This window comes from Lissotriton vulgaris, chromosome 5 (genome assembly GCF_964263255.1).
Source record: "Lissotriton vulgaris chromosome 5, aLisVul1.2, whole genome shotgun sequence".
Lineage (NCBI taxonomy): Eukaryota > Metazoa > Chordata > Amphibia > Caudata > Salamandridae > Lissotriton > Lissotriton vulgaris.
In genome coordinates, this window is record NC_141693.1 from 310,809,773 (window position 1) to 311,848,760 (window position 1,038,988).

A 1,038,988-nucleotide genomic window follows, 5' to 3' on the forward strand; every position below is an offset into this window, starting at 1 on the left:
GAGACCAGGCCTACCCACTGCAGGTTGGATACAGGGCCCGGTTTCTGGTTGGACTGGGCTTCCTATCCTCCACCAGCAGTCAACTGCTGTAGTGTATGGCTATCAGCGATTTGCAGCAGGGTTGGCTGCAGGGCCTAGCCTTCAGGCGATGCGCTCTTCCTTCCAGAGGCGACCAACTCCCACTGCACATGACCTTCAGGCTTCTACAGTGGAACTAAGTGCAGGGCTTGACCTCCCACCCTGCTTTACACCCAACCCTACGGACATGTGCACCCACCACTGTGCATGGCCTTTGGTCTCCAGCCAGGCCATGAGCCCTACCCTCCGCAGACTGATAACCCCTGCTGTGGATGGCCTTCAGCCATAAGTAGCAGGGTTGGCTACAAAGTCACGACTTCAAGACTGATGCCCTTCTCTTGATAGATAGCCAACCCTCACTTTGCATGGCCTTGACCAAGCCTTTTGCTGAACGCTGGGTTATATGCCTCAGAGGGTTGGTCACAGAACTTGCACTGTGGGCAGGCCATACTGCCAACACTGCACGTGCGGCCAAACCCAGTGCTTAATTTGTAAAAGTGTATCTATGCTCATATTTCTGCTCAAAACCCAGTGCAATTATGTATCAACACTCTGAATACCAAGGCTGTGTAGTACTAAATCCACCTTATGCCTCTTTAATCCACTACCAGACACTCCCTGTCCCTTTGTCTCACTCTTACATGATCCTGCTTTCTCCCTTTGTAATAGTTTTTCCATTTTTCTCTTTTTCCATCTTTCTGCAGGACAGGCCCTGAGGCCACTGTCACAGTTCGTACGACCAAAGATCCGGCAAGGGTTGGCTGGCTGTGGGAAAGCAGGTGCCAAGGATGGGCTCCAGGGCACCCACCCTTTAAGGGCTGGGCCCCAGAGGATGGGGTCCCCGGGCCAATATTAGCCCAGGAAGGGAGGGCTGCATGCTCATCTCCCACTTCATAATGTGGCCAGGCCCTGGGTCCAAAATTGGCCAGGGGAAAGGGGCCACGTGGACCCCTCCCCAAAAACAAATTGGTAAGGCCCCAGGGGGCGGGGTTCCCTGGGCTGAGAAGGGAGACGGTGTGCCACCCTCTGCCTTTCTAACATGGCCAGGCCCTGGGAGATGGTCTCACTGGGGTCAACATTGGCCCAGGGAGGGTGGCTGCATGCCTCCCTCCCCCACAATTTAAGCGATGGGCCCCTGGGGATGGTGTTCTAGACGCCAAAGAGGGCCCATTGAGGGGGTACATAGACCCCTCCCCATAAAAAATCACCAACGTGTGGAATTGGCTGCATGCGAGGGGAGGGGGGTAGGCTGCAAGGCCTGTCCACAGACCAGGCCCTGTACCCAACCCCCCGCTTCAGCCTTGCGCTGCATGGAGTTAGCTGAATGCATGTGGTTGGGTGTACGGCCTGGTCAGAGTCCAAACTCTAGAACCAACCACCCACGAAGCGGCAGTAGGATGAACGAATAGTACTTAAATATTACTTTAAAAAAAGATAGAAATTCACTGAAGAAAACAAAGGTTACATGGATGTTATAGTTAGGAAATAGCATGAATAAACTGTAGAAAATCACAGAAAAAAACAAGGGTTACAGGGACGTTCTAGTCAGGAAATAGATTTTTAAAAAAACCTTAGAAATGCACTCAAAAAGCAAAGGTTTCAGGGAAGGTATAGTTAGTTCGAGATTTTACACACACAAAACCATTGAAATTCTGCAGAATTTTCAAAAAGCATTATAATGGGGAACGTCGTTTACGACGCAACTTTTAGCACGCAGTGCTATTACAACACGGTTTTTAAATCACATTCCTTTACAACGCATGACTCGGGGGGTGCTCAAGGATAGGGAATATTTTTTATTTACTATCCAACACCTTCCCTAGTGTCAACGGGGACTGGTGTTAGAATAGTAAATTAAAATATTCACTATCCAACACCCCTTTGTATTATGCGTTGTAAAAGAATGCGTTATAAAAAACGCGTTGTTACAGCATGCGTGCTAAAAGCATACGTTGTAACAACGTACATCCCATTATAATTGAAGATTCCAGTTGGAATGTGGTATCATTGCAGTCCTGAGATCGCTTGAGATATTTAGTAATCAGGTGGTATTGTCAGTGATGTTCAGACCATCTGGATGCAATGATCTTATATAAAACATGTGGAAGTGTTCCCTGGAGTCAAGTAATTCTTCCTTTAAGACATGTTCTACGGGGAAAATCTTAAGATCTGAAAGCAAATGGTCAACAAGTTTAAAATGATTGACTGCAGGCTGGTCAAGTTTTTTATTAATTATCACTGGTTTGAGGCGCCTGAATCGTGTACGGAGGTCACGTAGCGTGGCTCACATGTATTCTCCTTTTGGATATAACTCTATAGGTTGACATCACTTTCTAGTGGTGCTCTTTGCCACACTTTCTGTGAACGCGTGAATGTGATGAATGTGCATTTCTGATAGGCACAGACTCCCTGTAGCCTCTACAGTTAGTTCCAGGTCCATACACCAAGAATACAATACATTTTTTTCCCTTCTTCCTGTGCTCATTAGGAGAAACTTTATTTTAGGTAGACAGAATCAAATGAGAGGCTCTGCATCTCTGCCACAGTTGAAAAGAACAGTACTTGTTATGAATACAGCTTCGCGCTAAAGCTCTTTGAGATGAGCATTTCCATGCAAAGATTATCACGGAACCTTTATGAGCTTTGACTGAGATGCAGCCCTGCTGACTCCCACTTCAATTATGCTATAGAAAATAACCTGTCCACTTGCGACCAGCTTCGTGACACTTGAGACCAAGTTATGGGGGGTAGGCTGTCTCAATTGATCTGGCAGAGGGTACTCCCGCTATGCTCTTTTTAGAATAGTATTAGCTACGGATAGGAGTGAGCAAACATTAGCGATAATTATCATGGTTAAATTGATCATATTGTTCACAAATCTAATAATGCTGATCACAGTCCTATGTCTCATTTTTCTAAGAATCGCAGCTCATGCTTTCTGTTCAAGATTACAAGATTGCAATTTCAATAAATGCCTGAAAATAGATTGTCGTATCTTTCTTGTGTTTACCTTGGCCGAAATTAAAACTCAACTGGTGAGACCATGTTCCTTTGAACCCTCTTCGAGAGCTGGGTGGTTTGATGCTGCTTGCTCAGGAGCCTTAAAAAGCATTACACAATGCAATGAGAGAGACTCCCAAAGATAAGAGTTTGGTTTGTAGCCTACGTGCGCAGTATAAGGAAGCACGGAGGTTGACTTTAAGAGACCTTAGAGAAAATACTTGGGAAAAATTGAGATCACCAGCACCAAGGAAAGAAAGTAAGGAATTTTGGAGTTTGATCAAAGCCCCTTTTTTGAAAGATGAAAATAATCTCTCAACAGATGTCCATGTTGAAGAAGAAACCTAGGTAGAATACTTTTCGAATATATTTGGGTTTGTAGGTGAGCACTAAGCCTCACCACCCATACAGAGGCCTACAGGACAGAGGGCCAGCCTGGTCTTTGATTTGGCCAAAGTTAGGTATGGATTCACCCAATGTAACAATGCTAAGTCTCCAGGACCAGACAGGGTCCCAATAGATTGCTTTTTGGAACTCCCAGACCTTTGGGCCCCATTAATATCTAATATCTTTAATGCTATTGATAAGTTGAGTCCACCAGAGTCATTGGCAAACACAATAATAATCCCTATTTATAAGAAGGGGGATAAGGCCTAATGAGTAATTATAGACCCATCTCCTTGATGGATAGTACAGATAAATTAATGGGCCAGTTTTTATTGAATAGGTTAGAGGATTGGGTAGAAAAAAAGTGATGCCCTTATTAAGACACATTAAAGTTTAAAAAAAGGGAAAGGAACAACCGACCAATGTCTTAATCTAAGCATGATAAATAGCTAAGTATATGGTAGCAAAAGAAGGCCAAATTTTTATGGCCTTTATGGACCTGTTGGCAGCCTTCGACTGTGTCTCCCATTCAATGTTATGGCAAAAAATGGATGATATGGGTATAGATACAGTTATTATTGATTTCATCTGACAGATCTACTATCAGGCCACAGCTTGTGTCTGATATGGGACATTAATCTGCGATCCAACCAAAGAGAGTTAACTGCCCCTCTGTCCAATCCTGATATTTGTGGGAAGCTTCCTTCTTTGGCAGGCAATCTACCTGAAAGTTCGACCTACAACATCAATTGCAATTGGCTAATTGCTGATGTTTGTTCAGTCGGATTTCTGTAAACTGACCATGGATCAGCACTGGAAGCTATGTCAGCTGATTGATCATCTGAAAGCTGTCAGTGCACAAGTCTTTCTTCAAGAACCAGCCAGACTTAAGATTACCAAGGATGGTTGTACACAGATATACTATACTGAGTCGGGTCATAGTTCGGATCTTTAGTCAATGACAGAGGTCGATTTCGTCTACTTGATTCAAATCTCTGAATGCTTACCTGTTTAACTCTGATTGATTATAGTCCTAATTAATATTTTGATTATGCTTTTCTACTTTTTTCGAGCTCGTATTCTTTAGTTTGGTTTGTGGGTGGAGAGTCTGGTGGTAGGGCACAAGGGTAGGGATCTTAAAGTGCTGTCCTTCCTGATGACAGCCTGACAGGTGGGATTTCTTTTCCATAGATACAGAGGGAGGGGTCCTACAAGGTGGAAATATGTCTTAAATGTTAATGCTTCTTCATGCACTTCATCTTGAGTGGGGTGTGTTTGGTTGTTGCATCAAGTGGGGAAAAAGTTGTCAGAATAATCTCAAATTTATATTTGAATGGTTATCTGTCACGCTACCTGGTAGTGTTTGAGACACAGGATAAGCACTATGCATATTAACACCATCGCTGCTAGGGAGATTTTCCTCATGTGCTGAGTCTACTTTTTTCCCATTGTTCATGACGAGCTCAGCTCGTCATAAGCACACGACCAGTGTACTGCATGACGAGCTGAGCTCGTCATGAGCTGGAAAGGGGTTAAAAGACTTTTACAATGTCTATGCTTAAGGTAATGTGTTGGAATATTGCCGCCTTAATCGCTCTCTTAAGCAACAACTAATGAGGGAGGAGATAGCATTAAATAAGCCACAGTTGCTGTGTTTAACTGAGACTCATTTGGCCTATAAGTGCCAATCACTGCTGAAGCATCTTGGTTATAATATCATCATAGGCATCTATCAGTATATATCCGTTCAGGGAGTTGCAATACTTTGCACTAGATGAACTGAGAATCTTTGATTGGCTGTGCTTAAAACTACTAAATTGGGTGCAGGGCTTAATAGTAATGGGAGATTTTAACTGTATAATGAATTACGGGCTAATTGATCTTCTCATCACAGTATGGATAAAACAAGGGCATCTAGTCTAGAAATTACCCGACTGCATTGCTTGACTGATGTATGGAGGACTCTCAATCCTCTTAGGCCAAGGTATACTTTATCTTTCTTCCCTTACAACCTCTTTGACAGGTCATGGGCTTCTGGATAATTCAGGGCCTGAAATGGAATGGTGTCCCAAGATCACATCAGATCAAAACCTGTTAATGCTTAAGTTACCATTAAATAGCAACGGTAGGGAGCAGCACCAGTTTACGTTTCCTCAGGATATCCTCCCCAGCCCTGCTTATCGAATTCATTTATCTGGGCTACTTAGGGAATTTTTAATTTTGAACTCTGGGACTGCTTCGCCACATGTTGAGTGGGATACCATGAAAGCATTTATACAGGGGGGCTACCCTACAGCTCATCTGTAATAATATCAAGTCAAAGAAGGAGGTTGTAACCAAGCTGCGCCAACAAACAAGGGAGTTATAGCACCGGCACACTCAAGCAGTCTTCGTTGAAAACCGGGGTGAGTCAGCTATCTACCTCCGGCTAGTAGCAAGCTGGTGTATATTAGACAGAGAATGTAGGGAGAGGGTCACTGCCAATTACCATAAAAATAAAATGCTCCAATGTGAATATGGGGAGAATGTTGGCTGAATGCTAGCCCATCAGATTTCAGAGAGAAAATCTAGGAACGTTACACACAGTATTAAAGACAATACTGGTATTCTTCACTCTAGTCCTCAAGCTATTGCTGAGCAGTTCCCTATTTTTTAAAAGTTTTTCTACATCCATTCTCAGCCAATTAGTCAATTGGGTCTCTCGCAATACTTTCTTGGGGGCTGTCTACTTCATCTGGCCGAATACTAGGCCTCTGCTCTGCAGGGAGATCTTTCGGTGTTAGAGATCCAGTCTGCTATCAGAGCCCTGCCTTTCGGGAAGGCAGATACTATCCTGCTTGAATTCTATAAAATATGTATCGAAATTCTTCTTATGGAATTTATGCATCTGGTGGACCATTTCGATAGAGGCATAGAGATTCCTGCTTCATGGGACATTACTAATAACATTGTCTCATGATTCAAGATGTCGCTATCATCCCTCTAGAAAGATTAGCTACCGGGGGACAGAGGCTCTTATCGGCCCATTTCCCTGATCAATTCTGATGCTAAGATCTTTGTGAAAGTATTAGCTTCCCTGTTGACCCCTTTCGTCTAATAACTGGGTCTACCACAACAGCACAGCTTAGTACCCGGTAGGGATACTACCAACCATATAAACACAGCAATTTCCGCATTTGACATTGTGGAATGATAAGGTGAAAGGGTCGGCATGATCCTGTTAGATTTGGAGAAGGACTTTGACCAAGTCACATAGGACTTTTCATACCTCTTCATCTCTCTCTCCCTGCTTTTCTCAGCTTTTCTGCCTTATACTGCCATTTTCGCCTTAATTTTGGCCCGTGTTTTCCTGCCCACCTTTTTCTCACCACCTGATCCACCCTCTCGATTCCCGCCTCCCAGCATCCCTCCCTCCTCCGGGAACCTACTTAATGGATGGCACTGCGCGGCCAACCAGTGGACACGCAAAGTCATCCTTGCCTGGCCCGCGCCCAGTGCCAGGAACCCTGGGTCCCCTGCCACCCGCAGTTGTAACGGCACTGAGAAACTGTCCCAGGACTACAGGCTCCACAGCCCAAACTGCTGCTTCACCTCACCCTGCTCTACAGCAGGTCCTTTGCCTGCCCCCATTACCACTTCTCCTGCAATGCCAGTACACCAACACACACCACACCATCGCCTCCACCACACCAGCTATGACAGCGCCTAAATAAGTCTGCTGCCTCCTGCTTAGCACCCAATCACTCTGAAAGCATGCCACCAAGATCTGGGACATCATCACCTCCCTCAACCCGCTGTCTTCTTCCTCACACAGACCTGGCTCAACTCCGCATCCACACCCAACATCGCTGCAGCCACACCCAATGGATACAAGATAGTTCACCAGGACCACATCAACAAAGTCAGAGATCGAATCGCCATTGTTCTCAAGGAATCCATCCACTGCACCACCAACATGGACAACATCACCCCATTCATGGAAAACCTTAACTTCCAACTCAACATAGATGGCAAAACCCCCTTCAGATGAAACCTCACCTACAGACCTCCAGGACCATGCCCTGGCTTCTGCAACGCCATTCCGGACTTCATCACCCCCAAGTCATCGACAATGAACATTACATCTTCCTTGGAGACCTCAATGTCCACCTCTGCAACCCCAACAATGCCAACACAGCCAACCTACTCAAAAGCATAAACAAAATTGCATAAACAAAATTGCCCTCACTCAGAGTGTAACCGACGAACCACACCACATGACACACGTTGGACCATATCTTCACCGCCAACAACAGTGTGAAATACAATTGTGCACTTCACCCTCACAGCAGCCCCCAGCACCGCTAACAGAATATCTAGCACCTCACACCACAACAGGAACAGAGTATCTGAACAGAGTATCCGAAAGTCAATAGACCGATAACCTCAACCCCGCATCCCGACACCTCCACCAACCTCAAACAGGTGGTCGAAACATCACCATCTGTATTGCTTGATAGCTCCGACAGAGTAGCCTCAACAAACCCATCAAGCCCGACAGATCCTACAAAAAAGCAAGCTGATACAGCCTGGATCTGAGAGTCACGAAACACAACTGCAAAAATCTGGAATGAGTATGGTGCACCACCAAGGAACCGCCCAACACAACCACATTCAAAACCTCACTCAACCAGTACCACTGACTCCTGAAAGAAGCGAGAAAGAACAACTTAGCCAGCCGCATCAAAGCCAAGTCCAACCACAGTAAAGAGCTGTTCATCATCGTCAAGGAATTTACCAATCCCTCAGCCACTGAAAACATCATCACCCCCTCCCAGGAACCCTGTGACACCCTGGCGGACTTCTTCCATGACAAGATCTATACCATCTACACTAACTCTGAACCCCAACCTGCATCCACTGACTCCTTTAGCCTCATCACCCGCAAAGGCACCACCATGACCACGGGATCACCGTTTGGAACCAGCTCTCCACAAAGAGCACCACTAACATCATACATTCCATTCACTCAGGAAGTCTTATGGACCTATGTTCACACCATATGTTCAACCTCTGCAACTACACCATCAGAGACAAGTTTGCAGCCATCTTCAAAACACCCATATAATCTACAACCTACCAAGATGAATGGATACACGCCAAAATCAAACCCTTCCTCAAGAAACTGTCCGCTGACCTCAACGAGCTATAAAACTACCAGCCCATTTCCCTGCTCCCCTATATAGCACAAATCCTTGAACAGGCCATCAACCACCAAATCATGGAATACCGCGAGAGTACCGATCTTATGACGTTTCTCAATCTGGTTTCCGCTCAAACCATGGCACCCAAACCGCCCTGACCGCTGCCACTGATAACATTAGGATCCTCCTAGACTGAGAAGAAGCGGCTGCCCTGATTGTCCTGGACCTCTTGGCAGCCTTAGACACTGTGCCCCACACACTGGATCAAGAGGCTCCATCAGATTGGAATCCAAAAGGACCCCCTCAAATGGATCACATCCATCCTTATGGGGAGAACACAGAGAATCTGCCTCCCTCCATTCAACTCAGAGCCCAAGCACATCATCTGCGATGTCCCTCAAGGTTCATTCTTCAGTCCCACTCTGTTCAATGCCTATACGACCCCCTGGCCAACATCATCAGGCACCATGGACTGAAAATCATCTCCTACACAAACGACACACAGCTCATCCTCTCACTATCCAAAAACCCCTTGACCATAAAGACTAGCTTGCACCTTGGCATGACCAGTATCGCCAGCTGGATGCAAGACAACTGCCTCAAACTGAATACAAACAAGACTGAGGTTCTGATCTTTCGGGAACACCACCTCACCGTGGAACGACTCCTGGTGGCCCGCCTAACTTGGACCCTGTCCAACCCCCATGGACCAAGCCCGGAACCTTTGCTTCATCTTGGACAGCAAATTCACTATGATGAGCCAGATAAATGCGGTCTCCTCTGCCTGTTTCCTCACCTGCTATGCTCTTCAAGATCTTCAAATGACTCCCAGTCTCCACCAGATGCACCAGCACTCATCCCCTCGTCACCAGCCAATTGGACCACTGCAACATACTCTACACAGGCATCACCTCTCACCTCCTATAGAGACTCCAGACCAGCCAGACTCATTCTTGACCTGCCCAGATGCACCCACATCACTCCTCACCTGAAGAAACTTCACTGGGTCCCAGTCCACAAGAGATGCCATTTCAAGATCCTGACCCATGCCTACAAAGCCCTGGATAACCAAGTACCAGTATACATCAACCACCACCTGAGCTTCCGCCAACCCTACAGACTGCTGCCCTTCGCCTCGCTTGCCCTTGCGTACATCCACAGTATCCGTTGTCGCCTTCTTCTACCTTGCCTAAAAACCTGGAACAGCTCCCCCTACACCTCCGGACCTCACCCTCTATCAGGAGTTCAAAAAGGGACTCAAGATCTGACTTTTTAGCTGAAGCTGCTCGAGCGGCGTGGAACTCAGTTCCTACATACTCTTGCTGGTAATTAGCACACTCTACAAATCGTAATTGACTGATTGATTAATATGGGTCTGTAAGAGGGTCAGGTGAGCTATTCGTTTTTCTAATCTACCTTACTACCGGGGGAGCGTTCAGCTGCCTGATCAGAGCTCTATTTTTGAGCTGACTTTTGGAGGCCGTATCAGGAAACTACTAATGGGTCAAGACCTGGACCTGTCTATATTGAGTTATCAACTAGCATTGGGGTCAGATGATAGGGTTTTTTTACTGACCCTACTACAAGCGGGTCAGGTTTAAAATTGCTAAAGACATCATCTTTATCTGGAAGGAAATCTGTTCCAACTACTCCATACCTACTTTGTACCATATACACCACTTTAGGGGAAACTAACATTTCCCTCTGACTTCCATGATACAGTAGGTAATGCCTGGGCAACTTTAGGAGCAAAGACTGCTAGGCAGCTGTTGACCGTGATTTTGTTTGTTCATTTTCTTCCCTTCAGTCCTCTTTGTACTCTGTTTTTAATGTGTTTTAATGTAATGGTTTTGAGTAACCAAACAATAAAAATTAATCAATCAATCAATTCAGTCCTCTTTTGAAATGGTAATTTCAAAAGATAACTATAAGTTATGAATTTGTTATGCTTGTGTAGTTTAAGATGTGTTTGGCAGAAATCAGATAGAAATAAGTATATAAGTGGTGCATAAAATTAAGAGATAATATAACTGTAGAATTTCTATGTTTGTGGAGCGTAATTTGAGCTGGCATACCAAACTTAAAGGTTTCCTAACTAGAACTGAATTTGTAACTTTAGCTTTTTTGTTGTAAATTTCAATTTTTTTACAATGTTAGTAACAATTTTGTAACATTCATCTGTTTTAGTTGAGTGGGGTGTTACTAAGTGAAGTGTGTTACAATATAGTGGTGGATAGTGTTGTAAAGTGTACTCTGAGACAGTACATTGTGGTATACTGCAGTGGAGTGGAGTGGAATGAGGTATAGTGGAGTAGTGTATAGGGGAATGCCAATGCCATACAGCGAAGTGGTGTAGAGTGGAGTCTCATAGAGTAGAGTGGCGAACAGTGAACTCGGATACCATAGACTTGCGTTTATTAGAGTGGCATAGAGTGTAGTTGTATGCAATGGGATAATATACAGTGGAGTGTGGTAAAGTGGATTTACGTCCTGTAAATATTGTGGAGTGTATCTGCGTACACTGTAGTGGAGTAGAGTGTAGTGCTATACACTGGAATGCTGCACAGTTTAGGACCTTATATTGGAATGCCATGTACTGAAATAGCGTACAGTGGAGTGGTATACAGTGGAGTATGTTTTTTTTTTACTTTGGAAAACGCATGGGCCCCTGAAAAAAGGATGTAACCCTAACCGGGATATCAACTATTTTGAAAAACTTTGGCACCGGGCTCATTACTAATTTACTCTAGGAAGGCATAAAAACTCTAGAAACACAAAAACATGATACACATTATAACAAATGACATAGAAAAATATGTTTTTTTTATTGATCTTCTTTTAGTTTTTTTTAAAGATAGAAAAAAATATATATATAAAGAGATTCAATTCATACATGATTGACTTCAATGCATAAATAGATATACATTCCAGAACATTTTGTACAGATTAGAACCACATATTGATGTAAATGTCAGTATAACCTGAGAGAAGTGTATATTCAATACAAATAAAATACACAAACGTATATGTAATAGATAATCAAACAGTGTATTGTTTTCATAATAATCTGTATTGTAGTTATACAAGTTAACATAAGATTAAGGCCGTATATGCAGGCACTGGTAATGATTGTAGAATACAGTGGAGTGTGGTACAGTGGAGTAGCGTAAAATGAAATAGTGTACAATGGAGTGAGGTATGCTGGAGTGCCATACAGTGGAGTGGGCTAAAGCTAAGTGATGTGCAGTGGGCTTACGTAAAGTGGAGTGTAGTACAATGTAGTGTTGTAAAGTTAAATTGCTTAAAATGGAGTTGTGTATATTGGAGGCCATACAGTGCTGTCATACAGAGCAGTATACTGTAGATTAGAGTAGGGGATATAGTGTAATACAGACAGTACAGTGCAATAGTGTGTAGTGGAGTAGCATAAACCATAGTGCGATAGACCGGAGTAGCGAAGAATTTAGTAGTGTTTACTTTAATAAAGTTGAGTGTAGACATAGAGTGGAGTGCTATATTGTGGAGCAGTATGCAGTACAGTGGCATCTAACTCAATCGGCTTAATTATAGAAGCGGAGTGCATAGACACACACAGCGAAGTATGGTTTACTGGAGTGCTGCAGATTATTCTCTTGTAAAGCGAAATAGCATACAGTTGATCATGGTACAGTGTAGTGGTGTAGAATATAGTAACGGAGACTGAAATAGCGTACAGTCCAGTAGTATACCATCAAGTGGGCCATAGTGGAATAGCATGTAGTGGAATAGGGTGAATTGGAGTAGGGTACAGTGGAATAACGTTGAGTTGCAAGCAGGATAGTTGGGGGCGTCCAGTGACATACACAAAAGTGTAATAGCATACAGTAGTGAACAGTATAATAGCGTATAGTGGTGTGTATTTCAACGGTGTACAGTCCAGTTGGGTCAAGTAGAGTGGATTGACTTTCAGTGAATTGGCGTAGAATGTAGTGGAGTGTACTGTAGTGTCGTAAAGTGGAGTAGCATACCTTAAATTCCGCACACTTGAGTGACATAAACTAAACAGACAGTTGAATATCATAAAGGGGAGTGTGTAAATGAAAAGAAATATAGCATGAATGTGTGACCAAAGACGGAAATTTGTTTTTGCCAAAATATGTACTACAATACGTAAATGTTGTGGCGGTCCCAAAAAGTGATTACATTCAATGCATGTTGCTTAATTTATTAATATGTGTATTGCAAAATCTGTCATTTGGATTTGGCAATAACTTGGCTGGATTAGATATTAATATGTGCAGATACTTATTTGGGGCAGTGCAGGTAAGTAGTGTAGCTGTTTTACAACGTTTAATTTATTTACAGTTTGTGAAATCAGTTTGTGTGGTAAATTTGCGAAATATGGTTGTACTTCGCTGTAATACCATGGTCATAGTGATACCACATCATTAGCTAATGGGCTGACAGCCTTTTTAAAAGTTCAAGGCAGACATGTTATTTTTAGGTACACTTTACCATGATATGCGATACGCCTTCTGATAAAGGTGAGTAATTGGGTTGGTATTTTTACTGTATCTATTAGAACTTTAGTAAATTTGTAATAGGGTTTCCAAATATTTATACGTTTCTTTATATTTTTTTGCATAAAGAAGGAGTTGTGCGGTATTACTCGGGAACCACAAAATTATTTTGTAATGTTCCCATTGTTATCTCTAAATTGCTCTATATTTTTGTAGCACTCTGTCGGCAACTACATTTTATTTTAAATAGGTAATTTTAGTCATTAAGGGCCCGATTCACAGAACTACCTTAAGACAAAATCCTAAACTTACTACCATTTAGTATTCACAGAAGGCACTTACTCATTTTGATATACACAGAAGGCACATACTCATTTCGGTATTCACAGAAGTTAGGAGTCCTAAATTTTGGACTCCTAAATGCCTTCTGTGAATACCGAAAGTCTTAAAGTTAGGATTTTTCTCAGTTTAGGAGTAGGAAAGTTAGGACTCCTAACTTTAGGAATTCTAAATGCCTTCTGTGAATACCGAAAGTCTTAAAGTTAGGATTTTTCTCAGTTTAGGAGTAGTAAAGTTAGGACTCCTAACTTTAGGACTCCTTTAGGCAGCGCAGCTAGAAGACTTGAAGCGCTGCTCTGTCCCAAAATATTTTAAATATGCCCCCCAGTGTCTTATAGTGTTTTTCTATATGTTTTTTTGGTACAGCGGTAGTACTGCGGTACTGCATCCTTTTTCTTGTAAATATATTATGCGCGCTGCATGGCATTTGGCGATGCAGCGCACGCAACAAAATTAATGTTATTAATTTATGTTTACTTACCTCTAATCTGCTGTAATCCATAGTTTACTACCCCCCACCCTGCCCCGCCCCACAACAGCGCCCGGCAAAACTTCCACAACGGACCGCTATTGCCTTCTTACCTGCAGTACCCCACAGAATCATCTGCACATCATAATATAAAATCTTTCTAAATGTTGTCAAAATCCGAGAGACGGCTTTCACGCTATGCAAAATACAGAAGTCTATGTAAAATCCATTGGATCTAACGCATGTTTTGGGACCCCCCCTTCTTTCCTTGCATCCCTTAACCTAACACCACAAAACTTTCAGAACTCCGAGAATACTACAGAAGCAGTAGGTCTGCAAAGTTACTTCATCAGATGCCTCCGTTGTTGCAGTCTCAAAGTTTTTTCTTTCTTTTATTGATTATGCCCCTCCTTCTAAAGTAGCGTGGGGCTCACCTGAACTACATCTCGTTAAGGAGCACTCGGCCAGTTCATGGTATGCGGACTGCAGATCCCATCAAGCAGTTGGTTCCCAATGTGGACGAATGCACCCACACAGCCGGATTTTTTCTTACTCACGGTGAGTGGCTGAGTTTGGAGAGTGGTAGGCTTGAGTTTGTAACACTGTGTTGGAAGATCGTAAATTCCTACCCCTGCACTCCTCTGTTGGTGAGGCTTGGAGACGCCGTTGAAGTAACTGTGTCTCTCTGTGCGTGTCACGGACTGGCAACTGACAGCAAGATCTCTAGCTCCATCGAGTGCGGGTGGTCTGGGTTAAAGCCACTGAACTCTAAACACTTCTGGAAGACACTGTATATATATATATATTTTTTTTTCGACAGGAGCGTTTATCATATGGTATTATAACACATACAATTAACATGCATATGTGAAATACTAATAATGCAGGACTTAACAAATACATTGCTACTAAAATGTTGTTTTGCCTTTTTTTGCTTTTTTGTTTTCCTTTGGGGATGTTAAACTATAAAACTATACAATTACAGAATTACACTTTGATTTGAAATGACAAAGGTTAAAAATGCACTTATAATTATCAACGACTTGTAAATAGAATGTCTGCATTGTGGTTTAACTGTCCTAAAAATATTTAGAACTACATGTCCCAGAATTCATGAGCATGTATAACAGGAAATGACATATAAAACAGTGGCTGAAAGTATTACCACTTACCGTGACCAAGGCCGCAAGGCTGAAACGCGTCGGTGTGCAGACTGGGCTCTGTCTGAATACATTTTGATAACAATATAAGTTCCTGAGTGCGGCATTTCCTTGATGAAAAATTGATGTTCCTGGCCCTTGGCTGAGCCGAACGTCCTGCACCCGCTATTGCGCTGCTCTGGTGAATGCAGCCAGGATGTATGACGGTACGACGCGTACCGTCACAACACGTGCTTTTACAACGCGTCCCTTACAACGCAAGTCGTTACCACGACTTGCGTTGGGGGCGCGGATTGAGAATAGCATAATTTACTATTCTAACACCAGTCCCCGTGGACACTAGGGAAGGTGTTAGAATAGTAAATCTACTATTCTTAATCCTCTAGCGCCCTCCAGCGCAAGCCGTGGTTACGACTTGCGTTGTAACGGACGCGCCGTAAAAGGACTGCAGAGTAAAATCCGCGTCGTAAAGGATGTTCCCCATGCAGCCACATTGTTGGAAAATCCATTTGAAACCAGAAGCACCCGAGGAGGAGAGACGCTGAAAATACACAAGTGCGTTTGCAGAGCAAGGAAGCACCGTTAAATCCCGCTGGGTCGAGCGCTGAAGGACGGGGTGGAGAATGCCCCATGGGTAAGTACTTACAAAATCTTGCAACTTATTTCATGTACACTAATTCCACCTCGAAGCGACTCGTTGAAGGGACCTCAAACAATAAAACATCGCATAGAACTTTTTAGGCAATCCCTTGTGTGGCGGTCTCCAGAGAGTGGGAACTTTCATTTTCGTTAGAGTACAAAATCGGCCCCTTGCTTCAACAAACAGTGCCAATCATTTACGTAACCAACACGGACCTTTGAAATACAAATCATTGTGTTTTTGCAAATACACCATCTTTTTATGATAAATCAACTTACAGCGTCTGTGAAGAAACACAAGAACTGTAGTAATGGAAGTACGTAGAAATAAACGTGCAGACAAAATCGCTGCAATTTTTTCGACCAAAAGCAGTGGAGAGTCATCTGGAAACACGGAACAAACGCAACAATGTAACCCTGACCCATCTCTAAAACAACTTTTCATTGCGATAGAGAAACAATATAAAAGAGAATTCAGCAAACGCTGGGAAGCGCTAACACTCCAAAAATACCTTGAAGTAGAACGAATACCTCGTGGCTTGAGGATTTTCACAATGCCAACACACCCTGACACCAAAACTGATATGCTAGAGGAATGGGGAGAAAATAATACAACATGCAGCCAAAACATGTTGCGCATACTCATTAAATATGCTGAGAATGATTTAGATGAAATATATTCCCTAATCAAGTATTTGGAAGATAAAATATCGCAAAAAGATACGGCAGAATCTGACAAATTACGCAAAGAGATGGATGACCGTTTAGAAAAATATGAGGATGACATCCAACAACGCAAACATCGTAAAGTTGCTAGAGACGAAGCAGATTATAAAAATGGACAAATTCTCACTTTTGCCAAGAGATTCCAAATATTAAAAACAAACTATGCCAAAAAGATGTCTAAACCCACGAGTGAACCAGGAAGTGAATCAGATATAACTAGTGGCAGTGAAAATGAATTAACAACAGGCAAAAATGCACCAATCACTACTCCCCGGTTGTCTTTTTTAGAAGAGATGCGTCTAGTAAATCTAGACCAGAACATGTCACACAATCAAGGACAACACAGGGGCAGAGGCAGAGGATTTGGCAGAAGCGATACAAAATCTTCAGAAGTAAAAGAAAAACCAGAAGATCAAGGGCCAAAAAGATTCTATCCCCTAAGGAATCGTACGAAGAGAACTTAGAAACGGAGAATCTAATTATCAACATGTCTGACCACTACCTAATGGAAACTGAGAAGAAAGCAATAAATAAAGGCCTTTCATTCTGCCCTCAACAATACTTCAATTACACAGATACAAAAATTGACCTCTACAAATATGTGAGGAAACTAAAACTTTCAAAAACTCATGTCAACAAGAAGAGTACTGACACTAATTCACCAGAAACAGATGAACCAAATGCCTTTCCAAATCAAGAATCCTTAACAATTGAGGAAATTCCACTCTTGAAGGATCTATATGACTTAAAACATGGAATAGAGGACAATGAGAGCACGTAATTAACCGTACTGCAACATTTTGATATCAAGACCACATCACACGAAGCAAGGGGGTTAAAAAATACATCTAAATACTGTCCGCAACTTTCACCTGGCAATAAAATAGACTCATTCTCAGAAGCAGTAATGTGTGACCTCGAGAAAATCGAAAAATTGAGGAATCAAAATAAGAGAGTAAACATTTCCAGCAATGAACGACTGGCTATACAATCATTAGCCAAAAATGAGGAAATTATAATCAAATTGTCATACAAATTACAAAGGATTACATTGCTGAAGCTCATCGTCCATTTTATGACAATACAAAATACAGATTACTCAAAACAAATCCAATACAGAAAATGGTTGATGAAACCAGAAAATACCTAGATGAATGGCATGAGAGTGGATTACTAAATAAGGATGAACGCACTTTTCTGTCCAAGGAGAAACCAACAATTCCCACAATCTATTTCCTGCCTAAAGTTCATAAAACCTTAATAAATCCTCCAGGCAGACCCATCGTTTCTGCATGTGACTCCACCTATGAGAATATTTCCTTTTACATTGACCACTACTTAGCACCGATGGTCAAAAATGTAACATCATATATACAAGACACGTCTGATTTCCTAAGGGTCCTCTCAAACATCAATTGGAATCCAACATATCTACTTGTTACCATTAACGTAGTTTCTCTCTACACATCCATTGAACACTCAGTAGGGCTGAATGCATGTGCATATTTCCTAAAACAAAGAAATATATGAGAAATACACTCTGCCATGCTTCTGACGATGATCGAAATGTGCCTCAAGAATAACATCTTTCTATTTAACCATAAACTATTCCATCAACTTTGCGGATGTGCCATGGGCATGTCCTTCTCCCCCAACTATGCGAATTTAACAATGGATTGGTGGGACAAGGAAATTGCATGGGCCTCAGAATACGATTGGGTGATGGATAAAATCGTCATTTGGACCAGGTATATTGACGACCTGTTTTTAATCTGGAATGGCAGCAAATTAGAGTTCAAAGAGTATTTTGATTCTCTTAACCAAAATAACATCGGGTTATCCTTCACGTACAACATGAATCGTAATCATGTGGATTTTCTTGACATCAATATATATATATATATATATATATATATATATAGATAGATATATAGAGATAGATAGATAGATAGATAGATAGATAGATAGATAGATAGATAGATAGATAGATAGATGTGTGTGTGAGTGTGTGTGTATATATGTAAAGTGTGACCAAGACACCGTTGAGTGTCGAAACGCTTAACGGTATGATAGATTAAACATGGTGATTGTAATTTCCCCTCCGAGTGCGCAGTCTCATTTTTCATAATTTTGAACATTTTGGACGGGCTTTGGTTTCTGCCGGAATTGCGCCTGACAAAGGGATTGATCGCTGAAGGAACTTCAATGTGCTTTGCATGCATATATATATATATATATATATTTTGCTGTAATCAAGAAAAATTCTTGCCGCAATTTAATGATGATGCTTTAATAAAATATAATAGGGGCTTGCAAAGTTCCCTATTTTAGCCTTCCATGCAATCAAAAAGTTTAACTGGTATATTGTGTTTTGCTGTGTAAAGTGTTTTTCTCCATAGTAATTTAGTCTCCACCATGTTGCAAGATTATTTTCAATCAAATAAATCCTGGCCAATCTGGAAAATGCTTGGCGAATTTTTCCGGAAAAATTTGACCAAATTCAAAATCATGTTGCACATTTGAAATAAGGATATCTGTAGCATAAGTTGTCAAAACAGACACTTTACATGTGATTGTGGGAAAGTAAAAAACTTTTCAAGCTTTCAATTTCTTTCTATTCATTCACCTTTGCAAAACTTGCACTAAAATGATCCCAAATAAATCTATCGTCCCCTGACCGACCTGCATGAAGTTTCAAATAAAGGTTATTTGCCGCGCTAAGCAACCTTCTGTCAAAACGTTGTGCTGATGTCGTAGACGGCAACAAAGTTATCAACTATTCCATAAAAGCAAAGAAAAAACCAACAGGTTTGGTCTTGATAAGATGGTGGGATAGTTCACTTATTTGTATTCCTTAAAGCAAGCATATGCCACAAAAATAAAGAGAAGGGGAAAAATGACAAAATGCTGCTCCCTAAACATGAAGGTGTCCTCGGTCAGATTGGTGCTCTGCGCTATTGCTGACTAGTCGCGCGCATTTAGAGCGCTTACCTGCAACTTTTTAAATCGCCTGTTTTGTATTTCATTTATTTTGTGTTTCATTTCCCCTGTTTTTAAAGCGCCACATCGGCCCCTCACTTGCACCATAATTCTTCCTAAAACCCACCGCAGCTTTGCGGGTCCGGTTCCGGGGAGGTGTGGGGGAGCGCCATCTTAGGATAGTTTATTGAAGCTATCTGCCGCCATCTTGGAGCGGTTCGGCGCTCGTGCATTCAGGCAGCGTCGGCCTACTTAAGGCGGAATTTTCTGCGAGGACAGCCTGGAGAAGGTGTCCTCGGTCAGAGTGGTGCTCTGCGCTATTGCTGACTAGTCGCGCGCATTTAGAGCGCTTACGTGCAACTTTTCAAATCGCCTGATTTGTATTTCATTTATTTTGTGTTTCATTTCCCCTGTTTTTAAAGCGCCGCATCGGCCCCTCACTTGCACCATAATTCTTCCTAAAACTCACCGCAGCTTTGCGGGTCCGGTTCCGGGGAGGTGTGGGGGAGCGCCATCTTAGGATAGTTTATTGAAGCTATCTGCCGCCATCTTGGAGCGGTCTGGCGCTCGTGCATTCAGGCAGCGTCGGCCTACTTAAAGCTCCACTTCCCTACGCGCAGCGGTGACGCGCAGTGAGTGCGCCTTCCCTGCGCCTGAGTCGTGCCAGAGTCCTGCCCGTCTGCGCTCGTCAGCGTCTCGGAGGCGGATGGGGCAGGACGGCTGGCTTACTTTCCTTTGGTTTCACGACTCTACCTGCTGCCCTAGTAGGTATGCTCTCCTATTCCTCGGCGTACCTCCTTTCTCTGCGTGGCTCACGCGGTACTTGTCATCATGTCTTTCCTGGGGGTCTGGCTCTCAGGAAGGGATGTTCTGAGTGTGGCTGGCGTCTCCCAGATTTGAAGGGATCCTCACCCGATATTCCATCTGTCCACTACCACTGTCATCTTCTCAACACTAGGTCATTGAGCTGTCACTCCCTTAACATTTGGAACCTGTTGCGGGAGTCTAACATATCTTGTTTCTTCCTCACCGAGACTTGGTTGGGGGAAGGCTCTGCCCCTGATTTGGCTAATGCCATTCCTCCTGATTATAATATCTGTGATGACTTGCCTTTCTAGATATTCTGGTTCCATGTTGGAACCTAGTGTTTAGAACCATATGTCACCAAGGTTCCCATGACTGGTAATTCCAGGATTGTCAGTTGTTAGCTGACTGTTGGCTGGGGCTGAATAAACTATACTTGCTTATCTAAACTACTTGGACTCTCTCAACTTTATTACACTGGCGACGTTTGAGGAAAGGCCTACGTGTGCAAGTCAGCCTCAACAACAGGTGTAAACTGAAAAGAAGAGGAAACACTCACTTGGCTGCTGTGTGGTAGAAGGAAAGCGGAGTGGCATCCTCAGAGGAAGATTACAGCAAAACGAAGATTGCGCTGTAAATGTGGAAGAGATAGACGAAAATGCGGCGAAAATCGGCAAAGGTAGACTCTTTTCTTTGATTTAATAAGGAAAAGGAGAAAAAACGGAGTCTGAGACTGATGTCGATTTTTGTGGGTAAATTCCCATAGAAAAAAGACTGTTTGTTGGAGGAAAGTGGCAGACATCTTTGAATGGGAGCGTTTTAATAAGAAGAAAAAAACAAGCCCGATCAGCCAAAGAAAGAAGTCTGATCGTTGTGTGGCGGCCATTTTGGGTTGGTTTAAAAAAAAAAAACAAGGCCAATCGTCTTATGAAAAAAGACCGAATGCAGATCTGGAGTTGGTGGTGGCCATTTTGAATTTTTTTTTTTTCGTATTTCGAATTTAAAAAGAAGAAGACAACGAGGAAGGCAGGAAATTCGGCGTTTTGACAGGAAAATCGGTATTTTGGGAGATAACATCATGGAAGTCTATATGTGAAAAACAGACCTGTTGATAAAAAGAGAAAAGTGGAAAGGAAGAAGGAGCGAAGTCAAAGGAGCTCTTTTGGACTGACTAAGGGGCATAAGCTGGAAAAGCGACTAGAGGTGTTGGTGAGACTAAGCAATTGCAACCGAGTGTGTGACTGGAAGCCTATCAACGGTGATACGCACACCATATCAGGGAAGGGTGGCGGTACTTTAATGGTGAATTATAAAAGTAGGAAAAGTCAAGGTATATTAAGGTTGCAGCAAGATGCAGAATGTAACTGCCCCTCCTTTCTTTCTGATGGAACCTGGGGAACCACTGATTAGGTGGAAAAAGTGGAAGAAGATATTTGAAAACTATGCGAGAGTGTGTGGTGCGAACTTGAGTGGCGAAAGGAAGCATGCATTATTAATGCATTGTTTGGGAGGAGAAGGTCAGGAGATTCTGGAGACACTTCCAGTTCTTTCACAGGCAGATCAAAGAGGATTGAATGAGTATGAGATATGTGCTAGGCAGTTAGACTTACACTATCTTCCCAAAGTGAGTACCATCATGGAGAGGTACTATTTCGGGTTACGTGAACAAGGCAAGGAAGAGAGTGTTGAGGACTACATTACTGCGCTAAGAAAGTTGGCATCAAGTTGCAAGTTTGGGGTTTTGGTAGAGGAACGAATTAGGGATCAGTTTGTCTTGAGGTGCGTGAGTGATAAAATAAGGGAAGAGTTGTGGTTAAAGGATGAACCTGCACTAGAGGAAGTGGTTGGTATTGCAAAAAGGGTTGAACACATGTTAAAATGTGTGGGTGAACTTAGCAAGAAGAAAAAGGATGAAAAGCCAGGTAGTTCTTCAACACAAGAAGTGGTGTGTCAAGCTGTAAAGAGAGTGGATGAGAAGAGAAAAAAAGAAGTGTGTGAAGAGGAAAAATTGAAAGGGGAGGTTGATGGTGGTATTTCTAAAACACAGACAAGTAAGAAATTCACAACTCCTTTTCAAGGAACTTGCTACAGATGTGGAAGGTATGGGCATATGGCAAATGCGAGAGAGTGTCCTGCCCTTAAATTCAATTGCAATGTGTGTGGAAGAAAGGGACACATTGGTAGAAATTGCAGAACAAGAGTAGGGAGAGAAACGAAGACCGAGACCAAGTTAGTTAGCTTTCAGATTAATGATGATGTGGTTGAACATCCTTCTGATTATGTGTTGATAGGAGAAGCACGTGTGTTGATGAAATTTGATTCTTGCTCACATGTCACCTTTATTTCAAACAAAGTGTTTGAGAATACGTTCGGAAAGAATAAGTCTTTGTGTAAACCGGATATAAGACCAACAGGTTATCAAGAACATCCCATAAAAATAATGGGTTACTTTTTTGACTGCATTGAATATAAGGGAAGGTATACAGAGGCAAAAGTGTATGTGGTAAACAGGGGAGACAACTTGTTGAGCTGGTCCCATCAAGCAAGGTTGGGCGTGAGTCTCAATCCAAATGCTCATCCAGTTATTCAAGTACAGGCTGTAGACAATGTCGAGAACAAGTTTATAAAGAATTTTAAAGAGTTGTTCAGTGAAAAACTAGGATGCATAAAGGGGTACAACCACAACATAAAGCTGAAGTTGGGTGCAGTACCTGTTGCTGCTAAAGTAAGGCGCATTCCAATTTGTGTAAAAGATGCTGTGGGTAAAGAGATTGAGAAGTTGTTGTCGACTGGGGTTATACAACCAGTGGAAGCAACTGAGTGGCTCGCACCAATTGTGGTCGCGAGGAAGCCCAATAATGAGATTCGGCTGTGTGTTGATCTTCGGGCCTTAAATAAAGAGGTAATAATTGACAAGTACCCTTTACCAAACATAGAGGAGTTGGTTTCTACATTAGATGGGGCATGCTATTTTACCACCTTAGATATGGGTTCAGCCTATCACCAAGTTCCGCTGAAAGAAGAGTGTCAAGAGCTTACTAGTTTCATTACACCAATGGGTGCATTCAAGTTCTTAAGAATGCCTTTTGGGCTGGTTTCAGCAGCCTCGGTATTCCAGAGAATTATGGAAGTTCTGTTCAAAGGAATACCGGGGGTAAGATGTTATCAGGATGATGTTCTCATTTCTGGTAAGAACGAGCAGGAACATGATGAGAGGGTTTGCCTTGTGTTGAAGAAAATGTTGGAAGTTGGTTTAACTCTGCGTCAAAGCAAGTGCAAGTTTGGTGTCAATGAGCTAGATTATTTGGGCCACCACATCTCAAGGAAGGGCATTTCTCCTAAAAAGGATCTTGTAGAAACTATTGAGAAGTTGAAGGAACCGTGCTCAAAAGAAGAAGTTTCATCGTTTTTGGGCATGGCGGAATTTTACAATAAGTTTGTCAGAAATTTTGCAGATAAGACTGTTAATCTGAGGAAAATCATGTGCAAGAATGCTGTGTTTAATTGGACTGAAGAGTGTAGCAGGGAGTTTGATCAGGTGAAGATGGATCTGAGGAATGCACCAAATTTGCAGGCGTTTGTTCCTGGGGATCCGACGTTTATTGTAACGGATGCTAGCAGCAAGGGTCTGGGTGCTTTGTTGTTACAGGTGAGGAAGGACAAGGAGGTCCTGATAGCTTGTGCTTCGAGGTGTTTGAAGGGGGCGGAGTTGAATTACTCTGTCATAGAGAAAGAGGCACTAGGTATATATTGGGCTGTGAATAAATTCAGGAAGTTTGTGTGGGGTTCCTCCTTCACCGTCAGGTCTGATCACAAACCACTAAAGGAGGTCTTCGAAAAAAAGGGGCTAGACTCCATCTCGGCAAGAATTAGGCGATGGGTAATTTCGTTGCAGGAGTTTGTGTTCAAGTTTGAGTACATACCAGGTAAAACTAATGTCTCGGCAGATTGTCTGTCAAGGTTGGTGGGTGTGGTAGGGAATGGTGAGGAAGCCTTGGCTGACGATTTTGAGGGTGATTTAAAGGTGTGTGATGTTACCTTGGGGGCGGTTAAAGAAGATGATTGGAGAGAAGAGCTGGGCAAGGATGAGGAGTTGAAGGAGGTCATTAAATTGCTGGAAGGTGGTAGGTCTCGTTCTTTAAAGAAACCTTGGTCTTTGATTGCCGATGAGTTGGCAGTGGTGGATGGCTTACTCATGAGAGGGACTAGGTTAGTTCCACCAGTTAATCTCAGAAGTATTCTGGTTGACATGTCTCATGAGGGACACTTGGGTATCTCAAAGACGAAAGAACGCATTAGAATGGACTTCTGGTGGCCTGGTATCGATTTGTTGGTGGAGCGCACTGTAAGAGATTGCTCTTATTGTCAGGCAAGTGATAAAGTCTTGAGGACCAGGTCTTCTCCTATGGTTTGCAGAAGGTTGCCTAGGTCCCCTTGGGATGAAATTGCTGAGGATATTGTGGGGCCTTTACATGGTGAGCACCAAACTCCATTTATGTTGGTTCTATTGGATTTGTATTCTAGATGGGTTGAGGTTAGTTTGGTAAGGGAGATTACAAGCGAGTCTGTTATTTTTTTTTTGGAGTCTGTCTTTAAACGTGAGAGTTTTCCCAACTCCATTCTTTCTGACAATGGACCACAATTTTGTTCAGGGAAAGTTGAGGAGTACCTCAGTAAGTGTGGCATTGTTCACAAGAGAATTTCTTTGTATCACCCTGAGGCAAATGGTGCTTTGGTGAGACTCAACAAAACTTTGAAGGAAAGCATTCAATTGGCAAGGGTCAACAATTTGGACTGGAGAAAGGAGTTACAGAATAGAATTTCAGCATATCGATTCGCTCCTCACTCAACTACAGGAAAAACTCCGTTTGAACTTTTCAAGGGTAGAGCACCTAACACTTGCTTATGTCCTGCCTGGATGATTGCAGACAAAGGTATAACAAATAATGAGGTGGGGGCATGGAGAGAAAGGGAATTGGAACTACAGAGGAAAAGGAAAATATATGTGGATAGAAGAAATTCAGCTAAGGATTCAAAGTTTGTGGTGGGGGAGATAGTGAAGATCAGGGCTCCTGTTGGCTGTCAAAACTGGTCGAAGTTTTCTGTTCCTAGAACCATTGTGAACATTTTTAAAAATGCTGTAAAGACGGAGGATGGTCGTATCTGGAACAATAGTCGTGTTTCTCATTTTGGGGGTAAAGGGAAATATGATGATGTTGTTGCTGTTCCTGATCTGCACGCTAATTATCCTCGCAAGAGTGTGAGAGTATGCAGGCCTCCTGTTCACTTGCGAGATTATGTCTAGGTAGTTTCTTCTTTTATTTCTTTATCCTTCTGTTGCCTTCTTCATTGCTGGATGTGTAAACCTGTTTAATGTTTAAGAGGGAGAAGTGTGATGACTTGCCTTTCTAGATATTCTGGTTCCATGTTGGAACCTAGTGTTTAGAACCATATGTCACCAAGGTTCCCATGACTGGTAATTCCAGGATTGTCAGTTGTTAGCTGACTGTTGGCTGGGGCTGAATAAACTATACTTGCTTATCTAAACTACTTGGACTCTCTCAACTTTATTACAATATCTTTAGGAGGGATAGAGTGACTGGTAGAGGTGGAGGAGTGGCGCTGATCGTGGACAAACACATTTCCTGTACGACCTTTGCTGTAGATAACATTCAGGGTTGCGAGGCCCTAGGTTTTACTCTTCACCTTTCTCCCTCACAAGCTTGTACTGGGATTCTTCTCTACAGAGCGCCGGGACCTCTTGGGTCTTTCTTCGACGAACTTCAAGTGGAACTCTCAGTGCCGTGCCTTAGGTCAGAACATTGTATCTTACTAGGTGATCTTAATTTGCATATGGACAACAATTTGGACCCAGATGCTATAAAACTTGTCAATGTTACAGCTCCGTTACGGCTGTTCCCTTTCATCAAGGGGCCGACTCATAACAAAGGTCATACCCTGGACCAGGTCTTCTCTACGAGACCGCTTAGTGTGTCTCCACAGCAGCCTGTCCTGTGGTCCGACCATTTTTTTATTAATTTTGCGCTGCTTTCCACTGCTACGACACGGATGAGGCCTCTAAGAGACACCACGAGGGCCTCTCTGCCTTTTCACTTGATCTCTGCTGATATGTTGTCCGATGCCCTCCATACTTTCCCCTGTCAAATTTCTGGTAATCTAAAGGAGAATCTTATTCTCTTCCAGAAATGGCTTACGGCCAGACTGGAGGTGTTAGTTCCTGAGAGGAAGACTAAATCCACTGAGAGGCGTATATCCGCCCCATGGTTTACTCCTCATCTGAGGGCCTTATGTCAGGATTGCAAGAAGGCTGAAAGGGCCTGGCGGCGTGTCTATGATCCAGCTGAGAGATTGAAATATAGAGTGGCGACTAGATCTTACCACAGGCAGATCTGGGATGGAAAAAAAGCTTATCTGGAGCGCAGAATAGATGAGGCCGAAAACGCCAGTAAAGAGATTTTTAGAATTGTAAAGGATTTTATCTCTCCCTCCCTAAACACTCCTTCTTACATGCACTCAGAGCTCTGGATTAATCAATTAGCTGAGTTTTTTGTTAATAAAATCAAGTCCATTCAGGACTCCTTTCTTCCTACCTGCCCCTTGCCGGATGTTAGTTGTCTGTCCTCCCTGCTTCCTTTGGATGCGAATGGTCCCTTTCTTTGTGAATTTCCCCCTATGTCCCCTACCATCTCTCTGGACCTTTTGTCACGGTTGAAGTCTGGCTCGCCGCTGGATCTGGGGAGAGTGGCGCCAGTTCTTAACACCTTACTGAATCCACTCCTTAATTCGTCTTTGTCCACCGGTGTGGTCCCTCAGGCCTGGAAATGTGCCTTGATCTTACCGCTGAATAAAAAGCCTAACCTAGATCCCCTTATTCATGCGAACTACAGGCCGATCTCTCTCCTCCCTGCTTTGGCGAAAGTGACCAAGAAGCATGTGCATCGGTCGATCTCCAATTTCATCGAGGAGAACGACCTCTTACACATGTCTCAATCTGGCTTCCGTGCTAATTTTAGCACGGAGACTGCCCTTCTCGAGGTCACCGACGCCATCAGGGAGGTTTTAGATTCAGGTGGTAAGGCCATGTTGGTTATGCTTGACTTGTCGGCGGCGTTCAACACCGTTCCCCACGAAGGCCTCCTTTTAAGACTCTGGGAAATTGGCTTACGTGGGACGGTGTTGAACTGGTTAAAATCCTTTTTTACCGGCCGCCGGCAAATGATCTGGGCGCCTCCTTATTCCGCCGATATGTCGCCGCTAGAGGTGGGGGTTCCTCAGGGTTCCATTCTTAGCCCCATGCTTTTTAACATCTTTATGGCCCCTCTGGCGGTGGTGGCGGAATCCTTTGGCGCCCAGATCATATCCTATGCTGACAACACCCAGCTTCTGTTCACGTGTGACAGAGGCGGGGCTTTCGACGGCACACGGATTAGGGACTGTCTGGGTGCTGTCTTCGAGTGGTTCCGGCGGCATGGCCTAAAATGCAACTCCGACAAATCGGAGCTGCTTTTTTTTGGATGTACTACTGATCCCAGCTGGAAGGCCTGGTGGCCACAGGATATGTTCCCCCCGGACAATGTCTCCCTCAAGGCGAAAAACCTTGGAATTTTGATTGATTGTGACCTATCTTTCAGACCCCATATCATTGGGCTTTCAGGGAAATGCTTTGGCATTCTGAGGATGCTTAGGAAGTTTCTTCCTTTGTTATCACTCCACCACAAAAAAAACATTGTACAGGCCTTGATAGGGTCGCGTTTGGATTATGCGAATGCCCTCTACTTGGGTCTACCTAAATATCTTTTGACCCGCCTGCAAGTGGTGCAGAATTCGGCGGCTCAAGCCATCTTTGGGCTCCCGAGACGGGCCAGCGCCACTGAGTTGCTCAAAGCATTGCATTGGCTGCTTATCCCCAAGAGAATCTTATTTAAAAGTCTGACCTTGGCCTTTAAAGCCCTTCACTGTGTAGGCCCCAAGTACATTGGGAAACGCCTATCTTTCTACCTGCCTAGCAGGGCTTTGCGGTCAGCTTCTTTGGCCAAAGCGGCTGTGCCTGCCATCAAGCATTCCAGAATAGGAGGCCGGTCATTCCGTTATCTGGCTCCGCGGGGCTGGAACGAGCTACCTCTGTCTCTAAGAAAGGCTAACAGCCTTCTCGCTTTCAGGAAAGAACTGAAAACTTGGCTCTTTGCTCAATAGTAGCTTTAGGTTCCCCTCAGTTTTTAGTTGTTGTGTTGTCACTCTGCACTTAGTTCTCTTTGCCAAAGCGCCGGGATGCTCTTGGGAGTAGCTGTGCGCTATAGATGAAAATAAATAACATAACATAACATGGTGGTCAGAGGCTTAGTATATATATATATATATATATATATATATATATATATATATATATATATATATATATATATATATATATACTACTAATATAAAGAGAGAACTGTGTCCTTTGAGCCAGGTAAACTCGAAAAGTACACCACCAATCCAAACACCCAAGACATCTTTGAAAACCTCAGGACAAGCAGAAGGACTTAGGCTATATAAATGTAAAAAATAAACGTTATTTACAAAATGTATATTAAAAAAAAAGTAGTTCCTCCAAAGTAGAGCCGGCCGCGACGTGCGTGCTCACGTCAGGAGCACTGGGAGGTGCGGCGTACGAGGAGCGGCGGACATGGCACGGGGGAGGAGCGGTGACCTAAGGAGCAGCGAATAGGCCAGCGGCGGTGCGAGCAGCGGGGAGGCGGACATGGCGCGGGGGAGGAGCGGCGGCGGACAGGCGGTGAGGAGCAGAGCGGCGAGGAGCGGTGAAATGAGGAGCAGCGGCTGAGGTAAGGCTCCGAGGACAATGGCGGGGCAGGCGGGTGTCGGGTGTCGGGCCAGGCGGGGGACGGGGAGTTACAACAACACAGGCGGTGAGGAGCAGAGCGGCAAGGAGTGGTGAACTAAGGAGCGGCGGCTGAGGTAGGGCTCGGGGGACAATGTCGGGGCAGGCGGGTGTCGGGCCAGGCGGGGGACGGGGAGTTACAACAACACACATCGGCTGAGGAAAGGCAATGTTGGGGCGGGGGGGTCGGGGCAGGCGGGGGACAGGGACTAACAAGGTGGCGGGTGGAACGTTTTGAAGGTAGTACTGTCCGACCTCCATTGACTCAGGCTAGGCGGGGTCGGGCCAGGCGGGAAAACAGATCGGCTGAGGAAAGGCAATGTCGGGGCAGGCGGGGGTGGGGGGGAGCGGGCACGGGCTGCTTGCCAATGTCGGGGCAGGCGGGGGTAGGGGAAGCCAGAATGCTCCCGGACAAGGTCGGAACGGGCTGCTAGTATATATATATATATATATATATATATATATATATATATATATATATATATAGTTTTGAGGCCCTTCACAGGAAAAAATTATTCTGTTTGTTGCCATTTGTTATCATTGAGATTGGGTGTGTGATTATAATCATTACGATTTTAATATCGATGTACATTTTTGCCATTGCTAATACCGTATTTCACATTATCTTGCTTATATAATGTTACTATGCCTGTCTGTATTATCTTAAAGAAAATTATATCTTCAACCGTTTATTGGGTAAACTGGTTTGCGGTCCTCGTGCTCGACATTTGAATATTAATGAGCTTTACAATCGTTAACTTTACAATCGGAGCGAGTCGTGCGCACAATAGCTCTATTTTTTAAATTCTATTACAAAACGGATTTTGTGATTGTTTTTTATTTGGATTGTGTATTTGGTATTATTGTTGATTTAAGAATAATGTATAGTACACTTTTCTTAAGAATATTGTTGTATTTTTATACGGAGAAAGTCTAATAATATTGTTATTATTATAATTATATCACTTTACAGGAACACATAATTCAAATGTTAAAAAGGACTAAAAACTATTTTTAAAAACAGGGAAGAGATTAAGAATGGAAAGGAAAAGGCATTATCGATTATACCTCCAACGGGTCACTTTGGTACACTCATTTTTAGTCAGATATGAACACTTGTGATGGGGCAAATTGCTTCCACTCACAGTGCAAGATAGGAAATAAATGATCGAAGTGGTTGACAAACTGCCCTATGCTGTGGTGGGAAGAAGCAAAATGTGAATGACAGTTTAACAGACCAATGGATGAAGACGTTTGACCCAAAGCATCTCTACACCTATATGTATTGTTGTATTTATGACTTTTTTTTAATATGACATGAGGCTGGAGAGACACCTAAACCTGTGTCTAGGCCAGGCCTAAATATCAATTCTCTGTGCACTTCTCAACTTAAACTTCGAAGACTCTGCAGTATACATTCACGTTAAACTAATGGACTGAACTGTTGTAAACTCTGTTTGCATGCTCTTGCAAATTGCATATCAGTGTGTGAATAAAAGAGAAATATATTTAGTTGAAGAGAAAAGTGTATTTGATGAAGCAAATCCCTTGGGGAGTGAAATCTATTCCTATAGATTTCAGAAGTGGATTAAACCTTTGATCTGTATACAAGAGCGAGTGTGCCCACCCCCAACGTTTTGTCTAGATACACATTCCCTCAGCAGACTGCCTGAAGATAACAACCTGGGTAGGGAAAAAGCACACAGCAGATTGGGTGCTCTCCAGGGGAAACTGCTGCTGGATGCATCTGGATGCGAATAATGTAGTGGTGGGGGTAGGAGGCGGGTAAAAACAACAGTCATCTGCTGGATTGCCTGTGAACTGTGTTGCATGGTTCAGTGAAGACACCATGTTTATGCCGGTCAATATTTCTGACATCAATAGTCTGGTGCACAATTGGTCAAAAAAGCTGCCACTGTAGATTAAGTCTGGTGCCCATCAGATATTACCACTTTCTAAGAAGGCCCAGGTCATGCATCATCTCATTTCTCGCAAGGAGCGTGCAGGTCTCCCTCTGATAATTGGAAGCTTCAGTGACAGCATCAGTTGGCAGATGCCTCTGTGCACATGAGCAGTGAGGCTCAATGCATAAACAGTGTGATGTATGGATTGACCAGGATTGTATTCTACCATCAGCTCCACTTAGGTACCCAGCACTCGCATTCCACTCTCTCCTCCCCCATACACTAGAGCAGACCTTCAATGACCCACACTGATGACGTGCACCTGATCTGACTATTTGCCACCTTCTTTAATCTGTGGGTCTCTTAACCATGGCATTTGGATCACCATCCTCCCCTCCCCAGGCTCAAACTGAGTGTATCTGAGCGCTGTTGGCTCTCATAGAAACCATTGGTTCTACCAGAAGATAAGCCTATATCACCCCAGCCACGCCACCAAATTAGACCCTCTAATTGGCAGGATGACCAGCTAAAAATGACAATGTTGTCCACTTCCTTGAGCTGGCAGTTCAAACCTTATCATTTCCCCTGAAGTCCTAAATCTCCCACGCGCTAGCATGACCTTTCTAACTATGAGCTACCATCCCGGGGAGCTATTAAGAGCCATTGTGAAAAATAAACATCCTTCAGTGATAACATTAGCGTGCCTCTAATCTGATTTCTAAAACCTTTGCCTCTTTGCCTCTTTGTCAGGCCTCAGCATTCTATGCCGGACCCTCAGTCTGGTTCTCTCACATGGAGTGGTACGGGATGGGATAGGTTCAACCATTTAAGAGATTTTAGGACTGGAGATATGTGCTCATTTCGTTTGGTACCAGATACCAATCTAGCCGCAGCGTTCAGTGATGCCCTTTAGTGGAGCCATAGTGTATTTGAGAAGGCCACAGAGAGAAGCGCTGCCGTAGTCAAGCCTCTGCAAGACACGCACTTGGACCACCTGCTTGAAGTCGTATTGTGGGAGGATGTTTCCAAGTGTCCTCATCAAGTGATTAGTGGTCGAGGCGGCCGTGCAATGTACCGCCCTTGTGTACCCCTTTCCCCCGAGTTACTTTGTACTCATCCTGTCTTATCTGCCTTGTAACCTTGTAATTATGTGATTATTTCTTGTTTTTTAAAAAATTTTCTTCTTACTCGATGTCGTCATTGCTCTTATGTCCTTCCTTCCATCATTTTTGTAAAGCGCTCTGATATCCTTCGGGATCTTGTTCGCGCTATATAAAACTTTATAAATAAAAATAAATAAATAAATAAATTTACAGCGGTGTCTGGCACGGGTAAGTGCTGTGGGGGGGCTGTGGGGAGGGGCCGGGAAGGTGGAAGTCGACAGAAGAGGTATAATTAAAAAAAAATAACACCTATTCCATCGTCTGTTTCCCCCGCCCCTTGCCGGGCCCTGCCCCGCCCAAAAATGAATATTTTAGGATAATTTATTTTTTAGGTCATTTTTCGATTCTCATGACCTAGGCAGAAATTGATTTGTGGTGCTAGGGGTAGGAAATTGCAATATGTGTGGATGAATGAGTAATGTAGTTGTTGAGTGCAGTGTGGATGTGGGGGTGTGGCTGTGAGGTAATTACTGACTGTGATGGTCGAAAAGAACTTCCATGTCTAGGTACAATTTGGGGCGGGCAGGGCATTTTGATGGGCTCAAATATTTTGAAATGTGTTCAACAACATGCTATCTTAGAGGCCTCCTCACCTAAACTGATTGACACATCAGTTCCAAATTCAAGGTCTGACTTTTGCTGGCTGCATGAAATGTAGTTACCTATTAAAGCACTTTATTACCTCCAGACTAATGTGTACTATAAAATTCCACAAATAAATACATTAAGGTTGAAGCAGCTATATATGAAAACTACTCTTTACATCAGTACTCCTCTTCATCCTCCAGCAGTTACCAAGCCCCTTTCCCTTCAGGCGTGATATCCTGCTTTGAATACAAAGAGGACAACTTGCATGGTGTGCATGTGACTCCTCCTTTGAACTGCGGTACTTCTTGATGAAGAATCCTTTGTGTAGAGGTTGTATCTAGAGCTAACATGTCAGAGTGAAAGTCACCACAAGTGGCTGTGAAAGGGGCTGAGGATAGTGTGCTTAATAGCACTAGGGCTCTTAGGACTAAAAATAGACGTCAATTCACTGAAATACCAGGAGTAGTGATGGGGACATCAAGCACCATTGGGAAACCTGTGACATCACATGGTTGACTCTAAGTTCCACACTTAGGGTCTGATTACGAGTTCCACTATGTTCCATTGGATATAATGGAACTCGTAATACGGCAGATTGGGTATCCATCAGGTTTGTGATGGAGTAAACCTGTCCGCCAAACTCGTAACCAGACCTTTAGCATCTTAAGAGTCTCCTATTTGCAGCTGAGGAGGAAGGCAAGAATCAGACTACAGAAACTAAGGTCTGCTCTAAGAGAGAAGTTTACTTTTTTTTTTCACTACGACTTACCAAAATGACTCTGAACATTGTTTTCACTGAATCACTCCATAGGTATGGTGAACACAGCAACTATCAAAGGGAATAACAAGAGGAAATGCAGTCCCAGAAGCGGATCTACAATGCACACAAGCTATGAAGTTGTGTTTCCGTGTCAACATAACAGCCCTTCATTGTCAATTGCTTCCACTTACATCTACAGAATAAATGCTACAGGAGATTTGTTAGAAATACCCAATATACCTGTACTGTAGATTATCTCCCTCCTCTTCCCCATTAAAGGGGCCTCAATATCCATTTTCAGAGAAAAAAGTGTAAAAGTCATTGAAGAGACATCTTTGAACGAGAGTGGAAATGAAGGTTTGAGGGCACAAGAAGGTACAGATGTAAACGGAAATGGAGGGTCGTTGGTGGTTACCAGTGATGTGATGTTCAAATCAGATGATGCTGACTATTGCAGCTTAAAGACCATAACTTCCAACAAGACCTTAGGGAGGCAACAAAGTCAGTGAAATCTTCTGTGCATCAGACATGGGTTGAGTCTGTCCCTTACCAGCTCATTTGTAGGCTCACCGTCACTTCGGGGCTCTATCAATTTTCCTACAGGTTAGTTGAGCTTTGATCATGGGAGAAGGTAGAAGAATTAGAGAAGAGAGTAAGAGGGGCAGAGAAGAGAAAAGTGCAGAAGCAGAGGACAAATTACACTCTTACTTCAATAAAATATTTCATTTAATCATATTGTATGATTGGTATGGCGCCACCACTGACAATCAGAGTGCTTCTATGCAGGTTTGTGAAGTGTTGGGTCTCGGTCCATATGAAGAACCACAAGCATAGGGGATACTCACAGTTCACAAGTACTTTTCCTAGCCAGAAAGCCTTCCATTTTGGTCTGATGATCTTGGTCCTATTCAGAAGAAATTGTCCTTTCCCAGTCAGAGGTGGCAAGTTTCAAATGTTTGAGGTAGGGATAGGTGGGGAGGCAGAGGAGGCTGTGGAGGCCAGTGGGCGCTAAGTCCTTAAGGTACAACCTTACAAGTCTGGTGTGGTGCAGTCTGCATTGTGCAAAGAATGAGGAGGGAGACCTTTGTCTGGGATGAGGCCCAGGTTGTTGCATGTCCAACAAGACAGCTGACAGTAGCCTGAATCCCAGAGTCTCGGGTTTTACCCTCTTCCACCCCATTAGCACAGCAGACAGGTTTTCCCAGAGCCAGGCTCATAAGGAGGTTACAATACCTACACACTGGCCTAGAAGGTAGCAGATTAAGGAAAGGTGAAGTGCAGGGGCATGAAAAGGAACAAGAGCAGCTGGAGCGGAGAACAACAACCTGGACCTGCTGCCGAGCTTTTTGTTTAAACAACTACGACTACATCCATGCACATTCTACCTTTCTATCTGCCTTTGTAAGGTATTCTTTCGTTACCAATACCTCATCACTTAAAGTTTTCACTGAAAAGAATTATAGATTTTTATTAAATATTTAAGCATGAACCTGGGTAACCTCAAACCTTTGACTCATAACTGCCACATCTTCCAAGGAGTTAACCTAATGTACACCACAGGGCCTCTCTTCCAACTCCCCGTAGGCAGCCAACCCTACTGTACACACCCTTTGGCCGTGTGCAGCGGGGGTTGGACATAGGGCTAGGACTGCCACCCAGCCAAATACCTTGCATTCGGCCGGCCCCTCACTGCCCACAGCATTTGGCGTGTACAGCCTTGGGTTTGCCTTTGGGCCCGGGTACTCCACCCCCTGGGGGCAAAACATATATATTACTGGAAGCAGACACGCAGCCCTCTCCCCGAACATTAATTGGCCACAGCAACCCTACCCCCTAGGGCCATTTCAATAAAAAAGGGAGGAAGGACTGCATGTGGCCTCCCTATCTAAGCCTTAAAAGGCCATGGGGACCAATACAATTAAACAAGGGAGGATGGGGTGCGACACCCTATCCTCAAGCCTTGAGAGACCCTAGGGAATCCACAGAGCCAAAGAAAGTGAAAATGGAAGGGGGCTGTGTGACTTCCCTCACCAAACCTTGTTAGGCCCCTGGGACCCTATCCCCTGCGATCAAACCAATAAAAAAAGGGCAGCGGGAGCATGTGGCCACCCGCTCCGAGCCTCCATAGGCCCCAGGGACACCAACCCCTTGGGCCATTTTTTGTTTAAAAAGGGCCATATCAAGACCCGGGAACACCATACCCAGAGTCAAAGGCAAATAAAAAGGGTAGGGGGCATGCAACATTACTCCTGAGCCTTTTTGGGCACTGGTGCCCCCATCCCCTAGGGCAAATTAAAAAAAAAGAGGAGGGGGTGTCTGACAGCCATCCCAGAGCCTTATTAGGCCCCAGGTTCCTCATGCCTTGGTGCAGTTCTTATTTAAAAGGGAAGGGGGCTGTGTGACCCCCCCACGCAAGCCTTAATAGGCCCCAGGAACCCTATTCCCTGGGGCCACGTGCTTTTTAAAAATAGGGAGGTGGGGCCATTTGGCCCCCTTCCCGAGCCTATTTTGTTCCCATGCACACCATCCCCCAGGGCCTCCATCCTAAATAGGTGAGTGTCCCAGTGACCACATAGGGCACCCACCAACCATACTTGGAAGCTTCAGGGGAACCCAAGTGCCCCCACAGTCTCATTCGCCCCCACATGGTGCAGGAGCAGACATTGCTCCCTACCCGAGGAAACAGCTCCTTATGCTGCTCACTCTGGGTGGGAGTAATCTGTGTTGTGTTTCACTGCCCGCATCAGTGCAGGCAGGGAAACCGATCACATTTCAGCAGACAAGAGCCTTTTTAAAGCTACCGCCCACTGGGAGCAGACTTTGGGGCCTATTACGATGTCGGTAGGAGTTTCCTCTGACCGACACCATGGTGGAAACGGGCAGTCCCAACTGCCTAATTATGATGCAACCTCACATGGTGCGGTTGCATTATCTCATTTCTCTATGGGAGCTTGTGTTAGGGCCATAAACTGGCTGTAACACAGACTCCCATAGAGAAATGGGAGACTGTGTTAATCCCTATTCCCTGTGGCAGGCACCCTGGAGTGCCTGCCACAAGGTGGAGAGATTAACAGGGGGCACCATAGGTGCCCCCTCGGCCCGCAATCATAGGTCGTAAGGGAAAGGGGCCTTACTAGGGGCCCCCAAACACGCTTTCCGACAGGGCTTCCATGTCGGAAAGTCCGTCATGGAACCACCTACTGTAATCCATGAAACATAATCCACACGGCGTAAACCACTGTTGGTATGGATTACTGGCCGGTTCAGACTGGCCAATTGGCTCCTGTATCGGAATCAGCCGGTCAGAAATGAAACTGATATTGCCGATCGTAAAGCCTCCGACTTAAGGTTGAAGGCTTTATGACCGACATTGTAATCGCCCCCTATATGTTTGCTTCAGTTTGGTGGGAGATGAAAATACTTCCACCAGACGGTAGCAAACACATGTTTCCCTGTCCGTGCTGTTTCAGGCAGGGAAACTACTGTGTCCCGAGTTTGGACTCCCCTTGACACAGCAAATGAGCCAGCCCCATGGGATGGGGTCCCTTGGGCTGTTAAAGGCTAAGGGAGGGTGCACCCCCACTTTTCTTTAAAATTACAGCCCTTGGGCATGGGCTCCCAAGCGCCACTTTGAGGGTCGGAAAAGGGGGCCCAGGAGAAAAGGGCTCTGGGATGGGGCCACCTGCCCCCATACCCATAAAAAATACTTTGGTCATGGGACTTGGGGGCAGGGTACCCCTATCTTGCAACCCTTACATCATTTTAGCTCTCCTGTGATGCTGCATCACTCTGCTTCCTCCCCATCTTTCTGAGTGCTCACTCCTGCTTTACCCCCATTTTTTACTGCTTTCTCATTCCTCTCCACTGTTTTGCTGAGTTCTTTCTCCTTCTTTTCCCTCATTTTTACTGCTTTCTCCTTCGCCTCCACCTTTACCTGAGTGCTTTCTTCTGCTTTTGTCTCACTTTTCAATACTTTCTCTTTCCTCTCCCCGTTTTTCTGAGTGCTTTTTCCTACTTTTGCCTCATTTTCATTGCTTTCTACTTTCTTTCTCCCTGTTTTTTTGTGAGTGCTTTCTCCTGCTTTTGCCTCGTTTTTAATGCTTTCTCCCTCCCACTTTTTTGAGTGCTTTTCTCCTGACTCATTTTTTACTGCTCTCTCCCCCCCCCCCATTTTTCTGAGTACTTTCTCCTGCTTTTGCCTCATTTTCACTGCTTCTCCTTCCCTCCCCCATTTTTCTGCGTGCTTTCTCCTGCTTTTGCCTCATTTTCCACTGCTTTCTCTACAAAGCAGCTAGCAACTCCAGCACCTTGAGACCCTCACAGGTTATTTGCTGTACTTTATAAATCCTGATTGGTTGACTTCAGGAAAGGGAACCTGGGCATAGATGCATCAAGGTAAAATCCGCTCGCAAAGGGGCAGATTCTCAGAATCTGCCCCTTTGCGACCGGTATTTTTGCATTAGGGATGCATCATCCCAAATGCAAAAATCGCAAATTAAGAAATCGCAAAATTGCGATTACTTGCATTTAAGGAATCTCAAGTTGAGATTCCTTAAATGCAATGCATTAAAGTTGAAAAAATAACAATTTTGCTAATAGGGCTCGCAAATTACCATGAAGTTGAACTTCATGGTAATTTTCCAAAACTTTGAAAAATGCACTAAAGTGCATTTTTCAAAGTTTCATGTTGCGCGCACACATGCCCTAAGAGCATGTGTGTGCGCAACATATGTGCACAGATCAATTTCAGGGGTGCAACAGGGTGTCCTTTGGACACCCCTGCACCCTTGAAATTGCCTTCTAAATTTGCGATTCGCTAAGCGCGTCGCAAATTGAGAATGCCTTCCCATTCATTCCTATGGGCCTCTAGGCCCATAGGAATGAATGGGGAGGTATTCCTTAATTGCGACTTGCAATTTGCGAGTCGCAATTAAGGAATTTTAAGAAATTGCTATTTTTTTGTGATTTCTTCATGCATTGCATTTTGCTATTCCTTAATAGCGAATCGTTATTTTTCGCTATTAAGGAATAGCAAAATGGGTTCTTGATGCATCTGGGGGTAAGCCCCTTAGCCCTGTAATGGCTTCCAGCATAATTTTTCTCATGTGGCTGGCAGCCGGTCAAAGCGCTCACTCCCACAGGAGTCAGACTCCCTGCAGCCAAATCCCTAGCAGGCAGCCAATCCCACACTGTGCTAAGGGTAGTGAGGATGTTTTTAGCGATCAGGGAAGGAGAGTGTATAAAATATTAGGTAGTGTTTAGGTTTTAGGGATGTGTAGTGTTTAGGGGTAAGGAGGAGTTTCTACGGCTAGGGGATGGGTAGTATTTGAGGATAGTAATGTGTTTTGGGGTACCGGGATGGGTAAAGTCATGAGCTAGTGTGTTACTATTAGGATTCAGAGATAGGTAGTATTTAGGGGTAGCGAGGGAATTTTAAGGAGCAGAGGTATGTAGTGTTTATGGATAGTAACAGGTTTTTAGGACTCAGAAATGGGTTGGATTCGTTTTCTAGGGGTTAGGGATGGATAATTTGTAAAGTTAGTAAGAGGTTTTTAGGGTTCAGGGGTGGTTAGAGAGTAGGTAAAATGGTAGCCTTTTTAGCTGGAGGGGACTTTGACTTCACTGGGATACCCTGTTGCTGGGGCAGCCTTGTGCGGTATAAGTTCCTCTAACATAACATAACATAACATAACATAACAAAAGATTCTGTCACACTATACACATGTAAATAACCACCATTACATTTTTCCTGCCCAACAAATCCTCTACACAAGTGAGTCGGCGTCAGTGTTTAGGGCCTGGATTGGTATCATCGCCCCATGAGTGCACGTTGCTGTCAGGCTGCATCTCAAGTCATACTGAATCCCACACAGATGGGTTATGGCATTAGAAAGACAGCACAGACTTGTCACACAAACCTTGGACCGTAACGCTGTCTACCAGCGGACATGTCTATGCACGGTGTTCCTTGTAAGACCCACAAGCAAATCTTGTTGAAAGCTATCACAGGCCTCCTGTGTGCTGAGTTACACACTTCCTCATCTTTTGTCTGGTGAGAGTTAATTGGTGTCAATACATATTGTCTCAAGAAATTAACCTTCTCAACCATGATAAGGCAAGGAGTAGGAGTGAAACTACTTATTTAAAACTTGACATTTACTCCTGTGTCATGATGAACGCTAGTACTGATGCTGGCATGAGACCACTGATGGCAGGGATGAAGGTGATAGGGTTCACAAGAGTTTGAGTGGCACAGTCATGTAGTGTTCTCCAGCACCAGTACCAGGCGGCACACATTAACACTGTGATGGGGTGTCAGCTCATGCATTGTGAACCATTGTTGTTCTTGGAGGGACCTTTTTCATGCATCTTGCTGCCAGGAGGACAGCCACCCACCTGTACTATCAGTGCGATTGATTTCGACTATCATCAAGCTACTAATTAATCTGACAGCTAAACCCCTTCCAAAATATATCCCCACAAGACACGCATAACCAACCCTTTGATTCATCAATCAATATGTGGCACAAAATGTGTCCATCATATGGAAAACCATTGATTTGAAACGCATAGGTGACACAGGGGTTGAGGCTGTACCATGCAGCACTGCATTTCAGACTATATAATGGGAATCATGAAAGGGGCATTTTATGTTACATCTAGTTTGACAGATTACTTATATTTAATTTTCATTCACATATGTTTGTCAGCATTTACTGCCTGTGAAATAAAGGAAAAATAAAATGATAATAATTTGAGGTTATGATCATTTTATTTTGTCCTGCTGCAGCAGCTCTGCAGGGCTGGGTGGGGCTCCTCTGACACAGGAGTAGAGGGAGTGGTGAGCACACTTTGCAAGTATGCATGAATGTTTGGCCGGCCGTTGGGGGCTGGCCAAACATTCATGTGCACTTAGCATGTTCTCCACCCAGGCTGCATTACAGCCTGGGTGGAGAACATGCCCAGTTTCCCATATTCCCTGGCTGAGCACCGAATCATGGCGCTCAGACCAAACACATGCAGCATTGTGATTGGCTTTGTGGGACCTGGGTGCTTATCACAACACTGCACTGCAGCATCGTGATTGACTTAGGGAGCCTGGGTGTTCTTCCTGTTCTGTTTCGGCGGTGCTGAGGGACAAGGAGGAGAAAACGAGGAGAGACGCGACTGTACGTTTTCTTTAAAATTGCAAATTATTTGAATTCTTCTTAATGCTCCCCAACACCCCCACCCGACAACCCCCAATCGGTGCCGGCCGCCACTAGTTATTCAATGTGCAATACACAACGATCATATCACAGAGAGTCTTGTGGTAGTATAGAAGTTCCCACCCTGATAGATCTAGAGAGCAAAATCTAGACACAAAGCAAAGTTTGATGATGCTATGTGTGTTCACTGCTATGGCAAAAAATGTGTCATCTCAAAACGCTGCTCTAGTCACCTGAGGAAGGAGAGGAAATATATGTCAAATTTACTGCTTTTCATAAGTCATCAACATTTCAATTTTAATTGAAGTTTTTCATACTTACCTACCATTAGGCCCTGTCTCTTCTTCAAGCTTGAGTAATGGTAGAGGGTCTGAATATGTGAACTGCCTGTGTAATTGTTTGCAGCATTGTTGAAGTATTATTTGGCAACACAGACTGAAACACAACAGTAAATATACATTTAGCGTGTGCATATGTTTTCAGTTTCTGTATATGTGGGGCATGTCAGGAGGCGGTACCAGTGTGACTTGCGTGCAGTCAATGGCACCCAACACATTTCAGAAGTTGCCGATTGCAGAAAAGCCTGTGTATATTTCTTCTTGACTGGTTTGTGGGTCTGGGACCCTGAGATGATACAATCTGACTGCTATGATTGCCTCCTTCAAACATCACAGGAATTGATACAATATTCTGGGACACTCCAGCCACTTCAGAACATGTGGTCAATTACAGGCTGATGCCAGTAGTGTTGTGTAGTTCCGATATACCCTATAAAGGATCTGTCCGTTTCGGATAACATTAACTGTGGGTTTGGTGGCAGACTGATTCTGTGCAACCCCACCGGGTACGTTAGCCTGTCTTGTATCACCTGGCTCACAGTGCCACTAGAATCTCCTCTTATCGGAGAGAGAATAGTTCATGGCACCTTCAGAACATGACAACCCTGATCCCCCAGGATCGTGGAAACATTATACTACTTTTTGCTCAGTCATTCGTCCTCACTTAGTTTGTCTCAGAGATACACAGAATAAACAGTCTGGGCATTTCAATAAGTATTTATGGAACAGTTGTTATTCTAGTGTAGAATATATGAGCTGAACAACCATTAGATAGTAGCAGAGATATATGATTAGAAGCCCTAAGAAAGTTAATGGATGGTATAGCAATACCATTTTGCAATAATCATGAATACATACAAGTATATAAAACACATGATAAAAAGTGCAACCTAAAAGTGGGTACTCCTACGATGTCTCCCTAACTTGTTGCACCTAGCATCTGTGTAGGTGTTATCCCAGGAATCCCTCCAGGATCTAGTCCACCCCATTACCTGAGAATGAGAGAATATGGGACCCCGTCCTGGTCTCAAGTTGGACAACCATCGAGGGATGTTAGACCACTGCTAGCTGGAGCGTCTGCATGCAGGAACCTCAGCGTCTCTGGTCAGTGTGTCAGCCGGGAAGTCATGGTCTCCTCTGTCTTTCTAAGCAAGATGTGATGTATTTATATCCATAGGTCTCCCCAGGGGTCCTACCTTGCTGTGTTACTGTGTCGGCCTAAATGATGACGTTGGGCCTGAACTTTATACATAGATATTACACAGGAGATGGTAATCCTGCTGTTAGTCCTGCTGTACTTCCAAGTAGCCTTATGCATAATGTATGAGAATCGAACTAGGGAAAACCCGCGATCTGAATGCAGTGTCATATCTGGGTAAAAGGTCAGTCCTCAAGAACCGTTATATATTTAATGTAGGGAAGGATATAGGTGAAAGGTTATAATGTTACCTGAGCCTATATAGGGTACCTATATGGAATATAACAGTAGATGCAGTACCACTAGTAATTTTACATGAGATGGTACTGCATGGGATCTATCAGTGGTAGGTCCAATTGAATGTTCAACTTGTTCAGTAAACGCCTAAACAGCCACTCACTAATGTGCTTGTTTATGAGAGGCTTTCACTATCGGTGCGTCACTTTCTCTGATGCTATGGTTGCGCAAGCCTCTCAATCATATCTATGAGGCCATTTTGCATGGCCTCATAGAATTGGAGCGAGGCAGAGCAGGGCAAGTTGCTGCATTGCCTTACTCTGCGCTAAGCAAGCGTTTCATGGGCATTGCAGTGGGTTTTCCCATGCAACACTCATGGACTTGACCCTGCCCCAGATTTACTTAATCATGTAAACCTGGGGCAGTGCCAAAACCTTATGCCTCCCCAGACCAGGCGTAACGAGGAAAAATATTTTTATTTCTCCTCGTTGTCTTCCTGCACAAAAACAATCCTGCCTGCAAAAGAGGCACCCTTGCACGCTAGGCAGTAAATTGTGCGCCAGCGCATGGGGAAAGGACGGGAATGCTCTGTTTTTCATAAAAACAGTGCATTCATGGCCTTTCACAGTGGCTTAGGGCGGCACAGTAAGAAGACTTGTGGAGCTATCCTATGCCAATTCCTTACAAATTAAGCCCTTAGTTTGCACACATCAAACATCTTTTGGCTTGCCCATTCCAAAGCAATTGTAGCACTGTGCGAAAAAGGGGGCGTATTTACAAGCCCCTATTGCTACTGGAACGTCACTTGTAACAAAGTTCCTGTGGTGGTAGGGGCTTCGCCTTATTTACAAGGCAGCATTGAGCCATTTAACGTTGCTTACTCCATCTTTGTATATAAGGCCCCCTTTTACGCTATACTTAGCGTGAAAGGGGTGGGCAATGGGTGTTCTGGTGGGCATTACGCAGCAACACCCATTGATTTTGACGCTGCCCATTTGTTGAGGTATGTCAAGTTTTCTGTGGTTGCCTTTTATGTTAGAAAAAACATTTTAGAGTGTTTTTAAACAGTTCTGTGATATAGTTTCAAAGCGACTAATTGATTTGCAATGCATTATTAATGTATTTTTAAGAAATTTAAAAATATTGACTACAAAAAGTGAATGATTTTTATTATGAAATCGAATAAAGTATTGAATTGAATTGAATTGACGCGGCCCCCTATGTACAAGGGGTGGTGTAAATAGGAGGCAGCACCAACATTAAAACCAGGGAAAACCTGGTCTTAACGTGGTGAAACGAGGAGAAATGTTTTATTTCTCCTCGTTTTTGCCATTTTGTATGCGTTTTGCAATGTGCAGCACAAAATGAACCAGCACATTGCCATGAATTACTGTTTAAATGCAAGAATGTGTCCCTTCCTGAACATAAACAATCATTAAAAAAAATGACGATTTGTAACTTCTATTTGTGCTGCATAACGCAAGAAGTAAGAAATCACCATTCTGGATTGTTATGTGCAGGAAGGGACACCTTCCAGACAGAAATTTGTCTTAGATTGTATCAAACTAAAATTTAGGCTAAGAATTAGTAAATTCTGGAACAGGTCTTCATAGCAGTTAGAAATGCAAAAAAGTGTGGAAGAGATACCAATATGAAAAAAGGAGATGGGCACGTAGACCCAAAAGGTCTCAAAACAAACAAAAAGAGTCTACCCTTATCTTTGTACAAAGTTACATTCCTATGGACCAATCATAGCCTTGCCTCAAAAACGTGGAGAGGGCCCACCTAAAGTTGCAGACGTAAAAATTATGAGAGCATTTCTGGAAATCTATAGACTGGTGGCTGTAGAACGTATAAGCTCTGTTACTATCTGTATCTGAATGTCACAACGTATTATTCAGTTTCTGCTGAAGAGAACAAAGCCATCTCAGATTGGAAATCAAATAGCTTACCGCCTGAAGCATGCAGTTCTTTTCTCCTGGGGGCATTTGATATTATTGCTACACGTGCAATATGCAATGCAAAAAAGAAACCTCAAAATTGGATGAGTCTAAGTATAGATTTAATGGTGCTCCCCCTGCACCTAGCACAGGGGTATTGAAACAATAACTTGTCTTATCATATGTGCCTCTTGTCGATAATGATATTTAACAGCATTTTAAAGCATTTCCCTACAAAAGATGCCTTTTGTAGGAGTAAATGGCTTTCCCCTCACCAGCCTTCTATTAAACTGCTTCGAGCCCCGGTTTATTGTATTGTATTGTATTGTAGCATACTTGTATAGCGCAACCTGTCACCACCAAGGGCATCCTGGCGCTTTTGACCCATAATCCAGCGAAAACAGTAGCTCAACCTATCCTGGGAAAAAGGTGAGTTTTCAAAGCCTTTCTAAAGGCTAAAAGATCTTCAAGGCTTCTCAAGGATAATGGCAGAGAGTTCCAGAGTTTGGCCGCAGCTACTCTGAATGAGCGTCCGCCCATCCTCACTCTCTGGAAGCGCGGAACTACCAGTAGCCTGGACGACGAAGAGCGTAAAGCTCGAGATGGACAATACCAGGCAAACATTCGCCGCAAAGGAATTGGGCCCAGGCCATGTATAGCCCTGAACACGATACACGCTGCTTTGTAGCGCACCCGCAGATGGACCGGCAGCCAATGAAGTTCTCGCAGTGCTGCCGTAGAAGAACTATGGTAGGGGCGAGAGAGGGCAAGTTTGGCAGCAATGTTCTGCACCCTTTGCAGTTTGCCCAGAAGTGTTACCGGGGCCTCCAGAAGCAGGTTTACTAGCTTGGTGTTGGATTCTGATCGCTTCGCACACAGGAGTTTGCACATGGCTTGAAGTTCCAAACTGTGCGCTGATTAGAGCACCATCACTGGTTTTCCCAACAGATTTCTGTAGGTCAAACCTTCAGCAATGTATCAAGGGAAAAGGCATGGAAAAAGGAGAAACATGTGACATTCAGGGGAATATTTACAAGGATTTAACTTAACGCAGGTGTAGTGTAATTTCTTTGACGCTATGCCAGCTTTTTTTATTGCCATATTTAGAAAGTGTTGCAAAGCCCCTTTAGCGACATTTTCACACCCTTTGCAACAATTTTTAACAAGGTCCATTCAGTTATTTCATGTTACCGAAAATTATATGCAAGGTAGGCGTTCCCACAGTAAAAACACCCATAAAACACACAAAACCATATGTACAAAGATTTCTTGTAAGTCGCTAAAAAAGAAAAACTGCTGATAAGTCCCTTTAGCAGCAGTTTTTTTAGCACTAGGAAGTACCTGGTCGAAAAGTGAGAATAACGCACTTGTATCAAAGTAGAACTCAAGTCATCCTTGGCAAGCTCAACTACTCCATGGATCTACTGCTATTGCAGCTAGGAGCACCAAGGAAACCACCACCAGCCCCACCACTGAGGCAACGCCGGGGAAGGGAGAAAATATACCATCAAAGGATCACTCTCATTGACCTCAGGAAAGCAGGCTGGCAAAGCATCACAGGATCCTTTTCCAGGTTCCTCCCCACTGTCCGGGATGCCATCATAAGCTTCACACCACAATACCTGCACTTCCCCAACACTGTGCAAGAACAACAGGACAACAAGCAAGGCTTCTACATCATTTCTGGATTAAACCATGTGTTGGGGCAATAGATTGCACCCATTTTCAACTTGTACCTCCTGCAGGAACTTCACACATATACCTCACCAGGAAGAACACCTATTCCATGAATGTGCAGCCAATTTCAGACCATCTGGGCTTATTTATCAATGTACTTGCAAAGTACCCTGGCAGTATGCACGACTCCAATCTGCCATCAACCAGCGTTTCCAGAATAGGACCTATGGGAATAGCCTGCTTGTTGGTAAGTACAACTCAAACATATGACAGACACAAGGCACTTAATCATGTTGGAAAACATTGTCATATTGGTCATGTACTAATGCCACGGTGCATACATTGTTTCTGTGGCACCATTTCTCTTCAAATATATAGGGTAAACATACAATATACAGTTAACAAGTCACACATGTCATCACTTACCAAGCCAGTGTGGTCCACATAAACCAGTCTAATGAAATGAGGGACTGTCATCTATCATGATGCCATGGTGGAGCACATGCCCATGTCATGTCTACCTGCTAATGTGAAAGATGTCTGCAGAACATTGCAAGGTCTAATAGGTATGAAGTAATGCAGGCTACTATAATAAACTGAATATGTAGGTGAGCAACCCAATATACCCTTGCGGGCTCGGGCAAGGTTGATTAAAAAGAGAATTGGCCAGCAAGGGGTTTTGTTGATTGTCTATTTTACAGCACCATTAGGACCTGTATTAAATCATCAGGGTACCTAAGTCTGAGATTGATCAGTGGCTGTCTTTGATTTATATATCTCTTGGAAAAAAAGTCCAGTGAAAATCAGAACAAACAGTGTTACCACACTAACACGCTATATACAATAAATGAAAAAATGAGAAAAAATTAGAGAAACCAGGATTTTGTGTTATCTGAAGGTTGTTATTCAAATCAAGTAGGGTACATACATGGATATTATTTAGATAATCAAGGTACTAGTTGTATCTTCCTTTGACATATCTAAACTTTAAATCCAGACTGCTCAAACATATAAACCAATGATTTCAACTCAATGATCAGAAGAAAATCAAAGTATGGCAAAAGCTCTCAAATGTTGACATTGCATACTGTGGACAATTTACTACCCCTTCTCAGTCATGAATAATGTATAAGCATGGGCGGATTTTGCAGATCCACGATCCGCGGATTTTGCGGATTTGCGGATCCGCGGATTTGGGGCGGGGCTTCCATGCGAGTGCACATGCCTCTTGTGTGTTTGAAAGGTCTGAGAAAGATCAGTTCAGCAGATGAAGAGAAAGAAGCCCCTGGTCACAAGAACAGCACGGGTATTGTGCTCGTGAAAGTCAAGGATGCAAAGGCCTCTATCCAGCATCACAGCTGATTTTCCACGGTAGAGTTGGGAAGAAGGCACACCTGTCCAGCCTCGACGACGCTCACGATTGTTTTTGGGCTAATGAATGAGTCACTGAATTTGAGCATCAACTAGTTCGAGCGACCATGTGTGTGTTACTATGCAATCACCCCGAAGGGCGCAGGGGTCCCTTGAGTGAGCTGTCCATCATAGTGGGTGAATGGCGGAAAGACGGTGCAAACCGCGAGTGTGTGGGTGGGGCCAAACGGGCAGGGCTTCCATGCGTGTTCACACATGCTTCTTGTGTCACGGGTATTGTGCTTGTGAAAGTCAAGGATGCAAAGGCCTCTATCCAGCATCACAGCTGATTTTCCACGGTAGAGTTGGGAAGAAGGCACACCTGTCCAGCCTCGACGACGCTCACGATTGTTTTTGGGCTAATGAATGAGTCACTGAATTTGAGCATCAACTAGTTCGAGCGACCATGTGTGTGTTACTATGCAATCGCCCCGAAGGGCGCAGGGGTCCCTTGAGTGAGCTGTCCATCATAGTGGGTGAATGGCGGGGAGACAGTGCAAACCGCGAGTGTGTGGGCGGGGCCAAACGGGCAGGGCTTCCATGCGAGTTCACACATGCTTCTTGTGTCACGGGTATTGTGCTCGTGAAAGTCAAGGATGCAAAGGCCTCTATCCAGCATCACAGCTGATTTTCCACGGTAGAGTTGGGAAGAAGGCACACCTGTCCAGCCTCGACGACGCTCACGATTGTTTTTGGGCTAATGAATGAGTCACTGAATTTGAGCATCAACTAGTTCGAGCGACCATGTGTGTGTTACTATGCAATCGCCCCGAAGGGCGCAGGGGTCCCTTGAGTGAGCTGTCCATCATAGTGGGTGAATGGCGGAAAGACGGTGCAAACCGCGAGTGTGTGGGCGGGGCCAAACGGGCAGGGCTTCCATGCGAGTTCACACATGCTTCTTGTGTGTATAAAAGGTCAGAGAAAGATCAGTTCAGCAGATGAAGAGAAAGAAGCTCCTGGTCACAGGAACAGCACGGGTATTGCGCTCGTGAAAGTCAAGGATGCAAAAGCCTCTATCCAGCATCACAGCTGATTTTCCACGGTAGATTTGGGAAGAAGGCACACCTGCCTCGACGACGCTCACGATTGTTTTTGGGCTCACAGGAAGGGCATGTTGTAAATATTTTACGATGGCGCCGGCAAGCTGCCAGCGCCATCCTAAAATACTTACTAAATTAGCTTCAACAGGAAGCTCTAATAGATAAAATAAAGCAGGTGCGAGCTTCCTGTTGAAGCTAACTTAGTAACTATTTTAGGATGGCGCTGGCAGCTTGCCGGCGCCATCGTAAAATACTTACAAGTTCACAGGCCAGCCAGGCTTCAACTTTTGCCCCCGGAATCCGCCGCTCGCGGATTTGCGAATTCGCGGTAAATTCGCGGGAGTTCGCGGATCGCAAATTTACCGAAAATTCGCTAAATCTGCGAGTGGAACGGATTTTGCGCTCACACTTAATAATGTAGACTACATGATTAAAACACCCAACGTACAGGGACCATGTGACAGTATCCAAGTAGTGTGCCACCCTAGGGCATCAGGAAAGAGGATACATAATCTTAGGGCTCATTCTCATTTACAATATGATTAGGACCAATAATCTGTAGCACACATTGTAAAAGGGAGAACCACAGATACCATGACAATGCTTCTGGAATCTGTATACGTAACCCTATGTAATGTCTAGCCCCAGGCGGGTAACTGCACTCCGCCAGCGGAGTTTGCATAGTTTTGCCTACTCCGCGTTCTGCTGCGAATGCAGAGTTCAGGCAAAACTATGACTTCATGACAGAGTTTAGTTAGCTGGCCCCTCCACCCTCCCAAAGTTATTCAAAATAATTTAAAAGGCACTTACATGCCGTTTCTGCTTCGGCCACCTCCTCCTCACAATGTCTACTCTCTTCTGCCTCCTCCTCGCACTGAAGAACTCCTACAATGTACGTCTTGTGAATGCGCATGCCAAGACGTACAACGTAGGGGTTATTATGTGCGAGGAGGAGGCAGGAGAGAGCAGCCATTGCGAGGAGGAGGCCGCTGAGGTAGACACGTCAGGTAAGTGCCTTTTTAATTATTTTTAATAACTTTGGGTGGGGGGAGGGCGCGGAGTGAGGCGAAGCATAGTTTTTTTAAGCTGGTTGGAACTACGCGGGGCACCACTCGACATACTCCGCCCAGGGTTAGTAATGTCTAGGAACAAGATGGCACATGTCCACAACAGTGCAAAGATCGCTGCTTGTTTAGCCAAAAACACCATATTGTAATGAATTGAACAGAGAACAACATGGATATTGTGTATGTCAAAGAAAAGCACATACCACCAATTTGCTTTGGATGCAGGTTAGCTTAGCCTTTTCCACACTCATAGATGTACAGTGGCAGAAAAACAACATGAGGATCCAAGTGCACATCCAAAACTATCCTAAGACACTCATGTAACAATACATCATAATGATTAGGTACAAATAGATATTGAGAAACAAGGCATTCCCTGTGTGAACTCTGTGTCCCACAATATTACTGTAATAGTTACTCTCACAAATCAAAGACACACATCACATCCAATGTGCGCAACATGTAAAGATTTACGGTGACTGAATCACCACAGCTCTCATCCAAGGTCCCAGACTGTGCAGCAAGGTGCCCCCTCATGCACCCACCACATCCCTTATGACAGTTAACAACAAAGTTTCCAAGGGCATATCGTGAGTGCCATAGAGGAAATCTGCACTGCTAGCGCAGACACACAATGAATGGATACCTTTGGCCTACACTGTCACCAAGGTGTCTTGCAGTGCAATGTGCGGAGTCTACTTGTTCAAAGGTTCTGTTCAACCTCACAGCACATCTACTAACTTCTGTATTTTGTCCCTACAATGGACACTGTGCACCACCATGGGTAGATAAATGTCTCACAGATTCGCATTCATCCACTTCCATGTCTATGCCTGAAGGAACACCTTCCAGCACAAAAATAATCTTGCAAGGGGAATCACCGTATCCATGTGTGCTGCGGAATGCAGCACATATGGAAAGATCAGAGATACAGGAGAATGTAATACAGAACACCTTTTTTTGCCTGTCTAACGCCACCTTTTCAAAGGTGTAAAATTTGGTACAGCCCCAGACGTGAAAATCTGGAGCAGCATCAAAAGCTGTGGATGTTGTAGTGGAACGTCCAACCCAACACCAATTGACCACTCCTTTGCTGTAGGAAACTCCTGTGGTAAGGGTAATATGAGCCACGTTAAGTGGCTTAGCACCACTTTGTAAATATGGGGATGGTCTAACACCCCCGGAGTATAAACAAAAGTGATGCTCAGGTGGCGTTTGTGTCTTGTATGCATGCCCCCTAATATTTGGCACATGTAATAAATGCTTGGTTGTCACATATGCGTGTGTCTCCACCCCATGACAGTGGTACACACCTTACTGGAATGGTGTAAGTACTTAGCACATATATAGGCACACAAACAACATATGGAATGTGGTATAACCTGTATAATTACATGCATTGCCAATCAAACATTGTGATGTGTGACACAGCATGAATCTGTGAAGGTTTTCATGTGGAGCGCCTGGCCATTTTTAAAACCAATGACATCTGACCAAGGTAAGCAAAATACATAACAGATGTCACCTCCTATAGCCATAGACTGTTGCCAAGCATGCAACAGCTACAAAAATTGTACAATTTAATTTCAAATACCATTTTGAGGAACATTATTGTACCGCATTACATGTTAGCGTGACATTTTTATAGCCAAAATTAAAGAAAATGCAAAGTACATGAGTTGTTAATAGAAATTGACCCTAGACCCTTAGCAGGAAATAAAATCATGCAAACTCCAAAAACGTGCTACTAATGTACAGGAAGTGATCTTAGCATGCATCCTGTACTCAGGAATTGTGCTGTGCACTTTCACTTTTTCTCACACAGTCACTGTACTTTGAGCATTGTGGTTGTGACTGGAGTTGACTGGTGCTTGTGTGTGGTTAAAGCGTAATTGTTGTGCATAGTCTGCTGTCCCTAATGTCCCTGCCAAGTCCTGTGTCGCATATTTGTCATTTATTTTGCGTTTGTACTCTTGTATTGGCGGGTGTCTGTCTACTGGGTGTATAGTTGTTCATTGGGAAGTTAGTATACATTTTGGGTGGCTTTTTATTACTTAGAGTGCAAAGGACTGTGGGAGCATATGTTTGGTGAAGGAAGGGAGGTGCGGATGTCAGAGGATGCATTTGGGGCATTCCCCTGGCTGGTCAACTTTTACCTCCACAGGATGGTGGAGAGTGGGGGACATATGTTGGGGAGTCCCCGGTCAAGGTACAGAATGTGCTGTAGGATTGTATCCGAAGCCACATCCAGTGCATCTTTGGATTGGAGAGGACGGCCCACCAACGTAATCATTGCTGGCAGGATTGTGTTGGGCAGGACGGTGATCTCCTGGACAACGTGGACCACATTGTTGGCAGACAAGTTGGTAAGTAAAAAAATATTGTGTCTGCCTTCACACTGTGTGTCCGATGTATACAACATATTAAAATGTTGATATGTCAGGTTGGAAACAACCAGAAGACTCCATGTCTACTACAGCTAATAGATATGTGCAACATGTTGTGGCATGTCATGCTGAACATAGGGGCATATGTACCCGAAATTCGCAGACTGTGAAGCCATGCCAAATTTGCCAGTGCTCAATGTGACATTTTTACAGCACAGGAATGCACCGTATGCATATGAGAGAAGATACACCCATGTACCTCCCATAGGACTTGTGTCAAGTTACCTGCCTAGCACCTGCACAGGCCCCCTTCTGCATTGTTTAAACGGTGCATGCTCTGCAGGGGTGATTGTTTTTGTGTATGAAGGGATACCTTCCGGCACCAAAACAATATCTCACTGTGATGTCACGCTTCTATGTGGGCTGCAGATTGAAGTACGCTTAGGTATAGCACAATACATGGTGAAATGTAAACATTACTCCTTGTATTGTCCCCCTAACGCCTCCTTGTTGGAGTTTTTACATTTGGGTTGCATCAGTCTTGCAAATCTGGGGCAGCATCACAAGCAATGGGTGTTGTGTTTAACCCCTTCGCTGCAGCGGCTATTCCACCGCAGCGATAAGGGGGTGGGGCGGCCGCGCGGCGGCTCCATACTAGTGACGGAACCGCTCCGTCACGGCTCGCGGGCGAGCTGTGCTTGTGACGGAACGGTTCCGTCACGAACCCTCCCGCCCATTAAAGCGCCAGTGCAGGCGCGAAATCAGCGCCGCGCAGGCGCGGCGAGCGGGCCGTGACGGAACCGTTGCGTCACAAGCACAGCTCACCCATGGCTTGTGACGGAGCAGTTCCGTCACAAGCATGGGAGGGGTTAAATACCCACCCCAACACACATTGCCCACCCCTTTGCTGTAGCAGACTGCAGGGGTAAGGCCATATTTACTAACCGAGGGTGAAGAACTCCGTTCCGCCCGCGGAGTGGGCAGAGTTTTGCCTACTCCACGTTCCGCAGAGAACGGAGAGCAGGCAAAACTCTGCACACTCTGCTGCAGAGTTGGCCCGCCGCCCACCTCCATTCTACTATTAAAAATGTATTAAAAGCACATTGAGGAATAAATAAAAAAGACTCACCTTCACTGCAGCGTCCTCCTCTTCCTTGCATCTCAGGGTGATCTGTGCATGCACGCGCACCGGCGTATGCGCATTCCTTGTGAGAAATGCACATGCGCAGAAGAGCGCGCATGCGCAGATCACCCTGAGATGCGAGAATGAGGAGGACGGCAGCCCAGGGACGCCGCAGTGAAGGTAAGTCTTTTTTATTTACTCCTCATTGTACTTACTAAAAAATGTGTTTTAACAATTCTTTTTATTGAACAGTTTCGACGTGATTCACATCAAACAGTTATGAACAAGCGACTGCTCAATTTTTTATTTCCAATCATTAACATCATAAAACAGATCACATTTACAGCATTAACTAGTTCAAGGGGTTTCAAGAGTTTTAGTATCGGTCTGGGGAGAAGGGGGAATGCAGATATCGCCTCTGTATTGATTCCGTGCCCCCACACCCTTCCCATGTACCAGGGCACCCTTTAGCCACGTAAACTGACTTCTCCCTAAACAGGCACCAGTCTAGGTCTTCTTCCCATTTTCTCAGTTGGGGCGGCTGGCTTACTCCCCACTGCTGTGCTATGTTCCTTTTCGCGATCATGTACGCTAGGGTTGCCCATTGTGTAGTGTACGTGTTGAAATCTGTAGGCTCCCAAACATTAAGGAGACATCTTTGAGCCTCGGGCTGTATGTCAATATTCAGGACTTCCCCCAGTGTGCAGTGTATGTCTTGCCAGTATGGTTGTGTGTGTAAGCAGTTCCACAAATTGTGGATGAATTTCCCTATTTCCCAACACCCTCTTCTGCACTTTCCACTTTCTGCTTTACCCATCCGTACCAAGCATGGCCCTGTAATGTAAATCCTATGCAATATTTTGAGCTGCACCAACCTCAGCATGGCCTGGATAGCAACCTCCCTCAGGAAAGGAACTGCCTTCTGCCAGTCCTCGTCATCGAGTTCTAATCCGTCACTGATCCATTTCTCCTTCAGGGCTTGTAGCGGATCTGCCATAGTATTAATCAACTTTCTATAAATAAGCGAAATGGTCTTCTTCAGGAGCTGTCCATCTAGCAATCTGTCCTCTAGGGGGGGAGGCTTCTGGGAGTGTGGTGTTAGTGGACACCTGGGTGAGCAACGCATACCGTACTTGAAATACAGATAATACTCTGTATCTGTCAAGCTGTATTGCTGTTTGAGAGAAGTGAAAGGGAGAACCGACCCTCACCCCAGACATCTTTAATCTGTGAAATTCTGATGAGGTCTCATTTGTCGAAGCCCTTGGATTTCCGAAGACTCCCCAGTCTCTCGGAGTTCCACAATGGAGTATACAGAGTGAGCCTGTTCTCCCATCGTAGGTGTTTGTTGGCCGCATGCCATACATGGATTTAATGTGCCGTAGGTCCAGTGAGAGGGAATCTATGTGGTTTGGCATATAATGCTCTGCTGTACTCTCCCCTTGGAGTAGCCATCTGTCCATGGCGTATCCTAAATCCAATGATTAATGGCCGCGAGGTTGGATGCCCAATCATATTTCTTAATATCGGGAAGAATAGTGCCGCCGTCATACAAATTGAGAGTTAATTTGAATAGCGCAATTCGGGGCCTGCCATCCCAAAGGAGTTCCCTTTGGAGGTTTTCTATTTCTTTAAAATAGGACGCTGGGACTGAGTCCATTGCGTTCTGGAGAGCATACAAAAACCGGGGCAGGGCCATCATTTTGAAAAGGACTGCTCTTCCTAACAAGGAGAGGGGAGGGATTTCCAGTGTTTGACATCGCTTTTAAGCCTCCGTATAGGCGGTTCTAAATTACGGGCAAATCGTAACTCCGGACTCAGCGTCACGTAGATGCCGAGATATCGGAAGCCGTCATTCACTATCTGAACCGGGTAGTTCTGCGGTAGGGTGGGTGGTTCTCCCTGAAGGACATAGACTACCGACTTTGACCAGTTTACGGTGAATCCGGAATACTTCCCGAATATTGCAAGAATATGGAGGAGACCAATCAGTGAGGCTCTTGGAGAGGTCATATAAAGAAGAATGTCATCCGCGTACAATGATATCTTATCTTCCCAATCTAGGGACCTCCTCATTCCACGAATTACTTGATCTTGCCGGATCCAGGTCACCAGGGGCTCCAGTGCCAGTGCAAAGAGAAGCAGAGACAGGTGGCAGTCCTGACGCGTGCCCTGATTCAGATGGAAATCTGGGGAACTTAATGTACTTTTAATTAATATTTTATATGTGGGGGTGGAGGTGGGTGGCGGAGTGGAGCAGAGCGGAGTGTATTTGGTCCCCAACTCTGTGGACCTCCGCGTAGTGCCGCTCCGCCAGTTCCGCCCAGCCTTAATATTTACATGGTGGCCCAAGGCACACTAAGTGGCACTGCACCACTTTGTAAATATTGACCATGACACTTCGCCACCCGACCATCCAAAATTGGTGCTCCATTTGCAATATGGGAATTGTTAATATGCATCAATGTATGAATACATGGTGTAATGTCTGTTTCTCTGTCATTAGCACCTAACACTGAAGTATGTAACTCAATCAACCTACACCCTGTCTAAGTTATGTACCAAATATGCTTGAGGGACTGACAAATTGGGAAAATGTCTTGGAACTGCCCATGTGACCACTGTGCAATTCACAGGCTTTTGTGACCACGCATCACTGATAGCAAACATAGTGAACTTCTCATCATATGTCTTGTCATTTACACATGTCAGTGTAAGCAGGGGCATGGTATGTCAGAGATGACAACACATGCCTGATACAAGTATTTCCTTGGGTGTGAGTGTCATCAATGGCCACAGTTTACCACACATCACACACTTTTCAATGTGAGTTTGAGCACATGCAAACTGAACACTTTGGTGACATGGCAGGAATCCACATACTACTGGGCAATGGTAGACTGATGTCCCAGAGTTTGAAGTGCTGGTCAGATGGAGAGCAGCAACAACTTGCAGTGGTTGAAATACAAGGGATGTAGGTTAGGTGTCTTCTGACACTCAGCTTTCAATAGGAGGTTCAGCGATTAATGATGTGACTACCTCTCTCAAATTGTAGCCCAAAAAAACATTCAGAGTTGTCCTCTTACATGGCCCCCTCTAGTCCTAGAAGTTCATTTGTCAATAATCTAGACTTCCTGATCGAACCCTATCTGAACGTAGGTCCACACATGAGGCAGGACACACACTGTGGTTCTGTGGTTCTGTGGTACTGAGGTTCCGTGATTCCGAACCTGTTCAATGAAGGTCGTCGGATATAGACGATTTTGGTATCAGCCGGCCGCAAATGACGAGTGCGGTGTGTACGAGTGTTTTCGTCATAACCGATCAATGAGAACACTACATATTCAGAGATTTCGTTTTGAACCCTTGGGTTCCATTTTGTGTGCGGCAGCCATTTTGTGTGGTTGCCCTCACATAAGCCGATGACTATGGGTGAACGAGTCTTTGGGACACATACACCTTAGCTGACTTCTGTGTGACCCGGCCGAACTGACTCCCTTGCCCGAGGCTGACCTCGTTGAGCCAGTTCCTTGTTAAGTAGCTGGTCAGATAGAGATCAAAGAGCAGGACATTGCTGAGTTTATGGTACATGCACACACCCTTCTATCTTGCTTCTCATCTGCTTCTGTTCCTTCCTTTATGGCTTAATTATTGATTTGGGTTGAGGTCTTTACGATGGGTTTGTCCGGCCCGTTCGAACAGGAATGTTGGATTTTGCTTGGTCATTTCTGGTGGGCTGGACAACGGAAAGTGGGATTGTCGTCATGCGATATGTTTGAAATGTCACCCTTCTATTGGTCAGTTTGTATGTAATTGATGCTAGCCAGGAATGTGATTTTTAGCATAAAAGACGATTCTCCGCTCCATGAATTTGTGCAGTCTCTAGCGAACCACCCGTGTTGTGCTTTTAGATCTCTGTTCCTGGTTGCAGCCAATAAAATTTGGTCTTTGACGTCATCAAGAGGTGTCCCGTGTCTCTGTTTGCCGAGGCAGGGGAATCCGAAGACATTGGGCGTTATCCCTGGCGCCGCTGGGTTCTAAAACCCGGTTCTTCAACACTGGATGGAATTTTTACATCAATAACAACCTGATAGTAAAAGACAACCAGCCGCATGCCTGGACATATTACTCCATCATCCTTTTTAATCATTCCTTCCCCATAGTGCCAATGGTGGCCGTGGACAAAGCCCATTCAAATTCTTATAAAGCCTGGAATAAGATGGGGGACCATGCTCCAAACCTCCTTGGACAAGTCTAGATCTATGCTTAGTACAAATGTAGACTGAGCAGCGAGCAAATATACGAACTGGCTCCATGAAGCCTTCAAAGCCATAATGCCTATTGGGAAAATGTCTGGGAATTGGCAATCCCCTTCTGTGCCCTGGTTTACAGAGTCACTGCGACAGGAAAAGCAAAATTGTGGTAGATTGGAAAGACGCTGGAGAGCACAATATGATACTCTATGGAAAAGTAAATTATAAGTCTGCACTGGCTAAATACAAGAGGATGTTGATTACAGAAAAAGGATTTTATTTTGCTGGACAAATCGAGAAGGCTAAGAATTCAACTAAAGGAATGTTTGGGATTGTAGAGAAGCTCAGCTCCTTTCCTAGTAAAAAGATCACAGAAAACAATCAAAGAGTCTGTCATAATTTAGCCAAAACGTTCAGGAATAAAGTTACTAACATTTATGAATCCTTTGAGGATTCGGTTACACAGAAGCTTACAGAGAACGACCTGATGCCTGGCCCTAGTAAAAATAAGTTTCACATCTTCTCACTGGTCACCAATGAGCAAGTGGAAACTCTTATCAAATAAATAAAATCAGGATCTGCTTTGGACCCTTGCCCCCCTACAGTATTAAGAGGTATAGCTAAGGAGTTTAGTCCTCTACTTTCAGGAACTTTTAACACCATGTTCAGCTCAGGAATTTTTACCGCTATATGGAAGGATGCACCGATCCCCCCATTGATAAAAAAAACAAGCCTGGATGCATCTGACCCTCGAAAGTATCGACCTATTGCTAGGCGGCCCTGCCCACTTAAGATAGTGGAGAAAATTATGAATAAACAACTAGCTCAGTTTGTTCAAGAAAATGACCGGCTTGATTCCTCGCAATTTGGTTTTCGTCCAGAACACAGTACAGAAATTGCCTTGATAAAAGCTACTGAATAAATCAGGACAATTAAGGACGGGGAGGTGCCACTGTTCTGATCCTTTTGGATCTCTTGGCAGCTTTTGACACCGTCAATCACCACCTGTTGCGATCCCGCCTTAGAAAGCTAGGGGTAAACAGTCTAGCTCTGTCCTTGTAAACATCTTTTCTGATCGAAAGAAAAAAAAAACAGTGACACTGGATGGCTTCAAATCAACACCTAATGTCCTGCCATGTGGGGTTCCACAGGGCTCATCGCTTAGTCCATCCCTTTTTAATATCTATGTGTCGGCGTTGGCTCCACTGATCCAGCATTTCGGTTTCAGCCTAACATCCTATGCCGATGACACACAGATTGTCATAGTGGCATGTAAAGAGCAGGCCTCTCCTGTACTGCATTTTAGAAACTGTGGGGCATATTATCAAGGGATTTATCTCCGCTTTTTTTGCTTTAAAAGTCAAGAAAGCAGAGATAAAATTATCTCCCTATCAGCAACAGGGTGCTAACACGCAAATTCGCATGTTAGCACCCTTTTTCTCTACGCTTCCCCTTGCATCACTAATGAGATGCAAAGTGGGCGTTCCAGAAAAAAATAAGAGGAGAAATGTTGTTAAGCGACATTTCTCCTATTATCAAGGATTTCGCTAACCCTGTTAGTGATAAAAAAAGCAGCGCTAACCGCGGTTAGCACTGCTTTTTTTACACCTGGTATTTTCCTGACTTAGCCATGATATCCTATGGAAGGTGGATATCATGGCTAAGTTTCTGAGCCTCTATCATCAAGCTAACACCAAACTTTGAGAGATTATCGTTGTTTTTTCAGCGATAATCTCTCAATTCGCAGTTAGCGTGAGAATTTTTATCACTTCTGAGATAAAGCTTGCTATTAGCAAGTTATCTCTGCGATAATTTCCAGCGATGCTTAGCGTTAAAAAATGTGTTGCTAAGCATCGTTAGCGATAAATATCGCTTAACGTTGGTAATATGCCCCTGTATGTGGGAAGTGAACAGTTAAATGGGCAAGGATTGCATTAAACTCAATTCGGGGAAAACAGAAATAGTGATTTTCGGCAACCTCCAACCAAGATGGGATTGGTGGCCCACAGAAATGGGAGAGTTGCCTAAACCAGTGGATAAATAAAAAAAATTGGGATTTTTATTGATAAGAAAGTAACATTCGCCCAGCAAACAAATGCAACGGTTTCCACCACATTTTACCTGCTCAACAAACTGAGGAAGGTTCTTTCTTATATCCCTATGAATTCTAGGAAGACAGTGGTAGCTGCATTAGTATTATCAAAATTAGAATATTGCAAAGGGTTGTACCTGAATATGCTAACACGCAAATTCGCATGTTAGCACCCTTTTTCTCTACGCTTCCCCTTGCATCTCTAATGAGATGCAAATTGGGCGTTCCAGAAACAAATAAGAGGAGAAATGTTGTTAAGCGACATTTCTCCTATTATCAAGGATTTCGCTAACCCTGTTAGTGATAAAAAAAAGCAGCGCTAACCGCGGTTAGCACTGCTTTTTTTACACCTGGTATTTTCCTGACTTAGCCATGATATCCTATGGAAGGTGGATATCATGGCTAAGTTTCCTAGCCTCTATCATCAAGCTAACACCAAACTTTGAGAGATTATCGTTGTTTTTTCAGCGATAATCTCTCAATTCGCAGTTAGCGTGAGGATTTTTATCACTTCTGAGATAAAGCTTGCTATTAGCAAGTTATCTCTGCGATAATTTCCAGCGATGCTTAGCGTTAAAAAATGTGTTGCTAAGCATCGTTAGCGATAAATATCGCTTAACGTTGGTAATATGCCCCTGTATGTGGGAAGCGGCAACCTCCAACCAAGATGGGATTGGTGGCCCACAGAAATGGGAGAGTTGCCTAAACCAGTGGATAAATAAAAAAAATTGGGATTTTTATTGATAAGAAAGTAACATTCGCCCAGCAAACAAATGCAACGGTTTCCACCACATTTTACCTGCTCAACAAACTGAGGAAGGTTCTTTCTTATATCCCTATGAATTCTAGGAAGACAGTGGTAGCTGCATTAGTATTATCAAAATTAGAATATTGCAAAGGGTTGTACCTGAATATGCAAAAAAAATCTAAAAACATTGCAAATGGTACAAAATGCAGCTGTGAGACTATTCCCAAATCTGCCCAAGTATGAATCAGTCTCGACCGAAATCCATAAACTCCACTGGCTTCCTGTAGCAAGTCGTGGGAAGTTTAAGATGCTATGCCTAACCTTTAAGGCCATGAATAATATAGGACCAATGTTCATAAACAATATTTTCTCCTGGTATTGCCCAGGTAGACAGCTTTGATCTACTATCATCAAACTTATAATGGGTCCCAAGTTTCACACCTCAAGCTGGGTGGAACGAAGCACTGGCTATGGCACGGCAAAGTTATAGAATACACTTCCTATGCATATGAGGTCTGGAAGCCCCTTAGCCTTATTTAGAAAGAGTCTGAAGACATGGCTTTTCTCAAATTAATACAAAAACTTCTAGGCCTTACTGTAGTTTCCATAGCGCAAATACACCTACGGGTATTCATGCTCTTAATAAGTTATATTAACATAACATAACATAGCAAGAGAAGCACATATTGTCCCTGGATTGCCATGTACAACACACCCTGCATTGATCATGTGTGTGAGTCTGTCATTTTTCACCCCTTTCTCTATGCAACATGAACCTACACATGGTTGAAATTACTAGATGTTGTATGTAGATTATACATGTGCTATGTGATGGCTCATCATTACTCCTATTTCTTGTTTTGTAGATGGGTGCCCATTGTTCACTAAAGGGGACATTGATGCTTTCAAGGACCCCCATGCCACTGGTGAGTGACTCAGTCCATTTTTGTTTGACCCCAAATGAGGGTTTGTGATGACTGGTCCTGTAGAGTGTTGATCCCACACTTTGTGTGTGTAAGATGGATTTTACCTCACACACAATGGGGCATATTCCTGAGAAGATGTTGAAGCGTGGAGCTGCAGCAATATTTGCAACGCTGCACTCCAACATTTTCCGAATGCAAAGATGTCCCACATGTACATTGTTATGGGGCACTCCTGCTTTTTCCAAAGCATCGGTGCCTTATGCAGCTGCCTATCTCCAATGCAGGCACCCTTTCATTCTGGGCAAAGGTACCTGCGTTGGCGCTAGTCAGCTACATATGGCACCGGTGCTTGTGAACATGCAGTGGGGGGCCGTATAAATGTAAATACCTTGCATCCATGCAATTTCTTGTTGTGGAAGCAAAGCATTCTCAATTTTGGCATGACACCGCTCTCCGCCATTCTGCTGAAAAGATGCCTCTGTATATGTTTGCACACAGATATTCAGTACTATGTCACCCATTGGGCCCATCCGTACATGACAAATGATGCTGTAACCTGATGGTGCAGCTACAGGTCTTGATTTTGTGTTCTCTTGTTGCACCATGTACCTACAATGGATGTAGTGTTGTGAAGTCAGCAGCACATCCATTGCTAATCCCTAGGCAAATATGCCTACTTGGTAGTGTAGCCTGTGTACATGGCAGCATTTGTACACAGTGTATGGCTAAACATTAATTACTGCACATGGTGTAGGCCAATGTGACTCAGGAAGTATGGTAACTTTGTGAAGTTCCTGTAGCACTATCACTTTATATATATGTGCCATAGGTCTATTGGACATATGCCTCTGCATCTGTGTTTCACAGTGTAGATACAGGCAACAAAATACAATAAGGGATGTTGGTATGACTGGACAGGGGTGCCATGTACACGCTGGCAGTATATGGGGATCACTGAGGATCAAAGAATTACAGAAACACTTGTCAGTGACAGCGATTGATACAATGAGCATGTCTTATTCACTTGTTGGGACCTGTCGTATATCTGATTAGATGACTGGTTCACCCCAGACCTACAACAGGCCGGAAGTGAGATTTGTCTTGTTTTACATTGCAATCTGTCCAACTACCATTTTCATCATTGCACCCTGAATTACTTCCATATTCACAGTTGTTTTAGTGATGTGGGATGCAAAGCTGCCTTGTGACATACAAGTACTCACCTGCTTCTAGTAGCTGAGTACAGGATGAATCTTGGATATGTAGCTGTGGAGACAATTCCAGCTATGTGGTATATTGTAGCTGGCAGATGAGTGACTTTTCTACAGTCGAAACACTTTGGCACTTAGCTGTATGCACCTAGAACATCCATTGCATCCTGTAAGTATGGGTAATTGATATGCCCCAGGGGCGCAAGGGGCCTGTGAATTGGTCCCCTAGACTCAGTCTAAGTATATGTTTAAGTTATTATTTCTCTTAGGAGACCCTACACTGATGGTGTAGAGCTCTGCCATTGCTATTTTCTAGTCCGGTTATTACCCTAAGATTCAGAATTTTATGTTGTGAGTTGACATAGACTAAACATGTGAGTGGTACCACCAAGCTTAAAGTTGAAAAAAACTAGTAACAGACTTTTGCCTTCCTGTTGGTGTAAACGTGTGATGTGGTGGGCTTGTTATCCATTGTTGTTTGTCCAGTCTCTTCCATCTTCTCATATGATTATATTTTTGCAGACAACCTGACACCTGATGAAGCCAACGCACTCAAGCTCAGAAAGGACAGGTATTGCCATGTCTGGAGGGTGGCCAATGGGTACCTGGCTATGCCGCAACTGTATGAGGAGGAAAAGGCAGCTGGCTGATGGCAAATATTCCCCAAGGTGCCCCAAGAACTGCCACAGCGACAAGAAGGGAGTCTTCCACTGCAGGGCAGAACACTTTTACAGACCCTGTGCCCAGCACCTTTGGTACCAAAAACCCTGCACCACCAGTCACACCTGCTGCACCTGCACCAGCTGCCACTCCTGCTACACCTGCCCCCTGCTGCACCTGTGCCACCTGCTGCACCTGCCCCACCAGCCACATCAGCACTGCCATCAGTTTTCAACAGAGAGGACAGGAGAGAACTCTCCAATTTGCATTTAAGAATAGCAACACTGGAACATAACAAACATTTACAATGCAATAGGTCTTCCAACTGCGAGTTTTAGAGCTATTGGTATTGTAAATGGCAATGCCTTTTGAATAATTAACAGGTATTGTAATTTATTAATAGCAATTTTCCACCAGTACCAAATCCACCACTATTATTATTACTAAAATCACAGAGTAGTAATAGTGATAATTGTAGTCGTGGTTATGGTACTTGTGGTGTTTGTAGCGGTGGTGGTAGTGGTGGTGGTATTGGTACTGGTGTGGTGGTACTGGTGCTGGTGGTGGTGGTACTAGTGGTGTTAGTGGTGGTGGCACGTGGATTTTATTTCATTACTTATGCTACTGCTGGAATATTTTTTAACAAAAACTAACAAACGTTATCATTTGCAACGCCAATAGCTCAAACATTTAGTAATGTCAGCCCTATTGCATACAAACGCTTGTTTTATGTTGCAGGCATGAGGTGCGTCATCTACTTCCCAAAATACAATCTTAGATTTATAGACACTCGTAACAGTCCTATGGTAGGAGGCAGTTGTTCAGCCAGTGTAAGGCTAATAGCTCACACAACTTTGCATTTTGATACCTGAGGTTTTAAATTACAGTAAATGTAGTAGACCTCAGGCAGGAGACTGGAGTTACCAGTAAATGTGGAGAGAGCAATAACTTTACAAACTGGTGCTTTATTTCACCTTTTCCGTGGTGTGAAGGTTACGTAACTGTTTTATTGTGCTCGAATGGGCACAATGGGGCTTATTTACAAGTACCTTGCACAGCCGGTGCTTCACTTTTTGTGTGGGAAAAAGTGACGCAGCGGCGGCGCAAGGGGCTTGTAAATAAGCCCCAATGTCCTGTTTCAATGGCTCTAAAGCCGCTTTGCTGACCTGGTTCTGTGGCTCTAAACCAGCTCTGCTGACCTGGTTCTTTGACTCAAGAGCAGCTCTGCTGGCCTGGTTGTCTGGCTCTAAAGCAACCCTGCTTACCTGGTTCTGTGGCTCTAAAGCAGCTTTGCTGTCCTGGTGCTCTCCCTCTAAAGTAGCTCTGATGACCTGGTTTCTCTGGCTCTACAGCAGCTCTTCTGACCTGGTTCTAAGGTGCTACAGCAGCTCTGTTGACCTGGTTTTATGGCTCTAAAGCAGCTCCACTGACCTGGTTCTATGGCTCTAAAGCAGCTCTGCTAACCTGGTTCTCTAGCTCTAAAGCAGCCCTGTTGACCTGGTTCTCTGGCTCTAAAGAAGAACTGCTGACCTGGTTCTCTCCCTCTAAAGCAGCTCTGCTGACCAGGTTCTCTGGCTCTAAAGCAGCTTTGCTTACCTGGTTCTCTCCCGCTAAAGCAGCTCTGCTGAACTGGTTCAATGGCTCTAGAGCAGCTTTGCTGATCTGGTTTTCTCCCTCTAAATCAGCTCTGCTGACCTGGTTCTCTGGCTCTAGAGCAGCTTTGCTGACCTGGTTCTCTCCCTCTAAAGCAGCTCTGTTGGCCTGGTTCTTTGGCTCTAGAGCTGCTTTGCTGACCTGGTTCTCTGGCTCTAAAGTAGCTTTGCTGACCTGGTACTCTGGCTCTAAAGCAGCTCTGCTGACCTGGTTCTCTGGCTCTAGAGCAGCGTTGCTGGCCTGGTTCTCTGGCTCTAAAGCAGCTCTTCTGACCTGGTTCTCTCCCTCTAAAGCAGCTCGACTGACCTGGTTCTCTGGCTCTAGAGCAGCTTCGCTAACCTGGATCTGTGGCTCTAAACAAGCTCTGCTGAACAGGTGCTCTCCATCTAAAGCAGCTCTGCTGACCTGGTTCTCTGGCTCTAGAGCAGCTCCTCTGACCTGGTTTCCCTGGCTCTACAGCAGCTCCGCTGACCTTGTTCTCTTGCTCTAAAGCAGCTCTTCTGAACTGGTTTCTCTGGCTCTACAGCAGCTCCGCTGACCTTGTTCTCTTGCTCTAAAGCAGCTCTGCTGACCTGGTTCTCTGGCTCTAAAGCAGCTCAGCTGACCTGGTTCTCTGGCTCTAGTGCAGCTCTGCCAACCTGGTTCTGTGGCTCTAAAGCAGCTCAGCTGACCTGGTTCTCTGGCTCTAGTGCAGCTCTGCCAACCTGGTTCTGTGGATCTAAAGCAGCTCTGCTGACCTGGTTTCTCTGGCTCTAGTGCAGCTTTGCCGACTTGGGTCTCTGGCTCTAAAGCAGCTCTGCTGACCTGGTTCTCTGGCTCGATCCAAAAGAATCATGGAGTCTAAAGCGCTGGAGCACACGCGAAAACCCCAGGCGTGCTTTGAACAAGCGACTTTGATTGGCTGCGGTACCCGGGTGGCTAAGATATCTCTAACTGCTTTTTCTCCGACCGGCCGACTGAAAGCCGTCAGCTTCCGCTTTCCGGCTCATTATCAGCATACATCAAGAGGCGCCATTATGAAGGGCGCACGTGGTCTGAATTTACTTCAACAGCCCAGGGTGAAAAGGGGCGGTGCTTAATGTTCAACCAGCATGGTGACACTTTGACCAGAGAGCCAGGGTTCAGAAACAAATAAACCGAGGGTTTGAAAGGAATACGAATAAAAACTGTGACAATAAAAATTAAACATCCGTATATCAGTTTTAACCCCTCCCAAGCTCATGACGAGCTCAGTTCATCATGAGCCAAGGTCGCTCTGTGCTCATGACCAGCTGAGCTCATCATGACCCGCCTGCCACTCACACGCGGGAATAATTCCCGTGCTGAGCGTTCTAAAGAAACGGGCGTGGTCATGACGAGCTCAGTTCATCATGAGCACAGTGCCACCGTGCTGCATTACAAGTCGAGCTCGTCCTGAGCACCAGGGAGCTGGGCGCCCCCCAGCACAGCGGGGGAATTACCCCCGCGGCCAAGGGGTTAAAACGTGTACCACCCGTACACAGAGGTCCAAGGCAGGAAGAAAACACAGATCAAATATTTGACATTGCTGGCCGGAATTCCTACCTTCCAATGTTCTCCATGGAGGATGTCTTGATAGTGTGTTACAAATTGCATTTCAAGCCTTCGTCTGAGCCGGGCACTCAACATTTTTTTTTAAAGCAGCAACGTGTTTTTGCATTGTGCTTTAAAGTGAAAGCGTGATGCAAAAATGACCACGCTGCTGCCCCGGCAGGAAAACACAGAGTTTGCCGGGATTCCCCTGTCCTCCCCATGACCCTGTGGGCCTCCTCGCTCCATGCCTGCTTCACAGCAGTGGTGAAGAATTTTTTTATCTGCTTGTTAAAGAAACAAGCAGATAAGAAAAGCCTTCACGGCATCCGCAAAGCAGGCTATCGTGTCCGGAGGAGCAGTCCAAAAAGCAGACAGGATGTCAACTAAAAACCCTCTTTTACAATGGGAAGCCAGCGTTTACCAAAAATGCTGACTCTACCCAATGGAAAAGAGGGGCGGGGCTTACAGTCCCCTTTACAATTTTTTTTTAACAATATATCTCGCAGAGGCGGAGCAGCTGCGCTGCGAAGCCCACGCGGGACCTAAAAAAAGGACCAGGACCTCTCACATTTGGAGGACATTAAGGAAGCACTGGGCCTCCAGATGAAATGGCTCATCTGAATGGAGGCCTTAACCCATCCCCCAAATCCTTTTTTTATAAAGTTATAGTTGTAGATTGTTTTTTTCATGTAGTAAGATGTTATAGTTACCGTAGGCTTAGATTAGTGTTAGGTGTAGATAGCGTTTTAATGTAGGCTAGATTTTTGATAGTTATGGGTTACATTTCCTTTTCATTTGGGGTTGTTGTTGTTTGAGTAGTTGTTATAGATAAAATATATTTATATATATTTAAAAAAAATATGCAAAAAATATATATATTTGTTTAGGATATATTTGTAGGTAGTATGTTTAGGCATAGTTGTCTTGTCCTGTCTTCATATGTGCCTTAAAGGGGGTGGGGGTTTGATGTTTAACATTTGTTGCTAGGTGTGTAGGCTACGATAAGGTTTGTTAGGACTAATTAGGATAAGGTACTTTAGTATAGGTTAGGACTTCAGCATAGGGTAGATAGGCTTAGATTTTGTTTGTTTTATATTAAAACTAGCAGCCCGTCCCGACGTTGTCCGGGTATGAATTGCTTCCGGCCAGTAGTATATTGTTTTGTAGGATTTCTTTTTAATAGCATTTCTTATCTTTGACAGGCCTGTGAAACGCACCGATTCACAGTGCACTGCTGATGCACTTAAGAGTACGTGTTCAGTAGTGTGTGAACTCGAGTTTCCCTACTTTATTTTTCCTTGCAATATTATATAGCGCAGACTCGACAACATGACATGAGCACAATTTACATTACAGAAGAACACATTCATATGTAGTAGGCACGGGGAGACAAAGCGATTTGCCTGGAATCACAGGATGTTGAGCTGATGCCGAGATTTAAACGTAACTTCCCAGCTCTAAAGTTCGCAATTTTAGAACTTGTGGCGGGAGGTGTGTCTAAAAGTGTATGTCGGTTCTGGCCATCAATGAGAGAGACCTGTGCATTTTTCAAATGGGTGGTGAAAAAATATGAGTATGATGCTGGAGGTGTGGGCCGCTGTGCCACCAATGTACTTACCGGGAGAGGGTAAACACCCATTATTCCGCAACTTTCTTTCCGCATACCATCACTCCGCATACTTTCATTACAAAAGTACCATGACTCCGCAATGCCATTATAATGCATGGCATTACATTTTATATGCTTTTACCACGCATACATTTACAACAAAATTAGTTGTAAATGCATGAATGGTAAAAGCATGTTTTTTTAATGTTTGGATAAGGTAAGTATGGGTATAGGGGTATATGTTTTGGGGTACTGAGGTATATGTTTTGGGGTGTTTGGGTATTTTAGGGTTCAGATATAGTTTTGGGTTATGGGGTACAGGGGTAGTTTTAGGTATGGGTTTTGGGGTACAGGGGTATTTTTAGGGTTCAGGACTAGGTTTGGGTTTGGGGGTATAGGGGTATTTTAAGGGTTCAGGGGTAGGGTTAGGTTTTGGGGTACAGGGGTATTTTAAGGGTTCAGGGTTAGGTTTGGGTTTTGGGGTACATGTGTATTTTTAGGGTTCAGGGCTAGGATTGGGTTTTGGGGTACAGGGGTATTTTAGGGTTCAGGGGTAGGTTTGGGTTTTTGGGTACAGGGTTATTTTTAGGGTTCAGGGCTAGGTTTGGGTTTTGGGGTACAAGGGTATTTTTAGGGTTCAGGGGTAGGTTTGGGTTTTGGGGTACAGGGGTATTTTAAGGGTTCAGGGCTAGGATTGGGTTTTGGGGTACAGGGGTTTTCTAGAGTTCAGGGGTAGGTTTGGGTTTTGGGGTACAGTGGCATTTTTAGGGTTCAGGGCTAGGTTTGGGTTTTGGGGTACAGGGGTATTTATAGGGTTCAGGGCTAGGTTTGGGTTTTGGGGTACAGGGGTATTTTTAGGGTTTAGGGATAGGTTTGGGTTTTGGGGTACAGGGTATATTAATAGGGTTAAGATGGGTTAGTGTTTAAGGGTGTTGGGGTATTTTAAGGAGTAAGGGTGGGATTTGCAGACGATATGAGACATGGCATGAAGGGCGGAACGTACCACACGCCCCCAGCGTTTGTCACGCCCCCAGCACACGCCCACAGCACAACGCAGACCCGCCCACAAGGGACTACTTTGCTGGCACGGTTCTTTTACCTTTTAAATGTATATGGTGGGCGTCTGCATAGCCTAAGTCCTTCTGCTGCAACTGCCCTTTCCAACGCTGTATTGGGTGTTGTGATTGGTGCTGTGGTTCCTGAGATTACCCACCTCAAAGGTTTGGGCTCTCTCTTTATTATATTAGTATAGATAAACGTATACCTTTTTCTACATTGTGGTGTCAGCAATGTTTAATGTGCATCAGAGATTTATTGAGAAAGGATGTATCTACTTTTAATCTGTTATCCCAGCTTGAATAGCTGCACAACATGTGGGAGTAGCTTCATTATTTAGGGACATGGTACCATTGTACAGTCTATTGATTGACATATTCAGACATGGATACAATGTAGAAATCAATTTTTGCCTTTCCTCATTGCATGGGGATAGGGTGCGAAATATTTTTTCCTATACAACATTATTGTGTGTTACAAAAGCATTAGGTCTTGGAGGAATGGTGTGCCATCTGACCTCTGTACGTAATGTTGTATTGTGTGGTTCTCTGTTTGCTACCTCATGACCTATGCGGTACAAAAGGGGGTGGTGATTTACAGAGCATCTGAACCAATCAAACACTCACACCCAGTCAACAGATCTAGGTTTAATCCATCACTGTTCTTTAGTCCACTCTGCCATCCCAGTTCAGACATGGCCATATGCAAATCAGTCTGACCCTGTGCCTCATGGGAACAGTCTAGCCCAAACTGCCAAGCCATGCCTTCCCTGAACCGGAAACAAGCTTCCCAGTACCGGTTTCTGGCATTACAGCTGTCTTCAGCCAGGCTTGCTTGAATCCAGTGGCAAAGTGAGCAAGGGACTCACGTCTGAGCATACCCTGCCAACTTATGGCGAACAAAGCGGTTCAAAAGGGGGTGGTGATGGACGGAGCATCTGAACCAATCAAACACTCACACCCAGTCAACAGATCTGGGTTTAATCGATCACCGTTCTTTAGCCCACTCTGCCACCCCAGTTCAGACATGGCCATATGCAAATCAGTCTGACCTTTTGCCTCAAGGGAACAGTCCAGTCCGAATTGCCAAGCCATGCCTTCCCTGGACCAGAAACAAGCTTCCTAGGACCCATTTCTGGCATTACAGCCGTCTTCAGCCAGGCTTGCTTGAATCCAGTGGCAAAGTGAGCAAGGGACTCACCTCTGAGCATACCCTGCCAACGTATGGCAAACAAAGCAGTACAAAAGAGGGTGGTGATGGACGGAGCATCTGAACCAATCAAACACTCACACCCAGTCAACAGATCTGGGTTTAATCCATCACCGTTCTTTAGCCCACTCTGCCACCCCAGTTCAGACATGGCCATATGGAAATCAGTCTGACCCTGTGCCTCATGGGAACAGTCTAGCCTGAACTGTCAAGCCATGCCTTCCCTGGACCGGAAACAAGGTTCCTAGGACCGGCTTATGGCATTACAGCCATCTTCAGCCAGGCTTGCTTGGATCAAGTGGCAAAGTGAGCAAGGGACTCACCTCTGAGCATACCCTGCCAAATTATGACGAACAACGCGGTACAAAAGGGGGTGGTGATGGACCGAGCATCTGAACCAATAGAACACTCACACCCAGTCAACAGATCTGGGTTTAATCCATCACCCTTCTTTAGCCCACTCTGCCACCCCAGTTCAGACATGGCCATATGCAAATCAGTCTGACCCTGTGCCTCATGGGAATAGTCCAGCCCGAACTGCCAAGCCATGCCTGCCCTGGACCAGAAACAAGCTGCCTAGGACCAGTTTCTGGCATTACAGCCGTCTTCAGCCAGGCTTGCTTAAATCCAGTGGCAAAGTCAGCAATCGACTCACGTCTGAGCATACCCTGCCAACTTATGGCCAACAAAGCGGTACAAAAGAGGGTGGTGATGGACGGAGCATCTGAACCAATCAAACACTCACACCTAGTCAACAGATCTGGGTTTAATCCATCACTGTTCTTTAGCCCACTCTGCCACCCCAGTTCAGACATGGCCATATGCAAATCAGTCTGACCCTGTGCTTCTTGGGAACAGTCCAGCCCAAAGTGCCAAGCCATGCCTTCCCTACCCCAGAAACAAGCTTCCTAGGACCCGTTTCTGGCATTACAGGCGTCTTCAGCCAGGCTTGCTTGAATCCAGTGGCAAAGTGAGCAAGGGAATCATGTCTGAGCATACCCTGCCAACTTATGGTGAACAAAGCAGTACAAAAGGGGGTGGTGATGGATGGAGCATCTGAACCAATCAAACATTCACACCCTGTCCACAGATCTGGGTATAATCCATCACCGTTTTTTAGCCCACTCTGCCACCCCAGTTCAGACATGACCATATGCAAATCAGTCTGACCCTGTGCCTCATGGCAACAGTCCAGCCCGAACTGCCAAGCCATGCCTTCCCTGGACCGGAAAAAAGCTTCCTAGGACCGGTTTCTGGCATTACAGCCGTCTTCAGCCAGGCTTACTTGAATCAAGTGGCAAAGTGAGCAAGGGACTCACCTCTGAGCATACCCTTCCAACTTATGGTGAACAAAGCGGTACAGAAGGGGGTGGTGATTGACGGAGCATCTGAACCAATCAAACACTCACACCCAGTCAACAGATCTGGGTTTAATCCATCACCGTTCTTTAGCCCACTCTGCCACCCCAGTTCAGACTTGGCCATATGCAAATCAGTCTGACCCTGTGCCTCATGGGAACAGTCCAGCCCGAACTGCCAAGCCATGCCTTCCCTGGACCGGAAACAAGCTTCCTAGGACCGGTTTCTGGGATTACAGCTGTCTTCAGCCAGGCTTGCTTGAATCCAGTGGCAAAGTGAGCAAGGGACTCACGTCTGAGCATACTCTGCCAACGTATGGCGAACAAAGCGGTACAAAAGGGGGTGGTGATGGACGGAGCATCTAATCCAATCAAACACTGACACCCAGTTAACAGATCTGGGTTTAATCCATCACTGTTCTTTAGCCCACTCTGCCACCCCAGTTCAGACATGGCCATATGCAAATCAGTCTGACCCTGTGCCTCATGGGAACAGTGCAGCCCGAACTGTCAAGCCATGCCTTCCCTGGACTGGAAACAAGCTTCCTAGGACCGGTTTCTGGCATTACAGCCGTCTTCAGCCAGGCTTGCTTGAATCCAATGGCAAAGTCAGCAATCAACTCACAACTGAGCATACCCTGCCAACTTATGGCGATCAAAGCGGTACAAAAGAGGGTGGTGATGGACGGAGCATCTGAACCAATCAAACACTCACACCCAGTCAACAGATCTGGGTTTAATCCATCACCGTTCTTTATCCCACTCTGCCACCCCAGTTCAGACATGGCCATATGCAAATCAGTCTGACCCTGTGCCTCATGGGAACAGTCCAGCCCGAACTGACAAGCCATGCCTTCCCTGGACCGGAAACAAGCTTCCTAGGACCAGTTTCTGGCATTACAGCCGTCTTCGGCCAGGCTTGCATGAATCCAGTGGCAAAGTGAGCAAGGGACTCATGTCTCAGCATACCCTGCCGAACTTGGCAGTTCGGGCTAGACTGTTCCTATGAGGCACAGGGTCAGACTGATATGCATATGGCCATGTCTGAACTGGGGTGGCAGAGTGGGCTAAAGAACGGTGATGGATTAAACCCAGATCTGTTGACTGGGTGTGAGTGTTTGATTGAATCAGATGCTCCGTCCATCACCACCCCCTTTTGTACCGCTTTGTTCGCCATAAGTTAGCAGGGTATGCTCAGACGTGAGTCCCTTGCTCACTTTGCCACTGGATTCAAGCAAGCCTTGCTGTGAAGATGGCTGTAATGCCCGAAACCAGCCCTAGGAAGCTTGTTTCTGGTCCAGGGAAGGCATGGCTTGGCAGTTCGGGCTGGACTGTTTACATGAGGCACAGGGTCAGCCTGATTTGCATATGGCCATGTCTGAACTGGGGTGGCAGAGTGGGCTAAAGAACGGTGATGGATTAAACCCAGATCTGTTGACTGGGTTTGAGTGTTTGATTGGTTCAGATGCTCCGTCCATCACCACCCCCTTTTGTTCGCTTTGTTCGCCATAAGTTGGCAGGGTATGCTCAGACGTGCGCCCCTTGCTCACTTTGCCACTGGATTCAAGCAAGCCTGGCTGAAGACGGCTGTAATGCCAGAAACCGGTCCTAGGAAGCTGTTTCCGGTCCAGGCAAGGCATGGCTTGGCAGTTCGGGCTGGACTGTTCCCATGAGGCACAGGGTCAGACTGATTTGCATATGGCCATGTCTGAACTGTGGTGGCAGAGTGGGCTAAAGAACGGTGATGGATTAAACCTAGATCTGTTGACTGGGTGTGTGTGTTTGATTGGTTCAGATGCTCCGTCCATCACCACCCCCTTTTGTACCGCTTTGTTCGCCATAAGTTGGCAGGGTATGCTCTGACGTGAGTCCCTTGCTCACGTTGCCACTGGATTCAAGCAAGCCTGGCTGAAGATGGCTGTAATGCCAGAAACGGGTCCTAGGAAGCTTGTTTCCATTCCAGGGAAGGCATGGCTTGGCAGTTCGGGCTGGACTGTTCCCATGAGGCACAGGGTCAGACTGATTTGCATATTGCCATGTCTGAACTGTGGTGGCAGAATGGGCTAAAGAACGGCGAAGGATTAAACCCAGATCTGTTGACTGGGTGTGAGTGTTTGATTGGTTCAGATGCTCCGTCCATCACCACACCCTTTTGCACCGCTTTGTTCGCCATAAGTTGGCAGGGTATGCTCAGACGTGAGTCCCTTGCTTACTTTGCCACTGGATTCAAGCAAGTCTGGCTGAAGATGGCTGTAATTCCAGAAACCGGTCCTAGGAAGCTTGTTTCTGGTCCAGGGAAGACATGGCTTGGCAGTTCGGGCTGGACTCTTCCCATGAGGCACAGGGTCAGACTGATTTGCATATGGCCATGTCTGAACTGGGGTGGCAGAGTGGGCTAAAGAACGGTGATGGATTAAACCCAAATCTGTTGACTGGGTGTGAGTGTTTGATTGGTTCAGATGCTCCGTCTATCACCACCCCCTTTTATACCGCTTTGTTCGCCATGAGTTGGCAGGGTATGCTCAGAGGTGAGTCCCTTGCTCACTTTGCCATTGGATTCAAGCAAGCCTGGCTGAAGACGGCTGTAATGCCAGAAACCAGTCCTTGGAAGCTTGTTTCCGGTCCAGGGAAGGCATGGCTTGGCAGTTCGGGCTGGACTGTTCCCATGAGGCACAGGGTCAGACTGATTTGCATATGGCCATGTCTGAACTGGGGTGGCAGAGTGGGCTAAAGAACGGGGATGGATTAAACCCAGATCTGTTGACTGAGTGTGAGTGTTTGATTGGTTCAGATGCTCCGTCCATCACCACCCCCTTTTGTACCGCCTCATGACCTATGGAAATCACTAAATTTGCTTGTCACCCCAATGAGGTGTTTTCACCCGTTACCATGCTTGGACATGACACTTGTAGATAGACTGTTTTTTCCATACACTTTGAGAGTACCTTACCAGTTAAACATTATTGTGGTCAACTTCATTTAGCACTCAATGTATATCTGGCATTATGATGTGAAGTCTCACTGCCTATCAAGGTCACAGAGTTTGCAGACACTAAAGTTTCAAATATACTCCGGATTTGATGTAGTGACTACACAGATTAGCCATTTTCGACACTTGTCATTTTTCATCGTGACATGCAACACACATCTGGCAATTAGAGGAGCATTTATTTACAGGTGCATCTCAAATTGAGTTACACAGGGAGATTTTACAGGATAACAACTCTAAAGAATGTTTCAAGCCAGTGGATGTTCCTTGTGAGGAACATATCACGGGATATGTTGAGGATTAGGAAATTATCAGTCAGGAGGATGATCACAGTGTCATTGGGGACGATGGGCCACATTGGTGGTCCACAATTGTCCAAGGTGAACATAGCAAAGTCAAGATGAGGACAGTGATAGATGATGTTTCGAAACATGTTTGGTGAGCACAATGGACATTTGACACAGATGAATGCGACTGCTGACTTTTCCTTTGGAAAGATGTACCATCCACATCTTTCTCCTCTGATGTGTGCGATGTCTTTCGTGAGGGTTGTGTTGTACATGCGGCAGGTGAGGGAGACACAGACACATCAGTGGTGGAAGATGTGGATGCCGTGGCTGCATCAGCATTCATCTGTGCCAACAAATGAGGCATAACTTCAGCAAGGAGGATCTGCTGCTTTTGCAACACAGCAGCAAAGTTGCGGTGGTAGGCAGCTATGGCAGCCATGTGGGAGTCCTCATATTTTGCTCTTTCTATGTGGGGGGCTTTCTGTTGCACGCATACAAACAGCAAAACACCTGTATGGATTGTCAACATTTTCCACTGCAGTACAGACACCCGATCAACATGGCACAAAGGTGGCTGCGCTGACACAAGTCAGTTTTGTAAGCAACAGCACTACGGTACAAGCAGGGGTGGTTCGCATTTTTGTGCATACAACGCATCCCATGATTTCTATACTGTTGGAGCACTGCGTTACCAATATTCGTGTAACACTGCATTCTGCTAGATTATGGATATATGCCCTGTAGTTAGTACAGGAAAGCGCCATATCTTCACTAGAATGCATATGGCTGTTATCACAATGTGTGCTAATATAGGCTGACTGTGAGACTTGCAACATTGCCTAATGCAACAATTTGTGCTAAAGACACATGACTGTTCACTTGTCATTGTTTCTATGCATGAAGGGCTTTTTTACAAGCTCCTTGTCCCGCTGGTATATCACTCTTAATAAGAGAAAAAGTGAGGTAGCGCAAAGGGCTTTTGTAGAAGTCCCAGAGTACCTGCGTGGCTGCCATTTGACCTGCACACAGTGTTGGAGAGCACTGAGGTTTAGATTCCTGGAATGTACAACATGAAACATTTTCCCTCTTGTCCGTTGTTTGCACTTACCCTGTTGTTGATGTAGTTGGTCATAGTCAGCATTGTCCTGTCCCTCTACTCCAATCACTGACACCTCACAGATGACTGCAGACACCTGCTCCTCCAAAGGATCGACTCCTCCTGGGGCCATGGACTCCCACCTCTAGTCTGCAATGCTGCTTGTCGATTGCTCGCCAGTTTCTGCTTGGTTTTTCACTTGGCATCCTGCCAGCTCTTCTTGCAATCACTAGCCTCTTGGCTTCTGCGATGGAGTTCACCTTGTTGACTATGGACTGCCATATAGCATGTTTGGTCCCCAAACACACCTTGGACCTGACAAAGAGCTGGTGTTGATGCTCTGTCACCTCTTCAATCAGGATCTCTTTCTCCTCCTGACTGAATCTGTATTTCCTCGTTCTCTTCCCTTTGGACTCTGGCTGGTCATCCTCGCTGTTGGTAGGGTTGGGCGGATTGTTGTCCTGCTGAGCTTGGTGCTGGCTGCTCCATTCAGGTTTTTTTCAAAGTTAGCAGCGTATTCGTAAGTGTTTTTCCCACTAGACGCTGAAATGTGACGTTAGGCTGATTAGCGTTATTTAATTGGCCAGTCAGCACTTTTTTCGCACTAACGTGTAGTTTCTTTATGTCTTGATGCCAGTGTTTGCGTAATTTGTTACTGCTGTTAGCTGGTCCTAACACTACGTAGGTAGTGCCGATTTGTAAAGACATCACAAACATGGCGTTAGGAATTGGCGAACTGCAGTGGTAAAAGAAATTACGCTAATCAGCGGTAAAAAGGTTTAGTGACAATCCTTGTAAATATGCCCCTCAATATTTTAAGTGTAACTGCAACAAATGATGAATGACTCAAACATTCTCCCCCTGGCAAGAGATCTGGGTTAAATCCATTGTTCTTTTGCCCACTACACCGCCCCAGTTTGGATGAAGCCATATGCAAATCATTGTGGACCCTGTGCCTCATGGGAACAGTCCAGACCGAACTGCCAAGCCAGGTCTGCCCTGGACTCGAAACAAGCATCCTGAGACCGGTTTCGGGGTATGTCACCATTCATCAGCCAGGCTAGCTTGATTCCAGTGGCACAACTAGCAAGTGACCCACGTCTGGGCATACCCATCCCACTTAGGGCGAAAAGTGTAACAGCAACAAATGATGGACGGAATCCTGAATGACTCAAACATTCTCCCTCAGTCAAGAGATCTGGGTTAAACCCATTGTTCTTTTGCCCACTATGCCACCCCATTTTGGACCCAGCCATATGCAAATCAGTCTGGACCCTGTGCCTCATGGGAACATTTCAGACCGAACTGCCAAGCCAGGTCCTCTCTGGACTGGACACAAGCATTCTGGGACCGGTTTTGTGGTATGTCACCCTTCATCAGCCAGACTAGCTTGATTCCAGTGGCAGAGTGAGCAAAGGACCCATGTCTGGGCATACCCATCCCACTTAGGGCAAAAAGTGTACCTGCTTCAAAAGATGGACGAATGCTGGATGACTCAAACATTCTCCCGCTGTCAAGAGACCTGGGTTGAATCCATCGTTCTTTTGCCCACTACGCCAACCCAGTTTGGACCCAGCCATATGCAAATCAGTCTTTACCCTGTGCCTCATGTGAACAGTCCAATCTGAACTGCCAAGCGAGGTCCTCCCTGGACCAGAAACAAGCAACCTGGGACTGGTTATGGGGTATGTCACCCTTCATCAGCCAGGCTAGCTTGATTCCAGTGGCACATCGAGCAAGGGACCCACGTTTGGGCATACCCATCCCACTTAGGGTGAAAAGTGTAACTGCAGCAAATGATGACGGAATGCTGAATGACTCAAACATTCTCCCCCAGCCAAGAGATCTGGGTTAAATCCATTGTTCTTTTGCCCACTACGCCACCCCAGTTTGGACCCAGCCATATGCAAATCAGTCTTAACCCTGTGCCTCATGGGAACCGTCCAGACCGAACTGCCAAGCCAGGTCCGCTCTGGACCGGAAACAAGCATCCTGGGACCGGTTACGTGGTATATGACCCTTCATCAGTCAGGCTAGCTTGATTCCAGTGGCACATCGAGCAAAGGACCCACGTTTGGGCATACCCATCCCACTTAGGGCGAAAAGTGTAACTGCAACAAATGATGGACGGAATCCTGAATGACCCAAACATTCTACCCCAGTCAAGAGATCTGGGTTAAATCCATTGTTATTTTGCCCACTACGCCACCCCAGTTTGTACCCAGCCATATGCAAAATCAGTCTTGACTCTGTGCCTCATGGGAGCAGTCCAGACTAAACTGCCAAGCCAGGTCCTCCCTGGACCGGAAAAAAGCATCCTGGAATGGGTTTCAGGGTATGCCACCCTTCATCAGCCAGGCTAGCTTGATTCCAGTGGCACAGCGAGCAAGGGACCCTTGTCTGGGCATACTCATTCCATTTAGGGCAAAAAGTGTAACTGCAACAAATGATGGACGGAATGGTGAATGACCCAAACATTCTGCCCCAGTCAAGAGACCTGGGTTAAATCCATTGTTATTTTGCCCACTACGCCACCCCAGTTTGTACCCAGCCATATGCAAATCAGTCTTGACTCTCTGCCTCATGGGAGCAGTCCATTCTCCCCCAGTCAAGAGAGTTGAAACCGGTCCTAGGATGCTTGTTTCTGGTCCAGAAAGGACCTGGCTCGGCAGTTCGGGCTGGACTGTTCCCATGAGGCACAGGGTCAAGACTGATATGCATAGGGTCAGGTCGAAACTGGGTAGGCATGGTGAGCAAAAGAATGATGGGGCTGTATTGCAGCCTGTATGGAGAACAGGGAAGTGTGCATGACCAAACAGTCATTGCACACTAAGGAGAGGGCAAACCTCTCCTCCCTGGCTCCCAGAGCAGCGCACAACCACCCACCCTCCTGCAACGCAGACAGACACGAACCATAAAATGATAATAACTAAGTTATTATCATTTTATGTTTCTAAAGCTGGCACTGCTGTGAAGCCGGGGGGCGTCACTCCTCCGTCATATCGGAGGAGCTGCCACTGCTTGATGGCCCTGGAGGGAATACGACGAAAGCCTCCACCTGACCATGTGGTGTACAGTGTTCTAACTGTAGATGGGACTACAATATTCCTGTGGATTCTAGCCACACTGGAGCAGGCTGCTTTCTTTGCACACAGGAAACAGAAGAACGATAACACTGGTACCTCCCGCCAAGAAAGACTTGCTTCCACTACCAGGTGGATCAGAGCAGTCTTGGTATTCTTTCAGACAGAATCCCATTACATCTCAAAAGTACAAAGAGTTTGTGCAGTAACTTCTTTTAAATTTCACGACCATCCTGAATGCAAGCCGTATTGAGTTGTTGAATTTCAAAGTGGAACTCAAGACTTAATAAACGCACTTTATATATGCACAGCAGTTTCATGTAATTGTTTATATCCCTTTTATACTCTAAATATAATATATCAAGAGTTGATGATTTGATTTAATTATTGCATTTTCCTGAGAATTCATTTGTATGTTGTATGTTTATAATTTTTTTCAAATCATTCTTGAAACTGTTATAAAATCCTTATTTGTGATATAAAAAAGTTTTTCCTTTTTTTGAATTGTTGATCTCAATTGAGGTCTAACTCAATCAAAAAATGTGTTTTTGTGTTTATTGAAGTGAAGCAACCACTGAGCTTGCACAATGTATGTGAATTCTCTAGTCCATGTCCCCTTGCCCTGTAAAGGGTAACTGGTTTCACACATAACGTTGGCTGTTGGAATGAATAAAGTTTATCACATGTGTGTCAGCGCTTATTAGACGGAATGCACCAAGCAAACCTGCAGCCTTGTATTCATGTTTACACTGCTAGGCCAGGAGGCATCACACCCATTACATGCCCTATAGCCTTATCTGCATATATACAATAATCTTTCTTAACCTAGAGTTTCATGGTCTCAAAATTAACTTCTTAAAGTATATTTACCGCCTTAACTGTGCAACTGCTGATCACTTTTATATTTATTGCACCTTAAAATGTATATCTTCTTCTTTAGCTTTTGCACTCATATTTAATTTTTAGGTATCGTCAGCAAAATCTCTTTTTTCAAATAAAAAAAAATCTTAAAAGAGCCCACCCATTATTTACCTCTGATTCCCATTTTTTGGCTCCCCCCCCATCTCTCTCATTTTGTTGCTTCCTATTGGTCAGCGCTCCTCATGGCCTCTGGCTTCCTACTCGTGGGCTTGGATTAAGCATGGGCGAATTTTGCGGATCTCGCGTTCGCGAATTTTGCGGATTTGCGGATTCGCAATCCGCAAAATCCGCGAATTCCCGCGAATTTGCGGATTTTTTTTTTTTTTTGTGTTCGCCCGTGTTTCTGCCAGTTCGCGAGGGTTTTTACAATTTCGCAATTTGCGAACTTACCTGTCGGGTCGCAAGTTTTGCGAACTTGTTGTTTCTACATGTCCAGCCTGTTTGGGACACTCTTCTTCATCACTGCCACTCTCTGTCACCACTGCCACTCTCTGACTACTCATGCCACCCTCTGGCCCACCCATGCCACCCTCTGTTTCATCACCACACCCTCTGGTTGTCCAGTGTACATTATTTTCGGCAAAGCAAAGCACACCTTCCCTGCCTCAAGTGACCTGAATTAATTTGGGGCTGATTAATGTGTCACAGAATATTTTTTTAGCTGGCACCTGCTTCCTTAGTGCGCCCTGATTAGTGATCTTTTGCACTTGCTAAGTGCTTTCATTGTTGCAAAATTAGTTACAACACCTGCCCTGCCCCAACTGACAATAATGAATTAGGGGCTAATTAATGTGTCACTGAAAGAATTTAAAGTTCCAGCCTGGCACCTGCTTGTCTGCTCCTTTAGCTGTAAATCAGGACCTTTGTGGCATACAGTTAAGGTCAGAGCAGGGTCACACAATAGTTGCAAGCAGGCAACCGAATTCTGGAGGGCCCCCTCAGGAAGCAATACAAAGAATCGTTACAAATCATGAGGTTGACCTTTTGCACCTGCTCATTGCTTTTGCTTTTGCTGAAATCGTTTTGCGGTTTTTTTCGCGCTATTCGCGGGGCGCGGCGTCGTGCGAAACCGACCGCGGAAGCCGCCAATTCGTGCGAATGAGCATTTTATTTTTTTGCGGCTTGTTGTTTCGCGAGTTTTTTTGCAGTATTCGCGAGCCGCTTGCAGCGCAACACGCGAATTTACCCCAAGGTCGAGTACGGGCGCGGCCATTTTGTTTGCGTGACGTATTTCCGTTTCCGCCCGCTATGTATAATCTCGCGCAGTAAGCGCATTGCGAGTAGAGGTTCGCACGAGATCGCGCGGGAAATCTAGAGGTTCGCACGAGATCGCGAGGAAAATCTCGCGCGAACTGACTTTCGCGCTCGGAAACGGGCGCCGGCCATCTTGTTTTTCATTCATTTCCTGTGTCTGGGCATGGTGTTTAATCCTCTTGATATCTTTCCCATCCTTTGCTTGTTTTCAGTTTTTTTTTTACGATTTTGCTTCTTATCTATCCCTCTCTTTTCCTAGCTGTATATTTTTGTCTTTTCTGCTATTTTTCTTTACTTTTAAACTACTTTTGTAAACTCTTTTCTTTTCTTCTTCCCTATCCTATTCTTTCTTAATTTTCTACTTCTTCCTACCTTACCTGCCCAGACCATGGTCAAGCCAGGCGCCGTGAAGCTGCCCAGGCACTTGAGGGCCGCAGCGGCGGCGGGGAGTAGTGCTGGACCCAGTGGCAGGACAGCAGGCGTGAGATCGAGGGGGGAGCAGGTGACGCGCCGGGAGATATTCAGCCCGGAGGAAGTGGGCGCGCTGGTCTACTTCGTCCAGCGCCGCCTGCCCAGGACCATCGCGGGAGGCGGCAGGATCGCGGCCGGCGGCTATAACATGCGGGAGCGCCGGAAGCGGTGGGAGAAGGTGTGCTGGGCCATATCCCACCTCTACGGGGTCCAGCGCACCTACAGCCAGGTCACCCATCGCTGGACGGACCTCCTGGACCGCGAGCGCGACCTGCTGGACCAGCTCGGCTTGGAGATCCCCGGGCTTGGTGAGTAGTAGTAGCCATTGGCATTTAATCACTCACTACTATGATGTTTTCTCCTGCTCTGTGTTGTTGTATTGCAAATATTTGTTTTTTACATGGAGCAAGCCAATAATGCCGCTGATGACGATTACATTGTAGTTAAATTATATTTCAAAATCTTCTGTGCATTTCAGGTGCACTGCTCTCCTTCTCAGTGGGGTTGCTACTATGCTTATTTGTTTTCTATTTCGTGGTCTCATTGGCCTGAGTAACTATTATGTATGAGTGTACTTAACAGAACTGCGTAATGCTAGACACTAGGGGGCAGATTACATTTACAAGCCCCTTGCGCCACGTTTACGTTGCCTTGCGTGACGCAACAGCGGCGTAAACGTGCCGCATCCCTGCAAGTCATTTACAGCATGACGCATCTAGGGAGATGCGTCACGTTATAAAGCCATGGGCCTGCACCACAATGGGTGCGTTCCTAGTACGCAGGGTGGGCGGTCCAGCGGCTGTGCGCCTCGCAAAATTGCCTGCGTGAAATCTACAAGATTTAACGCAGGCACTTCTGCGACGCTGCTACGTCAATTCAATTCCTTATGTCTGCTCGAAGCAGGCGAAAGGACTGACACAGCATGTAAAGTATTGGGTGGCCCTGAGCATTACTGGAGTTGCATTGCGTTGGCGACGTGACTCCAGCGATGCGCCGCTCTTACGTGACGAGATGCGTCACGCAAGTGCCTACCCTTGCGCCAGGGCGCGCCGCATTGTAAATGAGGCACATCTGCCGTGTCGCAAGGGTAGTTTTGCGTGACGCATTTGATCTGGCGCATCTCTGGAGATGCGCCAGAACGCGTAAGTAAGTATGCCCCTAAGGGGCAGAATTGCAATTACCGTCGCATCCCTGCAAAGTAGCAGGGATGCGCCATTAATTGTGCGGCCCGCTACCACCACCAAACATGGTGCGCCGTATTTGCAATGCGGCTCCCCATGGGCCCAAAACGTCACCGAAGCTTTACTGCTGGAGTTGCGTCGCAACGATGGCGCAGCTCCATCAATGCTCTGGGGTACCCTATCTCCCCAATGCTGGGTCAAGCCGTACGTCTGCTTCAAGCAGGTGCAGGGTTTGTGTGACGCATCATTGTCCTAAAGGTGACTGATTGATATTTTGTAGATTTCCCTCAGCCACTATTAGGATGTGTTCCAGCGCAGGAATGCCCTCCCTTGCGCCGGAACGCCCCCTGATGGCGCAGGGCTTTATAACGGGATGCATCTCCCAAATGCGTCACGTTGTTATAATATTATACGCCGCACCATGGCGCCCTTTTTTGTTTAGCTGCTGCGTCACAAAAGTCACGCAAGAACGGCGCAAAAGAGCCGCAAGGGCTTAAATCTGCCCCTTCCTTTGTAACCCTGACAATAAGAAAAATAGTGGCGGTGGATTGATAGTTTGACTATTTAAATGACTGGTAATGTAGCAGGCAACTGTTAGTGTTGTCACTGATCTGACTGAAATCACAATGGAGTTTGTCTGTCACTTTGCGTCTTGCCTGCGGACTGCTGCCTGCCAGTCCTAGGTGAACGTTTCAGTACTTTGTTTAGTGAGTTACGTGACTTTCGAAGTCACAGGTCCGCAAATAAATAAAAAGTAACCATAATCAATATAATTTCGCGGAAATATTTTGTTATTGTTCTTTTGAAATGTTTGATTTGGTTGACATTGACAAGCAACAATCATCCATGTTTTCTGTTCTTTCTTTCATGTTGTACGTCAGCTCCCCCCAGGGGCGAGAGGAGGACACAGGAGCAGCAGGCGGCGGATGCTGTTCATCAACAGGGCCAGGATCGGGCAGGCGAGGGCTCCTCTGCTGGCCCCAGTAAGTTTTCATTTTAGACTAGTACCTATTTTTCCTAGCGTTCCTCATTTGAATTTTTTCAAAATTGTCTTTGCTCTTCTTGTAGACTGTATCTAAATTCTTATCCTGCCTCTACTATGACTCCCTGTGGTATTACTAGATTATTCTTATTAGTCTGTCTGTGTAGCTAACTAAGATTGCACGGTTGGCGAAACTCCCATGATTCTAGTCAGCAATAGCTCTATCAACTTAGTGCAGTCCTCTGGGATTGTCCATAATGTCTTTTGAAGTGTTCTATCTGGACTCATGCTTGCAAAAATTGCAAAACCTTTCGTTCAGTCACTCTAGTCTGGAGGACCAAAAAACACAGATTGTATTTAAATTTAAAAGCTTTATTAAAAGTAAACACATTTATTAAAATGAAGTCATAATAAAACTAAACGTTTAACTGATAATGGAAAAGTGGTTAGTGCTGACGATTAATTGAAGACATTTCTTGTGGTCGAGCCGAGCTCTCACCTGGTTTCAACTTGATCTTGTTGTTAGAAGTCCATCTTCTGTCTGTGTGGAGAAAAATGGTGCGTGTTAAAAAATCAGCCTTCATCAGTTGTGCCAAAAAGTGCAGCAAGACAACCTTCCCTGGAAAAAGGGACATTTTTTTTAACTTTAACGTAGACAGTCACAAATTACATTGTTTTCACATGTCTTCATTCCTAGACCAAATACTAGTGACTAGTGAGTGCTTTATTCTAAGATTCTTAAATGTACTTTGTAGGTGGAACATCTGGTGGCGGGGCCAGTGTGGTGGTGGTGCTCGACACGGAGGCGGAGGGCAATTCATCATCAGGGGAGGAGGCGGCGGCGCCGGATGTGAGAGTTGAGACGGTGGTGGCGGCCAGAGGTAAGCTCTTATATATTCCTTACTTATTGAGATTGAAGACTAGCTGGGAAGGCAAGAATATGAGATGCATGGCTGGGTGAATGATGAAGCAATGATGGGTGGAAGGACAACAGCCTGGGTGGGTGACACAGAAACTGTATGTGTCCATATACCTGGATCATGCTACTATCTGACTCTTAGATAGCATATGTGTATCTAGAGCAGGGGTACTCCTAGTACGGCCCGCGGGCCGGTGGTGGCCCGGCAAGCCTTCGTTGGCGGTGCGCTGACCTTGCAGACAATCACTGCTCCCCCGGCCCCCACAGAGCAGAGGCTTTTTTGTATTTCACCTGTTAGCGCCCCTGCATCTCCACTCTGACAATCACTGCTCCCCCGGCCCCCACAGAGCAGAGTGGAGATGCAAGGCCACAAAGAGGTGAAATAGAACTAAGCCTCTGCTCTGTGGGGCCGGGCAAGCAGTGATTGTCAGGGTGGAGAAGCAGGGGCGCTAAAACAAACAAAGCCTCAATAATATGTTAATGGTCTTTTAAAGACCTGTTAAGTACTTTGGTGTTGTTGTCTGTGTGTGCGCGTTGAGGAAGCGGTCTCAACCCGGGCTGAAGGCTGACACAGATAGACACACACACAGTGAGATGACAGAGGGAGAGGGAGGGCAGGAGGGAGAGAGAGATGGAGGGAGGGCAGGAGGGACAGCAGGAGGGAGAGAGATGTATGTAAATGCTGGGTCTGGTGGCTCAGTGGATGAGGGCATCTGCTGCAGGGACCTGTGTGCAACCTCATGGTCACAAGTTATCGTTTTGCTTTAGCCCCGCCCCCTCTGACTCCGCCCCCACCAGTGCGGCCCTCGGCCCCAAACTACACTGTAAATGTAGCCCCTGAGAGAAAGTTTGTGAGTACCCATGATCTAGAGAGAGTAGACGGTCAGTGGATGAACTAAGTGTAACTTTGAAGAGCATGTAACACTAACACTGCACCCGCACGTCCGTTCCAGTGTAGGAAAGGCAAGGAAAAGAACTTTTAATTTTGTCCAAATACTACCATAAATAGTAGCAGTAGTTTGTATTGCAAGCACTGCATAGATCCGGTTATTATGGTGGCCACTCCCTACCTCTCTTAATAAGTTTAGTAGTACTCAGTCATTCATGTGTGGATGTATCACTGCCTGTCACTCAATAAAAAGCAAAGCACCTAAAGTCATCCCATATATAAGCAAAAACATCCCATGTGAAGTGATAGATAATCAGATTATTTATCTTCTTCAATTTTCCATTTCTAGTACTCATTTCCACTGTAGGGTGAAAGTTAAATTAATTAAGCAGTAGCCCTTGAGTTGTAACAGAGTATTCTCAGTGCCACCCGTAATAGAAAAGTAAGAGATTCACCACCTGCATGTACTGGACGGGTACAGTAACGCAACGGCAACGCAAGTCTAGGTCACTCCTCATGGCGTGCGTCTCTTTTTCTCGGGTGCAAGTTTACCGCGCTGGCATTATGCCGGCTTGCAGAAAATAACGTACCAATTTTCCAAAACAAGAGACAAGAAGAAGAATAAGACTGGTGTACTTTCATAGTCGACTCCAATGGAAGTCCACAGTGCTCATAGAATTTGTTCCTTAAACTCCCACTAATGTTAGAGCAAGGATGAAGAAGTGTGAGGTTAGATAGATACTGGCCTCAATAGTTATGTAATGCGCTTGCAAGTTGCTAGTTGTACTGCAGCACACATTTCTGCTGAATGATTGAGTTAATCTTAAAGAGCATTGGTTACAGACTATGTCTTTCTTTCTTCATATAGGTTCTCCTTCCAAACGAACAAGGAGGAAGGAGCTGGCTAGAGCGGCCCGGCAACGGAGAATCGAGGCCACTGTTGCGGAATATCGGCGGCTGGTGGCCCTGGAGGACGTGGAAAGTGTGCGGTCGACAACAACGACAACGTCGTCCTCCGTGGCCTCACCGGCTGCCACCGTGACCCAGCACAGTGGTCCACCGAGACTGAGCCGGGCTGCCAAAGGCAAACGCCACCGCCGAGCAGCAAGGCCAACAGCTGCTTCTCACAGGCCTTGCACCTGCAAGGCAGTGAAGGCACGCCTGCGCCGCACCACCCTGATGGTGTCCCGCCTTCAGCAGGAGCTCGCCTTGCTCCGCGAGGAGCATGATGCCCTGGCCCAAAAAGTGAACAGCATCCACCCATAGTGTCCCTTGCCCCTTTTTTAGAGACTTTTGGGGGGTGGGAATTGGGAGTTGGGTTTTTGGGGACTTTTGAAGGACAATCGTTGGGGTTAGGGAGGGTCTTGCGGGAGATTATTTTGTTAGGGATATAAATATACTTTTTCAAACTTTATCTGAGCATACCTGTTTTTTACTGCTTGCCTGGTGGGTGGGGGTTTAACGTTGACTGTTTTCCTGAAAGTTTAGTTCCATTTTCTTCCTTTAAGTGTAAATGCCCAAATGTTTTCAACACTAAGTGCCTCTCACAGACTAAGTGAAGTGAATCCAAGAGTCCTAGGACTTTAGTAGTACTACCTTCAGGCTCTCGTCTCTCGTACTAATACTCCATTATACCCCCAAACCACCAAACGCTTATCTTACCTGTAATTTGTGTTTGAAAGTAGGGCTAGGCCCAGGGCTGGCTCCACGGGAAACACCGAATAACGTTGGCAATCTTGGTCGGATAAAATTTCCTCATAGCGGTGGTAGTAGTGGTGTGACACAGTGGCAGTTGCATGCCTATGAAAAAAAAGAAAATGAAATCTGGTTTGTCCTCCTGAGCAATTCAACGGTACAACTGAGAATATAGCAGGTGACAGAAGTACAGTAGAGCAGTGCCACATTGTAGCCTAACAAATGGTAAAGTATAACTACTAATTCGGTTGAAGTTCTTTCACATTAGCAATGGTTCTTTGTCAAGCAGAGTAAGAATATATCATCGACAACTGTGGAAAGAAAGAATGCGACAGTACAGGGCCTGTGTGGAATTATTGATAACTATATTCAACATAAGGTCTCTGTAGCCAGATACCCGAGAGCCTTGCTGGTCACTATAAATCCATTCACAACAACACTCAATGGGGTTGGTCTGGAAGGTGTCACGTTTACTCCCCGTGATCCAGTCGATGCAAATATGGTTCCACCTCCAAATGTCACCAACACCCAGAAGTGTAAACACAGGGTGTTCGAGGCATTAGGCGAGGGAGAAAAATAACAAACTAAAATAAAAAATGTGGGATGGGTAAAGGTAGGGTCAGCAGGGAAAGGATACCTGTAAGAGAAGACAAGACAGGCATCAGTGAAGTGATGTCCTAACATACAAGGGTACTCTCATATAGTCTCACTAAATAGTCTGCAAGTCTCCCGCCTACTCATGGGAAATGTAGTTTCATAGTACGGTAGGCGCTTAGGGGCTGCGTAACCTGACAGAAGGTATAGTAGATAGAAAAGGAGAAATTGCTTTTTTTCTAGGTGTCCCCTCACTCACCAGGGTTGCCCCTTGGTGACATGCTTCATCATTGGGGCCATCCCAGTCCTCTACGGCCTGGGGCGTGCTGCGACTTGCGAATTACGTAGGAGCACTTACAAATGACTATGTGTGGTGCAGATAGTGGAGTGGACTAAGTGATGTGTTAAGGGATCAATGTAGAAGCCGAGAGAGAGCAAAGAAATGCAGTCACAGTCAGAGAAAAAGGCAAGGGATACTGTATCTATGTGGTTGTAGTGGTCCTGTTGGAAGTGGTAAGTAAGTTGCCCGCAGAAAAAAAATCCTCCTATTAGCGGCACTCCTCCATTGCAGCCGACGCTTCGTCCACCGATGTTGGTCACCAGAAGACACCCTGTCCACTGCCTGCCTGATGCTGAATTGTGGCTCGCTACTGTGAAGCCTGACTCCATCCTTTTTTCCCCATTGCAGAGACTGAAACCCGGCCTGTAATTATTCAACGAAAAACAGGAAGTGATATAATATTACAACACCACTGATAAATAAATATAAGGTATGTAGGCTGTGGAGTGCAAAAAGTCACAATTTGTTTTTCCTAGTAGACAGACAGTACAATGTTTTTGAAAGTGCGTACTCTGAGTCACCTTTTGAAGGATAAGTAAGTATGGGCAAATTAATGTAGCGGATCTTGCCCCTCAAGCTAGGTGTACTGTAAACTGTGTTTTAGAACAAAAATAGATCTTCCTAGCAGTGCTCCCACCCAAAAAACGAGGCCTAGCAGAAAACTGGAGACAAAACTTACTTTGAAAGTAAAAGTAGGCCGAAGTACCCTAATTACCCATTACCCCCCGTGGATTGTATTCAAACCACTTGCAAGCAACCAAGCAAAAGTAGCCATAGCCAGCATCGCTCCAAGACTCGAAATCCCCCCCACTCAAACACATGCAATAGAAATACTGCTAACCCTAACGAACCCTAAGTTAAGAATAGTGGCAAAGGCTTTCTTTAACTATGCCAAATCCCCCCTTTCCCACCATGGATTTTCTTCAAATGACTTGCAACCAAAATTACACATTCTCACGAGTGCTCTAAGACCCCAGAACTCAGTTTGAAAAATCTAGAACACCCCGATACACATGCAATCCTGCTGCTAGGGCTAACCCTAACGAACCCTAAGTTACAAAAAGTGCCAAAACTAAAGGCTTTTCCGCGCGGATTTTGTCCCAACCACTTCTACCCGGTATTAGACCTTCCCAGGAATGCCCCAAGACCCGGCAACCCACCCGCCAAGAAGCATAACACCCCCAAACAGGCCAAAAGCAAAATCTCATACTTGCAATATTTCTGGGCCTTCGGTCCAAACGCGCTGCGTAGCTAGGCCATAAGTCGGGGTTGGCACGACGGATTTCCTGAAAAGCAAATGCAATCAAGATTAGAGTGTCCCAGCAGTGCTCCCAGACCACGAAACTCACCCGCAAACAGACGGAACCCCCCCTAAGAGCACCTCAAAGGCAAGCAAGTCATCAAAAACACAAAAAAAATTCCGCCTGGGATTTGGTCCAAAACACTTTTATCCGGTATTAGAGCTTCCCAGCAATGGCCCCAGAGCCGTCAACCCAGGAGAAAACGAGTAGAAGACCCCCAAACAGCCAAAGAGCAAAAGTACAAAAATGGGGACTTAGTCACTTTTTCACAAATTTCCCAAATCACTCCGCGCGCGCTCTGCAGCTAGGCCCTAAGTCCCCTCAGCCACCATGGATTTGCTTCAAACCTCTTGCAAAGTAAAGTATATATAGCCAGCAGTGCTCCCACACCACGAAACTCACCCGCAAACACCAGGAAGCCCCCCAAACAGGCCCCCGAAAACGCTACATAGAGCAAAATGTCAGAAATAGCCCAAAAAAAAATCGGCCTGGATTTTGTCCCAACCACTTCTACCCGGTATTAGACCTTCCCAGGAATGCCCCAAGACCCGGCAACCCACCCGCCAAGAAGCATAACACCCCCAAACAGGCCAAAAGCAAAATCTCATACTTGCAATATTTCTGGGCCTTCGGTCCAAACGCGCTGCGTAGCTAGGCCATAAGTCGGGGTTGGCACGACGGATTTCCTGAAAAGCAAATGCAATCAAGATTAGAGTGTCCCAGCAGTGCTCCCAGACCACGAAACTCACCCGCAAACACCAGCAAGCCCCCCAAACAGGCCCCCGAAAACGCTACATAGAGCAAAATGTCTGAAATAGCCCAAAAAAAATCGGCCTGGATTTTGTCCCAACCACTTCTACCCGGTATTAGACCTTCCCAGGAATGCCCCAAGACCCGGCAACCCACCCGCCAAGAAGCATAACACCCCCAAACAGGCCAAAAGCAAAATCTCATACTTGCAATATTTCTGGGCCTTCGGTCCAAACGCGCTGCGTAGCTAGGCCATAAGTCGGGGTTGGCACGACGGATTTCCTGAAAAGCAAATGCAATCAAGATTAGAGTGTCCCAGCAGTGCTCCCAGACCACGAAACTCACCCGCAAACACCAGGAAGCCCCCCAAACAGGCCCCCGAAAACGCTACATAGAGCAAAATGTCTGAAATAGCCCAAAAAAAATCGGCCTGGATTTTGTCCCAACCACTTCTACCCGGTATTAGACCTTCCCAGGAATGCCCCAAGACCCGGCAACCCACCCGCCAAGAAGCATAACACCCCCAAACAGGCCAAAAGCAAAATCTCATACTTGCAATATTTCTGGGCCTTCGGTCCAAACGCGCTGCGTAGCTAGGCCATAAGTCGGGGTTGGCACGACGGATTTCCTGAAAAGCAAATGCAATCAAGATTAGAGTGTCCCAGCAGTGCTCCCAGACCACGAAACTCACCCGCAAACAGACGGAACCCCCCCTAAGAGCACCTCAAAGGCAAGCAAGTCATCAAAAACACAAAAAAAATTCCGCCTGGGATTTGGTCCAAAACACTTTTATCCGGTATTAGAGCTTCCCAGCAATGGCCCCAGAGCCGTCAACCCAGGAGAAAACGAGTAGAAGACCCCCAAACAGCCAAAGAGCAAAAGTACAAAAATGGGGACTTAGTCACTTTTTCACAAATTTCCCAAATCACTCCGCGCGCGCTCTGCAGCTAGGCCCTAAGTCCCCTCAGCCACCATGGATTTGCTTCAAACCTCTTGCAAAGTAAAGTATATATAGCCAGCAGTGCTCCCACACCACGAAACTCACCCGCAAACACCAGCAAGCCCCCCAAACAGGCCCCCGAAAACGCTACATAGAGCAAAATGTCTGAAATAGCCCAAAAAAAATCGGCCTGGATTTTGTCCCAACCACTTCTACCCGGTATTAGACCTTCCCAGGAATGCCCCAAGACCCGGCAACCCACCCGCCAAGAAGCATAACACCCCCAAACAGGCCAAAAGCAAAATCTCATACTTGCAATATTTCTGGGCCTTCGGTCCAAACGCGCTGCGTAGCTAGGCCATAAGTCGGGGTTGGCACGACGGATTTCCTGAAAAGCAAATGCAATCAAGATTAGAGTGTCCCAGCAGTGCTCCCAGACCACGAAACTCACCCGCAAACACCAGCAAGCCCCCCAAACAGGCCCCCGAAAACGCTACATAGAGCAAAATGTCTGAAATAGCCCAAAAAAAATCGGCCTGGATTTTGTCCCAACCACTTCTACCCGGTATTAGACCTTCCCAGGAATGCCCCAAGACCCGGCAACCCACCCGCCAAGAAGCATAACACCCCCAAACAGGCCAAAAGCAAAATCTCATACTTGCAATATTTCTGGGCCTTCGGTCCAAACGCGCTGCGTAGCTAGGCCATAAGTCGGGGTTGGCACGACGGATTTCCTGAAAAGCAAATGCAATCAAGATTAGAGTGTCCCAGCAATGCTCTCAGACCATGAAACTCACCCACAAACAGACGGAACCCCCCCTAAGAGCACCTCAAAGGCAAGCAAGTCATCAAAAACACAAAAAAATTTCCGCCTCGGATTTGGCACAAACCACTTTTAGTGCTTCCCAGCAATGGCCCCAGACCCGTCAACTCACCTGCAAAGAGGTAGAACAACACCCCCACAAGTGCTGAGTCTTTCTTCATTGGGCGTAAACCAGCCCTCTGCTTTGATGGAAATAGGAGTCTGGAGGAGGAGGATAGAGGAGCATGATCTTCTGAACTTGTGAACCTGAGGAATGCAGACTGCGGCACCTTCAAATAAATTAGCAAACAAGTGAAGACAGTTCTGCTGATGGGCTTGTCTTTGTGATAATCTGATTAAAGTTTGAATTATATTAACTGTGCACAACAAAGAAAGACAGACACACAGGAATAAAAGTGAATAAGGATGAAAAAGAAAGTTATTGATTCGTTGTCTCATTTTCAGGGCTCGAAGTCGGAATCACGGTCCAGGAATAAGAATAAGGCTTCGTCATCATACTCTGCGAATTCAGCCCGGGTGAGGTCAGTGCCACCTGACAGAGTAGAAATTCCCTCATCTATGGTGCTGGCCACCTCCTCTTCATCCGGCACGCTCTCTCGTACTCTTATATCTGGTGGTATGAGGTGCTGATTCATCTTGATCATTGTTAACCTCTCCACATTTTTGGGCGAGAGGCGGCTCCGTTTGGGAGTTACAATCCCACCAGCCGCACTGAAAACCCGTTCAGAAGACACACTTGCGAGTGGGCAAGACAAGTAGTTTAAAGCCAGGTTGGTGAGCTGTGGCCACAATTCTTTTTTCCCATGCCAATACGCCAATGGGTCAGAATTAACATAGACCTCTGTGGAGTCATTCAGATAGTCCTTCACCATCGACTCAAGGTCCTCCTCCAAGGTTCCTCCACTTTGCGTAGCTCTTGCTGTGCCTCTGGCCTTTTGAGAACCAAACCCACGCAGAGCTAGCCAATCCTCTTCAGCCTCCAATGTTTCTGCTGTCTTTCGTGCAGATGATGCGGTTGCCGGTGTCTTTAACGGCTGAGAGGTCACTTGTGCCACAGCCACAGGTGCAGAAGTGGATTGTTTTGACTGGGGATGGCCTGCTGATGTACTGCCATTTCCTTCAATTTCCAGCCGTTCTGTTTCAAACTTCTTGGCTGACAAGGCTAGCCAACGTTTGTACTTTGTAACATCTTCATCAGCAAAAGAAAAGAATGCTCTGCCTGCCAGCGCCTTTTTGTAGCGTGGATCCAGAATAGTAGCACAAATGTAATGCTGTTCTGAGTGGATCTTTTGAAGACGTTCATCACCTTGTAGGAGCTCTAATAATTGCTCAGCCAGAAGCAAAGAAGAGCCTTTCTTTTTGTCATCTTTTCGAAACACAGAACACACCTCCTTCAGTTGGTCCTCCAGCATGTACAACAATGGGATAGCTTTTCCCAAATTAGAGTCCTCCTTGCTGACTGCACGCGTGAAGACCTCAAAAGGACGAAGCATGCGTGTTAGGCTTTCAACTATGTTCCATTGCGGCCCACCCATCCTCAGCTCCTCTATACCCTCTTTCAAGAAATATTGATCGAGTTGCGTATACTGCTCATACAGACGCTCAAGCATGTAGAAGGTTGAGTTCCAACGTGTTACCACCTCCTGGATGAGTGCTTTCACTGGCATTTGACATTGATATAGCATGCTCCTCAGCTGCTTGCGGGCCTTAAAAGAATGCCTGAAATGCTTGCAAATTTTTCGGCAGTTCTCCAATACACTGGACGCTGCACTGAGTTTATTACCCAAGAATTTTTGGACAACCAGGTTTATACAGTGCGCCAAACACGGCACTCTGAAATAGTAACCGTCCCTCATGGCCTTAACTATATTGGAGCCATTGTCCGTGGAAACATAACCAACCTTGCGTTTTAGTGGGGACAGACAGTTAAGGACCTTTGTGTTAAAGACATCCAAAATGTTTTCTGCTGTGTGACGTTTCTCCAAACCAAACATGGCTAGTGTTGCATGTTTCCGAGCACCTTTAAAAACAATGTTAGTGTCAACACCTGAGTTTAGCTTTGCTTTAGCCCCTGAAAAAGAGACCCAGTGTGCAGTGATGCACATGTAATCAGCGCCTGCGCCACTGCTCCACATGTCTGTTGTCAGATGTATAGTGTGAACAGCACTCTTCTGCAAAGCTGCCCCAATCGCCTTCAGAACATCTTCATGTAGTGCTGGAACCGCAACTCGGGCAAAATAGAACCGGCTAGGAACCTTCCATTTAGGGCAGAGCGCTGCCACTAATTCTAGAAAACCAACCCCTTCGACAAAAGAAAAAGGGAGAAGGTCCAGAGCTAGCATTTTAGCCAGCTTAGTGTTATACAGACGGGTCATTGGGTGGTTGCGTTCATATTGCGCTTCTGTAAACAACATCTTTTTAATGTTGCCCTGGACCAATGATTTACGGGATGATGATCTCTTCGACCCAGTTACGCTCGCTGATGAACTTTTCCGCATTGATGTCTCACTCTCTCCCACACTCTTAGTGTGGCTCCCATGGGGTGTGCTGCTGACATGGGAACTGGGTGTAAGTGAAGTGTTTGGATCGTCTTCTTCTACCTCCTCATCATCAGCAGATGACAAATCAACGTTTTCATTACGTGCAATTCCGGCTTTCTTGACCGCCTCTAGGTGCGGAAACCATTCGACAGGGTGCCTTCTCTCAAGATGACCTCTCTGGCCTCCGGTACCATAGTTAGAACCAAGCTTACCACGACTATATCGAAGCTTACAAAGGCTACAAATGGCTACGTTTTCCTTTTTTGGGCAAACACTAAAGAAGTCCCAAACTGGAGACTTGAAATGTCTTCGGGGGCCGCCGCCGGAGGAGGCGTCGATACTGGTGGTGGTGGTCCTGCTGCTAATGACAGATGAAGTGGAGGATGTGGATTGCCGAACTTCAGTACGTTTTGCACTTTCACCACCACGAATTGAGGTCGAGGACGAGGTGGGTACCTTCTTGCGAGGAAGAAATATGGAAGCGGTAGGTTTTGGTGTACTACTTAACTCCAAATCTAATGATTCCATTTCCATTGCCTCCTCGCCGACATCATCATCACGCTCAGCAGCTTCTCGGGATAGGGTCAAAATGTCTCTTTGCTGCATGCCCGGTGGGGCTGCAGTGACCTTTGTGATGACTGCCTCGTCGTCATCGTGAGAGGCTTCATCACCAGCAGTATCTGTCACTTCTTGTTGAGCCTCATCACACTCCATAGGTTTGAGTTTTTGGACGACCTTCCTTTTACGCTTAGGTACCGGTGGCAGATCATGGTGTGCCTCTGCCTCACTGTCAGACCGCAGTTGTCGTGGTTCCCAAGACAGATCACTTGCACCAGAACGAGGTGGGCTTGAAGAAGATGTAGACACCCCCCTTGATCTTTTCCTTGCTAGGGATGTGGAAGACAATGAATGATCATCAGGAGGAGTGGCTTCCAATGATACCTCAGCTTCATTGTCGATTTCCAAATGTGCCCCTACTTCGGGAGGAACAACTATTGTGGGCACTTGTGAACGTCCATGCACCTTTGCTTGCGCATCTCCTTTTGCTGCCTCTCCTTCCACATGTACTTGGGCGTGTACTTGCACATGGTGTTGTTGTTGCGGCTGTGGTTGTTCAACACTTGTCAGATGAGTTACAACAACCTGTGTTGATTCAGGGACATTGCTGCTACTTTCTTGCGATGAGCCAACATCACTGGTCGATGGTGATTGGAGAAGTACACTGACTGCCTCTGAAGCACTCAAGGGCTTTGACTTAAGTTGGCGTGGTGGTGGAGGCACTGAACCCAATGGAGCAGGGGTGCTGCTCTCAGGTTGGTCCCCAGCAGATCCTGCTGCTGCAGGCGTACTTTTTCTTTTGCTCCCAAAAAAAGTGGCGGGTGACACACCAGCCTCCTTGGTAACTTGCTTCTTCTGCTCCTTACTAGCAACTTTCTTGCTAGAGGAGCTACGGAGAACTTTCTTTGGGGCCATCTTCTTCAGAGCAGGTCAGACAGCAGGCCGCAGTTGCACGAATTGTAGAGTTGTCTGAGGCCAGACGTGACGTCGCGTGACGTTATGCTGCACACACACACCGCTGCAGGACTTCTTCCTGGCACTGGTGGTTCTCTTGAGTCTTGTGCACCTAAAAAAAATGGAAGACAGAGGAACATCAGTTCAGTTATAGAGCACAAAAAAATCGAAAAACACTGCAAAATCAGCACAATCCCAATCCATCCATGCCCTCCATAATGTTTAAATTCAAGACAACCCACAGAAAGACTAGGCCCATGCAAGACTCACTACCCCTGGGCATAAATAAAGGTTGAAAAGTAGGCAAAATGGTTGGAGGCCTAACAACAAAGCCTGCATTCAAAATGGCCACTTGCCTGCCAAGCACATGGCCAGTGCCTGTAGCTGCACTCAAAATGGCCACCAGCCACATGGCATGTCCCTCCCCATGAACACCCCCAAAAATCGAAAAACACTGCAAAATCAGCACAATCCTATTCCATCCATGGCCTCCATGATGTTTAAATTCAAGACAGCCCACAGAAAGACTAGGCCCATGCTAGACTCAAATACCCCTGGTGAAAAGGCCCCAACAACAGGTCAAAAATCGAAAAACACAAAATTGTACAAAAAAAAAAAATCGAAAAACACAGAAAAATCAGCACAATCCCAATTCATCTATGGCCTCCATGATGTTTAAATTCAAGACAACCCACAGAAATACTAGGCCCATGCAAGACTCACTACCCCTGGCATAAATAAAGGTTGAAAAGTAGGCAAAATGGTTGGAGGCCTAACAACAAAGCCTGCATTCAAAATGGCCACTTGCCTGCCAGCACATGGCCAGTGCCTGTAGCTGCACTCAAAATGGCCACCAGCCACATGGCATGTCCCTCCCCATGAACACCCCCAAAAATCGAAAAACACTGCAAAATCAGCACAATCCCATTCCATCCATGATGTTTAAATTCAAGACAGCCCACAGAAAGACTAGGCCCCATGCACCACTCACTACCCCTGGTCAAGGCCCCAACAACAGGTCAAAAATCGAAAAACACAAAATTTTACACAAAAAAAAATCGAAAAACACAGAAAAATCAGCACAATCCCAATTCATCTATGGCCTCCATGATGTTTAAATTCAAGACAACCCACAGAAATACTAGGCCCATGCAAGACTCACTACCCCTGGCATAAATAAAGGTTGAAAAGTAGGCAAAATGGTTGGAGGCCTAACAACAAAGCCTGCATTCAAAATGGCCACTTGCCTGCCAGCACATGGCCAGTGCCTGTAGCTGCACTCAAAATGGCCACCAGCCACATGGCATGTCCCTCCCCATGAACACCCCCAAAAATCGAAAAACACTGCAAAATCAGCACAATCCCATTCCATCCATGATGTTTAAATTCAAGACAGCCCACAGAAAGACTAGGCCCCATGCACCACTCACTACCCCTGGTCAAGGCCCCAACAACAGGTCAAAAATCGAAAAACACAAAATTTTACAAAAAAAAAAAATCGAAAAACACAGAAAAATCAGCACAATCCCAATTCATCTATGGCCTCCATGATGTTTAAATTCAAGACAACCCACAGAAATACTAGGCCCATGCAAGACTCACTACCCCTGGCATAAATAAAGGTTGAAAAGTAGGCAAAATGGTTGGAGGCCTAACAACAAAGCCTGCATTCAAAATGGCCACTTGCCTGCCAGCACATGGCCAGTGCCTGTAGCTGCACTCAAAATGGCCACCAGCCACATGGCATGTCCCTCCCCATGAACACCCCCAAAAATCGAAAAACACTGCAAAATCAGCACAATCCCATTCCATCCATGATGTTTAAATTCAAGACAGCCCACAGAAAGACTAGGCCCCATGCACCACTCACTACCCCTGGTCAAGGCCCCAACAACAGGTCAAAAATCGAAAAACACAAAATTTTACAAAAAAAAAAAATCGAAAAACACAGAAAAATCAGCACAATCCCAATTCATCTATGGCCTCCATGATGTTTAAATTCAAGACAACCCACAGAAATACTAGGCCCATGCAAGACTCACTACCCCTGGCATAAATAAAGGTTGAAAAGTAGGCAAAATGGTTGGAGGCCTAACAACAAAGCCTGCATTCAAAATGGCCACTTGCCTGCCAGCACATGGCAAGTGCCTGTAGCTGCACTCAAAATGGCCACCAGCCACATGGCATGTCCCTCCCCATGAACACCCCCAAAAATCGAAAAACACTGCAAAATCAGCACAATCCCATTCCATCCATGATGTTTAAATTCAAGACAGCCCACAGAAAGACTAGGCCCCATGCACCACTCACTACCCCTGGTCAAGGCCCCAACAACAGGTCAAAAATCGAAAAACACAAAATTTTACAAAAAAAAAAAATCGAAAAACACAGAAAAATCAGCACAATCCCAATTCATCTATGGCCTCCATGATGTTTAAATTCAAGACAACCCACAGAAATACTAGGCCCATGCAAGACTCACTACCCCTGGCATAAATAAAGGTTGAAAAGTAGGCAAAATGGTTGGAGGCCTAACAACAAAGCCTGCATTCAAAATGGCCACTTGCCTGCCAGCACATGGCCAGTGCCTGTAGCTGCACTCAAAATGGCCACCAGCCACATGGCATGTCCCTCCCCATGAACACCCCCAAAAATCGAAAAACACTGCAAAATCTGCACAATCCCATTCCATCCATGATGTTTAAATTCAAGACAGCCCACAGAAAGACTAGGCCCCATGCACCACTCACTACCCCTGGTCAAGGCCCCAACAACAGGTCAAAAATCGAAAAACACAAAATTTTACAAAAAAAAAAAATCGAAAAACACAGAAAAATCAGCACAATCCCAATTCATCTATGGCCTCCATGATGTTTAAATTCAAGACAACCCACAGAAAGAATCAGTCCACCCACCACTGAGTACCCCTGGGAAAAGGCCCCAAAACAGCAAAAAAATCGAAAATCCCAAAATTTTAGTTGCAGCAACTGTAATGCCCCAAACAAACTTACTTGTAAAATTTCTAATCCAACAGTGATCCAAAGAAAGTCAAAAAGGCCTCAAATCCAAAGATCCAGCAGCATCCACAAAAGGTAATCCTTCCAGGTCCACATCCGAATGAAAAGTGACCAGGAGATGGACAAAGCACTGGGAGGAGCCTGCTGAACAGGAACAGGAAGTTGAAGACTATGGGGCACTTCCTTCCTCCCACCCCCCTGCCCCCCTCCCCAAAATGGACTCCTCGCTAAAAAAGTGCAGGCAAATGTCAAACTAAGGAGTTATTCACATAAAAATCATCATTTCTAGAAGGTTTATGCTGCTTGCTGGTGGATTTCTTGTGCAGAATTGCAAATTTATATTTTCGCGCGCCGCATCTCAAATCTCGCAATTTGCGAAGTACCGCGAGACGTGATCTCGCCGTACTCGCGTTGACAAACTCTCGCTGGCAAGCCGCGATGACGTAATCGCGCTCGCCAATTCCCGCGGGATCACACAGCAAGATCCAAAATGGCGCAGCACTCGCAAACTATCGAAAAAAACAACTCGGCAAACGATGATAAACGCCGCGCGCCGCAAAAATTGTATCACCAACGCCGCGCGCCGCCAAAAAAATCCGCTGCGTGCGAATTTGCGGATTTTGCGGGAAATCCGCAAATCTCGCGGATTGCGGATTTCCCGAAAATCCGCAAAATCCGCGAGCGGAACGGATTTTCCGCCCACGCTTAGCTTGGATTCTTCATCCATGCCGTGGAGCTTGGACCAAGTACTGCTTCCTGTGGTCAGTGTCCTTACACTGGTTAGCAGGTTCCTGTAGGTACTATTTTTTTATTTTATTCACCAGTCTGCATAGAGAGTGCATGCATTTGTAATCCCTTTCCTTCATCCTTGCCCTTTTCCCTCTCTCTGTGGAGTTGAGTGGCATTCAAATTGTGGCAAACAAAAAATGTACTAGATATTGCAGGCATTCTGACACCCCCTCCAAATGATTCCCTAAGGCAGCTACCTAGAATGACCATCATTAAGAGCTGTGTCATTAAACGAGAGAAAGACTTAACCCAATGAAAAGGGCAAAAAAAGCAGAAATTCCAAATTAAGGGCAATGAGAAGAATCAAAGCAAAAAAGAAAATTACATAAATCAGGTAAGAAAGGAATGAGTAGAAAAAAACAAGGTAAAAATAAATTAAAAGGGAACCAAAATGAAAAGGAAACAAAGAACAAGAAGCTTAAAAAGTGAAAGAAAATAAAAGAGAAAATAATTAAACATTTTTTAAAAGAACATTTTATTTACAACGAAGGAGAAGACATTCTTGATGTGCATGGACTATATTGTGAGACGATAAAGAGATCCATATATCTTTCTTTCTTGAAAGAAATTGGATTGGAGGCACTAGCAAATAAATTGTGGGATAATAGCCCAACAAACAGCAGCACATCCAGACAACCCCTGGCATTGCCCCTAAGTTCACAATCCCTTTCTCTTACACACTTTGAAAACCCAACCAAACTCTGTGGTTTTCTGTCATGCCTGACCTACATATTCCGCCAATTATTTATTTTAGTATATATGTCTCATGCTTTGAAACAGTGATAGTTTAATTCTCATTAATAAACATCAACAGACCCTGCATACCCTCTAACTAGTACACAGTTACTCAACTCTCGTTTGAATCCCCACAAAGTTAAATTTCTTTTCTTTACCCACCATTGTTACCATTAGCTCAATCCCTTCCAGCCATTCTTGCGTGCTCTCCACTCCACTGTGACACCCCTCATGCATGTAGCTGTCTTCATTACTTCAACTCACCACAACAATATCTCTTCTGCTCTCATACAGCTTGATCTGTCTTCAGCATTGTCAGCGCACCCACACTACTTTATGTTGCACCCTATGCAGCCTCAGCACTTCAGACTGTGCTCTCAACTGGTTTGCCCACTGCCTGTCTGTCTGGTCCTTCTCTATCTACTGTCACTCCAATAGACCACCTTCCACTCCATTACATGTTGGTGGCCAACAGGCTTTGTCCTGGATGTTCTACTCTCCTCGCTCTACACCCACTTTCCACGATGACATCATCTCGTCTTTTGGTCTATTTTACCACCTATATGCAGCAAACCAACGTATTTCCCTTTCCATACTTTCTCACCCTTTCTACAGTAACAAATAACTGACTTTTCTGCTACTTTTGACATTGGCCCCCCTTCTGAACTCATCTGTGGTGCTATACTTTCACTCCTTCTCTACGACAACCCCTACTCCACATTCTAGGAACAATCCAGCAAATGCTAAAATATGTCAAGCCCAAAATACATGCACAATCCGCCCTCATACACAATGCCCTGATTAACTCATTGCTTCTCAACAAACTGGACTACTACAAAGTAAGCCATCATTTGATGATTAAACACTAGACATACTGATTCATTACTTTAGAGGGTGTGCTTAAGGGAGAATCCAACCCGTGACTGGTATGTGGTTGGAGCCCCTTGGGCATTGCACTATAGCCCATATTATCAATTTGATGATGGTGCATTGCAAAGAAGGTATGGAGCTGGGTGAGGCAAGCAGAGCCGGTCAATCATGAGGGCATCTGACTGGCTCTGTAGCAGGAATTGTCCGACTGCACCCCAGGGTCTGCCTCCGGGTATACGTTGCGCTTAACAAGTTATCTCATTCATTCATTCATTCATTTATTCAGGGTCTCAGTGGAACTAGACGAGGACTGCGGGCTGAGCCATTAGGCCTAGAAGAGTAAATCAGGAGGGGTGAAGAAGGTTCGAGGGGCGTGCTTGTGCATGTCTCTGTGTGTATGATCACATGAATGTATGCAAGCGGCTTTATGTGCTGGTGTTTGTGGGAATAACCAAGTGGATCACGGATTTGGAAATGGTCAGCAGGTAGGGGCCCACCCTGACATAATGGTCAGGGTGGGCCCCACAAATCTTCCCACATCACTCCTGCACTCAAGTCCCTTCACTGGCTTCCTGTCCACTTTAGATCTTTCTTTAAATTGGCTTGTGTGGCCTTTCGCGCTCACACCCACTCCGCTCCCCTCTTTATCGGATCTCTCATTTCTCCTCACGTCCCTAGTCGCACTCTCCACTCCTCCTCTCTCTCCCTTCTCCATGTTCCCAGCTTTCGCAAATCCAGAACGGGAGGCACCCGATTCTCGGTTTTGGCCCCCCGGTTCTGGAACAGCCTTCCTTTGTCCATCCGTTCCATCCCTATTTACACCCACTTCCGCAAGGCCCTTAAAACTTTTCTGTTCTCCCAGGCCTTCCCCTGTTAGTTTTCCCGAGTCCCCTCTGTGAGTCTGGTCTAACCCTCGGCGCCAGGAAGTCGCTTGGCCGCAGTGCGCTTAATTAAGTCCATTTTTTCATTTCATTTCATTTCATTTCATTTCATGGTGGACTATTGCTCCTTACCTGGCCTATAGTCAATATTCTCAACAGCTTTTGGGCTATCCCTGGCATAAGGGTGGCCTATTAATGACATCTTGTGGACATTCTTGGCAACAAAGGGGCAAATCTACAAGAAACAAACTCAGAGCGTTGCCGCAAGTCATTTTGCTGCTCCGCCCTGCGTTAGTTTCGAAGCACAGGGATGCAACATATTTACAATAATATGTCACATTTCTGTGCTTCCCCCTGCGCTGGCGCACAAACTGCTGCCATGCGCCGGCGCAGGCACCTTTGCACCATGGTGCAAGGATGCCCTCGTCATGGGGAGATTGTTTTTGTGCAGGAAGGAAGAATTGAGGTGATATCCTCTTCCAATGTGTGCTGTAGAATACAGCACGCATTGAAAGAGTAAACAAATGAGGAGAAATTAAAACATTCCTCCTTGTTGCACCTCACTTGGCCATCCCTACGGTGGCGTAGCATTCTGACGCATCCAGATTTACAATTTCTCATAAATCTGGAACTGCATCAGTGGACATGGGTGTTGCATGGGAACACCCATAGCAACCCCCATGTCATGCCCCTAACACGCAAAGGGGCAGATTTACAAGCACCTTGCGCCGCCGGTGCATCACATTTTGAGACGCTCCGGTGGCACAGCCTGCTAAGTGATATTTACAAGCACAGGTAAAGTCTCCCTGCGTGACTTAACCTCTGATTGTAAATATCGCCCCCGTTCACGCAACACTTTGCATATTAGGGGCGTGACATGGGTCCCGCAACGTGATGCACCATGGCGCAAGGGACTTGTAAATCTGCCCCAAATTGTCCTTTGCTTCCATAACCGGGTCACTCTCTTGGCATATGGTGCGCGTTGTGTATGACAAGCTCTCTAACAGTGGCAGAATAGTGGCAGATTCTGCATTTGATTTATAATGAAACTTTTAAAATAAAAATGTTTTGACTGTATCTCACATAATCATAATGAAAATCCCTGCTATAAGATGGACATCCCTAGAACCTGATGATCATCTTAGGCAGGCGTGAAAGGCAGAATCTGTCCTTGTGTGAGAGTAGTATCTGTGGGCTCTTGTTGAAAATGAAAGGTTCATGTTGGGCACAAATCGGGTATTTACTAAACATGAAAATCTGGTACTGTTTATGTTCATGTAAATGTGGAGCTTCTGTTCGGGAGAATTGAACTTACGCTTCTGAAATGGAAATGTAGAATTTAATGTAGGGTATGAGAAACTTCTGAACTTTTTCTATAATCATTGAGAGTTTTTTGTAAAATTTGCAACTTCGCAATGTTCGAAATATTTTTGATTTTGGTACATAATAGTGAAAATCATGACTATTATGGCAATGTATGTGGCAAAACGTAAACTCGCAGAGAAACATTCTGCACACATTTGCCATTATCCATAGAAAATGTTTGCAAAAGGTAAACTCGCAGACTAATAGACTGCATATATTTCCCTCCCAGCAGCGTTCGATTACAGATAAAAATATTGTGCAATGCACAGTAAAATGTTATATGGACAAAATTTAGTAGGCAGCATTTGCAAACTTTACAAAGGGGAAAATTAAGAACTAGAAGTTGGTGGTAATTTGCGATTCCTAATGACATTTTGGAATGTTTTTTTCCTTGATACATTGCATTTAAGGAATCGCAAAATTTGCAATTCCTTAAATGCAATCGCAAAAAAAGGAATGGCAAATTTAGCGATTCCTTATTTTGAACCAAAAATGTTTCATACATACCATTTAGCGAAAATGGGTTCGCAAACGCTGGAATTCTGCGAATTTCGGCGTTTGCGAACCCATTTTGCCTTGATACATATGGCCCCTAGTACCCACTCCTAATTGGTTAGTGTTTTTTCAGGGACTGGTCAACTGATGTTTTCTGATGTTTCTGAAGTCATGCTGAACTTGAGGGGATTGCTAGTGATTTTTGTCCCTTGCTGATATCGGAGAATTACTGTTGAGGCAGGTGTTTGATGATTTGTGGAAATTCTTTCGATTACCCATATACCATCACTATTGTATCACTAATTCAGGCTAAGACCTGGGCATGGAGGACTGATGTAACATGTCTAATCCCATTGTTTCTAAGGCATTGAGCAGCTGCATCACTGTGTGACCCTGCATGATTTGTCTAGCTCTGTTTTCTATTGCTTCTGATTGAGAGATATGTGCACCTTTTGATGAGTCCACCTTGCTGCCTTCAAATACAATCTCAGTCATAATATAGGACTAGCAACATATTTGGAAGGAGATGGGCGGAAAACAAATTAAGAAATGTGTCATTCACATTATGAAAAAAAATACCCGGTCATGTGGCATTGCATAACCATATTTTATTACCTACCTGCAGTACACTAACATATATTCAGTACCGCGGCTCAGATTGTACATATATGCAGCTGCCATAAGATGCTGTCAGATACATATATGCACAAATGTATATTCGAACAGTTGGGTTCATAAGTCAGGTAATCAGGTAATTATGTGTTGCACTAAGAGTCTGGTGTTGGTATCTCTTCTAACAATCTCAACTGACACTCAGAGTTTACCATTACAGAATACACACATTTTGGAGAAATTAGCTGAGAAATGCACTAATTCACCACTATTATTTAGGTTGACTTGGTGAAGATTCCGAATCCATCTTCACGAGAAGGCTTGCATGGCACACACACAAACGCACTGAACTATTTAATTACTACCTTTTAAAAAGATCTAGGGGCCTTATTTATGAAGGCCTTGCGTCAGTTTTGCGCCGCCGGTTCGTCACTTTTTGTGACGCACCAGTGGTGTAAAAAATGCGCCTTGTTGCGCCACATTTAAAAAGTGACGCATCTAGGTAGATGCGTCATTTTTTAAACCCCTGCGCCACATTATACCTGCGTCAGGTATAATGTATGCAGAGGGGGCGTTCCCCCGCAAAAAGCCTCGTAATAGTGACGCAGTGAAATCTATGAGATTTCACTGCGTCACTTTTAGGACGCCGTTGCGTCAAAATCTTGCGCCTGCCTCACAGCAGGCGTAAGACTGACGCAAGCCCTTTCACATGGGGCTTTCCCTATGTGAAAGAACGCATTGCTGGAGTTGCGTCACTTTTGTGACACACTCCAGCAATGCGTCACTTTTGCGCTTACAGATACGTCAGAAATACTGATGTATCTGTAACTCCTTGCGACATGATGCATCATACATTAAATATGACGCATCAGGAATGTCGCAAGGAGTGCGCAGTGAAAAGTGACGCATCGCTGTTTTCACGCAGCGATGCGTCACTTTTCATAAATGAGGCCCTAGATTTTTAGCCAATTTCTGCCAAAATTAGGATATTGTGACATAAAATCAATCACTTGTTCCTGTTTTCTCTGAATGTTCTCAGGAGCAGATTCCACCAGCGTTCCTGAAAAGGAAGCTTCTTACTCTGTTCAAACAAGGCAACGTTGTACACCACACCACTATCAAAGTTCACCAGTCATCACTAAAAGATCATTTAATTGTCGAATTCTTTAGTTTGCCATTTTAACCAGGTATTACTTCTGAATTAGGAGAACCTCTGATTATGGTGAATGATACATCTGCAAATAAAGTAAACATTGAAATATTAGTATGGCATTGATAGTCTAACAGATAGAACCAAGAGATTCAAATTCCTTTGGCAAAAGAGGGTACTCCTCTTTAGAAATGATTAGTTTAAATCCACAGTTCTGCCCCATTTTCAAAAGATTTGTTGCCGAAGTGGCGCTTTTGAACCATGCTCGATCACTCAACGCAATAGAGGGAATTCTATTGCACCATTTCCCGACGGCTGTGGTTCCTAGCCTGACCCATGTTACAAACCTTCTGAGTGGGGTGGACAGTTTCCTGGGTGGTTGGTTCTTTAGAAGTTGAACTGCAGCAAGGTGGGGATCCATCTAGCCTGGCCGCAGCTTCCCCAGCTTCCAGGCACAAGTTGTGCTCCATTGAGATCGGGGCTTGAACTACACAGTCTGCAAGCTGTTGCCTCATTTATGCTGACAACAAAAAGTTGGTTATAAAAAATGAACACAATTTTTCATGTCAATTCGGCTGCATGAGAAACCCATGATAATTTGAGCATCCAGAGATACTAGCTTTTGGGCTCACTCTGGACAATCATCATTTGCACAAGGCTACTCCAGCTGCAAGAATGGGTTTCTAGTCAGCAGATGGTAATCATGGGGCAGATTTCCAACTTCTGGCGCATCTCTGCAAATCAGCAGGGATGCTCCAGAACAGATGCGTCACGCAATCTCCCCCTTGCGCCACCACGGATGCGTCACATTTACAATGCGGCGCACCATGTTGCAAGGAGGGGCAGATGCGTGACGCATCAAGTGGCGTATGGGCGGCGCTTTACAGACGCAACTCCTGCAATGAACAGGGGCCGCCCATACGCAACGTGGCGCGTTACTCCTTACACCTGCTTCAAGCAGGCGTAAGGGGTTGACGCAGCAGCATTGTAAAACTGATACCGTGAAATCTTGTAGGTTTCACTGCGTCAGTTCTATGGGGCTTTCCTGCAAGGGAACACCCACCCTGCGACAGAACGCCAACATGAAACCTGACGCAAGTTTCATGTGGCGCAGGGCTTTACAATGTGACGCATCTGCCTAGATGCGTCACATTGTAAATAAGTCGCAACGTGGCGCATGGATTACGCCGTCGCTGCGTCACAAAAGTGACGCAACAGTGGCGTTAGAGTGTCGCAAGGGGCTTGTAAATCTGCCCCCATGTCTCCTCCTTGAAATTCTGTATGCTTAGCAGCTGAATAAATGCTGGGAAATTGGTTGTTAATTAAAAACTTAAACAGGAAGGCGGCAAGGCCCCATCGAGCCTGGTACAGAAGTGCCGGAATCATTTAAAGCAAACTATGCTTACAACTTTTATGTTTCTCCACTGCCTTGAATGGGCTTTGTTAATAAAGCGCTTTAGAAATGCTACAATGCTTGTTTATTGGCCTACACTCCATCTCCATATCTCCTCCTTCCGCACGCACTAGTGTAGCAGTACTTTCGACCTGCCCTAGTGAAAAGAAAATCCCACTATGTTGCTTCCCCACCGATACTTATGCTTTCCAACCCCGCCCACTTTCCCTACTTCCGCCCTCGGTCTTGCCTACACGACGACCGTGACATGAGACCAGGCGGAACCGTTCCTAGAATCAATTTAAGTCGAGACAAGAGCGCAGCGCTCTCGTTTGTCTCGTGCGCTTCAAGGAGAGGCCTTTTAATGCGAGGAAAATGCCCAGAAATTGCATTTTTTATGAAAAGGGATACGAATGAATTTGCCAGGCAAACAATGTGTTTTTTAATGTATTGAAAATGCGAGACAAGCTGGCAGCCCATGAAGCGAGGCGAAAAACAAAAGCCCGCGAAGAATGAACGCATGCGTAATTGGCTTGTAATGAGGGAACCAGGTTAAAAGCATGCATGCTCTCGTAGGGCTTTGTGTCCTCAGGCTCCTAGAAGCTGCTATTCACAGGGAGCTGGAAGAAGAAGAAAACGTGCTGCCTGTGAATCCAGTCTCGTACATGACGCGCAGAGAGGTTGTTAACAGCAAGAGGTTTATGCGTAGGGCAGCGACTAAGTTAATTCGTGAACTCTGCAAACAGACCAAAGTACCTGATGGAGGCTGCGTGCAGGCCACAAGACCCTCCACCACTTCAGCTCCCACGTCATTAATGGCTTGTTGCAACAGCTTCATGGATTTATTTGATAAAAAGTTAGAGACATCCATAACTCTCTACCCACCAGTGGCAGCCCCATCGCTAAGGCGCCCAAGAGCAAGACTCCTGACCTCCTGGTCAGGGTACTGCTCTCCCCTCCATTCAGCGGCTCGCAATACTCGCGGATAGGGGAGTCCAGCGGGGTTACTGCGGGGGAGGGGAGGGTGTTAAAATTAAAATAAAAGAAGAAAACCTACCAGACCGGGCCCCACTGCCTCTGTTCCTGGGCCGGGTCCCGAGTTCAGCATTTTCCTGAAGTTCAGAAACAGGAACAGGCATGCCCCGTCTCCTCCTGTAAGCCAATCACATTGATGCAATGGCAGCGTTGTGATTGGTGAAGAGTAGCAGACAGCGCCCAGCCGGGCACCTGTAGGGAAGCCATCTACATAGAGAAAATGTGAAGAGTGCGCATGACTGCTTTAGTCAGCCCCAGGGCTGACCAAGCAGTCAGGGTACTCAGAGTGTTGCAAGCCACTCCTCCCGACCCGCCTACCTGCCCGCCCCCAACCAGGCATACCCTCCCGCCCGCTCCCAACTAGTCATACCCCTGTCTTCTGCTTTCTTGCAGCGAGAGAAGTAAAAAACAATAAAATGGTATTAACAATACCATTTTATGTTTCTGCTTCCCGCACTGCAAGAAACGAGTGGGACAGCGCTCTTCCTCCTAATGAAGGAGCCGCCCCTGCCCCCCTCGTGCATCTCCGGTATTGCGCTTCTGCCCCCTGCTCCTCTCTGGTTCTAGGTAGGTGTTCGAGGCCCTCCTCCACCAGCAGGCTCCTGCCTGCGCCTCATCCATGGTGGTCTAGCGGGAGAGCCTTGCTCTTCTGCCCGTCCGCTCACCCAGCCTTCTGTTTGTTTTTTCTCTGTTTTGTCTTTCTGTTTTGTGCCTTTTTGTTTTTGTACCTTTTGTCTGTCTGTACTGTTATTTTCTGTTGGTGCATTTACTGTTTACTTTTTGCTCCCTTTCATGCCGCTGCTGCCCCCGTGGCCCCTCCCCATCAGTGTTCCCGCTCCTGCCTCCCAGCTGCTCTCCCTCCCCGACCCCTACTTAATGGCGGTCGCTGCGCGTTAAGCCATAATTGCTACAGTTATGCGCCGTATTTTCAATGATACAGCGCACCCCTACGTTTTCCCCATAGTGCAAGGGTGCCTGCGTTGAGGCAATCATTGTCTATGTGCAGCAAGGTGTCCCTTCCTGCACATAAACAATCAGTAATGGTGATTGTAACTCCTATGTGTGCTGCATTATACAGCACACATAGAGGTTGCAAATAGTAATTTTTCCTGCACATAAAAAATAATTCATGGCAATTCGCTGTTTCTATGTGTGCTGCACTATGCACCTGAAGGATTACTTGTGTTTGCTACATGTCCCCAGTTTGTCTTTGTTCTCGATGTCATGTAGCCGGCAGGCGTTTTGTGTAGTCAGTGTCCATAGGCTTGCATGTGTTCTTCTTTGGTGTCCAAGTCTCCTTGCTTGTTGTTTTAATATGTGGCCGGAGGTTATTCTGTATAGCCAGCCAGCGTGCATGTGTTCTCTGTTGTCCATGCCTTCTTGCTTGTTGTTGTCTGAACATGTGACCGGTGGCCAGTTTACGTAGCCAGCCAGTGTGCTTTTGCCATAAGTCTGCATATGTTCTTTGTTGCCCATGCCTTGCATGTTGATGTTTTCACATATGGCCAGCAGCCATTTTGTGTAGCCAGCAAGTATGCTTATGCCATAGGCCTGCACATGTTTTTATTGCCCATGACTTCTTGTTTGTTGTTGTTTAAACATGGGACTGGCGGCCATTTTGTGTATCCAGCTAGTGGGTAAAATACTTTTTTCCCCGTTTTCAAAGCCATTTGTTAGGGACATGTTCTCAATTTTTTCTGCCCCTTCTTGCCTCCCAAATGATTTCTCATAGCCCCTAGTGAGACACCGGGAATTACTTTTTTTTATATTATTAAATTTTTCCCTGCCCCCTCCCTCGCCTGCCATAGTGTGGACATGGCTTACCTTGATGAACACTCATGTGGCAAATGGAGCAATTTGCAATGCTATCCTCCTGCTTGCTGATCATAAAGAAGAGCCAAACTGAGGGGAACACTTTTTTAGTGTGCCTCTGCCTGAAGAACTGGAAGTGGGTGTGTTGTATGCCTTATGCAGTCCATGCATTTATTCACATGTGAGGATATGAAGACAATGCCGCCTATCCCTATCCTACTTTTCTTTATTCCCTAGCTGGGATGCCAGTAAAAATCCTTCATTTACAAGACTGCCATTGTTTATTGCTTCCCTGGAAAAAGAGGAGATACAATAGACACATATGCACCACCATGCTTGTTGCAACAGGTAATGATGTATTGAGTGAGTGATGATGATTCATGTGGTGGCAATGAGTGTGTTGTTCAACTAATTTGCAGGCTTGCTTTGCAATGTTTGCAGTCTGATGGGTCATTCTGCCCACACGATTGCCCCTTTCACTCTTCACTAGAATTACTTACATTGTCCACTTCGTGATGTACTTCTTTTTTTTGGATTCTTCAAAAACCAGACCAGTCACTTTAGGTAACAAACTGCACAAAAATGCTCAAATTCTATATTTCGTTTGCTAATCTTCTTCATATACAGTACTACAGGTCTATCTCTCTTAACCCCTTAAGTGCTGCTGACGGCCAACGGTCGTCAGCAGCGCTACCTCCCCAGTGCTGCGCACGACCATTGGACGTCCATTCAGCACTGGTTCCAATGGACAGCGCAGCACTGGGGAGGGATGTTTACACGCAGATAAGGTGTTAATCTTATTTGGGACTCTGAGTCAGTCACTGGACTACCCCAACAGCCAGAAGAAGGAAGTTTTGAACGATGCCTATTCACTCAAAGGGAAATAAGTTATAAGAGGCATGCTTTGCCCTGTGGACTGGAGAGAGGTGTGTTGATTTGGGAAATGTCAAGTAGTGCGCTGGCTCAAATGTCAAACTCTTCTAATGAAGTGGTTGTGGTCTGGGTGATTTCAGACATGTCAAATGATGGACGCAGCTATTATGACAGTTAACAGTTGTGAGATTGATCAGCCAGGTACATGCAGCTACTTGTCTGGGATTGGTTGTGACATTGCTCTCACTTCTCAGTTAATCGCACATGACTGAACCAGCCTATGCTCTTGTTCTGCCCTCTTGGTCCTCATCCACCATGAAGCTTACCTTCTCCTTGGCTCTACAATATTGTCAACATTTAGTTTTTTGAAATCCACAGGCCTTCTCTTCTTCTGCAAGAAAGAACCATAACACTCCTGCTTAATTACCGGACTGGTTCAGTACTGCACCCAAGGCAGACATTCAGAGGAGCAGAATGCAGATGCCCTTTCCATTTTGGGATTTATTAACATATCATTTTTCATTTCTTAACAGTCACACTTTTAGGCACTCCCTAATTTGTATATTTCAAACCTAGATTACAGAATAATTAGATAACTTGTAAAACTGCGGCTGAAGGACTCTTAGGGATGCTTTTATTAACCAAGCTGGCATTCCTTCATTTCCTCACAAAACAGATTTGATGATGATGTGATCGACCTGATGAGTTTGTGTTTGTCTTTTTCACACCTTTCTCCAAATGACAGTTCTCGTCCATTCATCAATCCCTCTCTTACCCCAGACTGTGTGATATATTGAGGTGTGACTTTCGAAATTTCACCCTAAATTGACAACAAACTTGGTGGGGCAGATGTGGTAGAAAGCAACACCAACTCAATGTGGGATCCTCTTCCTGAACAGTAGCCCACACCATCCCCACTTCCCCAACCAGGCATATAAGGAATAACATCATCATAGCCCAGAGTCAGAACAATGTCTGTCCCATTATAGGTAGTACTAGGGTGCACTATCTGACCTGATTCACAAAGGTAAAGTTACACTTTTGGTATAAGTTCACTTTGCAGTTTAACTGAACTGTAAGAACTTTTTGAACATGAGTAGTAACCTTATGAGTAGTAACTGATGAGTAGTAGTAACTCCTTTTAAAGTTATAATGATTACTTACTACTTGCAAAGTTACTACTAGTAAAGCTACTGATGAAAAAGTTACTAGTAGTGAACTTACACTGCAAGAGCCAGTAAAATAACACCAAAAGTGTAACTTTACCTTTGTGAATCAGGCACTTCTTGTGCCGCTCACATAACCTATGCAACAAGGAGTAACCAAATCTTCTCCCCCTGTGTCCTGACTCAAGAACTTTGTAAGTTTAGTTGTAGTTTTTCTTAATCATTTAGATAGATGCTAGCTCCCCGGATTGCTTAGAAGTTACTACTGATAGTTTTTGGAATATGAGATTTTTTTTGTCATGGTGGTCTCAGTCCTTGATAATCATTAACTCTCTGTTTTCTTTCAGTCTAGTTATCTGTGATGGATAATCTTTCTGAATAATCCAACAGTTGGAGTTCACCTCATTTGGAATGGGTGACGTGGGACCTCACTTTGTAATTTCCTCTCTGTTAGCACAAGAACACAAATACCACCACCATTAAGAAGGCCTTTTGGAGAAACCCTGAAATATGGTTTGGGAAGATTGCAAGAGGTACCTACTATAACTTCATCTATTCCGGAAAGAACGTAGTACTAAAGTTGTCCTTAGGAAGGAGAGATAGTATGGCATTTTATTGTATGTTGTCGGTGACAGACCCCATTGGTGGTCAATAATAGTTACAGAGTGTAGGACAGGGGCAGTAACTACACTAACTGGTTTACTATACAGTAAACTTGACAGGTGGCTGGGTGCTGCAAAACCTCATCAAGCAATAAACTGAAACAGAACTAATTAACCAGTTTTATGTTCCCAGAAAGTGCCACTCTGGTGACAGGGTAACATTATAAACTGGACTGCAGGAAGAGGTAAGTAACCTTCTAATAAATACATCAATGGCAACGGATTTCAGGCGGGTAAAGTCTAGGGGAAAAAGTTGGTTTGTAATGTGTGACAATTTTAGGAGGCAGCTTCTCATTGCTCTCCTGTGTCAAAACCACAATCCAATAGTATGACAAATAGCAATGGAAAGACCGATAATGGCAAAGAAAAAAGGTAAAGCTCATAATTTGTTTTATATTTCAAAGACACCCTCTCCACCCACAACAGGCCCACATCCTTCACCCAGCAAAAAAGTGTCTTCGACCCTTTCCACGACTTCCCTCCCTTCCCACCAATTCCACCCACAGAATGCCCTCCCACCAAAACAAATGATCAATAAAGTTGGGATTTGGGGACAGTTCTGCGGAGATGTTGGCCATCTCCTGGGCAATGTTCTGCTGCCCATGCCGGAGAAGTGCTGTCTTGTGCCTCAGCTCAGCTCACCTGACTCTTGCCTGAGAAGCTCCAGCTGTCAAAGGGAATGGTGGAGGAGGTGGTAAGATGTTGATGATGAGGAGGGGAGGCTAGTGGTATAGTTGGTAGTGGACATGGCTGCAGGTGGTAGCGGTGTGGATGGGTTGGATGCTGGTCTGCTGGCCCTAGGAACTGGAAGCCTGTTCCTTTTCCTCCAAGGTCACCAGCCGGCAATATTCGGCAGCCATGGTTTCCAACCTTTGCTGCCGCAGCCAGGCAGCTATCTCCTGCTGTGATGGTGGTTGCTGCTTGCCTGCTCCATCAGCAGGAGTAACTATATCAAGAAATTAAGAAGAAAAAAAGCACAAATTGTGATGCTCGGTGCAAACACTTGTTTATACTGTCTATAGTGGGTGACACAGTAGCAGAACATTGCTGGGCCTCTAGAGCCATTGGAATTTATTTTAGATGTGATGATCGATGATTAGTCACACAGTATGGGCCAAGTTTTTCTACCCATGCATCGCATGATAGCACTGACTGTAAGGGATTAAATCAGAAAACCAACATAATCAAAACATTATTGTTGTTTAAAGTATTTTATAGTGAAACTGAAAAGACAAATTATGTGTGTTTATAAATGATTTACCCACCATTAAGGAGCAAGGTGCATATTTAATTAAATAAATGTATATGTGAGAGAGTGGTACAAATAAATGTATATGTGAGAGAGTGGTACAAAGACCTGAGAAGACATTGGACAGGATTTCCAGCACTCTCAAAACAACTTGTGGTTCTCTACTGAGGAGGGAATTAATCCAGAAACACATATCTAAAGGTACACAGCACAAGCTGCACCAACAGGGGTGAAACATTGAATACTACTACTGAAGTAACTGTATTCAGCATGATGCAGTGGGGCAAATTGTGAGCTGGAATGAGAGGCAGGGTGCTCCTACCCTCCTTCTATTAGATAAAGGCTCCCTTCAGCTACTGAGCTGATGAGTTTGTGTTGATGCACCTGAACCCAGTAAGTACTACAGAGACATGAGAAGGCTTTAAGCAGTATTTTCATCACCCTCAAAATGACTTGTGGCTCTCTACCGACGAAGAAATGAATCCAGAAACAACACAAGCTTTGCCATCAAGGTTGAGAAATTAAAGGCTACTAGTGAACTAAGTGCACCAAAAAAGGATTTGGAAAAAAACAGTCTTAGGAGTACATTTCTAAAATGAGAAAGATTAAAAACATCTGAACTATCAAAATGGTGGGGCGAGATGACATTGAAGAACTACATAGATTAGAAAAGAGTACCAAGGGGACTCAGAATTCACATTTTTCCAACTTTTGATGATCTTGACAAGGATCTTCTCAAGGAATGGGAAGAAAATCTTTATGCCTCGTCTTTCACTATGATGCATATCTTAATTAGGAATTCGGAGAGGAAAGTAGAACAATTGAAAAACCAAATAGCTGAACTAGAAAATAGATTCAGGACATGAATCTGAAAGAATTAACAAACCTGAACAATCTAGAAGGCTTGTTGACAAAAGACCTTTCAGTGAGAATTTTTGGATCATGATAGAAAGATATAGATACAGATTCTCAGTCGTGTTAAAAAAGAAAAACAGGGTTACTTTTGAAAAAAGATTAGGACTTTTCGAGCATTATTCTGGCCTGCTGATGTCCCGTGGGGGATGGAACGTGTGGGGTGTGCATAGTGCATTTTATGACTCATTTTATGATATGTCCATGTGAAGAAATATTCTGAATGAAAAGAAATATATTAATAATGGACTGAAATCAGTTATTGAAAAAAAGAAGCTGGTATTGGAACTGGATTATTCATGGACCTCAAAATTTGATTGCTAATACTTAGATTACATCAGTGCTCCTTCAATATGGTATTGTTTATATTGTTATTGGTTTAACAGTGTGCCACAGGAAGTTGAGCGCAGTATTCATATATTTAAAGAGCGACTGAAATTGTATAAAATTTCATGGTACAACCAGGTCTTTCCCTGATTGTGTGTGAAGTTTGGATTTATTATAAGGAGAGTGTAGCACGTGATCACTAGGGGACTCAGAATTCTAATTTTTCCAACTTTTGATGATCTTGGCTTAAATCTTCTCAAGGAATGGGAAGAAAATCTTTATGCCTCGTCTTTCACTATGATGCATATCTTAATTAAGAATTTGGAGAGGAAAGTAGAACAATTGAAAAACCAAATAGCTGAACTAGAAAAAGATTCAGGACATGAAACTGAAAGAATTAACAAACCTGAACAAACTAGAAGGCTTGATGATGAAAGACCTTTCAGTGAGAATTTTTGGGTCATAATAGAAAGATATAGATACACATACTCAGTTGTGTTAAAAAAGAAAAACAAGATTACTTTTGGAGAAAGATTAGGACTTTTCAAGCATCATTCGGGCCCTGATGATGTCCTGTGGGGGATGAAACGCGTAGGCTGTGGAGTGTGCATAGTGCATTTTATAACTCATTTTATGATATGTCCATGTGAAGAAATCTTCTGAATGAAAAGAAATATATTAATAAAGGACTGAACTCAGTTATTGAAAAAAAGAAGCTGCCATTGGAACTGGATTATTCATGGACCTTAATATTTGATTGCTACTACTTAGATTACATCAGAGCTCCTTCTATATGGTAAGTGTTATCATGCACTGCATTTACCATGATGCATTGTGGCAAATTGAGTGCCGATATGTGAGGAACTCTGCTCCCACCCTCCTTCTGTTTGAAAAGGCTCATTTGAGCTACTGAGCTAACGATATTGTGTTGATTCACTTACGCAAGTGAGTACTACATAGACCTGTGAAGACTTTGGGCACAATTTTCAGCACCCCCAAAATGACAAGTGGCTCTCAAATGATGAAGTAATGAATCCGGAGCACATGAATCCAGAGTTACACAGCACAAGCTGCAACAACAAGGGTGAATTATTATTGAATGCTACTGAAATAAATGTTATCATGCACTGCATTTACCATGATGCATTGGGGCAAATTGAGCGCTGGGGTGTAAGGCTGTGTGTTCCAAGCCTACTTCTGTTTGAAAAGGCTTCCTTGAGCTACTGAGCTGACAAGCTTGTGGTGATGCACCTGTGCTCAATGAGTGACACATAGACCTGAGAAGACTTTGAGCAGCATTTTTAACACCACCAAAATGATGTGTGCCTCTTTACTGATGAAGAAATAAATCCAGAAACATGTGTCTAGAGTTACATAGCACACGCTGAACCAACAAGGGTGAAATTAAATACTACTAGTTAAGTAACTGTTATCATGCACTGCACCTACCATGATGCATTGCGTCAAATTGAGTAATGGAATGTGAGTCAGTGTGCTCCCACCTTACTTCTGTTTAAAAAGGCTCCCTTGAGCTAGTGAACTGATGAGCTTGTTTTGATGCACCTTCGCTCAGTGAGGGACTGAGAAGACTTGAGCAGACTTTCCAGCACCCCAAAACCACTTGAAGCTCTCTAATGATGAAGGATGAATCAAAAACAAGTGCCTAGAGTTACACAGCATAATATGCATCAACAAGTGTGAAAAATGAAAGACTAATACTGAAGTAAGTGTTATCATGCACTGCATTTACCATGATGCACCGGGGCAAATTGCCTGGGTGGAGATCTCATAGCAGAGTTATGCGGAACTCCGCAAAGTTGTAAAAAAACCTCTGCGAGCTACGCTGAGTTCCGCAAGCTGAGTTGCTTTTTCCGCCCATTTGCAATGCGTTTTTGACGTTCATGAACACGTACTGCGTGTTAGGGAACGCGTATTGCGTGCTTGGGAGGAAATATCGTAGGAACTTCACCATGCGGTCGCTCATGGGCCCTGCCATCAATATCTTTTCAATCCTTTGTTTCTAAGACCATTATTCTGATCTTTTTTATTTATTATCTATCCCTCACTATTCTGAGGTGTATATTTTCAAATTTTTTCTACTTTTTGTGTAGTTTTCATTACGTTTCTGACTGTTTTCCATCACTTGCTTTTTTTATTTTACTTTCTACATTTTCTTTTCCACTCCTTCGGCTCCCCCAAGAACCATGGTGAAGACACTGAAGAAGAGTAGTAAGGGGAAGAGGAGGTGCGAGAGCCGTGACCGCCTTCCTTGCGGTAGGAAAAGGATCGTACGGAGGGCCTTGTTTTCCGAGGTGGAGGTGGCCGCACTGTTTTTTTCTGTCTAGCGCCACCTCCCCTTAACCCTGGCAGCAGGCGGCAGGCCTGGGTCCGGGTACGATTCAGAAAAGGGGGTGGTCCGGGTACGGGCTCTGGGAGCGTCAGCGGTGGTGGGCGAGGGTGCGCCGGGCAGTGTTTCGCAGCTCTGGGGTCCGGCGCAACCATAACCAACTGATGCACCGGTGGTCCGACATCCTGGATCAGGACTTGCTGAACCTGCTAAGTCTTGAGGTCCCCGGGCTTGGTGAGTAGCTAATTATTTTACTATTGTGTTCTTCTGTTCTGTGTTATTGCAATTCTTATTTTTTCCCCAAATAGTAAGAATGCTGCTGCTGCTTACATGCAGGTAACTTGCATTTAACAATCTTAAAATATGTGTTATTCTTCCAGACAGGTGCTCGGCACTACTAATCGTACTTGTTTGCAACTTTGCACTCGCTTAGGCTGTTTATATAAGTGAGGTTAAGAATTTAAGTCAGGTAATGCAGAGAGAAAAGATTCCAGTCCTTTACTTTGTCCTGTCTGGCTGTCCTGTCACTAAGATAGTGGTAGTAGTTAGTTAGTTAGTATTATTTGGTAATTTAGCCGCCTGCATGATGCATCCTCTCACATGACTTCAGTCATAGTAGAACCTTTTGTAGTTTGTATAGTGAGTGAATAGCAACCAACAAGTTGGTGTATGGAATATGCATGCGTCCATCTATGCATTTAAGAAGAATAAATGCAGACTAAGTGAATTGACCCGTCAAAGTGGGTTGGATTTGGGATTGAGAATTGATTGAGAATGAGATTGGAACTTAGAAGCAAATATATTTTTTTTGCAATTCATTCCAAAGTCTTTGGAATAGGCAGGCTAGGTAGGTTTAGCCCCATCGCTGCTGCCGACGTTCACCGGACGTCGCATGCACTACCTCGGTAGTGCTGCGCACGTCCGTTGAACATCGCGGCCCCGCCCGCGCAATAGAACGTTCCGCACTAGCGTGGAACGATCAGCGCAGGCAAGGGGTTAGGATTCAGGAATCGGAATGGAACTGCGTAATAATAAAGATACGATGGTCCGCAACTGCGATACTAGTCTACTACTAGTCGATCTGATTTAGGATAGATCAATATTATTGCAATTGCCGTTTTCTGTCTAAAAATCATTTTAGAACGTACAACCCGCCAAGTACGATCAGGACCGGGGAATGGGGACGCGATTCGTACGGATACGTCGGTTATGAGCAATTTGTAAGGAGATCTACACTATCGCATAAGCACCATACCCCTAAATTCAAGGGGAGTACGCAGGGGGTGTACGCACCAAACACATACGACCTTGGGGGTACGGACCATACCCCTACGCACCGTACACCTACATTTATGGGGGGTATGCACGGGGACATACACACCGTACCCCTGTAATCCAGGGGTGTATCCACTGTACCCTGATGCACCGTACCCCTGCAATGATGGGGTGTACGCACCGTACACCGGGGGGGTCCGTTCCAAACGCTTTTCGGGCCAAAATCTGGTTTTCGGGACAACTTAAACTCCGGTAGCAAAAGGGTCGTACGGAGTGCTGTCGACACAAATCGTACTCGGAAAAAGCTGCTTCGAAGCGTACGGACGTCACGTACTGCGTGTTCCGAATACTATTCGTACGGATCATTGAGTCGGGACTCGTAGGGTCTGTGTTACGAATCGTATGGAGAACTGCATTGGGTACACACCGTACTACATCATACGTACGGGTACGGTTCTCCATACTATTCGCACGGGAAAAAGGTTCCGTACAACGATTTGGACGGGAAATTACCGAATCTGACTTGGCCCCTTAATATTTATTTATTCAACACCAATAATTTTTTGTCTATTTAATTATGTTTTACATCATCAGCATCCAGGAGCAAGAAGAAGACTGGGTCTACTGAGACGGGTGTGGGAGCCGGAGGAGCCTACCAAGGGCAGGAAGTGGGCTGAGACTCAGATGACTCTGCTGGCCCCAGTAAGTCCTCCTGGTGTGATATTAATATATATTTCCTTAACGTTTACCGCTCTATTATTTTCATTTCCTAATTAAAAAAATTCCGAAATCCTCTCGATCTATCTGTTTCTAAATTCTTGTTTTTTCTCCGTTACCTGCTAACATTGTTTGTTTTGAGTGTGTTTTTTTATACATCAAATCAAACTGCCTCTGACTTTGTATTAGTCTGTCTGTATCTTGCTTTCATCTGGTTTTACACTCAGCTTTCCCTCTCCCCTTATATATATATATTGTGGATTGTGGTGGTACTGTAAGACTCAGAGTACCCATTGGTCATACTACTAGTACTAGTAGTAGTATGGACTCCTTACTACTACTAGTACTAGTAGAACTAATCTGCTGTGCAGATTGCATACCCAAGTATGGTATTCTACGCAGGTTTGTTGAGATGAGAAGGTTTTCTTTTACTGTCTCATGTTCAATCAGTAAATGGTGGTCACTCATGTTGGACACCTCAAACTGGTATATTTTATTTTTTCTAATCCAGGCCTAGTACTTTTTTTATTAGCAGCATTTGATGGTGAACACTGAACAACTGGTTACAGTGCACCATGGCTAGAAGGAAGTATGATGAGGATGACTAAGAGAGACCTCATGTCCGTCCAGCTGCCCATTCTTTCTTCTTTCCAAAAAATTAGATATACCAATAGCTCTTGCCACTGAGTCTAGTCCTTTGGGTTGTCGTCTTTTGAGAGGCTTTTCAAAAATAGCCACCAACAAAATGCCCAATGGATATTTTGTTATTTTTGATAGGTCATACTGTCTACTCTACTCCTAGTATCCGAAATGTAAAAAGTGATGTGTGTGGTGTATGTTATTATTATGTATTTTTAATCTTGCTAATAAAAAATAAATAAATAGGGGAGGGGTACATGGCATCTAAAAAATGTGAAATGGTTTTTCAAGGCATAACAACCATCAGTGGCGGGGCCAGCGGCAAGTCCCCCGTGCTGTGTGTCAGCCGGGCTGCTGCAGTGCAACTCGAGCTGCTGGGGGCTTGGCTGGGCAGTGTCTGGAGTCTTATCTCCTGCACACCTGAGCTTTTCACAGGTCTTTAAAGACCATTTGCATATTTACATGCCTTTGTAAACTGGTCACTGAGGCTTAGTTTTTTCCTGGTCCCAGTACCCCCTGGGTCCTCACTCTGCCTATTCCTTACATTTGTATTTTACATTTACTGCAGTAGTGTGAGAATGCATTTCATGAAAAGGAATAAAAAGTAGGGTTGCTGAAAGAAAATGCCTGCCATGTGTTGTTTAAAGAGCCTGCAAAGACCTCCTCTTGACACTAAATAGACTTATAAATTAAAAAGTATGTATTCATTCCATACATGACTTTTCTGTCTTTGTTTTCTTTAATTAGCAGTCGTGGATCATTGAGGCAGCCGTAGAACACAATTAAAAGTATGCACAGATGAGTGCTGAAATATACAGCTTTAAGTGACTGCTTATTTTTGTACCGACTGGGCCATAAAAATAATCTGTTGGAAGTTTGTTGCATGATCCGCACATTATTTATTTCCTCCACCCTCGTTCGATCCCCGATTAATGCCATAATAGCAATAGTTTAACTTAGGTCTTAAACCCTACGCCGCTGTCAATAACATGCTGAGTTACTTCAAGTGTCCTGGAATGCATCCTGCAATCAGACAACTCACTCCTCATTCTCGCCCTTCACTTTCACGCCCACCCTGCACTCACAACAATCACAATTAACTCACACTGATCACCATGCACTTACACCATTCACCTGCTCACCCTGCACTCAGTGATCACTCTGCACTCACAATGCACTTGCGCTGTTCACCCTATACCTCACCCTGCAGTCACATGAGCACCCTACTCATCCTGCACTCATGTGACACTTTATTCACCTGTCCCTCTCACTGCTCAATATAGAACTCACTCAGACAAGCCCATCAGTAATCATACATTAATTAGTCCCATTCTGAACTTGCATCCACACCCAAATTCATACGGACACCTCAATCACCCTGCAATCACTCCTCTTACCCTACTCTCACACTGTTGCATCGCTCACCATGCACTCACATGGGCACTCTTGTCACCCACACAGTGCAGAGGGTCAATGTGCCTGCTACAAAGAATATGTACCATGCAGATCACAGAAATGAGTGTGAGTAAACTATGAGTAGCGCTATAAAAAAATTAAATGTTTGTCAGAAAGGTGCCATAGAGAGATGAGGTGCATTGTGGTGAGTGGTTGTGAGGCAATTCATGAAGAAGGAGGAAACGGGGGTGGGTACCAACAAAGACTGTTGCACCGTGTGCGACCAGTGTAAGGGCCAGCCCTGGCTGGGAGTGTTCCCCTGCTTCTGCCTATAATTATTATTTACATTTGTAGTGTGCTACTGTTACCAAAAGATGTCCTGGGGCTAATAACCATCTGCTGCCTGAAGGCAAATAAGAAACACACAGATGGAGAAGGAGAACAAGCCAAATGGGGTAACCTACAGAGCATAGAGAAAGGTTTCTATATCTTCCTAAAGGAAAATAGATTCTTGGTGGAGTGAAGCAAAGGAGGGTGCAAGTTCTATAACTGCGCGGCCTGCATCAAAATAGCGAGACAGACAACTCATGTCTTCTTGAATTAGGGAACAATAAGCAGAGTCTGACCTGTATGCTTGGTGAGGAGAGGTGAGCGGATGAGAGAGGACAGCAAGAGAGTGAGAGAATTCTATTGATGCGGTCAGGGAGGAGAAATGTGAATTGCCCAAGAGAAGTGTGGACACGCAGGAAGTGAGTGTGAGCCAAAGGTGAGGGCTTCTGTTGGAACAAAGGAGAGATGTGAAATATGAATGGTGGGACTGAAGATGTGTACAATACAAATAGACAAACATTTGAATGGAGAGACAAGGTGAATGAGAAGTGCTGATGGGCACGGGAGGTGACGGGCCAGAGAGCCCATAAGATAAATGCGAGAGACTGTTAGAGATGATGGCAGTTAAAAGACAGAATGGCAATAGGTGATTAAAGGTGAAGTGAGAGGTTGAATGGGAACAGTTCAGCAATTGTAAAAACGGGTGAAAGAAAATGGTCTGCAAAGTGAGAGAGGGATCTGGGGTTGGGAGAGACAAGGAGAGAGGGATGGAAGGAAGGGGTGAGAGGAAAGCTGCATGGGCAAACTGCTTAACTCTGCACAAAACCGCCAGGTTTTTAAGGGACCCCTGCTTGTCCCGGCCAGGGCCAGGTGAGCTTCTACTGTGGCAACACGTATTCCTGCGGAGTGGAAGGCCCTTCACAAAGGTTGACTACAAATCTTTCTGATGTTAATTGCTGTATTCTGGTTATAAATGGGTACTGATGAGGTGAAATCTTTCCTCAGTGTTACTGTGTGTAAAAAATGTCAAAATAATGAAGCAATGCTATCCCAAAATACGTGGCATCACATAACATTATTTACATTTTCTTCCCACACAATTTAGTCAAGCCTGTTGCATAATTTGGTCCTCACCTGCCTCAAAATTCCAGTTGCCCTGCCTACAGGTTTAGACATTTTTGTCAGGAGCGGGTCCTTATGCCTCAAAATGTTGACATGGGGGTCTTGGCATCCAAAAGTTTGAAGACCTCTGCAGTAGGTGAAGAGTCAGACTGGATGAAGAGAATGTAAAAGAAAATTAAACCGTGCCAGAGTATCAAAGCCAAGGCTGAAGAATAAAATAATGCTAGAAGAGCAATGCAACGTTAAATAAAAAAACCCTGGGAAGAATAAGCAAGGACTGTTTTTCCAAGGTTTTGATTCAAAGGTTTGAAATTGTATTTCAGAATGGAATACTTCCTTGATCCACACTAGTTTGGAAGCACAACATTTATATTGTCCATGACTATGTATATGTACCATACCCACCCATCATCAGGTGCCTCCCTCTGACTCTGAGGCCCTCTTCCCCTCCCTACCCATATCATTTGAACCGTGCCAGCCATGGGTGGCCTATCGGCTGCATTGTTAACTTCTTACAATCAAATAATAGTAGCATCATTAGGTGAGTGATGTGACGTCGTGCTGTATATCATAATCATTCATATTAAGTATATATCATGTTCTTTGTTGTAGTAGTAAGGATGATAGTGAAATTGAGCATTTGCCATTGATTTAACAGAGTATGGCCGGAATGTAACTACTCCATAGTGCCTAATGCCTGAAAGTCTAATCATTGATCATCACATCCTAATCTTAGGGGCCGAGGAAGCCACACATGTTATGTACTGCTACTGCTACTACTACTGTGCTATTATAATTTTATGTGTATAATTTTGTGTTACTGTTTTGCTAAGAGTATTGGTTTTAATTGTCTTGTTTCTTTCTTCATGTAGATACTCCTTCCCAACCCAACAGGCAAGAGTTAGCAGCAAGGACACGACAACAGAAGCTGGAGGCCATCCCGGCCCAATATCTCCAGCTGGTTGTCCTGGTTGTGAGGAGGCGGCTTCCAATGCCCGGGCCCCAGCCAGGCCCCGTGTCTCCGGTGGTACAGTGCAGTGTTCTGGCAGCTGCCCACCGTAACTCATCATCAACCACTGCTGCACACCCCTGTTGCTCCAGCTGGAACGTTGGGAACCGCATGCTCCTCCGGATGGCGTGCCTAGAGGCCAGGCCGGTGGAGGTCCTCGAGGGCACTAGCCAGCATGCCCACCACTAGACCTCAGTCTTCTTGTCCCTTGCCCCTTTTTGAATCTTTTTTTTGGTGGGTGGGATGTTGGGGGTTGGGGAAACTTTAGGTGTTGCTCTTGGACATTTGGACTTCTTGGAGTGGCATTTTGGAGTGGACAATCATGGACATTTAATTTACTGGACATTAGTTGTGGTTAGGTAGAGGGGTTGGTCAGGTGTTGTGAGTTCCTTCTAGTTTATTTGTTAGGGTAATAAATCATTTATAGTTTTACAATACATATGATGTAAATCTTTTCTAGGGGTGGGTGTATCTTTTACATCGCCTTGTTTTCTCCTGTGCTGCGAATACTGAGCACGGATGGACAATCTAATGTATATGTTGCCAGTGTGGGATATTGGATATATATGTATGTGTATATATATATATATATATATATATATATATATATATATATATATATATATATATATATATATATATATATATATATACGTTTCGAGTAAAAGCCCTTCTTCATGGGCAGCATTTCAGCAAATGATGGCCAACAAAGGAACAACAGTTCATTCCCCCATTTTATTCAGCACAGGTGAGTAAGTGCATTGCATCATGGGACCAGTAGCACCAAATCGGATTTCTCAAGTGGGCCGTCAGTTGCATCATAATAAATGTAAAAAGGTCCAAGGAAACAGCAGTTCGTGACGTCACCTTTGCAAATTATTACAGCACCCGCCGCTCCGTACTCGCGGCTATATTAAACTGCAATGGATCTGCTACCAACTCGCGGCAGTGCTTGTCCGTGGCTGGGCAGGCCACTGTAACAGGAAATAAAAAGTTGCACCTCGATTGGACCAGCACACGCAAGCAGGTACACGCTGTTACTGGCAAAGGCAGTCTTCACAACCACCTCCTTGGTTCATCCACTATTGCTGACGCATTTCGAGTAAAAAACCCTTCTTCAGGGGCAGCATTTCAGCAAATGACTGCCAACAAAGGAACAACATTTTATTCCCCCATTTTATTCAGCCCAGGTGAGTAAGTGCATTGCATCATGGGACCAGTAGTTCCAAATCGTATTTGCCTACTGGATTATGTGCCGTCAATTGCATCATAATAAATTAAAAAAGTTCCAAGGAGACAGCAGTTCGTGAGGTCACCTTTGCAAATTATTACAGCACCCCCTGCTCCGTACTCGCAGCCATATTAAACTGCAATGGATCCGCTACCAACTCGGGGCAGTGCTTGTCCGTGGCCGGGCAGGCCACTGTAACAGAAAAGAAAGAGTTGCCCCTCGACTGGACCAGCACACGCAAGCAGGTACACGCTGTTACTGGCAAAGGCAGCCTTCACAACCACCTCCTTGGTTCATCCACCACTGCTGACGTGTTTCGAGTAAAAACCCTTCTTCATAGGCAGCATTTCAGCAAATGATGGCCAACAAAGGAACAACAGTTCATTCCCCCATTTTATTCAGCACAGGTGAGTAAGTGCATTGCATCGTGGGACCAGTGGTTCCAAATCGTATTTCCCAAGTGGGCTGTGTGCCGTCAGTTGCATCATAATACATTAAAAAAGTTCCAGGGAAACAGCAGTTTGTGACGTCACCTTCTCTTTTAATATTTTGCGGCGCGTCCAGTCGCGGAGCCGCACTGCTGTGAGGAGCGGTTCCAGGACAGCACAGCGTGTTGTCTGCATTGGGCAGTTAGACCGCTTTGTGAAGGGCAGAACACGGCAGCGTTCATGAGGAAGTAGTTTGTGAGGCATAACCCACTTGGGTGTAATTGTGTGGATCAACAGCGGAGCCCACTGGGGCGTTTGGCAGCACTGCAAGTACCATCATGCATTTCTCCCGGAAACCTGTGAAGGCGGACTTTTAAAAATATAAATTGTGTCATGTAACTGCCATAACAGCTGATGACTACGGAGGCCTGTGAGCAAGGGCGTAATGCCCGAAACGCGTAAGGCCACTAATGTTTCCTGGCCCCATCCCTGTAACGCTGCAACCTTCAATAAAGACATGGTAACCTACCTGATGTGCGGCTCCATTCGAGGGCAACCTTTTCTTTCAATATTTTGCGGCGCGTCCAGTCGCGGAGCCGCACTGCCGTGAGGAGCGGTTCCAGGACAGCACAGCGTGTTATCTGCACTGGACAGTTAGACCGCTTTGTGAAGCACAGTACACTGCAGCGTTCATGAGGAGGTGGTTTGTGAGGCATAACCCACTTGGGTGTAATTGTGTGGATCAACAGCGGAGCCCACTGTGCCGTTTGGCAGCACTGCAAGTACCATCATGCATTTCTCCCGGAAACTTGTGAAGGCGGACTTTTGAAAATATAAAATGTGTCATGTGACTGCCATAACAGCTGATGACTAAGGAGGCCTGTGAGCAAGGGCGTAATGCCCAAAACGCGTAAGGCCACTGATGTTTCCTGGCCTCTTCCCTGTAACGCTGCAACCTTCAATAAAGATGTGGTAACCTACCTGATGTGCGGCTCCATTCGAGGACAACCTTTTCTTTCAATATTTGCGGCGCATCCAGTCACGGAGCCGCACTGCCGTGAGGAGCGGTCCCAGGACAGCACATCGTGTTGTCTGCATTTGACAGTTAGACCGCTTTGTGAAGGACAGTACACGGCAGCGTTCATGAGGAGGTGATTTGTGAGGCATAACCCACTTGGGTGTAATCGTGTGGATCAACAGCGGAGCCCACTGAGGCGTTTGACAACACTGCAAGTACCATCATGCATTTCTCTGGAAACCTGTGAAGGCGGACTTTTGAAAATATAAAGTGTGTCATGTGACTGCCATAACAGCTGAAGACTACGGAGGCCTGTGAGCAAGGCGTAATGCCCGAAGCGCGTAAGGCCACTGATATTTCCTGGCCTCATCCCCGTAACGCTGCAACCTTCAATAAGGATGTGGTAACCTACCTGATATGCTGCTCCATTTGAGGGCAACCTTTTCTTTCAATATTTTGCAGCGCGTCCAGTCGGGGAGCCACACTGCCATGAGGAGCGGTTCCAGGACTCCAAAGCGTGTTGTCTGCATTGGACAGTTAGACCGCTTTGTGAAGGGCAGTACACAGCAGTGTTCATGAGGGGGTGGTTTGTGAGGCATAACCCACTTGGGTTTAATTGTGTAGATCAACAGCGGAGCCCACTGGGGCGTTTGGCAGCACTGCAAGTAACATCATGCATTTCTAGCGGAAACCTGTGAAGGCGGACTTTTGAAAATATAAATTGTGTCATGTGACTGCCATAACAGCTGATGACTACGGAGGCATGTGAGCAAGGGCGTAACACCCGAAACGCGTAAGGCCACTGATGTCTCCTGGCCTCATCCCTGTAACGCTGCAACCTTCAATAAAGATGTCTTAACCTACCTGATATGTGGCTCCATTCGATGGCAACCTCTTCTTTCAATATTTTGCGGCGCGTACAGTGGCGGAGCCGCACTGCCGTGAGGAGCGGTTCCAGGATAGCACAGCCTCTTATCCGCAACTGGACAGTTAGACCTCTTTGTGAAGGGCAGTACATGGCAGCGTTCATGAGGATGTGGTTTGTGAGGCATAACCCACTTGAGTGTAATTGTATGCATCAACAGCGGAGTCCACTGGGGCATTTGGCAGCACTGCAAGTACCATCATGCATTTCTCCCGGAAACCTGTGAAGGCGGACTTTTGAAAATATAAAATGCGTCATGTGACTGCCATAACAGCTGATGACTACGGAGGCCTGTGAGCAAGGGCGTAATGCCCGAAACGCGTAAGGCCACTGATATTTCCTGGCCTCATCCCCGTAACGCTGCAACCTTCAATAAAGATGTGGTAACCTACCTGATATGCAGCTTCATTTGAGGGCAACCTTTTCTTTCAATATTTTGCGGCGCGTCCAGTCGGGGAGCCAAACTGCCGTGAGGAGTAGTTCCAGGAGAGCACAGCGTGTTGTCTGCTTTGGAGAGTTAGACCGCTTTGTGAAGGACAGTACAAGGCAGCGTTCATGAGGAGGTGATTTGTGAGGCATAACCCACTTGGGTGTAATCATGTGGATCAACAGCGGAGCCCACTGAGGCGTTTGACAACACTGCAAGTACCATCATGCATTTCTCTGGAAACCTGTGAAGGCGGACTTTTGAAAATATAAAGTGTGTCATGTGACTGCCATAACAGCTGAAGACTACGGAGGCCTGTGAGCAAGGCGTAATGCCCGAAGCGCGTAAGGCCACTGATATTTCCTGGCCTCATCCCCGTAACGCTGCAACCTTCAATAAAGATGTGGTAACCTACCTGATATGCTGCTCCATTTGAGGGCAACCTTTTCTTTCAATATTTTGCAGCGCGTCCAGTCGGGGAGCCACACTGCCATGAGGAGCGGTTCCAGGACTCCAAAGCGTGTTGTCTGCATTGGACAGTTAGACCGCTTTGTGAAGGGCAGTACACAGCAGCGTTCATGAGGGGGTGGTTTGTGAGGCATAACCCACTTGGGTGTAATTGTGTGGATCAACAGCGTAGCCCACTGGGGCGTTTGGCAGCACTGCAAGTACCATCATGCATTTCTCCCAGAAACCTGTGAAGGCGGACTTTTGAAAATATAAAATGTGTCACATGACTGCCATAACAGCTGATGAATACGGAGGCCTGTGAGCAAGGGCGTAATGCCCGAAACGCGTAAGGCCACTGATGTTTCCTGGCCTCATCCCTGTAACGCTGCAACCTTCAATAAAGATCTCGTAACCTACCTGATATGCGGCTCCAATCGAGGGAAACCTTTTCTTTCAATATTTTGCAGCTCGTCCAGTCGTGGAGCTGCACTGCTGTGAGGAGCGGTTCCAGGACAGCACAGCGTGTTGTCTGCATTGGACAGTTAGACCGCTTTGTGAAGGGCAGTACACAACAGCGTTCATGAGGAGGTGGTTTGTGAGGCATAACCGACTTGGGTTTAATTGTGTGGATCAACAGCGGAGCCCACTGGGGCGTTTGGCAGCACTGCAAGTAACATCATGCATTTCTAGCAGAAACCTGTAAAGGCGGACTTTTGAAAATATAAATTGTGTCATGTGACTGCCATAACAGCTGATGACTACAGAGGCATGTGAGCAAGGGCGTAACACCCGAAACGCGTAAGGCCACTGATGTCTCCTGGCCTCATCCCTGTAACGCTGCAACCTTCAATAAAGATGTCTTAACCTACCTGATATGTGGCTCCATTCGATGGCAACCTCTTCTTTCAATATTTTGCGGCGCGTACAGTGGCGGAGCCGCACTGCCGTGAGGAGCGGTTCCAGGATAGCACAGCCTCTTATCCGCAACTGGACAGTTAGACCTCTTTGTGAAGGGCAGTACATGGCAGCGTTCATGAGGATGTGGTTTGTGAGGCATAACCCACTTGAGTGTAATTGTGTGGATCAACAGCGTAGCCCACTGGGGCGTTTGGCAGCACTGCAAGTACCATCATGCATTTCTCCCAGAAACCTGTGAAGGCGGACTTTTGAAAATATAAAATGTGTCACATGACTGCCATAACAGCTGATGAATACGGAGGCCTGTGAGCAAGGGCGTAATGCCCGAAACGCGTAAGGCCACTGATGTTTCCTGGCCTCATCCCTGTAACGCTGCAACCTTCAATAAAGATCTCGTAACCTACCTGATATGCGGCTCCAATCGAGGGAAACCTTTTCTTTCAATATTTTGCAGCTCGTCCAGTCGTGGAGCTGCACTGCTGTGAGGAGCGGTTCCAGGACAGCACAGCGTGTTGTCTGCATTGGACAGTTAGACCGCTTTGTGAAGGGCAGTACACAACAGCGTTCATGAGGAGGTGGTTTGTGAGGCATAACCGACTTGGGTTTAATTGTGTGGATCAACAGCGGAGCCCACTGGGGCGTTTGGCAGCACTGCAAGTAACATCATGCATTTCTAGCAGAAACCTGTAAAGGCGGACTTTTGAAAATATAAATTGTGTCATGTGACTGCCATAACAGCTGATGACTACAGAGGCATGTGAGCAAGGGCGTAACACCCGAAACGCGTAAGGCCACTGATGTCTCCTGGCCTCATCCCTGTAACGCTGCAACCTTCAATAAAGATGTCTTAACCTACCTGATATGTGGCTCCATTCGATGGCAACCTCTTCTTTCAATATTTTGCGGCGCGTACAGTGGCGGAGCCGCACTGCCGTGAGGAGCGGTTCCAGGATAGCACAGCCTCTTATCCGCAACTGGACAGTTAGACCTCTTTGTGAAGGGCAGTACATGGCAGCGTTCATGAGGATGTGGTTTGTGAGGCATAACCCACTTGAGTGTAATTGTATGCATCAACAGCGGAGTCCACTGGGGCGTTTGGCAGCACTGCAAGTACCATCATGCATTTCTCCCGGAAACCTGTGAAGGCGGACTTTTGAAAATATAAAATGCGTCATGTGACTGCCATAACAGCTGATGACTACGGCGGCCTGTGAGCAAGGGCGTAATGCCCAAAACGCGTAAGGCCACTGATATTTCCTGGCCTCATCCCCGTAACGCTGCAACCTTCAATAAAGATGTGGTAACCTACCTGATATGCAGCTCCATTTGAGGGCAACCTTTTCTTTCAATATTTTGCGGCGCGTCCAGTCGGGGAGCCATACTGCCGTGAGGAGTAGTTCCAGGAGAGCACAGCGTGTTTTCTGCTTTCACAGGTTTCCGGGATAAATGCATGATGGTACTTGCAGTGCTGCCAAACGCCCCAGTGGGCTCCGCTGTTGATCCACACAATTACACCAAAGTGGGTTATGCCTCACAAACCACCTCCTCATGAACGCTGCCGTGTACTGCCCTTCACAAAGCGGTCTAACTGTCCAATGCAGACAACACGCTGTGCTCTCCTGGAACCGCTCCTCAGGGCAGTGCAGCTCTGCGACTGGACGCCCCCCAAATATGACTACTTAGGCCTGTGAGCAAGGGCGTAATGCCCGAAACGCGTAAGGCCACTGATGTTTCCTGGCCTCATCCCTGTAACGCTGCAACCTTCAATTAAAATGTGGTAACCTACCTGATGTGTGGCTCCATTCGAGGGCAAACTTTTCTTTCAATATTTTGTGGCGCGTCCAGTCGAGGAGCCGCACTGCCGTGAGGAGCGGTTCCAGGAGAGCACAGCGTGTTGTCTGCTTTGGACAGTTAGACCGTTTTGTGAAGGGCAGTACACGGCAGCGTTCATGAGGAGGTGGTTTGTGACATAACGCACTTGGGTGTAATTGTGTGGATCAACAGCGGAGCCCAATGGGGCGTTTGGCAGCACTGCAAGTACCATCATGCATTTCTCCCGGAAACCTGTGAAGGCGGACTTTTGAAAATATAAATTGTGTCATGTGACTGCCATAACAGCTGATGACTACGGAGGCCTGTGAGCAAGGGTGTAATGCCCGAAAAGCGTAAGGCCAATGATGTTTCCTGGCCTCATCCCTGTAACGCTGCAACCTTCAATAAAGATGTGGTAACCTACCTGATGTGCGGCTCCATTCGAGGGCAACCTTTTCTTTCAATATTTGGGGGCGTCCAGTCGCAGAGCTGCACTGCCCTGAGGAGCGGTTCCAGGAGAGCACAGCGTGTCGTCTGCATTGGACAGTTAGACCGCTTTGTGAAGGGCAGTACACGGCAACGTTCATGAGGAGGTGGTTTGTGAGGCATAACCCACTTGGTTGTAATTGTGTGAATCAACAGCGGAGCTCACTGGGACATTTGCCAACACTGCAAGTACCATCATGCATTTCTCCCGGAAACCTGTGAAGGCGGACTTTTGAAAATATAAATTGTGTCATGTGACTGCCATAACAGCTGATGACTACGGAGGCCTGTGAGCAAGGGCGTAATGCCCGAAACGCGTAAGGCCACTGATGTTTCCTGACCTCATCCCTGTAACGCTGCAACCTTCAATAAAGATGTGGTAACTGAGAATATTAATTTTAGGCATTTGATTATTGAGTGAACTGCAGTTTGGCGGTATTAACCCAGTCACATGGGGGAAGGAATAGGCCATGTGCGTATTTCTCCTCCACATTGGACCCAGTGGCGAGAGCTTTGCCAAATTGCTTGCGCTCTTTAGCTGCTGCATCCACTGCAGTAAAGCAATCTGAAATGTATGTTTTGGGTCACAATTTGACAGTTATGGTACCACATACAGTAGACATGTTACTAAACAAAACTCAGACTCAGCACTTGACCAGTGCAAGATTAACTGGGTATGAGTTGACACTTTTTGCTCCGAACATCACTCTAAAATGCAGTAATGTTTTGAATGCAGCCACAGTACTACCCCTCCCCGAGTCCCAACAAGATCAGAAGCATGATTGCATATTATTTACTGAAGAGGAGATTAAGGGACGAGTAGATCTGACGGACACCCCTATATCTGACTCCCAAGGGTAACTGTTTGTGGATGGTTCATGCTTCAAACTACCTGATGGCACTAGTACAGCGGCCTATGCAGTTACTACCTTGAAAACTGTGGTTGAGTCATGTAAAATACAACAAATGTAAGCCCAAGCTGAAAAGCTGACGGCTTTCACTAGAGCCTGTGAATTAAATAAAGATTTGACTGTAAATATCTATACAGATAGCCAATATGCTTTCAGCGTCGCCCATTCATTTGGACGACTCTGGAAAGAGAGGGTTTTTTTAATTCACATGGTGGAAAAATACAGCATGGGGAACTAATAGTAGCATTATTAAATGTCTTAATTTTACCAAAAAGAGTTGCTATTGTTAAATGTAGTGCCCACAAGAAAATTGCAGATGAGATTGGACAGGGAAATGCTTTTGCAGATGAAACAGCTAAACAAACAGCCAAATCAGCGTATAGTCTAATGTATGTTGTAGAGATAGCTAGAGGGATATCAGAAGTGCCTATGTTTAACCAGACTCTGGATTGTGTTAGGGAAATACAGGAAGAAGTTACAAAAGAAGAAAAGGAACAGTGGAAGAAATATGGGCGTCAGGATGCAACAGGATGTTGGATAGATCTGTCAGAAAAGCAAAGATGGCTGCTTCCAAATTGTTATGTTAATGCTTTTGTTACCATGGCCCACAGTCCAGCTCATATCAGTGCTAAAGGAATAATGGCAACAATAGATCATGCATGGTTCAATGGTTTGATTCCCAGGGTGGCAGAGTCCCACGTCAAAAGATGCATGATATGCACTACTTATAACCCAGGAAAGGTACCCCTGTTCCAACAGGCCATTTTGCACCCCCAGAATTTGCCCTTTGAAGTCTTGCAAATGGATTTCATAGAGCTGGAATGAGTAGGCAAGCTCAAGTACGTTCTGGTAGTGGTTTGTGCTTTTAGTAGATGGGTGGAGGCTTACCCTCTACGGGATAACATAGCCCTAAGTGTAGTGTAGTTCCTAGTTTCCCACTAGGCCCTGCGCATTGGAATAACATAAACAGTAGTATCGACGTGGAACTGCAGATATTCCAGGCCTCCACTGACTATGCTAAACTTAATTGGGTTGTGTTACCAACTAGCTCAGAGGTCACTGGAAACTTTCTTCTCTGCATAGGAAGTGATCAGCTTCCTTGGCACAGACAAGAAGGGATTCAGCTTTCCAACAACCGTGCAACATGACAACTTTGCTCCTCAGATCAAGAGTCAATCTCTAGGGTCGTGTGAAACAATAGACATGTATTTCACTCAGTCAGTCTAGTGCAGTTTACTTTCACGAGATGTAGAGAATAGAGAGACGGGCGTTTGTCAATAAAGGGTTAACATTTATTGCACAGTCTTTCTTCTCGTACAAGAGAAATGTATTGCCACAATTGCAATAATTGTTATTATAAAAAGTACGTACAGTAAGATAAGTATTGCGAAATAGAACTGTAAAAGCATTGATATGGTTTCTTAGCCATACAATGGTTTGAAGTAATAAAACATATATACAGTCATATATACATTAGGCTAACATACTTTTTTTTTTTTTTTTTTTTTTTTAAAACCTTTATTTATAAAAAGCACAGTACACAGCGTCTGCCTACAACCCCTCAGGGCCGGCTGCTATGACATATAGGAGAAGGATATAATGAAACCAATAGGACAGAACGCCTTTAAAACAATCTCTGAGCACAGAATATCGTATGGAGCCTAGAACAATAGCATAAGGATAGAAAAAGGTTTAATTTTATGATTTTGTGGAGTATAATTTCTAAAACTACAAAGAGAGTAGAAGCTAATAACTGACCAGAATAGCTATCATCATTCAAGGAGCACCCGGAAGGAGGCTTAATAGAGGAAGGCATGTATCAGAAAGCAAGGTCACCGTCCTCAAAGAGCGAGGGCCAACCGCTATGTCACATAATGTTACGATGCAATAAACCCCTTGATAACACTGAACCCCAACCCCAAAGGAAGCAAAGAGGTATAGAAGAAAAAGAAACAGAAGAGAGAAGAAAAAGAAAGAGGGCCATAGAAACAAAGAGAAAACATACAACACATCCCATCCCCCCACCCTGCATACCAGCGGAAGGCCACGGCCCACCCCCCCCCAATAGGCATGCCTGTCGCCCCAAGAGAATCCCCAAGTGGGAAAGAGAATAAAGAGAGTGAGAAAAGACCATCCCACTCTCCAACTCTCAGAAGAGGTGGGAGGAGGCAAATTTAACATACTCCCGGTCCCCACCGGCCCCATAAGCAGCCCCAACCACAATTATCATCAGCACGACAGTGGTGGCAATCAGAACTGGAGGTGGGGAAAGACATTTCCAAACATGCGAATAAATCAAACAAAAAGCAGTCCCATCCTAGTCCCAGCCCGTCAACGCGTACATAACACTAAAGAAGTCACCTAGCCCTGGCCCGATCTTGGGGGACCCCGTGTATCCACCCCCCGTAAGAAGCCACAACCGTAGGAGAAGGGAGAAAGCAATAGAACAAAGAAACCGCCTAACCCTAGCCCGATCTCGGATATCCCTCGGGACACACCCCTCGCCGAGTGCCAACCCCCTCCACAACAAAGAGACCAGATGGGAGCAAAGAAGAAGGGGGAGACTCACGGTTACAAAATGGACGGCGCCAAATACCCATCAATGTATTGATCCCAAACAAAAGAGTCTCCAAGTTTCCCCTATAGCACAAATACAACAGGGGAAAAAGCGCAGTCTTTGACGAGAGAGTCTTCAAGGGAGCCAAAAATCGCTCAGCTAGCAATCCCATTGCCGATGACGGTGGTGGAAACAAAGAAACAGTCTCCGATTGTGCAAACAATGTATCACAGGCAAAGTCGGTAAGCCGTAGACCGCAGGCGCCAGTCCAGTCGTCCCAGGTCTCACCACCGCTAGAAACACTTGGTAACACTGTTGCAATCCCAGGCACCAACAGGGAAGTGTACAATTGTTGCTGGGAATAGTCTCTTCGAGTCCGCTCCGAGTCGAGGGCTATGCCATCGAGTTTCTCACACAGCCTGTGGGAGTCCTGAAACAGCACCGATCTTAATTCACTGAGGGCAGACAGGATATCAACATAGGACAGGGTAGGCTGCGGTCCCTCTGTGCCCGGGACACAAGTGGGTGTAGTCAAGGCAGTCCCCGGCCCAGCCATGGTGCCGCAGGCACGGAGCGAGGGTGGGCAATCTTCTTCACTCCGAGAGTCAGCGGGTACAGCCATATCGCCCACAAGCCGATATCGTAGACTTGGGGGGGTCAAACAGAGATCACCAGTAGCCTCGTCTCCCATTACAGCCAGCCATAGTCCCACGTCGCCAGCGAGGGGACCCCCCTGGCCAGAACAGGCAGGCAGGGCGGGCGGGCGAACCACAGAGTCCGGGCAAGTCCCGTGATGTAGTCTAAGCAGCCCTCACCCAGCTCGTAGCAGAGGAGCCGGCCATACAGTGCGGTACACTCACCGAGCGCGAGGTGGTCGCGGTACACAACACTCAACAGCAACCAGTGCGCAGCGGTCCGCGATCAGAAAAGGGGCAGCTCCTCACAGGCTGTGGGCATCCTGCGGGCAGGCCGATCGTCTTTGCTCCGTCGAGGTCCGGCATCCGGCGGCGATGTACGCAGGGGACAGGGCGTCGGGACGGGTACCAGGCTATCTCCGCCTTCCGGACGAGCTGAGACTCCGGAGGAACATGGGCGATGTCAGCGCGCCGTCTCCAGCCGAACAGGGGTTGAATTGAGCAGGATATCAAGCAGGATAGTACTGCGGGGCTAAAGGACCGGCGGAGCCGGGAGCTTACACGTCCGCTCCGGTCGCCATCTTGGCTCCTCCCCCCTGTAGGCTAACATACTCAACTGGTGCTTCTAACTAAGCCTACCCCAGTGTGCCTGACCTAAGCCTAACACGTGAAAAGGGGAGTAAGTAAGTAGCTTAAGTTAAGTTGGTTTTGCCAAGGTTTGTTTCAAGAATTCTCGTCTAAGGGTTTAGTCAACACCATACCTCTGAATAGAATGATGGAGGATTGGTATCTCCTTCAGGGGTCTCTCTCGATATCCCAGTCACCCGCGAGGGTAAACCGGAAGCGCCGGGACTGGATTTCTCTGCACGAGAAAGGCAGCGGCTTCTCTTCAGCGCGTCGAGGAAGGAGGGGGGACAGCGTCCGCGGGCAGCTGGAATCTGCTGGATGTCTTCGCAGAGGGACGGCTGTTCAGCTCCTTAAGCGTACTGCACCATAGTTCGCGCTGTAGCGGCGATAATGGTATCAGCAGCTTCACCACCACAGGATAGCAGGCTGCAGCGACAGAGTGCTAGATTTACTAACACGGGGTCTTGCAGGCAGCTGGCATCAGCAACAGTAGCTCTCCATTGCTTAAGGCAACGTTGGTAATATTTATACCTGACAGGTGCCGGGTTTGACGCAAGTTTGCTGGACATAAGACGTCAATTAAAGATGTCACTAGGAAGTGATAGTTATCAGTTGCTCATTAGAGTTCCATTACTAATCAAAACATAGCAAGCGGGGATTTCCAGGTTTGCGGAGTTTTTATCTTGTTGAAGAACTCGGAGTGTTATCTAGGAATATCAGATAGTGACTACTGCTCTGTCATTGCACTAATTGGTCGCAAAGGAAGTGGCAGAGAGAACTATGCTGGAATGTGGCTCTGTTCGTGTGAGGCCAGAGATGACTTTTCAGAAAATCGCACTTGAACGGTTATGCCAATATAGGGAATAAATGGATTTATAGCCGAATAGGGGCATAAGGTCACAGTATCGATCAGGAACCTAGATAAACACGCAACATAAGTACTGCAAAGATACTTCTGAAAGAGTACTTCCCAAGATTTGGTTTGCCACGAGTTCTCTGGAGCGACAATGGGCCACACTTTATTGCGAAAGTGATGGACCTGGTCTGCAGAGGCTTGCAGATAAACCAAAAGTTCCATGCTGCCCCCCATCCTCAGGCAGCAGGCCTCGTGGAGAAGTATAACGGAATACTGAAAGGGAAACTGAGAAAGTTATGTGCAGAGACAAAATTAAAATGGCCTGATGCTTTGCTCATAGCTTTGTTTTCAATGCGCAATACTGAACACTCGAAAATGGGTTTATCTCCCTTTCAGTTAATCATGGGGAGGCCTGCAAATGTGTGGGGTGTACCTACACATAGGAAGTTTTCAGAAATTGAATATGCTCTGCTTGTTGATTATTGTGACCAATTGACTAAAGAACTGCGTTTGATTCATTCACAGGTGAAGGCCAGTCTCCCTCCTCGTCTTGAAGATTCAGGCCATAATCTGAGGCCCTGAGACTGGGTCTTCACCCGGCATTTTCAGGGGAAAACCAGCCTTGAGCCACGCTGGAGGGGCCCTGTGCAGGTTCTCCTCGCCACTCAGACTTCTGTTAAGTGCAAAGGCAGCAAGCACTGGATCAACGCCAGTCATGTAAAGAAAGCGCCACTCCCTTTGCCATATGATCAGTGGGTGAGAAGAGGAGTATGCGAACAGATCTCTCAGCAACTGCTATTGGGGGATGGTGAGGTAGTGCCACTGGAACCAGAAGTTGCTGCCATAATACCCGACTCAGATGAACAGACTCTGTTTGAGTATCCTGAAGTTGTTCATCCCCGATACAGCTTGCGGCCAAGGGCCGAAAGGAACTATAGACTTTGATTGAAGAAACTGTCTCTGGAGAGGTAGCAACCCATGCCGGTGGTCAAGACCGCCAATGACCGGACCTGAACATAAAGCTTACCAGTGAAGCTTTTGAAGTAATGGACACTGGGGACTTAATGCTCTAGAATAGTGTAGAAGGGAATTTTGTTGGTATTTTGATATTGCTTAGTTTCTGGCTGATCGTTACGCTGTTCCTTGATTCATCTAAAACAGGTATTTATATATAGATTAGGTTGAAATGAGTAAAATTGTGGACCTGCCATTAAGGCCCTTTGGAAAGGTATCTTCTGACCAAATAGGAGAAACAGAAGTACTTACTCCTAATGCCCCTTCTCAAAGTCGGCAATTTTGGACCAAAAAGAGGAAAATAGTGGTGCTTGTTTGTTCTCTATTACTAGTATTGGCATTGCTGGGCCTATTTTGGTGGCTTGAAACATACCACCCTATTCATAGCCTAGTGCCTCCACCTCCCACCACATCTGAACATGAGCACTTCACCTTGGTCTCCTCTTTAAAATTTGCACCGCCAAACATATAAGCAGAATACATTTGTTCAAACGTTACAAAATACCCACAATGGTACCAATATCACTAATTGCTGGGTTTGTGGAATGGTACCATCCCTAACACTTTGGGAAATGCCACTTATTCCTTTTCCATTTTAATCTGGGGGGTCAGCCAAGGCATGGGCGGAAATATTATGGGAAAACGCATGGCGGTACTTGTATTATAGTGAAAAAGACAAATATGCACTTGCAGACCATATCTACCATACATTTGCATATAACACCTTTAATGCGTTTGATAGGAAGCTGAGGTTTAATGGTACTAAGATAGAAAATGAAGAATATGAAAGATTTAATACTACCAATTGGGTTTCAGTATTCCAGCAACGATAGGTGGAAAAGGATGAATTGCGCCCTATCCAAGTATATCAAATACCAGCACCATTCTGTGTAAGAGGGATAGGAACAATAGATTTGGGAAATAGCACCTGCAGTAAAACGGTTACTTTGAACATAACAACTTCATTTTATTTCTGTCCTTCTTTTTCCACCACTCCATCTCTGGTAACATCCAAAAATACTTATTTTGTGTGTGGAGAAAATGCATATGTATGGCTCCCTGTTGGATGGTCTGGAACATGTTATATTGCATTTCTCACACCCCCTACTTATATTGCTTCAGGGAATTACCATAAAACACATCATTTGACCAGAAGGCATGTAAAGGATACTGTAGATCAGACAGATACTTCAGCACAGCAGTTTGTGGATGCAATAAAAGGTCTGATCCCACTTTGGGGTCCGGTAATAAATAGTAGAGACACAAGACACCTTACCAGAATATTGTAAGCCACCATAAATACCACCCAAAGTGCCTTGGCCAATATTACTGTAGAGATGCAAGCTAACCGCCTGCAAAATCGTATTGTTTTGGACATATTACTGGCAGAGAAAGGGGGAGTATGCCATTTAATTGGCAGCTCTTGTTGTGTATTTATACCGGATAATGCTCCTAATGTTAATTTAGCCATACAAAAGCTTCATCGCTTAGCGGCTGAAATAAACCAAGACAATGGAGACTGGACCGGGTCAGGATGGGTTTGGGGTCTAGTAAACACTTGGGGCTGGAAACTCTTCACTTTAATGTTAATAGTGGGAGGAGCTATTGTGGGGTTGTTTTTATGTATAAATTGCCTAACAATGTGTTTTAGAACATGTCTATCATTTTGCAAACCCGCACCTGCATCTATTCGCAAGACAAATGCCATGTTCAGCCAACAAAAGGAAATATCTGACTTAATGAATATTCAAATTTAATGAATGAACTTATTAGTTCAAGGGCCGTTTGAGAATATTAATTTTAGGCATTTGATTATTGAGTGAACTAAAACTGCATTAATTTCATATTCATAGGCCTAGAAGTGTCGTTCAACTAAAAAAACTCCCCATTGCAAGAAAAAACTTGTTTTGCTCCAAAGTTTCTTTTAGTCAGCAGATAGACTTTGCTCACTTGTGCAACTCTCCTGACTTGCTGGAAGAAGTATGGTGTCCACTAATTTACTTATCTGTTTATGACATGTAGCTGATGGACCACAGAATTAGAAGGTCTTTCTACTGATACTCAATTCTAATCTGGTGTAATGCAAACTGACCTAGAGCTGATACGAGGAATATCCTCTGCTAACCAAATTCTGTATGATGTCAACGTAAGCACTGCCTTGAGTTTTGTATAAATATGACAGAGTGAATATTGAATGTTGTTCAGCCTACACATGCCAACTGAGAGCTGTGTACATTGCACCCACTTAAGTGTAATAAATGACTTAAGAACTAAGCTCGCCTCCGTCTCTCCACACTCCAATTGAAGATAAACAGAGTGGTGTTGACCAGGAACAGATCATTTTGCTTTTCACAGTAGCCTACCTGATGTGTGGCTCCATTCGAGGGCAACCTTTTCTTTCAATATTTTGCGGCGCGTCCAGCCGTGGAGCCGAACTGCCATGAGGAGCGGTTCCAGGACAGCACAGCGTGTCGTCTGCATTGGACAGTTAGACCGCTTTGTGAAGGGCAGTACACAGCAGCGTTCATGAGCAGGTGGTTTGTGAGGCATAACCCACTTGGGTGTAATTGTGTGGATCAACAGCGGAGCCCACTGGGGCGTTTGGCAGCACTGCAAGTACCATCATGCATTTCTCCCGGAAACCTGTGAAGGCCGACTTTTGAAAATATAAATTGTGTCATGTGACTGCCATAACAGCTGATGACTACGGAGGCCTGTGAGCAAGGGCGTAATGCCCGAAACGTGTAAGGCCACTGATGTTTCCTGGCCTCATCCCTGTAACACTGCAACCTTAAATAAAGATGTGGCAACCTACCTGATGTGCGGCTCAATTCGAGGGCAACCTTTTCTTTCAATATATATATATATATATATATATATATATATATCCCCATCGCAAAGTTACCTGAAATAGCAGAAGCCCACACAGGTAGGTATAGCCACTCGATATTTATTGAAAGCTGCAGCTGAACATGAACACAGTCCACAACCATTCCTCAAAGCTGACGCGTTTCGAGAACCTTCTTTTCTTCGCAGGCTTGATTAAAGGCAGCTTTGCTTGGCAATGATTGCACCTCAATTTCAACTCAGTACTTGCCCCAGTGGGCGTGGTCACTGCTATGGCTCCTGGTACTTGTGGTGCCATTCGTATTCCTCAGTGAGGTGCCATGCTAATTAGCCCCATAAAAGTATGATAAAACCACAGTGGTCGTGTCCCAAAGCCAAGCTGCTTTCTCGTAGCTTTCAACGCAGGCTCCTGTCCATCATTAGCATACGCCGGTTGTCGCAGCCACGGTCCGCATTGAACAGCGGGTACTTCTGCTTCAGCCAGGGTAGCCATTTAAATTCCATAGCAAAGTTACCTCAAATAGCAGAAGCCCACCACACAGGTAGGTATAGCCACTCGATATTTATTGAAAGCTGCAGCTGAACATGAACGCAGTCCACAACCATTCTTCACAGCCGACACATTTCGAGATCCTTCTCTTCTTCACAGGCTTGATTAAAGGCAGCTTAGCTTATCAATGATTGCACCTCAATTTAAACTCAGTACTCGAGTGGCTATACCTACCTGTGTGGGCTTCTGCTATTTGAGGTAACTTTGCTATGGAATGTATATTGTTTTTGTGCATTTAATGAACTTGAAACGCTGCCTCTCCGCCGTTTTTGACACCTGGTGACTCCATGTCGGGACTTCCTTGGCAGCCACTAAACGGCAGGGTGATGGATTTTGAGGCCGGCAGAGAGGTGTTTGCAGCAAAGGTGAGAGTGGCGTAGAGAGGAGAGCCCCACCCACATGGGGGATGTACTTACCTCGGACGCTCAAATCATCGCCATGTATACCCTTGTCTTTAGTCTATCATAGCGAGGCAGGCATCTTCTTAATTGGATTCCAGCAACACTGCTTGTTGGGAAAGGCATTTGAAAATTAAAGTAATCCGAAATGCATCATGCCATTTTTCCACTAAATCTGCTGATCATCACTTTCCTGTGTGTGTGCCGTGTGCCTGGTTCTTCGCATATATATATATATATATATATATATATATATATATATATATATATATATATATATATACATACTAGCAGCTCGTCCAGACGTTGTCCTGGGATGAATGAGTGTGTGATTTATGCGGGTAGTTTGAGGGCTTTGAGGCCCCGCCTGAGCCCCGGACTAAATTTCAATTGTGAAGTGGCTTTTATCGTGTGGTACGCTGCCTACCTTGAGTCTCCGCCGGATTTCTATGAAACTTGGCAAAATTGTAGAGACTGTTTGCCCGGTGTGCCTTTGCTAGGTCTCAAGATATGTGCTCTAGTGGATTTTGAGAAATTAACTTTCAAAAAAATATATATATCTGTGACAGCGTCCCGGTTAGCGCCCCGGTTCGCGTACCAGACGCGTAACGGAACTTCGCGAGGAGAAGCGGATTGGCTCTCCGGTGACTCTCAACATTCTAAACAGTCCGGAGCGGCCGCCATCTTGTCTCTCGGTAGGATCGAGAGACAAGAGGTGGAAATAAACGAAGGGGGAAATGAATGAAAGGGGCAAGGTAGACCCCTCCTGACCCCCTAGTATTGATGTGGGGGCTATTAAAGGGCCCCGCGGGGCAAAAAAAAAATACTTTTTTTCGATTTTTCGATTTTTTTGGATTGCTATTAAAAAACCATTGAAATTCACTGAAAAAACCATAGGTTATAGACCATATATAGTTAGGAATTAGCATTTACAAAACCTTATTTTACTCACACAAAACCATTGAAATTCGCATATATAGTTAGTTGCACTAACTATATATCGCGCACCCGCAATCATATAATAACAATAATGTCATCAGTGATGTTACTGACCATGTCATGAATGATGTAATATGTGACGTGATCAGCAGTGGATTGTGGGTGCACGATATATAGTTAGTGCAACTAACTATATATGCGAATTTCAATGGTTTTGTGTGAGTAAAATAAGGTTTTGTAAATGCTAATTCCTAACTATATATGGTCTATAACCTATGGTTTTTTCAGTGAGGGTCCTGCTTCGTTCATTTTTGGAGGAAGGATTTGTGTTGCATTCCATGTGCCTGCCAGTTGCACATTACAGCAACCCGCGCCTCGCTTTGGGTCTGGACTTTATTTGGCGCTGCTTCACGGCACTGTTCTTTTTCCAGTGATGGATTGTCTGGAACCCATCTCTGTGTCAGGGGGCCCTGAAGAGTAGAGGTATTCCACCTCTGTCTGGGCATTTTGCACATCGCATCTTAGCCCGAGCTCGAATGGACACGCTGATACGGGGGCTGAGGCGATACGAGGGGACTCGAGGGCAGACTTTTTGTTTGGGGGACTGCCATTGCATCATTGGGTCCTGCTAAAGTTGCTGTAGTGGAGATTCAACCCCACACCCTCCCCATTCCAACGGCCTGGGTCGCTCGTAACATGTGGCATCCTGGGAGTGGTAGTTCAGGATTGACCAACGAACTTCTACAGGTGTGCTGCATTGCTCGAGGGAGGGGCGGACCTACGCCAGCTACTTTCAGGCAGCAGGAAATCACCAAACAACAGGCCTGCATTGGGTTCTGGGCACTGAAGAAGGCTCTCCACGCCGAAATGCATTTGCCGCCACCCTAGCTGTTTTCTGAACAATAAAGGCTGTCTCACCTGTTCCCCTCTGGGTCCTGCTTCGTTCATTTTTGGAGGAAGGATTTGCATGATATATATATATATATATATATATATATATATATATATATATATATATATATATATATATATATATATATATATATATATATATATATATATATATATATATATATATATATATATATATATATATATATATTACCTACTGGCAGTTGCCAGTAGGTAGTTATAGTTAGGATCTACTTTCCATAGGAAATCGGCAACATTCTATTGGGAATCTCTTTGGCGCCGGTAGACGAATCTTCGCAAATTTCTCAAAGTAGATTGCCCGCTCCAGTCCGCTCCTTCCCTGAAAATGTGGGGGGGATTCGTCAAGCGGGGGCCGAGATAAAAGGGGGTCCCAAAACGTGTTTTCTCCATGTTAATTTCCATAGGGCGGTCGAATTCACTTTTAGCCCGAACGGCTGAATGTATTTTCACCAAACTTGGCAAAATTGTAGGGACTGGTAGCCCGATGTGCCTTTGCTATGTCTCAAGATATGTGCTCCAGTGGATTTTGAGTAATTTAGGTTAAAAAAAAATATATATCTATAAGCGCGCCCCGGTACGGGCACCGGGGAGCGCACCGGGCACGCTACGCGACGTGCGCACGGAAAGCTGATTGGCTCTCGGGTGTGTCTGTAAACATTCGAAACAGTCCGGGGAAATACCCAAAAGGGGGCATGGTAGACCCCCCCTGATCCCCTAGGTTTGATATGGGGGACATAAAAGGGCCCCGGCGCTGAAAACAAACAAAAAAAAAAGTTCGATTTTCGCAGGGGGAGCGACCAATACATGCCCCGGTACGCGTACCGGGGAGCGTACCGTGGAGAAAAAAGCATGACAGAGTTTCCCAAAAAAGTTGCTTTTTTATACATTAGAGGTAGTTCTAAAAAGAACTGTTGTTTTTATTCTTTTTGTTGTTTTATATTTTTTTTATTGTTTTTTTGAACATTTTTTACTTTTTTTTACTTTTCTGAACATTTTTTTTTTTTTAAGGGGAGAAACAAAAAACAGAGAATTCTAAAGGGCTCAACAGGAGCAAAAAAAAAGCGGAAAAAATGAATGTTTCCATGGGCACTTGTGGTTATCCCAAGCACGGTTAATAAGTGTGATGCATTTCTCTCCATAGCATATTGTTTGTCCACAAAAAATACAAACCATTTTAAAATTGGAAAACTTTGTCTGTATGGTGGAGCACATCTCCCTAACTTCCGGTCCCGATGGGGTGGAAACATTACTTTGGGAGGTACTGGCAGAAGATTGGACAGGGTTTCTGGCCAGTTCCCTGACCTCTGCCCTAGCATAGTTATTTGGATGCTTCCGTTGCATATGTCTGATCATGGTGTGGTTGCCAAAGGAGTATTTTTTGTTGGAATTCCCCCTGGACAGCTCCTGATGACATATTAAGCAGCTTGCCTTAGGCGTATTTACTTTTTTTTGTCGTTGGGGATTGAAAAAAACTGCCAGATGATGTGCTCTTTAGGTTTGTAGGTAATATTGTCTTCTCGGACGAATCTCCTCTCCTCCTCCTCCTCATCCTCCTCCCCTTCTTGATCTCCACCACTGTGAAGGTGTGGTGGTCCTTGTGGTGGTGGTGGTGGTGGTGGTAGTGGTGGTCCAGAAGATCCAGCAGCTGCAGCTAATGTAGCCATTTTCTACTGAAATAGCTGCAGGTCTACCTCTCTCAAAGCACAAAGGTAGAATGAGGAAAAGGGGAAGTCTTTCATCATTTGGAAAATAAAACTGTTCTGAACCAATGAAAAGTGTTATTTTTAGGTCACATGACCTGGCCTTACATCATTAGGAAACCAAAAGTGAAATGAACCAATAAAAAGTTTTATTTTCAGGTCACATGGCCCGACGCGCTTACGCTACGCGCCCCGGGCCGCGCCCCGAGGCGCCCCCTTAGTCGCGCCCCAGAGCTCGCCCGGGGCCACGTAGCGTAAGCGCATCAGGACGTTGCGCGATCGTATGCGCTCGCGTGCTCCCAGGTGCGCTTACACAGTGCGTCATATGATGCATCACGCGGTTACGCGAAACGTCACGATGTTGTTTTCGTACGCGAGAATAGCGCTAACGGGACGCTCACCGGTACGCGCCCCGGGGCGCGCCAAAGCACTGCGCTTACCCGTGCGTTCACCGGTACGCGCCCCGGGAGCGCTCCGGGGCAAAAAAAATTATATATATATATATATAACATAATTATACAATATAAAATTTGTTATACATTTTTTTCACTTTTTATACCTAGAGAGAAATGCTATTAAAAAACCATTGGAATTCACTGAAAAAACCATAGGTTTCACACCAGTTATAGTTAGCTGGAAATTTTACTGACATAAAACCATTGAAATTCCCACGTTATAGTTAGTTGGACTCACTATAACTTGCGCGTGTAATGCACTGCTGATGACATCACATATTACATCACCCATGACATGGTCAGTGACATCACTCATGACATCACTGATGACACCATCCAGTGAATGTGTCTTTCTGAAAAATAAATATGTTTTATATATGTATATGTAAAGGTCGATGGAAGAATAAATGTTTAAATAAGTGTCTTAATGGATGTTTTAAAAAAAAAAATTGGTTAGCTGGCTTATTAAGTGTATTTTAGTGAATACATATATTAGCAAGTATTGTTTAAATATTTAAATGTTTGCATCAGTGTTTCACTTTGTGTATAAGTGGCTGCATGGGTTGGTGAGTAGCTTCATGTGTGTGTATATGGGTTATCAGATGTTTTTTTTGTATCAGTATGAGTGTCTGTATGGTTTGGTGGGGGTATTACTTAGTACATAGATGCATCAATGACTGACTCACTGTTTATGTGTTTGGAAGACGGCATATGTGCAGGACTGTATGGATGGATGAGTGTGTATGTGTGTGTGTTAGTAAGTGAATGACTGTCTCACTAGTGTCTTTATCAGTAACTACATATGTTTTAATCTAGTATATGTGAGTATTGATGTATATAAGTGAGTATATGTGAGAGTGAGAGATTGAAAGAGTTCTTGTTTAAATAAGTATGTGTTTCTATAAGTGATTGTTTAAGAGAGTAAGTATGGGTAAGTTTCCTTAGAAGTAAGGTGGTAGTGTGTGTATAGCTGTATATGCAAATAAAAGAAAAAGGGAAGAGGTCCAGCGCTAACATTTTAGCCAGCTTTGCCTTGTACAAACGTGCCGTTGTGTGGTTGCATTCGTACTGCCCCTCCGACCTAAACATACTGAGAATGGTAGCCAGGATTTTTTCTTTTCTAGTGCTACTGACGTAGGTGACGTCTTGACGCCGGATGTTGCTAGGCTCAATGCACGTTATTAGTTGTGATTCTCTCTTGCCTGGGGCCCCTTGGTGTTTCTGCCTGACTCTTAGTCTTGTTCCTCTGCGATGTTGCTGATAAGGATGTGGGTGGTACCACTGCACTGCTGGGGACAGGGCTACTTTGTGTACCAGAGAAAATATCTCCCTCTTGTTCACCTTCCATCGGATCGAATCTTCTACTTCTTCATCCCCACCAACAACAATGGGGTGCAGTTTTTTGGCCGCTGAGGTGTGCCTCCTACTGGATCAAGTGGTGTTTTTTAAGATGGGTTGCATGGCCTCCGGTACTTTAGTTTGTACCAACCTTACCCTGACTAACACCTTGTCCACAAATGAAGCATATGTCAATGTTCACCTCCTTCCTGCTAACAGAAAAGAAGTCCCAAATTGGGGAGGTCAACTTTTTGGAGCTGCTTGTGCCACTTGCAATGCCCGATGAACTGGTAGGTGGGCGTGAAGTTTGACTCGCTGCAATACCTACTTCTACTGAGGTGGTTGTGGTGGATGTAGGTCGCTGCCGGCGAAACATAGAAGCTGGAGGTGGTGTTGGTGGTATCATATGTGTTGGTGGTATCCGTGCTACATCTCTCACAGCAATTTGGGATGGATAATGTCGGTCTCCACTTGGGCGGGACTAATGTCCATGTTGACTGGCTTGTCATCATCATCCTCCTCTTCTACATCTACCTCCATAACTCTAAGGCTTTCCGTAACCTTCCTTTTCCTTAGCCTTGTCTCATGGATGTGGCATGCCTCCAACTCAGATGGAGGCAAGATCCAGGTGGTGTCTAGATCATCAGAAAGGGGGCTTGGAGAAGAAGTTGATGGACTAACCCTCCTTTTCCTTGCTGGGGATCAGGAAGACAACGGATCTTCTGAAAGAGTGGCTTGTTCTTCTTCTTCCTCTGCAGGAAGCTTGAGCTCCTGAACTGCCCCTACTTCGGGAGGAACAACTACTTTTGGGGTGGTTACAGCTGTTGTTGCCCACTTATCTGAGTTTCCTGCATTGATTGGGTACTACTTTGCAATAGGTCAATTTTAACATCACTACTCGTCTGCATTGGACTCGTGATTAGATGGCTGCCTCTGCAACAGACATGGGCTTGGGCCCAGATTGGTGGGGTGAGTCCACTGCTCCTAGATGCCTCCCCGGACACCATCGCTGCAGGTGCAATTTTTGTTTTACCAAAAAGATCTTGGGCAACATACTGGTCTTAGAAAGTGGCAGAGCCTTCTTCTCACTGGCAACTTTCTTGGTACTGGACCTGGTACCTTTCTTTGGAGCCATCTTAAAGATGTCAGCAGCATGCAGTGGCACAAGTTGAAAGAAATATCTGTGGTCACACATCACGTGGTGTCATGCGCAGCAGGAGTTCTGTCTGGCAGTATAATGGGTGATGACGTCTCCTCCTCTTTTGTGCACCTAAAAGCAAACAAGCACCAAGAACATCAGTGAAATGTGGCATTCATTGTTGTGGTCCAATTACTACTAGTACAAACAAACAAATATAATATATAATGTAGTGTCTGGTCACACTTGTTAGTGTTATTAATATTATTACATTTATTAACTCAGTTATTAAAAAAACATAACAATACAGTGTAGAAATGTGTGAGACTTTGACAAAAACAAGGACTTTCATGGTTGGTGTACTAGTGTACAGTACACTGAGGAAGGGTAGGAAAGAAAAAGAACAACAATAAAAATACAAATGTAACGGACCTGGTTTGGCATTGCGCATCACGTGGGATTATGCATTCAGGGAGCTGCAGCTGACATTGGATAGAAGCAATAGGCCAAGAGGAACAAAGAAAAAACATGCCTAATGCAGAAGCACACTGGCTGCCTTCACAAGATGGCCAACAGCCACATAGCAAGGCCACAACAACAAGAAAGGGAAGACAGACAATACAGGCCTATGGCAAAAGCACACTGGATGCCTTCACAAAATGGCCACCAGCCACATGGTCAGTCACTCACATCACCAACAAGCAGGAGGCCTAGAAAACAATGAACTGAAGCAGGCCTATATGGAGACAGACTTTATAAAATGGCCCCTGGCCACACGGGGAGGAGCAGCCAAGGCAAATGCTGGCCCACTATTACAAACACACTCACACACTGGCCAGACAAAGGAGGAATGCTAAACAGCACAGCTTTAATACAACAATGCCAAAAACAAAAATTCACAGGGATAAAAAAGGTTTGCAAGTTACACAACAATCACACACATCCAACAAAGGCATTTAATTAAAACACATGAAAAAAGTGAAATACCCAAAATAAACACATTTTGCATTTCAATCCAATGCCATCCATGCCCTAAATGAAATTTAAATTCAATAGACACCACATAAACCGTTGTTTCATGCACCCATGAGTAGCTCTTGGCCTATTGATTAGAAAACCCATTGGTAGACTAGGCCACATAGTGAACAAATTCAAGTCAATAATATTGCAAACTTATTAGACAATGTAGTGAACAGTGCTACATTATTTGCTGGATAAAACATAAAAGAAGAAAAAATTGCATGCAAAACAACAACCAGCAAGAAGGCATGGCCACCACAATGAAGGCTTGTGGGTCTAATGCAGCAGTACACTCGCTGCCCCTTCACAAAATGACCACCAGCCACATGGCCAGGCCATAACAACAGGAAAGAGAAGACAGACAATGCAGGCCTATGGCAAAGCACACTGGTTGCCTTCACAAAATGGCAGCCAGCCACTAGGCCAGGCAGGCCACAACAACAAGAAATTAAAGACAGACAACGCAGGCATATGGCAAAAGCACACTGGCTGCCTTCACAAAATGGCCGCCAGCCACATGGCCAGGCAGGCCACCCATAAAGAAGCAAAAAGGCAAGAGGAACAAAGGAAAGAAGACATGCAGGTCTATGGAAAAAGCACTACCACCACCACAAAATGGCCACCACCCCCGTGGTCAGTCACTCACAACAACAGCAATCAGGAGGCTTGGAAAACAATGTACTGAAGCAGGCCTACATGAACACAGACTTTACAAAATGGCCCCTGGCCTCACGAGGAGTCTCAGCCAAGGCAAATGCTGGCCCACTATTATGTGACTATTAGTGCTCAGTGAGAGTTGTGACAGTGTAATATACAATATATACAATGCTAGCTTCTGGTGATACACAGGGGTCGGGGGGGAGACAACGTGACCAATGTTAAACATTCACTAAGAGTGTTCTGTATACCATAGTAGTCAGTTTAGAGTACAGATTCCTTAGAAAGATGGTTCACTAGTATGTTTTGTCGACGTTTCAACCCTATCCTAGCGCTCTTGTGGCGTCTGCGCGGGTCTTCATTAGGACAGTGGGATGGAGGTAGGGATGTGTGGCAGCCTTCAAGTAGACCCAGCCCGGTTTTCTATGGAGTAGTTAATTAAACAAGAAAGGACTTCTTTCAGTTTGATTCTCAATCTTTCATAGCATTTCTTGGAAATGGTTGTGATCTTCGCTGCGTGTGCACTGATCAAGTATCAAGGTGTTACTTCCAAATTCAGGTACGGTCTGGTCCCAAAGGGATCCGGGTAATTCTTCAAGTAGGCGGCGCAGTATTACAGCACGCAGCGTGTGCGCTGATACAGGTGTCACTTTCAAATTGTGTAAAATTGAGTCTAATGTGGTCCCGAAGGATCCTGGCGATTCAACGATCAGGCGGCGTGATTCGCTCTGTCCCGGGTCGGCTTCGCATTAATGCACTAATGCGAAGTGGTAAATAAGATGTATAAAGTGAAGAAATATATTTTACCCGAATGAACCAATTGTTTATGATTTCATTTACTACCCAGGTTCTTAGGGATACTGGGTTACCCCTAGATACTTACCTTGGCCCACTATTATGAACACAATCACAAATTGGCCAGACAAAGGAGGCATGCTAAACAACACAGCTTTAATACAACAATGCCAAAAACGAAAAACCACAGGGATAAAAAATGCTTGCAAGTTACACAACAACCACACACATCCAACAAAGGCATTTATTTAACACACATGAAAAAAGTGAAATTACCCCCAAAAATATGTTGCATTTCAATCCAATGTCATCCATGCCCTAAATGATGTTTAAACATTCAAAGACACCACAGGAAACAGATGTTTCATGCACCCATGAGTAGCTCTGGGCCTACTGGCAGAAAGGCCTATTGGCAGACTACTGGGCAAGTGAATTAAATAAATATTGCTAATTGATTTCAAAAGTTGGAGAAAATTTAGTGAACTGTGCAACATGTTTCCTTTATAAAAAAAAGGATAATTACTTACAAAGAAACAACTAGGCCCCTGCCGAAACTACAGGCCACCCACCAATACATTTTTTTAAAACGATGAAAAGTACAAAAATGTAGGTGCAAATGCCCCAATCAAACAGACGAGACCAATTTTCCAACTTACTTACTCGTGAAATCTCAAATTAAAAAGTCCTCAAATCCAATGATATATGATGCAGAAGACACAAAGAGGGAGCCTTCCAGCTCCAAATCCAAATTTAAAGTGAGCAGGAGATAGACAAAGCACTGGGAGGAGCCTGCTGGACAGGAACAGGAAGTTGGAGAGTCTGGGGTACTTCCTTCCTCTTCAAAAACAAGTCAAAAATGAAAAAGGACTTCTTGCGCAAAAAAGTACAGCCAAATGTCAATCTGAGGAGTTTTTTAAATCCAAAACATCATTTCGAGAATGTTTTGATGCTGCTCGAGAGAGATTCTACTCCAAATTGCAAAATGTGTGTGTTCGGGATCGCGATCTTCATAAAACTTCCACCGGAAGTCAGATGGTGCGTCTGAATAACGTGTTTGCGATCGTGGACCGTGGCGCTCGCGAATGGATGGGAAATCTCGTTGTTAATCCCAAGCACCTGGTAAGTAGTTCCTGCGCGTGCGAAAATGCATTTTGGGGGCACAAACACAAAAAACCTCCGCTACAGTGCGGACCGCAATTTTCGGTAAGTGCATTCTCTACGCGGATCGCGGAGTAGCCAAGAATCCACAAGTTTAACCCAGGGTTAGTGTGCTACGTCTGTTTGAAAATGCTCATTTGGGCTACTAAACTAACAAGCTTGTGTTGTTTCACTTGTGCCCAGTGAGTACTACAGAGACCTGAGAAGACTTTGGGCAGCATTTCCAGCTTCCACAAAATGACTTTAGCTCTCTACTGATGAAGTATTAAATCCAGAAACATGTGTCTAGAGTTACACAGCACAATCCGCACCAGCAAGTTTGAAAATGTAAACACTACTGGTGAAGTGTTATCATGTAATGCATTTAGCATGATGCACTGGGCTACATTGAGTGCTGGGATCCATGTTCCCCCATCCTGTTTCTGTTTGAAAAGACTCCTTTGAGCTACTGAGCTTTATTTTATTTTATTTTATTACTTTTATTTTATTTTGCCTTTTTTCTGCTCCATTCTGTCCTTTATTCTGGCTCTTTCCACTCATTTCAGACCTTAATTCTGCCTCTTACTACTGGTTTCAGACCTCCATTTTGCCTCTTTCTGTAGTTTCTCACCATTATTTTGCCTCTTTCTGCTTGTTTCTATTCTTTATTTTGGCCTTTTTCTGACATTCATTCAGCCTCTTTCTACTTGTTTCTGAACTTTATTCAACCTCCCTCTGCTTGTTTCGCACTTTTATTTTGCCTCTTCCTGCTAGTTGCTGAACTCTATTTGCCTCTTTCTGCTCATGCCTGATCTTCATTTCACCCCTTTCTGCTTGTTTCTGACCTCTATTATGTCAGTTTCTGACCTCTATTCTGCCTCTTGCTGCTCGTTTCGCACCCTTTTTTGGCCTCTCTCTGCTTGTTGCTGGAATTTATTCTGCCTCTTTATACTCGTTTCTCACTTTATCTTGCCTCTTTCTGGTCGTTGCTGACCTGTATTCTGCTTCTTTTGACAAACACAAGGTCCCCTAGGAGTACTATCTAAAGGGTCTCCCAGAGTACCACCCCCTGGGTCCCCCAGGGGTACCGACTAGAGGCTCCCCCAGGGGTACCATCTAAAGGGAGCCCCAGGGGTACCAACCCCTAGGGGTACCGAACCTTGGATCCCCCCAGGGGTACTATCTAAAAGGTACCCCAGGGGTACTGTCTAAAGGGTCCCCCAGGGTTACTACTCTAAAGGGTCCCCCAGGGGTACCAAACCCTAGGTCTGACAGGGGTACCGTCTAAAGGGTCCCCCAGGGGTACCATCTAAAGGGTCCCGAAGGGGTACTGTCTAAAGGATCCCCCAGGGTACCAAACCCTGAATCCCCCAGGGGTACTCTCTAAAGCAGTGTTTCCCAAACTGTGGTCCGCGGACCCCCAGGGGTCCGTGACACATTCCCAGGGGGTCCGCAGGCAACAGTTTTAAAAGCACAGAAACGTTTCTTGTATAATTAGCAGCTTTCCAGCAACAATAAAAGTGTCAAGATTATAAAGGAATAAATAAATGCCAGTGATTAATGTACCTGCTGGAGGTGAGGAGAGTTTTGTTCAGTGGCAGCTCTGACTAATGTAGCACAGAGGGTTAATGTGCCTACTGCAAAGAACGGGTAACATGCATTTTAAAAAGCAGTATTTTATGTGCATAGGTTCGTGGTTACTGCTTTTGTCACAGAGATTCTTTTGTTACTGTGCACTTCATAAGTGACAATCGTAATGTAGCAGAGGGACCTATAAACTGTCATCAAAGAGCTGCTTGAAAACTGCATGGTTAGTAACTTATGTTTTTTCCCAGTTAGTCATTATCCTGATGCTGCTAAAAAGATTTATTTGGGTAGAAATACATTTTTAATGTTAAAGTCAGCGCTAGCCACTGTGTTATGTTCTGAATCCTGAGTTTGTGCTTTTCCAGACCAAGCACTCTTTAAACATTTTATATACACACTGATTTACATGTATGATTCAATGTCTATATATGTGTGTGATGTAAAGTGCTCTGACATCCTACAATGGTATGAGAGGTGCTATAAAACAAATGAAATACATGTGACAGAGGGGCTATTTTTCAATATAAAATACTAAGGGCCAGATCCATTTTTAAATGCGCAAACGGGTTTGCGAATCCGTTTGCGCATGCTTGTACATTGCCTATTTCGCGAGTCGAAATTTTTTTGCGACTCGCTAAATAGGTTTTGCAACTTGCTATTTGGAAGGGGCATTCCCTTCCAAATAGCGAGTCTCAAAACCATGTACAAATGTTTTGTGGTCGCAAAACACTCGTAATTACCATCTACTTCAAGTAGATGGTAATGCATTCGCAAATGGGAAGGGGTCCCCAGGGGACCCCTTCCCCAGGGGACCCCTTCCCCTTTGCAAATGCATGCAAAATAGTGGTCCCAGGGACCTCTGCCTACCCTTAGAAAATGAAACAAACGTTTCATTTACTTTTTTTTTTTTAAATGCATGGTAAGCGGGCTGCATTTTTTTCCCCAAAATGCATTATTTAAAAGCAGTCACAGACACAGTGGCCAGCACAACCCAGCATGCCACCACACCTGTGAGGGCAGGCATTCCCAACGGGCTCGCAAATTGCGAGAGGCTCATTAATATTAAGGAACCTCGCAATTTGCGACCCCATTGGGAATCCCAAACAGTGTTAAACACACTGTTGTATATTTCATTTAGCAACTCGCAATTTGCCACTTGCAATGTGTTATCAATTGCAAGGCGCTAAATTAAATGGTCATACATCTGGCCCCAAAATCGTTAGTACCTTGAGTATTTGTTTTGTGTGCACACGTGTGTATTTTTTAAATTACTGTTTTAATATTTGAAATTTAACTCATACAAATTGCTTGGGGGTCCCCGGCTTCCAGTGGTGACTCAATGGGGGTCCTCAGGAGTCAAAAGTTTGGGAACCACTGCTCTAAAGGGTCCCCGAGGGGTACTGTCAAAAGGGTCTCCCAGGGGTACCGAACCTTAGGTCCCCCAGGGGTACCAAGCATTGGGTCCCCTAGGGGTACCGAGCCCTAGGTCCCCCAGGGGTAATATCTAAAGGGTCCCCCAGGGGTACCATCTAAAGGGTCCCCCAGGGGTACTAAACCCTAGGTCCCCAAGGGGTACTATCTAAAGGGTCCCCCAGGGGTACCATCTAAAGGGTCCCCCAGGGGTACCAAACCCTAGGTCCCCCAGGGGTACCGAACCTTGGGTCCCCCAGGGGTACCAAGCTCTAGGTCCCCCAGGGGTACTATTTAAAGGGTCCCCCAGGGGTACCATCTAAAGGGTCCCCAGGGGTACTAAACCCTAGGTCCCCCAGGGGTACTATCTAAAAGGTCCCCCAGGGGTACCATCTAAAGGGACCCCCAGGGGTACCAATCCCTAGGTCCCCCAGGGGTATACCGAACCTTGGGTCCCCCAGGGGTACTATCTAAAGCATACCCCAGGGGTACCGTCTCAAAGGTCCCCCAGGGGTACCATCTAAAGGGTCCCCTGTAGTGTAGTTCCTATTTTCCCTATAGGCTCTGTGCATTGGAATAACATAAACAGCAGTATAGACGTAGGACTGAGGTCTTCTAGGTCTCTACTGACTTGTTAGACTTAATTTAGGTTTGCGCCAGCTAGCTCAGAGGTTCACTGGAAACTTTCATTAATGAATAGGAAGAGATCAGCTTCCCTGGCTCAGACAAGAAGGGATTCAGCTTCCGACAACCGCATAAACATGACACCTTTGCTCCCTCAGAATAAGAGGAAATCTCTAGAGTCGTGAAAACAATAGACAGCTATTTCACTCAGTCAGATGTGCGTTCTTAGTTTCACCAGAGTGCAGAGAATAGAGAGACGGGTGTTTTCAATAAAATGTATTATTTATTGAGCAGTCTTCCTTCTCATGCAAGAGAAATGAATTGCCACAATTGCAATACTTAATATAAAGTAAAGTACGTACAGTAAAAGGAGTATTATAAAATAACACTGTAAAAGCATTGATATGGTTTCTTAGCCATGAGACACTTTAAAATGGATAAAATATATACATACATATATACATAGGCTAACGTCCTCAACTGGTGCTTCTAAACTACGCCTAACCCGGTGTACCTGACCTAAGCCTAATACGTGGGAAGGAGTAAGTAAGTAGCAGTTTAAGTTCAGTGGGTTTGTTGCCAAGGATCTGTTCAAGAATTCTCTCTAAGGGTTTAGTCAGCACTGTACCTTGAGATTAGAATGTAGGAGGTCTGTTATCTCTCTCTCAGGACTCGATATCCCAGTCACCCGCAAGGGTAGGCTGGAAACGCCGGAGCTGGATTTTCTCGGCAGGAGAAAAGGCAGCGTCTTCCTCAGCGCGTCTAAGAGGAGGGGCAGCGTCCGTGGGCTTCTCGCGTCTGCTGGGCTTTCGGAAAGTAGATTAGCTGCTCTGCTCCAAAACCACCACCGTGTGTTTGCTTAAGGCAACGTTGGTATATTTATACCTGAAAGGTGCCGAGTTTGACGTAAGGTTTGGACAAAAGACGTCAATAAAGATGTCACTAAGAACTGGCAGTTCTTACAGTGCTCGCAGGAGTTCTATCACAAATCAAAACAAAGCAAGTGGGGATTTCCCAGGTTGCTGGAGGTTTGGTGTGTCGAACGAACTCGGTGTGCTCTTTAGGAATCCAAGGAAGTAGCTTTTGCCGTGCCTTGGACTGCTAAGGCGATTTACTGAAATATGGATCTGATTCTTATGCCATTATAGGGATATTATTGATTATAGCCGTACACGGGCATAAAGTCACAATATTAAATCGGGTTCCTAGATAAAACACATCACCCCCAGGGGTACTATCTAAAGGTAACGCAGGGGTACTGTCTAAAGTGTTCCCCAGGGGTACCATCTATAAGTCCCCACATGGGTACTATCTAAAGGGTCCCCTAGGGGTGCAAACTAAAGGATACTATTTAAAGTGGCCCCCAGGGGTACTGAACCCTAGGTCCCCAGGAGTACAGACTAAAAGGTCCCCCAGGGGTACTATTAAAGGGTCCCCCAGGGGTACTGTCTAAGGGATCCCCAGGGGTACCATCTAAAGGGTCCCCCAGGGGTACTGTATAAAGGGTCCCCCTGGGTACTGTCTAAAGGGTCCCCCAGGGGTACTGAACCCTAGGTCCCCAGGGGTACCGAACCCTGTGTCCCCCAGGGGCCCTATCTAAAGGGTCCGCCAGGGGCACAATCTAAAGGGTCCCCCAGGGGCACCATCTAAAGTGTCCCCCAGGGGTACCAACTAAAGGGTCCCCCAGGGGTATTATCAAAAGAGTCCCCCAGGGGTTCTGAACCCTAGGGGCCCGATTCACAGAATGAACTTAAGACTAAATCCTAAACTTACTACTATTTGGTATTCACAGAATGCACTTACTACTTTCGGGATTCACAGAGTGAACTTACTACTTTCGGGATTCACAGAATGAATTTACTACTTTCGGTATTCACAGAATAGATTTAAGACTACTAACTTTACGTCCGCACTCGGGCTGAAAATTCCGACCCGGAGGCGGAGTTTCCGGCCCGGAGGCGGAGCTTCTGGCTTTGGGGCGGAACTTGCGGGGCAGAGGTGGAGCTTGTGGCTTGGAGGTGGAGCTTCCGGCTCAGAGGTGGGGAGTTAGCCATGACTGAAATCTCCACCCCTGGGCCAGAAGCTCCGCCTCCGGTGAATCCCGAAAGTAGTAAGTGCATTCTGTGAATACCAAATAGTAGTAAGTTTAGGATTTAGTCTTAAGTTCATTCTGTGAATCGGGCCCTAGGTCCTTAGGTACAACACCTCAAAGCCAGAGTTTATTGAATGCATCTTTAATCTACTTATACTTACTTCTTTTATTCATCTATATAAAAAATATTGTTTACTCACTGAGCCCCGTAATCTCGACACTCAGCAGGTCAAGCAGGTCCTGCTTCCTGTCCGGGATATCTGCCCAGCTGTACCCCGTTGCTGCTGGGTGCTCGCGATGAGAGTGCTTCGGTGCACACATTGCCACACTTGCTTCCAGAGCACCCGATGCACCCGCAGGGCATACCCTTTTCTGGGCCTTGGAGGAGGTGCCACTGCACCCTTAAAATGAGTGGGCCACCTCCGCCTTGCCCCTGTCCGCCTAGATCGCCGAGAGGGGGTGCTGGTGCCGCTGCCTGCTTCTGCTGCCATAATGGGGAAGGAGGATTTGAGTCGCGAGAGAGGAATCTGACTCAAATGGGATGGATAGGTCAGGAAAGTAAAAGTAAAAAACAAAATACAAATCGGTTTGCCGTCATGTGTTCTTATAAACCGAGCGGCCTAATGAGCACAAGCGAGAGTGGATCGCCGCCCGGTTTATTAGAACCCATGACGCCAAACCAATCAGTAATTAAATAACTCACTCACCGCGATGCTAATTGATTCATGATGAAAGATTAACAATAAATGAATTATTCATTCACCGCGTTACTTATATCAAACCTACAGTAACATTGAGTTTCTGTGAATACTGCGTGAAACCATAAAGTGGCTATTTCTCCACAAGGGAACTATAAACCTGAATACCACTGAGAAGTACCCTTACATTAGAAAGATTCCTCTACTTCGGGCACCTTACAGTGCTGCTAGTCCCCAGAATTCCCGTCCTGAATAGAGCCCGTATCACAAGAGGGTCGAAACGGCGTCGACAACTGAAAAGGGAGAGCCCCAGAGCACTCTATTTGTCTATGAAGGATTGATTGTGGTATATCTCCGAAAGCTCCCCTTTTAATTACCAATACCTCTCTCCTTTATTCCTTAATTAGCACTACATCACTTCAAAATTTTGGAAATGTATATAGTGTAAATGCACAATTAAAAATACGTTTGCGTCTCCTTATTACTTGAAATACTATCTATGCAAAACAAATTATACTTCAGCTGAAGTGGGTACAGTTAAAATAATTGTTCTGTAGGTTTCTACAAAAACTTTGTTACAAAATGATAGGCCTTATTGAATTATGGTTTTATTTTTTATTTTTTCTGTCCCTGTTTAAGTTATGCAAGATATATTACTCCTTGCAAGAAATGTTACTAATTGATTCAAATGAGTTCTTGTGAACATTGTTTCTGCTTGGAAAGTGAGACAGCTACAAGAACAAGTAAAGAAAACTTGGGATTGGGTTGTATACAGTGCAGCAGGCAGCCAGCAAGGAGAGAAAAACAGATGTTGACAAAACAAAATGGCCGCACCCTTGCATACCGCATAGTGCCTTTCACTCAAATCTTTCAGCATGGATCATGCTACTGAAGTGGAAAAAGCAGCCTGACCAGCTAGATTAGCATTTTCTGCCCATTGGACGAATTCCGCAGAATATCACAGAGTTTTTTTTGTAAATATGCGGAATGTCACGGAGTGAAACTCTGCGAGTTCCACCCAGGCTAAGTAAATATCTGTACAGGAGTGATAAAATGCTGTCCAAATGTCTTCCAGTAGTCGATTGCAGGAGGTCGGTGATTCTGTAAAGAGGGTGTATTCGGTAACAGTGTTCACATAATGGGAAGATGTGTTTTCAGTCAGTGTAAAAGTTGTTTGCTATATTTGCCATGTTTGATTATCTGGGCTTCTGAACATTAATTTATTATGCCATCAGCGGACACTGCATACATTATTGACCTTTTTGAACCTAATTTCAGCTCTTCAAGCAGGAAAATTGATGTAGGCCAGTCAGACCTATTTGTTTTGTACTCTATGTCTCCACATCCCAAATTCAAAAACTAATTGTAATCTTTAAGGGCCCGATGTAGGTGGCAAATACCGTCAGAAACGGCCGAATTCGGCCGTTTCCGACCGGTATTTGGCATTCCTGAGATGTAGGGGGCCAGATTTTACAGATTCTGTAAATTTACCAAATCGGTAAATTTACAAAATATGTAAAATACCGAATCGGTATTTTTACCGATTCGGTAATTCCCAGATGTAGGTGGGACTCTTCTGAGTCCCAAAGGCCCTACAAATTCGGTATTTTACCACCCAATCCAATTGGGTGTTAAAATACCGAATTCAGGTGTGCATGGACATGTGTGCATGTACACCTAGCCATTTGACAGACGGACATGTCTGTGTGCCACATGGCGCACATGCCTATTTTTGGGGTGCCAGAGGGTGTCAAAGTGACACCCCCTGCACCCTTGCAAAATTCGGTATTTACCGATTCTGTAATTACAGAATCGGTATTGCCCATTGATTCCTATGGGCTTTAAGGCCCATAGGAATCAATGGGCAATACCGATTCGGTATTTAAAGATTCGGTAAATACCGAATCTTAACGATTCGGTATTTACAGAATCTGTAATACCTACATCTCCCCCCTTCATATTTACCGACTCTTAAATACCGAATCGGTAAAATTCGATATTTAAGATTCTGTAAATATGAATTACCTACATCTGGCCCTAGGTTCTTTACCAGAGCTCATCAAACATCACATGTCCAACAACGCATGAAATCCGTGATTCGGTTTTAAAATTTCGTGAACTTTGGTTAAAAATCACTCTTCACTCTTCAATCTCCTCTCTTCTCTTTCTTCTTCTCTCTTTCCTTTCTTTCTCTTTTTTGTCCTTCCTTTCCTTTTCTTTCTTTTTATCAAGTGATGCACCTGACTTTTTAATATGGTTCCTCTATGATCTTGTTCCTGCAACATGCTATTTACATTGTTATGTAGGAGCTATATATGACAGTATTGACACTGAGTTTTGTATTGCTCTTTTGTCAGTGTATTGCTTTTTATTGTATTTAACTATTCAGATGTCCTTTCTAATTTAATAAAAATATTAGAAAAAAAAATCCTTCCACTATATAAATGCTGCAATGCAAATTGGAAGTTGTGAGCAAATGATAATTTACCAGTTTCTATTGAAAATACATACCCACCTTGGCCATACTAGTGCTATTGTGTCGTGTAATAAATCCATTCATATGTGATTTTTTATATGCAGATTTACAATCTTTTAGGCAAAGTTTGAAGTGTAAATTAAACTTTGCGCGGAGTGGAGGAGATGAAAAAATCTTACCACAAACTAAGAATGGGCTGAATGGACAAAGGGCTGGGTTATTAAAGTTAATTCCTCGCTCCTTTGTGAGCTTTGTCTCAGCTTTTGTAGACAAATAAAAAATATAATTAAAAAAATTATATTTGAACTGAGTCCCAGGCATGTGTGCACCGCCCCGCTCCCACGTTGTATCTGCAGGTATGTGACCAGGCTGTCTTTGACATTCATAGTTAACAGCAAAATATTTCCTTTTAAAAAAAGAGTGTACTGCCTTTGGCAGACAGTAATTGGATATATTTGGAAAATCAATAAACCCACAGGTATGTTTTTATAGACCACATACTTTTCCCATTGAAATTCAAGCTCCATGCCTTCAGAGTTCATGTGGAGTTTGTTGCTTCTGGCTTCTGAATTTGCAGTTTGAAATCTGGCACAGCCCCTTGACACACAATATGATATGGCAAAAATCATGACCTATTTTCTTGTGCCTCTGTCACTCAGTAGGGCATGAAGGTGAACGGGACAAGGGGACATGGGGATATATTTTCAAGGGATTTAACTCTGCTTTTTTGGCTTTAAAAGCCAAGAAAGCGGAGATAAAATTATCTCCCTATCAGCAACATGTTGCTAACATGCAAATTCGCATGTTAGCACCCTTTTTCTCTACGCTTCCCCTTGCATCTCTAATGAGATGCAAAAGGGGCGTTCCAGAGAAAAATAAAAGGAGAAATGTTGTTAAGCGACATTTCTCCTATTATCAAGGATATCGCTAACCCTTTTAGAGACTAAAAAAAGCAGCGCTAACCGCGGTTAGCGCTGCTTTTTTTACACCTGGTATTTTCCTGACTTAGCCAAGATATCCTATGGAAGGTGGATATCATGGCTCGAATTTATAATTCATGATAATATTAATTACAAGGGGTCAACATTTTTCTTAGGAGATCGCCACTAGCGTTGCAGAGTTTCAGTCTTGTCGGAACCAATGATGCTTAGACTTGATTCCACCTTATGTCTCTTTATTCCATCACCTAATCACACACCACCTTTATCTTACTCTTTCTGTTTCTTTTTAGCCCTTATTTATTTACTTTTTTTGTAACTCGACCGGAAGGAATCAGAGCGCTTTATATGAGCACCAGTTTTACAGATGGACACATTCATTTCTAGGCACGGGGAGATTAAGTGATTTCCCCAGAATCACATTATGTTGAATGTCCCTGCCGAGACTCGAATTGCTTGTGGAGAAGTGTGGCTCAGTGGTTAGATGTGGCAGACCCGGAAGCTGAGATCGGCCCGGGACCAGAGTTTAATTCCCAACGCGGCAGGGTCTTGGGTCAATGTCCACGGACTCGATAATTCTCGCCTCGTGCCTACTCTAACCTTGGGCTCCACTCTGTAACCCTGGGCAATAGCTTGCTTAATCTTCACAGCGGCCCCTTCAACGCTGGGGATGCCTGGTCTCACCTTGGGGGTGCCCAGGAGGGACCATCTCACAGGGAAAGCCAGGACGGGTTCCCCAGCGGTATACAGCGCCAGGACACTCTGAGATGGAGTAACAGTGTGCTTTACAAGTATACTTCATTCCCCAGCTTTTAAGTCGAGCTCTAGCCGTTAGGCCACCTAACCCCCTTCACCCTCTGTCATGGTTTTCCTTACTTCTTTTCATCCTTCTGTCTCCCTTTTCTTCTTTGCTCTGAGTCAGAGTCTGATGATGAAAAATAAGTCCTTTGCCTGTCACCACCACCTGCAACCACTGGCATAGATTAGGCACTGTGCACCAGTCAGTGGCAGGCAGGGTCATACTGGCTATTTATCTTATGGAACATTTTCCGGGGGGGCTTCAGCCACTGGAGTTAAGTTTTGAAGGCCTCTCACTCACAGGGGTTTATTGCAGTAGGCACAGCAGGGGCGTGACCAAAAGAGAGAGAGATAGAAGGAGAGAGACAGATGGAATGGATGGGAAGAGGGATGGAAGGAAAGGGCTGCTTTGAGCATTTTTTGACTGCTTTTGGTTCCCAATGTGGCCCTGGTTGTCGGTGTAGATACGAGATCCTCTTAGGGGAGATATTCAATGGGTTGTGATGACTCATATCCGGTCCACCAGCTTATGGTGGGCGGTGTTGAGATAGTCTGCTTTGTAATCGTGAGCGGAGGGAATTGGCAGCACGGCCCTCCCCAGCCTTCACTTTGCACGAGGCATGGCCCCTCCCCACACTCAACAATGCTAAATTGCATATTACTCTTTTCGCATCTGCATATATAATACAGGTGACAATAGTCCCCGCATAGTTATGATTATCCCATCAAAAAGCAGTTTATTGCTTTCTTAATAGCTCTGGTGCCCTTTGATGAATCTGCATGAAATTTCCGAAAAAGGTCATCCACGTTGGATTTAGCATGGAAAGTTTAATTCGGCTAAATAAAAAGGTAAGCAAATAAAAAGTGATCAAAAAAGTGGCATTTCCCGTTTTAACTCCCATCTGCTACAGACAAATCAGTTGTACAGAATTATACCAAACTTGGCATGACATTTAACCTTTCCTCAAAAGAGCGCAGTTTTGTGAGTTGGTGTGAATCCCACTAGAAGTTCCACTTTTGAGAAATTAGCATTAGAATAGTGTCTGTGGAGGACTAAAAATTATTGTGGCCTATGAATCAAGTTAGTGTTATGTTGATCATTTGTCAATGAATAGTCCATCATCCTGGATTTGTGGACCTAAATAAAAACCCAAATAAAAAAAATCTAATCTGATGGGACAAAGTACCTTTTTTCATCACCCATTTTAGGTTTACGGTTCCAAACCGGCACGAATTGAAGAAAAATATTGTGGTTGCCATTACAGGATCTTTGGACTCGCTCCCTAAGTGAGCAATAAGGGGTAAGTGGGGAGCGCCCCTGAAATCCTACCTCACACACTCTTCACCTGTGCCCAAATATAGATTACCTCCCCAGTTTTATCTGTGACCTTTGTTGGTCCCCCTAAAAAATATTTCAAAGATACCACTGTTGGTACATTGCATGGAGGAATCCTGATATAGCCAGTTTGTGGGGTTATTGAGAGGGGTAATAGACCCATGGCCATAGTTCGTTGTAGATATTCCTATGCAGAAAAAGATGAAAGCATGAGCTGTTCCTGTTCCCACTTGGTCTATGACCAGATATGGCTCATGATGACTTTGAGAGATGTCTAATGTGTTGATTGCAATTGTCTACCAGTTTTTACCCAATATTTGCAGTGATCAGCTGGTGCAAAAGGAAAATTTTGCAATGGTCAGCCAGTGCAAATTTTGGCCCAGATTTACTTACTTAGCGCAGTGGAGTGCTGCATGAAAAAGGGACGTAGTCAAGCCAGCGAAGTTTGGGCAAGGATTTGCACTCAAGGAACATGCTATGTGTAGATCACACACAGTAGTCAGACAGGTAAGATCTGTGCTTTCATGAAAAGCAGATATGTAGGTACATCAGGCAATATACCACCTGACCCCTTGCTTGAACTTGGTGTCAAAATTTAATACAAAGCCAAATCCCGCTGCTCTAGTAGATCTGGTTTTGCAGCAAAACCTCAGATTTGTGCTCCCATGTCCCAAACTTGAACCCTTTACATAAATTGAAGGAGTTTACAGCACTGCGATGTTAGCGCTGCATGAGGGTCAACTTTCAATACAGAAAAGTCTTCTGTATAAAAGTTGATTGTCATTGCTGTTTGCACGTCTACGTGCCACTTTGTGTTGTGTGTAGGCCAGGGTAAACCTTTAGTAGACCTGGGAATTTAATTTTGACCAGTGTATCAGTGCCCATGTGAATGCAGAATTTACAAGTATAGGTGCAAATGTTACCAGACTCCAGTCCAAAATCGCCACTAGCATTACCCTGATGTGATGTAGCCCTAGATGTTTTGTCACCCATTTTCAAATTTTTCAAAAAAAATTCTTTAATTTTACTAAAATGACATCCTGCTCCACAACGCATTCTATCTGTGTATGCATTAGATTTAATTTTGATGATAATTTTGATTTTGAAGTGGAGAAGTGTGGCTCAATGGTTAGAGCAGGCAGACCTCGATGCAGAGCTCTGGCCAGGAAACAGGGTTCGATTCCTGCCCCGGCGGGACTTGGGTTCGTAAATTCCCCTGACCGGATATTCTCGCCTCAGTGCCTATTCTGATCATGGGTCCCACGCTGCAACTCTGGGCAATAGCTTGCTTAGTCTCCACAACGGCCCCCACTACGCGAGGGATGCCTGGTCTGCACCATAGGGGTGCCCGGGAGTGGACACTTCACAGGGAAAGCCAGGAAGGGTTCCCTTGCGGCATTTGTACAAGCGCCGGGAAACCCACTGCGGGTAGCTGTGCGCTATACAAGTACAAAAACATTTACATGACCTTGCAGGGACAGTGGACCTCATTTAAATCTTGGCAAATGGCCCGACCGCAACAGTGCCACCACACAAATTTGGAAATGTCCCCTAGCCCAGACATTTCTAGCAAAAGGTGGGCGGGGACTCAGTCCTCCCCAGGAGGCATGAGTTTTGGGGGCCGTGACCTCTTACCTGCGGCTGTCGCTCAGCAGCGGGTGCAGGAATCGCCAGCACCCCCCGCCCTGCTCTTACATTCGCCCGCTGCGGGCAGCAAACGCAGGGGCCGTCACTGGTGGCATAAGGCCTAGCTACACCACTGATATCTAGCATTATCAGGAACTACTGTCAGTGCATTGTAAGTTTACCTTACAGCTCTGTCAACATGACAAAGCTGTATGGCAAACGTACACGTTGTATACTATTTAGAAGCTGAGCAGCACTTTCTTTACATTTTTTTTTAAAAACAATTTCCCTCTCGCCGTGGATGTTTTCTTTCATGGCGAGGAGGGCATTGAGCACTTTTCATTGTCTCTTACTAGGTTTTCCTGGCATTGACGGGCATTGGAAAAAGCTGTATGTCCACCCATGTAAATTAGGTAGATGGACTTATAGCCAAACCTCCAATGGGCGAGGGTTTAACCTATGGTGGAGACAGAGTAGTCTCTGCCGTTTTCAAGCTAGGTTCTGCACGAATCTAAAGTGGGTAGGCGGACCATAATGTAGGTGGGGAAGGAACTTGTTTGCCCTTGTAAAAGAGTTCCCCCTCCATCAAGATTTAAATGATTCCTAGTGTCCATTTTAATGCGGGTATATTTGTCTAATAGAAATAATCAATACACCTAAGCAACTTGAGACACTATGACTGACTATCAGTTCTAATCGCAAATGAACCTTATCCTGAATTTTAAAGATATTCTTGAATGCACTTTTTATATGTTTTATTGATCATTACTGTTTTTATATTGCATTTTATTCATGTTATCTTGCCGAAATAAAGATGCACTGACTATGACTATCAGTGTGTACCTAAATTGTGCAGTTACTGCATTGAAACATATTAACTAGTAAGGCATGGTGATACAGCTATGAAAAGCTTAATTAGCTAGAGCACTGCAAAGGAAACATGGCCATCTGGAAACCAGCCAATGTCCACAACTTCAAACAGACATACAGGCACCATCACCCCACTAGCACACATCATCAAACATGCACACTAAGAATCACACCATTACTGCAGCACACAACACTACAGTCTAGAAACGGGCTAACTCTGAGTATATAGGGGTAAATTTACAAGCCACTTGCGCTGCCAGTAAGTCACATTTTGTGACGCACTGGCAGCGCAACACAGAGCCCCATATTTACAAAGACAGTAAAAGCCATTCTGCGCAGTACTTTGCGTGAAAGGGGCATTCCATTGGTGTTGCTCTGGGTGTTCCCATGCAACATCAATGGAACGAGACACATTTCCAGATTTACCAAGAATCGTAAATCTGGAAATGCATGTGAATGCTACGCCTCACAAGGAGAAATGTATTCATTTCTTGTCGTTTTTAGGTCTTGCCTAGCGAACGCAGCGCATGCGCTGCTTCACCTTGGCGAACCTATTGTTGTCGGTTTGGTGTGCGAAGGGAGACATCCCATGTGCGCGCCCGGACAGGCCCTGGGCACGCGCATGGCGTCTCCTCTCTGCCTCACAAGGCAGACATGCGCTAAGGCAGACACACGCTTAGGCAGACACGCGCTTGTCCTTCTTTGCTGGGTGCAGGAATACAAAGTTAGAATCGTACGTGGTGTGCCTACTGACAACACAGTTTCCTCACTTCCTAGTGTGTTAAGCATGCCTACGGAGGGGACTGTGTGCACCTCTTCCCTTCATACTCACTCGATTTACGGCTTAACCACCTGAGCCTCGCTTCTTAGGGACCTGGAGTGACTCTACTTTTAAAACAAATGGCAGTGTCTTCCAGGAAACAGTCATAGTCCCTATTAACTCTTACTGCTGTGATGCACATTACGAGTCCTGCATTTCAGTGATGCTGTAATGGCAGAGTTTCTGATACTGAACGGTGTGTTAATTACAGGATGAGGTGTTTATTTTTGCCCTCAGTGAGGAGTAACTCTGGGGTTCGTTATTTCTGCTGATTCTTCCTCATTTTAGCCATTCTTCCCCATTTAATTTCCACTTGATGTTCATCAGGACCAATGATGGTAACCAGGAGGTCTACACATGCTCAGGTGTACACTACCCTTGGCTACTGTGAAACCACACCGAGTACTCACAGTGGTGGTGTGAGTTTCCCTTCCTGGATTCTAGAAAGGAAAAGTTTGTGGTGCTAAAATAGCGTGCCTCATGGGCCCCGGGGTCTGGAGGCTCGTTCCTTACACAATTGTGTCTGGAACCGGGAGCGGCTGTTCCGCCTAATCCATGACCCGCATCGGTGCCCCCAAGGGTACACCTTAGCGTGTGTACACCGCCCTGATTACCATCATTGGTCCTGATGAAAACCTGAGAGTCATTTATGAGGTTGAAACATGTAGACCATTTTCATTCTTCACTTCACGTTTGATACCTCAGGCCAACCTAACCTGGCATGGTATCCCACACATTTTTAATGTTGCCCAGTTACTCCAGAATAAAGAATCTTTAATAGAGGGTTTTAAACTGGTCAACTTTTAAACCACTGTTCTATTCACTTACACATAAAAAAAGAAAACAACCCGCTCCACTGTAGTCAGGTGTTGCAGCACATCCGGATGGCATTCAGCTATCTGGGTGGGACCCCAATGATGAAGCATGTCACCAACTAGGTTGGTGAGTGAGGGGTCTTCTAACAAAGGATGAATTTGCCCTTTTTGTGCACCTCTATCTCTTCTACAGAGGCATTAAGGGGCCTCCAGAGTGTACTCTTCCTATTAACTAATTTTAACGATTAGTCCAAACCCCCCAAAAAATATAATTGCCACTTTATGGAATGACTATAAGTAACAAGCATTCCTTGTTAAAATCACCTTTACGTAGTTACCACATAAATAACTGTACATTTTCTTCACTTTACTTCATTTAGGTGGAGTGGTTTAACTCTTCAAGTTGATGGCACTCTGTACTGTTTATAAGTCAAAATTCACTCACTTAAGTGTTGGTTTCTAGATTTATTTGGTCGAGTCTACCAAACAGCACAGTTGTCTGGTTGAGAAAGACATATTGTGAGCTTGCCAAGAAAAACAGGGGCTCGGCAACTGCCCATTGCTTACCATCAGTTGGCCTTCCTATCACTGTCATTTGCCTGAGGTTAAGTGCTTCACTAGAGTGCATTTGTTTTCCACATATCTCCCGCCTACACATCACTCACCCTGTCTCTGTGTTGCTCACTGTTGCCTATGTACTTCTGCCTGTGCCCTCCATGGTGCAGTTGTGTTCAGTTTCCACCCTTGCTTTTTCGCCCTCCCGCACCATGTTGCTCGCCCCTTTTAATTTTTCTCTCTAACACCACCCTCCATGATGCTTCCATCTTTCCTGCCTTTCATTTTGCTTGCCCCCATCTGGGCCCTCCTTCATTGTCCCCTGTTGCTTCTCCTCCCTGCCTATGCCCCCCGTTCTGCTTCAGTCTCCCCACCCTCTGTTGGTTCTCCTTCCAAACCCACTTGTTGCTTCCCCCCATCTGAGACCCTCATGTCACCTAACGACGCTTTAAGTGTTGGTCATTTCATGCGCTCTTCAAAGAAATATTTTCACAGAGATTTTCTTTTTATTCACTGATCCAGCTCGTATCAGCAAAAAAAGGGGGAGGGGAATTGGCAGTGTAGTGCACGTGCCCACAAAATGACCCAGCCGTCTGTGTCATATGCTCTTGTTTCTTGATCATGCTAGCCAGTATTGGGGATGCTGAACAGCACGGCAAAAAACATTGCTCATACATCTCAATGGCAAAACCTATTGGCTTTGCCAATGTTTGTTGTATATTTAGCAGCAGATAGTGGCAGGTGGAAACATAAACCAGCTAATGAGGATGAGAGTAAGTGCCTTTTGAGTATACATTGACCACAGTGAGTGTCTTGGTCCAAAGTCTTTAAAGCCAAGAGTAATGAGAGAGATGTGTGACCTCTCAGCCTATACAGAACAAGCATTAAAATGCAATAGATCTCACCTTTCATTAAGGTTAAGCCATTTGCTTTGCTATAAAATACCATTTGCAAAGCAAATGGCTTTAACTTAAAGGCGAGACCTATTGCATTTTCAATGCTTGTTGTTTCCTGTTTTTTATGCGTGCTGCTTTCTGCAGCATATATTGGAAGAGGAAATCACCTCTAATGATTGTTTTTGTTCAGGAAGGGTTCCCTTCCTGCACATAAACCATCATTGAAAGAATGCTGCTTTTCAACTTCTATGTGTGCTAATGCAGCACACATACAAGTTGGAAAACAGCATTGCAGATTGTTTTAGTGCAGGAAGGGAAACCTTCCTGAACAAAACCAATCTCCCCACGATGCACTCATCCTTGCACCATGGTGCAAGGGAGCCTGCGTCGGTGCATGGCAGCAGTTTGTGCGGCAGCGCAGGGGGAAGCACAGGGATGCAACATATTGTTGTAAATATGTCGCATCGCTGTGCTTTCCAAACTAACGCAGCACAGCGCAGCAAAATTACTTGCTGCATTAGTTTATTATAAATCTGCCCCTAAGTGTTGTGTAAAAAAAAAAGTGGAAAGTTGTATTTACTGCACGTCTTCGTTGGATGCACCAGAAACGAAGTCATTTCAGGTTTCTGACCCAGGCCTCCTAAGAGGCAAATCAAATACTTGAGGATCGATTTCTTCCCCTACGGGAACACTTCCCGGGCTTCCAGTTGGAGCGTGCATACACTAGAAGGCTTTCTGCTCGGAGCACGCGTGTTCCTTCCGGTCCAATAACCATCTCCTCTAAGGCCTACACGAAGGCTTGTCGCCAGCCCCTGTCCTTCCAGATCAGCATCGTGCACTGGAGTCACGCCCCGAGAGCCCATTCGGCCACCAGGGCAGGGGAATGTCCAAATGTCAAGGTCATCTCTTCTGGAATTTGCCTCCCCGTCGCCAAAATAATCAATTATAAATCAAAACTTTTCTTTTCACTCATAGTAACCTCTTGCGCCCATGTTTAACCTAAGTGATCTGTTGTTTCTATTTTATAATTGGATCATCGTTTTATAGCGTATTGCATTATGTTGCTTTGTTGTGTTTGTCGGGCGATTTCCGGCCCTGTTTCAGTGGACCCCTGAGGCCTCTGGGGTCTGATGTAACTGTGCCTGCTGCACCATTGATAACTACCTGCTAATACTCTCTGATCCAAGAGACCATCGTGTTGTCAGCTCTAGAGTGCCCTCCAGACAGTGGTGATACTGAAAAAAATGGGAGCCGTGCTCTAGAAGACATAATTTTGGTTGGAATATATTGGCCGTGGAAGTGATGTTTTGTCAGGGGGCGGGGTAAGAGGCGTGGCTATGAGAAGCATAATACTATTAGGAGAAACAAGGGAACCTACTCGGTAAGCAAGGACCAAGGGTATTAGTAATATCAATCAACAAAGGTCCTTGACAGAAAACAGCATGTACAGACTTAGAATAATTATAGGCCACAATCTGCACTATAAAAAGTAAGGTGTCCAGCCGGACCCTAAATTTAATCAATGGCAAGGATAGAAAACATTTCAAAACAACATGTATATCGTGGGACACAATCCTGTATCCACAACAAACAACAAGGCTAGACAAACAATTTACAAGGGTAGGAGGTTTAACAGGCAATTTTATAATTTGTGAGCAGCTAGTGCAAAAATAGAAAGAATCAATCTAGCTTTACTCATGTAGTATAAACACACTTATGTCACACAGTGGGGAACTAGTGTTTAAACTACATCAACTGTCAACGGCGTTTCGATCCTGTTAAAATGAAGGATCATCATCAGGACAACCAATGTATTGCCTAATATGCAAGCCTGTGAATAGATTGGGGAAACAAAAAGACACAAGGGACATCAGTTTAAAATCTTAATTCATCCTACAGAACATAGCATAAAGGAATTTCACGCCATGCCGAAAGGTGGAAAAACTGTCATACGTGCAGGTGAGTGCAATATCTGGTGACATTCATCCAGAAAAGTCATGCTTGTGATATGAAACCAGTGATTGGGGTACTGTGTTGGTCATAGGATCAGGAGGGCGAGGAGTGGAAGGCTAAGGATTTACCTATTTAGAGGAGGAGGTCCAAGGAAAGGTTTGGCGAACTCAAGGGTGGCTGAAGCTAGGAGATGTCTGTGTCGTGGTGCCAAGAGGCACCGGTGACTCGACGTGGCCCGACTGGGAAGAGAGGACAAGACCTCTGGTACCTGCGTGAGGGGTAACCTATTGTTCATGAGGGGTCTTAAGCCGGAAGACGCTATCAATGCTGGCAGAGTTGTAGGGAGCTTACCTAGGTGATAAGGCAAGCTAAGCATCCCATCCGATGGCGCCGCTGTAGTAATTCAGAAGAATTGGTCGGGGGTGGAGTTCCTAAGGAAAAGGCACCTAATTAGGACTGGACCTGAAGACAGGGTTGGCAATTTTGGAAGATAGGGGTAACAGCGCTTACCCACGTGTGATTGCAGTTCCAGAAGTCCGGACTGGGAGGGGGGCGGATGGGAACAAGAGTTGGTAAGCGCCCTAATTAAGGCGAACCTGTGGGGAAAAGATGGGGGTTTCAACCAAGAATCCGCAGGGCTTGCCAGTGATACTGACGTGTTGAGGCTAGCGGAATTATGGGGTGCTTACCTAGGTTATAAGACATGCAGTGCGTCCCGTCCGGTGGCGCCGCTGCGGTCAGAATGAAAGTGCTAGGAATATCTAGAGGGAAAAGGGACCTGATTAGGATTGGGCCTGAGGACAAGGTAGTGAATGCTGGGCGGATGAACGCGGTAGCGCTTACCAGCGTGTGAAATTTTCGAATCCAGATGAGTAGTTGATATAGGAACAAGTTGCGGTAACCGCCCAAAATCCAGGCAAGACCTGTGAAAATTGAAACATTTCAGCAAGGGTACGGAGAGCTTGCAATTGAAGCTCAGATGTACAGGGTGGTAAGGGGAGAGCTGGATCAGCGCTTACCTCAGTGTTCACAATGGAACAACAGTCAATGTCTGGAGGGCCGAATCGCACCGGTCAGACGCGGGGTTCCATGCGTGAATCATAGAAATAGAGTGTCGGCCATATTGGATGGGGCTAGTATCCAAGTGGTGGGCGACTGTGGCAGCCATTTTGGAATGGGAGGGAATTCTTGGAGAGGCGGCCATATTAGAGTGGGGTGAATTAGCGGCGCAGTGGAGGGAAGTGACTAAAATAATTCACAGATTAAAAACACGGTGCAGTGAGTGTGAGTGAATTGCATGCGTTGTGCAGACTCCTAAAGAGACTGTGTACAGCTCAGCCCTACATGTGACAAAAGGAGGACACACATCATTAAATCATGACAGCTTGGTAAAGTGGTTGAACAACGATTAGCCTGTTGTAACAGAAAGCTTCATGTTCAGAGAAGTGCGGTCCAATCCTCATTGCGATTCAGTCAATTCCTGATACTGTCCATGAGTAGGATCATTTTCAATTCCTCTCTATTCAGTAGGTGCACAATGTCTCCTCCACGGGGTGGCAATTTAACTGATTTGAGGACAGTCCATTTCAGATCATTGTCACTGTGTCCTTTTCCCGTGGAATGGTCCACCAGGGGAGCGTTGGGGGATTTGCAGAGGATTCTACTGCGGTGTTGGCCTATCCTGGTTTTTATCTTTTGTTTGGTTTGACCAACATATACAAGCTTGCATGGACACTGGATCCAATAAATCACATCACTGCTGTTGCAATTGGTGAAGGTTTTACAGTTGATGTTGACATTGTTAAAAATGAACGATTTACCTTCTATAGTAAAGTCACACACATTACATGATCCACATTTAGCATGCCCCACAAGCGGTGTTTGGTTCCAAAGAGAATTTATTGTGTCACGTGTTGGGGGACTAGGGAGTGTAGCCCTAACCAGATGGTCCTTTAAGTTAGAACTTTTCTTAAATGCAAACAAAGGTCGATCAATGTGCAGAGTACCAGCATTAAGTATGGGCCAGTGTTTGATTATACTTTTTTTCAAGGCATTGGAGACAGGTGACAATGTGGTCACGCAAGCTATTCTTTGATTGGATTCTTTTTCTTTATCTTTGGGGCAGAGGAGAACCTCCCTATGGCAGTACCAGGCACATTGTACTGCTCTCTTGACCAGTCTTCTGGGGCTTTCCTTAAGTAATCCTCAGATGCGAAGGAATTGTGAATAGGGTAGGGAGTCCCTAAGCGCTCTGGGGTGATTGCTATTATAGCTTAAAAGTGTGTTCCTTTCAGTGGGTTTGCGGTATAGTTTAGTGTGTAGTGAGCCTTCAGAGTGATAGATGGTGAGGTCTAGGAAGGGAATAGACTCTGCGTCAACTGTGCTGGTGAATGTAAGTCCGCAGCAATTGTTGTTGAGCCAATGGATAAACTGATTCAAGCTGTCATGGTCGGTATTCCAAATTAGGAAAATATCGGCGATGTTACCAAATGGAGATGGCAGAAGAGAATGGGTTAGAGGGAGTCAGTATGGTGTCGGTCTCAATTTTGTCCATAAAGAGTATGGCCAGATTGAGGGCAAGATGGAGGTGAGAAGTATAATAGCCAGACTTTAATAGAGGATGGTCTTTCAAACATTGAGATGTTATGTTATGTTATGAAGTTTTTTTAAGCGCTCGAATGCCCATGGGCGTCATGGCGCTAGCTGAAAGACCATATGAGGGATTCCCTCGAAAAGATTAGCAGGACCTGATGAGCCAAGTTTTTTGTGATTTTCTAAAAGCCAGAACATTTGGCATCGATTTGTTGTAGAGAGGAAGTTTATTCCAGGCTTTAGAAACACCAATGACAAAGCCTCTACCATCCCAGGAGGCACGCCTTTACCTGGGAATGGATAACAATGTGGCAGAAGCAGATCTTAAGGATCTAGAAGGGGAATACCAGCTAAAACTGTTCTTAAAGAATTCTGGACCTTGGTTATGCAAGGCCTTGTGAACAATGCAGAGAGCATTAAAAAGCACCCTCTGCCTCACAGGGAGCTTGTGTAGCTTTTTGACAGAGTCTACAACAGAGTGAGATCTCAGGATTTTCAAAAGGGTCCTTGCCGCCGCATTCTGTAATGTCTGAAATTTCTTTAAGACCTGCTGATGGGCATTTAGGTATAGGCCGTTTGTATAGTCAATTCTAGACATCACCAAGGAGGTGACTACTGTTTTCTGTACATGTTTGGGTATACACTGAAGAATCTTTTACATTTGTCTCAAGGTATAAAAAGCATGCCGATGTGACTGATTTGGCCTGATCTAAGAAAGAAACATTTACAATGACTGGCACATTTTTAGCTTTTCTTACCAGCAGAGAGAGAGAGGACACAGCCCTATTAGCCACCATTCTGTGGACAAGAAGGAAGGTGATGAATTGAAGGTAAGGACCTCCGTCTTACCTGAATTTAACTTCAGGAAAGTTCCTGGCCATCAAGAGCTAACAGCTAACATGCATTCTCTGAATCTTGTGCCGTCATTTGCTGCTTCACTATCCAATGAGACAACTATCTGTGTGTCGCTGTGCAGACAGAACATCGAGTTGGAAACGTCGACCTACTAAAATATCGAGTCCTAAATATCGTGACATAAATATCGACAGCAAGAATATCGTGGTCAAGAATATCGATTTTAAGGTAAGAAATATAATTGTTAAAAATATAGAAGTCATTATTATCGATCGTAAAAATCTAGTTTAAATATCGATTTTTTAATTAGTGTTATGTAATTTAGTATATATTTTAAATGTAAGTGATGTATTTGTTTTGTAGAAGAATTGATTATGTTTTTTTAATATATGTGTTACATTTTTAGCAGTTATCAATTTTATTTTAATACAATCTTGCGAATTTTTGTTCCACAGTGGGTTGTGGGTTTACAGAGGAATAGTGTGGGAAGTAATTTAATTATAATAAATTAATAATTATTTTTATTTTATTAACATTTATTTCATTGAGATTTTAGATAGTGTTAATTGTGGGAAGTAATTTATTATTAATTAATTATTCATCTGTTGTTAATCAATATTAAATAATTATTTGCTAATTAATTAATTATGGTGTGTATTTTTTATAGGTGCGGGTTGTGTGGTTGATAGGGGTAAATGGTGGGAAGTAATTTATTTTTAATTGATTAATAATAAGATGTTAATTAGTATTAATGAATTTAAAATTAAATATGGAAATTGTGTAAATAATTTTAGGTGTGGGTTGTGGGGTTTATAGGAGTAATTTGTGGGAAGTAATTTATATTTGATTTATTAATAATTAGTTGTTTATTGATAATTTATTGTAAATGAATTATGGAAATTGTGTAATTAATTTTAGGTGCTGGTTATGGGATTTATAGGGGTAAAGGGTGAAAAGTACTTTATGTTTAATTAATTATTAATTGGTTGTTCATAAATATTAATTGATTAACTGTAAATTAATTATGGAAATTGTGTAATTAATTTTAGGTGATGGTTGTGGGGTTTATAGGGGTAATGGGTGGGAATTCATTTATGTTTAATTAATTCATTAGTTAATAATTAATATTAATTAATTAATTGAAAATCAAATATGGAAATTGTGTTACTAATTTTAGGTGTCCGTTGTGGCTTTTATAGGGTAAATGGTGGGAAGTAATTTATGTTTTTTAATTAATCATTAGCTGGTCCTTGATATTAATTAATTCACTTATATTTAATTAGGGAAATTGATTATATTTTTTGTGTGTGGGGAGTAAATTAATTTTACTTACTTTATAATTAGTTGTTAATACTATTGGTTTGTTTTATTTGAAAAAAAATGATTGTGTAATTCATCTTTTACAGTTTAATTTTAGAGGAGGTTTGTGGGGGTTATATGGGTAAAGTGTGGGAAGTTTATTATTTTATGAGTTTTAATTTGTTTTTAATTAATAATATTTCTTTAATTGGTAATTATTTATGTTAGTTATGTAAGTACATGTGTTTTAATTTAGATGTGGGTTGTGAATTGTGTGGTATTATAGGGTAGGAAATAAAAAAAGTACACTTATGTAATAATTCATGATTTTGTTCTAAATAATTTCAAATTCACTCACTGGAGTTGGAATAGTCATTTTTACCCCTCCTCTATCCAACACTTTCCCTACTGTTATAATTATTGGAGTGGGAATAGTGAAATTTATCTCTCCGCAATCCGACAATTTCTCTACTGTTGTACTCACTAGAGTGGGAATAGTAAATGTATTCCCTCCGCTATCCAACACTTTCCCTACTGTTACACTTATTGGAGTGGGAATTGTAATTTTTTACCCCTCTGCTATCCAACACTTTTCCAATTGTTATACTCACTGGAGTGAGAATAGTAATTTTAACCCCTCCGTTATCTAACACTTTCCCTACTGTTGCAGTGACTGGAGTTGGAATAGTCAATTTTATCCTTCTGCTATCCAACACTTTCCCTACTGTTGCATTCACTGGAGTGGGAATAATAATTTTTACCTCTCCGCTATCCAACACTTTCCCTATTGTTGCACTCACTGGAGTGGGAATAGTAATTTTTACCCCTTCACAATCTAACACAATGGAGTCCATTAGTATTGCGGGCGGATCACCACCGCCCGTATGGCAGTGGCGATCCGCCCGTGAAAAACCTCCGCCCGCTCTCCATTTACCCCCGCCACATTACCATGGCGGTTGGACCCCGGCGGACGGAAAGACCGTCCGCTGGTTTTCCGCCCGGTCGCAGAGTCGACCGGGCGGGAAAGGTGCTAACATGGTGGCGGTGTCTGGGAGACACCGCCATCCTTATTAGCATGTCTGCTGGGTGTGCCTTTCCGTGGCGGAAAGGTAGGCGGTTTTCGCCATTGGGGGCCCCTAGCGGGCTCCCTGGGATTCAGGGGGGTGGGGGTACACATGGGGAGTACCAATGGTACCCCCCTGCAGTTCCCTGCACAACATGGCAAGCACCTCACGGTGCCTGCCATGTTGTGCAGGGAAGTCCACGCCATGCCTTCCTGGCATTGTGGCGGGCAGTGCTGAATGCACCGCCCGCCACAATGTCAGGATTGCAGGATGTGCCCGCCACAGTAGCGGGCGCATCCTAATAACAGGCACCTCCACAGCATCGGCGGGCGGTCCCATTCCCTGAAAGGATGGCGGGTGTACAAAGTCCGCCCGCCATCCTAATGACCCCCTATATGTGTATCAGTTGTAACTTTTTATATAACTTAAAAAATATAAAATAAATTAAAATTAATTTTGTAATAGTTTTAAAGTAAATATATATATTTTATTATGTATGTGTTTAACTTTTTAATTTAAGTTTATTTGTTATATTTGTTAAAATGTATATAAAATGTACTTTCTTTTTTTATTAATTTTATTATTTAAGATATGTAATATTTATTCTTTTATTAAATATATATATATATATATATATATATATATATATATATATATATATATATCGGCGAAAGGTTTCTCGGTAGGGTTTCACGAGGAACAAACAGACTCGCACTCCAGTGATCCGTGTATAAACAAGGTGTTTATTGGTGACGCGTTTCGACCAGGCGGTCTTTCTCGTTAGCCAAAGGCATCCATTTGAAAACTTATTTTTTGTGCACAATGGTAGAAAGTGGGGTAGGACCAAGGTCCGAGAGGACAGAATTACAATGGAGCTTGAACCAATGGAAAAAAGCAAATGCAAATGAACCTTCCAGGCCAAGTGGCCTACTGCATTCTGTCCAGGAGAACATTACAGGTAATATGATGTCAATCAGGGCCAAGTGGCCTAATGACGTAAATCGTTAAATACGCAAACACAATTCATTCAGGTTGAATAGCTGTACATTTTGACAAGGCATATAATGAAGAAGAAAATTATTATACAAAGATGCCAATATAGATATGCAATCTAGGAATAAAAACAAGTAATGTAATTTGATGATCCTTAAAGAATCGACACTGGTCCAAGCCTGGAACCAATGTCGGAATTGTGCAATGAAGTGACCCCTATACTTAATATATACAAAACTATGGTTAAACATTTGGTGAAAGGGCAATGTGGTGGGTGAAAGTGAAATGTGCAAAGAGTGTGCAAATTAAAAAAGATCGCAAAAAAGAAGTAAACCAGAGTTCAATAGGATTCATAGAATTCCTAGGGTTTCAGATAACTAAAATCTGGTTGATTTAGAAGCATGATTATGGTATTGGTGTGTCTCTGGGAACGGATTGTAGTCCGTAGTCCAGAAATGGTAATCTGTATTGAGTGTACTAGGCTATTCTGTGAAATTTCAATGTTCTATCTGTTGATACAAGTAAGAGAGCCCTCTTCCAAATTACAGTATGGTCATAGAAATTGGCGATCACAACAGCAGAAATTCCAGGTTGAGACAGGCATTTCAGAAACAGCAGGGTCATGTGCAGAGTACTTATCCAAGATGGACATGTAACTCCTCGTGCTCGTTCAGGCCAAAGGGGTTCTTGGAATCGAGGTGAACGATGTATAGTGATTAAAGGATACGCAATTGTTTAACTCTGTCACCCCCTCTGGGATTTGGTGGTACTCTGTCAATGCCAAAAAATGAGAAACAATTAACATCATTGTTGTGATACCGCAACCAATGGCGCGCAGTGGCATAGCTCATGTCACCATTCTTGATTGTCCTCATATGTTCAAGGATGCGCTTTTTGATGGGGAAGATCGTACTTCCTACGTAAAACTTCCCGCATGGGCATACAATGACATAGACACAAAAATCAGTATTGCAATTCATGAATTTACCAATGAGTTCAGTTTTCCCCGTCGGCACAGGGTATGACTTCACATTTTTACTTGTCATACACGCCTTGCACTTTCCACACTTGAAGAAGGCCTTCTGTTCCTGCAGCCATGTTAGTTTCTTGGGGGCCCCCAAATAGCTTCTGACTAACATATCTTTGAGAGAGTATGCCTTTCTGTAGGTAACTTGTGGTTGTGTGCTGACTGAGCTCCCTATCACAAGATCGTTTTTCACAATGTGCCAGTGTTTCTTTAGGGTCTCACAGACTTTGTGTGCTTCCACATTGTATGTGGTGATCATCCTGACATTGTTAGCAGATCTGGTCTCTTTCGTTTTCTTAACGAGGAGTTCTGCTCTGTCTCTAGATTTAGCTTTTTCTGTGGCTGCTTTCAGTACCTTGTCATGGTACCCTCTGGCCCTGAATCTTTTGGTCATAGATGTATGTTCTCTCTCAAAGGCTGTCTGGGAACTGCAGTTACGCTTTGCTCTAAGCAACTCCCCGTACGGGATGCTGTTCTTAAGACTGACAGGATGATGGCTGCTGGCGTGTGAAACGCTGTTCCCAGATGTGGGCTTCCTGTATAGGCTGGTGTGTAACTTCCCGTCCTTAACCTTGACTGTTATATCCCAAAAATCCATTTCCCCCTAATCTTGCTTGTTGGTGAATCTGAGATTTATGTTATTCCTATTCAATGAGTAGAGGAACCTATCTAGGTCTTTTTTAGGGCCCCCGGGATCATGAAGATGTCATCTATGTAACGGGTATAGAAGGCAATATGGCGTGTGAGATTTTCATTCTCATCTGTCCAAAGCATTTGTGCCTCCCACCACCCCATTAGCATACACGCGTAACTAGGCGCAAAGCAACTTCCCATCACAGTGCCCACCTCCTGTTTGAACCACCTGTTTGAACCACCTGTCATCAAATAGAAAATAGTGGTTAAGCAGACAAAATTCCAACATTTCAAGTAGCATCTCAGTTTGTTTTAGAAGGAAAATGGATCTGTCCCTAAAGAAGTGTTTGCAGGCATTTGTACCATCACGGTGTCTGATGCATGTATAGAGGGAAACTACGTCTATAGCGACAAGCCAGAAATTCTCTTCCCATGTGATTCCCTCTATTTTATTAATGACGTCTGTACTGTCTCTGCAGTAGGAGGGAAGGTTGAGAACATAAGGGAAAAGGAAAGTGTCCAAAAAGGTGGAGGTGTTTTCTAGGAAGCTGCCATTGGCAGACACAATAGGTCTGCTGGGTGGTGCTTTGCCATCTTTGTGCACCTTGGGCAGCATGTAAAAACAGGGGGCGACTGGCTGCTTGCTGTATAGAAATCTGTATTCTGCCTCGGCCAGAAGACTACCCTCCTTCCACACCCTTAAGCTCTCACAATAGCTGGTTATGCTTGAGATATATTCCTCCTTGTTGGACTTCCTGTAGTTCCCAAGAAAGTCCCAACTGTTTGTTTGCCTCATCCTTGTACATGTTAATGTCCCAGAGGACCACATTACCCCCCTTGTCGGATGGCTTTATGATGAAGCTTGGATCTGCATTTAGCGTGCCTAAGGCCTCCCTTTGTTCAGGTGTCACGTTATGAGCATGCTTGTTAGTGCTGCCCTCCACACATATGACCTAAAACACCATGTTATGTGTGTATTACCACTTCTTTATTTATTTTTTATTTTTATTTCATTTATCAATTTTCTCTTTTGGTATCTAAGTTTGCCAAATTCACATTTTTAAGACCTTATGTACACAAAAACCACATTTATATTTACATAGACAAAACAACAATTACAATGTACAATTCAAGAAAAATTGAACCATTCAAAACTCCATTCATTCATCAGACATACCACCACAAACAACAAAAAATTATACTTTTAAATGAACACTGGAATAAAATTCTTCACAGTTAAGCCATCTTCAATTAGTATTCTCAAAAGGAAATTGGTTTAGTAATTCTTAGAACCCTTTGGGTTCAACATGGCAGGCACTTCGTGGTTCCTGCCATGTGTGTCGTCAGCATAGGAGGAGAACCCTTTGGGTTCTAAGAATTACTAAACCAATTTCCTTTTGAGAATACTAATTGAAGATGGCTTAACTGTGAAGAATTTTATTCCAGTGTTCATTTAAAAGTATCATTTTTTGTTGTTTGTGGTGGTATGTCTGATGAATGAATGGAGTTTTGAATGGTTCAATTTTTCTTGAATTGTACATTGTAATTGTTGTTTTGTCTATGTAAATATAAATGTGGTTTTTGTGTACATAAGGTCTTAAAAATGTGAATTTGGCAAACTTAGATACCAAAAGAGAAAATTGATAAATGAAATAAAAATAAAAAATAAATAAAGAAGTGGTAATACACACAAAACATGGTGTTTTAGGTCATATGTTTTGAAGAAATTAGTTAGGTCAAGCAAATAGCGGCACATGCATATTTTTGTTCATTATAGCTTGTGGCAAGCTGTGCCGTTGGGAGCCCAGACCCAGTGGTGATTCTTTAGCCCTTCCACACATCATCAGGTCTCTGATTACAACTTTGTGGAAGGTGTCTAAACTGTCATGTGGTTTAATGGAGTTAAATGTCGACTTGGGTCTGAAGTTTGTGGTGTCACAACCTTCAAGTGTCAACCCCATGCGTTCAAGCATTTCAGAATCATTCAGACCCTCAATATCCTCACCACATAATTCCATTGCACTTGCCAGACTCTCCACATCCTGTATCGCTAGCACCTTTGATGTCTGTGTGCGGAAAAGGTGCTAACATGGTGGCGGTGTCTGGGAGACACCGCCATCCATATTAGCATGTCTGCTGGGTTGTGCCTCTCCGTGGCGATGTTGCCGCCACGGAAAGGTAGGTGGTTTTCGCCATTGGGGGCCCCTAGCGGGCTCCCTGGGATTCAGGGGGTTGGGGGTGCACTTGGGGAGTACCTATGGTACCCCCATGCAGTTCCCTGCACAACATGGCAGGCACTTCGTGGTTCCTGCCATGCTGTGCAGGGAAGTCCACGCCATGCCTTCCTGGCATTGTGGCGGGCGTTGCTCAATGCACCGCCTGCCACAATGTCAGGATTGCAGGATGTGGTGGGCGCATCCTAATAACAGGCACCTCCGCAGCATTGGCGGGCGGTCCCATTCCCTGAAAGGATGGCGGGTGGACAAAGTACGCCCGCCATCCTAATGACCCTATATGTATATCAGTTGTAACTTTTTATATAATTTAAAAAATATAAAATAAATTAAAATTAATTGTTTAATAGTTTTAGAGTAAATATATATATTTTATTATGTATGTGGTTAACTTTTTAATTTAAGTTTATTTGTTATATTTGTTAAAATGTATATAAAATGTACTTTATTTTTTAATTAATGTTGTTATTTAATATATTTAATATTTATTCTTTTATTTTATATATATATATATATATATATATATATATATAAAACATCGATAATGTTTTTTTGATACTTTTGTACTTACCTGTTTAAGTACAGGGAGTAGATATTTTTGCATTCTATATTTTTTCATGTATATTTTTGACATCGATATTTAGTCAGTGAACCATGTGTGTCGTCAGCATAGGAGGTTAAAGTGAAGCCATAAGATTTGATTAAATCTGCCCAAGGGGGTAACGTACACATGTACACATTGAAAAGTGTGGGGCTAATTGCTGAGCCCTGGGGAACACCACATGGCAGCAAGAATTCCTGAGACAAAAATCACCAAGTTCGGACTAACAGTACCCTTTCATGGAGAATTGAGTCCAGCAGCTCCCAGGCTGCCTTAGTTACACCGATCCTGCTCAACCTCTCCATCAGCAGCCCATTCACTGTAATAAAGGCCGCTGAGAGCTCCTAATTTCCTCCGTGGCTTTTAAGAGGGCCGATTCAGTACTGTGACCAGCCCTAAATCTGAATTGAGTTGAGTCCAGTAAGTTGTTAACCTGAACATGGCTAACCAGTTGCTCATTCATAATATTTTCAATCATTTTGACAGGAAGTGGAAGGCAGCATATAGGGAGGTAACTGTTAGGGTCAGAGGGATCTAGAGATGGCTTTTTAATGAGCGGCAAAACAAGTGCCTTTTTCCTTTCTGATGGGAAGTGACCCCAGCAGCAGATACAGTGGAAAATTGCAGTGATCTTAGGTGCACTGGCGTCAGCCACTAGGCCTACAATGTTGGGTGGACACGGGTCACAAGGCAACCCCGATTTAGCTAAGCTGAGCATATCTGCAACTCTCTTGGAGGAAGGCAGAACGAAGCGACTAAGAGTACTTTCCAAGTGTGGACTGAAAAGAACCTCGGGGACAGATGACATAGACCGATGCGAGGCAGAAAACGTATAAAAAACAATCTCAACTTTCTCCCTAAATGCAGTTGCTACATACTCACAGAAAACTTGACTGTGGTCTTTGCTATCTTAAATGGTGACTGAGCTAAGTTTATGGACAGTCACAAACAACTCTTTAGTTGAATTAGATGCTTCCTTCTTTAGAGTTATAGAAGGTAGATTTTTCTTTGGCAATCTGTTTTTTGTGGTCAGCTATACATTTTTTATAGGTGATCTTCTCCGCCAAAGAGTACAAGGCTTTCCATTTTTTTCCTGTCTGAACAGCACTGCTTAGCTGCCCTACGTTTATCTGAAAATCAAGGTTCAGATTGCTTGTGCCTTTTTATTAATGATCTTTTAACTGGTGCCAAGGCATGAGCAGCTACATCCAACCAGCACATGTACAGCGCCACTTCAAGATCCAGCTTTTCCGATTCATTAGTGGTGGAGCTTCGTAGCAGAGTGGTCAGCTCACCTGCTTAGATATTATGCCACTTACAGGAAGAGATCCATCTGGGGCGGCCTACTGCTGTCTGCCTAGAGGAAAGGTTGCTAATGTCAAAAAAGATTGCTATATGATCTGACCATGAATGCGGTAGTGTAGTGATATTACCTAACGTGGACAGTTGGAAAATATTCCATCCAGTGGATGGCCCGCTGAGTGTGTAGACCCAGATAGCCTCTGAGTAGGGCCGAGGGCCTCCATATTCTGAAGTAGAGTGAGTGTGGCGACATCAGAGGGCGTGTCCAAATGAAAGTTTAAATCACATAGGACAGTGAAAAATTTGTTAAGTAAAATATTGGCTTCTAGCATACTATTCAGTTTTCCAATGAAACAAGCATGGGACCCAGGGGCGGTAAATCAGCATGCCATTAAACAAGAAATTGTCCGTTAGGTGTGACCAAAAAGTGAGGGCTTCACAAGATGTGGGAGTGAGGGCTTCACAAGATGTGGGAGTGAGGGCTTCACAAGATGTGTCATCAGTGATATCATCAATAATGTAATTGACCAAGTCATAAGTGATGTATTATGTGAGGTCTTAAGCAGTCCATTGAGGAGCGCAAGTTCTAGTTAGCTCAGCTAACTATAACTGCTGAATTTTTTGGTTTTGCTTACGTGAAATTTGAGCCTAAGTATAACGTCCCTGTAACCTTTGTTTTTTCAGTGAATTGCTAAGGGTTTTTTAAATTCTGTTTCCTAACTATAATATCCGTGAACCTTTGTTTTTTTCAGTGAATTTCTATGTTTTCTTTAGCTAGTGCTCACATTTGCGGAGTGGTGGAGAAAGGGGGGTGGGCCTCCGACCAGCTCGGAGCAATCCCGCTGTGTGGGGGACCCATAGCAATATGTTTTAAAGTAGGGGAGGGGGAGCCACACTCCCATGTTGATTTTGGCCCCAGGACCCCATCCTCCAGGGCCGGGCCTCCATTATGGGTGCCCTGTGACTTTCGTTAGGGCGCGAGGAGCCCCTGCGGTCCCTGATGGCTTTCCACCTCCTGCATGAGCCGGCATTGCTTTCACAGACAGGGTGCTGCTGAAAAGGCAAGTCCCTTTGTGTGAAAGCAATTCTGCTTCACTTTCAGCAAGCAAGGGCATTTTTAATGCTCTTGCTTGTTGGAAGAGGGGTGTTTGCTATGGCTTGGCGGAAGCGCTAAAGCTCCTGCCAAGCTACAGCAAACAGCTATGTCCCGGGAGTGGGCACCCCGGGACATAGCAGGAGCCAACCCTCGGGCGTCTCCAAGGGCCCCTCTCATTTACTTACTATTATTTGTCCCGGGGAGGTAGTAGTCCCCAAGGCTGAGGGAGAGGGTGACGTGCAGGCCCCCGCATTAAGTTAACAATGTTTGCTCCAGGGAGGTAGTGATTCCCAGGACTGCGTGGGGGCCCGCATTAATTTACTATTGTTAGCAGTTCTCAGGGCACAGGGGGTGCTGCGTGGGCACACCCCATATAATTACAAAGCAGTGCTCCCAGGATTTGGCCCATTTGAGGGGTTCCTTGAAAAGAAGCCCTGGAGCCAGTGCTTCTTTTTTTCAATTTTGCAGTGGCTCCACCAGTGATTTGGTGGCTAACTTCATTAAAAAAAAGATTTGAACCCTCAGCGGGGTACGTGTGGGACACCAACAACAATTCTAGTGGGTCAGGGTAGTCCTACCCTGCCCCCCTATCTTTATTTTTTATGTTTTTGCTGGGACTCCGCTGAAGCTGAGTCCCAAGATGGCTGGCAACATGTCCTGGTTCAAGTGTTGGCTGCCAGTCAGAATACAGCAGGGGCCCGTTGGAACCACGGAGTATCCACGTCCATATATATATACACATTTGTTTTCCAGTTAATATCTCCCAAACTACTCAACAGATTTACACCAAATCACAAAAGGCACAAACTGCATACCATGAGCTAGCATCTTGTCAAACTTAGTGTAATTTTGTCCAGCGGTTCCGGTTGCAGTTGTGATGAAAGGTCCTATGGGGATGAACATGGCCCCCGCTTAATGAATCACTCCAAAGCATTCCAGGCACCTGCTAAAGTGGGCGTCATATAAATTAAAAAATTAATTTTACAAATTCGTCAAACACTGCCAAAGATATTGGCAAGTCAAAAAACTCTTTTCCTTTGGAAACTAGGGGGCTCATTACGATAGCGGTATATCTGCCACTGGCAGCCTGCCGGTGGCGGATTTACCGCCAAATTGCAGCCATTTTTCCGCCTGCCATATTATGATGGCAGGCAGTTTGCTGGCGGACGGGAATTCCGTCCGCCACGGTCCACCACAGGCAATCGTTCCGATTGCCTGGCAGACGCGAAAAGCATACCCAGAATGGTGGCAGTGCCTAGTAAGCACCGTCTGCCCTATTAGGATGCTTCATCTCCGCGAGCGGTGGATGGCCGTTCAACTGCCATTCACAGGGTTGCGGAGATTGACTTTGGGGGCCATTGCAGACACCCCTTGTATTAGGGGTAGGTGTGGGGCACTTGGGGGATGGGTACCCCCATGCATTCCCCTCCCACCATGTGGGAGGCACTGCATGCTGCCTGAAACATAATGCAGGGAAATGCAAAACCTTCATGTTTACTATTGCGGTGGGTGCTGCAGCCTGCAGCACCCGCTGTAATGGTAAACATGGCCAATGCGACCGCCAGCATGGCGGTCGCATTGTAACTCCATGGTCGGGACCGCCGCCATATAGGCGGACAGTCCCAATTCCCTTGACAATGGTGGACGGACTCAAGTCTGTCCACCATCGTAAAGAGCCCCTTGGTCCTAACTATAATACCTACTGATGACTGCCAATAGTATATACATATATGATGATATAGACATTTTCTGTGACATGGTTTCTACAGAACTGTGAAGAATGCAATCAATGGCTGAAATGGCTGATGTAAAAACTAGAAAGATGTATAAGCAGAATGAACAATTCAGGCAGGTTGTAAGAAAATGAAGTATGAAATAAAATTGTGTCATACGATTGTGAGACAAAATAGAGAATGTCGTTCTCTGGGACAGGATATTGTACATGGAAGAGGCATACTTACAGCTAAATAATACCCAATGCTATGTAAGGATTTCATAAATAGAGCATGATAGAGTGAAGAATGACTTTCACACACAGCTAACAGAGTGAAAAACTACTTAACTGGGATGAATAGAGTTTCTTGAAGAATGCGGAACCGAAAGTACCTGTCTTTTATCTAATCCCCATAATACACAAAACCAAAACTAGACCGCCAGGGAGACCCATAGTGGCCGCCATTGACAGCTTATTTGAGAACATCCCAATCTATATTGACCAATTCTTACCACCTCTTGTGCAGAGCCTACCCTCGTATAAAAGGGGCACAAGTGATTTCCCCGAAAGTGTTTTTGAAGTGACTTGGGAGGATGGCACGCTTATGGTGACACTAGACCTGACATCACTGTAAATGAGCATTGGACACAGGGATGGAATGTTAGCAACACAACACTTTTTAAGAGCGAGGGCAATCAAATATTACGAGCATAACATTATGATTTCAACGATGATGGAATGGTGCCTAGGCAATAATATTTTTCTGTTCAATAGCGAATTGTTTCAAAAACTGAGGGAGACTTCGATGGCCACCTGCTTCACTCCCAGTTATGCGAATTTACATGTGGGCTGGTGAGAGGAGCTTGTGCTCATTGGACCTGAATTGACTCAGTGGGCAGAGAATGTCATACTTTGGGTTTGGTACATAGATGACGTCTTCAAACTGTGGAAGGGTGAAGAAGAGGCAGTCAGAGAGGTTGTGGAAACAATCCGAATCTCAGCTTTACCTGTGAGATGAGTAAGGTGCAAATTGAATTCCTAGATTTGCAAATCCTTGTTAAGGATTCTTTGCTCACCACCACGGTGTTCAGAAAACCCACAGTGGTTGATAGCTTTCTGCATGCTGATAGCTTCTACCCACAATCACTGAAAAATAACATTCCTTTTGGGGAATTATTGAGGGCACGGCACATTTGTAGCAAAGAAGACCAGTTGATTGAGACTCAGGATAGCATGCTTTTGCGATTGAGAGAATGGGGATACACAGAAGCCACGTAAGGACAGCACAGTAGAGAGTCTCTAAATGCAGCAGTGAAGACTTACTGTTTATCAAGAAGAAAAACAGAAAGAAAAAATACACAGAACATGGGGTCGTATTCATTTAAATACTTCATGCAAAACACCAAAGCATATGGAAAGCACTAGTAAAACAAAGGCATCTGATTAGACATTATCCTATTTTTGGGAACAGTTTCACCAAAAACCCCAGATATGTTTAGAAAGGCAAAGTAAATGAGGGAATTTTTGGTCACAAGTAAAGTTACACCTCTATCGGCACTTGGCTGAGACCTAGTTCAGGTTTCAGAAAGTGCTCTTGATGTAAGGCCAGTGTCAATGGTAAAAACCTGACAGAACTAAAAAACCCTTTAGGGAAAAGAATGAAAGTGAGAAAAAGTTTGTCATGTAAAACAGAATACGCAGTGTATGTACTGGTGTGCCCAGGTCCCAAATGGTAAATAAGTGGCACAATTCTAGAGGTGCATGAATGCATTCTCCAACACATATGAGCAATAAAAATGTTTTTGATAATACCTGCCTCGTTGTCAGAGTTGGCCTCTCAAACGAATGCACAGCAGCAGAATGATGCCAGAACCCAATTCCCCATTCCGACATTCCCGCCGTCAAAATTAACTTTGTGGTTCCATGGTCCCAAATTGGGTTCGATAGTTTGGAAACCCGATTTATAAAGATTGTCGTAAATGGACGATCTTGGTGTCGGCAGACCGCAAATGACGAGTCTAACGTGTCTGAGTGTTTTCGTATGAATCAATATAGGAGAACACTCTGCATTTGAGGATTTAGTTTGAACCCTCGGGTTCCATTTTGTAAAACGGCAGCCATCTTGTATGGTTGCCCTAACATAGGCCCTATGGTTGTGGCCGAGCGAGTCCTTGACACATACGCCTTAGCTGACTTCTGGTTGACCTGGCCAAACTGACTCCTCACCTGGGGCAAATCCTGCTGAGCCAGTTCCTTGGTTAGCAGCTGCACTGATAAAGATCAAAGAACAGGACGTGGTCCGATTTTATGGCCCACCGTTCCCACTCCTCTATCTCCTTTCCATCTGTTTCTGCCTTTCCTTTACGACATGTTCATCGATCTGGGTTGAAGGTTTTATGATGGGTTTGTCCGGCCTGATCGAACAGGAAACTAGCATATGTGCGATCGTTTTTGGTGGGCTGGACAACGGAAAGTGGGAATAACTTTGACTGTCGTGATTTGCTACTTTTTGAAATGCTACTTGCTCATAGGTTAGTTTTGTATGCACCGAATGTAAATTGTGATGTTGCCAGAAGCGTAATTTTCGGCATAAAAGACCGAGTTTCGTTCATTGAGATGGTGCAGTCTCTTTCGAACTACCCGTGTGTACTTCGTAGACCTCTGTCTGTTAATGGTTGCAACCATTAAACTTTGGTCTTTGACATCATCAAGAAGTATCCCGTGTCTCTGTTTGCCAAGACAGGGGAATCCGGGGTCTTTGGGTGTTGCCCTGACACCGCTGGGTTATTGTAATAGTATTGGTTCCGAGAAAACCCAGTACCTCAACTTGCATGACAAGAAACCCAAAGGGGGGAAAGGGGAATTGGGCCAGAGAGGAGACTGCCAAGGATTCACCAATTCTTCTATATAATTGGTGAAATGCCGCAATAAACATATGTCGCTTACTTTCAATTCTTTATCTATCCGTGAATGTTTTACATTTGATAAAAAATACATACTTATCATTTTCATAGCATTTGCTTTTCTTCTTTTTCTTTCTTAAAATTAGATTTATGATTCTAACTTCTCTAATCTGGTTTATCCATACTCTTTCTCCTTTGTCTTCTGAGCGCTGTACTTAGATGAGCTCTGAAACATATGTGGAATTTTTATTATCACAATTCATGTTCTATTAATCTATATTTCTTTGTTAGTTTTGATTATCAAAACCTACTTGTCTCATCTCTCTCGTGCTTCTTTTATTTTTGTCTTTATACAGGAAGATGATTCCAAAAATGGGAGGACCAAGGAGTTTAACTACTTACTAAGGGGCATATTAACAAGGAACAGGGAAAATGAGAGCTAAGGGCGCTTAGGGTAAATTTTTTAACACCTGCTATCGCTGGAAAATCCAGCTATAGCGGCATTTTGGGAGGTTATCGCTGGTAATGCAGCGATAAAACTACAAGGATAGGGATATCCTTGTTGATAGCCCATGGTGGACTTAGCTATGTAATCCACCTCCCATTGGATTACATGACTAAATCTGAAAATTAGCAGACGTAAAAAAGCAGTGTTACCCGTGGTTGGCGCTGCTTTTTTTTGTCTCTAACAGGGTTAGCGTGAAGCTTGATAATAGGAGAAATGTTGCTTAGAGACATTTCCCCTACTATTTTAATCTGGAACGCCCACTTTGCATCTCATTAGAGATGCAAAGGGAAGCGTAGTGAAAAAGGGTGCTAACATGCGATTTTTCATGTTAGCACCCTGTTGATGATAGGGCGATATTTTTATCTCAGCTTCTTTGGCTTTTAAAGCCAAAAAAGCGGAGATAAAGCCCTTGTTAATATGCCCCTAAGACTCTGGCAAGTTTATTTGTCCTCTAATTGCAATTCATGAACAACTATCGGTATCGCCCAAAATACATGTGTGCACCTCAAATCTGTATTGGTAACTTCCTCAGGGGAAAAACATGTGATACAAACTATGTGCTGGAAGTTATAGCCAAATAAACCTTGGTATGATAACAACACCGAAAAGATAACCAAAACAATGATCTCAGACCAAGCGCTACTTAAACGCTCTAACATGCATGTGCATATTCAAACAACAAGACGCTACGTCTTGCAAATGCCCAGATGCTTGTTTACTTCACGGCGTCTGCAGCAAACCTATACAGGAAAAAATTGTTACTGAGCAGCTGCAAATTTCTGACAAGAATACTTGCGCAGCCCCATTCAAGTCTACAACAATAATCTCACTTGACTTCAGCTGACTGGACCTACACTTCTTAAGGTAATGCAATTAATATGCGGCGAAACTAAAACGTAGAATTTTACCGCAATGCTCTACCCTGACTAAACTTTCGCGCCTCTTCCAGACAAGGGTCCTTCTCCTCTGGAATCTCAGGTGAAGTGCAAGATTCCAGAGGAGACGCACCTGGACATTCCATCTGAGCTTCATTTAGTGAAATACTAGACTGCTGCAAGGGAAATTGCCTTCCGGTGGCCATCTTGGAATTCCACCAACCTCTCCCAAACCTGCTATACACTCTTTTCTTAGAGTGAAGGTTTTTTTTTAGAGTAATAACATTGGCAGAACCTATAGTCGTTTTAAGACCCTGACGAGTTCTGACACTGGTAGCACAACATTTTCAGAAGGTCTATGGGGGGTGACCACAAACTACTGACCTACAGTGTGATTGACAGTGTGCCAAAAAAATAAAGAGATGGGGACAGAGAGAAAGCACTCAGAGAGCTTGAATTGAGATACATTTTAGAAATGGGTTGTAAATACAACTAGGGTTGAATGTTGACTAAGGGCTTTGCGGACATCTGTAACCCTTGGTTTTATTTGAGTCCATCTGACTGTTTACAATCCATGTCATGAGTGATGTAATATGTGAGGTCATAAGCAGTGCATTGCGGGGCGTAAGTTATAGTTAGCTCAGGTAACTTTAACTGCTGAATTGCACTGGTTTTGTAGGACGGGAAATCGAAGCCTATCTTTAACATCCCTATAACCTTTGTTTTTTTCCTGTGAATTTCTAAGCTTTTTCAAAATCTATTTCCTAACTATAACATCCCTGTAACCTTTGTTTTTTAAGTGAATTTCTATGATTTTTTTAAATGGTAGTCGCATTTTCTGAGTAGTGGAGAAATAGAGCAGAGCCTCTAACCAGCTCTTATGAACCCTGCTGTAAGGGACTTACTGGAGGTAATAAGAGGTCACTTGGCCCCCAAGGATCATCAGCATCCAAGACAACTTCATCCCCCAACCAGTACTGTGCCAGGAGGCGCGTTTGCAGAGTGGTGGAGAAAGTGGGCGTGGCCTAGAAATTCCTCACAGCAATCATGCTCTGTGGAACTTATTGGAGGTAACAGGAGGGGTGGTTGGCCCCGAAGAACCCTCCAGAGCCAAGGGAGCTTCATCCTCAAACCAGCAGTGCGCCAGGAGGTTTGTTTGCAGAGTGGTAGAGAAAGGGGGCATGGCCTCTGAAGATCTCTCAGCAATCCCACAATGTGGAGCTTACTGGAGGTTACCGGAGGGGTAGTTGGCTCCCAAGGACCCTCTGCAGCCAAGGGGACTTTATACCCTACCTGCAGTTTGCCAGGAGGCGCATTTGCAAGTTGGGGAGAAATAGGCAGGTCTCTGACAACTTGCCAGGTGTTTTTATTTTTAATTCTTTTCTAGGAAGGAAGGCCACGTTCACCCCTTCTTTGGGCCATGTTTGGCCCTGGGTACCCCATCCTCCAGAGCCTGGTTTAAAAAAAGAAAACATTGGGGGGGCCAAGGCTGATTTCATCCCCAGGGACCCCATCCTTGGGGCCCGGCCTCTTTTTTTATTTGAAAACATTAAGAAGAATGTGAGGAGGGCCACACAGCCTCCGTCCCGGGCTGACTTCAGCCCTGAGCCTGGGGCCCGGCCATTGCTGTGGGTGCCCCGGGGGAGCCTGAAGGCCTACTGTCCCTGATAGCTTACCACATCCTATGGAAGCCATCATTGCTTTTGGGCAGAGGGAGCTGCTGAACATGGAGCTCCCTCTGTCCAAAAGTAATTCTGCTCTGCTTTCAGCAAGCTAGAGCATTTTTAATGCTTTCTTTTACTGAAAAACGGAGCAGCAGTAATGCTCTCGCCAAACCATAGCAAACTGCAACGTCCCGGGAGTGGGCAACCCAGGACATTGCAGGAGTCATCCCTGTTGGGTGGTGGTCCCCAGGACCATCTGTGGCTCCAGGAGGAGGGCTGTGCCACTCCTTTCTTTGAATTCACCCCAGGGCTACGGTGCGGCAGGGGGCCACATGGCCCCTACATTCATTGACGTTGAAACCTTGGGGAGGTGACAGCCCCTAGGACTGTGGGGGGTTCTGAGTACCCTCCTGCATTCTGTAAACAAAAATCCCCAGGGAGGTGGCAGTCTCCAGGGCTGGGGGAGTCCACCCAGCTCCCCGTTATTAAAAGTTGAAACCCCGGGAGGTGGTAGCCACTGGGGCTGCAGAAGGTCTGTGCGACCTTCCCGCATTTTTACTTGTAATACCCTGAGGAGGTGGCAGTCCCCTCCCATTTAATAATTAAATAAAGAAACCCCAGGGAGGTGGTGGTACCCGGTGCACAGGGGGTGCTGTGCGGGCACCCCCTGTATAATTTAAATCAAAAACCCTGGGGAGGTGGTGGTCCACTGGGTTTGGGTAAACACTAGGAGGGGGCCCCATATACCCCTTTAATTTATTTTACATATGTCCCTGGGATCTGGCCCACCTGGGGCGCCCTTTAAAAGAAACGCAATAGCCCAGACTATTTTTTTTCAATTTTGCAGTGAATCCACGAATCCACCAGCACAGTGGCAGCAACATTGAAAAAAATCTCTTTTTATTGCATACCTTTGGGGACCCCCACCATATCTGGGGTGTCAGGGGATTCCTACTTTGTCCTCTTTTCTTTATTTTTAACTTTTTGTGGGACTCAGCATCAATCCAATTCCCAACATGGCTGCCAACACTTCCGGGTAGAAGTGTTGGAAGCCAATCAAATTTTAGCAGGATTTCAGTAGGATTTTGGGCTCCCATATATCTATATTTTTTTACCTTGAATATCTCTGAACCTACTGAACGGATTTACACCCAATTACAAAAAGCCAGCTTTGTGGTCCAACATCTAGATTTCTGCTAAATTTGCTGTGATTGAGGTCAGTGGTTCGACCTGTAGTCGTGTTCAAAAAATGAAAAATCTCCGTAGACATAACATAGGGAAAACAAAATGTGTTTTGGTTCCCCCCTTCTATCTCGGCCCCCAGGTGATGGATCACCCCAAAACTTTCAGACAGCAGCTGAACCTAAAAGGGGAAGTTCTTTTTAAATTTAGTGAAGATTTGTCAAGCAGCGCCAAAGTTAGTTGCAAAATTTGGTCCTAACTATGACTACATACTGGCTATATATATATGCACACACACACACATATATACTTTTTTCACTGAAAAATACCCAAATTAGGCTCACATTTCACTTGTACAAAACCAGTGAAATTCAGCAGTTATAGTTACCGTAGCTAACTATAACTTATGCCTCCGGATTACACTGCTTATGACCTTAAAAATTACATCAATCATGATAGTGTCAGTGAAGTCACTGATGGCATCTCAAATGACATCACTGATAATATTATCCATTGAGTGTGCATGCTTTCTAAAACTTTATGACTGTTAAACACATATATCAAGGTACTACATACTACCAACAAGTGATACTATTCTTAAAGTACTTTATGTGAGTGGCTGTGTGACTGTGCGTATCAGTGTGTGAGTGGGTGTCTGACTGCTGGCATGGATGTGTGAGTGGGTGTGTGATTGGATGTTTGGGTGTAAAAGTAGGTATGTGAATAGCTGTGTGGGTGATTGAGTGGCTGTGGTAGTGGCTATGTTGTTGTTGAGTGAGTCAGTGTGCCAGTGGCAGTATGGGTAGAGTGAGTGGCTTTATGGGTGTTTAAGTGACTATATGGGTGAGTGAGTGTCTGAATGGCTGTATGAGTAAGTTACTGGCTGTGTAAGTTGCTGTTTGGGTTAGTGAATTGCTGTTTCAGTAACTGTTTGGTTAAGTGAGTTGGTGTGTGAGTGGCTGTATTGTAAAGGAAATGTCTGTGTGAATGAATCTATGGGTGAGTGAGTGGATGTATGAGTACTTGTATGGATGTGTAAATGGGTATGTGAGTGATTGTATGAGGGAGTGTGTGAGTGCTAGCATGGGTGAGTGAGTGGTGGTGTTGAGAGGCTGTATGGGTGAGTGAGTTGGTGTGTAAATGAATGTATAGGTGAATAGGTGGGTGTGTGAGTAGCTGTTTGGGTGAGAGTGTCACTGTGTGTGTCTTTATGGATAACTGAGTGGGTGTCTGAGTGGTTCTGTGGATGATTGAGTGGTTGTTTGAGTGCTTGTATATGCTAATGAATGGGTATGTGAGTGGTTGTGTGGGTGTGTGAGTAGGTGTATGAGATTTTGTGTATGGTATGAGTTCTTCTGTGGATGAGGTCAACAGTGATGTCATTTGAGATGATGTTATTAGTGATGTAATCTGTGAGGTCATAAGCAGTGCATTGCAAGGGCTTAATTCATTGTTAGCTCAGGAAACTATAGCTGCTGAATTTCACAGGTTTTGTATGAGTGAAAAGTGCGCCTAATTATAACATCTCTGTAACCTTTGCTTTTTTCAGTGAATTTCTAAGGTTTTTAAATATATTTCTTAACTATAAAGTCTCTCTAACCTATGTTTTTTCAGTGAATTTCTAAGGTTGTTTTATGTTCTATTTCCTAACTAAAACACTCCTGTAACCTTTGTTTTTTTAAATCAATTTCTAAAGTTTTTAATTCTATTTCTTAATTTTAAAGTCCCTGTAACCTATGTTTTATCAGTTAATTTTCTAAAGGTGTTTAATGTTCTATTTCCTAACTATAACACTTCTGTAACCTTTGGTTTTTTTTAAATGAATTTCTAAGTTTATTTATATTATATTTTCTAAGTATATAAACTGTAACCTTTGAGAGTGGGTAGGTGAGTGTCTGTGTGGGTCTGTGAGTGGGTGTGTGAGTATCTGTCTGGGTCTGTTAGAGGGTGTGTGAGTGTCTGAATTGCTTCTGTGAGTGGGTCTATGAGAATGTGAGAAGGTCTGTGAATGGGTGTGTAAGATCCTGTGTGGGTCTGTAAGTGGGTGTGTGAGTTCCTACTTGGCTCTGTGAGTGCCTGTGTTGGTCTGTGAGTGGTTGCGTGAATGCATGTGTGTGTCTGTGAGTGGCCTTATGAGTCTGTGAGTGGGCTTGTAACTGGCTGTGTGAGTGTATGAGTGCCTATGTGTCTGTGAGTGGGTGTGTGAGTGGTGCTATGGATGTTAGGCATTACTTAGGGTATTTAAAAAGGAGAACCAAGGACTCTGCTTTCAGCAGCAGATGACAAGAAAGAACCTCCTCGTCACAGGCACTTCATGAGATATTGCATTAAAAAAACAAGGCTGCAAACACCTCCATCATGGATTACAGATAACTTTCCATATTGGAAATGTAGATAAAACACTTTTGTCCCTTGGTCATGCGCACAAAGTTAGGATGATTAGTACTTTAAAGAAATGGAGCTTCAACTCGGTCACCTGCTTTGTTTATATCTGTAAGTGCTTCCTGTTAAGGTTTCATTTCTGTGAAATGAGCATTGTGTCAGAATTAATCCTGCCCTGCATATTTATCCAAGAAGAGGCCACCATTTTGTGCAAGACCTCCACCCAATTGGAGAACTTTCTACTGGCTAATTAGGAAGTGCTACCTTTTAGGTAAATGTATACTGTGTCTCCTACACTACAGCTGTGTAAAGGATGCTGAGGAAATGTTTTAAGTGATCTTGTGTGTCTGTAACTTTGCCAATGGGATTGTTCCTCGAGCATCTTCATCAGATAACTTTACAAGGGGGCACTGCAGAGAAATTACACTTGGATGATTTGCACTTACTAAAGTAAGTGCTTCTTTGTTTGGTGGAGTTGCAATCGTATTCCTAGGCATCAAGACCCAGTCACCATAATCAGCGGGGTGTTTTAGTAAGCTGTCCACCATCATGGGAAAAGGGCGGGAAGACATTTCCTACAGCTAATTAATATGGGTCAGGGCCAGATGGGCAGGCTTTCTACGCAAGTGTACATACTTTTAGGTTTTAAAATATTAGAACCTGATCCAAGCTCTCAGCAGCAGATGACAAGAAAGAATCCTGGCCTTTTATTTATAATTTCTTTAGATAGAGGAGGGGGGCCACATGGACCCCTCTCCTGGCCGATTTCAGCCCAGAGGACACCAGGGCTGAGCGTTGTTTTCCTTGGGTGCCCCTAGAGTCCCCAGTCTGCATTGTGACCATGGGGGGAACCTCAAGGCCCACAGGGTCCCTGCTGCCTTCCTGCCTCCTGTGGGGACCGGCATTTCTTTTACACACAGTGACCTGCTAAACATGAAGCCCCCTGTGTGAGAAAGTTATTCATCCGTTTACCGGCTCACTTGACAGGGGGCAGGGAAACACATGAATGCTCCAATTCCAGGTAGCAAGAGAATGTCTCTGCTCTTGCTTACTGAAAGCAGAGTGTTTGCTGTCAATCAATCAATCAACATACATACCCATGAGGGTCTCAAGGCAAAGTGGGGTGAGGAGGCCACTACTGATCAAACAGCCAGGTCTTGGGTAGCCTCCTCAAGGTCAGCAGGTCTTGGGTCTGTCGTAGGTTCAGTGGGAAGGTGTTCCAGGTCTTGGCGGCGAGGTGGGAGAAGGACCCCCCACCAGTGGTTTTCCTTCGCAAGCGTGGGATGGTGGCGAGTGCGAGGTTGGCGGGCGGAGCTGGCGGTTGGGGGTGTAGAAGGAATGTCGTTTGTTGAGGTAGGCTGGGCCGGTCTTGTGGAGTGCCCTGTGTGCATGGATGAGGAGCTGGAAGGATATCCTCTTGCTGATGGGTAGCCAGTGCAGGTTTCTCAGGAGGGGGGTGATGTGGCTGTGGGGTTATACGTCGAGGATCAGTCGTGCCGAGGTGTTTTGGATGCGTTGCAGTTGTTTGATGAGCTTGGTCGGGGCTCCTGCATAGAGGGTGATTCCGTAGTCAAGTCTGCTACTGATGAGGGCCTGGGTGACTTTTCTTCTTGTTTCTGTCGGGAACCACCTAAAGATTTTGCGGAGCATGCAGAGGATTATAAAGCAGGAGGAGGAGATGGCGTTGACTTGCTTGGTCATGGAGAGCGTTGAGTCGAGGATGATTCCCATGTTGAGTGCATGGTCAGTGGGTGTCGGGCTCCCCTAGTGCCGTGGGCCACCAGGCAGGAGTTGTCCCAGGCTGAGGGGTTGGAGCCGAGGATGAGGACTTCCGTTTTGTCCGTGTCCAGCTTCAGTCGGCGGGTCTTCGTCCAGTCGGCGATGGCCTTCATTCCTTCGTGGAGGTTGGCTTTGGCGGTGATGGGGTCCTTGGTGAGGGAGAGGATCAGTTGAGTGTCGTCGGCATAGGAGATTATGTTGAGGTCGTGCTGTTGGGCGACATGTGTGAGCAGGGCCAGGTAAATGTTGAACTGTGTCCGGCTGAGGGAGGAGCCCTGGGTATGCTGCAGATGATCTCTGAGGCTTCGGATTGGAAAGGGGGAGGCGGTCGCTATGGGTTCTGCCGGAGAGGAAGGAGGTAGTCCATTCCAGGGCTCTGTCTCGGATCCCTACGACATGGAGGGGTGAGCGGAGTGTGCGGTGGCAGATGGTGTCGAAGGCAGCGGAGAGGTCCAGTAGGATGAGGGCTGCGGTCTTACCGCATTCCAGCAGAATCCTAATGTCGTCAGTGGCAGCGATGACGGCAGTCTCTGTGGTGTGGTTGCTGCGGAATCCTGACTGGGAAGGGTCCAGGATTCGGTTTTCATTGAGGTATCGGGTTAGCTGTCTGTTGACGATCTTCTCAATGACCTTGGCTGGGAACAGGAGCAGAGAGATGGGCCAGAAGTTCTTGAGGTCACCCAGGACAGCCCTGGGTTTTTTGAGTAGGGTGCTGATCTCTGCGTGTTTCCAGTTTTCTGGGAAGGTTGCGGTCTCGAGGGAGAGATTGATGACGTTGCGCAGGTGGGGTGCCATGGAGATGCTGGCTTTGTTGAAGATGTGGTGCGGGAATGGGTCTGACGGGAAGCCGGAGTGGATTGTGCTCATGGTCTTGATGGTGTCAACGATGCTCACACTGGTCCAAGCTAGCATGGGGTCTTGGTCGATGTTGTGCGGAGAGACTGTTGTGTCACTGTCTATTGGGGCTGTCTGGGTGTTGAAGCTGTCGTGGATGTCTGCTATCTTGCGGTGGAAGAAAGTGGTGAGGGAGTCGCACAGGGCTTGTGATGGCGGGATGTTGTTGGTGTTGGAGCTGGGGTTGGAGATTTCCTTCATGATGTTGAAGAGCTCCTTGCTATTGTGTGCAATGTTGTCAAGGCGGTCTTTGAAGGAGATCCTCTTGGCCGTCCTGATGAGGTGGTGGTGGTTGCGGGTGGCGTACTTGTGGGCTGCGTGGCTGTCCGGAGTCTGTTCGTTGTGCCATTTCTTCTCTAACTTCCGGCAGGCTCGCTTGGAGGCTAGGAGTTTTGGGGTGAACCAGCTGGCCCTCTTGCTGGTGTCTCTGTGGAGGGGTTTCTTCAGCGGGGCGAGGGTGTTGCGCATTCGTCGATCCAGAGTCTGAGGTTGCGGGCAGCGTCGTCGATGTTGGAGGCTTCAGTCGGTGGGCTGAGAGTGAGGTTTGCATGTAGTTGGTCTTCAGTGATTTTTCTACAGCAGCGGCGGGAGGATCTGTTGGGTGCGGTGGTTAGTTTCTGGAAGGAGAAGTGGATGTAGCGGTGGTCGGTCCAGAGGATTTCGGTGGTGTGGCTGAAGGCGTCGTGGGGGCTTGCGGAGAAGATGGGGTCAAGCGTGTGGCCTGAGGAGTGGGTGGGCGTTGTGACAAGTTGTCTCAGTTCGAGGTTGGCGAGGTTATCGATTAGGGTTGTCGAGTTGCTGCCGTTGGTGTTCTCCAGGTGAAAGTTGAGGTCTCCGAAGAGGATGTAGTCGGTGGAGGTCGGGGTGTGCATGCTGATGAAGTCAGCTATGGAGTCGCTGAACTGGGGTCGGGGTCCCAGAGGTCTGTAGAAGAGGGTGCCTCTGAGGTCGGAGTTGGGGTCTGTGTGGATCTGGAAATGCATGTGTTTGGCGGAGCTGAGAGTGTCGTCGGAGCTGGTCGAGACCCTGATACTGTTCTTGTGGATGATGGCGATTCCTCCTCCGACTCCATTGGTGCGGTTTCTGCGGGTGATCTTGTAGCCGTTTGGGATGGCTATGGCTATGTTGGGTGCGGGGGATTCGTTCATCCAGATCTCTGTTAGGAAGGCGACGTCCGGGGATGCTGTGTTGAACAGGTCCCAGAGCTCAACGGCGTGTTTGCATGTGGAGCAGGTGTTCAGTAGGATGCATCGGAGGTGGTTGAGGTCTTTCTTGGCGGGTTGTTCGGCGGCTCTGAGGCTGGTGTAGCTGCAGTTCCGGCAGGTGAAAGGACTGTGTGTGCGTTTCGGGGCGGCCTTAAAGCAGGTGTGGGTCCTTCTGGGGTTGAGAGCGTGTAGTGTGATGGCGTCTTAGCGGCGGTGGTCATCATGGCGTGTGAGGGGACCAGGGGTTCTGGCGCTGGGCGCGGTACAAGCGCGGACGGGCACAGACAGGCTTGCCTTAGGAGCGCCTTCGGCACGCCAGCGGCCATCATATATGGGGATGTGGGAGGGAGGAGGAGCTGGGAGGCGGGAGGCAGGGGCAGCGAATGGCAGAGAGGGGGCGGGCAGTGAGGGGACGCAGCGGCGGGAACGGGGCAGCGAGGGGGGGACAGAGGCAAAATGGGCACAAGATACAGAAACCAACAGAAGGAAATGGCCAAAAATAATGGCAGCGAGGGGGAGACAGCGGCAAAACAGGCGCAAGATACAGAAACCAACAGAAGGAAACGGGCAAAAACAATGGCAGAGAGGGGGAGATAGAAGCAAAACGGGCACAAGATACAGAAACCAACAGAAGGAAATGGGCAAAAATAATGGCAGCGGGAGGGAGACAGAAGCAAAACAGGCACAAGATACAAACCTAGGGCCTACCACTGGCCACCAGGGATGAGGCGCAAGTGGTGGCCTGCGGGTGGAGGAGGGCCTCAACTTTTCACCAGAGGCAGCGTCAGGGCACACAGGCGGAGCTGTGTGGTGGGGGAGCGACCTACCAGCAGATGAAGGGTCGCTTGTCTCACTGCGCAGCAGCCAACCTATATGGGGATGTGGGAGGGAGGAGGCAGGGTCAGTGAATGGCAGGGAGAGGGGTGGGGCCGCAGGGGATGCAGCAGCGGTAACGGGGCAGCGCGGGGGAGACAGAGGCAAAATGGGCACAGGATACAAAAGCCAACAGAAGGAAATAGGCAAAAACAATGGCAGCGAGGAGGAGAAAGAGGCAAAAACGGGCACAAGAGACAGAAACCAACAGAAGGAAACAGGCAAAAACAATGGCAGCGAGGGGGAGACAGAGGCAAAACGGGCACAAGATACAGAAACCAACAGAAGGAAACGGGCAAAACCAATGGCAGCGAGGGGGATACAGAGGCGAAACGGGCACAAGATACAGAAACTAACAGAAGGAAACGGGCAAAAACAATGCCAGCCAGGGGAAGACAGAGGCAAAACGGTCACAAGATACAGAAACCAACAGAAGGAAACGGGCAAAAACAATGTCAGCGAGTGGGAGACAGAGGCAAAACGGGCACAAGATACAGAAACCAACAGAAGGAAACGGGCAAAAACAATGGCAGCGAGTGAGAGACAGAGGCAAAACGGGCACAAGATACAGAAACCAACAGAAGGAAACGAGCAAAAGCAATGGCAGCGAGGGGGAGACAGAGGCAAAATGGGTAAATGATACAAACCTAGGGCCTACCACTGGCCACCGGGGATGAGGCGCAGGTGGTAGCCTTCGGGTGGAGGAGGGCCTCAACTTTTCAGCAGCGGCAGCGTCAAGGCAGCTGTGTGGTGGGGGAGCGACCTACCAGCAGGTCAGGGTCGCAGGAGTGGTTAAAGCTCTGACTAAGCCACAGCAAACAACTGTCTTCTGGGGGTGGGCACCCCGGGACGTAGCAGGAGTGAGCCCTGGAGTTGTGGTCCCCATGGCCATTGATGGCTCCAGGAAGGGGGTCACTCAGCCCCCCTTCTTTGATGTAGTAGGGATTGCCTCAGGGAGATGGCGGTCCCCAGGGGTGAGGACAGCCTGGGAGGGGGGCATGCGGCCCACTCCTATTTTAAAAATACAATTTGGCCTGGGCAGGTAGTGGTTCTCGAATCTTGGAGGGTCTGTGAGATTCCCCATAACCCAGAAAATAGTCCCAGGGAGGTGGTGGCCGTAGGGCATGGGGGGTCTGCAAGGCTGTATGATTTATTTCTCTTTAGCCCCAATCCCCGGAGGCACAGAGATTCACAAGCCCCCTCATTTCTCTTCAATTAGCCCTGGAGAGGTGGCAGTCTCTCTGCCCCCTCCTATATCATTTCATTAAAGCCTGCATGCCCTGGGACCTGTCCAACTAATGGGGTAAATATTAGAGAAGTGCAGGAGCTCACACTTACTTTTTTGTTGTTGTCAGGAGCCATGCCTCTAACCTAATATTTTTTTAAAGTTTTTTTTGCCCTGTCAGAGTCCCTCTGGGTCTCCCACCCCAAGAGGCCTATGGGGTCAGGGTATTCTTAACCTGCCTGCTTCTCTTTTATAAAATGTTTTAAAAGCAGTGTGGGTCCTTCTGGGGTTGAGACCGTGTAGTGTGATGGCGTCTTAGCGGTGGTGGTCATCATGGCGTGTGTGGGGACCAGGGGTTCTGGCGCTGGGCGCGGTACAAGCGCGGACGGGCACAGACAGGCTTGCCTTAGGAGCGCCTTCGGCACGCCAGCGGCCATCATATATGGGGATGTGGGAGGGAGGAGGAGCTGGGAGGCGGGAGGCGGGAGGCAGGGGCAGCGAATGGCAGAGAGGGGGCGGGCAGTGAGGGGACGCAGCGGCGGGAACGGGGCAGCGAGGGGGGACAGAGGCAAAATGGGCACAAGATACAGAAACCAACAGAAGGAAATGGGCAAAAATAATGGCAGCGAGGGGGAGACAGCGGCAAAACAGGCGCAAGATACAGAAACCAACAGAAGGAAACGGGCAAAAACAATGGCAGAGAGGGGGAGATAGAAGCAAAACGGGCACAAAATACAGAAACCAACAGAAGGAAATGGGCAAAAATAATGGCAGCGGGAGGGAGACAGAAGCAAAACAGGCACAAGATACAAACCTAGGGCCTACCACTGGCCACCAGGGATGAGGCGCAAGTGGTGGCCTGCGGGTGGAGGAGGGCCTCAACTTTTCACCAGAGGCAGCGTCAGGGCACACAGGCGGAGCTGTGTGGTGAGGGAGCGACCTACCAGCAGATCAAGGGTCGCTTGTCTCACTGCGCAGCAGTCAACCCATATGGGGATGTGGGAGGGAGGAGCAGCTGGGAGGCGGGAGGCAGGGTCAGTGAATGGCAGGGAGAGGGGTGGGGCCGCAGGGGATGCAGCAGCGGTAACGGGGCAGCGCGGGGGAGACAGAGGCAAAATGGGCACAGGATACAAAAGCCAACAGAAGGAAATAGGCAAAAACAATGGCAGCGAGGAGGAGAAAGAGGCAAAAACGGGCACAAGAGACAGAAACCAACAGAAGGAGACAGGCAAAAACAATGGCAGCGAGGGGGAGACAGAGGCAAAACGGGCACAAGATACAGAAACCAACAGAAGGAAACGGGCAAAACCAATGGCAGCGAGGGGGATACAGAGGCGAAACGGGCACAAGATACAGAAACCAACAGAAGGAAACGGGCAAAAACAATGCCAGCGAGGGGAAGACAGAGGCAAAACGGTCATAAGATACAGAAACCAACAGAAGGAAACGGGCAAAAACAATGGCAGCGAGTGGGAGACAGAGGCAAAACGGGCACAAGATACAGAAACCAACAGAAGGAATCGAGCAAAAACAATGGCAGCGAGAGGGAGACAGAGGCAAAACGGTCATAAAATACAGAAACCAACAGAAGGAAACGGGCAAAAACAATGGCAGCGAGTGAGAGACAGAGGCAAAACGGGCACAAGATACAGAAACCAACAGAAGGAAACGAGCAAAAACAATGGCAGCGAGGGGGAGACAGAGGCAAAATGGGTAAATGATACAAACCTAGGGCCTACCACTGGCCACCGGGGATGAGGCGCAGGTGGTAGCCTTCGGGTGGAGGAGGGCCTCAACTTTTCAGCAGCGGCAGCGTCAAGGCAGCTGTGTGGTTGGGGAGCGACCTACCAGCAGGTCAGGGTCGCAGGAGTGGTTAAAGCTCTGACTAAGCCACAGCAAACAACTGTTTTCTGGGGGTGGGCACCCCGGGACGTAGCAGGAGTGAGCCCTGGAGTTGTGGTCCCTATGGCCATTGATGGTTCCAGGAAGGGGGTCACTCAGCCCCCCTTCTTTGATGTAGTAGGGCTTGCCTCAGGGAGATGGCGGTCCCCAGGGGTGAGGACAGCCTGGGAGGGGGGCATGCGGCCCATTACTATTTTAAAAATACAATTTGGCCTGGGCAGGTGGTGGTTCTCGAATCTTGGAGGGTCTGTGAGATCCCCCATAACCCAGAAAATAGTCCCAGGGAGGTGGTGGCCGTAGGGCACGGGGGGTCTGCAAGGCTGTATGATTTATTTCTCTTTAGCCCCAATCCCCGGAGGCACAGAGATTCACAAGCCCCCTCATTTCTCTTCAATTAGCCCTGGAGAGGTGGCAGTCTCTCTGCCCCCTCCTACATCATTTCATTAAAGCCTGCATGCCCTGGGACCTGTCCAACCAAGGGGGTAAATATTAGAGAAGTGCAGGAGCTCACACTTACTTTTTTGTTGTTGTCAGGAGCCATGCCTCTCACCTAATATTTTTTTAAAGGTTTTTTTGCCCTGTCAGAGTCCCTCTGGGTCTCCCACCCCAAGAGGCCTATGGGGTCAGGGTATTCTTAACCTGCCTGCTTCTCTTTTTTAAAATGTTTTTTGTGGAACTCGGCTGAAGCAGAGTCCCAAAATGGCTGCCAACACTACCTGGTTTGAAGTGTTGGCATCCAATAAGATTTGAGCACGGGGACTCGGAGGATCAACGTCCCTATCTATAAAAATGTGTGTTTCTCGTGATATTTCCAAAACTACTGCATGGATTTACACCAAATCAGAAAAAGGCACTTCCCTGTACCAATATCTACCTTTCTGCCAAATGTGGAGCAATTTCATTCAGCGGTTCGGGCTGTAATCATGTCTACATACACACAAACTTACACACCAGAAAGGTGGCTCTTTGTGTCCCTTTGCCTACTCATCAGTCAATTATGTACGGAGTCATTCTTTCCCACCTGCTAGTTTATTGCGGTTTACGTTACCTTGGACTACACAATTATCTTCTGGCCCACCATTTAAAATGCAGCTCTATGCGTCATTTGGCCTTCCTTGGTCAATTCATTTTTCTCCTTTCATTGATTCTCTTTATTAGTTTCTAGTGTATGCCTTTAAATCTCTATGTCTAGTACATTGTGCATTGCACTCCATGAACTCTTCTCCCCTGCAATCTCACATTCTGCTCTACGAGCCCAGTTAACCTTTGCGTACTGCGACATCGACATATCTGACTCTTCCCCGCAATTAGCTCCTGTAACAGGAGGATGGGTTAGACTGGGCCACAGAAGTCTTAGGGGCATATTACAGAGAACGGCGTTAAACATTATCGCTGGTTTCACGGCAGAAAACTGCAGCTAAAACTGCGATAATGGGCTTGATAATATGCCCTTGAGAATTCCAATAGAAGTCCATGTTCTGGTGTGAACATGGGCTTCTATTGGCATTCTCTAGGGTATATTATCAAGCCCATTATCACCCCTTTAGCGGCAGTTTTCTGCCGATAAACCGGCAATCATTTTATTATGCCCCCTAGTGGTATATTAGTTTTTATTTATATAATGCTTGTTAACATTCCAATAGGGCAGAACAATGAATCTTCTTGTCTTTCTCCTCTTCCTCTCTCCTTGGTTTCCTTGTATTGCGTCTGGCACCTCAGGTGGAGAATACCTTCAGGGAGAAAATGACATGGGTCTCAGTAGCCAAGTTACTATGCTTAGTGTAAACCAGAAACCACACAGTTTTGTGTTTTCCCTGGGGCTTTCCTCTTTTTATTGTCTACTAACACCATTAGTGATACAGAGAATACTGGAATGTATGGATACACAGTATCAGAGGTGAGATAGGCTCAACTCTACTGCCGAGATAGCAGTGCACTTAACAGAGTGGGTGGTTTTAAAAGTACAGGCCCACAATAAGAAAACAAGGTGAGTTATTGTTGCCATTAAAAGCCGGCAACAAACTCATGTGCAACCACCGACCAAGACGCTCCTTCTGTGCCCTTTGCAGCCACTTGCTTAGTTGCCAGAGACCACGGTCTGGTCTAGAGCCTCTGCTGCCTAGTCCAGAACACCTCACTCCAGGGAAGACCCCCACTCCATGTCTCCTTTTAGACACCACAATATCTTTTCCTCTGAGCTGGCGGCTGTTTCCATGCCTCCTCTGTGGTCTTGCAGCTGTCTCTCTTGATGTGTCGCGTCCATCCATGGAGGAATCTCCCGATGGGATGCACTGGTCCTGCAGAGGTCCTTCTGAGCCAGTGGCTCCCTAGCGTGGACTGTCTACCCTTATGTAAGCCGATCTCCTCGACTTCTTGTCCCATGCTATAGCTCCTCTTCTGGGTCTGTGCCATCGGAACCTACGTCATCACCCATTTTATTCAAAAAGAGGTAGCGAAGTCAGCCACTAGCACACTGACTCCACTGTTCCCGATAACCCCGGGGTACTGAATGTCACAACTTTCAGGGGTTACAGCTTTCGTTTCCTTGCAGCCCTAAAAAAGAGGGTTTTTTATTTTTATACTTGGCTTGGGTCTCCCAAGGAGGAATCTCCCAGCCCTCCCCTATCTGCTTACACTAGAGGACACATACTGTGGTTTGACCGGTCTGCTTGGGGGGAATGTGCAGAAAGATAGGAATCACATGATGCCAGTCCCAGGGCTGGATTTGTGGAATCTACAATCATTGTCTGTAAATTATAAGTAGAGGGCAGAGCTCCCCAGTCGGCGTGCCAGGATTTCTCATTGACTAGTGCCAGGAGAACCACACCAATGGGAATCATGAAAGTAATTTGAGCGCCATGGTTGGGTTCACTGACTACCAACTCCCCTTTGCCAGGTTCGGGAACATGAATCTGGAAGTCTTGCATCCTGACAGACATAGCTACCTTGAAGTACCTTAAAGAGAGGAGCCACATATTCCACTGGAGAGAGCACTGGAGGTATAACTCTTCTCACCTGCAATCTCTCATTCTGGCGTAAATAGTGATCCTGCTTGATTCTTCTGCAGTGCCCAACAGTTTACCCACTTGTCCGAGATCCCAAACAGCTTTGTGGTATCTCTCTGAGGTGCCCTCTTGCATCTCAATGAGTTTGGATGAAAAACAAAGATGGGTAATTCAGAATACAAGCTTTTATTACCTTGCACTGCCTAGGCCAATTCACCAGCAGGGGGTGTGATAGGTTGGGGAAAGTGGTGAGCATCCCTATGGATTTCTATGAGACCACAATCTTATTGGACAGACTGACAGTGAGAAACACCCCAGATGCTAAGGAAGGGGTCTGGTGGACCAGCTCTCAGGTGAAAGAAGATAGATACCAAATGAGCAGGGAATTGTTTCATGCCCTGACAGAGAGAAGCCCCCCTCCAAGCATTCAACTAGGCCCACAATACCCACTAATGCAGGGAACAGAGACAAATAAAACATCTCACTGGGTACTATTGAGCAGACTAGAGGGAGCAGATAGACAGAGCAGGGGTATGTGTCATTGCTCTATATCTACTGGCTCACTTTCCTTTGGCTAGCCACCTGGGATGTGCAGTGCCCAAACAGAGGACACACAGGGGACACCTCAACTGTACCACATGGTGGTGTGGACAATACAGAGCAGTTCCTCTCTCTCCCTTTGAAAGACTGAGAGCAACAATGTAAATGAAGGTTTAGGACATCACTCCTGCATACATCTGAAACATTCACTATTAGGGCCCAGGTGCTGATGCGGCTTAGCAAAGATTAACTAATCACAGGAGAAACAATTCAAAGCATCTGAGAAAATGGGTAAAACAGACTACACTGAAGCACCAACACCCCTCATAATCAGAGACATGCAAACATTAAATGCGGCAAAGAATGCAACTGAGAGGGGAACACTTTCTCATCTCCTGATAAACTGGATAGTATTCTGGCAGTGATCAAAGAAACTTGTATAGCCTTGCAAATCAAAATAGAAGCAATATTTCTGAAAATAGGGCTCTTACACATTAGCAGCAGATACATAGCAGACACTGAAACAGACTTTGATGAGACCAATAGTCACTGAACTCCAGAAACAGGTCATAGACCTCCAGCAAGGCATGCATTTTAGTAAGTGCAGAGCTGAGGACTTGGAAGGTCACCCTAGGAGGATTAATATAAGGATTATTGGGCCACTAAAAATAATATATATTCAGGGCCTGATGCACAAAGGGCCTCCACACTCATGGTGAAGGTCTCACAGTTATGAGGGAGTCTCCACACTCTGCGCAGAATCTTGGCAATGAGAATTCTCTTTGCGGAGATTCTGCCCCAGGTTCTGAGACTCCCCCACAACTGCAGGTTCTCCGGCATGAGTCTGGTGGTCCTTTGTGAATCCGGCCCTATATTTGTATATTCCAGTTCCACTTCAACCTGACTGCATCTTTGTTGAACCCCAGTTTTCCACTTCCATGACAGGTTACACATTAGTGGAAACCAAAGATGACCAATAGACATAGAGAAGCATGGTTGGACTGGCCATAGCGGGCATCAGGAATTTCCCCGGAAGGCTGGAAGGAGGGGGGCAAGTTGTGTTACGGGGGGCCAGTTTTGTAGTAGTGCAGCAGTTTTGTAAACACCAGTTGCAGAGTTCCTTATATATCCAGTAGTTTTCAGGTAACAATAAAGGTGTCAAGATAACTCTGGTGATTAATGTACCTGCTGGAGAGAGATTGTAGTTTTTTCTAGTGGTCGTTTTGACTCATCTAAGGTAGCGCAGAGGGTTAATATGTCCGCTGCCAAGGATGTGAACCATGCAGATCACAGAATAGTATTTTTTGTGCATCGCTTAGTGGATTTCGGCTTATGTCACAGAGACCATTGTGTTACTGTGCAGTTCATAAATTACAATCATAATCTAGCACAGTGAGCTATGAAGTGTCTTCAAAGAGCTGACTGCAAACTACATAGTACAGGTTAGAAAGTTATGTTTTTTCCAAGTATTTAATTAGTTTAACATTACTAAAAACGGTTTGTTTAGGTAGAAATAAATTATTAGTAAAGCCAACCCTAACCAATGTGTTACGTTCTGAATACCGAGTTTGTGCTTCTCCAGACCAAGCACTCTAAAAAAATACCTATCACTATGGACGACATGTATCCTACACCTTGTAGTTCCCTGTATCTTATGTAACATTTTCTATACACTGGTTTAATGTACAATTCATTGTCTCTGATTGGTGTCAGTACAACGCGGTTTTTTACAACGCATTCCGTTACATCGGAATTTTTACAACGCAGGATCCATTACATCGGATGCCATTACAACGCATGGCATTACATAGCAGATGCTATTACAACGCATGGCATTACATCGTAAGTATAGGTAAGTATACCTTTTTTTAAAAAATTTAATTAAGTTAATTTTATTAATTTAATTTAATTCATTTAATTAAAATACATTTTAAAATAGTAATTAATTTAATTTAATAAAATAAAATCTATTTATTTAATTTAATTTTAATAAAAATTGTAATTAATTTCATTAAATTAATATAATGAAATTAATTTTATTTAAATATTTTTTTAAATGTAATATAATTAAATTAATTAAAACAATTTATTTAATTTAATTAATTTAATTAAAACATGTAATTAATGTAATATAATTAATTTAATATAATAAATAAATTTTAATTAATTTAAAAATGGTAAATATAATTTAATTAGCCCTAAACACAAACCTACCCCTACCCCTGAACCCTAAAATACCCCTGTACCCCAAAACCCAAACCCTGCCCTAAAACCTAAAAACACCCCTGTACCCCAAAACCCAAACCCTGCCCTAAAACCTAAAAACACCCCTGTACCCCAAAACCCAACCCCTGCCCTAAAACCTAAAAACACCCCTGTATCCCAAAACCCAAACCCTGCCCTAAAACCTAAAAACACCCCTGTACCCCAAAACCCAAACCCTGCCCTAAAACCTAAAAACACCCCTGTACCCCAAAACCCAAACCCAGCCCTAAAACCTAAAAACACCCCTGTACCCCAAAACCCAAACCCTGCCCTAAAACCTAAAAACACCCCTGTACCCCAAAACCCAAACCCTGCCCTAAAACCTAAAAACACCCCTGTACCCCAAAACCCAACCCCTGCCCTAAAACCTAAAAAGACCCCTGTACCCCAAAACCCAAACCCAGCCCTAAAACCTAAAAACACCCCTGTACCCCAAAACCCAAACCCTGCCCTAAAACCTAAAAACATCCCTGTACCCCAAAACCCAAACCTAGCCCTAAAACCTAAAAACACCCCTGTACCCCAAAACCCAAACCCTGCCCTAAAACCTAAAAACACCCCTGTACCCCAAAACCCAAACCCAGCCCTAAAACCTAAAAACACCCCTGTACCCCAAAACCCAAACCCTGCCCTAAAACCTAAAAACACCCCTGTACCCCAAAACCCAAACCCAGCCCTAAAACCTAAAAATACCCCTGTACCCCAAAACTCAAACCCTGCCCTAAAACCTAAAAATACCCAAACACCCCAAAACATATACCTCAGTACCCCAAAACATATACTCCTATACTCATACTTATTAAAAAAAAATACTTAAATTAATATATTTAATTTATAATATTAAAAAACATAAATAAATTAATTTATTTAAAATTAATAATGATTAAATAAATTAATTATATAATATTAAAAAAATAAAAAAATAATTATATACTTACCAATACTTACGATGTAATGGTATGCGTTGTAATAGCATCTGCGATGTAGTAACCCAGAACCACCTAGCATTCAGAAAGCAACTTAAAACGTGGATATTTGACAAGTAATCCTCCTCCCCTCCCTAAGCGCCTTGAGACCCTCTGGGTATGTAGTGCGCTATATAAATTTTATGACTTGACTTGACTTGAATATCCTGCGTTGTAATGGCATCCGATGTAATGGAACCAGCATTGTAAAAGCTGTGTTGTAACAGCATTACGACGTAAAAGTTGCGTTGTAACAGTGACATACCATTGTCTCTGTATTTGTGTGTGATATAAGTACTCCGACCACTACACAGTTATGAAAGGCGCAATAAAACAAATGCAATATATGTGAGTGTGAGGCTATGCAGAAATGTGAGGTACTGTTGGCAGGTGATAGTGAGGGAATCATTGAAGGCCCCCAGCAAATATTGTCCTGTCCTGGTGCACTGTAAGGTTATCATTTACTGTGTTTTAAAAGCTAATACAATTAAATATATAATGATATATGTGTTGTAGAATGCTCCATTATTACGTACATTTTCTTAGGGGAGAACCTCTGCCAAACCCTCCTTGTAGCGGTCAGGCTCACTTGCTGTACTCACTATGCACTGTTCAGGGGCTGGCCTGACAACATTTGCCAGGGCTGCTTTGGGTTGCCAGTATGGCCCTGTAGAGAAGTGAGTAAGGCCATATTTGGATCATGCAGTTTTGAAAGGCAGGGGACAGGTTTTGATTAGTGAGCACAAAGAACATGCATGTACAGCTACCACCACCCAAATACTCGCATTCTGCATGATGGAATGTAGGCACTTCATACAGAAATGTACCTTTGCGGGGGGCGTGGCTAGCAGCCGGCGAAGATGGCTGCTTGCTGAGGGAGCTTCGGAGTCGAGGTGTCCTTCCCGATGAATCCGACCATTGGAGTAAATTACGGCTAGAGGACTTACATCGTGTCCTCGCCGCTGAGCCATTAGAACCTTTGGTAGCTGTGGATACAGGTTACGATAGGTTCTGCTCCTGGATCACCAAGGCGCTTGACGCCCTCATTCCAATTACCGTCTGTAAGATCAGCTCTAGGGACTCTAGCCCGTGGTACGATGACGCCTTACGTGCACTCAAGGGCAGCTGTAGACGAGCGGAGAGGGCTTGGCAGAAGGCGTACGATAACGGGAAAAAAGCTATTTATCTCGCCTCCGTCAAAATCTACCATCGGGCTGTTTGCCGAGCCCGGGCAGCTTATTATGCTGCTGAATTCGGCAACAGCTCCAACCCCTCCAAAACCATCTTTAAAGTGATGAAGGATCTTTTAGCAAAACGAGCTGGTGCCCCGACGACTGGTTCTGCCACTCACTGTGAGGCTCTTGCTCTGTTTTTCTTGGAAAAGGTCCAAAACATCTATAAGACGTTCCCCTATACAGGGCCTCCAGTTGAGTCTCCGGTTAACATCTTTGGAGACACCACTCTGCATGTGCTGCCCCCGTTGACACTTGAGGAGTTTGACCTCTTGGCCCAGCAGGTTAAATCTGGGTCCCCCGCTGATCCGCTCAGACCGACCCTTTACAGAGATCAGTCATTCGCGGGCCGGGCCGTGGTACACTCCCTGATGAACATCTTGTTGGAGTCAGGCACGGTACCTGCTAGCTGGAAGCGGGCGGTGGTTTCTCCCATCTTAAAGAAACCATCTTTGGACCCAGAGAAACCCGAAAACTATCGGCCTATCTCCTTGCTCCCGTGGCCGACCAAAGTGTTGGAGGCCCATGTCAACAAAGATCTTTCGGCCCACCTTATCCATGTTAATATCTTGGATCCCACCCAGAACGGGTTCCGTGCTGGTCACAGCACGGAGACCGCCCTTCTCTCCATGGCTGAACATCTTCGCACGGTGATGGATGCGGGGCAGACAGCGGCGCTCGTTTTATTAGATCTGAGCGCCGCGTTTGACGCTGTCTCGCATCCCATCCTGTTGCATCGCCTGGAGGAGATTGGGCTGGGTGGCCCCGCCCTCCAGTGGTTCCGATCTTTCCTAGACGATCGTTTCTTTAGCGTTGCCGTTCCACCGTTCCAGTCCCAATTCCATCCTCTGAAACAGGGGGTGCCGCAAGGTTCCTCGCTGAGTCCCACGTTGTTTAATCTATACGTGAGACCGCTGGCTGAGGTCGTCAAGCAATGGGGCATGACTATGGTCTCATATGCCGACGACACTCAGCTAGCGGTTACGATCAGCGGGGATGCGGACCTGGATGCCCCCAGGTTTCAGAGTGGACTTAGGGCGGTGGAGAGCTGGATGAAGAACAACTGTCTCCAGCTCAACGCAAAGAAAACGGAGATCATGATCGTCGGCAGGAGGTCGGAATTATGGGGAGACAGGTGGTGGCCTTCGGAGCTTGGGGCCGGCCCCCCTTCCGGTCACCGAATTAAAGAACCTAGGAGTATGGATGGACACCTCCCTCAGTTTTGTGGGCCACACGAAGAGAACCGCGGCCTGTTGCTTCGGTATCCTACGGTCGCTGCGCCCCGTCCTGAAGTTCTTTGACCATCGCACCAGGCAGCTGATAGTCCAGGCGACGGTGTTATCACGTCTGGACTATGCCAGCTCTCTTCTGGTAGGGACCAATGTGGCAGAGGTTACCCGCCTCCAACGCGTTCAGAACGCCGCGGCGAGAGCCATTGTGGGCTTACCCCGTACATGTTCCGTTTCCGGCACTTTGAGATCACTGCATTGGTTGCCTATTAGGGCAAGAATCCAGTTTAAAGTGTTGTGTTTGGCGTTCAAGATTTTGAGAGGTGGGGGTCCTCAAATTCTTGCGGACCTTCTGTCCTGGTATGTGCCTACCCGGCCCCTGAGATCCCTGGGTCAAGCACTCACTGTGATCCCCCGATACAGGCTGTGTCGGGTCGGTGGCCGATCCTTCCGGGTCAGAGCGGCCGAGCTCTGGAACTCTCTTCCAGTAGAGATACGGTTGCTAGATCACCTTTTAGCCTTTCGCAAAGCTGTAAAAACTTTTCTGTTTTAATAAAATTCGCCTCTGTCTTTCTTTCTGTTATGTTCCCTGTAGGCGTTGCATATTACCTGCCATGCGCCAGGAGGCCCTTAGCTGGGGCAGCTGCGCGCAATACAAAAGACTGTAACATAACATAACATAACATATCCGACTAAATAACGGGAGGCTGGAGCACCCGTGCATGCCCGTCATCGAGCGGTGTCGAATGCCAGGGTCCCGATGAAAATCCGTAACAGTTAACCGGAGGAGACCGAAACCGAATCAAAGCGGCCTGCTTCCGCGGCGGAAGCCGGGGCCTCGAGTGATTTGCCTGCCCGGGGACACCCTAAGGAGAGTGCGGCGGAGGCGGCCTCGGAGGACCGACGGTGGATCCGCGACTGAAAATCAGCGAGCCTGTTCCTCACACCCCTAGGAAGCGGCACGACACGTGAGAGCGCAACCAGAGGGCCCGAGGTGCGGGACAGAGAGACCGGGCGAAGCAGCAGAATAGCGACCTGAGGACACATTGGAGGGCTGAGCTCCGAGGCCCGTCCAGCTGTAGACGCTGCCGAGTGCAGCGATCCACAGTATGACAGCTGATAACACCACCGGGAACTCCAGCCGCATTCAACAGGCGGCCTAAACTGGTAGCAGAAGCCGGGACCTCGAGTTATTTGTCGGCCCAGACAGGCTCCGCGACCGACACAGCAACAGAAGCCCATTTCTCATCTGGGGCCAGTGGGAATTCACCACTCCGAAAACTCCGCAAACACCGCGGAGGGGGTATGGCAGAGGGGCCAGATACGTAGAACTGAGCGGCCTAGCACTATAAAAGGCCGAGACCAGACCAGGGGTAACGGCGCATGCCGCAAAACCTTCGCATAGAGCCGCACAGGCAGCCAAGGAGGTAACTGAGGTACCCCGACCCAGAGGGACCTCTCGAACAGCAGCAACTAAGTGCATGAAAATTAACCCACTGGTGGGGACTCGGGAGTAGATTTGAGACGCAGCGCAGTAATATATGGAAGGGCCCCTGCCTGCTTTAGACGCCCGCTACGCCCCACGTGTAATCCAGCAGTGTGAAAATCTTGCCGCTGTTGTTGAACACCACTTCCCTGGGAAGAAAGCCTGCACCCGCACTGTAAATCAGACACAGAGGAATACGGGTGCATATACACGCTTCCCCTCCCCCGTAGGTGGAGACTCGACTGGAAATCCCGGAGCACAGCATAGGGAGGCAGGGGTAACATAACACCGAAGAGATTTCGAGATCCGCTGGTCAACCTCACAGGTAGAAACACAGTCCCCGCAACCGATTCGAAGTACCATCATGTCGGGAAGAGGTCCCAGAAATCTTACGACACAAGCCAAACTGGATAAATATGCATATAATAAGGACTTTCCCCCTTTGCAGGAGGGGAGGACCTAATTGAGTGGAGCATAAGGAGAGGGCGCTGCCAAAAAAGTGACTTTGGAGGACATAATGACGGCGTTGACGAACGTGCAGTCTACAGTAGGCTCCATTTCCACAGACGTAGCGTTACTCCGTGCAGATTTACAGAAAATCACCACCAGAATAGCAGAGGTGGAGCTTACCACAACGTCACTAGTAAACGACACAGCAGTGCGTAAGAAAGCGGTCTCACGGCTTGAGACAGAAAACAAAATTCTGGCCGAGAAGTTGGATGATCAGGAAGGGCGCCCTCGCAGGAATAATGTTTACATTTTAGGTATTCCGGAGAGTGAAAGCACCCAGGCTATTGACCTATTCGTGGAAGAACTGATAAAAACTAGACTGCAGGCTAAGGGACTCTCCACATTCTTCTCAGTAGAACGGGTGCATAGGGTGCCAGGCGGAAAAGCCAAGCCAGGGGTGCCCCCAAGACCGGTGCTCGCGCGCCTATTCAACTTCATAGCGCTAGCTGTCCCGACTTCGGCGGACTCGTGGGAGGGGTAGGTGCCTAGATGCCTGCCATCAGCATTACTTAAGGTTCTCCTCACTCACTGCTGGCCCCACCTGGACAGCTCGTGAGACCTTCAGCAGGAACCCAACGGTTTCCAGGAGGTCCCTCGCAAGGAACTACTTTCCGTGCGACACGGCACAGGTCGTATACCGGAGTCCTCTACTTTTGAGAGGACCCCAGCAATTATATGAGCACCAAGGTCCTGACGAATTGCCCTTACGGCAAGAAACATGTCGACCGCCTTCACATTAAGGGTTGATTAAGGATTGGTCCCATTGCCCATCACTCCTTCATACCCCTTTATTTTTAACAAAGCAGTGAGCCTGACCATTAAAGCATTCACCTATGGACTCTACTGACTTTTTTTAACGCACACTACCGCACGCTCACTATTGCACTTTTTTAGGCCCCTCACACGCAGACACCCGCTGGCTCGGAATAAAAGATCTCCGCCAAAGTGCAGCTCCCCATGCTGCCCGACGGGCATTGCACCGCCAGCCTGCCGTAGGAGCAGGATACCAATGATGACGCTGGACGGTCATCGGTTGGGATGACAGTTGCTATCCTACCGGTAACCTGTGTGAGGTATCCTTATATTCTGAAAAGGGTCTACACCATGCATTCACACAAACCCCCCCTTAATTAGTGAGAGAAAAAATCAACCTGAGCTAAACCACTGGCTCCCACTGGGGAACTCTGTACAATACTCTTTGTTGACTACTATTCAACTTCATAGACAGAGATGTCATTCTTCAAACGGCGCGAGTCTCCCCGCAAATCCGCTTGCAGAACTCCTCGATTTCTTTCTTCCCTGATTACACGGCAGCGGTGTATAAACGGCGTTGCAGCTTTCTGTAGGTCAAAAAAGCTTTAAGGGCACGTGAAATACCCTACTTTACGTTATTCCCAGCAAGGCTAAGAGTAGTGGCAGAAGGGAAGGCTTGGTTCTTCGAGACTCCTGAGGAGTCGTATGACTGGCTTGAAGGTTGGAGGAAAAAAGACTGATCCCGTCGTGGAGGCAGAGACCGCGGTCTACGCACCGACGACGCAGAAATGGGCAGCCCGGAACTCTTCACACCTAATGATGACAACTCACAAAGAACGGAACCGGAAGACTCTGGTGTGAAATGAATCGGACCGACTAGGAAAGAACTATACGTAGTTCACTACAGACGCACATTGACATTTCTTGTAAGCCGGCTCTGGACATGGGGCAGCAACGGGCCCAGCCGGAAAGGAGGGGTCACGCTCACGCCGGACTTCGTAACCCCTACACGCAAGTATTCTGTTGTGGGTTGGGAGAGAGCACTCTGTTGAGTTGGGGTGGCGGGCAGTTCTAAGTCCGTCGGGCAGGGAGACAGGGAGGGTGGAGGCATCGTGAGGTGGGGAAGTTCGAAGGTTTGGGTTTTTAGTTATGGTTACTAATGGAAAAGACCTCAAAGCATGGTACTTACTGCATTGTGACTCCTTACAGGGCATAACAAGGTTACACTATTCATTCCTCACTCCACTTAGACATGATGACAGGCACAACCTGCGCTAGTGCACAGGCGGAGAACCTGGTAGCCCCAGTGGCCCCGCTCACAGTGGTCACTTGGAATGCCCATGGGTTAGGAGATAGAATTTAACGAGGGTTAGTGCTACGAGCCCTGAAACGACAGGCCCTACTCTGGTACTCCTACAGGAGACTCACCTCACGGGATCAGTATGTAAAGCAATGGATCGGTGGGGGTTCAAAATGATGGTACACGCAGAGTTCTCCACGGGGTCTAGAGGGACTGGAATTTTAATGAGAAAAAACTCACCCTTTATAGTCAAGCAAACAAAACATGATGATAGGGTAGATTTGCAGCAGTACATGGTCAATGGGAGGGCAGACTGGTTAACGTGGTATCAGTATATATCCCCCCCGCATTACAGATGGTGGCTCTCCCGGCCCTCAGCGATTTCCTACTGTCTCTGCCAAGTGGAGAACTTCTCGTCGGTGGGGATTTTAATGTCACAATGGACGTTAACATAGACAGACATCCGGAGCGAGCAACTATGCCTGGGGTCACCCGCCTGCAGAGCTTTGTGGAGGCACTCGGACTGACAGATGTCTGGAGGCATAAACATCCGTTAGATAGACAATACACCTTCCACTCAGCAGTACACAACAGTCTATCCAGACTAGATTATTTCCTGACCCCTGAGTCCACCCTTTCCTCTGTAGAAAACATCACTATTGGGCCGAGAGGCATCTCGGACCACTCCCCAGTGACTTTGACGCTTTCCTCCTCCCACACCTCTCACAAACAACTATACCCAATATATCCAGGCTATCTGCAAGTACCACTAATACAGAAGGAACTCCGTAACACTACAAAACATTTCTTTACCGAAAACGAAACCTCGGTAAGCTCTCCAACCGTAGTGTGGGAGGCCTATAAGACTGTCCTCAGGGGTCAGGCTATTTCATTCATAACAGAACACAAACGCACAAAACACCGAGATCTCACGACCATTGAACGAGAGCTCCAAGTAGCTAACATTACCCACTCAGCCAACCCAACGCCAGATTCAGCTCATACTCTTTTGCTAAAGCAACAATAACATAAGGAACACCTTAGACTAGAAACGATAACAGCTCTCACAGCAACCAGACATAGAATTTATGATATAGGGGATAAAGCAGGGAAGTTATTGGCATGGCTGGACAGGAGGGAACGGGGGAACCGTACTATAGCACAGCTACATATGGTAGAGGGACGTCTCACCTCAGACTCAGGGGAAATCGTGAAGGCGCTAGCTGAACATTTCAGCATGGTGTATGCTTCTTCATCATTAGTCACGGAAGTGGAGGCTGCGACTTTTTTGAAGGAGGTGGCACTGCCTAGACTTGACTCCAAGGCCTCCGAGGAGCTTGAGGCTGACCTCACTGTGGAGGAAATCGGAGAGGAAATCAAATCCCTTCAATCCGGCAAGGCTTTGGGCCCCAACGGTATCCCACTGGAGATTTATAAACTACTAACACACACCCTCAGCCCACACTTGCTAGCAATGTACAATGACAGTCTAGAGCAGGGAACACTACCTTCGGGCCAGAGAATGGCCACCATTGTGCCTATCCTAAAACCGGGAAAGCCCCCAACGGAATGCCTCTCATATCGCCCTATATCACTGATCAATGCAGAGTCCAAAATTCTGGCAAAGTTAATTACAAATAGGCTACAAACACACCTTCCCAACATAATTCACCCGGATCAGTCAGGCTTTATGCCAAACAGGAACACTGCACTTAACCTCAGGCGTTTACATAGTGTACTGGTGAGGGAAAATAGTCTGTCAGAGACAGCAGCGGTCCTCTCTCTAGACGCTAAGATGGCCTTTGATATGGTGGAATGGCCGTATCTTTTTGCGGTCCTTCCACGCCTGGGCTTTGGCCCTAAATTTTGCGCATGGATCCGACTCCTGTACGCAGATCCAGTGGACCGCGTGGCAGTAAATGGGCGGCTATCAGACTTCATCACATTGACGAGAGGGACTCAACAGGGATGCCCACTATCTCCACTTCTTTTTGCAATGGTACTGGAGGCCCTAGCAGCGCAGATTCGCAGCACTCCACTTATACGTGGTATTGCTTGGGCGGAGGGATGGGAAGACCGCATATCCCTCTATGCAGACGACATTCTAGTGTACATAACAGACCCCAAAAATACTCTGCCGATATTATTCGAGCTGTGCGACACATTCGGGAAACACTCGGGCTACACCATAAACTGGGATAAGTCGGTCTTATTCCCGTTAAAGGGCTTGACACCACGACTCCCCCCTCACTGCCCACTGGCAATTTCCCAGGACACGTTTAAATATCTGGGTATACACATAACAAGGGACCTAGTAACCTTCTTCACTAAAAATGTGCCCCCCCCCCCCCGTTGGAACGACTGCGTAGAGACGTCACTCACTGGGAGTCGCTGCCCCTTACACTGTTAGGTAAAGCCGCACTATTAAAATGATGGCCCTGCCCAGATTCCTATACGCGCTGGAATATACACCATATCAGGTACCCATAAAATATTTTAGAAAAATAACAACACAAGTGTCCACACTCCTATGGGGCAACAAACCAGTCCGCGTTGCACAAGTCAAACTACATCGCAGTTGGTACGATGGCGGAATAGCACTCCCTAACATACGCCTTTACTATTGGACAGCACACCTCACTGTAATAAATCATTGGATACACGCCCCTCGGACGGACCCAGCATACATGGCTGACTGTGCTCAGCTGGGGCCGGACAATATACTAGCGGCCCTATATAACAGAAGGCGGCACTGACACTAGCGGGCCCTACTAAACACACTGTCATGTTATGGTATACAGCGCAGGCACAACTGGGATGGAAGGAGGTCATAACCAAACCTACGCCCCTGTGGGACTCGAAGCAGCTGGGGATCCTCAGAAACAGCAAGGGATTCGTACACTGGGATAGCATTGGTATCTCTACAGTGGGGGACCTATGGGACAGAGGAACGATCATCCCATTTGACCAGCTTACACAACAGTACGATCTTGCACCAACTGAGTTATACCGCTACATACAAATCAGACACGCACTGCAAACAGCTCTTCCCCAGACTGAGAATATACCTGAGGCCTCCCCACTGGAAGATAGGCTCCTCACAGACTGTATGCCTAAACGGGCCACCTCCTTCACATACCGCAAACTAATAAACAATATGTCAGATCCCACAGCAACACTGAAAGAGAGATGGATAATAGATATTGATGCCATGGATGAGACGGAATGGCAGATGGCACTTGCCTCTCCTATGGAGGTGGGAATTTCGGCCAGGCTCAGACTTGTACAATTTAAAATCTTACATAGAGCCTATCTCACTAGACCTACACTTCATAGAATCGGTAGGGCTCAACATCCATATTGCCTAAGGGGCTGCAGAAACGAGGGTACCTTTTTCCACACAATCTGGGACTGTCCTCTACTAACGGATTACTGGCGTCAGGTCTTGCGTACAATATCTCAAGCACTACATGTTTCCCTGTTGCCTGAGCCGCGAAGGTGCCTCCTCAATATCTGGGAGGAAAACGACTTATCTCGCTATGGGCAAATCTGGGCGACATTAGGCCTCATGGTAGCCAGGAGGAATGTGGCACAGAAGTGGGGAACGGCTGAATTACCTTCTTTGAGTGCTTGGTGTAGAGACATGGACATGACAATGATTACGGAAAGAGCTGTGTATGTAAATATGAAATGCCCTCGCAAATGGACCAAGTTCTTGACCAACTGGAATACATACAGAGGTGATATTTGTGACCCTGTTCCCGAGTCGGACAATGAAAGCTCAGATGACGACTCCGAGGGGGGTTGATAAATCAGGGGGGGGGAGGGTTATACAAAATAGATACAATGGTAATAGAAGTAGGAGTTTGGGGAGAAATGAATCAACTGTGCAAATACTATTTGATGATTGTAACCTTGAAATGTATTCATGCCTACAGTCTTTCTGTTTTGTGTATTACAACCAATAAAAACATGTTTAAAAAAAAAAAGAAATGTACCTTTGCGCAAATGGGAGAGTACACAGGTATTATCATGGAAGGTCACACCTTAAGTCAAGTATTGGTGCATTGGCAACAGCAAAGGCTTTGGGAATGACATAAAGCCAGATCACTGTAAGTATCAAAACATACCTACATTTCAAAGGGATGTTAGAAAAAAGGGGGGCAGGGGTTCAATCTTGACCCTGCCCCTATGGAAGTAGTCCAGCTTGAACTGCCAGGCCAGGTCCTCCCTTAACTGGAACACAAGCAGCCTAGGACTGGTTTTCTCTAGTTAGGATTCCTCAGCTAGGTATAGCTTGGTTCCAGTGACACAGTGTGCACAGGACTCATGTCTGGGCATACCCATCCCACTTAGGGCCACACACTAAAGTATGCAAAGAATTGATGGATAGAATGCTTGAATTAATCTAAAACGATTCTGAAAAGGGGTGGTGCTCACTGCACCATCAGGATTCAAGCAAGCCGGGCCGAAGACGGCTGAAATGCCAGAAACCGGTCCCCGGTAGCTTGTCTCCTTTCTGGTGAAGAATTGGCTTGGTAGTTTAGTCTGCCCTGTTCCCACGAGGCACTGGGCCAGGGACAGACTGATTTGCATATAGCCAGGTTCTGAGCTGGGATGGTGCAGTGAGATAAATAACGGTGATGGATCAAGCCCTGATCTTTGGACTGGGTAAGAGTGGTCTGCTTAATTCAGACACTCTGTTCATCACCATCCCCCCCTTTTCTGAATTGAATTAATCTCAGGCACTGCTAATTACTCGGGCTGCATCCCAGTCTATCGTTCTTTTGCATACCATGCCACCTCAGTGTGTACCCAGCCATGTGCAAAGCAGTCTTGATCCTTCTCCAATAGGAGCAGTCTAGCACAAAATGCCAGACGAGGTCCTCACTGAACTGAACACAAGAAACCTAGACTGGGTTCATCCTTGTTAGGACTTATTAGCCAGGTATAGCTTGGTTACAGTGACACAGTGTGCACAGTACGCATGTTTGGACACACCAGCCCCACTTAGGGTGACATGTTAAAGTATGAAAAAATCGATGGGTGGAATGCTTGAATGAATCTGATCGATTAGTAATTACGCAGGGCAGCATCCCAGTCCATTGTTCTTCTGCACACCATGCCACCTCAGTTTGAACTAAGCCATATGCAAATCAGTCTTGACCCTGCTCCAGTAGGAACCACAAGGCCAGGTCCTCCCTGAACCGAAACACAAGCAACCTAGGACTGGTTTTGCCATTTTTAGTGCTCAACAGCCAAGTATAGCTTGGTTCCAGTCCTATGCAATGTCAATAAAGCATATAAACAAAGTCCTGTGCACACGTAAAGTCGAGTGGTTCCCTGGTGGAAGACTTGATTGAGCAATGTTATTGAAATAATTCAGAAAGATTCGTCTGGTAGCAGAATAGAGTTTTAATCGTGGAATAAATGATCAGTACATCCAAGTAGCATGTTGTAGGTGAAAAGAATAATGGCTTCATTATTCTTTTCACTTACAACATGCTACTTGGATGTACTGATAATTTATTCCACGATTAAAACTCTATACTGCTACCAGACGAATCTTTCTGAATCATCTTTGTTTATAAATTTTGGTACAGGAGACGCTTCTCCTTACCGTTACAGGGGCTTGTTTTCCGTTGGGTTTGTTCCCCTGACCTGTATGCACCGGGCTTTTTACTGTCACAGCAACAACCAAAACCTAAGGAACATGCAATGGGCCATCACTTCCTTACACATACCCAAACCCATTCTCCCTCGCTAAAATACTAATGTCAATAAAGCAAACAATATACACAGTGTCTATGACAATAAGAAGACCAAGGAAGACAGAAAAAATATTTTCAAAGATGTTACTGTTTTAATAATTTCTTCTCATATTATCTAAACAAATGATATTCATACAAAACATTTAAAAAGTAAAACACAATATGTAACACATCACATTTAATCAATATGTATAAATAAAGGGTTAAAAAGTGGCAATGTCTTTATTAACTCGACGTGTGTTTCGGCGTATGCAACGCCTTCTTCAGGAAAGCCACTCAATTATAGATCCTGTTTCAATGTGATCAGTTCCTAGTAATTAAAACCTGCAACTCCATAGTTGGTGGATGTTCTTCATTCTAATAAATGGCTAATAAAAATGTGCTGCACCGAATGCGCAACAATGTCTTATTAATTTAAAAATCGACGTTTTCATGAAATGTTCGGATGTCTGGTTATCAAACAAGCCTCGTGTAGATATATTTGAAAAGCGACCTGGTCCCACTAAATGTTAAAATCAGTAAATTGATATTCTGGAAAACCTCTTGCGGTAGAAGAGATTCAACGAAGAAACTGGAAAAGAGTATCCAAAGGCATCACCGGCAGCCATCCCTAGCCTGGTCCTACCTGAAGCCTCCTTTTATCAGATAAGCCCATTACTGTGTATGCCTATTAAGCTAAATATTTGCAACACTATCGCATATCCAGCGCTTGTTCCAGTTTCGTTGTTGAATCTCTTCCTGATCTGATATACCCAACCCAGTCGTATTTCGTATCAGACGCTGCATGCTCTGGATGTTGTTATGTTAAGCTCAGAGTTTATACTGGAAAGGTATTTTTTGTTTCTTAAATAACTTTGGTGCTGTTAGATGAATCTGCACAAATCTTTCTAAAAAGAAAAGTTTATCCACGTCGGCACCTCCATGGAAAGCTTCACACCGATCTGTCAAGCGGGGGTCAAGAAAAAGGTTAGTTACATTTAAAAAAAAACCATTTTATTGCAGATTTTTCAAATATAAAAACACAAGAGAAGAGAAACAAGGTAAAAAGATATATGATTCATGAAACCCCAGATATAGTGAGGGACACAAAATACAAAATATGTTATCAAGAATAATCCTGGAACACCTGGGCCTCAAAGTTTGAAAATACAGCAAAATAAAATACAAATTCAGGCATAAAAATGGAACATCCCCTTCCCTATTAACAAATTGTTGTATCTGAATTGAGACCACCACCATGACCTTAGTCTAATTACAGTTAATAATTCATGGAGAGCAGAACAAGTGGTAGAAATTATGCCATTGAAATTACTGGATTCAGTCCAAATAAAAATAATTGAATGCCAATTCAGATAGTAAAGTGCATAAGTTCTTCGACATTACTTCACTGTAGCAGCATCATTGTTCCTAGGGGAGTCATGCACATTTAATAAATAATAACCACAGGAAAAATCTTCCTAATTCCGGAAATCCTATCTTAACACCTATGGCCACTTAGAGTGCTTTTTAACCCAGCTGATTTTGGTGCAGGGCGCCGACCCGGTCCTGTATAGGAGCCTAAATGCATTTCCCCTTCTTCCTGGTTTTCCTCCCTTTGCGTACCTACACAATTTTTTTTAATTGAACCTTGAAAGCAAACGTGCCAACCATTGATGAAATGTCAGGGGATGTGAGTCCAATAAGACCGATGCAATACAGACATAAACCACTGCCATGGCTACAAATACATACAGCTGGCAAGACCTAGAAACCACCTTGTTGTGCACACCCAACAACCTTAACTGGAGGGTCAAGGTAACACAAAGCATTAGCATAGTTGCAATGAACTTGGTAATCTCACGATTAAGTACTTCTAATGCAGGACACCTACTAAACATATGAACCACGTCCGCCCCCTGACTTTGGCAGCGACGGCAGCAGACAGCCCCGCCCCCATTTGTCAAGTTTTGCCGGTGTATAATATAGATCGAAGATCATTTTGTAATGTTGTACTTTTAGACCAGCCAAGCACAGCAGGGTACGGTCTAGCTCAAGGGATTCGTCAAAACAACATTTTCAAGAACCTAGCTTCTAATGCTATTTATCACTATACTTCTCAAGATCATCCTGTAATAAAGAGCTCAGACCCCCATACATTTGACTAATTGTCACCCCTCACTACTCCCTAATAACTCCAATAAAACATCTTTGGCAAAACCCCTTGGGCCCCCAGTTTCCTTTAGAAGAAATTCACAGATCTGTAGCTATTTAAAAAAAATCCTTCTTGTTGATCCCAAAATCCGCTCACAGTGCCTCAAATGACACAATACTTTCTCCCACATAAAAGTCCCCCAAATCTCTTAAACCCTTGGCCCTCCCAGCCTGGGGCACAAGAGTCCTGAAAAATTCCCGGGAGTGCTGGGCTCCTCTGTATTGGAGCTTCATATCTAAACCTACCAAGCCCTGTTTTTTTCCTCAACGTTAACCAGATGCCAAACGCAGCAGGGAGAGTCTTGAACCAGGCCTTCTTGTAATAACTGGGTTCTATGTGCCTCAAAACCTAATTTATGACCTCTTCCCCAAGTAGCAGCTCCTATATGGAGGGAGTATTTCGACTGATCAATCAGGGATTTACCACATGCCCCCCAATGAGGGAGCGCATATAGGGCCCGATGTAGGTGGCCAATACCGGTCGGAAACGGCCGAATTCGGCCGTTTCCGACCGGTATTTGGCCTTTTGAGATGTAGGGGACCTTTTTTTGTACGATTCGGTATTTTACCAATTCGGTAAAATTACCGAATTTGAAAAATACCGAATCGGTAAGTTTACCGAGTTTTAAAATTCGGGATGTAGGTGGGACTACTTTCAGTCCCACAGGCCCTTCAGATTCGGTATTTTAACACCCAATCCAATTGGGTGTTAAAATACCGAATCCAGGTGTGCATGCACATGTGTGCATGCACACCTATGCCATGTGACAGACAGACATGCCCTTAGGGCATGCCTGTGTGCCACATGGCACACAAGCCAGTATTGGGGGTGCTAGAGGGTGTCAAAGTGACACCCCCTGCACCCTTGCAGAAATCGGTAATTACCGAATCGGTAAATACCGATTCGGTAATGCCCATTCATTCCTATGGGCTTCAATGCCCATAGGAATCAATGGGCATTACCGATTCGGTATTTACCGAGTCGGTAAATACAGATTCCTTCCGATTCGGTAATTTTTAAAATAAAATTACCTACATCTGCCCTTCTCTTTTTTACCACTTCTTAAATACCGATTCGGTATGAATCGGTATTTATGAAGTGGTAAAAAAGATTTACCTACATCGGGCCCTTAGTGTAGCACAGCCAGCCACTGATAACATTTCAAACTTGGGCGAGCTGACCCCCTTCTGTCCCTAGAGAGTGTCATATAATTAAGCGCTCTTCGGATTTTTGAGTATGACCAAATGATTCTGTCTATCATATCGTCCATTATTTTGATCCAACATTTCTTAACCCCTTGGGCGCGGCCGCGATTCTGCGCCTGTCTGGCGCTTTTAATGAGTGGGCGGGTTCATGATGGCCCCCAGCCGTCATCAGCACACGAGCACTGTAATGCATGACCGCTGGGGGCCGTCATCAGCACCGAAGGGGTTAAACTCCAGAGGGATTGCCATAAAACAATTTAGAACTTTGGGAAAAATTAAATTACATTTAAAAAAACGTTATAAAATTCTTACCAGATGGCAGATCTTTAAGGGCCACTTGGACTTCCTTTCTAGGATAGGAAAGTCCAAAAATTTGGATATTCAGGGCTTATCTTGTCTTCTAAGATTGAATGTAGATAATCCATTATATTTCCCTCCTCTTCTGTTGCTTCAGCTCGATAAAGCCCATCATAATAATACGCTCAAAAGACCTTCCCGATCACTTCTGGATCAAAAGCAGAATTGCCCTGGCAATCTAACTTTGGAGATCTCCGCTCAAGTCACTTTTTGCCTAGTGCTTACCGCCAGGAGGTGCCTAACCTATTCGCTGCACTTATAACCTATGGGGGTTATTCACAAGCGCCTTGCGCCACTTTTGCTTTATTTTTACCATGGGAAAAGTGAAGTACGGGTGGCGCAAGGGGCTTGTAAATATGCCCCTATGTTCCCTGTAAGTTGCACGCATGTGTGCACATGCAGCCTTTCTACTTTGAGGGCCCAGACTCTCTCAGGGAGTACCCTCATCGTTCCTAGGCTCAATAGAGATAATTGGGAGGTGTGAAAACTCACCTTCTCTCTTTTCGTGTCAGTCGCACAAAGAGGCCCAGCAAATGCATCAATGACAAGAGGGGCTGTATATTTGATTTACATTAAAAGGGGGATATTCTCAAGAGCGTGTGATAATTACTGCAAATTTAGCTTAACACAACTCTTAATATCGCAGTCTATCACAGGAAAATAACGCCATGTTAACTAAGTCTTCACAACACGGAGGTACCATGCGATAGGCCCACAACAACGCATCAAATGTCACAGAAAAAGTCAACGCTACATTGCAAAAATGCAAAACATGAACGCAAAAAAAGATGCGATGAGGCCAATCGCGGTACAAAAAGCAGTGAAAACCAGCGACAGGCCTGCAAATCCCACGCGTCATGTGGGAAAATGCACCATAAAAGCTACAAAAAGAAATGTGATGTGACCTCAAAATGATTCATTTGTAATGTGTCTATTTTGTTATGTAATTTAAGAATCTTTTTGTTTTAATCTGGGTAAATTCCTTCACCATGTCATCTTCTTTTGGATATATCAAAGTTGTGACATTTGCAATTATATGCTGTTGTTGTGAAGTACAATTGCTCTAACCACCTGTGGTAGTTGGCCAAAGCCTACTAATCTCTCTCCACACTGGCAAAATAATCATTTTGTGATAAGTGAATGAAGCTGTTGATGGGTCTCATCATTGTAGAAAGAACGTCTTATAGCACACAACTTGAAGTTGGCTGTTACATTGCATAAGATGCTGCAACGGTGTATTGGAATAATTCGGTGGCCACAAAATGGAGTCCTATTTGTGGTGTTGATTTCGGAGTCCTATTGTGAGGCAGAAGATCTGACATAAATCATAAATCAATTATTGTTTGCCTACTCAATGTGAATGCTTTGATATTATCCAGTTCTCCCATGGTGGCAAGGTCTGGAAATGGTCTAAAAACGAGGCTGTTGTCTTCTCACTCTCCCTGGGTTCATAAGTCTGCATTCAAAAATTAAATTTTTATTATCAGCGGATTACATAAATCACTGACAGTTTGTCTATTTGATCTGTTTATTTTTATTACATCCAGTTCTTCCATGTTGGCAAAGTCTTGAACTGTAAATGTAAAAATGCCAGTATTTGGGTTATGCGTGGGTTGTAATGTTTATGAAAAACTATGACAAACAATGATTTATTACAAGGTAATAAAATACAAGTTATTGATTTCTGGTGTTTGCTTGTTTTTGCCATTTTTGGAAAATGTGAGAAACATTACCTACATAGAATGTATTTATGAATTCACAATCATTTTGATTTTAACATTTTAAAATGTATGATGGAAGAAAAACAATGAACAAGTTAAGAAAATAAATAAAGCACCAGTGTTTGACTTTGTTAGTTTTGATTTTATTCACTAAAACAGGATAAAAACAAAAAAGCAAACAACACTTTAATAAGTCAATCATGATGAATGAAACTATCACTGAAGAGTCAAAATTGTTTGAAATCCAATGTACAAAATCCAACTAGCATCAGAAAAGTAAACTAGTCCACGGAGTGACTGGTAGTCACACACTGGAGGACATTGGGTTCTACATCTCTTGCTGGTGATGGTGGAGGTCTTGCCATCCTTTACTGCTGGTCTGGATGAATGTCCCCTCCCGAAGGGGGCTGATGAATCCACAGTAACAAGGACTGAGTTGGGTGCAGCTGTTTCCTCTTGTGGCAGGGCCTTCCTTTCTGTGGCAGATGTAGCTGGGCCAGATGTTGTAGGACCACTGAAAAGGACCAAGATATTGCTGGACTAGCCCTACACTATGGGTGAAAATATCAAGCAGCACCCCAGTCAGGGAGCCCAAATTGTAGTTCAGTTTCTCAACCTGTACATTGTGCTCCATCTGCAACTGCTTCATCTCCTGGAGCTCTGTAAGGATGTGGCCCATCGTGTCTTGGGACTGATGGATGTATTCAAGACATGGTTGATGCTGGCCTGGGTAATAGTGAACCCAGTGGCCTCACTTTGCTGGCCCACAGACCTCCCCCCCCCACAAACCCTGCCTTCACTACACTGTGACTTTGACCCAGTGTTCCCCATCCCATTGGTTCCCCGCTGGACTGGAGGTGGTGGTGGTTTTGGTTTAACAGCTACCAGGAGTGGAGGACACAAGGTTGGGGTGATGTCGGTGTGGACACAGGACGTGGAGGTATCCATAGGCTGAGGTGTGGTAGCAGGTGGGGTGGGAGGTGGAGTGTGAGACTCACTGGAGCTGTCTACCCAGGCAGATCACATGGACCCGGCAACTCTTCATCATCCGGACTTGCAGGAGTGGAGTCATCACAGAAGGCTTGTTCCTGGTTGGAGAGGAGGTATCCTCAGTGGTAGATGGTTGTCAAAATGCACTCTGAGTGTTGGGCCTATTATGAACTGCAAAAACAAAAAGTCTAAAGTATGCTTCAAATGGGTTTAAAGCTAAAAATGAAGCAACCTAAAAGGAAAAAGAAAGTTGATATCATAGATGTGCCTTTCAATGGTACTATAATGAATTACACAAAAAGTTTAAATTACACTCAAAACTACTTCAAAATAATAGCAAAAAAGAAGTCCTGAATTGAAAAAGAATAATTAGGAAGTATACATAAAAGATATCACTCATTCAACACAGTAGAGAGGAGAAATGTGAAATAAACCATTCCAAGGCCTACCAGACTAAAATTCTGATAATTATACACATTAGAAGGATATGTAGCATTAGTCATCATATAAACATCAAAGAGTACATTTAAAAAACACACATAACATATTCAGCATACAAAATTACATTCAGTAACATTTTTAAGTCAATAACCTTTGATTTGTGAAACAAATTATATTAATTCAATAAAATAACAAGGATAGGACAGCATACTAAATTGAACACATAAACATTTGAAAACATAGCATGAACTGGAGATTGAAAAATACATCACTCTTTAACATATGTGGAAACATAATAGTAAAAAGAGAATGTGCAAAATCACATTGCAATTTTATTTTCACTAAACAAAAACAAGGCATCACGGCAGTTGTAGTCATTTCAATTGAAACTGAGGGGGCGTGGCTTGCAGCTGAGCGAAATGGTCGCAGCTTAGACGAGCTCCGAGACCGGTGTGAGTTCCCCATCAATCCGCCACATAATCTGGGGATAAATCTGCCCTCAAAGACACCAGCGGGCGTCGGAGTACAAGAGGCACCTTCCGACCCCGTTTCCAGCTGCAAAGCTGCACCGTACGAGAAACCGGGCTGAAATATCCGAAGCGGCCTGCACGCGTGGCAGAAGCTGGGGCCTTGATTAGTGCAGGGGCCCGGCAGGAGCGCACATGGATCGGCGTGACTACAGCGTCCAGGGCGGGCACTACAGGCACCAGACAGCACTCAATGAAAAGGCAGTCACCCAAGCTAGACAGCCCTGCCAGCACTTGAGGAACGGCGGAGTAATGCCCCAGCGGGAGCCGGAGCCGGAAATACCTGGAGAAGGGTACGGGGCTAAGCGCCGGCTGTGGCTGCTGCCTGTTGATCAGCTCTCCCAAATTACAAAGGTAAGTGAGGGGGTGATACCATTGCCCCACGGACCCGATATCCAGCGTCTCCAAATACAGCACACTCATGGGCAGAAGACACACTCTAGTGCACGCTACAAGGTGAGGAGGCCCACAGATCCGCAGGCACAGGCCTCAGTAGCCATGGAAAGCCCTGGAGGTGCACACAGGCGGTGCCCTCTCTAATCTTACCACACAATGGGCCTACTTTGCTGAGACACATACAGAGGAGCCCCAGCCTGCATCGGCTGCTGTTTTTACTGCCCTGCCAACCCCTAGCTTACTGAGTCTTGGGAAAAACAGACAGGCTGTGAGTGGCACGCAAACACGCGGCAGGCGTCGGCGAGTACCGTCCAGTGTTTGGATAAGGGCACAGAGGGACCTAGGTAATCAGCCTTAGATGGGGGGCAGGGGGCCACGAACGACTCAGCAGCTCAAGCTGGATAAATATGCATATTCCAAGGACTTTCCAGCTTTGCCTGAACAGCAAGCCTCAACGGAAACGGCCCGAACACCTGAGAGATCATCCAAGGTCACGCTGGAGGATATAATGTCCGCCCTCAGCAACGTACAAACGACGGTGGGATCGTTCTCCTCGGATGTCTCCTTCCGGAGGGCGGACATTCAGAAGATGGCCACCAGAAGTTACGGAGGTAGAAAAGGTGGCGACAACCTTCACTAAAGAGACCACCACCTTGCAGCGGAATGTCAGTCAGTTGGAAGACAGAAACAAGATCATGGCGGCCAAGCTGGATGACCAGGAAGGGTGCTCCCGGCGCAACAATGTTAGAATTACGGGAGTCCCGGAGAGCGAGGGAGGCCCAGCAATGGATCTCTACGTAGAAGACCTCATAAATTAATTTCCGTGACCGGGATGTCATATTACAGACAGCACGGGGGGCTCCTCCGCTACGTATACAGAACTCAGTGGTCTCATTCGTCCCTGATTACACTGCGGCAGTCATGAAGCGAAGAAGGAGCTTCCTCGAGGTAAAAAAGGAACTAAGAAGTAGGGAGCTAGCTTATTTTATGCTGTTCCCGGCCAAACTACGAGTGGTGGCAGATGGGAAAACGTGGTTCTTTGAAACACCCGAGGAGGCCCAGGACTGGCGACCGGTGGGAGGACCCCGGCGGACAGGAAGACACCAACGACTCCAGGAGGGAGACGAGTCAAGTGATCGCAAAAACGAGAACGGAGAGGAAGACTCCTTACTAACGGAGGCCGGGATGTGACGACAGGTGACTTTAAACAGTCGGGCCATATCCCACCACGAGGGCCTGCCTGAAACCGACAGCAAACCACAAAGTGATCATTTAGCTGGTATCAGGTTGCGGGACCGGCCTGGCACACCCACACGTGGAATTGCACAGCACATTGGAACTCAGAAGATGCACCTGAACACTATGATTCAAAACCGGATAATTGTCTTTGAGTAGGGGGGCGCCTGAGGTGCCTCTCGGACTTCCTCCCCCACACACAAGTTTAATGGGATCGAAGCACTCTGCCCTGTTGGGGTGGCGGGTAGTTGGGAATCTGTCTGGCAGAGGAGCAGGGAGGGGGGACGTGGGGGGTTTGTTTCTTGTTCTTGGTTGTTCAATTCACATTGCACATGCGAGCTCATATACAGCTGACAGAGATAGTCACACGAATATTGCTAGATATGCTTGGTACACCACTAGATAAGATGCACTACCGTGTAACAGATTCCAAAGACTATGGCATTTGAGGCTTCACACCCACAACTAGATCACACACATACACTGGGCTCCCCCTGACCGTGGTATCCTGGAATGTGAACGGACTAGGTAACAAGATAAAGAGGGGCCTAGTGTTACAGTACCTCAAGAGACATGCCCCAACAGTCACCTTTACACAGGAAACACACCTAGTAGGAACGGCCATCAAAGCACTGGACAGATGGGGGTTTAAAATGATAACACACTCTGAATTTACATCTGGCTCTAGAGGGGTCGGGATCCTGATCCGGAAGAGCCGCCCTCTGGTAGTGACCCGGATGTGGGCGGACGACCAGGGGCGCTTTGCATCGGCCTCCTGTCAATGGGAGGGGTGCATATTTAACTTTGTCTCTGTGTACATCCCTTCAGCGCTACACACATTCGCCTTCCCGGCCCTGGGTGGGTTCCTGCTCGGTTTGCGCCCCGGGGAACTCATAATAGGGGCGACTTTAATGCCACAATGGCAGGTGGGTGGAATAGACATCCCCCCAGGGCTCAGGGAATGGGTTCATCGCCTCTGCGGGACTGCACTGACTCACTTAGGCTCTTGGATGTTTGGCGTATGCGTAACCCCACTGAACACCAATATACGCATCACTCAGGTGCATACAACAGCCTTTCCAGAATATACTACTTTCTCACCTCACCAACGGACATAAACAACATGCAGGAGATCAAACACCTCCCTAGAGTCATATCTGATCATTCGTCAATACTATTAACATACTATTAACATATACATCACACCTTATGGGTCGGAGCCGAATTTTCCACATACACCCTGGGTATCTCAAAGTCCCTAGGGTAAGGAAAGCCATGCATAAGACCTCAGAGCAATACTTTCAGGAAAACACGCATTCAGTGGCCTCTCTAATCGTTCTCTGGGAGGCCTACAAGATGGTCATGCGCGGGCAAGCCATCTCTGTGATCTCTGCCTACAAACGAGACATAACACAACAGGTATTGGAGTTAAAGCAGGTGATTGACCGGGCGGTGGGCGAGCACACCTTAGACCCTATGTAAATGTAAAGGTACATGTATTTATATAGCGCAAATCACCGACCCGGTATCTAAGCGCTTGCTTAGGGAACCCGTCCTGGTATTCCCCTGTGAGATAACCCCGGCAGGGTATCCACAAGGTGAAAGCCAGGCATCCCACCGCGAGATATCCTAACGATGCAAATACCCATACTCTTAACCTTACTAAACAAGCTTACAGGGACCATGTATGTGAGGCTGCCAGGACACGAATCACAAAAACGCACCACATGATTTATGAAGTGGGGACAAGGCAGGCAAACTGCTGGCGTGGTTAGATAAAAAGGAGAAGGCCATCCGCTGGGTGGCACAATTTAGATTACCCACTGAGACAGTAACGGACCCTAACAACATCGTCAAGGCATTCGCACACCATTATGAAACAGTATACACTCCTGTTGCAACGACAACAGTTGAGGAGAACTTAGCATTCCTAAGAGACATGCAGCTTCCAAGACTGGCACCACAAGACGTACAACTACTGGAGGAAGACCTCACGAAAGACGAAATTGCTGCAGCCAATAAGGGACTCCAGCCAGGGAAGGTACTAGGGCCGAATGGTGTCCCAGTGGGACTGTTCAAAAAGGAGGTCGACACGATTGTGCCACACCTACTGAGAATGTAGCAAACCAGCCTGGAAGCGGGGACACTTCCTCGAGACCAAAGGGTGGCTACACTGATAGCGATACTCTAGCTCGGCAAACCTCTTCGGGAGTGTTCCTCCTACCGACCGATCACACTCATTAACGCGGAAGCGAAAATATTGGCGAAAGCGCTGGTGGCTAGGCTGCAGCCCCATCTTGCGGCACTAGTACACTCAGACCAATCTGGGTTTATGCCGGGTAGTAATACGGCGATGAATCTTCGACGACTTCATGGTGTACTGGCTCGAAGGTCCTATATTCAGGAGGAGGTAGTCATCCTGTCGCTAGATGCCAGTATGGCCTTCGACCGTGTAGAATGGCCGTTTCTTTTTCCGGTGCTGCGTCATTTTGGCTTTGGACCCAAATTCTGTGCCTTGATACAGCTGCTTTACACACGGCCATTAGCACAAGTTGTGGTCAATGGGAGATTGTCAGAGGAATTCCCGCTCGGGCAAGGGACTAGACAGGGCTATCCCCTCTCCCCACTACTGTTTGCTCTGGTATTAGAGCCACTGGCAGCGTGGATACGGAGGGACCCAGTGATAAAGGGAATGAAGTGGGCAGAGGGATGGGAAGACCGTATCTCTCTCTACGCAGACAACATAGTACTATAAATGACAAAATCGAAACGGTCATTAATTGTTTGCTCGACATCTGTGAATCCTATGGTAGGGCCTCAGACTACTCCATCAACTGGGCCAAATCGGTGCTATATTTTCTGAAAGGTTCTTCACCGCGATTGCCCCGGGGAGTGAGCTACAGATCACAAAGGACGGTTTCAAATATCTCAGGATAAACATCACGCCCCACCCTGAGCAATTCTTTGAACGTAATCTGCTCTCACCTCTGCGGAGACTTAGGAGTGACGTTAAAAGCTGGCACTCCCTACCATTGACACTGCTGGGGAGAGCAGCGTTGTTTAAAATGATGACCCTCCCTCGGTTTTTATACGCACTGCAAAACACACCTATGACAGTTCCCGCCTCCTATTGCAAATCCATTCAGGCGGAGGTAGGCCACCTCCTATGGGAAGAAAGGCTTCACCGTATAGCTATGTGTAAATTAACTCGGAGCTGGTATGCTCATAGAAATTAATCAATGGCTGCATGCCCCACAGGACGAACCAGCTTTACGTATGGACAGACATATTTTTGGTACAAATGGAATTCTCTGCTCCCTATATGATAAATCAAAGAAAAACACACTGATTGGACCCAAGGTCCACACAGTGCAGGTCTGGTTCACAGCGCAACAAGCGCTTGGCTGTGAAGGGTTGATAACTCAACATATGCCACTGTGGGACTCCCCCAGGTTTGGTAAGCTGCGCACGAGCAAAGGCTTTACAGGATGGGATCTCATAGGTGTAGCCAGGGTGGGAGACATGTGGAAAAAGGGCGAGGTGGTTTCTTTTGCGCAACTACAGGCAACATATCAGATGTCAGGGGCGGAACAATTCCGATACATGCAAATTAAGCATGCACTGACGAAGGCCATACCGCCGGGAACCAATCTACCTGAGTCCTCACCACTTGAGGATCGTCTGTTGACAGACTCCCTAAACAAAAAGGCAATCTCATTCACATATCGGAAGTTGATTAATAACCAGAAGGATCCCACAAATACTCTTAAGGAGAAATGGCAGGCGGAGGTGGGAGAGTTGGACGAACAGGACTGTCAGGAGGCGCTGGCATCCCCACGGGAGGTGGCGACTCCCTCCAGATTAAAGCTTGTGCAACTTAAGATACTGCATAGAACATACTATATGAGAACTACACTACACAAAATAGGGAGGACGGATACATCACTTTGTCTGAGGGGGTGTGGGCTCAAGGGCACTTTCTACCACACAATTTAGGACTGTCCCTGCATCACATAATATTGGAGGGCGGTTCTGGCCACGATCACCCAGGTATGTGGATTTGCGATCCCCCTGACCCACGGAGGTGCCTGCTTAATGTGTGGGAGCCCACAGATCTCAGCCTTGCAGAACAGAATTGGGCAACCCTAAGTATAACACTAGCAAAGAGGAATATTGCGCAAAATTGGGGAGCGCCTACGATCCCCTACCACGGGCAGTGGTGTTGTGACCTAGACAGAGCCATGGTTGCGGAAAGAGTGGTCTTTATTAAAAGGGGATGCCCTCGAAAATGGTTATGAGTATGGGGGAAGTGGAACTCATTTCGGGGAACCATATGTGCCCCGCCACCTGAGGACTCGGATCCGGATTTCAGTGACTGATTAACTGGAAGTATGCTCGCAACGGGAAGTCCCCGATGCTAGGCGTTGGAGTTTTTAAGTACTGTACAACGGTGGGATGGGCGTAATTGTACTACTAATCCGAATTGTTATGTATAGTGGTGCTGCTTTGTATGTCATATCAACAACAAACTGTAACAGTCAATAATGATGACCACCTCGTCGGCAGGGGTGAGCCACTTACGCAACGGTAAACATTTTGTCAACAGGGACGGAGATTTAGACAGCACACATCTAAATATAGGGGGCAGGATTCCATCAGCTTGATGGGGTACTTGTAAACTCTGTCACAGAGGGACAATGAAAGTCCGGCCAAGATCTAAATCAGACCCTATGTTAGGTGTTTAAAAAGCAACCTGCGGATTTACCGGCCTGTGTCTGTAATGAGTCTTCAATTTCAAATGCCTTGCACATTTTCCTTATATGCTCCAGATTTTATACCTTTCGTTGAACATTTGTTAGGCCCCTCTTCTCATCCAAGGATCTGAAACAGGGCAGACCCGCCTTTTTACACTTACATATTTGATCCAAAACTGAAATTTGTTTTTATGTGTTATGGTTTCTGTCTGGGGTTTTGGAGCTAGATACTACTTTATTTTTTATTGTGCATCCTTGTAGGACACTTCTATTCCCAACCAGTTTGTCCTTAAGGATTCTCCAGTAGAGTAGTCATACTTAGAGTAAGCATGAGCGGATTTTGCGGATTGGCAATCCGCGAATTTTGCGGATTTGCGGATTCGCAATCCGCAAAATCCGCGAATTCCCGCGAATTTGCGGATTTTTTTTTTTTTGTGTTCGCCCGTGTTTCTGCCAGTTCGCGAGGGTTTTTACAATTTCGCAATTTGCGAACTTACCTGTCGGGTCGCAAGTTTTGCGAACTTGTTGTTTCTACGTGTCCAGCCTGTTTGGGACACTCTTCTTCATCACTGCCACTCTCTGTCACCACTGCCACTCTCTGACTACTCATGCCACCCTCTGGCCCACCCATGCCACCCTCTGTTTCATCACTACACCCTCTGGTTGTCCAGTGTACATTATTTTCGGCAAAGCAAAGCACACCTTCCCTGCCTCAAGTGACCTGAATTAATTTGGGGCTGATTAATGTGTCACAGAATATTTTTTTAGCTGGCACCTGCTTCCTTAGTGCGCCCTGATTAGTGATCTTTTGCACTTGCTAAGTGCTTTCATTGTTGCAAAATTAGTTACAACACCTGCCCTGCCCCAACTGACAATAATGAATTAGGGGCTGATTAATGGATTTTAACTTCCAGCCTGGCTCCTGCTTGTCTCCCTTAGCTGTAATTCAGGACCTTTGTGGCATATGTGTAACTATTCTGAGGTTCAGAGCAGGGTCACATAATAGTTTCAACTGGCAACTGAACTCTGGAGGGGCCCCTCAGGAAGCACTACAGGAAATGGCTACTAATGATGTGCCTGAACTTTTGAACCTGGTAAGTAGTTACTTTCAGTTTTGCCAAGATCGTATTTCTGCAATTTTGCACTTATTCGCGGGGCGCGAACTCACGCGAACAGTGCGAGCAGTGCGAGCAAAATCCGCTGCTCGCGGATTTGCGGATTTTGCGGGAAATTCGCAAATCTCGCGGATTGCGGATTTCCCGAAAATCCGCAAAATCCGCGAGCGGAACGGATTTTCCGCCCACGCCTAACTTAGAGACACATGTTTACCGATTATTTGCACATGGCGTTTTCTTTATCTTGTTAGATGGTGAAATCCTTTTAACCGTTGCACAACCTGCATTAGGAAAATTGATGTTTGCAAACATTCATGCACCTTTTTGGTGCCTGCCACAAGTTCCATAGATGTTTGGGGACACAGCAGGTGCACCCCAGGCCTCTTAGAAGAGGAAGCAGAGGGAGTGGGGCCCTCCTAGAGGACCCCGAAGTCCGTTTCCATCGGACTTTCTATGGCAGTCGGACCACCATGGAAAGGCAGATGGAAAGGATATCATAATCCCTACGGTGGTGCATGAGAAGGCACTGTCGTTATTGTAGGGATTACATTCTGACCGCTGGGCTGACGGGTTCCTTGAGCCCATCAGAACAGCAGCAGTCGGTCTCTTTGCATGCTGCCTCTGACCACCACATCATAATGCGGCAGGTGAAACGCTGGGGCAGATGACGGCCGAATCACAACTGACAGGCCCACGGTTGTGATCCGACCGACACCGTAATCAGGCCCAATGTCTCAATGGTGGTCCAAAAAGAATGCAGTTTGGTTAGCTATATTAATTGAATTACAATGAATGCCTGTTACATTGTGCTTCCTAAAGTAATGCTCCATATTTTTATGCATCATTTTAACTTTGCAATTTGGAAACTTTTTTAAAAATACGTTAATGGTGTCTGGTATGTCACCTCTTGAATTAATTTTTTCAACTCTTTCCATCTGTTTGAGCACAAACCTCTTTTATTAATAATTACACAGTTGGTTGTGAATTAATTAACGGCGAGTACAGCAGATAATTATCTTTAAAAAAAACAGGGATGCAGAAGCACAACATTTAATCCTAGAGAACTTGCAACATTTTATTACTGAGATTATACAACCACATGCTTGCAGTGGATACAATTTGTGTCTTTTTCTTCTTCCTTTAGACCAGCCTGCTCTTCCCGTTGGAGACTGGATTGCAGGAGAAAGGCCGACATCGAAAGACCCAATTGAGTTAGCCGTTTGGCTGTGGCAGGCCACAATACAGGTGGCCTTCAGCTGACTGGGGGTGCTGTAGGAAGAGGAGGCAGCAGGCCCATCAACCTTCCAGCCAGCGTAGGGGCATCATAGTCCCTGTGGGGTTAATCCACATCACCCTAGCTACCCTCAAACAGCCATTCACCCTCCTCCCACACACCCATGAAGGGTCTCTTCTAAAAGATCCCCATGGTCCTTGATAGCCTGAATAGGGCCTGAGAGAAAATGAAAAAGGCTCAAGGGGACATTAAAAAGTCTAGCTTCCTCAGAGGGATATCTTCATTAGTGAGAGGACAGAATGTCTGAAGGTGGGCCTGGTTAAGTGGTTTGTAAAAGGGGTAGAAACGGGGTGTGTTTTGTTTAGGAATTAGACAGGGTGTGGGTCTTTTGCAGGGGTAGTGGTTGGGGAGAGTTGGGGAAGAGATAGGAAAGGAATTGTTTTGTTTGGAAAGAAGAATTGGACTGTTTTGGGTGAGTGGGCGACAGCTTTTTCTAAAAATAAATATTGTTTTCAACAAACTAATATCAAACTATTCCTCAGCAGCATGCAGGGTTAAATGACCTATTGAGAGAGGCTAGAAGCTGGCTGATCATAAAAACAAGAAGCTCGACTGTCCTCTTTATGTGTAAGCTCCCTTGCCAGTACAACCCAATGCGTGCTTCCACCTTCCTGCAATCAGTCAGAACTCTGGCCATTTCTGTTTCCTCAATTTGTGACTTGTAAGATGAGCTCCCTCTTATTAGCGATTGCTGTGGTACTCTTCTTTGAAGTCACCATTAACCATGCCCCAAGTCCAATCCCTCTCTCCTCCTCACCTGTATGGATGAAAGTCAACTCTCCTCCCCTGTGAGTAGCCATTGGTGCAGGAGTTTGTCTAGGGTCAAATTTCTGCCAGGTTTAACAGGCTCAGAAATCAAAACAAGCCTCTGAAAATTAGGTTTCATATTTGAAGAGGAGCATGTGAATCACCAAAAATTATTCTTTAACGTGACAGAATGGAGAGTTAGTGGAAAACACAAAATGGAGGCCAGTATACTTCATCACTGTAGACAGTCATTTATATTAATCCAAGTGCCCTATATGCTTCAAGCATAAAAGTAGTATTTTACATACAATAAAGCTAGACAGTTTATTGGTAAACAATTGATTATTTTGTTGTACACTTGCATACAAATCAGGACTCAGGAGGAGGTTTCTTATATTAGCTAGATTCTCTGTAGGGAATACATTTTAAAATAAAGTACATCCTTCCTGCATTTACCCCAGCATTGAGTATCATTTTCAGCACCAGGATGTCCAATGTGTAGGGTAAGATGATAGTTATGGTGACTTACACTTTCTTAACCCTCCTTTTGTAACAATTTGACAATACTTAAACCATATCGCCCCTCCCAAATGTAAGCTCTGTTGATGGTGGAAAAAGTCTACAGTACAATGCATCTCGAAACAGGGAGAAGATGGGATATGGCAACTATCAAAGGATGGGTGGGGAATTTGGGACATATATATATATATATATATATATATATATATATATATATATATATATATATATATATATATATATATATATATATATATATATATATATATATATATATATATATATATATGTATATATATATATATATATATACATACATACATACATACATACATATATATATATATATATATATATATATATATATATAAATATATATATATAGATAGATAGATAGATAGATAGATAGATAGATAGATAGATAGATAGATAGATAGATAGATAGATAGATAGATAGATAGATAGATAGATAGATAGATAGATAGACAGAGAGAGAGAGAAATCAGCCACTCCAAGGACATTGCAGCATGGAAGGAAGAAGATATGTAATTCAACCTATTCAAACAGTTTAGCTGCCCACTGACCCATAACGTTTTGGTATTGGCTTGCCGTGCTTGTTCTCCTGTTTCCTCGCGGGACTCAGGGGCGGCCTTAGGCATGTGCAAGCTGTGCACCTGCACAAGGCCACCAAACCCCAGGGACCACCACGCCAATATGTAGCCTTAATGTAATAATCCTCTGAGGATGGCTACATATTTGTGTGGCGGCCCCTGGCAGGGATTTGGCGGCCTCCGGCTCTGTTCCACTTCCAAACACCCTGACCTCCTCTTCACTGGCCTCCGTGCTAAGCCCCGCCTGGACCCCCTCTTCCAGGGCCCCCTACCTACGCTCCCTGCCCAGGGCCACCATGAGCCTAGAGCCGCCCCTGCGGGACTCCACCATTGCTCTTACTGAATTCCTACAATTGTGGTTTGGATTTCCGGCAGCCGGCCATTATGAAGGCAGTAAGCATAATCACTAATACTTTCTTTTCTACCATCATTTAGGTGTTTATGTAACAAAGTAAAACCTTGTTTGTTTCTTATTTGTTTTATATATATGTTACATGTTTGTCATTTACCTTAGAAAATGCACCTGAGGTAGGAGAGATATGTCGTTGACGAGTTTGCGCCACTGCTGCTGTGTCTTCTATTGTTCACTCCCATTACTCCTCTCCTCAAGTGTTTAGTCCTGCTATTCATGCACATGCATAGGAGGAGCTATAATCATGGGAGTGGTGCGGATTTCTTTCAGACTCAGTTGGTCAAGACCTGTAGATCCGGATAGGAGCCACCTACAACAGGATCTGCAGATGCAAAGTTACTAACTCTGGACACATAGGTGGAGATCTACGCCACTGTGCCAGAGTCTCCCCATGGGAAATTACAGAATAAATTAACCCCTTCGCTGCTCATGACGAGCTCAGCTCGTCATGAGGCACACTGGAGCTGTGCTTATGACGAGCTGAGCTCGTCATGAACAATGGGAATAGAGATCAATCAGCACAGGAGGGGAATTGCCTTAGCAGCCAAGGTGTTAAGAAAGTGTATTATTCTCCTAAAAAATAAAACAAATATTTTTATATAAAATATATAAATTAATTTACCATTTTTCTTTTTAGTCCATTTTTAGACCGCCTAATTACGATGCGACTGCACATGGTGCGGTCGAATACTTACATTTCCCTATGGGAGCATGTGCTACAGCCGTAAACTGGCCATAGCACAAGCTCCCATAGGGAAATGGGAGGTTGTGTTCATACCTGCACCACGTGACAGGCATCTCCGGGTGCCTGCCACATGGTGCAGGGATCAACAGAAGGAGGCCCTGCTAGGGGACCCCATCTCGCTTTCCAAAAGGCTTTACATGTCAGAAAGTCATGCATATAAAGCCAGTTAGAAACTGGGCATCATAATCCGGACTGCGTAAAACGCCATCCATATGGATTACGGGCTGGTCTCCTAATGCCCAACGGGCTCCTTGAGCCTGTCAGAATCCAGTCGGAATGACCAACTGGTTTAACATCCAACCGCCTAATTGTAATTAGGCGGTCGGAAGTGAAACTGACGACCTCGGTCGGAATGCCTCCTAATTAAGGTCAGAGGCTTTCCGACCGATTTCGTAATCGGCCCCTATGTGTGTTTTAAACGATTCATTCATTTCAATAAATTTATTGCATGGCGTCAACGTAATCTTGACAGTTGCAGTATCTTTACAGTGTGGCCATCAGGAACCTTTTCTAGGCTACTCAAGAAAAGGAAATACTTATGGTGAAAGCACCAGAAGCATTTTCTTTGCACCCCTCATTAGGGATCACCTTCAGAGAGCGATCCAAAAGTTAGAATATGCATTACTGGACACCAGGAAGTAGTTCTTTTCAGAGGGAGCAATTCCTTGTGTATGGGCCAGTACTCCACCCAGTAAGTACAATATAGACCAGAGACACTGGATTCTTACTTGACAAGCAGGACAAACAACTCCTTTCTCCTATACAGCCAACAATAACACCAGACAATCAACCTCTGGTTATATCAGCATTTCAAGAAATTACAACCACAGAACTTGATGACCTACTAAAAGCTAGCAGCCCAGCCCTTCAAACGCACCCTCCAACACATTGTCAGAAGATCCTTTGAATCTACATTAGCATCTATTCTAGTCAGAAATATTATCAACAACTCCTTAAAAACAGGAATTTTACTATTGATTTTACAATGCAATACCTATGTCGACTACTAAAGAATAACAACTTGGACCCTAAAGACCACAACAACTATAGACCAATCGCTAATGGCTCTTTCCTTAGTAAAACATATGTAAATAGCTGCCTTTTGCCAGGTCTCATAATTCATGGAAGAAAATAAACTCCTCTGAAACTGGCAAACAAGATTCCACCAAATCTGCCCAAATTGCAATTTGGGATTACCGCAAAAACAGAGTGACAAAAATGTTTTTTCTGCATTACTACGCCTGGATCTTTCAGCAACCTTTGACACAGTACACCATGACACATTTCATCTAAGACTAAAAGAAGTTGGTATAGAAAGCATCCTCCTCAGTTGGATTTCCTCTTACCTAAACAACGGATTACACCAGATTCACCCTCTGCCTTTCTCTTGAGATTTTTACTGCATAAATACAGGCATTCCATAAATATCTATCTTCTCACCTCTACTTTTTAACACACTTGAAACCATTATTAATCCTTATCAATAGTTTCTAAGTCCCTTGCTACAATTAAGTAGAAGACACACAGATAATTCTCAAACTGGAAAACCCTACGGACATTAGAATATCACAACTTAACACCTGCCTCAGAGATGTTGAAAATAGGATGATGTGCAATCACCCCAAGCTGAATGCTTAAAAAAAATGAAATACTTACCTGAGGTGATTGGAGGATTTGTGGGGATCATTTACAAGCCCTGATTGCTGCCGTAACGCACCTTTTTGTGATGTTCCAACGGCGAACAGGGCTTTGCCATATCGCAAAGGCCATGTAAAGCCACTCTGCATGGCTTTTCATGGCCTTGAAGTTATGGAGTGAAGCAACACAGAGCAAGTTGCTGTGTTGCCTCACAATGCAATGGGGAGGCATGCCATGGGCATTACAGCAGGTGTTCCTGCATAACACCTATGGCATTTGACACATTCCCAGAATTACAACCCTCTGTAAACCTGGGAATGCGTGAGAAGCCAACGCCCTGGCGCAATGAGGAGAAATAACTTTATTTCACCTTATTTGTTCCCCTTTTTGTGTGTGCTGCGTTCAACAGCACACTTTAAAGGAAGAAATCATGCCCATTGCCGAAGAAGATGTCCCTTCCTGCACATAAACAATCATTCCCACAACACAGACACCCTTTCACCATTGTGCAAGCATGCCTGAGCTGGCACATGGCAGTCAATTGTGCACCAGCACTGGGGAAGAGGACAGGAATGAGCTGTTTCGTATAGATACGGTGCATTCCTGCCATTTTCTTTTGATTTAGGGCATAGCCGCAATAAAGCTTGCGGCACTACCCTATACCAAAACTTTGCAAATGAGGCCCTATGATTTTATATCTTTCTAGCCAGATAAACTGGCACTCCCATTAAAAATCGTCCCAAGCATGACAAATCTCAGAATTTTACTTGCTTTCCCATTTTCCATGAGTACTCAGCTGGACAAGGTGTCTCAATCTACCTTCTATACATGGAAACCACTTGGATAAATCTTTCCATATCTTGGATTTCCTCAAAAGGTTCAAACAACAACATCAGCCATTCTCTCAAAACTTGACTATGGTAACATATTATACCTCAGTACTCCACTTGCAACTATCAGAAGACTACAAAAAACTCCAAACACAGCAAGACAACTTCTAAATGTAAATATGCGAACACATGCTTCTCTGGTTTTGAAGCGTCTAAATTGGTTCACAGTAGCAAGAAGGTACTCCTTCAAACTGCAATGCATCGCTCACACAGCTATTGATGGCAAATGACCAAAATTCAATCAAGGAAAAATCACAAAATATTTCAAACCCATGAACTTACATTCCAGGCTGACACCACGCCTAAATATTCTTGCTTATGGAAAGAAAAAATACTTTCTACGTGCAAGCAGAAACACTTTGGAAATCCTTACCTACAAAGATCTGAGCCACTGAGAATAACTTAAAATTCAAAAGGATGGTTAGGACCTTTCCAATGTGATCCAATAAAAAAAGAAGCCACACATTCTAATTTCCTGCTCACAGACAGATACTCTCCAGGACCCTCTAGGATCGAGGAAGTGCTAAATTACCAGAATCCTTTAATAAACAACCACTAATGTCACGGAGAACCTAATCCCTCTAGAAACTCAACGCCGTGAATCTTTCTCAAAGAAACTCATCACAGTATATTCAGGGCAAACCCTAGTGATTGCCCAGTCCTCAAAATCTCAACAAACATACCTAAAAACCCACTATGCAGCAATACCCTTACCAAAAATGGCCCAAATCTGACAGTTTCAATGATGCTCCATATCTATGTGGATAAGAAAGTATGGTGTTGGCACCATTGGGGCGAGGTGGAGAAACCTAAGAAGGAACAATGTATATCACCTGTTCACAGGTAATCCACTCTCAGACTTTCTTTCTACATACTTCCTCAGCCTGCATCCTACCTCAACATTTCAAAGATTCCCTGCATGAAAACAACCTGATTTACAGCTAGGGATTATTATATCTCCTATCTTTCTATTTAAATGAGTTTTGCCTTATACTTCGTTTTCTGCATACCTTTGTGCCTCTGAGTTTACTGTACCCATGCACAAGCCAGCCACCTTGCTCTCTACTACATTTCAGTAAAATAACCAAACTCTGCCTTTCAAAGCATAAACTTACTTTGGGATAGACTTTCATGCAACAACAAAACCTTTCTACACTGTCTACTCATTCCTATTGCATTAAACTCAATGTTTAATCTGTTTAACCTCTTGTTATCTCACAATATTTAATCTCCTTCACCCTATTCCTTTAACCCTCTTTTCCATTTACATTAACTAATTTTAATATTTACAATTAGCTTCAATTAAAGTAATATACACCATGACTTGAAAATGGAGGACATTCTTCAGTTTACTAATAACACAATTCTTCAGTTTCTAATGATATATCTACAACAATAATTAATAATCAGTGGATTAATCTCTATCGTTTGACAATGAAGATGCATGCTATCCACAAGAAAGTGCTTCAATGCCTCATCAGGGGTTGGAAATGCTATATAGTTGCAATTACAATACAATACAATACAAATGATAGACCGGTCGTACTCAAACAGGTATTGCAGGCTGTCGAAGGTGACGTTCCAATGAGTTGGGACCTCCTGTATAAGGGCTTGTAGGGCAACTCTGCCAGCAGACTAAATGGTCCTCAATGGCTGTTGGGCTTTGAATGTATGTCTGAAGGGTGGGAAAGCCTGTGACAAGTGAATAATATGTTGTGCACTACTTCATTTTTGGAGACATTCAATCCTAAAGGGGAGGAAGTACTTCAGGCGATGAAGCGCACTCTCTGATGTGCGTATGTCTGACTGTGTAGTAGCGCAGTCTAGTGGTTGCACGTCACGTAGGCGACGTGACGTGCCGGCGACCATGTTGGGCTGCGCGCGCATCGCGCGATGAGTGGCGCGAAGAGCTGGTACGAGCAGCAGAGGCTCGGCGCTCTTTAGGGGCTTATATTCATAAATAAAGAGTTAACCAGCACAGGGGCTGCAGCGTTTTCCTTGGGGGCACTATACATATTACAATGGCGACGAGGGTGGGATAGCAGACCCCCCCAACCCCCCACAGCAAGGAAACAGCACCGAGGGAAACAGCAAATACACCGGTGGGCAGGAGAGACCAGTGCCAAGCAGAACCACGGAGCGCCCAGAAAAACAGAGGGCCAAGACGACCAACGGCTACCACACAGGTACCCTAAAGAGCGCGGCAGAGCCCAAGAGCACCCAGAGGGATAGGACAGCCACTACAGGAGGGGACAGACCCCGGGGATGCACGAGAAGCGCGCCAGATCAAGCCACCACCCATTAGACGAGGGGAACCGCGCTGGATACCTCACAAAAGAGCGAGGGGGCTGACGCAGGTAGTCCCCAGACCCACGCAAGCAAGGAAGAACAAGACAACACGCCGGGGAGCCCTAGAGGCCAAGCAAGGGAACAGCCCATGATCAAGAGTGAGAAGATGAGTGCGCAGGCGGGATATGCGATGGCGCCGGTGCAGTTCCTACCCAGACCCGGAGAACCACTGATGAAGTGGGAGGACTGGAGAGAATATATAGACAATTTAATAGGAGTCTTGGAAGACGAAAATGAAGAGGTGTTCAAACCCTCGAGAAAAAAACGCATCTTGTTACTAAACCTAGGCCCGAAGGTCTGAGAGTCTATAAAAGCTTAGTACCAAAACAGAGAGCAAGCACGGACGACGATGTATACGCCCATGTAATTGATGATCTTAACGAACACTTCAGGCCAGCGGTGTGCGTATCAGTGGATAGATTCAACTTCCAACAAAGGAAGCAGCGCCCGGGAGAGACGGTGGAAGAATATGTGGCAGCACTGAAACGCCTCGCGGCCACGTGCAAATACGACAACTGGGAGGAAGAGTTTATCAAGGATCAGGTGGTGATGCACACCACATGCACGTCCGTATAGGACAAACTATGGGCCAGTGGAGACACCACCCTAAAGGATGTGATGGTCATCGTCAAAAGAGCAGAGTTGGCAAGGAGGTACGCAGATGCGACGAAGAAGGAGACAGCGTCTAACACCATGGTAAACAAAGTGGACGACGAAGTGCCCCGCAAGGACCACCAGAACAAGAAGGCAGCGGAGAAGGGACATAGCAGATGGCAAGGCAACGTGGGCCCCCCGGGAAAACAGGCAGGAAGCAACAGGAAGTCATGTTACAGGTGCGGGAGCTGGTCGCACGAGGCACACGACAGAAAATGCCCGGCGTTTCGCGCCAAATGCATGTACTGTGGAATAATCGGACACTATGAGAAGGTGTGTAGGAAGAAGGCCTCCAAGAGCACGGTAAAATACGTGGGCCAAGGCAACGACGAACAAGAAGAAGGGACAGAAGAAGATGTCGTTACGGTACTCTGTATCTACGACCAGGTGTTGAGCGTGGATGGGCAAGTCCTGGGCATCGATGGCAAGAGAACAATGAAGCCCGTCCTAGAATTATCAATAGGCGGTATCACAATCAGTGTGGTGGCTGACACGGGCTCTCTACACCATTGTCCAGAGAGCCGTGTGGGAGGAGAAATTTGCACCGCATCTAGGCCCGGAACTGGAAAAACTAGACATCCGCCCGGTCACATATAACAGGGACCGCATACCAATGGCGGGGTTCAGACCGTTAAACTTTGAATTTCGTGGCCGATCAGCCTTCTGCAAACTCTACGTGTCGGAGAAGGGCCCCTCGGTCCTAGGATGGTTGGACCAAGGTGACCTAGGCATCAAGCTGGACCCAGGAGGCAAAGAACAGATATTACTGACGGAACCAGAAACCTGGCCAGACCTGGACAGGTGTAAGAGTGATTTCCCCAAGGTATTTGAAGGCACAGTGGGAAAGTTGGAAAAATTCTCACACAAGATAATCCCAAAAGATGACGCAGTGCCAGTAGCCCACAAGGCGAGGAATGTCCCTTTGGCAGTACGGGAAGCAGTCCAAGAAGAACTCCGGGACCTAGAAAGGAAAGGGATCATCGAGCCTATCACGTGCGCCGAGTGGCTGGCGCCCTTGGTGGTAGTCAAGAAATCCAGCGGCAAGGTCAGGCTGTGTGTCGACCTGCGCGAACTGAACAAGAACATTGTGGTGGAAAGGTTCCCCCTACCCAGGATAGAGGAGATGCTGGCCAGCACCAGGGGTATCAAATGGTACTCCACCATTGATTTGACCTCCGCCTACCACCAAATTGCCCTACACCCGGAAAGCCGCCGCCTCACATCGTTCATCACCCCATTCGGATGTTATCAGTTCTGCCGCATGCCGTTCGGGCTGGCCTCGGCGGCAGCAGTATTCCAGACGTTGATGCACCAACTCTTCCAGAAAACCACCGGAGTCCAATACTTCCAGGACGACATCCTGGTGATGGGTCGAGATAGACCAGACCATGATGCGAAACTCGGAAAGGTGCTACAGATCTTAGAAAGGAAGGGCCTCACGGCGGAATAGTCCAAGTGCCGGATCGGGATGAGTCGGTGACCTACCTGGGGCACGAAATTGGAGTACAAGGAGTGACCCCAAAAGCAGAAAATGTGAAAGCAATATGTGAGGCACCCCCACCAGCCAACAAAGAAGAAGTCAGGTTATTTATTGGAATGGCAGAATATTACAGCAAATTCGTGCAGCACTTCGCCTCCAAGACACACCATATGAGGCAACTGACACGAGAGAACACAGAATCCTGCTGGTCAGATTCGGCACAAGGAGAATTTGAGCTATCCCACTCCAAGGATATGACCCTCAAGGAAGGACAGTACTGACCACGGACGCCAGCGACAAAGGGCTAGGTGCCGTCCTCATGCAGGACCGGGGACAAGGACAGATGGACACGATAAGCTTCGCATCCCGCACGCTGAGTGACACGGAAAAGAAGTACAGCGTGATAGAAAAGGAGATGCTGGCGGTGGTGTGGGCCACGACCAGATTTAGGCAGTTCCTGTGGGGCACACGGTTCCAGTTAAGAACGGATCACAAGCCCTTGCTGAAGGTGCTAAGGTCGAGCGGACATGCCGACGCAACGCCCCGGATCTCCAAGATGACGCTGAAACTACTAGAATTCAGGTACGACGTAGAGTACATCCCAGGTAGCAAGAACAGAGTGGCAGACTATCTGAGCAGAGCGGCAGCCATGGAGCCGAGTGAGGAAGACAAGGCAGGAACGGAAGAATGGGTGGCGCTCACGGAAGACCAAGAGACCACCATCAGCCTCCAAGAGTGGAGACAGGCGTATGAGGAGGACCAGACCCTAAAAGAAGTGAAATCGCATATCACCCAAGGATGGCCTGATAAGAGACTGATCAGCAGAGAACTCAAACCATATTTCGGAATCCGAGAAGAGCTGTCAATAGACGATCGGGGAGTATTTGTGCACAGGGGGGAGAAAGTGATTCCCCTGACAAACATCATCAACAAACTATTGGATATGCTCCACGAAGGGCACCTCGGAATATGCAAACTGAGATTGAGGGCCAGACAAGATTACTGGTGGCCAGGAATGGACATAAGAGCCGAGAGACATGTTAGAAACTGCACTCGATGCCAGGGTGCCGACAAAGCTCTCAAGCCCCTGCGTCCAGCACTGGGACAATTTGACCAAACGAAGAATCCATGGGAGGAGTTGTCCGTGGACATCCTGGGCCCGATTCTGGACGTACGGGGAGTCCAAAAGTACGTTTGTGTTCTGGTGGACAGGTACTCGAAGTGGCCAGAACTAAAGATAGATGAAGCAATGGACGCAGAAACCATCATAAAATTTCTGGCTGACACATTTGTGAGAGAAGGAATTCCAAAGTCGATCCTCAGTGACAATGGGCCCCAATTCAGATCAGATAAATGGAACAATTTTATGCAAAGGAACGGCATCCTAGCCAGGCACACATCCATATACCACCCTGCTGGGAACGGTCTAGTAGAGCGTTTTAATAGAGTGGTGATGGGGTCGGTTCAAGCTGCCATCTCTGAAAACAAGGACTGGGAAATGGAGATATGGCACATGGTGTGGGCATACAGGATCACCCCCACAAGCACCGGATATAGCCCGTTCCAGATATTGAGAGGACGTGAACCATTCACCCAAGACAATAGAGTGTGGAAAGAGAAAACGATAACGAGTGAGTGGTCCCCAGCAGTGGTGCGAGCCAACTTGGAGAAAGCACAAGCAGTTTACACCAAACACTACGACAACAGGAGAAATGTGAAGAACACTGAATTTGAGAAAGGAGAATGGGTACGAGTAATGTTGGCCATGCTGCAGAGGAAGGGAGAGAGTAAATACAGCAAGCCCATGCAGGTGAAGGAAGTACTGGGCAGAGCGGCCTTGCTGAGCGACGGGAACGTATGGTCGCAGGACCGCATGGCGAGATGCAACAATATTCTAAGTTGGGACCAAAGCGGAACAGACTTAGGAGATGAGGAAAATGAAACTGCCCAACAGGATCATCTGGAGACAGAACCTGAAGGGAGCGGAGAAGACGGACAAGGAAAAAAGACTGGGGAAGGCGACCAGGAGCAGATGGTCGGAGAAGGTTTGAATGGAGGAGATGCGCCAGTGAGTGGAGGAAGAAGCGAAGGAGTGACCCCCAACACCCCGGTAAGACTGACCCGTAGGGGTAGAGTGGTGGTCAAGCCGGCCAGGTTCAGAGACTATGATATGAACGGCGGACTGTAAGTTAAATATTTCTGTGTTGGAAAAAAGGGAGATATGTAGTAGCGCAGTCTAGTGGTTGCACATCACGTAGGCGACGTGACGTGCCGGCGGCCATGTTGGGCTGCGCGCGCATCGCGTGATGAGTGGCGCGAAGAGCTGGTATGAGCAGCAGAGGCTCGGCGCTCTTTAGGGACTTATATTCATAAATAAAGAGTTAACCAGCACAGTGGCTGCAGCGTTTTCCTTGGGGGCACTATACATATTACAGACTGTTTCCTGTTTTCTGGTAAGGGAAGCACTGCCCACTGTGAGGAGTCCTTCGTTTTCCTTTGGTGTTCCGGTATCGGTGTCATCTTCTTGAGCGGATTGGTGACGGTAGGAGTTTGAGGATTTCGGAATGCGGAGCGCCGTAGTAGGCTACCATGCGCTACCGTGGTTTATTTATTTGTGCAAAGACTTCTAAAATAGAAGCAGAGCGCAGTGGTAGGCTACCACGCGCTGCCGTATTCTACTTTGTTCTGTTTACGGACTTCCTTCATAGACGCGGAGCGCGGTGGGAAAGTGTTTCCGCGCGCTGCTATATTCTATTTTCTTCTTTGGTTTTAGCCTCCTTAGAAAGAAGCGGAGCGCAGTGGTGGACACAACCATGCGTAACCGTATTCTTTCTTTACGATCAGCACAGAACTTTTCTTTAGGAAGCGGAGCGCGGTGGTGAAGCCAACCACGCGTTTCCGTATTTCTGGGAGCCCTCATTAGGCTTTAACACGTGGGTGGTTGGAACCCCACTTAAGCCTCTTCTATGATTGTCATTGCTTTTACAAGGACTAACTGACAGAGCGGAGTGCTGAGGTTTAGACCTCACGCATTACCGTGTCTGTGGATTATTCTGGTGATACTGTTCATTTAGGGTGTTTTTTCCTTTTGCCAAGGAGAAGGGATTCGTATTCAGTTACTTTATTTTCTCCATTGATTACAAGGGAAAGGTTTCCTTTATTGGACCAGGCAAAGACAAATAGAACACCCATTTTCTGATACGGCCTGCGTGAGAGATGGTATGCTTGTGGTGATATTCAGATATATTACATAGAAAGTGAGGGTTATGATACTTATGAATGTATCCTCTGTTTTCCAGGTTATCTATGTGGCCAGAGAAAGATCTTGGGAATATACCAAGTTGATGTTGTTAATGAGATTTAAACAGGTATACTGGAGTTTTAGTGAGACCATATGAGAGTAGTCTTGTATTATATGCAATGTTTATATTCTTGTCTTTTGTTGTTTCAGGCTCCCTTCCCTGCTGACCCTTCCATTTCCTTTCCCTCGCCTAATGGCTCGAATACTCTGTGTATTATATTCAGGGTGTTGGTGACGTTGGGAGGTGGACCCTTATTTGCGGCAACTGGATCCTGCGGAGCACATCCTAACAATTAGGCTGATGCAATGAACTAACTTAGTACTCTGAAGAATCTTCCACCAGCCTTTGCTGTGACAATATTACTACCATTTTAGTAGCAACAAATTCAATGCTGAGAGCCCTGGGTCAAAGTCATATGTAAACTTTGGTATTGAATACTTCCAGAATGTTGGTAGCTTTGTATCCCTTCTCCATAGGCATGGAGCATGGAGAAGATTGTAACTGTTGCATCAATAATGCTAGCACTAGTGACTAGCCTTTACTCAACCCCCTTGAAAGAGACCCAGTGTGCAGTGATAGACATGTAGTTAGTAGCTAAAGAACTGTCCCACAGGCCTGTACTGAGATACATTTAGACTGATGGACTGCATAGTGTTCTCGTTCGTTGAGTCAGCAGCCAGTTCCAGCACTTGATGGTGCAGATGTATCAAAGCACCGCCTAAAAAATAAGTTAATCTTGGAGACTTCCATTTTGGACAAAGTGCCTCAACAAATTCAAGTAAACCCTTTATTCCACCAAAGAAAAAGAGAGGAGGCAAAACACTAACATTGTGACCAATTTCCCATTGTATTCATGGACCAGCTAATGACTTTGACTTGGGGTACAGTGCATCTTTGCTGTACAAAGCTTTAATAGTGTGTTGTATTTATTTTTGTGTGACAATTTTTCTACCTCAAGTGAGCTCTGTGGAGGTAGGCTGATGCTTGGACATTCTCGGTTTGTCAGTGGCATCCTCCCGTTCTATTGGGGGGGGAGGGGGCGATCTTCCTTATAGAGCCAGAGCCAGATGTTATGATGTATGATGTAGCTAGGCTCCATTTGGTTTTCCTCACAGTAGGCTGAGAAACTGGTAGGGTTGTTGATGCAGATTATTTTTATTAGATGACTAGCTTAACCCTCGCGCGTTGCTGCGATCTCAGAAGAAATGAAATTTACATTATGTCATTTTTATTGAAACTTATTCATTTTAATATGGAAAGCATTTTAGAGTGTTGTTTTAATTCTGTTTATTTATTCGAGTGCTTATGGATTCACAGTATTTTTTGTTTTTCCGTCTGGTGTGTACACAAATAAATCAGAAGGTTTTCCGACGCGTGAACTGGCCACATACAGGGGTCCATGTGAGAAGCACGGATTCTCCAAATCTAGTCCACACACTTGCAGCGATTGTCCTTGTGCTTTGTTGATGGTCATTGCAAAAGCGAGTCGCACCGTAAACTGTAAACGTTCAGTATTGGAAAGATTACGAGGGCCCTGTGGGGCCGGGGCCGATATTTAATACATTTTTCTTTTTTTTTTGCCAGAAACCTGTGCGGGACTGTACTCAACACTTCCCAAAGTTTCATGGCGATCGGATGAATGGTGTAGTAATGCATAAAGGACAAACATACATACTTTTGTTTTTATATATATATAGATTGAATCAGGAGGTGGTTATTCTAGAGCAGGTTGAATACAAGTGATCTGCTTTTTCTCAGGGCCCTTCTTAACATGGTCAATTACAGGTTCATCTTACTCACTGCCAATTAGGCGTTCTAGAACCTTCCCCTTCCCTTGTTTCCAGTGATGGGACTTGGGGTTAACTTCATGTCACCTTCCCCTGTAAGGGACTTGGAGAAAATGGGGTAGTGGTATATCTTTTCCTCAGAGAAGATGATATGCCTGATGTAAACGTAGTAAAAACATCACCCTGTGCAGCTAGTGCAATGTCCTGCTGCGCTCTTATTTTGGGAAGTAGTTTAAAAATACAAGACCATCCCAAATGTCCATGAGAACATGGAAAGTAACATACAGTATGTATCCTTCATTATCCCATGTTTAAATCCTCATATTCCATGAATCAGCTTTCAATTCCACACAATTCTTCAGTCCCCCAGGCTACTTTCAGTCCTGCAGTCCTGAATAGATCCTCATATACTGTGTAGGGTCGAAATGCCGTTGATACCATCTTAAAGACAGACCTTTCACCTAACTATACACTGAGGATGTTCCCTGGTGTTGTTAACTGTATTTATCACCATTGGCGGTCTTGTAAAAATACCAACACACCTCTCATGTTCACACATTTGTCACTTCTATTTTGTTTGGTTATGGTTTTTCTCACTTCGGTCCTATTGGAAACTCCCTCACCACTCACCGGATAGTGCTTTATTGCCTTGTTTATATGTTTTTTTTAATTATATTTGAAATTTAAATTCAATTGGGACAAACTGAATATGACGACCACTGGTTGACCTTCATGTGTTGCATCTAGATTGATTCATGACTGAATTCTTCTGTCTTATAATTAATTATTTAACACTTATTGAGTCAACACAGGAATTCCCTATAGTATTGTATTGTTTTCATAAAATGAGTTCTATGTAAACGCTTATCTTTGGAAGATCAGGTGTAAAATACTCTTCTTGCAGTTGAGTTTCCAGGAAAGGTTCAGTTTGCTGGGACAATTCTATTTCATACTCACTGGTTTCAGCCATGACTGCAGTCACTTAGAGGTATCTACTTTTTATTGGTGATGGTGGTACTGTTGTTGATCCTAAAGTGATCCCCGAAAGGTTTTCCCATTCAGAAGTGTGTGTAGCAGGGAGGAAGAGTTGCACACATTGGTGGAAATTGGATGAGGGCTTGACCCCAGTGGTGGAAAATGACTTCTTTCCCTCACTGACCATTTGTCTGTTTCTTACATGGCATCTTCTTCACTTCTTGCAGGTTAGAAGCATGAGCGATAGCACGTAGCATAGAGGTTTCTGGACTCCAGTGTCAGCTAATTCACAGACATCTCCTCATCTCAGCCTCAGTCTCTTTCACCTGCAGACAATAGCAAATAAGTCAGGCTTGGCCAGTCTAGTAAATGGAATACAAGTTGTCATATAATAATATATCCAAATGTAAACTAACTGTTTTGTTAGATTGGGCACTAGTTAGATAAAATACTGTGACAAGCTACATGTATTTATTTATTTATTTTATTTATTTATAAAGCGCAACAATCATCTCATGGGGATATCACGGCGCTGGGAGTGGCAGAGAAGTGGTGCAGCATGTTGTGATTAATGGGGCAGCGGCTGATGGAGGGGTTAGGAAAATAGATATGTTTTGAGTTTCTTCCTGAACGTCACAAATTCGTTGGTTAGTCGTAACTCCAGTGGAAGCTCATTCCAATGCAATGCTGCAAGGTGTGAAAAAGAGCGTCCAACTGTCCTGCTCCTACTGATTCTTTTAGTCTCAGCTAGTGCTAAGGAGCGTGACCGTAGGCATCTAGGTGGGGTATAGAATTTAATTCTATTCTGGAGAATCTTGGGGCCTGTGTGGTGGAGTGCCCGATGGGCGTGTCCTAGGAGTTCAAAACGCGCTCTTTGGCGCATAGGTAGCCAGTGGAGCTTTTTTAGACATTTTGTCGCGGAACTGTATCTGCACTCTTTGCACACCAGTCTAGCTGCTGCATTCTGTAATACCTGCAGGCGTTTAAAAAGATAGTCTGGCATGCCTACAAACAGTGCATTTCCGTAATCCAACCTACTGACCAGCAGCGCCTGTGTGATGGTTCTCCTGCTGTCAAGAGGGATCCATGGGAATTGTCTTTTTAGGAGCTTCAAGGTGGCGAAACTTATACCACACAGGATTTGCATGCATAACTAATAAATAACTGGTGTCCCTCCAGGGCCCATGGGAACCCCTATATGAGCCAGGGGAAGGTTGGGAAAATTGCTTAAAATAATTACATTTATAATAACCACAGACTATAGATAATTACTGGTATACCACAAACACAACATAAAAGGAATTAGCTATGAAAAAAATTAAAAATAGGCAAAAGTATCTGTAGACCATAAGTCATACAATGCTTACAGCAGTAGGCTTTTAAAAGTGGTATAAAATGGTTATGATCTATCATCAGACACACACACATACAAAAACACACTGGTTTCACAAAATAATTGCTGAGCAAATGGTTCGGCAAGGAAGTAAGTAGCATGAAGAAGAAAAACAAGAGGGCCACCTAAGAGGTATCACTGGCTTCACAAAATAGTGTGCGAGCACATGGCTTGGCAAGGAAGAAGGAAGCATGAAGAAAGAAGGCAAAATAGCAGCTCATGAGACACACAATGGTTTAAAAAATGGTGGAAAAGCACATGGCTTAGCAAGGAAGGAGGTGGCATGGACGACAAAGACAAAATGGGTGCCCCTTGAATTCATAAAATGGTGCATGAGCACATGCCAAGGAAGTAGATGCAATGAGGCAAGGAGGACCAGGAGAGCATCGACTCCTATGATGCACTGGTCTATTCTGGATGAGTACATACCATGAAAGGAGGAGGCGTGGAAGGTAAAGAGAACATGGCTGCCTCACCAAGAGAGCATTCCTTACCCCTCTTCCAACAAACGCGTAAAGCCCTGCACGTAAATGGTTGCAAAGTAATATATATACAAAATGCGTTTTAGACTATCCATGGGTCTATGCACCACCAGTAAAGCAGCAACAAGAATGTGATAAAAACAACTATGATAAAAAACTTATGGCACAGCAACATGAAAACTGGTGAAAATGAATTAACAGCCAAAGGCAAAAATTAACCCAGCCACACACTTCTAAAAGTTTCTGTAAATGCACATTAATCAACATCTCACGCACACACAAAATGATGGGAAAGCACATGGGAAAGAAGGTACCTGAGAACAAAAGAAAAGTGCCTGGCTGCATTGGCTTGGACTCCTGGAGCCACCATTTCCAGCCACCAATAAGCACTTACAGACAAAAGATAACCTAAATTGGGCATGATTTCAGGACCACCCATGGGCCCCAAAAATGCCTCTAGCACCACGGCGGTAAGAATGTGAAAATCCATTAAACAAAAACATCAATGGCCTAGGAGACAATTCCCCAAGCAGTAAAATAACACTGTATAATCCCAGATCTGGACAAAAATATAAGAACCCCAGATCTCCAGTCCATTTCCATTCAACTCCTAACCTTTAATCCCATAAGGGGCTGCTCTCCAATCCCTAGTTCAAACTCTAAGCCATCCAGCAACACACAATATGCAAAAACGACAAAAAGGAAAAAAAGTCATCAAATATGTTGCATTGTATTGGACTTGCCTTTCTTGATCATACTTAAAAAATGGAAAATGTTCAAAGTTGGATGAAGCAGTAGAGATTGGAGACAAAAGATGATTGATGCTTTCACTCTAGCATCCAAAGAAAGAAGTCTTCAGATCAGAGAGAGGAAGTTAAAGCTATATGTACAGTAGCCTCACTCTTTATGACCCTTCCTCTGTAAAAAAATTAATCAAATAAAAAATAGGTCTTTCACGCTAAAAAAAAGGTTACCTGAAAGATCGGGTCAGACAAAATTTCAACTTGAAAAGTTAATTTATACCCGGGCTCTCCGGGTATAAATTAAATAAGGCAAATCTGAATGCAAACCACTAAATATTCACAGCATGAGTGACAGTCTGGGGAGGTCAGTCCTACCCTGGCAAGCGGGATACATCAAATACCTGGGTATAAAATTTGGCAATGACCTAATCGACACACTACAGTACAATGAGAAAATAATGCTAGACAAGATTAAGAAACTCCTAGCCTCATGGTCACCAAAGTTCATAACATGGTGGGGCAGAATAGAAACAATCAAAATGATGATCACGCCAATGATTAACTACCTGATCAGCATGCTCCCACTCCTCCTCACAGATGATTTCCAACGCAAAGTTGATATTATGATCACAAAATTCCTTTGCGTAGAAAGAAAGCACGGATAAGAATTAAAAAACTAAGACTGGAGAAAAATCTAGGAGGGGTAAACCTAGCAGACTTCAAAACGTTCCAATTAGCGTTTCTAGCAAAAAAAAAGGCTCTTACTGGATAGCGCCGCTGGAGAGCTACACACTGGCATGGTTGCAGGTAGAGAAAGCCATCCTAAACAACCTAAGCCCTCTCACTCTACTAACAGCAAACAGATACCCCTACACCTCAAAACCGATCTTTAAAAACACTAAAATCGCCCTACTAAAGGTAGACTAAAAGCTAGAAAACAGCATTAGAGGGTCGAAAAAACAAATCACTCTGGGCCAATAGCAGGATTCTGTACAAGGGGAAAAGCCTAACCTTTGAATCTTGGATTGAGACAGGGATCTGCTATCCCCTCCAACTAGAAAACAATACCTACCCCATCACCTTCGCCGCCCTCAAAGAAAAACACAAACTAAATGATATTGAATTTTATAACTTCCTAAAAATCGGGTTGGCTTTGTCCAAAACCAAATTTTTAATCTTGCAACCGTCAATATTTCAGCTCATATCTAAAATAAATAAATTAGGACACCAGGTCTCACACCTTTACAAACTCCTACACTCTAAATCCCCCAAGCTTAACACAAGACAGTTGCCTACTGGAATAATCAAAGTAAAGCCATTCTCAATGACCGAGAGTGGGCCACACTATGGACATCGGCTTCACATAAGAAGATTTCCGCAGTGCTCCCACAAACAAAGTTTTGGTTGCTTCACAAGGCTTTCTGGACCCCTGCTCGACTACACTCATTAGGCTTCAGGAAGGGGGCAGTATGCTGGAACTGTAACAAAGAAAAGGGGGATCTAGCACACCGTATCCTGTATTGCCCAGCTCTCAAAACATTCTGGGGTGAAATCTTTAGCTTTTTAAATAAAATGTTTGACTTCACTCTAACAAAAGAATTCTCCACTATCACCACATGATTTATGAGCACTGAGTTGAAGTCAATAGATGACAGGGAACTACTAGACTTACTACTAACAGGAGTAGTGAAAATGGTCCTCGCAAACTGGAAAGATACTACTAAGGCGTGCCAAAGGCAAGCACGTCTGTGCCCGTCCGCGGTCGGTCGGAGACAGGGACCAGAATTCCTGCCCAAGTCACCACAACTTCAGGGACTATCAGTAGATATATGAAAGACGAACGGCTTCACGTACGGTCCGTTTTCCTGCATCTCCTGTAAATGGTGCAGTCTGAAGCAAACCCAGACAAACAGGCAGACTGTATCTGACCTATATAATTTGTCCTGCTTATACCTTAATGCAAGATCAATACCGAAACACTCCCTTGATATCTGGGACGTTATCAACTAAGTGAATACTGATCTTGTTTTTATTACAGAGATGTGGTTGGATGGAAACAATGCCCCAGACATTGCGAACGCCCTACCAGCCACATATAAAATCATCAAACAAGATAGGCAAGGGAGGAGGCGTTGCGATAATATTCAAAGACCGCCTGACTTGCCAACCGGTGCAAGTGGTACAACAGGGAGAACATGAAATTCTTCTGTTCCAAATACTTGATGTCTGCATTATCATACTAGCCGGAGCAGTAATTTATAATCCACCAGGCTGCCAAGCTGAGCTTGGTGCCAGACTACTCACCCAATTCCTCCCTGTTTGCCTGAAGCACAAGAACTATATAATAATTGGGGACTTTAACATTCACTATGAGAAACCTGATAGCCCAGCTGCTTCCCAACTACAGAGCGATATGCAGATTCTTGAACTCAGGCAATGGATTAAGGGGCCCACTCACATAGCAGGACACACCCTTGACTTGCTATTTTCTAATATTGAAGCCACACTTATCCAAGAGGTGCAACGAATATTATGGAGAGACCACTCACTAATGGCATTTTCACTGGGACTACCGGCCAAACGAACCAAACTCTGTAAGCCCCAACCAACAACTAACAGAGCCTGGAAACTAGTCACCGAGACATCGTTTCAAGCCCACTGGCACCCCCCGAACCCGCAATTTGTGACCAACACTCCAGCTAACACTGGGGCAGCCTTCCTTGAGACAGCAATTGGGTCGGCTCTGGACCTAATCGCTCCCAGGAAAAAATCTAAGTCACCGCTTAGATCCCCCACGGAGATGTGGTATACGCCCCAACTCAAGGTATTAAAAAGGAAATATCAGAATACTGAACATCAATGGAGGCTGTCCAAACTGGACACTGACAGGCTACAGTATAAGTCAGAACTTAGAACTTATAATCACGCCATAAGGAGTGCAAAGAAGACCTACTATGCACAACGCATACATGACAACCGCAATTCAGTGAAAGAGCTATATAATATAGTGAAAGAACTAAGCAAACCAGCTAGCATATCCCAAACCCTACCCCCCTCAGTAGATGCTTGCGAGAAAATCAGCAACTTCTTTACAGACAAGATTAATAAAATCTACTGTACTTTTAGTCCCACTACAAAAGCGGATATAACTGGTCAGGAATTCCAGACTCCACCCTCGGAAGCATCACCAGCTCTAAGTGATTTCACGCCCTTCACAGAGGCAGAGGTCTTAAAAACAATGGGCGAAGTAAAGTCAGGATCCCCCTTGACCCGTGTCCCTACTTCATTTTCACCCAGATTGCACCAACCCTCTGCCCACACATTACTCACTCCCTCACGACTGCCACCTTCCCCGACACCTGGAAACAAGCAATTGTAATTCGTTTGATAAATAAAGCAGGCTTAGACATCCTTAACCCGGAAAACTATCGCCCAATTTCACAACTGCCATATCTCTCCAAGGTCATGGAGAAGATGGTAAATAGACAACTTTGAAATGACCTAGAAATGAATAACGGACTGGACCCATCACAAACTGGATTCAGGGCCAACAACAGTACAGAGGCTACGCTACTAGCAGTGTTGGATAACATCAGAGCATGCAAGGACCAGGGAGGAGCCGTAGCTCTGATACTCTTAGACCTGTTGGCAGCGTTCGACACGGTCTCCCACTACAAGCTTTTGGAAACCCTTTATGAAAAAGGAATTAATTCAAAAGCCCTGAAATGGCTCAGCTCATTCCTCAGTAACCGAACACAAACAGTCCAACTAGGTCAGTTCCAATCCAGACCAAGCGACATTAGCTGTGGTGTCCCGAAGGGAGCATCGCTGAGCCCCACCCTATTCAATGCCTACGTATCATCCTTGGCCAAAATCTGCGAGAAGTGGGGAATTGCAATTTGCTCCTATGTGGATGACACACAGCTGATGGTAGCCCTGGGGGAAAAACCAGGGGGCATATTATCAAGCCCATGTTAGATGTCTTCACATCTAACATGGGCTTCGATTGGAATTCCACAGAGCATATTATCAAGCCCATTATCGCCGCTTTATCGGCCGTTTTCGGCCGATAAAGCGGCGATAATTTTAGTGCACAGGCTTGATAATATGCCCCCTGAAGTCTTGAAAATAAAACTCCACAACTGCCTTTCGGAAATGGCACAGTGGATGCGCAAGCACTGCCTGAAACTAAACAAAGGGAAATCAGAGATCTTACTCTTTTTAGGGGCTAAACTAATTTGGGATGCCACATGGTGGCTACAAACACTCGGAGATGCCTCTGTCCCCAAACAAAGGGTAAGAAACCTGGGCATTCTTATCGATGATGCTCTCTCCATGAAGGACCATGTGCGGGCCCTTTGCGGTAAGGGTTTCGCAACACTGAAACTGCTATCCAGACTCTTCCCCTGGGTTCACCTGGACTGCAGAAGAACAGTCACACAGGCCCTGCTCATAAGCCAGCTCGATTATGGAAACGCCCTATTCGTGGGCATGAATGAGCACCTTTTTGCGCGGCTGCAGGTACTTCAAAATGTGGGAAGTAAAAACTGGTCTGCAATCAAAACAAATTTAGCTCTGCATCAATGTGCATGAAAAGCCTCCATCTACCTATTCGTCAAAGAGCAGTATTCAAACTACTCTGTCATGCACACAGAGCCTTGTATTTAAGCAGCCCAAAGATCCTCCAGGAGAAAATTGAGTTTTATGTCCCCACAAGAAGCCTACGCTCCTTACACCAAGCATTAGCCAGAACTAAGCGCATCAAGAAGGTGAGAACTGAAGGGCGCTCCTTCTCATATCTGGCAGCCAGGAAATGGAATGAGCTCCCCTTGGACCTACGGCTCACCCACAGCTACCTGATTTTCTGGAAAAAAACTAAAAACCCACCTATTTCCTAAACATTAAATGACTCGCACCCCTTCTCAGCAGCCATGCCTCGTATTTTTGCTTCCAGTGCCGTGATATCCCTTGGGATGAGTGTTGCGCTTTATAAATAAATAAATAAAAAATAAATAAGACTTCGTACAAAGGATGGTTCAACTATATCACGCATCCCAGAGGAGCAAACAACATGACACTACAGAATTCACCCTTGAAACCGGCCCACAGAAGGATGTGGAGTTCCCTGGACATGTTCTTAGACTTTTTTGAGCCCCCATGAAAACAGGGTAGTCCGGGGAGACACTTCCTGGCACCGCAAGTGAAGCTCCACCCTCACAAGAATATAATCGGGTCCTAATGGTCCGTGTCAGATGTAATGTATAAGCAATATAAATCTCAAGTGCCAGTTCTCGTTCTCTTCTTTCACCCCTTGCTTTCACGCTCCTTTTTAATTTCCTGTTCTTCTTGACTGTTATGACAGGTAGGGTATGCATAGAATTATATAGTCTAAAAGCGAGGGACCGAATCGTGGCAAACCCTGTAACAGAATGGCTAATCTGTTCTTGTATAAAAATTTAATAAAACATGTGGAAATATAAAAAAAAATGAAACTGTGTAATGGAACTAAATAATGTATGGCTGTGTAATTGTAATATCGATCTAAAATGTACCCGTACTCTGCCTTGTTTTATATCTTGCCATGTGCAAGTGTCCATCACCCTGTATCTGTCTCCTCTTTGCTTGTGCCTTGACAACAAAACAATAAAATGTTTGAAAGAAAAAAGAAAAAAAACATACAAAGAATTTTGAATTGAATATCTGTGCTCCATGTTAAAAATAATGGCTACTCGCATTCAGTAAAGCATTTTACCAATGCTCTTGAGTTCCACCAATACATTTTTATCTGAATTAAATCTTGGTGGACAATACGCATAATCTCAGGCATTAGGCGGAACATCCATTAAGTGAAATGCCAGAAATTACGCAAGATCAGGCGTACAGGTAGTGAGGAATGAATACTGGTGAAAGAGGAAAAAGGCATGAGAAGTTAGCATGAGGGGGGAGAACTGAGGTATGAGGGGTGAAAGATGAGGACCAGAGAATGTGTATTAATAAACAAGGATTGAAGCATAAGCATGAGAAGTGATGGATGTAGATTGATTCAGAAAAGGGGGTGGTGATGACAGAGTGTCTGAATTAAGCAGACCACTCTTACCCAGTCAAGAGATCAGGGCTGAATCCATCACCGTTATTTAGCTCACTGCATCACCCCAGTTCAGAACCTGGCTATATGCAAATTAGTCCGACCCAGTGCCTCATGGGAACAGAGCAGACCAAACTACCAAGCCAATTCTTCACCGGAAAGGAGACAAGCTTCCGGGGACCGGTTTCTGGCATTTCAGCCGTCGTCGGCCCGGCTTGCTTGAATCCTGGTGGTGCAGTGAGCAAGGGACTCATGTCTGAGTATACCCTGCCACACCTGTAGTGGCCAAAAACGATTCAGAAAAGGGGGTGGTGATGAATCGTTTTGTCCACCATAAGCGTGGAAGGGTATACTCAGATGTGAGTCCCTTGCTCATTGCACCATCAGGATTCAAGCAAGCCGGGCCGAAGACGGCTGTAATGCCAGAAACCGGTCCCCGGAAGCTTGTTTCCTTCCCAGTATAAGAATTGGCTTGGTAGTTTGGTCTGCCCTGTTCCCATGATGCACTGGGCCAGGGACAGACTAATTTGCATGTAGCCAGGTACTGAGCTGGGATGGTGCAGTGAGCTAAAAAACGGTGATGGATCAAGCCCTGATCTGTTGACTGGGTATGAGTGTTCTGTTTAATTCAGATACTCTGTCCATCACCACCCCCTTTTCTGAATCGGATGCAGATTGAGGCATGAGGAAGAATGTGTGAGGGTTAAGAGGTGAGGAATTAGGAGGCTAAGGGATGAGGGATAGAACATGAGGAAAGGTAAGTGAGGCATGAGAAGCGAAGTTTGAGAAGTAAAGGGTGAGGAGTGAGGATTAATTAACAAGGGGTGAAGGTTGATGAAGGTAATATGGGATGGGGAAGGGGGCCTGAGGTGTAAAGGATGAAAAGTGGGGCAGGAGCGCTTAGGTCTAAGTGATGAGGAGGGAGGGACGGGGGATGATGAGTGAGGGGTGAGAAGGTAGTGTATGATCACTAGAGTGTAATAAAAAGTGAAGGACGAAAAGTGGGGAGTAATAAACGAGGCATATTAATTCAAGAAAGGGAAGTGAGGTAATGAGAAGTGAAGAATGGCGAGTAATGAATGAGAAGAGAAGAATGAATGAAAAGAAATGTGAGTGGTTCAGAGAGGGATATGGCATGGGGTGCAGCGGATGAGGAATAAGGCTGAATGAGTAAAGTGTGAGGCTAGAGGTGTGAGGTTAGAGATGACAATACAGGACTGAGGAGTGCGTGAGGAGTGAGGGATGAAGAGTGAGAAATGTTAAGTGAGGCATGAGTTGTGCACGATGATAAGAGTGGGATATGAAATGAAGTGAACTGTGAGGAATGAGGGAAGATGGATGAGGACTGAGAAGTGAGGATTGAAATTTGAGGAATGGTGAAATAGAAGGAAGAAGGTAAGAAAACAAAGGAAAAATAAGGAGTGAGGGATCAGCAGTGAAGGATGAGAAATGAGGAGTGTAGGATTAGGAGTAAGGGATATAGAATGATTAATGAGGCATGATGAATGAGAAGTGAGGGACAAATGAGGCGAGAAGGATGAAAAGAGGTGAATGTGGAGTCAGGTACAAAGACAGAAGAATGAGGCGTTAGGACTAAAGAGGGATGGATGACTGAGGAATGGGGAGAGGAATTGAGGAATGAACTGAGGGTGAGCAAGTAGAAATGATAGTCAAGCAACAAAGGGTGAGAGCTGAGGGATGAGAAGTGATGGATTAGGAGGGGTGAGGAGTGAGGAATAAAGAGGGGTGAGGCGACGACTGGTGAATAGGGAGAGAGTAGATAGGGCTGCAGCGGAGAAGATGAGGGCTGAGCATTGAGGCAAGAGGAGAGAGGGACGATGCATGAGGCAAAGGACAAAAGACAAGAGATCACGAATGGGATCTGAGGATTGAAGGATGAACAAGAGTAAAGAATGAGGGATAAAGAGTAGCAGGTGGGAGTTGTGGCTATGGTTAAAGGTGTAAATAATTCGGAGTACACACAAGATGGTCAAGGTTTGTGGAGTGTGGGATGAGACATAATGAGTGACGGATAAGGAATTAAAGGTTAGAAACAAGGAATGAAGAGTAAGAATGCTAAGTAATGGAGGAATTGGGAGGAAGGGGAGAAATGAATGAGGGGTGAAAATAACATAAGAAGTAAGGGAGAGTGTGGGATGACTTCGTATGTGTGGATGCTGAGAGTGAGGCATGAGGGACATTGCATGCGTGATGAGAAGTGAATGATGGAGAACAAGAGACGAAAAGTGATCTATGGATCCTGACTGAGGGATAAGAGCTAAGCGATGAGTGAGTAGTAATAAGAGAGGCGCGAGGTGTGAAAGATGCAGAATTAGGAAAGAAGTCTTCGGAAAAGGCTAGCGAAGCAGGAAAAATGAAGGGTGAGGAGTAAGGGATAAAGAGGGCTGGGCTGGATTTGGGGAGTGATTGAATAGATGGAGGAGTGAGAGATGTGGAGAGATATGTGAGAAATAGGGAATGGGGGTGAGGAATGAGGAGTGACGGCTGGAGAGTGAAGGGTGATGATCAGTGGGGACTCTGGTGGAAAATGATGAGAAATGGATGAGGTATGAGGACAGGGGGACAAGAAAGGAAGGAAGCAGAGTGAGCAATGACGGATAACAACTGAGGAACATGGAGTGGGGGATAAGGAACAAGAGATAAGAGATGGTTAAAATGTGAATGATGAGGAGTGAGGGATAAGGAGGGATGAATTAGGAGTGAGTAATGAGACGTGATTGATGAGATGAAGGTGTGAGGGAGGAGAAGAGATAGAAGAGGAATAAGGAATGAGAAGGAAAAAATGAAAAGTGAGGAATAAGGAATGAAAGATGATGATGAGTGAGGACTTAGGGTGAAAAATAATGAGTAATGGATGGGAATAGGGGACTGAGGAAGGAGGAGGGAAGGAAGCTGAGTAAGCGGTGAGTGGTGAGAGATGATACATGAGGAGTGAGTGATAAAGAACAAGGGATGAAGAATGAATGATTGATACAAGGAGGATCATAGGGAGTCAGGGAAGAGGAGTGATGGATGATGCTGTCCCAAACTATGCTGCACTGTATGTGCAACAGCAGGGCTTAATTTGAGCCAGTGATTGCAGGTGGAGCCTACTCATTTTTGGGGAAAACACAAAAATAGAGGAAGAAGAGAAAGACTAAAAACCAGTAACAAAGAAAGAAAGCAGGAAGGAAAAAAACGACCTGGAAAAAGTAAATAAATAATCAGGAAGTATCTGGTGGTGGAAAAAAGAGGCATGGGGTGCAATCAAGACTATGCAGCCTTGGGATTTAGCAACCCCTCCATTCTACAGGCCAATGTAGGCTTCTGGGGAAAGGTTTGGGTACTGGCACTTAATATTTTACAAATTAAGCACAGCACAGCAGGTAGAGGAGCCGTCAGATTAGGTGAGCCTGGCAGCCATTTCCTGACGTCTCTTAGTGCATGCACGTGTAGGCCAGCCTGGGAAAGTCTTCAGGAGTCCGCCATGGCTTCCAGAATGCAGCTCTCTCACGGAGGTCAGACAGCCCTAGGCCCCCAGCCCGGTTGTTAAGCACTGAACCATAATATTTCTCACCAGCTGGAATCCCCTGCTTCATTTGATCCCCAGCTCTGCTCTGTGCAGCGAGGGGTGATGTAATTCACTGTGATATATTACTGAGGGAAATGCACCGACACCTGGGTTTCTGGACACTTTATGATCCGAGGAATGCCGTTCAGGAAAGGGAAAAAAACATTTCTCAGATATATGCATTTTTTAAAGGCTGCTCGTGACAGGGAAGGAAAGTGGAACAGGGCCCAAGCGAATACGAGAAATAAATATTGGATAAGAGGAAGGGAAAGGCAAGGTCTGCATCTCAGCGCCTGGCTGCTGAACCAGGGGGTTTCCACGTTTAACTTCTCCTCTTCCCACACGATCAGCTGCAAAGTGCGCCGGAGCAGGAAGACAACTGGAAATGAGAGCCCCGGACTTTCTTTCTTGTTTTAAATTGTTTATCTGTTCATTTACAGTAATTTAACAATGGATTCAAATGTAAGTTGTGCAAAGTACTAAGAAGGGGCAGGAAGGAAAGCAGGGCTGGACTGAGAACTTAAACTAGTCCTGGGAATTAAGGCAGACCACCCGCGGGAGGGGTGGGGACTGCTGGTAGGAAACACTGCTGCTGCTTATGGTACAGGGGGCTCATATTGCAGCACTGCTGCAAAACCGGCCCCTTGTACCAAGAAGCATTTTCAATGCAATTGGTTTCGCCTTTGGGACCGTATATGTATTTAGCTATGCAGCACATTCGCCTGGGTACCGAAACATCTACTGTTCTTTAACAAGGAGGGAAAGTAAGCACCAAACTGCGAGACACGCCAGGTATGGGAACAAATGGAGAGAAATATTGCCTTTCAGTGGGAAATGGTATTTGTCCAAAGCGCTGTTTTTAATATAAAAATCAGGGCCTTCTGTGGTCATATCACTGAAAATACAAGATTTGAAAAAAATATTATTGTCTACGGGTGCTACTGGGAGACAATTTCTATGGACTGGAATCTAGAGAATGCTAAAGTGATTCTGGTATTTTACTGACCTCTACTGGTCGTTTTTTATCAAGAAAGTTAAATAGAGGCAGTTGCCAGAAAAATTAAAAAAAAAAGTCCCTCAGCAGAAAGCGATACAGAAAAGGGGGTGGTGATGAACAGAGTGTCTGAATTAAGCAGACCACTCTTACCCAGTCAAGAGATCAGGGCTTAATCCATCACCGTTATTTAGCTCACTGCATCACCCCAGTTCAGAACCTGGCTATATGCAAATTAGCCTGACCCCGTGCCTCATGGGAACAGGGCAGACCAAACTACCAAGCCAATTCTTCACTGGTAAGGAGACAAGCTTCTGGGGACCGGTTTCTGGCATTTCAGCCGTCATCGGCCCGGCTTGCTTGAATCCTGGTGGTGCAGTGAGCAAGGGACTCATGTCTGAGTATACCCTGCCACACCTGGAGTGGCCAAAAACGATACAGAAAAGGGGGTGGTGATGAACAGAGTGTCTGAATTAAGCAGACCACTCTTACCCAGTCAAGAGATCAGGGCTTAATCCATCACCGTTATTTAGCTCACTGCATCACCCCAGTTCAGAACCTGGCTATATGCAAATTAGCCTGACCCCGTGCCTCATGGGAACAGGGCAGACCAAACTACCAAGCCAATTCTTCACTGGTAAGGAGACAAGCTTCCAGGGACCGGTTTCTGGCATTTCAGCCGTCGTCGGCCCGGCTTGCTTGAATCCTAGTAGTGCAGTGAGCAAGGGACTCATGTCTGAGTATACCCTGCCACACCTGCAGTGGCCAAACACGATACAGAAAAGGGGGTGGTGATGAACAGAGTGTCTGAATTAAGCAGACCACTCTTACCCAGTCAAGAGATTAGGGCTTAATCCATCACCGTTATTTAGCTCACTGCATCACCCCAGTTCAGAACCTGGCTATATGCAAATTAGCCTGACCCCGTGCCTCATAGGAACAGGGCAGACCAAACTACCAAGCCAATTCTTCACTGGTTAGGAGACAAGCTTCCGGGGACCGGTTTCTGGCATTTCAGCCGTCGTCGGCCCAGCTTGCTTGAATCCTGGTGGTGCAGTCAGGCCCGGACTGGCCGTTGAGGGCACCGGGCAATCCCCTGGTGGGCCGCATGGTTGGGGGCCGGTTTGGGCCCCTGGGGCCGTTTTTGTTACAGGGCCGTTATGCTGCAAAAACGGTCCTGTAACAAAAACGGCCGAAAACCGGCCCTGTCACAGAGCGCGGTCGCACCTCTCCCCCCTCCCCTCTCCTCCGGGGGGGGGAGGGGGGGGGGGGTCGGCTAGGGGGGCCGGCCAAGCACTTTGCCAGGGCCGGTTCTGGTTCCCAGTCCGGCCCTGGGTGCAGTGAGCAAGGGACTCATGTCTGAGTATACCCTGCCACACCTGTAGTGGCCAAAAACGATACAGAAAAGGGGGTGGTGATGAACAGAGTGTCTGAATTAAGCAGACCACTCTTACCCAGTCAAGAGATCAGGGCTTAATCCATCACCGTTATTTAGCTCACTGCATCACCCCAGTTCAGAACCTGGCTATATGCAAATTAGCCTGACCCCGTGCCTCATGGGAACAGGGCAGACCAAACTACCAAGCCAATTCTTCACTGGTAAGGAGACAAGCTTCCGGGGACCGAATTTTGGCATTTCAGCCGTCTTCGGCCCGGCTTGCTTGAATCCTGGTGGTGCAGTGAGCAAGGGACTCATGCCTGAGTATACCCTGCCACACCTGTAGTGGCCAAAAACGATACAGAAAGCGGGGTGGTGATGAACAGAGTGTCTGAATTAAGCAGACCACTCTTACCCAGTCAAGAGATCAGGGCTTAATCCATGACCGTTATTTAGCTCACTGCATCACCCCAGTTCACAACCTGGCTATATGCAAATTAGCCTGACCCCGAGCCTCATGGGAACAGGGCAGACTAAACTACCAAGCCAATTCTTCACTGGTAAGGAGACAAGCTTCCGGGGACCGGTTTCTGGCATTTCAGCCGTCGTCGGCCCGGCTTGCTTGAATCCTGGTGGTGCAGTGAGTAAGAGACTTATGTCTGAGTATACCCTGCCACACCTGTAGTGGCCAAAAACGATACAGAAAAGGGGGTGGTGATAAACGGAGTGTCTGAATTAAGCAGACCACTCTTACCCAGTCAAGAGATCAGGGCTTAATCCATCACCGTTATTTTGCTCACTGCATCACCCCAGTTCAGAACCTGGCTATATGCAAATTAGCCTGACCCGTGCCTCATGGGAACAGGGCAGACCAAACTACCAAGCCAATTCTTCACTGGTTAGGAGACAAGCTTCCGGGGACCAGTTTCTGGCATTTTAGCCGTCGTCGGCCCGGCTTGGTTGAATCCTGGTGGTGCAGTGAGCAAGGGACTCATGTCTGAGTATACCCTGCCACACCTGTAGTGGCCAAAAACGATACAGAAAAGGGGGTGGTGATGAACAGAGTGTCTGAATTAAGCAGACCACTCTTACCCAGTCAAGAGATCAGGGCTTAATCCATCACCGTTACTTAGCTCACTGCATCACCCCAGTTAAGAACCTGGCTATATGCAAATTAGCCTGACCCTGTGCCTCATGGGAACAGGGCAGACCAAACTACCAAGCCAATTCTTCACTGGTAAGGAGACAAGCTTCCGGGGACCGGTTTCTGGCATTTCAGCCGTCATCGGCCCGGCTTGCTTGAATCCTGGTGGTGCAGTGAGCAAGGGACTCATGTCTGAGTATACCCTGCCACACCTGGAGTGGCCAAAAACGATACAGAAAAGGGGGTGGTGATGAACAGAGTGTCTGAATTAAGCAGACCACTCTTACCCAGTCAAGAGATCAGGGCTTAATCCATCACCGTTACTTAGCTCACTGCATCACCCCAGTTCAGAACCTGGCTATATGCAAATTAGCCTGACCCTGTGCCTCATGGGAACAGGGCAGACCAAACTACCAAGCCAATTCTTCACTGGTAAGGAGACAAGCTTCCGGGGACCGGTTTCTGGCATTTCAGCCGTCATCGGCCCGGCTTGCTTGAATCCTGGTGGTGCAGTGAGAAAGGGACTCATGTCTGAGTATACCCTGCCACACCTGGAGTGGCCAAAAACGATACAGAAAAGGGGGTGGTGATGAACAGAGTGTCTGAATTAAGCAGACCACTCTTACCCAGTCAAGAGATCAGGGCTTAATCCATCACCGTTATTTAGCTCACTGCATCACCCCAGTTCAGAACCTGGCTATATGCAAATTAGCCTGACCCCGTGCCTCATGGGAACAGGGCAGACCAAACTACCAAGCCAATTCTTCACTGGTAAGGAGACAAGCTTCCGGGGACCGGTTTCTGGCATTTCAGCCGTCGTCGGCCCGGCTTGCTTGAATCCTGGCGGTGCAGTGAGCAAGGGACTCATGTCTGAGTATACCCTGCCACACCTGCAGTGGCCAAACACGATACAGAAAAGGGGGTGGTGATGAACAGAGTGTCTGAATTAAGCAGACCACTCTTACCCAGTCAAGAGATTAGGGCTTAATCCATCACCGTTATTTAGCTCACTGCATCACCCCAGTTCAGAACCTGGCTATATGCAAATTAGCCTGACCCCGTGCCTCATAGGAACAGGGCAGACCAAACTACCAAGCCAATTCTTCACTGGTTAGGAGACAAGCTTCCGGGGACCGGTTTCTGGCATTTCAGCCGTCGTCGGCCCGGCTTGCTTGAATCCTGGTGGTGCAGTGAGCAAGGGACTCATGTCTGAGTATACCCTGCCACACCTGTAGTGGCCAAAAACGATACAGAAAAGGGGGTGGTGATGAACAGAGTGTCTGAATTAAGCAGACCACTCTTACCCAGTCAGAGATCAGGGCTTAATCCATCACCGTTATTTAGCTCACTGCATCACCCTAGTTCAGAACCTGGCTATATCCAAATTAGCCTGACCCCGTGCCTCATGGGAACAGGGCAGACCAAACTACCAAGCCAATTCTTCACTGGTAAGGAGACAAGCTTCCGGGGACTGGTTTTTGGAATTTCAGCCGTCGTCGGCCCGGCTTGCTTGAATCCTGGTGGTGCAGTGAGCAAGGGACTCATGCCTGAGTATACCCTGCCACACCTGTAGTGGCCAAAAACGATACAGAAAGGGGGGTGGTGATGAACAGAGTGTCTGAATTAAGCAGACCACTCTTACCCAGTCAAGAGATCAGGGCTTAATCCATCACCGTTATTTAGCTCACTGCATCACCCCAGTTCAGAACCTGGCTATATGCAAATTAGCCTGACCCCGTGCCTCATGGGAACAGGGCAGACCAAACTACCAAGCCAATTCTTCACTGGTAAGGAGACAAGCTTCCGGGGAAGCTTGTTTCCTTCCCAGTATAAGAATTGGCTTGGTAGTTTGGTCTGCCCTGTTCCCATGATGCACTGGGCCAGGGACAGACTAATTTGCATGTAGCCAGGTTCTGAGCTGGGATGGTGCAGTGAGCTAAAAAACGGTGATGGATCAAGCCCTGATCTTTGGACTGGGTAAGAGTGGTCTGCTTAATTCAGACACTCTGTTCATCACCACCCCCTTTTCTGAATCGTTTTTGTCCACCATAAGCGTGGAAGGGTATACTCAGATGTGAGTCCCTTGCTCATTGCACCATCAGGATTCAAGCAAGCCGGGCCGAAGACGGCTGAAATGCCAGAAACCGGTCCCCGGAAGCTTGTTTCCTTCCCAGTATAAGAATTGGCTTGGTAGTTTGGTCTGCCCTGTTCCCATGATGCACTGGGCCAGGGACAGACTAATTTGCATGTAGCCAGGTTCTGAGCTGGGATGGTGCAGCGAGCTAAAAAACGGTGATGGATCAAGCCCTGATCTTTGGACTGGGTAAGAGTGGTCTGCTTAATTCAGACACTCTGTTCATCACCACTGAAATGAAATGAAATGAAATGAAATGAAAAAGAAACTTATAAAGCGCACTGCGGCCAAGCGGCTTCCTGGCGCTGAGGAACACAACCGTATCTGCCAAGGAGTCCAGAGGAATTAGCCAGGGAAAGCCTGAAGAAAAAGAAAAGTTTTAAGAGCTTTACGGAAGTGTGTAAAGATAGGAATGGAGCGAATAGAGAGAGGGAGAGTATTCCAGATCTGAGGGGCCCGCACCGAGAAGCGGGTGCCTCCGGTGCGGGATTTGCGGAAGCGGGGAACGTGAAGAAGAGAGAGAGAAGAAGAACGAAGAGAGCGGAGTGGGGCATAAGAAGAGATTAAAGAATTGATGAAGAGAGGAGCGGAGCGAGCATGCGCCCGAAAAGCCAAACAGGCAAGTTTGAACTGGGACCTGAAATGAACAGGGAGCCAGTGGAGGGATTTGAGGGCGGGAGTGATGTGGGAAAACTTAGGAAGCCGAAAAACAAGACGGGCCGCCTGGTTCTGGATGGCCTGAAGCCGGCGAATTTCGTAGGCGGGAATGCCTACGTATAGGCCATTACCATAATCCAGGCGGGATGTGATGAGGGCAGAAATGATGGCTTTGAGGGCGTCAACAGAAAAAAACCGGGAAATTTTGCGAATGAGGCGGAGGGAAAGAAAGCAGGAGGAGATAACGGAACTGATGTGCGCGTGCATAGAAAGATCATTATTGATCTTAATGCCCAAGGTCCGGACAGACGAGACTGGGGAGGGAGGAGGGCCAAAGGAAAGGGGCCAGTGAGCGGAGGACCAGGGATTGGAGGGACCACCAGTGAGAACAAGCTCAGTCTTGTCAGGATTGAGCTTCAAATGATTGAAGCTCATCCATTGAGAAATAAAGACAAGAGTAGAGCTGAGCTTGGGGAGAGAGTGAGTGGGAGAGGATAGGTCAAAGACGAGCTGGAGGTAGTCTGCGTAGTTGTACACCGAGACCCCCAGCTCAAGAAGAGAGGAAATGAGGGGACGGATATAGAGATTGAAGAGAAGGGGGGAAAGAGAAGAGCCCTGGGGTACCCCACAAGTGACCGGGAGGGGGGGTGCAGAGAAATCAGAGAGGTGGACTGCCTGTGATCTGCCCTGAAGGAAGGACGCGATCCAGGAGTGGGCAGTGCCCTGGATGCCCGCTGCGCTGACACGGTCGAGAAGAATGGCATGGTCGACCGTATCAAACGCAGCGGACAGATCCAAGAGGACTAAGGCCTGGGGGAGATTACTGTCGGCCTTCGCTTTCAATTCGTCCAGGACCGCAAGGACCACACTCTCAGTAGAGTGGCCAGGTCGAAAGCCGGCCTGGTGAGAGGCCAGGATGTTATTCTCCTCGATGTAATTAGAGAGACAAGATGTCACGTAGCTCTCAAGAATCTTCCCAAGATAGGGAAGAAGGGAGATCGGCCTGAAGTTAGATGGAAGAGAGGGGTCCAGGCCAGCTTTCTTCAGGATAGGAATCACAATGGCAGTTTTAAAAGAAGAGGGGAGAGAACCCAGAGCTAAGCAGGAATTAAGAAGAGTTAAAGGAGGGGTAGGGCAGCTGGTGAATAAGGTTCTAAGAATCCGAGCGGGTGCGCAGTCCGCCGGAGAGCCGGACTTGACTTTAACAAGAAGGTCACGGAAGAGCTCAGGTGAGATGGGTTTAAAGTGATCCAGAACAGAGGAAGGAGAAAGAGAATGATCCGGTAGATTGGGTTGGGGCACGATGGGAATGTTAGCCTTAATGGTGATTATTTTATTGATAAAATAATCATTAAGGGAATGACAGAAAGATTGGGAAGGGACAGGGGAAAGGCTGGCACGATCGGAGGTGGCAAGACTGCGCACCAGTGAAAAAATCTTGCGAGATTTATTGGCCGAGCGGGCTACGCGCTCCGAAAAATAACTGGATTTCTGAATCATTTTTGTCCACCATAAGTGTGGAAGGGTATACTCAGATGTGAGTCCCTTGCTCATTGCACCATCAGGATTCAAGCAAGCCGGGCCGAATACGGCTGAAATGTCAGAAACCGGTCCCCGGAAGCTTGTTTCCTTCCCAGTATAAGAATTGGCTTGGTAGTTTGGTCTACCCTGTTCCCATGATGCACTGGGCCAGGGACAGACTAATTTGCATGTAGCCAGGTTCTGAGCTGGGATGGTGCAGTGAGCTAAAAAACGGTGATGGATCAAGCCCTGATCTTTGGACTGGGTAAGAGTGGTCTGCTTAATTCAGACACTCTGTTCATCACCACCCCCTTTTCTGAATCGCCTCAGCAGAAAGCAGCAGCAGAAAGCAGAAAGCAATTCTGGTATTTTACTGACTGGTCATGTTCTATCAATACAGTTAAATAGAGGCAGTGAACAAGCAGAAAGCAATTTGGGTATTTTACTGACCTCTACTGGTTGTTTTCTACTAAGACATTTATATAAGGCAGTTGAACAGAAAAAAAGTCCCTAAGCGGAAGCAGACAAGTCCTAAGGCTGATCTCTAGAGCCCACAAAGTACATACACATATAAGTATATACTGAAGTATATACAAGAGGTCTCACATGCTCGACCTTGAAACGGCCCCTACTGGCCCTAAATTGGCCCCCACAATTTCAGCCCACCTGGAAAACGCCTGTGCCCGCTACAGCCAGTCTGGCCCTGATAGAAAAGGGCACTAAAAGAAAAATAGACCTACAAGGGAAACAGCCTTTACCACGCAGTCTTACCATGCAATGCCTCAACACGCACCCTTTATCACGTACTTACATTTACCACGCCTGGTAAGTATAATGTCATAGTTAAGTTCAAAACATAAACTTAGACGTTATGTTGCAAACTAAAAAAAAATGATCCATTTTATTTATTTGTAATATCTATAACTTGCGCCCCCTCCATGCGCAGAGTTGTCCTAAATTATGTCAGTTCAGTTGTCATCAGTAATGTTATCAATGAGGTGTCAGAACATGTCATGAGTGTTGAAATAAGTGAAGTCATAAGCAGTGCATGGCAGGGTGTGAGTTATAATTACTTGAAATAATTATAACTGTTGAATTTCAGTTTTTATTTTATTTTGTAAGCTAGGTTTAAAATGACATTATCACCTATCTATAATATCACTTTAACCTTTGCGTTTTTTTCAGAGAATTTCTGAGGTTGTTTTCATGCAAAGTAAGGTATTATTACCATACCAATCATTTTATCCTTTTTTCCGTGAATTGCTATGTTTTTTTTCAACGGAAAGTAATATTTTATTACCAGACATATGGCCAAGACTTCCACCCAAAGCATGGCCTTTGGCTGCACTGCACAAACCCTACTCCAATTTAGGAAAGAGCTGGCGCACACCTTTTTTAAGAATGTTAAGTCATGACACTTTGACTTTCGGAAGCTCTACAATTACTCTTAGGGCCAGATGTACAACCGTTTTTAGCGGTTGCAAACAGCAAATCGGGCCGTTTGTGACTGATAAAAACGGTTGTAGTAGCATGTACAGACCCTATTTTGCGAGTCAGCAAGCTATTACTGACTCGCAAAAGAGGGTTTGCAAGTCGCTATCACATATGGCCAATTAGTATCTCCAGCGGCGTTAATTAACACCATGGAACGTGCCAATTGCAAGCATTCAAGCAGATTTTCCAGATCCCCAACCATGCCTGCAACGCTTTGGTACAGCTTGAATTTGGGTTCAACAAAGAATGTTATGCACATTGGGCATCGATTTCTCAGTATTATCATGGGACCTGTGCTGCACCATCGAATACAATGAAAGCAGTGTTGAAGGAAATATTTTAGAAAGGCAATAATCCATGGGCAAATGGCCTCCTTACTGCCTGCATTGAACTGCACCATGATCTAGATAATTGGCAGGATTTTATTTACCAACCCGGAATTTTAAAATCCATAAAAAAAAAACAAGTTTGACTATTATCTAAGGAAGACAACATTAAGGAACTAGTGTCTTCCAGTAGCAACATCAGGTTACTAGTTAGCTCATTCCATGATAAATTGAGAGAGCCATACCTTGACGCCGCCTTGAACAAGACAATTTTAAAGCAAATCTTGTCAGTGAGACTCATGGTACTGCCGATAAAATACATCAACACTCGCTGGAAAACACTAGAGGCAGTTACCACTTGCAGACTGTGCCACCAGCATGAGGAATCCATGGTTCACTTGGTTTGCATATGCCACGGTACGTACGTACGTGTACAGATGCCATGAAACCTCTTTTTAATTTGGAGATTCCAATGGAACTGGCTAGATTAGCGAAATTTGCTCATCAGGTGAAAGAATTTTTAGTAAAGACTTGGTCACGGACTAGCTTCAAACTAGTATTTAAACCTTTTACTTGTTGTTCATGGTCTAGGGTTGTGACTATTAGAGTAGTTTAATATAACAATTATGTTTTAGCCATAATTAATAGATTGTTAATTGAAATGATCATGTTTTATCTAAGATTAAAGAAAGTGTGTGCCCAGTTTCTTTTGTAACAATTTTAATTAATTGATACAATAAATAATTTAAATCATTCATTTATTCAAGTTGCTATTAGGAAGAGGCATGCCAAGTGAGTCCCTTGCTAATAGCGAGTTGCATGAGGATTTATGATTGTTATGCAACCACAAATGCGGTTGCAAAACTATCCCAGTTACCAAAGATTTCCAATTGGTGGTAAACCAGTCGCAAACGGGAATGAGATCCCAGGGGACCCCTTCTCCTTTGTGTTTGGCAGCAAAAAATATTTTTTTAAGAGCAGGCAGTGGCCCAACAGACTATTGTTTGCCCTTAAAAAATAAAAAGAATACTTTTTATTTTTTTCTTTTAAACGCATCCCGTTTTCCTTTAAGAAAAACAGCTGTACTTGAAAAACAAACTTGCTTTATTTAAAAAGCAAACACAGGTCAGGTGGTCTGCTGTCCACAGCAGGCCACCATCTCTGTGATTGTAGCCAATTCCCAATGGGTCGCAAATTGCGACCTGTCTCATGAATATTGATGAGGCAGGTCATTTGTGACCCCAATGAGAATTGCTAAATGTGTCTGAGACACATTAGTGCAATCAATTTTGGAAACGCAAATTGGGAACGCAAAAAACAAGCGCCACTTGCAGCCCGCAAAACGGAATAGTCGTACATCTGGCTCTTTGACTGTGTCAGTGCTTTAAGCCCTGAACAATGCTGCCTTTTGGCTTTGTTTGCACCATCCAAATACCACATTCATGAATGCATATAATTCATCCAGAAAAGAAACTGGAAGGTCAACCAGAACAAGATTCACACAAACAGCCACAGCAAACTCAGCAGGAATGCACGCCTCCTTTGAATTCAGAGCACATCAGCATCTCTTCTACAAAAACAGGTACAGCATTGGAGCAATCGTGCATCTTTTTCTCATGCACAAAAAGAGGCTTACAATGGCTGAAGCCTTCCATATGAAACCTGAACTGGTATAGCTCATAAAGCTACTGCACAAGGTTAATACAGATGGCACAAAGTATGGGCAGGATCGCTACATCCTTCTCTCCCCGCTTTTAAATCACAATCAGTGATTGACTAGTACTCTGTACTTCATTAGATTAGAAGATGATATCAATGTGATTACTTTACCCTTCATTGGATTACAGTCTGAAATTATTCTGACTACATTACAATGCTTTCGTTAGAGGAGTTGCTTGCACTGATTGATTAATTTCCCTTTACCGTTATACAGTACGGCATTAACTTACAGTTTGTAATATTACAGAACTACACTACTCTGACTTCTTTACCCCACAATACACCCCACATCAGAGGATAGACAATTACTATTACTATTTCCTCCTTCAGCAGCTGACAGGAGAAAACTCTGATACCCCCCCCCCCCGTTTAATTGCAGTTTGAGATTACTTTAATTACATTACCATTCATTTGGTTGCACAACATTACTAAAGTTACCAGCTCAAAAATTACAGAAAGATTAGTCTAATTTATTTAAACTGCTTTAGATTACAGAGGCAAACTACTCTTTACGTCCCATCAGATTGCAGAACGAGGCACGCCGATTGCAAATTTATGGGTACCACAAACATCTTCAATTAACATATTGCCTTGAATGCCAGCAGTCGTTAAGGAGGCATTCTGGGATCCTGATGCCACATGACCAGGGCTAGACTGGCCGTAGCGGGCATCGGACATTTGCCCGGGAGGATGGCCGGGTGGGGCCTGTTTTTTTACTAGGGGCCAGTTGTGTAGTGATGCTGCAATATCGGCTCCAAGTAACAAAACCAGCAGTGCTGTGGGCCAGTTGTATTAAGCAGCAGTGCTTCAAGCTTGCTTATTACCGCCCCGCCACCCCTCGGGTGGGGACCAGTTCAACAAAATTGCCAGGGCTGCTTTGGGTTTCCAGTCCAGCCCTGCACATGAGAATAGAGACAACCAAAGATTATAAACAGTATTCAATCACAGAGGGCTACATCAGAACCTACTACCTTGTAGTCCACCAGGGGCGGTGGGTGACATTTGAAAGTGGTGGGGCGCAAAGTGATTTGCATACAGCACCGTAGCGAGCGAGCGCAGCGAGCGAGCCCGAAACCCAAAAGGTGGATTTGGGGGGATAACCCCCCCCCCCAAAGAAAATTTTGAAAAAAAAGAAGAAAAATCGTGCATTTTCAAGCAAATTTGAGAAAGTAAGGTTAATAAAGCAATTGTGAAAGTGCAGTTATTACATTAATAGATGGCATAACATAGGTAGCTGCTTATTTAGTATAACTACAAAGCTTCATACATTCCGTCCTATTATGCTCAGGTGCTGAATTCAGACTAAAAGACTTTCATAGAAATCTCAGCTCTAAGAGTAGAAGAAGTTGCACAGCAGTTGGGAAACAGCCTTCACAAAGCATGGTCACACCGAGTCCACCTCGAAAATAAATACCAGCTTGAAATACCATGTTGTTAACCTTTAACAGTGTGGCTCACGCTCGCACACATGTCTGAATATTCCCGCTAACGTACTGCTTACATTGAATGTGCTAACCGATTTTTAACAACCATAGTTTTTCCTTTTCCTTGTACTGAGTTTTCTATCAATGTAGTGTTTTTTTGCCTTGTTGGTTTGATGATGCATAATTTCATGCTGCTGATTCATGGTGACCAGCCAGTGTAAATTATGGTTTTGCCTATTTGTTGTGTAGCTATCGCCACCAGCCATGCACACTACACATTCGCCTATGATCTGGCACCTTTGTTTTAGTCCTTAACAAATCCAACTTATGAATTCTCCCTAAAAGGAGCACTCTAGACCTAGCACACCAATCCAACTGCAGACCAATCCTGAAGGGCCTAGGCTATTCCACGAAAAACTGATTGAAATGCGAGCGTTAACATAGTTCTGCAACTACCTTGAAGAAAAAACCTTTGCCTCCGACTGGGATCTGCCCTAGAAGAGGCACAGACTCTGCACAGATCTCTATGTATAACGATTTACATACAATAGTGGACACGAGCTTGATCAATACCCTTCTGTAATAAATGGTGCACGAGCTGCACTGCAGACTGCCTTTGATTTATGGCTCTCAGTCTAAAAGCACTATTGCTGTTTCAGTATTTAATGGCCAGCACTTAAGAAAGGGCTGATGTTCTTGTGGATTTTACCTTCACAAAGGCAACCGGTGCACTGCGTGGTGTGCTGTACATAGGAGCGTAGCACTGTACGGGAAGAACCTGTGCTTACTGGATTACCTAAAGCGCCTTCAGATCGGTTAGCAATGTGTTAGCATTTCATTCTCACCTGGTTGCATTCTCATCGAGTGGTGAAGTCGGACTGTGAGAGGGCAGCTTCAGCTCTGGCAAGAAGGTCACTTTATTTGAGGAGAGGCTAGCTGTGTGAATGCCTAACAAGTCTTCTGATTATTCAGCTTGTCTGCTCGTTGCCCAGCTGTCAGTCAGGCATCCAGCCCCCGGCCCCTCTCTGGGATCCTCCTGTCCCTTAGCCATCATGGTAACATTGGTAAACTAAAGCCTCGGCCTCCATTCGATTGATTCATGCCCGCCTCCCCCCGCCCAAATTGAAAAGATATTATGCCTTTTTTTATATAGCGCGCTGCGCGGACTTTACCCGATGGTCTCAGAGTGCTTCACAACAATAGGAACAGTAATGATACTACACATGAGGAGAAAACTACAAGTGAACAAACAACGTACAACAGCAAACGTTAAGTTTCATAAGGCAAAAAGTGATAAATGTGAGCAAACAAAATACAAGAGGTAGCAAACTGTACAATTATAGGAGGAAAAAAGTGGCATCTGTGCAGGTTTGTTACAAAGGTATAACACAAAGTAGAAGTACTTGAACTTCACACTACAGCAGTAGTACTTCTACAAAATGCTGGGCCTGTGTCCAGTTCTGCCAGGCAGGGAACGAACGGAGACAGCGAGTTAGTGTCTGTCTGCAGGCAGCCACGTGGTGAGTTGGACTGCGCCGCACACGAGCCCTAACGACACCACGACACTGGGCCTGTCCCAGCCAACATGGTAACAAACATTGGTAAACTAAAGCCTGGGAGTCTGCCTCCATTCGATTCATGCCCGCCCCCGCCCAAATTGAAAAGATAAGAAGGCTGCCTACCTATGCTGCCTACCAGTGCCACAGAGTCGAGTCAGAGACTGAGAAACACCTGTTCACTTGAACTTCTAGCTGCTGTGTACTGTACAAACGCTGTCCGACCAATTCTGCCAGAGAACGAACGGAGAGACAGACAGAGTTATGTCTGCAGCCATGTGATGAGTCGGACAGTCGGACTGCGCAGCACACGACACGAGCACTAGTAACGACGACGACACAGGACACACCACTGGCAGATACAACACAGCAGTGCCAGTATAGGACAACTTCAGGTGTAAGCAGCAAACACACAGCAGGCAATCCCAGACAGTACCAAATTAGGCCAACATCAGGTGCAGACACCAGGCACACACCACAGTCAGTACCAGGCACCCCGTCTAGGACAACATCAGTTACAAGCAGCAAACACACTTTGTAGTCAGTTCTAGGCAGTTCCAACGTAGCCAAACATCAGTTACAGGCAGCAGACACATACCATAGGCAGTCTCAGTCTGGAACAACATCAGTTACAGGCAGTAGGCACTCAACGCAGTCAGTCCCATGCACTCCCACCCTAGACCAACATCCTGGTCAGTCCCAGTCTATGACAACTTAAGTTGCAGACAGCAGACACTCACCGCAGTCATGTCACCTGAGGACCAGCCTAGGTAAAGTTCACTTGAAAGCAGTAGGCAAACACCTAATGTTAGTCCCAATCTATGACATCAGTTGCAGGCAGTGATTACATACCTCAGTCAACTTTAGTCAAGGACACTATCCTTTGCAGAGGCACACCACATTCAGTCCACTGCGTCCCTTCCTAGGCCAGTATCAGTTGCAGGCGCAGACAGATCCCCGCAGTCAGCCCCATGCAGCCGAGGCAGAATTACTGACATGGTCTAGAAACAAAAACACAGTTAGTGCCACCACGAAGGGAGCACAGGCAGCAGGCACTTATCGCAGCCACATAAAGTAGCAGCAGTGAGAGGCAGCAAACTGAGTGGGCACTGCAGTCAGTAACAGTTAGAAGATGCACTCTTCTTCCTTTCTAGCAGTCTAAACACAGCAGTAGCAACCTCGCATGAACACAGCAGGCAGCAGAATGCCTCCCCTCTACGTTCTGCGCAGCCAGCCAGCAGCACCCTTTAGCCTCTCCAAAACAGTCTCTACTGAGGTCGACGATGGCAGAGATCAGATACAGGCAAAACGGACTGGGCAGACATGCCCAAAGCAGGCAGGAAACGTAGCAGTGCAGTCCCTAGGTTTCGGAGCTACAGACAACCACAAACGTCAGCTGAAGGGAAAGACATACTTAACATTAACGGCTGACGAAAAATTAAGTCCCTGCACAACCAGCTTGATGAAGTTATGTGGACGTCGACTTCACTCACATGGTCTGGGATTGCTTCAAATTTGTTCGTTTTTGGCGACCAGTCACCATCTGATCTGGAACGAACCCTGGAGAGGCGGCAAACCTTTTCGGTTTCAGCAGGCACACTCGTCTCTTCACCGGGCAGCAGAGGTAGAGCCAGCCAAGACAGGCAACGAATGCACGGCAGCCTGTGCACAGTCAGGCAGCAAGCACGCACCTCGGTAAATGACTCTTGCAGCTCCAACAGGAATCAGCGGGCAGCCCTCATTCCCTTGACTCCGTGCAGCTCCCTCCAACACACAGCAGCCAGCCAGCCAGCAGCGCCAGCGCGCGCATTCCCAAATAGCCAATCACTGCATGGCTTCACATGAAGTCACACAGTGATTGGCCATTAAGTGCGAATGAGGCAGTGTGCCGTGGAACAGCCAATCCTGGTGCTGCATTGGCTAGGGGGGCACAGTCACTACTCGCCCCGGGGGCTGCGGCAGGCAGCGGCACGGCTGCTGTATGAAACAGCACCCCCCTTGGGGCAACTCTAAAGGGGAAGGCTGAACCGCGCATGCTTGGACTAGGTGCAGCCCAAATTTTCACCTGCGCAGAATGCCAGCAGCCCAGCCCAGCCCCACCCCCTGATCTCCAAGCCCACCCCTGGATGCTCCGAGTGTGTCCCTATTCCCGGAGATACACTAGCGCTGCTGCGCTATTTCTTAGTGTGCACTGCTGTGCTTGACGACGGTGTGTCCCAGGCTTAGTAGGGCTACGCCCCTACGCCCCAATGAACGCACCGCGGCTATAGTCCACCAATCTCAAAAGAATTACTAGACCTACTTGAGAGCTCTCAAACCACTAATCAGTTAAAGTCTTTAAAGCAGACACCACGAAATATGGCAATTGTGAATGTACCTGGTGGCATTTATCTAAAGGACATATGATTGTATTCTGCCCTCTTCACTTTCTTCTCAACACATGCACACTTATGTGTAGCATTCATCCACACTTCTGGCCCCCCCTTAGACTCTCATCTGCATCACTATACTCCTCCCATCTAGTCTACTCTTCATCCAAAAGTCTTACAACCACTCATAAAGGCTCTAGCTTGTCACTGTTTGGACCAAACCTATGGTGTGTGGCCTACGATGACTTGAACAAGGCATACATGCATTGGCCTGTAATCAACCAGAAATACAATTAATTCAGAAAATATACACCAGAGGTGGACTGCAATCAACCAGAAAAACAAAGAGTTCTGAAAATATACACCAGTGGTGGTGTAGAACCACAGTATTGTTGCTACTTATGAAGTGCACATGAAGGGCCACATATATCAACCTTTTTTGAACTTGCAAACGGTGCAAATCGCTAGATTTGACTTTTTGCAAATGCAAAATAGCCTTTCAAGATGTATGAAAGCCTTTGGCAGTGCATTTTAGGTCATCACAATTTATTGCAATTTGCTAAAATTGTGACTACAAATAGGGAATCACAATTTACGATTCTCTAAGAACATCTACCAAGAAATTTCTAACCAAGCTTTTTCTAAATGCAAACTGTGCATTTAGGAAATGCTATAATTGTCGGCTCCAAGTATGGTAACCATGTGCAATTTTTGAAAGTGCACAAAAAAAGCATTTTTCAAAGTGTCATTGCAGTGCACAAATTCCCCAGGGCATGTGTGCACTTTATATGCGTACATTTTGTTTTTGGGGTACTTCAAAAAGGGCCTTCGGCCCCTGGCCATCTTTAGTTTTGCATTCCCAGTTTTGCTATTACCAATTAGATAATCGCAAATTAGATAATGCAAAACAATTCACACCTATGGCCCTTTTAGGCCCATAGGAACAAATTGAGTAGTATTATCTAATAGCAATTACCTAACTGCGATTGTAACTCTGTAGGAATCGCAATTAGGTAATAGATATTTTCTTACATATCATTTTGCATTCCTTAAATAGCGATTACTTAAAATTTGCTATTTAGGGACTGTAAAATTGATTTTTGATAATCAGAAATAAAAATAGGTTTTCTGTTTTACTGCAGAACAAAATAAGGCACAATATGTTGTGTTCAAAGTAGGTTTTAATCAATCTCAAATGTTGATTTAAATAACAAACATAGGCATAGCCAATAGTTATGGGCTTGACAAACTAGTGTAATGGGTATTTTTTACTTCAAGCATGTGGCATAAAAATAAAAAGAAGACAAAAAGAAAACCTGCCAACAACTAAATGTGGAAGGCACATGTGTGCATTAAAAATGTCACATTTAAAAACAAATGAAAAATTCTGCATGACTTTAATGGTACTGTATGATTTTCCCTAGAAGGCAGAACGGGTAAATAACCCTTTTTCAGTTGTAATGCACATGACAGCAAACTATGATTCTTATAGGCACGAAGCAAAGGTAGTATTGGCTTTCAAGTAATGTAACATAAAGACATTGGGGCACATTTGCAAGGCCCCTGTGCCACTGGAGCGTCACTTTTTTGGGTGCTCTGGTGGTGCACAATGCTGAGCCATATTTACAAACCTACGCAAAGCCACCCTGCATGGCTTTGGATGGCCTTGTAAATATGGCCCCCTTTCACACATTATTCTAAGTGAAAGGAGCACTCCATGGTTGTTGCTGTGGGTGTTCCCACTGAAAACCCATGGATTCTTACGCACTCCCAAATGTACAAGGCATCATAAACCTGGGGACGCGTCAGATTCTAAAGTCTCCCCTGGGGAGGCATTAAAGTGGCGCAACAATGAAAAATATCTTTATTTCTCCATAGTTTTTGCTCTTTCTATATGCGCTGTATTCTGCTACACAGATCCATAAAAAAATTTCGCAGGAAGGTGTTGCTTCCTGCACAAAACAATCATCCCTTCCATGCAGGCACCCTTGCACAATAGTGCAAGGGTGCCTGCATTGGTGCTTGGCAGCCAATTGTCCGCCAGCGCAGAGGAAAGCACAGGGATGCGTCATATTGCCATAAATACGAGGCATCCCTGCACTTTCCTAGTGACGCAGCACAGCAAAGCAAGAAGGCTTGCTGCGCCGCGCTGCGTCATTTTCTAGTAAATATGCCCATAGTTTAAACACACAAGGTTGACAAAAAATAAAAGAGACTAGAGAATGGAATGAAAAAAACATTGGCACAGTAAAGTATTGGCCACCAGTACTTGCATAAAATGCACTTAATTTTAGGCAGATGTGTGAATGTGATCAGGATGAATACAGCCACTCACAGTGCAGGAGAACCTATGGATGAAGTGGCAGACCCATTGACCCATTGTGTATGCTGAGGTAAACAGAAGCAAACTGTGAATGACAGCTGAATAGGCCAATGGAAGGAGGTGGGAGAGAGAGAGGGGGAGAAGGAGAGAGAGAGTGAGAGAGAGAGAGAGGAAGAGGGAGAGAGAGAGAGAGAGAGAGAGAGAGAGAGAGAGAGAAGGAGGGAGAGAATAAATACATATATATATATATATATGTGAACAAGGCTCCTCGGAGCCGAAACGACATGCGGCTAACTGGCACTAAATAAAAGAAAATAGCACCTCAAATTGGTCCGTGTCTGCGTGATCTGTGGCATGGAGGATTCCTGGCACATGGAAAAGAAACGCTGGTACTTGTATATATATATATATATATATATATATATATATATATATATATATATATATATATATACTGGTGTCCATAGCAATGATACCGGAAATGCTCATGTAACTTTCCGAATCTTCTTCATAATTAATCAGTACTCGCAATATTATATTGGACCTTATTGTTCCTTTTCAAAATCCCAAATCATTTACATCTCCCTTATTGGAAACGTTGCAGAAATACTCTGCAAGTAAATAAAAGCCAAAAAAGAAAAGGTGTGATGAGTTTGTAAACAAACCTGCTGATTTTCAAGTAGAGTGGTCTACCTTTGTCCCGACAGAAGTAAAACAATTTCACTCTCTCACCACATTTTGGCAGGAGAAAGGAAGAGGCAAATGCAATTTGAAGATAAATAAACACATTTGCTTAAGATTTTAGATGTTATGTTGGAAAATCTCCCATACAATTTAGGGCAGATGTACAATTGGGGACGGGTGATAATACATCGGTAATGGACGGTTTTGTGGGAGATGGGGTTCCCCTTGCCCATCCTGAATTTGTTGGCCCGTATGCACGATGGAAATTATGCTTGCATCCGGTGGGGCACTCAGGAGCAGAAAACGGACAAAATCCTGGTAAACAGAGACGTCCGCCAAGGATGCGTCCTGGCACCGACCCTCTTTTCATTATTTGTAAATGGGGTTGTTTCATTTCTGTCTGATATTGATGCCGATGCCCCTACCCTGGCCGGTGTCAAAGTCTCCGCCATGCTCTTTGCGGACGATACGCTATTGGTATCTAAAACACCTATGGGGCTCCAGAAGCTTTTTAACCTGTTCTGCACATTTTGTAACCTAAGGGGCTTGATCATTAACACAACCAAAACCAAGCTCCTTTATTTCAACCCTAGCAAGAAAGCCAACTGTACGCTTACACTTGACGAGGTGCCCTTAGAGCGTGTTAAAACATTTGACTACCTAGGGATAATGATATCTGATCAATTGAAATGGTACCCACATATTGAGAAAATGGCCCTGAATCACAAACGTGTCCTGGGAGTCATTGGGAGGGAACATAGAGCCTCAATATCCTGACTCATAGCACCTGCACTGGAGATTTATTCCGCAAAAGCTATAGGTAGTGCATTGTATGGAGCGGAGCTCTGGGGTTTCAACAATGTTGATCCCCTTGTTATGGCTGAAAATAAGTTTTTTAGGGAGCTTGTTTCATTACCATGGGGTACTCCGAGCAAACCACTCCAATATGACCTTGGACGCCGATCAATTAAAGATCTCATTATCTTGCGCCCACTTCTCTATTGGGCTAGTTTGTGGCGTATACCTGAGCTATCTTGCTACTTAGATGGTCTTAGAGAAGTCATGAATATGCAGGGGTCCCATAAAATTGTTTGGCTTACTAGGGCAAAGAAGTTTTTATTGGCTATTGGTTTTAATATTGCATGGGAGACAGGTGTATCGGTGTCTAAACTGGAGATCAAGAGAGCTTATTGGCTATGGGTTGATGCCTAAGATTCTAGAGATACCAACCTGGCAGGTTGACAGATGAGTTCCGTCTACACAAGACGGTACATCATCTTGAACCCTATCTGGATTTCATTAGGAAACCCAGAGATAGGGCTCTATATATTCAGTTCAGACTGGGAACTCTTCCGGTTCGTGAACGTACCTGTAAGTGGAAATTCCCCAATCAAACACCTGCCAAGTGCCCGTTTTGTACCGATGCACCTGAAACCATCCCACATTTTTTCTTTGTATGTCGCACTTATAATAAACCTAGGTCGAAATGGTTAAAACCTGTTTGCCGTCAGCTTGAGACCAAGAATCATGCCTCTGCCTTTAGAATATTGCGGACAGATCCTAACACCACCCTAGCTTGTGGGGTGGCCAAATTTCTTAGTTGGGCGTGGGTGATCAGACTGAAAGACCAAAAATAATTTTACAAGGCGACTACTTTTTAATTATGTCCAAAGCTGAAATTGGTTTAATGATTTTTTATTGTTGTATCCCCGTTTAAGTGCTTATTTAATGTCTTTTACAGATGAATTGTATTTTAACTGCCATGTGCTTTTTAAGATATTTCATATCGAAATAAAGCTTTGTACTACTACTATAAATAAATAATCAAAAAGTAAATGGTGTCAAACTAAAGGTAGACGAGCCACTGAAAGCTCGAGCCAAGCTCGTGCCTGATGCTTATCCTTGGCTCTGCTCGAGGTCATCTTGGAGCCTCGAGCCGAAAATAAGCCTAGATTTCACGCAGGAGATGAGGCTTAGTACCTAAGGCTAGTGACCTTGTAAAAAAATGGAGAACCAGGTTTAAATTCTGGCCGCGACACAGCATCCTATGAATCCCAACAAATCTAACTTTGCCAAAAACAATGTGTAGCACACTCTGTGTTTGTTGTAAAGCGTTCTTGTGTTCTTGGTCAAAGCTCACACAATGTAAAACTACCAAAAATAAAAGTTGGATTCTACCTGTCAGCTACAGTGAATTAAGGATAACTCATTAACCTTTGAAGTCAGAAAGAGATACCCAACTAGTGGCGGAATTGCCTAGCGTGAAACTGGAAAATCTGGGACCATTCCCAGCTTCCATGGTTGACCAAATTGCAGCGTGATCCTAGGCAAACACTTTATTTCGCTGAGACATCTTTTTGTTCATTAACCTTTATCAGCGCCCTGTGAAATATCCGAGTTGAGGAAGTGCACTGTGCAAAATCCTCTCTTTTGTTCAAAAACCTATACTGTTGCTCCATTTAAAATAATAATCTAGGCAACAAATAGGGCGCACGTGACCCCATACCTGCCTTTTTGTTCATTACTAGCATAAGATCAGAGCAGCGGCAGGAATGTTTCCAAGATTGTTTAAAAACTCTCACTTTTGATCAATATTTCTCCCTGAAGAGCTACAGTTTGATATACTAATACAATCTGATGTATACGACGGTGAACGTGTGCTAAAGAAAAGCACTTTTTTTTCTTTTAAAGAATTCCTATCATATTCTAACTTGACCTTTGATGCATGATTACATGGCAAATATATTCAGGGCTAGCCTCATGCACAGCTCTTACAGCCAGAGCCGAACCTTGCCTCTGCTTTGCCTCGACATATCCTGAGAAATGTCTCGCTCCCCCATCTTTGTCTCAGACCCCTACTCTCCTTCCTAATTTGTTAAAAAAATAAAAATAAGTGCCAAGTCTCTCCTCGGGAGGCCACCGTAGCTTGCACCACCCATTGACCTCACAGTCATCACAGTGTCTACACAACTATAAATGATCACACTGCTACAAGTGTGACAATTCGAACTGATAGAGGCCCTCAATGCTATAGAAATGATTGTTTTTCATGTGTATTGATTTACTAAACAGCTGTTATTCTTCTTATCTCTGTATTACCCACACAGCGCCACCGAGTGGCAGCTGTCGTAAGAGGGGTGCTGACAATTAAGTGCAGGTGCCGAGCACCGGAAAGCACCGGCTCAGTTAAACACGGACTCTCGTCACTCTCCCACATGCCACGGGTGGGACCTTTCTTTTCCCAGCAGCCTTCCTTTACCCAGGAGTCAACGCTGCAGGTAATAATGACATCAGCACGCTCTTTAGGCACAGAGGCCACGTCGGCTTACAGCGTCTCCTTTGTGCGTCCATCATGGCGGTGCAAGTGCGGTGTGGCGGGGAGACAAGATACCATTGTCCCCGGCAGCCGATGAAAACACCCCCGGGGCTCCCATCACCTTTCAGTGCATAGAACACACTCGCTTTGTGCTGCCGCATGACAACCGCGCACCGGGCGGGACAATGCGCCGTCCTTGGAGCTCGTAGGGTCCTTTATCGCTTGTTATTTTCATTTGGCTGCTCGAGATGTGCGTGGAGGAGTGATGGGGTCACTTGGAAGTGACAACCCGGCATCACTGATCACCCCTCTCGAGGGATGTTGACAACACTGTCCTCATCTCCGGAGCTCACCGTGGACAATCATCTCCACTGAGGGAGACGTCAGTACAACTGAGGAACAATAATGAAGGGAGCGTTCAGCGTCAGCACACAATGGAACCTGGAGTACTCTTGGAAAGCCAGCATCAGGACGGGGTCCTGGAAAGGCCGTGGAGACACTGGACAGGTAGGGCAATCTGAGGTAACTGCGTGAACAGGATAGAGCGAGTGGTGGACGCGCAATGTCGAGTGGAACCGGGCACATATCTGAGAATAAAGGCCCGGGTTACAAAAGGAACAGTAATAAACCGCGGCTGAAGACTCACCTCTTACATTTTCTCAGAAGCATTCATGCGCCTTCAATAGGATCATACTCTTGGCCTTATGCAGCGCTCCGCTGCATTCGCGTTAATTCCTATTATATATATTCCCAACCGCACATACATTCATACATTGCCTAAAAACCCAGAGACATAAATGGACTATTTCATTAGGGTCTAAACCGCTCACGGTTGACCCCTGCGTATCATGGCAAGTGATAAAAGGAAGGGCCTTCCAATGCAAGCTTGGAGTGCTATTGGAATCCCCGAATATTTTCCATCTGTGTGGATATTAACGGTAAAGGATACATATTCCTCATGGTAATTTCATTCAGTTTTCTTCAATCAGTCCAGGAATTTAACCCACCTCGTGTGATCTTACTAGAAAAAGAAGAACCCTTCCTAGTAACTGAAAAATGTGCATAAATCTCTTCGGAATGGATGCTATAGGATATTTCTCGTGGACTGGCTTTGTGGAGTAGGTTATAAAATGATGGGACACTCTTATGGATGAATAGATGAAAGGTCATCAGAATCTTTTTCAGGGAACACTTCGTCATGTCTGCTCCAGTCCATGAGAAATCCAACTACATCGAAGGAAGAAGTGTGTGGCTGCCCCAGGACTGCTGCATCCTCTTCTGCAGTTTGATTATAGTCTCAGGAAAACAACAGTAACCACAGTATTCAAATATATGTTAGATCCAGTAAGTTGTCGCATAATGCTGTGTTTTCCGTAGGAGGCCAAGAATCACTGTCAATGCAAGAAACGTCCGTCTCTGGTCCTTTCATTCGGACAGAGCACAATTGGTCCAACACAAGCATGCCTGGTCAGTCGTATCAGGTTGCCAGGGATCATGGGTCCACACCTGTCATGCACCTACTCAGTGCTGTGGAAAAAAAGATTTTTGGCCCTCAGGATGGGTGAATGGCCATTCCTGTACCACCTGCCGAGATGGCGAAGCACAAATTCAAATGTAACGTGCAGAGGATGTGGGAGCAGTCCAGAAACAATCGAGCACATGGTATGCCTCTGCCCTACAGCTCAAGACGACCGGAGGATATTGTTAAAGAACGAATGGAACAAACTTGGTATTCGTACACGCCGTCAGGCTATCCTTGCATCTATGAACCCGGACAATCCACAGCTCAACATCAGGTTCACCAAGTTTGTCACAAGAACAGCAAGAAAATTTGCAAATTGCGAGACCCTGCAAACCATCAACGGCTAACTCCTGTTGTATTATTACCGACTTGCATAGTCCCCTGTACTACACAAATACAGCCGACAATGGTTCCGGAGTAGAATTGACTTGTCCCCCGCGTGCATCCCTGGAATTACTGAGAAGTTGTATGCAGGGGGTTTGTTACACAAACGGACTGTAAACCCCAGGACCCCTACCACGAACTATAAACAACACCATCAAAGTTATTAATTGTAATTCTCTTTTTTTTTTTTTTTTTGTGCATTTTTTTTTTATTTTTTCCACATTTATATCACAATGCGTCCACTTAAAGGACCAAATAGCAAAGTTGCTCCCTTCTGCGTCCCGGGAACACAGAAGTCTGTGTACTGTACATTCACTAAGGCTCTGTTTTTTGCAAATCGCGTTTTCTTCTTTATGATGGTTCTCCATAAGGCAAACAATATCTAAAGGAATGGTAACAAGAGTATCTCCAGCATACAAACCCCTGGCCTTTATTCCACCTTCTGGTAGTACAGCGACAAAACTGGTTAGCACCCATAGTTATTCTGTGTGTTTAGGACTCTCAATGAAACGCATTTATAGAAATTTGCAAACGGGGAGGAGAAAAACTATTTGGCTGGTGGAGGGAGGTAAAACGTGTACTTAAACATTCACTGAAACTTTTTTTTTGCAGAATATCCCTCAAACTGGACAATGACTGAAACCACAGCAGCAAATATCTGCATGTGGTTTGATTAGACGGAAAAACCGGAATGGAGAACCAGGGATTTCAACCACTTTTAACAATAGGTTTTTAGGATTTTTAAAATTGTTCCCCGATGAAATCTTACTTTTTAACCTCATTATGACGGTCTAAATGCAAATATTTTAATAACCATTCATGACATATGTTTATATTGTATTGTATGTGTCTTGTAAAGCGCACTGCTGCCCTGAGGCGTTGTGGCGCTGTAGACCGCTGGGGAACCCGTCTTGGCTATCCCTGTGAGATGGTCCCTACTGGGTATGTCCAAGGTGAAACAAGGCATCCCCGGCGAATGTGGGGGGCCGTTGTAGAGATGAGGCAAGCTAATGCCCAGAGTTGCCGAGTGTGATCCCTGGTTAGAGTAGGCACCGAGGCGAGAATTATCGAGTCCGCTGACCCTGGTCCACGACCCTGTCGCATCGGGAATTGAACCCTGGTCCCAGGCCATTCTCTGCTTCCGGGTCTGCCGCCTCTAACCAGTGAGCCACACCTCTCCATATTGTTTGCACGTCCACCATTGTAATGATTTTTATTAATCAAACAATAAAGTAATTACCCACTGTCAATACAGGAACACTGACAACATCAAAAATATAGGTATGAGGCTGGACTGCACATGTAATGGTATATTGGAGTGAACTATCGGTCCACGTGATAATGGTGTATTATTTACCATAAGACTTCTTATGGACTTTCCTTTTATTGTATGTTTTGCTCTAGTAGGAATGTATGCGCCACACAGCTGCTTGCAGCAGTGGAACTGCCTCTGCAGATACATGCATGGTCTGTGTAATTACCATGGTCGGTGTGAGCTTAGATCCAGTTACAATCAACAGTTTCTTGGCACTTCCAACTACTGCCAAAGCTTGCACCACAATAGGTTAATCAGAAAGTGCGTCAGAATAACCAGATTTAATGATGCTTTTTAAACTTGGCATGGACCAAGATAGAACTCAGGTGAAATGGAAGACCATTCTCCAGTGAAGTAGGTATCACTAAAAGACACAGTCAGTCCTTGTTCGTGTAAAAAAGCTGGGCATGAGAAAAGGTAGTTAGTCAGCAAAAGTCAGAGTGCCTTCTGTAGTAGTCGAGTTTACTATTCAGGAACTCAGGGATAGAACCATACATGGCTTTATGTTCAACATAGCCCCCTGCTAATGATGAAAACTAATGAGATGCCCTAAAGAAGCGAGTGGCTGCGTAAAACATACAACTACCCGTGACAAGGTTGTTACAGTGTCATATTAAGTCTATTTGGCTTCCTTGGCAAGACGGATTTTGTGGTCCCAGATCAGAACAACTTTGAATTAGGGAGAGCGTTTCTTGTTTTGCTAACAACTTTGGCACAGTTTGTTGACTCTTCACAAAACGTTTCCAAAAAAAAGTTTGGTTCAGCGCCCTGGGCCATCCCTTGTACCATTTGTCCTCCAATGGACCTTTTCTTCGCCGCCCAAGACGTTACGGAACTTAGCATTACATCAATTATTCTCAATTAACAGTATAACCTATTTGGCTACACAATAAGGACCAGGAATCAGTGACTACAGTTAGAAGGTTTATTACAAATTAGCAGTCAGGTTAAGATAAACAAATCTCAGGACCATGCTGTAAAGATGCAGAATAACAAGTGGGTAACCCAACCTCCTAAAGAAGTTGAGGCATACCAGTATTAGGCAAACAAGAAGTTCAGTCACATCAATACAAAAGATCAATAGCAAGATATGATGCTCAGAGAAGAGTTTCTGTTTCTCTCTTCTGTACATGAGAGAAGTACAACATCATCTAAAATCGAGTCCAAACTGAGGAGGATGGTTCAATAAATGAACAGGATCTAAAAAATCAGAGAAATGCAGAAAAATAGGAAAATGCGGGTGAAAAGCGGGAAGGTATCAGCATTTTGGAAGCTCGGTCAAGAGTCTTCTTGGGACAGGGGTATATGTGTTGGCCTAAACCACACTCAGCAAAAAATCAAAGGGAAATCATAGAGGTCTAAACCTCATACAGTGTGAACACTAGTTATTTATACCAGAATTGCCAGAGCAACATCTATCTGTTCACATCATCAGGGGCTTCATTGTCCATTCCATTCTCATGTTGTAAACGGACACATGCCCAACTGTCACAGGCCGAACATGGGAATGGTACTGTTCTTTGTCACCTGCAATTGTTGCAACAGTGCTGAATGGACACTTTCAGTTAACACTCTGGCTCTCCATGTTCATTGTCAAGGTCTTCTACTCAGGCTCTCTCTCTAGCACTAGTACAGTGTTGTATCTATTCTCAAACCAACGAACCTTGTGAACGTACCTACAAGGAAAAAGACATGCAAGCAGAAAATGGAAAACAGCATTCGATGCAGGATGAAACATAGGTCTAATCAGGACAACTTAAAGTATCAAACCAATAGTGCACATTTAATATGCGTGTGCACATTCAAACACAAATTAAGGTAAAATGTCACTACATTAGAATCATTACATCTAGCATACAGTAAAATCTTAATACATGTGTATAAGCATCACTAAGAACTACATTAAAATATAAATGTACAACATTAGCGCACACATTACATAAATCATTTTTATTTCTAACTTAACTATATTTTAATCGTGTGAGGTTTCTATTCAATCACCTAAACAATAAATGTTGTTTATACAGTTAAGGCACACCTTTATATATGAATTCTCTCATCCTACAGTGGATGCACTTCAATAATTATGTCAAGTGCAACACTTTCATTAATATTGTTAGGCCACCCAGAAAACAGGTGCTAAGTGCATGTTTATAATCCATATTTGTGACATGTAAGGATGTAGCCAAAATTACACTGCTCCAATCCCCCCTCTGATGGTGAATCAAGCCATCACATCAAGATAAGAATCTCTTATCAGATATACAAATCACGATCTGGTTGTTTTGATCATCTTTCTTCTGGAGTCCTACGGAAACTTCATGTCATCATAGTATTTGTTTTGTCTATTTTCTAGTTGTGTGTCTCGAGCTGCGGGGGAGCTGCGGGGAACCGCGCTGTGTGCCGCGTTGTGTGCCGCAGGAACCACCGCAAGGACCCACTGTATTGTGAACCACTGTGGGGGTCACAAGTTGTGATTGCGGTTACCGCAAATTGCCACGAGTTGTAATTACAGCGACTCCCCGCTCGTTGCCGGTTTCTGCCGGTTTCTGCTGGGTGTTGCCGCCGGCTTCAGGGGTCTGCTAGGCTCCGCTGGGCTGGGCTGGACATGGACATGGTCACGGTCTGAGGCCCGGTTCTGGAGCTGTCTGAGGCGAGGAGAGGCAAAACGGACAGGTGCCTGGAGCAGAGCAGATCTGGCCTGCTGGAGCAGAATAGGACATAGCAGACAAGCAGTCAGTGCCAGACCTTGAGCTTGGGACCTGCCGTATCCGAGGCCATGTGGGGAGCGTCAGCAGGACTCCAACTCCCAAGAGCCCCGCACTTGTATCATCTGTGCCTGATTGCTTGCTGCTCTCAGCCTATATATACCCTCTAACATCACCGCTGGAACTTTGGCCGTCGAGCAATTTAACGGTAAGACTAACTGACTGGCCTCTATACTTCTGGATTTAGCTAACTGTCCCAGAGGGTTGCATATTCAGCCATGGCAAGTGGTGTTACAAAGGAAAAGAAAGGGCCTAAGGGGGGGGTCCCATGGGAACTTTGGGCTACTTCATCACAAGAGCATCTAACGTAATCGCTCAAGAGATCGCGGTAACGGAACGACGCCTGTCATTGGGACCGGGACTAGGAAAGTCCCCTATGGAGGATGGACATCTACGGGACTCCCCACCCCCCAACCCTTTAATCTCACCATCAATGACCCTCTGTCGCTGGGCAATGCTACATTGTTGACACTGAGGGATTCAGTGGCAGAAAACAAATCACCGGTCCAGCCAGCCCGTGCAATAACCAGGTCTAAAAATGCACCCCATAAGGGCAGAAAGGAGTCACTAAAGAACAAACAATGTCCCAAAAACAAGAATAGGGCTGGGGGCCAACATAATGAAAAATGCTCCACTCTAACTAGGTCACCAAGGCTGCTTGAAGATGTCCGGAAAACCGTGGAACATAATGTAGAGCCAGAGACTGTGATACCTGTATTGACTCCAACTGTCCCTGATACTCCTGTGGTTCCTGTGGTTAACTTGAATAGTGCTTTTTGGGAGAAAGTGGGGTCCATTGTTGCAGATTGTTTAATGCCCCTTATGAATAGAATGTCAGCTATTGAGACAAATTTACAAACGATTACTAACGCCTTGGACCAGATCTCTGGTGTTGTAACAAACTTTAGCAATCCCAGTACTGAGTATTCTCCCCCAACCCCCATTGACTTAAACCTTACAAGTAGGGGAAGGTCACTGCCAATGGCAATCCATCAAAAGACCCAGGTGGCTGAGAGCGTGCGATCGACTACACCCGGGCCCATCATGGCAACGCAAGACATGGGGTCTGAGGGTTCACACCCGGCCAAACCTGAGCCACCCATGAATGAGTCAGATAGGCACCCCCAGAGTAAGGATAACACTAGAAATACTCAGAGCGCTGCCCCAAATCCCCATTGTAACACCAAAATACCTAGCATGCGAATTGATCTCCCTCCAGAATGTAGCCCCTTTGTTCTAGTTTTAGTAGGGGTCCCACCGTTGATGAATAGCAACGAAGAGACACACACTTCATTAAAGAATAAAGCAACTGATTGGCTTAATAAACACAGACCATTACCGCCAAATGTAACAAGCAAAATTTTGCTTGTCCGTAAGGTTTCATGGGTGGGCCATAGAATTAAGGATCATACAGGAGATTGTGTCATAATACATTTTAGGGACACACAGACAGTGTCTCATATATGTCAGTGGTCACAGCCCATAGGTGAGACAGCCATACAGTCCCTTCCCCTCTCGTATTTCTATCCCTGGGTTCCAGCATGCACCAGTACTGGTAGAGATTCATCATGGAACCTGGTAGGCCCTTTAGCTAGGACTGGCATTAACCAGAGAAGCCCCAGAGAATATCAGGTAACTGAGGCCATTTCCCTACACAATAGATTTAGTTCTTTAGACGTGGTGGATTGACTGAATCCGAGCAAAGTGGTTAGCAGTACTGGGGGTATAAATCAGGTGGATTCGGAGGAAGACCCGGAAGAGGGGACTGATTCAGGTAGACAGACGCAGGAAGCAATAGGGGATGGGAAGAGTACAAGTCGAGAGGTGGTTGCATTGATTATAGTGGCTGCAAGTAGCTGCCCGTTGCATAAGGAGCCTGTGTTTAATCCTACGGGGGAGAGGGAGCCTACCCATTGCTCTATAGGTGAAACAGGCCCTCTAGAGGAGGCCAATGTAGACCAATGTAAGAGAAGAGCCAGGGGCCAAAATGAACATGTAATAAAATTACTGTCCTGGAATCTGGCAGGATTAGCCAACAAACTTGCATGCCCAGCATGGGGATCCTTTGTGGATGCAAACGATGTGTGCATGTTCCAGGAGACTTGGGCGCGCAAGGAGCATTTCAGGGTGGGCTTCGCCTCTTTCCATATCCTGGCAGTTTGGGGAGGGCGTGGCCGTCCTTCAGGAGGCCTCACTATCTGGGTGGGATCCCACCTGGGCTGTAAAGCTACAACACTCACTACTCACTCTAGAGCAGGGGTACTCATAGTACGGCCCGCGGGCCGGTGGCGGCCCGGCCAGCCTTCCTGGGCTGCCCGCGGACATTGCAGACACCTGTGTTTAAAATTAAATAAATTAAATAGTGTTTGCAAATACAGCCACAGCAGCTCGACACAGACTGTGCTCTGTGGGGGCCCGGGGGATTCCAGTGATTGTCAGAGGGGAGCTGCAGGGGCCTAAGAGGTGAAATTCAACAAAGCCTAATTAACATGTAAATGGTCTTTTAAAGACCCATGAAGCACTTGGTGCGGCTGTGTGTGCGCAGCCGGGGAAGCTGTCTCAGCCCGGGCTGAGGGCTGACACACACATACAGGTAAGAGGACAGAGAGAGAGGGAGGGAGACACAGACGGAGGGAGAAGGGAGACACAGAGAGAGGGCAGGAGGGAGGGAAACAGAGAGTGGGAGACAGGGAGGGAGACACAGAGGGAGAGTGGGAAACAGAGAGTGGGAGACAGGGAGGGAGGCACAGAGGGAGGGAGGGAGACACAGAGGGAGGGAGGGAGGGAGACAGGGAGGGAGGAGGGAGACACAGAGGGAGGGAGGGAAACAGAGAGTGGGAGACAGGGAGGGAGACAGTGGGAGGGAGGGAGACACAGAGGGAGGGAGGAAGACAGAGTGGGAGGGAGGGAGACAGAGAGGGAGGGAGGGAGGGAGGGAGGGAGACACGGAGGGAGGGAGACACAGAGGGAGGGAGGGAGACACAGAGGGAGGGAGGGAAACAGAGAGTGGGAGACAGGGAGGGAGACACAGAGGGAGGGAGGGAGACACAGAGAGAGGGAGGGAGACAGGGAGGGAGGAGAGAGACACAGAGGAAGGGAGGGAAACAGAGTGGGAGACAGGGAGGGAGACACAGTGGGAGGGAGGGAGACACAGAAGGAGGGAGGGAGGGAGACAGAGGGAGGGAGGGAGGGAGACACAGAGGGAGGGAGGGAGACACAGAGGGAGGGAGGGAGGCACAGAGGGAGGGAGGGAAACAGAGAGTGGGAGACACAGTGGGAGAGAGGGAGACACAGAGGGAGGGAGACACAGAGGGAGGAAGGGAGGGAGACACAGAGGGAGGGAGGGAAACAGAGAGTGGGAGACAGGGAGGCAGACACAGAGGGAGGGAGGGAGACACAGATAGACACAGAGGGAGGGAAACAGAGTCGGAGACAGGGAGGGAGACACTGAGGGAGAGTGGGAGACTGGGAGGGAGACACAGAGGGAGGGAAGGAGATACAGAGGGAGGGAGGGAGGGAGACACAGAGAGATGGAGGGAGACAGGGAGGGAGGAGAGAGACACAGGGGGAGGGAGGGAAACAGAGTGGGAGGGAGGGAGACACAGTGGGAGGGAGGGAGACACAGAAGGAGGGAGGGAGGGAGACAGAGGGAGGGAGGGAGACAGAGGGAGGGAGGGAGACATAGAGGGAGGGAGGGAGGCACAGAGGGAGGGAGGGAAACAGAGAGTGGGAGACAGGGAGGGAGACACAGTGGGAGAGAGGGAGACACAGACGGAGGGAGGGAGACACAGAGGGAGGGAGGGAAACAGAGAGCGGGCGACAAGGAGGCAGACACAGAGGGAGGGAGGGAGACACAGAGGGAGGAAGGGAGGGAGACACAGAGGGAGGGAAACAGAGTTGAAGACAGGGAGGGAGACACAGAGGGAGAGTGGTAGACTGGGAGGGAGACACAGAGGGAGAGTGGGAGACTGGAAGGGAGACACAGAGGGAGAGGGAGACACAGAGGGAGACACAGAGGGAGAGTGGGAGACTGGGAGGGAGACACGTAGGGAGAGTGGGAGACAGGGAGGGAGACACAGAGGGAGAGTGGGAGACACAGAGGGAGACACAGAGGGGGAGTGGGAGACACAGAGGGGAGTGGGAGACTGGAAGGGAGACACAGAAGGAGAGTGGGAGACTGGGAGGGAGACACAGAGGGAGAGTAGGAGACAGGGAGGGAGACACATAGGGAGGGAAACAGAGAGTGGGAGACAGGGAGGGAGACACAGAGGGAGGGAGACACGGAGGGAGGGAGACACAGAGGGAGGGAGGGAGACGCAGAGGGAGGGAGGGAAACAGATTGGGAGACAGGGAGGGAGACACAGAGGGAGAGTGGGAGACAGGGAGGGAGACACAGAGGGTGGGTGGGACACAGGGAGGGAGACACAGAGAGAGAGTGGGAGACTGGGAGGGAGACACAGAGGGAGAGGGAGACTGGGAGGGAGATACAAAGGGAGAGTGGGAGACAGGGAGGGAGATACAGAGGGAGAGTGGGAGACAGGGAGGGAGACACAGAGGGAGAGTGGGAGACAGGGAGGGAGACACACCAGGAGGGAGAGAGACACAGAGGGAGGGAGGGAGACACAGAGGGAGGGAGAGGGAGGGAGAGAGAGGGAGGGAGACACAGAGGGAGAGGGAGGGAGAGAGAGAGAGAGAGAGAGAGAGACAAGGAGGGAGAGAAGGAGGGAGAGAGAGAAAGATGTGTGTATGCTGGGTCTGGTGGCTCAGTGGACGAAGGTGTCTGCTGCAGGGACCTGTGTTTAACCTCATGGTCACAATTTTTGTTTGCTTTAGCCCCGCCCCTCCCCCTCTGACCCCGCCCCCACCGGTGCGGCCCTCAGCCACAAACCACACTGTAAATTTGGCCCCCGAGAGAAAGTTTGTGAGTACCCATGCTCTAGAGACATTCAATGCGTGGTTCTTGGCTGGCCAAATGCCTATAAGCTAGCACTGATTAATGTTTATTCATGTCCTGTTAGCATAGGCAAAGAGTCCAGCACTATTAATGACCTTTCCATCTTCATCTCATCTATTCCGAATGAATTCAATATAGTGGTAGGGGAAAATATAAACTGCCACTTTGAGTCCCTAGAGGGACTCAATGAAGGAACTCTAATGGTAGAGGATGAGCAACTATTAGTTGGTGGTAAATAACAAATTCCTATGTAAATGCAAATATGTGCATTTACTAAGGGTGGGCGTAAAATCCGTTTCACGGTCGAATTTGCGGATTTTCCGCGATTTCGCGATCCGCGAATCTCGCCAAATCGCGGTAAAATCCGCGAATCAGCGGGGACGAATTTTCAGCCAAGCAAGGGTTACAGCAGCAGGTGCAAAAGTTGAACCTAATTTCTTTGTAACCTTTTACAAAAGGGTTACAAACAAATTAACTTCAACTTGGACACCTGCTGCTAATTGCTTCCTGGCGCCTCGTAGCCTACTTGCAACTATTCTCTGACCCTGCTCTGACCCTTGAAGCAGGGTCAGAGAATAGTTACAAGTAGGCAACGAGGCACCTGTCCAAGGAATTAAACCTCATCAGGAAGCACTTACAGATATAAAAAACAGGAAGAAGAAGTTGTCAGGAGGGGTTAAACTAAAAGAGACCTTTACAGCACAATTTTCATATGCATTTTGCTAAAAATAAAAAGCTGTATGTTCTGTAGGGGCAACTCAGGAATTCGGCCCTTCAGAGATCCGGCCTCTCTTTCTTTCTCTCGTTCTCTCTCTCCCTCTCTCTTTCCCTCTCTTTCTCTCTATCTATCTATCTATCTATCTATCTATCTATCTATCTATCTATCTATCTATCTATCTATCTGTCTATCTATCTATCTATCTATCTCTCTCTCCCTCTCCCATAAACGACTGCATGGGTAACTTCGCTATGCAAGCAGGTCGCGAAGACGCAAAAATCCCCGCGAACACGCAAAAAACCCAGCGAACACGCTAAAAACAAAAATCCGCAAATTCGCGAATTTTGCGGATCGCAAATTCGCAAATCCGCAAATTCGCGGATCGCGAATTCGCAAAATTCGCCCATGCTTAGCATTTACACCTGTGCCATGTGGTACACATACATGCCCTTAGGGCATGTATGTGTGCCACATGGCACACAAGCACTAATCAGGGGTGCAACAGGGTGTCAAAGTGACACCCTGCCACCCTTGACTATTTCACAATTTTACCAAATCGGTATTTACCGATTCGGTAATTGACATTCATTCCTATGAGCCTCCAGGCCCAAAGGAATGAATGGCAATTACCGAATCGGTAAATACCTATTCGGTAATTACCGAATCCTAACGATTCGGTAAAAAGTACCGAATAATTACCTACATAGGTTTTACCGATTCTAAAATACCGAATCGGTAAAATTCTGTATTTTAGAATCGGTAAAACCTTTTTACCTACATCTAGCCCTAAATCCCAACTAAAACTTGCCCAATTATCTGGTGGGATCCTCAAACTATCTAATGTCTCAACGATTAAAGCTCTTGCCCCCCCTTTGGAGGTCTAAAAATCTCAAGCTAGGGGTGCAAGTATGTACGGCGGTGAACTATGGGGTCATTGTAACAACACCCAATTCACTAGGGAGAGAACAACTTTCTAAGGTGCTTGCTAGCCCTTCCGCCCAGTACCCCGCTCTTCCCACTAAGACTCGACATGGGTATTTTGCCAATCGATGAGGAGTTAGCTCTAAAACCACTAAGGTTCGGCCGTCGGCTTTGGGTCACCCCAGAGCTGATTAATTATAGGCAGGAGCTCAGGGAAATACTCACTTCCCGAGCATACTCAAAATCCCGTGGCTTATGTATATCAAGAAGGAATTGACCAGGTTGGGACTTTACGTCCTATGGTCTGACCCTGAGCAGGGTTGCAAAGCGATTTCGGCCATTACGTTGGCGAAGGTATATCGCGCTGAGCACTTGAACGTGGCCCTGTGTAATCGCAATATCGGCTCCTGAACGCTACTTTTCTTTTGATGAAAGATACATATCGCTTGGAATTTTTTTTAAATATAATTTACCCTGTGTCAGCCAGAAACCTGTATGTGCAATGGAGATATGGCGTTCTACCCATACAAACCTTCAAATACAATTGGGCAATGTCTGCTCCAAAAAACTGCCCTCAGTGCGAATGTGAAAGCGAATCGGAGACACATGTCTTCTTTTTTTGCCCTGCCTATTTAAAATCGAGGAGGCATTGGCTTATCCCATTGTGCAAAAACCTTGGTTTACGGCAATGTGCGCATGCACTCAGAATATTGAAAACTGACACTGCTGGACCAATTGTTTTTGCTGTTTCGAAGTTTCTGGCAGCTATGTGGCGCATTCGTACTGTTTCAATTGACCAGGGTTAATGCATGGTATATGGGCTAATTGATAAACTTGCTCCGTCTCTTTTTTAACATTTAAAAATACTGACATGTTTTTAATAGAATTAAATTAAAACTTTTATTGTTCTAATTTGGATGTGATTTGTAATAATTAATTGTCATGTATAAACTGTAACATCTATACATCTGTCCATGTTTTAACCTGTGCTTTTATGGTATTTTTTTTTACCGAAATAAAGATTTTATGATGATGAGTTGTGTGTCTGCTCTCTTTCTCTTCATTCCCATTTTCACATGTGCACCTTTGTATCCCTTATAGATTCCAAGCAACAATAATCCGCAAAGAGCAAGAATCAGTGGGAGTTTCAAGATGCTTCCAACAAATCCACTCCCTAAGTTACCAAACCATCTGCCTATAGTAGAAAAATCCATTCCCTATTGCTTCCCATGCACCTGTTGCTTCTAACCCTTTCAAATCTCTATTTATGCCAGTAATGTTCTTAATGTTCTTAATGTATGTCTTCAAGCCCTTACTTTTGTCTGCGATGTAAGTACAGCATTATTGAACTTAGTTTTAAGATCCAACAAGCTCCGCCCTCTTTCACGAGATGCAAGTCTATTTTGCAAAACCATTGATCTGATCGCTACCATCTCAGTGTCTATAACTAAAAATTCTTCTGCTGTACTAGTAGCCAACTTATCAACTACAATGGAAAGCTTTCTAATCTCATGGGAATTTACTATCACTCCTGCAGAAAGTATTATAGCACCAAAGAAGTCTGACACAATTTCACTAGCACTGGCACCTCACCCCCCTGTTGGGTCATCAAGATGTCCCACATGATAAATCTTTTGAAAAACTATCCCCATGTAACATATTCCACACCATCTATTGAGTAACCTGTAATAGGTATGTTTACCACAAATATAATAAACTCCAAGAAAAAAGGTATTCTGTTCATCCAAATACAATCACCAATTTCAACGCAATTCAAATGTATGATCAGATTCACTGTTTCCCACATAATTTGTGTCTGTTGTGGATATTCTAATGAATAGGTATAAGTTCCCTTTGTGTTGCCAATCTAGGGCCAATTTTGCTAAATTTCCCACTAGCCTATGCTCATTTTCTTCTTTGGCCCATTGAGGTAAATTTGAATGATTTGTTGCTTCTCGTTGTCTGTCTTCTATTGAATCTATGAATTTCTTCTCTACACCTATTAAGGAACAAGCTAAATTGTGTCTATGCACATAAACAATGCCTAATGTCATGGTAAGTCTGAAGAAATACCCAACTATCTCTGAGGTTTTAGAATCAGGTTGACGATTCAAATGCTTTAAAACTGGAACTTCTGATTCCACCAAGGGCCTTATTTAGATCTCAGCAGACAGGTTACTCAGTCACAATGGTGACAGATATCCCATCCGCCAAAATGTAAATCCCATGGGATATAATGGAATTGATATTTCGGCAGACAGGATATCCATCACCGTTGTGGCGGAGTAACCCGTAAGGCAAGATCCAAATCAAGCCCTAAGTCATAATTCGAGTAATAGTATTGAAAATGACCCTTTCCATAGAATGAGATCAAACTATAAACTGCAGGTACTCCATATGTCAGGGAAAGGTGATGATAAGTAATTCCCTCAGCAACTGATGCAGGCAATTGCATGCACACAGAGCAACCCCTAACATCCATAGTGTCAACATATTCATAAAGCAATTTGGAATAGGCATTCAATGAATAGTCTCCTCTAGATGCATCTACATGTAAGTATTTCTAATCTGTTTCAGGTAAACTACTATCAGTAGGAAATAGTATATGAGGGGTACTTGTAGACATAAACTCCTCTACATGAAAAGAGTGGGCTAAGCTCAACATTACAAGCAAAGCAGTTAATACTAATGTCGCAACAACAAAAACTCCTGCATAGAAGCATCTATGTTTACTAGTATTAGGGCTAAAGTCCATGAGCTCTCTGAGTTAGACCGCTAAGGTGGAAGATAGCAGCTCCGTCTCGATGGGTTTCCACCTACACAAACAGTAAAACAAAGTTCAAATATCTTTTCAGCAAAATATGTACAAAGGATCTTTGTGAGACTTCCTTAGCCCTACTCTATGTTCTTCTAAACGACATCCTTATGCTCCTTCAGCATACTCGGGCCTTGGTACTCTTCTTTGTACTTTGGGCAAAATCAATCAAGTTCTTTCTAATAAATGTGCAGTTCAAACTCACTCATGATCACATCGAAGATAAATTGAATCAGTCGATTTAGGGACAATGTGATTTCAAAACTCAGTTCAGCCACAGAGTTCAGTTCAAAGAGGCTCAATTGAATGTGAAAAGTTATAGCAACAGGTTCAAAATGCTCTCCCCCAGTTATTAACAACCAGGTATGTCCATTTTGGTGAGGAGTACCTCCAACACTATACTCTGTCTCTCTTTGATCTCCTTACTGCTGGCCTTTCTTCATCATTGTCACTTAGGCCTGATCCTTAGTATCTTTTAGGATAGTATTCAGCTGACGTACTTCTAAGAGACTTGTCTCCCTCTCTCCTCTCTTCTTGGCCACCGGTCTCCAGGCACAACTCGAGTTCTGCTGCATTAGGCCCTTCACCAGGGTCTGAATCTGGTGCAGTCAACACTACAGGATGAGACCCTTCTGTGCCAACTTCAATTGTTGATTCTCTCAGACACACCCTCGCCCCCTCAAGCCGAACAAATGCGGTCCCATCTTCTTGCTGGTCCCCAGCAGCTGACTAAGCTGTTGCCTTTATCTAACTGTAACCACCAGCCCTTCAGGGAAAGGTGTTGTTATATCATCATGTGGACCAGGGACTCTACGAGTATGAATGGCGTGCACCCAGTTGTGGAGACCTTGGCACTTCACAGCTGTTGTAGTTACCAAAATGATCTGGTAGGGGCCACGCCACAGAGGTTTCAAGCACGACGTGCAGACATGCTTCTTCACCATAACCCAGTCGCCGGGACTGAGACCATGGCACTGCTTCTGTTGAGGCGGGTCTGCAGCCACTCCAACCTGATGAGACACAGAACCACATCAGCCAGTCCTTTGCAGTAATCAAGAATCATATCATCTGTAATGATGAAAGGCACATTTGCCAGAACAGTTGGCAGTCTCCTAGGACTGCCCATGATTATCTCATGGGGAGACAATCCTGTCCTTCTATCCCGAGTACGGATAGGCTCATCAACACCAGAGGCAAAGCATCAGGCCATTTCAAAGATGTTGAAAATTCCAGAAGCCTCCAGTCAGTAACTGCAACTGCAATTAGCCTCTGTTCGAATTGAAATGCTGCACACAACATCTTTTTTTTTAATTACACTTTTTAGTGTTTGATTGGTTAGCAGCATAGACAACACAAACTTGGAGCTCAAGCCTCATGAGCCAAAGTAGAAACCAGTGGACAAAACAAGCGTATAACTGAAAATTTGGCTTAAAGACAGCAAGAATATATATCACAACTGCAGAGGCACACATCATCTTGACATATGAGCATAACATCAGCAGTCAGACTTCTCTCAATCCGCATGCCCCAAATTTGGTCAAACTTCTGTGGAACCGCCCTCACCTTATATACCAGTTTTTCGAGAGTGGCACAGGAATCTTTGCCCCAAACCCACTTATGTAGAGATGGAGCCTGCTCATCACTCCAGTGTCTGGCCAGATCTGTTTTGGCCAATGTATATGTCATTGCCAGATGTGGCTGGATAGCTCTATAGTCTCCCACAGTTTCCATTATCCCCAAGAAAATTAGTTTGGGATCAAGTTCGAGTGGGATACCCAGGATCCGCCCATGTGACCAGTTACCAGTGTCCAATACGCCAGTGCCCCTGGGCACGTCCAAATAACTTGGTAAAAAGTACTCAGAGCAATCCCACAACACAGACACATGGGGTTGTGTGCCCAGCCCATGCGCCAGAGTCATTCAGGGAACAGTAGATCCCATGGAGGTATTTGAAGTGGACTAGGTGTAATCTTATTGATATCGCTAAAGACCGAGGGGCCATCAGCGCCTCAACCCAGTCGTCATCATCTAAGGTCCCTACATTCTCCTCCCACCTGGTCCCCAGATTTCCCAAGGGGTCCAGTGCGTTCATGACCAGGGACTTGTACAGCAGGGATATCCCACCCTTTCCCAGAGCGTCAGTCACCAGTTTGTATTGGAGGGAGTTATATTCCGGGAACACGATAAGCATTTCTTTATAGTGCTCGAAGGGATGCCTCAACTGCAGGTAGCGGTAAAACTGGGAGGAACGAAGGCAGAAATCGTATTCCAGTTCTTGAAATGAGTTCATGTGACCATCTCTCCAGACGTCGCCCAGCTTGGAAATTCCATTCAGGTCCCACAGTTGGAATTCATACAGTTTTGTGGTCTCTGCCAGCCATATCCCATGCCACAAAGGGGGTGGCTCCTGTGAGTGTGCCGTTGCACCACAGTGTGGCTCAATGGTTAGAGCGGCAGACCCTGATGCAGAGGTCTAGCCCGGAACCAGGGTTCAATTCCCCGCCTCGGCGGGTCTTGGGCTCAAAAATTCCACGGACCTGATAATTCTCGCTTCGGTGCCAATTCCAATCATGGAGTCCCACTCTGCAACTCTGGGCAATAGCCTGCTTAATCTCCACAACGGCCCCCACAACGCTAAGGATGCCTGGACTCCACCTTGGGGGTGCCCAGGAGTGGACGCCTCACAGGGAAAGCCAGGATGGGTTCCACAGCGGTATTCGTACAAGCGCCTTGAGACCCTTGCGGGTGAGTAGTGCGCTATACAAGTATCAATTTACACGGCAGAGCTCTGAATGCCAGCAGCTGATAAGTACCTGGGTTACTGGCAGCAATGAGCGTGGGGTCACTGTCAGTATGGTATGCAAAGCAGATCATGGGACCTTAGTTCCAGTCTATGGCCTGGGTCACTCCTGTTTGCCCGGAACCCATCATATATGTTTAAAAACCTGTGAGTCCCAGTGATATAAGCAATTATCTACCCAGTCCAACCCTGCTTCATAAGGGGAGCAACAACATTTCACAAAAGACATTTTGGGGGTTTTACCAGTCCAGAGGAAAAAGGTAGTATGTGACTGATATACCATAAATAATGAGGGTGACATTGTATAGGGATAGGGCTGTAGTACGTATAAGAAGCGGGGGAGAACTTACCTGCTATGGACAGTGGTAGTGTGGACCACTCGGACATATCATGATGCGTTCGGGCCACCAAGGGGAGTATGTCCTAGTATCATAGTTGGGTTAAGGTGACCGACATATCGAGATAACAAAAGCTGTCACTCATTATTTTGAGGCACGGGTCCACCCAGTCATCCAACACCTCTCCATAGATGGGTACCAGAGTAGATTTGGACCAGCTGACCTCATGCCCGAGGCCACACCTTAGATATCAAGGAGCTCCTTGAGTCTCTTGCGGTTGTGATGGGGCTCCTGTATGAAGAGGAGCATGTCTTCAGCATACAGCGAGACTATCTTCCTCCCTGTCTCATCAGTCAAAAGCTCTGACCCTTACATCTATGCAAATGAGCTCCATCAAGGGTTCCATTACTATGGCGAATAACAGAGGTGAAAGGAGACACCCCTGATTGGTGCCCCTCTCAACCAGAAAATGGGTGGAGATGGCCCTGTTAACTCAGACCTGGGCCCACACACTAGTACAGAGCATCAATACCCACTTGTGAAAGTGGGGGCCAAACCCCATTTTGTGTTGAACTGCGAAGAGTTGGGCTAGTGTACCAGTCAAATGCCAGCTCTATGTCTGCAAGGAGTATCATGGCATCACCCTTCAGCTCACCCAATTTGGTCAGGGACAATGGCAGGTACTCCTTTGCGGCAAAAAGCCATTTTGATCTGTGTGGACAACTGAGTGTACCACTGTTACCAGGTGGTTGGCCAGCACCTTAGCCAGGTTCTTCACTTCCAAGTTGATAAGGGATATAGGATGGTAGGACTCACAGTCCTCAGGTGGCTTATCCGGTTTTGGGACGGCGTGGCGGTTGCCCCCTCAGGTAATGCTGGAGTGTACCACTGGTAAGTGCACCCTTATAGAGCGCCAGAAGGTAGGGTAGCAGAAATGGAGGGAACCTTTTGTACAGTTCAAGCGGGAACCCCTTGGGTCCCGGGGCTTTACCCGAGGTCAAGGCTGATATTTCCTGCTGGATCTCCTCAGCAGTGAGTGGCTCGTCAGGAGCTCTAGAGTCAGAGGTCACAGTGTCCTGACAGGGATGGCGTGAAATAGGGTCTGTTCTAGCTCCCACACATGAGGTTCCCGAGCTGCATAGAGGTTCTGGAAGTGGGTGGAAAACCACTGTGCCTAGCCAGCCGCTCCTGTTATGATATCACCCTTCGCAGATCTCAGCAGTAAATTAATTTGCCTGCCTTGTTGCCCAACTCGTAGACCCTTAGCAGGGAGTAGAGCCAACTCATTGTCGCAGAGTCTAGTAATATATGGCGAAGCTCCAGACACATTTATGCCAGCTTGTGTTGCTCTTCGGAGGTGCGTGGGGCACCTACCACACCTTCCATGTTCCTAATCTCACCTTCCAGGTGCTGCAGGTGCAGCCACTCCCAACAGCGGAGAAAACCCGGCTTCTGAGGACCACCTTGAAGGCCTCCCACAATGACATGGGGGAGTCCACTGAGCCGGTATTGAATCGGAAATAGACTGTTATGGTCAGTCTAATCTCTTCAGTGAAATCCTCATCCCGCAGCCACCACACATTTAGTTGCCTCAGTCCTCTCTAACACTGGGCACCACCGCCCATTGCCATTAGCACCAGGGAGCGGTCAGAAAGCGCCCCGCAGATAGTAAAGCCACCCCCTTCACCCACTCGTGGAGCCCGAGTGATAAACCTGAGAGTAACCATGGAGACCCAGAAAGGGATATTGGGTCTCTAAGAGGTGGGTCTCCTGGAGTAGAACTACAGTTAGTGCATACGTTTTCACATATGACAGCACAGCCCCTCACTTGATCTTATCATTGAGGCTGTTGACATTCCAGGAGACTGTCCTGAGTTCCCCTAAGTACTTTAACATTGAGGCTACTCCAGTGTTTCTCGTATTCTAGATTAAAGGGATCGGGATAAATTGAAGACATAAGGTGGCATATTTACTAAAAGTTCACGCAATGCAGGGCACTAGTCAAAGTTAATTTTCATGTGAATGGGAGAGAGCTGAACAGCGCCATATCTACTAGAAGATGACCGTCTTTAGATCTCTACCTGCGCAGGTGCATGTGAGGCTGCAGAGCGCCAACACAGGCACCCTTGCATCATGACGCAAGGGTGCTTGTGTTACGAGCATGATTTAAAAAAAAAAATCTTGAGTTTTAGAGAAGGGCATGATTATTTATGCGCAGAAAGGGATATCTTCCTGACCCCAAAAAATCATAAGAGATTATTTTCTCTTTCTCTGCATGATGCAGAATGCATAACAAAGAGAAAGAGGAAGTAACAAGGAGAAATAAACATATTTCTACTTCTTCAACCATGATTAAGTTGGCCTCCCATTTCGGCACCCTCCCAAGTTTACTGATTTCAGTAAATCTGGGATTGCATCGAATTCCGTGGATGGCTGCACAGGAATGACCATGCTCTACCCATGGAACGCCGTCGCCTACTACTGCAAAACGTAGCATTACTTAGCGCAAGCTGCTGCATTGTGGTACATTTCTTTACAAAGTAATGCAAGGTGGTGCAAATTGCCACATGTGTGGCTATGTAAATCTTACGTAAACCTTTGCATTGCCTTAGGTGATACAAAGACAAAACAAAGGTTGGGTAAATCTGGGATCAAATCCCTTGGGAACCTTCACGATAGATGCTAATTTTCCTGAAGCAGGAAGAAAGACACAGCTAGTCAGGATCAAACTTCCCGCTGCAATGGTTCCCACTTTCCATAATCCACAGTCCTCATTCCCTCTCTTTATGAGAACCCACCACTTGCCTGCAGAAGGAAGAAAGAGAGCCCCTATCAAGATCAAACTTCCCCATCCAATATCCTTGATGAGCTGTTCTCTCCCTCCCACGATTTATACTTCTAGTAAGGGTTAAGCTTGTCGCCTTGAATCCAGCACTTGGCATTGATTGGCCAACAAACATACTGCTCAGTGTGTAGCTATCAATTTTCAATTGAGCCTCAAATAGTACTGAGCAAGTATATGTAACAATGGAAACTGACCACCAACAGGAGGTCTTTTGTAGATTATCTCCTCCCCTACAAGGCAATATGAAATAAAATGTGATAATTTGCTGCATTTTACAGCACAATGTATTACATATGCTGCTATAAAGCTATAGATTTTGCAAGCAGGTTTGAGGGAGAATGAAAGAAATATTACACTACACCAATAGGTAAAGTTTTTAACTGTGTGCTGCATTTTTTAACTGGTTTTAGGAGTTGTTGACTACTGCTGATCAGTGCTAAAGTGCAAGTTCTCCCTGTGTAAAAGGTATTTGTAATTGGTGTATCCATGATTGGCGTATTTGATTTAGTAGAAAGTCCCTAGTAAAGTGCACCAGGTGTGCCCAGGGTGTGTAAACCAAATGCTACTAGTGGGCCTGCCGCATTTATTGTGCCACCCACATGAGTAGCTCTGTAAACATGTCTCAGACCTGCCACTGCAGTGTCTGTGTGTGCAGTATTAAACTGCCATGTCCACCTGGCAAGTGCAACCACTTGCCAGGCCCAAACTTTCCCTTTTACTACATGTGAGGCATTCCTAATGTGGGCCCAAGGTAGCCCCATGGACAGGTGCAGTGCATTTAAAATGTAGGACATGTACTGATGTTTTTACATGTACTGATAGTGAAATACTGCTAATCCCATTTTTCACTATTACAAGGACTATCTCTCCCTTAGGTTATCACTGCAGCTGCCTTGTAACATCTTGCAAGTATAACTTCCAACTGGGAACTGATAGAATTTTGAAGTTTGGTGTCTCTGAAATCAGAATTTAAAAATACATCTTTAGGTGAAGTTGATTTTTAAATTGCATGTTTGAAAGTGACACTTTTAGAAAGTAGGCATTTTCTTACTTTGCCATTCTGTACCTCTGTCTGTCTGTAGAATCCATGCCTCGTGTAAGTTGACAGTTAAGCTGTTTGTGCATTCACTCTAGACAGTCACACAGAGGGAGCTGAGGTGTGCCTTGCATACCCTGTAGGGCCAGCAACAAGCTGACGGCCTTCCTGAACTAAAGTGGTGGAAGGAGTTGTCACTGACATCTGTATAGGGATGTGCCTGTCCTCACACAAAGCTGTCTCCACCCCCTGTAGTGTGTCTGGAGCCAGGTCAGGGAAAAGCAGGGTCTTGTACACTACAAATACTCTCCTTTGAAGTTTGCTTACTTCAAAGGCGTACTGGAGCTGTGACATCCTAACTTCAGAACACTTCTGGACTAAGGGCATTCTGCTAAGAAGAAGAGCTGGATGTTGTAGGAGTGACTGCGAATCTGCTGGTTGCTTTGTTGTGTTGACCCGCTGCTTGCTGCTTCTGTCCTGGGAGTGAAAGGACTGGACTTGGCTTTCTGTATCCTTTTTCCAAGATTCTCCAAGGGCTTGTGTGTGCTTGCCTACTGTTACGAATTCTCAGGGCCATCAAATACTTCATCCTTCAGCACCTGGGGTCGTCTGTTGAGAACCCAGTCCTGTCAAGTGGTGCAAATTCCAGTTCTGGGCCCTTGAAAGAGGGTTTTGGTACTACAAGAAAAAAAATCCACGCATCACCGCTGCCAGCACCGGAGCATGGCTCCTAATCGGTGCATAATCTGCAGCTTTCACCTCAGGCCCCAGCTTTCTGTTATAGCGCGTCATAACACTCACCGCAGTGTGAGATTCAAGCACTGCATCACCAACGTCCATGACACATCGCTCCAACTCTGATGCAGCGCCAGCTTCATCGATGTGAAATCGTCACAGCACATCTGGATTTTCGGTTAAACAAAGAATGGTTTTGGCGGGTTGGACAAAAGCGATTTGGGGATGATATTAATGCAATCAGAATAACAAAGCTCTCTAACACACAAATATATATCACCTAGCACTTAAAGAATAGGACGTGAGATCAAAGATTAGAATGATATTATGTATTTTATATCAGAATTACTTCATTCAATGATACATACATTACATAGGTAGACTGTCAAGATCAATATTAGAGTGCAATTGGGTGACATATGTGCATGGTGTTTAGGTGGTGAACAATATATACAGTGAAAAACATTTTCATATATGCATATATATACAGGTGTTTGGATAGGCCAGATGCTAATTTATATCCAAGGATCCCTATCTTTACTAGTATGGAATCCTGGTGATACTGGACTTAGGACAAGCGTCAATGTTTCGACCCTATGGTGCCTCAATTGGTGGTCTCGACGGGTCTTCCTCAAGACAGGTGCGCGGGGGTTGGGGGGGACGAGACAGTCCCATTAGAAGGCCGGTAGTCTCAGCCTGAGGCAGATGGGCACAATGTCCAATTATCAGTAAACTGGATCAGTCAAGTTACTAAAGGAGAAGCACTGGCGTAACGAAAAGTGAGGGGGCCTCCCTGCACGGTACTTAGGGGGCCCCCTCCGGGCTCAATCAGGAGCTCTCCCGGCCAGAGTTAAGTGCCGAGGGGGCCCCTTGGAGCTAGGGGCCACCCCGCACCGCGTGGGCTGCGGAAGCCTGTGTTACGCCCCTGAGGAGAAGATGGTCCCCAGTCCCATCCATCTGCTGCGTACCTGACTTTACGCAGCAGATGGATGGGACTGCGGACCATCTTCTCCTTTAGTAACCTGACTGATCCAGTTTACTGATAATTGGCCATTGTGCCCATCTGCCTTAGGCTGAGACTACCGGCCTTCTAATGGGACTGTCTCGTCCCCCCCCAACGCCCGCGCACCTGTCTTGAGGAAGACCTGTCGTGACCACCCATTGGGGCACCATAGGGTCGAAACGTCTACGCTTGTCCTAGGTCAAGTATCACCAGGATTCCATACTAGGAAAGATAGGAATCCTTGGATATAAATTAGCATCTGGCATATCCAAACACCTGTATATATATGTATATATGAAAATGTTTTTTACTGTATATATTGTTCACCACCTACACACCATGCACATATGTCACCAAATGGCACTCTAATATTGATCTTGACAAACTACCTATGTAATGTATGTATCATTGAATGAAGTAATTCTGATATAAAATACATAATATCATTCTAATCTTTGATCTCACGTCCTATTCTTTAAGTGCTAGGTGATAGATCTTTGTGTGTAGAGAGCTTTTTTATTCTGATTGCATTAATAGCATCCCCAAATCGCTTTTGGCCTACCCGACAGAACCATTCTTTGTTTAACCATTAATTACCCAGGTTCTGAGGGACACAGGGTTACCCCGTTTTCTTAAACTAACATCTGGATTTTCAACACATCGTCCGTGGGCGCCGATTTCTCTGTAACATTGCCCCGCAGTAAGGAACCAAGGCCGCGTGCCCAGAAATTGACGCATCACCTCTCCTTCCAATACGGACCCGATGCATCACTTCCTCTAAAAGTAAAGAACTGATGCATCACCTCCCCTGTGCAGCAGTAAGGAGCAAACGCATCGCCTCCCATGCGCAGCAGTAAGGAACCAACGCATCACCTCCCCTGGCAGTAAGGAACCTACGCACCACCTCCCCTGAGACTAGGGTACGGATGCATCGCTTTGCTTTTTTGGTGCCTCACCTCTCCTGCGCCTCACATTATCTTTGAATTTTGACTCATCCAAGGTACTTTGTGCTAAAAGTGACACATCCATTGATTTCTATGAACTGAACTTAACTTACCTTTAAAAAGTGATATCTTTACTTGTGTATGTTGGATTTGTGTAATGTTGGTCTTGTTTCATTCAGATGAATATTGGCTATTTTCTAAACTGGTGTGGACTCATTTTGTAGTGTTTTCAATGTGTTAGTGTGTGTGTATATGTGCTATGATGTGGAGAAGTGTGGCTCAGGGGTTAGAGGCGGCAGACCCGGAAGCCGAGATCGGCCCTGGACCAGGGTTCAATTCCCCTCCTCGACGGGGCTTGGGCTCAATAATTCCACGGACTCGATAATTCTCGCTCCGGTGCCTACTCGACTCACGGGCTCACACTCTGCGACTCTGGGCAATAGCTTGCTTAATCTCCACAACGGCCCCTCGCGGCGGGATGCCTGGCTTTCACCTTGTGGATACCCTGCCGGGGTTATCTCACAGGGGAATACCAGGACGGGTTCCCTAAGCAAGCGCCTAGATACCTGCGGTGTGGGTGATTTGCGCTATATATGTACATTTACATGTATGTGTGTGTGTTTGTGTGTGTGTGCAAACATTGCCTCTGAGATAAGCCTAAATGCTCGTGCCAAGCTACCAAGGTAGAGAAGATGGGTTATCTTAACTGTGTGGCTCTCTTACTCTAACTAGAGTGAGGGTACCTACTTGGACAGGTGCAAACAAATACCAACTAGAGACCCAATTCCTAACATGTGCCATATCCTAGGAGTGCACATGCATGCCTGCACATGTCATCACACATGTCGACACCTACGAAATGACACACTGTATCCTTTTTTTTGGTGATGCTACACAGCAGAGGCAAAAAGCATTGGCAGAGGAAATAGATCAAAAAGGCGATACCTATTGCCTTTCCTATGCTTATTATTGATTGCCTTTAATTTATTTTTTACAAGCAAGACTTGCATCATTAGTTTAATGTGCACAGAGGCACAAGCAAAGTGCAAACAGTCCACTGTTTAGATGATTTGCTAGTGCAGAAAGACATATTGACAATAGTGCAACAGTTGAATGTATTCATGCTCATTAAAGACTGTCAACGGCTATTAATGCTGTACTATTTGCTGCACTATTTGTATTGTTATTCTGGACAAACACACATGCTGTAAACAGTGATTTATTTTTATCATGTGCTCGATGAAGAATTATACCGGGTGTAAACTCTGCACTAATTGAATCATGTGTTTTCGTAGATACACATTTCCACACATATTGTAATCATTACAGTATTTGTTTCATGTGCTTGGCGAAGACAGACACTGATTGCGCAAACTATGCTTTATTTGCACTGTGTGTTAGTCCAAAAACACACTCATAATGTAAGCCTTGCATATGCATCAAGCACCAAGTTAAGTCGCACTCGTACTGCAAGAACTGAATTATTTGGATGGTACACTGTGACATGAAGTAAGTACAACAAAAATATGTACGGATGGAAAGACTAGGGCATTAATTACAGACGGGTCAGTGTTTTCTGACCATTGTTTAAACCCCTGTTTGTTCAGGGGTCAGAATTATGAGTTGGGTTAAATTTACTGTATCCAATAATTACTGAGGGGCATATTATCAACAACTAGCGATATTTATCGCTAAATGAGCTTAGCGATATTTTTTTTATCGCCGCACATCACTGGATTTTATCGCAGAGATAACGTGCTATTAGCAACGTTTATCTCAAATGCGATAAAATATCCGGCGATAGCGGCTCAATGCGTGAATATCGCTGGAAATCCAGCGATATTTAGGCATCATCGCCACTAGGGTCTTAACCAGAATATCCACCTCCCATTGGATATAGAGGCTAAGAAGTGGTCTGAGCAGGCTTTAGGTTTTGGCGATATTCGCGCTTACCGCGTATTTTTTTTTTTATCGCTTCGCCTGCATTGATGATAGGCTATAGCGATGTTAGCGACTGCTTTCAGTCGCTAACAGGTTGGGTACGCCCACTTTGCATGTCATTAGCGGTAAATATTGCTGACATGCAAAGCGGGCCCCAAACCGGTCGCTATCGCCTACAAGCTGTCGCTAACTGCTGTTAGCGACAGCTTGCTAATAGGGCGATAACATTATCGCCGCTTTCACTGGAAAAAGTCACGCTAAAGCGGCGATAATGCCCTTGATAATATGTCCCTAGGTTTGTTAAATATCTCACTCTTCATTAAATTTCAGCGGGATGATCTACTTGTGTGACGATGGGCTCCTTGTGATAAAGAATGACAAGACTCTCAGTAAAGTTAGACAGTGGCTGATGTGGGCTGACCATAGGCCCCATGCTTTATGTTGTAGTGGGCGGAAGACAATGGGATGAAGAGGACTGACTGAAAGCCCACATATGTATGTATATTTATTTACATATAATTTTAGGAAATCTAAAGGTTTTGTGTGATAATTTCTGTGTTTCCTTCCTTTTTTCAAATAATCTCTTTGTTTATGTAGTCTAGAATGTTCTGTTGGAGCTGTGTGGTTAAACAGCCAGGGAGCGCATGGCCAGAGGTGATGCACTGGAGAATCAAGTCTGAGACCCATGGCTAAAAGTGTTATCATTAGGGGTGGGCGGTAAACTCTGCTCCTCCGGCGGAGTTCATGGAGTTTTGCCCACTTCGCGCTCTGCTTGGCGCACAGAGTTTCAGAAAAACTCTGCCAACTTCCGTGTGGCAGAGTTTTTCTTTTGCATGCGGCTCACCAATGTTAAGATGGTGAGCGAGAAAATCGAGTGCTATTCCGGATTCCCAGCAAGGTTTCTCAATGCGGGCGGTCACGGGAGGTTGCTACAGCTTGTGTTGAGGATACTGTCGCTTGAGTAGAAAATCTACTTGCACGGCAGAAAGAAGTAATGCCCTCTGTGCAGAGTAATTTACACTGATTTTTACAGCCCAGGACAAGCTCCCAGAGCTACAAATCTGCACAAGCAGTGCAAGGTACTGAACTCTGCCGGAACTCCGAGTAATCTCACAGAGTTTTTAGGTAATTCCGTGGAATTCCGCAGAGTGAAACTCCACAAGTTCTGCATACCTTTAGTTATCATCTGCAAATACCATGGTTTATTAATTTCACCTCATCTAACAGTAAAACTATACCAGTTTCTACAATAAAATGTCTGCCGCTGCTGCTGTTCATCAGGGCCAGACTTTGGAGCCCTGCCAAAAATGCTCAAACTAACCCCTTTCCCTTCCACTTCTAACACTATCGCTCTCTTTCCATCCCTCTATTCTCTCTCTCCTTCGCTCCTTAATTTATTTTCCTTCTCTATTCGCATTCTCTCTACTTTCCCCTATCCCTCCCTCTCTTTCTCTTGCTTCAAGCCTCCCCCAACCTGGGGTAAGTGGCAGAGGCACCAGGAGCAGCTCTGGGCTTTCAAAACCGGCCTCTAAGGGCTCCACTCCACCTGCAAAAATACCCGGTGGAATAAAAGACCTGTCCAGCCCTAGTTGTTCTAACAATTGAAGCCCCGCCATTGGTCAACACCTCCCATAAGTAATGGTATTACTTTAATTGTCCGGAAACTCGGAAGAGAGGCATAAAATATCCCAAAATATGCAACAAAGGTAAGATATATTATTCCAACTGCTGCCCTATTATTATTTTGGGGAAAATACATGTTTGCCATACTTGATAGACTTGTAAATAAATATCAATGTAGAAAAGTATAAATACGTGTATATGTATAAATATGTATATACATATATACGTATATATACATAAAATATGTTTGCCATATGCTTTCCTCACTTGCCTTACTCTGCACAAGAGGGGAAAGTGGAAATACAGGCCAGTCAGTGCAGGGCCGGCTTTAGGGCAGTGCGACTCGTGCAGCCGCACTGGGCGCTGACCTCAGGGGGAGCCCTGGGCTTAGCAATAATTTACGATTTAAAAACACTTTCTGCAGAGTTCCTTGTGCATCCAGCTTTCAGGCAGCAATCAAAATGTCAAGATAACATTTGCAATTAATGTTCCTGTTAGAGAGAGAGATCAAGTTTTGCTTAGTGATATAACGTAGTGTAGATGGTTAATATGCCTGCTGCAAAGAACACGTATCATGCAGATCACAAATCTGTATTTTGTAGGGACAGCTGAGTGCATTACTGCTTTTGTCACAGAGATTCTTTTGTTACAACAGTTCATAAGATACATCCCTAATAGAGAACAGTGACTGTTATGAACTGTCAGCAAAGAGCTACATGCGGACTGCATAAAATAGGACATTATGTTTTTTCCGCAGTCTTTCAATATCTATTCCTAATTTTGCTAAAAAGGGTTCGTTTGGGCAGATATACATTATCTATACTACTATTATAAAGAGAGAACTGTGTCCTTTGAGCCAGGTAAACTCGAAAAGTACACCACCAATCCAAACACCCAATACATGTTTGAAAACGTCAGGGCAAGCAGAAGGACATAGGCTATATAAATTTAAAAAATAAACGTTATTTACAAAATTTATATAAAAAAAAGTAGTCCCTCCAAAGTAGCGCCGGCCGCGACTTGCGTGCTCACGTCAGGAGCACTGGGAGGAGCGGCGTCCGATGAGCGGCGGACATGGCGCGGGGGAGGAGCAGTGACCTGAGGAGCAGCGGACAGGCCAGCGGCGGTGCGAGCAGCGGAGAGGCGGACATGGCGCGGGGGAGGAGCGACGGCGGACAGGCGGTGAGGAGCAGTGCGGCGAGGAGCGGTGAACTGAGGAGCGGCGGCTGAGGTAAGGCTCCGGGGACAATGTCGGGGCAGGCGGGTGGCGGGCCAGGCGGGGGACGGGGAGTTACAACAACACAGGCGGTGAGGAGAAGAGCGGCGAGGAGTGGTGAACTAAGGAGCGGCGGCTGAGGTAAGGCTCCGGGGACAATGTCGGGGCAGGCAGGTGTCAGGCTAGGCGGGGGACGGGGAGTTACAACAACACAGATCAGCTGAGGAAAGGCAATGTCGGGGCAGGCGGGGGACAGGGACTAACAAGGTGACGGGTGGAACATTTGGCAGGTAGTACTGTCCGACCTCCATTGACTCGGGCCAGGCGGGGGTCGGGCCAGGCGGGAAAACAGATCAGCTGAGGAAAGGCAATGTCGGGGCAGGCGGGGGTCGGGCAGGCGGGGGACAGGGCGGGGGGGGCATGGGCTGCTTGCCAATGTTGGGGCAGGCGGGGGTAGGGGAAGACTGAATGCTCCCGGACAAGGTCGGGACGGGCTGCTAGTCATTAGTAAAGCCAGCCTGTACCAGTGCTTTGCAACAAATGAAATGTAAGTGAGAGAGGGGCTATGAAGACATGAGGGGCACTTTTGCCAGGTGGTAGTCAGGGAATCCGAAGTGGATGTCATGGGGTCGGGGGTAGTTGGGCAACAAAACTGACTGTCGCACCGGGCGCCACCAGCTCTAAAGCCAGCCCTGAGTCAGAGTCCATGCACACCAGAGTCTGTGGGGCAGCTTCAGTAGACAGAACACCGGATCCTGGAGCATACAGCTGACCTTTAAAGCCTTACTGGTGGGGGGGTTTAGCTCTGGCCACCACATTTTTTAGGTGGGTCCCATCATGTCGTGTTGCGCCCGGGGCACAAGTCCTAAAAAAGAATTGGGGGTAATAACCTAGTTATTCAGAATGCAAGTGGCATCACAGTATGTGACATCACGGCACATGACATCACAGGAAGTGGCATCATAAGACGTGACATCAGATCTTATGCCCTCAAATATATGTGTAACATGTCTATCATGAGTACATGAGTACATTTGAGCACATTTCGAGTATGTAGGGAAACCCTCCTGATTTAGGCAGCAGATTCACACTTTTGCAAGCTACACATAAAACAATGTTGTGTCTTGTCAGCGTAAACTTCCTCTACCGATAGTGCTTTAAAAGAAAAAATAGTGGTACTTAAATTATTTCAACTCCTCCTCAGGTGTAGTAAGCACTATATAAATTACATTTATTTTGTGTAAATACTGGGAAAGACCAACACATCTGACATTCTTACAGCGCATGCATATCGACCCAGACAGAGTCTGAACAAAGTGAAAAGCTGCCTCTCTTAAATATGTGTGAAGCGCTAACAAGGTGTGAGCCTTTGTTTCTCCTCTGCTGCATTTGCTTCTAGGTGTGAAGCTCCTGACTGCTCCCAGCCAAGAGACTCGAACAAAAGGAGGCTGTATGTCCCCTTAGATTCTGCCTTTGTTATGGGCCCCGCAGGAGTCAGAAATAAGAAAGCCCCATTCCGTCCCCGCCTGCACGTTGTAGTGATCGAAAGCAGACAACAACGTGCAGGTGCTGCTGAAAGTGTCCCGGTGTTTGGAAATTACACTGGGACCAGTTAAGCACATTATTCAGTGGGGCCCAACTTCTTGGCAGGGTGGATGGTGTCCACCCTGTGAAAAAAGTGGGTGGACGCCGTCCACCTGCGTGTACGCCCGACTCATGCCCTGTATAAGGGACACTTTTGCCGGGGGGTTGTCAGGGAATCCGAAGAGGTGGTCATGGGGGGTGACAGAACTGTTGCAAAGGGCGCCACCAGCTCTAAAGCCAGCCCTGAGTCAGTGTGCGTGCACACCAGAGTCTGTGGGGCAGCTTCAGTGGACAGAACATTGGATCCAGGGAGCATTCAGCTGACCTTTACATCCTTTACCGGTGGGGGGTTGGGGGGGTTATCTCCTCCCACCACATTTGTGAGGTGGGTCCTATCATGTCGCTTTACGTCATTGCAGTTCCAATGTTAATGGACTGGGCCATTTCAGCTGTCCGACGTGCAGGCGCTGCTGAAAGTGTCCCAGTATTTGGAAATTACACCGGGATGAGTTCAGCATCTTTTTCAGTGGGGCCCAACATCTTGGCAGGGTTGACGGTGTCCATCCTGTGAAAAAAGTGGGCGGACGCCGTCCACCTGCGTGTACCCCCGACTCGTGCCCTGTGTAAGGGACACTTTTGCAGGGTGGTAGTCAGGGAATCCGAAGAGGAGGTCATGGGGGGGGAGGGAGGGGGGACGACAAAACGGTTGCACCGGGCGCCACCAGCTCTAAAGCCAGCCCTGAGTCAGTGTGCGTGCACACCAGAGTCTGTGGGGCAGCTTCAGTTGACAGAACATTGGATCCAGGGAGCATATCGCTGACCTTTGAAGCCTTTACTGGTAGGGGGGGTTTAGCTCCGGCCACACATTTGTGAAGTGGGTTCCATCATTTCGCTTTCCGCCATTGCAGTTCCAATGTTAATGGACTGGGCCATTTCTGCTGCCCCGACGTGCACCTCTTCCACAGTAAATTCATTCTGTAGCCCCCTCCACACATAATGATCCTCCCGGTATTTCAATAGATGCCGCAAACTGGGCTGAGGGCACGCAAGCAAAGTGGGGGATGGAAACCTTGCCAGATGTTGAGCTAAATATGCCACAGAGGAGCAGCCTGCTATTACGCTTATTAATGTGTCTCTGAAGCAATCTCTCCCCCTTAATAATTATGCATGCGCAGCAGCACCTGCGCGCGCGCTCGGCCGCCCTCTGGGAGGCCATTTGTCTCCCACTGTGTTTATTGCTGCTGGACCAGTCACGGTGCTTATTCCCACTGCAGGGTTTGCTGTCAATGCAAGACGGGTGCGCAGACTTCGATGAGTAAGATAGAGGCGTACCGGTCGCTAGCGTGTACAATATCTCAGTCGGTTCATGCCATGCTGCTTAGGCACGCTTTCAGTTTATGAGTCAGACTTTGGCCTCCTGGTTGGGCCAAATCAGCCTTTCATTGTTCAGACGTCGGCAACACATTGCTCCTATCCTATCGTGTTCTTGTCTCAGTGCACAGATGTAACCAAGTTGGTACCATCCAGCATTCCGAAAACCAGCGGTTCAAAGCTCCAAAACTGTGCCACATAACACTACATTTTTACTATTAATTTGCCATTCCCATTTCTCGCTGTGCCAGTGCTTTAAATGGGCAGGGTCTGGCCGGTACTGAGTAGCTGCACTCCTTTAATTTGAAAAGGAGAGTACGTACATTTAAAGGGAGCGTACCGGGACTTCTGCGGGGCAAACAGTTATTCTAAATAGTGAGTACCTGCATTTCTATATTTCCATTTAAAGCTCTGCTCTTTACTTCAATAAACCATGCCCTTGCTTTACACCTTGACAACAAAGCCGAGGTGGACTGACCTGCAAGGCACACAGGGCCTTTGCAAGAAGGTGGAGCTGTGCGAGAGGACATTCGACCCAGGCTGTCTCACCATTTAAACGAGGGTTCCCGACATTTTTATAGTCAATCACGTCATATTTCTCCATTACGAGGGAGTATAGTGGGGCCCATGTGGTTGTCTTCCGGCCTGGTTTCTCCATACTCAATGTGTGGGTGATGACAGAGAGCAGAGGCCGGGACGAACCATTTATTTTGGATTTGTCCCTTTTCTGTGTTTACTAGGATATGAACTAGACACTGGGTGTATCAGCAAGCTTTGACACGGTCCTAAAGTTCCAGTGCCACCTCACCCTGCAGCAGGGTTTCAGTGTGGGAATCATCCAGACTATGCGGCCGTCGCAAAATGGCAGACTGGTGTGGGGTGTGATAACTTGAGCATCGTGCACGCACACGATAATGGGTGGGTTTCACTTGTCTGAGTGCCATATACTGACCCAAGATGGTGGCTAAGGTTGGGTCTCACTCCTGGAGCAAGAAGGCATCGGAAGGTGTGTTGAGGGCTCCCAGGAGGAGCTTCTGTGAGAATTTCATGTGTGGATATCTGCGGGAAAGATACGTGATGGTCTACCGTGGACAGAGGACATGTGGAGAGGCTTGAGTATGGACAAACCAGAGCACCTTGTCTCAAGTTTGATCCTGTGCAATGAACCAGGCTTTTGTTGGGTCTGGGGCATGGGTCTGGTACCAGCTTATGAGCATGGCATGGGCGGATCCATCCTTAATGGGGGACCTGAGAAGCGTGAGAGGTATTGTGCCTGCTTGGACTGTGAAGGATGCGAGCAGGAGGGACTCAGTGGCATTTCCAGTGGGGAGGCTGTGATGGAAGGTGGTCACCTGGGGGGTCAGCTGGGGCAAAGGTGCTGGGACGGTGGAGAAGGCACTACAAAAAGAGTGGTACTTATGGTTCGGCATAGAGACATGCTATGGGGTGCCTTGGAGGCAAATGCTGGCTCAGCTGACTCTGGTGTGAAGATGAAACTGACGAAGCGTGTGCAGGCATAGAGTCCTTTATTGCCACTGTCGATGGGTCAGTGGGGATGCCACTCACTATATCAGATCCGTTTTGGAAATCTCAACATATTGGGATGGCTTCCGGTTTATTAGGTGTGTGTCCACGATCTGAGAAGTCTTTTTTGATGTGTGTGTGTTAATATGGTTTTGTTATGGTAAAGTTATGGGCTATATTTTGGACACGCTTGTTAATTTTATTTACAACATATATGTTTTTTTTCTAGAACCAGGGGCTTTGGACTGTGAAATTATTGGTTTTCTAGACGTCATAGGCTTTTACTCTCAAATCCGAGCTGACGGATTTTTGAATTATTCACCGTCCGGCTGTTGTTCTATTGTGGGACATGAACATTGTTCCCGATTCCAGGATATTCTTCCACTATCCTGCCAAACCCCCCCCCCCCCCTCCCTCCCCTCTTCCCCGCTCCTTGATGGACAAGATCACCAAGATTTAATTTGTAGAACGTTAAATCTAGCTATGTGGTTTCGTGAACCACATACATATGGATGTCAATTAACCAAAATGCCAGGAGTAGCGGAAGTGACATCACACGCCCTTTGACCTTCACTTTTACTCACCCACTCTTAAACATACACGCACATACACACACATACAAACACTCTCACATGTGGGAAAGAGGGAGCAGACTTTATTCACCTAGCATGGGATTGCGACAGAATAAAATCTTTCTGGTATGAGGTGGTACGAAACATAAACAAGATGATTGGGTGCACTATACATTGTAATCTGCATACCTGCGGCTGCCCGAGCTCACGCAGTGGCCATCAGGAGGGCGGCCCCTTAGACACTGAGGGCTTCCCCCCACCCCTCTCTAGCCTCTCTCCTCCCCCGGGCAGGAGGAGCCCGAGGGGAGCTAGGAGGAGCTGGGTGGTCACGTCCGGTGCGGCAGGCAGGGCGAGGGGTACTTAAGCCCCCCTCGCCATTTTCTCTGCCTATTTGCCGCACCGGACGCGTCGTAGTGTCCTCGTGGGGGGACACACATTTTCCCTCCCGACCTCTCACCCTGTGTGTCAGCTTGTGGAGGACAGTTTGAACGTTTTAATGTTCTTATTTTCGTTGCAGGCGTAGTTACAGGGCAATCCGGAAGCAGAGAAGTTCAGCACTGGACCTCAGCGGGCACATAGGGGTGCCAGAGCCTAAGACCTGGGGCCTCGTGTCGGCGCCCCATTTGTCCTTCAGGCGGTTGTGGGCCTATGCAACCGGGGGTTTGCCTAGTACGCCCCGCAAGGGGCGTGAGTATTATGTTTACCATAAGGGGCAGCACATGGTGGTTCGCCACGGTGCTGCCTGGCTCATCAGGCGGGCAGGTGGCGAGAATGCGGCCTGCCCTTGGATTGCCCGTAAGATAACCCACTATGATTACATAACGTTGTATGTAATAAAATAAACCTGCAGCAGTTTTTCCCCAACCTAACACTGGTGTCTAGTGTGTTATTTGCGGGATGCATGCTAAGTGTGGGGTGGGGGGTCCTGTTGCCCTGAAGTGTCTATGCCTGTTGGGGCTACTCCCCAATCTTAAAGGGGGTTCTTTATAAGTTTACAGCTACAGTGCTACTGACGGGCAAAAGAAGTGTGGCGATGAAATGGGCAGAAGATCACCCCCAGACTGGAACGCTGGGTTAAGGACTTGGGATACTGTGAGATGACACTGGCAACATACTCAGAGGAACTTCCAAATGCGTCTAGACCAAAAGAGATATGGGGTACTTTGGCTGCATACTTAAGAGAAAGAGATGCCGAAAGTGAATGAAGTAGGTAATGCCTGTGATGCAGCACTGCCAAATGAGAAGCGCTGTAAACGGGGAGGGAACATGTGTTACGTAAAGCAAATGTGATAAGGTGGGCTGCGGTACTGGTTTACGTTGTACTGTTGATGTTTGATGTATAAAAGAATAATAAAATTAAAAAATACAAATACTCACATAAACACACTCTCACCTGCAAGCATGCACACAACACACGTTTAAAATAATGTTTCTACTTACCTCGGCAGCAAGGTAATGTCACATTCCTGGCACTGAGTTTGCAGCCTTTGAGGTCAAGGTTTGCAAAGACAGTGCTAGGGGTCGCAAGGGACAAGCCAGTGGTCGCATCTCCGAACCATGACCACCCCAAATGACGTTCATGCATATACACAAGGGGAAATCACTCATTTGTCTTCTGCACTCAGGTGCTTTGCAATTGTGAAACTAAATTGCACAAAACCCTTGGCAAATCATGTTCAAATTCATGTTTGAATATATTTTTATCTACATCACTTAAAATAAACGTTTTAAAACTATGCTCAAGCAAAAACCTCTTTGGGGCCTACTCGTTCCTTTCTGCCACATTCCAATATGGCCACAGTCTTGCTGTGCTCCTGAACAAACTTTACTCCTATAATTAGATGTGAAAAATGAAACTCTTGGTCTAACTTGATGGAATTTGGCAAAGTAATGCAGAACTGGGCACACTCCTACTTTGAAACCTTGAGTGCAGATATGTCAAACGGAGTGGAAGTTACCAGGCGTTAAAACTCTTTTTGCAGTGTGACAAATGAGCAATTGTTCTTCTGCAATATATAAATATCAACAGTAAAGTGCTCAAGTCTCTTTTCCTAACCTTTCAGTAAGATACTAAAGAAAATAGCTGTAGGGGCAAGACTCTGTTCCACGGTTTGCTGTCTGGTTTCTCTTCCTGTTCCGCGGTTTGTTTAGGTGGAAAACTTTTCATAGGGAACAATGTGCCAATGTTATCTTTTGAGAGTTCATCACAATTAGGGTTTATGGCATGTGCCATACTTAAACCAGGTAGTGGGCCAAAGCTGTAGTCTTCTTGACTGAGATGTCAACGCTGAGGCCTGGGCACCAGCGCAACATAAATAAATAGCAGTTATTCGTATTTTTAATGGAGGCAAAGAGGCAACTTTCCTGATCAAATCAAAGGGATGTGTCAAAGGGATTTACTAAATCGGTGTTAATGGGGAAATGTGCTTATATACATATATATATATATATATATATATATATATATATATATATATATATATATATATATATATATATATGTATATATATATATATATATATATATATATATATATATATATATATATATATATATATATATATATATATATATATATATATATATATATATATATATATATATATATATATATATATATATATATATATATATATATATATATATACTAGCATCCCTTCCCGACGTTGTCCGGGTATTAATTGCTGCCAGCCAGTAGTATATTGTTTTGTAGGATTTCGTTTTGATAGCATTTCTTATCTGTGACAGGCCTGTGAAACGCTCCGATTCACAGTGCACTGCTGATGCACTTAAGAGTCCGCGTTCAGTAGTGTGTGAACTCAAGTTTCCCTACTTTATTTTTCCTTGCAATATTATATAGCGCGAACTCGACAACATGGCATGAGCACAATTTACATTACAGAAGAACACATTCATTTGTGGTAGGCATGGGGAGACAAAGCGATTTGCCTGGAATCACCGGATGTTGAGCTGATGCTGAGATTCGAATGTAGCTCCCCAGCTCTAAAGTTCGCAATTCTAGAACTTGTGGCGGCGGTGTGTCTAAAAGTGTATGTTGGTGCTGGCCATCAATGAGAGAGACCTGTGCATTTTTCAAATGGGTGGTGAAAAAATATGAGTATGTTGCTGGAGATCTGGGCCGCCGTGCCACCAATGTACTTACCGGGGAAGGGTAAACACCCATTATTCCGCAACTTTCTTTCCGCATACCATCACTCCGCATACTTCATTACGAAAGTACCATGACTCCGCAATGCCATTATAACGCATGGCATTACATTTTATATGCTTTTACCATGCATACATTTACAACGAAATTCGTTGTAAATGCATGAATGGTAAAAGCATGTTTTTTTTAATGTTCGTATAAGGTAAGTATGGGTATAGGGGTATATGTTTTGAGGTACTGAGGTATATGTTTTTAGGTGTTTGGGTATTTTAAGGGTTCAGTAATAGTTTTGGGTTATGGGGTACAGGGGTAGTTTTAGGGTTTAGGGATAGGTATGGGTTCTGGGGTACAGGAGTATTTTTAGGGTTCAGGGCTAGGTTTGGGTTTTGGGGTATAGGGGTATTTTTAGGGTTCAGGGGTAGGTTTGGGTTTTGGGGTACAGGGGTATTTTAAGGGTTCAGGGCAAGGTTTGTGTTTGGGGTACTGGGGTATTTTTAGGGTTCAGGGCTAGGTTTGGGTTTTGGGGTACAGGAGTATTTTAGGGTTCAGGGGTAGGTTTGGGTTTTTGGGGTACAGGGTTATTTTTAGGGTTCAGGGCTAGGTTTGGGTTTTGGAGTACAGGGGTATTTGTGAGGTTCAGGGGTAGGTTTGGGGTTTGGGGTACAGGGGTATTTTAAGGGTTCAGGGTTAGGTTTGGGTTTTGGGTTACAGGGGTATTTTAGGGTTCAGGGATAGGTTTGGGTTTTGGGGTACAGGGGTATTTTTAGGGTTCAGGGCTAGGTTTGGGTTTTGTGATACAGGGGTATTTTTAGGGTTCATAGGTAGGTTTGGGTTTTGAGGTACAGGGGTATTTATAGGGTTCAGGGCTAGGTTTGGGTTTTGGGGTACAGGGGTATTTTTAGGGTTTAGGGATAGGTTTGGGTTTTGGGGTACAGGGTATATTTATAGTGTTAAGATGGGTTAGTGTTTAAGGGTGTTGGGGTATTTTAAGGAGTAATGGTGGGTTATGATTATGGGGTGCAGGGGTATTTAAAGGGAGCAGGGTGGGATTAGTTTTTAGGGTGTAAAGGGTAATAAAATAAAATGATAAATAAAAATATTATAAATAGTGCAATTTGAAAGAATTCATGTTTTAATTAAAATAAAAAAATGTGTGTATATATATATATAAATATATATATATATATATATATATATATATATATATATATATATATATATAAATACACATATATACAAATATTTATTTGATGTTTTAATAATGTACTTTTACAATGTATATGACTTTACCACACATGCATTTGCGTTATAATGGCATGCGTGATAAAGTCATATGCGTTGTAAAAGTTTTAGAAAGGATGTCTTTGCGAAGTAATAGTCCTGCATTATAAAAATTGCGGAGTGATGGTATGCGGGATGTTGGTTTGCGGAATATCATCACATATTCCCGGGGGTGGGATAGTACCTTTCTTGCTATTTCTGTGGAGGCGGGCCTTGTGTCCGGATGTGCGTAGCGCGAGGCCAGTGCACAACAGAAGTGGAAAATCTCCAGTGTGCGCTTCAGGCGTCACCGGAAGTTAAGGCGAGATTACATTTCCTGCACAATGGCCCCTGTTTGCGCTCCTTCCGGCCCTTGGGAATAGCGCCATGCCTGACCTCCATACAGTAAAGCCGGTGCACGTCACTGGGAGCGCGGGGCAAGCACACCCGGAGCTGGAAGGTACAGAACCTGGGAAGAAAAAACAATGAAATATTGGGCACAACGCTTGCTTTTTTTTTCCGTAATCCCGCGCCCCGCACATGCCCCCAACGTGAGTACGCCGTGATCACGTATCGCGGGACTTCGCAATTGCGAGATTGTAGATGCGGCGAGCAGCAACAATCTCGCACTCGCGAAAATACAAAATGTGCAATTCTGCACAAGAAATCCACCAGCAAGCAGCATAAACCTTCTGGAAATGATGATTTTTATCTGAATAACTCCTCAGGTTGACATTTGCCTGCACTTTTTTTGCGAGGAGTCCATTTTGGGGAGGAGGGGGGGGGGGAGGAAGGAAATGCCCCACAGTCTTCAACTTCCTGTTCCTGTCCAGCAGGCTCCTCCCAGTGCTTTGTCCATCTCCTGGTCACTTTTCATTTGGATCTGGAGCTGGAAGGATTACTTTTTGTGGATGCTGCTGGATATTTGGATTTGAGGCCTTTTTGACTTTCTTTGGATCACTTTTGGATTAGAAATTTCACAAGTAAGTTTGTTTGGGGCATTACAGTTGCTGCAACTACAATTTTGGAATTTTCGATTTTTGGGCTGTTTTGGGGTCCTTTGCCCAGGGGTACTCAGTGGTGGGTGGACTGAGTCTTTCTGTGGGGTGTCTTGAATTTAAACATCATGGAGGGGCTGGATGGCTTGGGATTGTGCTGATTTTTCAGTGATTTTCGTTTTTTTGGGCTGTACTTGTGGTCTTTTCACCAGGGGTAGTGAGTCTTGCATGGGCCTAGTCTTTCTGTGGGGTGTCTTGAATTTAAACATCATGGAGGGCATGGATGGAATGGGATTGTGCTGATTTTTCTGTGTTTTTCGATTTTTTGGGGTGTTAGCGGGGAGAGGCCATGTGGGTGGGGGCCATTTTGAGTGCTGCTACAGGCCCTGGCCATGTGCTGGGAGGGAGGGGGCCATTTTGAATGCTGGCAGTGTTCTCAGGTCTGCAACCATTTTGCCTAGCTTTCAACCTTTATGCCCAGGGGTACTCAGTGGTGGGTGGACTGAGTCTTTCTGTGGGGTGTCTTGAATTTAAACATCATGGAGGGCATGGATGGAATGGGATTGTGCTGATTTTTCAGTGATTTTCGTTTTTTTGGGCTGTACTTGTGGCCTTTTCACCAGGGGTAGTGAGTCTTGCATGGGCCTAGTCTTTCTGTGGTGTGTCTTGAATTTAAACATCATGGAGGTCATGGATGGAATGGGATTGTGCTGATTTTTCAGTGATTTTCGTTTTTTTGGGCTGTACTTGTGGCCTTTTCACCAGGGGTAGTGAGTCTTGCATGGGCCTAGTCTTTCTGTGGGGCGTCTTGAATTTAAACATCATGGAGGGCATGGATGGAATGGGATTGTGCTGATTTTTCAGTGATTTTCGTTTTTTTTGGGCTGTACTTGTGGCCTTTTCACCAGGGGTAGTGAGTCTTGCATGGGCCTAGTCTTTCTGTGGGGTGTCTTGAATTTAAACATCACGGAGGGCATAGATGTAATGGGATTGTGCTGATTTTTCTGTGTTTTTTGATTTTTTGGGGTGTTAGTGGGGAGAGGCCATGTGGGTGGGGGCCATTTTGAGTGCTGCTACAGGCCCTGGCCATGTGCTGGGAGGGAGGGGGCCATTTTGAATGCTGGCAGTGTTCTCAGGTCTGCAACCATTTTGCCTAGCTTTCAACCTTTATGCCCAGGGGTACTCAGTGGTGGGTGGACTGAGTCTTTCTGTGGGGTGTCTTGAATTTAAACATCATGGAGGGCATGGATGGAATGGGATTGTGCTGATTTTTCAGTGATTTTCGTTTTTTTGGGCTGTACTTGTGGCCTTTTCACCAGGGGTAGTGAGTCTTGCATGGGCCTAGTCTTTCTGTGGGGTGTCTTGAATTTAAACATCATGGAGGGGCTGGATGGCTTGGGATTGTGCTGATTTTTCAGTGATTTTCGTTTTTTTGGCCTCTACTTGTGTCCTTTTCACCAGGGGTAGTGAGTCTTGCATGGGCCTAGTCTTTCTGTGGGGTGTCTTGAATTTAAACATCACGAAGGGGCTGGATGTCTTGGGATTGTGCTGATTTTTCAGTGATTTTCGTTTTTTTGGCCTGTACTTGTGGCCTTTTCACCAGGGGTAGTGAGTGTTGCATGGGCCTAGTCTTTCTGTGGGGTGTCTTGAATTTAAACATCATGGAGGGCATGGATGGAATGGGATTGTGCTGATTTTTCTGTGATTTTCGTTTTTTTGGGCTGTACTTATGGCCTTTTCACCAGGGGTAGTGAGTCTTGCATGGGCCTAGTCTTTCTGTGGGGTGTCTTGAATTTAAACATCATGGAGGGCATGGATGGAATGGGATTGTGCTGATTTTTCTGTGTTTTTCGATTTTTGGGGGTGTTAGTGGGGAGAGGCCATGTGGGTGGGGGCCATTTTGAGTGCTGCTACAGGCCCTGGCCATGTGCTGGGAGGGAGGGGGCCATTTTGAATGCTGGCAGTGTTCTCAGGTCTGCAACCATTTTGCCTAGCTTTCAACCTTTATGCCCAGGGGTACTCAGTGGTGGGTGGACTGAGTCTTTCTGTGGGGTGTCTTGAATTTAAACATCATGGAGGGCATGGATGGAATGGGATTGTGCTGATTTTTCAGTGATTTTCGTTTTTTTGGGCTGTACTTGTGGCCTTTTCACCAGGGGTAGTGAGTCTTGCATGGGCCTAGTCTTTCTGTGGGGTGTCTTGAATTTAAACATCATGGAGGGGCTGGATGGCTTGGGATTGTGCTGATTTTTCAGTGATTTTCGTTTTTTTGGCCTCTACTTGTGTCCTTTTCACCAGGGGTAGTGAGTCTTGCATGGGCCTAGTCTTTCTGTGGGGTGTCTTGAATTTAAACATCACGAAGGGGCTGGATGTCTTGGGATTGTGCTGATTTTTCAGTGATTTTCGTTTTTTTGGCCTGTACTTGTGGCCTTTTCACCAGGGGTAGTGAGTGTTGCATGGGCCTAGTCTTTCTGTGGGGTGTCTTGAATTTAAACATCATGGAGGGCATGGATGGAATGGGATTATGCTGATTTTTCTGTGATTTTCGTTTTTTTGGGCTGTACTTATGGCCTTTTCACCAGGGGTAGTGAGTCTTGCATGGGCCTAGTCTTTCTGTGGGGTGTCTTGAATTTAAACATCATGGAGGGCATGGATGGAATGGGATTGTGCTGATTTTTCTGTGTTTTTCGATTTTTTGGGGTGTTAGTGGGGAGAGGCCATGTGGGTGGGGGCCATTTTGAGTGCTGCTACAGGCCCTGGCCATGTGCTGGGAGGGAGGGGGCCATTTTGAATGCTGGCAGTGTTCTCAGGTCTGCAACCATTTTGCCTAGCTTTCAACCTTTATGCCCAGGGGTACTCAGTGGTGGGTGGACTGAGTCTTTCTGTGGGGTGTCTTGAATTTAAACATCATGGAGGGCATGGATGGAATGGGATTGTGCTGATTTTTCAGTGATTTTCGTTTTTTTGGGCTGTACTTGTGGCCTTTTCACCAGGGGTAGTGAGTCTTGCATGGGCCTAGTCTTTCTGTGGGGTGTCTTGAATTTAAACATCATGAAGGGGCTGGATGGCTTGGGATTGTGCTGATTTTTCAGTGATTTTCGTTTTTTTGGCCTGTACTTGTGGCCTTTTCACCAGGGGTAGTGAGTCTTGCATGGGCCTAGTCTTTCTGTGGGGTGTCTTGAATTTAAACATCATGGAGGGCATGGGATTGTGCTGATTCTTCTGTGATTTTCGATTTTTTGGGGTGTATAACTGAACTGATGTTCCTCTGTCTTCCATTGCTTTTAGGTGCACAAGACTCAAGAGAACCACCAGTGCCAGGAAGAAGTCCTGCAGCGGTGTGTGTGTGCAGCTGCAGCATAACGTCACGCGACGTCACGTCTGGCCACAGACAACTCTGCAACTCGTGCAATTGCAGCCTGCTGTTCTGACCTGCTCTGAAGAAGATGGCCCCAAAAAAAGTTCCCCGTAGCTCATCTAGCAAGAAAGTTGCCAGTAAGGAGCAGAAGAAGCAAGTTACCAAGGAGACTGGTGTGCCACCTGCCACATTTTTTGGGATTAAAAAAAAAAGTACGCCTGCAGCAGCAGCGGGATCTGCTGGGGACCAAGCTGGGAGCAGCACCCCCGCTCCATTGGGCTCAGTGCCACCATCACCACCACGCCATCTTAAGTCCAAGCCCTTGAGTGCTGCAGAGGCAGCCAGTGTACTTCTTCAATCACCATCGACCAGTGATGTTGGCTCATCGCAAGAAAGTAGCAGCAATGTCCCTCAATCAACACAGGTTGTTGTAACTCATCTGACGAGTGTTGAACAACCACAGCCGCAACAACAACCACATGTGCAAGTACAAGCCCAAGTACATGTGGAAGGAGAGGCAGCGCAAGGAGATGCACAAGCAGAGGTGCATGGAGGGTCACAAGTGCCCACAATAGTTGTTCCTCCCGAAGTAGGGGCACATCAGTAAATCGACAATCAAGCCGAGGTATCATTGGAGGAAGCCACTCCTCCTGATGATCATTCATTGTCTTCCACATCCCTAGCAAGGAAAAGATCAAGGGGGGTGTCTACATCTTCTTCAAGCCCACCTCCTTCTGATGAACTGGATGAAAATTGGGAACCACCACGGCCGTCTGAGAGTGAGGCACACCATGATCTGACAAAGGTACTTAAGCGTAAAAGGAAGGTCGTCGAAAAAATCATAGTTATGGAGTGTGATGAGGCTCAACAAGAAGTGGCGGATACTGCTGCTGATGAAGGCTCTCACGACGACGACCCCGTCATCATAAAGGTCACTGCAGCCCCAGCGGGCATGCAGCAAAGAGACATTTTGACCCTAGCCCGAGAAGCTGCTGAGCGTGATGATGATGTCGACGAGGAGGCAATGGAAACACAACAATCATTGGAGTTAACTAGTACACCAACACCTACCGCTTCCATATTTCTTCCTCGCAAGAAGGGACCTCCATCCACCTCGACCTCAATTAGTGGTGGTGAAAGTGCACAACGTACTAAAGTTCGGCAATCCACATCCTCCACTTCATCTGGCATTAGCAGCATGACCACCACCACCAGTATCGCCGCCTCCTCCAGCCCCCACAGACATTTCAAGTCTCCAGTTTGGGACTTCTTTAGTGTTTGCCCAAAAAAGGAAAACTTAGCCATTTGTAGCATTTGTAAGCTTGCAGTTAGTCGTGGTAAGTTTGGTACCAACTATGGTACCGGAGGCCAGAGAGGTCATCTTAGGAGACAGCACGCTGTCCAATGGTTTGCGCACCTACAGGAGATCAAGGAAGCCGGAATTGCAGGTCAAGAAAACGTTGATGTTTCATCTGATGATGACGAGGAGGAAGAAGACATGTCAAACACTTCACTTACACCCAGTACCCCTGTCAGCAGCACACCCCATGTGAGCCACACTAAGAGTGTGGGAGAGAGTGAGACACCAATGCGAAAAAGTTCATCAGCGAGCGTAACTGGGTCGAAGATATCATCATCATCATCCCGTAAATGCTTGGTCCAGGGCAACATTAAAAAGATGTTGTTTACAGAAGCGCAATATGAACGCAACCACCCACTGACGCGTCTGTATAACACTAAGCTGGCTAAAATGCTAGCTCTGGACCTTCTCCCTTTTTCTTTTGTAGAAGGGGTTAGTTTTCTAGAATTAGTGGCAGCGCTCTGCCCTAAATGGAAGGTTCCTAGCCGGTTCTATTTTACCAGAGTTGCGGTTCCAGCACTACATGAAGATGTGCTGGAGGTGATTGGGGCAGCTTTGCAGAAGAGTGCTGTTCACACTATACATCTGACAACAGACATGTGGACCAGTGGCGCAGGCGCTGATTACATGTGCATCACTGCACACTGGGTCTCTTTTTCAGGGGTTAAAGCAAAGCTAAACGCAGGTGTTGACCCGGACCAAGTTTTTAAAGCTGCTCGGAAACATGCAACACTAGCCATGTTTGGTTTGGAGAAACGTCACACAGCACAAAACATTTTGGATGCATTTAACACAAAGGTCCTTGACTGGCTGTCCCCAAAAAAACGCCAGATTGGTTATGTTTCCACGGATAATGGCGCCAATGTAGTTAAGGCCATGGAGCTGGGACAGTATTTCAGAGTGCTGTGTTTGGCGCACTGTATAAACCTGGTTGTCAAAAAATTCTTGAGTGATAAAGACAGTCCAGCGTACGAGGTAGTGGACACCTGCCGAAAAATGTGCAACCATTTCAGCCATTCTTTTAAGGCCCGGAAGCATCTGAGGAGCCTGCTACATGAACGTCGAATGCCAGTGAAAGCACTCATCCAGGAGGTGGCAACACGTTGGAACTCAACCTTCTACATGCTTGAGCGTCTGTATGAGCAGTATACGGTACTCGATTGCTATTTCTTAAAACAGGGTACAGCTCACATGGACCTGAGGATGGATGCGGCGCAATGGGAAATAGTTAAAAGCCTGACAGGCATGCTTCGTCCTTTTGAGGTCTTCACGCGTGCAGTCAGCAAGGAGGACTGTAATTTGGGAAAAGCTATCCCATTGTTGTACATGCTGGAGCACCAACTGAATATTTACAACAAGGGGTGGTGAGGGACAGAGTCTCTGAATTAAACAGAATACTCTCACCCAGTCAAGAGATCAGGGCTAGATCCAACACCGTTTTTTAGCTCACTGCACCATCCCAGTTTCAGAACCTGGCTGTATGCAAATTAGTCTGTTCCTGTCCCAGTGCATGATGGGAACAGGGCAAACCAAACTACAAAAGCCAATTCTTACACTGGGAAGGAAACAAGCTACCGGGGACCGGTTTCTGGCATTTCAGCCGTCTTCGGCCCGGCTTGCTTGAATCCTGATGGTGCAATGAGCAAGGGACTCACATCTGAGTATACCCTTCCACGCTTAGGGTGGACAAAAATATTTACAACAAGGGGTGGTGAGGGACAGAGTCTCTGAATTAAACAGAATACTCTCACCCAGTCAAGAGATCAGGGCTAGATCCAACACCGTTTTTTAGCTCACTGCACCATCCCAGTTTCAGAACCTGGCTGTATGCAAATTAGTCTGTTCCTGTCCCAGTGCATGATGGGAACAGGGCAAACCAAACTACAAAAGCCAATTCTTACACTGGGAAGGAAACAAGCTACCGGGGACCGGTTTCTGGCATTTCAGCCGTCTTCGGCCCGGCTTGCTTGAATCCTGATGGTGCAATGAGCAAGGGACTCACATCTGAGTATACCCTTCCACGCTTAGGGTGGACAAAAATATTTACAACAAGGGGTGGTGAGGGACAGAGTCTCTGAATTAAACAGAATACTCTCACCCAGTCAAGAGATCAGGGCTAGATCCAACACCGTTTTTTAGCTCACTGCACCATCCCAGTTTCAGAACCTGGCTGTATGCAAATTAGTCTGTTCCTGTCCCAGTGCATGATGGGAACAGGGCAAACCAAACTACAAAAGCCAATTCTTACACTGGGAAGGAAACAAGCTACCGGGGACCGGTTTCTGGCATTTCAGCCGTCTTCGGCCCGGCTTGCTTGAATCCTGATGGTGCAATGAGCAAGGGACTCACATCTGAGTATACCCTTCCACGCTTAGGGTGGACAAAAATATTTACAACAAGGGGTGGTGAGGGACAGAGTCTCTGAATTAAACAGAATACTCTCACCCAGTCAAGAGATCAGGGCTAGATCCAACACCGTTTTTTAGCTCACTGCACCATCCCAGTTTCAGAACCTGGCTGTATGCAAATTAGTCTGTTCCTGTCCCAGTGCATGATGGGAACAGGGCAAACCAAACTACAAAAGCCAATTCTTACACTGGGAAGGAAACAAGCTACCGGGGACCGGTTTCTGGCATTTCAGCCGTCTTCGGCCCGGCTTGCTTGAATCCTGATGGTGCAATGAGCAAGGGACTCACATCTGAGTATACCCTTCCACGCTTAGGGTGGACAAAAATATTTACAACAAGGGGTGGTGAGGGACAGAGTCTCTGAATTAAACAGAATACTCTCACCCAGTCAAGAGATCAGGGCTAGATCCAACACCGTTTTTTAGCTCACTGCACCATCCCAGTTTCAGAACCTGGCTGTATGCAAATTAGTCTGTTCCTGTCCCAGTGCATGATGGGAACAGGGCAAACCAAACTACAAAAGCCAATTCTTACACTGGGAAGGAAACAAGCTACCGGGGACCGGTTTCTGGCATTTCAGCCGTCTTCGGCCCGGCTTGCTTGAATCCTGATGGTGCAATGAGCAAGGGACTCACATCTGAGTATACCCTTCCACGCTTAGGGTGGACAAAAATATTTACAACAAGGGGTGGTGAGGGACAGAGTCTCTGAATTAAACAGAATACTCTCACCCAGTCAAGAGATCAGGGCTAGATCCAACACCGTTTTTTAGCTCACTGCACCATCCCAGTTTCAGAACCTGGCTGTATGCAAATTAGTCTGTTCCTGTCCCAGTGCATGATGGGAACAGGGCAAACCAAACTACAAAAGCCAATTCTTACACTGGGAAGGAAACAAGCTACCGGGGACCGGTTTCTGGCATTTCAGCCGTCTTCGGCCCGGCTTGCTTGAATCCTGATGGTGCAATGAGCAAGGGACTCACATCTGAGTATACCCTTCCACGCTTAGGGTGGACAAAAATATTTACAACAAGGGGTGGTGAGGGACAGAGTCTCTGAATTAAACAGAATACTCTCACCCAGTCAAGAGATCAGGGCTAGATCCAACACCGTTTTTTAGCTCACTGCACCATCCCAGTTTCAGAACCTGGCTGTATGCAAATTAGTCTGTTCCTGTCCCAGTGCATGATGGGAACAGGGCAAACCAAACTACAAAAGCCAATTCTTACACTGGGAAGGAAACAAGCTACCGGGGACCGGTTTCTGGCATTTCAGCCGTCTTCGGCCCGGCTTGCTTGAATCCTGATGTTGTAAATCGATTTTGGCCACTATAGGTGTGGCAGGGTATACTCAGACATGAGTCCCTTTCTCACTGCTCCATCAGGATTCAAGCAAGCCGGGCCGAAGACGGCTGAAATGCCAGAAACCGGTCCCCGGTAGCTTGTCTCCTTTCTGGTAAAGAATTGGCTTGGTAGTTTAGTCTGCCCTGTTCCCATGATGCACTGGGCCAGGGACAGACTGATTTGCATATAGCCAGGTTCTGAGCTGGGATGGGGCAGTGAGATAAATAACGGTGATGGATCAAGCCCTGATCTTTGGACTGGGTAAGAGTGGTCTGCTCAATTCAGACACTCTGTTCATCACCACCCCCTTTTGTAAATCGGAGCACCAACTGAAGGCGGTGTCTTCTGTGTTTCAAAAAAATGAAGAAAACCAAGACCCTTTTGTTTTGGCGGAGAAATTATTAGAGCGCCTACAAGGTGATGAACGTCTTAAAAAGATCCACTCAGAACAGCATTACATTTGTGCTACTATTCTGGATCCACGCTACAAAAAGGCGCTGGCAGGCCAAGCATTCTTTCCTTTTGCTGATGAAGATGTTACAAAGTACAAACGTTGGCTAGCCTTGTCAGCCAAGAGGTTTGAAAGAGAACGGCAGGTCATTGAAGGAAAAGGCAGTACATCAGCATCAGCAGGCCATCCCCAGTCAAAACAATCCACTTCTGCACCTGTGGCTGTGGCACAAGTGACCTCTCAGCCGTTCAAGACACCGGCAACCGGATCATCTGCACCAGACACAACAGTAACATTGGATGCTGAAGAGGATTGGCTAACTTGGCTTGGGTTTGGTTCTCAAAAGGTCACAGCAACATCTAAGCAAAGTGGAGGAACCTTGGAGGAGGACCTTGAGTCGATGGTGCAGGACTATCTGAATGACTCAACAGAGGTCTATCTTAATGCTGACCCATTGGCGTATTGGCATGGGAAAAAAGAGTTGTGGCCACAGCTCTCCAACCTGGCTTTAAACTACTTGTCTTGCCCACTCGTAAGCGTGTCTTCTGAACGTGTTTTCAGTGCTGTTGGTGGCATTGTAACTCCCAAACGGAGCCGTCTCTCGTCCAAAAATGTGGAGAGGTTAACAATGATCAAGATGAATCAGCACCTCATACCACCAGATTACAAAGTACGAGAAAGCACGCCGGATGAAGACGAGGTGGACAGCAACGTAGATGAGGGAATTTCTTCTCTGTTAGGTGACACTGAGCTCACCCTGCCTGAATTCGCAGAGTATGATGACGAAGCCTTATTCTTATTCCAGGACCACACAAGCCCTGAAAATGAGACAATGAATCAATAACTTTCTTTTTCGTCCTTATTCACTTTTATTCCTGTGTGTCTGTCTTTCTTTGTTGTGCACAGTTAATATAATTCAAACTTTAATCACCTAATCACAAAAACAAGCCCATCAGCAGAACTGTCTTCACTTGTTTGCTTATTGATTTAAAGGTGCCGCAGTCTGCATTTCTCAGGTTCACAAGTTCAGAAGAACATGCTCCTCTATCCTCCTCCTCCAGACTCCTATTTCCCTCAAAGCAGAGGGCTGGATTACGCCCAATGAAGAAAGACTCAGCACTTGTGGGGGTGTTCTACTTCTTTGTGGGTGAGTTGACGGCTCTGGGGCCATTGCTGTGAAGCTCTAATACCGGACAAAAGTGGTTTGGACCAAATCGGAGGCAGATTTTTTTTTGTGTTTTTGCTGATTGATTTGGGGGGGTTCTGGGTGTTTGTGGGTGAGTTTTGGGGTCTGGGAGCACTGCTGGGACAGTATAATCTTGATTGCATTTGCTTTTCAGGAAATCCGTGGTGCAAAACTGGAGTTATGGCCTAGCTGCACAGCGCGTTTGGACCGAAGGCCGAGAAATATTGTAAGTATGAGATTTTCCTTTTTGGCTGTTTGGGGGTGTTGTGCTTTTTTTGCGGGTGGGTTGGCGGGTCTTGGGGCATTCCTGGGAAGGTCTAATACCGGATAGAAGTGGTTGGGACAAAATCCACGCTGATTTTTTTTGTGTGCTATTTCTGACATTTTGCTCAATGTCGCGTTTTCGGGGGCCTGTTTGGGGGGCTTCCTGGTCTTTGTGGGTGGGTTTCGGGGTCTGGGAGCACTGCTGGCTACGGATACTTTACTTTGCAAGAGGTTTGAAGCAAATCCATGGTGGCAGAGGGGAGTTAGGGCCTAGCTGCAGAGCGCGCGCGGAGTGATTTGGGAAATTGGAAAGAAAATGACTAAGTCCCCATTTTTGTACTTCTGCTTTTTGGCTGTTTGGGGGTCTTCTACTAGTTTTCTCCTGGGTTGACGGCTCTTGGGCCATTGCTGGGAAGCTCTAATACCGGACAAAAGTGGTTTGGACCAAATCGGAGGCGGACTTTTTTTGTGTTTTTGCTGACTTGCTTGCATTTGAGGTGCTCTTTGGGGGGGTTCCGGCTGTTTGTGGGTGAGTTTCGGGGTCTGGGAGCACAGCTGGGACACTCTAATCTTGATTGCATGTGCTTTTCAGGAAATCCGTGGTGGACAACTGGAGTTATGGCCTAGCTGCACAGCGCGTTTGGACAGAAGGCCGAGAAATATTGTAAGTATGAGATTTTGCTTTTGGGCTGTTTGGGGGTGTTGCGCTTTTTGGCGGGTGGGTTGGCGGGTCTTGGGGCATTCCTGGGAAGGTCTAATACCGGGTAGAAGTGGTTGGGACAAAATCCACGCGGAAAAGCCTTTTGGCACTTTTTGTAACTTAGGGTTCGTTAGGGTTAGCCCTAGCAGCAGGATTGCATGTGTTTCGGGGTGTTCTAGATTTTTGCAACTGAGTTCTGGGGTCTTAGAGCACTCGTGAGAATGTGTAATTTTGGTTGCAAGTCATTTGAAGAAAATCCATGGTGGGAAAGGGGGGATTTGGCATAGTTAAAGAAAGCCTTTGCCACTATTCTTAACTTAGGGCTCGTTAGGGTTAGCAGTATTTCTATTGCATGTGTTTGGGTGGGGGGGGTTTTGAGTCTTGGAGCGATGCTGGCTATGGATACTTTTGCTTGCTTGCTTGCAAGTGGTTTGAATACAATCCACGGTGGGTAAGGGGGTATTTGGGCCTACTTTTACTTTCAAAGTACGTTTTGTCACCAGTTCTCTGCTAGGCCTCGTTTTTGGAGATTTGATTGGGGGTCTTCTACATTTTTGCGACTGGCTTTAGTAAGGGTCTGGGTGGGAGCACTGCTGGGAAGGTCTAATTTTGTTCTAAAACACAGTTTACAGTACACCTAGCTTGAGGAAAAGATCCGCTACATTAATTTGCCCGTACTTATTTATCCTTCAAAAGGTGACTCAGACAGAGTACGCACTTTCAAAAATATTGTACTGTCTATTAGGAAAATCAAAGTGTGACTTTTTGTACTACACAGCCTACATACCTTATATTTATTTATCAGTGGTGTTGTAATATTATATCACTTCCTGTTTTTCGTTGAATAATTACAGGCCGGGTTTCAGTCTGTGCAATGGGAAAAAAAGGATGGAGTCAGGCTTCACATTAGCGAGCCGCAATTCAGCATCCACCAGGCAGGCAGTGGACAGGGTGTCTTCTGGTCACCAACATTGATGGACGAAGCGTCAGCTGGAATGGAGGAGTGCCGCTAATAAGAGGAATTTTTTTCTGCATGCAACTTACTTACCAAATTCAACAGGACAACTACAACACCATACAGATAAAGTATCCATTGTTTTATTCTATGACTGTGACTGCATTTCTTGGATCTCTCTCTGCTTCTAAATTGATCCCTACAGCCATTCTATAGGTTTTACTTCAGCTATTTTTTAAACCTAATTTAATGTAAGAAGTGTTTCTCTGAGTGCAGAGATAGGCAAGTGAAAACGCTGCAGCCCTGTACTGTTGCATTCTAGTACTACTTACTTTTCAGTAACAATGCATGCAGTACTGCATGCACTTCCTTTATGTCACTTAAAAGATTTATGGTTAGCTTTGTACCCAAAAATTTCTTTGTCTTCAATTATTGTTTGTCCATGCTGTGCTTTTTTTACAGGGTGTCTTCTGGTCACCAACATTGATGGACGAAGCGTCAGCTGCAATGGAGGAGTGCCGCTAATAAGAGGAATTTTTTTCTGCATGCAACTTACTTACCAATTTCAACAGGACAACTACAACAACATACAGATACAGTATCCATTGTTTTTTCTATGACTGTGACTGCATTTCTTGGATCTCTGCTTCTAAATTGATCCCTACAGCCATTCTATAGGTTTTACTTCGGCTATTTTTTAAACCTAATTTAATGTAGCCCTGCACTGTCGCATTCTGTCATTCACGGTTGTCGAAAGTACTACTTACTTTTCAGTAACAATGCATTCAGTAGTGCATGCACTTCCTTTATGTCACGTAAAAGATTTATGGTTAGCTTTGTACCCAAAAATGTCTTTATGTTCATTGTTTGTCCATGCTGTGCTTTTTTTTTTTTCTCTCAACAAAACTTTCCCAAAATCCCCCATTCCCATCCATTTTACAAACCCTAACCCTCTTCCCCCGGGCTGTGTGGTTTTGCTTGATGTGTGACTAAATGACATCAATAATTCCACACACTTGCTGGGGAGGATAATGTCATAGCAACAGGCTGGTGAAGGAATCCGAGGATATATTCTAGACTTACTCAGCTTCAGTACTATTTCTTGGAGTAGTAGCCAATGTCAAAGAAATCCTACACAAGTACAAGTTATACTATCAATACTTTACCATTTGTTAGGCTACATTGTGGCACTGTTGTAGTCTAGTGTACTGTCACCTGCTATATTCTCTATCGTACCGTTGTAATGCTACAGTAAGGACAAACCAGGTTTCATTTTCTTTTTTTCCATAGCCATGCAACTGCCACTGTGTCACACCACTAGTACCACCGCAATGAGGAGGAAATTTCAGCCGCCCTGGATTGCAACCTTAATCGCCATTTCCCGTGGAGCCAGCCCTGGGCCTAGCCCTACTTTCAAACAGAAATTACAGGTAAGATAAGCGTTTGGTTGGAGGTAGTATAATGGAGTATTAGGAGAGACGAGAGATTGACGGTAGTACTACTAAAGTCCTAGGACTATTCAGGAAAACAAACTTACTGTTAAACCCCCACCCACCAGACTCAAAAGCAGTAAAAAACAGGTATGGTCAGATAAAGTTTCAAAAAGTATATTTTTATAGCCCTAACAAAATAATCTCCCGCAAGACCCTCCCTAACCCCAACGATTGTCCTTCAAAAGTCCCCAAAAAACCCAACTCCCAATTCCCACCCCCCAAAAGTCTCTAAAAAAGGGGCAAGGGACACTATGGCAGGGTGCTGTTGACTTTAGCAGCCAGGGCATCATGCTCCTTGCGGAGGGTGGCATTTTCGAAGCGGAGGCCCTCCACCAAGTTCTTATAGTTCAGGACCTCCTGCTCCAGGTAGGACAGTCTGAGGGATAAGCGGCGCCGGTGTGCCTTGCAAATCCTGTGGGGGGCAGCTGCTGTCTTTGCTGCTCGGCGGTGGTGTTTGGCTTTGGTAGCCCGGCTCCGTACCGCTGGAGCACTGCGCTGGCTGGCAGCCCGCACGGAGGAGGATGCAGCTGTCTCAGTGGACGTTGTTGTAGTACCAGACTGCGTCTCCTCCTCCTCCAGGGCCACCAGCCGCCGATATTCAGCGACAGTGGCATCCAGCCTCCGTTGCCGGGCCATTCGAGCCAGCTCCCTCCTCCTTGATGGTCTCTTGGATTTGGAAGGAGCAACTATATGAAGAAAGAAAGACATAGTCTGTAACCAATGCTCCTTAAGATTAACACAAAATGATTGAGCAGAAAGTTGTCACAGTACAAGTATCAAATTGAAAGCACAGTACATAACTATTGAGGACAGTATCTATGTAACCTCCGACTTCTTCATCCTTGCTCTAACATTAGTGGGAGTTTAAGGAATCAATTCTACGAGCACTGTGGACTCACTCCATTACAGTCGACTATGACAGTACACCAGTCTTATTCTTCTTCTTCTCTCTTGTTTAGGAAAATTGGTACGTTCTCTTATGCAAGCCGGCATAATGCCAGCGCAGTGAACTTGCACCCGAGAAAAACAGACGCACACCATGGTGAGTGAGACAGACTTGCGTTACTGTACCGGTCCAGTACATGCAGGTGGTGAAGCTCTTACTTTTCTATTACGGGTGCCACTGAGAATACTATGTTAAAAGGGCTACTGCTTAATTAATTTAGCTTTCACCCTATAGTGCAAATGAGTATTAGAAAAGGAAAATGAAGAAGCTAAATAATCTGATTATCTATCACTTCACATGGGATGTATTTGATGACATATGGGATGACTTTAGGTGCTTTGCTTATTATTGAGTGAACAGTGATACACCCACACATGAATGACATACTACTACTAAACTAAAGGTATTAAGAGAGTTAGGGAGTGTCCACCGTAATAACCGGATATATGCGTGCTTGCCGTTGCAATACAAACTACTGCTACTATTCATGGTAGTATTTGGACAAAATTACAACTTCTTTTCCTTGCCTTTCCTACACTGGAACGGACGTGCGGGTGCGGTGTTACATGCTCTTCAAAGTAACACTTAGTTCATCCAGTGACCGTCTACTCTCTCTAGATACACATATGCTATCTAAGAGTCAGATAGTACCATGAATGATCCAGGCATCCATCCATTCAAAGTATATGCACACATACAGTTTCTGTTTCACCCACCCAGGCTGTTCTCCTTCCACCCATCCTTGCTTCATCATTCACCCAGCCATGCACCATACCATATTCTTTCCTTCCCAGCCGCCTCGGGGACCAAGCAAACACATATCATTCTTCTTTGCCAGTCATCATTACATTTCTCGTCCTTCCACACTTACTTACACCCTTCTTTCGCTTTCCGTTCATCCCATCCATCAAGTTCATCTCAGATCTGATTGGGATTCTTCTCGCCAAAAACTTCACAGCTAAGTCGAAGTACATTTAGAGGAGGCTACTACCTGGTTGATTTCTAATACACCCGTGCAGAAAGCACACTCTGCAGTCTTCAATCTCAATAAGTAAGGAATACATAGCTTACCTCTGCCCGCCACCACCGTGTGAACCCTCACAGGATCGTCCGGCACTTCCACCGCCTCCTCCCCAGAGTTGTCCTCGTCCAATGCCACCTCCACCTCCACGCTGGCCCCGCCTCCAGATGTTGCACCTACAAAGTACATTTAATAATGTTAGAATACACCACTCACTACTATATAATATTTGGTCTAGGAGGAAGAAAGAAATGTGAAAAAAACAATACAATTTAATAATTTGTGACTGCCTACTCTAAAGTAAAAATTTCCCTTTTTCCAGGGAAGGCTGTTGTCTTGCTGCACTTTTTGGCACAACTGATGAATGCTTGCTTTTTATTTTTAACACGCACCACTTTTTCTCCTAACAGACAGAAGCTTGACTTCTAAGAACACGAGCAGGATCAAGTTCAAACCAGGTGAGAGCTCGGCTCGACCACAAGAAATGTGTCCAATTAATCGTCAGCACTAAGCACTTTTCCATTTTCAGTTAAACGTTTACTTTTATGACACACTTGATTTTAATAAATGTGTTTACTTTTAATAAAGCTTTTAAACTTAAATAGACTCTGTGGTTTTTGGTCCTCCAGACTAGAGTGGATGAGCTAAAGGTTTTGGAATTTTTGCAAGCATGAGTCCGTGCCTCTGCCATCGGTGACTTTGGGAGCTAAATGACTCTGCCACACTATTTAGTCAGTAAGGAGATTGGGGGTTCAACTACAAAGTCTGTTATCACTGAGGTATGTGGAAAGTCTAACAGCACCTATTATAATTGATAAGCTAAGCAATGCATTAAATTAGTGTCCATAGTTCTGTTTGTGCAGATTTGTCCCTGCAACAGTAGTAGAATGGATTGTCCTCCTATCCAAACCAAAAGTAAAGTAGTATCTTATTCTTTCTTGGTGGTCATTCACCTTTTTATTGTTGGCAATTGTCAAAGCATAAACATTTAGAATACTTGAAAAGACATTATGGACAATCCCAGAGGACTGCACTCAGTGCATAGAGCTATTGCTGACTAGAATGGGAGTCCAATGGAAATGCCAAATGTGCAATCTTAGTTAGCTACACAGACAGACTAATAAGAATAATCTAAGAATACCACACGGAGTCATAGTCGAGGCAGGATAAGAATTTAGATCCAGTCTACAAGAAGATCAAAGACGATTTAGAAAAAATCGAATGAGGAACGCTAGGAAAAAATAAGTACTCTATATTAAAATTAAAACTTACTGGGGCCAGCAAAGGAGCCCTCGCCTGCCCGGTCCTGGCCTGCATCCTGAACAACACCCTCCTCCTCCTCCTCCTCCTGTGTCCTCCTCTTGCCCATGGGGGAAGCTGATGTACAACATGAAAGAAAGAAAAACAGAAAACATGGATGATATTTGTCAACCAAATCAAACATTTCAAAAGAACTAACAAAATATTTTGGCGAAATAGGCTAGCAAATAGACAACTATTCCACGGGATATATTATTGACCAATCTCATGTGATCGACTACGTTATTAGTATTGCTTGATTTGCGGACCGTCGAATTGGAAACTACCTTATGTAACTCACTAAACAAAGTACTAAAAAGGTTTGCCTAGGATTGGCAGGCAGCAGTCCGCAGCACGCGAAGTGACAGCCAAAGTCCATCGTGATTGAAGATCAGCGACAACACTAAAGTTTCCTACTACATTAACCAGTCATTAAAATACTCAAACTATCAATCCACCACCACTATTTCTTCTTATCACCATGTGTACAAAGGAAGGACTGGACTTGAGTCTGTAGGGGCTGATTTAGAAGCCCCTTGCGGCTCTTTTGCTCCAGTGTTGCGTGACTTTTGTGATGCAGCGGCAGCACAAAAGAGGCGCAATGGTGCGGCGTATATTAACAACGTGACGCATAAGGGAGATGCATCACGTTGTAAAGCCCTGCGCCAATAGGGGGCGTTCCGGCGCAAGGGAGGGCGTTCCTGCGCAGGAATGCATCCTAAAAGTGGCTGAGGGAAATCTACAAGATTTCAATCACTCACTTTAACGACAATGATGCGTGACTCAAACCCTGCGCCTGCTTTGAAGCAGACGTACGGCTTGACGCAGCATTGGGGAGATAGGGCACCCCAGAGCATTGATGGAGCTGCGCCATCATTGCGACGCAACTCCAGCAATGCGCCGCCTTTACGGCACAGATGCGTAACGCTTTGGTGACGTTTTGGGCCCATGGTGCGCCGCATTGTAAATACCGCGCACCATGGGTGATGGTGGCGTGGCGCACAATTACTGGCGCATCCCTGCTACTTTGCAGGGATGCGCCGGTAATTAAAAATCTGAACCTTAGTGTGTAGCATTACGCAGTTCTTTAAACTACACTCATACATAATTTCACAGGCCAATGAAATGAACACAAAATCTAAAACAAATAAGCATAGTAGCAACACTACTGAGAAGAAGGAGAGCAGTGCACCTGAAATGCACAGAAGATTTTGAAATATAATTTACCTACAATGTAATGAGCAGCATTATTGCTCTTGGTAAAAAACAAAAATTTGCAATATAATAACACAGCAGGAGAAAACAGAGTAGTAAAGAAATAGCTACTACTACTCACCAAGCCCGGGGATCTCAAGGCCAAGCAGGTCGAGCAGATCTCGTTCACGGGTCAGGACATCCGTCCAGCGGTGGGTGGCCTGGTTGTAGGTGCGCCAGACCCGAGAGTGGTGGTAAATGGCCTGGCACACCTTCTCCCACCGCTTCCGGCGCTCCCGGATCCCGTACCCGGCACTGATCCTGCCGCCTCCCATGATGGTCCTGGGGAGGCGGCGCTGAAAATAAAAAATGAGTTGGCCCACCTCCTCCGGGCTAAAGAACTCCCTGGGTACGACCTGCTCCCCCCTCAAACGCCCGCACGGGAGCCGGACACGGGGTGCGGGACCCTTCCCCTTCTTGGGATGCTTCCCGGCTCCCTTCACCATGGTCTGGGCGGAAAGGAATAAAGAAAATAGAATAGGGAAGAGAAGAAAAGAAAAGAGTTTAAAAAAGTAGTTTAAAATTAGCCAAAAGTAGCAGTAAACACAAAAATATAGGGCTAGAAAAATAGAGGGATAGATAATAAGTAAAATAGATCAAAAAAAACTTCAAACAAGCAAAGGATGACAGAGATTTAGAGAGGATACAAAGACCATGCCCAGAACCATAACAATGAATGAGAAACAAGATGGCTGCGCCCGTTCACGACCGCGCGGGTAAGTTCGCGCAAGATTTTCCTCGCGAACACTCGCAAAATTGTACTGATGAGCCGCACACTTTGCGAGATTACACTTCGCGCCCGGAAATGGAAATACGTCATGCAAACAAGATGACCGCGCCCTTGAACGACCGCGAGGGTAACTTCGCGCCTTGCGCTACAAGCGGCTCGCGAAAACGCACAAAACCTTGCGAACTAACACGCCGCAAAAAAACAAATCGCATATTTGCACGAATTCGCGGCTTCCGAATCCGATCTCGCGCGTGTTCGCGCCCCGCGAATCCCGCAAAATTGCAGAAAAACGAGTTTTGCAAAACTGAAAGCACTCGGCAGGTGCAAGAGTTCAAACTCATCATTAGTAACCATTCCCTGTAGTGCTTCCTGACTGGGGCCCCTCCAGAGTTCAGTTGCTAGTTGCAACAATTGTATGACCCTGCTCTGACCCTCACAGCAGGCTCATAGAATAGCTACAAGTAGGCCACAAAGGTCCTGGAAAAAAAAATTGCACTGCAACAGAAAGCAAATTACTGATAAGGAAGCAGGTGCCAGACCTGGAATTTTAAAATAGTGATACATTAATAAACTAACCCCAAATTAATTCATGTCAGTTGAAGCAGGGCAGGTGTGCTTGCTTTTCCCCCCCATAATCTACAGTGATGATGAACCAGAGGGTGGCATTGATGTAACAGAGGGTGGCATGGGTGAAACAGAGGGTGGCAGTGGTGAAACAGAGGGTGCTGGGAATCTGTGATGATGAACCAGACGTAGAAACAACATAGTCGCGACCGTTGCGAGCCGACAAGTAAGTTCGCGATTGAGAACTGGTACCAAACACTCGCGAACTGGCAGAAACCCTTGCGAACACAACAAAAAAAATCCGCAAATTCGGGAGAATTCGCGGATTTTGCGGATCGCGAGTTCGCAAATTCGCAAAATTCGCGAACGCCAGATTCGCAAAATTCGCCCATGCTTAGTCCCAACATCGTGCTAAATGCTCTGCAGAACTGATACATTTGTATCTCTGTTCTGGAAAAATAATGTCCGCTGGTTGCTTTATTTGACAGAAAATAAAGCATTGCATTAAGTCTTAGGCAGAAAATAAGACAAAGCTTTTTATTGAAATTTTGAAGGCTACATGCCTAAGGGAGAACGATTTGCCAATTGAGAATTATTTTTTACAGTGGAGATTGTGGCACAAGGCTAACATGGAGTGTCAGTGAAAGAATTTTACTTTTGGAAAGTTAAAATGGCATAATGTTGCAAGCTGACTGACAAGATGGTAACAGTTAAGTAATGGAAATGTATTTTTGTGTCTGTTTATGTGTATAATGTTCTGTCTTCTGATTAAAAGTTATAATTGATATTCGTTTGTTATGAGAAATGTTCCTCTTTTGTGTGTTGTGTATTTTTTTTTTTGCTTCTGCCTACAGATCATTCATGGATTGTTCTGGGTGATTTTAAGGAAGTCAAGACACGTGAGTTTGGTTGGTTGAAAGGAGATGTGTTTTTGCGTGACTCCTTTGGAAAGAAATGTTCATGTTTTTGTTTTTATGTTTGTGTATTTGGTCCCATCATGAATTGTTCTTGCTGGTCCTGTATGTAAGAAAGTTGTATTTGACAGCAGATATCGACTAACTGGTGATCTACTGTCAAAAGGAGGGTAAGGATTTTAAACCTGACAAATTAAGCAAGCCCGAATTGCACAGTAAAATAAAGTACATGACATGGTGTTGTGTGTCACCGCTCATTCACATATGTTATTGTTTTGTCTATGCTTTTTGTGCTTGATATACAGCAAGTATATCTGTCATTCACATATGTTATTGTTTTGTCTATGCTTTTTGTGCTTGATATACAGCAAGTAAATCTGATGGCTTGATGTTTTGTGCGTTTTTTTATTACAAGTTTACCTGTGCTGTGAAGGGATATACATGACGATGCGTATCGCTCCACAACAGTTGGGTTGATTTGCTAAATTCCACAGATATGATATTTTCATTTTGTGAACACGACACAGACAACACTTCACCAGTGTATGTCAAATTTGGCTATAAATAGTATTTAAGAAAAATAAAAAAAGATATACAGGATCAAAGTGTGTCACAGTCACTTACTGCCCCTTCCCTTAAAGGAACAGGCAGCCCTACATTTATGTATCCTGATTGGACGTAAGGATAAAATTATAGATCTGTGACTCTTGTACATGGTGACCGAATTTCTATATTACATTACTCAGTTTTGTTCTGCTTCCTAAGTAGTGTATGGCTTTGTACCATAAAGGAAACCAGGTTTCATTTTTTTCCCTGAAGAAGGAACTGGAACATTAGCTGAGGTTACCGTATATGGTTTAGCGGCCAGTGGTAGAGCTAACTTTTGAAAACTATTGTGATTTTTTTTTGTGTATCACTCATACTCTTGGTATTGTGTCACATGCTTGACTATCACCCAAGTAATTTCTTGTTCTTCCTATAGATTTTTCTTTTGTCGCTTCTCCCCTGACCGATGTTGAATTGTACCTAGTTATTGGGGATTTTAGCTGTGTCCTAGTCCCATTTCTCTTTTCCGTATTCCTTTCACCAGTCAGCTTTTATTATTATTAGTGTATTGTTCAGGTTCACACTTCCAGACTGCAGTACTGTACCAGAAACACCCATATTATGTATAATCCCCTTTTGTATGACCAGACTGGTTTTTAAGAATTTTCTTTAGACTTAATCATGTCGCTATCTACCCTTAGATGATGGAGGATATGCTCTCACACGGAAACCCAATTGAAAAGCCTAGAGGCACTGTTTTGCCTACTGCCTTTTTTTTATTTGTATTGCTTTTTGAAAATGACAGTGTATTCTAGACCAGAATTGTCCCATGGTGTGTGGCCACTCCTTTGAAGATTGCAGGCCACCTGTTTGCAGTCCCCTTGTTATACAATGAACTGTTTAAAGCATCGCACTTGCTCCATCAGACGGCATTGGACATCACAGAACCAGAATTTCAGTGCAAAAGAGCGCCTGTCATGTGCTGGTAACCTCTGACAGTGTGCAGTCCCTTGAGCCCCTTCGCCTAAGTTTTGGCCCCATGCACCCCCCTTTTCCTTTGCTCCAACGGAAGTGCAGTGCACCGGCGGATCCAAGATTGGCAAAAGGCACTACATTCTGGTGCCCATGAAAGAGCAGCCTGAGCGTCCTCTGACACTGAATGATGAGTGTTGGAGCCTGAGAATGTTCCCGGGTCTGCACGAGATGATCTGTGCCCATGACCAATGAAGAGCACAATATCTGTAGTGTCTGCCGCAGAGGAGAGATACTGGTGCACTGCATTGAGACATTGAGACTTTTAAGTGAGCTATGAGTGTTTGCCAGGAGGGCACTCCAACGGATACTGAGAAGAACTATTTACATTAAAGGCCTGAATGAAGAGGCCCATGCGAAAGAAAACAACAAAAGAAGATTTGATGGACAATAGAAGCCTGCCAGAGAGGCTTTTGAACGGACTCTGGGCATAGTTGGTTTCACAAGAGGTTTCCGTGTGATTGTATAGACTAGGTGTTAGGAGACTGATTGTTATTGTTTTGCTGGCATTATTTTAAAGTAGTATTCTGTTTAGTAAAAGCAGAATAAAGTCCATTTTCTGTGGAAAGGTATCCCCTTTTTCACCTCAGAGCATTGATGAGGATCACCACTGTTTCACCTGAACATAGCATAAATTACTAAAATACATAGGAGCCCTAAAAATGTTACTAGATAATTTTAGGATTTGTTTTTTGCTTAGGGTTGTGAAAAATTATAATTTCGTTTGTAATAGTGGTCACTACTTTCTCTTTTTGTCTATATGTTCTTAATAACGTGTTTTCTAGTGTTTTTTTAAACATGACGTTGTCATTTATGGATGGGATTGTTTTTTCTACTCAATTGACTTCTGCACCCACTTCCCAACCTATGTCTTTTCCTACTACTGCTTCTTTGCATTCTTTTCACCCTTTTCCTGAACATGAGCAGGTTAGAAGACCAGAATTTGTAAACAATTCTTTTGTTCAGCTTCTACATCAACACCAGTTAGTAGTGAACATCACTAATTGTTGGGTGTGTGATCTTATGCCACCTACTACAGATAGAGGTATTCCCTATTTTGTCCTGCCATATGTGGCCTTTGTGCTACTACATGTGTAAGGAGACCTGTCCCGAGAGAGTTGCTAAGTAATAGGATTATGCTCCAGCAACATCTTGATGATCTGATGAATATATACCTAGATTCAGATTGACATGAGATTAGGTTATTGCCTATGTAAGGGCAAAAGGAGGGTCTGAGGTTCCGTGAATTCTGAACCTGGGTCATAAAGGTCGTGGTTCTGTTACGATTTTGGTAACAGCGAACCGTAAACAGTGAGTTCAGCAAGTATGAGTGTTTTCGTTATGTTACACACATGGATTCACTATGTATTTGTAGATTTCATTCTGAACCATGGGTTCCATTTTGTGCATGGCAGCCATTTTGTGGTTGCCCTCACATAGGCCGATGACTTTAGCTGACTCCTGGATGACCTGAGTGAACTGACCCTGTTGCCTGAAGCTGACCTTGTTAGACCAGTTCCTTGCCCAGTAGCTGATCAAGATTAAGGATCAGAGCACAGGAGATTGTAAAGTTTGGTATATACATACACACCCTTATCCTACTTCTCATCTGTTTCTGTTCCCTTTTTTATGGCTTGTTTACGATATGGGTTGTGGTCTTTTTTTATGGGTTTGTCCGGCTTGTGTAAGAAGGAATGTTGGGCTTTTTGCATGCTTGCAAAAGCTAGGACTGCCCCTTACTTTTATGCTGAGTTTTGTAACCCTAAGCATATAAAAGGCCTCTGTTCTTTGTATTCCTCAGACTGCCTCATTCAGTTGCTAAGGCAGCTGGGTGACGTAGCTTCACTTATTGAAAGTTTAATAAAGATGTCTTTTCATATTTCAGCTTCTGTGCCAAGTTCTTTATTGATATTAGTAAGACCCCTGAGAATGAAGATTTTTGGTTTCTTCACTGTCCAGGCTCCAGTGTACGTGCTCTGACCCCCCCAAGTACATGAACAAAGCCTGATTCCTGATTGGCCCCTATATCTTACTTGTAATTCCCTAGCATATGGTACAAGAGGTACCCACTGCTGTGAAGTTAGATGTCACTAATGGACTGCAGCACTTAATTGTGCCATCATTGCAGTGACAAGGTGAAAACATGACTCTATACTTGCTACTGCTGGCTTAACTGGACGCATTAAAATTGCCAGTCTGACACAGTGAAAGAAACCCATTTGCCTACTCAAAACATTCTTTTTTAATGTTAATAAGCTGCTCCTAGAGAAGGCCTTTGTTGTCCACCAGGCAGGGTGCTTGATTTTAAGAATGGTGAGTTCCATTTTTGTTTAACATGCCTGACAGTGAAAACATAAAGTTGCTCTGTTCACTGTAGCAAGCTGGTGGTCCCATTTGGTAACATGGAATTTGACAAGGCACTGCACTAAGTGCCTTTGGACCACCAAAGAGATTACTCCAAGGTATCAAATTAATTGTTACATTAAACCTTGATTGGATTGGATTTATAGTAACCTTTGATAGAAAGATGACTTTGGAAAGTCACCACTTTGTTGCCCAATCCTCTTTACTGACTATCTGCAGCAGTTGCCACCTGTGACAACACGCTGCCCACATGCTAGGAAGTGTGATGTGATTCCATGAACAGGGAACAAAGAGAATGGCTGGGGTGAGTTGGTATATAACTTCCTCCAAAGGATGACTACAGGGAGGTGGCCACAGGTGGCCAGCTTCAATGAAGCAATTGGTGATCACACCTTCGCCTGCCCAATTCTTTGTGAAGGTAGACAGGGCGACATCTCTTCCAGTTAGAGAAAACCAGTTGAAAAACTGGGTTTCCAGGAGGAGTAGCTCATTATGCTTGGTACTCCCCAGGGGAGTGCCCTGAGGTCCTCACAGGGAATGAAGGCTTTTTGGAATTGGGTACAGAAGGGTATGCTGGGATTGTTTGATCTTCAAACTCCCAAGAAGTAATGTAAAGTGTGAATAGTTGCCTCATGAGAACTATTGCCCTACTTGCTAGTAAGTCCTCTCCTCCCACACATGCAAAAGTCACGTCATGACATAAAAGTGGCACCCCAGCCAGCGGCGGCTGCTACCAATCCATTGGGGGGGGGGAAGAAATAATAATAAAAATATAGACTTACCTTTTACATGACGGCCACCGCGATCTTCTGCTCCCGCGCTGTGCTGCTCCTCTGCTCACGTCCCAGCACTGCAATTCCCATGAGCACAGGCTCCTGGACCCCATGCACTCCCAGCGCTTCTCTTATTGTATTACTCCCAGAATAAGAGAAGCGTTGGTATTGGGGAGAGTGGGCTGGATTTGCGCTCCAGCAGGGACTAGGATCCTGTTTGCGTGAGCACTGCGGATATCTCCAAAGGACAGCGTGGAGATATCCAAGAGTGCATGTTGTCTTTGCCGTCCCAAGACGGCCGGCCAAACTGACATGCACACTTGTAGTGCCTAACACTCCTCCACCCCCTGCTGCTGACACTGCGGCATTGTCCCCCCCACCCTAGACTCCCGACTGAAAGTGAAAAATAAAACACAATAAAATACTTTTATTGTCATTTTATTTTTCTTCTGTCTGCTGCATTTCAGCAGTGGGTGACGCTCCTCTACCATAGCAGAGCAGCCACCCCTGACCCCAGCCCTCAGATCACTACTAGACTGGACTGCAAAAGAAAACATAAGAACTGCCTTGCTGCACCCAAGACCCAGAAAAGAGAGGCTGCGACAAAGACTGGGCTGCACCTGCTGCATCTGAGGGAACCGGAAAGAGGACTTTGCTTAGTTATGGAAAAGAGCTCCACTTGAGACAGGACAGAAGAAGTTACTGTAGAGCTAGGCCGCTCGAATCCTGTTAAGAACCCTGCACTCCTTGAGAGCTCAGCTGCCCAGGAAAGCCTGACCACCACTCGATGCCAAAGTGCCTGTTTGTGACAGAGTCCTGACCTTTCTGTGGGATCCCCAAATCCGTTGGACCCAAAGTCAAAATGGACCCCGTTCCCGAGAAAAAAACTAAATTGCTTACCTGTAAGCAACCACCGGACCTGCTGTAACTGGGAGACCAGTTGATCAGTGGTGACTGGACTCTCCTCCTGCACTTCTAGATGCTTTTCACTTCTTCCTCTGATTAAGGCCGGACTGTTGGACTTGCTAAAAAGTGTGATGTTAACATGTGCACAACTATTATCAACTAAGGGTATGCAGTTCCTGGGAAGGAGGGTATCAGGTCAGACACACAGGAACCTGAGGTAGGGGGTGGTTCCTTTTGGAACTCGGGCGCTCTCACACTCATATGGGTGTCAGGCTTCATCATAGGGATTACTCCTCATCGGGCCGGAGCTGCAATGCCCGACGGGCACCCTCAAGGGGGCTCTTTATCAAATATCTTTTAACCTGATACCATATGTGAGGTGCATGTATAGGGCCCAAGGTGTGGATTAGTGAAAATAGGTTTCAGTGTATAAAAGGAGTGATTTTAAATAGACTAAGCAAATATCTGAAAATAATTTTAATCAGTGAGAATGTTTTTCCAGTTAAAAAGGTGCTCGCCACCAGTAGACACGATAATCTCTGGTTGCCAAAAAAGGGTTAAAAAGTCAACATGTTTCTTGCCATCGTGGAGTCAATACTGATCAAAGATGCCATTAATCACGACCGGTGGAATCTTATCAACACAGCATTTGGAACTAAGGGTGAAATGTATGGTAATCCAAACAAGTACCATATATAGGTTTACCTTACAATAGCGGCCTAAAGGTTGACCTGAAAATCGAACCAAACATGGGTATAAGAAGGCTGAATCATCCAATCAGATAAAGCATACTATACTAATGGTGTAGCATGCAACCATTGACGTGCTGCCAGCCATGATAATGTTGCACAAAGGTGATCAAACAAGATAAAATAGAACACTTTACAAGCCGGTAACACTCTTATAAATGAAAGCAAGGTTTCATACACTGTGATGAATGGAGGCTGGATCACTTACCCAATTTGGGTGGTATGCATGCTGTAATGATGTTGATGCAAGTGCCCAGTGACCTAACTGGTCAGGCACTAGGACCGGCCCGAGTGAGGGACGAGGGCGGGCGGAAAGGGAGGAGCTGGGAGACCAAAGAGTCAGTTAGCCATTAGCGCTGCATGAAGAAGGAACTGAATAAAGAAGCTGATGCCTGTAATTGTGTCCGTGTGCAGTTTGTGACGAGGAACGACACTACAACTGGCGACGAAGGTACCGGACCCTGAGCGTGTGGACGGCCACAGCAGCAACCGGCGACCGACCCGTCCGGAGCTCGCCCCACGCCTGGAAGCTCGAGCGCGCTGCAAGAAAACGCCCACCGAACGCCCACCTCGGCGGCGGAAGAGTGGTAATCAAAGCGCCTACTGAGTGCCCACCTCTGCGGCGGAAGAGCGGTAATCAAAGCGCCTACCGAGTGCCCACCTCGGCGGCGGAAGCGCATTGCTGAAAACGCCCACAGAGTGCCCACCTCGGCGGCGGAAGAGTGCCAACAAAAGCGCCTACTGAGTGCCCACCTCAGCGGCGGAAGAGTGCCAACAAAAGCGCCTACCGAGTGCCCACCTCGGCGGCGGAAGCGCGCTACCAAAAGCGCCTACCGAGTGCCCACCTCGGCGGCAGAAGAGAAAGAAAAGCTGCCCTACCTGATCGTGACTCAAGCGGTGGATCCTGGCTGCGGTGAGTGAAAACGCGGATTAACTGGGTCCCCGGTGAAAAAAAGAAGAAAAACGGCCGAAATCTCGCTAGAAACGAGATTCCCGGCAGCCATCTTGGAGTCAGGCAGCATTGACCAATCCCCTGCAAGGGATCGTCGGCGGCCATTTTGAAGTCGGGCGAAGAGCTTGAAACAGCAAACAAGCATTGGCAAGTAACAAACAAGCACTGGCGAGTGCAAAAGAAGCATCAAACAAGCACTGGCGAGTGCAACAGAAGCAAAATAAAGCACTAGTAAATGCAATAAGGACGCCAAACAAGCACTGGCAAGTGCAACCAAATAAGCACTGGCAAGTGCAAGAGAGACAGAAAACAAGCACTGGCGAGTGCAACGAAGACAACAAACAAGCACTGGCGAGTGCAACAAAGATAGCAAACAATCACTGGCAGAAGACCTGAATAGCAAACAAGCACTGGCGAGTGCAACAAAGACAACAAACAAACACTGGCAAGTGCAACGAAGATAGCAAATAATCACTAGCGAGTGCAACAAAATCAATAAACAGACACTGGTGAGTGCAACGAAGACAACAAACAAGCACTGGCGAGTGCAACGAAAACAACAAACAAGCACAAGCAAATACAACACATAAGTGAAGGCAACGGTAAATAACGACAAGCAAGCAATAAGGAAAACCAGAGAAGCATGAGTAGACAGATATCAAGGAAGCCGTCTATCATCAACTACATCATTGGATAACACGGGAAGCCAAGGAAACAGTCCTGTGACCGTAGCAGATCAAAATCTTCCTCCCTCATGGCGGTGGGAAAAGCAACACAACGATCTAATCCCTGCATTGAAGTGCCACCCCCAGTGACACAGACTGACATTCAGAATTTGGGCCCCAAATGGAACCGGTGGCTGGAATCACTGGATGAATTTCTTGACGCCACCGGTGAACGAAGAGATGGAAAATGTCTGACACTACTACTCCAGCTGGTGGGTCATGAGGGCCGATGCCTAATTAGAACATTTTCTGAAAAGGACACAGAGACTTATGAAAGAGTACAAGAGACGCTACATGCCCATTTCAACGCAAAGGATGACGTGGATCATGAACGCATCGTTTTCAACACAACACGGCAGGAACCAGGAGAATCATTGCCAAACTGCATCACCCGGTTGCAAAGTCTGGTACAACGCTGCCACTTCAACACATTTACAAATGAGGACGCAGTTCGACTCCGGGTAATCGAAGGCTGTTCAAGGTCTAGTACAAAGCACAAAATTCTTCGATGGCATTGGTCGCTAAAGGAAATAATCAGGAAGGCCAAAGGTGGAGAGCGGGTCAAAGCAAGAGAACTATCAAAAGAACTGCACCTATGTGCAAGACACCAAGATACCAGGAAAGAGACATCTCCAAGGTCGGTGAGTAAAGCCCAAGAAATAAACAAAACCAGAAGCGGGGAGGGTGAAGACAGATCAGAGATAAGACAACGGGAGAGACCAAGTAACATGAAGTACTCTGAGTCAACAACACAAAAGACCGGGATGATCCAGGAGTACGACAGCTTCACTAATTCAACTTCAAATTCAACGTGTAGTGCAAGTGATTATGAAGCAGATGAAGCATCAAGTGGGCCAGATCGCACCAATGGACCAGATGACAGCCTGCCCAACAAATGTGCAAGAAAAGCAAACTATAGAAGACTGGACCAGTTACGCCAGCACTGGAAACCGGTACATGATCACACCCGTAACACAGATGTCAGTGCACAAAACAAGCGGGAAGAAGAAGCAAACCGGATAAGACGGACTGACTCACTCGGACACCGGGAAGAGGAAAAAAAATACCAAGAGATCAAACACAAGAAATAAATATGTGGTCATCAAACAACCTCTCCAGTAAGACGACACCGAAGTCACTTTGAGAAAGGTACCCGGAGAAATATGCCAAAGAGAACTCCGACTCTAGGAGCAGCTCGTCACGGCCTACCTGTTTCAAAATTCATCTATTCAAGACACACTCAAGGGAACGGTATCAAAGGACATCGACAGAAGACTCCTCTGATTCAGAGAACACGTCTGTTTGATCCCTCGAGTCGACCGAGTCATGGTCCCGACGACGGGCATGGCGTCAACCACCTGAACACACCTCAGAACCAAAGGACATTAGTCACGTCAAGATTAAAGTATCTCTTGGCGGCACGAGAAAGAGCCCACGTACAAAGATATATTGGCTGCTCTAACGACCCTGCATGCGACCCTGATCCGTAATGCCCGGGACATGGGAAGAAGGATGGCCACCATTGTTGTCCCGCCGTTCCACACGGGCACAGTTCGATTTCAAGGAAGGGCCGACGTGCCCGCCTCTATCCCAGTGAAGAGTGCTCCAGCTACGCCTAGGTTCGTAGAGACGCTGGAAGACCCAGCTCATGTGATCGCTTTGGACAGATCTGTAGTACATGTGAGTGACTCGTTGGGGCGCATATCTAATCGGCGGCTGGGGAAACAACGACGATCTATGTCTTGGGCTGCCTCGGCGACGTCTCAGCGCTTGCCGGATGGTGTGACTCTCTCTCTTTGGATGGTGAGACTGTGCTCGGACTTGAGGATGTTTTCGGGGTCGATACCGACACAGACGGATCTCCGCCATACAGGTTCGACTGGGTTTTGGTTGCTGAAGTCCCAGGGAGTAATAACACGGCCCAGTCCGCCTGGATCACTTGGACCCTCCACGCCGCTCTGTATGCCGATTGATAAGTGGACGTATGTTGGTGCTACTGATAGACAAGGCCAGGGGTGATACCGTCTAAGATCCAGTGGACTTATTGTTGACTGATGGTGACTTGGGGGACACTTGGCGGGGATTATATTGATGGTGCGGGCGGTGAATAATGTTTTCCATGGCTATTCTGATCTTGCTTTTAGGATGTTTATTGGGCGCGGGGGTGGGGGGGGCGGGTGGTAAGATCGAGGGCCCTTCTCCACTTTTTTCTCCTTTCTTTTTCTTTCTTTCTTCTTTCTCCTCTTTTTCTATATTTCGGGTCTCTTATTTAGGGCGACAGGCACGCTGCCAGGGGGGGTAGGCCGTGGCCTTCTGCAGGGGTGCAGGGTGGGGGGTAGGGGGATGGGGTTTGTTACTTTGTCCGTTATTTGTTTCTATGGCCCTTTTGTCTTTCTCCTTTTTAGTGTTGTCGTTTTTCATGTTTCCTACAGTATGTTTCATTTCGAGGGGTGGGGTGCAGCTTTGCTACTGAACGGGTTTGTGCTTACATTTATCCTGCTCGTATACCTTACCCCCGATACTCCAATTGTATTTGCATTATTTGCGGATTTCCTGATTCATGCTTGTTATTGTAGGACCATGTATGACCGTACGGCATTGATTCTTAGTTTTTTTTTTCTTTATTGTAAAATGAACCTTCATAAATCCTGAACTTCGGCCAGTACGCTTGAATACGAGTCATATCCTGGACACTTGTTAGACCCCGGTTTTCGAGCTGCTATAATTTTCCACATTGATTTGCTGTACTTACGACTTGATTAGCGGCCGGCCGGGGTGGTTGTAGGCCCATACTTGTAATTGCTTGAAGTATAATAAAGGTTCCCAAAAAAAAAGAGTAACGTATCTCACACCAATGTCCCTGAGTGCTCAATCACTCCACAAGACAACCTGTCATGTCAGTCGCAGGTACATCAAGACATAAACAATGTACCTTCACCCCTGATAGGGTCAGCGAGACTGACCCAAACAGCCTACAGAAAGAAAATAGAGATAGTGGACATTACCGACCGGATGGGAAAGGACCATCCAGTCACTCTGCAAGGAAAACCAAACGTGTTAACAGAGACAGATCATCATCAGATGAGAGAGAAACATGCACAGGCCCAGACAGTCAAAGAGTTCACCAGTCCCAAACATGAGTGGGAGTGGGTGAGACAACCAGAGGCAGCGAACGAGTCCCCGAACCAAACTAAGATGGTCTTTTCAGATAGCGCCTCACAGTCTGGTATACATGACTTTGAACAGGAGGGCAGTGTTGCCCTCGACCGGACAAGACAAAAAGAAGTAAAGTCATATGCGGGTGCTCGGAAGAAACGCAAACAACATCCCCTCATGAAGGAAATCGAGCGTCAATCAAACAAGAGCCCCATAGGAAGACTGACTGCCTACATCAAGCTGAGCGTTTCACAGTCACCTCAGAAACTGAAGATGAGTGGATCACCGAGAAGCTGATTGGAAACCACCAAGAACCTGAGCACGAGATGTCTCGCAATTCCAAAGATGCACTCCTGTAACAAAAGATGTTCTCGTCAAAGCAACAGAAAGCCATACAAAAGAAATGGAGATACATCTCCATAGCTTAAACAGGCGGCCTGCAGACCCGTGTGGCTGACTGAGGAACTATTAAACATGTTGGAGGCTAAGTTTATTTTGCTAACAAAGGGGAGATGTAATAGTGTGATGCAGTCTAGCGTTTCAACAAAACGGAACTATAATCACTGCGGAGGCTGACGAAGACGACTCACCCGCAACGTGAAACCGAAATGAAACTGGAACAGAGAGACCCTGAGACACTGCCAACTGACAGTCAGGCATTGATGGAGACTGCCGCTAAGAATGAGCCCGACAGTCCCAACCTCCAGTCACGCCCCAGGCGTGTGATCACGAAACCGTATCGCTTCATCGAAGAATTCTAAAGAAAGACAATTTTCCTGTTTTGCCGTGGTGTATATTATTTTGTTTTCTTTATTCACAGAGGGGGGAGATGTAATGATGTTGATGCAAGTGCCCAGTGACCTAACTGGTCAGGCACTAGGACCGGCCCGAGTGAGGGACGAGGGCGGACGGAAAGGGAGGATCTGGGAGACCAAAGAGTCAGTTAGCCATTAGCGCTGCATGAAGAAGGAACTGAATAAAGAAGCTGATGCCTGTAATTGTGTCCGTGTGCAGTTTGTGATGAGGAACGACACTACACATGCCTCCTTCAGCAGGCGCTGTGACCACATTACATTTTTGCATGTGTAGAAATACAAATAAAACAATGAAAAGGCCCCAGGGGAATTATCAGTGTCGGGAAAGTCTAAAAAGCATAGATTAAGTACTTACAGAGTCCAGATGACAGTGCACCGATAACCTACCCCGTCTCTGGCACCTCGGAAGTGAGGGCAATGGGGACATCTGTGGCTTATAACCTGTGCTGGCCATTTAATTGCTTACAGGTGGTGTTAGTAATCCAAGTGATCAGCATTGCCGGAGGTGCATGGGTGTCATATTGTAAGAGTAAAAACACAGCCCTGTGATCCCAAAAGGGGGGGGGGGGCGTTGAGGCATTGTAGCACGCTGTCCCCTGTGAAGAGGGCTGAGTTAAAGGAAAGAAGTCAGTGCCAGTCGGTTGGTTAAAGGCTGGACTAGGGCTTGATTGAAGCTCCACTAAGCACATCATCATGGGCGGAGTAGTGGGGCGGGACAGCCTGGCATTGTGGTCCACCTCCTCAAGGGGAGTGGCTAAGTCTTGCAGTGTCACTCAATGCGCTGACCGGGAAGGCCCCATTATCCGTGGCATGGGGTGGGGGGGTATTTTTCCTCTCTGTGGATTTGGGGGTATTTTAAGGGGGGCAACACTTGTCAGCTCTAATTGAAGAGATCAGGTTGACTGTGTTCTGCAAAGCACGTGGGGAGAGGATATGCATGGGGGAGCAGGAGTGAGTGACAGAGATGGAAGCCATCTTGTTCAAAATAGAGTTTTATAGAGATAAGTATTCATGCACAGACTAGAACCCTAGATTGATGAAAGCTCCCCAGCACCTTGGTGCTCATCTGCCATAGCCTGGTGCGTACTGTCACCTCCTATCGTGCTGTGCACGCTAGAACAGCCAGGATACCCCAAAAGCCTTGTGATTGAGCATCTAAACCTCTAGCCTCTTCCCCATTCTCTCAGATGTTTCAGAATTATGGGCCACAAACAGCTTGCAGAGGAACCCACTGACAAAAGCCTTCAACAAACCGAGCCAAGAAAGATGGAGACCTTGGGAGTGGCGGAGAGAAGAGTGTGGGAAGCAGGCTGAAAATGGACAAGGGTATGTAGTGCTGGCAAGGTGGGCAGGAGCTGTGATTGTTACTTTGGGCAGCGAGGGTCGGTAGGCAACCATGGATCAAAGAGGATTAGCCTCCAAGTACAACTCAACCCTTGTGCGGCACACTAATGACACACTAGGGAAATCCCTGAGTTATGCAAGAGCAGAGAATGCTGGAATCCTAACACTATCACAATCTTTCTTGTCCCATTTCATTAAGTGGACTTCCGGTGATGTTGCATTATAGGTTTGACGTGTGACAGACAAGTGCAGGGTTTTTTTCAGCGGGCGGGAGACAGAAATAAATGACACCGTATGTCCCTGCATCAATGTCAATTGTTTTGCTTTACTTGGGCTTAACAATGGCAGGCACAGGCACAGGCCCACAAAAAGCAGGGTCTCAAATTGTACAAATTCAGAATGCTTTAAACCCCGAAGCCCTTGGAACTTTCATGAAGAAAGCAGTTCAAGGTCGCAGACTGCTACATTTGATAAGTCCTCTTGGTACTAGAGAACCGCTCTAAAACTGTAATCTCTTAATTACTGCTTTTGCACGAAATGAGTCAAAGTTTAATTGAGCTGGGTAAAAATTCAATTATCCAGGCTCCTATTAAACCTAGACAAAATATGTAAGTTTCATGGGTTAGTGCTCATGGGTCCAGTTAAATTGCGGTTGGGGTCAGGAGTAACTGTAGGCTATTGGAACCAATTTCTCAGATTGCACACGTCATATTGAATAATGCTGGGTTAGCCTTCATTTTCGTGGCAGGTTACACCAAGCACTATTAATAGGGGCCAACTATGAAATATTCCATCAGAATAATCTTCAATTAGACCTTGTTAGAGCTAGTGGCTTCCAGAACTGCAGACTGTATCACTACAAAAGGACCGTAATAGGTTATGGATCCTAAAATGTTGCAAATGAAGTAACTACCCCGAAGGTACTGGTGTCAGGGTAGTTATGCAATTGATTCTGTGGTGGATGAACCACTTGGTCAAGGGTTACCTTCACTGGAGCATCAACAGATCGATACCTAGAAGTGTCCCCAATACTTAGTAGAGTAAGGGAACCGCACCGAGGTGGAATCCGGGCACCCATTCAGTCCCGTAGCAAAGAGGGCAGTCATGGGGGCAGAGAAAATATGCAAACAAACAGCCCTGGGTGTGAGGCAAGGCAGGCAGCCCTAAGAGACAGAGCAGGCAGCTCTGGTTGCAAAGCAGGCATCCTCAGTGATCTCATGCTGATTTCACTATATTCACACTGTTATTCCAAGTAGGAAACAAAGGAGGGAGGGGTGGGAGCGAGAAGGTATGCTATCATGAAAGAATTGGCATTTCAGGTGTGGAGAGTGCGGGTCAAATAAAGCCAGTAAAGGGCTTAGAGATCATGGGTGGGTTGGGTGCAGTGGCAATGGCAGCCGCCACATACACAAAGAGGAGAGGCGAAGGGAGCGTGGGTCAAAGCGCGGGAGGGGGCACGGGGGAGGTGGGGTGTCACATAATAAGAATAATAAAACTTTTTTTTTTAAGTTAAACTTACCTGCTGCCGGCTGCCTCCCACGTCGCGCCTTGGTGCAGAGACTTCCTTGTCCCAGCAGACACTGCAGGCTAGTCACAGACTCCCTGTCCAATCCCCACGCTGCAGAGTAGTGTGGGAATTGGCCTGAGCAGACTAGAAGGTGCCCTGCTCAGACCAGGGAGTCTGTGGAGTTTCTCTAACTCAGCTGTTCAATACAGCTGAGTTAGAGAAACCTTAGGGCGCTTGTGAGTTTTGGTCGGCCTGAGACGGCCGGTCAAACACACATGAGCACTTGGGAGTGCATCAGCACTACTCCTCCCCCCTTGCCTTAGCCACGCCCCCTCCTGTACACGCTGGCTGAGCCGGCGTCTTAAAAATAAAAAGATACCGAAATATTGTTTTATTTTTTTGCTGCTGGCTCTGAGCCAGTGAGGTGGCGCTCCTCCGCCATTGCGGAGGAGCCGCCCCTGGTTTGGTGGCAGATGATTTTTTTCAGTTTAGACCTGCACCACCTGCCACTTCACACCAGATATTAAATGAGTCTGCTTCTTTAATTCCATGTTAGACGCCCACCGTGTGCTGCTCAAAGAACCCAGAGCAACCTACTGTCACCTGTACAGTCCTGGATGCTACTGCCTCCTAGTCATTATCAAAGATGTTCAGAACACCAGCCACACACAATTGGCCCACCTCACCAGAAAACCCTCCCCCACATAGCCATGAAATGGGCCCAAACACTTACCTGTCAGAACTGGCACTGCTAGATTGCCCTATAGGCTAATCTGACCCTGAGCACAGGCGTGGGCGTTACCCAGTCTCCTTCAATGCAGTTGCCATCTCACTGTTGTGCCCCAAGAGCTCTCGGCTCTGAGTTCTGAAGACCTACAGACTGAGGCCATCTTCTTTAGAGGTCGCTAGTTCCAACGATCTAACCCATCTATAGAAGCAGAGAGTGCAGGACATTTGAGAGATGGGAGTGAGCAGTGCATTTCTATTACATTCCTCTGGAGTCCCAACATTGCACCCATTTGAGCATGAAATTATGCATCACCACAAGACTCATGTGATAGCGCAGTGAGATAAGCCACGGTGTCACCGCAGTCCTCAACATATAAGATTAAACGGCTGGGCTAGGTTCTACCAAGAAGCAAAGACTAGGGCCGAAGGTCGTCTTCACTTCTTTCTACTTGTTCAGAACATTTGAGTACCCAGCCTTCATGTAACACGCATTTCCGGCATAAGCCTGGCTTAACTGCTCCCAGTTCATGCACGTGCTAACGGTCAGAGCAGCCGACTTTGGAACTGGGGAACCAGGTTCGCGTCTCAGCATCAGCTCAACATCCTGTGACTAGGGTGACCAACCGTCCGTAAATTTCACGGACTGCTGTTATTTGGGCGCCTCGTCCGTTGTCCGTGAACATTTCTTTCACTGATGCCTTTTGTCCGTAATTTTGAGGATGGCAGCAGGATGTGCCAGCTCGCACTTCTCTGAGGCAGCAGCAGCAGCAGCCCCTCCCCGACCTCGCTCAGTCTTTGTACGGGCCCATTGTCCTTCTGATCTGGCTGATTATCACCTAAAGAATGACAATGGGCCAAAGGTGTAGGGAAGCACGGGGTTGGAGGGGGGCATGGGGAGGGTGTCAGAAAAGTGTTCATGGCCCTTCCTTTGATCTATGACTCTCAGATCAGCACAGGGCAGAGTAAAAAACAAGTAAATAAGGCTAGAATAATCAATGTAACGCAGCATGTGTGGGGGGGGCGCAGAGGGGCAGGGGGTGCCGAAGTAGCCAAAAGCGGTGACAGAAAGAAAATTATGATAATGGTAAATAAAAAAAAAGCACAAGGCAAATAGAGGGAGAAGGCGAAGGAAGAATAGAATGCAAATACTGAAAGAACGCTGAAAAGAAAGAGGAAGATTTAGATTTAACAATGGAAGGAAGGACACGAGGATGATCAAATGGAAAAATGGAACACAAATGAATGTTAATGTGGAATATGGAAATATGAAAAGAAAATGAAATATGAATTTAAAGAATAGAGAGAGACTGAGACTAAATGAAAGGATGAACAGACAGAAAGATAGAAAGAAAATAAATGGAGGATGTAAAGAAGAAAGTAGATGACAAAGGTGGATAGAAAGAAGGACATAAGGAAAGAAGGAACATTTAAAGACGGAAAGAATAAAAGACAAACGTCAATATAGATAAATGCACTTTTTGACCAAGTTTCTTTCCTGCTGTAAAAAGCATAATTTTGCATTATTTTTGCAAACTTTTATCAGAGGAACAATTTTCACAGACTTCAAAATGAAAGACCAGGATAGCTCACTTTTCTCCTTTATTTAGTGCCATATAAAGTGTGGGTATTTTATTTTTCTGGCTACTCCCTTGCAATGGGCCCTTGTGTAGTTACAGCGCATGGCGTGCCGTCCTCTGCATAGGCCTAGGGCACTGCATGCTGCTTTTGTGGAAGAGCCGTGCTGGAGAACTAAGCTACATTTTGAAATATCCGACAGGATGAAAGGCAAAGACTTCAGAGTGCTTTGCACTACTGCAATTTTTGGGCCATAACAAAATTGTCTCTTTAACTCTGGTGATTCATGTATCTCTTTGAGAGATCTTAGGTTTCACTAATCCCGGTTTTGACTCATCATAAAGAAGCATAGAGGCATAATGCACCTCTTGTAAGGCACAAAGTGTAACATGCAGAGTAAAGTATTTATTTGTATTATAATTGTGAAGACAACCCCCACCACTATGTTATGTGTCACATCCTCAGTTTGTATTTTGGGGTCACTGGAATTGTGCAATTGTGCGGCTTCAACAGTTTTCACATGATGGATGGATTTGTCACATGTGCCACATAATCCATCATTAGCTGAATGTATCTGAAGATTCTAATTTAAAAACAGTTGCTACCTCAAATGATTAAAAAATAACGAAAAGGGCAGTGATGTATTGCAAAGGCCTTTGTCAAGGTTGACTGGTCAACTTCCTTTGCATATTACTATATTTGGGTGTTATACGGGTACTAATGATGTGCAACCTATGACCAGAAAGTGTTAAAATGTGCACAAATGAGAAAATAATATGGTAATACTATGACAAAATTTGCAGCATTACGCTGCATAAATTCCCTTTTCTTGAAAAAAATATTTAATCAACCCTGCAGCATAATTCAGCCCTCCCTGCTGCATAATTCCACTGGCCCTGCATATAGTAGCTAACAGTATGGATGCCTTGTGACTCCTACACCGTGTAGCCCTCCTTGCCTTAAGTAACATTTCCTATACATTGATTTACATACTTATATGAGTCATTGTCTCTGAACAATAAGTGTGTGAGCTGAAGCGCTCAACACCCTACGGAGCAGCACTGTAAAATAAATGACATTCACATGAGCGAGGGTCTATATAGCGATGAGGGGCACCATGGGAGGTGGATAGTGAGGGAATCTGTGCAGAGGGAGGTCTTTGGTGAAGGGGTGTAATGAAGGCTGAAGGTCTCTGCATCCCCTGCAGTGCAGGTGGGACATCATTTCAAAGAAACCCAAACTGTAAACAATATATCATATTAAATACCACAAACAGAGCTGCACAGTTGCTCAAAGCTGTACACATGCCAAAACTGTGAGGTGCACGATTGTCTCAATTTAATATAAACTTATTTTGACATGTATTTATGTTGGTTATCTATTTACTTACTTATACACTATTGCACGACCTTCTCTGATGTGTCTGAAAACGTACATTTTGTCCCAAATTTCTGTCCTGAATTTTGACCTGCTGTCCTGAATTTTTGTACTGAATTTTGACCGTTTTTCCTGAATTTTAACACTCCCTGGCCTGAATTTGCACCTATGCCAGTTGGTCACCCTACCTGTGACTCCTTGGTGCAAATCACTATCTACCCTTGCCTACAGAAAAGTGAATATACCCTTGTGTTTCGTACCAGTGCTCATGTAAAGAGCTCCAATACCTTTGGGTCGAGTTCGCACTATATAAAACTGCAAAAAAACAAAACGGAGGCACGACATCACTGTCCCCCAAACTCTACATCTTCGTCCGATCAGACCAGTGCGGTACCTTGGCTGAGGAACTGGGCCTACCTCCGTGTGCTGCTTAGGCAGCAACGGGGAGCTTGAAGTGGCTAAAAGGCGACGTGGTGCAGCTGAACAAGACACCAAAATCCACAAACAACTTAGTCGCAAAATGGATGCCGTTGGCACCTGCCAGCTCCAAGTCAGCAGCGCATCAGGAGTTTAATGCTCAAAAGTGTCTCCATCACTTGGCAAAGCGTGCCACCGCATTGTGCATTTTTCCTCCTATGTTTTCCCCAGGCTTTGTTGCTTCCCGGCAGCAGTCCGTGCTCACGGCACAGAGACAGGCTGTTACAACACGATGTGAAAAGGGCCCGGCTCAGGGAGTGACCTTGGGAAGTCAATGCATAAAGTCAAAGGAAGAATGTTCTGGAGCGAGTGAAGTGCAGAGTACCGTCAGGAGCCTTTGTGCGCAGCCCCAGCTGTGCACTGTGCGTTACCTGAAGTGCTTCATTGAAACCCGCCTACGTGAGCAGGCCAGACAATGCGCGCTCATTAGCAGCAGCAAACAGGGGCGATATAAATAGACGGGAACTTCACGAGAAAATATGCAGTACACAAGGCTTGATGTAGCAGCCAGCCACCTCCGCCCGCCCTCCCACACCACACGGCAATGCAACATTCCACCCAGCCGATTAATCTTTAATTACAGGGGTGGACTGGTCTAGCCTGGCATGAGAGGTGGCCAAACCCTGAAGGCCTCGCTCTGGCATCAGCCAATCGGGAGATTCTTCGATGTCCCATGGGGCCAGTCTGCAGCAAAGATATACAAATATTAAAATAGGTGTGTGGCCCACTTTGCTATTGTACGCAATCCCATGAAGGACCCCAATCTCCTATAGCGGTATATCTATAGGTCAAAATTTCGAGAACGATATTGTGATCTATGTGTCATGTCTATCACCTTGTACTTTACCACTCCACAGCAATTTACCATCAATCACCAACTGAACAGCACTGAAGGGATCGGCCACAGAGTGCTGCCCAACTGAGAACTCTAATTGACCATTTCTTAATCTCTCACAATGACAAACATGTATGGGATGATATGTTTGTGTTGCTAGAACATTAACAAAGTTCACCCCAACAGATCTCCCCATCTCTCCCTCAAGCCTATGCTTGGTCAGGACAGTGAGCGTTAAAATAAAAATCCCAGAATGAACAGCCCCGTGTGGTAAGAAATTTAGTGCACTATGATCATAACACATACCATAAAGAGACTTGCAGACCTGTTGAAATGTGCCAGCATACTGAAAACCACAAACTGCATGTCAGTCTCACACTTTTTCATCCATCACGTGGCTAAACACTGCGTTCCATGAAATGATAACTGTACATCCGTGGTTATCAGGTACGATATGGATACATAGGATCAAAACAGAGAAAACATTCTTCCAACCACACATGGTGTAGCATGCTACCCTTTAGTGCCCCATTAAAGGTAGTAAGAGCTATATAATGTCACAATAAAATAAATTTCAAGTGCTCAACTGTATTTCCAGAAGCAGAAATAGGGGCACACAACACATCCTGATTCACCCATTTACATTTAATTTTCAGCACACAACACTACACGGTCCTTTTACAAATTACACAGTCTAACAGAAAGGTACAAATGTAATTTACAGAGATTTAGCACAAGCAGGATAAACCTGGAGAAAAGGGTGTGTAATAGGTGGGGAAATGGATCTAGGATAGAGGTTGAAACATCGGTATCATAGCCTGAATACCCTGGACTCGCCGATCGGGAGGATAGGCCCGAACTGCACTGTGTCCAGAACAGTTCCAATGAAAGGGAGCACCTGAGAGGGGGTCAGGTTTGACTTCAGCATGTTGATAGTGAAACCCAGTGAATGCAGGAGGTCTGCCGTAGTCTGTAGGTGGGAGATGACAGCCTGGGGTGAGCCAGTCGTCAACAGCCAGTCATCGAGATTGGGGAAGACTGGCCCCCCTGATCTCCACAGATGAGCTGCGAACCCCGTCATCACCTTGATGATCACTCGAAGGGCACTGGTAAGGCCAAAAGGGATGCCGGTGAACTGAAAATGCTTGTGGCCTACCATAAACCTCATGTAGTGCCAACGGGCAAGCAGGATGAGGATGTAAAAACAGGCATCCTGCAAGTCCAAAGCTACCATCCAGTCTTCCAAGTCTAGGGCAAATGAGACCTAAGCTAATGTGAGCATCTTGAATTTCTCCTTTTTCGGAAGCAGCTGAGGGACCGTGGGTCTAGGATAGGCCGAAGGCCCTTGTCCTGTTTCAGGACCAGAAAGTAGTGAGAATATAAACCACAACCTGATTCTGGTACAGGAACTCTCTCTCTATGGCTCCCTTGGCCAAGAGAGCCATGACTTCCTCCTGGAACAAATTTAAATTATCCTCTGTCAGCAGGTTGAAGGCTGGAGGGACAAATTGTCTTGAAGGGAAGGGAGTAGCCCCTTTGGGTAATTTGGAGAACCAACCTGTTCAAAGTAATATTTTGCCAGTGGTGGACATGATGGCAGATCCTGCCACCAACTGGACTCACATGTTCTAGAAGGGCAATACTGGGAGTGTTTCGAGGCGCAAGCCCACAACATAATGTGGAGCAACTGATGCTCTTCGGCTCAACAGCAAAACGAATCGGACAAACTAATAAGGCTGAGTAAGAAACACTTACGGACAGAACTACATGGGCACTTTCTATTAAAACATTTGAGAGGTGGAACTATTCCCTGGGGATTACAGGTGAAGAATGTCCCTGTGATCTTTACCGAGGACACTGAATACAGAAAGGGATTTAGCTGTATTAATACGAAATGCAATAGGGACCTGATGGTCCATACGATAGAAACTGCTCAAAGAATCAGCTTAAAAGAACTCAAGGTAATAGAAACACTAACCCAGGCGATAAAAGACAGTCCCACAATTTCTGACGCTAAAGCGCTATTAGAAAAAATAGACAAAGACATTTCTACATTTAAAGATAACACACTGAATAATAAAATCGCACAATACGAGAGAGACTCTAAGGCATTCACGCTCGAGAAAGCATATCCATTTCTGAAGGACGAGTACTATACTCAGCCTGAGTCAAGGGGAGCACTGCGTAATTATCAGGGGAGGTCCCGATATAGGTTTAAAACCTTTTCCGAAACTGCATCATCATCAGACTCATCGGGCTCTGATACACGAGGAAACCAAAATAAAAAGCAGGTGTCTTTTTTAGAGAAGGACCAGCAAGGAAAAACCAGATTCAAGGTGCCATGGGAGATGCGGACAAGAAGGAATTTTTACAAATCATAAAGGCGCCATCCACAATAGTCAATCTATCAGACAAAACACTCACAAAAGATGAGGAATCCGTACTAAATCTTGGACTAAAATTTGTACCTCGTCAACAAACAGACTTTACCCAAATGAAGTTAGAGACCATAGAATTTTGTCGCAAAATTCGACTGAGGGCCTTTTTTGCCAATCAGCCACCTATGATAGAAAAAGAAACTACAGGGTTACGTAATAAATCGACCTTCATACCTAGTCAAAAAATTCCTAAACAGGTTTATGCCTTCGAACAAATCATGCTTTCCTTAATTGACAAACTAGAGAGAAATAAAAAATATTTCCAACAGAATATGAGTAAAGGACAGAGAAGTCTTTGGCCAAGAGAACAATATCTTGCTGAAGCCAATACACAGGTTAGCAACACTGTTTGGTATAGAACCCTACAGGAAGATCCGGTCAAAAACATTCAGGGACTGATAGCAGATACTGTTAAAATAGGGTTAGATGAAGGCTATGTTGGTGTGAGAGAAGGTGAATTTTTAATCAAAAAATATCCCAGGACTCCAATCCTGTACTTCCTCCCCAAGATTCATAAAAGTCTAAATGAGCCGCCAAGACGACCCATTGTTTCTGGGTGCGATTCCTGCCTGGAACCACTTGCGAAATATGTTGATTTTTTCTTGAAGCCCTTTGTTAGCTCTGTTAAATCATATCTCAGAGACACAATGGATTTCCTCGTCAAAGTAGAAGGGACTGATTTTAATCCTGCATCACAATTGCTTGTGACAATGGACGTCACGTCCCTTTATACTCAAATACCCCAGGGAGAGGCATTGGAAGTAATTGAGCTTTATTTAGAAGCTCGTGCAAGACCACATCGAGTCCCTACCAGCTTTATTCTCAAATTGGCAGAAATAGCGTTGCGCAAAAATTACTTCCGATTCAATGGGCAGTTCTTTATGCAGACCAAAGGGGCTGCTATGGGATGCCCCTATGCTCCTGAGATGGCCATATTGTATATGGCAGAATATGAGAAGAAATTTATTGAAAAGGATAACCCATATTGCAGTCACATTAAGCAATGGCTACGATATATCGACGACGTGTGGCTCCTGTGGCAGGGGAGCCACACGGAGTTGATGAAATTTCATGGATGGCTTAATTCCAAACATCCAGACATTACATTTTCTATTGAGATCAGTGACACAAGAATGACGTTCCTGGATGTGGAAATCACATGTTCAAACGGGAAGTTGGTCTCCTCTTTGTACAAGAAGCAGACTGATAAAAACACAATACTGAACCACCAAAGTGACCACCCCAGGAACTTGAAGGCTAACTTGCCCTATGGCCAACTGTCCGTATCAGGAGAAACTGCACGGAGTTGTCAGAGTATGAAAGACACGCTGACACATTCTGTCACGAAATGGAAAGCCGTGGTTATCCGAAAAAACTGTTAAAAAACTAATTCAAGCGGGCACGATGTACACCACGCGAATGTTTGCTACAAACAAAATCAAAGGCTGAACTAGACCGGATGGTCTGTGTCACCACATTTGGGCCTGACACAAACAAATTCAGACAAACCGTGTTAAAAAATTGGCACTTACTAGAAAACCTGGACTGTCCATTTCCCCGTCCTCTTTTCGCGTATCGTAAGAACAGGAGCATCGGACAACATCTTGTCCGAGCCGAGATAGCATTACCCAAACCTAAGAGTGACCTATTGTCTCAATGGGGAATGAAACCCATTGAGGGACATCATAAATGTGGGACATGCGTGGCCTGTGGGACTACTGTGGAAGGGAAGGAATTCCAACATGGGAATATTAAGTGGAAACACTTAAGTTTCTCAAATTGTAAAACACGAAACGTTGTGTATGTAGTCATCTGCCCATGTAATAAGATTTACATAGGCAAGACAACACAAGAAGTAAATATGCGCATAACGCAACATAAGTTTAGAATCAAGAATAAAGTGCTTACAGCACCTATGGTGGAGCATTGCATTGAAAATAAACACACTGAGAATGACTTAAAGTGGTCAATTCTATATGTTCTGCAACAGTCTAGACCCATTGACCATGATAAACTTCTACTAAAAAAAGAGGCCTACCTTATACTTAAGTTTAATAGCGCACTCAGCGGGCTCAACTCGCTTTCTGAAATATCTAGAGTGTGAGCTTTATCTAGTATAGTGCCTCCAAAAGAAAGGGTCGATGGTAATTGCGCGTATGTTTTCATATGTGGTTTAAATTCACCTTTTTTCACATCTAAATGATAGCCTTCTCTAGCGACCCCACTCTAAGATGGCCGCCAAGCAAGTAGCTATAAGTAGGTCCAAAACCATGTTACAACATAGCTGCCAAACTAAGTGAATGAGAGCTTTCTCTAGCGACCCCACTCTAAGATGGCCGCCAAGCAAGTAGCTATAAGTAGGTCCAAAACCATGTTACAACATGGCTGCCAAACTAAGTGAATGAGAGCTAGATGCCGAGTCACAGCTTGTTCAAGTAAGTCTAGAGCTAACATGGGTTTGATTTGCCACCAATATTGCAGTAGCCCCAGAAACCTAATAAAACGCTGTTATTTCCTCTAGGGAAAGCGAGCGCAAATAATAAGGACTGAGGAAGGCGGTGCCTACATGGTTAGAAAGTGTTTACCGCTGTAACCGATTAGAACACGAACAGCCCAAGCAAGGAATCCCTCAGAGCAGGTATGCCGAGTAGAGCAGCGAGTGCCATACTCTCTCCGTCTGTGCATAAAAAGCGCGTAAAACGTTATTCTCATTATTTTCAGGCTGTAATACAAGACTGAAAATTAACTCCCATTTGGTGGAAACGTAGGATCACGAGCATGATCCAGTAAGGTATGTTGATAACATATGTGCCCCATTCTGGTCTTAGAAAGTGAGCAAGAACAGGTCATGATACCTGTGTTTGTTTTTAGATCCCGAAAAGAAAAGAAACTCAGTCAGAACTAATACCCCACCCTTGACCGGCGGCTGCTGGTTCAACAGGTAATATGAGGAATCCGAGTTAAATGTAGTTGGAAGCTAAACAACTGTCAGAAATGTAGCTAAAACAAGGTTTATTTTATACACTTGCAGATATCCCGTATTAAGACAGAGCCCTGATGAGAATCCGTAGAGTTGACATACCGGATTCGAAACGCGTTGGCGTAAAAAGATTAGCCATTTATTGGTTGAATGGACTGAATGAATTAATTTGAAGTCTATTTTTCCTTTTTTGAACTGCCTACATTCAACTGTAGTTCATTGATTTATGATTGTCATCAAGTTTATACTTTTGACTCTGGTCTTTATGGAATTACGGATGATTTTTTCTTCGTCGTATAAATATTTGAGTGTATATATATCAGAGCAATTCACTTTGTATAATACAACTAGTTATGTGTATGTGTTTGTGTTGTAAATAATCGCGAATAGTAAATAATTGTATATAAGGTGTACAAAACGATAAGGTGTCCCTTTCATACATCAATACTTAAAAAAAGTTAAAAAACAAATAAATAATAAAAGGGTTTGAGTGATATACCCGTACGAACCAGGAAGTCTCTTATGGTTTGTTCCCTCAAAAATAGAGGATTTAAGTAAGTGTGTGGCTGGCAATCTGTGTACTTAGTTATATTAATGGTCCAGCTAGCCCCACGTCCCAGGACCTGACTCCCCCATTCTTCAAACTTACTGGGGCGAAGGCATATTGCTTAAAGAAAAATCTTACAGGCCCAGTCTGACGCATGGAAAATTGAAAAGTATGGAATCTGCAGCTAGATGACTCAATCGGATTTTTAAAATGTGCATTTACTGTTTTGATAAGTCTGTGTAGTTGTTTTAGATGTACTGATAAACAGATTGTTCCTGTACTGCTTTTTACTTAAAAGTGTCCATTCTTCTTAGTGCAGTGCATGTGTGATATTGACGAAATAGGCTTGTTACTGTTACCACAGTGCCCCTGATCCCGTCATAGAGATGGCCAGTAACCCAAAAACATGACCTCTTTTTCAATAACACATTAAACAGTGTTTTGTTGGGCTACAATAACCTATTTTTCACATTCATCCTTGGTGCATTGAACCAAGTTCATCCATGTCATCTGTGGGTGGGAAAGATAGCCAACCTTTTAGAGCTATGCCAAAGATATAGCTCATTTAACAAGGGCTGGCCTACACTCTTTCATACTCAGGGCCTCATTTATGAAAACTGTTGCATCACTGCGTGAAAATAGTGAAGCAACGTTTTTCACTGCGCCCTCCCTGCGACAAGATGGATGCGGCGTATTTAATGTACGGTGCTCCATGTCACAAGGAGTTACAGATACGTGAGTATTTCTGATGTATCTGTAGGTGCATTGCTGGAGTGTGGCGCAAAAGTAACGCAGCTCCGGCAATGGGTATTACACATGGACAAGGCCCATGTTAAATGTGCCTGGGTCAGTCTTACGCTGCGGTGAGGCAGGCATAAGATTTTGACCCAGTGGCGTCCTAGAAGTGATGCAGTGAAATCTGATAGATTTCACTCCACCACTTCTACAAGGATTTTTGTGGGAGAGCACCCACCCAGCATACATTATACCTAGTGCAGGGCTTTACAATGTGACGCATCTGCCTAGATGCGTCACTTTGTAAATTTTTTACGCCGCCGGAGCGTCACAAAAAGGGAAGCAACAGCGGCGCAAAAGTGTGGCAATGCCTCAGAAATAAGGCCCTCAATGGCCCTCAATGGCCATTGTGTGCTTGTAGCTTGTGCCAGCTCCATATCCCCCCAATGCTGCCATTACTTCATCTACCAGTCCGTACAACAGAACTTTTCACATGGGTTGTTATTTTACATCACTTTGTGGTCAACAATAACAAAATATTTGCAAAATGCTGCTTCTAATTCTACAGGGCGTGCATATGTCTTTCATGTGACATGCTGAAAAATTAGCTGCCGTCAACCTTCCATGATGTAGCCCATATCTAAGGCCCTGCTCTACCCCCTTATTTGCTGCTGGCCCAATATTGCAGCTAGCCAAATCAGGAGCAACAGCACAGTGTACTACTTCAGGCTGGTGACATGTTAGAATAATGTTGAAAAAGGTACACTGTAGAAAGTAAGGAAATTGGCAAGGTAGGGGTGCTTTGCATGTAGAACAATAATAAAACTGGTTAACAACAGTGTTTTGTATTTGAGAGTGCATGGCAGTGCTACATCACACTCTGGAGGCAATAATGATAGTAGTATGGAAAAGGAGCTTTGTTAATTGGGTACTGAAGATATTTTATTTGGTCAGCCCTATATTCTTGGCACTCAAGGATACTGACAGGAAATTATGTTTTGCATATTGGTGTGGATGTGGACACTAACATGCAAATGTGCTTGTCAGGCTGTGCACCAATAACAATAATGGGGAGCTTCGTCTCAGATATTTTTCAAACATGAATGATGCGGTCCTCATATAAAGTTGTTCCCAATGAATTGAGGAGTCCTGAGAGGTCTTTGATGGACAGGTTATCAAACCATGTACATTTGCTGTTGTGTGGTCATATTAAGAGCTGGTTGGTGACACTCTTGCACTGTAGATTTATTGGCTTATTTTGCATTCTTCTCCTTAAATAAGTTGTTCATGGTGATGCACTTCTCTTCAGACTGTTGGAGAGTTGTGTCAGTCATTGTACTGACACAGTACTTGAAGGCCTTGAAGAGTGTTCTGCTTTATCAGAGGATTTACTGATGGGGCAGTATAGTAGGCTGCTTTAATTTCTGAGATGTATTTTCTGCAACACAATCAGATTTCTTCAGGTTTGTCATGTTGCTTGTAGGCATATTCAGCACCCTTTCTTCTATTGCTTTCTAATGGCACACTTGCTGTCTGTGTGCTCCTGTTTGTACCCTGGTGTGACTAACTTGGCCGACATAGACCAAAGTCTGAGAAAGTTAATGATGTCTACTGCCAGTTAAAGGGTGAGGTTGACGTCATGGAGTATTAAATTGGTGTTGATGCCAGGGTGTGATAAAGCTGCCATGGAGTTTAGGTTCTCAGTAGTAAGGTCCTTGCGAATGTTCTTCACTGAATGGACCTGCTGGTTGGATGGCTTTGGCTGTGTCATGGTGAGATACAACACCTTATATGATGCTTGTTGTGATGTGCATCCCTGTACAGGCGCGGTGCGATTTTGGAGGATGCGCTCTGCATAAACCCACATTTATAACACATACGCATCTGTGTGGCATGTCTGAGTGCTTTCCACTTATCCATCTGATTGTGTGTGTGCTCTCATCTCATATTGTTTGTGTGCAGTTGTTGTATTGACACCATTACGGTATGGTCTGGGCCTAATAATTATACAATCAGGAAAGGAGTCATCCAAATTGGGCCTGATGATTATACTATCCAGAACTTAGTCGCCCACTCAGCAGCCATCTTAATTGGACAGGTACTATAAAGGCACTCCCCACCTGCATCTGGTTGCTAGGCAATCAGGAACAAGTGTGACCTTGGTTGCATCTTCAGAGCAGCTCCGGACCCTGTTGGACTTCATGATAACGGCATCTAGTGGATCCTGAGTCACAAGCCTGCGGAGGACACTGGTGCATCATTCTGTGTCACGAGTCTGCAGTGGACATCAGCGCTTCTGAAACTCTACAGTAAGTCCCCCCACCAATCACGCACCCCCAAGGAGGCATTTTTAACACCTTACAATTGAATTTTGCCTCAGCAGCACTCAGCAACGGTAACAAGTCAGTACAGCTGTTAGCACGCATGACCCTGCCCTCAGTATCTCATGTTCATCTTGCTGCAATGTTTACGGATAGCCGCTAGGGATAGATGGAGGGTAAAGTGAAACAAAGGCTTACCTGGTTCATGTCTGGAGAGTTCATTATTGTGTGGCAAGTGTGTAAGGTGCCTTACAGCACTTTTGAATTGGAGCAGGGCTCTAATCCTTCCGGCAATTATTCAGTAACTTAACTGAAGACAACAGCTTGCCATCCTCCTGAGCCAAGCTTATTATTTTCATTAGCACTGGTGAGGTGCACAGCTACTCCAAAGAGTGTCCCGGTGCATGCCATGTGCAGGTAGAGGGAACAGTTCAAGAGAACTTATCTAAAAAGGATTGTCTTCAGCTTCTTTCTAAATGCCCTCGGAGTGCGAATAGCGTGAAGCTCCATTGGAAGTTGGTTCCAGGCCACAGCCCCAAGTCGAGATAGAGACCTCCCACCGGCCCTCTGTTTGAGGACCTTGGAAACACATGCCGTACGTTTATTAGAGCAACGTAACTGCCTGGCTGGAGAATAGAAACTACATTTTGCTTTTAGATAGGCCGGGCCAAGGCTGTATAAGGCAGAGTGTGTCATAACCAGGATTTGAACTTCACCCTCTCTACCACCGGCAGCCAGTGCAGGTCATAGAGATGCGGCTTGCCACTGGCCCTTTTAGGAAGGTTAAGTAACAATCTGGCCGCAGCATTCTGGATCACCTGAAGTTTATTGAGCAGGCAGCCAGGTAGACAACATATAATGCATTGGCATAATCAATGCGGGATGTAATCAAAGTTTAGATAACAGTTTTCTGTGCATTGATAGGCAGCAGAGGTTAAAAAAATTCGAGAGATTTCAGGATGCCGAAAGAAATGCCTGACAGCCTTTTAATCCAAGGGCCAAAACAAAGTTTTTCTTCAAACCATATCTCCAAGCTTTTTACGGGACTACCATGGGGTGAAGGAGAGTCAGAACTGTGAATGAAAGTTCCTGAAGAGGAGGATCTCTGTTTTGTCCTCATTATATTTTAGTTAGCCCCAAGATCTTCCAGTAACTGAATCAGGAAAGACATGTAGATGTTAAACAACAAAGGGCTCAGTACCGAGCCCTGAAGATCCCAGGCTACCTGCTGATCAGGTTGCATGAAAAGGTTATACAGATAATTAAGTGAATGTGGTGGGATGAACAAGGGCAGTGCTTGTATTGGGTATGATGATCAGTGAGTAATTCTGTTTGTTTATGTTCATATCATAGTGTGCATGCCTAGGCTGGAATACAGCAGCCCGACCCTTTGTGGCCTTCCCAAATACTCCCTGGCTCCATAAGAGCATCACTGAATACAGCGGCTAGACTGGTTACAGGCACTAAGCTAAACAAGCACATTTCCCCAGTTCTAAAATCTCTCAAATGGTTATCTTATGAAGCACGTATGCAGGTAAAAATTGTCGTTCTGACGCACATAGCCCTTCACTTCAATACACACAAGTACCTGGCGCAAAAACTGGAGCTCTCTTGTGTTGTAAGAGCCTCAAGATGCGCCAAGACGTTCCTCTTGAAACCACTCATCTTTAGGAAAAAGAGAACTTGTCACAGAGCCTTTTACGGCACCGCCTCAAAGCTATGGAACTCTTTCCACCGGAAGTAAGCTGAATCTCTTCAACGACGGCATTCAAATTGGAAGCCAAAAAATTCTTTATGAATAAATTCTTTCCCTAAGTGTGCTAGGCGCACCTGCTTGAAGACAATCGCTCTTACTTCCATTGGACAATCATTTGTTATGGTTCTTTCTTATGCAACTGTCCCTGAATATGCTATCATTCCTGTGTTTTTTACTCCTACCTGTTGTCGATTTCGCATTTATGTACTTCCTCTCATCCTATTGTAAAGCGCTCTGATATCCTTCGGGATCCTGTTTGCGCTATATAAAACTTTATAAATAAATAAATCATCAATGCCCACCTGGTATTACGTCAAGGACAATGCCTACCCAGCAACAAAAGATGAGATTGCTCAAGGTGGTCGCAGCACCTTGCTACTTCGTTTTTAAGGCGAGCAGATTGCGAGGGACTCTCCTCTGCTACAACTTGTACCCCGTGGTATTGCGCTACTATCTTTTTAAAAAAACAAACAATTGAGTTAAGAATTGTGTTGTGTGCATATTTTAATACCTGCACCTTTTTAAAATTCCCCTGAGTACTGCACCCGGTCTCCCTGTGCCCCGTTCCACCGCGGCTTCTTGGTGCCGATTGTTGTGGAGGGCTAGGTCGGGCTCCATCTTGTGTGAGGCCCGGTCCCCTGCGGGACCCGAGTTAGCGGTCCAGCTAAGGGAGGGGCTTGGGGCATAAATACTGATGCATTTCAGGACGCGCAGCGGGCGCGCCGTTTGTGCGCCGTTTGCGCGCCGTTTGCGCGCCGAAGGAGCGCCAAAGGAGGGCCCATCTGTGCCCGTCCGTGCTCCCGACGTGCTCAATGCCAGACCCCCTGCCTGTCCCATAGGAAACTACAGCCCACCAGTTTAAGGTATTCACGTGATGACCTCACTGCTTTGAATGTCATGACCTGTGGGAGAGATAATCCATGGGAGGTGGCTGACAGTTCACCCCCGGGAGTGCACTGTTTGCAACTTCCGTTTCCAACCCACATTAAGTTGCCAGGTTCGACCAAACATCGACCCCTTGCTGATCAGAGCGGGATTAATTAATGCCAGGTCTATGGTTAAGCATGCGGCCGATATCTTTGAGCTTTTGGCGGAGAAGCAGTTCGATCTCTTATTTATCACCGAAACCTGGTTAAATGCCTCGTGTGCCCCGGTGGTGGAGTTAGCCATTCTCAGAGGCTTTAAAATCACGAGGGCAGACCGCCCACTCGGTAGAGGGGGCAGTGTTGCAGCGATTTATAGGGATCAGTGGGTCTTCTCTTGCGAGCCCCAGGACGAGCTGGGGGATTCGGAAGTGCTCCATTTCTCGCTTGTGCTTAACTCACACTTCACCGTAGGAGGTACACTAGTTTACCGACCTCCGGGATATGTTGGGAACTTTGTGGGGGCTCTAGAGGAGGTCATAACTCAGCGTGCTCTGAGATATTCAAGGTATCTCCTCCTCGGGGATTTTAACATACATGTTGATGTCTTAGACTCCACTGAGGCCATCCGCCTAGGTGAAGCCCTCTCTATGGCCCACCTCAAACAATGGGTTGTTTCTTCAACCCATGATGGAGGCCACCTTTTAGACCTAGTCTGCTCCAATTTCGATATTGACATGGCCTGCCCTGAGAGTGTGACATGGTCTGATCATAAGCTGATCAGGTTCTCCTGGTCTTTGGATGCTGCAAAGGAGAGTGGCCCCTCACTTGCCCATTCACAGAGGATCAATTTAGTCACTCTGGTTGAATCTCTGTCTCAAACCCGTCCAACACTGCCCTCGGAGATTGATGTGGCGGTTAGTACCTTTAACGCCTGGGTGGAACATGGGTCTGCTGCATCCGTCAATAAAGGCTGTATCCATAGGATGCGGTCTACCCCCTCCAAACCATGGTTTACCCACACCCTACGGGAATTGAAACTGGGATGCAAGAAACTCGAACGGGTGTGGAGACTAACCTACCAACCCGAGGCTAAGAGTGACCTGCGTGCGGCGCAAAAAAATTACTATGCTGCCATCAGAACTGCCAAGAGCAGCTATTATGCAGGGCGAATTGAAAAAGCAAATAACTATAGCAAGGAAATATTTTCTATTGTAAAAAGCTTCTTATCACCATGTGCAGCGCAACCTTTGCTGACCCTATCCGAGCAGTGGTGCGAAGAGCTCTCTTCTTTCTTTATAGACAAAATTGCTAAAATCCAAGAAGACCTGCGCGCCGTTTGTGACGGCTTTCTGTCTCCCCCTGCACCCCCCCTCCACTATGCCGAAGCCAGCTGAGCAGTTTGCTTTTTTTTTCTCCTTCGACTGAGTCCGACATTACTACAGTCCTTGCGGCCTTGAAGTCAGGGTCTCCCTCCGACCCCTGCCCTGCCAGGGTCCTCGGAGAGGTAGCTGAAACAGTAGGCAAGGAGGTCACCCAGATTGTTAATCTTTCTTTCTCCTCTGCAACTGTCCCACTCTGTTGGAAGCAAGCCAAATTAATGCCGCTTCTAAAAAAGACTGGGCTAGATCCGGCTGTGCCTTCTAATTATCGACCCATCTCATTACTGCCTGCCTTAGCAAAGGTCTGTGAGAAGATCGCTTTTAAACAGCTGGACATTTTATTGAATCTTCCCAGGCACTGCATCCAGCTCAGTCTGGGTTTCGGGCTGCCTACAGCACCGAAATGGGGCTAGTCGAAGTGTCGGAGGCTATCCGGGAGTGCCTTGATGGAGGTGGCAGAGCAGCTCTGATTTTATTGGACCTCTCTGTCGCCTTCGACACAGTGCCCCATACTTTACTCCTCACTAGACTAGCGGCCGTCGGCATCACTGGCCCTGCACTAGACTGGCTGACGTCCTTTCTGGACAATAGGACGCAACAGGTCTGGATGCCTCCTTATGCCTCCCTTCCTAAGAAACTCACTACAGGAGTCCCTCAGGGGTCTACTCGGAGCCCCCTGCTTTTTAATGTTTATTTAACCCCTCTGATCTATCTGGCGGAACAGCTGGGGGCCAAAATTATGGCCTACGCCGACGATACCCAACTTTTGTTCACCTGGCCAAAGGACAATTTGGATTCGTCGCCGGTCCAACTCTGCCTTTCATCCGTCTTCCACTGGCTAGCGCTTGCCCAGCTCAAGTGTAATGAAGACAAGTCTGAGGTTCTCTTTTATGGCTCCTTTCCTGATAAATTCAGTGATCTGTTATGGCCTCGTGACCTGCCCTGTCCAAAATCCATTGGTGGCCCAGCAAAAAACCTTGGAGTTTGGTTTGGGAATGACCTTAAGTTTGAAGACCATATTAAAAAACGTACAGGTGTTTGTTTTGCCACTCTCAAAGCCCAACGCAGGTTTTTTCCCCTCCTTCCGAGAGAGGCTAAAGAGACGGTTTCGCAAAGCCCTAATACTTTCTATGCTCGACTACGCGAACGGTCTGTTTTGTGGTCTACCAGCTTACCTGATTCAACGTCTCCAGGTCATCCAAAATGCGGCCGCAAGGCTTCTGTTTATCTCCCCAAGAGATCTAGTGTTCGTTCTTGTCTCCGTAGCCTCCTCTGGCTCCCGGTTGCCCACCGGATTATGTTTAAAACTCTTGTTCTTGCCTTCCGCGCGGTCCATCTGACCGGTCCTGTCTATCTGAGAAAAAGGTTTGCCCTGTACATCCCTAATCGATGCCTCCGTTCGGCCAATCAGTGACAAATGACGGTGCCTAGATTTAAGCACTCCCGATTATGTGGCCAGTCCATTTTGGTCAGGGCCTCTAGGGCTTGGAATGCTCTCCCTTTCCATCTCAGGGTTGCTCCGACCATTACGGCGTTTAAGAAGGTGCTGAAAACTCATCTGTTTAGTATCACTCTCTAATTATTAAGCATGGGCAAATTTTGCGAATCTCGCGTTCGCGAATTTTGCGGATTTGCGAACTCGCAATCCGCAAAATCCGCGAATTCCCGCGAATTTGCGGATTTTTTTTTTTTTGTGTTCGCCCGTGTTTCTGCCAGTTCGCGAGGGTTTTTACAATTTCGCAATTTGCGAACTTACCTGTCGGGTCGCAAGTTTTGCGAACTTGTTGTTTCTACGTGTCCAGCCTGTTTGGGACACTCTTCTTCATCACTGCCACTCTCTGTCACCACTGCCACTCTCTGACTACTCATGCCACCCTCTGGCCCACCCATGCCACCCTCTGTTTCATCACCACACCCTCTGGTTGTCCAGTGTACATTATTTTCGGCAAAGCAAAGCACACCTTCCCTGCCTCAAGTGACCTGAATTAATTTGGGGCTGATTAATGTGTCACAGAATATTTTTTTAGCTGGCACCTGCTTCCTTAGTGCGCCCTGATTAGTGATTTTTTGCACTTGCTAAGTGCTTTCATTGTTGCAAAATTAGTTACAACACCTGCCCTGCCCCAACTGACAATAATGAATTAGGGGCTGATTAATGGATTTTAACTTCCAGCCTGGCTCCTGCTTGTCTCCCTTAGCTGTAATTCAGGACCTTTGTGGCATATGTGTAACTATTCTGAGGTTCAGAGCAGGGTCACATAATAGTTGCAACTGGCAACTGAACTCTGGAGGGGCCCCTCAGGAAGCACTACAGGAAATGGCTACTAATGATGAGCCTGAACTTTTGAACCTGGTAAGTAGTTTCAGTTTTGCTAAGATCGTATTTCTGCAATTTAGCACTTATTCGCGGGGCGCGAAGTTGTACTGGGAAGCCGTGAACTCACGCGAACAGTGCGAGCAGTGCGAGCAAAATCCGCTGCTCGCGGATTTGCGGATTTTGCGGGAGATTCGCGAATCTCGCGGATTGCGAATTTCCCGAAAATCCGCAAAATCCGCGAGCGAAACGGATTTTCCGCCCATACCTACTAATTATGCTATTTTCTTCTTGCCTTCTGAATCTGCCTCACCTTCCGTGCCAGGATACTATTTTAGTAATAGAGCGCGTTACAAAACCCTTTATATCATATCATGAGAGTGTCCAGTGAGGCAATGGACCAGAGCTTGTTTCTTTAATATTTTGTCCCATTCTCTTCATTGTGACGACAGCTGGCAGAAATGTGGTCCGCAACGCAGTAAGGGACGTGTCAAGGCAAACATGAACATTGCTCCCACTGGTTTCAGGATATACTCGGGTTAATTCATCTGACAGGCTACCCTCAGTGGGCAGGTCTGAGTAGAGCAATTCAGAGGGAGCGGCTGAGCTGTGAGTGAGTACAAGAGAGGAGAAGATGAAGTCCAAGATGCTGTTCTCTATAGTGATCAGGCACACATGGCTAGCTGTCTCAAATATGATGCTGCCCCAAATATGATGCTGCCCCAAATATGATGCTGCCCCATGGAAGAGAACCAGAGCCTTTTGATGCAGAGTGTCATGGGTGTCTGTGGTGATGAGGTTTGTTATATCTGCTGTATGCTGGACTGAGGAGAGTGCATTGATCAGTGCTGAGAGCAGTGTCACTTTGTTGGCAGTGAGATGTGATGAACTGGATGCAGAGGAAGGTTTTGGGTTGGCTGCGCGTGGGTAGCATGAGAGGTTGCAGTCTTTGTGAGTGTGTGAGACAGCTGCAATCAAACATGAAGAACTGGGTAAGATGCACATGTTGCTTGGTGGGTGAAGATGTGAGGAGTGGAGTATGAGGTTTCTTGCCATAAGCCCTTTCAGATCAAACTAGATATTCACTTCCCTTTTGCCTTCCTCTGCGCTGTGCTCTCTTTTTCCTGGGCAAAGCCACTCTCAGAAGTTGAAGGAAAAGCAATATGTGGCAACAAGTGCTGGATCCCTATTGGCTGTGTTTTCATCAAGGGTGGGTGCCCTCGCTCCTGGCATGGCTATCTGCTGCTTTGGGATGGCAGAGCTTTTTTTTCCTAAAGCTAATACGCTCTGGCTTCTGTTTGGAAAGCTTTCATTGGTAGGCCCGTTCACATAATTTCCCTTCTAGTTTGATATGCTTCCGGTTGGCTTCTGTTTTTAAAGTTACTTTGCTTACAAATAAACAGCCCTTGTCCAGAAAGGCTGGGTTTTCTCTGAGGGGCGAGGGAGAATAGTTTGAGCCATGTCACATCACCTCACTTTCGGTGCAGCTGCCTTCGCTGGCATTCATGGCATGTATTTAAAATGCCCTGCTCCATAAAACACTGTGTTTGAAAGCAAAACAAGCATTAGCCAAGCCCATAGGTCTCACCCAAATAAGGTATTGGCTTTGTCAATGTTTCTGAGCCATGGTGTACAGCAGTGCTGTGCAGCTACTGCTGTACAACAAAGCAATATGGAGAACGGGAGGGAGCCTGACAACTAGGACTGGGTAGGGGGCAAGCCAACAAGGACAACCGGTAGGGAGGGTGTTAGTAGGGTAACACAGCAAGGGGAGGGTAAAAGTGTGGCAACATGACAAACGGGAGGGAGTTTTGGGGCAGGGAAACACAGATAATGGGAGGGAGGGTGGAGTCAGGGCAACACAGACAACAGGAGTGAGGGCAATGTGGATAACGGATAACGGGAGGCAAGATGGGCAAAGTAACACGGAAAACAGGACAGAGATTGTGGGCAGGGCAACACAGACAACAGGAGGGATGGGGGGTCAGGGCAACACAGAAAATGGGAGGGAGGGGGCAGGAACACATAGACAACGGAAGGTAAGGTGGGGCTGAGCAACGTAGACAACTGGAGGGAGGGGGTGGCAGGACAACATGGACAATGGGAGGGAGGGTGGGGCAGGGCAACACGGACAACAGCAGGGAGTATTTGAGCAGGGAAATACGGCAGCGGTGGCCAGCGCAGGTAAGCGTGGTGGGGCAGGGCAGGGTGCGGCAGGGGGGAAGCCGACAGATGACAAAATAGGTATAGTTAAATACATAAATAATACCTATTCTGTTGTCTGTCGGCTTTCCCACTGCCGCGCCCCACCATGCTTACCTGTGCCGGTCTCCGCTGCAATTTCAGACAGCGGAAGGGAGGATGGTTTCAAGGAAACATAGACAACTGGATGGAGGGTAGAAGCAGAGCAACATGGACAACAAGAGAGAGGGTGAGAGCAGAGCAACACGGATAAATGGAGGGATGATGGGTAAGGTAGCATGGACAATGGGAGTGAGGTTGCGGGTAAGGCAACACGAACAAGAGGAGGGATGGTGGCATCAAGAAAACATGGGCAACATGAGTTGAGAGGGTGGGTGAGGGCAAGCCAACACAGACAGGAGAGGTGCACGGAGGCTGAAGAAGTACACAAAGGAGCCCACGGAAAAAGACAAATTCTGGTAGAGTGCTTAAACGCACAAAAAGTAGTGCCCAAAGAAATGAGCAGTGGAACGATACCAGTAACACATACAGGCTCCAGGGGAGGGACAAACACACAATGAAACAAGCATTTGCAAGGCAATCGGTCTTGCCTTTGGGACCTTATATGTATTTAGCTATGCAGCACATTAGTCTGGGTGTTGAAACATCTCCTGTTCTTTAACATGGAGGGAAAGTAAGCACCAAACTGTGTGAAATATCAGGAACAAATGGAGAGAAATATTGCCTTTCACCGGGAAATGGTATAGTCCAAAGCTCTGTTTTTAATATAAAATCAGGGCCTTCGGAGGTCATATCACTGAAAATATAGGATTTGAAAAAAATATTATTGTCTACGGGTGCTTGTGGAAGACAATTTCTATGGACTGGAATCTAGAGAATGCTGAAGTGATTCTAGTATTTTACTGACCTCTGCTGGTCGTTTTCTATCGGCACAGTTAAATAGAGGCAGTTTAACAGAAAGCGGAAGCAGATAAGCCCTTGGGCTGATCTCCAGAGCCCACAATGCACATACACAAATAAGTATATACTAAAGTATATACAAGAGGTCTCGAATGCTCGACCTAAAAAGAAAGCATACAGCAGCTGAACTGTAAGAATAAAGCAATTGAGAGTAAGAATGAGGGCAACAAATGGTAAGCAATGAGTGTTCTCAAAACCCCCTGACATTAAAAAAAAGGTCTCAAAGAGACAGTGTATGCACTCTCTGGGCAAGCCCTAAAACAGGCGATTGTGGGTCAAAAAAGTGATTTCTGAATTTTCCATTGACTTGCAATGAAATCGAGCACATATTACGGTTGGATAACTCAAAAAATGTCATATACTTTTAATATCCTGTCTCTCAAAAAGAAAGACTGCGTAAAACGGTTAAGTTGGACCAGTCTGGGACACCCACGATGTCTATTTTTTACCCTGCTTCAAACTGTAGATTGGAAGTTTGTAATATGGCAGATTCTTCAAAGGCATCCGCTCTTTGGATAATATCAGCTTGTCAAAAGAAAAACATAACATTTGAGCAATTACCTGTGTTTAAAGCACTTAGAGCTGCATAAATAAACACGAGTGGATCGCTCAGACTGGAGACGTGGGCATGTGTTTGCTGTAAGCAAGCAAAGTCAAGTGAACTTCCGGGGGCGTAGGGGCAAATAAGGATGTCAGACAGTTCTTCCTATCTAACTGAAAGCTATTTATAGAACTAAAAAAAAACTATGCTTTATTTATTGCACTCTGCAATAGCCCGACCTATTAGCCAAAGCAGAGTGTAAGGAAAAGATCGCACTATATTGATGAAAACTGCGACCCTACACCAGGGCCGGACTGGGAACCCAAAGCAGCCCTGGCCATTTTCTTTGACCAGTCTCTGGGGAAGCACTTCCAGGCCCCTGGAGGCTGGAAACACTTGTTTGCTGCTTTTGTTACTGGGGGGCGATCACCGTTGCAAAACCTGCTCCCAGTCTGTCGGACCCCAGGGAAACGCCTGATGCCCGCTTTGGCCAGTCAGCCCTGCCATATATTCATCATCCACCGTTCATCCCATCATATACTTCACCTAGGGCCAAGACCGCTGGCCACCAAAGGGAGTCTTGGTGAAATCAAAACATTAGAAGATGGCAGTGAATTAAAACACAGACTATAAAACCACAGAATGTGGTACAAAAAGGATAGTCACAGTGGAAAATGTTCACAATGTATCAGCAACCAACACATGGTCTATGAAATAAGAATATGACAACACCAAATAACTCATACAAAAAATGATTATGATTTAATAAATATCACAGGGATTGTCAATAGATCAAAGGCTCAGAAGATGGACTATATATCAAATTTGGCATTCAGTAAAACCAGGTGCATACAACGTGAGGTGACAAGTGCGCAGTTGGGATAAGTGCAGGTGGTGTACAGAGGTAAGGTGGTGCATATATATACATCAAAATTTAGTAGTGACAACCTATCCTGCCAGGTTTCTGGCAAACACAAAAATGCAAAATCATACCCAAAAGATGCAGATATAGATCCTCTGTCGTCCAGGTCTGATATAAAAGAAAGGAAAATGTTGACGTTCCGACCCCTATGGGGACCAGCAGATTGAACGTCTTAGGAGTGGGGTCTTCATCGGGACCAAGAGGGGGGAGAAGGGCACCGGTAACAGCAAGAAGTCTTCGTGCTGGAATGTGGTGATGTGGGCCTAGGAGGTTCTCACGGTTAGTGCAATAATCTGTGTGGACTAAACCAAGGGTTCTCAATAACCTATGGTAGCGGATGTATCCGTAATACAGGAGCAAAGGTTCAATTGTAACCTTTGCTCCTGATTTTACTGAATGGCAAATGTGACATATAGTCCATCTTCTGACCCCTTGATCTATTGACAATCCCTGTGACATTTATTAAATCACAATCATTTATTGTCTGAGTTATTTGGTGTTGTCATATTCTTATTTCATAGACCATGTGTTGGTTGCTGCTACATTGTGAATATTTTCCACTGTGACTATCTTTTTTGTACCACTATAATATCCGAATCCAGTGGTCTATTGGGTCACCCCATTGATACATAACTCTATAAACCCTTATGATTTAGGAAGGAAAATATTTGTACATAACAGTGGGTGTGGGACGGGCCCACAGGGCAATCAGGCATTGCCCGATGGGCTGGTCCGACAGGTCAGTGCGTGTGGCAGTTTTTTGGCTGTTTGCTGGTTTGTTTTATGGTCTGCTGGGCTGGTTTTTAATGTCGATGTCTCTGATATTAAAGGAATGCCTGCAGCAACCTCAAATCCATGCAGTCTTCCAAACCTTAAAAAATACTTATGCAACGTCTTTACAAGTTCAAAACTGCCCCAATTTGTAACCGTAGGCTACGTTTTTTTAGCTATCTAATTCACTAATGCTGGCCACTTTTATTTTTGAGCCCAGGACTATTTTCTCTGCCAATGCGACCGTGAAAATAGTGTTGCTGAAGTCTTAGAAAGGACAGGAACATTTTTCTTAGCACAAGTTGTGCCAGGAGATATTTCTGATCACCCTGATGACACTGGTTTTCAAAATCAGACACAACCTTTTATGTTGGAACAAAAAGGGCGTCGGATACTGAGTAGAAAAACTGAAAAAGACCAATTACACGCTCTCCCCGAGCTTTGGCCTTTTCATTTCTTTTAGTTTTTTTTCAAACTTCTGCTGCTGTGTGCACAGTTTTTAGGATCGATTGCTATGTTTTCTAAACATTCTCTTATTTTTTGAGGTGGAGGCAAAACACAAATTACTAGCAGCAAACTTTCGGATAAACAGTAAAATGCAGCAGCAATCCGGCCCCACCAAATTCAGTGCCCTTTTCTCATTTCATTCCTTTGACATACTGTATCTGTAGTCACACTTAAACAAGCATTGCCAAAGCCATTATGTCTGACCTTCGATTTTGCCAGTGCTTTTCTTAGAATAGTGTTTGTGTGAAGGCAAGTATTGTATGGAAACAAGCATTGTTTAAAAGCCAATTAAATATAGTTTTATATGTCAAAACAGACATTGTACCAGTAGGGTTTGGTACATAGTGTGACTACTTATTGTGTTGATGTTCACATTGTCCAAGAGCAGAATGCTGTCAGTTACAGTACACAAAATATCTTGTCTAATACAGACCTAAAAACATCTTGCACAGGTCTCGAGAACACTAATCATTTAGGGCAGTCCTGATTTCCAGAACCTGAAACTCTGGGCCATATGTACGAACACATTTTCCCATAAGCACAGACTGGGTAAAAACCTTTGATACATTTGACCCTCTGTGTCTAGGAGCTGTACTCCTGAAGATGCAGCCTGCCTGGACGCGATTCCCTCTAGCCAGCCAGCCAGAAAACTGAACAGAGTAGAACCCTAACCTCAGGCATAAACTCACCCTAATTACATCTGCTCCTTTGAAAGAAACCCCAGTTCTTTCAACCCACTTAAATCCCTGGCTGCAACCCTTTCCTGTGCTAGTAAGTGGCGGGTAGGGGGAGAGAGGTGGAGTGGACAAACTAGGCATAGCTGCCAAGTTTTTTGCTTTTTCATGAGAGATATTTTCATGGTTTTAGTGTGCTTATGTGTGACATTTCAATGCCTTATGTGTGACACGATGAATGACACTTTATTGAAGAAGGACTTCAGTTGCATCTCTGTAGTAATGAGATGAACAAAGCAAACACACGGAGATGATGGACGGAGCACTGAAACTTTTACGACACTCACCCCCAGTCACAGATCTGGGTTGAATCCATCATCGTTCTTTAGCTTACTTTGCCACCCCAGTTCAGACCCCAGCTGTATGCAAATCAGTCTTGAGTATACTTCTTTCCGGTCCAGGGAAGATGCGGCAAACAGTTCGGGCTGGACTGTTCCCATGAGGCACAGAGTCAAGTCTTCTCGACTTGCTTCCTGCACCAGTGAAAGGGTTTGCAGATTGGTTCATGCACCACATCAAAATACCGGTGAGGTATATACAGATAGATGAAAAGCACAGCAGATCACTGATTATTGAGTTGGGTACAAGTTTATGCAGTTCGACAAAAAATAAAACCCATCCTGTTCTGAGAGGATATCTTGATGTCTCCATAGACAATAAGCCAAAAGAAATGCTCTCAGTACCTAAAGGCACTGAGCAAACTTAATACTTGCAGGATTTAGAGGAAATATATAGAATAAATATTTATGTCACTGGTTACGGATTCAGTATTTTTGGAATACACTTCTAAATATTAAACCCACAATCAAAAAATGTGTGAAACAGTCATTTCAGGCAAGACGTATTGTTTATTGTTTTCTTAACTGTGGTGGCATTAGTAATGCCAGTACCTTTGTTCTGTCATAAACAAATCATGGTGGAACCATTTATTTGTACTTATTCAATCTTAAACTGTCAGACCAAGAAATAGACAGAATCTTGAGAGCTTCTATTTAGTATTAGAACATTTGAAAGTTGAGTACTCCTTTGAAGACAATTGAGTAGCTCCGGGCTTATAATGGCTAGCATAAGTCCTAAACTCCAACATTTCAATGATTGTCTTTCTGTTTCTCCCTTTTTAATTTAGAATATTCTACCCTTAGGGGGTGGAATGTTCTAATACCATATATAGCCAATCTGCCTCAGGCTATACTGCAACATGTAAACCCCTCGGCAGTGGACTTTAGGGCTATATTATCTCTGCAAGGGTCATGTGCTCTGCGCTCCCAGAGATGTGCTGTGGATGACGAGAACCAGGGCATTGACCCCCAGCAACTCAGAGGTCGAAAGAGTTCAGACCTGCCCTACAGGCCCATCCACTAGAGTGGTCCCAGGACATGGAAGCCTCCATGTGCACATGAGGCCAGTCCCTGTTTATGTTTAATGTGACTAGTGACACAATGTACTCAGGTGGCCCAGAGGCCCCTGTTTGTTTGTGGAAGTGGTTTGGTTACTGTTAGGAAGTAACAACTTCAATGCTGGTAGGCCCAGGCCATTCCCATTAACAACGAGTCACATCCCTCCATCACCTGGGCCCGGCAGCTTATTATTGTCTGGGGCAGCAGTGAACAGCAAGAGTGCTGGATACTTTCTTTAGTACATAGGTACAGGCCCGGACTGGCCATAGCGGGCACCGGGCAATCCCCTGGTGTGTCGCACGGGTGGGGGCCGGTTTTGGACCCCTGGGGGCCGATTTTGTTACAGGGCCGTTTTTGCAGCATAGCTGCAAAATAGGCCCTGCAACAAAATCGGCCAAAAAACGGCCCTAGCAAAGCGCTCGGCGGCACCTCCACCTGTCCGTCACCTACACTGTAACCTCATGCACCAAGATTCAAAACAAAGCATTAACTTTTGATCTAAAACATAAGAGGGAAAGGGGTGCTCATCAAGTAGCCGAATTGCACAATGTGAAACTGGAAAATGGGATCAATCCCGGCTTCTCCACTTGACCAAAATGTGTGATTCTAGGCAATTGTTTAATTTCACTTTGCCTCATTTCATTCATTACCACATACATGATTACTTTCAATTACATACGTCCAGGAAGATTACCTTGAAATACATGAGTCCAAGATATGTGCTGTACAAAGCCTTCTCTTGTGTTTTATTTAACAAACTATCATGCTGTTCCAATTATAATAACCTAGGCAATAACAAAGGGTACACCTGACAAATGACTTGCCTCATGATTCATTAATGGCGTTGTCAGGACGTGGGTGGCATACATTTTTCTGAGTTCATGTTTGAAAATTATCACTTCTAATAAATGCCTTTCAATGCAGTGATATAATCTGATGTACGTAGGTGAAACGCTTCTGCATTTTAATGAAATACATTTTTCGAATTTAGAAGAGAGTTTATTATATTCCTACATGTTTAATGCAAGATGTCTTTAAAAAGGAAGTGTTCCTAAAGATAAGTGGTGTAGCGCACAGTGGCGGCTGTCACGTCAACACTAGAGGGGCGTCAAGGGGACCAAGAGCCAAACCCAGTGGGGGCCAAAAACATAATAAAAAATGCAAAATGTACTTACCTGTGGTTCGCTTGCCTCTGTGTTTTGAGTGTGACAGCACCTCATGGAGCTTCAGTCAACCCCATTCTGCAAATCCCGACGCTGCTCTCATGCTGCAGGTGAGCAGCGGGAGAGCAGCACCAGGATTAGCTGGAATAGGCTGCTAGACTCTCCAGCAGGTACAGGAGGCCTGTGCCTGTTCTTCACCCAGCTGTCTGAGACAGCTAGGTAGAGAGGTTTATACTGTACATATAAGGCTGGCCTTCACAAGACAGCCGGCCAAAGAGACTTGCACAGTGTAAACTGGTGGAGTGAGCGCCACTGCCCTGCTGCCAGTCAGCAGCACTGCCCCGCCCCCAAACACTGTTCGGTCTGTGAGCAGTGAAAAATAAAACTGCAATTTATTTTATTTCCATTTTATTTTTTACTTTTGCTGCAATGGCTTCAGGGGGTAGGGGAGGGGGGAGGGGGCTCCTCCACCCTAATTGGGTGGCAGACTCTAGTTACACATCTTCTTTGCTGTTAGTTTATAGCTATGGTGTAAATAAATGCTTGCCCATTTAAATGCTTTCGGAATGTTCATGCTCTGTCAAGTAAACATCAGCTTAGAGCTGCTGTTCACCAGGGAGCTACATTCAGAGATCAGGAGGGTCGCTTGCAGACCCGAGCCATATTTGAATATCCCTAGTTTAGTCCTACCATAGAGCTACCGGCATTGCCGTGATTCTAGAAGCTAGTAACGCATGATTAATACATTTTAATGTCATGATACAGACTCCATCATTATAATGGGTTTGGGTAACCGCCTATGCTTGGTCCGTAGACGGGCTGTCGAGACGGTGCTAGGTTACGGGTGCCACGTGGTACTTCCCAACAGTGTAGCAGGTGCAGTTAGATCATGGCCCCTGAATATGAGGGGCTCACTAGACCACAATTATGGCTGTTGTTTTACCACCAAACCATGGATTACGAAGACCATTTTCCTTTTTTGGTCTAAGTTTTGAAGGCAAAGCTGTCAAAGAGACCTATTGCTAACAATATACATAGAGTGGACTCTGAGTCCATTCCCTTCAACAATTGGCTTCCTTTGACCAGCCTCTTTCAGTCATTAGCTTGAGAACTTGTCAATCACATCTTTGCTCAGCCCAGTGAAAAATAAATCTCTCACCTATTGCTATTGACCGTTAGCCTCCACGTCTATGCCCACCCCCAGTTGAGTCCTTGTATTGAACTATATTAGGGGCTATTTTACTACTATACCCCTCGCTGTCTGCTCCTGCCGGCTCCCTACCATGTGTCTCGCTCTAATGTACTAATGTTGAATTGTCACTTGGCCCATCGGGAAATTGTCGTCTTCCCTAAGTTAGCATGAGCATGATGCAGACTATCCGCTGCTTTGCACACGTTACTACATGAGTTATTTTTACAAATGCCTCTTTTTATATTTTCACATGAGAACCTACTGCTGTATTCATGCTTTGCAGGTTTCTATGATTTAATCTGTACATTGTGAACAAGGTCGAACAACAATGCCCCTTCTTATTCTGTTCTGACCAGGCCCTAGCACCTTGACAAAACATACAGATGCAGCTGTTTGGGAATACGTACTTTGGTCTTATTGGAATACACGGATAGCTGGGGAACACTTGGAGAGGGACCTTTCCAGGGAGAAGAGCATGACAGCACCTATGATGTAGAACTACCATCCATAGACTGATGTACGGGGTCAGCAGATAACACCCAGATTCTTCTAATATATAATCATCTTGCTTCTATACAATGGGACGGAGGTTAGACTACGCTGTCTCTCACTATGACAGCTCCTTTAATGAATTACAGACTACTTGCTATACTGACCGTATTTGTGTTATGCATTTTTCTTCTTATTGTGGCACGCATACTGCATATTAGAGCACGTTAGTTAAAATAAATATTTTAAACTTGTTCATGTCTCTGTCAGATTTTATTGTGGACAAGTACAAGAGTGTGAGCGAAACGGTGTATCTTGTAACCGCCATTCTTAAGAGAGTCAGGAGTGTTATGTTCTACGGTGTCTAATCACTTGTTCCTCTGTGAGTGAGTAGGAGGGCAAGTGAGACACTATAGCTAGTCGGTCCTGGGCTCATGGGTCCTAAGGTGGTAGGATGACTCAGTCCCTATATACTAAGGCCCCATAATCCTACGCATAGTTCTGTGTTGGCTCAGAATCCCTGCAACAGCATTTGTTTACCACATGGAACCCAGACCGATTGGCGTTGCCAAATGCTTTTTTCTATAGGGTCTAAGGCAAACTTTTTATTCCACTGCAGGGGTTCCCAGCAAACAGGGACAGCTCGACTCTTGGCAGTGGGCTGGTATATAGTGAAGGCATAGTGCAGGGTAGAGTGCAGGGTGCATTACCTTGCCCCTGGGTGAGGGCCTGGAAAAAAGTACAGTGAACCGCGGAGAGTAGAAGCAGTCCTCCTGCTGCTCTGCAGCAGAAACTGGGTGTGTTTTTTAAACTTTTAAGCTTAGCGCTTTCAAAGCTTGTACAATTTTTAAAAACATTAGCAAAGTTGCGAGTCAGCAGATTGTGCACCCCTCCATTTAAGAAAGCAAGATGAAACAATAAGCCCCAAAGATAGCGGCATTTGCTTTGAAGGTTGGACGGAAACAAGATCTCGAAGATGTAAAGAAAATAAATAATTTACTACACTAAGTCTTCCTAGAGCACTTGGATGGCTCCAATGATGTTAATAGGTCTTTCTGTACCTCTGATTAGGTACCACTACCAGCCAGAACCACTAGCACTCTAGATACCTCTGGCTCTCCCAGTACCCCTGTCTCTCAGAATCACTTATTCTTGAGGTACGCCTGGCTCTCTCGGTACCACTGCCTGTCAGTTCTACTGGTCCCATGGGTACCACAGTCTCTCCCGGTACCACTGTCTGTGCGTACTACTGGGCACTCTAGGTACCTCTGGCTTTCCCATTACTGCAGTTTTTTCTGGTGCTCTTGGTACAGCTGCCTCTTCCAGTACCACTGCCTGTCGGTTTTACTTGCGCTCAAAGAGGCAGATGTACTAAAATGTTGTAATGGGGTTGTGTCACTTTTGTGACGCAGCCCTGATGCAAAGTCTTGTTTACTATTTACTAAATCATGGAATGGCACTTTATGTGACTTTGCGTGGTTTAGAAAATTCAAAGTAACGCAAGGCAGCACATAGCGCTGCCTTGCTTTACCTTGCGCTGGGAAGGCATTCTGTGGGTGGAGCATGGGCATTCCTATGGAACTGTAACTTTCGGAACGTATCAAAATGCTACGCCTTCCCCAGTGAGGAGTAACGAGCAGAAATACCTTTATTTCACCTTGTTATATCCTCTTTCCATGTATGCTGAATTTTGCAGCACGCATAGAAGAAGGAAAACACTTTAAAGGACATGTAGCGCAGGCACACTTGCACCATAGTTCAAGAGTGCACTAACACTAAGCAGCACCCAGTGTACCAGTGCTAGGAGGCAGCAGAAATGCACCATATCTTAGTTGAGATGATGTATTGCTTTCACGCATCACAGTGCAGCTACTTTGACTGCCCTGCACGAAACATTAGTAAACCAGGTGACTCTGGGTCTCTCAGTACAGCTGCCTGTCAGTTGCACTAGTGCTCCTGGCACCTCTGACTCTCGCGGCACCATAGTCTCCCAGACCGTCTGGTGCTTTAGGTACCCCAGACACACTTGGTACCACTGGCTGTCAATTATATTGGCGCTTGAGGTACCCCTGACGCGCTCAGTACCACTGTCTGTCAGTTGTACTTGCATTGTAGGTACTTCGCGCTCTCTCAGTACCACTGTCTATCGGTTGTAATGGCACTCTCTGTACCTATGGCTTTCCCATTAGCATTTCAAAAAAGTGGCAGCCCAGAGGGAACGGATAGCAGGGGTGCCATCCACTCAATTTAATGCCATATTGAAGGAACCCCCTACTCTGGCACCATCCTTTGTCATCAAGAAGTCATAACACTCTGACTCAACAGTGCAAACTCACAAGGGTTTCGACCTTGTCATTGTTTAGCTCCATAGACTACTGTAGGTGAATCTATTGGGGCAGTGAATTGTGGTGAATATATACCACGCACTAAACAGAAAGGGGGCACCTCACGTAAGCGACAGAAGGCGACATTGAAGGGTCATTACAGTGCTCTGGACTTCTTGGCACAGGCGGGCTCCTCTGTATGCAAGGGAGAGGGAACTGTCCCCAATAACCTCAGTCAATCTGGCTCAGTTATCAAAAGATTTGGGGGGCAGATTTAAAAGCCCCTTGCGCCACCGGTGCGTCACTTTTTGTGGCGCACCAGCAGCACACCCTGCTGCTCCATATTTAAAAGGGTAGAAAAGCCACCCTGTGTGACTTTTTCTGTCCTTGTAAATACGGCTCCTTTTTTTTTTTTTTTTTTTTTAAATATATTTTTATTGCAGGAATCAGTAAATCAATACAGTAGCGACCAGCATTGTATCATAAGCAACATATACAGAATAAAGCCCACCGACCCCCCTCCGTAAAGTCTGTACACAGCCAACCAGCCCATAACCCAAGGGTTGGGCGGCGAAATGCAACAGGGGTCAGTAGAATGCTGGAGCTGGTCCGGATAACACACTGTCCGTCATCTGCTTTTCTAAACAAATCCAAAACCCCCAAAATAAACCCCCCCTCGAAATACCCGTTTAACTGTGAAACCCCCCCTCCCCCCTCCCCCACCATCAGCGCCATGGAGCTCATCAACATAGGATCCACTACTTGACCCACGGGGAAGGTAATAGTACTGTCAATGCTGACGTTCATCGGGACTCGGGGCGAGTCGCTTCCTCACTTTCGGAGTCGCTGGGGGCACAATAATCCCTGAGGGCCTGCACCAGCGTTTCCCACTCCAACGCGGCCTCCTGCGCCTTCTCATTACCCTGCCTCCAAGCCAGCTGGTATCTCAGCGCGCTCTCACCCGCCGCCCATTTCAAAAGCTCACTGTGCCATCTGCTACCTGCCGGACCAGCTTGTGCCTTCCAGTTCCCGGTCACCTCTCGCTTAGCAAGTAGGAGCCCCAGGTCGATAAATTTACTGGAGATTTTATTCCGGGGGGTGTGGGGGAACCAGTGCAAGAGCCCTACCGCCACATCGAATGATAAGTGCCTCCCCGTCACCTCCTCCAGAGTCGTCGCTACCTCCTGCCAGTAGGACGTCAGTCCCGGACAGGCCCATAACATGTGTAGGAGGTCCGCCTCCTGAGCCGGGCACCTAGGACATTCCGCTGAAGCCGTGGCAAAATAACGCCTGATCTTTACCGGGGTCAGGTATGCTCTATGGAGAACATAATAGTGGACCAGTTGGAAACGGGCGCTACGTGTACCCTTCCAGGCACGTCTCACCAATTGGGCCCAGGTCGTCTCCGGGATCTCCCTACCAATGTCCTCTTCCCAGCGGGACTTCAATGTGGTGAGAGGAACCAACCCCTCGGTAATCAACCTGCCGTAGAGGCAAGTGACCGCCTTCACCGTGCCCGCCGACATCATCACGTACTGGCACACCTGAGACAAATGGGGTTCCTCCAGCCCGTTCTGCCAGTGCGCCTGGATCGCTCGCACAATGGCCGAGTGCAGCAGAAAGTCGCCCCGGGGGATCCCAAAGCGGTCAATGAGATCCTGAAAGGACAGGAGCGCTCCGTCCTCGTACAGATCCCCGACGAGCTGTAAACCGGAATCCTCCCAGTCCGCCAATCGTGACCAATCCCCTCCGTGGGGGAGGGCCGTCAGCATCCCCAACGGTATTTCAGGCGCATATGGCGTCCGTAGGCGGCCTCTGGCGTGAGCCCGATTCCAACATAGTCGGATAGTCCGCTCCTCCATCGACAAGTCCCGTAGGACCAAGCGTTGTCGCAGCGCGATAAAGGAGAGGACGTGCCTGGCCATACCCGTCCCTCTACCGTCTTCCGGGCCTCTAAATTCCCTGGCTATCTCCTGGGCGAAGGTCTGGAGTTGCGCCGCCAGATAGTACTTCTCGAAGTCCGGCACAGCAAGCCCCCCCTCGTCCTTCGGCCTCATCAGGGTATTGAGGGCCACCCGCCGCCGGCCCGTTCCCCAGAGGAACCCGACCACCATAGAACGTAAGCGACGAAACGTGGCCGGTGGGACCCAGATCGGCAAAGTTCGGAAGTAATACAATAGCCGGGGGAGCGCCACCATTTTGAGCAGGGCGATACGTCCCGCCACTGAGAGCGGCAGCGTGGCCCAAAAGTCCATGCAACCTCGAAGTGCTCGAATACAACGGGCAATGTTCCCATCTAGGAGGTCGGGTTGGTCGTGGTAGACAAATACCCCAAGGTATTTAAAGCAGTCGGGCTCCCATCTGATCTCCCTACTTAGCGCAGGGGCGGGGGTACCCCTGCGCATCGGAAAGAGACAGGTCTTAGACCAATTCACTCGGAGGCCTGAAACCACTCCGAACTCCGTTAGCGCCAATTCCGCTCCCCGCAAAGCGTCGACCGGGTCCTCCAGGAAGAGCAACAGGTCGTCCGCATATAGCGAAACATAATGCGGGCCCGCTGCCGTCCATAAGCCCGTATAGTGGGCTCCCGAGCGAAGGTGCATCGCCAGTGGCTCCACCGCTAGTGCAAAAAGAAGCGGGGATAAGGAGCACCCCTGCCGCGTGCCACGTTCCACCGGATATCGCGATGAAATCAAAGGGCCCGATCTAACCCTGGCCGAAGCGGAAGCATAGAGGACCGCAGTCCATTTGACAAATCCCTCCCCGAGGCCGAATCTCCGTAACACCGTGCATAGGTAGTCCCACTCTAGGCTATCAAAAGCCTTCTCCAGGTCCACCGACAAGACTACCGGGGACGGGGCATCCACAAGTGGTTCCCCAAGCAATCGGAACAACCTTCGGATGTTCATAGTCGTATTCCGCCGTGGGATGAAGCCGGCCTGGTCCTCATGTACTAGGGAACTCATATGTCCCAGCAGCCTCGAGGCCAAGATGCTGCTCAATATTTTGTAGTCTACCGTCAGCATTGATAGGGGACGGTAGGACCCCGGGTCAGATGAGTCTCGGCCCGGTTTGAGGAGAGGAACCACCAACGCTTCACACATCGAGCCAGGGAGTCGACCCAACCTCTTCGCCTCCCTGTAGACCACCAGTAACCGAGGGGCCAAGAGGTCAGCGTAAGCTGCATAGAACTCCACCGGAAGGCCATCTAGGCCCGGGGTCTTGTTCCTCGCCATCCGTTTGATGGCCCCGCGGATCTCCCCCAAGTTGATATCAGAGCCCAGGGTTTCCGCTACTTCCTGTCCTACTGTGCGGAGTTCCAGTGGGCGAAGATAGTTATCAAGCCGGTCTGGGTCACGTGCGGAGCGACTGCGGTATAAACTTTCGTAGTAATGCCGGAAGCAACTAAGAATCTCCGGTTGGGTGCATACCTCGGTCCCATCTGCCCTACGCATATTTGTCGTCGTCTGGGACTGGCGCGTGGGGTTGGCCAACCACGCCAGCAACGCACTCGACCTGTCTCCCTCCGCAATAGACCGGACCGTATAGGCCTTATAATCAAAACAGCGGAGCCGCTCGACCTCCACCGCTACCCTCTCCCTCGCCTCTACCGTTTGTGTTTGCAATTCCGGGTGTCCGGGGCGGCTAACTTCAAGCTCGCGGAGTGCCCGGTCCGCTGTGTCTAAATCAGCCAGGATAACACGCCTCATGCCCACCTTCTTAGAGATACAGTAGCCCCTCACCACTACCTTAAAGGCGTCCCATTCGAACGCCCTAGTACTCGCGGAACCGCCGTTGGACGCAAAATAATCCGAGATTCTCTCCCCTAGGTCCGCCTTGAAGACACTGTCCTCGAGGATCTCGGGGCGCATCTTCCAGGTGGGTACCGCCGGCGTCCCAGGAAACCAGCGAATGTCCAGCAGGAGGGGGTTATGGTCCGAGATGGTCCTCGATAAGTACTCTGAACGGACCGCTGCCGAAACTAGTTCGGGCGAACCAAGAAAGCCATCTAGCCTGACGTGCAGCTCATGGAGGCTCGAGAAGTATGAATAATCCCTAGACGCGGGGTGATGCGCCCTCCAAACGTCCGTCAAACCCCAGCGGGTCTGCCAATCTTGACGACCCTTAGCCGTGCGACGGACCGGGGAATCGGGGAGCGGGGGATGCGAGCGGTCCAAGTCCACATCCACTACGGAGTTAAAGTCTCCCCCCAGCAGGAGGGGCCCGGCGAAAAAGTGGGCCAACGAGCCCGATAACCTGGAAAGGAAGGCAGTCTGGTCTACATTAGGAGCGTACACACAGCAAATGTTCAGGTCCCTCCCTCCTAGAGTGCCTGAGATGGCCACGAAACGCCCCTCTGGGTCCAACACTGTCCTCGTGACCTGGAAGGGGACCCCTGCCCTGATCCATATTAGCGCCCCCCTGGCATAAGCAGAGTACGCCGTGGAAAAGACCTGCCCTCGCCATCTACGTTGAAGCGCCGCCCCTTCCGCCTTGTTCAGATGCGTTTCCTGCAGCAGCGCCATTTGCACTCCCCTACGCACTAAATAAGCATGGACCTTGTGACGCCTGGACATAGTGTGAAGCCCCCTCACGTTCCAAGTAACACATTTCAAGTTAGCAACATCAGCCATTGTCCCAGAGTGTTCTTGCACAGTCTCCCCGTTCGGGTCCCCACAAAGAAGAAACATCAATCCTCCCAGCGCTGATGGCGGCCATTTTCCCCAACCAAAACCAAACCACCCAAAAACCAACAAAGCCCCCCCCCAACCACCCCAGAACAGGACCCAAACTGCACCATCTAGATCCCATCCAAACCTCGACGTATATCAACCCCAGAACCCCCACTAGTCCTACGGTCGCCACCGTAGGAAGGCCTTATGGGCCAGGTGCGGGCTGGGCGGAGGCAGTGGGCCCTCGTCGCCCAGGCTACCAGGACTATAGCAAGCCCCCCCCAGTGTTAAAACCTTCCGGAGCAAGAGCAGAGGCCCCCCAACCCTCTCTCCTTCATTGTCAGCAATAAAGGACGGCAACCGCCTCCCCCCTGCCGGGCCCCCACCCAAAACAAGGCAGCATACCCCGTTACCCTTGTCCATCCAGAAGGTCCTCCACCGATTTCGGTGTGATCACCGGTGTATGGGTACTGTCTGCCACTGAATCCTCCGAGTCCGATGGTGCCCCCTGAGCACCCGGGTTTTCTTCCTCCTCGATGGCTTCGTCTCTTGCTCCCGACAGTTCCGACAGAACTTCCAACACTCCCCTCCGTTCCGATGATGTCTCCGCAGTCGAGGGCCCTCCGGTGCGGCCGCGGCGATTCCTGACCCTCTTGGATCGCCTCCGTTGTTCCGGCTCATCCGCCTGTTGGGTCGAGGAGCCAAAGCCATCTTTCCCTGTCCGGTACAGTTCGAGCCAGTCACAGACCTCCTCCGGGGTGTCAAAGAACTGGGTTTTGTCGTCGACAATGACGCGGAGCTTTGCAGGATATAGGAGTGAATATTGAATGCCCTCACTCCTGAGTTCGCTCTTAACCGCTAGGAAGGAGAACCGCTTGCGCTGCGTCTCGTAGGTGTAGTCAGGGAAGATGTTCACCTGACTGTTCGCAACGTGGAACGGGCCATTGTGCCTGGCGGCATTGAGGATCAAGTCCCTGTCCCGAAAATGTAGCAACCGCGCCACCACCGGCCTCGGGGTACGTCCCTGCTGTAGGGGCCGTGCTGGGACTCTGTGGGCCCGTTCTAGAGTGTAGAAGGAGGACAGACCCTCCGGGACCACCGTGTCTCGGAGCCAGGTCTCCAAGTATCGCACCATATCGCCATCCTCGATTTTTTCCGGCAGGCCCACCACTCGGATGTTATTCCTCCTGTTGCGGCCTTCCGCATCCTCCGCCCTCCGTTCGAGGGTCTCGATTCGGGATAAGGCGTCCTTTATCGTCGCAGCCAAGGTTCTCTGCGCCGGTTCCAAAGTTTTCACCGTGCCCTCCACCTCCTTGACCCGGTCTGAGAGTTTGCCATGGTCCGCCCTAAGGAGGCCCAGGCCCGTCGCCACCTGAGCAATGTCCTGTTGGAGGGCCGACCGCGTAGCCTCTATCGCCTCCAGTACACGGTCGAACTGTTGCTGCAGTGGTGCGCTACCAGATCTTTTCGGGTCCCCATGCTCTTCCTTGTCCTGGGCTTCAGAGTCCGAGGTGGTCTGGTTGGATCCCTTGGCTCCTTTAGGTTTCCCCATGCTGCCAGGGGCTCTCCGTGAGGGTCCCGGAGTAGGCGTCTCCGTGTACAGGTGTCGATCGCGACCTTCCCAGGTGTTCGTTCTCACGTCGGGTATGGGCGATCTCCTTCTCCAGAGCCTGTGGAGACTCCGCCGCTTCGGCTCACGCCACCTCCACGGCGTCCGAGGGCACCGATGAGGGGGCGGAGACAACCGTCGCCGGGTCGGGCAGACCCGTTCACCCACTATAGCTCCGGGGTGAGGGCCACCAACTCCCTCGGTTGATCTGTGGCGCCAGAGTGTCGCGCCTCCCATGTAGTTGGACTGGCCAGAAAATCGTAGCTAGTTGCGGAGTCGCGATGTGGTCCACCGCCTGGATCAGAGGGCACCCGCACCCGGTGCCCTCCAGTGCGCGGGCACCCGTCCGGCGGTCCAACCAAGTATGAACCCGATGCAAAAGGTCCAATCCTGTGAATGTCCAATGTCTAGAACAACCGAGGATGGTGAAGCCGGGCCCCAGTCGACACCCGCGACACCTCTTCAACTCAGTAGTTTCGATCAAGGGGACAAAGGAGTCCGGGCGCCATGTTGGGTCGCACTCCGCAACTCCGCAACCTTCGGCATTTCTTCGGAGCAACCCTCGTCCGAACTCCACCAAGGCCCCCGGCAGGGTGTCGTCGCCTCGCTCAGCCGAATGCGGGGTCTGGGGTGCCCCGCAGCCTCCGATTTTCAGGATAATCTCGGGCTTAGTCCCGGAGCCGAGCTCTCAGGCGACCATCGCCATCGGCGCCCAAGCCACGCCCCTAAATACGGCTCCTTTACACGCAGTACTTACGTGAAATGGGCATTCCAGGGGTGTTTCTGTGGGTGTTCCCATGCAACCAGACACATTCCCAGATTTACAAGAAACCGTAAATCTGAGGGAGGCGCAACGAGGAGAAATTTATTTATTTCTCCATGTTTTTTCCCTCTTTCTATGCGTGCTGCATTCTGCAGCACACGTAGAAAGAGGAAATCACCTCTGGTGATTGTTTATGTGTAGGAAGGTGTCCCTTCCTGCACATAAACAATCATCCCAGTGACGCAGGCATCCTTTCACCATGGTGCAAGGGTGCCTGCGTTGGCGCATGGCAGCAGTTTGTGCGCCAGGGAGGGGGGAAGCACAGAGATGTGACATATTTTTGTAAATATGTTGCATCCCTGTGCTTCGAAACCAATGGAGCGCAGTGCAGCAAAATTACTTGCTGCACCGCGCTGCGTTCGTTTCTTTGTTAAAAATGTCTACAAGATGCTCTATATGTTTTATTAAGTGAGGTCATTTATAGCTTTGATAAAAACAATTGTCCATGTTACGACACGTTATTTATGTCTGGCCAGCATATGTCATTGCCGCTTGGTCTATCAGCAAATTCTACAGGGCCAGAGGACCATCATATCACCCAAGGTACACCGCAGACCTCCATAATAAAAACATGACAAAAAAGGGGGGAGGAAATACAGGGCAAGAAGAACCCAATTACAAAGTTAGTGGTTCACTGACAAGAAGCTTAGAACAAAGAAGGCCTGTAGATTTTGTCAGGATTTCATAGCCGCGCCTACCTAATATGTTGAACTACAAGTCCCACAAGCCCGGTGTGGGTTCCCGGTATATAATGAAGGGCGGGATTGAGAGACTTTGTGCGTGATTTTGGTTCGTGTGCCAGTTCATCATTTCTCCACCATTGTTCGTTTCCTGTATTTCCTGCGTGGTGGAGGTCTACTTGCTGTGTTGCTGTTGTCCGGAGATTCTCTCGTTTAGCGCCGATTCACCTCGGATTCCCGAGCGCTGTGCTTGCCGAGTGCCTTTCCTCTGGCCCTTTTTGCTTCCAGGTCGTTTCTCCTGACTCGCTGTTCGGCTGGTGTGTTAGCCGGTTGCTAGCTGCTATGCGGAGCGGAGGTATCCTCCCGTCGTCCTAGCGTGAGTAAAACGCTTCAGCCTTGTTTGAACTTTTAATGAACTTTGAGGGTATTATTCCTGCTACTGCGAGTCTTCATTTCTGTTCGTACTGTGAGCGGAGCGCTGTGGCAGCGTTACGCGCTGCCGTTCCGAAGTCAATCACAATCTTATGGGAAGTAGGAGGAATTATGTTCAAGTGCCAAAGCGGAAAGTAGTGGGTTATTCTACACTTTGCCGTATTTGGAGACTGGTGTTGAGTACACTTGTTCTCGGATACAAGCGGATCTATGCACTGTGTTATAAAACGGAAGATAGTAGTAGGAGGCTACATCTTACCGTTTAACTATCTGCTTCTTTGTGTATCTTCTGTTGGGTGAAGGAACCCTTTTTTGGAGACTTTGGATTTACAGTGTTTTGGGAATTAAGGAGAAGGATTTCTCTTTATGCTGGGAACAGTTTCAAAGGAGCATTCATTCCAGTATGAATTTCAATACTAGGGGGTGCGTTTTCATACTGTTATATTACTAATGAAGTACTTCGCCAATGTTTGGGGAACTGAGAAGCAACTTGTCTCTTCTATCTCTAGGGATCAGGAACGTGTTAAGTTTGCTATATCTTTGCAGAAGCAGGAGGGCACTTTGGAGAATCTAAGCCAGGTGAATAGAGGGGCATTAGCGAGAATGAAATGAGAGTAGTATTTCCTATGTGTATTATAACGTTGGTGTGTTTTCTCTTTCAGCTATACCTTCCCAGATGTTCCCTTCCGTCCCTCCCTTTCTCTTTATTTCCCTCGCCCGATCACTCGAACACCCTGTGTACTACTATATCAGGGTGTTGGTGAGGTCAGGAGGTGGAGCCTATATTGCTACAATTGGACCCTGCGGAGTGCGACCTGACAGATTTACCACATGCCCCCTAAAGTGACACCTACTGGCCGTTCAGGGTAATCTTCTTGATAAATCACCTTTCAGCAGCATCATTGATCAGTTAGAGGCATGCAGACCTTGTAAGTCACTTTAATATAAGTGCATAACCGTTTTGTAGGTCAAGCGATGCAAGTACATGGGTGTCATATTTGGGCTCCGTTCCCTTTCTATTTCTCTTTTCTGACGTTTATAAATCTTGTGGGTGTGGGCTCTGTGGCCCTTTCCTTTTTCGACTAGACACCAGTGTGTGATTTGCAAAGGTACAACACTTTACTATCTACTTACCCTAAAGATGACATCCCTCCTATGCCCTATTCCAGAAAACTCTCTGAAATCCACTCCCCTTTTCGAAAAGCAATAGGCCACTGAAGTCTTTTTGTTGTACCATCTCTAAGAAAAGCCCGGGGTGAGCAAGGATCCCTAGTTGCATGCCCTGCCATGCTGCCTTTTAGAACCCTTTCTGGAAAGTGTTACCCTCAAAACAGCACTCATAACAGAACTCACCCCTACCTTTCCCATAATTAACAACGTGAAAGACAACACTTCCTTTCCACATTTTTGAAAATGTCAAAAACTTAAATGCTCACATCTGCTTCAGGCGTATGAGAACCACCTAAGAAAAGGAATACATGGCCTTGAAGGCTTACGCAAACCATGGGGCATATTTACAACGCCACCGGAGCGTCCCTTTTTTTGACGCTCCTGTGACACAGTGTACTGGCCAGTATTTACTAACCCTGGGCGAAGCACTACGCTACGCTTGCGGAGTTTGCGAAGTTTACGCAACTTCGCACTACGCGAGCTGCACGTAGCACAGTGCGAACACGCGTAGTGCAGCGTAGCGTAGTGCAGCGCTCATTTTTTGCTTGTTCGCGGTCCTGAACGTCATGTTCGCGACCGCGAGCAAGCAAAATGACATCCCGGTGAGATTCTCAACGCGGGGAGGTAAGGTTTCTCATTGTGAGTGATTGCGCATGCTCGCGACCACTCTCAATGAGAAACTACCAGTTCGCCTTGAGAAATCTGCTGCTCGAGTAATAGTCTACTCGAGCAGCAGAAAACTACAGCTCGCACTGTGCAAGATGCCGTTTTCAATGATTGCAAAGTGCCGGATGCTTGTCCGCACTGTGCAATCATTGAAAACGCATCTTGCACAGTGCGAACATGCTACTACGCAGCTCGCGTAGTGCTACGTGAAATTCGCGTAGTGCGAAGTGCACTTCGCGTAGCTTTGCTTAGCGCTACTTTGCGAACTACGCCCACCCTTAGTATTTACAATGCCACACAAAGCCACCCTGTGTGACTTTTAATGGCCTTGTAAATGTGTCCCCTTTTTGCACATTCCTCTGCATGAAAGGGGCGTTCCATGGGTGTTGCTGTGGGTGTTCCCACGCAACTGGATTCTAATGCTTTCCTAGATTTACATGGTTTTGTAAACCGGGGAATGTGCCAGATTGTAACGCCTCCCCAGAGGGGGCTTAAAAGTCATGTAAAGAGGAGAAATTGCTTAATTTCTCTTGTGTTTCCACTTTCTATGTGTGCTGCATCTGCAGCACATATTGAAGGAGGAAAATGCCATGAATGATTGTTTTTGTGCAGGAAGGTGTCCCTTCCTGCAGAAAAACAATCGTCCTTGCAATGCAAACACCCTTGCACCATGGTGCAAGAGTGCCTGTGTTTGCCCTAGGCAACCTATTGTGCACCAGGACAAATGAAAGTACAGGGATGTGTTGTACTGTTGTAAATACGACGTACCCTGCACTTTCCTAATGACGCAACAAGATGGCTTACAGAACCCCGATGCGTCATTATCTTGTAAATATGCCCCTATGTTTTATCCTAATTAAGGTATCTTGGGTGACGGTGTGCTGTTTTTGTTCATGCCAATAAAGGATTTCTCCTTCATTTCAAACCCATTCATGCTCATTCTAGCACTTCGGTGTGAAGAAATCCAGGGTTTCAGTCAAAACATGGCGCACCGGTCTGTCAGAAGGACTAGCACTTGAGAAAAAGAATCAGTGTGCATACTGATACCTTCCTGCCCCAAGAGTTAGCTTTAAAGGCCTCACTACACACACTTTGGGGCCTATTAACAAGCCCCTTGAGCCACCGGAACATCACTTTTTAAAAATTCTCCTATGGCACAGTGTGCTGGCCAATAATTACAAAGCAACGCAAAGCCACCCTGCAAGGCTTTTAATGGCCTTCTAAATGTGTCCCCTGTTTGCACATTCCTCTGCATGAAAGGGGCGTTCCATGGGTGTTACTGTGGGTGTTTCCACGAAACTGGATTCTGGTGCTTTCCTAGATTTACAAGGTTTTGTAAACCGGGGAATGGGCCAGATTGTAACGCCTCCCCAGGGGGGCTTAAAAGTGGAGTAAAGAGGAGAAATATCTTCATTTCTCCTTGTTTTTCCACTTTCTGTGTGTGCTGCATCTGCAGCACATATAGAAGGAGGAAAACGCCATGAATGATTGTTTTTGTGCTGGAAGGTGTCCCTTCCTGCAGAAAAACAATCGTTCTTGCAATGCAGGCACCCTTGCACCATGGTGCAAGAGTGCCTGTGTTGGCCCTAGGCAGCCTATTGTGCACCAGGACAAATGAAAGTACAGGGATGTGTTGTACTGTTGTAAATACGACGTACCCTGCACTTTCCTAATGACGCAACAAGATGGCTTACAGAACCCCGATGCGTCATTATCTTGTAAATATGCCCCTATGTTTTATCCTAATTAAGGTATCTTGGGTGACGGTGTGCTGTTTTTGTTCATGCCAATAAAGGATTTCTCCTTCATTTCAAACCCATTCATGCTCATTCTAGCACTTCGTGTGAAGAAATCCAGGGTTTCAGTCAAAACATGGCGCACCGGTCTGTCAGAAGGACTAGCACTTGAGAAAAAGAATCAGTGTGCATACTGATACCTTCCTGCCCCAAGAGTTAGCTTTAAAGGCCTCACTACACACACTTTGGGGCCTATTAACAAGCCCCTTGAGCCACCGGAACATCACTTTTTTAAAATTCTCCTATGGCACAGTGTGCTGGCCAATAATTACAAAGCAACGCAAAGCCACCCTGCAAGGCTTTTAATGGCCTTCTAAATGTGTCCCCTGTTTGCACATTCCTCTGCATGAAAGGGGCGTTCCATGGGTGTTACTGTGGGTGTTTCCACGAAACTGGATTCTGGTGCTTTCCTAGATTTACAAGGTTTTGTAAACCGGGGAATGGGCCAGATTGTAACGCCTCCCCAGGGGGGCTTAAAAGTGGAGTAAAGAGGAGAAATATCTTCATTTCTCCTTGTTTTTCCACTTTCTGTGTGTGCTGCATCTGCAGCACATATAGAAGGAGGAAAACGCCATGAATGATTGTTTTTGTGCTGGAAGGTGTCCCTTCCTGCAGAAAAACAATCGTCCTTGCAATGCAAACACCCTTGCACCATGGTGCAAGAGTGCCTGTGTTTGCCCTAGGCAGCCTATTGTGCACCAGGACAAATGAAAGTACAGGGATGTGTTGTACTGTTGTAAATACGACGTACCCTGCACTTTCCTAATGACGCAACAAGATGGCTTACAGAACCCCGATGCGTCATTATCTTGTAAATATGCCCCTATGTTTTATCCTAATTAAGGTATCTTGGGCGACGATGTGCTGTTTTTGGTAACACCAATAAAGGATTTCTCCTTTATTTCAAACCAATTCATGCTCATTCTAGCACTTCGTGTGAAGAAATCCAGGGTTTCAGTCAAAACATGGCGCACCGGTCTGCCAGAAGGACTAGCACTAGAGAAAAAGAATCAGTGTGCATACTGATACCTTCCTGCCCCAAGAGTGAGCTTTAAAGGCCTCACTACACACAATTTGGGGCATTTTTACAAGCCCCTTGCGCCACCAGAGCGTCACTTTTTTTGACGCTCCGGTAGTGAAGTGTGCTGGCCCATATTTACAAGGACAAGCAAAGCCACCTGGCAAGGCTTTTCATAGCATTGTACATACAGCCCCCTTTCACTCATTACTCTGTGTGAAATGGGGCGTTCCATGGGAGCTGCTGTTGTTGTGAGGGTTCACACGCAACTATGGATTCTGACTCATTCCCAGATTAACAAGGTTTCGCAAACCTGGGAATGCGTCAGATTTTAACGCCTCCCCAGGGGAGAGATTAAAATGGTGCAACAAGGAGAAATACCTTTATTTCTCTTAGTTTTTTCCTCTTTCATGTTTGCTGCATTCTGTAGCACACATAGAAGGAGGACAACACCATCAATTCTTGTTTTTGTGCTGGAAGGTGTCCCATTCTGCACAAAAACAATCATCCCTGCACCATGGTGCATGGTGCCTGCGTTGGCGCTAGGCAGCCTTTGTGAGCCAGCACAGAGAAGAAAGCACAGGGATGCCTTCTATTGTTATAAATACAACGCATCCCTGCACTTTCTAATGTTGCAGCTTGGCGTAGCAAGAAGGCTTGCAGCGCTGCGCTTCGTCATTATCTTGTAAATATGCCCACGTGATGGGGATGGGGCAGTGGCAAATGGAAGAGGCAGTCTACTTCCTCCTAGAGGCGGGATCTGGTATGTCACCAAATTAGTGGACCACACTCCCTATCAGTCAGGCCCTAACCCCTTTGACGCTGATACTCCTTACCTTATAACCTCTACTTGCACCTGCACCCCTCTGCTATTCCGTGCATCACCCACCCATTCGGCATACTTACTCAGTGCTCTGCCGCTGCTCCCTACACCTCCGAAGAAGGTTATTCAATTCACAATGCCTGGCCAAGAGCCCCCTATTTCTTCTTATACCCCCTCATCTCTTCTGCCCACTCATGTCCATCTCACCCATCACCCCTAAGCACTTTGAAGCATTATGTCCCTTCAATTACTGAAACCAGGTGAGAGGGTACTTGAGCCGGGTACCATTCATGCCCTTCTCCTTGATTCTTCTGTTGTGGTCATTCTTCTTCTTTGGGAGAGGGAACTGTGATAATCACTCAGGGATGGAAGCCCCGTTCGTTTCATTCCAACATGTGAAGCGCTAAGATTACTTTGTCAAGGTTTGATCTACCCAGGAGTGTTAAGGTGTGAGCAGCTCTCGTTCACTGTCCAGCCACAGAAGCACTTTTCCCCCTCTGATCACCAATATATTCTCTTCTATGGACGACTTGCAGACATCCCTTCCATGGATGAGCCTGAAGCTCCGCCTACACAGGACCTACTTACTCTGACGGCGGGTCACCGTGGGGCTCTCTTAGCTGGCCTGTATCTCCTGGACATATTGCCTTTTGGTTTGGCAGGCGCATTGGCCCTACAATCCGCTGTGACCCCAGACTGACAGCCAGAACCTTCCCCAGGGTTGTTATTTCTTTTTACCTTTTTTCACAACATCAGAACCCTGGGTCGTTCCCGCTCTATGTGTAGTCACACCCATAAACCTCTCTTAAACTTGTACAACAATTGTGATCCTTCTTGAAATTTCTTCCATGTCTGAAGTTTAAATATTCGTCCATACATAACCTTTGCAGTTACATTTTATGGCACGCAGAACATTCATTAATTTGAGTGACTCGAACGGGAGCAGTGTTTCCACATGCTGATTTAACTACCCTGGTTTCAAGGGGTACAGGGTGCCCCCGGGGCACCGCCCTGTGGTCTCCTGTTCTGGGGTCATGTCCTTCTCTGCTGGAGCTGGTGAAGAGCCTGTGTGTTTAGTTGAATGCAGAAATGCACTTGGGTGCTCAAGTCTCAGCAATAGTCTGTACCTGCTTTTCTTACATACATCAAGGCCAATCTTCCCTTACTGTTTGCTAACAGTTGGATCTCAGCTGTGATGGCTCTGTTAGTCTTCAGGTTTCATTAGTGCAATGCACTTTACCCGATTTACGTAAATAACATAGGGGCATATTACCGACAACTAGCGATATATATCGCTAAATGCGCTTAGCGACTTCTTTTTTATCGCTGCATATTGCAGGATATTTTAGCGGAGAAAACATGCTATTGGCAAAGTTTTTCTCCAGAGCGCTAAAATATCCAGCGATAGCGGTGTAATGCGAGAATATCGCTGAGAATACAGCGATATTCTCGCATTAGCGACGAAATGCTCTTAGCCATGTTATCCACCTCCCATTGGATAATATGGCTAAGAACTGGTCAGAGCAGGCGGTAGTTTTTGGCAATACCGGGAATATTTCCATCGCTACGCCAACCTTGTGAATAGGCGATAGCAACGTTATCCACTGCTTTCAGTCGCTAACGGGTTGGGTACGCCCACTTTGCATGTCATTAGCGATAAATATTGCTGACATGCAAGCGGGCTCCAAACCACTCGCTATCGCCTTCAAGCTGTCGCTAACTGCTGTTAGCGACAGCTTGATAATAGGGCGTTAGAATTTTCGCAGCTTAGCGGCCAAAAACGGCTGCTAAACCGGCGAAAAGTGCCTATCGCCCCACTTAGTAATGTGCCCCCTACTGTTTTCCCTGTTAAATTCTGGCAGATTTGTCCATCTGAAAAATAAGGAGGGGTGAGAGATATATGATGCACTCTGTAATTACTGGGTGCGGTAATCTGCACACAATTCGGAATTCTGACCATTGCACTAACAGAGGGTTGCACAGAGGCCAGAAAACACCGATCCATGCGGAAACCAGGCATTAGTCTCACTGCTGCCCCTCAGTTTAACTTTTGTTCCTTTTCTCTCTCTTCCGCGGCCGACTTCTGATTGGTTATTCGCTTTGTGTTTGGCCCTGCTCTGTTTCCCAACCTTTCTTTGATTACTTTCCCTTTAATCACGTGGTTTCTCTTTCTCTTCTCGGTATTTGGCCTGCTCACTCCTTCCAGGTTAATAATCACTCACCAGCAAGGCTTCAGCCCGGGTCTCAGTATGGTATGCATGAGATGGCTTAGCCTGTGGGCAGATAACAGTATTTACTTAATGCCCCAAATCTGACATTTTTGATAAATGTACAACTTCCAAAGTTCCATTATATGTGCGTAAATTGTTTTTTTTGTGAGAGATTGAGACAGAAAGCACTTGGTTAACAAGTAAAAGGTTTCCGAGCATTAAAATAATAATGGAAGAAAAAATAACATTTCTTTCATGAGCTCCTCGGGATGAGGAGAGACTAGGCTACCTCCGTGGACTGAAGAGTTGCACGTTCTGTTCCATCTCCCTGTGACTTTCAGCACTGTTGATCAAGAGACTATGCCTAACATTTGACCACATGTGAAGGTGACTAAGTGATCCACTCTGAACTGGTTCTCCATCTCTCTGTGGCTTTCAGCACTGTTTCTCAAGAGACTGTGCCTATGACCACGTGAATGTGACCAAGTGATCCTTTCTGAACTGATTCCCCTCTTCTGCAGAAGATCCAATTTGTTCACAGAAACTTTGTATTAAATGTCCACACAGAAATCGGGTTGAAAACCGAACTCGCTAACTGCATGACCATGGACTCCAGCTCCCATCAAGACTTACACAACAACTGGGAACTTACATCCCACTAGAAGCAAAAGGACCACAAGACCCCAGGGCCATTCCAAGCCAGAAGAGAGAACCCACATTTAAGGGAGAACATAAGTCAAGATATTGCACAAGTAGGAATATTTTAAATAGAACAAAAAATATATTACAGACACCCCACTATCACCCTCACATGTGGGATGATCCACGAACCGACATAAGAACCGTCTTAGTTGAATCTGAATGTGGTGCTTCTGGAAAATTTGGCAGGAGAAAGCGGTGCATCAACCTCAAACATGGAGATGACATCCCACTCCCTCCCTTGATAACTCTATTGCACTGTGACCTCTTCCTTACCAGTTTGGAAACTTTGTCACCACGTTTGTACCTGAATTAATGCCAAACAAAACAGGAGTTTACCTCTTGCACTCAGGAAAAGCGAATTCCAGAGCTTGGACAAACATAAAAAAAGGGATTTCGGACAGCAGTAAAACTAGGATTCACTATCAACGTGAAATGAATCATCTTCCAGTGCACTTACTCAGGAAGATGAACCCACCCATTTACATTGAAGGCACTAAGAGATGTCACAGGCTCTTTCATACCAGAAGACAGGCAAGGCTCTGCTAGGAAGATTTCCCAAATGCATCCTACCCTATGTCCGAGTTTTGTATTAAGCTTTTAAAAACTCATTTGTTCGGAATAACCTGTTAGCGCTCTACCCTGCCGCCTTTCTGATTGTAGCCAAAGCGCTGTGAGGCCTCAGGATAGATTATGCGCTATTTAAATATAATTTTCATTTCATTCATTTCATTATTAGGTAGCTGTAATATAATGTGAAAATAAACATGGCCACCCATATTGACCTTCATTAACTTCTTCTCAAACTGATATGCTTCAGTGTACTATGTACGTCCTACAAAGGTATTCGTTACCATCAACATCCATATGCCAACAACAAACTCAAAGCGTACATCACTCTCCACAGTAGAGCAAACACACCTATGTGTCTTAAAGAGAGTCAAAATCAAAGAAAAAGCCAAGTTTTCTTCTATGATGCTCCTGGCTATCAGTCTCTCATTCCATAATACCTGTCAAACTCTGAGCCTTATTGACTTATTTTTGCCAGGCTGCCATACGTCAAAGGAAAAGGGCAGGAATGTGCTGTATCTATGAGAGGTGGTGCATTCCTGTCCTCTTTTACTGCGCTGGCACACAAATGGCTGCCTAGCGCCAATGCAGGCACCCTCGCACCATGGTACAAGGGTGTCTGCATTGAAATCAGGTTGTTTTTGGACAGGAAGGAACACCTTCCTTCACAAAAACAACCATTACGCCACCCCTGGGGAGGTGTAGGCCCAGGTTTACAGCATGTTATAAATCTGGGAATGTGTCGCATACCGTGGGTGTTACGTGGGAACACCCGCTGTAATTCCCAGGGCACGCCTCCCTATCGCAATGTGAGGCAACGCAGTGACTTGCGCTACGTTGCCTCACACCATATCTATGAGTCCGTGAAAAGCCATGCAGGGTGGCTTTACGTGGCCTTGTATACATGGCTATGCAGTCTGCGCCGCTGAAGCATCATTCGAAGTGACGTTCCAGCGGTGCACAGGGCTTGTAAACGAGCCCCTCTGTATTTCTGCTTTTTTTGCCTTCCTTTTGCTTTGTATCAAAGTAAAATGATGTAAAATAAGTGCCTGTCTCCAATACTGTGCCAGGTGCCCAACGCCTGCACAAATGAAAAACTCATTATGGCTCCCTTTTGGGAGCCCCATAGCTATTGTAGTTAAATAAATATAAGGTGGTACTTGTGTCGTTTTTAAAGAAACAGCTGGTATACAATACATGACGTCATTTTGGGGTAGTCAGGGGTCTCAGGTGTGACCTCTAGCTTGCTCCTTGTTATTCCTGGCACTTCCTTTGCAGACGTTTTGTCTCATCTGAGGTCAGGGGTCGCAAAGGTGACTACCCCAAACGACATACCCAATACTGCTTGAAAAGTTAGGAAACAGTGATGGTTCCTTTGGAGTACCTTTAGTCATCCAGATGACAAGAATCATCTACAAAGTATTTCAAACGATTTAAATTAGAAATTCCTCACCCCCATCAGTGTGCGGAATGGTACAACCTACTTTCTGTAGTAGTAGTAAGCACGCGGAAGACTCCACAGTAAGAATGTTACACGCAAATCTTGATAGCTGTAATTTAATTTTCAGTTGTTTCCTTATTCCCAGGTGTGCCGCCTGTTCTTTGGATTGAGCACAATCAATGGTCATGCAAAGTGCAGAGTCTGACGTCAGAATACAGGAAGGGAACACAATTCTTCCTTTCAACCCTTCACTGAAGGTCGAGGCATTCAGGCGCCTCACAAAGACCTCTCTGTTGTGATAAAATGTCACCAAACAAAACACCTGAGTCTTCAATGGAGCCTTCCGCCGTGTTTTCAGAGTGGGTGTGGCCGGGGTAGAAATCAGTGCTTGAAGTGGGATGAAAGAGCAGGCTGTCTCTAACGGGGCGTGGCCCAAGACCACTTTAGAACCAGCATCCTTTATGAAACTAAGATTGCAGCCGGATACACGTGCACTAGAATCCCACGCCTTCAAATGCACCAATAAAGATTTTTTTTAATAATCAGAAAATGTAAACACCACGATATTTACATTTTATTATCACCCCTTTCCTTGGGACATAAGAAATACTACATTTATCTAAGTACAAATAAACTGGAATTAGAGAATTATGGAATTATGAAAATGTACTATTTGGCTACCACCTTTTATTTCATAACTTAAACACCACCCATGTGAAACATGACAACCAAGACTAAGCATAAAAGTGGCATTTCTTTTGATTTTATCAAGGTACTTGGTACAATAGTCTTGCTATTAATTAGTACAGTACAAATAATAAGTGCTGTTATAATCCACCTAAACTGACACATATTTGTTCAAACATAGAGGGAAACAATGATTGCTTGGCCTCAACAAGAAATTAATCTGGGACCTTCAAGTTGCCTGCAGGTTACCTCCATAGGCACATTATTCCATGGGGTTATGTCTGCTGACAAAGCCTAAAATCTGGTAATATAGGGCTAGATGTACGAAAGTTAGGAATAGCGATTTCCTCACTGCGAGTGTTTGCGAATCATAATTTGGAAATCTCTATTCCTCATGTTTGAAACTCTTTGAGTTTCATTTAGTGATTCAAAGTTGGCGAAAAAGCCTACCGTATAAATGTAAATGAGGTAGGTTGCAATTTGTCACCCACCAGGATTTGCCGCAATCATAGGGATGGTGGCCTTCTGGGGTCAGCAGACCACCATGTATGTGACCACGTATGTGGCTGCTTTTAAATAGACATTTTTTTTAAAGAAGTCCGTTTTCCTTAAAGTAAAACAGGAAGCATTTAAAAAGAAAAAATGAAACTTTGAAGTTTCATGTTTTCTGAAGTAGGCAGTGGGCCGTGGGACCACTGCTTGCTCTTCCAAAATATTTTGCCGGCCATTCTCAAACGGTAAGACCCCTTCCCATTTGCGAATATGTTACCACCATTTTATAAATGGTCATAAATTGTAAATGATTTGCGACCACATTTCGATGACAAAACATTTGTACATGCCATTTCAATACGGTATTAGGAAGGGATGCCCTCTCCACTCCACTTTCAAATACCGAATCGAATAAATCCAATTAGGATTCAGTAACAAGTTACCAAATCACAATTTGGACATTTTAAATCCCCAAAAGAATTCCTGTGGTCTTTAAATCGGGCTATTTGAGACCGCAAAAATGCTTCGTACATCTAGGTCATTTCTCAGTGGGTCACGACACCCAATGATATGTTTTAACTTATATGCAGCAAATGTCAGCCTCTACATGTTACAGTTTTAGAAACCTGGGGCCTCATTTATGAGAAATGACGCATCGCTGCGTGAAAGCAGCAATGCGTCACTTCTCAGTGCGCACTCCTTGCGACATTCCTGATGCGTCATATTTAATGTATGATGCATCATGTCGCAAGGAGTTACAGATACGTCAGTATTTTTGACGTATCTGTAAGCGCAAAAGTGACGCATTGCTCGAGTGTGTCACAAAAGTGACGCAACTCCAGCAATGCATCCTTTCACATGAGGCCAGCCCCATGTGAAAGGGCCTGCGTCAGTCTTACGCCTGCTGTGAGGCAGGTGCAGGATTTTGACGCAACGGCATCCTAAAAGTGACGCAGTGAAATCTCATAGATTTCACTGCGTCACTTTTACAACCCTTCCTTGCGTCAATACGCCCCCCTTGCATACATTATACCTGGCGCAGGTATAATGTGGCGCAGGGTTTTACAAAGTGACGCATCTACCTAGATGCGTCACTTTGTAAATATGGCGCAACAAGGTGCATTTTTTACGCCACTGGTGCGTCACAAAAAGTGACGCACCGGCGGCGTAAAAGTGACGCACAGTCGCATAAATGAGGCCCCTAGGAGGCTGTTTGGGGGGTTCTTACGGAAATGCAGGTGTAGTCTGCAGGTCACGAGTTCCAATGCTTGCAAAACAGGTCAGTTAGGTGTCTGCATGACGCACAGAACTGCAGAGGGCACAAGCTAGAGATGCCACAGCATTTCATTCTTCTAAGGGTGATAAAATGAGTACAGTTGAGTTGGATGGTGATTAAAGGCAAGACACAAGTAGGTTCCTAATATGCTCCATATGACTTGTAATTAATAGGAAATATTTACTTAAGCCTACAACACAGAATACATACTGCCTCCAGGGGACATGCATTTTTCTTCCGGAGTAGAAAAGCGGATGCAGCACAGCAATGTATGTGGTCTGTTCTTCGACGAATATTTTGCTGGCTTTAATGTGGAAAATATATAGAGGTTTTCTTTCGGCCTCCAGCTCCATCTGCATTTTATTTTTAACAATACCCACCTCCTCTCATTACAAACAGACCGATTAGAGTCAATGCCATCTACCAAGGAAACAAGGCCAGCTACCCCACTGCTTTCTTTAATAGATACATTAAAAGCACCTCGATCTTACGTCAAACACATTTTATATAACAGCCCCTACACCTGGAGTTAATTTTAATTGCTTGAACAAGGAATATATGACACACAATAAGATATTAACCCTCGTAGAACTTGCATTTGCTGCCCCAGGTGCCTCATAATGATAGAAGGAAAGGAAAGGTCGGCCATTTTAGTCATGTAGATTGTTGAGGAGCAGAGAGCTGCTACTTCTTATTCACAACAGCAAAAGGGGCCATGAAAGCAGCTGTATTACTGATTTTATTTTTCTTTCCTTGCTGAAAATTACAACCTGACTACTGAGGGGCTTTTTTACAAGCTCTTTGCGCCACTTTTGCAGCACTTTTCCCATGTTAAAAATGACGCAAAAGTGGCGCAAGAGGCTTGTAAATAAGCCCCTTAGTGGTTAAAAGATTTTATGTGCATAAAACCAAGGGTCGGCAGCAAATGAATGAACTAGCATTTCTGGATCAGGCTGACAGGTTTGTGCTTTATTTCCCACATTGAGTGTGACACTGACACACTACTCCACCGTTGAGATTTAAAGAGTGAGAGGCTGGGTAAAGCACAGGATGCCTGTGCTGAGATTTCTTCCCCTGTTCTTCTTCTGCACTGGCCTGCCACTGCAGTCAATGCCGAATACCTAACTACCTCAAAACAATAAGGTATTGCTTTATTGTCAGCAGGAGTGCCTGTTTTTTTACGTTGAGGCACATGGAAGAACATGCATGTTTGACTCCAAACTTTGCAAATAGCGTCATAAGCTAGAATTAAGGTTCAGTTGTGACAGACCCTCCTGTCCTGATGAAGGTTGCTACAACCAAAGAGAGAGCTGAAATGTGTTGAAACTTGATTATGCGCCCAGTCTATATTGTTTTGATGAAGGGATGTGTTATGTCTAGCAGAAGTGTCGCTCAAACTTGCTCATAAAAGCTATAAACCTTAAGTGTGAGATGTTGGCCTGGCATATGATGTCCACTATTCTAGTGGGCACCTTGCACCAGTCCAAACGACCCTTATTGATGGTAGATTTAAAGTCAACCGTATAGAAAGCTATCCTAGTGGTAGCTGTGGAGAGCAGCCTTCAGGCTAAGACTTAAAGGCGAGTTAAGCAACTTGTTTTTATCAGATATAGGGCCAGATATAGGTAATCTTGATTTACCGATTCTAAAATACTGAATTTTACCGATTCGGTATTTTAGAATCGGTAAATGCACTGTAGGTAAATATTTGGTAAGTCTTACCGAATCGGTACAATTCGGTATTTACCGAATCGGTAATCGGAGGCCCATAGAAATTAATTGGAATACAGAATCGGTAAATACCGATTCAGTAAAATGGGGAACTCATTCAAGGGTGGCAGGGTGTCACATTGACACCCTGTTGCACCCCTGAATAGTGCATGGGGGCACATGTGGCAGACATACATGCCCTCTGGCATGGGTACTCACAAACTCTCTCTCCGGGGCCAAATTTACAGTGTGGTTTGTGTCCGAAGGCCGCACCGGTGGGGGCGGAGTCAGTGAGGAAGGGGGCGGGGCTAGAGCAACAAAAAAAAATGACCATGAGGTTGATCACAGGTCCCTGCAGCGGACCCCCTCGTCCACTGAGCCACCAGACTCGGCATACCCACATCTCTCTCTGTCTCCCTCCCTCTCTTTCTCACTCTACCTCCCTCTCTCCCTCTGTCTCTCTGTCTCTCTGTCTCCCTTTGTCTCACTCACTCTGACTGTCTCACTCCCTCTCTTCCTCTGTCTCACTCACTTTAACTGTCTCACTCTCTCTCTGTCTCCCCCTCTCTCTCTGTTTCCTTCTCCCTCACTCTGAGGTCTCCCTCTCTCTGTCTCCCTCTATCTGTCTACCTCTCTCTGTCTCCCTCTCTCTCTCCATCCCTCCCCCTCCCTTTACCTCCCACTCTCTCCCTCCCTCTCTCTCCCTCTCCCCCTCCCTCTGTCTACCACCCCTCCCTTTCCCTCCCTCGGTCTCCCTCTCCCTCCCTTTCCCTCCCACCCTTGGTCGCCCTCACTCTTCCTGCCTTTCCCTCCCTCCTTCTCGCTCTCCCTCCCTCCCTCCCTCCCTCTCCCTCCCTCCCTCTCCCTCCCTCGCCCCCTCCCTCCCTTTCCCTCCCTCCCTCGCTTTCCCTCCCTCACATGCTCTCCCTCCCTCCCTCTCCCTCCCTTTTCCTCCCTCCCTCGCCCTCAGTCTCCCCCCTTTCCCTCCCTCCTTCTCCCCCTCCCTCTCTTTCCCTCCCTTTTTCGCCCTCCCTTTCCCACCCTCCCTCTCCCTCCCTCCCTCTCCCTCCCTTTCCCTCCCTCTCCCTCTGTTTCCCTCCCTCTGTCTGCCTCCCTTTCCACCCCTCCCTTGCTCTCCATCCCTCACCTCCCTTTCCTTCCCTCTCCCTCCCTTTACCTCCCACCCTTGCTCTCCCTCTCCCTGCCTTTCCCTCCCTCCTTTTTGCTCTCCCTCCCTCTCCCTCCCTTTCCCTCCCCTCCCTCACTCTCCCTCTGTCTCCCTCCCTTTCCCTACTTCTCCTCTCCCTCCCTTTGTTGCCCTCCCTTTCCCTCCCTTGCTCTCCCTCCCTCGCTCTCCCTCCCTCTCTCGCTCTCCCTCCCTCTCACTCCCTTTTCCTCCCTCTGTCTCCCTCCCTCTCCCTCTGTCTCCCTCCCTCTGTCTCCCTCCGTCTCCCTCTCCCTCCCTTTCCCTCCCTCTGTTTCCCTCCCTCTGTCTGCCTCCCTTTCCCTCCCTCCCTCCCTCTCCCTCCCTCTACCTCCCTCGCTCTCCCTCCTTTCCCTCTCTCCCTCGCTCTCCCTCCCTTTCCCTCCCTCTCGCTCTCCCTCCCTCTGTCTCCCTCTCCCTTGCCCACCCTGTCTCCCTCCCTCTGTCTGCCTCCCTTCCCCCCTCTCTCTCCCTCTCTCTCCCTTTTCCTCCCTCCCTCCCTCGCTCTCTCTCCCTTCCCCTCTCTCCCTCCCTCTCCCTCCCTTTCCTTCCCTCTCGCTCTCCCTCCCTCTGTCTCCCTCTCCCTCCCTTTCACTCCCTCTGTCTCCCTCCCTCTGTCTGCCTCCTTTTGCCTCACACCCTCTCCCTCCCTCGCTTTCCCTCCCTCCCACGCTCTCCCTCACTCCCACGCTCTCCCTCCCTCTCCCTCCCTCCCTTTCCCTCCCTCCCTCTGTCTCCCTCCCTCTGTCTGCCTCCATTTCCCTCCCTCCCTCGCTCTCCCTTCCTTTCCCTCCCTCCATCGTTCTCCCTCCCTTTCCCTTCCTTTCCCTCCCTCCCTCGCTCCCCCTCCCTCTGTCTGCCTCCCTTTCCCTCCCTCCCCTTCCCTCCCTCCCTCGCTTTCCCTCCCTCCCTCGCTCTCCCTCACTCTCCCTCCCTTTCCCTCCCTTTCCCTCCCCCCCACTACCTCCCTTTTGCTCTCCCTCCCTCTGTCTCCCTCTCCCTCGCTTTCCCTCCCTCCCTCGCTCTCCCTCCCTCTCTCTCCCTTTTCCCTCCCTCCCTCCCTCTGTCACCTCACCCTGCCTGTCTGTGCCCGGGCTGTGACAGCTTCCAGGCGCACACAAACAGCCGCACCCAAGCACTTCACAGGTCTTTAAAAGACCATTGGCATGTTAATGATGCTTTGTTCACCTCTCAGCGCCCCTACAGCCCCACTCTGACTATGGAGCCCCACTCTGACTATGGCGGGAATCGCCCGGCCCCCACAGAAGAGCAGAGTCTATGAGTCGTGCTGCCGCAGGGGTGCTTGCTGACACTCTTTTAAAAAAAATAATAATAAAACTCGGGTACGATGTCTGCAAGGTCTGCCGGCCGCCAGGGAAGGCTTGCCGGGCCGCCAGCGTTCCGCGGGCTGTACTATAAGGGCATGTATGTCTGCCACACTGCACTGTTGTAATAGCAAAATAATTGCTTTTGCAAAGGTTTTCGATATTTACCACTAACTTGTAGTTGGTGGTAAATACCGAATCCTTACCTATGCAATGTACTCATTTGAGTGCTCCCTACATTGAAAATTCGGTAATTTACCGATTCGGTATTTTAAGGAATCAGTAATTTACTGATTCCTTAAAATACTGAATCAGTAAATTGCTGCATTTGTAATTTAGGCCACCTACATCTCAGTAGCCTAATACCGGTCGGTAATGGCCGAAATTTGGAAATTTCGACCGTTACCGACCGGTATTGGGCGACCTACATCTGGCCCCTAATCTCTTGAATGATCAAATGAAAGCACACCACACAAGGTATATATATCAAATATATATGTATTTATTCTAAACACAACCCCACTGGACTCTTTATGAGGTCAGAGGTAAAAGTACAATACAAAGAACCTAATTAGCATACAATAAGTTGCAGAGTATACGTTATGCCCTAGGGGCCTCACAAACCATATACTAAAATAGTGGTATAAGAACCACGTGAGGGATAGAAAGCAGGCCTAGGGCCTGTAGAACCACTGGGGCAACCAGGAACCACCCAAGGTAGGGACTCAGGAGACCCACGGGGACGCGTGCAGTGTCTAAACACAGCTGCGGATCACCATTGACTTTCTATGGAGTTACAATTTGAAAGATTAAGGGCACTTACAGGTGAACTACGATGGAACCCTTTTAGACTAGGACACTTCGGGAGCACCGGAGTACTCGTGTTACCTCACCCAGGGAAGCCAGGTGCATAGGTGTCTTTTGGTGTCGGGTTTCGTCGTCGATTCCAATGGAGAGCTGCAAAGAAATACTGCAGGCGACCAGAGGAAAAGTGTCCGGGTGGATCCAAGGGTGGACGGAGATGTGAAGAACCTGAAAGCAGAGGGGATAGAGTCTGGGTCACTAGCCAGTGACCAGGATGGCGAGGAGAAGATGCCAGCCGATGTCTGGTGTTTTCAGGTGAAAGAAGTGAAGCTTGACTCTTCAGCCACGAGGACCAGGAGGTGTTGCCGACAACCAGGAGCTGGATTTGAGTTGTCCCAAGAAGGATGTCGAGTGCTGCAGCATCAGAATCCAGATTTGACTCAACAAGCCTTGGCAACAGCAACCCCCGCAAGATGTCGAGATTGGCTTCGGCTCAGAACAGCAAGGTCTGAGGGACTCCTCCTTTGGAGAGGAGTGAGAGCATGTCTGGAGCTACCAAAAAAGCTCAAGGAATCAAAGATTGTCCTTTGTGGGGGCCCACTAGCCAACAGACTAGGAACCGCAAAGGAGCCTCGAGCGGAAATTCACAAAGCGGGCCCACGGAACACTCGTGGAGTGTAGGCCTCTGAGCTTCGGTGCAAAAGGTGCTCAGGGCAGGAGCTTCAAATACCCCAATGCACAACTTCAGGAAACTTCGGGAAGTTGCAATAATGCAGGATGTCCAGGAGTTCCGGTCCCACGTCTCTCGTGTCCGCTACAGGTGTCAGCTTTGCTGAGAGTGCAGATGTCTGGAAGGCCATGTCCTGTGTCGCAGATTCTTCGGGATACGGCGGGAGCCTCGAAAATGCAGACCGGCAAAGATGCTTTTGTTGCCTGTTTGAACAGGGTGGTCCCTCCTTAACCACAAGGGAGATTTCTTCCATCTTCCAGTCGATATGGAATGTCAAAGGTCCAAGATATATGTTGCAGAGTTTCGTCCAGGGTAATCTAAAGTCCTAGGGACTGGGTTCCTATTCTTATAGTAAGTTTAGGGTTTGGACTAACTCTAGGGTCCCACCTATGGGCGGACCTGGGGAGGGGTGGTTACACCACTTCCCGTCTGTCCAGTTTGAACTGAGAAATGCATGGAGCACCTTGTGTGCCCCAGTCATGGTCTGAAAAGCATTCACTGAATGCAACCCACCCTGCCCCAATACACTAAAGCCTGTCTGGGGAGGTGCTGGCACCCCCATGGACAGCAAACCTATTGTTCAGGCCTCCCCTGCCGGAGTTTCGTCCAGCAGCAGGAGGTCAGACTTGTGTCTGTGGCAGCAGCATCCATTTTGTGATGCTGAGGCTCTTTTAAACTTTAACCGGGTATACCAGTGTGTACATGTGTTATCCCTCTAGAATGCAACCCCTGTCACCAGAACTGGCGGGGGTAGTATTCCAAAGTGTTTGACACCTTACACAGCATGTTTTGATAAAGCCAAACCAAAGTTAGCATTAACCGCGAGGATTATAATGCACTTAAGAGCATATGGTATGGCTATATCATAGTACAACTATAAGGAGGCGGTTCCGAAAGCTGCAGAGGGGCCCAGCTCATGCTAGGGCACCCTCCCACACAAAACCAAGCACTCTGCCTTCAGGATTGTCAAGGCCTGCCATAGGTGTGACTTATAGGTTACTATGTGTCTATATGTAAAGGTAGATATAGGTATAATACATCTAAGTAAGAGGTGCTTAAACCACCTTACACAGGCTGCATGTGCAGACCTGTGGTGTCAATTTGGAGGGCTGCCCAGGGGTGGTATAATACATGCTTCAGCCCCTGGTAGGCCTCTGGTGCACCTATGCCCTAGGTACCTAAGGTACCATATACAGGGACTCACAAGGGTGACCCAGTAACTAATCTGGTATGTACCTAAAGTACATGGTATCAATTTAGAGAGAGAACAGCTAGGCGGTGGTCCTGATTAGCAGGGCTACAGCCAGACTAAAGTCGAAAAACCAGTGAAAGACAGCAAAAAGTAGGGGTTACCATAGGAAGCAGACCCTACTCTCCTACATCAAGAACATAATGATAAATGCAATAATTCCCTTAAGGAACTTGAAGAATCATTTTTCAATCTTTCAAAAACACTCCTACTTGTGGTCTTTTATTAAAAGGTATCCTGAAAATGTATATGTCAATGTCCATCTCAGACAAATACCACAACATACAACACAACAACATATTGCAAACACCACATCACACTACACCTCATACCAGCATACTGTACAACAGAACTACCCGGGACAATTTAATACCGCCCAATACTACACTAAGCAAAATTACACCACACACACACCACACCTTACCTTACCCTCATAACCCACCAGACTAAAAAACATACATCACACTACATCAGTCATCAGTGTATAAAGACATACCACACCATATAACAACACATAACATAATAAAACCTACTCTTCACTCACCTTTACCCTACCAGCCATCAAATGCCAAACACAAATCTCTACAGTCAATGCATTAGTAGAGTCATCAGACCTGGCCAAGGACAGAAAATGCATATTTGATGTTAAACTTCCTAGTTGGGCATGAGCTAGAATGCAGTTTCACAAGTAAAGAATGTCTTCTGCGATGTGACAAACATATCTCCTTATGAGGATACTACAGATGTCACGTGGACAACAATGTCTAAGGAACTCGGAGTCACTCTTCCTTGAAATTGCAAAGGTGAAGAAATGCCAATTTTTTAAACTGGTCTTTTTGCCTAAGTTACTGAAATTAATCACCCTCCACAAAACATAAATCCACCCAAAAAGAAGCACTAACACTGCAGGTACTGTCAAACCAGGGTTTATTCAGTGGTTAATTTGTAAAAAACAGAAGTGCCGGGGCTCTCGTCAGGAGACAGCTTGCACCAGCCCATTTCTCCCGTTAGCGCCGCCTAAAACAGAACCGACTACCAATCATGAAAAAGACGGGAGAGGAAATTGCCAACTTTGGGGTTGGGGAACTAGGTTCGAGTCTCGGCAGGGACACTCAACATCCTGTGATTCTGGGCAAATCAAGTAATCTCTCTGTGCCTACCATAAATGATTGTGAGTGTGTCCTTAACTGGTGCTCATGAAAAGCGCCGGTGTTGATGATTAAGTGTCTGTGCTGAGCACCGGAAACCACCGGCTCAAATTAGGCGCTGGGTTAATTTTAAAGGGGAGGGGAGAGGACACTGTTTAATAGTGATAGAGTCAGAAACGTTAGATTCTTGGATAAAAAAATCCTGAAGAATAACATTATTTTGAAGGAGGAAACGAGACTTGGGCTCTAGACCGGTCTAACGTTGTGCCAATGTTCTCCCTGACAGCAGGCTTTATAGACAGCCTTCAGTATGTACTCTCTCTACTTTCAAACTCACTGCTGGTGCCAGGGATTCCTAGAAAACCACGTGATCAAACTCTTTTCTTCCTTATGTCTTTTTAGTGATCACACATGTGCATTTTCATTTGTTCATATCTTAGTTCAGGGTATTCTTATATTTATATATCACAATCCTATCCAGAAGGAGCAGTGGAACTAAACAAATTGCAACAGGGATACAGAAATGCTTAGGTAAGCATTAGACATTGTATTTATGTACAGATGGTTTAGGCATTTATTGTGCAATGTGGGTTTGAAATCATGGCGCTGCAAGGATATTTTGATGGGTGTTTCAGACCTTTGAATATTTTAGCGCTAATATTAGTACTACTGACATAGAAAAGTAGTGGAGGGCCAGGGCATTCTAGGTGGGGGTTAAAGTTCCTTTAGCATGAGTGGGGGAGATCCTGCTAATTAATTATATACCTGCATTACCTCTATGGTCAATATATTTAAATCTATATTAAAATTCTTCAGATGCAGCACCCATCATCAGTGGTCAACCCGGTCTCAAAACTACGATATATATTTAAATATGTATATGGTATTGCTATTGTGTGAACTACAGGTGGGCAGAGCGTTTTGTTCTGCTCACGGATTTGATTACATTTTCGTCACTCCACTTTACTCTTTAACAGGAAGTTCTGGCCAAATTCCACCAATTTCTGTGTGGTGGAATTTTTCTCCCAGGAGGCTCCAGAAAATGCGAGCTGGCAACTGCGAACAAGATTTGGCGTCCCCTACTTCAATTATGTGTAACGCGGGCGGTCACGAGCAGTCTTGGTCAGAGGGCTGCTGTTTCGAGTAGATTTGCTGCAGCTCAAGTAGATTTTCTACTCAGGCGGCAGCAAAATCGACTTGAATGGCCGCGTGCTCTTGCGCAATGCATAGTGCCATTTGCACTGATTTTCAGCGCTGCTAGCGCTACCGGCACAAAACTGCAGCGTGGACAGCATATTTTCTGCCTGTTGGTGGAACTCAGCGGAATCTTGTGGAGTTTTTATGTAAGTCCGTGGAATGGATGTATGACGTTACATCGCAAACTTTTTCAACGCTCACCATTACAATGCGATTTTTACAACGCAGGATCCTTTACAACGGAAGCCTTTACAACGCATGACATTACATAGCAGATGCTATTACAACGCATGCCATTACAAGGTAAGTCTAGGTAAGTATATATATATTTTTTTAAATGTAATTAATAAATATTTACTTAATTTTATTTATTAAATACATTTTTTATTAATATATTTGTATATATATATATTTTTTTTTTTAAATAGTGTAGGTGTTTAAAAATAATATTTAAAATCCAGTTAGTGTAAAACCCAAACCTAGCCCTGAAACCTAAAAATACCCCTGTACCCCATAACCCAAACCCAGCCCTGAACACTAAAAATACCCCTGTACCCCATAACCCAAACCCAGCCCTGAACCCTAATAATACCCCTGTACCCCATAACCAAAACCCAGCCCTGAACCCTAAAAATACCCCTGTACCTCAGAACCCAAACCCAGCCCTGAACCCTAAAAATACCCCTGTACCCCATAACCCAAACCTAGCCCTGAACCCTAAAAATACCCCTGTACCCCATAACCCAAACCCAGCCCTGAACACTAAAAATACCCCTGTACCCCATAACCGCAACCCAGCCCTGAACCCTAAAAATACCCCTGTACCCCATAACCCAAACCTAGCCCTGAACCCTAAAAATACTCCTGTACCCCATAACCCAAACCCAGCTCTGAACCCTAAAAATACCCCTGTACCCCATAACCCAAACCTAGCCCTGAACCCTAATAATACCCCTGTACCCCATAACCCAAAACTAAATATATAAAATTACTTAAATTAATTTAATTTATTTTTATTATTAAATGTTTAAATAAAATGACATACTTACCAATACTTACGTTGTGATGGCATGCGTTGTAGTAGCATCTGCTATGTAATGTCATGCGTTGTAAAGGCATTCGTTGTAAAGGATCCTGCGTTGTAATGGTGTGCGTTGAAAAAGAATGCGTTGTAAAAGTTGCGTTGAAACGGTTGCATACCCCGTGGAATTCATCAGAGTGAAACTCTTTGAGGTCTGCAAACCCCTAGTGTGAACCAAGCCAAAAGGCAATGAATCCACTGATTCAAATGTCTCTTCAAATGGTCAAATCTATTTTTGCCATCAACTATTATAATTATAATGTTTCAAAATAAATTTGCACCAGTGTACTAATTTAATCTATTTTTGCCATCAACTATTATAATTGCAATATTCCAAAATACATTTGCACCAGTGTACTAATTTTTACATCCCTTAATACCCTCCCTCTCATGCCCTGCTCATTTCAGGTTTTATGTCAAGCTTTCTGGGTAAAGAGCTGTGAAGTTGACCAACACTTCCTGGGGTCTCACACAAGGGCTTACTTGACATCCTGGTGTTGATCCAATGGTCAATGGCTTCGCCATGCCTCTTATCAATCAATCAATCATGGTCATTTGTATAGCGCCGTACTCACCCGGAAGGGTCGCAAGGCGCTGGGGGGGAGGGGTCCGCTACTGCTCGAAGAGCCAGGTCTTAAGGAGCTTTCTGAAGGAGAGATGATCCTGGGTCAGCCGGAGGTGGATCGGGAGGGAGTTCCATGTCTTGGCTGCCAGGTAGGAGAAGGATCTTCCCCCGGCAGTGGCTTTGCGGATGCGTGGTACGGCGGCGAGGGCGAGGCTGGTCGATCGTAGCTGGCGGGTGGGTGCGTAGAAGGTCAGGCGGTTGTTGAGGTACTTGGGGCCCAGGTTGTGCAGTGCCTTGTGTGCGTGGGTGAGGAGCCTGAACGTGATCCTCTTGCTGACGGGGAGCCAGTGTAGGTCTCTCAGATGATCGGAGATGTGGCTGTGTCGGGGGACGTCCAGGACGAGTCGTGCGGAGGCGTTCTAGATGCGCTGGAGTCTTTTCTGAAGTTTGGCTGTGGTTCCGGCGTAGAGGGTGTTTCCGTAGTCCAGTCGGCTGGTGACGAGTGCCTGGGTGACCGTCTTCCTGGTTTCGGTGGGGATCCATCGGAAGATCTTACAGAGCATGCGCAGAGTGTTGAAGCATGATGACGAGACGGCGTTGACTTGTCTGGTCATCGAGAAAGAGGAGTCCAGGATAAAGCCCAGGTTGCGTGCATGGTCCGTTGGTTTGGGGGTGGTGCCCAGGGCAGGGGACCACCAGGAGTCGTCCCAGGCGGAGGGCGATGATCCCAGGATGAGGACTTCCGTCTTGTCCGATTCAGTTTCAGGCGGCTGTTCTTCATCCATTCGGCGTCGTCTTTCATCCCTTCATGTAGGCTGGTTCTGGAGGTGACGGGGTCGTTGGTAAGGGAAAGGGTCAGCTGGGTGTCGTCGGCGTAGGAGATGATGTTGAGGTTGTGTTTGCGTGCGATGGCTGAGAGAGGGCTCATGTAGACGTTGAAGAGAGTTGGGCTGAGTGATGACTCTTGTGGTACACCGCATATGACTTCGGTGGCCTCGGATCTCAACGGGGGGAGGCGGACTCTCTGGGTTCTTCCGGCGAGGAATGAGATGATCCACTCTAGTGCCTTCTCTCGGATTCCGATGTTGCTGAGGCGCTGTACTAGGGTGCGGTGGCAGGCAGTGTCGAACGCTGCAGCAGGATGAGGGCCGCTGTTTCCCCGTTGTCGAGCATGGATCTGATGTCGTCAGTGGCTGCGATGAGGGCGGTCTCGGTGCTGTGGTTGGCTCGGAAGCCGGACTGCAAAGTGTCGAGGCATCCGTTCGTCTCGAGGAAGGCGGCAAGCTGCCTGTTGACGGTCTTTTCGATGACATTGGCAGGATAAGGGAGGAGCGAGATGGGGCGGTAGTTCTTGAGGTCGGTGGGGTCCTCTGTTAGTTTCTTCAGGAGGGCGCTGTGCTCGGCGTGCTTCCAGGTCTCCGGGAAGGTGGCGGTGTTGAAAGAGGTGTTGATGATGTCCCGGAGTTGGGGTGCGATGATGGAGTCGGCCTTGTTGAAGACGTTGTGGGGGCAGGGGTCGGTTGGTTATCCGGGGTGGATGGTGTTCATCGTGCGGGTGGTGTCTTCGGTGCTGATCGGGGTCCAGGCGCAGAGGGTGGTGGTGGGGGGCGTTGGTTCGGTGATGGGTGCGTGGTTGTGCGCCGAAGCTGTTGTGTATATTGGCGATCTTGCGGTGGAAGAACGAGGCGAGAGAGTCGCAGAGGTCTTGCGAGGGAGTGATGTTGTCGTTTCCGGCGCTGGGGTTGGAGAACTCTTTGACGATGCTGAAGAGTTCCTTGCTGTTGTGGGCGCTGTTGTCCAGTCGTTCTTTGAATACGGTCTTCTTGGTGGTGAGGTATGGAGCTGGAGAACATGGCGAAGTTTATGCAAATCTGTAAATTACCCACGGTGTGTTGTGTCATCAGTGGATAGGAAAAAAAACCTTGATATGTTAACTCATTACGTTTAATCTAGTCATCCGCGGATTAGAGTGCAGTGAACAACCATGGTTTTAGGGCAGTATGGTACTGCCTCTAAATGTGTCCTCTATTTTTCGTTGTCAGTTCAAATTTTCAGACCAATGGTCAGCTGGGGCTCTGTTCAGGCACACATTTTAAAACATCCAGGAGGGTCTGCATTCACTCGAGGGGAAATTAGAAAAGCTCTGGGTTTAAATCTTCCCAGATAAAAAAAAAAAGATTGCTATTTTTCCACATCATAGTAGAATACAGATATTGCTAGTTCATGCAATTGCGGGAGGGTCTGTTATTTGCAACATTTACACACATCACATTAGAAAGGATGTCAGCAATGACGTCACTGGTGAAGTTGCATATCATATCACCTTTAAAGGCATTGAAATCATTAATGGTGTAAATAAAAGTTCTAAACAATCATTCTTTTCTACATCCGTTTGCTGATACAAGGGTTTGTTCCAATAAAGACCGGTTGTCAGCAATCAGTCCAACATTTTCTTAGTAGACTGTTAGGGAGCATGGGTAGGTCAAACGGGCCCCTAATACTGAACACCAACTTTTGCAACATTAATAACCATTACCAACAGACAGCCCTCTCAACCTGACTGTGCCTACATCACAATGCTGTACCAAAGAGCTATTGTGCCTTGTGCGGTCAGACAGCGCATTACTTTGATATGTTCACAAGTGTTGTGCTCATAGGTGCTGTCATTAGAGCTGATGGTCTTGCTGAATGGTTAAGTCCTATTCAAGATCACTTAGCATTTTTGCAGTATTGTTTGCTGATTTTGGTGCTCCATTTTTCACAGGGTCTCCTCAACGGGCTCGCAATTGCTTAGAAAGGCTCTCAAAATCCACTGATCCAAAATGGCTACCGAGATTTGCTCGTGAGATATCGGATGTCGTAAAAAATATTGCGAGCTCCCAGAACCCATAAATTCTTGCAAGATCTCATGTGCCATAAATTCGAAAAGATCTTTGATCTCACAAATTCCTATGAGATCTCAGATTTGGTGAGTGCAGCGAAGCCATAAAGCTGGAACAAGCCGGATCATTTCAACTCACAATCATGCGCCTTTTCTTTTACATAAGTCTTGCTACCAGGCGATCGACTGTACGTGCCCAGGCCAAAACCTTGGGGGGTTCAGCAGTTTCTTGCACACCCCCGCAAGGCTAGTCCACAATTTTGAAAAGACATTTATTGAATTTTATTTAAAATCTTAAAAACTACTTAAATTCACCAGTAATAGGAAGCTACAGGAACATAACTAGCTGCGATGAACAGCTCATGACCTAACACATAAAACTACAGACCTGACAACAAAAATGAATGCAACACCGCTGACAGCCTCTTACAGCACTGCATCTGTAAACAGTTCTTCTTTTCTACTCTTGTCATCTAACACTGAAAATACAGCCGTGATTCTATATGATCAACTGCAGGGACATCTGAAAGGTGTAAGCAGCACCTCTGCATTTCAACGACATTTAACGATTTTGAATATACATATATATTGCTGGTAAGTCGGCCTACAGCTGAATTTAGTTTCTACATAGAGATGTCAATAAGGACCTCACTCATAACATTAGCCCCTTCGCTGCGGCGGCAATTCCGCCGCAGCGCTTGGGGGGGGGCGAGTGGCGGCCGCATGCTCGTGACGGAGCCGCTCTATCACGAGCCACGGTTGAGCTGTGCTCGTGACGGAGCGGTTCCGTCATGGCCTTGCCCGCTCAATAGAATGCGCCACGCAGGCGCGGCGGCAGGGCCATGACGGAACCGCTCCGTTGAGGTTCCGTGACAATTGTAAGTGGTGTTTCCGACTCGTACGAATATGGTCGAGTCTGGTATCTATGAACCGCAAATGACGAGTTTAGTAAGTGTGCGCAGTTTCGCTGTGCTAACTTAAACCGTTCGTTTGTTACGTGGGCTTTTTCATCTGTACCCACGGGTTCCATCTTAGATACGGCATCCATTTTGTCTCTTGCCCTCAAGTAGTCAGCGACCGGACGCTGTCCGCTTCGCGACCCTGGGACTCCCAAGATATTTGCGAAAGACACATGTCTTTTGAAAGTGTCTTTATGACGAGGGGGTTGCTACTGTAAGGCAGGTGGCGCCGCTCGAGGCTCATCTTGCCGCACGGACTTATTGTCTCAGCCGTGCATCTCATTAGGCACGTCCCTTTGATGCCTGTATCTCGTGTTTCCCGACACCTCCCCTTTTACACCCTTTCCGATCTCCTCACTGTCTCCGTCTTCCTCTGCACCTGTCTTCGTTCCTGTTTCGATCTACTTGATTGCTGATTGGAATTTGCTAATGGTGGGAAGATGGGTTTTTACAGTTGGGAACCGCCAAATGTTTCCGCAGTTATGTTCCGGACCTTATGTGTTTCAAACCGACCAAAGCGACCCCTCTGGGAGCTAGATGTGGGAACCAAGTTGTAAACCTTTGTGTTCAATGTTAGCCTATGGGTAAAAACTGTATAAAAGGAGCGATCCACAGAACCAATTTGAAGCAGTCTCCCCGAACTACACTCGATGTACTTCCTGTGACTTCTGTGTTCCCTGCAGTAAATAAACCTTGACTCTTTGACGCCGAAGGAAGTGTCCCGTGTCTCTGTGACTTGTACGCCGGAACAGGTTACCCACGAAGGTTTCAGGTGTTGTGCCCTGGCACCGCTGGGTCCAAAAGAACCCAGTCCTTCAGTTGGCGCCCAACGTGGGGCTGCATCAGTGGTACCGGTCCAAGCCCGACGATCGTGAGGAACTTCGTGTGAAATCTCCGAGGGAAGGTGCACCCCGCTTCATCGATCCTGTTGTCGAAATAAGTGGCCCGAAGACTTTTCCCGCGAAGATTCCCGCCTCCTGACGGCTGCGACGGACTGCTGCCCTGACTGTAGACCTGTTTTGGCGCCTGGCGTAGACCTTGGTATAGCGAGACGATTGACGGGCCTTCCTGAGGACGCCATTGATCTTTGAGTTAAGTATTTGTGGGTCGCTCCCAGAATCCTTTGTTGTAGACACTTTAGCGAGTGTCTTGGTTGTAGACACTTTAGCGAGTGTCTTTGTTGTAAACACTAGTGTTGTTTTGTTGTATACGCTGTGTGAGTGTTTTTGTCGGTGACACTTTGCTAGCGTACTTTGTTGTTGTATTTGTTTGACGACTGCAGCCGCCAAAAACCGAGGGTTTTGTTCTTGCTGGGACTTGGTAAATCCCGTAACCCTTGAAGTTTGTGAAACTCGGCTAGTGTGCAAGATGCCTGGTCGCAGTACTTTGTTCAGTTGTTGTAGACCTTGTGGTGCGGATTCCCTGCTGGAGGACTCGTGTCCGATACCTCCGGTTGGAACTCCTACTTATGACTTATATAGCAAACATGGGCTAGGCCCGATTGCTTTTAACGATTATTGGATAAAATATACAAAGAAAGACGGCGATCTTCGTTGGCCACCTCACGGTAGCTTCGAAGCGTCGATCTTAGATAATTTGGAAATAAAGTTGTTCGAACGTAAATCTAGGCCGGCCATGTTTGATGCCTTTCGGTTGTGGCGCAAAGAAGCCCGACAGAAAGAAATCAGACAAAATAAACGTAGTGAGCGAGATAATGTTGCTACCATAGTAAAGAAAGCTGAGCAGTTTCAGCGTGATAAGGAGGATAAGGATAAGGAAGTGTTTGAGAGGCTACAACGTATGACCATAGATAAATGCTATCCTGCTTTGCCTGCGGAGTCGGATACGAAGGAAGAGGCAGTTGAGGATCCTTTAATGTCCTATCTTATGAAGTCGCCACCTCCGTACGTACAGGGTACCGCAGTTCCTGTGGTCCCTGCCGTACCTGTTCTTCCACCTGTTATTCCTCCACCAGTTCCTCAACCTGCACCCGCTCTTCCGACTGTTCCTGCTCCTGTGTCTGTTTCTATTCCTACTGCTCCTCCGCTTCCACATACTCCCACTCACGCTACTGCTCCTGTGTTGTTAACCCCTGTTGTTGCTAACGTTTCTACTCCTTCTCTTGTTAGTCCTGTGTCTTACTCTTGTCCCTCTACTCGTAATCGTAATTCTCCCATTGCGGCTAGCTTCTTTCAGTCGCTCGGACCTGTTTTTGGGTCCGCTGGTTCTGATGGTCCACCTCAGAGACGTAGTCAGCTTCCTGGTAATAGGGAACGCGCTGCGCTATACAATATGGCGATGGGTTGGATGGACAATCCGCAGAGAAATCCACCCCGAGTTGTTCTTGAAACATTTAGTCAATTCAACATACCGACTCAGAGATATGTGTTTGACGAAATGTGTAAACTCCTACATGATCAGATAGCGGCCGTAGCGCCTGACGAGGTGCTGACCGCCCTGTCTAATCTTCGGCTTCAGTTCGCAACTGGACTGATAGTCGATACTAATGTCCGACGTGCTATTGAGCAGTTGCTGTCTTTTCGTCTCGCTCCTATTCCTCACGCACTGTTTGTTGAGGATATTGAACGCCAACAAGCAGAGTCTGGCCAATATCCTATGCGTGAAGTTCCGCCGGTTTGGATACCAGCTGATAATACTAATGTTAATGCTCCAGTGGCAGCACATTTTCAGAGAGTGTGGATACATCTCCCATGGAAACGATCGGAAGTGCTTCAGGTGAAACAATCTTTGCCCGATCCTCGTAAAAATCCTGCTGGGTATTATAAGGAATTATCGCAGCTCGTAGATGCTACGATAATGAATCTTGCCGATATCGACATGTTGTTCGGCAACGTCGTACCACAACCGGTATGGGCTAAGATTCGTCACCAAGACCACACAAATGAATTAGGTGGTGATTGGGCTGCCATTACAGCGGCAGATGTTGGACAAGTGGCTGCTGCTAAACCCGATCAGTTGATTGAACTTCTTCCCCAGCGAATCATTACGTTAATGAAAACGCTTATGCCAGCTATGAGGGTAAATTGGGACAAGTTGTCAGCCTGTAAGCAGAAGAAAGATGAGAGTGTATCAGACTTCTTTACGAGGTTTGAGGAAGCATTTGTCGATCATAGTGGACAGGATATGGGTACTGAGGGTGGACAGAGGTTGTTTGTGGATAAATTTGTATCGAACTTATTGCCCGATTTGTGCAATAAATTGAAGAATTCAGAAAGTGCATGGGCCGTTTCTACCTCAGCTCAGATACTGGCTACGGCACAATATTATGAAAATAGAGAGAAAGAAGAAAATGACCGAGCTGATAAAAAGACAAAAGAGCTGAAAACTAAAGTGTTGTTACAACAAGCGTATCCGCCGTGTTCTAATCAGAATGCGTCTCAGCAGAATAGGTCACAGTCGCAATCGAATCGATCGCAGTCGCGTAACGATTCCTCTTTTCAAAGATCTTCGTTAGGGTATAATCAATGTGCTTATTGTAGACAGGAGGGACACATTAAATTCAATTGTCCCGCTTTGAACGAACGTATTAGTGGTAATTCGTCCAGAGGAGGCCGTGGTGGTTCACAGAATGCATCACGTGGTAGAGGTCGTGGTGCTCAGAACGACCGTTCCGACAACTCGTCAAATTCTAATAATTGTTTCGATCAACGTGGATCATCGCAAGGACGATCTGCGCAGTACAATGTAGACGATTAATACGTCGATCAGGGGACTGACGACAGTAATTACTAGGACAGCCGAAGACAAGGAGAGGGAGTGGTATCAGTTCCGGTTGATCAGAGAGGGCCTTACGTCGCAGTTGCTACATTGGGCGTCGTTGAGCCTTTTCTGTTGGACACTGGTGCAGCGAAAAGTTCTATCATGCATTCGAAACTCCCTGGCGCACCTTTGTCTGGCTTAACAAATGTATCCGTTGGATTCTCTGGCGCCCCAGTTAGCAATCCAGTTTCGCGCCCTTTGCCCCTTAAAATTGGGCCTTGTGAGCTCGAAGCTCCGTTGATTTTAACCACTGGTTGTGGCGAAAATCTTGTGGGTCTGGATTTGCTTAAACGTTTGTATGCGACTTTGTATTGTTCTCCTGCGGGTGTAAAGCTTACGTTAGGAGAGAGAGTAGTCTCTCCCATGTATTTGTCTCTCGATAAGCTTCCACCGGAATTGGATTCTCTTCCTGCGTCTTTGTGGGCGACGGGTCCCAATGATGTAGGCCTACTTGATATCTCCCCTTATGTTGTTCAGTTGAGATCGAATGTGCGATTGCCACGTATTCCCCAATACCGTATCTCCCTTGATGGTGAACGAGCTTTGTTGGCGATCATCTATGATTTGATCGAGAAAGATGTTATTGAGGAGACTCGGGGAAACGTGTGCAATAGCCCTGTACTGCCCATTCTTAAACGTACTGATCCTACCAAACCACCTGTTTATCGTTTTGTTATCGATTTACGGGAGGTGAATAAAATTGTGGTTCCTCAATTCCCTGTTGTGCCTGACATCACGGCGCTACTGACTCTGATTCCAGCTACTGCTTCATGGTTTTCGGTGATTGACTTGAAAAATGCGTTTTTCAGCATCCCGATCGCCGAGGAGAGCAGGGACCTTTTCGGCTTCTCTCTTGGTGGACGTAGCTTCCGGTTTAAACGCGCTCCTCAAGGCTACTGTGAAAGTCCATCGATTTACAGTCAAGCTTTGAAGGGTCAACTGGATGCGTTTCGGTTGCCGGTTGGTGCGGCTTTAATCCAATATGTCGACGACTTATTGGTGGCTGCTGATACTCAGGACATTTGCAAAATTGCTACGGTGTCGTTGCTGCAACATCTCTGTGAGTTAAATCACAAGGTGTCACCTTCTAAACTCCAATATTGCTGTCAAGAAGTAACCTATCTAGGTCACTTATTGTCAAAGGAGGGAAGGAGATTGACCCCAGAGAGAATTGCAGCGATTGCGCGAATGGCTGTGCCAAACACCCAAAGAGATGTGCGTGCCTTTTTAGGTATTACGTCGTACTGTAGGCAGTGGATTCCTAACTTTTCATTGCTAGCGAAACCATTGGTGGCTCTTACGTGCAAGGATGTTTCAACTCCTTTACCCTGGACGGATGAATGTCAGAAAAGTTTTTCTGAATTACGTGATTCATTGTGTTCGGCTCCTGTGTTAGGTACCCCTGATTACAGCAAGCCGTTCACGTTATATGTTCACGAGAGAGAAGGTTGTGCGTTGAGTGTCTTAACGCAACCTTTTGGTGGTAAGCAACGTCCATGTGCATATTTTTCCTCGACCTTAGATCCAGTAGCTAGAGCATTGCCGAGTTGTTTGAGAGCAACTGCGGCAGCTGCGGTCTCTATCCGGCAATCAGCAGGACTGGTCATGGATAATATGCTTACGGTGATGGTTCCGCATGCAGTCGACACTCTTTTGAATCGAACGAAAACTCAGCACTTGACGAGTGCGAGGTTGTCTGGGTATGAATTGACGCTCTTGGCAAGCCACATTCAGATAAAACGTTGTAATGTCCTAAATCCGGCAACTTTGTTACCAATTAGTGCAGAGTCAGATGAAGTAGCAGAACATGACTGTTACTTGCGTACAGAAGAGGAAACAAAGGGTCGAGTGGACCTTAAAAACACCCCATTGGAAAATCCGGACGGCACTCTGTATGTGGATGGGTCATGTTTTAAATTACCGAATGGTGATGTGACTACTGCTTATGCTGTTGTGACGTTGAATACTGTTGTTGAGACTGCGAGATTGAATCAGAATTCTGCCCAAGCTGCAGAGCTGATTGCTCTTACTAGAGCATGTGTGTTAGCAAAAGGTAAACGTGTGAATGTATACACCGATAGCCAGTATGCTTTCGGTGTAGCGCATAGCTTTGGACGATTGTGGCGAGAGCGTGGTTTCTTGACGTCACACGGCACGAAAATACAGCATGGCCAGCTTGTGAATGATCTTTTGGATGCATTGACTTTGCCTGCTCAAGTTGCGATTGTTAAGTGTAGTGCGCATCGTAAAGTGACGGATGATGTTGGTCGTGGTAACGCGTTTGCAGATGAGATTGCTAAGGAGACTGCCCGGAACCTTAGCACCCGAATGTATGTGACGAGTTCGGTTAGGTGGCCTACAGAATCGAGTATGTGTGAGAACACTATAGAGAGTGTGAAAGCAATTCAGAATGAGGCCACCGATACGGAAAAGATGAAGTGGAAAGAAAGTACGGGAAGGTTGGATGCGAATGGTTGCTGGATTGATTTGTCGGATCAGAAAAGATGGATGTTGCCCGATGCGTATGTGCTGGCCGTTGTGACAATGGCACATGGGTTAGCACATATTAGCGCGAAAGGTATTTGCAAGTTGTTGGATGATGTGTGGAAGAATGATGGTATTACGAAGTGTGCTGAACGTCTGGTGAAGAATTGTATGGTGTGTCTAATGTACAATCCTGGCAAAGGAACCCCAACTCCTCCTGGCAGTTTTGCTCCCCCTTCGTATCCCTTTGAGGTGATACAATTGGACTTCATCCATATGGAGCGATGCAATAACCTGAAATATGTTTTGGTTGTGGTTTGCGCGTTCTCCCGATGGATCGAGGCCTATCCCCTCAAAGACAATACTGCTTTGTCTACTGCGAAAATCCTACTGAAGGAATATTTTCCTCGGTATGGAATGCCTAGAGTCGTGTGGTCAGATAATGGAAGTGAGTTTGTTGGAAGTGTGATGAAGAGTGTGTGTAAGGGCCTTGGAATTAATCAGAAATTCCATAGTGCCAATCATCCCCAGTCAGCTGGATTGGTTGAAGGGTACAATGGCACCCTTAAACTAAAGCTTGCGAAGATTCAGGCTACGACTGGACTTTCGTGGCCTGACGCTTTGCCTCTAGCATTACTGTCAACTAGGGCGACTGTACACTCCCGAATAGGGCTTAGCCCCTATGAAATAGTGTTCGGCCGTCCTGCGAATGTGTGGGGGGTCCCTAGGCCAGGTATATTCGTTGATCTTGAGTATCCGATGTTGATTGACTACTTACATGACTTGACTGCTAAACTGAGGTTAATTCATCAACAGGTTTACGACGCCTTGCCGACGCAGACGGAGGGTCCAGGCCACCAGCTCCAGCCCGGTGATTGGGTAGTTACCCGTAACTTCTCGCGCAAGAAGAATCTGGACCCCCGTTTTGTTGGACCTTACCAGGTGCTCCTGGCCACGAGGACTGCCGTTCGTCTTGAGGGGCGGAAGAATTGGGTACATGCTACCCATTGTAAGCGAGTCCCTATTCCTTTGCCGGCAGACCCGTGGGTAAGGAAAGGCATTGCGTCAACAGAAGCAGAGACATTGCCGGCGTTTGTACCTTTTAGCGACGCACAGCTTGTTGGAGAACCCTCAGCGCAGCAGAAAGCCATTGTTGGAACATTGTCAGCAAAAGACTCAAGACCAAATCAACAAATTGATCAGCAGGACGCTGTCTCTTCAACGGATCCTTTGTTTGACGAGCAGACACGTCCCGGGAAACATCGATATTTTTTGCGTTCTCGCATTAAGGACTAATAAAAATTCCTTGTTTTGTTGAAATTGATAACTGCAATATTTTCGTTTCCCATGATCAACTTTGAACATTCGTATCGTTGAAACTTGTTTTGTACATATATCAAGCTTTTTCCTTGTAACTTTTTCCTTCCACAGCAGAGAATTATTGTGCTAAATAAATACATATTGTGTATTGAGGGCCGTAGGGCCGCGCGCGTACTTCCTTCTGGACAGTAGGTCTTGACGTTAGGTTAAAGACCGTCGGTTCCTAGGAACTCCTGGGGATTGACTATTGCTGCACAGAACGAAGTGCGTCAAGAAACGTTGCGGACGGTCGTAGGGAAATGGCATTTTCGAAGCTGAACGATTTGGAAGGAGCTCAGGCGTACAGAGACAAACTGCAGGAACTCAGTCGTACTAAATGTGTTGTATTCCAATTGTTTGTATTGTTTTTAACTGCTTCTGCATTCTTGGCGGGTGGGGTGTATTACACTATGTCTCACTTCTTACTTGCTACCCCTACTCCTACTCCTTACCCTAACCTTACTTTTACTACTACTACTGCTTCTCCCCATTCCTTTCATATTTTACCGGAACACGAACAGGCTAGACGTGTGGAATTCCGCAACAATTCCTTTATCCAGCTCCTCCACCAGCATCAGTTAGTGGTTAACACTACTAATTGTTGGGTGTGTGGGTTGATGCCACATACTACCGGTAAGGGAATTCCATATCTGGTGTTACCGTATAGTTCCCAAGGGTCAGCTCGAGCATTCCAAACAATGCTTCGAAGCGCACTGGGTTTCCACCCCACTCCAGAACAACGTTCCCCCAACTCTGGTTCTACCTCGTATCAGTGGGTGCTGTCGATGGCAATAGAGGATATGGAAGATGAGATCCATGATGCTTTTCTCATCCCTAAAGAAGAGGTACAAGCCTATAGGGTCCTGAGTAGAGGGGAATATAGTATGTTCATCAATGAAAAGCAGCTTAAAAGCTCGCCTCCAATATGGGTCGTACCCCACACTGGTAATCTTTGTCTCGTGGGTCGTGGTTCGCAAGCCTCACTTGGAGTAAGTGCTTGCACTGAAAGTTACCTTCTGCCCATGTCCCCGACCCCTGTGTTTCTGGCTGCCAAGGGTACGTACTTCATCTGTCATGATCGTGCATACACATGGTTGCCCGTAGACTTCATGGGCTCATGTTTTGTTGCAAATTTGTTGCCTCCGACGTTCACTGTAGATGCCGATTACCATAAGACTAGAGTTGTACGAGGCGTAATCAGCGAAGAGGATACTGCCGGTCAAGAGGCAGGAGACTTTTTCAAGGGTTTCCTCCCGTTTTGGGGACCTATGGTTAATAGTAGGAACCTGAGACATTTGACTCGAGTGGTAGAATCGACAGCTAATGTTACTGCCAGTGCCCTTGGTAATATCACCACAGAACTTCAGGCGGAGAGACTTATGACGTTGCAAAACCGTATGGTTTTGGATGTCGTTTTGGCAGATCGCGGTGGGGTATGTAAAGTGATCCATTCGAGCTGTTGCATTTTCATTCCAGATAATGCTCCTACTGTCTATCAAGCCATCTCGAAGTTGCATAAGATCTCCGAATCCATACACGTGGATGTAGGGGATTGGACGCTACTTGGTTGGTTTTGGGGCCTGATGTCGACTTGGGGTTGGAAGATTCTGATGGTCATCGGAGTTGTGGTAGTGTTCCTGTTCACGTGTTGCCTTTGTGTGCAGTGTGGTCCTGCCTTATGTGGCCTCTGTGCTACAACGTGTATGAGACAACCATCTGTTACCAAGGGGACTCGGTTGGACAGAGCTATGCTACAACGACATCTTGATGGTCTGATTAATATCGAATATGATTCCGACTAGTGCTTGCCTACATGAGGGCAAAAGGAGCGTCTGAGGTTCCGTGACAATTGTAAGTGGTGTTTCCGACTCGTACGAATATGGTCGAGTCTGGTATCTATGAACCGCAAATGACGAGTTTAGTAAGTGTGCGCAGTTTCGCTGTGCTAACTTAAACCGTTCGTTTGTTACGTGGGCTTTTTCATCTGTACCCACGGGTTCCATCTTAGATACGGCATCCATTTTGTCTCTTGCCCTCAAGTAGTCAGCGACCGGACGCTGTCCGCTTCGCGACCCTGGGACTCCCAAGATATTTGCGAAAGACACATGTCTTTTGAAAGTGTCTTTATGACGAGGGGGTTGCTACTGTAAGGCAGGTGGCGCCGCTCGAGGCTCATCTTGCCGCACGGACTTATTGTCTCAGCCGTGCATCTCATTAGGCACGTCCCTTTGATGCCTGTATCTCGTGTTTCCCGACACCTCCCCTTTTACACCCTTTCCGATCTCCTCACTGTCTCCGTCTTCCTCTGCACCTGTCTTCGTTCCTGTTTCGATCTACTTGATTGCTGATTGGAATTTGCTAATGGTGGGAAGATGGGTTTTTACAGTTGGGAACCGCCAAATGTTTCCGCAGTTATGTTCCGGACCTTATGTGTTTCAAACCGACCAAAGCGACCCCTCTGGGAGCTAGATGTGGGAACCAAGTTGTAAACCTTTGTGTTCAATGTTAGCCTATGGGTAAAAACTGTATAAAAGGAGCGATCCACAGAACCAATTTGAAGCAGTCTCCCCGAACTACACTCGATGTACTTCCTGTGACTTCTGTGTTCCCTGCAGTAAATAAACCTTGACTCTTTGACGCCGAAGGAAGTGTCCCGTGTCTCTGTGACTTGTACGCCGGAACAGGTTACCCACGAAGGTTTCAGGTGTTGTGCCCTGGCACCGCTGGGTCCAAAAGAACCCAGTCCTTCACCGTCATGAGCACAGCTCAGCCGATGCTCATGACGGAGCGGCTCCGTCATGAGCATGGGAGGGGTTAATATCTCATCACTACTGACAATATTGATGGCATCACAAAGTCAACAAATCATTGCTCTTTTCCAAACCTGTTTATTAGCAATGGAGATATTGTGGTGTTTCTCCGATAGGGCCACTATATAGCAGGTGATATATCGCAAGTATAGGAGGGCGAACCAACAAATTAAAAATAAAGCCGAACCAGAGCTGAGCCAAGGGTCTGGCTTGGTTCTTAGAGCCTATGCACGAGCTGAGCCCTGAAAATGTTTGCTATGTAAATCATACAGCCAACACCACGTAAATCATGATAAAGTCGCTTCAAAATTCAAAAAAGTTTTATTTCTGTAAAATGCGGAAGCCTTGACATTAATTTGTCACATTATAACTGAGTAGAACACATTTTTTTTATTAAACATGAACAATTAGTGAACTAAGAAGGCAAGACAGTTGTCATGTAAACCCTGTACATGGAGATTATTATAGAGCAAAATTATAGTCTATTAAAAAAAAAACAGTTTTTTTGTACACCTGATGTTCCGAACTCAAATATTTGAAAGTGTTTTCATAGACAGTAATGAAGAAAAACGAGTTTTTGTTAAATTAAATACTTGTCTACAAATCAGCCCTTAAATGGGTATCTATTTGTCTTTCATTATGTTAAGGCTATTATTTTACCTCTTTGTGCAGTTTTGATATAGTGGAACCTGGGCCTGAAGTTATTTGAGCACTTTACATGCTCACCCGTTACATAACACAAGGACATCATTTATTGTTAATAGGGATGGGAAGGCTAAGCGATTTGCCCAGAACCACAGGATATTATTAAGGCGACACCAAGGCTCGAACCTAGTTCCCCAGTTCCAAAGTCAGCAGCTCTGGCCATATCACCTCATCCAGGCTATATGGAGGAAGGCAGGCAGACGCCACACAAAAGCTGGACTCATTATGGGCTAGAGGTTCCAACCGGAACTTAAACTGAGCCAGGCTTCAGGCTGGAGCCTGGCTTGAGATCTCTCTTTTTGTGACTGCAAAACCTTGGTTGATTAAAATCTTTTTATATCTTGATGTGTCAGAGTTAACTCATATCAGTGCTGTATCAATCTCTTTTGGTGTCTCTACAATTGCTTCCAATCTTGTTTAAATTTCTAACAATTATTACTTAACTTTGGGCAACTCTAATACAATGTGTAAATAAGTTACCATAGTCCACAGCTGCCTAGACATCTATCTCCAGGGGCCCTGCAAACTATGTGCATTAATGTTATCCTTTTGTATATCCAATGTATATCCTTCATTGCATTAACCTCAAGTAAGGTATAATCGAGACGCCCTTTGGAAACCGAATTGCGTATTCCCACGTATAATCCTCCAAATGTCCAACGTTGCATTGCCATTCCTTTCTCAGTGCCTTCAATTATTTTTGGGTGTTTGTCACTAATGTGCTAGAAGTTAGATAAATGAGATATGTTGTCAATTCATTCATCCATCAAGCAGCAGCCTCACTAGAGGGGATTTTTCTTTAGTTTTATCCTCTTCTTTTATTATGACATGTAGGGCGTGATTCAGTTGAAGGAATTTGAATATGTGGGATTCGTCCATCTTATATACAGTTTCTAAATGAGTGAATGGGACCATTCTGTGCATATCTCACACATCATCAAGCAGTAAAAAGCCAACGTCGCCAATTACCCGTTTCAGTTGAGCGCCTCCCATCTCACTATACATCGCATGCTATATTTGGATGACTGCTGTCGTGGCAGGAGGGAGAGTGCCTGACATTGTCCCTCCATACAGCATGTGCATATATCCTCCTTTACCCATGGTATACCTATCCATTCTGTTAGCCGGCTCATTTAATGGGGCATATCCCCATCCATTTATGTTACATAGTTGAGCGGCCTGATATTATTTCTGGATGCATGGGACTTCAATTTCACCTTCAAAATATTGAACTCTGTAGCACTTTTAGTGCAATACATGGCAAGCCCCTGCCCATCTAAATGTCCTTGCTAACTAGTGCATTTCATTACAGAAAGTTTTGGAAATCTTGTAGGGGGTATTTTGTGAGATATATTTATGTGAATTGGGGACGGACAATCATTTCCTACATCATAGCTTTTCCCAGCATTGATACTCAGCGATTGAACCCATGTAAAATGCTTCCAGTTCTTGCATTAGTGGTGTCAAGTTATCTCCAATTGTGTGTGTCCTTCTCTAGATATTCAGAACGCTAGGAGCCTCATTTATGAGGCCTTGCGTCAGTTTTGCGCTGCGGATGCGTCACTTTTTGTGACGCATCGGCAGCGTAAAACAGGCGCCTTGTTGCGCCATATTTAAAAAGTGACGCATCTAGGTAGATGCGTCACTGTTTAAACCCCAGCGCCACATTATACCTGCGTCAGGTATAATGTATGCAGAGGGGGCGTTCCCCCGCAAAAAGCCTCGTAATAGTGACGCAGTGAAATCTATGAGATTTCACTGCGTCACTTTTAGGATGCGGTTATGTCAAAATCTTGCACCTGCCTCACAGCAGGCGTAAGACTGACGCAAGCCCTTTCACATGGGGCTTTCCCCATGTGAAAGGACGCATTGCTGGAGTTGCGTCACTTTTGTGACACTCTCCAGCAATGCGTCACTTTTGCGCTTAGAGATGCGTCAGAAATACTGACGCATCTGTAAGTCCTTGCGACATGATGCGCTATACATTAAATATGACGCATCATTGGTGTCGCAAGGAGTGCGCAGTGAAAAGTGACGCATCGCTGTTTTCACGCAGCGATGCGTCACTTTTCATAAATGAGGCCCTGGTATTTAAAGTGAGAGGTCTCCACTCTAAAAGGAGGTTGCACGTTAGCCTGTGGCTCCATCCTCATGGTAGGTGCACTTGTGACTTCTCCAAGTTTATATTCAATCCTGATAGGTCCCATAAAATTTCAAATATGTTGTTTAATCTAATTGGAGATTCTTCAGGGTCAGCTATATATAACAAGATATCATCAGCATACAGGGAGATTCTCTCGTCCAAATCCACTCCCACTGTACCTGCCCCCCCTAGACTCACCCCCCTTAGCTATGCGTCTTTTCATATCAAACTGCAAGAATGTCAATGTCCTGGTAAAAAACCATCGGTGACAGGGGACATTCTTGTCATGTACCCCTTCCAAATGGAACCCTTTTAAGATTAACACCTTCGCAGCAGGGCTAATTCCCCCGCGGCGCTGAGGGGAGGGGGGCGCGCGTAGCGCCACGGTGCTTGTGACGAGCTTGGCTCGTCGCGCTGCACGGTGGCGCGATGCTCATGACGAGCTGAGCTCGTCATGACCACGCCGGTTTTCATAGAACTCTCAGCTCAGCGGGAAAATTAGCCCCGCGTGTGAGCGCCGCGCGTCATGACGAGCTCAACTCGTCATGAGCACAGCGCCACCGTGCCTCATGGCGAGCTGAGCTCGTCATGAGCACGGAAGGAGTTGAAGCTTTGTTTTGATTCTTGCAGTAATGATAATCCGTTGTAATGCAATGGAGTATACTTGTCATCATGAATGTGGTCCTCCCTCCAAATTCATATGCGGGCGGACTTTAGGATTAGCCACGGCGGAAAGTACTCCATTTAAGCTGTGATTATTCCTCTCCGATAGCCCTGTGCAGTAAGGGCCGTCAGAGGCTGACCTGTCATTCTGCCCACCTAATTTAGTTTGCAGAATTTTAGGTCAGTTTTTACTGCCTTTCACCTCCAGGAAAACACTGGCAATAAGGGGCAATGAAAACTGCGAAATTCTCCCCTCTGCATGAGAGAACACCCCAATGGCGAGTATTTCATTATTTAGTTTCAAAAAGAAAATCCCATTTCAGGAATTTCGTTTTGAAAATGTAAAACAAAATAAAAAAATAACTCTTTGGTGGAGGGCTTTTTCCCACTGACGGAGCCCTGCACCAAACAGGAAAATGTATTGACCGGAACCGCCGTGACAGTCCTTGCCAATGCTTTACAAATTACCGCCATCTTGGTGTCATTTATAAATTTGGTGGGTGGATTAGTCTCAGCCTGGTGAACATAAAGTCACCAGGTCAACGGCGATTACTGCACCCACCAACATCAAAATCTGGCCCTAAATCCTATTAATACTGACTCTCGCAGGGGCTTCATTACTGACAGGGCCAGTAAAATGATGTGCTTCTGCATTTGAACCGTTTTTCACAGAAGGATGGATTTGTTACATTTTCCACATAATCCATCACCTGCTACTTAATCTGCAGATTTCAACCCAAAAAAATTCTTCTAGCTCAAAAAGAACTAACATGATTTAGAAAAGTAACGACACTTGTACCTGTGACTGAAAGGTTGACTAATCATCTTTCAGTTGTATATGGCTTTATTTGAGTTTTAAACTGATACTAATAAGGTGAAATCTTTTTCTACACAATGTTTCCATGTGTAAAAAAATGACAAAGTAATGAAGTAAAACTTTCACAGAATGTGCTGCATAATTTACCTTTCCTTGCGGCATAATGCCTACTGCCCAATGTAATTTTTGCTCTATGTGCAACTTTTGTAAACTTCCCATAGTATTTCATCGCTTTTTTGGACCCTGTACTCTTACGGCCACATGCATCAACCTATTTAGGAAGTGCAAACGGTGCGAATCGGTAAATTCGGCCGTTTGCGATTCCTAAATAGGTTTTTGGGATGCATCAAAAATTTTTGGAAAAATCGCTATTTTTAGCGAATTCCAAAAATGCGATTGCTTTTAAGGAATCGCAAATTTGCGATTCCTTAAAAGCAATGCATGATTACTTTTAAAATTGCGAATTCGCAATTAGGGGGTGCAAATTACCACGAGGGTGAACCTCGTGGTAATTTGCGAAAATGTATCAAAATGCTCAAATTTGCATTTCAAAACACTTTCATGTTACAGACACACATGTCCTTAGGACATGTGTGTGTGAAACATGCACTTCAAAATACATTTCAGGGGTGCAGGGGGGGTCCTTTGGACCCCCCCCTGCACCCATGGAATGCATTAACATTTTGCGAATCGCTAATTGAAATTCGCAAAATGTCAATGCCTTCCCATTGATTCCTATGGGTCTTTTGGCCCATAGGAATCAATGGGAATTGCGAAATCGCAAATTAGAATTCGCATAATATTTGCGATTCGGTAAAAATTGCGATTTTTACCGAATCGCAAATATTATGCGATTTAAATCATGCATCTCATTTTGCGATTCCTTATTTGCGATTCCCTAAAAATCGCAAATAAGGAATCGCAAAACCGGACTTTGATGCATGTGGCCGTTAGTCCTTTTCAGTTGCTATCTCTAGGTTTTTTACTACTTCCAAGTTTGACATGACCCATGTTGTCATTCACCATTCTCCTGTTTCTCATTTTTACTGTATGTGTAATGTTGTGACAAATGAGGAGTGATCAGAGATTCTCCTGGCTAAGTAGTCAGCTTTTGTAAACCTGAACATTGTTATTATCTAGTTGAAAAGGTAAATTATCTTTGAGTAGAAGGCATGTGCTCCATAGCAATAAGAGAAGCACTGGGTGTTGGTGTGAATTGATCTCCACATGTCATCTAAACCTGTTGCTTTAGCAAAGTCCCCTAGTTTGCTATGTGGGTTTCCTACAATTTTTTTGCTACTACACCTGTTCTCTCTCGGGTCTATAAATGCATTGAAATTGCCTCACACTTTTGGTAGAGCTTGTGGTAACTCAGCTAATATTGCTTGAGTATTCGTAACGTGTCGTTATGCAGACATGGGGCATGTACACAATCAGTAGTAGCACCTTTCCCCCTTACCACTCGCCCAGCACTAATGTGCATCTTCCACATGTGTATGTGTGGTGAAATGTTGTTGATTTTTTAAGTAGAATTGCTATGCCTCTGGACCCTGGGATAAAGCCTGGATGGCTTAATACTTTAGGCCTTGTCTACAAGAAAATGACACACCGCAGGCCATTTGGCTGCACCGTGCTGCGTCATTTTCAAAGCACAGTGATGCGTCGTATTAGCAACAATACGATACATCCCTATGCTTTCCCCTGTGAAGGCGCACATTTGGCTGCCATGCCCCTGCTCAGGTACCCTTGTGTCATTTTGCAAGGGTGTCTGTGCTGAGGGAATGATTGTTTATGTGCAGGAAGGGCCACCTTCCTGCACAAAAACAATCATTAATGGGATCTTCCTCTTTCTATGTGTGCTGCAGAATGCAGCACGCCTAGAAAGCGGAAAAAACAAGGAGAAATAAAAGGATTTCTCCTCGTTGGGCCTTTCGACTTAAGATACTGACATATTCCCAGTTTTAGAAAATGTTGTAAATCAGGAATGCATCAAGTTCCATAAATGTTGCATGGGAACACCCACTGCAACACCCATGTAATGCCTCTTTCATGCCGAGTAATGCGTGAAAGGGGCCCATATTTACTAGGCGATGAAAATTCACGTAGGGTGACTTTACGTGGCTTTGTAAATATTGGCAATCCCATCGCGCTGGCGGTGCGTCAATAAAAGTGATGCACTGGCGGCACAATGGGCTTGTAAATAAGCCCCCTAGAATTTCCATCTGTCTATTGAGGGACACTTTGTCCCTTCGGGTGTGTCTTTAGTAGGAATACATAGTTGGATTTCTGGTTTGAAAATGCTGTATACACTAATGCTCTCTTAGTTGTTCCCGATCGATATTCCATGCCCAGAGTGTTAGTGGTTGTGTAATGTTACGTAAGCATCTATTCCTGTTTGTGCGCTCTCTGGAGCGCACAAAGTGGTTTCTAGTTTATGCAGCATGTTTCATCTGCCCATTTGACAAAAAAACACACCATTGTTCCTACTCTTCCTCCCTACATTTCCATGCAGTGGTTTTTGAACTTCACACCTCTTCAATTCATGGTATGCCTTTCACTCAAACATTATATACCATGACTAGTGACCCATAGGCAGTCTTTGGTCTACTGAACAGGAGGAATATATGAAATGTGGAGAACTAGTTCCACATCCATAGAATTGGCCCAGTTGGACCCCTATTTCAGCGCCACTGATGAAACCCTATATCAATGAATTCTAAGATCGTTTGGACCGGTCATGTTTAGTACTCATGTAGGCGTTTGCATTACAGAGACTCGACGAGCTTGTTCAGGGAAAATTCTCATTCTGCCAATAGGAGTATGTGAGTGTTATTGTGACTCAGCTCTACATCTCCCATGACCACATGGGGCAATGTGGGGAAATACATCTCAGGGTCTCTATAGTCTTTCCATTATGATGACTATGTGTGGCACAATGGCAGCCTTGGAATTATGTTGGACACTGTTAACATACTGTGTGCATCCTTGGAATGACCTCACTCCTGTCACTAATGCTGCCCATCAGTACCATATTGTAGGCACCCTTGGAATGACCGCACTCCCCTGCCAATGCTGGCCATCAGTACCATATTGTGGGCATCCTTAGTCTCATGTAGCTCATCCCTAGCATGAAAAGGACCCTGAAGTTATGATGACCATTCCTGATTTTCTCTTGACATCCTTGGCATTTTAAAGTACATCCCTGCTTAGAAGTATCCGGGTATAATGCTGCACAGACTTGGAGTAATGTTGAACATGGCATGATTATGTTTAGCCTTGGCATAATGTGGGCAATCGTGAGATAATTGTGCCCAGGATTGGCACCAGTTGCATGCCACGGTGATGCACAGACATGGGGATGTTTAAGACAGAATAAGTCCCTGTGGCAGTGGTACAACTGTGTACTAGAGGAACACATGAAATATGTATTTGCTAAAAATTAAAACTTGCATTTTGGAACAAAGTAGTACACGTTCATGAAAGTATCATGCCTTTTTAGGATAAATAATGTACTGACTCAAAATGTAAAGCTTGAAGTTGATAGCAAATCATTTTTAGAATCTCAAAAGTTAGTATTTGGTGACAAAATATATTTCCAACATACATTGAAAGCTGACATTTGAGATTTATGGGGACGGGTGAACTTGGGAGATGTGCTGCTGATGTTGTACGCTTGTGCCAGATGTGTTTCCTTGGTGACTGACTGAAGTCGCTGCTACTGTTGTTATTTCGAGACCCACGTGGCGGCACTTCATCACGTACATTGAAAAAGGTTTTATGCCATTATCACTACTGCGGTCAGAGGCCTGGAAGACTCTTGCCATCTGTCATTCCAACTTTGCTGGAGACTGTCCCTAAACGCCTTCTGTGAGCCTTTGTACCTCTGTTATATGTCCGACTGTCATTGCGTCCCCAAGAGAAAAGAAAACATTGTTCCCACCACCTGCCTCATGGCCGAACTAGGAATTGGTGAAATTGATTATTTTTTTCCATGTGTTACACGTGTCATTTTGGAGAAAATTATGCATATTGCGTACGATATGCTTGTCTGCTGCCTCCAAGAATATTGTGGGTTACTTTTGCACTTATGTACAAAAGTTTCGCAGCATTACCTGGTCGATGTATTTTCAAGGCAAGCCCTTAAGTGGCACGGCAAACGTTGCTAGGGCATCACAAGCAGCGGTGAAACAAAAACATGTCTAGTTTCACAGGTTTCCGCTAGCTGTTCTGTGATCAACCAGTCTCCAGTGAAGTAAAGAAAGACATTATACATTCTGTAAAATCAAAAGCCAAGTAGTGCATTGGCAGAATTTATTTTTTGGACTGTAATTTCCATGGCCTTTTAACTAATATATTGGGAAATTGTGCTGGAATTCGATTGCCACTATGCTTTAAACACTCCTTTAAGGGGTGAATGCCCCATGGTCCCTAAGAGGCATCAGTCTTGCTTCCCACACCACAAATGAGGGGTTATTTTTAAGAGTTTAACTTGATAACGAATGCAGTTTTCGTTAATTTATGCAAACAGTGCATGTATGTTTCAGATTTAAATTGTGTTGACCCTAGCTACAAAGCAATGGTTGGTTGCAAAAGACTCACATGCTGGGGGATGCAAGATGCACCGGATGAGAGAGGGGAGGAGGTGTCTAGGGAGGAAAGGAGATTCCCAACACACCAGAAAGAAGGCGCATATATGACAAGGTGAAATTGGCAGAGAATTGCTGAGAGAGGGCAGGGTGTGCCAAGCCTCAAACGACATTTCTCCCTCCCAAGACCTCTGCGATTCGTTATCCTCTTTATTCTACAACAAAATCGCCGACATACATAACAGCTTTAAGAACATTTCCAAAGAACAGTCCACTCCACCTACCTCCGAACCTAAACCGCTCTCTAGCAACCTTAGCGCCTGGAACCCAATCACCACTGAAGACACCATCCGCCTAATGAACTCCATCCATTCAGGTTCGCCAACCGACCCCTGTCCCCACCACATCTTCAACAAAGCAGACTCCATCATCGCACCCCATCTCCGTGATGTCATCAACTGCTCCTTCAACTCCGCTACCTTCCCAGAAAGCTGGAAACACGCCGAACTCAGCGCTCTCCTGAAGAAACCCACAGCAGACCCCTCTGAACTTAAGAACTACCGCCCCATTTCCCTCCTCCCATTTCCTGCCAAAGTCATTGAGAAAGCCGTCAATAGCCAGCTCGCCGCCTTCCTTGAATCCAACAACTCCCTCGACTCCTCACAGTCCGGCTTTCGAGCCAAACACAGCACCGAAACCGCCCTCATTGCAGCGAAAGACGACATCCGATCGCTACTGGACAACGGAGAAACAGTTGCCCTCATCCTACTCGACCTCTCCGCCGCCTTCGACACAGTCTGTCATAGCACCCTCATACAACGCCTCAGCAACGTCGGAATACAAGGAAAAGCCTTGGACTGGATCATCTCGTTCCTCGCCGGGAGAACCCAGAGAGTCCGACTCCCCCCATTCAAATCAGAGGCCACCGAAGTCATCTGCGGAGTACCACAAGGATCATCCCTCAGTCCCACCCTCTTCAACGTCTACATGAGCCTCCTCGCATCCATCGTGCGACAACACAACCTCAACATCATCTCCTATGCTGACGACACCCAGCTGATCCTTTCCCTCACCAAAGACCCTAACACCGCCAAAACCAATCTTCATGAAGGCATGAAAGAAGTAGCCGAATGGATGAAAAACAGCCGCCTAAAACTTAACTCAGACAAAACGGAAGTCCTCATCCTAGGGTCATCCCCCTCTGCCTGGGACGACTCATGGTGGCCATCGGCCCTGGGCACAGCACCCATACCCACAGACCACGCACGTAACCTAAGTTTCATCCTAGACTCCTCCCTCTCGATGACCAGACAAGTCAACGCCGTCTCATCCTCTTGCTTCAACGTACTTCGTATGCTCAAAAAAATCTTCCGTTGGATCCCCACAGAAACAAGAAAAACTGTCACCCACGCACTGGCCACTAGCCGACTGGACTATGGAAACACCCTCTACGCCGGAACCACCGCCAAATTACAGAAAAAACTCCAACGCATCCAAAATGCATCAGCCAGACTCATATTGGACATCCCTCGCCAAGCTCACATTACCGGCCACCTGAAAGACCTCCACTGGCTTCCCGTCAACAAGAGAATAACGTTCCGTCTCCTCACCCACGCACACAAGGCCCTCTACAAACTAGGACCCGAATGCCTCAACACACGACTGTCCTTCTACACACCCACCCGCCAACTAAGATCCTCCAATCAAGCCCTCGCCGCAGTTCCGCGCATCCACACATCCACCATGGGAGGAAGATCCTTCTCCTACCTGGCAGCCAAGACCTGGAATTCTCTCCCCACTCACCTCCGCCTCACACAGAACCACATTTCCTTCAGAAAGGAACTTAAAACCTGGCTATTCGATCAATAATGCACCCCATCCCACAAGCGCCTTGAGACCCTCTGGGTGAGTAGTGCGCTATACAAATTCATGAAAATGAACTTGAACTAAGAGTTCGGTAGCGAGGTGGCATTATTACAATAAGGTGGGTGACAATATTTCAATGAAGTGTCACTTGGAAAAACGAGTCTTTAGCTCCTTATGGAAACTAATGAGGGATGAAGGCCTGCTGGATCTGAACTGGGTTGGAGCTGTGTGGCAGGAGAAGGTTTGGCATGTCTTTTTTCCATCTTCTTGGAAATTCAAAAGTAACAAGGCAATCCTTGTGACCAGTCGCGGCTGGTGACATTTGAAAGTGGTGGGGCATAAAAGTTGTGGACGGCGCACTGTGGCGAGTAAGCTGAAGGAGTCCTAAATGTCAGAATGTCACGTCTCTAGAAGCAACCCGAACAACAATATATTGTTTATCAGACATCATCTAAAGAGATATCTGCCGCTAACTAAATGAATATGCTTTGTATTCGATTCGCCATCAGACAACACTTCCTGTTCTAATGTGTTCCATCAGGCTAGCTATACGAACATCCCACACCCTAAACACTAAGCATTGGTTTCTAGGCACGGTTCTCCTCTACCTCGACTCAAAGACAAGAGTTTAGAGAAATTTGACCAATGGGAGCCTCTCGGTTTAAGGGCCCGGTGGGGAGCGAGCGTTTAGTGTAGAAAAGGCTCTGTGCCCATAGGGAATCTGGCTCTTTCAAGGCTAGGACTGTATGAAATGTTTGTAAACCCGCAAAGTTGTTCAGTGTTTCTGATTTTCACCCTCAGCAAAGTTTACAATTCCTGACAGGAACCAAAGCTCACACCGGCTGCAGACTTCGCAATCAGGGGCGTTACGTAGGCATAGTCCTTTCAAAGGCAGGGGTAAAGTCAATAAACTTAACTTACCTTCCTTCCCGCCTTCAAGTTCCGACCCCAGACTCCCGACTCCCGCCGCCGTCCTGTTCTTGAATTTCCCATGGTGCTCGTCGTCACACTCACGCAGGCAGCCTCCCTCCCCTCCACCACCACACACAGCACAGAGCTGTGATTGGTTCGGCTGGCTGCCCCAACCACGTCATTTCTCTCTGTGTGCTGCAACATACAGAGAGCAGGGAGAGTGGGAGGGGTTACTCCAGGGCAGGGGGGGAGCGGCTTGCCCACTGTTCTTAATACAGTTAATACTGTCTGTTTGGACAGCCTCTCAGGCTGCCCAAACAGGCAGTATTAACAACAGTGGGAAAGCCACTCCCCCTGCTCTCGAGTAACGCCACTCACTCTGCCAACCAGGAACTTCTGCTTTCTCGCCGTGCGAGAAGGCAGAAACAAATGGTAGTTATCTACTATTTGTTTCTGCCTTCTCGCACAGCAAGAAAGCAGTGGGGCGGCGCCCAGACGCCCCCATAGAGTATCCGCCACTGCTTGTGACAAGTATTGCTGTTGTGCCTGGAACAAAGCCGCAGATATGACTGCGAGCTCACTGAATTGCCAAGTTCCTCCTTTCTCTATGTTAACTTTTAGGAGGATAGTAGGTCAAAGTTTTAGCCTAAAGGTTGGTTTTTGGATACACCATTACTTGATATTACACAGATACATTTCACAATACCTTAATTGCCCAGGCAGTATTAGGTGTCCTTTTAGAAGGATAAACCAGTTTTGCTTCTTCATTTAAAGGCGGTGATAATGGGACAACTGCCACAAAACGGTGGCTGTCCAGTTCGTTCATCTTTGACAACCCCCGTCTCATACTGAGGTTGGGGAATGGTTGTTTTTCAAATAACAGAACTGTTGCTGGCTGGGACCTTTGGAAAACCCCTTAATGTTGTGAAACAGCTGATGAACATGGCATTAGAGATACTGGCTCACTGAAGGCAGCCCTTTCAATGCCTTGGCATTTGGCTGGTTCCTGTCCTAGTCCATCATGTACATAATGACGACTCCAAATAGCAAAAATAACCTGTCTCCCACACAATGGGTTTATGTGGAACACAGGCATTGTTTTTTTCAAAGATAGACCCTTAATTTTGAGGTTGCTGTCTTTGGAAAGTGTTCGACCCTGCAGCTATGGCAAGGCAGATAGATGTGCTATTACTGTTTTATTTTCACCAAAGCAGCTCATAAAATGCAGGAGTCAAATCTGGTGGAAAACACAAGTGATCAATGGAAAACTCTAAATGTGGTTGGATGAGCACCTGAGCTGGAACAGCCAATGTCTCTGCTGCCTCTGCCTTATGGCAACTGGACTGTCACCGGCTACATGAACCCTTTAATGTCATTAATTTAAAAAATACCTCATAGTGATCCAATGCTCAAGAAAGGTGTTCATTGTACTTCATCATTAAAAAAAATAATTTCGATCGCTAAGATCATAAAAGTACAACACAGAACATCACATGCACATAAAAAAAATCATAATTTGAATAACACATTGTAAAATCCAATAAAATTACAAAAACACAGTCTCACTGAAACCTAGTTAAAAAAAAGTAAAAGCTGTTATACAATAAAAGCCTGAGAAAATTTAAAATGCAAAACAAAGAGTGCTATTAGCAAATACATCATAATAGCAGCTTGGGGAGAGAAGGATCCAGAAGGATTAGCAGCACATTGTAAAACTCTATCAACCATAGCAATAACCTTACATATCACTGTGCGGTGCGAACTATATACTTGATCCAAAGTAGCTAGGACACATATGGGTCATAAGTAGCTATAAGCCAGTGCGCAATACAATACGGATGCTTGTTGGATCAAAATAGGGATTAAGTACTACAGTGGAAGGAGCCTGAGCACAGAGCCTAGTGTCTTCACGGAAAGCAAGCATTTTTCGAAATGTTGAGTCTTGCTGGGCCAGTTTTCTGCATACTGTATGTGATCAGTTGCAACTTGAGATGGTCTTTCTTAGTGGGGGAAGAATTTTTACTTTCTGCAAGGAGATTCGACGACAGTCGGACACATATGCCACAAGAAGATGCATCAATAAGACATATTGGTTTAATACATCGAAAGAGGGATCAGAATTTTTAATTTTATATCCTCTTTATAACATTCCACTGCTAATACATTCCAATGATTTCCTCTATATTCTGCTTTTTAGTGTGTGTGGTTCTAGAATGAATGTTGACGCGAAAGGTGTGATTGAATCACCCTAAGTTTTCTGAAATCAGTATTGATGTGTAAGTATCAATTTTGCTTAAGAAAAATCATTTGCCATTTGTGATATATTAACTATTGAATGTTTATCATTAATAAATTGCTCGTGATCATACACGCTGCATATATTTGGCTTTCTGCCCTTGTGCACATACATTTTAAATGTGAGTTGTTTGGAAATATTGTGGTAGCCCAAGTCTCTGTACACTGGTGAAATTCTCCCTGCCTTAGGTACCGTATGGAACAGCAGGGGGTCCTCTTCCCTTTACAATATGGCAGTTGGACATACAACAGAGGTGTCAAAGACTCATGGATGCATTTAGGGACAGTCTTCAGCAAAGTTGGGATGACTGTGGCAGTCGAGCACTAATTGGTGATGCTGGTGCCTGCGCACTTAGGACAGCGGCAGGAGGATCAGAGACTCTTGGCAGTGTGATTGGATGCTATGCGGTTGAGCCTTCCACAGGCATAGACTTTGACCACAGGTGAGCAAACTGTGGGTGTTGTTGAGGTCAATCTAGTGATGAAAGACTTCTGGGGACTGCTCATGCTAAGGCGCTCAGCAGAGTACAGCTTCTGTGTGATGCCAGGAGGGCAAAGAGGAAAAAGGCGGTCCTCATATTTGGTGAGCGGTCTGCCCTACTGACTTCTTGTCTCTCTCCATGCTTCACCATAGTCACGTTTGGAGTCTTACTTTGGGGCCCAAAGAAGTGTGTTTTCCCAGCCTCCACAATTTTGAGTTTGCCTGGCAAGCAGTTACAGTCCCCTATCTGGCACTAATTTTGAAAAAAGAAGTTCTTCGTGGCAACAAGTGGAACGGCAGGAATTCAAGCTGAAGTATGGCAGGATCTCAACTCACCAGGTGGTCTCACACGTTATGCTTTCATGTTGCACCAAACAGTTTTCTCAGTCCTAGACAATATTTCCTACCCTTTTACTGAAGGGCTGGATCTAAGTATCTTGTCTCTGGGCCAGTCCTTTCTCTGCACAGCATCTCTGGTACTTTAGCCTGCACCTCTATTGCCCAACAGAATCTACCACTATGTTGGTGGGCAACATCCAAAATGACGTAGGGCAGCTGTCAAGGGACTTGTGACATGTGTCTCCTATACAGGAAATCATACCAAGTCAGTCAGACTGTTAAAATGAGGAGCAGAACGGGCAAAGGTGAAAGTGCAAAAGGACTTTAGACTACTACATTTTCTTAATGAGAATCTGGAAATGTTACTGCTGCCTGTTTGTTGTGCAGTATATATCACAGGGCCTATTTTTTCAAAAAATGTTCTTTGGGGACAAGAGAGAATGATTCCAACCGTCCTGAAGAACTTTAAGCATTCTCTTTTCATTCAGTAGGTCAGTGAAATTCTGGCCAGCAAATTACAAAGCACAGCTTTCAAGGTTCACCGTGTACCATATAATACACAGAAAAAGGACATTGAGTAATAGGTGCTTAATCATTTATCGCACAAGTATTCGGGACATGGAACAGTACCAATCCTGATGATTCCGTGTGTCGATGCACCACTCTCAGGAAGAGTTGGTTCACAATCTGTACAAACAAGAAGTTCTGACGGAACATGGAAGCCCACCAGCCAACAACTCCAACTCAACAGAAATACAACTGCGAAGGAGGTATAAAACCTACACAAACGATTTAGAAAGGTTGCCCCAGCTGAGAGGGACAAACCAGGGGCACCCTCACGGACTGCTCCTGTGTACATTATGAAACAGAGGCCCCTTACAATGATTCTCAGCTGACTGGGGTATCCTGCTGCCACCCTTCCATCCCCTTTTTCTGGCCACAACAAGCCACAACTCAGCATTGATTAGAATTGGCTGCATTTATAAACTGATTATTGTGATCGCGACCCATGACTTAACATTTATAATGTTAAGGATAATGCTGCTAGGCATACACGCCCTCTGTAACCAACCTCTGAGTCCTTATGCAAGCCATATGCGCTTAGTAAGACCCTTGAAAACAGAACATTTCCATCAAGTCATGGATGGACCAGCATCACAAGACGCAGAAGTTGAGTAAAGGTAGATAAGGGATCCACTCAGATATTGACCAGACTCAAATTATTAAATGCACTCTATCCTCCTTTATTTTGACTAACTGCTCTTCCTTCCAGACCCTTTCTTTCAGAAGTCGAGCCTAAAGGCAGTACACTACTACTGTAACTTCTCCCTGTAAAACACATTTTACCATGTGCTGGGTAGTGTGCACTGTGCCCGTAGCGCTCAGTTTACTTCAACCACACCAGTCTGCAAACTTGGTTTCCGTGGCTTTGCAGAACTATAAACCTGCCGGGTTATATACTTGGTGCTATATAAAACACTCAACTATATAGATTAGTCAAAAAGGGACCTGGGAGCAGAGGTGTTAATGGTCATGGGGCCGGCACGGATACAAAATAAAACATTATAAAAATGTAAGATAGAGCACAGAGCACTGCAGAAAAAATAAACTTTAAGGAATCTGCATAAACTGGAGCAACAAGCCATCTGTTACAGAGGGAGGCTGGCGTGGCATTCCATGAAAATTTCTGACATGGAGAGGAAACACACAAACCCTTCTTAGCACAGCCAGCCGCCAAGAGGTGATGTCAATCCTATGTTGATGCTCATTGACTTAGGGCACGAAGTTCTATGTTCCTGATGAGACCATGGTAAAACAATAATGAGCAACAGAATCTCGAAGTTCCCGCGTATGGAGGAGAAGCAGGGTAAGGAGGACTAGAATGGGTTGAATCTAATGTGGTTGTTTATACAAACTACTTGCAGTTTTTGTGGAGCACACTTGTCTGCGTGTCAGGGCTGAGGAGATCTGGCAGGGTGGTGCATGGTGTCCACCATAAATATCATGGAGAGAGATACAGGATTTACATTTGTACAGTTTGGAATACAGGGGAGAGAGATTGGTTGGGGTACCTTAACACACAAGTGTATGAATGTAGATGAGGAACTGAGTGAATCTTGCAGTTTAATAGTTCTAGAACAAGGGTTTGATGAGCAGTGGCACAGAAAAGGCGCAAACAACAAGCAAGGGACCTTCAACCCACAAAATGGGAAGTACATGCCACAATAATGTCAATTATACCCCTAATGGCAAATAACACTGGTCTATGGATGACTAACCCAATATAAATGAACGTCTGTCAAATGCAGAGAGCCGCTCTGCATTAAAAATGTTGGGGTGAATAACAGTAGCAAAAGTATTCATGAATTGGAGCAGAAAGTGCTCAAAAGCAGAGAGATGATGATGCAAAATGGAAGGGAGAACTGAACACTCCAGCTAGCATTGACTGTTGCAGCAGTCAAAGAAACAGGTAATCGGATAGGCCCATCCTTACTTCCAATATTCAGGTATTAATGAGATGAAGTTTGAACTTTGTTTGAATGAGTAGGCTTTCTAAAGAAATTCTTTACATATTATCATATTGTACGTAGCACTGTGAATTGGTATGGGCGATTATGTTTAGGGGTGGGTGAGGCAGCTGATTCTGTTCCACTATAGTGCAGGCTTTATTCCAAGGGGCAACAGAACGCTTTACAGGAGTTTACACCTCAGCTCTGTCGGGATCTTATTCGTGCACACTGCATGGCTATACAGAATCAAGACCAGAGGTCTGGCGTTCTTGTACATGGCTCCTAAAGCGTGGAATGACCCCCTTCTGCACATCATAGCACCCGCCTCCTTTCTTAAATTCTGCAAGAAGCGGACTTCCTGGCTTTTAGAATAATCCCCTGTCCTTGGAGAGGTGAGGCACACACACCTGCTTAGTGCCAGGATAGCAGCACAGGTGACTGTCCTCTTCAAATACACATAACAGTTACAGCTGTTTATACACAAAGATACAAGGCATACATACAAGTAAAGAAGGATTTATTGATTCAGATACAATCGATGCTTCAACGGAATAGTGGGAGGAGCCAACCCATAAGTATAATGATACAATGCATCCACAAAGGAAGGAAGTATTCATGAATGTATAACATTTGCGGGCCAAAGCCGAGCAAGACGTCCTGGAACTTTACCGGTGTAGGAACAGGAGTTTATACAAAGTTACAGACAGTGTGGTCTACATAGAAAAAGAAACAAAGTATTAGTTAATATGCACAAAACACTTCACAAATGAAGGAGAAGGCTTATATAACCAGGGCGACTGGATTTATAAAAGCATGCATCAGTTTCAGCCTAATTATGGCTTTATCGCACTTTCCACATAATCCACCATCTGCTTCATAAATTGAAGATTTCAGCTAAAATGTGCTTTCTAGGTCATACAGATCAAAGTTACTAAAAATAGTGTCACATGTGGTACAGCGCAGTAGCAGACCTCTTGCAAAGGTTAAACAGTCACCTTTCAGTTGTTGATTGCATCATTCCGTTGTTAAACTGAATCTAATAAGGTTAAAGTTGTGTTCAAAGAAAATCATGGTCTCTTTAAAAGACAAAAATGCGAAATAATAATGGCACATTATGCATAATATGTCTTTTCTTGCAGCATAATCTATTCAACCATGCCTCAAAATTGCGCTCCCCATGGCTACATACTTCCGTACCCCCATCACCAGTTGATCTCAGCAGTCCTGCTTACCCATAATCAGTGCTTCAATTGGAAAAAAATAAGTGCAGGTACTCACCAAAAGGAGGGGTGGATTGCGGTGAGCAATAGGGCGGGGCTGAGAGTGTGGTAGGGGGTGGGGCTACATTTTCGACCGTTCAAAGATTTATATGTAAGAAATATGCATTGATTGTAAGATAGTCAGAAGTACCCATCTAATCGATATGACATTAATAAACATTTACACAGCATTTACTAATAAGTGTTTTACTACCCAAAGTAACCATCTTTTATAACAACCTTAAAATAACAAAAGATTGTGAAAAAAAGAGTAAGCTTCGATATATATATCGTATCCTTTAAATGCAGCACCATGCTACATGGTCATAACTCACTAAGCATTAGGACAAGGATTTTAAATTGTGACCTGCAGCAAATATAAGGATCTCTGCAACAAAAACCATAACCAACTGAGCTAACAACATAAAAACAAATCTGTTGCGTGCTGTGCTTTCAAACAAGCACATTGACACTTAAGGCAATGTTATGGTAAGTTGAACCTTTGAGTAGAATGGATTCAAATCTTTCCAAAGAGTGCATTAACCACCTCCTGCATAATATTACCACTTCAGGCACCAGAAGGGCTTCTAGTGTGGAGGATGCATACTCTGCCAGGATGGATCTTATCACTTATCTAAACAGATGCCAAGAGATGGAAGGATTCAATGCCAGCCTAGATGAATGAATAGAGCCTATGCCATAAGCAGTGCCCTGAAAGGATTCCTTATTCACTATAAAAAGCCTTAACTATGGATTTATTCTTTGATTACGTGGATGATGTAAATGTAAAAGTAAATGTCCAGGAATTTATATAGCGCAAATCACCAACCGGTCTCTAAGCGCTTGCTTAGGGAACCCGTCCTGGTATTCCCCTGTGAGATTACCCCGGTAGGGTATCCACAAGGTGAAAGCCAGGCATACCGCCGCGAGGGGCCGTTGTGGAGATTAAGCAAGCTATTGCCCAGAGTCTCAGAGTGTGAACCCGTGAATCGACTAGGCACCGGAGCGAGAATTGTCAAGTCCATGGACATTTTAGGACTCAAGACCCCGCCGAGCCGGGAATTGAACCCTGGTCCCGGGCTGACCTCTGCTTCCAGGTCTGCCTCCTCTAACCAGTGAGCCACACTTCTCCACACAACCACACTTCTCCATTGATGTGTGTGTAGACCCAAATAATATATGTACAGGGGCTTGGTTGCGCCCATGTGGCTCCATGCTCTATGTTATGTGACATGTATGTTCAACTAGTCTCTGATTTTTGTCATCAAAGCTTTGCATGCTGGAATTTTTGAAAACCCCTGAGAGAAGGAAACTACAAGTCCCAGATTGCAAACGCATTGCCAACTAAAATCCAGAACTGTCTGAAAGTGTCATACATTCCATGGAGTCTCCTGTAACATTTGGTTTATGTCTGGTTTCCCATACATACGAAGCAGGAATTTGAGGGTTTTACATGCACCAAACCACTCTGTAAAAAGTAAAAAATGGTGTTGACTTCGAGGTCTTTTTTCTTTGAGGTTAATCATAGAATTGGTGGAGCGGGCAGGGATCTACATTCAAGTAAAAATGTTTCATTTAAATTGCTGATGAGCAAAGATTTTCAGTCATTTAAAACAGGGGGCTGATAAAAAGCTGTACTGCCGTGAAGAATGTGCCAGAGGCCCCTGCCCATTAAGTTTAATAGTAACCTTTAACCCCCACTGTGCAAGATCAAAGGGTACACGAAACACCCTGCCGTCAAACTCCTGCTCTGATGACATGTAATAGCACACACAGATTGCTGTGCCCTGGTGACAAGAGCTGGTCTGGCGCTCTTGTGCCAGCTCAGCCCAGGCTTCCCCTGTGCATCAGTGCGGGACGTGTGGAAAGTGCTGCCAAGGTAAGAGATGAGAGGAGCACAACCTGCGCCAAAGGCTGGCCCCTATGAGTATCAGTACTCTTCTTGTCCAAGGAGAAGTTCTGGTACTCAAGGGGAGAAAATAAAAAATAAAAATCTGTACTAGCCAATAGCGGTCGGTGGTGGGAGTGCTGCCAAGCGGTGACGTGGGGTGAGGGGTTGTAATCTATGGAATACGACCAAATACAGGTAAACCTATAAATAAATAAAACAAATTTTGTTGCGCGCACTGCATCGAATTTGTCGATGCAGTGCACGCAACGAAATTCATTTTATTTATTTATATGTTTACTTACCTGTATTCCATAGTTTACTACCCCCAACCTGCCCCTCCCCACCCTCCCGGCAGCACTCCCACCACCGCCAGCTACAGCTTAGTGCTAGTGAGTACCGGCCCATTTAAAGCACTGTCACTAATAGCGCATAACATCTAAGAAGTGTAGAGGCAGGATGGGCCTACATAGTCTTTTTTTAGCAGGTGTATATAGATATATATATATATATAGCGCAATCTCAGACAAAGGGTATTGGAGCACTTGACAGGAGCACCAGATTACATTACACAAGGTCAGATTTTATTTTTTTGTTAGGTATAAGGAGATTAAGGGATTTGCCCAGCATCACAGGTTGCTGAGCCGATGCCGCAACTCGAATCTGGTCTCCCAGATCCAAAGTCAGAAGCTCTGGCCATTAGGCCACATCTCACTCATCCTAGTGTCATATTGTCATAGGTAGAAAACCTTGGGCAGTTGTTCTTGGTTTGTTTTTCTTACTCAGACAAACCGTACTGCTTGCCGGGACGTAAACCTGCTTAACATTAACGTGACTGCGAGTTGCCTTCTGGAGTCTTCTGACAGCAACCCTTGGAGCTGGGCCCACCTGTGACTAATTGTTCTCGCCGCGTAAGACAAAGGTGCTTGTTTTGGCGCAAGGCTCGGGGGAAGCCGGCATCAGCAGGCGATCATCTGGTGCCCGCAAACAACGGGATTATCTTCATTAGTTGGCAGCCTGCGCTGTACATCCTATCCGCGACAAACCTTCCCCCGGCGGTGCGTCCTCGCCTGGGCTGATCGCTCTTCCGCCTCCCGTATCTGGGATGGATTAGTCTGGCTGGCGGCCAAGGCGGTGCCAGAGCTCCTTTGCCTGCTCGGTGCTCGCTGATTAACAGCGCGTCCTTTGTATTCATACCGCAGGCCAGCCAACTTCTGCAGTATTATATAGGGGGAAATGGACAAAAGAGCGCGTGGAGCAAGATAGGGGGGAAAAGAAAGGTGGTGAAAAGGAAGGCGAAGACTTAAAAAATATGAGAACTCTTTTATGGACATCTGTTTCATTTTTATGACGGTGCGCGGCCATTTTTGACTTTCATTACAGGGCTGGAATTTTACGTCAGGCAACTAAATGGCACCATAACTCCCTCTCTTCCTCGACTTCGGGATTTATCACCGGCAATAAAAGACAAAATATGCCAACTTGAAACGTTGTATATTTTACATAATGCATCAATTGACCATATTTCAGAGGAGCGCCGGGAAGCGTCTGGAGGGAAAGTTTGCTGGCACCATTGCATATCCTTCGATTGGATGAAAACCCAACATAGCAGAACATTTGGACGGAGCACCCAAACACAACCGATCCCATCTGCCCCATCATCAAAGCACGTAAGGATGCTTCAGTAAAGTGCAGGACATGGAACGATTATTCAATTTTTTAGCTGACTTACATTACATAGTACATTGGCACGGAAGGCGATATGTGATTTTGGCTCAAGTGCAGAGAAGAGGAATGTAAGCTGGATGGTTAGCTGAAGATTTTTTTCAGAAGACTTTTCCTTTAGCTTTGGGAACCATCAGGTTGTTCCTCTGAGGTCTTAGATTTGGGTGGAGGGTGCAAGTCTGCCAGGGCACAAGTCCTGAAAAAAGAAGTGGGGGGACGCTGACGTCACAACAGGAAGTGACGTCAAGAAAGATGGCTTGCACCATCAGACTCATTGCCTCCCCTCGCTCACCCCTTAGATGTGATTGCATTAATGTAATGTAATGTAATGTATAGGCATTTATATAGCGCACTACTTACCCGGAGGGTCCCAAGGCGCTTTGACCGCTGCGAAACCCTTCCTGGCTTCCCTGAGAGATGGTCCCTTAATGGGTATCTCCAGGGTGAGACCAGGCATCCCCGGCGGTCTGGTGGGGCCGTTAGTGAAGATGAGGCAAGCTAATGCCCAGAGTTGCCGAGTGTGATCGCTGAGCAGAGTGGGCACCGAGGCGAGAGAATTATAGAGTCCGCTGACCCTGGTCCAGAAACCTGCCGCGCCGGGAATCGAACCCTGGTCCCGGGCCGTCCTCTGCTCTCGGGTCTGCCGCCTCTAACCAGTGAGCCACACTACTTCACTAGAGAAGCCAGTGCGTGAGCAGCGTTCTGAATGGGCTCCATCTCGCCCCAGAGAGGCCAAAGAATGAATGTGTGGCTCCATTTGCTCTAGTTATCGAGCTCCCGGTAAAATAAGTGGGAGGACACCGTCCACCCGCGTTGTACCTTGACTCGAGCCCTGAAGTCTGCTGTCCTTAGTATCCCAGGCTATTGGGGTGAGTGTTCCAGATTGGGCCTGGTGCTCCAGGTTTCTGGTCTTTATGTTCCAGGCTTCCTGACTCAAGTGTTCCAGTGTCCTCTACTAGACTGTTGTAATTGATGCCACATGATCCTAGGCCTCTGTTTTGATCTACTGCCCAATGGAAAAGAAAATGTACAAAGTCACATTTCAGAGGAATATACTGCGGCAAATACGTACAGAGCACTGATGGCTTAGTACTCAACAAAACTGAGAAACAGAACCATTCATGATTTAATTGATTTATGCTGTACCTGAAACTCCTAGTCCGACCTTGAAGGGAGAGGCAGGTTGACATTCAGTGTCATCGTAGGAGTGATCACTGTTCCCCTGGATATCCCATCAGATAAGCACAAAAAGATAAGTGAGTGAGGCAAATGGGGTGTCAACAGAATAGGAGTATCCACAAAACTGATGATATGGAATCACAGCAATGGCCAATCGGGACACTCATGAGAGGCATATTCAGTGTGTAATCAGTTCTAATGAAGATAAAGGGATCTTAGCCTCATACAGCATCATAAAACATGAGGTGCCTTTAGAAGAATTTCTCAAAACCTAGATAGGTATAGTGGCTGAAATGCTAACTAGTGAACCTGAAGTTCAAGGTTCTAATTTTGATGTTGGCATTTTATCAAATACTGTGAAATTAGGCACTTTGCTTCATCTCTCACACATTAAGAGTCTGTGTAGTATAATGTGTAATTAAAAAACGTATTGAAAACATAAAATAAAAAAAATGTGTGTACTCTCGGTACCGCCCAAATGATCTATTACCACTCACATCTCCCATGGCTTACTGCTTTTAGCAATTGCAGTAGGACAATGTGGACCTATTCCCGAATCATGGAAGTGAGCCTTTATCGTTCATTCTGCAAAAACATTGGCAAAGTCAATAGGTCTTGCCTTGTGGACCTATTGGCTTTGATAATGCTGTTTACTAATTTTGCAGTATCAGCAAAAAGTATTTGACCCCAATTGTGCATCATCAGACAAAACTTAAAAATATGTGATGATGTGGGCTACACGGTGGCAGCATCATTTCAAACGCATTGCATTTGTAATGACGTATGCTCGCTGCCTGAGTCGCCACCCATGCACTATTGTTAGATCTCGCCCCTGTCAGCGCATGAGCTGCATGCGCTCTCACTTGCAAAAATTATTGTATACGAGCGGCTTGCTGTCTGCCTAATGCTTAGCATTCATTGGCTTCATTGTCACTCTTATTTGCTGTCTTCTAATTGGCCAGCCCATGCCTGCTTCAATTCCTTTTCTCTCGGCTGGAGCATGGACCAAGTACTGATTGCTTCAGTTTGATTGCTGTACTTCCGCTGATTGTGCTATGATTGAGTTACTACTTTTATTTTTTCTTCTTCCATGCCTTCCTTGTTGAACTTCTTGCTATTTGTAGCTATGTTTTGCTATGCCACACACTTCAAAAGAGCCCTTTTCTGCTTTGAAATGGTTGTTTATTATGACAACAGTTATCTGCTTTTATTGTGACAACGGATGTCAACTACTTCCAAATGTATTTTCACTAAGACATAGGCACAATCGCTTTATTTATGTGATAAGATTTTTTGCCAAATGTCATACTTTTTTTTCTTTTCCACATATGGGGAGATTAGCTGATTTGCTCAGAATAACAGGGGTGTTGTGCCAAGACCTAATAAGCATTGGCAAAGCCAATAGGTCTCATCTTTGATTCATGCTGTACAGCATGGGTACAGCCGACTTTGGCATTGATTTCTATCCATGCCTCGTAGCATTGTGGCTGCTATGCAGAATGGCTACAAATATTATTAATGAAAAAGGACTATGATGCATCCAGTGTTAATACACTTAAAAGAAAGGTGCATTAGCCCTGATTGCATCATAGTGCTTTTTAAAATTAGTTTTAGTCACACTACAAAACATCCACGCTGCTGTGCAACATGGCTACAAAACATTGCCAAAGTAATAGCTCTCAAAGGCAAGACGTATTGGCTTTGCCAATGCTTATTTTAATGTAGCTAGTGCAAAAGCACTTTTTTCAAGGCAGAGGGTCTGGAAGCAATTTGCAGCCTGACCTGTCTAAAAAAAATTATACTACATTGGAAAAAAAGGACTGGGGGTTGAGAGGCAACAGAAGATCTGGTGGAGGAGGCAATAGGGCGTATGCAGGGCAGAGAAAATAAAAATAAAGCAAGGTGAGGAAAATCAGAACACAATGGGGAGAGCACAGAGGGTGCGGAGAAGCATACCAGGGACAGATCAGCATGGTTCAAGGAGTATGGTGGGAGAGAAAAATACAAGAAAGAGCAAGTAGCATACGAGGAAGAGAACAAAATGGAGCACAGGGGATGTAGCGGATATTTCGCGATAGAGAAGAACATTAGAGAGAACTGAAAAACACATGCATTCTTATGAAATGTTAACCAAAATGTAGTTCCCTAAAAGTGAGCAGCAGAAGGGAACACGCCAGCAAATCAAAGGGATGGTAAAGAGGCTATGCTCCAATAGAGGGAGAAACACAAGAAGAGGAAGGCATGTGATTAATTAATAAGCAGTTAAATGAGAGAGACAATAAAGCCACCAGCGGAATGCTTTGGGCCGGCTGTAAGCCCACTGATGTGTGTGGTAAACCCACAATATGTTTTTTGCTTTCCACAGCTTGTGCTTTCTGGCTGGCTTAAAATGGCCTGAGGAAAGTTTAACTAAGTATCCTTATCTAAGTCATTAACATCCCATTTCGAATCCTTGGAAAAACTGTCAACTCAGACGTTGGCTTGTGAGAAATTATGCCTTTATTAATAGAGAAGCAGGGAGTAAATCACAAGGTTAGGCAGGGATGTGTCACGGCTCCCACTATGTATAGCTTGTTTAATAAAGATATGAAGTCTTACTTTTTGGATTCTGGGCATGATGATCATGGTTCCCCTGTGTCAAAACTCCTTTTCACTGATGATGCTTTATTAAGATAGACTTCCCCACAGGGTTTGCACGTATAGTCAGAGTCCTCAGCCTTAAAGGTTGCCTTAATTATCTCGTTATAATTTCTGCACAAACCATATTCAAGATCATTAACCCCCTAAAAAGGCTTTAGCAGCAGGTCAGAACAAGCAAGATCTCAACTGAATTTGATCATGTTGGTTCAACTGCTAAAAGACTTCTCCACAGAGTCAGAGTGGCCTATAGGGCAATCAGGCAGTACCCAATGAGCTGGCCTGACAGGTCAGTGTGAGGGCCAGTTTTTGGCTGCTTCTGGGCCTTTTTTATGGTCTGCTGGGACAGTTCTTACTGTTGATTTTCCTGATATTAAAACGAAAATTGCCTGCAGCAAACTCAAATGCATGCAGTCTTCCAAAACTGCCACAATTTGAAAACATTGGACACTTTTTCAGCTATCAAATTCTGTACTGGGGCTACTTTTATTTGGGTGCCCAAGCCTACTTTCTGTACCAGTCTGACCCTCTTCTATGCATAGTACACTGGGTGCGTTCTAAAGTTTAGCTCAGACTTTAGTTGGAAGGCAGTGGAGGGCTAGAGGATGCAGGCTGTGGTGCTGCCATTGTTGAGAGTCGAGCTGGGTTAGGGGGGTTAATGAGATGACAGCTCAGGAGAAAGAAAACGATATTGTCAACGGGTTTGCTTTCCTTACCACTGGGGTCCCTTTCCTATAGTGTCATGGGCCATAGCATACAACTCTCCAACAAGACCAGACCATTTAACAAATGACAAGCAGAAAGTGGATCTTCCAAAGCAAAAAGACCACAATTGCGGAAAGTTCTAGAAGCTAACCAAAGATAATGGTAACTAAAAATATGTTCAGAGCATAATCCGAGACCAACAGAATACCTACAACTGGATTCCATCACCCCTATCCACACACAGCTTCTGCAAGAAATCCTTTGCTTATTGTTAACATCATTGTGCAGTGCTTTGAAGTGGCCATAATTATCATACCAGTATGATATAAAACAGAAATGCTAAAGAAAAATCCTTCTATTGCCTCACGTAAGAAGAAATAAAGTGGCCCCTTGATGGTCCATTTATCCAGTTTAAGATTAGAGAATGCAAATTCACAATAATACCCAAAATAAAAGGTCATCCAGTTTTTGGTCAAACATTTGTTGCATAATTTGTGGACCAGGACAGGCGAGTGTGTGCAGGTACCACCTGTGGTGTTTGTTGTGGTCACTTCCACTCTTTTGTCATGTCACAAGGAATGAGGCGTTGGCGACTCTCCCAACCCAGGAAATGTCTTCAAACGCAGAAATGAGGCAGCCAAATTGTCTCAAAGGAAATGCGACTTCAATTTACTTGGTGCACGAATACTGCAGTCACAATACTTGCATAGACCTAGTTCATAAAGCAGTTGCGTGAGACTATTTCTGCTAGGAGTTGCAGGAAGCTGGAGCAGAGATGTCCATGAGGTTATCCTGAAAATCTGGTTTGAAGTCAGCGCTTCTGGAAATATGTTGGACACTGCTGTCGTAAAGACTACACAGTCGCACACTCTGCCTTTGTTGGGAGGTTTATAAATCTCTACAGTCACCTAGGCCCCCCTCTCATGCTATGATCTATCCCTGTTCCAGTTCTAGGGCTTTTCGATATGCGCTACTGTTCCATATTTGCATATTTCTGAACTCGTCCTCATTCGGAGTTTGCCACCATCCTTCAACTCAATTTGGCCCTCCAAAGAAGAAGATGTACTCTCTGGGGGTCACCCTATTGTCATGGATGGGGTCATTAAACCTGAAAACCTTTCTCACCGCCATTAAATGTTTTAACCTCCATTTATTATCAATAGCATGGCCCTCCAAGGTCACCATCTTGCAGAGACTGAACAAAGATGAGATGTATGTCTTTGTTGTCCAGAAGAACTTCCGCAGGTTGGTCCAGCAAATATAATATAGAGCTACTGTTAAAAGAAAGAGCTGTAAACGCCAGTGAGAAGTTGCAATAAAAGCCAATGAGAAGTTGCAGTCAAGGCAATAAATGGATGAAAAACAACACCTGAAAACCACGTGACTCCTTACTTTTTAAGTTTTATTTAGAAATGTAACAAAGGTACAAGACCGTGGGGGTAACTTTTCTTCTAAGCATAAAATGGTCTATTTTAAAAGGCTAAGAGAACCTGCTATGATTTAGTTAAGACGTGAGGAGATTGCATTATTCAGATTGCGAAGCTCGTGATCGCCGGCTCTTGCACGTGCAGGTTGGCGCCTTCTCGTCACACGATGCGCACTTTCAATGCCTCTCGGGTGCTGCTTTTACTTTTCGTCCTATCTGGTACAATCCTCAGCAGCTTGAACGCAGGGGGCAGCGTCTGACCCAGAAAAGGCGGAGTCGTTACCTCTTGAACCATGATGACGTATTCACCTGAAAGAAAGAAGAGCAAACGGGAGTAAGTCCTGGAACGTAATTGCGTTTTATAGCGCTTCATTTCTCTGCCCAGGCGGTGAAGCGCATGTTACAACGTCGCACCAGCTGTTTGTTAAATGCGCAGGCATCAACACTAAGCCAGCTAGGACTACTTTCCTAATGTAAGAGTACCATCTTATCTCAGACCGGGTTTTATAACTTAATTATGGGAGTGCTGGCACCGGGCTTTAAGTGAGCCGGGTCCTACCGGTGCTCAGCACCGGCAGTTCTAAAAAGCAGATGCTGAGAGGAGCCCTTGTCGGGCTCTCCGTTTTTGCCCTCACCTTCAGGGTGAAAAACAGATCTTAACTCTGCAGCAGCACCACCCTTCACTGCCTTCGATGCCAGTTCAAAGAGACTTGTTACAGTACTTTCACATGCTCATCATTTCTAGCTGGAAACATTTTCAATACTATGTACAAGGAAGCCATAGTTGTTGCTTATTTATCTTATGAAACTAATAATCATTGACAAAGCCAATAGTCCTGGCATGTTTTAGGTGTTATGTTACTTGTTGTATTATATATCCGGATGTAATGACAGAAGCAGCAAAATACCAGTTGGGTGGCTCACAATGCTAGGCACAGATTTTTACCTTCTGTGTTTTTATGCCATGCCCTTAATTACATTGGCCACGCCCCTAGGAGAGAAATCATTTTCATCCCGTTTATAGCCCTGACTGGCACGTCGCATCAGTGAGCCAGACCTTCCAATGGACAGTGCGGACATTTCTCGATGCAGCACCAGAGCTTTACTAGGGCAGTAGCGACACTTCTCAGAAAGACTGATTCCACACTACGACACATAAGCACACTCGCCCACAAAACTGTGCATTCCATTAAGCTCCTTTAGAGGACACCAAACCCAATTAGGCAATTCGGAATCCAACATTCCTATCAGAAGATGGGTGATGTACAGGTTTCCAGCTATACAGGCCCCACAAACAATTTCAAAACAAACACTAACACCCATTAGGCCAATACCTACAGATCTACTGGAAAGATTAATATTAAGCCCATTCATCCTGGCTCACCTCAAACATGGAATTTCGCCTAGAAAAATAAAATAACCAGTCCCAACTCCACCTTGAACAGATTCACAACTGTTGAGATGCCAATCACCCTTCCATTCACACTGAGCCACATGGACAACCATCCTTGACATCTTGGGCGACTTCCTGCTTTTGATCAACAAACATAAGTCAACTGTGCTTATTTATTCCCATTGATATCTCACACTAAGGACATCACAAGTCAGACCAAGAAAAAGACAGATGTTACCAAAATATCTCCGGCAGCTACCTTCTGATTCCAGCCCTTTATTTTACACGAAATGTCGCCTAACACATCTCCAATAACATGTGCTGTTTGTATTGTCGCGTTGTATGTGGGCAAAAGGACCACACAGACATGGGTGAATATACTGTATTGAATATTCCCTCTTTCATACATTGTTCATCTACTACTGTGGAGTTTGTCCCCACTTGAGGAAACCGTTCCGTGTATTTCTCTGTTTTTCTTGTCTTGCCTACTTTAAGCTTGTTGTGTCAGTTCAGCTGCTCCTGTTGCTGGGAATCTTGTGATGTTTATGTTTTTTGTGTAGCTCTATCTTGGTGACGTTTTGGATTATGCAGCGGATGGTTGGCCTGAACCAACAAAGCATGGTACGCTGCTTTGAAAATGGAGGCAGACACCTAACTCTGATGTGTCTTTTGATGGTTGGACATTTTCCTGAAGTTGATATGACTATTGATTCTGTTGATCTGAGAAATGTTGATAAGATACTCTTTGAGTCTGACATATCTTCAGGTGGTTTCCTGTGAGGAAGTTCTCTAGACTGTGGTGCAATTGGTGATTCAAGTGACTGTTGTGAGATGTTCCTTGTGTCTTTAGGTCATTGTCTAACCGTCACCCACCGGCTCTTCTTGGATGTTTTTTTCACTTGAGGTGCTGCTGGAGGTGGGGAATCTGGCTAAGATTTGAGGCATTCATGTTCTTTCTCATATTGGTGTAGTGATCTGTTTAAATCGTCAATGGCAGTTTCTTAGATTGTCTTTTCAGATCTTGTTGCTATTGTCTACGTTCTTCTCTTGTGAGCTTGATTGCTGCCTCTCTGTGCTTTCCCCTTTCTGTTGCTTTTCTCAGACGTATTTGAGTTCTGATTTTTAGGGCACGGTTACATTCACAGATGTTCTGTAGCTTGTGTCTTACTCTCTACATCTGACTCTGCTAGTATCCGTGCTGTTTCATTGCATGCACTGCTGTTTGATATCTCCCTCAAACCTAAACCTGCCTTTAAGGATTGATGTCCCTTGTTATACACAACTCATTGATGTTTCCGTGACTGGACTGCCTAGTCACTGGATGACAAAGATTCCACCTTTCTCTCCTCTGTTGGTGTATGCATCAGATGACAATCTTGTGTGCCAGGTATTTGGTTGTAGAGCCTCTTGTCTGACTTTTCTTTGTTCTTGTGGTGCATTTCTTTGTCTGCGCTCCTGTTTGCCTCTCTCTATCTCTTGTGTCTTCTGTTTTGATGTGTGAAACGTCCCATCTTTCTTGCTTCTTTTTCTTTCATTGAGGTACGATGCTTTATCTTTTGCCAGATCACGGGCTTTTGCCTTTTTGAGGATTTTGTTTAATCAGAGTGGGTTTTTCAGGAGGTTTAGTTGCATGGTTGATGAAAGACAACCTTCAATAATCTGCTGTCAAATTGGGTCATCAGTCATCAATTTTCTGATAGCACAAAGTTGCACCAGGTTGTGTAGCCTTGCAGCAAATACTGTAAGAAGTCACTGTCTCTTGGCACACCAAGTTGAAAGTGTGGCGTTCTTCACCACATTTCTGGTACTAATGGTCACTCAATGCATCACTGAGCTTTTTCTATGTCTTCGTCATTATTGAGAATATCCTGATTAGGTTCTGGTCGCCATATAGTGTTAGGTCACTCAAAAGCTGAAACTTGTGTATGTCCAGCGATTTAATTTAATTTAATTTAATTTAAAGGAGTTTGTAGAGCGCCTGGTGACGCCTCCCGGCGTGTCCCCGCGCTGTGGAGAGAGTGTGAGAAGGAGTAGAGGAAAACCCATCACCAAGTAAAGAGGCAGGTTTTTAATTTCTTCCTAAACAGGATTTCATTATTCTCCATCCTGATATCCACAGGAAGAAGGTTCCATTTCCTGGCCGCTAAAGTCCGGAAGGATCTGCCTCCCATTCTGGCTTTTTTGGGGCGTGTGGTTCTGAGCAGGCCCATACCTTTAGATCTAAGCGACCTGCTAGGTTCATAGACAGAAGCCAAATCCGACATGTAGGCCGGTGCTCTGTGATGAATTATTTTATGGCACCAAAGCATAGCTTTAAAATCAATCCTCTTCCTGATGGGCAACCAGTGGAGGGCTACGAGAGAGGGGCGTGATGGTGCTCGGCGAGGGAGCCTTAAGACCAGGCGAGCTGCCGAATTCTGTAACACCTGAAGCTTTTTAATATTTTTCTCAGATGTACCCATGAGCAGCACGTTTCCGTAATCAATACGGGACGTTATCAGTGCTTGCGTCATGGTACGCCTGGAATTAATAGGTAACAGGTCAAGGGTGCGGTTCAGAGTTTTCATTACCCCAAAACATTTGCCCACCGTTTTTCTTATGTGGCTATCAAAGGACAATTTATTGTCCACCCACACACCCAAATTCTTCGCCTCTCGGGAAGGGGAGGGCAAAGGACCAAGGCAGCTGGGCCACCACTCAGTCGTCCATTTAGCCTCATTGCCTCCCATGATGAGGACCTCTGTCTTAGTCCCGTTAAGTTTCAGACAGTGGTCGTTCATCCATGTGGCAAGTTTAGTCATGCAGGCATTGAAGTTATCAGCTTCCTTGGAAGGGGCTTGAGTCAGAGATATAAGAAGTTGCGTGTCGTCGGCGTAGGAGACAAGCTCCACGCCGAACGACTGCACTACCTCTGCCAGTGGGGCCATATATAGATTAAACAGGGTGGGGCTCAGGGCAGAGCCCTGAGGCACCCCCTGCTCAAGCCTCACCCTATCGGAGAGAAAGCTCCCCCTTTGGACTTGAAAGCTTCTGTTAAGCAAAAATGCCTTCAGCCATCCCAGTGCCTTATTGGTGACTCCAGCTTTATTTAGACACTGTAGCAAGATGGAATGTGCTACAGTGTCAAAAGCGGCACTGAGATCAAGCATGATGAGGGCCATTGTCTTTCCCTCATCTGCTCCCTCACGTAGGGTTTCTGTGGCCCTCAGGAGGGCTGTCTCCGTTGAGAAACCTGATCTAAAACCCGACTGGGATTTATGGAAAACATTATGGGTCTCAAGATGTTCCATCAGTTGGATGTTAGCGATTTTCTCCGCCAACTTGGCCACATACGGTAGTAGGGATATAGGTCGTAAATTATCCATTACGTCCAAACTGATGTTGGGCTTTTTCTTAATAGGTAGCACTATTGCCTGTTTCCATTCCTCCGGGAGACAAGAGGTTGAAAAGGAAGTTAGTAACAGGTGCCTCAGGTGAGGTTCCAGTACTGAAAAGGCTTCAGCTAATATTTTTGGAGGAGCCGGGTCTCGGGGCGATCCTGATTTAATCTTGTTACACATCTTGGACAGCATCTCATAGGAAGGAACTTCAAAAGATTTGAGACAGACCGGCGTGTTTACAATTTTCTCATTTTCAGCAAAATCTGCGGCCGGGGCTCCCTGTTTAGAGAAGCTGGTATAGATTTTACTTATTTTACAAGCAAAATACTGAGCAATGTTGTTGCATGATTCCACTGAGTCATTTTGAATGGAGGAGGACATCTCCACTATGGATATCTCCTTATATATTTGAAACAATTCCCTAGAGGAGTTGCCTGCTTCCGTGATACGAATATGATAATGCTCAGCTTTTGCTGCTATTTACAGAAAGACATCCATTGACTTCAACAACCCTTTACACCTGAGCACTAAACTCTGATGGTCAACCAGGGTGACTGAGGTGGAACTCTGAGGTAGGTAATGGACTTTTCTGTTCCTCTTCCTACCGGTATAATGTTGTAGTGTGTTAGTATGCTGTTACTTGAGTTGTTCACTGCAATGTGTTACTTTTACTCAGTGTGTACGATTTCTTATCTCTTGTTCTGGATCCTAATGCAGGGCCAGCTTTAGGGCAGTGCGGCAGGTGCAGACGCACTGGGCGCTAACCTGTGGAGTGCGGCGCTGACCTCAGGGGAGGTTCTGTGTTTAGCAAAAACTTATGATTGGAGAGATGTGGGGAACTTTTGTCCGGTGGTAATGAGAGACTCCGAGGAGGTGGTTGTGAGGCAAAAAATGATTTTGGCACCAGGGGCCACCAGCGCTAAAGCCCTGACGCACCATTCACCCATGGCTACTGTGTTATTTGTCACAGTTGTTCCTTGGTTCAGGATTTGTCTGGGCTCTTAATCAGTGAGGTTCTTTGAATACCCTTTGTTCTTCTTGTATCTATTTTTGTGTTTCAAATGGACAGACCTTTAATGGATGAACGTGGTGCAGGGGGGGTCAGCGTGGCCATAATTGTGGCTTCTGACTTGGGGATCACTTCATGCCTCAAAGGCAAGTGTCCATCTCAGACACCAGGACTGTTCTTCAGTTGTTTATTGTTCCTTTATTAGTTTGGCATGTCTCTCCGCTCCACACGGCGGTGTGCCCGATTGGTGTTTACCATCTTGCTTTCTTTATTACATTTGTGTATGTTTAGATCCTTTGGTGTCTTCTGACTTGTATGTCTGCCTTCTTTGTTTTACTCTGTGTCCAAACACATGCGTTTTTATTCGTGGCCTATTCTGACCTTTCTGTACACTCTTTATTTATTAATTGCGCTTACTCCTGGTTTGCATGAAAATATTGTTTCTATATTTTCTTGTGTCAGAACTGACCGTCTAATGGCTAGCTTCCTCCCGAGCTCTCCCACTTCCTCCCGAGCTCTCCCACTTCTTCCTCACAGGCTGTATGCTGACTTTCCTTGGCTTCTTTGTGAAGGCTGCCAGGGCAGATATAGTAGCCACACTTGTCATCCCTGCTTCTTCTGAGGCCAACACCCAACAGTTATCAAAGCTTTCTTTTGAGGCCAGTCTTCCATCTCCCAGTGTAGTGATCTGGCGTGAATGACACTTTGTGGTGCCTACACACGGGGCACCACCTTTTCCCTCCCACATTCACTAAGGTAGGAGGAACTTCAGGTGTTACCGCTCAAAACTTGGTGCAGTACAGCCTGGCTCTACACACAAGCTCTATTTTTACCTGCACTGCGGTGCTGCTTGGTTGGCACCAGTCGAGGCCGGCGCAGGTAAGTGTGCTGGGGCGGGCGAGTCGACAGACGACTGTTTTATTTATTTATTTTCCTTATACCGCCATCTGTTGACTCCCCCCGGAACCCAACGCGCCTACCTGCACCAGCCGCAACTGGTCGGCACCTTGTTCACAGCTCTGATTGCTGTGTTCTAGGCTCACTGGCATGTATGCCCCTATGGCAAGCAAATGCAGACTTCCCATTCCAGTCGGTTCCACACACCTCAGCTCTCTGTGCTGGTGTACCTTCCATCTCAGGGTGGAGGGAGCTCAGCCTTCTGCAACAGCTTATCAGACAACTATGACTGTCTCACTGGCTACTGTTCAGAGACAGGCTCCACAGCCCTCATGCACTTGTCTTCAATTCATCACCAGTGGTCATATACTGAGTACACACAAAAGAACATCATAGACACAAGGAAGTCTCTTCACTAGTCTTTAATGAAGACTCCCTCCTTCAAACATTGTTTGCTTGTCACCAGCCATGTGCTCTCTGCTCTCTCCTGCCATGGAATGTTCTGCTCCTCCCCTCACTTTCTGCCCAGTGTCTGGACCAGGACTTTATGTCCAGTAAGATGGCTGTGGACTCAGGAAGACTTTGTTCTGCGGGGTCCTATTGTTCTCACAACACGACACTTACAAAGACTTAACATGTTCACCAATCATGTTTGATGCAGCAGTACTACACTAAATTGTGGCTCAGGCTCAACACATTCACCAGTCCTGTTCTACGTAAAAGTAGCACTTATTATCCTGGGTCAGACTCAAACTTTAGACAGATGCACCCATATTATTATAATTTTATGAAGATGATATGCATAACACCCTAAGTGATATGTGTGAATTAATTGAAAAACAAAAAATGAGAAATCACATTGGAGGAAACCAAATCATAGAAAACCAATTTTAAGGAATGACAATTTATGTTTAAAGTATTTTATTGAAGCAGGGTAGGGTAGGAAACAACAGGGGAAGAAAAAGATAAACCACAGGATTCGCACAATCGGTGCGTATGATATAGCAGATACAGCAAAGCGGTTACAACTTTCCAATAGGCTTCATCAGACTCGGAAACTCAGCTTTCGTGCCTGCGGTTACATACAAATAACGAGGGGGGGGGGGAGGGAAGGAAGGACGGGGGGGGGAGAGGAGGAGAAAAATAGGGGGGACAAAGAAAAAGAAATTAAAAGGGGGGGGGGAAAGGGGGGGGGAAGGGTGGAGAAGCAAACCCGCTCCAAAAACCTACCTAACCAAACAGAACCCCCCCAACTACCATACCCCAACCCACCCCCTGTACTGTGCCATTACCATCAGCTCTCTGTTCATAACGAACCTCCAGTAATCCCCACTAAACAATGCCAGCCCCGTCCGATCAGACAGGCGGGTCCGGTGGCGGCGTCAGCCGTAGCAACCTAAGATATCTGGGACAGGTGATCTCCCGAAACTCAGAGCACAACAGGCTATGAAAGGGCGCCCATAGTTCTTCAAAAGTATCGGTGTCTCCCAGGGCGACTAAGGACATCTTCTCCATTCCAGGACATGCCATAATCTATGCAGCCAGCCAACTACAGAGGGAAGTGTGGTAGAACGCCAATGTATGAGAATATTTTGCACCGCCGACCCCAGAGCAATCGCAATCTGTCTACCCCTCCTGGACCTAAGGGGATACATCAACCCATTTGGTAATCCCAGTAGAACATAGGCAGGGAACCTCTGCAGCTCTATCCCAAAACATTTGTCCACCTCACCCAGGACCTCCTCCCAATAAGGAGCCAGAAGGGGGCATTCCCACAGTATGTGCGTAAGTGTACCAGTGTTGCCACAATTGCGCCAGCACGTCCCTGGTATTGCCCTGTCCATCTCGTGCAGTTTCTCCGGGGTGCGGTACCAATAGGTCGAGATTTTGGTGAAGGTCTCCGTAAGACCCGTGTGATAGGCCGAGTGGCGTGCGCGGAAGGAGATGTGTTCCCATTCCTTGTGGCTCAACACTCGCCCAAGCTCCCGCTCCCATCGTTCCCGACCGGGGTTGTGAATATGAAAGGAGGGGGGTTGCAGCATTTTATACAAATCTGAGATCAGTTTAGCGTCCGACGTGCGAGTGATTAACCAGCGCTCATACACCGTGATCTCCCGGTTTGCCGTATCGCGCACCTGGGGCTGAAGTGCCCAGTGACGCGCCTGCATGTATCGCATGCGCTCCGCCTCAGGGAGGCCGTAGTCCCGCCGCAGGTCCTGGAAGGGGACAACTCCCTCAGGGCTGTACAAATGATACAAGGTACAGCAGCGGGCCGCCCGCCAGCGCTCATAAGCACCGTACTCCATCCCGGGGCCGAAGTCCGGGTTGCCAATGAGCGGCGTAAAGGGAGAGGGGAAGGTAGTAAGCTCATGCCTAACAGCCACTGAGTCCCACGTCCGAAGCGGGACCCGCGTCACCAAAGACGCGTAGAGGTTAGGGGGTCGATGGGCCCGCTTCAAGAATGGTACTTCTTGCAGCGTCCTACCTGCCACCGCCTGATCCTGGAACAGCCAGTGCTTGTCAGACTCCCACCGGCTCCATTCCACCAGATAGCGGAGTTGGGCGGCCTGGAAATATTTCCGCAAGTCCGGTATCCCCAGCCCTCCAGAGTCGGGCGCCAGCGTTGCAATGCTCCTCTTAATCCGCGGCCTGCGGCCCTGCCATACGAACCGTGCGATGGCCGACTGGGTCTCCGCGAGCCACCCCGCGGGGGGCTGAAGCGGCAACGCCCTGAAGAGGTAAAGCACCTGAGGCAGGAGGGTCATCCTCACCGCGGCCACCCTGCCTAGCAGCGACAACGTGCCCTTATCCCACCGGCCTAGTTCCTCTTTGATTTTCGTGCTCAAAGCCGCATAATTGGCCGTGACCATCGCCGGAAGGGGGGGCGCCAACAGGATCCCTAAGTATGGAATCCGGTCCTTCGACCAGCTCAGAGGGTAAAGCCCCTGTAGTTCCGCTCTGGTGGCGCTAGCAAGCGAGATATCAAGGGCGGTAGACTTCCCTAGGTTCACCTTGAAGCCCGCCACTTCGGTGAATAGGTCCAATTCCGCAATGCAAGCCGGTAGCAACCTCCGCGGGTCGTCTAATGTCAGAATGACATCGTCCGCGTACAGGCTAATCGCATGATGGAATTCACCCATCTTGACTCCGACAATGTCGGGGTTCTGCCTAACCCGTTGAGCAAATGGCTCCATGTATAGGGCAAAGAGCAAAGGGGACAATGGGCACCCCTGTCGCGTACCCCGTTCAATGGGAAAGGGCCGAGAGCTGCCTCCGTTCACTCGGACCACTGCAGATGGAAACCGGTAACAATTGAAGATCAGGTGACGGAACTTCTCACCTATCCCGAACTTGCCCAAGACCTTCTCTAGATAGGGCCAATGTACCCTGTCGAAAGCCTTCTCCGCGTCTATGGACAGGAGCATCCTCTCCCCTGGGATCCTGGAGGCCTTCTCAAGGATGTGGGTCACCCTCTTTGTATTGTCTACTGTTTGCCTGCCAGGCACGAAGCCCGCCTGATCCGAATCAACCATGCCCGGGAGATGCAATGCCAAACGAGCCGCTAATATGCTGGTGAACACTTTCAAATCCGCGTTCAGCAACGAGATAGGATGATAGGACCCACAGGCGGTCCTGTCCTTGCCCGGTTTCGGGATCACGGAGACCGTGGCCTGAAGAAATTCGGAGGGGATGGCACCCGGCTCCGCAAAGGTGTTGAAAAGGCGGGTCAGCAAAGGCGCCAACTCCTGACAGAAGGTCTTATAAAACAGAGGGATAAAGCCATCCGGGCCTGGGGCCTTGCCCGGTTTGAGCCGGGATATCGCCGTGATCACCTCCTCGACACGGATTTCACGTTCCAGATACTGAGCCTGATCTGGCGTTAACGACGGGAGCGGCACCGATTCTAAATAGTCCACCTCAGCCTGGGCAGAGGAGGCCTCTCCAGTGTAGAGGTCAGCGTAAAAGCTGCGAAAGACGTCTGCTATTTGCTCATCGGCCGTGACCAAACCTCCGGCCGCGTCAACCAGTTCCTTCACTCGGTGCTGTTGGTGCTGCACCCTGAGTTTGTTGGCCAAGAGCCGCCCGCACCGATCTCCCTCCGTGTAATACTTGTGTTTCAGGCGAAGCATCGCATACTCCGCCCGATCCATGTCCAGGGCAGCCAAAAGTTTCCTGGCTGCCTTCAGCTGCCTCCAAACCCTGGGGGCCCCCGTCCTATGATGAACCTGTTCCAGCTCCCTCACCCGCCGGGTAAGCTCATCCCTCTTGAGCTGTCGATCCTTATTCTCAGCCGAGGAGATAGCTATAAATTCGCCCCGGAGCACAGCCTTCAGGGCTGCCCACTGTGTCGCGCGAGAGGTGTCCTCATTATCGTTCACACTCTGGAAATCCAAAATGGCCGCGCGGATCTGGTCCACTGTCGACCGCCTGTGCAGTAGCGTGTCCCGGAGCCGCCAGACCCCTCTCGGCCGAACCACAGGCGGCAGAGTGAAAGCACCCTCCACCGGCGCGTGGTCGGAAAGAGAGAGGACCCCCATATCTGCGTTCGAAGCCAAAAGGAGCATTGGACCCGACACAAGTAGATGGTCCAGTCGCGCGTAGGACCTGTGAGCATGTGAGAAGTAGGAGTATGCGCGGGTGGTGGGGTGGAGTTGGCGCCACATGTCATGCAAGTCCAGCTCCTCAAGTCGAGTGCGAATCGAGCCCGAGAGCTCACCCGACTGGCGGTGCCGCTGCACAGACCTGTCCAGCGTCGCATCGAAAACAAGATTCAAATCACCCCCCAATACTATGTGCCTATCAGAGGTGGACGCCACGTCTTCTAGTGCCCTGTGCAAGAATTGGTCCTGGTGGTCATTGGGGCTGTAGATAGTGCCAACGGTCATCGCTAAACCCCCCACCCTGATCTTATATGCCAGAAGTCTCCCTTTCTGTTCCGCTACTTTGTGCAAGACCTCTCCCCTAAACGCCCTAGAGAACAAGATCGCCACCCCTGCCGTTTTAGAAGCGCTAGAGGAGAACAGCTGCGTGGGGAACTTGGGGGTACGCATTCTAGAGCAGTCCTTAGCCAGCAAATGGGTCTCCTGCAGCAGGCAGACATCCGCCTGGGAGTTCTCCAACAAAGATAACACAGCCCGCCTCTTAACCGGGTTATTCAGCCCTTTCACATTTAAAGTGATCACTTTAAGCGCCATCAAGGAGGGGAATCAGTGGAGCACACACCAAGAAGCAGAGCCCAACAGGCAAACATGGAGGTCACCACACGAGGCCTCAGCACAGAGCGATTACGAACATCCCCATGGCACAGTACAGTCCCCGAACCCCAACGCCCCGCAACTGGAAAAAGCCCCCCCTCCCCCCGGGACCCCCCACATCTGAATCCATACCACTCCCAACAACAAACCCCCCGCCAGTCCCCAAATTCAAAACATCCCCCCGCTGATCCCGTTCCTGTTCCCCGCTTCCCAAACTTTTAAAAAAAGACATTGTCCCAGTCCGGTCCTTATCGGACAAGGCCGTGGTAAATCAGTCTAGTGGACGTCCAGCCACCACCTCCAGCACTCGCCATTCCTCCCCGCCCTCCCCCCGAATCCCCGCACCTGCAAGAAGAAAAAGCTAGAGCAGACTCCCCCCGGAGTAAGTTCAGGCCGTCAGGGCCACTTCGCCATTCGCCGCCACTCTGGAGGCCTCCTGGATGGCGGCCGCCATGTCCGCCCGGATCGTGGGCGATCCCGGTCGTTCCGACGGTGGAGGGCTCCTCTCCCCCGCCTGCTGCCATCCATCACGGGTGCTTCGTCTACGACGCGGCGCCGGGGTGTCCGTATCAGATGCTGTGAGGCCCAACACCGCGCAAACATCCTGGAGGGACCGGAGCTGGTGCAAAGTACCGTTCCATCGAAAAATCAGGCGGAAAGGGTGCCCCCAAGAGTACTGTGTCCCATGCTCCCGGAGGAAGTCGGTAGCGATCTTGAACGATTTCCTCTTTTGAAGCGTGACCGTGGATAAGTCTTGATACAGGGCCACGGGGTGGTCACGGAAGCGGAAAGGCTGCTGTCCACGCGCTTCGCGGAGGATCCGCTCCTTCAGGGGGAAGTCCGGGAGGAAGGCCAGAATGTCCGGGGCGGGCGCCGTGGCTCTGCGGGGGCGGCCCACCCGATGTGCCCGGTCTATATGGATCTGAAAGTCTTCCGACTCCCCCAAAATTGCACGAAAGAGGGCCACCAGGTATGCAGTCACGTCTTCACCCTCTCGCCGGTCGGCACGCCACGGACCCTGATGTTATTCCGCCTGGATCGATTTTCGAGGTCCTCGGCGTGGGCCTGCAATTCAATCTGTTGTTCCCGCAGCCGCAGGACCTCCTGCTGCAGATGGGTGATCTCCTCGTCCCTAGAGTGACCAGCTTCCTCCACGGTGTTGACACGCTCCCCCAGGGAGTCCACCTCTCTCCGTACCTCACGGACCTCCCCGGCCACCTCACGCTTCAGCGTTTGAAAGTCCTCCCGCAGGGAACTGAAAAGCGACTCGAGAAATGATCTTGTCACCGGGGGCTCTCCGCCATCTGCACCCCTGGCCGGGGCCGGGGAGGTCGTGGTGGGCTGAGTTCCTCCACTACGCAGGGCGCCTGTGTAGGAGAGTAGGGTCTGCTATCCTATGGTCACCCCAATTTTTGCTTTTTGCTTCACTGGTTTTCGACTTACTGAGGCTGTGGGCCTGCTAATCAGACCCCCAGCCTGCTGTTCTCTCCCTAAATTTATAATACATGTGCTATAGGTACATACCACAATTGGAAATGGACTCCTTGTCAGCCCCTGTACCATGCACTATAGGTGCTCAGGGCATAGGTGCCACCAAGGCCTACCAGGGGCTGAAGCATAGCTTTTGCCACCCCTGGCTGGTTCTTAAATTGACACAACTGGCTGATCACTCAGCTGGGGCAAGTGGGTGTAATCACCCCTTGCTTAGATATAGTATACCTATATCTAAACCTATATCTGGACACATATATAGCCTGTAAGCCACTCCTTTGGAAGGCCTCATCAATCCTGGAGGCAGAGTGCGTGGTTTTATGTGAGATGGAGCTCTGGCATGAGCTGAGCCTGTCTGCAGCTGTCGGGAACAACTCCCTAAGCTGATCCGGGATAATGCCATACCATATACTCTTAAGCGCCTTATAATCCTCGCGGTTATATAGCAACTTTGGTTTGGCTTTATCAAAACATGTCGTGTAAGGTGTCATACGAATTGGAATACTACCCCCTCGCCAGTTCTGGCGACGGGGGTAGCATTCCACCCTTCTAGAGGGATAAGACATGTTACTTTACTGAAACGCGGTTGATTTAAAATGAGCCTCAGATCCACAAAATGGATGCCCCTGCCACAGACACGGGTCTGGCCTCCTGCTGCTGACCGAAACTCAGCATATGGTGGCCTGGACAAAGGGTTTCCTGTCGCAGGGCGGTGTCAAACCACCCCAGACAGGAGATAGTGGATTGTAGTAGGGAGGTTTCAAAGAAACCAGACACTGCCTGGGGAGCACAAGGCTGCCCCTTGCATAATCCGGCCAAACCGGTTCTGGGGCCTCCCAGCCCCTGTCCCAGCGCGGCCAGGATCAAAGGAGAGGGGTGTAACCACCCCCTTCCTGGGTCCCACCCATAGGAGGGGACCTAGCAGGATGTCCAACCCCCCAGATTCGAATAAGAGGGGGAGCAGTGCCAATGCAACTCAGATCATCCTGAAGAAACATAAGAAACGAAATCTGGACCCTTCGACTTTCTACACGACGTTAGAAGACTGAAGAATCTCCCTTGTGGTCAAGGAGTGACCACCCTGTGCAAACAGGTACCATCCAGCCCTCGACCCTTGCTTTGTTGCAGTTCCCGCCGGAACTCGAGCGACAGAGATCGACGAGATCAAGCTTGCCGGCCTTCTACCTGCCGGATCCACAGTCCCTGCAGAGCTGAGACCCGTGGAGGCGACCGGAAGCGTGGGGCACGCCATCTTGAAAAGGCCACGAGACGCTGACCGTGCAGCCCACGAGTGACCCTCGAAGCTGTACACCGGGGTTTGAGAAGCCCCAGCCCCGAGCTCCACTTGCACCAAAGCTCACCCCTCCACACTCGACGAGTGCTGCGTGGGGCCCTTCTGCTTGTGTGGGCTCGACACGTTGGCCCGGTCACTTGCCAGCTGGCTTGTGGCCCCTGTGCCGACGAAACTTGAAATACGACTCGCTTTTCTGGTTGCTCCAGATCTGCACCAGCTCCTGTGAAAAGGAGCCCCCACTCTGACCCTCCTGGTTCGAGTGATAAGCAATCTCCTGGTTCCGCGTGGATTGCTTTTGCCAAGTGCTGTTTGCTGCAATCTTGAAGCCGACGGTGCTGACGGCGAGAGCCTACGTGGGACAGATCGTGACCCGCTCCTGGACGTCGCAGATGCCCCAGAGCCCACGTGACAGCGGAGAGAAGCCTATCGACAACCACCTGATTGCGCCCGACATTGCCTGGTTCCGTCCTGGTTCCACCCTGGTCACTGCTGAGTGACCCAGACTCTGTCCCCTCTGCTTTCAGGTACTTTTCTACTTCGATCCACCCTTGGATCGCACCGGACACTTCTGCTTCACAGCGCCTGCAGCTGCAACAGCTCCAAGCACCAAGAACCTGCGTGACAGAACCCGACGCCACTTCGACCCTGTGCACCCACGGCCTGTGGGTGAGGTAACTTTGCAACGCCGGTGTTCTTACACTGGTACACACCTCTAGGGTCTGTGTCTAAAGTTTTGTTCCTCTAGGTTCAGCGGAAGTATCTTTTAATTCACTTTATCCAAATTTTACGCACCATTGACATTGCATTGGTGCGAGCCGCACTTTCCGTGCTGCACCCGTCTCCTGTGGGCTACTCCCGACTTCAGCATTGCTAGTCCTGACTGCTCCCAGCGAATCTCTAGGCCCTAGGCCTAACCATTGTTCGATAAGTGTTCCTTATACCACTTTTTTAGTATATGGTTTGAGTGGCCACCCGCCCTCATCCATAATTGTGCAACTTTATATGTTTTACTGTGCTTTTGATTTAACGCTTGTGCCCCTTTCCTCATAAAGAGTACTGGGGAGTAATTTAGAAATAAATACATATATTTTTACAATATATACTTGTGTGGTGTCCTTTCATTTGATTACAGGATTGTATGTGGTAAAACAGCTCGCTTAACACGACCTCTTAAGTTAAGCCTTTAAGGCTGCTTAGTCCATGCTACCACTAGGATAGCTTGTCTAACAAGGTTGACTTACAACCTGACATCTTTGGGGTTTGCTTGGACTGATAACCAGTGGTTCCAGAATTGGAAACACTACCTATCAGGCCAACTTCTCACAGCCGCGCCCCAGCATGTCCGGCAAGGTTCGGTCACCCCGTCTCTGGCCTCTAGCGTTAGACATTTCAGCTGTGTAGGGGATGCCGAGGCTTTCCGACCGGCAACGGGAGCAGCCGTGCCGGCACAGCTATACACCAGTCGGGGGCAGCGCCACACAAAGAGCCCTGGAAAGGCCGAGTCGCCAGGCCGGAGTTCACAAAATGGCCGCCCTGTAATATCGATAGGCCAACGCCCAAGAAGGAAGGCCTATCCTCGTCTCGGGTCCGGTAGCGAGAAAGCCAGCCGGTAGGTAGACTCACAAAGCGATGGTCGCCGGGGTCAGCAATCCCAGGGAAAGATCTGCTCCAGGTGCTCAGTTCCGCTACTCCGCTGCCAACGACCGGCCGGAGCGGCCTCTCAGGACGAGCCCCTTCAAGCCACGGACCGGCGTAGCAGTGCGATGCCGGCTCCGCCTCCGCCCATCTCCTCCGCTCAACTCCGCTCCATGCATCCGCCGTTGGCCGGCTCCGCGTCGCTCGCAAAGTCGCCGTCGGCTCCCACTCCGACAGCACAGGCACTTCAGCGGGCCTCGCACAGGCGGCGGAGCGCTCCGTCAGGTTCCGAGGCCCGGAGGTCTCGCGGCCGCGGCTCACACACAGGCCGCTCAGCGGGCTCCGACCCAGGCTATTCCGGACAGGATCTTACCCCCGACGGGGCATACAAGGCTCAACAGTCGATCCACACCTCCACCTGGGGCTCCAGGCTCAGTCACCGCATGATCCGGGGGGGAATCAGCGGATACGAGCGGTGCAGGATTTCAGGGGCCCGGGAGCTCTCGGCGAGTGCGACCTCTCAAGGAGGAATGACAATTTAAAGAAAATACAAAACAATCGAAAATTAAAGGAAATATTTTAATGGAAAGATACATTTAAGGAGAAGTTCAAAATGACATTAATACTGTGCAGAGTTTAGAGGTGCTGAGGGGTTTTTGGGTCATGGATGAGTGATGTTTAGGGGTGATGAGTTTTTTTAAGTGTCAGGGATGATTGGAGTTCCGGCACAGATATGGGTTTTTAGAACTCAAGAATGAGTGCAGTTTTGGGGAGTTTGGGGTTTTTAGGAATTAGAAATAAGTGTAATTTGCAGTGGTGAGAGGTTTTTAGGGTTCACTGACGAGTGCCATATAGGGATTGGGGGCTGGGTTATGGTTCAGGGATGGGTGGAGTGTAGGAAGTGTGTTGAGGGATTTTAGGGTTTACTGATAGGCAGAGTTTAGGAGTAATGAGGGGATTAGGGGTCAGGGATGGGCAGAGTGTATGGCTAGAAAGAGTTTTAGAGTTAAGGAATTGGTGGACTTTTGGAGGTAGTGAGGGTTTTTATTGTTCAAGGATGGGTGGACTTTACGGGTAAAAAGGGCTTTTATGGTTCAGGGATGGGTGGAGTTTACGGATCAGGGTTAGAGTTTAGGCATGGTGAAAGAGTTTTAGGGTTCGGGTATGTGAGAAGTTTAGGGTAAAGAGGGCTTTTAGGGTCAGGGATTGGAGGACTTTAGGTATGGTGAGTGGCTTTATGGGGTAGGGAAAAATGGTGTTTGTGGATTGTTAGCGGGCCATGTATAAAATTTATAAATGGCGTTTAGGGGGTTGTGAACAGTCAGTGCAAGCATACAAAGTAATTGTAGTACAATGTAAAATATATAAATCCAATCAAAGGTCCTTTTAAGTAAAGCACTGAAATAAATACCTCTAACAAAAATGTTTCTGAAAGTAAGAACTGCATTCGTTGCATTTACACCTTCAAAAATAGGCAAACGAAACCGAAATTCGAAAAAAGACATTCTATGAATTTGTTTCAATTAAATGGTAAATGTCATTCATCCTGCAAAATTATTTTAAACAGAATTGGTGAAATTGTCATTTAGTAATGAATCCCATTAAATCGTTTTTGTATGAAACCACATACAACCAATCCTCAGTAGGTTGGTTTGAGGCAACATTGGGACTATGGCGGCACTTTTAAAACTGAACACAGGTGTGGAGCTACTAATGCGAAAAACAATAATACTGGGCAGAACAACTTTAATGTGTTGTGCACTGGGGTGCATTTGGAAGGATTCAGATCTATCTTTGCAGAAACAGGCACACAAGGACTAAAACCTTTGGTTTTTCTAAGATTCAGAATGTTAAGGAAACTGCTTCTTTTTATGCATCCACGATTTCACCTTCAAGAATGCCTGTGTCCAGACAAAGTTGGAAGCAATTTATCTGTCGGTCCCGGTTAAAGTCTAATACCAAATGCAATGCCAGGTTGGTGTTGGACTTGAAGAGGCAAGACCACATCTCAAGGGGGCTATGATCCCTATATTGGCTTATAGTTCATAGTCGTATAATATTTAGGTCCAAGATTACTGTATGTAAATCAGTTAATACCCAAACCCCATTATCTTGGTCCAATAATTTTCCATAGTATGCATCCCCAGTAGAAAACTTCTTTCTGCTCAATTTTATGCTACTAATGCTGAACACCAGAATATCCCCATGATGACAGTTCTTTCTCAGAGGTGCCTGGCAATTTATGGAACAGTCTCACTTCATATATGGAAACAGAGGTGACTGCTTGCATTCAGGAAAAGGACGGCATTTTGGCTTATAACCAATACGTATTTGTTGAGTCTGTTTTACTGAAGTTTAATGTTAGTCCATAGCTAATATTTAGTTACGTTGTTCCCTTTTATAGCACCACGGAGTACAGTGCACATGCAATCAAATGAAATGAACATGAAAGAACATGGAGAAAAACCTACAAATGACTTGAGTTGCGGTACTTCATTTGTAATAGATTGACTGCCACTGTTTTTAAATGTCAGGCGCACTGAATACCAAGGCTGCGTGGTCTTCACTTGACCTCACAGCTTTTCCATCAGTCACTCCCTGCCCCTTTATCTCACCCATGCAGTTTCCTGCTTCCTCCCTATGTGAAGGTTTTCTCGTCTTTCTCTATCTACCTCTTTCCCTTATGTGTGTTTTCCCCCCTCTTACAGGCAGTCAATGTCTGATGAGGACAAATAAGCGCCGGACCCCAAAAATTAGTGCCGGTGGCCCCCACTGGAAAGCACCTGCTCAAATTAAGCACTTTTTAGTAGTAACTCACAAAAAATGATTTGTGACAGATGGAGTATCACCATTTGGTGCAGGTAATTTATTGATTTGGTGACTGCAGAGTTGCCTCACCAGAAAAAAAACGTGACTGCCCCACGTTGTGTCAATAGTCAGACAGATTGTAGATACATATATAAGGTCCACAGAAAACAGAACTCTTTCTTGGGGGTCCACGAATTTATCCACCGTGCGGTGCCGGTAAGTGACAAACCTGTATTTTGTGGAAAGATCAGAAACTCTACTCCTCTTAATTTGATTTATGATTTAGTCCATTACAGCAATATGGAAGGTTGTTATGAACAGAGAAGGATAGCTGAAGTCAGGCACTGGTAAGAACCATAATAACATTTAGAAAGAATGGTAAGCACATATCCAAGCTAAGCAGTGCAGCATAAATGTAGGGACGATTTAGTGTGCAACTTGAACATCGTTATAGTGAATAAGGTCTACTAAATGGACGTCCAGAGCGAACAAACTGAAGTATCTATAATTCAATACCTATGTAGAGTATGAATAGCTTTGGCAACGAAACACAACATGAATTGGAAAATATCAGAGGGATGTCCCAGATGCACCAGCTAGAGAGCAGATTACATAAGTATGGCATAATGTTCTGCAATAGTAGAGACTCTCTGGTAACAAGTAACAGATACAATGCCTGGGTTCACAGGTTATATAGTTCTTGGCCTGGATTTGCATGGTCACATGGTCAATTCCCTAGTTAGAAAAGGGGGTGGGACAGAAAAAGAAGTTCGTAGGAATAGCAAACATTTTGGTCTACAGGACCAACGTGATAGCCTGGAGATGTCTGTGTGACCAACAATAATGACAATGGCTGTACATCGTTGGTACAGAAATGAACACAAATGCCTCAGTAATGCTGGTGACACGCTGGTGGAACTCTGGGGCGCATTGCATCATCCCTCAGCTAATTGCAACTATGAAACATTTGGTCCTGTACAAGACACTGTGATGGTGTTTGGGGGTAATTGTGGTTAGCAAAAGATGAGACAGATTGTCCCAGTTGAGAAATATGTTGAGGAAAGTGATAGGACCTCCTGATTTGGCATATGTATGGATTGTGGGAGGATGCTGAGCAGTCACCTACAGACTGGTATTAGACTCTCACAGAGAAAGATACTGTACGTTACAGGCTAAAACTTCATAAGGTAATATTTGAAATATGACATTATATAATCCAAGTCATGTCCTCTGTGCACTGGGTCCCTGTGCAAGTTTGCTTAATGGCCTTATTTCAAGCATGTACAGATCTTGGCCGGAAGTCCATTCCATTTCTATGGTACATGCAATATGCACTGTCCGTGGTGAAATATCATGTTCTGTGTGTCTTACCTACAGGTGTATTCTGTACACCTCTATGTACAGGGTTGCATATGTCCCACTTCAAACTTAAAAAAATCATCGTAAACATCAATACATGTGGATTAAGTGTGCAAAATTATGCAAAACGTATTTATACATGCCCGTATTGGTATATTTAAGCTATACCTATTGCTTATTTTTCAGTGTAGATGGAACACTCCAGTATTCATAAAGACCGTCTTGACTAAAATGTTACAAAATGTTATTACCGGGTCAACATAACATAAAGAAGACCGTGTGATGATTCACTGTGAATGTCCGTTTTTAGGTTTTGCCTGGCGAAAACGATGCGAAAGCATCGTTTTGCTAGGCGAAAACCTAATGAGTATAGTATGGGGCTGGGAATCCGCCCCTGTCTTCCATTGGCTAGCTCCATAAATGGAGGCTAGCCATTGGAAGACGGCTCTGTCCGTCAATCCCGGACCAGATTCGGGGGCGTTCCCGAGAATTTTTGGCTTTTGGCGACGTCACGCTACGTCAGCCAAAAGCCAATTCTCGGGAACGCCCCCGAATCTGGTCCGGCATTGACGGCACCCAGAAGACGTCCATTGCTTTTCGTTTTAGGGCTGACTTCTGTGCAGTATTGCTTTTGGCCACTGGGTGGCACTGCAGCGCTTCTGTTTGGCAAGTCCCGGCAGTCGTTCTCTGAACTGCGGGCGATGCAGCTCTTCCCCATAAGGTGAGGTTACCCCCACTGCTACCCGTTTTCTGTAGCGGTAGGTGTGGCTTCTCCTGGCCAGACTGCAGAGCTCTCTTATCCACTGCCCACAGGTGTCCCTTCATTAAAGACAGCAAGCACGTGAGGCATCTTTTTGGCCGGTTTCGGTGCAAACACGCAACTTCTTGTTAATGTAAGTCTTGTTAAAGATCTTTTATTGTTCTTTTTTTATCAAATGTTTTATTCTGCTCACATTGCTTTGCGCCGAAGTGAAGCTATTCGAATTGAATTGAGTATTTTCCTCCCCTCTCATCACCTTGTGATTGTGGACATAGATGCAGTTTTTCTCGCTCACTGCACCTGGTTCCATTCAAGGGCAGCCATGAATTTGACCCTTCACTAAACGAGCAACCCACTCCCTTCACACAGCCGTCTATAGGGGAACTAGGGGTGATGGGTTTGAGGGCAAGCATGACTAGCTGACCCCTAGCTGTGCTATTTAGTTGGTATACATTTAATAAACATGAAGAAGCAACAGGTGATTTTCTGGTTCTGAAGAAGGACGAGGTATGATGCATCAAGTAGACTGCCACCGGTACTGCTGGTGGACACATTGGATTAAGGAGTGAGATCTATAATTAGCCCCACTCTTCTGCCTAGGAGGGTGCGCGCGCCTGGAGCTCCACGGGCGTCATTCTAGTTGGTACCTATGATTATTGCTAACTCACTTGGGTTCAGTTTGGTCTGAATGGAGAAATCAGGGGACTGAGGTTCCGTGACGATTCTAAGTGGTGTTTTCGACTCGCACGAATATGGTCGAGTCTGGTATCTACGAACCGCAAATGACGAGTTTGGTGGGTGTGCGCAGTTTCGCTGTGCTAACCTAAACCGTTCGTCTATTTTGTGGGTTTATCCATCTGTACCCACGGGTTCCATCTTAGATACGGCATCCATTTTGTTTCTTGCCCTCAAGTAGCCAGCGAACGGACGTTGTCCGCTTCGCGACCCTGGGATTCCCAAGACATTAGCGGAAGACACATTTCCTATGAAAGTGTCTTTATGACGAGGGGGATGATACTGTAAGGCAGATGGCCCCGCTCGAGGCTCATCTTGCCGTGCTGGTCTATTGTCTCAGCCGCGCATCTCATTAGGCACGTCCCTTTGATGCCTGTAGCTTGTGTTTCCCGATACCTCCCCTTTTACACCCTTTTCGATCTCCCCACTGTTTCCATCTTCCTCTACACCTGTCCTTGTTCCTTCTTCGATCTGTTTTACTGCCGATTGGAATGTACTAATGGTGGGAAGATGGGTTTTTACAGTTGGGAACCGCCAAATGTTTCCGCACTTATGTTCCGGACCTTGAATGTATCAAAGTGACTAAAGTGACCCCTCTCGGGGATAATTATGGGAACCGAGTTGTAAACCTTTGTGTACCATGTAACCCTATGGGAGAAACATGTATAAAAGGAGCGACCCACTTGCAGCAATTCGAAGCAGTCTCCCCAAGTTGCACGTGTTGTACTTGCTGTGACTTCTGTGTTCCCTGCAGTAATAAACCTCGAATCTTTGATGCCGAAGGAAGTGTCCCGTGTCTCTGTCACTTGTACGCCGGAACAGGTTACCCACGAAGGTTTCAGGTGTTGTCCCCTGGCACCGCTGGGTCTTAAAGAACCCAGTCCTTCAGTTGGCGCCCAACGTGGGGCTGCATCAGTGGTACCGGTCCAAGCCCGACGATCGTGAGGAACTTCGTGTGAAATCTCCGAGGGAAGGTGCACTCCGCTTCATCGATCCTGTTGTCGAAATAAGTGGCCCGAAGACTTTCCCCGCGAAGATTCCCGCCTCCTGACGGCTGCGACGGACTGCTGCCCTGACTGTAGACCTGTTTTGGCGCCTGGCGTAGACCTTGGTATAGCGAGACGATTGACGGGCCTTCCTGGTGACGCCATCGATCTTTGAGTTAAGTATTTGTGGGTCGCTCCCAGAGTTCGTGGTTGTGGTTGCTTAGTTGTTGCATGGTTCCATTGCATTTGTGGTTCTTGGTACTTTGTTGTGATATTTGACGACTGCAGCCGCCAAAAACCGAGGGTTTTTGCTCTTTGCTGGGACTTGGTAAATCCCGTAACCCTTGAAGTTTGTGAAACGCGGCTAGTGTGCAAGATGCCTGGTCGCTGTACTCTGTTTAGTTGTTTCAGACGTTGTGGTACGGATTCCCGACTGGAGGACTCTTGTCCGATACCTCCGGTTGGAACTCCCACTTATGAGCTCTACAGTAAGCACGGGATAGGTCCTATTACCTTTAATGAATATTGGATTCGTTACACCAAAAAAGATGGTGTCCTTAGTTGGCCACCCCATGGTAGTTTCGAGACCCCGATTTTAGATAACCTCGAGGCAAAATTGTTTAAGAAAAAGTCAAGGCCGGCCATGTTTGATGCCTTTCGGTTGTGGCGTAAAGAAGCCCGACAGAAAGAGATCAGACAGACTAAACGTAATCAGAGAGATGGTGTTGCTACCATTGTAAAGAAAGCAGAGCAGTTCCAGCGTGATAAGGAGGATAAGGAAAAGGAAGTATTTGATAGGTTACAGCGAATGTCTATAGATAAATGCTATCCTGTTTTGCCTACGGAGTCGGATAAAAAGGAAGAATTAGTTGAGGATCCTTTAATGTCCTATCTTATGAAGTCGCCACCTCCGTATGTGCAGGGTACCGCGGCTCCTGTGGTTCCCCCTGTACCTGCTCCTCAACCTGCTCCTCAACCTGTTCCTCAACCTGCACCCGTTCTTCCGACTGTTCCCGCTCCTTTGCCTACTGCTGTTCCTACTGTTCCTCCGCTTCCACATACTCCTGCTCCCGCTACTGCTCCTACTCTACTTACTCCTGTTGCTTCTTCTGCTTCTACCCCTTCTCTTGTTAATCCCTTATGCTATACTTCTCCATCTACTCGAAGTCGTACCTCTCCGGTTGCGGCTAGCTTCTTCAATTCTCTTGGCCCTGTCCTTGGGTCCGCTGGTTCGGACGGTCCTCAAAGGCGTAGCCAGCTTCCTGGTAACAGGGAGCGTGCCGCGCTGTATAACATGGCGATGGGTTGGATGACATATCCTCTTAGAAATCCTCCACGTGCTGTACTTGATACGTTCTGTCAATTTAATATTCCGACACAGAGATACGTTTTTGAAGAAATGTGCAAGGTTCTGCGCGATCAAATATCGGCCGATGCATCTGATGATGTATTGACCGCTTTGTCCGATCTACAGCTGCAGTTCTCGAGCGGAATGATAGTGGACACCAACGTTCGACGTGCTGTCGAACGGTTGTTATCTCTCCGTCCCTCTACGATACCTCAAGCCTTGTTCATTGAGGACGTTGAAAGACAATTCGATGCGTCTGGTCAGTTTCCCATGCGAGAGGTTCCACCTGTGTACATACCCGGTGATGCTACTCAAGCTCCGCCGATCCTGCCACACTTCCAGAGAGTATGGATTCATCTCCCGTGGAAACGATCAGAAGTGTTGCAGGTGAAGCAATCCTTGCCTGACCCTCGTAAAAATCCTGCAGGGTACTATAAAGAATTATCGCAGCTTGTAGACGCTACGATAATGACTCTTGCCGATATCGATATGCTGTTTGGTAATGTCGTACCACAGCCGGTGTGGGCTAAGATTCGTCAGGAAAATCATCCAAATGAATTAGGTGGTGATTGGGCTGCCCTTGTAGCGGCGGATGGGTTGCAAACTGGTGGTGCTAAACCAGAACAGCTTATTACCGATCTCCCTCAGAGAATAATCACCCTAATGAAAACGCTTATGCCTGCTATGAGGGTAAATTGGGACAAACTGTCCGCTTGCAAACAAAAGAAGGATGAGAGTGTCTCGGATTTCTTTACGAGATTCGAGGAGGCTTTCATCGACCACAGCGGTCAAGATATGGGCACCGAAGGTGGTCAAAGGTTGTTTGTGGACAAATTTGTTTCAAATTTACTGCCTGACTTGAGCAATAAATTAAGAAATTCCGAAAGTGCGTGGGCTGTTTCTACTTCCGCTCAGATATTGGCTACGGCTCAATATTATGAGAATAGGGAGAAAGAAGAGAGCGACCGTGCAGATAAAAAGACGAAAGAACTTAAAACTAAAGTGTTGTTGCAGCAGGCTTATCCTCCGCGTTCGACTCAGAATGATTCGCAACGGAATCGATCGCAGCCACAGTCCAATAGGTCGCAACCGCGGAATGATTCTTCTTCCCAAAGATCTTCGTTAGGGTACAATCAGTGTGCCTATTGTAGACAGGAGGGTCACTTAAAATTCAACTGTCCTGTTCTAAATAATCGTAATAGTGGTAACTCCTTTAAAGGAGGTCGAGGTGGTTCTCAGCAGACATCACGTGGTAGGGGTCGTGGTGCTCAAAATGATCGTTCAGATAACTCATCAAATTCCAATAATTGTTTTGATCAACGTGGATCCTCGCAAGGACGATCTGCACAGTACAATGTAGACGATTATTACGTCGATCAGGGAACTGACGACAGTAATTATTAGGACAGCCATAGACAAGGAGAGGGAGTGGTATCAGTTCCGGTTGATCAGAGAGGGCCTTACGTCGCAGTTGCTACATCGGGCGTCGTTGAGCCTTTTCTGTTGGACACTGGTGCAGCGAAAAGTTCCATAATGCATTCGAAACTCCCTGGCGCACCTTTGTCTGGCTTAACAAATGTTTCCGTTGGATTCTCTGGCGCCCCTGTTAGCAATCCAGTTTCACGCCCTTTGCCTCTTACAATTGGGCCACGTGAGCTCGAAGCTCCGTTGATTTTGACTACTGGTTGTGGTGAAAATCTTTTGGGCCTGGATTTGCTAAAACGTTTGTATGCGACTTTGTATTGTTCTCCTGCGGGAGTGAAGCTTACTTTGGGCGAGAGGGTTGTCTCTCCTATGTACTTGTCTCTCGATAAGCTTCCACCGGAATTGAGTTCTCTTCCCGCATCTTTGTGGGCGACAGGTCCCAATGATGTGGGCCTGCTCGATATCTCCCCTTATGTTGTTCAGTTGAAATCTAATGTGCGATTGCCACGTATTCCCCAGTATCGAATCTCTCTTGATGGTGAACGGGCACTGTTAGCGATCATCTACGATCTGATCGAGAAAGACGTTATTGAAGAAACTCGGGGAAACGTGTGCAATAGCCCTGTACTGCCCATTCTGAAACGCACTGATCCCTCGAAACCGCCTGTTTATCGTTTTGTTATCGATTTACGGGAGGTAAATAAAATTGTGATTCCTCAGTTCCCTGTTGTGCCTGACATCACGGCGCTACTGACTCTGATTCCAGCTTCTGCATCTTGGTTTTCGGTGATCGATCTGAAGAATGCTTTCTTTAGCATTCCGATTGCCGAAGAAAGCAGAGACCTTTTCGGTTTCTCTCTTGGTGGTCGTAGCTTCTGGTTTAAACGTGCTCCTCAGGGCTACTGTGAGAGTCCATCCATTTACAGTCAAGCCTTGAAGGGCCAACTGGATGCGTTTATGTTGCCGGCTGGTGCGGCCTTAATCCAATATGTCGATGACTTATTGGTGGCTGCAGATACTCAGGACATTTGCAAAATTGCTACGGTGTCGTTGCTGCAACATCTCTGTGACTTACATCACAAGGTGTCCCCTTCTAAACTTCAATATTGTTGTCAAGAAGTAACCTATCTAGGTCACTTATTGTCAAAGGAGGGAAGGCGGTTGACCCCAGAGAGAATTGCAGCAATTGCGCGAATGACTGTGCCAACAACCCAAAGAGATGTGCGTGCCTTTCTGGGCATCACGTCATACTGCAGACAGTGGATCCCGAATTTTTCACTGTTAGCGAAACCATTGGTGGCTCTTACGTGCAAGGATGTTTCAACTCCTTTACCATGGACGGAAGAATGTCAGAAGAGTTTTTCTGAATTGCGTGACTCATTGTGTTCGGCTCCTGTGTTAGGTACCCCTGACTACAGCAAGCCGTTTACATTATATGTTCACGAGAGGGAAGGTTGTGCTTTGAGTGTCTTAACGCAACCTTTTGGAGGAAAGCAACGTCCATGTGCATATTTTTCCTCGACCTTGGACCCTGTAGCTAGAGCATTGCCAAGTTGCCTGAGAGCAACAGCGGCAGCTGCGGTGTCTATCCGACAATCAGCGGGATTGGTCATGGATAATATGCTTACGGTGATGGTTCCGCATGCAGTTGACACTCTTCTGAATCGTACGAAAACTCAGCACTTGACGAGTGCGAGGTTGTCTGGGTACGAGTTGACGCTGTTGGCAAGTCATATTCAGATAAAACGCTGCAATGTTCTGAACCCGGCGACTTTGTCGCCGGGTTCACTTAGTACGGAGTCAGATGAAATAGCAGAACATGACTGCTATTTGAGGACTGAAGAGGAAACAAAAGGTCGAGTGGACCTTAAAAACACTCCTTTGGAAAATCCAGATGGAACTTTGTATGTGGATGGTTCATGTTTCAAATTGCCAAATGGTGATGTGACTACTGCGTATGCTGTTGTAACTTTGAATACTGTTGTGGAAGTTGCAAGATTGAATCAGAACTCTGCCCAGGCTGCCGAACTGATTGCTCTCACTAGAGCGTGTGTGTTAGCGAAAGGGAAACGTGTGAATGTGTTTACCGACAGCCAATATGCATTTGGCGTCGCCCATAGCTTTGGACGATTGTGGAGAGAGAGAGGGTTTATGACGTCGCATGGTACGAAGATTCAGCATGGACAGCTTGTGAATGATCTTTTGGATGCACTCACGTTGCCTAAGCAGGTAGCAATTGTTAAATGTAGTGCACATCGTAAGGTGACGGATGATGTTGGTCGTGGTAATGCGTTTGCGGATGAGACTGCTAAGGAGACTGCCCGGAACCTTAGCACTAGAATGTACGTGACAAGTTCGGTTAGGTGGCCTACAGAGACTAGTATGTGTGAGGATACTATCGAGAGTGTGAAAGCGATACAGAATGAGGCCACCGAGACTGAAAAGACCAAGTGGAAAGAAAGTACGGGAAAGTTGGATGCGAATGGTTGTTGGGTTGATTTGTCGGAACATAAGAGATGGATGTTGCCGGATGCGTATGTGCTAGCTGTTGTGACAATGGCCCATGGGTTAGCACATATTAGCGTGAAAGGTATTTGTAAGTTGCTGTCTCCTGTGTGGAAGAATGATGGTATCACGAAATGTGCTGAACGGTTGGTTAAGAATTGTATGGTGTGTATGTTGTACAATCCTGGTAAGGGAACCCCAACACCTCCTGGCCATTTTGCTCCCCCATCATGTCCTTTTGAGGTGATTCAATTAGACTTCATCCATATGGAGCGATGCAATAACCTGAAATACGTTTTAGTTGTGGTTTGCGCGTTCTCCCGATGGATTGAAGCCTACCCTCTCAAAGACAACACTGCCCTGTCGACTGCGAAAATCCTACTGAAGGAATACTTTCCTCGGTATGGAATGCCTCGGATTGTATGGTCTGATAACGGAAGTGAGTTTGTGGGGAGTGTGATGAAGAGTGTGTGTAAGGGCCTTGGAATTAATCAAAAATTCCATAGCGCCAATCATCCCCAGTCAGCTGGTTTGGTTGAAGGGTATAATGGCACCCTTAAACTAAAACTGGCGAAGATTCAGGCTACGACTGGTCTTTCGTGGCCTGACGCTTTACCCTTAGCTTTATTGTCAACAAGGGCGACAGTACACTCCCGAGTAGGGCTTAGTCCCTACGAGATAGTGTTCGGCCGCCCTGCAAATGTTTGGGGGGTCCCTAGACCTAAATTGTTTTCTCATCTTGAGTACCCCATGTTGATTGACTATCTTCATGATCTGACTGCTAAACTGAGGTTAATTCATCAACAGGTCTTTGAAGCACTGCCGACGCAGACGGAGGGTCCAGGTCACCAGCTGCAACCTGGTGATTGGGTGGTGACGCGCAACTTTAGCCGAAAACACAGTTTGGAACCCCGCTTCACTGGACCCCATCAAGTCTTGCTGGCCACGAGGACTGCTGTTCGCTTGGAGGGACGTAAACATTGGGTGCACGCCACCCATACCAAAAAGGTCCCTATACCTTTACCAGCAGACTCGTGGGTGAAGAAAGGCATTGCTTCATCTGAGACCGAAACAACATCGAAGTTCGTTCCTTTCAGTGACGCGCAGCTTGTCGAAGATACCTCAGTGCAGCAGGAAGATATTGTTGAACATTTGTCACCAAACTCAAGATCTGAACATTCAACTGATCCACAGAACTCTGTTTCGCCACCGGACCAGTTGTTTGAAGAACAGACATGTCCTGGGAGACATCGTTATTCTCTCCGTTCTAACGTTAAAGACTAATAAAATTCATACTTTTTGATTCTCCCCCTGACATACTACGTTACCCCCAACGTTGCTACTGTTCAGTCTGAACACCCGTATCATTATAATTATTTTTGTATGTATTGAGTTTCGTTCCACTTGTATTTTTGCTTCCACAGCTGAGAGACATTTTGCATATACATTGTGAATAAAGGCCGTAGGGCCGCGCGTGTACTTCCTTCTGGTTAGTAGGTCTTGACGCTAGGTTAAAGACCGTCGGTTCCTGGGAACTCCTAGGGATTGACTATTACTACACAGAACGAAGTGCGTCAAGAAACGTTGCGGACGGTCATAGGGGATGGCGTTTTCAAAGCTGATGGACTTGGAAGAAGCTCAGGCGCAAAGATTCAAACTGCAACAACTTATTCGTACCAAATGTTTTGTGTTTCAAGTGTTCGTATTACTTTTGACTGTTTCTGCACTATTGGCGGGTGGGGTGTATTACATGATGTCGTACTTCTTACCTTCTGCCATACCTACTCCTACTTCTGACCCTAAACTTACCTCCACTGCATCCCCTCATTCCTTCCACATCTTACCCGAACACGAGCAGGCTAGACGTGCAGAATTCCGAAATAATTCCTTTATTCAGCTCCTTCATCAGCACCAGTTAGTGGTTAACACTACTAATTGTTGGGTGTGTGGGCTGATGCCACATACCACGGATAAGGGAATTCCATATCTGGTCTTACCGTATAGCTCCCAGGGTTCAGCTCGAGCATTTCAAACAATGTTTCGAAGCGCACTAGATTCTTACCCCAGTCGAGAGCCACGTTCTCCCTACTTTGGCCCTGGCTCGTATCATAAGCCTTTGTCTATAGCGATAGAAGATTTAGATAGAGATATCTATGAGCCGTCGCTCATCCCAGAGGAAGAGGTACAAGCCTATAGGGTCCTGAGTAAGGTCGAGTATAGTGCGCTCACGAGTGACAAACAGCTTAGAAGCTCGCCTCCGATATGGGTCGTACCCCACATTGGTAATTTTTGTTTAATGGGTCATGGCCGAAGATCGAAAGCTCGTCTTGGAGAGAGTGCTTGCACCGAGAATTACATTCTGCCGATGGTCTCGTCCCCTGTGTTCCTGGCTGCCAAGGGTACATACTTTGTCTGCCATGATCGTGCGTATGCATGGTTGCCCTCCGACTTTGTGGGCTCATGTTTTATTGCAAATCTGTTGCCTCCGACGTTCACTGTAGACTATCACAAGACTAGAGTTGTGAGAGGCGTAATTAGCGAAGAGGACACTGCCGGTCAAGAGGCAGGAGACTTTTTCAAGGGTTTCCTCCCGTTTTGGGGGCCTATGACTAATAGTAGGAACCTGAGACAATTGACTCGAGTGGTGGAATCGACAGCTAATATTACTGCCAGTGCCCTTGGTAATATCACCACAGAACTTCAGGCGGATAGGCTTATGACGTTACAAAACCGAATGGTTTTAGACGTGATCTTAGCAGATCGAGGTGGGGTATGTAAGGTGATCCATTCGAGCTGCTGTATTTTCATTCCAGATAATGCTCCGACTGTCTATCAAGCCATCTCAAAGTTGCATAAGATCTCTGAGTCCATACACGTGGACGTAGGGGATTGGACGCTGCTTGGGTGGTTTTGGGGCCTGATGTCGACTTGGTGTTGGAAGATTCTGATGATTGTCGGAGTTGTTGTGGCGTTCCTGTTCACGTGCTGTCTTTGTGTGCAGTGTGGACCTGCCTTATGTGGCCTCTGTGCTACGACGTGTATAAGGCAACCACCTGTTACCAGAGGAGCTCGGTTGGACAGAGCGATGTTACAGCAACATCTAGATGGTCTGATGAATATCGAATATGATTCCGACTAGTGCTTGCCTACATGAGGGCAAAAGGAGCGTCTGAGGTTCCGTGACGATTGTAAGTGGTGTTTTCGACTCGCACGAATATGGTCGAGTCTGGTATCTACGAACCGCAAATGACGAGTTTGGTGGGTGTGCGCAGTTTCGCTGTGCTAACCTAAACCGTTCGTCTGTTTTGTGGGTTTATCCATCTGTACCCACGGGTTCCATCTTAGATACGGCATCCATTTTGTTTCTTGCCCTCAAGTAGCCAGCGAACGGACGTTGTCCGCTTCGCGACCCTGGGATTCCCAAGACATTAGCGGAAGACACATTTCCTATGAAAGTGTCTTTATGACGAGGGAGATGATACTGTAAGGCAGATGGCCCCGCTCGAGGCTCATCTTGCCGTGCTGGTCTATTGTCTCAGCCGCACATCTCATTAGGCACGTCCCTTTGATGCCTGTAGCTCGTGTTTCCCGATACCTCCCCTTTTATACCCTTTTCGATCTCCCCACTGTTTCCATCTTCCTCTACACCTGTCCTTGTTCCTTCTTCGATCTGTTTTACTGCCGATTGGAATGTACTAATGGTGGGAAGATGGGTTTTTACAGTTGGGAACCGCCAAATGTTTCCGCACTTATGTTCCGGACCTTGAATGTATCAAAGTGACTAAAGTGACCCCTCTCGGGGATAATTATGGGAACCGAGTTGTAAACCTTTGTGTACCATGTAACCCTATGGGAGAAACATGTATAAAAGGAGCGACCCACTTGCAGCAATTCGAAGCAGTCTCCCCAAGTTGCACGTGTTGTACTTGCTGTGACTTCTGTGTTCCCTGCAGTAATAAACCTCGAATCTTTGACGCCGAAGGAAGTGTCCCGTGTCTCTGTCACTTGTACGCCGGAACAGGTTACCCACGAAGGTTTCAGGTGTTGTCCCCTGGCACCGCTGGGTCTTAAAGAACCCAGTCCTTCAGGACACATAAGCTACTTTGCTTGTCTGGGAGGGGAAGAAAAGAGAAGCATAGATCTGCCTATAAGTACTTCATTTTATTGCAGCTTTATATCCATGGACTAATGATTGCGAACTTTCAGAGTTTGGATATAGCTCCTTCACTTGCATTTTGTACATCCTTCTAAACATCAATCGAGCTGTGGCTTCTTTTTAAGGCAGAGCCAGTTTCTGATCTTTAAAAAAAGTTGCTGGAAATGTGTCGCTTGATGTAATTGGGTTGTTGAAAGTAACGACCTGCTAATGAAAAAACAAAAGAAAAATTCCACGGTCGCCGTGGGAACTAAGCATTTAACGGTAGGATGGAGATGGTAGGGTCACACTGAAGTGAATCTAGGGTGCTTCACGGTGTGCCCTCACGTTATGTACCAGAGGGAGGAACTGAATGACACGAAAGTGCTCGAGAAATGACCAAGGAGATGAGAAATATGGGAAAACAATCAACTAGTCGTTTTGTGGTCTGAAGCTTCAGATGGAAGGTGTGAATGTTGGCACAACTGATTGATGCATTAACTGAGGTCTTCCAAACTATGTTGTTGTAACAATAACAAAGTGTTGTTTAGCGGTCTGGCCGTTCATGTTTTTTTTAAACTTTGGACATCTCTAAACAGTGGGCTAATACTAAGTACAAAATAAGGCTCTGACCCCAAAATGGGGTATTAATCCTTGAATTTCCATAATAATGTCTGCTTCTAGAACATCCTAGGCACATACCGGCCTACTGCTTGAAACTGGTGGAAGCATTTGTGATCTAATAGGTATTTTCTGATAATGCGAAATTGTCTGGTGATGTATATATGTCGTCCACTTCCATAAGAAACCTCCTGGCTGGGCCTCTGAAAATAACTTCTAAATGTAAAGAAGGCCTATTTTTAAAACACTCCATAACTACTATCATCAAAATCATTTAGAAAAGTAGAAGAATGTGGTTGCCTCTACCCTTCTTAGCTTTGAAAAACGACTACACTCCTGCAAAGCTAGTGTTGGCCTGGTCTTCCCACACAGGCTCTACGACAAAGCCTGGGAGATGCTTGGATCCACTGGTTCCACAAACTTATTCTATGTCTGTTTTAGCACAGCAGACCATCACTAGACACAAAGAAAAACCCCAAACATATTTTGGATTTGGGGGAGAATCAGTGAGTGAAAAACAGCAAACGATCAAAGAGAAAACAAGGCTGTTGAAAAAAGAGTAAGGGGGTGAAGTTCCTTCGCATCGAAAGGTGAGATGAGTTGTTGGAAAATATTATTTTCAATTAGTGTTATTTAGTTAGCAAGTCCACTAAATGTATTTCCCTTTAATCCTGTTCTCCAAAAGGAGATGAGACGCCGTGTAGGACTGCGAGTATTCTGGGCGTGCATGCAGGTAGACAGCAGTTAATCGAATCCAGGTGCGCAAAATATAAATTTTTGTTTATTTTCAACACCTTCCCAATCTGAAACTAGCTTTTGACAACAGCTAGGACTCCCACAGGGCACGTCCTGGCAGCCAGATCACGAGTGAACAGAGTGATGGGTAGAGTAGGCGTCTGCCACACACAGTGGGCAAGGGTTTTGGGGTGCCCAGTACATTAGTGCTGCTCATACTGGTGGAGGGGGGAAATGAGAGAGCAGCAGGTACGTTTAGTTACATAGCATTTCTATGTATGGCGGAGTTGGGAGGGAGACAGCATCCTAACAGCTAATAAGAATAATATTAAAATATATTGACAATATAGCTTGCTGTATTACTAATGAGCTTTGCGGCGCAGCCATATTGGAGTGCTGTAAGGGAAGGTTGCTTCTATTATCCCATTGAACAGTACTCTGTTTACCCACCTCTGAAGGATGGAAAGCAGAGCTGCCACGCCAGGATTCTTGAACTTGTGACGTGCATGTCACAGTCAATGCCATCAGTGAGCACATATCTCACTGCGCCATCTTGCTGGCTTATTTCCCTTTCATTTACACAGCCTTAGAAGCAGCCAAAGTCGGTGACGTAAAATGTAAGCCTAGGCACAAATGGATGGTTGGATTTGTGGGGTAAAGTTTTATTTAATGTGATTTTTTGGAGCGCAAACTTTAAACGAAGGTGTCAGAGCGGTTTACATAAGAACCAGTTGCCAAACCTAAGGACTTTGATTTACATGCGTTAAGTAAAAGATACAAACAGGAAAACAATTGAAATGTACTAGATGTAGTCACACAAAGAAGAGACTGTTGATTCTCGTTATATTTCTATATACATATGGAAGGGATATGAATAGATGTACTGCAAGAGTCACATAGGAATGTTAGAGTAGAAAGGTCTACTGCATATACTAGTGAATACAGTCATCTCTATATACAGAAAAAATGAGTTATATTTAGAGGGGTCGGAGTGGGACACAGTGGGTGGATGGATGCATGATGGATGGATGTATGCATGATGTATGGGTGGATGCATGGATGGGTTGTTGGTTGGATGGGTTGGTGGATTGCATAAATTGTTGAGGGATTGGCTGTATATATGCATCTATCCATCCACCCATCCATGCATCTATCCATACACCTATCCATGCATGCACACATGCAAGCATCCACCAACTCATCCATGCAAGCATTACAACGAGAGCCCGCAGCTCTCCTTCGTCTCTCCTCGCCCCCCCTTCCCTGAGCCCGCAGCTCTCCTTCGTCTCTCCTCGCCCCCCTTCCCTGTGCTCTGCCCTGCTATTGTAAATGACAATGCCATTTATTTATGTTAAAAAAAAAACATAAATAAAAAAAATGTCAAGAGCAATGCCAATAGCTCTAACTTTAACAAAGGCAAAACCATTGCATTGTAAATGCTTGTTATTCTATTAGATAGGGAGGCATTAAATCTCAGCGAATAAGTCAGGAATGTTTTACATTGGGAGTGCTTTTAATCTGCATCGTTGAAAGTAAGTGTATTGTTTTAAATTAATATATAGTTAGATGTGTTTGTTTTAAAATAATTTAAAAGTTATTTTAATTAATTGTTATTTCAGTATATGGGTTTATTCAGTTTTAATTCAAAATTAACTTATTGTTTACAACATGTTATTAATTAAAGTATGTATTATACATTTTCCTAAAATGTAATTGTTAGATCTGGAATCCTTGGAGTGGTTTTCAGCGAACTTTTTGCCTTCAACCCTCCTGTTTGCTGACTTCATTTTTGTTGGCTTTAGGACTCTAAACAGTGCTAACATGCTTGTGCTCTCTCCTTAAACATGGCAGTATTGGCTTATACCCAATTGTCATTTTTAATTTACATGTAAGTTGGGTGTTTTTTCTCAACTTGATTGGGGGGTGGTGTGGGGAGGAGATTCTCGTGCCAGACACAGCATGCTTTTGGATTATCTGCTCCTAAAGTGGGGGGATTATGACGGTTGTTTTGGGGTTTCTGGGGAGGGGGGACTTGATACAGCACCTAATTGGGAGGTTAGAGTGGGTGGGTCCGGGTTTGTTAATTATGGGGTAGCATCCGGCATTTTTGCCACGGGATCTGCGGCTTTGGGGTTTCTGTATTGTTCATGGCATGTTTCGTCGCACACTGACTTCATGATTGTACATCGCCTTGTTCCGACTGTAAACAGCTGCCACCCTTTCATCATCTCATTCATTACGACTCCATGACTGACACGATCTTCATAACCTGGAATATTAGGGGCCTTAACGATTATCGCAAGGCCCGTCTCATGCATGCACATCTCACTAGACACAAAGTGGAGACCTGCTTTCTTCAGTCCTGCTGTTACTGGGGGGGAATCCTACAGCTCCTTCTACTCTAACTACGTGAGGTGCCACAATTCTCTTTCATAAGGGCCTCCCTTGGCATGGTACCCACTCCTTCATAGACACTGAGGGTCGCTATTTCATACTTGCCGGTTCCCTCTACGGCACCAATACTGATGATCCAGGCTTTCTTTCTCAGGTTTGGCAAATCATATCTTCATATCTTCTTTAGGGCCCCACTCCCTAATCTGGGGGTGGGGGTGGGGGTTGGTGATTTTAACATTGCTCGCATCACCCACAGGCTGCTGCTACCCTTCACACTATCCTGGGAGATAACTCCCTGCTTGATGTCCGGCGGCATGCACATCCAGGCATGCGCGAGGGTACCTGCGTTTCCGGCTTACGTGGCACATGGTCTCATATTTACCTGTGACTCACTTCCCGGGATGTTGCCTCATGTGCCATTTCAGTAGATTACCTGGCCCGCACACTGTCTGATCATGCCCCGGTGGGACTGTGCCTGAGCCTCCCACTCACCCTACCTTTCATGTTCTCATCTCGCCTCCTTCCCAACTCGCTCCGCGATGCTGCATTCCTGGAGGCCATCCGGGGTGTCAATGTTGAATACTTTGACCACAACATTGACTCTGTTGAGTCACCCTCAACGCTCTGAGAGGCCTTCAACATCGTAGTAAGGGGAAAATGTATTGCAAAATAATCAGGGGTGTTGAAATCTATTAGAGGCACACTCAAACGCCTAGAAAGGGACATCAAAACTCTGGATCTACAGCATTCCCAGGCACCTGACCCGGCCACTTTGGCCTCCATTACAGCCATGCTCACAGAGTTTCAAGAGGAAGCGGACAGGGAAGTGTTATTCCTAAGCAGGGAGGCCAGGGCGCACCGTTACAGGGAGAGCGATTGACCCGATAGGACCCTGCCAAATCTTCTTAGGCAGCTGCATGCATACGCCTACATCAGGGCACTCTGTGACGACACCAATGGGCGAACTACACCCTCCTCGGATATACTCGAGAGGATCTCTTCTTTCTACTCACACTTGTATACTGCGGAGGGCTGTTTCTAGGGAATCCCTTGATCAATACTTTGACTCTGTAGAGCTGTTATGGCTCAGCAACAGCCACCGGGAATATCTGGATGAACCATTCAAACATGAAGACATTTCAAAGGTTATATCAGGTCTCCCAGGTGAAAAGGCCCCGGGCTCGGATGGGTTCACCCCCGCATTCTATAAGGAGTACGCACCCCTCCTTGTCCCACACCTGGCCGAGATGTATAATAAATGCCTGGAGATGGGCATGTTCCCCCCATCTCTTCGTGAAGCCTTGATTACTTTCTTGTGAAAGCCAGATAAATCCCCGAAAGTTGAGATTCCTTTTGTCCATTATCTTTAATTAACACCGACAATAAAATGTATGCTAAACTCCTGGCCAATCGTCTCCTCCCTCTGATGCCTTTAATTGCCCGCCTCGATCAATCGGGGTACATCCCGGGTAGCACTACCTCACTTAATCTGTGCACCATTTTCTCGGTTCTTCACCAGATCAATCCGTCTTTGCCTGCTATGGCTGCCCTCCTGGATGCGACCAAGGCATTCAACATGCTTGAATGACCTTTCTTCTTCTACCTCTTAACCCGCCTGGGGTTTAGTCCTAGCTTTGTCCGGAAAATTCACCTCTTCTATACATTTCCAACGGCGCGCACCAGGGTCAATGGGCAGGTGACTGATTCTATAGCAATCACGAGGGGCAGTAGACAGGGTTGTCCCCTGTCCTCCATGTTATTCGCTGTCACAATGGAGCCCCTGGCGGTGCGCCTATGACAGGACCATACTCAGGGAGGCATCAATTTCACGTCCCGTGCTCTGGTCACGTCCATTTATGCTGATGACGTCATGATTTACATCCGAGAGCCGCAAGAGAAACTGGCCCCTATGACCAGGGAGGTTATCCGCTTTGGCTGCCTATCCGGGGTGCAGATCAACTAGGGCAAGTCTTTCCTGTTCCCACTAACATACGCCACACACCTGTTCCCTACTGAATATTCATTCATTTGGGCCGCTGGTCCCACTAGATACCTGGGCATTTGGCTGATCAGGGATTTGTGGAGATCCAACTTCGGGAGAGCAATGGAGTGGCTGGAGACCAGGATACAAATGTAGCAAAAATGTCCCCTTTCGCTGGCGGGGCGCATTGCCATCATAAAAATGGTTGTGCTCCCCAAATTCCTGTACTTGTTCATGAACATCTCCATTCCACTCTCATCGCATTAAAAAAAAAACCATTATCACCCTGGTCTGGGAGGAACGGCAGTGCCTTATGATGTCTTAACACTGCCCCTGATGAGGGGAGGAATGGGTGCCCCTGATCTCTGGCTTTACGCACTATGTGCCCAAGCCATTTTCCACCACTCCTGGATTCACCCAACACCTTTCCAGCCACATGCTGCAGTCAAGGCTGATATGGCATTTCCTTGGCATCTGCAAACAGCGCTTTTTCTGCCACATAAAACTCCCTGGGATGAGATAGACACAGTGGAGTGCATGCGTTGGGCCTGGGACGACCTTCGCAAATACACTGGCTTGCAAACACTGTTTGCACCCTCAATGTAGCTCACACGCAACCCTTCATTTCCTCGCTACAGACAGCAGGCATGGCTCGCCGTGCATCCTGCCTCCGTATACACATTTATGCTGACATCTACCCAAGCAACACCTTTCTTACACTACCGGAAGATGCTGTACCATTAGATAAACTGCTTTATTACCAGACAACCAGGCTTTCCACACGCCCCTCAGCCTAACACTGCGCTTGAACACCGACTCTCCTCTGCATCCCAGCGCAAAGTGGTTACTAGGCTCTACGCACTTTCACTGGTTGCATCCCATGTGGACACTGAGCGTGCTCAAAAAGCGTGGAGCGGGGACCTAGCCGGTGACATCTCTCCTAGACAGTGGTAGCGCTGCTGCAACCAAACGAAACACCTCTCTCCCAACTACCATCTTAGGCTCATTCACTTTAAATACATGCATCGGCTATACCGCCCCCCAGTCACTTTGCGTAGGATGGCAAACACCCATTACAACAATGGCATTGCTACGCGGTGCCATCGCAACACAACTTTTACACCGCAGGATCCTTTGTATCACATGCCTTTACACCGCATGCTATAACAGCGCACTGACATTTTCATTGCATGCTATTACAATGCATGTGATAATTGTGATGCCTTTACTGTTTCTAATGATGCCTTTACAGTTTCAAATGTACTTATAAATTAGTGCTCTAATCGTGCACTCAAAATGCTCGCAATTTCAAATGTACATGTAATGCTATGATATCATCATAAAAAAATGACAGTATTAGTACCCCAACATTAATCCCTTAATAATGCTATATGAATAAAAAAAATAACAATATTAATTTGGAATTATATTACATATTATAAATAAATAAATAAAAAATATTACCCCACCCTAAAACCCCTGGTTTCCCGACATCCCGTCCCAGGGAGTTATTGGACTCAGAAAAAACATGCGTTGTAACAGGAGATGATTTTATCAACTGCGTTGCCATGGAAAAAGCCATCCGAGACACTACAGTCGCCTAGCAACAGCATGCGATGTAAATGCGTGCGAGGTAATTGCTTTTACGATGTAAAAACTGCGTGGTGATAGCTTGCGTTGTTACGGTTTGCGATGTAACATCATACATTCGCGTAGGATGAGCCTGGTGGCTAACGACAAACATGTGCCATGCTCCGCTCCTGGTGCGGGCTTCGTGCATCTGGCTTGGACATGTCCTATGGTCTTGGATTTCTGGGTGGAGGTATGCTCTGTAGTCTGTGATATCACTCTGGAGCGCATCGATCTCGACCCCCTATTGTGCCTCCTGGAGGATCTCCGAGACATTTCAGATGCCAATCGAAAACTTGTTGCAATGTTACTGGTTCTTGCCAAGAGACAGGTGACAATCTACTGATGCAGGAGGCCGGCGCCGCATGTTAAACAATGGTTATCTGACGCAGCTCACTGCCAGACCCTCCTCTGTAAATTCTGGTACTTGATGTCGACCGCAAGTAGACCTCCGGATATCTGGGGCACTCTCATATCTTATCTTGACAGAGTAGCCAACCCTGATGAGTTCCTTGAGGACCTTACTCTCACTAACACCCACGCCACTGAAGCGGAGCCTGATGTGATTGTGTCCAGCTGACATATAGACCATTCATAGTTCACTAATATGTACACTCTCATTGTTCCCTGCTCTATTTTACTTGACAAATTGTAATGTGTTGTGTATACTGGAATATCTTTTACGTAATTTCAGCTGTTTCATTATTGCAAATGTGTGCCGCAGTGTCTGCCAAACGTTGTCTGTAACATGCCAAATGTTCAATTAAGGTTTTTGAAAATAAAAATGTACATGTAAGTCCCTTGTAAAGTGACACTACCGGTGTCCCAGGGCATGTCAATTAAGTTCTGCTACTGGGCCTGCAGCACTGGTTGTGACAATCACTTAAGTAGCACTTTAAACATGTCTCAGGCCTGCCTTTTGCAGTCTGTGCCATTTCGACCTGCCAAATAAACCTTTTGCCAGGCCCAAACCTTCCTCTTTAATACATACCAGTCACCCCTAGTGTAGGTCCTGGACAGTCCAGGGGGGTGGGGGGGGGTGCAATGTATTTAAAAGTAGGACTTTTTTTTACAACTTTTAAGTTTATCATGTCCTGGTAGTGAAAAACTCTTAAATTTGTTTTTCACTTCTGCAAGGTGTACCTCTCCCATAGGATAACATTGGACTTACCTTATTACCTTCAATAAACTGTAATTTAATTTCCAAATGGGAACAGGTAACCAATTCATGTTTGGTGTATTTGGAATTGTAAGGAAAAATCATTTCTTACCGTAAAGTCAGACTTTTAGTTACAAATCTGAAAATACCACTCTTAGAAAGTCGGCCTTTTCCTGCCTTAGCCATTTAGTGCCTGCAGCCTGTCTCTGGGTCACATGACTAGGTGTAGTTGGCAGTCGGGCTTTGTGCCTTCCTCCTAGACAACCACACACAATAGAGCGCTTAGGTATGCCTGAATGGTCCATCACTGGTCGAATATGAGGGTGGAGCTGGGCACAGCCCTACTTACACTTGAATATGCTGTGTCTTCACACAAAGGGCTGCATACCCCTTGTAGTTAGTCTGGACCCAGGACAGGGAGGCAGGATGTCTGGGGTCTTCAATGAGAAACCTCATCAAGCTTCTCCCACTTCAAAGGAATGCCCAGGTATAAATATTAGACCCCAGACACTAACTCTTCAGTACACTTCTGGGCCTGTGGATGCTCTGCTAGGAAGAGGAAATGCTGTGCTGTAGAAATGTCTGCCACACTGCGAGACTGCTGCCCTGCTGTGCTGACCTGCTGCCTTTTTGCCAAGGTGAGAAGGACTGGACGTAAATATGTTGAACCCAGGACCCCAGAGTAACTCCAAGGGCTAGTTTGCTGGCCTCCTGACTTGAGCTGCAGGGACAGAAAACTCTTGCAACCTTGACTCTAAAGCATGGACTCTGCCATCTGTGAGTCTACCCTGCAAAGTGGTGCTTCGCCAGTTCTGGACGCTGGGAAATGTTCCTACGGTATTCTGTCAGTCTCTGAGGGTCCAGCGGAACCAACGCATCTTGACTGCAGCGCAGCACAACCCTGAGCAGAACCAGCGAATCCTCACAACTATGTGGATCTTTCCTGTCGCAAAGACCTGCATTGTTTCGCAGCCAGACGCATCTTTGGAACCGTTGCGATGCATCTTTGGCACAGGCCCTCACTTCCCTTGTCGCGGCAGCCTCGACGATGGTGACGGACTCTGCGTTTCAGCCTCACAGGTCCTCAGATCAGACGAGTTGCCCCGACGGCGCAACACATCCTCAGTGCTGGATTTCGCATCACAAGCCCTCATTGACGGGTCCTCGATGAGGACGCAGGATCTTGCGTTGCAGCCTCACCATATCTTGAAACTGATGCACCGCTTTAACTGCACAAAGCATCTTCGACATGGACCCTAGCAACGCTCCTCAAACCAGGATTTAAGGTACTTTTTTCAGTGGGTCTAACAGGGTCCCTGTAGCTGGCCCACGCTCCAACGCAGCTGTCCTGAACTTGTAGCTTTGTCACGGTCCGTTGTGACCAGATATCCACAGTGAGCTCTTTGTGCTTTTTGGCAGTATTTCCACAGACATTTTAAAATTGCATATCTCCGGTTTTACTGATCGACTGTTCGTATTTTGGCCTTGTTTTACTCATTAAAAAGAACTCTATGTTTCAAACTGGTGTGGGATCCTTTTTGTGAGGTGTTTTTCACTGTATTACTGTTTGCAGCGTTGCACAATTGATTTACACACTGCCACTGAATTAATCCTGACTGCTCTGTATGAAGCTACCAGATGGTTGAGTGCAGGTTAGGGCTTGCTTGTGCCTCATCCTGACAAGGATTGTGGTTGCTGCTTGACCAAGGCTCACACCCTACTCAATCAACTCAATTTCTCACAGTAATGATATCTTTTACATATATATTACACAAACAGACATGCAAACACACACATACGTCTCTGTGTTTGTTGTTTTGGTGGGTAAAATCCACGGAAGTCCCCCTTTAAAAAAAAAAAATATATATATATATGTTTGCATCATATTGTTTTAGGGGTAACCCCAAACCTTTATTAATGTAATACTTACATCCTTTTGTTTTGGATGGGGGATAAACTCTCCCAACAGCCATTTTGCTTATTTTTCCTCTTTTAGGGGTGTAATGCCTCTTCCAGCCACATATAAATATATACACATTAAACAGATATATGTATTTCTAGTAATATATTCTTATGATGGTTAGACACAAACATATATACACATTTTAACAGTGTATATATATATTGATGCATTTTCAAATTAATTCTCTTGAAAATATTGAACGTTTACATTAAATTGAATTATTTAAATAATTGTTGTATTAAAGTAATATGATTTTATTGTTCAATTATGTGTATGCATTACATTTATTCACATCTATATTTTTGAATTATCTTCAAAATCAATTTGTAAACAAATTACTTTTTTACTATTAAACTAGTTAATATTAAGTTATGCTAAACTTTTTGGTGAGGGAAGCGCCCAACCATAGGTCGGCGGTTCCCAACTCCAAATTATTATCGTCCGGAAACTCCGACTTCTCAATGGGAGCTTGTGTGGCGGGCGGAAACCGCCCGCAACACATGCTCCCATTGAGAAATGGGAGTTTGTGAAAATCTGTGCACCGTGTGCCATACAGTGCAGGGATTTTCAGGGGGCCCAGATGTGGAGGGCCAAGGAGGAAGGGGGAAGGGGCCCTCCTAGGGGCCCCCAATGTAGCTTTCTTACAGCCTTTTCATTTCGGAAAGGCTGACATGGAATGTCTATCGGAAACCAACATCATAATCCTGGTGGCAGAAACGCTGTCCTTAAGGGATTATGAGGAGCTTTTGACCAACAGACGGACTCCATGAGCCCATCGGAAGGCGTTGGTCGGTTCTGCTGACTGCTGCGTTTGACTCTGACCACACGCATCCTAATGCCTCAGTCGGACCACAACAGTAGATGCGATTCGGGCTGTAACCGACAAGCCGTCAGTTGATGTCCGAATCGCATTGTAATCAGGCCCTTAGCTACAACATTAACAACAATCACCATTAATGTAATGATGTCAAAGACTCCTGATGTAAAGGCAGAAAATCTTACCATACGACGTAATGACTCTGGATGTAATGGCACCCATAAATGACTCTCAGTATAGCTGCAGAAGTCATTATAGCACACATTCAGTGTACTTTTGAGAGGTAAAAGAGCCCTCATGAACTACACTGCAAGTACTTCATAGGAGGCATATATATACCATAAGCAGCCTATTTCATGAGAAGTGAGGGAAAGACTCCTCTGAAAAGAACCAAAGCCCACTCTATGTATATTGTAAAGAATTTGTAACAATAGGTAACAGATTCCCAACCCCCTTTTTCTCCTGCATGGGTCATCTCACCTCACCTATCCCCTGCTCCCCTTTCTAACTTTGTTGCTTCAGACCCTAATTCGGTTCAGCCACCCATTCAGATTTCTTGCACTGCTTGTCCTCACCCTTGGTGATAGGGGACCCCACTTGGCACATCGGAACCTCACCGCCCCACTATTCCGTGCTGTTTGTACCAACCATCTAAGGTCCTGGTGATCTCACTCACTACTAGTACAATTGCAATTGCCTACGACCTTTCACCTTTTTTAAGGGTGACGATGCGCAGTCCCAGACTCCACGTTATGAATAGGACCTTCGCATTATGGGGGACCTATATATCCTTTTTTCAGTTTACCATAGGGGTCACAATATCACCTAACACCCCGTCCTTAAGTATCAGCTTTCTGATGTACTAACTGGCTGCAATTTTGTTCTGTTTATTTGGCAAAACTTTAATAAATGATAGAAACATAGAAAAAACAATAGGTAACAAACAGCTACTTTGTCAAACCAGACTTAAAAAGAAACATGAAGGAAAACTCAAATGTGAAGATGCCAATTCAACTCTAACTCAATCTCAGCCATATGTTATTCTTTTTGTTTTGGGGTATTTGTAAATGTTGTCTGTCTGAGTTACTAGCTACTGTCGATAGTCTCCTAATATTTCTATAGCCCTGATGTATTTCACTGCTCAGTTTATTTTAAGTTTAATTTAAGTTAGTCTATAGGGATTTTATTTAGATATCAACTACTAAAGAAATTGGTCCCTGACTATTGGCAATTGAGTGCATGCAAAAGTTTTGATGGCCTCTTGGGTTTTGAACTACTGGACATTTTACACATTTTTTTTTAAGATTTACTAATGCCGACAGAAAACTCACGTTTCTATTTTAGTATTTTTTAACCGAGCAACTAGAATCAGATTGTTAATGAGGCTACATAAATTATAATTAATGCTTCCATGACAGATGGGTATATGGGATCAGCTGTGTTCATCAGTGGCGTTTGTTAGTATTACCCCTCTGGAGAACATGTGGATGTATGTTAGACATACATGTTAGGCTGAATGAGGTGTTCACTTGCGCATCCAAACATCACACAGTGCATTTGTTAAGCGGGTGTGCTGGATTTGATAAGGGTTACCCAGATATTTGGTGTGTATTTGGGTGTAGGGAAGAGGTTGTACAGACTTCCCAAGTGGCGTACAAATGTTTCATTTGTGGAAAAGTGCGCAGCACGCATTCGCATCTCATCAAATATCATACAGGTGTGTTTTCAGTCTGCATTCAACCGGAAGTATTGTGTGTTCCTTCCAATGAGGACCAGATGTATCCTTTTCCCCAGTGATGCCACAAGTGCATATCATTCAGGTTACAATACGCATTCGTTCTAACTGCAAGCAACAATGTGCCCTTCCTGTCCCTAAAATTACTTTGTTCATTCTCTGAGACATAGATAAATCTAGCTCTCTTGTAAGCTATTTTTTTTAAAACAGCAAAAAATTAAAACAAATTAACATTGTTGAAATGCACTCAAGGTCATAGCTGTATTCCTGTCCACGTTAAATACGGCGAAAATGAATAGGAAATTTTATCAGCTTTTAATTTTTGTGGTATGTTCTAGCGAGCATCCCATGTTAAAGGTGCCACACCACAAATTTTCTACAGTTTTCACGTGTCCATGGACAAGTGAAATTCAGGAGTGAGATCTAAATGAGGTGAACTTTGGGCCAAAATTTCCAAAGGCCCCCGCAGCCCCGGCGGTGCGGGGGGAAGAGGGGGTGGGGTGGAGTCCCAGAGCTCCAAGGGGTCCCCTGAGCACAGTGCCCTGGCCTGAGAGCTTCTCCTGAGGTTGGTCAGTTTCGTTACGCCACTGAGTTCTAGACAACCAATGGATGCAGTGGGATGCAGCACAGCCCCATGCTGTGATGGGCAGAAGCAAAGTGTGACTAGAACATGAACACTGAACCAGTGGATGAAGAAAGTTGACTGAAAGAGCTCATACACACAGACACACAGCATGAGGCTAGAGAGACAGTTAAGGCTGCTTCTAGGCTAGGCTATAGCTAAAAATGGATCTTTGTCCGTAGCACAGTTTGTCGTGCACCCTATTTTGCAATCATAGGAGCTACTGCAGCAGTATATAATACATGGTACACAGTCGTGCTACTTAAAACAAATAGCAGAGGCACATCTTCATGGAGAGATAGTACATGATTTGTAATCAGCTTTACTCAACTGTTGCTTCAAGTAGAACAGAGCTTATTCAGTTTGAGTCTTGAAGGTTACCCAAGTACTCAACTAAAGACACAGACCTCCCCTCAGAAGCCTTCTAGTGCTAACATCCATTTCCTAGAGACCTGACAGTTACATATAGGAAGTATTGCAAGTTTGAAAGGTTGTATATTAATAAAAATATACTGTTAATAATAAATTGGCCTAAGGGCTAGGGCGGTCGACCTCAAATCTGGGGAACTGGGTTTGAGTCTCGGCAAGGACGCGCAACATCCTGTGATTCTGGGCACATCATTTAATCTCCCCGTGCCCAACAAAAAAATGAATGTGTCCTCATGTAACGCAACTGATGCTCGTGGAAAGCGCTCTGATACCCAATACCTTCGGGTCAAGTTTGAGCTATATCAAACTCTGTGAAAAAAAAAAAAACAAGGACCACAGCTAAAGTAATGACAACAAAGATTATGGAAAGGATGATAATCAGTCTTGTTAACTAAAAATGAACTGAATGTTCATTTACATATATTAAGAGAAATATAATAACAATATAGTAATAGTAAAAACGAGTATATACATTACGTTTACGACACACCGTGACTATCGGCAAACACCGTGGTCAGGGCCCAAAAAGAGACTAAAATGAGGAGTCTGCACACGACAACCCCCCTTCCGCTGCCCTTTCATACAATCCTGCTGGGGTTATGCTCTCTATTTATATCTCTAAAGGGGCCTTGGGCTCCCTGGTGATTATATATTTTTTGTTCAGCTGCATGAAATAAGTGGGTTTTGTGCGGGTTGGCGTTTCCAGGCTTGGCTCATAAAGAAGGCTTCACAGAGGTGACATCCCTAACAAAGGGGGCTGGCTGAGCTAATTAGCTATTGTTCTAATTGTCTGTTTTCAAGTTGTGCAGATCCCAGGCAGAGGCAAAGGCTGTCACTGGGGGCGGGGGAGAGTGCTGGGTAGAGTCAGTCATTTTGGATTTGGTCCAATCATGGTCCTACGTTATATATTTAGGATTTATGGAGCACGCTCCATAAGCTCAATTGTCACTTGGCACCAAAGCTAACACGTCTTAAACGTTTTAAAGTGCTTTGATTCAAGATGGAAGAGTATTCGAGAGGAAAGTGGCATGGGCAAAAAACCCACGACCTCTCCTTAGGAATTATGACTTTGGGACAACCAAATAAGCGTTTCTGATTGGATGTAAGAACGTCCAAACCAAGATGTAAATAACTTTGCTATCAGCAAGTGGGGCATAGGCCTCTGAAAGCAATTACAGATCAAGCAGAGGGTGTTATGGTTTGAACTCAGTCAAGTTACACTGCCAAATAAGTAAATTTCTCACTCTACTTTAGTCAAATTCTCCTTCTCTCTGAGTCAAATTCCGCTTCCTCCTTGTACATCTGCCTGAACCAAGTTCTCCTTCAATCTCAGTCAAGTTCTACTTTTGCCTCTGCCACATTCTCCTTCAACATGAATAAAGTTCCTCTTCTGCCTAAATCAATTTCTCCCATCTAAGTCAAGTTCGCCTTCTGCCTCAGTCAAGTTCTCCTTCAGGATGAGTCAAGTTCCTCTTCTGTCTAAGTTTGTTTCTCCCACCTTAGTCATGGTCGCCTTCTGGGCAATCATGTTCCCCTACTGGCTAAGTCAAGTTCTCCTTCCAGGTCAGTAAGGTCTCTTTCCAACTCAGTAAGGTCTTTTTCCAACTCAGTCAAGGTCTCCTACCAACTTAGTCAAGGTCTCCTACCAACTTAGTCAAGGTCTCCTTCCAACTCAGTCAAGTTTTACTTCCAACTCAGAGAAGTTCTCCTTCAGCCTCAGTCAAGTCCTCTCTCTGCCTGACACACGATTTCCTTTCACCTCAGCCAAGTTTTCCTGCACGACTCACGTTTTCCTTCCTACTCAGTCAAGGTCTGCTTCTGCATGATACAAGCTCTTCTTTGGCCTCAGTCATGTTCTTCTTCTTCCTGTGACAAGTTCTCCTTCTGCCGGAGTCAAATTCTCCTTCTGCATGAGTCAAATTTTCCTTTTCCCTCATTTTACCAGAATCAAATCCTTCTTCTAGACGAGTAAAGACCACCTTCCAACTTAATTCCTGCTTCGGACCTGAGATCCGCGTATTCAGGCCATATGGCATAAAAAGATTTGCATCGCAGCAAAATAGCAAAGCAAACTGTATAATTTTTTTTCTGCGGTGGTTGCATATAAAGAGATTAATCAGATATAGTTTTCACTAATTTTAAATTTGTGAAAGATTAGGGCAAATTCAGTTTGCTCCTATTCTTAATACAGAGCACAACTGGTGAAGAGTGAGCTTGCAAAATATTTTTGTTGTTTCTTTACAATCTCTTTTCTTTACATTTGCCCCCGTTATGTCAAACGGATTAGAGCAAAATCTATACACTCCGTATCCTCGCACACAAGCTGCATAAACTGTGCATGAAACCATCTGCTCCAATTGTGGCCCAGTGCATAGTTTACATAGCCTAGCGCCAAGTTTCGGCAAGTTCTTTGTCAACCGTTTTAACAGAGGACATATCTGCCAACAATCTTTGCATTATGAAAGTTTCTTACGCCAAACATGAATAACCTGTTCTCCAAGCTCAGTTCCTTCTCATGTCCTGAAGTCACCTCAAACCTGAGCCAGTAACCACAAGTGGGCAAGATCCACAAAACATTAATCGGGAGCCAGTTTTGATTTATCAATGGCTTGTCGTGCCAGAAACACCTCTTTTGTACTAAAATAGTTTTTGATTTTTCATCAGAATGTTTAGTTTAAGCAATTCCGAGTACGAATCTGTCAAAGCTGTTATTGCAAATGTAAAAAGTATGAATGCCACCATTTAGTGTATAGCACAAGTTGAATGTGCTAAGTATACCCAGTTTTTGCAGGTAAGACGCCCCGAAGAATCGGGAGATCACTGGTTGCTTAATTTGTAACAAAATAAGTGCCAGGGCACTCTCAGGAGGCCACTGCAACTTGCCCGACAATTGTCCCTGCCAGCGCTGCCAATGACAGTTCCCACAAAACTGACCATCACACTTCTACAGGAGTCACAACTCAGACTATTCCACACCAGTAAAGGCAATAGACTGTCTTGGTTGTTAGGTATTAGACATTTTTAATGTAAATTGAATTAATAATCAACTGTGGTGCTCATATCTAAATTAGACAGGCAGCCCCACCATGTGGCAGACTGCCATAGCGCCGGTGTTGACAATTAAGTGCCAGTGCAGAGCACAGGAAACCACTGGCTCAAATTAAGCACTGGAGATCACACAATTTGTGTGGAAGTGTGGAAGCAAGGTCATGCTTAATTCGAAAAAAATATATACATGCAGGAGCCAGAAGATGTACTTGGGAGCACTGCCTAGGTCTTCATTCCACTAAATGCCTCTTTCCTCCTCACCTTACAATTCCTGTCCTTTTATCTTATTCTCCTTGGTTATTTTCATTCCCTCTTTCTGCCCCTGCCATTGTTTTATTTTCATTTCCTTCCTTCTTCTTTCTCTCTCTCTTCCTCTGGGTCAGAGGCTGATGATGAAAAATAAGTCCCGGCTCCAAACAATTAGCTCTGGTGCTCACAACCTTCACCATGGGCAACATTAAGCCCTGAAGGTGGGATCAGAACCTGAGCAGTCCAGTTACTCACCCTATAACGGATACATTCATAACGTTGGAATTTGCTCATGCAGGTTTACCTATAGATTTCAAGGAAATCTAGTTCTCTCTTGCAATTCACAAAGAATTTCAAAAGCACTCACACCATAACATTTAGGGATTTAGAAATGTTATAGAAGCACATTTCCTAAAGGAGAAACATAACGTGTAAGTGCATTTACACTTTAAAAATAAGCTTCCTTTTTTCCCCCTTCAGGGAATATATTTTATCAAAACAACCTCTTTTAAACCACAACCAGTTTTGGGAGTGCTACCTCCTATTTTCCACAATAAAATCACTTTACTTCCAACCTGCATTGGAATACATCTCTGAGTGTTTTCAAGGTGGCAATCTACCTGCAAAGGATTTGTGAATACCCAAAAGCTTAAATGTTTGTGGGTGTTTGCAGTCGTGGCCGGTGCAGGTAAGCGCAGTGGAGTGCGGGGGGTGGGGGGAGAGTCGGCAGATGATGGAATAGGATTGATTTGTTTAATTTTCCCTATTCCGTCGTCTTGTGACTCCCCCTCGCTTACCTGCACCGGCCGCCGCTGGGTGTTTGCCTGCTTTTGCAGGTGTCACCACCATGCAAAATCCACACCCTCCACCATCCTGAGGGGTGCACACACATCTCTGTATACCATTCTGCTGCTATTTTATCTGTGAGTATATCCATCTAAGAGGGCAAATCCACATTTTGTGAATGACAAAGGTGGGGTTGCACTAGCCGATGCTCCTACTTGTGCATCAAAACATCAGACAGGTGTGCAAAAAGTTTAGTGAATCGAGCCTTTGCCTGATGGCTCCAAACAGTGGAAAACATGTCTGTGGTAGGTTTTTAGGTAGAGTGACCAGGTGTCCCAGATTTGCCGGACAGTCCTGTTTTCCCACCAACTGTCCCGTCAGATTGGGGAAATTTAGCTCATGCCCTTCCTTGTTTTTAGAGACGGTCGACTGAAAACAGGGAGGTACATTTTTATGTTTTCCAAAGCAGGGATAGTTAGCAGCTGTTAAAAGAAAGCAATTTAATTAACAGGCATGATACTGCCTTTCAAAATTGCAGCTTGTCTATGTTATTGGTGTCTTCTGTAATTCGTTGTTGATGACCGCCGTCATTCTATATGCTCGGTTGATGTAAAATTGTAGTACTTTTATTTTTGCTAAATATCCCGGTTCTTTGGTTTTACAAATCTGGTCACCCTATTTTTGGGAGATGGCTGAGTTTGGACCAAAACTCACGTTCAAAGCGAGGCTTCCTTTATATTGTATTTCTGATCTTTGTTTAGAATCCCGCGTGCATAAATCGGGTTTATACAATTAAAATGAGTCAGAGGTGAAAAATTGATGCTTTCTGGTGTGCACATGATCACGGCGGTTAATTCATGATATTTCATTTTAAACATCTTTACTTAAACGCACAAGCTGTCTCGCAATCAGCTGCATACACTAGATGGCACATGCCCACATGATGGATTGATGGCACACCCAAAGATTAGAATAGAGTGCCACCTATGGAAGGGACCAGAAGCGTCTTCACTCGGTACATCCAGTCCCTGTGCATGCACAATGGACTCCGTATGCAGGCATGCACCATCATTTCTCTTTTTTATGTAATCAGTGTGAACGGCATCTGTTTTACTTGTGCTTAGCAGTTTGTTTCTCTTTTTCTGGCTTTCCTAACCTGCAATGGACTGGTTATGAACCATGCAGGCTTTGCCAGTGTGTGCTACTCTAAAAGCACATATACTTGGGTGGCATCGTTACACATCCCTCTTAAGTCTCATGTGCCCCAACTCGACCTCTCTGAAAAATCAAGCTGCACAATCGACATGAACCAACACAGGAGCAACTCAGCTGTAAGTATCAGAGCTTGCGGTATGGCCACAATAAAGAGTTTCTTAGCCCATTGTGATCTCTTGGCATTTAACACAATGAGCCTCTTCTGCATTGAGGCTACTGTCTTAGACAATGTGCATGTTCACGTAAATGCATGAAAGGGTGTCAGCCCCAGGTCAGAAGACCATCTATCTGCAGGTCTGTAGGAGATTGACTAAGGTTTCTAGACAAAGAACTTTAAACTGAGAAGCAGCTGTACCAACAGGAAGAGCCTGGCACTCATCATGGGCATGATGAATCTCACACTCAGTTGAACCACAGGTTTTAGTTTTTTTCCCTTTTCGAGTGCAGTGTTCTCCAGGCACCAATGGGGACAGCCCAACCCCTTTGATGGTTGTCAACCTTTGAAGGCCATGGTAGACAGAGTACTACTCTGCTTCAGTCTCCTCCACACCATCTTTGGTAGCACTTAGCTCTTGTTTAAAATTGTTCAGAGATGAGAATAGTGACTTTACCCACACGTAAAACAAGGATCTGGTCCTGGTGACTGTGAAGTTAGTGCCGCCCAACTCACTTTGGATTGCACAATAGCAAAACAAAAGCAGACACAATGACCCTCAACATGCCATTGCAACTATCTATACACATTCAAGAAGAAAGATGTGAATATTAGCCTAGTGGTAGGGTGTCTCTTTTTCAAGCAGATCCAGCACAAGCTCTGAATAGGATATCGCCTCTGATACTCCTTCCAAGTAAATTCTCGAGCATGAGGAATGGTACACCGCGGCGTGCCTTTTAGCTCACAGCTATACCTCACTCTTAGGATACCACACTTCTCCCATGTGCACCACCAGTAATACACTCCCTCAGGTATTATCTGTTCTAGTACAACTCTGTCTATGGAAGACCATATCTAATCTAATTCCTAGTGACACTGTGGGAGCAGGAGGTAGTATGGTCAATGTTTGTTTTACATGCCTCCTTGCCCTTAGAAACTTCTTGTCAATCTAAAGTGCAACATTAAGAGCCCAGTTGCAACATTTTGGGCAATAAACCTCCCATCCCAGTCACCTTAGTGCCAGTGATTTATGATGGTTCAGTTATACACCATGGAACCCTTGTAAAACCAATGTCTGCATAATGCCCGAGTAAGAGGTCCAGAGGAGCAAATGGAGACTCAGAGAGGAACCAATAGGATCATTTTGATGTTCTTTTATTTGAACATATCTTATGAACAGCAGATTTGACACGTGCAGGCACCAGAGTGCGGTACAATGTGAGTAAGGTAAAATAGAGTAAATAGTGAACCACGATTTGGTAGTGCAAAGTACAATTTTGTAAATAAACAATAGGTAGATTTTACAGAATAATTTGGTGAAATATTCTTCAAAACTAATTGATGGCAAATCTATCTTCGGAGAGCAAGTTTAAATATATACCCAGACAGTATAGTAGATTTTTCATTGATTTTAAACATTAAAATGTAGATTTATATAGAAAATGGTATTCGGGGAGAAACGCAAAGAGCATTTCAAGGATATATATAAAGTATAAATGCAGTAAATGTATACAGAATTGATTCGAATTATAAAAGGATGTGTGGAAGAACATAGAGAAAATATATGGATAGACATCTTTTCACATATTTTACAAGAGTTGAATACATACGAGTAGAATATTGATAAAGGATAAATTAGGAGGGGGAATACAAGTATCCTTGAAAGAGCCTTTCAAGGCTATACACATAATGTATAATTAGAATAAATTATACAAATAGATTAGCTTTATAAAAGAATGCGTGGAATGGCACAGAGAAACAATTAAGGATTGGCATGTTTCCAATTTATTGAAACGATGCTGGGAATTCTGATGAAATCTTTCACCTAACAATACAGACACTAAAACACCAAATCAACAGAGCCACCAGCACTACAAACCGACATGCATCAAGGGCCTCTTCAGCACAACTCAGTAAATCCTCTCTCTGCATGGAGTCTTAGGAGATCTTAAGAAATTTGGAACAAACCACACAGCAAGTTTATCCTTTGGTGGATCCTTGACAAAAAACAAATACAGGGTTCTCCTAAAGAGATTTCTCTTTGTTTCCGGCAGCCTTCCAACTCAGTTGGTCATATTAACGAATGTTTAGCTAAAAGAAGATATTGTCTTCTCCAATTTTGATAGAAGATCTAAATCATTGTAGGAGCACAGGATTTTTTCCCAGTGAGAAGGATTAGCCTTGCTTCAGCCCAATGCTAAAACCATATTTTCAGCTATCTCCTCAATCTGTTATGAACATGTGATCATTCCAGCTACGTATTCCATGATGGGCATAAATATAAAGTCAATCCAGGCAAAGAAGCAGCACGGCAAAATATTTTCAGAGACTTCACTGATAAGACCATCTATTCAATGAACACAGGAAACTAGATTTGCTATCTGGGGCCAAACCCCTAGCACTTTTTCAATCTGCTAAGCCCCTAAAAATAACAAATAACAGCTTCTTGGTTTCGGAGTGTGTTGGGCTATTTCACATTCCCACCTAACAATGTCATTAACACCTAGCATTACAGGGATCAGCTTAAGTTATACAAAAAACTTTTCCAGACCCATTACAACAGACCTCCAACTCTCTAATATAGCTAAACCCACAACCGTCTGCTCTTCTAGTCAATTATAGCCTCAAATATCCCAAAAACAAACCTGGTTAGGTTGCTGGGGCCACACTATGCAGAAGCCACCATAAGCTCCATACTGAGACAACTAAGCCAAGGGCCTTTCCTCCCACGAAGAGAATATCTACATCCAACAAACAATCCTCTACTTTCTCTCACAAGAATAGAGATCTGACCTGGGGTGCCTCACACAGACCTACCAGCCGCCACTCCAAATGCTTTTTAATTGCCTCATAGAGGGGGGAAATTAATCTGTTGGTCAGAGAAGTTCTACTATGTCTTTACCAGAACCCACAGGTTATCTCTAGGGTGACGGTGCCACGATTTGTATTACACCTGATTTGACTCATGAGCGCTGTTTTTTGTTTTCGTTTTCTTCACCTTCCTACCGAACATCCTATGTCTGTTTCGCTAGCTGTAGATAAAATATATACCGAGACATGTGGAGTATTTCTCCTTAGCAGTGTTCAACTTGGGTGCATTTGTCCTGAAGGATCATTCGTTTGATCATTTCAGTCCCTCCTCTAACATTCTTGCCTATTCTAGCGGCTGCTACAGGGCTCTCTTGCTTGTCCACCGCAAGTGAAAATATACAAGATTGGCCTTTTCTCATACCTGGTGGATGGTGTCATTACCTTCCCTAAATTCTAAACCAAATCAGGGGTACAAATGTGTTCAGTAGCACAGGGTGCGTACGACGACTCGCAACTTCCTCAATATCGGTCTCCAGCTTTTTGTTCGTTTGACTCAATGCTCAGTGATAGATTGAATTAAAGTTATCTTGTCTCACAGTTGAAGCCTTCAAGTACATGGTTCCTTTCTGCCAAAACGGCTGCCCTTGTTCTGATCACCTTCACATGCGAACTTCAGGTCCTACATATCTGCGTACTGGTCACCTTCCAACTCTACCTTAAATGTCCTTACTTCCCTTCAAATAAAAGAAGAAATGTCTCGTCACCTATTTTCCGTATCCACGTAATTCCTTGAGTGGAAAGCCTCTGAATAACACTGAGTTTGGACATGTTGCTCGGTTTTACCTAGGCATGACTCACACTAGTGATTCTTCTGACCTTCTTTCTATCTCCCATGGTACTGCTGTATATGGCTGCTATCTCCAAGAACGAAGGTGTGATCTACTCAAAGCTCCACATGCTCTGAGGTTCCGTGACAATTGTAAGTGGTGTTTCCGACTCGTACGAATATGGTCGAGTCTGGTATCTATGAACCGCAAATGACGAGTTTAGTGGGTGTGCGCAGTTTCGCTGTGCTATCCTAAACCGTTCGTTTGTTTCGTGGGTTTCTTCATCCGAGCCCACGGGTTCCATCTTAGATACGGCATCCATTTTGTCTCTTGCCCTCAAGTAGCCAGCGAACGGACGCTGTCCGCTTCGCGACCCTGGGATTCCCAAGACTCTTGCGGAAGACACGTTTCCTTTGAAAGTGTCTTTATGATGAGGGGGATGACACTGTAAGGCAGATGGCACCGCTCGAGGCTCATCTTGCCGTGCCGGTCTATTGTCTTAGCCGTGCATCTCATTAGGCGCGTCCCTTTGATGCCTGTAGCTCGTGTTTCCCGAGACCACCCGCTTTTACACTCTTTCCGATCTCCCCACTGTCCTGTCTTCCTCTGCACCTGTCCTTGTTCCTTCTTCGATCTGTTTATTGCTGATTGGAATGTACTAATGATGGGAAGATGGGTTTTTACAGTTGGGAACCACCAAATGTTTCCGTACTTATGTTCCGGACCCTGAATACATCAAAGCGACCCCTCTCGGGGATAATGTTGGGAACCAAGTTGTAAACCTTTGTGTACCATGTTAACCTATGAGAGAAATGTGTATAAAAGGAGCGACCCACAGTAGCAATTCGAATCAGATCCCGCGAACTTACATGCTGTGTACTTCACGTGACTTCTGTGTTCCCTGCAGTAAATAAACCTCGAATCTTTGACGCCGAAGGAAGTGTCCCGTGTCTCTGTCATTTGTACGCCGGAACAGGTTACCCACGAAGGTTTCAGGTGTTGTCCCCTGGCACCGCTGGGTCTTAGAAAAACCCAGTCCTTCAGTTGGCACCCAACGTAGGGCTGCATCAGTGGTACCGGTCCAAGCCCGACGATCGTGAGGAACTTTGTGTGAAATCTCCAAGGGAAGGTGCACCCCGCTTCATCGATCCTGTTGTCAAAATAAGTGGCCCGACGACTTTTCCCGCGAAGATTCCTGCCTCCTGACGGCTGCGACGGACTGCTGCCCTGACTGTAGACCTGTTTTGGCGCCTGGCGTAGACTTTGGTACAGCGAGACGATTGACGGGCCTTCCTGGTGACGCCATCGATCTTTGAGTTAAGTATTTGTGGGTCGCTCCCAGAGTCCTTAGTTGTGGTTGCTTAGTTGTTGCATGGTTCCATTGCATTTGTGGTTACTTGGTTCTTTGTTGTAATATTTGACGCCTGCAGACGCCAAAAACCGAGGGTTTTGTTCATTGCTGGGACTTGGTAAATCCCGTAACCCTTGAAGTTTGTGAAACTCGGCTAGTGTGCAAGATGCCTGGTCGCTTTACTTTGTTCAGTTGTTTCAGACGTTGTGGTGCGGATTCCCGACTGGAGGACTCTTGTCCGATACCTCCAGTTGGAACTCCCACTTATGAGCTCTATAGCAAGCACGGACTAGGTCCGATTACTTTTAATGAATATTGGATTCGCTACACCAAAAAGGATGGTGTCCTTAGTTGGCCTCCTCATGGTAGTTTCGAGACCCCGATCTTAGATAATCTTGAGACTAAATTGTTTAAGAAAAAGTCAAGGCCGGCCATGTTTGATGCTTTTCAGTTGTGGCGTAAAGAAGCCAAACAGAGAGAAATCAGGCTGTTAAAACGTAGTCAGAGAGATGGAGTTGCTACCATTGTAAAGAAAGCAGAGCAGTTTCAGCGAGATAAGGAGGAAAAGGAAGTCTTCGATAGATTGCAACGTATGTCTGTAGATAAGTGCTATCCTGCTTTACCGGCGGATACGGACAAAAAGGAGGATGGTATCGAGGACCCCTTAATGTCTTATCTCATGAAGTCACCACCTCCGTATGTACAGGGTACCGCAGTTCCTGTGGTCCCCCCTGCTTCTGCTCCTCAACCAGCTCCTGTCCCTGCACTTCCCACTGTTCCCTTCCTCTGCCTGTTTCTGTCCCTACTGCTCCTCCGCTTGTACTTCCTCACACTCCTGCTCCCGCTGCCTCTACTGTTCTGGTTTCTCCTGCCGTTCCTTCTGTTCCTGGTACTTCTCTTGTTACCCCTCTGGGCTATTCTTTGTCCCCGTCTGTTCGACGTCGTACTCCTTCTGTAGCTGCTAACTTCTTCAATTCTCTTGGTCCTATTCTTGAGTCCGCTGGTTCGGACGGTCCTCAAAGACGTAGTCAGCTTCCTGGTGGTAGGGAGCGTGACTCCTTGTGTAATATGGCTATGGGTTGGATGAGGTGCCCCGCTAGGAATCCTCCACGTGCGGTATTGAAAACGTTTGAGCAATTCAATATACAGACACAAAGATATGTCTTTGAAGAAATGTGCAAGGTTTTACGTGACCTAATATCGGCTGACGCACCCGATGATGTAATGACTGCCTTGACTAACCTACAGCTTCAGTTTTCGAGCGGAATGATAATAGGCACCAATGTTCGACGTGCAGTCGAGCAATTATTGGCTCTCCGCCCCTCTATGATGCCTCAAGCATTGTTCGTTGAGGATATTGAGAGGCAGTCAGATGCACTCGGTCAGTACCCCATGCGCGAAGTTCCATCAGTGTGGATGCCTGGTGATCCTAATGCTAACCCCATTATTCTGCCATATTTCCAGAGAGTATGGATACATCTCCCATGGAAACGATCGGAAGTGTTACAGGTGAAGCAATCTTTGCCTGACCCTCGCAAAAATCCTGCAGGGTATTATAAGGAATTGTCGCAGCTCGTAGATGCTACGATAATGAATCTTGCCGATATCGATATGCTGTTTGACAATATCGTACCGCAACCGGTATGGGCTAAGATTCGTCAGGAAGATCATGCAAACGAATTAGGTGGTGATTGGGCTACTCTCACTGCGGCAGATGCACGACAAATTGGTGGGGCTAAACCTGAACAGATTATTGCTGCTCTTCCTCAGAGAATCATTACCCTAATGAAAACGCTTATGCCAGCTATGAGGGTGAACTGGGACAAATTGTCAGCCTGTAGACAGAAGAAGGACGAGAGTGTCTCTGATTTCTTTACGAGATTTGAGGAGGCATTTATCGATCATAGTGGTCAGGATATGGGCACTGAGGGTGGTCAGCGGTCGTTCGTGGATAAATTTGTTTCTAACTTATTACCTGACTTGAGCAACAAATTGAAAAATTCTGAGAGTGCGTGGGCTGTCTCTACTTCTGCTCAGATATTGGCTACGGCACAGTATTACGAGAACAGGGAAAAAGAAGAGAATGACCGCGCTGATAAGAAGACAAAAGAACTTAAAACTAAAGTGTTGTTGCAGCAGGCTTATCTTCCGCGTTCGAATCAGAATGATTCGCAGCAACGCAATCGATCGCAGTCGCAACCTAATAGGTCACAATCGCGAAATGATTCCTCCTCACAAAGATCGTCGTTAGGGTATAATCAGTGTGACTATTGTAGACAGGAGGGTCATTTGAAATGTGATTGTCCAGTCCTTAATGAGCGTAATAGTGGTAATTCGACTAGAGGAGGTCGTAGTGGTTCTCAACTGACATCACGTGGTAGGGGTCGCGGTGCTCAGAACGATCGTTCCACTAACACTTCTGACTCCAATAATTGTTTTGATCAGCGTGGATCGTCGCAAGGGCGATCTGCTCAGTACAATGTAGATGATTATTACGTCGATCAGGGAACGGACGATGGTAACTACTAGGACAGCCATGGACAAGGAGAGGGAGTGGTATCAGTTCCGGTTGATCAGAGAGGGCCTTACGTCGCAGTTGCCACCTCGGGCGTCGTTGAGCCTTTTCTGTTGGACACTGGTGCAGCGAAAAGTTCTATCATGCATTCGAAACTCCCTGGCGCACCTTTGTCTGGCTTAACAAATGTTTCCGTTGGATTCTCTGGCGCCCCTGTTAGCAATCCAGTCTCACGCCCTTTGCCTCTTACAATTGGGCCACGTGAGCTCGAAGCTCCGTTGATTTTAACCACTGGTTGTGGTGAAAATCTTTTGGGCCTGGATTTGCTAAAACGTTTATATGCGACTTTGTATTGTTCTCCTGCGGGAGTGAAGCTTACTTTGGGTGAGAGAGTTATTTCTCCAATGTACTTGTCTCTCGATAAGCTTCCACCGGAATTGAGTTCTCTTCCTGCATCTTTGTGGGCAACAGGTCCCAATGATGTGGGCCTGCTCGACATCTCCCCTTATGTTGTCCATTTGAAATCTAATGTGCGGTTGCCACGTATTCCCCAGTATCGTATCTCTCTTGATGGTGAACGAGCATTGTTGGCGATCATCTATGATTTGATCGAGAAAGATGTTATTGAGGAGACTCGGGGAAACGTGTGCAACAGTCCTGTGCTGCCCATCCTGAAATGTACTGATCCTTCAAAACCACCTGTTTATCGCTTTGTCATCGATTTACGGGAGGTAAATAAAATTGTGATTCCTCAGTTCCCTGTTGTGCCCGACATCACGGCACTACTGACTCTGATTCCAGCCTCGGCATCTTGGTTTTCGGTGATCGATCTGAAGAATGCGTTCTTCAGTATTCCGATTGCTGAGGAAAGCAGAGACCTTTTCGGTTTCTCTCTCGGTGGACGCAGCTTCCGGTTCAAGCGTGCTCCTCAGGGCTACTGTGAAAGTCCATCGATATACAGTCAAGCCTTGAAGGGCCAACTTGATGCGTTCGTGTTACCGGCTGGTGCAGCCCTGATCCAATATGTTGACGACTTATTGGTGGCTGCAGACACTCAGGACATTTGCAAAATTGCCACGGTATCGTTGTTGCAACATCTCTGTGACTTACATCATAAGGTGTCTCCTTCTAAACTTCAATATTGTTGTCAAGAAGTAACCTATCTAGGTCACTTATTGTCAAAGGAGGGAAGAAGGTTGACCCCAGAGAGAATTGCTGCGATTGCTCGGATGACTGTGCCAACAACTCAGAGAGATGTGCGTGCCTTTTTGGGCATCACGTCATACTGCAGGCAGTGGATTCCAAATTTTTCATTGCTAGTGAAACCATTGGTGGCTCTTACGTGTAAGGACGTTCCAACTCCTTTACCATGGACGGAAGAATGTCAGAAAAGTTTTTCTGAATTGCGTGACGCATTGTGTTCGGCTCCGGTGTTAGGTACCCCTGACTACTGTAAGCCGTTCACATTATACGTGCACGAGAGAGAAGGTTGTGCGCTGAGTGTCTTGACGCAACCTTTTGGTGGCAAGCAACGTCCATGTGCATATTTTTCCTCGACCTTGGACCCGGTAGCTAGAGCATTGCCGAGTTGTTTGAGAGCAACAGCGGCAGCTGCGGTGTCCATCCGACAATCAGCAGGATTGGTCATGGATAATATGCTTACGGTGATGGTTCCGCATGCAGTTGACACTCTCTTAAATCGTACGAAAACTCAGCACTTGACGAGTGCAAGGTTGTCTGGGTACGAGTTGACACTCTTGGCAAGTCACATTCAGATAAAACGTTGTAATGTCCTAAACCCGGCGACTTTATTGCCGATTAGTACAGAGTCGGATGAAGTAGCAGCGCATGACTGTTATTTAAGGACTGAGGAAGAAACAAAAGGTCGCGTGGACCTTAAAAACACTCCTTTGGATGATCCCGATGGGACTTTGTATGTGGATGGTTCATGTTTTAATTTGCCGAATGGTGATGTCACGACTGCGTATGCTGTGGTAACTTTGAATACTGTTGTGGAAGCTGCGAGATTGAATCAGAGCTCTGCTCAGGCTGCGGAGCTGATCGCTTTGACTAGAGCGTGTGTGTTGTCGAAAGGGAAACGTGTGAATGTGTTTACTGATAGTCAATACGCTTTTGGCGTTGCGCATAGCTTTGGACGATTGTGGCGAGAGAGAGGTTTTATGACGTTGCATGGTACGAAGATTCAGCATGGACAACTTGTGAATGATCTTTTGGATGCACTTACATTGCCTAAGCAGGTAGCGATTGTTAAATGTAGTGCGCATCGTAAGGTGACGGATGACGTTGGTCGTGGTAATGCGTTTGCGGATAAGACTGCTAAGGAGACTGCCCGGAACCTTAGCACGAGAATGTATGTGACGAGTTCGGTTAGGTGGCCTACAGAAACGAGTATGTGTGAGGATACCATCGAGAGTGTGAAAGCAATACAGAATGAGGCCACCAAGACTGAAAAGGCGAAGTGGAAAGAAAGCGCGGGAAAGTTGGATGCGAATGGTTGTTGGATTGATTTGTCGGAGCACAAGAAGTGGATGTTGCCAGACGCGTATGTGCTAGCTGTTGTGACGATGGCACATGGGTTAGCACATATTAGTGCGAAAGGTATTTGTAAATTGTTGTCCCCTGTGTGGAAGAATGACGGTATCACGAAGTGTGCTGAAAGATTGGTGAAGAATTGCATGATATGTATGATGTACAATCCTGGTAAGGGAACCCCTACACCTGCTGGTCATTTTGCACCCACTTCATGTCCATTTGAAGTGGTCCAGCTAGACTTCATCCATATGGAGCGATGCAATAACCTGAAGTATGTTTTAGTTGTGGTTTGCGCATTCTCCCGATGGATTGAAGCCTACCCTCTTAAAGACAACACTGCTATGTCCACTGCGAAAATCCTACTGAAGGAATACTTTCCTCGGTATGGAATGCCGCGAGTCGTATGGTCAGATAACGGAAGTGAGTTTGTAGGGAGTGTAATGAAGAGTGTGTGTAAGGGCCTTGGAATTACTCAGAAGTTCCATAGCGCCAATCATCCCCAGTCAGCAGGTTTGGTTGAAGGGTATAATGGTACCCTTAAACTCAAACTAGCGAAGATTCAGGCCACTACTGGTCTTTCTTGGCCTGACGCTTTGCCTCTAGCTTCTGTTGTCAACAAGGGCGACTGTACACTCCCGAGTAGGGCTTAGTCCCTATGAAATAGTGTTCGGTCGTCCTGCGAATGTTTGGGGGGTCCCTAGACCAAGTGTGTTTTCCAATCTTGAGTATCCAATGTTGATTGATTATCTGCATGATCTGACTGCTAAACTGAGGTTAATTCATCAACAGGTCTTTGAAGCATTGCCGACGCAGACGGAGGGTCCAGGCCACCAGCTCCAACCAGGAGATTGGGTGGTTACTAGAAACTTCGCTCGCAAGAAAAATCTGGAGCCTCGTTTCACTGGACCTTTCCAGGTCCTCCTTGCCACGAGAACTGCTGTCCGCTTGGAAGGACGCAAGAACTGGGTGCATGCCACCCACACCAAAAAGGTACCTATACCTTTACCAGCGGACTCGTGGGTAAGGAAGGGCATTGCTTCATCTCAAACCGAAGGATTGCAGACCTTTGTACCTTTTAGCGACGCACAGCCTGTTGGAGAATCCTCAGTGCAGCAGAAAGACATTGTTGAACATTCGTCATCACACGACTCAAGATCTGAACAATCGACTGATCGACAGAACTCTGTCCCCTCATTGGATCCTTTGTTTGACGAACAGACACATCCAGGAAAGAGACGATACTTTTTGCGATCCAATCCTAAAGACTAATATAGTTTCGTTTCTATCCTTTTGACATCTACGTTACCCCCTTTGCCACGATCAGTCTAAACAAACGTACCATTGTGATTTTTGTAAATATTGAGTTTTTTCCACATGTGTTTTTGCTTCCACAGCTGAGAGACTTTTGTACATACTTGTATATAAAATACCTTACATCCAGGTGAACCGTAGGGCCGCGCGTGTACTTCCTTCTGGTTAGTAGGTCTTGACACTAGGTCAAAGACCGTCGGCTCCTAGGAACTCCTAGGGATTGACTACTGCTACACAGAACGAAGTGCGTCAAGAAACGTTGCGGACGGTTTTAGGGGATGGCGTTCTCAAAACTTGTGGACTTGGAAAAAGCTCAGGCGCAAAGATTCAAACTGCAACGAATTACCCGTACCAAATGCTTTATGTTTCAGGTGTTCCTTCTGTTCTTAATTGTTTCCTTGTTATTGGCGGATGGAGTGTATTACATGATACCGTACTTCCTACCTTCTGCCATACCTACTCCTACTTCTGAACCTAAACCTACCTCCACTATATCCCCTCATTCCTTTCATATCTTACCTGAACACGAACAGGCTAGACGTGCAGAATTCAGAAATAATTCCTTTATTCAGCTCCTTCATCAGCACCAGTTAGTGGTTAACACTACTAATTGTTGGGTGTGTGGGTTAATGCCACATACCACGGATAAGGGAATTCCATATCTGGTCCTCCCTTATAGTTCCCAGGGTTCAGCTCGAGCATTTCAAACAATGTTTCGAAGCGCACTAGATTCCTACCCCAATCGAGAGCCACGTTCTTCCCACTCCGGTCCTGGCTCGTACCACAAGCCTTTGGCTATAGCAATAGATGATTTAGATAGGGATATCTATGAACCGTCGCTCATCCCAGAGGAAGAGGTGCAAGCCTATAGGGTCCTGAGTAAGGTTGAGTATAGTGCGCTCGCGAGTGAAAACCAGCTTAGAAGCTCGCCCCCGATATGGGTCGTACCCCACCTTGGTAATTTCTGTCTACTAGGCCGTGGCCGAAGAGCGAGAGCCCGTCTTGGAGAGAGTGCTTGCTCCGAGACTTATATTCTGCCGATGCTCTCTTCCCCTGTGTTTCTGGCTGCCAAGGGTACATACTTTGTCTGCCATGATCGTGCGTATACATGGTTGCCCTCTGACTTTGTGGGCTCATGTTATATCGCAAATCTGTTGCCTCCGACGTTCACTGTTGATGCAGATTATCACAAGACCAGAGTTGTGAGAGGCGTGATTAGCGAAGAGGACACTGCCGGTCAAGAGGCAGGAGACTTTTTCAAGGGTTTCCTTCCGTTTTGGGGGCCTATGGTTAATAGTAGGAACCTGAGACAATTGACTCGAGTGGTGGAATCGACAGCTAATATCACTGCCAGTGCCCTTGGTAATATCACCACAGAACTTCAGGCGGATAGGCTCATGACGTTACAAAACCGTATGGTTTTAGACGTTGTTTTAGCAGATCGAGGTGGAGTATGTAAGGTGATCCATTCGAGCTGCTGTATTTTCATTCCAGATAACGCTCCGACTGTCTATCAAGCCATCTCAAAGTTGCATAAGATCTCTGAGTCCATACACGTGGACGTAGGGGATTGGACGCTACTTGGGTGGTTTTGGGGCCTGATGTCGACTTGGGGTTGGAAGATTCTGATGATCATCGGGGTTGTTGCAGCGTTTCTGTTCACGTGTTGCCTTTGTGTGCAGTGTGGTCCTGCCTTATGTGGCCTCTGTGCTACGACGTGTATAAGACAGCCGCCTGTTACCAAAGCAGCTCAGTTGGATAGAATTATGTTGCAGCAACATCTAGACGGTCTGATGAATATCGAATATGATTCCGACTAGTGCTTGCCTACATGAGGGCAAAAGGAGCGTCTGAGGTTCCGTGACAATTGTAAGTGGTGTTTCCGACTCGTACGAATATGGTCGAGTCTGGTATTTATGAACCGCAAATGACGAGTTTAGTGGGTGTGCGCAGTTTCGCTGTGCTATCCTAAACCGTTCGTTTGTTTCGTGGGTTTCTTCATCCGAGCCCACGGGTTCCATCTTAGATACGGCATCCATTTTGTCTCTTGCCCTCAAGTAGCCAGCGAACGGACGCTGTCCGCTTCGCGACCCTGGGATTCCCAAGACTCTTGCGGAAGACACGTTTCCTTTGAAAGTGTCTTTATGATGAGGGGGATGATACTGTAAGCAGATGGCCCCGCTCGAGGCTCATCTTGCCGTGCCGGTCTATTGTCTTAGCCGTGCATCTCATTAGGCGCGTCCCTTTGATGCCTGTAGCTCGTGTTTCCCGAGACCACCCCCTTTTACACTCTTTCCGATCTCCCCACTGTCCTGTCTTCCTCTGCACCTGTCCTTGTTCCTTCTTCGATCTGTTTATTGCTGATTGGAATGTACTAATGATGGGAAGATGGGTTTTTACAGTTGGGAACCACCAAATGTTTCCGTACTTATGTTCCGGACCCTGAATACATCAAAGCGACCCCTCTCGGGGATAATGTTGGGAACCAAGTTGTAAACCTTTGTGTACCATGTTAACCTATGAGAGAAATGTGTATAAAAGGAGCGACCCACAGTAGCAATTCGAATCAGATCCCGCGAACTTACATGCTGTGTACTTCACGTGACTTCTGTGTTCCCTGCAGTAAATAAACCTCGAATCTTTGACGCCGAAGGAAGTGTCCCGTGTCTCTGTCATTTGCACGCCGGAACAGGTTACCCACGAAGGTTTCAGGTGTTGTCCCCTGGCACCGCTGGGTCTTAGAAAAACCCAGTCCTTCAGCTCCAATCACAGATGGATGGTTGAATGAAACACTATAGTACCCTGAGCGGCAGAGGGTAGATTTTCAGAATTGTTACATGTCCTGTCTGTTTCAAAGTTAAATCCTACTCTGTCTTTCTTTCTTTCAGAATTATTCAGGTGAGGTTTCCTCCAGCAGTTACACACATGCTAAAAATCTAAATGGCATGGATCTAAATGGTGGTAATATTTCCAACCTGGTACAGATCAGGCCTTTTTGGTCCAACATAGGTGTTAACAATCTTAGCAGGATAAAACAATTGGATCTCTAATTTTACACGTACATGCCTTGTACACTACAATATATGTCCTGCAAACATAGGTGCTGACACATCTCTCAATGCACATTTGAATAGCCAAAACGAGAACCCACAACTAATACCGAATCGCAAACCAACGTACACCTATCAAGCACCTTTTTTCACTTCATCCCCTAAAGATGTTTGTTTGATGGTGCATATAACCAATCTTGCATTTTGGAGATTGACACAAACTTCCTCTCACCAGGTCTTGAGCAAGTAAGGTGGGATTTTATTGTCATCGATGTTACAGGGAGGGAACCGGCCAGCCTACTGACCAAAAGCATCCAGAAAACAATAACATTAGAATAAACATTCCATAGCACTAGAACGTTAACCGCTCTTTCTGTACAGTACTGAACAAGATGTAACCCATCTTCCTCCCTAAAGTAACAGCCAACCATTCAAGTACTAAAAAATACAATCCTCTTAAAGAAAGTTATAATTAACATTCAACAGAAAGATCGATGTAACCTACAGTCCTAGAAGAACTAAGTTACATAGCAGATGTTAATACATTTCATAATCATTAACCCCCTCAGGTGCATGTCTGAACCCCTAAACTACACAGATGCACAGCAACTACTATTATCATCACCTTGGTGAATTCCTGAGGGGCGCTGGCGAGACCAAAAGGGAGCACCCCAAACTGAAAGTGCTTGTGGCCCACCGCGAACTGCAGGTAATGTCTGTGGGAAGGTAGGACGGGGACATGAAAATAGGTGTCCTGCAAGTCCAATGCCACCAGCCAGTCTCCAGAATCCAGGGCAGACCGAATCTGAGCAAACGTAAGCATTTTGAACTTCTCAGAAGTAATTGAGGGCGCAAGTCTAAGAAGGGATGGAGGCTTTTGTCTGTCTTTGGTACCAGAAAGTAGCAGGAATAATAACCAGGCCCTCTCTCTTGCACAAGCACTCTCCTGATGGCCCCCTTGGCAATGGTAGGGCATACCCCTTCCACACTATCTGGGGCATCAACGGGTCTGATGTGATGCTTGGCCAGTGAGACAGGTGATGTCTGTTGCTGCTGCCTACAAGGTGCATCTGCCTTTTGGAGGCTTAGAGGCTGTGGCAACTGGAGGGGTGGGGGACTGGGCGGCTCATTGGAGATGGTTTCCCCATTCTCTTTGGGCTCCATGGCACCTTCCAGCAAAAGACTGGGCCAGCTGTAGTACCGGGTAGTGATGGTACTATGGATGCCCGAAATTGCCCCTGCTGTGGCTGCAGTAGGGACGAAAGGACTGTTGTTTCGGCCTGGTTGCAAGAGAGAGTGATGGTATCCAGCCTATTGGACACGTGGTGTGGTAGGGAACATGCTCGGGGAGATTTTGGCCATGGAGGCTCTACAGGGAGGGGTGCTGGGAAAGAAACGCTGAGTCCCCTGGTGCAAGATAATGTAGCCGGCAATCATGTATTTTAGAGGAGCCTCAATGCATGGTTTAGCCCAGGCACCCAGAAGGGTGTCGATGAGGGATTCAATAAAGGGCAGCAATGGTTCTGGTACTCCTTCCCCTGCCTGAAGCACCTCGGTCAAAACATTTGACTTGAACTTGACAGTGGGGAGCTGAAGGTCAAAGACCTCCAAAGCCCTGTGCATCATCGTGGTCTGGCTCACAGGAGACAACTTGCTAGTGTCTGGTGAGGTGTCAAGGCTACAGGAATCTCCCAGCTCCTCCTACCAGTGTTTGCCATCAGCAGGGTCCTCCTCCAAGGGACCATACTCTTTGTCCTCATCGCCCTCTTGAGGGTTATAGCATGAATCGAGTACAGAAAAGGCCAGGGGTTAAAAGGGACAAGAAGGTTTCTGGCACGGCGTTGAGTGGCCCTGAGGAGGCTCTGGTTTGACATTTGGAATGATAATGGGCTCATCATCAAACAACACAAGGGTGGCTGTGGAAGACACTGGAAAGGACAAAGCTGGGGTAGATAACGTTATCATGGGTGTCCTCATCCCGGATCCAGGAATGGATCCTGATGGCTTGGATGGTGTCGGGCGACCCCACCAGTGAGAACCCAGTTGGGGTACCTCTCGGCTCCGTGGGCCCCAAAGGGGCGCTAGAGGGAGTCAGGTTCCAAAGGGTGGCATGCAAGGCATCATAGAATTCTTGTAACTGGGAAGGCGTTTCCCTGGCACTGGGAAACTCCTGATAGTGAGTGTGGAGCTGATCTTGACACAGGCTCCACAGGTGGAGTTTGAGACAAAGGCCTAGAAGTACAAGGTTGAATGGGTGTAGCCGAAGAACATTTCAACTTCTTCTTCTTGAGCTTCTGCATACCTGACTTCAATGAGGAGGTTTTAAATCTTGACGAGGACCATCCGCTGGGACAACTCCTGGACAGGCCTTGAGAGCATCCTCAGGAACTGGAATGACATCAGGAATGAGGTAGAGCCTTCTCCTACTGTGCTGCCAGGAGCTTCAGCACCCACTCATGGATTGCCTTCAGGTGCATGGACTTTCTTGCAGGGCAGGGCAGAGCTTGGGGTCGTGCCCCAACCCCGGGCACCAGAGACAAACCAGGTGAGGATCAGACATCTGATGGTGACAGTCCCCACAAGATTTGAAATCAGAGGGATTTGCAGGGGACATGTTCCTAGCACAATGGGAGCAGGCTCAAAAATAGAATTTTGACAAAAAGTATAAAAAAGTTAGCCAAAACGTGGCTGAGGTACCCTCTAGAACCACGCTGTTGGCATGGAATGAAAGGAACTGATGCCAGCACAGGCACCAAAAGTCAACTTCTGATGCAGATGGCGTCAATGCAGAGCTAATCAACACCACTTATCAGTTCACAGAGGTACTGCTCAAGTTTCACACATAGAGAATATTCTAAGGTTTATACATCTGTGCTAGAAGTCTCTATAGGAGATATTATTTACAATTCAATGGACTTACAACCCGCCCAAAGCATATCAATAGTTGTTTTCGTTGTCACACTCATTTGTGACTTTTCGATTGCTTGGCTCCTGTAAGCCTGCCTTTCTTTCTTGTGTTAGCTGCTCCCTGGAGCATGGACCAAGTATGTGTGTTCTTCCTCGCCTTTGCTCTTCTTTGATTATTTGCAACACACTATTTATTTTTGTAAGGGCCCGATTCACAGAATGAACTTAAGACTCAATCCTAAACTTACTACTGTTTTGGTATTCACAGATTGCACTTACTACTTCTGGTATTCACAGAATGAACTTACTACTTTTGGTATTCACAGAATGAACTTACTCATTGCGGTATTCACAGAAGTTAGGACTCCTAACTTTAGGACTCCTAAACTGAGAATAATCCTAATGTTAAGGCTTTCGGTATTCACAGAAGGCATTTAGGAGTCCTAAAGTTAGGAGTCCTAACTTTACTACTACTAAATTGAAAAAAATCCTAATTTTAAGACTTTCGGTATTCACAGAAGGCATTTAGGAGTCCTAATGTTAGGAGTACTAACGTTACTACTACTAAATTGAGAAAAATCCTTATTTTAGGACTTTCGGTATTCACAGAAGGCATTTAGGAGTCCTAACTTTACTACTACTAAATTGGGAAAAATCCTAATTTCAGGACTTTCGGTATTCATAGAAGGCATTTAGCAGTCCTAAAGTTAGGAGTCCTAACTTTACTACTACTAAATTGAGAAAAATCCTAATTTTAAGACTTTCGGTAATTACAGAAGGCATTTAGGAGTCCTAAAGTTAGGAGTCCTAACTTCTGTGAGTACAGAAATGAGTAAATTCATTCTGTGAATACCAAAAGTAGTAAGTGCATTCTGTGAATGCCAAAAGTAGTAAATTCATTCTGTGAATACCAAAAGTAGTAAGTGCAATCTGTGAATACCAAAACAGTAGTAAGTTTAGGATTGAGTCTTAAGTTCATTCTGTGAATCGGGCCCTTGGTGTTTTTGTATTATTCCTGGACATGAAATGCGATTTCCTACTTTTAATGCAGGCATACGGCATGTTATTTATGTTGCTTTCACCCTATCTGCAATCTCTATAGATGCTTTAGTTACTTACACCCACAACTGTACTATCCTACTCCACTCTATGCCACTCTACACCACTCCACTCTAATCAAAGCCACTTCATTCTACTCTGCACAACTCTACTCTATACCACTGTACTCTATGCCACTCTACTCTACACACCTTCACTCTACTCTAGGTCACTTAACTCTATGCCACTAAACTCCACTTCACTTCACTCCACATCACTCTACAATACATCACTATACTCTATTCCACTTTATTCTACACTACTCGCCACTCTATTCTATGCCTCTCCACACCACACAATGCTACTTTACGGAACTCTACTCCACTCCGCTGTATGTCGTTCCACTCTATGCCACTCCACTCTATGTCACTATACTCTATGCCACTCTGCTCTACTCCACTACTCACAATGCCACTCTAAGGCATTCTATGCCACTCCACTCAAAACAATCCTATGTGGCTCCACGCTACTCTATGCCGCTCTAATCTATGCCACTCTACTCCAAGCCCCTCTACTCCACTCCACCCCAATCTTTGCCACCATACTCTATGTCACTCTACCACATTCTACTCCAATCTCGTCTATGCCACTCCACTCTATAACACTCCGCACTATGCCGCTCCATTCCACTCCATGCCACCTTATTCCACTTTGTACCACTCTACTACACTGTAGGCCACTCTACACTATGCCACTCTAGGCAATTCCACTCCACACAATGCCACTCTACACCACTGCATGCCACTCCACTTCACTCTACACCACTCTACTCTATGCCACTCCACTCCATTCCACTCCGCTTTACTCCACTCTACACTACTCCACTTTACTTCATGCAATTTTACTCCACGTCACTCTACTCTACACCACAATACTCCATTCCACACCACTCCATTACACACAATGTCACTCTACTTTATGTCACTCCACTCTATCCGACTTCACACCACTTTTGCCACTCTACTCTACTCCACACCACTCTACTCTCGCACCGTTCCTCTAAGCCATCATATGCCACTCCAGACTATGCAACTTCATTCCACTCTGTGCTATTCTACTCCACCCTACGCCAATTTACTCTACTCTACTCATTATAAGTCACTTTACGTAACTCTACTCTGAACCACTCCACTCTACGCCACTCTATTCTACTCCTCTCCACTCCACACAGTGCCACTCAACTGCACTCAATGCTACTCAACTCTACACCAATCCACTCTATGCCACTCAACACAATGCCACGCTACTCTATACCACTTTACTTTAGATCACTCCACTCCACGTCACTCTCCTCTATGCCACTCCACTTCCACTCTACACCACGCTACTTTAATATGACCACTCTACTCCAACCCACTCTTTGCCACCTACACTATGCCACTCTATTCTACGCCACTCTACTCTACACCACTTTACAAAACTCTATTCCATACACTTTCCTCTAAGACAATATCTCTCACATAGGCGAGACCTATTCGCTCTGCCAGGGCTTGATTGTAATTCCACACATTGCCATCACTCAGAAGAACTGTGTAAGGATTCACCTTCATAATCTCCAGCAGATTGGAGAAGCACTTATTTCCAAATGTCCTTTCCTTACACATACCCAATCACTCCAACAAAAACCTCCCTAGCTAGTTCCACACAACTTCTTTGGACCTTCCTTATCCCATTTACTTCTTTCAACTTCCTTTGGTATTAGTACCCTAGGCTTTCTACCTCTCATTGGCTCAAAAGACACTTTGCCAGTCACATTGTTTGGAGTAGTGTGATATGCCCACGCCAACTTACTCACAGCATTCCTCCAATGAACTCCCTGGGCAGTTCCATCATGGCTGCTCGGAGCTTAAGCTCCGTGGAAGCCCTGCACTCAACAACCTAGTGCGGTGCTTCAACTCCACAAAACCAGCAGGAAGGGATAACTCCAGACATCGGAAGATTGGGAGCGTCTGCCGCTGTGGTCGCAGTCCCACCTAGCTGCTGCATTGCCGTGATATTGGCTGAATTCTTGCCAGGCGATCGCGCCTCAAGATGGTGCCTGGGGTGGAGTGGATTCGCGTTTGGACGTAGCAGTGTGGGTGCCGCGACATCGGGAGCGGACGCCTGGGAAACTACACTGGATTACCGGCGAGTTCAGGGGCTCCCCTATCTGCTTCCCCAGTGGGTGCCCGCAGCTGAAGCGAGCAGTTATACCGAGTGCCCATCCCTGAACATTTGATATGCACCCAACGGGATCCAGGCACACGGGAGCCTCCATCCGCTTGTGTGGCCCGACTTCAGCGTGTGGAAAGTAACTCCGGCTGCAGCAGACATGCCGGACAAGTTTTTCAGGAACCCAGAGGCACTTGTAGCTGAAGGCAGAGGGGAGCGGACATCCCAAGCTAAGGGCAAAATGGTGGCTCCTACCGCGCTGGCCTGCGGTAAGGGGAGATGCGTCCAGGTGGGCTTATAGGGCTGCGCTACTCCCGATCGCCTGTGGACGCCTGGGAGATCTTGTGACCTTTAAAGAGCAAAGGGAGACTGGCCCATCCTTCCCTGTAAAGTACTGTAGTACCTGGCATACATATGGTGTGGAGAGGGGTCTCTGGGTCCACTATTTACTCGAAACTGAGGCCGAAGGGTGCCTGACCCTAACATGGCCGCCAGTGATGACTTTTTTCCCTCCAGCTGAACTTTTCCTTACATAACCCCTACCAGGACTGTGCCTGACCTCAAGGTGGCCTCTGGATTTCATTCGGACCATGGCTTCCCACCCCGGGCTAATCTGACTCTCTCTGAGTACACCTGATCAGTATCCTGACAGCGGAGTCCGAGCATTATGTCCGATGCCCGGTGGGACCTGCCCTGCCCAGCTATTGAGAATGATTGCACTTGAACAAATGTAACATGTTTGCCTGTAACTGTGATTCTCCTGTAAAGCGCTCTGATACCTCCGGGTCTAGCCAGCGCTATATAAAACTCAAATATAGAAATAACTGCAAACCTTCCTTAAGTGTCCGGTTCTATAACTCAACTAGAGCATTTGTGGATAATATACAGAGGAAAATATTTGTTCAACAACATACCTTTCTTACCTGTGACTCAAATTGTACACTGTTGTCAGTAACAATAGACTCAGGAATACCCTCTCTTTTCCAAAACATAACTTCTTGCCATCTTGAAAAATAATCTACTACCACCATGGCATATTTGGGACCAATTTTTCTATGGAGCATCCATAGTATCTGTTCTAACAGGAGGGTAATCTACTGGGTTCTGTAACCTGTCACTCCAAGCACACGATATGCTATCCCTTATATGTCTCCCCACATTTCAGTCAAGACCAGGCCACCAATACTCAGTTCTGATTCTGAGCTTAATCGCACTCATGCCAATGTGGATCCTCATGCGCGACCTTCAAAAAATAACACTTTGGACTACCGGGAACTACCAAAAGCTAGCTTCTCAAAAACACTGCACAATTTGTCCACAGCTCCTCACTGACATTGCAATATGACTCTGCAATATCAGAAGCCATACACTTCTTTGACCACCCTCTGTCACATGCTTCTTGACTTCTTACAAAAACCTTGTCCTCTTTTACAGCCTGCATCCACATAACCTGTGCCTTCATAACATAGGCGCCCTTCAGTAAGCTCATTGACACTAGCTTTTATCCATTCTTTGTCTCTAATTTCATCCTCTCCACATCCCTTCACTGGCAAATGCAACAGACATTTAGCCAGCACATTTTACTTACCTGAAAGATACTCAATTTTATAACTATATTCCATCATCCTTAAAAACCATCTCATAATCCTGGCAGTAGTTTGATTGGTACCTTTCATGGTGAAAACATCCACAATTAGGCTATTGTTGGTGTGAATTACAAACTCAGGGCCCCAAACAAGTTTCCTAAAATGGTATACATCTCTCCAGCACACCAATGCTCTCTCTTTTGTGTAATAAGTAACTCCGGCACCCCTTAAATGTCTGGACACTTACCCTATGGTAACTACCTTACCATTCCAGTCTTGCAAAAGTACTGCACCCAAACCCACATTACTGGCATCTGTGCAAATTATACTTTTGTCCCTGGAGTAAAAGATTTCAGTGCTGGAACTGTGGCTTTGCTCTTTTTCAGAAAAACAAACTCATTGTCACACTCAGCACACCACTCAAACTTGGTATTCTTTGACATCCACTTCTGAAAACATGCTAACAAAGCAAGAATATTATTTTGTCAGGCCTCGAAGCAAATGTAAACAGTACTTGCATTAAAAAGTGGAGCATTTTCAATGGCTTTTACCAATTTCATCTCATCTCACCAATTTTGATCAAGCCAATGCCCAAGATATTCAACCCTCTTCACCCCAATCTTGTAATTCTCTTGTGTGATGCTTAATCCATTCCTAGTCAAAACAAGTCAAGTCAAGTCAAGTCATAAAATTTATATAGCGCACTACATACCCAGAGGGTTTCAAGGCGCTTAGGGAGGGGAGGAGGATTATTTGTCAAATATCCTCGTTTTAAGTTGCTTTCTGAACGCTAGGTGATTCTGGGTGAGGCGAAGGTAAGCGGGGAGTGAGTTCCATGTTTTGGCAGCCAGGTATGAGAAGGATCTGCCTCCCATGGTGGTTTTGTTGATGCGAGGGACAGTGGCGAGTGCTTGGCTGGAAGAGCGAAGTTGGCGGGAGGGGGTGTAGAAGGACAGTCGAGAGTTGAGGCAATCTGGTCCGATGTCGTAGAGTGATTTGTGTGCGTGGGTAAGCAGTCGGAAAGTAATCCTCTTATTGACGGGTAGCCAGTGGAGGTCCTTAAGGTGACCAGAGATGTGTTTGTTGCGTGGGATGTCTAATATGAGCCTGGCTGAGGCGTTTTGGATTCGTTGTAGTTTCTTCTGGAGTTTAGCGGTGGTACCTGCGTAGAGGGTGTTTCCGTAGTCCAGTCGGCTCGTGACTAGAGCGTGGGTGACTGTTTTCCTTGTTTCGGAGGGGATCCAGCGAAATGTTTTTCTGAGCATGCGAAGGATGTTAAAGCAGGAAGAGGAAACGGCGCTGACTTGTCTGTTCATTGAGAGTGAAGAATCCAGGATGACGCCAAGGTTCCGTGCGTGGTCTGTCGGGATGGGTGCATTTCCGAGGGCTTCCGGCCACCAGGAGTCGTCCCATGCAGAGGGGGATTTACCTAAGATGAGGACTTCTGTTTTGTCTGAGTTCAGTTTCAGACGGCTTTGTTTCATCCATTCGGCGACTTCTTTCATTCCTTCGTGTAGGTTAGTTTTGGCGGTGCTGGGGTCCTTGGTGAGAGATAGGATCAGTTGAGTGTCATCCGCGTAAGAGATGATGTTGAGGTTGTGTTGGCAGGCGATGGCCGCGAGGGGGCTCATGTATACGTTGAAGAGGGTGGGGCTGAGTGAGGATCCTTGTGGTACGCCGCAGATGATTTCAGAGGCTTCGGACTTGAATGGTGGGAGGCGGACTCTCTGGGTTCTTCCGGAGAGGAATGAGGTGATCCATTCCAGTGCCTTTCCTTGGATGCCGATGTTTCTGAGGCGTTGTAAAAGGGTGCTGTGGCAGACTGTGTCGAAGGCTGCAGAGAGGTCGAGGAGGATGAGGGCGACTGTGTCTCCATTGTCCAGTAGAGTTCGAATGTCGTCTGTTGCTGCGATGAGGGCGGTCTCAGTGCTGTGTTTTGCTCGGAAGCCGGACTGTGATGAGTCGAGGGATTTGTTGGCTTCGAGGAAGGCGGCGAGCTGGTTGTTGACAGCTTTCTCGATGACTTTGGCCGGGAATGGAAGAAGCGAGATGGGGCGGTAGTTTTTGAGTTCGGTGGGGTCAGCTGTGGGTTTTTTCAGAAGGGCGGTGAGTTCAGCGTGTTTCCAGTCTTCTGGGAAGGTAGCGGAGGTGAAGGAGCAGTTGATGACGTCTCGGAGGTGCGGAGCTATGACGGAGTCTGCTTTGTTGAAGATGTGGTGAGGGCATGGGTCTGTGGGGGATCCAGAGTGGATGGAATTCATCAGGCGGATGGTGTCCTCAGTGGAGATTGGGTTCCAGGCGTTAAGGGTGTTAACGGGGGGAAGATAGTCAGCTGATGGTAGGGTGGGTTGGCTTCCGGGATGGTTGTCAAAGCTGTTGTGGATGTCAGCAATTTTTTTGTGGAAGAAAGAGGCTAGGGAGTCGCAGAGGGTTTGAGAGGGGGTGATGTCGTTGGAGTTGGCCGAGGGGTTGGAAAATTCCTTGACGATGTTGAAAAGTTCCTTGCTGTTGTGGGCGTTGTTGTCGAGTCGATCCTTAAATGCTGTTTTCTTGGCTTTTCGGATCAGTTGGTGGTGAGTACGGATGGCGCTTTTGTAGGCGTCCTTGTTGCTGGTGGATGGGTCTTTTTTCCAGGCCTTTTCAAGGGAGCGGCATAGTTTCTTGGATTTCTTGAGGTCTTCGTTGAACCATGAGGCCTTCTTGATGCCAAGTTTGTGGTGGCGTTTTTTCAGTGGTGCTAAGGTGTCGGCGGTGTTGGATAACCAAAGGGTGAGGTTGGAGGCGGCTTCGTTGGCGTTAGAAGAGAGGGCTGGGGAGGTTTGAAGGAGCGAAGTGGAGATCTGCTCCGCGGTGATTTTGTTCCAGTTTCTTTGTAGAGTTGGTTGGAGGTGGATGATGGGTTTCGGCTTGTTGTAGGAGAAGTGGACGCAGCTGTGGTCAGTCCAGAGGAGATCCGTAGTGTGGTTGAAAGAGACATGGTTGCTGGAGGTGAAGATGGGGTCGAGTGTGTGACCTGCGATGTGGGTGGGGGAAGTGACCAGTTGTTTAAGTCCGAGGTTGGCGAGGTTGTCCAAGAGGGTGGCGGTGTTGCGGTCGTTGATTTTCTCAAGGTGGAAGTTGAGGTCTCCCAGAAGGATGTAGTCTTTGGAGAGGATCGCGTGTGGGGTGATGAAGTCCGTGATGTCTTCACTGAATTTTGCGCGGGGTCCTGGTGGTCTGTAGAGGAGGGTGCCTCTGAGTGTGGTCTTGGGGTCGATGTGGATCTGGAAGTGAAGGTGTTCGGAGTTGGCGAGGTTGGCATCAGAGCTGGTTGAGATGCGGATTGATTTCTTGTGGACGATAGCGATTCCTCCTCCTGAATGGTCGGTGCGGTCTTTGCGTGTAATCTTATAGTCATCAGGGATAGCGATGGCGATGTCAGGGGCGGAGGAAGCGTTCATCCATGTTTCCGTTAGGAATGCGACGTCTGGAGAGATGGTGTCTAGTAGGTTCCAAAGGTCAATGGCGTGCCTGTGGACCGAGCGGGTGTTGAGAAGGATGCATTCTAGGTGGTTGGGGTCGGGAATCTGTGGTGTGGTCGGAGCGGAGTTGTTGAGGGTGCCGGTGAATTTGCAGGAGAGGCAGGAGAACGGTCCATGGGTGCGTCCAGGAGCGGCTTGGACGCAGTTGGGGGCGCGACCGGGGTTAAGGGCTAGGAGGGCGGCGGCATCGTAGGTAATGCGGGGGGCTGGGCTGCGCGAGGGGCAGGGGGACTGGCGCTGGGCGCGGTCCAGGCGCGGACGGGCGTAGACGGGCTTACCTTTGGCGCACCTTCGGCGCGGATTGGGCGCGAAACTCTGCGCGTGAACGCTGCGCGCTGATTCATTAGTCATATATGGATGGTGGAGGGGGCGGAGCGTGGGAGGGGCTGCAGGGAGGCGGGAGCGAGGTCCAGGGAGGGTCAGGGACGGTCAGCAAATCAACAAAATGGCTGTGTGGTAAACAAATGTTGCGAGCGTCTCAGCCAACAAAAGCCACACTGAAATTGGAACTTAACACTATCTATCATGAGCTTCCTTGTTCTCAACAGATGCTAATCTGTCATCTTGAAAAGATGTTACATTTCCCACATCCCGAAAAAGCAGATACATTACCCTTTGGAAGACAGCAGAAGCTAATGCCATCCAAAAAGACATACACAAAAACCGATATGCTCCTTCTGGTGTAATGAAGGACGACAGTGGACTAGAATCAGGGTGCAGAGAAATTTGATGATATGCTGATGACAAATCTAAAGTGATGAAAACTTTAGCTCCCTTGAGTGTTGTCATCATATCATCTATATTGGCCAAAGGATGTCTATGAACCCAAATACAAAAAAAAATTGATGGACGGAATGCTGAGCAATGCCAAACACTCACCCCCAGTACAAAGATCTGGACCTAAATACATTGTTTTTCTGCTCACCACAGCACCCCAGTTTGGACGCAGCCATATGCAAATCAGTCTTTACCCATGGGAACTGTCCTGCCGGAACTGCCAAGCCAAGTCCTCCAAGAACCAGAAACAAGTGTCTTAGGACTGTTTTTGGGGTATTGCCGCTCATCAGCCAGGTTAGCTTGAATCCAGTAGCATGACGAGCACAGAACCCATGTCTGCGCATCCCTGTCCCACTTAGGGTGACAAATGTAAAATGAACAATTGATGGACGGAATGCTGAACAGTGTCAAACACTCACCCCCAGCATTCCGTCCATTATCTTTTTGTGTTGCAATAGTCGCCCAAAGTAGGAAGAGTATGCCCAGATGTGGGTCCTGTGCTCGCTATGCCATTGGATTTAAGTTAGCCTGGCTGATGAGGGGTGATACCCCGAAACCAGTCCAGGATACTTGTTTTCCAGTCCAGGGAGGACCTTACCTGGCAGTTTGGTCTGGACTGTTCTCATGGGGAGCAGGGTCAAGACTGATTTGGATATGGCTGGGACCAAACTGGTGTGGCAGGGTGAGGAAAATCACGATTGATTTAACAAAGATCTGTGACTGGGGGTGAATGTTTGAATGTTTGACAGTGTTGAGCATTACTTCCATCATCTTTTTGTGGTGTAATATCCATTGAAGTAGTCTTTTCAGATCTTAGAGGTCTACACATAACCGCAAATCCCCATTGGCCTTCTTGGCTAAGACTACAGGGGCCAATCCTTCTGATGCCATGTTCTCTTCATTGGTCAAACTCTGTAGTTCTTTCCACATTTGTTCTCTCATTATTAAAGGTGTACAGCGTGGTTAATGGAGACCTTCTCTCAGCACTATTTTATGATTGAAACCTCTGAGTTAACCCAGCTCATCCTTGAAAACATCAGGAAATGTTTCTTCCCAAACATCACATCGTAACTTGTTTACCTTTGATTCTGCTCTTAATACTTGATCCGGGTGACTGGGTTCTAAATGTATGAATACGTCTCTTTGCTGAGGCTACCACACCAAAAAAAGGACCATTTTGTGAAATTTATATATTTTCCATTATTCTGATGCCCTGTAACTCCAGTGATCCTTCAAAATATCCTAACAAATCTATTGGCTTGTTATCATAAATCATCAATTTAATTTTGGGAGGCCTCAACCCCCAGTTTGGAAATTTGTCAAAATACTCTTCCCCAATTAAAGTATAATGAGCACCAGTATCCGCCATAAGTCGCACACGTACACCATTGATTAAGACAGTACTAAAAGTATGGTCCTAGTCTGTAGGAGATTCCACCTCACTAATCTGCAATACAAATTATTCTATTATATTTTTAATCTGTACTAAGGGCACTGACTGAACAACTTAACCTAGCTGAAAAATTCCTATGCTTTGCCTTGCATACCCCAATGGCAGGGCAATTAGAACCAGTGGCAAAAATCCCTTTCAAACCACGCTTATGCCATGTCAGGTCCCTAGCATTTTTACATCAGAAAATGACTCATTCTCATCAACATTAGGTTTGGCAGTGTGATGTGTTTTAGTTATGCCTACATAGAAACCGTGCTATTTTTCATCATGAACATGTTTCTAAGTTGCCTTCACTTTCACACAACAACCTTTTACACACATTTGCACTTGTGATAGTGCTGGACTATTTTCTCTGAAACTGCTTCGCTTACAGATTTTGCTTTGCTTAACATTATCACAACTCATTGAACACCATGTACAAGGCCTTGACATACATTGTGCAAATGTTCTATTTTATTCCACGGGGTGACATGGCTATCCATAGACCATAACAATGCTGGCTTGCACAGGACTCGCTAGGATACTTTTCATTATAAATAAACATGCATTTCTGTGTTTAGTCATAGGAGCGCGTTGCTGACACTGGCAAGGTCTCTACGTGCTGAAGCTTCAGCCCAGCAGCTTGCTGATATCTCTGCAAGGGTGTCCAGCTTGTGACCAAGACGGGGACCTACCTACATTCTTTCCCTTTAGGTAACCTGGATTGGATCATCCAGTATTGGGGTTCTTTGCAGAACACGTGCACACAGGTCCTAGTCATTTAGGCTAGGGAATCCAGCATAGGAGTACATCCCATTTTCCATACTGTTTTATATGCTATCATACATACATTGTTTTAGCAGGATGGTGGAGCTTTTCATTCTATTCACTGTCTTGGTGCTTTCAATAAGCTTCATCTGCTTCTGTCTATTGATCATTGCAGCCCATATAATTTATACAAGAATCACATTGGTTCAATAAACATTGAAAACATCCCTCTGTGTATTCCTTGTATATTTCTCTGAGAGTAAGATAGCATGAATGACTGAGAAAAAAGGTTCTCGATCTGCTACCACGATTCCTGGGGGATCAGAGTTGTTATATTCAGTGATTGCCAGAACCATTTACTACCCGTTTAGGTTTAAGGTAGTTATGGTGGCACTGTGAGATAACTGGTCTATAGGACATATCCTGAGGGGGTGCATACAATCAGTCTGGCACCATCCCAACGGTTATGCTGTCTAAAAACGTGCAGTTTCTACCGTAGGGTGGAAACTACATGGTAGTGGGTTAGGTTTCTTTGAACAGTCTCCACTTTTAACTTTTAAAGGTGCAATAGGTGCTGACAGCGTTCTTTGTATTCCAAGTTATGTTACTTGGCCAGAGGCGTAGCGAGAGGAGGGTGTGGGGGCGGTCCAACCTGGCGGCGCAAGTTTTGGGGGCGGTGGCCCCCCTCTCCTCTCTTACCTGCCGTCTTGGGGCAGCAATAGCAAACCCCCGCTCTATAATCGTCTGCAGCGGGACGTCAAACTGGGGGCCGCTGCGGGCGGCAAACATGGGGGCCGCCACGGTTAGCCAGGGGATAGCTACGCCACTGTACTTAGCAACTAAATAATAATGTGGGGGCGTTAAGTCACACGCCCAGGTGTCTACCATGCATCTCTTGAGTACCGGCAGATTGTGAGAGCCCAACGCATAACTCAAAGAAAATGAAATCCTCATTTTTGAGAATGGCTGCCAAAAGCAAAGTCGAGCATTTCTACTCCTACTGCCAGTTCCCCCATACGATTTCGCCACACACTAGCAGAATAAAGTCAACACCACTGGCTCCCATAAGCTCGGGTGCTCTCCTCCCTGTAGGGATCCGGGTCTGCTCGTCACCATTGAACAGAAATCCCTCAGACCATGTCTGAGTAAGTAAGGGGAGAGTTTATTGGTATCGGTGTTACAGGGAGGGAGTCTGCAAGCCAACTGACCAGCAGCTCCCAGGAGAAAATAAACATTCCTTAGAAGAAGAACTTTAACCCAACGTTCTGTACTAGGATAGAACACAACACTACGGAACAAGATGTAACAAAGCTACCTTAACATGATGTAAGCAGGCCAGCAAAATCCACGTCTAGGGTCACAGCCACAGAGTACAGAGGTTGTTTCCCTACCCACAAACAAAATCATTTATTTATGCAAATAAACTTGAAATGTAGAATAGATGGGCTGAGATACATGAACCAAAGAAGTGAAAACGTTTTAAAAAACAGTCCATTTGGGTAAGAAGCACATCTTTTTTACATCATTGAAACTGACATGACACATTACTTCCACATGTCTGAGAAATAGAAAGTGCAATTTCGCCATCTCGGGGGAATTGTTTCTTTGCTTTCCACGGCGTGGTATTTACTCTAAATAACAAACAGTAGGCCCCTGGACTGGTTTAATGTCTTTCTCTCCACTAAGATGCTTCATAACTCACTAGTGACTGCTGAAGATATTCTTTCCAGGCTTTGTGGATAGCATCGGATTTGTCAATTTCATTGTTCAAGTCATGTGGTTTAAATACACAAACATTGCTGCACTTGGTTTCCCCACCGCCCTGCTGTCTCTTCTCATGAAGCCTTCCCGTCTGATGTTGCTCTGGGCCCCAGGAACAGTCACTGATACCTTTGATGTACTGCTGGAAAGCATAAATCGAGGTGCCTCGTCGCCAGATCACATCAAAATAATATTCCCGCCCACTTGACTCCTGTTGGGCTACCTCGCAGTATGTACACCCTCGTCCACATGTGCTCTTCTCTCTCTCTGGCTGGCTGGAGGCAGGTAAATTCAGATTTAACAAGTTAACTGAAACCTAACCTACTCACAGAAACGAGGGCTCCAATGATAGGTTCCCAGGGCCTATCGACGTCTATGGCAGAGCTCTGCTAAAAGGATGGATGTCTGCTGACTGTCCAAACGTCTCAAGTGTCAATAGCAGAGGCCAATTTTCCACATCATAAGTGTCTGTTAACACGATCAAAGACCTTACATATGAATAGCAGAACTCTGCATCCACCAGAGGTGTCAGCTGCATAATGATAGGTCTCATGTTTCAATCGCAAAGGTCTATAATCCACCACCAGTGCTGGTTCCACGCTGCAAGGCCTAAGATATCCACAGCAGGGCTATGTAACCCACCCGAGTGTCAATTACAGTTTTTAAAGATAAGCATATTAATATCGGAGCTTTGTAACCAGCCGGGGTTGTCTTTTGATGAGACCTTAGACCTGACATATAAGGAGCAGAGCTCTGTAATCCACTGCAGCATTCTATTACATGTACCTAATGCCAACATGTCGCAGCACACGTCTGCAAGCCAGAGGGATTCTTTGGATGGGCTTCCTTGATGCTACTCAGAGGTTCAAAGTCAATGTAGTTTTCACACAAAAACTGATCCTAACTCCCTGTAAAGCACACTATTTTACACAGCTGGTGCTGTGTGCAGAATAGACTGTCTAAGCAACTGAGAAACTCGGAGAAAATCAAAGGTCACTCCTACGGTCACTCCTACATCAGATATTACCAGCTATAAAAAACACTCAGCAATATTCAGAGGTTGCACCAGTCAAGCCAGGTACTTGTCACTGAGCGGTGAGGCCACAGAACGAAGGGGCATAACAAGAAACAACGATATGCAACGAACATACAGATTTGTCCACAACTTTGAGGCTGTCTATGTTGTACGGCCATTGCGTGATGTGAAGAATCTGCATCTGAACTATGGACCAATATTAAAACTAATATTGACCTGTTATATGGTGCTCAGAAGAATCATCTAGAATTCTATTTGAAGGGCTGAAAAAAAAAACTATTTTTTGCTGTTACATATTTTGAATCCGCTCTTCCACTAGATCAACCTTCATTATAATTCCCAGCATTAAGTTGAAGCGAAAGTACTCTTTACATTTAACTAGTCTCAAAAACCAAAAAATCTGTTAATTTCGATTTATGTTTTAATTTCTACCAAATTACCCATTCAAAACCTCTGCCAATCTGTTTTATTTTCAGTTTATTGTGAATATGTTCTTATTTCAGCTGTCTATCATCTTGTGGACTACCTTTAATATTTTAATAAAAACAGAGATATATCTGAGAAGAACAGGTACAGAGAAGAGCAAAACAGGGAGTCTTCAGAAATGTGCAGATTAATAGTTTGCATTTATTCTATTCTCCTCTAACAGACAAATTGAAATTCGTATGTTGAATCTCTGCTACTGAATTGGCTGTGTTAACTACACTTCTTCTGACCACACTTGCTGCTTCCAGGGTTAATATAACGCACACAATGGGAGGGGGGACAGAAATAAGTCAGAAAAAATCTTACCTGGATGTTAAAATACAGACAGGGAAATACATTTTGATTGCAAAAAGCGGCAAAAGTTCAAACATTAATAATCAGAATCAACAAATTTAAAAAGGAAGGTGTATATACCCAAATCATGTCTCTTTAAGAACTCACTCAACCTGGCTTTAGCCATTCCAGCTGCAGGGACCCATCTGAATGGAGTCTACACCTGCCACAGAATCAAACACTGGTAAGGAAAACTAGTGCCGCCTTACTTCCTCTGCACGAGACTCCAATCACAAACAGAACTCAACACCTATTTGAACCCTACAACCTCATCGTTCTACTAGGCGATATCAACCTAATTCTTAACACGCAACTGCAGAAAAGCTCCTTGTACCAACTACTCCTACACCACTTATTACTAAACATGCACTCTACACCTACACACATAACGAGCAACCCACTATAACCCACTATATTCTCCTCTAGAATCCTGGCATACCAAGTTTCCAACCAACTCCTTCGTTAACTCAGGTTCCCTTCACAACCACTTCCAATCTTGCTTCTGTGCTCTTCATGCAACAGAAAAATCACATTCCCACATTACTCAATTAATTTCATTTGATCATTACAATCACCTATTTACCATCTTCATTCTTCGTGGTCGATCTTCAGGTGTTGACAATGTGGATCACCCATCACTACTCTTGCCCCTATAGCATTGGTATCCATGAACAGCTCTTAAATGCTTTTCCTTCTACCTATCTGGCTGCTCCTACACAATGGAGTGGGACTCCTTAGATCGCAACTAAAACCCCTTCCTGTTTGTGTTCCTCAAATATCAGTTCTAAGGTCTCTTCCATTCTCCCTCTACACCACTTCACCTGGTGGCATCATCCCCTCTTTTGGCTTCTTCAACCATCTCTTTGTGAATGACACACAAAACTTTTATTTTCCCTGTCCCCACTTCCTATCTCCAATCAAGCATCTCTGATTCCCTCACTGCAGTTCACCATAGAATGGGCCTCGGTCCCTTCCAGTAGAGGCCCGTAATGAGTAGAAGGGGTGGGGAGAGGATATCAATGCACACTCACTTTCAGGCGCACACATATTCACAAATACTCACATCCAACAGATACACATGCACACACCCATTCACAGCATGCATGCATGCACGCACAAATAGACAAACATTCATTCATACAGTCAAACATGCATGCACGCACCCAACATTAAAAATAACTTACGGTTATCTCGGGTAGCGGGAGGGAAGCCTCAGTGGTTCCGGGAGGATTGGGACTGTCGCCACCTATCACTGGCTGACCTTATTATTGATCAGCCAATAAGAGGAGGTGGCAGTCTCTTACTCATCACAGAAGGGGATGGGATCAGGGAGACTGCTGACCCCATCCCAGTCTGTGGCGAGCGCCACTGATGGACACTTGGCCCTTGGCTCTTCAGGGCTTAAAGCTGAAGTGTCCAGGCTCGAGTCTATCAGTGAAGTTGCCCCTCGTCTTGAGGGGGACGCACACAGAATACTTTGTCAGGCTGAGGAGGCCATGCCCACGGGCCTGTGAAATCTGCAACCTGGCAAATGTCGGCTCGGTCAGCCAGGTGCTTGCACATTTAGCAGATGTACAGCATCTGGCTGCCGGACCCGACCATGAAGAGTGTCTGTCAGGATGACATTTGCTCAGCCTGAAAGACACTTTCTCCTCGGAAAAAGATTGAGCCGCGGATCCTTTCTGCTCAACTCTTCAAATACAGAAGTTCTTTCTTTTTCCCTTCTCCTCTATTCCCATCCCACATTCAACCTCCATCCATTTCCCTCCAAACAACCCGAACTTTGCCTTCCAATATATTACGCTAGGTTTACTATTCAACCCTTCCATGCACATGGAACAACTACTTACCACCATCATCGCCTGTGGAGCAAGTTACTAGGTCATGACCACCAGGAAAATACAATTGGGCCTCCCAATCCATATTGCAAATGCACTCATTTGTTCCCTAGTACTTAGCAAACTAGGCTATCCCAGCAGTCTGCTAGTCGGTCTCCCTCAGCAGTCCTTTAGCTCACTACACAACATCATTAGTTTCACAACTAGGACATTTTTCTACCTTCCAGAAACACTCTCCCACTAGGCCCACCAGGCCCTTTCATCATAAAGTTTGGTGGCTCTTAGATGTAAGCAGGGCCATTTATAAATTGTTCAATAATTTACACAAATGGTTCATGGTATTCCCCACTCTACCACAATGACATCTTGATGCATTCTTTCCAGAAATCTGCATTCCTCACACCAAAAACGTACTGATCAAATCTAACACAGAGTGCAGCCTCTAGATACTAGGCCTCGATTGGTGGAATGCCCTGCAACCAACCAACTCTTGACATTGGAGAGGAGATATACATAAAGACATTTATCACATCAAAAAAGTAGCAAGTACTAAGTAACCTGACTATTTGTGCTTTTTTGTTTCACTAATACCTTCTCACACATCTGTAGACATGCACCATTGCTTGACTCAACCGCTCTGGTTTATGCTCCCTAGCATAATTACTCTTCATATTATGTGCCCGTACCTCCCTTATGTACACTATTTCTGTTCGAAATATCAACTCACTCATGCCGAAATAACAAATAAATACATACATAAACGTCGAGCCTCTTGTGTTAATTGTTATTATTAACTGGCACTTGTATCACACATATTCTGCTGTTGGTATCTCATCGCAGACCCTTTCCATTATTAGGGATCTGATATTTGCCACCCATATAGCTTCCATTTTATAGAAACAAGCAACCACCAAATGTAGAACAGTTTGTGTCCTTCATGGAACCCAAATATACATATAAAATCCTAAAAGGATGCCCCAAGATCGGGGGTAAAATATCTTGTCAACAATTTGCACAAATTGAAAATACATACTCTCTACTCTGACAATCGACCATGAAGACCGGCCTCAGTCAACTGATGGACTTCGCGGTTCCGAATGCGCAACAATGCCACTAAGATAGCGGCAAGCACTATTCAAATGCACAGAACCTAAAACAGAGAAGGGGTTGTGTGATGTATGGAATTTCTGCAGTACTGCTGCCTGACCCAAAGAGTGGCGCGGTTTGGTCATATTAGGTGCGCAAGTCTGAGATTTTCCAACAATCACTATGTCCGACCAACTCAAAAAAATGATGGGAAGAGTATGATGGGGCTTAGTTGGCACTGGGAAGTGAGAGAGTTGAGGACTGCAACATTTATCTGGGGAGGAAACAATATTAAAAAAAAAAGATTTTCAAACCTATCAAACCTATTTTGTAAAAGAAGATCTTGAGAAATTAGAATATTAGTCACTGAACCTTCAGCAATGATTGTAATGTTGGCTCAGAAATGGTTGTAGCCTCCCTCCCCCAAGATACATCCACCTGCCCCTCAGATGGCAATTATATGGTGAAGGCATGAAAAGAGCAAATCGGATGGTGGCATTCCGGCTCTGCAATTGCCAGTGGTCCACCAACTCCCACCATGGCCATGGATTGGAGGGTCAGAAGGATGGTGGCGGGGGTCCCTAGCTCTGAGCTTGCAGTAACTCTCATGATCCTTTCCAAAGGTTCAGGCTATCCCCCAGGGTTTCCCACTGACCTGCAACATATAATAAAAGGCAGAAACATTTCAGGGGATTCCTTGAACCCTGTTGAAATGGAACAAGCTAACATCACCTCTGCATCTGCAGATATGTAAATGTAAATGTAAATGTATTGCGATTTATATAGCGCACGTATCACCCGAAGGCATCAAGGCGCTTGCCTTGGGAACCCGTCCTGGTATTCCCCTGTGAGATAACCCCAGCAGGGTATCCACAAGGTGAAAGCCAGGCATCCCGCCGCGAGGGGCCGTAGTGGAGATTAAGCATCCTATTGCCCAGAGTTGCAGAGTGTGAACCCATGAGTCGAGTAGGCACCGGAACGAGAATTATCGAGTCCGTGGAATTTTTGAGCCCAAGACCCGCCGAGGCAGGGAATTGAACCCTGGTCCAGGACCGATCTCAGCTTCCAGGTCTGCCGCCTCTAACCCCTGAGCCACACTTCTCCACATGGATATCGTGGAGATCTCTAGAATTACCAAAGTACCCTTGTCCTACACTTCCAGGGGGGTAAGATAATCCTTGGGACAAACATGGGGTCTCGGGATCCCCTGGTCCCGAGGAACCACAGAATTCACTCAGTGGCCTTCCAGATTCCTCTGCTTTGACCCTACACTGACATTCTTACCAGCGTCTCTCCAGGGTTCAGGCACCTTTGGTAGGCAGGAAGAAGGAGCCGAAACAGGGGCATCACCATGGTGGTATTTGCAAGCCTGTGTTGACATCCGCTGGCGGCCCATCATTCACCTAGTATGGCAGTCCCTTTAAAACGAGAACATACCACCTGTGGTCATGGTATGGGAATAGCAGGGATAAGGCCTGGGCAGAGATGGCACCTCTTGCCAGAACGAAATTTGAGAGCTGCAAGTTTGAGGCTACAGCCCCAGTGAGATAACTGAGGCGGTTACGCATCTACTGCGTTGCACTGTCTGCAAGTCACATGTTTCAAATCCAGTGAGATGGATTAGTGGGTTAATGTACCTGTTGCGCGCACCTGAAGCCACACCCCTGATTTCTACAACTTCTCTGTCTCTGGGAGAAGAGCTGTTTTCCAATGACTACATTGCAGACCAACCTGAAGCACTACACTTGCCGCGGCGCTTGCTCCTGGGGCCCTGACGCTGCCTGTTTCCCCCGCCGCCGTTGCTTCCCACACTGCATGGCCGCCGAGGGGGGGAACTACAGCTCCCAGCGAGCCCTGCTCACAGCACCGCCCACTTCCTGTTCTTCCGCGCCCAGAGGCGCTTAAACTGCGAGAGCTCCCACTGAGGAGCGGGGGACATTGCAGACCAACCTGAAGCGCTACACTTGCCGCAGCGCTTGCTCCTGGGGCCCTGACGATGCCTGTTTCTCCCGCCGCTGTTGCTTCCCACACTGCACGGCCGCCAAGGGGGGGAACTACAGCTCCCAGCGAGCCCTGTTCACAGCACCGCCCACTTCCTGTTCTTCCGCGCCCGGAGGCGCTTAAACTGCGAGAGCTCCCACTGAGGAGCGGGGGACATTGCAGACCAACCTGAAGCGCTACACTTGCCGCGGCGCTTGCTCCTGGGGCCCTGCCGCTGCCTGTTTCCCCCGCCGCCGTTGCTTCCCACACTGCACGGCCGCCAAGGGGGGGAACTACAGCTCCCAGCGAGCCCTGCTCACAGCACCACCCACTTCCTGTTCTTCCGCGCCCGGAGGCGCTTTAACTGCGAGAGCTCCCACTGAGGAGCGGGGAACATTGCAGACCAACCTGAAGCGCTACACTTGCCGCGACGCTTGCTCCTGGAGCCCTGACGCTGCCTGTTTCCCCTGTCGCCGTTGCTTCCCACACTGCACGGCCGCCGAGGGGGGAACTACAGCTCCCAGCGAGCCCTGCTCACAGCACCGCCCACTTCCTGTTCTTCCGCGCCCGGAGGCGCTTAAACTGCGAGAGCTCCCTCCGCGTCGCGTACGCGCGCGTGCCGTCTGTGGCCGTCCGGGGCAGGAAGAGGCAGGGCAGGGCCATACCCCAAAGGTCTGCAGCTACAAATGGGTAAGCGAAAGAAAGCACAGACTATGGAGGAGGGTGGAAAAAATGCTAAAGTTCCTAGACACTCTAACTCCATCATGACTTATCTCTCCTCTGCTGTGGGGGCCCTAACCAAGGAGATTGCTAACGCCGAGCATGAACTGGGTCTGTCATCTCTTTCCCCTTCCAACATCCTAACATCTCATCCTTTGGAGGCCGATGACCTAGGCCCAACCGATACTCCCTCTGTACCCCTGGAACCAGTTGTGACTATTGTAAATCCCCCCCTCTCTTGCCCATTAATCAAGGATACCGCCCCTAACCCGACCATGAACCCTACTAGACAGAATCCCCAAATGGTAACTCAACCAGCTAGGCGGAAGAACGGAAAAATCGCCAACATGACGACCACACCCAGTGTACAACCTGACATCCAATTGGAGGAACTTTTTGTGGCCAGGATTGAACCCCTACTTGTGGGAATTGCGAAGGACATTGTGGACACATTAAACACCTGTCTGGAAGGTCTTCTGAAGAAATGTTCCCTAATAGATAGACTTGTAAACTCCATACCCCCCATATTGATCTACTTAGTAGGGGATCGACTGTGGATGGAGCAGGGTGCTTGGAGGTACCTGGTAATAGGCTAATCGCACAGACTTCAAGAGGGGTTTTGCTTTCGGGTGATAGTTTACAGGTTACCAAAGCCCCACCCCCTTGTATAAAGGCCAGTGCTTCTAATATGCGAATCAGATATCCTCTCTACATAAGCCGAGTCCACCTGCTCATAGGAAGGCTACCCCCTGCAAATACAAACTTAATCTACCACCAGAGGCGTCCCCACTAGTGGCTGTGTTCATAGGGGTTCCCCCACTTATGGAGGGGGAGATAGAATTAACTTCGGACCTTATGGTCAAGGCGAATAGGTGGTGCTCAGAGAAATGCTGTGGGGAGAACATTGCGGATATGATTATCCATGCAAGGAGGGTGTGCTGGATTGGTAAACAACCAAAAACCACACAGGGGGACTGTGTGGTAATACATTTCTGCAGGGCTAACCTGGCTGACAGGTTATTTTGGGATGGTTCCGCGATATCAACCAGGGACCATCTGAGACCCGTCCCCTTGTTTTTTTTTTATCAACCTCCAGCCCGCATTAGACAAACAATTCACTACCAAGCAAGATGGCAGGGCTTGAGGCAATTACAGGGGGTGAGCAATGCATACGGATCCAAAAATACACAATTTTCAAGGCGACCTATCACCTTGCCACTACCCCCACCCCAGCCTCCCCAGGGTGAAGTAGAGGGTCGTGGGTTGGTTACGAGCAACCATTTTGCCCCATTGTCTGGCATGAAGGACACAGACTGACTAACAAATGAAGCCTCAACACCGGCAGAGGGGGGCGGTAATCCAAATGGGGTCGCAGTGTGTAAAATGCTTAGTTGGAATGTGGCAGGAATTAGATCTAAGAGTGGTGATAATGAATGGTCTAGATTTATCTCTGAGCACAATGTTATTGCCCTACAAGAAACATGGGACACCTCATCCAGCTTCTGGCTGGATGGGTTCACCAGCATCGCTGTGGCTGCCACCCCCGGTAATGCAGGTAGGGCTAGGGGAGGTCTTCTAACCCTATTTTCACTAGATCTCAAAGGGCCTTTAAGGCAGATTAAAAAGGATTCCCCAAATATCTTAATTGTTGAACGGGAAATCAGTCCCACTAAGAGCACATTGTTTATTAACTTTTATAACTCAGGAAATGGGGATTGCTGTGATAATAACATCGCTGCCCTAGACTCCTTCTTAACTTCAGTCAGTCATAATACACATACCAATTTCGAATACGTGCTTATGGGCGATTTTAATATCCACCCCTGCAAATTCATGTGTGGCTCAATCAACCCTGTGGGGGTAGCGGAATCTGAGGGACCCCACTTTGAGCATACCAAACCAGGCGAAGAGTTGGAAGATCTTCTGGTCAATTTCAACTTCTCAGAACCTACGCCTACGAAAGGGGAGTCCAGAACACCTACTTTTAAGGGGACAGTCCCCGGCACAATAATTGATTACATATTTGTGACCCCAGCTATCCTAAACAGGGCTACTTCTTACCGCACAGTTCCCTCTCCCCTCAGTGACCATAACCCTGTACTCCTTGAGGTCGCCTGGGGGGACTTCATCGGACCGATGCCGGGGCAAGTAAATACAGGGCATACTTTACGCCCAGTAGACCAGGGGAGAAGGCTCAAGTGGGCAAACGTGGTCCCGGATAATTTCTATGCTGATATTCTCCCGCGAATTGAGGACCAGGTTATGATCTGCCAGAACCCAGACGCCCCAGATTATGAGATAATGAGTGCTTTTCAAACCATTTGCAGCCAAATTTCCTCCAACCTCACGGTCAAACTGAGGCAGGGTGCAAGCAACCAGTGCCGCTGGTTCGACGCATCATGCTCAAAAGCCCACAAATCTTTAATGGCTGCTCTTAAAGCACATCCAAGGGTGAGGACAGAAATCGCAATATTAAGAAAGGAATATAAGCGAGCTATCAAGGTCAGGCAGGACAAAATCAAGAACGAGGCCTGGGAGAATTTACTCTCTACCGATATCTTACGGGATAGCAGACAATTTTGGGCCGTAATTAACCAGCCTTTCTTCTCTGACTCGCCCAGTTTAGCTATGGACTGTGTCATCCCGGATGACAAATGGCTGGCCCATTTTAGATCAGTCTATGGAGACACTGGCATGGCTGCCCGAGTGAGTAACATGACCGTCCCGGAGGCCCCCCAATATGCTTTAATAGGGCCGAGATTGAGAAAGCTAGTCTGGCCACCACTAAGAGCAAAGCCCCTGGGCCAGACGTGGTGCCAGCAGATTTCTATATACACTGTCCAAAATTATGGGCGGGCATTCTAGCTAATGTATTTACAGTGGCCAATGGCAATTCTCTACCAACCACATGGGCAACCTCTACCATTGTTCCATATTTAAGAAGGGACATCGGGACGACCCAGGGTGCTATAGGCCCATATCCCTTTTGGGCTCTGCAATCAAGATCCTAGGCAGAGTCCTTCTGGCCAGGTTAAGGGACAGTCTGGAGAGTTGTGGAGGTTTGGCTGACATCCAATACGGATTTAGAGAGAAGAGAGGAACAATAGAGCAGTGCTCCAACTTACACCTGTTGATCTCGAAGTACACGGTGGCCAAGGAGGGGTCACTATACCTAGCGTTTATGGACCTCTCCTCGGCCTTCGACTTGGTGAGCAGGTCTAAGTTGTGGGACATCCTTCTGAGGATCGGGATCGATGAGGCACTGGTTAGGTTTATGGCTTCACTCCAAGAGCTATTTGCAGTTGTGCGGGTCACCAAAGAGGGTAGGTGCACGTCCCGTTTTAACTCTATGCGAGGGGTCAGGCAGGGCAGCATACAGGCCCCCCTGCTTTTTACAATCTATATTAACGGTCTAGGTGGTCACCTGGAAGCAGTGGACGGAGACATTCCGCATGTAGGAGAAGTTAAGATCCCTGCTCTCCTATATGCGGACGACGCGGTGTTGATAGCCCACACCGGCGTCTGTCTCCAGCGGCTCCTGGATGCCTTTGGTTCCTTCATGGACCAACTAGACTTGAAGGTTAACTCGAACAAGTCACACACTATGGTTGTTGGGCACCACAGGAAAAAGGCCCTAGCTAAAACTTTTAAATGTAAGGGTGAAGTTGTTACAAGTGTCTCAACCTTTCCCTACCTGGGGGTCCATTTTGATGACAGGGGTTCCTGGGGTCCTCAGGTAAGGGCAAAAAGCCTGGCGGTGAGCAGGACATCAGCGGCCCTTTTGGGTTTTGCAAAAAGGCTGGGCACTAGACCGATGGAAGCCCTTTTAAAGGTTTACAACAGCAAATGTTTTTCACTGGCAATGTACGGCGCACCTTTATGGGGTTATGTATGCCTGAAACCTATCCAAAAGGCGGAAAATAGATTCCTACGTTCCCTTTTGTCTGTCCCCCAGTCGACACCAACCTTTTCCATACATGCAGAAGTGGGCCTGGATCACGTTTGTGATAGGTTAAACTTAGCGCCTTTAATCTATTGGCTAAAGACATGGCTCAATAAAGAACTAATTCTTAATCACAGGATAATGAATGATGTCATGTCGTTGGATCACCATAGTAGAGTGCCGTGGATGGCCTACCTTAAGAAGTTCTTTATGGAATTGGGCCGCCCGGAACTCTTTACAGACCCCTCTGGCATCAAGAAACAGGATGTAGACATTGTTAAAAAACAGTTTATGATAAGGGCAAGAGTGTGTCGTGAGGATAGGGAACTGCAGAAGCCAGCAGTGAGACGACATTATTTGCTAGTGAAGTCGATCGCATTAGAACCTTATTTATGTTTTGTCACCAGGCCATTTCATAGGTTTCTTTTGACTAAATTCAGATTTAACCTTATACATTTTTATTTAGGTAGTTTTAACACATGGGTGAAACCAGAGTCAGCACCGCCCTGTACTTGTGATAATTTTTCTGTTCAAGACACCCTGCATTTTGTTATGTTTGGTGGTTTCTTTTCAGATCACAGAAAAAGATATTTGTTACCTGTTTTAAGGGAAGCTGGTTTCTCCCAGGTGAGACCAGCCATGTTTTATCTCCAATCACTGTGTAACATCCGTATCACATTTTGTATGGCAAATTTTTTAGTGGCAGCGGCTAGATCTAGATCACGCAAGATATTATAAGACTTCCCCGAATAAATTGTATTTTAACATCCTTTTACATTTTTTTAGCTCAAATATTTCGCCACGTGAATTTGATTGGTATGAAATTGTTTAATTGTGTTTTATTTGTATAAAAATGTTTTAATTCTCTTTGTATGATTTTTAACTAAATCGAATAAAGATTCTTTGACTGACTGACTAAATTGCGACTCAAGGAAGGAAGAGTCTCAAAATATCCTAAGTACAAATCCCATCTCACTGACTGAAATTCTATTATCCTGGGCAAATTACGACTTGTCCTGTGGCCTCAGTTTTCTTATCTGCCAACAGTGGGACAAATTCCATATCAGTACAAAACACAGTGGCCACTGTGATAAAACGGCAACTGCTTCCGAAATAAAAACCGCACCACAAACGACAGAAAATTCAACAGATGCACTGTTATTATTCTGCCCACCCGCGCCCCTCCCTCGCTTTCCAAGCAAGGAAAGATAAATTTATCACAGTCATCCTAGCCTCCGCCTGTGGCACTCGCAGATGGGTTGATAGCTGTGAATAAGAAAAAGCTGCCTGACGCCAGCGAGGAGAACGCGGATGCCAGAAAGCCCAACTCACGCTGGGTCTCTCGTTTCACTGTTTCCTCCCCAACAAGTTTGGAGGGGGCGTGTGAAGAAACGTGATTAAGTGCTCCTCAATCGATATGCTTTTCACAAGGAAAAAATATATATTTTTGCTTTTAACCAATTTTTTTTTTAAATTGGCAGGTGCCCGAAAGCTCCACAAACGATAAAGTAAAAACACACATGACACTGACATACAAAACAAACACTGACAAAGTTAACCGGCTGGCAGCCAAAGCCAGACCTATTGACTTGGCCAATGCTTGTAATAATGGCAATTGATGGCTAGCCTTCAATTGCAAATAAGGCAATAGCTGATAGTTTAAAGACGGTTAAGCCTGTTCTCCGGCTAATAATGACAATGACGTAAATCATGTTTACACTCAGGTGTGGCAGGAGGTAATACAAATGAAGGTCATGTGCCTATCACCACTCCTAAACACAGCCCATCTTTCAGCCCTAAAAACCCTTCACCGCCTCTACACTCCACCCATCCCTGAACCCTTAAAAACCTCTCACTACCCCAAAACAACACCATCCTGGAACCCTAAAAACTCTTCACCACCTCTAAACTCCATCCATCTATGACCCTTAGAAACTTCTCACCACTCCAACACTCCACCATCCATGACCCCTAAAAATCTCTTCACACCCCTATACTACGCCCATCTGCCTAAAGCTCCTCACCATCGTATATATCTCAACCAATTTACAAAACCCTAAAACCCCTTTCTTACCCTAAACTCCCCCATCCCCGACAGCTAAAACCCTCCCACCAGCCCTGAATTCACACTCATCCCTGACCCCTCACTATCCCTAAACACCATTCATCCCTGAACGCTGACAAGCCTTTACCAACTCCAAACATCACCCATCCCTCAATCCCAAAAACCCTCATCACCCTTAAACTCCAACCATCTATAAACCTAAACCAGCATTGCAAAAGCCAATATCTTGCCTATGCAAGAGCTATTGGCTTTGCCAGTGTGTTTAAGCCATGTTGTACACCACTGTGTCTGCACTTTTAGCCTAGCTAAAAGTTAGCGGCATAGAAGAGAGTTCTGAGGAGGGTCATAGAGTGGAATGGTGAAGAGTATAGTAGAGTGATGTAGAGTGGAGTGACACAGAGTGTCAGGTATTTGAGTGGCGTATAGTGGAGTCATGTAGAATGACGTACAATGGAGTGGTGTAGAGTGAACTGGTGTAGAGTTCATTGGCGTAGAGTGTTGCAGAGTATTGTGGAGTAGATTGCAGTGGCATAGGGTGCAGAGGCATATAATTCAGAGGCGCACAATGCAGCATTATAGAATGCAGTGGCATAGAGTGTTGGATAGTAAGGTCGCTAAGCTTCAGTAACGCTGGGGTGTTAACAATCCCCCATTTAAAAAACAACAGAGGGGGAAATCCTCCTTCAAGGTCAGGGCAGAAAGCATGTGGAACCAGATGCCTGGTCACCTGAGATGAATAATCGAGGAACGTAACCTTTTAAACTTTAGGGATTCTTGGACACCTATTGGATTCTGCCCCTCCTCACCTGTAATTTTATGCCGAGCGCCAGGACTCTTTCTGAGCAGCTGTGTGCTATATAAAAGCCACTCATTCATTCATTCATAGTAGAGAGCAGTGGTGCAGCGTGCAGTGGTGTAGAGTTAAGTAGAGTGGTTGAGAGTAGAGTGGCATAGAGTAGTGCAGAGTAGAGTGAATAGAGTGGTGCAAAGTAGAATACAGTGTCGTAGAATGAAGTGGCATAGAGTTCAGTGACCCAGAGTGGAGTGCTGAAGAGTGCAGTGGTGTAAAGTGGAGTGATTCAGAGTAGAGTGTCTTAAAGTACAGTGGCATAGAGGGCATGGGTACAGAATGCAGAAGTGCAGAGTAGAGTGACATAGAGTTCAGTGGCATAGAGTGTAGTGTTGTAGAGTGCAGTGGCTTAGAGTGGAGTAGCATTGAGTACAGTGGAGCAGAGTAGAGTACTGCAGTGGGATGTTGTGGCGTAGAGTGGGCTGACTGCATTGGTGTAGAGTGTTGCAGAGTAGAGTACTTTGATGTAGAGTTCAGTGACGTATAGTGCAGTGGCATACAATTCAGCGGCATATACAGTGGTTTCGTAGATTGCAGTGGCATAGATTAGAGTGGTGCATAGTAGAATGCAGTGTGAGGTAGTGCAGAGTAGAGTGACATAGAGTTCAGTGGCATAGAGTCTAGTGTTGTAGAGTGCAGTGGCTTACAGTGGTGTTGAGTGGAGTAGCATTGAGTACAGTGGAGCAGAGTAGAGTTCAGTGGTGTAGAGTGCAGTGGCATAGAGTGGAGTGTTGCAGAGTAGAGTACTGCAGTGGCATGTTGTGGCGTAGAGTGTAGTACGTATATTGCAGTGGCATACCATTCAGTGGCATATACAGCAGCGTTGTAGAATGCAGTGGCGTAGATTAGAGTGGTACATAGTAGAGTGCTGTGTGGAGTAGTGCAGAGCAGAGTGACAGAGTGCAGTGCTGTAGAGATGAGTGATGTAGAGTGGCTGAGAGTGCATCAGCTTAGAGTGGCTTAGAGTGTAGTGGTATAGAGTGTAGTGTCGTGGAGTGACGTGTCGGAGTGCAGTAACGTAATGTAGATTGATGTAGAGTGACAGGGAGTTCAGGGTTGTGGAGTGGTGTACAGTAGAGTGGCATAGACTACATTGGCACAGAGTGCAGTAGAGTGGAGTGGCAAAGAGTTCAGTGGTGGAGAGTGCAGTGTTGTAGAGTACAGTGTCAGAGTGCAGTGGCGTAGAGAGCAGTTGCATAGAAAGCATCGGTGCAGAGTTATGTGCAGTCACGTAGAGTGTGGTTGTATAAAGTGCATTGGCATAGAGTGCAGTGGTGTAGATTAGAATGGTGTAGAGTGCAGTGGTATAGAGTGGGGTGGTGCAGAGTGGCGTAGAGTGCAGTAGGGCACAGTAGAGTGAAGTGGCATAGAGTAAAGTGGCATAGTGTGCAGTGGCATAGAGGGCAATTGGACAGAGTAGATTAGAGTAGCCTATAATGGATAGGTGAAGACTGCAGATGCATAGAATTGAGAGTTAGAGTAAAGGGCATTAGCATAGAGTGTATTGTCATGGAGGGCAGTGGGGCAGAGTGCAGTGTTGAAGAGTGGCATAGTGTGTCATGGAGTGGGGTTGAGCAGTGTAGATTGGAGTGGCAGTGGTGTAGAGTAGAGTAACGTAGAGTGCATTGACACAGCATAAAGTGGTACAGAGTACAGTAGAGAGGCGTAGAGTGAAGTGGCATAGAGTTCAGAGGCCTAGACTAGAGTGGTGCAGAGTGCAGTGGTGTGGAGAGGTGTAACGTGGAGTGGTGCAGAGTAAAGAGTAGTGGCGTAGAGTGGTGCAGAGTAGATTGGAGTGACATAGAGTGGAGTATGCATGGTGTGGTAGCACACTGCCATTATAGACAACACATTTTCAATTGAAAAGACCATTTGCACAGACGTGCACTTTTACTAATAAAACTATGCGGGCACAAACAGTAATGTGTGGAAATAGCATCAGCTATTGTAATGATTTGTTTTGGTCATATTCAAGTATTTGCTTCCAACACACTTCCGAATTAACAAAAAATGTGCTTCATTCGTGTTCCCAATTCTGATATAGTCTGAAACACTTGCACAGTTCTTTTAAATGTTGTTGTGTGATAGAAAATAATCTTTTGCTACCCCCAGTATCCAGCAAGATTGTCACATAAATCCTCTTACTTCGAAGTCAGAGAAAGAAAAGTAACATCACACTCCCTCAGAAAACAGAGCCTGACATTTGACCTCGGCCTTTGAATGTACAGCAAATGTGACCAGATAAGAACAAGATTTACAGGCCTGTTTAGAGAGAGGAGCCTTTATGGAAGAATACAAGGGGAGTTGATATGAAAAGGCGTTGCTCCTTGGGAGCGAAGCACTCACCCTAGACAGCATAAAACAAATAAAGCCAGCAAATAGAAAACCAGAAAATGTGTGTGTTTAGGAAAGTAGGATCTGCTTTCATGGTCACCCCCACATTTTGCAGTCTGACTGGGATCCTGCTAATAAGGACCCCAGTCTCTGCGCTTCTTCCCTAAATTGGACATGGTGTGTACTTAGGTACACTCCAGATTGGCTACTGGTGTACCCTTGTAAGTCTCTAGAATATGGTACTAAGGTACCTAGGGCATAGGTACACTAGGGTTCTCCCATGGGCTGAAGCATGTGTTATGCCACCCATGAGAGACCACTCAAATTGTGACTAAAGGCCTGCCATTGCAGCCTGTGTAAGATGGTGCTAGCAACACTTACAACAGATATAGGTTTTCTTATATCTGAGGTCCCTGCACTTAGAATCAGTCACCCCAAAGGCAGGCCTTTCAATCCTGAAGGCTGGGTGCTCGGTTATAAGTGTGAGGGTGCCCTTACATGAGCAGGACACCCCTACAACATTCGGAGTCCATTCTCCAGGGTTGTAAGTGCATCAGCCATGAAGATACATAGAGTGGCCATGCGTCATAACATGATGGCTATCTCTAAACTAGCTGTAACGTACCCTGTCATGTTTGGTATCAAACATGTTGTGATCATATGATTCCATTCAGTGTAAAGCTCCTCTGGGAGGCCCTCAGTGCTCCCGGTACCAGTCTTCTAGACCGGGACAGCAAACTATGGCTGCTGTCGACCAGAGACACAAATCTGCCCTCCTGCTGCTGAGCCAAGCTCGAGCAGGGGAAGGCAGGACAATAGGTTTCCTGACACAGGGAGGTGTGACCACCTCCCAGACAGGACTTAGGGCATTAGGACAGGGTGGGGGCACTTGCCAGCACCACTAGACTGCTTTGAAGGGCACATTTGGTGCCCTCCTTACATACTCCAGTTGGAACCAGTTCAGGGAGCCATTGGCTCCCGCTCTGGCGCAAAACTGGACAAACAGCATGGGAGTATCCTCCCCACTGTCCAGCCCCTCCTCTGGGAGGGACACTTGAATCGTCCCAACCCTTTCCTTAGGAGACTTAAGGGCTTACCTATGAGTGGGTCCCTAGATTCGTCGTGGGACAACATTCAGATCCAAAACCGTTTCAACTTCAACTGTCTGGGCACTTAGGACTTCGCAGGACTTTGCGTTGGGAACCAAGACTACAACTGGGAAGACTCTTGCTGCTCCTAGTCTCGTCGTCCTGCAAGTCTGCTGCAACGTCTGTGCCTCTGCTCTATACAGGTTCTTCACAGGGCCTATGAACATCCAAGAGACCCAACGGAATCTCCCCTGGAGTGAAGCAGTCACTCCCCTGCATCTCCGAGCACCGCAACAAAGATGACCAGTCTGCTGTTCCTGAGCTCTTACAGACTCCAAAATGTTCAGCAACACTGGTGGTGGTTCTACGACTCCCTCAAGGCCTGCCCTGTCTTTACAGCAAGTTTGAAGTCACTATCCCTCGTCGGAACCGCTGGAGCAGTACTCCTACGCACCAGGTCGACTTGCCGTTGCAAAGCCTTGTTGACTCTCTCCTCCAGAGATCTTCGGGCTCCAAGAAGCTCCAGCCTCAAGCCTCTCCTGCAAACAAAATCTGCACCGCAGGCCTTCCTCCTTTGGTGAGCTGCTCGAGGTCCTCTTGTGACTCTTGTGCCTCCGGCCTGTGGGTCCTCTTGAGGGTCTTCTTTGGCTCCAGTTGGCTCCTCTGCTTGCTCGGGCCTAGTCTGACTTGGACCGTCACTTTGCACCAATGCACCCAGCTTCCCTGGTGTAGGTATCCTGTTTTCTGGGGTATCCACGCATGGGGCGACTCTCCAACCTCTAATATTCCACGGGGCTTCTTCAGGGTCCACTGGGAAGGGTTCTTTTTCCTTAGAACTGTAACCGCGACTTACCTATTGACTTACATTGAGCACGCAGTCGTGTTCCCACTCTGCACACGACCTCCGTGGGGTTCCTAGATACTCACCTTGGGTGGTTCCTTGGGTCACTGGCTCTTCTACGTATTCCATGCCCATTCTCTGCTGAGGTCGTGGTTTGCATTTCACTAGTTTAGTATATGGTTTGGTCTCCCTCTGGAAACCACTTTGTTTTGGGCTACTTACATTTTCTATTTCCAAAGTATTTATGTTTATTGTGTTTATATCTGTGGGTAGGAGATATTGCAATGTGTTTTTTTTTGGGTCAAATCTGTTTATTAGTATTTTTACAGTGCATAGATAATTCAACAGTATCAACTCAGCAAACTGGGCATGTCAGATGAGCATCGATGTACATTGTATCATTACAGTTAAGGAACACAGTGCCACAGGTGCAGTAAGTCATAAGTAAAGGATAACTGCCCAGTGCTGGTGAGATCCAGGGGTGCCGGGAGAGCCGCCCCCGAGTTGGTCCATGACCGTCCATTCGCTAAGCTTAGTGCATTAGCAGAGTTTAGAGTGGATCCTGCCCATGTGGACTTGTGCACAAAGATGACTTTTATACAACAACTGTAAAGAAGCAAAAGAAGAAAACAACAGCGGCAAAACCACAGACACATATGCATATTAGTCCCTTTCATGCCTCCCCCCCTCCTTCAGCCCCCGTGTGCGCGCACACCCCAGCCACAGCTGGACCTGAACCTGAAACCTGCATGACTCCAAGAGTCGAAAACAGTATCTAACTGATTATTTAGACAGGGGAACAGCCCACGGGACACTCCGACCCCCGAGGGTTCCGCCTAACTCTCTACAGCTCCCACACCCCTGACCCCACCCGGTAATTGCAATGTGTTAAGCATGTGCTCCCAGCGCTCCGCCATTGGTTCTTTTCGGAGCCCCACCGTTTCCTCTCTACATATGGCCGTCCACTCCGCCCGGGCCCATGCCTGAAAGGAGGAGGTCAACGCCTGTACGCTTGGTCAGTCATGCTCCTTCCAGCGCCTCGTAAGGAGGCGTTTAGCCACCACCGTCCCCAGATCTAAAAACGGGACGACACCTTGTCTTTGGGAGGCCGCCTGAAATGGTGCAAAATGTATTCCGGCCAGTCAAAGGTTATGATACGAACAGTGCATTCCCGGAGCCGCTCACCTATTTCACTCCAGTAGGTGCCCAGCCTAGGGAAATTCCACAAAAGGTGGAGGAGCCCCACGCCCACCTCACCGCATCTGGGGCAGGACGCGAATATGCGGTGGAAGTATTTGTTGATTAGCTCGGGCGTGAGGTAGGCCCTATAAACAACATAATGTTGTATCTGGCGGAAGCGCATATTTCTGGGAATGCGTACTGGACTTTTAAGGATTCTTTCCCACTCCTTATCGGATAGTAACCTGCCCATTTCACGCTCCCATTTACCCCTGAGTGGGGCCAGACTAGTCCCCGTGTGGATCCTTAACGACCCAGTAAACCAGTAGACTAGATGTTTGCCCCTCCCCATGACGTGGAGGTACTGCATAGATAAATGCTGTTCGGGCTCCGATGCCACGTCTCCCCACCTGGCCGTCATCTTCGCCACAATGGAGCGATGTAGCAGGAACCCCCAGGGGAAAGCACATCCTCAGAGACCACCGTCTCATATGCCACTAATGCACCGTCTCTAAAGAGATCAACCAGCGTCTGGATATCTGCCTCTCTCCATTGCTCTAGCATGGGACGTGTAAGGACCCCCTCACCTCCCGGAAAACCCTCCAGGGGCACCGCAGGCATGTACAAGAGCACCCTTAGAGTGAGGAAAAGGGCTCTGCGAAAGCACTTATACGCCACTGCCAGCAGCAGGGGAGTGGGTCTCACGGGCGCCGCCAGAGGGTGGAAGAGCCCGACGACACGCTCCAGTGAGTAAGGCGGCTCAACTGTAGCGGGATCGTCTCTACCCCTTTCCGGAAACCAGCGGGCAATGCATTGGATTTGCTCGGCCAGGTAGTAATGTTCGAAACAGGGGGCAGCCAGCCCTCCACCATCTGTTGACAGGAATAGTTTCACTAGTGCCAATCGATGTCGAGACGTACCCCAGATAAAGTCCCGCAGGACCGTATTAAGCGACGAAAAGAAAGAGGCCAGGATAAAGAGAGGCAGATTAACAAAATAATACAGGAGTCGGGGAGCATGACCATCTTGGCAAGAGCAACTCTACCCATAGTGGTCAGCGGGAGGGAGGACCAAAAGCGTATCTGGGATCGAAGCGCTGCCACCGCCCATCCCAGGTTGCCGTCGAAAATATCAGCCGGTTGCCGGTAGATCTGAATCCCTAGATACCTGAAGGTGTCAGCCTTCCATTGGACTCTCGTGCCTTCGAGACAGTACCCCGGGTCTTCTATCCAGTGCTAAATGCATAGAGGTAGGACTTGCCTGCATTCACCCAGAGCCCCGAGACAACCGCGAGCTGGCTCAGCAAGTGGGCAAGTCGATCCGGTATACGTGTCACGTCCCTCACGAACACCAGCAGGTCATCGGCATAAAGTGATACCTGGTGGATCATGTCTCCCAGGAAAATTCCATCTCCCAGTGTCTGCCGCCATGTCACCGCCAAGGGTTCCACAGCCAACACGAACAGCAGCGGGGACAGGAGGCATCCCTGCCGGGTGCCCCGGCCCACCGCCACCACTTGTAAATGTAAATGTATTTGAGCTTATATAGCGCACAGCTACCCACAAAGGGTTTCCCGGCGCTTGCTTAGGGAACCCGTCCTGGTATTCCCCTGTGAGATAACCCCGGCAGGGTATCCACAAGGTGAAAGCCAGGCATCCCGCCGCGAGGGGCCGTTGTGGAGAATAAGCAAGCTATTGCCCAGAGTCGCAGAGTGTGAACCCGTGAGTTGAGAAGGCACCGGAGCGAGAATTATCGAGTCCGTGGAATTTTTGAGCCCAAGACCCGCCGAGGCGGGGAATTGAACCCTGGTCCAGGGCCGATCTCAGCTTCCGGGTCTGCCGCCTCTAACCCCTGAGCCACACTTCTCCACTTCAGAGATATAAGGGCCCAGCCGCACCTGGACCACAGGATTTTTGTAGAGGAGCTCAACCATCTGCAGGAAACCCGCGTCGAGGTTGTAACGTGATAGCACCACAGACAGGTACCCCCACTCCAGGCAATCAAAGACCTTTTCCAGGTCTATTATCAGGCATCCCGCCCTGGGCCATTCCCTTGTCGCTTCAGCCGCCACCCTAAAAAACCTCCTAAGATTCAGGGACGTGGATCTCACTGGCACAAACCCATTTTGATCGGAGTGTATTTGGTGAGGGACCACCGGCGCGAGCCGCCCTGCAAGAGTTTTCGATCTGCATGTCCGGTTAGATATTGCAATGTGTTAGTGAGCGTTTATAATAAATACATATTTTTATAACTACACTGTGTGGTTCTTTTTCACTTAACCAATACGATAAGATTAAGTACTGCTAAAACAAGCTGCTTTACACTCCTTCTGGATTAAACCTGAAGGCTGCTCTCCACAGATACCAATTAGAGAGCTTTCTATGGTTGTCTAAGACCACTAAAATCACCATAAGGGTTATGTGGATTATTGCAGGGTGCTACACTACACATATTTGAGCACCATTTACTAAGCCAGCCTCCTACAGAGTTACAAACCACAAATCCAATGGCGAGCAACATGTGGAATGCATATCCAGGGAAGTTTCTAAATGTTCCCAGGATGTCTTTAGTAAACCAGACAGCTGTGCAGTCCTCCCTGGGCCCGAAAAAGGCCTTTTACCCCGAAAGTCTCCTGTCCACGATTCCTAGAAAGCCCTCTCCATCCCTAAACAAAACCTTTCCATGAACCTGAAAAGCCCTTCACCACCACCGAACCCATTACCCTTGAAAAAAAGGTTAAAGTGATAATATACTTAAGTAAAAATGGCATTTAAAATCTAACATTTTAAACAAAAAAACGAATAAATTCACCAGCTTTAGTTAACTGAAGTAGCTACAACTTGCACACAGTGATGACAATAATGATGTGGTTTCAGGTGTAATCAATGGGGTTATCAATGACATCATAGAACATGTCATGAGTGATGTAATTTGTGAGGTGATAAGCAGTGCACGGCGAGTATCTAGTGTGCTGCAACATTTCTTTTCAGCTAGCCAATCAGAGCGCTCGCTCTGAAAATGTTCCCTAAGCCAACCATATGGCTTGAATTTCAGTCCAACGGCACAGATATCTATCAATTTTGTACCTTCATTTCTACAATACTACTGAGAAGAATTAGTTTCAAAGGCATATTTAATGGTTTTTGAATCCCTTAGTAAAAATACTGCATGGTACCACCATGGGGTTCCTTAGGGATGCTTACAAGGTTCTGCAGTACCATAGGGTGGAAACTTGAACAGCAGCTCCAGTGGTACTTTTGATTTACCTCACAAATGGGCCACGCTGAGTCCAGCATGAGTACCATGGTAAGAGTGGCCTGTTTTTTATTTTAATCCCAGGAGGTTGGGGGCAGTCGCCGCTTTGCACTTTTTCATGACAGATTGACTGATTCCAGTATTGGTGGCCGTAACATTTTGTTCACAGTTGCGACAAGCCAATCAGATCCTGCTGTCCCAAGGGTCCAAACCAGTCCTGCAGTACCGAAATGCATGACAGGAGAAAAACCACCATCATAACATAGGAAAGCCCTATTTTTAGTTTTCAGCACCGCAGGACCAGCAAATGTTACTTACATTTGGTAACGCCTTCTTTGGTAGAGACTCTCACCAGACGCATATTTCTTACCTTAGAATTATCTCCAGGTGTCAGACTGTTTTCCGAAATATTTGTGACCAGTACTCCTGCGCACCGGTAGGTGGCGTAGTTAGGCTCTGCATGGCATCACCAGCATCGTCCACCCCAGCATTCTGACATCAGTTTCTTTTCAAGAATTTCCACAGCAGGATCACAGAGCCACTAGGAACACTGACCACTGGTGTGGAAAACTAGGGCCCTGAAAGGGGAAAGCCCTGTCCCTAGAAATCCGTTTGCAGAGTGAGGAGGATGGGTGGGTCGGTAAGGAATTTGGGGCTAGATAGGGTCTCTACCAGATAAGGCATTACCAAAGGTAAGTAACTTGTTCTTCTGATAGAGACTTCTAGCCACAGATTCCTTACAATTTCCCACTAAAAAGTTGTACAGGACAGAACGGGCAAAGTGCCCATTCTGACGGACATGACTGTCAAGGCAATAGTGTTTTGTGAACTTGTGCAGAGAGAACCATATTGCTGCCTGGCAGATATCCAGGACCCGTACTCCACATGCAACACAGTGGTTGCAGCCTTTGGAATGAGCATACAAACCGTCTGGAGGTTGCTTTTTGGCCAATGTGTAGCAGATTTTAATGTAGAGCACGATTCATCAGCAGATGGTCCATTTCTGCACAGCCTTTCACTTCTTTACTCCGACATTTCCCACGAAGAGTTTGAAGAGTTCATCGTTCACCCGGAACTCTTTTGAGTGGTCAAGTTAGAACGACAGCGCTCTTTTAGGGTCCGGGCGGGGAAGTTGTTCCTCTTCCTTGGAGGGATGTGGCAGAGCATAAAAGTAGGCATGGTTATGGACTACCCTACATTACAGGGAGTGACAACTTTCAGAAGAAAGACAGCCCTAATGCGAAGAACCAGCTTGTCTGAATAGATGCTCAGGTAAGGAAGCTTGAGTGACAATACCTGAAGCTCACTGACTCTCCTGGCAGATTTTATTGCCACCAGAAAAGCTGCCTTCGTGGTTCAGAGTCTGACAGCACAGTTGCGCCCGGAGCTCTAGAATGTTGATGTAGTGTCCGGATACTGCCGGAGAACAGAGGCCTATGATCGCCATCTCTCCCAGATGGCTGCCTAAAGTGACACATCTGTCATCACTGTCATATCTGCTTAGGGAAGGGAGAGGGGTCTGCCACTGACCCAATTGCAGTTTGTTAACCACCACTGCAGATCTTTCGCAGTTCCCTCCGAGATCTGGACCATGCTGAAGAGATTCCCTGATGCCGCACCCACTGGAACATCAGGCCTCACTTCAGAGCACGCATATGATAGAGGTCACGTGTCACAAGCAGGATATATGCGGCCATGAGTCCCAGCCCTGAAATACAGGATAGAGGCTGAAAGATCAGTACCATACCCTGAATATCCTGGACTCGCCGTTCGGGAGGAAAGGCCCACAACTGCATCCTTTCCAGAACAGCTCTGATGAAAAGAAGCATCTGAGAGGGAGTCAGGTGCAGCTTTGGCACATTGATAGTGAACCCCAGCGAATGCAGCAGCTCCCCCGTAGTCTGTTTGTGGGAGAAGGCAGCCTGGGGCGCGCCCGCATTAAACAGCTAGTCATCGAGATAGGGGAAGACTGGCACCACTGATCTCCGCAGATGAGTTGCAACCACCGTCATCACCTTGGGGATTACCTGAGGGGCGCTAGTAAGGTCAAAAGGGAGTACTGACAGTATGCGTGACCCACTGTGAACCGTAGGTAAGGCCTATGGGCAGGCAGGATAGGAATGCGGACATATGCGTCCTGCAAATCCAATGCTACCATACGGTCTCTCAGGTCCAGGATAGGGATAGGCAGAACTTGCGGAGTTACATAATAACTCAGTGGGATTCCGTGGAGTTCCGTGAGCAGCAGAAGTTTGGTACATCACACTCATTTTAAGCACAGAAGGATTTTCAGCATGGCAAAATCAGTGCGAAAGGCACCACGTACCACTTGGGAGGGTGCTGTTTCTTTCTGCCGCTCGAGTAGATTTTCTACTTGAGCTGCAGCTTTCTCAGCTCAAATGGTATCGACTTACGGTGACTGCCCGCAATGAGAAAATATGCCGTAAAGATCCTAGCACTCAATTTTTTACACTGTACAACTTAACATTGATGAGCCGCATGTGAGAAAAACTCTGCCACATGGCGGTTTGAGGAGTTTTATGGAACTCTGTGCTCCAGGGGTGTGGAGTGGAAAAAACTATGCAAACTCCACTGACGGAGCAGAGTTCACTGCCCACCCTAATCCATGGCAGGCAGTACTTGAGTGAGCCAGATCATTTTGAACTTTTCCTTCTTGAAAATGAAATTGAAAGGGCGCAGGTCTAGGATAGGACAAATGCCTCCTTCCTTCTTGGGCAGCAGAAACTAGCAGGAATAGCAACCATGACCTACTTCTGGTGTTGGCATCCTCTCTATGGCTTCCTTGGCCAAGAAAGTTATCACTTCCTAGCGGAGTAGGGTAAGATTGTCCTCCATCATCTTGTCACATGCAGGTGGAATGGGCAGAGGGGTAGTCACTAGACAATTTGAACAACCCATCAGGCTGATGCTATAGACCTCCATTAGGGCAGGCAATGGCATATCCTGCCTAGCACTGGGTGCCCATAATGGTAAGAGGGCAAACTAAAGGGGTCTGGAGGCTGTGCCTGCTGGGGTGTGCGGTTTATACCCAACCTCTGGCTGCCCGACCCACGAGGTCTGTGGGTACTGTGTACTCAGCCATGCAGAGACTTGGAAGCTTGCGCGCTGTGGTCGCTGGGCATGCAAAGGCACTACTGGAAACCCCTTCCAAGGCCAAAAAAGAAGCGGAAGGCAGACTGGGTTGTTGAGGGGTCATGGAAAGGCCGAAGGACCTTGTCATGGTTTGTTGTCCTTGAAGCACTCCTGCTCCAAGTTTACCTTGCCTCCGAAAAGACGGAACCATCAAAGGGCATGTGTATAACCAGTGTTTGGACATCTCCTGTAGAGCCAGGTGGTCTCAACCAGACGTGGTACCATAAGGCCACAGACGATGAAACCATTCTGCCTAGTGAGTCAGTGGTATCCAGTCCAAATCTGATCCTCAACTTTGCTGCATCTCTTCCATCAGCAACAGCTTGGGAAAGTATGGTCCGGGCTTCCTCTGGAACCATGGGCAGTATCTGGGCAACTGAATCCCATAGAGCATGGGAGTGCTGGCCCACAAGACCCAGGGGGTTAAAGGATTGCAGTTTCAGGATGGTGGAAGGAAACATATTCTTGCCTAAGGTGTCCAGCCTTTTGGATATCCTATCTGGTGGGGCGGTAAGTAATGCGCCAGGATATACGCAGGAAGTAGAGACTCAGACCACCAAGCTCTCCGGGGAAAGGTTTTGCATGAGGTAGGTGGGGTCCCATGGGGTCAGCGGTGGTGGCAGGCAGTCGTCCTGTTCACAGGAGCCCCTGTGCTGAGCTTGGACCAAGTCCCATGCAGGATGTCTGTAAGGGATTCATTAAATTGGGGAAATGGTTCTGAGGGGGTCATTCCCGGCTGAAGCACCTCTGTCAAGACGTTCATCTTGACTGCTACTGAGGGCGGTCTACGTCTAGGACCTCAGCCGCCGTACGAACCACCATAGCGAAAGATGCTCTCTCCTCCATAACCACGGTAAGGGGAGAAGTCATGCTAGTATCTGGCGAAGTGCCCAGTCCTCAGGACTCCACAAAGTCCTCACACTAGACAATGTTGGGATATAAAGGCAGGTATTCTTCAGGGTACAGCAACCCCCCTCAATCCTTCCAGAGTCCTAGCCCATAGGCATGGGGCTCAGGCTCCAGCCTAGAAGACATTACTTCCATTGGTACTGGAGCCAATGTCGGAAGACACCCCTCTGGCTCTGTGCCAGTCGGGGATCAGATTGGGGGCGGCGCTGCCATAGTGGTGCTGAGACTGTTGGCATGGGGACCGATGCCAGGGAAGGTCGAGGTAGTATGGCCGCTGCCAGTCCAAATCCATCTGTGGATTCAAGGGGCCCGACTGGGTCTGGAGGTGGACCCGCTGGTGTGGAACCAGTAGGTGCTCCACCTGAACCCATGGGGCACAAATGTGTGCCAGCATGGATGGGCCGCTCAAATATGAGGTGCATGGCCTCATAAAACTCTCAAATTTGAGCGCGGGTGGCTTTGGTCCCCGGAAACTCTGGAAGGCATTGAGCTGGTCCAGCAGCAGGCTCAACCACAAAGCCTGCCCCCTCGAATGATGATGCTCCCTCGTTTGGTCTGAAGACCGAGAAGGACGGGGCGAAGTCAAAGACCTCATTGACTTCTTGTTCTTTTTTTTCTTGGAGGACTTCACAGAATGGCCTGAATACTTTGAGTGCAACAAGGATGTTGGCCTCTGTGACCGAACCCGGGACCTTCCTCTTGACTGGGATCGAGACCGTCATGGCATCGCACGTTGAGCGGCAAGAAGCTTGAGGGACCACTCCCTCAAGGCCTTGGGGTTCATGGCATAGCAATTGGCGCAGGTCTTCATGTCGTTGTGCGCTCCAAGCACCAGAGGCAAACAAGATGCGGGTTCCATCACCGACATCTGTGTTAGTATGCTCCAGTGGTAAGTGGTACTCTCCACCCATCCCATGCTGGTCTTACCCCATCTGCGGCTCAGGGCCCAGCTTCTATCTTATCTGCTTTTTGCTTTAGATTCAATGGGAGGGTTCATCAAGTTCACATTAACCGAGTATTTCTTCTGGGTGATATCTGGACCCACCACCAAATTTTGTTTACTCTAGAATTTAGAGCCTGGATACCTCTCAGGTTCAAGCTGCTCTGCCGAAGCCCAGCTATTGTCTACTGCAATCCAAGATCTTCAAAAGTTTTAAAATATCCACGAGGTGCATATTTGGCACTCCAGGAAGCTTGTGAACTAACAAAGTAAGACATTTTAGAACTCTGAGATTTACCTGACGACCCCTGCTTCTAAGCATGGCAATTTACAATCAATTAGAGTGTCTTCATATGGTATATTCTGTGTGAACTGCAAAATTATGAATCTCATTGATTAACCCACAGAAAGTTAAAATGTGTTTTAATTTGTCACATTACAGCGAACTCAACAGAAAACCTTATGCATTATGTGTATGAATCCATGCAACACTCTATCAAAAAACGGCGCGTCTCTCTATGGCGACATCAGTATAAGAACCCAAGGTGGCCATTTCAACCAATGAAGAAACGTCTGCGTCACTGTCCTTGTATCATCTAGTGCTTACACTGATTAAGGACCATGACACCCAGATGGACGAATTCGAATGCCAGATCTCACACTTAACCAATTGAAAGCTTCGGTGAATTCACGTCATCGCGTGCCACAGTCCCCTATGTGCCAAGTGTGGGTTAACTGCCTATTTTGAAGAGCGTTATTAGACATTTACATTGATCAATACTGGCAGAGGGATTTCACTTGTAGTCACCTGAATGATTTAGGCCTCAGAATAAATATGTCTGTCTGCACGTAAATTCGTTTTGCATCGCTTCTCCTGTGTTATTAGTTCCAATCACGTGACAGCTGTGTCGGGCGCGCAGCATGCGACTGCAGCGATAAATGAATCATTTGGCTGCGTAATTTAATTTGCCACATAAACAATAAAGGGAATAGTATCTTATCTTCTAAAACAAATCTGCGGGAGTGATTAAAAACGCATCTCGTTTGGACACAATTAATCTTTAATACTGCCTAGAACAATTATTACAAGTGATTAAGCTGTCTGAGCCTTCCCAGGCGAGTAGTCAGAGCCTTTTTGTTAGCAAATATGAGATGATACGCAAAGCCACAGGAACTTCAATGCAAGAAATCCAGCCTTACTCCTGCGCCTTGAGAATTTTACACAAGTGGTTCACCATAACGTGGTAGTGAAATGGGGGCGTGAACATTTGTAAAATTGCAAGTTGAGGATGGCACAAATAAAATCCATTGGTTTTGTAAAAAAAAAAACATGAAAATGAATACGGGGGTAAACTATATTAGAACATTGGAATGTTGGGAGCTCCATTGAAAACAATGGAGTGCTCCGGGCTTATAATGGCTGGTATAAGCCTGGAGCTCCAACATTCCAATGTTTCTTTGTTCAGGCTGTGAACAAAGGATTCATGGAGCCTGAGGGGATTCCAATCCCCTCAGGCTCCCATAAGGCTTTGTTTTTTTTGGGTTAGAACATTCTGACCTCTAGTGGCAGAATGTTCTAATAGCCTTATAGCCCTTCGTAGCTGGGCTATACTGGCTATTAAAGTCGCTCGGGCCTTTAACGCTAGAGAGGGCCTTTAATAGTCGGTATAGCCCTCTACGGCGGGCTATAAGGCTATAAAATTGAGAACAAATTGGATCATTAAAACAAATGCTGTTTTAAAGGCTCTCGTGGCTAAAAATACATTTTTCTAACTTTGCTTGGTGTCTTTTTAGAGGCCTGAGGCCTCATTTTACATTGTGCCCTGGGGCCGCAAAGGATGTATGTGCCCACTTTGGTGCCCCCTGGGCACAATGGTATTACAGAAGGGGTTGCAGACACTTGTGCATCCATTTCTGTAATACTGATAGTGCTGGTGCACTCTCTCTCTCTCTCTCTCTCTCTCACACATCACTCTGTCCCTCTCTCTGTCGGTCTCTCTCTCTCTCACACACATCACTCTGTCCCTCTCTCTGTCTCATTGCTCTCTCTATCTTCTCACTCACTCCCTACCTCTCTTTCTTTCTCTCTTGAAGCTTCCCCGAATGCTGTAATTAACCCCGGAGAGTTGGGGAAAGTGACAGCCTCCAAGGACTTTAGCCCACCAGGGGAATGCCCAGTGAAATAGAAAGCGCCTGTAGCCCAGGCTATTTTCCTGTCTTGGGTCGTCACACTGAAGTGTGTGATGAGGAAAGAATAATTAAGGGCACAGTGCCCTCCCTTTACATTAGTCAGCTTCTATGAGTTGTCCTGTAGGTCCAATGGGCTTTTAGTGTTTACCATCAATATCACTCTAACCGAATATCTCAACCAAAATGGGATTTTGAATGGAACTCAATTTGGCTTCAGAAAGGCGCAGAGCACTGAATCTGCACTTATAGTGGATGCAGAAGAAATCAGGGACATCATGATAATGGAGGCAATGCAGCGGTGGTCCAATTAGACCTCTCTGCGGCCTTTGACACGTGAGCCACTCGGTATTGTTTCAAAGGCCAACAGAGATAGGAATTGCTAAGTCAGCCCATTGCACTCTTTCCTTTTAGACAGAGGGCAAACTGTCATGTTTGGTGATTTTGTTTCCACTCCTTTCTTTCTTCCATGCGGCGTACCACAACCATTGTAACTTAGTCCCACTGTATTTAATATCTATGTGACCATTTGCCAAACTCATTACATCCCTCAGCTTTTCAAGTACCTCCTGTGCCGATAACACATAAATCACGGTGTCTGTTATGTTGCCTCGCGATATCTGATGGAACAGTCCACTGTTATTACTGATCCGCAGGGGCGTGCGGCGAGCACTCCACACGTACGTGCTGTTTGTAGTTGGTAATAAATAGCTGTGCGCATGCGCTCTACGTCAGAGCGGGCACAAACAAGCAGATGATAGCCACAAGCTGTGTTCTGTCTCCATTACTGCGGCCTGCTCCACGTGGTATATCCTCGAGCAGCGCTCCGTGTATAGAGCGTACCAGGGGTCCAGGGCACTCACAGTATAAGGCTGGACATAACATTGGCGACGAAAGTGGGATGACCACGAATCCCGTGCAGCAGCTGCACACGCGTTTTCGACCGCTTTGGCAGTGCTTGCACTGCGACGTTGATGTTCCAGTGCACTGGGTGTCGCCCAAGCTGCCTGTTAACTGGATGTTCTCCGCCTCGTGTCAGGAGGCTCGCTAGCTGCACATCTGATGGGGGCAGTACATGAAAGCAGGCACCTGGCGCTGACGAGTGAGCTCCATCGTGGGCGACTGGTGGCCCGGGGCTTCTAGCAAGGACACTCCTGTGAGTAGCACCGAAGTGTGCACCATCATAAAAGTTGTGCGATAAACAGGTAACTGGCTCCCGGCAATACCTAACGCGCCTCGAGACTGTTGAGTGACTCCGGGGGTTGGATATCATGGCTCAGTTCCCGGCCAAGAAGCCTTTTGTTGTGGAGGGGGCACCCTCAGCTCAATCCCCAAAATAGAGAGAGTGGGTAGAGCGAGTGCAACTGTTCTTTGAGGACACTCAAGTGGATGACGACCAAAAAAGGGCAATGATCCAACACCTGGGTGGAAGGGACATTTACAGGATAGCCAAGTCGGCCACAGAAGCCAAACCAAATACTCACCTTGCACTCATTACTGCACTAAATGCTCACTTCAAACCCATGGCAAACTGTGATTATGAACGGTTCATATTCAGGCAGGCCAGACGGCAACCCGAAGAATTGCTAGATCGGTTTCATGCAAGACTCAAGGAGTTAGCCACCACATGTGAGTTTCGAGATGAAGTGGAAGAAATTAGGGGCCATATTATTCAGGGGTGCGCGTCTGCAAAGCTGAGGGACGCTGTTTAGAAGAATCTGGAAAACCGTTAGCTGAAATACTTACGCTGCGGAGAACAAAGAAACTGTCGAAAGCCCGAGCGGCACACATGAAAGCTGCTCTACAGGTCCCCATTAAAACGGAGCCAGTAAACACTGTCTCTCCGAATGTGGGAATAACACCCTCAAAGTACAAAGGCACGAAACCACGCATCTGCGGGTACTGTGGAGGCCCTTCTCATAGGCCATCTGAGTGTCTTGCAAAAAGGGAAGAAATGCACAGCCTGCGGTAAAATGAATAATTTCATGAAAGTCTGTAGGTCAAACAAGGGACAAGCTATGGGGCCACAAGTGAACATGATTCCCGAACCACATAACCAGACAGTGATATGAATGAGGACGCTCAAGAAGAGCACACGGTGCACTCGGTATTCACGGTGGGGTCAGCATCTAACTCCATGAGCCGACTGCCACAGTGCCAGATTCTAGTCAGAGAGCATGTGACAACAGCAATAGTGGACACCGGGGCCACCATCAGCATTATGTCTCGAGAAGCTCATCGGGAAATGAAACACTCACCAACACTTACTCCCGCCAAGATAACGGTGTTTGCTTATGGACAATCCAAACCACTCGCAATAAAAGGGAAGTTCAAAACTACCCTAGTCTATGGCCAGAGCAAATTAGAAGCAGTGATCTATGTCACGGAGGAGGGACATGTCACACTACTGGGATGCAAGTCGGTGGAGGCCCTAGGAAATGTCTCTTTTGCATTGGGAATCCATCAGGAAGGAGTGAGTCAGATATGACTTCCCGAAAGTATTCAAGGGGATTGGGTGCCTAAAAGCCAAGCAGATACATCTCCATATTGACCCCTCAATTCAACCAGTGGCCCTCCAACACAGATGAGTTGCATTTAATCTGAGGCCCCTAGTTGAAAAGGAGTTGGGGAAACTGGAAGAAGCAGGAATTATAGAAAAAGCAAAAGGTCGGACCCCCCGGGTGTCACCCATAGTTGTTGCAAGGAAGCCTAAACAACCTGGCGAGGTCCGTATCTGCGCTGACATGAGAATTCCCCACCAGGCAATCAAACAGGAGAGGCACTTAACCCCGATAATTGATGATCTCATAGGGGAGCTGAGTGAAGCTTGTTGGATCTCCAAATTGGACCTTCGAGCTGGGTACCACCAACTTGTACTTGATGAACAATCATGATACATAACAAACTTTTCAACACATGTCGGACTGAGGCGACATAGAAGATTGAGTTTTGGAATATCAAGTGCTGCCGAGGTGTTCCAGAACACCATCAAAGAGCTTCTGGCAGACCTCCCAGGGGTTGTGAATGTGAGTGACGATATTCTCATACATGCTAAGTCAATCCTGGAGCATAATAACAGACTAAAACAGGTCCTCCAGCGAATTCAAGACTCAGTGCTCACCCTACACAGAGACAAGTGTGAATTCCTCAAAAGCAAGGTGCAATTCTTTGGGTACATGTTCTTGGCAGATGGAGTCACTTCCGATCCAGAGAAGGCAGAGACATCAAGGAGGCCACTGCCCCAGCGAATGTGACAGAGATGCGCAGCTTCTTAGGAATTATCAATTATTGTGGTAGATTCATCAAAGACTTATCTTCGTTGACCACCCCATTGAGAGAACTGACAAAGTGATCCGTTGCGTGGGTGTTGGGCCCGGAACAACAGAGTGCATTTCAATACACCAAGGATGCCCTTTCACGCAATACTACCCTGAGATACTTTGACCCCTGGCTATAGACTCAAGTCACAGTGGATGCCGGGCCGAAAGGTCTTAGAGCCGTTCTCCTACAAAGGAAAACGGACGAAGATGAGTGGGCCCCAGTCACTTTTACAATCAGGTCATTCACAGAGACTGAACACAGATATTCACGGATAGAGAAACAAGCTATTGCAGTACACTGGGGGTGCCGACATTTCCATCTTTACGTTTACGGAGAACCCTTCTTAGTCACCACCGATTACAAGCCTCTTCTCCGACTATTCAATGGGACAGTCTCCAAACCACCACCTCGTATTGAGAAGTAGATGCTGCAGTTGCAGGAATACAACTGCACAATTGAGTATCAACCAGGGTCGAATAATCCGGTGGACTATCTGTCTCGCCATCCCCGAGCTGCCACGCGAAGTGAAGTGGATGAAGAAGAAGAGACTGAAGAGTACGTGAGGTACATTTTAGAGAGATCTCATCCACTTCCTGTATCCATAGATGAACTGTGCCATGCCACCAATCAGTATGTCTGACTGCAGAAGGTGTTAGAGGCAGTCCGAGACAATAAGTGGCATCAACTTTGAAACCGAGAGACAATCCTCCCCCCTGAAGCCAGGAGAGTCATTGAAAGCATGTACCACGTGCAGCAAGAACTAAGCACCGACCCAAACAGGTGTCTTCTGCGAGGTCACTAGCTGGTGATTCCATCGTCCCTAGTTGACAGAGTAGTCGGACTGGCCAATGCCAGACACCAGGGGATGGTCAAGACAAAAGGCAGGTTGCGGACAAAAGTCTGGTTTCCTTTCATGGATGCTAAGGTGGAGGACGTGGTCAGATCGTGTCAGTGGTGGCAAGTGACGAGCGAGCCAAACCCCCAGCTCCCACCATGACAGAGCCGCGCCCAAAGGGCCCATTGATACGGGCGAGTATGGACTTTGAAAGCCTACCTGATGGGAGACATTCCATGGTAATCATAGACAATTACTCTAAATATCCAGAAGTGGAGGTTCTATCGTCGATGACTGCTGGAAAAGTAATTCCCAAATTAGAGAAAGTACTGGCCACTCATGGCCTCATCAAAGAGATTAGGACCGACAATGGTCCACCCTTCCAGAGACAAGAGTTTGCATCATACCTGGCATCTCAAGAGATTGTTCACAGGAGGATTACTCCCAAATGGCCTCAAGCAAATACAGAAGCGGAGAGATTCATGCTAACATTGAATAAAATAATTCGTATTGCCGCAGCAAATGGTGAACTGATAGAGCAATCAATATACTACTTCAGACGTGACTGTAGACAAACTCCCCACATGACCACCGGGCGTGCTCCTGGGCACCTGTCCATGGGGCGTGTGCTGAATGTTTCAGTTCCACATCATCCCCAGTGGGTCCCTGAAGAAGTTGATGATGGTGCAGTTGAGTGCCAGCAACGGCGTGCCTCTGGTCGAGAGAGCAAAAGACAGAAAGCTGAGAATTCCGGCTTTCGAGTGGGAGATCTGGTATTGGTTCAAAACAGGCATCCGAGGAGCAAATTCCGACTTCCCTTTTAGAATGATCCATGGCGCATTATCCCAGTCCAATGATGCTCAGCACAGCATCAGGCAACCTTCCGTCTCACTGGAGGCGCCTGTGGAGCCCAGAGACAGTCGCACGCAGTAAAGTCTGCGGAGCACCCCAGCACCCTCCAGCAGACTTCGGGATTTTCACTGCTGAACTGAGACTGATCAGAAGTAGTTTCACGGTTCCTGGGCACATGTCATTGGGTGGTGTTTACTGTCTGATGTTCTTTTGATTTTTGGGAGGAATATCTGATGAAACAGACCACCATTATTACTGATACAAGGGGTGTGCAGCGAGCACTCCCCGCGTACGTGCTGTTTGTAGTTTGTTCAGTGCGGAACGTTTGTAATAAATAGCTGTGCGCATGTGTTCTACGTCAGAGAGGGCACACACAAGCAGATGATAACCACAAGCTGTGTGCTGTCTCCATTACTGCGGCCTGCGCCACGTGCTATATCACCGAGCAGCGCTCTGTGTATCCGAGCGTACCAGTGGTCCAGGGCCCTCATAGTATAAGCCTGGACATAACAGTGTCCATCACAAGTAATGGGGAGGAGGAGGCTCAGTGGTTCAATAGTTGTATGTGAGGAGTGGTTATCTGGATGGATAACCACTGATTCAAGCTAAATTTGGACAGAACTGAAGTACTTCTCTTTGGAGGGATTCCTCCTTTTGGAGTAACACTTGGTGGACACAGATGTTAGGACATCTCCAGAGGCCAATTCCTAAAGTGAGAAATCTCAGAATAATTTTTGATTTCAAACTTTCTTTCGAGGAAGAATCAAACAAACTTACATCTACCTGTTTTCGCCAGTTAAAAATCCTCAGGAAAATCTTGCCATTTATCCCAAAAGATTTACAAAAGACTGTGGTGATCTCTCTTGTCTTTTCGAAACTAGATTACTGCAATACCCTGCAGCAGTGCTTGCTCAAAAAATTGCAGAGAGTTTAGTACGCAGCTGCTAGGGTGCTCAAAAACATGAAAACATTCAACCAAGTCTCAAAGGCCCTGGAGTAGCTGCACTGGCTTCCGATAAAAAAAAGAGAGTGGCGTTTAAGGTACTGTGCATCGCGCATAGAGCACTCTACGGCATCGGGACGAATACCTGGATTTTTTTATGGTTCGTCCCAGGTAGAGGTCCACGTTCAGAGACTGCTAAAAATGTCAGGTTGCAAAAATGTTTTACGGATTCGTGGGGTGGTAGAGGCTTTGTACATTCAGCCTGCAAGCTTTATAAGCTGCTCCCTGGGCTCCTAAGAAGCCAGCAGAACCACATGGTATTTCGGAAACAGCTCAAGACATGGCTTTTTCCACACTCCCTGTAGTTGTAATTCATTAAAAGCAGTTGATTTACCCTGGTTTAAGTCACTAGCGTCAAGACGCCTTCGTGCATATTTCGCGCTTTATAAATATAAATGTCAAATAGCATCCGACTTCCTGAGCGGGATACAGCAGTTAAGACAGGCACTAGGTTGCTCTTTAGGGTCCAGAAAGTATTGGTTTTGAATCTTCAGTTCGGAAAGAACCAATTCTTCAGTTTTTACTGAATTTCAGATGGTCATGTAGCTTGGTGCCCTTGCTTTCTTAAATGTCTTTTCGAGAACGTTAGGCAACAGTCTGCACTAAATCATCTAAACACTGACACATTAACATATGGGGATTGATTCATCAAAAAGGATGTAAGGTCTAGTAGAGAGCTGAGACGCCACAAGAACTTACTTTTACACTTTTTTGCAAGCCACAAAGCAAGGCGTAACAGTGCCTAAAAACTGACATACGGTTCAGGTTTCCAGGCGTACTTTTCTCAGTTTAGAAATCCCTTCAAATCTGGGGATAATCTATTTCCTTTCCCATCCTGGAAGGAGAGTTGTTCCAGCCAAAACTGGAGAAACGCCCCTCCCATTGCCAGAGTTGGAAGGGTTAGATTTTAGTTTGAGAGTGCCCAGGCGCTCACAAATTAAAAGGCAAACTACAAACTACACCTTGTAACGCCCACATCCCACGTCTTGTGTAGATTTACTATTGTGGTTGTGTCTGCACTCGTGGTGGCAGAATCTGAAGTAGTAAATCCGTTTACAAGAGCCAAGAATCCTTTTGTAAATTCATGGCACTTGTACATGAGGTATTTTCATCCAGAGACCCCTGATAATGGCCAAAAATACCTTTCTGACTTCAGCCCAGGGTAGGAAACCTAATTTGTAAAAAATAAGTGTCAGGGCTCAAAATCCACCCCAAAAGGCCACCGCAGCTTGCACCATCCCCTGTCCCTGTCAGCACTGGCAAATGCCAGTACCAGCACTACCTGCGACTCCTAAAACTCCAACAAATGTGACAAGTTGGAATATTCTGGGTAACAGTGGCGTCTGTCATCTACTGAGGGTGGGGGGCGGGCAAATAATAGAAAACAAAAAATGAAATGCACCTACTGATCCGTTCCTGACAACAGTGGCGACGCCCTCCTCACTCCGACTTCGTCTGCTGTCGGACTGTCGTGCAGTCCCATCAAACTCCCTCGACCAATCCAGGACTGCTCACGTGCTTTTAACCGGCATGCGAGCAGTGCCCTGATTGATGGAAGCGGCCTCTGTTGCCACTCCCAAAGGTACTGGATGCCTGCACTTGCCCGCAACCTAGCTGCCTTAAGACAGCTGAGTTGAGAGGTTTGAAGTGTGCATGTGTGGCAGGCCGTATTAAGACGGCTGGCCAAGGACACATGCGCACTTTGGGAGGGAAAGGGGGGGGCAAGCCAAATTTTGTGTGTGTAAAAGGCCGCTTTTTTGAAACAGGTGCATATCACAATTTTATTAACACTGGCACTTTGCCTTACAAAACTAAAACCTCTTTATACATCAAATACCTGACCCCCTTTGTCTCCCCCACCCCCACAATACCCACATCATAAACCCCCACCCTGCAACAATACCAAACATTAACTTTCAATAACAATAATCTTACAATATAGCATTTATAAATCCTAACCTCCCATGACCTAAAATCCTACCTGCTTTTATGCAACTGTAAATAACGAACCTTTAATGTAAACTTCCTGCCTATTTAACCTTTCCCTGCTCCTGTTCACAAACTCCCCAAACTTAACAAGAAACTACAAAACTCCAGCCAAACTTGGCCAACTTTCAAATAACCCCGAAAGCACCAGTTCCAAGCGACAATTGTACAATATCTCAAACCCCTATGAACCTTATCCAATAAAACCCCAACAGAAAAAACCCTGCCCTAAATGCCTCTCACAAAATCTCCCAAGACCAGGGAGGGAGGGCAGGGACAAAAATCCTCAAACTACAGCGCTCCCAGCCACCAGGTCATCAAACCTAAAATGGTAGCTGGGGAAGCGCGAGAGACTCCTATATGTAGCTTGGGCTACTATTACAAAAATGGGCTACTTTTGGGCTAGTCCCAGAGCAGCCCGTCCTCAAAATGGCCGCGCCCTGCTGGCCCCACCCCCTCTCAATCTGCCCGGGGGGGGCAGACCTCGTGGTGCTCGGCTGGCCCCAAACCCCTTAAACAAGTGCAAAACACAGCCCTGTGTCCACCACTCCACCCTGCTCACCGAGCAGGACCCACCCCAACCTGATGGTGTGGTCAGAACGGGTCGATAAAAAAAAGTGAGTTTCCATTTTTATAAATTCACTGAAATGGGGCAACGCTCCTTCACTCGAATGGAGGAGCCGCCCCTGTGGGGTCATCCAAAGCTGGAATTGCACAGGTGGGCTGGTATTATTCGTTTTTTAGGTCTCGCCTAGATGAAAGCAAAAGCGAAGCTTTTGCTGTCTAGGGCGAGACCACTTATGTTATCACTTTTGGGGGAATGTGGACAGCAGACTGTCACGCGCTTCTCCTGCCGGAGATTTGACCTCATAGACGCGCTTTGGCGCCTTGGCTGCTTGGCGGTGCACGCGCTACATCGTCAGTTTCGGGTTTTTTTTCGTCTTCAAAGGGCGTGTCTCTATATTCAGTCAATCACCCCACCCGGACCCCCCACCTAAGGCCCAGGAAGCGGCGAAGCACCAGCGCGGCTCTCCCCGGAGCAGCGGGAGGGCCGCTCATTTAATATGCGGCGCAGCCCATAATGCCTTGCAGGCCAGGACCGGCCTGCAAGGGCAATACAGCGTTTTCTTGGGGGTCTTGTTGGAGCGGCCCTGCTGACCAGGTGGGGCCGCTCGGTGGCACTGTGGCAAGGTCCGGAGCTCCCCCCCCCCCCACCTGACAACACTCACCGGGCTCTGCTGGTGGGGGCTACATGAGAGCTCCCGCTCCCTGGGGCTCTTTCCGCAGCACTTCTCTTTGCTCCCGGTGTGACTCCTGGGCTCTGCAGCTCTTCTCCGGGGCCGCGGGACAAAAGGCTACTTCTCTGCGCAGGCGGCTCCGGGGCTCTCCACAGCTCACGGGAGCCCCGGGCCGCGGGAGGACTTTTCCTCTCCTTTCTCGGGTGCTCGAGGAGGCGGGACTTCCGGCCGAGCCGCGATGCAATTGGCCGGCCGGCCGGCTGGGCATTGTAGGCATGGGTTGAACTCACCGAGGGGTAGGCTCTCTCGAGTGAATTCGTAACGGGGCAAACAGCGGCAACTGAAGACGGCAATGAGCGGGGTGGTACCCGCGCCGCTCGGCCACCACACAGGGTGACAAATGCCGGGTGGGCACCGGCCAAGGCACATGGAGCGCTCCCAAGCGCTTGGAAATGGGACAAGAGAGGTACACAAGGAGACAATGGCTGCTCGCGCACATTTGGAGACATGGGCTGTGAACGCGCGCATCTCTTTACACACTCTACCACACCTTCGTGAGTGGGTGCGCGAGCCGCAGATCACGCTGGTATTGCAGAGCCAAAAGACTGAAGCAGCAGAGTTCACGGACCTCTGACGGGCTTGTTTAAAAACAGCACTGTGCTCGCTCCCGCTTCCCCAGCGCCACACGTCTGATCGGCTTCACAGTCTGCTTTAATTTTTATATTTCATTTCCACCATGTGGCTGCATATTTACAACAGCACCGCACCGGCTGCAATGATGCCACATGGCTTCCTTAATATCCATATATTTGCTCCTATGCGCAAACTTCACCAATGCCACGCGTCTTCTTAAAAATGTTGTTTACTAAAAAAGAACTCGGTCCCGTGTGATGTCATCGGGCGAAGCCGGGTTTGATGTGGTTGTGGTCGTGGGGCAATGGTGCTCTTCGGCCGACCCTGCAGACTGTAGGCTAGTTTACGATGGTGGCCAACCCGGTGCAGGACATATTCACCGCTCCAGGGTCAAGGCATGAGTCGCTGGAGTGCCAAAGACCGAGACTCTCAGGTCCGGGAAGATCCCTCTGCAGTTACAGCACTGCCGAAGCCATAGGAAGCATGCAAGAGAGCTCCTGGTGATCTTCTGTGGGACGGAACAGGCAGCCCGACTGGGGCAGACCGGAGGGGCTGCGGACAGAGCTGCAGAAAGCAGGTAAGGGCTTCTCGGCAACCAAGCCCCTAGCGCATTGCATACCTAACCGCCCTTCAGTGACACCCTTACCGCCTGCGGACACCCAGCTTTGCCACGGTTAGTTGTACTCTCTTTACCACCATGCACACTCCTCCTCTCTGCCACATTTGGTTGTACCCCCTTACAACCCTGTGCAAACCCAGCTCTTCCCCCCTTAGTTTTACCCTTATTGTCCTGCTGTACCAACTGTTGTTCACTGCCAGTCCCTAAGCATTCCTGAAATGGTTCCTGCTCTCTGATGCCCTAAGCAGAATAGATTTTCTCTGAACACATCCAAGCATAGCTGTCCTTATTCGTGATGCAAACTTCCACTCAGCTATTCCGTGTTTCATTTGTCTGAAGGCCTACAAGTTGTCCTAGGTTATTTTACAGCGTGATGCCTTCATCTTACACCAGGGTAGGTATGTGGCTGAGGTATAATAATTTAAAAATAAGTAACGAGGTGAGTAGGTGTTGCTTGCTCCTCACAAAGGTGTGTCTTACTCAGGAACGTCCAAGTGCAGATTGTACTCTCTCGTAAAAAAAACCTTTGGAAAATGGTCCATCATTACCTAAAACCTGATTCTCAAATGTATTCTTTCTTTGGGGAGTTATCTAACTTTTAAAGTTAATGTGACTTACTTGCAAGTTTCCAGGAGGATCCGCACTTAAAGAAAGGGTTGTGAATTAAGGCCTGTAATTGGTAATTAGTGGATATTCATAATTCTATCCCAACACGTTAGACAATTTCAAGTAAGCACAATTCGAGCCACTATTGCCTCAATTCTCTTTTGTTGCATAAAGGTAAAGTTCATGAAACTATACTCCCAATTTAGCATGATATAGGAAAGCTAGGAGTAAACCGGATGTTTATAGATTTTACTTCTGGAAGTAGTCCCAAGTGAAACTGATTTTGCATGATTGCCTTCTCCTACAAAGAAATCCATCTCGTCTAACAAATATGTGCCTCTGAAGTTCCCTGAAAAAAAGAGTGCCAGTTTTGTTTTATGAGGGTGGTTTCACCTAACTTTATAAGAAAATACTCAAAATATGAAATCACAGGACGTAAGCGTTAGAGACAGATGGATGCTGTATGGATGAGGCTTGAGAGGGACAGGAAAGTCTTTGAAGATGAACGCATAATGAATTAAAGTACAAAGCTCTAAAAAAAACGAACTCTGCCAGTGTTTCAGCACACATTACACTTATGTGATAGGTATTACACCCTTACAGTTCTCACGTAATAGATACAGAAGTTCAAACCTGCTGAAACATATCAAGAGAAAGTCCTAGTAGAAAATCTAAACATGTAGAATTTGATGCGTTAAATACCGGTTCTTCAAATTATGTTGCATTTCCATATAGAAAACTGCAGAAAAAAATGTGTTTGCCACAACCGGTAAATATCGTTATCCTAGGATAATGGTTTTTACCTGGTGCGGAAAATACCTGGAGTGACTCCGGAACCTCATGGCTTAATCACTGCGCACCGGCCACTTCCAATGCAAACGGCGCAGATGTTGCAAGGGGCTCTCTGCTACCAGGGGTCCGGTGCCTTCCAGCCGGGCGATGACACTCCGCCCCTCCTGCTGGTGCCCCCACCCTGCCCCCTTCCTTCCAGGGTGTCTTGCAGCTCCTCTAACCCCGTCACCAAACCAAACGCTGCCTCTTCCCTAGGCGCCCAAGCCAGTGCCCCCCCACCGCTCCCGCTTCACGCCCCTTCTCCCTCCCACCCCAGTCACGCTACAACCTTGCCAGTCCCACGGCACCAACATATCCCCGCTCCCCCAGTAAGACTTCACCAAGGGGGAGCCTGTGCGAGGCTAGCTGAGGACCGCTGATCATGGCCTGCAGAGAGACGCGTTCCCATTTCTTAAGCTGGTGAGACAACAAAGTAGGTAAGCAGGAACGTAATGTGAATCCGCAGCAGTAGTGGAAGGTGAAAGAGGACTCCAGTGCTGGTTACTGTTCGCAGGTCAAGCAGCGATGCACCTTTTGGGTAACACAAGTAATAATAACTTTCTTTAGAATTTTGTGATTTAAAGGTGCTGGCACCACACCCCCTCACTGCCCCCCCCCTCACTGCCCCCCTCAGTGCCCCCCCTCAGTGCCTCCCTCAGTGCCCCCCTCAGTGCACAATACCTCCTCACTGAACCCTCAACGCACAATACCTCCTCACTGCCCCCCTCAACGCACAATACTTCCTCACTGCCCCTCTCAGCGCAAATGCCTCCTTACTGTTCCTCTCAGTGCACAATACATTCTCACATTTGTAAGATTAAGCTATTGGCATTGTAAATAACGATGCCATTTATTTATCTGTTTTCAAAACCAACACATAAATAAAAATGTTGTCATTTACAATGCCAACAGCTCTAACTTTTGCAAAGGCGAGACCGTTGCATTGTAAATGCTTGTTTTATATACATTCAATTATTAGGTACTCTGCTAAGGATCTCTGTTTAAAGATAGACCGCACCACTGTCATAAAAATGTGCCAGTGTTAAAAACAAGTGCTGGTGCTGTGCTCTGGCAATCATCGGCACAAATTAAGCACTACCTTTAACTCAAAATATAGAGTCACAAATGCACCCTCTTCCCCTGTGTCCCGGGGATATTATGTTTGCTAGTGCATGGGTTCCTGAAAAAGAATATATTACTTACAGTGGTGTGGCCTTTTATGACAAAAATGTTGTTTTTCCACAGATTACCCGTTTAGAAAAATGCTCCTTTCCTGGCATTATACTGGATCTGGCAGTATATTCAGATTTGCTGAGCAGGTGCCAGTGCTCCCAACAGGGACTCCATGGCTGGAAATACTTTGGCGCCACTACCAGAAATGATGACAGCTACAAAAAGGCACTGCTTGTGTCTATAACATCAGTTTCGCCCTAGAAGCCCAAGCAACACACCTAACTAATTACAACAGAATCACTACTTAATGCTCCTCTTGCCATTTCACTGTTTGGAACAAGGCTTTCTGGCCCCCAGAGTGAAGTATAGGTGGGGGGTGCGCACGGGGGTACCTGTGGTACCCCCCTTCATTTGCATAAACAAAGCGGCAGGCACTGCGCGGTGCCTGCTGCTTTGTTTATGCAAATGCATCAATGTATTTTTAGAATTGTGGCGTGCTGTGCAGAGAGCACCTCCCGCCACAATGCTAAAAATGCAGGATGTGCCCGCCACTGTGGCAGGCACATCCTAATACCCCCCACGGGACCCCCGCCCTTATGGCCGGTGGTCCCGAATTCCGACAGGATGGCGGGCGGACAAAGTCCGCCCGTCATCCTAATGAGCCCTCATGTTCGGAGCCCTTCCGACCGAATCGGTCAGTGCTGGCCGGATTCGTTTTCGACCGAGCCATTCCGATGGGCTCGGTTGGAAAGGAATCCGACTTGGATTTCCAGATTGCGGACAACAACTCGGAAAGCCTGTACGCAGTCCAGAAATCCCTCAGTACTCCCCCGGTAGCCTCTTTGCGAACGAGGGAGTACGATGCCAGATTTTCACTGGCTTTTCGTGCTGGTGTGTCGGGCACGAAAAGGCAGTCAGAAGCTGTCTCTGGGGCCCCAGCAGGGCCCCCATGGGTGTGAGGCTGCCGGATGGCAGCATAGGGGCACCTATGGTGCCCCTCCGTTGATCCCTGCACCCGGTGGCAGGCACCTTGGGGTGCCGGCCACAGGGTGCAGGGATGAACTGCACCCCTGCTTTCAGCAATGCAAGCATGCATTCCGCTCAAATGCATGCTTGTATTGCAAAATATACGAATGTGACCGAACCCTGTTCGGTCGCATCGTACTAGCAGGGCTGTTACCGATGACAGTAGGTCAGTCGGTTACAGCTCCTGGCCGATGTCGGACGGACTCAGTCCATCCGACATCGGAATCGGCCCCTTAGTGAACAGATAGACTCAGTAACTAAAACACGATTTTCCAACTGAGGCTTTTGGGAAGCATTTATGTTTGCAGTTCAGCATTGTCAATACATTTATTTCTCTAGATTGGACGGCTGTAATTTAGTGTATTTTGGACTTCCAATCAAATCCATTAAAAAGATCTAAATTGTTCAAAATACAGTAGCCAGACTGACATTAAACATGGCATTTGGACGTAATATTAGATCATAAATATTGAAGAACAGAAATATCGAATTTTTAATATTGTGACATATTTATATTATGATATAGATATATCATGGACATAAATATCGAATTTGTGGTAAGTAATATCGTTTGCAAGAATATCAGTGTTTTAAATATCTTTTGCAATAATATTGTTGTAAAAAAGATAGTTTTAAAAATTACTATAACGTGTTTTAGTTCATATTTTAATTGCATATGCTATATATTGTTTGTTTAGTTGTTAATATTTCGAAATATAGTTTTAAAATGTGAAGTTATTTATACGTTTGTAATCTGATTGTTTATAGTAATTAATAGTGTCGTAACATGTTGTGAGGTTTGCAGTGGTCCAGGGTGGAAAGATAATTAAGTATAATTAATGATTCATTTTGACTGAATAATACATTATGTAAAATATGTAATTATTATAATTCTTAAATGATGTTTTAGGTGCAGTTGTTTTGTTTGTAGGGGTATAGAGTGGGAATTTAATTAAGTAATAATTTATTAATTATTAATTATTAGTTAGTTGACAATTATGTAAATTGTGTAATTATATAATTTTTGTGATATTTTGGGTATTTGTTTAATTAATTATGTTTATGTATTAATTACAGAATTATTAATTTAATTTAAATTATTTAATTTATAATTAATTAGGTAAATTGTGCAATTGTTATTTTATGTTAATTTTTAGGTGTGGGTTGTTGGGTTTGTAGGGGTGTAGGGTGGGAAGTTAATAAAGTAATAATCAATTATTAATTAATTATTAATTTGAAATTAAATATGTATTTAATTAATACTTATGGACATTTTTAACAATTATATTTTGTGTTCTGTTTGTAGGGGATTAGGGTGGGAAGTTATTCAAATATAATAATTGAACAAATCATTAATAATTTAATAAACATTATTTTATATATATTACTTAATATTTTAATTATATTACCTTTTTTGTTTGAATTATATTTTTATTGAGTGCTGCTATGTTTGTGGGAGTATACTGTGTGCTTTTAATTAAATGGTCAATTAATAACACATTTTTAACTTTGAAATTATTACAATTTTTTAAAATTATTTAAAATATGTAATTGTTTAAATTTACATATACAATTTTTATAATAATAGTTTTATATTTTTGGTTAAATAATAGAGTTAATAAAATATGTTATGTGTTTGAAGTAAATTACTTTCTTTTACTGTTGCACAGACTGAAGTGGGTTATACATTTTACCCCTCCGCTGTCCAACACTTTTCCTACTGAGTGGGGATAGTAAATTTTACCTCTCCAGAGTCCAACGCTTTCCCTACTGATGCACTGACTGGAATGGGAATAGTAGATTTCACCCCACCACAGTCCAACGCTTTCCTGACAATTGCACAGACTGATGTGGGAGTAGTAAATTCTACCCTTGCGAAGTGTAACCCTTTCCCTACTATTGCACAGACTGTAGTGGGAATAGTAAATTATACTCCTCTGGTGTCCAATACTTTCCCTAATATTGCAACCAGTGGAGTGGGAATAGTACATGTTCTCCCTCCGGAGTCCAACGCTTTCCTTACTGTTGCACAGACTGCAGTGGAAATAGTATGTCTAGTTTTTTACAGAGTTTACTATATTGTTATTATTGTTTAACCCCTTGCATGCTGATGACGGCCCCCAGCCGTCATGCACTACAGTGCTCGTATGCTGATGACGGCTGGGGGCCGTCATGACCGCACCCGCGATCGGAATGTGCCCCACAGGCGCAGAATCGGGGCAGCATGCAAGGGGTTAAACATATGTAATATTATAATTTGTTTATTATGACATTTTATGCAATCTGTATATGTGTGTGTGTGTGTGTGTGTGTATGGGTGTGTGTGTGTGGGAGAGAAGGGCGGTAACATGGCTTCGAAGGCTTGGTATTACAGTGATTTTTGCATTTTTATTGAATATTTATATGATAATGAAAATACAAGGCAGTCAAAACTTGTAAAAGGGATTACAATCCTGGGTGGTGGCAAGGGTGCCGTTATTTCCTGTCTAGACAGTTGCAGAATTAACTTCTTTCTATCTGTTACTTTTTTACAGCGTCCTGAGTTGTGGGAGCAACGCCAGAGCCCTCAAAGAAATAAATATGGTTATTTTGAGATTGGCTGCAATCTTTTCTTGTTGAGGTTGTATGAGGCCTTCCCCTAACATGTTCCTTTGGTATGTTATCTTTCTGGCGGCTAAGCAGCTTGCTGGATTAACCTTAGGACCCACAGACCCTAATGATCCCAGGACGCACCCTAAATGTTGTATGTGGGTTTCACAGGAGGGGCTGTATATTACGATGTTGTCAATATAGGTCATGACATAGGGGTTATGTAATGTTAATACCATATTCATCTTGCGCTAGACGGTGGCAGGTGCCATGGGTAGCCCATAGGGAAGGACAGTGAACCGATGCACCCCTCCCCCCCACACACACAATTTATCATTATATCAACTCTTGAGATTAAATAAATGCTGAACTTAGAAATCTTATTCACTACTCGAGAGTCAATACACATAAAAATTGATCCATCGGGTTTCGGAAGACAATAGGGGAATTCCATTCACTTGTAGATGGCATGATAACACCCAACTGTAGCATGGTTTGAGTGCCTCTGGCACCTTAAAGGGTGTCAATCATACCTTGACGCCTGGGTTGCTATTGATAGCGTGTGATATTATTTATGTGCTTGCAGGGGTAGGGGGAATACTTCTCGATATGGTGCTAGTTTTTCTACCAATTCTTGCTCCTGGAGGGGGTTTAATTCAGTGTCAGTGCAGTTTAAAGGCTAGATGATTTGTTCTTGGGACGTCCCAAAACATACAGGGCGAGGCCTTCCCATTTTTTAAGAAATTCACATGATAGACCTGTGTTTCCTTACTATCTTTGTTGATCTCTACTTAGTACTTAACAGTAGAGACCTTTTCCAGGATGGTGTATGGGCCTTACCACCGACACATTTTATTTTTCAAAGAGGGTAGGATTAACAGTACTTGCTCTCTGGTGATGAACTCTATGAGTTTTGCTCGCTTATCATATTGGACCTGTTGGGCGTGTTCAAGATTCCTTCTGGTTATTTCTCTTATCTGGCTTTGATGGGGTTTTAATACTGTTACATATTCTAATAGGGGTTTGGAGCTGTATTTCTCCTGTTCCCATGACTCTTTGGCCATATGTAACAATATGTGAGTTTTTTGACCAAATAAATACGAGCTCAAACGTAGAAAAGCAAGTACTACTTTGCTCCTGACATCATATGGAGAACAAAGTCAAGTGTAACATTAGCTCCCAGTTTCGCGCTTCGAGATTCATCATTTTTTTCTGAATGGTTTTTAAAGTAGCAATGTATCACTCCACCAAGCCGTTGGTTTGGGAATGATATGCTGCTGTACGAATTTGTTTCATCACTAGTTGTACACAAATCTGCTTCATCAATTTTAAGGTGTATGGGGTCCCTTGATCCGTGATCACCTCTCTGGGAAAGCCTACCAAGGAAAAGCGATCATTCATTGCTTTAGTGATGCAGGTGGTGTTTGGCTGTCTGAGGGGGTGGCTTCCTGGTAACTGTGGCGTAATCTACTATAACAAGAACCTATTGATACCCACTCCTTGAAGGAATTAAATGGCTGATAATGTCCATCCCAACCCAGGAAAACGGTTCATCTATTATAGGCAGAGGGCATAAGGGAGCTCTCTGGGGTAGGCAACGGTTAGGTTTGACAGACTGAGCATTCCGTACAACATTTTTTTATGTGGCTATAAACACCGGGCCAATAGAATCTTTCTAATATTGCATTCCCAATTTTTTCCGGACCAACGTAACCCCCTCCCCCCACTGCCCTTTGCCCCCCCAGAGGTGGCTATGTGCTACAAACAAGACCTTGTCTTTAAAAGGAGCAGGTATGGGCAACTCCTTGGACTGTGATATTCCCCCTTTTTGATACAACAACCCATTTCGTGTGAAAAATTGAGGGCCTACCGTTTGTGGATCTTCTACCTCTTTAGCCATATTCCACGCTTCTTGGAACTGGGGTTCTTCTCTCTGAGCAGCTCGTAAATTCCTATCAGATTCCCAGATAAATTCTTCCCTATACATGGGCAACCCTCTTGAGACCTTTTGCTTGTCAGCACTTATCTCCTTTTCTCTGTTTGGAAAGAGGCCATGCAGTATCTTCTACTTAGGAAAAGAAAAGGGAGAACTCTTCCGCCACAATTCTCCTCTCCAGGTTTCCTGCACCAAGGACTCTAGATTGGGGAAGTAGATATCCACAATTGGATATGTTGTGTTAACACTACTTGTAAAGGTACCACATTATCTTGCTTGTGTTGTACACTGATGTTGTTGAGAGGGTACTTCTTTTTATTTCCATGCACACACTGGATGTTGATCATACCCTTCGGTTCAGGAACCTCTCTTGGAATGACTTGAGGCATAATGACACTCTGATGGCATAAAGCGTTCAAAAGGGCCAGAACGGGGTCCTGATTCACTTTCTCTGTTTGGGAAGACGCCTTTCGGGTTTTTCTACTTTGGAAAAGGGAGCACTCTTCCAGCACAATTCTCCTTCTCTCCAGGTTTCCTGCACCAAGCACTCTAGACTGGGGAAGTCGGTACCCACAATGAGTTATTCAGGGACCTGTGGTATTAACCCTACTTGTAAAGGTACTATAGGATCTTGCTTGTGTTATACACTGATGGTGTTGAGGGTACTTCTTATTTACATGCACACACTGCATATTGACCATACCCTTTGGTTCAGGACCCCCTCCTGGGATGACTTAAGGGAATGTCTGACATAATATCGACAGACAGAATATCGAAATGCAAAAATATCGGAGCAAAAATATCGACAGCAAAAATATCGGAATCCTATCTTCATTAAGGTAAGTACAAAAATATCGAAAAAATAATATCGTAGTACAAAAATATCTGAATCAAAAATATCGTTTTTTTAAAATGTATTAATAATAATGTAAAAATAATTTTAAAATACATATAATTTTACAAATATTAAATAAAAATATTAAAACAAAATTAAAACGAATACATATACATTTAAAATAAATAAAATACTTAATAATTTAATGTAATTTAAATTTTTATCATGTAATTTATTTTATTTAATGTAATATTTTTTTGTTTTTACCCTGTACGCCTGTACCCCAAAAACCCAAAACTGACCCTGAACCCTAAAAATATCCCTGGAGCCCAAAAATCCAAAACTGACCCTGAAACCTAAAAATACCCCTTTACCCAAAAACTGAAAACTGACCCTTATCCCTAAAAATACCCCTTTACCCAAAAACTAAAAACTGACCCTGAACCCTAAAAATACCCCTTTACCCAAAAACTGAAAACTGACCCAGAACCCTAAAAATACCTCTTTACCCAAAAACTGAAAACTGACCCTGAACCCTAAAAATACCCCTTTACCCATGAACTGAAAACTGACCCAGAACCCTAAAAATACCCCTTTACCCAAAAACTGAAAACTGACCCAGAACCCTAAAAATACCCCTTTACCCAAAAACTGAAAACTGACCCTGAACCCTAAAAATCCCCCTTTACCCAAAAACTGAAAACTGACCCTGAACCCTAAAAATACCCCTTTACCCATGAACTGAAAACTGACCCTGAACCCTAAAAACACCACTTTACCCAAAAACTGAAAACTGACCCAGAACCCTAAAAATACCCCTTTACCCAAAAACTGAAAACTGACCCTGAACCCTAAAAATACTCCTTTACCCAAAATTAATTAATATAATTTAATTACCAATTAATTATTAATTAACAATAACAATAAAGTAAATATATTAGCACATTTGCTGTAATTAATTTAATTTAATAATTAATATTATTTTTCCCAATTAATTAATTAATCATAACAATAAATTATATATAAAAAAATTACTATAATTAATGTAATTAAATAATTAATATTAATTATTTACCAACTAATTAATAATTATAAATATGTACAAAATTATATTAATTATTGAACTAATTAATAGAAATTAATTACCAATTAATTATTAATTAAAATATGTACAAACATATATCAATTAACTAATTATTATTAAATTACTTCCCACCCTATGCCCCTATAAACCCATAACCCGCTACAGAACATATTTATCAATTAATCAATTAATTAAAAATAATTAAAAATTATTTCTCAATTAATTAATTAATAATTCCTACTAATTAAAAATTAATTTAACATAATTAAATTACTTCCCACCCTATTCCCCTATAAACCCACAACCCGCTACAGTAGTAAAAGACAATATTTAATTAAATTACATTAAAAATAAATAATAAAACATAATAAATACAATATAATATACACTAAATTTATTTAAAAATTGATATTAGTAACATCGAAGTTATTAATTTCGATATTATTGACATCGATATTTACAACTTCGATATTACTGATATCATACCAATATCGATATTAAGACTGTTGATATTACTTACCTTCGATATTTTGTCCCATCGATATTTAAACTTCGATATTTTTGTATATCGATATTTAAAAATCGATATTTTGTCTGTGTACCGACTTAAGGCATGATGACACTCTGATAGCATCAAGTGTCAAGGAGGGCTGAAACGGGGTCCCCATTCACTTTCCTGGTACAACAATAGGTCTGCTTGGTTACTATAGTGGTGTAATATGGCGATCACACCACGCCAACGTCCATGGGTTCTTTTTGTGGGCATACTCAGGCGATATGAACCTATTCACCACAATGGAAACATCGAGGACCCGGTTGTGGGGGTCACGGACTGGGTCCAATCAATATAGGTATGATTTCTGTTTTTCAGGGACCAGGAGATTTAGCAGGCCTTACTGGTCCTGATGTCTTCCCCTTCCAACTGCTTTCTTCTTTTCCCTTGGTAAGTTTTTGGGTGCAACTATAAGCACTTGCAATGTCTACGCCTGTTTCCAGGGTAACATTACTGTGTTGTCTAACCCACTTCTGTGTGGGTGGATGTAGGGATGCCAAAAATTGTTCCAAATATATTTTCTCCACAGTCTCATCTTCGGTGGATGTCTCTGGTCGGAGCCACCTGTCGGTCATGTCCCTAACCCAATAGTACAGTGCTCGGGGAGACTCATGAAGTCCATCCATTATTTGCCATAGACAAACTCAATATGTTTCACTATCCTCCCCTAGCCGCTCTAAAATACTTTTCTTCATGTCCTCCTAGGGCATCATTCCTCTAGGGTTGGTGGCTTGGTAGTTGGTTCGTAGGTCTTCGGTGAGAAGAGGTTCTAAATACTGGCCCCACCTGTCTGTAGGCTAGGCCACTGCTTGAGCCAACCATTAAAATGTTTTTTTAATGGGGGTACTCCCCGCCACATACTTTTGCAACACAATTGATAGGGGTGGTATGCCCTCGGTGTTGGACTAATACATTAGCCGACCTCTCAATTGCTTCATCTTGAGTCTTAGCCACCTTGTCCATTTTTTCAGCCTGCCCTATCAGGGCTGTCTAAAAGGTCTTTCTATCTTCTTAAGCAGTCGACAAAAAGCGTTCAATGATCTTTTCTAGTAGCTCGTGACCTTCTCCCATTTTGGACATCAAAGCCTCCATTTCCTCAAATCCCACTTCTGACACCAGTTGTGGGAGCGAAGGGTAGAAATATGGCTTTGGAGGCTTTGTAGTTCAGTAAATTGTGCCTTTTTATTGAGTGTTTACATGCTAATGAAAATACAAGGCAGTCAAAACTTTTACAAGGAATTACAATTCCGGGTTGTGGCAAAGGTGGCGTTATTTCCTGTCTTGACAGACGCAGAATTAACTTCTTTCTATCTGTTCCTCTGTTACAGCTTCCTGAGGTGTGGGATCACCACCACAGGCCCCAAAGAAAAAAATACAAAAAAATACAAAGAGTATGGTGAGACTGACAATATGGTTTCTAATTGTTTCTTCGTCACCAGATCACACAAGATGAGTCTTGGTTTCTCTTTGCTTCTCTTTTCCTACAGGGACTTCGAGCTACAGGAGGTGCCCAGCTCACACTTGAGTATTCAGGTAAGTAAATACAATTTTAATAAGCGTGCATAAACAAAAGAGAAAAGGAAAAGAAAATAAGAAGCTTTTACTGTTCTCAGCTTTGTTCCTGAGGTAAAAAAAAAAAGCTTCCGTAGAATACTTCCATTAAGGAGACTGTTTTATCTATTGCCAGTCTCTCCGGTGCTCCCCCATTATGTTTTAGGCTTTTTTCTTCCCCACCCAGCTCCTCGCACTCAATGCACTAGCCACAACTGTCCTGAGCTGTGGCGGGCTGCAGCATCTCTGGTGGTATCCTCCAGGTGGCATCAAACCACTCCTCGGCTGGTTCCTGCTCTTCTTTGGTGTCCTCGTACCTTTCTCCTTGCTCCTCCTCTTCAGGAATGTGTGCGTCAGCGTTCCTTTTTAGGTCTCGGCCTGCATAGGCTGCGCTTGCGCAGTCTCGCTGGCGAGAAATTTTGTCTTTCAGTATGGGGGCTTGAACCCGTCCCTCTTCTCCATTGGCTGGCTTCCTAAACTGAGGCCAGCCATTGGTGGAGAGGGACGTCACTCCATTGAAGACCGGATTCGGGCGTGTTTTTTTTATTCTTTCTGTTTTCTTTCTCTCCTTTTCCCATTGGCTGGAATTTTACATTTCAGCCAATGGGAAGAGGAGAGAACAAAAACCACGCCCCCGAATCCGAAAATGACGATGCTTTCTCTGAGGCATTTCTGCTTTGCCTCGGAGAAACGTGGTCATGTGGAGCGCTCCTCTCTTGTTCTTGCTACTATGGTTGCTACTGAAAATGCAAGAAAGAATCATAATAGGATCTCCTGATCTTGGCATAAAAATACATTCACTTTCCCTTTAAATGCCCCTCTTAAGTATAGCGCCAAATGTTGGCAAACATTCAAAATAGACAGATCGATGTCCTTTTCTTTCATCTAGAAGTATAAACAAAGAAGTGTACTAATAAAAACTCACACTTTGAAAATAAAGGTTAAGTTACCTCTCTAAAGCATTGCTGTATTCTATTGTACGGTTAACCTTATAAGCCGCAACCAACCCTGTCCGTGCCTCCTCCATGGTTGCCGCCTTGTCTACTCTCAATAACCTGTCACCACCTTATTGAGAATGTGCTTCCGGTGCTTCTCTGCCCACTTGTCTATATTGTCAATCCTGTGATGCAGCGCGCAGAGCGGAAACTGACGGAGCAGCGGCTTGGGCTCATGGAGGAGAATAAGGAGAACGAGCGGCCGGTGGGGCCTCAAGGGCCCGGGAAAGGGGCTCCCCGGGACGGACTGGGGCTGGAGAGTATCCTGAAGGGTAGACTTCGTATTTCTAAGTTAAAGCCGCGAGTTAAAACTCTGCAAAGGCATGCTGTATGGATGTGCTGGTGTTGGAAAGAGCAAGAGAGTGGAAAGTTGGCGCCTGCGGGACACCTGGAACCGGCGCTGTGCCCGAGCTGAGGGACCCCGTGTGCCCGGATCTGCGGCCCAAGGTAGGAGAGGCTCACCCTGCACAGCGCGGCTGCGAGGCTTAGCCCCTCCCGGGCTTTCCCTGCACGGGGCGCGGGGGCGTGAGCTCAGCGCTGCCGCCTGTATGTATTGTATTCCAGTCTTATATAGCGCAAAACACTGCCACCCAAAGGGTATCCTGGCGCTTTGAAAGACAAACTAGCACACGGTCACAGGGATCACGCTACTCTAGGAAATAGATAAGTTTTTAAATTTCTCTTGAAAAGAAGGAATTCACTTTGGCTCCTCAATTGGAGCGGAAGAGAATTCCAAAGGCTGGCGGCAGCAAAGCTGAAAGATCGGCCGCCCATTCTAGACCTCTGAAACCTGGGAACCGTAACCAGGCAAGCAGAGGAAGAGCGCAAAGTTTGTGAAGCAGTGTACCAGGAAAAAAGATTCTGCAACAAAACAGGACCCTGTCTGTGCAGCGCCTTAAAGACCAAACACGAGGCCTTAAAGAGAATCCGCTGCTGGACGGGTAACCAGTGGAGATCACGTAACGCTGCGCTGGACGAGGCGATGCGCAGACGAGACAAGGCCAACTTGGCTGCCATGTTTTGTATCCGTTGGAGTTTGCCAACCAAGTTCTTAGGTGCACCCAGAAGCAATGCGTTGCAATAGTCCAACCTGCTCAGTATAATCCCCCGCACAGCTTCAGATCTAGCCAGGGCTGGGAGCATAGGAAGGACTTTGCGTAGCATGCGGAGCAATACCATGCAAGTAGCAATGGTCTTGTTGGCAAAACCATCCAGTTGAAGGTTGGGACCAAACATGTCTCCCAAGTTGCGCACGAAGTCTGCGGCTGTCACTGATCCCGAAAAGGAAGAAGGCCAGAATTCCTCAGGTAGAGAACGTGGAACACGATCAGTGGAGCAATTCAATACCTCTGTTTTGGACCTATTAAACTGGAGCGAGTTGGAGCACAACCAGTCTGCTGTAGCTGAAATACAGCGATGGAAGGTCTCTAGGGAAACAGCCTCTCCACCTTCCAACGAAAAGATCAGTTGGGTATCGTCGGCATAATTGAATACCGAGATACCAAAGGTACTGATAAGTTGAATTAAAGGGCGAAGGTACAGATTAATCAGTATTGGGCTAATGGCTGAGCCCTGGGGCACCCCCTGCCCAACCTTCCGCACACCTGATCTATAGGGCGGCAGGGCCACCACTTGCTGTCTATTAAAGAGATACGAGACTAACCAGTCTCGAGCTAGCCCTGTTACTCCAGCCTGATAAGAATGGGATGGCTGACCGTGTCGAACGCGGCCAACATGTCGAGCAGCACCAGAAAGGCTGCTCGCCCAGTGTGTCGACTCGCGAACGAAGTTTGTCCAACACGACCACCAGAGCCGACTCCGTCCCATGCGCCGGGCGGAACCAAAACTGGGCCACGTCCAGACAGTTGTTATCTTCCAGGTATCTGGACAGAGACTGGGTAGTCACCTTCTCCATGATTTTAACTGGAAAAGGAAGCAATGAAATGGGCCTATAATTCTCCGGGCAGGTGGGGTCAAGGGTAGGCTTCTTCAGGAGGGGGGACACCACTGCTGTTTTCCAACAGTCCGGAACCAAAGCAGATTCAAAGGACTGGAGACAGATGGAATATAGTGGGTAAAAAAAGTTCCTTCTGAAAGAGCTTCCAAAATTTATGAGGAAGCGGGTCCATCGGGGAACCCGAGGACACCGTCCATGCTAGTCTGCAAAAATCCTCGAAATTTGGGACAGAGAAACGGCTCAGCCAAGGCTGGACCAGCAGATCTTCTGGGTCGGCCAGGGTAGATGGAAAAACCCGGGGTGGCAGAGACTGGGAGTCAGACGGAGTAAGACCGCTCAGTATGGTAGTTATCTTAGCTTCAAATGCGCCTGCCAAAGAGTCGCATAAAGCCTGAGAAGCCAAGATGTTATTCGAGGCACAGGTAGGCTGGTAGAGATCACTAACAATCCTAAACAAAGCCTGTGACTTGTTAGATGCTTTATTCAAAGTCTCCTCGAAATAGATAGCTTTCGCACATTTAATCTGTGCTTTACATTCCAGCGAGCTTAAAGATGGTCTTGTCCGGATGTAAATAATGCTTCCTCCATGCCCTTTCAGCCCTTTCAGCCCGTTTACACCACAGTTTCGGTGAGTGCTTGCTCTCCTGCCCCCTAGTTGCTCGTGCTTGCTCTCCTGCCCCCTCGTTGTTTGTGCTTGCTCTCCCGCCCCCTAGTTGTTTGTGCTTGCTCTCCCGCCCCCTAGTTGTTTGTGCTTGCTCTCCTGCCCCCTCGTTGTGCTTGCTTTCCTGCCCCCAGTTCCCTCGTTGAAAGCATTTTTCTGGCCTCTGTTCCCTGTGTGTGGCTCTGTGTGTGTGTGGCTCTCTGTGTGTGTGTGTGGCTCTGTGTGTGCGTGTGTGTGTGTGGCTCTGTGTGTGTGGCTCTGTGTGTGTGGGGCTCTGTGTGTGTGGCTCTGTGTGTGAGTGTGTGTGTGGCTCTGTCTGTCCGTGAGTGTGTGTGTGGCTCTGTCTGTCTGTGAGTGTGTGTGTGGCTCTGTGTGGGTAGCTTTTTTGTAGGTGGCTCTGTGTGTGTGGGTGGGTGGCTCTGTGTGTGTGTGTGTGTGGGTGGCTTTGTGTGTGTGGCTCTGTGTGGGTTCAAATGCAATGGGTCTCACATTTGCGAGTGATTAAGCTATTGGCATTGTAAATGACAATGCCATTTATTTATGTTTTAAAAACAAAAACAAATAAAAATAATGTAATGAGTAATGCCAATAGCTCTAACTTTAAGAATGCTGAGACCATTGCATTGTAAATGCTTGTTTTTCTCTCTCTCTCTCTCTGCCCAAACACTGTTGGTGTTGGCATTTTTCTCACCTACTTCTTCCATCTCCGCCTCACTTCCATGTTTTTCCAAGTCCAATAGGCTGGTCTTATCGGGATATCCATCCTGCCCCTCAATCACGCCTGGGATACGACCATCATTAGGTTTAATGTATTATTGGTTTCAGCCCTCTCCTCTTGTAATGGTCCTTCTTTCTTTTCTAGGTCTTGCTTCCTTCCCTAACTTCCTTGACAAGAAGACAGGCGTCGTGCCACCGAAACAGGTAAGGAGGACGGTTTGGGTGAGGGTTCTGTCATTACATGTATAATTTTCATTTTTTAATTACATTTTTGGGTAAAAAAATTTTTTCATGTTTTATGTGTTTACATGTATACATATATATTTGTTTTTATATTATCTAACTAAAAACACAAAAAAGTAATATAATGTAAAATGTATATGTTTACTATTAGAAGTTTGTTATAGATAGGTGTATATAAACATACACACACGTTTTGTGTGTAGGTTTACATAAGTATATAGTTATTTTTAATATTAAATGTTACTTAAACTTACGTAATATACATTATATTATTTGGTCTTAAAATGTTAAAATGTTACTATTTTAAACTGTGTATTTATTGAAAAACTATATTTTTGTAATATTTTTGACAATATCGATGTAAACTATATTTTTAACTTGATATTTTGTACTTATCTTTTAAGAATATAAAAATGATATTTGTGTGAATATTTTTGATACGCTCACAATATTTCTGTGTCCAATATTATGTCACTGGTCCATTAAACATAGCAAATTCTGTTTCATTTAAAGAGCGTTAGCAAAACTTCATTGGCTGCAGTTCAGAAAAGGATCAATTTCAAGGCAGCGTGCCTCGTTTAGGAAGCCCTGCACAGGGGACAACATTGCCCTCAACAAGACATTTCTCTTTTCACTCTTGGAAAGGCAATCAAAGATCGAAACAGGTGTTACTGGTAAATGTACCTACATTTCCCATATCAACCCTGGGAGGCAGGCATTTCTCAGTAGTTTCTTCGAAATGAAGTATTGCTCCTCCACTCTAAATTAAAACCAAAAGGTCATTATTGACATTTAGGAAGCTGATTAAAACCTGTACTTTCACTGAACAGGATTTGAATTGTTCCTGCATTTGCAGCTGTTAAATGGAGCCTTGTGCTTTTGTCCAGCCTGAGGTACCGTCGGATGTTTGCTAGCACCTCATAGAAAACATAAACAAAATAAATAAATAAACACGACCCCACAAATGTAATGCTGCAGCCAGCTTACAGTGGAAACGACAGTGCATACTCACAAGGACTCTCAAAAGACATTTCTTCTCTGTGACATTTCTGTGGCCAGCCCGCCTTCAACAACCAAACGCCGAGGTAGGGCAGTGGTTCTCAAAGTAAGGCCAGTTGGCCATTGGCGGCCCAGCACACCTTCCCTTGCAGCCCACAGACCATCCTACAGGACCCTCCTAGTAAACCGAGAGTGCAGCAGGGAAAGCTGCCAAGTGCCATATTTTTGTTGCTTGCCAAGCAACATCGTTTAGTGATTCTTTGCTTGCTTTCTGTAGTCGGTGTTGCTTGTTTTAGGAGAACACTGGCCTGCTCATAGAGCAACCTGAAATGTCAGTAGAAACAAAGCCGAGAAATAAAACAAACAATGTTGTTAGGTGTTGTACAGTGCTTAGCTCTCCTCTTGGGCTGGCACTCTAGATTACTGTGGGTGTTCCTAGTTCTGGAGTTCTCCTTCGCCCTGTTGGCAGTTGGAGCTCTGGTCAGATGAGGGATGGTCCTACCTGTTCTGTGCTGCAATAAAGCTGTTTCCTGAAGTACCTGTTCGTGAGATCTTATTTCCATTTACAACATTTGGCGACTTGGACTGGCGGTGCGTCTGGCCACAGCTTCCTCGTTTGATTCTGCAGCCCAAGAAGGAATTACAGAACAGTAGTGTTCCAACTCCCTCGCGAACCCCGTGTGGTGTACAGCGTAGAACAATCCTTTCATTGTGGGAGTGATCGCGGTCTCTGAAAGATTTCCAGAGGATTTCGCTTTCCGATATCTCCGTCGACATAGTAAGTGACGTCAGCCTCTTCAACTCTGATCTGGTGAGTCGCGTAGCAACCACGTTGTACGCGAACCGCATCACTGAAGCGCATTCCTCTTTGTGCGCGTCTGTCTATGCTGTAGCTCTGACGTCAGACGTGTGACCGAGCTTACGCACGACGCAGTCGGCCATTTTGATTCATTTCTTCACTGTCTGTCTGTGGTCGCCTAGGAGACGCGATTCACCGGGAACTTCACCGTTTGTTGACAGAAACGGCGTAGAGTGTCAGCGGACCTTGAATATCCTGTTTGGAGTAAGCGCTTATTTAAAAATCTTAAAAAAGAAAATAATAAGCGGACTGTTTTCCTTTTGACTTCAGTTTTAAACTGTGCCCTTACTTTGTCGTGTGACAAGTGCTCTTTGCATTATAACCTTCATCTTACTTTCGTGACTGTAATAGACTGACCTCATGGCTCAAGCAGTCAATGTTGCCCTTCCACCACAATTCTTGAGTGAGCCCGGGAATCCGTCTATAACGTGGGAAGACTGGATAGTTATGTTTAATAATTACATTCAGGCTCTAGATGGAGAAGACTTTTCACCTAAACGAAAGAAAGCTCTTTTGATGACTACTTTAGGCAAAGAGGGACAGCGTCTTTTCAAATATTTACCGCAAGCATTACCTTCTGGGTCACAAGCTGAATTAGATGAATTTAAAGAAGCGGTAACAAGACTAGAAACCAGATTTGGTAAAGAGGAAAACCTTGTCCTACAGAGATATAAGTTCTATAAAAATAAAAAGTTGGCAGATGAAAGCATTGACGAATTTGTTGCACGATTACGTGAACTATCTGTGAAGTGCAATTTTGGTCAAATGGCGGATGAACTAATTAGAGATCAACTAATTGTTCAAGCTAACAACAGGAAGGTCCAAGAACGATTATGGGCAGCGAAGAATCCAACTTTGAAAGTTGCTATAGAGCTAGCTAAAGTTGTGGAAGAAAGCGAGAAATGTATGAAAGAGTTACAGAAGAGTGGTTTAGAAATAAAAGTTGCAGAGGTTTCCAATAAGAGTGTGATTAGTGACAATAGTGATGAGGAGGCTATGGCTATTGCTATTGTTAGGAAAAAGGGCTATGTTCTCCAAAAGAAGAATGTGCAACAATCATCTAGTAATAAGAATAGTCAAAAAATGTGTTCAAAGTGTGGGAGTTTTTCGCATACTTCAGATGCCAAGTTCTGTTTTGCGAATAATAAAGAGTGTCTACGTTGTGGATGGATGGGGCATTTTGCAAAGATGTGCAAAAATAGAAATAACTCAAGAGTGACAGTGGTCAATGAGTGTGGTGATTTGAAGCGTGATATGAACAAGATATTAGTTCTGTCTGACACGGTATGCTCTTGCAGGGATCGAAGGGGAAATGCTTTTAAAGCTGACTTTAAGATTGATGAGAAGTTTGTTAGTCTCATGGTTGACACAGGTTCCAAGTGGACCATTATCCCACTATCCTTGATGAAGAGTGTGTGGGGTGAAAAGGTTTTGAAGGAGTGTGACATTTTTCCGTCTGGATATCAAGGCGAGAAAATTGACATATTGGGCTACTTCGAGGGAAAGATTGAGTTTAAAAATAGATCAGCACCTGGGAAAGTATACATTTCAACCGATGGACCGGCCATTTTAGGTCGTCACCATCAGTATGATTTGCACATTGTGGTTAATCCTAGGTCTGATGATCCAGTGTCTATTGTTGATAATTCATCTGTAGATGAGATACTGGATAGATTTAAAAATGTCTTTAGGGATCAGTTAGGGGAACTCGTAGGCTATTCCCACCATATAATCCTCAAGGAAGGTAGTTGTCCTGTCCAGCATAAGGTGAGGAGAAAAGAAGTTAAGGCTACTTTGGAAGAAATGCTTCAAGGTGGCATCATTGAACCTATTGAGGCGTCCCCGTGGGTTTCACCAGTAGTAATTTCGCAGAAACCAGACAATAAAATTAGGTTCTGTGTGGACCTGCGTTCATTGAATAAATGTGTGGTTGCTGATGTGTTCCCACTACCAAACATTAGTGAGTTAGTGTCGACACTCAAGGGGGCCAAGTTTTTTAGTAAATTGGATCTAAAGCATGCGTACCATCAAATTTGCTTAGATGATAAGTCCAAACATTTGACTGCATTCATCACTAGCGAAGGGACCTTCCAATTCACGAGGTTACCCTTCGGACTTGTCTCTGCTGCTAGTGTATTCCAGAGACTAGTTTCCGAGGTTTTTAAGGGTCTAGATAAAGTATTATACTTTCAAGATGACATCTTGATCTATGGAGATTCTCTGGAGGAGCACAATGGGATTTTGCAGAGCGTGTTACGAAGAGTGGATGATGCTGGTCTAACGTTGAGAAGGGAGAAGTGTGCGTTTCTTCTGAAGGAAATAGAGTACTTGGGTTTTTGCCTGTCTGAGGAAGGCATTAAACCTAAGAAGAACTTGTTGGAGGCCATTGAACTAGCTCCCTTCCCCGTTGACAAGGATCAACTTCGGTCCTTCATGGGTTTGATCGAGTTCTACTCGAAATTCGTGAGAGATTTCTCTTCCAAGACCGCTCCCTTGAGATACTTGTTGAAAAAGGGTGTCAAATTTAATTGGACTGTTGAGCATGAGTCTTGCTTCAATATGATCAAAGGGGAACTTAAGTCTGCTAATGTTCTTACCCCTTTTAATACTGCTCGGTCCTCTATCTTGATGGTTGATGTTATGTTATGTTATGTTAGTGCTATTTGTATTGCGCACGGCTGCTCCAGCGAAGGAGCGTCCCGGCGCACCGACAAGGTGGCGAACACAACACAACAGGGGAACGGAAAATATTACTAAAAAAATGGGGGAGAGATGGATTTAACAGAGCTCAGAAAATAAATGGGTTTTAGCGGCCTTGCGGAAGGAAAGCAGGTCACCAAGGGTCCGAAGTTTCAAAGGGAGAGCGTTCCAGAGTGCGGCTGCCCGCACCTTAAAAGAGCGACCCCCCACCCGGCTGAGTTTGAACCGAGGGGCTACCGCTAATTCTTGGTCCAGCGAGCGCAAAGTGCGGCCCGGGATATAAGGGCACAAAAGTTGGCGCAGTAAGGGAGGCGATAGGCCCTTCAGAATCTTGAAGGAAAGGCACAAAACTTTAAAGTGGATCCGCTGCCTAACGGGTAACCAATGCAGGGCTCGCAAAGATGGACCGGCCGAGCAAAACCTAGGAAGACCTACGATTGCTCTGGCCGCAGCGTTCTGCACTCTTTGAAGTCGGGTTAACTCGGCCTGGTTTAATCCTATAAAAAGGGAGCTGGCGTAGTCCAGCCGGGCCAAAACCGTTGCTTGCACCACCAATTGACGAGTTGCGGCATCAAAGTATTTAAGGGCAGGGCGCAGATTGCACAAGATGCCGAAGCAACACGCCGCCGTCCTTTTGGTGTGGCCAACGAAGTTGAGGGAAGGGTCCAGCCAGACACCAAGATTTTTGATCTCCGCAACCGGAGTGGGGGTCGGCCCCAGCTCAGAGGGCCACCAAGTATCTCCCCATAGGTCCGTCCGCTTCCCAAAGATCATCACCTCCGTTTTTTTGGCGTTTAGTTGGAGACAGTTGGACGTCATCCAACCAGCCACCGCCCTGAGTCCTTCTCTGAATCTTGGGGCATCCACCCCAGAGTCCCCGCTGATCGTGACCGCTAGCTGGGTGTCATCTGCGTACGACACCATGGTCATACCACAGAGCTTCACAACCTCAGCCAGCGGCCTCACGTAGATGTTAAACAACGTGGGGCTCAGCGAGGAACCCTGTGGGACCCCAAGAGACAGAGGATGACATTTGGACTGGTAGGGCGGGGACGCCACACAGAAGGAACGATCCCTGAAAAACGAACGAAACCACTGGTGTGCAGTGCCGATCACCCCTATCTCCTCAAGACGTTGCAGGAGAATATCATGGGAGACCGTGTCAAAGGCGGCGCTTAGGTCTAACAAAACAAGCGCCGCCGTTTGACCTGCATCCAGAACTGCCCGCAGGTGCTCGACCATAGATACCAGTGCTGTCTCCGTACTGTGGCCAACCCGAAAACCATTCTCGGTGTCGTCCAGAATGTTGGCACGCGACAGATGACCAGTGAGGGCGGTGTTAACATGCGCCTCCGCGAGTTTGGCTGGCCACAGGAGAAGCGAAATCGGGCGGTAGTTCTCCGATTTTGTAGGGTCGAGAGATGGTTTTTTCAAAATGGGCATTACTACCGCATGCTTCCATTTCAGAGGCACCTGGCCTGGTGATAGCGACGTGTTGATTAAGTCGCAAACCGGGCGAGCCAGTGCTGCAGTGATGCCAGTGCTGTAGGTCTTGGTGCAGTTCTCTTGCAAAAGCATGGAGGGGAAGAGAAGACCATCGCTTTTGCGTCCAGGCCCTTGTCTGTCTCGGAATCTAATTACTCAGTCATAGAGCGTGAGGCTCTTGCTGCTGCTTGGGGCACGAGTTACTTTAGGACCTACTTGTGGGGGTACAAGTTTGTTCTCCGTACGGACCATAAACCCCTTTTAAATGTTTTAGCTCCGGGTGGTGCTGGAAAAGGGTCTCCCAGATTGGCGAGATAGGCCTCTCGTCTACAAGACTACCAATGTGAGATTGAGTTTGTTCATGGCTGGAAAAACATTCAAGCAGATTGCTTGTCGCGTCTGCCTATGCGATCCACTAGCTGTGGCGGTCCCTTTAAGGATGTCTTGGATGATTTAGCAGTTGCTATAGCAGAGGATGTTTTGTTTGTGGGAGGTGGTTCTTTTTCTCATGATGAGTGGTCAAAAGGTATGGAGGAGGATCAGATTTTAAAGGCAGTTATAAATCTTGTCTCGAAGGGAGCAAGAAGGGAGAGCACTGTTGACCCTCAGGTTAGACCATTTTTGAAGGTCTTGGATGAACTTTCCTTAGAAGGGAAGGATGTTTTGATGCGGGGTGATCGCTTTGTTCCTCCTGGTTCATTAAGGAGTAGGATTCTTGACTTGGCTCATGAGGGCCATTTGGGCCAAAGCCTCACCCAACGTCGTGTTAAAGAATACTTTTGGTGGCCTACTGTTGATAGTGATGCAGTGGATTGTGTGCTGGGGTGTAGTTTTTGCAAAGAAGGGGAGAAGCGTCTGAAAATTGTGGGATCTCAGTCACCGCAGAAAATTGGATTTGAAAATGTACCTTGGCACAGTGTCTGTTTGGATTTTATAGGCCCTATGAGTGAGTTACCTTTAAATCAACGTTATGCCATTGTTATAATTGATTGTTACTCGAAGTGGCTTTGTGTACAGTTTGTGAGGGAGATAAACACTGATACCACCATTAACTTTCTGAAGGGTGTTTTCTTGAATGAGGGATACCCTTCTGTCCTTATCTCGGATAATGGCACTCAATTGACTTCTTCGAAAATGGCTTTGTTTGTACGGGAATGTGGCATCAGACATCAGAAGACAAGTCTTTATAATCCGCAAGGAAATGGTCTTTGTGAGAGGGTGAATCGTCTTGTGAAGGGGGTGATCCAAATGTTTGTAGAAGGTGGTTGTTTTTCGCATGAGCGTGTACAAGAACTTGTCTGGGCTTACCGGTCAACGCCTCATAAGAATGGTGAAAAATCTCCCTTTGAATTAATGCGTGGGCGTGTACCAGTGACAAGATTGACTCCTGCTTGGTTAAGGTGCTTAGATGATGAAGAGCTCTTATCCCAAAGTAATGTTCCCTTACCTATCTCTGTGGGTGATCTTGTTAAAGTAAAGCCGGGTAGGTGTACTAAGGGTCTTAGCAAGTTTAGAGGTCCCTACAGAGTTAAGAAAGTCTTTCCACATTTTGTTGTTCTGGCCAATGGGGAAAGTTGGAACTATAGGAGGGTAGCACTATACCAAAAGAAGAAAGATTTTTCTTCTAATGGTTTAATGGCTAGTGGTTCTGGGGGGTGCAATGGGTACTTGTTGACTTCTGGTGGTGGTTCTTGTTCCACCTCTCAGCCAACTGTACGGGGGGAGGTGGGTAGTGGGGATGCTTCCACTTCTTCATGTGTGCATGGTAGTTCTTTGGTTGATTCTGCCCCCACCACTTCTGTTCCCACCATTTCTTCTTCTTCCTCCTTGGAAGCCAGGTTGAGAAGTCCTCGCTCTCGTCGTCCACCCACCTATCTGAATGACTATGTACATTGATCTTTTTGGTGCTTTCTTTTACATTTGTTTTCTTTTCTTGTTAAGGGGGGAAGATATGTTGTACAGTGCTTAGCTCTCCTCTTGGGCTGGCACTCTAGATTACTGTGGGTGTTCCTAGTTCTGGAGTTCTCCTTCGCCCTGTTGGCAGTTGGAGCTCTGGTCAGATGAGGGATGGTCCTACCTGTTCTGTGCTGCAATAAAGCTGTTTCCTGAAGTACCTGTTCGTGAGATCTTATTTCCATTTACAACATTTGGCTATGATTTTGTGCTACCTAGCTAATGGGCTTTGTTTCTACAGCCAGTCTAGCTTGTACTTTCTTCAAGGTGACCCTGCACATAACTGAAAAGTGCATACAAATGTATGGGCACTGTGATAATTAGTTGATTTGGCATGGTCACTCAGTGTGGGGTGGGGCCAGTCAGGTAGCCAAAAAGAGCAAAATATTCTGTAACTAAAATGTGGTCTTTAACCTACATGTAGTTGTATTTAAAATGTAATACAGACACCTTAACTGAACAAGCATTGATAAACCCAATACATCTCATGTATGACACCTATTGACGTTGGTGATGATTTTTAGCCAGGGTGAATAGCAGTGCAGCTCCTATGCAGCATGACTGAAAATTATGTTAAAAAAAAGAGAACTTTGACGTGGCAGATGTCATTATTTAGGCACATGATAACACGGATACTTGCGCCTGCAAAATAAGGTAGGCATTGTTTTTTCTTTTTATTAACCAATCCCCCCCAATTTTTTTTTAAAATGCACTGTTTTGATATAGCACTAATGCGCTTTTTTGATACAGTGCTAATGGCCTCTTTTTAAAAAAACAAGGGTCTCAGATGGGGAGTGTCACAGTATTGATGCGGCCCTTGGGCACAACCCAAACTGTATTTTTGGCCCCCGAGAAAATGTTTGTGAGTACCCATGATGAAGGGGAAGACTGGAACCCCTGTCAGCTGTATATGTGTTGCAACCACCGCCATCATCGTGGAGAGCACCCGAGGGGCGCTGGTAAGGCCGAAGGGGAGCAGAGCAAACTGTAAGTGATCTTGGCCTACAGGGAACTGCACTTTACTGTAGACAGGCAAGACGGGGATGAGAAAATATGTATCCTGCAAGTCCAACACTACCATCCAGTCCACAGAGCTAGGCCACAAGTGCCGCTGGCCTGCAACTCATCTGAAGATTTTCGAGGGGAAGCTAAAGATGTCTTCAGTTTCTTTTTATTCTTGTGGGACTTACCTGACTTCCCCGACGACATACAGTATGACACTGCATGTGATTTCGGAACCTTCCTTGCAACCTAGATCTTGAGCGTCATGGGGTTAGTCGATGTCGGGCAGTGAGGAGTTTAAGGGACTACTCCCTCATTGCCTTTGGTTGCATGGTGCAGTAATCCTAGCATGTCTTAGATCAGTGATCGTGCTCCAGACACCAAAGACAAAACAAGAGCGGGTTTGTCATCAACTTCTGCTGGTGACATGCGCCGTATGGTTTAAAACCTGCTTTTCTGGTGGGCATCCTTCACAACAGGAAACAACGTCTCTATAAAATCTTTAACAAAAGTAAGAAAAGGTCAGTCAAAAAGTCACTGAGACCAGTTCTCTACTGATCTGCACTTACTCACGTGGAAAGAAAAGAACTGATGTTAGTGCGCTGGGGTGGCGCCTGTTTAGATACCACTCATGTCACTTAAGGTGCGGACAACACCTACGACGCCACCTACTGGCATACAGGGGTACTACTCACCAAAGGTTTCCGGATCCTGTCTGTAGCTAGAAGTCTCAAACAGATTATAGTGGCAGTATTGTACTACTATAATGGATATGCCAACATACACTTTATGTGTATCTGCATATAAAGGATACAAAACAAGCAACTGTATTGAACTGTCTAGTATTGGAATTGAGGGGCACTTGTGGGACACCCCCGCGCCGCACGGCCACCAGCTGCTGCGTGTGCCCCTTGCCTGCCCCTGCCTCGCTGCTGCCTCGTTTGCCGGCCGCCGCCGCTGCGAGTGTTTTTGCCATTTGTTTTGACGGTTTTTTGTGCTTGTTAAGGTTTTACTGTCTTTTTTCCCCTGTTTTGTCGTTTCTTTGTGCCTGTTCCACTGTTTTGCATTTTCCCCGTGTTTGGCTCTCCTTCCTTGTTGTCCGCCTACCTCGCCGCCCCCCTCCCTCCCTTCCCGCCACCGCCGCTTGTCCCCGCCCCTTTTTTGCCTTCTGTAACCCTCCCCGCTCCCGCCTCCCAGCTGCTCCGCCCACCCGCGCACTTGGCCTTAAATGGCGACCGTGCGACGCAGGTGAGTGTGACCCACTTGTGGGACACCCCCGCGCCGCACGGCCACCAGCTGCTGCGTGTGCCCCTTGCCTGCCCCTGCCTCGCTGCTGCCTCGTTTGCCGGCCGCCGCCGCTGCGAGTGTTTTTGCCATTTGTTTTGACGGTTTTTTGTGCTTGTTAAGGTTTTACTGTCTTTTTTCCCCTGTTTTGTCGTTTCTTTGTGCCTGTTCCACTGTTTTGCATTTTCCCCGTGTTTGGCTCTCCTTCCTTGTTGTCCGCCTACCTCGCCGCCCCCCTCCCTCCCTTCCCGCCACCGCCGCTTGTCCCCGCCCCTTTTTTTGCCTTCTGTAACCCTCCCCGCTCCCGCCTCCCAGCTGCTCCGCCCACCCGCGCACTTGGCCTTAAATGGCGACCGTGCGACGCAGGTGAGTGTGACCCACTTGTGGGACACCCCCGCGCCGCACGGCCACCAGCTGCTGCGTGTGCCCCTTGCCTGCCCCTGCCTCGCTGCTGCCTCGTTTGCCGGCCGCCGCCGCTGCGAGTGTTTTTGCCATTTGTTTTGACGGTTTTTTGTGCTTGTTAAGGTTTTACTGTCTTTTTTCCCCTGTTTTGTCGTTTCTTTGTGCCTGTTCCACTGTTTTGCATTTTCCCCGTGTTTGGCTCTCCTTCCTTGTTGTCCGCCTACCTCGCCGTCCCCCTCCCTCCCTTCCCGCCACCGCCGCTTGTCCCCGCCCCTTTTTTGCCTTCTGTAACCCTCCCCGCTCCCGCCTCCCAGCTGCTCCGCCCACCCGCGCACTTGGCCTTAAATGGCGACCGTGCGACGCAGGTGAGTGTGACCCACTTGTGGGACACCCCCGCGCCGCACGGCCACCAGCTGCTGCGTGTGCCCCTTGCCTGCCCCTGCCTCGCTGCTGCCTCGTTTGCCGGCCGCCGCCGCTGCGAGTGTTTTTGCCATTTGTTTTGACGGTTTTTTGTGCTTGTTAAGGTTTTACTGTCTTTTTTCCCCTGTTTTGTCGTTTCTTTGTGCCTGTTCCACTGTTTTGCATTTTCCCCGTGTTTGGCTCTCCTTCCTTGTTGTCCGCCTACCTCGCCGCCCCCCTCCCTCCCTTCCCGCCACCGCCGCTTGTCCCCGCCCCTTTTTTGCCTTCTGTAACCCTCCCCGCTCCCGCCTCCCAGCTGCTCCGCCCACCCGCGCACTTGGCCTTAAATGGCGACCGTGCGACGCAGGTGAGTGTGACCCACTTGTGGGACACCCCCGCGCCGCACGGCCACCAGCTGCTGCGTGTGCCCCTTGCCTGCCCCTGCCTCGCTGCTGCCTCGTTTGCCGGCCGCCGCCGCTGCGAGTGTTTTTGCCATTTGTTTTGACGGTTTTTTGTGCTTGTTAAGGTTTTACTGTCTTTTTTCCCCTGTTTTGTCGTTTCTTTGTGCCTGTTCCACTGTTTTGCATTTTCCCCGTGTTTGGCTCTCCTTCCTTGTTGTCCGCCTACCTCGCCGCCCCCCTCCCTCCCTTCCCGCCACCGCCGCTTGTCCCCGCCCCTTTTTTGCCTTCTGTAACCCTCCCCGCTCCCGCCTCCCAGCTGCTCCGCCCACCCGCGCACTTCGCCTTAAATGGCGACCGTGCGAACGCGCAGCGGTTACGCGCAGCGGGCGCGCCGATTGTGCGCCGAAGGCGCGCCAAAGGTAAGCCCGTCTGCGCCCGTCCGCGACCGGATCGCGACCAGCGCCAGGACCCCTGGTCCTCGAGCACCTCGACGCACCCGCCTGACGTACTCAGCCGCCACCCTCATCGCTCTCAACACCGGCCGACCCCCAGAATGCCACCAAGCCACTCCAAGACGCACCCACGGACCTTTCAGCTGCCACGCCTGCAAATTCTCCTGCATCCGGACCAGCCCCGCACCAGCACCCGCCAAGTCGAACACCAACAGCTCCCACCTCAAGTGCATCCTGCTCAACACCCGCTCCGTCCACAGACACGCCATCGAACTCTGGAACCTTCTAGACGCCACAGCCCCTGACGTTGCCTTCCTCACGGAGACCTGGATGAACGCCTCTTCTGCTCCCGACATCGCCATCGCTATCCCAGAGGGCTACAAGATCGTCCGGAGGGACCGAAACGCCAACCAGATGGGAGGAGGCATCGCCATCATCCACAGGAACACCATCCGTCTCACGACCAGCACCGACAACACCCTGACCAGCGCCGAACACCTGCATTTCCAGATCCACACCAACCCGAACACCACCCTCAGAGGCACCCTGATCTACCGACCCCCGGGACCACGCACGCAATTCAGCGAGGACATCGCCGACTTCGTCAGCCCGCACGCCCTCCCCTCCGCTGACTACATCCTCCTGGGGGACCTCAACTTCCATCTGGAGAACAACAACGACCGCAACACCAGCACCCTGCTCGACAACCTCGCCAACCTGGGACTCAAGCAACTGGTGTCCACCCCCACCCACCTCGCCGGACACACACTCGACGCCGTCTTCTCATCCAGCACAGACATCGACTTCAGCCACGCCACAGAGCTTCAATGGACGGACCACAGCTGCGTCCACTTCTCCTTCAAGAGAACGACGACCCACCAACACCAGCAACAGACCGCCCGCAGAAGCTGGAACAAGATCACAGCAGACCAGCTCGCCACCTCCCTGAGCCAACACCCTCCTGCCAGCTCAGCGAACCCCAGCCAGGCCGCCGACAACCTCACGAAGTGGATCAGCAACTGCGCGGACGAACTCGCCCCGCTGAGGACCCCGCCCAGCAGACCCGGCAGCAAGAAGGCCCCATGGTTCACCGACGAACTCAAAAGCTCCAAGAAGAACTGCCGAGCCCTCGAGAAAGTCTGGAAAAGGGAACCGACACCGGACAACAGAACCTCCTACAAACTTGCCACCCGGAAACACCACCAGCTGATCCGCGCCGCCAAGAAAACTGCATTCAAGGACCGGTTGGACAACAACGCACACAACTGCAAGGAACTCTTCAACATCGTGAAAGAGCTTTCCAACCCCAGCGCAGGAAACAACGACATCACCCCATCGCAAGACCTCTGCAACTCCCTCGCCTCATACTTCCACAACAAGATCACGGACATACACAGCAGTTTCAACAACCAACCAACGCACACCACGACCGACCAGCCACCCCCCCCCACCACCACCCTCCACGCCTGGACCCCGATCAGCACCGAAGACACCATCCGCACGATGAACTCCATCCACTCCGGATCACCGACCGACCCCTGCCCTCACCACGTCTTCAACAAGGCCGACGCTGTCATCGCACCCCACCTGCGAGACACCATCAACACCTCCTTCGACACCGCCATCTTCCCTGAAAGCTGGAAACACGCCGAACTCAGCGCTCTACTCAAGAAACCAACAGCGGACCCCACCGACCTCAAGAATTACCGCCCCATCTCGCTTCTCCCGTTTCCAGCCAAAGTCATCGAGAAGACCGTCAACAAGCAGATGGCCGCCTTCCTCGAGACGAACGGATCCCTCGACCCCTCACAGTCCGGCTTCCGAGCCAAACACAGCACCGAGACCGCCCTCATCGCCGCCACCGATGACATCCGAGCCCTGATGGACAATGGAGAAACAGCGGCCCTCATCCTCCTAGACCTCTCCGCGGCATTCGACACGGTCTGCCACCGCACCCTAGTACGGCGCCTCAGCAACATCGGAATCCAGGACAAGGCGCTGGAATGGATCATCTCCTTCCTGGACGGAAGAACACAGAGAGTCCGCCTACCACCGTACAAGTCAGAAGCCTCCAAAGTCATCTGCGGCGTCCCCCAAGGATCATCCCTGAGCCCCACCCTCTTCAACGTCTACATGAGCCCCCTCGCGGCCATCGTACGCAAACACCACCTCAGCATAATCTCCTACGCCGACGACACCCAGCTGATCCTCTCCCTGACCAACGACCCCGCCGCCGCCAGAGCCAACCTGCACGAAGGGATGAAAGAGGTAGCCGAGTGGATGACGACCAGCCGCCTGAAACTGAACTCGGACAAGACGGAGGTCCTCATCCTGGGCTCCTCACCCTCCGCCTGGGACGACTCCTGGTGGCCTCCCGCCCTGGGCACCGCACCCAAACCGACAGACCATGCACGAAACCTGGGCTTCACCCTGGACTCCTCCCTCTCCATGACCAGGCAAGTCAACAGCGTCTCCTCGGCGTGCTTCAACATCCTACGCATGCTACGGAAGATCTTCTGGTGGATCCCCACAGAGACCAGGAAGACCGTCACCCAGGCCCTCGTCACCAGCCGACTGGACTACGGCAACGCCCTCTACGCCGGGACCACCGTCAAGCTCCAGAAGAGACTCCAGCGGATCCAAAACGCCTCAGCCAGACTCATCCTCGACATCCCACGTTCCAGCCACATCTCCGGACATCTGAGAGACCTTCACTGGCTCCCCGTCAACAAAAGAATCACCTTCCGCCTCCTCACCCACGCACACAAAGCCCTACACGACCAAGGCCCGAGCTACCTCAACAGCCGAGTCAACTTCTACGCTCCCAAACGCCACCTCCGATCAGCCAACCACGCCCTCGCCGCCGTCCCCCGCATCCGAAGAGCGACTACAGGAGGAAGGTCCTTCTCCTACCTGGCCGCCAAGACCTGGAACTCCCTCCCGTCCGACCTGCGCCTGACCCAAGACCACCTCTCCTTCAGGAAGAAGCTGAAGACCTGGCTGTTCGAGCAGTAGCGGCACCCCCCCCCCAGCGCCTTGAGACCCTACGGGTATGTAGCGCGCTTTATAAGTGTATTTGATTGATTGATTGATAAATCTCAAGGCTGAAGGCCAGTGGTTTATCAATATAATCCAATGGTTTATCAATGTAACCCAGTGGTGTGACATTGGCCCCCACAGCTCCCAAGGTGCTGTGGGCCACCAACCTCTAGACGCCCCTTCAGCACAGTACTCTGACCTGAGAGCTCCTGATTAAGTCTGGAGGGGAGGCCCTCCATGTACCTTGCAGGGGGGCCCGTCAAGTTTTGTTATGCCACTAATGTAACCTGAAGCCTGAGATTCTAATAGAGGCCTAGATTACACATCACCCGTTCCTCATTATTGTATATTACATGTTTGTTTTTGTATACATGCTTGAAAATGTGTTTTTCCACTGATTGGAATTAGCATGTCTATGTCTATTTTCATGAATAAAGTGTTGCTAAACCTACAGACAGTGTTGAAGACCAGTGGATTTAAGCACTTGTGTAGTTGCTGCCAATGAGGCTGAGCGCCTCACGATAGATCATTATGGATACTTTTCACAACAAATCAATTTTGGGGGATGGGGGGTTTATATAGCGTGAACTAGTCCCAAAGGTATCAGAGCGCTTTACATGAGCATCAGTTAAGTTACAGATGGACACATTAATTTTTGTTAGACACGGGGAGACTAAGTGATTTGCCCAGAATCACAGAATGTTGAGCATCCCTGCCGAGACTCGAACCGGTTCCCCGAGGTCGACCGCCCTAGCCATTAGGCCATATCATTGATTTTATGCGTTTGAGTAATTAGTTCGATGGAGTAAAACAAGATTAAAATACACAGAATGCATTATACTATTACACAAAAATCCAGGACTAGAAATCATTGGCGGTAACAACGTGGAGGGAGGTGGTAACCCGATCACCAATCATTATCTTCAAAGATTCCGATGGGTTGGGAAACCGTTATACCGGTTCAATAGTCAATAATAAGGGGCAGCCTTTGCAAAGATTATGGGACATATTAGCAAGAACCTAGTTAAAATTATCGCCGTTTTAGCGGCAGGAAATTGCTGCTAAAACGGCGTAATGGGCTTGCTAATTTGCGTTAGAGAATTCCAATAGAAGCCCAGGTTAGATGTCCTGCACATCTAACCTGGGCTTCTATTGGAATTCTATAACGCATATTAGCAAGCCCATTATCGCCGTTTTAGCGGCAAGAAACAGCGATAATTTAACGAGGTTCTTGCTGATATATCTTTATTGACATATCTGCCTTCAGGGACTGATGTGATGCGTGTTTATACATCTAGATGTAAAGGGCAGAGGGGACACCAGGGCTATTTTTCCTAATTTCGCTGCCAGCGACGTTTTTACTAACTACACTTAATCTACAGTTCACATCATAAGTACGCCCTCTCTAACACTGCAAACATGCCAGGCTGAAGCACAAAGCACAGTTCATTGGCTGATGCTGGGGTGTCCTTCATTTCAGCTCTGTCTGCGGCATCCTTCTGAACCATGAGATAAGAAACCAGTCTCGTGCCACCCATGCGTCCTCTGGCGCGCGAGAACCCGTCTGAAATGATGCAGGTATCTGACGAGCAAAGAGACTTCTGGGAAAACTGCAGCTGCGCGCGCCCCTGCGGGGAGCCAGAGCCCGCCGCTAATCGTGTCTTTTTTGTGTGCATGTGAATAGGGAGGTAATTATAATTCTGGAAGGAGATATTTAAAGAAAAAAACTTGACATAACAAGAAATCGCACTCTGATGGCGACAACGTAAGCGCCAGCACAGTGTGGGGAAATAATTTCTGCCTTCTTCCTCTCCCAGCTGGGCGTTTTGAAGTGTCTCGAGACCAACAGGGAGGGCAGGGAGCATTTCCTCTGAAAAGACGCCAGAGCTGCTTTTGTGTTTGAGATCACGCCGCCTCCACTGCAGGAGGATCCGGTGAAATAGTGCATACGTACAGAATATATCTCATTTTGTATACCAAAATCCTTGATAAAAAATGTTCTTCTCTGCCTTCACTCACTCACCACTATTATCTGAGTCTCTCCGATTGGGTGTAATTTATTTCTGGCAGATACACTTACTTTGAGAAGCCAGTGGAGGACCAAAGGTGCCATGGGCCCAATGCAAGCAAGGAAAATGTCTCCCAGCCCTCCAATTGAGTAGCACAAGACAGTCAACATTGGTATGCAAATTGCCCCCACCACATGGCCTCTGTAATGTTAAATCTGCTGCACTAATAATCGGTAGTGTAGACTGTCAGAAGCTTTTGTACAGGGCCAGGGTTACGATAATCAAGTGGGGTCCTCCTACGGTGCATGAGCACTTTTCACTTAAAAAGTATCCTATACACTATCAAAACCAAAAATACTTAGGAAGCGGAAAAATTGACAGTATATGGTAGACATATTTGCTTTTTTGTTTGTTCCTTACCTACTCTATTAGTGGCATGCTTCATCATCCTGCTCTCTAAAAAGCAGGATGGGCTCTGCTATATTCCAGGGAGCCACGGCCGGACTGGGAACTAAAACCGGCCCTGGCAAACTGCTCGGCTGGCCCCCGGGTGGCTGCCGAACTGTTTGCCAAGGCCGGTTTTAGCCAATTTTGTTGCAGGGGCGGTAACAAAAACGTCCCCAGGGGCAGAAAACCAGCCCCCACCCTGGCGTCCTACTAGGGAAATGCCCGGTGCCCGCTATGTCCAGTCCGGAGCACTTTGTATCATCTTCTACCAGGATCTATAGATAAAAATACCTCAAAACACCTAGGTATCACATTGTTGGTGATGTTCCTGGTATGAATAAAAAAAATATTAATGGGTGTTTGTTGGGATTAATGGCCGCACACCCTGTATGGAGTTCACATGGTTCAGCCCTACACTAGGTAGCCCATGGACTCCCATGGTTTCATCAGGACTAATCCAATATAATGCACCTGAATCAATGTCAATGTCTTGGGTCCTGTATAGAAACTGTAATGAAAAACACTGGTGACAGGCAATTTGGGCACCTCTGAAGTGCTCTCTTGCAGTCATCCCATTCCATGATCACACAGTATTCTAAAAGATCGTGCTTGCTACTACTGAGTAAACATGTACAAAAATAAACATGAAACAAACCATGTGGGTTGGAGTATATCTGTGATCATTAGCCTGTAATACTGCAAATTGTGAGATAACAGCACGTGTGATGTGTAGTAATCTCAAAATATTTACCCTGAATTTTAGGAACATTTATGTCACACAGCAGGAGAGGGGGACATGCCCCTGTAGTCATACACAGAGGTATCATCATGTAGAAAGTTATATCATATCTGAAATGGTCCGGAGAAGACCTATCGTTGTACATCATGGAAAAGAAAGGGCAAGAAAATCAGCCAAAAGTAAACGTACAGGTAATAGCGCATTACACTGACATCTATACACGGCACCTTCTATGTTTTAGAGAGCCGGTAATCTGAACAGGACTATCCACAATAACCAGGTCGCTGACTTACCACCCTAGAATATATAGGTAAGAGAGAGTAAAGTAACGCTTTATTAATCCGCAAGGATATATAACCACGCCCTTTAACTCCAGCCTTGTCTAATTTCAGATAGCTATCTATTGAAGCTTCAATCGGTTAAGAAATCGCATGGTCCCATATAGAAAACCTATAAGAAACATATACTAAGCAACTGTCAAAACCTTTAGATACAGGTGAGAGTATAAAGATAATATCGCCATCACTAAGGAGGTCAATCTGTTTCAAAAAATATATATTGCAATAGAGCTTATGTTCCATTTCTACTCTATCAATCTATAGACAATCGCTATTCAGAGACGTAACAAGCCACCGCAGTGTTATATCACCAGTCTCTACATCATAAATGCAGGTATTGTAAAGAAAACATTAGCGTAAAGATATATTATGTCCGTACTTTGTTGTATAAATAGGCCTCTATTTCCCTTTTAATTTTCGACCAATGTAGATCAAAATGAGTAAACAAACGCCCCCCAACCCCACACCGATCCCTCCCTTCTTCCTTTCTATCTTTCTATCTTGCTGATTATTACCTAAAGGACACAGTTATTATTTCACGTTATGTACTCATGCTCTGAATTTGGACTAATTTACATGAAATGTCATTTGTCTTTGCATTAATGGAAATGTAAACAAATGTAAGCATGTGCGTTTCAGTTGTGGAAAATATGGGCTGAAATTTCAACTGTTCTGTTTTCTCTCCTCTTTTTAATAAATACAAGTGTAAACATGTCTCTATGATATCCATTGGTAAGCTGAACCAAATGTTAGGCGGTACATCATGTATTTAGAATAACTTACTGGCCTCAAGAATCTGGCAAACTATACTTAACATTATCAACTGTTTAGCATAAAAGACATAATTTAAAACATTGTTTATTTATTTACAGCATCATGATGGTACAGTCCTGAGGAAGACACCTTCAACGTGGCGAAACGCGTAGACAGGAAACCATCCCTTACCTATATCACTATTTTCACAAAATCAATGCATATGTGATATTGTAACAATGTTTTATCAGATCTTATCAATAAGTCGATGATTTCACTCATGACATTTTATGTATGAAATTTGTTAAAATGTACTTTATATGCTAACTCAGTTGTATATCATTAATTTTGGTTTGTTTGCCATTTAACTTGTGCCAGTAGTCACATTGTTTGCCTGGGTGCGTTACTTTACACACATTGTGTACGCCCTTTTAGGATTATACATTCCAAAAGGCCTTTTCCCATTAGCAAATGGGCCGATTCTGAGAATCGGCCCGATTCGAACGGGAAAAGGGCTTGATACATATACCCCTAGGGGGCATATGTATCAAATACTGTTATTGCGATTCTCAAATAGCGATTTTTAGAGAATCGCTATTTAAGAATCGCAAAACAGGATCTAATATAACATTCGCAAATATTTTGCGACTCCTTGCAATTCCTTAATTACGATTTGCAAATTGCGAATCGCAATTAAGGACTACCTTCCCATTAATTCCTAAGGTCTAGGAGGCCCATAGGAATGAATGGGAAGACATTCTCAATTTGCGATTCGCAATTAAAGAATCGCAAATTGAGAATGAAATTTCAAGGGTGCCAGGGTGTCAAAAGGCACCCTGTTGCACCCCTGACATATGTATGTGTGCACATGTGGCGCACATACATGCCCTTGCAAAAAAGTGAAATTTTCAAAGAAATCACAAATTACCACCAACTTAAAGTTGGTGGTAATTTGTGATTCCTTAAGGCCAAATCGCAATTTTTCTGTGCTTCATACATTGCATTTAAGGAATCTCAATTTGCGATTCCTTAAATGCAATCGCAAAATAGAGAATCTCAAAAATTGCGATTGTCTGATTTGCAATGCCCTTTTGGGATGATACATTCCAAAAGGCCTTTTCCCGTTCGCAAACGGGCCGATTCTCAGAATCGGCCAGTTTGCGAACAGGAAAAGGGTTTGATACATTTGCCCATAGTTCCTAATCTGGATGTCATTCTACAAGAATCTACACAATTGTATACGTTTTCTCAATGGCCTCCTGGGCATTATGCCGTGCAACAAAGGGGACTATTTCCTCGAAATGAGAGGGGAAAGAAATTGTAAAAAAAACAAATAACTTTTTTTGTTATACACTTGAATATTTAATACTAATTTTGCACATTATTCACATTCAAAGAAGATACCATATTGTCATGGCTTGTCAAGGCTTGGCTGGAGTACATTTACCAATGTTTTGTAGCCTTTTGGGCTATAATAATTTTAAAAGTGTTGTTTTTGACTTGCAATGGGCTTACTCTTTTAGTTTGTATTAGCAAGTCCTTCCATAAACACCTCCTTAAACCCCTATTTACTCCTCCCTAAACTCCTCCCAATTTGTTATAAATATCACCCATTTTCCCACAACTTTAATGGAACCTCACATATTTACTACTAAGTAGTAAACTTATATGTGTGGACAATTCCACATAGAAAAGATAGGAGAGGTGGAAGTAGGGATTTACATCCAATATGTTTATGAACTGCATAGAGTACCAAGAAAGTATTACTACTGCAGTACTACATTACATACCTAACAATGTCCCCTCCAGGTCAGGAGTAACACCACTCAATGCCCTGTACAGCAGGGTCTAGTTGAATGCTATCCTGAACAGTTCAATTTGCAGGAAATTCCTGAATCTATAAACCCTTTTGGCCTAATACAAAGAGCCTGAAACCCTTGGGAGGAGGCATCAACTCTAATGTGTAGCCTGTTTTGGTCAAGGGCCATTGCCTGCATGATCAGACTAAAGGCCTGGCATCAATATTCAAAGGTATTTAGCTGGTATCTCCTCTTCACTCACACAGGGGTATAATATACAAAGCAATCTTTGCAAGTGTACATTGTACTGTAATTTTGAAGCACAATCTTCATCGGGCATGGATCATAATTCTGAAAAGTAATTCTTCTGACATGAGGCGGATGCATACCTTTGATGGTATTCTTCTGTGGAAGCCAAAGGGGCAGACTTTGAAAACAATAAAATCCACCACAGGTGCATTATTTTGAAAGGCAATCTTCTCCAGTATCCACAGAAACACACCTTTGAAAAATAAGATTCTCGGGCCATGAGAGCACACAGGGTAACAGGTGACCTTCCCCATAAGCTACAATCATGGGAAGCTAGAATACAATTGGGTCATAAGAGGCACCATTTTGAAGTCTAATCTTTCCCATTGGCTATGCAGGTGATTTGCTTCACGGTATATTCCTTATTCCAAGAAAAGAGAGGTCAGATCAGGCTATTGATCAATCTAAACGCAAACTTTACAGACCACAGTTCATGGAGTTAACACAAGATTCGACTACCACAACCGATTTGGGTGATAAAGAAAGCCCTCACACACTGACCTAGTCAGTGTCATGCTTCATCATCGGGCCCCACCGACAGAGGCCGAATGCCTCTGTGGTGTGCTACGACGCCAGAAAGACTGCGGAGCAGGTTTTGTGTTTGGAGGGCGTGCTCTTGTTTACAGTGAAAGGTTTAAAAGTGCCTGAAAAAGGGTATCGAAAAAAATATATTTAATAAATGATCCCTGAGGCACAAAGTAAGGAGTATTATGTGTCTGTATTTACATGCCAAGGTTTAAGGTTGGTAAAATACAGAATATACTCAATTTTTTAGTCAACATGTTTCAGCCATAAGGGTGGTATATTACCGTGGCATTCTTCAGGACTACACCCCGGCGGTATGGGCTCTCTAATAACCCACCCTAACCTGGGGACGTGAAAGTGAAAAACAAGAAGTGAAAAAAGTGCATAAAAATAATGGAAGAGTGAATTACTCAATTCCAAAAAATACTCCGTAAATTTGGAGTGTCACTGCACTTTCAAAAGGGGCGCTACTAGCACCATGGGTCTCGGGAGGGGATCGGAGCGACCTGGCACATCGCCCTCAGCGCTCTCGACCCACTGTAAAACCCGAGGGTCCGGATTTGAGGCCACAAACAGGTTTTACAGTGGGTCGAGAGCGCTGAGGGCGATGTGCCAGGTCGCTCCGATCCCCTCCCGAGACCCATGGTGCTAGTAGCGCCCCTTTTGAAAGTGCAGTGACACTCCAAATTTACGGAGTATTTTTTGGAATTGAGTAATTCACTCTTCCATTATTTTTATGCACTTTTTTCACTTCTTGTTTTTCACTTTCACGTCCCCAGGTTAGGGTGGGTTATTAGAGAGCCCATACCGCCGGGGTGTAGTCCTGAAGAATGCCACGGTAATATACCACCCTTATGGCTGAAACATGTTGACTAAAAAATTGAGTATATTCTGTATTTTACCAACCTTAAACCTTGGCATGTAAATACAGACACATAATACTCCTTACTTTGTGCCTCAGGGATCATTTATTAAATATATTTTTTTCGATACCCTTTTTCAGGCACTTTTAAACCTTTCACTGTAAACAAGAGCACGCCCTCCAAACACAAAACCTGCTCCGCAGTCTTTCTGGCGTCGTAGCACACCACAGAGGCATTCGGCCTCTGTCGGTGGGGCCCGATGATGAAGCATGACACTGACTAGGTCAGTGTGTGAGGGCTTTCTTTATCACCCAAATCGGTTGTGGTAGTCGAATCTTGTGTTAACTCCATGAACTGTGGTCTGTAAAGTTTGCGTTTAGATTGATCAATAGCCTGATCTGACCTCTCTTTTCTTGTTTTTGCATAATTAACCGGGGACTAAGAGAGTGTCCTCATTCTCCCTACCTCTCCTTTTGTTGTTGAATATTCCTTATTCCAGCCAGGTGACACCAGAAGGAAAAGGAGACTTACCTGGCCTTACAACACTGTCATCCGGCACTACATGCTCCTTCTTTGATTTGCTTCCTTTGACTGTCAGCTCAGATCTACAAAAGGGAAAAACATGTGTTCATATGACAAACACTTGGACAGTGATGCAAACAGATTTATGCATTATGAGTTTCTGCACAGCTCCTATCCAGGGCCAGACTGGGAACAACAACCAGTGAGGGTTGGGGGTGCTAGCAAAATGCATCGTTCCCGCTTTTGTTACAGGGGGCCGATATTGCAACACTGCTGCAAAACCGGCCCCCACGGTCACAAACCCGGCCACCACTCCTCCGGCTCACCGGGGAAATGCCTGGTGCCTGCAACGGCCAGTCCAGGTCTGCTTCTATCTTTCTTCACCATCATCACACACTAGAGGAAGTCATCGCTCTGTGCAGATTAGGCTTTTGAAACTGTGTTTACCAGCCCCCGCCTACAAACACATTATAAAGGTATAATATTTTCAGAATGTGATTAAAGGCCTGATTTAGAGTTTATTGGATGGGATACTCTGTATATATAATCACAAATATCATTAGAAATCCCTTCTGCCGCATTAAAAGTGCCATAAGAATTAATGCACTTGTAACACATCAGGCAAGATATCTGTCACAATTGTGTTGCATCAGCAAAACGCTAAACAAATTAGGCCCTAATCTCAATTCGGCTTATCCCACCTATAATCACTATCACTGAGGATTAGAACAGCGCTTAGGTTTTATGGCTAAATTAAATTACCTACTGTGTTTGTGGTCCTCGATATATGAGAGACAAAGTGCTCGGCTATGCACTCAAAATTACTTGATTCCATTAACAACAAAAATAAACTTTCGTGGTAACAGCTTGCTTTCCAAAACAGAATACAGCGAAGCACCCCTGCCAACTCAGGGCCCCAGCTCCTAAAATAAGATAGCGCCTTCACTAAGGGTAATTGAAACGTATCTGCATGCTTAAGGGGGGGGGGGGGGGGGGTGAGGACCTACCTTGTCACAATGACCTTGTCTTGGACTGTCTCAATTTTATTCTGAGCATATTCTTGTTGCTTTCTCCTGTCTTTTTCCTGTTTATATCAACTTTATTGTCTCAAAAACAAGTGACTTAAACGTAATAATAAACTACAAAGAAACAGATTTATGGAACATTGAGAGTAGGATTGACAACTAGTTGATGAAGAATTGACAGATTTTCATCTCACTAATTTCCTTTGTACTGTATAAATCAGAGGAACACAATAAAATCCCTAACTAACTAGACCATATACAACAGGGTTTGAGAGCCCACTGTCTCTGTTTGGAATGATCAAAATTGGAAACCAGTCTTGTGGGATCAATATAAAGCATCTCTGCCATTTCATGGTCTTCAAGTGTAAGACTTGCTCCACCCAACTACTGTAGAAAGCAAAAACCTGAGGAACATTTTTAATTGAACCGTCTCATTCACCCTGTAAATTAAATAACAGTGGGTCAAATCTAACTATCCTTCTTTTGAAAAATATTCCCTCTCCTGCAAACCTCACACCGAATTAAAATTACAAGATACCTTGTGTTGGGACGGTTAATTGACTAAAAAACATGACTGAAAGACAACAGAGAATACAAAATCAATCCATCAAGGTACGCCTGACCTTACTTAAATTTGGCAAAGACAATCCATCTCTAAAAAGACTCCAGTGGCTCCCAGTCGGAGAAATAATTAAAATTAGCACACTGTGCATGATCCACAAGGGTTTATGAAATCAAGGTTCATAATATTTTCAAAAGCTGACACCACACTACATATCCACAAGAAACATTTGTTCAGCATTTCCACGTCTGATCCCACTTTGCCACTTCAGCAATCTAAAATGGGGAAGATGATCCCTGGGAGTGCTGGGTCCAACACTATGGAAAATGCTTTTCAACCTATGTCAAAAATACCAAACTAACTCCAATGACGAGAAAAGCTAAAATAAACTTTTGACGCCATCTTTTGCCTAAGACTGTTCCAATGGGCCACAATTAGGAATATCAGAAGTTAAAAACCCTCCCCACAGCTAGACTCCAATAACATAGACTTTTACTCTATATATGTTTTGCTGCCATTTCTCTGTTGCTATAGTTTGTGCAAAACCAGAAACATCCCGATACTCAAACTTGGCGATTCCTCGTCCTGATGATGACCCTATAGACTACATATGGATCGAAATGCTGTTGACATATATGGGCACAAACACAGTTTGGAATGCATTCTATGCTGATTGCGGACTATAAAGCACTTCAATGCTCTACAATTATTTTGTCACCGTCCTTCTTGTTTGATCACCAGCCTCATGTATTCACCTTTCACACTGAGCACATATATGTTCAATTGATAACTATTTGATATTTGTCTATGTCTTTTCAAGCAAAAATGTAATTGACTGTAAATGACTCTTTCTTGTCCACATGCTCATTTTAAATAATTCTGTGTTTATGAAGTATCAATTATATAATTTAAAATACTAAATATTCTGAAAAATAAACCTCAATGGACATTTATTATATATACTTTCTGTATTGCTAGGACCTCAGATTTATTGCAAGATGTAAATTTAGCATTTTATAAGCCACATGAATAATAATAATAGTAATGATAATAATAATACTAACAATAATACATTTCAAATATAGGATGTAGAGGAAACCTAGTTATGAGAGAAGGGCAGTTAAATCGGCCCAAGGGCGGATTATGACTGGAAATTAGAAATTGACTCAAATTAAACATCCTGTAAAATCAATGTCATCAGTTTGGTATTATTTGTGTTATTCAAGATTGATACATAATGCCTACATTCTCAATTTGTATTTGATACTTTTATTTATTTTAAAACAAGCCTGTTGCTACATGTTCTCCCACTCTGGTAATGGGATATTTTCAGGGTGTAACTGTGCCCAGTACAGTCAGATATACTCTGGGTTTGGGAGGGAAGTTCTTAGTCTAGGAGGCTGACAAGCAAAAGAGGTAAATGTGATACAATGTATAAATCACCACCAAAGAATTTGACTTCAAACTGCCTTGATAGGTCAATGCGTTTCAACCCATGGCGTCCACACAAAATTAAACGTAAACAAATATCTCAGTGCATCTGCTTGCGTATGAAAGTTGCTAGGAATCGGACTGCAGCCTCGTCTCTGTAAAAGTGTGCGTAGAGGTCTGTAACTGGAAGTCTGGATGTAAGCAGAGACCTTGCCAGAGTCTGATGTGATGCTCAGATCCTGTGGAAGCTGAGGTCCCTCAATACAGGGAACGGGCAACAAAATCTTCGTGTTTTTTGGTGAAGTGATTGGGCAATGAAAACTACCATAAGATTTTCTGTAACCTCGATGATTTGTGCGGTTGCTCTAGTCCAGCGGTATCCAACGAGTAGCTCAGGAGCCACTGTTACCTCACCAGATGCCTTGAAGTAACTCTTAGGTGTGAAATAGTGCCCATTACTTCATTTAGAGGGTCTGCACATACTAAAGAAGGCAGCACTGCTCACCTCAAGACCCTTAGAGTAGCAGGCTTCCAAACGAAGGACAGGGCCTCATAATAAGACTTAAACAAATATTGTGTCAGCCTATGAGGTCTGCCTCATGGCTGTCTCCACTCGTAGTTACAAAACACAATTTAAGTTGATAACTGAATGAGAGACTTATTTCTGTGTTCCTTTCTGCTAGAGGACACCTGGTGCTTTGGCTGCTATTTCAATAGTCTGGTGGAGGCATTTGATAATGAGGTGCTTTTTTCCTGGTATTTCTGCTGGTAGCGTCACCTGAAATGCTTGCGTGATCCCTACGGATAATCCTGCTTAGGGTGTCCATAGTATAATGTTAACCTGTGTGATAACTATTTTACAGTGATAATATTTTCTAGTAGCTCGAGAGGACTTTCTTTCGGCAAAAGTAGCTCTTACTACAGAAAAGTTTGGAGACCCCTGCTCTATTCTAAATGTTTTTACAGTTTTCCGTTTTCATTCTGCCTTACAAGGCAAGTAAACAGTAGCAGCGTAACACCATGAAAGCGGTAACATGAGAGGATTCTTCCAGGATTATTGGAACCCTAAAGGGACTTCCATATTGCCTTCTGCTGGAGAACTCTTTCAGATAAGTAAAGAAAAATAAGGGGGCTCCATGCAGAATATGACAAAGGGACCCCAGAATCTCCCTTAACTCATAGCTATTCATTTGCCTTGGGCTGAATGGTGCCCCCATCAAAGGTTAAGGGGCCACTAAAGGGTGAGGGCCTCCTAGCATCGCAGGGGGTATGTTACACTCCTGCACTCTTCGGCTTCATCCAAAACTTTATCATTGGAATTTTCTGGTTCAGAAAAGAAAAGGAAAATATAACTTTCTGCATCCAAACCATAACCAACTAAACGTTCAAATTAAAATACAAAAGCAAGAATCTCTGAAAGAAATGCAGACCCTTCAGGAGGTAGATATTGTGCCAAAGAGGCGGCAGACCCAAGTCGTGTTGAAAATGTCAACAATGACACACATCTTTGATTGCTCCCAGACACAATTTCAGTTGTTCCTCTACACACGTTTGATTGTCCGCACCCCACCACGTTATCTCCTGTAGGGACCTCCTTTAGGGTCTTACCACACTATTCCTGTCTTTCGCCCTGTTAGTCCTTGTAAACCCTTCCTTAAAAACTCCTTTTTAACTCCTATTACCATTCTATTTGATGACCAATGTGTTTATTTATTGTAACCCTTCCTCGTACATCACTTTGCCCATAAAGAGAAGGAACAACAGTCTTTTTTAGGTTTCACACATAATGACGAATGCGCCATTAATGGCAAACATAATATATTCTGTACATAACCTAAGGGGATTTGGTTGACCCTCCTTCAGCCCTTGGGTTGAGACATTGGCAACCTTATTGTGGATCAAACCACAGGAGTATTTTAGTTTCATCTTCTTTTTATTGACTGTTTGGTGCATTATTGGAATGCATGAGGGATGACTGTACATCTGAAAAGTGCACTCTGTTTTCACATATTTAAACTTTTTGGAAACACCACCCAATTTTTATAACAACAAACCTTTACGACCCACCTACCTTTAATGGCCATGAGGTTGGGTAATTTTTTAATGTAACTAAAGCCTCGTGTGGTAGTGCAGTGCAATTTACAGACAGCACATTTTCTATTGAAAAGGCTATGAAATGTGTGTAGACATACAGTTTTATTGATGGAACTATATAGCACACAAATGATAATGTGTGGAAATTGGGTTTCTTTGAATATTTATTATATGTTCATCACCAAGTAAAGTGTCTTGATTTGTTTGGATCCAGTTAAACTCTATTTCCAGCAAACTTCAGATTTTTAAAAAAAAGTCCTTCATTTTTGCTTTCCCAACTGTGGAATGCATACAGTTCAGTTACAAGTATTCATATTTTATTGTGTGATGGAAAAAGAAATGACTTCCTACAGCCTTTCCTCTCACACTCACTATACTTTAGCAAGATTGTCACATAGTTCACTTTTAAAACTCCTCTACCTTTGTAGTCAGTGAAAGAAAAATAAACACCAATCTCCATGTTTAAAGAATAAGCATCAATTTGTCAGAAGATGTAGCCGACATTTTACTCCTCTCTTGGAAGCACCAGCAAAGGTGACAAGATAGGCACAACATTTAAGGCATCTTTTTGCATTGCTTTTTTGGGAAACACTGCTTTATCTCATTCATGCATTGTATATGCTAAGCACTGCAGCAAGCATTTGTATTACTTATGGCAAAGTTTGAATGGGAGTGTCAAATTCACTGGCTTTGTTAATGGTCTGTTTTTTATATTTACTGATGCACTAGAGTGTTAATACATTTGACCTTGAATCACAGTTTAAGAACCGACAGAGTTGGAATGTAGCTATGCAAGGGTTCTGAATTAAGGTGGGAACAAGATGCCTCAAGAATGCTGTTGGTTGTGGATGCTAAGGAAGCATGCCGCAGTTAGCCATTTGGTTGTTAGAAAGGGTCATGTTATGATTCTTGCATTTGTTGTACATCTTTGAAAAATCAGAACCACGTTGGAGGAAAGTAATGATGTGGGTTCTTATGTGGGCAACGTTTGTGTTACTATGAAACCTTTGTATGATCTTGGAATACGTTTCATATATGATCATTTTTTGCTCTAAAATTAATAAAGATCTATTTAAATGGGATAGACAGGGTTGCTAAAGTTGGATCAAAAGAAATGCATGTAGAACCAACTAAAGGTTGACAGTGGTGCCATTTTAACGTGTGCACGAACTCGAAGAGTTCAACTTAATCGAGGCCTCCAAGTACTGGTGGTCATAGGGAAGTCATTGAGAACAGCTGAGCGTCAGTAACCACTTTCAAAACTGGTAGTGGCCTAACTTCAGGAACTTCATGAACAGTTAATAGAGGTTTTTCCAGGGATCCGTTCTTACTGACCTGGGGAACAACCTGCACCAAGCCAGTGCAAGAGCCCAATGGAGGGACTACACCAGTGATACAGCCTTACTTTGGACCTTTGTCACCTGCTGTTTTAAAATAAAAATTATTAATATATTGCAGCTTCAAGTTGTAACTTATTCAGTTGCTGCTTTTTGCCTTGCCACCACCTAACAGCGTGTATGTATATAGCATGCATTTATAACGTGTATAGTGTATTTAGGGGACCTTCAAAGTGCATTAAAGGCAAGGGTAATGACAGAAGACCTGCAAAAGAGGACCATGCCGACTCTACGCAATTTGCTGTGCTAGCTTTTCTATGTACTCACGTATCCGCTGTAGTCATATTTGTTCCTGCTAATTCTCAAAAATAGGTTTGTGTCCTCTGTTCAGCTTTTGGGAGTGTGCAATACCTTTATACTGTGTTTCTGTCTGACGCCACCCATCTGGATGACAATTACCTTCATGGCAAAATCTGAAAATTGATTTGCTTTTGCTGGGATGGTTAAGCCTGTTTTCTGTAATATTTTCTTCGGGGAAGAATTCATAATACTGCATATAGAAAAAGTTGGGCAACATGGGAGTCAAGTGCAACTGTGATTATTTTGTGGGGAAAAAATCTGAAAGATGTTTTACAAAAAGATTACAGTAAACATTACCAGAAAACTCACATTTCAATAAACCATATTGAAAATGTGTTTTCATGTGTAATTGTAGTTATGCTTTACCCTCTGATCCTGCTGGGCACTGGGCATCTGCCGCTACATGGCACAGAATTCTTAGGTCCCTCTTGAAAGGGCGGTGCTTTTGCGCACTGCCTATCTTTTCAACTCCCTGCTGCAAAGTCACAATAATAAGGCATGCGTGCTGAGCGAGAGAGATGATGCAATGGGTTAACAGAACCTATCATCTTTAATGCATTCTGCTGAGAGATGGAACTGCGCCTCGCCTTCCTGCTCTGACTTTACCACTTTCTTTAAGAGCAAATCCATTTATGCAGTGGTCTGTAAATAATGGCACAGACCTTGAGAATACATTGATTTGATTTTTTTTTTTGTGCGCCAAAAGGCAGGCGAGCTTCATAGAGCTGGATTCAAAAAGAGCAGTGACATTATTTTGGAGGCCGGCGTGAACAATACCTAACGGAGATTTTCTTCTTGGCAAGAAGAAAAAACACAGAGTGAAAGAAGCCATCAAGAAAGAAGATGGGCGCACAGGCATGATAAGGGCTGCCGCTTGGCTCTCTGTCCCTTTGAGGTGTACTGAACTGTGCTTATTTTTAGAATTCTGACAAACATCTGCTAAGACAGGGGTTTGCTGGAGCAGGCTCGACTGCTGCAAAGTTATACCTGTTTTCTTATCTAGATCTTTATGAGTGGCTACTGATAGGAATGTTTGCTGGATGGCATTTTTACAGAGAGGCAGGCATACTTTGCTTGTCATATCTAATAGGGAAGAAGGTCAGATGGTCGGATATAGCGGCTCTGTAGTTATGGTAAGGTCAGAGTTCCCAGTGTTAATGCATTTTGGAGTGCCCTTGACAAATCTTCACAATCGTTATAAAAATGTTAATCCGATTTGGGTTTGTCATGCAAGTTTTGTGAGGATCTATTAAAGAGGAGAGCAAAAACGAGGTGTCAAAAAGTGACTTTTTTGTTTTCATTTTCATATAAATTTTTCTACAGAAAAAAAACTTAATGGAATTACATCAGGTTCGGCAATAGTGACTTGTTATTGTTAGATTAGAGTTCCTGTTGAAAAGCAGATTTTTATTTAGCTAGTAACTTTAGTACAGTTTGATACATTTTCACAAACCATCCCCCAAAAAATATTTCTGGTTTAGGGTTGGCATGTTAAATTTCATGCAGATCCAACAACGGGTGCTGTAAAAGTGAGGTGGTGGGGCTCACACCATGTGCTTGAAAGGGTTAAAAAATTAGAGCTAACTGGACAATTAGTCTGCGGAGGATTTTAAACCCAGATAGGTGGACTGTCTCTGGACTCAAATAAAAAAAATAAACTAATCTGATTGGATAAGGAAGTCTTTTCTCACATTGTCCGTTTTGGGTCCACAGATTAAAGTCGGGTTTAAGGGCCCGGTCGCTTTGATTGGTTTGCCACAAAAGCAAATTTCCTGTTTTGGCCACCATTACAGAATGGAGGGCTCAGTCTCCATGTCCTGAGAAAAATGAGACGGCGTAAGGGAACAAGGTGAATTCAAACTGACTCCAGGCACATGTGGGGCAACTAAATGGGCCTACTATGGGACCAGACGTGTAATTAATAGTAACTATATTACTCGAACCGCTGCCTCTTCTGGAAGGGGAATGTGCAGGACCCAGTAACAGGGCTGGAGAAGGCCAATAATGAGGTTAAGACATTGCAGCAAGCAAGGCCAGGTCTACGGCAGAACTCACGCCATGACAGTGATTACACAGATAGAAATACCGACCAATAAGTTGACTGAATACCCTTGAAGAAATCATGCAAAAAGGATTGCTCCCCTACATGTCTGGATATGCAGAATAGAGAAACCACAGCCCAGATTAAATCAGAGACAGTTCCCTTCGCTAAAGAGGGTCCAGAAATTAAAATGGTGATCAGGGAGTCTGACCTTCAGTGTATTCTTTAGGTCCTCCTGAGAGAACTGAAAGTGGACCTGGACAAGAAAATTGAACATAGCACTCAAGATCTGAAGTCCTCGCTCGGCACAAAGATAGGTGGTCTCAGCAGATATGAGGATGCCATTGGTCCAGAGTGTCAGAGGTGGAAAGCCGAGCAGAATCCCTAAAGGCCACTAGATCTTCTGCATCACAAAACATGAAGTGATGGAAGGACATCAGCAATTAGTCTTAATAAAGTGTGAAAACAGGAGGAGGAGGTAGGATATATTAGTCAAATGCCTCTAAGAAGCAGAAGGATTAGACTTGAACTCTTTTATGACACACTTGGTCATCTTGCTGTTAGATTTAGACCACCCAAAAGTAGATTTTGTTAGAGCACAATGTTTTGACCCAAATAGACTGCGCCAAAGTGCATAGATGTAGAGATGCAGTGGATAAATTCAACTACTAGAAAGAGGTGCAAGATGGCCACTCAGAAGTCGGAGGGAAGCATATCTGACAATATCCACTTGGACCACATCCAACATATCTAACCCATCTTAACCTATCATAACATTACAGCGCATATTGCACCTCAAATAGCGGAAAAGAAACACGTTACTCTACACACTACAGTTATGATGAAGATACTTTCATAAAATGTAAAGGGGCTGAACTCCACAGCAAAACAGGGAACTACATTAAAGAAAATTAAATTAATTCAACCATATATAATTTGTGTATATCCAAGAAATGCACGTCACCAAACAAAGATCAAAACAAAACGAAGCACAGATTACCCTAAGGCCTTGGCCTTCCATTCATCTACTACACACAAGAACAAAGGGGTCTCCATCGTCATTCACCGAGCTCTATCCTGGTGGTAAACACTGTCAAGATTGGAAGGGAAGGCATATATATCATACTTCAAACCTGTCTGCAAGGCACACACACACCTTAGCTTGAGTGTATGCTCCTCTTTATGCAAGAGCCTTTTTTTCTGAGGTTTTGCTGTTGACCCTGGTTGTGCTTGTAGTGGGAGCTATAATTCTAACTCATCATTTTAAATCAGTTCTGGATTCCGACAGGGGGGACAATGGGGTTCTACATTGAGGGAATTAGGATTAAGAGATATTTGGCGTGAACTACAGCCATTAGAAAAGGACTATACTTTCTTTTCTTACATTCATCGCATTCACAATATTATAAATATTTTGATTTGAAGGACAATGAAGACACTACTCCTTTAGAGGATTGGGATACACTTAAGATGATGGTGAGAGTGGCATAATTGCCTACATCCATAAATCCAAAGACAGAGACACAGACATTAGAAAGAGGACTTAAGGAAAAGGAGTATAAAGAAGCACCTTGCTTGGCAAATAAACAAAGATTCAAGGGCAACATAGCCATTCTAACTGGGCAGAACTCTAATTATTGTAAATGAAAAATCCACTTACATCGTGAAGAATAAAGTGGGGTCCTATTTGGCTCAGTAGAAAGGAGAAAAGGAATATATAAAAGAGATTAAATTAGCTGAGGGGTATTATCTTAATGGGGAGGAAAACATTTTGGCCTTCAGAGACTACTATATAAAGGTGTACACATGAAAGGAATACTCCATAAAAATTTAGAGACAATATTAACAGTGCTATCTCTTTCTTGCTTGCCAACTGAACAATGACAACCTCTAAAGCACGGGTACTCATAGTACGGCCCGCGGGCCGCCAGCGGCTCGGCAAGCCTTCCTTGACAGTCCGCGGACTATGCGGACATCATACCTGTGTTATTTTTTAAGAGCAGCAAGGAGTGAGAGCCGGGTGAGGTGACAGAGGGTTGCAGGGAGTGAGAGCCGGGTAAGGTGACAGAGGGTTTCAGAGGGCAGTAGGGAGTGAGAGACGAGTGAGGTGACACAGGGCAGCAGAGACTGAGAGCCGGGTGAGGTGTCAGAGAGCAGCAGGGAGTGAGAGCTGGGTGAGATCGCAGTGGGTGACAGAGGGCAGCAGGGAGTGAGAACCAGGTGAGGTGGCAGAGGGCAGCAGGGAGTCAGAGCAGGGTGAGGTGGCAAAGGGCAGCAGGGAGTGAGAGTGAGAGTGAGAGTTACAAACTTTAACTATCAGCGGTAAAATTGCTGATAGTTAAAGTTTGTAATAAACAGATATTTATTTGATTTGCTGTTAATAAAATGTTTTCTGTTATTTAGACTATTTTTTTTAGAAAACTCTACCCTGAAGAAGGTGAAAAATTACATCTCACCAAAACATTGCGTCAACGGTTCTGTCAGTTTTCTTGTTAAGTACACAAATATTTTTTTTTAATTCTTTTTATTGAAAACAGAACGAAAAAGAGACATCAGATGACAGCTTAAACATTAGCAAGTTTCATCGTTTCTTTCCATACATCACAAAAATTCAATACAGAATAATGAAAATGGATCAAAGGGACTCGTGCACCTCTACGTCATCTGGGCGTATCGGGGGCACACAAATATCCCCACGGTAATGATTCCAGGCCTCCCACACCTTCCCCCACTGTCCAGGACACGCCCTAGCCACATACACAGACCGCTCTCTAAACATGCACCAATCCAAATCTTCCACCCATTTCACTATCCGGGCGGTTGGCTAGCTCCCCACAACTGAGCAATATTACGCTTCACCATCATACATGCCAACGTCACCCTCTTATCGTGGATCTTCTTCCAGTACGTTTGCACCTCCGGACAGTGCCACAAAATATCTAGAAACGTTGCAAGTTCCCCGCATCCCCTCCTGCACTCCCCACCCTCCGAGCGACCCATCCGGTCAAGACCCGGCCCAGTGACATATGACCTGTGTAAAATCTTTAATTGCACCAACCTGAGCCGCATCTGTATCGCCACCACCCGTAAAGAGGAAACCGCCTCCCGCCAGTCCTCATCATCCAGCTCCAGCCCATCTCCATTCCAGTGTGATTTTATAAGTACCAACGGATCCTCCATATTATTTATGAGTTTCCTGTATATTAAGGAGATGGTCCTCTCAGGGAGATGACCATCTAACACCCGGTCTTCTAGGGGGGAAGCGTCAGGAAGCGACGTGTCCCTGGGAATATGTGCGAGCAATGCATGGCTAATCTGAAGGTAGCGGAAGTGTTCCCGGTCATGAAGGCGGTATTGTTGCTGAACAGAGGGAAATGCGTGGACCGTGCCCCCTCCCCAGACATCTTTAATCTGTGAGATCCCAATGAGGTCCCATTTGTCAAAATCTTTAGACTTCAATAGACTTCCCAACGACTCCGAACTCCACAATGGGGTGGCGAGTGTTAGCCTCCCCTCCCACTTAAGATACCTGTTAGCCGCATGCCACACATGAACGGCATGTGCCGTGGGACCCACTAGGTGGAATCGGCGAGGCCGAGCATAGAGCGCTCTAGTAAAATCGCCCCCTGGCTCCTGCCAGCAGACCATGGCGTATCCCGGGTCCCCGGGGGGACCATAAACTGCATGATTCACTGCAGCCAACTGCGAGGCCCAGTAATATTTAGGTAAATCAGGTAGCCCTTTCACCCCATCGTACCAGGACGGGAGTGAGCTTAGTGAACGCGATGCGTGGCTTACCGTCCCACAAAAGCTGCCTCTGTAGGGCCTCTATTTCCTTGAAATAGGAGACCGGAACCGGGTCCATCGCATTTTGAAGTGCGTATAAAAACAGGGGAAGGGCCATCATTTAAAAAAAGCACTGCTCTACCCAGAAGGGAGAGCGGGAGTGCCTTCCAACACGCCACATCACCCCTAAATCGAGTCATAGGGGGCCCAGGTTGTTAGAAAATCTTAATTTCGGATCAAGCGAGACGTAAATTCCAAGGTACTTAAACCCAACCGGTTCAATCCGTATTGGGCAAGTATACGGAATTATTGGCGGATCCCCTCTAAGAACGAAAAGAACCGACTTTGACCAGTTGATTGCAAAGCCCGAGTATCTCCCAAAAATAGCAAGCACATCTAAGAAATATATCAGGGATCCCCTCGGATTGGTAAAATAAAGCAAGATATCATCCGCATATAATAAGATTTTGTCCTCCAACTCCAGTGTCCAACGCACGCCACAAATTGACCGGTCCCAATGTACCCAAGCTGCAAGTGGCTCTAAGGCTATGGCAAAAAGGAGCGTGGACAGGGGACAACCCTGTCTCGTACCCCTGCCAAGGGGAAAGTCAGAGGACTTTCGATTGTTTACAACAACTCTGGCCAGAGGGGTCGCATATAGGAGACGCACCCAGGTAATAAACTCAGAACCAAAACCCATATTTCCACTCTCATTTCTCAAGCCAGGCAATCAGTTTCCCAGCCTTATCTCTGTGTTCATATACTCTGCTCTGTGTCTCCTCATTCTGCGCTTTGGCCTTTTCTCTAGCAAGGCCTCTATACTCGTCCTGCCACAGTTTTAGTCGGAAAAGTCCCTCCGGCGTGGCTGCCTGAGCTACCTCCCTCTCCAATCTCAACACCTCCCCTTCCGCCTTTTCCAACTCCGCCAGTAATTCCTACCTCCCCTTCCGCCTTTTCCAACTCCGCCAGTAATTCCTTCTTCTTCTTCTTCTTGGCGATCAGGGACAAGGCCTCTCCCTGACCACCCTTTTATATGCCTCCCACAGAGTCTGAGCCAAACCCACTGTTCCCTTGTTTTCCTGAAAGAACCTGTCCGTGATCTTTATCATTTCTTTCTTGGTGGCGGGGTCTTTCAGATGCCAAGCGCAAATGGGGGCAACCCTGCCTACATTAAAATAGTCAAACTCTAGCCGGAGCCAAACTGGTGAGTGGTCCGAGATGCCTCTCCCGAGATGCCGCACGTCCTGGAGAGTGCATGCCTGAGCCGCTGGCACCAACACGTAATCTATCCTAGACAGACGATGGTGTTCAGCAGAGACATGTGTAGTGTACCCCATTCGAATTGCTCATCCTCCAGCCATCCACTAGCCCCGTCATATCTAAAAAATCAGGGAACCACCGCTGTGCCGGTCGAGGCACCAGGGCGGGCCGTCGATCCACCTCACCATCCATCACTGCATTAAAATCACCACCCAGCACAAGTATGCCCAAGGGCAAAGTCAAAAAGATAGAGCCCAAATCACGGAATGTGTCAGATTGATGACCAGACGGGATATAAATGGAAACGAAGGTAACCGTCCTCCCCTCCCACTGTCCTGCTACTCCAATGTACCTACTGCGCTTGTCTAGCCAAGTAGCCTGAACAGTCAGGGGAAGGGAATTCACCAAAACACCGACCCCCCTCGACCCTGAAGTAAACCCAGCGTGTGCAACCAATTTATAGCCTCCCTTATGCAAGGCCATGCAACAATTTCCTATGAGGTGTGTCTCTTGTAGCAGCACAACATCAGGGGAGTGTCTCCGAACAAACTGACTCACCATTCCTCTCTTAATCTTGTCCCCCAAGCCATTCACATTCCAACTAAGCACACTTATCCCCGATCCCTGTCTAGCATTCTACATTGTGTTGGCCTGGAAACAATACACTCACATCCTTGTCACCTGACGTTAAAAAAAACTAACAGAACACAAACAATCCCTTGGTCATCTAATTCGCAAGGTTTCCCAGCCACCATCCCCCTCCCTGCACCTCTGCTCATGGTACCCGCCCAACCCCAACTGGCAGTGTGCCTGTCTCCCCATAAGCTAAACTACTCGCTAACTAAAGGAAGAAAAGAGGAGGAAGTCAGGATCCCGTCTCCCCGCCACCCTTTTGAAAAACAACCCCATTCTGTGTCCGTGCTCGCTCGTAGTCCCGGGACAAAACCCCAACAAAGTACACGTGGGTGAGACCTAATACCTGGCATTAATCAAAAGTCCCAGAAATCCTGCAGTCGCCGTCACTCCTGTTCCTGCGGACCGCCATCATGGTCCTGCCTCTGCGGTCCGCTCGGGGGATGGCTTTCCAACCAGTCGGATGCCACCTCGGGGTTCTCAAAACACCATACCCTCCCCCCAGCCTCCACTCTAAATCGGGCCGGGAACATCGTTGCGTATTTTAGTCCGACGTCTCAGAGCTTCTTCTTTAAAGTACATTAATATTATATTACTTTGAATATGAGATGTTTTTAAATTTATATGTGATTGTATTGCAATGTACACCAACATTTTTGTACTATTAATGCGAGATGTTTTTAAACTTATAAATAAGTGTTTTGTCTAAAGTGAATAGATTTGTCTAAATTGAACAAATATGTTTATAAATATATTAGCTTTACATGGTTCTCGTGTTTACTATTGGTTTGTGTGTCTAATTGACACTCACTGCGTTTTGTAGTCATTGCAACTGATTCTGCTTATTGTACTGCACAGCCGTTTGTCCAACACATGATCCACACTTTTATGTTTGATCTTTACTCAGGGACTTTTCATGTTCTTTGTTTCTCCTAAACACTTACAACAAATTATGCTTCACAATGCACACCAGTATATTGGGCAAGTTCTGTCTAAATGTACTATATGCTAATCAGTGTACATATAGCATCTAGACAGACTTGTGATGATTTTAGGCAGACATTTCACCTGGTTGAGAAGGCTCTATAAAAGAACACTCCAGCAATAATGGTGTCGCTTGGACTGAATGTTTATGTACCTGATCATGGAGAAAATGGAATTTGGCAAACGCTTTATAGCAATGGCAATGTCACCATACAACTACCCCACTTCTAGAATTGCAGTCCCTTTATGGACCATGCAATAGTTGGTATACTCCTGTGAGATCCGGTTTGACTTAAAAAACGAGACAGACCAACACAAATCTCTCAACCGAGCTGGGCACATCCCATAAAGTCTATGACGCTGTACACAAGAAACGTAATATCACCACTTTTCCCTCACCCTTATATGCACTCATTATACACTCACCAGTATACTCTTATCTATTATATATTAAAGTTTTCTCATTAGCCCCAAACCTACATAGACTGTGGAAGGAGCGAGGATGCCGGGTAATCTCTTACAAGGTACAAATGTTAAAATGTTCAACCAACGTAAAAAGAAATTTGAGCTGGGGGAAACACAGAGATTGCATTACATGCCGCTTACGCACTGCATCATGCGCACAGAGATGAAGTATGGAGCTGCAAGAGATAAAACACTCTTTGAAAAGTGGATAGGGAGAAAAACGGGGGTGAAAGGAATGATTTTGAAATAATATATGATATTAAAGGAGGCCTCCCTATCCAACGAAAGGCATATAAGATTAAATGAGATAAATATTTGAACACCCACATCACACACAAAGATTTGCTACTTTACGAATGGCTATACAAAAATGCAACAATACGGTAAGGAGGGTGTGTCAGGGGAATATTTAGTGACCTTGCATTGTTATAATCCCTACAGAATAATGAAAAAACCACAAATAACAATGGGTCAGAGAAAAGAAGAAGCTATCTAGAGAACTGTGTGCTATGGAAGGGATACAATCTATAAATCCACAGTGTTCATGGAGAAAAAATATATGTTCCCATCAGATACCCGTCCTGTACCACCCTACATCATTTGGGATCCTTCACCATATATACAAAAATGCTCCATAAGCATGAAGAATATAGCACATGTTTGATTGGCACCACACCCCGGTTAAAATCCACTAATGTTACTGAATGCCTCCCAGGACTGTTGGGGGGAGGTGGGTGGTGCAGGTGGTGGGGGACATTCTCCATATATGGTGAGGATGCCCCAAACATATCCCCTTCCAGAAAGAATGATTCGAAAATCTTGATTTTAGAGGTAAGATCAGATAACTGTGAGCATATGGTCGAGTCAGAATAGCATGTAGGACTACAATGTTTAGGGGTGGCTAAAAATGCCATAGGATTTTACTAGGCAAAAAGTGACCTCCTACGATCACACATTGGTATCTCAGATTGTGGAATATATTAAGCATGGAAAAATAAATCAGCAACCTTGAGGGCTCACACCTTCTAGATGAGGAATAGGAGGCAGGGATTTAGCATCTCACAGAAGGCACAGCAGCACTTAAATCTCCACCTAGTTTTTGGGTGTTGGGAATTTTTTCTTGAGTTCATACATCACTTGTTGGAGAAGACTGTTAGCAATAATAGTTGAAATGCCGATATGGGTTGTTATGCTCTAAAGCTGCTCTACTGAGAATGTTGCCTCCAGGAAAATGCAGGGGTGGGGGTATTGCGGGCAGGAAAGGACAGAACATCAATACAGAACTATGCTGTAACTGGTCTTAGCTGCCATGAAATAAGTGGCACCCCTTTCAATTGAGCTATACGTTATATAATGTAAATTTTGTTACAAAAAATAATAAAAATACAGTTGGCATAAATTTGCTGATAAAAAATCACAGTTAAAATGCAGCTCAGGCTATCTTTAGTTATAAGACTAAAAGACTAACAGCCAGATTCATCAAGCGAAATGCGCTCGCAAAAGGGCCAGATTCTGAGAATCTGGCCCTTTGCAAGTGCAATTTTTGCATTTGGGATTCATCATCCCAAATGCAAAAATCGCTAATAAAGAATTCGCAAATTTGCAAGGATTAGCATTTAAGGAATCTCTATTAGAGATTCCTTAAATGCTATTCATGAAATATTTAAAAATTGCGAATTCGCAATTTAGGAGCGCTATTTACCACGAAGTCAAACCTCGTGGTAAATAGCGAAAACTTAGAAAAATGCTTTTAAATGCATTTTTCTAAGTTTCATGTTACACACACACATGTCCTCTGGACATGTGTGTGCACAACATCAGTGTAAATTCACATTTCAGGGGTGCTACAGGGCGTCCTTTGGACACCCCTGCACCCTTGAAATCGCATCCTTATTTGCGATTAGCAAATTGCTAATCGCAAATAAGGAATAACTCCCCATTCATTCCTATGGACCTTTAGGCCCATAGGAATGAATGGGGAGTTATTCCTTATTTGCGATTAGCAATTTGCTAATCGCAAATGAGGAGGCTGTAGGAATCGCAATTTTTTTTGCGATTTCTACATGAATCCCGATTTGCAAGTCCTTAATAGCGATTCCTTAATAATCGCTATTAAGGACTCGCAAATCGGGACTTTGATTAATCTAGCTGTAAGACTAAGACTAATTAAAAAATCTCCAAAATTCCCTTGAAAAGCAGAATTATAAATATTGTTAAAATTAAAACCAAAAAGTTACAAAAATTCTTATGCTCAGTTTCGCAAACCCTCGCACAAAAACCATGCAAACTATAACGTGCCCACCAAATGCAATGTTTATGACCTCACAAAATGTGTATTATTTAATTGACAACAGCTAAAACCGATAGATCGTTAAATAACAACACATATTCAAAGAATTAAAAATAGAGTCATTGTTGTATCATTAATACAATGGTGAAGTGATACGGAATTTCATATGTAACATCACTCAAGTCATCTGTAGAACGCGCCGGGCCAGGCCACCATACATGTATGCGCACAAAGAAAGCTGACGAGCAGCCCTGTAGACTCAAAATAAGCAGCTCGTCATGACTGTATTTACTATAAAATGAATAATATCACATTTAAGCCTTGATAGTGTGCAACGGAGCAGCACTCCACAGAGCCAGAACACGTGGGCTCTTCAGAATTTGTTGAAATAACATAATTAATTGGACCCCTCATTTTGCTTAAAAAAAACAGTGATGGCTGCCTAGCATGTGTGAAATTCTGCAGGGTATAGGAATCCTCACTTGTTTTAGTGAAAACTGTGGTCAAAGGTTAGGTGACTATGGTGCACAATAATATTAATAAAATTGAAAACCGTGGGCTTAGAACACCTTGGATGAATGCCTGTGATGTTGTAACCTATGAGTTTGAAAGGGAGGGCTGTGCTCGTGAGCATGTCGAAAGGCACCTGCAGCCAAAATATCAAGGGAGAAGAATTTAGGATTGTTCACTTACATTAAAACACAGAAACAGAACAATATCTTTTCTGTCGATCTTCGACCTGTTAAATTAGCCAGTGTTGAAAGGGCAGAACACCTGGGGCGGGGTTAAGGGTGAAATGTCGCCATAGCACAGCAAACGGAAATTCCTCGCCCTGTCTCTCCTCAAGGCCTCTGCAAAATGGCCGCTTGGCGGTTATTTCCAACAAGAATCTCACACTCGCAAAATACTCCGAAACCCCCCAATTTACTGTGCAGGCTGACTTTACAAAGAAATATTAACGGGAAGAGATATAAAAAACAGGTCTCGCTTTTAGGAGGGGAAACAAGCCTAGAATGTGTCTCATGAGCCGAGTTAAAGATTCAGAAGTGAGGCCGAAGAGGGTAGGATTAATAATTTAGAGGATCGAATACCTAAAACCTGTCAGCCTGCCAGCGCTGAGGGAAATAGAAAGTGTGCTGGAAGAGCTCAAGAGTTTTCTACGAAACCTTGGGGGCTTCGGCGCGCGAGACCGGAACAAGACAAATTCAAAAGTGCTGCTGTCAAGACGGCTTTCAAGGAGCGCGGATTAAAACCGAGAACCACGGGGAGGCAGTGAGCATGTTAGCCGGAACCTAGCCGTTTCTTTCGGTGTTTGTTTTCCTCATAACCAGAATGGCCTTATCGCTCGACGCAACAAAGCAATGTTATATATTTTTTTGCAATCGGATATTTTATATAGGGTTTACATTGTTTTGTTAGCTCTTTCGGCGTGCACGGGCAGAGTTTTGGGTGTCTCTTTGTGTTTTTTTTATGGCTTTCATAAAGTAATATGTGAGGATGAACTGATGGGTCTTCATAATAGGTGATGTTAAATCAATCATACATTCTTATAAAACGCTATAACCTCAATGAGGAGAAACAGTGGTAGTGGCAGTTTTGCAGAGAAGACCCAACACAAAATTTATGGGTTTTAATGCTATCCTAAAAGAAAGGACTTTGGGAATGTTTCTCAGCTCATCTTGTGATGCATTCCAGAGAGAGATGCAACTGTGAAAAGCCCAGCCGACAGCTTTTTTTCTTTCTTCCAAATGGGGAAAGAAACTCGCTCATTGTCGAAGACCATAGGCATGTTCTTTCTGAGTTGATTTAGTTCGAGATAGAACCAGTATCAGGGATTCCTGAAATGGCAGTTTGGATATTGGCAAGGACCCTTTCAGTTCCTCTGTGTGGGTGAAACCTGGATTGACAATAGGGTTGCCATCTTTTTTGCTGGACTCCATAGAAAAATTACTGGATTGGCTGGTAAAAAAGACATTGAGGTAGTAATCCTGATTGACAATCTCCCAAAAACGAATTTTCGGAGAGAAAATAATGCAGCTGAAAAGCTGCTTTTCAAGCCGTTTCTTTTTCAACAGTGTTAAGTAACTCAGGAGTTATTAAATTAAAATAATTGAAAAATCTTTGTGTCCAAAAGGTCTAAGAAAGGTGTTTGATGAAGGGAGTAACCCAGGTCTGCTTAAACAGAGCTGGGATCTCACATGTCCTCAAAGAGTAAATGACTATCTGCATTCTAACTGGGCCCACTAAAATATCAATCTCTTTTCAGCCTTGAGTACTTACGCTGAGATCAGAACGTTCTGATGTATGGGGGCAGAGACTTTTGCCTTAACCCATGTTCTGGGAGGGTGGCTGAATGTTTGACAACTAAGGTGTCCTCGTTTTCTATTGCAACTATGTTGGACCCGGCCTCGTGGCGTGGCCCTCGCTGACCCTCCATAACCCCGACCGATGGACAGAACTAATTTCCGTCCACCCAGAGCTATACCGACTCCTACATCAGACCTGAAACGACCTCCAGACCGCGTGCCTGCACCCATGCACGTGACCGGCAGACTCCATGTTTGGCCACCCCGGCCAGCCGGCCGCCTTCTTCCCTTTCAGCAGCCTCTGGTCGCTCCCGACCGCAGCCAGGCGTGCGCATCCAGCACGCCCGACTCACCCAGGGGGGTGAACGACTCACCAAGTACCCGAAACCAAGGCTTCCATCACACCTCCGGCCCCCTCCCGAGGAGCTGGTTGTCCTCACACCTCCGAGCCATCCCTGGGGGCTGGTTTCGATCGCACCTTTTGGCTTCCTAGTGAGCTGGCTCCAGGCCTTGATGGGCGTCTGGGATTCCATGGACGCATGGTCCAAAGCATCAAAGATCCAACCGCCCAGACAATCAGGCGCATGGCCCTCGGACCTCCGGCCTCCTGCCTCTGAGGGTCCGGACATCAAAGAGCTCCTGGACTATAAGACAGCTGCCTTCCCTCTAGCCGGCAGTTGTATCTTGGCCAAGAAAGCCCTGTTGATCTGATCGCGGCTGACCTTGAGGAGAACAGACTCTGACCCACGAGCCCTGCTGACGTCGTCGCGGCTCATCCTCGAATCTACGGAACTGAACCATCGGAGCCCTGCTGACGCTGTCGCGGCTCCTTCTCGAAGTGCAAGACCTGAACCATCGGAGCCCTGCTGACGCTGTCGCGGCTCACCCGTGAAGTACGAGACCTGAACCATCCAGAGCCCTGCTGACGCTGTCGCGGCTCCCGCTGCCTACGAGTACGACGGAGTTCTCCTGACCAAGCCCTGCTGACCTCGTCGCGGCTTGAAGAACTCTCTGGTCTGGCTGGACCATCAACGCTACCCTCACGACCATCTGAACTAGAAGTGAGTAGGACGGCAAGTCCCATCGCCAGCCCCCGTACCCCCCAGTTCGAGGATTGAGAACTGTGCGCAGGGTACGTGGTGTGCCAGCTGGCCCCTTAAGACTGTCCCGCTTCCCCGCTCCCTTGTTACGAGACTTTCGCGATCCCTCGATCGCTGTGTATTGCTCCCTACTTTTATCTTGATAAAGTTCATACTTGATAAAGATTCACGGTGTGGTGTCCGTTCGTAAGTGTGGTGTGTCGACAGTGTGTACGATCAGTCCTCCCAGGTGGGGACTCCCCCTGGATAAGACTCGGCAGTAATTGTGGGAGAGGAGGTTCCGGGTGGTTAGGAGAGTCCTCTTGACCCCTGGGGTCACCGCCTTCCAACATTGGACACATGAACGCCTACCCCCACATGAAAGACGCTCTCCTATTCCGCTACGGCCTGACGCCCGAAATGTATCGCCAGCGGTTTAGGGAGTGCAAGAGGATTCCTGACACCAACCGGGTAGACCACGTGAACTACTACACCCGGGCCCTAGATGGGTGGATCAAGGGCAGCAATGTGACCACCTTCGAAGGCCTAGTCGACCTAATTGCTTACGAGAACCTGTCCGCCAATTGCTTTGTGGAACTAAGACAGCATCTCCTGGACAGCAAGCTCGCCAACCCACGGAAACTGGCTGTTGAAGCCGTTCGCTGGGTGGCCACCCGAGTCCAGAAGGGGCCAGGGGGAGACCCCCCACGGAACGACCAAGGATCTTTCCGCCAGCGAGGTGGGGGAGGTCGAGGCAAGCAGCAAGGTTCCCAGTCAGGACCCCAGCGTAGTCCCCCCAGAAACCAAGCTCCAGGCTCTCCTCCCGCGACAAGAGCCGCCCCGAGTGCCGGACCCCCGGGGCTCCGCCCCAGTTCCACATGCTACAAGTGTCAGCAACCCGGGCACTATGCCGGTGATCCCCGATGTCCCAGGACACCGAAATCCACTCCCACTGGCCCCTCCACCAGACAGATATCCTCAGTGGCCTTAGAAGAGGAAGAGATAGAAGAACAGGGGGAGTGGGAGCCCGCAGCCATGGTCTTAGCCTCCCTGGGGAATAGCGATATGATCCCAGGAGATTGCCTGCCCGACAACACAGAAAAGTACCGCCAAACAGTGAAGGTCAACGGGCGCAGCATAGGAGCCCTTCGAGACACAGGAGCCAGCATCACGTCTGTTAGATACACGCTAGTTCCTGAGTCCATGTTCATCCCCCACACCTCCTGTAGGGTGATAGCAGCCGATAATTCCGTCCGCACCTGCAGGATAGCACAGGTCCCATTTGAGTGGGAGGGAGTTTCGGGCGATCTGCGGGTAGCCGTCCGCACGGACATGCCTGTAGACTGCCTCCTGGGGAATGACTTAGAGAGTTCCCAGTGGAAAGAGGTAGAGAGAAGGACCCATTTAGCAATGCTGGGACTGCCCCAATGGGCCTGTGTGAGCACCCGAGCCATGACCGCCAGAATGTCCAACCCCGGGAATAAAGAGCCCGAGTTCCCCAGTTCAGCCCCCGATGTCCCAGAGGGTGGCGGGCACCCCACGGTCCTCGACCAGCCCTCCATCGAATAAAACGCCTCCGACGAGGGTCCCCTTGGACCCGCCGTCGAACCAGTCCCGACCCTAGCTGATCTCCCCGAGTTGGCCCAGTGGCGCCAAGAGGGAGGACCGTCCCGAGAGGAGTTCTGCCAGGAGCAGACCTCCTGCCCTGCCCTTGAGGGGCTCCGGGGACAGGCCGCAGCCCAGGCCGCTGGAGACCAGTCCGGCTCCCATTACCTTTACTGGGAAAACGGCCTACTGTACAGTGAACAGAAGACCGCTGAACTAGGGTCAGCCCACGTGCTGGTGGTACCCTTACGTTTCCGCGGTCTCCTCCTCAACCTGGCCCACGATGAGCCCCTGGCGGAACATCTGGGCCAAGATAAGACATTCCAACGACTAGTGACCTATTTCTACTGGCCCCACATGCGGGCCGATGTGGAACACCACTGTAAGTCCTGCCCCACGTGTCAGGCTAGCGGCAAAAGCGGAGGCAAGCGTAAGGCTCCCCTCCAGCCCTTTCCCGTTGTCAGCACCCCCTTTGAGAGGGTGGGGATCGACATCGTCGGACCTCTGGACCCCTGGACCTCCTTAGGCCACCGGTTCATTTTGGTCCTGGTCGATCACGCCACCCGATACCCAGAAGCCATCCCCCTCCGGACAGTGACGGCCCCGGTTGTGGGTCGGGCCCTCATGGGGATCTTCTCCCGGGTGGGTTTCCCGCGAGAAGTAGTGAGCGACCGAGGCACAAACTTCATCTCCCGGTATATGAAGTCCCTTTGGCAACAGTGTGGGGTGTCGTACCGGTTCACCACCCCATACCATCCCCTGGGTAACGGCCTGGTCGAGCGGTTCAACCGCACCCTGAAAGGGATGATCATGGGTCTCGAGGAGCCCCTACGACGCAAGTGGGACGTCCTCCTGCCCTGCCTCCTGTTCGCATACCGAAAGGTCCCCCAGAAATCCTTGGGGTTCAGTCCCTTCGAGCTGCTCTATGGGCACCCCTCAGCCTGGTCAAGGAAGGCTGGGAGGCAGCCTTCCCGAGCACCCCCCGATGTGTTCTACTACGTCCTGGCCCTCCGGAACCAGATGCGGAAGTTTCGCGAGCTGGCCGAGGCCAACCTGGAGGCCAGCCAAGAGGAGATGAAACGCTGGTACGACCAGAATGCCACTCTGGTCGAGTTTCAACCAGGCCAACAGGCTTGGGTCATGTCCCCAGTGGAACCTTGTGCCTTGCAGGACAAGTGGACGGGTCCCTTTAAGGTGATAGAGCGTAAGAGCCAGGTCACCTACCTCGTTGATAGAAAATCAGCCCGGAACGCCCTGAAAGTCTTACACGTGAACCGGCTCAAACCCCACTTTGTGCGTTCTGAGTTAGGCTTACTCCTTGCCACCGACGACGGAGAGGAAGAGGAAACGGACCCTCTTCCAGATCTCCTGTGTGCAAAGGATCAAGACGGCTCCGTAGAGGGAGTGAGTCTCTCCTCCTCCCTCACCCCCTTGCAGCAGGAAGAATGTCGCCACTTGTTGGGACAATTCTCAGACCTCTTCTCCCTCACCCCCGGCATCACCAGTTGGTGCGTCCACGACGTGGATACTGGGGACAGCCCTCCGGTACGCCACAGAGCCTACCGAGTCCCCGACCGAGCTCGAGCCTGCATCAAGGCCGAAGTCGACAAAATGCTGGACCTAGGAGTGGTAGAAGCTTCCGACAGCCCGTGGTCTAGAACCGTGGTCCTGGTTCCGAAAGCAGCCGCCCCGGCACCGTCCCTGAGCTGAGGTTCTGCGTGGACTACCGCGGACTCAACGCAGTCACCCGAACAGACGCACACCCCATCCCCCGAGCCTACGAACTTATTGACCGCCTAGGGTCGGCTCAGTACCTCAGTACCTTCGATCTCACCAGTGGCTACTGGCAGATCGGCCTCACGGAGCGGGCCCAAGAAAGGTCTGCTTTCTCCACTCCAGATGGCCATTTTCACTTCAGAGTGATGCCCTTCGGCATGAAAAACGCCCCCGCCACCTTCCAGCGACTGGTCAATCACGTCCTGGCCGGGTTGGAAAGCTTTAGCGCTGTGTATCTCGACGACATTGCGGTGTTCAGTGCCCACTTGCCCGAACACCTGCACCACCTCTGGGAGGTGTTGGACGCCCTGCGGCGCGCCGGGCTCACCATTAAAGCTAGCAAGTGCCAAATAGGACAAAGCTCCGTGGTATACCTCGGCCACCAGGTCGGGAGCGGTCTCGTAGCCCCCCTCCAACCCAAGATAGACACTATCAATGCCTGGGAGACCCCCACGACCCAGACCGAAGTACGGGCCTTCCTAGGCCTCACAGGGTACTACCGTAGATTCATCAAGGGGTACAGGAGTATTGTAGGCCCCCTCACCGAGTTGACAGCCAAGGCCAACCCCAAGAAGGTTAGTTGGACCCCCGCCTGCCAGAAGGCATTCGAGGAATTGAAGCAAGCCATGTGCACCGCTCCAGTACTACAGGCCCCTGATTACTCCAGAGAATTCGTGGTCCAGACGGACGCCTCCGAACATGGCATCGGAGCCGTGCTCTCCCAGGTGGACGACCAGGGGATTGATCATCCAGTGGCCTTCATCAGCCGGAGGCTACTAGACCGGGAGAAGAGATGGAGCACCATCGAGCGAGAGGCCTTCGCCGTAGTCTGGGCCTTGAAGAAGCTGAGGCCCTACCTGTTCGGTACCCACTTCCGGGTCCAGACGGACCACCGTCCTCTCCGGTGGCTCATGCAGATGAGAGGAGAGAACCCTAAACTGCTACGCTGGTCAATCTCCCTCCAAGGGATGGATTTTACTGTGGAACACAGGCCGGGTGCAGACCACGCCAATGCCGACGGCCTGTCCCGCTTCTTCCGCCTCAGCGAGGAGAACCCCCAAGAGGATAGGTAGTTCTCCTCGTCTTTCAGCTGGAGGGGACGCATGTTGGACCCGGCCTCGTGGCGTGGCCCTCGCTGACCCTCCATAACCACGACCGACGGACAGAACTAATTTCCGTCCACCCAGAGCTATACCCGACTCCTACATCAGACCTGAAACCACCTCCAGACCGCGTGCCTGCACCCATGCACGTGACCGGCAGACTCCATGTTTGGCCACCCCGGCCAGCCGGCCGCCTTCTTCCCTTTCGGCAGCCTCTGGTCGCTCCCGACCGCAGCCAGGCGTGCGCATCCGGCGCGCCCCGACTCACCCAGGGGGGTGAACGACTCAGCAAGTACCCGAAACCAAGGCTTCCATCACACCTTCGGCCCCCTCCCGAGGAGCTGGTTGTCCTCACACCTCCGAGCCATCCCTGGGGGCTGGTTTCGATCGCACCTTTTGGCTTCCTAGTGAGCTGGCTCCAGGCCTTGATGGGCGTCTGGGATTCCCTGGACGCATGGTCCAAAGCATCAAAGATCCAACCGCCCAGACAATCAGGCGCCTGGCCCTCGGACCTCCGGCCTCCTGCCTCTGAGGGTCCGGACATCAAAGAGCTCCTGGACTATAAGACAGCTGCCTTCCCTCTAGCCGGCAGTTGTATCTTGGCCAAGAAAGCCCTGCTGATCTGATCGCGGCTGACCTTGAGGAGAACAGACTCTGACCCACCGAGCCCTGCTGACGTCGTCGCGGCTCATCCTCGAATCTACGGAACTGAACCATCGGAGCCCTGCTGACGCTGTCGCGGCTCCCTCTCGAAGCGCAAGACCTGAACCATCGGAGCCCTGCTGACGCTGGCGCGGCTCACCCTCGAAGTACAAGACCTGAACCATCCAGAGCCCTGCTGACGCTGTCGCGGCTCCCGCTGCCTACGAGTACGACGGAGTACTGCTGACCAAGCCCTGCTGACCTCGTCGCGGCTTGAAGAACTCTCTGGTCCGGCTGGACCATCAACGCTACCCTCACGACCATCTGAACTAAAAGTGAGTAGGACGGCAAGTCCCATCGCCAGCCCCCGTACCCCTCAGTTCGAGGATTGAGAACTGTGCGCAGGGTACGTGGTGTGCCAGCTGGCCCCCTAAGACTGTCCCGCTTCCCCGTTCCCTTGTTACAAGACTTTCGCGATCCCTCGATCGCTGTGTATTGCTCCCTACTTTTATCTTGATAAAGTTCATACTTGATAAAGATTCACGGTGTGGTGTCCGTTCGTAAGTGTGGTGTGTCGACAGTGTGTACGATCAGTCCTCCCCGGTGGGGACTCCCCCTCGATAAGACTCAGCAGTAATTGTGGGAGAGGAGGTTCCGGGTGGTTAGGAGAGTCCTCTTGACCCCTGGGGTCACCGCCTTCCAACAAATATAAGTTATTATCTCTCAACATTATGATTTTCAAGTATCCTAAATGGTAATCATAGTCCCGGATTTACTTCTGAAAGGCAACAGGCAAGTTTTTTCTCGGGCGGTATATATGTTTTCAGGTCACAGAGGTTTTTGGTCCAAGAGTGATCTTCATTGTCATCGTTTTCCATGGTTAATATTCAGATACCAAATTGTGAGCAGTTCATCACTCAGGGAGGTGTTGATGGAAGAGCTTTCTACCAAGAGATTCTGACTGTGTCACAGATTCCCAGGAAATGCTAGCATGAAGGTAAGTGCAGAGTGGCTGAGTTTTTGCATGGGGGATTATGTGAAAATAGCAAACATAACCGGACAAAATCTACAATGACGAAATATTTATGACAAAAAGTAAAATGACAAATCACAAGGCTGAAGGAAGTCTTAATTATCAGGAGGAAATTGATACCAACAGGAAAAACAGGAGAGGCACTGAGGTGACTTTAGAGGAAGAGGATGGGATTTATGGTATGGTGAGGACCACGGATGAGATCAAAGGGCCTGGGGAATGCAGATGACATGGAGTGGGTACCATTTACTAAACTTCGCCAGCTGGTCATTGAAATGAAGATCGAATCCCTAGATATTTGTCTTTTTACCCCTTTCCAATCAAGGACTCTGGTATCATTGAGTTCATCTCTGATAGCAAGGCCATGCTGTTTCAGAAAGAGACCCAGCCATTCAGCATACCAGGTTCAGGCTTTTATTGCCCTTGGAGAAAAACACAGTCATGTTGAACTTGATGAGGTGTTCTACTAGGAGGTTGCAACTGCTATTTTGGTTAAAGGGATAACAAGATTGACAAGACTTCCATACGGCCCTGAGAGGTGACTGGAAGTTGTGGTTCTGTTCTTGTGCCTCTGGTTCTTGCACCCAGTTGACTGACATTGTGTCTCCGCCAGGCTTTAAGTAACTGCTAATGATAAATGACCATGACAACTTTTTAAAACAAGCATTAGAAATGCATTAGGGCTCGGGTTTGTTTGAGTTAGAGATAATGGCATTGTAAATGGCAATGTGTTTTAGGCATGTGTTTTGGAGTGGAAGCATGTGGTGTGTGTTGGAGATATGTGTGTTGGATTGGAATGTTATCAATGGTGGCATGCTGCACTTTAACGCATTATCTTTAAAAGGTAAAGTGCAGCATAGTGCGATAGGTACAATATTAATTGGTGGATGCGTTATCAATTGGTGTGTGCATTGATGGGTGGTGGATGTGTGTGCCTGTAGGAATTGTGCAGTGATGGCTGTTGGTGTGTGTTGGAAGCGTGTAGTGGTGGCTTGAGGTGTGTATGACTGGTGGTAGCGTGCAGTAAGAGCTGTTACTGAGTGTGGCTGTCAAGCGTACAGAGCTGGATGGTAATGTGTGTGGTTGATGAAAGGGTGCACTGACAGCTGTTGATGGTTGTGCCAATTGAAAGAGTGGCTGGTGCACTGTCAGCTGTTGGTGTGTGTGTGTGTGTTTGGTGAAAGTTGCACTGACATTGTTTGTTGTGTGTGTGGGTGTTTAGCGGCACTGATGCATGGACGTGTTTGTTTTTGGTGAAAGCGTACATTGATGGTTGTTGGTGTTTGTGCCTGGTGAAAGCATTCATTGACGGCTGGGGGTGTGTTGTTGTGTGTGTTGTTTTGTGTGTAGTGGTGAGTGTGTGGTGGTGAGTGTGTGGTGGTGAGTCTGTGGGGGTGAGTGTGTGGTGGTGAGTGTGTTGTGGTGAGTGGTGATGAGTGTGTGGTGTTGAGAGAGTGAGGTGTGTGTGGTTTGTGTGTGTGTTATGTGTGTGTGGTGTATGTGTGTGTGGTGTGTGTATGGTGTGTGTGTGTGGTATGTGTGTGTAGTGTATGTGTGGGTGGTGTTTTCTGCACACTCCCACACTGCCCCTACACATTCACACACTGCTCACCCGCACACTCCCAATGTCACCCTGCATAGTCACACACTGTTTATCCTGCAAACTCATTCTGCACACTCACACAATGTGCACCCTGCACCCTTACACACTGTCTCTGCATTCACTCTGCACTCACTGTCACTTTACACTCACTCTGCACTCACTGTCACTCTACACTCACTCTGCACTCACTGTCACTCTCGCACTCACTCTGCACTCACTGTCACTCTGCACTCACTCTGCACTCACTGGCACTGTGCACTAACTCTGCACTCACTGTCACTCTGCACTCACTTTGCACTCACTGTCACTCTACACTCACACTGCACTCACTGTCACTCTCGCACTCACTCTGCACTCACTGTCACTCTGCACTCACTGTCTCTGCACTCTGCACTCACTGTCACTCTGCACTCACTCTGCACTCATTGTCACTCTGCACTCACTGTCACTCTGCACTCACTCTCACTCTGCACTCACTCTGCATTCACTGTCACTCTGCACTCACTCTGCACTCACTGTCACTCACTCTGCACTCACTGTTGCTCTCACACTCACTCTGCACACACTCACTCTGCACACACTCACTCTGCACTCACTGTAACTCTGCACTCATTCTGCATCCACTGTCACTCTGCACTCACTCTGCACTCACTGTCACTCTACACGCACTCTGCACTCTCTGTCACTCTCGCACTCACTCTGCACTCACTGTCACTCTGCACTCACTTTGCACTCACTGTCTCTGCACTCATTCTGCACTCACTGTCACTCTGCACTCACTCTACAGTCACTGTCACTCTGCACTCACTGTCACTCTGCACTCACTCTGCACTCACTGTCACTCTGCACTCACTGTCACTCTGCACTCACTCTGCACTCACTGTCACTCGCACTCACTCTGAACTCATTGTCACTCGCACTCACTTTGCACTCACTGTCACTCTGCACTCACTGTCATTCTGCACCTACTCTGCACTCACTGTCACTCTCGCACTCCCTCTGCACTCACTGTTGCCCTCACACTCACTCTGCACACACTCACTCTTGCACTCACTCTGCACTCACTGTCACTCTTGCACTCACTCTCCACTCACTGTTGTTCTCGCACTCTGCACTCACTGTCACTCTGCACTCTCACTGTCACTCTTGCACTCACTCTGCACTCCCTGTCACTCTCGCACTCACACTGCACTCACTGTCAGTCTCGTACTCACTCTGCACTCACTGTCACTCTCGCACTCACTCTGCACTCAGAGTAACTCTCACACTCACTCTGCACTCACTACACACTGTTCACCCTGCACCCTCACACTGTTTACCCTGCACACTCACACACTGCAGTCACTGTGACCAGTGCCTATGTGTGCGCGCAGTGCCGGTGTGTGTGAGCAGCCTGTGTGTGTATGTGGTGCCTGTGTGTGTGAACAGTGTCTGTGTGTGTGAACAGTGCCTGTGGGTGGACAGTGCCTGTGTGTGAACAGTGCCTGTGTGTGATCAGTGCGCCTGTGTGTGTGCGCAGTGCCGGTGTGTGTATGTAGTGCCTGTGTGTGTGAACAGTGCCTATGTGTGCGCGCAGTGCCGGTGTGTGTGAGCAGCATGTGTGTGTATGTACTGCCTGTGTATGTGAACAGTGCCTGTGTGCGCGCAGTGCCGGCGTCTGTGTGTGTGAACAGTGTCTGTGTGTGTGAGCAGTGTCTGTGTGCGAGCAGTGTCTGTGTGTGAACAGTGCCTGTGTGTGAGAAGTGCCTGTGTGTGTGAGAAGTGCCTGTGTGTGTGAGAAGTGCCTATGTGTGTGAGAAGTGCCTGTGTGTGTGAGCAGTGTCTGTGTGTGTCAACAGTGTCTGTTTGTGTGAGCAGTGCCTGTGTATCCCTGCACCTAAAATCAACCTACTTGTCATGAGGCCCAAGGTTAGACACACAAGCACAACTGTTGCAACCCGGCTGCTCGGACCCTCCATGCAGAAACACATCCCTGCTCTCGGAGGTTTTGTTTTGTTGCTGAACAAGACATGAGCCCCTTTGATGAGATGAGGAGAATGTGGCAAAATGTGGGACTGTTCGTAAGTGACGTAGGCGCAGTGCCGGTGTGTGTGAGCAGCCTGTGTGTGTATGTAGTGCCTGTGTGTGTGAACAGTGCCTGTGTGTGTGAACAGTGTCTGTGTGTGTGAACAGTGTCTGTGTGTGTGAGCACTGTCTTTGTGCGAGCATTGTCTGTGTGTGAACAGTGCCTGTGTGTGAGAAGTGCATGTTTGTGCGAGAAGTGCCGGTGTGTGTGAAAAGTGCCTGTGTGTGTGAGCAGTGTATGTGTTTGTGAGCAGTGTCTGTGTGCGTGAACAGTGCCTGTGTGTGAACAGTGCCTGTGTGTGGACAGTGCGTGTGTGTGAACAGTGCCTGTGTGTGAACAGTGCCTTTGTGTGATCAGTGCGCCTGTGTGTGTGCGCAGTACGGGTGTGTGTATGTAGTGCCTGTGTGTGTGAACAGTGCCTATGTGTACGCGCAGTGCCGGTGTGTGTGAGCAGCCTGTGTGTGTATGTACTGCCTGTGTGTTAACAGTGCCTATGTGTGCGCGCAGTGCCGGTGTCTGTGTGTGTGAACAGTGTCTGTGTGTGTGAGCAGTGTCTGTGTGCGAGCAGTGTCTGTGTGTGAACAGTGCCTGTGTGTGAGAAGTGCCTGTGTTTGTGAGAAGTGCCTGTGTGTGTGAGAAGTGCCTGTGTGTGTGAGCAGTATCCGTGTGTGTCAACAGTGTCTGTGTGTGTGAGCAGTGCCTGTGGATCCCTGCACCTAAAATCAACCTACTTGTCATGAGGCCCAAGGTTAGACACACAAGCACAACTGTTGCAACCCGGCTGCTCGGACCCGCCATGCAGAAACACATTACTGCTCTCGGAGGTTTGGTTTTGTTGCTGAATAAGACATGAGCCCCTTTGATGAGATGAGGAGAATGCGGCAAAATTTGGGACTGTTCGTAAGCCAGTGAAAAGAATTCCGTTTCGTACCTGGACGTTACTGTCTCCAATACAAACGCACTTCCATACTTTGTGGGGTAATGAAGACTGTGTTTCTCATTGTCGGCGCACGACCAAGCCAGCTCTTCAAAGGCCAGCACTTACACATGAAAGGATGGAGACGAACGCGCGCCCACCAAACTCACTGCAGACTAGTGAACGCGCTCCGAACATTTGGGTTCAATTACCGCGGCACCCTGACAGCTCGTAATTGACAATTTATTGCACTCCCCTGCGCGTAACCGCACAGAATATGCAGGAAGTGCACAAACTGAAATCCATATGGCCTATTGCGTGAAGGCTACTAGAAACACAGCACTGCGAGGATCAATTACCATGCAGATGCCAAAATAAACTGTGGAGAAATCTCGAGCAGTGAGGAATTTTTACTTCACTATTCTGAGCCCCGTAACAAGACGGCTCGGAGATCCGCCCCACTTCTGACAAAGTGGTGACGTAGGCCGAGCCCTAAAAATGGTCTTTACTAGTTCTCAAAGCTGTTTGCAACATTGACGATAGCATGGTATTACACATATCTGAGAGAGATAAAAACAGATATGTAAGCTGATATTAAAATGACTCTTTTGCTGCATAAGTTGGTTGTACATACAGTCAGTTTCAACTTGGATAAGATGAGATAAAATACAGACAACTTATCACAGTGACCAGTAATAAAAACAGTAATTATGCACCACAGACAACGTTTACCGACACAATACATTATACACCAGTACTGTGGGGACTTGGGAGGGCTAGTTCCACTAGTTCTATGGGGAAATGTAAATGTAATGTAAATGTACAGGAATTTATATAGCGCAAATCACCGAGCGGTTTCTAAGCGCTTGCTTAGGGAACCCGTCCTGGTATTCCCCTGTGAGATAACCTCGGCAGGGTATCCGCAAGGTGAAAGCCAGGCATCCCGCTGCGAGGGGCCGTTGTGGAGATTAAGCAAGCTATTGCCCAGAGTCGCAGAGTGTGAACCCGTGATTCGAGTAGGCACCGGAGCGAGAATTGTCGAGTCCATGGACATTTTAGGACTCAAGACCCCGCTGAGCCGAGAATTGAACCCTGGTCCCGGGCTGACCTCAGTTTCCAGGTCTGCCTCCTCTAACCAGTGAGCCACACTTCTCCACTGGGTGTATGAATGGATGTTGCTATATTTGTAGGGTAGGTGTAGTACTTTATCTCTTCAATTGAAGACTCTGTCAGAGTGTTCTGCATTCCATATAGAATGTTGTGTTATGAAACAATGTGCAGTAGATTGGGGAACAAAGAAGTCGATGGGCTGTGCACTGGGTTCCTTTTGGTCATGCGAATACATTCCTCTTCTTCTGCTGGCAACCGGACTCAAGTCTCATCTGTTCTTGGTAAACTGATTACTACATGTTTGTTGATGATCGATACGGAACCCAGGGCAGCAAGGAACCCCTGCACTTATAAATAAGGTAGTGTTGCTTTCTGCCTCCTCATTGTGCTTCTACAAGGGTGTTGCCATGCCTTTCAAGCGTCAATCTTGTCCCTTCAAAAATTTGTGGATCTCATGGAATTGTTTACGGTACTTTAATTTATTTCTATTTCTACTTCCCCAACGGGCTTCTACATCGAGCCTGAGCCCTTGACAGTGAGTGTGAGAATGTACAGTGTGTAAAAAGATTGCAGAATCAGCTTGTTTCTACAGTAGATTCTCATGGAGAAAGCTAGAGAGCGAGTGCACACAGAGACTGCAGTGGGCGTGAGAACAGGATCGCAGAATCCACCTGTGCTGTACCAGTACCTTGTTTCCCGTTGTGAGGGCTCTTCTTAAGTGTGTCCGGGTGGAACTTAGCATGCATCCCAGGGCTGTGTAGACCGCACGCATTTCTCTCGACATGCACCTGCTCTCGGTTTGCCCTTGAGGGCAGGGTCTCTTGTGGGTGTGTCCTCTCTTTGAAATGTATCACACGTCATCTTGGTTTCACCACACCATTTGGCATGGTGGTGCTGGATGCGTACTCTTCTTCTTCACTTTAGTTTTTATCGGATTGTCTGCTGTGGTCACTGGAGGCAAGACTTTCCTCACTTCTTCAGTAGCAAGATCTTCTCTTCATGACAACTGCAAAAACACTAGAATAGCTACATGATTTTGAGGATTCCCATTAATATTGTACCAAATTAAGTTTAAGTGTTATTATATTTTTTTCCTAATATTAATCAGACATCAGATTGGGTGTAAGTTGTATAATTCTTGCTTTGTTCCTTTTTGTATTTGGCTGTGTGTTTGTGTTTTAAGAACTATGCAAACATATCACCAACAAATTTCTTTTTACCATCTCAGGGAGAACCAATATTATGCTGGCAAGAATAGAAAAAGTTTGCTATTAACTATTTAAAGATGTGTGGTTCTAATTTCTCGTCTGAATAGAAAACATCTATGATTATACATTGTCTGGGAACTGAAGGGCAAGACATTTTTCAGAATCTCCCTGAGACTTCAGATGATGTTTCAGATCCACATTCATCAAATGAGTTTGAGGTGGGATTGACAAAAATAGAAAGACATTTTCTTCAGAAAGTTTCTCCCATCCTAGAGTAGTATTTTTGGGATGAGGGAACAGTGTGCGGATGAATCTGTTGAGAACTACATAACTGCCTTAAGGAAGATGGCCTCTATTTACAATTTTGATGATACGGTGGTGGAACATATTAGAGACCAGTTAATGCTAAAATGTAATATTGACAAGATCAGGGAGGAGCTCTGGCTTCAGGACAATCCCTAATTGAGTGAGGTCATTTCTATTTCTAAAGTGTTGAATATTCCTTGGCATGTGTCAAGGAACTGCAGTAGAACACAGATTCTAATTCTTCTCATGTGCAAAAGGTTGAGTCTAAATCCAAAAAATGTCCTAAGTCATCTAATTTATCTAGAACCAAGATTGTTTCTTTTCTGTGTGATAATCCAAATCATCTGGCCAACAATAAGGAATGTTCTGTTTTCTACACTGTGTAAAAAGTTTGTGGCAAAATGGGTAATGTCCCCACATTTTGTAAAAGTGCTTCTATAAAAGGGAAAGTTAATGAGATTGGTAAGGAAAATGAAGACATTATTATGCAAATCTATCACAATGTGTATTCTGTTTCCAAAGACATCTGCATGCATTCTTCTGATTTGGTCTCTTTGAATGGTGTGGCTAATACCATGGTGATCGACTCTGGAGCTCACCTGTCATTAATATCTGATGAAGATTTTGCCTGTTTTTTCAAAGAAAAGTTAGTTTTAATAGAGGCTGATTTTCTTTCATTTAGCTATGGGGTAAACCTATTGATCTAGGTGGCTATTTTGAAGCTGTTATTTAATTTAGAGTGGATTTTATCGAAGGGAAAATCTATGTTTCAGACAAAGGTGACACCATTTTGAGCTCCCAATGCATCTCAGCAAGTTTTATTGCATTAGGTTGACCTGCATACATTTTTCCTGATATGTTGCTTAAGGATTTTCCAGATGTTGTTGCTGAAAAGATTGTGTTACTGAAAGGCTATATGCACCAAATTGGTTTAAAACTTAATGCCAGTTCTGTTATATCTAATGTAAACAGCATTCCCATATTCTTGCAGGAACAAGTCAAGAACGATTTGGAACGTATCAAAAGTGATGGTATCATTGAAACTGTTGAGGCAACAGAGTTGCTTTCTCCAGTAGTTATGGCGTCTAAGCCTAAGGGATATATTAGATTATGCTTTTGACATTGTGGGACCTTTACCAGTGAATAGTGGTGGAATGTATCTGCTTGAGGTATTGGTTGTTAGAGACATCTCTACATCCTCAATCCTACATTTTGTAATGGAGGTTTTTGCCAGAGAGAGTAATCTGAAGTCTCTGTTGACAGAAAATGTGGTACAGTTGACTTGGAGGGCCATGCCTGTGTTTTTAGGTTCAAGAGAGATCATATACAAGATATGTGCTTTGCGTCATCCCCAAACCAATGGGATGATCTAGAGATTTAATCACACACATAAAAGGCTATTCAAATGGTTGAATGCTGTGTAATGTCTTGATAAGAAGTAGTAAATAAACATGTGGAACAGTACACGCTGACTCCACACTCCACAAAGGGAGTGATGCCATTTGAGTTGTTTCTGAGGAGAAAAACCAGTACAATGTTACGGGTATGTTCAAAATCTAGAGAGAAAGGAGAAATAATGAGGCTGACTTGGTGAAGGGCGGAGAAAAAAAGAGAACAAAAGGGATGGATTGAAAGTGTATTATGGCACAGTTATAGCTGTCAAGAGTTAAATGTCGAAGTTGGGGATTTGGTTTGTATCAAAGCACAGAAGTGGGGTGTAAATATAGTGTTCCCCAAAGAGTGGTCGGGCTAACAAAAGTTCTCTCGAATTGGAAAATGGATGTGTGTGGATCTAATCTCAAACCAAATCTTGCCAAGCTTGCCAGTAGTTTTAGACAAAAGTCTGGATTAACAAATTTTTATGTCGAAGACTATAACTATGGGTAAGTAGATGTTGCACCCAATACACATTAGCAATCTTAAAGGAACATAAAAACCGTATACAACTTCTCATGCTGGCCCATTTCCTCCAATCGATTAGGGCTGATCCACATCTATTGATCAATAGTTTAAGTTGTTTACTGAATCTGCTGTTTTTTTCTTGCCATGTAAACCTAGAAATAGACTCTAATGGATTGGAGTATGCAGCAGGAGCATTACGTGGTAAGGCTCAGAAGAGAAATAAGAAATTAGCCAGAATCATAATTTTAATGAGGTTAATGTGGCCTACCAAGAATATCAGGATATTTTTCTATTTTCCTAATTGGCTTTTGGTTTGTTGTAATATAGACATATAATTTTATACAAACAAAACAGAGCTATATTTTGGGTACCATCGTAGTACCCCAATGTCTATCTGATGTAGTGACACAAGGGTTAGTTTGGATGATGCCTCATGCTAAAATACTTCGTTTTATAAGTATTACATTAGAAGGCTGACAGATGTACAACATTTTCAGCTCGTTGTTTTATAATTCCCAGAATAGAATGCTGTAATATGTCAAAATTGCAATATTGTGTGAAAAGAATTTTAAAATTAGGGATTGTAATTACTTGTGATTGAAGGTATCTACCTAGGCAGTTAAAAGGCAGATGAGAGTGGGTACCCCTTGCCAGGGCTTGAAAAATGGAAATCAAGGAGAACATGCAGTCACTGATGTGAATCTGAGCATTGAGGACTGGTATAATGTTTTAGTTAATTTAACAAAATTAAAGTGCATATTAAAGGTTTGGAAGAGCTCCCAGAGGAAAGTCCAGTATCTCTTATTTGGAGAATTCAGCTGACAACTGAGAATTCCCATGCTCATCACTTTTAGGAAGACTGCTTTCATTAAGGTAAATTCGAATCTGAAGGATAACATTTTGTAGATCATCTATACATTAGTATATTAGTGTAATTACTGGCTTCCACGGCCATCAATGTACCGCCATCAACAAGAGGCCATGCTGTGGGGAACTGGGGAAGAGTGGATATAATAGTATCTATTAGTATCTTATTAGTAGCGTGCAAATTAGCGTTGTTGCATTTAATGACATATAGAATCTCTTCCTCATGGTGCGTGACATGGCCATTCTCATCTCTAATCTCACATATTAAGCAGGTACTTTCTAATTGTCTCCTCAAAACAACAAGTAATTTCCTGAATTTCTCATATGTTTCAAATATCTTAGTTTGGGATTGAAAGGCTTTTTTACTTGTTTTTTTAATTTTATTTTTTAATTAAATCTTTTTATTAAATTGAATTACAATAGCAGATGAAAACACATCTTGGCACAGTAGTTCAGCTCAACATCACAAATTGTACCCAGCACCGTCACTAATTATCTAACACAGCCATGATGCCAACATCCCAGAGCGGGCAGTCGGCAGTATTCTGTATACTCTAAAGCACAATGTAATAGGGGCAGCAGTGCCGAACACACATCAGGAACATGGTGAAGATGCACTCCAAGGCGTGACCTCCCTAACCTGCTCCGGGCCAAGCTCTCCAAGCTAAAACCCATCCTCCCAATCATCTAGCTAACTGATTCAGTCCCAACAGATACTTCCCGATCTGCTCTCACACAGGTATGTGTCCGGCTATCAGAGGATGCCCGTCCTCTGTGAAAGTCCTCAGCCAACTCCAGCAGGCTCATTAACACTCAAACCATCCGTATCTCCCCCATTCGTTACCTCTTCCCCACATTCGCTCCTTACACCCTGTACGTTTGTAGTATATAGTCCCCCAAAATCTTTTGGTCGGCTTCTGGGCGGAAGCAGCTCCCTATAGAGCTCCGACTGGGTAGAGCAGTAGAGCATGTCCCTGGTTCATTGCTCCAGTGTCGGGACAAGGACCCTCAACAAGCACATAGCAACTCTTCTCTTGGCCATAAGCAGTCCCATATCAACCAGCCTGCGAATTGCCTTTGGGAGCAATTTGGTGTACCCAAGGAGAGCAACTAGTGGGTCCAATGGGAGCTCAGTCTCAACCACCCTACTAAGCGCCTCGAATACTCCCCTCCAAAAGGAGTATACTCACGGGCACAGCCATGCCAGATGCATGAAGTCAGCTGCATCAGAGTGGCATCTCTCACATTCTGCATCTTCTTGCAGGCCATATCTACGCAGTCTCTCCGGGGTATAGTATATCCTATTAAGGTACTTAAAGCGAACCAACCTGTGTCTGCCATGGAGGGATATTTTCCTGGTATTCATACAGCAATAAGACCATTCATCATCATCCAGCTGAACGCTCAAGACACGCCGCCATGCTAGTCTAGCCGCTGTATATTTATGCGCCCTGTGTGACATTGCTACCTTGTAGAGAGCTGTAATAATTTTGCGAGAGGATGTAGCTTTAATAACATGCGTCAACACGCGTATCTCAGGAGGCTCTACCATATCTTCACCCAACAGCGCACGTGGAGCTCCCCTCACTCTGTGAAATTGGAATTTATTTAAAGGCGTGCCACTCTCTGGTGCACCCATAAGGTGCTCTGTGGTGTGAACCGTCCCCTCAAGAAAGAGGTCACCTGCCACTTCCATGTTCAATGCTCACAGTGCCAGAATCACGCCCTTTTCAGTGCAAGGTCCTAGCCATCTCATCCACTCAATAGGCATAGTCGGCGGATATAGTATTGCACCTTCCTGATTCTGTAGAAGCCAATGTCAAGCATGCCTAGTAGTGTTTAAGGAGTCAACAATACCAGTCCTACGGTCAACCGGTTCCATAATTACGGCCCGCAGAGGTATCAGATCCGCGAACAATCGCTCCATCCAAAGGTAGGGGACATCCGCCCCGCCATGGATCCAGGCATGGAGGTGTGCTCCCTGTGCCACCCTATAATACAATTCAAAATCTTGTGCGCCAAGCCCTCCCAAATGGCCTGGAAGTGTGAGTACCCCCCACTGCACCCTAGTTTGCCTACCCACCTAGGCCAGTTTTAGCACTGATTGTCTCAGCCTATAAAAGAAGGCGCGCAGTAGAACCAAGGGAATATTTGTGAAAAGGAAAAGAAGTCTAGGCAGGACAACCATCTTCATAATCAAAATACGCCCCATTAAAGACAGCGGTAGGCGGCTCCATAGCTCCACATCATCCTCTAGCCTAGAGATGGCTGTGCCATAATTTTCTCGAAACACAATATCTGCATCAGTATGCAGACGGATGCCCAAATACCGTACTGAATCCTCAGTCCCTTGTAAAGGGTATTCCATGGTAGCTGGCGTGAGCGTAAATACTAGCGATTTTTCCCAATTGACCTTCAGGCCCGACAGCGCCCCAAATGACTGCCGTCAGGTTATCCTCGGGTTCCTGAACATAAAGGAGCGTGTCATCAGTATAGGTTGACACAATTATTCAATATATAGGAAATCCAATACCCTCATTCCCATGAAACTCCCGCAAGGCGCAGGCCAAAGGTTCCGCCACCAAGGCGTACAGGAACGGGGATAGGGGGCAGCCATGTCTGGTGCCTCTAGTAATACAAAAGGGGGCGGTGACCAGATCCCCAATTCCCACTCGGGCCATGGGTTTATGATATAGAGTACCGAGTAATTGGAAAAAGATCCCTCTGAGCTGCATTCTCGTCAACACTTGTCGTAAAAACAACCATTCTACCGAATCAAATGCTTTTTCCATAGCTAGGAATACAGCCACTGCCTTATTTTCCTGGCGGACATGTTGCATCGTGCCATACACAGTCCGAATATTGTAAGTTAAATTTCTGGATGGAATGAATCCTGCCTGCTCTGGAGCGACCAAGATATGAGACATCAGCGCCAATCTGGTGGCCAATATTTTAGCAAACAATTTTGTGTCCACATTGAGAAGGGATAGAGGGCGGAACGAGGTACACTCATTCAGAGCTTTACTCGGCTTGGGGATGGCGATCAGCATGGCCTCCCTCATCGAAGGAGGCATTGTGCCCGCCTCGTACATATACTCGAACAAAGTTGCAAGGTGTGGAATCAACTGCTCTGAGAACGCCTTATAAAAGGCGACTTTTAAACCATCTGACCCCGGAGCACTACTAGCTTTCATGCTGCCCAAGGCCTCAACAATTTAATCTCTCTCTATCAGATGACGTAGGAGTTCCCTGTGTGCATCTGGGAGAAAAGGCAGCTGTATATACTCCAGATACTCTGTAATCTGCTCTTCCGACCCTTCGGACCGGGATCTGTATAGGTCAGCATAATACTGCCTGAAACCTTCGGCCACAGCCGTCAAGAGTTCACCACCCTCCGACTTAATCTCCGATACCTGAGTCCTACCGCGTCTAGCCTTCATCAGTCGAGCCAGGACATATCTCCGCCTCTCTCCCTCACCATAGGAGCGCGCCGTTGCATACTTGTCCAGGTACTTTACTTCGCGATCAGCCGCTTCCTGATATTCCTCCAGTAGTACCTTAATTTCGCCATCTATAGTCTCATCGCCTCCTGCGATTCTCTGCTGCTCTAAGCTTTTCAATTTACCCTCCAGATCAGCCAATGTCTTCCTAATCGCCCTAAGCACACCCGAATGTTTAGCCATTGCAATACCCCTAATATACACTTTGAAAGATTCCCAGATCATCTGAAAACTATCCACGGAGCCTATATTAGCATCAAAGAAGGGTTTCAATGGCTTCAGCCATCTCCTCACGGAATAACGGATCCAGCATGGAGTATGGGGGGAATCTCCACGTGAATGGCGGTAATCTCCTCCCAGGAGAGTCCAGGACCAGCAGCAAAGGTGAGTGGTCCGAGAGCGTGCGTGGTAATACTATACATTGCCGTACAAGATTAAACAGAGAAGTAGTTGCCAACCAATAGTCAATCCGTGTATGAAGATCATGGAACGCAGAGTAATGTGTATAACCCCCTCTCACCCCACTTCTCATTCGCCACACGTCGCCTGTGTCCAGGCACACCATCACTTCCTCAAGCTTTCTAACCGCTGCCGCTAGATTCCTAGGGAGGCCTGCAGATCTATCCAGCTCTGGGTCTCTGACCATATTGAAGTCCCCCCCCCACGGGATCTGGGTGCCTTCATACTGGGAAGCAATCCTAGTGAGTTAGTTAGGCCCGTATACATTAACAAGGAGGAAATCCAAGCCCCGACCCCGGCATTTGGATATGACATATCGGCCTTCTGTATCTTCTCGGAGCATCGTGAGCGCGAGTGATGATCTGGGAGTGACCCAACTCAAAACCCCCCTGGCATGTGTGGTGAACCCCGCCAAATTAATGTTACCCTCCAGAGCCCTAAGCCTAAGCATAGGACTTGTTTTAGGAAGATGCGTCTCTTGTAAGAGAGCTAGATCCACCTTATGCCTATTGAGGTAACTCATAACCTTACGGAGTTTACGAAGATCATTAAGTCTCCTGATATTCCAGGACAGCACCCGCAGTCCACCCATACACTCCCGGGAGTCTAATATTTCATGTGCCTTTAACTACACATACAGACCAAATTGTGTAGTAATAATGTGTGTGAGCCAACAGGACATGCATCACCTGCTTAGAAAACAACAAACTTCCAGAATGATCCCCAATGGGAAACTTCACACGTCTTCCCCCTACCCCCACCCACAGCAGACCTCCCCCAACATGGCCGCATGGATTCCAGCCCCGATCCCCCAACGCTCCAAACCCCCCAGTCTTTAATCTTCATGGAGGGGAAAAACAGCAGTGCCAGGCACACGTGAGCGGAGGTAGCCCCCCGTGACTAACGGGAAGAAAGAACAGCAACTATGACAACGGGCCTCAGCCCCCACGCGTCATCGTAACCATATAAGCAGCTAGATATTATTAAGTTGTACCCCACACAGGCAGGGAAATCGATCCCCGCAGACCTTTGTAAAAATCTATAACCGTGTATTCTCCATGAGGGTCATTAATGACTCTGGTTGCAGCCCAACATTGCAGATTCAATTGCCCCAGGATGCTTACAGTCTAAGCTCAAAGTTAAAATCCCAGGACCACCGCCATCCCGCCTACACCAGCAGCTAGACAGCAGTGTGCCCACCATACTATGGATTAGTGCTGTTTATCACAATAAAGTCACGTAAACATAAGCAGTAAACCTTTCCACCCTTCAGCACCCGGGACCTCCCATCATCCCGATATCTACCAGTCTAGATTTTCAGTCCTGCTTGTCCAGCACTGACCCCTCCGATTCCTCCAATCCGACCTACTCTGGACTGGACCTTGGCTCCTTCGTCCAGCTCTTGATGGCTTGCTGCAAGATCGCCGGGTCTGTGAAAATATGTGATCTACCTTGCCTAGTGACCCGCAGCTTTGCTGGATACAGCATGGCGTAGTCAACTCCCATGTCCCGGAGCTGCCGCTTGAGTGGCACAAAGTGTCTGCGAGCTTCCTGAACTTGTGTAGTGCCAGTTCCAAACCCTTGTACTTTAGGACTTTCTTTTCCCTGGCAACCCGTAAGGCAGCATCTTGATCCCGATAGTTAAGTAGCTTAGCAATTATCGGGCGCGGTGCAGCACCCGGCGGCGGCCTAGGACCCAGAGCCCTGTGCGCCCTCTCAACCACAAACATATTCGAGAAGACATCATCCCCCAGTAAGGTCACCAGCAACTTCTCCATGAACTGCTCCATATTCCCTGTGGCCGCCGTTTCCAGAAGGCCAACGAGTCTCAGGTTGCAGCGCCGGGAACGTGCTTCAATGTCTTCCGTCTTGTCTTGTAGTACACGCAAGGCTTTCCCCAGCTGTTTATGGTCGGCGTCCAGGGTGGTGTGGGCCTCCTCGACCTCTGTTAAGTGCCTCTCAGTCATGTCCAGCCTTTCAGCGTGCTTGTCCAGGCGCTCTGCCATTCTGTCAATCCGATATGTCAGGGCATCCATTTTTGTTCCCAAGGATGTGATGCCACTCTGCAAAGACTTCTCCATGGCTCTCAAATTGCTGTGTATGTCCGATTCCTCATCTTCCTGGGCGTGTGACGGCGCCCTAGCACCCCTATCCGCAGCTGGGTCCTGTGCCTTGGTGCGTTTCTGTTCAAACGCAAGCTTGATTTGTCACTTCTATATTTGCAAAAGGTAATATAAGATAGCTATGACATTAGGACTTCGATAGGCTGGCTCTGATATATTTATCAGTATTTAACAGAAATCTATGTATTTGCAGACTGCCTCACATTCGCTTTCATCGATGCGGTTTCCTTTGCAATAGAAGGTAAATTCAAAATGTACACCTTTCATACGTGTAGCCTTATTTAAATGAGTTTTTGGTTCTAAATGTGGCCACTTTTTTCAGAAAACTAGGATCTAGCCATTGATCAGACTTCGGGCTCAGCTCTGAGGTCGATGGTCGTAATATACTCCTACAGATAACCCTTCCGTCATCTGTTCTATTCATATTGGAGTCTCAGGTAGATTGGAAGTCCTCGATTTTTTATTGCAATTTAGATCGCATAAACATGCAGTCATATTGAATAAAATCAGTTCTGTGACGTTTTTTCAGTGGTTTCAATCGCTGAACTGTTTAATCAAGACTTCCGCATCAGTACCTTATTTTTATCAAATCTCACTGATCATAGAGGTATGTCAATATGTCTCCAGACTATGCACGTTATATATGATCAGATGATATTGAGTCAATTGTGTTAAGTGACTCAAAATCTATGAATATAAGCTAAATGTAGCTATATACCAGTAGTGAAAATCGCATTAGTCAATATTGTGGCATACTTCTTTATTGCTTTTTGGTCAAAAATGAGGTTTACCCATGAAAGCTATGACATTGTAAGTAATATGTTCTCTCCTAGCTTAAACTAAAATCATGTTTCTTTATCTTATGAGACTTAGACATATGATGTTAATCCCATCCTTCTATGATGATCAAAAATTCCTGAAGGCCCACTACCATGATTCTGTTATAAGATGATCTCCTAATGTAATGTTAACATAGGTATATCATCAATGTTTGACACAAGTCAATGTCAGCACTTAACAGTTAAATAATTAATGAATGTGTATGTTTTGATGTGTTGTTTCTTTTTGTGATTATGTATGTATTTTTGTAAAAACACAGGTGTAATGTTTAGAAATGTGACTAGAATTATGGATTGAAATGTAATTGTAAATATTTTTGTTTCACTTTACATTAGGGCATTACAAATATCAATTTAACAGTCCTGAAGATGGTCTCACAGATAAACACATAGGAGACCGAAACGTCGACCTATGCTTTTTTCCTACTCAATCGACAAATTTAAGAATTAGGAAAGGCGCCATCAGGACCTACAGAGTTAAATATTTATTCATTATTGATTTTCCTGTAGGCCTGTTTATGTATTTGTACCACAACCTTATTGCCTCTTAACTTATTGATAAATTCAATATTTTCATATACACCTGGTTTATGTTTATGTTTTGTGTTTGTGTTTTATGTTGAACATTAATGTGTATTACTCAGTAGAACATATTATTATTGAGTTATTCCATTATAGGACCATTGATTTGTCCCTCTAAGTTTTCTTTAATTAATTCATAAAGGTATATTCTCTAAACAAACTCCCTTGGAGGCACCTCCTACCTTTTCATATATTTGTACCCAAGCCCTCAAGGGTATATCGGGTTGCTCACTGTTATATACTCTTTTTGTATGGAAAGAGGCATTGTCTAAAAGCCAAAATATATATTTTTATGTAAAAGCACACATTTCACCAGTAGTCCCTGGCACTAAAGGGAGCTTATCGCGCAGCTGTGCACATTGTGCAAGAGCAGAATGTTGACACTCAGAGTCAGATAAGCCTATAGTTGAAGATGGCTGACCTTGTGATGCATACTGTATGTGGAGTATGGCAAAAGCAAACTGTGAATGACATTACAGCAGACCAATTATTGAAGGCTGACTGAAACTGGCAAGGCGGGCAATCAACTATAGGCCGATGGGTCTGTGGCTGAGGCCAGTTTGTGGGATCGTTTTTTGGACTACTAGGGACTCCACCGCTGGTGCACAACATGAAAGACTGTTATTACAGCCTTAACAAACATATACTGAGCCCGACCCCATGTACTAAACTCAGGCCAGCAGGCTAATGTCAGAGGCAGAAGTACAATGGGCTGCTCCATCTGTCACAGCACAGGTGTGCCTGCCCCCTGGCTCCCTCCAGGTGTGAAAGTGGCCACAAGGAGCTGCTGATGGGAAGCCATTTGCACTTGCTTTTGCAGGGGACTGCAGCAGGTGAAAAGATTGGAGGAATGGTGGGGGGTTAGTTAGGGCCAGCGAGGGAGCTTCTCAGTTTATTTTTGCCCCCCTCTACACCATGCAACAGGCAGAGATAAATCAGTCTCTGCTCTTCTCCTTTGGCTGCCAGATATCAATTATAAAGTCAACAGGGACAGGTTGTGGCCTTAGTTGACTACGAAACTGGAAACCAAGTTCAAGACCCAGCGGCCAGTTCAACATCCTGTATTTCTGGGAAAATCACGTAAACTACATGAACCTTAAAAAACTTTATGTTATCTGGTGCTCATATAAAGTGTTCCAATGCCTCTGGCCAAGTTTTTGCTTTATAAAAGTACATGAAAGGAAAGTGGCGCTATTTGTTTTGTTTATTTTTGCATTTACACACTAGAAGCATTCCCATTCTCAGAACATAGATGTGATGCTTGCAGCAAGTAACAGAAAAAAATGATATCCCTTTCACCAGTCTATGAGAACATGAGGGCCTCTCTTAAGTGCTGCAAAAAAATAAAATGAATATCAAAAAGCCCAGGGTGAGTGTAAAAGGCACATGTCATATTTCCCAGCAAACATTAATCAAAATACCCAAAGCAAATGTATGGATAAAAAAGCAATTAGAAGTGAATTATTAGTATTTTTTTTATAATTCTGTGCTTTTGAAGTACGTTTTTCATGTTAATTTCTTAAAGAAATACTGCCCCTATAAACTTTAAAATACTTGTATTACTGCAAATATTTGCCATCATTTACCTCCACGAGCCTAACCAAGCAGTCTATTGAGAGAGGTTGCGATCTGCCAATGTGGGCTTCTTTTTAGGGCTGCCCGGACCAAATTGTGGCGTCCTCTATAGACATCGAAAATTGTCTGCACCTCAGAGCCTTTGCTGCCAGAGAAGGAGTTCATATGTAAAACAGGGCAACCAGGTGTTCAGACACGCTAGCGTCCCACAGGGTCTACCCTTGTGGGCCCCCTCTCCCCGCCTTCACCCTTCCCGTCACCAGCAGTCTCCTGCGCGTGCTTTAATTAGGAAGCCCGGCTTTATTTGCACATTTTCATGCACGAGATGTCCCCCCTTCCGCCGCAGACGGCGCGCGCAGCGGCACTCAGCTGCAGAGATGTCGCGGGCGGCAATTCCACATCCTTGGCAGGTTTCTGGTGCTCAGCAACATGCGGAATGATGCTCCCTGCTGAAAACGCAATAGAGTGCAAACCTATTTTCAGCCCAAGAGGCTGCTAATTCGAGTAATAGTCTCCTGAATGTAAATAGAGCACAGCGACATGTGGTGAGGAGTTGCGCACGCGGCACATCTTCAGCCTGTAGGAAAGCAATGGAAGCCATCCCTTCCTCTTAGTAACAGGTTTAGAATAAAATAATATTATTGGAGTTAGCTCAGTCTTCTGAGTGGATGCTGATGGCTTCGGTTGAGGTAAACCCATGCATCACTGGGTCCAAGGCCGCGAATCAGAATCTCCGCCTTTTATCTAACAAAGTTTAAAAATAGGAGCAGAGCTGACACGGGAAACTGTAACAAGTGTCTTTTCCAGGTGTTCGAAGCTGACTGCCTGCATCAAATGTAAATGTAGTGCTTTTTTATGTAGCACACATATCACCCCCGAAGGGGTCTCAAGGCGCTGTGCACATACCGATGTGGAACCCTTCCTGGCCTTTCCCTGTGAAGTGCCCACTCCTGGGCACCCCCAAGGTGAAGCCAGGCATAGTAGCGCTGTTGGGGCCGTTGTGGAGATTAAGCAAGCTATTACCCAGAGTTGCAGAGTGGGACCCATGATTAGAATAGGCACCGAGGCGAGAATATCAGGTCCGGGGAAATTGAGCCCAAGACCCACCGAGGTGGGAATTGAACCCTGGTCCGGGCCAGACCTCTGCATTAGGGTCTGCCGCTCTAACCATTGAGCCACACTTCTCCACTTCTCCATCAGTACATGCTATTAATGCTATAGCATTATGTGCAATGTCTTCAAAGTCACCCTGCACACCACAGACAGCCTATATTTCACAGTGATTGCAGATAGTTCAAAGGGAGTGCGGTGATGAGTATTTTGCACAGAGATTTGTAAGTAACTTTAGACCAAGCTAAGGTGTGATTTTTGTACGTTTCAGGGAGATGTGTAGTGTCCCACTGATTTTAAGAAGATTTGGGAGTAGCTAAATATCGTTTTGTGTGAGGAGGGACATTTTTTTTCTTGATGGTTTGTGGGGGCGAGGGGGCTCCAAAGGAGTCTAGCAAGCACACCAGGAACAAGAAAATGTATAACTAATTGGATGCACTTCTCTAACTCTAGGAGTGTTGAGTGGGCTGCGCTTAGTGCCCGTAAATAAATTAAAACCCTCCAAGGGCACTAACAAGAACCTTTAAAACATTGCAATCAGCTGATTAACTATGGGATGCTTGCCAACCTATACAGATTTAGCATACTAGAGCCCAGTGGCGGGTGCTACGGAACAGAAGTGGTAGGGGTGGGGGGGACAGAAAAAAACAAACAATCACTTACCTGCCAGCCGCTGCCTCTCCTCCGTCCATTTCTGTTCCTGTCGACTCGCAGCAGCACACAGGCTCCCAGACTCCCCTAAGCCAATCACAACGCCATGGTACTATTACCACCATGACAGCAGCGTTGTGATTGGTCTGAGTGGCCGGTTTGCCGCTCAGACATTGCCTGGGAGCGTGGGGCAGTTCTCCACCTGGCTATGCAACACAGCCAGGTGGAGAAATGCTTAGTGCGCATGTTGGTTTGTCCGTCCTAAGACGGCAGGCCAAACAGTCATGCCCACTTTTGATGCCCACGACTCCTCCTCCCTGCTCTGCGACGACAGCCCTTTCTCCACCCTACACTGGCTCAATACTGAAAAATAAAATGATAGCATTGTGATATTATCATTGATTTTTTTTCCTTTTTGCACTGCTCAGAGAGCAGTAGGGCGACACTCCTCCACCTTAATGGAGGAGCCGCTGCTGCTACTACCCTGACAGGCATTTTCAAGAGCCATCCTTGAACAGGACCTTCAAGAACCTGCTGGTGCGTCCCGGACCTTAGCTGTTGGCTGTCTGTGCCGTTTAGGTGGGGACTAAGTCTGAAGTGGTGCCCAGTACCCTTCTGCTGTCTGCGTGCCTCCGGCCTGCAAGTGAAGTATTGGAAAAGAGTACCAGACACACAAGGATATAGAAGTAGGCGAGCCAACAAATAAAAGGAAGAGCTGAGCCAGAGCCAAGCAAAGGGTTTGGTTGGGCTGTAGGACCCAGTGCACAAGCCAAGCCCTGAAAATACTGGACATTTAAATCATACAAGAAACATCAGGTGAAAATGTGATAGTGTCTTTAAAATGTTTAAAGTTATTTCTCTAACATGCAGAAGTGTTGCACTTTAATACAACACATTAATTTTGTACAGTGCACACCTTGAACTCACATATTGGATGATGCTCTCATATGTTGTAACACAGCAAATGGCTGCACTATAAAATAAAATATTTGTCTAGTGTCACACAATTTGGACAAGTGGGGAAGCCAGGATTGGCCCCATGCTTTTTGGTTTCACATTATGCAAGTAGGCCATTAGATGGCTAACTCTTTCTCTCCTTTTTAACACCAATGGATTGTGCTTTATCTTTAATTTTGGGATCATGAATTAGGCGGAAGCCACATTAAAGCTCGACTCGTTTTGGGCTAGGGGGTCCAAGAGGTTCTTGAGCTGAGCTAGGTGTCTGGCTTGAGCCTTAAAATGCTAGCCCACCTCTACCCAAGAAAACCATAGGATCCCCCCGGACCTACCTGAAGCGCTCCAAAGTCCTCTCTGTGGAGGTGGTGGAGACTGAGTATAGCAGCGACATTTCTAGGCTATCTTATCTTCAGTATTTTTTATTCTGTCTGAAACATTTGTTTCCCTGCAAATAGGACAAACCTCTGAAAACTGAGCCCTCTCACACTGGTTCTGCCATTTTGTCTCTGTGGCCATCTGGGTTTAGATGGCAGTAATTATTGTTTGGGGCTCAAGCCAGTCCTAACCCCCTGCGCCACATCGAAGAACAAGCTCTCCCACCCCTCAAAGAGACCAGTACTATTGGACCCAAGTTGCTAGGACCTTTGAGCTGTAGCCACAGGGCTTTAGGTGGGCCGGGTCCTGCCAGTGCTCAGCACCGGCAGTTTTTAAAAGCAGGTACCGAGAAAGGTCTTTATCGGGCTCTCCATTTTTGCTCTCGCCCTCAGGTTGGAAAAGAAAATCTTACCTCTGCAGCAGTACCACTGCTCAAAGCCTAGAATGTAACTTCAAAGAAACTTGTATTAGTTTGTTCACGGTCTAATTTCAGAATGGAAGCATTTTCAATGTTATATACAACAAAGCCATAGTTGTTGCTTATTTATTTTATGCAACTAACAATCATTGACAAAGCCAATAGTCCTGGCTTGTTGTAGGTATACTGTTACTTGTTGTATCATATATCTGTATGCAATGACAGAAACAGAAAAATACCAGCCAGGTGGCACACTATGCAAAGCACAGATTTTTAGCTTATGGATTTTTAAGCCACACCCTTTATTTCATCGACCACGCCCCTTTGAAAGACTCCCCGGTTTTTTCATCCCACTTAAAGCCCTGTGTAGCCACATTGTCCTAAATTTCATGGCACCTCTTAACAATAACTGGGAGGCAGCCTGGTCTCACTGCCCATTATAAGTTTGGGCCTGAATGCTAAGCACAGCTGACTAAAAAGCTATGATTGGCTGATGGTGGTTCCTGTGGCATGGAGCCAGCCCTGGATTGGTCAAAGCTGGTCTCTCTCTACACTGCCCTGCTCACTCTACACATCTCAGGAATATTCATCATTATTAAGGTTGTGCTGTCATTGACGCGTGCTAGTGACCTGGAACTATGGAAAGGAGGAAAGACAGAAAATATTGAGTAAAGGGACAGAAGTGAAGCTTTTTTGCTAGCAAGGATCTGGATATCCAACTAAAAAAAGAAATCGGTGAATGCCGTCAGCTTTGCCCTAATGGGTCACTGCCTCAACTTTCCCCATGCACCCGTTGACCAGCTCAATGAAACTTGTTTGCACACATCAGCCTGCTCCAGGTTGGCAGAAGCTTTTGTTCCACCAGTTCTATCATTCTCGAGCCTTCTCCATACTGGCCTCTCTGTGGAAAACCCCACTAACTCTACTAAATCCTAGCCAGATGTGCCCCTGCTATGGATGTTGACCACTCCCTCCCAGTCTCTACGCCAACTATGAGTCGCTGCTTTCTGCTCCAGCTAGGGCTGCTGCGGCCGCTTGACCCCAAGCATCTCATCAGCTGGGGACAGTTCCAATTTCCAGATTACATTTTCAAAACAATGCAAGATTTAATCAGCGCTGCGCGGCAGACTAGCAACCAGCCTGGGATTCGATCAAGATCTGGCCACTGGGCCTCATTCCTCGCAGGCTTCCTCGCTGATTTCATTTGTGACGTCAGTGAAAGGAGAGGTCAACCCAGAGGAACGCTCTTCGGGCGGCCAAGCCAAACTTTGCTGTAAATAGGAGCGCATAGGCATGGCAACCGAGAGCAACATGCATTGAGTAAGAAGCGCTGCGCCTGACGTGGCTCATGGACGGCACTGGGCGGCAGGTGGGGATGACATATTGCGAAAGTAATGTGCCATATTAAAATACATTACGGCATGCTGCAGCACCAGCCCCGATGGATAATGCGAAAACAGAAAATCTAATAGGGAGTGGATGACGCGCTTGGCACACAGTATTTTGCCCCGGTTCCCCAGGGTCATTAACTCCCAAAGTCCCGCACTTTGGCTACAAGAAATCTACTTTCATGAAATCAGGTACTCTACAATATGGCTGTGCACACTAATATATTAAAGAAAAAAGAAGGTTCCAACTGCGTTTTTTATGTCCCTTCACCGACAAGAATCTTGAAATTAGATTAACTTCTTCAAACAGGAATTCAATAAGAGGCTGAATTGATAAAAAAGTCATTTTCACCATTGCAAATGATCATTTCTTTTCTTAATTGGTGCTTCAAATAATATAGGGCCCAGCACAGCACCTGTCTCCGCAGGCATCTTTGCCGAAAGCATATACTCTCTCTGCCTGACTCATGACTGCTGATTGTTCCTTACTGCAGAAAGATTCCAAGGCGCAGAGACTATCCCAGAAAGCTAAAAAGAGTTCATTTGAATGTAGCTCAAGGCAGAAACCCACGCCAGGTATAAGCAATCACTCAACTGGGGGGTGTGGGTGTGGGGGGGGGGGGGACTAAAGATGAAGTATAGACTCAGGTCCTCATTAGAGGTATTGAGGTCATTAGGTTGGTAAGCCAGGTCCAGGTAAGAACTGATACAGTTGGGGGTGGTAATAACAGCGCGCGTGATTTCCTCGCATCTTTACAATTTGTCTCTGATCAACTAAAAGGGAGCAGTAACATTTGGGGGTAACAAAGCAAAAAGCACACCTTGGTAACCAATGCACATCAGGATATTGATTGTGGCTGCTGTCCAGGGGTGCGATATGGGTATACCTGTATTCACATTCTGGAGTCTTTCTTTAGGGCATTGTAGGTCAGGTCGACCACTTTAAGTGCATTCCTTGGTCTCAAAGGACTAAGTGAACGTGTTGGATCTCCAGCCCAAGAGTTGTGATTGTGTTCTCTGCATACTGGAAGACATGTGCCTCAACATACTCTGTTTTAGGTTGTCGTGTGCCCATTCACAAAACAGAGAAATACCTTTGCCGCCTACTTGATGACTAGTAGCCTTTGTGACAAAGGGGTCTGCAATAGTATGTCTTTTGTACAAGTGAAAGCACAGGGCACAAATCCTAAAAAAAAAGAATGGAGTGACTAATTAGCATAAGTGGGGAGCAGTGGCAATATAGCAAGAGATGTCCCAGGATATGAGGCCAAAACCCTATAATGCCCCTCACTTTAAGAGGGACTTTTTAAGCAGAAATGTTAGCTTTCTGCCTCTTTGAACATCCTCCACTCGAATGCAAGCTAAAAGGGAAGTCAAATACCCCTATTTTTCTATAATCTGCCTGTTAGGTGTTGACAAATGCACGTCAGACCTAAAAACAGAAGACAAGAGGATTTAGTGGACATAATCTATTATTTACAAATGTATAGGACAAGTTACTTACCTTAGTTAACACCTTATCTGGTAGAGACTTCATCCAGCCGCAGATTTCTTACCTTAGTATTATCCCCAGGAATCATACTGGATCCGGAATGTTTTTGTGAGCAGTACCTCTGCACGCCGGTAGGTGGCCTCGATTGGCTCTGTGTGGGGTGGAGTCTGTACCGGAAGTGATGTGTATGGTGCATGTATAGGTGTCACCCTAGCGCACTGATGTCAGTTACTTTTCACGACTTTCCTTCCTTGCCATGAGCATGGCTCCACGTAGAACACTGACCCCTGGTGGGGAAAACTAGGGCCCTAAAAGAGGAAATACCCTGTCCCTAGAAATCCGTTCGGAGACCGAGGAGGATAGGTGGGCCGGTAAGAAACCTGCGGCTAGAGTCTCTACCAGATAAGGTGTAACCAAAGGTACGTAACTTGTCCATCTGATAGAGGCTTCTAGCTGCAGATTACTTATCTCACAATAGATAGCAAGCAACATCTTGCCGGAGGTGGTTCTGCAAAACAGTTTCATTCCAAAAAGTCCTTCAGGACCAAGCAGGCATAGTGCCCATTACAATGGACCTGATTGTCAGGGCAGTAGTGTTTTTTTGAACATGTGCAGGGAAGCCCACGCTGCTGCCTGGTAGATATACAGGACCAGAACTCATTATTCTAAAGCTGTGGTGGAAGCCTTGGCTCTGGTAGAATGAGCATGCAAACCCTCAGAGGGTTGCTTCTTGGCAAATGCATAGCAAATTTTAATGCAGATCATGATCCATCAGGTGATGGTCCATTTCTGCATATCCTTTCCCTCTTTCGCTCAGACATACCCCACAAAGAGTTGGTCATCCATCCGGAACTCATTCAATCGGTCAAGGCAGAACAACAATGCTCTTTGTGGGTTCTGTCGGTGAAGTTCCTACACTTCCTTAGAGGGATGTGGCGGTACGTAAAAAGTAAGCAGAGTGATGGACTGGCCTACATGAAAGGGAGTGACAACTTTCGGAAGAAAGGAATCTCTAATTTGTAGAACCAGCTTGTCTGGGTAGATGTTCAAGTATGGAGGCTTGGATGACAAAGCCTGAAGCTCAATGACTCTCCCAGCCAGCAGAAGTTATTGACATCAGGAAGGCCTTCTTGATGGAAACAAGCCTGAGAGCACAGTTGTGCAAGGGTTCAAAGAGCGAGTATATGAGGAACATCAGGACAATATTAAGGATCCACTGAGTCATGATAAAGGGAGAATGAGGAAACATGTTGTAAACCTTTCAAGAATCTATGTGTAAATGGGATTTTGAAGAGGGTTGGCTGAGATAGCAGAAAAATAACTCTTTAATGTGCCTAGAGCAGAGCCTTGCTTGGCAAGGGAAAGAATTATTAGAAGAACCTGAAAAGGGGGAGCAGAAAGGAGGTCAGCCTGCTTTTCTGCACACCATGCCACAAACTTGCTCCAGCAGCTGGTGTATACTATTTTGGTGGAGGGCGCCTGGCAGCCATAATAACATCGCAGACTTCAGGCGAAGGTTGAAGACTGCAACTGTCACTGCTCAATCTCCACACAAGAAGGCGGAGCATTGCCAGGAGTGGGTGGATAACTCTCCCCTGCTGCAGCAATAGAAGATCTTCCTGAAAGGGGGCCTGATCGGAGGACCGATGGCCATGCTCAACAGCTTGGGATACCAAACTCTACTAGCCCAGTTCTGAGCCTCGAGGATGACTTGGGCCTGGTTGTTCCTGATCTTCTTGAGAACTCTGGACAGGAGTGGTATGGGTGGAAAGGCGTTCAGGAGGCCGAGCTCTTCTCAAGATGAAAAACATCTCTGAGCAAGAGCAGCTTTGGAAATTCCAGCGCACAGAACTGCCCACACTGCATGTTCTCAGCGGGGGTGAACAGGTCTAACCAAGGCTCTCCCCACTGGTGAAAGAGACTTTGAACCACCTCCGGATAGAGGCGTCATTCGTGGTCCGCTAGGCATCTGAGTTCGCCAGCCCTGGCATTCAGAGAGCTGACAGGTGTTGAACGACCAGGGAAATGTCCTTAAGTTCTACCCATGACCAGAGATACAGGTCCTCTTGACAAAGGGTCCACGACCCACCCACTTTGTTTGTTGCAATACCATATGAGGTTGGCGTTGTCTGTGAACACCTGCACTAACCTCCCCTTGACTGAAGGTAGAAAGGCTTTTAATGCCTGCCGTATTGCCAGGAGCTCCAGAAGGTTGATTTGGAGTCCAGATTCTGCCAGAGACCAGAGATCTCTGATCTCCACCTCTCCCAGATGGCCACCTCATCCTAGGAGTGACACATCTGTCACTACTATCAGATTTGGTTGGGGAAGGAAAAGGAAAAGGGGTCAGCCGCTGACCCAATCATGGTTCGTTAACCACAACTGCAGATTTTGTGCAGTTCTCTCCAAGATCTGAACCATGTCAGAGAGATAGCCCTGATGCTGCGCCCACTGGAACTTCAAGTCCAGAGCCTGCATATGCCATTAGCCATGTGTCACGAGCAGCATGCAGGAAGCCACGAGGCCCAGCAGTCTCTAAGTCAGTCTTACTGAAATCCAGGATAGAGGCTGGAACATCGGTATCATAGCCCAAATATCCTGGACTAGCTGTTTGGGAGGATATGCCCGAAACAGCACCATGTCCATAACAGCTTTGATGAACGGGAGTATCTGAGAGGGAGCCAGGTGTAACTTCGGCACATTGACAGTGAACCCCAGTGAATGCAGAAGGTCTACCGTAGTCATGACGGGGCAAAAGATAGCCTTCGGGGGAAGCCTGCCTTCAACAGCCAGTCATCAAGATAGCGGAAGACTGGTCCCTTGATCTCTGCAGATTAGCAGCAACCACTGCCATCACCTTGGTAAACACTCGAGGGGCACTGGTGAGGCCAAAAGGGAGCATAGCAAAGTGAAAGTGCTTGTGGCCTACTGTGAACCGCAGGTAATGTGCAATTATGCGCCCTGCATGTCCAATGCTACCATCCATTCTCCTGTGTCCAGTGCAGACAAGACTTCAGCGAATGTGAGCATTTTGAACTTCATGTTCTTGTAGATGAAATTGAGAGGGTGCAGGCCCAAGATAAGATAAGAGCCCCAGTCTTTCTTAGGAACCAGAAAATAGTGGAAATAAGAACTATGGCCTACTTTTGGCATTGGAAACCTATTTATAGCCTCCTTGCCCAAGAGAGCCATCACTTTACGACAGAGCAGAGAAAGATGGTCCTCTATCAGCCTCTCACAAGCAGGTGGCAGGGGTGGAAGGGTAGTCTTGAAGGGGAGAGAGTAGCCCCGCTGGACAATCTGCAAAACCCATTGGTCTGATCTGATAGCCTGCCAGTGGTGCAGGTGATGGTGGATCCTACCACCCACTGGGTGCCCATGATGATAAGGGGTCAGACTATAAGGGCTTGGAGGCGGCAGTTGATTTGTGTGTGGTGGACTGGCCTAACCACTGGCTGCCTGACCCATGAGGTCTGTGGGCACCGCATCCTTGGCCACGCAGAGGCTGTGAAGCTTGCGCGCCACAGTGGTTAGGCGGGTACAGACAGGGCTGGAAGCCCCTTCCATTGCCACGAAAGGAGAAAAAGGTGGATTGGGGGTGATGAGGGACTATGAAAAGGCCCAAGGATCTGGCTGTAACCCTGCTGTCCTAAAGCGCTCCAGCGCTGAATCCGTCTTGCCTCCGAATAGACACATGCCATCAAAGGGAATGTCTATAAGCAAGGCTTGGAAATCCTCAAAGAAGACAGTCGTCCTCAACCAGGCGTGGCGCTGTAAGGTCACTATCGATGAAACCATTCTGCCCAGTGAGTCGGTGGTGTACAGTCCACATGTGATTGTGAACTTAGCTGTGTCTCTCCAGTTTTGCAACTGCCTGGGAGAGTACAGCCTGGGCCTCCTTGTGGACCATTGGCAGACCCTGCGCAACCATATACCAAAGAGCATGGGAAGAGTGGCCTAAAAGACACACAGTGTTCACAAACAATAGTGCCAGGCTTGTGGAAGAAAACATCTTCTTGTCTAGGTTGTCCAGCATTTTAGTTTAAAGATTCGGTGGTACGGTTGGGAATGCACCAGGATTTATGTGGGAAATAGAAACTTGGGCCACTAAGCTCTCCAGGGTAGGGTGAATCATGAGGAAGATAAAGTCCCCTGGGGTGGGGGGATGGCAGCGAGCAAAATTCATGTTCACAGGCACCCCTGTGTTGGGCTTGGGCCAAGATCCAAGCAGGATGTCAGTAAAAGCTTTGTTAAATGGGAGAAGCAGTTCAGAAGGGAACATCACCGGCTGAAGCATTTCTGTCAAGAAGTCAGTCTTGACTGCCACCGAGGGCAAGTCAAGGTCCAAGACCTCTGCTGCCCTCCTCACCACCGTTGCAAATTACGCATCCTCCTCCTTAGCCATGGTAGGGGGAGAAAGCATGCCAGTATCTGGAGAGGTATTCAGTCCGCCAGTTCTTCACACCAGTCCATTTTAGGGTCATAATGCTGGTATTCTTCATGGCTCCAGCCTGCGCCAGAGTCGATGTCTGGTGTCGCCCATCCAGCTTTGTGTCGGAGCCTGGAATCAGAATGGGGGGGACGCCACCCAGTTTCAACATCAGGATTGGCATATGGGGAAGGTTGAGGTGGTGCGACTGGCACCGGTCTTGATCTATCTGTGGATCCAAGGGTGCCTGACAGGTGCCGGGGCCGGAGCCGCCAGCGTGGATCCACTAGGGACCCCTCCCGAACGTGTGGGCCCGAAGGAACACCAGAGGGAACAGGCCGCTAAAACATGAGGGCACAGCATCATAAAGTTCTCTCAATTGGGCAGGGGTCGCTCTGGCTCCCGTAAACTCGGGGAAGTGCAGAGACGGCCCAGGTGCTGGCTTAACCACGGAGCCAGACCTCGAATGTCAAAGTTCCCCCATCTCATTGAACGATGGACGAGGAGAAGTCAAAGACCTCTTGGATGTCTTCTTCTTTTTGCAGGACTTACTTGAATTTCCAGATGACTTAAAGTTTGACGAGGATCTTGAATACCGCAGTAACTCCCGGGACCTCCCTCTCGACTACGGCCTGGATCATTGCAGAGTCGCAAGTCAAGCCACCAGGAGCTTGAGGGATCACTCACTCATGGCGCAGCATTTAGAGCAGGCCTTAGGATTGTGGTTGCGCACAGGGCACTAGAGGCATACAAGATGCAGGTCCATCACAGACATCGAGCCGTCACAGGCGCTGCAGAGCTTGAAGCCTGCCTTCTGAGAGGACATCCTTGCCATACTAGGAGGGAAACCTGAAAAAAAAAAAAGTCTAAAAAAGTTATTCAAAAACTGACTATGGGGCAGCTCTATCCAGAAAGAAACTATCTGACGTTAGGGGCTTGGATGGCACGTATATAGGCACCGTCAGTTCTGGCGCAGAAAATGCCATAATTTCCACGTGGAGCCGATTGACACCACTTACCGGCACGAAGGGGTACTACTCGCAAACTTTTTCCAGATCCAGTCTGACACCTAGGGATAATTCTAAGGTAAGGGACCTGTGGCTAGAAATCTCTATCAGATCATTCTGTTTTTAAGCATGTTGTACAACCTTTTTAAGTAACTCCATATTTTACCAAATAATGGACCAGGATTACAGACAGATTGATTTTTCTTGATCACATAAATTAGATCAAACAAAGAACCCGGGACCAGAACCCAAGTCAAGCAGTTGGCAAATTATCTTAGAGTACATTCCGCCAAGTTGGATAGTGAAGGATAATTATATTAAACTTACATGCTGTCATGGGGTTACTTCAAAGCAAGGGGACCGGATCCATGGGAGAGTTTCTGACAGTTCTTTATTTGTAAAAGAATGAGTGCCGGTGCAAGCTTGAGGCCAGTGCTATTAAATGTTGAAACACCACATACCAAGGCTGCAGAGTCTTGAATTCCCCTCATGCCTTTTTAATACACTACCAGGCACTCTGGTGGGCCCCTTTACCTCACTCTTGCAGGTTCCTGCTTTCTCCCTTTGTGGCTTTTTTTTCATTCTTTCTCTCCCTCCTTCTTTCCTCTTTTTCCCCTCTCTTGCGAATGTCTGATGGGTCAAAATAAGTACATCAAAAGAGGTGGGAGACCAGGAGCGTTTGGGTCCAGCATACAAGTTCCTTACTATATCTATTGATCCAAAAAGAGTATGCAGTTCCTTTTAAAAACTGTGGAATAAGTGTGTATAGATGCAGCTCATCAGAGGGAGGATAGGCTCCAATAGGAGCAAGTAACCTCACACACATATATGGATGGCATACTCGGGGCTTTAAGTGGGATGAAAAAACTGGGGGGTCTCTCAAAGGTGCGTGGTCAATGTAATTAAGGGTGTGGCTTAACCCCTTGCATGCTCATGACGAGCTCAGCTCGTCATGAGCTACAGTGCTCTGGTGCTCATGACCAGCTGAGCTCGTCATGGCTTGCACGCTGGGATAATTCCCCTGCTGTGCTGAACGTTCTATTGAAACGGGTGTGGCCGTGACGAGCTCAGCTTGTCATGAGCACAGGAGCACTGTAGCTCACGACGAGCTGAGCTCGTCATGAGGACCGGGGCACTGTTCGCGCCCCCCGCCCCCCAGCACAGCAGGAAAATTACCCCAGCAGCCAAGGGGTTAAAAACACGTAAGTTAAAATCTGTGTTTAGCACAGTGTGCCGCCCAACTTGTATTTTGCTGTTCCTGTCATTGCGCCCAGATATATGATACAACAAGTCACATCATACCTACAAGTCAGGACTATTGGCTTTGTCAATGGTTGCATAAGATAAATAAGCAGCAACTATGGCGTGTATATAATATTGAAAACGCTTCCACTTAAAGCCCTGGTGGTGACATCATGACAATGTTGCTGCTCCTGAGTTCAAAAAGAGAAGAGAAATCCAGAGAGAAAATGACTCTCTTTAAAGGATTTCCCTTCCCCTGCAACGCTCACCACACGCACATTGATGTGCCTGCTGTCACTGCAGTCCGGAAAAAAAAAAGAGACCGCCTGTGCCAGGGCACAAACAGAGTCCGATGGAGACCTGTTTTGAAGCCCCCTTAAAAAAAACTGCTGGTGCTCAGACTCGGTGAGACCCTGTCCACTTAAAGCCCCGGGCATGCTTCATCTTCGGGCAAGCTTCTAGTCAGGTCAGCACTACAATGCCCGACGGGCACCCACAAGGGCGCACTTTACCAGAGATCTTTTTATAGAACTGCTGTTTCATGAAGTGAAGCATGACACCCATACAAGTGTGTGAGGACACTTGCCCCTATTGGAGCATATTCCCCCTCTGGTAAACTGTACCTATACACACTTATTCCACCGCCTTTAAAATGAACTGCATATTCTTATTAGATCATTGGGTCGAAATAAGTGCCAGTCCCCGGAAGAGGAGTGCCGATGAGCTCCACTGACAACTAACGGCTCAGATTAGGTGGTTTCTGGAAAGCTATCTCAGATTAATTTACCTAAAATGCATCTTAATGGACCTTAATTACAAAGCCAGTGGTTAACCTGATAACGTAGCATGGGTTATGGCCTCATTTCCGAGCCTTACAACAGCGCGACCTATCCTCTCAGCTCGCGCCTCCTCAGAGGCCTGTCTAAGAACTGTTCAGCTGCTGCAAAACGGCGCATCCGTGACCTGCTCGGGCGAGCGCGGCAGCCGTCCCCAGCGGCCCATCCATTATTCAGGGGTTAGACTTGTCTTTTATTATGAATCTGTCTGCAGCGCACCGGGCTGTCGCAGGTCAGGAGCGGCAGACACTCGTGGGACCCGGGGCTACGTGAGGAGCTTCTCCCCGGGCTCATCATGCGAAGCCGAGCCGTGATGCGATTTGGCGCGCGCGCCTTGGTAGAGCGAGGCCTCCGGAGCTTTCCCGCGCTGTCTGAATTGAGACGTGAGTGGATTCGTCCGCTGCCCGCGCCACTTGGACCTTGTGTAAATTTAGCTCCACGACTGGAACGCAGTTCTGCCAGCCGCGGGCCGTGGAGGGAGTTACGGTGGGGCAGGGAGGCGGGGAGGGGGAGGGGCGGGGTGGAGAGGACTAAAAACCGGCATATGGTGCTGCTGCTCCAGGTCGGTAGAGTGCACAAATGTAAATATTTTTCACTGGTTAACATAAATGGGGAGGGGGGGGGGAGGGGGTTGATGCTGAAGGTGAGGATTTGTCTGAATTGTTGGGCAATCACAGACACGAGTGAGGCAGCAAAGTTGAACAAGAACACTTTGTAATGCTTAAACACATCAATACGACCAGGGAGTGGGATCCGAGTGTGTGTTCCCTACTATACTCTTTAGGGCAACCAGAAATCCAGCTCCCTACTACACTCTTTAGGGCAACCAGAAATCCTGCTTGAACCCATATTTAGGGTCGGATTACAAAACTGGCATTACATAAAGTGTGATACTTCAAAACGCCCGGGGATTCCGCAGACTCAGTTTGCTATGAAAAACATGTTGGAACATGTGTACTGAAATTGATTTGTTTTGTAGAGAAAAACGTGAAAACTGGGGTGATTACAGCAATATGTTTGGTATTTTTCCTGTTCTCAAAGATCTATCTCGTAATGGTATTTGTGTCTGTGAAAGGTGGCTACCCTATTCTCACATTGTCAGAAAATCCATCACATTCCCCTGATGGCTTGTGTTATAGTCAATCAAAATGCATCATCGACTGATCGGACCAGGGCCTCAAGGTGCTGACTGGATTCTAGCTGCCCCTATATACAAAATAACCAAGTCTCTCACTCACCTACAGGGCTCAGAATTATCCAAGAAGAGACAGCCAGTAATTTATAAAACTTCACAACAAATAAATAAAACCACCATATATATATATATATATATATATCTTACAAGTATGGGTTCTCTAGCACACAGAAATCACCCACAAAGATGTTTCAAATAGAAATTTCCAATTTTCACACCAAAACGTGAATACATTTTAGCATACAATTTAGAGACAGTCAATTATACAAAAGCAAGGGAACATCAAACTGTTTAATTATGCATACAGTGTACATAATTAGTTCTGACTTGAAGGTATCCAGTTAAGAGAGAAAAAGGCCTGTAGCACAAACAAAGCATAATTTAGAAAATAAAGCGTAATTTAGCACTGAAAATAGACTATTGACATGCCGAATCGTACTTCAAAGCAATTCGCCTGAAGACAAAACAGAAAACATGGCGCCTAGGGAATTCCCTGCTAGTCACTGTAGGAGGAATCTAGAGAGTGACCAATAATGTTCTGCATCACATGCACGGAAACAGCATGATCAACAAATGGAATTCTCCTGCTGCTAAACAGCCCCCCTCAAATTTTGCTCCCCACCCCACAGGATCCCCAGAGCAGTACAAGTACCAGTGATCTCATCTTGATGTTATTTTTGAGATTTTTCTGGGCTAATAATTCCCCAGGCACAGCATCTTTAATTATCTTGACACTGAGCACCACAGGTGATTAAGATAGTTGACAAGAATTCTATATACCTGTTAAGTACCACATTGAAGGGCAGGCGGCCTATACGTGTCAGGAGAACATAAAATGAGGTAACAGAATTAAATTGACTAATCGCTGAGCGGAGTCTCAAACTGTGTGCTAGAAAATAAAAATTCTTTATTACTATGTCGATCTGGCAGGACCATGAAAGCTTTTCACATGAGGATCAAAACACAATTCGTACTGGCCAGGTTTCAAATAATCAAATTGTCAAAGTATTGGGTGCATAAATTAGCACAGTTCCACCTACTAGATGTGAACATTTCCATGACCACACTTAATGGGTGACTTTAGACTCTGTGTTGAAAATCTTCTTTCCGTATTCTTTTCTACCACACACTACGATGCATGGGTGCGGACTCTCACTTTTTCATCCACCATAACATTGAATTAGTTGTGGTATATTTCTCCAACCTGAAATTGTATCTTTTGAGTGTCCATACTCAGAATTACCAAGGGTCAGATGCAGGTGCGTAGTGAGCATTGGGCTAAAAGGGTTTCAACGTTTCTCTCATCCCCGGCCCACCCCCCTGTCGTTTCCTAGCCCGGGCTACTGCAGCTTCCCAGACACACACAGTTTTTAAACTGATGTGTGCTGGGTTGCTCTGGATAGGGGAACTCAATGACAGTATTTCACAGATCACATAGAGGCTGAAGTGAATAAAAAAATTATCTTGAGTATAACAGGGGCAAGGTACTCTCAAACTATTTTATTAGTCTTTTGCCTTCAGGTAAATGCAATGCATATCAAATATAACCTATACACCCTAAAGGAAAAATGCAAGTTAAAGAAATCGATGTGAAATACATACTTTTATGTTATGAAAGCTCAGCTGGTTAATGTGATCACTGTATATGACTGTCTGTGTCACCAGTCAGTCACAGAACTTAATCCTGGTGGTACACTGAGGAATTTCTAGTGCTATGAGGCCCTAGCCTTCGATCAAAAGCACTGTGAATAAGCCAGTCCTTATTTTAAAATTGTATTACACACAGTATGAAATATGCTGCTGCAATTTGTGCCATAAAATATCCTGTTTAACCACATGACTGCTAAGGCAATTCCCCTCCTGTGCTGGAGATCCTTGAAATACATTATTTCATGACGAGCTCAGCTCGTCATAAGCACACGACCAGTGTACTGCATGACGAGCTGAGCTCGTCATGAGCAGCGAAGGGGTTTAGACCAAACAAGTGTGTTAGAAATATACATCTTTTTAGTCATACGCAGACTGTCCCTAGTACAATCCTATTTTTATGTTTCCATTAGAACACACCCCAGAAATGAGCTGATATCCGTACACTAGCTCTCAAAAGGTATACATTTAGTTGTTATGCAGCTTCAAATGATACCACCAATCAAAAACTCATACTGGCTCCACTGCATTCTTTAGATTTGCTGATTAACCAATTGCAAACATTTACATTTTTTAATGTAGCAAGTACCCAGGCGAGAAGGCTCGTTTTCTTTTTCGCTGTCTGCCTCGACCTTTACTTCACAGAAAGGAGACCCTCCACCTTCACTTTCAGCCAGAGGCACCTGAAGGTCTAGTTGTTTTTTTAAGAAAAAAGTATGGGAGCTGTTACTGTAAAATTAAAAAAAGATTTGGAACGTCTTTTCCAATAGACCCAACACACTTCGACCACAAAGGTCACCCAAAAGCAATTTACAGGTAGAGGAGGAGGTTTGTTTTTTCATTGCTTTTCATGCCTCATGGTGTCACACTCTCTTTACCTAATCAGCCCTCTAGCAATGTGCCCATAAAAGACATGGGTCTGTTGCAGGGATTCTGCTCAAGCACAGAACTATGCATGGGATTATGGGACCTTAGTATGTAGGGACTGAGTTATCCTACCACCTTAGTACCGATGAGCCAGAGACCGACTAGCTATAGTGTCTCACTTACCCTCCTACTCACTCACAGAGGAACAAATGATTAGACACCCCAGAACACAACACTCCCAACTCTCTCAGGAATCACAGTTGCAAGACACACCCTTTCGCTCATATTCTTGTACTCGTCCACAATAAGGTCTGGCAGAAACACATACAAGTTTAAAATATTTATTTTAATTATCGTACTCTAATATGCAGTATGCGTGCCAAGCAACTGCATCTGAATGTTTTGTCTAGGTGCTAGGGCCTGATCAGAACAGAATAACAAGGGTCATTGTTGTTCGACGTTGTTCGTACTCTAATATGCAGTATGCGTGCCACAATAAGCAGAAAAATGCATAACAGAAATACGGTCAACATAGAAAGTAGTCCATAATCATAAAAGGAGCTGTCATTAAGGGTGGGCGTAAAATCCGTTTCGCTGGCAAATTTGCGGATTTTCCGCGATTTCGCGATCCGCGAATCTCGCGAAATCGCGGTAAAATCCGCCAATCAGCGGGGATGAATTTTCAGCCAAGCAAGGGTTACAGCAGCAGGTGCAAAAGTTGAACCTAATTTCTTTGTAACTTTTTACAAAAGGGTTACAAACAAATTAACTTCAACTTGGACACCTGCTGCTAATTGCTTCCTGGCGCCTCGTTGCCTACTTGCAACTATTCTCTGACCCTGCTCTGACCCTTGAAGCAGGGTCAGAGAATAGTTACAAGGAATTAAACCTCATCAGGAAGCACTTACAGATATAAAAAACAGGAAGAAGGGAGAGGATGGCAAATACAGCCATTTTGAGTTGTCAGGAGGGGCTAAACTAAAAGAGACCTTTACAGCACAATTTTCATATGCATTTTGCTAAAAATAAAAAGCTGTATGTTCTGTAGGGGCAACTCAGGAATCTGGCCCTTCAGAGATCCGGCCTCTCTTTCTTTCTCTCGTTCTCTCTCTCCCTCTCTCTTTCCCTCTCTATCTATCTATCTATCTATCTATCTATCTATCTATCTATCTATCTGTCTATCTATCTATCTATCTCTCTCTCCCTCTCCCATAAACGACTGCATGGGTAACTTCGCTATGCAAGTGGCTCGCTAAGACGCAAAAAGCCCCGCAAACACGCAAAAAACCCACGAACACGCAAAAAACCCCCGCGAACACGCAAAAAAACAAAAATCCGCAAATTCGCACACATTCGCAAATTTTGCCGATCGCGAATTCGCAAATCCGCAAATTCGCGGATCGCGAATTCGCAAAATTTGCCCATGCTTAGCTGTCATAGTAAATGACAGCATAGCCTAACCTCCCTCCCCTTATATAGAAGCAATATGATTATATATTAGACGATCTCTGGGTGTTATCTGCAGACCCCATGTCTCAGTCTATAGATGGTAGATCTACATCATAAGTGCTGTCATGCTCTTCTCCCTGGAAAGGCCAGTCTCCAAGTGTTCGCTCCCTATCCGTGTATTCCAATAAAACCAAAGTACGTATTCCCAAACAAGCAACTGCATCTGAATGTTTTGTCTAGGTGCTAGGGCCTGATCAGAACAGAATAACAAGGGCATTGTTGTTCGACGTTGTTCACAATGTTCAGACTAAATCCCAGGAGCACGAAAAGCCTGAAAACAACTGTAGCTTCCTGTGTGAAAGTTTCAGAGAGGCATATGCAAATAAGTCCATGTAGTAACGTGTGCAGAGCAGCGGACAGTCTGCAGCATGCTCATGCTAACAGAGGGAAGATGACAATGTACTCATGGGCCATGTGACATTAACTGGTTGAGAACCTGAGGAGTGGAATTCCAGTGTGCAATTCAATTTCATACATTTATATGAGTTCTAGTGGTCCTCTACTTGGATTTATTGGATACAGGAACAATGAAAGTGATTTTCCTGGCTGGAAAATCCAGCATGTAAAATCGCTTGTAGAAAAGGCTGCATTGAAGCCCAGACCCCTTCCATGACCCGTGCTCAAACCTCACACAAGGCATAGGAAGAGCATTACATGCTCCCACCTGCCAGCCAACACTCCCCACTTCTTCCTTTACTCTCATCACTCATTCCCTGCAACTTGCCTTGCAACAGCCTCAGCACAATTTTACCATATCCCTTGCACACTTTTATTAAATGCAGGACCTGAAATCAAATCTAAAATGGGGTACAATGCAGAATAGCCTCTGGTAAAACCAGGCCTGTAAGTAACTCCCAATTCCATGGGGTTCAACTCATATTCACACAATACTGATGGGTTGTTGTTGCACAGTACTGGTAATTACTAGTGCAGTTTTTACCCACCCAATCAGGCCATACTGGGCTTCTTAAAGTGCCTCAGGATTGATCAAAAGGATGAAAGGCCGAGTTATCATCCCACCACAGGTATAAATAGAGAGGATGGGTACTTTACCACACTTCAACTTCAACAAAAGGCAGTTAATGCAGACTCCATCATAATGTAACAGAGAGAGGCAGCGATATTATATTCAATTGTCATTTGTATAGTACTTTCATAACCCTAGAGAGGCCCAAAGTGTATACCAGGTAGGAATATTTCTTTGTTTAATTTTCTTAATGCTTTGAATCACTTCATAATTTAAGACACTATTTAAACAGAAACTGAATATCTCATCAGGTTTTAGCAATGATTCCAATCAATGCCCCAGCTTTCAAAATCCTTCCTACTTTCCTGATCTTAGGTAACTATTGCCCTAAACAGCCTGTATTGTGAGTGCTGTGGGCACTGTTGTACTGTGAAGTTCATATATCTTGTTTCTTCCACAGAGCCTGTCTTTGTGTTCATACCCACTCGGGCCTCGTAACCTTCACAATCCTTGCATTTGCACCATCCATGGGTAGCTCCTGTCATCTCTGTTCAGATTCTTAGCCCTGTATTCTATGTGGTTCATCTATACTAATATAATAAAGAGAGAGCCGAAAACTTTGAGGCGGGTAATCTCAGGAACCACAGCACCAATCACAACATCAATACAGCTTTGGAAAGGGCAGTTGCAGCAGAAGGACATAGGCTATGCAGACGCCCACCACATACATTTAAAAGGTAAAAGAACAGTGCCAGCAAAGTAGTCCCTTGTGGGCGTGTCTGCGTTGTGCTGTGGGCGTGTGCTGGGGGGGTGACAAACGCTGGGGGCGTGTGGTACGTTCCGCCCTTCATGCCATGTCTCATATCGTGTGCTAATCCCACCCTGCTCCCTTTAAATACCCCTGCACCCCATAATCATAACCCACCCTTACTCCTTAAAATACCCCAACACCCTTAAACACTAACCCATCTTAACCCTATAAATATACCCTGTACCCGAAAAAACCAAACCTATCCCTAAACCCTAAAAATCCCCATGTACCCCAAAACCCAAACTTACCCCTGAACCCTAAAAATACCCCTGTACCCCAAAACCCAAACCTAGCCCTAAACCCTAAAAATAACCCTGTACCCCAAAACCCAAACCTACCCCTGAACCCTAAAATACCCCTGTACCCCAAAACCCAAACCTAGCCCTGAACCCTAAAAATACCCCTGTACCCCAAAACCCAAACCTAGCCCTGAACCCTTAAAATACCCCTGTACCCCAAAACCCAAACCTACCCCTGAACCCAAAAAATACCCCTGTACCCCAAAACCCATACCTATCCCTAAATCCTAAAACTACCCCTGTACCCCATAACCCAAAACTATATCTGAACCCTTAAAATACCCAAACACCCCAAAACATATACCTCAGTACCCCAAAACATATACCCCTATACCCATACTTACCTTATCCAAACATAAAAAAAAACATGCTTTTACCATTCATGCATTTACAACGAATTTCGTTGTAAATGTATGCGTGGTAAAAGCATATAAAATGTAATGCCATGCGTTATAATGGCATTGCGGAGTCATGATACTTTCGTAATGAAAGTATGCGAAGCGATGGTATGCCGAAAGAAAGTTGCGGAATAATGGGTGTTTACCCTCCCCCGGTAAGTACATTGGTGGCACGGCGGCCCACATTTCCAGCAACAAACTCATATTTTTTCACCTCCCATTTGAAAAATGCACAGGTCTCTCTCATTGATGGCCAGCACCGACATACACTTTTAGACACACCTCCCGCCACAAGTTCTAGAATTGCGAACTTTAGAGCTGGGGAGCTACGTTCGAATCTCGGCATCAGCTCAACATCCTGTGATTCCAGGCAAATCGCTCTGTCTCCCCGTGCCTACCACAAATTAATGTGTTCTTCTGTAATATAAATTGTGCTCATGCCATGTTGTCGAGTTCGCGCTATATAATATTGCAAGGAAAAATAAAGTAGGGAGACTCGAGTTCACACACTACTAAACACGCACTCTTAAGTGAATCAGCAGTGCACTGTGAATCGGAGCGTTTCTCAGGCCTGTCACAGATAAGAAATGCTTCAAAACGAAATACTACAAAACAATATACTACTGGCCGGCAGCAATTCATACCCGGACAACGTCGGGACGGGCTGCTATATTGTATATACCCAGATAATACCATAGATTTCAGGTTTTTCTACCCCCGTGCTTCTCTCCTACACCCACCTGTAAGTACTGCGACACACTTGTTTATGACACAGTTTCAGCCATATCCAGACATTGAAACACTTCAACCTTAGGCCAGACGGCACTCACACACTTCTGTGCTTCAATGCTTAAGAGTCCCATCTCACATTAATGTTCTCTTCTAATTCAAGTCGAGGCATAGCAACAAAACATATTACGTGCATAACTCTGGTCCTGATGCAGGATACAAACACTGTTATATGCTTACACATAGGCTATAGGGTCTGGTATCATGTTTTTTTGTTATATGTGATGTATTGTGATATATGTTGTAGTTTTTGATGTTACTAAAAATATCTCTAGATTGTTTTCATGTGTTTGTCCACCATCCATGTATTATTATTGTGATGTTGAAAAAAAAAAATTGTCTTTTTTTTCTGAATACTATACACATTAAAGGGTGACAGCTGTAATTGGTTTGTTCATTAACAAAATCAAAAAAATCACTGGCATTGCTAAATGATCTTCAGCAGTGGCACTTTTCTTGAATGTGAAATGTGGGGCCTAGCCTCGCTGATGGGCACTGGCCCAACCCCTGCTTTCTTTATGACAAGATTACAATGATGGCATTTCTGGCCTGTTTCTTCCTGCTGTTGCAGTTGTGTAGTCATGCTACTTACAAATTAGGATCTTGAAGAAATGTCGCTCTGTTCTGTCCTGGATGTAATTAGTGAGTTCAGTACCAAGAGGTCTTAGGGCATTCTATGCACTTGATAAATAACAACTCAACTCTTATCTTACATGTACAGGGTTTCAATATATTTAGTGGGTCACCTCAGCACTAAACTAAAGCCCAGTGGCTATTTTTGAAGAAATTGAGGAAAAACGGTGGTTTGTGGCTCTTGTCCTTTGATGATGGAGCATTGTCACCTGTGGGATAGCTCAGGCGTTTGACGCTTGACCTACGGGTAGATTGGGAGACTGCTCAGCTATGTAAAGCCTGAACATATAATTTATGTCTAACTAAAGGCATGTCTCTGCCACCTAAAGCAAATGCCTTTATAATTGGTTTCTCACTGTGCATTGTAAGACAGCTGTATAATTTGCTTAAAGGTTTGTGTGGTTTTATCTGGGATGGTATCTACGCAAAAGAAGTATACCTGCAATCCACTTGTGTAAGCGTTGCATCACTGTGTCCTAACTCTTTAAACTAGGGAATGTTGGCAGCAAAATGCATGTGAAACACGATTCTGCTGTCAAGCTAAGCCTGGGTCTGTCAAAAGAAGCATGATATTGTGTACAGTAGGTTACCAACCTATAAGCATTGCAAAATGAAACTACTACTTTGTGCACTGCTTGTTGATGTGTTACAAAGACAAACTGGTAACCATGTTGTCTGCCTAGTGTCTCTCTAGTGACCCATTCAAGGTTGTCCCTTTCGCTACTCAGGCGACGCCAATTGCTAGAATTAGTACAGACCTCAAAGAACAATCCTTATAGAGAAATGGTAACTTTTCTCAAAAGAATGCTGGAAAACATCCGTAACCAATGTTACATTTTATAATGGACATTGCCCTTGCAGCATTTAAGAACAAAATTGCTATTTTAGTGGATTTTATATTTCATGTGCTGGGGGCATAAGAACATAATTGAAGGCATAGTTGTTAATAAAAAAATATGCTGTTAAGATTTACTATTTGTTTATTTTGGAATGATCTCTTTCCTGGACACTGCCCATCAGCCGACCATTCTATGGGTTCTGGGGCTTGATGGAATACTTTTATCATTTGCATGCCAGAACACCAATTGTTGCAAATTTATTTCACGGTGTAGGAAGCTGGCTCTCTATGTAGTGCACCAAAATGAGGTACACTTTGCAGAGAGTCCAGCCAAACCCCAAATAAACTACAGAAGTACAAATGACACCCCAAATGCTCTCTTTTGTGGTGGTGTGGGCGAGCACTTTGGCATATCAGAGAGTAGTGCTAAGCATTTAATGCATACACAAAGGCAGTAAATGAGACACACACTCAAAAAAGAAATTCACCACCAAATTATAAAACTAACACATACTTTTATATGAATTTAGATACCAAAATCATCGGAATTGGGTAAGTACTTTTCCAGATATGAATTTTCATAGTTTTAAAAAATGGACACTGCAATTTCTGGATTGGCAATGTTATCCTATGGAGGAAATATATGTATTGCATTCGGGCACTTAGCAGCGACTTAGCGGACTATTCTTCTGGAATTAAGGTGAATGTAGGGCAAGGTCCAAGACCATGCCAACAGGTCACCTCAGCAAGCTATGGGGCATCCGGGTGCAGAGGTGTGTCACAGCGTCGGATGTCCCATTCACTTTAATGGCAGAACAGTCGGGTTTCAAAGAGGCTACAAGCAGGGTCTGGCGGACCAGTCCAGGAGAACCCACAGGAGGCTCAACCCTTGAGATCCTCGGGCACTTACGGACACCACTTCTCCTTGGGCGGTGGGACCCGGGTGCAGTGGTGTCTTTAGGCATCAGATTCTGGTGCAGGAGTCTTTAGCGGTTGGAGGGTGTCTGCAGAAAGAGGCTGCAGGCGGCAACTGAAGTCCAGTCTGGGCAAACCCAAGTGTGGGCTTAGTTCTTGTGGGTCTGGGGACCCCGTTGGCACCGTCAGAGTCCTTGGACTCGGGCTCTGGAGTGTGGGTGCATAGGTGCTTTGAGGCGTCAGGTGGGGGCAGTCACAGCCTCATGTCTTGGTCTTTGTTTTGCAGATAAGGGGTAACAGTACAGCTGGGCCATTCATGAAGTAGGTCTCACTGTCCTTGAAATCCGTCGAAGTGTAGGTCAGTCTTCCTCGATGATGGTTGCCGAACTGGGCACAGCAAGCCTTGGCTGCTGCAAGGGGTCTAGTACCCTGGGTATTGGCCCTGTGCAGCTCCGGTTGGTCCTGGTGTCTTCTCACTTGGCGAGAGAGCAGATCTGACCTTCAGGAGCACAGGGTTCTATTCCTGGGGAGCTGCTGGGTTATGCTGGCCGGGGAGCGGCAACTCGGTGGGCTGCACCTTGCGTCTTTGGTGCCTGCGGCTGTAAAGGAGTAGCTCTTCTATTCCAAGTGAGTTTTCTTTCACAATTTGTGAAGCACTGACATCTCTCTGGGTGTCTAGAGGTCTGAAGAGCAGCAGGATGAATTAGTTGCTCCACAAATAAAACTGCAATTGCAGAAATTCTATGCATTTTTCCCACAGGCGCAAATATATCTGTATTACCAAGTGGCAGTCACCACTAGGTAGTTATAGTAAGGTCAGCTTTTCCATTGGAAATGCGTTTTTTGTGTTTCTAATACCTTTGACACAGTTTGAAGAATCCCCACAAAACTTTCCAAAAAAGTGCTATTTTTTCCTAGTTTGTGCATGGAAAGTTTTGGGGTGATCCAGCAAGCAGGGACTGAGATAAAACGGAGTCCCAAAATGCAAAATCTCCATGCATTTACCATAGTCCTCTTTAAGAAACACTACTGCAAAAACTGCTGAACGGAATTAAAGCAAATTTGGCAGGAAGCTAGATCTCGGTCAAAAGATTGTGCTTTTTGTGATTTAGTGTAAATCCGTCCAGAAGTTTTTCAGAAATTAAGGTATAAAAATATTTGTATACTGGTTGGATCTGCAAGAGGCTTGCAAGAGTCTTGCAGGAGTTCTAATGTAAAAATAGAGTGTTATGATTGGCCCAGGGACCTTTTTCATTTAGAACATCTCGCTCCCACAGGAGTCAGACTCCAGTAGGAGTGAGCGCTCCGATTGCTGCCAGCAACATGAGGAAAATGTTGCTGGCAGCCATTACAAGATTCAGAGGTTTAGTCCCCTGTCCCGAACTTTACAAACATAATAATAATATAAGGGGGCAGGGTAGGGATAACCTGCCCCCAGCCCAAATTGGGAGGATACAAAATAATCCCATACGGGCTCCCCCCCCAAAAATTTGTTTTTGCCATGATCCCACTGACTCTCGAGGGATCACTGCAAAAAATGGCGGACGACAATTTGCCTGCACAGTGCTTGCGCTGTGCTTGCCAAATGTCTTGGAACGAAAAACAAAATCTTCAATGTGGCTTAGAACCCGTCCATTACTTACATTTCCTTACCAATGTTTGGCTCCAATGTTGCACTCGTTCTCTTGCTCATATTGGACAGCACCTCTTCCTCGCCTCCGACTTCCTCCCATGGTTCTGTGTGTGTCCATGCTGTGGAGCTTGGACTAAGTACTCTTTCCTGTCTGTGCTTGGGTGCCTGCAGATGTATTTTTTTTTATTTTGGAGTGTAGCACTCCATGAGATTGCATTGTCTACAGCCTGTCTCTGTAGTGACCCAGACCTCTACGCCACGTCATCCGTTTCCACACTGTCCTTTATTTACGCTGTTCTCATCTTCTGCAATGGATATGTGCCCATCACAATGAGCCCCCGGGCACCGCAGTGTACATCGTGATGATTCCATTAATTCTTTCCAAATTTGGTCCCGTTAAGTTAGTTTCTTCCCCTCCACTCATCAACATCTGTTTCCATACGCTCCGCCTCATGACCCCCACCTGCCCTCCTATTCAATTGCAGCGGTCATAGTGTGCTTTCACTCATTGTTTATTTACCTAAACCATTTTCCTGAACACCATGTCAAAGCAACAAACTAACAGTTACAAGTAAGAGACTGCATCAGACTGAACTATTCCATTACTGATCTCTCTGACCTGTCTTCCGCCTTCTCTGCAGTGCGGAGATACTCCTTCAGGGGTGATTTCGGAGCTTTATAAATCCCATACAAATACAAATACCCTCAGGGAGTTACTTCCTGCTGGAAAATTCAGTTAGAATGGCTCCATTGGTAACGCACTCTGAAGTGACCATAAGGTGCATTACGGAACATATGTGATAAATGCACAAAATATATACCCTATCTATTTGCTTGTGTGTTAGGAGGCTCCTGAAAGCCGAACCCTGCTTACATTAAGGAAGCACTTCCTCAGACTCCCAGGGTATCACGAGGAAGGAGGCATGTCATTGCTCCTAGAAGATAACATTGGCCTGATTGTAAAGGAAGAGGGCAGCAAACCTTCAATTCATCTAAGAGTAAGGGGTTGGGTGGGAGGTCTGACATCCTTGAGGCTTTTGTGACCGCCTAATTGTGGTAACGGGCCAAAGCAGAACATTTTATTTTTAGATTTTCATAGAGCATGGCATTTTAATGTTAAACACAGATCACACTGAAATGAAACTAAAATAAACTATAATACAGAACATCTGATAGAGATATCTATCTGCAGATTCCTTACCTTTGATTTCTCTCCAGGTGCCAGACTGGATTAAAAAACTTTTTTCAGAGGGCATTGTACAACTCTATAGTGATATCGGCCTCCAGGGCCGGACTGGGAACCACAACCGGCCCTGGCAAAGTGTTCGATTGCCCCCCCTTCCCCACCGGGGGGTTGGTGGTGCCGCCAAGCTCTTTGCTGGGGCCGGTTTTCAGCCGATTTTGGTACTGGGCCAATTTTGCAGCTATGCTGCAAAAACGGCCCTGTAACAAAAACGGCCCCCAGAGGCCCAAAACCGGGCCCCACCCGTGCAGCGCACAGGGGGATTGCCCGGTGCCCGCTATGGCCAGTCCAGGCCTGTCGGCCTCTGGGTGTGATGTCAACAGAGTCCGTATATTCCCATCCCGATGAGCTGACACCAGTTTCTTCTTTTCTCCTCTTTCAACGTGGGTCCGGTAAGCGGTTCCTCGGTCCGTTTTTAAGGCTACTTCGATGTTCTTGTTGAACAGAACAGTGTGCTTTTAAACAACTTCTCATGTCCTTGGGGTTCAAACCTTAAGAGTCCTGTGGAAGACAAATCTCTGCCACAGACCCTCACTCTATCTGTATGTGGTTGCTGGGGGAGCACCATGACTCTAAGGAGTGCGACTCGTGTTGCCAACGTTGCCCGAAAGCACTGAGGGAACGTCGACTGAAGCTCCTAGCGGCATGGATGTCACAGTCTTCCAAAACTTCCTGTCAACCTCAGTCCCCTTCACGCTCCATAGACCAGCTGGAGGCCCGCTCCTGAAGCCATTCCGGTAGACATCACTCTCCATCGACGTCCTAAGGTAAGTCACGATGCAGCCGTTCAAAGTTGCGGCACCCCCTGACTTCACCACATAAAGCCTGTTCCTGATCTTCGGTTGAAGACTCGGTGCACAAGTCTAACCTGTGCCTCCCAACCTACCTTGGAGCAAGAGCGACTCTGACCCAGATGCAAGAATATTAAAAATCTTTTCATGTGATCTTTGGGTCTTCACGTTCCCCTGGAGTGCTTTTGGTCTCCAGGGAGGTGTATGGAGCCGTAACTGTGTCCACACACACACAGGCACTTTGGATTTCAAATCAGTTTTGATGCCTGTGCACAGCCCTTCGGGGTTCAGTGCCTGGGTCCAATCAGCCAACTCAGAAGACAATGATCAATATAACGCCATTTCCAAGTTCCGACGCAGAGGCATTGCCAATTCGGCACCAGACATCGTTGTAAGTGGCGTTGGTGGAGCTGCCAGTCTCAGGCACCTTTCTCCAGCTCTTTATGGAGCCCCGTCCTCTTTTTCCTTCTGAGCAACACGATCATGGAGCTGATGGAGAGGAGTTGGAGTTCCTCCACCCCATCTATGACACTGCCCATCCTCCTATGGAGGACAGGTCGCTGACTGAGTTGGGTGAAGCTAGTGGCTTGGAGTCTTCCCAAGCCTTGGTCCTCCTTTTCCCCCCGGGCCTTGCTACAGTGGTGAGCTTCTCTCTAGCTGACATGCTCAAATGAGTTTCTGTCGTTTTGGATATGACACCTCCTTCTGCGAAATAGTCACAGATGCTTTACTTTTGCGTCGTCCATCCAGACCACCCATGGGAAGAGCCGGTGCTTCCTTACAGTTTAGCTCTAGTTGACATTTTGTTGGGCGCATGAGATAAACCCGATACAGGGGCCCCTGTGAATCGCTCTATTTCTCACAGACATCTGGCTCCTGATGATCCGGCTGTCTCTTCCGCCATCCTCATACTCATCACAGTTGTGCATCAAAAACCATGATGAGTACGATGGCGGAGTAGGCAGTCCAAAATATGGACCCTCTTCTTACTGTTCCTCAAGAGAGTCCAGTAGGCTAGACACTTGTGGCAGTCATATTTTCTCCTCCACCACTTCTGCACTGCGCTCCCTTAATACTTCTTGCATCCTTGGACGCTTTTCCTATGGGATTCATTGGCACATCTGCTGCCCTCCCTTTCAGATGAGACCCAGAACGATCTCGCCCGTTAGTACTGGATGAGCAAGGAGGAGCTAAACTAATCATTCGATGTGGGATGGACACCACTGACTCTGTAGGCCAAGCTATGGCCTCTTTGGTGGCACTATGTCGGCATGCATGGTTGCGCACATCTAGGTTTTCAGAGGCTGTTCAAAGCACCTTTAAAGACATGCCCTTTGATGGTGCCCATCATTTTCGGCACCCACGCCGACTCTGCATTTCAAGCAGTTTTGGGACAGGCGGGTGGTAAAACCTCTTAATTCTGTTTACTCTCTATGTCTCCCTTCCCAGTGGACTTGGTTCCTTAGCCCCCCACAGTCTTAGTTAGTCAGGGGTCCCTTTTCACTTTCAATTGGGCCATTGGTAGGATTCTGGTTTCCGGTTCCATTTTTTAAATATTCCACCTTTGGGTGGCACACCGTGAGGTGTTCTTGACTTTGGCAGGTGTTAATTCTTTTATTCCTAGCCATCCAGATGGTTTGGAGTCAATTTTTATTTTGTGACCCTGAGTGGGTTTCAATCCCTATAGTACAGGGGTTTTTCTTCTTTCCAGACTTTATGCAAGTAATCATTATTATGGTATTTTGTGCGGATGCACTATTGCCTTGTTCCCTGTTCTCCGTGGAACATCTTTTGTATGCCTTGTAGGTGTTCCTGGCTGTACTTATGGTATTTTAGTATCCCTTATTAGGGATTTTCTATTGTACACTGAAACATTGTTCACACAGCTTTGCACTTGCAGCTTTACACTTGTTTCTCTTATTCAGCTCAATTCTTCCATAGAGTTTTCCTTCTGCTTTCTTATGGCATTAATCAGTGTTCCTGACATGCTCTTTTGGGACGCATGGTATAGTTCCCTCTTGTGCCCCTATCAGTGCGTCTTGCACTGCTTTAGCAGGCTGCTATCGATATTCCAGATGGGATGGACTAGCCACTCCTTTATTGGGCGCCTGTGTTGCATGTTTAAAAAAGAAATGACAAACAGGACTTTATACAATCCAATGTAATACAACACTATATGTGTGTGTGTATGTATATATATATATATATATATATATATATATATATATATATATATATATATATATATATATAATTCACTCGCAATTTTCCCCTCACAAGAAGAAAAGTAACGCAGGATACTTCTGGATGCTTCAAAAGATGTTTTAATCAGGCAAAAGTGGCAACTGCCTACCGACGCGTTTCGCCAGTTACGGCTTGTTCACCGTGAACAAGCCGTAACTGGCGAAACGTGTCGGTAGGCAGTTGCCACTTTTGCCTGATTAAAACATCTTTTGAAGCATCCAGAAGTATCCTGTGTTACTTTTCTTCTTGTGAGGGGAAAATTGCGAGTGAATTCATTGAGGGTGATCGGCACCCACGCAGGATCGCAACCGCTTGTGACGCCGGGAGCAACCGGACATTTGTGTATATATATATATATATATATATATATATATATATATATATATATATATATATATATATATATATATATATATATATTTATTTATTTATATATATATATTATCTACTGGCGGTCGCCAGTAGGTATATATAGTTAGGACCTAGTTACCATAGGAAATTCCGAACATTCTATTGGGAATAACTTTAGCGCCAATTGAGGGATCTGCCTGTAATTTTCCTTAAAGTTGCCTCGCTCCTTCCCTGAAAGTTTCGGGGGGATTCCTCACGCGGGGGCCAAGAAAAAAGGGGGGTCCCAAAACGTGTTTTCCCCATGTTAATTTTCATAGGGACATTTTGACAAGGCTACAGCTCGAACGGCTGAACGGAATTACACCAGACTTGGCAAAATGGTAGGGACTATTATGCAGCAGTGCCTTTTGTATGTTTGGTGTAAATCCCTCCAGTAGTTCTTGAGAAAATTGAATTTGAAATTTTTCAAATGGCATTTTCTATGTGACCTTTAGAAACGGCTACAGCCCGAACGGCTGAACAGAATTACACCAAACTTGGCAAAATGGTAGGGACAGGTATGCAGTAGTGCCTTTTCTATATTTGGTGAAAATCCCTCCAGTAGTTGTTGAGAAAATTGATTTGAGCAAATTATATATCTATATGCGCTCAACATTCTATTGGGAATAACTTTGGCGCTGATTGAGGAATCTGTGTGTCATTTTCCAGAATTTTGGCCAGCTCCGCTCCGCTCCTTCCCTGAAATTTTCGGGGGGATTCATCAAGCTAGGGCCGAAAGGGGGGTCCCAAAACGTGTTTTCCCCATGTTAATTTCCATAGGGACCTTTAGACACGGCTACAGCCCGAACGGCTGAATGGAATTACACCAAACTTGCCAAAATGGTGGGGCTTGGTATGCAAATGTGCCTTTGCTATGTTTGGTGAAAATCCCTCCAGTAGTTCTTGAGAAAATTGAATTTGAAATGTTTCAAATGGCATTTTCTATGGGACCTTTAGACACGGCTACAGCCCGAACGGCTGAACGGAATTACACCAAACTTGGCAAAATGGTAGGGACAGGTATGCAGTAGTGCCTTTTCTATATTTGGTGAAAATCCCTCCAGTAGTTGTTGAGAAAATTGAATTTGAGCAAATTATATATCTATATGCGCTCACCGTAAGCGCACCGTGCGCGTACGGTACGCGTACCGTACGCGTACGTGCGCGTACCCTTACGTGCGCGAGCGAGTTTCTGATTGGCTGGCAGTCGACTGTCAACATTCCAAACTGTCCAAACCAGGAAGTGTTGGCCACCATCTTGTTTTTCAGGACAACTGAGGCACAAGAGAGCCCAAAACAAGAGTGGAAAACACGAAAAGGGGGCAGGGTAGAGACCCCCCAACCCTCTAGCCCTTCTCAGGGGGTCCCAAAAGGACTGCCAAGGGCAAAAATAAAAAATAAACATTCAAAAAAATCACGGGGTACGCATACCGTGCGCGCACCCCGCGATTTAAAAAAAAATTTTTTTTTGCACTTGGTGGTCCTTCTGGGACCCCCTGAGAAGGGCTAGGGGGTCAGGGGGTCTCAACAGTGAGCTCCGATCCGATATTGCAGCCCCCACTACCCCCGTGAAGTTTGCTTGATCCCACCAGGTTCACCACTCACTCATTCCGGAATCGATCCACGAGAGGCGATCCGGGCGGTATTGGCATCTAATGAAGTTATTGTTCGATCCTTCAGGGGCTGTCGGTGACGGATGGACGCAAAGAGGCGAGGGTGGGGGGAATAAACTGCAGGAAAAGAGGTCTGTGTAGGGGGAGGGGGGCAGGGAGGTTTCAGTATCTATAGCGCAAACTTCGGTTCCCATCACAGGCAAAATGCTGCCAGCCTCCTGCCTTCCACCTCGAGTACAGAGCCATATGGCTAATATACGTGACTTTTATCATATACATGCCCTAGGATGCTACGCATTCTCCGTGGTAATATACTGTAGACAGTTCCCCTAATTATGGGTGTTATCCATGATAATGCACACTCCCCAGTGTGAATATACACCCCCTGATAATGGATATTGTTATAAATAAAAACAGTCTCTATGACGATATACGTTCTAAGTGCTGATAGGCGGTCCCGAAAGCCATATACGTACATGTCTCTGTTGGGAATATACATCCTCCTTTTTTTCCTGTAGGGTACCTTTTGATTGAGACCTGCTGAAAGCTCCTCTAGCAAAATGCAGGGCATCTATGAAAGCGAGAGCATGTGCACGGAACTCAGCCTACCGTTTTGAAAAGTGCTCGCCACCCAAAGTATCTGTGTTGTTTTTGTCTACCTGTGAGTTATAATTTTGGGTGACTTGGAGTTGATTTTTCCTTTGAGAAACGACACCTCCTGTTTCTGGTAGTCTGTGACCTGACCAGACCAGCTGAAAGTTCCTCTAGCAAAATGCAGGACATCTCTGAAAGCGAGAGCATGAGCACGGAGCTCAGCCTACCGTTTTAAAAAGTGCTCGCCACCCAAAGTATCTGTGTTGTTTTTTTCTACCTGTAAGTATTTCTTGTCATTAAGCCCTAGTGTATAACCTCAAATCCAAGTTTACCTTTTGAGAGTTCTATATTTGACATTTCTATCATTGGACATGTTGAGTGTAAAACAAAAAGCTGTATCTTCCAGGGCTGCAGCCCTCCTTCCCTCTCGCCCCCTTCTACCCCTCTGCTTCTCTTGCCTCAATCCTACCCCTCCCTAACCGCCTGTCCCACCCCAACCCCCTCACCGGTCACCACCACCCATCTCTCTCTATCTCTCTTCAGCACCTTCTCTGCAACCCGTTCCCTCAGCACTGATTTCGCTTATCCTCCCTCCCCCACCTTCTGTGCGATCTACACTGCCCGTTTCTTCTCACCAGTTCCACGTCCCAGTCTCCCGCCTGCCCTGCACTTCACCACAAGCCGTATCTTATTCCTCTTTTTCTACCCCTATCTTCTCCAGGATACAAGAGACCATCTACCCTACTGCACATTTTCCGCCTCGCACCACCTTTTCTTTTTTATTCTGCCTAGCTGTCCCTCCCCTGCCCGTTTATATATTTCTGCACATGTTTTTCTCCCTATTATAGGCCTGCTCTGCCCATTCCCGTCCTATTCCTCCCTGTCCCCTCTATCGGGTTCTTTCCCCGCGTGCCGCTCTCCCTTCTAGTTTTCCTTGCTCTCTCCCGCTCTGTAAAAGGCACCCACCTTTCTGAGTCACTGCCTCTCCACCTGCCTTCTTCTCGTTTTCAATTTTCCGTATTCTTCCTTCCCTTTCCACGCCTCAAGCACACCCTCTCATGCCGATAGCACACCTCTATCTTTCTCATATGTTTCCTCTCTCCACCTTTTCTCTAATTTCACTTCATTTTTTTTCTACATTCTTAATTCCCTTTTATGTTGCTAATGTCCCCATTAGCCCCTGCCTCATTTCAAAGCCGCTCGTGTCCCGGCCCTTTCCCCTAGTTCACTCTCCCCTCCAGATGCCTCTCCTCTCTGCCCCTTCATTGTGTCCTGCCTCTCCTCCATGCCCCTGCGTTGTCACCTGCCTCTCCTCTCAGTCCCTGCGTTGTGTCCTGCCTCACCTCTAGGGTGACCAACCGTCCGTAAATTTCACAGACTGCCCGTAATTTGGGCCTCTTGTCCGTTGTCCGTGAAGACTTCTTTCACGGAAGCCTTTTGTTCGTAATTTTAGCTGCCCCCTGCAAGCAGTCTGAGAGTCCTGTAACTCTCACCGCAGGGGCAGCTCACGCTCCGGATGTGATCTGTGGCCTGCAGCAGCCCCTCCCCTCCCTGGCGCAGACTGCTATCAGGCCCATTATCATTCTGTATGTCGGCCTAATTATCACATACAGAATGATAATGGGTCAGTGACAGCATTTGCTGGGCCTCCTCTTGCACTCACTTTGGAAACTCACTTTGGAAAGCGAGATTTCCCCATCATCTTTTGGATCGGAGGGTTTTTATGTGCGGAGGTACTCAAATGCTCGGTTCTCAAACGTGAGTGATAAACTATTTTACCCAATAGTTTAATTTATCTTTTTGTTCATAGTAATTGCTATTGCGCCAAATCGAACGTAACAATTTGATATTTGTAAATGGAAATCTACACAGGCTAGTCTACCTGAAGGCTACATTTACTGATTCTCTTTTTAAAAATGTTGTTTTTTTTTCAAATTAAAAAGAGCAATACTTAACCAACCTTGCAGCACAAACGTTAACTTTTACTTTTAACTTTACTGCGGGGGAAAAAAAAACATGAAATAAATTGAAGCCAGATATGCAGTGATCATTTCAAGCTGAACAGCATAGACTAGCTTTTTAATGAACGATCAGCAGCTTCCATATGCCATTATCTCCAGTATTGGTTATTGCTGCACAACCTCACTTCTTTGTTGCGGCTTGCGTGAGAAGGCTTCCCAGAATGCTGTAGGGTTTTTGCCACCCTATTTTGACATGCTTTTTGCTGTATTCTAAATGTATCCTGTGTTAGAACATTTCAACGCATTATTTTTGTCCCACTTTTGGCTACTTATTACATGACAGTAACTTCATAATTCCTTCAATATTTTTGAAGTGCCATGCCATGTCTACTGTGGAAAATCTTCAAATTACATCTGTATTGGCATCTGTCTGCCACTCAAGCACCATGAGGACTGAGAATTTTGCCTGAAAATATTAAAGGAAACTCTTAACGACAGAGATGACATCTGCCGCAGAGGTAAAGTAGAATATCTGAGGAGCAGGAGATATGGAAAGAGCAATCTGATGCTATTCTGGAAGAGGCTCCTTCCACTACAACCTTACCCTCTCAATCTCCAAACACATATTTTCTAGCAGGAGACTGATTTTTATTTTATGTAAATAGTAAATTGGGTTACAACTTTTAACACAGAGATCATTTTGTTACCTGCCGTTCATACATTATTATCCTTGTAATATAGCACAGTGAGCTATGAAAGACATGTGACTCCTACACCTTGTAACCCTGTCTCATGTAACTCAGCTTGTACATTGATTTACACATGCACATGATTTATTGTCCATGTATAACGTGTATGTTAAGTAAAGAGCTCTGACACCCTGCATTGTGTTGCATAGCGCTACAAAATAAATAAAATAGTATTTACACAAACAATTTCAATAGCACTGAGACAGACCAACTCACCGGCAGGGGGGTTAGAATCCACCCTGTTAAAATAGTAGGTGGAAGCCATGTACCCCCGACATGCGCCCTGGTGTTATATAGCTTGCACCACATATGGAACTGTGTCATGAGCTTTGCGCAATATAGCTTATATTACCCCACTGATCATCATTTTATGATCCATGAAAGGGTGAAACACTGAAAGGCACCAGCAAAGTGTCTGAAATATTACTTGCAGGGTATTATGTAAATCACTGCAGCATGTACTCAGCTATCTTACCGAATAGAAGTAACACTGTAGAATGCTTAAGTTGGCATGCGTAATGAGAGGCCTGAGTACTCACTGCCCGGTTTCCTTAGTTATGTTGCTTTTACTTATTTTACTCTTCGTTATATTTTGATGTTGTTGTTGCCTATCATTCTGTTGCCTTCTTTTGTGTGGCTATATAAAGAAGACAGACTAACATAAGGAATGATTTACGGTACTCTATCCCACGATACATCTAGCATATCCCACTTGCAAAAGGTGTGTAAAGGCCTCACGTAGGCGGCATTTTTGCGATGGCAAACCCTGCCAATCACAAAATTGAATGTATGTGTGGAGTAAGGGAGATGTGAACAGAGAATTTTAAGGCTAATGTGGATCCATTATGTCACTGTAGGAATGGTTCTATAGGTTTCTCGGATTGACAGTTCTCTGGATAGTTCTTTGTATGTACAAGAGTTAGTGTGCGTTTGTTGTGAACAGAGTATTTTAGAATGAACTGGATAATTCACTTAACCGTAATGTTCTGGACCTGAGATTTGAGATTTCAGGAGGCTGGGGGTGCAGTGAAGGAGAGAGCAGAGGGGGGAGGGATTGCAGGACTAAAGCATTGGAGTCGAAGGATACCACAGGAGATTGATGGTCCAGAGACAGAGAGCATCAGGAGGCGAGGGAGCATACGAGCAATGCAAAGGTGTTGAACGATATCACAGGAAACGTCTAGCACACAAACAATGTGCTGGAACCGAGAGAACACCGAGCGAGCACAAGGCTTTGACTGTCCGGGAACTAGGTGGAGATAAGGGAGAGCACAAAAACAGTAGGGCCTGACAGGTCCGAAGATAGAGGCTGGGGCTCGAGAGGAGCCAGGGCAGAGAGAGATGGGCAGCCATGTCAGACAGACTAACAGCTATGTGGTTATACTGAATAAGCAGTTTCCTACGTCATTATCATATGAAATCTCTTTATAGATGTAATAACTATACACTTTCACAATTGCTTTACTAACCTTCTTGCTTTCTCAAATATTCTTGGAAAGGCACTATTTGCCCACTCTTTTTTCAAACTTTACTCAGGAAATAACCCCCCCACCCCCGCCCCCACACACACACACACACACACCACTCCTAATGAGGTTCAGGCTCGCTCGCTGTGCTCGCCACTGGGTACTCATCACAAACTTTTACGCCCACCACTTTCAAATATCACCAGTGGCCACTGCTCCTGCAGAGCCCAGGGCATGGCAAACTGTTTTAGTTTACGAGCTCCAGTCACCAAACGCAGATATTTAAGTTTCACTCCGGCACACTACCGATGCAGTGCAAGGTTCTCTCAACCCAATATAAACTTATTTTGACTTGTGCTTGTGTTGGTTGTCGGTTTACTTATGTAACATTGTGCAACCTCCTTTGATGTGTCTGTAAAATATACCTTTTGTCCCAAATTTTTGTCCTGATTTCTGACCTTCTGTCCTGAATTTTTGTCCTGAATTTTGACCCTTTGTCCTGAATTTTTACACTCACTGTCCTGAATTTGCACCCATGCCAGTTGGTCACCCTACTCACCTCTCCCCCTTGCGTTGTGTCTTGCCACTCCTCTCAGCCCCTGCGTTGTGTCTTGCCTCTCCTCTCTGCCCCTGCATTGTCTTGCCTCTCCTCTCTGCCTCTGCATTGTGTCTTACCTCTCATCTCTGCCCCTGCGTCATCCTCTTCCTCCTGCCATCCAATCTTTTTATTACACCACCCCTCCCCCACCCTTCTCTTTAACCCACCCCAACGCCCTCCTCCTGATGCATATTAATTGTTTCGCCAGCCTGCTTCTTCGTGTTGCTTGTCATCCTCAAATCCCCTCCACCTGCTGTTTCATAACATTGCACTACACGTCGCACAGCAGCACGTTTGCTAAAATTAGGAAAAAAACGTTATGATGTGGTCAAAGCTGGACGCATCATAGCGCCTTTCTTTCTTTTTCATTCTTCATTAAGTTGCTGTTGTGCTCTTGTCTACAATGCCAGCATTATCTCCAGATCTAAATTTGATTGTTCTTATTTTCGCTTGGTTACGTCCCTTGGGTCTCAGAAGTCAGTCAGGCCATAGGGATTTGTAGCATGATCTGACACTTAAAGCATCCTTGAAGCCTTTATGTATTTTTTAATTTTTATAGCAGTACGCTTGAGCAGGCCCCTTTTGGAGTTGGGTTGAAAGTGTGTGATGTTCAAAACAGAACGGTAGGGCTTTAATCTCATACAGTCTATTGCCAGCTACCTGTCTGATGACTCAAAGTGTGCTAACACTGAAAATTACTCTGTAGTGTTCTGGCAATAGATTAGTTAAGAAGTAAAGTAGAAAGTCAAGCTGTAAATATTATTTTTATTTGTATATTTTGCCCTGAAATCATATAGAAGAGTCTTCGCCCACTGTAGCAGTGACCCAAATAACGAGAATGAAAAAAAATGATAAGTACAAATATATATTTCTGTGACTGCATGAAGTCATAATGTGTTGTGTGCTATTCATAGCAAACTGTAACCTTCTATTTCTGGGATAACTTTGTGTAGATGGTCACTAACTTGTGTTCCCTGCTGAGGATGAGGATGAGGGCACAGTCATTGGTCTACATTGCGCCCTTAAGGTTTTACATTTGGCACTGATTATGGGCTAGCTAGAAAAAAACACAAGCATTGGTAAAGCCAATTGGTTTAGTCTATGCGAGATATTTGACTTTTTCAATGTATTTTTAGATGTCTTGTACAGCTGTGCCAGATGCTGTGCAAAATGGCTGAAAGGAACTAAAATAATAGTGCTATCACGCAGTCAATGCTGAACGAGTCACTGCACTTTTTTATTTACCTTAAGCCATTTTCCACAGCTGCCAGTGCAGCTGTGCAACATGCCTAAAAAGTAAAAACATTACCAAAGCCAATAGATCTCACATAGGTGAAACCTATTGGCTTTGCCTATACTTGTTTTTTAAGCATAGGAAGAGAGGAGCATGAGCAGGGCCCGAGGGACCTCAACCCCCGAGGCGCTTATATTTTTTAAGGAGAGGGGAACGCACCCCTCCTTCCTGAGCTGTTTTCAGCCCAAAGCACCCCTTTCCCTAGGGCCCAGTCTAATTAATAAGGGGAGGGGGAGCACGCCCCCCTCTGCTGCCATATATGGCCCCGGGTTAGGGTACCTCATCCCCCAGGGGCCCAAAATGTTTAATAAAGGGAGAAGGGGCCATGTGCCCTCTCCTCTTAAATAATATACCTACAAATTGGCAAGGGGATGAGGCCATACTCCCGCTCGCCACACCCTATATACTTAAAAAAATAAATGGGGCAGTGCACCCCCTTCCCTTAATCAAGATATTGGCTCCTGGGAATGGGGTCCTCGAGACCAGAGAAGGTTTGTAAAGGGGGGCCACGTGGTCCCCCTCCCCTTTTTTTATTGTGTGTGGACCTGGGGCCTATTAAGGCCCCAGGGATGGGGGCCTCAGTGCTAATTAAGGGTTTCGGAGAGGGGCTGCATGGACCCCTCTCCTTGATAAGTATGTTTTGACCGCAGGGGATGGCGTCCCTCGGGCTTCAAGTTCTACCCTACGCTGAACATGCCAAAGGCTGTACACGGTTTGGGGTTTGCTGCCTGCGGGGAGTTGGAAGCAGGGATAGGCTGCAGGACAGGTCATGCTTCTAAGCACATGCCATGTTTGACCAAAGGCTGTGCATGGTGTAGGGTTGGCTGCCTCCAGGTGGTTGCATGCAGGGAATGGGACACAGGGTCTGACTGCAAGCAAGGCCCTACAGCCAACCCCAGGCCATGTGTGACGATAGGCCATGTCCAGCATTGGATTGGCTGTCTGTGGGGGGTTTGCCGCAGGGCTTGGCTGCAGACCAGGCCCTGCGGCCTGTCACGTGCCATGCACAGTTGAATGCCCTGCGTGGCGGCAAGTTTGCTTTTCGTATGGTAATAAAATATTACTTGACATTAAAAAAACTAGAAATTCACTGAAAAAAACAAAGGTTAAAATTACCTGATAGTTTGGAGAATATGAATATATCAGTCACAACTTTAACGTTTTTTCAGTTTAAGAAAGTTTTTATTAGATTTTAACAAACACAATACAAAGCCTTATAGTGGTACAGGTAAAACCATAATAATATAAAACATAAGGCATATGTGGAATGAAAACATGAAGAAAAGTTAAACAGAGAAAGAGTAGAAGAAAAGGAGAGTTAAGAATGAAAGAAGAAGAAAGGGAAGAAGAGAAGGAGAAGAGGCAAACAGAAGAAAAAGAAAAGGAGGGATCCATGATAGGAATAAGGGGAATAAACTTTAACGTATTGAACTAAAAAAAACACAGAAATTCACCAGTTATACTAGAGCTAACTATAACTTGTGCTTGCGCCATGCACTGCTTATGACCTCACATATTACAATACTTATGACATGTTTATGACATCATTTATGACTTCACTGATAACATCATCCAAGCTTCTTTTGTGCACATTACTCTTTAAATTAATAGGCCATTAAAGGCCTGGAAGTAAGTACAAAATAGCTCAGAATAATATGCAGCATCATTAATGCCATCACAAATACAACTCCCTTAGGTGTAGGAAGCATGTGTTACATGCAACATTGACCCTATATCATACACTTCACGGGTAGCCTAGTTCACATTACCAATCAACCACAGATATATGGGGAATCTTCATTGCACACAGTGTTCAATATGTATACACCTGTTCAGAAAAGGCCAAGTTCTTGAAGATACTCAACGTCTCTTCCAAAATGAATGCCCTACTATGGACAGCTTTTGTCTGTATCAAACTCCTCACAGTCCCCAAAACTACAATGATAAATGAAGTTGATATGAGTAGAAAAGTGGGTACTGTAAATATTGTTTACTCTATGGAGAGAGTTTTCTCTGTACCCCACTGTTTGCAGACAGTGACACTCATGAGAAATACAACACAAAGTACTCAAAAAGTGTCTACTAAGAACAGTGTACACTCTATGCAACATTTGTAAAAAACAGACACTTCCCTTAACCCCTCCGCAGCAGGGGTAATTGTCCCGCTGTGCTGGGGGGCGGGGGCGCGCACAGCGCCCCGGTGCTCGCGACGAGCTTAGCTCGTCACGCAGCACGGTGGCGCTGTGCTCATGACGAGCTGAGCTCGTCATGGCCGCGCCCGTTTCTTCAGAATGTATAGCACAGCGGGGGAATTAACCCCGCATGCGAGCGTTGCGCGGCTCATGACGAGTTCAGTTCGTCATGAGCACACGGCCACTGTGCCTCATGATGAGCTGAGCTCGTCATGAGCACTCATGGAGTTAATATAACCAAGGTCTGAAGGCGGTAAAGATCATACTACCCTCAGCCTGTGGTGAAAACTTTACAGATAGCTGATCATCTGAAGCAAAAGAAGCACTTGTACATAGGTTAGTACCTGGTGCACACAGTCTTTTATGTTATGTAGAAATTGCTATGCTGAGACGATTCTGTCCTATAACTCACGCTGCTCACAATACTTAGTATCTATTAGGTAGAATCTTTTTCTGCCTAACCAAAAAAACGTATGTGGAACATACTGGACAGCAGTCGTCAACTGTCCTCGCACACAGAGTCACTCTCCGATGCAAAGATTTATAACATGTTCAATACACCTATGATGCATTCGGAGCATGTGTTTTATAAACAGTTACACACATTAGCTGGACACAGGCTGTACAAAATTGGGTAGAAAAGTATTATGGTAGTTAACCAGCACCTTGTAAACTATGAAAGAAACTAACACATTTAGTGGATGATGTCGTGAGTGATGTCACCAGTGATGTCATCAATTATGTCACTTGAGATGTCAACAGTGATGTTATAAATGATGTTATAGAATATGTCATGAGTGATGTAATATGTGAGGTTATAAGCAGTGCATGGCTGAGGAGCAAGTTATAGTTTGCTCTGCTAACTATAACTGGTAAATAACTGTGGTTTTTTTGTTCAAATTGTTAATGTTGTGACTGACATATTTCATCTAACTAGAACGTCTCTAACACTTTTTCAATGAATAACATCTCTGAACTGAAATCAATCCTGACGCGCTGGTTCATTTTCTGATGTATGGATGCAAAACTGGATACCTCCAAATGGGAGCTGCACTCGTAACGTCAGCGGTACACTGTGTGAATGAGACAGGATGGCAGCATGGCATCCAAATTTCTTTGAGATACATCAGCCGCGCAGGGCCGGCTCTAGGCTCATGGTGGCCCTGTGCAGGGAGCGTAGGTGGTGGCCCCGGAAGAGGGGGTCCGGACGGGGCGGAGCTCAGGAAGGTGTTTTAATAATACATCCAGAAAAGTCGTTAGATGACCAGTACCTGCGGCTGCTCCTACCCTTCCAAATTCGTCTCAGAACGATACAATTTAGGAGGAGGAGGGCATTGTGACACACGACATGAGGGACTGGGCGCACAGACAGCTGCAGTGCCAGGGCCATGACAGGGGCACCGGAGCCCCACAACCCCCCACAGAGAAATAATCGGTGGCTCTTTGCCCAGAAACAGTAATATCGATGCCATATCGAATATGGTGTCTTACACTTGGCGGATGGCCACGTCTGTTGCAGACACGGCATAGCCACATCGTGACTTAACAAGCGTTTAACTTTTGTCGAAATTTGCTCACATGTGTCTACAGGACGCCCCAGCTGAGGAGTGAGGAGTGACAAAAGTTAAACGCTTGTTGAGTCACATATCTCACACTGCATTCAGTCACATCTCTCACACTGCATTCACAGTCACATCTCTCACACTGCATTCACAGTCACATCTCCCACACTGCATTCACAGTCACATCGCTCACACTGCATTCACAGTCACATCTCTCACACTGCATTCAGTCACATCTCTCACACTGCATTCACAGTCACATCGCTCACACTGCATTCACAGTCACATCTCTAACACTGCTTTCAGTCACATCTCTCACACTGCATTCACAGTCACATCTCTCACACTGCATTCACAGTCACATCTCTCACACTGCATTCAGTCACATCTCTCACACTGCATTCACAGTCACATCTCTCACACTGCATTCACAGTCACATCTCTCACACTGCATTCAGTCACATCTCTCACACTGCATTCACAGTCACATCGCTCACACTGCATTCAGTCACATCTCTCACACTGCATTCACAGTCACATCTCTCACACTGCATTCACAGTCACATCTCTCACACTGCATTCAGTCACATCTCTCACACTGCATTCACAGTCACATCTCTCACACTGCATTCACAGTCACATATCTCACACTGCATTCACAGCAACATCTCTCACAGCCTCCACTCACAGCCACACCACTCAACTAGCACTTTCACCTGGCACTCGCACTTAGGCACCATGTTCTGCCACTGAAATTTAATTTCCCATCTAAGGGACCAGGCGGGCGTGCAGAGATAATGTTTAGACTAAGCCTCAAAGGCTGTTGAGTCCTGCTGGTAGGACGACTTTAAAATACTCAGGCCCTAGCCGCTGCCAGTGGCCTAACAAAACGTGAGAGGGCCTCCCTGCACGATGTGTTGAAGGGGCTGCTCACATCAGTAGGAGCTGAGGGGGCCCCCTCCAGTATTGGTAAGCCTGCCCCCCGCCCCCCGCACCAAAGGGGCTGCAGGGGCCTTTTTTACGCCTTTGATCGGTTGGCTGCAACATAAAGAAAAACAAATAAAAATAAAAAAGGGAGCAGGAAAGCATTTCCCTGGCCCGTGGCCCTTGAGGGGATGCCAAAGGGACACACCATGGAGTCAAATTAAAAAGAAACTCTTATTTTGTGGTGATTGGTTACTGCGGTACTACCTCAGGCTCAGCATAGCCCCCTGGGTAATTTTGCGGTAGTACTGCAGCGTCATGGAAAAACGAAGGCGGGTCCTAGGATGCTGCAAGACAGCCAGGACACGGGTCTTGGCTACACCTAGGGGGTTTTGTTAAACATAAAACTAGAAACTCACAGAAAAAAACAAAGGTTAAAGTGGCCGTATAGTTAGGTATGGTTATAATACCTTACTTTACGATACAAAACAGACACATTTACTGATAAAACCAAGCAAGCAAGATCTTTGTGAATGGCTCATAACCATTTGAAGATGCCAGCCTGTGCTTGCGCATGCATATGCACAGACAGCCATCTTTAAATAGGGTTCCAAGACTACCCCCTCTTCTGTGCACCTGAAAGGCAGGTAAAGGTGGCCATCATTCAAAAGTTTGTAAAACGAATTACAAAAACATCCAAAGAAGGCTGGTTGTGTGCACACATGTTTGGATGAGCAGAGGTGCCCATTATTTTTTTTATTCTTTTTCGTAATAGAAATTTACAAAAACTTTCAAAAGAACAAGCGATGGCCAACACCAGACTTATTGGCTTTGCCAAAACTATTTAAGTCATCTCGCCAAGCCACAGAGAGAGCAAGCTGTCCAACAGGACCAACTGAAATACTGAGCTCAATTTATCTAGCACTAATCTTGACTTTGAAGACTGATGTAAAGACTGACTGAGTTTTTTTTAAGTTTAACTAACGGCTGCTCTCACAAAAAGCACCTTTACTTTGGGTGCCAAGGGAAAATTAATCTTTCTATGACCACTAATGCATCCCACTCTTTGTTGCTACTGCTGTCACGTTGTCCTCTGCTAGAGACAATAAAAGGCGAGGCAAATACGTTGAGAGGTTTCATACACAACTTGCAATGTTTGCCCATATTTCAGCTTGCATTTCTCCTCTCTTGTTACTCTCGTGTTTTTGCGATGGTGCAAGGTGGTACCTACATTCCAAGATGCAACGCCTTTTTTTCTTTCTGCAGCCTTGCGGCCACCTACCTCGAACATTTAGAAATATAAAACAGGCAGATTGTGAACAAAAGACACATTTTAACCAATTTCTCCACGCAATTGCACAGAACACAGAGATTTTTTAAATGTGGCCAAACCCGGATCGGGAACCAAAAAGCAGCCCTGGGAAAAGTGCTCAAAACCAGCCCTTCTCCTTTCTTCCTCACTTTCTTTCTCCTTCACTATATTCTCTCTCTCTCCTTCACTTTCTCCTCGCTTTTCTCTCTCGTCTCTGGAACTCCCCTGCCTTAGGGCTAGGAGTTCGACTTAATTGGTAAACTAACATTCATCAGCCTGCAGGGGTGGAGCATTTTCTGCAGGTAGAGGCAAATCTATGCAGCATACAGAAGAAGAATGTGCCGCCTTTCAGTGAGATGGTGCAAGGGTCCCTTTGAACCTGCGTTGAGTACAATAACATAATGTGAACGTGGAAGAAAGGCTGGAGACACAAAAGGGACTGTATGGAGTGCTATTTACAGAGAGGGCACGTGTACGGGATTAACGGTTGAACGCGCACTTTCCCACAACCTGGGACAGGAGCGCGCTAGTGCCCATGCCCTGATTTCCTTGCTAAATTACAGCTGTGAGTGACATCTATGCTGCACATAAATAGAACTGAACATCACTACTCACCACATAAACCGGAAAGCAGCAACTGAAGGCTTTATTGCAGGAACAGCGAACCTCTGAGGCCCGACCAGGGCAAAGGTGTGCGCATGCGTCCTGTGCGCACAATGTAATTTATTAAGAGGCCGGGCGTGCCGCCATGCCCAGTTGCGCACCAATGAATTTATGATGAAGTGAGGGGCCCCTGGAGCGCGGGGGCCTGTGTTACGCCCCTGCAGGAGGCCGCCAGTGCCACGATGTATCAGATCCTTCCGATCCGATCCTCGTCGTGGCGGCCCCTGGGGTTTGGCGGCCCTGTGCAGGTGCACACTTTGCACATGCCTAGGGCCGGCCCTGAGCCGCGGCTCGTGCAGGTAAGATCGGTAGGCCGTGTTGGGGGGGATTTCGACAGACGACGACGAGGAAAACTTAAATAAATAATACATTTTTCCCCTATCGTTGTCTGTCGAAATCGCCCCCCACCCAGCCTTACCGATCTTACCTGCACTAACCCCGGCTGAGGTACATTTATGTCTTTTACTAAAATCTAAAAGATATTGGCTAACGCCAGACGTAAAAATGAAACACAGAAACACAATCAGAACTGATTGAATATAAGAGAATTTAAATAAACCTCTGTAAGTAATAAATGATTAGTTCCAGGATTAGCAAGGTGCCTGTCCCTCGGAGAGACAGGCAGCAGAAAGCGTGGATCCGCAGGAAAATATATTTAGTATTGTCGTGAGATTAGAGGTCAACTAATGAAAAAAAAACGGCACAGAAGGCACTCTGCAAACTGCATGTGGGGCATGTAATTAAGAACTGGGCACGATACCGTTCACTTTTAAACTTGGCACAGCACAAAAATCTTAGGAAAAGGGGGGACAAAAACACGAATGTGCGTACCAAGCACCGGCTACAATAAAGCCCAGACTGTACGACGAGTGGGGGCGGCCTGGTTCCTAAAGAGTTAAACTTGGTAGCTGCGATCGCTCCATATGCCATGGTCCATGGACTCGCTGTGCATTGCGTCAGGAGGGAAGTATCCATGCTGAGCTACAGGGATTAAAGACGCAGGCTCCGGAGCAGTCACATCACATCCGTCATATCCAGCTGTTTTTAATTCCAGGCCTTCACACCTGCTTTTATTTATTACTCTCTGCTTAGACAAGACAGAGCTCATTTTTCAACTTTAAACCTTGTGCTACAACAAAAAAAATGCTCGCTGTTCTGCATTGGTTCCCTGTGGAAAGGCATCTGAGAAGGGCGGGAAGGAAGCCACCTGGTTCCACAGGAATGCTGCAGGAAGTATGTTTTGAGGCACAGAAGTGACCTCCGGGCAAAAGTAAAGGAGGGACAGGTACGCTCAGGTCAGGTTTATTTTTTACCACTAACCAGACAGTGAATCAAATCCAAATTAAACAAAACGCCAAAGCTAGTTCGCTAGATTTCTACCAAATAGCCTTTTTTAAAAATAAAATGTAAAACATTGCACAAATAGATTTGTTTTTATTTTTCATTTTGTGGGAGGTGATTCGTTTATGTCGAGCATTATTTTTTTGTCCTCCCCAAATTGTGTTTTAAAACATTTGATTGGTAAAAATTATAGAGAACGTACCTCAATCAAAAAAATGTGACATGATGTGAAAGGCATTGCAGGGTGGCCTTTCTGGACTACTTGGACTGCTGCGTGCACCTCCAATACCCGAGCCCACAACTAGAAATAGGATCGGACCACTCATTGGCAGCTTTCATTGTGTGAATGACATGCCACCTCCTTTGAAGAGTCTGCATGAAAGGGGTTTCAATGGAGCTTGCACATGGAATCACTCCCCAACACATGTCTGCATGGCAAAGTTGCAGCTTGCTGCTGTGTTGCTTGATGTCCGCTGTGCGGAGGGCTGCACCCACTGAGATGGGTTGCATGCTGTGGAACGAGGTAACACGGAAAACAAGGCTGTGTGTAGAGAACAAGGAGAGAACATGCAGTTCTACAGAGCACTAGCGGGTTGAGAAGGTGCCTCCTTGGGCATGACAGCAGTACAAGTTACAGCTAATGTGTGGGGTCCATGAACCACTTCCTTACCTGCTGGTACTGATGAATGTGCCATGGCCAGTCTCCAAGCAGTTAAGAGGCCTTTGTATTCAGCACATGGGTGCTGCATCTCCTTAGCCGAATCAGTTTGATATCTTACAGCAAACTGATTTAAAAAAATCTGCAGGGTTTGTTGCCATTGTTTGGTATGTCCTTATTCAAGTTCATTCGGTGCAGGTTGATCCCCAGAGTATTTTCGTAGGATTTTTCAAGTTTCTTCTCTCCCTTTTCTGCCTTTTTGAGTCACTGAGTAAGTGCCTAGTGCTAGTTCTCTCTTCACTTTAAACAGCTAATCTCCACTGATTGGATGTCTAGTAACTCTTTTCCTATTTGCAAACTGGCTCCCGAGTTCCTAGTGTTCTCATGAATTTACACAGGGTGGCAGGGTTGGATGGATGTAGGTGGGGTATGGTCATGGCTAGGTAGAGGGCCTTCACTTCTAAGGCTACCGAAAGCCAGTAGGTAAGAGACTAATGACAAGTTGCATGCCCTGTTGTTCCAATATATCAACCCTACTCACCATTCGCCCATCTAGGGCTATGTGTAATGCTTCATAGGTACAATCGCCAGAGGTCAGTGGCACATTCAGGAGTTATTGGGGCGGCTGGTGGGTCTACAGCCAGGGAGGAAATAAAAAAGTAGGCAAGCTTGACCCACAGTAACCGCTAAGTCCTGTGTAAATGACAATTCAAAGGGCTAGGGGGATAAAAGAGGGAATATAAGCTTAAAGCTTAGCAGGCTTATCAAACCCATTCATATCTTTAAAACTAACATGTGTCTTCAGCCCTCGAAACAATTTCAGCTGCTCCGTTTGTCATCCCCATTACCTAGTGGCCCTATAAATCGAATTCCGGAAATTCTAATCATCTGTGACTCTCCGCATTGGTTTCATTCTCCCAGGAAGTGACGGCAGAGTCGCAAAAAAGCATCACTCCAGCATATCAATGTCAGTTACTTTTTTACTTTGTCTGCGCCCTCAAACTTGGAGCCCAAATATGACTAGAGGTAATAGTGTGCAGCTTTGTAGATTGGGACCTTTTTAGAGTGAGAAAAAGACAATTCCATAAAACGGGCAAAAATCTGTGGTTAGTTAGAGTATATTTCAGAAAGCGTGTTAGGTAAGTAACTTGGTCTTCTAATGGATACTTAAAACTGCAGATTCCTCACCTATAGTAAATATACCTAAGCAGTGCCTCCTAAAAAGATGGGTCTGTGCAATGTCTCTGATCAAAAAGCCCTGCAGAACCTAGCGGGCAAAATGCCCTTCCCATCAGACCTGGGTGTCAAGGCGGTATTGCTTAGTGAAGATGTGCATTGGTGCCCAAGATAAATTAAAAGAAGCCACTCTATGTGCCAATGCAGTGGTAGTAGCATTGATCCTCCACATACAAGAACGCCATGACAGAACACCACAATCTCATCAGATCAATCAGAAGGATCTTCATCAGAACAAAGTGACCACCAACTCCAGCAACTCGAAGGAGCTCTTCACCATCATCTAAGAATTCACTAAACCCCCCAGCGAAGTCACAGACATCACCCCCTCCCAGGACCTCTGCAACAAATCAGCACCTACTTCCACCTGAAAATCAAATCCCTCTACGCCAACTTCAATGAACTGACACCGGACGGCGAAACCACTCACTCCTCCAGCAACGCCAGCCAACCCACCATCTCCGCCTGGAACCCAGCCACCACCAAAGGCACTGAATCGACCATAAAAGACATCCACTCAGGAGCACCCACCCACCTCTGCCTTCCGCACATCTTCCACAGAGCCGCTGCCACCATCAGACCAGAACTACGACGCACCATCAACACCTCCTTCAAATCTGGAATTTTAAAGACGACTGTAAACGCGCAGAAGCCAAACTTCTTCTCAAGAAGCCCTCAGCAGATCCTTCGGACCTCAAGAACTACCGACCCATCTCCCTTCTCCCCTTCACGGCCAAAGTCACAGAGAAGACCGTCAACACCCAACTAATGAAATCCATTGAAGACAACTCCATCCTTGACCCCTCCCAATCCGGATTCCGCAGCAACCACAGCACTAAGACCGCCCTACTCACCACCAGGGATGCCATCCGCACCCTCCTCGACCAAGGCCACATCGCAGCCCTGATCCTACTCAACCTCTCCACCGCCTTCAACACCATCTCCCACTGCACACTCGCCGCCAGACTCCACGACGCCGGCATACAGGGTACTGCCCTTAAATGGCTCCTCTCCTTCCTCACCGGTCGAACCCAAAGGATCAGACTGCCACCCTTCCTCTCTGAACATAGAGAGACCAACTGTGGAGTACCTCAAGGGTCATCACTCAGCCCGACGCTCTTCAACATCTACATGGCCCCCTTCGCCTCCATCGTCAGACAGCCCAGAATCAACATAGTCTCCAATGCAGACGACACCCAGCTCATCCTCTCCCTCACAAAGGACCCATCACCACCAGACTCGGCCTCCAGGAAGGAATGAAGAACGTCGCTTCCTGGGTGAGCAGCAGCTGCCTAAAGCTCAACTCAAAGAAGACAGAGTTCTTCGTCCTTGGACCCTCACCTACTGCATGCGGCAACATTTGGAAGCCCACCACCCTCTGCAACCCTCCCACCCCCATGCACCACGCCCAGAACCTCAGCATCGTGCTCAACTCCTCCCTCTCCATGACCCAACAGGTCAACGCCGTCGCGTCCACCTGCTTCAACACCATGTGCATCCTTCGCAAGACTATCAAATGGATCCACCCGGAATCAAGAAAAAACGTCACCCACACACTCATAACCAGAAGACTGGACTATGGAAATGCCCTCTACGCCAGATTCAACAAGTCTCCAGACCATACAGAACACCGCACCCAGACTTGTCCTCGGCATCCCTCGACAAGAACACATCTCCCAACACCTCCAATACCTCCACTGGGTCCCCGTCCAGAAGAGAATAAACTTCCAGGTACTCACCCACGCCTACAAATGCCTCCACAACTCCGGAACCCCAATACCTCCACAGAAGGATCTCCTTCCACGTCCCCAAGAGGAACAGCCGATCCGCCGACCTTACCCTCCCCAAAACCACACGCATCCACAAAGCCAGAACAGGCAGAAGAGCCTTCTCCCACATCGCTGCCAAGACCTGGAACAAGCTCCAGGTCGACATCAGACGGCCCCCTCTCTGCACTTTTTCAGGAAGACCCTCAAGACCTAGGCTCTTCGACTGACCGGAGCTGCACACCCACCCTCCCCATGCGCCTTGAGACCCTCACGGGTGAGTAGCATGCTTAAAATTCCTTGATTGATTGATTGATACTGGTGGAGTGGGCCCTCAGTCCTTCTGCAGCTGCCTTATGGCTAATGCATAGCAGATCTTGATGGAGAGGACTATCCACCTTGACCAAGTACTTTTCTGCACAGCTATGCCTTTTATTATAATTATTTTCATTATCATTTATTTAATTATTTCAATATAAAGGCTCACTGCTCTCTTAGGGTCTGCCAATGGAATATCTCCTCTTTCAAGGGGTGAGGTGGAGCAAAGAATGTCAGAAGGGTGATGGATTATCCAAAGTGAAAGGGAGTCACGGTGTTAGGCAAAAAGGAAGCTTTGATCCTCAATACAACTTTGTCTGGGGAAAAAGCTGGTGGGAGGTGGCTGCACTTGCATTTGAAGCTCACTCCTGCAATGAACCAAGGCGATCACACCATGAAACACAGGTGTCAGAGCCAGGAGACATGGAGGGCAGTGGCACGTCACTTTAAAGGGGGTGCACAGGAAGAAAGTGAGTACCACATTCATATCCTTCTGTGCCATCAGAATGAGTTTGGGGGAATAAATATGTATCAAACCCTTTAAAACCTTATTCTCACAACAGGTGATTTAAACAATGACAGCTGGTTGTGAAAATTCAAAAATACCAAAAAGGGTGACAAATAATCTTTATTGGTGCCCACTGCAAGTCCTTGGTGGGCCAGCAACAAAACAAACAGCAATACATCAGACAGCTTTGCCTGTAACTGGTCTGTAGTGTGGGTGCAACATCAGGTCATAAATGTGCCCTTGATGGACAGACTTTGCAGAAGGACGCCTGGCAGGAAGGATGACATCCACCATTTCGGTAAGGCAATCAAATGCCATTAACTGTCATTGCTAATCTTTATGCATGAAGGTGTAGAGCTCGCAGGCCCGGGTACAGGACCACACCCTGTAGCTACAACTGCAGATCCTCTTGAAGAGGAAACCTTATTATGGGACAGATGCTCACGGTCAGAAGTTCAGAGTTCCACACTCTCCTGGCAGAATCTGGAGCCACTAAGATAACATTTCCAGTATTTCATGATCTTTTCAAAAGTCAGGACAGGAGAAGTAGGGGCAGAGAGAAGTATAACAGTCCATTCTCCATTCTAGTCAGAATACGTATCCCAGAGAGAGCCTTTTAGGGAACTCCAGTGCTTAGAAGTATTGGCACTGCAGGTTCTCTGCAGTTGTGAAAAGATCTAGCCATTGTTGAAAGATTGCCATGCACTATCATGAGTTGTAACTGCCATTCATGATCTTCTGGTGCCACCAGCTGAGCTTGTCCACTGTGGCGTTTACATATCCTGCAAAGTGGTTCACAAACAGGGTGTTGCAATGATGCTTCAGCCCACTCCAGAAATAAACAGCCTCTTGGTATAAGACCCAGAAACTCACTCTGCCCTTTTTGCTGAAGTGGCAGGCAAATGCCCCATTACTCCAAAAGGTTGATGAGGAGTTGAGTTTCTGCCAGAGACTAGTGTCCTTTGATTTCCACTGGACTCATTATAACAGAAGGGAAGGTCATGAACTCTACAATATGCAAGAGGACTCCAATGAAAATGGGCTTCTGCGAAGGAGTCAGGTGTGGCCTCAGCACATTGATAGTGAACCACAGCGATGTCAGAAGGTGCACCATCATCTGGAGGTGGTTTAAGACTGACTGTGAAGAATCTGCCTTCAACACCCAGTCACTGAGGTAGGGAAACATTTGTATCTACAATGTCCTAAGATGAGCCATGTTCACCGCTATCATTTTCATGAGTACCTGAGGGGTACTGGTAGGGCTGAAGGGGAGCACAACAAACTGAAAGTGCTACTGACCAGTCCTGAACAAGTATTGTCGGTGGGACTGAAAGTTGGGTACATAAAAGTAGGCATCCTGCAAGTCCAAAGCCACCATCCACTTGCCTGGATCCAGGGCAGACAGAACCTGGGCCAAAATGAGCTTCTTGAATCTGGCCTTCTTCAGAAAGTCATTGGGAGGCTGGAGATCCAAAATAGGACTTAGGCCTCCAACCTTCTTCAGCATGAGGAAATGACAGGAATAACATTCTGTCCTTCTTCCCAAGGCCAGAACCCTCTCTTTGGCTCTTTTGGTCGAAATAACCTGCATCCCCTGAATAAAAAATAGAAGGTGCTCCTCCGAAATCCGCTGTGATGTATTTGGAAGATGTGGCAGGTCTAAAAGGAATGGTAGAGCCCACCCCTATTGAGCGATAAGAAGTACCCATCAGTTTGATGTTACGGCTTGCAAACTGTGAAGGAAATGTCAGATCATGATCCCACATCTTGGTTGTGTGCCAGTAAGGGCAAACAAAAGTGGCTTAGAGGGTACAGCAACAAGAGAAGGAGACTGACTGAGAGCAACTATTCGACTGTCAGGACTAGCATCGATGTCAAAGGAATTGGTGTAGATTCCGGTCGTGGAATGGAAGTCAGTTGTAAAGTCAGTGTAGAAAACGAGACAAGTTCAAGCAGCAAAGCTGGTGCCATGGATGAATCCTCCGGACTGAAGGCTGCTGTTAATCCTTGAGGCCAAAAGGCAGGGCAGAGAGTACCACAAATGCACAGCTTGGCTTCCCTAAAGGTCTTGATTTCCTGTGATGTCGCAGATCACTCTGGAAATTTGTGGGGTGCATTGGGATTCGCTGCGAAATCAGTTCCTTTGTGGAATAGGAATGAGGCTCACTGGCAGACTGATGTCCTTGCGACTTCTCTGGAGATAGAGAATAGCCAGCTGGGAATTAATCCAGCTCGTCCTTTTTGTGTTTTCCCTTTTATTTAAATTTAGACTTACATCGAGACATTGACCGTAATGAGACCCTGTCATCAAAATGGCTTTTGGAATGGGTCCATGATCTTGACCAAGATCAGGACTTGTGCAGGATCTTCTTGTGTTTTGCTATGTACAGCTTCTCTTCACCTTCCTGGATAAACTTCAAGTTAATGCGTGCACACTCCTAGAACGACCTGGAGCTGTTCTCCGAACCCAAACACCAAAGGCACACCTTGTGCAGGTGTTCCAAAACTTTGTTTGCAACAGTCCCAGCAAGATTTAAACCCTTTAGCCTTTGGTGGGCACATGGTTCCCCTGCACACTGGTTAGAAAACAAATTGTGAAAAAATCTTGTCAACTGATGAGGGAGAAGGAGAGAGGGGAGCCCTTGATCATCGTATTAAGGCGTGGAAAGAAAGGAACTGATATTGAAGCGGAAGGGTGGTGCTTATATGCAGTTCTACCATCACTTCAGCAGCAGAATAAAGATAATGTGGAGCGCCTGGTCGCCACCTATCAGTACTAAATTAGCCAAGAGAACAGAATTGACTCACCATAGGCAATCAACATAGATCTAACTGGAAGCTAGGGACTCTGGGGACTAAGCAATAGTATGAGGACACCTTATTTGAGCCTGTAAGATGCTTGGAGGGCAGGGGCGGTGGGTGACATTTCAAAGTGGTGGGTCGCAAAGTGATTTGTATACAGCACCGTAGCGAGCAAGCGCAGCGAGTGAGCCCGAACACCAAAAGGGGGGTTTGGGGTGGTTACTCCCCCAAGAAAATTTTGGAAAAAAAGAAAAATCGTGCATTTTCAAGCAAATTTGAGAAAGCAGGAAGGTTAATAAAGCAATTGTGAAAGTGCAGTTATTACATTAATAGATGGCATAACATAGGTAGCAGCTTATTCAGTATAACCACAGAATGACCATGCAAGGTTCTACAGCATATTCTAAAGTAGAACAAAACAAAACGCCCACTCTGCGACGTTTCCCACTTTCACTGAGCTATGATGGACTCTCTGCCCTCCTGCAATCTATGGCACCCATGCCCTGTGCACCGTCTACCACTGCATCACACTCCCCCATGCGCATACCACTCGGTTTGTACTGGTAACCCCATCTTCGAGCCTTCATCCGCTTTTTTTGTTGTTGCAGTTTTTATATAGCGCGAACTCGACCAGAAGGTATTGCAGCGCTTTACATGAACACCAATCACAATACACATCATTTTCGATAAACACAGGGAGATTAAGTAATTTGCCCAGAATCACAGGTTGTTGAGCCGAAGCCGAGACCCAAACCTGATTCCCCAGCTCCAAGGTCGGTAGGACATCCTGTCCCGTCACTCCCTCTGTGCCCTCGCTCATTCTATATCCGCCAGGTGCAATATCACACAATCTATGACCTTAAGTTAACCCATTCTGTCCCAGCACCGTGTCTGCCCCCACCAATGCTGTGCCCGTCTCCCCCATGCTTTAATGACCCCGGTCCGCACGCTAGGAACTTTGAAAAATCCGAGTGTCCTACAAAAAAACAAGTGTGGCAAATGTGACATGCCCGTTCAGCAGGAGAATGTTTTGAGTGTGGTATGAAGCTGGTAGTGCATTTTGGAGCGCTTGAGAGGTAGCGCACTGTTGTTTACAGAGAGTACATTTTCTGTTGAAATGGCAACTACATTTGCAAAGGTACAACTATTGGGAGATGGAGAGAACAAAGCAAGTACTTCAGGTCCATGCGTGGGTGGGCTGCACGGAGATGGAGAGAACAAACCAAGCACTTCAGGTCCATGTGTGGGTGGGCTGCGGGGAGATGGAGAGAACAAACCAAGCACTTCAGGTCCCTGCATGGGTGACATGGTGGTCCTCTCTCTCTCTCTCTCTCTCTCTCTCTCTCTCTCTCTCTCTCTCTCTCTCTCTCTCTCTGTGTTGTTGCTGTCACTTTACTCTGGCTGCACACACCTGTCCTCACCTGCTCTCCAGATGTTTCCCTTTGCTGAGGTGCTGAGTGTCTTCTGAGCAGCAGGGATGTGCCTGTGTGCAGTGCTGTAACCTAGAATACTTCACTGGGTAACAGCGCAGTGGTGTTGGAGGGGACCCCAGGTGTCTGGCCGTTGGACAGCCTGAGTCCTGCTTCCAGTGCCAGCTGTCCGATGACAGAGCCCTGCCTCACCCACACTCTGGAGCAGGGAGGATCCAGCAGGGCAGGGGCACGGCCGGTGGGTCCCTTCAGTGGGCAGTGAGGCGGCAGGCCGGTTGCGTGGTTTGGAGTTCTTTGCCGTTTACCCCCAGTCTTGACATGCAGCTCAGCGTGAATCGTATAAAACTATAGAATAAGCTGAAAGGTAGGTGAAATACCTCGAGTCATTCTGAGATAATATCAGCTTTTGGCAACAGCGCAAGAGAAGTGCCTGATGGGTCCCTCATCATCCAGACAGAGCCGGATCTGATCCTATGGACTCCAGAGGCCAAGCAAACACCACCACGAGGTCTTCACGCTAGACAGACCCACAGACCAACGTCACACGCATCAATGCTAAGAGACAGGACCGGTCATCAGGAACCGGTCCAAGTGCAGTTCAAGGACCTCCATGCTTTGTTTAGCATGATGAGGGATGCTGTACCATTGTTCAAGCAGGCTACGGTCGTCGAATGAGATACGTTATCAACGGGTTTACACAGTCTGCTCACTTCCTGGCACTTTGCGCACGCACATTAGTAGGTTTACAAACATTCGTGCGGTATTTCGAGTCTCACTTTCGCAGTGTCACGCGCCCACGCACAAGAAGGCCGGTTGTGTCACACTCCCAGGGCACTTGGATAATGTGACCCACAGAGGTGCCAGGATCACACAGTGTGTTCGCAGGGTAACCGGGAACCATCTAGAATAGCAAGACGCCACTGAGCCCTGGCTGTTCCTGACGCAGGGTGGCTCTGTCGCTGGACACAAGATGTCCTGGTGTGACACAACCGTGCTCCTCTCTCAAACTCCAGCAGAACTGCTGGTTCAAACCACTAGGGGGTGAGGCACCTCCTAACCTCACACACAGCACCAAACTCAAGCCTCTCAGGCAGCGCCTCTCACCTGCAAACCCCCCCCCACCCCATGCACTACAAACTGAGTAGCTGCTTGCGCGAGAACTTGAGGGTGAGGAAAGCACTATACCCCCCCCGCCTTCAAGGCCCTACAAGGTGGGACCCGTCCTCGCATATCCAAACCTAGCCGTTCCCGTTCACCTGTAGCGCTTCGAAGCGTCCAGTACCTGGCATACGCGCTACAAAAACAATTAACCTAGAACTGGCACAGACTCTGAACAACGCAGCTCTGGCACAGCGGTTGAGTTACCCCAGAGGTATGGCAGAGGGATTGGGACACCCCCAGAGGTCAGTCAAATAAAACAGATTGAGAGAACTCTTCACCCCCCCCTGAGCGAGGACTGTCACTCCCCTCCCTGTCCCGAGACAGCACGGAGGGTAATCCGAGAGAAACATACATTCCCGGAGGGTTCACAAAAGGTGAGGTCTATTAGACAGAAAGAGACAGAGAGCCGATAGAGACACATAGGGGGTCTGCAGGAGGGATTAAGACACACACCTCTACTTGGGTCAAAGTGTCACGCGGGGCTAAGAGACAGACACGCCTTGTGCTAAGTTAGAAGAAGAATTGACGCCAAGGACTGTTCTAGAAAGAGACACCCTGAGCTGTTAGAGGACAGACATATGGTGAAGGAGACGCGGCCAGCGCTCTGCGAGAGAGACAGGTGGACACACAGGCCTGTGTGAGAGAGAGGCTCAAAGAGACACCCTGAGCTGTTAGAGGACAGACATACTCCCTTCCCAGGGTTCCTTGTACTGTGGGGTACGTCGTCACCAGAGGTGTCAGTCCTATAACAAGTTTGACCCTCAAGCCCCAGCCGTGAGCAGCTTTCATCCCTCCACGCCCGCCCGCCTGCTCCAGCTCCCTTCCTGCCCCCGAGCTCCCTCCTACACAAATGCTCTAATCCAAAACACTGTAAAATTACAGCGCAGCCAGCTAATATAATCTCTGAACAACTTACCTGTTTATACCACCCGTCTCGAGCACACGAAAAAGACGCCGACCGCGACAGAGGCAGAGCTCTTCCTTGACAGGATGTCCCACCCCCAGCACGCGCGGCATCCTATGATGTTGCGCGGTGGACCAGCCAATCCTGGATTCAGCGCCAGGATTGGCTAGGGGGGCACATTTGCTGCTCGCCCTGTCGCCCTTTGGAAACCCGTGCTGTGGCAGCAAACAAGCATGTTTGAGAAAGTTGCCAACTTTCCTGTCGCGTTCTAATCTGGCATAAACGATCAAATGCAATATTCAGAAACTCGTCTCTGGCCTCACACGATCAGAGCCACATTTCAGAATCTCTTCCTCTACAGCTTCCTCTGCAGCTCATTAGAGCAAATGATACAGCAGAAGCCACTATCTAAGATTCCTAGATTACACTCCGAGTTCTTCAGCAAGATAAAAACTCAGCAACCTTGGAAAGCCCCGCTTGCTATGTTTTGATTAGTAATAGAACTCTAATGAGCACTAAGAGACGATCCCTTCCTAGTGACATCTTTATTGACGTCTTATGTCCAAAAACTTACGTCAAACCAGGCACCTTTCAGGTATAAATATTACCAACGTTGCCTTAAGCAAACGCTGATGCTGATGCTATCGCTGCCTCAACGACATCGATGATAGCGATGGTGTGGTGAACATAGGAGCAGAACAGCTGTCCCCTGCAGAGCCCAGCAGATACAAGCTGCCCACGGACGCTGCCCCTCCTCCTCCTCCTCGACGCGCTGAGAGAGACGCTGTCTTTTCTCTTGCTGAGAAAATCCAGCTCCGGCGTTTCTAGCCTACTCTTGCGAGTGACTGGGATATCGACTCCTGGAAGGAGATACAAGACCTCCAACATTCTATTCCAGAGGAATGGTGTTGACTAAACCCTTAGAGAGAATTCTTGAAGCAAACCTTGGCAAAACCAACTTAACTAAAACTGCTACTTACTTACTCCCTCCCAAGTGTTAGGCTTAGGTCAGGTACACTGGGGTAGGCGTAGTTAGAAGCACCAGTTGAGTACGTTAGCCTAATGTATATATGAATGTATATATGTTTTATTCATTTTAAACCGTTGTATGGCTAAGAAACCATATCAATGCTTTTACAGTATTATTTCGCAATCCTCATTTTACTGTACGCAATTTTTATAATAACTAGTCTTGCAATTGTGGCAATTCATTTCTCTTGCACGAGAAGAAAGACTCTTCAATAAATAATACCTTTTATTGAAAATGCCCGTCTCTCTATTTCTCTGCATCTTGGTGAAAGTAATCTGCACAAAAATGACTGAGTAAAATAACTGTCTATTGTTTCACACGACTCTAGAGATTGACTCTTATTCTAAGGAGCAAAGTTGTCATGTTTATGCGGTTGTTGGAAAACTGAATCCCTTCTTGTCTGTACCAGGGAAGCTGATCACTTCCTATACAGTCAAGAAAGTTTCCAGTGACCTCTGAGCTAGTTGGTAACAAACCCAATTAAGTTTAGCATAGTCAGTGGAGACCTGGAAGATCCACACTTCTACGTCTATACTACTGTTTATGTTATTCCAATGCGCAGGGCCTATTGGGAAAATAGGAACTACACTACATGGCACCCAACGTTTGGTAAGGCGATAAAACTAACGCAAGACGTTAGAGTAACTCAGTCGTGCATTTTTCACACAGACCCCTTACTCCCGTAAATACTCCAATAGACGTCTGGAGTGGGTGAAAGGTTAAAATCCGCCCGACCTTAGTAGGAAGAGATTCCTATGTAAAGCTCTGGTTTATTCAACGTTGAAGGATACAGTGTTCCAAAATATTGTGCACCTAATCTTTGTCTCCTTGGAGACCTGCTCTGCAAAACCTTTCTGACAGTGAAATGTCAGACACTGAAAACGGGACCGTTGAAACCGCAGTAGATGCAAATCAACGAGACGCCGGTATTACTGAACCGGGTGCAATAATCATCCCGGCACGTTTAAGAAAATCTATAACGTCAAAACTTATAGAAAATGGACTGACCACACAAGGTGGCACAGTCGTCTTCGTGATAGAGGCACACGAATATCGGCAGACAGAGGTATTCTATTCTTGGATAAAATTTTCAGCGGCAAACACCGCAACACACGAGTTCCACTATTACAAAATAGGGGATCCACCGGAAGAGTGCGCTCCTTTCGAGGAGATTGAAATCCCATTAAAATACCAAGAGCACCTGCTCTGGTTTAAAGGCGCCCTAAGACACAATGACCAGACCAGACCCTAGATACTCCCAGAGACAACATCCAGGGATAGTAACAACATACAGTGTAGGGAAGCTGTGCCTTGAATGGCTAGAATCATCCACACTGGCTGAAATTAAGCCACACTTATCTTTACTTAAAGATGGTGCTGATTTGCGCGATTTCATTCTGGGACCACGCAAACAGCGTCAAAAGCGTTTCATAGCGACCAGCATCTATGCGGCATACAACGAGGCATGGAAAGTCACACAAATTGAAACAGCTGAAAAAATACGAGAAATTGATCGTATTAATTTGGAAAAATCATTTTCTGTAGTGGACAATGGGTTAATGACTCTGTCCTCCAGAATATATTCACTGGACAGCATTGTATCATCTGCCATAGATATAATAGACAAAGACTTGCTAATGTTACAGCATGGCCAGTCACAATTGCGTTCTATTGTACAGTTAGGCTGGACGCTGCAAAATCTTCGTTCAGGCTATGTGCCTTGGCGTTTAATCAACACAACGTCATTGCTTTCCATCTTTAACCTTACTGATAAACAAATCAGCTTGGCACAGAAAGGAGCAGACTATACAATCCTGAGCATCGAAAAACTTGAGAGATTACCTTTGACAAGGTCAGAAAGTCCTGTCATTGAATGGATAATACACGGGATTATCACAATTCCGATAACAACTTTCCAATTTAAAAATTGCCTTGAATACATACCTACTGGCCAGTATGAACGATTGGGTAAAGGATACATTAAGTCAACATGGAAATTACCATACACACACACATGCTATAGTGACAGCAACAAAAATGTATTTCTTAGTGGTAAAAACTGTAAACATTCACTAAGCGGTATACTTTTGTGCCAGGGTATTAATTTACACGGAGCCTATGAAGGAAATTCTAACAACCTTTCATGCCACCAACATGTCACACCTGCAACGCAGATAGAGCCTTTCTTTATGCAACTCGCAAATGGGAGTTACATTCTAATAACGGATCACAGCTGTTGTGGCCTTTTGCCAGGAAAAGCCTATCTCGTAAGCGTAACATCCATGGTCAAATGCTGTATGCAAGCATTGTTTCCGAACGGCCCTGGAGACACTGAGACTCCCTTATGGCCTCGTTTGAATTTCTCTTCTATACGAATTGATACTTTAAGCAGAATGAAGTCTGTGCTTTTACAGACAACAGTGCCCATCACGTCATCAAAAGAGACGTATGATCTCCTAGTTGCAAGAACGGCTACGGAGATACATGACCTTTTATCAACAAATTGCCCCGTGCATTTCACAGAAATGCTTAGCCAACTCCTTAACATGTCTAGTGCCACAGGCATCCCAGGCATATTTAAGACGATTTTTACAGGACTGCTAACACCATTCAAAGCAATTCTGGGAATCATTCCCAATTTTGTCCATTCAGTCTTTGGCGGCATACCCCTGATTTTGGGACTTGTAGCAGGCATTTTATTTTTGACCCTCCTGCTCCGATATGGCAAGCCAAAGCTCAGACATGACTCCTACAAGGATGGAAGAAACGATCCTCGCAATCTGCTACCAGGACAGAATAACTAGAGTCCTTGGATTGGCCAGGCTGAGAGATCTAAACATGACCTGGTTTCTTTCATTCAGACCTATATGGCAGACCTGCATCTTACCTGTGCTTCGATGTATGCTATGCGGAGATGAGTGCGTGTTGGACATCTGTCTTGCACTTCCATCAGCAGTACCAATGGATATTGATACTTTGATAAGTCCTATAACGGCTCACGCATTGTGTTGTCCCCAGGGGCTACCAATCCTGATGACGGCATTCGTTGAGACTCCTGTGCTACGACTAGGTGGTGACAGTGGAGCGGAAAATAAAAGCAACATCACCCAGGTACGACCTTCTGTGAGCATTGCTGATCCAGACTTTGATGATAGCAATCATTCTCACACCTGCCAAGTTACAGCACTATCGAACTTGGTCGAACTGTCACCTGATTTTGTAGACCAATTTTTTGAGAGCCTGTCTGATATGATGTTCTCCCCCGAACAGAAACAATAACTTTAGAAAAGCATTCCGACACACAGCGTTCCCATGAACTCTGAATTCGGCCTTCAGTTTTGATCAACAAAAACTAATGAAAAGCGTTGGAACTCTATTCCCCCGTTCAACAAGAATTTTTTTTTAATTGAACACTTTAAAAAAAAAATATTTACCTTTTTCTGGCACGAAATTCTTTGCTTAAAGTAGACCTATTCATAAAGAACAGAAGCTTCTATTTTTAGGTAAATCTAGAGACATAATAACTTTACATCAGCCTCTAGCACATTTTTATAACAAATGCATTTATATGTGATGAAATTATCTCGCCTTTCTTTTCTGTATTAAGAGATATTTCATGTGTAATTTTTTCGCAAAATCGTTCACTGATTACATATGCTATAATTTTGAATGATTTCTATGCTTAAAACCGTACAGTACCAAAATTACCACGTATTTCAAATACGCCATTTCAAATGCAAATATGTATTTTGGGGTGGGTAATGTTACACATGCATCTTTTGCTATAGTTTTTAGTAAATTGATGGACATAAATTCGTAGAGTGGGTGTCGCGTTCTAATCTAGGACCCCGATCAATACTGTGACCTTATGCCCCTATACGGCTATAATCCCTTTGTACCCCTATATTGGCATAAACGATCAAATGCAATATTCAGAAACTCATCTCTGGCCTCACACGATCAGAGCCACATTTCAGAATCTCTTCCTCTGCAGCTTCCTATGCAGCTCATTAGAGCAAATGACACAGCAGAAGCCACTATCTAAGATTCCTAGACTACACTCCGAGTTCTTCAACAAGATAAAACTCAGCAACCTGGGAAAGCCCCGCTTGCTATGTTTTGATTAGTAATAGAACTCTAATGAGCACTAAGAGACGATCACTTCCTAGTGACATCTTTATTGACGTCTTATGTCCAAAAACTTACATCAAACCAGGCACCTTTCAGGTATAAATATTACCAACGTTGCCTTAAGCAAACGCTGGTGCTGATGCTATCTCTGCCTCAACGACATCGATGATAGCGATGGTGTGGTGAACATAGGAGCAGAACAGCTGTCCCCTGCAGAGCCCAGCAGATACAAGCTGGCCACGGACACTGCCCCTCCTCCTCCTCCTCGCCGCGCTGAGAGAGACGCTGTCTTTTCTCTTGCTGAGAAAATCCAGCTCCGGCGTTTCCAGCCTACTTTTGCGAGTGACTGGGATATCGAGTCCTGGAAGGAGATACAAGACCTCCAACATTCTATTCCAGAGGTATGGTGTTGACTAAACCCTTAGAGAGAATTCTTGAAGCAAACCTAGGCAATACCAACTTAACTAAAACTGCTACTTACTTACTCCCTCCCAAGTGTTAGGCTTAGGTCAGGTACACTGGGGTAGGCGTAGTTAGAAGCACCAGTTGAGTACGTTAGCCTAATGTATATATGAATGTATATATGTTTTATTCATTTTAAACCGTTGTATGGCTAAGAAACCATATCAATGCTTTTACAGTATTATTTCGCAATCCTCATTTTACTGTACGCACTTTTTATAATAACTAGTCTTGCAATTGTGGCAATTCATTTCTCTTGCACGAGAAGAAAGACTCTTCAATAAATAATACCTTTTATTGAAATGCCCGTCTCTCTATTTCTCTGCATCTTGGTGAAAGTAATCTGCACAAAACTGACTGAGTAAAATAACTGTCTATTGTTTCACACGACTCTAGAGATTGACTCTTATTCTAAGGAACAAAGTTGTCATGTTTATGCGGTTGTTGGAAAACTGAATCCCTTCTTGTCTGTACCAGGGAAGCTGATCACTTCCTATTCAGTCAAGAAAGTTTCCAGTGACCTCTGAGCTAGTTGGTAACAAACCCAATTAAGTTTAGCATAGTCAGTGGAGACCTGGAAGATCCGCACTTTTACGTCTATTCTACTGTTTATGTTATTCCAATGCGCAGGGCCTATTGGGAAAATAGGAACTACACTACAAGCATGCGCACTGTAAGTTCCCCAGCAGGACTGTCACTGCGCACTACGGTCTGCTGCAGCCTGAGTGTGGACTGTCACTCAAGCTGCAGCAGGCCACCCCCTCTGCGCAATTCCCGCCGGCGGCTGTATTTTATTTAGAAGATACTAGGATTGCGGCCGGCGGCCGCGATGCGGGTCCATGGTGGCTGGTGGGGCTACGCCCCAATGGACGCACCGCGGCTGTTGGAGGGGCCCTACTCTAACTCCTATCCTGAGGGATGAATATGTGTTGGGTTACCATTAGCCCCTGGTGCTGGTGTCAAGGTGCTTGAAAGTCTGCCTGTGGGGCTAGCTAACGACTCCACCCCTCTCTCAGAATCCATGGACAACCTGGTTAATCTACCCAATTACAGAGTTGTATCATGTCTACTTATTACTCTTCTTCTGAACTTCTTCTGATTAATGTAAACTTTCAAGGGCCCAGGCCACTTCTTGCTAGGGGTTATTCAGACCCTGAGTGCTTCTACTGCCCTAGGCCTAGGATTCCAAAGAGAAACACACAGTAGAATGAACTGCAAGCTCTCTACGCTCCACCTCAAACCTTATTCATGAAAGTCCCAAGCATTTAATTCATTCGTCAGCAAATCGCAGACACTCTCCAAGTATAACCAATCAAACTGACATCCAGGACGTCCTACACAGTTAATATCACATTCCTCCTATCGCTAAGAGACAAATAATCACTATCCCTCCACTGGACAGAGTAGCTACACCTTGGTGAACTTGGGCGAACTAGGGAAAGAGAAAACTTGCTCTTTGAAACTAGCTATACCAGTGATGGTCTCACTTCAGAAGTACTTGGTAATTGCATCCGCTAGCAGGGAGGTCAGCATGGCTTCTCTAAAACATTACAATCACTTCATTTTATTTTATGGAGTGCCAACAGAGCAATCGTTTCTCACCTCCCTCTCCTATGCATCAGTATCCACACCGCTCTTTCTTACATTCACACTACCTTCATAGCGGAAGCACATTATATTCTCCACTGGCAGTGTTGTGAAGGACAGAGAGCAAGTTGTAATGCAAGGGAATCCTTCTTTATCGTATCCTCCTTCCAAACTGGTTAGGAAATTCGGAATATGATTTCATAGTCCGAAAATACCTGGAAGAGATATACAGCTTCCGCCCAATCAGGTATCAAGCAACTAATTGGCAAGAACATAATGGACCAAAGCAATGTGTTTCCTAGGTGATGCATTGAATGCTGTAATGCTTTGAAACCATTTATTTTCTTTTTATTTATTTTTTACGTTATATAAAGCGTGGACATGACCCAAAGGTATCAGAGGGCTGTACATATGATTGATATGCATAAACAAAGAGCTGAAACCATAAAAAAGAGCACCTAACAAAAGCTTAGACCAACGTTTAAAAACTCCAGTATATATGGAATATTGTAACAGAGTTATTATAAAACGCCCGCCACTCGTTAATGAGTTACTGGGATAGATTCTCCGGGTGGTATTTCAAGAGTCTGCTTTGCGTCCGTTCAGTTCCAGGTATCCAGGGGACAATTTTGTGAGAATTCTACTGGTATGGATGTGCTTCTGCCCTGTATTGGTATCACTGTCATTGTACCGGCCACTATGCCCAGGGGCAGGGCCGGCTTTAGGGCTGTGCGACTGGTGCAGCTGCACTGGGCACTGACCTGTGAAGGGGCGCCGACCACTGTGTTTAGAAAATAGAAATAGCTTATGATTGGAGAGATGAGGGTCTCTTTTGCCTGGTGGTAGTGAGAGACTCAGAGAAGGCGGTAATGGGTTATGGGGGCGCCAAAAATGGTTGTCGCACGTGGCGCCACCAGCTCTAAAGACGGCCCTGCCCAGGGGTCAGGCTCAACGTGACTTTATGAGAGGAATCTGTTTATTAGGATCTTTTCACCTCTTTTTTGAAGACGTGGGCTGATGGGTCAGACCAAACCTTGGGTGGTAGGGAGTTCCAAATCCTTGGAGCCAATCCAGAAAAGGAGCGAGTGTATGTTATTTGATTTCCGAATCTGGGGTGTTCTAGCCTGAGAGAGTTTGCTTTTCTGTGGGAGCGGCTGCCTCCTGAAATTAAAATCTTTTCTGCCAGGTTCCTTTGCTCATTACAATGTAAGGCTTTATCCTCAAGGCAATCAATTTTCAGTTGTGGTCTGGCGTCGAGAGCCGCATTACATGTTGCAGCCCTACAAATGACTATAACAGAATTAAACTATATCTTTGGAAATTCACAGATTCTTCCTTTTATCTAGTGGAACTGGTATGAAGTCTCTGAAGAGCCTAAACTTCCATAACTTAGTATGATGCTCAGGTGCAGGAAACTATGTACCTAGCAATAATCTTCTTGGCCACATTATTTCTAAGGGTAAGTGCACGAGATACGATAACCAATGGTAAACAACAACTAGCTTTGTTCTCTTCGGGTAAAATGTTAGAGAGGTCAGCTTATGAGATGTCCTAACAGTTGAAAAAGATTGGAATCTAGGCTGAAAGGGGGTGATTGCTGATTTAAGTGTAACCCTGTATTAAAAAAAACACATATAGGAAAGTTTTGAGGAAGACAGATACAGGCCGTTTAGCAGAAACAATTTGAATCTTGGCATGCTTTGTGGCAGAAAAGCAGCAATATAATTGATCACTTCTATGCCCATTGATTTACAATGCTCAATTATTTGGCCATTCAGAAGTCTATGGCACAATTTAAGTCCCAATGAAGAGCTGGAGACAATATAGCAGGATGAAAATGTAATAGTCCATCAAAGCAATACCTCACTACCTCGTTTTCAGAGAAAGGGTGTCACTGGAAGCGTTCATGTAGCCAGACCAGCTGACAGATAATTCCAATGGCAAGGTGGAATATTTGAAAAGGGTAAAAAGGGAGGATTGATTTTGCTGGCATTGCATGGTACAGTGGGGACCATCTGTGAAGAGCCCAAAGTCTACCCTGCGTACAAAAGGAAATCCATTGGCACAATTACAGATGAACAATATAACTTGTTTATAGAATTATGACAGTCCATCTAAATGTCAAGGCAACTATATAAACACGAGTTTCTAATGCTTGTCTAGCGAGCAATTTATTTTTATTATAATTTATTTTTGTTTGAAATTATTTGTACGAAAATCATTTTAACTAATAAGGCAATGGTTATAGAGTTTGACAATTTAGGGAAATGTGTTCTAACAGGGGATACGGTCCTATTTTATCTCAAAAAGGAATTTAATTAACAATGTTCAAAACGTGGTTGAAATGTATTTGGCCTAAAGTAAAAAGACATATAATAGTCCACTGAATGAGCTGTAGTAAAAGAAAGTTCAAGTGAGGGGGTGAGGAGTGTGGCTCAATGGTTAGAGCGGCGGACCCTGATGCAGAGGTCTGGCCCGGGACCAGGGTTCAAGTCCCGACGCAGCAGGGTCTTGGGCTCAATGTCCGCGGACTCGATAATTCTCGCCTCGGCGCCTACTCTAATCATGGGTCCCACGCTGCAACTCTGGGCAATAGCTTGCTTAAACTCCACAACGGCCCCTACAACACTGGGATGCCTGGCTTCACCTTGGGGGTGCCCAGGAGGGGCATCTCACAGGGAGAGCCAGGAAGGGTTCCACAGCGTTATACAGCGCCGGGACGCCCCGGTGATGGGCAGCTGTGCGCTTTACAAGTATCCTACATTTACATTCCACACCTCACATTCCCGCAAAACTACTAAATGGCACAACACCTCTTTCTTTTTATCCTACCATCAGTCAAACTGCAATGCTTTCTGGAATGGGGTTACCAAAGATTCAATTGTATATATTTCCAAAGAAGAAAACCACTGTTGGCCACCATTTGGGAAACCCGGGAGCCTCACATAGTTAGGCAAAAGAAAGCAATCACTGTGATATATTCCACATTGTGTACCTTCATTAGAGGTCCCGGTGGCTAAACTGTCGAAGCAAAAACCTTCCTGACAAATTTCTTAAGCCCTTTGAGGAGGGAGGGAATGACAGGGATAGGACAAGCTTTGTGGAGGCAGCTCTCTGGTGTTGGCTGAGCTTTGAGGGACCCTTGCTCCCAAGGACTGGGCCGGTGATTCCCCCGTCACTTCTTGCTCACAAGTGGAGCATAAGTGGAATACTCCCAAATGGCCTGTATGGTTTTCATTTGCATCTTTTTGAATTAGAACGAAGGTTCAGACTTCATCTGAAATCTCTAGAACTCAAAGATTACTTTTTTTGAGAAGGCACATCTATGTCTAGGTCTCTGCCTTTTCTTCTACCAAAGCCAGTGGGTAGACCATATAAAAGGGGAGGCGAGATCCAGTCCACTGGCATTGTGCATATCAATGAATAGGTCAGCATGGAAAATGTCAGACTCAAACTCTACATTATTTTGTAATGCGATTTAGGAAAGACAGTATATTTTTGGGAAGCATCATAAATGGCCTGAAACTTTCAAAAAGCCATTTAGGGGCACCCACGTGTGAGAACAACCTCTTTCTTTCAACATTATAAGAGGTCTTATGTCATAATTGAAAATTGTGCTGTTACTGGAAACAGTCCTTTAATGATTAGTTCAAACCCCATTAATGCTGTGAGAGAAAAATATAACAGAGTCTTAAGCGGCCCTTGACCCTGTTTCCAGGTTAGGCCGCTCCCCACGCCGCACACACCGTGTGTCCGTGTCTTCCAGCCCGCTGCCGCCGCTGTTGTGAGTTCGCGGCCCCTCTCTCCTAGCAGCCTTACTGCCTTAATTTTTGTGCCTCTGCTCCTGTATTGTTTCAGGGGTTTTTGCCTTTTCTGTTCTATATACCCATTTCCTGCACTGTTTATTTTTATTGTGGTCCCCCCTTTTTTGCCTTCTGTATCCCGCCCGCTCAGCTTTTTCCGCCGCTGCGTCCCCTGCAGCCCCGCCCCCCTGCTCGCCCATTTGCCGCCCGCTCCCACCTCCCAGCTGCTCCTCCCTCCCATCTCCTCTTATATGACGGCCGCTGAGCGGCCACGCCGCTGGCGCATCGAAAGCGCGCCTAAGGCAAGCCCGTCCGCGCCTGGACTGTGTCCAGTGCCAGACCCCCTGGCCCCCCCGACTGCCACGACGCCCGTCTCCGCTAGGATGCCAGTACCCTACACGCACTCAACACCGGACGATCACACACCTGCTTCCTGGTCGCCCTGAAACGCACACAAGGACCCTTCTCCTACCAGAACTGCAGCTTCACCAGCATCCGATCCGCCAATCCACCCACCGAGAAAGGACGCAACCACCTCAGATGCATTTTACTCAACACCCGCTCCGCCCGCAAACACGCCGTCGAACTCTGGGACCTACTCGACTCCACCTCCCCAGATGTCGCCTTCCTGAGGGACACCTGGATGAACCCCTCCTCTGCACCTGACATCGCCATAGCCATCCCTGACGGCTACAAGATCACCCACAGGTACCGAACAAATGGAACAGGAGGAGGTATCGCCATCGTCCACAGGAACACTCTAAGAGTCTCGACCAGCACCGACTACACCCTCAGCACCGCCGAAGAACTGCACTTCCAGATCCACACGGAACCCAACACCACCCTCAGAGGAACCCTCATCTACAGACCCCCTGAACCTCGGCCACAGTTCAGCGACTCCATCGCCGACTTTGTCAGTACGCACGCCCTCGCCTCCACAGACTACATCCTCCTCGGGGACCTGAATTTCCATCTGAAGAACAACAACAACATCAACTCCACCACCTTGATTGACATCCTCGCCAATCTCGGACTCAGACAGCTCATCACAACACCCACCCACTCTGCCGGCCACGTGCTTGACCCCATCTTCTCTGCAAGCTCCCACGTCTCCTTCAGCCACCCACCGATCTCCACTGGATCGACCATTGCTGCATCCACTTCACCTTCCGGAAACCCACTATGCACAACCACACTCAACAGATCCCTCGCTGCTGCTGGAGCAAAGTCACCGAAGACCAGCTAAACACCACCCTCACCCGAAGCACACCCGCCGACCCCACCGGCCCAGACACTGCCGCCCGCAACCTCAGATGGTGGATCGACAACTGCGCCAACATTCTCGCCCCGATCAAGAAACCCTCCAACAGACACACCACCAAGAAAGCCAGCTGGTTCACCGCGGACCTCCAAGCCTCCAAGCAAACCTGCTGAAAACAAGAGAAGAAATGGCCCCGCAAACAGACATCGGACAGCCACACAGCCCAAAAGAACGCCATCTGCAGACACCACCAACTCATCAGATCCGCCAAAATGACCTCCTTCAAAGCCCGCCTAGACAACAACGCACACAACAGCAAAGAGCTCCTCAACATCGTGAAGGAACTCTCCAACCCAGCTCCAACACCAACAATATCCCACCTTCGCAAGACCTGTGCAACTACCTTTCCCACCTTCTTCCATCGTAAGATCGCAGACATCCACGACAGCTTCAACACCCTGACCGCCTGACAGCCACCGAGACTCCCGACCTCACGTCCACCATCCACACCGATCCCCTGCTCACCTGGACCAACATAAACGACGAGGACACCATCAAAATCATGAACACCATCCACTCCGGTTCTCCGTCAGACCCATGCCCACACCACATCTTCAACAAACCCAGGGCCACCATCGCACCCCATCTCTGCAAGGCCATCAACATCTCCTTCGAGACCGCAACCTTCCCGGTGAGCTGGAAGCACTCCGAGATCAACGCCTTACTCAAAAAACCCAAGGCTGACCCAAAGGACCTCAAGAACTTCCGACCCATCTCCCTGCTCCCATTCCCGGCAAAGGTCATCGAGAAGACCGTCAACAGACAACTGACCCACTACCACGAGGAGAACAGCATCCTGGACCCGTCCTAGTCCGGGTTCCGCAGCAACCACAGCACCGAAACTGCCCTCATCGCCGCCACCGATGACATCAGGACCCTGATGGACAACGGTGAAACTGCGGCCCTCATCCTCCTGAACCTGTCAACCGTCTTCGACACTGTCTGCTACCGCACCCTACGCACACGCCTCCACAACGCAGGGATCCGAGACAAGTCACTGGACTGGACCACCTCCTTCCTCTCCGGCAGAACGCAGAGCGTCCGCCTCCCCCTTTCCGATCCGAAACCACCGAGATTATCTGCGGCGTACCCCAAGGGTCATCCCTCAGCCCGACATTGTTCAACATGTACATGGCACCGCTCGCTCACGTCGCCTGACTGCACAACCTCAACATCATCTCCAACACCGACGACACCCAGATGATCCTCTCCCTCACCAAGGACCCCCTCACCGCCAAAACCAACCTCACGAAGAAATGAAGGCCGTCGCCGAGTGGATGAAGAACAGCCATCTGAAGATGAACTCAGACAAGACGGAAGTCCTCATCCTCGGCTCCGCCCCCTCATCCTGGGACGACCCCTGTGGTCGACAGCACTGGGAGCAGCACCAACACCCACTGACCATGCACGCAACCTAGGGTTCATCCTCGACTCAACACTCTCCATGACCAAGCAAGTCAACGCCGTCTCGTCCTTCTGCTTCAACACCCTCTGCATGCTCCGCAAGATCTACAGGTGGATCCCCACAGAAACAAGAAGAACGGTCACCCAGGCCCTCGTCAGCAGCAGGTTAGACTACGGAAACGCCCTCTATGCAGGAACATCCGGCAAACTCCTGAGACGACTACAATACAAAACGCCTCTGCGCGCTTGATCCTCGACATCCCTCACCACAGCCACATCACACCACACCTGAGAGACCTGCACTGGCTTCCCGTCAACAAGAGGCTCACCTTCAAGCTCCTCAACCACGCACACAAAGCACTCCACAACACCTGACTGGCCTACCTAAACAGACGACTCACCTTCTACACCCCGAACCGCCACCGCCGCTCCGCCGACCTCGCCCTCACCCCCGTCCCCCGCATCCAAAGAACGACCACTGGCAGCAGATTGTTCTCCCACCTCGTCGCCAAGACCTGGAACACCCTCCCCATCCTCCTATGTAAGACCCAGGACCTACTAACCTTCAGGAGGCTACTCAAGACCTGGCTATTCGAGCAGTAGTAGCATCCCAACCCCCCCCCCCCTCCTCCCCCCCAGCACCTTGAGACACTCATGGGTGAGTAGTGCACTTTACAAATGTTCTGATTGATTGATTGTTAAGTCCTTAAATTCTGTTCAGCTCCTTTATTCATCAGTATATGTTCCATGTGAAAGTTCATGTATCTAGATTTTCAATGTGTACGTTAGTAATATTTCATTACAATTAAACAGCCAACGCGTGTCTCGCAAAAAGGTTACTTTTTCAGGGCCGAAATTTGAATGAGTCTTCAATGAAATGGTCAGTTGAATAATAGAATGCTCCTTTACCTTAGATTATCAATTATATAAATATGAATCCACTAATTAGTGCAGAATTGAAGTTCAAACACTTTAAATTGTCATCGCCATTGTCATTACCCTTATTAGGAATATCAATGGGACAGGCCGTTGTAACACGAGTTAATGGTGCAACAGAAGATAATTATAATACTCCTCACCAAAAGTGTATCTCCTATGCGGTTCCGCATGGTAAATTGAGGATGCTATGTAAGATAGAGCTCCCTATCACACCAAACACTGTCCGGATGAATCCAAAAATTCAGATACCCTTATCATGGGCTTCTATAAATTACCTTTCGCTGCCGCAGCAACTACTATTGGAACCGCATAGGAGATGCAATTATCACTGGGACTTTTAATTATCTGAATTATCTTATAATATTTTCTCATTAATTAATTCATTATAAACTATCTTATTGTCTGATTATAAGCTGCACACACACTTATTGACCGCCTCAATAAAAAAAAACTCAAAGCCATTGAGAAAGGACTACAGTTGAGTGCTTTATACAATTATATACGAAAGATTTTCTCTATATGCTAACCACTCTTGTCTTTTATGTGTTTTTCACTGAGACGCATCACAACGGTAACTGTAATTTACTGTGCGATAAGCCATTTTTTTGCACATAAATTGAATAAGATGCAAGCATGCAAGAGTGACAATAAAACAAACCAATAGTAAGAAATGGATGGGCTGTAAACCCGCGGTATTTTCTTGGTAAGCCAACAGTAGGTCTATCGCAACCAGACAGCTTGTGCTATCTGGTAGGTGAGACCTAAATAAACGATTGCATTAGAAATGCAGAGAGACACACACAGTCTACCACTCTTCACCAAACACCCATAGTAGCAACAACAACAAAAAAAAGTGTGGCTGAAATATTTCTGAATGTGCCAAAGAGTTTCGGATTTGGAAGGGAGGCGGGAGTCTGCTGCACGGCCCACAGTCTGACGAGCAATGATTGATCATTCATTTTGCCGGTCAGACCTAATTAGCGGAATCGTCGCACATGATCCAGAGAAGACCCCTTCTCTGTGCACACCAGCGTTTTTATCTCGACGGCCCAGCCTCTTTGACAACACAGTCTGCTGGATCGCACTAATTAACATTGGATTTGCACGCTTGAATTCCCTCCAATGCGCCGGTGAGCACATTAGAAGAATGCAGTTGGTGAAGGCGTTAGATGCAGCCCGCCTGCTAATGGGCTTTAAAGTGACAGTCTCAAAATGGAGCTTAGTGGTCCTAATGAGGAAGACCCGCCTTCTACATGAGGTTCCATACCCCTTTATCCACCCCTTTAATCTGTGCCACACTGCTACTTAACTCTGTATCTGATTAATTGCTGGTGCACTTCACTAGAGCCTTCGGTACCATTGTCTTAGTCCCAGTTTAGCCCTATAGGGCTTACACACTTAATCATGTGATCCCCTTTCAACCTTTTAGGACTGAGTACTGCACGTGCAGATGCGCCTTTTCCCTAATTGAAGCGTTTTCATGCAAGATTCTCAGAAAGTGACCTCCCCCTACGCAAAGGGCAAAGCAAATTCGCATTTTGGGGCAGATTTACAAGGCCCGTACGCCACATTTGCACCGCCGTTGCATCACTTTTGTGACGCAGCGGCGGCGCAAAACCAGCGCCATGCTGGGGGGTATTTACAACGTGACGCATCTAGGGAGATGTGTCATGTTGTAAAGCCCTGTGCCACATGTGGGCGTCTGGCGCAGGGGGGGGCGTTCCGGCGCAACAACGCCTCATAAAAGTGGCTGAGTGAAATCTACAAGATTTCCCTCAGTCACTTTTAGGGCCATGCTGTGCCAAAACCCTGCGCCTGCTTGAAGCAAGCGTAAGGATTGACGCAGCATGTTAGGCAGAGGGGCACCCCGAGCCTTGCTGGAGCTGCGTCGCGCTTACGACACAACTCCAGCAATGCGTCACCTTTACAGCAGCAGATGCATCATGTCTCTGTCTATTCTTGCCCCATGGTGCGCCACATTGTAAATGCAGCGCATCCATGGTGGCGCAAGAGGTGTCTACCGTGACGCAAAATAACTGGTATGGAGGGATGCACCAGTTATTGTAAATCTGCCCCTTTATATTTTTACACTTCCGCTACAGAAGATGTCTACAGCCTTTTACCACACCTCCACACTTCATGATTATGTTAGGAACATTTCTGTAAAACACTGCTTCAGTCTGTATGGCCACGTAGCGTTTTCACCAGCCTGGGGGTGCCTTTACCAAGTCCAGCGACAGAGAAACTGGTAGTCTAATAAAATAAGCTCTGAACTCTATTAGAAAGGCACAGATGTGATGCTGCACCCCAATCCTGAATAGAGGTGGCATCAATTCTTACCAATGAGAACTAATAGTCACCAAGAAAACGGAATGTTTGAAGACACTCACTGAAATATCATAATAGGATTATTTTTAATGATTTTTATTTCGATGATCTTTCTATGACGTGTCGTGGACAACATCCCAAAATACATTAAAAGAGTGCTTTAAAGGGGGTAGGTGGTCCATGGAAAGTAAAGTATACAGGCATACATGAGATATCTGTACATAAGACCAAATGTAGTGCAAATAGGATGTCAACAAACAGCTATAGTGGAGTTAAGGTATTAAAATATTCGGAAAGATGGGGGTTAAGATGTTAGGAATAAAAACAGTATTGAAATGGGGTGGGGTTAGAACACTCAGGGCCTAATTACAAATAGGTAGGTGTATTCCGGCCCACCTGTAAACCTCTGTTTGCACACGGGTCGGAACTATTAGCCCGGTGGAATTTAACATATCTCATAATTATCGAATATGTTAAATACCACAAACTTCGTTACATTTCGGCAGGTTACACCTTCCAAAATTTAACAGGGGAAATCTGTGTGGTATTTACCTTACCATGTGGATTTTGAAGTTAACACCAACATTCGCATGTTATTCCCTGACAACTCGTAATAGGCTCTATTTAGCGCACCTGATAAACAACATATCCGGGCTATTGCTATTTAGCAGGTGCGATAAATAACACCTTTGCTCGTAATCACGCCCAGAATGATGTTAGACATCTACACAATACCTTGATAGGTGTTGTACAGCTCTCAGTATTTACAAATGAGATACTATTTATGGGTATGTTGGTTGTCAACCGAGGAGAGTTATGTAGAATTTGAGGACTTCGAGCCTCATTTAGGGCCAGATGTAGGTCGCCAATTACCGGTCGGTAACGGCCGAATTCGGCCGTTACCGACCGGTAATTGGTGATTGAGATGTAGGGGCCATTATTTTACAGAATCGGTAAATTTACCGAATCGGAAATTTACCGATTCTGTAAAATACCGAATCGGTAATTTTACCGAATTCGGTAAATCAAGATGTAGGTGGCACTCCACAGAGTGCCACAGGCCCTTAAGAGTCGGTATTTTACCACCCAATCCTATTGGGTGGTAAAATACCAAATTCAGGTGTGCATGCTGTGCATGCACACCTGTGCCATGTGACACATAGACATGCCTTTAGGGCATGTATGTGTGCCACATGGCACACAAGCCTGCACTTGGGGTGCTAGAGGGTGTCAAAGTGACACCCCCTGCACCCTTGCTGGATTCGGTATTTACCGATTCGGTAAATACCGAATCAGTATTTCCCATTGATTCCTATGGGCTCCAAAGCCCATAGGAATCAATGGGGAATACTGATTCGGTATTTACCGACTCGGTAAATACTGAATCTTACAGATTCGGTAATTCAAAATAAAAAATTACCTACATCTCCCTCCTTCTAATTTACCGATTCATAAATACTGATTCGGTATGATTCGGTATTTATGAGTCGGTAAATTAGATTGACCTACATCTGGCCCTTAGAGTTTAGCGGATGTGGGACATATGCCAAAGAGTGGTGGATGTCCCGTCTGCCAAACTTACAGTTACCCTGCTCTATTGACAGTCAGTAGAAACAGTATGTCTCTGACAGTGGAGCCTCCCATAGATCTGATGGCGGAAATCTTTGACTGACAGTCCATCTGATATGGGCCATCAGTGAATGTACATTAGACGATCCGGCTGATTGAAGCCGGACATTCCAAGGTAGATTTGTGCTCTTAAGGACGCAACTGAAAATTCTGATGAGCTGGCGGATTTTGCCCTCTTAACGAAGGACATCCCTCTACTCACCTAGATGACTGGCCGAACCATCTGCCTTACTATAAAAGAGGCTGTTAATTTTTCTAAGTGATTGGTCAGTAAGTGCTCCTTTTGCTTTTCTTTAAAAGTCATCCTAATTTAATAGGGAACATTGTTCCAGATCTTGAAATGCCTGGCTAGAAACCAAGAGCTAAATTAAAACTTCTTCCCTATTCACTACGCTCTGGAGATGCAAAGCCTCTAAGTAATTCTCAACACAATAAGGTAAGCATTGGTATGTTCCCAAAGGAATTTAACCTAATTCCTTTCTCATCCTTTTGGGGTTAATTTGGCCTTTCCGTTTTTTGGATAAAGGAAATCATTTCTGATTGAGAGTATGACTCTATGATATAGGGCGTGGGTTTAAGTATGGGGTTGGTAAGAGATTACGTGCAATAAACAAACTCTAGTGTCAATCTTAGAGGGGAGCGTATGGGTGGGTTCCCACGATCTGAAATTGCAGCAGGTCTAAGCGGGTTTCAGTTGGAGGACAGTCTGGTGTAGCTGCCCATGGATGTAAATGTAAATCCAGTATTTGTAAAGCGCAAACAGTTACCCGGAGGCATCCCGGTGCTGGGGGCCATTGGGAATGTTAAGCAAGCTATTTCCCAGAGTCACATGGTGCCGAGCTGACCTGCCACTGGTGCCGGGGATTGACCGTGGGCCCCAGATTCCAACGTCAGTCGCCCTGGCTGCGGCGCCAGAGTTGCTAGAAAGGTGGAGACAGTAGCCAGTCTAGGCCACAAAGTTGATATCAAGTAGTCAGATGTCACTGTCACTGACATCAAGAAAGTGGCCCTTGGTTTTTGAGGGTGCTCTGGAGAGTAGTGAAGAGATGGGGGTCACCGATCAGAAAAGCAAGGCTGGAGAAGGAAAGAGAGGAGGTCTTGTGATCTATCCAGACGCTGAACAGAAACGGTAGTTACATGGTCTTCTGAAGGGACCTGGGGGGCCAACAAAGGAGTACATGAGACCTGCTTGGGAGCAGCAGCAAAAACTGTTCGTGATGAGTAACTTCTTGGATAACAGGAATTATTTTTATCCAAATCAGTTGGATGAGTGCAATACACCTTCCACACCCCTCCCTCTGAAAGCATCTTTTCTAAGAGACGTGAGAAAAAATAACCGAAAGATAAGAGACTTAATCAAATACTGTGATTTTCATGTGCGAGTGTCTTTCACTAAGATTTTTGACAGCACCACTTTCACTTGTCATCACAAAAGAAGATCAGCGACTGATCATATTTAATTTGATACCGCACTGCATCACTGTCTTTACTCATGCCCTAATAGCACTCAGGAAGATTGAAAAGGGCATTTACCAACTGTATATTTCGTTGCCTGGTTTGGTTATAGGGCTGCTTGTCGGCAGAAAGAAACGCACACAGGAGAAACAGACGAGCACATTATTATCACACTTGATGACTTCGTCCGTTCTTCGCCTCAGATCACACAGTGAACCAGTGATGCATCAATCCATACATTCCTCACACTCTAACCGTCTAAGATTTGGTGACAGATGCCTACTCTGGGAGTGGTATAATTTAAAGGGGAGGATAATTTAGACACAGTTACAAGGGTCCTGGAGTAACGATGCTCAATTACACTATATTTCTTTGAATAGATTTTACAGTTTTTTCCATGATGTCAGCGGCACTCGCCATAACACAGGGCATTTTCATGTACCTTTCATTTGATATATAATGTCATACCAAGCATCTGCTCAATAACGAGATATAAAATTAGTTTACAAAATGGGGGGGGGGGTCCCAAAACACGTTTTCCCCTTATTAAGTCTATGAGGGCACGACTACAGCCCGAACTGCTGAATGGAATTACACCAAATTTGGCAGAAAGCCAGATGTTGGTCCAGAAAATCGTGCTTTTTGTGATTTGGTGTAAATCTGTTTGGTAGTTTTTCAGATATCTATCTTAAAAAAATATAGATATCTGGGGAGGTGAGTACTTGCAGTGGACTCGGGGATCCTACAAAAATTTGATTGGCTGCCAACACTTCAACCAGGAAGTATGCCAATCCGTGGCACAATGAAAAAAGACATTCTTTTTTCTAAAGCCCCTGGGTGGGCCAAATCCAGGGAGCATGTGGATAAACAAGGAGGCCTCGTCCGACACCAGCCCAGCCAGAGGGACCGCCACCTTTCTGGGGTCCTAATAACATATTTGCGGGGGCCCACCTGACACCCTCTTCCCACTGCACCGAGGACCGCCACCTCCCGGGAAAACAATGAAATAATGAAGGGGGTCTGTCTCTGACCCCTGGCCCCGGGACCGCCACCTCCCTGGATCTCACATACCATATTTGCGGGGGGCCTGTCGGCCCTCCCCCTCTTCCCCGGGGACCATCACCTCCCAGGGGATTACTTAATATTGGAGCAAGGTCACGTGGCCTCCTTGTGGAGCCGTACATTGCCCTGGGGACGGCCAACCCCAGGGCCGGCTCCATCAATGTCCCGGGGTGCCCACTCCTGGGACATGGCAGTTTTCCATGGCTTGGTGGAAGCACTGCACTAGCCAATCCGTAGCAAACTCTCTGCTTTCAACAAGCAAAAGTAAAAATGCCCTCGCTTTTTGAAAGCAGGGCATTGTCTGTTTCAGAAACATACACTTTGCTTTGGGACCCAGGGAGAGGCTCCCTGGCTCTCAAAGTAATGCCGGCTCCCACAGGAGGTGGGGAGCGGGCAGGGACCGCGGTGCCTTCAGACTCCCCCCACGGTCCACATCAAAGAGGCCAGACCCCGGAGGTTGAGGTCCCCGGGCCCGATACCGATTTGGTGCGGCTCAGGCCTCCCTCTCAATTTTTTAAATAAAAAAAGTAAAGGCCTGGCCCAGGGGCTGGGGTAACCTGGGCCGATATTGCCCCAGGATGGGGGCCACTTGGGCCCCCTCCCTATTTTTAAAAAGTAAATGACCTATGGTTTGATCTATGAATCAGTGACTAGCTGTGTAAGTACTGGTACAGGTGTGTGAATGGGTGTGAGAATGGTAGTGTGGAAGTTGGAGTGGGTGTATGAAAGGTTATATGGGGTGTGAGTTGGTGAATCAGAGATTCTGATTCTGCAGATGATGTCATCAGTGATGTCATTTGAGATACCATGAGTGATGTCATGAGTGATGTCACTGGCCATTTCATGAGTGATGTAATATGTGAGGTCATAAGCAGTGCATTCCGGGGGCACAAATTATAGTTAGCTCATCTAACTATAACATCCCTGTAACGTTTGGTTTTTTAAGTGAATATATATATATATATATATATATATACATACATACACGCATGCATATACATATATATATATATATATATATATATATATATATATATATATACATGCCAGCTCCGAATTTCGTAGTATGCACCACAAACACCAGCACTCACGGTGGCGAGCTTTTAAGATTTTATTCAGCTCACGGTGTCCAGACACGTTTCGGCATTCGCCTTCGTCGATGGTAACATGGCGCCGCCGAAACGGCCGTTTTTTATGTTCAAACATCATTGAAGGACATAATCGTAGGACAACAGCGCAAAATCTTAGTCGCCATCTTAGAGTGGTGTAACATATTTTAACATTTGCATTCAGAATAAAATACAAAATGCGTCAGTGTTATTGCATGTAACCACATATTATAGTTTCATAGTGCCCATAGATGAGCTAACCATATCACGTTTGTTACTAAGTTACGTTCATATCGCTCTTAGATGGGCTAGTAAACTTCACTATTATTCATGTTACAATTTTGCTCATAGATGAGCTATAGCACTATGATGTCCACAATGTCCATAATCATAATCAACCACCTACAATAAAAGATAAAAACCCAAAGGGTGTAATCATACATCAGATCCAGTTACAATGTTTCTTTTCAGTTCAAACTCCATCAATTATCCCCTAAATGTACTGCCAGTTCCTCATGCGAATTCAAGCCTCCAGGTGTTTTAGTGTTGAGATCAATAATATACCTAGACTCAAGTCTCCTAAGGGTCATCAATATATCTCACCCCCTAGGGTTCTGCGGTACATGGTCTAAGCAAAAATATGTCAAAAGGGTCCTATCCCCATTATGAAATTCTTTAAAATGGCGAGCCACTGGGTATGTCAGGTCTCCATTGTTTATGGCCCTGGCATGTTCTAAAATCCAAATTTTTGCTTGGTGGATCGTGCATCCTACATATTTCAGTCCGCACGGGCATTGCAAGCAGTACACTGTGTACGGTGTGGAGCAGGTCAAAAATGTATTTATCGCTCTAGGCTGCCTCATTCCAGGTATTTGGAATGTGGAGACTTTTTACTTCCAGCACAGGCTTTACATTTTTTACAGGGGTGGAATCCCTTTAGATCCTTTTCAAAGCTCTTCAAAATAACCTTTTGGGTATAGCTATTAGTGAGGCTATCTCAGAGGGACCTGGCCTTACGAAAAGTTATCAGGGGTCTCTTCGGAATGTCCATTCCGATAACTGGATCCATTTGTAAAAGTTTCCAGTGTCTGTCGAACATGGTTCTAAGCTTAGTGGCATCTTTCGAGAAGGTAGTGATCATTCTAAAATTGCTGATTTTGTCTTCTTCTACTCTTCTTCTGGTGCCTACTTCAAGAAGATTCTCTCTGGCTATGGAGTCAACTCTTCGCTTAACCCCCTCTAAGGTCTGTACACTGTATCCCCGCCTGCGGAATCTGCCCCATGCGGCGGGCAGCATCCTGACGTTCGCTAAGAAATACGATGCTCCAAGGAAGGTACTGCAAGCAAAGGCAGCTCAGAAGCCCAGCGAGCAACCCGAGACATCCGAATCGGAGGTAACTGCAACGTTAAATGTTTCTTATATGTAATATAGAATATATAGAATATTGAAATGTTTTCATGTAGGAAGCTATAAGTAATTGACAAAAAATAGGAATCTTTGCAGGTGCCAACCTATTTATGTAATCAGCAAGTGGAGTTTCATGATTTGATTGATCACCAATAGAGTGATAAAATGCTTGCAAATTGACAGTATTATTTGAGGGGATTTATGTCTTTGCCTTATTATTATGACTTCTGTAATGTAATAGGAGGTCTCTGCTATTCACCGATCCTCTCTAATAGTCATCATTCATCTCTCCATGCTCTCAATCATTCAACTACCAGCTATTCATTATTCTTCTCTGATAATCATCACAGCTCGTCCTGAAATTTCTTATACTCACAGTTCTTCTCCCTAAGACTTGTCTTTCCTCTTTTTGATATCTCCCATTCTATACTTTATTTACTTCTCCTCTCTAATATTCCTCAATATCCTCTCCCAATATTCTCAGTTCCTCTCCCTGATATCCGTAATTGTTCTCTCTAATATTCAACATTGCTCTCTGGTGTCTGTCATATCTCTTTTGGATATTAACCGGGTCTAGCTCTCTAAATTGACTGTTCCCTCTAGTATTCACCATTCTTCTGTGATACTCACTCTGCTCCTCTCTCTGATAGCCTTAATTCCCCTTCTCTGGAATTCTCCATGTCCTCTGTTCAATATCCATATTTCCCCTCTAATATTCACCTTTACTCTCCCTGATCAAGGTTGAAGATACTGATTGAAAGCTTCTGCCTTGAATGTCAAGGGTTACCAGCCTTTGCGGGCAGATAGAGTATTTGCTCTGTTAGCACTTGTTTATGAAGAATAGTGCTTTAACCTTGACCATTGTGTCCAGAGGGAGCCAAAATTGAAGGTGATTGTGTCTAGTCTGACATCATCATGCTTTTGCAGGTTCAAATCACATGCTGGAGGAGTGGTTTTGAAGCCTCTGCAATGTATCCACGAGCTTCTTAGGAAAACTCCCTGTAGGCCACCTAATAATAATCCTGGCACATCATCGCCAGGCCTCTCTTGAGCTCGATCTAGTGTGAAGACTCTGGGAAGATCTTCCGGAGCATGCATCGTTGCTTGTTGACAGCCTTCACCAATGATACGATTTTGTGGTACAAATGTTAAATCTAAATCTAAAATGATCCTTGTTTCTGAGGACTTAAAGGTGTAATTCTCGGGCATGGATGCCAAATGCACAGAAGTGTAGGAGTAGTTTCTGTCCTGTAACTCCAGTTCTGTAGTAGGGGTATCTCTGTTATAGTCATAATCTAGTGAATAGTCCCGCCCATGTGCGTGGACCCCGGCAATCAAAAATAATCTCTTAAGTTGTCAAAAGAATGCAGGAACTGCAAAGACACTTAAGAGAGAATTAAAGACAAATAATGCAGCCTATATCCACAGGCTACACTGTCCAGTACTTCAACTAGAAATTCCACCAAAATTCACCACACACAGCCCAGCCTGCTAGTTTCTACCATAGAGAAACCTGCCTCCCCAGTCAAAGACTCAGGAATGATAGAGAGGAAGGTAGGGACAGACAAGCCCCATAGGCTGCCATTATGTGGCTTAAACAGGATACTGTGCCTTTAAGAGAACCTTCTAGACTTCTCCCAGTATCCCAGAATGCATAGCAGGTCCAACTTACTTTCAGTTCTTTTTGAAGGCGTATACAACGCCAGACCTGCAGCATTGTTTACATGAAGAATTCTCCACCGGGGAGGAGGGAGGGCGCTTATGACTATAACAGAGATACCCCTACTACAGAACTGGAGTTACAGGACAGAAACTACTCCTTCTGTAGTAGGGGATCTCTGTGTATAGTCATAATCTAGTGAATAGAATGGCAAGCCCATCCCCCAACTAAGCGGCGGTGGAGAGTAAATACAGAATGCCACTATTGTGCGAACAAATTCCGCAGTGAAGCCTGTCCAACCTGAGCGTCTGCCCTGGCGTCAGTGTCCAGGCAGTAATGCTTAGCAAAGGTATGAACCGACTTCCAAGTGGCTGCCTTGCAGATTTCAGCAATCGGCACGTTACGGAGCAGAGCCGTCGTGGCAGCTTTGCCCCTGGTGGAATGAGCCTTAGGCTTACCTCCTAAGGTCTTATTAGCCTTCTGATAACACAATTGTATGCAGGACACAATCCACCTAGAGATGGACTGCTTAGAGGTCGCAAGACCTGTCCTGACCGATCCATAATTGATAAACAACTGGTCAGACCTACGAATATCTTTGGTTTTATCCAGATAAAATTTCAACACCCTCCTAACATCCAGAGAATGGAGAGACCTCTCCGCTGGGGACGAAGGGTTCTGAAAGAACGTAGGTAAAGTTATAGTCTGGTTGACATGAAAGTCAGAAATAACCTTGGGAAGAAATTTAGGGTGAGTACGCATAACAACCTTAGCAGCATGAAATACAGTATAAGGTTCATTACAACACAACGCCTGAATTTCACTCACCCTGCGGGCCGATGTAATGGCCACGAGGAACGCCGCCTTCCAGGACAGGTGCTGCAACGAAGCCTTATGAATAGGTTCAAAAGGTTCCTTCATCAACCTGGACAGCACCACATTCAATTCCCATGAAGGCGAGGGAAGCCTGACAGGAGGGAATACTTTCTTCAATCCTTCCAGAAAATCTTTGATCACGGGGATCTGGAAAAAGGAAGTCTGTGAAGGGCATTTCCTGTAGGCAGTCAATGCAGCCAGATGAACCTTAATGGAATGCACATTAAGGCCAGACTGCGCCAAATGTAAAAGGTAAGGAAGGATGACATCTTCCTTACAGGTCGTAGGATCATGGTTCTTAGACTGGCACCAGATACAAAACCTCTTCCACTTGTAAGCATATGAAGTCCTAGTGGAAGGTCTCTTGGACTCCTTCAGAATGTCCATGCAATCATCGGGCAGATTAAGATGGCCATACTGCACTATCTCAGGAGCCATGCCGCCAAACTCAAAGACGATAGGTTGGGGTGTAACATCCGTCCCCCGAACTTCGTGAGAAGGTCCGGCCTGCACGGCAACCGAATGTGAGGAAGGAGAGACCGGTGAAGCAGGTCCGTGAACCACCACTGCCTGGGCCACTCCGGGGCGATGAGTATCATCCGAGCCCTGGACCGGGCCAGCTTGATGAGCACCGCCGGAATCAGGGGAATGGGAGGAAAGGCGTACAGAAAGTTGTTCGTCCAGTCGATCCATAGCGCATTCCCCAGCGTCCCTTGCTGGAAGTACCTGGAGGCGAAGTCTCTGCACTTGCTGTTTTCGGCGGTGGCGAACAAATCTACGTCTGGAGTTCCCCACCTTGCGAAGACTTCTCCTAGTACTTCGTCGTTTATGACCCATTCGTGGTTTTCCTGAAGCAGTCTGCTCAGTGCGTCTGCCTGAACATTCTGCACACCTGGTAGATGGGTGGCCGTTATCGTCAGTCCTCTGGCCAGGAGCCAGTGCCAGATCGTCTGCGCCTCTTGTGACAGGGTGCGCGATCTCGACCTCCCCTGCTTGTTGAGGTAATACATCGTGGTGGTATTGTCCGTCTGTACAAGCAGAGAGTTGGTCCGGAAGGACGGAAGAAAGGCCTTCAGCGCCAAGTGAACAGCTCTGAGTTCCAGGAAATTGATGTGATACGTGGCCTCCATCGGTGACCACGTGCCTTGAATCTGCAGAGTCCCGGAGTGCGCTCCCCATCCCAGAAGAGACGCATCCGTCACGACCGTCTGCGTGGGAATGTCCTTGTGAAAGGGAACCCCTCTGAGGAGATTCTCCGCCGAACACCACCACTTCAGGGACTGAAGAGCATGCAGCGATAGGCGAATCTCGTCGTCCCAAGATCCTTTCCTCTGATCCCACTGGTCCTCCAAGCACTCCTGCAACGGTCTCATGTGCAGCCGTGCGTGTGGCGTCAGGAAGATACAAGAGGCCATCGATCCCAGTAGAGAAGACACCGTCCTCACTGTTGTAGATGGAGTCGTCATAAGAGCCTGAGCCTTCCGAAGGAGTGATAATCGTCGCTCTTCCGAAGGAGACACGCTTGCTGACAGCGTATTGATGGAGGCTCCCAAGTACTGTATGCATTGGACCGGAGTCGGAACAGACTTGGCCATGTTGATGTGCAACCCCAGCTTGTTCAAGAGAACGCACGTCTTCTGGAAGTGTGCTCGCGCTTCCGAGAAGGAGGATGCCTTGATCAGCCAATCGTCCAAGTAAGGGTAGACGAACACCTTGTTCTTCCTCAGGTGTGCCGCTACCACCGCCATGCACTTCGAGAATGTCCTTGGCGCAGACTTCAGCCCGAATGGGAGTACTGTGTATTGATAGTGATTGGTGCCGACTTGGAACCGCAGGAACTTCCTGTGTTTGTGAGCAATGGGCACATGGAAGTAAGCATCCTGTAGGTCTATCGCGCACAGCCAGTCCCCCTGTTGCAACTGAGGGTAGATCTGGTGCAACGACAGCATGCGGAACTTTTCTCTGCGAATCCACTTGTTTGCCTGTCGCAAATCCAGAATGGGCCTGAACTCGTTCTTGTCCTTCTTGCGAACCAGAAAGAACCGGGAGTACAGACCTCTTCCTCTCTGAGACAGAGGTACGTCTTCTATCGCCCTTTTCCTTAACAGGATATCCGCTTCCGCCTGAAGCTCGCGCAGCTGAAACTGCGAGCTGACCGGGGGAATCGCCGGAGGAGGGCTGGTGAACCGAAGACTGTATCCATTGCAAACAATATTCAGCACCCACTTGTCCTGAGTAATTTTTCTCCACTCTGCCAGAAAAAGTCGGATGCTTCCCCCTACCGGAGTGGGTAACGGATCCGGGGGAAGTAAGTTCCTAGGGCCTAGACCCCGCCTGGCCCTTGGGCGCCGGAGCCGACTGCTGGCCTCCTCTGCCCCTCTGCCGCTTCTGAAACGGCTTACGGAACTGCTGCTGCTGCTGTTGTGAGTGTCCCGAAGCCTGTCCCCGTCCTCGGCCTTGACCTCCGAACCGCCGTTGGAAAGGGCGGTACTGCTTCTTGGTCTCCTTGGGTTTTTCCAAGCCCACAGCCGTCAGCGTTTCGGCCTCCGCCTTCATGCGGGCCATTTCATCATCAGCGTGCTTCCCGAAGAGGGTCTCCCCGGAAAACGGCAGATTGGCCACCCTCTGCTGCGCGTCCGGTTTCAGGGACGTCAGCCGGAGCCATGCGTGGCGCCGTTGGTTGATCCCGTGGCAGAACCCGTGAGCAGCCAACAGGGAGGAGTCCGCAGCCGCACTGATTATCTGGTTGGCCACCAGCATACCCTCACTCAGGACCTCCATGAAGTCTTCACGCTGCTCCCGAGGCAAATGCTCCGCAAAGCGCTCGAGGGAGTCCCAGAGGGCGCGGTCGTAACGCCCCAACAGAGCCGTTGCACTCGCCGCTTTCATGGATGTCGCGGAAGTCCCACAGATCCTTCGTCCCGCCGAGTCCATCCACCTAGATTCCTTGTCCGGGGGGACCGTGGAGGTCGGAGTGGTGGCGTGCTGCTTGCGGGCCGCCGTGACGATGACGGAGTCAGGCGGAGGCTCCGCTCTCAAGAAGGCCGGATCCGATTCGGGAGCCCGGTATTTCTTTAGTAGCCTGGAAGGGGCCGCTCTCGTCACAGCCGGGGTGAGAAACAGCGCCATAGCCGGTTCTTCCAAGCCCGGTACCAGGGGCAGGAGGGGACGAGACATGTGCCTCTGATGCAGAGTCTCGAAAATGACGGACGTCTTCGGAGTAGGCACCGTCAGTGTAATGCCTAGCTTCGCCGCGCCCCACAACAGGACGTCTTGAAAGGCAACCAGGTCGTCTATCGGGGACACTCTGGTGTCCGGCGACCCCGACAGCGTAGGTGAATAGTCCCTGGTCCCAGAAGATCTCGTGCGAGAGCGAGATTCGCGCCTCCTATGGCGGTGTCTCGACCTCGTGGGAGACCTGCGCCTAGAGCGAGAACGAGACCTGCCAGCTCTAGGGTGCTCCTTCGGTTTGCGAGGAGGGGTCTTCCGTGGCTTCTCACGGGGACTCTTCGGAGCCTCCCGGGGCTTCGGATTCGGGGTCCCCTTGGGAGGAACAGGCAGCGACGGCAGCGAAGTGGACCTCGGCGGAGGAACCACCGGCTGCGGGGCGGGCCCATGCGGTGGGACCGGAGGTGGATCAGAATCCCCCTTAGGAAGTGGTGGTATGGGCGGAGGGTCCTCCTTCGGTACGGGTGGAGGAGTAGGAGTCCTGGGTCGAGATGGAGTGTACACTTCCGAGTACACCGAGCCCGGTGACCCTTTAGGGGACGGTTGCGGAGAGCCATCCCCATCCGCAGGCGACCTCTTCCTCTTGCGACCACCGGAAGTGGCGTGACTCCTGGGGCTAGAGCCCCCTCTGCGCCGTTTGGGAGAAGGAGATCTACTCCTCGGCGCTGACCGCTGTCTGCTGGACGCAGAATGACGCTTCTCCGGCGTCGAACGGCGCTTCCTGGACTCCGGCGTCGAACGTCGTCCCCTCGACGTCGACCCTCTCATCCTCGGCGTCGAACGTCGACTCCTCGGCGTCGATCTCCTCTTGCGCGATCTCTCACGCCGCCCTCTCGACGTCGGGCGGTCCGCCCTCGGCGTCGATCGTCGACGTCGCCTTGTTGTCCCCGACGTCGAGGAGCCCCTCGACGTCGATCGGCGGTGTCGCCTCGACGACGACCGACGGTGTCGCCTCGACGGCGAGCGTCGGTGCCGCTTTGACGGCGAGCGCCGAAACACGTCCCTGCGCCTTCGGCGTCGGTATGAAGACGTCGACGTCGACGAAGACGATGACGTCGACGGCGGCCTCGACGTCGGCCTCTCCTTCGCCGACGATCCGCCACGCCGTCTCGACCCGGAGCCCCGGGGAGACGGGGAGCACGCCGTCGTCATCCCTCTCGACGCCGTCGTCGAAGCCTTCGACGTCGACGGAGAATGGGACCGTTGGCTGGACTTCCTGCCCCCGGGGAGCCCCCCAGGGGCCTCAGCAGAGGCAGAGGGATCCTTCCCAGGCTGCCCAGACCCACCTGCAGCACGTTGACGCCTATCCTCCAGGCCAGCCAGCCTGATCTTCAATCTGTCCCTGAGGGTCCTAGCAGAAAGCTGCTGGCAGATAGCACACTCCTCAGGGCCATGATTCTCCGGAAGGCACACGATGCAGACATCATGGGGGTCGCTTTTGGCCTTCTTCCTCTCACATGCTGGGCACTTCACAAAAAGGCCAGGCATTTTGGAGCCCCAAAACACCTAAAAAACAGCACAAAAGGGAGAGGAGAGCACCAAGAAATAAACTGTAACACTTTTAAAAGACAAAAGTGCAAAAACGAATTCAATAAACCCTTGAAAAAGGGAGAGCTCAATGCCAGGGTCCTGTAAGCAGGAGCCGGAAAAAAGAACTGAAAGTAAGTTGGACCTGCTATGCATTCTGGGATACTGGGAGAAGTCTAGAAGGTTCTCTTAAAGGCACAGTATCCTGTTTAAGCCACATAATGGCAGCCTATGGGGCTTGTCTGTCCCTACCTTCCTCTCTATCATTCCTGAGTCTTTGACTGGGGAGGCAGGTTTCTCTATGGTAGAAACTAGCAGGCTGGGCTGTGTGTGGTGAATTTTGGTGGAATTTCTAGTTGAAGTACTGGACAGTGTAGCCTGTGGATATAGGCTGCATTATTTGTCTTTAATTCTCTCTTAAGTGTCTTTGCAGTTCCTGCATTCTTTTGACAACTTAAGAGATTATTTTTGATTGCCGGGGTCCACGCACATGGGCGGGACTATTCACTAGATTATGACTATACACAGAGATCCCCTACTACAGAATGATGGTTTATTTCAACGCACTATTCTCCCAGTACTAAGATGGTCTATTCAGTGGAATATCGAAGGTGGAAATGATAAACATAAGGCAGCAGAGAATGACAAATAGCAGGAAGAGAAGCTAATAAAAAATGGAGAAAAAGGAAACAATGACAATGTTGATTCTTTTCTCTCTCTCCCCATTTCTACAATTCTAATGTAAATCCAGAGGCTATTAGATGTACAGTCCTTTCTTTGGGGTGATGAATTACAAAAATGTTCACCACGGGCAGCTTCTTATAGCCACATATCATCCTGTCGGAGTGACTTAGACATCTGAACCCTATCAAAACACCTATATAATATTTTAGCACAATAACAGGATTTTCAGATAAACTAAAAATGAGTCTTCTATCTAAAATAACCTTCATGATGTTTGCGGTGTATCGTCGGTTAGCTCCTTCCTGCATGTGCCTTGTGGAATGTTTCATTTTATTATTAAGCTGTGTATACGTTTTTGTAAAATGTCCTTCTCTTGGTTTTTCTTTGCTTATTCCTTACACTATTGTATCCTTTTCTTAGGTCATTCAAAATTCCTCTATGAAATTATTTGTTTATCTTTTATCCTGAAATACGTCTAACTGGAGATTATGTTCGCACTCTTCCAAGGCTTCCAAAACTCTCTAACATACAAGAAATCAGTGTTTTTTTAACCACTATTTATCAGAAGTATGCATCATAGGAGATTTAGCTGTTATATTATTAGAAGGATTACACCCAAGGGCACTAACCTGATGTGGCATAGAGATTAAGTGTACCGCCGTGATATGAAGAATTGTATATTAGGATTTGACTTCTTGGCGGTGTGCTATGGATCTTACATTGAAATCTTTATTTCAGGGTTCAAACTGAATACACCTTTAAGTATGGATTATAAGACAACTACACCTTACCAGTTGGCTGTACACCACTACTAAACAGACTGGTGTATGATTTCATAAGAGATTGCAAGACCAGCTGAGGATTTTGAAGGGAAATCACTATATGAAAGTTGGCTTAAAAAAATCTCCTTCCACTGAAAATAAAGATCTTAACAGTAGTAAGCTGAATTGGACTGGGGGCAGTTCGAGCCCCATACTTCCTTGCAACACAGCAGCACCAACGTGAGGCTCCAGGAGAGGGAAAGAGGAGCCTGACCCTCTCTGCACTACAAACGGCTCTGTCTATTCTCCCTGGGCAGGACGCTGTCACGGACTGAGTGGACTTCCAGCCTGAAGCTTCATCGCACCAGAGCAGCACTAACATGAGGTTCCAGGAGAGGGGAGGAGGAGCCTGACCCCCTGTTATGTTATGTTAAAATTATTTGTAGAGCACACGTACACTGGTCGGTTTCTTGGTGCTAAATATAGCAGTAGCCTGGGTCCTGGTGAGTTATTTGTGTGCCTGAATAAACAGCCATGTCTTAATGAGTCTACTGAATGTCGGAAGGTCTGTACACTCTGATGTCAAGGGGGAGGGATTTGCAGAAATGGAGGGCCAATGCCGCAAATCTGCTGCCGCCTAGTCTCTTCAGTTTGTAGGATGGTGTGACCAGGAGGTTGATATCAGCAGGATGCAAATTGCGGGTAGGTTTATGTCTCAGAATAAGATTGGAGACAAATTTCGGGCAGGAGCCGTGCAAAGATTTAAAAATGAGATACCCGATTTTGAAAGTGCAGCTTTGTGTTATGGGAAGCCAATGTAGCTCTCACCACACCCTAATACGCAGACTCCACAATGCAGGGATCCAGGACAAGGCCCTCGACTGGATACACTCCTTCCTATCTGGCAGAACGCAGCGGGTCAGACTCCCCCCTTTCCTCTCGGACCCTACTCCAACCACCTGCGGAGATCCCCAGGGTCCTCACTCAGCCCGACGTTCTTCAACGTCTACATGGCTCTGCTCGCCTCCATCGTAAGAACCTACGGACTCAACATCATATGCTGACGACACCCAACTCATCTTCTCCCTATCCAACAAACCCAACACCGCCAGACACAACTTCTGAGAAGCCATGGAAGCTGTTGCAAATGGATGAAAAACAGCTGCCTACAACTAAACACCAACAAAACAGAAGTACTCATCATGGACCCAAACCCCAATGCCTGGAACGACACCTGGTGACCCCCAGCCCTCGGAAGCTCGCCCACCCCACGGACCATGCACGCAACCTGGGAATCATCCTGGACTCTGAGCCCAAAATGGACCGCCAGATCAACTCCGTCTGGTCCTCCTGCTTCCACACACTCTGCCTCCTACGCAAGACCTTCAAATGGATCCCCCTTGAACACAGAAAGACCGCCACTCACGCCCTCGTCACCAGCAGACTCGACTACGGCAAAGCACTCTACACCGGAATAAACAAAAACCTCACCGCAAGCTACAGAACATCCAGAACGCTGCCTCAACACTGGTCCTCAACCTGCCAAGACACTGCCTGGTCCCCCGCACCAGAAAGACCAGATCGGGAAGCCGCTCCTTCTCCTTCCTCGCGGCCAGAGCCTGGAACGCCCTTCCGCTCCACCTCAGACAGGTCACAGTTGATTGTAACCCTGAGGGTCTCGGCTGAGGAAGATAGAGTTGGGGGAGAACCCAGCTCATTTGGCCAAAAGTGTGAGCTCCAAGGTTTCCGAGCATCGCCTATCAGGATCAGTTCGGTTTTATCCGGGTTTAACTTTAAATGATTACTGTTCATCCAGTTACGGATTTACAGCATGGTGAACTGGAAATCAGAAATGGAATCGGGAGTGTTGTTGATGGTAAACATTAGTTGCAGGTCATCTGCATAATTTAATGTGCTCTCATTTCTTTCTCTTAAGGACAGGATCAGAGGGAACAGGTACAGATTAATCAGATGCAGGGATAATGAAGATCCCTGTGGCACTCCACACATTGATATCACATTAGGCGCAGTAAAGTGGGAGAGGCGAACAGAGTGGGATCGGTCCTCCAAGAAGGACGTAATCCAGCTGAGAGCTGAGCCCTGAAGTCCTGGGTCCCTGACACGACCCACCAGAATTCCATGGCCGACCGTGTCAAATGTCGCGAATAGGTCTAAAAGCACCAGGGCTTGAGAGTTGCCAGCTTCCTTCCTTAGTTCATCAAGCACAGTCAGTATTACTGCCTCAGTTGAGTGGGAGGGATGGAAACCTGCTTGGTGGGGATCAAGGAATTGGGACTGTTCAATGAATGAGCAGAGGTAGTTCGCCTAGTGAGATTCCAATACATTGTACTATTAACCAACCAAAGAGTGACTAGCGATGCAAAACAAGTTAAATAACTAGTGTCTGAAACCAAAATAGGTGTGTGTAGTTGATGGAAAAAACTCTGTTTTTTAAAAGAACCCTCACTCACCAACCTAGTTGGTGACATGCTTCATCATCGGGTTCCCATCGTGAAAACCGAGTGTCTCCCCGGTGTGCTACAACGCCGGATTTACAGCGGAGTAGGGTTTTTTGGACTGTAAAGTGGTGCCCAGGATTGTGAGTGGTGATTTTAAAAGATGGCACGATGTTCCCAAAACTAATTTTAATAAAGGGCCAGCAAGCAATCGTTAAAAACAGGTTAATCGGACACCAATTGGTTTTAAAATTGAGCAGGGCTAGTTTTTGAGTTTTTGAATCTTCTGAGAACCATCTCTGGGCCTCGTAACGGCTGGCTGTTTTTATTATCCTGAAGGGGGCATGTTTATTACTAGCGGCTGTTAACCAAGTTGTGATGTTTTCCTCGCTTAGGTTAACTGATGGCTGATTTGTGGGAACTGTGTTTGTCAGTGAGCTGCAGAAGGCATTGATGTCAATGCTGTCCCATTTCCTTGCCCTAAGCCCTCCCTTAACTGGGGGTCTGACTATAGTTATATTGTTAAGTACGATCTTTATTAGAAAGTGATCAGCCCATGTGCAGGGGGACACTGACAATGCAGACACCATGAGATTAGATGTCCAAACTTGATCCAGTGTGTTTCCTTTGATGTGTGTAGAGGATGTCACATGTTGAGTGCAGTTTAACCCACTAAGTATATCTGTTATTTTCTGCAGAATGTGGTCCACCAGTCACGTCATTGGCCCAATAATTAAAATCACTGATCAGCAAAGTTTTAGCATGGTTAATTATTAGATGGGCCACCTGCTTGCCTAATATTTGTGGGAAAAGGGGCATGTTCTGAGGGGGTCTATATAGCAGTACACAAATTAAGGGTACCAAAGCAGAGTCAAGTTTAATTACTAGATTGTCTACCAAGGTGATTTCTAGCGTAGTGAGTGTGGTGAATTTCAGTTCCTGGCGGATTAGGGTGGCTACTCCTCCCCCTATTTTCCCAACCGGGCGGTTGGCCCGAAGGATATAGTAGTTGTTTGGGACGGCTGCCAGGATATAGGGCGCGGACTCCTGTGAAAGCCAGGTTTCGGTTAATAAAATAATATCTGCTTTAGTTAAGACCAAGTTAAGTTAAGACCCCCTCTGCACTACAAAGCGATTCATTAATTACTGATGCACGGAAAGTGTGCGGGCCATGCCCGTGTAACAAACAGTGTCTATCAATCCTATATCAATCTAAGACGGGCTTTAATTATGGGTAAAAGAATGGTGGCCGACCACTTATCAAAAGTTGGTAAGGAGCCAAAGTCTGCTAGGAGGCATGCAGCAGAAAACTGTAGTTTGCAGAACATTGACAAACTTATCATGGAAGTGGAGGACATTTTTAATAATGGGAGGAAACAGCCTTTGGAATGGATTTCTAAGACTAAACTGACACAATTATGTAAAGGGACACCAAATGTTAATTGCACCAGTATAAATATTCCCTCTTTGGATTATTTAGAAAACCTAGAAGTGAAAAGAGCTTCCTGTTCCGTTACAACACAAAGAGCCCAGATAACTAACGGATTGCTCCAACTCGAAGCTCCCACAAATGGCCAGTTTATTAGCATGTCCCCAGGAATTTGCTCCAATCACAATTCCCCTTTTGAAAACTTAGATGAGGAAAGGAATCAGAATCCCACTCCTGAGTATGTGCCCAACGCCCACATGATTTAAGCAAACACAACAAGGTGATGGACGGAGTGCTGAAACTTTTCAACCCTTCACCCCCAGTCAAAAGATCTTGGTTTCCATCGTCCTTTTGATCACTATGCCACCCCAGTTGGGACCCAGCCATATACAAATCAATCTTGACCCTGCACCTCACTGGAACAGTCCAGCCCGAACTGCTAGGCCAGGTCCTCACTGGACCGGAAACAAGCATCCTGGGACCGGTTCAGGGTATCAATCCTCATTAGCCAGGCTAGCTTGAACCAAGTGGTGCAGCAAGCAAGGGACCCACGTCTGGGCATACCCTTGGCCACTTAGGGCAAATATAACAAACACAACAAGGTGATGGATGGAGTGTTGAAACATTTTAATCTCTCACCGCCAGTCAAGAGACCTGGGTTTAATCCATCGTTCTTTTGCTCACTATGCCACCCCAGTATGGACCCAGCCATTTGCAAATCAGTCTTGACCCTGCCCCTCATGGGAACAATCAAGCCCGAACTACCTTCCAGGGCTTCCCTGACCAGAAACAAGTCTCCTTGGACTGATTTTGGGGTGTCACTCTAATTTGAGAAGTGACCTCAATGAGATGAAAGAAGCTGTTTCTAGGTTAAACTCAAGGCTAACAGATTTCCTGGAACCTAATAAAAGTTTAACAGAGAAACTTGTGATCTCTGAAACGAATGACCATTCTGTTTGCCATGGGAACCTTCTGACTGCCTCTCAATTTCAACTAATTATGCTGGTATCTCTTCGGGTAGCTTGGGGTACTGGGAATAGAAGCGTGTTCTGTTTCCTCCCAACTGAGGGGGGTTAATGGTATTAATGGTAATCACTTGGGGTCAGTAGGTGTTCATGCAAAGAAGAACTTGACAACCACCAACTGCCAGGAAGTTAATAAAGCTATTGCAGTTAACCCCAGTTTTTCAGAGCCTCCTCAAATCCCATTTGGCATAGCAACGGGACTACTAAATTGAACAGGCAGCATAGCAGCAGAGTTAGCCCAAGCAAACTATAACCTTTACCCCCTGGTCAGTTTAAAAACGCTGTTCTCCCATCACCAGCTCCAGGAAATCCTCCATTTTCATGATTAACATTCCAAAGCTATGGGAGGGGCAAAGGGAAAACTCAGAGTAATCCATACTACTATTATAAAGAGAGAGCCCAAACCTTTGAGGTGGGTAAGCTCAAGAAGTACAGCACCAATCACAACACCCAATACAGCATTGGAAAGTACAGTTGCAGGAGATGGACATAGACTATACAAGTGGCCACCATATACATTACAAAGGTAAAAGAACCTTAGGGGTAAAGTAGTCCCTTGTGGGCGTGGGCGTTGTGCTGTCAGCGATGGGCGCGGCAAACAAATCTTCACAGGACTCCCTTGTGGGCGTGGGCCTTGTGAGAGGGGCGTGGACAAACAGCAAACACCAATAGACGCGGCATTCACGGGCGTGGGGTGCACCATCTCCGTCATTACTGGTAAAAGCGAAAACGGCATTGTAAACAAAAACCTTCAAATTACTCCATTGTGGGCCTGGCCGTTCTCAGAGGGGCGTGGCAAAACCTGAATGTCCGCCGCATTTACGGGGCGCGCACGGCCATATTGCACAGAACTTTCCAACTAATGTTACCCTCTATGACCAACTTCAATAAACAGGTACATAACGACAGGTAAGCTCAATGATAAATGACGCTCCTAAATAATCTTACCTTTTGGGATACTTACCTAATGCTGCTAACCTCACGAGATCTTACAATAAATTTGCTTGACTATTAAAACCCTTTGCACGCATTCTATTTCAGCCCCGGACAACGTCGGGACAGGCTGCTAGTTAGTAAATAAGGTGAATCACTGGACACTTTTGGCATCATTGTTTTTCTTGAACTCACTCAGATATTATTTATGCACGGCACTTGACTAAAAGTAACACTGACTATGACACTGTTAAATTAATCCTGAGAGATACCCGCTTAGTGGATGGCTTACTGGCTTTGGATGCGCTCACTATTCCACCTCCAGGCTCCAACATCCAATTCAAAAGTAGCCCAAGATCCCTGCTGACTTATACTCCCGGAACTTATGTACGCCTAGTATTCCAGCGTTATCCTCCACTTTTAGGGCCCGATGTAGGTAATTCCTATTTACCTACTCTTAAATACCGAATCATACCGATTCGGTATTTAAGAGTAGGTAAAGGGGGCAGATGTAGGTAATTCTTATTTTAGAATTACCGAATCTGTAAGATTCGGTATTTACCGATTCGGTAAATATCGAATCGGTATTTCCTATTGATTCCTATGGGCCTTGAAGCCCATAGGAATCAATGGGAAATACCGATTCGGTATTTACCGAATCGGTAAATACCGAATCCTGCAAGGGTGAACGGGGTGTCACTTTGACACCCTGTAGCACCCCAATTCCAGGCTTGTGTGCCATGTGGCACACATACATGCCCTAAGGGCATGTCTGTGTGTCACATGGCACAGGTGTACATGCACAGATGTGCATGTACATCTGAATTCAGTATTTTACCACCCAATTGTATTGGGTGATAAAATACTGAATTCTGAAGGCCTGTAGCACTGTAAACAGTGCTACCAACATCTGGAATTTACAGAATCGGTAAAATTACCGATTCAGTATTTTACAGAATCGGTAAATTTTCCCGATTTGGTAAATTTACCGATTCTGTAAAATAATGGCCCCTACATCTCAATCACCAAATACCGGTCGATAACGGCCGAATTCGGCCATTACTGACCGGTATTTGGTGACCTACATCGGGCCCCTAATCTTTACAGTTTTACGAGTTTTGTAAAAAGAAACTCGTCTCATTAACCAATTGATTCTAAAAGGTTGGATTACACCCCCCTAGCAGAGATTGATTACCTGATCACCAACAGTACCGAATATATACACACTGGTGCTTCCAGTCTTCCCATTTTGTTAGTAATTGACGACCAACCCAACCGCATGCCAGAACCACCAGCACATTGTCCACTCCCTTCTTTTGACCTCCCACCCGCCAGAAAAGGGAGTTTTCCCCTATCCAGATTTTATCTTGGAACGTAGCAGGTCTAAGAGGGAAAATTACACTGCCATAGTGGGCAACTTTTATTGAACGATTCGATTTCACTTATGCAGGAAACATGGGCGTTGGAATCGATGTTTAGAACAGGTTTCTCAAACTATAGCATCGAGGAAATTCCATCTAGAGCTGGTCGTCAGGCTGGGGGGTTGTTTATTTGGGTTAGAAATTCTCTTAATGTAGCTATGAAAAAGCTGAAAATTGACATCCTAGACATCATTGGGTTGCAGCTGAATGGCAGTAATGGCTGGAGGGTAACTTTATATAATGAGTACATCCGTACCACATATAAAAACACCGAATCTCCCACGTTAAAAATACTTACGCACCAACTTGAAAGCAGGCTAGACAAGTCACCTCTTCTGATTGCAGGAGACTTTAATGTTACATTTGAACCATTAGATGGCATCCCTTCCATCATAGACATAGAAGATGAAGCCTGGGGCATTCTAAAGTTGAAATCAGAAACATAATGTTCTTGGTATGTTTCCACCACACAATTACTGTCTCTCACTTTATCACATGGTTTGCATGCTTGTAATGGGAGTTTTAAATTGGACAGACTTAGAGACAGATGTACGACATTCCATTTTGAAAGTCGCACATTGCAATGTCTTTCAGCTTGCAATTTGCGCCTTGCAAAATGGAATGTACAACAGTGTCTCAGACACTGTTTGCAATTCCTAATTGGGTCCCAAATTACCTGCCTCATCAATATTCATGAGGCAAGTCGCAATTTGCGACCCATTGTGAATCGCCAGCTCTTGCAGGGATGGTGGCCTGCGGGGGTCCGCTGCCCACTGTCTGTAACTGCTTTTTCAATAAAGCAGGTTTTTAAATTTTAAATGCACCCCGTTGTCCTCAATGGAAAACGGGATGCATTTAACCCCTTCACTGCGGCGGCTATTCCGCCGCAGTGCTAAGGGGGTGGGGCGGCCGCGCGGCGGCCGCATGCTGGTGATGGAACCGCTCCGTCGGTGGCGCTGTGCTTATGACGGAGCGGTTCCGTCATGGCCCGCCCCGCTCAATGGAACGCTCAGCGCAGGCGCGGAATTCACGCCGCGCAGGCGCTCCGAGCGGGCCATGACGGAACCGCTCCGTCATCAGCACAGCGCCACCGCAGCTGATGACGGAGCGGTTTTGTCATCAGCAGGCAAGGGGTTAAAAAAGAAAAACAAACGTTTCGGTTTAATTTTTTTAAGAGTAGGCAGTGGACCTTTCGCATTCATTTACAAAGGGGAAGGGGTCCCCTGGGGACTCCTTTCCATTTGCGAGTGGCTTAACACCTACTTGAGGTAGGTGGTAAACTGTGAGTGTTTTTCGACTGCGCCCAAAACAATGGTATATACCATTCTGACTTCCTATTAGGAAGGGACACCCTTGGCATGTCCCTTCCTAATAGCAGTTTGTAAACGCTTTTTTGAGAGTCACCAACTCGAAAAATAGCGTTTGTACATACCACCCCCCTTATTTTGCTGTCGCAAACGGGCTGATTTCCCGTTTTCAGCCGGAAAAAAAGGTCATACATCTCGCCCAAAGAGCACTTCACTTTCTCTAGAGGGAACTGTCAGAGCAGAATCAATTATATTTTATTGGACATTGATCTATGTCATACAGTCTTGGATTCTGAACTAGTATGCAAGTCTGACAGCGACCACAATGCCCTAAAGCTAGCATTTACAGGCAACTTGCGATAAAATCAATGCATATGATTGATCAGAGGTGGTCTTGTCCCAAGGGAGCAATAAGAAGACTGTGAAATAGTCCAACCTACTTACCAAACCAAACACATTATTGCAAATGTATAATTAATTTATCAAAGTTATTGTTCCATTTGACAACAGTTTGGTCATTACAATCCCTAAATTAGATCTCCACAACCTTATGTTCAGTGCTGTGCCAAGGCTATCTACAAAGTAAGCTTCTTCTTCAAAACCAGGGATTCAGAAAAATTCAATATTAAATTGGGGTAATGCTCCATGTATATAAAGAATTATATATATATATATATATATATATATCCAAAGAAAGGAAACGCGCTCCGTCTGTCACGTTATCCAGGCCACACCAGCATTACTTTAAAGGTATTCTTTATTAAAAAGATTCATGGGCATGACGCGTTTCGAGTCAGAGACTCTTTATCAAATGCCAAACTGTTGCAAAGTCAGTGGGTTCGTTTGAATTTAAACAACGTGACTATTAAACATCAAAGAGGGACACAGTCCATTGCTCCCAGATTAAAGGGACAGTTCATTCTCAATGTCTTTTTCGTTTTATTCTTTCATGGTATTCTTTCCCTTTATGCACAGTAAAGTACCAGTTTTTAATTTAGGTTATATTAACCTCCAATTGGCAGCAAACTCCAGGTTTTCTGTGCACAGGCTTGCAGATGACTTTCAGCTCGATCAAAACGGGACTCTATTTCCCACAATGCTACATGGCTGTCCTGCAATTCTTTACTGGGTTTTGATGTAGATGACGGTAAAACCACATTTCTTCATCGTGTACTGAGTGCAAATCATGCCTTTTAATGGAAACTTCCGTACCTCAGTCACGATGTGAAGAAAATAGTTCCACTACCACTGTGCAGCATTCGTCTTTCAAGGCCACTGCCTTGAGTATGCCGTGCTTTGGAAAAGTTCCTCTGCAGATCCTGGTTGCTTCTGGTTCAATCACTTGGTTTGAGGCGGGCCTCACACAGTGGCCCTTCCGTCAATTCCTTAGTTCCTGTGCCTTTCGCAGCCGGGGGGCACTCTTATCCAAGCTCCTCGCTTCCATCTCACGTCCTGACAATGAGAGTGCCTCTCCCTCGTGGATCGAGGCCCGGGTTGAAGTGTGTCAGACACTTCTATGAAATCCAAAGAAAGGAAACGCGCTCCGTCTGTCACGTTATCCAGGCTCACACCAGCATTACTTTAAAGGTATTCTTTATTAAAAAGATTCATGGGCATGAGGCGTTTCGAGTCAGAGACTCTTTATCAAATGCCAAACTGCTGCAAAGTCAGTGGGTTCGTTTGAATTTAAACAACGTGACTAAAAACCAGGGATTCAGAAAAATTCAATATTAAATTGGGGTAATGCTCCATGTATATATATATATATATATATATATATATATATATATATATATATATATATATATATATATATATATATATATATATATATATATATATATATATATATTAATAGTCATGGCTAAATTTGTGTATGATCCTATGATGAAAGTCCTAACTCAGGGCAATATAAAGGTTCTGGAATACAACCATAACCACAAGTCTAGGAGAAATAGAGTTTATATGTATCCTGAAGAAAATCAAAGTTTTGAAGGTCGAGCGGCCCGGTAGTGAATGGGGACCCGCACCTCAAATATTTTAGATATCGGAGAGGTGGTGGTCATCAGTGTTCCCACCAAAGTTTATGGTTTCTCTGAGGTTGAGTATGTCCTTGGTGTCCCTCAGAAAAGTAGGTGTCTTGTCCACCAGGGGGGTTCAGAATGTGATTACAAAACTGCAACAATGTTTTGAGAAGTAATCCAATGCTGGAGACGATAGGTCTCCCTGGAGGCGGTGTGTCTCTTTATGGATTTTAGATACAGATTAAACGTCTGGCATCCTGGGACTGAGATTAAGAAGGAAATCTGTCTCTTTTCCGATTATTTTTCTGTTCGTTTTTCCTTTCTTGACTAACACATATATTTTGTTCTGAAGTTTAGGTGTCGGATCCTGTTAGAGGATCCGACACTGAGGTTTATAGTGATTTGCATTGCTCAGTAGTCTTAAGCATTTCTTCCTGCAGTCCGACGTAGAAAGGATAACAATCTCTCAATTCTTGTTTGCTGGTTTTATGGTGATTGTCTCATCACTTGCTTGTCTCATCACTTGCTGGTCTGATGAGATGAAAGCATCACTTTCATCTCATCAGATTCTGAAAGGAGCGCTTAAGTAGAAGGTTTTGAACATCATTCATCACCACCTTCTCAAAGATCGTGATCTCTCACTGGGGAAGTGAAGGCGGACCGACTCCCTTAGTTACACTGTACGATTTCGGAGGAGATTGTACACTGGACCGGAATTCTTCTCATCCTCCCAAGTTTATATCACTCCTGAGTGACATCACTATAAATCTGCCTTAATAAAAATTATGAACACGGGCAAGCACATCTAATTTCCTACCTGCAACACATTAAATAATACTTTAATGAAGGTGGTTTGGCACATTACTGGAGTAGTCCTGCATCAAGCAACACAAACAATCTGGTGACTAGTGGACTAATGTGTCCACTGTAGGGGCTTGTGTTTGACCTCATGTTCATAGATTCAAATCCCATTGGGTCCACTCAGCCTGAAATACTTCTGAGGTCGATAAAAGGAGTACCATTGAGTTGGGTAGCAATAAATGTCTGCTATTAAGTGACAAGATGCACTTCTGGGTGAACGTGCACTTTACAAATATACTTGGTATGTTATGTTCTAACTGAGCATCATAGTGAAGAATTGTTAGCTTTTGAGTGATTCCTGGGCAGTGCACATAGGTAATCGTATGGTAAAAGAAATAAAGTTTTAAAGAGCACTACTTGTTGTACTTTAAAGGCCTTTGGGAATAGTAGTTTAGAAGTTTCTTTTGGTGACTGGCACCATAAACCTTCAAAATAGTAATTGCAAACATCAATATTTAAAGATATAATTTATAGCTATCATTCAATGAATCAATCAGTAGACTTGTAGAGCGCTTCCTGTCCCCTGTGAGGGTATCCGGGCGCTGGCTGTTGATGTTGATGCTATGGCGAAATTACTCAACTCTCTGGTCGCTGCTATCCCATCGACTCCTCGTTTATTGTATGTCTGTTGCATTAGCCACTTAATCCGCCACGCAAGAAATTATAACAAAAACAATGTTTCTATCTTTATCACTCAAACCTTAATGTAACTAAAGATACTTCATATGGAATGTAGTGTATGGCAGCATCGACTATTCTACACAGTTTAGCAAGTGATTTTGCACCTGATGTTTGTTCTGTTTGGCAGTAGGTAGGTGGGAACAGCGCCTCAATGGTGTTAACATCCCTAAAACCAATGTTCTCCATTGTTCTTCAACTGCAAGAAATACACACTGTCCTTGTTTCTGAAAGTTCCCCTTTAAGAAAAGTCTAATGGCGAAATTAGACTGAAATGCATAATACAGATTTCTTAGATTTAAGATATGGATTTAATTGGTAGGTGACACAAGGGACAAGCTAATTTACACATTTACTCATTTTTGATACATCTTTTCTATATTTTAAGTCCTAAATGAAAGACTTTAAGACATCCAGACCTGAATAGGTGAACGAATCTTGAAACAGATTGGCACAAAGTGTAAATATTTTGGAACTGATGTGTCCTTGTCAACACCACTGTCCTAAGCAAATATCCAAGTAACTCGGCTGATATAGCATAACATAATTACTTTTCACTAGACAATAAAACATGTAATAAAAATCTTACAACTTCCAAATTAGGGTCCTCAACAAAATGCTACTTTTTGTTCCGGGTGTGGACAGAAAACTAGCAGTGATCACCATAAGAAATCATAAATGGCTGATTAGATAGAGTACTGCAATTTTGTAAGGGTTAACTTCCTACTGCAAAGTTAGTGAGTGGTGAGACTGGCTGAAAATAGAAAAAAAAATAGAAACACATATGAATGGCTCAAAACACGAAGACCATTACCTTTTGCAGATTCATCCTGTATAATTTAAATTATCTGTAAGATAGTTTCGTCACAAGAAGAGTACATGTAAAACGCCGAACGAAAGAAATAAATTGGGATACAGGGCAATATTTATGTGACCATGTCAATGTATTTTCGGGCATGGGATCAAGGTAATTAAACACTATCTTAAAACGCCTTACCGTACTAAAGATTTTAGATCTACACCAATGACAGTAATTGCCCTAGAATGTAGGGTTAGCAAAAGCGATACTAGATTAGGAGTTACTCCAGTTGGAGAAGTTTGCTACCTTGGAGCGGCTGGAAGTAGCATCGGGCAAGGGAATACTTCAGCAAACTATAAGTGCTCCATGTCATCATGAAGCAGTAGACATCACAGGCATTTTTCATCAATCAAACAGGATAATTCACAAATTATTTAGGCCACAAGGCAAAACACTGTAACCCAAAATTAACAATCAGATGCAAGGGATGGTGCAACATTGTGCTGTGTTTTTTTTAAAGGCTTGGCAAGGTAGATCTCTCAACATGAGAATCCTAAGACAGCCTATCGAATACAAAAATACTCTTCAATATCTATCTGAAATACATATAAAGGTGTACACTAAAACCCACAGCTACTGGTGGAGATGCATATCCTTTTCTGTTGCGTCAAACACAGCAGAAGGTGCCCGATGCAATTGGATCACTTAAATAAATGTTTCTGTGGGCGAAGCACTCTGTAAGGAGAATTCTACAGATTTGCTGTCTGTAGGAGATGTGCAAAACTCTTCACAATCACCCTTAAAGCCAGCTGCATGCTTCTCTGCAGACAGTGATACCAATCCCACAGGCACCCAGAGTGCTTTCCATGCCATGTGGCATGACATGGCCTCTACACCTAAGTGGGAACACACATGGACTTTTCTGGCCAACTCGTCATTTTGGTGACATGAAGCAACAACAGGATCACTGACATAATATCGAGGGACAGAATATCGACTTGCAAAAATATCGTTAACAAAATATCGACAGACAGAATATCGAGTTTGTATCTACAAACAGGTAAGTACAAAAATATCGAGTACAAAATATCGTTTACAAAAATATAGTTTATAAAAATATCGACTTTATTAAAAACAGTGTTAAATTAATTTAATATTAAAATTTAATTACTAAAATATACTTAAAAATACTTAAATTAATTCATAATAATTAAATAATTAATGAAATTAATAAAAAAATGTTTACAATCATATTTGTTAAAACATATATATATAGTAACATAATATAATTAAATAATATCCAATATTATTACCGTACGATAGCAGAAGTGTAAAAAATACTATTCCCACTCCAAACAGTGCAAGCGTAGGGAAAGCGTTGGATAGCATAGGGGTTAAAATTACTATTCCCACTCCAGTGGGTGCAACAGTAGGTAAAGAGTTGGCTAGCGTAGGGGTAAAAATTAATATTCCCACTCCAGTGGGTGCAACAGTAGGGAAAGTGTTAGATAGCGTAAGGGTAAAAATTACTTTTCCCACTCCAAAGAGTGCAACAGTAGGGAAAGCGTTGGATAGTGTAAGGGTAAAAATTACTATTCCCACTCCAAAGAGTGCAACAGTAGGGAAAGCGTTGGATAGCACAGAGTTAAAATTACTATTCCCACTCCAGTGAGTGCAACAGTAGGGAAAGGGTTGGATAGCGCAGGGGTTTAAATTACTCTTCCCACTCCAGTGGGTGCAACAATAGAGAAAACGTTGGATAGCGTAGATGTCAAATAAACTATTTCCACTCCAGTGGGTGCAACAGTAGGGAAATCGTTGGATAGCGTAGGGGTAAAAATTACTATTCCCACTCCAGTGGGTGCAACAGTAGGGAAAGCGTTGGATAGCGTAAGGGTAAAAATTACTATTCCCACTCCAAAAAGTGCAACAGTAGGTAAAGCGTTGGATAGCGTAGGGTTAAAATTACTATTCCCACTCCAAAGAGTGCAACAGTAGGGAAAGCGTTGGATAGCGTAGGGGTTAAAATTACTATTCCCACTTCAGTGGGTGCAACAGTAGGGAAAGCGTTGGATAGCGTAGGGGTTAAAATTACTATTCCCACTCCAGTGGGTGCTACAGTAGGGAAAGTGTTGGATAGTGTAGGGGTTAAAATTACTATTCCCACTCCAAAGAGTGCAACAGTAGGGAAAGCGTTGGATAGCGTGGGGGTATAAATGACTATTCCCACTCCAGTGGGTGCAACAGTAGGGAAAGTGTTGCATAGCATAGGGGTAAAAATTACTATTCCCACTCCAGTGGGTGCAACAGTAGGGAAAACTTTGGATAGCGTAGGGGTTAAAATTACTATTCCCACTCCAAAGAGTGAAACAGTAGGGAAAGCTTTGGATAGCGTAAGGGTTAAAATTACTATTCCCACTCCAGAGAATACAACATTAGGGAAAGTAAATACTTCATATATTATTTAAAAAAATTAAAATGAATATCTATTAATAATTAATTAAAAATAATAAAAATTTGTATATAATATAATAATATATTAAAATTGCTAATTAACAATAATTATTTCAATTGATCACCTATTATTACTAATGAAAAAATAACAAATAATTATTTAATAATTAAAAATGATTTAACAATTATTTCCAATTAAATAAATTTAAATACATTTAATTATTTAAGTAATTATTAATAAATTACTTCCCACCCTATTCCCCTATAAACCCACAACCCGCTACAGAAAATAAATTATTAAAATTAACATAATTAACAAATAATCAATTATATTTAATTAATTGGCAAATAAAATGTTTATAATTAGCCATAAATACTTAATTAATAATTAATTCTAAATAAATACCAATAAATAATTTTACATATTTAATTAATTATAATTTAATTACTTCCCACCCAATTCCCCTATAAACCCACAACCTGCTACAGAAAATAAATTAGTAAAATTTACATAATAACCAATTAATCAATTAATTAAAATTAATTACCAATTACAATTTAATTAATTAACAAATACGAATTAATTAACAATTAATTAAAATGTACTATCAATAAATACATTTACATATTTAATTAATTATAATTAAATTACTTCCCACCCTATTCCCCTAAAAACCCACAACCGGCTACAGAATTAAATTACGCAATAATTATAAAAACAAAATTCATTGATTAAACTTAATTATACCATAAATACACACTTTTCACACATATTATAACATAAAAATACACTATAAAAAAATTGATATTAAAATATCGATATTTTCAACTATCTATATTATATACTTCGATATTTTAACTTTCTATATTTTTAACAGTCGATATTACATCACTTACCTTAAAAACGATATTTTGATTATCTATATTCTGTCCTGTCGATATTTTGTCCAGTCTATATTTAAAACTCGATATTATGTCCAGTCGATAGTTTGGAGTCGATATTAAATCTGTGCACCGCAACAACACTTATATGCCGCTCAATAGGGCTCCTGCCGTGGAACACTCTGTCACCTTTATGGAATTCACCCAACTTTCTTAGAACAAATGAGACTTCAGCTTGGTTATGAATTTTGTCAGAGTGACAAATGAATGTAAATGTGCTAAAAGAGTATTTGACAGACCTCTGTCCACTCATGACATTCCCCAGGCAACCTTTGATGACAGCTCAAAATCTTTGATCAACTATCCGGCCATGTATATAGTGAGTTATTTCCTGCCTAGATTAGCGGGGCCTGAACCCCATGATGCATTGTAAAATAGTTATGAGACACTATAGTCTTACCCCAAAACCAGCAGATAGCTGGTATAAGTTGTGAGTGACCTGCAATACATGGACATTTTACTATCCATTATCCTGTGTTTTCGTATTTTGATATAATTTAGTTTTGACATCTCAAAATAATGTTTTTGGCATAGTCTTACAAGGATTTTAACACTGAGTCTATGAATATGGAACCTAGGTCTCTAGGAGCAACATTCCATTACATATATTTAGTAGTGGCAGATGATACAAAATATTGTTCATAAAATAGTTGTCTTGAGATTCGGCGACAGATCCTTATCAAATGCAACTCCTACTTTCTTGACCTTATCAGCCTGCCCAACACCCAGTGGAAGTTCTCAAAGAGAATTAAAATGCCTTCATTTAGCCAGAAATTCATGCGAAGAAAGACCATTTTGGTCTTAGTGGCACTTAACTGTGGCCAGGTATCCTTCACACCTTCTTCCATACTAGGGAGACACTGGATCAAGCTGTTAAATGGATTAGAATACCCTGTGAACTTAACGTGATTTGGCCTTGCTTGTTCCATTTACTAAGACACAGGGCCACTGGAATTATGCAACTCTGAATCAATCAATCAATCAGTGACACTTATAAAGCGCGCTACATACCCGTAGGGTCTCAAGGCGCGGGGGGGGGTGCCGCTACTGCTCGAACAGCCAGGTCTTCAGCTTCTTCCTGAAGGAGAGGTGGTCTTGGGTCAGGCGCAGGTCGGGAGGGAGGGAGTTCCAGGTCTTGGCGGCCAGGTAGGAGAAGGACCTTCCTCCTGTAGTCGCTCTTCGGATGCGGGGGACGGCGGCAAGGGCGTGGTTGGCTGATCGGAGGTGGCGTTTGGGAGCGTAGAAGTTGACTCGGCTGTTGAGGTAGCTCGGGCCTTGGTCGTGTAGGGCTTTGTGTGCGTGGGTGAGGAGGCGGAAGGTGATTCTTTTGTTGACGGGGAGCCAGTGAAGGTCTCTCAGATGTCCGGAGATGTGGCTGGTTCGTGGGATGTCGAGGATGAGTCTGGCTGAGGCGTTCTGGATCCGCTGGAGTCTCTTCTGGAGCTTGGCGGTGGTACCGGCGTAGAGGGCGTTGCCGTAGTCCAGTCGGCTGGTGACGAGGGCCTGGGTGACGGTCTTCCTGGTCTCGGTGGGGATCCACCAGAAGATCTTCCGTAGCATGCGTAGGATGTTGAAGCACGCCGAGGAGACGTTGTTGACTTGCCTGGTCATGGAGAGGGAGGGGTCCAGGATGAAGCCCAGGTTGCGTGCATGGTCTGTCGGTTTGGGTGCGGTGCCCAGGGCGGGAGGCCACCAGGAGTCGTCCCAGGCGGAGGGTGAGGAGCCCAGGATGAGGACCTCCGTCTTGTCCGAGTTCAGTTTCAGGCGGCTGGTCGTCATCCACTCGGCTACCTCTTTCATCCCTTCATGCAGGTTGGCTCTGGCGGCGGCGGGGTCGTTGGTCAGGGAGAGGATCAGCTGGGTGTCGTCGGCGTAGGAGATTATGCTGAGGTTGTGTTTGCGTACGATGGCCGCGAGGGGGCTCATGTAGACGTTGAAGAGGGTGGGGCTCAGAGATGATCCTTGGGGGACGCCGCAGATGACTTTGGAGGCCTCTGACTTGTACGGTGGTAGGCGGACTCTCTGTGTTCTGAGGAAGGAGATGATCCATTCCAGCGCCTTGTCCTGGATTCCGATGTTGCTGAGGCGCCGTACTAGGGTGCGGTGGCAGACCGTGTCGAATGCCGCGGAGAGGTCTAGGAGGATGAGGGCCGCTGTTTCTCCATTGTCCATCAGGACTCGGATGTCATCGGTGGCGGCGATGAGGGCGGTCTCGGTGCTGTGGTTGGCTCGGAAGCCGGACTGTGAGGGGTCGAGGGATCCGTTCGTCTCGAGGAAGGCGGCCATCTGCTTGTTGACGGTCTTCTCAATGACTTTGGCTGGAAACGGGAGGAGCGAGATGGGGCGGTAATTCTTGAGGTCGGTGGGGTCCGCTGTTGGTTTCTTGAGTAGAGCGCTGAGTTCGGCGTGTTTCCAGCTCTCAGGGAAGATGGTGGTGTCGAAGGATGTGTTGATGATGTCTCGCAGGTGGGGTGCGATGACAGCGTCGGCCTTGTTGAAGACGTGGTGAGGGCAGGGGTCGGTCGGTGATCCGGAGTGGATGGAGTTCATCGTGCGGATGGTGTCTTCGGTGCTGATCGGGGTCCAGGCGTGGAGGGTGGTGGTGGGGGGTGGTTGCTCGGTCATGGTGTGCGTTGGTTGGTTGTTGAAGCTGTTGTGTATGTCCGCGATCTTGTTGTGGAAGTATGAAGCGAGGGAGTTGCAGAGGTCTTGCGATGGGGTGATGTCGTTGTTTCCTGCGCTGGGGTTGGAAAGCTCTTTCACGATGTTGAAGAGTTCCTTGCAGTTGTGTGCGTTGTTGTCCAACCGGTCCTTGAATGCTGTTTTCTTGGCGGCGCGGATCAGCTGGTGGTGTTTCCGGGTGGCAAGTTTGAAGGAGGTCCTGTTGTCCGGTGTCGGTTCCCTTCTCCAGACTTTCTCGAGGGCTCGGCAGTTCTTCTTGGAGCTCTTGAGTTCGTCGGTGAACCATGGGGCCTTCTTGCTGCCGGGTCTGCTAGGCGGGGTCCTCCAAAGCGGTTTAGGAATAACTATAGATTTACTGCACTAGAGACATAGTCCACAATCTACTGCATACTTTTTAGATATCAGCAAAAAATGTAGCTCATACTTTTCATATGTTACAAAAAACTAAGTGTGGCGTGCGGTGTGATGCAGCAAGGCACTGTTTACAATGGTCAACTAACCATCTTTTCAATTGCTGATGTCTGCATTCAGGTGTTAAACAGGCACCAGTGAGGTGAAACCTTTGCCAGGCAGTATTATGTGTGTTAATATGCTTAAAAGAAAAAAAAATACTGGCACTGAATTTGTTGTGTTGTGCCACATAAATAGCCCTTTTTTGATTCATAATTTAGTCAGCCCTGCTGCATAAACTGATCTTCTGTTTCCCATATTTCCAGGAGTCCCGAAAATGACTTAAAAGGTGAAAATACGGGTTGAAACAAAGAGTCATAAAATGATCCCATGGAAATCTACAATTCACTTTCGTTAGGAGAGAAATACTCCAGTGTGATGCTCTAAGAGGGATGGGTATGCCTAGGCGTTGGTCCTGTGCACACTGTGCCACTGGCACCAAGCAATACAGACTGATAAGCCTTAAAAAAGCCAGAACTAGTCTAAGGTTCACTGTGCTCTGGTTCAGGGAGGACCTGGCCTGGCAGTTCAGGCTAAACTGTTTAAAAATGGGATCAGTCAAGACTGAAATGCACATGGCTGGGCCCAAACTAAGGTGGCATTGTGAGCAAAAAATAAATAATGGACTGGGATGCAGCGCTGAGTAAATACCAGTGGCTGAGATTAATTCAAGCATTCGATCCATCAATTTATGAATACTTCAATATAAATAAGGTTCACTTCCCCTGCCTGCTCTAATGAGTGGATCATGCAGGAATAATCTACCGTAAACGAAAGTGGAGAGATCAAGTAAGATTTGCATAAGGGAATGAACCTTTTCCACTACCTTTCACAAATTGTACCAAAAATAACGTAGAATGCTTTTAGTCCCATGACATGGCTTTAAACTAGACTAGATACGGTCAAGGATGCTACGCTGGTCCACATGACTATAATTGGGAAATGACCACCTTCAAAATGATTCTGCTAAAAGAGGAGGCCTGCATTTTGTATGAGAGCATCTAAGTTCCTTCAGGCACAAATTAGATTTTGATAATAGCTTCCTTTAGTATTGGAGGAGGAACCCTGCCTCGCAGAGGGACATTAGGGTTGGATATCACCTCTTCTAATGTGGACTGTGGTGCTGAAGAAGGCAGTGATCTTATTGCAGAAAGGTTAGATTTAGATCTCATTGGAAAGGTTAGATTTTGCAAGGCTTGGGGAAAGGCATCTCTGGCGAATCTGGAGGTGGTGGCTGTTTCTCAGTTGTAGTGTTGCTTTGACACCACACTCTTCATAATATTTTTAATACTACCCTTTCAGGTTTTCACTTTGTCTATTGGACAGAGACCAACTTAGTGTGCATGCATGGTGATCCCCTCTGACCCAAGGTTTGGACAGAAATATCTGCCCTTGCCAGGTTGGACTGCTTGCGATTTATATAGCGCACATATCACCCGAAGGCATCAAGGCGCTTGCCTTGGGAACCCGTCCTGGTATTACCCTGTGAGATAACCCCAGCAGGGTATCCACAAGGTGAAAGCCAGGCATCCCGCCGCGAGGGGCCGTAGTGGAGATTAAGCAAGCTATTGCCCAGAGTCGCAGAGTGTGAACCCGTGAGTCGAGTAGGCACCGGAACGAGAATTATCGAGTCCGTGGAATTATTGGAATTTTTGAGCCCAAGACCCGCCGAGGCGGGGAATTGAACCCTGGTCCAGGACCGATCTCAGCTTCCGGGTCTGCCGCCTCTAACCCCTGAGCCACACTTCTCCACGCTTCTAAGCCTTTGATGCATCACACTTTAGCACATCACACTAGAGCCTCTAGATTGTGGGAGGCGAAGGGCATGGCTCGTAAGTATGTCTACTAGTCATGCAGGGAAGACATAGTAGACAGTCGGTACTTACATGAGAGCTGCGGTTTAATGTTCCATTTACTAAGGCCCTGTTTACAAACCAAGCCAAATAGAGACAGAACAGAGCAGAGAGATTAAATGTTTTGCCCTGGATCAGGCAATGGAGTTGACTTGGAAAACTAAGATTAGAACTCACGCCTCCTGATTCTAAGAGCTCACCTACTGGAACATGTTTACTCCCAGATGGACCTCTCACAAGGACGTTGCCATTATGCGCTGACGCAAGATGTCGGTGCTTCTGCCTCAGTATCAGATCCTTATGCCAGGATTCTGGGGTTTAGCGCCTTGAAGAGTTCTGACCTTAAGTGTCAGTAATAGGCTTACAGCAAGAATATCGATGTCTCTTGATCACTTCAGCAGACATATAACGTCAATGAAATAAACAATCCAGTGCTTAATTTGAAAAAGAGTGAGGGCCGGTGCCCAAATCTCTGCCTGGGAGCCCACGGATGGTGCAATTAAATGTTGGTGTGCATAGTACCAAGGTTGCATAGTCTTTATTCCATCTCGTACATCTTTAATCCACTACCAGACACTCTTTGCCCCTTTCTCTAACTCTTGTGGGTTCCTACTTTTCCCTTTTATGACGGTTTTCAGTGTTTCTCTTCCTCCGTTTTGTTTGCTTTGTCTCTCTCCTGCTCTGGTCAATGTCCGACGCAGAAAAATAAGTGCTGTTCCCCAAAAATGAGTGTTGGTGACCCCAGCAGCATCCGCCGGCTCGAATTAAGCACTGAAAAGACTGGTTTAAAAAAAAAAATCCTTGTTGTGTTTCTTGTAACATTTTTGACACAGCCATATTGTTGTTTTTCCTCCTAAAACAATTAGATGGAACTGGCCTTGCTGATGACGGATTTCAGCTGCCCAGCGGCAGTGATTCACTCTTTAACATCCCGGAGACACTGTAGACTTGAAACAGATCACAGGATAAAAATCAACCACAAGATGAGAACACCGGGCTGACCTCATGACTAACCCGTAGATGCACACAACAGACACACTCTCGCCAACCTGTGATTATTAATGATGCTGTCATTCAGCGCACTGAGCCCGTTTCCTGGCTAGTTTTTAAAAATATTGGTTATCATAAAAGGACAGAGTTTAGCTTACAATTTTTTTGCCCATTTTCTGGCCTATTTAAATATTGCAGACCCTCGTCCTCGGTAGCACTGCTGTCACTTTCGCTCTACTGCCCCATACCTTTCTGAATTCATGTAGTGTTTTGCCCCCACCAAACCAGCGTGGAACTAGGGGCGTAGATATGATAAGTGCAGTAGGTGCAGTGGTACCGGGAACACTGAATTCAAATCCGACTGTCTTTTACTACCCTCCGAGGGAAGCAGACCTATTTTCCTTGCTTTCACTAGTTCATTTTTAACATAAATGAGGTTTGCCCTAATCCTTCAGCCACATCTGGGCAATAAAATCTAACAAAAAACAGGATGATGCGGAAGAATAAATAACGCACAAATTCCAGTAGGGAAAAACACAAATGAGCACCTACTTCCAGGTACTCAGTCCTGAGAGATTGGATACCTGTGAGTATTTATTCCTCCATATCGTCCTATTTTTTGTTAGATGCACAGGTTCATTTGGCCTCCAGGAATGGCACTGGCTGGAACCAGCTCCAAGCATTCACCACCCTTATTGAATGGTGGTTTCCCAATGTTACCCTGAGCCTGCCTGCCGCCGAGCTCACCTGCTTGCCTTCACTTGGGACTACTTTATGTGGAAGGTGGCGATCACGACAAGATTTGGAGGGTGCGGGTGGTTGCAGTAGTGATTGCAGTAAATACATAATTAAACTCTTCCAAGCACAAATGGGTGCAAAAGTAACATTTTATCAGTATGGCTACCCAGGTAACGGCAACAGAAGAATAGTGGATCAAAAGATGGAACGCTCTCTCAGACAGGAGAAAAGGAGTGTTACGTTTTTTATGTTGATATATTGAATGTGACGCGTTAAGGGAGGATTTTGTCCTAACTAGAACATATGGTGTATGTGTGCAAAGTGGATTTCTGAATTGGTTGTATTGTTTATTTAAAGTGCGGAAGCTTATGCTTTGTCTTTTTTGTTGTTTTTCTATTTACAGGCATCTGTGTCTGAGGTGTAATAAGTTCAAGTGATTTTGTGAGTACGAGTTGTTATATATTTTGACGAATCCAGCATGAGCTTTCATTCTCCAGGTCTTTGTGGTCGGTTGACCATCTCACTCCATTACGGACACTGTCTCCAGTCCTTAAGTCCAGGGGTGGCTCTAGGCTCATGGTGGCCCTGGGCAGAGAGCATAGGTAGGGGGCCCCAGAAGAGGGGGTCCGGAGCGCGGAGGCCAGTGAAGAGGGGGGGTCAGGGTGTTTGAAAGTGGAACAGAGCCAGAGGCCACCAAATCCCTGGCAGGGGCTGCCACGCAAATATGTATCCATCCTCAGAGGATTATTATATTAAGGATATATGTTGGCGTGGTGGCCCCTGGGGTTTGGTGGCCCTGTGCAGGTGCACAGCTTGCACATGCCTAAGGCCACCCCTCTTAAGTCTTTGCCTACGAATCATTGCTTTCAGGTGTGTTAGTCTAATTAGTTCAATGGAAGCAAAATGCATTAGTTTGTCACACAAAAGTCCAGCACTGGTAAAAAGCCTGCAGTTAGTTGGAGGGAGGTGGTCACCCTAGTCAGAAGGTCAGTGACCACAGCACACCTCCTTTATTCCAAATGCCTGAGAACTGTCTTATCATGCTAGGGGTCCTGGAAAGTAAAGGGTGGAGATCTTCCATTTTAGGGCTGGTTTCACTTCTGAAGGGCTTGTATAAAGACAATAAATGGCTGCACTTGTTATGTAGCAGAATACACCATATGCCTTCCTAAGTGGGACTCATAAAGAGCACACTGAGCATGCGCAGGCTGCAGCTATCACAAAGACATGGCAACGAGGGACTGCGAGGAGAAAATTAAAAATAAACAGAACACGAATGTTGCAGTCGCATCAACTGCCTATTCAAGCGTAAAAAAATTAATTGACTCCATCTGTATAGGCCTAATGACTGATTAAATGGCTAATCACAGAACTCTTAATTAAAACCATTTTTCTATTCTAAGGAGGAAGGGCAGGAAAGCATTCATTAACGTCGTACAATGTGTGTCGGATTTGGTTTGTGTCAGTCACTAAGAGCCGTCAAATGAGTAATTATGAGGAAGGTCATTGTGTGTAAACTTTTTTGCATACATCACCGGCCTGATTGGTTTGTGTCTTGTCTCTCACTGTGCGCCGGATGCCGCCGCATTGTGCGTTACGCCCTTCGAAAAATGAGTAATTAAGATTAAAGATTGTCTCGTAAAGAAAGCGTTAACAAAGGGTGTAATAACCCTATGCACCCACTACGCCTCATTCGGAGGGGTCAGGCCGGGCCCGGTTCTGGAGCGTGGGTCGGGTGGGCCAGGCCCACCCAAACATCACCCTTGGCCCTCCCAGTCCAGTCACAGCATAACACCAATTGCAAAATGCACATGTTAAGTTCCTCTTTCACTGTGTCTTCCTGGGTAGTGTCAGCCCTCATATCTCAACCACACCTGAGTTTTTCACAGGCCTTAAAAAGACCATTCACATGCCTTTGTGAACTGGTTAACGAGGCTTTTCCCCCCACTGGTTCCAGTACCCCCTAGGTTCGCACTATGGGTATTCCTTACATTTGTATTTTACATTTGCTGCCACAAAGGGATAATGCATTTAGTGAAAATGGAGCCATTTGTTGTTTAAAAGAGTCTGCACAGGCCTGGCTGTGACACTAAATAGGTCCATAAATAAAATCATAAGTATTTATTTGTAACATGACGTTTCTGTCGTTGTTTCCAGGATCATTAATGCAGATCTAGAACATATTTAAAAGTACTTTCTATTTATATGTGCTGTTTCAAGTATGCACAGATAAGGGCTAAAAATACCGGCTTCAGGTGCTTTTTGTACTGGACAGGACAATAAACTACCAGTGGTGCCTGTAGAAATCCAGTCAGCAGGCAACCCTAATCACAAGATTGTGTTTATTGCAGGATCAGCAAATTATTTCCTCCACCCTCCATCCCTGATTGATGCCATAATAGCAGTAGTTTAACTTACATCTGAAAACCTACTCGCCAACCGACAATAACATGCTGACTTACTCCCTGTGTCTGGGCATACATCCTGCCTTCAAACAACTCACTGCTCATTCTCATTGCTCACACTCACCCTATACTGACAGCGATCACGGTGCACTCACACTGCTCACCATGCGCTCATGCTGTCAGCCTGCACTCACGTTCATCCTCCTCTTACCCTGCACTCACACGAGTACCCTGGTCACCCTGCACTCACAGCGACCACACTACACTCATGCCACTCACCATGAACTCATGCCATTCTCCCTCCAGTTACCCAACGGTCACATGAGCACACCACTCACCCTGCACTCACAGCAATCACTCTGTACTCACACCACTCACACTGTTCACCCTGCAGTCACACGTGGACACGGCTCACCCTGAACTAATATGACACTTCCCTCACTTGTCACTCACTGCTCACCCTGCAATCCCACTCAAGCAAGCACATCATTCACCATGCATTAATTCCTGCCACTATGCACTTTCACCCGCAACCAAACTCATATGGTCACATCACTTACCCTGCAGTCACTCCTCTTACCCTACTCTCATACTGGCACTTTGCTCACTGTGCACTCACACAAGCACTCCCACAGCTAACCCTTCACTCTCATGGGCACACCACTCACCTTGCACTCACACAATGCAAACAAGCACAAGCCTGGAGTCACACCACACACCCTGCACTCCCTCCTCTCACCCTGCACTGACAGGGCACTTCTCTCAGCCTGCAGTCATACAGGCACTCCCAGAACGCATAGGGACACACCACTCACTCTTAACTAACTTCTCTCACAAAGCACTCACCAGTCACTCTAATAGCTCACCCTTCACTCTTGCTGCTCACCCTACAATCACACACATGCACACCACTCACCCTGCATTTATACTGCTCACACCACCCTGCACTCACTTTGCATGCACTCCTCTCACCTGACACTCACATGAGCCCTTCTCTTGCATTGCATTCATGCACCTTACTTTACACTCATATTGGCACTGTTTTCTCCCTACACTCGCACCATTCACACTACACTCTCTCACACTATTTACAATCACCCAACAGAAGACAAGAGATACCCAGGTGCAGCACGTGGAGGGGCACCAGGGCCCGGATGCCAGAGGGGGCTATTGTAACCTGATTATTACTGAATTTCAAAGTTCAAACAGGAGACCCATTTTGTTTCTTGCACTAGGGCCCATAACACACTGGCTACGCCACTGACAGCAGCCAGAGATGAAGGGTCTTGAAGGTGAGGCTTTTTACGTTTGTGTTTCAAGTTTAATATTATACCTGAATGCTGTAACTTCTTCCTCAACTATTGGAGGGATCGTGATGGGGAACAGCGTTTACATCGCAGTACCTTTACGACGAAACCATTACAACGCAAGTCATTACAACGACTTGCGCTGGGGGGTGCACTAGGATAGGGAATAGTTTTAATTTACTATCCAACACCTTCCCTACTATCCACGGGGACTGGAGTTGGAATAGTAAATTAAACTATTCTGGATATCACTATCCAGCGCCCCCCAACGCAAGTCGTTGTAACCACTTGCGTTGTAAAAGTTGCGTCGTAAAGGTATGTGTGGTAAAAGCATGCGTTGTAACGACGTACATCCATCGTGATGTGAGGACACAGTGCACCTTTCTTAAGACGGCAGTAGAGGTCAGCAGATTGATGTGGTTTGATCGTCTTAACCCTGCTGGAGCCAGATCATTCCCAATGGCATAACCTAAAAAGATGGGTCCCCTTGCAGAATGTGATAAGGAGCCCCCCTGCCCTAATCTCACCAATATTTATTGTACTTGGGATGACTGGGGCCTTCTGAAGGGTTGAGGTGCCTCCTAGAGGGTTGGGAGGGCACCCCGCACCGAAAGACGGCATATGCCTGGTTACACCCCAGAACAATTAAGGTGCTCTCGAACACAGGTCAATTAAAAAGGCAAAATTGGAGTTATGCACAGATCATTTAATGCATTATCAGTGGTCACCATTTGCACGTAATTTTGTATTGGGGTAGTCAATCGAATTTGGAAGAAGGAGCCTAGCTCCTGCTTAGGGACATAGGGTTTGATCTAATGCATTAAGTGGCAACCAACTCTTAGGAAGGAGGCAAACACCTTAAAGTTGATATAGGCTGGCATGGGAGACAGTTACAAGCCATGTGCGGGTGTTAATGAGTTGCTGTTGGCTCTACTCCACAGCCACCATCACAGCAAAGTGTTTTGTGTAGTTGTACTAATAGACTAAATGAGAGATTAACCCAGAGAGAGCTACCATGAATCAGATGGCTGTCTGCTACTCTGCCCACAACCAGCTTTCAATCTGTTGTGGAGGAAAGGTTGCATCTTGATGAAGGGCTTTAACTTGAAATTATGATTAAATGGCACACTGAATCTCATTGGACGGGAGCTCTTTGGAGGTAGACCACTGTTACTCTAGGGTCACTGACTTCTTTTGGACCCTCAATGTTTGATCTTGCAGATTTTTTCTGCACATCTTCACTTTTTGATTCTCTGCTTTGCCACCAGTTCTTGTAGATTTATGTTAACCCACTCTTGCTTATCTTCCTTACTACTCTTACTCAGTTGTTTGAGATAGTAGAACTGCGGTTTTAACAGTTCCATGTGATATGACGTCCCCAAATTTCTGTGTAAAGGACATGAAGATTGCAGTTCGGAGAGTCGTTGATTTCAATCCCAATTCCAGCAGTCCTGTCTACGAGTCACTCCATTTAGGAAGCTTTCTGGAGGTACAAAACAATTCACCTGTGTGTGTAGGATGACAACTTCCCTTCATGTTAGCGCGGACATTGTTTCCAGTCATACACTTCATTCTCTCAAATCATTGGTATTCGGTATTTGTCTAATTGATTTGATGGAAGCAAACTAAGAATATAACACAAAAAATGCTTACACCCCTGTACCACTTCCCACCCCATAACCCTAAAATTAACCTTTGCTTTATTTACCTCTACTCTACCCTTTATCAGCTAGATTCATCATCGGCATGTTTTGCGAGTCTGTAATAGCGATTATTAAGGAATCGCTATTACAGACTCGCAATACGGGATTCATGTAGAAATCGCAATATTTATTGCGATTTCTACAGCTTCCTTATTTGCGATTAGCTAATTGCTAATCGCAAATAAGGGATAACTCCCCATTCATTCCTATGGGCCTAAAGGCCCATAGGAATGAATGGGAAGACATATCAATGTACGAATCGCTATTAGCAATTCGCATGTTGAGTTTGCGATTCCAAGGGTGCAGGGGTGTTCAAAGGACACCCTGTTGCACCCCTGAAATGTTATTGGATGATGGTGTATCGCACACACATGTCCCAAGGACATGTGTGTGTGTAACATACAACTTAGAAAAATGCACTTAAGTGCATTTTTCTAAGTTTCCGCTATTTACCACGAGGTTTGACTTTGCGGTAAATAGCGGCCCAAAATTGCGAATTCGCAATTTTTAAATGTTTCATGAATTGCATTTAAGGAATCTCAAATAGAGATTCCTTAAATGCAATTCCTCGCAAATTCTATAATAGCAATTTTTGCATTTGGGATGATGAATCCCAAATGCAAAAATTGCTCTCGCAAAGGGCCAGATTCTCAGAATCTGGCCCTTTGCGAGCCGATTTCTCTTTGATGTATCTAGCTGTATATGCTTTGTATATACACATAATATACCGTTTGTATTGTGGTGCCTGTTTGTAAGTAGATATGGTGTAAGCCAAGGCTTGTAGGCTACCTACAGAAGGACCATACATTGGGCCCACCATGACACACCGAAGGCACCCTTGGCCAATCCAGATGAAAATTCCTGGAGCCGGGCTGGGTCAGCCTTCACGCCCCGCAACCTCTAACACGGAGGGCTCACCCCTAAGGGCACCCATCATCCCCACCCTCCACCCCTGCCCCCACAGAGGGTGTGCAGATTTACACGTAATAAGAATGTTTTTTTTATGCACATACAGTATACTCAACTTGGCGCTCAGGAAACTACACAGAGACTGATACAATTGAGAGCAATCTTGAGGGAAGAGATGTGCGCATGTTTCGGCACTGTGCAAGGGCATGCACCGCAAGAGACGGATAATTATACTCCGGGATAAGCGTATGAGCCCTTTTGGCCCACTAGGGGGAGGAGAAGGACAGGAAGGACTCGAATGCCTGTGCTTAATCATAAGCATTGACTGTACTCAAAATTAACAGCTCAGGCACTGTTGAGATACTTAGAGGAGCAACATATAAGTGTAAACAAACGACACTGTAGTTTGCTACAAGTACAGGTGCGTTTCACTTGTTTACGCAGTGCCGATTGTAAATGCTCATGGCACTGAGAAGCACTGAAGTTTTAATCTAGTCATATTTTTCTATTAGAGGTCACAAACTTAATACCTTCTCTGGTGAGCATTTTTTTTTATTTATTTTTAGGTTCCAAGGAGGGCCCGCACCCCACATGCAATAAGTAGTTAGACTCCTGGAAAAGGCGAGTTCCCTGGGTGGTGGAAGGTTGCCCAGAAGAGGCACACATGGTGTCTACCCGAAAAGAACATGATTCATGCTTTCAGAGATAGCCAGTGCTCCAGAGGCAACGAGCACCCTGACCTCAGCAGCAGCGTACTAGAGAAAATGATTACCTAGGAGTATATTTAACCCCGTCAAACCTTTTTTTATTTTTATTTTCTTTATTTTAGTCATGGCAAGTTTCAGATAAGCCGCTTACAGCAAGTAATTGTGGCGAAGTACAGTCATCGAAGAAAATATATCAACCTACAATCAACAACAGACAGTAGACCAATGACCCAGTCATGGCGAGCGGAATTTCCAAGGCTGCATATATGGCAAAATATGTGTGTCACTAAACTTGTCTATGTTGCTTAATGAGTCTTAATTTAGAGTGTTGCATCCTGAGACAGACAGAATTCAGGTCTGCCCCCCAAACATTATAATGTAAGCCACTGCGGAAGCTATCTGAGTGCAACCAACCTCATTGACGTTCAGCTGCTTCGGAAGGCAAGCGTCCTGGAAGTATGGCTGGGAGTATGGCTGGGTGTCCTTCCCTATTGCTATGGCTTGGGGAAATGGGAGGCACCCAGTTGCGAGCAGGGAGCAGGTCGGCTCGTGCAACCATGGGCTCCAAAGCAGCCATTTGGCTGGCTGTAGTCCAGGTGCTCGACAGGAGGGTAAGAGTCCTGGTGGATCTTCTCTGAAACCATCTTGACCGCACGTTCCCAGCAGGGCAAAGCTGGAGATGGGGATGCACAGCCATGTACAGCTGTGGTTGATCACTAACAGTGTGCTGGGAGTTCATAGTGGGTTGAACAAAGTGCCTAGCGACTGGCCAGTCATGCACCCATTCCCCATTCCCCATTGGGAAACATCCTTTACAACGCAACCATTACATCGCACCACACTAACAACGCAGTCATGCTATGCTATGCTATGGTTTTGGTAAAGCGCGACAGCTGCCCCAGCAATGAGGCGTCCCGGCGCTAGGAACCCAGAACCTGGTCAGAGGGGGGAGGGACAGGACAGAGGGGGGGTTATTGGCAGGGGAATAGAAGTGTTTTCACCGCTTTCCGGAATACAGGTAGATTGTCTATTGAGCGGATGTGTTGTGGCAAATCGTTCCACATCTTGGCTCCGAGGTACCTAAAGGAGCGTCCGCCCATACGGCTGAGTTTTATGCGAGGGACGCATAAGAGAGTTTGGTTGGAAGATCTTAGGTTCCGAGTTGGGGCATAGGGATTGAGGAGAGGTCGAAGCAGAGGGGGGTTGTTGAGTTTGAGAATTTTGAAGGATAGAATGAGGGTCTTGAATTTGATTCTGGAGTCGACGGGTAGCCAGTGAAGTTTTTTGATGGTCGCTCTGGCTGAGCATCTACGGGGTAGGCCGACCAGAGTTCTGGCTGCAGAGTTCTGCACACGTTGGAGACGTGCTATCTCGCATTTGTTGGCACCAAGAAGTAGCACATTGGCATAGTCTAGACGCGAGAGGATGGTGGCTTGGATGATTAGTTGACGGGTTTTTGCATAAAAAAAACCTAGTATGTGGCTGAGGCTTCTCAGCAGGCCAATACAGGTGCCGGCAACTTTCTTGGTGTGGGCCCGAAAGTTGAGTGAGTCATCCATCCACACACCTAGATTTTTCACTAGGGATTTGGGGGGGGGGATGGTTCCCAGGGAGGATGGCCACCAATGATTATTCCAGAGGCTGGTGTTTTTGCCCAGGAGGAGTACCTCTGTCTTTCCGCCGTTAAGTTGTAGACAGTTTATTGTTATCCATCGGGCGACTGCAGCGAGTCCGTTTTTGAAATTAGAGGATAGAATGGAGGGCCTTTCAGAGAGAGCGATGGCCAGCTGTGTATCGTCGGCGTAAGATACCAGTGTTAATCCCCACTCTTTGGCTACAGCTGCCAGAGGCTGGACGTAGAGGTTAAAAAGGGATGGGCTCAGTGCGGAGCCCTGCGGAACTCCCTGTGCGATGGGGTGAGGTTTGGATAGGAAGGGGGGGGCAGAAACTCGAAAGGACCTATTTTCGAGAAAGGATCTGAACCAGTCCAAGGCGTGACCAGCCACTCCGAAGGTCTCCAGACGGTTGAGAAGGATGGCATGGGATACCGTATCAAAGGCCGCGCTGAGGTCTAGAAGGATCAGCGCGGCACTTTGACCTGCATCTAAGATCACTCGGAGGTGCTCTGTGGTGGCTAACCAAGCAGACTCAGTGCTGTGGCCTGGTCTAAACCCGTTTTGTGATGGATCAAGGATGTCGTTATCAACCATGTGCTGGGATAGAGTGGTGTTGACATGCGCTTCGGCGAGTTTAGATAGCCATGGGAGCAAAGAGATAGGACAAAAGTTCTCCGGTTTGGTTGGATCTAGGGTGGGTTTCTTGATGATAGGCGAAACCCACGCTTCCTTCCAGGCGGAAGGAACACATGCAGAAGTGAAGGAGAGGTTCAGAATGGCGGTGAGAGTAGGAAGAAAGAAGTTGAGTGACTCTAAGAATTGAACCGGGCGCATAGGGTCTGCGGGGGAACCAGATTTGACCTTTTTGCATAGCCTGGAGAGGATGTCATCCGTGATGTCTGGGATATGTGACATGATTGAATAGTTGGGAGAAGAGGAGGAATTGCTGATGGTGTTGGGGTCGGGTTGAGGGAAGGAGGTATAAATTTTCCGTACTTTATCAACGAAGAACTTGGCAAGGTCTTCACACTGCTGCTCGGAAGAGATAGTGGGGAGGGGGGCTTTGCTGTTCTGCAGTTCTTGTACAAGTTTGAAGATTTCTTTGGAGGGGGTGGGGCTGGATTCGATCTTATCGGCGTAGAAGGCGGATCTCGCCGCGCGGATGGCTTTGTGGTACTTTTTCTGTAGCGTTAGATATTTCGATTTCTCTTCTTTGTTGTAGTCCCTGCGCCAGAGGCGTTCCGCCTTTTTGCATTCTTTGCGTAGGTTTTTGAGGGTATCGTTGTACCAAGGGTTGGATGGGGTATTGCGACCTTTTGTCCATTTAATCGGAATGAGGCTGTCTAGTCCGCCCGTGATCCACTCATGGAACGCACTGTAGCTGGCGTTAATATCAGAGTGGGCGTCCAGGTGAAAGTCCCCTAGGGTCGTGTGCAGATCGTCATGGGATAGTTTGTGCCATGGTCTTTTTAATCGACGGGTAGAAGCCGTGTTACCTCGGCTTTTGGTGACCGGAATGGCCAGTTTAATAAGGGAGTGATCTGTCCATCCCATTGGTAGGGGAGGCTCAGAGGTAAGTTTGTCTAGATTTGAGAAAACAGGATCCAGAATATGGCCAGCTAAGTGGGTTGGAGTGGAAATGAAAGAGTTGAGTTGCAGTGCGGAAAAGTCTGCAAGGAGCGTTTTGATAGTAGGGTCATTTAACTGGTCGAAATGAAGGTTCAGATCTCCCAGAATAGTGAAATTAGAGTTTTGGGTTATTAAGGAGGTTGTTGACTCGAGGAGGGCCTCGATGAATTTAGAGGCGGGGCCAGGTGGGCGATAGATGTAGAGACCCGACACTGTGAAATTGGGATTTATAGTTATTTTAAAGAGGGCGCATTCACAGTTTGGCATTTCTTCTTTAGCAAATGCACAGGGATATGTTTTTTTGTAGATTACAGCGATACCGCCTCCTCTTCCATCTCTGTTGATGGTCGACATCAAGTAATTGTCAGGTAGTGTGAGGTTGGGAATGGTGGAAGTGCCGTCCCATAGCCAAGTTTCACAGAGGAAGAGAATGTCTGGATTTTCATCCAGAATAAGGGTATTAACCTCGAGGTGGTGTTTGGCAAGAGACCTCACGTTGAGGTGGAATATGGAGATGGAGGTGGATTTTTCCAGGGTAATGGGCTGTCGGATGGAGTGGGGTTCAGCAGTGGTAAAGTTGCAGTTTTGACATTGTAGGCAGGTGAAGCCGAGCTTACCTGTGATGTTGGCACAAGACCGTCCTGGGTTCAGGCTAAGTAGTACCTCTCTGTCATAGGGGCGGAGGGGAGGCGAATTTAGGCCGGGGGACTGGCGAGAGGCGATGTCTTGGCGATGACGGGCGCAGACGGGCTTGCCTTAGGCGCGCCTTCGGCGCGCAAACGGCGCTCCCGCTGCGCTCGTCCGCTGCGCGTCCTGTGTATGCACATTTGTAGGTCGGGAAGGGGGCGTGGCCTCCAGTGGGCGTGGTCACCGCGCACGCCGCAGGTGATGGCGGCTGTGAGCGAGGAGCTGGGGGCAGCGGACAGCTATCCAAGTCAGCTGAGCGCTGAAGCGCTTTGAGGTATGAGCAAGTGAGCGCTGGTTTAGGGCTTCGTTCGTGCGTTTAAAAATACAAGTTTAGCAAGTGACACCACACAAAAGCGAGCGTAGTGCAAAGAACAGTTTTTAAAACAATTGAGTACCTCCAGCCCCGGCTTCCGCCTCAGGACTGGGTTAAGGGTTGCTACCTGACCGCTAGAAATCAGCGGTTTAAGTAGGTCGGGAAGGGGGCGTGGCCTCCAGTGGGCGTGGCCTCCAGTGGGCGTGGTCACCGCGCACGCCGCAGGTGATGGCGGCTGTGAGCGAGGAGCTGGGGGCAGCGGACAGCTATCCAAGTCAGCTGAGCGCTGAAGCGCTTTGAGGTATGAGCAAGTGAGCGCTGGTTTAGGGCTTCGTTCGTGCGTTTAAAAATACAAGTTTAGCAAGTGACACCACACAAAAGCGAGCGTAGTGCAAAGAACAGTTTTTAAAACAATTGAGTACCTCCAGCCCCGGCTTCCGCCTCAGGACTGGGTTAAGGGTTGCTACCTGACCGCTAGAAATCAGCGGTTTAAGTAGGTCGGGAAGGGGGCGTGGCCTCCAGTGGGCGTGGTCACCGCGCACGCCGCAGGTGATGGCGGCTGTGAGCGAGGAGCTGGGGGCAGCGGACAGCTATCCAAGTCAGCTGAGCGCTGAAGCGCTTTGAGGTATGAGCAAGTGAGCGCTGGTTTAGGGCTTCGTTTGTGCGTTTAAAAATACAAGTTTAGCAAGTGACACCACACAAAAGCGAGCGTAGTGCAAAGAACAGTTTTTAAAACAATTGAGTACCTCCAGCCCCGGCTTCCGCCTCAGGACTGGGTTAAGGGTTGCTACCTGACCGCTAGAAATCAGCGGTTTAAGTAGGTCGGGAAGGGGGCGTGGCCTCCAGTGGGCGTGGCCTCCAGTGGGCATGGTCACCGCGCACGCCGCAGGTGATGGCGGCTGTGAGCGAGGAGCTGGGGGCAGCGGACAGCTATCCAAGTCAGCTGAGCGCTGAAGCGCTTTGAGGTATGAGCAAGTGAGCGCTGGTTTAGGGCTTCGTTCGTGCGTTTAAAAATACAAGTTTAGCAAGTGACACCACACAAAAGCGAGCGTAGTGCAAAGAACAGTTTTTAAAACAATGCAACATCCTTTACAATGCATGTCACTACAACGCAGGCATTACAATGTATACCATTAAAACGCATAGTACCCCCTGGCGTTAGAATACTAATGTTTACCCCTACACTATCCAAGACTTACCCTACTTTTGCACCCTATGGAGTTAGAATAGTAATTTTTATCCCAATACTATCCAATACTTACCTTAAATGCAATGTAATTGTATGGGTTGTAAAGGTATAATGCAATGTAATGGAATGTGTTGTAAAGGTAGTTTCTAAAAATGCGATGTAGTGTCATACAATGTAATGGAGTGCATTGTAAAGGATGTTGCCAAAAAAAAACTGTGTTGTAAAGGCATGCATTGTAAATGTGTGAGTTGTAACGTCATACATTCTTCCCCATTACAAAGGACTGAAGGCTTAGCGCAGCAGGGGTTGATAATTAAATACAGCATTAAAATGAAATAAACCACAATTAAAAAAGTGACTTTTGGGTCTGGCTCAAATGCATAAAGCCACTTAAATTTGCCACTTATGGTTATCAACTCAACACACACCTTAAATCCTGCGGCCTGCCATATTGTTACCTTCATTGCTGTTTTTGTGTATCTCTACCATTTCAAAAGTGGTGTTATGAGCCTGGTGGGTTGCGCAAGTCATGGTGCGTGTTGAGTGCATTGATAACAGTAACTGGTGAATTTGAATATACTCTGGCGGTGATAGCACCAGAGTAGTTAGAAGATCTTTTTTTTTTTTTTTTTTTTAAAACGTTTGATCGTATGTTCTCTCAAACAGTTGCAAGAAAGAAAGAACCAATGTTCCTTGGAGTAATGGTGTAACATAAGCATGTCACAAATTGTCCATCTCAGTACACACATTCAATATGTTTATGCATAGAAAGATTTCCCCGTAGCCCAGCCCAGCAGTATTCTGTAGATGGGCATAACCATGCAACACTCTACTCACGGGTTCCCTCGTCTGGGGGGTAGATTACATTTCTAGCGGGGCGTGCAGGCATCCAGGTTTTCTGGTAGTTTAGCATTGCCCCTGGTCAGTTGCATTCTTATTTCTTCTGCTGTTGTCCATTCTCAGACATTCCTTATCCAGTTTTCCACTTGCGTTTTCTAGGTGTTACCCAACTTTTCGCAAGCAGTAAAGTGAAATTCACGAATTTGATTTTAAATGTATGTTTCAATTTAATAGCGTCAATGCCCAGAAGACTAGTCTTCAGGACCAGCCGAACTGCTATTTGGAGATGCTCGAGTGTCTGCCTACCACCTGCTTCCAATAAGCAAGACCATATTCGCAGTCTTGAGCTAAATGTTAATATGTAACATTCTGTACATCCCATTTGAGGCATCCGGTGTTCCTGCTCGGGTACAATCTGTGCAATATCACCGGGGTTACATATGATCTGTGTACAAAATTAAAGTGCAGTAGGCGGAATTGGGCATTGCTTGATGCCTCCTTGATCAGTGTGACTCTTGTCTGCCATCGTTTATCTGTGTATTACATCCACTTCCCACTTCGCTCTCACTACCAGTACAGGCTTGGGGATGTAAAGTTCTGGAGAGACGTGTGGCACAACCCTGGCCCTCGTCTGCCCCGCCAACAATGGCAAGACCTCGGGTTCCCTCAGCTTATTCTGCATGTCTCCCCGGAGCCGCCGTATTACTCTGCACAGAGCATGGTAGTGGACGAACTGTCCCCTGTCAAATGTTTCAATTTCCTTATCCACTCCAACTTTCCCAGCTCTAACAGGACTACCTCGGGTCATGCAACTCGCCTCCTTCCATTTGGACGTATTCATCTCCCCATGTAACCTTACACACTCAGGAAGATGCCATATCGGCAGGTCCCTGGTATAGGAGTGGTCGTTCCCCATCTTCTACAGTACTGTCTCCACACCAGGGAGATAGCTCACACTAGCTGAGATGCAGGCACACCCATTCAGGCCCTCCAAATGGGCACCATATAAGTTCCTCATTTGTCAGTGAATCTCCTAACATGCTCTTTACCCATACCCAGTGTGGGTCAAACCAACCGGCCATAAATTACAATTGCACCACTATATAATATACCATCAGGTCCAGGACCCTCAGTCTGTCCTCCTCATTTGTGCACATCAAATGATCCTTTTTTTCCCCAAATCGGTGTGATTAATATCGATCTACGTTTATTGATACTAGTCTGTGGGATGCGGTACATTCTTAACTGAAAAAGAAACATCTGGGTAATACGACCATTTTGGCTATGGATGCCACTGGCAGCGAGAGTGGGACCCAGCTATCCAGTGACCTCTGTGGCCCACAATCAGTTTACCTTCATTAATTTCCTGCCAAGCGTGGTCCGAACGCGCCACCATTATTCCCAAGTAAAGGAAATAATGTGTCTCTCATGGAATTACCAGGAGTGGAAGCCTCTGTCTGGTTGACCTGCCAGACCCCCATAGGTATGCAATGGACTTCTGCATGTTAATTCGTAGTCCTGACTATTCTTCAAACTTCTTCAAGATAGCCATGAGTTGCGGGACAGCCTCCATGTTTTTGTAAGTACATTAAGAGGTCATCAGTATACAGGGAAACCAGATATGGTGAAGTATATCTATGGCCCAAAGGAGGCATGTGAGTGGTTCTACTGCCAAAGTGAAAAGTAGGGGGGGACACGAAAAGCTTTTTTCGTGTTAGAGGGACAGTAAGACAATGGCCTGGTGGCTACCTCTCACCTCTCCCATCACATAGCCTAGCCTCCTAATATTCAGGGCCATGCATCTACTGCGTATGAAGCCACATTGGTCCGTGTGTACCAATCAGCAAGCAATTTTCCTAGTACATTGATGTCCACATTTAGCATGGACAAGGGGGGATATGCTTTAAATTCAGCCAGGTCTTTGTCAGGCTTCAATAACTCCACCACCAGAGCCTCTCACATAGTGTGCAGCAGAGTTTTCTCCTGCACTACTTCCTGATAAATTTCATGAAGTTTAGTCGCTACTGTATCATTGCAGGCTGATTACAATCCCACTGAGAGAACGTATGTCCCCGGCATCTTAAAGGTATTTAATTCTTTAATCGCAGTGGTGATTTTACTTGGGTTTATAGGTGCTTTCCGCAGCTCATGCTGTTCCTGCATGAGGCCCCTCAATCTCTGTGTTACATGGGTATGCCTCCACCCCCTTCTGAGCAGCAGCCCTGGCAAGCAGATGCTTATGGTAATCATTAAATAGTTTTTTGATCTGCTCCTGAGTTTATTGTTGTTAGACCCGGCTTCCAGGGCACCAGGGCACTCAGGGGTAACTGCGCTGCAATCACATCAACTGGAGAGTTCCCTCACTGGTGTCCTGGGGCCTCAGTACTAGTGGACCCAAAACTGGATAACCAAGTACTCCTCTCCAGCACTTGACTCTCTCAGGGTAGCGAGACAGAGCAGTCCAAGGCTTACTCAAGGAGGTGAGGTGGGGTTAGACATTCAGAATACAGTGTAACCCGTACCACCAGCTGATAAACTCAATGTCCAGTCAGTGCTTTACTTTTTATAAAAGAAAAGTACTTTAATACACACAAGATAATTATACTGCACATAAAACTAGGATAAACAGTGAAAACCAGATGTCTCTACAACCCTCTCGGACAGAATTCGGATCCCAAACTGTATTATAGCGCCTAGACGCCAAGCACTATGAAAACACGGTTAACATGAAAACACACAATAAGCATTGCATATTACAGATCATGTTACACAGGGCTGCTCTCATTCACTAGAGCCTTTATGCCAATCTTTGGATTGAAAGGATATAGTTTCAGCATATGATGTGAAGTCAAATGTTCTTGATCAGCCCCATAACCCCCCACCCAAAGCAACAGAAGTGCCCTCCCATCGTGAGTGAGGACGCCGCTCTAGTGGTGTCAGAAATCTGACCACAGGTGCCTGATGTCTTGGAACAGTTTACTGAAGTCCCACTAGTCCAGTAGCCACTGGCTAGCTGTAGGAGGGTAGTGGCTGGACAGAGTGCCAGTTCACCCTGATACCCCCAGAGATCACAAAAAGAAAGGTGGGGGCCTGTTTCACTGGCCTCTATTCCCAGTTACTGCTTGTACAGGCTCCCAGCGCAAGGGAAGAGCTTAGAGGGGATTTTATCTCACCTTCAAAGACTAGAATCAAGATTCCTCCTCTCTGGCTTTTCTTGATGGCTGCAAAGTTCCTTTCACCAGTTTTTCTTGATGTGCCGCAAACTTCCTTCCCACACCAAATCCTTTGATGTGCTGTAGCTTCATTTCCACACCTTGGGCAGCTGTCTGTAATTTCCTTGGTCAAAAGCGCACGCTCCCCCAAGCCTCACAGAAACAGCTGGTCTTTTCCCATGCTGCTTTGGTGTGACTTCTGCCTGACTAGCGCCATGAAACCTCTGGGTGACCGCGCGCTTTATAAATTCCTATTAAGATAAGATAAGATAAGATGCTGCTGATGCCTTAGTTCCAGATGCAGTGAACAGAGTCTTATCTCAGGCCTTCACACTGCGGGATCGCGCCTGGCTATCTTCAGACAGACCTGGTGTGGCCGCCTCTTCAGTCATAGACCAGTCTTGAACACCAGCTGACCACTCAGGCCAGACTTTTATCACCTCTGATTGATAGGCTCATCCAATCGGAGGGTCTGCTGCTTTTGCATCCTGAATACACCTCCAATCACAAACCATTCATGGCGTGTTCGATGCATGGGTAAAGCATGCACACGTTCCCTTCCTGGTATCAGGCTGTGTAACTACCTAAAGAGGAATTTTAATTAACTCCAGCCCAGGAGGCCCTGACCAGCGGGGGAGGGTCCTCTTCGCAGAGTTAGTGCAGCTAAACCCAGATAAGAGCTGAGTGTCTACCCCAGCCCACCAGGCCTTTCTAAGGAAATTGGGAGGTGTGGGGGAGCTGGGATTCCAGCAGAACAGCTCCCATTCCTCACACTGGCTCAAATCACCATTCTTCCCCAGTACACCCACGGGCTCTCAAACACACATCAGGTAGACAAAGGCAACAGGCCCACAGGCATGGCAAACTGCACAGACTTTGTCAGGAGAGTGCCTAGGGACTCACCCCTCCTGACTATAGATTTATTGCTGCCACCACTGTCAGTCTACCACAGCCTTAATAGAGAGGGCTGTAGCCACTCTCTGAAAAATAGGGGTGCACTAGGCATGCCCCTCGACCTCAGAGCCAAGCTCTAGGGTCTCAATCCATGTAAACAGGGTGAACCTCAGAGGACATGTATGATGGTCATGCTCACTGAGGTAGGGATCTAGAAACCATACAGTAGCTTTAAAGTGACTTGGCCTGGAGATTAGCATAAGGCAGGGGAAGCACTCTCTCCAGAGACATGCAGGAGACTTCCCGTCCCAACAGTTGTATAGTAACCTGGGGGTCCAATAATGATGTAATCATTGTGGGTGCTAAGTTTCTCTTTAACAGCCAGGCCAATAACCTACCCGCCTTGTCCCTTTCCATGTGAAGTACTTGTTGGAAGCCTGGTTCTAGAGTAACTCCTTTTCAACAGTTATTCTCAATATGTCTGCTCTGAGCAGTTTGAGTTCCACTTAACCCACAGAGTCTTTTGGTGTTGTAGGCTCACGAGTTCACTTTCCTTAGCTGCAAGAGTCTATTTCTCAACCTGAGCAAACACCTGGTAGATGGCCACTCCTCTAACTGCCACCATTAACACATCCCACTTAACCCCCATGTAGGTATCCTACCTTTATATGTGCCTATAATGTAGCTTGTCCTCACAGCGGAATGATCTGCTAGAACCCTGTCCAGATGTTGCACCTGAGTTAGACACTGTGCATGCTCCCTGTTGACCTCCATGAACTCTATCCTCATGTAAGTGTGCTGTGGTGGGCGATTTGATGGGTTATGCTCCCTCCAGATATCAATCAAGCCCAGTTTCTCAATTGTTTGCAACAATGAACATGTCATTCTTGGTTTATTTACTTATAAAGTTTTATATAGTGCAAACATGATCCCAAAGGATATCAGAGCGCTTTACAATATGTGGGAAGGGAGGTAATAAATTGCAGTGCCAGCATCAATAAGATTAACCAACATAACAGTTACAAAACAATCTTTATTGCAGTGAAGAACCGGGGTTTAACCCAGCAGCGTCAGGGGCACGCCTAAGATCTTCGAGTTCACCTGTCTTGGTATACAGAGACACGGAATACTTCTGGATGGCATCAGAGACCAAGTTTATTAGCTGCAGCTAGTAACAGTGATCCTAGAAATACATCACAGTGTAAATTCTCAGGAGACTGCTCATTTTACTAAGGCGAGACGTCTCCTTTTATACCCAATATTCACATTATAAATGTACACCCACTGCACAAAATTCTAGCCAATAAGGTACATTTTCAAACAAAGTGTCACATAACAAAAACTCAATTTACAGTATCCCAACCCAAAAGTTGATTATTAGGAATGTCCCAAATTCAATCTCCACAAACCGGACAAACCTATAATTGAAAGCATAACCCATGTAATGAATAAACATAAAAAAGAAACGGTAACAGATGCTGAACAAGATAAGGCATGTGCAAGGAAACTAAAAGTTAACGATGTCCTGAACATTGATTGGCAATCTCAGCCAAAGATCGATCAGGGAAATTGGCTTTGCAAGGTCAGCTTCAGGTGAAAAGGTCAGTTTCTTACAGTTCATTTCAGAGTCAAAAAGAAACCTAGTTAATGTATACATGAACTAAGAAGGCCAGGCCACTTTATTCGCCAGGCTACCTTCACAGGCCTTCGTGAGGGCAACACAAAATGGTGGCACAAAACAAAATGGAGTCAGACTCGAGAAATATAAAACCTCAGACCCTCCTTTTGCCATTACGTAGGCAATAATTTAAGACTCGTGTTAATCTGAATCTAGGTCTATGTCATAATGTTACCTTCTGGGGGACTGGTCTGCCTTACCAGGACACAGTTAAAATCACCCATCCAGGTTGTTATCTAACCCGTGTATTGAGACATAGCTTCTCCCAGGGGTCTAAAAAAGTCAGCTGCATCCACATTTGGGGCATATAATCCCAATAAAGGGAGTGCCCTCCCATTTATCTGCGAATGGAGCTCGTTGCGGGACGCGAATCATCTCCTTGATCGACTGACTACGAAGCCTTATTCTGACTTAACCAGACCGCCATCACATTTTTGATCGCGTTTATCAGCCTCTTAGTTCCGCCTACCCGACGATACCTTGGACCATGCCATTAGATTAAATCAGGGGTTGTCCCGTTACCAACTCGTGTATCTCCACCCTGACAATATATCTGGACCGCGCCATTAGATTGCATCACGGTCTTTCTGAATACCACTTCGTGGTGTGTCCCCACCCCTATCCTGATGAAGACCCCACCGCAAGGATAGCAACTCTACCTGCATACTAGGGGGTCGAAACGTCGACAACTATTCGGATTACCAACTCCACGCCGCATTGTTTTCATTTTCTGAACCTTGTGGAGTATGTTGTTGTATGGAAATAATTATTTGAACCTTGTGGTCCCCACCTCTACACACACTGTGTAGTGAGGACAAATGATGTATATATATTGATTAAACTGTCACTTGAGAATTTCTTCCTCCTTCCCTCCACTTCCTCCTCACAGGATCACTTCCCCTTCCCTTGTCTCTTTACTATACTCGGGGCACTGCGAAACCATGTTCACGTTTTGAGACTAAATTATATATTTGTTATAGACATTTCACATTGTGATTAAAACAATGTGGACAGATTTGTTTCTTGGTTGATTTATTTGTTATCATTTAGTAAATTGTTCCTTGATTACTGGGACCCCTTCCTCTTATCGCATCCACATTTGGGGCATATAATCCCAATAAAGGGAGTGCCCTCCCATTTATCTGACCATGCAATATGAAACATATGCCCTCAGCATCTTCATGTGTTTGTTCTACTTCAAAGGGTACCTAGGATGAAATCCAGAAACCGACCCCCCTCTCATGGGTCCTATACCCTGAGTTATAAAAATTACCTTCCATTTGCATTGTTTTTTTGACACCTCCTTAGAGACCAGATGTGTCTCCTGTAGATATGCAATCTGTACTCCCTGTCTGTGCAGGTACGCACCTACTTTGGTCCTCTTCACATAGTTGTTAAGCCCCCTGACGTGCCACATCCGTAAAGCTATTGCACCTTGTGTAATATGTATACCTCTTCTGAGGAATCACTGTGTGCATGTCCGTTTGGTTTCCTATGTACATGAAGGCACCACTTCAACTCATTATCTGTAACAAACAAACTTTCACCCTACCCATCATTACAGTGTATCCCCTGCCAGTCACCCATGCTTCCATACCTCAGCAGAAAACCTGCAGGCTTGTGGGAGCCATACCCACACCTAGATGTGAATAACTACTTAACGGTAATAACAAAGATAAAAAATGTGAGATGACAGCAGTTTCTTTGAGTACTTATGCTGTAGTAGACACCACAAATCCCAGTAGTCCGTGGTAGATTAAGTTACCTTTTCTATGGGTAGGGCTCCAAGAGTAGTTAAAGTTACGTCAGACTTTCCATTTTTTTCTCTTAATAACTTCAGCACCATCCGATTAACCTACATGAAACTTCCCAAAACAAAAAGTTAATCAATGTTGGCTCTTTCATTGAACGTTTCACACTGATCCATCAAGCAAGGTCCAAGTAAAAGGTGGGGTCCCAAAACACTGATTTCCCCTTTTAATTCCTATATAAAAGTTTCCTCTCTGACATAGAAACAAATTGCTGAATGAAACTACACAAAATGTGGCCGAAAGTTAGAACTTTACTCAGAAAGCCTGCTTTTTTGGGGCGTACGTGGCACAGTAGTTTTGGATAAATTAGCATTTAAATATGTCCTCAAGGTAGGCATGACGGAGTTAAGTACCAGAAAAAGCTCGTAATATTTCAACTGTTGGTGTCCAGATATGTTCCGTTTGATCAATTGAAAGGGGATTGGGTAAAACTGATTAGCTGGCCACAACACAGCAGCTATTACAGAGCTCAGGACCATGGTCCCTGCATCCTAAAAAAGAATTAAAAAAATATAACGGTGCATGGTGAGCATGCCCTGAGCCACAGGGGTAGATGGAAAGGTCCAAAGGGACACCTGATTAATTGGCTGGCCAATTTATGGACAACATGTTGTGGTAGCCATTACAGGGCTCCCTGACATGGCAGCCATTGAAATGCATTGTGACATAAAAACAGTTTTTGAGTGTCACAAAAGGAACACGTATGAGAGGTGATAACAGATTTTAGTTGCAAAGTAAATCGTTTGTTAGTGGTACCATAGATTTATTTTAATTATGGTGTGTTATCATATAACTTTACCTTGAGGAAAATACTGATCCTCTGCTGGGATCAGATGAAGGATGTTTGAGTGAAAACAGTTGTCTCTCATAATTTTCATGTAGAAGTTATGGAAAGTACTCCAGAAGATAAAATGACATACATTTTCAATAAATTCACACTGTCATACTTAGCAGTATGAGAACAAAGTCAGATATTCTTAGTACAAGATTTACTTCCGACAACAGCAACAGCCTGTCAGTTGATTTCCCAGTGTTCTACTGCAGTTAATGAACAACTAAAGAGCTAACATACTGCATTTATGACAAAAGTGTGGCACACTTGTATGCCATCTTGATGGAATTAAAGCTGGAAAACGCATTTCATACAGAGGATACTTTAGTAAATGAACAAAATGAGGGGTTTCTTTTTGTCATAAAAAATATGGTTAGCACTCTAGAAAGCTAACATAGGGACACATTTTCTACAGGTTCTCAAATATCTTCTTGATCAATGTCAGAAACAAAGTCTGGTATACTGAGGGAAACATACTTGCAGCATCAGCCTGTTAGTTGATTCCGCAGTGTTCTACTGCAGCTTCACCATGGTCTATTAATTGACAACTAGAGTGCTAACATTCTGTATGTATGACAAAAATGTGGCACACTTGAATGCAATCATGATGGAATCAAAGCTGTAAGACTTAAATCATTTCCTATAGAGGATACTGCAGTAAATGAAGGTTTTTGACAAAGAAATTATAGTTAGTGTGGTAAAAAGCTGAAATCTCAAATATCTGCCTCACACATGTCAGTAAATTATTCTAACATCCAGATTGAAACATATACTTCCAACACAAGCAGCAGTCTGTCAGTTTACTCCCTAATGATCAATTGCAGCTTCAAGCATAGTTCAAAAAAGCAACTAAACTACTAACAATTTGTTTTCAAGACAAAAATGAGGCACTCATGATCGCCTCGATCGATCGATTCTTTGATGCTCCTACAAGACAGCTGGTCATTCAAGCAATGATCATCTCGCGGCTGGACTACGCCAGCTCACTCCTTTTAGGAGCGAACCAAGCCGAGATTCTTCGTTTACAGCGAGTCCAGAACGCGGCGGCTAGGGCGGTGGTTGGTCTGCCTCGAACCTGCCCTACCTCTAACACTCTGCGGTCCCTGCACTGGCTCCCGATAAGCAAGCGTATCCAATTCAAGGCTCTTTGCCTGGTTTTTAAAATTCTGAGAGAGTTGGCACCCGGGATACTCAATACACTGATCTCTCCCTACGTTCCTACCTGCTCACTACGATCCCTTGGACAGTCCTTGGTGGTCGTCCCCCGTTTTAGACTTAGTCGGATGGGGGGTCGCTCCTTCCGCGTGAAAGCTGCAACCCTCTGGAATGCGCTCCCCTTGGAAATCCGCCTCTCGAATGACTTAATATCTTTTCGTAGGGCTCTGAAAACCTTCCTGTTTTAAATGTTCCTTGCTTTTAATGTTCTGCTTTTTTGTTACTGGACTTAGTGTTGTGTTGTGTTTACCTTTCCCTGCGCCAGGACGCTCCTTCGCTGGAGCAGCTGTGCGCATTAAAATGCAAATAACATAACATAACATTTTGTGGGAATAGGAGATGTTGGATGTAAAGCCTTTCCAGAGAAGCAGGCTGAAATAAATGAATATTGAGATGATAATGCACATAAGTAACCAGCGGGTTCAAAATGTGGGGGAATGTATGGGTTTTAGTAATTTGAGGCATACCGGTTTTTTTAAGAGGCTGAAAATCGTTTGAGAAACATATGGATAAGTACAGCATCCCCTTTCCATATCTGTTTACTTGGTTACCCATCTTCTCAGTTGCTTAAGACCTACCTAATTTTAAAATGGGAAACATTTTGGCAGGCAAACTTTGTGTGCACTTTGTGTGTTTGGCACTTGCAGCAGGAGGTCTGTGGAGGATTAGACCCAGACCCAGTGGCCAAACCCTGCTGTGCATGGCTTGAGTCAGTCCACAGATGGTTGACCGCCTTGGGTCCGCCCTGCAGCCAGTTCTACTAAGCATGACCAAGGGCCCTGCGTAGTGTAGGATGGGTGACAGCGGAGAGTTCAGCACATGTCCTGAACATGAGGCGAGGGCATGTGGTCAACCGCTGCTGCACACAGCTTAATTGGTTGGGTGCTCGTATAGGGTTGGGTACTGGTCTAATTTAGAATATGATTCTTTATTTTTTGTAAAAACCAGATCAGACCTATGGCATCTGACATTACTTTACAATGAGGTCTATTGCCTTTATCACTGGCTTCTCACTGCAACCAACACTGGCCTCTTGCATTGAGCTTAAGCTTTCCCACAAGGCAAACATTGGGCATACAATAACAAAATTACAAATATGTTCCAAATTACAGTTGTCATAATAGCATACAATACAACCTAAGATGGTCTAATAAGGAATATCTTCATCTAAATCGTCTAACCCCACAGTTTGTTCAAGTGGGTTGCCAACCCCAAAACTCTTGCCTACTATGGCAATCTGTGAGATTCGATATAGCAAAACACATGCTTAACCCTTCAGTGCTCATGACAAGGTCAACTCGTCATGGGTTTTACCTGCTATGTGCTTATGACGAGTTGACCTTGTCATGAACAATGGGGATCCTGTAAATCCAGCGCAGGACGGGAAAACCCCCTAGCAGCCAAGGTTTTCAGCTTTAACACAGTGTAATAACAATCCAGCTTTAACAACCTTTTGTCTTTAACACATGGGGAGGAGTTGGTCTAACGACTAGGGAGGTCAACCTCAAATCTGGAGATCTGGTTTTGAGTCTCGGCAATGACGCTGACACATCCTGTGATTCTGGGAACATCACGTAATCTCCCTGTGCCTAACAAAAATGAATGTGTCCTCATGTAACGCAACTGGTGCTATGTAAAGCGCTCTGATACCCGAAACCGGGTCAAGTTTGTGCTATGTAAAACTCAGTGTAAAAAAAAAAAGTAGGCCTGGTCTATTGCTTTGTTATAACTTTCATTATAGACAGATCAGCCCTTTAACATTAGACATAGTTTTTCCAGGTGAACAAATCAGGGCTATAGTTGTTGCCATTGGCTTGTCAACATAGTCAAATCAGGCTCACTTTATTGAGCGTAAGATTTCCACAATGGTAATTATTAGGGCCACACTGTCATAAAGTTACAAATATAGGCAAAATTACAGTTGGCAAATAAAATACTATCTTGTGTAGAAGAGATAATCTCAGCACAGGAGTTTTCATGTATTAAAAGTATACCTTTAATAAAGAGTAATAACAATTCACCTTTAAAATGTCTATTGACTTTAGCATATGCTTTCACAATAAATAAGTCAGACCTACTGCTGTAGTCATTACGTTTCATAATAATCATGACTACAGGCCTGCATTGTTTATTTGCTTGCACCATAACTAATCAAACCCTGTTGGATTGAGCATAATCTTTCACCTAAGGCAAAAAATGCATTCCTGCACTCTTTGTCGGTGGAAGCACACTGCTTCTTTCCAATAAAATGCTGTACTCAAGGCAATAGACATGTGGGAGGGGAAAGCCTCTCTCTAAGTAGTGCTTCTGAAAGCCCTTTCTCTGCTACTCATATGAGGTATAGTGACAGATGTGCTGTCAGCCAGACGTATAAACGGTTGGTTGCTTTATGAGAATTCATGTTAGCGGCATTGCCTTTTCAGTCTGGTCTCCGCAGCCCAGCCATATGTTTGCCATCATCCTCTGGTTCATTGTGAACCAGTGTTTTTTTCATAAAGCCATCAAGGACCACCTGTTCTGTTACGGGATTCATTTCCCATCTTTTTCGTGCAGTTTTTGTGCCAAGATGCCTTAGGGTAAAGCTGTGTTGACAAATGTCTCACTCCCTTGGTACATTCAATGTTCTTTGCAGAGCAGGATTAAGCTTCAGGGGTGATGGATGGTGTTTTCTGGATAGGTCCTGGAAAAACGACGGGAAGGTATAGATGTTGACTGTGTTCAGGGGTAGGGAGCACTTGTGGATCTGCTTGGGGAGGTGGTGGATCTCATGAGGTTGATTCAGGATGAAACTGACCGGATAAAGTTTTTCTCTTAAAACAGAAAGTGGCGTACATTTGAGAAAGCAAGGTGAATGTGGGGGTGGGCACCTTCTTATTTACAAAGGAAGAGGGTGAGTTTCGGGTTAAAAAAAGTCCTGAATTTGTAGGGAAAGATATAAGGGAGCAGAACTGTCCGATGCTAGCATAAGCTAGGCAGGAGTGTTTGTCAGGGCAGTGTGCTCTCACCATGTCTCACATAGTGCCTGTAGGTTAAAAGTCTGGCTGGAGCAGGTGCAATTACAGTGACAATTACTAGTTTTCTGAGGCTTCAAGCGGTAATTATGGGACAAATGCCTACTCAGAAATAGAAGAGACCTGAATGATATGGGGCCTTCAAAAGTTGGGATAGATTCTGTAGGCAAAACCAGCTGGTCTGCAAGACCACCAGTCATTTATGCCATTGCAATACATATTTACAGCTTCAGTCGCCTTGTGCCTTGCTTCGTGCTATGCAAACACTGTAAATACTAAATAAAATATAAACACTGCCATCAAAACCATTGTAACTGGTTTCCTGTTCCTTGTCTATATATATAAAAACGAAAGTATGTATGTCTGTCTATTTGTCCTTTATGCATTACTACACCATTCATCCAATTGCCGTGAAACTTTGGGAAGTTGTTGAGTACACTCCCGCAAAAGTTTCTGTCAAAAAATGTATTTTTAAATCGGCTCCCCAGGGCCCTCATAATCTTTTGAATACTGAAATAGACAGCGAATTTGCGAGCATCGTCGACAGTTATGACCCACAAACGGAAATCGATTGGTCAATGTACATCAGAAGCACGAAAGAAAAAGACATTACGAGCTTCAGAAACAGACGAGCAAAGGGAAGCAAGATTAGAAGCTGTTCAAATACAAACTGCTCAAGCTCATAATTCTCAAACAAACGAGCAATGAGAATCAAGATTGGAAGCCGATCGAGTACGCACTGCTCAAGCCCGTTCTTCTCAAACGAACAAGCAATGAGAATCAAGATTGGAAACAGACCGATTGCGCACTGCTCAAGCCCGCTTGAATGAAACAGGAGAGCAACGAGAATCAAGATTGGAAAACGATCAATTACGCACTGCTCAAGCCCGCTCGAATGAAACAGGAGAGCAACCAGAATCAAGATTGGAAGCCAATCGAGGACGCACTGATCAAGCCACACTTAGAAATGTTTTCAAAAATAAAATGAATACGCTTCAATAACAATGACACAATGTAAATTTAATGTTATCATAACAAATTTCCTTTAATTTCCTTTCTTTTGAGATCGCAGCAACGCGCGACGGGTAAGCTAGTTGGTAAATAAAACATGTATTTGCTTAGAAACACTGTTTCTACTGCACATACACCTGTTACAAGTATTGACACTGAATATGATCATTTAATCTACGCAAAATGCATTCAAATTACTATTTCCAACAATGAGGAACATGTTTTCTATTAGCGAAACCTACATATTTTAGTATATCACTACGATTTGACGCGCATGCCAAAGCATGGTGACAAAAAACAAGATAAAAGCACACCTCTGGTTCTCGTGCATGACATCGTACCCCTAGCCATTGGAGGTCTTCTGGGATGGAGTTTGTTACTATAAATCGATATATGATTGTGTTTGTGAGATGTCAACAAGTAGTCGTATTTTGCAGCTAGTTGGGACCTGCAGTGGCAGACTAAATTATAGTCCTCCGCTGGCCAGCAGTCTGTGGCAGATCTCTTGAGTTGTTGCTGTAGACTAGTAGAGTATAAGGTGATGGGCATGACTTGAAGTGGTTCTATCCTATATGAATGTAAGAGGTTCAAGCAAAATAAAATACTTTTTATGCAGGTTGTATGGACTACAATCAGTTGCATGACTGCTGAGTCTTATGGTATTAGGGGTTATGTATGAATTTACAGTACTACGTCAGTGCTTCACAAACTTTCTAGAACCACAATCACATTTTTAGAATGACAAGCTTTTGCAACCAACCTATTTTTAATAGACATGAGGTGTCGTGATTTTTTAATGTAACTTAAGCATTGAGTGGTAGCGCAGTGTAATTTGCAGACAGCATATTTTACATTGAAATGGCTGCTAAATTTGCACAGACATACAGATTTACTGATAAAAATATATATCATACAAATGATAATGTGTAGAAAGCGAGTTTCTGTGAATATTTATCATTTGCCCATCACCAGGTGGTGTCTTGATTTGTTTTGATCCTATAAAATTCTATTCTTTCAGCACACTTTAGAATCACAAAAAGGTGCTTTATTTTTTCTTTCCTAAATACTGAATACATACTGGAAATTTAAAGGTAATTACATTTTGTTGAGTGTTGCAAAAAACAACATCCTACAGCCTTTTCCTTTCACACTCCCTGTACTCCATGAAGACTGTCCTATAAGTCACTTTAAAAACTCTTCTCACTTTGCAGTTAGAAAAAGAAAAGTCAACACCAATCCCAATGTTAAAAGAATAAGCCACACTTTGTCAGAACATATAGCCTGAAATGTAGCCTCTGTCTTTGAAGTACCAGCAAACGTGACAAGATAAACACAGATTTTAAAGGCATCTTTATTTATTGATCAGACTTTCCTGACTCACTAAAAATCTACACCTGACCCAAAGTTTGGGAAAAGCTGTGCTATGTAATACCCAGGCTAGACACAAGTCAGCCGTTCATAACTTAACTGGACTTAGAAAGTAGTTAGAGTGTTTCTCAACATGAGAAGGGTGTGCTGGTTGGGCTGGTCCATATTTATTTATTTTATTTATAAAGTTTTATATAGCGCGAACATGATCCTGAAAGATATCAGAACGCTTTACAATATGTGGGAAGGGAGGTGATAAATTGCAGTGCCAGCATCAATAAGATTAACCAACATAACAGTTACAAAACAATCTTTATTGCAGGTTACTATGTGCATCAAAAGTCACCTCTAATAATGAAATTAGAGTACAGCTTTTTTAATAAGGATTGCAGGCTCCTATGTAAAATATATATAAACAAGATAAAATATCTTAGTCTCCTGCACCACTCTGCACAACATTAGTAACTGCATCTAAGGGATGTAGCTATATACATAACAAATTACTTACCTTCAATAACGATTATTCTAGGGGATAGACTTCACTTTGTGAATAATCCTCAGGCACCAGACAGGATCTGGAAACTTTTAGAGCAATTCTTCTGCGCGCCGCTAGGTGCATTGCCCAATTCTGAGCAGGCGTCATTCCACTCCGGAAGTGACGAGCGGAGCCGCATACAAATGCTACCCAGCTGTACTGTTGCAAGGCTGTCTGCACCTCAGATGCAGAGTCCACAGGAATTGGTATAACCTGTATTTAGATCTCAAGACTGGGAGGATTTTAGATGGAAAAAGAGTCCAGTTCACAGAACAGTGTGTGTGAATCAGTGTGAAAGCTATGGTTAGATAGAGTATCCACCAGAAAGAGCATTACTGAAGGTAAGAAGCTTGTTCTTTTGATGCATACTTCTAACCGTCAACTGTCTGGACGAGACACAATTTGGCTTTCGAAAAGGACACGGGACGGAAACTGCACTTATTAGGGCCACGGAGGAAATTAGGAAGTCTTTGGATGGTGGAGGTTCGGCGGTGCTTATTTTGCTGGACCTGTCTGCGGCCTTCGACACGGTCGATCACTCCACCTTGATCGGCCGTGTCGAATCGGCCGGCATCACGGGCTCAGCGAAGGACCTCATCGCCTCATTTCTTACCAATCGAGTTCAATCTGTTACCTTCGGCAATTTCAGTTCACCTTCTTTCACTCTTCCTTGTGGTGTACCCCAGGGATCCTCGCTAAGTCCGACATTATTCAACATCTATGTGTCGGACTTGGCGAGGACCATAAAAATCCATCACCTGGCGGTTACATCCTATGCCGACGATACCCAGATTGTCCTAGCCATAAATAAAAACGGAGATGAAGTGGCCTCCAACTTCAATCTGGGAATGCTGGCCATAAGTAATTGGATGACACAAAACTGCTTGAAACTGAATTCCGATAAAACGGAGGTGATGTTGTTCGGAAATCTTTCCCCTGCCTGGTCTCCCACATGGTGGCCTGGTGCCTTGGGACCTCCCCCCTCCCCTGTAACCAAGGCCAGGAATCTTGGAGTTATACTGGACACTAAACTCACCTTCATGTCTCACGTCAACACAGTAGTATCTTCTTCATTCTACACTCTAAGAATGATAAAAAAACTTCTACCTTACCTTCCAATGAATACAAGAAAAACTCTGATCAGCGCACTTATCATGGCCCGCATTGACTACTGCAATGGCCTGCTAGTCAATGCTCAAGAAGGTGTCTTAAAGAAACTGCAACTTGTGCAAAATGCAGCGGCCAGATTGATTACTGGACTTCCCAAGTACGCCTCTATCTCCGGAACTCTCCGGGAGCTCCACTGGTTGCCAGTGAAGAAAAGAGCCAAGTTCAAGGCTCTCTGTATTGCCTACAAGGCAATTCATGATCAAGGACCAGCGTATCTGAAAGACTCCTTTTGTCCTTACGAACCTACCAGATCCCTACGATCATCAACCGCTGGACTACTCCAAGTCCCGAGGACAAAAAGAGTTTCCTGGGGAGACAGATCCTTCATAGTAACTACCACCAAACTTTGGAATAGTCTACCATCCTACATCAAAACCTCCACTTCTCTGCTCTCCTTTCGCAGACAGATAAAAACCTGGCTGTTTAAGCAATAATCTCCTCATGAGCTAGTTCGTTTCACTCAGCGCCGAGACACCTACGGGTAATTGAGCACTTAACAAATAGCCTAAATAAATAAATAAACCGCGGATTCCTCTCCTTGTGAATAGACACCATAGCAGTACCTCCCAAGGTTATGGGTCTGTGAACTGACTCATACCAAGAGTCCCGCAGGACCGAGCAGGCAAAATGCACCTCTCAACTGACTTGACTCAATGCAGTACCCTACAAAGAGTCAATGTATAAACGTTATTCCTATTTTTGGGTCCGAACGATGAAGTCTCTCATCCTCCTTAGAAGGATGAGGAGTATCAAAGATTGCTGAATTGGTGATAGCCTGCCAAACATGAAAAGAAGTGAGTCCTTTCTGTAAAAATGAAGTGCAGGTCCTCAGAACCAACTTATCAGAGAATAATGTGGTCTAATGAGGATTGACAAAAAGAGCCTGAAGATCATTAACACAGCTAGCGGATGTTATAACAATGAGAAACAATGTCTTTAAGGTCTGAAGTCTCAAGGGACAACTGTGCAATAGCTCAAAAGTGGTGCAAATCAAAAATGTGAGGACTAAGTTCATTTCTTACTGGGGCATCACAAAGGGTTTTGGGGGGGAAGCAAATCAAATGTGATAAACCTTTCAAAGCCTTCATCACAATTTGTGATTTGAACAATGAAGGCTCACCCGGCAGTCGCAAGAAAGCTGATAAATAGGCCTTAAATGTGCCCAAAACAGGTTCTTGTGGGCTATGGACAGAACAAGCAATAAACCTTCAGATAATTGTGCCTGTAATAGGTCAATTTGTCAGGTGGCGCACCAATACACAGATTTGTCTCAATGACTAGCATAAAATGATTTTGTGGAAGGACGTCTCACTGCCAGGATGATATCAACAACCTCAGGATGCAGTTCGAAGGAGCTAAGCTTCCGCTGTTCAGTCTCCAGGCATGGAGATACAAAGTGAGCAGATCTGGGTGCAACACCCTGCTCTGCAGCCACGACTGAATATCCTCCTGAAGCTGCAGCATGATTGGAAGGCGAATAGGACACTTTACCCCAAAGGCGTTACTCCGCAGTGCCATTACCCTGCAGTTTTTACACCGCAAAACCTTTTATAACGCAGGGCTTTACACCGCAAACTATTACAAAGCATTCTCCATTACGGCAGATCTTTTGCAATATCCTTTAAAATATGGATAAAATCCAACAGGTTTCCCTAATGTTGTGCCCATTGGAATTTGAGGTCTCCCTGCAGAGCCCACATGTGCCATCTGTCAAGCGTCACCCGCAGGATGCAGGATGCCGGAGCCCAACATTCCCAGCAGTCTCATAATCATCCACACTCAAACTGAGATCCAGAGCAGAGGCTGAAACATCAGCACCATAGCCTGAATGGCCTGGACTCTCCGTTCTGGGTGGAAAGGCACAACACTGTACCATATCCTGAATGCCTCGGATGAAAGGGACCATCTACCACGGAGTCAGGTGGGATTTTGACTCATTGATAGTGAACAACAATGAATTTAAGAGGTTCACCACCATCTACAGGTGATTTAAAACAGCCTTTGGTGAGCCCTTCTTCAACAGCTAGTCATTGGTGTAGGGAAAGACTGGTATCCCAATGATTGTGCTCGTGCGACCACAAACATCACTTTCATGAACTCCCAAGGAACACTGGTGAGCAATGCAAACTAAGAAAGCTCCTGACCCACTGTGAACTGCAGGTAGCGCCTATGGGCCTTCATGATGGGGATGTGAAAATGTGTCCTGCACGTTCAATGCAAGCATCCAATCTTCAGGGTTTGGAATTTGTCTTTCTGTAGTGTATTTTGTAAATGTATGTAGTGTATTTTGTAAAGCGCACAGCTGCCCCAACGGGGCGTCCCGGCTCTGTATAACGCTGTGGAACCCTTCCTGGCTCTCCCTGTGAGATGTCCCTCCTGGGCACCCCCAAGGTGAAGCCAGGCATCCCAGTGTTGTAGGGGCCGTTGTGGAGATTAAGCAAGCTATTGCCCAGAGTTGCAGCGTGGGACCCATGATTAGAGTAGGCGCTGAGGCAAGAATTATCGAGTCCGCAGACATTGAGCCCAAGACCCTGCCGCGTTGGGACTTGAACCCTGGTCCCGGGCCTGATCTCTGCTTCAGAGTCTGCAGCTCTAACCAGTGAGCCATACTTCTCCACATAGGAGGAAGGCTCTGTAGGAAGGCGCTGAGAAGTTGATGATCTAATATAAGACAAAGGCCTCTGTTCTTCTTCAGCACAAGGAAGAGGCAGGTAATACCCAGTCCCTACTTCCTGGGTGAAAACCCTCTCTGTGGCCGCTTTGGTCAAAGGGTAGCCGCGGTGGGGCTGAGAGGGGATTTAGACAGTCGATGACGAGGGAAAATTAATTATTTATTTAATTTCCCCTCATCATCGTCTGTCAAATCCCTGATCCCACCCACCCCCACCACCCACTGCTCTTACCCTCATGGGCCGCGGCTTTAAAAGGGTCTACAATTCCTTGCATAAGATGGACAGATGGTCCTCTCTCAGCCACTGAAGAAGGTGGAAAGTGCCATGGGGTAGAAAGGGCTTAGCTACAGTGGACAGTTAGGAGCACCAACTTGTCTGTCGTCATGGTCTGCCACCCTTGTAGGAAACATCTGAACCTGCCACTGACAGGGTGGCTGTGTACCAGCAATGAGATAATAAAGCAGTTTTGTTGCTGTGGATGTTGGAGGGGCAGGGGACTGAGCCACAAGTTGTACCTGCTGACCTTGTTGTCTCTGAGAACTCTAGCCTCTGCCATGAAAGGGCTGAAAAAGCCTGTTGGGCTGGAGGAGGAGTGTGGCATTGACGAATTGGGATAACTTTACTGTAGTGCATACAAAAGATCCGCTCAATTTGGCACATTTGTGGTGAGAGGGGGAGTGGGACAGAGAAAGCTTATCCCGGGGAGCTTAGGATACTCTCTCCCTAAGTAAAGCCACAACACATACGTATCCTATGCCATACCTTAAGGATAAAGGTTAAGCAGTTTTATCAGGAATCCCTACTGGTTTGTTTTTATGGGCATCTTCCCCTCTATTAGCAGCATGCTTCATTGACGGGTCTCATCCTGATCCCTAAAAACCAGGATGGCCTCAACCTTTTTCCAGGGAGCACGTAAGCCTATTACCTGGAGCAATCTCTGTGTATGAAATTAGCTTAGGATCACCTGGCATCACGTTATTATTGGTGTCCTAGGTATGGTGAAAAAGTATTGTTATCAGGGTGCATTAGGGTGCGTAATTTTCCCTGGTATTGGGTAGCCACATGCATCGTTAAGACAAGCAACAAATAGATATATAAGCCGGGTCTGGTGGCGCAGTGGACTAATGCATCCACTGTAGGGGCCTGTGTTCGACCTCATGGTCACAGGTTCTAAGCCCGGCGGGTCCACTCAGCCTTTCATCCATCTAAGGGCGATAAAATGAGTACCATTGAGTTGGGGAACAATATACATCTGTTATTCAGCACCTTGAGACCCTTGGGTGAGACGTGCGCTTTACAAATACACGTTATGTTATGTTATACACTGCAAACTCCAGTGGAACACCGTTGAGTGATAAATGTTTACGGGTGAAAGTATCACGCATACGCTTGAGACAAACACCTTACATAAAATATGATACACTACAGTGCAATTGTACATGAAATAATCTTCCATAGTGGAATTGCATGGAAAGGATCACTCTAAAATGGTATGTGCTGCTTCATAGATAAGCGCAGGAGGCCCAACCTTGTAGCCACACTCTGTTTGGTTACAGTAATAAGGAGTGAAAGCGAGGACCATTAAACTGCAGGCACTCAATGCTTCTGAAATTAAAGTTTCTACTCATTGCGTCAAGGATGCCATGCCGGTGGTTTACCTACTGTTCTACCCTACTGCAATCCTGGCTGCCCACACCTTAAATCGTGTGAAAGGTTTTTGAAGTGGCGTCTTGCCAGTTTCTTGCTGCTCCGAGAGAAGTGTTGGTCATGTGGCGTGGCGTGACGTCATGATGTGACATGCGCATCTGGGTGTTCATGGAAGTTGTAGGGTCTCCCCAATGCACTCTTCAGGTAAACAGGAGAATGGAATCTTCCGGCCTCTTCATACACATTTGTGTGGATTGCTCCTGCTCACTCAGACATTAAAAATGAGCAGGCCAACATATATTGTGTTATATATATATAATTCTCTAGAAGGAAATGTCACTGTTTGGCAAGGGGGTACTATATACACAGTGGGGATCCCATCCTTCTTATACATGGGACATTATTCTTGTTACTCATGCCCTCATGCATATTTGAGTAATAGTCGGAATGTATTTTGTAATATAAACCTATTGTCAAAGTGCAGCAGCTGACAATTATAGGTTATGTGTTGCCAGACTTCTTACCATACATTATGTGTGGACAGATATCATCAGACCTATATCTGTGTTAAAACTACCTTGATTTACTTTGTAATCACAGGGTTATAGGACCATCATGTTGGTAATCTTGGCCACTTAATATCTGGTTATTTATTTTATATTAATGTCTTATAGAAACGTTCCAGATATTCCCTATATTAGAATGTATCGTGTAAAGGGAAGTATATACTAGGCCTGGGTGGAGTTCACGAAGTTCTGCTCCCTGAAACGCCATGAAGTGACGCAAAAACTCTGTCGCGCTCCGTGGAGTTCTGCGAGCGGCAGAGTTTGGAAAGTAGCACAGCTTGCACTGATTTTTACGCCGAGAGTTTGTCCCGCATTGTAAATTCAGCATGAACAGTACATCGCACAGTGCAAGAGAGTGCTGCTTCGTTCTGCCGCTCGAGTAGATGTTCTATTATCTGCAGCATTCTCAATGCGAGCAGCAGATTTCTCAATGTGAGCTGTTGCGACCTGCCGCGACCACCGGCATCAAGAAATCTTTCCAGGAGCTGGTGTAGTGGTGATTTTTTATTCACGAGCGCTCGCCTACTTATAACGTTGGTGAGCTGCTTGAGAGAAAAAACACCGCTCTGAGTCACTTCGTGGAGTTTTGCAGAACTTCGTGCTCCATGCTGGATGTGGAGTGGGCAAAATTTGCAAACTCCGGCAGCGGAGCGGACTTCTTTGCCCTTCCCTAGTATAGACCCATTATTAAGGAGCAGAGGCTAACACTTATTTATAGATTATATGCAGATTGGTGTAAAAAGTTTCATATTAATCCTAAAAAATAACTAGTTCCTGCAATTTTTACTTTTTACTCTTTAGGCTACAGTGAGTTTAATGGGTTCCACTAGATGTTGTCATTTAGATCATCAATTTATGTCTTTAGTCTATAAACTAAGCATGGGCGAATTTTGAGGATCTCGCGTTCGCGAATTTTGCGGATTTGCGGATTCGCAATCCGCAAAATCCGCGAATTCCCGCGAATTTGCGGATTTTTATTTTTTTTTGTGTTCGCAATTGTTTCTGCCAGTTCGCGAGGATTTGGTACTAGTTCGCAATTGCGAACTTACTTGTCGGCTCGCAACGGTCGCGACTATGTTGTTTCTACGTCTGGTTCATCATCACAGCCTCCCAGCACCCTCTGTTTTACCACTGGCACCCTCTCTTTGACCCATGCCACCCTCTGTTACATCAATGCCACCCTCTGGTTCATCATCACTGTAGAAGATGGGGGGGAAAAGCAAGCCCACCTGCCCTGCTTGAACTGACATGAATTAATTTGGGGTTAGTTTATTAACAACACCTGCCCTGCCCCAACTGACAATAATGAATTAGGGGCTAATTAATGTGTCACTGAAAGAATTTAAAGTTCCAGCCTGGCACCTGCTTGTCTGCTCCTTTAGCTGTAAATCAGGACCTTTGTGGCATACAGTTAAGGTCAGAGCAGGGTCACACAATAGTTGCAAGCAGGCAACCGAATTCTGGAGGGCCCCCTCAGGAAGCACTACAAAGAATCGTTACAAATCATGAGGTTGACCTTTTGCACCTGCTCATTGCTTTTGCTTTTGCTGAAATCATTTTTCGGTTTTTTTCGCGCTATTCGCGGGGCGCGGCGTCGTGCGAAACCGACCGCGGAAGCCGCCAATTCGTGCGAATGAGCATTTTATTTTTTTGCGGCTTGTTGTTTCGCGAGTTTTTTTGCAGTATTCGCGAGCCGCTTGCAGCGCAACACGCGAATTTACCCCAAGGTCGAGTACGGGCGCGGCCATTTTGTTTGCGTGACGTATTTCCGTTTCCGCCCGCTATGTATAATCTCGCGCAGTAAGCGCATTGCGAGTAGAGGTTCGCACGAGATCGCGCGGGAAATCTAGAGGTTCGCACGAGATCGCGAGGAAAATCTCGCACGAACTTACTTTTGCGCTCGTGAACGGGCGCCGGCCATCTTGTTTTTCATTCATTTCCTGTGTCTGGGCATGGTGTTTAATCCTCTTGGTATCTTTGCCATCCTTTGCTTGTTTTCAGTTTTTTTTTTACGATTTTGCTTCTTATCTATCCCTCTCTTTTCCTAGCTGTATATTTTTGTCTTTTCTGCTATTTTTCTTTACTTTTAAACTACTTTTTTAAACTCTTTTCTTTTCTTCTTCCCTATCCTATTCTTTCTTAATTTTCTACTTCTTCCTACCTTACCTGCCCAGACCATGGTCAAGCCAGGCGCCGTGAAGCTGCCCAGGCACTTGAGGGCCGCAGCGGCGGCGGGGAGTAGTGCTGGACCCAGTGGCAGGACAGCATGCGGGAGATTGAGGGGGGAGCAGGTGACGCGACGGGAGATCTTCAGCCCGGAGGAAGTGGGCGCGCTGGTCTACTTCGTCCAGCGCCGCCTGCCCAGGACCATCGCGGGAGGCGGCAGGATCGCGGCCGGCGGCTACAACATGCGGGAGCGCCGGAAGCGGTGGGAGAAGGTGTGCTGGGCCATATCCCACCTCTACGGGGTCCAGCGCACCTACAGCCAGGTCACCCATCGCTGGACGGACCTCCTGGACCGCGAGCGCGACCTGCTGGACCAGCTCGGCTTGGAGATCCCCGGGCTTGGTGAGTAGTAGTAGCCATTTAATCACTCACTACTATGATGTTTTCTCCTGCTCTGTGTTGTTGTATTGCAAATATTTGTTTTTTACATGGAGCAAGCCAATAATGCCGCTGATGACGATTACATTGTAGTTAAATTATATTTCAAAATCTTCTGTGCATTTCAGGTGCACTGCTCTCCTTCTCAGTGGCGTTGCTACTATGCTTATTTGTTTTCTATTTCGTGGTCTCATTGGCCTGAGTAACTATTATGTATGAGTGTACTTTACAGAACTGCGTAATGCTAGACACTAGGGGGCAGATTACATTTACAAGCCCCTTGCGCCACGTTTACGTTGCCTTGCGTGACGCAACAGCGGCGTAAACGTGCCGCATCCCTGCGAGTCATTTACAGCATGACGCATCTAGGGAGATGCGTCACGTTATAAAGCCATGGGCCTGCACCACAATGGGTGCGTTCCTAGTACGCAGGGTGGGCGGTCCAGCGGCTGTGCGCCTCGCAAAATTGCCTGCGTGAAATGTACAAGATTTAACGCAGGCACTTCTGCGACGCTGCTACGTCAATTCAATTCCTTATGTCTGCTCGAAGCAGGCGAAAGGACTGACACAGCATGTTAAGTATTGGGTGGCCCTGAGCATTACTGGAGTTGCATTGCGTTGGCGACGTGACTCCAGCGATGCGCCGCTCTTACGTGACGAGATGCCTCACGCAAGTGCCTACCCTTGCGCCAGGGCGCGCCGCATTGTAAATGAGGCACATCTGCCGTGTCGCAAGGGTAGTTTTGCGTGACGCATTTCATCTGGCGCATCTCTGGAGATGTGCCAGAACGCGTAAGTAAGTATGCCCCTAAGGGGCAGAATTGCAATTACCGTCGCATCCCTGCAAAGTAGCAGGGATGCGCCATTAATTGTGCGGCCCGCTACCACCACCAAACATGGTGCGCCGTATTTGCAATGCGGCGCACCATGGGCCCAAAACGTCACCGAAGCTTTACTGCTGGAGTTGCGTCGCAACAATGGCGCCGCTCCATCAATGCTCTGGGGTACCCTATCTCCCCAATGCTGGGTCAAGCCGTACGTCTGCTTCAAGCAGGTGCAGGGTTTGTGTGACGCATCATTGTCCTAAAGGTGACTGATTGATATTTTGTAGATTTCCCTCAGCCACTATTAGGATGTGTTCCAGCGCAGGAATGCCCTCCCTTGCGCCGGAACGCCCCCTGATGGCGCAGGGCTTTATAACGGGATGCATCTCCCAAATGCGTCACGTTGTTATAATATTATACGCCGCACCATGGCGCCCTTTTTTGTTTAGCTGCTGCGTCACAAAAGTCACGCAAGAACGGCGCAAAAGAGCCGCAAGGGCTTAAATCTGCCCCTTCCTTTGTAACCCTGACAATAAGAAAAATAGTGGCGGTGGATTGATAGTTTGACTATTTAAATGACTGGTAATGTAGCAGGCAACTGTTAGTGTTGTCACTGATCTGACTGAAATCACAATGGAGTTTGTCTGTCACTTTGCGTCTTGCCTGCGGACTGCTGCCTGCCAGTCCTAGGAGAACGTTTCAGTACTTTGTTTAGTGAGTTACGTGACTTTCGAAGTCACAGGTCCGCAAATAAATGAAAAGTAACCATAATCAATATAATTTCGCAGAAATATTTTGTTATTGTTCTTTTGAAATGTTTGATTTGGTTGACATTGACAAGCAACAATCATCCATGTTTTCTGTTCTTTCTTTCATGTTGTACGTCAGCTCCCCCCAGGGGCGAGAGGAGGACACAGGAGCAGCAGGCGGCGGATGCTGTTCATCAACAGGGCCAGGATCGGGCAGGCGAGGGCTCCTCTGCTGGCCCCAGTAAGTTTTCATTTTAGACTAGTACCTATTTTTCCTAGCGTTCCTCATTTGACTTTTTTCAAAATTGTCTTTGCTCTTCTTGTAGACTGTATCTAAATTCTTATCCTGCCTCTACTATGACTCCCTGTGGTATTACTAGATTATTCTTATTAGTCTGTCTGTGTAGCTAACTAAGATTGCACGGTTGGCGAAACTCCCATGATTCTAGTCAGCAATAGCTCTATCAACTTAGTGCAGTCCTCTGGGATTGTCCATAATGTCTTTTGAAGTGTTCTATCTGGACTCATGCTTGCAAAAATTGCAAAACCTTTCGCTCAGTCACTCTAGTCTGGACCAAAAAACACAGATTGTATTTAAGTTTAAAAGCTTTATTAAAAGTAAACACATTTATTAAAATGAAGTCATAATAAAACTAAACGTTTAACTGATAATGGAAAAGTGGTTAGTGCTGACGATTAATTGAAGACATTTCTTGTGGTCGAGCCGAGCTCTCACCTGGTTTCAACTTGATCTTGTTGTTAGAAGTCCATCTTCTGTCTGTGTGGAGAAAAATGGTGCGTGTTAAAAAAACAGCCTTCATCAGTTGTGCCAAAAAGTGCAGCAAGACAACCTTCCCTGGAAAAAGGGACATTTTTTTTAACTTTAACGTAGACAGTCACAAATTACATTGTTTTCACATGTCTTCATTCCTAGACCAAATACTAGTGACTAGTGAGTGCTTTATTCTAACATTCTTAAATGTACTTTGTAGGTGGAACATCTGGTGGCGGGGCCAGTGTGGAGGTGGTGGTGCTCGACACGGAGGCGGAGGGCGATTCTTCAGGGGAGGAGGCGGCGGCGGCAGCTGTGAGAGTTGAGACGGTGGTGGTGGCGGCCAGAGGTAAGCTCTTATATATTCCTTACTTATTGAGATTGAAGACTAGCTGGGAAGGCAAGAATATGAGATGCATGGCTGGGTGAATGATGAAGCAATGATGGGTGGAAGGACAACAGCCTGGGTGGGTGACACAGAAACTGTATGTGTCCATATACCTGGATCATGCTACTATCTGACTCTTAGATAGCATATGTGTATCTAGAGCAGGGGTACTCCTAGTACGGCCCGCGGGCCGGTGGTGGCCCGGCAAGCCTTCCTTGGCGGTGCGCAGACCTTGCAGACAATCACTGCTCCCCCGGCCCCCACAGAGCAGAGGCTTTTTTGTATTTCACCTGTTAGCGCCCCTGCATCTCCACTCTGACAATCACTGCTCCCCCGGCCCCCACAGAGCAGAGTGGAGATGCAAGGCCACAAAGAGGTGAAATAGAACAAAGCCTCTGCTCTGTGGGGCCGGGCAAGCAGTGATTGTCAGGGTGGAGAAGCAGGGGCGCTAAAACAAACAAAGCCTCAATAATATGTTAATGGTCTTTTAAAGACCTGTTAAGTACTTTGGTGTTGTTGTCTGTGTGTGCGCGTTGAGGAAGCGGTCTCAACCCGGGCTGAAGGCTGACACAGATAGACACACACACAGTGAGATGACAGAGGGGGAGGGAGAGGGAGGGCAGGAGGGAGAGAGAGATGGAGGGAGGGCAGGAGGGAGAGCAGGAGGGAGAGAGATGTATGTAAATGCTGGGTCTGGTGGCTCAGTGGATGAGGGCATCTGCTGCAGGGACCTGTGTGCAACCTCATGGTGACAAGTTATCGTTTTGCTTTAGCCCCGCCCCCTCTGACTCCGCCCCCACCAGTGCGGCCCTCGGCCCCAAACTACACTGTAAATGTAGCCCCTGAGAGAAAGTTTGTGAGTACCCATGATCTAGAGAGAGTAGACGGTCAGTGGATGAACTAAGTGTAACTTTGAAGAGCATGTAACACTGCACCCGCACGTCCGTTCCAGTGTAGGAAAGGCAAGGAAAAGAACTTTTAATTTTGTCCAAATACTACCATAAATAGTAGCAGTAGTTTGTATTGCAAGCACTGCATAGATCCGGTTATTATGGTGGCCACTCCCTACCTCTCTTAATAAGTTTAGTAGTACTCAGTCATTCATGTGTGGATGTATCACTGGTCACTCAATAAAAAGCAAAGCACCTAAAGTCATCCCATATATAAGCAAAAACATCCCATGTGAAGTGATAGATAATCAGATTATTTATCTTCTTCAATTTTCCATTTCTAGTACTCATTTCCACTGTAGGGTGAAAGTTAAATTAATTAAGCAGTAGCCCTTGAGTTGTAACAGAGTATTCTCAGTGCCACCCGTAATAGAACAGTAAGAGCATCACCACCTGCATGTACTGGACGGGTGCAGTAACGCAACGGCAACGCAAGTCTAGGTCACTCCTCATGGCGTGCGTCTCTTTTTCTCGGGTGCAAGTTTACCGCGCTGGCATTATGCCGGCTTGCAGAAAATAACGTACCAATTTTCCAAAACAAGAGATAAGAAGAAGAATAAGACTGGTGTACTTTCATAGTCGACTCCAATGGAAGTCCACAGTGCTCGTAGAATTTGTTCCTTAAACTCCCACTAATGTTAGAGCAAGGATGAAGAAGTGTGAGGTTAGATAGATACTGGCCTCAATAGTTATGTAATGCGCTTGCAAGTTGCTAGTTGTACTGCAGCACAAATTTCTGCTGAATGATTGAGTTAATGTTAAAGAGCATTGGTTACAGACTATGTCTTTCTTTCTTCATATAGGTTCTCCTTCCAAACGAACAAGGAGGAAGGAGCTGGCTAGAGCGGCCCGGCAACGGAGGATCGAGGCCACTGTTGCGGAATATCGGCGGCTGGTGGCCCTGGAGGACGTGGAAAGTGTGCAGTCGACAACTACAACAACGTCGTCTGCATCGGCCTCCGTGGCCCCACGGGCTGCCACCCAGCACAGTGGTCCACCCAGACTGAGCCGGGCTGCCAAAGGCAAACGCCACCGCCGAGCAGCAAGGCCAACAGCTGCCTCTCACAGGCATTGCACCTGCAAGGCAGTGAAGGCACGCCTGCGCCGCACTACCCTGATGGTGTCCCGCCTTCAGCAGGAGCTCGCCTTGCTCCGCGAGGAGCATGATGCCCTGGCCCAAAAAGTTAACAGCATCCACCCATAGTGTCCCTTGCCCCTTTTTTAGAGACTTTTGGGGGGTGGGAATTGGGAGTTGGGTTTTTGGGGACTTTTGAAGGACAATCGTTGGGGTTAGGGAGGGTCTTGCGGGAGATTATTTTGTTAGGGATATAAATATACTTTTTCAAACTTTATCTGAGCATACCTGTTTTTTACTGCTTGCCTGGTGGGTGGGGGTTTAACGTTGACTGTTTTCCTGAAAGTTTAGTTCCATTTTCTTCCTTTAAGTGTAAATGCCCAAATGTTTTCAACACTAAGTGCCTCTCACAGACTAAGTGAAGTGAAACCAAGAGTCCTAGGACTTTAGTAGTACTACCTTCAGTCTCTCGTCTCTCGTACTAATACTCCATTATACCCCCAAACCACCAAACGCTTATCTTACCTGTAATTTGTGTTTGAAAGTAGGGCTAGACCCAGGGCTGGCTCCACGGGAAACACCGAATAACGTTGGCAATCTTGGTCGGATAAAATTTCCTCATAGCGGTGGTACTAGTGGTGTGACACAGTGGCAGTTGCATGCCTATGAAAAAAAAGAAAATGAAATCTGGTTTGTCCTCCTGAGCAATTCAACGGTACAACTGAGAATATAGCAGGTGACAGAAGTACAGTAGAGCAGTGCCACATTGTAGCCTAACAAATGGTAAAGTATAACTACTAATTCGGTTGAAGTTCTTTCACATTAGCAATGGTTCTTTGTCAAGCAGAGTAAGAATATATCCTCGGATTTCTTCACCAGCCTGTTGCTATCACCTTATCCTCCCCACCCAGCAAGTGTGTGGATTTATTGCTGTAATAATAATGTAGTCACACATCAATCAAAACCACACAGCCCGGGGGAAGAGGGTTAGGGTTTGAAAAATGGATGGGTACGGGGGTTTTTGGGAAAGGTTTTGGGAGACAAGAAAAAATAGCACAGCATAGACAAACTATTGTGAACATAAACAAATCTTTGGGTACAAACCTATCCATCAATCTTTGAAAGTGCATGCACCACTGCATGCATGTCAGTGAAAAGTAAGTAGTACATTCGACAACTGTGGAAAGAAAGAATGCGACAGTACAGGGCCTGTGTGGAATTATTGATAACGATATTCAACATAAGGTCTCTGTAGCCAGATACCCGAGAGCCTTGCTGGTCACTATAAATCCATTCACAACAACACTCAATGGGGTTGGTCTGGAAGGTGTCAGGTTTACTCCCCGTGATCCAGTCGATGCAAATATGGTTCCACCTCCAAATGTCACCAACACCCAGAAGTGTAAACACAGGGTGTTCGAGCCATTAGGCGGGGGAGAAAAATAACAAACTAAAATAAAAAATGTGGGATGGGTAAAGGTAGGGTCAGCAGGGAAAGGATACCTGTAACAGAAGACAAGACAGGCATCAGTGAAGTGCTGTCCTAACATACAAGGGTACTCTCATATAGTCTCACTAAATAACCAAGGAAGTAGACAAGTACCTGAGCACCAAGAAAACATGACCTTGGATAGGAAATACTATAGCCCTTCTGCCACAATCTGTGAGGAAGGCCTAAGAAACACATAAACATATAGTTAACGAACACACTCCTGTCGCACCAAACACACTCGCGTTATACTAAGACATCAAACCCACTACTCACAACATACCACAAACTTGGTAGAGGACTCAATGTACAAAGGGGGTTCCAAATAGTCAAAGCAAAGATGTATGGTCCAACAAAAAGGAAGAGGGAAACGGTAGTGTGTAGGAAGCAAGAACTACAACACTGCGCTCTCTAAGTAATGACCCAGTAGAGAATCTTTGGTGAAGGTCAAACAGAAAAACGTAGTTGCGACCACCACTGAATTCTGCCAACAACACACCCCACGGTGCACTACACAAAGAGAACTGGGGTAGCCTGTAGTTACCTCACTACATGCCCAGTTATGGAGGTCCTTTGAAATACACAGTTATACAACGGAGACGCGTAGTTGTCCTTACTACCGCGCTCCGTTTTAATAGTACAAAAACGATCCCCGATGTGAACGCTAACACGTGGTATAGACCGCCACTGTGCTCCGCCACACACAATTCAACCAAACAGGAATTCATCAAAGGTAGAATTCTGTTAGAAAACAGTCACAGAACCTCCCTTAACAATCCGTTCAGGCAGTAATCAGCTGACCGCACCGGCGGCCGAAGAGTTTAGAGCGGCTTTACCTGAAGACGCGTGAAGTCCGTCTACCGCCAAGGACAGAACACGGAAGCGCTCCCCACTGAGCCTCAGGGGGGGGGGAACCGGGGAAGGTGATAGTCCACAGGAGACACGATAGAAAAGCATGCAGAGCGTCCGCTCTCATGCCGGTGCAGAACAGAAACCAGAATAACGCGCAACAGGAAGCGCGTCTGTTCCCCAGATAAACTTCCTGCAAGTCTCCCGCCTACTCATGGGAAATGTAGTTTCATAGTACGGTAGGCGCTTAGGGGCTGCGTAACCTGACAGAAGGTATAGTAGATAGAAAAGGAGAAATTGCTTTTTTTCTAGGTGTCCCCTCACTCACCAGGGTTGCCCCTTGGTGACATGCTTCATCATTGGGGCCATCCCAGTCCTTTACGGCCTGGGGCGTGCTGCGACTTGCGAATTACGTAGGAGCACTTACAAATGACTATGTGTGGTGCAGATGTGATAGTGGAGTGGACTAAGTGATGTGTTAAGGGATCAATTTAGAAGCCTAGAGAGAGCCAAGAAATGCAGTCACAGTCAGAGAAAAAGGCAAGGGATACTGAATCTATGTGGTTGTAGTGGTCCTGTTGGAAGTGGTAAGTAAGTTGCCTGCAGAAAAAAAATCCTCCTATTAGCGGCACTCCTCCATTGCAGCCGACGCTTCGTCCATCGATGTTGGTCACCAGAAGACACCCTGTAAAAAAAAGCACAGCATAGACAAACAATTGAACATAAACAATTCTTTGGGTACAAACCTATCCATCAATCTTTGAAAGTGCATGCACTACTGCATGCATGTCAGTGAAAAGTAAGTAGTACATTCGACAACTGTGGAAGAAAGAATGCAACAGTAAAGGGCCTATGTGTAAATTATTGATAACGATATTCAACATAAGGTCTCTGTAGCCAGATACCCGAGAGCCTTGCTGGTCACTATAAATCCATTCACAACAACACTCAGCGGGGTTGGTCTGGAAGGTATAGTAGATAGAAAAGGAGAAATTGCTTTTTTTCTAGGTGTCCCCTCACTCACCAGGGTTGCCCCTTGGTGACATGCTTCATCATTGGGGCCATCCCAGTCCTCTACGGCCTGGGGCGTGCTGCGACTTGCGAATTACGTAGGAGCACTTACAAATGACTATGTGTGGTGCAGATGTGATAGTGGAGTGGACTAAGTGATGTGTTAAGGGATCAATGTAGAAGCCGAGAGAGAGCCAAGAAATGCAGTCACAGTCAGAGAAAAAGGCAAGGGATACTGTATCTATGTGGTTGTAGTGGTCCTGTTGGAAGTGGTAAGTAAGTTGCCTGCAGAAAAAAAATCCTCCTATTAGCGGCACTCCTCCATTGCAGCCGACGCCTCGTCCATCGATGTTGGTCACCAGAAGACACCCTGTCCACTGCCTGCCTGATGCTGAATTGTGGCTCGCTACTGTGAAGCCTGACTCCATCCTTTTTTCCCCATTGCAGAGACTGAAACCCGGCCTGTAATTATTCAACGAAAAACAGGAAGTGATATAATATTACAACACCACTGATAAATAAATATAAGGTATGTAGGCTGTGGAGTGCAAAAAGTCACAATTTGATTTTCCTAGTAGACAGTACAATATTTTTGAAAGTGCGTACTCTGAGTCACCTTTTGAAGGATAAATAAGTATGGGCAAATTAATGTAGCGGATCTTGCCCCTCAAGCTAGGTGTACTGTAAACTGTGTTTTAGAACAAAATTAGATCTTCCTAGCAGTGCTCCCACCCAGACCCTTACTAAAGCCAGTCGCAAAAATGTAGAAGACCCCCAATCAAATCTCAAAAAACGAGGCCTAGCAGAAAACTGGTGACAAAACTTACTTTGGAAGTAAAAGTAGGCCGAAGTACCCCCTTCCTAATTACCCATTACCCACCGTGGATTGCATTCAAACCACTTGCAAGCAACCAAGCAAAAGTAGCCATAGCCAGCATCGCTCCAAGACTCGAAATCCCCCCCACTCAAACACATGCAATAGAAATACTGCTAACCCTAACGAACCCTAAGTTAAGAATAGTGGCAAAGGCTTTCTTTAACTATGCCAAATCCCCCCTTTCCCACCATGGATTTTCTTCAAATGACTTGCAACCAAAATTACACATTCTCACGAGTGCTCTAAGACCCCAGAACTCAGTTGGAAAAATCTAGAACACCCCGAAACACATGCAATCCTGCTGCTAGGGCTAACCCTAACGAACCCTAAGTTACAAAAAGTGCCAAAACTAAAGGCTTTTCCGCGCGGATTTTGTCCCAACCACTTCTACCCGGTATTACACCTTCCCAGGAATGCCCCAAGACCCGTCACAACCCACCCGCCAAGAAGCATAACACCCCCAAACAGGCCAAAAGCAAAATCTCATACTTGCAATATTTCTGGGCCTTCGGTCCAAACGCGCTGCGTAGCTAGGCCATAAGTCGGGGTTGGCACGACGGATTTCCTGAAAAGCAAATGCAATCAAGATTAGAGTGTCCCAGCAGTGCTCCCAGACCACGAAACTCACCCACAAACACCAGGAAGCCCCCCAAACAGGCCCCCGAAAACGCTACATAGAGCAAAATGTCAGAAATAGCCAAAAAAAAAATCGGCCTGGATTTTGTCCCAACCACTTCTACCCGGTATTAGACCTTCCCAGGAATGCCCCAAGACCCGGCAACCCACCCGCCAAGAAGCATAACACCCCCAAACAGGCCAAAAGCAAAATCTCATACTTGCAATATTTCTGGGCCTTCGGTCCAAACGCGCTGCGTAGCTAGGCCATAAGTCGGGGTTGGCACGACGGATTTCCTGAAAAGCAAATGCAATCAAGATTAGAGTGTCCCAGCAATGCTCCCAGACCACGAAACTCACCCACAAACAGACGGAACCCCCCCTAAGAGCACCTCAAAGGCAAGCAAGTCATCAAAAACACAAAAATAATTCCGCCTGGGATTTGGTCCAAAACACTTTTATCCGGTATTAGAGCTTCCCAGCAATGGCCCCAGAGCCGTCAACCCAGGAGAAAACGAGTAGAAGACCCCCAAACAGCCAAAGAGCAAAAGTACAAAAATGGGGACTTAGTCAATTTTTCACAAATTTCCCAAATCATTCAGCGCGCGCTCTGCAGCTAGGCCCTAAGTCCCCTCTGCCACCATGGATTTGCTTCAAACCTCTTGCAAAGTAAAGTATATATAGCCAGCAGTGCTCCCAGACCACGAAACTCACCCACAAACACCAGGAAGCCCCCCAAACAGGCCCCCGAAAACGCTACATAGAGCAAAATGTCAGAAATAGCCAAAAAAAAAAATCGGCCTGGATTTTGTCCCAACCACTTCTACCCGGTATTAGACCTTCCCAGGAATGCCCCAAGACCCGGCAACCCACCCGCCAAGAAGCATAACACCCCCAAACAGGCCAAAAGCAAAATCTCATACTTGCAATATTTCTGGGCCTTCGGTCCAAACGCGCTGCGTAGCTAGGCCATAAGTCGGGGTTGGCACGACGGATTTCCTGAAAAGCAAATGCAATCAAGATTAGAGTGTCCCAGCAGTGCTCCCAGACCACAAAACTCACCCACAAACACCAGGAAGCCCCCCAAACAGTCCCCCGAAAACGCTACATAGAGCAAAATGTCAGAAATAGCCAAAAAAAAAATCGGCCTGGATTTTGTCCCAACCACTTCTACCCGGTATTAGACCTTCCCAGGAATGCCCCAAGACCCGGCAACCCACCCGCCAAGAAGCATAACACCCCCAAACAGGCCAAAAGCAAAATCTCATACTTGCAATATTTCTGGGCCTTCGGTCCAAACGCGCTGCGTAGCTAGGCCATAAGTCGGGGTTGGCACGACGGATTTCCTGAAAAGCAAATGCAATCAAGATTAGAGTGTCCCAGCAATGCTCCCAGACCACGAAACTCACCCACAAACAGACGGAACCCCCCCTAAGAGCACCTCAAAGGCAAGCAAGTCATCAAAAACACAAAAATTTTTCCGCCTCGGATTTGGTCCAAACCACTTTTAGTGCTTCCCAGCAATGGCCCCAGACCTGTCAACTCACCTGCAAAGAGGTAGAACAACACCCCCACAAGTGCTGAGTCTTTCTTCATTGGGCGTAAACCAGCCCTCTGCTTTGATGGAAATAGGAGTCTGGAGGAGGAGGATAGAGGAGCATGTTCTTCTGAACTTGTGAACCTGAGGAATGCAGACTGCGGCACCTTCAAATAAATTAGCAAACAAGTGAAGACAGTTCTGCTGATGGGCTTGTTTTTGTGATTATCTGATTAAAGTTTGAATTATATTAACTGTGCACAACAAAGAAAGACAGACACACAGGAATAAAAGTGAATAAGGATGAAAAAGAAAGTTATTGATTCGTTGTCTCATTTTCAGGGCTCGAAGTCGGTATCACGGTCCAGGAATAAGAATAAGGCTTCGTCATCATACTCTGCGAATTCAGCCAGGGTGAGGTCAGTGTCACCTGACAGAGTAGAAATTCCCTCATCTATGTTGCTGGCCACCTCCTCTTCATCCGGCACGCTCTCTCGTACTCTGAAATCTGGTGGTATGAGGTGCTGATTCATCTTGATCATTGTTAACCTCTCCACATTTTTGGGCGAGAGGCGGCTCCGTTTGGGAGTTACAATCCCACCAGCCGCACTGAAAACCCGTTCAGAAGACACACTTGCGAGTGGGCAAGACAAGTAGTTTAAAGCCAGGTTGGTGAGCTGTGGCCACAATTCTTTTTTCCCATGCCAATACGCCAATGGGTCAGAATTAACATAGACCTCTGTGGAGTCATTCAGATAGTCCTTCACCATCGACTCAAGGTCCTCCTCCAAGGTTCCTCCACTTTGCTTAGCTCTTGCTGTGCCTCTGACCTTTTGAGAACCAAACCCACGCAGAGCTAGCCAATCCTCTTCAGCCTCCAATGTTTCTGTTGTCTTTCGTGCAGATGATCCGGTTGCCGGTGTCTTTAACGGCTGAGAGGTCACTTGTGCCACAGCCACAGGTGCAGAAGTGGATTGTTTTGACTGGGGATGGCCTGCTGATGTACTGCCATTTCCTTCAATTTCCAGCCGTTCTGTTTCAAACTTCTTGGCTGACAAGGCTAGCCAACGTTTGTACTTTGTAACATCTTCATCACCAAAAGGAAAGAATGCTCTGCCTGCCAGCGCCTTTTTGTAGCGTGGATCCAGAATAGTAGCACAAATGTAATGCTGTTCTGAGTGGATCTTTTTAAGACGTTCATCACCTTGTAGGAGCTCTAATAATTGCTCAGCCAGAAGCAAAGAGTCTTGCTTTTTGTCATCTTTTCCAAACACAGAACACACCTCCTTCAGTTGGTCCTCCAGCATGTACAACAATGGGATAGCTTTTCCCAAATTAGAGTCCTCCTTGCTGACTGCACGCGTGAAGACCTCAAAAGGACGAAGCATGCGTGTTAGGCTTTCAACTATGTTCCATTGCGGCCCACCCATCCTCAGCTCCTCTATACCCTCTTTGAAGAAATATTGATCGAGTTCCGTATACTGCTCATACAGACGCTCAAGCATGTAGAAGGTTGAGTTCCAACGTGATACCACCTCCTGGATGAGTGCTTTCACTGGCATTTGACATTGATATAGCATGCTCCTCAGCTGCTTCCGGGCCTTAAAAGAATGCCTGAAATGCTTGCAAATTTTTCGGCAGGTCTCCAATACACTGTACGCTGCACTGCGTTTATTACCCAAGAATTTTTGGACAACCAGGTTTATACAGTGCGCCAAACACGGCACTCTGAAATAGTAACCGTCCCTCATGGCCTTAACTATATTGGCGCCATTGTCCGTGGAAACATAACCAACCTTGCGTTTTAGTGGGGACAGACAGTTAAGGACCTTTGTGTTAAAGACATCCAAAATGTTTTCTGCTGTGTGACGTTTCTCCAAACCAAACATGGCTAGTGTTGCATGTTTCCGAGCACCTTTAAAAACAATGTTAGTGTCAACACCTGAGTTTAGCTTTGCTTTAGCCCCTGAAAAAGAGACCCAGTGTGCAGTGATGCACATGTAATCAGCGCCTGCGCCACTGGTCCACATGTCTGTTGTCAGATGTATAGTGTGAACAGCACTCTTCTGCAAAGCTGCCCCAATCACCTTCAGAACATCTTCATGTAGTGCTGGAACCGCAACTCGGGCAAAATAGAACCGGCTAGGAACCTTCCATTTAGGGCAGAGCGCTGTCACTAATTCTAGAAAACCAACCCCTTCTACAAAAGAAAAAGGGAGAAGGTCCAGAGCTAGCATTTTAGCCAGCTTAGTGTTATACAGACGGGTCATTGGGTGGTTGCGTTCATATTGCGCTTCTGTAAACAACATCTTTTTAATGTTGCCCTGGACCAATGATTTACGGGATGATGATGATCTCTTCGACCCAGTTACGCTCGCTGATGAACTTTTCCGCATTGATGTCTCACTCTCTCCCACACTCTTAGTGTGGCTCCCATGGGGTGTGCTGCTGACATGGGAACTGGGTGTAAGTGAAGTGTTTGAATCGTCTTCTTCTACCTCCTCGTCATCAGCAGATGACAAATCAACGTTTTCATTACGTGCAATTCCGGCTTTCTTGACCGCCTCTAGGTGCGGAAACCATTGGACAGCGTGCCTTCTCTCAAGATGACCTCTCTGGCCTCCGGTACCATAGTTAGAACCAAGCTTACCACGACTAAATCGAAGCTTACAAAGGCTACAAATGGCTACGTTTTCCTTTTTTGGGCAAACACTAAAGAAGTCCCAAACTGGAGACTTGAAATGTCTTCGGGGGCCGGAGGAGGCGGCGATACTGGTGGTGGTGGTCCTGCTGCTAATGACAGATGAAGTGGAGGATGTGGATTGCCGAACTTCAGTACGTTTTGCACTTTCACCACCACGAATTGAGGTCGAGGACGAGGTGGGTACCTTCTTGCGAAGAAATATGGAAGCGGTAGGTTTTGGTGTACTACTTAACTCCAAATCTAATGATTCCATTTCCATTGCCTCCTCGCCGACATCATCATCACGCTCAGCAGCTTCTCGGGATAGGGTCAAAATGTCTCTTTGCTGCATGCCCGGTGGGGCTGCAGTGACCTTTGTGATGACTGGCTCGTCGTCATCGTGAGAGGCTTCATCACCAGCAGTATCTGTCACTTCTTGTTGAGCCTCATCACACTCCATAGGTTTGAGTTTTTGGACGACCTTCCTTTTACGCTTAGGTACCGGTGTCAGATCATGGTGTGCCTCACTGTCAGACCGCAGTTGTGGTTCCCAAGACAGATCACTTGCATCAGAACGAGGTGGGCTTGAAGAAGATGTAGACACCCCCCTTGATCTTTTCCTTGCTAGGGATGTGGAAGACAATGAATGATCATCAGGAGGAGTGGCTTCCAATGATACCTCGGCTTCATTGTCGATTTCCAAATGTGCCCCTACTTCGGGAGGAACAACTATTGTGGGCACTTGTGAACCTCCATGCACCTTTGCTTGCGCATCTACTTTTGCTGCCTCTCCTTCCACATGTACTTGGGCGTGTACTTGCACATGACGTTGTTGTTGCGGCTGTGGTTGTTCAACACTTGTCAGATGAGTTACAACAACCTGTGTTGATTCAGGGACATTGCTGCTACTTTCTTGCGATGAGCCAACATCACTGGTCGATGGTGATTGGAGAAGTACACTGACTGCCTCTGAAGCACTCAAGGGCTTTGACTTAAGTTGGCGTGGTGGTGGAGGCACTGAACCCAATGGAGCAGGGGTGCTGCTCCCAGCTTGGTCCCCAGCAGATCCTGCTGCTGCAGGCGTACTTTTTTTTTTGCTCCCAAAAAAAGTGGCGGGTGGCACACCAGCCTCCTTGGTAACTTGCTTCTTCTGCTCCTTACTAGCAACTTTCTTGCTAGAGGAGCTACGGAGAACTTTCTTTGGGGGCGGGGCCATCTTCTTCAGAGCAGGTCAGACAGCAGGCCGCAGTTGCACGAATTGTAGAGTTGTCTGAGGCCAGACGTGACGTCGCGTGACGTTATGCTGCACACACACACCGCTGCAGGACTTCTTCCTGGCACTGGTGGTTCTCTTGAGTCTTGTGCACCTAAAAAAAATGGAAGACAGAGGAACATCAGTTCAGTTATAGAGCACAAAAAAATCGAAAAACACTGCAAAATCAGCACAATCCCAATCCATCCATGCCCTCCATAATGTTTAAATTCAAGACAACCCACAGAAAGACTAGGCCCATGCAAGAACCACTACCCCTGGGCATAAATAAAGGTTGAAAAGTAGGCAAAATGGTTGGAGGCCTAACAACAAAGCCTGCATTTAAAATGGCCACTTGCCTGCCAGCACATGGCCAGTGCCTGTAGCTGCACTCAAAATGGCCACCAGCCACATGGCATGTCCCTCCCCATGAACACCCCCAAAAATCGAAAAACACTGCAAAGTCAGCACAATCCCATTCAATCCATGGCCTCCATGATGTTTAAATTCAAGACAACCCACAGAAATACTAGGCCCATGCAAGACTCACTACCCCTGGGCATAAATAAAGGTTGAAAAGTAGGCAAAATGGTTGGAGGCCTAACAACAAAGCCTGCATTCAAAATGGCCACTTGCCTGCCAGCACATGGCCAGTGCCTGTAGCTGCACTCAAAATGGCCACCAGCCACATGGCATGTCCCTCCCCATGAACACCCCCAAAAATCGAAAAACACTGCAAAATCAGCACAATCCCATTCCATCCATGGCCTCCATGATGTTTAAATTCAAGACAGCCCACAGAAAGACTAGGCCCATGCTAGACTCAAATACCCCTGGTGAAAAGGCCACAAGTACAGGCACAAAAAACGAAAATCACTGAAAAATCTGCACAATCCCATTCCATCCATGGCCTCCATGATGTTTAAATTCAAGACAACCCACAGAAAGACTAGGCCCATGCAAGACTCACTACCCCTGGGCATAAATAAAGGTTGAAAAGTAGGCAAAATGGTTGGAGGCCTAACAACAAAGCCTGCATTCAAAATGGCCACTTGCCTGCCAGCACATGGCCAGTGCCTGTAGCTGCACTCAAAATGGCCACCAGCCACACGGCATGTCCCTCCCCATGAACACCCCCAAAAATCGAAAAACACTGCAAAATCAGCACAATCCCATTCAATCCATGGCCTCCATGATGTTTAAATTCAAGACAACCCACAGAAATACTAGGCCCATGCAAGACTCACAACCCCTAGGCATAAATAAAGGTTGAAAAGTAGGCAAAATGGTTGGAGGCCTAACAACAAAGCCTGCATTCAAAATGGCCACTTGCCTGCCAGCACATGGCCAGTGCCTGTAGCTGCACTCAAAATGGCCACCAGCCACATGGCATGTCCCTCCCCATGAACACCCCCAAAAATCGAAAAACACTGCAAAATCAGCACAATCCCATTCCATCCATGGCCTCCATGATGTTTAAATTCAAGACAGCCCACAGAAAGACTAGGCCCATGCTAGACTCAAATACCCCTGGTGAAAAGGCCACAAGTACAGGCCCAAAAAACGAAAATCACTGAAAAATCTGCACAATCCCATTCCATCCATGGCCTCCATGATGTTTAAATTCAAGACAACCCACAGAAAGACTAGGCCCATGCAAGACTCACTACCCCTGGGCATAAATAAAGGTTGAAAAGTAGGCAAAATGGTTGGAGGCCTAACAACAAAGCCTGCATTCAAAATGGCCACTTGCCTGCCAGCACATGGCCAGTGCCTGTAGCTGCACTCAAAATGGCCACCAGCCACACGGCATGTCCCTCCCCATGAACACCCCCAAAAATCGAAAAACACTGCAAAATCAGCACAATCCCATTCAATCCATGGCCTCCATGATGTTTAAATTCAAGACAACCCACAGAAATACTAGGCCCATGCAAGACTCACTACCCCTAGGCATACATAAAGGTTGAAAAGTAGGCAAAATGGTTGGAGGCCTAACAACAAAGCCTGCATTCAAAATGGCCACTTGCCTGCCAGCACATGGCCAGTGCCTGTAGCTGCACTCAAAATGGCCACAAGCCACATGGCATGTCCCTCCCCATGAACACCCCCAAAAATCGAAAAACACTGCAAAATCAGCACAATCCCATTCCATCCATGGCCTCCATGATGTTTAAATTCAAGACAGCCCACAGAAAGACTAGGCCCATGCTAGACTCAAATACCCCTGGTGAAAAGGCCACAAGTACAGGCCCAAAAAACGAAAATCACTGAAAAATCTGCACAATCCCATTCCATCCATGGCCTCCATGATGTTTAAATTCAAGACAACCCACAGAAAGACTAGGCCCATGCAAGACTCACTACCCCTGGGCATAAATAAAGGTTGAAAAGTAGGCAAAATGGTTGGAGGCCTAACAACAAAGCCTGCATTCAAAATGGCCACTTGCCTGCCAGCACATGGCCAGTGCCTGTAGCTGCACTCAAAATGGCCACCAGCCACATGGCATGTCCCTCCCCATGAACACCCCCAAAAATCGAAAAACACTGCAAAATCAGCACAATCCCATTCAATCCATGGCCTCCATGATGTTTAAATTCAAGACAACCCACAGAAATACTAGGCCCATGCAAGACTCACTACCCCTAGGCATAAATAAAGGTTGAAAAGTAGGCAAAATGGTTGGAGGCCTAACAACAAAGCCTGCATTCAAAATGGCCACTTGCCTGCCAGCACATGGCCAGTGCCTGTAGCTGCACTCAAAATGGCCACCAGCCACATGGCATGTCCCTCCCCATGAACACCCCCAAAAATCGAAAAACACTGCAAAATCAGCACAATCCCATTCCATCCATGCCCTCCATGATGTTTAAATTCAAGACAGCCCACAGAAAGACTAGGCCCATGCTAGACTCAAATACCCCTGGTGAAAAGGCCACAAGTACAGGCCCAAAAAACGAAAATCACTGAAAAATCTGCACAATCCCATTCCATCCATGCCCTCCATGATGTTTAAATTCAAGACAGCCCACAGAAAGACTAGGCCCATGCAAGACTCACTGCCCCTGGGCATAAATAAAGGTTGAAAAGTAGGCAAAATGGTTGGAGGCCTAACAACAAAGCCTGCATTCAAAATGGCCACTTGCCTGCCAGCACATGGCCAGGGCCTGTAGCTGCACTCAAAATGGCCACCAGCCACATGGCATGTCCCTCCCCATGAACACCCCCAAAAATCGAAAAACACTGCAAAATCAGCACAATCCCATTCCATCCATGCCCTCCATGATGTTTAAATTCAAGACACCCCACAGAAAGACTAGGCCCATGCACCACTCACTACCCCTGGTCAAGGCCCCAACAACAGGTCAAAAATCGAAAAACACAGAAAAATCAGCACAATCCCATTCCATCTATGCCCTCCATGTTGTTTAAGTTCAAGACAGCCCACAGAAAGACTAGGCCCATGCACCACTCACTACCCCTGGTCAAGGCCCCAACAACAGGTCAAAAATCGAAAAACACAGAAAAATCAGCACAATCCCAATTCATCTATGGCCTCCATGATGTTTAAGTTCAAGACAACCCACAGAAAGACTCAGTCCACCCACCACTGAGTACCCCTGGGCAAAAGGCCCCAAAACAGCCCAAAAATCGAAAATTCCAAAATTTTAGTTGCAGCAACTGTAATGCCCCAAACAAACTTACTTGTAAAATTTCTAATCCAACAGTGATCCAAAGAAAGTCAAAAAGGCCTCAAATCCAAAGATCCAGCAGCATCCACAAAAAGTAATCCTTCCAGCTCCACATCCAAATGAAAAGTGACCAGGAGATGGACAAAGCACTGGGAGGAGCCTGCTGAACAGGAACAGGAAGTTGAAGACTGTGGGGCACTTCCTTCCTCCCACCCCCCTGCCCCCCTCCCCAAAATGGACTCCTCGCTAAAAAAGTGCAGGCAAATGTCAAACTAAGGAGTTATTCACATAAAAATCATCATTTCTAGAAGGATTATGCTGCTTGCTGGTGGATTTCTTGTGCAGAATTGCAAATTTATATTTTCGCTCGCCGCATCTCAAATCTCGCAATTGCGAAGTACCGCGAGACGTGATCTCGCCGTACTCGCGTTGACAAACTATCGCTGGCAAGCCGCGATGACGTAATCGCGCTCGCCAATTCCCGCGGGATCACACAGCAAGATCCAAAATGGCGCAGCACTCGCAAACTATCGAAAATAACAACTCGGCAAACGATGATAAACGCCGCGCGCCGCAAAAATTGTATCACCAACGCCGCGCGCCGCCAAAAAAATCCGCTGCGTGCAAATTTGCGGATTTTGCGGGAAATCCGCAAATCTCGCGGATTGCGGATTTCCCGAAAATCCGCAAAATCCGCGAGCGTAACGGATTTTCCGCCCATGCTTACTATAAACCCAACGTTGTTCTTTTTCTTGTAGGGTTTTTAATGTATTTGGTTTGGTTGTACCATTTTCAGTCACAGTCCAGGAGAAATCATTTTCTGAGTGTCCTTCAGTGTGAAAATGGTCAGTCATTTTTGTAATATTACATGGACATTTGATATTGCTCCGAGGTTCATATAGTCTCACTTTCACCTTCCTAGAGGTCATCCCTACGTATATGTGTTTACATAGGCACAGTATCCTATAGATGATATCAAGAGAATTACACTTTGTATGGTTGGTTGTTCCCATGGTTTAGGGAGACCCAAATGTATGTGTTTGTAGGTTCTGTGACACAACATTCTGAGCAATTCCCAGAGGGGTAGTGTCCCCTAACTGGTTCCATGATCCATAAGATGTTCTGAGTCAGCTCTACTGGTTCTTTTGGACTCATGTGTACTAGCATGTCTCTAAACTAGTGTTTCTCTTACAGGAGAACATAGATGTGTCAAGGGATAATTCATTATAATTCATAATACTCCAATGTTTTTTAATTATGCTCTGTACTTGATTAGCGTTATTGCTGTAGGTAGTAACGCATATCAATTTTGTAGGATCTTCTCTTCTTTGCTAAAAGTCCCTCTTTGGAACTGAGTTTGGCTATTTCAACTATGACTTTTGGGTAGTACCTGTCTTTCAATTGGATTTCCAGTTTTGCTGCCTCTGTACTTTAATCTGCTATGTTGGAGCAGTTTCTCCTAATTCTTAGGACTTGTCCGATGGGTAAGTCCCCCCTTAGGGCTTGGGGATTTGTGCCTTCAAAGTGTAATAAGTTGTTCTTATATACTGGGTTGTGTTTGTAATTCTCCATGTCCTTTTATAGTGAGGTCTAAAAATGAAACTTCCTGTTTACTCGTGGATGATGTAACTCTTAAATACGGTTTCTGTGTGTTCAGCCATTTGATGAACTCCACAGCTGTTTCCTACGGGCGTTTCCAAATTATGAAGACATTGTCTATGTAATGTCTCCACAGAGATATCTGTGTATGGTAAGGATTATTGGCCCATACTTTCTGTTACAAAATGATGTACATAGAGACATGCCACACTGGGTGCAAAGGTGCTTCTCATGGATGCTGGTGTTGTTGTAGATAGATCTTTTTTTTCATACTCAAAGTAATTTTCTGTTAGTGTCAGCCTAGCTAGTGTAATAATGATTGGAACGGGTGCCTTCCATGTCCATTCTACTCCAAGGAGCATATCTTTAAGTACTCTCAGACTTCTATGTCCATGTAAATCATTAGTTCTGTAGTACAATCAAACTCAATGTCTTTGAATAGGTTCAACAGATGTTTTGTTTCTTGAATAAATAATCGCATGGTGCTCACCAAGGGAGACAGGAACCAATCCACAAAAGTGGAAAAAAGTTCCAGAACAGGCCCTATGCCCAAAACTATGGGTCGGCCTATGGGTCGGCCTGGTGATGGAATTTTTTGCTTATGTATTTAGGTAATGTGCAAAAATATGGAATCCTAGGGTTTTCGTCCATGGTGAACTCTGCCTCTTTTTTTAGCCAATCTTAGTTCGGGCTTCCCCTGTCAAATTCTTCATAGTACATTGTAGTATTTTAGTGGGGTCTATGCTCAATATTCTGTAGTTTCTGGTATCTGAGAGGAGGGTCATAAGTGCTTTATTGTAGTCTTAGTTAGACTGGAAAACAATTGCTCCCCCCTTATCTGCTGGTTTTCCTACAAGATTTTTCCTATTCTAAGAGAGTCAAGTGCCTTTTGTTCAAGTTATGGTAATGTATTTGTTTTGTGTCCAGAGTTCTAATGTCCTTAATAGCAACTTGTTTAAAGGTAATACTTTATGGTGGTGCCATAGATAATGTGGGTTGAAGAATGGCTTCTTAAGTCCTGTAGGATGCATCTAGCACATTAAGTCTTATTCTGTAAAGAAGGCCTTTATGTAAATTTTTCTAAAAAATGTGGATAGTTCACACGTGAGTTTAAACATGTCAGTATGGTTAGTGGGGACAAAGCCTAACCCCTTATTGAGTATATTGTTTTCCTCTGCTGTCAAGACCTCTGGTGTAAACATTACAATTAAAGCTACATGCTGCTTGTCCATTGTTGTGTTTCTTTCATTTTGTTCCTATTTTTTACTTGTTCTGTCTCTTTCCAATGGACCCTCTGATCTCCTATCTTTCTTCTCTACCCACTACCTTACATACCGTAGCCACAAAGAGGGCAAAATGGTTGCTGGAACTGCCTTGTGGGAGCAAAAAGACCTAAAGAATGTGCTGACCTTGGAACGTTCCAAAGCCAAGTTCAGCTTTGTTACCCAAAGGTGTGAGCAATTAAATGGCATATCCATTAAAGGTACCTGGGCGTCTTTAAGAAGCCCGTTGATCCCTTAGGACATGGCACCAAAGAGTCACACTGGTAACCATGGCATGTTCCAAGCAATTTGCCGTGTCCAGTACTGCTCTTATTACAAATGTAGTTGCATTGCTGAATAGCCTGAGAAAGGGACCCTAGAAGGTCGCCAAATACAACCAGTAAAGCTTGAGCTACCATGTCCCAAAGTGCATGGGGGTAACAGCCAAGGGGACACCTAGCATGTAACTGGTTTTAGAGCAAGGCTTTTGGGGGGAGAAAATTCACTTGCCAAATGTCCCTATTCTTTTTGGCTCATGATCAGGTGGAGTGATAGGGAAGTCATTGGGGTTGACCCTGCTGGAGGAAGTCTGTAGCTCCAGACTTTCTAGAGTCCGATGCAGTGTTAAGAAGGCAGGATCACCAGGGGCAGGGCAACCAGCAACTTGTTAGTCACCTTTTAGCGGATGGCCCTGAACAGGGCTAAGTTCCAGTGCCCAAAACAGTGTCAATTGGCATCTCATTCAATGCCAACAATGGCTCTGTGTGAGCCTGTCCAGGTTGCAAATCATCCATCAGTAAAAAGGTTTTCACTTCCGTGGTTGGCAACTGTAAATCCAACTCATCAGCTACCCTTCACATCACAAGAGCGAAAGAGGTGCTTCACTCTGTGGAAGGGCCAGGGGGAGACACAAGGTTACTATCAGGTGAAGTGTCAAGCCAAATGACATCCTGAAGCTCTTCATACTAGTTCTTCTCATCATATTGGTGAATACATCTGTCCTCATTGTTGCAGTTGTCATTATCTGATTCTATGCCAAAACGATTGTGTACGGTCTGGGCCATACCATGTGGCATGGGCAAGGTATCAGAGTAGGAGTGACTGCCAAGTAGATGTGCATTAGTAGGCGCTGGGCGTGACTTTGGTCAAGAGGAATTCAGCTCAGAGTCGGATAGCACTAGAGACTGTAACGCCTCATCCGGCATCGGCGTCGCTGAAGTGGAACTGGCAAAGGGGATGTTGTTGGAACCTGAGCAGGCACTGGAGGAGGTGCTGAACTTGATACAGTTCCAAGCAGGACAGATGCTCTTGAGTTCATGTGTGGAATGAAATGGGAGCTTCTTGCTTGGATTTTTTCTGTCTTTTTATTCTCCTTATCCGAAGATTTTCCCTGCAAGGTTGATATGCTGAAAAATGACTTTGGGAGAGGGAATGTGACTTTCCTTTTGACTTGACCATTCACAGCGTGGTGTCTTCTTCTGTTTGGCAAAAGAGATTGGCCTTGCTGTCCTGTATGGCATTTGGGCTCATCTGGGCACAGTCACTGCAGGCCTGGTAATCATAATCTGGGCAACGGCACCACATACTGACTTCGTGAGTGTTGATCACAGACATCTGTTTCTGAAAGTGTCTGCATGGTTTAAATCCTATAGTTTGAACTGGGGGACATTTCTCTTACACACTGAAGGAATTTTTTCGACAAAGTCTGGTCAAAGACAAAGGTGAAACCATTGATGTGCGTCTGAAGGCACAGAAAGAAAGGAACTCGCGTCACCGCACATCGGTTGCCGAGCAGTACAACATCAGCGTGGAGCTATAAGATGCCACCTAGCGTGAAGCAGGAGAACCGCTCTAAAAGTTTCTAAAAGATCCAGTATGACACCTGGGGATTATTCACAAGGTGAGAAATCTGCAGTTAGAAATATTTATCAACAGGAGTGAAAATTTTGCAGTTAGAAGTATCTATCGGAAGGAGCGATTATTGCTTCTGTTTCAATATCTAGGTTATGAGTTGGAGTAGTTATCTTGGAAACAGTTGTGTTTTCACTGCTTTTCTGAACATTAAATGTTCACTGATGCGGTTACATTAAGAATCCTCCATAACAGTATCTCCTGAAAGGTGGAGGATCCGAGGAGGGGACTTCACACTAGGAAATCCTTCAGTACCAAGAGGCAAAATTGCAACCCCTCCATACCTGAGAGTCAAAGCAATAATGCTAGCAATGGAACTCCCCAGACCTTAGTGCCTGAAGCCCTCTGGGAACTCCTCTTTAACAAGGTCCAGAACATTTTAATGAAAGAAAGATCCATCGTGACTGGCTTTCCCTTCTTAGCACTAGAAAGCCCCACAAAACATTGATCATCCACTGGGTGCTCATTATTCCTATACTTCCCCATGCTAATTCCCCACTAATCCTGTTTGGGTTTCAGAGTAGCGTGCTACCTGTCGAAAAGCGCTATGACACCTCATCAAGGCTAGCAAGCACTATATAAATGCAAACCCTACCCTTTTCTAGCCCTCCACTATCCTTTTCAATCTAAATAACAAACTCACATGTCCACCGGTGAAACATCATTTACTACGAAGTCTTTACCACGCGTGACGTTTACTACGGTTCACTTACCACGCAAACGTCTTTTCAATGCGGGTGCATTCCACAACCGTCTTTACCACGCAACGTTCATTCCTTCCAGTCTTCGTTCTTTCGTCCTGCGTGTTCATCATTAAGAAAAAGGAACTATAAAAAAAGGGGGTTTCGGGGGATTGGGGGGCTGGGGGGGTCTCCCCCCCAAAAAAAACCAAGCGGATTGAAAAAAAAAGAAGAAAATTGAGAAAAAAAACGATATTAAGTGCCTCTGACGATCAAGAAAAGAGCCTCCCCAGCGACGTGGCGTCTACGTCATTAGAGTAGTCCTATCTCTATTTTTCAAAACGTGTTTTGACGCTCGTTTCTGTGAAGGGCAGCTGGTGAAAGGCGTGGAGAGGTGAGATAAGGATCCAATGTTTATACATAAAAAAAATATAATTAAAGCGCATTGTAAATTAAAAAATTAAAAAAGAAAGGTAATCTGTAGTATTGGTTTGTTATAAACATCGATATTTTGCTTTGTTCGGCAGTTTGGAAATAATTTTTTTTAGCCTATCAGTATCATTATGTACAGGACGTAAGAGGTTAAGTAACGTAAATTTTGCGGTGTATAATCGTGCGTTGGAAAATGCTGCGTGGTAAAGACGCATGCGTGGAAAACGTTAGTGTTGTATTATCATATATTCGTCCACCGCTCCAATAAATATAATATCTCCCTATACTGATTCACCACTAACACTTTATGGGTTCTGGAGTAGGTGCTACTAGCCGTAAAAGCATTTCGACGCCTCATCAGGGGTTGTAAGCCCTATATAAATGCAATTACAATTACAATTTTTGTGAAAGGCAAGAGACCTCTTGGGGTCGATCCAGTGAAGCCACTCCTTCTCCTTCGAGGGATGTGAAGAAAAAAAAGCAGGGAGTTATGGACTCCCATATAGAAAGGCAATATCGCTTTCTGAAGAAAGGATGCCCGAATCCTGAGCAACAACTTGTCTGGAAGGAAGGTAGTAAATGCGATTGTATTGATACTGCCAACAGTACACCGACACGACTCGTGGTAGTAAACACGACGAGGATGACAATTTAAAGGACAGTAATTTCAAAGAATGTATTTATTTAACAGCTTCTTGGACATGTAGACGTGCGTCATATAACAACAACAGCCCAGGGGCGTAACACAGGCCCACGCAGCCCCCGCATTGCGGGGGGGCCCCCCCACTCCAGGGGCCCCTGGCCGGCCCCCTCACTACATCAATCATCATGTGGATTTTAATGTTGCGCTGTGAGCACCGCTGAGCTCGTAACTGATTGTTGCAGGGGCCCTTGAGGCACTTGAAAATGGTGCGCGCCGCAGCTCTTGCAAATCGGCGGGTGGGGGGCCCCGCCGGGGCCCTGGCCTGAGGCTAGTTATAATGACTTGCGATAGTGCGGCCCCGGCCGGGGCCCCGTGAGGCTCTTACGAAATTGTGCAGGGCCCCGGCTGGGGCCCCGGGAGGCTGTTGCAAATGGACCATGGTGCGAGGGAAACCTGCCTGGCTGGGGCTCTTAATTCGTGGCGTGTGAGGCTCAGTGAAGTCTCTTTTATTAAATAAATTACAGGGTGGGTGCGCCCGGGCGCTGCGTGCACTGGTTTCACTTTCTACTTTGGCTTCCGGCCTCGGGATGCGTATGCGCGCCTTAGGGTGGGGTGGGAGGGGCGGGCCGGCGGGGGCAGGGCTGGTGACCTATGCCTGGGCCCTTATTGTATTTGTTACGATTCATGACATGCGCTATGCACGTTAGAGACGAGGTGTGGCATCCAACAAGAGAAGAAGACCCAGCAGCAACACTTCTATGCAGGCCAGGACTGTCCAAAGTCCACTGCGTCACCGACCGGGCCTGCCCTGTAGCCATAATTTAAATTATTTAAATTGCACCCCGACCCCCTACCTGGCTGGCTAGCTAGCCTTGCGCGGGCCGCAGTCTGCCTCTCTGCCCGTCCCGCTTGTTGTGGCCTTGCGCCGGCTAACAGAACTGTGAGCTGCAGCCTGCAGGCCAGGCCCCAGGCCCCGGCATCAGACCCCGGGTCAAGTGTCAGGTGAGTCTGTGTACTAGGTCCGAGCCAGCCCTGGGCTAATTAGAGGTCTGAGGGAACACAGCAGCGGGCGGCCGTGGCATGACTGGGGCCCTAATGCTGGGATAATAAGCAGGTTGTGTGACGGGCTACGGATAACTGTGTAAACTGGGGGTCTCGGATTTAAATCGTGGTGGGAAGGCACAGCATATCATCCTTCAGAGGATCAACAAATACCACTGGGGATTATAAACACATTACAAACACCTGCTGTCAGCACCTAGAAATTACGCATATATACAAGGCGCTATATTAATGTAGCATTAATCTCTATGATTACCTCTATATCAGCATCCCAGCATGAGCCCCACCGTTTATTTGTGCAGTAATAACCTTTTACAGTTATTGTTGTGGAATTGCGAGCGGGGGCAGGAATCGGGGGTGTTAAAGCCACTTTAATAATTGCGTATCATATACGTCAATGAAGAAGCACAGGGGATTGATTAGAGCACCCTTTGTGTAGGCTTAGATTCATGGGCAATAAAGTGTGTCATTATACCAACCCGGGTACCATAACCGGCCTTGCTGAGCTCATGGACGGTTCCGGGCACACAAGGCTACTGGGGTGCAGAGATGGGCGAGCCAACTGGCAGGATTGGTTCTAAGAGTCTGCGGACGAGCCGAGACGAGTACTGAACATTTTTTGGGGGCAGGTAAATCTTGTAAACTTAATATAAAAAAATGGTAACGTCTCCCAAAATCTAATTTAAAAAAGTGTATTTGTTTAACAAACTGAAGCGTTTTACCATAGTTCATCAGATTATATCACCAGGGCTTTAAGTGGGCCGGGTCCTGCAGGTGATGAGCCCCGCAGTTCTAACAAGCAGGGGCTGAGAAGGGTCCCTATCGGGTTGTCCATTTTTGCCCTCACCCTCAGGGTAAAAATATGTAAATCTTAGCTCTCCATCAGTGCCACCCTTCACTGCCATTGATGTAACTGCACAGAGACTCGTTATATTTCTTTCACAGTCTCATTTCAGAACCGAAGCATTTTCAATATACGATACTACAAAGCCAGACTTGTTGCTCATTTATGTATCTTATGCGACAAATAGCCATTGACAAAGCCAATAGTACTGGCTTGTTGTAAGTGTGATGTTACTTGTATTATATATCTATTTGTTAAGATTTAAAGTGGTCACACGTTTTCCCCATCATTGAGATCGGAGGGCGGCGGGAGGTTGGCAGAGTGAGACTTGAAAGCAAATCCCTTCTTTCTAATGCAACACATGCACAGTAATACCCTACCCTGTTTGAAGTACGTAGTGTAAACACCCGGTGTGCTGTTGTAAACATCCGGTAAAATGATCAGACTTCTTCCAACAGTGACGCTGACTGACGTTATGGAAAAGATGCGTCAATTCTACTTTTAAAACAGGCTACTCGGGTCCGTCCGATGGAAAGGACTACTATCGCGCCATGTAAATGCGCCAACAGAGAGAACCAGAACGCGCTCCTTTTGATTAAGGATGTTCCCACAGAACGGCCATGCCAACAAAATCACTCTGCGTGCATACCAAATATGGAAAGCTGAATGCTATTCTATGTTTCCATAGCCTCCACAGGCTTCGGACACAAGGCTCACAACCAAACCTTGCTTCTGCGGACTATTATAAGGTCCCGAGAGTGTAGGTTCTTCAGAGACCAGAGAACAATATAGATGGCAGTGTCTAGCGTGGAGGGTTAAACACGGTCACACATCCTTCCACAGAGGTCTCCATGAAGCGCCATTGTTCATTTATTGGGAAAAGTTTGATATATTTCGTTTTTTATTGGAAGTGGAGACGATTTCTTGGGGCCTGCAGATATAAAGGTGCTCTTTCACCGCAACAATATTTTCCACCTGTAGAGTGGTGTTCAAACACTTCATATGCCATCCATTACTGGGGACGTGTTGGTCAGTAGCATACTAAGTGATGCCTGGGGTATCACTTCGAGAATGTGTCTGTCTATGCTACCCAGGAAACATCCCCCGGCCTGCAGTCCATTGGGGAAATGCCCTTTTTGTAGTATGGTCAATGTGGGCCTGGTGTCAGTTATCAGTAAATTTCCTTCACAGTTCTGAAACACATCTTTTCTAGCCATTATATTATACCGGCTGTACATTGGCTAGAAAAAAAGAAAGCATGTGATTGGTATAAATCCACATTAAACACCGTGAGGTGTCCACTTAGTGAATGGTTCCCTTTGGGCTGGGGGCGAACATATTTCTTCTTCTGTGCCAATTCTACCGAAGAGCCATTCTCACAGAAATGCCGCTTATCAACCAATAACCTGTTCAAAGGAGTCCAGAAAATTAACTCAACGGCAGTCTTTCACCATAGTGAAGCCAAATCTATCTTTCCTCCGAAGACGCTGTCCAGAGAGGGACTTTCTATTAATAGGGGAAGAGCCATCCATGAACAGGGTGGTGACGTAGTTATTCGTCTCAATGGGGGCACCACAGCCAGAAGAGAAATTAGGAAAAATCGTTCTTCAGAAGTCATAGAACCTGATAATTAGACTGAAATTTACTGTTTTTTAAAGTTTGCACCTTCTTTGTCTTCTTTTACGGTGAAATAACATTTAACAAGAGACACACGCACAGCTACCCAATATAATGTGCCTGCTGTTCATGCCGCATGCTATTAAGCTACGTGCTGCTAACGGGACGGACGTTCACTTCCACACATTATTCTACAGGTGCTATAATGCCCCGACTCTGAGACTGTAACCAATTCACACCCTTCCATCAAAACATCACTTGTATGTCTCTCCCCTTTCTGTTTCCTTTCATCAATAGTGTAATCATTAGTCTGACATTCTTACACTCTCGAAGATCGCTACATTGGAGAGAAAGTGTTCACTACAGCAATAACCAACAACCCACAACTCTCAAAGTTCCTGACACTCCTGTTCTCCTGCCACTGGGAGCTCTCCTTCTTGTTGCTAGACACATGACACGTCTTTCCCTTATGCTTTTTCTCCATCCAGCATAGTAGCCCCTCCCCTCATTTGCTCTCCCACCCTAATGGTGTAATACATATACCATTCCCTCCTCCTCTCCTGTAGTAGTGAATTCTTTTTTTTTTTTTACAGAGGATTACGTTTTTTGAAACTTTATTGTGTATGTGCTATATCCGACACACCAAGAATGTGAAGCTGAGTTTGAAAATGTGGGCAAACAGAACAATTTATCTTTGCATGATAGTGTCATATCCATAGCACTTTGCAAGTTCATCCTTGTATTCTTAGGGATGAAGAAAGAAATATATGAACTCTACATGGACAGTAAGCTAATTTGACTTATCTGTTGAAAGTAGAAATGCAAAGACAGTATGTCTTCTTGTAATGTTCTATTGCATGGAAGGATCTTTTATACATGCTTATATTTTCATCAAACTCACAATTGCTTACAATTTGTTTTACCACTGGCAATTGCTCAGAATAGCATTTCACACCATCATTCTTCTGAACTCCATTTCGCCTTAGTTTGGACTCATCCATATGCTAATCAGTCTTGACTCTGCTCCAATAGGAACAATCCAGCGGGGTACTCCCTGAACCAGAACGTAAGCAACCCAAGACTGGTTTCATGCTGATTCTGGCTCCTCAGTCGTAGTATGGTTCCAGTGGCACAGTGAGGGACCCAAGCCATGATGAGTTCTGATTGGCTGCCACCACTTCAACCAGGAAGTAGTGGCAGCCATCTTGGGACTCAAGACTTACCCGAATACAATGATAATTTGTTTCACTAGCAGCTTAAAATGTTTCCACAACAAAACAGTGCTTTCAGTACACTTGAGGGTTTGATTTTAAAGTTAAAAGAAAACACATTTATCAGGTGGAAGTCTCAGATATACGTTGTTTAAACTCAAGCCAACTGTAGCAAGGGTCCAGGCTCTTTTTGGCCACATCCACCCCAGAAACATAGTGACAGTGAATGCATACGGTAATCTTGGGTCTCATCTGAGGATTCTAAGAGCAGTACAACTGATTTGAGTCGTCATTTGCCTGCAGAATGAGTGATCCATTTCTGCTGGGGACTAACATATCCCGGGCAGGCAAACAGGACATGACCAATAATTTTTCCAGAGCTATTACTGGTGGAGCACTGAGCACAGTACATCATCGTTTAGAGCCCATTTATTGGTAAATGTTTTCAAGGGCAATGTACCAACCTGGAATTGGAAATATAGTTTCTCATCCAGTGGCACAGTAACAGCATCACAATATGGTTCCAGAAAGCACCAGTCCAAAAGTCTAAGAATCTCCCCATCAATGAGGAGTTAGCAATAGGTTCAACCTCATTTTGTCCAACCAATACCCAATAGTGTTTTTTAAATGCCGCTTCCAACCCCACACCCTATGCATATTGTATCTTGCTACTCATGTAGGCAAGCGCTTCAGAGCTCCACATAGAGATAGTAAGCCCTCTATACATATAACAATACAATACATTCAAGCCAGCTCCATCCCCTGTCTTCTTGGCTCTGTCCTTTAGCTCCTGCCTCCTGCCGCCTTGCAGCCGTCCAGGTTTCAAATTAAAATATGGTAGATTTTTGGGTGGTAGGGCAAAGTGGTACATGGTGGGCTGCGCCGCCGAGGGGGGGCCCCTTCCATGTGCTTTGCAGGGGGGCCCCCTCAAGTTTCGTTACGCCAAGGACGAATCAAGAAACGCGAGGAACGAGGCAGGAATGGGGGACTAGGAAAGGAGGGGGTGAAGTGATGTGTAAATAAATGTAAAATACTCTACAAACCTACGCCGCTTTTATCTTTTTTTTTATCAACATATGCAGCAAAGCAAGCAAGGGTACTATTTGGGTGACTAATTGCACAACCTTGTAAGCAAGAGGCAGCAAGCGAAGGCCGTTTGACAAAGTGTTTACCATAATCGCGGAGCTATCAAGACATTTGCATAAACACGTGTTGGAACCGACCCCTGCAGCGAGTTAAAGCAGGCAGGGGCGCCCTAGATGTTCTTACATTGTCAAATGGTACTTTATTTTTTTGCTCAAGGTTTCTATTTGCCAAGGAAACAAGAAGAGGGACTCAACCAGTGGGCGCCTGTGCCTCCAGATGGCTGTATTATAACTGAGAGTATCTAGGATGGAGAGAGATAGCTCAGGCACCTGCTGCTGAGACGTGTACAATCTGCTGGTTCTCGGTATGATTCAAGGCAGGACAGATCCTTCAATGGTCAATAACAAACAGCTAGGTGCCTTGCAAAGGATCTTCAGGGCATGGGATCAAGGGAGAGATGGACAGAAGGCTATAGTGGCACAGTGCATTGTCTTTTTAATATGATGAGGCTCAGGCTGCATTAGGAGAACAACACAAGAGCAGCTGCTAAAATGGCAGAAAGGTAAGGTAAGGAGTGAGGCGAGTCTGTCAACACATGGCCATAGTATATTAAAAATTCGAGGTGGGCAAGCTACTGAAAGCTCGAGCCAGGTTGGAGTCTAAAGCCTGGCTCTGGTCCAGCTCGAGGTCTTTTTGGAACCTCGAGCCCACAACAAACCGAGCTTTCATGTGGCTTCTGCCTGCCTTTACCTCCATTTACCCAGGATGTGGCATTACTGTCAGAGCTGCCTACTGTTGAACTAAGAGTCTCAGAATCCGCTCAACATCCTCTGGTTCTGGGGACATCACTTCATTTCCCTGTGCCTATACACAATACATGTGTCCTTGCGCAATGTATAGAGCCCAGCCTTCAGGTTGAGTTCCTGCTGTATTTAAAAACTATAGAAAATTAAGTAAAAGGTAAAAGCAAATCCTTAATAAAAGGAAAGGCAAACTGAGACCCATTTTCTGGCTGATTTGTACTAAGTGAAACCAGAAAATCTGGATAAATCGTGAGATCCTGCCCAAATTGTGTGATTTTAAGCAAATACTTTATTTCACCCAAACTCTTTTTTCTTCATTACCCTAAGCGGACTAATGCCTGCATGCAGACTGCATCATAGGCTTTCGGGTCAATCACCTGATGCTTTAGGGTTGCCTTACACAAAGGATGAAGATGGTGGGATCAGAGGGGTACAACGTGCCCATACTTTTTTGATTTATGAGAAATTGTTCCCCTACTTTTTGTAAAAAGACAATCATCCCGGGATTGTGATGTTCTTATAGTTTAAATGCTTCAGCTGAAGTGTCATCCAGTGAGTCTCCTGTGTTGTGAAACCGAAGCCAGACAGACATCTAAACCGGCCTTAGTATTACTAAAATCTATGGGCCTTATTTATGAGGCCCTTTTGCCACTGTTGCGTCCACAGGTGCCCAATCGTTCTATTTTCAGATTTTTCATTGGAAGTTCCCTTATAAATGTTGAAGTGCCCCTAACTTAACAGACCACTAATACGCCTACTTCAATGTACATAGAGGGGCCCCCACAGAGGCATTGCTGCAACTGTTTGGGAGGGATCACCTCCCTTACACTGTTACCGTAAGGATACTGGCGGTGGTGTGGGATAGATTGTTCTCATTATGTCCAAGTTGTAGACCTACCAAATCCTCCCCCAATAAAGCCTAGAAGCACTGCTATGACTACACATCCGATCCAGCCCAAGCCTGCAGTATGCACTCCAGGAGAGGGAGACAGCCTGTGAAGATGCATTCCTATTTGACTGGCTAGTGATCAAATCTTTGAACCCTATAAATGACCTAAAGGCAACTGTCATGAACTGAGAATATAAACTAGAACTTCGCTCGATAGTTTAAAGAGCTAGACCTCAAAAGACCTGTGAGGACCCGCTGGTGGTAACTGGGTCTGAGCTGCATGGTGCCTTCCTCTACTAGACTGCGAGTAAGCCGGAAAGTATGCATATGCCTTTTTGGTGTCTGCTGTTGGAAATTCTGCCCAAAAGGTGACCACAAGCCAAACCAAGGGGACAAGAGAAGCTGCATAGAATGTTAAGAAGCTCCATAGAGCCCCATCTCCAGAGATATTGGAGATCTGCTGCAATGAAAAGACTGTGACAAGCTATCTCCCTGCACCACTGCCAGATTTTTTTGTTAAAGTGGGGATACCTCATTTGCCTCTCCCAGAACCACTCCATCCTCAAGTAGCGAAGGGTGGCACAAGCGCAGGCTCTCACCAGCCTCACCTTTGGGCACCGGAAGGGTCTCACTGACATACCAGGTAACCCCCAGACCATGCCAGCCTGTGGAGAGGCCCAGCATCCAGCACCCCCTAGCACCCAGGGATCCAAGTCTCACTATTTGGCACTGCAAGGTCCATTGTATGAGCTTTGCCACTCTCTGGCTGGGACTAGAAGTCTGTTGTTTGGGGTTAGACCCACTGCAAGCCCCCAGCATCTTGAAAGTGGAGTCCCCTATAACTTCAAATTGTTGATCCCCTGGGGCATCACTAAGATGCCTGGTGCCACATGATTATGAAGTCAAGAGTCTCTATTCTTATCTGAAAGACATCAAGGTCCCCCTATGTCCAGGACTACAGAAGAAAACCCAAATCAACCAAGAATCAAAAAAGCCAGTCCCATTGACACAGCAGCCTTGGCAGAATGCACAAATATGTTACCAGTTCTTTACAATTGCCACACTTTGCACAAACCCAAGGTCATGCGACTTGTGATAATTCACTCGGCGCCTTTAGAGGTGTGCGATGCTGTGTGTTGCTGTTTACAATACGATCAACCTTCAATTGCAAAGTGTCGGATGGAGGGGGTGGGCAGGGGATCTATGCTGCATGATATACACACAGTGTCACATGTACCACGAACTTCTCAAAGTCTGCTTAAAAATCGACTTTAATGCTGAGGGGTGTGAGTGGGCATATTCTGTTGCAGTACTTTGTTATGACATGCTGCTTTACTTGCTCAAGTTGCATTTGTGTAGTATTCAGAAATTAAAACACAAATTCAATTTTTTTTTTTCTGAAATAGTTCTTTAACTGTTAGGATTGCCATTCTTAGTTTTTTACTGTGCAACTATTGTATATGTTTATTAAAGCATTAATCCTGATCAGATAATAGCAGTGGCCTCATAGTGATATTTAATCTGTGTGTATTTGTTGTGTTATATTGTGTCTGGTTTAACCGTCACACGGCCTCCAAAAGCTAGGCCTTGACAGTTGCCTAGTTACCCAGGAGAGTTAAATGCTATGAGGCCCAGCTTCCCACCTCAGACCCAGTACCTCTCATCAACATGGAGCACATGGAGCTTCACCCCTGACACTGCCAGGCAGCCCCACGATATCCTGATCAGGGAACCGAGCTGATCTGTGCTTCCTCTTATTCTTCTCCATTTTTTGGGAAGGCTATAATCACCTTTTACCATGATTGGAAGCCTACAGTGACACCCTAATTTCAGGATCTGGAGCATCAGTCCAGCAGAGATCCACCAGGCTACACCCGTTCTCGGTTTCACACTGTAACCACCCAGTTGCTTTGTGTTTATTGTAATCACAGATTCAGAAGTGGGAGCTCACATTTTGGTATTTGTTGTGAAATTGTACCTGTAATTTTCAGTTTTACAAATTTCCAGTTACAATTGTGTTGGGAGCAGTGGCCCTTTGCCGTGCAGGTATCCTCTTCCACCTCTCTCTTCAATGGCGATCCCTTCATGCAATGACTGTTGTTTGTTAAGGTTGCTAAGGCAGTATTCATTTACCAGTTCCACTGCAGCACCATAAAAGCCTTTATCTTCATTTCTTATCACAGAAGTACCATACAGAGCACAACATCAACATTTTGACCATTGAGCCCCCTCACCATGAAGCTAAAACACATAAAGCCAACAATTTCTAGCTCATCACCTGGCAGATCAATGACACTCGTCTAATGAGTCTCAGCAGCACGCAGAGTTGAGTAGGCCCTACTAAGCTTCGTGTGTGAACTTGCACATGATGTAGCATTAAGTGATCATCCCTCTGGGCTCTCTTCGTAGCTCATGAGTAGGTAATGAGCTATGCTTACGTATGGTGCTACTGCTGTGTTCAGTTATGAATAGGAATGGATTCAACTACAGTTACCAATGACTCCATGTTAAGTGCATCTGTATCACACACTCCCACCATTTGTATGATCCTGCAGATTCTCTTTGTCCAGAGTCAAAGTGGCCAGCTGGTACTGAAAGCGGTGTGTTTCACATTTTTCAGTGGAGTGTCATATTGTCTAGAGGCCAATAAAGTTGGGGCCGTCCAAATACATTGTTTAGTGAAGGAGTATGTTGGAGAAGACTCAGCTTTCAGCATTCTGGGAGTTGTAGTTTCCAATTGTTTTCTTCAGCTAATTGAACCAAAGTACCACATTAAAATTGTTTGTAAAAGAACCACGACTGGGCGCACCGTGTCCGGTGTGATGGAGGCATCTAGCAACTCTATGTGTGAACTTCTCTGGAGCTTCCCACTCAATGGCCTCTATTGCAGTGGTCTGGGTCAAAGATAATGCATACATTGATGAAGGCTAGTTAAATAATGGGTAAAATGTGTTCTTTTTTTAAACTATCTTTCCCTTACTCAGTGGACCCCAATAGTCTCAATTTATTCTTTCTGTTTTTCTCATCCACAGATGACATATGTTTTGCTGCACGATTTAGTGGGAAAAAAGAAAAACAAATACAAACCCACCAGCGTAAATCAGATGCACCCAGTGCAGTACATAAGGAAAGAGATGACAGGCATCTCTGACACATAGTGAAATTCTATAATATGCAAAGAATTTCTCTGCGTGAGGCTAGTGGTGCGCCTGGGAAAGAGCGTGCTTTGTGCTATTACTATTATTAAACAAAGAAAGATGGTAAAAGAAAACCAAGAAATGAGTTTGGGTTAGGCAGGCTGGGATGATATCCAGAATCCCTGGCCATGGAACAGAAGGAGAAAACGATGCACGCTCCAACAGCTGGGTTCAATTTTGTGTAAGAAAAAAGAACATGCATTTTTACAGAAGGTGCGGCTTCCAAGCGGAGATAGCTTGATCTTCTGGCATCTCAATTTACCACTAGCATTTGGATCACACCTGTGATCTGCGGTGTTCATAATGAAGGCGGCTGCATCTAAAGTGTTGAGGCTATGCCAGGAAGCGGAGAGTGGATCTGGAGGCCGATAGTGAGAATGAAACACAGGAGACATATAGTATGTATGGTAGGGCTGTAACCCTTAGAAGACATGTAGACAGAGCTCACTACAACATGCAGCTGCAAAAGTAATTAAAAATTCTACTCTCCCTCTATACTATCGACAGATTCCACTATTATCCATGATTTCTAGGAACTAGCAAGTTAGACAGGTCAGTGGGCTAATGCACTTACTGCAGAAATGTTTTTTATATATTGATTACAGATTCAGTTATCAGTGTTATCATTCCGAGGTTAATAGCAAGGGTACCACTGAGTTTGCTAGGGTATGTGGTGTTTACAGTGATATGAAGTCAAATGATGGGAGGGGTATAAAAACAATACATTTTTAGATCTACATGATATACGGGCTATGACTTGTTTTTCTTGGTTCACGAGTGAGGCTCCTGCCAGGCTACATCGGATATAAAGTATGTGGGATATATGGGCCATCTGCTTTCTTTGTAGCTTATTCATGCATAAATGCAATTCTTATATAATCAGGGTCTTATTTCGAGTTTGGCGGACGCAGGACTTTCACCAAGAAGCAGTGGTTGTCCCATCCTCCCTATTTAGAGTGTACAGATTTTTTACACACTATCAGGCACATGCATCAATGTAGGCTTTTGTGATTCCTTAATTGCGATTATGAAGGAATCACAACTAAGGAATTGTAAAAGCCCATGCGATTCCCAAACATTCCTTAATTGCGACTCGCAAATTGCGAATCACAATTAAGGAATGCCTTCCCATTCATTCCTATGGGCCTACAGGCCCATAGGAATGGATGGGAGATTGCATTCGCAATTTGCACCTACCAATAGGTACTCGCAAATTGCGCATGCAATTTCAAGGGTGTAAGGATGTCAAAAGGACACCCTGTTGCACCCCTGAAATTGATCTGTGCACACATGTTGCGCACACACATGCCACAAGGACATGTGTGTGTGGAACCTACAACTTTGAAAAATGCACTTTAGTGCATTTTTCAAAGTTTAAGCAAATTACCATCAAGTACAAATTGAGGGTAATTTGTGCCCCTTATTAGCAAAATCACAATTTGCGATTCCATTATGCATTGCATTTAAGGAATCGCAATTTGCAATTCCTTGAATGCAATTGCAATTTAAGAAATCTCAATAATTTGCGATTTCTTCAATTGTGCGAGGCTGAGAGGTTGATGCATCGCAGAAGCCCTTTTTGCGGGCGCAAATGAATGATTTTTGCGAATCACACCGTTTGCGCTTGCAAAAATGGTCGACAGTACGTTTAGTTAGGGTCAAGGTAGTCCCTGTAGCTTTATATTGGCATCAAAAATTCACCACATAAAGAATTTTCTTTCATAAATTCAAATACAGATTTATTTACAAAACTTAAAAAACAATAATTCAATGCTCATTTGAATCAAAGCATCCATGTTATTCCATGTATCTTTTTTGTTTTTGCACAAAATTATTGCCAAAATAGAACATTCATTCAATACTCTTGTTAATCAAAGCATTAATGTAGATCCATGAAACTATATTTGGTACATTGTATCGCATGTGATATTTACAGTGCTCTCAGTGAAAAATAGAAGAAGAAGGTTTTGAGGGAAATGGGGGTGATTGGGTTGGTGGGGGACTGGGTAAAGGTGGTGTGACATAAACACAATTTCACTAATATACAGTAGAACCTTTACAGCCTAATTTGGCCCTTGGTTCCCTATAGTCATAACACATAGGTTAAGATAAATCCAACTTCTTCCATTCCTATGGTTTGAGCGTGTGTGGTAGTCTACGTTTCGACCCCGGAAGGTGAAGGGCTATTGATTCCTCATTGTGGGGTCTTCATCAAGACAAGGTGTTGTGGTAGAGCACCTGAAAAGATGAATTGCGTTCAGTACGTGTGATAGAATGTGGTGAATCAGGCAGTAGGTATCTGAGAATGGTATCTACTTCAGAAACAGCTGTGGATGACCGTCTCGGGTGAGCAGCAAGCCGCTCTTCTGTCTCTGTAATCAAATATCAAGTATCAAGTATTACATAGAGGGACTTTAAGTTGTCCTGTGTGATGGACTTAGGTAAGGTAACTTACTCGGAGGGATGACGTCTGTGTGGGGTATTGTTTCTCCCTGTGCTTGCACGATATCCACACTCTCTGTATTTGGCTCCCTAATAGCTATACGGTGTCATAGATCTCCCGTAGTTGGTTGCTGGAAAGTCAACCAATATATAGTCTAAAAAGACGGAAGGGCAAGGAAAGGAAATGAATTAAACTCTAATATGCTCTAGTTTGGCACAGTGCTTACTCAATTCATGTGCGGCTAGAGGCGCAATGGTCTTCATATTAGAAGTGGGTGCGCATAACATTGGCGGGTCTCCAGAGAGGGTGAGAGGTCAAAAATATACAGTTGTGTCAACTCTGCTTTCATATCTCAGAGGAAGCATGTAACCAGGACCAATAAGTTGTTGTCTACGTGCTTGTGTACCTGCTGGTAACCCCCTAAGGTCCCTCTTTTGAGGCCTACTGCGCCATACTCTCCCACCCCTTCTCAAGATTCAGCAGTGGGGCTGGTTTCCGCCTCGTTGTGTTGCCTCCTGTAAGCATAGTATCTATTACAACCCATCCTCAGGAACTGTGACAGCTTTGTCACAGTGCAAAAATGGCATTTGGTAGGATTCACAGAATATTAATGAGGTAGGTATTGGCTTGTGAATCACTCTGAATGTCTGCTCCTAAGGTGATGAAGGTCTGTGAGGACAGCGGACCTACATCTTTGCATTCCACAAATTCCTCCTAGATTGTTAGTGCCGGAGATAAGACTCCAGACGCTGCCCAGCCGAGCCCACAGCAAGTCGAGCTGCTGCAGCCCGGGCTTAGACAGACGATTGGGGTGAAGGGGGGGGTTGCACTATGGGCGTTGCACGCCTGCTCGCGTTAATGGAGTTCTGGTACCTTCACGTTCTAAGCTCCAGCTCTCCATCACATAATTGTGTCTGCCTTCTGACTGTTTTGAGTCCGGTCACCAGCAGGTTTTTCAGATGGTATATGTGCCCTGTTCTTTACAAACCGTACCCCATGCGTTTTAATACATCTCAAATGTATATATTTTAATTGCATGCAAAAACGTACAGGTTTTGGTGAAATAAAGTACGTGGAGCTCCCTCACCGACTGTGCGCGTGAGTAATACCCGCGCGCCCACCTAGTCATTATGCAGATGAGAGACAAGTCTACCTACGGGAAGTGACAGGACGGTGTGTCACTCTCCGTCTTCTGAGAAGCGGAGGAGTGGCTGTCTCACCACGCAGACAGTCTGCCACGCTCCCGGAGATGATTGCGCGGTGTCTGCCACCGCGGGGCACGCGGGGCTCGGTGCCGCGGCGACGCAAGGAGTTAATGCGCGCGCGGTGGGGGTTATGAGCAAATCCTGCCCCAGACAGCAGGCGCGAGATCAATGCGCAGACAGCTGCACGCGCATTAGCTGACCTAATTGTCTGAAACGCCGGCCCGGGCTCCTTTCATGCGTTCAGCGCATTAATTAGACAGGTTCCTCGGATTAGACGAGTCTTCAAGGATAATGAAGTCAAGGTAAACAGCGCTCTCCTCTCAGTGTTTTCTTTTATTTAAAGATTTTCTGCCTTTCGGTGGTCAGAGTCGGGAAGTCAAAGGTGCAAGGTCCCATTGTTGCAGATGGCTGGGACTGTGCCCCGTCATGTATCAAGCTGTGACACCCACTGGCCTCTGCCGAGTTGCGAACACGCCCCCATTAACACCCATTTGTTTGCTAGTTATTACATGATAAGGCACTCTGGACAAAGTGATGGGCGTAATTAAAAATGTTCCATTCCTTAGATACAGTTAATTACCTTATGCAAATAGATTCAGATTGGAATTGAGTATTTAACAGACCAATAAAGGATACTAACCAATATGCATTCATCTCAAACCTTTTTTTACTAACCAGATCTCCTTGGCAAGCCTTTATGAACCCTTCCCTCTGACTCATTCCCCTCCACTCCTCCCAAATCTGCTCTTGCTACTATGATCTCCAAATAAACACTTTCTAGACACTTCCCTCTTCTATCCCTCCACCATCCTTTTCAAAGCAACTAACAGGCTCACATGTCCACCGCTCAAAATAATGTCATATTTCCCTATATTAATTCACCACTAATCCTGTTTGGGTTCCGGAGTAGCATGTTACTCCTTGAAAAGCGCTTTGATGCCTCATCAGGGTTACCAAGCATAATATAAATGCAACCCCGTCCCTCTTCTATACCTCTACTATCCTTTTCAACCCAAATAACACTTACATGTCCACCGCTCAAATCAATTTCATATTTCCCTATACTAGCTCATCGTTAATCCTTTTTGGGTTCCGGGGTGGTATGCTACTCCCCTAAAAGCGTTTTATCGCCTTGTCAGGGGTAGTAAGTGCTAAATAAATGCAATCACAATAACAGTTGGGCTTGGCATCGGGATAGCTATAAAATGCAGCAGGCCCCATTTTGAAGCATTTGGTCGTGACATGCTTCTGTCTTTCTATGCTTGGCTTATTGTGGTAGATCCAGATTATAAGAGGCTCACGCTACCTTAAGCATCCCTGTCAATCTTTTGGCTTTTGAATGAAGTTGAGGCCAGATTATTAAGAGGGTGAGGCCATTAGAGTCAATGGACAAAAGAACAAGTTACTTACGCTCTCTCTGGTGGATACTCTAACTGCAATTCCTCACCTTTAGAAAATCCCCAGGTGTCAGACTGGATTTGGAAGCTTTCACAGCAGTGTTCCCGTATGCTGCTAGGTGGTGCCATATAGCTCTGCATTGACCTAGTTCTGCCCCAAAAGTGACAGATAGGAACCGCATATAAGCACCACCCTGCTTTATGATGCCAGTTTCTTTCTTGACTCCTTCTGCGCCTTTGTATGAGCACAACACAATTTGAAGTACCAGTGTGTACATCCCTAATTTGGAACCCTTTTAGATGGTAAAAAGAGATCAGCACACAGTATCCACCAGAAAGAGCACTGTGAAAGGTAAGTAACTTGTAAATCTGATGGATACTCCTAACCTCAGATTCCTTGCCTTTAAAATAGATACCAAAGCAGTAGCTCCCAAAGGTGGAGGGTCTGTGGAGTGGGCTGTAACAAAAATGTCCTGCAGGACTGCCCTGGTGAAATTCCAATCCCTCTGGACTAGGCTGTCAAGACAGTAGTGCTTTGTGAACTTGTCCACGGATGCCATGTTGTGCTCCCACAGATGTTAAGGACAGGCACTCCAAGTGCTAACACAGTAGTTGCAGCCTTGGCCCTGGCGGAGAGAGCAGTCAATACTTCTGGTGGCTGCTTTTTAGACAAGGTGTTCCAGATCATATTGCAAAGAACTATCCATATTGACAAAGTCTTTTTCTGTCCGCCTTAGGTGCTTTCGATGTAAGAGCTCAAACCTCTTTTGCGGTCTAACCAATGGAGTATCTCCTCCTGTTTTGAGGGGCGAGGTGGAGTAAAGAACATTGGAGGATGATGGATTGTCCAACAGCAAAATGAGTCACTACTTTCTTCAAGAAGTCTGACCTGGTCTTCAGCACCAGTTTGTCCTGGAAAAAGGTGGCATTGGACGCTTGCATTAAAGGAGCCTGGAACTCACTCATGCAATGAGCTGAAGTGATTGCTGAGAAGAAGACAGTTATCAGAGTCAACAGATGCAACAAGCAACTGTGTGTCTGCTCAAACGGAGTACACATGCTAAAAATCAGGGCCGAATTAAGGTCACACTGTGGCACAAATGGTCTGGGAGAGAACATGTGTGTCCAACCTTTATTAAAAGGCGCAATGACAGGGGATTTCAGCTAAAGCGATAACTCCAGTAAGAGCAAAATGGCCAACAAATAACCCATAATGCTGTCCACCCCAAGTCTTTGTGGGGTGTATGAACATCCAACAGTTTGGCTTGTAACATGTAACATTTGGCTTGGTGTGGAGTGTTTGTAGACTACACACCAGACCACAAATTTGCCCAGCAACAGCCATAAATGGACTTTGTAGAGTGACGCCTGCCAGCAAGGATGACAACCCCCCTTTGGCAATATATCATAGTCAACTACTGCTGCTCAACCTCCAGGCATGGAGGCGTAGATTGCTCTTGTTTGGCTCTGTTGCAGAGCCCTGCCTTACTGTTGTGACAGAAGATACTCCCGAAGCAGTAGCAGGATCAAAGAACAGATGCTCATGTCCAGATGTTCCGGGTACCACACTGTCTGGGCCCAGTCCAAAGCCACTAGGACACCTTGTGGCCAGTTGTTGCTGATCTTCAGAATTTGGGGGAGGAGAAGCAGAGGCGGAAAGGTGTAGAGGAGTCCGCTGGCGTCGTATGCGCTGAGATGGCATCACGAAGACTACTTAGGCGCCACCCATGCGCGCTGACGTCAGTTCTGTACATGACTTTCTGCGCCAGGAATGCAGAGCCATGCAAGAAACTGACCACTGGTGCCATGAAACTAGGGCCCTGAAAGGGATGACCTTAACCCTAGAAATCAGTTTGCAGAACAGGGAGGATGGGTGGGGTGGTAAGGAATCAATCACTAACTAATGTTTCTTACAGATATATCGTTACTCAAGTAGTAACCTGTGCATCCGAAAGAGACACGTTAGTGATAGATTCCTTACCGTAGAATAAATACCCCAGCAATACCAACCCCGGTGGTGGGTCTGCGCACAAGATTACACCAGAAAGTCACAGAGAACAGAACGGCCAAAGAAGCGTCTCTCCGGACTTGGCTGTCAAGGCAGTAATGCTTGGTAAACGTGTGCAGCGAAGCCCATGTAGCTGCCTGACAAATGTCCTGCAAAGGAACGCCGCGTCCCAAGGCAGTAGTGGCTGCCGTCGCCCTGGTAGAATGGGCTCCTTCTTAGCCAAAGAGAAACATGCTTTGATGCACAGAACGACCCATCGAGAGATGGTCCGTTTGGGCAGGGCCGACCTTTTTTGGCACCCACGTAGCCAACAAAGAGCTGGCCATCCACCCAGAACTGTTGTGTGCGCTTCAGATAGAACGAACAAATGGGGGAATCAGGTCCTGGGACGTGTGGTCGGCTGGACCGTAAGATATACTTAGAAAAAACTAGATGCCAACTACACAATTACTTTAAATCCTCTTATTTTGAGGAAAAACCAAGTGAAACTCCTGGGTTTATCTGGGTATAGTGCTATTACCCTTTTTCCTTTATTATTTTCAATTTTTTCAATTTCATGTATGAAAAGGACACTTCTTCGTATTTTTTGTTCCCACATAAAAACAATTATTTACAACACAAAACATTTTTGAAACATACATACACCAAATTGTATATACACAATTATTTGCCTTGATATATACACAAAATTATCTTGCAAAGACAAGAGTTACGATATGGGCTCAAGATTAGACTACTGTCTACTGTCTACTCTCTTTTACGCAAACGAGAGTAGACAGTAGTTTGCTAATAGACTTAAAGAATCAATTTATGGTCTATGTTTGTGAAATGAATAGCCAATCACATTAAGTTGTTGTTAATTAATTTTTGACTTTCATTAATTGTCTATTCTAATCTTGAGCCAATATCGTAAATCTTGTCTTTGCAAGATAATTTTGTGAAAGGGGGGCAGAAAGGGGATCCCCAACTTTACTGTGCACCGTGCCACAAACTTGTTCCACCTGCAGGAGTATACCGTCTTAGTGGAGGGATGCCTGGCTCCCAGAATGATTCAGAAAAGGGGGTGGTGATGAACAGAGTGTCTGAATTAAGCAGACCACTCTTACCCAGTCCAAAGATCAGGGCTTGATCCATCACCGTTATTTATCTCACTGCACCATCCCAGTTCAGAACCTGGCTATATGCAAATCAGTCTGTCCCTGGCCCAGTGCATCATGGGAACAGGGCAGACTAAACTACCAAGCCAATTCTTCACCAGAAAGGAGACAAGCTACCGGGGACCGGTTTCTGGCATTTCAGCCATCTTCGGCCCGGCTTGCTTGAATCCTGATGGTGCAGTGAGAAAGGGACTCATGTCTGAGTATACCCTGCCACACCTATAGTGGCCAAAAACGATTCAGAAAAGGGGGTGGTGATGAACAGAGTGTCTGAATTAAGCAGACCACTCTTACCCAGTCCAAAGATCAGGGCTTGATCCATCACGTTATTTCTCCCAGAATGACATCACGGACTATGAGAGGAAGATCGAAAGCTGTTAACTGTCGCCGCTCAATCTCCATGCATGGAGGTGGAGGCTGGACAGGTTCGGGTGGAGGACCGTCCCCTGCTGCTACGACAGAAGATCCTCATGAAGAGGCAGTCGGATCGGGGGATCGATCGCCATGTTGAGTAGCTCGGGATACCAGTATCTTTGTGCCCAATCCGGAGCCACAAGGATGACTTGGGCCCGGTCGCGCCAAATCTTCTTCAGCACTCTGGGCAGAAGTGGTACAGGTGGAAAGGCGTACAACAGACTGCACCTCCACTCGCGACGAAAAGCGTTGCTGAGCGAGTGCCGCCTTGGAAATTCCAATGCGCAGAACTGATGACATTGCGCATTGTCTTCGGTGGCGAATAGATCTAACCAAGGCTCTCCCCACTGCTGAAAGAGACCTTGCGCCACTTCCGAGTTCAGACGCCATTCGTGATCCATCATGCACCGGTGGCTGAGTTCGTCCGCCCTGGCATTCAGAGAACCTGCCAGGTGTTGAACCACCAATATAATGCCTTGATGTTCCAGCCATGTCCTAAGGCGCATAGCCTTCTGACATAGGGTCCACGACCACACTCCGCCCTGTTTGTTGCAATACCACATGGCGGTGGTGTTGTCCGTGAACTCAGGCACGACACTTCCCCGGATAGAAGGAAGGAATGCCTTCAGTGCAAGTCGGATCTCCCGAAGCTCCAAAAGGTTGATATGGAGCCGGGATTCCACCGGAGACCAGAGGTCTCTGATCTCTGCCTCTCCCATATGGCCTCCCCATCCCAGGAGGGACGCATCCGTCACCACTGTGTGCTTCGGTTGGGGAAGGGAGAGGGATCTGCCATTGACCCAATCGCGATTCATAAGCCACCACTGCAATTGTTGTGCAGTGCCCTCCGAGACATGATCAGACAGGTTGCCCTGATGCTGTGCCCACTGGAACTTCAGGTCCCGCTGCAGAGCCCACATGTGCCATCTGGCATGATGCACCAGTACGATGCAGGAGGCCATCAGACCCAGGAGCCGGAGGGTCATCCTGACTGAAACCCAGGACTGAGGCTGAAAAATGGGAATCATAGCGCTGCTCGGGAGAATAAACCCGAAACTGTGTCGAATCCAGAACCGCTCTGATGAAGGTGAGCTTCTGAGAGGGACTCAGGTGTGAGTTTGGCACATTGATAGAGAACCCCTCCAAATGCAGGAGTTCAGCCGTATTCTGAAGTTGGGTGGCGACTGTCTGGGGCGAACCCGCCTTCAACAACCAGTTGTCGAGGTAGGGGAAGACTGACACCCCTGACCTGCGCAGATGAGCTGCGACCACCGCCATCACTTTCGTGAACACACGAGGGGTGCTGGTAAGGCCGAAGGGGAGCACAGCAAACTGAAAATGCTCGTAGCCTACCATGAACTGCAGTTGACGCCGGTGGGCCGGCAGGACGGGGATGTGAAAATATGCGTCCTGCAAGTTCAACGCTACCATTCAGTCTCCAGGGTCAAGGGCAGGAAAGACCTGAGCCAAAGTCAGCATCCAGAACTTTTCCTTCCGGAGGAAGCAATTGACATTCCTGAATTCCAAGATGGGGCGTAGGTCCCCTTTGTCCTTCTTGGGGACCAGAAAGTAGTGGGAATGACAACCACTCCCTACTTCTGGCCCATGAACGCACTCGGTGGTCCACTTGGTCGAAAGGGCCGTGCCTTCCTGCTGGAGAAGTACCAAGTGGTCCCCGACATACGGTGGTACCGAGGTGGCAGGGCTGGAGGTGTGGACTGAAAGGGAAGGGAGTAACTCAGGCGGATCATCTGCAACACCCACTTGTCCGATGTGATAACGTGCCAGTGGGGGAGATGATGGCGGATCCTGCCATCCACTGGCGTGGGGTGCCCCACAAAGCTCGGATTAGGAAGGTTTGGAGGTAGAAGAAGCAGCGGGGCGGAGGTGGACTGACCCCCACGCTGATTCCCAGACCCACCCCTGTGGAAACCACGTCCGCGTTGAGGCTGGTTCTGCACAAGCTTGCTGAAAAGAACGTGCCTAGACGCCTCTTCCTTGACCACGAAAGGAACGAAAACCAGGAGTGTCTGGGCTTTTCGTGGAAAGATCTAAGGACTTGTGCACTGTCAGCTTTATTGCCAAACAGGCGAGTGCCATCAAAGGGCATGTCCATGAGTGAGCTTTGAACATCTGGCGAGAACCCGGTAGATCTCAACCAGGCGTGGCGATGAAGCGCCACAGTCGTAGAAATTGCTCTACCTAGTGAGTCCGAGGTGTCTAAACCACACCGAATGGCTAACTGAGCAGCATCTTTATCCTCGGCAACAGCTTGAGACAGAACAGCTTGGGTATCTTCAGGACACTGAGGCAACACCTATGCAACTGCATCCCACACCGCGTGGGAATAGCAGCCCAATAGGCATGCAGTGTTCACAGACCGTAGCCCTAAGCTGCCCGAAGAGAACAACTGCTTGCCAAACTGCTCCAGCTTCTTAGAGTCCTTATCCGGCGGACCGTGGGAAAAGCACTCTGGGACGTCGCAGCTTGGATGACCAGGCTCTCGGGCATAGGATGAGTGGTCAGAAAAGCAGGGTCGACATGCGCCGGGTGATGACGCCTGGTGACGTTCTTATTCACAGGGGCTTCTGTGGTTGGCCACGACCAAGTGCCCAGTAAGACGTCAGTGAGGGCGTCATTAAATGGCAGCAGGGGCTCCGACGAAGTGGACGCCGTCTGGAGCACCTCAGTGAAGAGATTAGTCTTTTGGGCCACTATAGGGAGATCAAGGTTGAGGACCTCAGCAGCCGACGGAGCACCATTGTGTAAGAGGCGCCCTCCTCCATGGTAGGCGGAGGAGTGGCAAACCGAGGGTCAGAGGAGACATCAAGGTGCCGGCCTCCTCTAACTCGTCCGCCTAGTCCTGCTCAGAGTCACACTGACAAGCAAGAGGGTCCTTGGACCCCTACCAGTCATCCTCCACTTCTGTCGCATGTGGAACCGACTGGGCAGGGATCAGGGAAGGAACAAACAGCGCGGGAACAGCGCCGGACGGGGCCAAACCGGCGCTGTGTCTCAATGCAGGTTCCAGGTAGGGACAACATTTTCCTGGAACCTGAGTAGGGGCGGCACCAATGGCATCTACTGCGGCGCTGGAGGCGGAGCCGAGGGTGGCGCTGGGGCTAGAGCCGGCAGTGTGGGACCTCGTGGCACCGTGGCCGGAGTTAGCGGCTAAGGATCCTGCGGCTGCGGGGATGGAGCCGCCGACGGCCCGACAGGATCCTGACACGGGAGCCAGAGGCCTAAACAGGCGTTCCATTGTAGCAAGAAATTCTTGCACCTGTGTGGGAGTCGCCGACAGACCCGGGTAAGGTGGGTAGGCCGCGGGACTCCCAGGCTCCAAGGAGCAGCAGGGGCAGAACCCCTGTCCCCCTCGTCCGCATCCGGAGACCAACGGGGGATGTTGGAGAGCGACACCGCTTCTTCGACTTCTTTTTGTGTCGTCTCTTACCCGAATCTGAGGGTGAAGACTTGGAGCCCGAGAAGCGATGATGGTGGCCCCACGAGCATTCTCTGGAGCGGCCCCTGGACTGTGAATGGCGCTGGGACGAGTGCCGGACCTCAAGCAGCTTCCGCTCAGCTCCCTCAAGGCCTTCGGGCCATGGCCCGACAGTCCATACAGGACCGGGAGTCGTAGTCGCTCTACAGGCAGTAGAGACAGACGTTGTCGGGGTCCGCTAATGACATTTTGCGACGGCAGGCCCCACAAGACTTAAAACCAGGCATCCCTACTGCACCAGAACTCAAACTTACAGTGATTAAGGTACGTGCTCTAACCGGATCTGAGCTCACTGGCGCAGAAAAAGAAAGAACTGACGTCAGCGCACATGGGTGGCGCCTAAGTAGTCTCCGTGAAGTAATCTCGGTGCATACGACGCCAGCGAGGGACGCGGAACCGCACGAAGCCACCTACTGACGTGCAGAGGTACTGCTGGCAAAAACTTTCCGGATTCAGTCTGACGCCTGGGGATATTCTAAGGAAAGGAATCTATCACTAACATGTCTCTTTCAGGTACTAACTTACTGCAGCAAATATAAGAAAAGATTATTACAAATGTATTTTAGATCTGTTTAAACTTTTCCAAACTTGGCGATGCAGCGAGTGCAAGGTAAATCGTTTTATTTATTAATTTACTTACTTTACTCGTGGCCATCGTATGTCCAACTCTACTACCTCCCCACCCTCCCCCTCCCCTGCACTGTACCACCGCCCGCAGCACTCCCACTGCGAGCTGCCACTGTCCACAAGCTGCGCTACTGGCTATGTATTAAAGGCCAGATGACATACTTGTCATGAAAGACAGTTGCAAACTGCTAACTGACTTTTTGTGATTAGTATTTTCCTTTTTTAACTGACCTATGCAGGTCGGTTTGTAAAATAAGGAATCAAAAGAAAGCATTGATTGGCCTGGCTGATTAATATTCATTAGCTAGGTAGCATTTTCACCCTCTATGATTGTCTACAATGACAGGGATAGTGACCTGCAAGGGACAGCAAAACACCAACCGTGTTGCCGCTTTTGAAAATGAAAAACTTTTTTTGAAATAGTCGTGTTTCTATAAAGTCAACAGGGATGCTTTAAAAAAAAAAGTTTCCAATTTGAAAAGCTTCAGTGAGATTAAGCATTGGTCCTCTGGACCACTGCCTCTACCTAATCCCCCAACGTTGTACCCTGATTTCTAAAGGGGTAGAAGTCCAAGGGGAACATTTTCCCAGTACAAATCTGATACCTTCCAAACTTGTGAGTCTGTAACTGACCAGTGGTTTGCAGCATGAATCATTGCCACAAACTATTGATACATATTTTACAGATTCACAATTTGGAATGTATGCCTAGGTAAATATTTCTAAAACCATTTTGCAATTTTGAAAAACTTTTTTTTAAAGGCTACCCTGGTGCAACTTCTCTGAAACGTTCCCCAGAACTTCCAGGACAGGAGGACACCATATATTTACCTTATGCCTGGCTCTTCAAAGAAGTGTTTCCTGATTAGGCTATTTTGTGTTTATGGGATTAGGCCTGGTTAATTCAGCATTTACTTAAGAATGTGAGCAGCACCAGCTTTTGACAGTCTGAATGCAGCCGTCAATGTCAATGTCAATGTCAATGTCAAAAGTTGTTGTATAGCACCATTATCACCGTAAGGTCTCAAGGCGCTTGTAGCATAAGAACCGGGGGGGAGAAAAACACTGAGCGGGCGTCAAACCAAAGGAAAGCAGGTCACAAGCTAGGGAAAGAGCCAAGTTTTCAAGGCTTTACGGAATTGCTGATACTCCTCAGTGGAGAGAAGGTGGGGAGGCAACTTATTCCAAAGGGCAGGTGCAAGGAATGAAAAGGAGCGTTGCCCGTGCCTAGAAGTTCGCACCCGAGGTTGCACTAAAAGAGACTTGAGGCTAGATCTTAAGACCCGCTTGGGAGCATACCTGTTTAGTTTTTTTTTAAGATACCTGCGCCCCTTTTTATTCAGTGCATTATGGGTTAAGCATAAGATCTTAAATTGACTTCTTTGCCGTATGGGCAGCCAATGTAGGTTTTTCAGGCATGGGGCTGACGCTGTTCTGGGTGGAAGGTCCAGCACCAATCTTGCCGCCGTGTTCTGCAGAGTTTGTAATTTTGATAGCTGTTCCTCATTCAAGCCGTGGTACATGGCATTGCCATAATCGAGATGGCTGATAATCAGGCCCTGAACCAACGGCTTTCTGGCTTCAAGCGGAAGCCATCTAAAGATCTTTCTTAATCCACGCATTATACCATAGCAGGTGCCCGTCACCTTGGCTATATGATTTTTCAAGGAAAGAGCACTGTCCAAGATAATTCCCAGATTCCGGACTACAGGCTTAGGGGTAGGACAGGCCCCCAGCTCGGAAGGCCACCATTCTGTTGACCAGTGTCTGCCAGCTTTACCGAACAGAATGATTTCGGTCTTGCCCGCATTAAGTTGGAGTTTGTTCGATCGCATCGAGCTACTGATCTCAACCATGCACTTCTTAAAGCGCAGGCAGGTGTCAGCAGGGTCAGCTCCGCATGTGATCAGCAGCTGCGTATCATCCGCATATGACACCGTTCCAAAGCCGTAAGATTTAATTATTTTGGCTAAGGGTGTCAGATACAGATTAAAAAGCAGCGGGCTCAAGATCGAGCCTTGAGGCACGCCTATCGTTGCTGGGCGGCTTCGGGCTGCCATGGAGTCGACTCGAACGGTGTTGAGACGACCAGTGAGATAGTCCTCAATCCAGCCCAGTGCCTCTCCACGGACACCAGTCTCCCACAGCCGGTGTATCAAAATGCCGTGGGAGATGGTGTCAAATGTCGCGGAGAGATCAAGGAGGATGAGTATAGCTGAATCGCCCCTTCAGTAGTGGTCAGTGACATATAAGGAATGACCCTGACTACATGGCAAGTAATTCAGTAATTTTATTTATTTGGTTCAGACCACAACTGAGATCAACAAATACGGATATAAAATTATTATTATTGAGTTTCAAAAATTTGAAATGGTAACACTTTTAAAACACACTATAAAAATGGAAGATGATAATATTTTGTCGCCTACATATATAACATTCTGTAAAATAAAATAAAATCTTACGAATCTTGCGTTTTACCTTTATAACAGCTCAAAAAAACTTTTTAAAAACTTGAACAAGTTATGGCATACAAAATTCAGCAGGACTGGCTTATAGCCTACTCATGGGGTCTATGGCATCAATGATTAATGATTTGTCGCAATACACTTTAAACTAGAACCTCAGAAGTAGGGGGCGAGATGAAGCACCATACAGGCTTGGGCAGCAATGCATGTAAATTACAGCGCCTGATCACTCCCCCTGATAGATTTGAACCGATCTACGAGTAAAGGTCTGGTCTTTTTTATTTTAGTGGTTGATTGAAGTCCGACCTCCAAGAGGCAGAAGAGCGGCATAATAGGATTAATTTAGGACTCCTTGCTGCACAACCATGGCGTCAATATACCAACGCCCCTCCTCTATGATTTTAATATAATATCTGAAAATCGTAATTCCTCAAAAATAGAGGTAGGTGGCTGTACTATATTAATTAGGACATGTAGTGAGCTTAATTTTCGGCCAACCATTCGGCTATAAAAAGGGTAAAAAAAAATCCTTGTGTGCTTTTATCTTATATTTTTTGCATCCAGCTAACGAGAGAGCTTGATCACAAGGAGGTGCATACACCCGAGATGGGGGCTTAAGTACAGGATAAGAAAATAGTCCTAGCCCCGAGATTATCACACAGGGGTCCGCCCTCATCTAAAGATGCAGGTAATGGGAGATCCTGCTCATATGCAGATGTGTTTTGTTCCAGCTAGGAGCAATTTAGTAGTGACTGGGAGCAATTTAGTAGTGACACAGAGTGCGTGTTTTGTTGTTTATTCGCCCTCTCTAGGCTAATTGGCCAGACTTAAGGAAAGACACACATAAGTAAGGAACAGAAAAAGAACGTCAGGTCTCGTGAAATCTTTGAGAGTATGGTGAGAGTTTTTATGGATTGAATGGGTTCTAGCGGAATAAATGGAGGGATAGTCGGTCCCAAGGCAAAAGGAATAGGGGGTAGTGAGTTATTGTTTTTCCCTCCCACCTCACAGCCCGGGTAGTTGAGTTATAGCGCTTTAGTTAACTGTAACTTTTGATATATGTAACTCCTCTAGTTAGGGAAGTTATTTTAATATGATGTTTTGGTGCTATTATGTCAATATAAAGACATTTTGAATTACATGGCATTTATGAACAACTGGTTTTATAACAAAATTGTTTCTCATTTTTATGTATTTGTATCATGAGGGTAGACAAAATTGGTATGTTTCATGTACATATATGATCTGAAGGATGCGCTAAAAGTGATATATATCCCCATGGATTATGTTTCTTTAGACAGAGGAATAATTTCCAGCAAAATCCATTTTTCCTGAAGAAGGTGGTCATTATAATCTATTGTCACCACCAAAATGCGTCGACGCCAGTTTGATACAGAAGGAATCCATCAGGGAATAACCTAAGGATAAGAACAAGGCTCTCACCTGGTTTCCCCCAATTATGCTAAATATGGACCTTTGATTGACAATGGAACTTTCCTTGTGCCACTAGGGTTTCCTCCTTTTTAGCCAATTCAAGGATTTTGTCTCTGCCATTATATTGTGATATTATTACATGTATTTGCACTTTTTTTTAACTAGATGGTAATGAAATTGTATCTTCAATTTCTCCAACATTTGGAAGATTGCTTCTATGTTTTTAAAGATTAGATATTGTTTTAGAAAACTCTTTTTTAAATAAATTAACAGTTCTTACATGCGCTATAACCCAACTTTACTGAGTTTATTTGGGTTGACGGGCTTGGGGGATTGACAGTGTGGGGGATCACCCCAGGATTTGCGTATATGAGGTTTTGACTGATTGAAGGTGTGTGAACAGAGGTCATTGGTAAGTGTCAAATTAGATCCTAAGGGTATACTTCATTTCTACTGACACAAAATTCATAAACTGGAGAGTTACACAACATAATTAAATCTTGGGCCAAGATAACATTATACTTTAGGTGAATTGGAGTTATATATCATCGTCGAACCTCTACTATACTCGCATTAGGACAGATTAATAAAACGTGAAGCAAATCTTGTCGGCCACCTTTGCACAATTCACATTTGCCTTTGGAGTTAATTGTATCGTCCTAGCTAGCTAAGAATGTTGCTAAAGGGAGCATACCCAAACGTAAGAGCAGAATACAGTGCTTTACACCGTGCTCTAGTTGAAATCGTAAATAGGGAGAATAGGTTTTAAATTCTATGTTTTCTGTGAAAGCTATATAATGCTTCAGTTGAATGCAATGCTCTTTATCCATTTCATAGCTAATTCTAGGGGCCAAATGTTTTAAAAACAGTTTCAAGAGTGCTGGAGGACACTCCTGTAAAAGTGCGACTGTGCATTGTGAAATCTCAAAGGCTTTTAACATATTCCTATTAAAGGTATACCTGGGCGCTTCCTCTCTAAAGGTCTCCAGCTTTAACATATGCCTTAATGTGTCTAGCGCTGCATGTAATAGATTGTATGCCCACCTAATGATATTGGACTACATGACAACAAAGGAGGTGTTTTTGTACCCAGCAGATATTTCAATGCTGAAAAATGGGGTGTAAAAAAATGATTGCCTTTTCCTGAGATACACGGAACTCCAAGGATATGAGATGCTTTCACAATAGCGCAGATATCAACCTAAAGACCCGGAGTTCCGGGAGGATTGGCTTTCCTTCCTCTTCCTGTCATAAGATGTCCCATGCAGCAGTTTCTTCATCATCCTTTTTATTGGATCACTTGTATCCTTACACTGCTCACATTCATGGAACTACTTTTTTGTTTTTTCTTTCAGCACTTTATGTATGTTTTCTTGCTGTCTCCATCGTCTGCTGCTTCCCCACAAATACCTGCCCCCTGCTCCATGCTGTCCATGACTTCAGCTCGCCTTGTCGCATCCTCTACTCCTTCCTGCCTGCTTTTATTTTTTTTCTTCCCTTCTCATCTGAGGCTTCTCCAGGGCTCCCCTCCAGTTCCACTCCCAGATACTCAACCCCGCGTTTGTTTCTCTCCCACCCTCTCACCCGTTGCCTGCTCCTTTTACTGGGATTTTACATTATTGTTATGTAGGGGCACCTGAATGCAAAAATCAACTGTCGGTTAGGACCAATCCAGGCGTGGCGGCAACAAAGATTAGTAAAGAACTAAGCCTGGGCAGAATACTGGGGCCATTTGATCACATCTCGGTACACAATTTTGTCTGCTCCCCTTTGGGGTGGTCCCCAAAAAAGAGGGTGGTGAGTTCAGGTTGATTCACAATCTAACGGCGCCTAAAGGCAACTCAATGAATGACGCTACCAGTGATGAGATTTGTAACGTAAAGCATGCATCCTTTGACCATGGGGTGGAAATGCTTAGGGCTCTTGGGCATTGCTGGCGAAATCCGATATTGAATCTGCTTTCCGTTTGTTGCCAGTTCACCCGGCAGACTTTTACCGCTGGGATTTAAGTTTCAAGAAAAATTCTACATGGATATGTGTATGCCGATGGGGTGCTCGGTCTCCTGCGCCCACTTTGAAAAATTCAGTTCATTTTTGGAATGGGTTTTTAGATAGGTGACCAGGCATCAGTTTGTCATGCACTATCTGGACGACTTTCTTATCCTGGGGTCAGCGGGCTCCCGGAGGTGTGCGTGGGCATTGTAGGAATTCTGCACGCTTATGTGGGCTTTTGGGGTCCCCCTGGCACCGGATAAGATGGTAGGGCCAACAACAACAATAGAATTATTAGGTATTGAGTTAGATTCTGTCCAGGAATGTTTCCGGTTACCGGCAGACAAGATTAAAAAATTCAGGGCATCGTTGCAGCAGTGCCTCTCCAAGGATAAGGTTACCTTGCATCAGACGGTAGGGCAGTTGAACTTTTCTCATGGAGTCATACCGATGGCACAACCATTTTCCCAGTCCATCTCCCATGCCATGGCTGGTCTCAAAGAAAAGCACCACCACACCAGGCTGTCGGCTGAATTTAGGCAGGACATGTGAATTTGGATGACACTCCTGCAGGACTTCAAAGCAGGGTAGTATGGCCCGGTCCACTCACTACTTCTGCAGAGTTAGGTTTATCGACTGACGCTGCGGGTAGTCTGGGATTTGGCGCCATACTTGGTAATGAGTGGGTGGCACTGCAGTGGCCGGCATGGTGGGTGCAGAATAGTGTAACAGCTAACATTGGTTTCTTGGAATTATTTCCCATCTGGGTGGCCTTAACAGTTTGGCCGGAAAGTCTGCTTAATCAATCAGTGTTGTTCTGGTCCGACAACATGACTGATGGTGGTTTCTGGTTTCCCGTACAGGCTCTTAATTAAGAATGTGCTCAACTATTTAAAGTGCTCACTGTGCCACTGGATTCAAGCTAGCCTGGCTGAAGAAGGGTGACATACCTTGAAACCGGTCCTAGGATGCTTGTTTCCGGTCCAGGGAGGACCTGGCCTGGCAATTCGGTCTGGACTGTTGCCATGAGGCACAGGGTCAAGACTGATTTGCATATGGCTGGGTCTAAACTGGGGTGGCATGGTGAGCAAAAGAACGACGGATTTAACCCAGATCTCTTGACTGGGGGAATGTAGGATTAATTCAACATTCCGTTCATCATTTGTTTACGTAGCAAATATTTAAAGTATCCATGACCCCAGGAACTCGAACAGCATTTCGTCTGTCCTCCTATCAGCCATCAAAAAGCCAGCAGAACTGCAACCCATGTGTATCTTTAAGCCCACCCAGGGGGAAGCATTCAACCCCTGTGTAATAAACAGACCCAAAACCGCAACATATCCAACAATCCCTGTTCTCCGAAAATGGGTACAGAGATGTGGTGGTTGAGGGACTATATGTCGGTAACACAGCTCCTTAAAAAGGTGGTAAAACATTTACTTTTTAGGAGATCAGATACTCCCCACGCTCCGCGCTTTCGAAGAAAAAATCCAAAATGGTTGCGCCTACTTAGCTGAAGACGTGAAAGGAGTTTAAAATGAATGATTCATCAGATGAGCTGCGTGGGTGAGCGCATCTCGTGGGATGTGGAAAGTGCCAGCATTCTTCTCTCTGCTCGTAACTTGTATTATGATTTTACCGGCTCCCTTTCTTTAATCACACAAAGCTCTAAACAACAAAAGTCAAAAAGGTGCAGCGGGAGGTGTATCTAACACCTCTCAGAACCTCAGCGCCGCACATGTTTTTTAGTTCTCTGAAACGTAAACCAAGGCAATGTGAGAAATATTCAAGCCCTTCTCCCCTCACCTACTCATACTTCTCTGCTCCAAATAACTAGTAGTTTCAAAACTGAAATGAAAAAGAGCAATGACAAAGCCAATAGGACTAACTTTGCCATTTTTGCACCTTTTTATGGACATTTTTTAAATTATGTGTTAAGTAAAGCCAAGCATGCATGCTGTTAACACTGCATTATTTGTATCATGTGTTAATGTAGGTGTAAACACAGGGGTAATGTTAGTTGAAACTATTTTTTTTGCGGCGATTAAACAAAGTAAGAGACCAGAAACCTCTCAGCAAATGCCCCTCTAATGAGCAAGTACACAAAGGTCCTGGGTACTCACCCGGAATACTACAATGTGACTACAAGATTCACATATCAAAATGCCAGCAGATTGTACCAGCAAAATGGGGTGAGAGACACAGAGCATCATAAAGGAGTCTATGGTGCTCATTAGCCGGTACCTTTGATTGCATCATTTCTGCATGATATTGTAGGGAGCAGCGTGCGCGCAAAGAGCAAGGATGCTGGACGTCTACCCTTTTCAAAATATTCAACCCCTGTCATCAAGGGAACTTACAAAGCTGCCAAAGGTGCTTACAGAGCTGTAACATTGTCAGGGTGCAGTTTGCTACTTTAAGAAGAGCAGAATATAATTGAACATGACTTTTGGAACTCCTCTCCTGCCAGAGGAGACAATAAAAGCCCATCCTTAAAAGAATCTTTAGCCTCATATCATTTCAGTCTATGGAATGAGTGTATCTGGGACAACCAGCTAAGAGAGACTCCTTTCCTCTAAGAAGCCACCCCCAGTGCTCAGAGCATGGACCTCCTTAACAAATGAAGAAGTACTTGAGGATGGGTGGAGAATTGGGCAGTAGCATAAGAGGTGTGAGAAAATATTGGAACTAAAGCTGGAAAGAGTGTTGAAAAACCTAAGGACTACGAAGAAAAAAAGTATGTAATAGTGTGAGAGGGATTTAAGATGTGTCCATAAACGCAGCTTGAGTGCCAATGATGTGGGGGTGGGGGAGTAAGGAATTTTGTGAGCACGTGTGAACTGTCTTTCAAGGACAATGTTTCCAAAAAGTAGCAAGTAAAGAGAAGAGGATGATTTATCCAAGGTTCAGCAAAACATCCTTATTGTTTCCCTGGTGTCAATAATTACAATTTCAATTTATAATCTTTATTCGGTTCTTAAAAAGACACCATAAAAGCACATATACAAAATACACACATAAAATACACACATAAAAAGCTTTTAGTGTAACACATAAATAAATCACTAAATACGGGAGTCCTTGATTAAAATGTTCGTGCAATTTGACTCATCATGGGAACAGGCAAATGTCAATGGTCAATTTTCTCTAGTATTTCTTAGTCTTATCGCTACACGAATAAAATTTATGGTGCAAAAGAGGGTATATGCGTCCTCTGCTTCCTGTAGGAATCTCAGAGCCATTCTTGCATGTTTAGGTTTTATGTCTTTCAAAATCCCCACCAGGAACTTACGTCTAGGCATAGTATAAAATGGGCACAATAGGACGAAATGAAGGGTATCCTGCGGAGACCTGTGGTCGCAGCCGCAGGTACCCTTCTCCGCCAGTGTGTGAGTAAACCCTGCCGGGACCGCAAGAATATGATGTAGCATGTTTAGTCTGAACCGTGTCATGACAAAGCGGTCCTGGGCGTTAAACATGACTCTTAAATACGGTTCCATTCCATGCTTTACTGTGAGTTCGTTATAGGTGGAATTTGTGGGTTTACAATTTTCTTTTTCTGCTCTTAATAGCTTGAGCTGTGCCAAGAAGAGGTTCTTTACCAATGATTTACTCTCAGGTGTTATGGAGTCTGGGGATGTGAAAAAGTTTATGCAATCGATTTCGGCTAGGGATTTCTTTACATAGTTCAGCCAAGGGATGATGTCACCTTTATCTTTTTTGAGGCAGTCCTCGATGATTTGTCTTGTGAGGGCGGCCTCTGGGTTAGTCCATATTTTGACCCATGCCAGGAGGGGTTTAATTTTGATTTTATCTTCTATGAAGAGTTCTCCTAGTTCTTCATGGATTATGTGGGCAGATACACTCTGAGGGACCTTCAAAATTCTCCTCATGAATTTATTTTCTTCAGTCTGTATCTGCTGGGCTTTACTGTCCAAGAAGCCCCACACTTCTGCGCCATAGGAGACTTTCGCGCAACAAATTGCCCTGTAAAGGTTCAAGATTTGTTCCGGGGACCATTTTCCCAGTCTTTGCCCGTATCCCATGATAGCTCCTACTGAAGCTGCAAGTTTCGTAGAATGTTTTTCGACCAAGGGTTTAAAAGTGAGGTGATGATCAAATAGTACCCCCAAATACGAAAAGGTCTGGACTTTGTCGATTTTGTGCGACCCAATGTGAAAGGAAAAAGATCCTTTTGTAGGTTTTCCGACGGACATGATGTAGGATTTTTCCAGATTAGTTGCCAGGTCTAGTTTGTCCATAAATCTGACAAACCCATCAATCAGTTTCTGCAGGCCTAGGGGGGTTCTAGCAAGCAGAACCGCGTCATCGGCGTATAATAACACAGGTACCGCACGATGACCAATTTGGGGTGAGTCCACCTTGAGATTAAGCAGGTCTTTTTCCAGCGAATTAATGTAAATGGAGAACAAAAAGGGCGCAAGGATACAACCTTGCCTTACTCCACTTGTGCAAGTGAAGGGGTCGGTCTTCTTACCCTCCTGACTGTACCTTACACTTGCAGTGGTGTTCCGGTGGAGATTTTGCAAGGTGTCCACTAGCGGTTGGTCCACTCCTAGTTCTACTAACATGCTCCAGAGCTTTCTCCTATTTACACGGTCGAAAGCCGCTGAAAGGTCCATAAACCCCATGTGAATGGACCCCTTTCCAGCGATGGTATATTTGGCTATCAGAAGGTAAAGGTTTAAACATTGGTCAGTGGTGGATCTGCCTTTCCTGAAGCCGTATTGCATTTCTGAAAGGATTTGATGTTCCTCGGCCCAATCTTGCAATCGCTGTAGGATGACTCGCCCTAGCACTTTTGCGGTCACGTCTATAAGCGATATGGGTCGGTAGCATTGGGGGTCATCGCGGTTCCCTTTCTTATAAATTGGGACTATGGTCGCCGTTGACCAGGACTGGGGTAGACCTGCCACCACCGCCTCATTTAAAACCCTGGTGAGTAACGGTGCCCACAAGTCAGGTTGACTCAGGTACAGGTCTGGTGGAATTCCGTCCGGGCCCGGGGCCTTATTTTTACTTAGTCCAATTATTCCCCTTTTGACTTCTTTCAAAGAGAAGTCTAGCTTTGCCGGCTGATGTTTCCTCGATGTGTCCTCCAGAGCTAGGTGATTTGAGTGGTTATATAGGCTCTGGAAGTGGGTCTGCCATTGCTCCGGTAAGATGATGTTTGTGATTTTTGGAGCCCCTTGGTCCTGGAAGCAAGGGGAATTAATCACTTTCCAGAAGCTAACAATGTCTTTTCTTTCGGCGGCGTCCCTTAAGTCCTCCCAGGCCTGGTTTTGTAGGTTTTGCTTGCGGATTTTCAGGGCCTTTTTATACTCCGCTCTGCTCTTTGTCACCCTGATCTTATCCCTTGGTTTACAGTGGAGGCTATCCTTCAGTTCTTTAAGCGCCTTGGTGCAGTTCGCATCGAACCAGCGGGGATTTGAGTTCATTTTATTAGATCCCGTGGTCGTTAGTGAATTATTTACGTGTTGTGCGATTTCTTCGAAAGCCTTGACCACCCGGTCCCCGCATACACTTGGGTCTAAGCATTTGTCAATTGCATCTGAAGCATCTATTAGTATTTTTTTATAAAAACTGACCCCATCAATTTTTGCCCATTTAATTCTTCTTCCCTGATCCACAGCTTTTTCCACGGTGTCAGGTTTCTTTGGGCATGTGTTAAAATCAAAACCTTCGATTGCAATAATGACCGGGTTATGATCACTAAAACTGCTGGCCTCTATTTTAGTGTTGGTAATGTTTCTTTTTAGGATGGGCGAGACTAGAATAAAATCAATGTAGGAGTGGCACCCTCTTCCTTTGTACGTTGGTGTCAGTTCTCCTAGTTCGCCCAATGCCACAAGGTCTAGCGTTTGGGTTAAGTTGTTCCTTTTCGTTAATCTCTCCAAATCCCATCCCTCTTTTGTATGTGCAAAATGCGGGCCTTTCATTAAAGTGCATCTTGACCAGTCTTTATTAAAAGGTTTTAGTTTGTCGCATAAATGACAGTTAAAATCTCCCGTTAGTATTACGCTCAGTTCATTTGGTGTCTTGTGTAAAAGGTTTAAGTTTCTTAAGCATTCCTCTAATTCAAAAATGGCTTTTCCCCTCTCCATCAGTGCTGGGGAGTTGTACCAATTAACTAGGAAGAGGGTTATTCTTGCTGAGGTGAACCTTAGAACTTGTAGGTTGTGTGATGCCCATTTGATGTTACTCCAGGTGCCCTTAATGTCTAGGTTGACATATATGGCCAGACCCCCACTTGCTCTCCCAGAAGTTACTTTTTTGGCTGGGAGACAAAAGCTTTTGTATCCTTCCAGGCTGTAGTCATTTAATTCAAGAGCCCAAGTTTCCTGCAGGCAAATGATTTGGAATTTTTTGATGTAGCTCAGCCATTCCTGTGATTCGAACTTGGCCGCTAGTCCTGCAATGTTCCAGGATGCTATTAGTAGATTTGCTGGCGTCATTTCTTTAGTGGTTCTTTTTGGTTCATCTGGTAGGGGCATAACCTGTTTGCTTGTTTCTGTTAGGGTGGCATTGTTGGAATGAGTGTCGCTAAGAATATTTGGTGGGTTTGTCCCTTTTTCTCTTCCAAGGCTGGTATTCGGAATTTTGGTGTATCCTCCTCTGTCGGGCACGTCAGCTATTTCATTGTCCATCCCTTTTTCCATTCCTGTTAGTGGTAGATTATCCACCTTCAACCTCTCAGTCTTGGGGGACTGATTGTCCCATCCCTGTCAATCGACCTCTTCCAGGGCACCGAATCTGTTCCAGTGTGCATATTGCATTAGGGAGGAGTCGTAGTTTGGCATGGCAAAGTTTGGTCTTTGCCATTGTGGTGGACCATAGTGGGTACCAGGATATGGTAAGTTTTTAGGGAAGGTTCTGTTGTTCTGCCTGATTCTTTGGGGTGCAAAGGGATAGAAATAAGACAAGTGTACCGGGTGGATCTGTGATCGGGTATAGCTAGGGGGGGCACTACAGATAAAATTAACTGCGTCCATATCTCTAAAGTTTATCGTAATTATATCCCCTGCTATGGTCTTGGTGCCTTTGCCGATCCACTCCCCTCTTCTTACAGACAAGATTTCCCCAAAAACATTGGGGGGCAAGGGTCTGTGTATTTGTAGCCACTGTGCGCATTTATTTTTCAGTTCTATTTGGGTTTCCCGTTGGCCTTCCCTTAGAGGTGGAACTCCTGTTAACACCACTACATAGGGCAGTGCTTCAGGCGGGAGGTTAATTGACCTAAAGCGAGTAGATGTTTTGTTTTCTTTAGTTGGTGCAGTGGGCGGAGGCTTTGGGTTCACGTTGGGAGTTTGGACGTTGTTTACTTCCAACGTTTGGGGAGGTCCTGGGTTTGATTTGTTGTTTTCAGTAGTTGTTTTTTTACTGCTTTTCCCTCTGTCTGGTGTGGAGGAAACCTTTTGGTTATCTTTAATACTTTTTTGACTGGCTCTGTTTGGGGTTTTTGTGGGCACATCAGGGATCGTAGGGACCTTGTCCTTAGTTTGGCTATGGGATGTAACGTCGGTCTGTTTTCTTAAACCGCCTTCTTGCCCTGGTTGGGTTTTTGTGCCATTCCCTCTGTTGTTTACAATTGAGGTTAGTCTGTCTATTTTTGCTATGAGGGGTTTTAGCAGCACAGTAATGGAGTGTTCGAGGTCCGTTTTAAGGTCAGCCACCATGTTGGTGATCCAACACGGTATTCCCGAGGCAGGTGGGTTTATTGGTGTAACCAGGTTGTGATTTCTAGTTTTAGAGGATCCTTTTGAGGATCCCTTTTTCCCCCCACGTTTAGGGCCTTCCTTGTGCAGATTTTTCTCAATGCTGCAGGGAGCGTTAATATGGTTGTGTGTTTGTACAACAGATCTCTCGCTGCGAATATCTGCAGAGACCTGCGCACAAGGTAGGTCAGCGAAAGAAGAGGGAGAAAGGGGCAAGCTGGTGTCGAATTCCTCTACCAAATCTCGAGAAGCCTCGGTCAGGTTGATGAGGGATTCCTGGGTTTCCTGAATAATTGTCACGGGTGGTAGTGACATTCTTCTTTCAGTATCTGCGATGGCATTTGACACTGCCCCTATTGTTTGTTTGAGCATTTTGTCAATCGCAGTCAGTGTTGGTAATGGCGGTGGAGGATCCGTTTTGTTTTTTGCGCTCGATCTTAAAGTGGGCATCTTGGGCTTCTTGGTGGTCTTCCTCATAATCTGTAGTGCTATGTACAGATGGTAGATTTTACTAGAGCAGATATAACCGACTAGAAGCCTGGTTCAAGAGTTGTAAAGAACGATTTTTCAGGGGGGTGGCCCAGCCCAGCCTCTTCTGGCCTCTGAGGGCCACAGAGGGCCCGCCCTTTGCCCGGGCTTCGCTCGGCGTCCCGCTCACGTCCCGCTAAGCGGTAAACTGCTGATTATAAGGAGGTTTTGCAGGCAGGGGGCGTGTCTTCCTGGGGGCGCGCCCGTGCACACCTGTGCAGCGCAGGGACTCCTGGTCTTTTGAGTCCCTGCGGCGCGCTCCCTCGATGTTATCTCGGTGCTCCTCCTCCTGGGACAGACCCAACAGCGCGAGTGCTCTCCCAGCCTCGACCCCACGCCACTCACCGCGCAGCAGCGCCCGCGAAGCGGGTGCTGCAAGTTGTAGCGTTGCGTTGCGGGAGGGCGGTCAATCCCTCCTGGGACACAGGGAGGCCGGGTGTCAGCAAAAGGCGAGGGTAGAAGGTCTGGAAAGCCTAACGGCGACAGCAGCAACAGTCTGGTAAGAACAGAGAATCCCGCTGGAGGCTACACAGTTTCCCGCTTAAGTAGGCTGGACAAGCAGGGGGCGTGTCTTCCTGGGGGCGCGCCCGTGCACACCTGTGCAGCGCAGGGACTCCTGGTCTTTTGAGTCCCTGCGGCGCGCTCCCTCGATGTTATCTCGGTGCTCCTCCTCCTGGGACAGACCCAACAGCGCGAGTGCTCTCCCAGCCTCGACCCCACGCCACTCACCGCGCAGCAGCGCCCGCGAAGCGGGTGCTGCAAGTTGTTGCGTTGCGGGAGGGCGGTCAATCCCTCCTGGGACACAGGGAGGCCGGGTGTCAGCAAAAGGCGAGGGTAGAAGGTCTGGAAAGCCTAACGGCGACAGCAGCAACAGCCTGGTGTCAATATATCTTAAGTAAGAATGTGGGCTTATTTGCACTTACACAAAAGTGGAAGGCAGGCTGTTAATGACAGAGAAATCTAAATCCATTATACAGTGAGTCATCACACAATATTATCTCCTAGGTGCAAGGAGTAGGTTTTGGTGGTAGATGGTACAAGAAAAGAGACGGTAGGAAGGTTGTTTAAGGAAGTGTTTCTGGGAAAAGAAAAGTTTTACAACACAAAAGCTGATGGAAACTATTACTCCAACCTGTATTGCACAAAATCAGACATGTTCTGATTACTACTGCATAACCATTTAAAGAAGAGGTGGAGTGTCTAAGTAAAAGAGAAGTGACTGATTCATTGAATGGTTGACACACATCATAATGCAAACATGCCTGACTGGGTATCAGAATGTGTGTGGATTTTCAGGACCTTAATATTAACAGCTTTGCTGGCTGACACTCTTTGCACTACATCGTAGATCTGCTGGTGGGCCTCCGTAGCAAAGCAAAAGGACATCCCTTTATAGTCATAATTTGCTTGCTTATTATAGGCGTTGCTTCACCTATGTGTAAAGCACTTGCCATCGTTCGTAACACCCCTTGGGGCATTAGATGCGCTTTGAAACCCTAATGCAGTTGTCAGGTGTATTCCAGAGGCTCCTCAGCATTGTTTAATATTAACTTGAGAGTTTGCTATGCTAGAAGAGCATTTTAACCAGCATGAAGAGCGAAAAGGAACATGATGAAAGGCTACAACATGTTCCTATCACTGTGCAAAGTCGTGGATTGGTGTTAATAGAATTTTGCTGCCACATTAAAGGGAGTAATTTTACATACTTGTGTTATACCTTATCCACAAATGTTACTTCCTATGACCGGGGATCACACCAAAGGAAAAAGAACACTTGCAATATTTCCCGCTACTCAAAACACTATGCTTATTTCACATTTTGCCAACAAAACTCAAAGAAATACCTTTCAGTGGTGAGGACATACAATGTTCTAAAAGATGATTCACCCAAAGTAGCAAAATTGCAAGCTCGAAGTATTCATGGTAGAGAACAGCTGGTGCCAGCAGACATTCATTATGTGTAGTTTTATGACTAAAAAGTGTCTGTAGAGAGAATAATAGTACTTACCTCACTGGTCCAAAGAAATATAGTTGTGATACACTCAACACTCATTTACAGAATGAGAGTAGATGGCATTTCTTTGGAGGGAATATTCATTGCAGTTCTTTTTGTGGGGGACTTCTTTAAAAGAAAACGCTGATTATAAACTATTACTGTGTTTATTTACTGCCAACTGGTTAGGGTAAGTCACTTCACATAATGCAATGGGGAACCCCAGGAGTATATCTTTAGTGCTGAGTCCAAACCAGGGAAATAAAGGTCGTTAATGCTAAGAGTAGAAAGTAGGTGAGGGTTGAAGATCATGCATTGATGGCAAGATAGTATTGAGTAAATAAGAATAATTCAGAGCATATGGGAAACACATCATGTTACAAGAATGGAGTCACGTGCAGGAGCAACTGTCCAAGTGTTTTCTTGGTACAATACTGAAGGACAAGACCCAGATAAACCTTCTGAAGTGCAGAAGGAGAAACCAATTTGAACTGGCCATGTAGGCTACCTTGGACGACATCTCAACAAGCAGACTTATAGCCTCTGATACTGGTGGCCAGGGAGGTATGAACAGAACTGATGGAAAATCATATGTCTCAAAGTGTGCAAGTTGCATCTTTTTAATGGTTTCCCATAGCAGTTTATTTTGGGGCAAAAATAGGAATGGACATTTTGGATCCTATTTAGGGAATACAAAGTTATTGCTACAGTACCATTATATTTTCTTTTCACCAAAAGAGAGTAAGAGGTATACCTCAAGCATGTCACCCTATTAAAAAATACAGCACACTAAGCTACTTGAGGGTGATAAAGTCTCTCTCAGTACGGACTTGTTTAAGGAATTGGGTCATCAAAAGATTTTTGAGAGGTCATCTCAGCCTTAACTTATCAAGCTATGCTTCATCATTTGACAACCTCTCACACTGGAATAGGTACAATGCTACTTCAGCAGGTTCGACCGAGTGAAGCTATTCTTAACCCTGGGTGTTCTTAGAAATCCATTGTCAGGACAGTACATTAGGTCCTGCTCATTTGGCAAGAGAAAGACATTTAAAATAATGGGGTATAATCGAAAAACCTATTTTATTACTGAGTACCTCTAGTATGGTTAAAAACCGGCAACAAAGGTCATAGCGTGAAAAACATTTAATTACTTGACCATAACAAGATACTGCAATTCACAACATGTTTCGACTCCTTGAGTTGCCTATACAGGTCAGGGGTCTTCTTAAGGATAATATGAAACTCAACAGTGGTATATAATTACACCACGCAGGAAGGAAAAGAACTGAAACCCTACCGGTCATTCGTACTATTGGCACTGTCGGCAGCAGTGGAGGGGGCCGTGTAGGTATCAGAGACGTGTCAACCTTCTGACGAATGTCTGATTACGAAGGTGACGTCCCCTCACAGTCTGCCATGAAAACCCGTAGTATAAGACTGGGTTGAGTTTCAAATTGCCCTGAAGAAGACCCATGAAATGTATTAGCGGATTGCCACAGGACTAGATGCCAATTGGCTACTAGTTCTCACTCCCACTAACACCCCCCTACATCCAGGATTTAAGGGGCCCCTAGACATCAGAACCTTAGATTCGCCATTATATCAAGAAGTTACCTGTGTCCACGACAAGGCAGGACTCCATGAAGATAGGCGCTAAGCTCTGCACCTGTGGCAGCCATCCTGCACCTGCTGGATTGCGACTCGATTGAGGCACAAGACTGGTTCCACAAGGAAGAGAAAACCCCTCTGCAAACTCTAGACTTCACAAGAGCTCCCTTGGGCTAGAGGAACTAGTCCCCTGCAGTCGGCAGGAACAAACCACAAAGTCCACAAACTTGAAGCCTAGCACCCTGAGCCACCCGTTGTGGCTGCTCGATGTTTATATGCAGGTTGCTTCTGGGAACTGTAGTCCTGACCCTCAGCAAGACTCAGCTTTCTACAACGTTCCCTTGGTACTCTAAATAAAGATATCCTCAACTGGAGTCTTTGATGGTACCAAGGATTGCTGGTGGTCAGTCGGACTACTACCTGATTTATTCGAAGCTTCAAGAGAAGAGATTCATCTGCTCAAATGACCAACCCTTCCTGTGGTTCCATCGTAAAGATCTTGAATTTCTTTTTGTCCTCTATTGGCACGCCTGCCAGCTCCTCTGGCCCTGGTCCGGTTCAGCACCATAGACAGGCAAGAGCACCTCTGCACCCAAGTACCCTGAGCCAGGTAGATCGAATCTGCCTGGAGACTCCTGGTCTAGAGTCAGCTCCTTGATTTGTGTCCAAGGGGTTTTGCTAAACTCAACCCACAAGTAGCTTTTTTCTAAGGTGATCATTTCAACACCACAGGTTTTATTGATAGCTCCTGTTGACAGATGAAAGTGCACTTCTGCACCCCGCTCCTCTGAGCCAGGTAAAATTGTGCTAGCTGTACTGAGTTGGTCTTAGGATTCCCAAGACCTTAACTCTGAGTGGGTCCCGTTGAACTCACCCTCTAAAGTATCAATTGCATATGTGTGTTTTTCCCATTGACCACTGCGTCAATGTTTTTCACATTGCAAAGTATTGATTTATTTGTTGCTTGAAAATTAATAACTCCGGTTAGACGGTATGCATTAATTTAATTTGGGTGTCTAAAAATATATAAAAATCGGAACTATTTCTATAAATTGGTGATGGATTTCTCTCGAGTCATGTCAGTTACTTATTGTCCACGTTGGTGATGTGAAATGCTTAACACATGTTCTTTTAAGTAGCCTGTTGGCGTAACAAAACTCGAGGCACCCCCTACAAAGTACATTGTGGGTCCCCCTTCTGGCTCACTTGGGAGCTCTCAGGCCAGCACACTTTGCTGAAGGGGCCCCCTGGAGCTCAGGGCCCCCACTCTGTGGACCCTTTGTTATGCTGATTGTAATACATGGTAAGTGTTGGAAATGGCTCTTTTTGCAGGGTTATACTCAAAATTTTGCTTTTTCCTCCTATTTTTCCCTGACCTGTTTGTGTTGATTTTAGGACTCTGGGCACTTAACCACTGCTAATCAGTGCTAAAGTGCATATGCTCTCTGTGTAAATTGTGTTATAAATTGGTGTTTCCATGATTGGATATTTGATTTACCTGTTAGCCCCTAGTAAAGTGCACTGTGTGTGCCAGGGCCGGTGAATGAAATGCTACCCGGGGGCCTGCAGCACTGGTTGTGCCACCCCCGTGAGTAGCCGTGAAAACGGTAACTCAGACCTGCCATTGCAGAGTCTGCACGTAGTTTGTAACTGCCATGTCGACTTGGCCAGTGCACACACTGGCCGGACCCTAACCTTCCCCTTTCTTAAATGTCAGACATCTCTCAGGTAGGCCCAAGGTACCCCTGTGGGCAGGGTACAATGTATGTGAAAGGTAGGACATGCCCTGGTGTGTGTGGCCTGTCCTAATAGTGATTTACACCCAATTTCGTTTTTCACTATTGCAAGGCTGCCAGTTCCCCATAGGATAAAATGGGAGGTTTGTTTATAACATCTTATAAACATAACTTGCCCAGGGAATTCGGTAAGAACATAGAATTTAGTATGACTGAACTCAGGATCTAAAGATGCATCTTTTAGTGAAGGTGATTTTTACATTCTGTATTTGAAAATACCACTTTTATAAAGGGGGTATTTTCTTGCTCAGTCTTCCAGTATGCCTCTGCTGGAATGTGGATTGCCTGTCTGGGTTTTGGATGACAGAATGCTGGGGGGCCGAAGGGGCTCCAGATGGCCTAGGTAGGTCAGGAAAGGGCTGATTAGACCTGGGCTGTGATGGGGGGAAAGGGGGAGAGATTTCCTTGCACCTCAAAGGGCTTGGTCTGCCTCTGACTATGCCGTCTCCACCTCCTGCCAGGAAATTACACCAGAGAAGGCAGAACTGGTTCTGGCCGGGCACAGACACCCTCTGCCTGAAAGATCAAAGGATTTTTAAATACAAATGCTGGGTCCCAGACCCCTGAACTTTGGACCTCATCTCGATCAAGAAGACTGCACAGAAGAAGAGCCAGGGAAACTGCTGAAAGGAACGACCGCTTTGCTGTGTGCTTTGCTGGGCTGACCTGCGGTGGCTGCTTCTGTCCTGGGCAGTGAAAGGACTGGACTGAACTTTCTGCAACGGAATTGGTGAGACTCTCCAAGGGCTTGAGGTAGAGCTTGCCCCCTGTTCATGAAGTCTCAGGAACAGCAAAGACTTCAGGTTATTCGGCCTGCAGCACTGGGGACTGTGTATTTTGTGCTGCAACCCGAAGAACGCCACCCGACGACGTCTACGACGACCCTGCCGAACCCGTGCCCTGAAGGCACCGCAGAGGGCACTGCACCGCGACCCTGGTCTAACCGACGACGCCTGCTTACGCCATCACCGAGCCGCTGCTCGCAACGCGTCCTCTGGGCACCACATTCCGCACCGCCTTGCTTCACGTTAAGCTTTTGCACTGCAGAGGGCACCGCCGCCACGCCGCACGCGACCCTGGTCTCCCCGACGATGCCTGCTGACACCATTACCGAGCCGCTGCTCGCACCGTGATCTGTGGGCCCGCACTCTGTACCGCCTTGCTGCACGAAGACGCCGTGGCCTTCCTGACGCCGCCACTTCCTGCCGAAATCGACGCCGCTACATGCACCGTGGTTCGGGGGCACTGCTTGTAAGTTACATGACGCACCGTCCTCATCCCACACTGCAGCTTTGGCCTACCGATGCCAGCGCCATCTACCCCAGTTCGTCACCCGACTACAGCGTTTCAACGACAACACCGCTGCTTGCACCGTGACCTGCTAGCACCGTGACGAGCACTGCCTCCATCTCGCACCGCGACCCTGGTCTCACGACAACGCCATCTGATGCCGCCACCGAGCCGCTGCTCGCACCGCGACCTAGGGGCACCGCACGCCACACCGCTGCGCTGCACACCGCAGTACCCAACACCTGTTGGTGTCAGTGCTCCGGATCCCATTAGAAAGGAGCTCGACCTGCAACGCAAGTGAGTTCAAGGGCGCCATCGCCTTGCATCTCTGAAAGGTACTGTTTGCGGGTCTTCCCGACACCGTAGTTGGCCTGCAACCCCACAGTCAGCCAGAACTGTTTTTGGATTTGTTGTTCACGACGCCGTGATAGCCCCGGATGGAGCTATCGACAACAAGGAACTATTTTTACAGCATATTTTGATAAGTGAAGAGTTTGAAGTATAGTATTGTGGATTTTTATCGTATTTGGTCTTGTCTTAAGTATATACAAATTTGATATTTATCCAAACTGGTGTGGTGTCCTTCTGTAGTGCGTACACTGTTTTACTGTTGGTTATGTGCAAACACTTTACACACTGCCTCTAAGATAAGCCTGGCTGCTTGTGCCAAGCTACCATGGGGGTGAGCAGGGGTTATTTTAGAAGTGTAACTCCCTCATCCTGACAAGAGTGGTGGTTTCTGCCTTGCTTTGGCGCAAGTCTGAGTTAGCCAGAAATCCCATTTCGAACAGTAAGGCACCCCGCCATACCACATAATACTGTAACCTTGCAACATTGGTGTTTCAGCGGTAGGATTCCTGAACTTGTGTTTCGCTTCACTGCTTCGCCATAAATATTTTTGTTTGTGAATAAAAAATCCTAATTTGACTTTAGATACAAAAAGTGATTTTTTCGAATTATTTTTCAAATGGGATTTTACTTTAATTTGCTAGGGCCCTGTGTTACATCCCTTTAGCAATAGTAAATTAAAAAGTAAAAAGTTTAAAAGTGTTTTAGAAAGTAGGCCCACCTGCTATATACAGTAAGCACAAGGGAGAGTGCACAGGATCTCGAGGTAGTCACTTTGTCGGCTCTCAGGATCCAGGGTCTTATAGCTTTGTGCAAAACGAGGGGAATTGTCTACAAAGTCACTGCCAGAAATGAGGATCTAGTAGATGCCCTCCAGGATTATGACGATGAGCAAGACAAAGTACATGACCTCTTATCAGGTGAGCCTGATGCAGAGAAAGATGTCTTAGCTCAACAGGATGTTGAAGAGGATGAGAACCACGGTCACATGCCCTTCCCAAACCACTATCACCTGCAGGAAGTGGGAGAGGCCACTCTAGTAAAAGAACTGTAGTAAACCTTAAGGACAAGCTTGCCAAAATCTACCTGAAGGAGAGAAAGCTTGAAGGTGAGGATAGGAGACTAGCCTCAGAAGAGGGAAAGGCTAATCTGGACCTAGAGCCCAAAGATGGTGGCAGCAAAGTTAATAGGGTCAGGAAGGAGTCCTTTGACTCTGAGATCCCTAAAGTTATAGTCCCCAGTTCTAAAGATGGAGATGATATTTCAAAATGCTTTACAGCTTTTGAGAGAGCCTGCACCATGAGAAGAGCATGTCACCAACACTGGCGCTCACTCCTGTGGGAATTACTGCCAGTTAAGGCCAGGGATAGACTCCTGACCCTAGATGAGCAAGTAGCTGAGTCCTATCATCACATGAAGGACACCCATACGGAAGGGTTTGAACTCACAACAGAGGAGTACAGAAACAGATTTAGAGAAACCCATAAATAACAAAACCAAACTTGGGTAGATTTTGTTGACTCCACACTCAAGGCACTCAAAGGCTGGACTAAAGGTAATAATGTGAAAATGTATGAAGGGTTGTATAATCTGTTGATGAAAGAGCACATTATAATAAACAAATTCCACAGATAACTTGTGACAGACTTCAACTTTACTCACTTACTCAGGGTGGCACAATACATGCTACAGCCCTGGTACCCCTTTTACATCATGCCTGGGTACCACTGGTACCATATACGAGGGCCTTACAGGGGTGTAAAAGTACTTGCCAATTCGGTATACCAATTCACATTTATAATTTAAGGGAAAGAGCACTGGTGCTGGGCTTGGTTGGCAGGACCCAGCACAATTTCAGATCATTTACCACAACATCTAACAGCAAAAGTGGGGGGATGACCATCCAAAAAGGGCACTTTACAACATGACAGTCCCCAGATGAAAGGTGATGAGCGCTAACCTCCCTCTTGGTAGTTCTCATCATCTAAGAAAGTGGAAGAATCTGAAAAGGCCATCTGCACTGGGATGAACATACCCTGGTCTGTGTTACACTACAAAGTCCAACCCCTGTAGGGAAATGGACTACTTCATCAATATGGTGTTCTCTCCTCTTATAGAACGCGCCTGCGCGATTTGTCCTGGCTCTACCCAATGCATCCTCTGCTACAATGGCCAGAAAGAGCCTGCATTGGCTTCCTATACAACAGAGGATCTCTTTTAGATCCTGTGCCTGGGCTATAGAGTGCTTGCAGCTGGTCCTTTGGACCCCCTGGGTTCCCTGCTAACCCGCCATGTGCCCAGTAGAACCCTCAGATCATCGGAGATGAATCTGCTTGTGGTTCCTCGTGTTAGGAAGGTCCGTTGGGGCAGCAGAGCATTTTCCATCATTGCCCCTAGGTTGTGGAATTCACTCCCACTGGAGATTAAGGCCCAACCGTCCCTGTCCCTTTTTAAAAAAGCGCTCAAAACTTGGTGCTTTATCAAGGCCTACCAGTAAGAGAGTATATTTGCTCCAGCTAGCTTCTTTTTGGTTAGGCGCCTTGACGCCCATTGGGCTTAGTAGCGCTATATACATTTGTTTTCATTTCATTTCATTTCAGCTGAGGTGCACGACCGAGGATGGTTTTGGCCATCTTGAATTTAGGTTAGAAATCAGGTTCTGACTAGTTTTAGTGACATAAAACCACAGGATGTCGTCACTACTCGGGCAGATTAGCCACAGGACTAGATGGCCATTGGCTACTAGTCCTCACACCCACTAATGCCCCCTAAATCCAGGATTTAAAGGGCACCCCAGAAACCAGAACCTTAGATTCAATGTGACATCAAGAAGAGACCTGTGCCAAAGACAAGGCAGGACTCCACGAAGATAGGCGCTAAGCTCTGCATCTGTGGCAGCCACCCTGCACCCGCTGGATTAGGACTCAACCAAGGCAAGAGACTGGTTCCACAAGGAAGGTGAACCACTCTGCAAACTCCAGACTTCACAAGAATTCCCTTGGGCTAGAGGAACTAGTCCCCTACAATAGGCAGGCACAAAGCGTAAAGTCCACGACCTTGAAGCCTTGAATCCTGAGCTGTCCAGCGTGACTGCTCAAAGTTCTCATGCAGGTACTTGTGGGAACTGTAGTCCTGATGTTCCCCTGGTACCCTGGATAAAGATTACCTCAACCAGAGTGTTTGCAGGTACTAAGGCTTGTTGGTGATCAGTCCAAGTACTACCTGCTTAAATCGACGCTTCAAAAGAAGAGATTCATCTGCTCGAATGACCAATCACTCCTGTGGCTCCATCGTAAGGATCCTGAATTTGTTTTTGCCCTCTCTTTTCATGCCTGCCACCTCCTCTGACTGCAGACCTAGTTCAGCACCACAGAGAGCCAAGAGTACCTCTGCATCCGAGTCCCCCGAGCCAGACAGATTGGATCTGCCTGGAGACCCTGGTCCAGGGCCAGCTCCTTGCTTTGCTTCCAAAAGGTTTTGCTCAACCCGCCCTGCAAGTTCCTTGTTGCTAAGGTAACCATTTCAACACCACAAGTCTGATTGACAGCTCAGTTTGGCAGCTGAAAGTGCACCTCTGTATCCTGCTCCCCTGAGCCAGGTAAAACTGTGCTAGCTGTTGTGAACTGGTCTAACGATTCCCGAGACCTTAACTCTGAGTGGGATCCATTGAACTCACCCTCTAAAGAAGAGGTCTTCAATCTGTGGGGCGTGACCCCCAGGGGGGTCGTGGAGTCCTTGGAAGGGGGTCGCAGATTCCGTCAGAGCATGCATTTCCTGGCGTTGGGCTGATTGAGGGTGCTCACGGCGGAGGCCGAGTTCACACCGAGGGGTGATAAACATCAAAGCCTCATTAACAAGTAAAAGGTCTTTTAAAGACTTGTCAAGTACTCGGGTGTGGCTGTGTGTGTGTGTGTGTACAATCCTGTCATCTACCACATACCAGGCTTACATGCCAGGAACTATCACAAGGAATCTGCTTCCCTTCGGGCCTGCAGGAAAGGTAAATTAGGATTTTAAACACAATTGCTTCACAGAATAGCAGTTCCTTTTCTGCATGATAGTATCAAGAGCAGAAAGGGTGTGACTAATGATTGATTATTTTGTGAAACAAAATCACAATTCACATGTGCTACCTACATTAGATATGCAGTAAAAGCACACATTTTACTTTTAGTCCTCATTTTGAAATTATATTAATGAAATAATTCACAATTTAGTCGCATCGGGTTTTGTTTCGTTCCGGAAAGGAAAGCGTTGACAAATAGAAGTTTAGATTGATTAAAGATTGTTTCTCCATTTCTGCTGCTCACAAAATGGAAAACACACCTCTCAGGAAGTTGGAAATCATGGAAACTCATATTAGTTCATCATTATTTGCAGTTAGTGGTAGTATGTGTTCGTCTAAAGCACCTTCTGGTGTCCTTTTAGGCAGCAAACGTTTTGAAGAAAAATAGGCTGACATATGGCTTATTCGGGACCATTCTGTTTTTCCTGCATTTCTTTTAAATGTATTCACGTCTTGAGGAAGATGATCACTGCTTTCGTTACAATTGCATACTGCTCATATAATAGGAAGCTTGTTATATGCTGCTTTTTAGGTTTTGCCTGGCGAAAGCTGCGCTTTCTGCGCAGCTTTTTCGCGCAGGCGAAAACCTGATGAGAACAGTAGTGTGGCTTTGGTTCGGCCCTCGTCATTGATTGGCTGGCTCCGTAAATGGAGCCTTGCCATTGGACGAGGGGCCTGTCCGTCAATGCCGGACCAGACACGGGGGCGTTCCCGAGATTCTTTGGCTTTTGCCGACGTCACGCGACGCCGGGAACGCCCCCGTGTCTGGTCCGGCATTGCCGGCACTTCTGCGTCTCTCCTGCCCCGTGACTGGCCGGCCGGCCAATCCTAGCGCGGCCGGCCGGAAGTGCCCGCCCCCCGCAGCCCGGGGGAAGAAGGAAGACGGCAAGCAGTATGGCGGCGCCCGCGGGGCTCCCGTGGCCTGGAGGGAACCCCGGGAGATGCGGAGGACGTTGCCGGTCTCCCATGCCGAAGAGGGAGACCGGAGAAGTGCCAGAGAGATTGTCGACGTTGCCGGTCTCCCATGCCGAAGAGGGAGACCGGAGAAGTGCCGCCGTCGCAAGGTGCAGGTGAGTCGATTTATTTGTTTTTTTTTTTCCCTCCTCTCTTCCCCTGCCTTCCTGCCCCAACCTCTCTCCCCCTGTCTCCTACCTTCACGCGTCGTCGCTACGGGCCGCCGCTTAAGCGAGGTAAGCATACCTGGCCTGTGCACGGTATTCACGCACGAACGAGGTTCAATATTACTGTATTTAACAGTTCAGACAGCAGCCGGGTGGAATTTCCTTTCTTGCCCCAGGACCCATGAGGCACTAACTACAATAACATAACACACTGGGAACCCCGCTCAGTCAGGGGACTGTGGAAACTGCGCACTCCCTGCCTGCCCCTCCCTTTGAGGAGGAAGCCAGACAGTTGTGTAAACAAATCTCAGTACTGGGGTGGAGGGTGGGGGGGGGCATTGCGGCGACGAGATTAGTAGCTTGCTTTGCACTGTATGTAACGCATGTGGGAACTCAGAGCCTTAAAAGACAGCTCAAAATTCAAGGTCAACATCACAGAAATGAGGTATTGTCTGAAACATAGACTCAGACGAACGTCGACTGCTCGTTCACACACACACTCACAAACTCGCCACTCGTCCGTCCGCACTTTATACTCTGAGTGATGACAACTCGTACACGTCAGTTTTTAGGTTTAACGCGCTAGACCCTATTCACTGGGGAGATTGTGGAATTTTCCATTTGAATGCGCTATGGAGCATTTATTAGTCATTTTGTTTGGATGTGCGTATTTGTGGTATCTACGTGGGCTGTATACATGCGCCTCGCTGCTCAGGTTTAATGTGATGAAAGTGGTATATTGGGAACTGTACCCACGCGGTGTGACTCCTGATACAAAAGGGCACCGATTTTAAAGACGCCCATGTTCATATTAACGCGCTCGGACTTGCATATCTGTTGTAATGGCAAAATGTGCCCACTCTGTAGTACTTCATTTAGACTGGCACAGGCTCCTTTTACACACCCCGCAGTATTCAGACTAAACTCGGCGAGGACTCAGTAAGACCGGGCCTTTCCATGGAATGCGCGATGATCCCCTACCGGGGTGGGGGGTCTGTGTCGATACCCTCTCTTGAATGTCAAAGCCCTTCCCCAGGGGGTATGGGCTTTGTTTGCATCCAGATGGCGTCGATTCCTCCCAGCAGGGGCAGTGGGCGGTCATTAGCAGCTCACTGTGGTGGGGGTCGCTGGGGAGACAGGTGGGGGTGCTCCCGTGTGGACGAGGGCGTGGCTAAGGTTGTGGTGGACGTACATGGCATTGTTACGCAAGTGCGTTTACACAGCGCTTCAAACCTGGCGAGGCGCGAACAATAAGGGCGTCGAAGTTGCAGGGTCAGATTAGGGCTGGGACTGAAAATAGGCCAGGACACCGAAATAAAAGTGGCCCCATTAACCAATCACACAGCTAAAAAAAAGTAACCCATGTTTGTAAAGTAGGGCAGTTTTGAACTTTTAACGACGCGTTATGTTTTGCAAACTATGTAAAAATGCATGGTTTTGAACTTGCCACAGTAAAAACTGTCCCAGCAGGCTATAAATCCTGCCCACTAACAGCCCAAAAAACTGCCCTCAAACTGACCAGCCGGTTAGACACTGCCTGATTGGCCTGTAGGCCAGGCAGACTGTGTAGGGTGGGCATGCAGAATGCGTTCTCCGGATTGTAGGGTTGAAGAGTTGTGATTCCACGCCAGTGTTCCTCGGACTAACAGTTTCCAGTCCGCCTGGCTTTGTATTGGCAGTGAAGCGGGCCTTGAGGAAAGGGTCTCCCCGGGGCCGTGTGGGATTGTTTCTGGGGGGGAGTGTCAGTGTTTGCTTCTGTCCCTCCCTCTCTCTCCCTCGCTGCCTCCCTCTCTCCCCCTCGCTGCCTTCCTCTCTCCCCCGTCCCTCTCTCTCTCCCTCCCTCGTCTCTCTCTCCCTCCCTCCCTCTCTCCATCTCTCCCTCTACCTCCCCCCTTCCGTCCCTCCCTCCCTCCCTCCCTCCCTCTCTCCCTGCCTCTCTCCCTCCCTCTCTCCCTCCCTCTCTCCCTGCCTCTCTCCCCCCTGCCTCCCTTCCTCTCTTCCTCCCTCACACTCTCCGTACCCCCCTCTCTGTACCCCCTCTCTCCCTCTCGCTCTCCCTCTCTCCCTCCCTCTCTCTCTCTCCCCCTCTCCCCCTCTCCCCCTCTCTCCATCTCTCCCTCTCTCCCTCCGCCCCTCCCTCTCTCCCCTGCCCCCCTCCCTTCCTCTCTTCTTCCATCACACTCTCCGTACCCCCTCTCTCCCTACCTCTCTTCCTCACTCTTTTGCTCTCATTCGCATTCACCCTCTGTGTCTCGGAGACTCCCTCATGCTATCGGTCCATAAGCCTGAAGACTACTTAAGGAAGCCTGGGACCCACAATTCCCTGGAGCTCGTGGGGGATCAGTACCACTGAACCCCCTGAGATGTGAAACCGAACCCACTGCACCCTCTTATGTGTGAGCTGCTGCTATGTTACGATATTCTAAATACACCTCACTGTCTCCGAATATTACATATAAACACACATTTTGAATTTGGACGAGTGCCCCTGTGCACTGTCAGTGATCTGGCCAAAGAGGGCACGAACTACCTGAAACTGGATCATAAATCCAAGACGTTCCAAACAGGGTCCCCAAAAATACGTTTGGCCCAGAGCCCCCAAAATCCTTAAAATGTCCCTGATGACAGCGCTGTAATGATGGACTTCCATTCCTGGAACGTGCCAAACCTGGACCATAGGGCATCCCGACTGACCATACATCCTCCTCCCGGTGACGGGATCAAGTTCCTTCATAGCTCATCCTGCAAAGTGGTTCACTTCAAGGCGTTCAGGTGCGTTCATTGTGTCTGGTGGTTTTGAAAAGCGCCAGATTAGGAATATTGGGGTTTTAAGCGTTGTACAATACAGCGCCCCTACACTCAAATCACACAAGGTCAGGTAGGTGAAAGGAGAGATGAGACTTCATGCCCATTCAATCCACAGGGTTTATTCTAATACTGGCAGCGGGAGGAGCTTGTGTACCAATTACATAGATGCCGCCAAAAGGGAACAAGCATTTACAATGCAATGGTCTCGGCATTCTTAAAGTTAGAGCTATTGGCATTGCTCATGACATTATTTTTATTTATGCTTTTGTTTTTAAAACATAAATAAATGGCATTGTCATTTACAATGCCTATAGCAGGTCATAAGCCTCCTTTTGTTGGAGTCTCCTGGCTGTCAGCAGTCAGGAGCCTCACACCTGATGCAAATGGAGCGGAGGGCTCTGTGCGTGTGTTTGGGGAGCTCTTTGCGTGTGTGTGTGGGGGGCTCTTGTGTGTGGGGGGCTCTTGTGTGTGGGGGGCTCTTGTGTGTGGGGGGCTCTTGTGTGTGTGGGGGGCTCTTGCGTGTGTGTGGGGGGCTCTTGCGTGTGTGTGGGGGGCTCTTGCGTGTGGGGGAATCTTGCCTGTGCGTGGGGGGCTCTTGTGTCTGTGGGGGGCTGTTGCGTGTGTGGGGGCTCCTTACTTGCCGCACCACCTGGCCTTCTCCAGTCATTCCTGTGTGGGGGGGGCTCGCAGTGTGTGTGGGGGGGGCTCGCAGTGTGTGGGGGGGCTCGCAGTGTGGGGGGGCTCGCAGTGTGGGGGGGGGGCTCGCAGTGTGTGGGGGGGCTCGCAGTGTGTGGGGGGGCTCGCAGTGTGTGGGGGGGGCTTGCAGTGTGTGGAGGAGGCTCACAGTGTGTGGGGGAGGCTTACAGTGTGTCTGGGGGGCTCGCAGTGTGTGGGGGGGCTCGCAGTGTGTGGGGGGCTCTGTGTGGGTGTGTGTGGGGGGGCTCTGTGTGGCTGTGTGTGTGGGGGGCTCTGTGTGGGTGTGTGTGTGGAGGGCTCTGTGTGGGTGTTTGTGTGTGGCATTTGCGAGAGATTAAGCTATTGGCATTGTAAATGACAATGCCATTTATTTATGTTAAAAAAAACATAAATAAAAATAATGTCAAGAGCAATGCCAATAGCTCTAACTTTAACAAAGGCAAAACCATTGCATTGTAAATGCTTGTTATGAGCGGGCTTCACAGCGCAGCTGTCGCCAGACAAATGTGAGCATCTCTACAGAGGTTTTGGCTCCGCCCACATTTTGAGAGCCAGGAGTACAGTAGGTATTGGAATTCTTTCGCATTTTCAAGAGAGGCTCCCTGTAATGAGAATTCCTCATTTACAGCTTTTCTTGCTTCTTTACTATCGATTGAGGACTGAATATGTTGTTCTGTAAAGAAATAGATGGGTTTTAGATTTGTGAATCTCCAATTCTTGCTATTTTCTTTCCCAGACTTCTATTTTGCTGTTAATCACTTGTTTATACATCTATATTGTTGTTATTTTATCTTGGACAGATCCTTTATGCAAGACCTCTAAAGGCTATTTTTTTCCGTGAGCCACAGTAGAGGAGTTTGAAGATTGCCTTGTATATTTAATATTTGGAACTCTGGGCCTAAGAGCCTGTGATATCTAGTACCTATACATTTCCTTTTTTTCTTTTTTTAGATTTAAATATGTTTTTATTCATCAAAAGGAGTAAAGGTTGGATGGATGGACGAATGATGGATGGATGTGTGAAAAGATGGGTGGATGAATGATGGGTGAATGGATGGATGAAAGGGTGGATGGATGAAGGATAGATGTATGGATGGAAGGATGAAAGGGTGGACGGATAAAGGATGGATGGATGGATCAAAGGATGGATGGATGAAGGATGGATGTATGGATGGATAAAAGGTTGCATGGATGAATGAGGCATGGATGGATGTGTGAAAAGGTGGGGGATGAATGATGGGTGGATGGATGATGTATGTATGGATGAAAGGGTGGATGGATGAAGGATGGATGTATGGATGGAAGGATGAAAGGGTGGATAGATGAAGGATAGATGTATGGATGGAAGGATGAAAGGGTGGACGGATGAAGGATGGAGGGATGAACGGGTGGGTGGATGAAGGATGGATGTATGGATGGATAAAAGGTTGCATGGATGAATGATGCATGGATGGATGTGTGAAAAGGTGGGGGGGATGAATGATGGGTGGATGTATGGATGAAAGGGTGGATGTATGGATGAAAGGGTGGATGGATGAAGGATGGGTGTATGGATGGGAGGATGAAAGGTTGGATGGATGTATGGATGCATAAAAGGTTGCAAGGATGAATCATGGATGGATGTGTGAAAAGGTGGGGGGATGAATGATGGGTGGATGGATGGATGAAAGGGTGGATGGATGTATGAAAGGTTGGATGGATGAAGGATGGGTGTATGGATGGGAGGATGAAAGGGTGGATGGATGTATGGATGCATAACAGGTTGCATGGATGAATCATGGATGGATGTGTGAAAAGGTGGGTGGATGGATGGATGGGTGGATGGGCAAAGGATGGATGTATGGATGGATGGATGGATGTGTGAAAGTGTGGGTGGATGAATTATGGATGGATGAATGTGATGAGGTCTAACAGGCGCATTTATGGTTGTCAAAAGTTGATGATGAGGAGTACCAGTTTCTACAAACTTTTGTCGGAAGGGGGTCCTTACGCCTAAAAAGGTTTTACAAGGGGGTCTCGGCATCAAAAAGTTTGAAGACCTCTGCTCTAAAGTATCAATTGCATATATGTGATTTTCCTATTGACTGCTACGTTAATGTTTTTCACATTGCAAAGTATTGATTTATTTATTGCTTGAAAATTGATAACTTCGGTTATACTGTATGTATTAATTTTGTTATGGTGTATAAAAATATTTATAAATTAGAGCTATTTTTATAAACTGGTGTTGGATTTCTCTCTAGTCGTGCCAATTACTTTTCGTCCATGCTGGTGTTATGAAATGCTTAACAAATGTTCCTTTACTTAGCCTTTATCCTCTTTGCTACTCTACCAGGACTAGGAGAAGGTCTACTGAGAGAGTACCGGGAGTCCATCTTTGTGTATTGTAATAGAATTACATGGTAAGGCACCCCTGCCATATCATATAATACTCTCACCTTGCAACATCACACTTTCCCCCGTTGTGACACTACAGCATTCATTCCACCCATAATGAGGAATACCAAGCAGGTTGTGGAGGACCATGAGATGAGAACATCTGGAACTCTTGATCTGCATGGTGTCAGTTCGATGCAGCTACGGTCCAGCATGGACACGTACTGCATTTTTTGAGGAGATACCACTAAGGCATTTCTTATCCACATCATCATTCACCATGTATATCATAATATAGAGACTGAAAAAATCCAAAATGTGTTTTGCATAGTTATTTTCCTAGCATTTTCATGCCCCATGCGAGCCCCAAAGTGCATCCTACATGATCTGACTGTGTAATTTATAAAGGCCATCTTACCCCTGAAGAAGTAGTATCATGTTTTTAGCGCAGCTATTGACATACAGTCTATTTTATAAACCGGTGCATTAATAAATCATGTTTATTGGAGGCAGGTGCACTAAGACATACCGCAAATACTGCACTTTTTTCATGAAGTGCTTTGTGTCTCTTTTGGTAAAGCGCTTAAGCATGCTAAAACCCTCCCCGGACTTAAAAAAAATCCATCATAGCTTTTCCTTGCACCCTCATTTTTACCATATTGGGACTGCTATTGACGCCATTGTTGCATACCCCAGTATAAAGAATTCACAACAAGTGGGAGGTGGGGTATAAAAAAAGGGGTACATTTCCATGTTAAATTCAGATTGCTCCCGTGAGCAGTTGAGAGGTATACTTGTTGCATCATTTAAATAATTGTACAAATTGATGTCGCAATTATATGCAAAACTCTGAGCTTTCCTCGCTGCAGTGTGCAGATTCTAAAATGCAGAGTGTCAGGCAGAGCCAGGTTTACAAGAATGCACATCACAATGTGCATAGCATATGCGTTTCTCCCAGGTCACGCTTATTTGGGGGGCACGGACCCTCATTTTACTATCACTGTAAACTTTGTTTTAAGCCAAAAAATTACCCATTTCTTTTGTGGCCCGCTAAAATGCTAATCAGACCGTAAGCATTTCAGTGGTAAAACTCGAACTCAACCATGGGCGTATTTTACTCAATTACATTAGGAGTAGTGTGAAGAGATTTTCCAATCAGCATTGGAAATGCCTCGGTTTCGCATATTTAAAGGATAAACAGCTGATTTCATCAATCATTGTCTGGAGAAGGAAAGAGCTCCCTGACAGATAACACGGGAGTAGAGGGGATGTGGCGCAGCGTCCGGAACTGCTGACTCGAGAGCTGGGGATCCCAGTTCAAGTCTTGGTGGGGCCGGGCAACATCATGTCATTCTACGCAAATCACTTAATCTCTCCGGGGGGTAAATTGGTATTTAAATATGCTGCAATAGTAAAAGGCAAAACGTTATGAAAATATAATTCCACCAAAGTGGATGTTAACAGTATTTCGTCAGCGGGAAACTGATAGGAGAACAAGCATTGGTAAATGCAGGAAAATATTTCACAGCCAATAGAAATGGAAGAAAGGTAAGTGGCATGCACAGGAACCAAAGAGAAGCCAGGAAACCAGGAAAGAGAGGAGGCGGGATGTAAGTCATTTTAAGTGTTTATTAAAAAACAATAGAGTTCTCAAGCACAGCGCAATCGCAGTGCAGACGAATCTTAAAAAGTAATGCAGCCCATTCAAGCTGATAAAACGTTCAAGGACACCTCAACAAGGGAAATAGAGTGTGCACTGGTGAATTGGTGGAAAATGGTAGTAAACAGTGCAAATGTTGGTCCAAGTAACATTTATTTTTCTTTACCTCTTTTGTACCTTTCTATGCTCTTCTGTATCTCTCAATCTCTCTTGCTTTCCTCCTCTGTACCTGGTTATCCCTCTCCCTGTTTGATTCTTTGGACCTGGCTCTCTCTGTTTGCTCCTTTTGATCAGGATATCTTTTTTCCAGTGTTTGCTCAGTCTTTCACCATTCCATCCAGCCTCCCATCCTTATACAAACCTATCCATCCAGCGCCAGACCTATCCATCAAACCTATCTATCCATCCATCTACCCTTTCACTCATATATCTTCAGCCACTCTTTCACTCATACATCCACCCTTTCAGTCATTCATCCATCCACCCTTTCACTCCATCCACCTATCCCTCCATCCACTCATCCATCCTTTCACTCTTCCTTTCAAGCATCCATACATTTACCTTTTCACTCATCCATTTACTCATGCCTCCATCTATCCATGTTTTCCCTGACCCGTCCATCCATTCACCCTCTCTTTCTCTCACCAATCCATTATTTCACTCATTTATCCATCCACCCTTTCATCCATCCACCTCCCTTTAACTCATACGTTCTTTCAAACATCCATCCATCCACCCTCTCATTAATCTACTCATACATCCTCCTTTTCACTCATCCATCCATCCTTTTGCTCGTCTATCCATCCTTTTGCTCATCCATCCACCCTTTCACTCCATCCATCCATCCTTTCACTCCATCCGTCCATCCTACCTTTCACTAATCCCATCCATTCATCCACCCATCCTCTTTTCCAGTAAGCTATCCATCCTTTCACTCACTCATCCATCCTTCCTCATCATCCATCCGTCCATCACATTCCCTTTCACTCATCCATCCATCCTTTTGCTCATCTATCCATCCTTTTGCTCATCCATCCACCCTTTCACTCCATCCATCCATCCTTTCACTCCATCCGTCCATCCTACCTTTCACTAATCCCATCCATTCATCCACCCATCCTCTTTTCCGGTAAGCTATCCATCCTTTCACTCACTCATCCATCCTTCCTCATCATCCATCCGTCCATCACATTCCCTTTCACTCAACCATCCATCCTTTCACTCACTTATCCATCTATCTTTTCTCTCATCATCCATTCACCTTTCACTCATCCATCCTTTCATCAATCCATCCACCCTCCTTTTCACTCATTCATCCATCCTTTCAACTATCCACGAACCCTTTCACTTATCCATCCATTATTTCACTCATCCATATATCCTTTCACTCGCACATCCATCCACACTTTCACTCACACATACAACCATCCATCCTTTCACACACTCATTCACCTTTAACTGCCAAGTTACAGACAGATGAGGCCCATCAAGAACTCCACTCCCGTTGTAGCTGCTGCAGTTGAGGGTTCATGACACCGCAGCTCATTCTTTCACCCATCTATCCATTATTTTGCTCATCCATCTACCCACCCTTTTATTCTGTCCATCCAGCCACCCTTTCACTCCAGCATCTGTTCATCGTTTCTTTCACTCATCATTCATCCACCCTTTCACTCATACATCAATGCACCCTTTGATCCATCAATTCACCATCCTTTTTATTAATCCATCTATTCTTTCCCTTATCCATCCCTTTAACCTTTCAACCATTCTTCCACTCTCCCTTTCACTAATATCGTTCTCTGCTAATTTAGATCTGGCTATCTCTCTCGCTCCGTCTTTGGACCTGGCTATCACTCTCTCTGCTCCTTTGGACTTGGCTCTCTCTCCCTCTGTTCCTTTTGACCTGGCTATCGGTCTCTCTCTGCTCCTTTAGACCTGGCTAGCTCTCTCTGTTTGCTCATTTGGACTTGGCTATCACTCTCTCTGCTCCTTTAGACCTGGCTAACTCTCTCTGTTTGCTCATTTGGACTTGGCTATCACTCTCTCTGCTCCTTTGGACCTGGCTCTTTCTCTCCCTGTGCAGTTGGACCTTGCTATCTCTCTCTGTTTGCTCCTTTGCACCTGGCTATTTGTCTCTCAGTGTTTGCTCCATTGGACCTGGTTCTTTCTCTCTCTGGTCCTTTGGACCTGGCTATCTCTCTCTCTTCTCCTTTGGACCTGACTATCCCCCTCCATCTGCTCCTTTGGACATGGCGATCTCTCTCACTCTCTGCTCCTTTGGACCTGGCTATCTCCCTCTGTTTGCTCCTTTGGACCTGGCTATCTCCCTCTGTTTGCTGCTTTGGACCTAGCTATCTCCCGCTGTTCGCTCCTTTGGACCTGGCTAGCTCTCTCTCTGCTCCTTTGGACCTAGCTATCTCCCGCTGTTCGCTCCTTTGGACCTGGCTATCTCTCTCTCAGCTCCTGTGGACCTGGGCGCCGCTCTCTCTCTCTCCTTTGGGCCTGGCTATCTCTCGCTGTGTTTGCTCCTTTAGACCTGGCTAGCTCACTCTGTTTGCTCCTTTGGACCTGGCTATCTCTCTCTCTTTGCTCCTTTGGACCTGGCTACCTCTCTCTCTTGGCTCCTTTGGACCTGGCTATCTCTCTCTCTTTGCTCATTTGGACCTGGCTATCTCTCTCTCTGCTCCTTTGGACCTAGCTGTCTCCCGCTGTTCGCTCCATTGGTCCTGGCTATCTCTCTCTCTGCTCCTTTGGACCTGCCTATCTCCCTCTGTTTGTTCCTTTGGACCTGGCTATCTCTCTCTCTGCTCCTTTGGACCTAGCTATCTCCCGCTGTTTGCTCTTTTATATCTGGCTATCTCTCTGTGTCCTCCTTTGGATCTGGCTATCACTCTCCCTGTTCTTCTGGATCTGGCTATCTCTCTCTGTGTTTGCTCCTTTGGACTTGGCCATCTCTTTCTCTGCTTCTCTGGAGTTTGGACCTGGTTATCTCACTCTGAATGGTCCTCTGGAGCTGTCTCTCTCTCTAAGTTTGCCCACGGACATTCACTTCCTCTCCTCGCTGCCTTTTACTCTTACTTGAAAGAGAAAATGCAGCAAAATCAAAAGTGAAAAGAAGCAATGGATAGTCAAGTTTCTATGCTAACATATTTCTTAGAGGGTCCAGAATTAAGTATACATCACTCTTTGTTGTGAGTTCAAGCAGCTATTCATGCATGCCCAGAAGCCCTAATGTCACACCATTTTCATTACACTTTACACTCACACTTCATGCTACAAAGGCAATAAGTCTGATCCCTAAGGATACCATCGGACCTCCTACACTCACTAGTGGTTCTCATCTGTCTTTAATGTAATAGTCTGCTCCCCTATCCCTTCTAGGAAGTGTTGAGCTCTATTGCTGAATCAGTGTTTAGACAGAATATCGGAAACACAAATATTGTGGGACAAAATATTCTGTCAAGAATACCAAGGACAGAAATATTTAAAGGTAAGTTTCTATATGTAAGCAAAGGTTTACTATTTATAACTCCACATACATGTACCATGAAGATATATGTAGCTTCAAGGTATGAAGATGTGGTTTTAGGAAAAGTAAATCTATACTTATCTATTTGCACTTACCTTCTGGAAAATTGGGTCCTCGATATTTTTGACATGATAGTCTGTCCACATGATATTTATGTTTCCGATATTCTGTTAGTGATCCACTAAATCTGTAGTCAATGCTCTCATACACCAGTTTCACTAACACATTGACAACCATTAAATCTGGCTAGGGCCCTGGCAGTATGTACTCACTTCTCCTCTGCCTCTGTTCATTGTGCACGTGAGCGGGCCAGACAGCAAAATGAAGAGATAGAGCCCTCGCAGAGTTGTTCACACCCTAGTAATCTCCTCGTTGGACTATGGAAATGTAACTCTTTGTGGCCTTCCTAGATCAAATTATCCCCCCTCCCCCCATAGGGCCTCCCCTAACTTAGCTGCTAGGCTCATTACTGGCTCTAAATGTAATTAACACATCACGCTGGTTTCAAAACCTCTAAACTGGCTCCATTTCAAGGCAAGAATTCAGTTAAAAATTGCATTCATGACACACAAAGCCTTACATTTCAACACCCCGAGGAACATTGCACAAAAACTGGAGCTATTTGGCGGCATGAGAACCTCAAGAAGCACAATGTCACCAACAATTGAAATCGGACAAATGTAAAAAGGAAAAAACCTACAATCAGGCCTTCTCTGGCATTGTCCCGAGAATCTGGAATGCCCTAGCTTCTGAAATCCGAGTTAACTCTTCACCTGTGGCTTTCAAATAACAAGTGAAAGTACTATTGATGAACAAATACCTGTTCTAGCTTCTAGGATCTCTGGCACCAATAATGCACATGGGCTACGCCTGCAATCCGTTGCCTGTCACTACGGCTTGTTCTGTTTACCCTTTTGGACTAGAGGGAGTTTCTCACCGCGCCTTAGTACTACTACTTCCTATATGGTTTGTGTGACTGTTATTATCACTTATGATTGTTTGCTGTACCTGTTTCTCTCACCCTGAGCTTCTGTAAAGCACTCGGATACCAACTTGGGTCATGTTCACGCTATATAAAACGATAAATTAATAAATAAATAAATATGACCCTGGCTGCCATCCAGTCTCTCTGGAACTGTTAGGATATGTGCAATGCAGCTCTCTCAGGCGGAGCATAATAACCAAACAGACCTTGCCAATTAACAGCCTGAGTGGATGTTACCCAAGTGCCCGGGTCCTAAGGTGCTGATGCCCAGCAGCTGGGGTGAAACTCTGCTGATAAACCACTAGAATCATCCACCACTGCACCATTCTCCAGCTTTTGCTTTCTCAGCAAACAAGATACACTCAGATTGCCCTACTTCTGGCCCCGTTTGATCGTTAACTGCAACCTACTTCTACCACAGTCAGAAAGCAACTGGTCTATTGTATTTCACACCTCTAAACGAACTGTGCATGTGTTTTATTAGAATTTTTTTTATCTTTTAGAATCTTATTTCCCTTCAAAAAATTGCTCAGGATCAAAAAATCAACGAAGATGTAGAACGATAAAACCTCTATCAATGAACTGTAATAGACACAATCGCAGACATTTGCACTAAAGATGTAAATACAATGCACGTATGTTTTATGAAATGATATTATTGAGAAGTTTTAAATTATGAACTTTGCTGCTGTCATTTTTGCCATTTACTTTTAAAGAGAAATTGTAAAGGTTTTAATTGACCGGAGAATAAACTATTACTTACTTACTAAGGTGCTGATTCCGACAAAATGTAAATCTCTCACAGTGAGTTGCTTCTTGTATCACCTTGTTCATGCTTGTTGGGCTCATATTTTATCCTCTACTATAGGTCCTCTGATTCGGATTACTTTTCTTAGTCGGTCATCTGCCATTAAACGACTGGTTCCTGTATTGAGTTTACCTTGATGTCTATCTCGGTCACTTACAGATAGGACACCATCAGCCCCTGATAGAAACCCTGGTGTACAAACACTACCTGCTGCCCTCACCCTGTAGCGTGGTAGTGCCTCTTTGCGTCAGCCACCACTGGTAGAAATCCTTCTGCCGCAACTGAATGAGACAACTCTACAGGGTCCGTCAGCGGCATCAGGTTAGCAGGTATACCTCAGGCAACCAATCTACAGACATGCTCATGGGTGTAGCTGTCCCATCGGAAAAATCTTGTTACTCTGTTTCTCTAAGAGTGCTTCTCCATGTCACCATCACCACCACAACCTGAGCCAGAAGACTGCATGTAAGACCAGTCTGGTTCATTTAATAGTACTATGGATTAATAAAAAGAAGTATTAACAGATTTCAGAGAGGTAAAGACACTGCTGCACCATCCCCAGTATACGTATTGCCCACCATCTATGAATACATTGAATATTGTGCGATGCTGATAGTCCATATTAAACTCTGCTGATGACCCCACTACAACAGCTAAAGAAAAACATGCAAAATCACAAAAGCTTTACAAGTGAGAAATGTACTCTGGAAATATGTGGACCGATTAGATTCCCAAAAGTGTTTTTTCAAATCTATTTTTATTTATTTTTTCTGGCACAAAACAACTCACACAAGGGAAGCACGTGGGGATACAGGAACTACCGTCGTGTATTTTCACGGATTCTCAGACGTTTTCGAACACTTGCAAAGTGCATTGATGAGCAAAAAACCATTTGAATTTAGAAGCGTAGTTTTTAAAGCAATTTGCACTTGTGTTAGCAGAAATCTGATAAAAAATGGCTGCTTGTCGCTCTATTAAGTTTAGGGCTGGAACCGCCATTAAGTGCATAAGTGGTGTGTGAAAAAACATCGAAACAGCGCGTATTTACAGGGGTGTAAGGAAAGGGAGTCTTCGCAAGAAAATAAGTTTCCTTTGAAGAACAAAAGAAAAAAATGTTTCTTTGAATTTGCTCCTAAGGAATGGCCAGTGAACAAAACAGAGGGTCCCTGCATTAATAGCACAACATCTGTTTTTTTCTCAGAAACATTTCCACTGGCAGTAAACAACAATTCTGTGTATTGTAACACTCAGAGTTATCCCAATTAGGCATTACCGCAGGCAGTATGGAAATTAGGCAGAAAGTAAATACCACTGAGAAATTACTGCCAGGCAGTTAAAAAATACCAGCAGTAGAACACATGTTGGCATGTGATAAGCAGTGAACAAATACCGCCAGGGGCCAAACTCCCTGGTGGAAGATAAAAGTACAGACAGCAAAAAAATGAATTTCAAATTCAGGGGGCAGGGATATGACACCTCTAGGACAAAATATATATGAATATTTGAGGAATCACAGATCATGCAAAACCAATCTCTCATGCTGATGCCCCTTGTGGTTTTACCCATTTTAATAGCAGCTCTCAGCTGATCTTCTTTTAGGTGGTAAATCTATAATTTTGGGCATTATTTACTGTAATATTTGGGATCACAGGATGGAATCAATTAGCACCAATGTTAACTTGGTGGAGTGGATTTTAACACATGGGATTTATACCCAGCAGCCATCATCAGGTACCGCCTATGGTATTCCTACTAGTGTCTACGTAATGAGGGCCGTGAGCTCTTTCTACAGAGGTGCATTCAGATGGAATACAATTAGGGAGGTAATGAACATTTTATTAAGAATGAGCTATTCAATTAATTTCATCATTAATATAGCAAAGACCTAAACAAGAATAATGTACTGGCCCTTTAGTGATGGCTGTTATTATTACCGAAGTTCAATTGTATAGATTTTATTGAGAAGTCAGCCCTGTTAGGGTTCGAACCTATAACACACTGATCACTACAGCAAATCCTGCAATGGAAAATTAATGACTGATTCACCTGCAATACACGCTCTATGAACGTAATGACGTGTATGATCAAGGAGGCCAGCAATGCTTTGGCCTAAGCCTAATTAGCTGTTTAAGGGGAGAGGAGGTTTTAGGGCTTTTGGATGGGAGGACAAGTTTCTAGTTGTGAGCGGGAAGACACACAAGAAGGATCAGATCGTATCGAATAGACACAGAGCTGGGTTGGCGGTTTGACTCCATCAAATATCCAGGTGCGCATGTGCACTATGAACCGCAGTTCCTTCTGGAGGGGAACCTGAGGAAGGCAGTGTCCTCCATTCGTCCCTTGCTTCCCTTTTGGACCGGGTTTCCCCTGTCGCCCATAGGTAGGCTCACTATCATGTTTCCCAGATTATTAGACTTCTTTGCGGCCCTTCCGTTGATTTTACAGAAAGCTTTCTTTACTGATTTACGGGGCGTTCTGTGAGGCTTGATCTTGGGGGACAGTTGGCGGTGGGTGGCACTTAATGAATTGTTTTCCCCCTTGCAGGAGGTGGGTCTTGGCGCTCCTGATAACTCATGCCACCAGGAAACGTAGGGCCTGCTGCAATTCCTAAACCGGACTTTGATTTTAGCTAAGCGCTGCATTACTATGGACTGGGAGTCAGCTGTGGTGCCCCCACTGTGGCTTTGGCTTACTGAGATGCATAGGTGGGCGATAGCTGAATTGGCGGTCCATAGACAGCTAAGCACAAGAGGGTATGATGTAGATCTTCTGGAGTGTTGGGACACTTACATAAAGATGTTCAAAGTGCCTGTGGATGATCGCCCCCCCTTGAGGACGCACTTGATTACCCTACACAGGATCCGATGTCTGAGGCCCCAGCCCTCGCCCAGCCGTTCTTGATATTTTATGCAGTATGGGGACCCAGTGGCCGAGTGCACTGACCTGCCTAGCGAACATGTTTGTGGTATCACTATGAGGTATTCCAGCCCTTGGTGAGGGATAGCTGAAGCACCTGGAAGAGACAGCTTTGTTGGAATAGGCTGAGTTAGAAGGCACTTGCACATACATACACGCAGTTTGGGGGTGGGAGGGTCTTGCTTTGATCTTTTTGCTGTATTGTTCACATCTCAGCACTTAGTACAACTGTTTGGTTTTTGGTATACAGATGTTTTGCCTGTGTGTTGTTGGCGAGTGCTACTTATTCTATTGATTGGATGCTCTGATCCTCCTGAGATACAGAGTTCTGAAGAGAGGATGGGCTTCCTAGTACATGATATGTGCCAATGTTCTGAACAACTATGATTGAACGGTATCTGGCATCCTTTCTCCGCTGTGGAATGTTGTTATCGTATACCAGATTTGGTCTTGTTCCATGTGTCATTGAAATAGAAATGTAATAAAGATATTTACAAAAAAAAGAAGGATCAGATGGTCTTAGAACATTCATATAAGAAAAGTACACCAGTACAGCAACAGTCTTCAGAACGCGTCTGAATAAAACATCTGTTCCTTTTCCCAGAAGTGGTGCCATTGGCTGTCTTTCAAGAGTTTCCATGCTATGTTTGCCATTACAGTCTCTTTGCTGTCACTGACACACTGCGGGAGCCTGTGCCTGCAGTGTCTGGAAAAGAGGCATTATGTTTGCAGCACTGGCACGAAGCCAGCGAGTGAGAGACGGAGTCTTTCAGGAAACCCTGGTTCAGAGAACAAACTGGCAGTGCCCACAAGTCGAGATCGGAAGATGCGCCCCAAGGTAGTCAAACAGTTGCTGGATGACTCCGGGAGTCAGACATGGGGACTGACACTGCCCAAAGGGCCTTCCAGATTCTATAAATCTACAGCGAGAGCAGGGATAGCGAGAGAACGACTGATGTAGCAGGAATCTACTAGCAGATTCTCCTACGAAAATAGGACTTGCTGAAAAAGTTAGATTTTTGAATGGTAGTGACCTGTGAATTAGTCATTTATCTCTTTCCAAAGTTGGAAGATTATTGTGTTATTGTCAATGTTATGCACTCCATACATGGAGTACTATGTATAACGTTGTTTCTTTTTACAGCTTACATTCTCCGATTGGTTGCTATCTCAGAAAGCCTTCTTCCACTACAATCTTAAAATCCTGCATGAAAAATTAACCTTAACATAGTTTCTTTCATCAGAGTGACCCTCTTCTTACCTTCCATCCTCTGCAAACCTTCTATTTCTGAGTACAGCTTCCTCTCTGTCTCATGCCTGCCTGTCTTAACCTATCTTATTGTAATTCTGTAATTGGCAGATACCTCATTTCACAGATCTTAACCTCTCATCTTTAAAACCCCATACCTATGTTCTAATATTAACCACCAACCTTGTGCTCTGGGGTAGCACGCTATGCACCTTAACGCGCTGCAATGCCACGTCAGGGGTAGTAAGCGCTATATAAACCCAATTACAATGAAGATATTTTTCATATTTAAAACGTTTTAACAATGTGTAAATGTGATAAGTTTCAAGTGCAGAAATATTTATTTTGCATTTTTATGGATAGTTATGTTTTTTGTAAAATGGTGTACTACTTCTACTATTACCACTCCTATAAGTAGTAGTAGTAGTAGCAATAATGATAATGCAATGAATTTGAAGAGAGCATTAACTTCGGCAAAGATACAGGCTCTGAGTTCCACTATCTTCCAGCCGAGACTGATCACAGTTAGCTCCCAAACTCAAGAAGCAGTTTGCCCTTTTAATGGTGGTTTTCATGGCTTAGTCATTTTTTCTCCATTTTAAATAACAAAACTGAAGTGTCTCCTTTAGTTGTACAGAATTCTATCCGTGTTTTAAAATAAATTGTTGTGTGTACTGTTAAACAATGAAGTCTGCGTAAAGATGGATGTAATATGGTCACATCCTTCTGGACCCGAGTGCTGCGTTCAACGCGGTGTCCCACGGCCTCCTGCTTGAAATGTTGTGGGAGGCCGGGGTCGACGGTGGCACATGGGAATGGATGAAAAACTTCTTGCAGAACAGATCCTTCCAGGTTCTGCAACACCCATTTAATTCCAGAGTATGTCCTCTGTCTCTGGGGGTGCTGCAGGTTTCGGCTCTTAGCCCCACCCTGTTTAATATCTATGGCAGATATTGTATTGAGGCATTGGATAAAGCTGGTGTCATATACTGATGACACTCAGCTGGTTGTGACCCTGGAGCAAAAGGAATCTGTAATGGCATCTGATTTTAAGGTCTGCTTGGGGGAGCTTGCAGATTGGATGAGATACAGCTGCCTTCAGCTGAATGCAGGGAAGACAGAGGTGATGGTTGTTGGAAAACAGCCCTCTCTCTGGTCATAGCATTGGTGGCCTGAGGAATTAGGACCTAATCCGGCACAGAAAGCAAAGGTGAAGAATCTGGGAGTATGGTTCGATGAAAATCTGTCCTTCTCTGAGCAAATTACCGCTGTGGCAGAGCCTGCTTTGGCATTCCTAAATTGCTACGCAAAATTTTGGACCTTCTACCCCTTGACGCTAAAATAACTATTGTACAGGCTCTTGTTACATCTCGCCTTGATTACTGCAACATATTGTACCTAGGGGTGACTGCTAGAAATTTGAGCCTCTAGCAGAAGGTCCAAAATGCTGCAGCCCGGCTGATCTTGAACATTCCTAGGCGGGTCTTGGTGGGGGAAGCTTTGAAGAAACTTAATTGGCTCCCAATTCAGGCCAGAGTTACTTTTAAGGCCTTATGCTTTGGTCATTGGATCCTTAGTCAGAAGGGTCCGCGATTCTTGCTCTCCCTTCTTACAGTTTATCAACCTGCACGGGATCTGAGATCTCTTGGCTTTGCTAGGGTGATTGTGCCCATGGTGCAGAAGGTTCGAGCTGGAGGAAGATCTTTTGGCTTCCTGGCAGCTTAGGCAAGGAATGACCTGCCTGCGGATCTTAGGACCTGCGTGTCGGAGTCTTTATTCCGATTTTTTTTTTAAACCTGGCTCTTTTGACACCCTTCTGGTGGAGGGAAGTGATATTCTTGCCTTCTATTGTTCTGTCAGTCCTATACGCAGGAAGGTCACCAGGTCAGGACTGTTGCTGGGTTTTTCATTGATGTTCTAGCACGGGGCCACTCCGTTGGAGTAACCAGGCGCTTTACAAGCTAACTGATATTAATAATCTTAACTCCTTTACCGCAGCGCAAATTCCGCTGCGGGAGTTCTATTAGGTGGGCGGGGCTGCGTCGGCCAACGGACATCTACAGCACTACCGAGGTAGTGCTTGCGACGGTCGTTGGCCGACACGCGCACGCAAGGGGTTAATACAGATGTCACCCCCCTAGTCACTGCATTTTGTATCCCTGCAGTTTCGTAATGTTCTTTCATGGATTTCCTAAAAAGAGTGAGTTGCAATACTTAATCTAGGAGCCTAGGAAAGGTGGCCTAAAATACTTGAGGTGACAGCTGGAAATAGACACAATTGCATTGACATGTTTATTCATTGCTGCGCTGGAGTCAACTATTACTCCAAGGCTCATAAATCCATCAGATACATTTTAAAGTTCAATAGGAGACCTAAAACCTCTTTTTTTCTATTCAGGTGTATTATTCACATATGTTTTTTGAGGTATACTGACAACCATCTCCACTTTTGACCAGGAGCCCTGTCACAGACAGATCCTCAACAATATAATTCAATATGTGTTAAAAACATCTTTAAAGATAACATCACTATTAAAACCGAGAACTTAAAAGGTAGATTTTGAATAGTTCTTTAATTAAAAAATGTAGATAGATTGATGTTTAATCGTCGTGAAATATATCAATATGCCTTCATTGATGGTCTTAACAGGAACAGTTTTATATTTAGTGTTCTAAGGGGAGGCAGCAGCAAAACAGATGGACTCCGTCATAACTATAGTGTTTGGATGGTCATGTACACAAACAAATTGAGACCCTTTATTGTAATATGTCTGACATTAAATGGATTATATTTGGATAGTGTCACATTAGTACAACGTCTGTGAAATTTTGATTCTATTGGGAACTTAGAAGCCGTGATGTCTTCGCAAAGTGGACACAATTTGTAACATTCTGTCTAACTAGCCCAGCATGGAAAAACAGATTATATCAATTTTAATTACATATTATTAAGAGTGAACAATGAATCTGCTTATGTACAAATAATTAAATAAGGGTGGCATTTATCAGGGTACGCTCTGGTGATATTTGCAGTACGTGGACATTTAAATTTTCTGCAATGGAGACGAACTGTTTTTGATAATTGCCATAAGAGTGTGGCTATGTTTGAAATGAAAGACCAGTGAGTGATGTTTATGTTTTATAACCTATATAAAAGTGAGTGTTTACATGTTACTTGATATAGGACAACACTTATTTTGTGATTCCTTTGCAATTCCAGCCTAGGTAAAGGGAGAAAGTTGTGAAGGACGTGTTGGCTGGTGATTTAAAATATGAGATGTTCCAAATCTAGAAGAGAAGTTATTACTATAGCGTATATAATAAATAGGTATTAAACAGTGCCTCCTTTTCGTTAATTCTGAGAATAACTGTCCGATTTAGTGTGGACTTAAAAGAGATTAATTTTTTACTTCTGCATTGGTTTCTGAGGTTAGGACCAGGATTTCTACAGCCCGAGAACCATGCAGCTACAGAGTGCCACAATTGTATTACCCTGCCCTGTCAAACGAGCGAGGCAGGACCCCCGAGAAGAAGTCTGGTGCCTGGACTCTGCTGCCCAGGTTGTGGAAGTTGTTCCCCCACCTCCGGCATTCAGGGCACAGCTATGAGCTTCAGTGGTGCACACACATGTGAGGAATCAGCAGATGCTCCGTCCTGATTCAGCCGTGGCCTGTGCAGGTAAGAGCGGGGGGCGGTACGGCCGGGTTGGGGGGGTATTCAACATATGACCACGAGGGAAAATTAAATAAATAATTCATTTCCTCTCGTCATTGTCCGTCGAAATCCCCCCCCCCCCCCCCCCCAACCCAGCCCCACTGTCCCACCGCTCTTATCTGCACAGGCCACGGCTGTCCAGATTCCAAGCCACGGTAGAAGGTAGGCTTCCTCGCCAGCTCAGCCAGGTTAGATTAGACTGCACAGATGCTTTTGACCCATTTAACACAGCTAGGACAGGGCTTGCATATAGTAACTTTTCAATGCCTCTTCTCTCAAGTGTATGCTAAGCTTCTGCATAAATCACAGGACTGACACACAAAACATGCAGTTGGTGACTTACTGAGCATGCCAGAGTGAAGACAGACTGTTTCTCAATGTTGTATGTTCGAGTTTTTAAAGTTCAGTTTGGGTTTTTTATCAGGCCACAAATAAAAGTGCAAAGAGTCTGGTATACCTTCAGACACTCTTGTAACACTTTATTGATCCACACTTTTTACTGTTCACAGTGTTGCATCGTGCCTGTGTGATCTTTACATTCCCAGTGCTTCTTCCAAAGCCAAGCCATGAGGCTGAGCACAGCTACCAAAAAGGAAAATTAAGTCCTAGCTTAGAGTGTTTGAGTCATTGTTGTTTTTCAAACAAATGATTTTGATTCTAAATTCTTTAGAACAGCCAACTAGAGGAAAGCAAATCTCCAGTTTCCCTTCCTCTTCTATCCTGCCCTGAGCATGGTGGCTTGAATGAACACAGGCTGCGGTACAATGAGAGGGATTTGACAATCAGGGTGTTGTAACACCCCTGATCGAGTGGTTCAGATAGTACTAGGAGGACCAGTACCAAAGATGGGGTGAATTGTACAGAGGAAAGAATTCTGGGTCAGTAACATTTTTATATGTGACATTCTCCTTGTTACTCTTCTTTGTTACATTGTCTGTAATTTACAATTTAACATCTAATCTCCTTATTACATTATCTGCGGTGCCTAATCTCTGTGTTACTATTCTTTGTTACATTGTCTGTGGTGCCTAAACTCCTTGTTACTTTTTTTTGTTACATTTTCTGTAGCGCCTAAACTACTTGTCACTGTACTTTGTTACATTTTCTGTAGCTCCTAACCTCTTTGTTTCTGTTCTGTGTAACATTTTCTGTAGAGACTAACCTATTTGTTACTGTTCTTTGTTACATTTTCTGTAGTGCGAGAATCAAGAGGGAGAGAGAGGACCAGAAAGCTAGTCCAGATCCCCGGTTTATATGTTAGTAAATCAAAAAGAGACTAGCTAGAGGTGGGGTTAGTCTGACATTAATATTGTTATTGTCATAGCGACTCAGTATTGTTTTGCCAATTAGCAGTGGCACCTGTTGGGTGTCTTTAGAAAGCCCTCACCCACCAACCTAGTTGGTGGCATGCTTCATCATCGGGCCCACCCAGTGACACCTAGCGTGTCCCGGGTGTGCTTCGACGCCTGATTACAGCGGAGCAGGTATGTCACTGTGTGTGCGGTGTAAGTTGTTTAGATATGTGAGGTTAAAACGGCTTGGTGGATGGTCCCTGGGGTGAGGATACTTTATTAAAAGGGCCTCCGTCAGCGGTTAAAAATAAGGCTGTGGGACGTTAGAGGCGGGTTACGACCTCCTACGTCCTAAGAGTGTCAACATGTTTCAGCCAGTGCCTTATTACTAATCTGGCTTTCTTCAGGACGGTAAAATATGTGTAGGTTAAAATAGGGGTTGTGTAGTGTAGTCTATGTGTCTACACGGCCTAAAGTGTATATAACTGTGAGAGGGGGGATTCCCTTCTCAAGATCACCTGTACATTTAACATTGAAAGACAGGGACAAGACAAACATGGGAGAGAAAGAGTCACTAGGAAGTATTGATCATCTGTTATGACAGCCGGCTTAATAGCGATTTAGTGCAGGCTATGAGCGGCTCAAGTGTAATGATACTGGTGGTACCATTATTGTGGAATCGCACTAGAACTTCGAGGGTGAAGTGATTTAAAACAGCGGTATAAAATACTGCAGTAGTGAATAGTGAAGAATTTTAGGCGCAAGGACCATGTCTTACGCTTTTTAGGCTTGCTTTTGCTCCAAGGTTATTGAAGTGGCAAGGGGTGGCCCTAGTAGGGAGACAAAGGTAGGACCACTGGGGTTAGGAGACCTGTAGGAGAAAGATTGGGTGGCGCTTACCTATTGTAGAGATGTTCAGCATACTCACAGGATTTCTGGCCAGCACCAGCGTGGGACCTGTTGTGCCTCCTTCGCAGAACCGGTAGTGAATGGCTGCTGTTGCTGGTTTTTGTACTGCCGTTAATTGTGTAAGTGAGGGCACCTGGAGGAAAGAGTAATGGTGGAAAGACTCGCATATGCGGGTCGTTATCGCGCTCAGGTGTGTGCCCTTCGTATCGTGCTGGTGCGCGGTATAGTGTTAAGGCTTTAGCGCATGCGCGGTCGTGAAAAGCGGTCAGGCGCATGCGCGGCCGAGCAGTGGTTCGCGCATGCGCCGTAGCGTGAGACCTTGCGCATGCGCGCTTGGGCAGTTGTTCCTGCTAGCGCTAGGACAAAACTATCTACTGCCTTGGATCCGGGTTAATAACGGGGGCGGTTTTCGTGGCAGAGTTAATAGCGCTTGAGGCACATGGTTGTTCTCAAGTGCTGGACTGGCAAGAGCCCAATGTATCCTAGTTGCGCCCAGCTGGGGTGGAGCAATGATCAGGGGGCATTATAAAAGCGCATAATTAATCAAGTGGGAAATGTTTGATATTGGTGAGACTGGGGTGCTCAACTGAATTTGGTTCAGGTTGGTGGCTCACAGGGCAGTGTAGTGGCCATCATAGGGTCAGGGAATTCCAGGGGATGGCATAATTTATCCCATCTGTAGCTGTGGACAGGCGGTATATCCATCTTTGTTCTTTGTTTAACAGTTTTTTGTCATTGTTGATCGGGCTGACTGGTATTTGCTCAATGACTATCCAGGTGAAGTCATTGGGGGTGTGACAGTGGGTGATGAAGTGGTTTGTCAGTTTGCTTATGTTCTTCTTGCAGCGCATTGTGCTGCGATGCTCCGTTATCCTGGTCCTCACTTTGCGTGTGGTCATGCCTACATATCTGAGCCCACATCTGCAGGTTAGTAAGTAGATCACATTCTGTGAATTGCAATTTGTGTGGCTCCTTTGGGACCATATTTTGTTCGGTTCCAGGTTCAGGGTTTTGGTGTGGGATGTCAGATGACAGACACTGCAGTCGTTGCATGGGTAATGTCCAGTTACTTTGGGCATTCCCCATGCATTGAGGATGGTGTTATCGGGTTTTGGTGGTGGTTTAGGTCTGGTACTGACGAGTTGGTCTCGGAGGTTATGGGATCTTTTGTAGGCAAACCTGGGGGGTTCCCAGTTCCTTTGCCCTGAATTGATGATTCTCCAGTGCCTCTTTATAATTTTAGCCACTTCGTTGGAGGCAGTGTTGAAAGTAGTCACACATGTTGTTGGTTGTGTGTCGCTTTCTTTGGTGACGTCTTCAAGTAGTGCGTCACGGTTCTGGTTTCTTGCCCTCTTCTGGGTTTTCTTGATGATCGCCTTTGGGTAACCGCGGTTTTCTAGTTTTTTGGCTAGGTCCGCTGATTGTGATTTATAGTCGTTTATATCCGAGCAGTTCCTTCTAATACGGAGGAACTGGCCAAAGGGTAAGTTTTCTTTTAGAGGCCGGGGGTGGAAGCTGTTGAAGTGCAGCAATGAGTTTCTAGCCGTGGGTTTGTGGTAGGTTGTGGTTGTCAAGGTTCCGCCTTTTGCTGTTATTTCCAGGTCTAGAAAAGGGAGTTGCTGATTGCTGGCTGTGCAGGTGAACTTGAGGTATGGGTCTCTGTTATTGAGCCATTGCAGGAAGTTGTCCAGTTCAGGTCGTGAGCCATCCCAGATGACTAATATATCATCGATATATCAATGCCATTTCAGTATATGGTCCCTGAACGGGTTGGCTTCCACATTAATGTGGGTACTTTCGAAGTGGTGGACGTATAGTCCAGCTACACTCGGCGCGAAAACGCTGCCCATTGAGGTTCCATTGGTTTGTAGATAGAAGGTGCCCTCATACTCGAAATAGTTTTCTTTGAGAGCGAGGGCTGCGCAGTCCATGATAAAACTCCTTGGTGTCTGGTATGGCCAGGGGGATTCTTCCAGGATATCCTGTAGTACCTGTAAGGTGGCGTCTTGTGGAAGGCTGGTGTATAGGCTTTCCACATCCAGTCCTACCAATAGTTGTGTCTCGGGGTCAAAGGTGATATTGGCGATAACCTGTAATAGGTGTTTAGTGTCCCTGATATAGGTGGGGGTTTTTTGTACCAGGGGGTTTAAGAAGAAGTCACAATATCTTGAGAGTGGCTCTAGTATGGAGTTGATGCCAGATACAATTGGTCTGCCCGGGGGTGGGATTACCCCTTTGTGTACCTTCGGTACTGTGTAGAAGTATGGAGTTCTGGTGTTCTCCGGGCAGAGGTATTCGGCCTCCTGTTTGGAGATATGTTCGTCATCTGCTGCCCTTTTAACAAGGTTGTGCACTGTGGTGCGTAGTTGTTCTGTGGGATCCTGCTCCAGTCTGCGGTAATTCCGGCTGTCGCTGAGTAGTCTCCGACATTCCGCATCGTAGTCTGTTTTGTCCAGTAGTACGATGCCACCCCCTTTGTCTGCTGGTTTGATTACTAGAGTGGGGTTGTTTTGCAGGCGTTGTATCGTTTGTCTGTCTTCCCATGACATGTTGTTGTAGTGGTTGGTAGGGTTGAGTTTCTCAATGTCATGATAAACCGCCTGCTCAAAGGTTGTTATTTCTGTAGGGACGGTGGAGGGTGGGGGGACAAAGGTGGATTTCACTCTGAGTCCTGTGGTGTTAGTGTTGTCATTCGTTTGGGGGGCATCTTGGTTGGAGTTTTTCAAAAAAGGACTTCAATTTCAGTTTTCTGAAGAATTGGGCTAGTTCCGCTTGCAGTTTAAACTTGTCCAGTCTTGTGGTCGGTACGAAGGACAGGCCTCTCTCCAGGACCGACTTCTCTGTGCTGGATAGTGGGGTGCTAGACAGGTTGAACACTAATGATGGTTGGCTAGTAGGGTTGTCTACTTGCTTGTTCCCGGAGTTGCCTCTCTCGTCTTCTGACGTGTGTTGGAACTCACCGGGTTTTCGTCTTCCCAGTGTACCTGTGCGTTGTTGTGCTGGGTTGTTCTTCTGCGGCCCCGGGGTTTCTGGCCCCGTCCTAAAAAAGGAAAGCTGTTGCCCTGGTTGCCCGCAAAGAACGGCATTGGCCCTTGAGGGTACATGTTAGGGAAACCAAAGTAGGGGTTTTGCATGTGGCCTAAGTTAGGCGGGAAACCAAAGAATTGGTTTGGCTGTCCTCTTTGCCAGTGGTTGGGCCATCGTTGCCCTCTTCGTCCTCTGCCTCCTCGTTTTTGTGATCCGCTGCTGGAGTCACTAGAGACGGAGCTGTCATCCCCTGAGGAGTTGAGTGTGTTGGTTTCCTTGGCAGGCGGGGTGTAGTTCTCCTCTGAGTATGGATATACTTTAGCATAGGAGAACTTTTTGAGGTCTTTCTCAAATTTTTTGAATTCCGCCTGGGTCAGGTAGTCCTTGTACTCGTTTATCTCCCGGTTCTGGTCATCAAGTTTCTTCTTAAATGAAGTTATCGTGGCTTTGAAGTGTCTTTCTGTTTCTTCTATCTCAATGGATAGGGTGTCTGACAAACGTTTGGCGGTTTTTAAAATGAGAATCATCCAGTCTCTGGTACAGTGCCATGCGATCTGTGCCCAGTCCTTCCTGAACGTGGGATCGTCAAGGAAAATCCTGGGTGCATTTAATACTAGTAGCCCCCTTGGTGCAGAGTTAGTTCTAAGGTATTGGGCCAGTATTGTTCCATGGAGGATGGTGCGTATCCTGTTGCGCTTCTTTTCTGTTAAGGTCTCCCAGTCCGTGGTCTGTGCGATTGTATTGGAGATGTTAAAATCAGTTTGGAATGACGGGTCAGACAGTATGTCTGTCAAGTCACTCTCAGAGAAGGTCAGTCCATGGTTTTCGGCCATGGTCGTGTATTCTCTCACAGCTGTGCGCTGCCAATAAGTGCGAGAATCAAGAGGGAGAGAGAGGACCAGAAAGCTAGTCCAAATCCCCGGTTTATATGTTAGTAAATCAAAAAGAGACTAGCTAGAGGTGGGGTTAGTCTGACATTAATATTGTTATTGTCATAGCGACTCAGTATTGTTTTGCCAATTAGCGGTGGCACCTGTTGGGTGTCTTTAGAAAGCCCTCACCCACCAACCTAGTTGGTGGCATGCTTCATCATCGGGCCCACCCAGTGACACCTAGCGTGTCCCGGGTGTGCTTCGACGCCTGATTACAGCGGAGCAGGTATGTCACTGTGTGTGCGGTGTAAGTTGTTTAGATATGTGAGGTTAAAACGGCTTGGCGGATGGTCCCTGGGGTGAGGATACTTTATTAAAAGGGCCTCCGTCAGCGGTTAAAAATAAGGCTGTGGGACGTTAGAGGCGGGTTACGACCTCCTACGTCCTAAGAGTGTCAACATGTTTCAGCCAGTGCCTTATTACTAATCTGGCTTTCTTCAGGACGGTAAAATATGTGTAGGTTAAAATAGGGGTTGTGTAGTGTAGTCTATGTGTCTACACGCCCTAAAGTGTATATAACTGTGAGAGGGGGGATTCCCTTCTCAAGATCACCTGTACATTTAACATTGAAAGACAGGGACAAGACAAACATGGGAGAGAAAGAGTCACTAGGAAGTATTGATCATCTGTTATGACAGCCGGCTAAATAGCGATTTAGTGCAGGCTATGAGCGGCTCAAGTGTAATGATACTGGTGGTACCATTATTGTGGAATCGCACTAGAACTTCGAGGGTGAAGTGATTTAAAACAGCGGTATAAAATACTGCAGTAGTGATAGTGAAGAATTTTAGGCGCAAGGACCATGTCTTACGCTTTTTAGGCTTGCTTTTGCTCCAAGGTTATTGAAGTGGCAAGGGGTGGCCCTAGTAGGGAGACAAGGTAGGACCACTGGGGTTAGGAGACCTGTAGGAGAAAGATTGGGTGGCGCTTACCTATTGTAGAGATGTTCAGCATACTCACAGGATTTCTGGCCAGCACCAGCGTGGGACCTGTTGTGCCTCGTTCGCAGAACCGGTAGTGAATGGCTGCTGTTGCTGGTTTTTATACTGCCGTTAATTGTGTAAGTGAGGGCACCTGGAGGAAAGAGTAATGGTGGAAAGACTCGCATATGCGGGTCGTTATCGCGCTCAGGTGTGTGCCCTTCGTATCGCGCTGGTGCGCGGTATAGTGTTAAGGCTTTAGCGCCGGCTGTCATAACAGATGATCAATACTTCCTAGTGACTCTTTCTCTCCCATGTTTGTCTTGTCCCTGTCTTTCAATGTTAAATGTACAGGTGATCTTGAGAAGGGAATTCCCCCTCTCACAGTTATATACACTTTAGGGCGTGTAGACACATAGACTACACTACACTGCACAACCCCTATTTTAACCTACACATATTTTACCGTCCTGAAGAAAGCCAGATTAGTAATAAGGCACTGGCTGAAATATGTTGACACTCTTAGGACGTAGGAGGTCGTAACCCGCCTCTAACGTCCCACAGCCTTATTTTTAACCGCTGACGGAGGCCCCTTTTAATAAAGTATCCTCACCCCAGGGACCATCCGCCAAGCCGTTTTAACCTCACATATCTAAACAACTTACACCGCACACACAGTGACATACCTGCTCCGCTGTAATCAGGCGTCGAAGCACACCCGGGACACGCTAGTTGACACTGGGTGGGCCCGATGATGAAGCATGCCACCAACTAGGTTGGTGGGTGAGGGCTTTCTAAAGACACCCAACAGGTGCCACCGCTAATTGGCAAAACAATACTGAGTCGCTATGACAATAACAATATTAATGTCAGACTAACCCCACCTCTAGCTAGTCTCTTTTTGATTTACTAACATATAAACCGGGGATCTGGACTAGCTTTCTTGTCCTCTCTCTCCCTCTTGATTCTCGCACTTATTGGCAGCGCACAGCTGTGAGAGAATACACGACCATGGCCGAAAACCATGGACTGACCTTCTCTGAGAGTGACTTGACAGACATACTGTCTGACCCGTCATTCCAAACTGATTTTAACATCTCCAATACAATCGCACAGACCACGGACTGGGAGACCTTAACAGAAAAGAAGCGCAACAGGATACGCACCATCCTCCATGGAACAATACTGGCCCAATACCTTAGAACTAACTCTGCACCAAGGGGGCTACTAGTATCAAATGCACCCAGGATTTTCCTTGACGATCCCACGTTCAGGAAGGACTGGGCACAGATCGCATGGCACTGTACCAGAGACTGGATGATTCTCATTTTAAAAACCGCCAAACGTTTGTCAGACACCCTATCCATTGAGATAGAAGAAACAGAAAGACACTTCAAAGCCACGATAACTTCATTTAAGAAGAAACTTGATGACCAGAACCGGGAGATAAACGAGTACAAGGACTACCTGACCCAGGCGAAATTCAAAAAATTTGAGAAAGACCTCAAAAAGTTCTCCTATGCTAAAGTATATCCATACTCAGAGGAGAACTACACCCCGCCTGCCAAGGAAACCAACACACTCAACTCCTCAGGGGATGACAGCTCCGTCTCTAGTGACTCCAGCAGCGGATCACAAAAACGAGGAGGCAGAGGACGAAGAGGGCAACGATGGCCCAACCACTGGCAAAGAGGACAGTCAAACCAATTCTTTGGTTTCCCGCCTAACTTAGGCCACATGCAAAACCCCTACTTTGGTTTCCCTAACATGTACCCTCAAGGGCCAATGCCGTTCTTTGCCGGCAACCAGGGCAACAGCTTTCCTTTTTTAGGACGGGGCCAGAGACCCCGGGGCCGCAGAAGAACAACCCAGCACAACAACGCACAGGTACACTGGGAAGACGAAAACCCGGTGAGTTCCAACACACGTCAGAAGACGAGAGAGGCAACTCCGGGAACAAGCAAGTAGACAACCCTACTAGCCAACCATCATTAGTGTTCAACCTGTCTAGCACCCCACTATCCAGCACAGAGAAGTCGGTCCTGGAGAGAGGCCTGTCCTTCGTACCGAACACAAGACTGGACAAGTTTAAACTGCAAGCGGAACTAGCCCAATTCTTCAGAAAACTGAAATTGAAGTCCTTTTTTGAAAAATCCAACCAAGATGCCCCCCAAACCGATGAGAACACTAACACCACAGGACTCAGAGTGAAATCCACCTTTGTCCCCCCACCCTCCACCGTCCCTGCAGAAATAACAACCTTTGAGCAGGTGGTTTATCATGACATTGAGAAACTCAACCCTACCAACCACTACAACAACATGTCATGGGAAGACAGACAAACGATACAACGCCTGCAAAACAACCCCACTCTATTAATCAAACCAGCAGACAAAGGGGGTGGCATCGTACTACTGGACAAAACAGACTACGATGCGGAATGTCGGAGACTACTCAGCGACAGCCGGAATTACCGCAGACTGGAGCAGAATCCCACAGAACAACTACGCACCACAGTGCACAACCTTGTTAAAAGGGCAGCAGATGACGAACATATCTCCAAACAGGAGGCCGAATACCTCTGCCCGGAGAACACCAGAACTCCATACTTCTACACAGTACCGAAGGTACACAAAGGGGTAATCCCACCCCCGGGCAGACCAATTGTATCTGGCATCAACTCCATACTAGAGCCACTCTCAAGATATTGTGACTTCTTCTTAAACCCCCTGGTACAAAAAACCCCCACCTATATCAGGGACACTAAACACCTATTACAGGTTATCGCCAATATCACCTTTGACCCCGAGACACAACTATTGGTAGGACTGGATGTGGAAAGCCTATACACCAGCCTTCCACAAGACGCCACCTTACAGGTACTACAGGATATCCTGGAAGAATTCCCCTGGCCATACCAGACACCAAGGAGTTTTGTCATGGACTGCGCAGCCCTCGCTCTCAAAGAAAACTATTTCGAGTATGAGGGCACCTTCTATCTACAAACCAATGGAACCTCAATGGGCAGCGTTTTCGCGCCGAGTGTAGCTGGACTATACGTCCACCACTTCGAAAGTACCCACATTAATGTGGAAGCCAACCCGTTCAGGGGCCATATACTGAAATGGCATCGATATATCGATGATATATTAGTCATCTGGGATGGCTCACGACCTGAACTGGACAACTTCCTGCAATGGCTCAATAACAGAGACCCATACCTCAAGTTCACCTGCACAGCCAGCAATCAGCAACTCCCTTTTCTAGACCTGGAAATAACAGCAAAAGGCGGAACCTTGACAACCACAACCTACCACAAACCCACGGCTAGAAACTCATTGCTGCACTTCAACAGCTTCCACCCCCGGCCTCTAAAAGAAAACTTACCCTTTGGCCAGTTCCTCCGTATTAGAAGGAACTGCTCGGATATAAACGACTATAAATCACAATCAGCGGACCTAGCCAAAAAACTAGAAAACCGCGGTTACCCAAAGGCGATCATCAAGAAAACCCAGAAGAGGGCAAGAAACCAGAACCGTGACGCACTACTTGAAGACGTCACCAAAGAAAGCGACACACAACCAACAACATGTGTGACTACTTTCAACACTGCCTCCAACGAAGTGGCTAAAATTATAAAGAAGCACTGGAGAATCATCAATTCAGGGCAAAGGAACTGGGAACCCCCCAGGTTTGCCTACAAAAGATGCCATAACCTCCGAGACCAACTCGTCAGTACCAGACCTAAACCACCACCAAAACCCGATAACACCATCCTCAATGCATGGGGAATGCCCAAAGTAACTGGACATTACCCATGCAACGACTGCAGTGTCTGTCATCTGACATCCCACACCAAAACCCTGAACCTGGAACCGAACAAAATATGGTCCCAAAGGAGCCACACAAATTGCAATTCACAGAATGTGATCTACTTACTAACCTGCAGATGTGGGCTCAGATATGTAGGCATGACCACACGCAAAGTGAGGACCAGGATAACGGAGCATCGCAGCACAATGCGCTGCAAGAAGAACATAAGCAAACTGACAAACCACTTCATCACCCACTGTCACACCCCCAATGACTTCACCTGGACAGTCATTGAGCAAATACCAGTCAGCCCGATCAACAATGACAAAAAACTGTTAAACAAAGAACAAAGATGGATATACCGCCTGTCCACAGCTACAGATGGGTTAAATGATGCCATCCCCTGGAATTCCCTGACCCTATGATGGCCACTACACTGCCCTGTGAGCCACCAACCTGAACCAAATTCAGTTGAGCACCCCAGTCTCACCAATATCAAACATTGCCCCCTTGATTAATTATGCGCTTTTATAATGCCCCCTGATCATTGCTCCACCCCAGCTGGGCGCAACTAGGATACATTGGGCTCTTGCCAGTCCAGCACTTGAGAACAACCATGTGCCTCAAGCGCTATTAACTCTGCCACGAAAACCGCCCCCGTTATTAACCCGGATCCAAGGCAGTAGATAGTTTTGTCCTAGCGCTAGCAGGAACAACTGCCCAAGCGCGCATGCGCAAGGTCTCACGCTACGGCGCATGCGCGAACCACTGCTCGGCCGCGCATGCGCCTGACCGCTTTTCACGACCGCGCATGCGCTAAAGCCTTAACAATATACCGCGCACCAGCGCGATACGAAGGGCACACACCTGAGCGCGATAACGACCCGCATATGCGAGTCTTTCCACCATTACTCTTTCCTCCAGGTGCCCTCACTTACACAATTAACGGCAGTATAAAAACCAGCAACAGCAGCCATTCACTACCGGTTCTGCGAAGGAGGCACAACAGGTCCCACGCTGGTGCTGGCCAGAAATCCTGTGAGTATGCTGAACATCTCTACAATAGGTAAGCGCCACCCAATCTTTCTCCTACAGGTCTCCTAACCCCAGTGGTCCTACCTTTGTCTCCCTACTAGGGCCACCCCTTGCCACTTCAATAACCTTGGAGCAAAAGCAAGCCTAAAAAGCGTAAGACATGGTCCTTGCGCCTAAAATTCTTCACTATTCACTACTGCAGTATTTTATACCGCTGTTTTAAATCACTTCACCCTCGAAGTTCTAGTGCGATTCCACAATAATGGTACCACCAGTATCATTACACTTGAGCCGCTCATAGCCTGCACTAAATCGCTATTAAGCCGGCTGTCATAACAGATGATCAATACTTCCTAGTGACTCTTTCTCTCCCATGTTTGTCTTGTCCCTGTCTTTCAATGTTAAATGTACAGGTGATCTTGAGAAGGGAATCCCCCCTCTCACAGTTATATACACTTTAGGGCGTGTAGACACATAGACTACACTACACAACCCCTATTTTAACCTACACATATTTTACCGTCCTGAAGAAAGCCAGATTAGTAATAAGGCACTGGCTGAAACATGTTGACACTCTTAGGACGTAGGAGGTCGTAACCCGCCTCTAACGTCCCACAGCCTTATTTTTAACCGCTGACGGAGGCCCTTTTAATAAAGTATCCTCACCCCAGGGACCATCCGCCAAGCCGTTTTAACCTCACATATCTAAACAACTTACACCGCACACACAGTGACATACCTGCTCAGCTGTAACCAGGCGTCGAAGCACACCCGGGACACGCTAGGTGTCACTCGGTGGGCCCGATGATGAAGCATGCCACCAACTAGGTTGGTGGGTGAGGGCTTTCTAAAGACACCCAACAGGTGCCACCGCTAATTGGCAAAACAATACTGAGTCGCTATGACAATAACAATATTAATGTCAGACTAACCCCACCTCTAGCTAGTCTCTTTTTGATTTACTAACATTTTCTGTAGTGCCTAACCTCTTTGTTACTGTTCCTTGTAACATTTTCTGTAGTGCCTAAACTACTTGTTACTGTTCTTTGTTACATTTTCTGTAGCACCTAACCTCTTTGTTACTTTTCTTAGTAACATTGTCTCTAGTGCCTAATCTCTTTGTTACTATTCTTTGTTAAATTGTGAGGTTTTGTAATTCTCGAGTCTGACTCCATTTTGTTCTGTGCCAACATTTTGTGTTGCCCTCACGTAGGCCTGTGAAGGTAGCCTGGCGAATAAAGTGGCCTGGCCTTCTTAGTTCATGTATACATTAACTAGGTTTCTTTTTGACTCTGAAATGAACTGTAAGAAACTGACCTCTTCACCTGAAACTGACCTCGCAAGGCCAATTTCCCTGATCGATCTTTGTCTGAGATTGCCAATCAATGTTCAGGACATCGTTAACTTTTAGTTTCCTTGTACATGCCTTATCTTGTTCAGCATCTGTTACTGTTTCTTTTTTATGTTTCTTCATTACACGGGTTACGCTTTCAATTATAGGTTTGTCCAGCTTGTGGAGATTGAATTTGGGACATTCCTAATAATTAACTTTTGGGTTGGGATACTGTAAATTGAGTTTTTGTTATGTGATACTGTGTTTGAAAATGCATCTTATTGGCTAGAATTTTGTGCAGTGGGTGTACATTTATAATGTGAATATTGGGTATAAAAGGAGACGTCTCGCCTTAGTAAAATGAGCAGTCTCCTGAGAATGTACACTGTGATGTATTTCTAGGATCACTGTTACTAGCTGCAGCTAATAAACTTGGTCTCTGATGCCATCCAGAAGTATTCTGTGTCTCTGTATACCAAGACAAGTGAACTCGAAGATCTTAGGCGTGCCCCTGACGCCGCTAGGTTAAACCCCGGTTCTTCAACTGGCGCCCAACGTGGCGCAACTTCAGCGGTACTGGTCCAAGCCCGAAGATTGTGAGGAGCCCTGTGAGGAAATTCTGGAGGACGGCTGCCACTCCATCGACCCCTGCATGTCAACGTGGACCGAAGGTTTTTTTTTCTGCGAGGCTTCCCCTTTCCGACAGCTGCCAAAGACTGCTGCCCTGACTGTCGCCCTGTCATGGACCCTCTTGTGATGATTTGTAAGGCGAGACGTTAGACGGTCTTCTGGAGGCGTGACAGACATTTTGGTTAAGAATAAGTGGGTCTCTCCCACGACTTTGTTTTGTTTCTTGGTTTTGATTCAGCCATTGCAATAGTCGAAGACGAGGGGTTCGTACATTTGCGAGTGTATCATTTTTTATAACCCCTTGAAGTTTGAAGCAAGACTAGTGAGCTAAAAGATGCCTTGTTTTAGCAAATTTAGGAAATGGTTTTGTTGTAGTTGTAATAGGGATTCCCGATTGGAGGACTCGTGTCCGATACTTCCAGTTGGAACTCCAACTTATGAGCTCTATTCAAAGCATGGTGTAGGTCCCATTACCTTTAATGAAGTATGGGTCCGTTATACAAGGAAAGATGGTGTTTTACGATGGCCCCAACATGGTAGTTTTGAATCAGATGTTTTAGATAACCTAGAAGTTGCGCAATTTAAGAAGAAAGCTCGGCCGGCGATGTTTGACTCTTTCCGCATTTGGCGGAAGGAAGCCAAACAGCGAGAAATTAAGCAAGCTAAGAGAGATAGGAAGGAAAGGAATATATCGGTAATGCAACCTGCTAGGCAGTTTAAGGAAAATGAAGAAGATCGTGCGATTGAAGTGTCAGATAGACAACATTGCATGGCCATTGACAAATGTTACCCGGCTTTGCCACCCCCCCTTTCAAATGTGACTGAAGACCCTGAAAAGGATCCTTTGATGTCACATTTACTGAGATTACCACCCCCTTATGTGCAGGGTGCTACTGCACCTCTGTTACCTCCAGTTGTGGCACCCCTTGTTGTCGTTCAACCCCCTGTTGTTGTTCAGCCACCCGTTGCTTCACAGGTGGTTCTTCCTCCCCCGGCGCAGCCCCCTCCAGGGCCGCCAGCCTTGCCACCAGCCTTGCCTCAAACTCCTTTGCCTTACACTCCTTTATCTTCGACTTCTCTTATTTCTGTCCTTACGTCTCTGTCACCTCAAAACACTTTGTCTCCTGTCCTCATGTCAACTTCTTCTCCTTCTGCTCGGCAACGAATGACTGAGACTGTCACTAGTCTTTTGTCTCCTTTCTTTGGGTCACTGAATATGACCCCTGTTTCTGAACGTAATCAGAGACGTAGTCAGCTCCCTGGTCCCGAAGAGCGGGCTGTGTTACATCTCCTTGCTCGTAGATGGGTTTCGAATACCTCCAAGTACAGTCCACAAGTGGTTATGGATATCTTCCTACAGTGGGAGGCACCAAAACAAAGGTATGTTTTTGATGTCATGTGTACCTTCCTTCGTCAGGAGGGGGAAGATAATGAGTTGGGTTCAATTCCACCGGAATTGCTTAATTTTCAGTCTGAATTTGTAAAGGGACGATAGTGGGTTCCGATGTTGAGGAAGCCGTAGAGACACTACTCACTTTTAGGTCTAGACTTCCACCTCAGTCATTGTTCGAACCTGACCCTTCTTTTAGGAGAAAAGTGAAGCAGTATCCTATGAGAGAGGTTCCCCCTGTATGGAGAGAGGCAGTTGTGGCTGATGCCGCTCATGGTATTGCGGCTGCACCGGCTCATTTTCAGCGAGTGTGGGTGCATGTCCCTTGGAAGAGAGCTGAGGTCCTGGCTCTTAAGGAGTCCTTGCCTGACCCCCGTAAAAATCCTGCTGGCTATTACAAAGAGTTGTCTCAGACAGTTGATGTGTGTGTTATGAATTTAGCTCACATAGATATGTTGATGGGTAATGTACTTCCTCAACCCTTGTGGGTGAAGATCCGTCACGAGGATCACGCGCTAGAGTTAGGAGATACGTGGATTAATATTACTGCTGCAGATGGTCGGTAGGTAAGAGGTGCCAAACCTGAACCCTTAGTTGCAGAACTACCTGGTAGGATTATTAATTTAATGAAAACTATGATGCCTCCTCTGCGGGTGAATTGGGACAAGTTAGCAGCATGCAAACAAAAGAATGTCGAGAGTGTGTCTGATTTCTGCGCTAGGTTTGAGGAAACATTCATTGATCATAGTGGTCAGGACATGAGTACAGAAGGTGGTCAGAGGTTGTTTGTAGATAAGTTTGTTTTTAATTTACTTCCTGAACTTTCTAATAAGTTAAAGGACTCTGAGGGTTCATGGGCTGTTTCTTCTTCGGCCCAGATATTGGCTACTGCACAATACTATGAGAATAGAGATAAAGGTGAGAAGGATAAAGTAGTGAAGAAGACTAGAGAATTCAAAACGAAAGTTCTTCTGCAGCAGGCTTATCCGCCTCGCCCTAATCAGCGTCAGTTTCAGCAACCTTCCCAGTTTCAGCAACCCCCACAGTTTCAGAAACTGTTACAGAAGCCTGAGTCTTTTTCTTCGCGACTCCCGCTAGGCCCTAATCAGTGTGCTTATTGTAAAGAAGAAGGTCACTTCAGGAATAGTTGCCCGATCTTGCTACAGCGTGCGAATGGTATGTCTGGTCTGAGAGGTCGTGGTGGTTTCCAACAAGTACCTAGGGGTAGGGGACGTGGTACTTTTCCCCAGAATGAACGTTCCTTTTCCCCTCAGAATTCTATGAGTTATTTTGACCAACACAATGTTCCGACCGTCCAGTCGGCTCAGTACTTCACTGATGATTATTATGTTGGAAGTGAGAGTGCTGGTTTTAATGATAGTTAGGACAGCCATGGACAAAGGGAGGGAGTAGTGTCAGTTCCAGTAGACCAGAGTGGACCTTATGTTGAAGTGATTACATCAGGTGTGGCAGAACCTTTTCTTTTGGATACTGGTGCAGCAAAGAGTTCTATCATGCACTCTAAACTCCCCGGCGCACCTTTGTCTGGTTTGACCAATGTTTCAGTAGGATTTTCTGGCGCCCCAGTTCGTAACCCGGTTTCTTGGCCTTTGCCCCTTTCTATTGGTCCCTGTGAATTGGAGGCTCCCCTTATTCTAACGACTGGCTGTGGCGAGAATCTGTTCAGGTTGGACTTGTTGAAAAGATTGCATGCGACATTGCATTGTTCTCCTTCAGGAGTACATCTTACGCTGGGTAAGAAAGTGATTTCCCCGATGTATCTGTCTAAGGATCGCCTTCCACTGGAACTTCGTTCTCTCCCTGATACACTTTGGGCTACAGGTCCTAATGATGTTGGTCTCTTGCAGATTCCACCCTACGTTGTTACCCTTAAGTCAAATGCTAAATTACCTCGCATTCCTCAGTACAAAATTTGCAGTGATGGCGAAAGAGCTCTTTTAGCGATTATCTATGATTTGGTTGAGAAAGGTGTGGTTGAAGAAACGAGAGGTAATGTGTGTAACAGTCCTATTCTGCCTGTCCTTAAGCGTACCGACTCTTCTCAGCCACCTGTGTATCGGTTTGTGATCGACCTTCGAGAGATCAATAAGATCGTTGTGCCACAGTTTCCTGTTGTCCCGGACATTACTGCTTTATTGACTATGATCCCTGCCTCAGCTGCTTGGTTTTCTGTTATTGATCTGAAGAACGCTTTCTTCCGTATTCCGATTGTTGAGGAAAGTAGGGATATTTTTGGCTTCTCTTTAGGAGGCCGCAGTTTCAGGTTTAAGTGCGCTCCTCAAGGTTATTGTGAGAGTCCCTCCATTTATAGTCAGGCTTTGAAAACTCAGCTTGATACTCTTGCATTGCCTTCTGGTGCTACTCTTATCCAGTATGTTGATGATCTGTTGGTTGCTGCTGATGATGAAGAGATTTGTAAAGAAGTTCCTCTTTCTTTGTTGCGACACCTGTCTGACCTTCATCATAAAGTGTCGCCTTCGAAGTTGCAGTATTGCCGCCAAGAAGTGACCTACTTAGGTCATCTCTTGTCGAAGGAGGGAAGGCGATTGACCCCAGAGCGTATTCAAGCGATTGCCCAAATTACTGTACCATGCACAGAGAGAGAGGTGCGTGCCTTCTTAGGTATCACCTCGTATTGTAGACAATGGATTCCAAATTTTTCTTTGCTAGCGAAACCTTTGTTGGCACTTACTCTTAAGGACACACCACACGTGATGCATTGTGTTCTGCTCCGGTATTGGGTACCCCCGACTACAGTAAACCTTTTACACTTTATGTAAACGAGAGAGAAGGTTGTGCATTGTCAGTGTTGACGCAACAATTTGGAGACAAGCAGCACCCATGTGCGTATTTTTCAGGCACTTTAGATCTGGTAGCTAGGGCGTTGCCTAGTTGTCTAAGAGCTTCAGCGGCAGCGGCTGTTTCTATCCGACAGTCTGCTGGTTTGGTATTGGATAATACATTTATTGTGATGGTCCCACATGCAGTGGATACCCTATTGAATAGAACGAAGACAACATCTTACCAGTGCGCGTTTGTCAGGTTATGAGTTGACGCTTTTGGCTAGCCATGTGCACATCAAGCGGTGTAACACATTGAATCCAGCTACATTGTTGCTGGGTTTTGTAGAGACAGATGCTCAGGAACAGCATTATTGTTTTCTCCGGACAGAGGAGGAAATGAAGGGTAGAGTTGATCTGAAAGATACTTCTCTTTCGAATCCTGATGGTACCCTATGGGTAGATGGTTTGTGCTTTAAGCTTCTGAATGGAGAGACGACTGCAGCATTTGCTGTCACAACAGCGGAGTTGATAGCATTGACTAGAGCGTGTGTGTTGTCAAAAGGAAAGAGAGTGAATGTTTATACTGATAGCCAATACGCATTTGGCGTGGCTCACAGTTTTGGTGTTTTGTGGAAAGAGAGAGGATTTCTTACTTTCCATGGTACGAAAATTCAGCATGGACAATTAGTGAGTGAACTTCTTGAATCACGTACTTTGCCGACCTAAATTGCAATAGTGAAGTGTAGTGCACATAAGAAGGTTACGGCTTGCAGATGAAGTTGCGAGAGAAACGGCGAAAGATGTGACGAGTCGGATGTATGTTGCAGGTCCTGCCAAATGGGTTGTGGAAGGAGGAATGTGTGAAGATACAACAGAAAGTGTGAAGATGATTCAGGCAGAAGCTACTGAGAAAGAATTGAGTATGTGGAGAGAGAGTACGGGAATGTTGGATTCAACAGGCTGTTGGGTTGAGTTGTCAGAGCACCAGCGATGGTTGTTGCCAGATGCATATGTGCTTCCGGTGGTTACTATGGCTCATGGGTTGACTCACATTAGTTCAAAAGGGATATGTAAGTTGTTGGCTCTGGTATGGCAGAATGGTGGAATTCCTAGGTGTGCTGAGAATTTGGTTAAACACTGCATGATTTGCTTGGTGCATAATCCTGGAAAGGGAACCCCAACTCCAGCGGGTCATTTTGCTCCTCCAATGTGTCCGTTCGAGGTGCTACAGATAGACTATATTCATATGGAAAGATGCAATAACTTGAAGTATGTCCTTGTGGTTGTTTGTGCCTTTTCCAGATGGATAGAGGCCTACCCCCTAAAGGATAATACTGCCTTGCTACAACCAAGGTTTTGCTCAAAGTATTCTTTCCTATATATGGCTTGCCAAGGATGGTATGGAGTGATAATGGAAGTGAATTTGTGGGTCAGATTATGAAGAAAGTATGTGCGGTCTGGGTATCAATCAGAAATTTCACGCTGCAAATCACCCCCAGTCAGCAGGCCTGGTTGAGTGCTATAATGGCACTCTGAAGCTGAAGTTGGCCAAGGTGCAAGCGAGCTCTGGTCTTACATGGCCCGATGCCTTACCATTGGCACTTTTGTCCACGAGAACGACAGTACATTCTCGCATGGGACTTAGCCCATACAAGATTGTTTTTGGACGCCCGGCGAATGTCTGGGGTGTGCCGAGGCATAAGAAGTACAGTGATATCGAGTACCCTATGTTGGTTGACTACTTATATGATTTGACTGCTAAATTGCGTGTTCTTCACCAACAGGTCCATAACACTTTGCCTTCAGTTTCTGTAGACGCAGGCCACACGATTCAACCTGGCGACTGGATTCTAACCAGGAATTTCCAGAGGTCAAAGAACTTGGAACCAAGATGGACCGGTCCATACCAAGTCATGTTATAAACTCGGACTGCTAATAAGGTGTTCAGTAAGAAAAACTGGGTACATGGTACCCATTGCAAGAAGATACCTTTGCCCTTACCGTACGATAAGTGGGTCCGGGAAGGTGTTGCCGATTCCGAGAGTGAAAGGGTTCCGAGATTTGTACGTTTTAGTGATGCACATCTGGAATGGACTCAGTCAGAACGTGCGGATGATGAAGTCTTGCAAGAAGCTGTGCCGCCGTGTTTGAGACTTGATACTACTCACCCAGAGACACTCTTTCAGGATCAAACTGTGCCTGGTAAAGAACGCTACAACTTAAGGTCTAAAAAGGACAAATAAAATCTGATTTGTTTTTGTGAATTACACTCTTTCAGACAAGAGACTATTTTTTTTTTTTTTTTAAAACAGATTTTTATTGAGTGCAAAGTAAGCATATATTCTGTAACGCTCTGACACCCAGAGTCGATCACCATCATCTTTAATCCAAATACATATGCAGTAATTTTCTTCTGTTACATTATAGAAAAAAGGAAAGAAATACAAATCAAGGATACAAAGAACTGGTCCCTCCCCCCATCACCCACAACTCCCCTCCCCCCCCCCCCGCGCGCTGCTGCCTGCTCTGCTTAGAAAAAACACATTCAGTGCACGGTACATCACATGCACTGACAATTGTTCGGTATTGCCAAGGTAGTCCGGCTAAATCCGAGGCTGGTCCGTGGTGTCCTCGGGAGGCGGGTCCAGTTCTAGACCACGATAGTCTGCCCACCGTTTCCAAACCCTATAATGTTTGAGCGGGCATCCCCTGGCCACGAAGACTGGCTGCTCCATCCCCATGCAGAAGTCCATGCCCCGCTTCCACACCGCCAGAGAGGGAGCCTGGGGCGCTTTCCATGAACGCGCAATGTCTCGTTTCGCCAATGTTAATCCCAATAGAAGCAAATGGCGTTTGTACCTGTTTCCTCCCACCCCAGCCATAACATGCAGCAGAATCAGTTTAGGGTCCCTCTGAAGCACCCAGGCTAGGACTTCGTCCAAACATCGAAGCACTCCCGTCCAGAATCTCTGCAACGTCCTGCATTCCCACACTGTATGTAGTAGCGTTCCAACCTCCGTCCCACACCTAAGGCAAACCGGGGACGCTATTAGACCCGCCTTTCATAAGCGCTGCCTAGTATAGTATGTGCGGTGTAGGTACCTAAATTGTATGAGTCGCAGGAGCGTGGATATTGCAGCTCCCCTAGGGCTCTCCAGTGCCTCCACCCAGTCCTCCTCATCCAGTTCACCCACGTCTTGTTCCCAAGTTGTTCTGAGGTGCTGCAGGTCAGTGGTGCAGTGTCAGACCACGGTTTGATATATACGGGACAATTTCTTGTCGGGTAATTCCCCCATAAAAACCTTTGCCTCTATCGGGCTAAATTCAGGAAGAGCATCCAACCCCACTATATAGGGCGTCAAAGCATGTTGGAATTGGAGATATTTATCGAACTGGGTTCTCGGCATCTCGTATTCTACGCGCAAGTCATCAAAGGACTTGAGCACGCCCCTGACATAACGTCACCTAAGGTTGAGATGCCGATCACATCTCATCCCTGAAAGCCCATCAAGGTGTCCAACTGGCGCAGGCTGCCATTGTGCCACAGCGGGGTCTCCTGGGTTAGCACGTTCCACCAACCCATTCTACATAGCATCTGCCGCCAGATCTGAAAAACCACCTGTGTGACGGATGGCAGAGATTTCCTGAGGGGCGCTGAGTATAATAGTGTATGGACGGACACTGTGCCCATCAAAGTCCTCTCGTCCGCGTAGGCGGGGTCACGTCTGTCCGCATACCACCAGTCGTTCAGGACCAATAAGTGGGACGCCTGGTAGTAGGAAAGAACATCTGAAGTGGCCAGGCCCCCTGTATAGGTTGACCGGAAGCAGGTCCGCAGGGAAACTCGCGCCGTACCCCCCTCCCACAGAAACCGGCTGAGCGCCGAGTTAAGGCGCCTGAACCAACTCTGCGCAATCAGGACTGGGTGATTCTGCAATTGGTAGATCAAACGTGGGAGCGCCACCATCTTAAAGATGGCTGACCGACCATGGATGGAAAGTGGCATTTTGGACCAGACCTTAATGTCGTCTCGGGTGCGCTCCCATACCGGGGTAATGTTACGCTCCATAGCAGCGGATGCGTCCTCCGACAGGAACACCCCCAAGTATTGCACTCCGTTAGTGGCTATCTGGAGCTCTCCCGCCCAGTCCCCAACAGGCCGCGGGCCGCCCAGAATCCATAATGTAGATTTCTGAGGATTCAAATATAATCCAGATGTTTCACCAAAGATTTGCAGGATTCGCAGGATCCTAGGCCCCGAGCGCTCCAGGTCAGTGAGGAAAAACAGCACGTCGTCAGCGTATAGTGCTATTCTATCCATCACGCCACCCGCCCACTGGAATCCTCTGAGCTGAGCATCTATCCGCACCCACGCCGCAAGGGGCTCCATAGCAAGGGCGAATAGATAAGGGGAGAGGGGGCAGCCCTGTCTCGTCCCACGCTCGAGCCGAACGGAGCGAGAAATCTCCCCCCCCACTCGCACCGCCGCCGTGAGATCTGTATACAGGAGCCGTACATACGCCAAGAAGCGAGGGCCCAGATTAAGACGCCCCAAAAGAGCGAACAGATACGTCCAGCTCAGGGAATCAAATGCCCTGTCCATGTCGGCCAAGAACAGTGCAGCCTGTTCCCCCAGCCTTCGCCAGGCCGACACCGCGACCTGCGCCAGTCGTATATTATGGCGAGTAGCCCGCTGTGGCATAAAACCAGCCTGGTCAGGATGCACCAGGTCGGTAATATACGGCTTGAGTCTATTGGCGAGGGCCTTGGCTAGTACCTTGGCCTCTGTATTGAGCAGAGATATCGGACGATAGGATGCATGAGTCTCTGGGGGTCGCCCTGGCTTAAAAAAAACCACTACCTCCGCATGGCGCCAGTCCAGTGGCAGCGAGCCGTTATCCCGTGCCTCTTCTATGACTGGGCGGACAAGAGACTATTTTTCTTTTTTTTTCGAACCACCATCCGGGTTCAGCTGCAGGGTTGCGGTATAAGACTTAAGGGGTGGCCCACGTATTGCCGAAAGGTCTGCGGTTCTAGGGACGTCTAGGACGCCTGGACGCACACTTGAGTGAAGAAGGAAAATTGCAGCGAGCAGCACGTTAGAGGATGGAGTCTGTTGTAACTGAAAGAGATGCTGAGAGAATAGATCTTAAGACAAGATTTTGTACATTGATACATAGCAAATGTTTTATAATATTGTGCTTTTTGATGTTTTTAAGTATCACATTAGCTTGTGTGGGTTGGACTGTCTATGCTACACAACAGACATCTGCACCCACCTCCCAACCTATGCTTTCTTTCACTACTGTTTCTTTGCACCAGTTTTATACATTGCCTGAACATGAACAGACAAGGTGATCAGAATTTGTCAACAACTCGTTTAAACAGTTGTTGCATCAGCATCAGTTAGTAGTAAATACCACTAATTGTTGGGTTTGTGGTCTTATGCCTCATACGACAGATAAAGGTATGCCATATTTGGTTTTGCCTTTTTCTTTTAATGGGTCTGTGTGGACTTTTCAGACCATGTTTATCTATGTAAATGAGGTACGCCCCTTACGTTCCCTTAAAGATAACTCGACCAATAGTGCCTTGATAAGGGGAATAGTAGCTATAATCCGAGATATTGATGCATATAATGCTATCCATAAGGATGAGGTGCAGGCTTACATTGGTTGGAACGTGACTGGATATAGTACCAGCTTGACAGAGAAGGAGAGACGAAAAAGGTCTCCCCCTATTTGGATTGTACCCCACCGAGGCCATTTTTGTTTGCAAGGTAATGGTCGAAATCTGAAAGCTCAGCTAGGTAAGAGTGTGTGTGCTCAAACCTATGTCTATTCATCTCGGGCTTCTCCACCGTTTGTGCCAGCTAAAGGTACATATTTTGTTTGTCATGACAGAGCCTACACATGGTTGCCACCTGATTTTTCAGGAACGTGTTATGTGGCGTTTCTACTTCGCCCTACATACACTACTGCTTCAGACTATAATAGAACGAGATATGGTAGAGGTGTCTTCAATCAGGAAGATACTGCAGCACACAAACTAGGAAATTTCTTCAAGGGCTTCCAGTCCTTTTGGGGTCCTATGATCACTAGTAGGCATATTCGACAGCTTGTCCGCGTTGTTGAAGCTACTATTAATGAGACAGCAGGTGCTCTTAGTAATGTTACAGCTGAGCTTCAAGCGTACCGCCTTATGACTTTGCAGAACCGTATGGTATTAGACATTATATTTGCAGATCGCGGAGGAGTATGTAAGTTGATTGGATCCAGTTGTTGTGTTTACATTACATTTTTTATTTAATTTAGCTTTTAATTTATTTTTCCCCTGTTTTTAAGGGCTGCTCCCCTATACTTGCATAATATTTGGTTTTGCACTGTGTTTTGCGGGTCCCTGATACCTTTCTTTCTGCCCCTCGGCAGTTGAATTGTTTGGCAGCCATCTTTGGTGAGGGTAGCTCGACCCCCTCATAAGGAGAGTAAACTCAGAGCTCTGCCTTGCTGGAAACACCTCAAACGAAAATTCTAACCTGTGCAGAGCAGTCATACCGCCCTGTGCGCTAAAAGAGAAGTATTGTGCTTGAATTACAAGGGTTTTTAATAATTCCTCGTTTTTTATTTAATTTAGCTTTTAATTTATTTTTCCCCTGTTTTTAAGGGCTGCTCCCCTATACTTCAATAATAATTGGTTTTGCACCGCGTTTTGCGGGTCCCTGATCCCTTTTTTTCTGCCCCTCGGCAGTTGAATTGTTTGGCGGCCATCTTTGGTGAGGGTAGCTCGACCCCCTCATAAGGAGAGTAAACTCAGAGCTCTGCCTTGCTGGAAACACCTCAAACGAAAATTCTAACCTGTGCAGAGCAGTCATACCGCCCTGTGCGCTAAAAGAGAAGTATTGTGCTTGAATTACAAGGGTTTTTAATAATTCCTCGTTTTTTATTTAATTTAGCTTTTAATTTATTTTTCCCCTGTTTTTAAGGGCTGCTCCCCTATACTTGCATAATAATTGGTTTTGTACCGCGTTTTGCGGGTCCCTGATCCCTTTCTTTCTGCCCCTCGGCAGTTGAATTGTTTGGCGGCCATCTTTGGTGAGGGTAGCTCGACCCCCTCATAAGGAGATCATGCTGACGTGCAGCGGTCACGCGCAGCAGGAATGCCGGATTACTGCCGGAGTCATGCCAGAGTCCAGCCCGTCTGCGCCCCGTCCACGCTGAGGACGGGCTGCAGGACTGGCTGCCCATCGACATTTTGCATTCCAACTCAGGTCGGTTAAATCATGATCTTGTTCCCAATCGTCTCACATACTCCGCATTTATTTTAATATCCTTGCGACCCCGTACTCCTGTTTCTTGTACTATTTGTACTCTACCTATCCATTATTTTACTTGTGCAGGTTGTGGCTTCTCTACCGGTAAAATGTCGCTTTCTAAGACGTAAACTGCTAAGGCACATCACCGGGGTAAATGGAAGGCCACTAAGATTCTTCTGCCTTCCCTTCCTCTCCAATTTTGGAGTATTAACTGCAGATCGCTCCCCAAAAACAAATTAAATTTGTTTGATTTCATAAACGAAGAGTTACCAGACGCTTTGTTTTTAACCGAGACCTGGCTTCACGAAAGATCTGGACCTGACATTGCTTTAGCCGTTCCTAACGGCTATGTGATGGTACGTCAGGACAGGGTTTCCGGGAAGGGTGGGGGGATCGCTATTATTTTTAAATCCATCTACCAATGTAAGTTGGAGTCGTTTTCCCTCCCTGGATGTGTGGCCGCTCTATTTAAATTAACGATCGGTCCTCAACTAACGCTTACTGGTCTTCTAATATATCGCCCTCCGGGCAATGCTGGCCCTTGGATATCGTCTTTGGCCGATATTATATCCCCAATATTACTTAAATCGGCTAATTTCACCATTCTTGGTGACCTCAACATCCATTTTGAGGACGCTGAAGGTACCCTCAGTCAGTCATTACTGTCAGATCTCGAAGTCTTCAATCTTTCACTTCGAAACTCTGGGGCCACCCATTCAGCAGGTCACCTGTTAGACCCAATCATTTCTAACTTACCCTATGACTGCTCCCAAAGGGCCCGCCCACTAGAATGGACTGACCATTTTGCGGTACATTTTGTGTTACCTCTTCGTTCATCTAATGCTAAGCCTTGTGCTGGTAAGAGCAAGCTTTCTTATCGGTGGGACAAGCTTAGTATGGTGGCTTTTAATCAACATCTTGCTGAATCTACCCCGGCTTTGGAAAAATCTGGATTAGAATCTAATGCTGCAGTGTCCCAGTGGCTAAGGGATGCTGTAACTGCACTTCTCCCTCCCATATCTAAGAATCACAGATCTCTTTATCCTCCCGCACCTTGGTTCTCAGAGGAGCTAAAATCACAACGAGCCAAGTGCAAGGCATTAGAAAGAAAATGGAGGCGTTTCTATTCAATCCCCAGTAAGGCAGCTTATAAAGAGGCACTCAAAAGATATCATGTTAACTGTAAACTGGCCAAGGCCACTTTTACGGCATCTACGATCACTCAAGCCCAGAATTGTCCGCGGACTCTTTTTACAATGATAAAGAAGCTAACAGGAGCAGACACGGTACCTTCTCCTCCGGCTTTGGACAAACCACAGTGTGATGCCATTGCTGATTTCTTTATTTCTAAGGTGGAGTGTATTCATGAATTTTAGTCTACCTCCCCCCATCTGCTGAGTCCTCACTGGCGGTTACTTCTGGGAGTCCTCCCCTCCCTTCAACGATCATCAACGACTGGTCTTTGTTTGATGACCCTACCTTTTTATCGTGCCTAAATAGTATCAGGTCAGGCTCCCCTTGGTACCCTGTCCCTATGAAAATTTTAAAACTGTTGGACCTCGAGCCACGGAGAGTCCTGATGAGACTTTTGAATACCTCTCTTATAAAGTCTACAATGGCACAGGAGTGGAAACATGCCATGGTCGTTCCCTTGTTGAAGAAGACCGGCGCTGACATCACGAACCTAGCAAATTTTAGGCCCATATCCCTGCTGCCTGCATGTTCTAAAATTTTAGAACGACATGTGAACACCCAGCTTAATTCGTTTGTCGAAAATGTGGGATATCTCCATTCGTCCCAATCCGGGTTTCGCACACATTATTCCACTGAATCCGCACTCCTTGGGGTGACGGAGAGGCTTCGGCACGGTATCGATCGCGGGGAGACCTTTGCACTCATCCTTTTGGATTTGAGTGCAGCGTTCGATACCGTGTCTCATTCCATCCTCCTTGACTCTCTCCACTCCCTTGGTGTTGCTGGATCTGCGCTGGCCTGGATTGCCTCCTTTTTAAGCGGACGCACCTTTCAGGTATTTTCGACCGAAGCTGAATCTGCTGTCTACTCATCAGCATACGGCGTCCCCCAGGGGTCGATCCTCAGCCCTTTGCTGTTTAATATCTACATCAGACCCCTTGCCACCATCGTGGAGGACGCCGGCCTAACAATCTATTCGTATGCTGACGACACGCAGATAGTGTTCTCTCTCTCTAGCAGTGAGGGCCACGAGGTCTCTGCTTTGAAGTCTGGCCTATCACGCGTTGCTGCCTGGATGCACGACCATCTGCTCAAGCTCAACGGTGATAAGACCGAGGTTGTTATTTTGGGCAAACGTAAAGATCTGTGGGGCCCTCGACATTGGCCCTGCAACATGGGTCCTCTGCCAAATCCAACCCCCGTAGCCCGCAACCTCGGCTTTCTTATTGACGATAAGCTCTCAATGAGACAGCAGGTAACAAAGGTCGCTGCAATCTGTTTCTCCATCTTAAGATGGTTGCAGAATATCTTATGGATGTTACCTTGCTCTACTCGGAGAACTGTGGTCCAGGCTCTTGTGATCTCCCGCATCGACTATGGGAATGTGCTTTATCTTGGGGCCGATAAGGCCACAATAAACAAACTCCAGGTGGTGCAAAACTCATCAGCTCGTTTATTGTGTAATGTACCCCAGAGATCTTCTGCAGCCAAGGGTCTGTGTGACCTTCATTGGCTTAAGGTCCCGAACCGCGTACAATTTAAAACCTTATGTCTTCTTTTCAAAATTCGGCAGGGCTCTGCTCCTAAATACCTGCAGAACCTGGTTCAAGTCTATGAGCCTGGTCGTACTTTAAGATCCTCCACCAGTGGCAATCTCTTGGTCCCTAGAATTAAATTGGCCAAAATGGGCGGCCGCTCGTTTTCCTATCTTGGTCCAAGGATGTGGAATGCTCTTCCGCCAGCTCTGAAAGCCGAGACTGATCTCCTCTCATTTCGGAAAGAAATTAAAGACTCTTTTGTTTAATTGATCCTTCTGCACTGTCTGTTCTGTTTGGGCTTTTTGCTTGCTTTCTTCTCTTGTCTGTCCCTGGCGCCGGGAAACCCATTGAGGGTAGCTGTGCGCAATACAAGTTTAGATAATTAAAAATAAATAAAAATAATGCCCCTACAGTGTACCAAGCCATCTCTAGGTTGTATAAAATCTCTGAGTCTATCCATGTAGACGAAGGAGACTGGTCATTGACGGGATGGTTTTGGGGACTGCTGTCCAAATGGGGATGGAAAACTCTGACATTCCTTGGTATGGTTTTAACCATCCTTTTCTCTTGTTGTCTTTGCATCCAGTGTGGTCCCGCCATTTGTAGTCTTTGTGCTACTATGTGTGTTCGGAGACCTGTCCCGAGAGAAGTAGAGAATAATAAGATGATGCTACAGCAACACCTTGATGACCTAATGAATATCGACATAGACCTAGATTCAGATTAACATGCGTCTTAGGTTATTGCCTACGTAATGGTAAAAGGAGGGTCTGAGGTTTTGTAATTCTCGAGTCTGACTCCATTTTGTGCCACTATTTTGTGTTGCCCTCACGTAGGCCTGTGAAGGTAGCCTGGCGAATAAAGTGGCCTGGCCTTCTTAGTTCATGTATACATTAACTAGGTTTCTTTTTGACTCTGAAATGAACTGTAAGAAACTGACCTCTTCACCTGAAACTGACCTCGCAAGGCCAATTTCCCTGATCGATCTTTGTCTGAGATTGCCAATCAATGTTCAGGACATCGTTAACTTTTAGTTTCCTTGCACATGCCTTATCTTGTTCAGCATCTGTTACTGTTTCTTTTTTATGTTTCTTCATTACACAGGTTATGCTTTCAATTATAGGTTTTTCCGGCTTGTGAAGACTGAATTTGGGACATTCCTAATAATTAACTTTTGGGTTGGGATACTGTAAATTGAGTTTTTGTTATGTGATACTTTGTTTGAAAATGTATCTTATTGGCTAGAATTTTTTGCAGTGGGTGTACATTTATAATGTGAATATTGGGTATAAAAGGAGACGTCTCGCCTTAGTAAAATGAGCAGTCTCCTGAGAATTTACACTGTGATGTATTTCTAGGATCACTGTTACTAGCTGCAGCTAATAAACTTGGTCTCTGATGCCATCCAGAAGTATTCCGTGTCTCTGTATACCAAGACAAGTGAACTCGAAGATCTTAGGCGTGCCCCTGACGCCGCTGGGTTAAACCCCGGTTCTTCAACTGGCGCCCAACGTGGCGCGACTTCAGCGGTACTGGTCCAAGCCCGAAGATTGTGAGGAGCCCTGTGAGGAAATTCTGGAGGACGGCTGCCATGGCACCTCTGCTCCGCTTCTTTCAACAGTCCCTCTCTCGCTTTTATGAGTTAAGAACTTTACTCCAATTAAAGTATTCTACCCGAGCTTGTGCTGTTGAGTGAGCACCTTTGAATGTCCAACTGTCATTCTTTGTGACCACTAGTGTGACCAAAAAATAGCTGTGAACCGCTATTACCTCACTCTGAGAAGACACGTGTATGGAGGTGAAGTGTTAGTTGTCCTAAACGTTGGTTTTGGGTGATTACTGACTGCTCTAATCATGCTGCATGGGAAGTGTACTGTGGTAGAAGCTTGTGAGTGAAAATGCATGGAGAAGTTCTAAGCACACTTATAACAGTGCACAAGGAGAGTGGAGTGGAGGTTGTACTGTGAGTGCAGGCTACGGAAGTAGTCTACATTTATGTGTAAGTGAGATGTTTAAGGGTCGTGGATGAACTTCAATTATGGTGCCACAAGCACTGTGCACAGGTCGAGGGAGAAGTAGCTGGACTTAGGATAAGAGGTTGCGAATCGGCTAGTTGTGCACAGTGCAGCATTGTAGAGGAAGGGCTGTGCATATTAGAAGTTCATGTGCATGAAGGCAAGATATGCACCCAGATGGAGGCGATGTGGGCAAGAAACATGACTGACGATAGGACAAGAGTACTGAGATACCAGCTATATGAAAAGAAGTCTAAATTCTTGTCTAGGAAGTGCAATGAAGGAGGCCAGAAAATAAAAAGCTTCATAGTCAGGGGGGGGGAAGCTGCCATGTCCCTTATCCACCAAGAGGTGTCAGCAATCCGTTACTGGTTTTGTAGGTTAGTGAGAGATCAGTGACTGGCAGATGTTCACGTCCAAATCATATAAGCTGCAAATCCATACAGTTCATTAGTAGGTGCTCCCTACTCAAACAACAGTGCGTCATCCATTGCTTACCGAAGGTCTCACTGACTAACATGTCCTATGCGTAGTGGTGGACTTTCCACACCTGAGTAGTTTTCAAAATAGTGGGACTTCTAGTTAGTTTGGTAGGGCAGTGTCCATCTGGGCACAGCTTTAATACTCTTACGTGTGATCTTTTATGTTAAAAAAAGGAGGGGACCATCTTACTTACTGCTCTTCTTGTGACAGGGAAGCCAATGGCTATGATTTGATGGGCATACAAATAAATTCTTATGCAGTAATTTATTGATGCCATAAGCCCCACCGTTCCCCTTGTTCAAGAAAAAAATAATGGTTTTATATTTTAGATTTAGTAAGCGAGTCCAATCTGAGCTGAGTTACACTAATATCTGAAATGAGGGATACCCCAGCCTATGGTGTACATCTTCAGTCACTTTAGAAAGTTAATTTCTGATAAAACGCGTAACCAAAATGTGCAGGGCAAAGCCACTGATTACCATTTCATTCCATATTCAATCAATACAACCAAAGTGTTTTTTATCTAGTAGTAATTCTGTTCTGTACCAGTGCTTTTACTGAATTAGTATCAAGAGTTATTACAATTATGGAATTCCCTACCTACAGAGTTAAGAGCCACTGAGAATAATTTGGAGTTCAGGAGAGCGGTTAATATTTTGGCTATTACCAACATGATCCATCTGAGAATCTGTATGATCTTTTTTCACAAAGACAAGTGGAAATACAAATTCTGGCCTTGTTGTCTACAGGCAGATGTCATGCACTACGCACTACTGATCAAGAGAGAACAAGATCAGCCTACTCCGCATACAAAATCCCCTTCCTCAGATGAAAGGAGAACCCGCTCAGTAAGGGCTTTACAGGTTTCCATCTAAGCTTTTGTTGCTGGGTCAGCATTTGTCAACATATTGTTACCTATCCAAATACGTAGATAGCATGCTATCTGTATGAATAGGTGCTTGGGCACCCCATTTGGGGGTACTATGGTGGTAGTAAGTTGTATGCAAATTCTATAGTGCAGTATGCTGACCCCCAATCCTAAAACCATGAATGACAAAGTGACTTTGATTTAAAACTAATGACTGAATCTCTCGCCTTCCTTTCTATTGAACAGTCCTCCAATGATCACATCTAACTCCTATTAATTTAATCTACCACAGATAAATTGGAGTAAATGCATGGAATGGTTTCTTTAACTAACCCCCAACAACCAACGATAACCAATACTAACCCATAACACAGAATTATCCACTAACCTTGGGCCCTGCAGTAGTGTGCTGCCCACTGTAACGCCCTTCAAGGCCACATCAGGGGTATTAATAGCTAGATAAATGCAATTACAGTACAACACAAAATAATACAACAAGCAGAGCCATTTAAGCACCAGGAAACATCTCCATTGTGGATGCTGACTTAGGGCCTGATTTAGAGTATGACGGATCAGATACTCTATCACAAATGTGATGGACAGCCCATCCACCATATACAAGTGCTATAAAATATAATAAACTTTTATTATGGCAGATAGGATATCCATCACATTTGTGATGGGGTATCCTATCCACCAAACTCTAAATCAGGCCCTTTGTCTTGATTCTGATGAGGCAATAGGCATAGACGAAGTCCTCATGTACCACTTAGTTCCATTTGAAATTAATTCATTTCTATCTCTGAATGCCTATTAAGACATTCAAAAAGTCATAGTCGGCACCTGTAGCATGTTTGGGTGGGGTTGGTGGGGCAACGTGGGTAGAAGTATGGTTCTCTCCATTTGTGATGGGTGAAGGAAACTATGTTAAAAGGATTCTCTGTTCACTCTAGGGACCTGCAACAGGCATGGGAACATTATGAGGTACTTTCAAGTGAAGAGGGGGAATGCTAAAAGCTTCTGCATTAGGATGTTTATTTAGTGCTGCTTTTACCAAGAAAGAGAGAAGCAATAATGGCACTATTTGGAGTTACTAAGTGTTGTCCAACATTCTGCATTTAGAAGATGAATGAACTCTGTTTTAGTAGCGTGCAGACCAAATGTACAATTATGGTCTTTTTGTCCCATGTCTGCAAACTATTAGTTGATTGACAAGTGTAGATACATTTAATTTGCTAATGTTAATGCAATTTACAGTTTATAAACACTGAAATGTATAAGATTTAGGTGTATATAAACAAGTACTTTGGTTTATGCCACATTATGTTTATTCATTTGGTAACTAAAAGTAATTTGTGTCATTGTGTTACCGAGATATCACCCAGTGGCAACACTGTTTCTGGGTACGTGTACAGAGTGAAATGTATTGTACTATTCACTCCCAGATGTAAATGAGTGAGTGAATGGCGTTTACTGTGAGTACGGGTTGTTTTTTGACAGTGGATGTCCCCTTGTACTGTGAGGTGCACTGTGGAGTGCCACTGCATGTACTGAAGTTGATCCTGCTTTGACAAGACAGTGAAACCTGTTTGGAATGTGTCACACAGCTTGGCTACTGTGACGTGCTTTGTGTGTGTGTGGTAACAAATCTGGTAGTTTAACATTGTTATAAGGGTGTAACCAGGTACATTATATTTTGTTGTGATGTGGGGGTGAGAGGGTTCATGTGTTCTTTGTTTCTACAATGTTTGACTTCCTGAAGACACACAAACAGTGTACTGTCAATGTTACTGTCAATGCAAAAAATGTCAATCTATGTATGCATGTGTGCATGTGTGTGTGTATATATATATATATATATATATATATATATATATATATATATATATATATATATATATATATATATATATATATATATATATATATATATATATATATATTATGGTCATGTGAGTTAAAGCCCAATAAAATCTGGGAGAGAAAATGTTCCTGTGAGTGCTGTTGCATTATTTTGTGTACCTTGAGCTTGGGGATTTGCAGATCCGCGTGGTGTCCGTCACCACGCAACAAAGCACCCGATCGCGAGTGCAAGGGAACCAAGACTGAGATTGAGCACGATATATATATATATATATATATATATATATATATATACATACATATATATATATATATCCAGCTCCCCACACAAGTAGAATGGACCAGCACTCACTTTACTCAAATCTTTTTAAAGATTTATTGGCAAAATAAATTCAACAAACAACGCGTTCCGGCAATCCTGCCTGTGTCAATGTCGGTGGGCACCGTTGTCATGGTGACATTTAAACACATCAATTGGTTGTCATTTAGAAAACGGACAAACAAACTTTTGCATCACTGTGGGTGCCACCTTTGAACATATTATGAGACATGATTCATGCTTTACTTAATAAAGCAATATATGTATATTCCTTATCACACACATATCGTTTCTAATTAAATCATAAAGTGAGTGATTTTAAGCAATCCTATGTACACTATTTACAATATTTACACATACAGCTTACTATATATATATATATATATATATATATATATATATATATATATATATATATATAAGCACAGCCGCCGCGTTTCACTATTCTCATTAGCACCACTTAAAGAGATCATTATCAACAAGTAGACCTTTTAACTCAATATTGCCCTGGATGGGCTTATATGTGTCTACTATTTTCTCATTGAAAATAATACATACATGCTGAAGACCTAAATGGAAATCGTGCTACCATATATTACATTGACCACGCTGTATAGTGTATCTCAATCTTGCCCTGAATGGGCATGCGTTTACTCCATAGGATGTTGTACCCTCTTGAGTCCCTTCAATAGGTCCTTGACTGGCCCAGATAATGCCTGCAGATCTATCAGGTCCCTAGGTGAACAGCAAGTTCCTCCCGCTGTTCAATCCACCTGGAAATTTGCACTGGAGGTCTATAATGAATCTTGACTCTAGCCTCCTTAATCTCTTCAACCTGTCCCCTCCTCTGACATCTCTGGGAACGTGGTCAAGGCAATAGTACTGCAGGAGCGTTCTATCGCTTCTGTGACGGCTCGCAAAAATTCTGAGCAACCGGATAGTTTGTGTCATTGCTGGCAATGGCCCTTTGGTGTTATAGGATCCTCATCGTCACCTGATTAATTGGGCTCCCCACTTATCGGAGGTTGCACGAACAAATCAAGCCATATACCACAAATGTGGTACTGCATGTCATGGATTTGGTGATCTTCCTTACTGTTTTCATCCTAGGCACCTCATATGAGGTGACCCTCTTGCTGGTAGCACATGCCCTACATTTACCACAGGGAAAGGAGCCATGTAGGTCCACCAGACCCTGTTGTTTCTTGACTGCCCCCAAGTGACTCTCCACTAGGTGATCTTTTATGGACCTAGACCTCCTGAATGTTATGCTTGGTCTCTCTGGTAGATCTCTCCCGGTCATTGCATGTGATTTAACAATGCGCCAGTCTTATTCATGATTGCCCTGCCATCCCCTGCTGCATTGGAGTATCTCGTGATCATCCTACAATTGTAAGTCTCCACATTCTTTTTTCTTTTGCCTTCACCCAGTATAAGTTCAGTCCTGTTCTTACTCTTTGCCTTGAGTTGTGCTGCCTGTAACGTTTTCTGTAGGTAACCCCTCACTTTAAAACAACCCAGACTCTGATTTGCAGCTTTTGAGTAATCTTCTGGCCTTGAGCCATTTCTACTGATCCTTGAGAGTTCCCCATAGGGGATACTCTGGATCAGATTTTGTGGGTGACTACTGGTCCCATGTAGGACTGAATTGCCCGCTGTCTCCTTCCCACATAGGGCTGTGTGTAGTTTGTTCTCACTCGCAAAAACTTTCAAGTCTAGGAAGGTTACTTGTGTGGTGCTCAACTCTCCTGCAAACTTGAGGTTTAAGTTATTTTCATTAAGACTGGAGACATATTGTTTTGCAGATTCCATTGACCCACTCCAAATTATGAAGAGGTCGTCAATGTACCTCCTCCAAAACACAATATTGTCCACCCACTCATCCACCGTATCGGCCCAGGCCACCTGCTTCTCCCACCAGCCAACTAACAAGTTCACATAACTGGGGGCGAAGCAGGTGCCCATTGCTGTACCCTGTATTTGTCTGTATCTTTGGTCCTGGAAAAGGAAAATGTTATTATGTAAACAGAAATAAATAAATTCTTCCAACATTTTGCTATGTTCCAAGAACTGTTGGGGCCTTCCCCTTAAAAAAATCTTACGGCTTGAGTTCCAGACCATCGTTGTGTCTTATACTGGTGTACAGACTTAACACATCAAGAGTCACCATCACAAAATCAGGTTCCTATTCAATCCCTTGTATCTGCCTTAAAAAACTTTTTGTCCTGTGTATACAAGGACAACTGTAGTACAATATATATATATACATATATATATATATATATATATATATATATATATATATATATATATATATATATATATATATATATATATATATATATATATATATATATATACACACACACTGGAAAAAATAAGGACGTTATAGTTAGGCTAAGATTTTGCTCATAAAAAATCACTGAAATTCAGCAGCTATAGTTACCTGAGCTAACTAAAACTTATGTCCCCCACAATGCACTGCTTATGACCTCACATATTACATCACTCATGACATAGTCAGTGGCATCACTGATGGCATCGCTAATTACATCACTGATGACATCATCAAGTGAGTGTACGCGTTTTTAAGAGTTTATGAGTGTTAAACATATATACTAACCAACTAAAAAAGTTAGATTAGTAAACTAGTTGTACTATAAATGAGTGATACTATCTCTAAAATGTGTGATCTGAGTGGGTATGTGACTGTCTGTATCAGTGTGTGAGTGGATGTGTGAGTGGCTGTATGGGTGTGAGTACATGCACGAGTGGCTGTATGGGTGAATGCATGGATTTCTGACTAGGTCTGTAGGTGTGTGAGCGGTTGTATCAGTGGTTGCATGGGTATCTGGGTGGGTATCTGAGTGGGTGTATGGATGTGTGAGTTGCTCTATGGGTGTGTGAGTGGCTACATGGGTGTATAAATAAGTGTGTGAGTAGCTGTGTGCGTGGGTGTGTGAGTGACTGTTGGTGAGTGAGTGGGTGTGTCACTGGCTGTATGGGTGAATGGCTATGTGAGTGATTGTATGGGTGAGAGAGTGGGCATCTGCATGGCTAAATGAGTGAGTGACTGGGTGTGTAAATTAAGCAAGGGCGAATTTTGCGAATTTGCGAATTCGCGATCCGCAAACTTCGCGAATTTGTGCGAGTTTGCAGATTTTTATTTTTGGGGTTTTTTTTGGGCGAGACCGTGATGCGCCCTCTGGTTCATCACTGCCACCCTCTCGTTTTTTATGCCCTTCTGCCCTCTGTACCACTCGTTTTTGTGCCTTTCTGCCCTCTGCCCCACTCGTGTTTGTGCCCTTTTGCCCTCTGCCCCACTCATTTTTGTGCTCTTCTGCCCTCTGCCCAACTCGTTTTTGTGGTCTTCTGCCCTCTGCCCCACTTGTTTCTGCCCTCTGTCCCACTCGTTTTTGTGCTTTTCTGCCCTCTGCCCCACTCCTTTTTGTCCCCTTCTGCCCTCTGCCCCACTCGTTTCTGTGCCCTTCTGCCCTCTGCCCCACTCATTTTTTGTCCCCTTCTGCTCTCTGTCCCACTTTGTGCCCTTCTGCCCTCAGCCCCACTTAGAATGGCGTCGACAAGCTGCCAGCGCCATTCTAAAATAGCTACAAAGTCAGCTTCAACAGGAAGCACTAATAGATAAAGTAAAGCAGGTGCTCGAGTTGAAGCTCAAATTCAGTTACACAATCATTAATCACCTCAATTTTGGGGTGATTAATGATTGTGTAACTGAATTTGAGCTTCAACTCGAGCACCTGCTTTACTTTATCTATTAGTGCTTCCTGTTGAAGCTGACTTTGTAGCTATTTTAGAATGGCTCTGGCAGCTTGCTGGCAGCTTGCCGGCGCCATTCTAAAATAGTTACAAAAGTCAGCTTCAACTTTTGACCCAATCTGTTCCGCTCGCGGATTTTGCGGGAAATTTGCGAATCTCGCGGATGGCGAATTTGCCAAAAATCCGCAAAATCCGCGAGCGGAACGGATTTTCCGCCCATGCTTAGTGTAAATGACTGTATGGGTGAGTGAGTGGCAGCTGTATGTGTGAGTGGTTAAGTGAGTTGTGTGTGAGTGGTTGTATTGGAGAGTGAGTGTCTGTGTGAATGACTATATGCGGTCGGGTGAGGATCGAACAGGTAGTACCGAGTGGGTTTGCCGATAGGAACAATGTTTCCACGAGGCGATCCTGCCCTCACCTGAGACCATAAAGTGAAACTTAACACTCATACATAAATACGAATAGGATACAAATCGTATATATAAAAACGCATGTTTAACCATTAACAGCGCATAGTACAACAACTATTTTTGAAAAACAACCTATTTATTTAAATATAGGAGTGGAAAATACAGGGCTGGACCCTGTATGGTCCTGATGAAAAGCTTGGGGAGCTTGAAACATGTCGACCACAGAACACTGATCTAGCCCAAATTTAAGGTTAGAATACAGTGTTACCCCATTTTAACATACCAAACTAGGAGCAGAATAAATTGTTGAGGCCCACTAGCACGGTATTTTTAATCACACACCCACTCCACCACCACAACACTTTACACCACACATAGCCGTTTCACAAAATAGTGCTCCCGCGTAGTCCGCTAGTCGTAGCACGCCCCTTTTCGTAGAGAACTGGGATGGCCCCAATGATGAAGCATGTCACCGTGGGGAAACCCCGGTGAGTGAGGGGACTCTAGAAAGAAATTTTTCCTTCTCATTTTGGTACACACTGACAAAATTGGCAGTAACCATACACACCAACTAGGTCTCTGAACCCTTCAAAGTGGGTTCCTGATTTTCTGTATGGGTGAGGGAGCAGATATGCAAGTGCTTGTATGGATGTGTGAAAGGGTATGTTAGTGGTTGTGTGGGTGTGTGAGTGAGTGGGCATGCTTGTATGGGTGAATGAGTGGCTGTATTTAGAGGCTGTAAGGTTGTGTGAGTAGATGTGTGAGTGACTGTATGGGTGAGTGACTGGTTGTATAAGTTGGAGTTTTTGGGAGTGAATGGTTGAGTGAGTGGGTGTGTGAATGGCTCTATGGAAGAGAGAGTGGGCGTGTGAGTATTTGTATGGGTATAGGAGAGGTTGTGAGGGTGGGTGTTTGAGTGAGCATACAAGACACTGTATGGAGGCATGAGTGGGTGTGTGAGTGGTTCTGTGGATGATGTCATAAGTGATGTCACTGACCAAGACATGAGCGATGTAATATGTGCGGTCATTTGTAGTGCATTGGGGATGTAATTATAGTTTGCTCAAGTAACTATAACTGCTGAATTTCAAGGGTTTTGTAAAATTGAAATCTGAGCCTAACAATAAAATCTCTGTAAACCTTTGTTTTTTTCAGTGAATTTCTACGTTGTTTTAAAAATCTATTTCCAAACTATAAGGACCCTGTAACCTTTGGTTTTTTAAGCGAATTTCTATGTTTTTTTAAGAACTAAGCACGTTTGCAAAGTGGTGGAGAAAGGGTATGGGGCTGCAACCAGCTCTCAGCAATCATGCTGTGTGGAACTTACTGTTGGTAAAAGCAGGGCTTCTTCACCCACAAGAACTCTCAGCATCCAAAGGGACTTCATACCCCAACAAGTAGTATGCCAGGAGGCACATTTGCAGAGTGGTGGAGAAACGGGCAGGGCCTCTGACGTTCTCTCAGCAATCACACTGTGTGGGACTTATTTGAGGTCAGTATGGGTTGTTGGCCCCACAAGGACCCTCAGCATCCATCCAAGAGAACTTCATCCCCAATCAGTAGTGCATCAGAAGGTGTGTTTGCAGAGTGGTGGAGAAAAAGGGATGGGGCGTCGGATGAGCAAACAGAAATCTCGTTGTGTGGGACTTACTAGAGGTATCAGACGGGGTTGTTGGCCCCCAGGACCCTCAGCATCCAAGGGGACTTCATCCTCCAACCAGTAGTGGGCCAGGAGGCGTGTTTGCAGAGTGGTGGAGAAAGGGGGCGGACCTTGGATGACCTCTCAGCAATCCCACTGTGTGGGACTTACTGGAGGTAACAGGAATAGTTGTTGGCTCCCAAGGACCCTCACCTGCCCACGGGACTTCATCCACCAACAAGATGTGCCTATTACCCAACAAGATGTGACTACAAGGGCTAATTGGCTGACCTCCTCTTCATACCCACAGAGGCATAAAAGGCTCCCACCATTTTGAAGCTGCACCTGGACCCTGCCTGAGGGAGTCCTGAACCCCCAAGAGGTGTCCCACCATCCCTGGGCCCTTGGTTGTGCTGCTAAAGGTACCCAGATGGGTAATTTCCAAAACAGAGGACTTAGACAAAATTTGGCCCAAAAATGCTCTGAGATCTAGGAGAAGGGCAGTACCAAGCTGCTCGCCCATCCGCTCGAGGTTCATCGCCGGTCGGATTGACTTTGCAGCTTCTACTCTACATTCTTTTCAACAGTCCTTCACTAAAGGGGTATCTGACCTTGTGGATTTATCTTCGGTTACAACCCTCTGCCTTGTACCACTGGCGATTTTTTACTTCGATTTCGGATACTAAGTCCAAAGGTGAAATATTCTTCATCGCAAGTTTGCTCCAAGGCCATCCGACAGCAACGCTTCCTCCTCAGATACTACTGCAGCCTTGCCTTGCTGAACTTATACCTCCTCAAACATTATTATTCAAGATTTTTTCAAAGTCCGTAGGTATGTGCTGACCGGTCCCCATCCACTTCTTGTATCCAAAGAGTGCTCCTTCGCAGTCAACAATAACTTTCGACTTTGACCCAGTCTTGTGTGACTAGATGTCTGCGATTGGCGTTTTGAACTTTTAGTTGCTAGTTTTTAATAAAAGTGTTTCAAATTCATAACTCCGGTTCTAATCATTAGAGTTTTGTTGTGTTGTGTTTTTTCTTTATTACTGTTTATGTGCTGCATACATTCTTTACACATTGCCTCTAAGTTTAGCCTGACTGTCTTTTGTGCCAAGCTACCCAGACTAAGCACAGGTTGAATTAGTGACTTTTTTGTGGATCACCACGCACTGGGATTGTGGCCGTTGCTTGACCTGGGCTCACACCCCAGTATATATATATATATTTCTTGTTGACTGTCTTGGATTTATATATATTTACATTGGCGATGGAGCTACAATGCTGGTGTTTGAGGGTGCACGTTGGCACATGTGCAAGGTGAGTTATAAAGAACTCCAAAAAGCTTTATGTGGGCAGTCAGCAGGAGTGGGGAGCTTCTACCCGAACAATAGTTTGTTCTTTGTCACTCGTAACAAGCAGAGTGCATGGAGTTACTTGTTGCAAAATAGGGATGTTTGGCTTTTAGCCGGAGTAGGGTACCTGCTGCCGTTCATTGCGCTTACTTTGTCATGTATCAAGCTGGGGTATGGAGTCACTGGTACCAGCAATTTTGCCTCAAGGCAAGTACGTCTTATTGGTTGCAAGAGTGAGGAAGCCACAGCTGCAATTCCTGTAGTGTAGTGTGTAGGGAATAGTTTTGAAGTTAGCAGTGTATTTGTAGTTATGCTGTCAATCTGGACTGTGCAGGTGTCTGACAAAAGCAGTACAGATATTTGTGCAAACTATCGCATCAAGGAAGTGCAGCGCCCACTCTGAATATGCTCAAAGTTTACCATATGGATTCCTGACACACCTCTATCAGTAAGCATTTCCAAATCAAACAAAATGATGCTAAAGTAGATTTTTGCTCAGCACGAAGCGGAAGACTGCGCCACAGGACGGATACACCAAGGGCAGGGTGGGATAAAAGAGGGCAAGTGCTCAGAATAGAAACACCTGCCAGGAAGGAGTCTCTTGCTGCGGGGATCCGAGGGGAGTGTGTTAAATGGAAAGCAGCGCCAGCCGAGCAGCAAGAAATTCTGATTCACACCTACCTGCTGTCTCCAATCTTCTCCTGCGAGACTGTCAACTTCTCAGCTGATATCCTGCCACTTGGCTTTTTGCCGGCTTTCTAGAGTAGGAGGACAAGGGAAAACAGACGTAAATATACACTGACTATATACACGTGTTCGACTATCTAGGCAAGCTGACAACAACGGCTTTTAATTTCAAGTGTATTTTACTTCAATTTGTAGCTCGTGCTTTCGACTTCATTCCCGAGTCCACGAGCTCCCTCGCAGACGGCTCTATATGCGACACAGTGGAGGGAGCAATTATCTCGAATCTTCTACAGCGGAAGACATGACAGCGCGTGTATGTGTACACGGCGAGACAGAGAACCGCATGACATTATGCCTCGAGCAAAGACACATTGCTTCCCAAGACCTGTTTTTTTCTTTCACCAGACGTCACTCTCCCAGTCATTTTCTGTGACATATTTCCTCCCAGGTATTTGTCATTCTGCTTTCCTTACTTCTTGGGATTCCTAATAGCGGTGTTTTTGAAAAAACAACAGAAATGCACATACGTGCTTACAACAGGGGCCAACTGTCTGTGTTTTGCTGTACTGGGTGCTGAAATTGGAACATTTTACACCTCGGCCCGCCCCATTACAAGTTAAGTGCTAATTGGGCCAGTAAATCCTGACCTGATTCCGAAATAAAGATTCTAGCCAGTAATTCCAACTGTGAGGACTAGAATTGCAAGCATTCAGCAAGGGCCTCGCGTTTGGAAAGGCCAGAACCTGTAATGTACCCGGTATCTCTGGGTTCATTACTGAGATCAAAATTAGAGTGCAAAGGAAATTTGTACCTGAAATGATTTCCCCTAGAAATACCGAATGCAGATGTACCAGACCTCGAATTACTGGACCAGGAATTATCGTGCGAGGCAAAAAAAAGTACGAAAACGTGAAATGCATCACCAGGGTTGAGCAGAAAGTAGATCCAACTTCTTGAACAGTCATTTTCTGTCACTTTCAGACACAGACAAATACACAAGCTTCCAAACCACAGCATACTGTCCGGACACCAGACACATGGGGGAAAAACACAATAACATCCAATTTGAAGAATCTAGAGAACAGGGCAGAGGATAATACAGACATGCCCAGAAATGCTACCAGGGCCAGACAAATCAATTATGCTGCACCAGCCACAATAGAACCGACCATAGCAAGTACCACTTCCAGGTCAGGTCCTTTTCACAAGCCTTGAGATAACTGCAGGGGATGAGCCTATCCAGAGAGGGGGGAGGAGGATTGGCATACCTAACCAGTGGTCGAAGTGGGGAAAAAAAAGTTGGGGAACTGTGGGTGGAGAATCAGGGGGCGGGAATAACCGAAGATTGAATCAGTGGGCGGAGTCAGGGGCGTGGCTAGAAATAGCAAAACATACCAATTTTTAGTACGTTTAGCATTTCACTGACCAGTTACAGCTTATAACGTTATTTAATTAAAACAATGGATAAACATGTTTGAGCTTTAATTCAGGGAAAAAACAAACACTCATAGGGAATACAGGTTTATGTAAAGCGTGTGAAATATAAGCAGGAACAACATGTTACCTTAATGCGTTTACTTAATGTTCAGAAATCCATGATTATTTTTTGTCTCAAACATTGAGGTCATGAATACAGGGCTCCTCCTGTACACATGTGTTAAGCAGGGCTCAGAAGAGAAAGGGACTCTTCAGGAGAATCTAGACTCACAGAAACCCACAAAGGCTCCTTCATATTCATGTCGCCAGCTAGCCGCTCAATCATAATATAGCAAAAAGAACAACTGAATGCAGAACGATATCATACATTCACCCCAGTACAGAGATCTGGGCCTAAATCCATTGTTTCTTTGCTCACTATGCCATTCCAGTTTGGACCCAGCCATATGCAAATCAGTCTAGATTCTGCGCCCAATGAGGACAGTCCTGCCCCCTCCCTTCTCCTGCCCCCGTCACCGCTCCTGCCCCCGTCACCTTTCCTGCCCCCGTCACTTCTCCTGCCCCGTCACTTCTCCTGCCCGTCACTTCTCCTTCTCCTGGCCCGTCACTTCTCATGTCCCGTCACTTCTCCTGTCCCATCACTTCTCCTGTCCCGTCACTTCTCCTGTCCCGTCAATTCTCCTTCTCCTGTCCCGTCACTTCTCCTGTCCCATCACTTCTCCTGTCCTGTCACTCCTCCTGTCCCCTTCACTTCTCCTTCTCCTGTCCCTTCACTTCTCCTGTCCCTTCACTTCTACTGCCCCGTCACTTCTCCTTCTTCTGTCCCGTCACTTCTCCTTCTCCTGTCCCGTCACTTCTCCTGTCCCGTCACTTCTCCTGTCCCGTCACTTCTCCTGTCCCATCACTTCTCCTTCTCCTGTCCCGTCACTTCTCCTGTCCCGTCACTTCTCCTTCTCCTGTCCCGTCACTTCTCCTGTCCCTTCACTTCTCCTGTCCCTTCACTTCTCCTGTCCCTTCACTTCTCCTGTCCCCGTCACTTCTCCTGCCCCGTCACTTGTCCTGCCCCGTCACTTCTCCCGTCACTTCTCCCGGCACTTCTCCTGTCCCGTCACTTCTCCGTCTCCTGTCCCGTCACTTCTCCTTCTCCTGTCCCTTCACTTCTCCTGTCCCTTCACTTCTCCTGTCCCTTCACTTCTGCCCGTTCACTGCTCCTGCCCCCGTCACTTCTCCTTCTCCTGTCCCCGTCACTTCTCCTGCCCGTCACTTCTCCTTCTCCTGTCCCGTCACTTCTCCTTCTCCTGGCCCGTCACTTCTCCTGTCCCGTCACTTCTCCTGTCCCATCACTTCTCCTGTCCCGTCACTTCTCCTGTCCCGTCACTTCTCCTGTCCCGTCAATTCTCCTTCTCCTGTCCCGTCACTTCTCCTGTCCCATCACTTCTCCTGTCCTGTCACTCCTCCTGTCCCCTTCACTTCTCCTTCTCCTGTCCCTTCACTTCTCCTGTCCCTTCACTTCTACTGCCCCGTCACTTCTCCTTCTTCTGTCCCGTCACTTCTCCTTCTCCTGTCCCGTCACTTCTCTTGTCCCGTCACTTCTCCTGTCCCGTCACTTCTCCTGTCCCGTCACTTCTCCTGTCCCATCACTTCTCCTTCTCCTGTCCCGTCACTTCTCCTGTCCCATCACTTCTCCTTCTCCTGTCCCGTCACTTCTCCTGTCCCGTCACTTCTCCTGTCCCGTCACTTCTCCTGTCCCGTCACTTCTCCTTCTCCTGTCCCGTCACTTCTCCTGTCCCTTCACTTCTCCTGTCCCTTCACTTCTCCTGTCCCTTCACTTCTCCTGTCCCTTCAGTTCTCCTGTCCCCGTCACTTCTCCTGCCCCGTCACTTGTCCTGCCCCCGTCACTTCTCCTGGCCCGTCACTTCTCCCGTCACTTCTCCCGGCACTTCTCCTGTCCCGTCACTTCTCCGTCTCCTGTCCCGTCACTTCTCCTTCTCCTGTCCCTTCACTTCTCCTGTCCCTTCACTTCTGCCCCGTTCACTGCTCCTGCCCCCGTCACTTCTCCTTCTCCTGTCCCCGTCACTTCTCCTTCTCCTTCTTCTGTCCCTTCACTTCACTTCTCCTTTTCCTGTCCCTTCACTTAATTTCTCCTTCTCCTGTCCCTTCACTTCACTTCTCCTTCTCCTGCCCCCGTCACTTCTTCGAGAGGAGGATGGGCACATTTACTTATTTTGCTTGGTGTGCATCAAAGGTTTACTGCAAAATGGAGGGCATTCTAATTTTCTGACTACTCCCTTGGTTGGATGGAGCAGTGAAGGCCGCTCTTTTAGGGAGTGCAAAGCACACTCTCATCACGTGCTGCTTGCCATTATAAGTGTAGTTCAAAGTTCGGGGAATTTGATTTTCTGGCTTCTCCCCTGAGCAGAGCCTCACACATTAAAGGCCACAGGATCGCAGAGGAGGGCTTAAGATCACGTTGTCCTCCAGTTAAAGGGGTCTGGCAGTTTAAAGGAATACCCCGTTCTCTTTATCAAAACCTGTATTTCGAACAATCCCCAACAATAGGCATCCCACGATGTTCCCTTGTTCAATTACGTCTGCTGGGTTTTGAGCCTAATGTAATATTTGCCGGATTTCCCCTTTAATACATCACGTACCGAGCAGCAAAACACACTTATAAAAACACAGCTTAGAGCACTCAGCAAAATATATATTCCATAAAACGCATAAGAAGAAGCAAGCACCCTCGGGCACGCCTTTGACAGCCACAAGTGTTTTTACAAGTATACTGTCTATAACAAGCATTGGCATAGCCAATAGGTCTCGCTTTTGGAACCTTATAAGTATTTAGTTATGCAGCACAATATCCTTGGTGCAACAACAACTGTTGCATGGCTAAACACTGATAAGGTCCCAAACGCGAGACCTATTGGATATGCCAATGCTTGTTTTAATTGTACTTTTAGTCTTGGGCCAATGACAATATAATATGCAAATTCATTCCGGTAATATATTTTCCCCTTCTCACACTTTCATTTTGTTTTGTAAAATATGCTCTTCTAGATAGGAATGGTATTTTAATCTGTTTTTGCTCTAAAGTATTAGGTGAGTGGGCCTATGTAATTAAAAAAAATTGTTTGGGTAACTTAAGTTGGTGAGCAGTTGTGCAATATAAGTTAAAGAAACTCCGTAAAAGTGTTAGGACTTGTTTTTTGGGAAAGGCAATATATTGTGCAGTATTTGGGCATATACAGTGGTCCTGTACCTTCGGGTAATGTTGTGAAAGTCAGAGTGTCAATCTTTTTGGTGAAAATCGGCTCCACACATTGCTAGCACACAAATCGCTGGGCATAATCAAATACTTACATAATAATCCCAAGCATCATGTACTCAGTGAAACCAACTTTTATTGCTGAACAAGCATGAAAATATATTAAATGGAATTACCAAAAAGATTGATACTCTGGCTTTCACAAGATCACTCGAAGGTACAGGACCACTTTGCATAACCACCAGATACAATACATTGCCTTTCTCAAAAAACAAGTGATAACACTATTTTAGAATTTATTTTAACTTATATTGCACAACTGCTCACCAACTTTAAAAAACTTACCCCCCCCCAAAAAAGGAATTTGTAAATCACACAGGCGAAACCTACATTTACCAATTTTTGTTATATTATTACTTTACTAGAAATTGAAGTTTGAGCTCCGATGAATAGTGGGCTTGCCATTTTTGTTTAGCTTAGCTTGGCGAACCTCAAGTGGTAGTTAAGCTAAGGATTGAGTAAACAAATGCAAGATTGCATTTTTACCCTCTTGTGCACATTTGGTAAGAAGCACCATTTGACCTGAAGTTATGTTAGTCCAATTTAAAAAGTTAGCATAACTGGAATCATGGTGGTCAAGTTATGAAAGAACTTGAAAGCCTGACGTAACAATTTGGAATGCATTTATTTTGCCAATATCTAGATAAAATAATCAATGTAAAAAATGGTCAGTGCATGTCTCTGGAAAATTAGAAACCAACTTCATCTAATCGTTAGGAGCCCAGAAAGCATCCACAATATGTGCAACCACATGAATAGTGCGTCTTTTAAATTGCAAAAGGCTACGAGCTTGCATGCAAGTTAATAGTTGCATGTAAAACCATTACGGTTCAAATTGAATTTGGCATGAATTATAGGGAAGTTCATATGACAAGTGGACAACAGTCAAACACAAAATAGAGGTTTGAGTGATAAAAATAGGATGGTGATCACTCATGCCCAGAAGTCTAACATGCAGTTCAACATACCGAGGGAGTTAATGCAGCAGTAATGGGAAAAAGTCAAAAATATCCTGACGTTCTAGATCAACCGACCCGTATCCTGCCGACCTATGTCAAGCCTCCTACGGCAGTCCCTATCGAGTCAGGACCCTGAGGATATGGGCACCAGCCAGGCCCTGTCTACCATAAACAGACTGGTCTTTTCACCAATACGCATTAATCGCTCATTCTGACCACCCGTAGCCGTTTCCCTTCTGCAGTCCTATCCGGACCCGCCTGCAGGTAAAGGACGCCTGCCACCGCCAGGACCCCTGACTCACTCTCGTCAGACGTACCCAGCCAGCTAAACCAACGCCTGCCGCGGAAAAAGAATGGCCAGCGCGGAAGACGCAGCTAATCAGAATTATGCGCGTAGCATCAGGATTGGCTGAGGTGTGTTCAGCGGTCCAATCGTAGACCATCCTACAGATCAACGGCACCTCCCACGTCCAACAACTCACCAAATATGTTCGGACACTGCATTAGGTTCTATGCGACCCGGAAGTGCTAACGTTAAAGACAAGCTTCTTACCATCTTACAGATCAACGGCACCTCTCACGTCCAACAACTCACCAAATATGTTCGGCCACTGCATTAGGTTCTATGCGACCCGGAAGTGCTAACGTTAAAGACAAGCTTCCTATTTGCCTGGCGACGCCCCCTTGCCTCCGGTGACGTAGGCGGCACTGGGCCAATCCTAGCGGGGCTCCTCCCGACCCGGTGGCCTGCTTGACGGTTGCCATGACAATATACAAGGACATTTTGTCAGGGTGCCGTAAAGCAGGTCACCCAGTCCTCGGGAGGCGGGATCGAAAGTGGACAAATCAACAAAACACACGGAAGTTCCAATGGCAGGCCTCCATTTCACGAGGCCTGCCAATGGAAAAAGGGGGCGTGGTTTCACGCAGTACTGAAATCCCCCTGTTCACAATAGGTCTTTGTCTGCAGCAGCGCATGCGCTGCAACGCAGGCTTCGACCTAAAAATAGCTTGATCGAATGTAATGCTTTTCCTCGCCTCCTCCGCGTCGTCGACGTCAGGGTTGTGTTTTCCAAACAGCAGATTACACTGTCCACAGCGCACCTCTCACGCCCCAGCGGGATTGTTTTAAAGTATTGACTACACATTTGCGGACCCATCTCGTATATTTGTTGCACAATGAGCCATGGCCTGCACCCAGATACCAGAGACACCTCATGCAGATCTCACTGGCATATGCTAAAGGCAGGCAGCGGGCGGGCGCATTGTCATTCCAAAGGGGATAATCAGCCTCAATCAGAATGACAATGGGTCCGCCCTCGGTCTGTGCGAGCTCAGGGAGGGGCTGCTGCAGCCTCTGGAGTTCAACAGAGAAGTGCGAGCAGCCCCTGGAAGCTGAAAAAAAAGTTCTAGTTTTTAGTAGGACTATTCTCTCCGTCCCGGGATGCTTTTTTCAAAGAAAGAAGTAGGGGAACGTGCTGAAATTATTTTTAGAAGTAGGGGCACGCCGTGCCCTTCCGTCCCCGCCCACTTCTACCACTGTACCTAACACCGCTGAATGTAGGTCATGGCAGGTTGCTAACCCCCCAAAATAGGGTCTGAAGTCAATACCCTGCAGGCAATGGCACAAGCGATAACTAAGATACAAGATGATCCTAAAATTGCTCGGCAAGAGAGGACGTCCCACTTGGTAAGATTAATAAGGAGGTAGGGTTAAACCCTTTGGGTGCTGCCTGCATAAGTGGAATACTGCAGCTTCCTCCAGTCAACCTACTCAGCCAGGTCCTGGTGGAAGTTGCTCGATGCTGGCCTTTTCTTTGCACCCCCCTTCATTATTACGGGTATGGCCACAGCTGAAAGGTTTTCAGGAGACCTTTATAACTTTAACTCAGTTATGGCTCAATGTAATTAACATTTTTTTAATCTAAATCTCAGCACTTTTCTACCAAGCATGTCAAAGTAATGTTTATATAATGATATCTCAGCAAAAACGGTTACCCTGGTCAACCCCGCTGATTTTAAATCAAAGGCGCAGGCCTTACAATTATGTTATTTTTGTATAACAGTTCACAGCAATATTTGGCAAGCAATGCTCAATCAGCAGTTCTTTCGGGTTTATTCACCATACACCAAAAAGAAGGGTCCAATTAAGTTCACCAGTTATTACCAACAATTGGTGGCAGAAGACACTTGGATTGATGGTGCCGCTGCAGCTGCATTTTACCATAGTTTTAGAGAAGATTTAAAGGCTCCCTTTTGATGGTGGTAAATAGGCCTCCCACAACCAAGTCACTTATACATCTAACCCCTATTGCTTCTCTCTTTGCTTAGCATCACGCAGTTTATGACACAAAATGCAAGAAATCATTTCATACTCCTTTTTTATTCTTTTTCACTAGCCTTCATAAAGCTTTATTTACATCTCAATTCAACAAATACGAAATACATATCTCATTATACAAAATAATTTACAAAATCCAATTATGTAAAAGAGTTTTCAATTTTAAGAACTAAATTATTTATTTAAGTGCATTAGTTATCATAACTAGGCCAAATCCTGCTGTATTGAGAATCATTCACAATTATTGAAGAAAAAAGTGTTTCTTTTTATGCAGGTAAAGAAAAAAGGGGTAATACGTCCCGATAGTTATCCGTCCTAGTTTAATGGTTGATAGTCAATCGGATCCAGGTGTCCAAATGGGAAACCCCTAACCCTTTGAAACAAGAGACTTGGATTGGATGAAGGACAGAGCTGGAAAACTAGATCATCTGCATTTATAGTATTTACATTTGGGTAAAAAAAAGTGGTCAAGAGTTTTTATACTTTTTTATTATTATTGTTCTGATAGTCCGGAATAGTTCTTCCAGAGTAATGCATAGAAACAGCCAACACATGCTTCCCCCCTCCTCGGTGCACAGGCCTCGGGCTTTCTCAAGACTGATAGTAAAAATGATATTAATTACAAAATATAAAGAAGAAAGGGTGAAAGGGAAAAGAAAAGGGAAGGAAGAATGGCAAAGATAATCATGTTGTCACCATCTTGGAGGTGAAGAATAGTCGTAATGGAGAAAGGCTGTCGTCTTTAATATTGGGGAATGTTTCTGGAGAAAGGAGACACCTTATCTCCTAGGGCAGTCAGAAAATGTCAGTGTTCTTTTAAAATAGTTGTAATTGAGGGAGTGAAAACCCAAAGTATGTGAGTTAGTAAAAGGATTGATTTTGAATACAAAGTAGGAGAAAAAAATAAAGGGATAAAAATAAGTGACGCAGGTGATGGAACTAGCATATGACAGGCTGAGAGTTGCTTGTAATCAATGTAAAGTTTAACACCATATAGAAAACTTAAATAGAGCTGGAAAGAGTCTCCAATTGGCACCAGTTGTGAAAGGATTAGAGCTCACCTCAGGGAGTTGAACAATACAGGTAGTACCAGCCTCATGGGAGATATATTATGAAAGAGTAAGGAAAGAGTAAGACTAATTATGTTGGAACAGCTGAACTATGTACCCTAGAATAACCCACCACTGCTCTTGGTGTAAGGAATCATTTGTGACCATTGGAGTTAAAACAATCAATTGAACCAAAATGGTAAGAAAGCCATTACATATTTATGACTAGGCCAAAGTTATTCCTCATGTAGTCAATACTGCATTGCAACTTCTTTATTCCTAAAGAAACCAGTGATGCATTTCAGCATCCTTATTGAGTCCATTCTTTACAGTGTGATATCTGAGGTTCACTTTCTCTTCTGCAGAATCTGAGCTCCCGATTTCCACTCCTATGGAGCTTGATAATGACCTCTATTCCTGCAAAGAAAAATTATTTATTGTGGGGGTGTACATTATGAAAACAATCAGTTAAAAGGTATCCAGTTGCACATTTGTGAATGTTCTTGTAGTGTTCTGGAATTGTGGTTCAGAGGGGTCTCACTGTGCCAGTGCTACCAATGATTGGTAGGTTGAAAGGAGAAAGAATCATATAGATGGTAAATTTGCTATTGCAATTGATCCAAGTTCTGATTTTTAGCTGTTGTTCAGTCTCTAAATGTAGGGTTTGCCTTTTGTTGAGTCCCAAATTACAGTAATAGCAGTTGTGACATGTATGAAATCCCGGAGGTCTGTTTATTTTATGTGTATGAACTTTCTATGTGCATGTGTCTTTCTGTCTTTTTAGAAATCGAACTAAAATACATCTTTAGCCATGGTCTCTGTGTATAAATCTAATCTGCTCTGGAGGAAAGTGGAATAGATGTCTTAATGTTACAATGTCAAGGCCGCTTGGCCGAAGCTCTGCACTGTAGTTAAAGCAAGCTATTGTTCCTATGTTTAATAATCCGTGAGCTCAGATTCTTAATTAATTGTGCATTGCCCTAAGCAATAGGCTTTTGTAATAGGAAGTAGGTGTTGCAGGGATGTCATAGAAACTAATAGTTTGATTGCCTACTGAAATTGAAACATTGCTTCAGTGTAGTGTCATGTTATGAAATGAGTGTACCTTCTGTATCCAACTCATTATAAAAAGACATGTGATCTGGAGATGAGCCAGACTTTTAGAATTTATGAGGCTCATTTTTTCAAGACTTTGCTAGCAGAGATATTTCCTCTGTCTGAAACCTTAGACTTTTAGATTCTTTGGCTTTGGAATCGTTGCTCTGAGACCTTTGTGATTTACTGCTTTGGCAAGCTCTCTGAGAGCTCTTTGAACTTTTTGTTGACAGGAGATCCTATGTCAGTGTGCTTGCTAATTAACCTGATTTAATAACGAACTACATTGCTTTCTATAATAAAATTACATTTTTAATAAACACACCCGGCAATAACTTAAGGAATCTTGTGTGCAGTTTATAAATAGCTTTAGACTAAAAATAATTATTTTCTTGATTTATTAATTACAGCGTCTATACCCATAAGACCAAATCTCACTCATTTATAAATTCATACTCTCGCCTTTCTATAAATAAGAGCACTGGCTCCTGAACAACATCAATAATCCTCATAAAAGACAGGATACATTATACTGCTTGGATTCTTCCCACATCCTTGTCAAAGTCCGGTTGAAGGACTGGGTTCTATGAGACCCAGCGGTGCCAGGGCACAACACCTGAAACCTTCGTGGGTAACCTGCTCCGGCGTACGAATCACAGAGACACGGGACACTTCCTTCGACGTCAAAGATTCAAGGTTTATTTGCTGCAGGGAACACAGAAGTCACGACAAGTACACCACGTGCAACTTGGGGAGACTGCTTCAAATTGGTTCTGTGGATCGCTCCTTTTATACAGTTTTTACCCATAGAGTTACATTGAACACAAAAGTTTACAACCCGGTTCTCACCATTATCCCCCAGAGGGGTCGCTTTGGTCACTTTGAAACACACGAGGTCCGGAACATAAGTGCGGAAACATTTGGCGGTTCCCAACTGTAAAAACCCATCTTCCCACCATTAGCAAATTCCAATCAGCAGTAAAACAGATCGAAATAGGAACAAAGACAGGTGTAGAGGAAGACGGAGACAGTGGGGAGATCGGAAAGGGTGTAAAAGGGGAGGTATCGGGAAACACGAGATACAGGCATCAAAGGGACGTGCCTAATGAGATGCACGGCTGAGACAATAAGTCTGTGCGGCAAGATGAGCCTCGAGCGGCGCCATCTGCTTTACAGTAGCATCCCCCTCGTCATAAAGACACTTACAAAGAACATGTGTCTTCCGCAAATATCTTGGGAGTCCCAGGGTCGCGAAGCGGACATCGTCCGTTCGCTGACTACTTGAGGGCAAGAGACAAAATGGATGCCGTATCTAAGATGGAACCCGTGGGTACAGATGAAAAACCCACATAACAAACGAACGGTTTAAGTTAGCACAGCGAAACTGCGCACACTTACTAAACTCGTCATTTGCGGTTCATAGATACCAAACTCGACCATATTCGTGCGAGTCGAAATCACCACTTACAATTGTCACGGAACCTCAGACGCTCCTTTTGCCCTCATGTAGGCAAGCACTAGTCGGAATCATATTCGATATTCATCAGACCATCGAGATGTTGCTGCAGCATAGCTCTGTCCAACCGAGTCCCCTTGGTAACAGATGGTTGTCTCATACACGTTGTAGCACAGAGGCCACATAAGGCAGGACCACACTGCACACAAAGGCAACACGTGAACAGGAACACTACAACGACTCCGATGATCATCAGAATCTTCCAACCCCAAGTCGACATCAGGCCCCAAAACCATCCAAGCAGCGTCCAATCCCCTACATCCACGTGAATGGATTCGGAGATCTTATGCAACCTCGAGATGGCTTGATAGACAGTAGGAGCGTTATCTGGAATGAAAATGCAGCAGCTCGAATGGATCACCTTACATACCCCACCTCGATCTGCTAAGATGACATCTAAAACCATACGGTTTTGTAACGTCATAAGTCTATCCGCCTGAAGTTTTGTGGTGATATTATCAAGGGCACTGGCAGTAATATTAGCTGTCGATTCTACCACTCGAGTCAACTGTCTCAGGTTCCTACTATTGACCATAGGTCCCCAAAACGGGAGGAAACCCTTGAAAAAGTCTCCTGCCTCTTGACCGGCAGTATCCTCTTCGCTAATTACGCCTCGTACAACTCTAGTCTTATGATAATCGGCATCTACAGTGAACGTCGGAGGCAACAAATTTGCAATGAAACATGAGCCCATGAAGTCAGCGGGCAACCATGCATATGCTCGATCATAACAGATAAAGTATGTACCCTTGGCAGCCAGAAACACAGGGGACGAGAACATCGGCAGAATGTAATTTTCAGTGCAAGCACTTGCTCCAAGTCGGGCTTGCGATCTTCGACCACGACCCATGAGACAAAAATTACCAGTGTGGGGTACGACCCATATCGGAGGCGAGCTTTTAAGCTGCTTTTCGCTAGTGAACGCACTATATTCACCTCTACTTAGGACTCTATAGGCTTGTACCTCTTCTTCGGGAATAAGCGAGGGATCATAGATATCACTATCTAAATCCTCTATTGCTATTGACAAAGGTTTTTGATACGAGGTAGGACCAGAGTAGGGGGAACGTGGTTCTCGAATGGGGTGGAAACCCAGTGCGCTTCGAAACATTGTTTGAAATGCTCGAGCTGACCCTTGGGAACTATACGGTAACACCAGATATGGAATTCCCTTATCCGTAGTATGCGGCATCAACCCACACACCCAACAATTAGTAGTGTTAACCACTAACTGATGCTGATGAAGGAGCTGAATAAAGGAATTGTTGCGGAATTCTACACGTCTAGCCTGTTCGTGTTCCGGTAACATGTGAAAGGAATGGGGAGAAACAGTAGAGGTAAGTTTAGGATCAGGAGTAGGAGTAGGTGTAGCAGAAGGCAAGAAGTAAGACATCGTATAATATACCCCACCCGCCAATAATGCAGAAGCAGTCAGGAATAATACAAACAGTTGGAATATAAAACATTTGGTACGACTGAGTTGCTGCAGCTTGAATCTGTGAACCTGAGCTCCCTCCAAATCATTCAGCTTCGAGAATGTCATTCCCTACGACCGTCCGCAACGTTTCTTGACGCACTTCGTTCTGTGTAGCAATAGTCAATCCCTAGGAGTTCCCAGGAACCGACGGCCTTTAACCTAGCGTCAAGACCTACTATCCAGAAGGAAGTACGCGCGCGGCCCTACGGCCTTTAATGCACAATATGTATATATGCAAAAACAAAGTCTCTCAGCTGTGGAAGCAAAAAGTACAAGGAATGAAGCTCAATATATATACAGAAATAATTACAGTAATACGAAGGTTCAAAACTGATCACGGAAAACGGGATAATGCAGTTGTCAATACAGCAAGGCAAGATCTTTTTATTTGTCCTTAGTGCGAGATCGCAAAAAGTATCGGGTTTTCCCAGGACGTGTCTGCTCGTCAAACAAAGGATCCGTTGAAGGGACAACGTCCTGCTGATCAGTTGAGTGTTCTGGTCTTGAGTCTTGTGATGCCAAATGTTCGACAGTGTCTTTCTGCTGCAATGAGGATTCTCCAACAGGCTGTGCGTCGCTAAAAGGCACAAACGCCGGCAATGTTTCTGTTTCAGATGACGCAATGCCTCTCCTTACCCACGGGTCTGCCGGCAAAGGAATAGGGACTCTTTTGGTGTGGGTGGCATGCACCCAATTCTTACGTCCCTCGAGACGAACGGCAGTCCTCGTGGCCAGGAGCACTTGATAGGGTCCGGTAAACCTCGGGTCTAGGTTGTTCTTGCGTGAAAAATTTCTCGTCACCACCCAGTCTCCGGGCTGGAGCTGGTGGCCTGGACCCTCCGTCTGCGTCGGCAATGCGTCGTAAACCTGTTGGTGAATTAACCTCAGTTTAGCAGTCAAGTCATGTAGATAATCGATCAACATTGGGTACTCAAGATCAGAAAACATTCCTGGCCTAGGAACCCCCCACACATTCGCAGGACGGCCGAACACTATTTCATAGGGACTAAGCCCTACTCGGGAGTGTACAGTCGCCCTAGTTGACAGTAATGCTAAAGGTAAAGCGTCAGGCCACGAAAGACCAGTCGTAGCCTGAATCTTCGCTAACTTTAGTTTAAGGGTGCCGTTGTACCCTTCAACCAATCCAGCTGACTGGGGATGATTGGCGCTGTGGAATTTCTGATTAATTCCAAGGCCCTTACACACACTCTTCATCACACTTCCAACAAACTCACTTCCGTTATCTGACCACACGACTCTAGGCATTCCATACCGAGGAAAATATTCCTTCAGTAGGATTTTCGCAGTAGACAAAGCAGTATTGTCTTTGAGAGGATAGGCCTCGATCCATCGGGAGAATGCGCAAACCACAACTAAAACGTATTTCAGGTTATTGCATCGCTCCATATGGATGAAGTCCAATTGAATCGTCTCAAAGGGACATGAAGGGGGAGCAAAACTGCCAGGAGGAGTTGGGGTTCCTTTGCCAGGATTGTACATCATACACACCATACAATTCTTCACCAGACGTTCAGCACATTTCGTAATGCCATCATTCTTCCACACCGGAGACAGCAACTTACAAATACCTTTCGCGCTAATATGTGCTAACCCATGTGCCATTGTCACAACGGCCAGCACATACGCATCAGGCAACATCCATCTTTTCTGATCAGACAAATCAATCCAACAACCATTCGCATCCAACTTTCCCGTACTTTCTTTCCACTTCGTCTTTTCAGTGTCGGTAGCCTCATTCTGAATTGCTTTCACACTTTCGATAGTGTCCTCACACTTACTCGATTCTGTAGGCCACCTAACCGAACTCGTCACATACATTCGAGTGCTAAGGTTCCGGGCAGTCTCCTTAGCAATCTCATCCGCAAACGCATTACCACGACCAACATCATCCGTCACCTTCCGATGCGCACTACATTTAACAATCGCAACTTGCGTAGGCAAAGTCAATGCATCCAAAAGGTCATTCACAAGCTGGCCATGCTGAATCTTCGTACCATGCGACGTCAAGAAACCTCTCTCTCTCCACAATCGTCCAAAACTGTGAGCGACGCCAAACGCGTATTGGCTGTCGGTAAACACATTTACACGTTTCCCTTTTGCTAACACACATGCTCTAGTGAGAGCAATCAATTCTGCAGCTTGGGCAGAATTCTGATTCAACCTCGCAGTCTCAACAACAGTATTCAACGTTACAACAGCATAAGCAGTAGTCACATCGCCATTCGGCAACTTAAAACATGACCCATCCACATACAAAGTGCCATCCGGATCTTCCAATGGGGTGTTTTTAAGGTCCACTCGACCCTTTGTTTCTTCTTCGGTCCTCAAGTAGCAATCATGTTCTGCTACTTCATCTGACTCTGTGCTAATTGGTAACAAAGTTGCCGGGTTCAAAACATTACAACGTTTTATTTGAATGTGGCTTGCCAATAACGTCAACTCGTACCCAGACAACCTCGCACTCGTCAAGTGCTGAGTTTTCGTTCGATTCAAAAGAGTATCGACTGCATGCGGAACCATCACCGTAAGCATATTATCCATGACCAATCCTGCTGATTGTCGGATGGAGACCGCAGCTGCCGCTGTTGCTCGTAAACAACTCGGCAATGCTCTAGCTACTGGGTCCAAGGTCGAGGAAAAATATGCACATGGACGTTGCTTACCACCAAAAGGTTGCGTTAAGACACTCAAAGCACAACCTTCCCTCTCGTGAACATATAACGTAAACGGCTTACTGTAGTCAGGGGTACCTAACACAGGAGCCGAACACAATGAATCACGCAGTTCAGAAAAACTTTTCTGACATTCTTCCGTCCATGGTAAAGGAGTTGAAACATCCTTGCACGTAAGAGCCACCAATGGTTTCGCTAGCAATGAAAAATTAGGAATCCATTGCCTGCAGTACGACGTGATACCTAGAAAGGCACGCACATCTCTTTGGGTTTTTGGCACAGCCATTCGCGCAATCGCTGCAATTCTCTCTGGGGTCAATCTCCTTCCCTCCTTTGACAATAAGTGACCTAAATAGGTTACTTCTTGACAACAATATTGGAGTTTAGAAGGTGACACCTTGTGATTTAACTCACAGAGATGTTGCAGCAACGATACTGTAGCAATTTTGCAAATGTCCTGAGTATCAGCAGCCACCAATAAGTCGTCGACGTATTGGATCAAAGCCGCACCAACCGGCAACCTAAATGCATCCAGTTGACCCTTCAAGGCTTGGCTGTAAATAGATGGACTTTCACAGTAGCCCTGAGGAGCGCGCTTGAACCGGAAGCTGCGTCCACCAAGAGAGAAACCGAAAAGGTCCCTGCTCCCCTCGGCAATCGGGATGCTGAAAAACGCATTTTTCAAGTCAATCACCGAAAACCATGATGCAGAAGCTGGAATCAGAGTCAGTAGCGCCGTGATGTCAGGCACAACGGGAAATTGAGGAACCACAATTTTATTCACCTCCCGTAAATCGATAACAAAGCGATAAACAGGCGGTTTTGAAGGATCAGTATGTTTAAGAATGGGCAGCACAGGGCTGTTGCACACGTTTCCCCGAGTCTCCTCAATAACGTCTTTCTCGATCAAATCATAGATGATCGCCAACAGTGCTCGTTCACCATCAAGGGAGATACGATATTGGGGAATACGTGGCAAACGCACATTAGATTTCAACTGAACAACATAAGGGGAGATGTCAAGTAGGCCCACATCATTTGGACCTGTTGCCCACAAAGACGCAGGAAGAGAACTCAATTCCGGTGGAAGCTTATCGAGAGACAAATACATGGGAGAGACAACCCTCTCTCCTAACGTAAGCTTTACACCCGCAGGAGAACAATACAAAGTCGCATACAAACGTTTAAGCAAATCCAGGCCCAAAAGATTTTCACCACAACCTGTAGTCAAAATCAACGGAGCTTCTAGCTCACGTGGCCCAATTTTAAGGGGCAAAGGGCGTGAAACTGGTTTGCTAACAGGGGCGCCAGAGAATCCAACGGAAACATTTGTTAAGCCAGACAAAGGTGCGCCAGGGAGTTTCGAATGCATGATAGAACTTTTCGCTGCACCAGTGTCCAACAGAAAAGGCTCAACGACGCCCGATGTAGCAACTGCGACGTAAGGCCCTCTCTGATCAACCGGAACTGATACCACTCCCTCTCCTTGTCTTTGGCTGTCCTAGTAATTACTGTCGTCAGTTCCCTGATCGACGTAATAATCGTCTACATTGTACTGCGCAGATCGTCCTTGCGATGATCCACGTTGATCGAAACAATTATTAGAATTGGATGAGTTGTCTGAGCGATCATTCTGAGCACCACGACCTCTACCACGTGATGCCTGCTGTGAAGCACCACGACCTCCTCTAGATGAGTTACCACTATTACGTTCATTCAAAACAGGGCAATTGAATTTAATGTGTCCCTCCTGTCTACAATAAGCACATTGATTGTACCCTAACGAGGATCTTTGGGAAGAGGAGTCATTACGAGTTTGGGATCTATTTGATTGCGGCTGCAATCTATTCTGTTGTGAATTATTCTGATTCGAACGTAGAGGATACGCTTGTTGAAGCAACACTTTAGTTTTCAATTCCTTCGTCTTTTTGTCAGCACGGTCGTTCTCTTCTTTCTCCCTATTCTCATAATATTGCGCCGTAGCCAATATCTGAGCCGAAGTAGAAACGGCCCATGCACTTTCCGAATTCTTTAACTTATTGCTCAAATCGGGCAATAAATTCGAAACAAATTTATCCACAAACAATCTTTGACCACCCTCAGTGCCCATATCCTGTCCACTATGGTCAATGAATGCTTCCTCGAACCTCGTAAAGAAGTCGGAAACACTCTCATCTTTCTTCTGCTTACAGGCTGACAATTTGTCCCAGTTTACCCTCATAGCTGGCATAAGCGTTTTCATTAATGTTATTATTCTTTGGGGAAGAGCAGTAATCAACTGGTCGGGTTTAGTAGCAGCCACTTGTCCGGCATCTGCCGCTACAATGGCAGCCCAATCACCACCTAATTCATTCGGATGGTTTTCCTGCCGAATCTTAGCCCATACCGGTTGCGGTACGACATTGCCGAACAACATATCGATATCGGCAAGATTCATTACCGTAGCATCTACGAGCTGCGATAGTTCCTTATAATACCCTGTAGGATTTTTGCGTGGATCAGGCAAAGATTGCTTCACCTGTAGCACTTCCGATCGTTTCCATGGGAGATGAATCCACACTCTCTGGAAATGCGCCACTGTCGCCGGGTTAGCAGCAGGATCAGCTGGTATCCAAACCGGCGGAACTTCACGCATAGGATATTGGCCAGACTCGTCTGGTTGTTTTTCAATATCCTCAACGAACAATGCATGAGGTATCGGAGCGGGACGAAGTGATAGCAACCGCTCAACAGCACGTCGAACGTTGGTATCCACTATCAGCCCATTTGCGAACTGAAGCTGAAGATCAGACAGAGCGGCGAGCACCTCGTCAGGCGCATCGGCCGCTATCGGATCATGAAGGAACTTACACATTTCGTTAAACACATATCTCTGGGTTGGTATATTGAATTGACAAAACGTGTCGAGGACAACACGGGGTGGACATCTAAGAGGATTTACCATCCAACCCATCGCCATATTATATAGCGCAACGCGTTCTCTGTTTCCGGGAAGCTGACTACGTCTCTGAGGACCATCAGAACCAGCGGACCCATGAACAGGTCCGAGCGAATGGAAGAAGCTAGCCGCAAGAGGAGAATTGCGACTACGAGTAGAGGGAGAAGAATAAGACACAGGACTAACAAGAGAAGGAGTAGAAACAGTAGCAACAGCAGGAGTTAACAAAACAGGAGCAGTAGCAGGAGCAGTAGCAGGAGCAGTACCGGGAGCAGGAGTATATGGAAGCGGAGGAGCAGTAGGGATAGCAACAGGCAAAGGAGCAGGAACAGTCGGAAGGGCAGGTGCAGGTTGAGGAACAGGCGGAGGAAGAATCGGCGGAAGTATAGGTACGGCAGGGACCACAGGAGCTGCGGTACCCTGTACGTACGGAGGTGGTGACTTCATAAGATAAGACATTAAAGAATCCTCAACTGGCTCTTCCTTCTTTTCCGACTCCGTAGGCAAAGCAGGATAACATTTATCTACGGTCATACGCTGTAGTCTATCAAATACTTCCTTATCCTTAACCTCCTTATCTCGCTGAAATTGCTCTGCTTTCTTCACTATGGTAGCAACATTATCTCGCTGATTACGTTTAGTCTGTCTGATTTCTTTCTGTCGGGCTTCTTTACGCCACAACCGAAAGGCATCAAACATGGCCGGCCTTGACTTTCTTTCGAACAATTTAATCTCTAGATTATCTAAGATCGGGGCCTCGAAGCTACCATGAGGTGGCCAGCGAAGGTCGCCGTCCTTCTTTGTGTATTTAATCCAGTAATCGTTAAAGGTAATTGGGCCTAGCCCATGTTTACTATAGAGCTCATAAGTGGGAGTTCCAACCGGAGGTATCGGACACGAGTCCTCCAGTCGGGAATCCGTACCACAAGGTCTGAAACAACTAAACAAAGTACTGCGACCAGGCATCTTGCACACTAGCCGAGTTTCACAAACTTCAAGGGTTACGGGATTTACCAAGTCCCAGCAAAGAACAAAACCCTCGGTTTTTGGCGGCTGCAGTCGTCAAACAACACAACAAAGTACGCTAGCAAAGTGTCACCGACAAAAACACTCACACAGCGCTAACAACAAAAACACTCGCTAAAGTGTCAACAACCAAGAACTCTGGGAGCGACCCACAAATACTTAACTCAAAAATCGATGGCGTCACCAGGAAGGCCCGTCAATCGTCTCGCTATACCAAGGTCTACGCCAGGCGCCAAAACAGGTCTACAGTCAGGGCAGCAGTCCGTCGCAGCCGTCCGGAGGCGGGAATCTTCGCGGGAAAAGTCTTCGGGCCACTTATTTCGACAACAGGATCGATGAAGCGGAGTGCACCTTCCCTCGGAGATTTCACACGAAGTTCCTCACGATCGTCGGGCTTGGACCGGTACCACTGATGCAGCCCCACATTGGGCGCCAACTGAAGGACTGGGTTCTATGAGACCCAGCGGTGCCAGGGCACAACACCTGAAACCTTCGTGGGTAACCTGCTCCGGCGTACGAATCACAGAGACACGGGACACTTCCTTCGACGTCAAAGATTCAAGGTTTATTTGCTGCAGGGAACACAGAAGTCACGACAAGTACACCACGTGCAACTTGGGGAGACTGCTTCAAATTGGTTCTGTGGATCGCTCCTTTTATACAGTTTTTACCCATAGAGTTACATTGAACACAAAAGTTTACAACCCGGTTCTCACCATTATCCCCCAGAGGGGTCGCTTTGGTCACTTTGAAACACACGAGGTCCGGAACATAAGTGCGGAAACATTTGGCGGTTCCCAACTGTAAAAACCCATCTTCCCACCATTAGCAAATTCCAATCAGCAGTAAAACAGATCGAAATAGGAACAAAGACAGGTGTAGAGGAAGACGGAGACAGTGGGGAGATCGGAAAGGGTGTAAAAGGGGAGGTATCGGGAAACACGAGATACAGGCATCAAAGGGACGTGCCTAATGAGATGCACGGCTGAGACAATAAGTCCGTGCGGCAAGATGAGCCTCGAGCGGCGCCATCTGCTTTACAGTAGCATCCCCCTCGTCATAAAGACACTTACAAAGAACATGTGTCTTCCGCAAATATCTTGGGAGTCCCAGGGTCGCGAAGCGGACATCGTCCGTTCGCTGACTACTTGAGGGCAAGAGACAAAATGGATGCCGTATCTAAGATGGAACCCGTGGGTACAGATGAAAAACCCACATAACAAACGAACGGTTTAAGTTAGCACAGCGAAACTGCGCACACTTACTAAACTCGTCATTTGCGGTTCATAGATACCAAACTCGACCATATTCGTGCGAGTCGAAATCACCACTTACAATTGTCACGGAACCTCACGGTGAACCTTAAACAATGATCAACTTGGACTGATGTGGCCGCTACAGTGGCATTTTACTATGGCTTCGGAGAAGCGCTAAATGAGGTCCTATCTTTTGTGGTTAATAAGCCCTTGCACATCCGCTTCATTTATAGGTCTAATCTTACAGATTGGTGCTCAAAAACAGCAGTGTCAGGAAAGGATATGGAGCCTAAATGAACTCCCATGAGAGTTTATCAGTCAAGTTGAATCTCTAAAAGAAGTCCAATGTTTTAAGTGATTTCCACATTTTTTATAGATGCTTTATAAACTTTCCACCCTAGTTACTCTTAAAACTAAATTACTGTAAAAAGGTGTACAATTTTGTTTGGAGTGAATAAGCTTTTTACCATTTAAACAACAGTTCTACAATTGCTCCCATTCTTCATCATCCAAACTCTATTAGACTGTTTTTGGTTGAGGCCGATGCCTCGAAGGTGGAATTGGGGGGGTTTTGTCTCAAAGAGATGTGAATACAGGATAGTTACATCCAGTGGCTTTCTGAAAACGATCTCCTGCTGAGCACAATTATTCAGCTGCTGAAAGGAACCATTGGCCAATTTAGCTGCCCTTAAAAAGTGGAGACACTATATGATAATTGTTCATCAACCAAATCTACATAGCCATTTTCAGCATGACAGTTATGGTGGACTTAAATTTTGGTGACTTAGATTTTGTAATTTGATTTAGACCGGGGTGTAAGAATAGTAAGGCTGATAAGTAATTGCACAGCAGTTATGTAGCTGATGAGATGCCTCCTGTACTACCACGGATTATACCTCGTGATGAAATTATTTAGAATTTATCAGTGGATTTCTAACAGGAGCTATCAAAGGCATATCAGATATCAGTCTCAGAATAGAGAGTGGATAAAGGCTCAAGGAGGAAATATGGTTGATAGAAATTAAATGAGCCATGGAAAAGTGCATATATCTGTTAAAAGTTTAAAAAAGAACACATTGAAATGGTGTCATTCATCTGCATTGGCTGGTCATCCCGGTGAAAGTAAAACTATTCAGCTACAAAACCGGTGTTTTTTGTGACAACCATGTCTAAAAATGCAAAGGAGTTTGCAGCCACGTGTTATGTATCTGCAACAATGTAAGAGTTCATATTGATGACCAGTAGGTTTACTACAACCATTACCTGTGCCTCCTACCCATGGCATACTGTTTTATTGGATTTTATAGTGGAGCTGCCTAAAGTAAAAAGAGGTTTAACACAATTTTGCTGGTAGTGGATCAATTTCTAGAATGGCGAACTTTTGTTCCTTTAAAAGGAATTACTACTATTTGAGATGTTGCTTCTCATTTCTTGCAAAATGTAGTTCAACCTCATTGTCTTCCCTCAATTGTTATTTCTGATAGGGGAATCACAGTTTGTCTCTCAAGGTTCAATTGTCACCTAGTTACCATCCTCAGACAGATGGCCAGACAGAATTCAGTAGGTGTTCAAAAAAGTTATGCGTTACCCTTTAGCCTCCTAGGTGGATGATTGGCTGGACTCTTTCTGAATTCACTTTCAACAATGGGACTCCCTCACCTCTGGTATTCTCTCCATTCTTTCCTTCTCATGGTCTTGATGCACAAAAGCTTTGCATCTAAGTTTTTGAGGCAATTTTACAGATGATTAACTTCTAAGGGCACAACTTGGAATTTGTTCTCATCATTCTGCTCTCTGTGTAGAGTTTGTAATAGGTAGTGTTTTCTCGATACAATTCCTGGAACTCAAGTGAAGGCAACTAGTGTTGCGGTTAAGGTACTGACTCAGGGGTGCCTCTCGTGCAGCGTGAGGATCTTTGAACTGTGCTTGTGGACGCCTTTGGGGAAATAACTGCAGCGGAGCCCTTTGCCTGATCTTCCTTGTGACCTGGGAGCATTTCGGCTCGGTCACCTCGGCTGGGGGAGTGTTTGAAACGTCACCTGCATAGGGAGCGGGACTGCGAGGTCCAGAAGTGCTTGCACCGTCCACCGCGCGTACCTGGTTCCTCTTCCCGCCCCCTTCTCCCTCCGACCTCCCTGGAAGGCTTTTAAACTCCTCGCGGCCCCCGCTGGCGCGGGTGCCGCTCGTGCAGCGTGAGGATCTTTGAACTGTGCTTGTGGCCGCCTTTGGGGAAATAACTGCAGCGGAGCCCTTTGCCTGATCTTCCTTGTGACCTGGGAGCATTTCGGCTCGGTCACCTCGGCTGGGGGAGTGTTTGAAACGTCACCTGCATAGGGAGCGGGACTGCGAGGTCCAGAAGTGCTTGCGCCGTCCACCGCGCGCACCTGGTTCCTCTTCCCGCCCCCTTCTCCCTCCGACCTCCCTGGAAGGCTTTTAAACTCCTCGCGGCCCCCGCTGGCGCGGGGGCCGCTCGTGCAGCGTGAGTATCTTTGAACTGTGCTTGTGGCCGCCTTTGGGGAAATAACTGCAGCGGAGCCCTTTGCCTGATCTTCCTTCTAACCTGGGAGCATTTCGGCTCGGTCACCTCGGCTGGGGGAGTGTTTGAAACGTCACCTGCATAGGGAGCGGGACTGCGAGGTCCAGAAGTGCTTGCGCCGTCCACCGCGCGCACCTGGTTCCTCTTCCCGCCCCCTTCTCCCTCCGACCTCCCTGGAAGGCTTTTAAACTCCTCGCGGCCCCCGCTGGCGCGGGAGCCGCTCGTGCAGCGTGAGGATCTTTGAACTGTGCTTGTGGCCGCCTTTGGGGAAATAACTGCAGCGGAGCCCTTTGCCTGATCTTCCTTGTGACCTGGGAGCATTTCGGCTCGGTCACCTCGGCTGGGGGAGTGTTTGAAACGTCACCTGCATAGGGAGCGGGACTGCGAGGTCCAGAAGTGCTTGCGCCGTCCACCGCGCGCACCTGGTTCCTCTTCCCGCCCCCTTCCCTCCTCCTCTATTTTAACCCCGCCTTGAACGCGTACGCGGGACGCGCGCGGACGAGGAAGCGGGCGAAGAGCGGGCCCGTTTGTGCCCGTTCGTGACCGGGAGTGACCGGACCGGGCTACCCCTCTAACCTGTGTAAGCCCCCTCTTGCTATCGGGGTCATGGCTGGTAGAGATACCAGGATCAAATCATCGCTAACTGGAAGTCTCTCAACTGCTGGAGGTATGGAAAAAAAGTGGGCCAACAATATCATAGACAAGGAAATTGTCATCCTGGAAAAACGCCTATCAACCGAACTTATCTCTCTTAAACGCTCATCCATAGGGCCTCTTGCTAATGCCAAAACACCTAACAGAAATAGTGAACAATCTGCTATCTTGGAGGTAACACCCCCGCCAAGAGAAGACCCTGACACCTTGGCTACCATAATTGACACTGTCGCGGATATTAATTATGTCCCCGAAAGCAATAATGTCTCTCTTTCGTCTCACCATGAAGAGAGTATTATTCAATCTAAGAGCCAAGGGGAGAGAGAAGGCGCAATTAGGAAACGGAAAAGAGTGTATAACAAAAAAGAAACCAAAACGGGAAGATCTGTAAAATCAGCCAAAGTGCGGGGCGAGCCACCCCAGATTACCAACCCCCAAGAAGTTACTCCCCCTGGGAGAGAGGTGTCCATGGAGTGGGCTGTGGCCTTACTTAAATCAATTATATCACCACTAGAGGCAAAATTGGATAGGTTAAATTCTAGAATATCCAACATAGAGAAAACCACTGCCTCGATCCTAGCAACTCTTAGTAAGCCCCAATGTCAAAACACCCCTCCCATTGCCCCAACTCCTCTGGTCCCTCTACCTCCAAATCCGAATCAACCTACTATTCCCTCATTAATTAACTGTCTACCGACCCCTTCCATGCCCAGCAATACAACCGCCGAGCATGTGGCGAGTCATCAAGCCAGTCAATCTAATCCCCCAGTTCACATGGATGAGGTAAACCAGGGATCCCCGGTTAAGGAACACAATACCCCTAGACCTAGACGGCCTGATCTCCCACCTGAAGCTAACCGGTTCACAGTTATCCTAGCTGGAGCACCACCATTAGAAAAAGGGGAGACAGAAACTTTCAGTTCCTTGAAAAGCAAGATAATCAAATGGCTTAATTGGAATAGACCCCTCCCGACCCATTTACATAACGAAATCATCATGGTCAGGAGGGTCCCCTGGGTTGGTAAGACTCCCAAAATCATCAACGGAGACTGCATAACCGTTAGCTTTAGAGACCCCCGTACGGTATCCCATATATGTGCAGGCTTCAACAGATCTTTCGATTCCACCATCCAGACCCTTCCAGTTTCCTACTTCTTCCCACCAACCAATAATTACCACCAATCGAGAAGAGGGGACTGGACTGTTGTGGAACATAGGGGCAGGCAGCAACCTTATGATACCAGACCACCTAGACAACCCCAATACGCGCCCCAATTCCACCCCTTTACGGATTATAATCACTTTGGTTGCTTAGAAGGTCTGGAGGGAGTTGACTGACTACCCCCTGTTTCCCCTTCCCCGGAGTTGACTCTTGCCACAGTTAACAGTGAGTGAAGTTCCATCTACTGTCAAACCACCGACCCAATGCATGGAAACCGCTTCTAATTCGCCATCTATTCCATCTGTTGTCCTGAAGGCAGCTCTTCCTGTACCTCATGTCATGGGTCCTACCGATGTGGGCTATGTAACTCCCTCCATCACAGCTACCCCCACTGATATGGTACAGGCTCCCACCGATGTGGGCCATGCAACTTCTTCCATCACAGCTATCCCCACTGATATGGTACAGGCCCCTAGCCTAAAAGGATATTCAATGGCGAGTTGGAATATTGCAGGGTGGCGGCAAAAAGTTACAGCCCTCGGCTGGAGAGAGCACATCATGGACTTTGACATTTTGTGTCTACAAGAAACATGGTCAGTGGAAGATATTCACTATGATGGTTTTGTCTCTTACAATTGTAATGCTGTAGAGTCTGTTATGGGGAGGGCTAAAGGCAGACTACTGATTTTACTATCTGTACACCTCCCTATACATGTAAGAAAAAGTCATTTAGTAGGGTTCCATTCGCAGATACTGGAAATAACGGTTAGCAGGGGTAGAAATATTCTATTGATTAACCACTATAATAACATCTTTGACCCTTCCAGTACCACTGTCGTGGATGAACTTGAAACTGTTATAGACTCAATTCTCTATAAATCGGCCATATCCTATGATATTATTTGGGGGGGAGACTTTAACATCAGAACTTGCCCTCTCTCTTATACAACTGCATGCAGATATGATGGGGATAATGGGGAGTATTCATTACATTTTCTACACTCCCCCTACGGTACTTCCCTTAACAACCTGATGCTAAAGTATGATGTGTCTATCCACCAACATGCCCCTGACAACGAGGGTAATTTGGCCCCTACTTTTACGGGGAGGAATACTGTTTCTATTATTGATTTTCTGCTCATCTCCACCCGGATAGTTCCGCATTGTACGGTCCCGCATATCCTGGACCTTGGACTGAGTGACCACAATGCACAAATAATGTCCATCTTCTGTGAGATTACTAGGAAGGTATTTTCCGGCAGGGTTGTTGATGACATTATCCCATGCAGGCCAAATGGGATACGCATTAAGTGGTGCGGGGAAAAATCCGAGAATTTACACCGTAGTGTTGTGAAAGCCGGTTTAAAAGTGATACTTTGTTGTCTTGAAACCGATGCCCCACCTGATTATATCGTAAATAATTTCGAGAAATTGGGTACCATAATCAAGCAAACCCTTACTACAAAGAAGGCCCCAATTAAACGGGAAACACTGGGTTGGTTCAATCAGGCGTGCACTAAGGCGTTAAAAGCCCTTAAGCTTGCCCTTTCCATCAATCCTAGAGATAGGGAAACAGTTAAACTCTTGAGGGCCAATTATAATATTGAATTTTGAATTTAGCGCCAAGACGCCCTAGGGTATATGCTGCGCTTTATAAATATTAAAAATAAATAAATAAATAAATAAATTGAAACTCAGGAAACAAGAGCTAAGAGAACTAGCCTGGGCAGATCTGAATAAAGCTGCAGCCCTCCGGGACAGCAAGCTGTTCTGGAGCACCATTAACAGTCCATTCCTCCAAAAGGATGAATTTCCAGTCCTTACCGCCCAAGTAAGCGAAGATAGCTGGGTTTTACACTTCACAGGGATTTTTGATCCAACTGGAGAGTCTAATGATAATTTCTGTAACAATCTTATCACTCCAGTTGAACCCCTGAGAATCACGACACATGAGGTGGATATGGCAATAAAGAATAGTAAAGGGGGAAAGGCACCTGGCCCTGATGGGGTGCCAATTGATCTTTATAAACATGATCTGGCCCTCTGGAGTCCATTATTAACCATAGCATTTAATGCCGCTGTGGATAACAAGACTCCCCCAAGCTGGGGTGAATCCATTATAATTCCAATCTACAAGAAGGGGGATAGAGGAGAGGCCAAGAACTACCGCCCTATCTCCCTTCTGGATTCCTCATTAAAAATCTTGAATAGGGTCTTGTTAACACGATTGGAAGACTGGGCCACAGATAACCATATCCTCGCCCCATCCCAATATGGCTTTAGAAAGGGCCTTGGTACTATAGAACAATGTATTAACCTGAACCTTCTAATTGGTAAATACACCAAGGCCAAACCGGGATCACTATACCTGTGTTTTGCGGATCTTTCTAGCGCCTTCGATCTGGTTGACCACGCTTTGTTATGGTCAACTTTATTGGGCATGGGGGCCCCCCTGATATTATTCACTTTTTAGCCAGACTTTATTCCAACCTATCGGCCCAAATTCATTATGGTCCAGCGGGGGAGTGTACACGAAAGATCAAGGTAAGATCTGGCATCCGACAGGGATGTGTTTTGGCCCCGTTGCTTTTCTCGCTCTTTATTAATTCAGTTGAGCAAGATTTAAAGCAAATCCAAGCCGATGCCCCCCAAGTAGGAGGTCTTCCCATACCGGTATTACTATATGCCGATGACACTGTTTTACTTTCCAGGACCCCTATAGGCCTCCAAAAATTGATGAATGGGTTTTATGATTTTATCCAGGGGAAGAAACTTAAAATCAATAACTCCAAAACCTTTGTTATGGTGTGTGGCAAAAAGTTAAAACATCTTAAACCTTTTTATTTTAAGGAAAACCATATTGAGACTGTTGCCAATTTCTGTTATCTGGGCGTTACTTTTAATAACAGAGGTTCCTGGGTTCCAGAGCAGACAAATGTTAAAGCTAGAATGGGGAAAGCATCTCTAGGCGTCTTCCGCTTTGCCTCTAAAGTGGGAAGCCGCCGTATTGTAGATATGTTGAATATTTACAAGCACAGATGTACATAGGTAGCATTGTACGGTTCTGGGGTTTGGGGACATTGCAATGTAAGGGCCCTGCAAATTATGGAAAATATGTTCCTCAAACGGTTGCTCTGCCTTCCATCTTCGGCTTCCACTGTTTTAACACACATGGAACTAGATCTGGACTACTTATCTGATCTAACCGGACTAAGGCCACTGTTGGTCTGGAAATCCATTTTTACCAAGACGGAGACTGCCTTTACTAAAGACATCATTAAGGACTGTTTACTTCTGGAAAAAGTTACCAATATTCCTTGGCTAAAATATGTGATTTCAACTGTTAAGGATCTGTTTGATATGGATGTGTGTAATGACCCTACTTGTATGAATTCTCTGACCAAACAGGAAGTCAAAAATGAATTTTTGCGGGTCAAATCTGATCTGCGGAAAATTACAACTAAAGAGTATTCTACCCATGTTTTCTATTATTCTTTGAAAGAAGACAGTCCTGGTATACCCATGTACCTTAATGTTATATATAGACGGTCTCATCAATTTGTACTTTCAAGACTGAGACTAGGCATAGCACATAACCTGGTTGCCTTCCCCACAATGAAATGTTACTCGGTTACCCCTTGTCCGTGGGATGGTTTAACTAAACAAAGCACACCGCACTTTCTCCTACTCTGTCCTTTGTACAAAGCTCAGCGTATTCGCTATCTTAAACCTATGTTTATGAAATATTCTACGTACACCACAGGAAATGCAATGAGGTTATTATTCTCACTTGCGAGCCCAGATTTATGTTTCTTTACTGCCACTTTTATTTTGAAATCTATCACAGCAAGACTAAATATGGTTTTCCCTTTAATTTATGTCCAGTAATTCCTACATTTTATGCTAAAATTTTCTTGCCCAACAATATGATATGTACCCCCCCTGGTGTTGTATTTTTTGAATGTATTTTTGAATGTACAATGTTTTAATTGTATACTTTTATGATGTTTTTTAAAAACAATCGAATACAGTTTATAAACTGAAACTGAAACTGACTCAGGTAACCCTTCCAATAATAATGGTAAATTAGTATTTTAACACATGAATTAAAACGTAATGTTATTTTTTCTAGGACGCGTATCACATGATCAATTCTCCAACGCAGCAGTATATTCTTGGATAGTAATTATTCAGGTGACTAGTAATAGCTAACCATTTTAATTAAGTAAAGACGTTTGGATTTCTGGCAATCTGCTAATAGAGCCCTCGTCAATCTGAAATAAAAGGGTATAGCTAGACCTTCCTTGGCTGTCCTTATCGGCAGAAACCAAGAACTAGTGTTTCTTCTTTGTCCCTCTCTCTCTCTCTCGTCTCCCATTTATTTGTCGCACCTATCTGTGCATTCTAAAAGATGGTGTGGGCAGATGGTGTTGTGTAAGTGGGTTTTGGTGCATTGGAATTTGTATTGTGCCCCCTGGATCTACACAACTCAAGCATTCATGACAGGTGTGTGCAGCTGTTTAGCTGGGTATCTAGAGGTAGTGTTAGCATAGTGTAGGTTTCGGGTCTGTCTATGGAGGGTAGGGGTGGGGGCAGATCTGGAGGCTGCCAGGGATCAGAGTCAATTGGGGGTTTGGTTGAAATGCATGACAGGGCTAATTGGTGTAAGTTAGCAGAAGTTCAACCGTAGAGTAGTTTTGACATCCTTTTCAGGATCCAATTAAGAAATAAAGATGTGGAAACTTGCAATCAGTCATGTAGCGGAACCTAATGTACACATGATCCACAGTGGACCTGCTCAAAGTTACCATAGTAGTGTTTGGTTTTGCTTAAGTTATTGTTGCATGCTGGATATCAGAAATGATGGGTGATGATCTCATCAAGTATGCCTGCAGCATTTTCATCAATGCTTTGTCTGCCCAGTCCATCCTGTACAGGTTCATCCTCATCACCAGTGATTCCAGTTCGATCCTCCACCTCCCCTGACATGGGCTCTTGAAACAGTACTGCAATGGCATGAAAGATGCAACAGGCCATTATGGTTTCACATACTTGAATCTGGGGAATGTGCAGGTGCAGTAGCAGTTTAATGAACCTATCTAAAATGTCTCTTCAGTAAGCCAAAGCTATACTCAGTGCTATTGGGCGTCCTTATGTGGGTATAGTTGAATGGTCACTCTACCTATCTCTGGATAGCCAGAGTTACCTGGGAGAAAAGACAGGTAAGTAAGGTGTGAGTGTGGCGTGAGATAGCACATGTACGCATCTCTTGTTATTTCGTATGGCTAACATTGGAAATGTCAACATCAGTGGGCTTGATTTTAGGCCGGAGACATGGACAAATGTCAAACTGCTGCAGTGAGGCATACTTCATGAGAATGCTCCTTTTCACATTTATTGATGTACTAGCAGCCCGTCCCGATGTTGTCCGGGTATGAATTGATGCCGGCCAGTAGTATATTGTTTTGTAGGATTTCGTTTTGATAGCATTTCCTATCTGTGACAGACCTGTGAAACGCTTCGATTCCCAGTGCACTGCTGATGCACTTAAGAGTGCGCGTTCAGTAGTGTGTGAACTCGAGTTTCCCTACTTTTTTTTTCCTTGCAATATTATATAGCGCGAACTCAACAATATGGCATGAGCACAATTTACATTACAGAAGAACACATTCATTTGTGGTAGGCACGGGGAGACAAAGCGATTTGCCTGGAATCACAGGATGTTGAGCTGATGCCGAGATTCGAACGTAGCTCCCCAGCTTTAAAGTTCGCAATTCTAGAACTTGTGGCGTGAGGTGTGTCTAAAAGTGAATGTCGATGCTGGCCATCAATGAGAGAGACCAGTGCATGTTTCAAATGGGTGGTGAAAAAATATGAGTATGTTGCTGGAGATGTGGGCCGCCGTGCCACCAATGTACTTACCGGGGGAGGGTAAACGCCCATTATTCCGCAACTTTCTTTTTCGCATACCATCACTCCGCATACGTTCATTACGAAAGTACCATGACTCCGCAATGCCATTAAAACGCATGGCATTACATTTTATATGCTTTTACCACGCATACATTTACAACAAAATTCGTTGTAAATGCATGAATGGTAAAAGCATGTTTTTTTTTATGTTTGGATATGGTAAGTATGGGTATAGGTTTTGGGGTACTGAGGTATATGTTTTGGGGTGTTTGGGTATTTTAAGGGTTCAGATATAGTTTTGGGTTATGGGGTACAGGGGTAGTTTTAGGGTTTAGGGATAGGTATTGGTTTTGAGATACAGGGGTATTTTTAGGGTTCAGGGCTAGGTTTGGGTTTTGGGGTATAGGGGTATTTTGAGGGTTATGGGGTAGGTTTGGGTTTTGGGATACAGGGGTATTTTAAGGGTTCAGGGCTAGGTTTGGGTTTTGGGGTACAGGGGTATTTTTAGGGTTCAGGGCTAGGATTGGGGTTTGGGGTACAGGGGTATTTTAGGGATCAGGGGTAGGTTTGGGTTTTGGGGTACAGGGGTATTTTAGGGTTCAGGAGTAGGTTTGGGGGTACAGTGATATTTTTAGGGTTCAGGGCTAGGTTTGGGGTCCGGGGTATTTTTAGGGTTCAGGGGTAGGTTTGGGTTTTGAGGTACAGGGGTATTTATAGGGTTCAGGGCTAGGTTTGGGTTTTGGGGTACAGGGGTATTTTAAGGGTTCAGGGCTAGGTTTGGGTTTTGCGGTACAGGGGTATTTTAGGGTTCAGGGGTAGGTTTGGGTTTTGGGGTAGGTTTGGGTTTTGGGGTACAGGGGTATTTTAGGGTTCAGGAGTAGGTTTGGGTTTTGGGGTACAGTGATATTTTTAGGGTTCAGGGCTAGGTTTGGGGTACAGGGGTATTTTTAGGGTTCAGGGGTAGGTTTGGGTTTTGGGGTACAGGGGTATTTTAGAGTTCAGGGGTAGGTTTAGGTTTTGAGGTACAGGGGTATTTATAGGGTTCAGGGCTAGGTTTGGGTTTTGGGGTACAGGGGTATTTTTGGGGTTTAGGGATAGATTTGGGGGTACAGGGTATTTTTGTAGGGTTAAGAAGGGTTAGTGTTTAAAGGTGTTGGGGTATTTTAAGGAGTAAGGGTGGGTTATGATTATGGGGTGCAGGGGTATTTAAAGGGAGCAGGGTGGGATTAGCACACGATATGGGACATGGCATTAAGGGCAGACCGTACCGCGTTTATCACGCCCCCAGCACACGCCCACAGCACAACGCAGACACGCCCACAAGGGACTACTTTGCTGGCACGGTTCTTTTACCTTTTAAATGTATATGGTGGGCGTCTGCATAGCCTATGTCCTTCTGCTGCAACTGCCCTTTCCAACGCTGTATTGGGTGTTGTGATTGGTGCTGTGGTTCCTGAGATTACCCGCCTCAAAGGGTTGGGCTCTCTCTTTATTATATTAGTATAGATGAACACATAGCTAGACTTGCATGTATGTCTTGGTACTGTAGAACACTAGCACTTTGACAGTATATTGTGAATGATACATCGGACTGTGACCAAGTGAAAATCTAGCTCATTGTTAGTCAGTCAGACTGAATAACATGAAATCCCTCACACAGAAGCCACATTCGATGTGCAGGGGTACCCATCGCAGGTGATTTCCCTCGTAGAAGTTTAGACTGGTGATGGGAACCTGCATAATTTAGATTACTGCAATGCAGTCTACCTAGGTCCTCAAGAACAGCCCATTCGAAGCTCCAGTGACTTCAGAATGTGGCTAAAAGATTGGCTAATGGTCTCAGCAAATGCCACGAAGTCTTGGAAAGGAGACAAAGCCTGAAACGTTTGCCCATCAGAGAAAGGATTTATCTGGAAGCACTCTGCTCAACTCACAAAATGGTCTATTATACCTGTCCGACTTTTCTGCTAGCCTGGTGGGCACTAAAGGTCAGCCAGACCTTTACCATCAAGTGCCTCGCTCATGCAGATTAGCCAGTTCAAACATAAAAGATCAGTTGGGATGGGGTCCAAGCAGGGCAGGACTAGGAACAGCACCCAGCCCTGGCGGATTGCTGTTCGACCGGTCCTGGGGGTGGGATGGAGTGGCAAGGTGCTAGTAAAAAGCGCCACTCCCGCTTTTGTTACAGGGGGCCGAAATTGCAGTACTGCTGCAAAACCAGCGCCCAGTGACAAAACCACCCCCTCCCTCATGGCCAGAAAACCGTCCCCACGCCTCCAGCCCACCCAGGAAACACCTGGTGCCAGCTACGGCCACTCCAGCCTTGGGTCCGAGCTTTGCGATGACCTCCCATTAAACCTCTATGGTATTTCAAACATTTTTGTATTCTATTGTGCAGTTACATCTCCCTTACTCTCACATGTTCCATTTTCTTCTGTGGGATGCCTCTGTATGATTGATTTTGTTTTTTTTTCTTTCTTTTAATGGTGCTTCGTTCCTAAGGCCAAGTGCTTCAGTAAAAGTATACGTACTTACAATGAATAATAAGAATAATTCTTGTTGTTATTATTATTTTTAATATCAGGTGTGGCTGGTCATTAAGGGTGTAAGGATCCCACCTCCCACCTTTTTCAGACACAGGAAGGGTGTCTGTCAGGTTCATGCTCAGGTCAAAGAAGCCAGGTGAAGTACATGTGCTAAATGCGCAGGCCCCTTGCAGCCTGAGCCGAAATTTGCCAAGCTGAAGATGTGGGTGACCCCCTCAAGCTGGCAAAGTCTTCTGTGGGCCCACTTGTCATGACGAGTGGGAGCTTCACTCGTTGCCTTGTGCCTGGGTGCTTCAGTTTTAAAACCCCTGAAGTGCGCAGGACTGAGTGCCCATCAGTAACTCTGGTCTCAGAGTGGGGCGGGGGCAGCCACTCCCACTTCCTTCAATCCTTTCCTTTCCCAAAATCTACAGGAAACAAAAAATGCTTCCCTCCCTCCACCTGAGATCACTGCTGTGGCTCGGTTACGTTTTTAAAAATGTTTGGTGCGTGCGTGTATGTATGAATGTGTGTGTATTTGTGCGCACGTGCATGCATGCTGTGAATGGGTGTGTATATGCTGGATGTGAGTCAATCAATCAATCACAGCATTTATATAGCGCACTACTCACCCAGAGGGTCTCGAAGCGCAAGGGGAGGGGGGGTCCGCTACTGCTCGAACAGCCAGGTCTTGAGTTGCTTCCTGAAGGCGAGGTGGTCCTGGGTCAGGCGGAGGTGAGTCGGTAGGGAAATCCATGTCTTGGCGGCGAGGTAGGAGAAGGACCGTGCCCCTATGGTGGCTCTTCGGATGCGGGGGACGGCAGCGAGGGCGTGGCCGGTCGATCGAAGCTGGCGTTTGGGGGCGTAGAAGTTGAGGCGGCAGTTGAGGTATCCTGGGCCTTGGTTGTGTAGGGCTTTGTGTGCGTGGGTGAGGAGTCGGAAGGTGATTCTCTTGTTGACCGGGAGCCAGTGCAGGTCTCTCAGGTGTCCGGAGAAGTGGCTGCGGTGGGGGATGTCCAGGATGAGTCGTGCTGAGGCGTTCTGGATCCGCTGGAGTCTCTTCTGGAGTTTGGCGGTGGTTCCGGCGTAGAGGGAGTTGCCGTAGTCCAGACGGCTGGTGACGAGGGCCTGGGTGACCGTCTTCCTGGTCTCGGTGGGGATCCACCGAAAGATCTTACGTAGCATGCGCAGGATGTTGAATCACGACGAGGAGACGGCGTTGACTTGTCTGGTCATGGAGAGGGAGGAGTCCAGGATGAAGCCCAGGTTGCGTGCGTGGTCTGTTGGTTTGGGTGCGCTGCCTAGGGCGGGGGGCCACCAGGAGTCGTCCCAGGCGGAGGGTGAGGATCCCAGGATGAGGACTTCCGTCTTGTCCGAGTTCAGTTTCAGTCAGCTGTTCTTCATCCATTCGGCTACCTCTTTCATCCCTTCGTGAAGGTTGGCTCTGGCTGTGGCGGGGCCGTTGGTGAGGGAGAGGATCAGCTGGGTGTCGTCGGCGTAGGAGATGATGTTGAGGTTGTGCTGGCGTGCGATGTCTGCGAGGGGGCTCATGTAGACGTTGAAGAGGGTTGGACTGAGCGAGGAGCCTTGAGGAACGCCGCAGATGACTTCGGTGGCTTCAGATCTGAACGGGGGGAGGCGGACTCTCTGTGTGTATGTATGTGCTGTGTGAAAGAGAGTGTGCGGGTGCCTGCCCCACCTATGCTGCACATTGCAGGTCATCTCTGTTATTATTATTTTTATTATTGTTATTATACTGGCACCAATACTAATATTAATACTAATAATTTAAAAAAGAATCATTATGATGTCCATATGTTTATCACTTGAATGATGTCACATCGTGCTGTCATTCTGGTCTTTGCTCGTGAAAATGCATTTTGGTGATTTCGTGTTTTTAGCAGACTTACCCCCTGCCCTAAGCATGTGGAACTTTTCACAGGAATAAACAAATGCAAACATGCACTCATTTTGCTTCGGCCCTAGTTACTGAGGCTGTTTGAATTTTTAATTAAGCCATCACAATGAATTAAATTTGGGGAATTTCTTACTTCATGACGAAGGACGCAGTTCATCAAATTTGCAAAGGCAGCTCAATTAAAATTTGCCCAAACCTGGAGCCAGATGTTTTGCCCATCATTGATGGAACATCATGCTGTAGAGTTTTGTTTAAGCTTCACAAAACTTCCGAGCTGCCCATTCCCAGAAATCATGTCCAGAGATGTCTGGATTCAGGGAAAGAAGACTAAAACACATTAAAAAGATGTATAAAGCACAACAGTGCCCAGAGGCACCAAAGCGCTAAAAGGGTTAGTTCTGAGAAAAGGAAGGAAGGCGGAAGTAGGGATCAATGATCACCATTAGAGAGTGAAGAAACAGGTTTTTAAGGCCTTACGGAATGAGGTATAGGCCTGGGGGCTCAAGTTGGAATGGGGTGGGAGTTCCAGAGCTTGGGCGCGTCCCCGAGAGAGCTCTACCTCCCAACCTTTCTACCTCCCAACCTTGCCTTTCGGAACTTAAGAACAATTACTCGGTTATGGCTAGAAGATTGGATCTATCTGGAGGGAATATACCATTGGAACATGGCTTTAATACCTCCAGGCCCAATGTTATGCAATGCCTTGTGAACAATGCATAAAGCTTTAAAGATAACGCGTTTGTTCACAGGTAGCCAATTGAGCTTGGATATCCCTGCCCAGACTGACTGATATTTTGGAATATCAAGGACCAGTCTTGCCACCGCATTTTGAAACGGCGGCAACTTGGCTATCGCAGTCTTGTTGATGTCCAAGTAAAGCGCGTTGTAATAGTTTATCCATTATAAGATCAGTGCCAGAGCCTATTGCTTGCATGCCGGGAGAGGATATAAGGAAACCCCTTCCGAGAGTCCTGATCACCCAGAAACAGGTCGAGACCGTATGATTGACCTGAAGGTAAAATGACAGGTTTTTGTCTACCTGTACTCCAAGGTTTTTTGTGATGTCTGCAGGAGCGAGTAATGTACCGAGCATTTCTGGCCACCAGGAATTGGTCCAAATGGATGGTTCACTGCCAAAGATCAAGACCTCCGTCATGTCTCCCTTGAGTCTGAGGTTATTTTTGCCCATCCAGATGGCTACAGCTTGCATACAGTTTTTAAAGTTAATGGAAATAGACTCTGTATCTTTGGTAGTTGACACGATTATTTTCGTTTTATCGGAAAGTTCTAACGGGGCAATCAGCTGCCACTGTGTTTTCACGCTGTAAATTGCAACAGTGAAACACAAGGGTAGTTGCTAAACCACCTTATTTCCTTTACCCTATCTCCTAAGTCCCACTCCTGGGCTACCAGGATCAGGGATTGGAGAAGGAGCATGCCAGTGCTGAAGGCAAGGTATGTGAATATCATGCGGGAAATGCTTTCAGTCCTTTCCTGCTTCTGCAGATTACAACTCTGATTTTTTCCACATAATTTGGAAATGCTCTATAATTACTAAATACTGGCTAACAATAGGAAGAGTATTGACCTCGGTGATAGCTAAATAGACAGAGCTAGCGGTTGTCCCTGTAAACACTGTAAGATATGAGCACACTGGTGCAAATATTATGGATTGCTTTTGAATAAAAAAATGCAGATTGGTGAGATGTACTGGGTGCACCTATGGCAGCAAAGGTACTGTATGTACTAAAATCTGTATTATTTTGCTTTTTTTTAAAAAAAATTAGAGATTTTTTATTTTTAAAAAAAATGGGAATAGTCTTTCTTGTCACTCAATTTCCACTGATTTGTGGGACGGCAGTATCTCTGCAAGTGGTATTCATCAGACCTGCCAACTCATACAGCGCCACCAACTGTCACACAATATCGGCTCTCTTCACACGGTCTCCCTGCGGAGAGCTGATGTCACATGGTGTGCACAGAGTGAGCTGCAAACCCCTAAAGAGTGAGTTTCCAGTTTGTGTCTAGAGGCTATGCACTGCTGGCATCCATCAGGCATTTTGCAACCTCACTATGAGAACACTGGCAGTCTCAGGAGTCTTTGTTATTTGTTTCTGATGGAAGATGGGAGGGTCTTGAGCTCTAAGCCATGCCCCTTCCGTAGCTGGCCAGGTGTGATGGGCTTAAAGAACTGCCTTCGACCTAGATCCCAGCCCCCTCCTATCTCACAGTAAAAATATTTTCAAAGTTGGCAGATCGGATCCACTAAAAGGTTATGTGATTCTGTTGGAACAATACCAATCACGTGGCTTCTTGCATTTTCTGAGGACAAATATATGTGTAGGCTCAGGTCACTGAATTTCGAGAGCCGGGATTTTTTTTCCACTTGACCCTGATGAAGGTGAAGAATCCCCAGACTTTCACCTCAAGCAATCAAAAGGGAAGTCGGAAGCATTCTTTCCTGTCCTGAAATGTCATGATCATAGCAATCCTGGAATGATATCCCACTAATATTCCCAGTAAGTTTCCAAAGAACACCACTTTCTTTTTTGTTGTTGCTGTTTTTACTCACAGGGGTCTATAGCATGTCTCTTGGAATTTAGGAAGCAGAAATGCAATGTATTAATAATGGAAAGAAAGGTACTGGAATGAGTACATCACTAATGTGTCTATTTTCGCACTAGCGTGTTTCGGGATCCACCGACCTTCCCTCAAAACTACAATTCAAAGATGGACCATCAGAAAGCATCTGAACAAATGCACTGGAAAATGAAAATGCACAGAAAATGGGAAATATCATTTTTATTTTGGAATCAACTGCAGAAGAAACACTTTATTTTACTTGAACCCTTTCCTTCCTAAACACACTAATCTAAAATGTCTAACCAGGGGGAAGTGCTTGAAAATTAAAGAGTACCCTGCAGAATATTATGACTGACCCACTTGACGAGGATTATTTTCATCAATTCTCTAGGAATACCTTTAGTTTGAGCCCCAAAGGAAAAGTGTGGGGATTAAAGAAGTTTTTGATGAGGTTGTGTGCACACACCTCTCGTGGCCCACTGGCACCCACACAATGGCATCCATTACCTGGGGTTGAACTACAACTGTTGTGACTGTGTTGGAGGCCTATGCCTTTGGAGTACATCCTGAAGTTTGCCTAAACACATTACCCTAACGGGAGGCCTGTTATTATTAATGCTTTTAATGATTCATGTCCTCTTTCTCCGAAAAATGCTTTTCATCGAAGGGAAAGTTGACAAGTGTCAAATGTATGAGCTTGCAGAAAACTAAAGACCACATGTCTGCAAGTCTCCTCAAGACCACTTCCAAACAATGGTTCTAGCTACTATATCCAACATGCCTTGGTAGCATTGACCATCATCGTGGTTCTGCTCAAACCTGGTAGGGAAAAACTTAGCGACATAAATAAGACCCAGCCCCAAGAAATAAACGCAAAGACACTCAAATTATTTTGCACTATGAACTGCTGGAAGTATCAAAACCGGGGGGAGGGGGCACTGGCGACTCTGACCCCATGCTTACAAATATTTATGTACGTGCCTGCAGATATCTACGTTACAGTGTACAATCCAGATATTTTGGGATTTTTACATATTTCGGTTCACAGTGGTAAAACAAGGTAGTTGAGCACAGAACAACATAATAAAAGCCCCAGCACTGCAGGGCAGATACTACAGGTAATACACTTGGGAATGGCGAGTCCCTTGTGAGGTTGACATCAAATATTTTGTAAGTCAGGGATGTGCTGGATGGATGATGGCGGTTGGTAAGGCTTAGGTCAATGTTCTTTTGTAGCTGAGAGCTCAAAAAAACGATCTAGACATGGTATAATCTTGTTTCTCGCATATGCAAAGAAGTTTATTTTGTGCTCTAACAAACGCTATGGAAGAGGTCTGGAGTGGAAGGACTTAGAAAAATATAGGGAGAATCAGGAGTTGGTTTGAGTGAAACTCTAATGCATGTCCCAAGAAACAACGGCGAACCTGTCGTTCAGCATCTCATGCCAGTTCCAGTAGGTGATGTTTCTGCGCAGTCAACCCCAATGCCAGACGTTGTTTGGCGCTTCTGTGTTTCAGATCAAGAGTTGTTAAAGGTGAGGTGGTGGAGCGCTGATCAAAGAAGTCAAATAGGCACGTATTAGTATAAAAATATATAAAGTTTTTTATTTTTCAAGTTTTAAGATTTAGCAAATTGAGATGTTCAGCCAACGCGTTTCATTCCCACACTGGGAACTTCTTCATCAGGGCAACGAAAATTAACGCTGGAATGTGCTGATTTTAATAGAACCGTGTGAGTTTTACACGAACTGTAGGTGCTCCCCCTTAGTCAGAGTCAATATATGTCCTTGTACAAACCAGAAGAGTATCAATAGGATTCAGTGAATCAGAAATGTGGTCAGAACGAGCGACGAACACAAATGAAAACCCTTCACTAGCATATCAGGTGCTATTACAGCTCTTAAGGGGAAACCTTTTATCTAAGTAATGCAAAGGCTTGAGTTCTAAACTCGACCGTATATGTTTTGGTCCAGTGAAGTCTTCTGGAACCATCCAAAATTAGCTGGCAGGATAAATCCTGCTAGTGTATGTCTTGACGAACATCGTCCAGATCTCTCCCGGTGTGTTCCGTTGATTTTCGTTACCCTGATGAAGTTTCCAGTGTGGGAATGAAACGTGCTGGCTGAGCATCTCAATTTGCTAAATCTTAGAACTTGAAAAATAAAGAACTTTATATATTTTTATACTACTACGTGTCTATTGGACTTCTTTCATCTGCGCACTCCCACCTCACCTGACACTCTAATGCACTTTGGGAGCAAACTTACGGTTATGTTATTTTTTGTGTATTTGTAAAGCCAGACCTCCCAGGATATTGAGGCATAGATTTGCAAATTCTGCAGCACAAAAATAGAAATTTAGTGGGATTACTGCGGCACTTTGTTTTACTTGTAATCATTCCTTTTGAGCCTTAAGTCAATAGAAACTGTTTTAGCAGAATATTCCATTTTGAAATAGACATGTGTAAAGTGTCTGAGACTGTTTGTTTGCTATATTCTCCTATGTGGTAACATTTTGAAGCATAGGTTAAGCCAAGCACAATAGCATAGGGTGGCCAGTCATCCTGTTTTCTGTGGCATTGTGCAGACGTGGGGCTAGCGGTTCCAAGTCCCAGAGCCATCTGCTGTAGGACACCAGACCTCAGGCGCACTAGGGCACAGGATCGTAGTGGGTGGAGGTGCATTGCCATGGCTCATATAAGCATGCTAAATATTGCTCTAAGCAGATCAGTGGCATGGGGGTGGGTGTAAGCCCTTTCACATTGCAGCCCCCACCTCCATGTGACTTACCGGTGCTGTATGTAGTCTACACCCCGAATATGAAACTATTCCCATTGCAGCCTCTCTGCTAGCAGCCCCTCCCCCAGGCTATTCATAACAGTAATGCCCTTAGATTCAGACTTGTAGATTTGGTCTGATCATATGATCGGGATAAAAAAACCATAGAGTAGTAGCCCTTCTATGTTTACTGACCCACAAAGGTACCGTAGTACCCCAAAAATATTTATGACAAATAAAATGTGCTTTATTACATTAAAATACTTCATATACTTTACATTAACCACAGAGGTGATTTTTATGTTTCGTAAATGTATAATAAGTATATTTATTAAAAAAAGAATGTCTACAATACAAATAAAAACTACAGTCAAAATCAATGGTAATACACTAGGAGGCCGATTATGATGCGGTTCATAAATCATTCTGACCGAATCGGTTTGGGAATGGTTTCCAACCGACTCGGTCGGGAGAGTCCGACTGACCGAGTACGATGCATCCGGATGCTTCCAGATACGATTCGGTCGGACTCCCATTGACTTAAATGGGAACCTATGTTCAGGCTGAACGCATAGGCTCCCATTGAAGAAAGGGGTGGCTGGGGAAATTCGGGCACCTTGTGGGGGTACCCCCTGGCGCCTGCCACACTGTGCATGGCTGGTATGGGGGGATCCATGGGCACCCCCCACAGGCCTTATTGGGACGATTTCGGGTGCAGGGGGGCCCACTACGGCCCCCCAAAGTCTGATCTGACTGCTGATTCGAGTTGGACGGCACGATTCGGAAAGGCTGTCTGAATCCAGCATCGTACTCGGTCGTTTGGAAACGTGGCCCATAGAGACGTACGATTCTGCTCCATACGGCTCGGTCATACCGAATGCCGTCAGGTTTGGATTGGGATATTCCTAACTCCTAACCCTTAACTCGCATCGTACTCAGTCGGAAACCTTTACGATTCGGTCGGAAAGACACGTTCGCGATCTGATTTGGAAGGGAGCAAATGCTGTTAGGAGGCCTTCCTAACTTCAACGGAATTGGGCACCTAGTGTTATAAATAAACCCCATAAATTAACTAAAAAACCTAAACAATAGATGGACATAATACTTTAGACATGGAATTTAGAAAACCTTTAAAATTCACTGAAAAAACCAAAGGTTACAGGGACATTGTAGTTTGGAAATAGTAATTGAAAAAACCTTAGAAATTCTATGAAAAAACAAAGGTTACAGGGACGTTATAGTTAGGTTCAGATTTTACTGGTACAAAAACATTTAAATTCAGAAGTTATAGTTACCTGAGCAAACTATAACGTACGCCCCGCAATGCACTGCTTAGAACCTCACATATTACATCACTCATGACATGGTCAGTGATATCACTGATGACTTCATCCACAGAAGTACTCACACACCTACTTATAACCCCATACAACCTCTTATATAGCCAATCATATAACAATATAGGCCAATACAACTACTCACAAACCCATTCACTCAATGATAGAGCCAATCACACACCCACTCACTCTCCCATACTGCTACTCACACACCCACTCCCTCATTAATAGAGCCACCACAACCCACTCACTCACTTATACAGCTACTCACACAGACACACACTGATACAGACCGTCACAGAGCCACTCACTCACCCATGCAACCACTCACATACCCACTCGCTCACCAGTACAGCCATTGGCACAGCCACTCACTCACCCATACAGCTAGTCACACAACCACTCACTCACTCATAGAACCACTTTCACACCCACTCACTCACTCATACAACCACTTATACACCTTCTCACTCATTCACATACCCATTCACTCTCCCACACAGCCACTCACCCATCCACACAGCCACTCACACAGACACTCACTCACCCATAGACCCATTCATACACAAATTCACTAATACAGCCAATCATTGAACCATACAACTACTTCTACACCCACTTACTCACCCATACAGTCACTCATACTCCTATACAGCCACTCAGATACACACCCACACACAGATACACACAGCTACTCACGTAGTATATTTTAGAAATAATATCACTCATTAATAGTACACTAAGGGCCAGATGTAGGAGCCCTAATACCGGTCGGAAACGGCCGATTTCGGCCGTTTCCAACCGGTATTAGGGGTTTCAGATGTAGGGGGCTGAAAAATACAGACTCTGTATATTTACCGATTCGGTAAAATTACTGATTCAGTAAAATTACCGATTCGGTAAATTACCGAATCAGTAAATATACCGATTCTGTAATTACAAATGTAGGTGGCACAGTTTACTGTGCCACAGGCCCTTAAGAGTAGGTATTTTACCACCCAATCCAATTGGGTGGTGCAATACCGAACCCAGGTGTGCATGCACATGTGTGCATGTACACCTATGCCATGTGACAGACAGACATGCCCTTAGGGCATGTCTGTGTGCCACATGGCACACATGCCTGTATTTGGGGTGCTAGTGGGTGTCAAAGTGACACCCCCTGCACCCTTGCTGGAATCGGTATTTACCGAATCGGTAAATATCGATTTGGTAATGCCCATTGATTCCTATGGGCTTCAATGCCCATAGGAATCAATGGGCATTACCGAATCAGTATTTACAGAATCGGTAAATACCGAATCTTAACAATTTGGTATTTACCGAATCAGTAATACCTACATCCCCCCCCTCTATTTTACCACTTCTTAAATACCGAATCGGTAAAATTCGGTTTTTAAGAAGTGGTAAAATAAAATTACCTACATCTAGCCCTAAGTATACTAATTTAACTGTTGGAGTACCTTAGTATATATTTTTAACACTCAGAAACTATCCGTAGAGGCTTACAATCACTGGATTATGTAATCAGTGATGTCATTTAAGATGCCATCACTAATGTCTTCAGTGATATCAATGACCATGTCATGAGTTATATAATATATGAGGTCATAAGCAGTGTATTGCGAGGCATAAGTTATAGTAAGCTCAGGTAACTATAAATGATGAATTTCTATGGTGTAGTACAAGTGAAATCTGAGTGTAACTATAACATCCCTAAACCTTTGTTTTTTTCAGTGAATGTATATGTGTGTGTATATATACATATATATATATATAATATATATATATATAAAAATATATATGTAAATATATATATATATATATATATATATATATATATATATATATATATATACACATACACACACATATATATATACTGAAAAAACGTTACAGTTAGGTGGAAATGTCAGTGGCAACATAACGTTTTAAATGCACAAAACCACTGAAATTCACCAGTTATAGCTAGCTCTAGTGCTCTAAGGTAACTATAATCGGGCCATTGGAATTATGCAGCTGGAGAGGGCCAAATTATGTAGCAGGGTTGAGCAAATTATGTGGCAGGAAAAGGCTAATTATGTGGCATAATGCTGCATATTTTTAATAGTATTACTGCATTACTTTGTCATCTTTAAAATAGGTAACACTGTATGGGCATTGTTTGCACCTCATTAGAGAGAGTTACACACCCAAATATTGCAATATGCAACAGAAAGTTGACAAATCCAGGTTTGTAAAGGACCTTCCACTGTGCTGCAACACAATTCATTGCATTATTAGCAATGTTTGATTCGTTTGAGCTAGAAACAACATTTTTTAAAATGAAGATCTGCAGATTATGCAGTAGATGAAGGACTATCAGCCTAATTCATCATAGACCCGTTTTGCGAGTCTATAATAGCGATTCATAAGGAATCGCTATTACAGACTCGCAAAACGGGATTCATGTAGGAATCGCAAAATGATTTGCGATTCCTACACAATCCTTATTTGCGATTAGCAAATTGCTAATCATAAATAAGGAATAACTCCCCATTCATTGCTATGGGCCAAAAGGCCCATAGGAATGAATGGGGAGTATTCCTTATTTGCGATTAGCAATTAGCTAATCGCAAATAAGATAGCGATTTAAAGGGTGCCAGGGGTGTCCAAAGGACACCCTGTAGCACCCCTTAAATGCAAATTGAAACAGGTGTTGCGCACACACATGTCCAAAGGACATGTGTGTGTGCAACATGCAACTTAGAAAAATGCTTTTAAAAGCATTTTTCTAAGTTTTTGCTATTTACCACGAGGTTTGACCTCGCGGTAAATAGCGGGCCGAAATTGCGAATTCGCAATTTTTAAATGGATGATGAATTGCATTTAAGGAATCTCAAATAGAGATTCCTTAAATGTAATTCCTCACAAAATTGCGACATCGTTATTACCGATTTTTGCATTTGGGATGATGAATCCCAAATGCAAAAATAGCTCTCGCAAAGGGCCAGATTCTCAGAATCTGGCCCTTTGCGAGCCGATTTCGGCTTGATGAATCAGGCTGTTTGTGGCAAATTCAGCAAATCTATAATTATGAGAAAATCGGTGCGGTTGCACAATTGCATTATTGCATAATTTCAGTGGCCCTGACTATAACTTGGCCCCCGCCATGTACCATTTTCTCATTAATAATTTCATTGCAAATGTTTCAGTAATAATATTAATGATGTTTTACAAGATTTCATGAGTGATGTAATATGTGGGGTAATTAGTGGTTCAGGTTTTTCAGTGAATTTCTGGGATTTTTTAAACGTAAAGTAATTTTTTGCTACCATACATAAAGCTGGCCTTAGGCCATGTGCAGCAGGAGGTTGGCTGCAGGCCAGGCCCAGTGGCCAAACTACCCAAAGGCAGCCAACCCCACGCTGCGCATGGAGTTTGGCCATGCGCAGCATGGGGTTAGTCACAGGGACTGCACCAACCCCCACAGACACCCAACTCCATTTCTCCCCCCGCCTTTGGAGTGCACAGTGCAGTGTTGGCTGTTCGGCAGTGGTTCCCAGGGCATTTTTTATTTTTGAAGTGGAGGGGGGGTATGGCTTCCCTTCCTGAGCCACTTCAGGACCCGGAGTCCCAATTCCCAGTGACTTTAATGGGAGAGAGGCTCATAGCCAATAATGGCCCCAGGGATGTAGTAAAACCATATATGTAAGGGGGATGGGGCGCAAGGCCCCTTTCTGAGCAAATAGTGGCCCGTGGACCCCATCCCCCAGGTCCAAAACATATATACTAAAGGGAGGGGTGCACAGCCTCCTCCCGTAGCCTTAATAGGCCTCGTGGACCCCACCCCTTTGGGCCATAATATAATAAAAAAAGGTTATAGGAGGGTACACCCTCCCAAGCCTTATTAGGCCCTGAGGACCCCATCCTGGGGGCCACATATCATTATAAAGGGGAGGGGGGTCATGCGGACTCCCTAGAACCCCACCCACTGGGTCCTCTCTAAATTATTGTGGGTACCCACCAAGCACCACGTTGGGGCTATGAGGGAAGCCCCAGGGCCCCTGCAGCCCCAAAAGGCTCCTGAGCTCTAAGATGGCTGTGGCCACATCGTTGAAGTGGTTGCAGCCAATCAGATCTGTCCACAAGATCGCTCGGGTTCACGGATCCTCCGCTATGTGAAATATACATCATTTTTTAGTATTAATTGCTCAAAAACTACTGAATGGATTTATACCAAATCACAAAAAGCATTTTTTTCTGGACCAAAATCTAGCTCTCTGCCAAATATGGTGTAAATCTGTTCAGCTGTTTGGACAATAACTGGGTCTAAAAGTCCTATTGAAATATAAATGGAGAAAATGTGTTTTGGGACACCCCCTCTTTCTTGGCCCCTGCTTAACGGATCCCCCGAAGTAGGCATGGGATATTCCGCCCACCGGAGTGATTCCCTAAACTGCGGGGGAAAACTCCCATAAAAGGGGGATTTCTGATTTATCCTCGTTGCATTTTAATTGCACAGAGGAGAGTCATTGAAAATCTGCTGTCAGACAGTTTTCAGCTGAAGAAGTGGAAAGCTTGTTTTTTTTCCAAGTAAACAGAAGCTGTGTATCATCGTTGTACACAATAATTTTGGCTCCAAGCTCCTCAGCCAACTGAATCAGGGGAGTGACATATATGTTAAAAAGAAGGGGGCTCAAAAAAGACCCCTGAGGCACTCCTGTTGTCACTATCTGAGGGGAGGAAGAAGAAGGAGGAAGCCAAACCTGTTGAGTTTTGTTTTTTCTACGAGCACTTACTTGCTGTGAGCCACGGCGAGCTACCGGCGGATACTAGAAGCCGTTTGCCGGCTGGACACGGGAGACCAGCAGAAACGGCAGCGGCGGATGGCGGAGGACACAGCGCAACAACCCGCCGAGACCGGGACTGTGGGGGCGGAGTCACGTTACCTGCCGGCCGGGAGCTGGGAGCGAGCAGCACAGGGTGTCTGCAGAGGCCGCCGAGTGCTTGCAAAAATCGGCACTCCAGCAAGCGGAGGAAGGGGTCAAGGGCTGGAAGCTGCTACAAGCAGTCCGGAATTGAAAAGTGTTTTACAGCGGACTATTACAGAACAAGTAAGCAAGAAGGGGAAGGAGGGAGATAAGTCCTCAGGTTATCAGTTGAGGAGTAAGAAGCTAAACAAAGAAACGCTTGTGGGACCAAGTGGAAGTGAAAACATACAAGTAGAAAAAATAAATAACGAGGAGTCAGAGGAAAGTGCTTTCTCTAAATCTATAGTGCATAAATCTAAGGCTTCACCGTCTAAGAAAGAAAGGAAAAAAAGACAGAAAAAAGAAAGGGCGCTGTTTAAGACCCCTATAGCTCCCTCACTGAACCTTTATTTTAAGCCAGTCCCAAAGGTGTTGGTGTTGAAACCTGAGTCTGTCCCTCAGCGTCAAAATAGGGTTGGCAAAGAGGTAGAATCTGAAGATAAAAGGGAACATCTATCTGAATATAGGGAAGAACGCGAACAGGACTGGTCAACTCTTTCTACACCTAACCCATTTCAGGTTTTAGATACAGAGATGGAGGGGGATAAGGGCAGTAGTGGTGAGGCTGAGGCGCCTACGGAACAGATATTTCAATCTAACATACCAGCCACATTAAGTGAATTAGTTGAAAGTTCACCTATTGATGTCATGGAAAATAAGGTGGAAGAGGATATATTCACTAGGAAAGAAGAATCCCCTATGAATGAAAGGTCGGGGCTCTCTAACACTGAACCAACTTTAAGACAGCAAGAGAGTTCTGCCTCTACAGATGGGACCGTCATGGAACTCTTAAAAAAATTAGAACGAGACATACATTTAGGGTTTGAAGCCTCTAGAAAAAATCAAGAGCGTATTAGTGCTACATGTGTGCTGTTAGAGGACAAGATAGATAAACTAACGACTCGGGCGGGAGAGATGGAATCTGCAATGAAAACTATGCAGGGAAGAGTCCAGGACAATCGAAAGGAGATAGAGACTCTATATTCCCAAGATAGGCATATGGACGAAAGGCTAGAACGGTTGGAAAATATGCAAAGGCGTAATAACCTAAAAATTCTTAAACTGCCAGAAGGAAAAGAAGGGACAGACTTAAAGGCTTTTGTAGTGCAGCTACTGAAGAAAGAGCTAGCACTAGAAGAAGATGAGGAAAGTTTGGCTCGGGACATACAACGAATACATCGAGATCCTTTTAGGTTGAATCCTGACCGGACTAAGCCAAGAAAAATTTTGATCAATTTCGCGACCTATTCATTAAAAGAAAAAATGTTGTCACTTGCTTTGAAAAAAAAATCTATTTTAATAGATGGAATATCGGTTGATATTAGGTCAGACCTGTCACCAGCTACAGCAAATAGGCAATGGGAGATGGGAAAGCGGTTGGCGCCATTAAGGGAGCTAGGAGCCACGGCTCAATTAAAATTTCCAGCCTTTCTTAAAGCTATGTGGCATAACAAAATGTATACCTTTCGAACGGTAGATGAGGTAGATGCTTTTTTGGATGTTGCAAGGGGATAAGACTATCGACCATAACAATTCGTAAATTTAAGAGGCACCACCACTCAGACATCCACAGGCCTAGGCCATGGGAGTAATGGTTGGGTTTTCCGGGGTGGGAAGTGAGAGTAGGGAGAGGGGTGGGATAAGGGAAAGGGAGAAAATTATAAAAAATATTCCTCATGAGCAGTCTTGCTGTGAATTAAACAGGAAGAAGAAATGGGCAGCATATGGCAAGCATGATAACTACAATGACCAGGGCCAGAGATAAGGAGTTAAGGTTCCTTAGCTGGAATGTTAATGGGCTCCGAGTTAAATCTAGAAGACAGCTGATTCTGAAATATTTGGAGGATTCATCCGCACAGATCATCATCTTGCAAGAAACACATTTAACACAAAAGGAAAGTAATGAGATTTTTAGCACCCAAAAATGGATAGCAAACGCTATTTTTACATCCCAAGACTTGGTTACAAAGGGGGTAGCCATTCTGATAAGGAAAGGATCCGACATAGTAGTCGAAAACAATGTAGTAGATAGTAGAGGAAGATGGGTGATTTGTAGTCTGCGACTCTCGAGTGAAACGTTAATAGTAGTGGGTTACTACGGTCCGAATATAGATGATCCCGCAGTCTTAGAGAAAGTTGAATTGGAGGTATTGGATTTTCCTGGCAAAGTAATCATGGCAGGGGATTTTAATACGGTACTAGATGGGAAGATGGATAGGGCAGGTAATTCTAGAGCAATAACAAATATCAAAATGACTGCCAAACTTAAGTCAATGATGGGGCAACTTGGGCTTTGTGACATTTGGAGATGTAAATTTCCACAACAGTCAGGGTTTACTTTCTATAACAAAAAATATAAACACAACTCAAGGATAGATTTTTTTTTGGTTGATAGTAGATTGAGAGAGAGGGTTACGGATGTAGATCACTTAGGGGCGCATCTATCAGATCACTCAGGGGTAAGTCTAAATCTGAGTTTGGAAGAAGAGAAAATCACTTCAGTTTGGAGATTAGACCGGACAATTTTAGCCGATACAGAAATCTTAGAGATTCTCAAAGAGGAGATACAAGTTTTCCTAGAAGTAAATGTGAGTTCAGCCAGGGACGACACAGTATGGGAAGCGTGCAAGGCATTTATGAGAGGCAGAATGGGAGTCCAGGGCGCAAAGAGAAGAAGATTGTATTATTGCCAGGTATCTAAGTTAGAAAAAGAGATTCGAGAGTGCCAAATGAACCGGATTCCCCAGGATGGTACTATTTTAGATGGTCCTTGGGATAAAAAACTTTTAGATCTAAAGGTTCAGCTAACTGCGATACTTGCACAACGAGTCAAAGAAAGATGGGAAGCTAGTCGGTTGGCACATTTTTCATATGGGGAGGGATGTGGCAAGCTACTAGCCTGGAAAGCTAAGAAAGATGTCGTACGCAATCATATTAAAGAGATCAAGAAACCAGGCACAGATCAAATTATATCGGAAAATAAACTGATGGTAAAAGCATTTCAGGAACATTTCACGAATGTTTATGCAGAAGACTTGTGTCCAGATACGGGGGAGATTGAGCCCTAGCTATCTTTAATGAAACCATTATCAGTTGAGGAAATGAGTGGGCTTAATAAGGAAATCACTCAGGAGGAGCTGATGAAAGTTATTAAAGATAGCAAGAGAGGAAAAGCCCCTGGACCAGATGGCCTACCTGCAGAAGTCTATAAAGCTCTTGATACTACGTTGGTCCCTACTCTTTGTCACTTATATAATAAAATATTTCGGGGGGAAGCGAAAATCCCAAACTCTTGGAATGAGGCAAATATTATTCTAATTCTTAAGCCAGGGAAATCCCCAAAAAATATGGATGCGTATAGGCCGATTTCGCTTTTAAACTGCGACTATAAATTCTATACAAAAATTTTGGCTGACCGGCTTAGTAAAATAATCCATAAATTGATACATGAAGATCAAAGAGGCTTTATTAAGAAGAGGTATTTAAAAGATCTTACCTATTCTTTGATAGGCATGATAGATTTAGCTTCTAAGTATGATTCTCCCTTGGCAGCGATAGCATTAGACGCTGCCAAGGCTTTCGATCGTGTTAATTTTGTTTATTTAAAAACTCTTCTGCAATATCTCAATCTAGGAGATAAATTTACCCACTCCATTGTCTCACTATACAGTGCTCCGACTTCACGTGTACTTATAAATGGCACTCTTACATCTCCCATCAGGGTAATGCGGGGCACCCGGCAAGGATGCCCCTTATCACCTTTACTCTTCAATATATATATAGAACCCTTAGCCTGTAAAATTAGGGAATCAGAAGAGATACCCCCTTTTGCAGTGATGGACTGGTCAAGGAAACTGGGTTTATATGCGGACGACATTATTGTTTATTCTACTAATTTAGTTAGTTCTTTGGAAAATCTAGTAAAAATAACAAAAGATTTTGGTAGGATTTCTGGTTACCAGCTAAACCAAGAAAAGACTGAGATAATGACCTGGAATCTTAACACAAGAGGAGTTAAAACAACAGCAGAAATGAGATATCTTGGTGTTAGGATTACACAGAAGATTGAGGACTTGGCTAAAACTAATCTTGACAGAGTAAAAAAAGAGGTTGGTGATTTGCTGAAGGGCTGGATGAATATACCTCTGTCAATATATGGGAGATCTAATCTAGTAAAGATGATGATTATTCCAAAAATTACCTTTTTGTTTGAAGCTATTCCATTATGTTTTAAAAAGGAATGGTTGGCGAAAATACAAAGCATGATAATTTCATTTATTTGGGCATCTAAATCCTCTCGAATTTCATGGAGGAAAATACGAAGAAGCGTAAATAAAGGAGGATTGGCGGCTCCTGATCTACAAATATATGCATGGGCTTTTTGTTTGAAAAATTGCAGGATGTTATTGGGTTCCCTTGTTCATTCACAGATAGGTGAACTTTTTAAGATAATGCTGAAAGTATCGGGTTATCATGAGTTTGGTTACTTATATAAGTTTGGAGACCCTAAGTTTTTTAAAAAAGTGAAACTCAAGACTCTGAAAGATCTGGCCGTGACTTGGTATAAAATAAGAAAAATTACTAAGATCCCTTATCTCAGTTACATGGCTCCAATATGGGAATCGCTGGGAGCTCCGACCTGGACAAGAGATGCGTTAGCTTCAAACTTGATAAAGGAGCCAGCTCTACAAAGATGGAGAGATCTATTTCAAGATGGAAGACTAATTTCATGGAGTTTATGTCAGCAAAATTGGGGCTTAGTTTTCTCAAAATACAAGTACGTACAGATTCAAAGTTGGGCAAACCACGCAGTATCAGAGATTGGACAGGAAAATGAATTTGAACTAAAACTGGAACGAGAGGGTTTTAAGAAGGAAGTTGCCTGCTGGTACTGGCAAATATTGGAGATGGAGGATGGGATATTTGATCTACCAGAGACCCTGTGGAAGAATAGCTTGCCAAGGATTGCTACAGAAGACCAATGGCAAGTAACTATGAGCATGCTATATAGAATTGTTAAACCTGCCAATCTAAGGCGAAATGTTTTATTTACTATCCACAGGGCATACTGGTCCCCCTACAGGCTTTCTAAATTTAAGAATGGAGGATTGGTGGAATGTCCAAAATGTAAAGCCCCAAATGTTGATGACCTCCATATGTTCGTATCATGCCCGAATATCAAACAATTTTGGATTGACGTGAGTAATTCCCTCTCCAAATCTTTGAATCAACCCATTGCGGTAAGCCCCGAATTAATTATTTCTGGGAGATATGATTTGCAAAATAGAGTTTTGGGTAATAATGTAAGACTTATCTTTTATGCTATGTTATTAGCACGTCGGGAGATATGTAAATTATGGGTCTCACCACTCAGTCCTACTTTATTGGACTGGGTATTAGCCATGAGATATACAGCAAAGTTAGATATGTTAGATACCTCTAAAAGAAATAGAGGTTTTTGGATACCCTTCCTGCTAAATTTTGGTTAAAGTTATATTTATGTTAAAAGTCCAATGATTAAGCCCGTGCCTGTCTCGCTGGTATTTGGAATCGATAACGAGGAATAGAGATGGTGGAGAATACACATCTTGGGACAGGTGGTCAAGAAGGAGTCTCGAGAGGGGACCAGACTCAAAAATATGTGCTGTTCACGCCCCATTACTCTAGACCAGCCCAAGAGACAATAACAGCCCAGAGGTGGGAAAGTAACAAAGATATGGGCGGCAAGACGGCAAATGAGGATTTAAGAATAAAAAAAAATTGCGACATCGTTATTACCGATTTTTGCATTTGGGATGATGAATCCCAAATGCAAAAATAGCGCTCGCAAAGGGCCAGATTCTCAGAATCTGGCCCTTTGCGAGCCGATTTCGGCTTGATGAATCAGGCTGTTTGTGGCAAATTCAGCAAATCTATAATTATGAGAAAATCGGTGCGGTTGCACAATTGCATTATTGCATAATTTCAGTGGCCCTGACTATAACTTGGCCCCCGCCATGTACCATTTTCTCATTAATAATTTCATTGCAAATGTTTCAGTAATAATATTAATGATGTTTTACAAGATTTCATGAGTGATGTAATATGTGGGGTAATTAGTGGTTCAGGTTTTTCAGTGAATTTCTGGGATTTTTTAAACGTAAAGTAATTTTTTGCTACCATACATAAAGCTGGCCTTAGGCCATGTGCAGCAGGAGGTTGGCTGCAGGCCAGGCCCAGTGGCCAAACTACCCAAAGGCAGCCAACCCCACGCTGCGCATGGAGTTTGGCCATGCGCAGCATGGGGTTAGTCACAGGGACTGCACCAACCCCCCACAGACACCCAACTCCATTTCTCCCCCCGCCTTTGGAGTGCACAGCGCAGTGTTGGCTGTTCGGCAGTGGTTCCCAGGGCATTTTTTATTTTTGAAGTGGAGGGGGGGTATGGCTTCCCTTCCTGAGCCACTTCAGGACCCGGAGTCCCAATTCCCAGTGACTTTAATGGGAGAGAGGCTCATAGCCAATAATGGCCCCAGGGATGTAGTAAAACCATATATGTAAGGGGGATGGGGCGCAAGGCCCCTTTCTGAGCAAATAGTGGCCCGTGGACCCCATCCCCCAGGTCCAAAACATATATACTAAAGGGAGGGGTGCACAGCCTCCTCCCGTAGCCTTAATAGGCCTCGTGGACCCCACCCCTTTGGGCCATAATATAATAAAAAAATGTTATAGGAGGGTACACCCTCCCAAGCCTTATTAGGCCCTGAGGACCCCATCCTGGGGGCCACATATCATTATAAAGGGGAGGGGGGTCATGCGGACTCCCTGGAACCCCACCCACTGGGTCCTCTCTAAATTATTGTGGGTACCCACCAAGCACCACGTTGGGGCTGTGAGGGAAGCCCCAGGGCCCCTGCAGCCCCAAAAGGCTCCTGAGCTCTAAGATGGCTGTGGCCACATCGTTGAAGTGGTTGCAGCCAATCAGATCTGTCCACAAGATCGCTCGGGTTCACGGATCCTCCGCTATGTGAAATATACATCATTTTTTAGTATTAATTGCTCAAAAACTACTGAATGGATTTATACCAAATCACAAAAAGCATTTTTTTCTGGACCAAAATCTAGCTCTCTGCCAAATATGGTGTAAATCTGTTCAGCTGCTTGGACAATAACTGGGTCTAAAAGTCCTATTGAAATATAAATGGAGAAAATGTGTTTTGGGACACCCCCTCTTTCTTGGCCCCTGCTTAACGGATCCCCCGAAGCAGGCATGGGATATTCCGCCCACCGGAGTGATTCCCTAAACTGCGGGGGAAAACTCCCATAAAAGGGGGATTTCTGATTTATCCTCGTTGCATTTTAATTGCACAGAGGAGAGTCATTGAAAATCTGCTGTCAGACAGTTTTCAGCTGAAGAAGTGGAAAGCTTGTTTTTTTTCCAAGTAAACAGAAGCTGTGTATCATCGTTGTACACAATAATTTTGGCTCCAAGCTCCTCAGCCAACTGAATCAGGGGAGTGACATATATGTTAAAAAGAATGGGGCTCAAAAAAGACCCCTGAGGCACTCCTGTTGTCACTATCTGAGGGGAGGAAGAAGAAGGAGGAAGCCAAACCTGTTGAGTTCTACCCTCCAGAAATGACTTCAACCACCTCCAGGCCAACCCTGAAATTCCTATGTCCGAAAGGCAGGCGAGCAACAGAGAATGAGGTACAGTATCAAATGTGTAAAGTTACACTTCACACCCACACTAAAATTACTATAACTCGCGCATCTGTGTACAGTCCAATCAATTTGCTAGCCTTACTACATTAATTATAACTCGTGCCTTTCCCATGCACTGCTTAAACCCATCGTATTACATCAGTTTTAGTGCGTTTCATGATAGCATTCAAAGAACACTCTTTCCACCTTAAATTACATCATTTATGAGGAAAGTGTGTATGGTACATGGAAGGGTTATAGTTGCAGTGTGGCTAGCGAGTTGACAGGACTGTGTACAAAGGTGCACAAGTAAAAGAAATTTTAGTGCAGGTGTGAATTATAACTTTAAGTTATAACTATAAAATGTCTTAGGTTTGTGTAGTTAAAGTTAGTTTTGTATAGAAATAAATTAATTTTCCTAACTATAACTAAGCTTTAGCCTTTTTTTATTGAATTTGTTTGGCTTATTTTTTAATTTAATTTTTTTCCTACCACAAGACAAGCGCGGACCATCATTGTTTTTCTTTTTATGTGTTTTCAGACAGAACTAACTTTTTGGTTACATTACTATGTCATCATTAATTCTTGCAAGATTATTTGTCTTTTGTAGGTTCTCCATTGACTAAAACCACTAAAGTTTGCTCTATTTCACATTCAATTCCAAGAGTGGTTATGTTTTTATGAAAATGTAATGGGAGAAAAATAAATGTTGCTTTCAGTACTCGCATTTACTCGTGTGGCTGAAATTTCTCCAATTTGGGTTGCAGTCTGACTGTGGTTTGAAAAGGATGACCTGTTTGAATCAAAATGCTTTCATATAAATTCAGTTGCTGTAGTTCTGAAGGGATTGGACATATTTCCAAATTGCTATGAATTGCATGTGAAGGCATGGATTGATGGTCTAGTATTCCAAGGAGGTAATTTGCAGATTACATGGTATTTGATCAGATTGTATCTTTCTTCTGCAAACAGAAAGAGTGTTAGATTTCTCCATTGAATGTTATCCTCATTTTCGGTTTTATTCAACAAGATCAATACTTTTTACTTGCTTCATATATTGTGTACTTAGGCACTACATACAAATGTGATTAGGGCTTTCAGAAAATGTTTCTTGAACTTCAAGAATATCCATTTTGTAATTGCCTACATCCATTAATAGATTTTCTGTCTCATATCCAGTAAAGGCAATGTCTGGACAATTATTTTCCTCAGCGAGTGGATCAGAATATTTAGATTGGATTTAGTCTGTAATATTGTTGATTTGTGTTGGATTAAAGTGATGAAGAGCATAATTTAGTGTTCCAATTGTAATGCTGGTGTTTTGACAAAGTATAATGTCTGCACAAGTTTTCTTATTGTTGAATGATGTCTGAGGAGCATTTTGATTTGATGAAAGGTGGTGTTACACATGCTGTTTGGCAACAAATGTAAATCTGATTAGGGATTTCATCAATTGTTTCTTAAAATTCAAGAATATCCATTTTGTAATTGCCAAAGTCCATTAATGGATTTTCTCTTCCACTCCCAGTAGAGGTAACGTCTGGACAAATAATGTTTTCAGAGAATGCATCAAAGTATTTATATTGGCGATAGTCTGTAATTTTGCTGACTTGCGCCTGGTTAGAGTGAAGTAGAGCATAATGTAGTGGTTCCAATTGCAACAATGATGTTTTGACAAAGTATAATGTCCGCATTTGTTTGCTTACTGCTGAATGATGTGTGTAGAGCATTTTGATATGATGGAAACTAGTGTTACACATGTGATTTCCCTAACAACCTAAAGAATGTCCTTGGAGGTTAGTAATGGTACGAAATGGGCAAAAATCTATGTTTTGGAGCAGTGTGATTTTTTAAGTAGTTATGACATTTCATATTTCATTAGAAATGTCCTCCATTTCAACACTGATGTGTCTCTGATATTAGAGATAGTACTGCATTTCCATTCATATACACTGTTGTGTTTACTTGTCCTGTAAGTCTTCAATAGATATCGTTTTTTTTCTCCTCAATTTCCCTGAAAACATGTTACATAAGTGTAGTCTTGTTCCTCACATCTTCAGTGGTTTATGTATTAAATGGTAAAGGTTTTGACTTGATTCATTATGAAAATGAAGAGTTTTCTTTTCACATGAAATGCTTTTTCTGCAACATGTTGAACATATTGTTTCTGTATGAGTTCATCTGTCTTTTTCCTTATGAAAGAAAGTGTTTGAAGCACATTTTTCTGGGAATGTGTTTTAAAATGCTTCACAGTTATACTCCTAAAGTTGCCTCTTCTTACGAACGTGTATATTTTTCGTGAATAGCAGTATTTTCTTTGTTGGTTAGATAACTCTTAAAGGTGCTTATTTCTAATTGCTTGTTGTTGTTAACCTTTTTGCTACTAATGTAATTGTGTGCAGAATCAGTGGAAAAACATTTGATAGTCTTACCAGTACTGGTGTTTGCCTTTGGGAGTCCTACTTCTCTCTGTTCAATTATTTTTTCTCTCCTCTCGCTGTAGCATAATTTTCTTTTTTGCTTCTGAACATATTGTTTTTTAGGTATTGTTTCCAATTGAAATTGAACTCTATTGCTTTCCAACAGTCAGCAGAGTCTCTATGGTTGTTAATGGCATCAGCAGAATCTCTGTGGCATTTGGTGCTATTTAGAAGTATTGGGCTGTCTTTATAGCCCACTTTGTGTTACTTATATTACTTCCCAGTCAGTAGAGTCTCTATGTTGTTGTTCATGTAGTGCTGTACTTCTTAATTTTATTCTTAATTTTATTTGTTATCAAATATGTTTACTTTGCAAAAAGGCAAGGGCACTTTTAAGAGTCACTTTATATTATGTCTAACTATATTTTGTCATATATTTTTTTATTTCAGTACATACCAAGGTACTTTATAGATAAATTCACAAGAGTACAGCAGTACTCTGTAAACTTTTTACAAATTATATAGATCAATAAAACTACTTTTCCCTACATCTTTAGAGTTTGCTAAACTGCCTCATGTCTTCCACTACATTAAAAACAACATTAATAACCTATATTTGATATTAGACCACTTAGCAAAGGCACAATGGGGTCTAAAAAATATGGCTGGCTTTTCATGTTGCAAAGCCTTTTGTTGTGAACTGTGATTGTTGCTATGTATCTTCACCATAGTTCCCAGTTCTCTGCAGCACAGCCAGTGTGTGTGTGAGGTCACAGAATGCTGGTGGCTGCTTGGTTGGTATGAGTAGCAGGGATGCTGCTTCTAGTGTGGTGTTACCTTAATCCTGTAAACTGTAACAAAGTGGTATCTCCTTAAATATACCTACATCATATAACCTACAAAGGATCTATCTTTATTTACAACACTGGCGATGATTTAGAAAGTGAACCACGTGTAAGGAACAAAATGAAAGGAGATGGTTACTGAAGAAACTAAGAGAAACATACATTGAAGCCTGAAGGAAAGAGAAACACCCTGGAAGCCCCACAGTATCTTTTACATTAGACAGCCTACAGTCAACAGTAGTGTTGGGCATTAAATTTTCGAATATACACTGATGAACTGAGTTGAGCCACGTCTGCTTTGTTGGCCCTGCTGCGCAAGATTGATGGTGCTGTGATCATTAGAAGTCTACCAGACAACATTCCAAATGGGAGGTACTATTTAGGGCATTGTTTTACATCATATTGAAGATTTTAGACCCTTTGCATGTTTAACCTCTAAGGGAGCCATTATTTGGAGCGAGGGAGAATTTGAGAGAGTGCCTCTACGCAAGCTGTGGGAGAGCCAGGACTTGAGCATGTGTTGTTAAGGCCAATGTGAGGTACCTTGCTAATACCTTACTGCGAACGGACCGCATGCCTCTGTGTGACCCAAAAGGAAAGTGGATTAATCACGAGCATCTATGTATGTGACAGGCTGCATAAATCGTTTTGAGCTTGTATTTCTTTTGGTTTACCGTTGTAGTGAGAGTATTTACTGTGGCATGTGAATATGCCACGTGGCTGCCATGCACTGTTGAGTGAGGACTAATTGTCAGTGCTGCAAGGCTGGCATACATTGTTCTTAAAATTCCTGGAGGGTTCCTGGAATTTAACAGTATGTACCCCGAGGCTCTTGAGCGTTGTACACGTGTCAGGTGTCTGACTGACGCAATAGCTCGAAGGCTGGGATGCACATTGCTGCCTGATGGAAAAGTGGAAGGGGTATACAACGTGTGTCTGTACCTATGTAAGCGTGAACAGGTATGGGTATGATGATTTTAACAAGCACTGCGGGCACCGGAACTCGTTCAACCGCAAGCGTGAGGATAACTCGAGGCTTATACATGGACTGCAACCTTAAACATTAACTGCAGCATTCAACAGAAAATTAATGCAAACTGTAGTGTAGGAACAGGAGCGTAGAGAGGTAATGTGTCAGGTGAGAAGTCACTCACCGGAGAGGAAGTTTTAGGACTCGCTGCCAGTATAATCTTATGTGAATGCTGAATTGTTTTACTTCAATACAATGTGGAAGTTTATACAATGCTGTACAAATTTTGTAAAATGCCATGCTATGGTCCATTGTTAGTATATATTGAGTACTTACCCATGGTCCTGTTTGGATGCAGAAGGGGTGTAGAGGGTGTGAAGTCATTATTGAGTTAGTGTTGTAACTTCAAGACTAATACTGGGTGAAGAGTCCAGGGGTTATGATTCTGCTTGATGTTGATTAAATTCCTATGGTGCAGTAGGGGAGTAAGTAAAGTGTGGTTTTTAAGTTGAGATAATCTTCCTTCAGGAGTTAAGTAGATGGTGTTGGCTCTAAATATGCATTGAGTGTGGTGTATTTCCCATTTGGAGGATTGAATTACACCCATTGTGAGGGTTGAAAAACACCCATTGTTCTTTCACAAGATGCGCTGTATGTGGGGATTAGTGAGGGTTGAAGGACACCCACTGTTATTTTGACAAGAAGGCCTGTGTGTTGTTGAGCCATCTGTGTTACACCCTGATGTGCGTACTCTCCTTCCAAAGGGGTATGGGCATTTGTAGGGGCATGGGTGTTGCATCCTGATGTGGTTAAGGATGATGTTTTGTAGGGACATTTGTGTTGCATCCTGATGTTGATTAATTTGACTTACATGTTAGGACTAATTGATAATTTTCTTCTATCTTTTGTCCTCTTGATTTATGTTTAATGAGTTTGAATATTTATTGGACTGGTAGATTATTTATATTTTCAATTGCCTCTCTTAGGGGAGTGGATGTGTTGTGACCTGGGATTGTAACTAAGGGTGGGCGGCAAATTCCGCTCCGCTCACGGGAATTTGCGAATTGTCGCAATTCTGCGTTCCGTGAAGAGCGGAATGAGTAGTAGAGGCATTGCACAAAACGGTGGCATCTTCTTAGAAAAATATGCAGGGTGGGCAGGATACATTCTGGCATGATGCTCCTGACTGTCACAAAACAGATCTAATTAAAGCAGGTGCCCGAGTTGCAGCTCAAATTCACTAACACATTAATCAGCCCAAAACGTTTGTGAGCACTGTTGAGGCTGGGCAGGTGTGCTTTTTCCCCATATCTACCATAAGAAATGAGCAATGATCCTTGATGGAGGACTTCATCCATGAGTTTCTCGAGCGCCAATCACACTCTGCAGCCCAAAAATGGGAGCAGGGTGCACACATAGATAAGATAGTCCAGCTGGAGTTTTCAGAAAGTTCAGGACTCAGCTACTGTTCCCGATAAATGCATCTTGTTGGGCTACTGTGCACTGCTTTGGCACGCAACTGTCTTGCTGCTGGATGGGGGCCGTGACAATCTCCCCATGGACAGTGGGAGTCACGCTCCACCTATGGCCTCTCCTCTGTGCAGCCTCCACATATAGCCCGTACCCAGATCCTGAATGCAGCTACAGCCTACCAGATAAGAAAGCACCTATTGTAGGGCGAGCGCACGTCATCATCGCACGCATGATCTAAGCACCCGCATAATAACCGAGTCCAATGAATAACTGGTTTATTGGGAAGGCTAAAGGGTAACCCTCCCAGAGAGTTCGCTGCCAGCATCTGACAGGGACAGGGCAAGTCACTCTCAGGGCAATAATCAGGACAGGCCATGAGGGTGGATCTGTGACCTGAGCAATGGCCACACCGCATGTTACCGTTGATTTTTTTATTTTTAAGTGGGCGCAAATTCCCATCTACATCAATTCTCCAAAATGCCAGGGGTAGCAAGGGGCAAGCCAGGGCTGGCAAAGTTACATACACACATGGTCACTGGCCCTTTAGGCAGCTGTCCTGTAGGAAAAGCGCTATACATTTACCCAACGAGGTAGCACTTACTGATTAGCCAGTAGAAAGTACTCCAGCTGAGTAGAGGAATTGCACAAAACAGTGGCATCTTCTTGGATAAATATGCAGGGCAGGATTCATTCTGGCACGATGCCCGTCTGCCCCTAAGACCCTGCATAGATTAGAAGAGGCGCAACAAGGAATCTCCACGGGCACGCGAAATTCCGCGTGCTCGCGGAGATTTTTTGCTGTTTCGCTGAATTTTGTGTAGGGCAATTTCGCAAATTCCGCCCACCCCTAATTGTAACAATGCACCTTCTCCATAGTTCCCAGTCCTCTCCTACTCAGCAAGTGTGTGTGTGTGTGTGAGGAAATGGAATGTTGATGATTGCCTGGTTGGTATGAATGTCAGTAGGAGAGAGTGGGCTGAGAAGCCAGGATACTGTTCCTGGTGGGGCATTACCTTAAACCTGTTACGTGTAATGAAGTGGTATCTTCTTAAATAAATCTACATCATATAACCTACAAAGGATGTATCTTTATTTACAGCGCCTTTCATTAACCAATCATTGTTTTCCGTCATTATCAGGTACTGATGTATACCACAAAGGTACTGCTGTATACCACGGCCCAATTTATCACTCCGTTTTTGCCCCTTATTACTTAAAACCTACTAAACTAATTTAGATCTTCTAACAAAAAGGACCCATTCCACACCATAATCTATACTCTTGACAAATGTAATCAAAATCCGTTTAGCCATTTTGCTATTACGTCTGTTTATAAGTTAATGGGGGATGCATTGGTGGAAAAACTTGTTTTTGACCTACATAGCTAATCATCACAAAACTTTGCATAATCAGCCAATGTAGAAAAGGGAATAGGTTTGTAAAGTTTTAATAGAAAATCGTCAAATGGTGGCAAAGATATTACCAATCAAAAATCTGAGGTATTCCTAGCTCAATGAATCCTAACTATAACGACAAAGTGGCTACTGCCATAAATATATATGTACATTTGTACCAACCATGCCTCGTGATGCGATCATCATTTTCCATGACCGCATAATAAAATAACTCAAAAACTTTACCGCAAGACCAATGCATATACAAAACCCCCCAATTTTCATAACTGAGTATTTCAAACTTATGAAAAAATTGAAAACAATTCAGCGATAGTCATCAACAAGTCGGATAAGGGGGGAAATGTGGTCAAATGGAATAAGAGCTACTACAAAAGAGGAGCATACAGGCATCTTAATGCAACGGAATGTTATAAAACAACTAACATGGCACAAGTCAAAAAGATTGGTAAAAACTATAAGGACGGATTGACCATGTGGAAAAGAGATGGGCTCATCACTAGAGAAGAATTTGCATTTCTAAGCAATGAATTTCCTATTATGCCTACCATCTATTTTGTACCCAAAGTGCACAAAAAAGAGACACCAGAGCCTGGAAGACCGATTATTTCTGCTAAGAAAAGCCTATTTGAGAACACATATAGATAAGTGGACTATTATTTACAAGATTTTGTGACTATCCTCCCCACCTACATATGTGACACCACAGATTTTTTTGCACAAACTAAATGAACAAGATTGGTCCAGTGATTTTATTTTTTTAACTATGGGCATTTCTGCCCTATATACAGGTATTGTGCACAGCGATGGACTTAAAGCTGTACAGTATTACTTGGGCCAAAGACCAATAGAAATGTACAGCCATAACCAGATGCTACTTAAGATGATACATTGGTGTTTGAACAATAATGTATTTATGTTTGACAACATCATCTTTCAACAATTATGTGGAGTAGCAATGGGGGCATGCTTCTCCCCCAGCTATGCATGTTTACATGTAGGCTGGTGGAAGGAGCATGTCCTCAAAACTAAACATCATGAGGACTGGGCCAATTATGTAGTGCAATGGTGGCGATACATCAACGACGTATTTGTAATATGGCGGGGTACACCACAACAGGCACAAGATTTTGTCAATAACATCAATATCAATTATTTAAATTAGCAATTTACTGCACATATAGATGCAAACACAACTGATTTTCTTGACATTAAAGGTTAGCATTGCGGATGGTAAAATGGAAACCTGCCTATTTAGGAAATCTACTGCCAGCAATGCTATTTTGCACGCTAAAAGTTTTCATCCCAAACATACTATTGCTAGTATACCTTATGGAGAATGTCTCCGGATACATAGGGCATGTAGCACAGAAAGGGCCAAGATGACATATCAGCAAGGGGCAAATTAAGATTCATATAGAGGATATGATCCCAAAAAGCTAGACACTGCTATGAAAAAAACCAACAGTAAGGACAGGAACTGGTTACTCAATCCATTAAGAAATATGATGCCAGAGGTCAATACAGTTGTTACCCCTATAGTTGACGCCTCTGAAATAGCACATAGTAGACTTATCACTACATATAGTAAGCAGACAAATGGCATTAGGATCAAAATAAATAAACAATGGCCAATTATATTGACTAATGCTACTATGAAACAAATACTGCCTACCAAACTCATACTCACATTTCGCAAAGCTTATTCAATGTGAAATGATTTAGTGAAAACCAGTCCTGAGATTGACAACAAAACAAGTTGGTTTGTATTGCAGCGAGGTTTCTTTAAATGCAGCACATGCTGTGCATGCAAATTTGGAACAAACACTGCCTCCTTCCACACTGCTTTTTCTACTGCCAAGATTGAGCTACGGGGCCACTATACATGTAGAACTGACTATGCTGTTTAAGTACTGAAATGCAGTTGTGGTCTACGCTGCATAGGCAGCACCAAGTTGCAAGTACACGTCAGAATATTACAGTGTCTCCGGGCAATAGTCAATTCAGACCCAACATACCCCGTAGCTAGGCACTTCAAAATTCATCATAACAACAACTTGAATTGCCTCAGACATTTTGTTATTGATGCAGTATACATTAACAAAAGAGGAGGTAATAGAGAGAGCCTGCTTAGGCAGATGGAGTTAAAATATATCCTTGAACTAGATACTAAGACCCCGGCTTGTTTGAACCTTAGTGAAGATCCTTATAATTACCTATGAACTTTAACTGCCTATGTCTCATTGCTGCTAAGTCGCAAATATATATACATTATCTGCACTTCATATATATATACATAAAAAATGCAGTATAAATCATTCCTATAGTACCCTCTTCTTGCATATGCCAATATAATCATTCTCTGATGACCTACGTAAGGTTATTTGATACGAGTTTACTGTTTAAGAATATAGGGTCCCCTAGTACAGTCTTAATGAATAGGGCCATAATGTGATATATACCCTCTTCAGCTGCTATATATATTCATTCATTTATTATCATTTTAGCATGTTATTTTTTTTGAAAATCTATTACGTGTTATTCGATTGCACATAGCTTTTTAGTCTGTAGAATAGTTTAGCAGCAGCACTATATATAGTGTTTGCCACACTATATATAGTGTTTGCCACACAATTATATATATATATATATATATCAAGCTGCTTTACAAAAAGAAATGTCAACGCCATGTCTCCGAGCACAAGGTTGCTTCAATTGTCAGCCACAATTGTTGAACACGTTTCGCCGGTAACACCGGCTTGTTCACCAACAATTTACATAAAGTTTCATCCACCATTTTAACATATTACACAATTCACCACGTGATGACTACAACAATAAAACGGGTAAAAAGACAGGTAGGTTTCTTCACTTTGTGTTTTACGGTGTTACTTTCATTTACTTGCCCATGAGTGCCTTCATACAGCAAACATGTATAGAACCTTTGGATTCAATATACATGAAAATATAACATTTGTTTCATGATAAAAATGACAAAGTTCATAATTTGACATTCGGACTGCTCCGCGGAATAGGAGACTCGAACCCCGTTTATATTAAAAGAAAGTTGCCCTTTGCAGCAAAGTACCACGGCTAACCCCAGTGAGCTACTACGACACTGTGATCCCGCCTACCCTTCAATTTCTTATGGGTATACAATGTAATGGCACTCATCGCTGACTCA

General features: G+C 45.7%; 2 protein-coding genes and 1 long non-coding RNA gene across 4 annotated transcripts; 2 read left to right on the top strand and 1 right to left on the bottom strand.

Annotated features, from left to right (window-relative positions):
• Positions 1–83,697: 83,697 nt before the first annotated feature.
• LOC147710795 (uncharacterized) lies at positions 83,698–87,402 on the top strand. Of its 2 annotated transcripts, XR_015295653.1 has the most exons (3): positions 83,698–83,796; positions 84,551–84,676; positions 86,472–87,402. XR_015295653.1 is itself a non-coding variant. In XM_086920056.1 (2 exons), the coding sequence occupies exons 1-2, from the start codon at positions 84,538–84,540 to the stop codon at positions 86,867–86,869; spliced, it is 537 nt and encodes a 178-aa protein (XP_086776182.1). In that variant the 5' UTR covers positions 84,522–84,537; the 3' UTR covers positions 86,870–87,402. The 2 variants fall into 2 exon arrangements, 1 of the variants encoding a protein (XP_086776182.1); XM_086920056.1 differs by lacking the exon at positions 83,698–83,796 and having other exon boundaries at positions 84,522–84,676.
• Positions 87,403–474,927: 387,525 nt separating this feature from the next.
• On the bottom strand, positions 474,928–974,438 carry MORN1 (MORN repeat containing 1). The gene is made up of 4 exons (XM_086919389.1): positions 974,397–974,438; positions 973,468–973,544; positions 638,094–638,167; positions 474,928–475,276 (listed from the first exon to the last, which is right to left on the bottom strand). The coding sequence occupies exons 1-4, from the start codon at positions 974,436–974,438 to the stop codon at positions 475,128–475,130; spliced, it is 342 nt and encodes a 113-aa protein (XP_086775515.1). The 3' UTR covers positions 474,928–475,127.
• LOC147710797 (uncharacterized) lies at positions 837,763–840,661 on the top strand. Its single transcript, XR_015295652.1, has 3 exons — positions 837,763–837,868; positions 838,620–838,748; positions 840,541–840,661. It is a non-coding gene; the product is annotated as an uncharacterized LOC147710797 (long non-coding RNA).
• Positions 974,439–1,038,988: the final 64,550 nt, after the last annotated feature.

Bases quoted from the DNA above. Each gene is read 5' to 3' on its own strand.
- LOC147710795 (XM_086920056.1), top strand. From the start codon at position 84,538: ATGTACTTTGTAGGTGGAACATCTGGTGGCGGGGCCAGTGTGGTGGTG. The intron at 84,677-86,471 runs GTAAGCTCTTAT...TTCTTCATATAG, and splicing joins GACGGTGGTGGCGGCCAGAG to GTTCTCCTTCCAAACGAACA.
- MORN1 (XM_086919389.1), bottom strand. From the start codon at position 974,438: ATGACTGTTCAAGAAGTTGGATCTACTTTCTGCTCAACCCTG. The intron at 638,168-973,467 runs GTAGGTGTGAAT...TCCCTTTTGTAG, and splicing joins GAGAAGATTGGAGACAGCAG to ATCTGAGCTGACAGTCAAAG. The intron at 475,277-638,093 runs GTAAGTCTCCTT...TCTTTCTTTCAG, and splicing joins TGACAGTGTTGTAAGGCCAG to GTGAATACGTCATCATGGTT.